General features: G+C 34.2%; 1 protein-coding gene and 6 pseudogenes across 1 annotated transcript; 4 read left to right on the forward strand and 3 right to left on the reverse strand.

The window, feature by feature from the left end:
- Positions 1-51,826: 51,826 nt before the first annotated feature.
- On the reverse strand, positions 51,827-53,410 carry LOC101691837 (coiled-coil domain-containing protein 70-like). Its single transcript, XM_013064739.2, is given in 3 exon segments — positions 51,827-52,058; positions 52,060-52,971; positions 53,378-53,410. Coding segments are annotated over 2 exon segments (795 nt in total). The 5' UTR covers positions 52,780-52,971; positions 53,378-53,410; the 3' UTR covers positions 51,827-51,983.
- A 293,827-nt stretch (positions 53,411-347,237) lies between these two features.
- On the forward strand, positions 347,238-348,086 carry LOC101692117 (annotated as a pseudogene).
- A 109,268-nt stretch (positions 348,087-457,354) lies between these two features.
- On the forward strand, positions 457,355-460,433 carry LOC101671003 (annotated as a pseudogene).
- Positions 460,434-561,587: 101,154 nt separating this feature from the next.
- On the forward strand, positions 561,588-561,986 carry LOC101692408 (annotated as a pseudogene).
- Positions 561,987-681,514: 119,528 nt separating this feature from the next.
- Positions 681,515-681,649, forward strand: LOC123392254 (annotated as a pseudogene).
- A 130,845-nt stretch (positions 681,650-812,494) lies between these two features.
- Positions 812,495-821,818, reverse strand: LOC101671298 (annotated as a pseudogene).
- Positions 821,819-1,120,320: 298,502 nt separating this feature from the next.
- On the reverse strand, positions 1,120,321-1,120,428 carry LOC123392255 (annotated as a pseudogene).
- Between the last annotated feature and the right edge of the window lie 33,005 nt (positions 1,120,429-1,153,433).

A 1,153,433-nucleotide genomic window follows, 5' to 3' on the forward strand; every position in this document is an offset into this window, starting at 1 on the left:
CTTTTTCCTCTCTCTCTGCCTGCTTCTCTGCCTACTTGTGATCTCTGTCAAATAAATAAATAAAATCTTTAAAAAAACAATATTACCTTATACTTGGCAATGATTTATTATATATATTTAAAATATCAATGTGATCATTCCACTTTCCTGCTTAAAACCCTTCACCAGCTCCTTACTATACATAATTTCTGTGCCTTAAGAATCTCCATTTTTCAAGAACCTTAGTGTTTCTATGCATATAATATTGTTCTCCCAGATCTGAGAGATAGCTCCTCCACTTCTTTTGATTTTATTCCAGTTTTAGCTTATCAAAAGAGACTTTACCAACCTTTGTCACATTCTGCTTTTTTCCTTTTGCTTTATTTTGTTCATTGTTTAATGCAGCCTGACACATATTTGTTAATTTTATTTACTTATGCACACTCCTGAGTTTTTCAGGCTCTATGTTCCATAAAAACTGGGATTTTATGTATTTGGTTTACTGCTATATTCATAACCCCCAGAATATTATGGATTTTTTGTGACTAATGTATGAAATACAACATTCGTCTTTGTTTAGTTGTTTCTCAAGGTTAAAAAAATATATGTATAATTTCTGAAAACTTTATAGAGTTTTATCTTAACACAAAGAATTCACCTTGATGTTAGGATTTAAAATATATACTTAGGGAAGAGTTGCTTGAAACATTTGGGATGTCGGTAATCCCTAAAAATATTTGTATTAATTTGTCTGTGTTCTAGACTTCTACATGGGATTTCTCCTACTTAATAATAAGATTCTGTGGAGCTTTGAGTATAAGACTGAAGCTATTAATAAAACTAAGAGTTATCAAAGTTTCTGTGCATGGAATAAGAAATAGTTTATGTAGTTATATGAATAGAGTGACAGGAAGTATATATGTATAGATGTCAGAAGGGATTTCATATTTACTAGCTACTCCATATATAATTGAAATTTACATATTAGGTATCATTATATTCATTCTAATTTTGAGTATCAAGTCAAGATTCAAAGATACTTGAAAACTTAATTAAGACCCAATGGCTCATACATAGAAAAGCTAGGTCAAAAATGGGACATAACATTACAAAACCGCTGAATGCATTGCTTGGCATATAGGATATTTGAATTTACTTATCTTTTGGAAATTTAGATTAACAACATTAACTTGAAAATACATCATATATTATTATTATTTATATACTAGAGCTACCAAATTATCCCATAAAATCTGGGATTTTATATAATACCTGCAATTCCTTCCTCTCAAAATTACTTTTAATATTCCTCTAGATGGCATTTATAAAATAGTTAAAGAAAATGCATATCAACAGAGATTTAAAGAAAGGCTGAATCCCTATAAAAATAATATTTAGAGAAAAACAACTATAATAGATTAAAATTAGGCTACTAGTATTTATTTGTCATTTGACTTGATTTGTGTGGATAATCAGAAGTAGATTATATCTAGACTAATATCAACATCCATAGAATTAACTAATATGAAATTCCAACATTTATTTAAATTATTTTCCTAGATACTTTTTAAGTATAAAGACTGATTTTATGTCCTAGAACATGTGAAAATAATCTTAATTGGAGCTATTTTTGGATATGATATATATTTGGAAAAAAATATAGAATTATACCTAAAACTTTTTTTGGTCATTAAACACAGTTTGCCATCGGCAAAAATAGGTATAATGCATTCAAGGAAAGATACATTGCTTTTTTACTTGAGGAAAGGGTACTCTCAGACAATTTGTATAGTTTGGAACTTGAAGGCTTTATAGCTGTTTTAATGACCTACATATTTGGATAGCTATTTAGAACATTTGACTATTATTTAAAGATTAATGTCAACATCAGTACAGTCATTCCCAGGTATAGTTTACCAAAGACAATATTTTCCCTGTAATAAGGGTGTTTGGGGCCTACTCCAGTTAAGTTTTCTATCAACACCTTACATTATAGTGGTCATGTGAAGAAAATTTGCTTTAGAATCTCAAGAGTAGTTCCTTTTCCACAGCCTCACATTGAAAATTAAACATTTTTCATGCCCTGAAGCACAGATTCCTGGAATCTCCTTTGTTGAAAGTTTTATTACCTGATTCAGAGTTGATAGTGTTAAAAAACAAAAGCATAGGTGACTCCATTTTGGGCCTGTTGTCTTGTTTTTAATAATAGAGGTGACCTGTTTTGCTATTGATGATGCCTAATTAGAGTGGGACCATTTGAATTATCTCACTCCCTTAGAGTTAGTATTAAAATCAAACTATAGTTGTTATTACTGATGCTGCAAGTACAAGTATGTGAAATTGCAAATGGAAACATTAGGTGATGTGTAGACAAACAGCAGTCATAGAAGATCAATGTAATAGAAAGGCCAAAATGAATGCCTAAAACTTCTTTTGCTATACCCAAGAGGGAGGTTGTTTTGAACAAGTTGGTTTTGCATGCTATGGAATAGGGATATAAATCTAGGGAAACCAGCAGGGTGGGTAGGATATTTACTCTTAGAAAATAGGTTAGGGATATGTGCTATTCTTGATGATTATGGCCACCTAGTTTAGTGAATCACCAAGGAATAGCACTTCAGCATATTTTATTATATCACACTTCACATATGTCTGCATGCTGAGTTAAACTGGAATTCTGCCCCTCTCAGTAACATTATTTTCTTCGTCTTCTCCCCTAATTGATCACTGCTTGAGAAATCTAAATAGATATTATTAGGATTCATGCAGTTCTGGTCTGGTCACTCACCCTTCTCATGTCCACCTGCTTCAGTAGAATTATCAATTTTGTGTGGAAGTTGTATAATCAAAAGAACCAAACTTCAGAGGTTTTTTTAAATTATTATTCTTTGAAATTCTAGTGTAGTTAATTTAATCAATAGCAGGAAAATAAATTGTTAACATGACTCCAAAATCCTAGTTATCCAAGTTGCTATTGATTTGGCTATGTCAATGTGAGATATAAATTTTAGTTTTTTACAGAAAGCTAATGAAAATTAGCTTTCTGTAATATTAATATTGCATTTACACTGAAACAAAAATAGGCTCAATTATCATCTATTATTTATATTATTTTTCAGGGGAGGAAAGTGTAACATAACTTCTAAAACAATTTTTTAGTAAATTAATAATTCATGTGGTTGACAGAGTTATAATAATAGAGGTGTTTCATAACCATATAACAAACTTTGATAACCAATTAAATAAATGTGCTTGTATATAGAGATAAATGAATACACAATTCAGGTATGGAGACTTATCTATATGAGGAATGTATATCTATATCTAAATCTATATCTATATCTATATCTATATCTATATCTATATCTATATCTAAAATTCTATGCCAAACAGTGTAGTCTTTATCTCCTTAAATCATCTCATAACTATTAGGAGGGAAAAGCTTAGATGAGGAATCTGTGGCTTGGAACAAAAATGATGCATTCCTTTTATGAGGAAAAAAAAAATCTGAAGTCGATACCATACTACTCATTAAGATAGTTTCCAATATGATTTATATTTTTATAGAGGATTTGAGAAAAGTAGTATTTCTCTAATGGTGACATTTCTGACATTTTTTTAACTTGCTGGAGATACTCTAAGAAACCTTTCTAAAACATTAGAAAACAGAAAATAGAGTGAACTTTATGCGATCTCCCCTGTTATCTTTCTCATGTACATAATATGAAGTTAACACTCAAAATTCATCTTATTATAGCATCTGATACTAGAGAATCTTGACTCTATTCATTGATCAATGCTTTATGTCATTTTTATGCCAAATTGCTAAGGGCAAAATTCTTAGGGAATTCCTCAAGAAATTTCATTTTATGTCCATATCCAATCATTTAAACCTATTTCTATTTCTTCAACAAACATCTATAGACCTTCATTCTTTTTTTTTTAAAGATTTTATTTATTTATTTGACAGATAGAGGTCACAAGTAGGCAGAGAGGCAGGCAGAGAGACAGAGAGGAGGAAGCAGGCTCCCTGCCGAGCAGAGAGCCCGATGTGGGACTCGATCCCAGGACCCTGAGATCATGACCTGAGCCGAAGGCAGCGGCTTAACCCATTGAGCCACCCAGGCGCCCCAATGGACCTTCATTCTATGTACCAAATACTTTTCTAAATGTAGGAAACAGCAATGGATGCAATAGATATCCTTTGTCTATTTGACATCATTTGTCTATGTACATCTTTTAGTCCCAGTTCTCTCCAAAGACTATGCTAAGGTTCCAGTAGTCAGTGTTGCTTCTACATATATTCTAGAGGTGCTCTCAAGTCCTCTTCTTTTTTTATTCCTGACAAACTTCTCCTTGAGTTTCAAAACTCAGGGCATATTGTTACCATTCCTCAAGAAACCTTCTTTGATTCTCCTAGGTAGAATTCGTTGTTCAAACTTTTGTTTACACTGGCATTCTAAAATGTCAGTTGTTATGGTATTTGTAACTATTTGTTTAACTCATTCAGTTCTTAAACTTTTGGAATCATTGACATTGATGAAAGCTATAAGTAACCACTTTCCCCTAAAAAGTGGAACATATGTACTATATCAAGTTGAGTATAATTTCAAGGGATTTCAAATTTGTTGAGATTTGTTAATGTAATTCAAGGCTGGCCACCATATCATGCATTTATTTTTTATAATAACTTCTTAAAGTTTTATTTAAGTTCCAGTTAGTTCACATACAGTACAATATTAGTTTCAGGTGTACAATATACTGATTCAGCACTTCTGTCCAACACCTGGTGATTTTCACAAGTACACTCCTTAATTCCCTGACCTATTTCACTCATTCCCCCGACCTACCTCCCCTCTGGTAACCATCAGTTTCTTCTCTATAGTGAAGAGTCTGTTTCTTGGTTTGTCTATCTCTCTTGTCTTGTTTTGTTTTGTTTCTTAAATTCATATGAGTGAAATCATAGGGTATATGTCTTTCTCTGACTTACTTTGCTTGGTATAATACTGTCTTCTTCCAACCATGTCATTGCAAATGGCAAGATTTCTTTTTTTTTTTTTTTTGGCTGAGTAGTATTCCATTATATGTCTGTATCTATCCATCTATGTATCTATGTATCTATGTATCTACCTATCATCTCTTCTTTATCCATTCATCAGTCAAGGGCTGCTTCCATAATTTGGCTATTGTAGATAATGCTTCTGTAAATATTGGGTTCCATGTATTCCTTTGAGCTAACATTTTTGTATTCTTTGTGTAAATGCCTAGTAGGGCAACTGCTGTATTGTAGGGTAGTTCTATTTTTAACTTTTTGAGGAAATTCCATGCTGTTTTCCAGAGTGGATGCACCAGTTTGCAATCTCACCAGCAGTTTAAGAGTGTTCCTTTTTCTCCACATTCTCTCCAACACTTGTTGTTTTTTGCATTTTTTTTTTTTTTTTTTAGTTTAGCCCTTATGACAGATGTGAGGTGGTATATTGCAGTATTGATCTGTATTTTTCTGATCATCAGTGATTTGGAACCTTTCTTCATGTGTCTTGTCTATTTGTATATCTTTATTGGAAAGATGTCTATTCATGTTGTTTGCCCATTTTTTATTGGATTATTCATTTTAGGGGTAGTTTCCTAGGGTCTTTATATATTTTGGATACTAACCCTTTATCAGATATATCATTTACAAATATGCATTTCTTAATAGTACTGAGTATGTTCTATTTATTTTGAACTTATATTTTATGGTGAATGTTTCTTGAAGAAATAGAGTTTATCAGGTAATGGCCACTAGGAATATTGGTCCATTATTACAATATACATTTTTTTTTTTGACAGAGAGAGAGAGATCACAAGTAGGCAGAGAGGCAGGCAGACGGGGGTGGGGGAGGTAGGCTCCCTGCTGAGCAGGGGCTCCTGGGGCTCAATCCCAGGACCCTGAGATCATGACCTGAGCTGAAGGCAGAGTCTTAACCTGCTGAGCCACCCAGGTGCCCCTACAATATACTTTTTAGGAGCAATAATTCCCCCCAAAACTTTTCATGCATGGTTTTCTGAAAGTTTACACAATGAAATCTAATAATTGAAGTAGACTAATAAATATGTGATAGTGACACAAACACACACTTTTTTTTAAATTTTTTATTTTTTATAAACATATATTTTTATCCCCAGGGGTACAGGTCTGTGAATCACCAGGTTTACACACTTCACAGCACTCACCAAAACACATACCCTCCCCAATGTCCATAATCCCACCCCCTTCTCCCAAACCTGCTCCCCCCAGCAACCCTCAGTTTGTTTTGTGAGACTAAGAGTCACTATGGTTTGTCTCCCTCCCAATCCCATCTACAAACACACACTTTTAAAATGATTTTGGTATATTGTTTTGTAAGTTGCATGGTAACCATTTATTGTCTTTGATTTATGAGTATATCTCAGATTTATATTTTTCTTTCAATCAGGTTTGTAAATTTAAAAGGAAAAGTTAACATCTAAAAGGACATTTAATGGAGCTTACACCTTCATCTCTATTTTAAGGTGCATAGGTGAGTCTGCATTTAGAAACTTGCATTCCTGCTCTATAAGCTCAGTCCCTTTTGTGAATGACAGCATTTGCAATTTAAGTCCATCTGGAACACCTCAAGCATTCAATTCATTTATTAACTTATTACCAAGCTTGGCATATGAATCCTCATACTATCAGTGAGGCAGAAAACTTAAATGAAATTAGATAAACAGACTTTAATAGAACAGTATGTGTATTAGAGATATTGAAAAGAGCTTCTTGTTTTTCATTTTTAGGAGTATCCATCTATTTATCTCTGATGTCAGATTAGTATAAATTAGTTTTGCCCAAACTTTGCAGCTGACTTTGAACACTGTGGATAAAAAGAAATGAAATAACCATTTTATCCAGAAGAGGGAGATCTTGTAAAAATATTTGTAGTATAGTTTTAAAAAAATTGTGAAATTTGCACTTAGTGAAAAAAAAAAAGCTTCAGAAGTTAATGCTTTCTGTAATTATATTATTTAATTTTGCAGAATACTTCTTGGGAAAATAGGGCATAGCAAAGTACTTCATCCTAACTTTTAGAGACAGCATTATGTATATTAGTATTTTTTATTAATGATAAAAACCTTAAAATATTAAAAATAAAACAATACTAATAAATACTATTGGTCTTATTTATAAGGGTTTGTTTTTATTTCCTTTAAAGTAATTTATTTTGATTTAAGTATTTTACATAATTAATTCTCTAAAATCATATTTAAAGCTGATACAACTAAAGAAGAGCAATTTTAACATTATTAATCAATAAAAATTAATGAAATACATGAGAGCTTAAACATACACACACAACTATTTGAGCATCTGTTTGGGCTACAATATGCATTCTCTTTCTGTCTCTCTCTGTCTCTATCTCTGTTATACATATGTGTATACATATGTATATGTTATACATATGTGTATACATATATATGTATATACATTTATATTACAGTGTGAAGCTATTCGTTTTTGCCCTTTTTGATGGTGTTAAAGTATATGAAAACTATCACAGATGGGGCGTTGGTTGTACCACCTGGAGGGCTTCACTTGATGAATTTATGACATGATACAAAGAGAAGTTTGTCACTGATTATTATTAATTTTTTCTACAGTCAATTCATATAATTTAAGAATTGTCACTTCTTTTGTTTTCATGCCACCAAAAACACTTGTAAATTTCTGTAGGTACTACCAAAATGTATGCCTCTCTCTTTTGTAGAGGTTACAGTGTGGAAAGTATTGATATTATGACCAAATATAAGTTCAGTTGCCCTATATGAATATGAATACTTTTAGCAAGTTTAATGACACATTTGCCTGAATTATTAGATCCAGCTCTTATTAGCCCTTTATTTCAGAAGCAGCATGCTACATTCCTTTTAATCTCAAATGAATACTTGGAACTTCAGATCAAGACTAACAATACTTGCCATGACCAAACTTCTATATACTCACCCACTAGAGAAAGCTACACGTAATTGTTTGTTTGTTTATAGTATTGGGATCCTTTCAATTCCCACTAGAGGAACATGTTTTCAGCATCTGTAAATGAAATACCGATAGGAGTTTGTGTAGTTCTGGAATTTGTGTGGCCTTGCCTCCTACCTATCAAATCTCAGCTTTCTCTACAGAGAAGGAGTGCATTGAACTCTTCCTCATGGGGCTCTTAGGATTTGACTTTGACTTTTCTTCATACAGTATAATGTAGTCTTCACTGAATCATCCTAAATTACATATCTGTATATCATTTAAACATTTTGTAAACTTCCTCTGAAAATGATTTCTCTATCTCTTAATATTGAATGTAAAGGGATCTCCTTATTTTTAATGCCGTTTGTTTAGTTTTCAAGGTAAGACAATAAGTATTGCTAAAACAAGTATTTATATTTGTAAAAAAATTCACCAGAATACAGAACATAAATATAAATTATAAGAATGATTCTTTTGATATCAAATATGGGTAACCTAACCAAAATCCACTACTCTCTTTGGTGGCTGGAGAGAGAAGTAGCAGGAGCATGCAGTAGGTTGCTATTGTTACAAAGTTACCATATGTAAAATAATTCTCTACATTGGGTTGAGCTAGATATGTATGTAAAGAAAGTATAAAAGCATGAGTGAGATTGATGAGCCACTTAATCAGCATACTAGTCACCTTCCTGGAAAGTAGAGAATTCTAACTCCACTTGGCATTTAATTTTTTAAGCTAGCAGGTGGATACAGAGGTATGTAGAGTGGTTTATATCTTTTGTTCCTTAAATGTTACATAAAAAGTATAATTAAAATGTTAATCTATAATTTCAAGATATTGTCTCTCCTATTTCTTGACATTGTCCTAAATTTGCATGCAAAATTTGCTCTTACATTTTAAAGATCAATTAAAGTGAGTCCCCACTGGAAGAGAATTGTTGCCAGTCTGTAATTTGGGAATAAAATCTTCTTGTCCAGCTTGTTGAGGAAAAGAAGAAAAGATCAATACAAATTATGGCAGAGTAGCAGACTCCATCGTCCACCGTGGAAGAAAAGATGCGATGTTACTTTTTAAAAATGGACTTTCTTTGTCTATGGGCATTTTAAAGCTGTTTATTCAAAAAACTGACTCAATCTCACGGAGCCATCTGTGTTACTACCTCTGTTTAGCAGTGCTAGGATAAAATTAACCACCCTATTGTCCTTAAAAGCGTTGTCTTATCTTTCTCTTTAAAAAAAAAAATAAATTATTGTGGAGATTCCACAAACTTTATTAGAAACCCTGATGATGATTGACTTTTTTTACTTAGGAAATATTCTTTTGAAGCTATATCTGTCAGTCATATTAATTATGATTCCAAAGGAGTGATCTAATTAGCCACACAAGGATAAAGCAACAACATGATATAACACACTTCTTTCCTTATCTCATACATTAGCCAAAAATCAAAACCAGCATTTTTCTAATATAGGACATAATTCCTAGATGGAGAATTAAGGTATGTGATAGTTGTTCTTTAAAAAGAAATGTTATCAGACTCTGTGTGTGTACATGTGAGTGCATGCATGTGTGTGTGTGTGTGTGTCTGTGTGTGTGCCCACGCACTACCCTGGGATTGGCCTATTTGATAACAAGCTAGCTTTTTCTAAAATGAAAGAACAAGAGACTAAATGTATATTGAATGAGAAAGAAGTATAGTTCATTTATAAATTCCCTTCAATAATACTTTGGATCAGAAATGTCTTTTTTTTTTTTTTTTAAGATTTTATTTATTTGACAGAGCAGAGAGAGAGAGAGGGAACACAAGCAGGGGAAATGGGAGAGGGAGAGGGAGAGGCAGACTTCCCACCAAACAGGGAGCCCAATGTGGAGCTTGATCCTAGCACTCTGGGATTATGACCTGAGCCAAAGGTAGATGCTTAACTATTGAGCCAGACACTAGGATCAGTCTTAATAGTTAAGTGTTCACTCTTAGTTTATAGTGAGTTGATTTCAGAGGCAATTTTAAATTCAGCTTTATACATGATTGTTTTATTTCTCACTCATTTTTACAATATGGATTCACTAAAGTTTCAAAATGATTTTTTTCTCAACACTGTATGGTCCTACCAGCTCTAGTTTTACCATTAATCAAATATGCTTATTTCAGTGGAAAAAAAAATTGTCTGAGTGAAAACACGTATGTTTTAGTCCTGATTTACTACCTACTAGTCATCAGAGTTTGAAGGAGTCCATTTAGATCTTTGCCTTTCTGCTGCATGATCAGAACAAGATGGCTCACTTGACCATAGTTACCTATTTCTATTTATTAAATGTCAATGTATTCATGCAAGCCCATCAAAACAGTTAAAAAACTATATACTAGGCATCAGATAGTACAAAACAACATACAGTTTTTTTGAAAAACAACTTTTGAAGCTCTGTTGTAACAGATTCTAACTATAAAGAGATAAGGATGTGAACAATTTATATAACTAGTGTTCCTTTGAATAACTTAAAGCACTGAGGAAAAAGAACAAAAGAAAAAATGGAAACCAATAAAATCCTTAATGAGCATAATAATATTTCTTATCTTTGTGAAGTTAAAGAAAATAGCAAAGTGAATTTGACTCAGGATGATGCTTGTACTAACTCTTCGTTCTCATTAACACTTTATACACTTCTTACTTTCTGTTTTCTCTATTTTTGTGTGATCATTATTTGAGTGGTTTATTTTTTGTACTTAATTTTTGTCAAAACTGCCTCAATGCTCAACATATTATACTGTAGACAATATATAGACAGTGTCATTTTTAACTTGCTCAATTATGTTTTGAAATATTATGTTATTGACATTATAGTTTATTTTAGATTTATAAGTAATATTGGTCACTATAATGTAGTCAGCCATTTGGTATAATGTTACTTATATCCTACCCTCTGCCTTTTTGTGTGCATTTATAAAAGTTTATTGTTAATGACACATTTTAATTTTCTACATTCATTATTTTTAATATGTGTACTAAATTTGGCAGATGGTATTTGTGTGTCTTTGAAAATTATCTATACATTCTTAATTTGAAACTGATATACAATGAAAAGCATTTTAGAGGAAAAACAATATATAACAGAAATGTCAATGACATAATCACTTTTTTTTCACATTTCTTCTCTGTCAGACAGTTTTCTGGTTTGGGATAATGCTGTAATAACTGGAATCATTTAATTACAACATTGTCTATTTAATGTTTTCATGATTAATATCATTTAGTTTCTAGCTATAGGGAAGGGGTAAAATCTAAATTAATGTAAAAAAATTATGACCAGTGTGAAAGATTAATGTAAAATTAAGTTCTTTGCTATTTTGTGTAATGATATTACAGATCTCAATATCCACATTCAAATATATAGCTATAGCTATCCATATCAATCCAGATTTCTTGAGTCTAATATTGGTTGTCATAATAAATCAACTTTAAAGCAAAAACAAAGAAAGATTGATAAAACAATAGTAATTGTTTATTATTATGTAGCATCCAGCATAATCTGTGAGAAAGAACTAACCATGGTACTATTAAAAAAATTCCAGATTTCTTGTGCCCAACAAAGATGTAATGAACCTTCATTCTTTAATTAGTTCTACAGTACTCTTATGTGGGTATTCTAAGACCATACTTCAGGAAGAATACCCACATAAGAGTTCTACAGTACTCTTATGTGGGTATTCTAAGACCATACTTCAGGAAGCAAGACTGTACACATTCACACAAATGGCTTCATTTAAGTCTATAGCAATTCACCTTCAAGATTATTTCCTAATTTTTAGAGATAAGAAAATTGAGAGTACATTTTTTTGAAAATTTGCCTGTAATCACAGACCCAAAAATGGCTGATCTATATTCCCAAATAAAGTAATTTTGACTTCAAATTGGATAGTTTTAAACTATCCAATATATTTTAATATTTCTTTTTCTGCACAGAGACAAATGGAAACAATTCTGTTGAAATAAAAAAAATAATTTAGACTTGTTATTTCAGTGGTAATGTGGTATAACAAGGAGGATAATATCTACTGGAAGAAGTGGACAGATTATTGGAGCTAAATGTACATGTGCATCGTCTTTTATTTTACAGAGAAAAGTTTGGCATAGAAAGAGTATTTAAGCACTTTTAAAAAGAGAGGTAAGGTGATGTGAGTATGACAAGGTCAACAGAATCATAAGAGGAAGAATTTAGACCACACTGCTCCATTGCTATTCATTTATTCATCCTCTGTTAACTATATTGCATCCCCCTCATTGACTGTTCTGAATGATTTTCATTCTTTCAGTTAATTTCCCAAATGAATCTTTAATATAGTGATGATTCTAAGCCAGTGGCCTTTATTTCTGTTTCTTCTTGCTTCATTTTTAAAAATCTTTCTTTGAATAACTATTGTTTCTCTTTACCATTCAATGTGAATTCCTGATGCTATTAATGTTTATTATCCCTTTTTGGGGTATATTATTTGCATTTTTAATTCTCTCTCATGTGCTTTATTTTGATCTAAAACTATATAGTCACTCTCAGGATTAGGATTGCTGCAAATGCACTGACCTCAAAGTAGAAGACTTAGGCCACAATTCTAAATATCAAAGAACACAGACAAACGCACACAAAAATTGTAGTTAGGCAGTCATGACTATTAAAACCACTCTCTCATGTCTGGAACTCAGGCTCCTTCTTTCTTCTTGGTGATCTGTGCATGGCTTCTTTTCCCAAGGTCACATTATCTTCATTATGCTGTTTGAGGTATTGCATCCACATTCCAGCAAGGAAGATGAGATAAGGCATTCCCATCTCTTTAAGATGTCCCAGAGATACAGTCACTCAATAATAGCATCTCATCTGGGATATGTGGGCACAAGGCCACCCCTAGCTAGAGGGTGTTATGTGATACAAGGATTTAGCGAGGATTTGGGTGCTAAGTCTAACATCTATGTTCCTTTACTAAAGAGTAATGGCAGAATAGATATTGAGAAATAAGTTATAAGTGTCTAACCATACATTCTAATTTGTGGTAAGAAAATGCTAACTCGCTTAATTAGCTATAGTCTCAATTCCCGAGTTTTCCAAGTTTGTAAATACTTTCTTCTTTTACTTACTGTGCATACTCTCCTTAACCCCTTGTGATATTTTGTGAAGGAAAGAACTCTCAAAACTATTTAGAAAATAATTTTACAAAGTAATTTAAAACTGATTCATAGTTGTTTATTGAATTTTTCATAACTGAAGGAAGAGTACAGAATGTTAAAAGGGTTATTATTTGAACTAAATAATTTTGGTGAGTTGGTTAGAATTGGAATATTTGTCCAAACATATTGAAATCATTTACTAGTGTTAAAGAATGGTTTCATGTTTCATGACATTTCATGTCATCAAAATCAGCAGTGTGACTTAAGTTACATTAAGTCAGTTAGCTTTTTGCAATGATTACGTTCCTATGAATCTTTTTTTTGTGTGCTTTTAGAATTTGCTTATAGGGTTATAGTGAATTCATGACTTTTAGATTTGTGAATATTCTAGTTTCAAACTTACTACTTCTCACCTCTGAAAGATTGAGAAAATGATAGCAACTCATCCATAATTTGAACCATTAATTAACATTTATATTAGGATAATGTTTAATATTTGGTATAGTTTATAAGTAGAAAATTATAAAAAATCATTTTAACTCTGAAAGATTTATGATGCCAATAGGTTTGTTTTATAACTTTTTAGAAACATCAATAATTAATATATCTTAGGATTTTTTTGTATTTCCTGACTTGATCCAAAATTTCATCATTCATTCCATCAGTTTTAAATGTTATAATTTATGCCAGCTAAATAAATACTTGAAGTTTAATGTACTAAGGTAGTTACCATAGCATTAAGTATTTCACATTGATAGATAGGTGCATATTGTCCACATAACTGAATGCTGTTAAACATAACTATCAGTTTAATTAAATTAATAATTTTGAGCTCAAAAACCCCTGTGCATATGTTTTCAATATTTCTTGAGACTAAAGCGATCTAATTACAGTGGGAAAAGAATAATACAACCAGGAGATCCTGGGTATTCTTCATTTATTTAAGAGGAAACTATTTTACCCTAACTAGTAAATAATGTATGGTAAACTCTTGAATGAATTTTCCTTTGGAATCTAAGATAAGTTTATGCCAATTCTAAAAATCGTAGCAACTAAGTTTATGGCTAAGTATTACATTATTTATGTGTCTTAAAATAATAGAAGTTTTCTTATAAAAGATGGTGAATTAAAATCATTTTTAAAGAATTCCACACCCCATTTTGAAACTTATGAAACAAATAAACAAGAAAACCTTGAAGAATACAGAATACTATTTTTCTCTTATTTCAACATCTCTAACCTGACCACATGTTTCTATGAAAACATTTCTCAATATCACCCTTCTATTTACTTCATTTTTCAAATATGTCCTTCAATATTTATAATGTGCATTTGACTCTAGAACAATTCAGGGGTGAGGGATACCATGTAACTATTAACTTTCCCCAAACTTAACTAATATTAGCCTGCTATTGACCAGGAGCCTTACAGATAACATATACCGTTAACACATATTTTGCACGTTATGTAATTTATATTCTGTATTCTTACAAGAAGGTAAGCTAGAGAAAGGAAAATGTTAATAAGAAAATCATAAGGGTGAGAAAATACATTTATAATACTGTTTGGTAAAAAATCCGCATATAAGTTGGACCTTCAGAGTTCAAACCCATACTGTTCAGGGATCAACTGTATTGTTTCTTATTTCTTCTGTTATTTCTTAATTTTACACTTCTTAATTTTAGAACTTTTGTGCAGTAATCAGATGATGTATCTTGGAAAATCTAATGCTACTTTTGGTTTTGTCATTTGACTTGCATTCATGGTAGATTATTTCCCAGGTTTTTATTTATTTTTCATTTGTATTTGACAAACCATAAGTGACTATTTATTTACTTATTTTGACAGAGATCATAAGTAGGCAGAGAGATAGGCAGAGAGAGAGAGAGGGAAGCAGGCCCCCCGCTGAGCAGAGAGCCCAATGCGGGGCTTGATTCCAGGACCCAGGGTTCATGACCTGAGCCCAAGGCAGAAGCTTAACTCACTGAGCCACCCAGGCGCCCCATTTCTCAGGTTTTAAATCACTTACTGTGAAATCTTCCTTAGTGAAACTTTGTCCATGAGTCTGGATGAAAGAGTTTCCTTCTGGAAAAAGTTTGCTTTTACCCATATAAAATTCCCCCTCAGATGTAGTATTTAGACTAGATTTTTTATGTTATTTATTTTACTGAGGTTTTCTTCATTCCAATGTCACTTCAGATTCATTTATGTTCAAGGCATGTTGTTAGGGTTTGGGTATCTAGTGGTAACTGATTAAGCCTAAATTCAGTGAATCACATTTAACACTTTAATGTTTCTTACTGTTCTTATCAAGGACAGAACTGGAGGGGATTATGCTAAGTAAAAGACGTCAAGCAAAGAAAAACAATTATCATATGGTTTCACTCATCTGTGGAACATAAAGAATAGAGCAGAGGACCACAGGGGGAAGTAGGGAACTGGATGGGAAGGAATCAGAGAGGGGGGCCAACCATGAGATACTCTGGACTCCAGGAAATAAATCGAGGATTACAGAAGGGATGGGGTAAGGGGAGAGGATGGGGTAACCAGGTGGTGGGTGTTAAGGAGGGCACGAGTTATGATGAGCACTGGGTGCTATATACAACTAATAAATCGCTGATCACTACATCAAAATCTAATGATGACTAACATAACATAACAATAAAAAATCCGTGATGTACTCTATGCTGGCTAACTGAACATAACAAAAAACAAGTTAGAATTCAACTGTTTAAAATAAAGATGAAAAGAAAAAATTTATTTGTATTACAGTTACAGAAAATGCTACATATCTTTTTTAATTGGCTGTATTGTGATATTTTATTTACATCTTGCTCGATAAGTAAGAATAAGTTATGGAGGGCTAAGGGATATGGAGGGCTCACATATACCTCAAAAGGTTCAGCACCTTCTTAATTTAATGCTATTCTTTATCCCTGTAAGTAAATTTTTATACTATTTAATAGCAATGTTTGTAGTTGATTACTGTTAATCATGTTAATATTAATAAATGTTGACAACTGAGTTTTCAGAGATATAAAGTGAAGAAGACTACATGCTTTCTGGAAAATGTTTATAAAATCAGATAAGCCCTTTTCCTCATGTTAGATGGGGTAAAGTCATCTTACAACTCCATATCTTCCTCCTAAAGTTGGCTTTGTGGCACAGGGTCTGAAACTGGGAAGACTGTATTCCTCTTTTGTCACTTTATTTCTTGTTAGGCTCTTGCAATAAGGTGTTCTGGAAAGAAGATAGCAAGACTGGAGGAGAGAGGGATAGGTTTCTTTCTGTTCGAATTTTCTTCCTGTTTGTGCTTCCTATTCCTGCCAGTGTCACTAGTCCTGCTCTTTCATCCCCAGACCAGCATTTTGTTACACTTAGCAGTTTACCACTTCTCACAGAAATAGTCTTGTTGTGCCCTCTGAGAAACATCAACACCAGGTGGCTAGGGTCCCTTTCTCTGATGTTTGATCTAACTCCATGGGGCAGTCTTCTCAGCTCAGAGGCAAGTCAAGTCGAGTCTAGCGACACTACTTTCTTAAAAATGTGAGTTTCAACTCCACAGGATCCTTTGTCCAGATCTCTAAATTTTAATAATCAGAAACTCTTCCCTCTGTTTCCCAACCCTAGGAGTAGTAGCTGATTCTTGAATTTGCTACTTTTGTTATATCTCAGTGATCCCCTTTGGGGATCTGTTCTTTTCTGTTCTTCAATATCTGGAATCCTATATAGTAAATTCTCTCTGTTAAACCAACTAATGAACATATCTGGATCTAGATTATCTCCTGAGTTATTTTAGTATTGTATATCTTATAGTAAAAATTTGCTGAACAGTATTTTAATTAGTAAGGCTTGTGTTTTGCACATATATAATTCCTACTTATTATTTTTATCATTAAAGGCATAACACCTGGACCCAATTAAACTTCCTACATTATATTTTAAAGCAAAATATGATCAGTAAAGTGAAATGGAAGAAAGGAAGAAATGAAGAAAGAAGAAAGAAAAGAAAGAATAGAAGGAATAAAGAAGGAAAGAAAGACAGACATGTGTAGTGGGGGTTCAAAAGAGAAGTTTGATGTGGTTGATGTTGATGGGTGAATAGAATTCCTATGAGTAGAGATTCTGGAATGATGGTAAATATATTCAAATGAAAAGCAGAATGAACAAAAAAATACAAAATGAGGTATTTTGGGGAACGTCAATCAGAACATTTTGATTACAGAAAATAGAAACTCAAAAACATGGGATGTGGGTCCCATAAAATAGTAGTGCCTATAAAAGCAGATTAAAACAGTGGGAAATAATTACTGGATAATAAAGTATTAAAGATTTTAAAGCAAATTTATTATTATATATGTATTTCAAAATAACAAATAACATGTAGAAATAGAACTAGAATTAAGGTTAGAAAATGGGTCTGAGATTTTACGTTTTTTTTTTTAAGATATTTATTTATTTATTTATTTACTTATTTACTAGAGAGAGGGAGTGAGAGAGAGAAAGGAGCAGAGAGAGAGGGACAAGCAGATGCAGCGCTGAGCATGAAATCTGATGTGGGGCTTGATCCCTCAGCCCCAGGATCACAACCCATGGCGAAACAAGAGTTGGGCATGCACCAGACTGAATCACCCATGGGCCCGTTAGTTTTGAGGATCATAGGCAAGATGATGTTAGTTACAAATTTTTTTGAGTTTTGTAATGTTGCAATAGAAGAAATTAGGTAAATCGGTATATGTTTTTGCCCCATTGACTTTATGATTGGTCTTATAAATTGTTCAGCTTCTCATGACAACTGAGGATGAAACATACTTATTTGGTTTATATTGTACTCTGGTGCTCATGAAATTTGCCATGGGAAAAATTTACCTAGATAACAGCCAGAGCAGGACGAATATGGGGACATGTAGAGTTGACATGAACCTGACCCCAAAATTGAAGCCAATGACACCTGGTCTCTAGTCTGAAACAGAACTATTCCAGCTCACTTACAAACACTTCATTAAAAAAAAAAAAAAATGCTTATTGTAGACCAGAAACTTCTGGGGTGGTTTGTTATGCAGCAGTAGTTGACTAAAACATGCAATATTTTATGATTTGGAGGTGAACACAAGACAAATAGCTTAACTAAAACTCAGAATGGAAACTTCAACTTTCTTTAACTTAGTTATAGGCAGTAAGGTGTTTCTCCAGACCTCTATACATTTCTCTAATAAAGTGTCATAATAGTTTATTCTTTTATAATTTATCAAAATATATAAAATCAGGTAGCTACAAAAATAAATAAAAGATACCAAAATATCTTTAAAGTAGGATTGTAAACTGTTGTATGTGTACATACTGAAAAGACAGTGTCTGTATAAAAAGAAAAAAAAAAACTTTTTCAAGAAAATGTCAAATTAACTTCCCATTTTAATTGATTCCCAAAATTTAATTCAAATTTTCAGGTTAGTTCAATTAAGAATTCAAAAATTTGGATGCCTGGATGGCTCAGTTGGTTAAGCAACTGCCTTCCGCTTAGGTAGTGATCCTGGAGTCCTGGGATCGAGTCCCACATCAGGCTCCCTGCTCAGCAGGGAGTCTGCTTCTCCTGCTGACCTCTCTTCTCTCATGCTCTCTCTCTTTCATTCTTTCTATCTCTCTCTCAAATAAATAAAATCTTAAAGAAAAACAGAAAGCAAAAACAAAAACAACAAAAAAAATTCAAAAATTTTCTTTATTTTTGTTTTGTTTTCCTTCATGAGGTATTTAGGTGCTTGTGAGATTTCTGGGTACTTTCTTCTGCTTCTGTCTTTCTAAGAATGATGCCTCAAAATTTGAATTAAACCATTGTCAAGTTCCTCATATCTCTCACACTCCAAAAATTCTTCTAAAATTAACCTCAGGGGTGCCTGGGTGCCTCAGTGGGTTAAAGCCTCTGCCTTCAGCTCAGGTCATGATCCCAGGACCCTGGGATCGAGCCCCGCATCAGGCTCTCTGCTCAGCAGGGAGCCTGCTTCCCCCTCTCTCTCTGCCTGCCTCTCTGCCTACTTGTGATCTCTGTCAAATAAGTAAAGTCTTAAAAAAAAAAAAAGATAAAATTAACCGCAATGCAGCGACTATAATACATTTCCAAGAAAAGTGATGATTCAGTATTATCCAGAAGTGGGTATAGATGAAAAGCATAAGAAAGAAGAGAAAAATGATTTAGGCTTTAGCTTTTACAAGAATCCAGTGCATTGTTTATAATTTATGGTCAATTTGGAAAAAATCACTCATCAAAATGTCAGTTATTAACATCTTGCTTAGAGTTGTGCCTCCATACATACCTCCTTTCTCTCTAAGCATTTGAAGTGGTTCTTTTTGTCCAGTTGTGAACTTTTGCAAGGGACATTACGCTTGTCTCCAGCGCTTCCCTGAGGTTCCTGCATTCCTTTTGTTTTCACCTCATGTATTTGCAAACCTGTACTTGGAAATAGCCCTTGAATTCAAGGCACTGCAAAGGCGAAATACATATGAGGATTCTGTAGGGAAATAGACTATATTTAATTCTACCAAGATGCCTACTATGAAACATAAGACCACAGAACTCAAAGCCTCAATGCCCTCATTTACCCACTTTTTTTCTGTGTTTCCTTCTCTGGGAAGATTCTGTGTCATTTTTGTTTTTTTTCTTAATGTTAATGGGTCTGCTGCAGATTCCTAAAGGATAATTCCAGGTCCATAATTCCTGCTTCCGAAGATTATTTTCTTCCTGATCTTATTATTTCTGTATTGCAGAATCACCCTCAATGCTATTCCTAATTAAAACTGCTTGGCTTCAGAAGCTTGAGGAAGCAAATGTCTAATGAGAACCTGTATAGACTGTGCTATAATAGGTACAACAAAATCTTTTCTTTTCCTCAGTATTTTCTTTTATAATTGACAATACTTGATTAATTTGTGCTATTTCAAAGACATCAGAAACTTTCCTATCTATAACATTCTTTCCTGTTGTTATGGGTTAGTTTATGTCTTCTCAAAAGATGTCTAGCCCTAACCCCTAAAACCTGTTCATATAGCATTATTTGGAAATAAGTCCTTTTCAAATGATCAAGGTAAGATGAGGCCATTAGGACGGGCTCTAATACAATATGACTGATGTCCTTATAGAAAGGGGAAATTTGGACACATAGATGGACATGAGTAGAGGGAAGACCATATGTAGACACGGGGAATGTCATCCATAAGCCAAGGAATTGCTCAGGATACTGGAAGATAGAGAGGCACAGAGCAGCTTCTCCCTCACAGTCCTCAGAAGAAACCAATCCTGCTGACACCCTAATTTCAGACTTACAGTAGTCACCAGAAATGTAAGACAATAAATTTGTGTTGTGTAAGCCACTGAGTTTGTAGAACTTTTTTATGGCAGCCACAGGGAACTTTTACACCTGCAAATGAATCTTTTGTGTATTTCACTTACTTTCTATTTCTAATAGTTTCCCATACCTTTCCAGGAGAACCTGGCAAAATTTTTAATGATTACTTGCCTTCCACCTTAGCTCCATTCCTTCTCTGCCTGATGTAGGAAAACACTGCTAATGAAGGATTATCTTTCCCTTCTCTTTTAATTTGTTTTGAATACAGATATTTATTTTGCTAATATAGTCTTCCTGATTCTGTGTCACAAGTCTTCTGGAATAATAAGATATTCAATTTTTGAATTTTGACTGTGAAAAAACATACCCTTCTTTCAAAAAAAAAAAAAAATTCTTGCTTCCCTAAAGAGGATAATTCCACTGAAAAGATCATCAACTACTTGTCCAGAATTCCAAAAGGCTGGATTTAATTTAATGCTTGTTTTGCTTAACTTTATCATCTCATCATACATGAATTCCCACTTAGCATCTGGTGTTCTCTTACAGTAGAAGATTTACTTGGGACACCTGGGTGTCTCAGTGGCTTAAGCATTCAACTCTTGGTTTTCGCTCAGGTCGTGAACTCAAGGTCATGAGATTGAGCCCCACGTCAATGCTCCAGGCTCAGCACAGAGTCTGGTTGAGATTCTCTCTCTCCCTACTCCTCTTCTACTCACTCAAGTAGGTTCTCTCTCTCTCTCTCTCAAATAAATAAATAAATAATATAATTACCTGTTTTCCTACTTAAAAGATTCTGTTTTTCTTTCTTTAGGATTCTAGTTTTTTTAAATCAAGATACTCAACAAATGCTTGAGTTTCATGCTGATATTCTCAAACTTTCTTTCCGAAATGTGTCCAAATGGTACCTAATAAACTAGTGCAATTTTTCCAATAAACAGATAACACTATTAGAGTGTATAATTCTATACTTCTCTGCCTCCCATATTCTTTATGGAAGTCTTCTGATTTTGTTGTTGCTGTTGTTAACATCTTGACTCTTACATATGAAATAATTTTGAATCCTGATCCAGAAAAAAGTATAGCTTCAACTTTCCTAGTTTTGATTTCAAAAGTAGTTAAGTATGGGCACATTATCTTTCTTTTCCCCTATTTTGTAGATTGCTATTTAAGACCTTTATGTTTTTCTAAGCAAATCTCTTTTCCTCTCTTGCTAAACTGACATGCCTTGTTTTTTTTTTTTTTCATTTTCAACATAGTTCCAATTCTGACTAAAAAAATAAACTACTTTTCAAAGTCATTTAATTCTTCACTATGTCTCTGTACAATCTTAAATCCAATTGACAAAGCATTATGAGAACAGTATTGTTAAATTATCACTTAGCCCATGGGTTTATAATAATTACAATGACTTTTTTTTTCTATCTTAGCTTAGTGGCATGATATCTCATGGTATCAAGTCTCCATTCCACGTTTTTTGTTCACTGAACAAATCCATCCTACTATGGTGTTGATTTATCCACAGACAGTGGGTTCCTGAAATCTACAATTGTGATCTGGGTGGATCTTGAAAACAGGGTAGGAGGTGACTATGGGAGCTTCTGGGAATCCCACAGGGATTTTTTTTTTTTTAAAGATTTTATTTGTTTTATTTTGACAGACAGAGATCACAAGTAGGCAGAGAGGCAGGCAGAGAGAGAGAGAGAGGGAAGCAGGCTCCCTGCTGAGCAGAGAGCCTGATGTGGGGCTCGATCCCAGGACCCTGAGATCATGACCTGAGCCGAAGGCAGCGGCTTAACCCACTGAGCCACCCAGGCACCCCTCCCACAGGGATTTAAGAGAGTTCTTTCCTTGGCCTTGAATACTGTTCAAAGATAGAGAGGAAAACTGTGTAACAGGCCCCATGCTCCTGTCAATCAATATTTTAAGCTTTACGTATCTCTAAAGTCATATATTAGTACTCTTTGCTTTTTAAAATTTATTTATTTTTATTTTCAAGTCTCATTTTGCATACCTGAGTGAGAAAAATAAAAACAAAGTTTGCAAAACAACAACAACAACAAACTATTCTACTAAACATCACAGATTCCACCTGTATTTGCTTTTTCTGAGATGAATCTTATCGGGATGAAAATATTTTCATCAATAATGCAGTGGCAGACTTGTCTATGATATCACCTCTGCCACATCAAGATCTTCAGGCTCTTCACACAAAAGTTTGCTTCAAAGTTAATTTCTTTTAAAAGTAATTTACACTCATGGTTCCCGAATGAACCTGGGATAGATAAATGGTTCAGATGGAATATGATGTCCTGATCTTCATTTATTTTCTTTCTTCCCTGTCAGGAGAAAAACAAAGTATAATTTTTTAAAATGGCTTTGCAAACATTTATACCATTTTCCTTCTCTTTTCCCCCCCTGTTGCTACCCCCTGGTTGCAGGATTCTTTGGATTGAGTTGGCCATTGGCCAATCGGAAGACTTATTTTCATTCATTGAATGCCTGCATTTTTAACTCCTCAAATTAAAAGTAGATTTATTCCACTGCATAACTGAAAAAGCAACCTTATGTGAAGCCCCAATTATAAAGTATATAGCAATAAAAGCTTATTTTTCCCACTTTTGGTGTAAGTTGTCTTAGGAAACCTAGCCCCTGACCCCTGAGCCTAGTGTACTTAGCTTAGAATTTGATAGTAGCTTAGCCTACTATTAATGTTGTGGGGACATTATAGTGGTGAGAAAATTGTGGGGACAGAAGAAAATTGTGAAAATATATGCTCACTTATTTAGATCAACAAATATGGAAAAAGGGAACTTGAGGAGCAGTGAGGAATGTTAGCATGTCTTTATGGCACCCTGATTCTACATGCTGTCTTTGCTTCTGAATATAGATAGAATCTTTTGGGTGACAAGGAAGTAAGAGCAGCAGAGTATGGGTAACAATGTTTGTTCCTCCTTACGAGGAGAGGGAACAAAATATATCTAACGACCTTGCTCTCCTAAAAGGTTTTTCTTGCAGACCAAAAAATTATTCATACATTTCAGTGAAACTGATATTGAACGTATTGGTGGAATTCATTGCATACAAGAAAAAAATGAAGGGAAATACCTATATGATTATTTATCAAAAGACACAAAAATATTTTTAATAAAACCCTACATTTATTCTTGATTAAAATATGTTATATAAGTGATATCTGAAGTGTAATAAGAAAATTGCTGACATTCAGAATCTGAAATCATTGTGGTTGTATTCAAGTTAAATAACTTCCAACTCTGTTGCCTCGTGTAAATTGCTGTCTCTGATTCTTAATTTCTTCGTTGGTAAAATGACAATAGTAAAATTACCTGTCTCATAGGTCATCACTAGGATAACCAAAAAAAATAGCTTACTGAAGAATACCTAATACAGGGATGCCTGGTGGCTCAGTTGGTTAAACATCTGCCTCTGGCTCAGGTCATGATTCTGGAGTTCTGGTATCTAGTACCACATTGGGCTCCCGGCTCAGCCAGGAGCCTGCTTCTCCCTCTGCCCACTGCTCTCTCTACCTGTGCTCTCTCTCTCTGGGGGAAAACAAAACAAAACAAAACACACACACACACACAAACCTAGTATAGTGCTTTGTATATATTTAGTGTTCTCTGAATATTATTTACTTCTAAGTAGTGACATATTAAATTCAGAGTAACAATGGAAAAAGTATCCATGATGTATAAAAGCATACTTCAGATCTGTCCACTACTTTGTTGCTGTTGATATATACTTCCATTGTCTTCCCTCCTTCATATTTCTTGACTTTTGTCTCAACGATACCAAAGAAGGTCAGAGGTAGTTTCTTATTTCTAGGCATAGGTAAATACATGATTCCCTCAACATAGCATCTGGTTAGCAAAAGCTAGGAAGAATAATGGTTAGGAGATATGCTGATAAATGGTTATTGTGCCCTAAAAAGCTGGTTTTTAGTGTCTGCCTACTTGCATTGTGCAAATACCCCCATCATGGCTAATATCAAGCTCTAAAAAAATGTTACTGAATGCAGAGTTGGAAACTGATAAACACAGTGAACTCTTACAAGTTGGTACACACAGCTCTAATACACCACTACACGTATTTGAGAATTAAGGTGTAGAGATTCGTATTATATGCTCCTTCTGCATGGCATGATGGACTATCAATTTTTCTTTAGCCGGTGTTCCATAATGTTTCAAATGCCTATAACTTGACAACACTTAATTTCAGCTATACCCTATATTACTTGTTTCTAGGTAGGAGCTTCTTTAAGGCCTCAAGCTGGCATGCCTGTAAGAACTGCTAGTTGTTCCCATATTCATTAACTGGATTGTGAGGGGGTGACATTCCATGGGTCAACTTTGAACAGTGGGCAATGGTTATGATCAGGTAAATGATATTTTTTTTTCCCTACAACAGATGATTTTGAGTTACTCTTTAAATAGATCATTACATGGAAGGTGAAGGGTTGTATGTGCTTCCATCAGGACTAGGCGGTAGTTTTCTATCGTGTTTACTTGTCCCATAATGCAACCTGCACAAAAACATTTTCTCAGGCTCTGCTATCTGGAGAAAATAGCCTAAGACATTCCAAAATCTTCCTGCAACTTGGTTCTTAAAGTCCGTGAGGGTAAACTAAAATGACACAGAGCAGTATTGAGCCAGCTGGCCCTGGTAACTACTAATCCAGTTTCTCTCTCTATGGATATGCCTATTCTGTACATTTCATATAAATGATATCATATAATATGTGGCAATTTATGACTAACTTCTTTCATTTAGCATGTTTTCAAGGATCATCTGTGTTGTAGCATGTTTCAGTATGTGATTTCTCTTTATGGCTGAATAATATTCCATTATATGAATATACTGCATTTCATTTATCCATTTATGGTTAATAGACATTTGGATTGTTTTAATTTTGTGATAATTATGAATACTGCTGCTATGAACATTTGTTTGTGTGTTTTTATGTAGACATGCATTTTCAGTGCTCCTAGATATAAACTAATAGTGAAATTTTTGGTAACTCTCTATTTAACATTTTGAAGAACTTCCAAATTTTTTCCAAAGTGGCTGTACCATTTGCAAGCCAATTATCAATGTATGACATTTTTCAACAACCTTACCAATTCTTGCTATTTTCTATCTTTAAAAAAATAGCCATCCTAGTGGCTGTGAAATGAAATCTCATTGTGATTTTGTTTTCCATTTCCCTAATGATATTGAAGTTTATTTCATGTTTGTATTGCTTATTTGTATATCTTCTTTGAGAAAATTGGATGTTATCTTTTTTTCTTCTTTTTGCTTGTGTGAGTATAAAAAATGCATCTTTTTAAATAATTTTTACTGTAGTAATGGTGAAGAAAGTTCTTTTTTTTTTTTTTTTTTAGTGGGTTTTGCAAAACATTTGGTTATAGCCTTCAGAACAGCAGGAAAGACCTAGCAAGATTATGCAATAATAATAAGATCAATTCTAGCTCTTTATTATTTGAATATGTTTTCCACATTAAGAAGGATGATGGGACAAATTCATTACTGGCTTCTGAGAGCTAATATTCAGGCCCCATGGCTCTGTTCTTTTATAGAGAAGGCAATTAGCTGAAGATATGTGGCTTGCCTAAGATCACCCAGCAAGTTATTGGCATAGTAGGAATGTGAACACATGGACTCTCAGTTTCCCATCTGTTGCCTAGTTCATTTGGCTGCTTTGTTAGGAGTGGGTGTATGTATGTATATTTATGTAGTATTTCAGGAATGAGCAAAGGAAAGTGGGATAGTTTGTGCATTGTTTCAAATAGACACAGGAAAGTAGGATGATAGCAATTTCTTTATGCACTAGCAAATATATTTAAGGTGGTTCCAACACTCTGAGAAATAGGAAGACATTGTAAATTATCATGCCCTACTTTAAGCATTTGGATATGTACTTCTACATTACTTTGAATATATTTAAATAAATTAGCGAATACTGATTTTATGTTCCTAATTTTAATTCTTATGTAGATATTTGGAGGTGAAGACAGATAAACGTGTAGATATTTGAAGGTGAAGACAAATAAACATATGATATTTGAAGGTGAAGATAAACAGTGAACCCAGATCATTCCTACCATGCTAATTTTAATTGTTAGAATTAAAATAATTTAATTATTTGTCTAAGATCAATGCCTCATGAAATGTCAAAATATACATTATATGTTACACATTATTATGAAAATACTAGCTAGATCTACTATAATAGGTAGTATAACAGTGTTCTGTATGGTAGAAAGAGGAAAAATTGTGCCTGTCCTGGATGGGGAGATTGAAAATAAAATCTCTTTAATAAATAACTACAGAAATCCCTGTACTAAACAAAACTGAATATCAAATGAAGAGACAAGTGAAAGTAATGAAATAATAAGGAGGAGTTTCAGTTAAAGAGAAGAAATATATAAAGGATGGTGGAGAATAAACCAAAAGGAGGAGGAGAAAACAGGTGGATAAAAATGAGGGAAAGAGCAATATGTTTGTATATATCTTCATTTCTGCAACATAGAAATGATATTCAGTGTTTCATTGTGTTCTTTTCTTTAACTTCTTTTGGAAAGAAAGCCTTATACGGTGATATAGAATAAGAAGATGAAGTTTTGTGGATATTGATGAATATTGTACCAATGAGAGGATGATCAGCATATGCATATGAATTATTTATATGTTACCTATACCTCCTTAATTTCCACCACCCCCCTTTCAGTACTGAGAACAAGCAGTATTGAGAACAAGCAAATATGGAAGAGAAAGGTTATGGTCATATCCATGCATAATAGTCTCTTACCTCTCCAAGTGAAGAGAAAGGTTATGGTCATATTCATACAGAATAGTCTCTTACCTCTCCAAGTGACATTTCACTCCTCTCAGCATTATGAAGATCACTGGTTGAGGAATGATAATCATTTTGACCATATAGTACAAGTACAGGAGAACACGATCTAAAACATGAGCACTGAAAGGAATATTATAATTGATATATTTTGTTGTTTTTAAGAGAAACCATTATATTCATTCTCTGTTTTGTTTTAGTTTTTATTTAAACTCCAGTTAGTTAACAGACAGTGTAATATTAGTTACAGGTGTACAAATTAGTGATTCAACACATATAATATCTTTCATTATAGTAAAAATATAGTCAATAATGAAGTCAGAATAAACTCAGAATAAAAGACTGATTTGTATAAAATGATGGCACCTATATGCAGTGTTAATTAGTAAGTTCCTCCTAATTTCAAATATCCCAAAGTAAGAAGTTTTAAAGGGTAAAATTCTGACTATCATCGATGTTGATTATTCAGAATATAATGCAATTTTCTATTAGTGTACCAATTTATCTTAAATGTTTTTATTATTTTTTTTACTAGAAGTGCTTTATTTTAGAAGTGAATTGAGAGGAACCTGGGGGGCTCAGTGGGTTAAGCCTCTGCCTTCAGCTCAGGTCATGATCTGAGGGTCCTTCAACAGAGCCCTGCATCAGGCTCTCTGCTCACCAGGGAGCCTACTTATCCTTCTACCTCTCTGCCTACCTGTGATCTCTGTCAAATAAAATCTTAAAAATAAAAAAAGTGAATTGAAAAGGTGAACATTATGTTATAAATCAAGTTGAAGTCCATTGAGAATTTTTAGTTAACTTTCATTTACTAATAGTTACTAATGACTAGATATGAAATCAAAACATCTACATAAATAATTACCAGTTTTTAATATGCAAAAATTAGAGTTGAAGTATTCTCTTGAGAGAAGTACACATCATGCACCATGTCTTGATAGAGGCTCTAGTACTATATCCTTTTCTATAAAAAAAAAAAAAACAGCTTCATAATCACCAGGAAACTGGGTTAGAAAAAAATACTCTATATGATTTTGTAGCCATCATGTGAACCTCCTTGCTTTTTTAATAAAAATCAAAATACATATCATTACATTTTAATCTCTCTAATTACTTGATGAATAAAATGTTGTGCCAATAATCAAAATAAAGTCTTAACTAAACTAATAATGCAATGTGGGGAAATATGGTATAAACAGACCCTACATAGAGAAGTAAGAAAAATTTTACACAGCTGCACAACTCAAAAATTAATATTTGCTATTAGACTTTAAAGGTGTCTTTAAATGTGCTATTATTCTATGTAAAGAACTCTATGCATTTGATTTAGGGACACAGATTAATTTGTTGGAGGTCTTCAGCATGACTCCTTTGTATCTCTGGGCCAACCGTGTCATTGATATGTATCGTCCAGAGAATGCCAGCTACCTAAGGTATTTCTTAACAACCTACTTGTTATATTATGTAGTTTCTATTTTTACAATGTATGTGTCAACTTCAAGGATTTTAAGGTGATTCACAAACTTTAAATTAACAGGCTGAGTATGAATTCCAAAAACATCCCAAAGGGTAGAAACAAATACTTCTGTTGAGTTGCAGCATTGTGCACTAAAGAGTGGCTTGGCAGCAATGACAAGTGACTTAGCATATGACACTTTGACGGCAAACAGCTTCCAGGGACAGTAGGATTTCAGGTTTTTTCCTGCTAGATTGGGGACTATGGTCTCTCAGATAAGTGGCTTTCAAGCCTCAGGCAGCTAAAACTCAAGGAAACAGAAGATAAGTGTGTTTGGTAATAATACCAGATAAAAGAGTACAGTTGGGGTTTCTGGTAGCCTATTTTTATCTATCCACTATCTGCTGCTCTTCCCTAGAGATCTGCTTTCTTTTTCTCTACCATTTTCTATCCAAGAAAGTTAACGGCACACACAACATCAATAACACAACTAATCTGTGAAGTAGACATGAAAAGTCTATCCTAAAGGAGGTCTAGAATTAAAACCTTGTAAAATAGGAATCAAGAGTATAGGTTCCAGTCTCAAGTATTTTTTCCTTGGGAAGGTCACTGAATATCATTTTTTAAAATATAATTTTAATGGGGGATTTGTATTTGATATATGAATACTTTTATCTCTACAACTCCCTTTTTCTTTCTCCTTTCATTTGTCCTAAATTTACGTAGTTCTTCTCATTATATGTGTGCCATTTGTTTCACCCACCTTTGCTGTCAGCTGTTATCTTTACATTAGTTCTTTTAGGTATAACATATCCTCAAATTATACTCTGCATCTGCATATACTGGACTAGACACTTCTTTCCATGTAACATGCCAGATGTTTTTATTAAAGTATATACTCTGACTCTCCAGCTATTTATACATAAAATTCATTCATGTGATATACTTGCAAAGATTACAAATACAAATTTTCCCACAACCACATATAGACTATAGTTCATATCAAATATGAAAACTAATAGTTTTGAAATTTATGGAGAGTTTTTACTGAGTTAACACAAGAAATCTTTATGTGAAAAATCACTACATAACAGCTCATGAAACAAAATGTTTTCCTCAATAAATCCACCTCCCCCTCCTCTAATCCTGACACTCTTATGTCCCCTATACTAAAAGTATTGTAGAATTTTGTGATGAACCTTCCTACTATTCTACCAAATATTAAAAAAAAAAGACCACTACCCATATATTGTGTCAAAATTCCATCCTTTGCTTATCTTTATAGTATAGTTGCTTTTATTTTAAGGAATTTATAAGTGTATTAATTGCTTATATGCTTCTAAATTTGACAGCCAATTATCAGTGATAATTGGTCAATGAAATTTCACATTGTTTTGATGTAATTGTCTTTCTCAATTTGTCTAAAATTATCCTTATACTTCAAAACATTTATTACCATGTGTTACTTAGATTGAAAAATTTAATTTATTTTATTTTATATCTTCATTCTCAATCATATGACACTTTCCTGGGGTCCCTCAGAAAGTTTTCTTTTTCAAAGAAAGACAAGTAATAGTAAAGTAGGATCCAACTATATTATGATACTAATAAATGCAGAGATTTTTAAAAGAATAATTCAGCAATATTATTTAAGGTATATCTCTAAATTTGGAAACATTTTGATATAGACACATTTCTTCACTTGTAAAATACTAAAATTGACAGTCGGAGTAATAGAAAACTTGAAAGTAGGAATAACTGTCATATAAAGGAAGAGGTTAGAAAAAATACTCCTGCAACTCCTAGAATCTCAGTCCTATAGACTTTTACAGGTGAGTTCTACTATACTTTGAGCAAATAAATACTATTTTATAGAAATTTTCAAAAGGGAGTGCCTGGGTGGCTCAGTTGATTAAATGTCTACCTTCCACTCAGTTCATGATCCTGGAGTCTTGGGATTGAGCCCTGCAACAGGCTTCCTGTTCAGTGGAGAGCATGCTTCTCCCTCTGCCCTTCACCCCGCTCATGCTCCCTCACTCTCAATCTCTCTCATAAATAAATAAATCTATCTTTAAAAAAAAAATTTCAAAAGTATAGGAAAAGAGGAGAAAGTACCACAATATATTTTAGCAAAATAAGGTAAAGGCAAACTAAGGAAAGATAGTTATAAGCTAATTTCATGTATTGAAAAAGATGCAAAATATCTAAATTCATCAAGTCCCATGATCTAATGGGAAATTAAACCTAATTAGCTATGATAAAATGAGGCTTCTCTCTAAAAGCACAATTACTTATTATTAAAAATTTTATTAATGTAGAACAAGAGTGGTGAGAGTGGGCATCCTTGTCGTGTTCCTGATCTCAACGGGAAGGCTGCAAGCTTTTTCCCATTGAGGATGACATTTGCTGTGGATCTTTCATAGATAGATTTTTTTTTTAATTTTTTATTTTTTATAAACATATTTTTATCCCAAGGGGTACAGGTCTGTGAATCACCAGGTTTACACACTTCACAGCACTCCCCAAAGCACATACCCTCCCCAATGTCCATAATCACAGCCCCTTCCCCCCAACCCCTCTCCCCCCAGCAACCCTCAGTTTGTTTTGTGAGATTAAGAGTCACTTATGGTTTGTCTCCCTCCCAATTCCATCCTGTTTCATTGATTCTTCTCGTACCCACTTAAGCCCCCATGTTGCATCACCACTTCCTCATATCAGGGAGATCATATGATAGTTGTCTTTCTCTGCTTGACTTATTTCACTAAGCATGATACGCTCTAGTTCCATCCATGTTGTCGCAAAAGGCAAGATTTCATTTCTTTTGATGGCTGCATAGTATTCCATTGTGTACATATACCACATCTTCTTGATCCATTCATCTGTTGATGGACATCTAGGTTCTTTCCATAGTTTGGCTATTGTGGACATTGATGCTATAAACATTCGGGTGCACGTGCCCCTTTGGATCACTACGTTTGTATCTTTAGGGTAAATACCCAATAGTGCAATTGCTGGGTCATAGGGCAGTTCTATTTTCAACATGTTGAGGAACCTCCATGCTGTTTTCCAGAGAGTTTGCACCAGCGTGCATTCCCACCAACAGTGTAGGAGGGTTCCCCTTTCTCCGCATCCTCGCCAGCATCTGTCATTTCCTGACTTGTTGATTTTAGCCATTCTGACTGGTGTGAGGTGATATCGCATTGTGGTTTTGATTTGTATTTCCCTGATGCCGAGTGATATGGAGCACTTTTTCATGTGTCTGTTGGCCATCTGGATGTCTTCTTTGCAGAAATGTCTGTTCATGTCCTCTGCCCATTTCTTGATTGGATTATTTGTTCTTTGGGTGTTGAGTTTGCTAAGTTCTTTATAGATTCTGGACACTAGTCCTTTATCTGATATGTCGTTTGCAAATATCTTCTCCCATTCTGTCAGTTGTCTTTTGATTTTGTTAGCTGTTTCCTTTGCTGTGCAAAAGCTTTTGATCTTGATGAAATCCCAATAGTTCATTTTTGCCCTTGCTTCCCTTGCCTTTGGTGATGTTCCTAGGAAGATGTTGCTGAGGCTGAGGTCGAAGAGGTTGCTGCCTATATTCTCCTCAAGGATTTTGATGGATTCCTTTCGCACATTGAGGTCCTTCACCCATTTTGAGTCTATTTTCATGTGTGGTGTAAGGAAATGGTACAATTTCATTTTTCTGCATTGGCTGTCCAATTTTCCCAGCACTATTTATTGAAGAGGCTGTCTTTTTCCATTGGACATTCTTTCCTGCTTTGTCGAAGATTAGTTGACCATAGAGTTGAGGGTCTATTTCTGGGCTCTCTATTCTGTTCCATTGATCTATGTGTCTGTTTTTGTGCCAGTACCATGCTGTCTTGATGATGACAGCATTGTAATAGAGCTTGACGTCCAGAATTGTGATGCCACCAACGTTGGCTTTCTTTCTCAATATCCCTTTGGCTATTCAAGGTCTTTTCTGGTTCCATATAAATTTTAGAATTATTTGTTCCATTTCTTTGAAAAAGATGGATGGTACTTTGATAGGAATTGCATTAAATGTGTAGATTGCTTTAGGTAGCATAGACATTTTCACAATATTTATTCTTCCAATCCAGGAGCATGGAACATTTTTCCATTTCTTTGTGTCTTCCTCAATTTCTTTCATGAGTACTTTATAGTTTTCTGAGTATAGATTCTGTGCCTCTTTGGTTAGGTTTATTCCTAGGTATCAGAAGATCAACAAGAAATCCAGCCAAGACCAAGTTCACCTACCAAGGAGAGAACGCCATAGATAGATTTTATGAAGTTCAGAAATGTTCCCTCTATCCCTATACTTTGAAGCATTTTAATCAGGAATGGATGCTGGATTTTGTCAAATGCTTTTTCTGCATCAATTGAGAGGACCATGTGGTTCTTCCCTCTTCTCATATTAATTTGTTCTATCACATTGATTGATTTGTGAATGTTGAACCATCATTGCAGCCCAGGAATGAATCCCACCTGGTCATGGTGGATAATCTTTTCAATGTGCTGTTGGATCCTCTTTGCTAGGATCTTTTTGAGAATCTTAGCATCCATATTCATCAGTGATATTGGTCTGAAATTCTCCTTTTTGGTAGGGTCTTTGCCTGGTTTGGGGATCAGGATAATGCTGGCTTCATAGAAAGAGTCTGGATGTTTTCCTTCTGCTTCAATTTTTTGAAACAGCTTCAGGAGAATAGGTGTTATTTCTTCTTTGAAAGTTTGGTAGAATTCCCCAGAGAATCTGTCAGGTCCTGGGCTCTTGTTTTTTGGGAGGTTTTTGATCACTGCTTCAATCTTGTTACTAGATATCACTCTATTCAGGTTGTCAATTTCTTCCTGGTTCAATTTTGGGAGTTTATAGTTTTCCAGGAATGCATCCATTTCATCTAGGTTGCTTAGCTTATTGGCATATAACTATTGATAATAACTTCTGATGATTGTTTCTACTTCCTTGGTGTTCGTTCTGATCTCTCCCTTTTCATTCATAATTTTATGTACTTGAGCTTTCTCTCTTTTCTTTTGGATTAGTGTCGCCAATGGTTTATCTATCTTATTTATTCTTTCAAAAAACCAGCTTCTAGTTTCATTGATACGTTCTACTGTATCTCTGATTTCTTCATCAAAATCAAAAGCTTCTGCACAGCCAAGGAAACAGTCAAGAAAACTAAGAGGCAACCCATGGAATGGGAGAAGATATTTGCAAATGACAGTACAGACAAAAGATTGATATCCAGGATCTATAAAGAACTCCTCAAACTCAACACACACAAAACAGATAATCATATCAAAAAATGGGCAGAAGATATGAACAGAAACTTCTCCAATGAAGACATACAAATGGCTATCAGACACATGAAAAAATGTTCATCATCACTAGCCATCAGGGAGATTCAAATTAAAACCACACTGAGATATCACCTTACACCAGTTAGAATGGCCAAAATTAGCAAGACAGGAAACAGCATGTGTTGGAGGGGATGTGGAGAAAGGGGAACCCTCTTACACTGTTGGTGGGAATGCAAGTTGGAGCAGCCTCTTTGGAGAACAGTGTGGAGATTCCTCAAGAAATTAAAAATAGAGCTTCCCTATGACCCTGCCATTGCACTACTGGGTATTTACCTCAAAGATACAGATGTAGTGAAAAGAAGGGCCATCTCTACCCCAATGTTTATAGCAGCAATGGCCATGGTCGCCAAACTTTGGAAAGAACCAAGATGCCCTTCAACGGACGAATGGATAAGGAAGATGTGGTCCATATACACTATGGAGTATTATGCCTCCATCAGAAAGGACGAATACCCAACTTTTGTAGCAACATGGACGGTACTGGAAGAGATTATGCTGAGTGAAATAAGTCAAGCAGAGAGAGTCAATTATCATATTGTTTCACTTATTTGTAGAGCATAACAAATAACATGGAGGACAAGGGGAGTTAGAGAGGAGAAGGGAGTTGAGGGAAATTGGAAGGGGAGGTGAACCATGAGAGACTATGGACTCTGAAAAACTGAGGGGTTTGAAGCAGTGGGGGGTGGGAGGTTGGGGGAACCAGGTGGTGGGTATTAGAGAGGGCACGGATTGCATGGAGCACTGGGTGTGGTGCAAAAATAATGAATATTGTTATGCTAATAATTAAAAAAATTATTAATGTAGTACAACAAAAATGGACTATATCATGCAAATGAGAGTAAATTGTCAAATAGCACACAAACTGGGCTTGTTTGAGCATCATTTAATGATTTTATTACTTTATATTTCACTTCATAAGCTACTAAATATTTACAAAAACAGAAATAGTAGCAATTGTGTAGTTATTCTTTATTCATTCTACTGTAGAAAACAAGAGTCTATAATGGGGCTGGATCTCATGTTATAGGAGAGAAACTTCAGTCTTTAAGTTATAAGGCATTTACAATACATGTATGAGCAGGAGGAATCAAAGCCTTGGGGTTAACAAAATTTATTGCTTTAAGCATTGGACTGTATTTGTTTTTCTTGATTCTATCAGGAGGGAAAAACAATCTTTATCTGGAGTTTAGCATGCAATGAATGATTGTGAATAAGTTAATACACTATCTTCAATGTAAAGAATTTTTTCTATAAATTTCAATAATTTCTTACTATTATTTTAAAAGTAGAAACAAACAAAAGTAGAATTTATTTTTTAGAGAAATATTAGGTTCACAGCAAAATTTGAGCAGAAGGTATAGAGATTTCCAATATACTTCCTGCCCCTTCATATGAATAACCCTTTCCATTATCAACACCCCCCACCAGAGTGGTGCATTTGTGATAATTAATGAACCTTTACTGACAAATCATAATCACCCAAAGCACATATGGATTCACTCTTGACGCACATTCTATGGATTTTAACAAATGTAAAATGACATGTATCCCCCATTATCATATCGTACAGAGAAGTTCCACTGCCCTAAATATCCTGTGCTCTGCTTGTTCATTCATACCTCCCTACCCCCTAACCCCGGCAATCATATCTACTGTCTCGATAGTTTTTTTTTTTTTAATAGAATTGTCATATAATTAGAATAATAAATGCATAGTATGTAGTCTTTTCAGAATGGCTTCTTTCACTTGAGAATGCAATTAAGGTTCTTCTGTGACTTTCTGTGGTTTGATAGTTCATTTATTTTTAGTGCTAAATAATATTCTATTATTTTAATGTGCCACAGTTTATTTATCCATTTACCTATCAAAAGATATTTTGGTTGCTTTTTTTGGGGCAATGATGAATAAAGCTACTATAAACAACAATGTGCAGGATTTTGCATAGACGTAAGTTTTTAATTCCTTTGAGAAAATCCCAAGAAGCACAAATGCTGAACTGTGTGGTAAGAGTATGTTTAGTTTTGTAAGAAACTGCCAACTGTCTTTCAAAGTGACTATGCCATTTACATCCATACCAGCAATGAATGAGAGTCCCTGTTGCTTCACATTCTTGCCAACATTTGGATGTTATCCATGTTCTAGTTTTGGCAGTCTAATAGGTGTGCAGTAGTATCTTATTGTTTTAATTTGCATATCCCTGATGACAAACGATCACATATGTGGAGTATTTTTTCACATGTTTATTTTAAGTGTTTATATTTTTTGGTGAGGTGTCTATTAAAGTCTGTGGCCATTTTTGATTGTTTTCTCATTGTTATGTTTTAAGAGTTCTTTCTATATTTTGGGTAACAGTCCTGTAGCAGAAATGTCCTTTACAAATACTTCCTCCCAATCTCTGGCTTGTCTTTTTATCTCTTGAAAGTGACTTGCAGGGCAGATATTTTTAATTGTAATCAAGTCTAGCTTATCAATTTTTTTTCATGGACCATACATTTGGTATTGTATCAAAAAAATTATTGTCAAACAAACCCAAGGTCATCTAGGTTTTCTTTCATGTTATCTTCCAGGAGTTTTATAGTTTTGCATTTTACACTTAAATTTTTGCTTCATTTTGAGTTAATGTTTGTAAAAGTTGTAAGTTGTTTTTTGTTTTTTTTTCCTTTTTTACATGTGAGTATTCAGTTCTCTTCTCTCCCTACCGTTTGTTAGAAAGACTGTCTTTGTTCCATTGTATTGTCTTTGCTCTTCAGTTGACTGTTTCCTGAGTGGTCTATTTGTTAGCTCTCCATTTTGTTCCATTGATCTATTTTACAAGTCTTTGTGTCAGTATCTACAATAAGTGTTGAAGTCCAGTAGTGTCAGTCCTTTGACTTTGTTCTCCTGTGATGTTATTTTTGGGTCTTTTGCTTCTCTCTATAAATTTTAGAATAAACTTGTTGATACCTATATAACTTGGTGAGATTTTTTTTTTATTATTGAGATTTTTTTTTGTTTATTGACAGCATTGATTCTTTCTATCCATAAAAATGGAGTATCTCCCCATTTACTTAGTTCTTTGATTTCTTTCATCAGCTTTGTAGTTTTCTTCATATAGATCCTGTTTTTATTTGTTAGATGTATACAGAAGTATTTTATTTTACAAGGTGCTAGTATAAATGGTAACGTGTTTTTAACTTCATATGTCATTTTTTCATTACTGTTATATACCAAAGCAATTTAACTTTTTTATATTAACCTTGTGTCTCACAACCTTATACAACCTAAATACAATAGTTTAATATTTCCTGGAGATTTTTTGTCAATTCTTTAGGAATTTTTACGGGGATGATCATATTATCTGGGAGCAAAGTTTTTTTTTTTTTTTTTTTTTTTTTAAGATTTTATTTATTTATTTGACAGAGATCACAAGTAGGCAGAGAAGCAGGCAGAGAGAGAGGAGGAAGCCGGCTCCCTGCTAGAGCAGAGAGCCTGATGCGGGGCTCAATCCCAGGACACTGAGATCATGACCTGAGCGGAAGGCAGAGGCTTTAACCCACTGAGCCACCCAGGTGCCCCTGGGAGCAAAGTTTTATTACTTCCTTCCCAATCTACAAACCTTGTATTTCCTTCTCTTGTCTTACTAGTACAGTGCTGAAAATGAGTGGTGAGACGGGACATCTTTGCCTTCCTTGCCTGATCTTAGCAGGACAGCTTCTAGTTTCTCACCATTAAGTATAATGTTAGCTCTAGTCTTTTATGTATAATGTTTGTCATGTTGAAGACATTCCCTTCTATTCTTAGTTTGCTGAGATTTTAATCATAAATAGGTATTAGATTTTGTAAATGCTTTTCCCACATCTATTGGTATGGTCATGTGGTTTTTCTTCTTTAACCTATAACTGTGATGGGTTACCTTAATTTATTTTTGAAACTTGAATTGGCCTTGCATTTTGGGACAAATCCTACTTGGTTATGTTGTATAATACTTTTTATACATTTTTGGATTGAATTTGCTAATATTTTGTTGAAGATTTTTGCACCTGTGTTCATAGGAGTTATTAATCTACACTTTTTTTCTTGTAATATTTTTGCCTCATTTTGGTATTAGGGTAATGCTGGCCTCATAGAATGAGTTAGGATATTTTCCCTCTGCCCTTACCATCTGAAAAAGATTGTAGAGAATTTGGAATAACTTTTTCCTTGTTTGGTAGAATATTCTAATGAGCCCATCTAGGCCTAGTGCTTTCTTTTTTAAAAGGTTATTAATTATTAATTGAATTCCTTATTAGATACAGTCCTATTCAAGTTTTCTATTCATCTTGTATGAATCTTGTAGGTTGTATATTAAAAAGTATAGGTCCATTTCATATAGGTTATCAAATTGGTGGACATGGAGTTTTTTAATAATAGTGTTTTAATTTCCTTTTAATATACATGAAATTTGTTGTGATGGTCTCTCTTTCATTGCTGATATTAGTAATTTGTGTTTTCCTGTTCTTTCTTAATCGGTCTAGTTAGCCCAATAAAATATTGAACACTTTAAAATTATTAAAACTCAGGAAATGAGGATTAGAAAATAACTTTCTTATAATTTAATAAGTGATATTTACAAAATCTGTATTTAATGGATAAATTTTTGATGCTATGTTAGGAAAGTCAGGTATGAGAAAAAATATTCTGTTATACTGTTCTTATTTGACTGGATGTCCTCATTGGTGGCATGTGATTAAAAAAAAATAGAAGTGTAAAAATTGGAAGAGAAGGCGAAATTGGCCTTATGTAGACATGGTATAATAATTTAACATAGAAGCAATTTACAACTATTAGAATTAACACAAAGTTCAGTTAAGCTGCCAAATACAAAATGGATTTTAATGGTATATAGAAATCAGTAATATTTATTTATACTAACAATGACCAACTATAAATGTTAAAAAATATCATTAGGCTAATAATAACAAAAATAATGTCTACAAATTACCCTCACAAAGAATGTATAAGAACTTATTGCTCAAAATGTAAATAATTTATTAATTAAGAAAGAGCAATAGGGAAGAAAATAAACTACTCTTTTTTTTAAGATTTATTTATTTTAGAGAAAGAGAGAGAGAGAAGGCATGAGAGGGAGGGATAGAGAGAGAGGGAAAGAGAATCTGAAGCAGAGATTCTGTGCAGGGCTGGATTTCAAAACCCTGAGATCACAACCTGAGCTGAAACTAAGAGTTGGTCACTTAATCAACTGTACCACCTACCTCTTTCTTATTGAACATGCTAACCATAACTGGTGTTGCTATTTCTTAGTGGAAAGATAATGGAGAAAGATAATGGAAAGTCCTAAACTACATGATATTTTAGCAGTATGTATCTTGTCTCTCAATATGTTTGTTGTAAATAAAGCCAGAATCTAGGGATTATGGGATTTAACACCCTGGAATATATCACATAAATTATGGGAATATAAAAGGAAGATATTTCACAATTGAAATATCTCTCTTTTTGAACGTTGTGTCCTACTTTAATCATTTGAAACCTCATGTGTGAATTCTAAATCATGGTACATCCTGGTATATCAGGAAGGGACCCAGGGAGCTGGAGAATTCGCAGGCATAGCCATCTTTTATCTGTGCTTTGTGTTTGTCTGGACTTCTTAAATTACTGGTAAGAAATCTGTAATTTCTTATAAGAGAAACTATAATTACTGAGTCTGATTTGAGTATTTGACTTTTGGTGTTATATAAAAATCTTACAAAGAGAACTCCAATAAAAGGTAAAACATGTTCATGGATGGGCAAACTTAAACGTGTCAGTTCTGCTTAAATTTATCTATATACTCAATAAAATTCTAACAGATTTCTAGGAGAAACTTTTGAGAAACTACACCTATTCTATAATTTATATACCAAGATAAAGTTAAGGATATCTGTTATAATTGTAAAGTGGAAAGTTAAATATACATACATTATATGCATGTATATGTGTGTGCGTGTTATTAGTAGACATGAAGACACTTAACAAAAATGTAATAGCAAAAAGTGTAGTTTTTGTAAAAGAACTGAAAAATAGGGGAGAGAGAGCCCAGAAACAGATCTGTGAACATGTGGTTATTTCATACTTGATAAGAGATAGTATATTGGCAGCAGGAAAATTACACATTTTTTTAGTAGATGATATATGTTAATTTGACTCAGTGTATGGACTTTAAAAGTTGGATTACAGAGTTGGATAAAAAAATTGATTTACATAGATTCAATACCAAATGTCAAAAGTAAAATTAATGACATAAAATATAGGATACTTTTGTGACCACAGTGTTAGGAACATTTTTTAAAAACAAATCCACATAGTATAAACAATGTGCAAATAATTTTTACTTTGGCTAGGTTAAAGTAAAAGATTTTTAATAAAAAAACTACATTGCAGGCAAAGTTAACTTCTGTATGACACACTGGATTTGATATAGGCAATGGGACACATAAGCAAATGCTTAATGTTTATATTATAAAGGAAAGCATTCAGTTCAACAATCAAAGCAAATATTTGAAAATATGTGCTCAGGACATGAATAATTATATAATAATTACTGTGTGATAGACACTGTGCTAAGCATTTTATACATATTAATTTATTTAACACTTACAGAATTATGGTTATCCTCATTACAGATGAATAGACAGGCCGGGAGAGGTAAATAATGTTTATTTAAAGTTTATTTTTGTCTAAGTAAGTGATAGAGGCAGGATTTGCCCTTAGGCTGTCTTGGTTTAAGATCTGTGCTCTTTGTTAATTTTGTCAATTGCCTTTGAGGAACTATCTGCATAGCTGATATATTCACAGCTTATTCAGTAAATGTAGAAATACATATTAAAATAAAAATCGCATACCCTCTTGCAAGTAACAGATTGGCAAAAATGAAAAGGCAGTACAATGAAATGTAAGAATATGGGGAAATTGGAAACTTTGAGCATTGCTGATGAGAATATAAACTTGTATAAGCATTCTGGAGATGTTAATAACATCTGGTTAAAACACATATGGAAATATCCTATATCTACCAATTAGTCATCCGGTAGAGTGAATACCCCCAAAAATCTTTCCTACAAGTCTACAGAGAGATATTAATAAAGATAGTAATCACAGTGTTGTAGTTTTGGGTAGCACAGAGGCAAATAATAAGTCCATTCAGAGAGGTACATTTTACAACTGTGAGATCTATCTATGTGCTTGTATGATAAATGAATACATCAAATATAATTAATTACATTTATTATAAAAGAGCCTCAAAATAATTTAAATGATTAACATTGAATGGAAAAAGTAAGAGTATAATATAGTTTAGAGGACAGTGCTGTTTATAAAAATGAAAACACATTTCAAAACAAAACTATATAATTTTTAAAGACATTTTTATACTTAATTCAGCATAATTTAGGTGGATCGAAAATATGTACACTAAATATATTAGAAAAGGTGCTGTGGGTGTGTGTGGCAGGGGTAGAGTACGGAAATTTGCATTATGTGAAAAATGCAATTAAAATGCATTTAAAATGAAAGAAATTTTAACTTCTAAACCTGAATGGTTTTGTATTGTTTAGAGCATTCATATTTATATTTGGTTAATTGAAAATAAAATCATGAACACATTTAATATGTAAATATCCTCAAGTCCATTATGTGTTATGATCAAAAGAATCAGTGTCTTTATTTTTTAATTTTTATTTTTTTAAGATTTTATTTATTTATTTGAGAGAGAGAGAGCACAAGTAGACAGAGTGGCAGGCAGAGGGAGAGGGAGAAATAGGCTCTTACTGAGTAGAAAGCCTGGTGTGGAGCTTGATCCCTGAGCCAGGACCCCAGAATCATGACCTGACCTGAGGGCCGATGCTTAACTGACAGAGCCAGATGCCCCAAGACTCAGTATCTCTAAATATGCTTTTATAATCATAATAAAGTCAAAAGCAAATGTTCTTGTAACAATTTAAAATTTATATGGATTTTATAGCTTCATTCTTTAACATACCTCAACTTAATATTTTCCAACCAAAGGCTGTTAAAGCACTGGTCTTCCTTCAGTAAGGACCCTCATGAAGCATACATTTATTTTAATAGGAGCCTAGTGTATTTAATTCGATTAACAATCAAGAAAAAATGTTTTAAAGAAAATGAATTTAAAATAAGGAGCTTTTTCAAATATAAAGATAAAAATATTGTTATATCTAAAGATTTGGCATTTTAATATAAATCACTATGAAAATGAGATATTAAAATATCTATAGTCTTAATACAATTAATTTTTTAACTTATTTTTTATTTTAATGCCAACTGAATGTAAACAGAATGAGAGTATTTAATCCCTAATATTTCCTCTTGAGAATTTTCCTTGATTTTAGATATGATGTGAATACTGGATGACTCATTCAATATGATTCAGTGCCCTTGAGGAAGGTTGAATAGAATAGCTCAAATAGGGAAGATGAATTCCCTATAGTATCTCAGAATGTAGCATTTTTAAAAGCTAGAAATATTTTTCCACACAATTAGCACAAAATCACATTGTCAGGGATTTGCCTTCAGGTCATTAACTAATATGTTCACTAACAATGTGCACAAAGTAGATTGAAAAAAAAAAATTTCTTTCTGAGTCAGAACTGTGACTGATTTGGAATTAAACCGTGCTTACTGGAATTCTATCAATAGACTCCTACATTCAGTATCTCTGTTGTAACCCTGTAATGACATTCAAAAATGTACTTTCTACCTCATCTGTTTCTTCAATACCTAAATATGCTTTAAACAGAATTTATTTAATTCTTTTGTATTTGATCCTTCTCTTACTAGGAAAGAAATGTGTCATTTATTGTAGAGTGGAAAATAATGTTTGCTGTCTTTGTAAAGCTTTAACATGTGTTATGTTATGGCATATGTATTATGTACAGAAGGATCATATTAAATAATAATATTATGACAAAGAGAAAAAAATGAGTCTTTAGGAAGAAATTACCTATAATTCATGATAAATTATGAAAAAAAATGTCCCAATTTTCTTGAAGTTTCAAAAACCAAAACTTTAAGGGTGATTTTGTGTGCTAATATGTCAATTCACTCACTCTGGGTAGCATGAAAAATTCTCTGAAATCAAGTCCTAAAAGGCTTATCAACAGTCCTTGGATTAAGGTAATATATCATTATAGGTAGGACATGGAACAGTTTGGAAAACATCCTTATAAGGGCCCAATCCCTTGGTGCAGAATAGCAACTCAGTTCTTATACATGTCAAGGGATGGAACTTGAGATTTTTACATTTCCGTAAACTAGTATATAATATCTTCCCAGCTCATAGTCTTTTTATTTTTATTTTTATTTTTTATTAACAAATAATGTATTATTGGCCCCAGGGGTACAGGTCTGTGAATCATCAGGCTTACATACTTCACAGCACTCACCATAGCACATACCCTCCCCAATGTCCATAACCCAACCACTCCCCTCCCCCCTCCCCCTGGCAACCCTCAGATTGTTTTGTGGGATTAAGAGTCTCTTATGGTTTGTCTCCCTCCTGATCCAATCGTGTTTCATTTTTTCCTTCCCTACCCCCCCAAACCCCCCACTTTGCCTCTCAAATTCCTCATATCAGGGAGATTGTATGATAATTGTCTTTCTCTGATTGACTCATTTCACTCTGCATAATACTCTCTAGTTCCATACACATTATTGCAAATGGTAAGATTTCATTTCTTTTGATGGCTGCATGGTACTCCATTGTATATATATATGTACCACATCTTCTTTATCCATTCATCTGTTGATGGACATCTGGGTTCTTTCCATAGTTTCTTTCCCAGCTCATAGGGTTTTATGAAAACTAAAAAGAACTAATTTATTAGGAAGGAAAAAGTGATGTAGAGTTGTGATTGTAAAGGATCTGTAAGATCCACTCACTAGCAAAGTAACTTACTTCTGTAATTCAACCTTTCAGTTTAAGAATCAACTGCCATCAACAAGATGGCAGTTTAATTGCTCTGGATAGATAAAAAGCATTATCGCTCAAAGCTGGTTCAGAAACATTCTTCACAGTACTACTGTATCCTAGAGATGTTGCATAGATATTCTGGAATAGGTTGGGATCTTGAATCCCCACTTTGTGCTCTCGTGCTCTCCTTGACATATTCACACAGACCACTGAAAATACTACTGTAGTCATCTGAGGTAGCAGGAAAGAATGGCAAGTGGCTGTAAGTTCCCAGAACTGAGCTAGAGTAACCAATCCCCTGCCAACTTGGACTTCTCCTCTTCTGATGTGTTATCAGCCATCTCGATGATGATGTCAAGAGAACAGTTTAAACCATTGGAACCAGCTGGAAAAGGGAAGTCAGCATCTCAGCTTTCTCTACAGAATGGAATGTGGTGGTTGAGAGAAATCTGTCTTGACCAGAGAAGCTGTTCTTAACTCAGAGATGCTTGGTAGGATTAGATCCAATACACAAGGAGTATACCAAACTCAGACATAATTTTTCAGGAATGGAAATCTAATGTGTTGATTTTTGTTTTGTTTTGTTTTACTTCTCCATTCCATCCTGATTATATTCTTTCTCCAAAGATTGTTGTCTTCTTCATATTAATATTTAGAGTTTTTCTATGGGATGTGTACTGCAACTGTTTTTTCTGACTTTTTGTATAGTCATCCATTTTGCTAATAGTAAATTTTGCTAAGGAGGGTTTTTCTTTGTTTTTTTTTTTTATTTTAACAAATACATAACTCTTCTTTTTTGTATAGACCCTAGATTTTTTCTTTTTTATGATGGTATGCTTTATGTGCTACATTACAATATCCTTTATATTGAAATATATCTGTATTTTATGTATGGTGTTCAGGGCTGAAGTGTATTCTCCTAAATTTTATATGTTGAGTTCCTAACCCCTCAACACTTGGTGATAGGGACTTGAATGAGATAATTAAAATGAAGTCACATGGGTGGGTCATAATAAGAAATATTAAACCACAGACACACAAAGGGAACACCATGTGAAGACACAGAAGATGACCATAAAGAAGCCGAGGAGAGAGACCTCAGAAAGCAATCCTGCCAATATTTTTATCTTAGACTTGTAGACTCCAGAACTATAAAGAGATAAATTAGTTATTTAAGCATCCCAATCTGTGATAATTCATTAGAGCAGTCCTAGCAAACCATTGTATATGGGTACAGATATCAATGTATAGCTATTTCACATACCCGTACAAAAATATATGTTATGCTTTGGTAGTAATGATGGAAAGAAGTGGAGAATGTGCCTAACTTTACTTTATCAGATAATAATCTATGGTGGAAATCACTATTGGCTAAGTCATCTTTTATTCAATGTATTAAATAACACTTACCACTTATTAAATTCCTTTATATACCTGCATCAGATTTTGAACTCACTCACTTTCTGCATTATATAGGAGGCTATATGGAAGTTTGCCTTTGGAAAACCAAATTTTCAGACATGTCATCAGTGAAGGGGACTTGGAAACACAGTGAATTTTGTTGGCTTTAATACCTGACATCTGTGGGATTTAACTTAATTTCAAAGTTTACCTGGTGCTCTACTGCCTACTTTAAGATCGGTTCAGGAATTGTGGGACACATGACTTAATGCTGTTGTAGGAGAAAACTGGCTAGTTATGAAGCTATTCAAAGGATAGATTATCTCTGATTTATTAATAATTGGCTATGTCTACCAGAAAAATAAATGAAGCCAGTCTAGAATAACCCAGTTTTCTAAAATTAAAGATAGTCCTTTATATCATATGATTTCTGTTAACTGAGTATGAAGATAATCTTACAGATTATATGTATCTGAAGTTTTCCTAGGTTGAATACAGATTAGAAGTATGACTTAATAAAAAAAAATAAAAAAAGAAGTATGACTTAGATGTACTTTAAAGCTTTTGCACTTTTTTCTTGTCATATGTAAATAACTAGTTAACACTTGTCATCTTATTTTCAGTTTAAAGTATAATTTGTATGCATTATTCTGAAATTTCATTTACTAATAGCATGATTGTTTATTCTTTCATCTAAATTGAAGAGCTTATTAACATTTTTAGAACATATTATCACTGCTGTTTTCTGTTAACTATGACATTTTCCTAATTTGGTAAAATGTATTTACAAGCCATTAATTTTTGTAAGTGGATTTATTGTTACAAATGTATACAGCAAAACATGTCATTGTTTAACTGAAAATGCCTTAAACTTTTTTAAATATTAAAATTAAAAAAAATAGGGACGCCTGGGTGGCTCAGTGGGTTAAAGCCTCTGCCTTTGGCTCAGGTCATGATCCCAGAGTCCTGGGATCGAGCCCTGCATCAGGCTCTCTGCTCAGCAGGGAGCCTGATTCCTCCTCTCTCTCTGCCTGCCTCTCTGCCTACTTGTGATCTCTGTCAAATAAATAAATAAATAAATCTTAAAATAAAAAGGAATTTAAAAAAATATAAAACAATAGCAGAAGACAAATTTCAGTTTATCAGATGCTTATTGCCTTAATCAAATTTTATAACAAGCCCATCAACATTTTCTAAAATTAATAAGCATTAATCTGGCTCATAGGACTGTGGGTTGATAATTAAGACTTGACTCTTCTGGGCTGTTCCAGCTTGTGATAGACTTATGCACATGTCTGTGCTCAGAAATTTTTTGGCATCCAATGGAATGATGACTGATAGAAATTGAATCTGCTCAAGAAGTCTCCTACCTCAAAGCAAACTAGCGCAGGCGTGCTCTGAGGGTAGTGGTAGAGATCATAGCATTTAAGTAGAAATAGGTAAATGTTTCTTTGATATTCTTTTTGCTTATGTCGTTTGGTCACATCTCCTTAGCTAAAGCAGATCAGGTGGTTTAGCTTAGATTCACTATGGGAAAACAATTGGAGTGAACATAAGGAGTGATGACGTAATAGAACTGCTTTTACGTATTATCACATTTGGGAAATAAAATCCCTAGTGTTCATAGAAAAGATTTCTATAGGTCCTTTTGGTCTCATTTGTTATGGCATTATGTGTTGTAGTGATTCAAAATTTACCTCTAGTTTTCTAATGAGCTTAAATCAGAAAGGTTTTTAAAAAAATTTATCAAAGATACTAAAATTTTCCACTATGCAGTGGTAATAGTGAAAGTCTATAAACTGAATGTTATTAGATATTTTTAGGAGGTGTAAAGTATATAATACATGTAATTTTACTGTTTCAAAGATACATCCAAGGATTTTAGAACTTAAAAATAAAGGTTGGAGCAGAATCACAGATAATACCAAATATCTTTTTTTAATATTGTTGATAAAACTTCTCTCTTTAGTTTTTTTTTTAGAAATAATATAAATATCAAAATTGAGTGAATTGTGATTATTTGTTTCATTTTGTTTTTATTTAGTAAAATAACCCTAAATTTGTTCTCCTTTGGTGAAACAACTGTAGGTCCTTTTCTTTTCTTTTTTTTTTTTTTTAAGATTTTATTTATTTATTTGATGGTTAGAGATGGCCAGAGAGGGTACCCAAGCAGGGGGAGTGAGAGAGGGAGAAGCAGGTGCGGGGCTTGATCACAGAACCCTGGGATCAGGACGTGAGCCAAAGGCAGCCACTTAACAACTGAGCCCCCAGGTACCCCCGGCTTTTCACTATGAATTTAACTTAGTTTATCACACCTTGCTCAGTGCAAAATCTGTAATTTCGGACATCTCTAATATTTTCTTAGCCACCTTCACTACACAATGATTTCCTTTTGGAGACACTCAGTGATACATTTCCTTGGAATTGCTGTCTGGCGTATTATAGTCTCTGAACATAAGGTATAGATAGCATCCTGAACATAAAATAGCTGTTTATCTATTTTCAATTTCTTTTTGAATTTGTGCAATTTTGCAGTTACTTTATGCTTTTCATTCCCTATTACAAAATTAGGTACTAATATTTTTTAAGAATAGTAACTATGATTCTTAACTAGTTATGTAAATATTAAAATATATGCCTTGATAAAAATAATGATAATAATGTTTTAGAGGAAGAAGGTCTTGATCCATTGTTTCAATTATATCCATTTATTTTTCCTGTTTAAAATATGAATCATGGTCAACACAGTGTAGAACATTAATGTCTCATGAAATTTATTTGGAAGATAAATATCTGATGCTATCAATATCTGAAATTAATTGGAGAGTATTGTCTATTTAAAATGCACAAATTCAGGGATTATAAAACATCTAGATTTCATTGTTTTCTTTAAGCAATTTTCAAGTACTTTGACTTTGTATTGGTAAATGTTTATTAGTTTTACGAAAGGAAGGAAGGAAGGAGCAAGGAAGGAAGAGAAAAGAAAAAAGAAAGCCTTACTTTGGAGTATACAAAGTTGAAGATACCAGCGTGACATCATGAATGCCAAGTTGAAAAAAATGTGTACAGTTCTTCCTTTGAGCCAATTATGAACAGTCTCTTTTAGCAAGCTTCAGTATCCCTCAGTCCTTGAATATCTTGTCTATTTTCAGATGATATAACAATAGCTTTGGCTTATTCTTGTAGATCTTTGGTGGGGGCTGGGACTAACTAGGGTACATTACAGGAAACTATAGTGAAATTGAGACTAGTATTCCCTATAAGTAAATACCACTCTACACTGGCCAGAGAATTAGGTCAGAGTCAGTGTACTTGCCAATCATAAAGGTGTTGAGGTATGACAATGAGGTTGGAACTGAGATGATCTGGAGGAAATGTTTTTGAAAATAAGATCCAGGGTGCTCCTGGCTGGCTCAATCAGTTAAGTGCCTTCAGTTCAGGTCATGATCCCAGGGTTCTGGGATTGAGCCCCACAATGGGCTCCCTGCTCAGTGGAGAGTCTGCTTCTCCCTCTCCCCCCTGCCTGTTTTTTTTTTTCTATCTCTCAAATAAATAAATGAAATATTTAAAAAGAGAAAATAAGATCTAAGGTGCTGATTGGCACATTTCTGGACTAATCGTCTACATGCACTATGAAGTCTTACAAAGTAAAAGCAGAAAGCAGGCAGGAAGAGAAATATTGTGAACCAGATTCCAAAAGTTTTAATGTCTGAATGAGACACATGAATATGTAGTATCACATAAGATAGAAGTGGTATCTCATATGTTCTTCACTGAAACAAATTGTTTTGTAGGAAGAAGTAGGGTAATGTTTTTCTAAATAGAGAAATGTGGAAACCTACACTAGCTCCATCTTTACTGGTGCCTGAAAGCTTTCACTTGAAAGGTATACTAAGTGAGGAGTGTCACTGAGGTCTATCTAAGTTAAACAGACAAAAGAACTATCAGGAAAGAGGTAAAAATATTGGAGGTTAGATAAAATGTTCAAGAGAGTAAGAAATGATGTAGAATTGGGATATATTAGAGCTTATATAGAGCATCATGGGATATAAATCAAAGCGAAGAAGGGTCAACTTGGGACCCTGAAACATGTGGTCTTAAATAAATGGACATTAGTATATGGGTTTAGACCTGAGGGTGTCTTAAATTTAAGCAATCTGTCATCTCTAAGATGATATTTGGAGCATTCATGCAAGTGTTCTTTCCTGCAGTTAATAACTACTGGACTGGAGGAAGGGCAGTCCCACTGGGAACACTAGGTATTCAGGTACCATCCCTTCTGGAAATTATGAGGAAAGATCTAGAAATGAACAACAAAGAAAGAAAGTTAATATATGCTTAAGTTCCTGCATTGTGAGTATTAAAATGCCCCCATTTTTCTCTAAAAGTATTTCTACTTTTTAACACACAATTTCCATGAAATTGATATCTAACAAGAAATATGAAAACTTTTTAATGTACATGTAAATGTAATTAGCATCCAACTAATTATGGGAAATATAGTATTTCATAAATATAGTATTTCATAAATATAGTAACTGGAAATTTTAGAAGATGATTTTGGTTAGTTTGTAAGGGTAAAACATCAGACATTATGATAAGTGATATCAACATAAATTGTTTTAACCCATTCCCTACTTATATAATGTTTCACATGTAGAGTGGACTATAAAGATTAATCAAAATTTCTTTGTAGCAGTGCCAATTTTCAGGTTAGCATTTAAATTCAAAGAAGACATATTGAAATTCTGATCAGTATGCACTAAGCTTACAGTTTAACTTGAGTCACTGCTGATTTAACTATGATGCAATAATGACAACTTTCTCACCGAGAGGAGCCCTTGATAACTATTCCCACACCATGGACACTGCTCTTCTGACGTGGTCACCAAACAGTAAAATAATTTATTTCTCCTAAATACTATAGCAGGGAATTTGTAGAGCAAGAGCTCTTTTCTTTGAACAATAAAATATCAAGATTAATGTGTAGGCAATATAGCCACATATTCATAAATCCCTAGAACACCAAGCTGCAGTCTTCTTCCCTATCTTTTGAGGTAGAAACAATGATACAGGCTTTGCATTTCTTCTCTGTCCCAGTTGGACTGCACATCAATCAAGCATACATCTACAAACTTTGCTTTTTAATATTCTCCAAAGCTGATTATTTTATTTAAATGGTAGCTATAATACAAGTTCTAAGAAACAGTGGTCAGCAAATTGTTTTCAGGCATGGTAGTCTTTCTTAAGGAATGAAGTAATAATGTTTTATCTTCTTTTATATTCTGTGGAATCATTAAAATCCTTTTATACCTAAGTGTTAATTCTTGCTTAATAGAGTGCTAATTACAGGTATTCAATAAGTGTATGCTGGTCTTTTGCAGATGCCACAGCACCTAGGAGAGACAATTGTTCTCTTCCTATAGTTTTCTTATTCTCCCATTCCCCAACACCAGACAAGAACCAGAACGAGATATAAACTTCAGTTATGTTCAGTAAAACCCATTAAACACGTATCCTGAATTAAATGTTCAAATTTGCAATGATGAAAAATAAGATATGGCACCAGCCCTCTATGCAGGTTGTACTCTAGCGATCTGTAGCTACGTATGAAACTCTAATAAATCCATCAGTCCATGTGATTCAGTTTTGGCATAATTATTTTTTAAAGAGAATTCAATTAGATCAATTACCAGCATTAACACTTCTGAAAAATCCATTTCTTCCTTCCCTAATTTACATTCATTAAGAACTGCTCCATACATTCTCATTCCAAACTCCAAAACCTCCATTGTAAGTTTGGAGACTTGTTTTCTCAGTCCTTCCTTTCTTTCTTTAACACATTTGTTAGAAGATCCTCCCTCCCTGCAGGCAGAAGTACAAGAGCTGGAAGTAAAAATAAAGAGAAATTGGGGAAGCTGGTAAACACTCAATTGCTATATTATTGACTATTTTAAAAATTCCTCTTATTTGATTGACCTCCTGAACTAGATGACTGAACTAAGCATAAAAGACACAGGATATTCTTCTATAGTACATTTGTTTTACAGTACATATGAAGTATGGAAAACTTTATATTTCACTATATTCATAATTCTAAGACCAAGTTTTGAGACAGATATTTCCACTGTGCTGTTATCTTATAATATTCATCCAATGTCTTTGAAAGTAAAGGGCAGACCCCTTGTGCATCCAGTGTTATGTTTTGAGCAATATATCTTTGCAGATTATTCTGGAATAATACATATCTCCAACAGTAGTGTGATACCTAAGTAAAGCCAAAAGAATAATTTTCCTTTTTTATTTTTTAACTTTTCAGAAATTTATTTAGTTTCCAGGACCAGATACTGAGTGCTGTAAATTTACAGGTTTTTTATTTCAATCCCAACAACAGTATTTCACCTTAAAAAGTTTTAATGATTTTTACTGGAATGTCAATGGTCTTCATGGTTTGCTAGTTATGTCTTCAAGTCACAGTTCTCCTGCTCTGTTTTATTCTTGTGCATTTTTCCAACAAGTGTATTTGTTGTCTTCTCCCTGAAGAATCTTATTCCACTCTTGAAGTACCTTTGCCTCTTCCAGAAGGGCTTTCTCCTCCTCTTGAAGAGCCCCGTTTTCTTCTCTAAGAGCCTTGTTCTCCTCACGAAGTGCCTGTTCCTCCTTCCACAGAGCCTGTTCTTCCATCTCTAGTGCTATTCCTTCTTTCATCAGGGCTTGTTCCTCCATCTTGATTGCTCTCTCCTGGTGTTGCAAGGCCTTTATCTCCTCATGGAGAGACCTTATTTCTTCCTGAAGAGCTTTTGCTTCATTCTGGAAGGCCTTCTCCTGTTCTCTGATAGCCTTGATCTGTGCTTCCAGGGCTCGATTCTGTTGCCAATAAGATTTTCTTTCTATGTTCAAAGCATTGATTTTTTCCCCTGCTGGTTTTTGGCTCTCTAAAACCACATTTTTAAACTTCCATAGAACCTCGTTTTGCTGTCTCAAGGATTGATTTATCTCCCTGATCAACTGGTTGTCCATTCGGAAGGCTTTGTTTTCTCGTTGAAGAGCTTTATTTTCTCCCCAAAGGGACTTGTTTTCTTTTCTGAGAGCCTTGTTTTCATCCCTGGACACCTTATTGTCTCTCTGAAGATTTTTTTCCACCTTATGAGACTCATGTTTGAACGTATTTTGGTCTTGGGTGCAAGAGAAAAAAGAGGAAAATAAGTGCAATATTTTGACTCTGTTTATCCATTTTGATTGACAGACAACCATTATTTCTTAGTGTTTTATCTGAGCAAAATATATACACTCCAAATATTCTGGGTTCAGCCAAAGGTGAACTATTGATATTTACAACAAAAAATAGTCCTAAATTTGTTGCAACTTTGTTCATATAGAATTGGTTGTTGTGTTGACTTGTACAGGTAATATGACAGGGATCTAAACAAGGCTCAGTCAGGCCCACTGCAGGAGAAAAACAATCAAAACATGAAGACAATTCAGTAACTTAACTGTTAGGTTAGTGTAAAAAAGTTTAAACTTGAATACATGTAAGTTGCAAATTAAATAATTCTAGGATATATATTGGATATTGATCAAAGTTAATGTATTGAATTCTTTGTGATAAACTGAGTAAAGCTCTGAGTTAAAGTACTTCTACCAAGCTATTAATCTTCCTCTACACTATTATTTATAATTATATTACTGGTTCTTGATGTGGAAAAATACCACATATTTATATAAACATTTCTGGCTTTGTAAGAATTAGAAAACATTTTTTCAAAGAAGTTATTATACACCATAATTTTACATATATTTACTTAGGTATTAACTAGTGTTGTTAGATATTTAAACAGACATTCATGCTTACATTTCTGTGGTCTCTGAATTCCCAGCGAGGCTGATTCTTTTAGTACTAGAAAATAACTAGGCAACATTTTATGTCATCTATAGTGATGTCATATAGTGTTGACAACTAACAAGATAATGGGAGCTATATATATAATGTTTGGGTGTTTTTTTTGGTGTGTATTTTAGGAAAAAAGGAAATTAAAATGTAAAATTATATTTAATGCTTTTCTGTATTATTAAATGAATATGTATATAGCCCTTACTTTTATTTAAATTATTATAATTAACTTTAAACATTGAGTTTTGTATTAGCAAAGTAATTTTATTTTATACTGTAATTGACAAATACTAGGAACTACTATACAATCAAAGGTGAAAGTATTTTAAATAATTTTAAGATCACTGGTGAATAATAAGTAGTAAATAAATTTGTATGTTATACCGAGTAGTGTTATTTAACACTAGCAACATTTTAATTCTAGCATATATTCACTGCTAGAATATAAAGCAAAAGAGTATAATTTTTTAAATGTAATTTTTTGATTAAATCTTAAAATATTTATATTTATGTACATGTCATGTTTTAACTATTTATACTTACAAACGTATACTTGGTTTAAGGTATAAACTTGAACATTGAATGTATAATAACATGTATAAGAATGTATAAGACAAAACCAAAACCACTCACATCTGATTAAGATTTGTGAATTTATTCCCTGTACCAGATTCCTTAGTAGCTGCTTACATTATATCTGCTTAACAAGGTTGAAGAAAAGTACTTTTTCTTACACATTTTTAACTCTGTATTTAACTTTAAAATAGGAAAATATAATAGCATGGAATGAGAGTTAATGTAAAATTAAGAAAATCCACGTGAAGGTTTTCAGTTTATTTGTTTTTCACTTGATGAGAGTGAAATTTCCCTTTGATCATCTCTATCTATAATTGAATTGAGAGAGTATTTTTTGTGATTGTGTGCCAGCTTATTCTTTATATTAGTGTTTCTGCTTTTTTGCTATTGCTGCCATGGTAGCTAAAGATTCAGAAAGGGTTCCAAAAGACAAAGAGCTCTGGACAGTCTGTTTGGAATGAATAGCTTTTGAGGTTTAAGAGCAAACTAGGAAAGAAGAAAAATAAAAATCTCTGTAGCCCTGATCTATTGAATAAACTGAATTCATAATTTAAAACCTGTCCTCAAATTAACTACAAATGCAGATGGTTTCATTAGTGAATTCTTCCAAATGTTTAAGAAAGAAATACTATTAATATATCCACAAATCTTTTCAGATGATAGGAAAAAATGAACAACTTTTTGTTTGAGAACACATCCCCTTACTTAAAAATCTTACAGGGATCTTAAAAGAAAGAAAAAAAACCAACTATAGCATAAAGTATCTTATAAACACGGTTGCAAAAATCCTAAACAAAAGATAAGCTCACCAAGTCCAATGATACATAAAATAAATTGTATATTATCACCAAACTGGGTTTAATTCATGAATGTAAGATTCAGTTAACACTGAGTAATCAATTCATGTAATTCACTACATTTACAGAACAAAGGAGAAGAGAAAAGTAATGTCAGAAAATTCAGAGAAAAGCATTTGATAAAGCAAAACTCGACACAGTTTTATGATTAAAAACCAAAACCAAGCCAACAATTATCACCAGCAACAATGTTCTCTTAGTGTAATAGGAGTAGAAAAGAACTTAATTCAATTATGAATTTTAAATGAAACAAAACAAAACAAATAAAACCCTGCAGAGGCATACCAGATGATGAAATACCAATAGGTCACAAATATGTAAGGGTGTCCACTGTTGGCACCTTCATTTTTCTTGTTCTGAAGTTTCTTATTGCTGCAAGAAAAAGTGTGTAGGATTGGAGGAAAAAAAGGCTTACAGACAAATTTAAATTAAATTAAAATATGACTTAGTAAGCTTATTAGATATAATATCAATCTAAAAATCAGCTTCATTTAAACATATTTAGCCAAGAAACAATTGGGAAATAAATTTTGTAATTTTATATCATTTACAGCAGCAGGTAAAGCAGAACTCCTAGGAATAAATCTGTGCAAGACCTCTAAATAGAAAAGTACAAAAATTATTGAGAGAAATTATAGAGGTACAAATAAAAGGAAGAACAAACCACATTTTTATTGGAATATTCAATATTGGAAAGATGTAAAATTTCTCAAATTGATTTATATGTTCAGTGGCTTCCCTGGATAAAGAATCCTGGGAGTTTGTGCAGGTACACATATGTAAACTGAAAAATTGATTCTAATTTTTTAATTGAAATATAAAGAACCAGGAAGAGCCATGGCAATCTTAGAAAACAGGATCAATGTTTTAAAAAAAATTATGTAGTAAATTAGGCATAAAAATAGACACACAGATCAGTGGAATAGACCAGAAAACCCAGAAGTAAGCCACAGTAATATGGTCAGTTAATCTTTGACAAAGAAGGAATGAATATGCAATAGGAAAAATTTCTTCAATAAATGGTGTTGGGAAAACTAGACATGTAAAAGAATGGAATGCCCACTTTCTTTCAGCATACATGAAAAGAAACTCAAAATGGATTAAAGAGCTAAAATGTGAGATCTGAAACCATAAAAATCCTTGAAGAGATCACAGGCAGTAATCTCTGACATCAGCAATAGCAACATTTTTCTAGATATGTCTCCTGAGGGACGGGAAATAAAAGCAGAAATAAACTGTTGTGACTACATTAATATAAAGACTTTCTACACTGTGAAGGAAACAATTAACAAAACTAAAAGGCGATCTATTGAATGGGAAAAGATATTTGCAAATAACATATCCAGTAAAGAACTGGTACAACTCAATACCCAAAAAACAAATTTTCCAATTAAAAAATAGACAGAAGACATGAACAGACATTTCTCCAAAGAAGGCATACAGATGTCCAAGATACATGAAAAGATGCTCAGGATCCCTCATCATTGGGGAAATGCAAATCAAAACCCTAATGAGATATCATGTCATGCCTGTTAGAATCACTAAAATCAAAAACATAAGAAACAACCAGTGATGGTGAACATGTGGAAAAAAAGAAATTCTAGCACTGTTGGTGGGAATGGAAACTGATGTAGCCATTGTGGAAACGAGTATGGAGATACCTCAAAAAATTAAAAATAGAACTACCCTTTGATCCAGGTACTGCAATACTTGTATTTGTCCCCAGTAAAACAGCAGCTCATAAGGATACATGCACCCCTATGTTCATTGCAACATTATTTACAATAGCCAGACTATGGAAGGGGCCTGAGTTCATTGATAGATGAATGGATAAAGAACATGTGATACTGACACACACACACACACACATATATATGTATATATATACATAGAGTAGTATATATACATAGAGTATATGTAGTATATGTATATGTAGTATATTTATATGAGTATATGTAGTATATATACCTAGAGTAGTATGTATGTATATATATATATATAATGGAATATTATTCGGCCATAAAAAAGAATTAAATCTTGCCATTTGTGATGACATGGATAGAGCTAGGGATTATAAGGCAAAGTAAAATTAGAGAAAGACAAATTCTATATGATTTACTCATATGTGGAATTTGAGAAAACAAGTGAGCAAAGGAAAAGAAAAGAGAGAGAAATAGGCAAACAAAGGAACAGACTCTTAACTATAGAGAGCAAAGTGATGGTTACCAGAGGGATGTGGGACAGGAGGATGAGGGAAATAGGGCATAGAGATGAAGGAGAATATTTATGATGGAAAAAAGTGACATTAAAAAAAGTCCTATAGTAAAATAAATTGTATATGTTAATTCAACAAAAGATAAGTAAATCAATAGAATAGGAGCTTGGAAACATACCCTCATATTCATGAACATTTTCTCCATGAAACAAAATTGATGAATCTCACAAACAATAAAGCCAAGTAAAATAAATAGTATATAAACTGTGACTTCATTTAAATAAAAACCCAGGAGGCTCCTGGGTGGCTCAGTGGGTTAATGCTTCTGCCTTTGGCTCAGGTCGATTGAGCCCTGCATAGGGCTTTCTGCTCAGTGGGGAGCCTGCTTCCTCCTCTTCTCTGCCGGCCTCTCTGCGTACTTGTGATCGCTGTCTGTCAAATAAATAAATTTTAAAAATAAATAAATAAATAAAAGCCCAAGTCATATAATAATATATTATATGAAAAGGCAAAGTAGAAGTTACTTCTGAGAGTAGGAATGTGATACTGTTGAGGTGATGGTAGTGTTTAATTTTTAGTTATAAGTGGGGATTCCATGAGTTTATTCACTTTTTGATAATTCATAGAGCAGCCCACATGATTTATAAACTTTTCTGTAGGTGTGATTTACTAAAATAAAAATAATGATGTATAGGCAACAGGAGAAAGAATTTAGGTGCAGATTGATCTATCTTGGAATTTGATTATTTTTATAGAAGTCTACCACTTAATAGCAATGTTATCTAGGACTACTTATTGATTCTTTTCTCTCTCCATTTCATCAACTGTCTAGTGGGGAATATCTAATCATTTTCTTATGCAGATTCAATGAATTAAAATACATGTAAAGAACTAGAATTTTGCCTGGCCCGTAATAAGTGTGAATCACCATCGTCATCATCATCATCATCATCATCATTATTCTTTTGTTTTTAATTTGCTTATAGCGAAAATAACTTTCTAGAATGTCTTTACATCTGTATCAAATGACATTCATTGTTTTTCTAGTAGCTTCATTCACAAAATTTACTGCTTCAAAATTTCCCAAAATTTTTGGCCGAATTTATGTGTCCATTCTTGGAAAATTAGTTATTTCAGGTCTCTTCACATAAATCATAATTTTCAAGGTGGTCTTGCCTTTGAGGTGATTTAAATAAATGGGAGAAAGAGGCAAAGAAAATGACTCTTTAGCTGTTTATTAGTAATAGAAGATACAGACTCAGTTAAAGGAAAATAAATGCCATGTTTAATAGCAATGTCATTTTGGAAAGTTTCCAAACTTTCAAACTTTTTCTAAACATGTTTATTGATTTGTAGTTGAATTATCTGGTTTCAGACTTTTAATTTATTTTAACCTGTTGACTAGTGCCATGTTTTAAATAGTAGTATAACAATGTTCATGTAATTGTAGACTGTGGGGTATATCAGAATATAGTAAAGATTCAAAATCATGTCCTCAGGAAGCTTCCCTAAACTGGTCAGAAATCATCCAGCATCATTCTATAATTCATATGATTTATTCTCTGTGTTTTTTCAGTTGAAGGCTTAGCACATTTGATTGCATAAAGATATTTAAAACTACAGCAATCTAGCCCTGGTTCTGTCACTTTCCAGTTCTATGAGCTTATAAATCGTCTCTGACAGTGAGTTGTCTTCTGCTCTAAAAATCAACCGGGATGATTCTTACCTAAAGTAGACTTAGGTCATCTGAAGATGGAAAGCCTCAGAAATGTTCAAGACCATAAGCCCTGAAATACTTGAGATAAAGATGAAGTCCTATAATCTCTTTAATTGTTCTTAAATCTTAAATTTTGTGCTCCACAAGTGATTTGAGCTCCCAAGATTGGGAAACTAGCGGAAAGAAAACAAAGAACAAGCAGGAATGAAGCATGATAAACATGGCTTCATTGAGGTTTTGTGGAACCATTCCCAATTTAGCATTGTTATGGTCTGAATTGTGTTCCCTCCAAATTCATGTTGAAGTCCTAACCTCCAGTACTTCAGGATGTGAATATATTTGGAGATAAGGCTGTAAAGAGGCAATTAAGTTAAAATGAGGCCATTATGTGCGTCCTAATCCAACATGACTGTGTCTTTAAAAGAAAAGGATATTTGTATATAAGAAAGGCAGAGAAGCAAGAGAAAAGACTGCCATGTCCAAGGCTCAGAAGAAATAATCACCTTAATCTGAAGTTCTAGCTTCTAGGTTTGTGAGAAAATAGGTTTTTTGTTTAAGCCACTCAGTCAGTGGTACTTTGTTATGGCAGTTCTAGCAAACTAATAAAGGTTTCCTCTTTTCTGATTAAGTTTTGAAACAGGAAAAAAAAAAATTGAAGACATCAACTGCCAACTGACTGATTTTGGCTCTCCTACATTACCATTTTACACAGCTTTCTTAATTTCTGTTCCCTCTTTGAGTCCCTGGTTTCTGACACCCCATTCTCTATTCATTTTGGTCTCTAGCTAGGACCCCAGTATTTACTCTGCCTTGTGAGTGAGCATTTTGAATCATGCACCACAATGGTTCTTTATTCTGTTGCTTCTTATGGAACTATTTACAGTTAAGAAATCTGTCTCCTAGGGAAGTTTCTTTCTTATGTGAAGTTAACCAATTTAGAACCATCTTGAGTTTCTGTGATTCTTTGCACTGGCTAGACGACTCAGGGTATGCTCTGTTCATAGTTTCCTTCTTGACCAGGAATATTAAAAAAATATTTGGGGCTGCTAATCTAGCTTGACCCATATAGACTTTGCATTTACATTTTAAAGCCAGAACCTCCCTAGTGCTGTAAGTACACACAAACTTTAGCTGGCACATGATGTAAAAGAAGCAAATATTCTGTAAATCAGATTTTAAAATATCTCTAAAAATGTAAGGTTCTCTTGCTTCATCTTTGCCTACTTAGGAAATGCTGAACTTGTGACGTATGCAATGAACATTTGCATACTGAAGCTACAGGAACCAACTACAAATATTGGTTGTTAGCTTACAAGATCACAAGCAATCTAGCCTTTTTTAGAGGGCAGTTATGAAGTTTCCATGTCTTTTGCTTGCTAAACTGCAGCAACAAGCCTTTACTTATCAGAACCTAACCATGGGGTTCTGCTTGCTGTTAAGCCCCCGGAGGTCTGTCTTGAGCAGGGCCGTGCCCCATGTGGTCCTTTGTAAACTTCCTCTGAGGCCCAAGCTACTTTGCCAAGCTTGTAGATGTCCAGCACTTATTCTGAAGTCTAGGCATCTTTTATTGAAGTGATGCCTTTACCCAGGTCCCTGTAATCACCACAGAACTTGCTTGAAGATCCCTCACAGACCTCAGAAATTGAAAAAAACAAACAAAAAAAAACCACCAAAACCAACCAAACAAAAAAAAACTCAAGTGTAAAAAGACCAGCTGGATAAACTTTAGTAATTCTTTTCCAGGTTTAAAATACCTTGCCCACAAAGTAAAACCCAAGGCCTAATGCCATATATATCCTGTACACATGGGTAACCTTAATCACTTTCTTAAATTTCTTTTTTTGTTTTATGGTTCAGAATGTCTAAAGAGTATGTCAAAGTTTAAGGTCTCTGAAATTAACTGCTCAAAACTATAGATATCCCAGGGAGGGATGAAACCTTGTAAAGCTTAAACTTTTTGAGAAATTCTAGGTACCTCCTGTGGGTAAGAAAAGTTATACAAATTTGAGTTAATCAGATGACCTACCCAAGGCAGAATGAGTAAAATGGTGTCGAGGGGTCAGAAAGTACACTGAGAACTTTCCAGTAGATATGAAAAGAAATGTCCCTTCCTACCCCCAAGAAGTAACAAATGAACGGAGAACCACTACTGGGGAAAGCCGCTAATGAAAGGGCATGCAGGAACAGGTATGAGAACCTCCAGTTCTGTAAGAATAGGGGATTAAGGATAAATAATGCCACCCTAAGAAGTTTAGGGCAGTAGTCAGAAAGTCAGGAAACTTGGAAATAGGATTTAAAATTGCCAGACCAGGCAACGACCTTTCATTTTGTTGTATCTGTTTTTAAAGGTCAACATTGACTTTGATTGTGGAGATGAGTTCGGATATGTTCCAATTTAAATATCACTTTCAATCCTTAAATTCCATTATTGCCTTAAAAAAATGATAATCAAAGCCAGTAACAACCAAAAACAACTGTTCAATTTTAACTTGCATTCAAAGAACATTTCCTAAAGTTACGAAAACAAAATAAAATCACCACAATGGTTTGTTTAAGTGACTATCTAATTACTTTATAGAAAATTACCTTTCTTCCTTAAAACACGGTGAGTCTGCCAAATCTACTCCTGTTGTAGTGAGGAGCCGAATGCTATTTGGCTTCTGGGCTCCATCTGCATTTGTCTGCATCTGCTTTCATCCTCCTCAGACTCTTCTCAAAAGGAGCACAGAGAGTCTGCAATTCATGTGAGGGCACCCAGCCAGATTAGAAGCTGCCAAATATCAACATCAGGTTTTGTGAGAAAAATTAAGTTACTTAAGCCTTCTCTCTAGCACAGCAATAATGTTGGATGAAAGGTTATGCAGTTTGAATCTCTATTTCTACCCTGCTGGGAAAAGATAATTTGGAAGTGAAAATGTGAGGTTATGATGTGATTTGGACATTTTATGGTGACCTACCCTTTTCAACTGCTATTCTTACAGTGTCTGGTTATCATGTTAGTGATTTTTTTCTTTTCTTTTTTTTTTAACTGTTTTCCTGCAATTGCCACACTACAACACGGAAGGTAGAATGAGAATAGCTTCACATTTTAGATTTTTAAAAGGTTTGTGGTTCTCTGCAAATCTTTAATAATTCTTTATTCTGAGAAGCAAATGTGCTGATATGTATGCATTTTCATTCTGGTTACTTTCTTCCCAATAAATGATTTGGGGCTGATTTATGATAACAAAATTTAAAATTTGAGAATGAAAGCAGTAAGAAACCTCAAGGGCCAGATATTGAATGGGACATTTGATTAATATTTTAATATTAATTTTGCTCATCAGTAAATGGTAATAATGATAGCATATCCTCAGGTTTACTTTGAGGCTTAAACAAATCAATATATGTAAGAAGTTAATAATAGCTAGTGATAAAAAATAGTTGCAATTATAATATTAATTACATTAATGCATATTTTGACTTCCTAATGAAAATTAAATACTGTTAGTAACACGAGTAGAAGTATTTTAAATATTTGCAATAAAGCTAGGATCAAAATGAAAATTCTAAATTTAAATTTCTATTTATCTATATGTAAAATCTAAAAACAAAATATTTCTATTACTTTCTCAAAGTCACTTGGTTATGTAAAGGCAAAAATGGATTGGGCTACAAATATGTGACTGCTCTGTTATGCATTTTCACAGATCAATAGCAGAATCTTAGAAGTCTTGGGTGAACTTTTTCAGACTGCACTGGGTGAAGCATGATTTTTGCCTTCTTGAATGCTAGATGTAATTAGTTGATACCTCCAAAAATACTTCAACATTGTATATTTGAGTTTACATGTAATTTTTATAAGATGTCTCAGAAAAGAGGACTGATATAGTTTAAGATATAATAAAAGTAGAATAGATATACAAACATGCTGTAAACCAAGTGGCCTACTTGCTGAATAAAAAAATGAAGAAAGGCCTTATTTTATGTATGAGTGTAAGCAATAAATTATTACCACAGGCAGTAAGGGAGTTGATTTGGTAACTTTATCACTCAGGATCTTCCTTAGGCCCTTAACTATGTTTATGTATGTGAATGTATGTGCATTTTCCTTTTTCTTTACATACACTGAAGAACAGTTTTCATGTCTTATTTACTTTCTAAAGAAACTGAATTTTTTGAGAGCTTGACTACAAGATACTTTAATTTATTCAGCTTTCTCTAAAAAATATGTAGTTAAGAGATTTCTAGCAAGTCACATTGTCAATATTAATGTATCATCATTAAATGAGCCTTAGATCATAGATCTTATGGCCCACGAGATTAGAAGATTCTGAAATTATAGAATGGGTGTCTCAAACTCTCAATAAAAAGAGAAAAGAGACAAAAAGATTTTGAGATAAACTATTGCAAATATTTATCCATAGTCTTTCTTTTTTTTCTCTCTCCATATTCTTTCTAAAACATTTCTATCCCACAAATTCTTATGTTGCAAAAGGGAGAACAACAGGTTCATTTTGCAGTCTTGTCCCATGTCTCCACTGATAGATCATAATGGGCAACTGCTCCAGTTTGTCCTACGCTGTGCTTTTAAAAATTTAAGTTTTCATATTTAATTTTAAAGAAATTGTAGCCTAAAAGTGAGATCTACAATATGACTGTTATTCTAAAGTAATTGGTTAGGGTAATTTAAATAATAAAGGTAATTAATTATGTAAATGTCCAGCTATTCTCCCTATTCAGCCTTGATGATCTTTAGCAGAGAATAGGAAAACTTGTGCATCTTTTTCTTTTTCCTTCATACCTATGAGAATATCAACTAGCTCAATGAAACTGATACATTTCTAAAAAGAAATATGCTATAACATATTGTATAGAACAGATAATATGAATCTAACATGTTTATATATAAACACCATAGATATTAAAGGTTGAAAGAATAGAGGTATAATTATAACAATAGAGGAATGGTTTATAACTCAGAGTAATAATAAGTAAGTGCCTTTTTATAGCATCTAGCATAGCTTGAAGGGAATTTAGAGATAATTGAATCCACACTTCAGATAGAGATGCTGATGTGGAGAAAAGGCTAAGCTTCATGCCTAAGGCCATATAACTGGTTAGCAACAGACCCTTTACCAGATTTAAGGTATTTGACATGGAGAATAGATTACCTTTTGGTATGTCGTAGCTAACTTGAATTTGAGTGATAGAATTGTTTTATTTCTTCTTAAATAGTGAAAATTCTTCTAAGAACTTCTATGATTTAAGGACATGTTTTTTTCTGACTCCTGGTTTAAAATGAGCTTGAAAGAGAAAATCCTTCTATAATTTGCTTAAGCAACTCATGAATTCATTTCTCTAAGTGAGGTAGGGTCACAAAGTACTTGCTTGCACTTGTAAGACTCCTGTAAAAATCCTTAGCCATGATTTGCACATTATCATATTTATCTTTGGAAAGTAGAGAAGAAACAAAAGTGGTAGTTTTGAGCAGACCTACGTTTGAGAATTACAGCTACAGGAGATGACAGTAAAGGAGAATGGAGGCAATTTGTTTTGATTTTATTATGTGAGAAAGCCTAATTTTTTTCAGGAACTCAAATTCATATAAGAAATATATATTGTAAGGGTGCCTGGGTGGTTCGGTGGGTTAAGCCTCTGCCTTCAGCTCAGGTCATGATCTCAGGGTCCTGGAATCAAGTCCTGCATCGGGCTCTCTGCTTGGTGGGGAGCCTGCTTCTCCCTCTCTCTCTGCCTGCCTCTATGCCTACTTTTGATCTCTCTCTCTCTCTGTCAAATGAATAAATAAAATCTTAAAAAAATATATATATGTTATGCTTGAATCAGAGGCACCTGGGTGGTTCAGTTGTTAAGCATCTGCCTTCGGCTCAGGTCATGATCCCAGGGTTCTACAGTTGAGCACTGCATCAGTCTCCCTGCTTGGTGGGAGACCTGCCTCTGCTTGTGTTCTCTCTCTCACTGTCTGTCTCTCTGTCAAATAAATAAATTAAATCTTTAAAAAAAAGAAATATATATTTACTTAAATCAAAAGCACATAGAATATTCTTGGGGTGGCTCAGTTGCTTAAGTGTCTGACTTGTGATTTCAGCTCAGGTCATGTTCTTAGAGTCCTGAGTTCAAGCCCTGCATGGGCTTCATGCTTAGTGTGAAGTCTGCATGAGATTCTTTCTCACTCTCCCCCTACCCCTCCTACTGCTCACTCTCTCTCTGAAAAAAAAAAAAAAAATTCATATAGAACTTTTTGAAATGAATCAGATATGATCCCTTTCTTTAAGTTATGAACAATTAATTGAGAGTATCAGAAAAAAACATGATGCAGAACATTAACTGAGAGCACTCTGTAAAAGCACTGATAGAGTACTTGGCACGTAATTAGTGCTGAGCATATCCTCTCAGATACTAAATTGGAATGAGATAAATACTGTAATAATGCTTGTAGGCTAACACAAGGAAAGAGGCATTTATGGTAGGCCTGGAATAAATAGGTAGGATTTTAACTTGACATATATAGGTACTATAGGTACTATAACTTGAAAAAATGAACATGTAATGGAGGAAATGTGAGAAAAATTAGGTGACAAAAAAAGTAGGCATTTCAGTAAGCGAGATTAAATATAATTCTAAAAGATCTCTTCCTTTACACTGATCATAGACATTCATGTAAAGAATATAGGTATGTCATCTCTTCCCTGAAGTGAACAATAAATTGGCCTAAATTCTTTAGTTTGTTTTCATTTCCTCTATAAAATTATTTTCATTTCAGAATTGTGCTTTTTTGATAGTGTAGACCTAACTATATAATAATGGTCTTTTATACATACATGGTCATTGCTTTCCTTTCTCATATTTCTTGTTCTTAAGTATGTTACCAACATTTGCATTGTTTATATTATTAGTGGTAGAGCATGACCTGTAAATTCCTGTTTGCTTTGTGACAGCCTCCTGAATGATAGTAGACTAATTGTAAGCAAAGAAAATGAGGTCTTTCTTACCAAAAGACAGATTGCCTTAAGTAGAAACAGTGATGAAAATTGAAAAAAATAACAGCCTCAACCCAACAGCTGCTGCTGTTTCTGCCAAATATTGCTCTGTCTCTAAGTCCCATTTCTGAAAAAGTGTATAAATTAATCAGCAGAATACAATTTTATTTACAAAATTCATATTGATAATCCCTCTCAGTGTAATTTAAATTCTTAGAAACATCTAATGCAGTTTATCAATGTCTTGAATTCAAAATTATATGTGACGCTGCCTTTTTTAAATTCACTCTGACAGAGAAACATTTTTTTCATTCTTTAATTAGATTGGTTGCAGTATTTTGTAGTGACCATATTGTTGGCAGTGTTGTTGAGTAGACACGAGCTTTTTGACATTGAAGTGTCTCTTTCTGGATGCCTGGGTGGTTCAGTCAGTTAAGTGTCTGCCTTTGGCTCAGGTCATAATCCCAGGGTCCTGGGTCCTGGGATTATGTCCTGCATTGGACTCCATGCTTAGTGAGAGCCTGCTTCTCCTTCTACCTGCCACTCCCCCCTGCTTTGCTCACTCACTCACTTTCTCTGACAAATAAATGAAGTGTCTCTTTCATGAAAAAAGATGTCACAGGCCCTGTGTATACATGCCTTTCCCTTAAAAACTTGTACAAGTTACCTATTCTGTATAGATATAAGTATGGTATAGTTATAGATATAGATTGATATCAATTTATATATATATATATTTGAAAATGTCCCTATATATACATATATATTTATATATATTTGGATATATTTGGTGTAAATTTATGTGCATAATAAGGAGGGCAGTGTGGTGTTCAAAGCACAGTAGGATCACAACCTTAGCAGGAGTCAGGGTGTGGGTCCATTAAGATTTTTGGAAGAGGTCATGTTTTAAATGAGTCCAGAAAAATATGGAACTGGATACTAGGAAGGTCAAAGGAGTCATAAGTAAATTCATGTTGAGAGTCAGCACAAATAAAGTCATATATTAAGGACAGGCTTGAGATAAGGGGGGAAATTAGTTGGGAGGGGAAAGAGATCAAATCATGCCTTATTAGAAAATAGGAGTTTTTCCTTTTAATATTTATGTATTTATTTGAGGCGGGGGAGAAACAGAGGGAAAGAGAGAGAGAGAGAGAATCTCAAGCAGACTCCACCCTATGCATGGAGCCAAGTGTGGGGCTTGATCTCATAACCCCTGAGATCATAATCTGAGCTGAAATCAGAAGTTGGACATTTAAGCAACTGAGTCACTGAGGCATCCCTATAGATTTTTTTAAAATGGAAAATCATTAATGTTTTAACTTTAAGCATGATAAACCCAGCTTTTTAATTAGGTAAGATTTCAGTAACCTGTGTTTTTGAAGACAGTATTTGGAGTATTCCAGTATTTGGAGATATATTGAGAAATAAATCCATAAATAAAGAATTTTTGCTTTTATGAAGCTTAAAGCCTAATAAAGAATACAGATATTAAATAAGCAATTAAAATAAAGCTTCTTCAGTGTAGTTATTAGAAAATCATAGATTTCAATGAAAAATCAAATCCATGAATTTAGTTATAATTTTGAGTTTTGAGGTGCTTATAGGCCATCTAGGAACACATGTGCTTAGTATTTTGGATCTATAAGGCTGCAACTGAAGAAAAAAGTAGGTTCTAAGATAAAAATGCAGTTGTTAAAATGGAATATGAATGAATTGGAGTAAATGAAATAGTCCAGGGCATGTTCAGAACAAGGTCCAAGGCAGGAACTTGGTGCAAAGGAACATATCAAGGATAAGCAGATATAGGTCATTTTCTAAGCAGGACTGAAAAAGCAAGGCCAGAGAAGCATACATATATCTACAGAACAAGGAAAAGAAGTTTAAGAAATATATTATGGTCAAGTTAAGTGAGAATTTGGAAACTTTTTTTTTAATGCTTTTGTTAGTATAATTTCAATGAAATAGTATTGAAAATCATTTTTATACTGGATTTAAAAGTGAATAAAAGTTTAAGAAATTGAAGCAGGAATTGTACAAAATTATTTTGAAAAGTTTAGTATTAGAGAAAAAAGTTACTGGAAGGTGATATTGAGTGAATGAGTTTTTTGTTTTAAATTAAAAATACTTAAAAGTAATTAGTTAATTAATTAAAAATGCTTGTCCATGTGCATGAAGCTATCCTGTTGCAGAGAGGGAGAACCTATAGAATGTGAGTGTGTGTGTGTGTGTGTGTGTGTTTATGCATGTACATATGTGTAATTATATAGAAATATTTAGAAAGGATTCTATGTGACTCATTTTCATTATTTGAATATCTATCTGGAACAACTGTGAACTCTCTATTAATTTTCTGGAACCTGATTTTCCTAAGTGCCCTTTAGTCCGACTAGTTGGACTTCTAAGAGTTTTCTCCATCCTTGTATTGGCCATTGCAGGGATAGAATAAGGCGCAAGCTACAACATCAGTGAAGAAAAGTGCTTAAGAATAAGTGCCCTGCTCCCACCACTTTAATTCAACATAGTACCAGAAGTCGAGTCACAATAATCAAGCAAGAAAAAGAAATAAGACGCATCCATATTGGTAAAGAAGAAGTTAAATTATGATTGTCTGCAGACAATATGATATTATACATAGGAAATCTTAAAGATTGCACACATACACACAACTACTAAAAGAAATGAATTCAATAAAGTGGCAGGATATAATAGTTAATGTCCAGAAATCAGTAGTGTTTCTATACACTAACAATAATGTTGAGGAAAGAGAAATTAAAAACAAAACAAAACAACAGCAACAACAAAAACACCACCATTTACAATTGCACCGAAAATAATAAAATACCCAGGAATAAACTTAACCAAAGAGGCAAAAGACCTATACTCTGAAAACTATAAAACACTGATGAAATATGTGTGTGTGTGCGCACGTGTGTGTGTGTGTAAAATTTTATTTCTTTCAGTGTTCCAAAATTCATTGTTTATACACCACACCCAGTGCTCCATGCAATTCAGGCCTTCCTTAATACCCATCACCAGGCTCACCCAATACCCCATTGCCCTCCCCTTCATAAACCTGTTTGTTTCTCAGACTCTGCAGTCTTTCATGGTTTGTCTTCCCTTCCGATTTTCCCCAACTCACTTCTCTCCATCTCCCAATGTCTTCCATGTTATTCCTTATGCTCCACAAATAATGGAAAACTAATGATAATTGACTCTCTATGCTTGACTTATTTCACTCAGCATAATCTCTATCAGTCCCATCCATGTTGCTACAAAAGCTGGGTTTGAGTTTATCTTTATGTATGGTATAAGGGAATGCTTAAGTTTCAATCTTCTATGCATAGCTGTCCGATTTTCCCAGCACCATTTATTGAAGAGACTGTCTTATTTCCACTGTATATTTTTTTCTGCTTTGTCAAAGATTATTTGACCATAGAGTAGCAGGTCCATATCTGGGCTCTCTGTTCTGTTCCTCTGGTCTATGTGTCTGCTTTTGTGCTAGTACCATGCTGTCTTGGTTATTGCAGCTTTGAAGCTGGAAATCAGGCAACATGATGCCCCCAGTGTTGTTTTTCTTTTTCAACCTTTCCATAGGAATTCGGGGTTCTTCTCGTTCCATACAAATTTTAGGATTGTTTGTTCCAGCTCTTTGAAAAATACTGGTGGAATTTGATCAGGATGGGACTGAAAGTATAGATTGCTCTAGGCAGTATACACATTTTAGGTCGAGTCCTTTAATAAAGACATCAAAATACACCCAGGAAGAATTAAAATAACCTTCTTCACCCATATCGAGGATTTATAACCAACCTCCCATCTTTTTCTTCTGTCAGTGTTTCAGTGTATTTGTTTTTGTTCTGGTGTTATATAAATCTTATCCTTTTATTTCTTATATTTTTATATAAGAAATATATAATATATATATATAAATAATATATATAAATATATAAATATAATATAATATAATATATAATATTATATAATATATAATTATATATATAATTATACTATACTCAATTATATAATTTATATAATATTATATAATATATATATAAATATATATAAAATATTTTTTATATTTCTTATATTTCTTATATATTTATTATATCCTTGGGGTTCATTTTGACTTTTTTTTTCTTGTCATTTCCTTTTGTCAGCCTTTTTATTTGTCCATTTTTGTTTGTGTACCTTATAAATCTTAGTTTTGGGACTCATTCTGGTTAGGTCTTCTTTTTTTTTTCTCTCTCTCTCTTCCTTTCTCTCTTTTTTTCTTTTTCTTTTCTTTTTGGTGGTGACTTCCAATTACTCAGAAGCATTCCACAGTACACCTTGCCTGGATCTCAGTTGATGTATTCAGCTACACATCCCCTCAACCTCCTCTCACCAAAATGACTAGGAGGAGGAACACCCAATAGAGGAAAAATTCAGAGACTGTGCTGTTTCCATCAGAACTATTGGATGTGGACATAAACACTATGTTGGAAAGGGAATTCAAGGTAACAATTATACAGGCAATGGCTAGGTTGGAGAAAACCATTAGTGACAACATAGAATCTCTAAGGCAGAGGTGAAAGCTGACCGGAAAGAAGTTAAAAATGCTATCAGTGAGATCCAATCTAATCTAAATACTCTAACAGCTAGGGTAACTGGAGGCAGAAGATAGAATTAGTGATCTAGAGGACAAACTGATAGAGAAAAAGGATCAGGAGGAGGCATGGAAGAAACAGCTTAGAAGCTATGAAAACAGAATTAGGGAAATAAATGATGCCATGAAATTTTCCAGCATCAGAATTATTGGGATCCTGAGGGGCTGGAGAAAGAGAGAAAACTAGAAGATATAGTTGAACAAATTCTGGATGAAAATTTTCCTAATCTGGGGAATGAAACCAGTGTTCGTGTCCTAGAGGCAGAAAGAACACTGCCCCAAATCAATGAATCTAGAAAGACCTTGAGACACTTGATTGTGAGACTAACACTGATGAAATATATTGAAGTTGACACAAACAAATCAAAAGATACTCCATGCTCATGGATTGAAAAATTGTCAAAATGTCCATATTATCCAAGGCAATCCACAGATTCACTGCACTCCCTATCAAAATAACAACAGCATTTTTTACAAAACCAGAACAAATAATTACTAAAATTGGTATGGAACCACAGAAGACCCTGAATAGCCAGAGCAAACCTAAGAAAGAAGATGATTGGAGTTATCATAATTCTAGATTTCAAGTTATATTATAAAGTTATAGTAATCAAACAGTATGGTACTGACACAACTGCATATACATAGATCAATAAAACAGGATAGAGACCTCAGAAATAAACCCACATTTATATGGTCAATTTATCTATGACAAAGAAGTCAAGAATATATAAGAATTATTTTCAATAAATGGCGCTGGAAAACTGGACAGCTACATGGAAGAGAATGAAAGTGGACTACTTTCTAAAACAATACATAAAAATAAACTCAAAATGAATTAAAGACCTGAATGTGAGACCTGAAGCCATAAAAAACCTGAAAGAGAAGATAAGCAGTAATTTCCCTGACATTGGCCATAGCAACATTTCTCTAGATAGGTCTCCTAAAGCAAAAGAAACAAAACCAAAAATAAACTGTTGGGACTACATCAAAATAAAAAGCTCTGCACAGCAAAGGAAATAATCCACAAAACAAAAGACAACCTACTTACTGCATGAGAGAAGATATTTACAAATGATATATTTGATAAGGGGTTAATATCCAAAATATGTAAAAACTCATACAATACCAAAAAACAGTCTGATTAAAAAAATGGGAAGAGGATCTGAACAGACATTCTTCCAAAGAAGGCATACAGGTGGCTATATGAATAGGAAAAGAAACTCAGCATCACTCATCATTAGGGAAATGCAAATCAAAATCACAATGAGATACCACCTCATGCCTATTAGAATGGCTAAAATCAAGAAGACAAAAAATGAATGTTGGTAAAGATATAGAGAAAAAAGGAAAACTGTTGTGCTATTGGTGGAAATGTAAATTGGCATAGCTACTGTGGAAAATAGTATGGAGGTTCCTCAAAAAGTTAAAAATAGAAATACCAGTAAATCCAATATTGGGTATTTACCCTGTGGGAATGAAAATACTAACTCAAAAAGGTACATGCACCCCTATGTTTATTGGAACATTATTTACAATAGTCAAGACAGGGATGTAACCTAAGTGTCCTACAGTAGTTGAATGGATATGATATATACGCAATAGATTATCACACAACCATAAAAAAGGATGAGATCCTGCCATTTGAGGCAACATGGATGGACCTAGAGGGTATTATGCAAAGTGAAATAAGTGAAATAAGTCAGACTGAGAAAGACAAATACCATATGATTCCACTCATAAATAGAATCTTAAAAAAATGAATGAACGAAAAGTAGAATAAGAGCTATAAATACAGAGAACAAACTAATGGTTGCCAGAGCAGTGTCAGGTGGAGTTTAAGGAAGAGAGAGATAGGGACCTCCAGTTATGAGAAGAGTAAGTCATGGGAATAAAAGGCAAATCATAAGAAATATAGTCAATGATACTGTAATAGCAATGTAATGGAATAGATGATAGCTATACTTGTGGTGAACATACCATAATGTATAAATTTGTCAAACCACTACATTGTATAGGTGAAACTAATGCAATACTGTGTGTCAACTATACTCAAAAAAATGAAAAATTTAAAAAGTAAGTAAAAAAAACCCAAGAAACTAAAAAAATAAAATAGTGCCCTTCTCTGATCCAGAGGAATCAAATTACTTTTGTGTCCTCCCTTATGTGAATGCAAAACAAAATGTAAGGAATTACATAGGAGTGTAAAACAATATATGTATTTTTTTTAATTTCTCAGCAATATTCAGAGATCTTCCAGCATGACCTTGTAAATTTCCTAGGACTCAGTAGCTACAGCAGAAAACTAAGTGGGGACAAAGATGTGAAGAAATGTGGCCACCAAAAGCCATTACCCTTTAAAACTGATTTAGCAAAAAAGCATAGCTATATGTTGGCTAACTAAGTAAAAAAAATAGAAAAATAAAAAAATAAAGAAAAAAGATTTGCTTGTGGAATATGCTTCTACCAAGAATGTCTGAGAACTACAAGAAGCAGTCACTGTAAACTGCTACCATGAGGGGAATGAAAGATTAGTAGTGTTTCTGCATGCAGCCATCATCAGGAGCCATTACTAACAGCAACCATGGGGGAAAAAGTGCTGCCCATGAGGTCTCTCTCCAGGATCAGAAAACTAATGGTTTAAGGAGATATTATTGCTCAGAAATCTCCACACTACTGGCAATAAGGAAAGAATATCTTCTGAAAGAGATGGCTCACATTTTTTTAAACTCCTGTGGCACTTAAATTATTTATTAGTATTATTTTTATTGTTATTATTTTACTATTGTTTTGCTTTATTCTCTTCACAGATAATAAATAAAAACTATTCAGAAAAAAGTGAAAAATTATTTTTCCTTAGGAACCAGATGTTTTGGAGTCTTAAATACATACTGAGTGTTAAAACAATCTGAGACAGGAGGAAAAAAAAAAAGACATAGACTTTGAGGATTGAGTTAATAGACCACACGATCCAAGAAAAGATTTTATGAACTGTGATACAGTGATAGATAATAGCAATTTCATGTTTTTATGTTTGATATGCATGAAAAAGTGCAAATATCAGATTATTTTAATTCAAATGTGTTTTAAGTTTTATATGAAAATGTGTTTTTTAAGCATTAAAATCTTTTCTAGAGGAAATTTTTACTTCTGGTTATGAAGAATAACTTGCAATAGACCAATCCTTCCACTAAGAACAACTGTAGAAGTTAGGTACAATTATTAAAAAAACAAACAAAACAAAAAACCATAGCTTTTTGGAAGCTGTATTAAAACAAACAAAACTGCCAGGATTAAACTAATTTGAGTTTTAATTTCCCCATTTAGAGAACAGGACTAGTAGTTTATACTTTATAGAAAGTGATGATAATGATGCTGATGAATGCTAATATTTATGTAATACATACACTATGTCAAGTATTGGCAGAAGTGTATTGTGTGTGTCCAACAGTACCATGTTACTACCTATTATAATCTCTATTTTTAAAATGGAAAACATTGACTAAGTGTCCAAATCTGGATTTAAATACAATTTTATCTGGCTCTAGGGATTTAATGTTTAATCGGTTTGTCATGTAATCTATCTACATATCAAAATAAAATAGGTAAAGCATCTAATGAATTGTGTGGCTCACAGAAAGTGCTCTATATCTACAACAAGCCTATTCGACCTTATGTACTTAGCTTTTGGTGTTTCCTCTGCTCTTCTGTTGTCCTGTAATGCTCTTTACTCATTGGTTTGCAAGATTTGTTTTCTCAGTGTTAAGTTTCTACATAAATATCACCTCCTCAAAAAGTTCATTCCTGGCTCCAGCAACTAAAATTGCCTCATTGTTATTTCCACCTCCTTACTTACTTTGTTCGCTTACTACACCAGCCATCCCTTAATTTTATTATTATTATATGAAAATATACAAATAAACACTAAATATATGCTGTATTTCCTTCACTCACTGTTAGGTTTATATGGTAGGAGTATTCCTTTTCTGTTTTGTTTAATGTTATATGCTCCATACCTAGCAGAGTTTTTATTTATAAAACATATTCAAAATATGTTTATTAAAATAATAATAACTACTGTCAAAAATCCAGAAATAGAAAAATTAAAACCATGGAGTCAGTAAAAATAGCACTTATTTATTAAGGATTTATTGTGCTTATAAGGACAGTTGATAAACTGGGAGATTTTAGATTCAAAATTTATTTGAAACTCGGGGGTATGATGTTTCAGAATGACTTATGAAGTGAAAAATAAAGAAATTGTTTAACCTTTACAGTGATTGGTTACTATACTGGTGGCTTCCAGATGGCAGGCAATTGGCTAAAAGTGATTATCTTATATTATTTTTAGGAAGATAAATTAAGGTTTTTTGTGGTTTTTTTTTTTTTTGATTATCAGAGGCACTTACAGTGAATAACCTAAATTAGGTCTCATATTCATAAAATAAGCTAGATTCAGTTTTGCTTATGTGGCTTAAATAGTTTTTCTGCTCAGAGAATTTTTAAGCCCAGGCTCTATTTTATATTAACAATATTTTTGTTATTTAAGTTATTGTAAGTTAAATTAAGAACTGATGTGTAAGAATAAATAATGGAAATACTTTAGCACAGAATAAAATGATGGAAATACTATAAAGTATAATGGTTGTATTAGACAAAGTTCTCCAGAGAGCAGAACAGATAGGATATATTAATTATAGGAATTTGCTTATATGATTATGGAAGTAAGAAGTTCCATGATTTACTTACTGTCTATAAACTGGAGAACTGGGAAAGCTGTGGTGTAATTCATTATGAGTCCAAAGGCCGAGAACCAAGAACCAATATCTGAGGGCAGGAGACAATGAATACCTCAATTTTCACAAAGAGAGGAAATTCTCCTTTCCTGTCTTTTTGTTATATTTAAGCCCTCAATGAGCAGATTGAATGATGTCTACCTAAATTTGTGAGGGAGATCTTTACTCAGTCTACTGACTTGGATACCTAATCTCTTCTGGAAACATTCTCACAGACACACCCAGGAATAATGTGTTACCAGCTATCTGGGCATCCCTTAACTCTGTCAAATCAACATAAAATTAACCATCACAATGGTAATGTCATTAAGTGTGAAATTACCGTAATTCAATTTCTGAACACAAATAGAGAAACTGCAGATGTTAAAATAGTCTCCATCCTTTAGAGTTTTGAGTTGTTTTGTTTATTTGTTCGACCCCAAATAAAATAAATGAGTATCATTCTTGTCATTCAATATATCATTTAATTATTGACTATATAATTTATAAATGAGTAACTGGTATTTTAAGTAACTAAATTATTATGTGTACTTTAAAAGGTTTAATCAAAATTAAATTTGTACCCATGTTATGAATTTGAAAATTTCTTTAATTTTGAAAAGTGCTATTAGAAAATACCTTCATACAATAAAAAACACATCCAAGTATTTTGTGACTAAAGCATATATTAAATATATATATATATATATATATATATATTTGTGTGTGTGTGTGCACACACTTTTTTTTATTTTTAGTTTTCTGCCTATTGTGTGTTATTCTATTATATAGTCAAGACATATTGTGTCAATATAGCATTTTCTCTCTCCTGTGGTTACAAAATGTAGTTTGTTTTGAAGGGGACAGGAAACTGGGATCAAGTCACAAAGGCATTTTACCTGTCACAGACTAGGAACATACCACAGAGAGCAAAACTGATGGTACTGTGCATCTGTGCATTCAACATTTCATGGCTCAAAGCCACTAGACTCTTTTCTGCATGACCAACTGACTAATTGCTGTACTTGGCCTTTTCTATTCTCTTCAATTAATGCAATGCACAATTGCACATAGCAACAGAGTCACCCATACAGAACAGAATCTGGGCCAGAATTAGGCTCTAAATCCCAGAAGCACCTGTTACAAATATAAAGCATCCAGATGGTCCAGTCTTTGTGGGGAAGTGTCAAGCATTGACTTATCTGTCTTTCTTACTTTTGGTTTAAGGTCAAAAACATGATCTTTTGGAAGAAGGGAGCCAAATAAAAATCAGAAAAAATACCTAGGATTAGTATAGAAACTTCTCAATTTGTTTATATAAATCTTTATTGCCCAGTGGAGCTCATTGTTATCATTTTCTAGCATACAAATGGGATTAGTCTATGATTACATGGCAGGCTTCAGTATAATTAGATAGATTTATTTAAACACAGCTGTAAATCATAAAAAATGTGAAATATTTGATGATTGTAAATTCAGCAGTTTGTGTATTCAAACTTTAGTCTCAATCAACTTTATTGTTCTGATTTTATTTGAGATTCTAGAAAATGAAAACCATTACCTTAGCTTAACTCAGCTTTTTGTTTTTATTTATTTCAACATACAAAAAAATAATGTTACATTATGATATGTTTCAAGTGAAGAGTAACTCTCTCACTGCTATAGTATTTAAATTGTACCTTTTTGTACTTTTTTTATTTTTAAGATTCTTTATTTATTTGACAGAGAGAGATCACAAGTAGTCAGAGAGGTAGGCAGAGAGAGAGAGGGAAGGAGGCTCTCTGCTGAGCAGAGAGCCCGATGCTGGGTTTGATCCCAGGGCCCTGGGATCATATGCGGGTCTCTATCCCAGGGCCCTGGGATCATGACCTGAGCCGAAGGCAGCGGCTGAGCCACCCAGGCACCCCAACATTTTTGTACTTTTGTCACCTGCATGGTTTTTAGCAATAACAAGACTTTAGTGAACCCATCTAACTATTTTTTAAAATATTTTATTTATTTATTTGACAGAGAGAGATCACAAGTAGGCAGAGGCAGGTGGGGGGGAGCAGGCTCCCCGCTGAGCAGAGAGCCTGATGCGGGACTCAGTCCCAGGACCCTGAGATCATGACCCAAGCCGAAGGCAGAGGCTTAACCCACTGAGCCACCCAGGTTGCCCCCATCTAGCTATTTTGTATTATAAAAAAAGTTAATGTGATACATAAAAATTTTGCTCCTTCTCACTCTTGCATTCTACATGGTTTATCATAAACTTCTCTTATAATTAATATTTTGTGAAATTCATCTGCAAGTAAAGAAAACAAAATTATTTTCTGAAAATAACCACTCTGTTCATATGTTAAAAACTGAGTGATTTGCAAATTCTGAAACCAATAGGAAAAGAGATTTTTGTTTTCCTGTTTATGCCAAAGCTCTAAGGAATTTTGTTGCTAAATGATCACAATAACTGCCTTTCATTTCACAGTTCGAATGGACATGACACATACAGTATATCCTATGCTTTTATTCCAGATAACAATTACCAATGAATATCAATTTAGTTCTTTAACCCCCTTTGATTTTTTTTTTTTCTTATAAAGGAATACATTTTAAACATAGTAAGGTCTGAATCATTCTTTATTTTCTTACAAAGATTAAGAGATGATATTAGTTGTCACTGGATATTCAAATCCCAAATAGTTCCACTTTGTTACCATTTGGAAATGTTACATATTCTGCTGAAGTGTACTATAGTTTTAAGCAGCTGAATTAGAATATCTATGGATATTGAATTTCTTAGATTAATAGATGTTTTTAAAAGATTTATTTATTTTAGAGAGAGTGAGAGAGAGAATGCATTGGGGATGGGGCAGAAGGAGAGAGAAAATCCCACGCAGACCCCCACTGAGTGCAGATCTGGATGCAGAGCTCAATTTCATAACACTGAGATCATTACCTGAGCCAAAATCAAGAGTCAGACACTCAACTGAGGAGCTAACCAGGCTCTAGATTAATAGATTTTTCACTTTATAAAACCATCATGTAATACCTCAAAAGATTAAAAAGTAGTTTACTTAAAAAATATGAAATGTGTACCTATGTGTATATATATGTAGGATAATCTTATAGAAAAAGAAAATAATTATACTGAGAACTTAATAGCGACGTTCCAATTTCTAACCAGCATTTATTTTGGCCACAATACCCTGTTTAATAGTTGATTATAAGATAAATACTATCCTTAAATATGAACATTTAAAGTCACATTAATAGTGAAAGTATTTTAATATTATAGTAAAACTTATGGGACATCTGGATGGCTCAGTCGGTTAAGCCTCTGCCTTCGGCTCAGATCATGATCCCAGGGTCCTGGAATCAAGTTCTCCATCAGGCTCCCTGCTCAGAGTGGGAGAGGGAGAGAAGTGGGAAGCCTGCTTCTCCCTCTGCCATCTGTCCCCCCTGCTTGTGTTCTTGCTCTCTCTTTCTAACAAAAAATAAATAAAATATATAAAAATATTTTATAGCAAAAATTATAGAGCTTCTGCATTGAAAAGTCAGATTGAAATTCCTGCTCAAGTAAAATCAGGAATTTATTTTAATTTTGTTTTGAAGGACAAACTTGCTAACATCATTCTAAAATAGCAGAAATAATGTCTTATGTACATTGCTTGGTGCTTGTCAAAAATGAAAATGGAAAAATAGAAATTTGGCTTCACAAACTACCTACTATCAAAGAAGGAGGGAAACAACCCACTGCCACTTCCAGCAATGACAGTATGTTTTATTCCCAAATATCTGCTGGAAATAAGTAGAAAAGCTACATAAAATGCATTAGGGTATATTTGAAGAAATCAAGGAGGTAGAATTTACTAAGAAGTTAAAGACCAGAATCTTTGAAAGGGACCAGGGACTATGTAGGAGAGTGAGGCATTTAAGACATGTGTCTATTTGTGAAAGCATGGCTGAAAAGATGAAAAGCTGAGCACAACCCTGAATACTTTTGGTTTGGGGAAAAGGCTATACAATGAACTTAAATAAACCAGCCTTTTTAGGGACTGAAGACTAATTTTGATACATCTTAAACCCTCAGTGGATTAAAGTAATCCTGTATTGTTAGTGTCCATAGCCTATTTGTCTGGAATCCAGTGAAATCCTTTCTGGAGAAAGATAACATTACACAGAGCCTCCTCAAATTATCTCTAACATTTGCACAATATCTAGTGTTGACATAAAAAATTATTAGACAAGATTGTATGGTGCAAGACAAGAGGACCAACAGAGAGTAGAAAAAAATACAGAGGCAAATCAGGTTATATCAATATAATTTACAAAATTTAAAAAAAATTTGCTTAATATGATTAAGGAATTAAAAGATAATATCAAGAATTTTGGCAGAAAACTAGTAACCATAAAAAATGAAAATCTAGAATAAAGTATGTAATTATGGGTTTATTGATGAATTAGATAACACTGAATATATACTATCAAACTGGGATATACAGTCAGTTCTCACTATTTGCAGATCTCATATTTGTGAATTCACCTACTTGGTAAAACTTCTTTGTAACCCCCAAAGCAATACTCTTAGTGTTTTCACCATCTTGCATGGATATATGCTTGTGCAAAATGGTAAAAAGACTTTAAATCACCCATGCACACATTCCCAGGTGAGGGCAAACAATACAGCACTATGCTTTCTTGTATTGACTTTCATACTGTAAGCAAGTGTCTTTTTGTGGTCTATTTAGTGCCACATGTCTTGCATTGTTGTGCTTTCCATTGACAATTTCACTGTTTAAAATGGCCCCAAACATAATTTTTAAGTGTTGTCTAGTGTTCTTAAGTGCAAGAAAGCTGTGATATACCATGTGGAGAAAATGCATGTTAGGCTTTATACAGGCACACATTGTAAGACTGTTGGTCATGAAATTATTGTTAAATTTTCAACAGTGTATATTGAATAAGAAGAAATATTAAACATATTTAAATTTTCAAGTGTATATTAAATAAGAAGAAATATTCTGTTAAATATATTAAACAGAAACATGCATAAAACAGGGTTATTTATCAATTAGTTGAGTAAAGTGTTTTCAGGAATCCAGCCCTGCATATCAGTAAGACCAGTGATTCAGTATTCACTAATTCAGTGTCCACAACATCATTATATTGAGGATAACTATCTTGAGTAACAATAATTGACTGTATTAGAGAAGAAAATTTCTAAAATAAGCCCAGAGAGACAAAAAGCTATAGTATTCAGTAAATTGGGATGGCATTAAAGAGGAAGAAGAAGAAGAAGGCTGATGGTAGAGGAGGAATAAAAAAAAGCAAAAAAGGGGAAAAGGGAGGGAGGAAAGAAAAGAGAGAAGAATAAAGGGAGGAAGGGAGGGTGAATGGGTGTGGGAGAGAGAGAGAGAGAAAGTGAAGGGAGAGGGAAGGAAAGGAAAGAAAGGAGAGAGAAAGGGAGGAAGGAAGGAAGAAAGGGAGAGAAGGAGAAAGGAAGGAAAAGAAAAACAGTATGGAGATTCCTCAAAATCTTAAAAATAGTACTACCGTATGATCCAACAATCTTACTTCTGTATATATATCCAAAAGAATTGAAAGATAAGATCTGAAGGAATATTGGCACACTCAACTTCATTGAAACATTATTCACAATAGCCAAGATATTAGAAGCAAACTAAGTGTTCAACAAATGAATAAAGAAAATACTGTATATATACACAATAGAATATTATTTAGCCTCAAAAATGGAGGAAATCCTATCATAAGCTATAACCTGTACAAACCTTGAGGATATTCTATACTAAACTCTTAAAAAGAGAAAGTAGAATGGTGGTTGCCAGGGACTAAGGGGAGGGGGAAAAAGGATTTATTCAGTGGATTTTTTTTTTTTTTTGGCAAGATAAGAAATTTCCAGAGATCTGTTGCACAACAATATACTTGTAGGTCACACCATTGAACTGTATATTTAAAAATAGTTGATGTTATGTATTTTTAAGCACAATGCAAAATTAAGTAAGTAAGTATGCTGGTGATTATTCTATCAAGGAAATTTTATACTTGCTTTACCCTACTCCCATGAAACAATATATTCTTTTTTAATTTAAATTCAATTTAATTATCATATAGTGTATTATTAGCTTCAGAGATAGAATTTAATATTTCATCAGTTGTGTAGAACACCCAGTGGTCATCACATCATGTGCCCTTCTTAATGCCATCACCCAAATACCCCATCCCCCAACCCACCTCCCCTCCAACAACCATTTGTTTTCTATAGTTAAGAGTCTCTTATGGTTTGTCTCCCTCTCTGTTTTATTTTTCCTTTTCTTCCTCTATGTTTACCTGTTTTGTTTCTTAAATTCCACATATGAGTGAAATCACATGATACTTGTCTGTTTCTGACTGATTTATTTCACTTAGAATAGTACCCTTTAGTTCCATCCACATAGTTGTAAATGGCAAGATTTCATGCTTTTCAATGGTTGAGTAATATTCCATCATATGTATGTCACATCTTTATCCATCTACCTGTCTATGTACATCTGTGTTCTTTCCATATTTTGGCTGTTGTGGACATTGCTGCTATAAACATTGGGGTGCAGGTGCCCCTTCAAATCATGACGTTAGTATCCTTTGGATAAATGCCTAGTGATGCAGTTGCTGTGTTGTAGCTGGGTTGCAATTGCAAAGACCTCATTGTTAGTGTAAATAAATGCAACTGACTTCTGTGCATTGGTTTTATATTCTGCAGCTTTGCTATCTTACTGTATCAGTTCTAGCAATTTTAGAGTGGAGTTTTTTGGATTTTCTACAATAGAGTATCATTTCATCTGTGAGGAATGAGAGTTTGACTTCTTTGCTGATTTGGATGCCTTTTAAGTTTTATGTTGTCTGATTGCTGAGTCTAGGACGTCCAGTACTATGTTGAACAACAGTGATCAGACTGGTCATCCCTGTCATGTTTCTGACCTTAGGGGCAAAGCTCTCTGTTTTTCCCCTTTGAGGATAGTGTTTGCTGTAGGTTTCTCATCTATGGTTTTATGATATTGAAGTATGTTCCTTCTATCCCTACACTGCAGAGAGTTTTTATCAAGAAAGGATGTTGTATCTTGTCAAATGATAAATTTATAGAAATTCATCGCCATTTATTTGTTACATAAGGTTGGTATATTTAAAACTCTGTCCATTAAAGGGGCACCTGGGTGGCTTAGCTGTTTAAGCATCTGGCTCAGTTGCTTAAGCATCATAATCTTGGGGTCCTGGGATTGAGCCCATGTTTGGGCTCCATGCTTAATGGGGAGTCTGCTTCTCCCTCTCCCTCTGTCTCTTCCCCTGCTTATGCTCTCTCTCTCTCTCAAATAAATAAATAAAATCTCCTAATAAATCCTATAAATTAAGAAAAATTTAAAAAATCTTTTATAAAGGATCGTTAGATCTGTTTAAAATGTTAAAATACTGAAGTCTAACTTTGAAGAATGAAGTATAAATAAAGTGAAAATAGAAACAAAATGAAGAAATGACTTAAATGGCAAAACAAATATGATATAAAGAAATTAATTTAAGATGCTAAAATTTAAAAAAAGAAACTCCAGTGGATTAAACACTAATTTAAACACTAAAAAGTAATTTAAACACTATTTTAACACTAAAATAAAAGTACATATATATTTCAAATCTTATATTCTCTATTAAACACAAATCCTTAATTTTTTCCTCTTAGGAACTTATCCAATTATGTTTTTTTAAAAAACAATATGACATGCATTTCTGAATAACAATTTCAGGTTTAAAAAAAATGAAAGAACATTCTAAGACCAAATACCTGGATTCTAGTAGCTTATTATTTTCTCTCTCTGCCCAAAGTCATTCAGCCATTTAATACATCTAGTTTCACACTATAGATGATTATAATGGTATATGCTATTTCAGACTATAGTGTGAAACTAGATGTATGACTGAATGTCTATGCAGGTAGACAGGTAGCTCCTGTGGTTAAAAGTAAGAATATCATGTATGGTGCTATATTGATTATGTGCCCAGAAAACCATGTCTCTGTAATATGAAAGGTAAAAGTTAAATGCTAATGATAAAATTTTGTTTATAAAAACACTCAGATTGGTTTATGCTTATATTTATAATTGTGAATTGCAGTTCAAATGATCACCTTAAAGGAAGAGTTAAGTTTTAAATTTAAGTATGAAAACGCATACTCAATGTTGTATGTGCCTAGTCCATTTAAAGCATCTATTTTCTTTTTTTTAGCGCTATATTGTTTTTCCTTTACTATAAAGGAATTTAGTGGCAAGCAAAATGCCCCTTTTATAGGGGACTGTTATAGCTACATAATTCTGATATACCTATTGGAAACTCCTATGGTTAGCACATGACTAACTTTGTGTATATGAATGGTTAATTTAATAGCAATAGCATTTATAGTCACTATGTTTTTTAGCTATCTTTAAACAGTCAACATTATTATCTTTCAAAGTAATGTGTATGGAGGGGAGGGTGTGGGGGTTGGGTGAGCCTGGTGGTGGGTATTAGGGAGGGCACGTATTGCATGGAGCACTGGGTGTGGTACATAAGCAATGAATCTTGGAACACTGAAAAAATTAAATTAAAAAGGAAACAGAAACAAGAAAAATAAAATTTAGAATACTATAGACCAACAATAAAAATGAAAATAATTTATAATGTTTCCACAGAGATTATTTTTGATGCAAAGAATGGTTTTTAAAATAATTCATGTGTGCACCTTGTCTGATTTCATGGAACTTACAATATTGTGGAGGAGGTGGATGTTTAAAAAGATAAAATAATTGGATTTTTTGGAGAAAATCCATGCAGAAAATAAATTAAGTGTGAAGTTAGAATGGAGAGAAGGATCTGTATTTAAATAGAATAATCAAGGAAGAGTTTTCTGTAAAGGTGATGTTCAAGCTCATAAACACATGATGAAAAATTGCCAAACAAACAGAAGGAAGAGTGGAAGAACATTATAGGTTGCAAATGTCCTGTCATATGAAAGATCCTGGCATATTTGAGAGAGTAAATCTAAATGTCAGTGCTGTTGGGCATCGTTAGCAATTAGGAAGGAGGGTTGGAGAAGTAGGAGAGAGATAATGTAATGCATTCAAGGATGTGGTAAAGTTGGATTTTATTTTAGGTGAAACAGAACACCAGTAAAGGATTGTGAGGAAAATACTTAGTAGATTCACAAAGTCAGGCTCAGGTTGACCATGACTGGAACTACAGTGGAAACAGATCTGATATATTTTGAAGGAAATATTGATAGGTTGTGGTAATGCATTGGAATCTGGTAAATAAGTGAGAAGGGAGGTCATAACTTCTAAATTCATCATTTGAGCTAGAAGATGGATGCTAATCCTCTTTAGAGAGAAGAGGAAGACTAGAGTTTGGAAAGAGGCAGATTTTGTGAGAAACAAAGATAAAGAGTCTCATTTTAATTATATCAAGTGTGAAATATCCAAATGCAGGTAAAAAGGGAAAGATTATATATACACATAAAATCAGAGGAAAGATGTGACTTGAACATATAAATGTGAATCACAGTATAAATATAGTCTTCAAATAGAGTGGAATTTAGAGTTCACCTAAGGAGTGTTGAGAAGAAAAGTGGTGAATTTGGTAACATGAAGAAATTCAGTATTTCAGGGGAGGCAGCAATGTAGATAATAACCAGTCTCTTAGTAAGTAAGAAAGAAAGAAAGAAGGAAAGAAATCTGTACAGTAAGCTATGATTTGTTCTAATATTTTTCTAAATTTATTTTTTGTATTTGAAAATATTTGAAAACTGTATAGAGAGGCTTAAGCAATTCACTCATACCAAATGACATATTTATTCTCATATTGTGAATTTATATGATTTACCTCACATTTTTCTTTGCCTATACTTTGGTATATTTTTCAAGTATTTCTCACCAATAAAGGATTACTCAAGATCCTTCTGATTAATTAAGACCAAGTGCATACCTATGACTCATTTCTCTAACACGAAGTACAGCTCCAAAGACTTGGTTAGGAAGATGCAAGCACATATATGTGAATCACTAAATTGTCTAAATGTTAGTCTGTTCAGAGATTCCTTTTTTTTTTTTAAAGATTTTATTTATTTATTTGTCAGAGAGAGTGAGCACAGGTAGACAGAGAGGCAGGCAGAGGCAGAGGGAGAAGCAGGCTCCCTGCTGAGCAAGGAGCCTGACGTGGGACTCGATCCCAGGACGCTGGGATCATGACCTGAGCCGAAGGCAGCCGCTTAACCAACTGAGCCACCCAGGTGTCCCTGTTCAGAGATTCCTAATCTTAAATACATTTTTCTGTATTAAGGAATACTGTTTTCAAAACATGGACAAAACTTCACAAATGGTAGTATTATCCCTTTCCTTCTATCTCTTATTTTACCATTTTAGTATTAAAGTAAAATTCCTTTTAAAATAAAAAAAAATCCTTTAGTTTGCTTTAATAATTACTTTAAAAAAATTCTAAACTTTTTTTTTTCAGACCTGGAGAACTGATATTTATATTCTTCCTGGTCTTTAATGCAGGGAGAGTTGAGGGTGCTATTCATGAAGAAAATGACAATATATATACAGAGGCACATGCTGGCTCTATCTGTGGCCCACTGTAGTTGTGGTTAATTCACTAGATTTGTGATTAAGCTTTCAGGAGTACAATGCCTGAGAAAAAGCAGCTATGATCATTTTTTATGGAAGAGTTTTTCAAGGTAACTCTTTTCATTTTGGAGGCTGATTTGGAGGTGAATGAAGGACATTTGTGTATTGAAGAGATTAACATGAATCTTGAGAGGAATTAAAGCAGACCCCTCAAATGAAGATCAGCCACAGTGTTTTTAAAATTGGATAAACTGCAAAGAAGCAGGCTTATGTAAGTATCTTAAGTTAAAATAACAAAAGAAGACTTGCTGTGCCTTAAATGATCATTTAAATGATCATATAAAATATGGTTTTACGGAAGGTCGATTTTATATGTAACACTGAATGTTTGTTCACTGTTATCAGTTTCTGTTAATGACTGTTTATACTTTCTTGTTGAGCATGCACGCACAAATGGAACAAAAGCTGTTTAGTATGTTTGAGGTAACCATATAATTTGTCAAAATTGGGATACTTTGGAAAACACATTTGGCACTGTTAATAACTATGTTGGGCAACTGGCATAAAATGGAATCATCCTAGGTAAACAAGAATGTATAACCATTTCAACTGTACAATTTCTCAAGTGTTCTGCATAAAGACTAGGCTTTTAAATATTCCTTAATGCAGTAACTTGAATCTTCCTTGTAAGGGGTGTCTGTGTGTGTGTGTGTGTGCATTTAAAAGGCTTTTTTTTTTTAATAGGAAAGATTCGGTTTAATTGAGAATTGATCAAGAAGTTATTCTGCAAATTAGGAAGAACTAATCAATAGCTTCCTTGACTAGCTCAATTGTGAGGGCTATAAAACTGTAAATTGTCTGTAATTGGGCTCTTTTCCCTAAATGCATATTAAAATTTTGCTTATTATTGAATTGAAAATACTGCCATAATGAATTTAATCCTGAGAAAATAACAGATCCATATGGATAAGCATGTATCTATTTTATATCTATTTTTAAATTAAAACATTAGATCCCATATCAGAAATATTTAGAACTCAAGTCATTAATTCAAAAATATGCATTTTTTTAAACCAGAAAACAGCACAGAGATTTGTTGAGGAAGTAAATTAAAATTACAGAAAAGTACAAATGGTTATTAATATCTTCACATTTTATAGGTACCAATTAGTATGATATCAGTCTATGTCATGTTAAAGATAATTCTCTAGGCCATACCAGCCTAGAGGGGAAGTTAGGGCACTAGAGAAGTAGAAGTCTATTTCTTTATAGTTCAGCTCCAGGGACTACTTTGCTAAAAACATAGTTCTGATACAAATCACTTTTTTACTCAAGAATAAGAGGATAGGGCGCCTGGGTGGCTCAGTGGGTTAAGCCGCAGCCTTCAGCTCGGGTCGTGATCTCAAGGTCCTGGGATTGAGGCCCGCATCGGGCTCTCTGCTCAGCAGGGAGCCTGCTTCCCTCTCTCTCTCTCTGCCTGCCTCTCTGTCTACTTGTGATCTCTCTCTGTCAAATAAATAAATAAAAATAAATAAAATCTTAAAAAAAAAAAAAAGAATAAGAGCATAGTGTGATTCCTGAGGTCTTGAAAGAACTGCCATTTCTTGGCCCATATGATTAAAATTTCTCCTACTCTCTAGTCCTCCCTCTGTTTTCATTCAAATCTTGTTCCTTGAGACACCATTGTTAAAGGCCTTCCGTGGCACCATTATTAGAAGCTTTCTCCAGCTGTGCTCTAGGCATTTATATTTACCTGTAAAACGGACAACATTTCTCTCTACTGTGACCATTTTCATAAAAGTTTGGTAATCTTTTCCAAACTTTCTTCTGTCAAAGAAAAATTTGCCCTGGACAATCTTAAACAGTCAAGGAAGATTTTATTCAAATCTATTGCACAGGAGAGAGAGAGACCAGAGGTAGTCTGAGCTTGATTCTTTTGAAACAAAGGATGGGGGAGTTTTTAAGTGCTGGCGTGACTCATGGCTAGTAGAAACTATACAAGAAGGTTACTGGAGAAGTTGCTTAGTGAAATATATTGAACATATTCAGTTTTTCTTGAATTTGCAAATGTTTTTCTTTATGATTAGGCAACCTGTGTTTGCTAATTGGCCTTGTCAATATTAGGCTCCTACCCTCCCTCAGAGACTGAGGGACAGTGGTGCTATCTTCTTTGATGTATTTCATTTCCAATATATGGTTGCAGGTCCTTGAGAAAGATATTACTGGCTTGTAAAATTGATAAGAGGATTTTTAAGTGATTTATATACATCTCAAAGAAGTAGAGAAATAATTTATAATTACAAGTTTGTTTGTTTTAAGTAAATGCTCCTGACATTTTAAGAAATGTCAGGAGCCTGGAGTCAAGAAAAAAACCTGTCTAAAGTCAAGCTGAGGGGAACATTAAGGTTGCTATTTTGGTCACCTTTTTTTTTTTTTTTTAATTTTATGTATTTATTTGACAGTGAGAGAGATCACAAGTAGGTAGAGAGGCAGGCAGAGAGGGAGAGGAGGAAGCAGGCTCCCCACTGAGCAGAGAGCCTGAGGCAGGGCTTGATCCCAGAACCCTGGGATCATGACCTGAGCCGAAGGAAGAGGCTTAACCCACTGAGCCACCCAGGCCCCCCTATTTTGGTCACCTTTATGTTATCACATAGTGAATGCTTTTATCCTGGGAAGTTCAGATCGGCCTATCTTTAGTTTTTCTCTCAATTAGAACAATTTAGTCCTAGTTTTTCTTCTCGGAACCACCAGCTATTTTACCTTATAACTGTCCTCATGCTTTATTGACCTCTTATGAACTTTCTAGTCATAGAAAAGACTATGTTTTGTGACTCCTGTCACAAAACAAAACAAAACAAAATGAAACAAAACAAAACACTATTATCATTTTCATCTACCAGCAAAAACATCTTTCCCCACCTACTAGGTTAATCCAACTAAGTCTTGTACTACTTTTCAAAAATATTGTCATATTTTATCCCAGTCATTAGCAAACACTCTACGGGGTAAAAATATTGTAGAATTTAAATACTTAATTTATAAAAATACATCTTAAAGTACAGTTCAGTATGGTATAATCAATCAACTAAATACATAGAAAATATTTTAAGAATTTAAAAATGTTTTTACTTGATTTTTGGTTTTCTTTAAACTAGTGGTAACCAAAATGTCCATCAACTGATAAATAAAGACAATGTGGGTTTAGAGATTGTATTTATGGTGTGTGTGTGTGTGTGTGTGTGTATAGAATGTAAGAAGAAAGAATGCAATGATGCTGGAAAATCCAAAGGATGCATAATATTGAACAATTGTCATTTATGTTCTAATTCTTCAAAATTTTAACACTACGAATTCCTCTATGGGGTATCTAGTACCTTATGGATACTAATGGAAAGGAGAAATTGTATCTCAAACTTAATTAGTGAAAAGCACTTTCCTAACCCCTCTCTGATAAAGCATTGGCTGATTCATTATTAAACCTAATCAGCCAAAGACTACCCAAACCTGAGATCTCATAAATTCAGATTTGTTGATTCACACCAAAGGTAGATAATCCAGAGCACTGAGGAATGCCCTCAAAAAATGAGAACTTAGATTCTTTTATAAGGTTCACGTTCTTCTTAAAGGACTTTGCAAAGGCCTCAGAGAAGCAGGGATTAGTTCTGAATTGGTTACTTTTCTCAGGATTATGATTGACTAGGGATTAATAATTTAGCAAGTTGAGGTCCCCAGGAATGGATAGGAATAGCAAAATAGATGTAGAACATTATAAGGAAGAGAGTAACAATCAATCAGAGATTATTATGACATTTTATAGCTGCTGTGTGACTTTAGGAAAAATGTTTTCTGTTTATTTTGCTGCTGTTTTGACCTATGTCTATGTGTACTCCTATGCTGATCAATGGCAAGGCTGCATTTTTTTTTTTAATCTAACTAGATTTTCATTTATTTATGACTGGTTTTCATTCCTTCACTGGTCTCTGAAAATTCAGTTAGTCCTCCCTTCTCTCCCTCCCCAATTTTGACTCAGGAACCAGGAGAAGGTCTATGGAAAACCCATTCTTGTGGTAAACCCTAATAGCTATGGTAGTAACATTCATGTGGGAGATGGAGGCTGGCAGAGGCACAATTTGTATCATTTCTCTTTATTATCACTGATAGCAGTTCTCAGAAAAATACTATGATTTTGACTATCAGAGCTGCTTTGGCCTATTCCTAAACTCTTATCTCTGCCCATTTCCCGCTCTGAACATTTGTCCACAATTCTGTGAATTTGCTTTAGTTCTAATACAGTGTTATACTTGCTTCAGCAGCATATATACCAAATTTGGAACAATTCAATGTTGTCCACAAAGATAAGAGAAACAAAAGATGTCACCAGATTTATTTCCTGGTAAATCTGGCTTTAATATGGTCTGAAGCTTAGAGTCCTGTTTCTTAAGTATACACAATACATTTAAATGATCATTTAAGGCACAGCAAGTCTTCTTTTGTTATTTTAACTTAAGATACTGACATAAGCCTCCTCCTTTGCAGTTTATCCAATTTTAAAAACTCTGTGGCTGATCTTCATTTGAGGGGTCTGCTTTAATTCCTCTCAAGATTCATGTTAATCTCTTCAATACACAAATGTCCTTCATTCACCTCCAAATCAGCCTCCAAAATGAAAAGAGTTACCTTGAAAAACTCTTCCATAAAAATGATCATAGCTGCTTTTTCTCAGGCATTGTACTCCTGAAAGCTTAATCACAAATCTAGTGAATTACCCACAACTATAGTGGGCCACAGATAGAGCCAGCATGTGCCTCTGTATATATATTGTCACTTTCTTCATGAATAGCACCCTCATCCCTCCCTGCATTAAAGACCAGGAAGAATATAAATATCAGTTCTCCAGGTCTGAAAAAAAAAATTTTGGAATTTTTTTAAAGTAATTATTAAAGCAAACTAAAGGATTTTTTTTTTATTTTAAAAGTAAAAAATGGGTACATAGTACATAGAACTTACATTTCTAGTTTCAAACATCATAATGCTAAAAAAAATTATTAAGGGGTGCCTGGCTGACTCACTCAGAAAAGCATGCAACACTTGGTCTTAGGGTCCTGAGTTTGAGCCCCAGATAGAGTAAGTATAAAGATTACTTAAATAAGAACTTTAAGCTTTTTTTTGTTGTTGGTTTTTTTTTTAAGATTTTATTTATTTATCAGAGAGAGAGAGGGGGAGAGAGCGAGCACAGGCAGACAGAATGGCAGGTAGAGGCAGAGGGAGAAGCAGGCTCCCTGCTGAGCAAGGAGCCTGATGTGGGACTCAATCCCAGGACCCTGGGATCATGACCTGAGCCGAAGGCAGCTGCTTAACCAACTGAGCCAGTTTTTTTAAAGAGAAAAACTAAAACCTTATTTTTTTTAAAGATTTTATTTATTTTTTTGACAGACAGAGATCACAAGTAGGCAGAGAGGTAGGCAGAGAGAGAGAGAGGAGGAAGCAGGCTTCCAGCTAAGCAGAGAGCCCTATAAAGGGCTCGATCCCAGGACCCTGGGATCACGACCTGAGCCGAAGGCAGAAGCTTTAACCCACTGAGCCACCCAGGCGCCCCTAAAACCTCATTCTTTATCAGTAAGTGAAATTGTGATTTTTTTTCCCCTATGTGGTTAACTAAGTATTTAAGTTACTGAGAAATCACATGGAATATAAATGCTACAAGATAAATTGAGACATGTTATTATTAAATCAAATGATTTTAAAAGTAAAGAAGAAGGGGCACCTGAGTGGCTTAGTCAGTTAAGTGTCTGCCTTCTGCTCAGGTCATGATATCAGGGTGCTGGGGTCCAGCCCACATCCCTCTGGCTGTCTGCTTAGCAGGGAGTCTCCTTCTCCCTGTCCCTCTATGCTCTTGTGCTCTCTCTTGCTCTCACTCTCTCAAATAAATAAATAAAATCTTAAAAAAATAAAAGTAACAAAAGTAAACTACTTTAAAAAAGAATATTTAGAAAAAGTGACTGTTTTACTTATAAGCATGTGTCACTTTCAGCTTAACAGTTCAGATAAAGTGTACTTCCTGGGGTTACATTTCAAAGACTTTATAAATAACTCCTAATTATATCTGATATTATTTTATTTTTTTCAATGACAAAGTATGGTTTACTCCTTGATTACAAACATATTCTTTATAATATTTATCCTTCTGTGAAAATAATTATAATCTTATGCTTTTAAGGAATATTGAAGGACTATTTGTCCAACCACTATATTTTAATAATAATAACAATTAGTAATAAAAACTGACTGTTAATTACTCAGACTCTGCTTGAGTATCTCCACTGGAAAGCAAATCATTATCTGGAAGAGGAAAGTGACTCATTGGCCTGAAAGGAGGAATGCAGACTATTAGAAATCTGTACTTCACATAAAGCTCAAAATCGTTTTTTGGTATGACCCATTCATAACAGATAATATTTATAAAGCTAATTAATCTGTACCACAATAGATCTTGAAACGTTCAAAACTGATATAAATTTTCCTGTTGTAAGGTTTAAATGTTCCTCGTATCTTTAAGAATTCCTTGCACAACACTTCAAAAGTCTCAATATACTCATTGTTCCTCCCTGAATAGGATTTATTTTGCTTTTGTATCTTTTAAGAGATGATATTTATGACTGAAAACAATGCCAAGTTATAAGCAGTGAGTATCCTCTGCTTTAATACAATAAAGGAAATGTTTGATTATAATAAAGAAGGCAAAATATTGCTCTTGTTATTATCTTGGCAATCTCAGACCATCAAGACATGTGAATAGAAAGAATAATTTGGCTGGTATAAAATGACTTTTATATCATTTAAAAGATACACTGTTTAGTTATTGATTCAACATTTACTCATATGAGAGGTTATGTTTTTCATGTGGGAGGATGGAAAGACAAGGCATCTAGAGGTACTGCTCAGCTTCTCCAAAGCTGTCACTAACAATTTATTCATTGCTGGTGGTAATGCAAAATGGTATAATCAATGTCAAAGACAAAATGCATTGGACAATTAAGGGTATGCTTTTACTCAGGTTATTGCAATAGGGATAATGTTCATTAATGAACAATGTCTCAAGGAAAAGAAGGGAGCCTGAGGTTTTAGAGAGGCAAATAAACAAGGGAGTCATCCTTGAGTCTTATGAGAGTTATCAGAGAGGAAAGGAAATAGTTTTCATCTCAGGATACATGAGTTCAAGGTGATCTTTAAACTTAGTCATTCCCCAGGATATAAGAGGTAGGTGGGAATTCTTAACCATTGTTGCCTTCCAGGAGCACAAGTCTCAGGTAAAATTCAATGTTCATACCACCACATGATAAAATGAAAAAGAGAAATATAAATATAAAAAAGCATATAAAAGTAAAGAGCCAGAAGTGCCCTGAGACAGCCATTCCATTGGATTTCAAGAGGTCAGCAGAGGAAAATTATTAAGTTATTCATTATCAAAATTATTAAGTTACTCAGTACTCATTGAATTTATTGAAGCTAGGATATTAATGTTCTGGGGGATGATATCTACATTTTTGGTATAAAGGAATACATATTTTGAACATTTTACCAGAGATGAGACAGTAGTAGTTTGTGTAGGGAGAAATCCAGTCCATGCATAGTCCATTGTGGTGATGAGTCTTTCGAGGTTTACATCAAGTTACCAGGCTTTAGATTGCAGGGCTTCCTCAGAACTTGGAAGAAGTGGTGAGGGGAAAGCAATCTAGAATACTGATGGAGATCTGGGCAGTCAGGATTTAGCTCTCTGTAAGGATGAGTCAGATGAAAATGAGAAAAAATTAGAAACATTTTTCTCTTTTTGGAGAAAATTTGGACCACTGTAGATGGATATTGATGAAAATTGGATAAATTAAAAATTTGGTAAGGATGGAAAACTTAGGCAAGATGACAAGATCTAACTCAACTTATGGGTAGATATAAACGCTACGTTTTTGGTTAGTTCATTTCTTTCCACACAATGGGGGAGGAACTCAATTAAATCTCTATTAGACAAGCCAGAATTTGTGCATTCCTAAGTTACCTGCACTTTATGAAGACCTGCAAAATAGTTGAAAGACAATGAACAAGCAGGATCCAGCCGGATATTATAGCTTTTCATTGATAAATTAAAGTTTCTCTCTACAGTCATTCCCCGACCCTCCCAACTGATTAAAGATAATCTCAAGGAAATATTATTCTTTATCTCACACACAGAAGTCTTCAGACAATATATATAATAATCCTGAGGTCCAATTTACTATGAATATACCAAGCATATGTTTAGAAATGTATTAGGAATGTATTAAAATGTATTAGGAATATCAGTTAAATATGGCTAGTGAACATCTGTATATTAATAAAATCTATAAGTAAATGATGTGAATACCCAAATGAAAACCACTTACTGAGGAGGTATAATTTTTTGCTTTGTTTTGTTTTATTTTATTTTTTCCGTGTTCCAAGATTCATTGTCTATGCACCACATCCAGTGCTCTATGCATTAAGTTCCCTCCTTAATACCCACTGCCAGGCTCACCAAAGGTGAGAAGGTGTAAATTAAAAATAAAGAAGTTGGAACGACTTAACATTTATAAAAGGTAAATGAAATTGTGACTGATAGCAGTATATTGTATATGATTTCAGTCAAAGTGGATCTAAACCCTCATATATAGAAATATACCATAAACCCTCATATATAGAGATATACCATAAACTATGATGGCATTGCTGACTTTCTAGGTATTTCCCAAACATAATACATTTTCTTAATTATTTATACTAATAATGTTTCTCATGCAAATTTAACTTAGAAAATGGTGAGTTTCTCTTTTTGAGAACTCTCTTCATGTGACACATTAATAACACTATATCAAAAAAACCTAATTATTTCTAGTACCTGTCTTTTAACAAGTTAAAGGAACAAACTGTTTGTAATTTTCCAAGTCTCCCTGGGAAATATCAAAGACAATTTTAGGTTTAAAATACCAAAATTAGGATTAAATTTTCAGAAGATAAAATATAAAAAGTCATCAAGAGATTTGAACACTTGATTAATATAGAATCACAAGTCACTAAAAAACAATAATTTATAGCCTGTTTGTCCAAAGTAACAATAAAAGGTTTTAAAAGTAAATAGAAGAACATGATTAATAGAACCTTCATTGTTCCCTAAGTGAGAAACTTTTTTTCTTATGTAAACAAGGACACAATAAAACCAACAATGTAAACATTGGAAGTTTATTCTAGTAAGGGACAATACTTGTTATCTAGTCAGATTAGACAGAAAGTAAAGAGTAATCTTTTAAAACTTTAATAGTAATAAGAAACATTATTTTTAACAGAGAAAATAAAATTCTGGTTTTGCATCAATATAATATTGGATTCTAAGGGTTTTTTGGAAATTTATTTATTTATTTATTTGTTTGTTTATTTAAAGTAGGTTCCATATCCAACATGGGGCTTGAACTCACAACCCTGAGATCAAGAGTTGCATGCTCCACCAACCATCTAGGCAGCCCTATAGAGAGGTTTTAATGGAGATTTGTAGTCTAATTTGGTAGCAGCCTGTCTGGAGATAGGAGAATATTGCACACTTCCAGAAACTTAAATACATAGATTCATATAAAGAGGTCACAACTTCAGTTCTAAATTTTCCACTGAAGACCAATTATACTCACAGAAATACAAAACTCAGTGTTTATATCAAAGAACTGTTCTTTTCCCATTAAGTTCAAATTCTTAATTAATTTCAGCTCAAAATTGGCAAATAGAAACAAAAACCAGATTCTCTGTTGCCTTTCACCTGACAGAGATAAGATCTTTATAAACTATATTTAAAGAGTTCACCAAATCATCACACTATGAAACAAAATAAACTGGCACCAGATACAAAAACAAATTCTTGCCATGTCCTTTTTGTTTCTTGGAGTGCTCAAAAGTATCAAGTCAGCTCCTGATCAGGAGCTCACCATTGTGTTCTCTTGGAGTCAGGAGTGGAGTACAAGACCCAGAGGACTTGTTGACTCAGTGCAATAAGTAGAAGTCTAAAAGTGAGATCCCATCTATCTAAGTCATGGTGCCAAATTCTCAAAGAAAAAATGCACCAGACAATTAGGGTGATGGTTTTATTCAAGCTGTTGCAATAAGGACAGCATTCGTTAATGAGGAATGTCCCAAAGAAAAGGAAGGTGGCCTGGGATTTGTAGAGGCAAGTAAACAACAAAATCATCTGAGAATTTTATGGGAGTCATGAGGAAAAATGAAGAGAATATTTACCTTGGAATATGCAAGGATAAAATGATTCTTTGTGGATGGCTGTTTCTCTGAAACATGAAAGGATGGTGGGGGAGAGTTTAGAAAACAAAAGTGTTGGGTGACCTCTTAACCTATCACTGTTTTCTAGGACCATAGAGCTCAGGCAGTGATTATGACCCCACAGTTACTTTCCCAGATATTAACAGAAGTAGTTAAAATGCTTGTCTACAAAAATACTTGTGTACAAATACTTGTAATTGCTTTGTTTTTAATATCCATCAACATGTGAAACAATTTACAAATTGTGGTATATTCATGTAAGAGAATAAAGGGGACCTCGGAATCAGTTTGTAACAAGATGGATTAACACCCAAACATTTAACAGGGAGAATGGAAATAGAAAAAAAATAGTGTATATTGTATGATTCATTTATATGAATTCATATGAATCTCTAGAACAAACATATCTAATAAATAGTGATAAATAATGATAACAGATGTGTGGTTGCTGAAAAGATTAAATGCAAAAGTCTACAAGGGAATTTTCTGGGGTGATGAAATTTACTAGGTTACTGTATGTATGTGTGTCTATGTATATATAGAGAGAATATTTAATATGTAAATATTTTATTGAATATATATTACTCTCTATATATATGCTGTTGAACTATAGACAAAATATGTGTATTTTTAATGAAAATTTTATCTAACTTATATTGATTTTAAAAACATATTTGAGAAAATTAACATATTTTATTGTATTTTAAAATGCCTGGGGAAAAAAGTTTGCCTTGAACTTAAATACTGACAAAAAATAAATAATTCCTTGTTCATTCTCTTACAAATACCTTCTTTCTTTTCATACAATTTATTTTTCAATAAACATTGATACATATTATAGTGGAATGTAAGGGAGGCCATATGCACAGTGGTAAAGAATAGAGCTTTAGAGTGATTGCCTCCATTCAAATCCTATTTCCACTTCTAACTAGCTTTAAGACCTTGAGCAAATCTCTCAAATTCTCTGTAAATGGCATCTGATAGTAGTAGAATCTATCTTATATTGCTAGGGTTAAATATTTTAATATGTGAAAAGCACTTACTTATATATACTGTTATATTTGTGCTATTTTTCTTGTCTCTTCTCCTTTTATAATTATTGAAATTGGTAAAAAGAAAAAATAAAGCTCTAGCACTGCATTAAATATGTGGGCTATAATATGAAAAGAAAAAAATACAAAGACTTTCTCCATAAGCATGTTGTAAATCCTAGAACAACTATTAGAAAACAAACATAAAAAATGTGGTATAGCCTAAGCTAATAGAGGTAAAAATACTCAATTAATTCAACAGAAGTCATTTGATCCAACAAAATTACACTCATAGGTATTCACCCAAGAGAAATGAAAACATATGTCCACAAAAACATTGGAAGTAAGCCAAATGTCCATCAACAGATTTTTGTATAAACAAATCTTGGCATATGTATATAATCCATTACTAGCCAGCAATAAAACAGGAACAAATTAATGATACTGTCATAACAAAATAATTAATCTCAAAAATCTTCTGCTGGATGAATAAAACCAGAAACAGAATATAAAAATTGTATTATTTCATTTATATGAGGAAGTATTTTCCTTTGGTGGCTACATTTTATATTTTGTTTCATGTATTGGTTATATAGGTACATAAATTTGTTAAAACTCACTGAGCTAAACATGTAATATGTTCATTTCCTTTTATGTTATAATTCAATAGAATTCATTAAATCAGACATACACATTGGAAGACAGAGCTTATAAAAATTAGAATTTTGTTTCACTAGTGTATATAAGAGATGAAAAAGTCAGGATCATGGATGACGTGGCCTATGTTTTACTGTCTAATGAATAGACAATAACTGCATTGATTTTGGCCCCTATGAGACAATGAAGGTATAACATTAAAGAGCAGTCTTTGAACTTCTCCAATGAAGACATACAAATGGCTATCAGACACATGAAAAAATGTTCATCATCACTAGCCATCAGGGAGATTCAAATTAAAACCACATTGAGATACCATCTTAAACCAGTTAGAATGGCCAAAATTAGCAAGACAGGAAACAACATGTGTTGGAGAGGATGTGGAGAAAGGGGAACCCTCTTACACTGTTGGTGGGAATGCAAATTGTTGCAGCCACTTTGGAGAACTGTGTGGAGATACCTCAAGAAATTAAAAATAGAGCTTCCCTATGACCCTGCAATTGTACTACTGGGTATTTACCCCAAAGATACAGATGCAGTGAAAAGAAGGGCCATCTGTACCCCAGTATTTATAGCAGCAATTGCCACGGTCACCAAACTGGAAAGAACCAAGATGCCCTTCAACGGACCAATGGATAAGGAAGATGTGGTCCATATACACTATGAAGTATTACGCCTCTATCAGAAAGGATGAATACCCAACTTTTGTAGCAACATGGACGGGACTGGAAGAGATTATGCTGAGTGAAATAAGTCAAGCAGAGAGAGTCAATTATCATATGGTTTCACTTATTTGTGAAGCATAATAAATAACCTGGAGGACAAGGGGAGATGGAGAGGAGAAGGGAGTTGAGGGAAATTGGAAGGGGAAGTGAACCATGAGAGACTATGGACTCTGAAAAACAATCTGAGGGGTTTGAAGAGGTGGGGGGTGGGAGGTTGGGGGAACCAGGTGTTGGATATTAGAGAGGGCATGGATTGCATGGAGCTCTGGGTGTGGTGCAAAAAAAAATGAATACTGATATGCTAAAAAGAAATAAAAAATTAAAAAAATAAATAAAGAGCAGTCTTTGAACAAGATTCAATAGAAGCAATAGATATTATGGAAAAACCAGGAAAATTGGTGTCAAAATGAAAAAGAAGATAAAATTTTATGAAAAGAGGGTGTTTCATTTTTTACGTATTGCAGAGATGTCTGCATTTATAGTATTGAGCACCTAAATTATTGATTGCTGTGGAGAAGTTAATGTAATGATGGGCCAAGAATTCATATTGTTTGGCTTGATGTATGAATGAAAGGCTTGAACAAGAAGATAGTGAAGACTTCTTTTGAAGAACAAAGAATAGTTCTGTAACAAGAGAGCTTGTTGTGCAACTAGAGAGTTGTAGACAACCGAGTATATTTATATCTCAGTAGAAGGACTCAATAAAATATATGAGGCTAAGGTACAGAGAAAGGCATGAATGAGCATTTGATCTAATGTGTCTAGATCTAAGTAGGAAGAGTTAAAACTGAATCATAGGAGTGACAATTTATTTGATGTGATAAAAAGGAATAAACAAAATTGTGAAGCCAAAATCTTTTCATGTATCTTTATGTATGTAAGATACAGATGGACAAATTTTTTATCTGTGCCTATAAATTTATTTTTACTTCAATAATTTTCATTTTTTTTCATGATGTTAGTCACCATATAGAACATCATTAGCTGTTGATGTAGTGTTCCATGATTCTCTGTTTGCTTTTAACATCCAGTGCTCCATTCAATACATGCCCTCCTTAATAACCAGCATCAGGCTCACCCTTCCCCCAAACCCCCACCCCTCTGAAACTGTAAGTTTGTTTCCAGAGTCCATAGTCTCTCATGGTTCATCCCCTACTCCGATTTCTCCCCCTTCATTTTTCCCTTCCTTCTTCTAATGTCCTCCATGCTTTTCTTTATGTTCCAAATATAAGTGAAATCATATGGTAATTGTCTTTCTCTGCTTGACTTATTTCACTTAGCATAATCCTCTCCAGTTCCATCCAGATGACGGTTATTCATCCTTCCTAATGGCTGAGTAATATTCCATTGTATACATGGACCACATCTTTATCCATTCATCTGTTGAAGGTTGGGGTAAATACCCAGTGCATCAATAATTTCTTCACTGAAAAGCTCAAAGATAAGGGAAAATTTATTTCTTTTGTGTTCACTGAAGGTAATGATTTAACACCATAAACTTTTCATGTAGTTTATTAATCAGAGAATGCATAATTTAATAAATTTCAGTAATTTTGAACATTCTTCATTTTTAAAGATTTTATTTATTTATCTGTCAGAGAGCAAGCGCACAAGCACAGGCAGGGTGAGCAGCAGGCAAAGGAAGAGGAGGGCTCCCTGTTGAGCAAGGCAACCATAGAAGACCTGAGCCACCCAGGATTCCCAGTTTTTAATACTCTTAAAATAGTAACACAGTTGTGGCCTCAAGAAACATTAACCAAGTAATGATCATAAATACAAATATATACTGTGCCAAATTGGGACTAATAACAATAAATAAGAGGAGGTCTGTACCAGTGTAGGAATTGGAAGTTTATCCCCCCCTTTTATTTATTTATTTATTTATTTATTTATTTATTTATTATGATCATAACCTGAGCCAGAAGAATCTGCTTCACTGACTGAGCCACCCAGGATCTCCTGGAAGTTTGTTCCTAATTTGAATTAAAAGAGACTTTATGGAAATAAATTATGTTATTAAAGATATGTAAGATGTTGAAAGGCAGAAGAAATGGGAGAAAGGGAGGGAGGGAGGGATCAATAGTAGTGCAGAGAGAGAATGAATGTCCTTCAAGGTCAACAATATGGAAGCAGAAAACACAGGCATATAAGAATAATAATAGAAAATCAGTGTGTGTGTGTGTGTGTGTGTGTGTGTGTGTGTGTTTAAGACAAAACCTGGTATGAATTCTATCAGTGATATGACTTTGAGCAAATTACCTATCTACCCCTTTTGAAGTTCAAATTTTCTTCTAGAGGAACAGAATAGAAAACCCAGAAATGGACCCACAACTGTGTGATGAATTCATCTTCAACAAAGCAAGAAAGAATTTCCAATGGAAAAAAGACGGTCTCTTCAACAAATGGAGTTGGGAAAACTTGACAGCAACATGCAGAAGAATGAAACTGGACCACCTTCTTACACAATACATAAAAATAAATTCAAAGTAGATGGAAGACCTAAATGTGAGTCAGGCTACCATCAGAATCCTAGAGAAGAACAGAGGGAGCAACTTCTTTGATTTTGGCCACGGCAACTTCATACTGGATACATGTCCAGAGGCAGGAGAAACAAAAGCAAAAATGAACTCTTGAGATTTCTTTAAGATAACAAGCTTCTTAACAGTGAAGAACATAATCAACAAAACTCAAAGGCAACCTCTGTAATGGGAGAAGATATTTGCGAGTGATGTATCTCATGAAGGGTTAGTATCCAAAATCTATAAAGATCTTATCAAACTCAACACCCAAAAAACAAACAATCCAGCTAAGAAATGGACTGAAGACATCCAAATGACTAATAAACATAGGAAAAGATGCTCAGCATCATTCATCATCAGGGAGATACAAATCAATACTACAGTGAGATGCCACCTCAAACCTATCAGAATGGCTAAAATTAATTACCCAAGAAACAACAGATGTTGGCGAAGATGTGGAGAAAGGGGTACCCTCTGACACTGCTGGTGGGAATGCAAACCAATGCAGCCACTATGAAAAACAGAATGGAGTTCCCTTAAAAGTTAAAAATAGAACACTCTATGACCCACCAATTGCACTACTAGCTATTTACCCAAAGGATATAAAAATACTGATTCAAAGGGGCACACGCACTCTGATAGCAACAATCAACAGTAGCCAAATAAAGAGCCCAAATGTCCATTCACAGATGAATGGATAAAGAAGAGGTGGTATAGATACACACAATGGAATATTACTCAGCCATCAAAAAGAATGAAATTGTGCCATTTGTAACAATGTAGATGGAGATACAGAGTATTAAGCTAAGCAAACTAAGTTAATCAGAGAAAGACAAATACCATATGATTTCATATGTATGTGAAATTTAAGAAACAAAACAGGTGAACATAGGGAAAAGGGAAGAAAAGGAAAGAGAAGCAAACCATAAAAGAGACTCTTTTTAACTATAGAGAACAGATTGAGGGTTTTTGGAGGGGAGATGGACTACACAATGGTATAAATGGGGGATGGGTATTAAGAAGGGCGCTTGTTATGATGGGCACTGAGTGTTATATGTAAGTAATGAATCACTAAATTCTACCACTCAAACTAATACTATGTTATATGTTAACTAACTAGAGTCTTTCTTTCTTTCTTCCTTTTTTCCTTCCTTCCTTCCTTCGTCTTTCTTTCTCTTTCTTTCTTTCTTTCTTTCTTTCTTTCTTTCTTTCTTTCTTTCTTTCTTTCTTTCTCTTCCTTCCTTCCTTTCTCTCTCTCTCTTCTTTCTTTCTTTCTTTCTTTCTTTCTTTCTTTCTTTCTTTCTTTCTTTTATTTCACACCCAGATCAGCTCTATTTATTCTTCATACAAATTTTATTCAAACTAACTAGAATTTAAATAAAAACATGTAACATTTAAAAATACACAAAAATAGTAAAACACACAGAAAATAGTAATAAAACACATCCTCATTCAAAAAAATTAATTTGATAAAATATTAAGAAAACTAACAACCTCACTAAAAGAGAGACCAAATGGGGCTCCTGGGTGGCTCAGTTGGTGAAGCAACTGCCTTCAGCTCAGGTCATGATCTTGGAGTCCCAGGATCGAGTCCCACATCGGGCTCCCAGCTCCATAGGGAGTCTCTTTCTCCCTCTGACCTTCTCCCCTCTCATCCTCTCTCTCTCTCTAAAATAAATAAATAAAATCTAAAAAAAGAGAGAGAGAGAGAGAGAAACCAAATACCTTACATCAAAGAAATCTAAATTAAAAACAATGACATACCACTACACACTTATGTTGGAGGCCATGGCACGGTTGGAGTCATGGATCAAACTAGGTCCTGACTTGTGTCTCCTTTAAAGTAGGGATGCCTTGATAAGGGGTTAAGGACAGGAAAGTTAAGTAACACTGAGAAAGGGTCTGTGCTGCGTGTTGTGCACTTACCTACGTGACTTCCCACATGCTTTCCCTACAGAAGGGAACAATGTGGTCAGGATCATGAATTCTTAGTTGGTCCTTGTTGTTCCTGTACTTCCCATAACCCACTCCCTGATTCATTGTCTTGTGTCAATAGTAGCTAATGGCATTAACCATGACTACCTGGCATCATGAGATTTGTTTGTAGTTAATGTAAACTTGTTATAGGAACTTGTGGTTATCTGACTAGATACTGATGTATTACTCCTCCTATTGTGGTCTGCCTTATAAATGATTATAAGATGTGGAATAGAATCGGCACTGTTGGACATCCTCCTCAGTGCTCCTCCTGCCCCATCTCTTTGTCTCTTAATTTCTTTTCACCATCCTCTTACCCTCATGTTCCTGGTCGATTTGTCGAGCCAGCTGAGACACAGTTATTAGAATGGCCAGAATTTAGAATATTAATACCAAAACTGCTAAGGATATGGAGTAACAGGAACCCTCATTCATTGCTGGTTGTCTGAAACTGTTTCATTCATTGCTGGTTGTCTGAAACTGTTTGGCAGTTTCTTATCAAACTAAATATATTTTTACCAAATGATCCAGCAACTGTACTTCATGGTATTTACCCAAAGGAGCTGAAAACATGTCTACACAAAAAACTGCACACAGATATTTATAGCTATTTATAGCAACTTTATTCATCATTACCAAAACTTAGAAGCAACCAAGATGTCCTTCAGTAATGCATAGACAAACTAATACGTCTAGACAAGAAATGCTAAAAAGAAATGAGCTATAAAGCCATGGAAAAGCATGGGGAAAACTTAAATGCATATTCTTAAGTGAAAGAAGACAATCAGACAGGCTATATGCTATATGATTCCAACTCTATTACATTCTAGGAAAGGCAAAACTATGAAAACAGTAAAACTATCTGTGGTTGCCAGGGTTTGACAGAGCAGTGGGTTGGGGGAGGGATGATTGGATATAGCACAAAGGATTTTTAGAGCAGTGAGATTATTCTGATACTGTAATGGCAGATATATGTCATTATACATTTGTCAAAGCCTATGGGATGTACAAAACTAAGAGTGAACCCTAATGTAAACTATGAAATTTGGGTGCTCATTAGCATCTAGATCCATTAGTGTAAGTTCATCAGTCAAAAAATATACCATTCCTGTGGGGAGGCAATGCATGTGTGGGGGCAAGGGATATATAAGAAATCTCTGTACCTTATGCTCAATGTTGCTGTGAACCTAAAACTCTTCGAAAGAACCAATTCTGTTTTTAAAAAGTTTATACATCAGCAGTTAAGAAATACATTATAGAGAACACTTCAAAACACTCAAATTTGCCTTTCTTTTACTTAAGAAGTTTCTAAAAGTATTTTCCATTTCTATGTTTCAGTGGTCAACATTTGCAAAAGGAAAAGTTTTACTGATACTAGACCCCTCACAAAGTTATTTTTGTGGAGGTAAATAAATTTATTTAAAATAAAACTTTTATTTACATTTATACTTTTGCCCAACAGAGAGTAAAATGATAGTTATTCCATGCAGCTCTCTTCCCTAACATAAAGAGTTATATGCCATATTCCATTGTAATTATAAATAGACAGTCAGGATATTGGTCTCTTTCTTTCTTCAAATACATCTGTTAGCCTGTTCCTAACAGCCAGGCATAATTGCTGCAAAAATTGATTTAAACACTTTCTATTTAAATCTTCAGTAAGTTTTTATGAAAATAATATAGAATTAGAATAGTTGTATTAAAATAACTTAAGAATAAATTAACTATTGCAATCAAATAGTCCAAAATCTTCTAAGAACTAGTTAATCTTCACTGTATTGAACATAATAATGATTGAATGACTTATATTCTACATTCTGATACTGTTTCAGTTTGAAATCACTGGTGAAAAATATTTACTCTACAAATGACTGAGGCTGTTTGCCTGTAAGAAAAAACATTGGATTATCTTATGATTTTTATGGGCTTGTAGTTTATCTCTTCAGAATTTATCTTGCTTTATGTATAACTATACTACCTAAAGTGTAATGAAAATGATGTACTTTTGTTGTTGTCATCATGTCAGGGAATCATTATGTGTCTTACTTTAGTATGCCTTAGGGTATTTTATATATTTCTTCTAATACCTCTACAAATGCAGAGGATACATCTGATAACAAACTTCATTTTTGTCAGAGATAGAAAAAATATAAAAGGATTCTCCTTTTCTAGAAAAAGGTGGTTACATTTAAAGCACTTGAATATTACATTTAATATCCTGGAAATGTAAAAAAAAAAACTTTAATATCAATGTTAATAGTCAATGGAAGAATTTACATTACATAAGAAAAAGCAATAGAGCTAGACGTGTGTTCCATCAGATTCTCTGCTGTTTCACCACATATCTCTCTTAAGTTCCCTAACAGTCATCATTGTTGAAATTATGTTTTCTATTGACTCTGTCCTCACATTGCAGACATTTGAAATTTAGCTTTTCAAAACTTACATTCCTCTTGAACAAGAGTCAAAGACTAACACCTTCCTTATAACACTGGATCAAGCAGCCCAACTTTCTCCCACATTCTAGACCCTGTCTGAGTCATGACCAGAATCTAAGAGCATTCTCATAATAAATCCTTATTGATGGACTGATTTGCCTAGCAGCTTAATAGTAAAACAGCAGTACTTTATCATACTTTGTCATTCACCTTTTTAGGTGAATTTAGAATGATGAAAAAATATGGAAACTTACATGTGTACACACACACACTTGTGTGTGAATAAGTAAATATAAATACATTTAGAGATTTTGTATTTATTATATATAATTATATATAAACACATAAGTATATATTCATAATTCATACATCTATAGACTCTGTTTATCTTATATTATGGAAATACACAGGGTCTGTGTGACTTCTTTCATTTGGGTTTTGGTATTACTGATAAAGGGACATGCTAATTTACTTTAATGTTATATTAATTTAATTATTAATATTGGATATTTATGAATTGGTTATTTAAACACCTAATAATTTTTATTGTTCAGATGAGGAAAAACAATATGTAAGCTATTTAGGAAGAAATGACATTCATTAAAATGATATTTTTTAGAGAAAATGCATTTATGATTTCATTTTTATTAGGTCCCCAAGTTTTTACCTTAAATACTTCATAGTTCTCAAAACCTGCCCTGTTGCCTTCCTATAACAAAATCTATAGGAGTTTTTAATAGTGCTTTTATTAAAAGAAAACACTGTTTTTGCTGAGATTGAACAAATCTGTTCATTTAAAATGAATACTAATATAAGCATATTTTTCTAAACCAGTTCAAAATAGATTCAGAGATAGGAGGGTTAAAAATTTCCAGTTTCTCCTCAGGCTGAGAAACAAATGGTACTTCATAGCTGTTGAGAATTTGAGACTAGACTCTGTTCTGTTCTAGTCAGCATTCCACTATAAAATTCCACATTTGGTTTGTCCAAATGTAGTTGACTTCTTTTGCCTGCCCTGTAGTGTTTTCCAACCCTGCCATCTGTGCTGGGATTATTTACATTAAATTAGAACACCTAGCTTTATTCCCTGGCTGTAATCTGGCTCAAACTTCACTTTACATGTTGTCACCATCAATAGATTTCTACTGAGATTTGCTTCCTCCAGTATCACCTGTAAACACGTTAGTTGTACGCTTTCCTCTATCACTGGGATGTCTTTTCCCCTTTTCATATCCCTTCAGCTCTCTTATAATTTGAGTGTTTTGTATTTTGTGTTTGTTTTTTCCCATAATGCCTCTTTTGTGTACAGATACTTCTTGTTTGTTAATACTAAAAACACTCTTGTGGTTGCAGTTATTTCTGCACAGCAATTTCTATCACTAGATATCTGTTCACATAAGTCAAAAATATAGGGTTTTAGACATAGAAAAACAATTCAGCCCACACTTTTAGCCCAGAAAGAATTTTCTAAGGTTTCTAAATCTAGCTGTTCACTTCACAGAAAATTAAAATAAGGAAAAGAAGGAGGAAGCTGGTACAAAGAGAAAACTGACAGCAGCAAGAAAAATTAGCTGACAAAAAGTGATATAAAAGAGTGGCATATTATATAATATTTCCAAATCATATCAAAATGTGGCCACTTGGTATTGTAGAAATAGTCATAGGATATTCAGGAATTTCAAAGAACATCATTGAATTAATGCATAGGAGTTGATGTTCTTAGTAAACAAATTAAAATGTCATAATTTTTTTAAAGTAGGTCCTATGCCCAGCGTGGATCCCAATGTAGGGCCTGAACCCACAACACTAAGATCAAGACCTGAGAACCAAGATCAAGAGTCAGATGCTCAACCAACTGAGTCATCCAGGCATCCCTAAAATGTCACAGTTTTTTAAACTTTCCATTCACTCTTTCAGAATGCAGAATGGAATAAAACATATCAGACAGTTAAAATTCTTTTTAAAATTTCATGCTTAGTGAAGTTTATCTTTGAGTTTGAAGAAAATCTTTTTATCAAAACTGACACATTCTCAAAGTGCAAGTGATCTGTTTACTGGATATAGTTGGTAGTGTATCATCATTAACATGTTTACATTCTTTGTTTTTTTTGGCCATCATTTCTCTAAATATTATCCTCCATTCTTCAAAATCAGGGCTGTATTTTATTAATTTCTACTCTTTCTAGCGTGACCTTCCCTCATAAATACTTTGAAATGATACATGTTACCATACAGAATTTCTAGTTGTTTTCTAAAACTAAAGCAATAAAACAGAAAAGGTTGTAAACATTTTGGCAGTAGTTGAAAAGAGGTAGAATTTGAATTGGGAAAGAGCATTAAGTAAGTTTCTTTTTATAGTTATTATCTTCAAAGGATAGGAAACCAAGAGAATAAAATATGTAAAATAATTTGCATCATGCACTCATTTGTGAATTAAAGTAGTGTAGTGATGGGGTCATCTGGTTATCTTTGTGTTAATATTTTTGTCTGTAATGATTCTTTTTTTTTTCTCACTATCCAGGAAAAATATGTGTGCCTTATATTAGTGATTTTCAATGTTGCATGCATCATTCCACATAAAAGTATATATTGATCAAGCACTTATATCAGCAACTTTTAATGTTCTACATCTATATTAACACTATGAAGAATTAGTCATTGAAAACTAAAAATACATAATCTTATTTCTGGCTTTATGACATTCATTATATTTCTTATATTTAATTTATCAGAGTATATGCTTAAACTGTGCAGACCTAATGGCAAATTAAAGATAATACCGCTAGAAAAATATAATCCCTAGGGAGTAACTTCACATAAATGATGTTTACTGAAATTTTCTCGCACTTGGAAAACAAACAAATGAAACTATCTCTACTGTAAAGTTTGTATTTTTAGAACATTGAAAACACTAAAGTAGTTCTTTTACAGAGTAGGACATAGGCTACTCCAGGCCACTCTCACTTCTTATTTTTAACTCTCTACTGATAGTACTATTTCAATGTCAGAATATTTCAGTAATATCAAAGTAAGTGGTAGGAACAAAAAGCACTATCATTTTATATTGCTTATTTAGGGATAAATAAAAATGAACAAGCAATAGTGGGAAGAAAATGAAAACATTTTTTTGCTGCACTCTTGAGGAATTATTGATAGAACAAATAAGTTTATTCTTTACTTTATTAAATACACAGGGTAAAAGATAGGCTTTTTTTCCTAAAAGAATATAGGCATATGGAAATTTGCTTATGATATGAAATTACTCCTCCTTTTCCTCTTGCCCCATTACTTACTTCTTCCCTCCTACTCATCTACTCCCTCCTCCTCCTCTCTGTCATTGTTTTTCTTGTTCTTCTTCTTCTTCTTTGCTTCCAAATATGGGTATATGCTTTAGTCATTAATTCAGTGTGCCAAATAATAGTGCATATAGTCAATATAGTCAGTAATTCTATATGACAGACACTATGCTAGCCATCAGAAAACAATGGTCTAAGAAATATTGTCACCAGATATCATTCTTAATCAAGAGAATTCTAAAGTACTTAAAAATTGATAAATGATTTGTCTTCTGTTATGAAACTATAGAATAGTAACTATAAGTAAATGAAAGTATAGAATAGTAACTGTAAATGAAAACAGATTTATGAGCCTAATATTTTATTCAAGTGTGTAAAACAACTAGCAGGACACTTGGAGAATATCTTGAGTTTGAATATTAATTTAAAACAAATAATTAGCTTGTGTATTAAAATTTCACCTAAACCATAATGAATTTATTAGATCTTCTTTCATACTGCTTTTGAGATATATAGTAAAGGCCATTAGAATTGCTTATCTACTCTTCTAAATGAATACCCTAATGTAGTAAGGTGGTAGCCAACTATGATAGTGGTTTTGGTCACTGAAGTGTCTTGGAAATACAGTCTGCCAGCAGCTAAGCTTTTATTCACAACAAAACCTGCCAAGAGAAATGACCTTGCTGCATATTTATAATTTTCAAAGGAAATTTCAGAGAACTACTTCCATTTTTATCCAAAGAAATTGGACTAGCCAAACAAGATGAATGAAGTCTTGACTGAATGATTTTGGCAGTGAATAAATCAAAGTTTAGAAGTTGCTGTTAAGTGATTTTTAGCTGCTAAAATGCCTCTAAGGTTTCATACAAGAAGGGCAAGCTGCTATTCAGTCATCCTGCAGTACAACAAGCTATTAAATGTGAACATGCCTCTAGGGTTTGGTAGAGACAAAATCAATGAAACAATGAAATGATCAGAGTCCCATTGTATGCAGGGATCTTATATATACTCAACTAGCTGCATATACATATAAAATATAATTAAATTTATACATGCTATATGTAAAAATATCTGTGTATAAAATTAAAGGAGTTGCAACAGCAGATTCAGATAGTAGCTTAATTGAATTCTGCAAAATATTCAGAAGGGGATATCTTTTGATTATAAATCTTCCTTTTGGAGTGCCTGGCTTGTTCAGTCAGTAGAGTGTGGATTCGATCTTGGTGTTTTAAGTTTGAACCACATGTTGGGTATTGAGATTCCTTAAAAATAAAATACTTAAAAAATAAAAATAAAGAATAATGAAATTCTTTATTTTTGCAATTACCTAACATTTTTGGGATAAAAACTGTACACCAGCAAAACTGTAGCAGCACCAGAAAAAACTGTAAAGAGTTATTCAGAATCCTAGATATTTTCTGGATCTACATTTTTTTTCCTTTGTACTGAAATAGTCTAATATTAATATAATCAAATTGCTCTTCGGTCATTTAAACTGTTGAATTTTCTTCTTGAAATACAGTCCAGAAACTGACAAACATTTGTTGCTCTTCTCTATAGAACTCAGATTTCCTCAGGAGACAGTCCACAGTCACTTGTACCGGGAAATTCTAAGTAGGCCAACCTCTGGCTACCATTCTTCCAAATACTTAACTTTGAGTAACTTTTTAATATTTATCCTGCTTGAATTCTCCCTTAGCTAATTATTTTTTCAGAGAATTCCCTTTGATCTTATCTTTCAGTGCTTTCAAAAATAAAACAATCAACTTTTCATGAGAAATTGCACCATGAGAAAAGCAGTAGCTATAGATAGATCTGGACTAGTACAAATTGTCTTCTTTTTTTTTTTAATTTTTTATTTTTTATAAACATATATTTTTATCCCCAGGGGTACAGGTCTGTGAATCACCAGGTTTACACACTTCACAGCACTCACCAAAGCACATACCCTCCCCAATGTCCATAATCCCACCCCCTTCTCCCAAAGCCCCTCCCCCCCAGCAACCCTCAGTTTGTTTTGTGAGATTAAGAGTCACTTATGGTTTGTCTCCCTCCCAATCCCATCTTCTTTCATTTATTCTTCTCGTACCCACTTAAGCCCCCATGTTGCATCGCCACTTCCTCATATCAGGGAGATCATATGATAGTTGTCTTTCTCTGCTTGACTTATTTCGCTAAGCATGATACGCTCTAGTTCCATCCATTTTGTCGCAAATGGCAAGATTTCATTTCTTTTGATGGCTGCATAGTATTCCATTGTGTATATATACCACATCTTCTTGATCCATTCATCTGTGGATGGACATCTAGGTTCTTTCCATAGTTTGGCTATTGTGGACATTGCTGCTATAAATATTCGGGTGCACATGCCCCTTTGGATCACTACATTTGTATCTTTAGGGTAAATACCCAATAGTGCAATTGCTGGGTCATAGGGCAGTTCTATTTTCAACGTTTTGAGGAACCTCCATGCTGTTTTCCAGAGTGGCTGCACCAGCTTGCATTCCCACCAACAGTGTAGGAGTGTTCCCCTTTCTCCACATCCTCGCCAGCATCTATCATTTCCTGACTTGTTTATTTTAGCCATTCTGATTGGTGTGAGGTGATATCGCATTGTGGTTTTGATTTGTATTTCCCTGATGCCGAGTGATATGGAGCACTTTTTCATGTGTCTGTTGGCCATCTGGATGTCTTCTTTGCAGAAATGTCTGTTCATGTCCTCTGCCCATTTCTTGATTGGATTATTTGTTCTTTGGGTGTTGAGTTTGTTAAGTTCTTTATAGATTCTGGACACTAGTCCTTTATCTGATATGTCGTTTGCAAATATCTTCTCCCATTCTGTCAGTTGTCTTTTGATTTTGTTAGCTGTTTCCTTTCCTGTGCAAAAGCTTTTGATCTTGATGAAATCCCAATAGTTCATTTTTGCCCTTGTTTCCCTTGCCTTTGGCCTTGTTCCTAGGAAGATGTTGCTGCGGCAGAGGTCGAAGAGGTTGCTGCCTGTGTTCTCCTCAAGGATTTTGATGGATTCCTTTCGCACATTGAGGTCCTTCATCCATTTTGAGTCTATTTTTGTGTGTGGTGTAAGGAAATGGTCCAATTTCATTTTTCTGCATGTGGCTGTCCAATTTTCCCAGCACCAAGAGGAGAGATCACAACTAACACCAAAGAAATACAAACTATTATAAGAACATACTATGAGCAACTCTACGGCAATAAATTTGACAATCTGGAAGAAATGGATGCATTCCTAGAAACATATAAACTACCACAACTGAACCAGGAAGAAATAGAAAGCCTGAACAGACCCATAACCAGTAAGGAGATTGAAACAGTCATTAAAAATCTCCAAACAAACAAAAGCCCAGGGCCAGACGGCTTCCCAGGGGAATTCTACCAAACATTTAAAGAAGAACTAATTCCTATTCTCCTGAAACGGTTCCAAAAAATAGAAATGGAAGGAAAACTTCCAAACTCATTTTATGAGGCCAGCATCACCTTGATCCCAAAACCAGAAAAGGATCCCATCAAAAAAGAGAGCTATAGACCAATATCCTTGATGAACACAGATGTGAAAATACTCAACAAAATACTAGCCAATAGGATTCAACAGTACATCAAAAAGATTATTCACCACGACCAAGTGGGATTTATTCCAGGGCTGCAAGGTTGGTTCAACATCCGCAAATCAGTCAATGTGATACAACACATCAATAAAAGAAAGAACAAGAACCATATGATACTCTCAATAGATGCTGAAAAAGCATTTGACAAAGTACAGCATCCCTTCCTGATCAAAACTCTTCAAAGTGTAGGGATAGAGGGCACATACCTCAATATCATCAAAGCCATCTATGAAAAACCCACCGCAAATATCATTCTCAATGGAGAAAAACTGAAAGCTTTTCCGCTAAGGTCAGGAACACGGCAGGGATGTCCATTATCACCACTGCTATTCAACATAGTACTAGAGGTCCTAGCCTCAGCAATCAGACAACAAAAGGAAATTAAAGGCATCCAAATCGGCAAAGAAGAAGTCAAATTATCACTCTTTGCAGATGATATGATACTATATGTGGAAAACCCAAAAGACTCCACTCCAAAACTGCTAGAACTTATACAGGAATTCAGTAAAGTGTCAGGATATAAAATCAATGCACAGAAATCAGTTGCATTTCTCTACACCAATAAGACAGAAGAAAGAGAAATTAAGGAGTCAATCCCATTTACAATTGCACCCAAAACCATAGAATACCTAGGAATAAACCTAACCAAAGAGACACAGAATCTATACTCAGAAAACTATAAAGTACTCATGAAAGAAATTGAGGAAGACACAAAGAAATGGAAGAATGTTCCATGCTCCTGGATTGGAAGAATAAATATTGTGAAAATGTCTATGCTACCTAAAGCAATCTACACATTTAATGCAATTCCTATCAAAGTACCACCCATCTTTTTCAAAGAAATGGAACAAATAATTCTAAAATTTATATGGAACCAGAAAAGACCTTGAATAGCCAAAGGCATATTGAAAAAGAAAGCCAACGTTGGTGGCATCACAATTCCGGGCTTCAAGCTCTATTACAAAGCTGTCATCATCAAGATAGCATGGTACTGGCACAAAAACAGACACATAGATCAATGGAACAGAATAGAGAGCCCAGAAATACAAATTGTCTTCTAATCTTTACACTATACACTCAAATACTTTGCTCTTTAGTATTGTAGGGAGTTTATACTTAACCATGTGAAAGACATTAGCAGAATCTGTATTGTGATTGGTATTGGATTATGGTTTGTAAATGAGAGTCCTACCTACCATATTCATCATAATAACAACCATGTTTTAACTTGGTGTTGCTGTAACGATCCTATCTATAACGATCCTATCTGTAACAGATAGGAAACTGTAATATGTAAATTCAAACACAATTCATCTTGGTTAAAAAAGAGCTCTCTAAAGACTGCTGCTGGTCACCTTTCTTTGCTTATTGTGTGTATCAAATATCTGATTTTAATAAGCACTACAATCATCCATCTCTAGCTTGGTCTAGATGTGTAAATGGAGTTGTCTGAAGAATTTGACTCAAGAAATTACAGATAACAAAAGATAAACTTTTTGAAAATAAATGGATGTATGAACTATGTTAGGAATTATAAGAAAATAAATGGATGTATAAACTATGCTAAGAATTATAGTACCTATTTATTTTGATCAAAAATAATATATACTAGGTTTAGAGATAGTTCTCTACTTTTCCATACTAAATAAGCAGTGAGAAATCTGAACCAGTTAGATTAAGGGAGTATTTGTCAAAAATTCTTCACATTTTATGTGAGAAACAAAGGCTAAACATGTGGCTTTCTTCATAAAGCATATGTTGTAAATCATGGTGCTTTCAATAGCCTCCAAATTGCAGATGTGAATGTTGATCCCCAGGGAGTTATGGCATGTGGTGTTTCCCTGAGACCTAACCATTCTTAGGGGAAAGGCATCAATAATTTACTCTGAAATATGAAATTAGAGGTATATATAATAATAGGTTTACTTATACTCACATATGTATTTGGTAAAAGGCCAATTTTATATTGAGGAAAATCTAATTTTAGTTCAGAGAATGTTTTGTTTCTTTTATTCGTAAATGAGTATTGAATTCTGTTCAGTGATTTGTTTTACATCTACTAGAATTATACTATTTTTTCTTCATTTCAGTGAAAAACAGATTACTCACAGAAAAAAAAATCTCTTGACAAAATTCAACATCTATTCGCGGTTCCTTTTGTATGTCTTTATCTTAGGGTTTTCTGGCCTCTTGAATTTATAAGCTAATGTTCTTTCCCCCCAAATTTATGATATGTTTGCCATTTCTGCCTTGGCCTCCCTCTACTTCCTTCAAAGAGTTCAGTTGTTATGCGGTTTGATAGTGTCCCTCAGGTCACTGCAGCTCCATTCATTTTTCTTCATTTTTTTCCAGTGTTCTTCATTTTGAATAATCTCTATTATCAGTTTTCACGTTCATTAAGAATTTCTTCTATCATCTTCGATTTCCTCTTAAGCTCATACAGGAATTTTTCATTTAAATTATTGAGCTTTTCTGTTCAACTTTGGCCTATTTTATTGTTTTTACTTCTCTGCTGGTTTCTCTTTCTCTTTACTCATTATTTTCTGCTTTAAACAAAATAAACATATTTTCTGCTTTAAACATATTTAAAATAGTTTCTTTAATGTCTTTGCTAAGTTCAAATGGGTACTTGATCATCACTGCTATACTTCAGGGATTTGTCACCCATCCCTTCAACACCCAAGCATTTTTATAGAATAATTCTGCTTAGTCATCATGTGCCTGAACACTCTCAGAAATAAGGGTTAACTACTGCAAGAGAGTACCCATGATAGCCATCCCAGGCAAAGTCTGAGGCACTATGATCTGTACTCATTCTGTACTAATGCTGCTTTTTTCTGGGGTCTGCCCCTATTTGTATCTGATAAGAGTTGACTGTTAGGGCTTTGATGATTCCCTTTCTATGCTATCAGACTGTAATCGTCTTTACCTGGAAGCCTGGGAACATATTACCTTAAAGTTCCTCTTTACCCAGGGTTCTTAGTGGTTTCATGGGGCTAGGAGGGGACATTACAACTTTGCTTATTTAATTAAACATTAACTGTGAGTCTTAAATACCTAAGAAAGGGATTACTCGTTTGGGAAATAAAAAATCTGCTGCAAGTTTCATCTTAAGTAGAAAATTAGTCATGTACTTTTTACCACTCCTTGGTAGCTGATATCTCTCTGTGCATCATTAATCTGACTACTTAGAAATTTAGAAAGGTATTTATACACTCAAGTTGTTAGAAATAGAGTCGTCTTGAAACTACAAATATTCTAATTTACAAAATACAATCAACAAATAATTCCAAGTAGCAGTATTTATGATCCTTACTGCTGGATTATATTATACCTTTAATGAGTAGGCCCATAAAATCTTTATAAGCCATTAAAAAATAATGAATGCAAGTACATATTGCTATCACCTACTTTCTTACTATACTATTTATGGCTTAGAAAAGAGTATTGTTTATAGTAGCCTTATGATCCTTCATATTTCTGCAGTATCAGTTATAATATCTCCCCTTTCATTTCTGATTTCACTTTTTTGAATCTTCTGTTTTTCTTAGTCTTGTTAAAGGTTTGACGATTTTGTTAAAAGAGAGCTCTTACTTTTATTGATACTTTCTATCATCTTTTTAGTCTCCATTTTTATTATGATCTTTGTTATTTCTTTCTGCTAACCTTGCAGTTAGTTTCTTCTTCTATTTCTAATTTTTGAGGTGTAAAGTGAGGTTGTATTTTTTGAGATTTTTTTTTCTGTTACTGTAGGCATTTATCACTATAAAATTATCTGAGAACTGCTTTTTTCAACATCTAATAAGTTTCAGTATGATGTGTTTCCATTTCTTTTGTTTCAAGATTTTTTTTTAATTTCCCCTTTGACCCACTGGTTGTTCAGGAGTGTGTTGTATAGTTTCCACATGTTCATGAATTTTCTAGTTTTCTTCTTGTTACCAATGTCTAGTTTCATTTCCTTATGTGAGAAAGGATACTGGATATGACTTCAACCTTCTCGAATTTGTTAAGACTTGTTTTGTGACCTATCAGATAATGTAACCTAGAGAATGTTCCATATAGTGAATGGAGAATAGTTTTTATTCTTTTTAGGCAGCTAGCAATGTATTTTTCTTCTAAGAATGAAAGCATTTTATATATTGTAAAAATACATTGAACAAAGGGAACTGATCATATTTACACAGATATGCAATAGTGCCCTCTTACCTATGCGGGGTATGTTTCAAGACTCTCAGCGGATGTCTGAAGCTATGGATAGTATTAAATTCTATACAATATTTTTTTCTATATATACATACCTATGATAAAGTTTAATTTATAAATTAGGCACAGTAGGATATTAATAATAACTAAGTAAATTAGAACGATTAAAATAATATTATGTAATAAAAGTTATATGAACGTGATCTCTCTCTCTCTGTCTCTCCAAATACCTTTTTGTATGGTACGCACCCTTGTGATGATGTGAAATGATGAAAAAATGCATATGTAGGGCACCTGGGTGGCTCAGTGGGTTAAGCCTCTGCCTTCAGCTCAGGTCATAATCTCAGAGTCCTGGGATGGAGCCTCACTTCGTGCTCCCTGCTCAGCAGGGAGCCTGCTTCCCTCCCGACCCCACGCTTGTCTCTCTGCCTACTTGTGATCTTGATCTCTCTCTCTGTCAAATAAATAAATAAAATTTAAAAAAAAAAAGAAAAAAATGTGTATGTGATGGGGTGAAGTGCAGTGAAGGACACAGACATTTTGATGTAACACTAGGATACCATTGATCTTCTGACTACATGTCAGAAGGAAAATCATCTGCTCCCACATCATGGTTAACTGTGGGTAACTGGAATTCTAGCAAGTGAAACCACATATAAGGGGGGACACTGTGTGTGTACAAACACATGAATATTTTATGATTGCATTTTAAGATACTATGATGACTTGGTGGGCAACCAGTAATTTAGGATAGGTAGTTAGTGAAACCCTGTCAAAAGAAGTCATACTTGAAGTTAAGTTTTATAAATGCAAAAAAGCAATTCTTAAGAAGAGTACAGAAGAGATTTTTTTTATAAGAGTATACAGTGCAGTCAGTGAAACTAGAAATGGTTTGTTGTGTTATAAGTTACTATGACTAGAGCACAAAAATGTGTGATGTTTTCAATGAGGATATAAGCAAGCAGCAGCTGAAAGCCATATATGTACTATATCATTATTTTGAGAATTGTGTATTTGGGTGGAAATAATTAGAATTTCTTGGTTGCAGAAAGCTTAGTCCTAATGTTTTGGTAAATGTAATGTTTCTGCATATAAAAAGTAAATTTTTACGTATTTCAAAAAAGTTTACATACTTATATATAATGTATTTATGGAACGATATATAAATAAATGAAAATAATCATTCCCCAAACTCAAAATTTCTTTTAATTTAGGATGTTTTAATCACTTAAAAGTGGAACTTAATATTATTATTTCAAGGTATCCAAATATTTTTCTCACTTTCTTTTATCATTTTTGCTTTTGTCAAAAAATTGAAAGTATCCAGTTACCTTGAGATATTTGTATTTTTACTTTATATAACATTCAGTGGTTATTCTCAAATTACAGTATTGTCTCATGGTTTTAAGAAAAAAATCATTTTACCAAAATATCATTCCTGAGAACATTATTGACCAAAATATATGCTAGTATAAGAAATTTCAAGCTTATGTTTATCTACCAACTTCTCTTTACCTGCTCTATACTGAGTAAAAATTATGTAATTCTATTGCCTATAAGGCTAGACCCCATAGAGAGCTCTCATTCTATAAAAATATGTAACTTTCAAAGTTAGTACACATTGCCAAAAACAAGCTCTTTATTATTTAATTATTTAATTATAAATGGAGATGCAGCAATAAAGACAAATTCTAGATAACAATAAGATCAAAGATGTAGTCATGGATGAATTACGGTGGAAATAGGAGAAGTCATGGCCCTAAGAGGACAACTATATGACAATTACCATCTCTCAGGATGATGGCAGGTCTTGGAGTGAATGTACTGACTTATCCTCCAGATGCTAAAATCTTCAATGCATCATGAAGAGTTATTAGGATCGAAAAGGATGTATAGAAAATTATATAAGTATGGTGAGCTATAACATTCTGATAAAACATTCCACTCAAACCATCCAAAAATATTAAGTAAATAATGAAAACAAATATGAGGTAAATAATGAAAAGAAAGCTATGTCTTATTAAACAGGTTTCCCTCTAAAACTTACATTACTTTTGTTGTTAAAGCAATTTTAGCATAATGGGTTACAAATATAGCTTAAAGAAGTTTGAGATTGGTAGTATACCAAAGTGCCAAGCAGAATAATACTAGAATAATCTGAAGGAAAGCACCTTAATTTGGGACCATAAATTATTTCCACAAATAATTTTCAAATGAAAGTGATCAACTCAGTTTAAAAATGAAACAAAATAATCAAATACAGACAGAAAGAATGTATCATGTGCAAGAAGTAACATAAGATGGTTATCAGAAACAGACTAACAAAGGCTTTACTATCAGAGATATCACACACTGACTATAAAACATATGTTCTTATTCTATTGTGTTTATAAAAAGAATAAATTAGAAAATGTCTGGAAAAAACAGTATGAACCTCTAATGTATTTAACAAATAATCAAGTAGAGCTTATTAAGTGAAAAATATAATAATAAAATAATAATAATAAAATAAAATATAAAATAATAAAATAAAAATAATAAAACTTAGAGCATGAATTCAAAGGTGGGTTAGGAAAGGCAGAAGAAACCAATTATAAGTTGGAGGACTGGTAAAACTAAGAAATTTGTAAAATATCTGAGAAGAGTGAGGCAAAATTAAGGTTGGAACATGGAAAATAAGCAGTCCCAATATTATATGTGTCTAATCAGAATTTCAAAATGAAAGGAAAAAATAAAATGGGGTAAAAACTATAGTATATTTTAAGAAATAATAGCTGATTACATTTTCTAGTTGTTTATTATAATCAGCAGTCCACATATTGAAGATGCCCAAGGAATGTCAAGTGAGATAAATAAAAAGATATGGCTAAGAGAAATAAGTCAGACAAGGAAAAAACCATATGCTTTCACTTATATGTAGATCTTAGAACCAGAAATAGAATTAGACTCAAATACAGAGAACTAGTAGTTGCCAGAAAGAGGGAGGGGGGGAGAAAAGTGAAAAAAAGTGAAGAAGATTAAGAACAAACTTCCAGTTATAAAATAAATAAGCCATGAAGATGGAAAGTAAACCATAAGGAAGATAGTCATTAATATTGTAAGAATGTTGTATCATGACAGATGACAGACAAACTACATTTACCATGGGGAGGATTAAGGTGATGACCATTAAGGTTTTTGTTTTGTTTTGTTTTGTTTTTAGAGAGAGTGAGAGAGAGCCTTAGGGAGAGGGACAGGGGGAGAGGAGAAAAAGAATCCCAAACAGGCTCCATGCCCAGTATGGAGCCCAGTGCAGGGCTCAGACCCAAGATGCCAAGATCATGACCTGAGCTGAAATCACGAGTTGGACACTCAACTGAGCCATGCAGGTGCCCTGAGCATTAAGTAATTTATAGAATTGTAGAATCACTATGTTGTACACCTGAAACTAATATAACATTGAATGCCAACTATGCTATAATAATAAAAATACATACATACCTAAAAGACATAGTATAGTATGTAGTTAAGATACACCAAAGGATAAGTGCAGAAATCAACAAAAAGATCTTAAGCACAACATGAGATAAAAAGGCAAATTATTTCAAAAAGTTTTAAATAAATTGAATGCCACAAAATCAATGAGGCAGGGTAAGCAGTAAGAATAAGAGGAGCACCTATGGTGTAATTGATCTGATATAAGGATTGCCACTCCTGCTTTCTTCTGATGTCCATTAGCATGGTAAATTCTTATTCACAGACCTGTACCCCTGGGGATAAAAATATATGTTTATAAAAAATAAAAAATTATATTAAAAAAAAAAGAATAAGAGGAGCACTGATAAAGTAAGTGATATGTTGAAAGAAATTAACTGGCAACCTAAAGTTCCAAGCCAAATAAGAGGTTTTTCTAAAATAAAAATGTAGGGGCGCCTGGGTGGCTCAGTGGGTTAAAGCCTCTGCCTTTGGCTCAGGTCATTATCTCAGGGTCCTGGAATCCAGCCCTGCATTGGGTTCTCTGCTTAGCAGGGAGCCTGCTTCCTCCCTCTCTCTCTGCCTGCCTCTCTGTTTACTTGTCATCTGTCTCTGTCAAATAAATAAGTAAAAATTTTTTAAAATAAAAATGTAATAATAACATTTTAAAACAAACCACAATAGACTTTATATCAACAAATTCGCAACAAAAGTAATTTTAAGGACTACATTTCAGGAAGAAGAAAAGTGTTCCTATATAGAGGTTTGAGATCCAGGAATGATTTTTGCCATGAAATATAGCATATGAAAGGAGGGAGAAGGGCACCTGGGGGGCTCAGTCAGTTAAGCGTCTGCCTTAGGCTCAGGTCATGAAGCCCCATGTTAGGTTCGCTGCTCAGTGGAGTCTTCTCCCTCTTCCTCTCCACTGCCACTTGTGTGTCTGCTCTCTCTCTCTCTCTCATTCTCAAACAAATATATATATTTTTTTTTAAAGGAGGGAGCAAATGACGTTTTAAATTCGAAGAATTATATGGGATGTGCATGAGATTTAATGTAAAACTGATACACTACATATATTATAATATTTATATTCAATATTTGAAGAAAATATTGAGAATGTATAACTTCCAAAAAAAGAGGAAATAACTGAAATGATTTTTAAATAAAGAATTAAGAAGGAAAAGAAAATTTAATATAGAAAATTCAAAATTTCAAAATAAAAAGGCAGATAAAATACCTCTATATACCTAAATACACATACTACACCATGTATTAAATTCAGTTACATTTGTATATAAACATTATATGCAGACACACATACAGAATACATTTGAAAGTGCCCTAGATGAAAAATCTCCAAGACTATTAAACCGAAAGAAATATAAATTAAAATAAATTCATACTTAGGCAAAATTTAGAATATCCTCTGAGAAAGAAGAAAAGAAAATAGCGAAAAGTTTAATATTATACAGAAAAAAATGTACTTCCATCAACGAATAGAAGTTAATCTGATAACCTGACTTTTCAATATAAACAAATGAATTAGAAAAACCTGTAATATCATCTTTGTGGGCAATAATTTCCCATTGGGATTCCAAATCCAACAAAAATATCTTAACAAAAATGAAAGTACTTGTGCCTGGGTGGCCCAGTTGGTTAAGCCTCTGCCTTCTGCTTAGGTCATGGTCTCATTCCTGGGATTGAGCCCCGCATTGGGCTCTCTTCTCAGTAGGAAGCCTGCTTCCCCCCTGTCTCTCTATCTACTTGTGATCTCTGTCTGTCAAATAAATAGGTGAAATCTTTAAAAAAACAAAAGTATAATAATAATTTTAACAAGAGAATTCATCAATAGAAGGCAGTTTCATTTTGTTCTCAAAAATATTTGATACTCTCTCAGATTATTAAGTATCCCTGTAATCTTCCATTTATGTGGGTTATAATAACATTTGTTTCATAAATTAAAACTTAAAATATTTCTTTAATTTGTGAAAAAATAAATCTATTTCAAGTTAATATGAATACTATATTTTAGGAAAAATAATGACATATGTCAATACAAAAACAATTATTGAGAAGACTTGAATTGTTATGTATTTCGGGAAGTATGGTTAATGCCTAACCTTATGAATAACAGTTGGAATCTCATATTTCATTCTTTATTCAATCCGTTATATGTTGTTTTAGTTGATGTGGATGAAGAAAATTCATATTCACATAGATAGTTGATGCTAATTATTATTTTACAATCAAAGGCCAAATATAATGACTTCTTAGAGAAGGTTGATTTCTAATGGATCATTTTAGATGAATATGGCTTTATTACATATTAAAAGTCAAATGATGCTTTCAAAGTAAAAGAGTTTTCTGTGTGTTTTTTTTTTTAACTTTATCAGTAATGTGTACAACAAATATTTTTTTTCTGGTATTTCATTTGCATGGCTGTACTTCCCCATACTATTCATCAACAGCATGACAGCTGTTAAAATTTGATTAATCTTTGATCATCTCTCCATAAAATATGAACAGGTGTAAACCTATGAATTGGAACTATTGGTGAATCACTCATGCTTTGTAAAAGGAGTAACCTATTCAAGAAATATTGTCTATGATTTTAGTTTGATGGCATTTAAATTCAGCAGATCAAAATGTCCAAAGAAAACTTGTCCCATTATAATCAATATATAAATAAAGCAAGAATGGAATATTTAGACCAGCAAGTTTTTAGAAATACTTTTTCATAAAGGTGTTTTGAAATATAAAATACCTCCTAATTAAAGTTATTGTGATATTATGAAAAGCAAAAATATATTTTTGAGAAATTTTGCCATGGTTCTATTTTATTCTACTAATAATTATGTTTTCTCACTTAATCTCACAGTCTTCTTTCAATTATAAGAGGTAATTAAAAGAAACATTCATAACATAATCTCTCCCTATTTAGATGTGGCATTAATGAGCTTGAGACTAAATGTAAATGAGCAATTAAGATTAAAGAGTTTTAAATTTATTGAATTACAACAAATTTAGAAAAAAAATCACCATCCATAAATTATTGTTTCTTTTCACATTTGGAGTGGTTCACTTAATGGAAATAATGATTTCACATTTCCATAATTCTAATTTAGTATTTTCAAAAAGTGAGTGAGACATTTGAGTATATTTGAAAAAGAATTGCAAATATTACACACTATTTGTGTGTCAGTATTAGATCTTTAAGATGCCATTGTGGTTTTGTGTTATGTGGAGGAAAAATCTTTTTCTGAGGAAAAGAACCCTTATATGTTCAAGGATGAGGTATCCCAATAACTTAATGCCTGAAATTTGGTATTTGGCAAAAAAAGAAAAAGGAAAAGTGTATCTCTGTATTCTGTGTGTTTTTGCATGCCTTCACATGTATACATGTATGTGTGAAGGAAGATAATGTGAAAGAGAAAAAAAAAGAAGGAAAGAGCAAGCAAATGCTAACAACTGTGAATAAAAGTAAAAATGTTAAAAAAAATTAGCAAATTGTGTACATGAGGAACATATAATGTAAACTACATTACTCTTACTACTTTTTTGTTGGAATTACAAAATTGAAAATAAAAAGAAAAACATTAATAGGTAATGAAAGAGGAATTGGACAAGATGGCAGGAAAGTAGGAGGAGGCGCCTTTTCAACCTGTACCCTAAAGTGAGCTGATTACCTACCAAAGAACTCCAATCACCTATGAAATCAGCCTGAGATCAGAATTATACACGTCTGGATCTTTACAGAGGCAGAAGATGCCAGTGGGCAGGTAAAGCGGAGTGGGAACAGCAGGTGGGCGGAAGACATGAACAGACACTTCTCCAATGAAGACATATAAATGGCTATCAGTCACATGAAAAAATGTTCATCATCACTAGCCCTCAGGGAGATTCAAATTAAAACCACATTGAGATATCACCTTACACCAGTTAGAATGGCCAAAATTAGCAAGACAGGAAACAACATGTGTTGGAGGGGATGTGGAGAAAGGGAACCCTCTTACACTGTTGGTGGGAATGCAAGTTGGTGCAGCCTCTTTGGAGAACAGTGTAGAGATTCCTCAAGAAATTAAAAATAGAGCTTCCCTATGACCCTGCCATTGCACTACTGGGTATTTACCCCAAAGATACAGATGCAGTGAAAAGAAGGGCCATCTGTACCCCAATGTTTATAGCAGCAATTGCCACAGTCACCAAACTGTGGAAAGAACCAAGATGCCCTTCAATGGACAAATGGATAAGGAAGATGTGGTCTATATACACTATGGAGTATTATGCCTCCATCAGAAAGGATGAATACCCAACTTTTGTAGCAACATGGATGGGACTGGAAGAGATTATGCTGAGTGAAATAAGTCAAGCAGAGAGAGTCAATTATCATATGGTTTCACTTATTTGTGGAGCATAACAAATAGCATGGAGGACATGGGGAGTTAGAGAGGAGAAGGGAGTTGGGGGAAATTGGAAGGGGAGGTGAACCATGAGAGACTATGGACTCTGAAAAACAATCTGAGGGGTTTGAAGTGGTGGGGGGGCGGGAGGTTGGGGTACCAGGTGGGGGGTATTATAGAGGGCATGGATTGCATGGAGCACTGGGTGTAGCACAAAAATAATGAATACTGTTATGCTGAAAATAAATAAAAAATAAATTAAAAATAGGTAATGATAAGGTTTAAAACAAGCAACTTTAAGTTTTAAGAAGTATATAGGCTGCATTTCTTTTAAGGGATGTCATATTTTAGATTGTTGAGGATATTATCAACTCCACAATTAATTTCTAACACAGGCATATATTTGGAGTTTTTCTTAAAATATCACTGTAATCTAATATTTTCACTCACTTATAGAGTAACTGTCTTAAATCAAACATTCTGTAAAATGTGCTCCATGAACCAGCATTATAACCACCCATGTGCAATTGTTAGAAATGTAAATTCTTAAGAACCAGCCTCAGACGTGCTGAATCAGAAATCCTGATAACAAGGCCCTGTGATCTGTGTTTTAACAGGCCATTCATATGACTCTAATTTACATTAAAATTTACATACTACTATCTTAAATTATTGACTTAGTTTTAGATATTTGTATATTTATTCAATCATCCATTCATTCATTTAATAATTTTTTTTTCACTTAGCAAATATTGAAGGAGACTTCGCTATTTTCAAAGTAAATATTGAGCTGAGATGGATAAGGCCAAATCCCTTAATTTAATGATTTCTCAGAGGAGAATTCACCTAAGTTATCCCAACAATTTCATATGCTAAATGCCAAAAAGTTCTGTCAACACAGGAGATCCATTGTAGGATATTAAGGGTCAGGTTCTCAGAGTTCATGATTATGAGTGGATTGATGAAAAGTGTGTGAGAGAGATGGACGATAGATTTTTCCAGTCATTGTTAGCTTTGTGAATAGAGGCACATGGTAGGAAGGAATTTAGATTTAATAATGGAAGAATTATGACTGGTCAAGAGACCAGCAAAAGTTTTGGAAGGAGGCATAATGATAAATTTAAGCTAGATTAAGAAGGAGGAAAGTAAGATGATATGAGAAAAGGGGTGGGTGGGAGGCAATACAAAGTACTAGTTGAAGTACTTGTTGAGTAGAGAGTAGTAATATGAGTGAGGAATTCAGAGAGTTACATAACTGCTGAAAATGGAGTATTGGTGGTATGCAGCCAAACTAGGTAATTATGGCTAAAATGTGGAACATCTTAATCATCTATTATAGTTGCTTCAGGTCTAAGTAAAGAAATACCTAGGATATAGCCATGGAAGTGAGTAATGGAATTAGGCTGGAGATTAATATCAAGAGAGAAGAACACTTTTAGTAACTTAGAAGCTAGGATGCCAGTTACACAGAACATCGAGAGGATTAAATTTTGGGTAGTGACTATGACCCAGAATTTGTATGATCTCTGTGACAAAATGTATAAAAGGCTGATGAAAAAAATAAAAGACTGTTAAACAGAAAGATGTACATTCTGTTAGATATATATACCTAAATAGTAGTTAGATACCCATACCTGAGTATTTTATTTTATTGCCATTACAAACGATATTCTTTCTTATATTTGATATCACATTGTTCATTGCTAGTATACACAAAAAATATTTTTGTACATTGACTTTGTATTCTAAAGTCTTGCCGAACTATTTTTGTAGCTTTATGTAGATTATATGGAATATTCTTTGTAGGTAATAATGGTGTGTGAATACAAGCAGTTTTTTTGATTTTTGTTTTTATTTTAATTTTTTAATTCTTATTTATTTTTTTTAAATTTTTTTATTTTTTATAAACATATTTTTATCCCAAGGGGTACAGGTCTGTGAATCACCAGGTTTACACACTTCACAGCACTCACCAAAGCACATACCCTCCCCCATGTCCATAACCCCACCCCCCTTCTCCCAACCCCCCTCCCCCCAGCAACCTTCAGTTTGTTTTGTGAGATTAAGAGTCACTTATGGTTTGTCTCCCTCCCAATCCCATCTTGTTTCATTGATTCTTCTCCTACCGACTTAAGCCCCCATGTTGCATCACCACTTCCTCATATCAGGGAGATCATACGATAGTTGTCTTTCTCTGCTTGACTTATTTCACTAAGCATGATACGCTCTAGTTCCATCCATGTTGTCGCAAATGGCAAGATTGCATTTCTTTTGATGGCTGCATAGTATTCCGTTGTGTATATATACTACACAATGTGCGAAAGGAATCCATCAAAATCCTTGAGGAGAACACAGGCAGCAACCTCTTCGACCTCAGCCGCAGCAACATCTTCCTAGGAACATCGCCAAAGGCAAGGGAAGCAAGGGCAAAAATGAACTATTGGGATTTCATCAAGATCAAAAGCTTTTGCACAGCAATGCAGGAAGTTTTATTTATTTTTCTCTAATATATATTTTAGTTGTGCATTCATTCATTCATACATACATTCATACATTTCCCTTTTTTCATTGCATAAGATCTCTAGTATATTGTATAGGAATGGTAATTGAGTGTATTCTTGTTTAGTTCCGCTGTTTACTAAGTTTAATTTGTTTGTTTGCTTGTTTGTTTTAATCAAGAATAGATGTTGAAGTTTGTTTGACAAATGGCTTTCCTGAATCCATTGAGATAATCTTATAGTTCCTCTTTTTTAATCTGTTTTTATGGAATTACGTTACTGATTTTCAAATGTTGACTCCACTTTGCACTTATACGATAAACCCCACTTATTTGTTGGGGTTAAGGTATAACATGAAATCATCCCTAATACCTGACTTGCTAAAATGTAACACGGAGGCTTCTGGAACCAAGGGAAGTGTTCAGAGAAGGGCGTGGGCCTTTGGAATGCCAAGGCCTGCATGACAATTCTTCCATAGGCATGCCACAAGGAGTTGCCTTCCCCCCAGCTTTCTTAGCCCAAACTGCCACCCTGTGACCTAAGAGATGTATGCATTGTCCCTTAAGCTTTGTTTAGTAGAACTCATAGAACACACAGTTTAGCATATCATATATTTCCCTTAAACAGATCCTCCTAGTTCCAGTAAGGGCCCTTGTCACATATCACATGCTCAAAAAACAGTGGTAAGGATTTGTGATTATCCCGAAGGACCAAAAAAAGTGGGAGTAAAGAAGAGCAAAGGTCTTCCTATCCGAGCATTGACCTCCTTGCTTTCTCCTCTGTTTCACAGCAAAGTTTGGAGTAATCTTTCATCTGTTGGATAGGGATTACTGGCCATTCCCAGACCTTACTTATTCATGATTTCTATCATTTTTATTAAACTTCTTAAAATTTTATTGATAAGTTTTACATATCTTTTTATGAGTGATGTTAATTTAGAGTTTTCTTATATTTTTCTGGTTTTAGCATGATGGAAACCTGGACTCAAAAAATATAAATTGGAAAGTGTTTCCTCTTCTATTTCTGGGAAGTTTGCTTAGGAATGTTACTTGTTCATCAGATGTTTGTTATAACTTGCCAATGAAGTCGTCTAGGCCTGAAGTTTTCTTTATTGAAGTTTTAAACTGTAAATTCATTATCTTAATAAGAACAGTGTAAGTCATCTACTTCTTTTTGAATAAACTTTGCTAGTTCTTGTCTTTAAAAAATTAATAAGTTTATCAAGGCTGTCAGATTTATCCTTTTTAATGCCTAGATTCTGAGACCATGTTAATTCTTCATTTTGCAACTGATAACTTACCTTAATCTACCTTTTAATTATTTTTAATTTATCTTTTAATCTTTAAAATTTATCTTTTAATCTTAGTTGGTCTGGCTAGAGATTAACACTTTTACTGATTTATTCAGGAACCAGCTTTTGGTTCCATTGAATTTGTCTATTGTTTTTGTTTTCTAATTTATTGCTTTCTGCTTTCAGATATACTTTTTCCCTCCTTGTTTGGGTTAAATTTTCTCTTTGTTTTCGAGTTTCTCAAAGTGGAAGCGTATATAATAATTTGAGATATCTCTTCTAATGTAAGCATTTAATGCCATAAATTTTCTTGTATGAAACATTTAGCAGAATTCCACAAATTTTGCTATTTTGTCCTTCAAATTTTTTTTCCAAATTTAATTATGGTTTTCTCTTTGACCCATGGGTTAAAGGTGTGATCGTTAATTTCCAAATATTTGTAGATTTTCTAGGTACACTTCTATACTAATATCTTCAATTTCATTAAGGTAAGAGAATATGTTCTGTATGACTTAACTTTTTAAAATATGTTTTTATTTTTTATGATATAGGATATGATCTTTTTTGGTGAAAATTCCATGTACACTGCAGAGTTGTTTGGGGAGTATTTTGCAATTATCAGTGAGGTCCACTGATTGGTGGTATGGTACAAGTCTCCTTCATCCTGGCTGAATTTGTCTAATTTTTTAATGACTTAACTCACACAGAAGTGTTGAAGTCTGTAAGTACCACTGTGGATTTATCTATTTTGTCCTTTCCTGTTAGTTTTTGCTTCATGTATTTTGAAGTTCTATATAAAGTGCATGTATATGTACTATTATTTCTTCCTTTGGAATTGATCTGTTTTTCTTATTGCCCACCTTTATTTCTAATGCTGTTCCTTTGTCTGTATATTAATAAGCCTATTTTACTGTTTACTGTATTTATTGTATTTACTGTTACATTACTATAGCCACTGCAGTTTTATTTTGAGGACATTTTTGTGGAATATATATTTCATCCTTTTATTTTTACCTACCATTTTCTTCATCTTAAAAGTGTATTCTAATTGCACATTATTGGGTCTTTATTTTTTGTATAATTGGACAATGTCTGTTTTTATGCTATTTGTTTTTAATCTAATGTTGACATTTAGATTTATGTGTTCCATTTTTTACCTTAGGTGTATCTCCTGTAAGTTTTTCCATTATTTCACTTACGTGATTTCTTTTGTAATATTCTATTTCTATAACTTTTGATTTTCTGTATCTTTTTTATAGATGTATGTTGTATCTATCAATGATTCATCTATTACCTATCCTTCTATCTACTTTTAGTGGTTCCTCTAGGGATATCAGTATGCATGCTTAACTTTGTATAGCATAGTTGGTGTTACTGTATACAACTTCAAGTGAAATGTAGAAACCTTTCAGATTTATAGATCCTTTTGCTTAATATAACATCTTAACAATGCTTACAATTAACATTATAATATTTACTTAAAATGGTCACAATATATTTTAAATAACTTGAGAGTAGGAAAATAATTTTTTGTATTTACCCAGATATTTACTATTTATTTGCTTTTCCTATTCTTTCATCCCTTTGAGTGGTAATCCAAATGTCAGTATTACTTCCCAAGACCTTGCTATACTCCTTTGAATTTGTTACATTAGTTTGTAATACAAGTATTCGTTTGAGAGTTGAGTAGTAGTTTATATCATAATATAATGCTCAAGAGTTTTGCTATGCTGTTTTGGGTCAGCCCTGTGGATGTGCAACAGGTTGAGATAGGGACTTGGACAATTTCACAGAATAACTCACCCCTCTACTGAATCTTTACGTTTTGACTCTTCTTCACAATCGACTTTTTTTTTTTTTTTTTTTTTTTTTAGTATTTTCAAAATTCTTAGGTAGTTGTGTGTTGCTTTTGTCTAGTGTTTTTTAGTTCTTTTCAGCAAGAGAGACAGGTTAAAGTGAGATACTTTTATTTTGGGGGTAATAAAAAAACAGTGACTTAGTAGGGGTATTTTGTTTGTTTGTTTGTTTTTGCTAATCCTTCTAAATTATGCTTGACCATCTTGCTTTATACTGGTGTTCAATTCTAAAAATTAGACTATCCTCAATATTCATTCAATTTTCCTTAAAACTATATGTATTAAATATCACAGATACTCTCATAGTCTGCCTTGCATTTATTTTGCTTTGAAAGTTACCAGTGATGTTCTTTTGGAAAATTTTAATTTTTTAAAAGCTTCCTAAATTGTCAGGAACATTTGCCATCATGGATGATCATGTTCTTCTTAAAACATTTTCCCACTTGTTCCAAAAGCTCTTCTCTCATGACTCTACTCCTGCTTATGTAAATTGCCATCCATCAGCCAAGACTAGATCTAACTCTCTAATATCAGAAAAAAATAGATTAGATTTTATGACTCCTCTTAGAATGTATAGTTTATTGCCTGTCACATGTTGAACAACAACAATGGCAACCATGCATCATTATTTTATCTTTTTCTGTGTTAAATAGCTATATTAGCCCTAGCAATTCTCTGAATTCTTACTTCTAGATATTTTTTTAAGGACTATTTATTTATTTGCGAGAAAGAACAACCAGGGGAGGGGAAGAGGAAGAGAGAAACAAGCAGACTGTGTACTGAACACGGAGCCAGCCGTGGGGCTAAATGTCAGGATCCTGAGCTGAAGTCAAGAGTCAGATGCTCAACCTACTGAGTCCCACAGGAACCCCAGAGATATTTTAATCCTTTCTTAAATATCTAATAGTTGGTCAATGTGTCCCTTGAGGTGTAGCAGGAGCAATAAGTACAGTATATTATCACCACTGAGCAATGATTTTACATCCTCTTTTGTTATTGAATATATTTTGATGGTACATGAATTTAAAATGTCAAATGGATGCCACATATTGATCTTATAGTCAATTTAGACTTCTTTGTTATAATTTGTCATAAAAGCCCCCCCATTCTGTACTAATTAGATTGATTTTTTAAACTGAATATGGCATCTAATATATTTGTGTTACAATTGTAACATATATTTGTGTAACAATTGTGTTACAATAAGGATAGGCTTATTTTCCCACACCATTTTATTTTCTGCATTTATGGTCTTTATAAATTTAATCTTCTAGTTTTCTGTCTTTTTTGAGGATTATGTCATATACATAATTGATATGCATGCCTTTTAGAATGTTTCCATGAACACAAATCAGAACTACTTATAGTGTTAAGCTTAAGATACAAACTCACTTCTTAGGTTACACTGGCCCATTAATCAACAATTTCTGGGTACAGTTATGTTCAGTTAATGACAAATCTCCTGAATATATTTTAGTATGTTGTAGGGGAAAAAAGTTATAAATACAATTTTACTTTCAATTTCTTTGCCATCTATTTAAAGATTTGTTGTAAGGGTCTATCTTTATTCACACATACAGTCTGGTAAAATTTCATTTTTTTGAAAATAAGAAACCTTTCTGTAGGCCAGATGCATAAATGACTTGACAGATGTTGTATTCCTGCTTTAGCTTCCCAGTCACTCTCATAGATGGATTTACTGCTTTTTTGTGCAAGAAGTGCTGGGTTTCAGTAAAGATGCCAATAATTTCATATGCAGTGACCTTGGCATGAAGTAACTATTCCAAAATTGTGAAATAGCAGCTGTGTGAAACTTATTATCTTTTTACACACAATGTTTATAGTTTTTGTTTTTACCTTTTTCCTCATAAATATAATTCAGGAATTTGGTTACCTTGAAGTTGTACATAAAGGAAAATATGTAAGTGCTCATCATAATGAAGAATATTTAACTCATCAGGATTCTAACTGCAAGCATTTACTTTGGAGAAATGTTTAAGCATTCACCGTATAATGGGCAGAATAATCATAAAAGTCCCATTATAGTGTGTTCCCTACATCCTTTTATATTGCCTCAGGGAATAGACAGCAGGTCATTAAAAACGTTGTTTTATTTAAGGCTCTAACAACTTTTGTGTCAGGAAAATCACAGGCATTAGTGCATGCTTTTACAAAATATTCACATAATCATTGCTGAAAATCACCTTCTTAAAAAAAAAAAAAAAGTTCTGTGATATCTTTATAAGTACCCAGAAATTAAAGAGTAAGAAAAAATTCTCCTGTTTTCTTCTTGGTTAATGATATATTTCCTTATTGTAGAATAGGATTCTACTAGTTTTTATTTTATTTGAGTTTTTATATTATTATTTACTTATGGATATTTCTGTAGTTTTCTACTGTCTTTAACAGGTTTAAGTGCAAAGTTTATGTGTCATGAAAAGGTTTTGAAAGTTCTTCTTTTTCCATTTTTTGAGACAATTTGTGTCACTTGGGATTATGTGGATATTAATGATTTAATACGATCTCCCTATAAAGCCATCAGGATTAGTAGTGTAATATTTTAGTTATTTTCTTTTTTTCTGAGAAAATGTGGCTAAGTTTCTTTTTACTAAAACTTTTATTTTCCAAGGAGATTTTACATTTTGTTTTAAAATTTACTTCCATGGGGTTTTGCAAAGTTGGCTTATTTTATAGATTTTTTTTAAGATATTTTAGTCAGAGATTTCACATATTATCATCCTTTATTTTATTGCTTGGTATTAGGGTATTAGGAATCATAGTATATAGCCTGCTCTCTGTTTACACCTTTTCTCAATAGCTTCTCTTATTCCACACACACTCCTCTTTCAAGGAAAAGGAAGTCAGGAGACATAATTTAATCTCCTTATGAAATAAACTTCCAGTTAAATGCACTATTGATATATTCTATAACAAAGATAACTATCTACAGAATAATTCTTAGCTGGATGAATCTGACTAATTTTATATTCTGTGTATGAAAAATTCCATTATATGAAGTTTTGGGGGAGGGTCTTTCCTACTGTTTGGTTCTACTGATCTTCCACTTGATTTGCAATCTCTACTGAGCTATCCATCTCTGTCTTTGTCTCTGCTCCATTTTTTCTCTTTCTCTTTTTTGTTTCTGCGTCCATAGTTTGCAAATTTTATCAGAAATTTAATTTTGATTTAAAGTGCAACTGTCCCATAAGTACATGGGTTTTGTTTGTTTCTTTGTTTGTTTGTTTTTGTTTTGTTTTTTTCCTACCAGGAATCCTCTGATTCTTACCTACTCAGGCGTAATTTAAGGTAATTTTCAAAATTTGGGTTTCCTAGACAACATAAGTAGCATATGGAGACATCTCGATTTAATGCCATCATTCAATTCTTCAAATCAAAATTTCTGCATGACAAGGATTAAGAGTTTATTTTTTATTAGTTACTAATATATTCAAATATATGGAAAAATAAAAAGGAATTTTTCATCACCCCCCACACATTCTACCATTCTGCCACCAAGATTTGACATCTCTTTTACTCTATTTGTTTTATCATCTCTCTATATATATCCATCCATCCACCTTTTATTTTGATTAATTTTAAAATCAGTTTCAGGGGCACCTGGGTGGCTCAGTAGGTTGAGTTGCTGCCTTTGGCTCAGGTCATGATCTCGGGGTTCTGGGATCGAGTCCCTCATTGGGCTCTCTGCTCAGCGGGGAGCCTGCTTCCCTCTCTCTCTCTGCCTGCCTTTCTGCCTACTTGTGATCTCTCTCTCAAATAAATAAATAAAATCTTAAAAAAATAGGTTTCAAACATCATTACACTTCATACACAGACATTTTAGCATGCTAGAGTTAGTTATTATTCCATATTTTTAATGATCATTTTAGGTAAAACTTCCATAAAATGAAATACAGAAATCTTAGTATTTAATTTATCTTGAGAAATGCATACAATTGTAACCCAAAGTACTGTCAAAATGTAGGTAACTTTCATCACCTCAGAAAATTTCTTTATATCTCTTCTTGTCAATTTCTGCCCTCAATCTAAGAAGCAATAGCTGATTTGACTTTTTTCCAGCACCAGTGATTAATTTTGCTTGCTCTGGACTTCACAGCCTTGAATTGTGTATTATGCATTCTTGCATAAGACATTTCATTCAATGTTTTTGATGTTTATATGTATGGTTGCATCATTTTTCATTGTTTTAAAAAGGAAAGAACAATATAAAATATTTGACTTGTTAATGCAAGAGCCCAAGAGATTTCTGAGTAGCACAACTAAAACAGAGCAAAGTGCTTATATAGAAGAATAAATAACCATATTTGGGTGAAACTCATCACCCAACAATTTCAACCTGTTTAACAAACAATTCATGTATTTGTTAGTTTCTTTGTCTATAGTTACTTAGTGCCACCCACATACATTTTATAAATATTACTTTTGTTGATCCTTGACATGCTTTCCAAACACCATTTGGGGTGTCTGAGTGGCTCAGTCGGTTGAGGGTCTGCCTTCAACTCAGGTCATAATTGAGCGCAGCACCAGGCTTCCTGCTCAGTGGTGAGGAGCCAGCTTCTCCCTCTCCCTCTGCCTCCTGCTCTCCCTGCTTATGCTCTCTCTCTCTGTGTCAAATAAATAAACTCAAAAAAATTACCATTCGATTTTAAGATTCTGCTAATTGCATTTGAAATGTAAATTTATTTCACTTTTTATTTAGGTTCGATTAGCCAACATATAGTGCATCATTAGTTTCACATGTAGTATTCAATATTTCATCAGTTGCATATAACACCCAGTGCTCATCACATCATGTGCCCTCCTTAATGCCCATCACCCAATTACCCCATCCCTCCACTTCCCCACCCATCAACCCTCAGTTTGTTTCCTACAGTTTAAGTCTCTCATAGATTTTCTCCTTTTCTGATGACTTCCCATTCAGTTTTCCCTCCCTTCCCCTATGGTCCTCTGCACTGTTTCTTATATTCTACATATGAGTGAAACCATATGATAATTGTCTTTCTCTGGTTGACTTATTTCACTCAGCAAAATATCCTCCAGTTGCATCCTTGTCAGTGTAAATGGCAAGTATTCGAATTTCCTGATGGCTGAGTAATATTCCATTGCATATATAGTACCGCATCTTCTTTATCCATTCTTCAGGATTTTTTCCCTACATGCTTATTTATAATATTGCAGGGGATTTTAAGAATGCATATGTATTTTTTTCCTATAAATACTGCCTAAAACACATTGTAGTGAGATATAAACTTAATAGGAAAATTAGATATTAAAAACCAAGAGATATTCTTTCAAAGAAAATGCTAATTGGGTAGATGTTCTGCAGAATAGATCTGGGTTAGGAAATTAGGGTTGTTTTATTTTCATTCAAATCTTAGCATAAGTAGTTTTCCTTTCCTTAGTTTTCTGCCATTGGGTATATTTCTTCCATACACTTTCTCTGGGAGTTTAGCTGGAGTCTGAATACCCTGCATGAATCTAAGATTCCATGCTCCCCAAAATGTCCATTTAAACCCAAACTTCTTGTTTAATTATATAAGACAAGCATAGTTTTAGCAGTAACTTCCTACTCTGGTTTTTACTATCTCTTACATTTTTATTCTTGTCTATTGCATAATTCCTGTAGTTTTTTCTTATGAACTAAGCTATGTATGTTATGGGATTTTTTCAAACGTACTTTATCAATTGCTTTTAAGTGTGTTAAATCAAAGTTTTTTACCAGGATATTTTCAGTAAGCCAAACTTCAAGAAGATCTTGAAAACTGTATTTTATTTTTTAGTTCTTTTTGAAAACCATATTTTAAAGATTATAGCAGGAGGTTTTAACTTCTTTTGCTTAGTTGGTAATTTTCTGTTTTACTTGGTTTAGTTTATTAGGCATTAGGTGAAAGAGAGTGTGTATTAATTAGAGTTGCATTCTGCTATGTTTACTTCCAATTCTACTCATAGTCTTCTTTTGTTTTTTGTTGTTGTTTTACAATGATTATTATGTTACTTATTTTTTTATTTGCTTTTTAATTTTTTAGCATTTTAATAATGTATTATGTAATTACTAGTACAAATTATTTTCTGAATTTTTGCAGGGCATTGTTAATTTCTGATTGAGTCATTTCATAATTTGATTATCCCAAATATCAGTATAGTAAAATACAGACTATTTTTTCAAACTTCCTTTAACCTATATGAATCACATATTTTTATGAATAAAGCAAGTACTTGTTCTCATGCAGCAATTGAATTTTTAGTTAGATCAGGACTTACCTGTTTTCATCTACAAAAAGACAAGCATCTAGAAAACTCACAAATGGGCCAAATGTACTCAACCTTAGAAGAGAGTTCCATCTGCTCATCTGCTCATATTCTAGCATCCCTGATGTGTAGCACAGTACCTGGTATATAATAAATGCTTGGCATGTTTAATATCTGTACAATGAACTATTGTACTAGCATGATTTTGTGACTTTCTCATGTAACATTCAGTAATTCAGAGAAAGTAGTCAGTATGGTTGCCCACAACTGAAGATTGTCAATACAAGGAAATTAGATAAGGATTACATCTTATTATTAAAATGGCTGGAAACATTGTTTATGATAATTCCTCCTGAACTAACAGATGGAAATTAACAAAAAAAAAAAAAAAGCAAAAGAGTAGACAATATGTAATGACAGGTCATGTTCAAAAAGGATTACTTTGTGAAGAATAAAAGTGTGATTGCTTCATGGGCTTTTCTTCTTCCATGACACACATTTGTATGTGGCAATATCAAAGTTTCTTCTTTAGACTTCATTTAGGAAATTAAGCCCACTAAGGTTCATTGTGTATAACATCTTAGAAAAATTAGGTTCAGTTTTTCAGTATTTACTCTCTTCCATAAAGTTGTGGAATACCATAATTTTTATTTTTCTGCTTTCTTTTAATCTTCTTTTGGTATCTTTTAACATCATCCCTTCCTTTTTCCTGTCATGTGTTCACTACCAGTTTTGACCTTTTTCTTAGCCAGTTACCTTCTCCTTGAGGACTTCATCCATACTTTATTTTCAGTTTCCATTTAGAAATACACTCCAAAACTGTGACTGACACAACATTTCCATTTCCCTGTCTGATATTTCTAGTAGTATGTCTAATACATGAATAAAACTCAGTGTGTCAAGAAACTAAGTCCATCCTTAGTTCCTTTCTTGTTTCCTACTCCTAACTCTTGGCATTAAAAGTTGTACTCTTCCCCTTCCTCTTATAATTAAACAAGAAGCAAGAACCTCTACCAGTTTTGAAAGCTGGAATCCTAGATATCATCCCAGACTTTGCCTTTTCTCTCAGTCCCATATTCCTGTCAAATCCACATTGAACATCTTAATCCATTTCAAATTATTCTTCTTGATGTCATCTTCAGTCACTAATCCCTGACAAGTACAGAGTCTACTTATTATGACCATTATGTCATTTTTCAATTGGGGACACTTTGATCAGGAAAAAGTTGATGTAAATAATTACATAAAGATAACTGACATTAGTAAGAACTGACAAACCAAGAATTATTGTTCTCTCTACTAAAGATCATACCTATCAACACTTGCTCCTACTCCCAACCATTCTCCTCACTGTAGTAAGTTAACTTTTAAAATCCAAACTTGTGAATAACACTTTTATATTGCTCTTAAGAAGAGGACTGCAATTCTTAGCATGGCATATAAGACTTTGCATGATCTGGCCTTTGCCTACATCTTCAAATGTATCCATGCTTCTCTCCATCCTGCTCACTGTGCTTCAGTCATTGGACTTTTTACTGCATTTTCTCAAATGACTGTGTATCCTTGCAATTCAGGATTTTGCATGAGTTGTGGACTCTGAATGATACAATCCTCTTCTCACCCTTTGCCTAGATAATCTCTGCTCATTGAATGCTTAGCTGCAATACAGCCTTCTTAGGTGACTTCCACTGAAACCCTATTCAAGCCATTTCTAAGAAATTCTCAAAGTAGGCTTGACATCTTTTTGAACCTTCTCACATATACTACTTACTTATATAATTTTTAAACTCAGAAACACCCTACTGTAATGTCAGCCATGAATAAAAAAGAGCTCTAAATGCATCATTCATCAGTTTATCCTTAGTGATTTAAAAAGTCCATCATAGACAAAGCTTTTTGCAAAAAAACAGGCTTATAAAAGGCTGAAAGAAGCTACTGTCCTTTTAATGTTTTTCTTTACCTAAGTTCAGTAATTTAAAATAATGAGTAAGAATTCATCCTGGTAAAGATGGGGAAAGATAGGTCAATAGCATAACAAAGAAAATGGGTCATTTTTGTGTTTATGTGGCCGTTTTAGTATCAAATTTCCATCACCTGGCATTTTAACAAAATTGCTGTCTCAAAATGGACTCTTAATTTGAAAATCTGATAGATTACCTTGAATTCTTATCTTTTTTGTCTTCTACAGTACTTGCAACTATCTTTTCTTTTTTTTTCCCAAAATGTTTCTACACCTTGCTTTATCTCCGTCTCTCTGATAACTCCTCCTCTATAATTTTTCGCCTTCCTTTTCTATGTTTAGACATTCAAGGAGGTTCATACACTCATTTAATATATACTTATATATATTATCATTATTCTAGTTAGTCATTCATTCAAATTATATTTATCAAGTGTTTCCAATGCCAAACACTTATCCATGAACAGAAGAATTCAACACTGAATAAAGCAAATAAAATCCCTGATCTTCTGACAGTTTTTAGAGGTACAATAATAAATCACGTAAGCTTTGTGCTATTATAGGGCTTATATTTTAGTTAGTGAGAAGGTGTGAGTAGGGAAAGAAGATAAATCAGTAATAAATAACTATATTTTTATAAGAAATGTCAAGTTTTATTAAGAATATTAGACACATCAAAAGCAATCTTAAAAAAAAATGTGGTCAGAGACAGTCTCAATAGATTTAATTTAGGCTGAGACTTAACTGATGAAAATGGTGATCATGGAGATCATCATAGGACCAATGACCTATCAGGTAAATGGAAATAGCAGACACAGAGGCACTTAGGGGGGGAAAGAGGTGGACTTGCTCAAGTACCAACAATACAGTGGTGATAGAAATTATGGGGAAATAATAATGGTAGAATCACCACTTTACTTTGTTTCTGCTCTTACTCCTTCGTAGATCACAGCCAATACCTGGATTTGGCAGTTGCAAATAGCATGTCTTTCCTGGATTACAATAATTTTGGATTTCTCCTGTTATCATGTTGTTACTATACAGGAAGTAGAATGTCATCTTAGACAATTTTGTTGCCTTCAAGTTTCTTCCTAGTATTTTCCTTAAGTATGTATAATCGATACGACATCACAAAGTTCACAATTATGTAGAAAAATAGATTCATTTTCTATTTGAGCTTCTGGATTCTACTGTTTAGCTCAATAATTTTTGCACTCCATCTTCATATTTTTCCCTGCTTTTGGTATAGGCCTGTAATTGCTTAGATTTCATTTTGTTACATTTTATTTTTTTCTGAGATACAGTTAAGACAAGCTTATTACTGCATTTCATTCATTTTGTTTCTCTCCATTACTTGGAGATAAAGTCATCAAAAAGCTGTACATTTTTAAAACACTAATTATTCCACCAGCCAATTCTAAATGTCTGCACCTCCTCAGCTCTTCATCAACCTACTAATAATTTGCATCACTGTTGATATAACAACAATGCCTATGATTTAGTAGAAAATGCATGTTTGGAATTGAGGAATAAGTTGGATTAGAAGTAGAAATTTGACAGTCATCTCATGGAGCTAGTGAGAAACACAAAGGAAGTAGATAATATTGCAGAAGGGGAGAATGGTACATGTGTCATAAGTACCAAAAGGAAATTTTTTTCCCCAGTTTTACCTTTGAAGGCTCCATCCTTGTTAAATTCTTGCATAGAGTTATTACCTAGCATTTCTCCACTGTCATCATTGTCAGTGTAAATAATCATTTAACTCACCCACTCTTACTATCCTGGCTTCATGGGTGGGTTCTTAGACTTGGAAAATAAAGTAAAGCGTATCTTGAATTACAGTTGTAGTGCATTGTGTCAGGCTGCTATCTCAACTGCTCTTCTTGACCCTTATCACAGAACACATTGAGATTAGTTAGAGGACTAGATGTCAACCACCTGTCTCTTGTTTTTCTTCCACATTGCTTCCTCTAACTTCCTTTAACCATGATCTTGACCGTTGCCTCCATAATCTTCTACCAGAGAGTAAAGCTAAGTATATTTTGAATCAAATTTAATCCCTTTAAAAAAATTAATGCAAGTAACTCCTGAATTTTCAGATTCCATGACTGTACTATAATTGCTTTAAGCAACTATAGTAAAAAATTAATTCTCATTTCTCACTTACCTCCAGTTTTACCCAGGTATGCACTCTTAAAATATCTAACCCGCACTGCATTTTATTTTTATTTTTATTTTTTTTTAATTTTTTATTTTTTATAAACATATGATGCAACATGGAGGCTTAAGTGGGTAGAAGAAGAATAAATGAAACAAGATGGGATTGGGAGGGAGACAAACCATAAGTGACTCTTAATCTCACAAAACAAACTGAGGGTTGCTGAGGGGAGGGGGTTTGGGAGAAGGGGGTGGGATCATGGACATTGGGGAGGGTATGTGATTTGGTGAGTGCTGTGAAGTGTGTAAACCTGGTGATTCACAGACCTGTACCCCTGGTGATAAAAATATATGTTTATAAAACCACTTCCTCATATCAGGGAGATCATATGATAGTTGTCTTTCTCTGCTTGACTTATTTCGCTAAGCATGATACGCTCTAGTTCCATCAACAGATGAATGGATCAAGAAGATGTGGTATATATTTTTATTTTTTTAAGATTTTATTTAAATTCCAGTTAGTCAACATACAATGTAATTTAAGTTTCAGTTAGAGTTTTGTGTTTCACCACTTACATACAACACCTAGTGCCCATCACAACATAACCTGTGCTGCATTTTAAATCTATCCATTCCTTCCCATTCTCACTGCATTATCTTGTTAGTGGGCTGGATTTGCTAACTGCTCTTGCCTCTTCCCCCATCTCCATCTTCATTTATCGCATTGTGAGATTCATTACTTTGAGACAGTTCCAAGTGTGTTTCTTTGATCTCTACACATATAATGAATAACCACCACCAGTTATTTTAGTCAAAATTTCTAATCTTAGAACAGTGATTTTCTACAACATAGTCTCATCCCACATTTTGCTCTCATCTATCATGACCTATATACACATATACCTCTGAACAGTTATTTATTTTTCAACATACTTTATACATATGATCATATTTTGGGTTCATTTTCTAAAAGGCATTTCCTTGTAAAGATTTCCCTATATAAATTATCTTCTTACTTAAGTGCCTGTCTAAACTACCACCTCCCCAAAGAACTTTTTTCATTTCTCAAAATGTTTTTTATTTTTCACTTTGATGTATGAACAGCTATGGTATATTTTACTTTTCCTAAATTTTCATAATCAAGCATATATTCTAGTATAATTTATGCTTATCTATGGATTTGTCTTATCACTGTACTAGATTTTTAAATTCTCCAACATTAAAATAGTGTTGTTTTTTTTTAAGATTTTATTTATTTGTCTGAGAGAGAGAGAGCATAAGCAGGGGGAGTGCTCCAGCAGGCAGAGGGAGAAGCAAGCTCCCCTCTTAGCAAGGAGCCCTATACCTGACTCAGTCCAGGACCATGGGTTCAGGACCTGAGCTGAAGACATTCAATCAACTGAGTCATCCAGGTGTCCCAAGATGTTTTGTTTTATCTGCAGCAGTTAGCATGCTTGTATGCACTGTGTTTTTGGTATTGAGGTCTTTTACAACATATTCTTTCATGAAAAATTATGGGTTGTGTTGTCCATTAAGAATATTTTTATTGCCATGTGAAGTCCTTAATTAATCTTGAGCCTCAATCTGTCTTCTGTATTTATTTTTACAATGCATGTGGATAAGCAAACTCTATTCAAATATGAGTACATGCCTGTAACTAAATGCTTTATGAATCCACTTCTTTGTTACATTGTATGTCTTATCTTTATTAGCTTCTTGTCATATTTATAGCCAATAAAAACTCTATAGCTACTGTGAAATGAGATGTATGCCTTCGTCAATGGTTTGGAAGTATTTCTAGTTTTTAAAATGCATTTTACAGAAACGTAACCATTTAACGTTTGAATTTTAATGTTTCAGATAACTTATTGTTTTTATCTATTTTTTTCTTTTTGTTATTTTTTAAAAATTTATTTTATTTTTTCAGTGTTCCAAAATTCATTGCTTATGCACCACACCCAGTGCTCCATGAAATATGTGCCCTCCTTAATACCCACCACTAATTTTACCCAACCCCCCACACTCCTCCCTTCCAAAACACTCCGTTTGTTTCTCAGAGTCCACAGTCTGTCATGGTTCATCTCCCCTTCTGATTTCCCCCAATTCGCTCTTCCTTTCCTTTTCCTAATGTCCTCCATGTTATCTTTTTAATGACTAAAAGTAAAGGAGCAATGACTCTTTAAACAATGAATTTATGATGAATATGTTCTTACTTGGCAATATGTACTTGATGTGTAAAATTGTATGTGAGTTAGACTATGATAATTACTTACCAATTTCTCATTACATAATTACTTGTTATAATCACTGTCCAAACAATTTGATCTATTTATTAGGCTATTGAAAATAAGTCATTTATAAGACTTAATTGCTTTATATTTGAAGGAATTATTATGGAATGCTTATAAAACTAAAACATCTGCAGAAATTTTTAAATAATTGAGTTACAAAGGACAATATTGTATAATTGACTTCTAGTTAAAAAAAGTGAACAAACAAAAACAGTGGGGGTACCTCGATGGCTGTCAGTTAAGTGTCTGTCTTTGGCTCAGGTCATGATCCCGGGGTCCTGGGATCAGCCCCGCATCAGGCTCCCTCCTCTAGGGGAAGCCCGCTTCTCCCTCTACTTCCCCCCCTGCTTGTGTTCCCTCTCTCACAGTCTCACTCTGTAAAATAAATAAATAAAAATCTTAAAAAAAAAAAAAAAGCAGTTACAACCTGGAAATCCCTAAGGAAGTAGTGGAGAGAGGACATCAATATATCATAATCCTTCATGAAAATTTCCCCTTCCATGAAAGTATATACAACTTGCATAACTTCAAATTAATTGAAGATGTGACTTAAGTTATAGATGTAAAATTCTCATGTGTCGTATAATCTGTTGTTCACAGATATCACAACCCACTTTAGAAGGAGTTTTGGAAGGGACAATTAATTACATCCTAAGCCATTTAGTAACCTGCATATTAAATGCCAAAGAGGTCAAAGAGTCTTTGAAATATTTTCAGCCTGTTATGTTGTTTTGTTTATTAGTAACTGGACAAGTAAAACATGCAAAATAAAATAACCGTAAAATATTGGATTTCCATTAAATATATTTAAAGCTAAAGAAAATGTGGTGTCTAATTATTTCATGTCTCTATTTCTCCTCTTATTTAAAAACAATGAGATTATAAATAGTATAATTTTAGTTTAATAATAACCTAATGGATTAGGAAACTAGAAATATTTATATTCCATTTTATAGAGGAAAACTGTTCTTCAATACAACTGAACATAGACTTCAAATCTCTAGAATCCTCTACTTCTATTATTTTCCTTTAGATATAGAGAAAAATGGGAGAAGACATTTTGCACAGTAAAGAATATGCATCATTTTTTAAGAATATACATCTTGAATACAAAATGCATCTTGATAAAATTTTATGAGTGATTCCTTTGTGCCAAGCCATCTTCTAAGTGCTTTACTGAACCTAATCTTTAAAATATTCTGATCAGTTGTATTTAGGTATTAACTACAGTTTTTAGAAAATGAAAAACTGTGCTAAGATGTTGATGTTACTAAACTGCATAATTAGCTTTCAGATCTGGCAGTCTGCCACTAAACAGATTTAATCACATCATCACACTGTCTCTTGTAAGTGAAACAGACTTACTTGTTCTTAGACAAACAGGAAGAATTCTCTAATGAAGAGGAGCCGTCTATGAAAAACAAAAACAAACCTGGTACAAACTTTCTTAACAGATACATGCAAAGTATCTAGGGCAAAAATGATCAAGGTATTTGCTAGAAATAGCAAAAATAAAAATGTCTGTGGCTAGAACAGAATGCTAGTGGTATAAACTCAAACAGACTTTGGCCAGTGTTTTGTATTATATCTTATGTGCAATTCATCCTTAAAAGGAAAGATATAAATTTCTCTTTAAAATGCTCACTTGTTCTGTGTTTCAGTTACAACATCTACAACATAAGAATATAGCAGGAACCCTTTTTGTAAGATTTCTTTCAAGGTCAGTTGAATTAATACTATAACAGACTATGATACATATTGAATACTCAATAAATTCTAGCAACTGTACTTAATCGCTAGTCTGGAAAAGTCCCTGAATAGATGCTGTTCCGTTTTTAATTAGAAAAATTGGTGTTTAGGGGTGCCTCGTTGGCTCTGTCAGTATAGCATGTGACTCTTGATCTCAAGGTTGTGAGTTCAACCCCCATGTCAGGCATGGAGCTTATTAATAATTAATTAATTAATTAATTAATTTTTTGTTATGTTATGTTAGTCACCATCCAGTACATCATTAGTTTTTGATGTAGTGTTCCAAGATACATTGTTTACATATAACACTCAGTGCTCCATGCAATATGTGCCTTTCTAATACCCACCCAAGGTTCATCCATCCCCCCATCCTCTCTGCTCTAAAAATCTCAGTTTGTTTTGGAGTCCACAGTCTCTCATTTTTCATCTTTCCCTCCAATTCCCCTCCCTTTACTTTTCCCTTCCTTCTCCTAATATCCTCCATGTTATTCCTTATGTTCCACAAGTAAGTGAAACTATATACTAATTGACTTTCTCTGCTTAACTTATTTCACTCAACATAATTTCCTCTAGTCCCATCCATGTTGATGCAAAGGTTGAATATTCATCCTTTCTGATGGCTGAGTAATATTCCATTGTATATATGGACAACATCTTCTTATCCATTCATCTGTTGAAGGGCATCCCAGCTCTTTCCACAGTTTAGCTATTGTGGATGTTGCTGCTCTGAACATTGAGGTAAACATCGTTCTTCTTTTCACTACGTCTGTATCTTTTGGGTAAATACTCAGTTGTGCAATTGCTGGGTCACAGAGTAGCTCTGTTTTTAATTTTTTGAGAAATCTTCACATTGTTTTCCAAAGTGTTTCTAACTTGCATTCTCACCAACAGTGTTAAGAGGGTTCCCCTTTCTCCACATCCTCTACAACATTTGTTGTTTTTTGCCATGTTGGGCATGGAGCTTATTAAAAAAAAAAAAAAAAGAATAAAGAATAAAGAAAAATGGTGTTTATTTCCATAAAATGAAAGGAAAATAAATGCTGGCAAAATGAAAACAAGAAGTATATATTCCAAATCAGTGGCATATGAAAAGATATAGAAATGCATAAGTTAGTAAATTTTAGAAAAAATAGAGAAAAATGAAATCAAAGCAAATGCTGAAAAAATATCTAAATATAACCAAAAAAGGAATAAGGATAAAGTTAACAAAAATAAATATAAATAAGGAAGAAAAAAATCAAACATGAACAGAGTATATGTGAAGTGACTGAGTCCAAGTGTGTTAAATGAAATTTTAACTGCAATTTGAAATACAAACTCAGTTGTCAAAAATATGTCATTCTGCTAGAAGTGAATCTTTTCTTAGAAATTAAGTAAATATACTGGGTATTTACCCCAAAGATACAGATGTAGTGAAAAGAAAGGCCATCTGTACCCCAATGTTTATAGCAGCAATGGCCACAGTCACCAAACTGTGGAAAGAACCAAGATGCCCTTCAATGGATGAATGGATAAGGAAGATGTGGTCCATATACACTAGGGAGTATTACGCCTCCATCAGAAAGGATAAATACCCAACTTTTGTAGCAACATGGACAGGACTGGAAGAGATTATGCTGAGTGAAATAAGTCAAGCAAAGAGAGTCAATTATCATATGGTTTCACTTATTTGTGGAGCATAACAAATAGCATGGAGGACAAGGGGAGATGAAGAGGAGAAGGGAGTTCAGGGAAATTGGAAGGGGAGGTGAACCATGAGAGACTATGGACTCTGAAAAACAATCTGAGGGTATTGAAGGGGCAGAGGGTGGGAGGTTGGGGGAACCAGATGGTGGGTATTATAGAGGGCATGGATTGCATGGAGCACTGGGTGTGGTACAAAAATAATGAATACTATTACGCTGAAAAAATTTAAAAAAAAAATTAAGTAAACCCAGGGATGCCTGTGTGGCTTTGTGGGTTAAGCCTCTGCCTTCCACAGAGAGACAGAGAGGCAGGCAGAGAGAGGGGGGAAGCAGGCAGAGAGAGGGGGAAGCAGGCTCCCCACCAAGCAGAGAGCCCAATGTGGGGTCCATCCCAGGACCCTGGAATCATGACCCAAGCTGAAGGCAGAGGCTTAACCCCTGAGCGACCCACGCACCCCACATGTTTTTGCTTTGTATGTGAATACTGCTTGAAACCACTTGGAAATAATTAGAAACACAAAGTAACTAAATAATGAATTAGTTACAGATTAACATTTATATTTTGACTTGTACCATTTCTTTAGTACAAGCATAATTTTTGTTTTTATTTAAAATTAAGTAAGAATCCCAGGAAAAGTGTAAGTAGAGAAGTACAGGTTTTTTGGTAGAGCAAATTTCTATGTCTTGAATATGCATGTTTATTAAAATATCATTTTCACAATGTACTACTTAGCTGGAAATAACATTGTTTTAAAAAAAAATAAAATTAAGGGGTACCTGGGTGGTTCAGTCAGTTAAGCTTCTGCCTTTGGCTCTGGTCATGATTCCAGAATCCTCGGATCAAGCCCCATGTCCCCTTGTCAGGCTCCCTTGCTCATAGCGGAGTCTGCTTCTCCCTGTCCTTCCAGCTCCTGTTTTCTCTGGCTATCTCTGTTTCTCTCTCAAATAAGTAAAATCTTTCAAAAAAAAAAAAAGAGAGAGAGAGAGAGAAATTAATCATCGTTTTCATTTCCACCTTGCATGATACTGAGTGGGTAAGCGATGTAAGTTTGTTGGGTAAAATCCAACTTTTTGCAAAGAAAATGTCCAATGGAAAGAACCATTTGAAGAGTGTGTGTATGTTTGCATGCATCGGTGTAGCATAATGCAACAGGCGGGAGAATTAGAAGTATGTTCTTGGAGGTAATTAGAAGATCAAAATGAAAGGAATTTTAGAAAATTAGATATAAAGGTCAATTTAAAGTCATAAGGAATAAAAAAATGTCAAGGTCAGATCTAAGATAGTTTGGTAAGAACCTGGTTGAATAGTATAGTACAAGATAAGAACCCAATTCTTGGATGTTGCTTGGCTATTGGAATTCCCAAATCTTTGTATACATCAGTGCTTTGGTTGGTACATACAATACTTTTTCAGGATTGCTAACTCTTTGGTTTTCACCTTCTGAATTTGTATCCCTGATTTTTTCTAATCTTGAAGTTCCATGTTATCAACTAAGATCAACTCTTTGGCTTAATAACTTGGATTCCTGCTATGCTCTTAACTATATATTTTCCAATAATGTAACGTTCTTTACAGTTATAATTTTCTGGCCTTAATATTAAGGATTTTAGTGACATTTATTCCTTCATCCTTGCTAGTAATAGAATTCTCCCATCCTTATACCATTCCTTCCTTCCTTCCTTCCTTTCTTTCTTCTTTACCTCCATAAAAAATAATTTAATATATACTATGTCAGGAAATGTTATAAGATATAGCAATAAGCACAATGAACTAAGTTCATGCATTCAGAGTGCTGGATGTAGGTGGAGAATAACAGACAATACAAGTAAAAATAACATGTCAATTTGTAACTAAGTTTAAAAATAAAACAAACAAGTGACATGAATAGCCTTAAAACAAGCTATTTGGATCATTTGTAGTTAGACCATGCCATTACTAAATAGCCCAAATAAGCCTCTTTATATTTTAAAGTTGATATAACTTTAAAAAATCAGCATTCCACTTTTAAGTACAAAATTACCAGTTCAGAAACAATTACATTAATCAAACATATTCCTGACTAGTTAATTAAAGAAAGGAAATTAATTTTAAATTACCCTTCATTTAGTTAAAGAAATAATGCTGATTAAGATGTTAGTTTTTAATCTTCAATTATATTTTTCTTACTCTAAAATTCATAGTTTTAATTCATTAGTATTACTTTTATATATTGGAGAAAATTGTCTATTTTTATATTTGAAGATAAATGGATTTGTGATTAGGCCAATTATAACTTGAAAGGTTTGTTTTCTACATAGTTTGTGCTAATTTCAACTTTGATGAAAACAAATAGCAATGTGTAATAGTTTTAAAAATTATACATTTAACTCTACTTTTTCAACTGCAACACAAAACTGATTCAATAACAAATATTCTTAAATGGAAAATTAAAATCAGTGTTTAATTCTTTCATTCTGTATTGGAATCCTTAATGAGAGTGAAAATTTTCTCTTTTTTCTATCACAGACTTAACACATAGTAGACATTTTTATTAAAACAGCATTTTATTAATCAAATGATTACATTATAAAAGTAAATTCCTCTAAAATAAGAAAGATAACTGAGAAGAGGATAAGAATGGATTACAAATGGCAATAGTTAATTTATATTTTAAGAACTTTTTAGAAAAGAAATATTACTGCTATAGCATATGATTCACTTCAGTATAGTTTGTTTCCCCAAAAGTTAAAATATATGTAGTTAACAGTTTTCTAGTCAGCACAGAAGGTAAAAGACTCCAACTTTGAAAAAACTGTGTATAAAAATTAAGTATGCATAGATTCTAAAATATTTTCCATTCCATAACATAAAAGCAATTTGAGGAAAAAGAATTTGAGGAAACTAAAATGACAAAATTAATAACTGTGTTATAGATATATGCTATCTGTAATTGAGAGCCATAATTATATATCTGTAATTATGGCGAAGGATATTTTACTACAACTACATCAAGCTTCATTTAGTTTTATTTTGTAGTATTTATCAGCTGGTATTTCAAATACATATGTGTATGTTTCACAGTGAACATAGTTACTACCTATAAATGTACTATTTGGCACTAATATATTTGTACTTATATATTATATATAATATACATATAAATTCATATATATACAACATATTGTGCATATATGTTGTGTATATATATTGAACATATACAAATATACTGTGTATATATATGAATTTATATGTATCACACAGATATCAATATATAATAACACAATATATAATACATAACACAGATAATGATATATATAGTGTGTGCATATATATATACATATATATATACACACACATGAATTTATATGCATAACACAGAATACCATTCAGCCATAAAAAACAAGATACTCCCATTTGTAACAACAACATGTACTTGGGGGATATTATGCTAAGTGAAATAAGCCAGACAGAGAAAGACAAGTACTGTATGATTTCACCTATATATGGAATCTAAAAAATAGAATGAATGAGCAAACAAACAAAAAACAATCAAAACCAAACTAAAAGATTCAGAGAAAAACATAGTTGCCAGAGGAGAAGGGGTTTGTAGGTGGATGAAATGGGTGACGAGGATCAAGGAGTACAAAATTACAGTTATAAAATAAGTCAAAGGAATGTAATGTACAGCAAAGGGGATTATAGATGATAATGTTGTATTAACTTTGTATAGTGACAGATGGTAACTAGACTTATGGTGATCATTTTCAGTGTATATAAATGTCAAGGCACAATGTACACATGAAACTAATATAATATTGTATGTCTATTATTTCAATAAAAATAAATACTAATCAGGCAGATAACATATGTGATAGTAATTATGGTTTTAGGGCATGCTCTACATAAGTATTAGATGTGTAGTTATTTCTTACAGCTGTTAGAGAATAATTGGTATCAATTTAGAATAATATAAGAAAATTGTCCTAAAATAGAAATTTTCTAATTCAATCTAGTGTTCAAAATGTCTATGTTAGTAATTTTTTTTTAAAGTTTTAACCTTTCTAAGGAATCAGTATTGGGAAAGTTATATATTAAATTAATACAACCATTTACTATGTTTAATGAGTAGCCACCTTTGTCCTACTTATCATTTCTCTAGCATCTTGAGACTATGCTATTTACCTTTTATAGCTAGAATATGGCTAAATATGCCTATTGAATGAAATGAATGCCCATGAATATCAATTCAATGATATTCATTGAAATGAAATGAATGAAATTAATAATGCAATGAAAACAAAACTTACAAAATAAACTAGAATGTCTGCTTTCAAACATAACGTAGTTGCTATTGTCCATTGCACAAAAAGTAGAATAATAAAAAGAAAAAAAAATGCCAAATCCATGTTTGTAAAGAATTTGGAAAGTGTGACATAAATATAACTAAATGAATTAAAATTCCATAGTAGTAAAACTCCTATGATAGGTTGTTTTAGCAATGACCTCTAATTTGGTCACTCTTAACTTTATCCAAAAATTATATTACTTTTAAGGGAAGTTACAAAACAATGAAATATAATTTTAAATTGCTGTTATTAGTAACTTCCAACTTAGAAATTTATACTTAGGAATTCTTTAAAACACAAATTGAAATAAACATATTTTCATATGAATAGACTTTAATTGTTACATTTGTGCCAAAACGACTATTCAAAAAAAAAAAAAAACACTTGAAGTACAAGGCAAATATTTGTATATGGAGATACAGAAAGTATCTGAAAGGAAATAAGCCATGGTCAGGTCAAAGAAGAAATGTACATGACTTAAATGAATGTTGACCTACTGCTACAATGGTATTATTATTATATTATATAATATTATTAATAATGATAATGATGATATCTTCTGAAGCTTAAAATTTACACAGAATTTAAATATATAGCAGTAATATCTTTAAAAATAGGGAAGAAGTGGGGCACTCCACAGGTCTGTGGAGTAAAGCCTCTGCCTTCCACCCAGGTCCTGATCCCAGGGTCCTGGGATCAAGCCCCGCATCAGGCTCTCTGCAGAGAGCTTCCTCCTCTCTCTCCCTGCCTGCCTCTCTGACTACTTGTGATCTCTGTCTGTCAAATAAATAAATAAAATATTTTTTAAAAAATAGGGAAGAAGAAAAAGGAGCTAAAATATATATGGTGTTTCAGTGTTTGAGGATCAGAAAATAAGTAATGTGTTAAAGAACCATAGGATACCTGGGAATAAACCTAACCAAAGAGGTGAAGGATATGTACTCGAGGAACTACTGAACACTCATGAAAGAAATTGAAGACACAAAAAGATGGAAAAGCATTCCATGCTCATGAATTGGAAGAATAAACATTATTAAAATGTCTATACTGCCCAGAATGATCTATATTTTCAATGCCATCCCAATCAAAATTCCAGCGGCACTTTTCGAAGCGCTGGAACAAATAATCCTAAAATTTGTACGGAAGAAGAAAAGATCCCGAACTTCTAAGGAAATGTTGGAAAGGAAAAATAAAACTGAGGGCATTACCTGATTTCAAGCTTTACTACAAAGCTATGATCACCAAGACAGCATGGTCTGGCACAAAAACAGACACATAGACCAGCAGAGAGTACCTCTGTTGTCAAATAATCTTCGACAAGGCAGAAAAATATATACAGCGGAAAAAAGTCTCTTCAATAAATGATGCTGGGAAAATTGGACAGATATGTATAGAAGAATGAAACACGGCCATTCTCTTAGACTATACACAAAGATAAACTTGAAGCAAATAAAAGACCTCAACGTGAGGCAGGAATCTATTAAGATCCTAGAGGAGAACAAAGGCAGTAACCTCTTTGATATTGGCCACAGCAACTTCTTTCAAGACAGGTCTCCAAAGGCAAAGGAAATAAAAAGAAAAATGAACTTTTGGGATTTCATCAACATTAAAAGCTTCTGCACAGCAAAGGAAGCAGTCAACAAAACAAAGTGGCAATCCACAGAATGGGAGAAGATATTCGCAAATGACACTACAGACAAAAGGCTGATATCCAAGATCTATAAAGAACTCCTTAAACTCAACACTCAAAAAACAGATAATCACACCCAAAAAAGGGCAGAAGACATGAACAGATGTTTCTCCAAAGAAGATATACATATGGCTAACAGACACATGAAAAAATGTTCATTGTCATCAGCCATCAGGGAGATTCAAATCAAAACCACATTGAGATATCAGCTTACACCAATCAGAATGGCCAAAATTGACAAACAGTAAACATCAAGTGTTGGAGAGGATGTGGGGAAAGGGGAAGGCTTTTACACTGTTGGTGGAAATGTAAGTTGGTGCAGTCACTTTGGAAAACAGTGTGGAGATTCCTCAAAAAATTAAAAATAGAGCTACTCTATGACCCTCCAATTGCACTACTGAGTATTTGCCACAAAGATACATATGTAGTGAAAAGAAGGATCATCTGTACCCCAATGTTCATAGCAGCAATGGCCACAGTCACCGAACTGTGGAAAGAGCCAAGATGCCCATCTACAGACGAACAGATAAAGAAGATATGGTCCATATATACAATGGAATAGTATGCCTTCATCAGGAAGGATGAATATCCAACTTTTGTATCAACATGGACGGGACTGGAGGAGATTATGCTGAGTGAAATAAGTCAAGCAGAGAGAGTCAATTATCATATAGTTTCACTTACATGTGGAGCATAAGGAATAACATGGAGAACATTAGAAGAAGGAAAAGAAAAGTGAATTAGGGGAAATTGGAGGGGGAGATGAAGCAGGAGAGACTGTGGACTCTGAGAAACAAATTGAGGGTTTTGGAGGGGGTGTGGGGATAGGTGATCCTGGTGGTGGGTATTAAGGAGGGCACGTATTGCATGGAGCACTGGGTGTGATGCATAAACAATTAATCTTAGAACACTGAAAAAACAAAATTAAATTTTAAAAATAAGTAATGCATTAAGAAATAAGACTCATTGGATTTCAGTGATGTCAAGATTCTTCTCAAAGTCCTAGTAAAAAGCTGGAAATTGTACTTAAAAGCATTGATCAAGTAAAAAGTCAAAGAATTTCACAAGCCCAAGTATTGGACCTTTAAGAAAATTTTTAAATGACAAACATGGACTGATCAATGAAAAAACATATGTTATCTATACCAGAAATGAAGTAAGTCATCACTGTAGATCTTACATATATTAAAGAGATAATAGAAGGATAGTATGCATTTTTCATAAGTTTGAAAATTTAGATGAAATGGAAAAATTTCTTGGAAATCATGATTTATTACAACCAATACAAAAGAGATGTAAAATATTTGCATTGCCCTATAGTTTTTTTAAAAGATTTTTTTTTTATTTATTTGAAAGAGAGAAAGAGATCACAAGTAGGCGAGAGGCAGGCAGGGAGAGGGGGGAAGCAGGCTCCCTGCTGAGCAGAGAGCCCAATGTGGGGCTTGATCCCAGGACCCTGAGATCATGACCTGAGCCAAAGGCAGAGGCTTAACCCACTGAGCCACCCAGGCACCCAACCCTATAGTTTTTTAAATAGTTGAATCCATGATTAAGGACTGTTTCACTAAGATAGTTCTAAACTCCTATAGGGTTTTTTGTAAAACATTTTAATTTACATTTTATTTAATTTATAAAGTGTGTAATATTGATTTCAAGAGTTGAATTTAGTGATTCATCACTTACATATGACACCAAGTGGTCATCACAAATGCCCTACTTAATACCCATCTCCCATTCTGCAACCCTCAGTTGGTTCTCTATAATTAAGAGTCTCATAAGAATCTCTAGAGTCTCTTTTTTCACCCTTTGATGTTCATCTGTTTTGTTTCTTAAGTTATACATATGAGTGAAATCATATAGCATTTGTCTCTCTCCAATGGACTTATTTTGCTTGTCATAATACATTCTATCTCCATTCATGTTCTTGTAAATGGCAAGATTTCATTCTTTTTGATGGCTGTAAACTCAGATGACTTTATTTGTTAATTTTTAAACATTTAAGGAAGGAATATTACTAATATTACACCAAGTTTTCAGAAAGATATTAATGAAAGATCACTTCTCAACTCATTTTATGAGCCCAGAATAACTTCAAAATCAAAATTATCTAAGAAAATGACAAGAAAGTTTAAATAATAATTGAATTGATATTTGAAAAACAGTGCACACCATATTAGCAGGCAAAAGGAGAAAATAAAAATTGATAATCTCAGTTGATAGAAAAAATATAGAATTTTATATTAACTGACAATGAAAATTCTAACTAAATGAAATGTAATAGAATTTCCTTAATTTTATAATTAGTATTTCAACAAAAGTAAAAGTAGTTTTTGTACAACATCATATTTGTACCATATTTTGTACAACACCATATTTGTTCAACACCAAAATATTGAATGTTTTTCCTCTAGTTTTGGCAACAAAATAAAAAAAGGTTACTATGTGCTGTTCGGTCGTGGTTGCTAGGATCTTGTTGAGAATCTTAGCATCCATATTCATCAGTGATATTGGTCTGAAAATCTCCTTTTTGATAGGGTCTTTGCCTGGTGTGGGGATCAGGGTAATGCTGGCTTCATAGAAAGAGTCAGGAAGTTTTCCTTCTGCTTCATTTTTGAAACAGCTTCAGGAGAATAGGTGTTATTTCTTCTTTGAAAGTTTGGTAGAATTCCCCAGGGAATCCATCAGGTCCTGGGCTCTTGTTTTTTGGGAGGTTTTTGATCACCACTTCAATCTCGTTACTAGATATTGGTCTATTCAGGTTGTCAATTTCTTCCTGGTTCAATTTTGGGAGTTTATAGTTTTCCAGGAATGCATCCATTTCATCTAGGTTACTTAGCTTATTGGCATATAACTGTTGATAATAACTTCTGATGATTGTTTCTACTTCCTTGGTGTTCGTTCTGATCTCTCCCTTTTCATTCATAATTTTATGTATTTGAGCTTTTTCTCTTTTCTTTTGGATTAGTGTTGCCAATGGTTTATCGATCTTATTGATTCTTTCAAAAAAACAGCTTCTAGTTTCATTGATACATTCTACTGTATCTCTGGTTTCTACCTCATCGATATCAGCTCTAATCTTGATTATTTCCCTTCTTATGTGTGGAGTTGGTTTGATTTGTTGTTGATTCTCCAGTTCTTTAAGGTGTAGAGACAGCTGCTGTGTTCTGGATTTTTCAATTTTTTTGAGGGAGGCTTGGATGGCTATGTATTTCCCCCTTAGGACCAACTTTGCTGTATCCCATAGGTTTTGGATCGAAGTGTCCTCATTGTAATTGGTTTCCATGAATTGTTTCAGTTCTTCCTTGATCTCCTGGTTGATCCAAGCGTTCTTAAGCAAGGTGGTCTTTAGCTTCCAGCTGTTTGAGTTCCTTCTGAACTTTTCCTTGTGATTGAGCTCCAGTTTCAAAGCATTGTGATCTGAGAATGTGCAGGGAATAATCTCAGTCTTTTGTTATCAGTTGAGTCCTGATTCGTGACCCAGTATGTGGTCTATTCTTGAGAAGGTTCCATGTGCACTTGAGAAGAATGAGTATTTTGTTGTTTTAGGGTGGAATGTTCTGTATATATCTATGAGGTCCATCTGGTTCAATGTGTCATTCAATGCTCTTGTTTCTTTATTGATTTTCTGCTTCGATGATCTATCTGTTTCTGAGAGAGGCATGTTAAGGTCTCCAACGATTAGTGTATTCATATAAATATGAGTCTTTATCTTGATTAACAATTTTCTTATGTAATTGGCTGCTCCCATATTGGGGGCATAGATATTTACAATTGTTAGATCATCTTGGTGGATAGTCCCTTTAAAAATGATATAGTGTCCTTCTGTAACTCTGACTACAGTCTTTAGTTTAAAATCTAATTTGTCTAATATGAGAATCACTCCCCCAGCCTTTTTTGAGGCCCACTGGCATGAAAGATGCTTCTCCATCCCTTCACTTTCAGTGTGGGTGTATCTTTAGGTTCTAAAGATTATCCACCATGACCAGGTGGGATTCATCCCTGGGCTACAAAGATAGTTCAACATTCGCAAATCAATCAATGTGATCGAACAAATTAATAAGAGAAGAGAGAAGAACCACATGGTCCTCTCAATTGATGCAGAAAAAACATTTGACAAAATCCAGCGTCTGTTCTTGATTAAAATGCTTCAAAGTATAGGGATAGAGAGAACATTCCTGAACTTCATCAAATCTATCTATGAAAGACCCACAGCAAATATCATGCTCAATGGGAAAAAGCTTGCGTCCTTCCCATTGAGATCAGGAACACGAAAAGGATGCCCACTCTCACCACTCTTGTTCAACATAATATTAGAAGTCCTAGCAACAGCAATCAGACAACAAAGAGAAATACAAGGTATCCAAATTGGTAATGAAGAAGCCAAACTCTCTCTTTTTGCAGATGACATGATTCTTTATATGGAAAACCCAAAAGACTCTACCCCCAAACTACTAGAACTCATACAACAGTTCAGCAACGTGGCAGGATACAAAGTCAATGTACAGAAATAAGTGGCTTTCTTATACACTAATAATGAAAATACAGAAAGGGAAATTAGAGAATCGATTCCATTTACTATAGCACCAAGAACCATAAGATACCTGGGAATAAACCTAACCAAAGAGGTAAAGGATCCTGTACTCGAGGAACTACAGAGCACTCATGAAAGGAATTGAAGAAGACACAAAAAGATGGAAGACCATTCCATGCTCTTGGATCAGAAGAATAAACATTGTTAAAATGTCTATACTGCCTAGAGCAATCTATAATTTTAATGCTAATCCAATCAAAATTCCACCAGTATTCTTCAAAGAGCTGGAGCAAATAATCCTCAAATTTGTATGGAATCAGAAGAGACCCCGAATCGCTAAGGAAATGTTGAAAAACAAAAATAAAACGGGGCATCATGTTACCTGATTTCAAGCTTTACTACAAAGCTGTGATCACCAAGACAGCATGGTACTAGCATTAAAAACAGACACATAGACCAGTGAAACAGAGTAGAGAGCCCAGATATGGACCCCCAACTCTATGGTCAAATAATCTTAGACAAAACAGGAAAAAATATACAGTGGAAAAAAGACAGTCTCTTCAATAAATGGTGCTGGGAAAACTGGGCAGTTATATGTAGAAGAATGAAACTCAACCATTCTCTTACACCGTACACAAAGATAAACTCAAAATGGATAAAAGACCTCAGTGTGAGACAAGAATCCATCAGAATCCTAGAGGAGTACCTAGGCAGTAATCTCTTGGATATCAGCCACAGCAACTTCTTTCAAGATATGTCTCCAAATGCAAAGGAAACAAAAGCAAAGATGAACTTTTGGGACTTCATCAAAATCAAAAGCTTCTGCACAGCCAAGGAAACAGTCAAGAAAACTAAGAGGCAACCCATGGAATGGGAGAAGATATTTGCAAATGACAGTACAGACAAAAGGTTGATCTCCAGGATCTATAAAGAACTCCTCAAACTCAACACACACAAAACAGACAATCATATCAAAAAATGGGCAGAACATATGGACAGACACTTCTCCAATAAAGACTTACAAATGGCTATCAGACACATGAAAAAAATGTTCGTCATCACTAGCCATCAGGGAGATTCAAATTAAAACCACACTGAGATATCACCTTACACCAGTTAGAATGGCCAAAATTAGCAAGACAGGAAACAACATGTGTTGGAGAGGTTGTGGAGAAAGGGGAACCCTCTTACACTGTTGGTGGGAATGCAAGTTGGTGCAGCCACTTTGGAAAACAGTGTGGAGATTCCTCAAGAAATTAAAAATAGAGCTTCCCTATGACCCTGCCATTGCACTACTGGGTATTTACCCCAAAGATACAGATGTAGTGAAAAGAAGGGCCATCTGTACCCCAATGTTTATAGCAGCAATGTCCACAGTCACCAAACTGTGGAAAGAACCAAGATGCCCTTCAACGGATAAGGAAGATGTGGTCCATATACACTATGGAGTATTATGCCTCCATCAGAAAGGACGAATACCCAACTTTTATAGCAACATGGACGGTACTTGAAGAGATTATGCTGAGTGAAATAAGTCAAGCAGAGAGAGTCAATTATCATATAGTTTCACTTACATGTGGAGCATAAGGAATAACATGGAGAACATTAGAAGAAGGAAAAGAAAAGTGAATTAGGGGAAATTGGAGGGGGAGATGAAGCAGGAGAGACTGTGGACTCTGAGAAACAAATTGAGGGTTTTGGAGGGGGTGTGGGGATAGGTGATCCTGGTGGTGGGTATTAAGGAGGGCACGTATTGCATGGAGCACTGGGTGTGATGCATAAACAATTAATCTTAGAACACTGAAAAAACAAAATTAAATTTTAAAAATAAGTAATGCATTAAGAAATAAGACTCATTGGATTTCAGTGATGTCAAGATTCTTCTCAAAGTCCTAGTAAAAAGCTGGAAATTGTACTTAAAAGCATTGATCAAGTAAAAAGTCAAAGAATTTCACAAGCCCAAGTATTGGACCTTTAAGAAAATTTTTAAATGACAAACATGGACTGATCAATGAAAAAACATATGTTATCTATACCAGAAATGAAGTAAGTCATCACTGTAGATCTTACATATATTAAAGAGATAATAGAAGGATAGTATGCATTTTTCATAAGTTTGAAAATTTAGATGAAATGGAAAAATTTCTTGGAAATCATGATTTATTACAACCAATACAAAAGAGATGTAAAATATTTGCATTGCCCTATAGTTTTTTTAAAAGATTTTTTTTTTATTTATTTGAAAGAGAGAAAGAGATCACAAGTAGGCGAGAGGCAGGCAGGGAGAGGGGGGAAGCAGGCTCCCTGCTGAGCAGAGAGCCCAATGTGGGGCTTGATCCCAGGACCCTGAGATCATGACCTGAGCCAAAGGCAGAGGCTTAACCCACTGAGCCACCCAGGCACCCAACCCTATAGTTTTTTAAATAGTTGAATCCATGATTAAGGACTGTTTCACTAAGATAGTTCTAAACTCCTATAGGGTTTTTTGTAAAACATTTTAATTTACATTTTATTTAATTTATAAAGTGTGTAATATTGATTTCAAGAGTTGAATTTAGTGATTCATCACTTACATATGACACCAAGTGGTCATCACAAATGCCCTACTTAATACCCATCTCCCATTCTGCAACCCTCAGTTGGTTCTCTATAATTAAGAGTCTCATAAGAATCTCTAGAGTCTCTTTTTTCACCCTTTGATGTTCATCTGTTTTGTTTCTTAAGTTATACATATGAGTGAAATCATATAGCATTTGTCTCTCTCCAATGGACTTATTTTGCTTGTCATAATACATTCTATCTCCATTCATGTTCTTGTAAATGGCAAGATTTCATTCTTTTTGATGGCTGTAAACTCAGATGACTTTATTTGTTAATTTTAAACATTTAAGGAAGGAATATTACTAATATTACACCAAGTTTTCAGAAAGATATTAATGAAAGATCACTTCTCAACTCATTTTATGAGCCCAGAATAACTTCAAAATCAAAATTATCTAAGAAAATGACAAGAAAGTTTAAATAATAATTGAATTGATATTTGAAAAACAGTGCACACCATATTAGCAGGCAAAAGGAGAAAATAAAAATTGATAATCTCAGTTGATAGAAAAAATATAGAATTTTATATTAACTGACAATGAAAATTCTAACTAAATGAAATGTAATAGAATTTCCTTAATTTTATAATTAGTATTTCAACAAAAGTAAAAGTAGTTTTTGTACAACATCATATTTGTACCATATTTTGTACAACACCATATTTGTTCAACACCAAAATATTGAATGTTTTTCCTCTAGTTTTGGCAACAAAATAAAAAAAGGTTACTATGTGCTGTTCGGTCGTGGTTGCTAGGATCTTGTTGAGAATCTTAGCATCCATATTCATCAGTGATATTGGTCTGAAAATCTCCTTTTTGATAGGGTCTTTGCCTGGTGTGGGGATCAGGGTAATGCTGGCTTCATAGAAAGAGTCAGGAAGTTTTCCTTCTGCTTCATTTTTGAAACAGCTTCAGGAGAATAGGTGTTATTTCTTCTTTGAAAGTTTGGTAGAATTCCCCAGGGAATCCATCAGGTCCTGGGCTCTTGTTTTTTGGGAGGTTTTTGATCACCACTTCAATCTCGTTACTAGATATTGGTCTATTCAGGTTGTCAATTTCTTCCTGGTTCAATTTTGGGAGTTTATAGTTTTCCAGGAATGCATCCATTTCATCTAGGTTACTTAGCTTATTGGCATATAACTGTTGATAATAACTTCTGATGATTGTTTCTACTTCCTTGGTGTTCGTTCTGATCTCTCCCTTTTCATTCATAATTTTATGTATTTGAGCTTTTTCTCTTTTCTTTTGGATTAGTGTTGCCAATGGTTTATCGATCTTATTGATTCTTTCAAAAAAACAGCTTCTAGTTTCATTGATACATTCTACTGTATCTCTGGTTTCTACCTCATCGATCTCAGCTCTAATCTTGATTATTTCCCTTCTTATGTGTGGAGTTGGTTTGATTTGTTGTTGATTCTCCAGTTCTTTAAGGTGTAGAGACAGCTGCTGTGTTCTGGATTTTTCAATTTTTTTGAGGGAGGCTTGGATGGCTATGTATTTCCCCCTTAGGACCAACTTTGCTGTATCCCATAGGTTTTGGATCGAAGTGTCCTCATTGTCATTGGTTTCCATGAATTGTTTCAGTTCTTCCTTGATCTCCTGGTTGATCCAAGCGTTCTTAAGCAAGGTGGTCTTTAGCTTCCAGCTGTTTGAGTTCCTTCTGAACTTTTCCTTGTGATTGAGCTCCAGTTTCAAAGCATTGTGATCTGAGAATGTGCAGGGAATAATCTCAGTCTTTTTTGTTATCAGTTGAGTCCTGATTCGTGACCCAGTATGTGGTCTATTCTTGAGAAGGTTCCATGTGCACTTGAGAAGAATGAGTATTTTGTTGTTTTAGGGTGGAATGTTCTGTATATATCTATGAGGTCCATCTGGTTCAATGTGTCATTCAATGCTCTTGTTTCTTTATTGATTTTCTGCTTCGATGATCTATCTGTTTCTGAGAGAGGCATGTTAAGGTCTCCAACGATTAGTGTATTCATATAAATATGAGTCTTTATCTTGATTAACAATTTTCTTATGTAATTGGCTGCTCCCATATTGGGGGCATAGATATTTACAATTGTTAGATCATCTTGGTGGATAGTCCCTTTAAAAATGATATAGTGTCCTTCTGTAACTCTGACTACAGTCTTTAGTTTAAAATCTAATTTGTCTAATATGAGAATCACTCCCCCAGCCTTTTTTGAGGCCCACTGGCATGAAAGATGCTTCTCCATCCCTTCACTTTCAGTGTGGGTGTATCTTTAGGTTCTAAAGATTATCCACCATGACCAGGTGGGATTCATCCCTGGGCTACAAAGATAGTTCAACATTCGCAAATCAATCAATGTGATCGAACAAATTAATAAGAGAAGAGAGAAGAACCACATGGTCCTCTCAATTGATGCAGAAAAAACATTTGACAAAATCCAGCGTCCAGCGTCTGTTCTTGATTAAAATGCTTCAAAGTATAGGGATAGAGAGAACATTCCTGAACTTCATCAAATCTATCTATGAAAGACCCACAGCAAATATCATGCTCAATGGGAAAAAGCTTGCGTCCTTCCCATTGAGATCAGGAACACGAAAAGGATGCCCACTCTCACCACTCTTGTTCAACATAATATTAGAAGTCCTAGCAACAGCAATCAGACAACAAAGAGAAATACAAGGTATCCAAATTGGTAATGAAGAAGCCAAACTCTCTCTTTTTGCAGATGACATGATTCTTTATATGGAAAACCCAAAAAGACTCTACCCCCAAACTACTAGAACTCATACAACAGTTCAGCAACGTGGCAGGATACAAAGTCAATGTACAGAAATAAGTGGCTTTCTTATACACTAATAATGAAAATACAGAAAGGGAAATTAGAGAATCGATTCCATTTACTATAGCACCAAGAACCATAAGATACCTGGGAATAAACCTAACCAAAGAGGTAAAGGATCCTGTACTCGAGGAACTACAGAGCACTCATGAAAGGAATTGAAGAAGACACAAAAAGATGGAAGACCATTCCATGCTCTTGGATCAGAAGAATAAACATTGTTAAAATGTCTATACTGCCTAGAGCAATCTATAATTTTAATGCTAATCCAATCAAAATTCCACCAGTATTCTTCAAAGAGCTGGAGCAAATAATCCTCAAATTTGTATGGAATCAGAAGAGACCCCGAATCGCTAAGGAAATGTTGAAAAACAAAAATAAAACGGGGCATCATGTTACCTGATTTCAAGCTTTACTACAAAGCTGTGATCACCAAGACAGCATGGTACTAGCATTAAAAACAGACACATAGACCAGTGAAACAGAGTAGAGAGCCCAGATATGGACCCCCAACTCTATGGTCAAATAATCTTAGACAAAACAGGAAAAAATATACAGTGGAAAAAAGACAGTCTCTTCAATAAATGGTGCTGGGAAAACTGGGCAGTTATATGTAGAAGAATGAAACTCAACCATTCTCTTACACCGTACACAAAGATAAACTCAAAATGGATAAAAGACCTCAGTGTGAGACAAGAATCCATCAGAATCCTAGAGGAGTACCTAGGCAGTAATCTCTTGGATATCAGCCACAGCAACTTCTTTCAAGATATGTCTCCAAATGCAAAGGAAACAAAAGCAAAGATGAACTTTTGGGACTTCATCAAAATCAAAAGCTTCTGCACAGCCAAGGAAACAGTCAAGAAAACTAAGAGGCAACCCATGGAATGGGAGAAGATATTTGCAAATGACAGTACAGACAAAAGGTTGATCTCCAGGATCTATAAAGAACTCCTCAAACTCAACACACACAAAACAGACAATCATATCAAAAAATGGGCAGAACATATGGACAGACACTTCTCCAATAAAGACTTACAAATGGCTATCAGACACATGAAAAAAATGTTCGTCATCACTAGCCATCAGGGAGATTCAAATTAAAACCACACTGAGATATCACTTTACACCAGTTAGAATGGCCAAAATTAGCAAGACAGGAAACAACATGTGTTGGAGAGGTTGTGGAGAAAGGGGAACCCTCTTACACTGTTGGTGGGAATGCAAGTTGGTGCAGCCACTTTGGAAAACAGTGTGGAGATTCCTCAAGAAATTAAAAATAGAGCTTCCCTATGACCCTGCCATTGCACTACTGGGTATTTACCCCAAAGATACAGATGTAGTGAAAAGAAGGGCCATCTGTACCCCAATGTTTATAGTAGCAATGTCCACAGTCACCAAACTGTGGAAAGAACCAAGATGCCCTTCAACGGATAAGGAAGATGTGGTCCATATACACTATGGAGTATTATGCCTCCATCAGAAAGGACGAATACCCAACTTTTATAGCAACATGGACGGTACTTGAAGAGATTATGCTGAGTGAAATAAGTCAGGCAGAGAGAGTCAATTATTATATGGTTTCACTTATTTGTGGAGCATATCAAATAGCATGGAGGACATGGGGACTTAGAGAGGAGAAGGGAGTTGGGGAGAAATTGGAAGGGGAGGTGAACCATGAGAGACTATGGACTCTGAAAAACAATCTGATGGTTTTGAGGGGGCGGGGGGTGGGAGGTCGGGGTACCAGGTGGTGGGTATTATAGAGGGCATGGATTGCATGGATCACTGGGTGTGGTGCAAAAATAATGAATACTGTTATGCTGAAAATAAAAAATAAATTAAAAAAAAAGGTTACTATGGCCACTTCTTTTTTAAAAATTAAAAAAAAATTTAAATAAACATATAATGTATTAGCCCCATGGGTACAGGTCTGTGAATCGCCAGGTTTACACACTTCACAGCATTCACCATAGCACATACCCTCCCCAGTGTCCATAACCCAGCCACCCTCTCCCTACCCCCCTCCGCCGGACCCCGTCAGTTTGTTTTGTGACATTAAGAGTCTCTTATGGTTTGTCTCCGTCCCAACCTCATCTTGTTTCATTTATTCTTTTCCTACCCCCCAAACCCCCCACGTTGCATCCACACTTTCTCATATCAGGGAGATCATATGATAGTTGTCTTTCTCCAATTGACTTATTTTGCTAAGCATAATACCCTCTAGTTCCATCCATGTCATCACAAACGGCAAGATTTCATTTCTTTTGATGGCTGCATAGTATTCCATTGTGTGTGTGTTTGTGTGTGTGTGTGTATGTGTGTGTGTGTGTGTGTACACCACATCTTCTTTATCCATTCATCTGTTGATGGACATCTAGGTTCTTTCCATAGTTTGGCTATTGTGGACTTTGCCTCTATAAACATTTGGGTAAACATAGTGATCTGAAGGGGCACATGAACCTGAATGCTTATAGCAGCAATGTCCAATATAGCCGCTTCTGTTGAACATTGTACTACATGCCTTTGCCAATGGAAAAATGTACATATTATAGAGAAATAAATTGTACAAAGATTGGTACAGGACATACAAAAGTATCATCACAGATAACATGACTTTGGAAGATGAAAATCCAAAAGGATATACAATTAGAATTAATAAATAAGTAAAGCAAGATCACTGGTACAAATAAATATACACATATTAATTGTCTCTCTATATATCACCAACAATAAATTAAAAAACAAATGTCACTTACAACAATATTGTAAAACATCAATATTATGCCAAGAAGTCTCACTATATATGTGAAAACTCACACTTTGAATTTTAAACCACTGTAGAGATTAATTGATCTAAACAGATAGAAGGTTATATCATATTTATGAATGAAAGACAGTATTGTTTAAATATCAATCTCCAATCTTGATTAGAAATTTAGTGCAGTTTCAGTTAAAATGTAAGGATCACAGAATCTCCCTTTCTCTCTTTTTTTCCTCTTTTTCTCCTTTCTTTCTTCCTTTCCTTTCCTTTCCTTTCCTTTCCTTTCCTTTCCTTCCCTTCCCTTCCCTTCCCTTTCCCCTTCCCCTTCCCCTCTTCCTTCCTTCCTTCCTTCCATTTGGGGAGACTGAGAAGATTATTCTAAAATGTATGTAGAATTGCAAAGAACACCAAAGAGCCAAAATAATCCTGAAGAAAACAAAGCTGGAGCTTCACTGTGAATTCACAATAATAAAAGGAATATGGTGTTGGTGTAAGGATGGAAATACAGGTTAATGGAAATAGTAGTAAATATGGTCATCTAAACTACAATAACAAATGTGCTGCAGCAAAATAGCGTAATGGAAATAGTAGTAAATATGGTCATCTAAACTACAATAACAAATGTGCTGCAGCAAAATAGCGACAGAAAAAAAGATGTTCTTTTGAATATCTGGTGCTTTATTGATAGGGTAATTATCTTGAAAAAAAATGTATGTTGGCCCTTACATCATAGCTCACACAAAATTTAACGTGAGAGGAAACATTGAGCTAATCCAAAGAGTTGCATTTTCTTTTTTTTTTTTTCATTTTTTAAATTAGTATTTTCTTTTTTTTTTATTTTAATTTTTTATTTTTTATAAACATATATTTTTATCCCCAGGGGTACTAGAGAGTTGCATTTTCAATTTAGACTAATGCAAATAAGAGATCTTACTCAGGATATACTTACTAATAATCGAAAGAAAGAAAGAAAGAAAGAAAGAAAGAAAGAAAGAAAAAGAAACAAGAGACACAGAGGAAGTATGGACATTGATATCCAGGTCTGGATGTTGAGGACAACCTCCAAGGTACTTTTTTCTTAGATAAGACATGCATTCTCTCGGATTCAGAGTAAATGGTGCATCAGACTGTGGTCCTTAGATTATTATCTCTTAATAGAGAGCATATAGTTTATAAAATATCTCCATTTAATACCCCCAAATACATGATATTTTAAAAATCCTGGCTCATGAGTCCATACCTCCCTTCTGTATTAATTTACTAAAACCAGCCTATAACCAGGAATGCCTAATGGCATTCCAAAGAAAGGGACCTTCCTCTATTAAATATCATAATATCATAATTTCATTTATGTAAGGGTTACAGTTGTATACTAAGTGTTTGTGTTTCCCTGAAATTCATATGTTGAAACCTAATGCCAAATGTGTTAATATTTGTCAGTGAGGCCTTTGGGAAGGTATTAGGTCATGAGGGTGGAGCCCCCCATGAAGGGGATCGGTGTGCTTATAAAAGAGACTCCAGAAAGCTTCCTAGCCTCTTCCACCCTGTAAGGACATCATGAGAGGATATTTGTTAATGAACAAAGAAATGGGTTCTCACCAGACACTGATACTGTTAGCACCTTAATCTTGGATTTGGCAGCCTTCAGAACTGTGAGAAATAAATGTTTGTTGTTTAGGCCACTACGCCTATAGTACATTTATTATAGTTACCCAAACAAAGATAATTAGTTATCCTGTTCAGTGTGATTGGACCAGATCACTTTGTTTCTTATGTTTCTTCTGGGATATTCACTTGGTAATTCTAAGAAAAAATAAATCACAGTCCAATTACTTTAACTTCTTTTTACTCCAGCGTAAACTCAGTAAAAGATAAAATAAGGCATAGGTAAAAGAATATTTTTTTTAAATTTGGCATAAACAGACTTCTTTTAAAGAGGGCATAAAAAACTGCTAAAGATATAAACATATAAATTAAAATTTTATATATTGGACTTCATGAGCATTAGGAAATTTACTTCTTCAAAAGATACCTCAAGAAAGTGAATAGGCAAGACACTGTCTGAAAAAGATATCTGCAATATATTTACTCTTCAGTTTATCTATCTACCTACCTACCTATCTAGATTTTTTAAATTAGTAAGAAGAAAGTATAACAAAAATGCTATATTGTCATATATATAGTGTTATATAATAATGTTGTCAACAGGAACTTTCTGCATCAGTTATTATACTTAGTGATAAATATTGAAAGCTTTCTCCTAAGACAAAAAGAAAACAACTCTGCCCAGTACCATCACTGAGATGAATTGTTAACCTGTGCAAAAGATATGAGAAAGGAAGGAAGAGAGAGATGGAAAATAAAGAAAGGGAGGGTGACTCAGTCCATTAAGTGTCTGCCTTCAGCTCAGGTCATGCCCCACATCAGGTTCCCTGCTCAATGGGGAGTCCACTTCTCCCTATCCCTATGCCTCTCCCCTTGCTCCTGCTCTCTCTCTCTCTCAAATAAATAAATAAAATATTTTTAAAAATAGAGATGACAAGGAGTGAAGGAAGAATGGAGGGAAGAAAATAGGGAGGAATGGAGAGAGGAAGGAATAAGGGAGAAAGGAAGGAAAGAAGATTTGGAAGGAAGGAATTGGGGAAAAAAAGAAGGATTGGAAATAAAGAAAGGATTGGAAAGAAACAAATCTCACTATCATGGGGTCATGATTGTGTATTTTGAAAACCCAAAAGAAAAAAGTAAATTTATGAATGAATACAGGAAGATGACAAAATACAGTTACTATTTATGTTTCTAAATATTAGCAAAAAAATAGGTAAATTTGAAAAATTGTATTATTTAAAATGGCACAAAATATTACAGTATTAAGAATAAGACTACAAAATGATGTACACAACTGCTCAACAGAGAACTAGAAGATTTTACTGAGAGAAATTTAAGTCCATATATTTTGGGGAAAGTACAAAATTGGTCAAAATTCAGTAATGTAGAACAGAATCCATTCCATCAAGTTTTAAATCAGGATACATTTTATTACAATGAATTAAATAATTTATAAGGTCCCTGGTTGGACAGACGTGGATTCCAATGAATTTCAAGCCGTATTTTATGGTCAGGACTAATAGACGCACTACGTCTTCAACAATCAGGAAGACGCAGGCTCCAAAACCACAGCACTGATCAAAAAAGTTGCTATTAAGAGACTTTGAGGTCAGAAATCTGTCATGAATAGAAAACTCTCATTTTTGCTTAATTTTAAACTTCTGCTATATATATGGACAATGTAATATTATTCAGTCTTAAATAAGGAAAGCCGAGCTGCCATTAAAAACATTGCCTAGGTGGCCCAGTTGGTCTTGATCTCAGGTGGCCCTTAGGTCATGATCTCAGGATCCTGGGATTGAACCTGGTGTCTGTCTCCCCGCTCTTGGGGAGCCTGCTTGTCCTTCTTCCTCTGGCCCTCCCCCTGCTCACTCTTTCTCTCAAATAACTAAATTTTAAAAATCTTTAAGAAGAGAAAAAGAACTACATTGATGAATCTGGAGGACCTTATGGTAAGTGAAATAAGCCAGACACAGAAAGACAAATATTGTCTGATCGCACATATGTGTCAAATCTTTTTAAAAATTTGTTGAAATTTGAACTGATAGTAACATTGATAAGGATGGTAGTTACAATAGGCTGGAATAGAGGGACAAAAAGGTTTTGATCAAAGAGTATAAACTATCAGTTATAAATGAAGAGATTATAGTGATCTAATGTACATCATAGTGACTATAGTTAATAATAATGGGTTATATTCTTGAAATTTGCTAAGAAAGTAGATCTCAAGTGCTTTCACCACACACACAAAGGTAACTATGTGAGGTTATGAATGTAATAATTATGTTGCATGATGTAATCATTTCACAATGTATATGTACATCAAAGTATCATGTTAGTAGCTGGAATCCTGCTTTAATGCTTTAAAGCATCAGCTTCCATTCACAATCAGGACAAGAACTTATCATCACTATTATTTAACCTTGTTTTAACATTGTTATGACATAACACACTTAGAAAGAAATTTGATAAATATTACAATATTATCAACTCTGATTTTTACCTCAAAACACATTTATAAACAATAAGATAAGTCAGTATGGTTTCTAGATAGAGATTAACAGAAAGATTTGAATCTCAAAGAGGCAGAAAAAGAAATTACAATTATAAGTTTTCTAAGGTAAATTTACTAAGGAAAGGGAAGCCGGAAGCCTAGGATGAGGAGGAAGTGTTAAGTTTAGTCAAGCTGAGGGGAAAGTGAATACCTTCTTGGTTACCTGTTTAGGCAGGGAATAATTTTTTTTCAGAGAATTAAGTGGTCCAAAGAAACATGGGAGGGTTGAAGCAACTAGACTTTTAGTTTGGACATGTAGAATGACTTCAAACTATACTGTATGATGGTTCTAGAATCATTTTGCAACTGCCATCAGGAGAAAGCCTCCATAATCCCAAAGCCCCTGCTAACTTCAAAACCACTCTGTACTTACCATGATCCACATGTACTGTATGAACGCTTTCACCCAGCCTGTTGAAATCCTAAAAATTGTATCTGGACGTTGGATCTTTTGATAATGTTACTGAGGGAACATAACCTGTATGACTGGGTTTGTCAGAAAAAAAAAAAGTGGAACTAGCAAAATCAACACTAACAAAACCTCCGCTTCACTAAACATTCCCAAATTTAAATAAAGTTACCTGAGTCCCTAAACCAAAAGCACAATTTAACTACAGTAAATGCTACATAGGAAATACAGATTTTAGCTTTCCTGACTCTATAGCACTTAGGTACACTAGGAGTGTTGAATGGAATTTAGATGCAAATCAAATATACTCATTCCCTAAGAGTAAAATGACCATTCCTTAAATTTGATAGAGGAGCAGAAATATCACTTACAATGCACTAGTTTCATAAAACCTATTTATAGGACATTTGTTGACTGAGAAAGGAGAATATGGGGGTGCCTGGGTGGCTCAGTTGGTTAAGCATCTGCCTTCAGCTCAGGTTATGATCCCAGGGTCCTGGGATCTAGCCCAGGATCAGGCTTCCTGCTCAGCAGGGAGTATGCTTTTCTCTCTCTCCCCCTTTGCCTCTCCCTACTCCTCATTCTGTCTCTCTCTCAAATAAATAAAAAATCTTAAAAAACAAAACAAAACGGAGAATACAAGCTATGTTATGCTCAAGTACCTATCATGTTTTGGACCTGTTATACATCATCAGAATTAGTAGGGCAGAATTAGTATGGCAAATCAGAAGCACTAAAGTGATTTGCATTAAGTTACATTGGGTTTACTTAGAGTAAATACCTATGTGGCATACAGGTTAGAAATGTATTTGACATGTAAACTTTAATTTGCAAACTCTTGTTAAGAGACAGAAGTTTCTATTCTGAAATAGAACACTCTAAGTCCTTCTCCTTAAGCATCTACTATCAGGTTGAACCATTTAGCCCCACTACAACTATAATTTCATCTGTAAAATTAATAGATTTGAGCAGGAAATCCCATACATTACATGTGAGAAGGTGAATGAAAGATATTTTATTTCATATATGTACCCATAAAAAGCAGTCATGAAGAGATGTTAGCCCTAAAAGGAAATATTTGTATATAAGAGAAGAAAAGAATACAATGCTCAGTTATTTTTAGCCATTTTGCACTTCTTAAGGCTAATTTAGTTTGGCATTGAAGGAAATTAGTGTCAAACTCTAAGTCAGGCTTTAAAAGTTTAAATCCATCCTGACATCTGGACAGAATGTTAGTTTTAGCTGAAGGGTATATCTTGTCTTATTTTCATTTTGAATATTCATTTGTAATATGCTGCATTCAAAAGATATTTTGGGGGGAAAATGATATTTGGTATATTAATGTTATAAAGAGGTACCAAACTGGAGATTTGGGAAAATAATTTTTATAAACGGAATTACAAAAGTTCTCTTATTTTTTAGTTTATTTTTAATTTTTTAAAAGATTTTGTTTATTTATTTGACAGAGATCACAAGTAGGCAGAGAGGCAGGTAGAGAGATAAAGGGGGAAGCAAGCTCCCCACTGAGCAGAGAGCCCAATGTGGGGCTCAAACCCAGCACCGTGAGATCATGACCTGAGCCAAAGGCAAAGGCTTAACCCACTGAGCTACCCAGGCGCCCCTCTCTTCCTTTATTTTTTTTAACACGTTGTTATGTATATCTTATTGACCATAGATTCAAATACAGCATAAAGTAATTTGACTAAGCCACATCTTTATTCAATACACCATAAATCATTAAGGCTTGCTGAATTAAAAAAAAAAATCCAAAGAATTCACTATTTAAATATTTTAATTTACATATCTAGGTGTTTATGTAATAACAGAATTATTGATTTCTGAATCAATTTAGTTTGTCCCCCCACATGATACTGTGTTTCCACTATAAACTTAACACCCCATAATAGGGAGACTTACTAAAAAACTACCTAAAATCTCATTGCCAATATCTAGTATATTTTTAGTAAGTAACAAAGTTTATGAACTTGAACTCTCATTCACTTAGTCCCGCACCCGCATTCTGTGTTTTTCCTTCAGTGCTTACTATAATTTTAGAAAATGATTTCTGTAGTCCTCTGCTAAATATTCTCTTCATTACATTGGAAAGTAGAGTATATTTTATTGCTGTTTTTTACTATAGCACCTAGTTATGATTAAAAGAATACTTCTGGCATTGTCTCTTTTCAGTAAATATTTGTAGAAGGAATGCATAAATGAAAGTAAGATCGGCAGGGAAGGGAGGAAGGAGAGGAGGGAGGGTTAGAGGGAGGGAGGAAGGAAGGTCGGATTAATGATGAGATCCTCTTTGTGTTTAGAACTCAATTTGCAAATGCTCTTCCAAGCCTTGTAGATAGATTTCCAAGCAGGCAGATTCTGATAAGGTATAGGTATAGGACTTTTACCTGGGGGACTTCAAGAGTTTTGTTTTGGATTTCAAATTACAAAAGAGATGGCATTTAAGAGTGAGCTCACTCACTGAAGCACAGCTTGCCTGCATGATTTATTTAGGTCACTGGATCCTTAATTCCAGGTACTTTAGTTAGTATTATATTGACTATCACAAATCTTCTCCCTGTTTATTCTGTTTAAAATAGCATTCAGGGTCACAAAAAAGACCCATTATGGGATGAACTTCTCAGCAATCCTATGGCCTGCTGATGGTTTCTCTCAGACTCTCGATTTGGACTCAGTTTGTTGATTAGATAACCATTGATTATGGTTTTGTATTTCAGAGTGCTGAGCGTAGGTTCAGACCCAGTCCTATAGCTGTCTACATTGGTGAATGAAGAGAAATGGGATCTTTACAGTACAGAGTTATCTCCTTGAATTGAGGAGAGGGAAAAAAAAAATCAATGAAGGATGGTAAACAGTGGCTAAGCAGAAAGTGTAAACAGTCTGTGTGAGAAATACCCTGACTCTAGGAATCATGTTTGCTGGGAACTAGAGGAAAACAAAAATGAGAAGTAAAAATTCCCCACATTCTGTTAGGTTAACAACAGATAGAGTTTGGGGATTCCAATAGGAAACATCAGAAATTCAAGGAAGAATGCCATCGGGCCTAAAGTAAGACTTGTTCTTAGAAAAGTCCTTTTTTTTTTTCTTCTTAAAGAAAGAAATGTTTAAATTCAGTGAATTATTACTGATTCATTATGTAAGAGATGGAATAGGCTAGTATTTTGAGGATGCATGATACATTTGACTGATGGAAGAAAGGGAAGAAAATGCAACATGATAGTAATTTCCAATCAAGTTATCCTACTGCATGGAAAGAGAAATGAGCTTTCATCACTATAGAAGAAGTAAAAGTTATTCACAACTTGAAAAAGTCCAAGAACTAGAGGCATTTGAGAAAAAAAAAAAAAAAGAAAAACAAACAAATATTGGTGGGTAGAGGGTAATGAAACATGTTTAAGAACACCAATATTAGTTCAACACTCTCTCTTTTTTTTTTTTAAAGATTTTATTTATTTATTTGACAGAGAGAGATCACAAGTAGGCAGAGAGGCAGGCAGAGAGAGAGAGAGGAGGAAGCAGGCTCCCTGCTGAGCAGAGAGCCCGATGCGGGACTCGATCCCAGGACCCTGAGATCATGACCTGAGCCGAAAGCAACGGCTTAACCCACTGAGCCACCCAGGTGCCCCAACACTCTCTTTGAGGACATTTTATAATTCTAAGAAATGGAGAAATATATAGGACCCGTTCCTGAGATACAAGAGGGAAAGTGATGGAATTTCTCCCATAACACTGAGAATTGCCATTCAATTTGACATTGAAATACCAGAAGCACAGGAGTCAAAAGAAAGTAAAAAGGAAGGAGGCACATGCAGTTTTTCATGAATAAGAAGTTTCAAATATCACTGTCTGAAGGGGGATTCCATCTTCCTCAGGCAATGGGAAGACAGTACCAGGATTAACCACTGGAGAGAAGAGTTCTATCAATTGAAATGCTCTGTCACATTATTTCGGGTTCTAAATCATGCCACAAAGAAACACCTTCTTAATGACTATGAACCCAAGAATACTTTTTTTTTTTTTTTTTTTTTTGGTCTACATTTGGTTCCCTACTGCCTTCCCCCAAACAATTACATCTCTTCTATAGTATTGGTGTTAAGTGTAGGCAGTCATTCTCAGGTGGAGCTAAGAATCATTGCAGAACTTTTAAAAAATATGAAATACGAAATCAAAGTATTGACCCTCAATGAAACATTTGTGTCTGTCTGCTCGGGCTGCTATAAGAAAATGCATTAATTGGTTGGCTTATAAACAACAGAAATTTATTTTTCTATAGCTCTGGGGACTGGAAGTTAAGATCAGGGTACCAAAATGATGGGGAATGGTGAGGGCCCCTCTCACTCTCCAGGTTACAGACCATCTCTTTTTCTTTGTTTCCTCACACATTTGAAAAAGGGTGGGACAGTTCTCTAGGGTTCCTTTTATTTTATTTTATTTTAAGATTTTATTTATTTAACAGACAGAGATCACAAGTAGGAAGAGAGGCAGACAGAGAGGAGGAAGCAGGTTCCCTGCTGAGCAGAGAGCCCTATGTGGGGGGACCCTGGGATCATGACCCGAGTGGAAGGCAGAGGCTTTAACCCACTGAGCCACCCAGGCGCCCCTCTAGGGCTCCTTTTAAAAAGGCACTAATCCCAGTTATGAAGACGACTCTCATGACCTAATTTCCTCCCAAAGGTCCCACTTCCTAATACCATGACATTGAGGGCTAGGATTTCAACATATGAATTGACAAGTGTGGGAGGGACCCAAAAGTTCAGTTTATAAAATTTTGTCCACATGGAATAAACAGTGATGGGCAAAGGTGTGTGCATGTGTGTGTAATTGAATAACTGCAGAAGTGATTTGTATGTGAACTTCTGTCCATATGCCTTAAAACTGTATTTTCTTGTCTATTGATTTTGCACACTTCAATTTTGCATCTGAAATGCTATTTTCTTTTTTTTTAATTTTTAATTTTTTATAAACATATATTTTTATCTCCAGGGGTACAGGTCTGTGAATCGCCAGATTTACACACTTCACAGCACTCACCAAAGCACATACCCTCCCCAATGTCCATAACCTCAGCCCCCTTCTCCCAAACCCCCTCCCCCCAGCAACCCTCAGTTTGTTTTGTGAGATTAAGAGTCACTTATGGTTTGTCTCCCTCCCAATCCCATCTTGTTTCATTGATTCTTCTCCTACCGACTTAAGCCCCCATGTTGCATCACCACTTCCTCATATCAGGGAGATCATATGATAGTTGTCTTTCTCTGCTTGACTTATTTTGCTAAGCATGATACGCTCTAGTTCCATCCAGGTTGTCGCAAATGGCAAGATTTCATTTCTTTTTCTAAGGGAATTTGTGTCTCAATCATAAAAGGATATAGCTGTTTATATTTGTCTATGGAGAACTTATTGTATTTTCTAAATATCCTAAAAGTTGTACTAGTGCTAAAATGCCCTTCTGTATCTTTTTTTTTTTTTAAGATTTTATTTATATATTTGACAGAGAGAGATTACAAGTAGGCAGAGGGGCAGGCAGAGAGAGAGAGAGAGGAGAGGAAGCACGTCCCTGCCAAGCAGAGAGCCTGATGCGGGACTCCATCCCAAAACCCTGAGATCATGACCTGTGGCGAAGGCAGAGGTTTAACTCACTGAGCCACCCAGGCTCCCGCCCTTGTGTATCTTATTGACCAGCTGGAACTTCAGAACAGTAGGGACACAGGATTGACTAGAGTTAGATAACCAACTTTGCAGCTGCTAAGTGAAGAAATGAACCTGATTGCTATAGAGAATGACTTGGGTAGCTACAGCTGGGGAAAACAATCTAGGTTCTTTTTAGACGCAGAAGTGTGGTATCATAGCTAGGACTAAGTTGATGATAGTGGAGATGATAGTGGAGACAATATTTTTGGAAACAAATTTTTTTAAGAGAGAAGAAATTTCATTTAGGGAAACTTTAATTCTTCTGTAGGAATAAAAGATTTACTTAGAAATGGGTGTTGACCTTTACTTTTGAACATTTTTAAACATTTTAAAAACTTTATAGTAGAAGCTTTCATAATTTACTTCCACATAATAAACATTACAGATTAACTAATGCTTTATGTTCTTTTTTCATAGTTGTGGCACTTGGGCTGTTTATGTGCATGTGCGTTATGTGTGTGTTTACCAAGAATGAGTTGTGTTAGCCCTATGACTGTTTATGCTAATTTTGGCATGTGTTATTTTATTTATGAGATTTAATTAAATAATATGCAAAATGATGATGCATGACTACAGGGAAAATAGATTTATTTTATTCTATATGCACCAGGTAAATACTTTAGAGAAATTCCCTAAAGGCAAATCATCAAAATGAAATTGCTGTCAAATTGGTTTTGACAAAGAACTCTAAAGGATTCAAGGATGGAGGGAGAGTAAAGTATATAGAAGGATTTTTACATTCAGACTGATATTTCTATTCTTTAAATAAATAGGAAACTGAAAATATATGTATAATGGAAGTAGTATACATGAAAGATCTTTAATTAGGCACATTATCACTGATGACTTTTCTTTTGCCTAAATCAAAAAATATTTAAGTGACATGTTCATTATCTTGATTTCTAAGTTAATGAATTTGTTCATGTAGTTCACCAGTGTACCCATCAAACCAAAGAAGGTGTTTTTTTTCTTTTTTTTTCCCTCTTTGGGTTTGCTCTGACTTGCAATTCTCCATTCTTAAGGTTATCTGATCATCTATACTGAACAGTATAACTGAGTATGATTTGATATGAAAAATGATACATGAAATACATTTTTGACAGAATAAATGTTATCCTCAAGATAATTAATTTCTTATCAAACCACTGATTTTCTGGAGGCATTGTTAAAGAGGCATTTAGAGAGGTCTTTGATCAATACGATGTAATCCTATCCCATTTGTCCCAGAATGATCAATAGAAGCCATGGCAAAGAGCAGTGAAGTAGCCTCGCCCCTGTGCTTGCAAAAATTTTCTGATCCTCTTCTAATCTCTCCCTCAAAGTGGAAAGTAATGCCCCTAATTGACAACAGGTTTGGCCAACACTATAAGAAGTTGGAGAAAGCATTGAAATGATGGTTGGCCTCCAGGATAAGATATCTATGTGTGGCATCCTACTCCCTTCAAAGAGAAGTGTGGATGTGACAGCTCATATTCTAAGACATTGATAGCGTGCATCTTATAAAAGTTTAAAGTGCAGTACGTATTAGGGTGGCTCTTTCCATTCTCTCCTTCCAATTCAGTGAGTGGATGGGTACTAAAGAACACTTGCATATTGGAGGGTTTAGGACAATTAAAGTTTCTGTGTTCTAACCACAATAGTCAGAGCACTGAGATCACTTGGGGACTCTTCCATGATGTAATCTAGGCTTACCTCTTGCTCTCCTCAGAGACCACCAACGAGTTAAATATTTTATTATTTTATGTGCATGATTATCTAGTATATGGTACTATGAAGAATTTGAAAATATCATCATTAAATTTTTGGATCAAGAAATATATATAGCCCTTTATTCACAGAATTTTGTACAAAGTTATGTTTATGGAAGTAAACTTCCATAAACTTACTTATGTAAGTAAGTAAGCTGTCAGCATTTTTGGAATGCTGTTTCCTGTCAGCATTTTTGGAAAAAAATGTTGGGGATCGACATTTAATATCTTCCCTAATACTGCTCTTTAGTTAAAAATTTTTAATATAACGTATAATAAATGTAATTATTTTTAATAAATCTATTTTCACATTGATACTTCTGAATCCTCTTCATAGTGTTTCCCTTTTCTATATCATATTATCATTTCCTATGTCATGCTGCTAAAAAGGCTAAGAAGTTCTGGCTTAAAGGGAACTTCTATTCAGGTATCTAATCCTGAGGAGAAGTTCTGATTATGAAATAAGAAACCATAAAGATTACAGAATGGAGGATTAGAGCTTTCCTTTGGAGTAGTAAAAGATATGTGTTTCCTCTGCTCAGTCTATATTACTGTTTTCTAGACTTCATTTACTTCCTCCATTTGTTGTTGGTAGGGGTGATAGGGCATGCAAATATCTTTCAGCTGGGAAATGTACCATATAATCGTAAGGCCAAATGAGGCCTAGAAAATCTTAAATATGTGTTTACCACTCGGACCAGCCTTTTTTGTTCATCTGAACAAAGGAATAGTTTTGTTTCAGCAGTTAGTTTGTTTAGAATATAAATCATTCAAAAATGCACAGAAACAAGTGACTCATGTTGTTTTTTTTGTATCTAGTCAAGGCATTAAAGCTTTAGACTTGAATTTAATTTACCTCATCTCTACATGGCAAAAGCATATAGAATTTTTTGAGGAATATCCCTACTTTGATTATAGTTTTGTTTTTTTGGTGGTGGTTTCTTGGTTTAGAATACTCCCAAAGGTGGTGCTGAGTACATAGTCATTGAATTGCCTGGGAATGGGAGTCAGGACTCTGACCTCACTTTCTTAGACTCAGGTATAAGTTTACAAACTCCCATTGTTTCAGTTGTGTTTATAGCCCTAACCTTAGGCCTTTTCAGGGGCAATTTTCTTCTTTTCTCCAATGACAATAAACTCAGCACAGAGAGATCTTTAACTAGCAGTCTTGCCCTGGGATTATTCAAAACTTCAAAACTTCAAAAAATTATGTTCTGGAGATCTGATCACTTTTAAAGAAGAGCATACCCTTTCAAATTACCTTGTGGTTTTATTTTTCCTGATGTTTTTCTAAGTCATTCAAGATTTTCAATAAAGACAACTAAACCACATTTCATTGGTACAAACCCACACACAGCATTTTGGACATTGCAGGCTATTTAAATTCCTCAGGATTTCACTCATGCACTCATGATCAGTCACCTGGACACTATGTCAGCATCTATCTTTCCCTGCTCTTCTGGTCACAGCAGGATTTTTTTTTTTTTTTTTTTTTTTTAATGGAGCCATTGAGTCCTGGTCGCTATAGAGATTTTCTCTATCATTCCAAAGGAAATAGGGTGCTGAGCATTTCAACCAATAAGGAATCATCACAGTTAACTCTTTACCAAGTTGCTTAATTTTGGGCTTTTGGTTGTTTGTAGAGACTCCAATGATGATTTTCTTTTATTTATATATGTATGCTTCTAGGATAGCGCCATGTTCTTGAAATCCTGACAGGAATCTGGAAGTTCCAGTGTAAGGATAATGCATAACATGTGTCTGGCTGCAATCACAAGTGCCCTTTCTCTTCCATAGTTGACTGATCCTGCACCAAGTACAGACTCAACTTTCTCTTTGATTAGGAAGAGATTCTTATCAAGAGATTGCTAAGTCCATCACACATACAGGCCCTTAGGAGATTCACCAAGTGAATCCTCTAGGTGAGTCAGGATATATTTGGTTTACAAGATATGCAATCCCGAGTGCCTTTAGAACCCCAGTGCACGGTCTCCTCCCATGAGACTGTTAGTGTTGTATGCTAATTTATACTCTGCTTTATCTCACTCTATTCAAAATATAGAGACCTGGTTAAACAAATTACTTAAACCATATATTTATTTTGGAATATAGAGTTGTAAAAGAAGTTTCAGTTGAAATAAGTCATTTTTGGAAACTGTAGAAAGTAACCTTGTAAGAGATTCAAAGGAATTTGTTGTCCTTTTGACAGTACGTTTAATTCTCATTAATTTTCATGGTGGTTATGTGTACATCTAAAAAGAGCTTGCCACACACTTTTGAACATTATTGCTATTAGGCTCAAAGATCTCTAAGCTCATATATAGAAAGTAAAGGACTGTTCTTAAAAAGCTGCACATCTCTTATGTACAAATATTGCTCATTTTATATTTGGGACAGCTGATGTCTTTGGGAGTTGTATGACAGAAACTAGGCAGGAGCCTCAAAATATGTCCTTGTTGATATATTAACAGGCTGGTAGAATTGTCTTCCTTAATACTCTGATTATTTGAATTATATATAGATTTCTAAGTCATTAGCATTTAAATCCTCTTCTATTATAATGAATTGTTTCATTATTCACTTTCATTTTGTTTCAATACATTCTATATTCCCATTAGTTGAATATGCTTGAGAAGTTATCATTTGGGGATTTGAGTGAATGACTAATGTTTGAAGGGTAAGAAATCCAGGCAAGAGTATATCCTATGTTTAAAGTAATGTCTTACTGCAATTCTACACATATAAAGGAGAGGGTGTCATGATTCTTGAACTCCCAATCCTCCTCCAAAGAGAGAATTAGAAGTTTGTTAAGAGACCTTTAGAAAATAGGTTACATGAAATTAGCATTAGTATTAGAGTGGCTAAGAACATTTATATTATATTATAAAATACTGCCTACCACAAAAAATTATATATCTCTTCTGACACATTTAAGATTCTTACACATTTCTGATGTATTTATATGCAGGATTAGTCTTATCCATGTGCAAAGTAGAAAGCTTATAAGGGCAGGGAAATCTTTATGTATCCCACAAACCCAAACATGTAGGGAAATGACTGAAGAAAGGAAGTATGGGCAAGAGGAAAATAAGGCATATTGCCCCTAACACCACCACCAGTCATTCCCCTTCCCAAAGTCATGATATTTATTTAATAGAAAAAAGATCACCAAATTTTATTGTATAATTAAAATTAACAATTATAATTTATAACTATTCTAAATGATTTGGTAGACTATTGAAATTGGTCAGATTTTAAACAGAGAGCCAAGTTCTGATTATAGTATGTTAGGTCCTGTGTGAGAAAGGACATCATGATTCAGCTTCCTGTTGGGTCAGAGGAGCCTGATATCAATGGAGAAAACAAGAAATAGTTATAAATTCAAGAGATGTTTCCTCAATTCACATAATATCTGGTCATTCCTGATAATGAAGATGCATTTGTATAATAGTCATGTGTTTAATTTTGAGTTTTCTTATTAATTTTATTACTTTTGATAGGAAATCTAGGTGCATATGAATACAGAATATCAAAGCAGTGTAATCTATTAGGAAAATGTGTTTTACACTTATATTTTACACAAGATGCTGGAAAAGTGTATTTATTGCTTACTTATCAATTACTATGTTAGAAAATGAATGAATGAATTCACTTTTTCTCAAATATATATTTTAATGGCATTGTTTGCTTTTGGTTTAGCTTTGTTAGTTTTGCTGATACACAGATTGCTAAATCTTGAGTGAATTTTTATATATATATTACATTATCTAGAAAATCTTTGTATACACAAAATTAATTCCTAAATGAACGGTAACATTGAAAACAGTATTTAAATATGAATAGTAAAATATAGGGAGAACTAGCCAGGAACATCATTAATCACAGGTATTTTTTTGGAATTATAAAAACTGTCACTACATGTTCTAAATCCAGAAGGTGGCACTCTTATACTGCATTATGCAAACTTCCTGGTATTTCTTTTTCTCAGCATACATACACACACACACGCATAATGTATGTATTCATATTTACACATATAAACATATAAAATTGTGTGCATTTATGTATGAATACTTCTTCACATGGCAACATTATAATACAGCTTTTCATATTCATCAGTTTAACATTTTGTCAGCTATATAGACTTAATGTATTTCAGTAGTTAATTTGGAACATTTTCTTAGATATAACAAATAATAGCTTTGCTGTAAAGTTACCACACGAATGCACTATTATATAATTACCTTACTACACTATACAATTTTTGTAATTTTGCTGGTTATACAATACAATATTAAAACAAAATAATTTTGTCATGGGGGATTCATAATCAAAATTAAAAGAAAATCTCATCCACATACACCAATTGTTTTTATCGTTTCAATTGAATTGTTGTTTGCAATAGAGCACAAATATATAAAGTAAGATAGAAAGTTAATTGCAATGTTTAAATTCATTCTTTAATTTATTTAAATGTGAATTAGACATATGTAATAAAATTCAGTACTAGAGCAAGGAAAATGCAATGTGAATATGTCCCCTACGTAAGACTTTAATAACTGGGTAAGTGATCCCTAGTTAAATAAACCTCACCAAGAAATGATAATATGCAACAATACATGAGAAATGGAGCCTGGAGAAAAACAAAAAAGGTACAGACAAATGTGTAATTTGGAAAATAAGGACTAATGAAAAAAATACAAAATTTCAAAATAAACTGTAAAAATGTAAATGAAATATGAATTCCTCCTACAGATGTGAAACCATTGTATTTTGACAAAGTAAAATCCATTTTTTTCTAAGTTATAGATCCCAGTTCATTCATTCATTTATTGATTTTCTGTGTCATTTTCTCCTCATGTTTTCATGGAGACAACAAGATACAGTGGACAGAATGTGGGGCTTGAGCATTAAACCAAGCTTGAGGCACGCTCTTGCTTGCCTCGGACTAGTGAGGTGACCTTGAGCAAGCGACTTAACCTGAGAAACCTGAAGCCCTGTGGAGAAATAAGGGCAATGTTACTTAGCTTATAGAGCTGTTGTGACAGATTCATAATAAAAGTTACTTTCTTTTATCTTTTAAAGTGTTGTTCTCAAGGTAGGATTTACAGTGCTAGGTAGGAAATTCAGGAAAAAAAGTTCACATTCCTGCTTTATTAAACCTGATTTCAATTAAAAAAAAAATCTTTTCTACATGCTGCATGTCTCATTTTTCCAAAGAAGTGTATAAATTCCTGTGCTTATTATAAAATTCTATTTTCTGAAACATTTGATTTTCACACACACAGACACACAAAAGGAGAATTTTATTTTCTTCCTGTGCAAAAATTATTAGAATTGTGTCATTTTTCTTTTTGTCAAGTTGCTAAAGAAATCTTGCAAAATTTCAAATTGGGTTGACAATACGTTTTATGACCTGATTACTAGAAGCTTTATGGTTGTATTTGTGATTTGCTTTTGTAAGATATAAATGTATGCCCAAACTTCTATAACTGAGTATAAGTGAAACATGTCAAGACTCACTTAGCTGTAATTCCCCCAAACTACAAAGTGATATTGTTCTAAATGTTTTCTGCGTTCCCAGTCAATAGGAACATTAAATTGCTGAGAACAAAAACCTAATGAAAGGAAAAAATAACAAAAAGAACTGTGAGCTGGAGCTGTAGCAATTGACAATTGTAAAAATAATCCTAAACTTCAGAAACTGCTCTGATGTGGGAGAAAGGAGTTAAACATCACAACTTAGAAAGTAGCATAGACAATTTAAATTATTTTTAAATAAATTAAATGTATTACTTTTAAGTTAAATTATAACTCTTAACTTTTACCAATTATTTCAAGCAGAATTGCATGAGAATTTCATTATATATAAATATAATTTCGTATATATATGAATGATTAGGTGATTTTTGACATATGCATATATTAACATAGGTGATCCTATTATGAAGGAATACAAAATAAGGATTTTGAAAAATACTTGATGACATAGAATACTTGTGATAATTTTTCACCCAACATTTTTTTCTTTTTTTTTTTAAAGATTTTATTTATTTATTTGACAGATAGAGATCACAAGTAGATAGAGAGGCAGGCAGAGAGGAGGAAGCAGGCTCCCTGCTGAGCAGAGAGCCTGATGAGGGGCTCCATCCCAGAACCCCGGGATCATGACCTGAGCTGAAGGCAGAGGCTTTAACCCACTGAGCCACCCAGGTGCCCCCAACATTTCAAAATAATTATTAAGTATCCTTATGGGCAAGACCCCTACTAAATTCCGGGTTTGGTACCTGGAATGTAGTCGACACCCAGAAATAGGAAATACAAAATAGAGAGTCCTCTCCTTAGGAAATCTTCCCTCACCACAGGCAGAATATAAAAACACAATTCCATTCATATAATCAACATATTGGTGGAGTGAATTTGTGTGATTTTAATACACACAAAAAATAATGTATTTACAAAAAAAAACCCTTAATTGATAAATATTCCAATGTATGAACAGCTGGCATATATTATTTGATAAATAGAAGAAAATAAATAAGCATAGGTACACACACACACACACTATACATACACATCCATATACACACATACACACACACATGCAGAAGCAGTTAAAGCCATAGATTTCATCAGACTTCAGATACCGAGTGAGAAAAAGAAATAATCCTCCTCTATCAATTGTAGCATAGGCTATGCCATCAAAAACTGCAAAAAATATCAAAGAGGTAGATAGAGGCCTGACTACGAAATTGCTCTAATGAGTTAGTCTGATGTTAGCAAAAAAAAAAAGAAAAAGAAAAAGAAAAGAAAAAATTAAAACCAGTGATCTTGTTCTTCACACAGTCTTATTGCGTTTTATTTGAATTCTCCCTCCCCTTGATAAGTTTCTCTCCTCTCTGAATCAGAGCTGATATATTTTTTCATCTACTTTCATTTTCTTCTCCATTAAAATTTCTGTTCTATCGGGATCTGGAAAATATTTTGATTCCAGTTTGAATGACTACAAAGATAATTTCATTGCACTGCCGTCAATAAATAGTGTCACACATGGAACATTTATTTGGCAGAAGACTTTGGTAAAAAAAACAATGGCACACAAATGAGCACAAAGCCGTGTTTATTTTATTATATGTTGTTACAGTATATTCCTTTGTTATGTTCTACTCTGTGACATGCTAGTGTCATGATATCCATTTATCGTGAGGGCTGCTTACTAGGTTTAGTCATTTCTTTCTTCTTTAGACTTAATCTTTGAACTTTACTTTTCTATTTTGAATTGTGCCTGCCATATTACTTACAGAATGAGGTTACATTTTTAACCTAATTTTTAATACATTTTTCATACTCAACTTTTAAAGCAAATGCTTAATAATTTCTGATGTGCTTTCAGTGTTAGAATGTCACACCTAGGTGCATCTGTATCAGACGTTAAAAAAAAAAAAACAGAAAAATAAGTCAGAGGATCAGATGTTCATAGTCTTAGATCTGTATTTGAAAATTGTTTAGCATTTTCTTTTTTAAAACCACTTTATTGAAGTTATGATTGATATGGAGAAGCTGTGCATATTTAATGTACACCACTCCGTAAGTTTGGGGTAAGTATGCACCCATTAAACATTACTGCCAGGGCGCCTGGGTGGCTCAGTGGGTTGAGCCGCTGCCTTCAGCTCGGGTCATGGTCTCAGGGTCCTGGGATCGGGTCCCGCATCGGGCTCTCTGCTCGGCAGGGAGCCTGCTTCCTCCTCTCTCTCTCCGCCTGCCTCTCTGCCTACTTGTGTTCTCTGTCTGTCAAATAAAATAGAGTCTTTAAAATAAATAAATAAATAAATAAATAAATAAACATTACTGCCATACAGGCCATAAACATATCTATTACCTCCAAGTTTCTTCTTGCTCCCTCTATTGCTTTTTTTTTTTTTTTGAGGTTAAAAGCAATTAAAATCTATCCTCTTAGGAATATTTAAATATGCAATACAGTATTCTTAAATAGACACTATGCTGTATAGTAGATCTCTAGAATTTATTTCTCTTGAATAAGTGAAATTTTATACCCTTTAACCATTAACTCCCCATTCCCCGCCTTTCTGCAGCCCCTGGCAATCACCATTCTATTCTGTGCTCTGTGACTTTGACTATTTCAGGTTCCAAATATAAGTGAGATCATACAGTTTTTGTATTTCTGTGTTTGGCTTATTTTACTTACCATAATGTCCTCTGGGTCCATCTAGGTTATAAATGGCAAGATTCCTTTTATTTTTAAGACTAAATAGTAATTGCATGTATGCATATACTATATCCATTCATACATCATTAGACATTTAGGTTGTTTTTGTATCCTGCTATTGTGAATAATTCAGCAAAGAAATTGCTTAATATTTTCATTCAGACATGATTTCTACTGCCTTTCAGATATAGACGATGGTAACTAATAATATACTGTTGAAATACTACTGTGTAATGTTCTAAAATCTGTATCCTCTCCTTAAGAGAAGAAATAAATAGCTCAAAAATGTTCAGTTAGATATTGCTACCAATTGTACTGGCACTTTATATGATCAGTAAATACTTCTTACCATTACTGTTATCTGTTACTATTATTCATATATTGAGTACCTGCTCTGGAAGAGGCTTTGCTGGTACTGGTAGGTGGCTATTCATGATCCTAATGGAAATTACCAGCTCATATTGACTGAGCACTTTGTATGCATAAAACGTGTTTTATTAATTATTAATTAAAATAATTAATCCTTAGGGTGTCTCTGTGAAGTAAGTATTATTTGTACCTCTGTTTTAAAGAACAGAAAGTTTAGAACACATCATCTGTTAAAGGTCAAGAGAGTACCTGGCTTCAGGATTAAAATAATTGACGCTTACCAGGAGGACAAATTTTTAAGCCTTTCATTCTACAGGCAGTGAGGAATGATAGGAAACTGAGTCACTAAGCTAAAGGACATTATAGATTATCTTGTCCTATTCATTTTGAAAATGAAGAAAATAGAGAATAATGAATTTGTGCCTTCTCTACCGTCACAAATTTAGAGGCAGAATTGGAATACTACTCTACTCTCATTACTTAGTGTTTTATATTTGGCATGATTTTCTAAAATAGCTCTGTGCCCAAAAAAAAAAAAAAAAAAAAACCTTGTCTAATTTGCATACAGTATCTCATCTCTTTTCTTCCTATCATTGCATATCCACAACTTATTCATTATGTATCCTGAATGACTATTTTTTAAAAAAGCAAACAAACAACAACAACAAAAAGATTCAAGGGAGTTTTTCAGAATCTCTAAGTCTTAGATTTGTGAGACCTTGAATACCTTTATTTCTGTGACAATGAGTTCATGTGTGTAAATAAAACAATTGAACCAAATATGATGAATTAAATTATTTTGTACCTTTTAAAATGCATTGCCTCTACTGATATTTTTCATTCTCCTAATTGTACTCTTAGGTATTATTGAACCATCAGTTATCATTGAAAATAATATTTTATATCTCTACCAATGAAGGACTGATTCAGATTAACACATTTATTCCTTATAAGTGATTTGCAGATGTACTATTTTAAAATTCCATCTATAGTGGAGGAAGCAGAGATTCGAGAGGTTAATTTCAACACTACTCATCTAGTAAATGGTAAAATGGAAACTCAACCACAGTTCTTCTGATTCAACATCCATTAAATAGTCTGCTAAGTTCAGTAGTCTTTTGAATAAGGCACAGTTTTACAACCTATGATGTGACTAAATGAGAAATCAGAGGCATGAAACATGAACAAAAATGGAAAGGAGCAGAATCTGCAATAAATATGGGGAAAAATTAAAAGTAATATAACCACTGGTAGAAGGACTTGAAATTGCTTACAAAAATGGAAGTTAGCATTTCCAAATCAGTCCTGCAATATTTGGACATATGACTTAAAAATATGAGTGACTGACTTCAGAATTTGAAAAGTTATCAGTGAAATTCAGTCATTACATTGTTTTAGCATTATTCCATTCAAGGATATTAACTCATTTTTTAACATAACTCCAACATTTTCTCTCATTTGTCCCTTATTAGCTTTCGTCCTAGGTTGGATTTTAATTGCATTCTTTCTTTGTCATTAGATGTGATGTAGTATGTCATTCTGTCACTTCAGAAATCAGTGATGATACAGCTGATGTACTTAATAAAATTTTAATGATGATTTTGTGTAAAGTTATCCTTGTGTTTCTTACTTCAGTTCAAAATATTTTATAGTTTCTTGTCATTCTTTATGCATTTAGGATATATAGATCAATACATCTGTCTGAAAGCAAAAATGTATAGACTATAACAGTATTTTGCCTGTTATAATGTGATTCTGCTAAGACAGTTTATAATGGTGAGAATCCATGCAAAAAAAAAATATATATATATACATATTTTGCATTGCTACTCAAGGCTGCTGAGAAATTATTATATTCTAAATAGTTGGTGATAAACAATGCAATCCAAAGACAATATTCACTCTCATAATTTTTTTCTTATGAAAGTTTTGAATATCCAGGTATGAGTTAAGTCATTTTGCATGTGCATGCACATGCAATATATGTTAGCATATATAATAGCACTTAGGGATTTATTCTTTAGGATTCTGATGCATTTCATGTATATATGTATGTATGTATGGATGGATGGATATTTTCAGTATACTAAAGTGCATGCAAGTTTTGTAAGATATAATACAATGTAGTTTAAGAGTTTAAGTGTGTTCTCCTATGTCATTAACCATATGGATGATAGAAAATATTTGGGAGTACCATGCTGTCTTGATGATCACAGCTTCATAATATAGCTTGAAGTCAGGCATTGTGATGCCCCAGATTTGGTTTTCTTTTTCAACATTCTCCGGTTATTGGGTGTCTTCTCTGGTTCCATACAAATTTTAAGATTTCACATATATAAGTGGAACAGAATAGAGAGCCCAGAAAGGGACCCTGAACCCTATGGTCAACTGATTTTTGACAAATAAGGAAAGAATATCCTGTGGAAAAAAAGACAGTCTCTTGAATAAATTGTGCAGTGAAAACTGGACAGCCACATGCAGAAGAATGAAACTGGACCATTCTCTTACATCAAACAAAAAAAATAGACTCAAAATGGGTGAAAGACCTAAATGTAACTGAGACAGAAATCTATCAAAATCCAAGAGGAGAACACAGGAAGCAATCTCTTTGACCTCAGCTGCATCAGCTTCTTCCTAGACACTAAAGGCAAGGGAAACAAAAGCAAAAATGAACTATTGGGACTTTATCAAAACAAAAAGCTTCTACACAGCAAAGGAAATAGTCAACAGAACTAAAAGGCAACGTATGGAATGGGAGAAGCTGTTTGCGAATAACCTATCAGATAAAGCTTGTATCCAAGACCTAGAAAGAACTTATCAAACTCAACACCCAAAGAATAAATAATCCAGTCAAGAAATGGGCAGAAGACATGAACAGACATTTTTTCAAAGAAGACATGTAAACAGCTAATAGACACATGAAAAAATGTTCTACATCAATTGTCATCTGGTAAATACAAATCAAAACCATAATGATACCACCTTATATCAGTTAGAATGGCTAAAATTAATAAGATAAGAAGCAACAAATGATTGTGAGGATGTGGAGAAAGGGGAACCCTCTTACACTGTCGGTGGAAATACAGACTGGTACAGCCACTCTGGAAAATGGTATTGAGGTTCCTCGAGAAGTTAAAAATAGAACTACCATCTGACCCAGCAATTGCACTACTGAGTATTTACCACAAAGATCCAGATGTAGTGAAATGAAGAAACACCTGCATCCCCATGTTCATAGCAACAATGTCCACACTAGCCAAACTAGAAGGATCCCAAATGTCCTTCAACAGATGAATGGGTAAAGAAGATGTGGTTCATACACAAATGGAATATTACTCAGCAATCAGACAGGATGAAAACCTACCATTTGCATCAACATGGATGAAACTGAAGGGTATTATGCTAAGTGAATTAAGTCACTCAGAGAAAGAAAATTATCACATGGTTTCACTCATATGTGAAATATAAGAAATACTGCAGAGGCTCATAGGGGAAGGGAGGGAAAACTGAATAGAAAGAAATAAGAGAGGGAGACAAACTATGAGACTCTTGACTCTGGAATACAAACTGAGGGTTGCTGGAGGGGAGGTGGGTGGGGGTATGGGGTTACTGGGTGATGGACATTAAGGAGGCATGTAATGTGATGAGCACGGGGTGCTATATGCAACTGATGAGTTATTGAACACTACATCCAAAACGAATGAGGTACTATATGTTGGCTAATCAATTTTAAATAAAAGGAAAATAAAAGAAGAAAGAGAGAGAAAATATATGAGAAAATGATGGCACAGTGATCTACACTGTGGCACTACAATGCATTAGTGATGCATAAATGATGATCCAAACTTGGCTATGATTCTTTCTTTTTTTTACGATTTATTCATTTATTTTAGAGAGAGTGCATGTAAGCAGGGGGTGGGGGGGAAGAAGGAGAGGGAGAGAAGCAGACTCCCTGCTGAGCATGGAGCCCAACTCAGAGCTCAGCCTCAGGACCCTGACATCATGACCTGAGCCAAAATCAAGAGTCAGACGCTTAACCAACTAAACCACCCAGGTGCCCTATCTGTGATTTTTTTTTTTTTTAAGATTTTATTTATTTGAGAGAGAGTATGAGTGGTGAGATGGGGAGAGGAGGAAAGGGACAAGAAGAGGAACAGAGAGAGGGAGACTCACCACTGGGCAGAGAGCCCGATGTAGGGTTTGATCCCAGTACCCTAGGATCATGACCCAAGCCAAAGGCAGACTCTTAACCGACTGAGCCACCTGGCTGCTCCCCCAAGCTGTGATTCTCAAGGCATTTTTCCTGATTTTGCCTCTGTTTCCTACCTCTAGTTTACCTTGGGTTGTTCTTGGAATACATCTGAAGCAACCCTTTTGAGGTCAGTAACACAGTTTACATCTCTCATAATCCGTGATAGGCACCAAAGTGAAGGAGGACCCTTAAGGTCTAATAACGTGCCTTTTGTATATCCTTAAATGGCAAAGCCTTGGGAGAAGCATGGTATGTTAATTACAGTATGGTTTAGGCAGGTATGTATGCACAGACACCAAAGTATATATCAAGAAATTATCTTTAATTTATAACCTCTATTTTCCTTTTTGTTGGTTCTTTTTCAGGATTAGTAAGGTCTGTTGCTTCTCTTAGAGTGGGAGGTGGCTTTTCAGCAAGAGCCAATCTTGTCTTATACTGATATATTGATTCTTATAATGTCATTGATGGGCATTGTAAGAATATTTGGTTTCATTTTCTTTATTCTTTTTCTTTTTGTTCTTTCTTTATTTTTTTCTTTTGGCCCTGGGTCAGCTCTTCAAATGACCATGAATTTATACTGAGCCAGAAGTGCTGAAGAAAGCTTCATTACTGGTAGATAAAGTGCAATGCCATCATTCATTTTTTAATTTAGACTCTGCTTAAAGTGTTGGAGGTTGTAATCAATTACATTAACACATGATGCAATTTGACTCATTTGAGCAATTTCAATCAGGATTTCATCCTCATCATAGTGCTGAGACTGCTGTATTGAAAGTAAATAATGACCTTTTGATTGAAACAACGGATGTTGTCTTTCATGATTCTTTTGGACCTTTTGGCAGCATTTGATGCAGTTAATCATGACATTTTATTGGCTGGCTTATAGATCTCGGTAGGATTTTCTCAAATAAAAGTAAAACCAATTCTGAGTGTTATCTCTTAGTGATCTATTTAAATGTCTGTTTGGTAAGGTCATTTGATCTCTACTGTAGGGTATGACTGAGAGTGACTTTTTTTCTTGCTCTCCTGTTTATATTTTGTACAAATTCAGTTTCTCGTAAACAATTGTTTGATAGCTTTGTAACTTTATGTCTTTATACAGTTTTTAACATCTCAGACTGAAAAATTAGGGAAGTGGCTTGTTCCCAAAAGACATTGTAATGTCATCCCATTGTTATACTTCAATACTGGGGTATCGATGCACAGAACTCTAGATTCTAACTCTGTTATTTATAGGGGAAGTAAGCTTACACAGCATATATTCACTATTAGATAGATACAAACAGAATATGTTTCTAAGCTAGGAAATATAAAACAGAGCAGCTTTCTCTAAATCAAACCATTTTCATAGGAGTTCCAGTGATAAAAAATGACCCAACTAACAGTAAGGCTATTCTTGACATTATCTAAGACTTCACTCACCTGAGGAACCTAACTCTATTGATGTTAGAGTCGCAAATATGCAAAAAGTAGCTGGAAGCTACCTGATTATAGTTCAGCTAAGAGGCACAGCTAAAATACTGACATTTTTATATTTTATAATTCCCATTATGGGAAGATGGAACTTTAAATGAATGTTGTAAAATCAGAAGTTTTCAAATATAGAAAGTATGGTTTTGGAATCAAATGGTTAGCAGTGGGCCTATAGATGATTCCCTCACTTCGCTGGAGAAATCTGGTAAGCAGTCTGTGAGAAATGTTTTGCAAACATATTAAGGTATTTGCTGGTGGGAGAGCCCTTGCCTGTGGAATGCCCTTAGCAGGCTGTACCCACTCAAATTGCTTAACATAAGCATACTTAGGGGATGCCTGGGTAGCTCAATGGGTTAAACATCTGTCCACTGCCCAGGTCATATCCCAGGGTCCTGGGATCGGGTCCTGCACTGGGCTCCTTGCTCAACCAGGAGCCTGGTTCTCCCCTGCCTCCTGCTCCCCCTGCTTGTGCTCATGCTCACTCTCTCTTTCTCTCTCTGACAAATAAATAAATAAAATCTTTTTAAAAACAAACATAAGCATACTTAAAATGTATGGATTTATGGACATGGCTCCCTGGTAAAAATCCTATATGCTATGTAAATATCAGAGTATAAAATGGAGATTTTCATGACTGAAATTGCTCTCCCTTTTTATTGGTGTAATCAGTATAGCTGCAAATATTATTTGGAGACTTCATATGCTACTCTGAACCAGAACACACTCTTACAAAGCAAAAGAAGACACAGCTGTTGTGGTATTCACAGACTTCTCTCTGCTAATCATATATCATGATTATTTCTATACTTGATGTTTTTTCATAAAGCTCAATGTCTGATTGTGTGTCTTATTTCACAATGTAGTTCTTTGCATTATTGCACAAACGATCATCTGAAAAATGTGCTTGTTTGTTTAAGCATAACCATGGCTTTTTGCCAGTGTCCAAAGGGTGATAATCCTTAAGTCCCTGTTTTCTACTAACACTTTCTCCTGAAATACACACCAGAATTTCTAAATACATGCTGACTATCTGTACTTTGATTTAAGTTGTCTGAAACTTCACTTATTAGTTGTTGCTGCTCTCAAAACCTGCACTTGAAGGTACTATTTATCATTCACTCAGTTAAATAGAAACTGCCCAGAAGTAATCTAGAGTAGTTTCCCATTATAGTGTGCCCTGATCTGGTTACACATGGGCCTGGATATTGATCACTTTTGCCCTATTGTCAGGTGATTGTCTCTTGTCAAGGCTAAGCTATTTATCCCAATGTGTTATAAAATACAATTGTTTTGTGTTGCATGATATAAAAAAGGCTTAACCACAAGAGACTATGGACTTTGAAAAACAATCTGAGGGTTTTGAAGGGGCAGGGGGTGGGAGGTTGGGGTACCCGGTGGTGGGTATTATAGAGGGCACGGATTGCATGGAGCACTGGGTGTGGTGCAAAAATAATGAATACCGTTATGCTGAAAATAAATTAAAAATTTTTTTAAATTAAAAAAAAAGTCGTGGACTTCTTTTATACCCTAATTTCTGATCCCCTAAGGAATCATTCAATTTGATCAAATGAGTATCTGAAATACTTCTCAAAATGAATTCCTATTTCCTACATTCCCCTCTTCCCAACTGTTCTGTTAAGAATTTTTCATTTCTTTATTTTTTTCAAGACATTACTTATTTATTTGAGAGAGAGAGAGACTACAGGGGGAGAATGAGAGGGAGAAGCAGGTTCGCCTCTGAGCAGAGAGCCCAATGCTGGGGCTCAATCCCAGAACCCTGGGATCATGACCTGAGCCCAAGGCAGATGTTTAACTGACTGAGACAGGCAGGTGTCCCTATAATTTTTTTCTAAAATATTCATTACAATCACACTTTATCAAACCCTGAAAGAAGGAACTAGAGAGTTTTTTTTTTTTTTAAGATTTTTATTTATCTATTTGATAGACAGAGAGAGATCACAAGGAGGCAGAGAGGCAGGGGGAAGCAGGCTCCCCGCTGAGCAGAGAGCCCGATGTGGGGCTCGATCCCAGGACCCTGAGATCATGACCTGAGCCAAAGGCAGAGGCTTAAACCACTGAGCCACCAGGCGCCCCGGAACTAGAGAGTTTTAAGGCTGTTTTGGACTTGGAGTATCTAAAAACAGATATTGGAGGAGCTAGAGATAATTAAATTCAAGCAGCAGGCTCAAGTTCACAATGTTAGAATAGTAACGTTTGGATTGCCTATTGTGAAGTTAGAAAGTCCACCAAATCTGAAAGACACTTTGACATGGATCATATTTTGGGAAGGTTTTGAATCTAAGGAAATAATAGTAGATTTTGCATAATTGGCTATCTCACCACAGAAATAGCCAGTAGTGTCTGTGGCTTATTTTTTATAGATAAACTACAACACCACATGAAGGAGTTAGATAATTCAAGTTAAAGGATTCTGGGGGGCAAGAAGAGAGACTCTACCTGAAGATATACTCTTGAAGGTATTACTGTCTTTCAATGTTGCAGTTTTTTGACTTTCCTTCTTCTTTTGTGTGACCATAGTTTCTATCTTTTTCACTGAATTCCCATCCTCTAGGTCACACCAAAATGGACAGCTTTTAGTTTTCTTCTGTTTTGACTGCATTTCCTATTTTTGTGTTGTCCCAAAGTGATATAAATCTACACTGTCGTCAAATGAACATTAAAATTTCTAAACCTAAATATCCTATTTTGTTTAATAATATATTTGAAAAATCAGTAATTCTAATTACTACAGCATAACTACTCAGAATTAAAGTATGTTAATCACTAACATATGCATTTACAAGTAGGCATATTTATTTATCTGTCTGTCAAGAGACATTTTTGAGATTGAGATTTCCACTTTTTTTTTTTTTTCTTTTCATATTGATCACTTTTTTCCTGAGGAATGAACTTGTGTACAAAATTCCAAATTGGTTGTGAAGTGACCAGATGGGGGGATAAAAAATAATTAAATAAATAAAGTAACATAGAGCATTAAAAAACTAATCAACAATTAGGAATAAGCTATATTTTGGGTGTTACCTTTTTCTAGAATAAAATATTCATTCTCTGAACTACCATGGCATGAGGAACATGCAATTCTTACTACAAACTAATCTTTTTCTTGTTGTTCTTCTCCTTACAGAAGCCCATCTTTTAACGTTCCTTTTTTCCTCAGTATCAATCTATCTTTTTCAATCGCAATGTAACAGCTTTCTTGAACCACTCATTTGGCCCACCATATGCTGATTTTCATTGTCAGTTTGTTTTAATTCATTTTGTTTAATCCTACTTGTTTATAGATGGAAAGTATATCTTAAGTGTTTGGTAACTAAGAGATGCAGATGGTTTTGTTTTATAAACTAAATACCAAGGGAAAGGGCACAGTAATATATGGAAAAGGTATATTTAGTTAGTGCCAATTTTATAAGCCAGAAGGAATTTTATTTATCTTGTAGTAATGCTAATTATTTCTCTTCACTTACATTTTGAAAAACATTATTATTACACAGAATCAAATTATTATTTTACCAAAGTTGTAGCCACACGTAATATTTATAATGTAGTTAACATGGCTATGATATCCTATGTCAATTTTACAATGACTGATTTACTCAATTATTGAAACATGTATATACAGTGATTCTATAAGCAAGTTCAAGTTTAACTTCAAAGCAAACAAGTGGCTGGCTCATGGAGTGAAACATCCTCCAATTAACGCCTTGGACAGGTGAAACAATACTAGTGACTATGACCAATAAACTATCACAGAAACTCCTATTGGCAGAAGATATTGAAAAAAACAACTAATTCACACTTTGACCATGAGAAGTGGTAATAGTGTTTTTTTTAAAGGTTTTGTCACGAAAAGCAACCTCATGTCTTCCTAAGAGTATAATGTGTTTCTGTTTTTGACAATATCTTAGCATCATATTTTTATGATTGATTAAGAGAGTTTAAGTTAAGGTATAAATAGTCTGTATAATTTAAATTCAATTTTAACAAAAGTCTTTATACAATGTTATATTACTTCCATTGTTTAGAATTAAATATTTAAATAATTTGGGGGGCATCTGTGTGGCTCAGTGGGTTAAAGCCTCTGCCTTTGGCTAAGGTCATGATCCCAGGGTTCTGGGATCAAGCCCAGCATTCAGGCTCTCTGCTGAGCAGAGAGCCTTTTTCCTCCTCTCTCTCTGCCTGCCTCTCTGCCTACTTGTGATCTCTGTCTGTCAGATAAATAAATAAAATCTTAAAAAATAATAATAATAATTTGGATTTTATTTCAACATATTCAATACTTTATTTTTAATTTAATTTTATTTTTTTAACATACTCAATACTTTAGAAGAAATTATAAAGCACACTTTACAGAGATACATGTAATTCTTTCAAGGAGATATCATCTTTAGTTCTTTCACAAAAATAGCTAGTGTAGATAGAAACACTTTTAGTAAGACCAAAATCAAAGTTTTTATTTAAATATGTCCAGCTAGTTAAAATGTATTTTATAAGCCACAAAATACACCTTTTTATTCCTTGTTTTATAGGTAGAAAACTTAAAATATGTGCCTTCTAATAGAGAGTCAGTACCATAGCACTAAATGTATTAGCGGGTCTTCAAATTATGTTAAAAAAATATACATACACACACACACATATACATATATGTATATGTATATAGAGTACATATACATGTAATATTTAATAGACAATTGCTTAATAGATAATCCTTAACTGTCTTAACTGTCCTAACTATTTTAACTATCAAACTTGTAGTGACAGTATTTTGTCTATTTTATTGAGTTTCATGCATGAAATACTCAAAAGTATTAAAGAAATCCATTTTAATACATAAATACTTTTTTTTAAAAAACAAAAGCAGTAAACACACATAGAGTAGTGCTGGTGAAATTATTCAGAAGACAGTTTTAAGGTTAATTTATGATAGAGATTTAAATTTTCTTTTGAAAAATTATAATAATGATGGGATTCCAAAGTACGATTTATCCACAGATTGTTTCTCAGTCAACTGCGTAGGTCAATAAAAGTTTATGTTAATCTTACCTAAGGAAAATTATATATTATTTTTACCTCAGAAATATGTTAAATAATGTTTTGAATAAGCTAAGAGATAGTATACATATTAGGAAACAAGTATGCATCTTAATATTCACACATATGGGGCTTTTTGCCATCACAGAACTCCCCAGAAGATGTCAATACAATGTAAGAAATTATATTCCAAATGGAAAACTAAACTAAATCAAAGAAATTACGTGGGGACATCAAGGGTACGGTTGCAATATCAGTATCAGATGACATGATCCCAGTGAATATATGCAGGGGAACTTTGCCAGGTAAAAACAGAATAATTTTTTAAAAATAGTTGTATATTAAAAGATATATTGGATGTCTTGGAACAATTAACATCACCATTTAACTGAAAAATACCCTGTACCCAGGGCGCCTGGGTGGCTCAGTGGGTTAAAGCCTCTGCCTTCAGCTCAGGTCATGATCCCAGGGTCCTGAGATTGAGCCATGCATCGGGCTCTCTGCTCAGCTGGGAGCCTGCTTCCATTCCTCTCTCTCTGCCTGCCTCTCTGTCTACTTGTAATCTCTGTCTGTCAAATAAATAAATAAATAAATAATTTTAAAAAAATACACTGTACCCACAGTGTTATTAAAATAATCCATAATTTTCCTTCTAAATATACCAATGACTTGAAGAGAAATGCTGGGAAAATTACTTGAAAAATAGATGATTGAAGATAATTTCTGTTTCTGAAAGTTAATATTATAACAATTTTAATTTTCTTTGAACATATATACATATATATATTTGCATTTTTTTAAAGAAACCGAAGCTTTGTTTTACAAACAAAGAGAGACATGGTGGTGCAATCTGCCAATTTATGTAGCCACATAATAACCTCATAAGGCTATTTCTAAAGGTCTTGGTCTGAGGGAAAGCTTGGTGTCCCCTGCTTTTCAAAATCCTTTCTATACTATGCTGACCTATTTACCAAATCATAAGTTAATTATGGCAGAAAGAACACAACTCAGAGTATTTTTCTGTAAAGAAAGCCATGCTGTAAACTTACTAGCCAATGACAAGGTTAGAACTAGAAGACAGCCTAAAATATAAGCAGGAGAAAGAAATACTGGAAAGATATATATTTCTCTTAGCTATGCACTTTAGGAAAAGTTCCAAATAGGCTTATAACTCTCTGAATAAAACCAAGAATAGATAGGTATGTGTGTATATATATATATATCTGGAAGGCAGCCAGTTGTAATAAAGTTTTTCAAATAGATCTCCAGTGCATGGTACATTTGAGAAATGGGGGCTTGCAATGTGTTATTTAGTGCCCTTTGTAAATGGCTTACCTTATGTGTTGTGTTTGTATGTTTGTATATATAATAAAAAATATTTTTTTCAATAAAACAGAAACTTGTTACTCAATAATTCATATATTAGTTAGGCTTCTGGTTAAGTGCGAGATAGAGATTACATTTCTGAGTTACAGATATTATAGAACTGCCAAAATGTGCTCATATAGTATAAAGCATGTGATGAATATTCACACTTTTTTCTTGTATCATTTTATAGTACATTTGAATAAGTATTGCTGAAACAAAAATCATCAACATAGACATTTGGTCAGTGCAAAATATATAAATATTTTGATTACTGATTAATGCCATTGGCGAAATTATAAAATCACAAAGTATGAAGAATCGTACTTGAAAAAACAGTTGATGAAATTTTTCTCAACGGATGCCTCAAGGGATGGCTCAGTTGGTTAAGCGTCTGCCTTCAGCTCAGGTCATAATCCAGGGGTCCTAGGATTCAGTCCCGCATAGGCTCAGAGGGGAGCCTGCTTCTCTCTCCATCTGCCAGTCCCCCTGTCTGCCGCCCCCTCCATTCTCTCTGATAAATAAAAATATTTTTAAAAAATTTTTCCTCAAAATGAACATTTTCCAATCTTCCATTTCTGTCAGTGTTAATCAGGATCTTGGTTAATAGTTTAATTGTATGGACCCACTATGCTTGCTCTATGCTCAAAACTTCAACAAGTGCTGGCAAATGCTGAAAAACACCAATACTTACTGAATGTAGTATCAAATCACTTCGTCATCATCAACCATTAGATACATTGGAGGAATTTATTATTAGATGTTTCTTACCTTTTTATAATAAAATACCAATATAATTTATTGATTCATATGATCATAACATATTTTATTCACTAATTGTGAACATTTTAAATTGTGAATTTGAGAACAATTATTTGAAAGAAATTTGGTGTTTCCTCTATTGTATGCTGATCTGAGGTAAGGATTAACATTTAGAGGCTGAGTTTTATAGTCTAATATCCTTTCATCTAATGTCCCTTTAGATTCTTTTTTTTTTAAGATTTTATTTATTTATTTGACAGACAGAGATCACAAGTAGGCAGAGAAGCAGGAAGAGAGAGAGGAAGGGAAGCAGGCCCCCTGCTGAGCAGAGAGCCTGATGTGGGACTCGATCCCAGGACCCTGAGATCATGACCTGAGCCGAAAGTAGCAGCTTAACCCACTGAGCCACCCAGGCGCCCATGTCCCTTTAGATTCTGAGATGATCTGATCTTCCAGGCTCATTTTGAGAAATATATGTGATGATAAACACACTGAAGGAAGGTTTTTCAACACACTGCAAGATCAGATAATGTATGGTCAGTTGATGCATCCCAATAAAAATTTGCTTAACGAGGCATCCATCCTCAGTGAACAAGATGATCATAAAAACAATGAAATATGTTTATAAATAATAAATTAACTACATAGCCTCAAAGCAGTTCAGTGTTTTCGATATTTATTATTTTAAATCTATCACAATTTGTTACCATCATATCCTTGTGTATAGAAATTCACCAAAATAAATAATTAAAAAAGAATTATAACTGACAAATATCGAATTAATGAAAAATTCAAACTATTTAAATAGTAATACCCCTCTAGTAGTTTACTTTTGGGATAGTATCTTTGTTATGATATCCAGTGTCTACCATATCTTTTTCCTTCATCTAGTTCTTGACCAGATTTTGATATCAAGTATGTGTTTATTTGCTAGTGTACTTGCTCCCATAAAATAATTTAAGAAAATTTAGATTAAAAGGGATAAAACACAACCAAAGATATTAAAGAGAAAACAATCAGTGTTTTCTGATTTTATATGTATATAAAATAATATGTATAATATGTATATATTACCATATGAAAATTTTTATTTTAAAATCTTCTTATTTAAAAATTTTATTTAAAAATTTTATTTTTCATATGGTAATATATACATATTATTTTATTTAATTATCAAAAGGAAAAAAGCAATGATGTACATATTCCATTTTATGGAAAATGAAGCATGCTCAAAATAAAACTTCATAGGCTATTCACTTTCAAATGCATAATTCTATAATGTGAAATCTCATCATCTTATCACTATATCATAAACCATACAAAAGAATAAAGGTAAATATCAAATAACGAAAAGGTCAGGAGAGAAGGAAATGTTGCTGAGGTACCCATTAATTATAAAATGCAAATTTTAGGTCTGAGATTCTAAAACTAACATCCACCAGAATTGGGTACAATAGTTAACACTTTAGATAATCTCTAGTTTCAATTAATATACATCTTCCTTTTGAACATTCATTTTCTCAATTAAGTTTTGTTTTGTGTTTTGTTTTTAGTTTCACATTTTTATTTAAATTCCAGCTAGTTAACACACAGTGTAATATTATTTTCAGGTATGCAAGATGGTCATTCAACACTTCCACATATCACCTGGTGCTCATCACAAGTGCACTCCTTAATCCGTGTGACCTGTTTCACCCCATGACCTGTTTAACCCATCCCCCCACCCCTGCCATTCTAAGTTTAGCTTGTGTATTTGAGACTTTTCTAATTTTTTGAGAAAGGCTTATATTGGAATGTACTTCCTTCCTAGGACCTCCTTTGTTGGATCCAAAAGGTTTTGAACAGGTTTTCAAATAGCTCCCCTGAAACCATAAGTCTGTTTCCTATAGGCAAGAATATGTTTCTTGGTTTACCTCTTTCTCTTTTCCTCCCTTTGCTCCTTTGTTTTGTTTCTTAAATTTCACATATGAGTGAAATCATATGGTATTTGTCTTTCTCTGACTGACTTATTTTGCTCAGCATAATGTTTTCTGCTCCATCCATTGGTTGCAAATGGTAAGATAAAATGGTTGAATAATTTATACACACACACACACATATACAGATACACAGATATATCTATATATACATAGATATATATCACTTCCTCTTTATCCATTCATTAATCAGTGGACACTTGGGCTGCTTCCATATCTTGGCTATTCTAAATAATGTTGATATAACCATTAGGGTGCGTGTAGCCCTTTGAATTAGTTTTTTGTTTTGTTTTGTTTTTTGTTTTTGTTTTTGTTTATATTTTAGAACTCTTTGAAGAAATACCTAGTAGTGTGATTATTAGATCCAAGGGTAGTTCTACTTTTAAATTTTTGAGGAACCACCATACTGCTTCCCACAGTGGCCACACCAGTTTACATTCTGACCAAAAGTGTAAAGGGCTTCCCTTTCTCCAAATCCTTGCTAAAACCTGTTGATTCTCATGTTGTTGAGTTTAGCCATTCTGACAGATGTGAAATGATATCTTGTTGTAGTTCTGATTTGCATTGCCCTGGTGATAAGTCATGTTGAGCATCTTTTCATGTATCAACAGGACATCTGTATGTCTTCTTTAGATAAAAATATTTGTTCATGTCTTGGGCCTGTTTTTAAATGGATTATTTGTCTTCTGGGTGTTGAGATTTCTAGTTTCTTTATATATATTGGATACTAACGCTTTACCAGATATATCATTTGCAAATATCTTCTCCCATTCTGTTGGTTGCCTTTCAGTTATGTTGATTGTTTCCTTCACTATGCAGAAGCTTTTTATTTTGATGTAGTCCCAGTAGTTTATTTTTGCTTTTATTTTCCTTACCTCAGAGTCATATCTAGAGAAAAGTTGTTAGAGCTGATGTTGAAGAAGTTACTGCCTGTGTTCTCTTCTAGGATTTTTTATGGTTTCAGGTTTCACAGTTAGGTCTTTAATCCATTTTAAATATATATATTTTTTGTTTGGGGTAAGAAAGTGGTGCAGTTCCATTTTGTTGCATGTTGCTGTCCAAGTTTCTTAGCACCATTTGTTTAAGAGACTTTTTCCCATTGGGTATTTTTTCCTACTGTGTTAAAGATTAATTGAGTAAATAGTTGTGGCTCCATTTCTGGATTTCTATACTGTCCTATTGATCTATGTGTCTCTTTTGTTCAGTACCATACTGTTTTGATTACTACAGCTTTGTAATATAACTTGAAGTCCAGAATTGTGATGATTCCAGCCTCGCTATTCTTTTTCAAGGTTTCTTGGGCTATTTGGGGTCTTTTTTTTTTTCCATACAAATTTTAGGATTGTCTGTGCTAGCTCTGTGAAAAATGCTGGTGACATTTTGATAGGGAGCACTGAATGTGTAGATCACTCTGGGTAGCATAGACGTGTTAACAGTATTTACTTTTCTAAACCAGGAGCGTGGAATATTCTTACATTTCTTTGTGTCTTCCTCTATTTCTTTCATAAGTGTTCTATAGTTTTAAGAGTACAGATCCTTTACCTCATTGGTTAGGTTTATTCCTAGATGTTTTATGGTTTTTAGTGCAATTGTAAATGGGATTGATTGCTTAATTTCTCTTTTTTCTACGTCATTATTAGTGTAAAGAAATGCAAGTGATTTCTGTGCATTGATTTTACATCCTGTCATGTTGCTGAATTGCTATATGAGTTCTAGAAATTTTGGTGTGGAGTGTTTTGCATTTTACCCATACAGTATCATGTCATCTGCAAAGAGTGAGATTTTGACTTCTCCTTTAAAAATCTGAATGCCTTTTATTTATTTATTTTTTGTAGTTGTTGTCTGATTGCTGAGGCTAGGACTTCTGGTACTGTTGAAAAACAGTGATGTGAATGGACATCCTTGTCGTGTTCCTGACCTTAGTGGAAAAGCTCTCAGTTTTTCCCCATTCACTGTGGGCTTTTTGCAGATGGCTGTTATGATATTGAGGTATGTTCCCTCTATCCCTACACTGCAGAGAGTTTTTATCAAGAAAGGATGCTGTGTTTATCAAGAAAGGATCCTCTCAATGGATGCAGAAAAATGCTTTTTCTGGATTTCTATACTGTCCTATTGATCTATGTGTCTTTTTTGTTCAGTACCATACTGTTTTGATTACTACAGCTTTCTAATATAACTTGAAGTCCAGAATTGTGATGATTCCAGCCTCGCTATTCTTTTTCAAGGTTTCTTGTGCAAAAATGCTTTTTCTGCATCCATTGAGAGGATCATATGGTTTTGTCCATTCTTCAATTTGTTTTTGTCCATGCATCATGTTCATTAATTTGCAAATGTTAAACCACTCTTGCAGCCCAGGAAAGAATCCCACTTGTTTGTAGTGAATAATCCTTTAATATTGAATCCTATTGGCTAGTATCTTGGTGAAAATGTTGACAGCCATGTTCATCAGGGATATTTTCTGTAATTCTCCTTTTTGATTGGATCTTTGTCTGGTTTTGGAATCGAGGTAATGCTGACCTTACAGAAAGAGTTTGGAAGTTTTTCTTCCATTTCTATTTTTTGAAACAGCTTCAGAAGAATAGATATTAGTTATTCTTTAAATGTTTGGTAGACTTCCTCTGGAAAGTGATCTGGCCCTGAACTCTTGTTTCTTGGGAGATTTTTTTTTAAGATTTTATTTATTTATTTGACAGAAAGAGATCACAAGTAAGCAGAGAGGCAGGCAGAGAGAGGAGGAAGCAGGCTCCCTACTGAGCAGAGAGCCCGATGCGGGACTTGATTCCAGGACCCTGGGATCATGACCTGACCTGAAGGCAGAGGCTTTAACCCACTGAGCCACCCAGGTGCCCTCTTGGGAGATTTTTGATTACTGTTTCAATTTCCTTGCTGATTATGGGTCTGTTCAGGTTTTCTATTTCTTCTTGTTTCAGTTTTGGTAGTTTATAAATTTCCAGGAATGCATCCATTTCTTCTAGATTGCCCAATTATTGGCATGTAGTTACTCATGATATGGTATGAAAATTGTTTCTATTTTCTTGACATTGGTCCTGATATCTCCTCTTTTGTTCATGATTTTATTAATTTGGGTTATTTCTATTTTCTTTTGGTAAATCTGGTGAGGGATTTATTGATCTTATTAATTATTTTAAGAACCAGCTTCTTGGTTCTTCTTGGTTCTTCATTGACCTGTTCTACTGTTCTTCTGGTTTCTATTTTATTGATTTCTGCTTTAGTCTTTATTATCTCTCTTTCCTGCTGGATTTAGGGTTTATCTGCTATTGTTTCTCTATCTCCCTTAGGTGTAAGTTTAGCTTGTGTATTTGAGACTTTTCTAATTTTCTGAGAAAGGCTTGTATTGGAATGTACTTCCTTCCTAGGACTTCCTTTGCTGTATCCAAAAGGTTTTGAACAGTTGTGTTTTCATTTTCATTTGTATCCATTCCTGGTTGACCCGTTCATTGTTTAGTAGCATGCTCTTTAATCTCCAGGTGTCTGAGTTCTTTCCAAATTTCCTCTTGTTATTGAATTCAAGTTTCAAAGCACTATAATCTGAATATATGCAGGGAATAATCCCAGTGATTTTAGCATCATTTTACACCTGATTTGTGACCCAGTATATGATTTATCCTGGATAATGTTCCATGTGCACTCAAGAAGAAAGTATATACTGTTGCTTTAGGATAGAATGCTGCTCTGTATATAACTGTGAAGTCCATCTAGTCCATTATGTCATTCAAAGCACTTGTTTCCTTCTTGATTTTCTGCTTAGATGATCTGTCCATTGCTGTGATTAGGGTATTGAAGTTCCCTACTATTATCATATTATTAGCAATGTGTTTCTTTAATTTGGTTATTAATTGCTTGTTATATTTGGCTGCTCCCAAGTTAGGAGCATAATTTACAATGTTAGATCTTCTTGTTGGATAGACCCTTTAACTATGATATAGTATTCCTCTTCGTCCCTTACTAGAGTCTTTTTTTTTTTTTAATTTTTTAAATGAACATATAATGTATTATTAGCCCCAGGGATACAGGTCTGTGAATCGCCAGGTTTACTCACTTCATAGCACATATCTTCCTTAATGTCTATGACCCCATCACCCTCTCCCTACCCCTCTTACCCCCAGAAACCCTCAGTTTGTTTTGTGAGATTAAGAGTCTCTTATGGTTTGTCTCCCTCCCGATCCCATCTTGTTTCATTTTTTTCCTTCCCTACCCCCCAAACTCCCTACTTTGCCTCTCAAATTCCTCATATCAGTGAGATCATATGATAATTGTCTTTCTTTGATTGACTTATTTCGCTAAGCATAATACCCTCTAGTTCCATCCACGTTGTCACACATGGCAAGATTTCATTTCTTTTGATGGCTGCATAGTATTCCGTTGTATATATATATACCACTTCTTGATCCATTCATCTGTAGATGGACACCTAGGTTCTTTCCTGCTAGGTCGTAGGGTAGCTCTATTTTCAACTTTTTGAGGAAACTTCATGCTGTTTTCCAGAGTGGCTATACCAGCTTGCATTCCCACCAACAGTGTAGCAGGGTTCCCTTTTCTTAATATCCTCACCAGCTTCTGTCATTTCCTGACTTGTTAATTTTAGCCATTCTGACTGGCATGAGGTGGTATCTCATTGTGGTTTTGATTTGAATTTCACTGATGCCGAGTGATGTGGAGCACTTTTTCACGTGTCTGTTGGCCATCTGGATGTCTTCTTTGCAAAAATGTCTGTTCATGTCCTCTGCCCATTTCTTGATTGGATTATTTGTTCTTTGAGTGTTGAGTTTGATAAGTTCTTTATAGATTTTGGATACTAGCCCTTTATCTGATATGCCATTTGTAAATATCTTTTTCCATTCTGTCAGTAGTCTTTTGGTTTTGTTAAATGTTTCCTTTACTGTGCAAAAGCTTTTGATCTTGATGAAGTCCCAATACTTCATTTATCCCCTTGCTTCTCTTGCCTTGGGCAATGTTCCTAGAAAGAAGCTGCTGCAGCTGAGGTCAAAAAGGTTGCTGCCTGTGTTCTCCTCAAGGATTTTGATGAATTCCTTTTTCACATTGAGGTCCTTCATCCATTTTGAGTCTATCTTCATGTATGGTACAAGGGAATGGTCCAGTTTCATTTTTTGCATGTGGCTGTCCAATTTTCCCAACACCATTTGTTGAAGAGGCTGTCTTTTTTCCATTGGACATTTTTTCCTGCTTTGTTGAAGATTAGTTGGCCTTAGACTTGAGAGTCTATTTCGGGGCATTGATATATGTGTCTGTTTTTGTGCCAGTACCATGCTGTCTTGATGATGACAGCTTTGTAATAGACCTTGAAGTCTGGAATTGTGATACCATCAACTTTGGCTTTCTTTTTCAATAATCCTTTGGCTATTCAAGGTCTTTTCTGGTTCCATATAAATTTTAGGATTATTTCTTCCATTTCTTTGAAAAAAATGGATGGAATTTTGATAAGGATTGCATTAAATGTGTAGATTGCTTTAGGTAGAATAGACATTTTCACAATATTTTTTCTTCCAATCCATAAGCATGGAACATTTTTCCATTTCTTTGTGTCTTCCTCAATTTCTTTCATGTGTACTTTATAGTTTTCTGAGTATAGATTCTTTGCCTCTTTGGCTAGGTTTATTCCTAGGTATCTTGTGGTTTTGGGTGCAATTGTAAATGGGATTGGCTCCTTAATTTCTCTTTCTTGTTGTCAGTGTAAAGAAAAGTAACTGATTTCTGTGCATTGATTTTATATCCTGACACTTTACTGAATTCTTATACAAGTTCTAGCAGATTTGGAGTGGAGTCTTTTGGGTTTTCCACATATAGTATCATATCATCTGTAAAGAGTGATTGTTTGATTTCTTCTTTGCCAATTTGGATGCCTTTAATTTCTTTTTGTTTTCTGATTGCTGAAGCTAGGACTTCTAGTACTATGTTGAATAGCAGTGGTGATAATGGACATCCCTGCCATGTTCCTGACCTTATCGGAAAAGCTCTCAGTTTTTCTCCATTGAGTATGATATTTGTGGTGAGTTTTTCATATGTGGCTTTGATGATATTGAGGTATGTACTCTTTTTCCCTATACTCTCTGCAGAGTTTTGATCAGGAAAAGAGCATTTGTCAAATGCTTTTTCAACATCTATCGAGAGTATCATATGGTTCCTGTTCTTTCTTTCATTAATGTATTAATGTATTGTATCACATTGATTGATTTGCAGTTGTTGATCAACCTTGCAGCCCTGGAATAAATCCCACTTGGCCATGGTGAATAATCCTTTTAAAGTACTGTTGGATCCTATTGGCTAGTATTTTGGTGAGAATTTTGCATCTGTGTTCATCAAGGATGTTGGTCTGTAATTCTCTTTCTTGATGGGATCCTTGTCTGGTTTTGGGACACCTTGAGGTGATGCTGGCCTCATAAAATTAGTTTGGAAGTTTTCCTTCCATTTCTATTTTTTGGAAAAGTTTCAGGAGAATAGGAATTAATTCTTCAAGTGTTTGCTAGAATTCCCCTGGGAAGCTGTCTGGCCCTGGGCTCTTTTTTGTTGGGAGATTTTTGATGACTTCTTCAATCTCCTTACTGGTTATGGGTCTGTTCAGGTTTTCTGTTTCTTCCTGGTTCAGTTGTGGTAGGTTATATGTCTCTAGGAATGTATCCATTTCTTCCAGTTTGTCAAATTTGCTGGCATATAGTTGCTTGTAATACGTTCTTATAATTGTTTGTATTTCTTTGGTATTGTTTGTGATCTCTCCTCTTTCATTCATGGTTTTATTTATTTGGATCCTTTCTCTTTTCTTTTTGATAAGTCTGGCCAGGGGTTTATTAATCTTATTAATTCTTTCAAAGAACCAGCTCCTAGTTTCATTGATTTGTTTTATTGTTTTTTTGGTTTCAATTTCATTGATTTCTGCTCTGATCTTTATCATTTCTCTTCCCCTACTGAGAGGCTTTCTTTGTTGTTCTTCTCCAGCTCCTTTAGGTGTAGGGTTAAGTTGTGTATTTGAGACCATTCTTGTTTCTTGAGAAAGGCTTATATTGCTATATATTTTCCTCTCAGGACTGCCTTTGCTGTGTCCCACAGATTTTGAACCATTGTGTTTTCATTATCATTTGTTTCCATGAATTTTTTCAATTTTTCTTTAATTTCCTGGTTGACCCATTCATTCTTTAGAAGAATGCTGTTTACTCTCCATGTATTTGGGTTCTTTCCAAATTTCCTTTTGTGATTGAGTTCTAGCTTTAGAGCATTGTGGTCTGAAAATATGCAGGGAATGATCCCAATCTTTTGATACTGGTTGAGACCTAATTTATGACCCAGGATGTGATCTATTCTGGAGAATGTTCCATGTGCACTAGAGAAGAATGTGTATTCTGTTGCTTTGGGATGGAATGACATGAATATATCTGTGATGTCCATCTGGTCCAGTGTGTCACTTAAGGCCTTTAATCCTTGTTGATCTTTTACTTGGATGATCTGTCCATTTCAGTGAGGGGGTGTTAAAGTCCCCTACTATTATTGTATTATTGTCGGTGTGTTTCTTTGATTTTTTTAAAAATATTTTATTTATTTATTTGACAGAGGTCACAAGTAGGTAGAAAGGCAGGCAGAGTGAAAGAAGAGGAAGCAGGCTCCCAGCTGAGCAGAGAGCTCGATGCGGGGCTTGATCCCAGGATCCTGGGATCATGACCTGAGCTGAAGGCAGAGGCAGAGGCTTTAACCCACTGAGCCACCAAGGCACCAGTGTTTCTTTGATTTTGCTATTAATTGGTTTATATAGCTGGCTGATCCCATGTTAGGGGCATAGATGTTTAAAATTGTTAGATCTTCTTGTTGGGCAGACCCTTTAAGTATGATATAGTGCCCTTACTCATCTCTTATTGTAGTCTTTGGCTTAAAATCTAACTGATCTGATATAAGGATTGCCACCTCAGCTTTCTTTTGATGTCCATTAACATGGTAAATTGTTTTCCACCCCCTCACTTTAAATCTGGAGGTGTCTTTGGTCTAAAATGAGTTTCTTGTAGGATGCCTATTGATAGTTTTTTTTGTTTTGTTTTGTTTTTTATCCATTCTTATACCCTGTGTCTTTTGATTGGGGGCATTTAGCCCATTTACTTTCAGGGTAACTATTGAGAGATATGAATTTAGTGCCATTGTATTACCTGTAAAGTGACTGTTACTGTGTATTGTCTCTATTCCTTTTTGATCTACTACTTTTAGGATCTCTCTTTGCATAGAGGACCCATTTCAATATTTTCTGTAGAGCTGGTTTGGTGTTTACAAATTCTTTTAGTTTTTCTTTGTCCTGGAAGCTTTTTATCTCTCCTATTTTCAATGATAGCCTAGCAGGATATAGTATTCTTGGCTGCATGTTTTTCTCCTTTAGTGCTCTAAATATATCATACCAGTTCATTCTGGCCTGCCAGGTCTCTGTGGATAAGTCTGCTGCCAGTCTGATATTTTTACCATTGTATGTTACAGACTTGTCCCAGGCTGCTTTCAGGATTTTCTGTCGCTAAGACTTTGAAAATTTTACTATTAGATGATGGGGTGTGGATCTATTCTTATTGATTTTGAAGGGGGTTTTCTCACCTCCTGGATTTTGATGCCTGTTCCCTTTGCCATATTAGGGAAATTCTCTACAATAATTCTCTCCAATATACCTTCTACCCCCTTCTCTTTTTCTTCTTCTTCTGGAATCCCAAGTATTCTAATGTTGTTTCATCTTATGGTATCACTTATCTCTCAAATACTCTCCTCATGTTCCCGTAGTTGTTTGTCTTTCTTTTGCTCAGCTTCTTTTTTCTCTATCATTTGGTCTTCTATATCACTGATTCTCTCTTTTTCCACATTTATCCTAGCAGTAAGACCCTCCATTTTTTATTGCACCTCATTAATAACTTTTTTAAATTTTAACTTGGTTAGGTTATAGTTCTTTTATTTCTCCAAAAAGGGTTTTTATTTCTCCAGACAGTGTTTCTCTAATATCTTCCATGACTTTTTTGAGACCAGCTAACACCTTGAGAACCTTCATTCTGAACTCTAGATCTGACATATTCCCAATTTATGTATTGATTAGATCCCTAGCCTTTGGTACTGCCTCTTGTTCTTTTTTCTTTTTTTTTTTTGTGGGGAGTTTTTCTGCCTTGTCATTTTATCCAGATAAGAATATATGAAGGAGCAAATAGAATATTAAAAGTGTGGCAAAGACCCCAGGAACATGTGCTTTAACCAAATCAGAAGAGACCCCAGATTGTGGGAAGAAGAAAGGCAGCAAAAAGAAGTTCAGAAAAAAAAGAAAAAGATAAAAAGAAAAAAATATAAAGAAAAAAATATTTAAAAAGAAATATATATATATATATATATATATATATATATGTATGTATATATATTAGACTGGTGAATAGATCAGGGTCACCCACTTAATTTTGGGAGTACTTTGGTCTCTTAGAAGAAACTACCTCCAAATTTTAAAGAACAAAAAGCATATATAAGGGTAAACATGATGAAGGGATGGAATATGACTTTAAAGATAAAAAAAAAGTTTTTTTTTTTTAAATTTCTAAAAAAGGAGCTGATAAGTTAAGTTGTTGGGAGAACAAAGAAAAAGAAAGTGGGGAGAATTTTCTCAGGCTGGAGACTAGAACAGTGCCCTGTGCTAGATTTAGGGTATATTTTCATCTATTAGAAGAAGTTGTATCCCATATTTTTGTAGAGGAAGAAACCCTACTTGTATACAAAAAATAAAGTTAGATAACAATGAAGGATAAACTATGACTATAATAATGAAGTTTCAAAAAAAATTCTTTTAATGAAAGGTATTGTTAAGATAAACTGGTTTAAAAAGCTTTAAAAGAGGAAAGAGTAAAAGTTTAAAAAAATTTTAGCATAAGAAAAAATAAAATTGAAAAATATTAATTAACTTTGCAAGACTAAAGAATCATGGGGAGAAAGCCATGAATTCTATGCTTTACTTTCTCCTCCTCTGGAATTCTGTTGTTCTCCTTTGTAAGTGAACTTGGTCTTGGCTGGATTTATTGCTGATCTTCTCGGGGAGGGGCCTGTTGTAGTGGTTCTCAAGTGTCTTTCCCTGAGGTGGATTTGCACCACACTTACCAGAGGTCGGGCTAAGTAATCTGTTCAGGTTCATTTTCGGGAGCTTTTGTTCCCTGAACGCTTTCTGTAGGGGTCTGGAGTACAGGAATAAAAATGGCAGCCTCTCAGTCTCTGGTCTGAAGGAGTCGAGAGCTTGAGGCCCCACTCCTCAGTGCGCCCTCAGAGAAAAACGCTCAATTACTCTTGTCTCTCTGGCCTCTGGCTGCACTCTGAGCTCACCCAGCCTCTGACCAAGCGTCTCTGTCTCTGGCATACAGCTCTGCCTGGAGTCTGCAAACCCAGCAGATCCCTATGCTCTTCCAGGGGGGTCTCCCCGGATCTTGTGGGGTCTCTGCTCACAGAGCAGTAGTCTGACTGTGCCATGGATCACAGTTTAAGGTAACCCAGAGTTGAGAGCTCACTCCTCGGCTCTGTATCTGTAGCTGGCTTCCCACTCTAATTACCTGCAAGCTCAGCGACACTCAGATACCCCCAATCCTTCTGTGACCTTGTAGGACCTGAGACCCCTCTGTCCCCATGTGGGCTTCACCCTGGCTTAGCTTCTGGAATGATGTCCCTCAGTGGAGCAGACTTTTAAATGTTCTGATTTTGTGCTCTGTTGCTCTACTGCTTGCCAGGAGCCAGCCCCTCCCTCTGTGGTCTATCTTCCCTTCACTTTGGGTTCACTTCTATGCAGGTCCTTCCTTTCAGAAAGTGGTTGATTTTTTCTGTTTCTGGAATTGCTGCTCTTCTTCTTTTCAATTTCCTCTTGGAATTGTAGGTGTTTGGAATGATTTGATAAACTATCTAGCTGATCTCCTGCTCCCTGATGTCATCTCAGCCTGCTACTTCTCCACCATATTCTACTAAATTTTTTATTTTTCGGTTTAAAATCTAAATTGTCTGATGTAAGGATTGCTACACCATATTTCCTTTAGTGTTACTTAAAGTGATAAATAGTTCTCCACCCCCTCACTTTCAATCCGGAGGTGTCTTTAAGTCTAAAATGAGTCTCTTGTAGATAGCATATGGATGGGTCTTGCTTTTTTTTTTTTTTCCAAGAGTATTTTATTTATTTTATTTTTTTAAAATTTTTTATTTTTTATAAACATATATTTTTATCCCCAGGGGTACAGGTCTGTGAATCACCAGGTTTTCACACTTCACAGCACTCACCAAAGCACATACCCTCCCTTTTATCCAATCTGATACCCTGTGTCTTTTAATTTGCATTGAAAGGTATTATTTGATATATAATATTGAAAGATATTATTTGATGTATAATATTGAATAATATTGAATATTGAAAGATATTAATTTAGTGCCATTGTATTACTTGTAAAGTCACTATTCTGTTTTCTGTATCACTATTTCTCTCGCAAAGAGAGAGCCTGAGTAACATAGACCAGAAAAGGCAATCCTCTGTTCTTTTCTGGTCTATGTTACTCAGGCTCTCTCTTTGCTTATAGGATCCCCTTTAATATTTTCTGCAGGGATGGTTTAGTCACAAATTATTTTAATTTCTGTTTGTCTTGGAAGCTCTTTATCGCTCCTTCTATTCTGAATGAGATCCTAGCTGGATAAAGTATTCTTTGCTGCATGATTTTCTTATTTAGTACCCTGAATATATCATGCCAGCCCTTTCTTGCTTTCCAGGTTTCTGTGGATAGGTCTGGTGCCAGCCTGATGTTTATAACCCTGAGGGTTAAGAACCTCCTGTCTTGAGCTGCTTTCAGGGTTTTATTTTTATTTCTGAAATTTGCAAGCCTCACTATTATATATTGGGGTATTGATCTATTTTTATTGATTTCGAGAGAGGTTTTCTCTAGCTGTTGGATGTGAATACCTGTTTCCTTCCCTAGATTAAGGAAATTCCCAGTTATGATTTGCTCAAATATACCTTATGTCCATCTCTTTCTTCTTCCTCAGGAACCCCAATAATTCTAATATTGATTTGCTTTATGGTATCATCAGTTTCTCAATGTCTCCCCTCGTGGTCCATTAGTTGTTTGTCTCTCTTTTTTCAGCTTCCTTCCTTTCCATCAACTTGTCTTCTATGTCCCTGACTCTCTCTTCTGCCTCATTTGCCCTAGCTATTAGAGCAGATAGTTTAGACTGCTTCTCTGTTGAAGCATTTTTACTTTGGGCCTGATTAGATTTTATTTCTGCACGAAGAGATTCTCTAGTGTCTTTCTGTTTTTTTCAAGCCCAGCTAGTAACTCTATAATTGTTATCCTGAATTCCAGCTCTAACATTTTACTTATGTCCATATCAATTAGATCTGTGGCAGAGAGTACTACTACCTCTGGTTCTTCCTTTTTTTTTTTTTGAATTTCTCTTTCTAGTCATTTTTCCCAAAGAGGAATGGCTGAATGAGAGAATAAAATCAAATATATCAACCATGACCCAAGCAAAATACGCATTAGACAAATCTGAATAGATCAGAAACCAAACAAGAAAAGAAAAAAGGGGTGGGAAAAGAGAATATAATTTCTCAGGTGGACAAAACAAGGTGATCCATTTGGTCCTGAGTATATTTTGGTCTGTTTGTTAGAAGACACCAAATCCCGAATTTGTAAAGAAAGCAAAACTTAAATACACACAAAAATGAAATTGAATATAGTGAAAGGAAGCCAAAAATGAAGAGTATATCTGTAAGATGTAAACATAAAAAATGAAAGGTTAAAAAAAGATGTAAGAACAAAGAGTTGATAAAGTAAGAAATTAGATTAAAAGAAAAAAATAAAATTTTAAGCTGTAAAAAAATGAGAAAACACCTTCAAATTCCATTTACTATTCCCCCCTATTGTGAAGTTTTGTAGTCCTCTGTATTTCATAAACTTGATGTTCCCCTGTTGTTTCAGCTAGTCTTCTGGGGGAGTGGCCTGATGCACTGATTCTCAGGTTGGCTTTGCCTGGGCAGAGTTGTACTACTCCTTGGCAGGGGCTGGGCTCTGTGTTAGCTGTTTCTCGTTGCTCTATGTGTTCCCTGAGGTCTTTCCATGCCTCTTCAGAGGATGAAAGTAAAAATGGCCACATCCCCATCTCTATCCCTGGAGTTGAAAGATCCCAGTCTCTTTTCTTCAGTAAACCCCCAGGGATAAGACATCTTCCTTTTTGAGTGTGTCAAACTCTGCAGACTCCTGTGTTGTGTGCCAGTACCAGCCATCCTGGGGGAACACAGAGTGTTGCCATGTTTCTGCCCTTTGCAGAACCCCCACATGGAGAGTGTCACTGATTGTGGTTAATGGCAAACCAAGCTAAAAATACCATTCCAGGCTCACTGACCATAACTAGTTTTCCCGCTTCAATGCTTGGAAACTCTGCTGGGTCAGGCACCCCCTTTCTTTTCTGACCAAAAGGATCTTGAAACCACTGTCAGACCTAGAATTCTGCCCTGCTTCACCACCTGAGCATTTTTCAGGGATGGATAACTCTCACTGGAGCAGATCTTTAAAGGTTCTGATTTTGCACTCCAGGGCTATATCATTTTCCAATAACAGGCTTATATAGGATCCCTCCCCTCACCATTTATGTTCTGATATATCCCCTCAGATTCACTTCTCTATACCTCCTACCCTGTAAGAAATTATTGCTTTTCTATCTGTGGAGTTCCAGAAGCTCTTTCCTTTACATCTCAGGTTGAATTCATAGGTGTTCAGAATGATCAAATAGTTACCTGGCTAAATTCAAGGGTCCAGATGTAATGAGGTCCCCTACTTTTCTACCATCTTGCCTCCCATCTACTTCATTTTTTTTGATCTCCATTTCCATGATAAATATTCATTCATCCCTTCACTTTCTTTTTTTTTTTTTAAAGATTTTTATTTATTTATTTGACAGACAGAGATCACATGTAGGCAGAGAGGCAGGCAGAGAGAGAGGAGGGGAAGCAGGCTCCCTGCCAAGCAGAGAGCCCAATGTGGGGCTTGATCCCAGGACCCTGAGATCACGACCTGAGCCGAAGGCAGAGGCTTAACCCACTGAGCCACCCAGGTGCCCCTCATCCCTTCACTTTCAATCTGTAGATGTCTTGAGGTCTAAACTGAGTCTCTTGTAGGCAGTGTATATATAGGTGGGACTTTTTTTTTTTTTTAATCCATTCTGACCCATGTGTCTTTTGATTGCAGCATTTAGTCCATTTACATTCCCAGTAATTATAGGTAAATATGTACTTACTGCCACTGTATTACTTGTTTTGTGATCATTTCTGGAGATTTTCTCTGATGCTTTCTTATCTTTCTCTCACATTTTGTTGATTTATTTTCTTTGTTTCTATCTTTCTTTCTTTCTTTTTTTTTTTTAAATTCAAGATGTTACTTGAAACACACTTTATTCACAGGGTTTCACCTCAAGCACTAAAGCATATGGCTTTTCCCATGACCTTCCCTACCCAAGTTCCAAAACATTTACAATGTAAATAAAGAGAGATTATTTAAAGGATGGTTTAAGCACAGTATAGTTTCAAGGAGATAACCTCATGGTTCCCATATACTTCTACACATATACTTAAGAACATCTATGGCTTAATGCAGGAAAATATTTTTGGATTTCTCTTTCTTTGTTTATTTAATGTTTCTTAGTGGTTTTAAATATGTGGTTACCAGTAGGTTTGTATATAACCTTCTCTGCAAATAGCAATCTATAATAAACTGTTTAAGGATTAAGTTTGAACCCATGTTTTTCTCCTCTCCTCCCCACAGTTTAAGTAATGTTACTATATTTTATATCTTTTTTTGTTTGTTTGTTTGTCAGTGAGTTCCTTGACTTGGTCACTTGAGTGATTTTTTACAGAAATACGAAATACTCACTTTTTACGTTTAACATTTTTTTTTTTTTTTAAGTTTTAAGGGGCGCCTGGGCGGCTCAGTGGGTTAAGCCTCTGCATTTGGCTCAGGTCATGATCTCAGGGTCCTGGGATTGAGACCCACATCAGGATCTCCGCTTGGCAGAGAGCTTGCTTCCCCCTCTCTCTCTGCCTGCCACTCTGCCTACTTGTGATCTCTGTCTGTCAAATAAATAAATAAAATCTTAACAAGTTTTATAAGATTATTTATATATTTATTTGACAGAGAGATTGAGAGAGAGCACAAGTAGGCAGAGTGACAAGCAGAGGGTGTGGGAGTAGTCAGCTCTCCAGTGACTAAGGAGCCTAATGTGGGGCTCATACCAGGAACCTTGGATCATGACCTGAGCTAAAGGCAGACAGTTAACCGAATGAGCCACCCAGGCACCCCAGAAATACTCATTTCTACTACTTTTGTATTTCTTGTCTTTATATTGTCACTTTTGGTCTCTTCTTTCTACTTGCAGAGTCTCTTTTAATATTTCTTGCAGGGTTGGTTTAGTGGTCATGAACTCCTTTAGTTGTTGTGTTTTGTTACATTTTGTTTCGTTTGTTTTCGTCTGGGAAACTCTTTATCTCTCCTTGTATTCTGAATGATAGCCTTGCTGGATAGAGTATTCCTGGCTGCATATTTTTCCCATTCAGCACTTTGAATATATCATGCCACTCTCTTCTGGCTTGCCAAACTTCTGTTGAAAAATTTCTGCTAACCTTGTGGGTTTTCCCTTGTAAGTTAAGAGCTTCTTTGGCCTTGTTACTTTTAAAATTTGTTTTCTTTATCACTATATTTTGCAAATTTAATTACAATATATGTTGATGTGGGCTTGCTTTTGTTGATTTTGATGGGAGTTCTCTATGCCTTCTGCATCTGGATGTCTGTTTCCTTCCCCAGATTAGGAAGGATTTCAGCTTTTATTTCTTCAATTATTTTCTGCCCTCTTCTCTCTCTTTTTCTGAGACTTTTATAATATAGATGTTATTATGTTTGATGGAGTCAGTGACTTCCCTAAGTCTATTCTCATTTTGTATAATATTTCTTACTGGTTTTGTTCAGCTTTATTCCTTTCTATCAGTTTGCTTTCTAGATCATGCTGTTGTGTTCTGGCTCCTCTATCCTTTCAGGCCAGTGGTCTGCAGAGGTTCTGCCTGACTGCTATTAGGCAGTGTTTGGTCCCTGAACTGAATGTGTGAGTTTAACTAGGTGTGCTCTGGTCTTTCTGTGAAATGAGACCTGCACCATCTCCACTGGAACTGAATCCCTGAAAAACTCCCTGTTCTGGAGACATGGGGTGAGCAGGGCTTTGTGTGGGTTTTGTGGGTGAGGGGTCACTGGGACTGAGGCAAGAGTGACTGAGGGCAGTACCACCAGAGCACAGGGGCTGCGGCTTGGTGTAAGCAAGTTAGGCAGCCAGAGTCAGTGCTATGCAGCTTCCCACATGTGGCTCTGTGTTTATGCTGAAGGGTCGGGGGGGGGGGGGGATTGTGCTGGCCAAGCTCCCTTGTTTCTGCAGAGGAGTCTCTGTGAGCACTGCTTCTTGGGGAATGCTTTGAGAAGAGAAAATAATCTCTCCACTGTGTGTCCCGGTGCTCTTTGGATTACTGTCTCTATTATATCTGCCCCTGAATTGTTTGCCTGCTTTCTCCCCAAGAAAAATACACTGTTCTCCAGGCTCTAGTCTAGCAAAGACCGGGACCTTTAAGACTATAGGATTTAAGCCTCACTAGCCAGTAGCTACAAGAAATGTTCTCCCTGTGAATTCCCTTGTGTGTTTCTCTCTCTCTCTCTCTCCCTCTTCTCCATGACCACTGTTCCCTCCCCTCCACAGCCACAATCCACTTCTCCCTAAACCACCTAAACCATGTTTTCATATTTTCTACCTTCTTCAATGTGGCCTCCTCTCTCTCCTTAGTTGTGGAATTTGTTCTGTCTTCAGGTCAATTTCTGGGGTATTTAGAATGATTCAATAGTTATATTAATGGGATGAAGTTAGCCTAGAGTCCTATTCTGATGCCATCTTTTACACTCCTCAACCAAGCTTTTGATAATAACAGCTGAGTACATTATTAAGTTGAAATTTGGGGAAAAAATGTACACAATAATTTTATTGTCATTAGCCAAAAAAGATTTATATCTTCTGAATGCCAAGTATATAGTCAATATAAATGATGTTTTATTGAAAAAGTGAGTTCATTTGAACTATATTCTGCTGTTAAAGGAGAGTGCCAGAGATCCATATGCTTGAATATCAGCAATGTGAATCTGACCTTTTCTTTTTAAGCAGAAGCTAAAAAGTCTTAAGCACCCAAATAAGTGATGGGTTAACATACTATGCCATGAAACCTCATGCTGGAATCCCCTAAAGTTGGTACTGTGTTTATGTTTTCGTATCTCTCCTCCTCTTTTTGATATTAAAAGAATCAGAAGTAATTTCAAAGGGCAACATTAAAGTGATAAAAGATATTCAATCCAAAAGTTATGAAAAATGATTTCATGAGGAAAATCAAAGGTTCTCTATTTGTAACAGAAACCATTTCAGAACTATTAAAATATTTTTTTAGAGTCAGAATATATGCATTGAATATATATAATGAATATATATAAATACAGCAAATATATATCAACATTATGAATATGCAAATATATTAATAAATGCCAGTTATAGGTAAAATCTAGTTACATAAAAATATCACTGCAATGAAGACATGTAAAGCATAGAAAACTTTATAGAAATATATTGTTTCACAGTTCACAAAGAAAATTTCTTGCATAACAGAGAACTCGAAAATCACTTGTGTTTTTTTGTTTTGTTTTTATATTTTAAAAATAGTAAAATTGATCAAAAATGGGGAAAAAGTTATATACTGTCAGGTTGGCTGACTTTATGTTTTTATATTTTCTTACAGATATTATGTTTGTGATTCAGAAAGTATGACTTCCTTAAAATCCATAAGATATAAGTTGTCATTCACTGGATTCTGAGTCTCAAATTCAACTTCTCTAAAATTTACTGCTGCTAATCATAACAAGAACCAACATTTGTAAGTGTGGGTGCTGTTTTTAATATATGTATTAAATATATATTTCATATATTTAAAATTTATATAAATAAATATATATTATATTTATATAAATAAATTTATATAAAATATAAATATTGAGTGTGCTAAGACTGCTTCAAACTCTATTATGTACATTAAATATGTGAATATATATATTTAATTTATTAAATCTGCAAATACATATATTTAGTATTTTAAATCTGGTGCTTATATATCAGACATTCAACATTTTGCTGAGTATCATTTAACAGACTCACCTTTGAAATCTCACTTTTTAACTTGAGATCACATGTTCTCTCTACTCTGCCAGATCACTAGACTCCATTCTAGTTAATTCCAGCACAAGAGAGTAAGTTAATGGTTCTTTAAAGTTTCTTGAATTATATTTGAATTTAAATAGCAGCAGGTAATTAAAATTTTTTTAATTACACAAAACTCTGTGTAACCAAATGTCATTTTGAAATGATTAAAAAAAAAAAAAAGACAACTTTCTCTATGCATTTACAAACAAAACTGCTCAGCCCTTAATCATCCTTCTGCCCTTCCTTGTTGGGTTAATGTAGAGCATGAAATCATCCAGAATATCTGCCTCTGTAACACAGAGGTTGCTGGGGACAATGGAAGGTTTCCAAGAAGGACCTTTGGAATGCCAAGGCCTGCATAAGGGTTCTGCTGTAGGAATGCCATAGGGAGTTGCCTTCCCCAAAGCTTTCTTAGCCCAAACAGCCACCCTGTGATCTAAGAGATGTATGCATTGTCCCTTGGGCAATGTTTAGCAGAACTCACACAACACATAGATTAGCCTCTCCTATCTTCACTGTAAACAGTTCCTCCCTTGTGACACATTACATGCTTGAGACACAGCAGTAAGGATTTGTGATCATCCTGAAGGACCAATAAAAGCAGGAGCAAAGAAGAGAAAAGGGTCTTCGTCTCTGAGCATTGACCCCTTTGCCTTCTCCTCTCTTTCCTAGTGAACTGTGGACTAATCTTTCACTCGTCATACAGGGACTGCTGGCCATTCCCAGCACTCCCTTCCACACATTCCACAGACCAGTCTAATATGTTTCTCGCTCTACTGTTCCATTAAAAGTGTTCTTGTTTAGGTCACTCATAATCTCTTAATCACCGGATAAAGTGATCTCCACTCAGTTTTTACCTACATGAAGTCTCAAGAAGCATTTTCACTACTTTTCACAATCTACTTTTTAAAACTCTCCTTTTTTCCTTTTTCCTTCATTTTTTTCTGATTTTGGACTGATTTTTTCAGATTCTTTATATGGTTCCTATTTCTCTGATCTGCCTTCTGAACAACCTAGTCAAACCTTCATTAATTCAGTGGATGGTTCTCCTAGGTTTTCTTTAGGAAATTCAAACCTGTACAAAGTTCAACTTAAAAGCTACCTGTAGAGTAAGAACTGCTTTTGGTTCTGCAACTCAGTTAAAGGTAATGTGACCTCACAGAAACATCTTTTATACATTTCTACCTTCTGCCTTCATTGTTTACTTCTCTCCTGCTCATTCTCTCTGCTCTATTCAAGTAACAACCTTTGTACTTGCCTTTCCCTCTGTCTGGAACGTTCTTCCACAGGGATCTGCAAGAATCCTTCCCTCAAATTCAGGTCATACAAATGCTTTCCATTTAAAATTCCTACTACTCTTTTCCCATCTTCTTTCCTTCCTAAATTTCTTCAGAATTCTTATCATCATTTTTCATACTTTATTTATTTTGCAATTTGTTAAATGCTTGTCTGTCCTTACACCCTAAGTTCTTCATAGTCTTAGTCGAATACGGTCTCACCTCATACTCTCTTGAGCTATTTACACAGTATAACCATATAAAACATTTTTGTTACCTCATCATACTTATATTTTTAATGCACTTCTGCATTCTTGAGTTTCTCCTTACAATAAAGCTAACTACAGCTCTCTTAACCAACAGGAAAATTTCCTTTCTGGACCTCAAAAGATGATCTCTTTTATGAAAATTTCTACGACCCCTTCTGGCATAACTAGTACACATTCTTCTCTCCTAAGTTAGCAACTATACTGTCATTATTAGCATTATCATGATGTGCATATGGAATTTCCTGACATCCTATAATATTAATGGGGGATATTCAGTTGCTTATAGTCAGAATAGGAAAGTTGGAAGGTGCAAAGAACTAAAATTACATACATTATTGAAGTAGGACACACCACCAAAATTGAAAGGTAAAGTATGGGAAACAAGCGTCTGACAGACTGTCTGAAATATTATTACTATACAACTGAGGTCCAGACTAACATCACAGGCAATGGAATTTCATAGTTTCCAAATAGGTTCAGGAGAAATCAGGAAAGCAATACCTGCAAAGTTTAATTTATGTTTTAACTTAGCAATTTAAGAAATATTGAGCATTTAAGTTTTGCTAAGACCTATATTGAATTCTGAGGCTACAAAAAATAGTAATAAACACAAATTTTCTTCAGTGGGTAGGCCTGGACTGCAAGGTTCTATTCTGACGAGTAACAAGGATGATACCACAAAAAACAACAGAAATGAGAATTAGCTAGCTAAATACATTCTAATTCACCTCTGGATTACTTCTATGAACTAACACAGTATGGAGAGTTATCAAGGAATCCTATAATGAAGAAAATAATGAATGAAAATGTCAGGAAGAAGTACAAGCCTATTTCATTCCCCTCTAGGCTGTAACTCTCTCTTTATTTAGAACAAAGTCTTGTTTATCTTTATAGTCTCAGGTTTTAGAACAACTGATAGTGCATATTAAATGCACAATAAATACTTACCTGGTGAAATTACTTGGTGAGAATTAGACCCTCAATTACTGTGCTTTGTTGAATTTTACTAGAGGGGCACAATGATGGGCCATCAATCATGACAATAAATGCTATAAGCATTTGCAGAGAGTATCCCAAAGTGAAAAACAGAAAAGGTAGAAAATAAAATATCTAAATCATACATTCATTTTTCTTGGCCTTCTGGGGTGTATTCTAAGACTTAATTTTTTGATTACATAATTTTAATATAAGAAAGATCCAGGCTGGAGAAAAAATAGGTATACAAGAAAAATATAAATCAGAAAATAACATATGTAAGGAAATTAATTTATTATAATATAATCACAAGAGCTATTTTGAAATCTTTGTTTTAATTTTAAGAAGAAATAAGTGATAGTATTTATGCAATTAAAAGTAGATATACAACTCATGATAGAATAGAGCGATATTAATCAATGTATTTTAATGTGCTATGATTATGGTGCCAAACTAAAATTGATTTTCAGCAAAATTTTGGACTTTGAATAGAGATTCCATTATTTATGAAGAATACTTGATCTTTAATATAAACAATGATATTACACCACAATTTTATAATGTGATAAATATCACTATAACAGCAATCATCTTAAAGTATATAAATGTATCAAAGTAACACAAGTATACATATTAAATTTAGATAATGTATTATATTCAAATTTGATCAATAAAACATTAAAAAATAGAATTCTCTGTCTCTAATTAGATGAGTTTTCAAAGTTCTGATGTTAAATATTAGTGTTTATCAACTATATTTTAAAGTAACTACTCTCTTACAGAGCTAAATTTGTACTTTTATTTTCTATTACATAGGAGTAGATTTTCCCTGTACTTGTGTGTCCCTACCTTCTCTTTCTCCATTTGATTTTTTTTTTTCCTATGACTTTTGGATTGTGTATTGTATACTATGTGGAAGGTTATACATTCCATTCCTTTTGTGAATAACCTAAAGCTTTAATCATATGATGAGGCATATCCTGCTTTGGCTATTTATGTTAATGCTTAACAGTTCCATGCCAACATTGTATAAACCACATTATATTCTAATTCTAGGAAATGATATTACTATATCTGGACTGCTTAGGTGATAAACTGCATTGTAAAACATGATTATGGGATATGTGCTTTGATCATGGTATATTAGCTAGGCCAGAATAACAAAGGCTGGATAGGGATGCAAGACTGGTTAGTGTGAGAGCATGCCTGTTTCACTTAGGTTCCTGCAGAAACATTTAGGTTATAGCTATATTAAAGAGGCCTTATTCTAGATTATTCTGTCAGGACAAGGTAACTAAGTGATAGCATATCTCTGTGCTGGTATACCATGAAATGCAGAAACAAGGAGGAAATAAGAAGGAATCAGTTTTCAAGACCATCACCCTCTTCAAGAAGAACATAAAAAATGGCGCACCTTCTTGGGAAAGAGTATCCTTAATGAATGAAGTCATGTGAGCCAATGAAAGGAAAAAGATTTATAATGTTTGTATCTACAACACAGAAACCACCAATATTATATTTCAACAGCAGTACTTCCAAAAGCTATTTTAACCCCTTGTTTCTTCTTCCACCTCACCCCTAGAACAACCACCAGAGTAGCAGCATAGCCATTAGAGGAGGAGGAGAAGGAAAACGTAGTCAGGGGAAAAAGAGAGGAGGAAGAGGGAAGAGGGGAGTGAAATGAAAAGAGGAGGGAAGGAAGAAAGGAAGAGGCAGAAGAAGAGAATGGGGGAAAGATAAGTGGAGAAATAGTGGAAAAAGACCTTCTCCATTCTCGTCCATGGAATTTTCAGATCAGGCTAGAGAGAATGGAAAATCTATACTAGGATGAAACTTTAAAATGGACTGCAAAATCTCTGGAATGTGTCATGTGAATATACATAGGTAACGTCTTGAATTTTACTAGAGGGGCATAGTCATGGGCTATCAATCATGATAATAAATGCTATAAATACTTACAGAGAGTATCCCGAAGTAAAAAATAGAAAAGGTAGAAAATAAAATATCTAAACCATACATTCATTTTTCTTGGCCCTTCTGGGGTGTATCCTAAGACTTAATTTTTTGATTACATAATTTTAATATAAGAAAGATCCAGCCTGGAGGAAAAAAAAAATTTCTTCAAGGCAGTAGAGACAAAGAGCAAAGCCTTTTATTCCTGTACTTTTCCCAACCTAGTTTAATACATTCCACAAACATATGCAACCAAAGAAAATTTTACAGTAAGACTAGGAAAAAGAAACTTGATCATAAGAAAGGCATGTAGTATGTATTGAGTTTTGATGACTAGCTATGTGGTCATGTGCTGTGTGGTAATGCTCATATATTTTCTGGGAGTCTTTGGAAAATGTTTATTCAGTACATTCTAGGCATTTCTCTCATTAAAAATAGCATGCTTATATTAATTAGTTTTTTTCTTTCAAAAAAGCAATATTCCAAACATAGATAATATCATGGCCTCTAAGCAGGAAGTACATTTTTATAAAATTTATATTCACCAAAGATGAGATTAGCATTGACAGGAGTAAGATGGATAAATCAATAAAAGTACACAAGTAAAAGTGTTTTGTTTTGTTTTTTGTTTTTTAATCAAGTATTATTTATTATGCATCCCTGTTTCTAATATTTAAAATTTATTTTTTTTAATTTTTAATCAAAATGTTTCAAGTTTATTTGGGAAATGATTAACATATAGCCTTATATAAGTTTAAGGAATACAGCAAGATTGTTCATATATATTGTGAAATGTTTACCATGATAGGTTTAGCAAACATCCATCATCTCATATAGATATAAGAAAACAAAAAAAAAAAAAGAGAAGAAAGAAGGAAAAATTGTTCTTGCATAAGAACTCTTAGGATTTACATTCTTAAAAGCTTTCCTATGTATCAAATGGCAGTGTTAACTATAGTTATAATTTTACACATTATATCTCTAGTTTTTATTTATCTTATAACTGGAAGTTTTTGCTTTTTGACCACCTCCCTCCAATTACCCTCTTCTCACCCTTTGCCTCTGGTAGCCACAAGTCTGATCTCTTGTCCATGTGTTTGGTTTGTTTGTTTATTTAGATTCTACATGTAAGTAAGATTATAAAGGATTTGATTCTCTATCTGACTTATTTCCTTAGCATGTCTTTAAAACCCATCCATGCTGTCCCACATTGAAGGATATTCTTCTCTCTCTCTCTTTTTTTTTTTTTTTGGCTGAATAATATTCCACCCTACGTATGTACCACAACTTCTTTATCCATTTAACTATCAACGGGCATAGGTTGTTTCCATGTCTTGATTATTGTAAATAATGCTTAAAGTAAGCATTCTTTAACACCAGAAATTTTAAAAAGGGAAAAGGGTTCAATCTATTTTAGTATATTAAAACCAGCCTACGTACCCTTCTTTTGTCCTACCTTTCTCCTATCCCTCAGGGTTAGATCTTTTCTCAGTCCAGAATTTCCCACCATATTTATGACTAGGCATAGATACAGTAACACAGGCTCCTTTAGGATTATTATTTGAATTTTCACACATGAGGACTGAGTTGAGTCTCGGGATATCATCACCTATCTATGACATTCATTTTATTCTGAGATCGGGACTTAGGTCTTTGCGATGCTCCATTTGTCCATCAGGAGGAGAACTTTGACTCATTTATTCATTCCCCTCAGGAGTTTGACATTTGCCTTATTTTCTTATTTTCTTCTAAAATCCTCTTCAGAAAAAGTAGGTGAAATATTTACCTATGTGCTTTATCCAACTTAGGATGAAAATGTTTAGTGATAACCTAGGTTAAATATATATATATATATATATATATATATATATATATATATATACACATATATATGTATATGTGTATATACATACACAGACGTATACACACAATATGCACACGCATACACATATATACAAAACATATAGATAGATAGATGTAAAATGTATAGCCAAGTTATTCTGATCAGTAAAATCATTTTAACTTTACATTGTACATTAACTATCTAAACCTAATGTATTTACCATGAACTTAACTTCTTTTATTACCTAAGAAAATTATGATATACAGTCTTTATAGGAAATGGCCATTTAAACACTGAAACCCGTTCTCATTTCTTCTTCCCTCCAGTTCAATATAATTGAAAGAACATTAAGAAAAAAAAAAAAACATACACTACTCTAAAATAAGATTTTTTTATCTTATATAAGATTTTTTATCTGATGAGTCAAGGATCTTAGAGATGAGTATAGATAACAATACTGCTTCAAAAGCATAATCCTATAAGGGGATATTACTAGAAAAAAAAACACCAAATTAATTGTCAAGTGTCCATTACATGTTAAAATATTTTAACTGAATAAAACAGATATAGGTGTCCAAACTTCAATTCTGAAGGTGACTTAGAATTTTGTGGTTTTGTTTCTGGACGGATATTCAAAAAAAATTTTTTTTAGCATTTCTGTATGTTTCTAAAAAAAAAAAGAAAAGAAAAGAATAATGGTCTCCAAAATGTGATGGTCATTTTCTATTTCATCACTTGTCAGAGAACAGAATTAAATCACTTCAAACTATTCATTTCCATCAGAGAAAATCCTCCAATGAATAGCATCTTCAGAATGTTGACAGGTCTCAGAGCAAACAATAGGCAAAGTGAAATCAAAAAGCAGTGTAAAGTGAACTCAGTAATTTATTCAGGTAATTAGAAAGAAAATTGCATTCAGCTGAGTACCATAATTGTTTTGAGGTCAGTAACTAAAATTTGTAATTAAACACACTTTATTTAGTACATGAATAATCATGCCTTCACTCTTTTATCTATTGGGCATCAAATTAATGTTGAGTAAAGTCACGTTAGAGCAAATTATCAAGGAAGATTTTTTTTAATATCGTAGTCAAATTTACTTAAAATTCCTTGAAATTAGTGAAAGATAGAAATTCATATTTTAAAACCTAACATTCATTCACCAACTGCATTGCATTTACATACTTAAACTGTTTGCTGAGGTAAAGAAAAGCATTTTGTCTTATGTACACTTACTCTTTTCACAAATTTTGGTATCCTTCCTATGTCTTTTATTTCTTATGCTTTCTATAATAAAATGGTATAACTCTTGACTCTGCCTGTACTCCATCATTTTGAAATCTGTAGAATTCTAAAAAATCCCAAACATTTTAGGAAATCGAGTTAGCAAGATTATATTCCATCTACTATATTTAAAGTATGTGGCATTATCCTGTTCATGTTATAACAAGTTGTCTTCTATATAAATGGGTCAGTTAATGTAGGTGACTCATTACAGAATTCTAAAAAACGTGTAGCCTAATGTTTTCAAACTGTTGGTTGCATGTTTAGGGATCACTTCTAACCTATACTCTTTATACTCTTTTACTCTTAAATATATATTACATAATTAAATTACAAAGCCCTTTTATTGGGCAAAGACGATATCCCATCTTAGAAGACCAAATAAAATTAAGGTTATTTCTAATACATGGTATAAGACTATTCTATATGTCTGAAATATTCTATAATTCTATAAGATTAGTAACAGATCTCTCCTCTTATAGTCAAAGAAAAATATGAGCCTGTATTCCAAAAGTGGAGCATGCAAAAGGCAGCACTCTTTACAAGTTAGATGTGCAACTGCAAAAATTATCTCAATTTGTCCATTCTTTCAAAAATACCTGTTTTTAAAGATTTTATTTATTTAATTGAGAGGGAGAGAACACACAAGTGGGGGGGTGTGCAGAGGGAGAGGAAGAAGCAGACCTCCTTGCTAATCAGGGACCCGGTCGTGGTCCTTTATCCCAGGACCCGAGATCATGACCTGAGCTGAAGACAGATGATAAACAGGCTGAGCCACCCGGACACTCCTCAATATATACCTATTAATTGACGATAGTGTGTAGCATTGATCAACTAAATCCAGCTTTCAGAGTATAAAGACACATGCAGAAAATTGATATGAAGGCTAGCAAAGAGTCTGAATTAATCACTGCTAGGGATCCAGCTCTTGCATAGGCTTGGTACTTTATAGGCATTGAATACATATTAATGAATTGGTTCATTACTTGATTAATTGATTAGCAATTAATTAATTAAATTAATTCAATTTGTATTCTTTCACTTATTTGTTCACCTATTATATGATCTTCCTCTTGGGTCATGAAGTTGATTCAAATACCCACAATATGCAGTTTTCTTTTTTCAATCAACTAAAGCCCATCAATATCCAGACATTTGTAATAAAATCTAATAAATATTATTGTCACTTATGGACAAAAATGCTATGGGAAAGAAAACTAACATAGACTGAGGTGCAGGAAGATGATGGGAATGCAAACTGGTGCAGCCACTCTGGAAAACAGTATGGAGGTTCCTCAAAAAGTCAAAAACAGAACACATGATGTGGTGAGCACTGGGTGTTATAGGCAACTGATGAATCATTGAACAGTACATCAGATGTAATATATGTTAGCTAATTGAATTAAAAAAAAAAAGAACTACACTACAATCCAGCCATTGGACTACTAGGTATTCACTCAAAGGATACAAAATACTGATTTGAAGAGATCACAAATACTTTCAGAAGGAAAGTAATTCCAGATGACACATTGATACAGAATGTAAGGGTAAGTGGAATGAGCAGAAGAAGTTGAGAAAATCAACAGAAAGCATGTGTGAATCATGTGAGTGCATAGAATTCTACAGTGTAGGACATGCAAGAGAAAATAACAAGAAAATTAGAAGCCAAAATCCTTTTTTTACTCTTATCATGGAATGTGAAGGAATTTTAACTTTATATCAAATGCTTCCTAGTCAATGAAGAAAGTTAATTATGGTATGATCAGTTATATTCATGTCTCACAAATATAATTTGGGTTACAATAGCAAAAAATTGTGTTCGAGGAAGGCAATTCTGAATGCAGAGAGACCTAATGGTTCAAAGTAATCCATATGATAATGAAAGCTATCAGCAATGGGAAAGGCAAAGAAAATATGGCTCTGCTAATTAATAAGGATGTTGAATCAAAAGGATTCAGTCATCAGTTTGGGGTTATATAAGTAACGGAACTATCAGTGATGTTTCTGATATTCACAACTAAGAGAATGGTGGTACTGTTCATTTAGACATGATATGTATTAGGGTAGAAACACTTGCAGAGGTTTAATAAAAAGCTCCATTTTTGTCGTATTCTGCAGTATCTCTGTGATATACAGGTATTTTATATGCTGAAAATTATTTGGTACATGAATTTAAAACTTACCAGCCAGAGATATAGCTTTAGGTATCTCTTCAGTTGAATAGTTGAAGTTTTAAGTTGGGATGAGATTTCTCTGAACAGCTTTCAGAGTGGGAAGTACTTAGAGCATGTGTAGAACACAGAAGAAAACATGAGAAGGATCTATAAACATGGAAGGAGTGTCATCAGAGTGTTTTTTGAGATCACAGAATACATTTGCAAAAGCAATGGGTTGAACCATGATATCAAAAGCTGTAGTAATGCATCCAGTGCAGTCAGCAAAACATGAGCAAAATGAGGTCATGGGTAAACTTCTTCCCAAAGTAGTTTCCTATACGGAAATATGAGTGTGCATATTAAATCAGATGAGTGGGATAAGAAACAAACACAAACAAAAAGTGGAGAATGTGGACCTGCTAGCACATTTGAATGGAAATAAGAGTGTAGTTAAATGGTATTCGGTGTCAAAAAATAATTTTTATAATGCAAGGAAATGCTAATTGTTTATATGTAGATAAAACCAAAAAAGGAGGGATAGATTAATGTGATTACATGGACACTGGATAATTGATGAAGTGAAGTCCTAGGGGAGAGTGAGCTTATAAGATACAGAGGAGGAGTGATTCTTGGTGAAAACAGGCCAGAGTGATCAAATATTACCCAGGGATTGGGGAAGATGAGGAACTTGATCAGATAACCAAGTGATCAAGTTTTGAGGGTGGAGAGGCTCTTGCTAAACTGACTTAGTATGGTTCTTGCTAAAACTGGATTTTACAAAGAAGTATATGAATTGGCCTAGAAGTATTATCAGGAGCCTCACTAAAAAGTTTTAAAGAATCTTTGTCATAACCTAATTTTAAAGTCACATACCATCACTTCTGCCATGTTATTGGTTACACAGACCTATCTGGGACAGTTGAGAATTGTATCACAAAGACTGCAAACACCAGGAGGTCAGAATCGTTATGAGCCATCTTGAAGGATGGCTACCACAATGGGCTCTTCATTGAGCATCAAACCAGTGAGGGTACAATAATTTGGAGGAATGGGAATCAATTAAATATATACTTTTGGAAACAGATTTTAAAATTCCAATATAAATTTCCCACCACCATGTCATCTTTTTTTAAAATTTATTTTTTATTCTCAGCGTAACAGTATTCATTATTTTTGCACCACACCCAGTGCTCCATGCAATCCATGCCCTCTATGATACCCACCACCTGGTACCCCAACCTCTCACCCCTCGCCCCTTCAAAATCCTCAGATTGTTTTACAGAGTCCCTAGTCTCTCATGGTTCACCTCCCCTTCCAATTTCCCCCAACTCCCTTCTCCTCTCTATCTCCCCATGTCCTCCATGCTATTTGTTATGCTCCACAAATAAGTGAAACTATATGATACTTGACTCTCTCTGCTTGACTTATTTCACTCAGCATAATCTCTTCCAGTACCGTCCATGTTGCTACAAAAGTTGGGTATTCGTCCTTTCTGATGGAGGCATAATACTCCATAGTGTATATGGACCACATCTTCCTCTCACCATGTCATCTTTAGCGCCATCTTTACCTATGAAAAACAGAGTACAGTAACTGCCTCTCCCCCATTTGTCTGCAGTTTGATCTCTGTGTTTCCATTTACTCACAGTTAACTGCAGTCAGGAAACACATAATCCTCCTTCTGATTCATGTAGCTTACCTAGGTCAGAGCACCTACATCATTTACCTTACCTCATCCAATCACATAGGAATTTTATTATCTCACATCACTAGAAGAAGGGTGACTACAGCACAATATGATATTTTAAGAGACCCCATCTTCACACAACTTTCCTTTCAGAATATTGTTATAATTGTTCTATTTTATTATTAGTTATTGTTCTTAACTTCTTACTGTGCTTAAACTTTAACATAAGTATGTATAGTGGAAAGCAGAGTGTATATGTATGGTTTAGTACTACCCATGACTCCAGGCATCCAGTGAGGGACTCCTGTGTGTATACATCAAAAATTCTCAAAAGTGATCGACATTTTTTAAATTAAGAGAGAAATATTTCAAATTTTATAATAAAAAAGGTCATAAAATGACTCTCATGATTTAGTTTTTAAGTAAAAATCACTAGTAGTATGTCATTTCAGTAATTGCTGTTGATATTGTTATGTTGCACATTTAGAAGCTCATTTAATTCAATACAATAAAATATATTACCAAATAAATGAAATCTAATATAAGAAATTAAATATACTTTTAAGTATATAAAACCAATGAGCACCAAGAATACATCATGGTTTTTAGTATACTCCTACACTAAAAATTTTTAGTATTTTCCTGTTTGGGGTTCTTTGAAATGGGATTCAAATAAAGCTTGAACTGAAGATCTTTCAGTGAGGGTCTGAGAATATGTCTAATATTTCTTCACTTTTGAATTATGTTTAAGTTTATAGATGTTTGAATATATAGATGTTCATTAATTGACAGGAAGTATTTTTGCTTGTTTGTTTCTACTTTACACTAGGCACTCTTCTAAGCACTGAGAGTAAGGCAGCTGACTAAACATGTAAACACTTTGTGCCTATGTTCTACTTGGGAAATTGATGGTTAAATTATATATATATAATATTATATATATATATATATATATATATATATATATAATAAGCCACCTGGGTGGCTCAGTGGGTTAAACCCTTGCCTTCAGCTCAGGTCATGATCCCAGGGTCCTGCTCAGTTTCTGCTCGGCGGGGAGCCTGCTTCCCCCTCTCTCTCTGCCTGCCTCTCTGCCTAGTTGTGATCTCTGTCTGTCAAATAAATAAATAAAGTCTTTTTAAAAAATTATATATATATATATATATAGAATAGAAAAGAATATCACGTAGTTATAAAATCTATAAAGGAAAATTAAAGAGAAAATAGAGACAAAAAATGGTATATTATTTTAGATATTACGTCAGGGAAGTTTTTCTGAGAAGATTACATTAGAAAAGAACGAATTAAAAAGTGGGAGAAAAAAATCTACATGAAGAATGTATCAGGCAGAGGGGATTTATTCCCTAATACCTGTTCTTTTCTTCTTTCAAATAGAAAGAAGGACTAATGAGATTGTAGTTCTGTTCAAATTAGAACAGTAATGTTAAGGTATTTTGTAAAATTTAAAGCATTATACAAATGAAAAATAAAAATTAATATTATGGATGACACATAGAACATTTCTTTCCCATTTTTGAGAAAGAATTCAGTGTTCATTCTTACACAAGCAGTAAAAAACAAGGTAGTGTGCTACTGTTGATGAAGACTGTACAAATTTGGTGAGTTAACAAATGTTGGAAGTGCTTTTTATATATAAAGGAGTGAGAATATATGATATATGTGTATAAATGTATATACTTTTTATTAGGAAACACAAAAAAGCATTAGAGAATTTAGATATGAATGAATTTATGGGTTATCTAACTCAATAATCTGAGTCAACAGTTCTCAAATGTTAAGGTCATCAGAAAAATCTGACATTTCCTCTTTAATTTAATTTTATTTCTCCTTTCAGTTTCATTTTTACTAGGAAGTTATATTCATATAGTACAAAAATCAAAATAGTATTTTTAATTGCCTAATGAAATGTCTAGCTATCCCCAACCTAAGGACTCTGACCCCTAGGTCAGTAAGCAAGTAACAACTATTTCTAGTTCCTAGTGTATCTTTACTGATTATCTATATTCAAATTTAATAAAACATTTTTAAATTTTTTGCTCCCCCTTTCTCACACAAATATGGTATTCTATATACACTATTGCACACACTGCTATTTTTTACTTAATAAATCCTGTAATCTTCCTATAATCGTAGACAGAATAATTTTTGTCTTTTTTATTTGTTTTTTAAAGATATTAACTCCAGTTACTTAACATTTAGTATTGTATTAGTTTCAGGTGTACAATATAGTGATCCAACACTTCCATACATACCAGGTGCTCCTAATAGCAAGTGCACTCCTTAAACCAGACCCCCCCCCCACTAACCTCCTTTCTGGTAACCATCAGTTTGTTTCCTATATTTAAGAGTCCATTTCTTGGTTTGCCTCTCGCTCTCATATTTTCTACTTTTTTCATTTGTTTTGTTTCTTAAACTTCATATATTAGTGAAATAATATGGTATTTGTCTTTTTCTGACTGACTGATTTTGCTTAACATAATACTCTCAGGGTGCCCGGGTGGCTCAGTGGGTTAAAGCCTCTGCCTTTGGCTGGGGTTACAATCCCAGGGTTCTGAGATCGAGCCCCGCATCGGGCTCTCTGCTCAGCAGGGAGCCTGCTTCCTCCTCTCTCTCTCCTGCTTCTCTGCCTGCTTGTGATCTCTGTCCATCAAATGAATAAATAAAATCTTAAAAAATAATAATACTCTGTTCCATCCCTGTGGATGCAAATGGCAAGATTTAATTATTTTTAATGTCTGTAAAATATTCCATTGCATATATAATATCACTTCTTCATCCATTCAACAGTCATGGATACTTGGGCTGCTTTCATATCTTGGCTATTATAAATAAAGATGCTATGAACTGTGCCTGTGTCCCTTTAAATTAGTATTTTCGTATACTTTCGGTAGATATCCAACGGGGCAATTACTAGATCTTACGGTAGTCCTATTTTTAACTTTTTGAGAGACCTCCATACTGTTTTCTACAATGGCTGCATTATTTGTGTTTGCTGTATGAAAAATGTTGGTGGTATTTCGATAGGGATTACATTAAATGTGCAGATTTCTTTGGGTAGTATAGACTTTTTTTTTTAAATTATTTATTTACTTGAGAGAGAGAGAGAATGAGAAAGAGGGAGCATAAGAGGGGAGAAGTCAGAGGGAGAAGCAGACTCCCCGTGGAGCAACGAGCCCAATGTGGGACTCGATCCCGGATCTGTAGGATCATGACCTGCCCCGAAGGCAATTGCTTAACCAACTGAGCTATCCAGGCACCCCTCATTATAGACATTTTAATAGTGTTTGTTCTTCTAATCCATGAGCATTGAACATCTTTCCATTTCTTGGTGTTATCTTCAATTTCTTTTATCAATGTTTTATAGTTTTCAGAATATGGGTCTTCTGTATTAGGTTACAGAAGGTTAGATTTATTCCCAGATATCTTACTGTTTGTGTTGCAGTTATAAATGGGATTGATTCCTTAATTTCTCTTTCTGCTGTTTCATTATTGTCATGTAAAAATGCAACATATTTCTATACATTGGTATTTTATCCTGCTACTTTACTGAATTCATTTATTAGTACTAGCAATTTTTGGGTGGAGTCTTTGGGTTTATCATGTCATCTACAAATAGTGAAAGCTTTAATTCTTTCTTGCCAGTATGGATGCCTTTTATTTCTCTTTGTTGTCAATTGCTGTTTAATAGGACTTCCATTTCTGTGTTGAATAAAAGTCGTGAGAGTGGACATCCTTGTCTTTTTCCTGACCTTAAGTGGGGGAAAGCTCTGAGTTTTCCTCCATTTAGGTTGATGCTAGCTGTGGGCTTTCATAAATGGCCTTTATTACATTGAGGTGTATTCCTGCTAAAGCTACTTTGTTGAGGGTTTTTATCATGAATGTATGTTATATTTTGTCAAATCCTTTTTCTGCATCTATTGAAATGACCATATGGTTCTTCTCTCTTCTCTTTGATGTGATATATGGCACTGATTAATTTGTGAAAATTGAATCACCCCCACAACTGAGGAATAAATCCTACTTGATCATGGTAAATTTTTTTAATGTATTATTGGATTTGGTTTGCTAATATTTTATTGAGGATTTTTGTAGCTATGTTCATCAGGTATATTGGGCTATAGTTCTCTTTTTAATGGTGCTTATTTTCTGTAGGATCATAGCTTTTTTATTGTTTATTATTGTACCATATTTTATTTATATAGGATCCTATTAAGAACACCTTGTGTCCAGTTTTTTGCCCTGACCACATTCTGATGTCCAAAAATATTATTATTATTATTAACCAAACCAAATTTATTCAAGTGTCATTCTATAATTTCAAAATACATAGGAAAAACTCTCTTGGGTCAGATTGCATGATCAATAGTTAAATGCATCTGGAATCTGATACACATTGCCAAATCACTCTTGAGTAGTACGAATGTGCACAATCAACACATAATAATATCTGTTTCCTCATAGATTTACAGAAGGTGTGAGCTTTGCCAAAATTGTTAGATTAAAAATTTGACTTCCTCTATTTTAAATTACATTTCTTTTATGAGTGGAGTTGGACAGAACTTTATATATTCGAGGGACATTTTTATTTTCTTTCATGTGTACTAAATATTGATATACTTTGTAATTTTTTCTATTGTTGTTGGTCTTTCCTTATGATTCCTAAGGGATCTCATATACTTTTTTATATTGACTACATATATTTTGTTCCCATTCAATAGTTTATGATTTTATTTTACTCACTATATTTTTATGATATAGCTTTTTTATTTTTACATAACCAAATTTACTCATCTGCCTCTTTTTTAATACTTCTTAGATTTTTATGTTGAAACATTTTCCTTTCCAAGTATAAATATAAAGTCACTTATTATTTCTTCCAGCACATTTATGGGTTTTAAAAATAAATAAATATTTAAGCCACTTGGAGTTTACCCTTATATAAGAGAATGCTTTTCAAAAATACAAACTCCAAAACTCCAAAAAAATACAAGTTCTAAAAATTTAGTTATTAGAATCTTTGGGGAATGGTTTTAGATTCTGCAGGTTATCAAACATCAGCAATTAGAGATGATTTAAGTGCAAGTGATCAATAGGCCCCACTTTGAGGGCATATGAATTATCAGGTTTTTTTATAATTTTCATTATGTCAGCATACGAATCATTCCAATAACATGAGACACACTAACTTTTGAGTAGGTCAGCAAAACAACCACAGAGTAAGACAGGACAACAACATACACAAACACACACACTACTTAATTGTGTAACAAACACAATTACTTTATCACTTTAATCTCTAGAATTCTATTAGGCTTCATCAAGGAAGCACAGTTACCAAGAGTAATATAGGAAATTTGTTGTAAGTATTTAGCTTTATGCAACTGTTAAGAGCTGGTTAAACAAAGTCACATTAATGGAGGGAATGAAAAATTCTCCCTCTACCCTTCAAAGTCTTCCAGCTGGACTAAGAATTAAATTTACACAAGACAAATTAACGGGAGGGAAAAAAAAAAAGAAACACAAAGTTTTATTACATGCTCAATTGGGCTCAAGAGGCCCAATAATGAAATTGATACCTATAGAAATGACTAAGGCAGCTTGTATACTTTTAGACAAGGAGACTACAGAAAACCATGAGGAAATGAGAGGACAAAGAAACCTTTAGGAGCTTCAATTAGTCAGGAATTGTAAACGGAATTTGGGCTAAGGTGGCAAATTAGTAAAAACTAACAGGGTTTGTTTATACAGGCTTCTTGGCTCTTAATTTCCTATCTCTGATGATATAGATATCTCTTACCACCTAATACCTTCCACATGGGAAATTTATTTCTTGCTTTCAAGGAGACAGAGGACGGTCTCGGTTTTCTTGCACATGCTGTCTCTTAAGTAACTTTTATTTAAAATTATAAATAGATAAATAAATAAACAAATAAATAATCAGTATGCCAGAGTGGCACGTTTTGGGGCAGCCTGCTGTTGGGCCCTGCATTAGCCTCTGCCTGGTGCTGGCTTGGCAATATATTAGAACACGAACTTGAAGGAGGAAGAGGGAAGAGAAATTTCATGTGAAGTGGAAAGTGTGGAGGGGCATAAACACGTTGGAACTTGTGAGGGAAAACTGAAACCGCAATGCTCTCTGACCCTCTGTGAGCCTTCAAAATAACAACCTGCAGGAGAAACTACTGCTCACCCCACCGCCCACCTTTTGTTTGACCTAGCTCAGGTGCTGGAGAAGCTGAAGGGACTATGGACCCAAGAGCTGCCTTGAAGATGGAAGAGGCTGGCCTGGGACTCAGAAACCTGGAGCCAGAGTTGCTGAGAAATGGCGAGGCAACCGGGGAGCACAGCATACTAGCAGCTAATGCTCAGGTGCCCAGCTTCTAAGCATGAACAGGATGGGTACTGCTTCTTAGAGGCCCGACTTTTATAAGGTAAATTGTGTGCAAAAACTATTTCCTGTGGCTGAAACTAACCTGCAACCATTTCCCTTTTAGGAAATGGAGTCCTATCTTAGCTAAATTGACATATCACAGTCCACTAAAGTCTAAGCATCATCAATTTGGCATAACCATGCTTAAATTCAAATTAAGATAATAAAAAAATCACATACCTGCCTAATATAATGCAGTCTTTCTTGTGCAATTAAAAACACACCAATCAGAGGTGTACACTTACAAAAGGATGCATCACTTCTTTACCCATATTTCTAGAAGTTCATTCTTCTTACTGACTCATGTTGCTTCTTTAATATTCTCAGAATGTATTTCCTGATATATGCAGGTAGTTGCTATGAAGACATTATGTCAGGTGGCATGGGATTGAGAGGAGGGAGAAAGAATGTTAAATATATTTACAAATACATTCATATCAAAATAAGAAATAAATTACTTATAACTGTTACAGTTGTGGATTCTGGAACTAGTATGGCCATAGCTGGTATTTATGAGTACTTTCTTCTACTACCCATTTCATATTCTCGTTGGCATAAAAAAGCTTCTCAGATGCTCATGGTTCTTTGCCTGGTGGAGTGACTGAAACTTTGAATCTGCAAATCTTTCAAGTGCAAGTAACTTAAAGACTACTCTGGGAGTTCCTGATTCATGAATTTCCTCCACTGAATTCCTAGCAAATCAGGTTTATAAGCCCAGGGAATGCACTACTTTCTGAGAGAGCCCAGCAAATTAATCAAAACAACAAAAGAACAGGAATATGTCATATTTAAATATCTATGTATTTTCATCTCAAATGTCATTTTCACATAATAACTAAACTATCACCTAGTTTAGGTAAAGTATATTGTTCATTTGTATGTCCTGTGGCATTTCTTTTATATTCCTACTGGTTTGGGAGATAATCCCCATGCAAGTACCCCCCATTACAGTGTAAATAGGAGCAAAGAAAGATCTGTGAGGGCAAATTGACAGGTAGATATTACTTTATATCTTAAAGTTTCATTTCTAAATACCAATCTCTTTTCAACAGTCAAATTTATGCCTCGCAAAATTATAAATTCAATATCATGGTTGTTTTCAAATAGTTGAAATTTAATTTTGCATATAGCACTCACAAAGTGAAGAAATAAATATTATGTACTAAGTGCTGAAGAAGTTACAGGAATCGGGGGGTGGGTTGGAGGGCTGAGGAAGTTCACATAGGCATTTTTCTCCAACAAGCTGATGATACAACTCTATTTCCAACTTGTGCTGCTAATAGTAAGAAGACTGCTTGCTCTCTATCAAAAATTCTTCTGTGCAGGTAATCTGTTTTTTCTCTTCTAGTAGTCTTTAAGATTTTGTCTTTAACCTTCATGTTTATAGTTATTATTATATGTTTGGCATAAATGTATTTTCATTTATTATACTTGTTGTTTGCCCTGTGATTTTTTTTGGCCTGCAAAGTCCTTGGGAAATCTGTATAATGACTTCTTCAGTTGTTTTGTATTATTATCTTTTCTTTCAAAGTTATTAATGTACTTTAAATACCTGTGGGCTGAAGGATTCTTTTCATCCTTTTACATCTAGTCTTGAAATTGGAACGTTTTCAGTGCCCTTTAACTTGTAACAACCAAAACCGACTATTACTGCCAGCCTCAAAATCCAAAGCACAGCAAGTCTGCTGGCCTTGCTCTAAGTGTTATTTCCAGGTTTTTTTATTTGTTTCTTTGTTTCTACTGTTAGGTTTTCTTTATCACTCTTCTGTGTTGGGAGCAGACAGAAGGCATCAGAGCCAGAAGTCCATTCATGCAGCATTGGTTAGTTTCTTCCCTTTAAAACACAGTTTTCCTACTTTTTCGGTTTTTCTCACTTTTTCTTTCTCATTTTTCCTCCTTTTAAAAGCCTCTTAGTAAAGTATAAACTTTGAGGGGCATTTTGAAACTTACATTTATACATATATATCTCATTCTGATGCATTTCCTGTATATTCATGCAATACATCTCTCTATATATGATTGTTGGGATTAATATATATTATGTTTGATAGTTCAGTAGTTATATTTGCTTAGAGTAGAAATGAGAATAGAGAGTATTTGGGAAGGAAATAGACAAGTTTTAAGTGTTTAGGGTTATACACATGCTATATGAAATGGAGAAGAAAGAATAGTGTAAATCATGAATATTAAAGAGAGACAGCATCCCATGATCAAATCCTAACCACATCCTCTCTGAGGAGTCAAACCCACAGTAAAAACTGAAAAAAAAAAAATCAAAGAAAGAGCTGTTTTGAACAATTTACTGGCTAATGACAGAATAATATAAACATACATTTTGAAAGAATCAGAAACAGAGTGAAGAAGTAGAGCAAACAGAAAAATCTGTGAAAAATTAATTCCCAGGACAAGAATGTTCAAACATGATAATGGTATTAGGCAGGCAAAGAGAAATGTGTGTCATCCTGGACAAGAAAAGAAATATGCAAATGTATTCTTCACTCAAGAGTCTGCATGTTAACAAGCACAGCCTAGCAACTAATCAGTCTCCAATATCCCAATGCGTTGTCTCCTGCTGTAGTAGTAATGACCTACATAGCAATGTTTTACTGAGATATAAATATGTAAATGGAAAATTGGGAGCAATTGTTTTAGGACAGTGGACTTTAAAAAGGTCTAAAAGGACTACATAATGACTAAGAAAGGGTTTGGCTTCTAATCTTTTCTGTTTGCCCTTAAGATATAAAGGATCCCCTTTTTTAGCCTTCTGCATTTCTTTTCCCCACATAAACAATAGAAAAAATAAGGCTGTAATGTCTTTTCTAGGAAATTCATCGCTCTGCAGGGAGAAGTAAAAGCAAACAAACAAGAATATATTAAGCCACAGATCGCAGATCGTGCCAATCCAGATGGAAGATAAAAATTACCACCTTTATCATATAAACTAGTAAAAAGCGTACTCTAAATTTCTTCAGAAATAAAATAAATGAAGTGCAAACTAAGTTACCAAAATTGACAAATATGCATTGGCTACCTAGTTTGTGCCAGATATTTGGGATAAATGAGCAGGCAAAACAAACTTAGATGAGTCTCTTCAGGAAGCTTGTGTTTTGGTAAAAGACAACAATTTATCAATAAACAATATGACTATGTGTCAAGTACATAGTACGTTATGTATAGTATGTTATGGACTATGAAAAAATAAACAAGTAGACCAAGGAAAGTAGATTGGCAATGCTTTACTGAGAAGATGGCATTTGGCCAGATGTTTGAAAAAGATGAAGGAGTTGGGTTTGTTGATGTCTGGGTGATAAGCATCCTAGGCAAAGATAACAAGTGGTATAAAGGCCTGAATTCAATCTGAAAGGTTCTTACCACAAAAATAAAATGGTAATTATGTGACACGATGAAGGTGTTAGTTAATGCTATGATAAATCATTCTGTGATTTATAAATATATCAAATCATCATGCTGTACACCTTGAACTACACAATGTTATATGTTTGTTATATGTCTATAATATCTCAAGAAAGCCGGAAAAATTTAATAACAAGGTGAAAAAAAAAATGTTCCTAGTGGATTTGTGGAAAAGAAGAGGCCAGAGTGATGGATTGGAGTGAGTGAGCAGTGGGTTGGGGAGTTAGTGGGAGATAAACTCTGAAACACAATGAGATTCATATCATTTAGATAGGGTTTCTCCATCTCCACTCTATTGGACTGAATAACTCTCTGTTGTAAGGAGGCTCTCCTATGCATTGTAAGATAGTTAGCACTTCCCTATACTCCATCCTCCAGTAGAACCTCCTACAGATGGAGTAATAATCAAATTTGTCTCCAGACATTGCCAAATGTCCCCTAGGGGGTAAAATGACCCTCACTTCAGAATCCACTGAGGTAGGGCCTTGTGGTCCATTATAAAAATATCATGAAGACTGTTTCTTTTATTCACAGCAAAACAGGAGAATTATCAGAGGATTTTTGAGCCCAAGGCTTAAGTTTTAAAAGATAGTTTTGGCTACTCTCTTGAAAATAGATTGCAGGACAGCAAGGAAAATTTGGGGATACCCTTTAAGAGGCTAGGGCAGTGGTCCAGACAAAGGATGCTAGGGGAGCCCACCAAGTTCTAAGCAGTGGAATGGTGAGGATGAGTGGAACCAACACGATTTCCTAATAGTTTTGATCCAGGGTAGGGGAGAAATTGAGAAGTCAAGGCTTACACTAATGTTTTAGATCTGAACAATTGGAAGGGTAGAAATGCCATCAAATACCATGGGCAAATAATAAAATAAAAAATATAATATTAAGGCATTTTAATATTTCAGTTATTTTTCTTCAATAAATTTAAGTCAGTGCTACTTAGGTCTTGGACTAGGCTCTGCTCTAATTTTAACAGGACAAATATGTAAGTCATGGATCCACAATAAATATCACTCTTAGTTATGCTCTTTTATTCACTTGAAACTTGGATCTCCATTATTCTGTATAATGAAAGTAATATATGCCAATGGCCAAAAAATAAAATAAAATAAAATTAATCTCCCCTCACATAGCTTTCTTCATATTAATTTCTATATTTCAAGTCTTCATATTAAATAAGTTGCATTAATAAAAGTAATAGTTATTTTATTTTATTTTATTTTTTTTTAACATTTTATTTATTTATTCGACAGACAGAGATCACAAGCAGGCAGAGAGGCAGGCAGAGAGAGAGGAGGAAGCAGGCTCCCCGCTGAGCAGAGAGCCCGACGCGGGGCTCGATCCCAGAACCCCGGGACCACGACCCGAGCCGAAGGCAGAGGCCTTAACCCACTGAGCCACCCAGGCGCCCCAGTAATAGTTCTTTTAAAACTAAAAGTAAACATTGAATAAATTGGACATAAGTAAAAAAATCAGCCAAGCAGACTTAGTGAAACCTGAAAATCCTCTATAGAATCCCTGATAAATGCCCTCTAGGCAAACTTTCCCATTTCCTAGGCTTAGAGAAAAATACTTTTTATGAAGTCTACATTATAATTTTTCTCTTTTATAGGGAAACATTCTCTCTCAAGTACCAGCTTTCCATTCTTGTCTGCCTTTCACTGACACAATTGATAAAAAGGGCATTTTGCTTAGGATCTTGTTTTTTCTCACTTTTTCTCACTAATTCAGCAGTTTATTAACTATTTATTAAAATATTAATAAGCTATAGGTAAAAAAAATAGGAGTCTGTTGTCACATTAATTTTGAGATACTGTATTTAAAGGCAAATATATGGTTTTTCAATCTCTGAGCTTTGCTAAACTGAAACATATTGGCAACTCTAAGTAAAGTATACAGATTATAACTTTTCTCGAATCAATCTGAATGTGGATATATTTTTACTTGTTAATGTTTATATAACATCTTATGTGTCTAAAAATTCAAACAAATACACCTGGCGAAAGACTATGTTAATAGCCCTAAAAATATGCTGTAACTTACAACTTAGACAATTTAAATCATCATGTCTTCATAGTAGTTGTCCTTCTGAGAAAACAGTTGTTCTGCTTAAAATCCTTACTCTTGTGCTTCTGAGCACTCTATTTATGGTCTTCCTTATTCAATCGTATTTTCCTAAATCAGTCTTCTGTGTACCTGATCCTCAAATATAGGAATTTTGTAAAATTCTGTTTCCAGCACCTTAAAAAAATGCTGTACATTTTTTTTTTCATCTTCACCACCACAGTCACCTTCTCTGTATGCCTGGCTCTAAGTCTACACTTTTGTTCTGACCTCCTGATCTTATGACTTTATTGAAGTCTGGCTTCTCTGCTGTATCTCCACATGCATCAGCAAAATGCAATGTCTCAAGTTGTATTCTTTCTACCTCTTTGCCAAATCTTTCATTCTGCTGTCTCTATAAGCATTGAAATACTTTCAGTCTACCATACAAAAAAAAAAAAAAAAATAGCTGAAATAGTTTTAGTATCCCTTTTCATTTACACGTAATACTCAGTTTGACTCCAAGTTTTTCTGGTTTAACTTTAGTGTCTTTTCAGACTTTAGTTTCTATTCAATCTTACTGCTGCCCTAGTTCCTTTAATTAACCTTCACATGAACTGTTAACAGGCTTTTAGCAGGAGTTCCTGTTTCAAGCTTTTTCTGAATAAATCCTTCTAGTGATGTCATGTTGTATGCATCACCCACTGTTACGGGTGGAATTATGCCTATACTTTTCTCTAAATCTCTACTTGTTGAGAGTGATCTAATAATTTCATAATCACCAATTCCTATCATCAACTCTTCTTTATCTTTCCATTCAAATAGAGTATTCTCTAGCCATCCAGAATACTTTGTATTTCTACTGATATGCTCACCATTCTAGTCAATGAAAAAAAAAAAAAGTTAGTTGTTCATTTTTCTGCCTGTCCTTTTAGATTGCAAGCAATAAGGTGCTACATGAAATACTTGGATTTTGGGGATAACACACATTCTCGGTGTTACTTTATAAATACGATAAATTCTTTGAGCCTTTGTTTCTTCATTATTAAAATGGTAAAAATTGCCCCTTAATCTGAACAAGATGACATACTAAGAATTAATAACACAGTGCTTATAAAGTCCACTCTATTAAATTCTGGGAACAATCTCCAGTCTCCTTTATATATTCCTCAGAATCTTTACAAATACCAACCACATACTAGGTACTTAATGAATGTTGAAAAAAGAGTGTAATTACATAACCTTTCCATTCTTTTTCCATGAGAATGAAGACGAATATTTATTCCATATGATTGGTGGTATTCTTTTTAGCACAATATCCTATGAAAAAGAGACTATAACTGTTATTGGGTCATAAATAAAGTTTTTCACAATAAAAGTAACAAATTCAGTTGACATTTCTAATCATTTATTCCAAAATGACTTAGGTTTTTTTCTATAAAATTATTTTTTTTTCAAGAATTCTGTTCATAGCTCTAAGGCCAGATAACAATCATTAGCATTTATTGACCTTTTGCAGTACTAATTTAATCTTTTGGGGAACAAAGTTGATTAATCACAGCTTGACATATTGAAATTTGGCATAATTTTTTTTTCCCAAAAGTGCTTATAGGGCAGCAAGGTCTAGGGCATTCAGTATAAGAGCTAAGGCACATATTACAAATAAAATGTATTCAGAGAAGTCTTCCAGAAATTTAAGGTCACCAATTTTGGCACAAGCCTTTCAATCTGGAACTGGTCTTGCAAAAGTCCAGTAAATTGGGCACATGCTTTAATTTCACTTCCATCAAGAAAATCCAGGAAGATAATGGTTAATATTTTAAGATATGAAAAAAAGGGTGAATGTATAATAATGATGAAAATGCAGAAGACTCTATTAGTGAGTGAAAGGTGTTTAAAATATGCCCAATTTGAAGATTATCTCATTTAACAAATCCCAACATTATCTTCCAGCATGAAGAGACTGGAACACTATAAACTGTATTTTTCAGATTCCATAAGAGAATCTTGTAAGATCTCATCAATTAGGTATACTTATAGTAAACTTAAATTTAGAACTGAGACAAATGGGGAGAAAGAGACCCCACTAGAGATTACAGATTGTTCCAGAGGTGGTAGTTTCTGGAAGCTTTTCAAATCAGCAGAAAACTTTCTGATTGTAGCAAAAAAGTCACAGATTTAGAACTGGTATTTATAGCATGAGTATTCTAATTTGGTAGGCTGATTCTTTTATTCTTTTTTTTTTTTTTAAGATTTATTTACTTGAGAGAGAGCACACGTGTGCAAGCTGGGGGTGGGAGAGGAGAAGGACAGAGGGAGAGAGAAAGAGAGTCCTCAAGTGGACTCCGGCTGAGCACAGATTCCCCCTGTGGGGTTTGATCCCAGGACCCTGAGATCGTGGTCTGAGCCCAAATCAATAGTCAGACTCTTAACCAATGGAACCACCCAGTTGCCCCTGGTAGGCTGATTATGAATTCTTCAGTTTCTGAATGTGACAGGGACTAGTTTCTAAGGAAGCCCATTTCAGTACTATGACTTTGGAGGTCAGGTCAGGCTAGAATAGATTTCTTCACACACTCAAATAGTTCAGTAAGCTCTTTAACACTGTAGGCTCAATCCTCCGTTCTTATGTGAACTAAAGTAGATTTTATTCTCACTTGCATTCTGACCAATGGAAAATTACATCAGAGATTTCTTTAACTGACAATACTCAACAGTATAGAAATGTGGGTTTTAATAATCTAGATAGAGAAGTTGGAAGAGATTCAAGCATACGTTTGCTTTGTGTATAGAATATTGGCTATTCACATTACAGAGGACAAAGCAATCAAGTCATTATCTTTAATAGTGAAAATGAAGCTTCTATGGAAGGCCAGGCTTTGAAAGATATGGAAGCTGCTATAATAAAATCTTACAGAGTGAATGAAGCTTATCCTACAGGTTGTTAAATTATTTTCAATGTGAAAGTTAGTGGGAAAGAGCTGGACCCTGTCCTGTGCAGTGAGGACCCTCGGATAGAATTAAATAGCACTGAATACGGCCATCCTCTCAGAGTTTCTGGGCCTGCCTCCTTGGTATAAGGTGCTTCTTTGCTTTTGTTTTTGAAGGCTTGTCCCTCCTTATTTTGAAATGGTCTCACTTAAGGTCAAGGCTTCCCCAGATAATCTAAGGCATGCCAATTCTCCTTATCTCCCAATTCTGTCATTTCTTGCTGTCTCCAAACTTCAAACTGCCACTTGGTGGGCAAGCAAATATATGACCAGGGGAAAAAAAAAAAAAAAGTCTTACAGAGGAATAGCACCAGATTTTGCTTACCATCAGAATCAAGAAAAAATGTATGGAAATTTCTGTGAAACTACTTGAAAAGAGGCACACTATTAGATTGAGCTGCCTTACAGAGATGAGATTTTGAAAGAAATTAACAGGGATTATGCATTATCCTACTTTATGCCTTTCCTTCATTACTGGATTAAACTAAGAATCATATATAGTCTATGATTCCTGAAGTCGTGATGCCTGCAGTTCCTTGTTGTATAATGTAATGAAAGGGACTCCAAAACCTGAGGAAATATACATTTTAAAATTCAGTATATGTAACTTATTTTACTATATGTCCAGTAAGGAACTGTTTAAATCTCAATGACATTGAAGAATATATATTATAAGTATCATTGAAAATATGACAGTGGTTGTTCTCTATAGGACAAGAATGAGTATAAAAGATGCTTGAAATTAGCTAATTGATTTTCATGGAGATGATGGAATCCTAGAATGTCAGGGGCAAAGAAACATCACCTAACATCTATAGGAAATGTGGACACACTTACCGTAATAGGCAACAAGTTTATAATTGGAATCACTGGCACACTGGATTATTGGTGATGACTAATTGCTGTTCTCAGCACAGAAATAAATGGCCAGCTATCTAAGACCATACTTTTTTACATAATCAAAATATAAATCTAAGTCTAATTAAAAGTAGAGCAGATATTGATCATCACAATGGAGAGTCATGAACTTTGATCCGATTTCCAGTCTTGGTTAAGTTCAGAAAGGCACTGTTACTCACTTAAAGGACTGAGGAGCAGACAGAGATTTACGATTTAAAGAAAGAACCTGTATTAATATTTTAATTATGTATTTAAACCTTTCTTTAAGCCTTCCATCCTAAAAGAGACTTGGCCATTTACCAGTGTAAACAATAATTCAAAGAATAAACATTTCCAGTTTTTTGATTGATTTACTGAGATATTAGTAATTTTTTGTGATCCTGAAATGATCTAGCGAAAATAAATTTTGGAACTAATTCCATCTCATCATGAGTTTTCTGTATTCTTCAACCCAACCAATGAGTATTTTCTTGGATCCTGAATATATTAAAATAGACATATTCAGCAGTTAATAGATGTAGTGAAAAGAAGGGCCATCTGTACCCCAATGTTTATAGCAGCAATGGCCACAGTCACCAAACTGTGGAAAGAACCAAGGTGCCCTTCAACGGACGAATGGATAAGGAAGATGTGGTCCATATACACCATGGAGTATTATGCTTCCATCAGAAAGGATGAATACCCAACTTTTGTAGCAACATGGACGGGACTGGAAGAGATTATGCTGAGTGAAATAAGTCAAGCAGCGAGAGTCAATTCTCATATGGTTTCACTTATTTGTGGAGCATAACAAATAGCATGGAGGACATGGGGAGTTAGAGAAGAGAAGGGAGTTGGGGGAAATTGGAAGGGGAGGTGAACCATGAGAGACTATGGACTCTGAAAAACAATCTGAGGGGATTGAAGTGGCAGGGGGTGGGAGGTTGGGGTACCAGGCGGTGGGTATTATAGAGGGCACGGATTGCATGGAGCACTGGGTGTGGTGAAAAAAATAATGAATACTGTTATGCTGAAAATAAATAAAAAATAAATTAAAAAAAAATACCACCTTTGTTCCATGACCTTAAAAGTAAGAGTAATTTTTATAAGATGGGATGATTCTAGTCTCTGGAACCAAATTTTTTTAGCAAAATAGCAAAGTGATAACCACACTATATACTGAGGTACATTAATAAGCCCTATGGTTAAACATTTGAAAAGTATAGACAGCACATCCACATGTAACTCATCTGATTGGACTGTACAGGAGACAGATGTGTCTTGAAAAATGATGTGGAGAAAATGAATTCATCCCCGGGTTTGAAATTTTCCATCCGCTAAAAGCCTTTGCTCCATTCTCTAAGAGAAACACCAGATACAATTTGATTCAGTCTGTCAGGATACAACAATATACCTTCATCTTCCTACTTCTGAGTTACATTAACACTCCTGTTTCAGGTTCTAATTAATCCACAGGGACATTGACCATTTCATCACCCCATAGCATGGCACATCGGTCTATGACATGACATTATCATGCTAAGATCTGGTAGGAAGAAAGAAGCAGGCACCCTGAATGAGTTGGTGAGATACATGTATTCTAGAGCCTGAGAGATAGCCTCATGAAAAATTCAGGACTCTGTGTCCTGAGTAAAGTTTTCAGGAGTCGCAGCATGTGTGAGGGAATGTGTTAGGGTATTTCTTCCAAAGGGAAAACAAATTGTAGTTGCATTCATCCACTGCCTCTAAGATAGAAGCACAATACTGTCTGGATTTTTTTAACTTTGGAAACAAAGTGTATCATAGATAAGTGTTTTTCGTTCTGACCCATCATACTGAGTAAGTTGAAGGACTATTGACTTTTATAAGAACTCTGAAGCAGAAGATGCTCTCCATCTTGTCCAGGGTTCATTCAACAGCATGGTCCCTAGTCTTCAGGACCTGATAGACGAAGTTAGAAGACAAGTGGTAAATAAACATCATAAGAAGCAGTTAGGCTGCAAGACAAACACACAAAAGTTTATTTAACTCAAAATACAGCTTACATACTCTGTATTGTTTTAGAAAATAAACTGAAAATTTATTGTTGCAAGATTAGAAATATTAGAAATACAAAGAATATAAAAAAGAGAAGAGATAATGTGTGTCAGTGCAAACTTCATAGATTTAAAATTGACAAATATTGGTAATAATTGAGACATGAAAGTATTAGATAAAGGGGGAAATATACAGTAGATCTAGATCATAAATGCTGTAGAGATTATCCACAAAATGTTCAAATCCTTGTTTAGAGATTGATGTATGATACTTATTTCTACTTATGGATTTTTTTGGAATGTTTATTGACATTTGTATTTGTCAACAACTTTTTGAAGGTTTACTTGCTAGAGAACATCTCTCCTGCTCACTTTACCTTTGCTTAGCTCAGCCCAGCTGCCTATGCAGGATGTTCCCACCACTGTACTGGTGAGAGAGGGGAAGGTTCTCCTTTGATTTCTCTGTTGTCCTTGAGAGACAATTCAGAGATTGATCTTTTTTTTTTTTTGTTAAGATTTTATTTATTTATTTGAGGGAGAATGAGTGAGAGAGAGCATTAGAGAGGAGAAGGTCATAGGGAGAGGCAGACTCCCCAAGGAGCTGGGAGCCTGATGCGGGACTCAATCCTAGAAGTTTGGGATCATGACCTGAGCCGAAGGCAGTTGCCCAACCAACTGAGCCACCAAAGCGCCTGGTCTTTATATCATATGTAGATAGTGATAAACTGCAAATTGTGTCACATGCTAGGCAATGATTATTACTTTCATATGAAGACAAGGAAATTTAGAGATTCACATGTGGGCAGAGGTGATAAAACTTTTTTCACTCAGGAAAGGTTAGTAATAGCTCTGTGGACATTGAGATACCACAGCTCTTGTGCTCTGAATCAAGATCTTCAAAATGGATTCTCAATTGGCCAGATTGTTCAACATATCTTTCAAAGAAGGCTCACTCAGATCATTCATTTTTGAGTTTCATTATATTTTCGTGACACTCATTCTTGTCCTATATATCTATATATCTTTTCACTTTATTTATTCATAATAATCTGTGATGTCAAATGTAGTTCAAAAAGCATTTCTCACTCTATTTAACTGGAAGTCATATCATTAAGGAAAGGTAATGCTGCCTTACTCAAAGATAGGAAAGTTTCATTCTTCCTAAAGAAAATTATCCAGGCATCAAACCCTGGAGAGGCAGTTAGGGAACTATTTCCTTCTCTCTAGGGAATTCCATTTTTCTTTGAGAAATACCTGAAATACTCCTTCTAATATCCCAAAACACAGATAAACGTGTTTTACTTCACAAAAAAATTTAAATGTTCATATTCTGCTACAAATGTAGATGTTTTAGTTTTCTTTCAGAAAATCTGGATAGAATTTTCCTGATCTTAAGGAAAACATTCCTTTAGGTATCAAAATTATATAGATTTTTCTGATATAACCTGGTAGGAATTTGAGAAAGGGGTTTTTGATAATTAAAAACTATTGTTTAAATAAATAATGCATTATTTACATGAACTAGAGTCATTTTTTGACCCAGGACATAAATGAGCAGTACAGAATTGTGTTGGATTTTCTTTTCTTTTCTTTCTTTCTTTTTTTTTTTTATCAAGTAAGTGATAAGTGAGGAAGGATAAATAAGATTTTTAAAAATCAGCCTTGTGACAGTCACAGAGTTCTGTCAATAGATAAAGGCCAGGTGGTTATAGTTATCCATGAGTCCAGTATAAAACAATTTGAAATAACACCATATTTTAACCTGCAACACATTGTTGAAATTGATTTTTTTAAGAAAACTGATTATAAATCACAAATAACAATTATTAAAACAAAATTGTGGGAAATAAAAGAGCATGGTAGCATGGTAAAATTTATTTTATAAAATGGAAACATGTGGATTATATTTTATAAAATAGCACAAAAGTTGAAATGATTTTTCTCTTTTTGATATAAAACAAAAGTAAGCCAAAAACAAAAACATAAAGGAATCATTATGCTTTAAATTAGCTAAACATCTCAGATTATCAAAAAAATCTATATCCGTGCATATGTGTGTGTCTGCACCTATATAGGTAAGCACATATACATGTATGTGTTCACACACCAACATACACTCATATATAGATATGTACACACATATGCAACCAATCAACCATTGTTTTATTTATTTATTTATTTTTTAAAAGATTTTATTTATTTATTTGACAGACAGAGATCACAAGTAGGCAGAGAGGCAAACAAAGAGAGAGAGGAGGAAGCAGGCTCCCTGATGAGCAGAGAGCCCGATGCAGGGGCTCAATCCCAGGACCCTGGGATCATGACCTGAAGGGAGAGGCAGAGGCTTTAACTCACTGAGCCACCCAGGTGCCCCAACTATTGTTTTTAATATACTGACTATTGCAGTTGCTTAGACATTAGAATTTTCCTAAGTCAATTGATTGTGCAGTTTCTTGGCATGGTTTCTAGGTATTGATATTCTTGAAGCATATTTTTTTACATCATGAGAGCGTTTATTGTATCTTGATTTAAATAGTTAGAATTAGCTTGCATAATTTTATTTCAGACAGCACAATAATCAAATTCTTTTGGGGTGAGATGCTAACTAATCATTAACTTTGAGCAAAGCATGTATGAAATGTCCATGAAAGAATAACTAACAGGTTTTGAGACATATAATTTGTGGAAATAATATGCAGATTGTTTGCTGATATATTTTTTTCTCTTTGTTGACTGTCACATCTCTTTATAATTATTTAAATGTAATCTTTTAAATCTGCTCCTTATATTTTTCTGAAGTTATCCCTCTTTCATGACATTTTTTTAACCTTAAGTATCCCTTTTGCTCTTTATTTTTGTTCATTTAATAAAGTATACATATAATTTCTAATTTAGGAATCTTTGTCACTTCTTAATCACTTTTATTTGGTTGTAATCAGTATGCCTCAATTTTTTGAGGAATCCATAAGGAGTGATAAAATTGCCTAAAACATATTTTGCTTTACATATGAAAACTGTGGAAGAGAACCGAAGAAAGAAGTGGACAATATAAAGTGTTCAGTTGATAGTAGTTAACTTCTGTTATTGGCTGTCCTAGAAGTAGCACAAAAAGTAAAACAATGATATAATTATAGTGGCAGGTATGGTGTCTATGCATTGGCTTAACACTATCAACTCCCATTTACCAAGCTTGGTGAAGCTTTGTCACTTTCGATGTTCACTCTGAACAACAAGATCAAACATTGAGCCCCCAACCCTTGAAGAGAACATCTGGAAACTCAGTGAAAAATTGACTACTTTGGAACTCTTTTGCCTTCGAGGGGCAGCAATTCATTTTGACAGGAGCAAATACATATTCCAAAATATAGGTTACTTTTCTGCATTCAGAGCTTCAGGCAGCACTACTCTCCAAATACTTTCAGAATGATTTGTTTGCGTAAGATTTCATACATCTCAGATTAATGGGTACACATTACACGAAGAAGATGTATATGGGGCGCCCAAGTGGCTAAGTTGGTTAAGCAGCAGACTCTGGATTTCTGCTCACTTCAGGATCTAGCCCCGTGTAGGCCTCCCCACTCAGAGGGGAGTCTGTTTGGGGATTCTCTCTCTCCCTCTTTTTCTGTCCCTCCCCTGCTCTTTCCCTCTCAAATAAATAAATAAGTCTAGAAAGAAAGAAAGAAAGAAAGAAAAGAAAAGAAAAAAGAAAAGATGCAAGAATGAATTCAAGACCATGGTATTTACTATTTCAAAACAACAATATCCAGGATGTAGAGGAATGAAGAGCAATTGAATAACCAGTCAAATGCACAGCTAAAGCGCCACAATGGTAAATGTCTTATGGGAGTGAGGTGTCAGGATATAACATACCAAAGCTCCGTTACAGTGATGTGTCCCGGTAGGAAGAATACTTGGTTCAAAATCACTGGAAGCAGGAGTGATCCCACTTACCATCAATCTAGAGAGGACTCTTGGGATCAATATCAACAAAAGGAGTAGTAAGAACAGGATTGGGCAGAAGGCAAAATTTAAGCCATGTCACACATTTAGGAATAGCTTTGGTAGCCCAATGAAGAGATCCTTTCAGAGTTTTCTCATTTGAGGTGCAGAGAATCATAGGCTGCCAAGAGAAAGGCTTGATCCTAGGTAAGGGAATTCACTGACTCATTTGGAAACCTGTGCTTCACGTTCCTGCAGCTCTTAGTTTTACAGGTGGATGGAAGTGTACCATGAAACATATAGCATGACAAGTTTCCATCATGAAACATATAGCCGAAGTCTGACTTAACCCTAAGTACTGCTCTGACTTAAGCACTTTGAGAACTTTGCACCAGTGTTCCAGGAGGCAAGAAGGGAGCTAATTATCTTGTCTGGGGAAATTGAACCTGACTATCAAGAGGACATAGAGAGGCAGTGGAAATGCATATGACATCTAGGCAGCCCATTTTGGTGCCTTTTGGCACTCCCTTGACTAATTTTGATGTTTAGTGGATGGATAATCCAGCAACCCTGCACTAAGATCATGTGACCCAGGATTCAGCTTTCTCAGGGAGAGGGTCTGATTAGGTTATTAATGTGACTAAAATAATATTTTTTAAGCTACCAGGGAAAAAACCTATCCTACAAAATATAAATATAGGCAGTCTGTTTCCAAAGTTACTGTGAAGGTTCATTATCATATGCTCTTTGGCTATGATCATGTAATATAAAAAAGAGCTTTTTGATTATTTTTGCTAGGAACTTGGTTTTGTAGGTATCAAAAATGTGTACAAAATGTAAAATAATCTTGATTTCAGTACCTAAAATATTTATTTGTATGTGTAGAAGTTATTGATTGTAATATCAACTCTCTTGCCATCATCTGTGATAAATAAAACAGAGTATCAAGTAATATATTCTAAAGACTCACCAGCTTTTTTCATTATTTGCTCTTAATCATAGTTGCTAATGCTTACTCCCCCATTTCCATCAAGGGAAACATTGTTTTAAATAAATGAATACTTTTTAATGAAGTGTTAATTTATACAAACATGAAAGTGAAAATAAGCTATGACAGAAACTCATTAAGGATTCTTCTAGGGGGATAAAGAAACTAGAAACTAACACAGTTTTATTTTAAAATTAAAATGCATTCAACTTAGAAAGATTTAGGGAAAAGAAAAAAAAAAAAGCACTTTGTTTCAGTAACAAGTTTCCCAGAATAAAGTGTTCCAATTTACAATTTCCTTTTGTTATGACAGCAAGTAGAGAAAACTGCCATGGGTAATAAATGCATGAGCCTTAGATAAAGATCACTGCTTTCCTATTTAACCTTTTCTTTTCTCTCCAAGGTGATGTGCATTGGTTAGTTTTACTTGTAGGCAAAAATAGCTTTTTGCTATTTTTGTATGGAAAATATATCTGATGACTATTTTTATTCTTTGGACTGAAAACAATTTAGGCTTCATTTTATATATTTTACATTTTTTTAACTTCCAAAATAAACTACCCACACTTTTTAAAATTACTTTCAAATTAAGAAGTAATAGTGCAGATCCAGGTAGATAATTTATCTGTGATTTTCACAACATAATTTGTTAATCCACAACATCAAGATGTTCTCCTTTTGAGTTGCTTAAAGTTTTATTATAGAAAAGTATTCTGAAAACGTTCTTCATAGTATGGAGAGCCAAAAAGAAAAATAAAAAGTATATAAAGTCCTTTGACTTAATTGAAGCACATGCAATTATATATAATCATATATGAAAATTTCCTATTGTTCACTGCCCTGCAAATGGATAGAAATTTACTTAAAGGCAAATAAATGTTACTGCTGGGAAAGAAATTTCTCTGGACAAGAGATAGTAATAATCTTGTCATTCAACAATCCCTTTGAAAGTGGAAACCTGCAAGAAGGTATAGGGAATAGTAGAAGATGTTGTCCAGGGTGTATTCAACAAACTCTGAGCCTCGTATCTTACACAGTAAGCAATTTGAAAATAGCATACATTTGCATCTTTCAATATAATTCCTTCTTATTTTGTATCATTTATTTCTATCTTATTTACTCATCAATGAATGGAATTAAAAATGTAATACTGGGGCACCTGGAGGTCTCAGTCGATTAAGCTTCTGACTCTTGATTTTTTTGCTCAGGTCACAATCTCAGGGTCATGAGATTGAGTCCTGCATCAGTCTCTGTTCTCAACAGGTGGTTTGCTTCCCTTCTCTCTCTCCCTCTCCCTCTTCCCCTCCTCCCCACTTGTAATACACACTCTCTCTTTAAAACAAACGAATGAATGAATGATACACTCACCTTTTATTCTATTGCAATTTCGTAAGCATTTCAGCTACTCAATAAAATACTTTAAAGAAAATCTTATCACTTATTAATATAGCAACAAATTCATGTAAATACGGTCACATTTATAAAATAGTACTCTATTACAAACATTTAATATATGCAAATTCTGTAAGCATATGCAACTGACAAATGTCTACCATTTACAAGAAAAATTATCTCAGCCAGTAGTTTCATAAATTGATAATTATTCAGAGATTGTAGGTATTGTTCCTATTAAGTAGAGATGATATTTGCATAGAATTACTAATTAGGGAAACAATTAACTTGTTACTAGATATCCTTTAGCTTAGATATATATAATATGCCATTATGAAGTTGAATGCGATATTATAAATAAGATGATTTTTTTTTTTTTTTAGTTTTTACTTACATTCCAGTTAGTTAACATGCAATGCAATATTAGTTTCAGGTGAACAGTTTAGTGATTCAGTACTTCTATACAACACCCAGTGCTCATCACAAGTGCACAACTTAATCCTCATCACCTATTTCACCCATCTCCCCTTCCATTTTCACCCTGGTAACCATCAGTTTATTCTCTAGTTAAGAGTCTGTTTCTTGGCTTTCCTCTCTTTTTTTCTCCGCTATGGTCTGTTTCTTAAATTGCACATGTGAGTGAAATCATATGGTATTTGTGGCCAATTGTAAGGCACTTTATCATATTTCTAATTCCAAAGAGTATATAAATATATATTTAAAACTTTCAAAAAAAATCCTTGGTCAAAAGAGATATTAAATCAAAGATACCTTATGAAAGCATCAAATTTTCTATAATCCTTATACTGAAAAAGTAAACACAAAACAACAACAAATTTTAAGTATTGCTCTTCAAATGATTATATGATTACTTACGGAAATGGTTATATAAAAGTGATCAAAACAAAAATTATAAGAAATACCATGTGGGAAATTATTTAATATATATTTATTTTATCTTATGATTTAGGAAGCATTGCATCAGTCTTCTAACTACTAAGAACCTGAAGGAAAAAATAATGAAATGTGATTTCTTGTTTTTAGTAAACATACATGAGAAAATGCAAGTCACACAGTATTGAAATAATGTGAAAATGTGAGCTCTTATGCATGTATCTTACTAATAGTGAATTATCAGTACATATTTGGTTAATTTGATACAATATGACAAAAATGCTCTGGGATTTTGGGAAACTATATATTCAAATAATCTATTTTAGCTATATGGAACATGAGTCTTGAGTGTTTATTATTAAGAATTATACAAGTTACTATATTATTTAATAAAACAGCATATTGTGTAGATGAATAATGTTGGCCAAGATTGGACAATTAAGAGATGGACTCTGTAAGACGGAGATAGTATCAGTTGATATGTGTGGTAATGTGCAATAGAATTAAATGGAATTCCAGAACTGAGGACTACAATTGGAAAGACTTGCTAGGGCTTATTGTGCAAGGCTCTGGATATTAGAAGAGATAGATATAGGTAGATATAGAGGTAACAGTTTTTATATGATGTAGTTACTTTTTCTTTTAACATTTATTTCTATAAAAACTGTATAGAGTAATCACTAGGATTTTCCATATATTATAAATAATGAAATTAAGAAAATTAAATGAGTTAACTTTCTCTGGCCACACAGCTACCAAATACTGTAAATAAAATTTATGCCCAAGAATTCTAACAACAGAACTTCTATTCTGAATTATATAGTAGATGACCATTGCAGTAGATTAACTTATCTTGACTCTGTTTTGTTATTAATTTTAGACAGAATGTCTCTAGCTGTTCCACAGGTAAATTATCTTGATTATTGATTTTAAATACATGTCATCGTGATTTATAAAAACTATTCTTGGTTCATATTATAGTTCACAAATAAAACTGAGATTTTAAAAATAGAATTTATTCATATAGTGATGTTTGTATTTTTCTATTAGTAAATAATTAAATACTTATAATTTTCTCTATTAGAAAGTTTACATATCATAAAAATAAATATATCTATATATTTATAGTTTCATTAAAGCAATATTTACTATATAAAATACATTTATTATTTAAAGAATCAAAAATTTTACCAACTATATTTTATAGTATTCAGTTTTGTGTATATGATTTAGTCAAATTAAACCATATTTTATTCACTTTCACTCTCATTTTGCACTTATTTCTGAATTACAGATGTACTCTAGTTATTATAGCTATACTAGACTGAAAGCAAACAAGTTCACTTTGAACATAACCAGTCTCCAAAGTCAAGAACTAGTTCCTTTTCCCAGATAGAATTCTGCTACCCAATTTGGTATGTGTCATTCTAGAAATATTTGTTTGATTCTGTATATATTAATGCATTTATTTATATGCATATGAAGAGGTTTCCTTTTTATGTAGATGAGGCATAGTATATGGTTTTCAATTTGAAGTTCTTTGAACTTAATTTTGTTATAATTAGGTTGATATCAATATGTATAGATACACAGAAATTTTGTAAAGAATGTATTGTAATTCATATTACACATTAAAATCTGGCGCCTGGGTGGCTCAGGGGGCTAATCCTCTGCCTTCAGCTCAGGTCATGATCTCAGGGTTCTGGGATTGAGCTCTGGCATCTAGCTCTCTGCTCAGCAGGGAGCCTGCTTCCCACTCTCTCTCTGCCTGCCTCTCTGCCTACTTATGATCTCTCTCTTTCTGTGTCAAGTTAATAGATAAAATCTTTAAAAAAAATAAAGTAAAATCTTATAAACAATTTATCAGTAATCATTAACATTGTAACCATATGGATAACATATTTGCCTATGTAACACTGAAAAAATAAAAAAAAAATTGCCAAATGTGTATGCAATTGAGCTAACAGTCACTGTAATCAAAATTTCTTTAAAGGATTATTTTAAGAAAAGCACAGTAAACAAATAAGAAAGGCAAGTAATGGTTATAGAAAATATCACAATACATATAGCTGACAACAGAATAGTATTAACAATATATAAAGATCTCCTTGAATCAGCTAAGAATCTTTCACCCTGTTGTGAAAGATGCAAATTATATGAAAATGCAATTCTGAAAAGAATAAATACAAACATTAGTAAATACATGAATAAAACACTTGAGTTAATTGCAAGAAATTGGAGAAATTTAAAAATATGTTTTTACGTGTATGTGCATGTTTGTGCGTGTATCTTAATTTGCTTACTGTGGTTTTCCCATTCACAATACAAGGTTTTGTTCTCTTTATTACTCCCTCTGTTTAATGACTGGTTAGTCAGGTATAAAGTGTGACTATAATCTTATAAATCAGAAGACATAAAGAGATTCAAAAAGTGACACTAATTGAAATATACCTGCAGAAAAATTATCAATTTTTTTGTTAATTCATCTTCTAGGTATTTTTATAATTTTGTTCTTGGACATAAAAACATTTCTTCCATTGCATGATCTACTCAGGAAGTAATAAAGGTAGAAAATAAACTGATTTTTACATATTAACTTTGTAAATATTAACATGATATCTACTAGCTTTTCAACTGATTCTCTTGAAATTTTCAAGAATATAGTACCGGATAATGAATTTGAATATTCCTTGCCAAATTTATTATTTTAATTTCTCTTTTCACATTAGTTCCTAATATCATTGTTAAGCCCCTACAAAAACGAGCTTCGGGTGGTTTATTCATCCACTGTTGCGCTTTAAGCTTGTTTCTGATTGTTAATTTGACATATATTTATACCTAATTTAAATACATATCTATTTTATCAAATGGCATTCTGCCATCTAAAGATTTTATTCTTCTATTAACATGAATTTTTTGAAATGTAGAAATAGATTTACTATGATTGAACCATGAAATAAAGCTCAATTTTTATGCTGCATAATCCTTTGAAAGTTCTTCTGTCTTATAGTTTATAATATTTTATTTAAGATATTTGCTTCAGTATTTACAAGTGAGATTGTTCTGTACTATTAGATTTTGGCATCAATATCATACTGACTCTGTTAAAGGAATTTCAAAGCTCCTCTTTTCTTGCTGGGGTCTGAGACAGTTTAAATTACATTTGGCATTATCTATTCTTGAAGTTTTCAAAAAATTGGCTTTGGACTCCAATGCTCTTTGGGAAAAGTCATTTTTTGAAAACATTCCCAAATTGCCTCCAGAGTAATTGGTCTATCTGGATTTTCCATCTCTTTTACTGCCTGTCAATCCTAGTAATTAGAATAAATGAAATAATTTGCTAAATTGGGCTTATTCTCTACTACCCCACTAATATAAAAGGCTTTTCTGAGAACAAGCATTAACTGTTTAGAAAAGAGTAATAATAATAAAAAAAAATCCCACTCACATAAAAAACAAGTAACATCTAAAAATAAATTTAAGAACTGTGTAGTACCTATAGATATAAAAAAAATCTGTAAAATATTACTAAGAAACAAAGGAAACAAATGGAAAGAAATACTATTTATTTTCTGGATGGAATTACTCAAAGATGTTAATTATTCCGAAAAATGCAATAGATTCAGTTCAATTCTAAAGGAAGTCAGATAATCACAAGATTATTTTATTTTACATTTTAAGATTTTATTTATTTATTTGAGATAGAGAGAGAAAGTGTGTGCCCATGAGCAGGGGAGGGACAAAGGAAGAGAGTCTCAAGCAGACTCCTTGCTGCGTGCAGAGCCCAAGGAAGGGCTCAATCCCATGACCCTGAGATTATGACCTGACCTGAAAACAGAGGCCAGCACAAGTGACTGAGCCACCCAGGTACCCCTCACAAGATTATTTTCAAGTATATCAGAAAAAAGAATGTGCAAGGATAACCAATGGCAGTGTGAAAAAAAGAGCAGTGAGAAGGAACTTGCCCTATGTAACTAACATCAAAACATATTCTATGACACTTCTTTTCATTACATCTGTATATTAGCAGCAACGGCCACAGTTTGCCAAACTGTGGAAAGAACCAAGATGCCCTTCAGTTGATGAATGGATATAGACGATGTGGTCCACGTATACTTTAGAGTATTATGCCTCCATCAGAAAGGATGAATACCCAACTTTTGTAGCAACATGGACAGGACTGGAAGAGATTATGCCAAGTGAAATAAGTCAAGCAGAGAGAGTCAATTATCATATGGTTTCACTTATTTGTGGAGCATAAGGAATAACACAGAGGACATGGGGAGATAGAGAGGAGAAGGGAGTTGGGGGAAATTGGAAAGGGAGATTAACTGTGAGACTGTGGACTCTGAGGAACTAACTGAAGGTTTTGGAGGGGAGGGATGGGAGGTTGTGTGAACCTGGTGGTGGGTATTGTGGAGGGCACATATTGCATGGAGCACTGGGTGTGGTGCATAAACAATAGACTCTGGAACACCAAAAAGAAATTTAAAAAATAAATAAAAATTTAAGAAATCATATTCTATGGCAATGTTAATTTAAATAATGTTAGACTGAAAGAGGAATCATCTCATGGGGCAGTAACAGAGTGGTATTTAGAAACATAGATTTTGTGATTAAACTAGTACTTTTAATCAGTGGATACTGGATATTCTCATTAAAGAATATTTAAAGTATAAATATATTTGAAAGATGTATAATACATCATTCAGAAATGAATAAGAATGTTATAAAGGAAGGAAATAAGCACAGAAATTTAACATTTGTTTTTATAAATCAATTGATACCCTCTATAGAATAGCAATAGCCAATAAAGCTTTAATACTTGTCAGTCAGACAGAGAGAATTAAACACAGCCACACCTGGGACAGAAGATACAGCCAATTAGTAACCATTCTGGTTCTTCTGTGGTTCACTGGCTAAATACTAGTCATGTATTAAATACATGTGGTTTACATTTACTGAACTATGTTTAATTTTGTATCTGATGTATTTCTGCATAATAATGAGTTAAGGTTTTAAAATTATGTTATGGATTTTGGAAAGATTTAAATAATAGTATTATCCTTTCTCATGTTTTAATAAAACTCACCTATAAACTCTACAACTCATTTTATAATTTTCTCAGTATTCGTTAAGTCCTTGTAGGTGAATTTTGAAGTTCATTCCCCAGTAAATTTTTATTTTACTTAGTTATTCAATGAAAAGTTATGGACCTCTTCAGGTTAGACTATAGAAATTTGCAGTTTTTCTTTTTTTTTTTTTTTTTTTTTTTTTTTTTTTTTTTTTTTTTTTTTTTAAAGATTTTTATTTATTTATTTATTTGACAGAGAGAAATCACAAGTAGATGGAGAGGCAGGCAGAGAGAGAGAGAGGGAAGCAGGCTCTCCACTGAGCAGAGAGCCCGATGTGGGACTCGATCCCAGGACTCTGAGATCATGACCTGAGCCGAAGGCAGCGGCTTAACCCACTGAGCCACCCAGGCGCCCCGAAATTTGCAGTTTTTCACTCCATCCTAACATTGTAAAAATTTAGGTAATTTCCAAAATAATAACTCCTTAGAAATATAAATCAAGTAACTTGCAGAGGAATAAACACTTATTAGGAGATAATGGATCAGGTGACACACACTGCTGACTCATAGTGGGAAGAGATACAAACCTACAGTCACAGAGGATGTTTGCTGGAGTAAGGGCAAAATTTCTCAAGTGTGGCTAGAGTGATAGAGAGATTAGAGTTCCAACGAGTCTTCACCTGGAGTGAACCCAGTTTTTGTCAATTCATTTCCATGGGACCTTCACCAGGTATATAAAGCTGAAGGTTGGGGAAGTAATAGAGTGTTGACTGGACAATTACAGTTATTTAAATAATGGAAAATTGTTAATAAGGAATATATTCTGCATCCTCAAGAAGGTGAGCAGGATGAACTTTAAAATTCTTTTCTTCTCCATCAGAATAAGGTGTATTTTCATACCATAGTAATATTTTCCTTAATTTTAGTATTACCTGAATCCATATTTGATTATTTATTACAACATAATTGGTTACTGGCATTTTGTTAAGAACAAAAGTAACATCTTTATATATAATTGTTTTAAAAAGAGTATAAATTATCCTTAGTTTAAAGTATAAATGAGTATATACTCTGGAAAAATATATAATCGAGAATATATGCTAGTGAAATACATAAACTATAGATGATAAGAATATTAACATTGCATGAACAAAAGTTGTGAGAGTGTAAAGAAAAATAATTATGAAAACATCTTTTTTTTTAAGATTTTTAATTTATTTATTTGACAGATAGAGATCACAAGAAGGCAAAGAGGTAGGCAGGGGCAGGGGAAGCAGGCTCCCTGCTGAGCAGAAAGCCCAACATGGGGTTGGATACCATGACCCCGGGATCATGACCTGAGCTAAAGGCAGAGGCTTTAACCAACTGAGCCACCCAGGCACACCTAAGTATGAAAACCTTCTTAATGAATTAACCACTTCATATATACTTAAATTCTATAACAAAATATTATTTTCTAGTTATATATATTTTTAATTTTTAATTTTTTATAAACATATATTTTTATCCCCAGGGGTACAGGTCTGTGAATCACCAGGTTTACACACTTCACAGCACTCACCAAAGCACATACCCTCCCCAATGTCCATAATCCCACTCCCTTCTCCCAAACCCCCTCCCCCCAGCAACCCTCAGTTTGTTTTGTGAGATTAAGAGTCACTTATGGTTTGTCTCCCTCCCAATCCCATCTTGTTTCATTGATTCTTCTTCTACCAATTAAGCCATCATGTTGCATCACCACTTCCTCATATCAGGGAGATCATATGATAGTTGTCTTTCTCTGCTTGACTTCTTTCACTAAGCATGATACGCTCTAGTTCCATCCATATTGTCGCAAATGGCAAGATTTCATTTCTTTTGATGGCTGCGTAGTATTGCATTGTGTATATATACCACATCTTCTTGATCCATTCATCTGTGGATGGACATCTAGGTTCTTTCCATAGTTTGGCTATTGTGGACATTGATGCTATTTGGGTGCACGTGTTCCTTTGGATCACTACGTTTGTGTCTTTAGGGTAAAGACAGTAGTGCAATTGCTGGGTCATAGGACAGTTCTATTTTCAACACTTTGAGGAACATCCATGCTGTTTTCCAGAGTGGTTGCACCAGCTTGCATTCCCCCCAACAGTGTAGGAGGGTTCCCCTTTCTCCGCATCCTCACCAGCATCTGTCATTTCCTGACTTGTTGATTTTAGCCATTCTGACTGGTGTGAGGTGATATCGCATTGTGGTTTTGATTTGTATTTCCCTGATGCCGAGTGATATGGAGCACTTTTTCATGTGTCTGTTGGCCATCTGGATGTCTTCTTTGCAGAAATGTGTGTTCATGTCCTCTGCCCATTTCTTGATTGGATTATTTGTTCTTTGGGTGTTGAGTTTGCTAAGTTCGTTAGAGATAATGGACACTAGTCCTTTATCTGATATGTCGTTTGCAAATATCTTCTCCCATTCTGTCAGTTGTCTTTTGATTTTGTTAACTGTTTGCTGTGCAAAAGCTTTTGATCTTGATGAAATCCCAATAGTTCAATTTTTCCCTTGCTTCCCTTGCCTTTGGCGATGTTCCTAGGAAGATGTTGCTGCGGCTGAGGTCGAAGAGGTTGCTGCCTGTGTTCTCCTCAAGGATTTTGATGGATTCCTTTCGCACATTGATGTCCTTCATCCATTTTGAGTCTATTTTCATGTGTGGTGTAAGGAAATGGTCCAATTTCATTTTTCTGCATGTGGCTGTCCAATTTTCCCAGCACCATTTATTGAAGAGGCTGTCTTTTTTCCATTGGACATTCTTTCCTGCTTTGTCGAAGATTAGTTGACCATAGAATTAAGGGTCTATTTCTGGGCTCTCTATTCTGTTTCATTGATCTATGTGTCTGTTTTTGTGCCAGTACCATGCTGTCTTGATGATGACAGCTTTGTAATAGAGCTTGAAGTCCGGTATTGTGATGCCACCAACGTTGGCTTTCTTTTTCAATATCCCTTTGGCTATTCGAGGTCTTTTCTGGTTCCATATAAATTTTAGAATTATTTGTTCCGTTTCTTTGAAAAATATGGATGGTACTTTGATAGGAATTGCATTAAATGTGTAGATTGCTTTAGGTAGCATAGAGATTTTAACAATATTTATTCTTCCAATCCAGGAGCATGGAACATTTTTCCATTTCTTTGTGTCTTCCTCAATTTCTTTCATGAGTACTTTATAGTTTTCTGAGTATAGATTCTTAGCCTCTTTAGTTAGGTTTATTCCTAGGTATCTTATGGTTTTGGGTGCAATTGTAAATGGGATTGACTCCTTAATTTCTCTTTCTTCTGTCTTGTTGTTGGTGTAGAGAAATGCAACTGATTTCTGTGCATTGATTTTATATCCTGACACTTTACTGAATTCCTGTACAAGTTCTAGCAGTTTTGGAGTGGAGTCTTTTGGGTTTTCCACATATAGTATCATATCATCTGCGAAGAGTGATAATTTGACTTCTTCTTTGCCAATTTGGATGCCTTTAATTTCCTTTTGTTGTCTGATTGCTGAGGCTAGGACCTCTAGTACTATGTTGAATAGCAGTGGTGATAATGGACATCCCTGCCGTGTTCCTGACCATAGCGGAAAAGCTTTCAGTTTTTCTCTATTGACAATGATATTTGCGTTGGGTTTTTCATAGATGGCTTTGATGATATTGAGGTATGTGCCCTCTATCCCTACACTTTGAAGAGTTTTGAAGGGATGCTGTACTTTGTCAAATGCTTTTTCAGCATCTATTGAGAGTATCATATGGTTCTTGTTCTTTCTTTTATTGATCTGTTGTATCACATTGACTGATTTGCGGATGTTGAACCAACCTTGCAGCCCTGGAATAAATCCCACTTGGTCGTGGTGAATAATCCTTTTAATGTACTGTTGAATTCTATTGGCTAGGATTTTGGTGAGAATTTTCACATCTGTGTTCATCAAGGATACTGGTCTAGAGCTCTCTTTTTTGATGGGATCCTTGTCTGGTTTGGGGATCAAGGTGATGTTGGACTCATAAAATGCGTTTGGAAGTTTTCCTTCCATTTCTATTTTTTGGAACAGTTTCAGGAGAATAGGAATTAGTTGTTCTTTAAATGTTTGGTAGAATTCCCCCGGGAAGCCGTCTGGCTCTGGGCATTTGTTTGTTTGGAGATTTTTAAGGACTGTTTCAATCTCCTTACTGGTTATGGGTCTGTTCAGGCTTTCTATTTCTTCCTGGTTCAGTTGTGGTAGTTTATATGTTTCTAGGAATGCATCCATTTCTTCCAGATTGTCAAATTTGTTGAAGTAGAGTTGCTCATAGTATGTTCTTATAATAGTTTGTATTTCTTTGGTTTTAGTTGTGATCTCTCCTCTTTCATTCATGATTTTATTTATTTGGGTCCTTTCTCTTTTCTTTTTGATAAGTCGGGCCAGGGGTTTATCAATTTTATTAATTCTTTCAAAGAACCAGCTCCTAGTTTTGTTGATTTGTTCTATTGTTTTTTTGGTTTCTATTTCATTTTTTTTCTGCTCTGATCTTTATGATTTCTCTTCTCCTGCTGGGCTTGGGGTTTCTTTCTTGTTCTTTCTCCAGCTCCTTTAGGTGTAGGGTTAGCTTGTGTACCTGGGACCTTTCTTGTTTCTTGAGAAAGGCTTGTACCGCTATATATTTTCCTCTCAGGATTGCCTTTGTTGTGTCCCACAGATTTTGAACCGTTGTATTTTCATTATCATTTGTTTCCATGATTTTTTTCAATTCTTCTTTAATTTCCCGGTTGACCCATTCATTCTTTAGAAGGATGCTGTTTAATCTCCATGTATTTGGGTTCTTTCCAAACTTCTTTTTGTGGTTGAGTTCTAGGTTTAGAGCATTGTGGTCTGAAAATATGCAGGGAATGATCCCAATCTTTTGATACCGGTTGAGTCCTGATTTAGGACCGAGGATGTGATTTATTCTGGAGAATGTTCCATGTGCACTAGAGAAAAATGTGTATTCTGTTGCTTTGGGATGAAATGTTTGGAATATATCTGTGATGTCCATCTGGTCCAGTGTGTCATTTAAGGCCTTTATTTCCTTGCTGATCTTTTGCTTGGATGATCTGTCCATTTCAGTGAGGGGAGTGTTAATGTCCCCTACTATTATTGTATTATTGTTTATGTGTTTCTTTGATTTTGTTATTAATTGGTTTATATAGTTGGCTGCTCCCACGTTGGGGGCATAGATATTTAAAATTGTTAGATCTTCTTGTTGAACAGACCCTTTGAGTATGATATAGTGTCCTTCCTCATCTCTTATTATAGTCTTTGGCTTAAAATCTAATTGATCTGATATAAGGATTGCCACTCCTGCTTTCTTCTGATGTCCATTAGCATGGTAAATTCTTTTCCACCCCCTCACTTTAAATCTGGAGGTGTCTTCAGGCTTAAAATGAGTTTCTTGGAGGCAACATATAGATAGGTTTTGTTTTTTTATCCATTCTGATACCCTGTGTCTTTGACAGGGGCATTTAGCCCATTAACATTCAGGGTAACTATTGAGAGATATGAATTTAGTGCCATTGTATTGCTTGTAAGGTGACTGTTACTTTATATGGTCTCTGTTCCTTTCTGATCTACCACTTGTAGGCTCTCTCTTTGCTTAGAGGACCCCTTTCAATATTTCCTGTTGAGCTGGTTTGGTGTTTGCAAATTCTTTCATTTTTTGTTTGTCCTGGAAGCTTTTAATCTCTCCTTCTATTCTCAATGATAGCCTAGCTGGATATAGTATTCTTGGCTGCATGTTTTTCTCGTTTAGTTCTCTGAAAATATCATGCCAGCTCTTTCTGGCCTGCCAGGTCTCTGTGGATAAGTCAGCTGCCAATCTAATATTTTTACCATTGTATGTTACACACTTCTTTTCCCGGGCTGCTTTCAGGATTTTCTCTTTGTCACTGAGACTTGTAAATTTTACTATTAGGTGATGGGGTGTGGGCCTATTCTTATTGATTTTGAGGGGTGTTCTCTGAACTTCCTGAATTTTGATGCTCGTTCCCTTTGCCATATTGGGGAAATTCTCCCCAATAATTCTCTCCAGTATACCTTCTGCTCCCCTCTCTCTTTCTTCGTCTTCTTGAATCCTAATTATTCTAATGTTTTTTCGTCTTATGGTGTCACTTATCTCTCCAATTCTCCCCTCGTGGTCCAGTAGCTGTTTGTTCCTCTTTTGCTCAGCTTCTTTATTCTCTGTCATTTGGTCTTCTATATCACTAATTCTTTCTTCTGCCTCATTTATCCTAGCAGTGAGAGCCTCCATTTTTGATTGCACCTCATTAATAGCTTTTTTGATTTCAACTTGGTTAGATTTTAGTTCTTTTGTTTCTCCAGAAATGGCTTTTATATCTCCCAAGAGGGTTTCTCTAATATCTTCCATGCTTTTTTCGAGCCTGGCTAGAACCTTGAGAATTGTCATTCTGAACTCTAGATCTGACATATTACCAATGTCTGTATTGATTAGGTCCCTAGCCTTCGGTACTGCCTCTTGTTCTTTTTTTTTGTGTTGAATTTTTCCGTCTTGTCATTTTGTCCAGTTAAGAGTATATGAAGGAGCAAGTAAAATACTAAAAGAGTGGCAACAACCCCAGGAAAATATGCTTTAACCAAATCAGAAGAGATCCCAAATCGTGAGGGGGGAGAAAGGGGATAAAAAGAGGTTCAAAAAGGAGGAAAGAAAAAAGAAAGAAAAAACAAAACAAAAGAAAAGAATTTTTAAAAAAGAAAATAAATAAAAAATATAAAAAAGAAAATATATATATTAGATAAACTAGTTAAAAAACGTTAAAAAAGAAAAGGGTTAAAGTTAAAAAAAAATGTACCAGAAGGCGAGAAAAAAAAATGAAAAAGAAAAAAAGTAAATTAACTGCAAGACTAAAAAAAAAAATCACAGGGAGAATGCCATGAGTTCCATCTTTGCTTTCTCCTCCTCTGGAATTCTGCTGCTCTCCTTGGTATTGAAACCGCACTCCTTGGTAGGTGAACTTGGTCTTGGCTGGATTTCTTGTTGATCTTCTGGGGAGGGGCCTGGTGTAGTCATTCTCAAGTGTCTTTGCCCCAGGCCGAATTGCACTGCCCTTTCAGGGGCTGTGCTGATTAATCCCCTCGGGTTTGCTTTCAGGAGCTTTTGTTCCTTGAGAGCTTTCCATAGAGTTCCGGAGGACGGGAATACAAATGGCGGCCTCCTGGTCTCCGGCCCGGAGGAGCCGAGAGCCCGGGGCCCCACTCCTCAGTGCACCCTCAGAGAGCAGCGCCCAGTTACTCCCGTCTGCCTGACCTCAGGCCGCGCTCCGAGCTCACCGAGCCTGTGGCTAGTTCAAGGTAACACAAAGCTGTGAGCTCACTGCAGGCTCTGTCTCTGTAGCTGGCTTTCCTGTTCCAATACCCACAAGCTCTCAGACACTCAGACACCCCCGATCCTTCTGTGACCCTGCGGGACCTGAGGCCACGCTGACCCCGCGTGGGCTTCGCCCCGGTTTAGCCTCTGGAGCAATGTCCCTCAGCGGAACAGACTTATAAAAGTCCTGATTTTGTGCTCTGTTGCTCAGCTGCTTGCCGGGAGCTGGTCCCTCCGCCCCGGGGTCTATCTTCCCGTCGCTTTGGATTCACGTCTCCCCCAGTCCTACCTTTCAGAAAGTGGTTGTTTTTCTCTTTCCAGAATTGCTGTTCTTCTTCTCTTCAATCTGCCGATGGATTTGCAGGTGTTTGCAATCTTTGGATAAGCTATCTAGCTGGTCTCCTGCTAGCTGAAGTAGTCTCAGCCTACTACTTCGCCATCTTGACTCCCTATTTTCTAGTTATATTTTAACATTTGTTGAACAATAAGAATACTTGTGTCATGGAAGATGGTAACACTTTATATTATTATTTTATGCACTGAATTTAATTTAGGTATTTATAATTGATTATGGTTTGATTATTAATATAGAAGAGTGTATACTTTTGCCCTGGTGAATAAAAGTTTTAGATTGTATCCATTTGTATATTATTTCATATTCATACATCTATTTTTTTCCAGTGGTTTTCATTGAGACATTTCTTCATTCTTGCCAAAAATTTTTGTTCATTATCTTCAGATGATAATGAAAGTGACAGTGAAAGTGAGGGTAAGAACTGCAGATTTTTCTTAATAATATGATTATTTTAAATGTTATCACTTTACACATTAGTATTTATTTATGAGTGTGTGTGTGTGTGTGTGTGTGTATGGATGTCTAATTTTTGACATTTGGGCTCTCTGCTCAGTGGGAAGTCAGCTTCTCCCTCTCATTCTGTGATTTCTTTCACTCTTGATTTCTCTCAAATAAATAAACAAAATATTTAAAAAATTAAAAAAAAGAAATATTACAAAAGAAAACTAGAAGGTAGGGGTGCCACTATGGCAGAGTTGGTTAAGTGTCTGCCTCTTGCTTTCAGCTTAGTTGGTGATCTCAGGGCCCTGATCTCAGTATGATGAGATAGAACCCCATGTTGGGCTCAGTATGGAGTCTGCTTGAGATTCTCTGTCTCTCTCCCTTGCCCATCACCAAGTAAATAAATCTTTAAAAAACAACAAAACAACAACAACAACAAAAATCCCTAAAAGGCAAATCAAAGAGAGGAAGGAAATAAATACAGTGTATTTATCTACTAAAAGCCTTATACTTAAAATATTTAAGGAAATCCTACAAATTAGTAAGAAAAATTCAGGTAATACAGTTTTCAAAACATGGTAAGAGCTTTCAATATTCATTTCCTTAAAGTAGTCCAACATCATTAGTTGACAGGATTATTAGAATAGACATTTAAGCCACACTGTATTACGACTGTGCCCCAGCAGAATAACTAGAATTCAAAAGACTGATGAAACCAACTGAATGAGTGGATATAGAGTGACTGATCTGCTCATATGTGTTTAGTAAGAGTATAAACAACAAAGTATGTAATAAAATTTTTCTCAGTTTCCAATAAATTTGAGCCTATGCCTAATCAGACCCAGTAGTTCCACTCCAAAAATATAATTGCAAGAAATGAGAACATAAATTCACACACACAATATTAAGGATTATTTATAGAAGTTTTATTTACAATAACTGAAAATTGGAAACAGCTAAGTGTCCATCACCAGAACAGTTAAACAAATTGTAAATTAATTCTATTGAGTGATATATAGAATTAAAAGTGATGCATGCAACTGCATGGATTTGAGCAAAAGAAACCACACACAAGGAGGTTAATGTTATATTATATTATTACATTTTTTTTTTAAGATTTTATTTATTTATTTGACAGAGAGAGATCACAAGTAGGCATAGAGGCAGGCAGAGAGAGAGAGAGAGGAGGAAGCAGGCTCCCTGCTGAGCAGAGAGCCCGATGCGGGACTCGATCCCAGGACCCTGAGATCATGACCTGAGCCGAAGGCAGTGGCTTAACCCACTGAGCCACCCAGGCGCCCTATATTATTACATTTATATGAAGTTCTAGAATGAGCAAAACTAATTTGTGTTAATAGAATTCTAAGGAGTAAAGGTTATGAGGTCAGGTGGGAGAATTGAATGTCAGGAACAAGAGGTTCCATTCATTGGGTGAATGGAACTCCCTCTTTGTTTCAATCTAGGTGGTGATTACCCAGGAAAGACGTAGGTTAATATTCTCCAAGTTGCACACTTAAGAACTACTCATTTTATGTGCAGGATAAAGAAAGGAAGGAAGGGAGGGAGGGAGGAATTAGGGAGAGAGGAAAGGAGGAATGCCTGTCAGACCAAAACAACATCCTTCCTGGGAAGTCTTCTATAGATAAGAGGTGGAGAAGAAAGGAAGGAAAACAATGAAGATCACATTTAAGAAGACTTGGACACCTGGGATTAAATATTAGCTACCTATATCTACAAGAGCAGAGAGGATGCATGCTTCTAGGAAAGAGGACATGGCTGATTTTATCAAAGGGATTTAAGTATGGTTAAGCTCACTCTATCACTCCCATTCCTTCCCAGCATACCTCAACAAATAGCTGTTTACTCCCAAAGGAATACAATAACTGTAAAGGAATCAACATAAACATTCTTATATTGGGCTATGTTATGCTGTAATAGATGTTATAAATGAGGAATGTGCCAGGAGAAAAAGAATATTTAAGAATATCAGAAAAATAACCCCAGAAAACTGGAACATTACCAACAAATAATTCTGCGGCTTTCACAGAAACTAATGGCAAGACAATTCCCTTAACAAAACTTTTTTTTTTTTTTTTTTTTTTTTTTTCATGAAAATGGAGACACCAAACAAATAGGAGCCAGGGAAGAAATAGATAAATGCAATTTTATAGAGTCAGTACTATTTTGAAGTCTCTGTAAGAAACAAAAATATAACTGAAAGCTAGGGAAAATGAAGTCAAACAAAAAAAATTAAAAATAAAATAAAATAAACTATTAAAAGAATACAGATATGAGAGAAATATAAAGAAGTATTACCATATGCATGCATGAGACTTGTTCAACCTTCTGTTAATCGTGTTTTATATACTTCCGTAATTTGCCTTCTCTGTGTGATCATCCGAGGCTTCTGAAAAGCACGAAGGCTGCACTGACTCTCGGGACTTTATTAGAGGGCATGCCTGCCTCAGAGAAACATGAAAGGAATCAAGGAGGCCGGGGGAGCAGTCAGACTGCAATGCACGTCTGATCCCAAACGAAAGGAAGGACAGAAGTTTGGAAGAACACGTCCTTGACTGCCATGTGGTCAAAGAAAGTTTTGGCAGGAAAACCAGAGTCTTGGGAAAAAAGACAACAGGCAGAGGAGTTCTACATCTCAGAGAGGTGGACCTACCTTAATCATGCTTCCAAACTCTGTAATCAGTTGGAAGCAGCATGTGGAAAGCCTAGTTGTTGCATGAACAGTGGAGGAATCGCACAGAAAGCTACCACTGGGGAATTTGTCAGTGGTCCTTCCTGTAGGTGGGAAGACTGAGAGGTCCTTTCTCCTGGCTATCACACTAGGCCAGCGTATGTAGGATGCATGTTTATTATTGAGCCCTACTTCACCAGTCCCTGTTTTTCCATGAATGATACCGTGTTTATCCTCTTGTGAGTTTCAGCTGTTCCTATAAAAGCTGATTCATCACCAGATGTGACTAGTCCAGGAAAGAGCACATAATGCAATCCAATTAATGTGACTTTTATTTATATATATATATATTTTTTAAAGATTTTATTTATTTATTGGACAGAGATCACAAGTAGGCAGAGAGGCAGGCTAAGAGGGGAGGAAGCAGGCTCCCTGCTGAGCAGAGAGCCCTATGCAGGGCTCGAACCCAGGACCCTGGGATCATGACCTGAGCCAAAGACAGAGGCTTTAACCCACTGAGCCACCCAGTCTCCCCTTTATAGATATATCTTGATATATCTTGATGATGTATCTTTTAATGATATATATTTTAATGATATATCTTAAAACTATTTTCATGTCAGTACTTATATACTTATCACATAATGTTTAATAGCCAGGTGGTTTTCTTCCAAAATATATTTACTCTTGAATTAATAGGCATTAACTTTCCTTCTAGTTGTTTGCTGTTAACACATTGGTTTGAACACAAACACACACACACACACATACTTCGAATCTATCTAAAGGTAAATCTAAAAATTGCTGAATACAAGAGGATATGCCATTTTTTTTAATATGTTGAAATTTAAAACAAGGGTGATGAAGACAGATTATTTTACATATAAAAAATACAACTTATTTAATGTAACTGATAAAGTATTAATATTTGGCAAATAACTCTAAAATGTTAATCATCATTTTACATTTTCATACCCTGAAGGAATTTTTTGGGTTTTAGTGCATAGATATAGATATAGATAGACATATAAATATAATATGTATTTATTTATTCACCTTGCATATATATATGTGATATATGTACACATATATATCAGCATTTTCTGTAATAAAATTGACATGCAATTTATATCAGACACAACACATATGTATAAAACATTTTGAAGTGATTATGCTTAATGTGTCTATATAGTATTTTTTGCAAAGTTGCACAAAATCAATAAAACCATTAAAATTGTTCAAATGTATAAATGTCATTTATTATATGTAATATAATTGATAACATAATTGATTTGGCAACATGTGTAAATAAAGAGGTATACAAAAACATCTCAGTTTACCCCATGGATAGAAATAAACTCGTATTTGCACTTTCAAGCTTGGTGTGACAAGATAAATTTGGACACATTTTCCATTGAGTATTAAGCAGTATTTAGCTTCAGTCCTCATAAAGCTTTAAAAAATTATTTGATAAATTATTTAAAAAGGCTCACAAATAATACATCTGTTTTCTCCAACTGTAAGGTGTACTAAATTCAGCTATAACTGTATCATTTAGACTTATAAGCTGTAGGCTAGATTCTCCATGTCTACTTAAAGTGGAACTTCTAATGTTTTTAACAAAATGTGGATGAAAATACTTTGATCTACACTTTACACATTTCTCTATATTTCTAAAATATCTAAACCAAGCCTTAGGATCAATCAAAAATGAGGTATACCTCATATCAAAATGTTATTTAAATGTCATATGTTGCAGATTATACTTCAAAATCTTCTTGTCTGTGTTGTGTATGAATTAATATAAAATCAGAATTTATAACTACAAGGTGTACACCTATTATTGTTTTCAAGATGAGTATAAAGTTTATAGTCACAAAAAGTTGGTACAATTTCAGCTGTTTGCTGAAATTCTTTAGGAATCTAATACTGGACACATAATATTTTAGAATTTAAGTTTAAATGTTATTTTTGATGTATTAAGTGCTATTTTTTATGATAAAGATGACAATTAAATTTAAGGAGAAAGTTTTCTGAGGGTAGAGATTTCTCTAAATGTGATGAGTTGCATAATAGACTATTCAGAATTATTTGAAATCTGTTTTGAATTACTTGATTTTTACATTTTTGGGTGTTAGGGTTTACTGTATTCAAGATCTGGTAATGTTCTGTGAATGTAAAAGTAAAGCTGAGAAATTTTTTATCCTATTACAGAAGAAACAGAGGGGAAGACAATAAAGAAATCCCTTTTTTGAATTTTGAAAGAATCCTTTATCACTTATTATATGTATTTTTAATGGATTTTTCTTTTTAGGTACTCAGAATCTGAAAACTCTTCTATTCATAGAAGTTCATTGTAGATTTTTTCATTGTCTTTGCTCTATTTTATTTTTGTATCAGTTTTTTTTTAATTAATTTTTAATTTTTTATAAACATATATTTTTATCCCCAGGGGTATAGGTCTGTGAATCACCAGGTTTACACACTTCACAGCACTCACCAAAGCACATACCCTCCCCAATGTCCATAATCCCACCCCCTTCTCCCAAACCCCCTCCCCCCAGCAACCCTCAGTTTGTTTTGTGAGATTAAGAGTCACTTATTTTAGAAACTATTATACTTTCAGCTCCCATTTATTTTCCTCAAATAAATAATTATTGTAATGTGTTCATGTGGATACTTTTGTTAATATGTGTTCTTCTAAAATACATTCTTGGGTGCTGGGTGGTTCAGAGGATTAAGCGTCTGCCTTCGGCTTAGGTCATGATCCCCAGGATCCTGGGATCAAGTCCCACATTGGGCTCCCTGCTCCCTGGGGAGCCTGCTTCTCCCACTACCTCTCTCTCTGTCTCTTATGAATAAATAAATAAAATAACACATTCTTAAAATTTTGTGTAATTTTTTTGTGTTTATGTTTGTATTTTTGTGTTTATATTTCTGTCTCATCCATTGCTTCTAAGTAATACACATTACTATATGATGTATTTGCACTTTGCACTGAAAGTTACCCCATTTTGTTGGTATTATAGTTACTTTGTGTTTAACAGATATTTTTAGATGGATCATAGTTATTTCTGAAGTCTTATGTAGGAGTTGTTACATGAGGAGGTCCTAGTTATTTCTAAGTATCATTCAGTTATTGCTGGTCATCCTCTTACAGAAATGTCTTCCTACTGTGCAGTCTCATATGGCATGATGATATAAAGGAGTGGGATGTATTGAGATGACTGTGACCTATGTCACTCAGCCCTGCATGATCTGAAAAGTACAGAGCCAGAAAATCTAGACCGGTTTATTTTTTTCTCCTAAGAAGAATATATGGCTTCTGTTCAAATTGGAAATTCTCTTTTGTCAGAAATGTATTTGGGAATGCAGTACATATAATACAAGTAAACTTTTTTTTTTGTAATAGAAATTATGGGAAGTTGACTGTATTTTTATTTGGAGAGGACAGGGAATATAAACAAACAGTATGTCTGTAGGTGAAATCTCATGAATATGAATTTGTGTGACACACAATTTAGCATAACTGACACAACTTATTGTAAGTCATTGTCTCCATATTAAGTGCCATGTGAGGTTGCTATTGATACAGAAGACTGCCTGAAGATAAGAGTGTCTAGTGATTAAATGTCAACAAATATTGATTAATAAGTAAATGCATGCTATGAAAGAATAATTTGATTATACAAATATGTAGAAATATATAAACAGATGTAGTATAAGGAAATTTAAAACATTTGATATGTATATTTAGGACATTTATGAATTTTTAAATAAATTATTTGTGTTGTGATAAGATACAAATGTGATGGCAAATATCTTAGTGGAAGTCAATAATAAAACCTGAAAGAAAGTGTAGTAGTTTTAGGTTTTCCAAATTTGTGATTATTTTGATTTCTACTATCATTAAAATAATTTATTTTCTCATACGTATTTATTTATTTTTTTCTTAAAAGAACACCCATAAGTTGCATGTGCCCCAGGCCTCATAAAATTTGGATCTCCACCTGAAAATATATTTCTTTAAAATTGCACTGTTGAATTACTTTAGTGTATAATTTAGAAATTGCTCATATATTAAATAGGCAACTAATGAAATATTTCTTTCATTTGTGATAGTCATATGTAATTGAATAAATCAAGATTAATCCTGCTTTTTAAAAAAATCCCCTTGTTTTGTTGTGTATATTCATAAACAACTTATGTAAGATAGAAATAATATTTTAATCAAAAGTTTGATACTATTTCCTCTTAAGCTATTTGAGTTGTCAACCTAAGAATGATGTAAAATGAGGCAAATTCAAATTACCAGAGACTGAGTTTACTGGGGAAAAGCAAGAAAACTGCAGTTTGGGGAAATACATGCTATAGCTAGCTACAGGTTGAGGGGTTAGTACAGGCTACATTTATAGTCAAAGAATGAAAACAGGGGAGGTCCTACCAGAATCCAGGCAGTCAATTCATTGGCTTGAAGATAGGGAGAGATTCTTGCTGGATGTTCACTGGTGGGGAGGAGATAAATCTTGGTCTTCTGTAAATCAGGCACTTAATGGAAATCAGTCTCTCAGTTCTTAAGTTCCAATCTTTTACAGGAACATGGGTGAAATTCTCTATTTCATAGTTTCTTGTTTCATTTTAAATTGAAATTCTTTCTCAGAATGTATTATTTAAAAAGCATGTGCTACCAATTCATTTTTTTTAATTTTTTATTTTTTATAAACATATATTTTTATCCCCAGGGGTACAGGTCTGTGAATCACCAGGTTTACACACTTCACAGCACTCACCAAAGCACATACCCTCCCCAATGTCCATAATCCCACCCCCTCTCCCAAACCCTCTCCCCCCAGCAACCCTCAGTTTGTTTTGTGAGATTAAGAGTCACTTATGGTTTGTCTCCCTCCCAATTCATTTTTAATAGTTACTTCCAATGTCTTTAATTTTTACATTGATTTTAGATATTCTAGGAATTTTGCCATATTACCTAAATTTTCAAAAATATTAGTGAAGATGGTTCAAAACATATTAAGCAGTTTAGTTTTATTTCTGTACTTTTAACATAGATAAATACATAGATATAAAAAAACCTTAATGTGATAATATCACTAGTGTTAGAGTTCTTTCTTTTTTATTTTTAAATATCCTTTATTATGTCTAAATTTTGTTTGTTTTTATTGTTTGCAAGTTCATTGATTTTTATCCTTTATATTTAATATGAATTTTGCCCTTTTTTCTGTGGGTTATTCTATTGCTTTAATCCATTTTAAATTAACTGAACACTTCTGGTTTTTAGATATTTTTCTTAATAAATAAATCTAAATTAATTCTTGTTTTGCCTTAGCTAGGTCATACTATGAGGTGTGCTATGCAGGTTATTATTAATCAACTCTGAACTTTTCTTAATTTACTTTATAACTTTACCATGCCCTCTTCTTTTAGCTTAAATACCACAATACTGTATAACTTAACTTTCACAAATATGGGGCATTTTTAGGTATTTTATGTTATTACTCTGTTATCACAACTTATTATTCTAAGGCTTCTATCAGCTCTGTGACCAAAATATCTTTCTCAAGACTCTAGAGGCATCTCATTGAAATGTAAACCTCAACTAAGATGGCACCCAGCTCTCACTCTTTCTATAGGAAGGTAGGAGCTCTTGGTGGGCACCTAACTCCAAACTGGAAAACTACTTCCTGTCATCAACAACTGTGAAATTTGTTCCTCCTTTGGATAAAGCCAATTAACTACCATAGGTGGTTGCCCCAATTATGAAATAAATTTTAGGTGTGAGAAATGGTGGTGTCAAATCCTATTGCTTGAGAACTAGTTATTTTTTATCTAGAAATGTGTCAGTAATGGATTATATCTGCTTGACTTATATAAAAGGGTAAGATTTCTTTCTGTCTTTGCAGTCTTTGGGAGGATTACCTATGATACATATCACATTCTGGTTTAGTGCTTATTTGTAATAAAAACTGTTTTCTTTCTCTGTTACCTTTGTGAAGAGGATTTCTGTTTGAGAGAAGATTATGGTTTTAGTTATATTTCCCCACAGTGCTTAAGAAGAAAATATTCTTTGTTGGATATTTATTTCAGTTTATAACGTTACCTTTCTAGTTTTAAAAGTATATTGTTTAGTATTTTAATATCACTACTCATTAGTTTTTGTCAGTGAATCTATTAGTTTCTGAGTTTGGCAAACTAAAATATTCTGCTACAGATGTTGATACAATATTTCTTTAATTTTGGTAATTTATTCACTTATGTTTTTCATGTATTTTTAGTTACCTACAGAAATATGATGGTTAGATATTCTTTTCTTATTCTTTATTTTACCACAATATGACTTTTTTATATACCTTTATTTTTGCTTCCAATTATGTTTTCATATATCAGATGTTAGTATTGATTCCCAAGATTTGTTAGTTCATGAATTTTTCACACATCTTTTTAAATAAACTTATTTTGAATATTAAGGTCTATTTTTAGTTTGTTTGCTATTTTATTCTGCATGTTATGTGATGCCATTTGTGATTGGGACTTGGGAGTTCAACCCATTTATACAATGCACCACCTATTTTTATTAGCAGTTATATTTTCAGTTTAATTATTTTTTAAATCTACTGTATTATATCATCTTTTCTTGTCTTTGATATTTCTTTTTCCGCCTTTCCTGCTTTCAGCTATGTTATCTTCTGCACTTTTAGAATACATACATACTTGTTTTAAAGTTAAATTCTTAAATTAAGAACCTATGTCATTATTTTTGTCTGATCTTCATAACTTATTTGTAATCGTATATATTATCATATGTTGTATGTGTATCAGACCAGTCTTTTAGCAAACACATATCTCTGACCTCCTCTTCATTGTGCAGCCACTTTACCTTAACATTGGATAGATATTTATGTGATGCATTTTTAGAGATATGCCTTCTTATTTTTTATTTCAGTGTAGGACTTTGCTTAGCACAACAATGTTCATACATCTCTGAAAATACTTATATTACTTAAATAAAATATAGTAGGAGATAAAAATTCTAATAATTTCTAATTATTTTCCTTTAAGAATGAAATTGTTATGCCCTTTTTCTTTATTGTTATCTAAATTTTAAAGTCTGCATCTAATCACACTTTTTTTTTGTTATGTCCACTTCTTTTTCTCTGGAAGAATCAAAAAATTCTTATTATAATTTGTTTTTTAAAACGTTATGTTATCAAGGTGCCTGGGTGGCTCAGTGGGTTAACGCCGCTGCCTTCAGCTCAGGTCATTATCCCTGGGTCCTGGGATTGAGCCCCACAATGGGCTCTCTGCTCAGTGGTGAGCCTCCTTCCACCCTCTCACTCTGCCTGTCTCTCTGCCTACTTGTGATCTCTCTCTGTCAAATAAATAAATAAAAATCTAAAAAAAAAAAGCTTTAAAACTTTATTTTATCATATTTAGAGCAGATATTTTACATATAAATAAGAACATTCTTTTTTGCTTCTTATCAAATTCCATGTCCCTCCATTTTAAAAAAACGTATAACTCTGGATATTCTTTTTATTTTATTATTTTTTTTAAAGATTTTATTTATTTATTTGACAGAGAGAAATCACAAGTAGATGGATAGGCAGGCAGAGAAAGAGAGGGAAGCAGGCTCTCCGCCGAGCAGAGAGGCCGATGCGAGACTCGATCCCAGGACTCTGAGATCATGACCTGAGCCGAAGGCAGCGGCTTAACCCACTGAGCCACCCAGGCGCCCCAACTTTGGATATTCTGATAGTAGAGTCGTTCCTTTTGTCTTACTCTTTTATTAATCTTACAAAATATAATTCTCATGATCTTTTTTTATTCTGCCTTGTGTAACTGGAGCTTCCACCTCAGTGATTCATTCTACATCTTTATCTATGGTGTTATTTATCACATCTCTTTCTTTCTCAATTTATATGTTATTTTTTTCACACGTGATACTTTATATTATTTTTATCATTTACTATTTCATAACACATTGCTCATAATTACTCTAATTTTCTTAAATATATTTAACATCTTTATTTTTAGTCTATCTGCTCTGACAATTTCTGTTTAGACAGCATATACTGGTGATTATTTGTATATTTTTATTTGAAGCTATTTTATTATTTTAGTCTTGGAGTGCATATCATAGTAAAGACATTAGTTGTTTGTTTTGTTTTGTTTTGTTTTTTGTTAAGGATCTCAGAGAAGAACAGAAAGGCAGGCTCTAGTCTGATTCACTTCAAGTGATTTTCAGGTGAGTGAATACATGAGTTAGTTCCTGGGCAAAGATCCCAGGCGCCACAGAATCTTGTCTACTGCTACATCAAAGCTGATTATTCAAGCTCACAATTTAACTTTCATTTCTTTAAGAGAAGCTACATTTGAAAAAGACATTGCTCTTGGTAGTCATTGATCTGTCCTGAATATTTTGAGAACTAATATTAAAGGAGTGAAGTGTAAAGATAAATTCATCGGCTGGCACATATTTTCACCATTTTTCAATACTAGCCCAAACTTCTGTGATCCTTATATCACCTATGAAGTCTGGATGTTGTATGCCAACATGTGGGAAAGAGGCAAGGAAAGAGATGAAAATTTTTCTGGAAAAAATTTTATACCCTGTCCCTGGGAACTTATGCTCTGTTGATCTCGAGGTCTTAGTTCCAAAGAGAAGGATGCTACTACCAGAAAATACAACAATGATTCTATTAAACTGAATTAAGACTGCCGTCCATCTGCTTCCTCATAGCCCTTTTGAATTTACAGGCAAACAAAGGAGTTATTGTATTGGCTGGGGTGAATGATCTTGTTTATGAAGGGGAAGTTGAGCTGCCACTACACTATAGAGGGAAGGATTATGCCTGGAATATAAGAGACACCTTATAGTATACCATGACCTTTGATTAAAGTCAGTGGAAAACTACAATCCAATTGAAACAGGACAACTAATGAAGGTTAGGGTGTCCTCACAAAGTAAAGAACCACAGCTGAGGTTTGCTAGGTAGAGTGGGTATATGGAGTGAGTAGTAGAGGAAGACTGTTATAAACACCAACTACAACCATGTGATCAGTTGCAGAAATGAAGACTTTAATCACTATAAGCATTTTCCTCTTTTTCTTTACAAATTTGTTTGCACGTTTGTGTGTATATGAATATATACATATATTAAGCAAATATTTTTGTTTTCTTCTATCCCCTTATCATCTAACATGAGATAGATTAATCAGAGTTAACTTCAAAGCATGATACTGTCACAGAGTATCAAGAAGAGTAAATAGTAGCCAAGGATTTTGCCTCCTTTCTATATAAAGGATTAGCATATCCTTAGTTGTACAAAGGATCTTTGCATCACATTAGGTCAGAAGTATGACTCAGTTTTTATTTGAAGATTAAGTGTGGCTTAAAGAAATGTGTATGAGTGCCAAGTTGATAAAGCAAGCATGAACTGTAAAGATTAGTTTCACTTGTTAATATAACTAATCTAGAGTTCCAGTAATTCAGTTAAATACTAAGTATTTCTGTGAAGGTATGTTGTAAATGCAGTTATTATCTACAGTCAACTGACTGTAAACAAAGAAGATTATCACTAATAATCTGGACCGATGGGCCTCAAATGGAGTCAGGGGAAAACCCTTAAGAACAAACCTAAGGAAATGTCTTCCTTTCTCTCCCTGTCCTCATTGTTACTCTGTCTCAGTCTCTGTTTCTGTCCCTCTATTCTCAGTCTCTCTTTCACTGGTTCTGTTTTGCTTCCAGAACCCCGATGGATACAGAAGTTATAGGAAGTAGAGCAATAAATTAAGAATAACTTTATGACAATTCAGTCAAAATCCAGAATATAAAATATTCTACAAAAGAAATGATCTAACTTCTCCAAAATATTGTTTTTCATTTTTATTATTTCTTTTTTCAATTTCACTAATTTCTACTTAAAAAAAAAAAAACCCACATATTTGTTTCCTTCTAGAATCCTTGGTCTCTGGATTTTTCAATTTTTTTGAGGGAGGCTTGGATGGCTATGTATTTCCCTCTTAGGACCGCCTTTGCTGTATCCCATAGGTTTTGAACTGAGGTGTCTTCATTCTCATTGGTTTCCATGAATTTTTTAAGTTCTTCTTTGATTTCCTGGCTGATCCAAGCATTCTTAAGCAAGGTGGTCTTTAGCTTCCAGGTGTTTTCATTCCTTCCTAACTTTTTCTTGTTTGAACTCCAGTTTCAAAGCATTGTGGTCTGAGAATATGCAGGGAATAATCTCAGTGTTTTGGTATCAGCTGAGCCCTGATTTGTGAACCAGCATGTGGTCTCTTCTGGAGAAGGTTCCATGTGCATTCAAGAAGAATGAGTATTCTGTTGTTTTAGGGTGGAATGTTCTATATATATCTCTATGAGGTCCATCTGGTCCAATGTGTCATTCAATGCTCTTATTTCTTTATTGATTTTCTGCTTGGATGATCTGTCTATTACTGAGAGTAGCATGTCCCATTATTATTATTGTTATTAGCATATTCATATCAACATGACTCTTTATCTTAATTAACAGTTGTCTTATGTAATTGGCTCCTCCCATATTGGGGGCATAAATATTTACAATTGTTAGATCTTCTTGGTGGATAGACCCTTTAAGAATGCTGTAGTGTCCTTCTGTATCTCTGACTGCAGTCTTTTGTGTAAAATCTAATTTATCTGATATGAGAATTGCTACCCCAGCCTTCTTTTGAGGCCCATTGGCATGAAAGATGCTTCTCCATCCCTTCACTTTCAGTCTGCATGTATTCTTATATTCAAAATGGGTCTCTTATAGACAACATATGGATGGGTCCTGTCATTTTATCCAATCTGCAACCCCGTGCCATTTTATGGGTGCATAGAGTACTTGGTCTCATTTAAATTTTGTTTTTAGTTTTGAGATTTCAATGTTTAACTCATATATCTCTTTCTTAACTTTTTTTAAATACATGTATCAAAGGATGTAAATATTTTTCTCTAAAAATAACTCGATTTTGTTTTTTTCATGGTGTTTTCCTTTTCTTTCAATTTGAATATTATATAATTTTAAATATTATTTAACTTCTATTATTTTCTGTTAGATACTGTCCAAATATATGTGTGTGTTTTGTTTCTTGGCTTGTTTTCTTTTGCTTCTGGTTGTGGATTTTTTAAATTGTTTTCAAACGATACTTCATTTCCATAAGAGAAAGTAAAACTTTTCTGCTTTGTTGTTTATTCAAATTTTTCTTCATCTGATCATTTATAAAAACATGATTTTTTTAAAAATGTATGTTGGAGTTATGAAATACTTTTCATAATTTTTCCTTCGGTTTTTCAAAAGAGGTAACCTTATTTTAGTAAGTTCTAGAAGTATTTATTAAGTTCTGAAGTAGTAACTTTAGAATTACACTATTATAGATACCAAAGAGGGAGAGCTAGCTTCTTGTCTCACAGAGCAAAAGAATGAATGGACAAAGGAGAGTGAACAAAGTGATAGAAGTTTATTAAGTGAAGATACAGAAAAGCTCTCAAGAGTGAGAGGATTTCTTTGCCACTGAAGGCTTTTAGGGTTGGTCTTTTATAGAAAGCTAACCAGGGAACTTAAATCCTTTTAACATCTCTGTTGACATCACCATTGAGCAAGGACTAGTGATAATAGATAGCTTCAATGGCTTCTTTCCTTTTTAGGGCCTGGTTATTCTTTATTGGTCACAGGAGATTATCATAAAAAAGACACCCACCCCATGTGCCTAGGAAGGGTGGTCACGTTTGTTCCCTTATCTCTGGTTTCCCCACACTTCCACATTTTTGGGATTTCTGTAGGCCTAATCACATAGCCCCCTATCTATCTCTTCCTACCTAGCCCCACCTGTCCCTTACTCAATACTAGGTTTATCAGCTGTTTTATTTTAGTTAAATTGCTAAATATCTCTGTTTAATACTTATGTCATCCTTAAAATGAGGATAAAAATATTTCCTTATCCAAAGAGAATTCAATTAAATAAAGAATGTAAAAGAATATTATAGTCATTACATAATAAGAACTCAAAACATCTTAGCTGTCATTATTATTAATTCTTAATCAGTTTATTAAAGAGTTTTGATAAATACTTCCAAACATGATTGTAGCATTGTTAATCTAATTTAAATCAATTTTATCCAGTGTATATTTTACTGCTTTTATATATTTGCTAGAATACTCCCTAAACTTTATATTGTCCAATAAATTGCTACATCACCTTTTATTTTTGTTTTCTTTACAAGTTAAGTCTTTTTCTATTCCTTGAGTTTCAAACCCTATTATCACCATATCTCGGGGATATGTTTTGAAAGGTACATAAACTTAAACTTTTTCTACCCATTTTTGTGAGATTGAACCTACTTTTTATTTGGATCACATTTACTGAATATTTACATACATTGCTTCTATTTCATTTAATATCTTCTTTTTAGAATGCATTTCAAATATTCAAATATATTTCCCCTTACCTGCTTAATGTGTCTTTTCTTCACTCTTTTGATTCCTCTGCTAATTTAGTAATTATTCATAATGTTTTAGTATTTCTAGGCTGGTTCCATTTTATTAAACATATTTCACATATTATCAAATTCTAACTTTATTTGTTATCTTCGGAATTTAACTACAAATTCAGAATATTTTAACTTTAGTTTGGACCTTCTTCTATTTTGTTCACATATTAAAATCCAGACTTTTAGTTAAATCTTATTTTCTACCCATTCAGTTTTTTATGTTAATTACCATTTTATTTTTCTATATAAGTTTGCCAATTACTGTGTTCATCCTTGTATCTTTCTTCTTTCTGGGTTTAATTTTCTCCTTCCTGGATTTCCTGTGGTAATTCATCAAAAACATCTTTAATAAGATCAGCTGGGTGAAGTATTCTAGATTGATCAGTATTTCTCCCTGTGCTTTGATTACTGTCATCTATTGCTACTAACTGGAAATTTCTTATCAGTCCATTTCTTGTTATTCCATGGAAAAATCTGCTTTATGACTTTTCTCTATGTATAGATATAATTTTATTTTTTGTTCTTAATATTCAGCATTTTAACTATTCCTTTTTTTTGTCTTGTTTGCAATTACTTATCAGTCTAAATGTCTTTTCAATTCTAGAATATTCTCCATCATTTTCTTCTAAAATAATAAATCTGTCATATTTCTCATTTCTTTATTTCACAGGCCTCCAGGTGCCTTACTTAATGGTTTTGTTTTTGTTTTTGTTTTGTTTTTCCCTCCCTCTATATGTAATTGACAGTGCTCTTCCAAAATTATTCCCCTTGATTATTGGCTTATGGTTGTTTCTTCGAGTATGTTGTTTTTTCCATTAGTAATTTTTGAGTTTATATGTCCTGGAATAGCTGTCTTTGCTGGCTAAGGAGTGCATTTTTTTGTCCTCTCATCAATGCTCTCATTAATGAAGCTATAAAGACATGCCAAGATAATAGTTATTTCAACTCTTGTTCACTGTTATGGCTTTAAATTTCTTTTGCAATTCAGCTCCTAGGGAACTCACTTATTTCTTTTGGTCTTGAATGTGGGCTACATATAAAACACATATATATTTTCCTTGTTCAATACTGAATTTATATTGAAGGATATATATATACGTGTGTGTGTGTGTGTGTGTGTGTGTGTGTGTGTGTATATTGAAGGATATATTTTTACCGAAGGAAATGTATATATATATATATATATATATACATATATATGTAAAGTACGATAATATTTAAGATTTCTGTACTTTGTAGGCTCAATATCAGTATTTCAGATCAAAACAAGTATTCTCTTAATTGTTTTAATATGAATCTTAAGGCAAGTTTCAGAGACTAAAAACAAGATATGTATTACTTATAACTATAAAACCTACAGGGTTTTATATATTTGCCTCAAGAGTTGAGGAGAAGTGAGTTGGGGGAAATCAGAGGGGGAGACAAATCATGAGAGATTGTGGAGTCTGAGGAAAAAACTGAGGGTTTTGGAGGAGAGGGCGGTAGGAGGTTGGGTGAGCCTTGTGGTGGGTATTATGGAGGGCATGTATTTCATGGAGCACTGGGTGTGGTGCATAAACAATGAATTTTGGAACACTGAAAAAAAACTAAATAAAAAAAAGAAGACCTACAGAGAAGTTTCATAATCATAAAAGCTAGCCATTGGTATATGGGGGGAAATGTTGAAAAGTCAAATATACATATTTTTGGTATTAAATCTAAATTGGGATTCTACTGAGTCATATCAAGATTTTAGAATGGAATTTTTTTCAATGACAGTAGAACAGAAATTTCCAATGCCTTAGTCTTCTAATCAAAAAGTACTTGATTTATTTAATAACATGCAAGATATAAAATTTAATGAAGTGGTTGGAATATAGCTAGAATGGATGATTAATGTATCATAAAAATAAATATCTACAGGAACATTGATACACAACTATTCATGATCCTTCTGTATTCTCTTGTACCTACTAACTCCCTAAGTTGTTTTTCATTGAAAAAAAAGATTAATAAATAAAACAACAATAGAGAGCTCTGCCTGTGTTAGAAACATTCTGGGAAGGAGAGAAGTGAGAGGAATGAGGTTAAAGAGACTAAAGAAATTCTGATTTATTTTCCAAATTTAAGTTGTCTATGGAAATTTCAGAAACTTTACTAATGGGAATTGCTTCTATTTCTCACTTCCTCTTACAGGTTCCAAAATGTAACTTTTTAAATGTCTGACTGAAGTTATGGACACATCATGTAGGCAATAAAGGAAATTTTTTTTTTTCTAGTAACCACAGCTGCTAGAGGGAAAGGTGGCAGGCATAAGCAGCAGGGCAGGCAGCAGGAAAGCCATCTGCTTCACAGATAGCAATATGTAATTCTTTGGGATTGTTGATTAAACAAGTTGATCTAAGTTTTTTTTTTCTTCTTGAGAAAGATCTTCTGAGATCATAAATTCACTAAATAGATCATTCATTACCCAGGAAAGAATTCCTTCATTTTAGTTTTACATTTCCTCCCATGTTAAGTTACTGTTGTCCATGGAAGCCTCCAACATTGTTAGATTCAGACTGTGCAGTCTTATTGTCATATGAACTATATAACTAATTATAGACAGTTCATGTCATAGTTGTACTCATCTCACATAGGAAATTTTGAGTTAGATGAAACTTGTTAGATGCTATTAAAACATATGTAATGATCATAACCTGGTGTTAATTATCAATAATACACATTACTAATACTGGTTTCCTTTCTGATTATATCATCACTTCATCAAGAAAATAGAGGGAAAAATAGTTAAATTTACAGTAGTCAGTTTGGGTGGAAAATAGATTAAGGCCCTAACTAAAATTTGTGAAGATTTTCCTGAAAGTCCCTTCTTTATAACCTTAAGAAAAATGACAGAACTTGGCCTCATAGCATCCACCCTCTAAAAATGATTTAAACTTGATCATTTATAAAAATGGAGTAAAGAATGGCATGAGTAATTGAAACATAATTTCAAAATTGAACCTAGCCAAAGGATTCATTTTCCTCTCCCAAATATATTTTATGAGAGCAACAAGCAAGTAACTTGACTGGAATTTGATTAAGTTTTTCCACTCATTTTACTTTTCTTTATTTTGCCCAAAGCAGAGGTAATTAATTAAGATAAAATAATATGAGATCAGAAGCAATTAAATTGGTATAAATTTTCCTTAATTAAGTCGCTCAACTTGGCAGTTTATCACTTTGGCACTTTTTTCCAGATATAGATGAACAAATTGTCAGATATCTTAAGGAAAATAGTTATCTAATATATTTGTGTGTATTTACTGTAGCAGTGCACATTTCATTAGTATAGAATAACTTCATTTTGTATTAAAAATGTTACTAGGTTAACTAATTATAAAAGAATACAAACAAACATACAAACTGTTATTTTTCAAAAAGAAAACAAATGTGAATTCAGTTTTGCCTGGAGTGTTGAAGCCCCCAATGTTTGTGATTATTTGCATCCTCATCCAAACAGATGGCACGCTTAAATTCTCCAAGCGCTATCACCTCTTTGCCTTTCCCAGTTCTCTGTCAAAGCAAACAGTAACTCCCGACAGGGGAAAAAAAAATAAAGAAAAGCGTAACAAAGAGTACAAAGTAAATGATAATCTTAACATGTTTGTGTCAGAAACATTCATTATCAAATTAAACTATTAATATGTTAACTATTTTATCAAATTAACAAATTTAACAAATTAGGCTATCAAACTATATAAACTAATAAAAAAATAATAGGATAGCTGAACTTAGCTCTGGCTTTGATAGTTTTTTGTCACTCATCTCATTTTGGAAAATAGTGGTTGGAAATAATTTATTATAATACCTTAAACCAAATTGGGTCTTGGATCACTGAGAATTGGATCAAGGCAGGTACAGATCTACTACAATGTAAGTTTATATACACGAGTCTCCGTGTTCTCTCCTGCTTCTTCCTTCCCTCCCTCAATCATTTCTTTCCTTTCTCTGTCTCTGTATCTATCTCTCTGCTTCCCTCTCTCTCATACACATTAATGCTTAAAGTTTTGGAAAATGTCACAGACCTCCTAGATTTTATGCTTAAACACAGAGTTTAGAATTGGAATGTAGGTTAAAGTTTGTTTTAAATACTTTTCTTTAAAACTACCCTCTCCTCATCACATCACATCAAATCGTATCACATCACATCACATCACATCATATCTCTGTATCATTATGTGGTTTTGTCCTTTTCATCATTAAAGTCTCAAATGAAACACAATCTCCCTAGAGTCGATTTGTCTAAGTTACCTCAGTAGAGTAGCCTAGTTCTGTCACCCCATACTCTCTACTCCATTATCCTTTTCACTTGGTTCATGGCATTTATTGTCATTTGAGATTGTCTTTCTTGCTTATTGGATTACTTATTTGTTTTCTTTCTACCCTTACCAAATTATAATTACATAAGAGAATGAACCATGTCTGTTTTATTAATTGCTACATCAATAACATCTCCAACAATGCCAAACTCAAGGAAGTGTTCAGTAAATTCTGGACGAAAAAAAAATGAAAAGTTGAATGACTACTGTTTCTCTGAAAACATCAATTAAAGTTATTAGTCATGTAGATTAAATCGCTTTTCCATGAATAACCCTTTACTTCAAAAAAAATAAAGATTTCTTTAGTAAATTAATATATCCTATCCTATTCATATGTGTATATGAGCACAGCCTTTTCTCAACTAAAAGTGAGATGGATTTTTTTTAATTAACATAAACAATATAATTTCAGTATTTCAGATGACTGGTTACTATAATGGGATGCTGACCTTCTTAAAAATTATTGTTCATTGGTGGGCAGGAAACAGACATTACAATGAAATGGAAAAATTTGAACTTATAAGTGAAAAACCAAATTAAATATATAACCTGTATATCTGAATCGAAATTGCTTTGTGTTCTTCGGAACTTGGTAACTATTTTTTTTCAGTAATTATAAGGAACTATTATAATCTTTTTTTTTTTACTTGCTTTAATATAATTAGGACAGAAATATCTTTGCCTTCCAACTTTCTTGCTTAAGATACAAGGACAGAAATTAGTAATACCTCAAGAACCATATATCAGGAGAAAAATATCCCCATGCATTATTACTCCACACTAAAAGTTCTTAGGCTCAGAATACAACAAATGTCAAATAAAGCCCATAAAATAAATTAATGAGACTGGAAATGAATATCAGCAAAAATGTTTTCAGTTTTACAGTTATACATGGGAAACTGTATTTCATTATTTATATCTCAAAACATTACATAGAAAAGTTTTTATTAGTCTTTAGTCTTCAGAGTGTTTTCTCATATGATATTTATATGTGGCAGATAACTTGTTTGCTTAATATGCACATATCATGAATTTTTTGTAATAGATTTCTACATACATTAAATTATTCAAAAAGTACTATTGTATAATTTACAGGGTCTAAATGATTTAGTCTTTTGGAAAAAAAATCACAAAAATATTTCTGTGTGACATGTATTTTTCCTTCAGTAGTAAGCATCTTGAATGATAAATCAAGAGATTTTAAATAAAATGTTATATACTGCTTATGTACAGCATTGGTTTTTGTCATTAAAAAGAAGTATATAGCAAAATTAATTTGAATTAGACACAAGGTATTTGATTTTGCCTGACCGAGTTTGTTTAAAATATTTGGATTTATCTTAGTCTTTGAAGTTACAATCTAGCACATTTTGGAGATCGAAAATTAAAACTGCTTGCCGGATGCCATTAAGGCAAGTATAGCTCATCACCATCTACTAATCTGCTTTTTTGAACTAACAAATAGGAATCAGTTCACTAAAATCTATTTTCATAAATGTTAAGACTATTTTTGCTTAGAATTTTTAAAACCATTTGGGCATCTGATTCTAAGTGAAATGTGAATTATGTAATTTATCTAAGAAGCATATTTGTAAGATACCCATATGACAAAGCAAAAATTGAAAAAGAAAACAAACAGTTATTCTTACTCTACTACCACCACTATCACTATTATTAGTCATAATCCCACGGTCAGTAACTATCATACCTACTGAACATCTGAGAATTGTTCTGCCTTCCTTCAAACCTAAAAGCTAACTTCTATTTCTCTCTTTTTTGATGAGAAAATGTGGTTCAAAGGAAGGAAGTATCAAGTCAAGGTCATAAATTTTAAAAAGCTGGAAAGGCAGCCCAGGAGTTTTAGTATAGCAAACTCCTATCAGCCAGAATTAAACATGTTTATTAACGTGAATATATTGATATGTTTCTCAGAATATATTTATTTTATTGCACTTTTGCCTTTATCTACATATGTTTGCTAGAAAATTTGGGGGAACTTATAGGTTCCAACTCTTAGGATAGAAGCCTTCCAGGATCCCTTCACACCCAAGCATCAGGAGTCTGTAGACCCAGCTGCTCTGGGATTAAGCAAATGTTTGCCTGTGCAGACCGCCTATCAATTAAAAGAAACCATACTGCAAGTAAGCTTCCCTCTCTTATTTTTTTAGAATATGCTCAGGTTCCTTATTTTATATCTATAGAACTTTGGTATTTTTCCGGATGAGAGGAAGGGATCTAAGCTTAAAATGGTAACAAATACACCTTTTTGAATTTATTCATTATATGGTCATAAATCACCACAGGAAGGCACAGCATCTCCGTTAAAAATTGGCTGCGAATTTGTACTGACAAGCTTATTTATTCTGTTTCTCTTCATTATGTTTCTTCTATTCTTCCAGTCTTCCCATCATTTATTGTAGATGATTATATGATGCTGAAAGGGAGAGGAAAATTGGGAAAAATATAAAATGTTATTTTGGAGGACAGGGCTTTTTATTAATGACTTAAACCATAAAAATGGAGAAAACAAAACAATATTCTCTAAGGTTTATTCATTGTATGGGGACAAAATATCAGATTGGCTATTATCATCAATTTAAAAGAAGGTAACAGAATATTGTCAAATTATGTAGGTGTATAATTGTCTTAAAGCATAAATTTTATCCAGGTGAATTCATAAGAAAGAGAAACATGAATTTCCATTTTTAAGTTCACTATTATCTAACATTACATGGATACATTGTGTTAATTAAGATTGTGGTATCTGCTATAATAAATTAGCATATGCCTTTCTGTTGTTTAATACAAATAGTTTTATTTGTAATAGCCCAGTGTTGGTATTCCTACTCAAGGGCTAAGAGGGTTTGGTCTAGGAATTCGTAAATGTGCCAGAGTTGCACTGGGAAGAGTCATGTAACCATCAGAAGGTAAAAGAGCATAGAAGAGAGAGATTGCAAGTGGTAACCCTGACCCAAGGTGGAAGTGACATATTGCACCTCTTAGATGCCCTGAGCTGGGCTGCAGTCACAAGGCCAAAACTAAACACTGGTTTGAAAAAGGACAAATCCTGAATCTAGGTAGAGGAAAATCTACATTTTGTTAGGCAGCAAAATTCTATTCTTAAATCTCCAATTATATATATTTTATTTATTTTGATTTGTATATAGTGAATTTGAAAGAAGACTGTATGATTCAACCTGCTTTTCTGTTAAAAATGAGATTAATCAATATAATATTGCCTTCTTTTGTGCTTAAGTGTACTAGAAAATATATGTTTCATTTATATAAACATATCAGCACAAACTTATATTATTCCAGAAATTAATTATATTTCTCTGTGATTGTTGTTGGATTTACTCTTAATGATTGTTTTATCTTGTTTTCATTTATTTTATGAGATGTGATTTGGGAAGAATTGCTTCTGAGTCAATAATTTAAATTACACAACTTTTAACTAAATTTGGGTGTTATTTTGAATGCAATTATTCCTAAAAGCCTACTTTAAACATTATAAGTAATAAAGAGAAGAATAGAACCAAGAGCATTTTGAATAAAAGGTGACAAAGTGTAATATGAATAAAAAATAAAGGGAGATTTGCTATTCAGGGATCCCAGAGAAGAATTTGGTTAACAGAATAATGAGTAACGAAGCTTCCCGTCCCTCTATTAAAACAGGTGAACTCTTTCTTGAAGCTGTAGCAGAAATAAGGGTTTGAATAATCCTTGTGCATGAGCCAGAGCAGGAAAATAAAGAATCAAAGAGAAAAAATACATTTCCCAAAAGATTTCAACTTTTCTTAAGAGCAGAATTAGAATAGAAAATAAAAGATTTTGCAGATTGTTGTCTGGAAGGTGGACCATGTTAAAATTTTATGAGATCAAGAGAAATTTCACCCCCAAGGGGGATATAAATGAGGTGGTTATCAGAACAGTGCCATTGCCCACTTTTAAAAAAGTATTATTAACTGTGTCAAGCTGCTATATATCTAATGTTACTCCTGGGAAGTATTCATTTCCTCAGCTATTTGCATTAATGTACTCCTTAATTGGTTTGAACATATATGTAGGCCATCAATTTTAAGTAAAACAAACGTTAAACAAAGGATAAATTAATTCTCATGTTTAATAATAAAAATATATTATAACAAAATAAGTAATAATAGTGAATTATTGAGCAAGTGACACCCATTACTACCTCCAAGGGAGGAGTCCTGCTGTGAAGACTGACGGTAGCAAAGAGCATCATAGTGCTTGCCATAAAGGACAGCAGTCCCCGAATGTTAATACACTGAATACACTACAGGTATTGGGGTGGCCAAGACACAAATTACACAGAAGCTGGATGGAACCAGGCTTTACTCACAGAGACTAAAGACAACATAAGATCAGGTTCAATAGTGAGCGTGGGTTCCCCATGACAAGGGTCTTGCCTTGCAGCTGCTGCAGGGGAAAGGGTTTGCTGGAACACTTGCTGCAGGCCAAGGACCCTATTCCTGCCCTTCTGGAAAGAGATATAGCAGTGGAGTTGGTCAGGTACTAGATGAGGTTCACACTTAAGCAGACAAAGAAGTACACATCAAGGGGCACCTGGGTGGCTCAGTGGGTTAAGCCTCTGCCTTCGGCTCGTGTCATGATCCCAGGGTCCTGGGATGGAGCCCCGCATTGGGCTCTCTGCTCAGCGGGGACCCTGTTTCCTCCTCTCTGCCTCTCTGCCTACTTGTGATCTCTGCCTGTCAAATAAATAAATAAAATCTTAAAAAAAAAAAAAGTACACATCAAATACAGAGTGGGGAAAAATATTGCCAAATAAGGTAATATGTTTAGCACAGGCTCCATGGGCTCTTTCTCTCTATGGAAGGAAGTATTCCAGGCCCCAAACATTTTTACCACCACACACTCTTGCAAGGGTCAACAGGCTGCACATTCAGTGCCTTTCCCAACAATCCACTCCTCTGCCCTTGCTGTGCCACTGAAAACAGCAGACCAAACACATCACATCTGGCAAGGATGACACTGTCTGCAATAGCATTGATCCAAAAGATGGGCAGTTTAAATTTAAAGTTTTCTTTTACATTCATCCGGTTGATTTATTTTCCTGCACTTTATTACATTAGGAAATATTATTTTAGGTTGTTAAGTCTGGCGATGCTTATTTGGTAGCTTGATCAAATAATGCTCTGTATTATCGCCTCTCAAAACACCCCTCTAAAGGCTTGTAGCCTCCTTTTTCTCATATTTGGGGATTACATTTCTGGACAAATTCAAGACAGGGATTACAAGTGGTAGAGATGTTGCACCTGGCAAATTGGATTTCAGTTCTTCATCGTAATCAACACTCAGCAACGTAGGGTTTTTTCCAGGTTACTTGCAACACAGTACAAAAGCAAGGCATGTAGGCAGACTTTCCCCAAAAGACAAGAAGTTCCAGGGAGGTTTATAGAAACAACTTGAAAATTCAAAACAAATCTTTAAAGGACTGGACAGGTTTGTCACCCGTATCAAGTGGTAGTAGATCCCTGTGTTAGGGACTTGCATGACAGGGAAACATGGTACTCTAGAAGGAATCTATTATATCTCCTGCTTTGAATGGTCTTTTCACCATTACTTTCTTATATCATTTACTTAAATATGCACCTTTTGTGTGTGTAAATTTCAGTGTCTGTGAGAAGAAATCGGGTATGGTTAGATTATTTGGAGGTGATCTGTGGAAGCAGAAAGAATAGGAATAAGGAGTATGAGACAATGAATATAGGACAGCCTGGAAAGATTTTTGGCTTCTCAAGTTACTACTTCAGGCTACTGGGACTCCACTCACCTCTGAGCCTAGAGCAGATTGTCTGAAGGACAAGAGGTTCTGTCATTTGTTTTCCCAGCACCTGTGTATCAGCTCCCATTCCCCATTGCTTGAAGGTTGTTGCAGGAGGTGTTAATTGCCCCACACTTCAGAGAAAAGCCCTAAGGAAGAAAAGTAGGAAGATTAGAGTCATGAAAGTTATCTGAGATTCGATCTATTTCTGTACGCAAAATAGTCCATCAGAGTTGTTGGTGTCAGAGACGAGCAGGGAGGAAGGAGATGGTGTGGGGAACAAAAAGTGACTGCTCCACTCGATACCTTTCCATTAATTGCTGTCGTCCTTTTGCAACTGTGTATATATCACGCATACTGAGAAGCATGGAAGTCTGCTTTTAGTCATTTGTACTGTTTTTACTTTTAAGACCAGTTAGGTTTTAGCTCTTACCAATAGCTTACACAACAAACTCTCCCATGTCGTTTCTAATGTCTACTGAAATCCAGAATACTATTTCCCTTTCACTGATGAATTTAACATCTACTTCATTGTCCTCTTCTCTGTTTCTCTTTCTATCACTATTAGTGCTCTTATAATAGTTCTATCTCTTCCCACAGATATCCCTTTCTATGAGATACACTTTGCTTCTCATTAAAAAACTACCAATTCCAATCTATCAATTTCAGAAGTCGCTCATTCTAGTGGTATCATTTACATGACCATTTACACTGCTCTGATTCTGTCCATTTCTGTAATTCTTTGAGATATTGATTCATCCAGTCCATTAACGTTGTTGCCATTTCTTGGTCCATCGCTGCTTCATATGCTCAGTTTAAATTTTATTTTAGTTTAGTTTTTTACTTTTTGACTTTCTTAACCCTCAGACTTTGTATATTTCTATAATAACTCACGTGATCTCACTTTTAAATATTCCTATATGCCATATCCACTTCTTTTTTTTTTAAGATTTTATTTATTTTATTTGACAGACAGAGATCACAAGTAGGCAGAGAGGCAGGCAGAGAGAGAGAGAGAGAGAGGAGGAAGCACGCTCCCTGCTTAGCAGAGAGCCCGATGCGGGACTCGATCCCAGGACCCTGAGATCATGACCTGAGCCGAAGGCAGCGGCTTAACCCACTGAGCCACCCAGGTGCCCCTCCACTTCTTTATTTATTATCTTACTTAGTGATAACAAATCCAAGTTAAGCCCCAAGTGTCCTCAGGCTGTCATCCTGAACTGAAAGAACTAAATTTTGAAGCCGGAGAAAACAGAGTAGTCTTGATATTTCTCATTTTATAATCAGGATGCTGAACCTTAACATAAATTTTTCATTTTAATTTAGTTTTCCCATTGTCTTTGTTGACCATTTTATCTTTCTCTTTTTTCCTGAAAACTTCTAATGGACTCTCCTCCTCTCAATAAAGCAGCTGATGATGGTTGGCATATACATTTTAGGGAAAATATAGAATAAATTAAATGGATACTCACTCAGTTTCTGAGGACCAATGTATAAAATGCCCTATGACTGTACTCCTGTTTTCTAATTTCTTTCACACAAATGGATGATATATCCCTGCCCGTTTTAAATGAAAATCAGTTAACGCCTGGTTTTCAACCATTCTTGCTTTATTTTTCGTACATTATCAATTCCTCTCTCCCACATGGATCATTTTCAGCAACATCCAACATGCTCTAATATGTCCCATCTTGAAGGAAAGAAAAAGAATTAAGTCTAGTAATTATCCCTGATCCTACACTAACTTATAGCCATGTTCTTTCTCTGCCATTGTGGACAGAAATATCAGTTGGAAAATTTTTCTTTAATTATTGATTTCTTTATTTAACTTTTACTGATTTTAACATTTAACAAGTAGACTTTTCTCCTTCAACAAAGCAGGCTTCTTTCAAGTTCAACAAAAATTAGAATGCTGTAGTTCCTTTGGCTGAAAGATTTATAATTAATTATGGTCAAATAACTGAAATAAGATTTAAAGATAAATCTGCATGTTTGATTCTTACTGGCAATACTGCTAGAATAGATGGCTATTTTAAGGAACAAAATTTATGTTAAAAATAAAATTCAAATTTATATAAATGTATATTCATAAGATATGAAATCAAAGTACATTTTAATAAAAAGCCATATTGCATTAATCTACTGACTCATATAGTTATGAGAAATTCATATTATTAAAAATTCTGATTTGATTATTAATAAGACACCAGAATGTAATTATCAAAAATACAACTTTAACCATTATTTCAAACTTGAAATGATAGTCATTTTCTCATTTGTTTTTTGTTTTGTTTTTTAGTAGTTATATATTTTTCAAATACTAAATAAATAAATTTCCACCTACTTTGGAAATCGATCATAAAATTATCAAAAAAGAATGTATTTCCTTCCCTATTTTCTAAAATGAAAGATTAGTAGTATATTTATATTGCATAAGGTTTTAATTTGAGTTCTTTTAATAGTTGGAAGAGCATTCAAGTTTTTCTTGTCCAGATAAATTTATGTGAGATTAAATATTGCAAAGTGATTGGTTATATTATAGGCATATATAGTAAACTTTCTTAAAATAAGAATATATTTTTCAAAACGTGTTATGCAAGAAACTTAGAAACACGATATTAACACTTTGATGCCATACATAATTTTCTTAAACAAGAGTCTTTAATGTTAACCTTTTAAAAAGACATATGATAAAAGATTTCACACAGATAAAATATTACTGCATAGAATTCTTCATGTTCTTAAAAATTACTGGACTTGCACAATATACTAAGTTGACAATTCATACGTGTCTTTGAAGTATCAAGTGTAAATTTACTTAATTGCTTCAAATATACATCATTATCAAATGGAATAGAAATCATAAAGATACAAAGAAGGTTATATACCTTTATAACCTGAATAAAAACTGTAGAAAATTGAGCTTGGGATGGTGAAGGGACATTCTTTAGAGCAGTTTGTAAATTCCTATATATTAAAATTATTTTCACAGAATGCACTGATATTTTGAGTTTCATATATTGATAATACTGACATACACAACATTTTTATCCCTTTTGGTTTAGAGTGTTAGAATAACATGAATTTCAAATAATCTTTGACATACGGATACGATGTTAAATGATCTAGCTGCCATCAGAATGAGAAAAGAAGCAAACATGTGAACATGCTGATAGCGACTTCTCTGCGTCTGATCCTTTATGGATGAGCCGGTTCTTTTCCAGACTGATTGCTCTGTCATTCACTGGAGCCTATCTTGTCTGGGGCTGTCATGCTTGGTCTTTGACATTAACAATAAGATTAGGGCCAGCACTGACTGTCACAACAGCAGCCAGAGTCTGGAAAGATAGTAGGGAGCTTGCTCTGATACAATTACATTTAAAAGGAGACCAGTAAATCCGTACTTCCAATCGTTCTCCAGCTGTACCCAGGGAGAAAAGATTGCTGAATTTTTATGCACTTTAACTTCAGAAGGTGAAAGACATAAAAAATGTAGCCTGACAATTATTTGAATATTTATTGATACAGTTAGTGCGTCTTTTTGTTCTGGAGATGAAAATCTCCAAAGAAAATGTTATATTGTCTATAATAAGTAAAGAATAATCTGAATGAGCTTCAATCTTCCTTTTGTGCTTGGCAATACATAATTTCTGAGCATGAAAGGGTGTTTTTACTTTCTCATCCTCTTATTTATTTGACTAGTGTTTATATCAGATAAGCAATCATTTTTAGAAAGTCAACAATGTGAAAGGCCATCTGTTTTCAAGAAAATATATTTTTCTTTCTATTTTATCTCAAAATCTATATAAAATTGGGGGTAGTTTTTATACTTTATATTCATATTGTTTACATTAATAAAATAAACTTTCTTCCTAGAATGTATATTAACTTGAAAGAATTATATTACTGAGGGTTGAGATTTTCTGTTAAATGGTAATGAATTATAGGAGACATGGCAGGCAAGTTCTGAGAGAACTTTTAAGAAAAGCTGGGATCTTTGAAGAAATGGTATTACAACAAAATGATATTAGCTTCCTATTCTCTAATAAATTACTACACACTTATAGGCTTAAACCAGAACATTTATTATCTCTTAATATATTCGGTCTGGAGTTCAGATGCAGTGTCCTCTGGTCCTCTCTTCAAGGTCTCACAAGCCCTCAGTCAAGATGTCCGCTGGGCTCTGTTCCTGTCTAGAAGCTTGACTGGAAAGAATCTGCTTCCAATTTCATTTAAATAGCTGGGAGAATTTGTCCTCTTGCAGCTGTTGGGGGATTCCCTGCTAGCTATAGAACCCAGTCACCTCCTAGAGGCCATCCATGGTTCCTTGTCACAGGACCTTTCACAATATGGCAGTATGCTTTTTCCAAGCCCACTCCAGTTTCCACATGTTGAGTCTTACATACTGGAACTCGATCAAGGGAATAACATTCATCCTGTATTCATTAGAAGCAATTCATAGGTTCCACCCTAACTCAAGGGTATGACCCATTGAGAATCATCTTAAGTATACACTGAACGGTAATTATGAAGAAGTTTTGTTTCCTTGAAAGTGATTATAATTTGAACATGGTAAGAAAGATTAACAGAGAGATATGACAGTTCAATTGTACTCAGGATGTGAATGAGATTTTAGAACAGGAGAATCAAAGGGAATTAGAGAAGAATCACAGAGAATTACAGAGCATGAAATTCAGGCATACTTTATAGTTGGAAGTTTGTGTGTTCAAGAAAAGAGTATTTTAAACATAAAGCATGAAATCTTTAAGGAGAAACTGCTTTATTCTATTTGCTCTTTCAGATTGACTCTCCCCCCTTTCTCCACCATGTCCTATGCCTGAGAAAGCTAAACTTGATTAACCATGTCAATGGATTCATGTGCTGTCTGGCTTCCACTTGCATCTGTCAACGGATGCACATGAAATAGATCAAAACGAAGGAAGTGAAATAGAAATAACAAGTTATTGTTTTAAATCCCCAAACTCCTGTCAGCTGCTCCTCTTTCTGTTTCACAATGACCACTCCTTCTCTCTGCCTCTACAGGTCAAGGGTTAGTGTTCTGTGGTTGTTAGCTGTGCCCTAAGCCCTGATTAATTTCCCACCTCCATAAATAGTCCTGACAGGAAACAAGATCTTTGGATCAGGCTGTCTATTACTCACAGAGCAACTTGGATTCAGTTCCCTATTCTCCAGTTTCCCATGAGGTGTCACATTAAAGCCAAACATCATGTTCATTCAGTATGGTTGCTCCTCAGGAGAGGAGCCCTGAAATTACAAAAACTGTTTATGTACGGTGGTTGGCATATCAACCCAATCCCCCCTCAGGAGAGAAACTTTTTGTCTGGAATAAAAACAGTCTTCTGGGAGGAGAGGTGAAGATGAAGGGGTGAATTTCCCTAAAACATAAGCAAGTGGTTCTGAGGGAGATACCTATACAAATATCTATAGAACACTACATAATTGTAGAGGCTGCTTTTAGTCAACCAACTTGAACAATGGAAATCTGAATATAGTAGAAGGGTCTGCAGTGAATCCCAACCCCATGGCTGAATACAAACGGGCCCATTAGGTGACGCACCATAAAATATCCAAAAACCCTAGCTGACCAATGGGTTACCACTTATACCCAGACACAGGTACCAAAAAAGGAAAATTCTGTATGTTGTTTCCAAACTTTTTCAGCTACCCCCTTTAACTAGAGCCCCTACTACCCCTTTATGGCAGATAGTCTCTCTCTCACTGTCCTGTCACCACTCCTTTTGCAGTTCATTCAATAAATTTCTATCTCCTTTGTTCTGCCTTGGGTGAATTCTTTCACTACCTATGCTGCCAGCTTCCAGACCAGGTCACCCCACATTTGCTGGCCCACACAGGGAGCCTTTCGGCCCACCCCCCAATAATAATATCTAATTTACAAGGCACATTTGCTCTGTAGTCATCCTTTAACAATGTTTTAAGCTCTTATAAAAGAGTATTTCTGGAGATTTGTCTTCTGACCCTCTCTATTCAATTTCTAGGATTTACCCAGTTTCTATTTTCTACTGGGACCTTGTCTGATCCAGCTCATATGTGGTAGAACTGAGACTTTAACCCATACAACCTGGATCCAAAGACTGAGTTATTAATTACTATAGTATATGTCCTGAATCCATGGTTATTACTTTGTTGCCTGCAACAAAGGAAGTATTCACTTAAATTTTTTCTATCTGCTACACTAACAAGACTCTGTAGTTGAATTTATATTTTCAATATCTTCCCAACAAAATAGTCTGAAAAATATCAGCATAATAAAAAATATAAATAAATAAAAAAAAAAAAAAAAAAAATAGAAACAGTAGTATGGTTCTTCACTTAAGGTGATTATTCAGTGAACTCAGCATTTCTTTGTGATTCCAAAAAATTGCATGCAAACCAGGCACAAAGACATCTTATTCCCTAATATAGTGTGTTTGTCACAGGTGATTTTTTTTTTTCTGTCCACTCTCCCTTATCTTCACCTAAACTATGTTAGCAACAGAAAAATTCGTCTTCAAATAAAAATACCATGGAATTTATCTGTTTACAAGAATTAGATATGAAGGTATGAATTAATAGTAATAAAAATAACATCACCCATTTCCCTGCCCCTTGGAAAAACTTAGCTAGATTAGTTATCCCATTTCTTCTTTTCAAACAAATGGAATGATAAAGGCAGCTTCACTTGCCTTTACATTGGGATCTTATAATTAGGTTCTGTCTAATGTAGTATTGTTGTAAATGATGTGTGCCATCTCTGGACTTGGCCCATAAAAACACCTTGTTCTGTCTTCAAGTGTTCTCCAACAAGCTCTTTACTATGTCAGTGCCAAGAGTAGGATGAAAAGTGAGTCCCTAGGTCAACACTTGGAGGATATTTGCCAAACTGAGTTTCTCATGACATTGAATAATGATGCGAGTGAAGGGGGAAAAAATTATATACTGTTAAGCCACTGAGATTTTAAGTTGCTTTTATAGCAAGAAATAAGCACCAAATTTCCCTTCTCAACCTCCATTTAATAAAACAAAAATACAGTGTTAAAAATTGTAAATCAGTTGTAGATACTGACAAATTAGATCAGTTATTTTTTCAGTTTCAAAAGACCTCTAAATTTACATCCTCATCTTCATCATTAACTAGTTGGTCTCTTAAATAGTAAGAATATCAGATGTGTGGGGCACTTGGGTGGCTCAATGGGTTAAAACCTCTACCTCCGCTCAGGTCATGATCTCCGGGTCCTGGGATGGAGCCCTGCATTCGGTACTCTGTTCAGAAGGGAGCCTGCTTTTCCCTCTCTCTTACTGCCTGCCTCTGTGCCTACTTGTGATCTCTCTCTCTCTATCAAATAAATAAATGAAATCTTTAAATAAAAGAGTATCAGATGTGCTTTGAATCATTGAAATGACTGAAAAATTCAGAGGTATTTCTTGTATAATTCTACACAAGTTTATTTGGATATCTTTGAGATGAATAGTCCAGACTGAATCTAAATCATTCCACCTGAGCCACAGAGTTAACTAGCCCTTTTCAAAATGGGCTACATTTAACACTTCCTCTTCAATAGATTTCTTACTCTTAACATTCCTGCACAAGTGCTTTAATTTGATTTTTATTTTTTTCATAATGTTATAACAACCATCAGAAATATAATAAAAATGAAAATCCTTTTTTTCTTTTATAAAAAAATAGAATTTCTAGTTATATATGAACCACTAAACACTCTAAAATGTTCCCTGAAGTAGTTAAATATCTGTAATTCTCAAATATGTTAAATGATAAAATTCCATTCACAGCTGTTATCCATGAGTAGGTATCATGTGCATTAAAAAAACCTATGGTGGATTTTGGTTTTGTGTTTAGATATTTGTTTTGTTTTTTGTATAAAAGAAAATGTTGTCTGGAAAAAGTGAAGTCCTAAGTGCAGACAATTATAACAATTAATGAACTATATGTTCCAATTATAGGAGAAAGAAATGGATGTGGGAATTTTAACATATATGCAAAACATCATCAAAATTGAAATATTGAATGTTTATTGATGAAGATAAAATATGTTGACTGGATTAATGAACAAGGATTATACATAAGCTATTGAAAAAAAAGTCAAAAAATTTAAGTGGTGTTATAGGAAAACTATTCTACACCAAGATGCTTTATTAGACTATGGAAGGGTTTTCTGAAAAACATGCAACATCATTATTTAAATCCTGTGAAGGCAGACAAAAAAAAAAAAAAAAAGCTTCCAAATAATTCTTTAAATACAACCCTACCCAATTGCTATTGACAACAGTATTATTCTGAGTAATGCTCTGACAGAAGACTCTGAATACGTTTTTTTCCCCTTCTTTAGAGCTATCGTTGGCATTTTACCCACTTTGTAGACATAATTAATTATCCCTCCAAAATAAATGAGGTTAAATGTGTTTTTGTTTTAAAGATTACTTTTAATCTCTTTCCCAATGATTGTGGAAAGTTTGGAGAAAAGTTCTTAGGCAAATAAAATGCTGGCCATTGAATTAACTAATATGCTTGATAAAATCTTTTTTGAGATTTAAATAGAAATTTAAATTCTGTATCTCTTTGTCTAGAGATTGTAAAGCTCCATTTGTAACTATACACTTAGAATATTTTTAGATATCATCTCCTATAATTTCTGGTGAGGTAAAGAACCTCTGAGCAGATCTCTGAGTGAGAGTATCTGCCAAGTAGACATCTGTGGTGAGAGAATTACACAAGAAGTAATAGAGATTTGAGGTCTCAAAGTAATATAGAGGTAGGTGCCTTTCCAGCATTGTTCCTAGGAACTGGACAACAAACAAATAAGCAAGTAAAACAGAACAGTTAGGACCAAGTAGTGAGTGGGTGAGTCAGAAGGTAAGGTGGGATCAGCTCAGGTATCAACTTCCAAATTGCGGTAAGGATACTGAATTTTATTCTAAGGTGGAAATGTTGGGAAGATTTGAATACAGATACACTTAAAAGATTTCTCTGGTTTCTGTATGAAAAAGAGATACTGTAGGAAGAATAGTTGGAAGGTGAATGAATGAAATGACATCATCCAGAAGAGAAATGATGGTTTTGGGGACTAAGTTCCTTATGGTGAATGAGGAGAAATGCTCAGAATCTTAAGATATATCAAAAGAAGAGGCAATACAGTTCCTCAGTGGACTAAACATGATGTGAGAGAAATAAAGAAGATAATAATTTTGTAGTTTGGGGCCCGAGACCTGGATGAATGGAATTAAAACTAACTGAGGTAGAGAAGCTGAAGCAAAGGTAGGTGAGGCAGAGTAGGTATGGAATAAATAAAAAGTTGCCTGTGGATCCGTTCATTTTATCAGGCAAACAGATGGAAATGTTTAGTTGGCAGTTTGATCTGGGATTTAGGAAAATGGTCAAAGCTAGAGATACGAATTTTGTAGTCATCACCATATAAATGGTATTTAAGTGCTTCAATAAAGATCATGTCAACCGGAAAGTGGATATAGATAGAGTGGGGAAGAAGTCTGAGGACCAAGCCCTTATTTTGAGAAATATGAGAAGGAATATCCAGTGGTTTAGGAGTAAACTCTAAGAGAAGGTGTTCGCTTCTGATTGCTTCTATTTCCTTAGTAAATTGAGAAACAAGCAAGCAGCTGAAAGTGTGTACCAGGGAAGGGGAATAAAAATTTAGTGAAGTGAAAAAGGTATGAAATATTGGAGTATAGCAGAATATGGTGACTAAGGAAATATAAAATGATTGGAAATCAGTATTGTGACCCCACCTGAGGGTTGTCAAATAAAGCTTAAAATCAGCACACTTTGTTTTTCACCAGTCTTGTCCAAATTCTTGGTAACAGATAAAGAAAAGGTCGGTATTTGAATTTTAAGCTTTATTGGTGTTTTGCCTAAATGACACAGGGCAAGGAAAAAGATACTTGCTTAAATATTTAAATAAGTATATAGAATAGTGGTTAGTGAGGGAAGAACATGAGAGACGGGGAGAAGTGTGGAGATGGCGGGTGACAGGGGAGGGGAAGGACAAAGGTGGTAAAGACAGTCCTGGGAGAATTAAAAATATTTTTTTAAAGATTTTATTTACTTATTTGACAGACAGAGATCACAAGTAGGCAGAAAGGCAGACAGAGGAGGAAGCAGGCTCCCTGCTGAGCAGAAAGCCCCATGCGGGGTTCTATCCCAGGACCCTGGGATCATGACCTGAGCGAAGGCAGAAGCTTTAACCCACTTAGCCACCCAGGCACCCCAGAATTCAAAATATTTAAATTGGGATTCTATAGTGAGTTGGAAAGTTAAGATATGGTATTCTGAATGTCAAATGCTTGACACTGAAATTTTGAAGAGATTGCAGGTATCAAAATCTAGTGTTTAACCATGTGAATGGATCACTGAATGAATTGAAAGACAAAGCATTTAAAGGAGAAGACATCTCAGACATGAAAAATTAAGATCTCAAATGGAAAACGCCTATAGAGAGTGGATATTTCAATAACAATGGCGGGATAAACGGTTGGGCAGGAAACGTGATCCACATCTTAAAATCTCCAATAAAGACAGTGATAGAAACAATGGGGGCTGGGGGTAGAATAGTACTTCAAATGTATTTCAAAGTGAGTAGATGAAAAAGTTAGAGACCAGGAAAAACAAACACTGAAATGTCAGTAAGAAGTAAGGAGGAATGTTGTTCCATCTGCAGACTTTACCATGGGAGCAGTATGGGAGAAAAGGAAAGACAACAGAGACCGCGTACGGGAGTTGCACAGAACACGCCAATGTTAAAAGACAACCGGGTTTTGAGATTGAAAAACCCAGTGAGAAATAAAGTAATAGAAACATAAGAACCACATTGAGGATATATGCCATTTTGCTGTTACACAGTTCAGAGGGATAATGGAAGGCTCAGTGTTAACTTTGTAGGATGTGACTTCGGACAAATTAAGAAGTGTATAAGACAATATACAGATAAGAGTGGTTCAAGTCTTGAATTTCTTACAGGGACTGAGATAAATAGAGATACAAGACATGATGGGGTTAATCTTGATGGTCTCTAGAGGAGACAGGAATAATCAGTTAATATTAAGTCTTCTGTTTTGGAATTAATCTTTTAGTGTTTAGTAATGAGGCAGGATGTTATGGGGAAGGGGAAAGGGTATTCCTAGGAGAATGTTAAGAACTAGGGGCCCATTCTTCCATCTTGAGGAACACGATAGTGAGGTTAAGGTTGCTATTCAAAATCAAAAAGGAAGAAAAATAAATGAATGAGATTTTGAAAAATAAGAAAATAATTAATTTCAGATAACTGTTGAAGTAACTAGGAGGTAAGAGTAGTTATATGTCAAGATTTAATGTAAAACTGATTTATCTCATTATGCTTTATTATGTTAGTCTTTTAATATATTCCTGCAAAGTAGAAGACTACATATTTCTCTTTTTCTCTCTTTTTATCATTTTTTTCTCTTCCTTTCATTAGTGCTTGAGTTCCTATTATGTGCCATGTCCTGGCAAAGCCAGTTATTAATTTAAGACAGAACACATTTTCTTTCTTTCTTTTTCTTTTTAAGCTGGAAGTCTGTACTTTTTTTTTTTTTTTTAAGATTTTATTTATTTATTTGACAGAGAGAGAATCACAAGTAGGCAGAGAGGCAGGCAGAGGAGGAGGCAGAAGCAGGCTCCCTACTGAGCAGAGATTCCCAAAGCAGGGCTAGATCCCAGGACCCTGAGATCATGACCTGAGCTGAAGGCAGAGGTTTAACCCACTGAGCCACCCAGGTGCCCCTGGAAGTCTGTACTTTTTTTTTTTTTTTTTTTTAGTCTTTATTAATTTTTTATTTTTTATAAACATATATTTTTATCCCCAGGGATACAGGTCTGTGAATTGCCAGGTTTACACACTTCACAGCACTCACCAAAGCACATACCCTCCCCAATGTCCATAATCCCACCCCCTTCTCCCAAACCCCCTCCCCCCAGCAACCCTCAGTTTGTTTTGTGAGATTAAGAGTCACTTATGGTTACTCTCCTTTTCTGTTTTGTCCATCCTTCAAAATTTTTCACATTTTTAAATATATTATTCTACTGGACATCAAACAGTTATATGAACCAAGAGTATAGTTCTTCATAGCTTATAATGCACAGTAAATTGAAGTGTTGTGTTACTTATGGAGGGGGAGGAGGTGGCTTCTGCATTAATTCGGACTGGGAAAATGAAGTAAAATTTTAGCTGCCTGGGCAGTGGAAGATAAGTTATAAGTAAATTGTTTTTATTTGCTGTTTAGAAGTGGTGAAGGTAAGTTGAAGCAAATGAAAAGTAGAAATATAATTTGTTTAAATTTGCTTCAGGCAACTTCTTATCTTTGTAAAGGAACTTTTTTCAGAGCTTTATCTTTGGGAAATAGATTTGTAGAAAAATAGTCATATAGCATTTTTTCCCTTGACGATTTTGCTTTCTCATGGACTAGTATGTTTACATAATAAGTCTTTCTCAAACGTTTCCACAGCTAATTCTTTAATATTAGCACAATTTTAATGAAAACGGGGAATGGCGCATATAAAAGTAACTTTCCCTCTGACCCCACATTCCAGAAATTGTGGATTCGTACACTATTTGATACAAAGTAAAAAATTAGCCTGCCCATAAATTAATTTTTTAACTTAAAGTTCATCAAAAATCATTGTATTGGTCCTTTTCATTTTATTGATGAAGAAATATATAACATTAATAAATAGAATTTTCAATAACATTGTTTTCATGTTAACACCATTTTTTAGGACAATATTAGTATCAAATTTATAAAAGCTAACACATATTGGGGGGTGCTATTTACTAAGCTCAATATACTAGTTACCATTTAGATATTCAGTGTGTATTCCATTATGTACTACACTGAAACAATGCAGTCATGTATGTATGTATGTTTTAATACAATAGAAACTTATTAAATTGTGCATTTACTTTATTTTTTAAAGATTTATTTATTTCTTTGAGAGAGAATGAGAGCAAGTGCATGAGCGGGGGGTAAGGGGCAGAGGGAGATATGGAGAAAGAGCCCAAAGCAGAATCAGTGTTGAGTGTGCAGCCTGATGTGGGGCTCAATCCAGATTCCTGTAATCCTGACCTGAGCAGAAATCAAGAGTCGGATGTTTTACCGACTGAGTCACTCTGAAGCCTCTAAACACCACGAATTTAAAAGGAATTTTAGAATACCAGAATACTAAGAAGGAACAAATCAATAATCTTTTCTCTTTTAATTCAATATAATTATAGAAGCAATTCATATATTAAAAGTTTGATAAAGAATTTTGCAGATTTGAAAAATCCGTATGGAAGTCATCAAAATTATAACTTAAACACATTTTATTCCAAAATTGTATTCATCATTTTAATTAATATCAAGATAAGAGATACTGTGTACTTCCTGTAAAATCCCATTTTCTATAATTCCAAATTACTTTGGAGGAAAAAATCTAAACCAAGCCTCCAATATTATATTGCTTCTTGAAAAGTTATTTTACCTTCCAAACACTGAAACCAAATTGAGTTCTTTAACCTATCTTTTAAATTCCTTTAATTCCAGTTACATCTAATTTGCATATATTATTTTTATCTTTTCTAAACAGTGGCCAAGTTACACTGCCCAAATCAGTACAAGTGCCCTTTATTATATTACAGCTTGGTTTCTGATTTATTCTCTTTGCTAAATCACATTTCTGCAGAAAATATTAACTGTCAACTATTTTCTCAACTAACAACAAAATTTTAAATTCTATTAAGCTAAGACAAGGGGAACTGGGAGTCATTGCCCTTAACAGAGTTATAGTATTTCTATATGACGTGCTAATAAACACTAAAAATCAAGTGGAAAACAGCAGAGCATGGGACAAATCAAGTGTTGCTGAAAATTCAGTATGAATTTTAAAAAGCTATGATCATGGAAATGGATTCCTTTCAATACTGCATAAGTAGTGACAGGAATTCACAGTTAAAATGGAATTTGGAAACAGGTCAGGAAATGGCACAGAAAAAGGGTAATCAAAGATGCAGATATAAAGGGAAAAAAGCCCGAGGAAATTTTGACTTGGTGAAAAGCTCTGGATACCATTTTAATTTAATTTCTCTAATTGTTTCCAGATAATTTACAGTTCTTATTTTCTCTTGCTCCAACTTCACAACTTTATCATTTTTTTCAGAAATATACCATTTCATATTGTTCTCCAAAGTTGTTTGATATATGATTGTTGAAAATTTTCTTTTATTTTCAAATATCCACTGCATTTCCAGTGATTTTCTATTTCTTTATATATTTTGTTACTTTTAAAGCATTTTTCTTGTTTCATGTGGCAAAGGTTGTTAATCATTTTCTAAGAATCAGATTTTTCATTTTATTAAACCATTCCATGTTTTTCTGTGCCATTCTTCAAAGATTTTATTCTTATTTTTTATCATTTTTCTTTCACCTTATTTGACTTTATTATTCAGTCTCTTTGAGTTTAATACTTAGCCATTTAAAAATGTGTAATTTCTAATAAACATAACTAAAATTTTAAAGAAGGGGCACTGTTACATGGGATATTTCTATAGGGTCTTAATTGTCTTTTTTTTTAAAGTTTTATTTATTTGATTTAGAGAGACAGAGAGCATGAGTGGGAGAGGCAGAAGGAGAGAAAGTGAGAATCCCCATCAGATTCTGCTGAATATGGAGCCTGATGCAGGACTCAATCTAACCACCCTGAGATCATGACCTGAGCTGAAACCATGAATCGGGCACTTAAGCCACTGCACCACCCATTTTGTAACTTCCTTATGTTTTCTTATTTGGCATAAGGGATTCTCATATTATGCTTTTAATATTATTTATTTAAAATATTTATTGATTTTTAATTTAATCACATTTACCGCCAGAGACCATAAACTGCTATGGATTTTCTGAGGCTGATTCCCTCAAGAAAGACCTAATATGTTTGACTTTTTAAAACATTCTATTTAGGATGTAAATCTTATTTTTTTTTGTTTTTGTTTTATAAATATATTTCATTGCATGTTTGGTTGGGTTATGTACATACAACATGGATACATCTTATGAAACATTGGGGAGTGAATCAGTTATGAAATACAATAATTTATACAAATAATTTGTAAAAATATAAACACATTTACAAACCTCTATTATATAGGTATAGGTATAGATTTATACTACAGATGTGTCCATAAGCAGGACATGATCCTATATGGCTGAGTTTCCATTGACACAGTACCACATAAAAAGAGGACTGTGCTCCACCTTCCTCTTCACACACACAGACACACACACACACACACAATCTACATTATGGATATAAAAAGAAATTAGCAGACAGATTAAAAATACAATAAAAACAATTATAGGAACAGGGTATTGAATGGACGGTCTCAATCTGTTAAGATTATTTTGCAGAGATTGAAAACTCAGAAACGTAAAACCAAACCCAAGCCAGCCTAAACAATAGATATTCAAAGCAGGAGTCCAATGTCTGAACATTTTATTTTATGTCATATTTCAAAGGATGTACTAATATTTTAACAATGCTTTGGTCTATGTTCCGGTTATACATAGATGTGCTTGGTCCTGTATGTATTTGTGTGTGTATCTGTGTAAATCTCTGCTCGGAATATTTTACATAGCTCTTCTATAGCAGAGTCAGAAAAATAAGACAATAAATTATGTAATTCCATTTATCCTTCCCTTTTAACTATTATCTTCCAACAGTGAAATTTAAAAGTTTTTTTAAAGGAGATAATGGTCTCTACACAAATCTGAGACCCTAAAAACTTTTGAAAAAAGTTCACAGTTTAACCAACTTCTTTCACTATAGGTATTTATTTGCAGAAAGCTCACCACTTATGTAATTACTTTATATTTAATATTAGATCTTTATGCTACAATCTATTTTAGTAATTTAAAGTACTTAATTTTAATCCAAACAATTTCTGTGCAAAAATCTATACCATATTAATTGGACAAAGAATTACTAGTTGAAAAACAATTTTGTAAGAGTTTGACAATATAATTACTCCAAAATATATTAGTTTCTATATAAGATTATATAGATTAATATAGATACCTAATATGACACATGTTCTTAAAACAACACATCTTTATATTCCAATATTGCTTATAGTAGAAAATACTCATTTATTGAAATATGTCTTTTAGCATTATACATTTTATTATGTTACCAAAAAGAATTGTTCAGAAAAATCATAACTGTCTTCTTGAATTAAATATTTGTAGATTATGCAAATTCATTCCAATGAATTTTAAGTGCACTGTTAATAGAAATTGAAGTAGAAAAGATAAAAAGATATTTCATAAGCGTCATTTGGGATTCCTTTCCATTTATAAGATGTAATTTCTACAGCTATTTAGAACTCAAACTCTTTAATTTATAATTTAATATTTTTAAATGCTAAGGGGTTAACTTATGCTGATTTGGTATTTTATGCAGAGAGTTGCTCTTTGGATCTTCTTTCAGTATATTACATGGCTTAATATGTTATATTGCTTAATGTTAAAAATAATCTCATCTGACTTCCTGACATTATTGCCAATCTTTTTAAATGCAAACACCCTTAAGTAATGTGTTCTGTTAAAGAGTATAGACAGTTTTCTGCCTAGAGAAATATCACTACCCATATTAGATGAATACATTATCACTGAATTGATAGAAAGTGTTGTCACAAAGTGCCATTTCCAGGTCAGTAGTGAATAGACATAAATAACAAGTTTTATTTGGATGCATATATGGCAATAATATCAATGAATGACCAATATTTCTTTCTTTCATCAGATATGCTGTGTTGAATATGATGAGATATATATGTGTATTTGTCAAAATATCTAAAAGAAAATTTAAGAAGTACTAATATTGCAAGGCAATTTCACCATGTGTTACCTACCAGGTGCCCGCTTTAATCATTATGGTCAAGGACTCTTTTTCATTTTTTTAAATTCTGCTTGGTTCCTTTTTCCATCTGAGCAGACAAGTATTTTTCTTGTTCATTTTCAAATAGCCAGATAATTTTTTAAAATTATCAACCTGTCATGAGACTTAATTAAATAGGATTTTTTGGAGGGAGTTTTGTTTTTTTTTTTTCTTCCTTCCTTAGTAGCTACAAGCTTCTAAACATTGAAAGGAAAAAAGGTTGAGAAGTGGATGAAGGCCACATTGATTGTAGGGTCAGAGATGTGTGAAGAGTTCATGACTGTAAATAGTGAGATCTGGAGATCTGAGTAAAGAAAAAACACATAAATAAAATTCCCTGCCCTATTTCTTCCAGATCAGTGATATTGCAAGGTGTATACATGCTGGAGAGTGGGGGCAGGTTATTGTACAGGGCCCTTGTAGTATCTTCTTTGCTAGTCTTCTATTCTGGGATATGAACAATTGAATTTTTTATACCTTAAGTAAAATTTAATGCAAAAGCAACTTCTAGACAATTTCCCTAATTATCTCTTTTCCCATTTACACTTTGGAAAATACTTGCAAATTCTCTTCTGTATAAATCTGCATCTGAAAGGCAGGCTTTAGTTTTCCAGGTGGTCAGTATGAAGCCCCACAATCTGCTACCTGACCTTTCAGTCAAGCGCATCAGTGTCCATATATTCTAATTACGTAGGCTTTATTGTTGCCATGTTATAGCACGCCTTCTGCTCAAATACTTTCACTAGCTCTGCCTACATGCTCCTGAACTAATCTGCTATTTCCTAGGAGAGCATAAACTGGGACAAATAAATCAACCGAGTACAGACTGACAAATCAATCAACAAAGTATTGAATCCACATAAAATCCCAAAAGTTCTACACATGGAAGAATATGTTCTTCAGCATGCTTAGTTTCTGACTTGACAGATTGATGTGTGTGTGTGTGTGTGTGTGTGTGTGTGTGTGTGTGTAGAGACAGCGTGTGTGTATGCAGAAGAACTGATGTTTTTCTTTGCTTCATACTTAAGATGGTGCTGTAAATTGCCTATGCAGCCAAAATTTATTTCTTTACTGACAAAAGAAATCTATACTAGAAAGAAAGGGGCTGCTTCTACATAGAACTAGTCTGGCACCACCCAGTCCTAGGTATTAAGTCTGAGTGACCAGTGCATATACCATGCTCCATAATAAGAACCTCCTTAGGACTTCTGGTTTCCATTCGTGCCAGCTGATGCTCTATTACTTTTGAATATTGAAAAGGTTAGGGTGCCATGTTCCTTTCACAGGGAGGCTCCTTGGCATCTGTGTAAAGTTTCAACATCTGTTTATCAAGGGGTAAAGGAGATAGTTGAATTTTGACAAGAGAAAAAAAAAAAGAAAAAATATATAATGAAAGGGATTCTCAAATGATTTCAAATTACATCATAGTATTCCTACAATTTAGTAAATACTTTTGCCAGATATTGTGCTAGTGAATCTATATCAATTATAGCATTTAATCTGTTTAGCAAAACATCAGGTAGAACCTATTTGTATTCATATTTTGCTGTGGTTTAGAATAAAATGACTGAGCTGTATTTAACTTAAGTAAGAAGTGACAAGATGATTTTTTTTAACCAGGTCAGCTGCCTCTCGAGACCATGTTCTAGGACAACTACACATCTGCACTATAAAAAGGAATGATGAGCAACATTTAGGTCGAAGTTTTTCTCATTAGGAAACATGCATAAAAATCTGCTTCACTGAAAATTCTACCACATCCATACTTTTTAAAAGAAAACATGTTTGTATGTGATTCAGAAGCAATTATAAAAATTATGGTTCTTATTGTTACAGGATTTCTGTCCCCTTAGTGCCTATAGTTTTTGGTCACGCTGCTTCAAAGAATGAAGAGGTCGAGCAGAACAAGAGCAGTGGGCAACAAGGCAAAGTTTATTGAGTAAAAGTACAAGGATCCCAGAGAGGGAGGGGACCTGAAAAGGTTGCTTTTGGGAGTACAAATCTAGGGGTTTTTATAAGCCCTTTCGCAGAACTATTTTGAGCATCTCAAGTGTGGGTCTCCTGAGGACTGGCTGCTAAGGTGTGCCAGTCAGGGCTTTGATCATGCCCTGGTCTTCCTATCAGGTTATTGTTCACACATGGATGGTCTAATGGGCTGACATCTGGAGACTAACGGACTCAACGTGTGGTAGTGATCAGTGTTTCATGATGAATTGCATTGTTTCAGGGCATTTTGCAAAAGTCACTTCTGCAGGAGCTGCTAGACAGGATACTCTTTTGGTCTTGTCTAAGCTGTGAAACAGGAGGCTAGTGCAGTTTTGTCTAAGTTGTCCCAGCTTCCTATATACTTGCTGGGGACTCTGGCCCTGAGTGCCTAATTGTCTAAATAACTCCTAACACTACTATTTAATATAATCACAAGTTCTAACTGATATATTTTTGCTATTTCTCTACCCTTGTATGGCCACTCAAACCAAGCAGGTTTTTATAGACCAGTGGACAAAAGTGGTCACATTCCAGTAAGACTACCTTCTTTTATGCACATATGATGTGAATTACTGAACAAATTCAGTTGAGCTGTCAAATAAATGCTTGACCATCAAGTGACAAAACACCCATTGTTTCCCCAACTATCTCTTTGTACAACATCTTGTCTTCACTGGGGTTAGGGGAAATTATGAAGAATATTTTGTTTAACCCTAACAGCCATCTCAGGTATTGCTTATAAAGAGAAGCTGTGCTTGAAAACTACTTCAGAATTATCAGTGCTTCTGTTTTAAAGCACATGCACACAGGTGGTTGTTTCATTTATCTATTTCTGGTAATATACTGCCCCAAAATGTGAAACGTAAAATGGCAATCATTTTGTGATACTTCTGAACTGTCAATCGGAGATTTAGGCTGAGTCGAAGTAGGCAATTTTTCTGCGCCATGTTCTCCATGCCTTTTTAAAATTCTTTTTTTTTTTTAAAAAAAAAAAAAAAAGATTTTATTTATTTATTTGACAGACAGAGATCACAAGTAGGCAGAGAGTCAGGCAGAAAGAGAGGAGGAAGCAGGCTCCTGGCTGAGCAGGGAGCCCGATGCGGGACTCGATCCCAGCACCTGGGATTATGACCTGAGCCGAAGGCAGAGGCTTAACTCATTGAGCCACCCAGGCGCTCCTACATGCCTTTTAATAAGGAAATGCAATGGTATTCAGTTGACGACTGTGCTGGGCTAAAGAATCTAAAGAGGCTTTGTTCATATGTCTAGGACTCAGGTGCACAGCTTCGAATGACTAGAGGCTGGACTCTGCCTTTCCATTATCCGAGGAACCCCTCTACGGAGGGCTGGTGTCTCAGCCTCCTTAAACTTTTTGAGTAGCGACTCAGGAAATGTTCTATAAAAGAGGAATTTGGAAATCCCCCAGTTCCTTGGAGACCAGACTGGAAGCCATAAAAACAATACTTCTGCTACACTGTGTCAATAAAAGCAACCCCAGTGCCTGTCCAGATTCAAGGGGAGGTAAAAGACCCATCTAGATGCACATTGCAGGAAAGAATTTATACTTATCTTTAATCCAACAAAGTAAATAATAAACTGAGTAACTTGTTTGAAGCAATACATTGTTTCTATTCTGTATTTTGATTGAATGTATTTCTGTATCTTTGTATTTTGATTGAATATATTTCTATCTTGTTTTCAATCAAAAGAATCTGAGCATTTAGACATGTATGTAATTATATATTAAATTATACGCTTTTCTAAATTAGACTAAAAAAATCCCATTACACAGAAGATAAATAGATTTCATGTCATTGTAGTTTAAATTCATTTTTATACCATTTAAAGTTACAGATTTTTTAAAAAGTTTAAATTTTATACATTGTTTATATATATATATATATATACACACATCAGATTATTCAAATTTTAAAATGTCATCTTATTTTTTAAAGTTCCTATACAATATGCATAATAATGTAGTATTTCACTGCATTGATAACATTTACCCTTGCATTATTTTTAAAACCCTCCTAAGATCTTTAGCAAAATTATTGTAATAGCTTCAAAAATACAGCTCTATCCTTCTGCCTCTAATTTTGTAAAGGAAGGAAATTATTTGGTTATCAACCAAAAGCAATATAAGCTTCTATAAATCACTTCAATTTATAGGCATTTTTTCGACATTATAAAGCAAAAATATCTGCTGACAGCAGACCAGAACTACTTTATTGTGAGATGTAAAATTAACATGCAGACCAGTAAATGGAATTTTTAGTTACAATTCATTAATGTGTTGTTAAGCGATTTTTTTTCTAAGAACTATCCATGTACAAGACCGTCCGCACCCGCTCCTGACGGCGGTCCCCTATATGCTTTCTGTAAACAGAAAATGAAGCAACATCCTAGTCATTCTCTCTGGAAAGACAGCTTTCAGAGCTTTATGCAAATAACATGACCCTCTAGCTGTGGCGCATTCTTCAAAAAGACACCTACCTTCAAAAGTGACAGCGAGTAATAATGTGACAAACGAGCATGCAGCCTGCACATGTGCCACATATTTCACCTAGAATCCTTGGATGCGATAAAATTAACGTGACCTCTATCGCCAAGGACATTATAATCAATGGAACAGAGCCATAGAAGAAGCAGAAATGGTGGGGGCCATGTCCTTATTCAGTAGGCTTTAGTTAAAGCTTTCTAAAATCAATTTCCCTTTTTACCTTTTTATTTTATTTTTTTTAGCCAGAGATCCACTCACTTATAGAAATTCTATTGTCTTCATTACAAGAAGGAAGCATATTCAATGATCATCAAGAAGAAAAAGAGAGGTCATCTATGAAATACTCAAATAATTAGATTGTAGGTGGGCAATGTAAGACTTTAATGAATATTGATATTGAGATTAAACACCTTGGTTTATTATTAGTATAGCCTGCTCTACATTTTGCTTTGTTTTACGATCAATTTTTTTTTCCTTTTAAAAAGAGAAGACAAATGATGCACATTTTTCTTTTTTATTGATGAGAAAATTAGGCAAAGAAGTATAATAAAATATTTCCAACTGACTTTGCAAAATAGGTAATATACAGATGAACTGTTTTCAGTGCCCCCCCCCACAGGCATGCAGTAAGCACACCATGAAAGCTTTATTGTATCTTAATTGTAGCAATCAAATTTAAGAAAGAAACAATAGGACGCTTTTTCAATTTGTCTTGACAGACTTTTGGCAAAAATTAAAAAGTCCTCAACAAAAATAATTTTTGTGGCATCAAGCTGGGTTCTAGGCCACCAACTGGTATATACATCAAAATGCAGCAAAGGTAGATTTAGATATTTGCTTATAATTATTTTGAAGCTACTGAAGAGAATCGTATCTTTAATTTATATCCAGAGTCATAATTGCTAAAGATCTGTGGAAAAAGGTCTAACAAACATTATGATTACATATCTGCTAATGGGATCATGAAATAAATTAAATTGAGCTCATCATAAAATAAAAGTTCCTTCAAAATGCAAAAAATATATTGTTTGATCCCAGATTCAAGGTAGTATTAGCTTCTCATTTCTTCTATTTGTTGAATATATATGTAGTAATTAACAGAAACAAGCTAGAGTTTTAACTGTTACTCACACAGGACATCACATGTTGGAAACGGTTACCTATACACTCCAAGGAAACACTTAGTAGATTAGGAATGAAATTTTACTATTACTTCGAAAAGGCCTTTGAAATTAACACATTTGAAAAAAGGAAAGGTAATGCTTTCCTTTATATTACAAGGAACCCCATCTGTTAATGTATTTCTAATTACACATAAAAAGGAGTGGACACAATAAAGAGATTTTCTCACTTGATAAAATATTACAAAAGCATCTTTTTAAAAGAATGATATATTTCAAACATTCAGAAGAATACAAAATTATAGCTGTTTTCTCACTATTAAATTTGGAAGGTACCAAATCTAGTAGTTTTATTTACTATTCTCTCATTTTTATCAAAATTAGTCAGGCATGCAAAACTGTTCAAGACAAACACTTCCATGCACCCATGTTTTCTGCAAACCATAGCCAAGCGTGTATGATTATTTTAGCTATTAAATTTGGATTTGACCTTCATGTCTCTAAATACTATGTTATATTGCCATTTCTTTACCTTTCGGTTTTAGGCAATTTCTAACTATTTGCAATTAGGGGATAAAGTTTTAGATATCCTTCTCACATCAACCCTGAACATATGCATACAGTTCTGCCCTTCTTGCCAATAAAACTTCATTATAAATTTTGTGGGATCAATATTTAGACATTACATTATGATGGCTATAGAGACACTACTCCCAAGTGATTCATTATCTGTGATTAACTATGATTCATTATGTAAATATTATTCTACAGCTTATTCTTATTTTAGCATATATTTTTATATTCATTAAATTAATATAATTTTTATTTTAATGCTTATTAAGCTTTCTGTGTACTAATTTTTAATGATGTAGTCATTTTAATAATAGTATTCCTTCTTGTTACAAATATTCTCATTTAACTTTATTCCTTTTGAGATTTGTTATATTTCTTCTATCAAATACCAGTTTCCCATCCAGAAAAGCAAATTCTTTGACTTCCGAGTTAGTTTTATTTACCTTTATGTCTATTTCCTTTAATTCTATAAATAATATTGTTCTGTGTTTAATGTTCAAGTTTATGGATTGTGAAAATGCATGAAATTAGCTTTTTTAAAGATAAATTTCTATAATAGCTAAATTTTTTACTCATGTATTTTATTTTATTTTATTTATTTATTTGACAGAGAGAGACACAGCAAGAAAGGGAACACAAGCAGAGGGAGTGGGAGAGGGAGAAGCAGGCTTCCTGTGGAACAAGTAGCCCCATATGGGGCTTGATCCCAGGACCCTCGGATCACTATCTGAGCTGAAGGCAGACGCTTAACAACTGAGCCAACCAGGTGCCCCACTCATGTGGTTTTGATGTCACTGCATACATTAAAGGGCAGTTTACACCTTATATCTTCTACATCTAATATTTCTTTGATCCTTATTTTTGAGGTAAGGTTGATGAGCTAATTCTGTTTTATTCAAAAATTCATTGACAAATTTTATTTTTTTTAATTAATTTATTTTTTAAAGTAGGCTCCATGCCCAATGTGGGGCTCAAACTCAAGCTCCCGAGATCAAGAGTTGTATCCTCTACCGACTGAGCCATCCGGGCACCCCACATTGACAAATTTTAAATCAAATTTATTGAGCTAGAAATCACAAACTATAAAATTCATCCATGTGTAGTGATCCGAAAGGGCACGTGCACCCAAATGTTTATAGCAGTAATGTCCACAATAGCCAAACTATGGAAAGAACCTAGATGTCCATCAACAGATGAATGGATCAAGAAAATGTGGTATATATACACAATGGAATACTATGCAGCCACCAAAAGAAATGAAATCTTGCCATTTGCGACAACATGGATGGAACTAGAGCGTATCATGGTTAGCGAAATAAGTCAAGTGGAGAAAGACAAATACCATATGATCTCCCTGATATGAGGAAGTGGTGATGCAACATGGGGGCTTAAGTGGGTAGAAGAATAAATGAAACAAAATGGGATTGGTAGGGAGACAAACCATAAGTGACTCTTAATCTCACAAAACAAACTGAGGGTTGCTGGGGGGAGGGGGGTTGGGAGAAGGGGGTGGGATTATGGACATTGGGGGGGTATGTGCTTTGGTGAGTGCTGTGAAGTGTGTAAACCTGGTGATTCACAGACCTGTACCCCTGGGGATAAAAATATATGTTTATAAAAAATAAAAAATTAAAAAAAAATTCATCCATATGAAATGTACAATGCAATATTTTCAGTAAAAGCATGGATTTGTGCAACCGCTGCCATGATCTCCCTTTAGAACATTTTCATCTCTCCAAAGAAAACTTTTATTCCGTTAGCCATCCCTCTCATTCACCTTTTTCTCTAGCCCTCAGAAACCACAAATCTACTGTCTGTCTCTACAGATTGGCTTATTCTGGACATTTCGTACAAATGATGCCACATAAATTTCTTTGGTGACTGACCTTTTATGCAGCTTAATGCTTTTAAGGTTCATCCACATTGAAAAATATATTAATATCAATTCCTTTTATATGGCCAAATAATATTCTGTTTAATAGATACATTCTATATAATGATCTATCCACCCCTTGATGGACATTTGAAGATTATTTCCGCTTTTTGGCTATTATGGATAACCCTGCTGTGAACTTTTCTGTATGAGTTTTTGTATGAATGTCTATGGTTCTCTTGGGTGTATACATAGCAGAATAATTGCTGGGTCATACGGTAATTGTGTTTAATATTGTGAGGAACTGCCAAGTTGTTTTCAAAAGTGGCTGCATTGTGGGTGCCTTGGTGGCTCAGTCACTTGAGTGACTAGCTCTTGACTTCTGCTCAGGTCATGATCTCATAGGTCACAGGATGGAGCCAGCTTGGGGCTCCGTGCTCAGCAGGGAGTCTGATGAAGATTCTCCCCCACTTGCATATACCCCCCCTTAAAATTAATAATTTTTTTTAAGATTTTATTTATTAACTTGACACAGATCACAAGTAGGCAGAGAGGCAAAGAGAGAGAGAGGGAAGCAGGCTTGCCTCTGAGCAGAGAGCCCGATGCGGGTCTAGATCCCAGGACCCTGAGATCATGACCTGAGCCGAAGGCAGAGGCTTAACCCAATGAGCCATTCAGGCACCCGAAAATTAATAAATCTTAAAAAAAATTAGCTGTACCTTTTCAACATTCCCATCTGCCATGCAGGAGGATTTCAATTTCTTTCCATTCTGAACAACACTTGTTATTATCAGTCTCTTATTTTAGCCATTTTAATGTGTGTGAAGTGATATCTCAGTATAGTTTTAATTTCCATTTACTAATTACTAATGAATATGAATGTATTTTCTTGGGCTTATTAGGATTTGTATTTCTTCTTTAAAGAAATAACTTTTCAAATCCTTTTCTTATTTTAAAATTGGGTCACTCTTTTTATTTTTTATAATTTGCTGGATTTTCTCTGCTAGTACTTTTTTGAGGACTTTTTGTCTATATTTTTGAGATATGCAGGTCACTAGTTTTCTATCTTTTGGGGGGCACCTGTGTCTAGTTTTAGTGTCAGGCTCATTCTGGCCTTTTAGAATTCATTGGGAAGTATTTGCTCTCTCTTCTATTTTTTAGGAAGAGTTTTGAAGGATTGTTACTAATTCTGACCTAAATTTTTTGGTAGAATTTGCCTGTGAAGACATTTGAGATATGTTTTCTCTCTTTTTTTTTCTTTTTCTTTTGTTTCTTTGTCTGTTAGATTTGGTGGGAAGTTTTAAAATTACTAATTCGGGGAGCCTGGGTGGCTCAGTGGGTTAAGCCACTGCCTTCGGTTCGGCTCAGGTCATGATCTCAGGGTCCTGGGATCGAGTCCCACATCGGGCTCTCTGCTCAGCAGGAAGCCTGCTTCCTCCTCTCTCTCTCTCTCTCTGCCTGCCTCTCTGGCTACTTGTGATCTCTGTCTGTCAAATAAATAAAAATCTAAAATTACTAATTCAACATTTTCAGTTACTAAAGATTCATTCAGATTTTCTATTTCTTTATGAGTCAGTTCTGGTATAATGTGTCTCTCTAGGAGTTTATCCACTTCACCTTAGTATCTTAGATATCTAATTTGTTGTTTATAGGTTTATCTAGTATGCCTTTGTATTTATTTATGGTAGATATTGATGTCTCTTCCTTCATCTTGATATTAGTGAATACAAACATCTGAGTTTTTCTTCGCTCTGTTTTTGTTGTTGTTGTTGTTGTTTGTTTGTTTGGTTGGTTTGGTTTTGGGTTTGGGTTTGGGTTTTTTTTTTCCCCCTTTAGTGAGACTAGCTAAGGATTAATTATTTACAGAACTCTCTACAAAGAACCAACTTTTGATTTATTTTCTGTTTTTCTGTTTTATATTTCATTAATTTTTGCTCTAATGTTTCTTTCATTTTTTCTCCTGGCTTTGGTTTTAATTTGTTCCTTTCTCCTAAGTCATTAGGGAAAATAGGTCAATTGATTTGAGATCTTTTTTCTTTTGAACTATAGGCTTTGACCTCTATAAATTTCACTATAAGCATTGCTTTTATTATATCCCATAAGTTTTAGTATGTTGTGCTTTTCATGTATCTCGAAGTATTTTTTTCATTCCTCATATGGTATCTCCTTGATACATTGGTTATAAAGATGTGTATTGTTTGTTATTTACTTCTTTGTGAATTTCCCATGTATCATTTGGTTACTGAGTTCTAATCCAATTCTATTCTGGTTTCAGAACATATATTTTGTAAGATATCAATCCTTTGAAATTTATCCAAGCTTGCTTTATGGTCTAGTACATGATCTTTCATGGATTATTTTCTTTGTGTGTTTGAGAAGAACCCATATTATGGCTGACATTAGCATTCTATAGATGTCTGTTAGGTCTTGCTGTTTTATAATGCTCAAGGACTCTATTTCCTTGATGATCTCCTGCCTATCTATTAAAAATAGAGTATGGAAGTCCCCAACTATTATTGTTGAATTGTTTATTTCTACCTTAAATTGTTTTCAGTTATTTCTTCAGGTAATTTGAAATAATATTGTTATGAGCATGTGTGATTATAATTACCATATCTTTAGAGTGAATTATACTAGTTTATCATTATAAAATATCCTTCTTCATCTGTAGTAAAAAAAAATTTTGTCTGAAAGTCAGTTTTGTCTGAGAGTAATGTAATCATTTAGCTTGCTATTGGTTACAGTTTGCATAATCCATACCTTCCCATCTTTTTACTTTCAACCTATTTATAGCTCTGAATTTAAAGTATGTGTATTGTAGACAGCAATGGTTGGATCATGTTTTTGTATCTGTCCACCTATGTCTAATTTTTAGAACATGTAACCTATTTGCATTTATTATAATTAGTGATTTGATAAGATTTTTGTCTATCACTTTGCTATTTGATTTCTATTTGCTATTTGTTTTATTTATTTGCTCCTCTTTTCTTCTCTTATTGCCTTCTTTCATGTTAAAAGAAATATGTTGCGGTATGCATTTATAATTCTATTGCCATTTTTACTTTTTAAAAAAAAAAACCCTTATAAAGATGTGTGTGTGTGCATATGTGTGGGAGGGAGCTGCTAAGGGTATTACATCATATTTTAAAAGAATGGAGATCAGATTAATATTAATTTAATTCAAAAGCACACCGGGAAAATGCTCTTTTGTAAACTATTTTTTCACCCCTAACTTGAGTATTTTATTAAAATAATAACATCTTTATACATCATTATCCCATCAACACGGTTTTATAATTATTAGTTTATAAAGTTGTGTTATAATATTAAGGAAGAACAAAATAGTCTTAAAAATTCTTTTAAGGTATCCTTTATACTTAACCTTTATAGTTAACTTTGTAAGTGTTCTTTATTTCATGATGCCGATTTCAGTTGGATTATTCTTTCATTTCAGCCTAAACAACTTTCTTTAGTAGTTCTCGGAGAGTAGGTCGGCCAACGTGTTCCCTCTCTGTCTCTCTGTTTGTTTTCCTTGGAGTTTCTTAATTTCTTCTTCATTTTCAAAGTATGCTTTCTGGATAAAGATTTCCTTCTTGCTAGTCTTTATTCCTCCATCATTTTGCATATGGTGTCCTTATTGCCTTCTGAACTTCCATGGTTTCTTTTATATGATGATATATTCTTCTCTTACTGGCTTTCATGTTTTGCTTGTGAAGGGCCTTAAGATTGACCAAAATGAAGACTGAATCCTTCTCAGGTCTTTCCTGGGCATGCATACAGCCCTTCACCTGAGTGTGACTTTCCAGATTCCCCAGGAAGATATTAGAACTTTTCAAAGCTCTCTCTGAGAACACCTCATTTCCAGCTCTTCCTTTTACACTTTGTCCATGCTCTTGATTATCCCACCAGGTATAACCTCAGTCAGCATAAGTGTTGGAAACCACTGATTGTTTCGAATGGCTGCTGTAAAGGTAAGGCATTTCTCAAATGAAGCTCTAGTCCAGACAAATAACAACCATGCCTTGGGAATGGAGTTGTAAGGTAGGTCAAGAAGAGGCAGTGCTCTGAAAATAGGAACTTTTAGTAGCTCCATACATTATCTGTGTCCAATGGCAGTTTCAAGACTACTGGTTTCACATCCACTGTATTTGCAAAGTGATGGATGGGTGCTGGGAGGAGACTGGTTTGTAACGCTACAAACATTGTTCCTACTAAGAATTAGCAGGTGCTTTGAATAAACAGTTCTTAGATTTTTTAAAGCTTTTGTTTAATTTCAGAGTCTGCAAATGTTGATTTTGATCATTTTTGTCAGGATTTTCCTTGCTTTCATCGAGGAATGGGTTATGGAGGTCTTCGTTCCACCATTTTAGCAGTACCACCAATAGCATTTTATTTTAAATCACAAATCTTACCCTATTAACAATCTCTTTCCCATCCTGTACACCATGAAATAAGAATATTTTATTCTTTGATAGCTAAGCCACTATGTAGATTTTTTTCTAGTCTTCTTCTTACATTCTATCCCTTTAAGACTTGCTTTTATGACAGGGGTGACAGGTTTGATAATAACTAAAGTTGGATGTTGTTTATTTTGACCTTCTTTTGCACAAAGGCTCAGCTTTAAGGAGGAAGGAATCTCATATTAAACCTCTTAATGTACACAGGTCAAATACCACTACTGCTATGTTCAGATAGCTATTACATTCCAGATCATAGCCTATAACACTTAAATTTTTCTTGAAACCCATTGAGCCACCTCTTCTTTAAATTTTGGCACCTAGCTTTCTTTGATATCAGAAACACAATGACATTATTATTGATATATTTATTTCTCCCTAGTATTTGAGCATACGGCACTAGGGCAGATGTATAACCATACCCCTAACTCTCCACTTTCCAGACTTCTCTTCTGAGTGGAAATATAATTTTTATTTTCTTGCCCAAATTCACTTTAGTAACTGTGTATATTTAATGTATATTTAGCTATTTTTATTTATAGGAGAATTTGTCAATGACATGACTCCTGACAGCCTCTTGAACTTTATTTCCTAAAAATCACCCTTATTCATATGTACTTTTTAGTACCGTTGTCTGGGTTTGGCTATAGACCTGTCATTCCCTTTGAAATGTAAAAAACAAAACACTTCTTGCTTTTCCAATTTTTCTTTATCCTTCAAAACTACTCCTTTATGAAGGTTTTGGCAAGCTAAATATAAGGGCTTTTTTTTTTCCCCCAAATAACATATCCTTATCTCTTATTGAGTGTAAAAATTGTGCTCAGTTTGTCTTTTTGTTTCCAGTTACACATCACCATTTCTAACTTATTTTACACCCTGAAAATATATATTTGCTGAATGAACATATCAATGTATCCTATAGCATATGTTCAGAAACTGAATAATGGTAACATAAAGGAAGATAAAATAGCACAAATTATTGTTCAGCTGTAGTTGGTTTTTATTAGTCACAGAATAAATTAATTAGTTTTATTGAAATTTATTGCTTCTTTTTGTTTGAACAGATTCAATTGTCCAAGTAGCTACTCACTTGAAATATATTCAGATTTGAAGTGATCAAAACATTCTGTACAGAATGTGACTTAATTTAAGAAATCAGACTTTCTTGGATAAAATAAGTAACTATGTGCATTACAAAATCAACTTTAACATTATTAGTAAATTGTTAGTAATGAGAGAGAAGAGGTGTCTTGTCATTGGATTTTTTTTATTAAAAGCACTAAGTATTTTGACCACATTTTATGAGAAAGAACCTGAGAGAAACCGAGTTAGGACTCTGTTTTCAAGTCTTTAGACTTGACATAGACAAAACCCAGGAATGTGACTTTTCTCTTAAAACATTCTTGCTCCGGGGCGCGTGGGTGGCTCAGTGGGTTAAACCCTCTGCCTTCGGCTCACCTCACGATCCCAGGGTCCTGTGATGGAGCCCGCATTGGGAATCTCAGCTCAGCAGGGAGCTTGCTTCTTCCTCTCTCTCTCTGCCTGCTTCTCTGCCTACTTGTGATCTCTGTCAAAAAAAAAAAAAAAAATTTGCTTCAAGATGTATTTACATTGTCTTTAGGACGAATAACCAAAATGTGAGGGTTATGAATTCTGTTTATGATCACTTGATTCAGAGAGGAAAAACATTTTCATATGAAGTGTGTCATTTGAGAGCATAAGTAACTTTCAGTTCAGTTAAAAGCCAGGTAGATGTTTTATGATAGGATGAGATTTGGAATTATAGTTTACCCAGGCAGAAAAACATATATCTACTTTGTTTTATTAGTTTTTCCACCATGTAAGTGTAACAAATATACTATCAAATATTTTTATAATGAAATAAATATTCTGTAAAATATTTCCAACATCATGCCCTATAATTGCTCTATTATTATGGTATATATTTATCCAGGTTGTAAGATGCAATAATGTGTATCTATGTTTGTCTACCTCTCAATCAAATGACACTACTACTAATAGTGTAATTTTTCCATTATATGTTACTAACTTTTGTTCAAAATAGTTCAATTATTCTATAGCATTACTTCTGTTATTTTTTAATTATTCTCATTTATGTAGGACCAAACTGAACTGAACTTATCCTTGTTATTGGATATATTGTAATTGGGGTATAGCAGTTATTTTTCAATATAAATGATGCTCTAATAAATGTTCATTTATGCATATGATTCATATGTCATATTCATATTTGTGTATTGCAATTCTGTATATTTCCCCCAGAAATTTCAAATTTGTTAGACATTTAATACATGGACTGTATCCCATAACATTATGAAATGTTTAACCCATTTGTATTTATAACACAGTTTCTTATTAATGTATTCATTTCCTTAGTAAATAATCTTTCTATAGATTTGTCAATTTCATTGAATATTTCAAAAAGATCAATTCTATATTTACCAAATATACCATTTTATTTTCTTGCATATATATCCTTGATTCTTACATTGTGAAATTTTCCTTTCAAGCAACTAATTCATATATATATATTTGGGGGGGGCAGAGAAGAGTGACTAGGGATATTTCTATGTGTTTCAGTTATTCTACCATGAACATTTAGGATATGTTGCTTTAATGACTTGCCATTGTATTTTATCTTTTATTAAATAATATGGATTTACTGATACTTACACCAATACAATTCAATTATATTTGTAATCAAGGCCATGTTTTCATAGTAATTAATAATAAGATTACCTTTTTACTCTGTTACTTAGACAATAAGTCCTTTGAAGATTAGAATATATATCAAATGTTAAGTGGTTATTGTATTTAAAATATTGCATTTTATATACTACCAAGTTAAAAAATTAATTTAGAACCCTGTAAACTTTTGATGTAATTATTTTTATTTAGTTTCTGTAATTGTTTTCCATGTGTTTAAAAATGAAGACTTAATTACACAAATATGTCATTTCTATGGACATATTTAAATTAATTATATGCTTTTTTTAGGATTTAACACTGTATACAAATGTATCAAAGCAGTCTATTACATTTAAAGCAAGAAATTTATACTTAGTACTCATTTCAGAAAAAGACACATATAAAAAATTTATAGTTGCAATTTTTCTAATTACTTTTTATTAAGTTGTAAAAGAACTTACATCTAATTACTTTTGGAATAACTCATGTTCATCCCTGGTTAAATGCAATTACATATACGATGAGGGGGAAAAAAGGAAAACTAAAGAAAGTAAATACTACTATCCATTAGGAACATAATTTTCCACTCCAGAGATAACCATTCTATTAGGGGTCTAATATTTCCTTCTGAATTTCCCAGAGATCATCTGTGTAGCTCTGCAGAGTTGAGGTTTGTATGAATGTGTAACTGGCAGTGTGCTAAATACTTAATCTCTGTTTCTCTCTTGCTTGGTGGTTATTGTTTAAAAATTGGTTATGGTTCATTAACAGATGTGATAAAGCTCCATTTATTAATTCATAGATTATTATAACACTAACTAGAAGCAATTTAATATACCTAACTTGTCTTATGTGTAATTTTTATGGGGACAAGTTAATGCATATAAATAGTCTTATTGTACATTTTAAAACTGTTTTATCAAATAATGCTATGATAAATGGCATTTTTAATGTTTTTTAATATTTTCAAGCTTACAGATAAAATAAAATTTTACACAGTCCAAAACAATATTTTTTAGTAGATATGGCCACATTTTTATCCAAAAATGTTAATACTTTTTATTGCCACCTGGAATTCATGAAAAGGCCTGTTTTTTCGTATGTTCACCAATCCAGTGTTCCTAACTCCTTTATAATTTATACTATTTATAGTATACTATAAATAGTATAAATATAGTATAAAATAATATAAAATATAAATATATATATATTTATATATAAATATAAAATAGTATAAAAACAGTATACTATAGTATAGCATATAGATATATATATATTTCCTTTATACTTTATACTATTTCTTCTCAAATAAGCAAAATCCAGATTTTCATAATTTTAATTATATTTTTTTAAATTATGAATGAATCTCAGAATCTTTTCAAATGACTACAAAAGTAAGAGCTATTTTACTTAGTTTTCTACAAGTGTATGTATGAAAAATTATTTGTTTATACATATTAACATATAACTATAAATGTATAATTACACAGAATCTAACAAAATATTATATTGGAAATTAATTTCATCATTTGAAGATTTCTTAATAGATCGATTAGTTACAATGAATCCCCAGGTAATTTTATCTAAAATTGTAGATGCTTTATCCACAAATTTGACACCTCTCTTTAAGACCTATCCTTTGAAGTATGTTTGAATCACTTTTGTAACTTTCAAGAGTTTATAGTAATTTATTGGTGACATTTAATATTAAATCCAGAACATATAAGTGACTGACAGTGAGTTTTGTTTAATGATAATTTACAATATAAAGTCATTTTCCTCAGCCATTGATTGCTTGTACTAAGTTTTTGGCACTCTATCTCGTTTTATTTTAATATGTATCATGTCAGTTCATCTGGGTTTTGGAGGTGAATAACGTATTTGATCCTCAGTGGGGGACTTTCACAGTGTTAATTTACCTACGTGATGCCACCCTATCGTGAATGCAGCTAACCACCTATGTGTGACTCCATAATTTGAAAAGTTAACGGCTCCCTTGGGAAGTTTCATTGCATATTTGCTTTTTTATTGCATGGTAAGTCCACTTAAAAAATAAGCTATTCTTATTCTGCCGAGTATAGATTTTACTCAGTTAAAAATAATCTTTGTGACAGTTTAATCCTACTACAATTCATGACAAAATGAATATGACACATTTACTATAACTCGAATTCTCAGGAATTTTTCTAATGGTCCATTTAATGTTCCATGGAGGTGAACATTTATACTGCGGGAAAGCTGGCAGCCACAATTAACAATGCAAGCTGTCAAAGTTGACAGTAGCAACTTTATTTCAAGAAGGCATTTTAGCAGATTTCTCCCATTTATAAATTGGACACACAAATTTCGCAAAATAATATAGCTACACACAACTAAGGATAAAATTGCCTATTATAATGTACATGGTAAGACTAATGTCATTCCTGAAGTTTTAATGACACAATTTGATAGAAGGGCTTGAAGTCGAGGTGTAAAGGGTAAACGTGTAGTGCCGTCATTTCTGTCAGTAAGAATTTTGATTAAAAATGACGTTTTGTTTTCTGTCTTTTTTTACCCACCAAATTAACTATTTCTTCCTCATCATTTAGGGGTAAAGACATTTGTTTGTCTGTAAAGCTCAAGAAGTAATAGAATATTAATGGTAATAAAACCAAGAACAGACACTGGGGCTATAAAATAATTGCTTCCCCACCAACCTCAGTGAGCTATTTCTTCCTTCCACCTATGAGATCAGAATTTAACATTTTTTAAAAAGATTATATTTATTTATTTGACAGACCGAGATCACATGTAGGCAGAAAGAGAGAGGAAGAGAAGCAGGCTTCCTGCTGAGCAGGGAGCCAGATGCGGGGCTCGATTCCAGGACCCCGGGTCCATGACCTGAGCCAAAGGCAGAGGCTTTAACCCACTGAGCCACCCAGGTGCCCCAAGAATTTAACATTTTTGAGGGTTTTTTTGGTTGTTGTTAAAACATATGTTGAAGAAACAACTAGAACTCTAATAAATTATGATGCAAATGTAGAATGACACAAAAATTGGGGGAATTGTGTTATTTCATTATACAGTTAACATATACTAACCTTATGACCTGCCAATTTCACCATTATATTGTTACCCAAAATAAGCAAATTATTATTATTATTATTATTATGTGTGTGTCTGTGTATACACACACACCAAGACTTGTATAATAACCATAGTTACTTTTTTTTAATCTTAATTTGTTATTCATGTTGATCTGACATCTTCAATTTATTGAGAGATTCATGAAAATTTTCCACTATACTATAACAGCTTCCACCACCAATTTTCTAGCATTTCATCACACTTGTCTAAAAAAAAAAGTACCTTCCAGTTTCCTATATAAAAATTAATCTTTTAATGATTTTATATTAGTATTTAATTCTATTATTCTTAACATTATGTTAGTATAAACGGATATTAATGTGTTTACATTTGTTTAATTTATTTAAAAATTTTATTTATCTTTATGTGGAATTTATTACTGTAATACATTTCTTTACTTATAAAATAACACATAACTGAACAATAAAATAACTAAAGGTATGCTACAGCTATAATGCCACACATAGAATTCAGAAGATATAATACCTCAGGATGTTTAGTTACAATTTCTATAAATTTTATTATCTTAGCACCAAGTAAACAAAGTATGGTTCCTGGAAATATCAGTCACCTACATTGATCAACAAGGAAACACAAAAACAAAAATATTGCCATGCTTCCATTAACTTTATGGCTTATAAATTATGCATAGATTAGTCTCAATTTATGAATCTTATATTCAATTTCATTTTACCAGGACTACTTAATATTTAGTTTTAGTGGTTGACATAAGTTTATTTATTCATTTATTTATCAAATATTTACTGAGAAATAACTTTTTCTAAGTTGTGTGTATGTATGTGTTTGTGTTACCTTTTTGTTTTGATTTTTGTACTTCATATAAAATATATCCCTTAGTGCATAAGAAGCAGCATGTGCAATACTTCTCAGCAACTCATAAGAACTTAAGAATATAGAAATCCATATATATTTAATTTTTATTAATTTTAGGATTAATTCACAAAGTAAAATATAGGTGTTGTGTAGTGCAGTGGTTCATGATGCAATGCGTTCTTTGTCGAAAGCACAGATTTTTCCCTAACTGAAAAACAAAAACTTTGTAGGATGTTACTGCATCATATAATATATATTATATATAGAAAATCCTAGATTCTACCAAAAAGCTATTAGAATTAATGAACAAATTTAGCAGTTGAGAATACAAAATGAATATACAAAAAAAACCCCACAGTTGTGTTTCTATATACTAATAACAAACTATTATCTGAAAAGAAAATAAAGAAACAGTGTCATTTATAATTGCATCAAAAAGTATAAAATACCAGGAATAAATTTAACCAAGGAGATGAAAGATTGGTTTCATAAGTTGTTTCAAACAACATATGAAAGATGGCTTCAGTGTTGTGAAACTGAAACCATCTGCTTCAGTTTAAAGATATGCTTTAAATTAAAGGTATGCTATTTCCCTTTATAAATAGCATATTTTTATATGCTATATATAAATGTTATATATAAATATATATATTTATATATATATAAATGTTATGTGCATGTGTGTGTGTGTATATATATATATATATATATATATAAACTGAAAACTATTAAGACACTGATGAAAGAATTTGAAAAAGACACAAATAAATGGAAAGATGTTAGGTGTTCATGGAGTGGAAAAATTAATATTATTAAAATTTCTATACGACTCATGGCTGTCTACAGATTCAATGAAATCTTTATCAAAATTTATATGGCATTTTCAAAGTAGTTTTTTTTTAAGCACTTTTGTTTCCCAAAGTCTAAATTTCTTCATTAAAATGGGAACATAGATTCAAAAACAATGTGAAATTAAAATAATGGTGTCAAGCAAGCACACTTTAGTGTGATCTAACCTAGTGCGACATCCCTTCTAACAATCACTCTAACCCTACTTTAATAGAAAACACCATTTCCTAACTATAGGACCTATTCTCTTGTATTCTGTGCTGATTAGACCATTTAATGAACATTACATTCAATATTAGATTCATTTATTCATATATTCATTCATTTTATACCTCTGTATTGGGTTCAATTTGTGTCAAGTACGATTCTCTCTTCTAGGGATACACAGTGTGTGTGTGCTTATGTGTGTGTGTGCTTGTGTGTGTATGTGTGTGTGTGTGTGTGAATGCATGTATTTTCATCTAGCCCACTGACAGTATAATGAGTAGATTAGGCCAAGGACTGTAGTAGTAGCAAATATATAAACGTGCAAACAGCAGAAAACAACATATGGTGAGAATTTGGATACCATAGCTTTTTAAGAATCATTCATTTAGTCAGGGAAGAAAAAGTCTGGTTTTAAAAGTGGTTAAAACCATATCATAAAAGGTGAATGAATGTCAGTTTTAATTTGCTCCCATCTTTAGATGTGAAAGCCAGAAGTACTAGCTACAGCAATAGAGATTATACCTCAAATGTCTTTTTAGTACATTCCTCTAAAATCCCAAGGCCAGCTAATCTTCCTCCGTTAGAAAAACAAGAGCTGCCCTTATCAGCATGTCTACCTCTTGGCAAATAAAGAAAACATCAATGTTTTATCCAGAAATCTAGAATTCAATTTACTAACAAATTCACCAGTATTTTTTTTTAAGTTTTTATTTATTTGTTTAAGAGAACACAAGAGAGGGGTGGAGGTTGGGGAGAGGCAGAGGGAGGGGAGAAGCAAACTCGCCACTGAGCAGGGACCCTGACATGGGGTTCAATCCCAGGATCCTGGGATCATGACTTGAACTGAAGGCAGACACTTAATTGACTAAGCCACCCAGATGCACCACAAATACTGTTTCTAACAGTGGTTCATATTCCAACTATAAGAGAAACACTTAAGCCATTCTTTAAAACTCAGTCCTTGAGCTCTGATTCATACGTCTGAAACAGAGATAGATCTGAAGAATCTTCATTTTAATAAACACCCTCTTGCAATTTTTTATGCATTTAAAATATTGAACCTAGCTTAAGTTTTAAAGACTAAAATGAAACTCTGTCTTTCTACACACACACACACGCATACACACGCACAGAAACCTCTGATTTTATTAGAATATATTGAAAATAAAGTCACTGTTGAACAATTCTGGAGAATCATCCAGACCATAGAGAAGATGTACTAAACCCAGGATCCAGTTATGGTATTGAGTGCTACTATATTTTCCACAGTGAATCCTTACTCAATGTGTACGTCTGCCTTATAAATCTTCTATATAGCAAGCTGGTAAGATGGTTTGAGAAGTTGGTAAATTACTAGGTATGCAGGAGGATCTCCTAGACCATGACTGCTATTCTTTCTCTCTGGCCATTTAAATTTCTTAATAAAGTCACCCTGTATTGGCAACCACTGAAACAATGAGCTTGCAGGTAAATTTCTTGTCCTAGGTGTGTCCTTTACTATCTGCCACACAAAATGTTTGATTATCACTAATGGAAACTTTTATCCATCCATCCTTTCATTCATCTATATATCTATCTACTCCTATTTTATATTAAACGCCTAATTAATAGCCAATCCCAATTCAATTTCAATAATACATATTTTTTCTTTCAGGCTTCTATCATACATGAATTCAATATATTGCAATAAATACTATGCACACACTTATATAACCAGTTACAAAAAAGATCAAGACAGATGAAATTTTATGCATTAAATTTCCTTTTAGAAAGAGGATTATATTCATTGAATGAAAATTGAACTTAGTGCTATCTTCAATCTTGTAGCTTTCTGTTTCAAGTGCATTTCCTAATCCATGTATACGCACACATTTTCTTAAGCAAAAATGTATTAAATATTCTTAATAATACACCATATGTCTCTGAACACTACTATATGAAAGAAAGTAAAAGGGAAATAAATTACGCATAGTCAGAATACTGTATTTTTTTTCTCCTAGGAGTCCAAACTATAAATTAATAGTGTCAAAAATATTTTATCAACATTCAAACTTTCTGATTTACAGACTGATTACTATTTGGGGAAAAATTAATTAGCTTCCCTCACCCGTTTATCTTAACATTGCAATTTCACTTGTGTGGCTATGGTATTTATGTTGAGGGTGTTACGCTATTATAAAATCGTTGGGGGGAAACTTTGGAACTAGAAAATGCAGACATAATGTATTTTACACATTTTCCAACTTCATGAAGAAACACTTTATTTTTGTACTTTGGTATAATTTAGTAATACTTGAAAACTTTACAAGTATAGGCATATTCTTAGAAGATACAATGAGTTAAAATTTGTATATAAATAAACACATTTTTTAAATTTTGTAAGTTTAGAACCACTTAGCAAAATTGGGTATGAAAAGACCTCTCTTTCAGTATTCTAATTGATCTGAGCACAGGGACACAAAGAAGAAATAGTGAATGAGATAAAAAAGGCACAGAACGTTTGCAGGAGAAAGGACTGGAAACAAAACTAAGCACAACATTGTATGACCATCCTTGTGTTAACAATATAAACTGAACTACATTTTTCGGCTCTTTACTTTTATTAGCACACAGTCACAAAAATTTTGCTATAAAAGTATTGAGAAAAAAAGGGCATATAAAAATTTTTTTTAAAGATGTATATATCTAAAGTTAATATGTAGTGCATAACATATTTACTACACATATAGGTAAAAGTTAGAAGTATAATTTACTAATAAAATAAACAATTTGACTCTCTAGAGAATAGCACCAAGAGTAACAGTATAGAACTTTAAAACATTTAAAAGTTATTACAGAAAGAAAGAAATAAAATGTAAGTATATAAGAACTTAGAATAAAAATTAGTCTCAGGGAAAATATTTTATCTATATTAATATTTAACATTTCTATAAAACCATTTTATAGAATAGTGAAGATGAATTAAAATTAATGCAAATATTATTTACTAGATAATTATCTTAATATTATTGTTGTATTTTTTACTTAACATTTACAAATATTGAATTATGAATAATACTTTTATTTATAGAGGAATAATCTAGCATTTAAACAAAACTTCCTTGTAATTCTGTGATTTTCAAGGGCTTAATGCATGTTTTGTTTGCCTTTCTTATGTTTTTTGTTATGTTTTCCCTTAGAAAACTGTATAAAAGTGATACAATAAACAAAAATGGAAAGGAATTTACTCAGCTAGAAGCAGTTATTGTGTGAGTCACCTTGTTAGACAGCTTTACCAAGAGTGAAATGAGTTAAAATCTAACTTTTGTTTGAAGAGCTAACCAATTCAATCACATAATAAGTAAGAAAATGGAGCTTATCTTAAGAAATAAGACTTCAGTAAATAAAAAACACATTGGAAAAGAGAATTGTTATTCTGTGTTTACATGAGAGAGTGTTGGAAAGAGATTATCCCTAATCAGCATGATTAGCTAATCAGGAGGTTTAATTGAAAGCCAAATTCTCAAGTAAATATTTCAACAACAACAACAAAGAAAGAATAAAAATGATATTAAGACCAACAAGGGGTGCCTGGGTGGCTCAGAGGGTTAAGCCTCTGCCTTTCACTCGGGTCATGATCTCAGGGTCCTGGGATGGAGCCCTGCATTGGGCTCTCTGCTCAGCAGGGAGCCTGCTTCCCCCTCTCTCTCTTCCTGCCTGCTTGTGATCTCTCTCTGTCAAATAAATAAAAAAAAAACTTAAAAAAAAGAAAGAAAGAAAGAAAGAAAGAAAGAAAGTAAAGATGCCCTAATAAAAATATGGTTGTTGCAAAAGCTAGAGCTATTATATTTTAAAATAACTAAATGTGAGGCAGCATACATCTGTGAGAAGATTCCAGAAGAGAGTTAGCAATTGAAGTTGAAGGCCAGAGAAAGAAAAGGAAGAGAGAAGTGGAAAGTGAAGGGAAAAAAGAAAAGAAAAGAACACATCCAGATGTTCTTAGCTTGCAAACATTTTCATCAGGATGCTCTACCTAGTTGAAACCTCTTCTTTTCATGGGTTCTTCTCATACTAAACATGCACCCATCAGTCATCCAAGAAGAAGATGGGTATCTATGGATGCAGATATGTAGTTTAATGTATGAGATGTATAAAACCCTCTGCTTAGTTGCACATCATTCACTCGGATTATTGATGGATTACTGAAAGAAAGCAAATGCTGCAAAAAGGAAAGCCACTTTATAAAAAAGTACATTCTGAGAAGTATCTTTCTTACTCCCCTGCCCCCTACTTCCTTTGTCTTTTCTATCCATTTCCTGACATGCCCAATGCCATCCATCTAAGCTTATAGTTTATTGTGTATGTGCTTCCTTCTCAAATGAGTAAATACATGTATAGTTTCTTATTTTTCCTTCTTTATTACTATTTCTTCTTTCTTACACAGTCGGTAGTATAGTGTAGATCATCCTTTGCATTTTTCTTTTTAAAATTTTTATTTAAGTAACTCTACACCCAATGTGAGGCTTGAAATCACAAACCTGAGATAGTCACATGCTCTATTGACTGAGCCAGCCAGGCACGCCTGCTTTTTTTTCTTTTTTTAACTTAACAAATTCTGGAAAATCATTTAAAAAAAAAAAAAAAAGAAAAGAAAGAAACCTGTACAACTTGTTCCATGTTTCTTTGTTTGAGGATTTGCAGTTTTTCTTGATAGGTCCCTTACCTTACAAATTTAAACAAACTGTTCATTCATTATAAACAGGCTTTAGAAGTAATATGTTAAAAAGCCTTTATTTTATAAAACCAAACATATGTCCAATCTTTTTTAGATCAACCAGCATGTCAAATTTACACAGCTAGTTAGGAAGTTGAACTAAGGAGTGTTGATTCCTCTCTTAAGTTCAGGCCACTGTCCTGGAATGGAAGGAGCAAGAGGAAAGTAGTTAGAGATGAGGTCCATTATGCAGATAGTTTTTAAATCATTTAGGGCCAGGATGGAAAAGACAAGGAGTTTAATTTTTTTCTATGCATATGGTGAAGGAATGAAAGGATTTTGAATAAGGGTGTATATTTATATTCTTGTATCAAAAGTGTCTCCAGCTTTTTAGCATGGAGGACTATAGTGTGGAAGTAAGGAGACTAAGTGAAGGCTATTTCAATAGTGCAGGTGAAAGATTATTGCTGTTAGAACTAGCAGTCATGTTCTTGAGGATTAACTAGACCAGTTATATTTCTTTGGAGAATCAAGCCAAGAGTATTGATATAAGGAACAGATACCAAATATAAAGAAAGAGAAGAATCAAGTATGAATACTTGAGTTTTAACTAAAACCTGACTAGTGGTTCCATTAACTCAGTGAGGGTGAAAGTATGGATTAGAAAGCAAATGAGAATGTATCAAGGGCTCATTTTGAGGTACTTATTGTTATTTTTTGTTGTTGTTATTTAACATTTTATTTCAAGTTTTCTATGTTTGAAGATGTTCAGAAGGAAGACATAGGGGAAAATTCTGTTTTAAAAAACACATTGAATATCATCAAAATGTCATAAATGGGTCCCGAATTTCAATCACAGAAAGTATAGGATTAATGCAGTATATCTGGTTTAGGTCTGCTGCAGAAGGTGGGGTTCAATAGCTTTATGTCTGGGCTCACTTTTAATGAGAACCTGTAATTGAAAATTGACACTCTGCCATGGTTCAAGTCACATATGAGGCATCTGAGTCAAGCTGTGGAGTAAAGAGGAGAATACATAAATCTGGAATGCTGGAGTGAAGGTGTGAAATGAAAGTCTAGCAAAAGAAATGCAAGAGATACAGAGAATGAAATAGAGATACAGATAGTGATAGAGATAGAAAAAGTGAGACGATGGAAAACAGGGAAGGAGAACCATGGCATTCCTTTCTTCATGGCCTTGATCCATATGTTAGTGATGAGAGACTAGCATCAGTGGAAAGTGCTGTGGTGATTGTCTTCTCTAAATCAGAGGTGTCTATTATTAAAATAGACAGCTTGATTTCAACAAGAATGGTGTGGTCTTGGGATGATGGGCCAGGTTGTTGCTTTTGGAGTCCAGAGGATGGGTTGCTGTATGGGCAGAAAACTAGAATAGTAATCAGAACAGCCCGATCTGCAGAAATTTTTGATGAATCAAATAGGTGGCAGTCCTGAAGTTCATACTTGGATCTGTGTGATCATAGAAAAGTGACACATCTGGTAAACCAACACTTGGTTGGATTTACCACAATCTCGTCAGGAGCTTTTACTCAGTTCGGAGACAGGACTTCACTGAGACACTGGTATACTTGATGGAGGACTTTACAGTAACAGCCCAACTCTATATGGTATTTTCCTTCTAATCTTTGGAATAGGGAAAGTAGTAACTGTACTTGGAAACAGAAACTATTAGGCCTATTAGGTATTATTGAACACTAGCTCTGGACTAATTCTTGGCAATATAAAATGTAGCTGTCATTTAATAGTTAGAGTGAGGGCTTATGGAATTTACGTTGGATATGGCATTTTTACTTGTATAGCAAGATAACAAATTCATACTCATGTCATTTCCCAAAGTCTTCAGCTGTAATTAAGATACACATGGTTATCTATTATGTCCTCATAGTGGTTCCCTGAATCAGAGTATAAGGTTCATTAGGGGAGAAATAGAACATGGAAGTTTCTGTATTTCCCACATTTCATCAGTTGTGTAAACCCAAACTAAACACACATCCATGGTGGAGACAAAGATACTAGAAAAGAGATGAGCTTACTAAAGATATAGAAGTAGTAGAATACAGTTGGATTTTATCAATGGTTCTCTTGGGAATGGGGTATTCTACTCCATATATGACTTGTTCTGCCAAACAGGATGCTAACAAATGGGGTGCAATCTAAGCCTGGAAAAGAAATTGTGGAGTAAGGGTTGTTCATTAGTCCATTTTACTCTTCTAATTAACCATCGGAACATGTCCTCATAGCCTGCAGGAGGACAAAGTGTGAGGGCCTGGTGGAGAGCTGAGTTATCCCATTTGAGGCCATCTTATACCATCTTGCCCTCTGATTCCAAATGTGTAAATGAGATTAGCAGACAACAGTCAAGCCTGTACCAAATCAGCAAAACCACCCAATGGAACTTAGACTCATGGGAAATAATAAGACTGTTGTTTTAAGCCAGTAAAATATTGCATTTCTTGATATGTAGTATTATTGAATAAATGGCTAAATGTCACAGGTGATTACTATCCCATCTCCTTTATTTCGCCTATTAACTGAAAGCTCGAGAGAGACTGATCTTGTAATATGAAAGTGGATTATTTTAAGTTTAAGCAGGGAGTAACTTCAATTTCAGCCATTCATCCAGATGCTGTCTCCTTACTTGAGGAAATTAAACACAAATCAAATTCCAAGCACTTGTTTTACAACTAGTTATAAAACAAGTTTTTTTTTTTTAATTTTTTATTGCTATTGATCTGGAAATTCAATCTCCCTCTCTCTCCTCATCACATCTCTCTCAAATACTCAGAAGCAGTTTGCTTTCATTTGGCAAGGGAATAGATCTTCTCTGTCTTGCTTCTAAACTTAGAACACATTTTAATTTGTGGGAATATTGATCACTATACTGTCCCAGAGAACATCACAACTGTCCACAAAATAATGAATTTATTTTGATAAGAAATCCAGAAAGCAGCATTCTATTCCATGAAATTCTATGATTCCATAAAAATAAATGGCTTCTTTTATTGTCAGTGAATATTTTTGGAGGTCCAGCAATCTGGACACACTCAAATATTCCCTCAAAAGTAAAGATAAGTTGATATATGTTGGATCTCCTATTCAGAAAAAAGAAATAGAACAATGCAAACAAAGTCACTTTTCATTTTAGAAACAATAATTCACATGTGAATGTATTGTGCTGACCATTTTATGAGTTGCTAAGATGCTTCTATTTTTACCCCAGAAGAGTTTTGTCAGGTAGCTCCAAATGGAAAGTAGGCAATTTTGCCACCCAACTTTCAAAAGCAGTGGGTTTTATGGTAATGGAAATTTTTGTGGCTAATCAGGTTACAAGAAGGACTCTGTGCTGAGCCCTGTACAGAGAGTAAAAGGGATTTTCTTGGGTTTTTACAACAAAGACATAACAGAAGTAAATATTTTTGAATAATCTTCAAAGAATCATAATCTGTCTACTTGCTCAAGTATCTCTGCCATGCAAAATATAAGTTCTCCAAAGGTTTTGTTAAAATCATGGCATCAAATTTGAAGTTCAGACTCTTGAAATCTCTGTGAAATCATATTTCTTAAAAGATTATTTATTTATTTATTTATTTATTTATTTATTTATTTATTTTAAAAGACAGAGAGAGGGAGAGAGAGTGGGGGAGGAGCAGAAGAAGAGGGATAGAGAATCTCAAGCAGCTCTGTGCTAAGTGTGGAGCCTGAAACAGGGTCCCACAACCATGAGATGATGACCTGACCTGAAATTAAGAGTTGGATGCTTAACCAGCTGAGCCACACAGATGCCCCCAAATCTCTGTGAAATCTTGATGCAACTCCTTTTCATCTGAAGTCCTCTGAACCAAAAAGTCAACTTACTACCTTCCCTCTCACTAATCATTAATGCATGGAACAGATTGCCATTAGCCTCCCAAGGCAAACAGAAGTCCTTGGTCCCTAACAATTCTCTACAGGTATTACCAGGTATCCCTGCTCTGAGGAAAAGAAATATTTCTTCATTAGGCCCAGGTTCTTACTACAGCTCTTGGCTCTGCCCTCTGGAAATTCTTTCTCTTTGCATCATAACCAAAAATTGGTTAAGGTTAAAATGATTAAGTGAATTGAAGAATATGCCCTTTGGGAAGTCCAAGAAGCTCTCTCAACCTGATCCTGTCTTTAAAAATTTGGGGATCAAAAGATTTATTCTAACTTAAGCAATTGGTTTCTTGGGATCTGGCTGGCAACACTTTTGAAAATATGTTTTTCATAAGTGTTTAGTTTTATAAGTTTTAAATTATCTCAGTCAATTCTATATGCCAAGAACTACACCCTCAATTATTTTAAAGACATTATCTCTCTAGACTGAATTATAGCTCTGTTGAGCAAATCAGGTTTCTGTGAGACCACATTCTTCTTTTGGAACCTTTCATCCGGTTTAAAGGGTCTATTTGATACCAATTAAATCCTTTCAAAATTGGGAATTAAAGGTATTTGAGGAACACATCTTTTGGGCTTTTGCTTATCATATACGACAACATATTTTATTTGGTAAAAAGTTGTTTCATTTTCAAAACCTGTAAGGTTATCAGTTTCCTATCTTAGCTCAAAATTATGTTTGTAAATGGCATATACTTTTGTGAGCTTACCTCTATCTTCTAGTAAATTATGAAATAAAGCTAGTAGCAGCCAACTCATCATTTTAACATTTTTGCCTCAAGATCTCCAGGCATTTCAATGAAAATACATTAGGGGGCACCTGGGTGGCTCCGTGGGTTGGGGCCTCTGCCTTCCACTAGGGTCATGGTCCCAAGACCCTGGGATGTTGGGCTCTTAGCTCGAGTGGGGAGCCTGCTTACGCCTCTCTCTCTGCCTGCCTTTCTGCCTGCTTGTGATCTCTGTCAAATAAATGGATAAAATCTTAAAAATAAAAAAAAGAAAAAGAAAAAACACATTAGGAACAGTATCTGTGTTTTAGAATATCATAAGCAAAATTTCACCAAATATTTTGGCACTAAAGAAAATAAATTGCCGGGGCACCTGGGTGTCTCAGTGGGTTAAGCCGCTGCCTTCGGCTCAGGTCATGATCCCAGGGTCCTGGGATCGAGCCCCATGTCGGGCTCTCTGCTCAGTGGGGAGCCTGCTTCCTCCTCCCTCTCTGCCTGCCTCTCTGCCTACTTATAATCTCTATCTGTCAAATAAATAAATAAAATCTTAAAAAAAAAAAAGAAAAGAAAAGAAAAGAAATTGCCATTTTTCCTACCTCTGGTATCAGTTTTCTCAGTTTAAACACTTGTTCCAAAACCCACAGCTATGTATTCTAGGTTCTTTTAACAAACACCAGTTCTGTTTCTGTTGACAATTTTTATATCCACTTTTACTATATAAGAAAAGAGAAGGGGAAAAAAAAAGCTTCTAGCTTCTAGCAATAGACACTTATTTTTCTTGCAGCTCTGCAGTTTAGCTTAGCAGTATCTGCTCCAAAGTATCCCTCCTGGGGCCAAGGCTGAAGGGAAAGAACTATTCAGTCACAGCCCTTCTGGTGTTGACAGATGAGCAAGGTGATATGCCCAAGCACACAAATACATTATAAGCACTGTTGATGTCAGATCTGCTAACATCCCATTGGAAAAAAGAGTAACATGGATGAACCCAAGTGCTACCGGTAGTGAAAGCACACCAATTCAGAGTTCAGGGAAAGGGAGCTACCATTTTTCAGTATTAATGTCTTAGGCCCTTCAGGCTGCTACAGCAGAAAACCATAGACCAGAGGGTTCATAAATAACATAAATTTATTTCTCTTGTGTCTGGAGCCTGGGAAGTTCAGATCAAGGCACCAGCAGATTTGGTATCTAGTGAGAGCTCACTTTTTAGTTCACAGAGAGCCATCTCTTTGGTGTATTCTCACATGGTAGATGGGATGAGGGTGGTCTTCCAGGTGTCTTTAATAAAGACATGGAACTCTCTCGTGAGGGCAGAACCCTCATGACCTAATCACCTACCAAAGGCTCCACTTCCTAATACCATTAAATTGGAAGTTAGGATTTTAAAGTAAGAATGGGGAGGGGCACACGGACATTCTGTCTATGGCATAATGTAATTTAGCAAGTCCTAATAAAAGGAAGTTGGATGAAATTAGTTTTCAGTGGCACTTTTCAAGAGTGAAAACAAAATAAACACAAGATAAGCATAGGTATAGACTAATAAGTTGTATTCAACTGAAGTATCATACATTTGAAGTGTAATCCATTCGCAAGTGATTCTTCTTAGCTGGAATTGTAAGAAATACAAGAGTGTGTGGGAATTATCCATCTCTATGAGCATGATAGTCTCATAACAAATACTATTCATAAGCAAATCATTAAGGAGTTTCTGTTGGTTTATTGTTAATATTTTCTCTTTAGCTCCACTGGTAGCAACATGAAAGAATTTCATAATATTTGACTATAACATAATTAAGCTTTTAAAAGCATCATTTTTATGCACTCTTCTTGTCCAACAACAAAAGATAAAAGAAGAGAACTGGTGCTTCAAAACAGAAGTAAGACAAAATGCATGCTTAGAATCATGTTGAAGTAATGCTTCAGATTACACATGTGCAATCCACCCAGTCAAATAATCCTGATGGGAGAAGGCAGACAGCATGCTCTAAAGGTTTACCTCTCACCTCTCAAGAAAAAAAAATAGTATGAGAGAATGTTTAATGTGTTCATTTTGAGACAAGTTACTAGTTCATTCATCTAGTTCAGATTCTTTAAAAAATGTTTTCTCTACATGTAGAAATCTTGAATAGTTGTCTATTTGTTCTTTAATTACAGGAATTTTACCAAGGGATATGTGAATATGATACTTTTTTATGTTAACCATGTTATAATACACCCCTCGTATCTGGATACTCAATTTTACCTATGGATCTCTAGGTAAGTAATCTTTAAAGAGGATTTTTAAAATTTCATTCTGTACTGTTTTCTTCTGTTAGAATGTCTATTAACCTCACTTCAGGATATCCAGATCTACCTAGCATCCAACTTGCTTTTCTTTCAATTAATATCAAACAGGATTTTAGATTAGAAATTTATAGTAAGACACCAAAATAAAATAGACATAATACTTGAAAGTTCTTTGCCAAATAACTGTGTACGTATTTTCAAATAATTTAGCTATAAACAGTTTCTTTGATTTCAAACACGTTCATATTCTCTAAGAACATAGAAATTTGGAGAGAATAAGTGAGATCATTTTCTGAGGTTGGTATTTTAAGAGAAATCTTTGCTGTCTTACCTTTACAAAGAAAACTGGCTCCAGTCCCCTCATCTCAAACCTAAAGAACAAAGCTCCAACACAGATCTAAAAATGACAAATAAGTGACAAACTCTGGTTGGGTTCAGGTCGGTCTACAGACTGACGTCAGCCTGAGAAGGCATGAAGACAAGAATTTCTCTGGAATCCTTGGAGTTTTATTACTGTTTGCCTTGCTGACATTTTCATACTTCATTGGGCAGGGGCTATATAGGCATTTTCACAAGTTGAGATGTGGTCCCCATGAGAAAGAGAAACAAAAGGGCCTACAGGACTACACAGATGGGTATAAAAAACTCAGTCATAAGAAACTTGAAGTGAGTGAACTGAGGCTGAGGATGGAAGACCAACTGGCCCTGGAGAACCTAAGAATCTGCAACAGTGAAGGAAAATGCATTGGATCAGCCTGGCAAGAAATGTCTGAACATCCTTAAATTGTGTCCCAGGAGATAAAGAGTCATCTTTAAACAACCGTGAGGCCCATAGAGAATGAAGTGAGTTTATGATAATATTAATGAAAGCACAAACTGCCATACTCCTGAGCCTTATCTTTCCAAAAGGATCAATGGAACAGTTGGCAAGATATGAATAAGAAAAATGGCCAATAGGGATTATAGGAGCCAATAGTGTTTTTCTCACCCTCGCAAGTGCCCAGCCTGAAACTGCGTGAGCTGTGAGAATGGTATAAACTTTCTACTCGTTCACTTCAGAATTTTGATTAGTATCTACGATTTGAATTGAGTCTCTGTTTGAAATTTACAGCTTTCTGCCACATAAGAGTAAGCAGACAACCTATAAGAATTCCCAGAATTCTTATCTAGATAAGACTTGCTTTATTTCTTTTTTAAATGTGAGGACAGGGGAACATTATTTCATTCAATAAATTTAGGGGGTGGTGAGGAAGTGATATAGTGAGATTTAAATGCATTGTGAGTCCAGCTTCTTCAAAGTATTTTTACATCTTTGTCTTAATTTATTCTGTGTTGTCTAATATTTCTTCCGTTTTCTCAACCAGTTTATTCATCTGTTTGTCTATTCATCTACCTAACTAAAATTGACATAGAATTCACACAATATTATAGAAGCATAGGAAATTAAGATTTGAAAAGACCTAAGGTCTTTCAACCATTCATCTTCATTTTTTACATGCTTTCTCCATTCTTATATACTGATATCTGCCCTAGCTTTAAACATTTATAATGAAAGAAGACTATTCTTAGAAGTAATTGAGCCAGAGGTAAGATTCTTAGTAAGTTTCTTAGAGTTTCTTCCCAATATTCAGCCGAATTGATCTCTTTACATATTTTACCATTTTACTTCTTTTACCAAATACTATAGACTTTTCCTCTGGAACAGTATCTAAAGAAGTAGTTAACATGAAAAAAAATAAAATTAACTGAACTCAGTTATCATATCCTCATACCACCTTCTTTGCAAATCTCTGAATCTTAAATTTTTCATAAATCATAGTTTAACACACCATTGGACATGCTTCTGACTGTAATCTATGACCATCTTAAATTATGGCAAATACAAATGATCTAATACTCCAGAGAGAATTTTGGATAATTTATTCAAACATATATGTCTATTAATATGAACTAATCTCACTTTTATTCTATCAATCAGCAGGACATAGAGCTCACATTGAGTTCATCAACTCCTAGAACATTAGGTATTATTCAAATAAGCGATTAATTTGAGTTCATGCCATGTTACACCGTATAAATTAATGTAATGTTTTTAAAGTTTCATTTTTTAAGAAATGATATTAATTCAGCTTGCTACACTTAGACCATCAATCTAATATTGTGAAGCAGTTTTAAATCCCAGTTATTTTATTTAACTCATTAGACATTCGGTAAATTTTTCTGTATCCAGAGTTTTGAAAACAATATCCCATATTTTAATTTGATTAATTTATAAATGACATGAAGCTATCCATATAATGAAATACCAGAGACCTCACTTAACATCCATCTTGATAGTTTTTTTATAAATGGTTGTATTCTACTATAGTTCATACTTTGTACTTTTTCACAAGGATATCAAAGGATAGTTTTAGAGGTTTGCTAAAATAAATACATCCACAACTGACATTGACTTTGTTCTATTTAATGCCATATTCAGTGTACATTTTTATTTATTCTATTCCTTGACTTCATAGAAGAATTGGATACTCTTTGATTTGCTCTTAATGCTCTTTTGGATACAATAGACAAAAACCTAATTCATAGTGGTTTAGGACAACAGAGGAATTTGCAGAATCTTTAATTTCTCTCTTTTTTAAAAATCTTTCATCATACTTCTCATCTGAACCACTGTCATTTGTTGGCTGGAATATTTTTTTTTTATTATTTTATCTATTTATTTGACAGAGAGAGAGAAATCACAAGTAGGCAGAGAGACAGGCAGAGAGAGAGAGGTGGAAGCAGGCTCCCCACTGAGCCTGATGCAGGGTTCAATGCAGGGCTCGATCCCCAGACCCTGAAATCACGACCTGAGCTGAAGGCAGAGGCTTAACCCACTAAGCCACCCAGGTGCTCTAATATTGGCTGGAGTATTAAAATAGTTTTCTAACTGGTTTCCCTTCTCCTATACTATTTAGCAACATCTGAGACCTTATAAAACAAAATCAGATCATTCTACTCTCATAATAAAAATCTCCCTGAATAGCCTTTGATTCACCCTAAGGTCAAACAGATTTCAAACATGTTAACCTTCTTGGACATATATCCTACTCTCATTTCCCCACCTTCCTGAATTTCAGCACATAGACTATCTTTATACTTTTTGAATATTTTGAGATCCTCCCAAATTTTGGTCTTGAATTAGTTGTTTCCTTTGTCTGGAATGGTTTGCTTCCTGATGTTCCCTTAGTTGATTTTTATATGATTTTCAGGTCTTGACTCAAATATCTCTTTTCTAAATGTCCAACCTAAAATTACCCTCACCATCAAGTCACTCTCAATCACTTCACTCTGCTTTATTTCTTTTTGACATGCATTATACTCTATCATTATGTTATCTCATTTATATATTTATACACTTATTTATTTTGTGTACCTCCATATAAGAATGTAAACCATGTTAGAGAAGAGATCCTATTATTTATAAAGATATTTTATATATTTATTTGAGAGAGAAGGAGAGAGGGAGCACAAGCTGGGGGGAGGGGTAGAGGGAGAGGAAAAAGGAGGCTCTCCACTGAACAAGGAGCCTCAGGTAGGGCCTGATCCCAAGGGCCTGGGATCATGACTGGAGTCAAAGATAGACACTTAACCCACTGAACCACCCAGGTGCCACAAAAAGAGATCTTGTTTTATTCACAGCTGCATCTCCCACACTAAGAAAACAGTTGGGACTTATTAAATAAAGCAGAAAGGAATGTAAAAATTCTGGAGAAAGGGGAGAGAGAATATCCATTTTTGCTCAATCAGATTATTCCATAATGCTAGAAACAAGGGTCTTAGCAACTCTAAGTAACTTATTTCTCTTCTTACCTCTTGGTATGAATAGATTTCTCCATGCCAGCTGAATTTCAGAAAATTTCTGGAGAAAATCTATATGATTGGTTTCACTTGGATCACATACCCCAATGACTGGATGAATTATTAAAAATGACAAATTTAATATGCTGTGCTGCAGATTGCTGGTGCCAGCTAATACCAGTTTTTTCTCCCTCAGAGCACCCCACCAAACTAGATTTCACAAGGCCCTGGCTTTGAGGTTGCTCTTGCATATGGAATATGTGTGAAATGATGTGTATCAGCTGAGGTGGATGAGAGGGGAATGCCCATCTTGTTCCCTTTCCCCTGCTGAGAGCCAGATAGAAGACAAAACTCTTAGAGGACTCTGAGGTCATAGGATGTAATGGTGTCAGCTAATTGAAGGAAACTGGACACTATAATGATTACATGAAAATGACCCATTGACCTAATCAACTGTATCTTCAGTTAAAAAATATACCTCTGTTGTGATTATCTACTGAAACTCTAGTACTGTTTGTTATGTCTGTTACTGTTTTTGCCCATGTGAACACTATGTTCTAATTGTGAACACCATTGTCTAATTTTCTGATGAAAGTCTAAGGCTCTTTGCCCTTCCCCAATATGAGGATGCTGTCAGAAGATGCTAGCTTTGAATCAGAGAGAGGAACCTCATGAAAATATGATCAGTGCTGGCACCTTGATTTCAGACTTCCAGGCTCCAGAACTAATAGCCACATTTCAGTTTCTGTGCCTTTCGACAGTTTTAATTCATCATGAATCATCTGTCATCAGAAGAAATTCAGCTTAGGGCTTACCAGTTTACTGATGGTTCTCCGGGAAATACAAGGAAAATCCTGGTTTTAACCATTGAGTCTCAGGATGTTAAGAGTCAAGACTAAGACTATGCTGGATGAATAAGGGATGCAAATAAACCATATACAGTAAGACATGGACCAAATAAGTAGAGCCATGGGAGAGGCAGCGAAAATTTTAGCAGAACTCAACAAGTGCTGAGGCCTTGCTATCTGCCCGTGTAATAGGATAAAAAAGTTCCAGGCTGGTAAGGCTCATAGGCAACAAAGAAAGATGGCAGAGACAACTCTTCCAACCAGGTAATATCTATGCAGCCAGGCCATGTGACAAATGGTCAGGCTTAGCAGGCAACCACAAGTGCCATCAATGGCAGATACATTAGACATATAGCCAGGGGCATCTGGGTGACTCAGTCAGCTAAGCATCTGCCTTGGGCTCAGGTCCTGATGGCAGCATCCTGGGATCTAGCCCCATATCAGGCTCCCTGCTCAGGAAGGTGTCTTCTTCTCTCTCTCCCTTTGCCCCTCTCCCCTGCTCATGCTCTCTCTCTCTCTCTCATATAAATAAATAAAATATTTTTTCAAAAACATAGCCAGTGATGCTAGAGAAGATGAAATGGAAGAGAACTGACTCAAATGAGGACTATCCTAGGAAATCTAAAAAAAAAAAAAAAAAAAAGGGCCATGGACGTGAGCAAAGAAATTGAGGCCAAAAACGAATAAATAGACCAGATCTCATAAAAGACTGATACCAACAAGGATCATATTAACATTACCAATATCAGAGCAAAGAACCTTATTGACAGCTAAAATGACTGCTACATTTCCTTATCATTTATTCACTTCTTACCTAACCCTTCAAGTCATTACCTTTTCAGAGTTTGAAATTTTGGTTCCATAGTCTTCTAATCAGAGGATAATATGGAAGAAGGGCATAGAGTAATAGCCTCTGTATATTTCTATGTATTTTTGTTTGTTTTTTATTTTATTTTATTAAAATTTGATTAATATTTAGTGTATCACTAGTTTCAGAGGTACAATTCAGTGATTCATCTGTTGCCTGTAACACCCAGTGCTCATTCCATCAAGTGTCCTTCTTAATATCCATCACCCAATTACCCACCTCCCCTACAGCAATCTCCAATTTGTTTCCTAGAGTTAAGAGTCTCTTATGGTTTTTCACCTTCTCTGATTTCCTCTTATTTTATTTTTTCCTTCCTTCACCTATTATCTTCTTTTTTGTTTCTTAAAGTCCACATATCAGTGAAATCATATGATAATTGTCTTCCTCTGATTGACTTATTTCACTTAGCACAATACCCTTTAGTACCCTCCATATCATTGCAAGTGGTAAAATTTCATTTTTTTAAAGATTTTATTTATTCATTTGTCAAAGAGAGAGAAAGAGAGCACAAGCAGGGCAAGCAGAGGCAGAGAGAGAAACAGGCTTCCTGCCAAGTAAGGAGCCCAATGCAGGACTCTATTCTAGGACCCTGGGCTTATGACCCAAGCTGAAGGCAGTCACTTAAGCGAATGAGCCACTCAGGCATTCCAAGATTTCATTTTTTTTTTGATGGTTGAGTAATATTCCATTGTGTATAAATACCACATCATTTTTATCCATTCATCTGTTGATGGACATCTGGGCTCTTTCCATAGTTTGGCTATTGTAGACATTGCTGCTATGAGAATTGGGGTGCAGGTGCCCTGCCTCTGTATGTTCTTATGTGATCTCTCTCCCTGGAGAGTATAAACTGCTGCTCTGTCTTCTAATATTCTCTTTCTCAGTTCATACTCTTAGGCAGGTTTTCATAAATCATATATAGTGTTGTTTTTCATTCTCTTTATTAATTTTATCAGGTTCTTTTGCTTTCAAGATTTGGAAGCATTACCAGCGTCAGTCATGAAAAAGGAAACTGGGGTGGGGAAGGAGTGGCACAAGAAGAGACAAGAAATAAGAGGGTGGACCTCAGTAAAACCCATAGATTACAAAACAAAAGTTGCAGAGCCACAGTAAATACTTAATTGGGTTTAGTTTTTAATTTAAGTTACTATTATTGCCTATTTGTGCTAATGCTTTGTTTTGGTGATTTTATGCAGAATATTTGTATCATATATGATGACGTTGCAACCTCTGCTATGCAAAACAGAATAAGCTTTCTTAAAGTGAGCTAATTGCTCAACTCTTGATGACTCATATATGTACATCGATTTTCTGATCTCTAGATTTTCTGATCTCATTTTATATTGTGCCATACAAGAATGCTTTGTATAAATGAGTGGCTTTTTATTTTCATATTAGGGTATCATGGTCCCATTATAGGCCTGTTAACTTCATAAATTTATCATTGGTCTTTGAAGAAAAAAATATGTAAATATATATATAACAAAATTTTTCTTTAAAGCAGGGCTTAAATTTTTTGGAAAAGTTTGACAAAATATATCATGTCAATTCAGTTTTACCTTAATGCCCAGAATTATGTTTAGATAGGAAAGAACAAATTCATTTTTATCTCAGATGGAAAAATAGATTGCTTTGAGTTTTATGTAGGTTTAAACTTTAAAAAAAAAAGAATTTACTAAAAGTAATTTGGAAAGTTAACCAAAAAATCCAAGGCTTTTTATATGTGTATGGTGCACTGATTTGAGTTCCTAATTAATTTAAAAATAAACAAATAATCAAAATTTATTATTTTTATTGAAAAATAAATAAAACACATCCATACAGCACCATCTTATTTTATAATTTCATATTATTTATAGATTAACAACTTATGATACTTACAAATCAATATGCATTCCACTTCTAGGCTTAGGAGGTTTTGTTCTGTTTTGATTTTTTGGTTTTCTTTTTATAATTTTCCATCTTTTTTTAAAGATTTTATTTATTTATTTGACAGACAGATATCACAAGCAATCAGAGAGTCAGACAGAGGGGGAGGCGGGGGAAGCAGGCTCCCCGCTGAGCAGAGAGCCTGATGCAGATGAGGAGCTAGATCCCAGGACCCTGGGAACATGACCTGAGCCAAAAGCAGAGGCTTAAACCACTGAGCCAACCTGGCATCCCAGTTTTCCATCTTTTTGATATTAAAACACTCAGTATTTTTTGTTTGTTTGTTTGTTTGTTTTTTGCTGTCAAACTGATATAGTCTTCCCAACTGACCTTACTTACTTTTGATAAAAGCCCCCTTCTTTTCAATAGTTATATTCCATCTTTTTACTAATTACTATTCAAAGTAGTCAATAGAAAATTATTAAAACTAGCACAAACTCTTAAGAATGATTGTATTTTACTTTTGGTAAAAGCACAGATCAACTGGGAGAAGGAACTTTGAGGACATGTTAACAAGGCAGCCTACTAGTAGAAAATTTTTATTATGTGTAAATATCTGTCAATGCATTTTCAAATGAGTGGAGAGGGTACAAGCCAGATCACTGATTAAGAAAAGATCAAGTTAGAGAGTTTATAATTTCTGACCCATCACCCCCACTACTCAATACTATCATTCTGGTCACAAATCCATTTCTGCTCTTTATTGTTCATTTAAATGTACACTGTTATTTAGTATTGTTACCCTTAGCTAGTTTCTGGAAACAAAACCAAGGGAATCTTCAATTAGCTTTCTTCTACAAAATTCACACTCATGATTTCAGGATTGATTCAAAGATCTTAAATATTAAACTATTCTGTTACAGTCTCCTACTCTGGAGAGGGTGTTGTTTCTTCTTTATCTTACTTAATTAAAGAGTGTAAAAGTGTGTGGGAAAAGTATGTAATGCGATTATTGTTTATCTGTAGGTCTCTTGTACTGCACAACAGCCTGGGCCGTGAGGTACTTTAGAGAAGAGACACGATTTTATTCACATTTAAAAGTATTCAGCTTTGAGTAAGTAATGGTAGGTATTCAATAAAATGCTAGCATGTATTCACGACTTACTAAGCTCCAAGAACTCTGCTGAATGTTTTACATGGCTTATTTCATTACCCATCTGAAGAACAATACAAAGTTCATCCTATTAGTATTTCAGTTTTACAGATGGTATGTTGAAAGCAAAAGAATTTACATTTTTGCTCAAAGAATGTCTTACAGGTAGTAAATGTGTGAGCAGTCTGTCTTGGCAAATGATGGTGAACATTTGATATGATGTCCCTGTTTTTCTGGTGTTTACAGACTACTAGAGTGATCATACTCATACATCAGTCAAAAGGATTTAACATTGAATGCATAATTACACACTGGGATAAATGCACTGAATCAAAGAATATTACTTTTAATTATATTCTATGTTTTTATATTTGAATTCATCACAGAGATCACACTTATTTGTTGCCATGAGCCATACATTTATGATCTTGTCTTATATTACTTTGCAGATAAAAAATATTATCCGTAATAGATTCATTTTATTTAAGCAGTGAATGCAAATCAGTTCCAAATTCTGGAAGTTATCACAATACATTAGTTTCGTTGAAAAATACTGTGTTCTTAGGTATCTGAAATATTTAAATCATTACAAAGATTCATTGTTCTCTCTCTTTCTACCTTAGTCTTTGTACTTAAAAAAGCATGCCAGGGACGCCTGGGTGGCTCAGTTGGTTAAGCAGCTGCCTTCGGCTCAGGTCATGATCCCAGTGTCCTGGGATCGAGTCCCACATTAGGCTCCTTGCTCGGCGGGGAGCCTGCTTCTCCCTCTGCCTCTGCCTGCCGTTCTGTCTGCCTGTGCTCGCTCTCTCCCCTCTCTCTGATAAATAAATAAAATCTAAAAAAAAAAAAAAAAAAAAAAAAAGCATGCCAAACATATTTGCAAATATTTCATTAAAAGAATGACTTAAAATGAGATTTTTTTCTGATATTCTTTTATGAAGAATGCACTCAGTTTCTTAGAAGAAATGTTCTTGTAGACTTGTCATTGTAATGTTATTAATGAGAATTTTTTCCTCAGTCCTTAAACTTCACACTTTACCTACATATGCTCTTTAAATAAACCACTGCATAGGAAAACTGGTGAATATATATTTTGCTATTATCAGTGTTTCTGATCATTGTGGTTGTCCCTTAATCCTATTGATCTTAGTCCTGAGGCATATTTACTGGGTAGAAATCAATTTTAATCTATTGAAACTGTCACCAGTGAAAATAGCAGACTGGTTTTCTGCTTGGAGTTAATTTTTTGAATGGATCTATATTTCTGGTGGATCTATTATTTTTATTATTTTTACTGATGCTTGTAATAGTAATTATATAACCATGTAGGACAGTATAAATGTCATATATGGTATGTGTCAAGAAAGAAATTCACAACCAGTGAGGTAAAATATTTTTTAGAAAGAAATTGTTATCCCACAAAAGAAAAATATCATTTTATGAATGAAAGGATTATTTGACAAAGGAGAGCTTTGTCTTAGGTTTTTTCAAATCTCATATTCTGTAATTGAAGCCAAAAAATAAAATGTTGCCAAATAAATACAAGCATACATAAATAGAACAGATTTACTATCCAGAAATAAAGGCAGATATACTCAGGAACCTAATATATATTTACAAGTCTCTGAGTAAAAGATGCTTTAGTTTGCAAATGAAATTGGCATGTATAACTTTCTGTTGGGAGAAAAGCAAACATAAATCCATGCTTCACATAATATGCCAAATTGATCCTTAATGAATTAAAGACAGTTATTGAAAATAAATCATTAATATGTTAATAAAAAATTGAAGATAATTCTTAAGTATTTGTAAAATCTTGCAAGGGGGAAGATATTTCTAAGTAAAACCTTCTCTTATGCCTCCTTCCAAAATATTGAAAAGCAAACTGGAATCATAGCAGCTTTTAAGTTATCCTTGTCCTGAAACTCACTTTTAAATAAATTTACTGGTTATTAGGAAAAAATACATTTTATGACTATAAATGCTTAGTCATATATATTATAGTTAATCACCAATAAACAAATTATCAAGAAACTTGCAAAAATTAGAAAATAATTAAGAAGAATAAAAATGCTTAGTCAAATTTTAAAGTGAGTTTAAGTAGTTGGATATAAAGCACTGGAGGAAAATATTATATATGTCATGGCTTTAATCAGTGTTTTTGCTCTTTGAATAATCAACACTATATTAATAACTTTTACTGGTGATTCTCAAAAAAGGAGGGAAAACAAATTCAGCTCATCAATTATATCCCAAATAATTCTTAGAATCCATAATGGAAAGGATAGAGATAATGAACTACGTGAAATTTTAAAATTAACATAACAAAATATATCATTAAAAGATAAACTGAAAATACCAGACTAATGAAGAAAAATATATAAATTACATGAAAAGAGTTTTCTCCTAAGTAGATTATTTATAAAACATTTTTTTAAAGAGATAGAGAAGGTTGTATGTTGGCAATATTCAGAAAATAAAGTTATAATAGGCAAATAAAAAGGCAATTGTGCTAGTAGATACTAAGTCTAGGAATCTATTAGTAGACAGAAACATGAACATTAAAACAATTAGATAATGTCCTTAAAATCAAACTACAAAATTGATTGCAATACAGGATCATCTTTAAGATTGAGATAACACCATGCACAATAAAGTATCCCAATTAGAGGTAGTTATAAAATAATATTTGATACAGTTTTAATCAAAGCTACAAATCACATCCTCATGCAGAGAACTTTTCTTGTCTGCTTTTCTTTTAGATTTTTTTCCCTAAAATGTTATTGTTTTGTTTGTTTGTTTGTTCTTATGAAAAACAGGTAGAAGTTGCTATTCTCACTAGGGAGCCAAGAGATTCAAATTGCTTCTAGGTGACTTGCTCACTCACTGGTTAAATATTGAATATGATGAGTCTGATCAGCCACTCATATATCCTCTGATCCTAGGACATTGTTAAATATTCAAAAGAAACTTTCAAATAGATAAACAAATATCTTGAATTCATTCGTATGCTTATGTGTGGCTCCTGTTGAAACTGAAAATACAAGTTTATTATACTATCTGCTAATAAAAGTTTTGATTGAATATTTTATTCATAACCTAACTCTAAATTCTAATAAATCTGGTACTTGGAGTTTATTTTTCTTATAAGTGATGACAATAATCTTTATACAGAAAGTTAAAAAAAACCATTAAGGATGATATAGCATTAAGAGCCAATCTAATCCAAAGTAATTAAATGTTTTAAAAATTAGGCAAATAAATTCCTTGCTAAAAAATCATTGTATATTCTGCTCCAACTCCAGCTGGAAATTTAACTTATATCAATAAGTTAAATTGTCAGATCAGATGTGATTCCTAAATAACAACTGATACAGGTGTTTTCATTCTTCTAAAATTAAAGGAAAAACACTGAAAGAGGCTGTTTCCTTCATTCGTGGAAGGTATGTGAACATCATCAAAAAGTATTACTCAGTCTCTGTGCAGGGGTGGCTCACTTGGTTAAACAACTGCCTTTGGCTTAGGTCATGATCCCAGAGTCCTGGGATAAACTCCCACATCAGGCTCCCAGCTCCATGGGGAGTCTGCTTCTCCCTCTGACCTTCTCCTCTCTCATGCTCTCTCGGTCTCTCTCTCAAATAAATAAATAAAATCTTTAAAAGAAAAAAGTGTTAATCAGTTTTTAATTCATGATTTCCATTAATTGTGTATCTTTTTTTCGTGGATGTTTTGGACATAGCACTGATTCTTCCTGTTGCAGAATTCCTTTTTTATACCTCAGGAAGATGAACCAATTGTCCTTATTACATGGCTGCTTTGTCATTACTAAGAAAAAAAAAAAAATCTTACCGAAGATTCATACTGTTTTTGGCCTGTGCCCTTAAAAGCATCATATATTTATATTTCTTCCAGAGAACAGTGTCCTTTCTCTCTCTCTCTTTTTTATCATTTTATTTAATCATTTGAGAGAGAGAAAGCACTCCTAAGTGCTGGAGCAGAGGAAAAGACAGAGGGAGCCAGAGAGAGGACTCCATCTCAGGACCAGATTATGACCTGAGCAGAAGGCAGACACTTAACCGTCTGAGCCACCCAGATATACCTATATCTATAAATGTCCTTTATACATTATAAATATATATATATGTCCTCCCCTATAAATGTCCTTTCCACAACTCCCTCCCACCACCAAAGTACTGAAGAACAAAATTACACACACACACACCCATACACACTCACTCATGTAAAGAAATAGTTGTTATGTAGTCTAATCCTAACATGTCTATGACAATATATTCTATATAGTCACTGAAAAAATTTTGAAGCAATATGATTTAAACCTTAGGTTTTCCTTAGTAAAGTAAAAAAGCAAGAGTGTTTCTTTATAAAAATTAAGTGTTTCTTAGTGATATTCATTTCATATCACCTTCTTATGGCTTTGTCCTGAAGAGGCAGAATCAAATTTATATACTAGTTTAGTATACTTTTGTTATGGGTTATTTTTTAAAGAAGCACAGAGAGCATGAACAATGAATAGAATGCATAATGTATGGGAAGATGAACAGTGAATAATAAATTTTTAACTTAAACAAGAAACCATTTTTCTCGAGGCTCAATAGTTTGATCAACACACTGTGTTTTAAAATGCAGCTTATAACCTACCACACTGAAATAGGTAGGAGAATGTATTTCAGATAAAATGAGAATTAAGAAATCTCATCCTTTGATTACATGTCTCAGGGAGTTGGACTTTTCCCTTTAATAAATATTTCAATCTAAAGAGAGACGCTTCAGTAAAATGAAAACAAATGACAGTGCTATCTCCAAAGAGACAGTGTATTATTTTAAAATGGATGAAATAGCCCATGCTCTGCCCTATGACAGTTAAATGCTCAAAATGAGACAGTCAAAAATACAGTTAACTCATTCCCACAGACATGAAATTGAGTCTCCATTTTTGTTCTAACTTGAGGTGAAGAAAAGAGAAGGGAAAAGAGCACCAAACTTAAAGGATATTCTTACAAAGGCTTTATGCTAACCATAACAGGGACATAGCATGATCTTAAATAATATCATTGCAACTTAGAGCTAACCTTATTGACGAACACCCGAATGTTCTTCATTATAAGCATTCAGAAAGTGGAAAATAATCATTAGGTAGTTATTAGTGGACCCTTAATTTTTAACAGAACTGTAAGTTGCTAGGTCTTGAGATTTGAGTTTGAAAATTTTATTTTTTCATATAAACTGGCAATGGAATTTGAAATGAATTTAATCACGTGGATTCAAATTCACTCTTGATATAATGCGGTTTTGCTGTCTGATCCGTATCAGGGATGCTAACGGCATCAGGTATTATTTAGATTTAGATAAATTCAGATTTATTTTGTTCTAAGCAAAATTTAAAACTCCATAAAATCTTGGGACAAAATGCCTCTCAATTTCCACATCTGCTGCAATATAGGAGAAGAAACTTTGTGAAGGAATATATAAATATCTGTACATATTAGTAAGAGGATTCCCCCCCCCCACCTTTTTTTCTTACCTCATCTCTTTGGGAAAGTATTTTTTACATATGAAAAGGTAGCCAAGTTAGGCTATAGCAGTGATTCCTATTAGCAAGGTAAAGTTTGTTTACCTTTCAAACGTCTTTCAGCTATTTGTCTTTGAAAAATATAAAACTTGTGTAGAACGAATTTTATCCTTGCCCCAAGGGGTTTATGATCTGGTGGAGTTAACATAGAAGTGATGTTCTGGTGACAAGCTTACAGCACAGTAAGGTTGGTTCTATCTTGGTAGAAGTACAAAAGGCTATGAAAGTTACTTAATATAGAAAATCAAACCAGACTCCAGAATTACAGAGTGTTTCTGAATGAATATTAATGATTCAAACAAAGGGAAATGGAGAACTTAAATTGTCCAAGCAAAAGGAACAACATAAAAGGCCTGGAAGGGAAAAGAAGTATTGTACTTCAAAGGACTGTGTAATTTCGTTAGCCTGGGAGAGGTGCACATCATCCAGGAAATGAAGAACACTTATAGCCTGTAAAGGATTTTGGATTTACATCCTGAAGCCAAGGAAGATTTCTCAGCCAATCTATGGAGCTGCAGTAGGAACCAGAGATTTGAGGAAGTCAGTGGAGATGACAAGAGGGTACCCAAACCAGAGGCAGGAAGATATTTTACAAGATGGCACAGTGCAATCATCCTGTTTAAAAAAAAAAAAAAAATCACTTATTTTCTTTATACCAGTGGTCTTCAAGTATCACCCTCAGGTCCCTGGGGTTTCTGAGATAAGTCCATAGGTGAACACTATTTTTATAATAATGCTAAAACATTATGTTTCCTCTTCACTGTGTTGACATTTGCAGGATGCATTTAGGAGGAAGTCCAGTTTCATTTAGGAATGTCATTGCTAAAGCAATAAAAATTTTAAAAATATGTTAAATGTCTACCCTTCAGTCACTTCTTATTTATATTCTGTGTTACAGAATGGGAAGTTTGCACATAGCACTTCAGTTGCATACAGAAGTACCAGGTTATTTTGAGGGATATCACTTATACAATTGTGTGAGTTGTGAGCTGAACCAGCAGCTTTTGTTTTCATGGGACATCATATTTACTTACCACAATGACTGAGACAGAGTTTGGTTTTGCAGGCTTATTTATTTCTAGACATTTTCTCAAAATAAACAAGAAACATAATAAGCCTTCAACTTCAAAGAAAACAATTAATAGTACTTGGTAATTTAGAATATAATGTGTTCAAAACAGTCTTTATTTACTATTCCCGGTTCTGTTCAGGATCAGAGAACTCACGTAATTTACCCCAAATTACACTGCTAGAAAATATTTGTTTTAATTTAATCTCTATTATTTTCCATTAAAATTCTCAATATTAGAAGAGATAATGGACATACTACTGCTCTTTCACTTTCTAGAATTGTATGGGTGTCAGCATTCAGGTATCAGATGTCAGAATGATGAAGTTAACTAGCATAATTTTCCTCGAAAATACAAATATCTGGGCCCACATTAGATGACCCTGAATTAGTCATTGTCGGTATTTTTGTTTTGTTTTGTTTTTGTAAATACTTTAGATGATTGTGATGTTCAGTCAAGATTGAAAACAAGGACCAAGACTGTGCTTTCTCTGAAAATTAATGATGCTATGTAAGGTAGCAAAAATAAAAACCTCATCAAAAGATTTAATCAACAGGCATCACAGACCCTGCACACTACACATTTTTCCTTAGCTTTTACATTGAAAGAATTTAATGATCTTGTAAATGTATCTTTATTGTAGTGATGAACTAACTATTACTTCTATGAACCAAACTCCTCTGAAGGTAGCTAATTTCCCAATTTCCCAAGTATGAATCCTAGAGTTTCCAAAGGAGGTCCAAATATGATTAAAAATATACAGTTGGAAGACACCAGTCCCAATTATATAACTTACCAACTTTTGAATCTCTACTGCAAACTGTAAATTGCAACCAAACACTCCACTTAGATAGACTGGAATATCTCAGAGTTATAATCGCCTTAGCAAAAGCAAATGTGTGGCTTAGCTTAAAACCTTCATTCTCTTAGGTAAAGATGCTAACCAAACTATCTCTCTGTGGACAAAAAAGAAATGAAGTGAAATATTTCACGTTTTGGTTAGCCACTTAACGTTTTGAAATGCATTGATAATATTTATATTCTGCACAAACCTAACACGAAATGCTTATAGCTCTAACGGCATAGGATATACATAATGTATATTCATGAATTAGTTGTACAATACTTAAATGTATCAATAAGTAACATTTTTGCATTATGCAACATACAAACATTCATTTACCAATAGTTTGTTGATCCATTTGCAATTCTTCTACTGTTTATTTAGACCTAATTTCCATATTCTTCCTGATATGTAAACATGCTACCCTATTAATTTAACTTCAGGATTCCAGTTCACTAGACAGCTTAATGCTCCTATTACACAATTGTTCTTGTTCTTTGTACTAAAACTGTAATTTTATGAAATCTTGTCGTAAGTATGAATATAGATTTACTAATGAAGTAAAGCTATTAATATTTGAATGCGTTCAACTCCTCAGAGTGCATACTTAATGGAACATACAGTCAACTAATATACTAGAAAAACTTTGAGAATGAGATTAACTATCTGTGTGTGACTTAAGCTTTTACTGAAAAATATACATTTCTATCAAATTAGCTGGATCTATTCTTTTAAAAAGGGTACACAAATTTAAGTTTCCAAAACTAGGAATTTTTAGGAGACATAGATTTTAATCATACTAAAGTAAAATGAGGCGTCTCTGACATTACATTTAATTTCACTTTTTAAAAGTGAACATTTGAGACTGTTGTTTACTAAGTATAGAAAATATGTGACAGAATTCGTGGGTGTGTATCATCCTGGTGGTTAAATAGCAGGCCTGAAAAACAACTATACAAATTTATGACTGTGCCAGTTTAATGTAAGAAAATTCACTGAGAATCTCCCAGAAGAAAAATTCAAGAATCACAGATGAAAATTAACCACGTTCACAGTTCTTGCTTAGGAATTATTTCTAGTGATTTTTAGTCACATTGTCCGTTTACCTTCTTGGGGCAAAACTCTCACTGAGAATTTATTTGTCTACTTGTAAATCCACGACGCCATGATATTCATCTTAATTTGCACACCTATTTGTAAACTAGGATTCTCTTAAATTTTCTGTAGTCTTAAAATGTAAAATACAACTAAATAATGCCTAAAACATTTAGCTGAGCTTGTAACATTAGTTGCATTTAAAGATGATTGAAGTGAGGTCTTCAGAAGAAAAGAACTTTCCCGGTGCTGTGATGACTAAGTCAGCACAGGAATACATCTACTTCCAAAGTCCCTGGCTATTACAGGACACTATAGCAAATCAACCAAGGGAAAATCTTTCGGAGTAATGATGACCTTCCATTAATTTTGAAATGAAGTCTTAGTTCTACCATAGATTATAAGAACCTATTATGGTTTTGTTTTGCTTTTCCTGTATTTTTTATGAAGTGGTTAGATAAGGTTATCAAAGAACCAATTTCAGGGTCTCCTGGGTAGGTCAGTTGGTGGCTCAGATTTTGGTCATGATCCCAGGGTCCTAGGATCAAGGTGCCCATCATACTCCCTGCTCGGTGGGGAGTCTCTTTCTCCCTCTCCCTCTGCCCCTCTCCTCCCCTCTGCTCCTGCACTCTCTCATGTGTGTTGTTTCTCTCTCTCTCTGACTTTCTCTCTCTGTCTCTCAAATAAATAAATATAGCCTTAAAAAAATGACCAATTTCAGAATCCAAAAATGCATGTTTGATAAATGTGTTATCTTTTCTTTCAAATGCTGCAATGATTCCTCAACAACTGGTTTACTTTGTAACTACAATCTCCATTTCAATATAACTTAGTAAGTGTATAAATTATATTATTCATGCTTCTATCTAAGGCATTGTATATTAGGTGTCTGGTGACCCATTGAGCAATTTAACAAAAAACCCATAAATCCACCTTCAGCTTAGGTCTTGATCCTGGAGTCCTGGGATTGAGCCTTGCTTTAGGCTCCCTACCCAGCAGGGAGCCTGCTTTTCCCTTTCCCTCTGTCACTCCTCCTGCTTGTGCTCCTTCTCTAACAAATAAATAAATAAATAAAATATTTTAAAATTAAAAAAAAATTAAAAACCCATAATTTTGGTCAGTTACTGTTTTCTAATCTAATAGTTGCTTTTAAGTAATGGACAGCCTATCTTACCACTCCTATTAAACAGTGTGCTGGAAATCATGGTTAGTGCAATAGGACAAGTTAAAGTAATAAGAGGTATGCAGCTTAGAAAAGGGAGGGAATAAAACTGGGTTTACTCACAGGTATGATTTATTATGTAGAAGATGCTGAAGAATCTATAGAAAATGTCTGGTACTAATAAGTGAATACAGCAAGATCACAGTATATAACCTCAATATACAAAATTCAGTTGCTTTCTACATACTAACGATGAATAATTGGAATTAGAATTTAAAATAACTACCACTTCTATTCATACCAAATATTGAAACAACTTGATATATACATATATATATATATATATATATATATATAATAAGTTATGTGAAGAATCTGTGCTTAACAGCAAAGGAAACAGTAAACAAAACCAAAAAACAACTGACAGAATGGGAGAAGATATTTGCAAATATCAGATAAAGGGCTAGTATCCAAAATCTATACAGAACTTATCAAACTCAACACCCAAAGAACAAATAACCCAATTAAGACATGGGTAGAGGACATGAACAGACATTTATGCAAAGAAAATCCAAATGACCAACAGACACAAGAAAAAGTGCTCTCCATCACTCAGCATCAGGAAAATACAAATCAAAACCACAGTGAGATACCACCTCACACCAGTCAGAATGGCTAAAATTAACAAGTCAGGAAATAACAGATGTTGGCGAGGATGCAAAGAAAGGAGAACCCTCCTACACTGTTGGTGGGGATGCAAGCTTGCATTTTCCAGCCACTCTGGAAAACAGTGTGGAGGTTCCTCAGAAAGTTGAAAATAGAGCTACCCTACAACCCAGCAATTGTACTACTGGGTATTTACCCTAAAGATACAAATGTAGTGATCCCAAGGGGCATGCGCACCCAGTAATGCCCAGAAGCAATGCCCAAAATTGCCAAACTATGGAAAGAACCTAGATGTCCATCAACAGATGAATGGATAAAGAGGTAGAATATGAACACTATGGAATATGTGGAATATGAATACTATGCAGCCATCAAAACCCAAAAATCTTGCCATTTGCAATGATGTGGATGGAACTAGAGGGTATTATGCTAAGTGAAATAAGGCAATCAGAGAAAAATAATTATCATACGATTTCTCTGATATGAGAAATTTGAGAGGCAAGGTGGGGGTTCGTGGGGGGACGGGAGAGAAAAAAAAAAAAAGATGGGACCAGGGAGGGAGACAAACCATAAGAGACTCTTAATCTCAGGAAGCAAACTGAGGGTTGCTCGGGGTGGGGGGAGGGATAGGATGGCTGGGTTATGGAGACTGGGGAGGGTATGCGCTATGGTGAGTGCTGTGAATTTTGTAAGACTGATGAATCATAGACCTGTACGCCTAAAGAAAATAATACCTTATATGTCAAATAAATAAATAAATAAGAGGAGTGTATATTAGGGGCACCTGGGTGGCTCAGTCAGTTAGGCATCTGCTTTTGGCTTGGGTAATGATCCCAGGGTCCCAGGATTGAGGCCCACATTGACTCCCTGCTCTGCAGGAGTCCTACTTCTCCCTCTTCTTCTGCCCTTCTTCCCCAATTGTGCTCTGTCTCTCTCTCTCTCAAACAAATAAAATCATGGTAAAAAATAAAATAAAGTAAAATAAAATTTAAAAATCTGTGCTGAAAATCTGTAATGGAAGAAATTTAAAAAAAATATATAAATGAATGCAAAGTTATTCCATCTTGAATTAGAAAACTCCATATTTTTAAGTTGTCAGTATTCCCTGATCAGACTGATAGATATAATACTGACTGAAATTGCAGCAAACTATTTTGTAAATATTGGCAAAGTAAGTATAAAGATTACATGGTAAGGCAAAAAGCTTCGGATAACCAAAACAATACCAAAGAAGATGAACAAAGTAGAGAATCCACACTACTCTTTCAGTAATTTCTATAAAGTTTAGTAATAAAGACAGTGTGGTACTGACAAAGTAGTGGACACACAGATCAATACAAGATAATGAGAGATCCAAGAAAATAGACCCACACAAATATGGTGAACATACATGATTTTTTAATAAAGACAAAGGGCAAATCAATGGAGAAAAAAGTAATTTTTAACAAATGGTACTAGAACAATTATAAGTCATATGCAAAACAAAACAAAACAACTTAGATACAAACCTTATACCTTTGAAAAAGGTTATCTTACAATTTACCAGAGACATAAATGTGAAAAACCAAACTATAAAATTTCTAGAAGGAAACAGGTGGAAATTACATGATCTTTGTAATGAGGTTTTAGAGAGAACACCAAGAGAATGATACATGCAAAAAAATGATAAATTGGACTATAGTAGAATTAAAATTTCGGTTCTAAGAAAGAGTTAGAAAATGAAAAAAAAAAGCATGCTGCAAACTGGAAGAAAATGTAAGTAAAACACATACCTGATGAAAGACATTGTGATGGTTAATTTTATGTGTCAATGTAACTGTCCTTGGCATACCTAGATTAAACATTATATCAGAGCATATCTCTGAGGGTATTTCCAGATGAGATTAGCATTTCAATGGAAGTAGATTGCCTTCACCCATGTAGCATTATCCAACTTGATGAGGGCCTGAATAGAACAAATGGTGGTGGAAGGAAGAATTCATCCTTTTTGTGTCTCGCTGTTTCATCAGGGAAGTCTCATTTTATCTTCACTGGTCTGCCCTTGGGAGTGGGATTTAAACCATCGGATCCCCTGGTTCACAGACATTTAGACACAAGCAGATCATATTACTGGCTTTCCTGGCTCTCCAGCTTGCAGATAGCATATCATGGTATGTCAAATTCTCCATAATTGTGTAAAGCCAATTCCTTATAATAAATCTCTTTTATATCTATTTATCTATCTATCTATCTACCTGCCTGCCTGCCTGCCTACCTATCTACCTATCTCCTATAGCCTACTGATCTGTTTCTTTGGAGAATGCTAACACAGATATCTTTTCAAAATATAAGAATAATTCTTTTAAGAATAAAAAAATTTAAAAAAAAAATAAAAAAGGGCAAAATATCTGGAAAGATATCTCACCAAAGAGGATATACAGATGGCAAAAAAAGCATATGAAAAGATGCTTGATATCATTTGTCAAGGAATTGCACATTAAAATAACATTAGATACCATATAGACCAATGCAATTGATAAATTCCTAAAATCTGATGATACTAGTGTCTGACAAGGATGTTAAATAGCATGAACTTTCATTCATTCATAGTTGGAATGCAAAATGGTATATCCACTTTGGAAAGCAATTTGGCAGTTTGTTAGAAGACTAAATTTTGTCTTAACATCTAATCCAGATATGATGCTTATAGACACTTATCCAGCTGATCTGAAAATATATATTCACATAAAGTCCTGCATGTAAAAGTTAATAGCAACTTAAATCATATTTGTCACTAATTGGAAACCACCAATTTACCCTTCAACAGGTGAATGATAAAAAAAAAAAAAAACCAAAAACATAACAGTACATATATATAGTGAAGTATTACTCACTAATTAAAAAAAGGATTAACCTGTCAAGCCACACTAGGCTATGGGTTAACCTTAAATGTAGATGGCTAGTGGAAGAAGCCAATTTAAATGGACAGCATACTGTATGATTCCATTTCTATGACAGTGGGGAAGACAAAGTACTAAGACAGTAAACATACCACTGGTTGCTAAGAGTTGGAAGATATATGTTAAATAGATGAAACAAAGAGGAATTTTATTGTTAGGAGAGTGAAATTACATGATACTGTAATAAGGTATAGCTGGTCCTATCCAGATGTCAAAATTGATAGGACTTTAAAGCACAAAGAATGAATCTTTACATATTTAATTTTATTTTTTTAAATTAACAAGGAAGTCACAGGATGCCAGGATGGAATGCAAAATGTGATTTAAAAAAATATAACCGCTTTATATATTTATGAAACAATCTCATTGAATGGCACGGAAAAAAAAGGAGCCAAACTAATCACCTTTGGAATTGAGTGGTGTGTGGAAAGACTAAAACCAAAAGGAACCCCATATCAGGACTGCAGTCTGATTGAGAAAAGTGTCTTCCATCTCTGCACAGGCACAGGTAACTTGAAATACTCTAAGACACTCCATGCTCTCTAGTCATGGCACACATACAAGAATGGCTTTGCCCTGTGGGTTCTTTTGTGGGTTCTTCAGAGACTGACCCCACCAGAGCTTTCTAATTGTGTGGGTCATGCCTCTACTTCGATTGCAGCTTATTCCTCAGCAACTCTCTTACGACTGGGCTTCTTTGCCGGGATGCTAGGCTTCCCTCTCGGGCAGGCTCCCTTCTAAAATGAGGCCAGTGTGATACTCCTGCAGAATTCACACATAGTTACTGGGATTCACTCACTTAACTAACTCTTCCCAGAAGGGAGAACAGCTATTTTGCAGATGTAGCCCTTTACCCTGCTACCCCACAGGTCACTTCATCTCTCCCAAGCAGGGGTCAGGAAATAATCCTTCATGTCCCCCAATTACCGGAGTACATAGCACATGCTCGGAGGTGTTCTATTGAAACCCTTCTCACTGTAGCTGGGGTTAGAAATAGCGTCTTTTCATCCTTATCTCCTGTTTGTATTCTGGAGAGAGCCACACAGACCTCTCTCCTAATAAAATCTTCTTTGGAAATACCCTTCTTCTTCTTCTTCTCTCTCTTTTCTTTTTTCCCCACATTGTCTGTCTCAAGAGTTCTTAGCCTTTATTGTGTTTATGCTTCAGCTGAGGCCGAAGTAGAGAGAGTCACATTTTAGCATCATGTTACAGTGATCTGGGCTTCTGGAATAGAACCGTTTTGTTTGTTTTTGTCTTATTTCCTTTTACTTAAATTCCTCATATAGAAAATAAAGATACTTAAGGAAATGTAAAAAGAAAAAGAAGACTTATACTAGATCATTTGTCATTTTAAATTTATTTTTATCATTTAAAGCATTACAGGTAAATCTTAACTCAATGTCCATTAAATTAGAGACTACAAACTTCCATTTATAACTGATATGCAAAATTGTGAAAGGCACCACATAATAAATGCTTAAGCATAACTTACTGAATGTTTATATGACTGATATGATCCATTATAGGTAGGGCAACTCCAAAAGGAGTAAAAGACATAATCCCATAAAATTTCTTAAAGGTACTATACTAGATTGAATAGAGATCCCTAGAGGATATGTCCACATCCTAACCCCTGGAACCTCTGATTGCCCTTATTTGGAAAGAGCATCTTTTGCAAACATAATTATATTAAGGATCTTGAGATGAGATAAGTCAGGATTATCTGAATGGGTCCTAAATAAGAATCTTTTTAGGAAACAAACAGAAGTGAAAGAGAGGGAGAAGCAAGAAGATTATGTTCCAGGAGACAAAATTGGGATGTTGCAGCCACAAGGCCTGGTGACCAGCAGAAGCAAAAGGAGGGCAGGAAGCAATTGTTCCTAGATGTTCCAGATGAAATGTTGCCCTGCCAAAGCTGATTTTGGACTTCTCATCTACACAGGTGTGAGGGAATACATTTCGGTTGTTTGAAGCCACCCAGTTTGTGGTAACTTGTTCCAATGGCCTCAGGAAATTAAAATGGTATGTTCTTAAGGAACTCATTAGATTAGTTTAAATTACCTTGAAAAATAACCCTGGCACAAAGACTATTAATTTTTATTTATGATTAATTTAACAACCAGGGAAGGTGATCAAGGTGGCCAAGAGCTCTTCCTACCACAATCAGGTCCTTTTTCCTTTGTCCACTCTATTCTTCAGCCTTGCCATACTACGTTCATTCAGGAGAAGAGGGAAAGACAGGGTGAAGTCGAATATGCTCTGTGAAAAATACCACACATCACTTCTGCTGCCTTTCTGTTAGAAGAGAACTTGGTAATAATGTCACATGTAAATGCATGAGAAGATAGAGAATGTTCTCTATCGTGTGCATTGGCTATAATCCTAAAAGTATGGTTGAGGGAAAGAGATGTTCTGGTGAAATGCTAGCAGGATCTGCCCAACTACGTGTTTGCCCAAATTAGAATTTTCCAAACTTAAAGTCAAATTAATATTTTCAGATAATTAGTAATATCTAAAAAATTTTAAGTGTATATTCAGATATGCAGCTTTATATGTGCTTCAAATGATGATCTGTAATTTTCAGAATGTGCACAGACACATTGTCTACATCATTCTTTTAAGGCAAAATAATTACAGTAAAGTAATTTTGCTGAAAATGATTCACACATTCTACTTGGAGATTAAAAAAGCAGAAGTCCAGTTAACAAATTTCCCAATTTTAAGATTCTAAAAGTGTTGAATAGTCATTTCTTGAACCAAATTACTTCTTAGACCTCACCATTACTCACCTCATTTTAAGGGCATTAAACAATCAGAATATGTAACTATGCTTTGATTAAAATAGTCACAAGACAAAAGTTATTGATATAACTTAAGTAATTGAAAAATATGTCAGATGAAGTTCAAGGAAACACATAAAATATTGAGAAATCTCTTGAACTGACAATAACAAAATCTACTCCCTCCTAAAACAAAACAAAACAAAACCAAAACAAAACAAAACTTGTCTTCTGTCAGACAAATGGTAAATATGAAACTTGCTTTTCATCTTTGTAGCTAATTAAATATCATGATCTATGCATTTTGAAGATTGTGCTCAGTTTCTTCTATATAAAGTGATATATATTATGTTTTAAGAACCTCTTAAATGTCTTTTTAGTTAAATAGCTAATTCACATATTCCAGTATCATCATGCATTATTTCAATTATTAACTTTTAATTTTAAATAAACTATTACAGTTAGAGTAGATAGAGTAGCAGAGAAAGCAATTCACAAAAGATAATGTGATGGTTGATTTTGTGTATCAACATGGCTAGGCCCTACTATAGAATTATTTAATCAAATGTTAATCTAACTGTTTCTGTGAAGGTATTTTGTAGATGGGACTAACATTTGAAGTCAGTTGAATAAGTAAGGATTACCCTCAAAATGTAAATGGGCTTTATTTAATTCTTTGAAGGCCATAATGGCAAAAATAAGTTTCCTAGAAATTAAATTTTGCTCAAGACTGTAGCATCAACTCCTGCTGGAAAGTCTAGCCCACCTGCCCTACAGACTTCATATTTGTTAGCCCAATCACAATAGCCAATTCCTTACAATAAATCTCTTTTAATTTTTATATGAAGATTTATATACAACAAATCTTTTTCTCTCCTTTTCTCTCTCTCTGCTTCTCTCTCCCTACCTCTTCCCTTTACCTTCTCCTCCCCTGATATATATCTATATATATGTATATAGATATGTATGTGTGTATATATCTATATAGATATCTATATATCTATATATATTTCCCCTATTTGTTCTGTTCTCTGGAAAATCTTGACTGAGACAGGTATATTTTATGAAAATGCACAACCATTACTCTTATGCTTTTATTTCATTTATTAGATATGTATAGCATAAGTGGATTATAATTACTTATTTTAAGCTCACTTACCTGTTGAATTTTATAGAATTGGTTCTAATATGTCTAGTATCAGGACTCGAGGAAGATATTTTACCTCCAATAAAGACAAGGTTTAACTTCTAGTATTAATAAAAAGTACATTTTAATATCAAATTCCTAGTGGAGGATATAATACAGTCCTATTAAAGCCCATGATAACAGAAATCTCTACAACTAAAATTTGGCCAAGATGGGGCCAACGATCAGGAAAGAGGCATCTGGAATGACAAATAAATGATTTTCTGAAATTGGATATGATAAGGGTGAAGAAGAATGTGGGATAAGATGTGGAGTCAGAAGAGATGAGACAGTTGCCTACTTTATATTCATAAACTTTGATGCCAAGAAACTCAAGCTATACAGATTCTGTTGACTCATCTTTAAATTGAGAAATAATGTTTTTATTATTTGCCATATGAATTATTTTAAGAATGAAGAAAGTACTAATTTATGTAAGAGGGTATGGAATTCAAAAATGATATTGATTTACAGAATTTTTTTGCAATTCTTGTTAATTTCTGAAGTTAAATTTAATAGAAATTATTGTACATCTCTTGCTTTTCGCCAATAGCAAGTTCTTTTTTCCATGAGTTATCCGTGGAGACTGTACAGACTAAAATAGTCTAGCAAGCTGAGAACCTGGCAAACTCTAGTTCTGCTTTCTGTATGACTTAGCTAATATCTACAAAGATCCCATAATACATTCCCTCTCATCTACTTTAAACGGTTTTATAGCTACATAACCATAAAGGATTAATGCAAGGATATTGAGTTAAGATAGATAAGTGATAGTGATACTATAACTAGGTATTGTCTGGGTAGGATAGGTCATTAGGACTATTGCTTATGAATACCTGTGCTTGTACTGGGGAAGGATATACGGCTTATCATCTATGAAAAATAGCAATTGTAAGGGGCATCTGGGCGATTGAGTGGGTTAAACCTCTGCCTTAGGCTCAGGTTGTGGTCCCAGGGTCCTGGGATCGAGCCCCGCATCTGCCTGCCTCTCTGCCTACTTGTGATTTCTGTCTAATAAATAAATAAAATATTTTAAAAAATAACAATTGTAGATGATATTTACTTTGATTGGAGGTAGGATGATTTAAAATATAATAGTATCCGAATCCTAACATTTACTGAAAACTGAAACAATGTTGCTATTATCAAGAGAGGTAAAGAAGCAATACAGGAGGACATTAGAGTCTTCCTTTCTAAATGTGTAGACAATTAGTATTTCAAAATGTAATATGTATAAGGATAGTCTGAGTTATGATGTTATAACAAACATTTCTAAAATCTCTATGCCTTAAAACAACAAGAAATTATTTCTTTTCTAAGTATTACATTTATTCTTGGACGCAAGCTAATGGGTATCACACCATGTACAATAAAGCTGGCTATGGTGACAGGAAAGAGACAAACTTTTACAGTACCCAACCTCTGTAACACAAATAGCCTAAGAAATGAAGCTGTTTTATCCCACTAGGATTTTGAGGTTGATTATTATTACAGAATAAATAATTCTCTCCTGACTGATATAGATATTAACCCCTGAAACAGATTATTGATAGGAATGGCTCATCAGTTTGCATGGAAGATACGCATATCAGAATCTAGAACTGAGAAGGGTTATGCAGTGGCAAAACAAAACAAAACAAAAGCAAAAACAAAAAAAAAAAACAGCTGTCCCTGTCGATACACTAAACATGCTTTTTATTTTTAAAATTTTTAAAAGATTTTATTTATTTATTTGACAGAGAAAGAGATCACAAGTAGACAGAGAGGCAGGTGGGGGGTGGGGGTGGCGAGAGGCTCCCTGCTAAGCAGAGAGCCCAATGCAGGGCTGGATCTCAGATCCTGAGATCATGACCTGAGCTGAAGGCAGAGGCTTACCCCACTTAGTCACCCAGGGACCGCCTAAACATGCTTTTTAGATTACTCCTCTCATCACTCCAAAAAAGAAAAAAGACAAAAGGTATTGAGCAACAAAATTCTATTAAAATTAATAATGTGAAAAAGATGCATTAGTCTATATTAAAATCACCAGAAATTATGCTAAGCCTCATTATTTATTTGAGAAATTCAGCCAGTTTACGGCAGTATTTTCAGTTCAAAAGATTAGTAAAACTAAATCTCACAATATTGCACACTGAAAAAATTGTGGAAAGAAAATCTTATGATTGTTTGTTGGTAATGCAAATTGACAAAACCTGTCTGGAAAATATGTTGTAGTTATAGATTTGAATAGGTCCCCATTTCCATCCCAAGACATACACCTCCGGGGAACTCTGCTATATGTAAAATTGAGATACTATGGAATTATTCAGAGGAGCAATGTTTGTAGCAATGCTACAAAAATAGAAATAATCCAAATGTTACATATGGGTTACGGTAAATCCTACAAAAAAGGATACTATCTACAGGGGGAAAAAAGTGCAAAGAATAGAGAGATGAGAGACAAACCAAGAAATAGACTCAGAAAATAAACTGATAGTTACAAGAGGGGAGGAGGAGGTATGGGTAAAAAGGTGATGGGGATTAAGGAGTGCACTTGTGATGAGCACTGGGTGATGTGATGAGCACATGGAAATGTTGAATCACTATCTTCTACATCTAAAACTAATATAACACTGTATGTTAACTCTACTAGAATTTAATTTTTTTTTAAAAAGTGCAGCTATAAACACAAAGCAGGGACAAGACCCAAATATTATATTTCTCAATATAATATTGAAAGAAGTTATAAAATGCTGTGCATAGTAAGATATGCTTATTAATAATGTAAAACATGCATAATTCCTATTATTCAAAATTTTAATTTAACAAAATATTATTTGGGAATCCATACAAATTAAAGAAAGGTATAATACAAAAGAGATAAAAGTGGCTACTAGTCCATACAAACCAATTCATATAATTAGGGAAAAGCATATGAAAAAAATAAAATTTTTTGTATAAAATTAATTTGTATATTTAAGAACTGACTATGAAATGAGGTAAAAAAAAATCCAAATAACTGCAATAAAAAGTAGATATTGAAGATTCCAAACAGGTGATGTGAGAATTAGAAAATTTTTTTTTTCTTCATTAGAAGAAGGTTTCAAGTTGAAATGTGTGCAGATCTCTAAAGGTACATGGCATTTAGAGAGAATGACAAAGTAACCAGACATTTGCTTTGACCTCACATTTCTGATTTCTGAAATGATTGGGTTATACCAAAGCACCTTCAGGCCCTATCCTGTTTAACATTCCTTTTAGTAGTTTTATAGGAGTATTCAGCATCCTGTGTTGGGGTGGGGTTGCCTGGAGCTTGAGGTACACCAGGATTGGTAGTTTGAGAGGTTTTGCACTGTACTTACAAGGAAACAATGACTAGAGCTATTAAACTGAAGGACAAGATTTTAAGGAATCTTTTAGTCACACTTCATTTCACAACACATAATTCGCTTGTTTTTCATTTTCAAGAAAACACAATGGTTTTGCTTTGTATTGCCTACCAAAACAAGAAAAAGAATTTATTCAGTCTATGTAAATAATTATTCAAATGCTAAACCTGTCAAGTTCAATTTTTCCATTCCTTACCTCACATCTTAATTTTTTTCTAAATGAAATTATTCCCATTTCTGGCATAGCTTTCTCTCTCTCACTCTCTTGCTCTCTGTCTCTTTCTGAGCTGAATAGATACATATCTACCTATATGAAAAGGTATCTTTGTGCCTTATTAAGCTTCATCTTCTATAATCTACAACAAGCATCTATTTCAAATATTCTCTCTTGCAAAAAATTTTTAGTATTCTTCAGTATATATTTATAAATACACAGATTAATAAATTCCTGCTTATGTATAGTTTTCATTTTCAGTATAATAATACTTATTTCCAAATGGTAATTTATGGGCACTTTATATTTAGAACTTACTCGGAGTCATCAAAATGTTTTTAAAATTAAATGCATTCTATATAGCTAAATTTTGCAGATCAGTAACATTTTCCTTGAATATTTTAGTTTTATGCCCTCAAATTGAAAATCTGTAGTATTTCTCTAATTTAGTTCTAAGCCTGGCAAGGTTTACTGTAATTGATACTTATTTACTTTACTCAGTTTCTTATTATTAAAGTTTGCACAAAATTCAGTTGTTTTTTTTCCCCTACTGAATTTTCATGTTCCACATCCAATGACATAGTACATTCATTAAAATGAGAGAGTTTTAATTTTTTTGTTAATTTTCCCATCATGTGTATGTAAATTCTTAACATACTGGGTAAAATGTTTATTGTTTGCTAAAGTATTTCAAAACCAAAAAATATTAAATGTAATATACTCTTTGACCTTGAAAATTTTAAATGATATTTCATGGTATTTTTTTCCTAAAAAAAAAAAAAAGGGCATTCTTTTTTTAATTACCTATTATTAAATATTACATCAATCCTCCCTTCTTCCCACATGACACCTTTAATCATCAGGTAGCTTCATAAATTAAGCTGCAATGCTCTCATTTCCTTCCTCTCTTGATATGCCTTCTTAGCTAGAATCTTCCTCATCTTGCCTCCCCTCAGGCAATGTTACAACAGATTCTGGCAGAAATTCAGTAATTGCTGAGGTGCTTGATTCCCTCCTGCTGATTGTCACTGAAAACAATTGAACATCATCTCCTTGAATATGTTAGTGCTACAAACTAGCTCTTTACTTTTGACAACACTCAGTTCCAAATCAGTGACTTTTTCAATTATTCTTATTCCTTCAATTTTTAATTCTTTTCTGCTTGAGAGGATTGCTGTTGGTGTCTCAATTGGTGCTTAGCATTTCTTTAACGTAGGTGAGTTTATTTTGAAGAGTGTTTTAGAGAAAACGCTCTCCCTGACTATGTATGTCTGCATTGCTGTGCTAAATTTTTATACTTGATTAAAACAAAACAAAACAATACAAAACCCAAACCCTTGCATATTCTCTCTAAAAGAAGATGAATGGCAATAGTAACTTAAAAATGTAGAGTAAAGAGTCACATATTCAAATGTCTTAGAAATAGAAGTCTGTTTAATTTTGTTTAACAAAACATCTCACATATTTATTCATTACCAGCTACTTATCCAAAAATATTGATTGACAGTTCAAAACATGAAGGAAAGAGAGCTTTAAAACAGTTTTGGGGGTCACCAGTGTGGCTCAGTCAGTTGAACACCCAGCTCTTTGGTTTCAGCTCAGGTCATGATCTCAAGGTGGTGGGATCCAGTCCCAGAGCAAGCTCTGGGCTCAGTGGGTCTGCTTGAGATTCTTTTCTCTTCCTCTTCCCCCACCCCATGTGCCTGCACTTTTTCTTTCAAATAAATAAATAAAATTTTTTTCTTTTTTATGATGCTGGGTTTTTAAAAAGATTTTTATTAATTTATTTGATAGAGAGATAGAGGGCACAAGTTGACAGAGAGGCAGGCAGAGGGAGAGAGAGAAACAGGCTCTCTGTTGAGCAGGGAGACCAACATGGGGCTCGATCCCAGGACCCTGGGATCATGACCTGAGCTGAAGGCAGATGTTTAACAGACTGAGCCACCCAGATGCCCCAATAAGTAAAATCCTTAAAAAAAATAAAAAATAAAACTCTGTTTTGGGCAGGATATCTCATTTCAGCTGAGGCAGAATTTATAATGTTCTATTATAGTAAGAACTATGGTTTCCTCTGTTTTGGGGTAGTCTATCATTTTACAAAAGAAAACATAGCTGTGAAGTTCTAATAACAGAAAAGTGAAGAAGAGTATGAAGAAGTAGGAACGAAACCAATAGTTTCCTTTTAAAAAGAAGGCCTTACAACAGAAAAAAATTCAGTGCTATTAGTTTAGATGGGGAAGCAGAAGGATTTTGTATAGAAGATTGAAGTTTTAATGTGAAAAACAATGTAACTACTATAAGGACCTATTTAGAAACTGTCCTTGCTCCCCTTCCCCCAGGGGATTTACTTGGAGACAAGTCCCAGAAACCAGCTTCAGGTTACAAAGCCCAGATACAAAGGTGGGTCAGGCCAGGGGGAGACATCTGATCAGCGGGGGTGGGGGGGTGGGGGGGGATGCATACTGTCTCCCTGGATACCAAGGAGTATGGGCCCCACCCTTTGGGAGCCTTTTGGGCCCCAATCCCAATCAAGGTTCAATAGGCTGGTTCAAATGTCTACTACAGTAAATTGTAACTCAATTGTTCACCTAGCATCACTGTGGAGTTTCCTGTGTGTGTTACAATCTCATTGGCCACCTGTGTGTGGCCTGGCCCAACCGCAAGGCCTTTGCCCTTAAAAGCTAGTCTGTGAAACAGAGAAGGGTCGCCCTCTCTTGTAAGAGGTGTGGCGCCGAACGTTCGGTTAGATTCTTGATGCTTGGCAAGAAGTAAAGCTTTGCTTGACCTTTGCTTTGTATCACTCTCGCTCCTTTAGTCACAGACCCATTATTGGGGCATAACAACTACAAGTGAAAATCTGTGCCTAATTCTCTCTATGAACGAAAATATGAATAGTATGTAATGCAAAAAAAAAAAAAAAAGAGAGAGAGAGAGAAAGAGAGAAAGAACAAAAGTATCACTATGTGTAAGCCGTGTGTTTTGATAAAAATCTGAAATTAACAAGGGGCTCCTGGTTAGCTCAGCTGGTGAAGTGTGTGACTCTTCATCTTGGGATTGTGAGTTATAACCCCACATTGGGTATAGAGATGACTTAAAATAAAATTAAAAAAAAAAGAAACAAAAAAATAGTTCATGATGAGGGCATTTTCTATTAGAAAATACCAAATGTCATAACTATAACTAACTAAATAAGCAAAGGCTAAGCACTCCCTAGATTTAAGTTACATATCTCAAAATAGATAAAATCTTTCTGAGGAATTCTAGAGAAGGTTGCCAACATAGGTTAGGTTACCATTTATTAAGAAAGCTGGACACCTAAAACTGTTTATTAAGAACAAAACATCTGTTGTGTTTTATTTTCTTAGAGTTTAAAAAACACCACCACTGCAATATTTGAATGATTTTATGTAACTTTTTATCCTATAAAATCAATTCAAAGAGATTAAAAAAAAATATTCTCTTCATCCAGGTTTTTGGACTTATGGGTGTTGGGGAATGAATAATAGTAAAGCAACTAATAACCTTATAAATTATTCTCTTCACAATTTAGATATTTAATTCAGTTAATTTCATATCCTACTGCACATGTAGGTTGGCATAAAGAAGTAGTCATCACTGTCTCAAAAGGAAATCCCAGAAAATATCAACCCTTAATACTCTTGAATGTAGAATATATTTTATAGAAAAGCACAGAAACTCACTTTGAAAAGTTATGCATGAGAGTCAAAATCAGAAAGTAAAGTAGTTGATTTTGCTATTCTTTTCACATACTCGTCAGAGAAACCCTGAGGTAAATACTTGCATCATAACTCTATGTCCAAAATCTGTTTCCTTAAGTGTAAAAGAGGTCATCAATTAAGTAAAATATAAATATTTTACATGTTAAAGATCATTTTGTAAGTTTCCAGTGTTTTTTCTTTCTTTTTTAAGTGAAACACAATATAAGGATGCATTTAAAAATTCAGTAAAAAAGAGTAAATGCTCAATAGATATTTAATGAATTGAATTCAAATCAGGCACATCTTTGATGTTTTTCCCAGTCGTACATCAAGTTCTTTGGGTTATGCACATTGAAGAAAAGAGTTAGGAGTAAGAGACGTGAGATAAAATTGTTTATTTCACTTTATTTAACACGAATCTGGTTCAAAAATGTGAATTTTTATTTTGAGTCATTTAAATTTAATGTGGATCTAAGGTCTAGATTTTTATAGAAAAATATCAATAATTTTATAATAACCCAGAAAGTATAAGAAATAGAAATATAGGAAATAAACCTCAAAAGTTACTGCTGATTGAATAAAGAATTCTTTATGAAAGAAAATTTATAAATATTTTACTCCTCAAATTAAAAATGAAAGAAAGAAAAGCCACAGATATTTAGCTTAATAAACTTTAGCATAATTGGTAAATGCAGCAAATGTCATGCTTCTAAATTATTAGGAATAGAACTTCTGTTTTTGTATACATACTGCTTATTTTGTTTTATAAATCTCTTGGATTTTGAATAAACTACCATGTTTAAAATTCTTGCTTAACTAAAATAATCTATACCCATTTTAGGAATGATTATTTAAAATGGAGAATAAATACGGAAAGAGACTGATCAGCAAGCATCCACTATCAATTACATCAGTAAATATCATTGGCAATAAGGGGCACAACTAACCTTCTGGGGATGATTTTAGGGGCAAACAATATACTTAATTGCTTTCCAGTCCTGCACTGATGAGGTTGTTTAAGACTTTCTTAATTTTTAATGTGATTTTAATTTTTAAAGGAACAATGCCAAGTCTTAATTATACTTTTTCGCCCTTATGAGCAGTTTTCATCCACGGGTTTAACAGTATCTACAAGTGTTGTTCCTTTTTTATACACAGGGAGGAAATTAAGCCTAGAGAAGTGCTAAGTGACAAGCTAAAGGTCATAGAACTCATCAATAGGATGGCTGTACACAAGTAATAGAACCACAGATGTCTCCTCTAATCCTATCTACCAATTCAAGAAAATTTCCCATTCTTTCATTGCCTTGTTTTCCTACAAAAATGGGAATGAGCACTGATGACTTCCTGCCCAATGATGGGTTAGACAGAGAAAATAAACTTGGAGATTTTGTCTTACTAATTTGACTTTTTAATCAAGCTCGTTCTTATGAGAAATATATTATAAAATTAAGCTCTGATGTATTTAGAATTCTATCAATTCAGAGTAGTATAATACCTGGACATTCAGTATTGATTCTTTTTTAGACTGAATTGTACAGACATTGCCCTATCATATGTCCTTGAATCAGTATTGCAGAAATCCAATTGCCCTACCCTTAACCTTTTCACGAAGGCTGATTTTAGTTATTGTGTGTATGAGGCCTGCAAAATAGCAATGTCCCCTTGGGAATCATGATAATGGAAATTAAACAAACAGGTACTGAAGCAAGCTTAACAGTTCAATGTCACAAGCAGGAAAATAGATACAGCTCTAAATTTTATCACAATTAGCCCTCCTGTCAGTTTGTTATACACTGCAACTTTCAATGTGAAAATTGAAATTATCTATTTACCTTCAAAAATTGTTAATGATGTATTATTATCTACTTGTCATGAAAACTGTATAATATTGATTGCAGTCTCTTGACAGAGAAAGCATGTAAGCTAATATGTCAGCAAAGCATCCCAAAAGCAACTGCTGCTTTTTCTATTGATTTCTCAGCCTTGGAAAAAGACAATGTGTTCCCAAACATGCTCTGAGAAATACTCCATAGAGAGAGGACTAGATCTGTGTGCATATTATTTCAAAATAATATTATCGTGCTTTTGAGCCCTATATTGACATGAAGTTCATTTCAAACTTTGTATAGAGGAAGATGTTAGTCTTTGTCAGAAATAAACTTACACAGATTTGAGTTTACATATTGAAACTTTAGAATATGATTAAGGCCTTATGTAAAACAGGGACTCTCTTCCTATTTTTTTTTTCCATCCCAGTATGTAATCTATCTGTTATTTATTTTTTTCCAAAGTTTAAAATTCTTCTTTAATTTATCATCTGCTATTTTTGACTTCTGTCCCATATATAATGGAGTCGGTCGCTTGTAAGGGTTTAAGGTCTGAAAAAAAAAAAAATGGGAGAAAAAAAATCTGTATGATACTGAGCCAACATTGAGTAGGTCCCAGAGAAAGGGGGATATTAACAAAGGTGAGGCCATCTTGACTCCTATCATCTGTTCTGCTTTTCTTCTCAAAGCATTTGCTGAGAACTCAGGCAGTGGGATGCTGCTAAGAGTCAGAAAAGCTGACAGATTTAGGCTTCCTCACAGGACTGAGAAGACCAAAAAAGTTTAAAAAAAAAAAAAAAAAAAAAAAAAAAGGTGGGTTGGAAATGCGGAGAAGTGAGACTGAAACTCAGCATCAGTTTGCCCCTCAAGACATTTGCACATTATTTTGGATAAGCCAGGAGGGTAAAGTGCCAAGTTGAAAGTGGCTGAAAGAAAGCATAGCTGAGCTCTCAGTAGTGTCATGATACTAAGAAGCCTGAAGTTGGAGTGCAGGAATAAGGAAGATCTTGGGAAACAGTGACCCCTGGAGCTCAATGATACCTCCGACCATGGCTTTTCAAGATAGACTGAGGCTCCGAGGACTAAAACCAGCCTAGTCCCTGGACAGAAGGAACTTACTCTCCCCCAGATCGTCACACAAGATAATGTACATCTTCTCAAGAAAGAGATGAATCACTGTAGAGCTGTTGTCGTTTCCTCACGATCTCCCTGGACCTTTGCTGTACTACTCACCTGTCCCATTTCCAAATCCCAGAACCTCCATCTCCTCGCTGAGGACTTTCTGTGGCTTCTGGAGCCCCGTGGTGTAGCTTAACATGGCTGGCCAGCAACGGTGGGGAGTTACTCACTTTCCACGCATCGTAAGCAGATCTTACTAATGGTGGACGCTTTAACTCCCTTGGCCCTTGTGTGAGGTGTCTCTGAAGGGCATGCTCTCAACTCTGAGACCTCCTCAGAGGGAGTGGGCTTCATTTTCCCATAGTGGTGATGAGTTCGATAACAGATTTTATTGACTGCTTTTTTTCCCCTGCTGCTCCCTGACTTCCTCACTCCTCTCCTGGCATTTTCTGGGCTTCTTAAATAAATGGCTTGCCCTCAATTCTTGCCTTGCCTGTGCTTTTGAAGGGACCCGGACTGCTGCAAGTAGTCAATACTTCTATACTTTATATATCTGGTTTTCAGTAGAAAATAATCAGGCGCACTAAAAAAATAGAACAAAAAAGGGGAAAAGTTGAAAGAGACCCTCGAATAATAATATATGCTAGTTTCAAAATACAATCTTTAAAATAACTGGTCTTTGAACAATCTTCATAATTCCATAACATACATTCATGATTGAAGTAAACAGGAATATGCCATCCCAAAATATTCCTTTCAACATAAACATGCTTTTGACTTTAAAAAAAAAAAAAAAAAAAAGCAGGTGTATGAAAGGTGTTGCCACCCTTCCCTTTTTCTTCTTGAAAGCAGGAAATAAAACCCCCATATGGAAAATGTTCTCCCAATACCAGGAGGAAAGAAATATTCCTGTCATCAAGAACAGGAAACCAAAACCAAAAGAATTCTGTACAAACAGACCTTGTTGAAATAATTCTTACCTTCCTTTAGCCTCCCACATAATTATTTTTTCTACTTTTTCTTTGTTCAACTAATTTAAAAATACTTAGGTTTTGCCACTTATTTGCGTCTTTATTCTTTATGAAGTCTTCAGTGTTATGTAAAACCTGTATTAAAGTAATTTTTGTGCTTTGCTCTTGTTAATTTGTCTTATGTCAATTTTAATTCTGGAGCCCAGCCAAACACCCTGCGAGGTTAAAAATAAAGTTTCCCTTTCCTATACAACAATGAGTTCTAATAGTGCTCAATCTATCACATATACATGTAAAGGTTCCTCTTTCATACTGGAAAGTTCTCACGCCCAAACCCAGCAGTTCTCTGTCTTGAGTTTGGCTACTGCTTAGTTTTCTTGTTGTCAAGTCTATATTTACATTTTTATTTAACACTTCTAAAATTAGAATGGACAGTGCATGGTCTACCCACTTCTTCCTAGGATGAAAATTTGCTTTGGGCTTTTATCCTCCTGCTTCTTTTCTCACTATAGGATCCTCTATTTTCCAGAGTTGTAAAGCAATCATGCCTGCAACTGAAGCCTGTCCAATTTATATTTAATGGATATTGTTTAATTTGTGAATTTCCTATTTTGAGAATTCTCAAAGTCCCTACTCTCATCTTACTGTGCTGAGTACTTGGTAAGCATTTGATAAATCTTTTATTGCATCACTTTACAATGATGGTTAGGAATCTATTTGCTGTATTTTGATGCTCACTATATTTTTCTCTCGTAAAATAAATAAGCCTTTGATAAAACACACAGCTTCCAAAAGGGTAGATACAAAGGGGTAAAATGACTCTCCCATTCACAGGACAGGCTAGTTTAAACAATTTGAATCCTGAGTGATATTCTTGTTCAAATACATGCAGTTTTTTCTTCTCACACCGTAATGCAAAGAGAAAATACTTCCAAGTGTATCTTTTTTCTGAATCTAACCCTTACTAAAGTTAAGTTTGAGCCCAGTGATTTTGAGTACATGCTTCAGACAGTTATTGAACATTTAAGTTTGCTAAATTGTTTCTTCCAAATATTTGGGCTATTTTTTTTAATTTAAATTTCATTAACCAATAATTTTTAAAAAATGTGACCTGTCAAAATCAAACTAATTTGACTTGTGGATAATAATTTATTTTGCAAAACAGGCTGTGTGAAGAAAACCTGAAAATCCATTCTCCCACCGTATCTTGTTTCTTTCTATCTTAATTTAGAATATACTAAATTGATTAAATACACTTGAAAGTTTATGAATTTGTTTTCAAGAAAAAAGAAAGGTAATCACATTAAATGAACATTGTTTTGTCCATTACCAAGTCCTTATTTTCTTTGGAAACAATGAACTGGACAAAGTCACTTAGTCACTTGGACTGAGAACAGGTTGAAATAGCAATTAGATCATTTAGATCATTCCAATTTTGCTTTTGTTGCAGAACCTAGAAATTACTCACCCCTATAGACAAGGAGGAAATTATGACTATATTAAAACTTTGAGGGGAAGAATAAGGAGTTATAACTTGCTTTGGCTTGTCTAAGATGTCCAATTGTGTATGTAGCTGGTTTTTAGTGTTTTTGTTGTTTTTTCCTTCACCATGTGCCCTGTGACTGCTTCAGACTGGTAACCTGATGGGATTTGAGAACACACCTCTCTGACTAACTCCTTATCTTCTTCTTTACTTCATAGTACCTTGCTCTGTACACAGTGTGGACTCTAATAAATATTTGATGGAGAAAGATCTAGTAGCAAGAAAACTAGCTGGCAAGAAGTAGAGAGTCAAATCTATGGAATAGTAATTAGGGAGAAACTCCTTGTCAGTGTACACCCTGGTAAAACCCTGAGGAGAAAGCTTCGAAGTGATTTGCAGTGAACTCTCTCAGATAATCAACAGTGACCTAGTTAAAACTGTGAAGACTGATATAAAATTGGCTCTGTAGAGTGTATTGTTCCACCAAAAATATCACGTGAACCAATAAGAGCATGTGAAAAATTATGAAGAAAAGTGAGTTTATATTTGGCCCAACTCTTCCCTCTGTGATTTTTCTTCTTATCCATAAATGAGTTATCCTTTTCTCCTGATTAATATTAGTATCCACTCACATCTATTCCCATGTCTCTTATCCATGTTTAGAAAACATGCTTTGCCCAGACATATCCTTCTTTCTTTCCTGCATCATGATTGATCTCACTTGTCTCATTCTATCTAGTCACAGCCGAGCTGGTCCATTTTTCTATTCTAATAAACTACTTCTTTCCATATTTCATAGATGAGGGACTCTAGTTATATACTCTTCATATTCCCTTCCATGTGCAGAGAGCTCATGATTATTTTCTTTTTGTCTCCTCACTTAACCCCATCCTTGGGAAAATAGAGTAAATAACGTGAAAAGTTGAGTTTTGAGAAGAAACCGGGCATATGTACACTAGATTCTTCCTCTTCTCCTTGTTGGGAATAAACATTGCCACCTGAAGTCCCTATTTTCCTCCATTTCTCCACGCCCACATTTTCTATCTGTAGTTAAATCTGTTTAATTCAGGGTGTAAGGATTAAGAGAATACTTTCCCATATATGTGAACTGCTCCTCCATCTTAGTCTGTATCAAAGAGGAAATAATATTTTCGTCTTCATATGTTGATATCTTTGTTCCTCTGTAGGTTAAGAAATGATGAGGCAAACAAGGCTGCTAATTATTTTGTGTCCCCTTAAATCAAATTGAGTTAGCAGTCCTTCCTAGTAGACAATAACCTTAACTCCAAACATTGGAGCTCTTGTCTAAAGAAAATGGTTTTCCCTACTAACATGAAGATGTCTGAGTCAAAGTTCATATTTTATTCACAGACATATGCTGATCATTTTTTAATTTCTTTTCTGATGCTATTATAAAAAATGGAATGATTTTTACTTTAGGAACTGACAAATAGAAAGTAAGAAAAGACAATTATACAAAAACAAAAATCTAATGAAACTAGTGGAAGAGGTACGGCTTGTTCCAGTATCCTTTCCTAAGCAAATGGTCATGAGTCAATTCCGAAAGGGGTTTAAAAAAAGACCCCAACGTTGACTCTGTAGCAAAGGATCTAGAACAACAAAGGGTCATAACTTACATTTACCTCTAATAACGACAGGCTCACTCTGGCCCCATGCTTTGGAGGGCCTGCTTTGGGCACATACGACTGACCTCAGAAATCCCTGGGTGTGCTATATGCTTGCCTGGAGTCCTACAAATTAGAGTAGGTCTGGAAAGGTCTTCCACAAAATAAACCAGCAAAACAAGTGTAAGAGATCACCTGAGGGATTTGCAGTTCATAGAAAGAGAACATTTAATAGGATACCTGTCTTGTCTTGGGCCAAGTGAAAGCTTCTTTGGTATTTATCTGGTCCATTATTATTTATGATAAATCAATAAAACTGTATTTAGAGATAAAGCCATGTTAGATTACATGCATCTTCTCAGTAACCTTGAAGTGATAATTAATATTAATTAAAAAAGACAGCTTTGATAATAAAATAAATTGATGTTTTCCTTCTCCTTTTCTGTCTCTAAATAATGATATTCCTCATTTTAATTTTACTTATTTTTTTCTTTTTTTTTCCTATTCTGCCAGCTTTAGCTACAGCCAAAATATTTACTTCTATGTATATAACTCATATCAGTATTCATATTATATATTTCTCTTTTTAATGGATTTATTGAGATATAATTAGCCTATAATCAAATTGACCACATTTAAGTGTGCAATGCATTGATTTATAGTAGGTTTACAGAGTTATGTAACCATTCTAACAATTCACTTTTAGAATATTTCCAGCATTTCAAAAAGATCCTTCATGGGCATTATCAGTTATTCCCTCTTCTCATATACAGTCCCAATAAAGCACTAATTTGCTTTGTCTCTATAGATTTTTTTTTAAGATTTTATTTATTCATTTGACAGACAGAGATCACAAGTAGGCAGAAGCAGGCAGAGAGAGAGGAGGAAGCAGGCTCCCTGCTGAGCAGAGAGCCGGATGAGGATGGGATGTGGGGCTCAATCCCAGGACCCTGGGATCATGACCCTAGCCGAAAGCAGAGGCTTTAACCCACTGAGCCACCCAGGTGCCCCGGATTTGTTTTTTTTTTAAAGACTTTAGTATTTTAAAACACTTTTAATTAACTTTATAGAAAAACTGAGGCGATAGTATAAAAAGTTCTCATATATCCCAAACACATTTTCCCAAGTTATTCACACCTTAGAGTACTATGGTATATTTGTCACAATTAGTGAACCAACACTGATAAATTTTTATCAATTATAAAGTTGAAATCAGTGTCGGTCCTCCAATTTTGTTTTTCTTCAGTATTGTGTTGACTATTCTGTGCTTCTTGCTTTCTGTATAAACTTCAGAATCATTTTCTTTTTTAAAAATTTATTTTTTGAAGATTTTATTTATTTATTTGTCAGAGATAGAGAGAGAGAGAGAGAGAGCACAAGCAGGCAGAGTGGCAGGCAGAGGCAGAAAGAGAAGCAGGCTCCCTGCTGAAAAAAGAGTCCGACTGGGGACTTGATCCCAGGACTCTGGGATCATGAACTGAGCTGAAGGCAGTGGCTTAACCAACTGAGCCACCAGGTATCCCTCATTTTCTTTTTAAATCTACAAAATTGTTTGTTGGTATTCATAAGGATTTCATTGAACCTATAGATCAACTTGGGAAAAATAGAGACTTGAAGAATATTGGGACTTCCCATCCATGACCTCATGTCTTTTAATTTATTTACATCTCATTTGATTTCTTTCATCAGGTAGTTATGTTTCTCTACATAGATTTTGGATATATTTTTTAAGACCTGGGTATTTCATATTTTGGTGCTATTATAAATGGTATTATGTTATTATTTTCAAATTCCAATTGCTTATTAATAGTATACAGGAAAATAACTGACATTTGTATATTAACATTGTGTCTTGGGACCTTACTCTACTCATGTATTAGTTACAGAAGTCTCATAAATTATTTTTTTGTGATTCTTTAGATTTTCTAGATAGACTATCATGTTATCTTTGAATAAAGAGATTTGTTTCTTCCTATCTTATTTACAAAGCTTTTGTTTTCCGTTTTTTAAAATCTTGTTGCACTAGCTCAATTTTATAGTATGTTTGCTGAATATGGGTGAAAGGAAAGGACTAGAAGAGAGGAAAGCCTTATCTTGTTCCTAATCTTAGGGGAAGAATAATAGTTTCTCAAGATTAAATATGATGTTAGTTATACATTTATTGTAGATGTTTGTCATTTTGAAGAAAGTTTATTTCTAGTGTGTTAAGAGTTTTTATCAATTAGTGGTTTGGCTTAGTCAGTTGATTGTCTACCTTTGGCTCTGGTCATGATCCCAGGGTTCTGGGATTCAGTCCCAAGCTCCCAACAGGCTTCCTGCTTAGTCGGGAGCCTGTTTCTCCCTCTCCCTCTGCCTGCTGCTTACCCTGCTTGTGCTTGCTCTCCCCCTCTCTGTCAAATAAATAAATAAAATCTTTAAGAAATAAAATAAAATAATGGGTTTGGAACTTTATCAGATTTTTTGCATCATTAATATGATCATATGATTTTTCTTCTTTAGCCTGTTGATGTAGTGGATTATATTGATTGATTTTCAAATAGGGTACCACCCTTGAACACCTGGCCATGGCACATAATTCTTTTTTTTAATACCTTGTCGGATTTGAGTCATTACTGTTTGTTAAAGACTTTTGCATCTATATTCATCAATGATTAGATTATTTACTTTTTAAAAAAAATTTAAAAAGATTTTTATTTATTTATTTGACAGAGAGAGAGAGAGAATACAAGTAGGCAGAGCAGCAGGCAGAGAGAGAGGGGGAAGCAGGCTCCCCACTGAGCAGGGAACCCTGAGATCATGAGGGACCCTGAGATCATGACCTGAGCCAAAGGCAGAGGCTTAACCAACTGGGCCATGCAGGTGCCCCAAGTTTATATTTTTCTTATATAGCTTTATCTGGTTTAGGAATTTAGGTAACAGTGGTCTTATAGAATGAGTTATGGAATAGATCATAGATAGTTGGTATCATTTCTTCCCCCTTAAATATTTATTAGAATTCACTAGTGAAAAGTTTTGTAACTGGATTATTTGAAAGGTTATTAATTATCAATTCAACTTATTTAATAGGTACTGGTTTATTCTGATTATGTCTTTTTTCTTCATGCATATTTTGATAGTTTGTGTGTTTCAGGAAAATGGTTCATTTCATCTCAGTTATCAAATTTGTGGCCCAGAATTGTTCATAATATCCCTTTATTATATTTTTAATTGTTATGACAAGATAGGGATTACCCCTATTTCATTTCTGATATTGATAACTTGTATATTCTCTTTTTTCTTAGTCAACCTGGCTGGAGCTTATTGATTTGAATGATCCTTTCAAAGAGCCCTTTCTGTTTCCTTGATTTTCTCGATGCTTTTGTGTTTTCAATTCCATTGATTTCTAGAATTTTTCTTCTTGTGCAAATTAAGCTTAAATTGCTCTTCTCTCTCTGGTTTCCTAAAGTTGCAACTTAAATTATTGATTTCAGACATTTCTTTATTTCCAATACCTGCATTTAATGTTGTAAGTTTCCCTCTCAGTATTGCTTTTACCACATCCCACAAACTTAATAATTCCATTTTCATTTTCACTTAGTTCCACTTGAGAAACGTATTTGATTCATGTGTTATTTAGAAATGTGTTGTTATTTTCCAAATATTTTGGGATTTTTCCAGCTATCTTTCTGTTATTGATTTCTGTTTTAATTGCATTGTGGTCTGAGAACACACTTTGTATGATTTCTATTCTAGGGAGTTTATTACAGTGTGTTTATGGCTTAGAAAGCAGTCTGTCTTGGTGATTATTCCATGTGAGTATGAGAAGAATAGGCATTTTGCTATTGTTGGATGGAGTATTTTTTAAAAATCAATTAGATCAAGTTGACAGGTAGTTCTGGTCAATTGTATGCATCTGTATTAAGTTATTGCCAATAAGTGAGAGATGCTAAGATACATCAAAAGATGATATTGTGAAGGATGGAAAAATTGGAAAGGAAGGTAAAAGATCTTCCCTAATACGCAGTGTGCTTGAATTTCTTTCCCCCTTATGGATTAAGATAAAGATTACTCTTTTTCATTTTAGGATTAATTTTAACTTAATTATATATTATAATTTGTATATTACATATATTACATAAAATAAGACTTGTGGACAACTTAATGAACTATTCATAGATTCCAAGGAAAATTCATTTTTAAGTTGTCATTTGGAATATAATATATCTGTTACATTCTGGAAAAAGAATAAAATCTCAAAAAAAAAAAAAAAACCCAAAAAACCTTAAACTTAGAAAACATTCGAGCCAAGGAAGTTTTTTCTTTTCGACTTCAAATGTATATATATATTTGCCACAAGCATTTTTAGATTTCTTATGACTTCAACTCATTCCCATTTAACAGTACAATTTGAAGTGTTATACATTCATATAGGAGAGTGAAAGAGAGAAAAAGGGAAGGAGGGTGTGTGTCTGTATTTATATGAGTATGTGTATGTAATTGCTGTTAGAAACTAATTCAGCTATTTATAGATGACAAGACAATCACTAGCAGACGCTTTTTAAGGGTGAAGAGTGAGAAGACTAGCATAGTCATATCTGTGTTAGCAAGAGAATTTGCATTAGGTCCCTGTGACTCTTTAACAAATTACCACAGAATTGTTGGCTTTAAACAGCATAGATGTATTCTTTCATAGTTCTAGAGGCCAGAAGTCTGAAATGAAGGTGTTGTCAGGGATGTACTTCCTTCAAAGACATGAAGAAATAATTTATTTCTGGCCTCGTCCAGCTTCTGGAGGCTGTTGGCATTCCTTGCCACTCCTTGTTATTCTTGAGCTTTTAGTGATCACTGAAGTCTCTTCCTGTCTTTACATGGCCTCCCATTCTGTGGGTGTATATCTTCTCCTCTGAGTTTCCATCAAATCTTACTCTGCCTTCCTCTTACACAGATTTGTCATTGGATTCATGGTTTATTTATTTGGGTAATCCAGAATAAGCTTCTCCTCTCAAAATCTTCCACTTAATCACATTTTAAAATGCATATACCTAGGGATGCCTGGGTGGCTCAGTCAGTTGAGCATCTGCCTTCAGAACAGGTCATGATCTTGGGGTCCTGGTATGGAGTCCCACATTTAGCTCAGCAGGGGGTCTGTTTTTCCCTTTGCCCCACCCCATCACTCATACTCATTCTCTCTCAAATCTTTTTAAGTGTTCTAAATAGTACAAATATTTATATATATCTATATCTATAAAATCTTTTAAAAATCATTTTGAAAATAAAATAAGACTTTCCAAATAAATGAATTAAATCTTTTAAAAATCTTTTTAAATAAAATCTTTTTAATAAATACATATCTTTTTAAAAATATGTATATTTTTAAAAATACATATCTATATCTATATCTATATCTACCTTTCTTTTACCATATAAAATAAGATTCACAGTTTCCAGGGATTAGCATATGGACATATCTTTTGACACCACCATTAAGACCACCAAAGTCTGTTCTTTGGCACCCAAGTATTTGTGTTTGTCCCACATACGAAAATTATTTACCTCATTTTGATATCCCTATTAGTCTTGTCCTATTATAGCATCAACTCTAAGGCAAATATTTCATGTAAATGTTATTAGCTCAACAGCCAAAAATCTCATTTTTAAAATCCTCTGAATCAAATATGGATCAACACTAAATCTTGGTCAATACCCAAAAAGTCTCTCCACAACCAGACTCTAGGCAGGCTCCTCTGAGATCTCTTCTCAATGAGGCCTCAACCTTAGGTCTATGAAACTTGAAAAAACATTAGCAGTTTCTAAGAGCTCAAGGCTGCATACTGAAAATAACTCTAGCCTCTCTTAACATGTCTGAAAAAAGAAATAAGGCTTCTAAAAAAAATTAGTGTTTATTCTATGTCTGAGGAGAAGGCCTCTGTCTCCTAGTCTCTGTGGGAAGTTTGATCATTTCCAGTCAGCAAACAAAAATGGCCTAACCACATTTACACTGACTAACCTTTTGTATTATTATTATTATTATTTCTTTTCTACTTCACTGACTTTGTTGAGCCCTCACTTGCCCCAGTCCTTACTCCCTTAATCTGCATTAACCTCTACACAAATTAAAGTTCAGTTCAGTTCAGTTCAGTTTGTGCCGAACTATTTTTTTTTTCTATTGTAATAATTGCAACTGATCAAATCTGCCCTTAACACTTTAACAAGTGTATGGTTTTATCTTTGATAATATGATCTGTTCTAGGAAAAATTCCTCTTTGTTGGTGGACCTGTGAAGCTAGAAAACAGGTTATCTGCTTTCAAAATACAATGGTGGCATAGATAGGCAAAGGCTAACAGTTACAGACATTCCCTTTCCAAAAGAGGAAAAAAAAAAAAAGGGGGAGGAATAGAGGAGTCATGGGCCCCAAGCAAGTTTAAAATCAAGCAGAATTATCCAAATAGTGTTTAAGGCTTGTGAATAATTTGCTGTGGTTCAGTGTTCTACTCCATAGGCCTGTGGTGTTGCCCTCTGGACACCTGGATGTACCAGGCCCTACCTTTTCACCTAGGACTCTGCTCTTTGGGTTCAAGGTTCTGCGCTCAGGGTTTTATTTTGTATTGTTTTGTTTTCCTTTTTCTTGAAAGGAAGCACATGTTTGTTGTTGATAGTAGCTCTCTCAGCTGTTTCTACCTATAGAATTTTGGAATTCTGACATCATTTTCTTAATTCATGCTTCTGTCCCTTTCCATCCTACTAGTAAAAATACTAGTAGTGTTTTTGATGACATAAAATTCTCAGAAACCTTGTGGGTCGCTGTGTATGCCATAGAAGTCAATATCATTAGATAAGAGGCTACTCTTCAGATCTTTTCTGGATAATCCCATCTCTGTATTTTGCTTCGAGGAGGTGGTTGAGTGAGTGGGTCCACTTGTGTCACATGGCTAATCACTTCAGCACGGTTTCCAGCCATATCCTTAGGCTTTTCTCCAGAGCAGACATTTATAACAGGGAATCTCCTAATATTAGTATGTTTTGTTATCTGTATACTTTGAGACTTCCTAAATAATGAAGTTTATATGCATTACTATATGTGAAACTACCTCAAATTCCTTGGTATGCCTGGCTAAAAGAACCTACCTGTCAAAAGTATTAAGTGAGAAATTATTTTTATTGGAAGAGTTTAAATGATTTATGAATCTTGAGATCTGCATTTTGCATTTGATTATTTCAATTGTATATACAGAATACAGATTTTAAATGTAGGATCTATTATTCCTGTAAGTTTGAATTTTTTTTGCCTGACACTTCCCAGGTGACAAGAGCATTATATTATTCATGACATCACATGAATATTTTTAAAGGAGTATTTATTATTTTTCAAAGAAAATGGGAAGTAGAGAGACACATACATGTACATTTTGAAATTTAATGATAATACAAAGAAAAGTCTGGAAGTAATCAAAAGTGCTAGGAAGAAAAAATAATTCATTTAACACTCAAATTTTAGGGGCACCTGGGTGGCCCAGTGGGTTGGGCCTCTGCCTTTGGCTCAAGTCATGATCTCAGGGTTCTGGGATAGAGCCCCGCACTGGGCTCTCTGCTCAGCAGGGAGCCTGCTAACCCCCTCTCTCTGCCTGCCTCTCTGCCTACTTGTGATCTTTCTCTCTGTCAAATAAATAAATAAAAAATCTTAAAACAAAACAAAACAAAACAAAACTATAACACTCAAATTTTAGAGCTGCTAGTAGGAGGGCGTCTTTAAAAAATAAAACAAACAAGTAAAAATCAGAGTATATTTTAAGATCCCAAAGGAAGTCACTACAGTATTTTTGCAGGTGTAAGTCAATCCTTGAGGCATGAAGATTCCATTGTTGAAACTGGATGTTTGCTCTTCAAGAGTATAAAATCTTTACTGGAAAGAAACTCCTCTATATTGTGCAGAAGATTCTCCATATTGAATACCTATCCAGAAGAGATTGAAAACAACCCAGCTAATCCTCCAAAACAACTCTAAGGTATTTTCTTCTAAGAATTACACTAAAGGTTCATGATTGGACTAGGAAAAAATACATTCTTGACAGCAAAACGAAAGTCCTAGCTCCTTAAAAGCAGATATTTTATTTTGCTCATAAAGGGTAAGTAACTTTTACTGTCTTTAACTCTGGCTTTACACATGTCAACTTATTGAATCCCCAGGAACTTTATCTTAATCCACTCTTATAAATATGATACTCTGCCAAAGAAGCACACTATTGGAAACTCCAGCTGAGTTCTGCTGCAATGAAGCCAATTAGTGTTGGTGAACATGCCCTCCTGTATGCTTCTCATACAACATCTTCACCAAAGTGTTGTTTTCTAGCTTGTAAGAAGCTTGCACTCTAAAGCTAAGCCCTACTGAGACCAAACTGGATAGAGCAAATCTACCCTGTACCTAGTCCAAACCTCTAAAATAAATCATCTCATAATTTCTCATTAATAGCACATTCGCCTGTGTCATATTAGGTGCATGGGGACAGTCAAATACAAGGTACATTTGGCATTAAGACATTAGTTTATGTGGTAGCATTGTTATGGCTAAAGAAAAAACAGTATCTGCTGATTTTTGGTGAACAAAAGCATTATACTTATGTTCAGTCAATATAAAATTAATTTATTATTTTGTCCTGAGGCTTGAATTCATTGCCAATTTCTGAATGTATATGCATACTTTATTTTTTCTGGTTGAATATGAATTATGAATGTATACATTATTGTGAAATATACATTTTACCTGTGAATCTAATGAAGTCAAGGATATCTCAAGGAAACCAATAAATAGTAAAGAATTGTAGTCAACCCCAGGTCACACTCCCCATGATTTCTAATTTCTTCAGCCTCAGAAAGCAAACATTTCTGCATTTGTGTATTCAGAGTCCTGTTCAATGAAGTAAATTAACCCAAGCCATGAGCATGGTAAATATAATATGCTGTGAGGTATATTTGACATGATTTTTTTCTTTTAGCATACCACCCAGTGATTCCAATCTTTTTTTCTTTTTTTTAAAGATTTTATTTATTTACTTGACAGACAGAGAGAGTGATCACAAGTAGGCAGAGAGGCTGGCAGAGAGAGAGGGGGAAACAGGCTCCTTGTTGTGCAGAGCCTGATGCAGGGCTCGATCTCAGAACTCTGGGATCATGACTTGAGCTGAAGGCAGAGGCTTAATCCACTGAGCCAGCCAGTAGCCCCCAGTTATTCCAATCTTAATGCTACTTAAAATATTAAGTCCCCACCTTATCTTAACTTGGCCATTGATAGAGACTAATTCCAAAGGCGTAGTTAATGAAAAGCCTTAAAAAATACATTTTAATTATATATATTCACTGCCCTCAATAGTTATTTAGGTTTTGATGCTATTTTGGTTCATGGACTCTCCTGAGAATCAGAGTCTATCTCACTCCTGAAAGATAGATGCCTTATTTATACTTTTTTGTTATTTTTTTAAACAAAAAGTCAGATGATAGTCAAGTATCTGGGAAACTTTCATGCACTTGAGTTTAAGAAATCACAATATATAGCATGGTTAGGAGAGACTAAAAATATATTGTTACTGGTTAAAGTAATTTCAAGCAGATGCATCCTGGCAAAATATGAAATGCTATCTCTTAAAAATAAATAGTGTACTTACTTGTGGAGCATAAGGAATAACACAGTGGACATTGGGCGATGAAGAGGAGAAGTAAGTTGGGGGAAATCAGAGGGGGAGACAAACCATGAGACACTTTGGACTCTGAGAAACAAACTGAAGGTTTTGGAGGGGACGGCGGTGGGGTGTTAAGTGAGTCTGGTGGTGGGTATTATGGAGGGCATGTATTACATGGAGCACTGGATGTGGTGCATAAACAATGAATTTTGGAACACTGAAAAAAAAATAAAATTGAAAAAAAAATAGTGTATTTTTAAGTACTGTAACCTTTTTTTTTTTTTTAAGAATTGTACCTATGCAAAGAAAGAAATTTCACTCGGAGCTGTGACAATTTTATATTCTTATATGAAAGCTCAGATGTTTAGATATTAATTCCTCTCAGTTGAAAAAAATTGCCATTAATAAAAGCCACTATTACAGTACTGCAGATTATGGGAGATCAAAGAAGAAAAATAGATTAAGGAAATCAAATGGAATTTGACTGTGAACAATTAGAAATCCCAAGTGTTTCTACTGAAATACACATATTTGATCTGTAATAATAACAGCTGGTGAATTACTCATTCAAATTTTAATTCCACAGAGGTTGTTCTACTTTTTAGTCTTTCATTTAATGGCATGTGTCTGTTCTAATCTATATAATATTTCTTATCGAGTAAGTTCCCTGAATGTAATTTTTGGTAAAATAACCAAAAAGAAATTTGTTTAAATAAAATATAATTAGTTACTAAAAATAATGGGAATGTGATCATCATAAATAGAGTGACCTAATTTTAATACCAGATATTTTTCATATAATTTAGAAGTCATTTTTCAAACTCATGGAGGAAGAGTTTAAGTATTATAAAAATAGAATTCCCCTCCAGTGTCTCATCTAATATTATGCCATTGAAAAATGACATGGAACATATAACCTTTTCATCTGAAACATGTTTACTGTCTTTTCCCCTTATCATTATCACTTTATTTCTTTAAAATGTACATATTTTAAAATAATTTCATTTACTGGTTTAATAAAGTCCGTGTAGCTTTTATATGCTGTTTTAAGCACAACTTTTGAAAAATATATGTTTAGAATAAATTATCCTTTAAGCATAGTTTCTCTTAAAATTTTGAACATTTTTTTAATAGATGTCTGTGAACTTTTTTGTAATAAGGGCAACAGCTAGGCCCACTCAGAGTTCATTTCAGTTCACTGACTGTGGGTCACATATTCTCTTTTACTCTGAGCTCCAGGACTGTTTCCCAGTTTGCACATGCCCACTGATGTTTCTGCTTGATGTTTATATTCTCCCTTTAATGTTTAAACTAATTTCCAAGAACTTGTTCCTATATCTATGTAATTAAGTGTTCAGTCAACAATTTGGACAGTTAGTACTTCCACACCTCAAGCCTATAAGACTTACGGTCTCTGCTGGTTGGTCCCCTAGGCTGGGAAGCGCATGCAAAGGTCAGCCACTTAGCAAGTCTTCAAGGCCTTTACTTTCCAACAAGTCCTCTTGGATGTCTCCTGGGCATGTGTGCAATTTCTCAGTAACTAGGTTTGCGCGGAGAACATATGGCTCTTTCATTTCAGGGTCTCCTTGTTAAATTTTTGGCTTGTCTGCTCTTACTGCAACAAAAACCACAACTTCAGTCTATAAAAGGTTTGGGTTTCGCCTACTTGTTTTTCACAAAGTTCACCACTATTAGAGGACAAAGCTATGGGGTTTTGCCTGGACGCTGATCCATTTTGCTCACTCTGGGGGCAAAGCTGATTATTTAGGGTACCAGTCACATCCTTGCAAAACCATAACTTACATCAGCTATGGAGGAATAGGAGGGGACTTCGGCGAGAAAGCCACAAACTAGTGAGATTCTTTCATGAGGATCTATTATTATTCCAAAAATAAATATTTCTGAATTTGCTGTCTGCCTTTGGTCTATTTCTAGAACCTGAAAATAGTAGGTTTGGTCAATATTTTTTTTTTACAGTTCCTTTCACAGAAAGGATTTCACCAACCTCTTCATATCACCATGGTTGAAGTTCCTTTAATATGACTATTGAATATGACTATTGCATTTGCAGGAGACATGTTTCCCTATTCCTCAGTGCCCTTGACCTCACATCATAGAGCCAAAAGACCATGAAGACAATGGAACATGACCCAGAACTTGACAGAAAATTAAGTGGTTGGTCTGTGTGAATCTTTGATCTGAGGTGTCTAGGCTGAGACTCATCTGTAAGTGCACAGGTGTAAAGTGCAATCTTCTTTAAAGACATTGTAACTACTGGAAGGAAGGAAGGGAGGGAGGAAAGAAAAAGTAAATACTTTTCCAATGGTTTTATACTTCTTCCAAAGTTGTATTTACTTATTGTTTCTGTTTTTGTAGAAGAACTTTAAATTATAATCTGCTGAACTCAAGCTTTGTAAATGAATAATTTGCATGTATGCAAGGGCAAAATCTAGACTCTGGAATCGGAATACGTTTTTGCTAGTGAGGGATTTTACACACAGAATTTACATTGGTGTTTATAAGGAAGATCAGAAAAATCACTTTCTAACTGAAAGTGGCACAATCAATTTTCTGTAGCAAACCAATTTTAAGAATATACACTTACAAATCTAACAACTCATTATCGTTACCTATACAATTTTTGTTTCTCAATTAATATTAGCACTTACATATAGATAATTTCATCTTGATAATTACCTAGTCTTAAAATGTTAGTGTTTCTGGGGCGCCTGGGTGGCTCAGTGGGTTAAAGCCTCTGCTTTCGGCTCAGGTCATGATCCCAGGATCCTGGGATCAAGCCCTGCATCAGGCTCTCTGCTTAGCAGGGAGCTTGCTTCCTCCTCTCTCTTTGCCTGCTTCTCTGCCTACTTGTGATCTCTGTCTGTCAAATAAATAAATAAAATCTTAAAAAAAAATTAGTGTTTCTGAGTTTATCAAAATACAATTTTACTCTAATTTTGTTCTATTTTATTTTATTGAGACAGATAATTTTAACATAATGGTTACATTCCATAAAGCTTGGGATTCTGTAAAATAATGCAACTAATATTTTTTTATAACTAAGGTCTGTCTAAGTAATCAATACTGAATTTTCTGATATCTGTATCTTCATCTGATGCTATGTATGCTACCCCTTTTCTAGTATTTGTTATATTTCCTCAGCTATATGGTAAAACTAATTCACTATATAACTGTGCATTATTATCATATACAAATAGGCAATTATTTTAAATAATATATTACCTTAATAATATTTAGCTTGGCTGGTAATAAAACACTGCAAGGAACCTAAGTTCTAATTTTCAGTCTGGTGTGATCTTGGTATCTATTTTAAGAGTAATTGTAATTGACTAAGTAATGAATCATTTTATTTATCTGAAAGAGTATTCCTTGCTAATGAGGATATAATACCCTTTGTTTAAATAATCAATTTGAGAGTCAAGTGATTTTGTAAAACTGTAGTTCTTTTCTTTTTTTTTTTTAAGATTTTATTTATTTATTTGACGGACAGAGATATCAAGTTAGGCAGAAAGGCAAGTAGAGAGGGAGGAAGCAGGCTCCCTGCTGAGCAGAGGCCGACGTGGACTCTGGTACCCCGGGACCATGACCTGAGCCGAAGGCAGAGGCTCTAACCCACTGCCACCCAAGCACCCCATAAAACCATAGTTCTAATAGTGATTATCTCTGTAGCTATTTTATCCAAACAGGGGTGCAGATCATTTATTTGTTTATATAACAATTAGGACATATTCAAGTGAATTTGTCCCATAGTTTTCCTCTTAGCTATCATGTTACCCCATGTACCCTATATACCAACTACATGGGGACACCTTTTTGAAAATATGGAAATTAGGAGTGCAGATCTGCCATCTGACTATGCACAATAGGCCTTCTACTATGCATGTTATTATATCAATAACTCACAGTATGCAGAAGGCCATCATTCATATTCACTTAGACTTGTTCTATACTAGCCAATCCTCTGTATTCTGGAATAGCAATACCTTTCTATCGTAAAATCAAAACCCTTTATCAGATCATACTGGAGTATACTAGAGAGCCACAGTAGCAACCCATACTCAATAACCGTAGTAGTGAGCCATGTCAGATTTTTTTTTTCTTAATGTGAAATGATTACTTTTGAGGCTGTGTCTGTTTTCTAGGTCTCTTTACTGATGGAGATAAGGTTATGTTCCTTTACATTTTATATTATATCTTAAAAGAAGAAGACATTTATTGTTAAATGTAAGTGGTTAAATTCTTTTCTGATGAAGAAGAGGTAATGAGAAGAGAAGTGACAATACATAGTGGGATATGATGGGACATGGGGGATGCTGACAGATTGCCAAAGACTAACTCAATTACTGAATATTTTAGCCTTTTATGCTTTCAATTGGCTTACCTGAAGACTTTTTTTCTTTTTCTTTTTTGTGGTATTTTCTTTAATTAGTATTAAAAAATCCAAGATTTTTTTTCATTTTGAATATTTCCAAAATACTTTGACTAAAGCACGCTTTTGTACATTAAATGTGATCAAAGAAAACCCACATTTAGCTAACTCAGTTGGATGAAAATGGTTAGCAGAGAGAACAAGGCCTTTAACTAGTATCACCATCCCATGTATTAAGGAGAGGAAAGGAGGAAATAAAGAGCTCCACTCAGCAAAACTCTCAATCAATTGAAAAAATAAATAAAACTTGGTCGTTTGACTTAGCAGACTGAAAAAGAGAAATGAAAATTTTGCTTGTCACGGCCAGCGCGACGAATCGACCAGGAACGTGAGGGTAAGAGGATGGTGAAAAGAAATTAAGAGACAAAGAGATGGGGGCAGGAGGAGCACTCAAGAGGATGTCCAACTGTGCCAGTTTTATTCCACGTCTTACAAGCATTTATAAGGCAGACCACAATAGGAGGAGTAATACATCAGTACCTAGTCAGATGACCCCAAGTTCCTATAACAAGTTTACATTAACTACAAGCAGACCTCATGATGCCAGGTAGTTTCGGCTAAAGCCATTAGCAAGACAATCAACCAGGGAGTGGGTTATGGGAGGTACAGAACAGCAAGGACCAACTAAGAATTCATGACCCTGAACACACTGTTCCCTTCTGTAGGGTGAGTGTGTGGGAAGTCACGTAGGCGAGCGCAGGGCACATAGCACAGACCCTTTTTTCAGTGTTACTCAACTTTCCTGTCTTTAACCTTGTCAAGGTGTCCGGACTTTGAAGGAGACACAAGTCAGGGCCTGGTTTGCTCCTCGACTCCAACCATGCCATAGCCTCAAACATTTGCTGAAATTGAGATTGAGCAAGAGGCATCAGTATTGATCTGACAACTTTAAATAATAATAGGGATATATTATTTAAAATCTTTATGACAATAAATTTGGAACTTTAGATAGAAAATGAACAACTTCCTTGAAAGTCACATATTGCCAAAATGGGCTTAAAAATAAAAAAGAAAAGACCGATAAACATGTCTTATTTATTTATTTATTTAAAGATTTTATTTATTTATTTGACAGAGAGAGACAGCAAGAGAAGGAACATGAGCAGGGGGAATGGGAGAGTGAGAAGCAGGCTTCTTGCTAAGCAAGGAGCCCTATGTGGGGTTGATCCCACAACCCCGGGATCATGACTTGAGCCAATGGTAGATGCTTAATGACTGAGCCACCCAGGCATCCAAAACATATCTAATTTAAAATGAACTTGTAATAATAAACCTTGAAATGAAGAAGACACTGAATCCAGAAAATTTTAATTGTGAACTACATGAAGTCTTATTAAAAAAAAAAAAATGAAACTAACAACCTTTCAATCCTATGCAAACTGTATCAGCATACAGAAAATCAGAAAATGTCTTCTTAATTATATAGTGATACCAAAATCTAAACTCAAAAAGAAGACTCAAAAACTAAAATTAAAGCACTGATAGTATATCTAGAACAATAGGAAAAAAAATCTATAGAGTTATATCCTTTTGGAATATAGACTCAAAAATGCTGAGCAACTTATTAGCAACAAATTACATCAAACATAAAGAAGAAAATATGATCAAGTGGGGTTCAGTAATAATGTGAATTTGTTAACACTTAAAAATCAGTTGATATAGTTTTCAATGTTAATAAAATTTAAAATGAAGTAAGAAAACATATCTCCTCAACAGTGCAGAAAAAACATTTAACAAAATTCAGCTTCATAAGTATTTGAAATTATCAGAAATCCAGGAAGAGAAGGAAACTTTCTCAATCACATAAAAACCATATATTAAAAATAAAAGAATAACATCATACTTCGTGATTGTAGAGTGAGTTCCTCCAAAGGAAGGAAAAACAAAAAAAAGAGGTCTATCTGCTTTTATAGTTTCTAGTCAGCATTGCGCTGTCAGTCTTAGCTAGTATAACAAGGCTAGTATAATAAGGCTAGTATAATAAGAGAAAAGATATAAAGAAAACAGGAAATGGGTAGGATAAAATTCTCTTAATTTTTAGATGACATATTTGCATATATAAAACTTGCTAAGACTTCTATTGAAAAAACAATAAAAAAGCTTCTAAAATCTTTAGAGTAGTTAAGATTACATAATATAGGCCAGTATTTCTTAAAAAGCAGTTATATTTAAAATTAATCAAGAACAGTTTGTAATTTGAAGTTAGAAAATGCCATCCTCAGTTGGTTCATAAAGCAAATCATGTCTGGACATCAATTTAATAAAACACTTACAAGAGTAATATGCCAACAACTATAAAATATTACTGAAAAATGAAGAACACAGAAATAAATGGAGAGATATATCATGTTCTTGTGTTGGATTTTTACGCTATCAACTATCCCCAAATTGATTATTGTATTTAATGCAAACCAAAAGATAATCCAGCAAACTTCTTTTTTGAAGGAACTGACAATTTGTTTGAATCTTGGAGAGTTAATTAGTACATTTTCATTCAATTTATAATAACAACTATAAATCAGTTTGAAGACATTTTTTTTGAAAGTACTGAAAAAGGTTAATGTGGATCCTGGGAACTTAAAGGTTTAAATGTGACGCACATATGAAGCGCAGCTCCTAACAACATAGAATGAGAATTGCATGAAGCCAGAAAGTGAGGTTTGAAGAGAGCCAAAATTGTAAAATGCCAAAAATGTGCATTAGTACAATTTTATAGAGGGCTATACTATATAGGTCAAATTACTTCAAGTGTACATACTCTGTAATATTAATTATTCTAGAGCTTAATATAAAGGTGTATCCAAATAAGTTTTTATTTTCTATTTGCATAATAGAAGTATTTAAAATAGTGAAAATTGAAACAACAATGTAATATTAAGAGGATTCAGTAATAGTAGAATGCTGAATTATTTGAAAATTTAAAATGGAATATATACAAATATTTGTGTCTCAGGAATATTTCTTATATATTATCATAGAAGCTGCCTGTGGGAAGGCATGTATATGATACATGAAAATATATTCATGAATAAGAAATAGTTTATAATCTATAGAGCAAAGCACTGGTTACAAAATTTTTTAGGGATTTCAAAAAAGGTTGTTAGTGATAATTTTTTGTTTTCCTTTTGAGTAATCTGTACTTTATGAAGTTTCCACAAATACTATGCTACCTTTAATAGTAAAAATAAATACAAGATAGTAGATCAATGAAACTTAGTTTGGGCTTTTCCAAGAAACTTAATTATTTTGTTTCTTCAACTTTGAAAGATTAACATAGTGAAAATTAACAAAGAAAGAATTCACAAGATATAATGTTCTATGTTGTTGAAAATGTAAAAAATTGTGTTCTTTCAAAGTTATCAAAATATTGGTTGTAATTCACGTTTACCATAAGCATTTTCAAAATTAAAAAAATATGTAATTATTTTATTTTGAAAAAATGAAGTTTTCTTGTCCCAGGACCCATTGCTTTGATACTTCTAAAATCTGTTTTTTTTTTTTTTGGTAAAAATATTTATTTTATTTATTTATTTGAGAGAGAGTTAGAGAGAGGGAGATAGAGCATCAGCTGGGTGAAGGGCAGAGGGAGAAGCAGACTCCCCACTGAGCAGGAAGCCCAACATGGGGCTCAATCCAGGACTCCTGGATCATGACCTAAGCTGAAGGCAGATGCTTAATGACTGAGCCACCCAGGGGTCCCTGTGAAATCTTATAGATAATTGAATCTCGTATTTTTCTGAAGGAAAACGTGTTTCAAATCTTATTCATGAGTCTTCTTTAACAAGTAATTCGTATTTCACAATGTGCATTTTGATTATTAACCTTAGTGTTCCTCTATCATTTCTCTTATTTTTATTATTTGCTCACTTTTTCTTATTTAAGTATATTTTAACTGGCTATATTTAATGAATTTTAATATTAACCTTTTAAAATATAGAATAATGCAACAATAGAACTTTGTATCAAGTACACAGATTAGATTATATTAAACCATTAGTTAGTATTACACAATATATCTCTCAGATAATTTTTTAAAAAGCAATAACATAAAGGTGCCTGGGTGGCTCAGTTGGGTAAACATCTGATTCTTGATCTCAGCTCAGGTCTTGATCTCAGGGCCATGGGTTCAAGCCCTGTGTCTGGTTCTCTGCTGGGCATGGAGCCTACCAAAAAAAAAAAAAGTGATAATATAGTATGTAGAGTTGAAGCACCTTTGCTCTCTCTTTCCTTTGTTCTCAATACCACTTTCTGAATGTTTTTATGCATCTTTGCCATATATTGTTTTATGATCCATGCATCATAAATACTTTTATAAATATGCCTTTGTAAACATTGTGTGTATATGTATATGTTTCAAACTACACACACATCATGTATTTTTTCTGCGAACTTATTACATCTGAGCAAAGTATTTTTGAGATGTAACCATATCTATAAAAGGTTAATACAGTTAATTCATTTTATCTGTCATATAATAGTCGATGATACCATTGAGGCCTCACACAAATAAATAAAACAAAACTTAACATTTATTGTTGTCAATTTCATATTGCTTGGGGTTCCTGAGTAAGAAACTAACATATTTTTTGTCCTTTATATTCTCACATCAACTTGCTCATTAAAATGTAAAATTAGGGTGCCTGGGTGCCTCAGTCGTCAAACATCTGCCTTCAGCTCAGGTCATGAACCCAAGATCCTGGGATCAAGCCCCACATAAGGCTCCCTTCTTGGCAGGGAGACTGATTCTCCCTCTGCCTCTACCTGCTATTCTGACTGCTTGTGTGTTCTGTCTCTGTCAAATAAATAAATAAGTAAATCTTAAAAAAAAAAAAAAAGCATGAGGCACCAAATGCTATGCCAATGCTCTTCACATTTAAATGTGCATATTCTATAAATGATGAAACCACAAAGCCCTCTAACAGCCCTACCTTGTAATTTTTGACAGTCACTCAAGCAGCATGATGAAGATTCTAATGCTTATCAATATGGTCTTCTTCTAAAATGCTTTTGTGTGCTTACTTGGTGTAGCTGCTTTTTGTTTATTGGTGTTTTCTCCAGAAAATTTTACAGAAATATAATGTACCAAGCTGTGTTAGATGTCCTACTTCTATTACTTTTCTCAAGCAGGTATATTTAAAAAATACATTTTTAATAGGAAATCTATGTTAAAGAAAAAATGTTTAATGCGGCATTATTTTCCCTTGTGTCAGGCAGAGTGTTAGAAAAGCTTTTCTTGCAAAAACTATAGTACAATTTTATGAACAATTGTTTGAAATTATAATAATTACCATGGGCTTGTAAATACTGTTATGTTTTAATCATCTGATCTGAGAGTTTGTGTTTTTTAAAAAATTCAATGTCATAATTAATCTTTTGGTATTCTTTCATGTCTCAATTTATGAACCTGAGCTGTCTCAGCATCTCCTCTGAGTAGAGGGGATATCTAGTCCCTGAACACTTGGCACCTGATTTACAGTGTCATAAAAATTGTGCATTTGTGGGGCGCCTGAGTGGCTCAGTGGGTTAAAGCCTCTGCTTTCGGCTCAGGTCATGATCCCAGGGTCCTGGGATCGAGCCCCACGTCGGGCTCTCTGCTCAGCAGGGAGCCTGCTTCCCCCTCTCTCCCTGCCTGCCTCTCTGCCTACTTGTGATCTCTGTCTGTCAAATAAATAATTAATAATAAAATCTTTAAAAAAAAAATTGTGCATTTGTTTGAACCAACACTTTTTGGAATTTGTTTGAATCTCTTTGAAGAATTCTTTTTCTATTCCCAAAAGAACGAGAGTTTTGGAGTAGCATATGTTAAGTCAAGAATATTTTTCTGAAACTCCGGTGGGAACTCATATTAAAATTGCCATTAAGGAAAAAAAAAAGCAAAAACGTAAAAAACCACACACACATAAAAAAACTAGGATTACAAATTCCCTACTAGCTCTTCTCTAAATCTCCATGAAACATTTGTCTCTTGATAAATCATACTTGTCTCTTAGTTAATTTTCATTATTTTTTAAAATTTTCATTATTTTTATATTATTATATTTTAGAGATAAGTCAATTGAAAAAGTATATTAAATACGTCAGAAAAACTCAGTGTAGATGATGAAGTACTGCCAGTGATAAGCTGCCATCCCTACTCCTGATACTTTTATTATAATTTCCATATATTTAAATTGTCATCGATTTCATTTTATTTTATTTTATTATTTTTTATTTATTTTCAGCATAACAGTATTCGTTATTTTTTCACCACACCCAGTGCTCCATGCCATCTGTGCCCTCTATAATAGCCACCACCTGGTACCCCGACCTCCCACCCCCAACCCCTTCAAAACCCTCAGATTGTTTTTCTGAGTCCATAGTTGTCATTGATTTTTAAAAATATGATGTAAATTGAAAATTAGAAACAATTCATAAAAGGAAAATTCTTAAAATGCCCACAATTTAACTTTAGCTGGAATATTGGGGCCTGTTTCAACAAAAAGGGGCAAAATGGAAGATGTGCAAATGAACTATGATTGCACTTTCCAGGCAAGAACAGAAGACATCCTATGAGAAGAATTCAAGGAATTCACTTGAAGAAATAGGTGTTCTCATACAAATCATCATGGTTCCTAAAATTGGTTAGTTGGTACGAGACTGAAAAAATTTCCCCAGCTATCTTGGATTAAGTAGTATTGGAGGAAGCAGGTATGAATTTCAAATAATGGAGGTAAATAACTAATTTGAGAGACGTAAAAACATCACATTGGCATGAACAGGAGCACAGATTCCTGTGGGATGCACACAGAAAGTGACATTGAAAAAATAATCTGAAGTCTCCATCTATAGCTCAGAGAACAAACAAGAGTTGAAGGTAAAGTTATGTAATCCTAAAATTTAGTAAACATTAAAGACACAGATTGGGATTAGGCAGAATGAGAAATTGGCCCAAAATGAAATTTCTAATAACAGAAGTACTTGTAGGGTAGGCAGAGGACAAGGACTGATAAGAACATAGAAAAAGAATAATTATAGAAAAAATTTGTAGAGAAGAATAAGGAAAATCCAGGAACAAATGATGTCATTCAAGTTAAAAGACATGGGGAAAAGTAGTGGAAACAAGACATGTAAAGTCAGAAAGTGTTCTTTGCATATAGAATTGACTAGATCACAGATGACCTAAGCAAGAATAGTCATTGTGTTAAAAAAGTGACAATTTCAATGGACCTAGGAAAGAAAAGAAGTTCAGTGCTTGGTTTTTTTGTTTGCTTTCTAAATGCTTTTATTTTGAGAGAAATGAGAGGCATAAAGCCAGTTATCAAATTATTACTTTTTTATTTACTAAGAATGAGATTTATCAATGTTTGAAGGATACAGACTCAGAATAAAGGGAAAAGTAAATGTTAGGGGAATGGAAGAGATTATAGATTACTTATAGATTCGAGGCGTATTCTCTGAGACACTGGGGAGACATGATGGTTGAGAGGGCTGACTGAAGAGTTAGATGCCCAAGGTCAAATCCTGATTCATCCCTCCCTAGCTGTGTGATTGAGGTAATTTACCAAAAACAGGTTTTGATTTATCAACTTTTTTTTTTTTTCAGTTTGCTAACTTTTATATAGGAGCCAAAGATAGCACCCATTTTCTACAGTTGCTGTGAATGTGAAAGTGATTATTAACATAAGCTGCTGGAACCAAGGCTTGATAAAGAGGAAACATTCAATTAATGTAGATTTCAGTGGATGTGAGAAGTTGGAATGTCTGGCCTGAAAAACTGTAGAGCAAGTTGACCTCAAATAAGTTGAAGGATGGTAGTTTGACTATACGAGCTCCATTAGCAGCTCACAAAATTGAGTATGTTTTCACACTATTAAAGATAAAAATATTATTAATAGCAAATATTTACAGGGGGCTTCCTGTGTACTAATCACTGATCAAGGGGTTTTACATACTACTAACTCATTTTAAATCAACATTAACAACTACAAAATAATGTAAAATACAATCTACCACAATACTTTAAAGCTGGTGATAGTAATCTTTTATGTAGAGGAAGAAATACATGTGCAGATTAGATACATAACCTTCCTATGCTCACCCAGAAAGCAGGTATGTTAGCCAGGATTAGGCTTGGGTTGCAGAAATCCAATCTGTGCCCTTAAACATATTATTATGCTGCTTTATCCAGAGATTTCAAGACATATCCTTCATTATTCACATGCCTTAAATTCACTTTGGGAAGTGCTGACAAATATTAATAAGACCCAAGGAGCAAAACCCAAGTCCAAAAGACCCTGTGCCATAAGGCATAAATGGGTGAGGAGGAACATACAGGGAATTCAGGCTGGAAACCATCACAACAGTTAAGAAAAGTATGAGAAGGGTAGGGCTGGTAGAAACAAAGTTATCATACTAACAAACAATGAAAGGATATAGTATAACAGAAATCTTTTTTAGTGGAATTCTAGATTCAATTTTACTTAGTTCAGAGTCAGTCATGGAGAGTTTCATATTTTCACATTTTTCCCCTCTTTATATAAAATATTATCTCAGTTATCTTGGTTTGAAAAATTAGTGCCCTTTTAAAGTACCCAGTTATCATGAGCTAATTTAGTCCCTCAAAATAATATGACTTCTGTAAGAAATGAGATGCTTGTTCATGAGGTATAAATCCATATTTTATAGTACATTCCTTTGATTAAAACAATTGTGTACTAGCCATTTGCTCTAAGACATGCAACATATAGGATGTTTTAATTTGAATTAAATGACTATCTCTTTCTCCCCATGAAGTGTTGTAAAATTCACTTCTTTTTTTTTTTTTTTTTTTTTTTTAAAGATTTTATTTATTTATTTGACAGAGAGAGATTACAAGCAGGCAGAGAGAGAGAGGAGGAAGCAGGCTCCCTGCTGAGCAGAGAGCCCGATGCGGGACTCGATCCCAGGACCCTGAGATCATGACCCGAGCCGAAGGCAGCGGCTTAACCCACTGAGCCACCCAGGCGCCCTAAATTCACTTCTTTAGATAAAGTGATCATTTAATAAGCATTTAATGAATGCTGACTCTTTGTAAAGTACTAGACCTTATATTTATCAGAAGAGATCTCCTCAGACCAAAGGGTATTTTGCAAATAACAGTATTATTTTCCATAATCTGACTACTGTGAAACTTTATAGCAGTGATTTTTTTATCCAAGAGATAAGAATATGTAGAAAACTTTTCTTTTCCTGAAATACATATTTCAACTTCTCCATACTCAGATCCATTGAATATAATGATTTAGGAATGTTTGTAATGTCAAAATATTTTCAGGTAAGCCATAGACTCTCGTGTCTCCATTAAGAGCCACTGCCAGGTAACATGTAACATACAAAATTCAGTGGGCTTATTTGTAACCCAGATATCTTGGCTAACTTCCGGCCTGATTCAGTAATACCACTGCAAGAAGTGGTATTACTTCTTTAGAAGAGTAAAGGAATGAAATTGTCTTAGTCTGCTCAGACGGCTCTCATGAAATACCATACACTGAGTGTCAACACTAAATGTTGATTTTTCATAGTTGTGGAGATTGGGAAGTCCAAAGTAATGCACAGTCAGTATCTGGCAAGAGCCTGCTTCCTGGTTTGCAGGTGGCCATCTTTTCCTTCTATTCTCCCATGGCAAAGAGCAAAGAGATAGAATAAGCTCCCCTGCTCATAAGGGCACAAATCCTATTCAGGACCCCAATCTCATGACTTAATTACCTCCCAAAGACCCAAACTACAAATAATATCACATTAAGAGTTGGGATTTTAAGATATACATTTTGAAGGAACAAGAGCATTTAGTCCATAAAAAAAAAATCACTCTTAATTCTGAGAACATTTTTCAACAGCTATACTCAATATATGGAGCTATACTCAATTCAATAGTACTCCCCATCCCAAGCTCTATTAAAGAAAATGTTTTTATTTTATTTTCTTTAGCCACATTTTTAAAACAAACCCGCAAAACTCACTTGACTGTGTTAGATTTTATGGAGTTTCTTTGTAACTTGTGGTGCTTCAAGCTGATCTTGCTATATCCAGTGTTATCTGAGTAGGGTTGACAGCTAGGAATGGTTCCCTACTTTAATATGGACACTGCAGTTGTATTAGTTCCCTCTAAGTCAAATTGCCTTTCTGACAGCCCTGTCATGCCATTGACTTATATTCCACTTGTAGTCAACTTAAATTCCAGGTCGTTTTCACTTAAACTGTTGGAAATTCACAACTCACCTGTCCTGTACTTCCACATTTGGTTTCTGAATTTAAGTACAGCAATAAATTAGGAAATGAATTATTCAGTATTGCCAGTGGCTAATATTGCTGTTCTTGTTTTCTACTCTAAAGGCATCCAGTGATACCTGTTGGTGAATTTTCAGTATGTTTCCTTCATATTTTTTTCTATTGCCACAATCATAAAAAAGTATGTAGGGAGCATGCTGAGCCACCAAATACTTTACTTCTGCTTTTGCTTTAGCAGGGACTAGAAATATGGACCCTGACCTTGTAAAGTGTTCCGTTATCTGGTGATTCTTCCATTTTCTTTAAGAAATTCATGTGATACAGATTGAAGCTTACAGTAGGTTCTGTATCTCTCACTGCCTTTCATCTGAGGGAAACTCAACATTGTGAATTCTGAAACTGCTCTTTTCCAACTTATACATGATTTTTTACTTTCCATTTTTATTACAGAGCTTTCTTTATTCCTAAAGAATCCTTATTAGGATTGGGTTATCAAAATAATTATTTTCATCTTGTTATAAAAATGTTTCAGTGCTAGATGTCATACCTATATAACACAATAGCCTATATTAATTGAAAAGAAATAATATGTATATATAGATTTATATGTACATATATGTGTATATATTGTATATGTCAATTATTATATATCTCACAGGTACTGTAAAATGTAAAAACAGATATTTCAAGAATGTCTGAATATGTGACAGTCATATCATTAGATTTCTGGTTTAATTTATTATTTAAAGCTGTTTGAATGAAATTTTAAAAACAAACAAACAAAAATAGGCCAGTGGATAGATGTTATGATTCTTGTTCTAGCTCATTAATGAGACAGGGAAAAATATTAAAAGCTTAGTTTCTTCCAAAGAATTATTTGTTATAATGTAAAATGGGTAAGGTATTTAGTGACATAGCTAGGAATGTTTTTCCTTGAGATTTTCATTTCAATGTAATGTCTTCAGTACTTTGTCTCTCTCTCTCTGTATGTATATACTCTATGTCTATAATTATATCTATGTTTACATCTCTGAAGAGTAGAATAGATTTTCAGCTGATTATGAAAGAATATATGTATCACAGTTGCTAAATGAGCATTTGACTTAAATGTAATTGACAAAAAGAAGGGGAAATCTGTAGTTTCAATGATTCAGTGAGATGTACAAATGGGCTAAATAATCTTGAGGCTCATTAATCAGCCAGAATGAAATTGTGACTTATAAATCTTCTGGAAATAAAACTTCTTTATAACGAAATCATGTCTTTTATTTTGTTTGTGTTATTTTGAATTATTTATCTACTAATTGTGTAGGCTTCCTGATAATTTAGAGAAAGGAGCAAAGAATCAGAAGAAGGAATACATAACACTCCTGAAATTGATATTTTTTGTCATTGTTATTGCTATTTTCTTAGTCAAAAGCAAGTTTTCAAGTATCTACATGTATTTGTAACCCTATGTTAACTGCAATTAATATACAAAAACAAAATCAAAGTAAAAATTTCACTGGACAGGGGCACCTGGGTGGCTCGGCGGGTTAAAGCCTCTGCCTTCCGGCTCAGGTCATGATCCCGGAGTTCTGGGATCGGGCCCCGCATCCGGCTCTCTGCTCAGCGGGGAGCCTGCTTCCTGGTCTCTCTCTCTGCCTGCCTCTCCGCCTACTTGTGATTTCTGTCAAATAAATAAATAAATAAATAAATAAACAAACAAATAAATAAAATCTTTAAAAAAATTTCACTGGACAAATTATAATAGTCTAGGTAGACTTTTTCTGAGGCTACTAAAATAAGGGGGAGAGGTCATAACTGTTTGAGCTCAGCTCTCAAGCCTAAAAAGCTCAGCTCAGCCTAAAAATGCTGGTGAGTTTTTAAGAGCAGGAGTTATGGGACTTTAGGCCATCTGTGTTTCCTAATTGGCTTTACCAAAATGAAAAGTGAGCTTTCTCACACCTTCATGTCAGAAGGCAGTTTTATAATTTGGAGTTAGCCTGCCAAAGTTAGGCTTCTTGAGAAAGACATTCCTATTTCGTAAACTAGCAAGAAGCTTTGAAAAAGATTTACATTCAAAGGAGCAGAGAAAGGATTTACAACTATAGGTTTTCTGAAGCAAAGACTCTCAGAAAAGGGGCCTAGAGTCAGGAAGAATCCTGTCTAAAGTTTAGTCAAGTTGCAGGAAACATTAAGCCAGTCTTGGTCAAGGAAAGTTCAAAAATCTCTTTAGCCCCATGAAGTTTTATCTAATCATTCCAACCCACAATTCTTTCCTGTTAATTCTTGGAACTAAATCACACACTGACATTCCACATGCTAAATCAGCCTACAAGATTTTTGATTGGGATATATTGTTTAAAATATTTTCATTTGAATTTCTTTCAGCAGGAATGGAGTCTCAATTTCCCCATCATACCCACCACTACTTAATGTTTTATAGTCCTCTGATTTTCTAATTTCAATCATCTTCTAGGTCCCTAAAGGCATTTGAGTTTAAAACTACTTCAATTCAACTTCGGCTTTCATACATTTAGCATTGTTAGTTACTATATTGGACAGGGTTCTCCAGAGAAACAGAACCAATAGTATGTATATACATAGAGATTTATTTTAAGGAATTTGCTCACACAGTTGTGGGGGCTCACAAGACCAAAATTTGTAGAGCTGGCTGGCAGGCTGGAAATTCAGAGAGAAGTTGATGTTATGCCTTAAGTCCAAAGGCAGTATAGAGGAGAATTTTACTGTTTGTGAAGACCTGTCTTTTCTCTTAAAACTATCAACAGATTGGATAAAACCATGCCCATTATGGAGCATACTCTATTTTACTTGGGGATCATTAATAAAGGCAATACCCTAATACTATCCTCAACAATTACATATAATATACATATAAAATTATACCTAGATTCTTAGACATCTAAGAATGGGGTTATTAAAATAATAATTTTCAATACAATTATTTTAAAAAGGGGACTCAGTAATTCAAATTAAGAATAGACTTTAGTTGACTTTCAAAAGCAAAGTGTGTAAAATATTACTAGCCTCTTCTTTAATGTCATATTTTACTTTTTCTTGTCTGTATATTTTTTCTTTAAAATATTTTAAACATCATAATACTATATCTAATAGTGAAAATCCTGATAAATCCGAAAGCATGTCTCCCCAAACCAATGTTTTCCAGTTAGTACATAGTGTTAGCAGAAGATTTGCACCAAGAAATGAACAGCTAAGCCAATACATATATTGTAAACCATGCCAGAGTACACATGCTGTTCTATACTTTATTTTAGTAGCTGATTAGTATCATTCTTGTTAAAAGATGAATATCTATCTAAGTCTTTTGATAGGCACATAAGGCTTTTTATAGGATTAAATTGCATTTAAACATTTTATTATTGAACCCTTTAGTCATTTACATATTTCTATGCAAACAGTAAGGCAAATAGCATCCTTATGCATATATCTGCAGGCAACATCCTTTTACATACACATTGTACATTTACATATGCTAGTTATTTCATTATACATGCTAAGTATGGGAAAGAAAAAAATTCACAAAGTAGAAGTAGAGGCCATGTTTTTCTATTTGAAGGTTTAAATTAACTTTGACATATTTACTGTCAAATGGTTTATCTTTATTTGTTTCTGATATTATAATTTTAAAACAGTTACATAAAATTCCACTAATTCTTGTTTTCCAAATTAAGCAGTCTGTTAACATTTTCTTTTTATTTTATTCAGAAATTCTTTTTTCAGAGGACCACCATAAAACCTTTTCATCTTCTGATTAAATAAATCTCCTTAGCTAATTCCTATACTATTACAATCCAAACAGTTTAATATAAACCTTTTTGTAATCCTGTACATTTGAACATATCTCCCCCACCCCTGATCTTTCAGAAAGGAAAATTGAGGTGGGGGGAAGAAAAAAAGGTAGTTTGATCTTGATCATCTTGAGTTCAAATGTATAACTTATTTTAAATGATTTTACATGTATGTAACATTGTCAATATATTTATGATTTTAAGAAATAGAAAATCCAACAGTTACTAATTACATATACTAAAAAAAGAACTTCATTATCTGTTATAATTTTACACTTTATTAAAGCTTTTTTGTGTGTGTATATCATACTCTTTCTCATCATCAAAGAGTATCTGAAGCTCATTAACTATCTTGAAAAGACAAATTACTTTCTCTCTTTGACTACAAGTTTCTTTCCTTTTTATCTGTAACCATTTCCCTTTCAAGATTACATTTAATCTTTTTTACCCTTTAAATGATTTACTTCTTAACTAACACGAACAACTTTATAATTAAATGTTTTGACAGAAAAAAAGCTTATCTGTTTTGCTGAAGAGCATGGATACAGACTGGCCCACTGTATAAAAAGTCTTTATCACTAACAGTATGGAAATGGGAATGCAAGGGAGATTATGAATACCAAAATAATCTCTAAGCCTGATTAATAAAAATCCTTTTAAATTTAAAATTTTAGGGGCGCCTGGGTGGCTCAGTGGGTTAAGCCGCTGCCTTCGGCTCAGGTCATGATCTCAGGGTCCTGGGATCGAGTCCCGCATTGGGCTCTCTGCTCAGCAGGGAGCCTGCTTCCCTCCCTCTCTCTCTCTGCCTGCCTCTCCATCTACTTGTGATTTCTCTCTGTCAAATAAATAAATAAAATCTTAAAAAAAAAATTTAAAATTTTAATGGACCTGAGAATTTTATATTTATTTTATTATGGGAAAGTCACGTAGTTGAACTCTTTCCCATTATTAACGATGAAGAATATTGTCATGCCTTAATCCTTTTAAAATATGGAAAAGAGTTCTGCCATATTGTTAGTAAATGATAACACCTTTCTGTTATTTTTTGTCCTATTGACTTTCAAGGCTGAATTTTGTCTGGATCTCAGTAGCAATATAAACAACTAAATATACCAGATTCCACAGAGCAGTTCCAACACATGGGATGGTTGCCAAGTTAGAACAATCCAAGTTCCAACCAGATAACAAGCTCTCGAATACAGAATAGCCACTGATAAGCAAACCAATCTCTTCCGTACTTGAAAATGGATAGAAGGGCACAGATATAAGTCATGGCAGTGGGAAACCATTCATTGCATTTAACATCATGGGTTTTTACTTTTACAAACTCACTTCTTAAAAAATATTTTATTTCTGTATTTATTTATTTGAGAGAGAGAGAAATAGAGATAGTGACAGAAATAGCGAGCGGGAGCAAGAGCAGGAAGAAGAAGGAAGCAGGATCTCCGCGGAGCAGGGAGCCAGTGCGGGGATGGATCCCAGAACTCCAGGATCACGGCCTGAGTGGAAGGGAGATATGTAACTACTGAGCCACCCAAACTTGCTTTTATCCTTTTTCCTGTCAGTCTTTATCTTACTGCTTGTTAAGGATGCTAATTAGTTAGATTTTACCAGGTGCCATACAAATAATTAGTTCAGACACCATCTCAGGAATAGTCAAATTAAGTTTTTTTTTTTTAAAGATTTTTATTTCTTTATTTAACAGAGAGAGAGAGACATCACAAGTATACAAAGAGGCAGGCAGAGAGAGGGGGAAGCAGGCTCCCTGCTGAGCAGAGAGCCCAATGTGGGGCTCGATCCCAGGACCCTGGGATCATGACCTGAGCCGAAGGCAGAGGCTTTAACCCACTGAGCCACCCAGGCGCCCCTCAAATTAAGTTTTAAGAAGTGTCTTCTAGTGTTCAAAATTATGTGCCTGCTTGGTAAAGCATTATATAATGTAAGACATTAGCTCATTATTTTACACACACACACACACACACACACACGCACGCACACACACACACACAATACTACCACGGCATAATAAAGAAAATTTGATTATTTTTCTTTCAGAAAATGTATCCTTTATCAGTGCATATATTAAAACTGTACTTATTTTTATCTAATTTTTTAAAGATTTATTTATTTATTTGACAGGCAGAGATCACAAGTAGGCAGATAGGCAGGCAGAGAGAGAAGGGAAGAAGCAGTTTCCCTGCTGAGCAGAGAGCCCGAAGTGGGGTTCGATCCCAGGACCCTGAGATCCCAGGACCCATGACCTGAGCCGAAGGCAGAGTCTTTAACCCATTGAGCTACCCAGGTGCCCTATTTTTATCTAATGTTAATCAAAGATATTTGGACTTTATATTTTAGTTCATTTTATAGAAATACTATAAAATTAATTCAAGGCAAGGTGTGATATATTGACAAATTCAGAAATCAAAATTTTAATAGCATTTGGTTTTACAATCTTCTGAAGACTTCTTAATAATTGAGATCTTACATTCTATCTATCTACCATCAGTCTATTACCTACCAATCTATCTATCATGAAGTCAATGCTTCAAAAATGAATTTTCTAAGAATCAAGGAAAAAAACTCAGAGATGGTTGAAACGGGCTTCTCTCTGATTTTGGATGTTAACTTTAAGCAGGTGTTTGGGTATTAAAATAATAAAACAAGGGGAAATAAAACGCACTTAAATGGGTCTTTAGTGGGGGATAACAAAAAAATCATGAGCAATAAATGTCTGAAATTTCCTAGCAACAGGACCCTGACAACCTCAGAATAAGTTAAGCATGGGAAACTAAAGCCAGCATTCTATAGTTACAAGTGATCTCCACTTTCTCTTTCTATGCTGGGTATTTCAGGTTTTGTAATTTGTAGCTTCTTTTCTCTAGGAGTGAACATCATCTACATGACAAAATTTTCTGTTCAAACTTTACATCTTTATTTAAAGGAAGTGAGCCTCTTAAATGAAAATAGTAATATCCTTTTGCATTATTCTTATTTATGTGAGTGATAATTTAAGGATTTGTGAATAATCAGTGAGGTTAGTGACATCTGTAAGAATAAGTAGTCAGATATACCATTCAGAAAAGGATTTTATGTTCCATTCTATCACACAGACAATGCTGTTTAAGTAGTACTTGCATATGTGACAATACATTAATGCTCCAGGGGTGCTATAGTAAGAAATATTAACTCCGTAAATGGAATAGGCTTTGTTATTCATGGAGGTTTCCAAACTTAAGAAAACAAGAAAAAATCTGGCCCCAGGCAAACAGAATTTGATTAATCATCATCTTTATTTGAGGACATGATGACAACTTAGTCTGTCAGTAGCTCTATGTTTGTGTTTACGAATGTATGAGTACAGGTGGGTTTTTGTTATATTATGAGCAACCATGAAATCAACATAAACCTAAAAATTAGAAATGTAATAATATCTACTTTTGACTACTCTTTTTATGTACTTTTGATCCTTTCTTATTCAGTCTCCCTGCATATAAACAGAGGTAACCCATATCTTGAATTTTGTTTTCCATTCCTCCTAGCATTTAAAAAAAAATAGTGTTATTATATATATGCTTAGGTCTCTAGACCTCTTGTTCCAATTTTGTGTATGTTTGTGAATAGTCATGTGTGCATGTAAGAAGAGTCATATTGCAGAACTTGATTATTCTATTCCCTAACATAATTAGATTGGTACTAATTTACATACACATTAATGTATGAGGCTGTGGTCCATTCATAGCTATGTTAATATTACATTATATAAATGAATCACCATGTATTTTTGGTTTTCTAATTTTTGGCTGTTAAAAACAATGATGGAATTAACTTTTTTTTTTTCCTTTTAGTCTCAATTATTCAGTGGCTCTAGGTTTAGCTCTTGGTTAATCAGCCTATAGTTAAATTTTTAAAAATCCAACGCGATCATCTCTTTCTCTGAGCAAGCAAGTTTATTGTATTGTATATATGCATTGTTATGTATGTATGTGTGTATGCATGTATTCTCCCTTGTTGCAGAAAATAAAGGATTTCAACTTTCTTCAACTATAGATTTATTCCTGGTGGTCTTTGGCTAAAAAGACATGGAAATTGCCATTAATTAAGCTAAAATAAAGTAGTTTATTCTCTCTAAACACCTTATTTTCTTCCTAAGCACTTATTAAATCACAATTTTTTCTTACAATCAAAGAGACCTGCTTTCTAAGAATTTCAAAGAATACAGCTTTCTAGTTTTTTGTTATGACCTGCAGCAAAGTAATCTTGGTTTGACTTCAATTATTTTAAAATATCTTTTTAACGTATTCATCCTTTTTTTTAATTTTTTTTCTTTTTTATAAACATGTATTTTTATCCCCAGGGGTACAGGACGTATTCATCCTTTTTAGTGTAATTGTTCTTTCCTGGACTGCAACACTCTTGTGGATCCAAAATTTTCTTGGTTTTGTAGGCTTCAAACCAGTTTATATCAAATTCAGATGTCCATATCTGACTTATTTCTGAAACCATTTTTCTTTCAGTTAAAATGAATGCATTCTAGATTTCATTTCATGAAGACGAAATTTATATTTCAGAACGTGGAATTTTATGAAGGTTCAACCTTGAGGTCCAGGACAGGAGCAGAATGTATCTTGTGTTTTACAGCCTAAGTCTTCAGTTGGGGTTTGTGAGATTTCAGTTATCCATTTTATAATATATATCAGCTTGTGTTTAGTCAAGGTCAACTGATTTCCTCCTTCTCTCCATATGTAGTGCAAACTTCTGCCCAGGGTCTATATAATTCACTTCATTATATAAGTGATTATATGTTATAAACATCAAAATAACAGACTAACAACAAATCTTTGTATGTTTCCCATGTTAATTTTAAATACAACATTTATTCTGTTTCCAGTATCAAAAGCAATACTAAATTATCTAGCAAAAAACATTTTAAAATGTGCTTAAGTAAATAAAACCATATACTATCATCTGACTGACAATAATAATAATAATAATAAGATCAATTACTGAACACTTACCCTGTGATTTTTTTCACACCGATGCTTTTAAATGTGCTTTTATACAATCCTCTCAGCTTCCCTGTTGTCTTCATGCTAATAGTCACTCTGTTAGTGGGAAAACTTAGACTTCAATAAATAATATATTTAAAATCATATTTGAATAACCAATTTTTTTAAGACTCTAATTAGACCATTAGGCTTGTAGAGTTTTTTAGTTTTTTTTTTTTTTTTTTAACGATTTATTTATTTATTTATTTGATGTGAGAGGGAGAGAAAGAGCGAGTGCACAAGCAGGGGGAGCAGAAGGTGTAGGGAGAGGGAGAAGCAGCCTCCCCGCTGAGCAGGGAGCCTGATGCGGGACTCAATCCCAGGACCCTGGCATCATGACCTGAGCCAAAGGCAGCTGCTACCCAAATGAGCCACCCAGGCCCCCATGGGTAACCAATTTTTTAAAGATTGAGTCTGAAATAATACTAAAATTTAATTCCGGACCTTGTTTGAATCTTCTTTCAAGTTCTCCTCACCTTAAGCATGATATCTGACTACTTCATTCTACAGACCAGCAGAGAGTATGTGTGTGTGTGTGTGTGAGAGAGAGAGAGAGAGAGAAAGGGGAGTATTGGTAGGTTGCTTTGCCATCTATTGCTCTGCTCCCTCTGTCTCCTCTGATCTCAGGGCAGGAAATGAGTAACTAGAAACATTAAAAATATTGAGCTAATGAAACCAACCTGTATTAGAAATTACTCTTAATTTTAGGTCTGTTTTATCTCTTTTAACACAGTGCAGAAAAGTCATTGCCCCATTAACATAAAGATCCTGTAGCTTTCTCAGATCTGTTGGAGAGCAATTCTCCGCAGTGTCTCTGTACCTCTTGCATCACCTTCTGTTCTAGACCATCTTTTCAAGAGTGTTTAGTGTCCAGCTTCTAAGATACAGTGTCTCCTGCTAGGACAAAAGGCAGATTTGTTTAATATTGAGGATAATAACAGTAATGTCTCCCTTCAAGCAAAGTTTAGGCAAGTTTGCCAGCAACCTGTTTTAAAATATTGGAGTTTCTTAAACTTGGGGTTCCTCAGCCGTAACACAAAACCACCGCTGTGTTCTCCATATACTTGATAACTGCTTCTACATTGCTCTCACAGGGAGGTAAAGGCACGGGGCACTGATGGGAACATTAAGTTCTTTCTGTCATATGGCTCGCAGTGATAAATAAATCTCTTTATTGCTGACCCAGGAATCTCTTGTTTGTCCGCATCTATGGAGACCGTGCAGGCCAACTTGTTGACTTGTAAGAAGAGTACAATTTCAGCCCTTTTACAATTTTTGACAAAGTCCTTCTTTGGTACATTTTTGGAGGGGAACACTCTTGGATAGGTTCTATAAGGAAAATGTAAGGCCTGTTACTTTCCCCTAGTCATTGGGCCCAAGAAAAAGCCAGCCAAACAAAACTTTGATATTTTAGGCCCGTCCATTGCTACTTCTCTTTTTACCCGGCCATAAAGGCATATCCAGATTCCTATGGATAAATTTGGCACTGGGTTCTGTGGCCCTGGATACCCATGGGACCATGTCAAGTTTTCTCTGTGCTCTGGTCCTACTGCAGCACTGGGACAACATCCAGCTGTTGAGGGAGGTGGGGGCATTTGCTTATGCACTGAAACCCAATATATTTTATAGATCTACTTAAAGTAACCAGTTAATTTGTTTGCTACAATTTCATGAAATTAGGAACTCGTAACAAACTATAAATACACTGCTTCTGTCATTGGAAATATTTTGTTGTGGAAAATATAATGTCAGGTAAATTAAACAGCCCACATGATGATGTATCTCCTTTATATTTTGGTACAAACTTCTCATCCTATTGTGGACTAGTAGATTAGTCCACATCCCATTGTGGATTAGTACTAATGTTGCATTTTCTTTACCCCTTCCCCATATGAACTTGTTATATGGGATCTTCCTCTTTACTTCCTGGGTAATGGAAACATACCCCAGAAATCTCTTCTTACTAAGAATTCCTTCAGCCAATCCTTTTTATTTTCTTCTTTTTTTTTTTCCCCTTCCATTTTATCTCTAGACTTTTCCCCCAACTTTTTGGAAGAATTGGTCACTAATAATTTTTGTCTTCTCTCTGTAAATCCTGTTGGCATGAGTCTTATCTCGCACATGCCCTCTACTACCCCCATTTTGAGACCATGCTCAATACATCAATATACAAGAGTATCTAATATGTGGCTCAGTTCAGTTTCACAGCCAGATCTGTGTAAAGACAGGCTGTGAGGTCTTCACAACTACACTGAGCTCTCCCACAAAATCTAAAAGGCAGAACCAAACAATTATAGTATGTGTTAGACCACTGTATATCTGACCTCTCACAATTGGACCAATCTAATATGTAATGTCAAGAATTGTAAAATAGTACTTCTCATTCTCTGGTTTTATTTCTAATTTCCACTCTGCTGGGAACTGATGTTTTGTTTTTTGTTTGTTTGTTTGTTTTTAATACAACATAAATTAATTATCTGAATTTAAAAAAATAAAGGAAATTTCAATATTTTATCATTAGAATCAACAGAAATAAAATGACTGGCAAATTACTTACACAATTTTCTCAATGTTTGGCATCAACTTTTATGGTGACTCATGGATAGTCATAACCGGAGTAGTAAGTGAAATGTGTCTGTGGACTATAATTTGAGTACTGCTGTGCCAAAGTATTAAGAAATATCAATACTATATGCAGTGCCCCACATTATTTTGTATTGCATAGAATATCCACATGGCAAAGTTTGTGTCTAAGGTTAGCTCTTTTTTCCCTTTTATTTAGATCACACCACTACATTTTGGACCTTATTTAGTATTTTATCTTCCCAATATCTTTACAAAGGTTTTTTTAAATAATTATTGGTATAATATTGTTACTTTATGTGATTTGTTACTGAACTATTATTAATTCCCTTATACATGAACTGGAGTTTAATTTCTGTACCAATTGCTGCTAACTATTGCTCTTTTCAAATATCTATGTTAAATCCTTACTTTTCAGAAAAATAACTTCCTTTAAAAAAAAATTCCATTAAGCTATAATCTGGATTCCAGAGCACATTTTATGTTTTTAATAGTTAATTTACCAAGATATATTCCAATTTAAAAAGTAGAGATTTGTGGCTGCTCTTAATATTCTGTAATAAAATTTCCTTTTCCATTAGTCAAAATCTTTTGGGAATTTGCATGATCTCCAATGTTAACATAACTGGTTGGCACTAATGATTACCAGTCATTTGATTCTGTGTGAAAGACCCTGGATTTAAGCACAGTACTATCAGAATTTTTAAAATATAACTCATCTTTATTTAATAGTATTAATGAGTATTTAAAATCATGTTGCTCTTTTTTACTATTCTTTCCACATGACCATCAAGGGTTTTTTGGTTATTATTATTATTATTTTTTTTTTGCTTCACTCTCTAGTTCTGCAGCTAAGTAGCATTACATTTCATTTCTGTCGCATTTCAAATAATGAGGATATATCAGTAGCAGTAAGGAAGTTATTCTAGATCTGATTAAATCCTTGCAGATCCCAGCTTTCTTTTATATTTGTAGCTCCTATCTCTGTCCACTTAATTCTCCTATACCATCTAATTTCAAAATGTGATTGTCATTCTGAGGTATCTTTTAGTTTCTCATTCCCAAAGTACTATAACATTTTCAATCATAAAACTGATATGCAAAAATGATGATCTCTTTGTAAGCCATGAGACATATGACTTAAGTAATAACTAATAACGATAATTAAAATTTCTTTCTCTTAGCGAGATATATTCTAAAAGACAGAAAATCTTCTGATTAATGAAATTTTTTTTTGTTCATGTTTTTGTGGCATGTCCCAATAACATGTCTTAAAATCTTACTGTTTAGTCATTCTAAAAATATCTTCAGCATTCAGCAAATACAGGATGTTGGCTACTTCTTAATACAGGGAAAGTGAAAATCCTTTTAAATTAGGTTGAAAACTAAAAATTTATATTTAAAATTGAGAATTTGCTTATAAATTAGAATTATTTATAATTATTTGTCCAGTGCTTGCTTCGGCAGCACATATATAATTATTTGTCCAGTTATTCCTTTATCACGTTAATTCAATATGCACGTTAAATTTTTGGATACCGGGGTGCCTGGGTGGCTCTGTGGGTTGAGCCTCTGCCTTCAGCTCAGGTCATGATCTCAGGGTCCTGGTATCGAGCCCCGCATCAGGCTCTCTGCTCAGCAGGGAACCTGCTTCCCCTCTCTCTCTGCCTGCCTCTCTGCCTACTTGTGATCTCTGTCTGTCCAATAAATAAATAAAATGTTAAAAAAAAAAAAAAGCCAGCCCCCTCACATGCCATTCTGTAAGCGGCATCTGCTTTTAAAACAAAACAAAACAAAACAAAAAAAAAATTTTTTTTGGATACCTCTTGTCAGTGTGAAGGAATAACTAACTTTGAAGATTACGTGATAAAACAATAGTCATGTCTGTTTGTTATTTTAAATCTAAGCTTTCCAAAAGTCTTTTATTTACCCATTCAGTAACCTGTTGTATGAATCTGGGTTCAGTGTTCTGCCCCATGATACGATAATGCAAGAAGTAGTCAGAAGTTTGTGTTCTTCCTGCTCAGAATTAGAACCTGGCCATGGAAACAAGGTTTTCTCAAGCAGATGCCTTAATAGGACTTTGGATCTCAAGTGAATAAAATGAAAATAATGGCACTGTAAACAATGAAAAAACATCTCCCTCAGAGGTCTTGGACTGATCAGCGACAATGTCCTAGTAAGTCCTCAGAAGCCTGTGTACCTTTCAGGACTCCTGGGTGGCTCAGTTGGTTAAGCAGCTCCCTTTGGCTCAGGTCATGATCCCAGTGTCCTGGGATCGAGTCCCACATGGGGCTCCTTGCTCTGCAGGGAGCCTGCTTCTCCCTCTGACTCTGCCTTCCACTCTGTCTGTGCTCGCTCTTGCTCGCTCTCTTTCTGACAAATAAATAAATAAAATCTTAAAAAAAAAAAAAAAAGCCTGTGTACCTTTCAATCTTTTGTTTATCATCTCAAGCATTTATCCCTGGTCTCCCTGATCCACGTGGGAGTAATTAATTTACTCATTATGTCTTCTACTAGGATGTAAACTCAGTAAGCGAAAAGAACTAATGTTTCCTTAGTGCTTAGTCCTTAGTGTTTAGGTCATTGACTGGCACACTGTGGGCAGTCAATTAAACATTTATGGAATAAACAAATGACTTCCATTTCTGTGTAGGTTTTCTTGGGTTGAAAATAAATCAGAGAAGGCTTTCTTCCACAGAATTTCCCATATTTAATTTAAACTTAATCTACTTATATAATCGCTTTGGACTAGATAGCTATCCGATTAGCTGATGTTTATTACAGCACCTAATTGCATCCTAAACTCTCAGTAACTGTTAATTATCAATAATAGCAAAACATTCAACCAGAATTGGCCTCTAGCTCTTTGGAAATGTTATTCACGGACACTGCAATTCAAGGTTGACATTCTGAAGGGGATACAAGTACAAGAGGATACTGCAATAATTATTTTTACCTTTTTATGTAACACTTGTGGTTTACTTCCAGTATTATTGCTGTCAGTATGTTCGATAACATTTTGCCTCTTTAAGAATACATCTCGTTTTCCTTTTGAGTCATGGACATGGATTTTAGGGAGTAATGTCATTATTTTGAGTATTATTTTTTAGAATTGAAGTTTTTCTATCTTCTCATTATGGTGAATTTCAGTCTATTTCTATTTGTCCTGGAATTCATGGCCAACCTATAGTGAATAAGATAAACAGAAAATGTAAGTACAAAGATAATTAAAACAACAACAACAACACAAAAACCTAGATAGGATAAACAGCCCTAATAATGTTGTTGGTTTTAAGTAAGAATAATGTCTATGTATAGTGATCCACTCTTTGTATGAAGCTTAATACTAAAACAACTTTGACAATGTCGTTAAACTGGTATTGCCACAGAATCTGGAAAACATGCTTAAAATAGATAGTTCCCATAAAGAAGAATCACATTTAACATATATTAAAATCTCAAAAGATAAAGCAAAATCTTCTCTGTGACTGGCTCAATATTTTTCCTAAATAAACATTACTTTGCCAAGAACTACACAGTGTAGGAGATATATAGTAATGTGAATATAAGAGCATCCCTTTTTACTACCTTTGTTCATTAGGCCACTACAATTTAATGAGAACATTACTGTGAACAAGATTATTTCTTTGTTTGTGTTTTATATAATTCATAATGGAGGCAACGCTTTGTAATTTATCATAGATTCTTTGAGCTTGTGGAAAGTTATATAAACCATATGCAAAATTTAAAATCATTATTTTTGCTGCTTTAACTTCTAAAGTGATTTTTTAAAAAATAAATTTTTAGTCAAGTTCATTACCAAGCTCTTCTGTAAGCCCAGGAAATTTTATTTAAGTGCTTGTAACATAGAAACAGGGATATTCTAACTGCTTGAGTGATTTTGAAATTTAAAGCAAAGATGTTTTGCAAATAAGTCCTCTGTTGAGAAAAGTTGAACATATTAGTTTTTTGAATATCATTTTGATTAATACATTGAACTGGTCATTGAGATCTTTACATCACGAGAGAACATTTTAGTACACTATTTTTACAGTAAGCCAAACGTGCTGTTTAATAAAGTTGGATTTTGTTCAAGAGCATAGTAAGATAGTAAGTATTTCTTCATATCTGCTTTAATCAGAGCAGTATCACTAATATATTACAAAGACACATTTTGGTGGTGTTTTTTGTTTTTTAGTAATCTTCACTATCGTTATTTCCAGGGAAGTGTTTCAAAACTTTGCATTCTTTTCAAGTTTATTAGGCCAATCATGTCTGTTCTCACAATCCTCACAGATCCCCTAGAACCACCATACACACACATACCACCACCATCACCAATACTACTACCATCACCACCAACAACATATACTCAGGGAATTTCCAATGGAGTGATCCAGGAAGCTACACACCCAACTTCCTATATGCTAATATCCTGCAAACCATACCCGTACACACTGATTCAGACTGAGCATTTGTGCTCCAACCCATTCATATGTTCAAACCTAATGCTCAGTGGGATGCTATTAGAAGGTGGGGCCTTCAGGAGCTTGTTGGGTCTTGAGGGAGGAGCCCTTGTTAATAGCATTAGTGCCCTTACAAAAAAGATGCTCAGAGAGCTCCCCCATCTCTTCTGCCTTGTGCGGACACAGTTGGAAGACTGCTGTCTTGAATCAGGAAGCAACCTCCCCACAGACAGAATCTGCCAGCACCTTGAGCTTGCACTGCCCAGACCCCAGAACTGTGAGAAATAAACTTCTGTTGGTTAAGCCACCCTTTTATGGTAATCTGTTATAGCGCCTGAATTGAGGAAGGCACACACTAACTTTTTTTTTTTTTCATTTTTTCCCTAAGGAATATATGATGGAAGTTAATACTTTGACTTGAAGTCCATATCTCATTTTCTCACATTTTTTAAGGAAATTTTGGCATTTATTTGATCTCTCCCTTGAATCTTTACCTTCAATTTCTCTAATGACTTTTTCTCCTTGGGCATAAAATGACAGTCTCACATTTTAAAATAGTTCTCCCTTAATTCTAAACTTCTAAATTCATCTTAATCCATTTTTCTACCTTTTTCCTTCATTTCACTGCCTTCAGAAAAACTCTGTTCTTTATGTTGGATAATATATTTGGTATTTTCCTTTATTTTGGTCCATATATGACCTATCTGTTCAGTTCACTATGGACTAAAGTCATCCCCCTGATGTATTTTATTTTATTATTTAAAGATTTTGTTTATTTATTTGAGAGAGAAAGAACAAGAGAGAGAGAGAGAGAGCAGGAGAGGGGGAAGGGTCAGAGGGAGAAGACTCCCTGATGAGGGTGCTCAGCACAGGACTCAACCCTGGGACAGGATCATGACCTGACCGAAGGCAGTTGCTTAACCAACTGAGCCACCCAGGAGCCCCTCCTAATGTATTTTTAATGTGTAACCTGAGTCTTTAAGTTCCAGTCTTTATCACAGCTCATAGATTGAACAATCCAGAAACAATGTGGAATTAGATGACAATGACTGTGTGTGGTGCACACAATGTTTCTACAGGATGCCAGTCATAGCTTATTAACAAGCAAACCACACAAAGTCTGTTTTCCATCCTCCATGGCTTTCCATAAAGAAAAGCCTAACCCGAGACTACTGCAATAGTGCAGACTCATGATAACTGAGTCCAAAACTTTTCTTCATAAATTAAACTAATACTTCATATGATTGCAGATATTGAAAGTGAATATCTGTCTATATTTAATTCATTCTATTTATTCAAAGAGTGCCTATTAAATGACCAGATATCATTTCATGTACTTTGCACACTCCAATGATTAATAAGAACAAAATAAAACAAAAAAATCCTGTTTTTAAAGAACAAATACTTTAAAAACTTATTATAGTTTATAATAAAAAGTAGATTATAAAGTATCTTAGAAGGTTACAAACGTTAAGATGAAGAAAGTAGACAAAATAGAGCAGGATAAAAGTGATCAGTAGTGTTGGTTGTTCAGAAGCTTTGCGTGGGTGACATCTGAGAAAACATCTGTAGGAAGTTCAGAGAATTTCATGTCAGTATCTAAGAAAGAGCATCCCAGGCAAAGGAAATACCAGGACAAATGTCCTGAGGCCTGATCATAGCTGTTTTGTCTGAAGAACAGAAAGATTATTAGTCTGGATCAAGTAGAATGAGGAACAGTCACAGAGGTTGAGGCCAAAGAGACATGAGAGCTTGCAAGGTCCAACTGGGAAATTGTCATCTCCCGAGCTTGAAAAATAAAGATGTATTATCACTCTAGGTTCCCTAGGAAAACTTCTGACTTCAGAAAACAAAGAAGTCTCAGTTCATCATCAGATTTGTGGGTTTGTTTTTTTTTTTTAATTTCTAGACGACATTTTTAGACCCTAAATTTAAGTCCTCTTATAGTTAAACTGAGAATAATAACACTGCCTACAGTGTTTCAAACACCACAGGCCACATGGTTCACACACATTGAGGACACATGTGGTTGCTCTGAGAGGCAACCACAACCTCTGGATACTGCACCCTGGTTCCCATGTGCTGATCCTTTGGTGATATCCTGTCTCTCTTGGACCTGGGGCTACACAAGGTGGGCAGAGACTCCAGGCTCCCTCTGCTCTTCTCCCAGTGGAGAGTACACAGAAAGAGCTGATATCCAAACAGAAATCCACAAAATATCACATGTATTTATTTATTTATTTATTTTTACTTTTTAAAGATTTTATTTATTTATTTGACAGACAGAGCTCACAAGTAGGCAGAGAGAGAGGAGGAAGCAGGCTCCCCACAAAGCAGACAGCCTGATATGGGGCTCGATCCCAGCACCCTGGGATCATGACCCCAGCCAAAGGCAGAGGCTTAACCCACTGAGCCACCCAGGTGCCCCAATATCACATGTCTTTATAAACAGAAAAGCATCAATATTCTAAAACACATCTGGTCTGTAGTGCAATATAAATTAAAGAGCACAACCATGTGGCATGGTCAGCTGACTTGACTATAACCCAAGCATTGGTGAAAAATAGTTAAAATGGCACACATCACCACATCTCATATATTTTTCTGGTTTAAATAGTGGCTTTGCAATGGTGGGCTTATTACATGGAGAACAAAAACAAACAAAAATCAGTCCTGGATAAAAAGATGTCACGCAACTTACGAGAAATTATCTATGACAGAATTTAAGCTGGCTAATACATACATTTGGCTCTTTAAATATTGGGCTATCCTCTGCAGCTTTTGTGGGTAGAGTTCAGAAATATTAAACATTCTTTTCACACCTACGTGGCCCAGTCAGTTAAGTGTCTGCCTTTGGCTTAGGTCATGAAACCAGGGTCCTGAGAATGAGTCCCACATTGGGCTCCTTGCTTAGTGGGGAACCTGCTTTTCCCTCTGCCTGCCACCCTCCTTGCTTGTGCTCTTTCTGGCAAATAAATAAATAAAATCTTTAAAAAAGAGAAATACTAAGCATTCTTTACCAGCAAAACAAGAGTATAAATGGTGACAGAAATTTCTTTTCCCATGAGCTTCAATGGCAAATTAGGATAGAGAACATATATATTTTTGTAGAAACTTATTATTCTACTTAATGAAAGTATTGTGTTTAGATACTAGAGATATGACTGGATGAAAGTAAGTAAATTAGAAAATATTGGGAAAATTCTGATAAAGAATGTGCTTTATGGGGTTATTTATAATAGAAGATTTCCAGATAAAAGAAATATAAAAGAAGTAGCCTTATTGGATTTTCCCACTACTGAAGTGAGAAGAATGGCCTACTCTTGATAAAAGTCTCTTGGGTTGGATGGATTGACCCCATCCTAATAAAGTTAACCTGGAGGAGCCATCAGTAAATCAGGCCCAAGTGTGGTCCAGGAGGTCCTCATAGCTGTGTCCTTGTTGGGCCAGTGGAGACAGTGGCTCCTACCTTGGTATCTATTTGAGACATTTGCACAAATTTTCCAAATCTCAGCAGGCCTTGAATTGGCTTGCTCTAGTTTGTAACATTTTCACTTCACTTGAGGGGATTCTTGAGCAAATTTAGATTTCCATCCAGCAAATTTAGATTTCTTGTTGGATGGAATGATTGTGCTTTCTGATCATAAGAGTACTTTACTGCCCTGGGTCATGTGATGAGTATCTTCCAAGGCCCATTATTTGCTTAATAATCACCTCTCAAATGGGTGTGTTCTTTCAACTGACTGGGAGCATACACAACTCAAACGGGTGCCTCTGTCCATGGCGGTGTGATTTTGTGTCATAGATTCTAATCAACAAACTAGGAGGTAACTGACCTGTAATGCAAATGGCAAAAGTAGATTAGCGGGGGCCCTGGGTCCCATTCAAAAGAGTAGAGATACCTTAGAGACTGGTTATGTGGGTCCATGAGAAGGCATGATCTTATTACATTTAGTTAGAAAGGATGGCCCCTTGTGGGGCACATTATTACAGAAACCCTATTTCAGAGTGCATGGACAGTGGCCGCACTGCCTAAAGAAGAAGAGGAAGGAAGACATAAAAACTGAACATCTGAGAACTTCTCTTTCTTCAGTTGGGTACTATTTGGGCTCTAGAAGGTTTGAATCACTAGTGAGGACTTCACTGTTACTAAAAAACATGTTTTGAATTTAAGTCAATTTATAAAAAAGTATCTTAATCTGAGAAATGATGCCCACTGCCTGCACCATCCAGTTAATCCTAGAAATCCTTTTAATTTGTTTTGTAAAGGATCTAGGAGAAGTTTAGACAGTCTTCAGTCTATCAGAAGAGAGGGTTTTTCTCTCCCGAGATAGCATGGGCTACATAAGTGCATTTTGGCAAAGTTGTTTACCTTTACGTCCCTTCACTGCAAAGGCCAGAAGCAAGTTAAATGAAACCCTTTTTACAAACTTCTTTATTTTACAGACAAAGCGAGAAATCTCCTACATACTGTATCAAAACCGAAATACAAGAGGAATTTAGATCATTTAGTCTTGATTGATGACATGGGGTAAACCGTGTGTTGGGGGAGGTTTCAGTAAATACTAAGGACATGAACACCCATGCCTGATGTTGTCTTTCTTGGGTGAAAGCAAAGAGGTATTGACTGTTCTGTCTCGAGGCACACTGAAAAGTGCAGTGCAGAGATAAACTACAGTGAGGCAAGTGGCTTCAGGTGTACTTGATGACAGAGTAGTATTTTGGTTAGGTATCCTCAGGCAGTGAAGGAAAACAATTCTGTTGATTGCCCTGAGGTCTTGAACAAATCCATATTATTGTCTATCTGGTTTTCTGACTGGCAGGAAGGAAGTATTGCAAAGACTAAGGCAGGAAATATGAGAATACTTCTGAATATAAGCCTCCAAATATAGATTCATCCTTCCTTTGCTTTTGGCTTTAAAGGATGCTCGGGAAGTTTGGAGAGTGGCTTACAGACTCTATCTATTAATAGGCTTTGATCCAATTATTTTTCCAAAGTCAGTGGAATTTTTAGCCTATAGAATGCTAGGTATGTCATGAAGGTTTTTATCTGGTGTATCATCCAAATATAAGAAATCAGGCACAATGTGAACATGAATGGACAAATTCTCTGGAATTTCAAGAATTAAGTAACTTTCGTATGCATTTAATATTACAAGTCCCTTTGCAAAGTAAATCTGTTGTAGTATCACAGAGGAGCAATGAGTGGTTTTCAGTCCAGGGTCTAAGGCTTACAGTTAAGCCCTAGAAGACAAGGAACATCTGTGGGTTATTTTAAATACCTACCAAATGTGTGATATGCTTACTCTGGGGAAGAACTTGAGCAACGATGGAAGGTTTTAATGTAGAAAGTGTAGCATCTGTATCTACCAGATGTTGATTAGTCTGGCCATCTATATTTGTAATCAATTCACCTTAAGTATTTTGGCACAAGGCAGGATCTGGGGTGTTTTTTCTTCTTCAGAGTGCCCTTATTGATAGTAACTGAGGCATTTTTTTTTCTTTCAAAATAAAAGCTATTATAGAAGACAATGGCTGTTTGTTTTCAAAAGCTACATTGAGAGAGAAAGAAAGAAAGGGAAAGAGGCAAGAAAGAAGGGAAGCAGGAGGAAGGAGGAGAGGGAGGGAAGAAGGAAGGAGTTGAGGGGTAGCTGAGATTGCGACACTAAAGAACTACAAAATAGATACAATTGTTTAAGCTTGACAGTCTTCTGAATCAAAACAAACGAACAAACTGACACCTATAGAAGATGTTTTAGGGGTATTTGTAGCCTAGACATAAAATGATATTAGGGAACTTATGTTAATTTTGTTATGATAATGATGTTTTTACAACTTTGATAATGTAAGAGATGTATTTAAAAAAACATGCTGAATTATTCACAGAATAATGTCAGGAAATCTACACTTTACTTTAAAATGGTTACATAAATAATATTCCAAAATATGGATAAAACTTAGATCTACGTGGGGGCATCATTCTACTTCTTTTCTTTGCTTTTCAGGTCTTAAGTTATATGTTTCATTATTTTATTCCATATTTTCTTACTTTATTTGATCAAAAGAGCTTTTTTTAATTTTTTTTAAAGATTTTTTTTTATGTATTTATTTGACAGAGAGAAATCACAAGTAGGCAGAGAGGCAGGCAGAGAGAGAGAGAGAAGCAGGCTCCCTGCTGAGCAGAGAGCCCGATGCGGGGCTCGATCCCAAGACCCTGAGATCATGACCTGAGCCGAAGGCAGCAGCTTAACCCACTGAGCCACCCAGGCGCCCCAAAAAGAGCTTTTATTTAAGAATTTTATTTATTTATTTGTTTGAGAGATAGTGTGTATAAGTAGGGGGGAACAGCAAAGGGAAAGGGAGAAGTAGGCTCCCCACTTTATTACTTTATTTGATCAAAAGAGCTTTTATTTAAGAATTTTAATTATTCATTTGACAGAGAGATAGTGTGTATAAGTAGGGGAACAGCAAAGGGAAAGGGAGAAGTAGGCTCCCCACTGATGCAGGTCTCCATCCCAGGACCCTGGGATCATGACCTGAGCTGAAGGCAGCCACTTAACTGACTGAGCCACCCAGGTGTCCTCAAAATAACTTTTGTTTATTGTTTTATAGCTTAGCAGCTTTGCCTCACACCTCACATATATTTCTGTAACACCTTTTTAATTTACTATTATTTTTAAAGCATTCTGCATCATACACCTGAAAGTTATGTTTTATTTGTGAAATACAAACTGAAATTTTTTTTAAAGTAAAAGTTAAATCACTTAAAAGGAGAGATAATTTTGGGGGCACTGAGCCTTAATTTTGGCTCAAGTCATGATCTCAGGACATGAGATCAAGGCCAGTCTACTCTGCACTGGGTGCCAAGTGTGCTTGTGATACTCTCTCCCTCTCCCTCTGCCCCTCCCCCACCATCCCTCTTGCCCAGGCTCTCTCTCTCTCTAAAAAAGAAAAAAAAAAAGAGAGAGAGAGAGAGATGACTTTCATCTATCCCTTGTCTATTTTTGTCTATTTTACATTAATGCTGCTATTTAGCAAACCATTCTGAAACTCAGTGACTTAAAATTGTCCTTTGGTGGTGTTTGGATTATTTGGGCTGTGTTTTTCATGTGTCTTCCATCAGCTGTGGGAGAGTCAGTTCTGCTGATCCTGATCATGTTCTCTTACATGTTTGTAGGTCAGATTGCTATTGGTCGGTCAACACAGCCTTTCATCCTCTACCAGGGTAGTCTGGACTTGTTCACACTATAGCAGCAGGGCTCACACGGCAAGTCCTTCTGTACTCTAAGTCCACATTTCCTATTACTCTGTCTTCACCACATTCTATCCACCAAATTAAATCACAAGAATTATCTAGATTCAAGAGAATGGGGAAATAGCCTCCTATCTCTGATACAGGTGTGGCATCACTTTACAAAGGGCATCTATGCAGAAAGGTTGCAAAGGACACAGATATGCAAGGGTGAGGTGAAGTACTGGGGCCATTTAAAAAAAATACTGCTTTGGTAAAATTATCATAAAGGTTTATGTTTTCCAACTTATAAAATCTATCAGATTTAAAATAACTATACTACTGACAAGGAAATCAGCTCCCACATGCTGCAAAAATTTATAATTTTTTAAAAGATATATTTATTTTTTTAAGATTTTACTTATTTATTTGACAGACAGAGATCACAAGCAGGCAGAGAGGCAGGCAGAGAGAGAGGAGGAAGCAGGGTCCCTGCTGAGCAGAGAGCCCGATGCAGGGCTCGATCCTAGGACCCTGGGTTCATGGCCAAAGGGGAAGGCAGAGGCTTAACCCACTAAGCCACCCACGTGCCCCCCAAATTTACAATTTTTATACATTGTCAGGACATATATATCTATAGTCTGTTTTTCAACACTGTCAGGACATATATATCTATAGTCTGTTCTAATTTCTTAATTTTCACATTTGTTCTTAATTCTCCTTTTAAATATAGGCAATTTTATCACCAAACTTTTACTATTTGTGGAATCTTCTTCAAATTCCAAATACTACTATAGTCAATATTCATAAAGAAATAAAAACATGAACGGCATACTTGATATAAATGTCATTCTGCAGGGTGCCTGGGTGGCTCAGTCCTTAAGTGTCTGCCTTTGGCTCAGGTCATGATCCCAGTGTCCTGGGATGGAGCTTCACATTGTGCTCCCTGCTAGACTGAAAGTCTGCTTCTCCCTCTCCCACTCCCCCTGCTGGTGTTCCCTCTCTCTCTTGGTGTCAAATAAATAAATAATATTTTTTTAAAAAAAGTGTCATTCTGCAATTAGTTTGCCTTGTTTCTCTCTTGTGTTTATCCTAATTTTAATTACATGAGCTTGGGTTCCACAAACCCTCTTCCCCTGCTAGCCTTTGTTAAGAGAGAAGTGTTTTTTGTTTATTTTATTTATTTATTTATTTATTTATTTATTTGACAGAGAGAGATCACAAGGAGGCAGAGAGGCAGGCAGAGGGAGAGGGAAGCAGGCTCCCTGCTGAGCAGAGAGCCTGATTCGGGGCTTGATCCCAGGGGGCTTGATCCTAGGACCCTGAGATCATGACCTGAGCTGAAGGCAGAGGCTTTAACTCACTGAGCCACCCAGGCACCCCTCTACCACCATATTTTAAATTAAAAGAGGAAATGTACATATAAATTTGCATTTCTGGTTTAGAAATCCAGCAACCTGTTGATAACATGTGGAGTGAGTCAGCATCTTGGGAAACTCACACAAGGAAACATGGTTTCTCTGTGTTTCTTCTCTCCCATTGAGAAGGAACAATACCACTAACAAAATCTGCAGCTTTAAAAATCAGCCGTTGTCCTAGATTCATTTCCAACTGTCTATGGATTTTGTCCTGTTTTTGATTCATCTTGAGAAAAGCCTGACAGCCTAGGAGCTCTTTAAACACATATTGAATGAATAAGTGAATGAAATTTAAAAAGAAAGAAAGAAAGAAAGAAAGAAAGAAAGAAAGAAAGAAAGAAAGAAAGGTGTGGTTCTGCATATTCCCTTGCTGACTTTTTGTTTGATTAATTCTTTCTCCTTCTTGAGCCTAGGGCTCAGCACCTTTCAACCACCTCTGAACCACACAAGGTTGAAAGCGATTTCTTCTAGCACTCCCTTTCCCCTCCACACTCCCTCATCCACCCTCTCTACCTACACTTTCTCCATGGTCTCCTTTAATTACTTCCCATGGCAACAGACTGCTTCTCTGGGTAGATTGATTGTTAGTGATTTTGCATTGCCTTTTCCTCATTTTATGTTTTTCCTATACCTTAAAGAAATGTATACGATATGCTTACCTGTAGAAAATAGTCTTCAACTTTGTGGCAGGTTTATAGGATTTCGTTTATTTTGTCAAATACACACACACCAGTTTGCTTAATTAGGCAGTCTATTATTTAGAATAGCATTTAAAAACCACAGATGAGTAGAATGTGCACCTGTTCACAGTATAACAACTTTGGTATCTTACCTGATAAGCAGTGTTCTGTGTCTTCAGGTTGCATGACAGTATTTTGTTGTGCTTCTCCCGTTGAAGAAAAATAATTCTGAATTCATTCTTTTACTCTTCTTATCATTTTTGGGATTTTTATTCCAAAATTGCCATTTTTTCTCTTTCTGTATTAAAGTCCCTTAGTTATAGGCTACAAACATGTAACATGCACCAAGCAAATACCTAAGCCACTCTGGAGTAATTTAATTACACTTTGGAGTAATTAAAAACTTATAAAAATAATAATTTTGGATAATATTTTGCCAACTCTATCTTTCCCTTTATGGTCTTTTTTTCAAAGATTAATTACAAATGTTAAAATTTATTAATAATTTATGAAAGGGTCTATAATGTGCTTATTTTAGAACTTTAGTTTTAAAATATTCTCACAAAGCATTTATTTTGTAATTCATATAATCTGTCTGTTAATGTCAAAATATTATCAGATTTTTTTTTTTTTTTTAGTTTTGTAGTCCATGTTATACTTAGAATTTTATTAGAAGATAGCCACAAGAATAACTAAAGGTGAGCTTGGTGAATAATTTTGTAAATATCATATTATATTGGAAGTACATTGTATTCATGTATTAAAATATGTATCTATTACAAATAGATATATATTGGGGTGCTCAGTGAGTTAAAGCCTCTGCCTTCAGCTCAGGTCATAATCCCAGGGTGTTAGATTTCAGCCCCACATTGGGTTCTCTGCTCGGCAGGGAGCCTGCTTGCCTCTCTCTCTGCCTGCCTTTCTGCCTGCTTGTGATCTTTCTCTGTCAAATAAATAAACAAAATCTTTAAACACACACTCACACACATACACAAATAGGGATATATTGACCATAAGTAGATTTTTACAGAAAACCCTATTATTTTGTTTTTTATTTTTTTAAGATTTTATTTATCTCTTTTTTTTTATTGTTATGTTGGTCACCATACAGTACATTAGTTTTTTATGTAGTGTTCCATGATTCATTGTTTGCATCACACCCAGTGCTCCAAGCAATCCGTGCCCTCCTTAACACCCACCACCAGGCTCACCCATCTTCCCACTCCCCTCCCTTCTAAAATTCTCCAGTTGTTTCCTGGAATCCATAGTCTCTCATGGTTTGTCTCCCACTCCGATTTCTCCCCCTTCATGTTTCCCTTCTCCTAATGTCCTCTATGCTATCCCTTAGGTTTCACAAATGAGTGAAACCGTGTGATAATTAACTTTCTCTGTTTGATTTATTTCACTTGGCATAATCACCTTCAGTCCCATCCAAGTTGGTGCAAAAGTGGTGTTTTCATCCTTTCTGATGGCTGAGTAATATCAGGAAACCCTATTATATAAAAGAATATAGAAGAAGCTGATTTCTGACTAAGAAGGGTTGTCCGGAGGAACAGAGGTCTTATTGACTTAGCTTCCCTTTCTCAATGGCTCCATGTTCTACAGCTTAAAAACCACTGCTCTAAATGTGCTTTTACTGTTGTAATTTTAGATTGATAAAGCTGTAAGAGAAATGAGTGTTAAAGGCTCTCAGTCTTTGTGAGGTATCGAGGGAATTGTCACTTAGCTGATTCATGGCAGATTCAGGGCTGGTCACCAGACGCAGTGACTCATTGACTCCTTCCCACTTAACTTTGCTTAACAAGTACTATCATACTGAAATGAATGGAGCAGAGTCAAAATATATTTCACAGGAACATAGATAAATAAGTTTTCAATTTGAGTAGCATAAAATATATTTTTAAATTTTTTTTTCATTTTTCAAGCTTCTCAAGTAGAATATTTTAAACACCTTCCTTCTCAGTAAATTAACTAATGTTTATAAGATTGAAAATATAAACTACCTATTTATAGACTTCCCTCACTGGCAATTTTTGATGGGGCTTTTCTTAATCCAATAAAAAGAATCCCACACCAGTATTCCTTTTACTACCGTATGTTATCCAGAAAACAAAATATATTGTTTATAATAAAATACAAACAAAGTATTATTTTGTAATATCCCTCTTCTGTTGTAGCATTCTCTAGGTAATTATATCAAAAGTGGTTTTTTTTAAAATTTTTTTGTCTCTGGTTAGTATGTTGACTGAGATTTTGTTTTCTTTTTATAACAAATTTTGGTGCACAGCAGTTTTCTTCAGTAATGGAAAAACCATCAGATAAATGAATAATGAGATTGTATTGAGTTATGTATTTTTCATTCTCCTCTAATTTGATGTGATTGCGTTTTACTATGGCAACTAGGTTTTAACTAATTTCTTTCCTATTTTTTCAATTTAACTTGGACAATAGAGGCTATAAAGTGCCATTCACCTTTAATGTAAATAAAACTGATTCAAATGAAACAAGATATGCTTACAAAAATACTGAAAGGTTTAACAATATTGTGCACAATTTAATAAGAAAGTTTGTTTTAAATAAATCTTTGAATAATAACATCTTTTGTTAAATCTTCATTGGTCTTTTATAAATCATTCCATTAGATTATTGTAATGGCCAATATAATTATTTTAGGTACTATTAGTCAAGTTTTGCAAGAGTGAATTCGTATTTCTCTACAAAACAGTAAAATTTCCTTAAAGATACTGCCATCCTAAAAGGGGAAAAGAATCTAATATTAGCTAAAAAAAAAAAAGTTGATAAAATATTCTTTTGCAGAAAATGTTCAGGTTATATTTATAAAACTCAAAAAATGAAATTTGAGTTAATACTAGTATAAAATTATAGTTAATATGTTTCTCCCAAAATAATATTGTAAAGGGGATTATGACACATATAGGATAATGTTTTTGAAATATTTTATGATGTAAATTTTATTACAGGAAAAATAGAAGTAACCACTTCTCATATATTTGAAATTCTGTTAAATCAATTTCTGAGTTTTCTGAAATAAGGGTTTGATTTTAATACAAACAGATTTTCCATCAATTATCTACATTATGAAAAACAGTTTTAGAAGTAATATTATCAGTGTCTTCAGCACATTCTGGAATCAACTAATACGAACAACACAATTTTGCTTACTCACTAAACTAGCAACCATTTTGTCAGCAAAACAGTTACCTTCTATTTAAAATTTTTGTTCTTTGACATTTTATTCATTTAAATATGGTAGCGGCAATGATGAAGCTGGTACTATGCTCTAGTGATTCTTATCCCATAAAGTAGATAAGTTTATTTTACAAATTTTCAGATGAGGAAAGAAAGTAAATATTTTTCTTTGATTTCATTCCTGATTAATGAATAACTAATATTTATTTGTTTGTTATGTATTTTTATTCAAATAGAATTGACAATTTTCACTAGTTTCAGGGGTACTACATACTGATTTGACAAGGTTATATATTATGCTTTGCTCACAAGTGTAGCTACCATCTGTCCCCACATATTATTATTACTATATCTTAGATTATATTCCTTATGCTGTGCTTTTTATTTTTCATGATTTACTCATTCCGTAAGTGGAGGCCTGTATTTCTCACTCTGTAAATAAACAATATTTAAACAATGTTATACAAGATATAAATATTTCCCTTAATAGGAAAGTATTCACTATGGTTACTCCAAATACCAAGGTAAACTTAAGGGTAAGTAATTTAAGCCTTTCATGTCCTCTATCTTTCACTATTACTTTTAATCTGCTAAAATGTTGACATTTACAAATGTTTTATAATAAATTATCTCAAGCAAAATCAACCTAAAAAGTATTAAAACAAGACATATTATAATCAAATTGTTAAAAGTCAAAGACAAAGAGAATTTTGAGAATGGAAAGAGAAAAAAAAGAAGCCACCCTACACACAAGGGAACACTCATAAGATTCTCAGTGGATTTCTCAGCAGAAAGCCTCCATTCCAGGAGGAAGTACAAAGATATATTCAGAGTGCTGAGAGGGAAAAAACTGCCAACCAAAAATATTAACTTACAAAGCAGTTCTTCAGAAATAAAAGTGGTATAAAATCATTCCCAGAAAAACAAAATGTAAGAGTGTATCACCACTAGCTGTGTCTTACAAGAAATGCTTTAAGGGTGTTCTTAAAGTTAAAAGAGAAGGATACTATGTGACATGAAAATATCTGAAAAGACATAAATAAATGGAAAATATTCTGAGTTCATTGACTAGAAGAATTAATACTGTGAGAATGCCCATACTATCCAAAGCCGTCTACAAATTTAATGCTATGCCTATAATAAAATTACAAGGGCATTTTTCACAGAAATAGAAAAACGAATCTTAAAATTAGTATGGAACCACAAAGGGTTCTGAATAACCAAAGCAATCTTGAAGAAGAACAAAACCAAAGACATTCTACTTCCTGATTCTAAACTACATTACAAAACTATAGTAATCAAAACAATATGTGATACTGGCAAAAAACAGACACATAGACCAAAGCAACAGAATGAAGAGCCCAGAAATAAATGGAAACATATGTGACCAACTAATTTATGCAAGGGTGCCAAGAATAACCAATGAAGGAAGGATAGTTTCTTTAATAAACAGTAATGGGAAAATTGGATATTCAAATATAAAAGAATGGAATTGGTCCTTATCATGCACTAAATATACAAAAATCAATTCAAATAGATTAAGTATTTAAAAGTAAGACCTTAAATTACAAAACTCCTAGAGGAGACACTGGGAAAATTAGACTACAGACTTTGCAGTGATTTTTGGATAGGACACCAAAGGCACAGGAAAAAAAGGAAAAGTGGGACTACGTTAAACTAAAAAGCTTCTGTACAATAAAGGATACCATAAACAAAATGAAAAGGGAACTTATGGAATAAAAGAAATATTTGCAAGTTGCATATTTAATATGGGGTTAATAATCAAAATATATAAGGAACTCACAAATCAATGGAAAACAATAACTAATAACAATAATAATAATCCCATTAAAATCCATTCAGAAGACTGAATGACATTTTTCCAAGACGGCATACAGATGGCAAAGAGACATATGAAAAGATGCTTAACATCACTAACCATCAGGGAAATGAAAATCAAATCCACAAGATACTATCTCAGACCTGTTGTGATGTCTTTTATCAAAAAAGACAAGAAATAATGAGTATTGAGACTTTGGAGAAATTAGAACCCTGTACACTTTTGTATTTTGTATTTATGTATATCAATAAGTACAGATATTATTGAAAATAGTAACTTCTCAAAAAATTAAAAATTAGAACTATCATATGATTCAGTAATATCAATACTCAGTATATTTGAAAACATGCTATTGAATATTTCTTTCAACTCAGTTATTGTCCATGATCAATAGTGTTAAATATAAATCTCACCCATTTTTCTTTATATTCTTCATGATGATCTTAAGGTAACAACCCTTTATAGGTAATCTCATGAAATAATACAGTTTATCATGATTATATATTTTTAATAATTTTCCTGGTTACTAAGCATGTATTTCATGAATAATGAAACTGTACTGTCTTTCTCATTTATTAATTGTGCATTCAAATCTTAAATATAGTAGAGATTTATTTTTGTCTATTAGTATTAGAAAATATTCAGTGGTCACTCTCATTTCATATCCATAATTAGTTGCTCCAAGACCATTCATTGGATCATTTTCTTCACTTATTTGTTGTGCTATTTGTATCATATATCAAGGTCCCTTATGTATGCATATATATGTTGTCAAAGAAAAATTGCCCTGGACAAGTCAACAGGGAAGGACGTCATTAATCAAGAGTATTGTAATAGGGGAGAAAAACTGAATTCAACTCTGAGACAAAAGACAAGAGAACTTTTCAGTGCTGGGACAAGCTAGTGGAAAAGTACAGGATGAAGTTGGGAGAGGGCAAATGTGTCAATGGGTTAGATCATCTGTCTGTTAACTGAAGCTGCACAAGTTAGATTCATACACTTTCATGCAGATTAGGAGGCAAGGGCACTATGTTTCTTGGTGATTACACTTTGGAGAAATGACTTTCAGATCCTTAACACATTCCTGAATTATAAAACTGTCCAGGGGCTGGAAGAAGATTAATACCCCAAAGGAGCAGAGAAAACATTTAAAATTACAAGTTTTCTAAGTAAATTCTCTTAAGAAAAGGGATTCAGGGGCCTAGGTTAAGAACTTTGTCTAAAGATTAGTCAGACTAGGGGTGCCTGGGTGGCTCAATGGGTCAAGCCTCTGCCCTTGGCTCAGGTCATGATCTCAGGGTCCTAAGATGGAACAGGGCATCAGGGTCTCTGCTCAGCGAGGAACCTGCTTCCCCTTCTCTCTCTGCCACTTGTGATCTCTCTCTCTGTCAAATAAATAAATAAAGTCTTAAAAAAAAAAAAAAGGATTAGTCAGACTAAGGAGAATGTTAAAACTGTCTTGGTCAGTTTTTCTGCTCCACATTCTGTGCTCTGATTGATTTACTTTATTTCGATCACAGTAGTTTCCTAAAAGCCTTTAAATCTGAAAAGATGACTTTCTATATTGTTAAATCATAATTCTGTTGAATATATAGGCTAACAAAATGCATATTTTTTTGGTCTTCTCATCACTGAAAATTATATTTCTATTTATTTATAAATAGAAATTTTATAAGATGTTTTTATAAACCATATTATGTTTTTATTATAAAACATATTATGTTTTTATAAAACATAAGATGTTTCACCTTTCTTCACAAAGTTCTTCAATATATTTTTACATATATGACAATAAATTTTATGTTAATTTTTGTTTAAAATTGATTTGTGTTGTATTTTTAGAGCCATGTTATTACTTTAAAACCAGTAAACTTATTGAACTCTTACAAGTTTTAACATAACCAAAAACTTGATATTGTCTATAAACAAAATGTTGCTTCTCAAAAAAAATTTTATTTTCTGTTATTTCTATTAATTAGAAATTATTTTGTATTTATTTTCAACTGTCTTAAGAGTCTTTTAGCTTTCTTGTTTTAAAAAAAATAATGCTTTTTCGTAAAAGGGGAGTGCGTGTGTGTGTGTGTCTGTGTCTGTGTGTGTAAAGTTGTTACTGCCCAAAGTGAAATTATACTATAAATCATTATTATTTAAAATAGAACCATACTAGCTCAGCCATTCTTTATGTATGTCTACATATGTGCCAACACATACACTCATACACACACCATCACCAAATAAGAATGAAAAAATCACATAAAGACGATATAGTTTACTAATAGTTATTGCCATGTAATTCTTGGATCATTTTTTTAAATGTCAAAATGAAACATGGCATAATGGTTGAGGCAAACACTTTTTTTAATTAAAGATTTTATTTATTTATTTGTCAGAGAGAGAGAGAGAGCACAAGCAGGCAGAGTGGCAGGCAGAGGCAGAGAGAGAAGCAGGGTCACTGCTGAGCAAGGAGCCCTAGGCAGGACTCGATTCCAGGACTCTGGGATCATGACCTGAGGCAAAGGCAATGGTTTAACTGACTGAGCCACCTAGGCATCCCAAGGGGGGCAAACACTTTTAATTCTGGCTCCACCAAATAGCAATTTTAGTGTAGGAATATTCAAATGAATTTGGACCATAAAATAAAAACAAACAAACACCTTACCCAGAATTTTCAGGCACTTAAGTACTTAGAATCTGATAGTAGGGTGCCTGGGTGGCTCAGTCTTTAAGCCTCTGCCTTCAGCTCAGGGCCCACATCGGGTTCCTTGCTCTGCAGGAAGCCTCCTTCTTCCTCTCCCACTCCCCCTGCTTGTGTTCCCTCTATCTCTCTGTGTCTCTCTCTGTCAAATAAATAAATAAAATCTTAAAAAAAAAGAACCTGACAGTATTATCATTGTTATTATAATTAATGTTATTACTGTTGTTTATTAGGCATTGACTTTCCACTTTTAAAATTAGTTTGTATTTTTTTTAATTTTTTAAAAATTTTTAATTTATTTGACAGAGATCAGAAGTAGGCAGAGAGGCAGGCAGAAAGAGAGAGGAGGAAGCAGTCTCCCTGCCGAGCAGAGCGCAATGTGGGACTCGATCTCAGGACCCTGAGATCATGACCTGAGCTGAAGGCAGAGGCTTAACCCACTGAGCCACACAGGCGCCCAAAATTAGTTTGTACTCTGTTAGTCCTACAAAAAAAAAAAAAAAAAAAATAGAGAAGCAAAAAATCTTCTTTGCCTCAAGAGGACAAGTTGCATCTAAGAATATCAAGACTTTTCTGAGTGAAATTTATCAAATTTCAGCTGTGCTCCTCAAACGAACTCTCCTCACAAACTTGAACATTTAGGCCAAGAAGAAAAAGTTAAATGAATTATGTGGATCTCCCATTTATGAAACACCAAGTAATTATGGGGACTCATAAACTCTAGATATCATATCTAACATTAAGAGAATAGCCTTCCTCACCACCGATTATTTTCATGTGGGAATGTGCACCCCACACTGTAAGATAAAGAATTTAAAAATTTTTATATAAAATCCCCAAAGTAGGTAGTTACTAAATGATCAAAAAACAATCACTTAAATCCTCCCATTGTTGTCAAAATTGCAGGGCTGCTCTGGACAACTAGATCGGTAATATTATTCACCTCAACAGCAGTAATTTGATTTTAAACATCGTTAACAGTCATGACAGAAAATTTTTCATAATGCTAATTAAATTTAGACCAGTCTTATTTAGATCACATACATGCAATTGGAAATTTGGACATGGATTAAGACATTTGAGTAATGTTGAAAAGGGTTTTAAGATTGTTTTTTCTTTTTTTTTTCTTAAGGATTTTATTTACTTATTTGACAGAGAAAGAGAGAGAGAGAGAGAGCGTGCATAATGGCAGGGACAGAGGGAGAGGGAGAAGCAGCCTCCCCATTGAGCAAGGAGCCTGATGTGTGACTCTATCCCAGGACCCTGGGATCATGACCCGAGTCCAAGGCAGCCACTTAACCGACTGAGCCACCTGGGGCCCCAGGATTGTTTTTTCTTTACGGGTATTTTGCTTTACTATCCATAATTATTTTAGAAATGTTTTTTTAAAAATTATCTAATCTATTATTTTAGCATGTCATATTCAAATATATTTATTATCTTTTCCAAAATATATTCCATATATGTGTATGTACATGCATTTATTTTGTTATTTTAGATTTTACTCTCCAACTTATATTTATTGCTAATGGAGTGCTTGTTTCCTCTCAAACTTAAGAAAGCACTTACATAGGCTTCATTCAATAGGTATCTCTTGATTTTAAACAGACGCATTTGAGAGCAAAGAAAAAAAACTCAATTTCTAGATTTTAAAAGTTCTTAGATTTAGATGTTTATCTTATTCTTAAGTGTTGAGAATATAGCTGAAGCACTTGGAAATCACTACTTTAAGCACAAACAAAATCAATCATGTCTAGAACTAAGTAAACAAAATACGGGCTATTTGGGGGTAGTTATTTTATGTATATAATATTCAGATTTCACAAATACCTTTTAAAAATCATAGCAGCATGACATACCCTATGACTTATGAGGTGGGACAAAATACTTTTTTTTTTTTTTGTAGCAATTTCCCTTATTTATCTATAGAAAATATCTCAATGAGACATTTAACAGAGAAGACAGTTTAATGGGTGAATTCTACGATTCCTAAGCAGTTATTTTTTTTATTATTATTCTGCACATTATAGAGGCATGACTTATGTGAAGGCCATTGTAATTTCTATTGTTAGAGTAGTAATTTGTTTCGGTGCAGAATGACTAGCAACTCTTATGCAGTCTGTGAGCTATGGCAGCAATAATAGGGAAACATTCCCATGGTCCATTTACAAGATGAGGTTGCATAAAGTCCATCTGATTACATATAAGTGGTTATTAGAATAGGTCCTCAAACAAGAGTCATAGGAGAGCTATAAATTCTCAGCCATCTATTTTCAAGTCATTTTATGAGAACTGTAGTTTCATGCATATTGGACACTTCATTGTCATTGGCTTTGGAGCAAGAATAAATGGCACATTCACAGGCCAGATACAGACATCTTGGTTCAAGTGTCATTGCAAACTGCACTATTAGCAGAGAAATATTAAAGAGGGAAAATATATATTGATAACAATCACTTTGACTCTGCAAAATAGGAATGTTAATTCATTACATGTATCAGAAGCTATTATGAAGTTCTAAAGACAGACATCTTTTGTTGCAAGAGAAGCATTCTGTAATTTATCAGCTTGAAGCCTCACAGTACTGGACGCCCTTGGGTTGCTGCATAAGAAAATTGCAAACATGCACATACAAAACCAATCAGAGTATTCATGTAGAGGGATAAATTTAAAGAAAGTTGCTTTTGCCATGCCAACACACAAAGGCCCAGGTTTCTTAGAGTGTGTTTGTTCATTCATTCATTCTGTTTCAAGACCTCTAACCCCCATGGTGATCCAAAGCCAAAGTGAACTCACACAGAATTAAGCCGTGGAACACTGAGAATTCCTGTGGTTTGAGAGAGGGTTTCCAGGCGGCTTGTGGAAGGCACTATTGACAATTATCTGGGAATAGAAGCTGAAGAATCAACTGGGAGCTTTCAAAATTCAGTTGTAAAAAATACTCTTCTGGTTCTATATGTGTTAATTTCATTTGGATTTTAACTTTAATCCAAAGTTTCCATTAAGGGCTTCTGGGTGGCTCAGTGGTTTAAAGCCTCTGCCTTTGGTCCTGGGATGGAGATCCACATTGGGCTCTCTGCTTAACTGGGAGCCTGCTTCCTCCTCTCTCTCTCTCTGCCTGCCTCTCTGCCTACTTGCCATCTCTGTCAAATAAATAAATAAAATCTTAAAAAAAAAGTTTCCATTAAATGTATAAAATTAGGTCATTGAAGTTAAAAATATGTGAAGGTGAAGTTACTTCAACAACAGCAAAAAGGCAATGTAAGAGAATTGTTGGCCACTTGTTTTAAAGAGCCATCTTTTCACTACTCATAAATATATTTTTTAAAGATTTTACGTATTTCTTTGTCATAGAGAGAGAGAGAAAGAGAGAGCACAATCTGGGGAGTGGAAGGGAAAGAGAGAAGCAGACTCTCTGTGGAGCAAGAAACCGGACATTACACTCAATCCCAGGACTCTGGGATCATGACCTGAGCCAAAGGCAGACATTCCACTGACTGAGCCACCCAGGTGCCCTGAAAATCTTAATATTAGATGTCTATTGAAGGAGACAGCTTTATATTTGATATATTTATGGCCCAAATAATTAATAACAAAAATGAATTTTAGCTGCTCTAGCAAACAACTAAAACTTCACATCTTTAAGATAGAAAGGAAGAAGAAAGTTAATTTTTAAAATAGCTTGCTTATAAGTAGACTTTCAGAGCAGTCAGAATAAATAGAGTGAAATCATTCAATACAGAGAGTAAAATTATTTTTAGGAGGTTCAGTGATATTTCAAAGACCAAATGAAGTTTGATGAGAAGATACCAAGAAGTTAAACTAAACTAAAATCCTAGAAGCCAATATCTTAGAGAAAAATAAAAAGCAAATATTCTGCTGTTTTTGCTGCTGGTGGGGAAAAAATAAGAAACTTTGGTAAAAAATGAGGCAAAGTTAAAAACGTTTTTTATCTACGATAGTTTCTATAAATCTTCATTTGTATGAAATCTATTTAATAAAGAGTGTATTTATACAATGTTCATATGTCTAGCATGATATGCCAATTGTTACTGTGACTAATAAATTAATCAAAACAAAGTATAATACATTAATAAAACAACTCTGAAAATGTATTTTGTATGAAGAACATAATGTAAGATCAACTATCTAGTTGCTTCCCTTGAAATTAATTCTATAATGGAGAAACTAAACAAGGCATAAATCAAATAGGGGTTGTTTTCAAAACTTCTGACTGGGAGGTACTTGTTAAACTTACCTCTCTTTTAATATATTTAAAATTAAGCAATATTTTGGTTTAGCAATATATTAATCAACATAGCAGATTCTTTACAATATCAACATGATCTTGAAAATAGGTCATTTCTGTACCTATAGAAAACTTAGCATAGACTAAGGTGCAAGATAATATGCTATCTCTTTATCCTAATTGATTTCGAATTTCTTCCTTTTTTTATAAATTAATTTATTTATTTTCAGAAAAACAGTATTCATTATTTTTTCACCACACCCAGTGCTCCACGCAATCCGTGCCCTCCATAATACCCACCATCCGGTACCCCAACCTCCCACCCCCCCGCCACTTCAAACCCTTCAGATTCTTTTTCGGAGTCCATAGTCTCTCATGGTTTACCTCCCCTTCCAATTTCTCCCAACTCCATTCTCCTCTCTAACACTCCCTGTCCTCCATGCTATTTGTTATGCTCCACAAATAAGTGAAACCATATGATAATTGACTCTCTCTGCTTGACTTATTTCACTCACCATAATCTCTTCCAGTCCCGTCCATGTTGCTACAAAAGTTGGGTATTCGTCCTTTCTGATGGAGGCATAATACTCCATAGTGTATATGGACCACATCTTCCTTATCGAATTTCTAATAGTGGTGCAAAATGTTTGTTTCTTCTAGCTTTCACTGTTGCTTCAAGAAGGACTTGGTAGACAATATTTTTCCCATTGTTATTATGTTTTCTTTATTAAATTTACAAATAGAGTAATTTAGTGAAAAGTGTTGAACTTTATAAATCTGGTTTGAGTTCAGCTTTAATACACGAATGCCTAAAAGTTGTCACTCGCAACTTTATGGAAAAAAAATGCTGGAAAACTCAAAGTCAATTAATTTTCTTGCACCTAAAAAAAGCCCCCACTTCCAAATCTGGGTTGTGGAGACCACAGCTGGTAAATCATTTTACCTGGAGAATAACACATATTGTAAAGCTATAGAAACAGAGAGAGTTTTGGTTTTGGTTAAAGACTGGACATACACGGTATCTATAGGTCAAGGGAAGAGAGTGTAGACACAGACATATATGTCTTTGTCTAGAAATAGACATAGACATATACGTCCATGTCTAGAAATAGACATACCAATATCGTGAACTGATCTTTGACAAAGGTATTCAATGAAAAAGGATAGATTTTCAACAATAACACTAGAAAAACTAGAAATTTTTCTATACGCAAACAAATCTAGATGCAGACCTTTCACAAAAGTGAAAAAAAAAGAAAGTGGATCATAGACCTAAATGTAAAACACAAAACTATAACATTTCTGGAAGTAAATACAGGAGAAGACCATGTGGATCATAGGTTTGGTGATAATTTTAGATGTAACCACAGAAGCAAAATATGTAGAAGAAATGGCTGTTAATCTTTATTAAAATTAAAAACTTTGGCTTTGTGAAAGAAAGCATTCAGAGAATTAGAAGACAAGCTACCAACAAGGAGAAAATATTTGCGAAATATGCATTGAATATAATACTAATTTACAGAAAGAACTCTAAAACTCAACACTGATAAAAGAAAAAAAAATCAACACAATGAAAAACTGGGCAAGTGATACAGACATTTCACCAAAGAAAATATACAGATGGAAAATAATCATGGGAAAAACAACATCACTTGTCGTTAGAACATTGTGAATTAAAGCAACAATGAGATAGTACTACACACCGATTAGAAGAGTCAAAAATCCCAAAACTGGCCACACAATATGCCAGTGAAGATGTGGGATACCAGAAACTCTGATTCATTGCCCTTGCGAATGCAAGAAGGCACAGCCCCTTTGGGAGACATTTTATAGGTCTCTTACAAAGGTTAATCTAATGATACCAGAAGATCCAGCAGTCATGTTCCACACACAAAACCTGCACATGCAGAGCTTCATTCGTGATCATCCCAAACCAGAAGCACCCAAACAGCATTTCAGTAAGTGAATGGATAAGTAAACTGTATGACATCTATATAAAATACCATTATTCAGCAATAAAAAAGGGGGCAAGTAACAAAAAGACATGGATGAGCCTAAAATAAGTATTAAAACATGAATCAACCTAAGCAAAGGCAACCTGTGATTCCAATTATATGGGATTCTGCAAGAAGGCTAAATTTAAAAGAATAAAAATGTCAGTGATTTAAAATAAATATGAGACCATGCTGTTCTGCTATAAAGAAATGATCAAATAAAAACAGTTGAGAAGAAGATAGATAAGTCTTGTATAGAATAATTCCAATAATGTAGATACTCTTACCCTGATTGAAGGGATGCATGAACTTGTAGCCCTTCAGCATATGTTGTGCATGCTGATCCTGAAGAGAGTTGAATAGAAAAAGGAAAAACTTACTTTATAGTGGAGAAAACTGACAAACATCAACTCAGCCTTGCGGTCAAGGTCAACATCAATAGGTTGGATGAAAATGGCACTTTACCTCTGTGGTCTTTCTCCACCAAACCATAACCCCACTCTAATCTGAGAAAAACAATAGATAAATTCCGATAAAAAGATGTACTTACAAAATACCACTGCTTATAACTCTCAAGGTCATCAAAAACACAGTGGGTCTAGGAAACATTCACAGTCAAGAAGAACCTGAAGAAACATAATGAAGTGTACTTTTTATCCTAAATATGATCTTGTAAGAGGAAAAAGGACATTAGTTATAAATTAAGACAACTGAGTGCTTGCTTCGGCAGCACATATACTAATAAATTAAGACAACTGAAATATACTTTGACCTTAGTAAGGTATCAATATTTGTTCAGCATTTTTGACAAAATCTGCTATTCTAACGAAAGATCATAATAACAGCAAAAAAACAGTAAAAAAACTAGGGACAAGATATATAATAAGAACTCTCTACTATACTTTCAGGTTTTTTTTTTAATTGAAAACTTAAAAAAATTTTAAAAAGGTTATTAAAAAATGCATCCAGGGGTGGCTTGGTGTCTCAGCTGATTAAGCGTCTGCCTTCAGCTCAAGTCACGATCCCAGAGTCCTGGGACCAAGCCTTGTGTCAGGCTACCTTCTCAGCAGGGACAGCAGGGAGTCTGCTTCTCCTCCCTCTGCCCCTCTCCCCCATTCATATTCTATCTCTCTAGCAAATAAATAAATAAATAAATAAATAAATAACATAGCATAGCAGATCTTCAGGAAATGCTTTTCAAATACTTGGTTAAGTGTCCACATATCTAATAATACATGTAGGGTTATAAAGGTGTGAATAAATTATTGTTAAAACCAAAGATTTATTTAAAGGAATATAGCAATTTTTTAGTTTTCAACATAGTATCTATAACAAAATGTTGGCTTATTTTTTATTGTCCTCATCCTCTGGTTCATGTGTGTGCTTACATACATTCTTCTTTTAGGATCACAAAGCTACAGACATTTCTAAACTTATAAAGGTCTAGAAATGTACATGGCACTTGGAGATGTCAGCAGAAACCTCATACACTATGTTAGTAAATGTCAGGTGCTGTTGAAATTCTTTTGCCAAGATATATAAATGAATAAACTTCAATAAGGACTGGGAAAGAGTTGCCTTCGGGTTGAACTTCGTGTGTTTATATATTGGGTTGTTTTCTTTGCTTACACATTTTCTGCCCCAGAGCCCAAAATGACAGTCCTTTCGTAGAAACTTGCTGTTCCTTCTTCAGTAGAAAATCCCTGCCTGGGACGCCTGGGTGGCTCAGTGGGTTAAGCGGCTGCCTTCGGCTCAGGTCATGATCCCAGTGCCCTGGAATCGAGTCCCGCATCCAGCTCCTTGCTTAGCAGGGAGCCTGCTTCTCCCTCTACCTCTGCCTGCCAATCTGTCTGCTTGTGCTCACTCTCGCTCCTCTCTCTCTGACAAATAAATAAAATAAAATCTTAAAAAAAAAAAGAAAAGAAAGAAAAGAAAAGAAAATCCCTGCCTGATACTTCTAAAACTGCCTTATTTCTCTTCATTCACTGTCAGAGGATGGGGTGGAAAATGGAAAGGAAACATTATGTCCAATCTTGTTACTATTCAGAAATGGACAGTATTTTTCATTCTGAGAGTAACTAGTACTACTATAGCTTTCATCATCAGGTGATGGATATAAATTTATTGATGGGATTGAATGATCAAAGTGAATTTTTTTCTTAAAATCTGCACTATGCAATATTTATTCTTAAAAATGAAACAACCCATAAATCTTTGTGGATAAATTCCAACACCCAGTTTTCTGATTTCCATTAGTTCTTTGATAAAACCTGAGTTGATTGGCGTAGTAGTGGAAGATTTTGGTTATTATTATAGGAAAAATAACAACAATAACAACAATGTATCAGTCTTTTTTCAAGAAAAATTTAATGAAAGTTATTTTATTTTACATCTTTATTATGTACCTGTAAATATCAAACTAGTGAGAATATCAGCTACAGCTGACAAAGATGGCAAGTGTAGCTCTGGCATATCTTGACTTTCTGGCCTACTTCTAAAGTACTTACACTGAATTTGCTCTTTCCAGTTCAACTTTATCCTATAATCCAAAATTTTACTCAGTCTTTTTTTCAATTTATACCAAATATTTTGTCTTTATTTCATAGTATTCTTTACATAATCACTTCTGTGATGTACAGAAATGTTAATCATCTCTGAAGTCAAGACAAAAAACTATTTTCTAACTCATAATTTACATGAGAAAAGGGGCAACTAAGTTTGAATACAACTTAATATGTGTATATATATATATGAAATATGTAGTATATCACATAAATAGCTATATGTGATGCATTAATGTTCCTGTAAACTGTACTTATGCAAGAATGAAATGGGATATATGTAATAATTCAGGAGGTTACCCTGAGTTACACTGTCTGCTAGTTCAAGTCAAAAGAAACAAGTTAATTAAGAATTAAGTTCTGGCCCCCAAAGTGCAAAGGGAAATTTCCCCTTTATCTCACCCTTATTTGTTTTGGTTTGTTTGTGTTTTTTCAGGATGAACTTCTCAGTCTGTCTGAGAAGTTCTAGTTTGATGCCTGATGTTCTGACAAAATAATTGATAGTATCCCCTTTCACTCAGAAATGTCTCCTTTTAGAAGGTGTATTATATGGTATCACAATAGAAGGCCTCCCATCCATCATCAGTACCATCTCTTTTTCTATCCTCTCGAAGGTGAAGACTCTCCCCTTTAATAAGACGGATATGAAAAATAAGAAATAGGTTTTTCCTTTGCAGTAATCTGTATTATTATTCACATTTGAAACTTTGGTGCAGGGCACCTGGCTGGCTCATGAGGGGACAAAAGCAACACTTGATCACAGGGTTATGACTTCTAGCCTCACATTAGGGGTAAAGTTTACTTAAAAAATAAAAGTTAAAAAAGTAAGATTTTGGTGCAAATTTTGATACCCCAGGATAGTAGTATTAGAAATCATCCTCTAATTATAAAACGTGAAGATTTTCACTAAGGATATATCTTAGTATGAAGATTAAAACACCCCTTGTCTATTTACACTGAAGAAAAAAAAATAGCAGATAGAATTTATTTCAAAGAGGAAAATCAAAGTAGATGTAAAATTTTATCATGAAAAGTAATTTTTGTGAATTTCAATGAATATTCAGGGTCATTAAGTATGGGAAAGGGTAAACTAGGTATAGGTCCCCTCAAAGACAAGCAAAAGCACATACATATTTTTATACTATTTTTTATTATTTTTTTATTTTGAAATTTTTTTCTTAAAGTCTACTTTTTGAAATAGTTTTTTTAATCCATTTTGAAATAATTTCTGATTTATAGATAAAATACAGTACAAAGTTTTCTGTACTCTTCACTTAGCTTCTTATGATGTTAACATCTTATATAACTAAAGTACATTTATCAAACAAAAAACATTATAAAGATGTACCCACATTTTTCATTTTCTACTGTTGTTTCCATTAGGAATCAATCTAGGACACTGTACTGCATTTATTTCTTAGGCTGCCATAGTCTGCTTCGATCTGTGACAGTTTTTCATTCTTTTCAAGACCTTGACTTTTTTGAAAATTAGTTTTCAATATTTTGTAGATCTCCCCTTAATTTCAGTTTGAGTAGTGTTTCATAATGAGTTACGGGGCTTGAGAAAGAACAGGACAGGTGACCTCATAGCATCATATCAGGGAGTACCTGCTATCCACGTCTTAACACTGATGACATTAACCTTGATTACTTGATTAAGAGTCTGACATAGCAAAGCTACTTCTTTCCATGCCATCCTCAGTTTGTAGGAAGGAAGTCATTAGGTCCAGTTCACACTCACAGGATGGAATTAACCACCAACTTCTGAAGGGAGGGCTAGCCTGTAATTTGTAGGCCTGTGATCAAACCACCACAGTAATTAGAATTATTTTTGATGGAATACTTTGAGTCTATGCATGTATTCTGTTTCTTAAATCTTCATCTACTATTTCACTAAGTCATTGGATCTTAGCTATAGCAACTATTATTATGCTGTTCTGATGAGTTTTTTCTTTCATTGCTTATACATTTATTATTTGGAATTCTTCAGAAGGAAAATATTTCCCTTATCTAACATTTATTTAATAATTTGTTTACATCAGGATAAACTTGAAGATATTCCTTTTGTTCTTTTTTAATCATAATTCATACAGTCCTTGTTTAATTTTGTTATTCTAATTTTTCTGGCTTTAGCTTCTGGAAGTTCTTTCAGGTTGGTGCTTGGTGTTAAAAAATCTTCCTTATCTTATGGCTTATGATATATGTGGCCCTCCTCCGAGAATCAAACATTAATTCAAATAGTCCTTGATCTTTTTACTGAGAAACTGGGTGCAAAGATTGCTCATTTCTCTTGTGGTGTCACTGCTTATAGCCTGTCCCAGAATACAGAATTAGAAAATATATGTATGTTTTCATATCTGTGTATGTACTTATATTTATAATTACTTCTATACCTGTCAATCTCTTTCTCTCTTTCTCTCTCTCTCTCTCACACACACACACACACACACACACATATGTTCATACCACTATCTTCTACTCTGATCCAACAAGAAAGGTTTCATTTATACCTTCAATTTTGACATCACCTGGAATTTTTTTTTTCCTCAGACTTTGCAAACTTACCACTTTTTAAGAAAACTCTTCGATAGTTCTGGGGTTTTTGCTTACATACTCTTCCTAAAATGATCTCCCCCCCCACCAGATTTCTAGACATTCACCCTTCTGTTTTTCAGGAGCATAATTCTATCATCTCCCCTTTCAGTGTGTGTGTGTGTGTGTGTGTGTGTGTGTGTGTGTGTGCGTGTGCACCCTTTCTTTTCAGAAAGCAATTCATAATTCAGCATGCTTAAGTGCCTTTTATTTAATATAAATTCTATTGACTTACACTCAGTTTCTCAATTGGTCTACCCAACTTCACCCCAAAAACCTCTACTTTATTATGACTAAATAAATATCTAAAATAGATCCTGCTCCTCTTCAATGTTTTTCTGACTTTTTTTCAGATAAAATCCAAATGTCTTAAAATAATGCAAAGCTCACCATGATAGAACCCACATGCTACTTTAGACTCACATCTGCCTGCCCAATTCAGGATTAATTCAAATACATCCCCCCCCCCGAATATCAAGTTATTTCTTTTCTCCTTTCTCGTCCCCCCATCTAAATGGTTGAATTGCACATCATTCTTAAAAATGCATAAAATTGTAATCTATCAAAATATTTTTCATGTGGTCACCTCACAATTGAGAGAAAGAACATTGCCAACATTCTAGAACCACTGCCCAACTTTTAATGATATTTTCCTTATTCACTGATTCCTCCTTTTCTTTCTTCCAACTTTTTGATTACTAGCACCATGATTCATTTTAAATTTGCCTAAATGAAATCCTAACTGAATTTTGCTTGAGCCCACAGTATACTTTTCAACCATTTTGTTGCATGAAGTTAAAATATGTTTATTTATTGTTTTTCTTTAAAAGAATATAGAAGACATTATTTATCTATCATATTGTTGAGGGACATTTGGATTTTCACAAGCCTTGGCAACTAAAAAAATGATGATTTCTGCAGAAATGCATAATTAAAGATATATATACACCTGAGTTTGGAATCATTGTGTCATATACATAAATTTCATAATTTGGTAGATAATGACACAGTGTTTTTCAAATTTGTTGTAATGATTTAGTCTTCTACTGGAATCACATTTTATTTGAATCACATCTTCATCACACTTAGAACAGTTATAGCTCTCTTCAAATTTTAGAAACATAGTATCTATGTGTGGTTATTAATATTTCATGGTGGTTTTATTTTGCATTTATCTGGTTACTCATTAAGTAATACATTTTAAGGTGTTTATTAACCATTTGAATATCTTCTGTTTGGAAATGTCCAATTATGTCTTTTGATTCATTAAAGATCTGTATCCATTGTTATGTCAGCCCTTCACTGGTTATACGTGCTGTGAATATCTGCTCCACTTGTTATTTAACATTTATTAGTATTTTGTTCAATGAAATAGTTAAAAAATAATTCAGAAAAGAGACTAGTCTGATTAGTATTTATAGCTGATGAGCTGATGGCATCCTGATTAAGAAACCACAATCTTAATCATTCCTTCAAGTGTTCATTTAAAATTTGAATTTGGGAACTTGGTAAAAATGAAATAATTCACTAATGAAGTAAGTATTTAACTTAAACCATTGAAATAGCTTTTTCTTTAGTAAATTTAGATATATACTTTCATTTTCTATGAGAATGGCAGCTTTGCATTTTGGATTGTGAAGATTTAGATCTCCTAATTGAAATCTCTAGGTTATAAAAGTTTATTTGTGGCTTGTTCCCTATTATTTAAACTGGAAAAATATATTGGAAAGTGATGGAATGTGAATTAAAAATTCAGTATTGAGGGTACCTGGGTGGTTCAGTGGGTTAAGCCTCTGCCTTCAGCTCAGGTCATGATTTCAGGGTCCTAGGATTGAGTCCCGCATCGGGCTTTCTGCTTGGTGAGGAACCTTCTTCCTCCTCTCTCTCTCTGCCTGCCTCTCTGCCTAATTGTGACCTCTGTCTGTCAAATAAAAAAATAAAATCTTTTAAAAAAATCTGTACTGAAAATTGATATTATAGGGGTGCCTGGGTGGCTCAGTAATTAAGCGTCTGCCTTCCGCTTGGGTCATGATCCCAGGTTCCTAGAATTAAGCCCCGCATCAGGCGCCCTCTCTCACTTCTCCTGCTTGTGTCCCCTCTCTCACTCTTTCTTCCTCTGTCAAATAAACAAAATCTTAAAAAAAAAAAAGAAAAAATTATGTTATAAACTGCACTTCTAATTGTGTGTGTGTGTGTGTGTGTGTGTGTGTGTGTGTGAAGAAAATAATATAATGGGAAGACTGTATATGACTGTATATGTCAGTTGCCAAATTAATATCCTACTAGATTTTTTAGAATTTGGGTTCATTATTTAACATGTTATGTTGTACATATATAAGCTGAACGGGTAAAGTTAACTGAACATAGACTTGATTTTCTTTAGATTAGATGTTTTGTTTAAAAAATTAAAGTCTATTTCACAGGATGAGTTTGCCCGTTTAGTTTGTATTACTACAAAATTGCCATAACTTTGATTAGTTTTTCTACTTTTATATGTTCTCACTAAATACAGGAACCTTTATTAATTGAAATGTGCTTTTTAAGAGGACATGCACTTACTTGGCACCCTTTCCATGGAACTAAATTAAATCCGATGACATGTTCTTCGACTTCCCGGGAGTGGTAATTTCCCTTAATAAGGACACTCGCTACTAGTTAGGAGAGGCTCAAATGGGACTTAAGGGTCCACAAGGAGCTCAAAGGTTGTGGATTCCTTTTTTTTTTTTTTTTTACTTCCAGGACTTCTGTCACCAATTATCTACTAACCGCAGAAGTTTCAGCACTCTGTAGGAGACATTTAAAACTACTTCTTAAACTGAACTTAGTTCAGAATTTTTGGTTATACCTGTTAGGATCTGTAAGAAAGTGCCACTTCTGTCTTCCTTCCCATTTATCACTTCAACAGCTCTCCTACCCGTGTGACACAGACTAGTGAGGTGGGAACAAGTTCCTGCCTCCAGAAACAACGTAAAATATCCTGTTCTATGGCAACAGTTGCATTTTCCATTCTCTCATATGCTATTTTTCATCATTTTTAAATCTTTTTGATCATCTAATTGTCTATTGAGACTACCAGTCATTACTATGTTGCTTTAGAAAAGCTGGAGAATTTTTTTTTTTTTACTACTATTTTAATGAATCATTATTGACTTATTCAACATAGGAAAGAAAAATTCCTTTTTGGGGGGAAAACTATTTTTACTCAAATATCATCTATATTCAAATATGTGATAAAGAGATCTCTGAAGAAAATGATTCTCTTGCTTATCCTTATAGGCACTTTTGTTTACAGGGGTGAAAAAATGTTAATTTATATTCATTTGTCAATAATAAAATTAATACCTACTAAAATGTATATCAGGAAATAATCTAACAGGAATTTCTGGAAGGTTTTATAAAATAAATGACATCATTTATTTCATAGGCACCAACTAAAAAGTGCATTTGCAGTATAATCCTGCAAAATTATTGATTGGAAAATTAAAATAAGCTTGATATATCTTGATATAAATTATTAAAAAAACATAAATATAAAAGGTATAGAAAAAACAGAGAATGATGGTATAGAGAATCTGAAAGACTAAATAATTTCCACTGTGACTCCTTAAGTGACTAGAGCCCCATATATTCCTCCTCAGCTATCCTGCTGAACTCAAACCACCTAACCACGTATCAGTTAGACCATAACCACAATTTGCTTCCTCTACAACCTGTTCCATGATTTATGTTGCCTAAATTACCCAGTATTTTCTTAAGAGTTTGATTTTTCAGAAAAACAAACAAACAAACAAAAAACCTTACCTCTGATAAACCTTCCTAAATGTGTTTTATAATATCCTTGGTCCCCCAGTCCCCTCAGGAACACTCAACTCATCATCAATCTATTCTCATGATGCATTGTTTTCATGAATGCTTTAAGTGCCTGAGCTACCAGTTTGGGGGTGTTTCCTTCCTCAGACAGAGGAAGCTTCAGCACTGTGGCTAAGAGCTCAAGGTTCATAAGCAAAGGCCAGACTCCCATATTAAGTAGTCGTTTCATTTTGGTTGTGTTATTTTTATCTCACTGAGTTTTCCTTTCCTTCCCTGGAAAAATCAGATCACATTTTATTAAACGATTAATAAAAATATGTATTGTGTTCCAATTCTTCGCCAGTTAAGTCTATTAGATGTTGGGTATGTAGTATTCACTCAAGCAGATGGAAACCTTGACCACATTGGTGGTAGACATCAATGAGAAGAACATGAGAGTTTTCCATGTGAATCTTACACAAAAAACTCAGATGTGTGAATAAAAAGCCATGTTTCTTTATTGACCTGAAATCATATTGAAACCGACTTTAAGGTCCTATCTTATAACAAGGACAGGGAATTAAATCTAATGTATTACTGGGACCATGCTCCCTTCTCTAGGGCTTCATAACAATACAGTTCAACTATGGCGATAAAAAAGGAGGTTAATTGTCATATCCTTATCCCATTATGGGTAACTTTGATGTACTTCTTATCTAGGCTCAGTAATACCTCGAGGTTACAATAGGCTGTTGCTAATGTGCAACCTCACATTCACCAATCTTTTCTAGAACATTTCAAACCAAACCATGAGATCATCTATCTGAAGTTGAAACCACTGCCTCAGGTCTCTGCAAGGTAGTGGTGTCTGGGTATTACTATCATGGGAACACCATTCTCTATCAGACCTAGAATAAATCACCACCGATTCTCCTATTCAATCTTTTCTCTCCTCAGAGGCACTCATCTGTCTCTGTTCTCTATTAGCAAAGTTCTTAAGGAACTTAGCTTTCCAGAGAATAAAGTAAGAGATCCTATTTTCTGAAAGGGTCTTTTTATTTTCTTCTCTACAATCCACACCTTAACATCATTCACAGAACAAAGCGCATCTGAGTGAAAGAGAGGCACAGATGTCTGACTGATCTGCTTCAAAATAAAGAAAAAAATCATAGAAACTTAACAATTAGTATCTAACATAATATTGTTATCAAGTATTAATAATACCTTAAAATAAAAATACTTTAAGCAATAAAGAATGTCTTTATAATAGAGAGTAACATGATGTTATGGGAAAAGCTGTGTATTGCATGGGGTTTCACAGAAATAATCTCTGAAGAGGTGACATTTATAAAAAAAAGATGAATGGGGCACCTGGGTGAATCAGTCTTTAAATGTCTGCCTTTAGCTCAGGTCATGATCCTGGGGTCCTGGGTTTGAGTCCCGCACTGGGGTCCCTGCTTGGCGGGAAGCCTGCTTCTCCCTCTCCCATTCCCCCTGCTTGTGTTCCCTCTCTTGCTGTGTCTCTCTTTGTTAAATTTAAAAAAAAAAAAAAAACCTTAAAAAAAGATGAAGTTTTTTTTGTTTTGTTTTGTTTTGTTTTTTAATTTTGATGCTTGTGAAAGGCTGAGGACAGAACAGCTCAAAGTCTTAGAACCTCTATGTTGAAGTTTTCTAAACTGAGAAAGAACTGAAAATGACCAGTGTGATAAGTGTATATTGAACAAAAGGAAAGAATGGTTGGAAAGGGCACTGTGAAGATAAATAGGGCTCAGGTCATAAAAGATCCTATAGAATATGGAGAAATAATTTTGATTCTATGTCCTGGGAGAAGATAATTATATGTTTAAGTGGACAAGTCCTATTATTTTATTTTAATTTTTAAAAAGATCACTTTGGCAGCTAGGGAGATGTTTGAAATAGAATAAGAAAGAAAGTTGGAAGATGTGATAGGAAGTTCCTGCAGGTGCCCAGGCCAGAGATGAGTGTGCTGGGGAGAAAAGATGAGGGATCCTTTGGCAGTGCCCTTTGGATCGCACAGTCACCACTTAAGAAACCACCTTACACCAGTTAGAATGGCCAAAATGAGCAAGACAGGAAACAACATGTGTTGGAGAGGATGTGGAGAAAGGGGAACCCTCTTACACTGTTGGTGAGAATGCAAGTTGGTGCAGCTACTTTGGAAAACAATGTGGAGATTCCTCAAGAAATTAAAAATAGAGCTTCCCTATGACCCTGCAATTGCATTACTGGGTATTTAGCCCAAAGATACAGTTGTAGTGAAAAGAAGGGCCATCTGTACCCCAATGTTTATAGCAGCAATGGCCACGGTCGCCAAACTGTGCAAAGAACCAAGATGCCCTTCAATGGACGAATGGATACGGAAAATGTGGTCCATATACACTATCGAGTATTATGCCTCCATCAGAAAGGATGAATACCCAACTTTTGTAGCAACATGGACAGGACTGGAAGAAATTATGTTGAGTGAAATAAGCAGAGAGAGTCAATTATCATATGGTTTCACTTATTTGTGGAGCATAACAAATAGCATGGAGGACAAGGGGAGATGGAGAGGAGAAGGGAGTTGAGGGAAATTGGAAGGGGAGGTGAACCATGAGAGACTATGGACTCTGAAAAACAATCTGACAGTTTTGAAGGGGCAGGGGGTGGGAGGTTGGGGTACCAGGTGGTGGGTATTATAGAGGGCACGGATTGCATGGAGCACTGGGTGTGGTGCAAAAACAATGAATACTGTTATGCTGAAAATAAATAAAAAATTTGAGAAAGAAAGAAAGAAAGAAAGAAAGAAAGAAAGAAAGAAAGAAAGAAAGAAAGAAGCAATACAGGGCGTCCCCTCCTGGTTGGGTCGGGCTTTTATGTGAGGAAGCGATGGAGCTCACGCCCAAGAAGCCAGAGGAACTGAGCTGGAAAGGGGGTCACTTCACAGAGCTGCCAAGGTGGGCATGAGAATCAAACTGCAAAGCAACAACTGTCCCAACAACCTGTTGAAGGAACTTAGTAAGCGCCAGCTCTGGAAAACCATGTGTAATGTTACCATTGTGGTGGAGAGCCTCTCCTTCCTGGCTCACAAAACAGTGCTGGCTTGTATGACTAGATACTTCCGGAAACTTTTCCTGAATATTGGGCTTGATGCTACCAGGATCTGTGTGGTGGACATTATCACCCCTGGCAATGCTGAGAAGATTCTGAGCTTTATCTACACATCAGAGCCTGGACAGACCCAATCAATGTTGGGGTCATCTATGTAGTAACTGAGTATCTGGGTGTGGAAGATCACTTCACCTTTCCTGACCTGGAAAGCCCTGCTGTGGCCACACCCTGAATGAGCACCAGTGGTACCCAGAGCTGTAGGTCAGCAGAACTCACTCATTCCCTTTGAAGAGTGGTGGGATGATGGAGAGCAGTTTGGTCCTAATAGGAACTCTGTGTTAACCTAGAGATGCTGGAGGAAGCCATAAAGAGGAAAAGACAGATATTGCCAATGATGCTAACCATAGCCTAAGTCTGTTTCAGTGGCCATGGCCACCCTCTTCTGACCATGATGCTCTTGCTCCTTCTGTGCTTCTTACTAGGATAATGAATCAGCCAGTCACAGTCAGCATGGCCATCCAATCAGCACAAGCTCCTGGAGGCCATACAACGTTGAGAGCAGTGGAGACTTTAGTAAAAATAGTTTCTTTCCTCCTTGCAATGCAAGTAGACATCACTGAAATAACTAATTTGTGTGTGAGCAACAGCAACCACTGCAAAGATCCAGGCTTTGGGAAGATGGATGAGATCCAGCTGGATGAGCATCCAGCTGGATGACCTAGGGGTGATGGCTGGCAGTCTAAAGACCCCACTGGGGAGACAGGCATAGGTGAGGAGGTGATTGAGTTGAGTGATGCCAGTGAAGACGAGCTGACTTTCAGAGAGAACGATGACCATGAGAATAAGGCCATGCCCTGCCAGAGGTGCAAAAAAGTTCTAGAGCACAACATTCATTGGATCCGACAGCATGCTCGGGACCATGTGGACCTGCTGACAGGCAACCACAAGTTTTGGAGACCCCACTTCTAGCACCGAAACTCCCGGGTTACCCACGTTCTAGTCCATATTGGTGTTTTCCTCCTTTCTTGTGACCCATGTGAAACTAAGTTCATTATCAAGTGGCAGCTGACCATCCACCGAAGGTATTAGAGAATATCATCGTCCACCCCAATGATCCCATGACTGGGCATCCAGGTTTGTTTTCAGGTGCAGCCTCCACGGAACTGGAATGCACTCTCTGTAGGAAGGCACAGGCCAAAGATCTCCACATGGTCCAGAGCCACATTTTTGACCATCTCCACTTGGAAGGTTCCAGACCTATGGCATCTGTGACCAGTACCACTTCTCCTCTGCAGCCCCAGAGGACACATGTTCTTCCACCTGGGCATTCAGTCCTCTCCTGCTCCCTCTGTGTGATGGGCTTTGTGGTCTGCCATCTCCTAGAGAAGCACACGGCTGAGCACTGAAGCCTGGAAGATGTCCTCATCCCTGCCACCCGTGCAGCTGGAGCTTCAAGACTGAGGGTGCCTATCATGATTGTGTCAGCAGCACAAATAGAGCAGTGGCCTTAAGGCATGGTTATCGCACTCAATAGTTCAGAAGTGGAAGCTTCCATCGAAGGAGTTCCTGAGTGAGGAGCTGGCCCAACTGCAGGGCCACCTGGGAACAGCAAGTATATACCTGCAAGGTTTGTGGCAAAACCTTTGCACATGCAAGTGAGTGAGTGAGTTCAGCTACCTCTGGTGGCTCCATAGGTAAGAAGCTGCCCAGCGTGAGGGGTGCCACAAGTGCTTCTGGGGCCATTGGGACCTCCAGTGTTGCCTGGGGATGCACTCGGCGGTTCTCCTGTACTGCAGTGAAGTCTGTAGCCGGAACGGCTCCACCTCAGCTGTGTGAGCAAGCACATGGGTGTGTGTGAAGGCAGCCTCTTGCTCGACTGCCTCGTTAAGCAGAACTTCTTGTACCGTATCCATTGCTGAGAGGCAGAAAAGAGCCTGGACCACTGATTGGATCTAAGCAGAACCAGGGGAGCACCCACCTTCCCCAAACTTTCCAGTTTTACTGATAGGTTCTAGACTTCTAAGAATCCAAACAACAACCTCACTGAATAGAGAAGGTTTCGAAAATTTTTCACTGTGGTGATTGCCACCAGATTTCCAACTGGGGACACCAGCTATGAGGAAGATTCTGGGGACATGGACATTCAGAAAAGAGGAGTCAGCAGGACAGCTCATCTCAGGTTCCAGGCCCAGCCCTTAGCTGGGAGAAGAAGATGGGCTGGAGGTGCCTGCTTGTTCTCAGACTCTACTCTGCTGATTGGACAGTAAAACCTTTCTGCAGTTAGATCCAAACTGGGGTCAGAAGGCTGTGGGATGAATCCTTGACAGCCAGAAGAGCATCTAGCAGTGCAAGCTGAAATGGCAGCCTGGATGGGCAGGAAGGGAGTTTTCTCTTTTCTTCTCAATTCCAAAGAAACATGATTTTATGCAGTGATATCCCAGCATGTCAGGCCTTCTCTGTGGGGTAAAGAGGACAGGGAGCCACTGTGATGTAGTCACTTGTCTGCAGTGGTTACCTCCACTGAGCTTGGTTGTCCTGGTGGAGAGGTGGGGATGCCTCTGACAGCAGCAGCCTTGCCTTAATTTACATCCAGATTCCCACCTGGGAGCGTGTTTGGTCTGTAGTGCAGATGAGAAGACCCCATGAGCTGGTAGAATAGTGGACTGTGAGCCCTTCACGATTAAGGGCCAAGGAACTGGTGGTGTGTAGAGGGATGTGCATTCCGTTTTTTCCCCTTCAGGTAGCCTGTTGTTTATTTTGTGCTAAATGGGCAGGAGCTTGTGCAGTTCATCTTTGACCTGTTGAAATTTATCCTGATCTGTCATTGCGTCCCTGCTAGAGGGTACTAGTGGACAGCAGCGGGCTCAGGCCCTCCCTATGTGATGGGGGAAAGCGTCTACCCAGTCTTTGATGCTGTATGTCTCTGTTCTTCATTGACTTTTGAGGAGGTCTTGGCCAAAGAAGACTTGAGGGAGAGGGCCCTTGCGTCCCACATATTCACAGGGTGGCACCGCAGTAATACTCTACCTTACCCTGCTTGGCTAAGCTCTGGGAGTCCCTGGCCTTGGGCTGGACACTGCCCTTGGTAGGACTCGTTTGGTAGGTTCCCAGGGCTGTTTCACAAACAAGTGGTTTTAATGAATTCACAAAGCCCTTTTGTACATGAATATTTATGTTTGCTTTTGTATACATATCCCCCAGCATCTCTTGGATAAGTGGCTTCGGGAAAATGAATTTCTCCCCAGCAAGTAGCCATATTCGGGGGGATAATATTGACCTGAGATTTGGGAAGCAGGGGCTAGAACTAGGGAAGGAAGTGTCAAGTCATTAAACAAGCAAATTCTTGACTTTCTCTCCAGGTGGTCTCTTGCAGGATAAATCCAGAGAACCCGTTAGGTAATACATACAAGTTCTAGAAAGTTGGGGCTTGTTGAATTCCTGACCTTCATTACTGTTCCTTCCTGTGATTGAGTAGACTGGGTTGAGGGAATCAAGTCATTGGAAGGACATTTTTGTACATTTTCTCATCTTTCCTAAACTTCGAAAGCCATACTAAAACATACAGGTGAACCAGATCCCTGTCCTTGTTGGATTTGCTCCTCTCCCCCAGCCTGAAATTGATAAAACCATTAAGGTGAGGTGCATGGCTCTCTGGTGGGGTGAACGGTGCCTGAAAGGATTTGTGTCAGTGGCCACTTTCCATCATGTATCACCTTGATCATGTTCCCTCAGGACAGTCTTGTCAGGAAAACAGTGCTGAGACTTAACATCCGTGACTAGCTTCTCACCTCCTTCACCACACTGAGCATTAGAGATTCAAGAAAGAAAATGTGTAAAAGATGACAGTCACATATCTGCTACGTTTTCAAGCCTGAGTGGTCCCTCCCAGACATTTAGTGAAGACTGCTTTTTGAATAGTCAGATCTGAGAGAGGTGACACCTACCGGAACACAGGCAGGTGACCGAGAATGCATCCATGAGCTGGAGAAACCCTTTTCCTTGAGAGGGCATCATGGACGCTGAATGGTCTCTATACTTAACCTGAAACTGTGAGTTTTCCCTTTTTGCCAGTAAATCAAAAATCTAATCCTTGAAATTGAACTCCTGAAACACTAAACAAAAACTGTACCCCTTGATTCTCCTGAAGCCAGCTGGTTGATCAGTGTGGTCCCATGTGTTGCTATCAGAGAAGTAATAGGGTCAGCAGCTCAAGAGGTTCATTGAGCAAACCCTGCTCCTCTACATATCTCCATATTCTCACTTGAACCCTCCCTCTGTTTGGAGTCCTGTTTGCTGCCTCTGACTCCAGATCACCTTTCTCTGAATTGCTTTACTTGAAAAACTATACTGTGGCAAAGGGATTTTGGGGTAGCTGGTGGAACATATTCAATTTGTTTTGTTTTTAAAAAAATTTTGTTTTGTTTTGTTTTCATTTTGTTTCAACCTTTCTTTTATTTAATTTTGCTGCCCACACCCCTGCCCTGGAGCCCAGATGAACATTGTCTTCTGCTATATTATTCCAAAGTTCTGTTTGACCCTTGAATGTCTTTTTTTCCTCCCTTTCCTCATTTTATTGTACTGTACTCGAGACCAACTGCAGAGCCCTTTGTTTAAAAATTAAGAATTTCGGGAAGGCAATGGTAGAGCATGCAACCATTCCCAATTCTATTCCTTAAGGGAAAAAGTAATCTGGGAAAAGCAGCAGAGGTTGCTTCTGCCAGAAGAGGAGATCTGTGTCCTGCCTCTCCTATGACTGACTGACAGCTCACTGATATCACCGCACCACTGGAAATGTCTGCTGTATCCTAATATTTGGTCCTACATTTTAAGACTTCATGGAGTCTCCATAGGTCATAACTAGTTGGAAAGAAAGAAGGTAGGGGTTGGGCTCAGGGGACACCTAAGAACCAGGAAATTGGTTAAAATTTCTTTTGACTTTCTTCTCTTCTGATCTATCTGTGGTCTTTTATCTCCAACAAGTCCTTGGACCTACGTACCTTCTCCCCAGTCAAGTTTTGCTACTGATCAATTTTTTTCCTCTTGGGGCCTCCCACTCTGCCCTATTCTTCAGACTCCTCAATTTTGGAAGTACATTTAAATCACTGGATAGATGAACACCGATTTTGTTGACGTGAGAGTGAGTGGTGTGGAGAAGACTGTGTCCATCTAGGGACTCCTTATTCCTATATCCTGCATTGATTAAGTCAGAAAGCCCAGGGCACCGATCATCTGTTTCATTGTGATCACTCACCATAAACAACATCAGAATGAAAATGAAACTGTTTTGATTTCCATGTTTCTATAACACCCTTCCCTTGCCCTGCCTCCCCTCCCCTCTCATCTCTACTGGTGAAAGCCTCTCATGAAAACCAAGTAGAGTTGTTAAGGTCTAGATGTTTAAAATCTTTGTAAAAAAAGAATCAATACAACTCTACCAACGTCTGATGATTATTACTGGAGAGTATTTAATTTTCAGAATTAGAGAAGCTAATGAATCTTACACAGGAAAGAAGGAGTTATTATTATGGCTAGGAGGTTATATAAACATTCCTTGATTGTTTATATGGATTTTTTTTAAAGATTTTATTTATTTATTTGAGAGAGAGAATGAGAGAGAGAGAGAGCACGAGTTTGGGGGGTAGGGAGAGGGACAAGGAGACCCCTTCTGAGCAGGGAGTCCAATGTGAGGCTTGATCCCAGGACCCACGATCCCAGGATCATGATCTGAGCCAAAGGCAGATGCTTAACCAACTGAGCCACACAGACAGCCCTGTTTCTCTGGATTTTATGCTACTTGCCAACTTTTTACAATTTGCAATTTTTTTTTACATATATATTTGACATAGTATTTAATTTAACACAGTAAAAACATTTATTAAAGAAATTTCCAAAACTGTAAAATCTTCATGTACTTTAAAACACAAATTAACAATCCTTCATGCCATTTATGATTTGGAGTCTACACTATATGAAAGCAACAAAAGTAAGATTTTTTGTTTCAATTAAAATTCTATTATTCTTAATAAATGCCTTGAAATAACCACATTATCAACTAATATCTTGAACTATTAGCAATGTTTTGAAAACATGAGAGTATATATTCAAATATTACAATCTTTATTTCAAAAGGATTACCATGTAACAAATATAAGCACATTTCTATGTTTATATTTTGTGTTAATGTATAAGAATTGGCATGTAATTAGTATATAAGAGATTCTTTATACTAAAAATCAAAGGCTAAAAACCTGTGGAATAAGTAATTAATGATTTATAGGGAATATATGAACATTTGCATTATGACATGAGATATTTCCTAGATGAGAGCATTAGCTTCAAGGCAAAAATGGAGGTCTTAATGGCCTGTGGTCTATAACCTAAAAAACTGAAACAACACTTGTCTCATTTAGAGGTACTAAAAACAACTTAGCTTTTCAAATTTGGGTAAAATGTTGGTTCCAGTGTACTGATATAAGTCATGTATGAATATTGTAAAATTCAGAGTAACCACTACAAAAGTATAAAAACTAGTATTTTCAAAACACTAAATAAAACAAGACTGAATCCCAAATAATTAAATAAATAAATAAATTCAAGAAACATTCAGGAAGGCAAAAAGAAAAGAGAAACAGAAAAACAAGAAAGCCAAGAAAAAAATTTAAACCCATAATAAAATCTCAGACCTAAGTATCACCAATCAATAATTACCTTATACATAATTGATCTGTATATGTTAATCAAATGACAGAGATTTGCAGAATGGTAAGAAAAAAATACCACCACATTATATTCTGCCTTCACCACCTTTGTTAAATTAATTCTTAAAAATTTTATTCTTTTTGATAGTATTATAAATGGAAATGTTTTCTTAATTTTCTTCTTACATTGTTCACAGTTACTGTATAAATATTAAATTGATTTTTCTATGTTCACTGACTTTCTATGTTTACCCATTTGGATGGAACAGGTAAATTAAGTCTGCACCACCTAAGTTGGGTGGGACTTCCCTCAAATAACTTGAGATTTTATATTGGTGACATTGGAGAAATCACAAAGTTATCTAAAAAAGCTGATTACGGAGTTGCCTTTGTTTTTAGATAATTCTTTAGGCAATTTCAGATTAAATGCAAGAGCAGAGGTAGGGAGACTATTTTCTTAACTAGACTAATGTATTAGGCCAGACAAGAAATTATAAGCAACCAAGTCAAGATAACAGCATGAGAATAAAGAAAAGTTATTTCTTGGGAATATTAAATGCACATTTATATTAAATTTTTAAATTATTTTATCTACAAAAGATAATGTTAGTGATGCACCCATTGAGAAATGAGTAAGTCAATCCATACATTCATAATACTGTGGAGACCTGCACGGAAAATAATATTGAGGTGAAGTCTTCAAAAATAAAATGGACCATGATTTCTATTATAGTGGTATATTCAAAAAAATTGTTGATAACGATGTTATGAAGTCAGAGTGACACTAAAAATGTCTCTTAGAGGGGTTACAAAAGCAACAGACACCACTGTTTTCTGCTTTATTGCTCAGCATATTAAGCTGCAGGATGGGAGTACTACGTGCTGTCAACCTCTAGGTTACCTGTCACAAGACACGCCAGCCTTTGTGCTCTGATATTTCCTTTACTCACACAGCAATGTCTAGACACGGTATATTGTATGTATGTTTTTAAATCCTGAATTCACTTACCCTATCTCATATTCTTGTGTTAAAAAAAAAAAAAAAAAAGAAGAAGGAGTCAGACCATGGAAAATGCTAGTACTTTTTCCTTGCTCATGGTTTGAAAGATTTTTAAAAGTTATAAAATGTGCACAGGAGAGCCTACAGAACACCACAGACAGAAAAAGTTCTAGATGACCATCAGTGAAAAGCAATATCAACTTATTGAAAATGAATGGGACTTAATTCCATGGAGACAAGCCTGACAAATGTAGTGAAAGAGACTCAAGGAGAAATAAATATCAGGGAAGATGGACCTGTCTCACTGAGTCATGTTCCCACTGTTCAACAGCCTTGAATAAAAGTGAGTGGATCCTTCTTCATTTTTAATATTCAGACCTTGACCAGCTTCAAAAACCCATCCCATGTGTATATATTGGTTCAATTATGAGCATAGTGAAAATTGGAAAGTGTCCTTTTAACCATCTGATTTTAAATCACCACATTGAAGTGTGCCTAAGAAGTAAAAGGAAATTTAATGAAGAGAGGCATAAATAGTAATCCTTGCCCTGAATTCATGAAAAACTGGCAAATATTTGGAGTTACTGATACAAATAAGAAGGAAGCATATTGTAAACACTTGAGACCACATCTGAAACATGAAATGCAGAAGACACTATTAAGCAGAATGTTTCTTTCTTGATATCAATCCAATTTATTTATCACTTTTGAATGCTTGAAGTTTAAAGCCTTAGTTTTCATGTTACTGCAGTGGAAGGAAAATATCAACAGGTTTGTTCCATAACCAACCTAATTAACTGTAATTTAAAAACTTCTAAATTATGTGTGAAACTTAGAGACAAAATGATTTATTTTGTACTTATTAATAACTTTTTCTTGTTTTGTCAGTAGAGTGGCTAAGTACCCTGATTATAACCCCACAGATCTATCTTGTGATCGTTTCAAACCCTTTTACTTTTTTAAAAACTACCATACTATTTAATTTCAAATTATCAACTAAATAAAATGCTGGTTTGTCTCTCCATGGTAAGTTACTTAGGGCTGGAATACCAAATTATCAAAAATTTGGCACTTAAAATAATAGTTTGGGGCACCTGGGTGGCTCAGAGGGTTAAGCCTGTGCCTTCGGCTCAGGTCATGGTCTCAGGGTCCTGGGATTGAGCCCCGCATCGGGCTCTCTGCTCAGTGGGAAGCCTGCTTTCCCCTTTCTCTCTGCCTGCTTCTCTGACTACTTGTGATCTCTCTCTCTGTGTCAAATAAATAAATAAAAGATTTTAAAAAATAGTTTATTTTTTCACAATCCAGAGGCTGGGAGTCAAAGTTTAGCTAACGCCACACTTCCCAGAGACTTCAGGAGTTGGTCCTTGGCTCTCTCAGCTTCTTGAGTCAGCATTCCTTGTTTTGTGGCTGCATTTATTCAATCTCTGCCATTGTCCTCATGTTGACTTCTCTTCTTTATGTACCTGTCTCATCTCCCTGTCTCACTCCTCTGAAGACACTTGTCACTGGGTCTAGGGTCCACCTAGATAATCCAGGACAAGCTTCCTTCTCTCAAAATCCTTAATTTAATCCCATATTTTACCACAGAAAGCAATGTTTACAGATCCCAAGGAACAGGAAATCTGTCTTTTGGGAGACACACTTTAGCGTGTTACATCCTGTCATTTCAGTTACAAGTAAGATTACATCAATTTATGTTCTCTCAAAACTTCATTTTTAACCGTAATTTGTGATTAAAAATACGTTTGTCAAAAATGAAGATAGTACAATTTAGCTGACAACAGAACAAAGATATTATACAGTCTGAGCACAGTGTTTTTAAACTTTTTCCTTTAATAATTGTCGAAGAAATTATTTTCTATGACCTACCTCATGGCCTAACTGCATTTGTTTAAAAAAATTGTATTATTAATTTTTTAAAAGATTTTATTTATTTATTTGACAGAGAGAGACAACAAGAGAGGGAACACAAAGGGTGAGTGGGAGAGGGAGAAGCAGGCTTCCTGCTGATGTGGGGCTCTATCCCAGGAACCTGGGATCACAACCCCAGCCAAAGAAGAGGCTTAAGGACCAAGTCTCCAGGTGGACCTCAATTTATGTTTTAAACAATGTAGCTCCCAAAAATGAGGCAGAAAGCAAAGTGTAGGCATTTTTTAAAACAACCAGGTACATTTGGTGATAGGTTATACCTAACTTTTAACTTTTAAGGAATTTTCATTAAAAACTTATGAAACTATTGAGGGTATTATTCAGAGAACTTTCATAGCTATTTTATTGAATGTAAATGAAGTTCCAACCTTGAATGCTTTACAATAACGTGCTTGATAGGACTATAATTTCTGTTTTCATTCATTTACACATTATCTTACTGTAAACAAAATTTTGTGAAAACACTATGATTAAAATAGTTCTTTTTTGTCAAATGTAATACTTCAGTTTTCTTGCATTACAAGTAGAAAATTTCTTTCTGATTATATTATAAATACTTTTCCTAAACATTATTAAATATATATGCCTATTTTTTCTCAAAACATTTAATAATTTAAGTAACTGGTCACCATTCATTTACTCTCATTAGATTTTATCTTTTAAAATTAAATAACAAATGAGTACACAAAACTAAGTTTTTCATCTCATTTGCTTACTTCATGTGTGGTGAATTAATTTATATTGAAAGCATAGTTGTGATTTATAGGTTATTAATAAATAGCTTTCACAAATTCTGTAAAAGTCTATGGTAAGTGCATATAACCATTAAAATTTTCATACCTACATTTGAGTTTGGAACAATGGTTACTTGAAAAATATAAAACCATTTCTTTGAAGAAAACAAGAAAATCTTCAAAAAGTAGATGAACTATTATAGACATTTGTGTTGGAGTTGTGTTTAAAGACAACTTTATTTTTAAAGATTTTATTTATTTGAGAGAGAGTGAGAGAGAGCATCGGGGGGGGGAAGGTCAGAGGGAGAAGCCGACTCCCCACAGAGCTGGGAGCCAGATGTGGGACTCAATCCCTAGACTCTGAGATCATGACCTGAGCCAAAGGCAGTGGCTTAACCAACTGAGCCACACAGGCACCCTGGAGTTGTATTTAAATTTTATATTTATATAGTCATATGTAAACATATATATGTGTGTATGTATGTTTAGACAACATTAGTTTCTTTTTCTATTTCTATGAAGTCTATAGGTATTAATGTTTAGAAGGAAAGAAGACTATGTCAAGAAATGAGAATGCAACATATTTTAGATTGACGTATTGGAAACATTGTATTGTAAATAATTCATGATTTTGCACAGATACAGACACCATCACTATCCCCCATGGTTACTAATTGCAACCTAAGAAGGACAGAATGAACATTTTTGAAAACCCCCAAAACCAGTAAAAATTAATAACAGATTCAGGGTGTCTGGGTAGCTCAGTGGGTTCAGTGTCCAACTCTTGATTTTGGCTCAGGTCATGAGGTGGTGGGATCAAGCCCTATGGGATCAGGCTCTGCCCTCTGTGGAGAGTCTGCTTGAGATTCTCTCATCTCCCTCTGCCCTTCCCTGCCTTGCATGTGCTCTCTCTCTCTAGATAAATAAATCTAAAAAAACAAAAAACAAAAAAAACCCACAAGTGATATTTTTCATTATATGTATAATACAAGATACATTTTTGCATCTTTTGCTGTTATTTTTGAAATACCCCTAAAGTAATCCCTCCATGTGTTCAATTAATTCTCTAGAGTAGCTCACAGAACTCAGGAAAACATTAACTTACATTCACCAGTTTATTAAAGGATAGGAGAAAGGATACAGATAAATAGCCAGATGAAGAGAGAAATAAGGCAAGGTCTGAAAGGATCCTAAATGGACCTTTTGGATTTCTTATGCTCGTGTAATACTTCTATATGGGTGAAGTCACATGAAAATGTACAAGGACTGTTTGAAATATAAAAATGCCACATTTTTTTTTGTTTGTTTCAAGTTTTTGTTTAAATTCTATTTGGTTAACACAAGGTACAATATTAGTTGCAAGAGTAGAATTTAGTGATTCATCACTTACATATAACACCCAGTGCTCCTCACAAATGCCCTCCTTAATACCTATCACCCATTTCACCCATCCCACAGTCCACGTCCCCTCCAGCAACCCTGTTTGTTCTCTATAGTTAAAAGTCTCTTTTCTAATTTGCCTCTCTCTTCCCTCCATATTCATCTGCTTTGTTTCTTAAATTCCACATATAAATGAAATCATACGGTATTTTTCTTTCTCTGACTGACTTATTTCACTTAGCATAATACTCTCTAGCTCCATCCACCTCATTACAAATGACAAGATTTCATTCTTATTTATGGCTGAGTAATAGTCCATTGTATAAATATGTCACCTCTTCTTTACTCATTTGTCAGTCGATGGACATTTGTCTCTTTCCATAATTTGGCTATTGTTGACAGTGGTGCTATAAACCTCAGGGTGCCTGTGTCCCTTCAAATCAGTATTTTTGTGTTCTTTGGGTAAATACCTAGTAGGGCAGTTGCTGGGTCATAGGGAGTTCTGTTTTTAACTTTTAGAGAAATATCCACACTGTTTTCCAGAGTTGTTGCACCAGTTTGCATTCCCACCAACAGTGTAAGAGGGTTCCCCTTTGTCTACATCCTCACCAACACCTATTATTTTTGGAGTGGTTAATGTTAGCCATTCTGACAGGTGTGAGGTAGTTATCTCATCGTGGGTTTTTTTTTTTTTTTTTTTTTTTTTAAAGATTTTTATTTATTTATTTGACAGACAGAGATCACAAGTAGGCAGAGTGAGAGGTAGCTTATGCGGGGCTCGATCCCATGACCCTGGGATCATGACCTGAGCCGAATCGTGCTTTTAACCCACTGATTTGGTTTTGATTTGTATTTCCCTGATGATGAGTGATGTCGAGCATCTTTTCATGTGCCTGTTATCTACCTGGATGTCTTCTTTGGGAAAATGTTTGTTCATGTCTTCTGCCCATTTCTCAACTGGGTTATTTGGGTTTGGGGTATAGAGTTGTTAAGTTCGTTATAGATTTTGAATAGTAAACCTTTATCAGATATGTCATTTGTAAGTATCTTCTCCCATTCAGTAGGTTGCCTTTTAGTATTATTGATTGTTTCCTTTGCTTACAGAAACTTTTTGTTTTGATTAAGTCCCAATGATTCATTCTCACTTTTGTTTCCCTTGCCTCAGGATACGTATCTACTAAGTTGCTATTGCTGAGGTCAAAGAGGTTGCTGCCTGTGTTCTCTAGGATTTTGACAGATTCTGGTCTCACATTTGGGTCTTTTATCCACTTTGAATTTATTTTTGTGTATGGTATAAGAAAGTGGTTCGGTTTCATTCTTTTGCATGTCACTATCCAATTTTCCCAACACCATTTATTGAAGAAACTGTCTTTTTTCCAATGGATATTCTTTTCTGCTTTGTCCAAGATTAGTTGACTGTATGGTTGTGGGTCCATTTCTGAGTTTTCTATTCTGTTTCATTGATCTATGTGTCTGTTTTTTTTGTGCCAGTACCATCCTGTCTTGATCACTACAGTTTTGTGATATAACTGGAAGTCTAGAATTGTGATGCTTCCAAGCTTTGCTCTTCTTCAAGACTGCTTTGGCTATTCAGGGTCTTTTCTGGTTCTATACAAATGTTAGGATTGTTTGTTCTAGCTCTGTGAAAAATGCTGGTCATATTTTGATAAGAATTGCTTTAAATGTGTAGACTGCAGGGTGCCTGGGTGACTTAGTTGGTTAAGTGTCTGCTTTGGCTCAGGTCATGGTCTTTTAGTCCTAGGATGGAGCCCTGAGTCAAGCTCCCTGCCCAGCAGGGAGTCTCTTTCTCCGTCTGCCCCTTCCCCTGCTCATGGTTTCTCTCTTAGTCTCTCAAATAAATAAATAATCTTTTTAAAAAAAATGTGTAGATTGTTTTGGGTGGTACAAACATTTTAACAATATTTGTTCTTCAAAATGCCTCATTTTAAAGCACATAAAGATTGATAAACTGTCTTGATATGATAAACTTAAACATCATATATTTACACAGAATTATGTTTTATCAGCAAAAGCTGAAGTAGATTTAGATGTCAATCTTCAGTGAATTTGGATGGTTGGATGGATGGATGAACTCATGGACAGATGGATGATTGGTTGTTGGAGAATATTTCATAAAGTACTTTCTTAATATTTGAGCAGAACCTTGTGAAATTATAGAATAAAGTGATATTTTTTTCCTGTGTGCTTCTTCTCTTAGTTTTGACAGAAGTCTTATTCCCCTAGTTCCTCCAGACAGAACTTTGTATATAATCCTTATTTTTTCTCTATCTCTGTCTAATTCATTTCAATCACTTATTTAAATCAGTATAACATACCAATAAAACAAGGAATAAGACCAACATGAGGGAAATAAGTATTTTCTAACATCAATTTATTTAACATGAAGGCATTTTATGTCATAATAATTCTGTAAAAATCTTAAGGTATTATTATTCTATTCTATTCTTCCTATTATTCTATTCTATTATTATTCTATTATTCTATTATTATTATTAATTCTAGTATTGGATAATTTGGTATAAGCAAAGGCTTCTGGAAATTTAGTCCTAATGAAAATTAACTACAGTTTACACTATATATATTAACAATAATAAGAACTGCTGTGGTGAATATCTTGAACCTAAAACATCTGGGTTTACAAATACATAGATTTTTAGTTGTTTAGTAGTTGTAAACTCTTATGCAACTTATTATTGTTGCAATTGAAATTGATAGTCAGTAGCTTATCATTATTATTATTGTTGTTGTTAAATAGAAATTAACCCTGAAATTATTTTTGCTTTACACGATGTCACTAGTCCATTTTGTCTTAATATGGATCCCTTTAAATATGTTAGAAAATATACACTGTACTTTCATTTCTGTCAATAACTATGTTAAGAAAGTTATTTAACCTTTTGGGAAATCTCTTTCTGCAAAATTAGGTGATTAGACTAGGTATAGGGAATCACTGTAGATCTTTTGGACTTTAACATTGCTTACTAAAAACAGATATCAAATAAATACTTTCATACATCATGATAATGAATTCCTAAAATGAGATTTTCAATGTATTACTTTTTAGAGTCCCTGTTATAGATTCTGAAATTGCTTTTATTCCTGCTCATTTTATAATCTTCTAGTTCTTTCACTTGTATATTCACAGTTTAGCTGAAATGATCTTTAGCACCTATACCATTCCAACAATGGAACTGTAAAATCATTAGCTATTTTAAAATTCCACTTCAATTTTTATACTTCTTTTTTTGCCCATTTTTCAAAGATAGATTTTATATTCAAAACAATAAGAACAGCAGGTTTATGAAAGACAAATACAAGGCTCCTTATTTTTTTTTCTTCTATTTTACACATCAATGAAAATCTGAAAAGAACTGCAGAGCAAAGGAATGCTAAGAAGCACATTACCTTGCCTTGAATTGTGCTGACTGCTTCCAGGGAGGAGATGGCATAACTCTTACCATCAGCACTCATTCCACTGAGATTCATTTAATAACAGAAATGTTTACAAAGTTGAAGACAGGGCAAAGGAATGGTGGTGAAAGTATGTTAAGCATTATGTGTAAGTGTGTGTGCTTGTGTGTGTTTGCTAGAGATCTATGCATTTCAAAGTTTTGTTCCCCTGTTCTTACCATTTTCTCCTAGAGCTCAGAGATAAGTGATCTCATTGCTTTAAATTGTGCCAAAAACATTAGCTGTTGGCCATTTCGCCCACAACTCTCTTGGTCAGCAGAAACATGTGATTTTCAATTCCATCAGCATCTTTGCTGTTAAATATCTTCCATAATGGAAAATAGAATATGTTAAATGAGGGAGTTGGAATACATAGGTAGATAGCAGGGGGGAAAAAAGGGTGGGAAGTTTCTGGTATATATATACTTATATGTTTTTTGCTAGATAATAATACCTCCAGTTTGCCCTATTACTAGTTTTATAATGTTTGAGGTTATGCCTTTTTTTTTAGGTCCAAGACACCTGTTCACTTACAGTTATAGAGCTATAATACAATTAGATAACCCCATGTATGTCCTTCACCTGTCCATTTGTTTTGAGTTGTTCATTATTTCAACTTAGTTATGTAATATGTAATCATGTTTTTTTCTTAGAGAGAGAATCAGATTAGAGTATCAAAAGAGAAAAGGAAATAAAAGAAGCATAATAATGATATTAACTTTTTCTTAATCTGCATCAAAAACTCCATGCCAATGATTACTTTGGAAAATAATTCCTGCATGCAGGAATGAGAAACCAGAAGCTCGTGAAAAAAAGAAAAGCAATCCAAAAGGCATTGCCAAGGCAACTGCTGTGAAGGATGAGTGGTCAATATGCTCACTGACTCCTCCTTTTTTTTTTTTTTTTTTTTTTGGTTAAGGTTTATTTATTTATTTGAGAGAGTATGTGAGAGAGAGCATGCACATGTGGGGGGCGAGGGAGGCAGTAGAGGGAAAGGCAGACTCCCCGGAGAGCAGGGATCCCCATGTGGAACTTGATCCCAGGACAAGGGGGATCATGACCTGAGCAGAAAGTAGAGGCTTAACCTACTGAGGCACCCAAGCTCCTCTCACTGACTCCTGATGAGCTGGAGAGTTCTTTGTGGTTCTGTGCATAAAAGATTGAAGAAAATTGTTGATATTTTTCAGGAGGAGTCTCAGCATCAAGGGCAGTTCTTAAACCTTCCTTTAAATCTGTAAAGGTTTTTAAGCTCCCAAATAAAATACATTCATTAGTCTTTCATCAAGTAGTAGAATGTTAAGAGTTTTACCATTGGCAAAATAGTACAACAGTGGTGGGAATTGCTACAAAGTTTCTTCTAACCATGGATGAAGAGAGAGAAGATATTTGACTTTGTGTCATCATAGTCTGCATTCCTGAAAGTCCTATTCTGAATTCTTGGGAATTAAACTCCACTCAGAGGCGTTAAAAAAAAAATGGTGGAATTACAAAATATCTTTAGAGGCACATATCATCAATAAATCAGTAGTGGTGGAGACCTACCACTGATACAAAGCTGGACAAACACCACAAACTGGAATTAAGATCTGCCAAGATCACAGGGCATGCTGAAGGGGATGCTTGCTCAGAGAGGATCAAGGGAAACTCCATGGGTTCTCCCTGATTGGAAAGCTGAAAGGACACCATCTGGACATACAGCTATTTTTGTACTCTGGAAGAAAAAAAGACACCCCCTGCCTCAAATCCTCTATTCTCTAAGAAAGATGGGAAGCATTTAACCACAGGGTGCCACCTTCAAACAGTCAAATTTGCCCTGTAGTACTAACTCTAGCTCTTTCTAGGTATGAATGTGCAATTCCCACCTGGTTTATCATAGATGGCATCTTCCATGGTCTCCTAAAAATTCCTAAAAAAAAAAAAAAGTGAAAGGTGTATGGCAAGATTTTGGTCCGGAGACTGCCCAGTTGTACTTGAACAAAACTAATCAGAGAATGCTTGATACTGGTTGCTGATTGAACAGCTCAAGGTAGAGCTGGAGCCAAATTATGGCTCACAGAACTTCTCATCCTGGAGTCCTCTGTCAATGTTAACTAAAGTAGAATTAACTGCTGTAGGTAATTTTGGCAAAATAATAATAATAATAATAATAATAATAATATAATGTTTATATCCATGTTACTCAGGTGAAATCCACTAGAACCAAAAATAAAATATACAATCATTTTTATTTGTTTACACCATGGCTCAACCATTTTAGAATTTATAATTATTTCTAAGGGAAAGAGGAACCATGCTAACTGAGGTATGCAAAAAGAGAAAAATAAGTGGCAAGGGAAATTGGGGAGAAGCATTTTTGTCTGCAGATTGACATTTTGTCTACAGCCATTGGGAAAATATCACAACCTAAGGGTATATTGGAAATAAAATTGGGCTCTCTGATTTTATTTGTGGTAATGAAGCAGATATTCTTTGGGAAAAATTATGAAGACAGAGAAGATTTTTTTCTGACCAAAAATTTTGTTTACTGATAGCCTAATGTTCTAATGTCACAATCAAATTTCCTATGAAAAGACTGTTCTTTAATATAATATTCGTTAGTTGAGGGAATAGTTTGCTTTTCTGAAAAATCCACACAATTTACAGACGTTTCAGTGCTTTTTTTTTTTTTTGTACAAAAATGCACACCCTTTAGCTGTTTATGGTTGAATTAACTATTAAGACCTGTATTAAGGAAAAAAAAAAGAGCAAAAGTTAATTAACCTAACAAATGAACACAGAAGAAACAGGATGCATCTACAGGTGGTAAATCATTTCAACTGTGAGGGAAATGGGAAAGCAAAAGTGATAGCCAGCTGTTCAAAGCAGTGCAAATTGTACACAGCAAACCTGAACTTGAAATCCAGGCTAAAGCTTAATGTAATCCTTTCAAAGCAGCAGATGCTTATGGGGAAAAAAATGAGGGGACAATTTGTTGTAGAAAATTACATTGATATTATGATCTGTGATCCAGACATCAAATTGAAGATCTCTCATAGTTAATAGTCCAATATTAGAAACATAATTTGGTTGCACTGGCACAGAAAATGAAGATTCTGTATTAAAATGCCTAGTATAACCATCTGGAATGAGACCCTGTTAGTACGCCATTCACCCTAAGGCAGATGCTTGAAAAACTCTGTCGAGAATAACTAAACTAGGTGTATTAAAAAATGAAATACTTAATCACAGAACTTTTTCAGAATAAACCACTTTCCAGTGTATTTTGGAGAATATAAAGATAAAATAAAGATTTTAAATCTATTTAATAACAGATTAAAGGCTATCAATGAATCCACAGAAAAATATAGAAATAATTCTATCATTAATAAAAATATAGATGAACAAGGTAAACAACAAATACTCGCCATATCAAATCCATCAGGAGAATAAACATGCCCTATAGCAGGTGCTAGAATTATTTAACCTCATATGAGGTATTCTGGGTTATGGCTATAACATTGAGTATGATATAATTCAGCAAATTAAACACCATGTTTGGTCTTTTATTTACAACATTTTATTCCTTTTTTTTCGAATCATTTTTATTCTGTTTTAATAAGACGTTCCACTTTAATTAGTGCTTCACACATATTTAAGTATCGATGGAAATGTCAAAAGAAGAAAAAAAAAGTCACTATAGTATCATCTCTAAAATAGAAGCACATATTCGTATATTCCCTTCTTAGGTTTTCCCATAATTTTAAGAGTTATAATGTGATTTTACTTCATTTTTGAACTTCCTAAGTTCTACATGAATGGGGGAACTTCCAGAAAAATACTTTATTTTTTAACTTTATTTGTCTATTTTTTTAAGGGTCCTGGTAGAAATACTGAATATCAGAGAGCTTAGGGTTACTATTTTACCCCCTTCCTAAAATGAAGAAAACGTTCAACTGTGTAATTTTTGATGTTTTAGTTCTAATAAACATTACATCTCTGTATATAATAAACTGCAGAATACAATGTTATAATTTTGTTTATTTCACTCATATTAGTATTTCCAATGGGCTTCAGTTTCCCCCTTTTTTGTATTTTGTGTCAGGTCAGAATTTTACTTTAGCATTTCTTGTATTATACATGTCCTTTGGTGAAAAAAAAAACAACAATTTTTAGCTTTCTTTCATCTCAAATCTATATTTAGCTTTCATTCTTCCAGTACATTTTTGACAGCTTTAGAATGCTAGGTAAACTCTTTTTTTTTTCCCCCAGCAATTTAAAACTATTTTCTCACTTCTTCTGGTATCCCTATAATCTGAATATTCAATATTCTATTCTATTTTATTCTATTCTATTCTACTGAATAGAATATTCAATATTCTGTTATATGCAATGTGCCATTTTTCTCTGGCTTTATTTTTGTTCTTTAGCTATTTGGCTGTGATGTATGTAAGTGGTTTATTTGTTTATTTTTATTATTTCAGTTTGATATTCTCTAAGCTTTTACATTTCTAAATTCATATAAATGTATGCTTTTCCCCAAACAGCCATTATTTCCTCATTTTTATTTTCTGAACAACACTCTTCTTTCTATTGGGACTGTAATTACACATATGTTTGACCTTTGATATCATCCCCTAGTTTTCTGAGGCACTTTGTTTTCACAACGATCTTTTTTTTTTTTTCAAGTTAGATAATTGCTACTGGTCAATCTTCAAGCTTACTGTTTCCTTTGTCATTTCCACTTTGCTCCTAAGCCTATTTAGTGAATATCTTATGTTATACACTGCATTGTCACATTGAGAATTTGTTTGTTTTTTGTTTTGTTTTGTTTTGTTTTAAGATTTTATTTATTTATTTATTTGTTTATTTATTTATTTGAGAGAGAGTGAGAATGAGAGAGAAAGCGCATGAGAAGGGGGAGGGTCGGAGGGAGAAGCAGACTCCCTGCTGAGCAGGGAGCCCAATGCGGGATTCGATTCCGAGACTCCAGGATCATGACTTGAGAAGAAGGCAGTCGCTTAACCAGCTGAGCCCCCAGACACCCCTCAGTTTGGTTTATTTTGTGCTGAGAATTCTTCCCTTTATTTTCATCGTTATATTTTCTCTACATCCTTGAGCATAGATCTACTAACTACTTTAAAACTCTTTTCTGGGGCGCCTGGGTGGCTCAGTGGGTTAAAGCCTCTGCCTTCGGCTCAGGTCGTGATCCCAGCGTCCTGGGATCTAGCCCCGCATCAGGCTCTCTGCTCAGTGGGGAGCCTGCTTTCTCCTCTCTCTCTGCCTGCCTCTCTGTCTACTTGTGATCTCTGTCAAATAAATAAATAAAATCTTAAAAAAAAAAAACCTCTTTTCTGATAATTATAAATTCAGGGTTATTTCATGTTTATTTCTCTGGCGATCTTTTCTCTTGCAAATGGGTCATGTTTTTGTCTTTCTTTGAAATTGTGAATAGTATGACATATTGTAAAGATTATGGATTCTGCCACATTCCTCTGAAGAATATTATTTTAAGGGGGCAATTAATCTGGCTGAGTCCATACTATCAATTCTCTCCAGCAACAGGTGCAGCCCAAATTTCAGTTCAATTGCTTTAAGTCCAGCTTGCCTGCATGAAATATGGTTCATACACATGTAGTTCAGATAGCAGCTATGGAATGAGTGGAGATTATAACCAGAAATTAAGGCTAATATTTAAACCATACATCATTATAGTCATTCAGGTTCCTTACTGTTAACTGCTCTCTTGAGTTTTATAACCCCATACCTGATTATTCTAATATCATTTAATATAGAAGCAAACTTAGGAACAGTATTAGGTGGCCCTTTACAAAACACAACTAATTAATATGTTATAAATTTTCTTTATTCTAGGAATCCAAGATGAGTCCACTTTAAGAAAATCCACTAATACAACTCATCACAATAAATTATTGATGGAATTTCTATGTGATCATATGAATAGTTACAGTCTATATCCTGCATCAGATGATACCCTCTCAACAGGGAAAGACAGCTATGGATCTTCAGTACCCTTCTGAGAAATTCCCCTTTCCCTAGAATGTTCTACTTCTATTTTTGTTGTTGGAAGTTGTATATTATTATTCATCTTCCAACTATGCAAATATGTATAAATGAGTTCATTGGAACCAATTTTCTTCTAATGGGGATTTAAAAAAAAATTAAGGTATTTGATTTCATTCTAATGACTCTTGCATTACAGTATTAGCACCTTATTTGACATTTCACAGGAGATCCTTTATCAATATCAGTTTGAGCACCATATAAGAGAAAATTCAGAATAATTTTGGCATAAACACACAGCAGTTATTTTGTATTCTGAATGTAGGCAGCCAAGAGCTGGTATGCACTTACTAATCATTCCAAATCCTATCTTTCTGATCAATATCTTGACATTTGGCATCAGTCAATTAAGTTGCTTCAGGGCACAAAAAAAAAACGACTGGAGTTTCCAGAATCACAGGCACATGACAGATAGCAGGAAAGGGAAACTAGGAAGGGCAAAAGAGAGAGTGTCATGCATCTCTTCCTTTCATAGGAGTTCTATGTGAAATCCTGCCGGACAATATCTGTGTACAGTTCAGTTACCACACCTTGTCACTTTGCCCTACCTGCAAGGGAGGCTGGACAATGGATTCTTTTTTTTTTTTTCGATTGCTGCCTCTTAGGAAATCAAAGTTCTGTTACCAGGGAGGACTAGGATGCAACTGGAAATTCCTGCCGACACTCTTTCTCTGGAGTTTCAGTCTCATTGTATAGAAGGTGAATTCATTATCTCCTTGCTAAGTAAAAGTGTTTATGCTTTTTTAAAAATTGGCAAAACATTCTAAAAGCTATTCCCTTTATCAGCTACTCACTCTCTCTTTCTATATATATATTTCTAAAATACATTCGTATGTGTGTGAGTATATCTATCTACCTATATATCTATCCATCTATGGGCATGTATTCCTTAAACACCATAAGCATGTTTCTGAATTAAAAATAATAAGCCCCTATTGCCTTTAGTCCTAAAAATATTAAATATAAATTATATAATATAAATTCAAGGCTATTTACATTAGATCCTTATTTATTCTTCTATCCTAATTTACCTTTTGTTCCTACATGCAGGATCTACTTAAACTGAGTCAGCTCGATCATTTTACTATGTGTATCATAGAATTAGTAACATTTGCCTATTCTAACAGCTCAAGTTCTCTCCAATAGACTTGTACTTTTAAGACCCTGCTTTCAAACCATCTGCTCTAGAACAACTTCTAGTCTCCACTAGTCCTGACTGATTTCTTCTACTTTTTAGTGTCTACAGAAATTAACAACTGGGGAGTACTGAAGTGATTCAGTTGATTAAGCAACTGACTCTTGCTTTCAGCTCTGGTTGTGATCTCAGGGTCATGGGATTGAGCCCCAAGTCCAGTCAGGCTCTGTGTTCAGTAGGGAGTCTGCTGGAGATTCTTTCTCTCTTTCCCCTCTCCCCTTGTCCCTCCCCTCCATGCTCTCTCTTTTTCTCTCCTCAAATAAATAAATCCTAAAAAAAAAAAGAAATTAACAACTGGACTATCCATTTATACTTAATATATAATCCTCTATGTATATCGTAAATGCAGATGTAACATAAACATATTGATTGCAAGGTCTATGGTTCATACTGTTTTGCAACACAGAGTTCTACCACAACTCCCTGAACATAGATAGTAGGTGCTCAAAGTTGTAGAAATAATTAAAATGAATTGTGAACATATTCATGGAAAATCAAAGAAGACTCAAACATGAAAGGAAAAACCAAATCTCCAGCTCCACATTGCCATTCTAGAATTGTTTCCGTCATATTTTTATGCCATGAATTAATAAATTAAATTTTATACTTTAAGGACCATAGCTCCTTTAATTTAAGATATAAATAACATTTTCCTTGACAATATGTTAAACATGTTAATGATTCAACTGAATGCTAGAATGTTAATTTGTCTAACAAAATATTGCATGCATTTAGGAATTTTTTGACCAGGGGATCAGAAAACTCCTTTATATTTCAAGCAGTCCTATGTTACAGAAAATGACCTAAAAGAGAGCTAGGATGTAATGAATTATAGTATTTTGCCTTCTAATCTCCTTGACATTTTTAATATTTAATATTCAACTACTTAAGAAAACAGTGGAGGTAGAAAATAATTTTATTTAATGCTTTAATGCATTTTATTTTTAATTCTCATAGCTTAAGGATAAGACCATCTGTGCTATATTAGCTGGGCAAAAGATTTTTTAAAAAGCAAGAATTTCCTTAAGCCTGAATATACAGGTGCTATGACTCATGCAGTGGGAGTATAGTTAACAAAGCATTAGTTTAACTGCATAATCTAACTCTCACAGAGAAGTAAAGATTGTCTACTGCAAGAATTGGGTTTTATGTTTATGACTGATGAGATTGTTGTATCAAGTGGAAGAAAAGGCTTCACTGGTGGCACACATATGTTAGTTGCTGATAAGATGTCTTTCTGGTTGCATCATTTTTCTGCCATCTGTCTTTAGTAGACTTACTTTCTTTTTCTTTCTTCCTTTTTTCCCTCTAGCCACCTAGTATTTAATAACCGTTTGTTGGTATCTTGATGTAAGAACATTTGTAAGAATGCAAAAACCAAATAATTTACTGGGGGAAAATATTGTGTTTATAGAGTTATATATTCATTTTACATTTAATCATTATCATGGATTTCTACCAGTAGATGAAAGTCACAAGAATCTTGAAAATCCTTCAATTTTTAAAGAATAAAACATTTTGTAGTAAGATCAGACACATGTTAAATTTTACCTTTAGTTTTTCCGTTCTAAATTATTGTTAACATTTTCATTAGTGATTTTAATAAATATTTTAGGATTAAAAAACTTTTGAAAATCATCAAGTCTTTCAAAATATCTTCCACAAAATCCATCCATGAAGATGTCGCCATGTAATGCAGATTAAGTTTTTTTGTTTTTAACATAGATTAAGTTTTGGGGTGCATGGGTGGTTCAGTCAGTTAAGCAACTGCCTTTGGCTCAGGTCATAATGCTGGGGTTCTGGGATCAAGCCCCCAGGAGGGCTCCCTGCTCAACCAGGAGGGTTGCTTCTTCCTCTCCCTTTGACCCTCCCTCCTGCTCATGCTCTCTTTCTCTCTCTCAGATGAATAAATTAAAAAGTCTTTTTAAAATATGTAGATTTAGTTTTTACAAGTACAAGCTTATTCTGAAGGATGAGACTGAGGTGGGTAGCAGAAACTTGTTCATGATTGTTCAATTGAGATGATTACAAACTGTCAGAAATAATATTAAGACTAAGATTTAAATACATAACCCAAATATCCTATAAACAAAGCCACATTATCTCAGGGTATCTGGAACATATGCAGATTAAAGTAATGTGTCCACTTTTATAAGAAAGCAAATAAACTACATCTTTGTAGGGCATGGTCTCCGTAGAATGCTGAGCATGGAGTCTTACTTAACACAACAGAAATATCTGGGATTTCCACCACTAAGAATTGTCAAGGACCCTTTGTCCTCAGATTTAAATTCAGCCTCTCATAGGACAACTGCTTATATATGTTGAATTAAGTATACAAAAAAATTATCAGGCAAAGTCAGTAACTATTCGGTTTAGCGGTTGCCATGATGGCTGTGCATTAAATTCAAAGATGGATAAGACCATCATACCCTCCAGGTGCTCAAGGTCTTGGGGAGATGTAAAATTATAGCAGCTAGCTTCTATAAAATACAGTAAGACGTAAAAAACACAGTCGTATAGGAACTCAGTGGAAGAAATGCTACACTTTGTAGCGATTGAAAATATAAAAGAAACCACAAGTCACAAATGGGATGTATATTGCCTGAAGTCATTGCAGGCACCCTGATGAGGCAGATGTTATGCTGGGTGAAAAGATTAGCAATCTTTTATCAAAGTTCTTGCATACTTAATTGCTTATCTCCAGCAGGTTTTTGAATATGCAGCCATTGCTTTAAACCTTCAGTATTCTGTTTGGGTTTCCAACAGATTGATTGCACACTCAAATTTGGACCATTCAAGTTGGGGTTAAGGTGTAAGTAGGAAGTAGGGAAATAAAAAACTAAAAACATTTTGAGTTCTGCTCTTCAAGGCATGCAGTGTAGGTGAGGGAAACTGGAACTAGAAGGCAAGCTTTGCTTGTAGAGGTCTGCCCTGAGAAAAATACAACAGAAAGCTGGGTAGTAAGAGTCTACTATTTTAGTCTTTCTGATTCTGCTTTCTGGAAAAAAAGGCAGCAGTGTAAAAAAGGGCACCTAAGAGTATAGAAAAAAAAAGGATATCTAGCAAAATTAGTAAAAACTATATTTCATCAAATAAAAAGTTTTCCTGCCACCATTTATTGAAGAGACTGTCCTTTCTCCATTGTATATTCTTGGCTCCTTTGTCATAAATTAATTGACCATACATGCGTGGATTTATTTCTGGCCTCTCTGTTCTCTTTTGCTTGGCATGTTTTTTAAATTTGTTTGGAGGTAGTATGGGCAATATTTTAGAGAGTTAAAACTATTGTAGGATATTTTAAAAAACTGAGCAATAAAGGCTAGTAAATCTATGTAACTAATGATGCTGCCTGTGTCTATGTCATGACTTGGAAATGTTTTGGCTGCGAGAAATGCTGTCTAAAAATAAAAAATTAAACAAAGTAGTGGTTTATTTCTCTTTTTGAAAAAGATTCAAGGTAGGCTCAACATAGCAATCTTCCGTTCGTTCGATGTCAACCACCCTTAAAAGTGGTTTCAATCTTCAATGTCACCTCATGATTTAAAAGAGTCACTCCTGTTTAAAGAAAATTTTTCTGAAAACTCAACAATCAAACTCTGCTTATATGTTCTTGGATAGAACTTAATGTCATGGTGACACCTCTCTTCAAGGGAGAATAAGGCAGGCATGTTTTATTTTGGCCCACTGGTGCTTTGCATGACATCAAGGTATTTACTGTAGGAAGGGGAGGAGAATTGATATTTGGTAGACAACTAATCACCTCTGATGGGATGCTCACCTAGAAAATGAAGATATTCACATAATTTAAATATTCCTTGATTTTGATACTGAAAGGCAATTTACTTTCTATTCACATATCTAATATAGTTATGAAACAATTTTCCAAGTTTTTTTAACCATACTAATTCTTTCTTTTTCCCTCTGAATTTTTCTTCTTTCCTACCATAAATGAAACTGTATTGTTTTGTTTTTTTATTATTCTTTATTCCTTAAGTTTTTATTTATTTATTTGAGAGAAAGTCAGAGTGAGCACAAGCAAAGGGAGGGACAAGGTACAAGGACGAAGCAGGGAGTGGGGGTCCTGATGTAGGGTTCAATTCCAGGACCCCAAGAACATGACCCAAGCCGAAGTCAGATGCTCTACCAACGGAGTCACCCAGGGGCTCCTGAAGTTGTATTATCTTAAATGAATTCAGTTAATTGAGTTTTTGATTCAATTTCATTGATGCATTCTTTGAATAATATGCTAAATTCAGAAGTACGACTGAATTGAACTTTCAAAATCATAAAATAAAAAGGTTTTTTATTTCATTTTACCGGAAGTTTAGATACACTGACTTAAAAAAAGAAATAAAATACATTGACTTATAATTTCACTGATGTTGAAAAAGAATAATAAATAATTTTACTAATGCCATGAAATTGTGAAAAAAAATGCCCTGAACATTATATATCATAAAAGCTACATTATCATTAGTGAAGTTCTTGACTGCAGCTTGTAGAAAATCAATTCTCCATTCTTATGGAAACATAAAATTTTATTTTGCTTTATTATTTTTTTTAAATAAAAAGACTTTAAAATATATTGGTTACAATGCCTAAATGTAGGAGACCTATACTTGGTATTTGATTAGTATTGCTTAATAAGAAAAATTAGAAAAAGGAAATGACTAATGTATTTTTGTAAGGAAAAATGGTAAAGTCAGGTTTACCATTCTAGCTCTGAAAACACTGACAATTGGGAGTTATAATACAGTTGATGTCACACTAAATTTCAAATTCTACTGTTACATTATTTTACCATTAACACAAGTTCTGTTTTAAATAGTATCCTACTTGATGTTTACATATAGGTGCTTTGACTTTCACTGCATAGAGTCAGCACTTTAAAAAACAGCAAGTTAGAGTATCACTGTAGGGGCGCCTGGATGGCTTAGTCAGTTAAGTGTCTGCCTTTGGCTCGGGTCATTGACCCCAGCGTCCTGGAATCCAGCCTCATGTCGAGATCCTTGTACAACAGGAGAGTCTGCTTCTCCCTCTCCCTCTGACCCTGCTCGTGTTCTCTCACTCACTCACTCTCTCTCTCTCAAACATATAAATAAAATCTTAAAAAAAAAAAAATCACATGTAGCCACATGAATGATAAATGGTTTGTAGTACTACAAAAGGTTTTTCTGCACATATTTAGCAAACTCCCATAAGGTTGTTAATATGCAACAGATTTAATTGCATCCAGTGCACTGATATTCCATACGTGTTTTTCATATTGATATATTCATATTGATATATTTAAGTAGCTTGCATGCCAAAAGACTGCATTAATAGGTAATAGCCATATACTCTGCAAATAAGATATTTGGGCAAAACAAACCAAATTAACTTGCTTTTAGTCTTTTAATTCATTGAGGTGATACATTCCTTTATAAATTACAGATCAAGGGGCACCTGGGTGGCTTGGTCGGTTAAGCGTCTGCCTTCGGCTCAGGTCATGATCTGGGTGTCCAGGAATAGAGCGCCACATCTGGTGTCCAGCTCAGTGGGGAGTCTGCTTTTCCCTCTCCCTCAGCTTGCGCTCTGTCACTGTCTCTCAAATAAATAAAATCTTTTAAAAAATTGCAGATCTGGGGCGCCTAGGTGACTCAGTGGGTTAAGCCTCTGCCTTCAGCTCAGGTCATGATCTCAGGGTCCTGGGATCGAGTCCCCGGAGCCTGCTTTCTCCTCTTTCTCTATGCCTGCCTCTCTGCTTACTTGTGATCTCTCTCTGTCAAATATATAAATAAAATCTTTTTTAAAAATTGCAGATCAATGTTGACAGACTTTACCCACTTTACTAGAACATAATTTTTTGTTTCCATTTATTTGACCATCATTACTATGGAACATCCATCCTTATGAATCCTGCTTGGCCTCCACTACTCAGAGAAGCTAGACGTGGTGGTGTCCTCTGCCACTGCCTCTTCAAGACCAGCACATATGCACCAGTTTCTTTACTGATTTTAGGGTTAGTAAGAAGTAAAGAGAAAATCATGAGGCTGTTCAGTGGTGGTGGTGGTCACCCACAGTTGGCTTTTGACTACAGAATTACAAGTAGCAGAAATCATCATCTAATGCCCATTGGTGGCAGCAGCTTTCTTTCTCAGACCAGATCTATGTTATGTTGCTTAGAGCAGTCGTGGAAGATCAGGCTTGGACGTAGTCCTCTGGCACTCCAACACGTCCAAAACGACCTTTTTTGATGCCTTTTCTGCTTTATTTGCCAGAATAAGCTTCTGATACACTCAGCACAGAACTAACCTTATTTAAAACATTTTTTGGTAGTAACAGAATATCATCTAAAACACAAAAAAGAGGGGTACCTGGGTGGCTCAGCTGGTTAAGCATCTGCCTCTTCATTTTGGGTCAGGTCATGATCCCGGGGTCATGGGATCGAGCCCCGTGTCATACCCCACTCTCAACAGGGAATCTGCTTGAGATCCCCTCTGTCTCCTTCTGCCCCTCCCTCTGCATGCTCTCTCTCCTTCTCTATTTCTCTCTCTCAAATAAATAAATAAGTTTTTTAGAAGATGGGGTTTAGGTTGGATACTGAGAACTCAATACATACACAAAACTGCAGTTTTTAGTCTTTGGCAGTTTTGCAGAATTCATTGTTCTCCTGCCTGCAGCTTCTTGTCTACCATATTTCCTCAGCCTTTCTCCCAGAGGAAAGACTTTCTCCTGGTACATGTAAATCACACACATTTATAAAGCATTATAATCCTTTGGTGCTGATCTTGGGACCTGGTATTTGACAAGACATAAAGATTTATAGACAATCTTGACATTTAATGTTGTAGGAAATCCTCATTTTATTCCACATCTCTTTACATGAGCTAGCTATAATGTTATTTCCTCTTTCTCTTGCAGGTCTTTATCCCAGATTACTTATGTAGGGACCTTTTGGAGGAACAAAAATCTAGGCTACTTCTATGAGTTCTCCTGGACTAAAATTAACTAGATGCTTTCTTAAAAATAGCTCATTCAGGCAGGTAGGTTAGGTTGCAGGAATAAAAGAAAGGAATTCACACACAACACACACACAATTTTCTTTTTCTTTTTTCTTTCTTTCTTCCCTTTTTTTTTTTTTACTATAATAGAGTTTTGGTCTTCAAAAGTTGAGCTTATAAAGTGATAGAGGGAGATGTAGTGAGTAGGATAGATGGACCAAGGCCTACCTGGGATGTATTCCTAAAAGGCTTTTGGATTAAATAGCTCACCATTCCAATCTGGCTCAGTAAACAGCTCAACCAGGTACATGTTCTCTCTTAAAGCTGGTGTGCTTTACTTTCATAAACTGCAAAGGAGAAACAAAAGATCTGCCTATCATGGTTGCGTGAGAACCAAGTGACTCTACAGGTATGAATTGTCTAGTAAATTGGACCTACCCTTGAAGGATTAGGACAGGGTGTACTATTTTTTTGGTAAGTATTCACTATTTCTTCTTAAAAAAAAAAAAAAGAGAGTTATTTATTTATTTTAGAGAGATAGAAATAGCATGAGTAGGAGGGGGCAGAATGAGATGGAGAGAGATTCCCAGATTCCATGCTGATCATGGAGCCATATGCGGGGCTTGATCTCAAGACCTTGAGATCATGACCTGACCCAAAACCAAGAGTCTGACACTTAAATGACTGAGCCACCAAAGTGCCCTTCTTCACTGTATCTTCTATTACTAATGAAAAGTCTACATTTTGTGGGACCACTGATGTCCACTTTTAACCATATTTTTGTCAATGGATGTGAGTATCAGTGATGATGAATTGTTGAATAGAGGCTTTAGATATGTTTGAGAAGCTTGGATTACACTCTAACTGGCCTGCTTTCCATCATGAGAAGAGCATGCTCAAGTACTCAGTGACTGTTTTATCAGTCTCGGTCCTGGAATGAGAGACAGGTAGAACAGACCTGAAGCATACCTTTGACTGGTGCTTAACCCAGCAGAGCCCAGTAGAACTGTAGATAACCTGCAGATCTAAGAAAGAAGATTACATGTTTGCTGTAAGCTGCTAAGATTTGATTTGATTTTTATTTTATTTATTTTATTATTATGCACAGTTGAGTAATATAAGGGCCAATAAATGTTCCATTTTTCTTATCTAAGCCTCAGAGATTTCCTGAAGACCAACTACAGCAAGAAGAGTCTTTACCTACTTACACTAACCCTTTAGAGGGCAGTTTTACTGTTTGATTGCGGAGCAGTGAATTGAACTTTGTCTCCTTCAAAGCTGAGGAACAAGGGACTTGTAATGAGTTTAATAATGAAAAGGTAGCATTTGCTGCAGCTTGACTACATAAAATAAGGCCTGATGAAAATGAAATATTAATATGCAGGTTATGTTAGATGCTGCTTCAGAGTTTCAGGAAAAATGAACAGTAATCAAATGAGGGTGTCACACAATACACAGCAAGCAGAGAGCCAATTATGTAAATGAACACCCAAGGTTAGCATGATACAATGCTTTTTAATTTGACTAATATTAAAATCAACTTGTTCTTAATGTAATAGATGGTTGTGACAACAGTTAAAGAGCACCAAATGTTTCTGTAATCCCCTGTCAAATTAGAAATGCTGTTGTGAGTGACCTGCTTTCCTTAGTACAATACTTGAAAGGCTCAAAATACGCAATATTTCCTGGGTTCAGAAACATTAAGACTAAAATGATTCTGAGATGAAAGTCGTATAACAGTGTACATCTTTCTCCTTCACCTGAAAATATGTAACAGTGAACTCCTGTTGCCACAGTGTATTTCCAAAATAAGAGCTTCTCTCATTTAGCTGAATTCACTTGAACTTAACAGATAAACTGAAGATATGTTTTTAAATTATATACATTTTATTTCTGACTCGATATGAAAAAATCTTCAGCAGGAAGTGTGTTCATCTTTCATTTTCCTCCTTGCCAACCTATTCACCTAGCTAGTGCATTTAAAAAACAAAACAAAACAAAACAAAACTGGAAACATTACTCACCATATAAAGAGACCATGGATTTAATTCTCTGTATAAAGTAAATGCACATGTACACATATACTTGTAAATCTAAAAGTGAAAGCACATAAACAGACATGCAAAAAATACAGCTATACTATTTTCAACACTAAAAGAATGCATTATCTGCACACCACTGGAACATTTAATATATTTTAATTTTTAAAGCCAGATTTAGTAATGATAATGTATCATTTGGGGAACGTGATATCTTTATTTATAGTGCTTAATCATGTATATATGAAATTGATTTTTCCTATAGAATGACAAATGTAGAATTCTCATAAGCTATTTCTTCTAAGAAGAAATGACAAAATCATTTTCACCTTGACAGTGCTCTGAAACTGTCAGAGTGTTTTTGTGCTAGTCTGAAATTTTCACCAAAAGGAAAAATAAAATAAAATAAAATAAAATAAAAAAACAGGATGAAGTAAAGGGAGGTTTAGGAAAAGAGGCAACAAACTCACCTCTATATTTAGACATTTATCTGTAGTGATCAAGATATGCAATTAGACAAAAGTAATGTGATTGTTGCTTTAAATTAAACACATTGATTGCATATCTTTGAACCTGATGATGAGAACTGATAGTGAATATTCCAGACATCTGTTCTCAATTCTCAAAAAAAAAAAGTGAGACATTAATTAATTATTCCCGTTTCTATACTTGACTTTCTGAACCTAATGATTATAACATCTGTGTATTATTTTATTTAAGAAAAGAAATACACAAGTTAAAATACAAAATTCCATACAGAACCTATAAGTATCTCATGTAATAAAGGGCCATCGAGTTTACACTTCTTTGGTTTCTAGAAATCCATTCGTATATATAAACAGTAATTGACAAAGTTTCTGTCATGTTATTAAATACTCTCCCTTCAAAGAAAAAATAGTGTTTTGAAGCGTTAATGTGTTGAGACTTATAAAAAAAGGTTTAACCAAAAAAAAAAAAAAACTTCAGAAGAAATATACTGATCTGCTGATCCACTATTTTATTTTTTAAATTCATATTTATTTATTAATTTATTTTTATTTTTTATAAACATATATTTTTATCCCCAGGGGTACAGGTCTGTGAATCACCAGGTTTACACACTTCACAGCACTCACCAAAGCACATACCCTCCCCAATGTCCATAATCCCACCCCCTTCTCCCAAACCCCCTCCCCCAAGCAACCCTCAGTTTGTTTTGTGAGATTAAGAGTCACTTATGGGGGCGCCTGGGTGGCTCAGTGGGTTAAGCCGCTGCCTTCGGCTCAGGTCATGATCTCAGGGTCCTAGGATCGAGTCCCACATCGGGCTCTCTGCTCAGCAGGGTGCCTGCTTCCTCCTCTCTCTCTGCCTGCCTCTCTGCCTACTTGTGATCTCTCTCTGTCAAATAAATAAAATCTTTAAAAAAAAAAAAAAAAAGCGTCACTTATGGTTTGTCTCCTTCCCAATCCCATCTTGTTTCATTTATTCTTCTCCTACCCACTTAAGCCCCCATGTTGCATCACCACTTCCTCATATCAGGGAGATCATATGATAGTTGTCTTTCTCTGCTTGACTTATTTCGCTAAGCATGATACGCTCTAGTTCCATCCATGTTTTCACAAATGGCAAGATGTCATTTCTTTTGATGGCTGCATAGTATTCCATTGTGTATATATACCACATCTTCTTGATCCATTCATCTGTTGATGGACATCTAGGTTCTTTCCGTTAATATGTTGAGACTTATAAAAAAAAGTTTAACTTAAAAAAAAAAGAAACTTCAGAAGAAATATACTGATCTACTGATCCACTATTTTAAAATACTATTATACTCAACTGAATTTTAGTCTTAAAAATGTTTTAAGTATCACCACTTCCTCATATCAGGGAGATCATATGATAGTTGTCTTTCTCATGGGGGCTTAAGTGGGTACGAGAAGAATAAATGAAACAAGATGGGATTGGGAGAGAGACAAGCCATAAGTGACTCTTAATCTCACAAAACAAACTGAGGGTTGCTGGGGGGAGGGGGTTTGGGAGAAGGGGGTGGGATTATGGACATTGGGGAGGGTATGTGCTTTGGTGAGTGCTGTGAAGTGTGTAAACCTGGTGATTCACAGACCTGTACCCCTGGGGATAAAAATATATGTTTATAAAAAAAATTAAAAATTAAAAATTAAAAAAATAAAAAAAAATGTTTTAAGTATAATTGTTTATGTCATTCAGAAGGTTAGGGGAAATACGTTAATATTTACATGATTTCGACATTTTTTAAAAGAACTTTCTCTTTTTTTTATGATTTTGTTTATTACGTGTGTATTTCAGAGTGAGAGCATGTGTGCATGTGAGTTGGGGGAGGAGCAGAGGGAAAGAGAGAGAAAGAATCCCCAGCTGACTCTGCACTGAGCACAGAGCCCAATGTGAGCCATGATCCTATGACCCTTAGATTATGACCTGAACCAAAATCAAGAGTCAGATGATCAACTGACTGAGCCACCCAGGAACTCCTCACCTTTTTAAAAATTTTAATCTCTGTTTGCATTTTAATATATAGGAGATAAAAACATTTATGTCTTAGGAGAAAAATCTATTGAATGCCTCAATTAACTATGCTCAAGGTACGGTAATGAGAACTCAAAGATACAACCATAAACACACTCCTTTTTGAAATTCACAAAAATATAAATCAAATACATAAGTTTTATTTTTTAAATTATTACTGAATAATATGTAAGCCTATGTGAGGACTTCAGATATTTAGAAGAAACTATCTTTCTCATTGTTAAATAGTTATATAAATGATAATGCAATTTTAAATAAAAATAATACATAAATTTTTACTTTGGCTATTGCTATGTGAAATAACTAAACCTTAGAAATAGCAATGATCTGGATTGTACTTCTATGATCACCTGTTCATTACTTAGATACAAAGTAATAGTCAGCCTATAATATTTCCAAATTGCCTGTATTATTTTGTGCTCTGGCTTTAAACAGAATGTTAAAGTTAGAGAGTTCTACTGTCAAAGAAGGTAGCCATTAGCCACATGTGACTAAGTTTGTCAATTAATAAAATTGAATTAAATAAAAAATTCAGTTCTTGAGTTTTCCTAGCCATATTACAGAGCCACACGTAGCTGATGGCTACCATATTTGGTAGCAGATAGAAAATTTCTATCATGACAGAATTTACACTATGCAATGCTATAACAGAGGCTCTGAAAAACTGCCTCAGAAATTGTCCCTAAATCAGCTAACAGAGTCTTCCACTAAAGATTTCAAGATCTCCCAGACACTACCACCACATTGCTTTGTTTTTCTCAGCTCTGTCTTTATCTGCTATGTATATGCTCCTGGTCTTCACTTATTTTAAAAACTGTTTTGCTATTAGAAAAAGGTGTGGTGCTCAGTAACCTTGTACGGTAACACAATTAAGCATGCTTAAGATGTAGAATCTTCCTTTTTACCAAAATATTTTATTGCAACATATTTTGAACATATGGAAATAGAGAAAGAATAGCACAATAGAAGCCCATATAAACCTAGCCAATGTTTGAACGTTCCTTCCTCAGGAGCTGAGGAAACCATAAAGAGGAAATCATTAAAGATGTTAAATATTTGGATAATAATCAAATCCAGTAACTGATAGCTATTGAACATATCCAACAATTTAAGAATATACATTATTAATTTCAATTATTTCAAGTGCACAAAGAAAATTTACCAAAATAAAACACATATTCTGGGCCATAAAACACCCACAGCGAATTTCAGAGGTTAAAAATATACTGAATACATTTTCTTGTTACAATTGCATTAAACTGTCAATGAAGAAAAAACAAACACCTAGAAAATTACCAAATATTTGAAAATGAAAGACAGTGTTTCTAAATAGCCCACAAGTCAAAAAAGGACTTAAAAGAAAAAGTTACAAGATATTTCAAACTGAAGATTAATAAAACCACAACATAACAACATGTGTGGGATGAAGATAATGCAGTGCTCAGATGGCAATTTGTAACTTTAAGTGCCTATCTTAGAAATGGGAACAGTATCACATCATTTGTCTAAGCCTTAAAATTATACAGTAGGAGAAAAAAAAAAAAGCACATTAAAGTCCCAGAAAGTTAAAAGAAAGGGATGATAAAAGAAAAAAGTAATCATATAGAAAAAGGACAACTATTGCATAAGTTAACAAAACCAAAAGTTTGTTCTTCAAAAATATTAGTAAAATTGATAAACAAATCCCAAGTAATACTAATTCAGAAAACACAGGAAAAAAGAAATTAATACTGGAGTTCCTAATAACATGAACTTTATGTGAAAAAAAATGACATATTAAATGGAAAAAATTGCAAAGTAATTTGCCTTACCAAAACAGAAAGTGGAACAAATGAAAATCTAAACAGCACTCTTTAAAATTAAAAAAATATATGTATATCTTGTATTACAAACCTTTTTTTCACTATAGAAAAAAAAATCTATCCATCTCTCAAATAAATAACACCACTGTAACAACCCCACATACTTTCAGAAAATAGCTGAGGCAGGTGTTCTTAATGACTTATTATAGGAAAGCAGAGTCAGCCAAATATAAAAATCTGACACTGACATCACACACACACACACAAAAGTCTTTCATGAACATAAACCCCAAAAGCCACAATAAATGTTGATTAAATAAAATCCAGCCATATATAAGAAGGGTGATATACCCATGTTCAACTGCAACTTATCTGAATAACGAATTAAGTACATTTAATAACCACATCAACATCTTGTCACCAAGAAACCCAGGCTCAGATCTTTCCGGAACACACATCCATTGTTCATTCTGCAGCACCCAAGCTGTTGAGTGCAACCCAGTTAGCAAAAGTGCAAACTTTCTGGTCATTCCAGCTTTGCTTACATCACAATTCCCAATCAGGAAGAGGAGAGTGAGGAGATGACTGTTCCTGAACACATAATTTCATTAGTGCCTTCGGAACAGAACCCTGCTGGTACTGAAGCTTAGCAGGAGCCCTTTCCTCATCCCTTCCAAAGGTTTGGAGCCATTGAATTATTTGCACAACATCCTTGGTTTAAACTATGCACAGTGATTTCTGTTTCCTCAACCAAACTCTGTCTGATAGACCCATATTAGTCTTCATATGTGAAAGCCAGATACTTCATACTTACTTAAAAGCAAGACAAACAATTTAATATAAACTTTGGCAATTTTTGTTGGGATTAGTATTTTAATGATGTAATCATTCATTCAGCATATCTGCTATAATATAATGCACATATTCCATAAGAACATGAAACTTGTGGGAATTTCTAGAAATGTTAGAATGTTTTTATAAATATTTAATATTTTTCATTTCAATATATCTAGATTTAGAAATTGCAAGATATTCAGCACTACTGCTATTCTCTTCTTTTGGTGATCTTTGGATTCATACACCAAAGATTTTCAAGTTTGTTCTAGTTTCCTCATCCTTAATCCAACTCAAGGATTTAGTTGTTTAAAATCTAAAGGGAAAAATAAAAATTAAATATCCATGGGTTGGGGGCATAACATAATGACAAAAAAAGTTCAGTGAATACAGAAATTTAAATAAGCATAATTTCTACACTTCTCATTTGAGTTTGATGATTTCTGTTTCTGTGCCACTGGTGTGCCCTACCCACATGACATGAGTGTCATTGTCTTTTTGTTTTTGTTTTTTACATTCTTCCTGCTACCACTTAACTCTTCTGCTCCCTATCCTTTTGCTTATCTGCTGCTTCATTTGTATTCATGCTATTTTGTATCTTTACAGTCAACCCAACACCTTAAAAAGTCTAAAAGGAAATTTTCTGCTTTAAAACCAAATAATGATCTATATGTGGATTCCTGATTTGACTTGGTTAGTCTTGGCATATATTTATGATCATAGCATACTTATTCAGGTGATTCATTATATTCTTAAAAGATTGCTCTGTGTTTAAGTGGCAAATTTTTGGGTTTCCCTACTTATAATAGTTTGCGTGATCTAGAAATTACTCATCTCCTCAAACTCTACTTCTACATACATTTGCTTATATATATTGTTCAATTTATCCATACTGGTCTATTTTTATTTTCTTTGGAGCACCAAGATCATTGCTACCAATGTATTTATTTTTTAAGAGAGAGAGAATACGCATGAACGTGAGTCAGGGGGAGGAGCAGTGGAAGAGGGAGGGAATCTCAAGGAGGTCCCACATGTGGACCTGACACAGGGCTTGATCTCATGACCCTGAGATCATGACCTGAGCCAAAATCAAGAGTCTGATGCTTAACTGACTGAGCTACCCAGGCACCCCTCTGTCAATGTATTTTGAAACATTCTGTATTCTGTGCCTTCATTATACATACTTCAAATGTTGTCTTACTTACTTAATTGAGCTCATCCTTTAGGTTTTAGCTTATATTTGAGTTCCATAGAAAGGCTTTCTTGAATAGTCAATCATAATTTGATTATTCTGTTCCTTTTTTATGACTGTCTATCTTTCTCAACTAATAATTGCATATTCTTCATTAATTTATTTCTTCTATTACTTTGTGAACTTGAGATTGTCAATAGAAATCCTAACTATTTAGTATATCACTATTTACATTGTGCCTAGAAGAGTTTCTGGAACATACAGGTATTTGCTATTTAAATAAATAAAAGGTAATCCTACTGCAAAAATGATCATCCAAATAATCTCCTCCAGATGGTTTCACCCACAATAATTATGCATTTAAAATAAATTCATAAAAATGTGATTATATAAGTCAATTATTAAAAATGACTTCATTAGAATAGTGCAAATGGTAATTCCTTAAGAAACTGTACTCTTGGGCTTCATATATTCTTAAGTCTCTGTGTGAGGAGATAACTGGAGGGAAGACAGTTATACAATCATATTTATGCTAACTTTCAGACTTTTATTTTTATGATTATTATTGCCTTGATTTTGATATAGTGGAGTATCATTACTCTTTATTTGACATTATGTTGCAGGATATGTGTCTATGAAATTATGAGACTTTAAAAAATAAACTGAATCATCCAATAGTTTTACATGTTTTCATTAGTGAGGGTAATCATTTTCTACTGACATGGCAATTTCAATGGTTTTCGTGTGAAATCTGAATGAGAGCGGGTTTATAGACAAAATAAGTAAGAGAAATTGGTCACAACAAGTATAGATGATGCTATCAATTCCTAGTTGTTTTTGGTTCTCCAGGTCATTCCACTCCTGTGCCCATCCACTTCAATCCCCGTACACTATTGCCTTTGCTTTGGACTTTGGCCACCCTGTGACCATATCTTTAAAGACCTGTTTTTTTGCTGGATTATATGTTCAGCAATTGAATTCTAACAATGTCATAGCTATTAAGGGTTAATTCTTCAAATTCTGTCAGGAATTCCATATGAAATTTCAAGGAAACACTTGAATATAATACTGTGACAGGAAGTTGTGATTCAGATTTTCATTATTTTTCAGTTACCTGACAGGTGGTGAGGTGAGAACTCAGGGAGCTTCCGTATGCTGGTGCATTGGTTGTAGTTATTTCCTTATTGCATCAACATGCATATGAAGCTTAACATTCTAGTGTACACTGCTTGAAATCACACGCAGGTTAATGTTTAGTATACACACATACAAACATGTAACACACTGTAATGCAAGCATCACTACATTTAAGGCAGGACATCTGGATTTTAGTTCTGGTTTCACCACTCTCTAAATATGTATCCTTGGATATGTCTCAGAATAAACTTTTGTATCAAAAATGAAAGTGTCACAACTACTTAAAATGATTATTGTGAACATAAAATAAGAAGATACTAGTAAAAACAATTGGGAGATTATAGCATATTAATACATCATTATATAGCATCACTATATATAATATATATGTATATTTCCAGTTAATAATTGTATATTGTATATTTCCAGTTAATAATTGTATATGTATATGTACATAATATATGGATATGTACATACATGTACACATGCATATGTATATTTCTAGTTAATAATTTAAGAACAAATATATTAATGTAGATGTTACATTGGATCATTTATCACCTAATGGTGCACTGTTATAAAATCAAAGCAAAACTTTTAGTGTTTTCTCACCGAGATAAGCATCATAATGTGTACTACTATGTGATAGCTTTTACATAGTTTGCAAAACTCATAGTTTTCTTTTTAGCATATAATTATTTTAAATGCATAATATACTTTCAAATATTTCCTATGTAAAGAAATGATTCTTATAAGAATGAACAGTTCAAAGGTGGTTACTGAAGGCTGGAGGACAGGGGTATGGGAAACAAGCGCTCACTGGGTGTAAGGTTTCTTTTTGGGGTGATAAAAATGCTTTGGAACTAGGTAGAGATGGTAGCTATAGAACATTTTGAATGTATTAAATGCCACTGAATTGTTCGTGTTAAAATGGTTAGTTTATGAATGTGAAGCTTTACCTCAATTTTAAAAACTGGGAAAAGAAATTAATTTATAAATATTTCTTAGATCTAAGGGAATCCTTCCTTCCATAATTGCTGGGTAAAAAAAATCACATAGTCTTCTTCCCTATAGTTTATAAAACAGTGGTCTACCTATATTTTGGTTGGACAATAAATTGTTAAAATACTACATTTTCATACTAAGAAAATTTCAGTATTTTTAGAAAACTTGAAGGACTCCTAACTGATATAAATATCTATCTATCTATCTATCTATCTATTTATTTATTTATTTATATTTTATTTATTTATTCAACAGAGATCACAAGTAGGCAGAGAGGCAGGCAGGCAGAGAGAGAGGGGGGGGAAGCAGGCTCCCTGCTGAGCAGAGAGCCCAATGTGGGGCTCGATCCCAGGACCCTGATATCATGACCTGAGCTGAAGGCAGAGGCTTAACCCACTGAGCCACCTAGGTGCCCCTGATATACATATTTAGCTTGAAGTTGATATTTTATATCATCATAATTAAAATTCTGTGGATCTAAAAACTGTTCCGGTGTTATGTGCAATCTTCCAATCTCCCTCCTTTTGTTAATCTGATTTTTAATATTGAGTGCTAAAAGGAATGTGTATAATAAAAGTAACTAATGATCCTTTCTTTGCATATGGCAGCAGTATGATTCCTTGTTAATTCATATAGATTTTAACTTTGACAGTGCTGACAATTATTTCTTATTTCGTTGGGAAATGACCATAATTGCTAATACTTAGCTGAGTATCAGTAGCTTAGTTTTACATGAGAGTTTCTTCCCGTCCCTTGATATGCCCCATAGGCCATTAATGCATAAGTGCTGTTTTATGAAACATTGTTTTAAAATTCGATAGATCTTTTGTTATAATTTTAGTATTTTATTTTATTTTAATTTTTTTTTAATTTTAGTATTTTAAAGGTTTGTGACACACCACTAAAGATATGTTGCATAATTATCTTTCAGTAAAATGTTTTATTTTTTTAATTAGCCTACTATTTATAGTTTGGGGGACTTTTACAATTTCAATGCCCCGATTCTCTAACAAATTCATAACTTCAGAAAATAGATTATTGGAAAATGAAGGCAATTTAAGATATATATAATCTAATATTAATATGTAGACATTTTCCTGTATCCTAATTCAAACAGGCATGCATTTTTTAATCTAACAGGAGCTGTGACTATGGACTGGGTATAGATGATTTTAACAAATTATTTTAGTAACTGTGTGAATGATAGCAGCACAATGTGTATGTTAAAAGTTCTTGCTTTTCAGAGACTTAGTCTTTGCCAATTGAATATTATCATGCTGATATTTTCTTTAAAATAGCCCAGTAAAAAAATAGTTAAACTAATCAACTAATGTAGCTAAATGAAATAGGTAAATGAATGAATAATATGCTATCTAACTAACTAAATGTTTAAGAGTGAATGTGTGTATAAATAAAAATTAAAAAAAAGTCAAATTGATGACGATTGCTAACGTGGTTGATGTGTAGCTGGGATTTATTATGTTTTTCTCTCTGCCAATACTCCCAATAGAATTGAAAAAAAAAAAAAAAGTCACACATTCCTTTTGTTCTTCCCTATCTTCTTTGTTTAATCCATGTTATTATCCAAACAATCAAAACTTACAAAACTACAAGAATAATTCCTTTGTTTTCTAAAACTCTTATTTGATAGCCTACTCTCAAAACTAGTTGAAATTTGGCCGACCCCTCTTGCTATGACTAAACTGTTATTCCCCAAAGTAGAACTCTCCTTTGTAATCATTTTCATATTACATCATTCTGGATAAAAGCCAATACTTAAAAGCGTTCTTACTGATTTTTCTCACTTACGCTATTGTTTTTGACAATAAAATCTGTGGTAAATAAAGATGAAAATTCTCTTTAAATTTAATCAAATGGGTTTGACATCTATTCAAATGATGATGATTTTTTCAACTTAAGGGATTAATATCTTCCATTACATGAAGAGGTATGAATCTATTAAGCATATTAGCAACTCTGAAAAAAAAAAACTTTACTTGTTTAGAGTCCAATATGTCTAAACTTCATGTTGCATTTTATCAATATTCTTTTTTTTTCATTTTATTAATATTCTATCCGTACTAGACACTTACATATTTTTAAAAATCACGTAGTAGGAAAATTTGCTTCAGCATGTTTTGGTATAAAGCCATGTCCAGGAAATTGTGGGTTTGATTAACTCTAAAAATGTTTTTACATCTATTTTATTTTTATAAATACTTAAAAAGAATAAAAATGATAAGATCATACACACATAACATACAGGTCACCCATTATAATGTACATTTCAAAGAATTCAGTTAATTTACACAGTATGCAATCATCACTACAATCTCGCTTAAGAATATTTTCATCACGACAAAATATTCACCCATATCACTTTAACTAAATGACAAAAGTATTAGCTCTTACTTTTCTTTTGAAATTATATGACAAGAGTAATATCCTGGATGATTTCAATACATTGAAACTTGTTGAGACGTGTTTATGGTCAGTTTGGTCAGATATCATAGTGTGGATAATTTGAACATTGTACAATTTGTTGAAACTTGCTTTATGGCCCAGCAAATATAATCACTTCTGGTAAATGTCTATGTTCACTTGAAATAAATATTCTTGAAAACTCTACTGTCAGTCATGTCATAGCTCCTTTGACAGTAATGTATACGTGTTTTTTCTAGATAGTGTGAAGATAGTGTTTTTGATGTCTGGTTGTTTTTTTTTTAAGATTTTATTTATTTATTTGACAGAGAGAAAGGGGGGAGCAGGGGGAGCAGCAGACAGAGGGAGGAAGAAGCAGGCTTCCTGCTGAGCAGGGAGCCTGATGTGGGGCTTGATCCCAGGACTCTGGGATCATGATCTGATTTTAAGGCAGAGATTTAACCCACGGAGCCACCCAGGCGCTCTCTGTCTTGTTGTCTTACTATGATATATCTTGATATGTTTGTAATTATTTTGTTAATGACTTACAGACAATCTTCATCCCATGGATTGATGCCCATGTCCTATTAGCAGTAATAGTAGTAGATTTAGCTTCACTATATAATTCATAAAAATAGTATCTCCATTTGACACAACATTTACTGAACTTTAAGAAAAGAAACAGGAAGGAAAAATGCAAAGAATGTTCAGTAACTGCATCTCAATGATCTCCTAATCCTATGCATCTGATGCTCTAGTCATTCCATATTGGCTGTAGAAGTTCACAAGACTAGAGGCTGAGTATTCATAGACAATCTCTGCTCCAGGAAGCCATGCACCAAGGGATTTCTTTGGCTTATTCACATAATCCAATCAGGGACATGCAACTCACTTCCATTCCCCAGGCAAGCTGCAATTCATCATTCTTAGTTCCTCAGCACTGAATGAACAATCTCAACAAGGAATTACAGGTGCTTGGTCTGACATATAGTCTTTGTTCAGATTCTCCTTCATCTTGGATAAAGTAGATACAGAGCAGCCCTCAATGGTTCCATAAGTAAAGATTATACAAAGTATTCAAACATGGGCAAAAGCTTCATGCATCCTGAGACTATAATAAAAATCTTAGAACTTCTTTTTATCTGGTTCTTTTTTCCACTCCCTCCCTAAACCACCTGTCAAGGATTACCTTGATATGCTTGCTACAGCTTATCCAGAAAAACAAACAAACAAACAAAAAACAAAACAAAACAAAAACTAACAACAGTGAAAACAAAAAACCCTTAAGGGGAAAAACACATTAAACATGACCATAGTCCTAATAAGCTTTCTGATAATCCTTCACCAATAGATTATTTTTCACATAACTTTACCTATTATTACTTGCAAATTTCAATAGATTTTGATAGAAGTATTTAACTGTATGTGTGTAACTTCACCAAAGCTAAATTTATTTCTTCTTTTTTCTTTTATTAGTCTTCATGTTTATTATATCACTGAATTTTAGGTCAGCTATTCAAAATGTATATTTTTCTTGGAGATCATTTTCTATAGAATTTCATTCTCATTTAAGTATACATTTCAACCAAAAATACATTTTTTAACCCTATAGAGTTGTTGTAGTATAATGATTAATACATCACGTGTTGATTAATAACAATGTCAGTATTTTATTTCTTGGAAAACAAACAAAAATGTTCTTTCCCATGTACTGTACATACTCTCCCTTGAGAATCCTTAGAACCTACTACTCTGTAAATTCTAAGTTCCATGTTATCTGGGGGTTTAACTATAACTAACCTGCAAAAAAGATGTTTTTCTTTGATATAAGTTTCCCAATATCACTGAGAAGGGTCACTCGTCCCCCTACATGGAGTCAATACAATGTTGATCATTAATATGACTGGTTTAACCAATTGTACTTGGAAATAGAAGTTCCTATTAAATTGGGGCACAGTGGTAAAGAGGGTGCAGAAATAAATAGCACAACTGATAGTGGTGATTTTGTATTATAACCACAGACAATGGGATTCCACCAAATTGACCTCATTATCCTGAGATTCCAGCATTCCCAGCCATGTCCTTTAAATACATCAGAGTGTATTTTAATTAACACATTAACAATACTTTCTTTAGTGAAGGTACACACCCTCTCCAGGATTTTCCTGAGATTATTGCAATGCTAGTTTTTCTTTTTTTTTTTTTCTTTTTTTTTTTTTAAAGATTTTATTTACTTATCAGAGAGAGAGGGAGAGCGAGCGAGCACAGGCAGACAGAATGGCAGGCAGAGGCAGAGGGAGAAGCAGGCTCCCCGCCGAGCAAGTAACCCGATGCGGGACTCGATCCCAGGACGCTGGGATCATGACCTGAGCTGAAGGCAGCTGCCTAACCAACTGAGCCACCCAGGCGTCCCAATGCTAGTTTTTCTTAATATATATATATATATTTTATTAAAGATTTTATTTATTTATTTGACAGAGATCACAAGCAGGCAGAGAGACAGGCAGAGAGAGAGGAGGAAGCAGGCTCCCTGCTGAGCAGAAAGCCCGATGCGGGGCTCGATCCCAGGACCCTGAGATCATGACCTGAGCTGAAGACAGTGGCTTAACCCACTGAGCCACCCCGGCGCCCCTGCAATGCTAGTTTTGAAATAGTTGTATTTAGCTTTGTCAGATCTTTCAGATGACTAACAAACATGTCCAATTTCCTGGAAGAGAATGACAGTAGGGTTTCCATCTAGGACTCACCTTGTTATCATCATCGCGCCCAAACCTCCAGATAGTGAATTTCTCTTCAGATCCACACAGTCAGTCTAGTTCCCAAGATCGCCAATGCCCTGTGAATTGGACTCATTGTCAATTAAGTTACTACAAATGCTACGTCTGTTGAATATTGTGGCATTGAAGCAATTTACGTATAATGTATTTGCCTATTAGAATTGTGTCCCCCAGGAAATGTGTTGTCCTTCATACCCAGGAAATTGCCTGAACAGGATGTCATTCTGATTCACAGCAACACATGCATCAGATGTCGTATGCCAGTCAGAGTAAATCTAGTCAAGCTCAGAGGGAAGATTTATCTCTGGGCTGAATAGGAACCAATATTATAAAAATAATAAAAAAAAATATAACCCAAATGAAAATTTCCACACTGCCGTTGCAAGTGAAATATCACAGGACACAGATGGATGTCTTTCCTTCAAATCATCCAAGTATACTTGTCAGGTGAATTTCATAGCTTGAATTTATTCAATTCTTCTCAGAGGATAACAAATCAGGGATGTCTTTGGGAATTGGCCATGGATTGGTACCACAACAGAGAGAAACAAGTGTGAATATTCTTTTATTCTGATAGGAGTTCTTTGAAGAGAGTGATGGTATCCTTTGTCAGCATCATTTTCCATTTATGGGCTCCATTACTTTCTGTGACAATTTCCCCGCCTTTTCCATTTTTTACCTATTATTAGGTAGACTTGACGTTCTGAATGGGAGTCTTCGAGCCATCTATACTGGCTACCCACAGGGAAAGTTTCAGGAATAGACTACCAGAGTTTCCTTTTTTGGTTTGGTCGCTAGAAGGATTTGTGCTGGGAAAATAAAATGCTAATGGGATTGTCTTTACCAATGGGATCTTGTGTGCACAGATCATTAAGTCTAGTTTGGGCTCTAAAGGGAAGTCACTCTTCAACTTACTGTTGTGTTATTCTGAGGAATTAAAATACTGTCCTGAGCAGAAGCCTCCCTCTGCCAGGATAGTAAGTGCAGTCTGATGCCTGGTGTAATTGTATCTAGCAAGAGAATGGCAAATTTTTGTCATGTAGGGGAGAGAGAATCTTAAGATCCCCTGGATTCCCCAACACATGCCCCCATTCTCATCAACACATATGAAACTTTTCCAAAGAATGCCCTATTTACTATTCTTTATATTTAGATAAAGCACAAATTTGGCCAGTCTAGGCAGCCAGTCCTTCATGCCCTTATCATCTCCTTTTATAGTTATAATGGCAGTTTAGCAAATTATTTCAAAGCTTCCTACAACACTGTGAGCAAATCACCTTTGTAAAACAAAATGAAACAAAACAATTTATTGTGGCATCTCTGAGGCTCAGTCCCTTAAGCCTCTACCTTTGGCTCAGGTGATGATCCCGGGGTCCTGGGATCCAGCCCAGCATCGGGCTTTGCTCAGTGGGGAGTCTCCTTTTTTCTCTCCCTCTCTCCCAAACCCTGCCTTGTGCTCTCTCTCTCTCTCATTTGACAGATTGTGTTTGTTTGTTTATTTATTTATTTATTTTTACTTATTTGAGAAATACATAAGTAAATAAAATCTTAAAATAAAACAATCTATTATGCTCTTGGATATCCCCGGAAGACTCCGAGCATAAAGGTATTTGAAGGATCATTAATTCACATGTCTGAAGGAAGGTGCTGACTGACAGTGAGAAAGACTTTATTTACTAACCTGGGAATCCATGTAGACTCTCCATGTTGGCTTCTTCATAGGATGGATGTTAGGTTCCAACGGCAACTACCCTTAGAGTGTGTAAGGTAGAAACTAATCTTTTTAGGACTTATTTTCAAAAGCCATATAGTACTCCTTTACCCTAGACTCTACGGGTCTAGGGTAAAGGCCAATCTCGGACTCCCTGAGAGAGAATATATATACCTTGAATATATATATATATACAATGAAAGCAAGGTCAGTAACAGGAAAAGTAGAACATATGAGATAGAGGAAAGGAGAAGAGGACAGTAAAGAATTGTGGAAATCGATGAAAACCTAAAAATGGGTAATTGGAATCCAAGAATACAAAGAGAGAGGCTACAAAAGGCCAATATTTGAAATGGTAATGGACACGCATTTCCAAAATCCAATGGAAGATACAAAAAAGAAAGGGTAGATGCCTAGTTTGGTAAACTTTCCTCTAACATTACGGATACCTGAAAATTTGATTCTTGATTAAATTCACCTTGGAACATTAACTCCAGGAGCTATTAGAAATTTGATAATATTGGATCAATGATAACTGAGAATCCAGCCCAGGGCTATGCACTGAACAAAGCATCTGTATCTCATTGTCAACATTGTTTATCAAGTAATGAGTAACTGGAGATGATGAGATGCAGCTGCACTAGAAAATGGACATTATTATGTATCCCTGGAGAATTTCATAGCTAGCTAGTCACATAGCCTTAAGGGAATAATGTGACCAGCTAGGGTAATCACTGAAGGGAAACCACAGCTCTTTTGAGCTGACCTCTTCCTCAATCAATGATGTTCATCTTTTACAATTATACGCATATTGAATGCAGAATATCTGGGTCTTTGGAAATAGAGACTACTAGTAATAGACTTTAGCTAAGCTGTTTTTGGTTCTCTTATTCTCAGAAAAAGAGAATATCCTCTCTTGGCTTTTAGGTAAATAAACTTGGTATGGAAAAAAGCCTGTTTTTTCTCATGAATCTGATTGTCAGTCCAAACCCATGACCACTGCTGCATAAAAGGCAGAAGGGACATTGCAAGGTAGATTACAAAGGGTGGGGGAGAAGCATAAAAAATAGAAAGTGGTTATGAAATATCATTTTCTGGTTGCTGTCTATCTCTAAGTGTAGTACTTCCACTAATATAGGAAGCAAAGTAAACAAATCAAAGTTTTTGAAACTGTGGCAAGAAAAATCATGCCCCCCTCCAACGTGCTATGTCTTAATCCCCAAAATCTGTGTATATGTTATTTTGAATGGCAAAAGAATCACAGATATGATTAAGTTAAGGACCTTGAGATTTTCCTGAATTACCTGAGTGGGCACAATGTAATCATAGGAGTGCTTACAAAAGGATAGAAGGAGGTTCAGGGTCAGAGAAGGAAAGATGGTAGAAGCAGTGTTGGTTGGAGTGAAGTGTCCAGGAGCCAAGGAATACAGGCAGACTCCAGAAACTGAAAAGGCAGTAAGTAGATTCTTCTCTAGAGCCCCTTGAAGGAATATACCTCTGTTGACATCTTAATTTTACCCCCCAAAGATGCATTTTTGTCATTCTGACTTCAAAGAATACACAATTTTAAAAAATTAAGTTGTTTTAAGATGCTAAATTTGTGGCAACTGTCACAACTGTAAAAACAGCTATAGGTACTAGGGACATAAGGAAGAAACAGTGATGAGTAAAGAGGCAAGTCAAATGATATGCCTGTGATCTAACCGATGGCAGGAGCTATGATAGAGGTTGCCATCATCCCAGGCATGAACCTTGATTCAACTCTCCTTTTAAGAGCTTTTAAGAGTATAAGAGACCATACTGGAACCTGGGCTAAACTGCCACTACGCAAGTAAGGTCTTTAATGGTATTAAAAAGTTTGAATCATTCAAAAGCAGGAGGATGGTTGACATAAAAATAATGATAATGATAATAGTGGAAGAAAGAAAGAAGTAAACTGAGTGGTATGTAAGATTAAATCAATAATGGGGAGTTAAAAAAGAGAAGACAAGAGATGCCTGAGTGGCTCAGTCGGTTAAGTGGCTGCCTTTGGCTTCTTCCTGTTTCTTCCTTTCCCTCTACCCCTGCTCATGTGCACATGCTCTCTCTCTCCCTCTCTCTCTGTCAAATTATACATATATGTATATGATATATATATATATATATATATATATATATATATATATATCCCTGCTCTACCCACTCAGCCAGCCAGATGCCCCCAATGAAAAAGAGACGACTAGGGGCACCTGGGTGGCTCAGTGGGTTAAAGCCTCTGCCTTCGACTCAGCTCATGATCCCAGAGTCCTGGGATCGGGCCCCACATCAGGCTCTCTGCTCGGTGAGCCTGCTTCTCCCTTTCTCTCTCTGCCTGCCTCTTTGTCTACTTGTGATCTCTGTCAAATAAATAAATAAAATCTTAAAAAAAAAAAAGAAAAGAAAAGAGAGAAGACTAATGTGGTTGTTACAAAAAGGTAGTGGCACATTGTTGTCATCTAAGTGGAGGAAAACCAACCTCTGGCCAGGCTCCACAGCAGCTAAAAGAACCTGTTAACTATATTCTCTCCCTTCATCTTTTTGGATACACTTAATTTCAATAATGTTAAAGGAAATTAAAACAAACAACAAACAGACACACCAAGATGTCAGGCCAGGGTACTGAATAAACTCAGTCCTTCAATGTGCTGGTGATAGACGGTGAATAACGTGGGGAAGAGTATCATTTCACCAAATCTCCAGCTAGGGTTCCGAACCTGAATGCTATGGTTAAAATTAAATAGCCCAGGGTAGAAAACACAAATTTTGGGAGAAACAGATTTTGATGCACAAAATCTGGAAATATACTAAAATGAAACCTGGTAGGTAAATTCACATCATGGAAGCAGAGTTATGGTGAAACTATAGATTAATCTATACAATTGAATGGTACAGGTTGAATAATTGGAATGGGACTAGAAATGGGAGCAACTATCATTGGTGGCTTATACTGGGATGTTGGACAAGTCCGAACTTTGTTTTATTTTTATGCTAAATAGAAACTTTGGAATTTTTGAAAGCAGAAATTTTGTATTCAGTGACTGGATGGCAGAAGTAAGCATACTAGACCCAAAATATCTCCACTTGTGAGAGTCCCCACTGACCTCTAAGAAAACTAAATGGTTCCTGAAAAGTAAATGCTCACTCTGATGGCATGAATTACGTACTTTCTCTAATAGCATCTGCTGCCAGGTATGATGACAGGCTAAAGTATAAAATTGACTGTTAGACTGTCATAGAGTTGGCTAAGGTTTCCTTTTATGTTCTATCTCAATTTTGAAGAAATCTCAGCTTCTCTTTTTCTTTCTTATCCTTTCCTATTCTCCCCCACTCCCTATCTTTTTGTTCAGTTCATCCACTATTCATTCCTTGGAGTGTCTGAATTCTCCAGTGTAGTGTTACATCCTGATGATCTGAGAAGTATAGACTTGATTCATTACATTGATTATATCATAGCATTATCTTTAACAAAAAATATGGCCAAGAAATTTTGGAAATGGAATAGCATATATGACTGAATGTGATGACATATATATTATACATATTGGGATACATAATAATGGTAAATGAAACCATCTAAAGTACAGGGCCCTAATGATTCTGTAAAATTATTAGAACAGCTTGAGCATGGCTCATAAAAGACACTCCACAAACAATATGATAAACAGACATACTACTGCATTCCTTGAACAATAAAGCACTACAACACTATATGAAATTTGTGTCAGATTTTGGTGGACACATATACAGCACATATCCTATGAACATCTATACAAAAATTTATCAGAAATGAATCTGAATTTGTCTAGGGTTCAGAACAAAAAGAGTTGTTCAAAAGAGTTGCCATACAAGAGGAGCCATTAGGGAGATACAATGCTAATCAGGAATGTGTCATTGATGATTGATTATCTTATCTGTGAACTATTGGCAGCCCTCCCTTGTGGAACCAATAGAACCCCAAAAGAATTTCACTATATTTTTTTCTGACTGGACCAAAACTTACAAGTTTGTGGAAAACAAAAAAGCAAGCCAGTTTAGCAGTGGAATCTTCCAAATCTCATTTTCACATTTCAGTTGGAAATCTATTACCATTTTGCCTGCAGAAGTCAAAAAGTGAGACTTGAAAATAGGCAGAAGTGGGAGAAGCATACAGGGCTGTACAGGAACACCTAGAATCTTGTCCCCACGTCATGATATTTAGTTTTTTTAAAATTCTAGGACATGACCAAAGATCTGTTCTTATTGCCAAGCAAATAGACCCTCTTTAATTGGATAAATTAAAACAGTTCTCCAAGGGGAATATAATAATAGACATTTCTGTGGAGAACATGAGGAGAGAATTACATTTGGCTCTGCAGCTTCCTCCAACTCCAGAAAAGGAAAAAAATGCAGTTGCTGATGTAGATGGGGTTTAGAATTCAAGAGCAGATTTCCTTCTGATCCTTGGAGATTGCTGTTTGAATATATGAAATGATAAGGCATAGAGGTGCCTAGGCCATATCATATCAATAGAAGAATACATTCCTTCGTCATAAACTAAAGCTTCTAATGCAGTAAAGTGCTGTTCAAAAATAATAAAGAAATGGGGTGCTTCCATGTCTCAAGCAGTTAAATGTCAAACTCTTGATATTAGCTCAGGTCTTGATCTCAGAGTTGTGAGTTCAGGCCTCCATGCTGGGTATGGAGCCTACTTAATAATAATGATGGTGAAGATGGAGATGAAGATGAAGAAGAAAAAAAAGGAGGAGGAGGAGGAAGAGAAAGGGGAGGGGAAGGAGGAGGGAGAGGAGGAGGAAGAGGAAGAAGAAGAAGGAGAAAGAAAGGAATTATCTAAAGACAACTTCAGAAAAGAGTCTTGGAGGAAAAGTTTCAGGAAATAGTTGGCAGTAGTCCCAAGTGGCTCCAAATGGGTCCTGAGAAGACATAGCTCTACTTCAGGGGCTGCTTATCCTCGGATCAAAAGTACCTGAGAAAGAAGTAAGAATTTGGAGCAAAGTATTGTGCCTCAATATGTTTCATTGGGTTATATGTCTTTATATCAATAGAAATCCATTGGAGGCAATGTGCAAAAAAGCACAAAGAGCAAAATTTTGTGCAGACCTATCAGATCTCTTATTACCACTGAGTATCAGTTAAGTTGAGAGTTGGAATGAGGAAAAAAAAACACCTATTAACAAAAATGCAGCTGACAAGCAACATTATATTTTGCAAAATGATCTCTCTCTTTTCTATCCCCATGCTTCCACTTGGATGTGGAAATCCATTCAAGTGGCCTATCACCTAGTTCTCTTTCTTTCTTTCTTTTGACTGTATACAATCTGTTGAATTACTTTTAGAGTTCTTAATTCCCTATGCCCTAGAAAATCTAGATTTTTAAAATTCATTTTGTCAGATTCCAATTCACTGTTAAATCTTCCATGATTTTTTTTCTATTTTCTAATAATTTTCTGTATATTCTGGAAACTATTAATTGTGATTAATTTTCTCTTTCTTAGGTAGCTTTAATATATGAATTATCTGTGGATTAATTCTATTTTTTTCTTTGATTTCTAGTCAAATAATACATTTTGTGTTTGTGTTTATATGTGCATATATTTGTGAGTAAAAAAAATGTAAGATTATATTTATTTATTTGGCAGAGAGAGAGAGAGAGAGAAAGCACAAGCAAGGGGAGCAGCAGGCAAAGAGGGAATCAGGCTCCCCACTGAGCAAAGAGCCCAATGTGGAACTCAGTCCCAGGACCCTGGGATCCTAACCTGAGCCGAAGACAGACACTTAACTAACTGAGCCACCCAGGCATTCTTGTGAGTCTATTAAAGTTTGACAACCCTAGACATTTCAAAAAAAGAAAAATTTTACAATCTTTAGACAGTGTTATCCTCCTTTGGAAATAATTAACCTTTCCTTCTTTTAGGCAAATGGAGTGATGGCTATTCTCATTAATTATGGACTATCTTGAGTTGAGGCTATATTGCAATCCCTATAAATCTAGGTTTACTTTGGATTTGTCCTTGGATTTCCAGAGTTTTCAACTATAATCCTCTTTTATTTGGGGGCCCATTACTCTAATTGTTTTTGAACTCCAATATTTGCCTAATAAAGCTTCTGAAAATGTCTTGTTTGCTTGTCAGAGACCTTTTGCTGATGATTTTAGTCATAAACCTCAGGAAACCAGTATTCAGCAAATGTATTAAGATGGAAATCAGTCATGTCTTTGAAGTTCCATGTCTCCACCAGAAATTCGTCTGGCTTCTTTGTCTGGTCACGGTGCTACTCCCTGAGCCATCGTTTGGATCTTCAACCTCCTGCTCTAATCAGAATTAGAGCATTGTCTTAGAATAGAAGTAGCTATAAGAGGTAGGTGACCACTCCAAGATTTCTCCTGCTTTGCACTTACCCCTCTAATTCTTTTTTTTTTTTTTTTTTTTTTTAAAGATTTTATTTATTTATTTGACAGACAGAGATCACAAGTAGACAGAGAGGCAGGCAGAGAGAGAGAGGAGGAAGCAGGTTCCCTGCTGAGCAGAGAGCCTGATGCGGGGCTCGATCCCAGGACCTTGAGATCATGACCTGAGCCGAAGGCAGCGGCTTAACCCACTGAGCCACCCAGGCGCCCCTACCCCTCTAATTCTGATTGGCACAGTTAGCTCTTCATTGCCTTCAAACAGATCATCTCTGTGTTTTGATGGTTTTTCTAGTCATTTTAGGGAGAAGTACTGATAGGCTGTCAGAATTTTCTATTCTACAAGAAGAGGAAATAAATCAAAGTATAGTTTATTAGACTTTTCATATGAGGGAAATTAGAAGTCATTATTAGATGGCCTTGTTAGAGCTCAATGGCATATTTATGTATAAAATGAATATATAAAACATATCAAACTGTAGAGGTTATAGATATATATCTTAAATTTAAAAGAATTATAGAAAAGAAAGTTGATACAGAGATCTTATTTTCCCATCAGTTCATTCTTGTAAAAAAAAAAAAATTATGTGTTTTATTGACATTACCAATGCCTATGTATTGATAGTACGTGCTTGAATTTTTGACCAGCCAGGCTATGTGCCCCAGCCTTACAGAGTTATTAATGATGCCATTCATGATGCATGCTGAAAGTATACAACTGCAGTGAGTTTTTGAGTGTGTGTGTTTTTCTCCTTCTTTACTATTGTATAATTAACATACTATGCTATATTAATTTCAGGTGTACAACATAATGAGTCAACAATTCTATAAATTACTGAGAGCTCACTAAGATGTAGTCACCATGAGGGTTTGCTCTTTTTGTTTTGTTTTTTTTTGTTGTTTTTTAGTTTTGTTTTGTTTTTCCTGATGAAATATGTCAAAGCAAAGTGTTTATATTAGAACACTGAATTGTTACAATTTAGAGAATAGCTAAAAAAATTTTATCTCATTTGGTTGTAAACTAACTGCCTTCTAATAATAATATGTATTACATATATATGTGTATATATATATAATTTCAATCAAGAAACATTATTCACAATCATATTTTACCTAAAAGTGTTATTAATTAAAAGTGGGCTTCTTTTCTTCTTAGTTATAGCATTTGGTTCCTAATAAAAAATAATTTCACATCTTAACTTTTTTCCTGTACCATAGTATTCATTATCTCTAATACAGTTTATATTTAGCCTCTTATTGTGTAAATCATAAGCAGGATATTGAAAAAATATTTTATTTTTTCTAATGTAGCCAATACTACATTTTTATTACTCTTACTATTGTTAATGTTACTGTTACTAATTTCTGAAAGGAAGCTGAATCAAACAGTGAGTTGAGTAATTAAAATGCTTTCCCAGCTTGACCCATTCTAATCAACCCCAGGACCAAATGTCCACATTTTTTTGTTTTTGGTTTTTGTTTTTTGAAGTAAACTGTATTGACTTAGAATCGAGCCACAGTACTGTGTTGTGGTATTGTGGCCCTGATTAAATTCATAGCATCTTCCTTGCAACAGGAAAAGTTCAGTCATATGTTCTTACTGAAAGTGGGGCATACAGAAGTCCCAGTGTGGGCTATTATCTGATCCATTATGATGGCAGGTCTTTTGTTAAAAGTTGATTTGTAGGCTAATTTGGAAATTGTTAGAATGGATTATTTCTGCATGTTATCCAAAAGTGGCCTCGGGCTATTGGAAATTATGGTAGCATAATTATTATCACAGGGAGATATATTTTGTTTGCCTGAATTCTGTTTCTGGCTATCTTTGTGGATATTCAAATTAGTGTCATCTCTGCTATTAAATAGCACATATGGATATTTTTGTGTCAATAAAAAGGCAAAACAATGATTATTAAATGATCAAGTTATTTGATCAATAGGCATTCAGACTGTAGGAACCAGAGAAATCATAGTATGATAATATAATACACTTTGATTTTTCTGGTTTAAATAAATGCCCTTAATGACTTTCATAATTTTAATCACTATAGATGTCTGTCTGTTCCATTAGTAAATGTAGGTGCAGGAAATTCCCAGGAAACATTACTCCTTAGTATTCCATTCTAGAATTTTAGTACCTACTCATGGGTTTTTTGTTTGTTTTGATAATAGTAGATATTGCAATAAATATATAAAAATGACGTATTTATTATATAGTTAATGGACAGAATTTTTTAATAAAAGAATTATCCATTTAATGTCTCCCCACTTAATTTATGATCCCAAAGAAAAATTTCTAGATCCCGAAGATCATAACGAGTTATGAACAAGAGGACAATGTTTTATATTACCTCTCAAGTACTATTTCTAAGATATATAGCATAGCCTCTGCATATGAAATCAATAAACTTAAAGAATAATCTTCCTTTCTCATTGACTACCTCCATCGTTTTTTTTTTTACTTCTATTTTTTTAGATTGGAGTAATGACTCACAGATATTTTGAAGTTGTGCTAACTATATACAAAAGTTTAGCATAATTATCACCAATTAATGATCTGTTCTGCCCCCTTCAAATCCATTACTGTTACACATTGTCAGAAATGACAGTTTTCTCTCTACAAGATGAGTGTGGAAAGAAGAGGGGTATAGGGTTTTTCACCTTGAAATGTGTGGTTGTTTTATATAAAGGTACAGAGAAAGAATGAAAAACAGATCATTATTATTATGGAAGGTTTATTGTGTAATTTTGGAAGGTTTTCTCATACACTAAACTCAAACAAAGAAAACCAAAATGTGGTGATTTATCTAACACATGGAATGTCCAAAATATAACACAATTCAGCACTCCCACTGTAGTATAAAGAATATTCATTTCAGGGGTGCCTGGGTGGCTCAGGGGGTTAAGCCTCTGCCTTCGGCTCAGGTCATGGTCCCAGGGTCCTGGGATCGAGCCCCGCATCGGGCTCTCTGCTGAGCAGGGAGCCTGCTTCTGCCTCTCTTTCTGCCTGCCTCTCCGCCTACTTGTGATCTCTGTCTGTTAAATAAATTAAAAAATATATATTCATTTCACCAGATTAAACACTAATATGTTGAACTGTCACAAGAACACCTCCTTAACTGAATCAAAAGGAAAGACATAAAGACAAACATTTGAGATTAGTTTAGTTAAATTAAGTCACTTCTAGTTGCCAGTAACAGGAAAACTGAAAAAGTAATGTGAAAAGGGGGATTTATGGCCTGGAACAAAACAATGAGAAGAAAGGACTTTTTTTTTTTTTTAAATTACAATAACAACAAACACTTCTTGTGAATTCTTTAAGACCTATGGGCATGGTTAGTTATACCCTGAAGGACATTCACAATAATCAACACTATTTGCACTCTTGGGAAAGGCTCCAAAAGCTCAAGTTCAAAAAATACTGGGACTAGGGAATTGGAGGCCAAGGGAGATTCTGGGATCCAGGAGGCCACAGCCAAACAGGAAAAAGCTCAGTACCTGAGTCGTATGAAGATGGCCAGGTTGCAGAGGGACTGCTAATGAAGAAGGCCATATTTGACATGGAGGTCAATTCATGCCTAGCACAGACTGAGCAGTCTATCAGCTTGAGGTAGCCATGGCTAAGGAGATCAAGGAGCAGGTACAGGAGTGGGTAGTGGAGCAGGTCCACCAGGTGGCAGTACAGGAGCAGGAACTAACCCCAGAAAAGAGCTGGAGGAAGCCACCAGAAGCCTAGTGCTACACATGGGAGCCCTTGCCAAAGCCGAGAAGTCCCAGCTGATTATGCAGCCAGAGGCAGAAGATGAATGTGCAAATATTCGAGAAGTCCTCGAAGCAGAAGACCTCAGAAGCAGGAGACCTGGGGGGTGCATGGCTGACTTGGTTAAGTGTCCTACTCTTGATTCCAGCTCAGGTCCCGATCTCAGTTTGTAAGATTGAGCCTGCTATTGAGCTTATGTTGGACTCTATGCTGGGCGTGGAGCCTACTTGAGATTCCCCCCACACACACCCTATTACATAAATAAGAAGCAGGAGAGCTGGGTGGAGGCTGTACAGATAGCCAAGAAGGCAAAAGCATTCCAGCTGTAAGGAGTTGCTCCATGGGACATACTGCTAGAGGAACTTCCCCAGGTGGCACAGGGATCAATAGTCCCTGACTGCAGCTAGTACGACTACTCTGCAGTCCAGTGCAAGCTTGGGCTATCAGGATTGGCCAGAATGCCCCAGAAAGCTGCAGACATCCTAAGCTGCCTCCTTGAGAACATGCAGAGACGCACAAATGTCAGCATCTCAAGTGAACCACAAGCTTCTGTCAATAGCCTAAGACCTAAACTTTCCCCAACGCTTATCTCCATGGTTTAAGTAGCCTGAATCATGCCCATTTGCATCGAATTCAGTGGCCTTCCAGAGCATGTTGACAGTGGGGATTCACCTGTCCTGTCTCCTTGCCAAATAGCCTGTATCTTGCCTTAAAGAGGAAGGGTGGTTCTTCTTCCCACCCTTACATGACAAAGATGGCCAGTCACCCCCAGGGCCCCATGCCAGTCTGCTGATTATCCTCTTCCGCCCCTTACTTAATTTCCTAATTAAATTCAACTGTCTGAACCTGTTGTCTAGAATTCTTTCCTGACCATGACAGGGATGGCCTGGAGGCTCTCAACTTCACTTGTTAAATAAATTTCTGTTGATAAGTTTCTTTTTTTAATCTGGTTAATTATCTGTAGCTAAGGCAATCTCCATTGAATAACATACAATAAGAAAAACAAACATTTTGAGCTATTCAACATCGTACAAATATACTGTTTTGGAGGAGAACCCTCCCCACACCCGGCTCCTGCCTAATTTTGCAAGTCTTGGTATGAGATAGGGCCTATTTTTCCACTAAAGAATTGAATGAACATAAAAATCTGTTACTTTCATATTGGTGTTAAAGTCACAGACTAATGAAGCTCCTAACTAAGGGTTTAAGTCTCGAGGAAATAACTCAAAAACAAAAGGACAGTTTAAAATTCATCTACAAAGCCATTTCTGAAAATGGCTGCAGAAACAGTGACCAGTTGTGGCAACAATCTGAAGTAGTAGTAGCAATTGCAAACATGAGAAAATGAGTTTTTTTAATTGTTTGTTTGTTTTTGGTAGTGTTGATGGTGGGGTGTCCGTGTGCTTGTGTTGCTTATCTAAGTTTGGTTACCAGGTAAAATACAAGACTCTCGGTTAAATTTGAATTTCAGGCAAACAATAAACACTGTTTTTAATAAGTATTTCACAAACATTACATGGAACAGACACTACATTTGTTATTGTTGTTGTTGCTGTTATTGAACAGATTTTCCAATTTAACTAGGCACCTTGCATTTTTTTTCTTTGCTAGATTTGTGACTTAACAAGTAGCCTTATAGTAAATGGATTTTTATCTTATGTTAGCAGATTCTTTGCTACCAAAAGATTGATTTTATAAGACTCCATACCATGAAGGGGGAGCTTCAGCTAATAGGTACCAGTTCATTCATTTTAATGAGAGATAGTGAGAAGATTCAAAAGGTATCAAATATATTCTGGGTTCAGAGTATGGCAACACTTGCTAAATAAGCATTGGGAAACACTTACTAAATTGGAACATTGTTTACTGATGGAATCAAAGGACTGGGTATTTAGAAACTGAGCAAGAAATCAGTGTTGAAGTACATTGGTTACTTTGAATCTTGAGTATAAGGAAGTCTTCACATGCACCAAGTGTGGTACAAAGAGAACTTATTTGAGTAAAAGAGAAAAGAGAACAATATGGCGGAAAATACCAGAAAAAGCACGTTTTTCTTGCAGTTAGATATTAAATTTGACTGCTAATCAAATAACCTAGAACCTGGCAGATTTAGAAAGTTGATTTCTCTATAAGAGGTAATGTTCATGGAGCAGACAGATGAAGAACAGAGACTGAAAATAATTATATGGAGCACAAGAGAACCCTGAATATGAGTCTTCTCTCTCCCTTCCTTTAAGTGATTTTACCTGACAGTAGACAGGTTAAGTGGAGTTGTCACGATACGGCCACACTGGAACCTAAAAGCAAAGTACAGATTAAGCACATGATATCTCTGTGATCTCTTCTGAGGGAGGTCTAGAAAGAAGGTAAATTTAGGGACATTTTAGGAACACTCAGGATGCAAAAGTAGAGTATGGAACCAAATGGTTCAGAATTAAATTCTAGCTTCCCAATCTTCTGGTGTCGTGATACAAATGATCTTCACTAATGTTATTATGGAGTTACTTTTGTATATGCTAAAATGTCAACAATAAAAAATGTTAATAACAGGGGTGCCTGGATGGTGTCAGTTAACCATCTGCCTTCAGCTCAGGTCATCATCCTGGGGTCCTGGGATAGAGTCTCCTGTTGGGCTCTCTCCTCAGTGGGGAGCCTGCTTCTCCCTCTCTCCCTCTGCCCCTTCCCTTGCTCATGCTCTCTCTCTGTCAAATAAATAAAAATAAAATCTTTTAAAAAAAATGTCAAGAATTTTGTGTGACCTATACAAGTCTAGGACAATTAACTGCATTTTTATATCAATTTTTTTATAAATGAAGAAAGTATCAGCTATTATTATTTGCTTCAAATACATATGTCAAAATATAATATTGTGCATAATGTCAATGTATTTTTATTTATTTTTTTTTTTTGAAATCTGCTTTAAGGACAAAACCATCATCAAGTAACGTGATGCTGGTGAGTATGTGGAGCAACAGAAACTCATTCATTGGAAGGGAATGCTGAATGGTACAGCCACTTTGGAAGATAATTTGTGGTTTCTTACAAAATTAAGCATAGTTGCTATTCGATCTAGCCATTGTGTTCTTTTGTATATACCTAAAATCTAGAAAATTATGTCCACATAAAACCCTGCACACAGATATTTATAGCAGCTTTACTCATAATTGTCCAACCTTGGAAGCAACCAAAATGCCCCTCAGTATATAAATTGATAAATAAACTGGCACATCCAGACAACAAAATATCATTTGGATCTAAGAAGAAATGAGCTGTCAAGCTATGAAAACACACGAGAAAACTTAAAATGCATATTATTAAGTGGAAGAAGCCAACCCGAAAATCTGTATGACTCAGAATATATAACATTTTGGGAATGGCAAAACTATAGTGACGCTAAAAAGATCAAGGGTTTCAGGGGGAGAGGAGGTGAGATGAATCCTGGGAGCACAAAAGATTTTCAGGGCAGTAAACTACTCTGTATGATAGTTTTATAATGGGTACATGCCATTATAGTTTGTCCAAATTCATAGAATGCACAATATCAAGAGTCACTTGGAAGATAAGCTATGATTTTGATGTGTCAGTGAAGATTCATCTGTTTTAGCAAGCATACCACTATGGATAAAGGCATGTGTGGAAGCAAAGTGTAGGCACAAATATACCTTCTTCTCAATTTTGCTGTGAACATAAAACTGCTCTGAGAAAATAAAGTCTTTAAAAAAACATACAAACACCAAAAACTCAACAAGGACATTACAAGAAATTAAATTTACAGGCCAATAATCCCATATAATCACAAACACATTGAAATGCAAAGTTGGTTTAAATTTGAAAATTGATCAGTATAATTCATTCATTAATAAGAAGTTTCTTACAATTTTCTCAGTAGATACAGATGAACCATCCTTGAAAACAAGAGCAGCATAATAAAGATAGAAGGGAATTGCCTCCATGTGATAAAGAATATATGCCAAAAAAAGTGTTATAGGTAATAGTGAGTAACTGATAGCTTCATCCTGACAGTGAAAACAGACAAGGATACTCACTATCACCATGAGTATTCAATATTGTAATGGAAGTTCACATGAGTACAAACTCTGATGTTTGAAGACTGGAAAGAAAAAGTAGAACTGTCATCTTTTCCATATGAATGTATAAAATTTAAAATAACTTGCACCAAAATCATGTAACTGACAAACGAAGGTAGTAAAGTTGCTAAACACAAGATGTATATTAAAACAATCTACTGTATTTCTATGGGGCACCTGGGTGGCTCAGTCAGTTAAGCGTCCAGCTCCTGGTTTTGGCTCAGGTTATGATCTTGCTGTGTTAGATCAGTCCTGAGATTGGGCTCTGGGCTCAGAAGTCTACTTCAGAGTCTCCTCCCCTTCCCATCTTCTCCCCTACCTCAGCTCATGCTCTCTCTAAAATAAATAAATAAATAAAATCTTTAAAAAAATTTATTGTATGTCTATGTATGACAGAAACATTTATAGAAAATAAAATAAAAATCATTTCAGTAACATGAATAAATTTAATAGAATGCATTCAAGGAATATGTTTACTTAAAATACATGATTTATCATCATAGAAATCTATGAAACATTATTAAGAGAAACTTAAGAATATCTAAATAAAAAGGGATACTCCATATTATTTTATTGGAAAATTCAATATTATAAGTACGTCAACCCATTGCAAATGTGATCTAGGAGTCTATGTATCTACTAAGATGTCTGTGAGTTTCTTTCTTTCTTTCTTTCTTACCTTTTTTTTAATGGATTTATAAATTTGGAAACTATTTAAAAGGAAAGAGCCAGAAGTACTCAAGGTAATCTTAAGAAGAAGAGAATTGAAGGACTATCATACATCAAGAGTTATTATATATTTAAAACGATTAAAAGAGTGTCATTGGAACAGAATACAATAGAAAAACCAGAATCAGATATATGCATACTTGATCACTTGTTTTGACCAAAGTTGGTAGGTACTGTGGTACAGTTAGATAAGGATAGTTTTTCAATCAATTAGGCAGTATCTGTATGTCCTTATAGAGAGAGAAAATGAAATATAACCCCTATTTTACATCACTTGCAAAGATAAATTATACAGGAAATATAAAACAATGAATATACTACAATTTAAAATAAGAATAATATATAAATATCTGTACTAGGGAAATTTCTTCATAGGATATAAGAATACTTTAAGAAAAGTGGTCTTTATAATAAAATATTTTTAAAATAAGTACCGTAGAGTAGAAGAATATGTTTGCAACATATGTGGTCAGATACGGAGTCTATTCCAGAATATATGCTAAGGGAGACAAACCATGAGAGACTGTGGACTCTGAGAAACAAACTGAGGATTTTGGAGGGGAGGGTGGTCGAGGGTTGGGTGATCCTGGTAGTGGGTATTAAGGAGGGAATGTATTGCATGCAGCACTGGGTGTGGTGCATAAACAATGAGTCTTGGAACACTGAAAAAAATTAAATTAAAAAAAAAAAACCTTCAAACCATTAAAAAAAACAGACATCACACTATAACATCAGGTAAGAGATTACGACAGACATAATATAAGAAGATATCAAAATGGCCAAGGAACATAGGAAAATATTTTCACACTGCTTAATAAACCAGAAAATAAAATTCAAATTATAACAAAAGTTTCTTCCCCTTAATCCAGATGAGATATTAGAGAGAAAGAGAGACACCAAGAGACCATCTTGATAAAGTGGATTTTTATTTTTAAGATTTTTATTTTTCTAAGTAATCTCTACACCCAAAATGGAGCTCAAACTTACAACCCTGAGATCAAGAGTCACATGCACCACTGACTAAGCCAGCCAGGCGCCCCTGAGGATGTGGACTCAAACATTGCTTGTAAGAGTGTATATTGCAAACACACCAGAAGACCATTTGAATTAACTAAATTAAATGTAGGCTCCAAAAATTCAAATCTCATGCATATATTCTTCAAAAACGTTTGCACTTGCACAGTGTGAGAAATGTACAGCATTGTTCATAACAACATTTTTAATAACAGTTCCCCTTCAAATGATGAAAATGTCATCAAAAATTGAATGCAGGGGTGCCTGGGTGGCTCAGTGGGTTAAAGCCTCTGCCTTCTGCTCAGGTCATGATCTCAGAGTCCTGGGATCAAGCCACACATTAGACTCTCTGCTCAGTGGGGGGCCTGCTTCTCCCTGCCTCTCTGCCTACTTGTGATCTCTCTCTCTCTCTCTGTCAAATAAATAAATAAAATCTTAAAAAAAAATAGAATGCATAAAATTTTGCTGCATATGCATATAATAGTGTAGTACACATCATTATCATGTGAAAACAATCTATAAACAAACTCCAGTTATACACAAAGGCATAGATGAAGCTAGGGCACCGGGGTGGCTCAATTGGTTAAGCGTCTACCTTTGGCTCAGATCATGATCCCACGACCCTGGGATCCAGCCCTGCATCGGGCTCCTTGCTCAGCAGGGAGTGTGCTTCTCCATCTCCCTTTACCCTTCCCCATCTGCTCCTGCTCTCTTGCTCTCTCTCTCAAATAAAGTCTTTAAAAAAAAAAAAAATAGATGAAACTGACAAAGAATGCTGTGCGAAAGAAAGAGGTGCAGGAGGATATATGCAATACGATTCCACTTAATATTAAGAGTGGGGGAAAGTCAGAGAAGAGTATACAATAAGTTTCAATCTTTGACTATACCAAGAGCAAGACAAAAGAAAGAGATATTAAGGAGTCAATCCCATTTACAATTGCATCCAAAACCATAAGATACCTAGGAATAAACCTAACCAAAGAGACACAGAATCTATACTCAGAAAACTATAAAGTACTCATGAAAGAAATTGAGGAAGACACAAAGAAATGGAAAAATGTTCCATGCTCCTGGATTGGAAGAATAAATATTGTGAAAATGTCTATGCTACCTAAAGCAATCTACACATTTAATGCAATTCCTATCAAAGTACCATCCATCTTTTTCAAAGAAATGGAACAAATAATGCTAAAATTTATATGGAACCAGAAAAGACCTCGAATAGCCAAAGAGATATTGAAAAAGAAAGCCAACGTTGGTGGCATCACAATTCCGGACTTCAGGCTCTATTACAAAGCTGTCATCATCAAGACAGCATGGTACTGGCACAAAAAAACAGACACATAGATCAATGGAACAGAATAGAGAGCCCAGAAATAGACCCTCAAATCTATGGTCAACTAATCTTCGACAAAGCAGGAAAGAATGTCCAATGAAAAAAAAGACAGCCTTTTCAATAAATGGTGCTGGGAAAATTGGACAGCCACATGCAGAAAAATGAAATTGGACCCATTCCCTTACACCACACACAAAAATAGACTCAAAATGGATGAAGGACCTCAATGTACGAAAGGAATCCATCAAAATCCTTGAGGAGAACACGGGCAGCAACCTCTTCGACCTCTGCCGCAGCAACATCTTCCTAGGAACAACGCAAAAGGCAAGGGAAGCAAGAAAAAAAAAAATGAACTACTGGGATTTCATCAAGATCAAAAGCTTTTGCACAGCAAAGGAAACAGTTAACAAAATCAAAAGACAACTGACAGAATGGGAGAAGATATTTGCAAATGACATATCAGATAAAGGACTAGTGTCCAGAATCTATAAAGAGCTTAGCAAACTCAACACCCAAAGAACAAATAATCCAATCAAGAAATGGGCAGAGGACATGAACAGACATTTCTGCAAAGAAGACATCCAGATGGCAAACAGACACATGAAAAAGTGCTCCATATCACTCGGCATCAGGGAAATACAAATCAAAACCACAATGAGATATCACCTCACACCAGTCAGAATGGCTAAAATCAACAAGTCAGGAAATGACAGATGCTGGCGAGGATGCGGAGAAAGGGGAACCCTCCTACACTGTTGGTGGGAATGCAAGCTGGTGCGGCCACTCTGGAAAACAGCATGGAGGTTCCTCAAAATGTTGAAAATAGAACTGCCCTATGACCCAGCAATTGCACTATTGGGTATTTACCCTAAAGATACAAACGTAGTGATCCAAAGGGGCACGTGTACCCGAATGTTTATAGCAGCAATAAATGCCCACTTTTCAATATATGCTGTTTTATATATATGTTAATGCAGCTACATGCAACACATAGTACGCATACATACAATTCTGTGTGTGTGTGCATCTATGCGTCAAATCCATCCTTCTGATCCTCAAATATCTAATATGGCACTAATTTCTTTTTTTGTTACCCATGCTGGAATATAAGTAATCATATTCTGTTCTTAGGGATCACATTGAAAAAAAAATCACCAAATCCTATCTTCTTGCATATAGCAAAATTTTATTTCCCACCGTTCTCATCTTTTATGCTTCAGGTCCTCAAAGAATTATTTTTTAAACCTAATTTTGGGAAAAAGAGCTTCCTAGCTGATCTTAATACTTCTTTTTTGGGAAAGTAATTGAATAGCAGTGTCTCTCATTGCAAAATCACAGGATCAGCATAAGAATTTGGTCTTGTCTGGTGGATGAGTCCAGATAAACTAGTTATGCTCAAGTGATAACCTGCCCCACTACCAACCTTAGTATGGCATCACAGCATGGTTTATTTCCCCATGCTACATAGCCACCTCAGACCCGGAGGGGCTGCTTGCTCTCCTAAGCCAGGGGTTCAGACAGAGAATGTTTATCTTGACAAGTCCTTGCACAAAATGTATCATGGAAGAGACAGGGGGAATTACTCCATGGCTCCAGAGGTTTCTAAACAGTGCTGTGGGTTACTTCCACTCCTACTCCAATGGCCGGGCAAGTAGATGGCCACATCTAACTTGAAGGTGTGTGGGGAAGTTTAATTTTGTATATTTACAAGCAGGAGCCCCATTTATCTGCAGGAGACCTAATCATTACAATATGGAGGCTTCTTAAATTCATATTTGTGAATAATAGCTGTTAGGTCTTGGAATTCCCTAAAATATATATACCAGATTCTTTTTGAGTATGTTTTAAAGAGCAAGCACAAAAACATATTGTTAAAGGATGTTTTACCTCATATATTTTTTGAAGATGTCTTCTAAGGGTTATTAGCCATGAGAAAAAAAAAAAACTGTCTTTGTTATTTATTTATTTATCCATATTTATTTATTTATTTATTTATATTTTATCTAGTAGTTTTCCACAGCCATGGAGTCTTGAAATTTTATTTTGAATTTGTCTGTTTAGATTATTCTCATATTAAAGGAAGAGAGATGCTGAGGATGCTGTGTTATAAAATTACTTGATGGAACCACTTGAATTGCTATAGTAATGTATTCAGTAATTAAGACGGTAACCTCCAGAACCATTTGCAATAGTAAAATACTGCCTTATATGAAGGCTTCTTATCCTCTTTTCTCTCCTAGAGAATTAAAAAGCCATTATGTTGGGGCGCCTGGGTGGCTCAGTGGGTTAAGCCTCAGCTCAGGTCATGGTCTCAGAGTCCTGGGATTGAGCCCTGCATCAGGCTCTCTGCCCAGCAGGGAGCCTGTTTCCTCCTCTCTTTCTGCCTGCCTCTCTGCCTACTTATCTCTGTCTGTCAAATAAATAAATCTTAAAAAAAAAAAAAAGCCATTATGTTAAACTGCCCAACTTGAAAAAAGTCATTGTCATAATTTTTCTACATTACCCTATTTCATGAACAGAAAGTATATACACATATGTTTGTACGTTTTGTGTGTATGTGTTGTATTTTGTTAATGTAGGATAGCTGATTAAAATCTTTTAAAAATACTCTATGATATTTAGATTCCAGATTCCCCACTTGAATTACAAGTCCCCTTTAGTATCCTGTATGGGAATCAGAGAAGATAGGCAGAAAAGAAACACATGTATAATTTCCTGGGGACCATTGATTTTTCCAGGGTTGGCTGTGTTGATAAAAAGCTTTTAGCTCTCTTTCCTTAGTCTCCTTATCCCTAGTCCCAGGTGTCAGATAGACTTTTATTTTCTTTCTCATTTTATATTTGCCTCAAGTTCTTATCTGTCTGTAGCCTCTTGTCTGTTTGCTTTGGATTCTGCTAGCCTAACATTATAAACCTTTCAGGCTGGATGGGGATTTGGTCCTAAAAAAAGGTCTTGAGACTGAGATGTTTTTTGTTTTTGTTTTTTATTTTTTATTTTTTTACCTGTATGCCACCAGCTCAGTGAGAAAGTGTTATCTGGATTCTTTTTTTCTTTTAGATTTTATTTATTTATTTGACAGAGAGACAGCAAAAGTAGGCAGAGCAGCAGGCAGAGGGAGAGGGACAAGCAGGCTCTCCATTGAGCAGGGAGCACAATGCGGGGCTCCATCCCAGGCCTGGGATCATGATCTGAGCCAAAGGCAGCCAATTAACCGACTGAGCCACCCAGGCACCTGAGAAAGTGTTACCTGAACCAATTCTCCTTATATCCTGGTACCTAATTGTGGTGTAGCCTCCATCTCATTTTATTTGGGAATTATATTTTAGCTTGTTTTCCTTTCACACTCATGAACTGCTAATCTGTATTATTATTGTCTTGGAAGGTGGGTTATAGCTTAATCATGATTCAGAACTATCAACATTATATTACAAGAATTTTTCCTCATTGCACTTTAAAACTTATAAACAGAAAACACTTAAAAGGTAAGCGCTAACAAAATACTCAAAAGAAAGTAAAACTACATGTAATTTCATCACTCATAGAGTTATAAACAAAATGATGTTGTAAGAAAATGTTAAATAACAGTTCATAAAAGTCATTTAAGTTCTGATTATATATAAAGCCTTTGAAAAATTTGATTATGGTCAAAGATTTTATGATGAAAAATTGCATTGACTATGAGTAAAAAATAAATCTTCTAATATGTGTAAATAATAAGAATAAAATAAAGCACTAAACCCCATATGTATAATAACTTTATAAAAGAAAAAAATCTGACTTGCCATGATGGCAAAAATATAATTTGTCATCTAGCTTCAAGTGAATTATAGACAAGTGTCCTTTTGTCAGAAAGCTCACAATCTGTTGTGATAAAGGTATATATAATTAATCTGCAATTAATTATATATATAATTTATTTTGAGGAACTTTATGGAAAAGAAACAACAGAATAATGTGTTTCAGAGTAATTCAAGTTACATGGGACAGTCAGGAAACAACAGTCATCTAATGCCCTCTGAGGAAATTACATTGAAAATCATTGTCATTTTTGAAAAATAGGAACAAGGGCCAATGTTATCTGCATAATAATAAAGAAGGAGAGGAAGAGAGGAAGCAGATAGGTAAGCAGGGTCTTGTTCTTTTATGACTTTATAGAAAGTAGTAATGAGTAATGAGTTCACTTACTCTTCTAAATGAGATGGAAAATTGCTCTAAAATTTAAGGAAAGGGATTACGTGAACTGAGTTGTAATTTTTAAGATGATCTGGCTGCCAGATTAGGTTTGACTGTGATTTGGCAGTAGTGAAAAAAGAAAGGCCACATAGGAGGCAATTTTAATAATCCTTGTGAGAGGTAATTAATACCATAGCAATGACCACAGGCACCTTATTTCTAATTCTAATAAATTTCAAACAATGTACCCTTTCAAATGCTGGTGGTAGGCAGTCTGCAATAAGACTCCACTTGAAGAGAGACCACCAGCCAGCATCAAAGCTTTTACCATTGTAGACCCTCTGGACTCACCTGAGAAATCGGGGACTGCACCCATGGGCAGATTTTTCAGGACTGAAAGTTGTCAACTGCAAAGGCTTTACCTGGCAGGCCTTACAGAAGAAAGCTGTCCTCTTCACACTGGACCTAGTTCATAGACAAAGCTTTGCAGCATTGGAAAGAGTTTCTATCAAGAACTCACCATTACATTTGTTTGTTAGGAATGAAAACATTTAAGATCCACTAAGCTAGTAGGTTCTAAGTCACGTTTTCATTCACCTAGGATTATCAACTTAATTATTTTCTTGATCAGAAGTTATTAGTATAACTATTTTTATAACCAGGACACAGGTACTTTGAGGCTAAAAAATTGAACAAACCCCAAAATTAAAATAAATAAATAAATAAATAACATTAACACTATTTCCAAAGCATCCTTGTTTGTTAGAGGAGAAATCATACAGAATTCATATTTAATGAAGTATTTTACCCACAGAATGAAATTCACCAATTATAAATGTAATATTTGATGAGTTTTGACATATACATATAACCGTGCAATGACCACCAAAATATAGAATGGTTCCATCACCTCTAAAATACCTCCTAAGTTTTTAAATCAACTCTTTCCCCTCCCAGTTCCTTGAACACCATGGCTTGTTCTCTCTTCTTACATCTATTTGTTTATTTTCTGTTTAGCAAATGCAAAATAAATGTGATCATTCAACATGTAGTCTTTTGTGTCTGGATTGAATGCACTTAACTTACTGTATTTGAAATTCAGTCATGTTGCATGTTTAGTTCTTCCCTATTTATTTTCCAATAGTATGCAGAAGTACTGACAGACTATACCCATTCACCAGCCAATGAGTATTTGGGTTGCTTCTACATTTAGGCTATTATGAAACATACCCACACATGTTTTTGTGGATGGTATGTATGTATGTATTAGTTTTTGTGTTTCTTTTAGGTAAACATCAAGGAGTAGAATTATAAGTGTGTGTTTAGATTTGTAAGATAAGGCCAAACTATTTTCCAAATGCTTTTATAGTTTTACCTTTTCACCAATAAAGTATTATAGTTCTGGCCAAATAATTCCCTCACCAACAACTGGTATTATCAATTGCTTCAGTTTTGGCATTCTAATATGTCTATAGTAGTATCTCATTTTAGTTTTAATTGAATTCGCTTCATGACTAATGCTTGGCATTAATGGAAAGGGAAAAATTGGACTAATTTCCTCAATAGAAGGGCCACTTGAAGGATTTATATTATTGATTAGATTCAAATTTGTTCATATTTTAGAAGCCAAAGAATGGAGGAAAATACTATTATTTTAGCTCTGGAGAAGATAATATTAAATGTTGATTACCTTTTTTTTTTTCCATTATAAGTAATTTTGATTAAACTCTTGCCAACTACCAGCTAAGGATTAAGTACTCATGTTAAGTGAACTCCTACCTCAATATTTTTTATTACATTTTGGTGTGTCTTAGGTAAATGTTCAATAAGTTAATGCTTTTAATTCCCATTGAATACAACATTTACGCGGTCTAGATACACATCTAGATAAACTAGAAATGGTGAGAAGCAATAATACTTGAAAAGTGTATTTTATTTTCAAAGTGATTTTCAAGTGTGGTTACATCCCCCACCCCCAAACCCTATTGTCATAAATAATGAAGAGCATGAAATATAGTTCAGTACAAAAATTACAGGTAGAAATGGTGTCATAAAAATCTGACTTCAAATTTCTACTCCTCCTCTTCCTTGTTAGCTGTGTGATCTTGAAAAGGCAAAGTGACTTCTCTGATTCTCAGTTTCTGGTGTGTGACATAGTGAATGATCTTTGACTGGATGGTCCTGAGACTTAAAAGTGAAAATGGGTAGACAGTTTCTCTAGATTGCTGCACAGTGAAGCATTATTAGTACATACACATATGTGTACCTATGTGCACACATTTACACACACACACACACACACACACACACACACAGTTTAGCTTCCCTTCTCTTCAGTTGCTTTCTCAAGTGAATTATTTCTATCTGCTCCCCAGAAAGGAAAAGAAATAGATTGATCAATAACAGCAACAACAAAATAAATATATTCCTTTAAGCTTTTTACTGACCAATATCTTAAACATCTTGCATATATTTGCTTATATTTAAGTAAGTTTCCTATGTTCATTAACAAACTTAATTAGGGAGATAATACATATCTGAGTTAAATTATTCTTTAATGGAAATGTTTTATTTAAAAATTCTGTATATTTTTAGTCCCTTTTCAGTATTTTTATTGTTTGTCAAAATTTTATATTTTCTTATGGCATCATATAAGACAGCATTTCCTAATGTCAAATTATACTATAGATGAGAGCGCTATGATCTTTTACAAAACCCAGCATAAAGATCATAAAAATGTATATGATTTCTGTTGGTGTCCGATTGTCTAATTATCTCAGAAAATTATGATAAAAAGTTCTGCCTCAGCCTTATTTTAGTGTACATGACAGGGTAATTGCAAGTGTTTCTACATACTTTTATAGAGAAAGAGAAGCATATAAAATTTGATAACAGTTGCCACGATGTCTATCTTTAAAAAAGAGAAAGAGACACTGACTTTAAAAATAAATAAACTACAGGGAAAGGAAACTACCCCCCTATAAAAATGTTTATATATATAAAAAAAAATACTTCCACAAAGCTGTTCTCAAACCATGTATCCACCCTAAATTGTTTTACTATTTGACATCTTCCTTAGCTCACTCAGTCCAACCTCTTCTCACTTACAGAATTTCCCTCTCTCTGTCTTTTCCAGTGCTCATGATTTCTATTACACTGTTTTTAAAACTTTGAAAATTTTGCTTGTGTGTTTTGGCCTCTACATATACCACTTTTAACCATGTTAACTTATAAATAGAGACATAAGGAAAATCATGATTATATCCAATATAATGTGACTTTTTTAAATACAATCAAAAACATGCATGATTTGAAATATGCTTCAAAAGTTTCCTCCCAAATGTCTATAACTATGTTTGGGTCTTATATTTTCTTCTAGCTAGGTCATATATTCCTTTGATATTCTTAAACTTAAATCTTGAGAGTCAGCATTACCTAATAAAGATAATATTCATGTTACATGATAGGGTAATGGAAGAGGGTAAGAAAAAATGATCACTACATATACTAATATAACCATTTGTATTCAGAAAAAAATGAATGTTCGTAATTATTGGAGCAAGGTGCATCTTAGGCATTTACAACAAAACCTCACAAAAATGTATAGGATTTTATGTTTATTATTTAGGATATTTGGGTTTGTCATATTTAACCCTAAGGTGAATAAAAATCTGAGAATGCGGGGCGCCTGGGTGGCTCAGTGGGTTAAACCTCTGCCTTCTGCTCAGGTCATAATCCCAGAGTGGAGTCCTAGGATCGAGTCCCGCATCAGGCTCTCTGCTCAGCAGGGAGCCTGCTTCCTCCCCTCTCTCTGCCTACCTCTCTGCCTACTTGTGATCTCTGTCTGTCAAATAAATAAATAAAATCTTAAAAAAAAATCTGAGAATGTATTTATTCATTTGAACTGTTAATTCCACGATTATTCTATTTTTATTTATGTCTACTTTTATATTTAAATTTATTTTGTTCACTAACTTAAGGATATAAAATTTATATTATGTATGTTTTATATATTATATATTACTATATATGTTTTACTCTAATATTCTGGTATTAAGCCAGTTTCACTGTATTATTTTTAAGAAAATAATTCAGCTGGGTCGCCTGGGTGGCTCAGTGGGTTAAAGCCTCTGCCTTCAGCTCAGGTCATGATCTCAGGGTCCTAGGATCCAGCCCTCTGGCTCTCTGCTCAGCAGGGAGCCCACTTCCCTTCCTCTCTCTCTGCCTGCCTCTCTGCCTACTTGAGATCACTGTCGAATAAATAAATAAAATTTAAAAAAAAAGAAAAGAATTCAGCTTTTCATAATCCCACAGTAGTAATCAAGTAAAGGAGGATGATAACATTGATTTGGAAGAAATGATGACTTACAAGGTCCTTTCTAGTTTCACCCAGAATAATTTTATATATATTGAGTTTGATTTGATAGTTGTGATTGATGGTGAAGTCCTAAAAGCACAGTTCAACATTTACAAATATGTAAAGACTAATGAAACAACAAGGCCATTAAAATTTAAGCACCATTTATTTAACAAAAACCAGAAAAAATCAAATCCAAGAGTTCTATTAAAGAGTACTGGACTAAGACACTGACAGAAGCAGATGTTCAGGATTTCACAAGTAAACATGAGTGTTTTGTGGGCTTATAAAATAACATTCTCAGAAACTAGGATACACTAAATGATGATTAGATTAAACAGATGATTAGATAGATAGATAGATTCATAGATGCTTAGAGAAATATAGAAAAACATATCCAATTGCTGAAATATCACAGGAAGACTACATCAAAGATATTTGTTTAAAAAATGCTGGGTGATTCTGCAACAAAAAAGGTAGTTCAAGTATTAGTTTCCAAAACCCAATTCCCTTCACATCTTCAAAAACTGGTTATAATATTGAGTAATTCAGAAAAAGAGGAAGGTGGCAAAGTACTTTTATCTTCAATTTAATTAATTTGCTCATTATTAACATGGTAAATTGTTTATATGTATAATCTGAAGAAATGCTGCCTTCAGTTTCAAGACTCACACATTCAACTAGTTTTGATGTGAATGCAGCATGAAGCATTTCATTGTCAACTTTGTGGACTGAAGTTTAAGTTTTGTATACATTCTGGTTATTCCCAGCCATAAGAATTTTCACTTGACCTATTCAAGATACTCTGATATAAAAAGTCAATAACTAAATGATTTGCTTAATAATATAAAAACACAGAATTCACAAAATCTATTGCATTGCATTTAAATGTTATTCTCATTACAGAAGCTTGTATAAAAACTACTGTATATTAAGATATTATTATTAAATGGAAAATGTCTCTTGAGAATGTTAATGAACTCTGTATTTCTGCAAGATAATAATTTGGTCTCAACTTAAAAAAATGGACAGTCATCCTTGCTTATTTATCTAATAGTTGCAATATTTTAACAGCTGTAATACCACCTATGGGGGAGAAGTGCAACACGTTTACCTATGTCAGATAAATTTAAAGGGCAAAAAAAATATGAGCTTGCAGACAGGGAGATTCTGCAAATCTTATGACATATTCAATAAGTCACCAGTAATTATCCATGAGTTTGTGACGATCTTTATATTGCATTTCTGTAATGTTATAACCAAACCTGTTACAACTTTAATAAAATATTTTGTTTTATTTTTCAATAAAAGATGATAAATGAATAGAAGACTCTACATTTAGCTTTTTTGTAACATTATTATTTAAACTTAGCAATAATTATATAGGATGCATTATTGGAACTAGCTACAGATAGACTGATAATACATATTTTCACATTTGTTTATTTATTTAACAGACAGAGATCACAAGTAGGCAGAGAGGCAGGTAGAGAGAGAGGGGGAAGCAGGCTCCCCGCTGATGTGGGGCTTGATCCCAGGACCCTGGGATCGTGATCAGAGCCAAAGGCAGAGGCTTTACTCACTGAACCATCCAGGAGCCCCATATTTCACATTTTGAAGATATAGTACTACCTCTTTTGTTTTGAGTAAAAAGATTTGAAATGACTTTCTTAAGATTGTTAAAACTAATTTAAATATTTCCACATGTTATCTCCTAGACATCTCTGAAACTTTGTTTTATTGTGATTATTATTATGTTTTTAACATTTTATTTATTTGACAGACAGAGATCACAAGTAGGCAGAGAGGCAGGTATAGAGAGAGGGGGAAGCAGGCTCCCCGCTGAGCAGAGATCCCGATGTGGGGCTTGATCCCAGGACCCTGGGATCATGACCTGAGCGGAAAACAGAGGCTTTAACCCACTGAGCCACCCAGGCGCCCCTATTGTGATTATTATTAAAACAAAAGACAGAAATAATTTAGTTGTATTGCATCCTTGCAGATAGTGCTGACATGAATCCAGCATACATTAGGTAGGTTAATAAAAATTAAGCAAGCTCATTTGTCACAGTAGAAATACTTAAATATTTGTACACAAAGCAGTTAGGTAAGGGGACATGTATAGGATTAATATAAAGGAATCATCCTTTTGTAATATTTTGTTTGCTTCAACAACAGAAAGCAAACAATATGAGTATAACAAAAATGTAACATTCTAACTATCTATGCACACAATTTCAGTGATCAGGGACTAATTTACCATTTTTGTAATTTTGCCCATATTGTATTTGTTCTAATTATATTCACTGAAATACTATTTTATGTATGTGGAATTAAATAATTTAATTTACTTATATTTTATATCATTTTTATGTCACCTTCTAAATCATTATGTTATTAGTGAATTTTATAAAATGTATTGGTATAGATTTGAATAGAGTGGTAGTGGTTGAAGGGAAGAGCTGGTTTCCACAAAGATAATTTGACACTAAGTTAAGTTTACAGATGCAGATGGTCTTAAGTTATGTCTGTGAACTTTGAAAAAAATGAATAAATTAAAGAAATCTTCCTAAAGTGTAACTGACTGGAGTTTGTGATTAATAGATTATGGGAACAAAAGAAGTTAGTAAATATCCACAATGGCTCATGTTCCTGCTTTGAACAATAGCAATCAGTGATGCACTGATAAATATTTAACAACTGTCTCTCCAAAGAGGAGGGAAACAAGCTGATTCAGGACCTTTGCTTATTTCCATGGTATAAATACACAAATATGGCTTATTTCAAGCCATTGAACACAGTATCACTAAATATGGAGTTGGGAATGAATGAACACCATGAGACAGAGCCTGCCAACTGCATCAGATCACTGACTGTTACTGTGTCATTTATGGAAATACGCAAACCCAAAAAAATTGATTAACTTGTAGAAAACAACTGTAAATTTTATTTATAATGTTTTATAACTTAGAATTTATATTACATAATATATCTCAATTATAAAATATATAATTCAATCTCAATTATATAATATATAATTCATAATTTATATAATGTTATATAATTTATAATTTATTATGTGCATTGTCATTATATCATTTGAGTCTAGCACCCAAAAGAGACTTCTGGTATACAGAGATAAATCTATATAGAAATCCTCTTTGAAGTCACTGCCATATTTAAGATCATCAAGGAAGAGCTTGTAAAATAATGAGATGCAAAAGCAGAAAAAAAGCTTTTAAACAAAGATTTTTTTAAATAAAAGAAGATAAACAGAGGGCCACAGCTGACAATGAGAAGAATCATCTAGAAAGTTAGTAAACAAATCAGTAGAGTGAATATTCACAAACTTCAAGTGAAAACAATATTTCGATCAGGAGGAAATGGATGTTCTACTGTGGCAAATGATGAGAAAGACTAATAATGGATATGCCAGTTGACAATAAGCATTTCATATTATGTGCTCTTGGTTATAGAAATCAGATTATAGTGTTTATAGGAATAAACAAAATATTGCATAATGAAGATGGAAAATGGGAGTGATTACGTACTATTAAGTGTGTATGTTTGCCTGAAGTGGAAAGAGAGTGAGTCAGTATAAGAAGCTTAGATAATTATGTTTTGATGGTTATTAATATTTGATAAGGAAAGAATGTTGAGAGGGAAATATTAAGACGGGATAGTCAATAATCAGAGAAAAGCTCACGAGGAGTTTTAACCCTGAACTCAAGTGGAAGAATTTGTTTTGGACAGAAGAATGCCTGAAATGAGGGAGAAGGAAGGTGAGGACAGAAGCAAGTAAATGTGATCATGATGACTGTCTTGACACCAGTCTTGAGCTTTTCAGGTAAAGAAAGTAAAGTTTCCATATGCTTCATCCCCTGTGCTTTTTCAAAGGTCAACTGGAAATCAGTCTTATATTGTCCGTACTTTTGATTAACAAATTGAATGTAAACTTAAAGCACAGAATTCCTTTAATCTGTACGTAGTACCCAGTAGAGGGCCTGGGTGTGTGGGGGGGTACTAAAATAATAATTAAAGGTGATGAACATGGATGGAACATCATGGAAATTGATCTTCTTAAAGTCACCAGGACAACAATGACAAAACGTTCTAGCATGTAGACTCAGCATCTGTTCACTGTCTTCAAGCAGGTGAAGTAGTTGTAGTAAGAAGGAGGGGAGGAGGGGTCTACACATATTACATGCCTATGAGCAACACATACTTGTCACTTATTGAATCTGTTTTAACATATGGGGTATTGGAGACTCATTCAGTGGTAGGCGATCTCTGTAGCACACCAAGAGAAAATAGGAACTGACTCTAAGTAATAAAAGTCAATGGAGAAAATAGAGTCAACATAGCCGCTGTCAAGAAAATGAGAAGATATGATCACATTGAGAAATGAAGAAATGTGGGGCTCAGATAGAGTAGATGGTTAGCAGACATTTGTGAGGTCAGGGACCAATGGATTTTAAGAAGATATGAAATTAAAGAATTTAAAGTCTGATAATTCTGGGAATTAGAGCCACATTAACAGAAGAGGGGCACCCATGTGGCTCAGTCAGTAAGAATCTCATGGTAGAGTTCGGCTCAGGTCATGACCTCAGGGTCTTGATCTCAGTGTGGAACCTCCTTAACATTCTCTCCCTCTCCTTCTGTACCCCTGGCCTGCTCATACATTCTCTCTCACTTTCTTTCTCTCTCTCTCAAAAATAAATAAATAAATAAAACGAAGAAGAAAAAAGAGATTGCAGTTGTACAAACAGTCTAACTCTGGTCATTTAAAAAATTCTGCAAAACCATGAAACTAGGAAAACAGAGAAAAATGAAGAGAGGAGAGAGCGTACATTGCGTTTGCACACACCCACTTAGAAAAGAAAAATATGCTTGAGACTTGTTCATGGTTTTTTTCACAAAAAGAATCCCTGGGACTTTGGAATTTACATGTCTATCTATTTATTTATTTTTTATTTTTTAAATATTTGCCTTTAAAAATTATTTCCCAATATTAAAGGGTATTATAACTGCTGCTAGTTTCATTTTTAGAGTTTTAGGAGTACCAGGAAAGGGAAATAAGATACCTGGCCACACTTCCTTGCAATCATTACCTGAGGGAATGAATGAAAAACTGCACAGATGGAGATGTTCCCAATGGGACACTGATCCAACCCAAAAATGGAAAAGGATGTTATCAATATAGGGATAATTTAAAAAACTTGATTGATTTTCTCCTGCAGGAGAATCTAACTACTGACTCCAAACAAACCCCAATTAACTATGAAATTGCATTTTAGTGTTCCAAAAATGTTTTGCTTACATTTGTAGATTTAAGTCTAACATGCTTTTATTGATGAATGGACACTGGATTTAGATGGGTGAAGGCAAGCCTTGGATGTGTACGTGTGTGTGTGTGTGTGTGTGTATGAAGATACAACTAACAAGGAAGAAAATTAAACAGATGAACCCAACCAATAAAACATTATGTAGATACTTAAGACTTTGGGGTGTGGGATTGTATTATCAGGTTCTTAGAAGTAGGTGGAGATTAGTAAATAAATCTTATGACACATTTTTAAAACTATTTTATTTTGGGCTAAAATCTGGCTTGAAATCATTTTGGCTATTGATTGCAATGAAACCAAACCTTAAAACACATTGTTTATCTCTAAAGAAAATGTTATTTTGTTGTTATTTTTATATATGTAGACAGTGTTGAGCACAATTCCAACATGAAGCTTAGTAAAGTTTTATCATACAGAAGGACAAATTGGAACAAAATATAGGATATCCTAATGAAACTAATAGTATTGCAGAGTCCATAAAATTTAAGGACAAATGTAACATATAAACTAAAATGTAAAAAAAAAATGCAAAAGGAAAAAAATGATACAAATAATCTTTAAAGATTCTAAATTAAATAGCAGAAATGAAATTTAAACTATAGAAATTAAATGGTATTGCTGCAATGAAAAATTGCAAATTGAAATTACACTCCGAGAATACAAAAAAAAAAGAATAAAAGAAAGTATGGTTTCCTTTGGAGAGTAGAGAAATATGATATAGTCTACCAGTAATTGGAGTTCCTGAAGAGAACACATTATAATTGGAGCATTCATAATAACAAAAATACAAGGAAAAATGATTTAGGACACTGTCATCATTCAATTTTTTCCTAAGATAACTTTACATACAGATATCACATTTTTAAATCAAAATTACAATGTAATGTTTTTTAAACAAGGTAGAAATATTCTAAATACTATCTAGAAAAAGAAATTCACTTAGAATTGTAATGATATGGAATCTGTGCTGATAACTTATAACTGTTCCTCACATAAAATAATTTAAGTAACCAAATGGATATTAATTGAATACAAAATAAATATATAAAAATAAATAAAAATAAAATAAATAAATAGATAAAAATAATTTTAAAAATAATGCCAAGGATACAAAACATTTAAAGATAGAATATAACCAAGTTTCTGGGTGCTTGGGTGGCTCAGTCTGTTAAGTGGCAGATTCTTGATTTTGGCTCAGGTCATGGTCTCAGGATCCTGGCATTGAGTGCCTCCTTGGATTCCACACTTAACATGGAGTCTGCTTTAGGATTCTCTCTCTTCCTCTGTCCCTCTACCCACGCTCTCTCACTCTCTAAAATAAATGCAGAAATCTTTTAAAGAAAGAAAATAATGTTTCTTGATAAAACATGATACCTTAAACAGTAGCATAGCATAGACACTAAGCAATAAATTATTTTGTGAAAATAAGCAAACATTTTTAAGAAATATAAATCTATTAATCTTTCATTACACATCAAAACAAACTAAATTCCTTACAAATCTGTGTTTGCTTGAAGGTATATTTAAGTTTATTTTTCCTCTGTTTCTTGCCAGTTGAGTTAAATTGTAAGTGAACTCTGTGTGTGTGTGTATGCATTAGAAGCAGTCTGTGTTCAAGTGTAATGGTGAGGTGGGATTATGGGATCTCATCCAGAAGCTTGCATATACCTCTAAGATTCTTGGAATGCAAGACCACTCTGCAGCTATTTGGGCTGCTGAGTGACTTCCATAAATTCTTATTTATGGTTCTAGAAGGACACGCCATAAGTCTGAGAGAAGACTGACATCTCTCAGTCAGACCTTGGGGTGAGTAACTGGAAAGATCTACTCACCTGTGTTGAAAGGCTTCTTGCTTTTCTACCTCGACAGCTTCATTGGTGTGAGGGAGTACACTACTGACATTAAACCCCTTAATGAGCTCTTTTATTTTGGGACTTAACTGTCAGCCAAGCAACACAGCTATGATTACTAAGGTCACTACCATGATTACTACTAGGTCACAACCTCCCATCAGTTGTGTTAAAATGACCAAAATTGGAAGCCTGAGTGGCTCAGTGGGTTAAGCCTCTGCCTTCGGCTCAGGTCATGATCTCAGGGTCCTGGGATCAAGTCCCACATCGGGTTCTCTGCTCAGCAGGGAGCCTGCTTCCCTCTCTCTCTCTCTACCTGCTTCTCTGCCTGCTTGTGATCTCTGTCAAATAAATAAATAAAATCTTAAAAAAAAGAAGACCAAAATTAATTATTTCAAATGTGTGAATTGAAGAACGGAAACTAAATTCAGCAAGCTTAATAGTTACTACCAAGGCAAAATCAATGGAACAACTAGAAAATATTTTTAATGTTAATGAGATCCTGAGACATATATTTTAAAAGTCTTCAAATGAATGAGATATTTTTAGTGAAAATAAAAGATAATGACCAGTTAGTAAAGTTCAATATATAGTCACATGGATGTTTACATTAATTTTATTTATAATTGTAAAAAAAATGGATATAAACATTCTTGAATAAATGAATGGATAAGCAAAACAGGAAATTAATATCAAAATTGTAGGAAAATACATTTTTCCTTAAAAAGAAGAAAACATTAAATAATATTAAAGAAAAGACCAATGCAACAGAGCCAAGTTGAATATAAAGTAAAAATAAATCATAATCTGAATTTTCAATATCACTAAAAATGAAAATATTAAGCACATGAGAGTAATAGATATCAAAGCAATAAAGTGAAAAAATAAGATAAATTAAAAAATAAAATTGACATTAATGTAACACAAAATATAAAACATTTTAACTAACCCCAATAAGTCAATATATAAGATAGTTCCTTATAATGTTCAATAAAGTTTATAAAGTTTTATCTAACCTAATAAGGAAACAAGGAGAAACCACAAATAGATATGGTCTATATGATGACTAGTCACAAAGAAATAACTAATACATACAGTTTGAAAAATAAACTCTGAACAGTTTTATACATTTTTACAGTACTTTTCCTAACTCTATTGATGTAAATAAAATACACATGAATTAAAAATTTAGTAGAAATATTTCATTTATCAAAACTGATCCAGAAACAGATAATCCAGACAAATGGACAAACTGACAAACTTGGAGGGGGTTTGGGGGAGGAATAAAAACAACTAAGAGAATTATTCTTCTCCAAAGACACGAGTCAGTGAAGGATAGAATTTACATTGCAAAGGGCAGATAACTTCATACTGCTAAAATATCCCATATAGTTAAACCAAAAGAAAAATTTGTAAAATTTTTCATGAATTAAGTTTATATTAATATCCACTCCTGAGATATATAGAATTAAAAAAAGAAAATAATAATCTCAATATTTATTTAAAAATCATTAAAAATTCATAATCCAGCATTACATTAACAGCATATAATAGCTTAAGTTACTCAACCTTAGAACTCCAAGAATGTAATTCTGGCTCATTATTATGACATCTATTAATTTAAGTGAGCCTTCTGATAGATTTAAGAGAAAGAATTAAATGAACAAATCATTTGATGCGGGAAAGAATTTCAAAATTTCAGCACACAATTTTGATAAAATGACTCAATAAAATAATAATTAATAATTACTTCTTAACATAATAAAGTATTCAAATCTATATTGATCCAATACCATTATCTAACCTAACAGGGACATAATGGAAGTAGTCCCACCATAGTAAGAAAGTTAATAATCAACATTTTACTGGATGGAATTATAGCAAAATAATTAATTAATATCAATATTTACAGATGGCAGGTGATATAATTGTATGTCTAGAAAACAAAAATAATCAAATCAAAATTACTTAAATCCATGGAAAAATTTTTTAAAATAGTAAGAAATAAATTAATATGTAAAACAAAAAATCCATTTAAATAAAAAAATAATAGTTAAAAATGTAAGAGAAGACTTCATTGAAAGTGGCACAAACATTTACAAGGCGTATTATAATGACCTAAAGATAAATGTAGACAAAGATATAAGTATTTTTTAAAAAGACTCTTGAAAAAAAAAAACACTTGAAGATGTAGAACTTAGAAAATGAGTTGAAATGTAATAATACCTAAAAAATAATAATAATTAGCAAAAGAGATAAACTGAGAGTTCACAGAAAAACAAAACAAATGGTTCTTAAATATATGAAAATATATTCAATCCCACCAAGGAAAAGATATATGCTAATTAAAAGCATATTGTCATTATTCTTAACTTTTCCAACTAGCAAATATTCAAAATACTGACAATACTCTGTAGTGAAATAGGTTTGAGCATATGTTGGTAATGGGATTGCAAAATGAAGAAAAATATTTGGGAGAATAATTTGTAAGTTTGTTTTTTGTTTGTTTGTTTGTTTGTTTGTTTATTATGATGTTATGTTAGTTCACCATACAGTACATCATTAGTTTTTGATGTAGTGTTCCATGATTCATTGTTGGAGGTTTAACATTTGACCCAGTGATACCACTTTCAGAACTAAATTCTGTATGAATAGTACCTTTTAAACTAAAGGATGTAGATAGTTTGTAATTTAGAGCATTGTTTATGATAACAAAATGTTGGAAACAATATAAAAGTCCATCTATGTGTGTCTCATTAAAAAAAATTTGTATACCCACAAATTGATATGCAGCTATAGAAGATACTGAGAAATTTTCATGTAGTAGAGTCTTTCTATCAGTATGAGCTGATTTTGTTATTATGTCAAGTGAAACGTTAAGATGCAGGAACTAGATTAGAAAGGTTGAGAAGTGATAACATATTCATATATTTTACTATGAAAAAACAAACACAAAAATAAAAGTGATGCCAGATGTGTGGATGCTTTGATGAGGATAATTTGGTAACATACCTTTTTATACAATTTTAATTTTTGATCATAGTGAATACATCTTATAATCAAGAAAATAACTTTCATCCAAAGGCATTTAAAATCTAAATAAGTATTTTTAAAAAATCAATAGAAGGACACCTGGGTGGCTCAGTGGGTTAAACCTCTGCCTTCAGTTCAGGTCATGGTCTCAGGGTCCTAGGATCAAGCCCCACATCGGTCTCTCTGCTAAGTGGGGAGCCTTCTCCCCTTTCTCTCCCCCACTTATCTTAAAAAATAAAACAAATAAAAATCAATAGATAAACTGAAAAATTGAGTGTACAGTGACATGAATAACTATGTCTTCCAGAAACTGCGTTAAGTGAAAGTACTATCATTCAATATAAAATAATATAAGAAATAAATTTTGAAAATGATTTTAGGGTTGCTTGGGTGGTTCAGTTAGTTGAGCTTCTGACTTTTGGTTTCAGCTCAGGTCATAATCTCATGAGTCCTGGGATCAAAACCCACCTTGGGCTCCACACTCAGGTTTGGGGGTTTCTGCTTGAAGATTCTCTCCCCTCCACTTGCCCCCACTTACATGCACTTTCTTACTTTTTTTTTTTAAATCTTATTTATTTATTTGATAGAGAGAGGGATCACAAGTAGGCAGAGAGACAGGCAGAGAGAGAGAGAGGGGAAAGCAGGCTCCCTGACAAGCTGTGAGCCTGATGTGAGGCTTGATCTCAGGACCCTAAGATCATGACCCAAGCCGAAGGGTCCAAGCTACTGAGCCACCAGATGCCCCTTACATGCACTTTCTCTCTCTCTCTTTCTCAAATAAATAAATAAATAAATCTTTAAATAAAAAGATTTTAATGGCGACTTTTTGGGGGGTATCTAATATATCAATAATAACATAAAAATAATAATACAAATTATTCAAGAATATTATCCCTGTGTTTGAGTTGAGAGTAGCAAAAATGATCTTAGTTATTAAAATTAGTTATTGGGGTGCCTGGGTGGCTCAGTGGGTTAAAGCCTCTGCCTTCAGCTCAGGTCATGATCCCAGGATCCTGGGATCGAGCTCCGCATCGGGCTCTCTGCTCTGCCGGGAGCCAGCTTCCTCCTCTCTCTCTGCCTGCTTCTTTGCCTACTTGTGATCTCTGTCTGTCAAATAAATAAATAAAATCTTTTAAAATTAGGTATTAAAATCTTATGTAGTGAAAATGATGGCTGAACTAAATATTCGTGACAATAATCACAAGTGGATATAAAGATCCACCAGGAGTTAAAAGATGTAGAATCATAATTTTTGGCATTAATAAAGAATGTAAATTAGTTATTGTTATTCATGTATCAATATATATGAACAAACAAATAAATTAATTTCCACTAAAGGAAACATAATTAAATGTTGCTTAGTCTGATATTGACAGTTCAATGACTCCTATATTAAAAACCAAAAGCAAACATTAATAATTTTAATGATACTCATTTACTATTTGTTTGGTATACAATACCATAAAATAAAAACTAAAAAATCTACTAGCAATATAAATGACAAACAAGTATAAGTATATAATGTATATGTATCAATTCATAAAGAGTTATTGAAATTGATTTCCTACACAAAATAGTGGGTAAAGGAAAGAAGAGATTCATCAAGGTATTTGTGGTAGAGAATTCCCCTCCACTCTACTAAAATCTTCAGGATAATCACTTGCTATATATGAAAAGAAGAGAATAGTGTCTCATTCACCTATCAGATTGTGATTAAGCAGCTTAATGAACCACATCACATGGTTCAGCTCGACATGAATAAGGGGGCAGAAAATTGGAGAGTTGTGGCAGTGGATGGCGGTAGTGGGGTTTTTCTTGACAGTCAAGTGTCCTACAATCTTACCAACTGGCATGCCACAGTATGTTTTCACCTGTGCAAAGTGCCTAATCTCCAGCGGTATTGATAATTCAAGAGTGGAATCCACAGGGAGAGGGAATACTAACCAAAAGAGATTCTAGAAAAAAACTTTTTTTTTTAAAGATTTTATTTATTTATTTGACACAGAGAGAGAGATCACATGTAGGCAGAGAGGCAGGCAAAGAGAGAGAGAATGGGAAGCAGGCTCTCTGCTGAGCAGAGAGCCCGATGTGGGGCTCCATCCCAGGACCCTGAGATCATGACCCGAGCCGAAGGCCGAGGCTTATTAACCCGCTGAGCCACCCAGGCACCGCTAGACAAAAACTTCTTGTGGCAGGATCTGAGGTAGAGGAAAACGTTATTGATGACAGATATACAACATTAGATAATTATGTTACTTGAAAGCCCTACAGGTTCCTTAATAAAAATATGTGGGGGTGCCTGGGTGGCTCAGTGGGTTAAAGCCTCTGCCTTTGGCTCAGGTCATGATCTCAGAGTCCTGGGATGGAGCCCCTGCACTGGGCTCTCTGCTCAGCAGGAAGCTTGCTTCCCTTCCTCTCTCTCTGCTTGCCTCTCTGCCTACTTGTGATCTCTGTCTGTCAAATAAATAAATGAAATCTTTAAAACAAACAAACAAACAAATATATGAACCCTACCTGAGAACCAGCACACCTGTAGTTGTCTGATATGCAGAGTGAACAAATGGCCAATCTAAGTCAGAATTATCAGGAATAACCAACCGGGGCGCCTGGGTGGCTACAGCCGGGGCGCCTGGGTGGCTCAGTGGATTAAGCCGCTGCCTTCGGCTCAGGTCATGATCTCAGGGTCCTGGGATTGAGTCCCGCATCGGGCTCTCTGCTCAGCAGGGAGCCTGCTTCCCTCTCTCTCTCTCTGGCTGCCTCTCTGTCTACTTGTGATTTCTCTCTGTCAAATAAATAAATAAATAAATCTTAAAAAAAAAAAAAAGAATGTCTACAGCCATAGAAAGTTTATGAAATCAATGTTCACCCTGTTTTTTGCTCCTTTTTTTCCTTTTCCATGATTCTCAGGAGAATAGTAAAAGCTTAAAAAAGAAAAGAGGAGGCCTTTCTGAATCAAAATATACCACTTATCTCCACATCAAAGGGCTGGAGTAACCAAGAGGAAAAGTAGAAATGGAAGTCAGACACCTTTCTCACTTCAAGTCCCTGGAGATAATATCTTTCCATTGTACGAAGAATGAGAAGAAAATATGTAATGCACTGATAAAAGATGGGCTTTTAATTTAAAATATGTAAGCTGAAAGTTATAAAATTTGGTGCCATTTTAAGGAAGAAAGAAGATTTTATACAGCATAAATTTAACATTGATTAGAGAAAAAAGAAAAATCATCTTATTTGCACTCTTTAATGAGCCTATACTTAGACTTTGGCCCCGTCTATTGATGAATATAACCGAAGACTCCCCTAAACTCTAAAACCTCAGATTCACATCTTCCCACCTTATGATAAGGCACCAAATACGTAGGAGAGCTAGCTGTCCTGAATTTGAATAGGGACTAAAACTTGCTTGCTTCCAAGATGCTTATTATATCTGTATGGTTTAAACACAACTGTATCAGTAAGTATAGAAAACAAATGACAGTTTTAAGAATCATGATTTACAAAGTCTTTGTCTCTAAAATTGTAAGCAAGCAGAAATAATATTTTCAGTCTGAATTTTACAAAAGGCTCTGTGTGTGTGTGTGTGTGTGTGTGTGTGTGTATGGTGAAGCATATCAAGATTTTTCATTTGACGGCCTGGAGTTCAGTTGTAATATGTTTATAATCTATGTAACTGCATACAATCTGTTCATATTCTCTAAATCCTCAACTTGTCCAGTTCTGAAACAAGGATAATAATAGGTCAGAAGTTTCTAAAGTACTTTTATCTCTCTCACTCATTGCAATTTTTAGTAATATGAAGAAGAGATCACTTATGGCATTCTGACAAATTTAAATCACTTTTTATAATTTTATTGTACTCTACTTATATTTCAGCATTATGATTTACCAAATAGGAGACATATCATGTATCTGTTTGGGTTTCTGCAAAGTACCAAATTATAGAATACTCAACAAAAGAACTTAGTCACAATTTCATCCTATCTGTGACCCAGAACATTACAACAGCTTGTGCAGCATAAAAGGGCAAGAAAGGATAAACATCCTTTGCAATTATATAACAATAAATGAACCATAGCTGATCAAGCATTATGATGGGATGTGTCTTGAGAGAATTTATTTAGTCAGTCAGTCATTTAGGAGAATCTGCACAGGGTAAATTCATTGGGCATATGGGCAGCATGTGTTCAAGGACTCCCTGCAGCATTGGGATGACACATTATTATAAAATATAGTATACCATCTCTGTTATTATGGTGATTCTTATGAGAAAAATAAATCTATGTTTTTTATATACACAAATTTCCTGGGAATAAAATAGCATAACAAAAAAGGTGATGTGGAAACTATCTAAAGATTTATTTTTTTTAACTGTGAAAAGGAGTGAATTAGAATGAAGTTTGATTGAGAATGGCATATACTATATAAAGATTTTTTTTTAATTTAATTAACCAGATGCCTCATGGTTTTTTTTGTTTTGTTTGTTTTGTTTTGGTTTTGGTTTTTTGTGCCATTCATTTTCTTTATTTTAAACCTGAAGTTCTTATTGACAGTTGAAATCAGGTGGTTTTTTTAAATTTTGTTTTTGTTTTTTAATACTGGAAATTCAGAACAAATATCCAGGACCAACTGTTAAAACACTTAACTCATTCTTTCAAGAATATTCACCAAGTGGGGCCCAGGGTGGCTCAGTCAGTTAGGTGGCTGCCTTCAGGTCAGGTCATGATCTCAGTGTCCTGGGATTGAGCCCCATGTTGGGGCACCCTGTTCAGTTGGAGTCTACTTCTCCCTCTGGCTCTGCCTCTCTCAATCATGTTCTCTCCTTCAAATAAATAAATAAAATATTTTTTAAAAGAAAAAAATAATATTCATTGAATAATATTGTCAAGCCTTGTGAGAGGTCCTGCTATGTTTACATATTTCTTTTCTAAGAGATTATACTTTCCTTTCTTAACACACAGAGAGTTAACTACTATAATAAATCCACAAAAATCCATTAAATAAATTGATATTTTGTCTTCAAAAGAAATGGTTACAGAAGAATTACTGAAATTCTCAATGTACTTTTTTACTGACCAAGAGCAGTAGAAGAAAGAATGTCCACACATGCTCATATCATCTTAGGGAAATCTTATGTTTGAAAAAAAGTTAACAGAGAAGCATGCAAATTAAAGAGGATTTGTGAAACCAGATGTATTTTCATTCTACGTCACATAATCTCTTGTTGTTGGGTAGTAAAGAAAGACAGGGTAGCGATACTAGGCATTGGTATACAAATAATTCTCTGATGAAGCCAAATCATACCACTTGTCTAGATCAAGTTATTAAACACAGTCAGGATTAAATCTATTTATTAAATTATGTTAAAAACAAAGTAATAAAAACTTGAAACTCATTACTTTCTAATTCTCCTAATACATCCCATTATTGTCCCTTGTCTTGAGGTTATGTCAATTCTAGCTCTGTAGTGAAAATGCTAAGTATCTGCTACTTTGCTTTTTTTTCTGAACTCCAAGTGGTGTGAAGATAGTAGCTTGAAAAAGGCTCATGTGGGAGTGTTTGCACCTTGAACTACAAGAGCTACAAATCAGGGTTCAATTTATGGTTTTATTGATTTGTTAGATGCAAGAAAGTGATTGAAAATGTTGCATATGTCATGTCTGTAGCTATTTTATTATGATTAGGACAAAAATTTAGAGTAATGTTTTACTACATAAAACTATCGGCTGTTTCAGAAAATAAGGCATACACAACATTGACAAACTTTTGAATTTCCAATATAAGTAATCATTACTTTGTCCTAATCATTAATTTAAATAAAAATGCCTATCAAATTTCATGTCAAAACTACTCTCATCAGTCAGTTACATCCATAGATACAAAGGTTTGGCAAAACATTTTAAAAGCCTTCTTGAGAACTGATTGTCTCTAAGAATTTAGAATAAAGAGTATTATCAATGTTTGTATGTGTGCACTATACTTCATATAGATCAGTAATATTTGTAATAAACTTATGTATGCACACAAATTTCAGGGAGCTATTAAAATACACCATTACTTATTGTGCAAACAAAAATGAGATAACTAAGACAAGTTACACTATAAAGAAAGGGAAAATTTGAAAATGAAGAAAAATAAATGGGATATTGAGATTTCTCAGGCAATTCTTACTCTCTGGTCAATCAAAGTGAAACATTCAGTTTCAATAAAGGCAAATGATTCAAATAGACATTTCTCTAAAGAAAGCTTGTGAATAACTAATAAACACATGAAAAGGTGTTCAATATCATTGGCCATTAGGGAAATACAAATCAAAACCAGGAAAAAAAATCACTTTACACATACTAGGATCACTATAATTAAAAAGATAAAAAAACGGAAAATAACAAATGTTATCAAGGATATGAAAAATTTACAACCCTTATATATTACTTAGGAACTGTTAAGTGACACAGGTTTCTCAAAAAGTTAAATGCATGAATACTATATATACAGCAACTCTACCCTATGTATATACACAAGTAAAAACAATGATTCAAACATATATTTGTATACCAATATTCATCTGCTATAAAATTTACATGAATTCTTGGAATTTATTGTCTACTTGCATGATTTCCACATCTCTTCCCTCCTCTTCTCTGCCTGCATAGATCAATGCTCACATCCCATCTTTCCCTGAAATTCACCCATATTTTGGGCTAAATCAGACCTCTTGTGTATATTCCACTGTAGAACAGGTCACTGAGAGATGAGATACTTCTCCATATCCCTGTCTCCAAACATTCCAGTGAATACATGGTGGGTAGCCATGCTCGAAAGAGCCTGTGAAGAAGTACAAGCTCCACCGTTTCTGTAGCAACCACGGTCTCTATACACACAGCTAGGATATTCTCAGCTTTTAGCCATTTGTTAAAAATATAGACAAGGGGGGTCTGGGTGCCTCAGTCAGTTGAGCATTTGCCTTCAGCTCAGGTCTTGATCCCAGAATCCTGAGATCAAGCCCCAGGTCAGGCTCCCTGTTTAGAAGGGAGCCTACTTCTCCTGCTCCCTGCTAGTGATGTCTCTCTCAAATAAATAAAATCTTTTTTTTTTTTAAATGCAGATGAGTTCTTATACTACATACTTGTATGGTATTGACGTCTCATCCTCCTCTGCCACTGTGGGTCACTGCTCAGATCCCATGGGAAATAAACCCATATTTTCTTAGACATCAAACTACTCATTTGTGAAGTAACCTCCATTCTCTGGTGCATGAAAGAAAACCTGTGATTTTATGGTTGATCTAGTTTTTTCTTATTGTTAGAATGGTATTCTTGCTCTTTCCAGCTTTACATATCACAGGGAGAATCTGAAATAATATATATTTTTAAAAACAGCTATAAACCTTTTGTTTTTAGATAAATACACTGAGTTCTGGATGTGAAAGGATTTGGAGAATGAGGACAACTAATTTAGTATGACTCAAAAGAGAAGAGCTCTAGGGGCGCCTGGAAGACTCAGTTGTTTGAGCACCTGCCTTTACCTCAGGTCATGATCCAGAGTCCTGGGATCAAGCCTCACCTTGGGCTCCCTGCCCAGCAAGGAGTCTGCTTCTCCTCCTACCTCTCCCCCTGTTCATGCTCTCACTCACACTCTTCAAATAAATAAATAAAATCTTTAAAAAAAAAGAAAACACTCTAGAGTTAAACAAAACATCATTCTTAGACACCAATTTGTAACTCTTGGAGACAACAATTTTTCACATACCCATATAAAAATTATTATCAAACTCCAAGAAATGTTCCTGTAAATGATTTTCTATGTCTCGTTTATCATTTCCAGTGATATTTTAGTTCCTTTTTTAAGTCAATATCAGGACTGCTGTTTTAAATCAGTGTCTGGCCATTAAACAGAATTCCATACACTGGTGACTCCTAAGCAATAGAAATATATTTCCTATAGTTCTAGGCCCTAAAACTATAGAACTATACTATAGTTCTATATATAGTCTCTATATATTCCCTAACTATATATATTCTCTCTATATATATACAGAGAGAGAGTTTTAAGTTCTATATAAATATATACATATATTTATATATAATAAAGTTATTTATATATATAAATATATATAATGTTATTATATATAATATAATATATTAAATATAATAAAGTTATTTATATATAATAAAGTTCTATATAAATATATAGACATATATGTAATACATATGCATATATAATATATTTATATATAAATATATATATCTATACATTTATATAGAACTTTAAAACTAAACTAAGTTTAAAACCAGGGTGCTAGGATGGTTGAGTTCCAGTGAGGTTCCTTTTCTAGGTTGCAAACTGTAGACTTGTATCCTCACATACTAGAGAGATGAAAAAGGAAGTAAGGTCTTTCATGACTCTTGTAATAGTACTAATACTATATATGGGGTTTTAGATGGGGCTAAGCCACTGAGATTTTAAAATGTATATATGAAAGTACTGGTATAGCCTTATTAGAGAAACTGATAAAAAACATTGTGTTGCTTCCTTGGTAGATTTCATGCCACTGGTTTAGTGTTTTGGAGGGAGAGGACAAAGAAATAGATCTTTCTGGATGGAAGGGGGGAGATGTTTCCTATGTAAGCAAACACTGGTAAAACTCTCTCCTGTGATGATTTTCAAGGCAAATGAAATATACTGAGGCTGTATCTCTAAGAGAAATTGTTAGAAGGATTACTGTGCTACTGGGTTTGGCTAATACTGCATACTTTAGGCAAAATATTATAATAAATAGCTCAAGAAAGAATATTGTTTTTTAAGTGCAGAGAGAAATAGAATTTAAAAATCAAAAGCACTTCAGGTTGAAAGTCTGTCTGGTTCTAGACCCCAAAAAGGAAATTATAATAATCACTGCTACAGCAACAACACTGAAGAAAAGAAAAGGCTTAGAAAGTGAAAACTTTGCAAAATATCTCAGTTGGATAAAGTAAATCAGCCTTATGTCAAACTTCAGTTTAAGAATGTGGCCTTCCCGAAGGTTTCGAAAAATGTCATTATATTGAGGAAAATAGCATGGGAGAAAAAAAAAAAAAAACACCAACAAAGGAGAAAAGAAAGACTGAAATGCTTTATGCTCAGCTAAATCATTTGTGTTTGGTGGCTGGTGCACAAAATTGACAAGTGTGGGGAATATTAGGAGGCTACCACATTTTTTAAGCAATTAGATAGCCAAAGAAATCAAAATCCTAGTCATCTGGGATGCCTGGGTAGCTCAGTGGGTTGAGCCTCTACCTTTGGCTCAGGTCATGATCTCAGGGTCCTGGGATCAAGCCCCACATCGGGCTCTCTGCTCAGTGGGGAGCCTGCTTCCCCCTTCGCCTCTGCTCTGTCAAAAAAATAAGTAAAAATTAAAAAAAAATAAAAAATCCTAGTCATCTGTCCAAAACATAGAGAGCTAATAAAAACCTGAAATGTCATGAGAGTCTTTAAGAGAGAGCAAACTCCCATATTTTACAGGACAAGCTATATAGAATAATGTAGAGAGAAGAAGAAAAGAATAGCTTTGAGCGTGAAGCTAAGGCACACGAAGGAGAGAACCTCTCTCCTCAGAGAGAAACTTCAAGAAACTTTCACCAGCTACCTCAACAACTATACTTTTCTAGTTTAAAAATAATTTTGTGCTATGGTCTGTGGTGGGACTCCACTTCTTTCCCTGCATGAGGAAGTGTCCATCCGTTCTTCCTTCCTTATTTTGTCTTTTGTTAGCCAAAATTACCATTGTTTTACTAATCTTTGAAAATTAAGACAAGTATTTTGATCGTATTTTCAACAATTATCAAGTCATCAAAGAGCCATCCTTGACCACCCTTCTAACATCATGTCCCCCACAACTCCACCTGTGTAGGTATGGAACCCCGCCTGCCTATGTATGCCATTTTGTATCTCCTCATTCTGATTTATTATTTTATGGCACCTTTTGCAATATGGAATATACTAAGTATATTCATTTGTTTATTGTCTGAATCTCTCTCTAGATATTAAGCTTCTTCAGAGAAGGAATTATAGATCTCCTTTCTACCACCGTATACTCAATGACTATGTTAGTGTATGAAACATAGTGAGCGTTGACTAAATAAATAAACAGTAGATACTAAGGTAAAGTCTGCATGTCTTTTCCATGTGCAGCTGTGAAATGACTGCCTTGGTATTAAATAAAGGAGTTGTATATATTTTGTTTCCTGGGGCTGATTCACAATGGGGTTTCTGATTATAATGGTAATAAATATCTATGAGTTAATATGGAATTACAGATCCAACAATTTGCACTAACATTTTTTCCTAAGTATATTCCTAGTCCAAAAATAAATATGCAGAATGTAAAGTATCCTAAGGAAAAATACCTTTGTATAGGTTTTATAGTATTTCACTTTTTACTCCTAGGCTACAATTCCTAATTACATATGTATCAGTTGAGGTTAAATTACCTGTGTAATAATTCCACCTAGCTGATGTATTGCTTAGAAAGTTTCTTTAGTTTTCTTTGATAATAAGTAATGCATGTTTATTGTGTAAAAATCAGAAAAGGGCACTTAAATGTTATACATGCATTATTACAATTATTTTGTAGCAATTTCCAACCAGTTTTATTACTTTTTTAAAGATATTATTTATTTATTTATTTGAAGAGAAAGTGTGAGTGAGAGAGAGAGAGAGAGAGTGCATGCGCACACAAGAGGCAGAGGAAGAGGAAGAAGCAAGTTCTCCACTGAGCAGGGACCCGGGGTGGGGGTAGGTACTCAATCCTAGCATACTGGGATCATGACCTGAGCCAAAGGCAGATGCTTAACCAGCTGAGCCAACCAATTGTCCCCAGTTCTATGACTTAATCATATATTGTGAACATAGTTCTGTGATGTTATCTTTTCCCTGCTGAGCAAGGAGCCCGATACAATACTCTATCCCAGGACCCTGGGATCATGACTTGAGCTAGAGGCAGATGCTTAACTGACTGAGTCACCCAGGCATCCTGATGTTACATATTCTTCAAAACAATCATTTTTGAAAGCTTAGTATAATCTATCATATAATTTAGTATATCTATCATATAATTTTACCATAATTAATAAAATTATACTTTCTTTAGAATACAACTTTCCCTTTTATAAAATACTATTTTGGCTATATGGTTATATTATTATAGAATACATTCTCAAAAAAAATTTAAGATTTATTTATTTGTTTATTTGACAGAGAGAGACACAGCAAGAGAGAGAACACAGACAGGGGGAGTGGGAGAGGGAGAAGCAGGTTTCCTGCTGAGCAGGGAACCCAATGCCTGACTAGATCCCAGGACCCTGGGATCATGACCTGAGCCAAAAACAGATGCTTATAGAATACATATATATATAGGTATCATATATATGTATTTATGCATCACATATCATGTATCACATCCAAAATGAAAAGGTATCATAAACTTTGATATCATGTATACTATAACATAGCATTGCTTAATTTTTTTACCACATTTATGGTTTATGTATTTTTACTATATACGATTACCTGAATAACCTGGAAATGTCTTATTTTCTATTATCTAATACAGGAATCTTAAATTATTTCTAGTTTTTAAGGTGAAATATTGAGTATCATTTTTTCCCTTTCATTTTTTACTTCACTGCTAAGCAGTGAGTATGGATTTGTGTTCATATATGCCGGCTTCCTTGAAATCTTCTTTGGCAAACTTACACTTCACACTCTTTTATAATCATCCAAATATTTTGAAAAGAAAATGTGAGCTGAACTAAACACATACTGATAAGATCCTTGAAAATAAAGACTGACTCCCTTTACAGAATTAATCAGGTATAGCCTAGAGATATCAAATCATCAACAACAAAATGAAATATTTTAAATGCGAAAAGTTTAATAAAAAAACCTTATTTATATATTTTGGTTATTTTTTTCATTATAGCTTCAATGCCCAGTCACTGGTCTGGGTTTTTTGTTTTGTTTTGATTTGCTTTGTTTTTGGTATTTTAGGATGTTGACTGGTCCAACAGTTAAACAGAGGCATTTTTTAGTAGAAAGGAGTATTATGGTGTGATGCATATGAAAGAATGTATATACAATTATTAGAGGCAGTACATGTAGAAGATAATTTGAATTGATAAATCTGAAGGTTTTAGCATGTAGACATCATGATTCAGAAATGATAGATGTTTTAACTATTAAAACTGAAATATTAGTGGAAGAATATACAGAGATACACTAGAGAAATTATATTTCAAATCCAGGTTACAGTGCTCTCTTCTTTAGACTTCCGTCCGTTTTCCAAATTTTAGACATTCTGTCACGTCAGAAGATGATGTATAATCTATGCACGAATTTTACCTTTTTAAATAATGAAATAGTTTACTAATTCATAGATATTTTCTTTTCTTAGTCCTGGAATTGAGAATTCAGTGCAAAGCTTTGTTTAAAGAACACTTTTTTAAAAATATATTATCTCTCAAAATGTTATTTCCTTTATGGATTTAATTAAGGAAAATTATATTTAGGAGATCATTTGCTAATTCACATTTACCAAAATATTATAATTACTTGATATAGAGAGGGAAGTATTAATTCAAATTTCATATATTCAAGGCTGATCTCATTTACTAACTCTGTATGAGCCAGCTTAACTTCAACATACAGCCAACAGATAAAATACACAATATCAGTTATTTATGGGATTCAAAGTTTTCCAAGAAGTGCAAATATCACATAGCTTTCTGTAACTCCACTTGAGTCACAGGAAAGTTTATCTAAGATGAAATTATAGAGATTATAGAGGTAGGTGTGCAAAGGGCAGATTATTTTTTTAAAGATTTTCTTTTTTTTTAATTTGACAGACAGAGATCACAAGTAGGCAGAGAGGCAGGTGGGGTGGGGGGTGGGGGATGAGGAAGGCTCCCTGCCAAGCAGAGAGCCCGATGTGGGGCTTGATCCCAGGACCCAGAGATCATGACCTGAGCTGAAGGCAGAGGCTCTAACCCAATGAGCCACCCAGGTGCTCTGAGATTATTTTTTAAAATTTTTTATTTAAATTCAATTTAGTCAACATATACTATATTATTAGTTTCAGAGGTAGAATTACCTCAGCAATTATAAACTGTCAAATAAGTATAGTAAACAAATTCCAAGTTACTAGAGTAAATAACAGTAGGCAGTTTTGAATAGTATCAAGCTGGAAGAATGTAATAAGCAAACGTGAGTTTCTACTTTTTACAGGTGTTCCACCAGAAGGCCAAGTCCTAACAGTATGGCCTATGGTCATTAGAAATCTAGAGAGAATTTGGTCTTGCTCTGCATTCAAGAACCGAACAAGAGATTCCGGGCTACCCTGTAGTTGTTGGAGAATGAGGAGGGAACCCTAGAAAGCAGAGAGCGGGCGGGGGGGGGTATCAAATTATCATGTATTATTCTGCAAAAATTGTTGATTTATACCTGAATAATTCCAGTATGGGACAAACTCACCAGACTTGAACTGAAGCTCAAGAGACAGATTTCGTTGTTTGTGTCCGAAGTAGTCAATTGTTCCTTAAAAAACAAAATCAGCTTGGTGAGCCTCAATGGCTCTGTCGGTTAAGTGCCCAACTGTTGATTTTGACTCAGGTCATGATGGCAAGTGGGATTGAGCCCAATGTCAAGCTCCGTGCTCAGCAGGGAGTCTGCTTGAGGATTCAATCTCTCCCTCTCCCTCTGCCCCTCCCCTTGTGCGTGCTCTCTCTCTCTTAAATAAATACATCAATCTTTAAAAAAAAGAGTTACTAAAAAATAAATCAACTTTCTTCAAAAGAACATAAAAGATTCCAACATATCTTATAACCTTGATAATGCCCAAGATACAATGAAAATTACTTGACCAAAAGAAATAAGAATTTCTGTATTCTGAGGGAAAAAAGAGAATCAATGAGGCTGACTCTGAGATGATCCTTATTGTGAATTGGCACTTAAGAATTCTAAATTATTACAACCATGCTGAATGACATAGAAACAAAAATGTTCCTAGTTATTGAAAAATGGAAGTATCATCAGAAAAAAAAAAAAAAGAAAAAGAAAAGAAAATGTGAAAAAGGACCAACGGGAAATAATCAAACTGAAAAATGAAAGAATTTGACAACTAAGATACACTATACACTGAATTGGCTTAGTCACAGACAGAAGATGACTGAACAAAATGTCAGTAAACTGAAGGATAGAACAATAGCTCAGTATTCAAACTGAAGGAAAAAATTTACCAAAAAAATTTTCAATGTATGCTAACTATTAATCCAAATTTTCTTTCAAATAGCACTATGCCACTATACAAGCAGTGTGAGTAGTTCATAACAAAGCAATCCTAATTCCTCTCTTCCATATTTTGTGTTAGTGGCAGATCCCTTCCTGTCTCTGCACTGACCTCTGTTCTTGAATTTGACCTAGAAAGAATTCAGAGCCAAACTCTCAAGCAAGCAAGATTTTATCAGAAAGTTTATAAAGTATGAAGTACACTCTCATGATGGGCCCAGATAGCAGTTACAATTGAGGTTAGTCATCTTTTCTTTTTATGTTTGAATGGGTCATAGGTCATAGCTAGGGCAGCTCCTTAACTTGGATCACAGTCAAGTCACCTAAGGCGCTCTTCCTACCTGTCAGGAGGGTCCTTGTTGGAACTGTCATGGCAGCCACCCATCTCAAGGTGGAGTCCAGACCACAGACTCTTCATTAAATGTATATAATGAAGCTCTAGATTACTATGGGGCAGCAGTCATAGAATGCATGCATGTTCCCTGGCATTTCTCTCCACTGTTTGAAATGTGGTTCCCATGCTTCCTTACAGTCAGAAACATCTGTTCCCAGCTGTATCTAACTCCCACTTCTGTCGTTTGTATCATTGCTGTCATTCATTTTACTTATCCATAAGCATGCTTAAGTGAATACATTATTGCTATCATTATTCTGAACAAGCTGTTATCTGATAGATCAAGTAAGAGCAAGAAAAACAAAAGTTTTTGTTTTATCATCACTTATTCCTTCTTTGCTCATGCTTTCTTTAAATAGATCTTAGTTTCTCATGAATCATTTTCCTTCTCCCTTAAGAACTTCTTCTAATATTTCTTGCAAGGCAGGTCTACTGGACAACAAATTACCTCAATTTTTATTTTTTGAGAAAGTATTTCTCTTTCACGCTTAAAGGATAATTTCCCATGAAGAAAAATTCTAGGTTGGTGTTTTTTGTTTTGTTTTTTTTTTTTTCTGTAAGCACTTTGTTTCACTCCACTTTCTTCTTGTTTATATGCTTGCATGTTTTTGAAGGGGAGCTCAGATGTAATGCGTATCTTTTTTTCTCTGTAGGTGAAGTTTGTTGCTCTTGTTGTTTTGTTTTATTTTTCCCCTTCTGGCTTCTTCTAGGATTTTTTCTTTATTTTTGATTTTCTGTAGTTTGAAAATGATATGCCTAAGTGCAGGGTTATTTTGTTGTTGTTGTTTGTGTTTTTTGCATTTATCCTGATTGGTGTTCTCTGACCTTCTTGGATCTGTGGTTTGGTGTGACATTCATTTGGGGAAATTCTCAATTCAAATATTTCTTTCATTGCTCTCTTTATTCTCTTTCTGGTATTTCTATTACATGTATGTTTTCCCTTTCAGCATGGTCCTACACTTCTTGGATATCTGATTCTATTTTTTTTCAGTGTTTGCTCTCTCTGCTTTTCAGTTTTGGAGGCTTCTATCAATATACTCTCAAGCTCAGAAGTTTTTTCCTCAGCTGTAACAGTCTACTAACAGAGCCACCAAAGATATTATTCATTTTGTTTACAGTATTGTTGTTTTGATTTATCTCTAGCATGTAAGAAAAATTCTTTCAGGACTCCCATCTCTTTGCTTACATTGCCCATCTGCATTTGCATGCTGCTTTTCTTTCCATTATAGCCCTCAGTATATTAATCATAGTTGTTTCAAATTCCTGATTTGATAATTCCAATATCCTGGCCATCTCTGGTTCTGATGCTTGTTCTATTTCTTCATGTTGTGTTTTTTGTCTTTTGGTCTGCATTTTAATTTTTTTCTTGATAGGTAGACTTTAGGTACTGAGCATAAGGAAATAGGTCTGTAGTAATGTGACAGTGAGATGTGGGGAGGGGAGATGTTTTATAAATTTATGATTAGGTCTCAGTCTTTTCAGTGAATCTCTGAAAACTTCACAAATGTTTCTCAGTTTTTGTTTAATCCCCACTCCCCACTTAGGTGTTACAGGATGGCTAGAGTGGAATAGAGTTGATACTTTCTTTCCCTGGCTTACTTAGGCTATGTTACCCCCAGAAAATAAGGCTCTCTCCTTAGCTAGTTTATCCTGAAGGCAGGAATGTATTCCGGTGCATTTAAAGGTAGGTCCTTACCCCTTGCATCCTCTGAAGCCTGAGGGGTCTTTCTCCTATATTTACTGTGAGAATCTGGGACCTCTGGATGCAAAACTCATCAAAGTGTGGGGGATTCCCCTATTACTATGGCTCTCTGGATTTTTAACTCTCAGAGTTGTTTACACTGAGTCTCCAGAGATTTGTCAATTGCCTCCATTCAGGTTTTCCTACTTCCCAGCACTACTTCCCATGGAGGTTCTACTCCTGAGTCTCTGCTGATGTAAGCAGACTCTTGACATTTGTCTGTCTTTCTTCCTAAACCTGGGGGCAAGGTTTGTTGTGAGTCCTCACCTCTCTTGTCCAAGAAGATTTTTTTTTTGATTTTTCAACCTGTTTAGCTTTTTACATTTCGTTAAGATGGGACTTCCACTCTCCTTACATGCAGAACCAGATATTGCCAACCTAATTTTTCAAAAAATTGATATGCTTTCTGCTATACTGGATTCTCTAGCCCAATGAGTAACAGCTTAAATGTGTATGTTTGACCAAGCTTATGAAATTTGAGAATATGCTTCCATGGAATATTTAGAAAGCAGGAAATTGTCCTTTGTCAGTGGTTCAAATTGTATCTAGCTGCGAGGTAATTGTCACAAACTGAAAATTCTATTTCATGAAACTGTATAAAGGAAAATAAAAAAGGAACAGGCTACTGTTATCTTGAATAGGGATACTGAATTCATACAAAACTCTGTAGAGTCCAAGCAAACTCTTATTCCTGAGATTGTGCTATCTTTCATATAGAATAGACTAATATGTATGTATTCAACTATAGAATTCTGCCCAAAGACAGTCATGAAAATGTCTTACTTACCACTTCTAGGGAAAGATTTCATAGCAGAGGATCCTTAAAACCAAAAGTTTCTCAGTCAGTAACTGATAGACTGGTAAGATTCAAATTATCTGAGATTGATCCTAAAATGGATGCCAAATTTAAAGCGAACATCAAAGAATCCACTGTGACAAAAGATCATGGCAAGAAATGAAAGGTAAGAGCAACTTTTCTTCAAAATACAAGTTAAAAACAATTAACTCAAGGCCACCTGTTGAGTAAGTTACATAACTAAAAATGAATTCTAGAACTATTGGTTCTCCACTTAAAGCACTAAGCTAGAATCTGTTTTGTTTTTGTTTTTTTTTTTAATCTAATTTGTAGTTTTGGAGTCCAGATTATCTCTGCTACTTGCTAATCCTCAACAGTAAAAATAGATGGCTTACTTTTTTTTTTCCTATTAATACATTTTGAGCTTATTTGATGTTCTTTTTTCCATTTCTTGTCCTAAATTTGTCGTTCTAAAATTTCCTGAATGATGAAAAATCACTTTTACTAATCCATTTGATTATTTTACCATTATTACTTCCTGGAGTTTATTGAACATCACTTAAACAAGTATTTATATTCATTTTAAAAACAATATCTACATAACAGTCCAAGATTCTTGATGGTATTCCTTCAACATAATCAGTCAAGTTGAAATGATCCAGATTAATTCACTAAAATGACAGGGACTGTGATTTACTAGATTTTGTAGATTAGTAAGCAAGCAAATCCATGCACAATAAAAAATTAAGGGTAGTGCAGCATAAATTGATTTTTTTCATTTATCTTGACAACTATAGTTTAAATTATTTATGACATGCTTCACAGTATGCTAATGAATAGCCTCTAGTATCCTACAAAATAGAACTTTGAAGTTTAGACAACTAACTTAAATCCTGTGCTAATAAATCTTGTCCGAGTGTTATGTTGAGATGCTAGGGTTTTGTGAGAAATTAGTTAAAAAATAGTAAAGGAAAGAAAGAAAAAGAACAGAAAACTGCTATATAGGTTGCCTTCCTTAAATAGAATTTATTTTAAAGCGTGATGTGTCCCTCTGGCATATCTGATTTCTTCAACATTTCTGTGTCCCAGAAAAGTCTAGTAAGTTCTCTGAACTGCTATTTGATTTTCTTTGCTATATTCCTCTGACAACCTTGCATGATAGATATGTTATCTTAATGTTGTCTTAAAAGTTATCATAGGACTTGCAAATCAAATTAAAAATTGATATTATCTCTTTTAAATTTATTTTGTAAAAAGAGAATTTAGAAATGAATTGTTACTTAAAAATTATAATCTTATGATTTCCACATTATTTTAAGCCATTAGTTAGAATAACACTGGTGGTATGACCCTTCATTTACTAGTTTTGCAAGAACATCTAAGATGTCAAGATGTATTCTCATTTTTTAGTTGTAAACACATATATACTTCAAAACAGACACAGTGCAAGGCTTTGATGTCTTACTAAAGTGAAAATTTAATGAAATAATAAGCAATCTGACCGATTTTTGAATTAGAGATGGAAGACATACAAACTATTAATTATTTATTTCATTTTTTCTTTGTTTATGCCTATTAGAAGATTGATTTTTGGCATTTATTCCATATTGCATGCTGAAAATGATAGATTTATTAATATTTAAGGCATAATATTTTAGGTGCAAATACACAATTATACTTTATTTGGCATTAAATGCTCCTTAGCCAAAGTCATTTTTCTCCTTCCTCAACACCCAGACTGATGTAAAAACATACTCACTCTAAGACACCCACATGCAAATTTAAAAAAAAAAACACAAATATTTTAAGAATATAAAATATTTTTTCAATAACTATATCTGAAATTCCATTAAAATATTTATTTAAGTATAATTTTTTGTTTCTGTAGCCCATATAAAAATTATAATTAGAACATCTATCATATTGAGTACTGAGTAGATTGGGTAAGTGTATTTGTTTTCTAGGCCTGTCATAACAAAGTATCACAGATTATGTGGCTTAAACAATAGGAATGCATATCTCAAAATTCTGGAGTTTAGAAGTCCAAGGTCAATACGTTGGCAGAATTAACTTGGCCAGTTGCAACACAAAGAAAGAAGCCTCAGAAGAAACTAATCCTTCTTCTGAGGCTTATCTCCTTGTGTTGCAATTGGCCAAGTACTCACTGTGTCCTTACATGGTCTGTCCTCTGTGCACACAAGTTTCTGGCACTCACCATATTTCTTCTTATAAGGACATCAGATGGATGCTGCACTGTTCACTCAGTTGGGCCTCCGCCTTTGACTCAGGTCATGATCCTGGAGTCCTTGCATCGAGTCCCACATGGGCTCCTTGTTCAGCCAGGATCCTAGTTCTCCATCTGCTTGCTGCTCCCCCTGCTTTGTGCACTTTCTCTCTGTCAAATATGTAAATAAAATCTTAAAACAACAACAACAAAACGCTCTTTCTCTTTTGTCTTAAAAAAAAAAAAAAAGAACACATCAGTCTTAAAAACCTCACCTTAAAAAACTCATTTTGGGCGCCTGGGTGGCTCAGTGGGTTAAGCCGCTGCCTTCGGCTCAGGTCATGATCTCAGGGTCCTGGGATCGAGTCCCACATCAGGCTCTCTGCTCAGCAAGGAGCCTGCTTCCGCCCCCCCCCTCTCTCTCTGCTCCAGCCTCTCTACCTACCTGTGATCTCTCTCTGTCAAATAAATAAATAAAAAATCTTTAAAACAACAGCAACAACAAAAAAAAACACCCCTCATTTTAACTTAATAGTCCCCTTAAAGACCTTATCTTGAATGGAAGTGGTGTTTCTTCTTTTCTGCTCTAGGTTTGAGTGGCTGGTTGCAAGATGGGCAAGTTCATGAAACCCAGGAATTTGGTGCCGGTCCTGGGCTGATGCTATTCTGGACACAAAGCAGTCATTGTGAAGAACATTGATGATGGCACCTCAGACATGTCCACACATGCTGTGCTCTGGTGGCTGGAACTGACTGCTATCCCTGCAAAGTGACAGCTGCCGTGGATGAGAAGATATTTGCCAAGAGGTCAAAGATCAAATCTTTTGTGAAAGTTTATAACTACAATCACTTCATGCCCACAAATGTACTCTGTGGATATCCCTTTGGACAAAAGTGTTGTCAACAAGGATGTCTTCAGAGACATAGCTCTTCAATGTAAGGTCTGATGAGAGGCCAGAGTCAAGTTGGAGGAGAAGTATAAGACTGACAAGAACAAATGGTTCTTCTAGAATCTGTGGTTTTTGATCTGTTTTGTTTCAGTTATTAAAAATACCCCCCCCACACACACACACAAAAAAAGAAAGACCTTATCTCCAAATATGATTACATTTTAAGGCATCAGAGGTTAAGACTTCAATATGTAAACTTTGGGAGGGCACAATCAACCCATAACACTAAATCTTAGTTAACCCCATGCAAGAATTTGTGAAATGAAAAATATTGGAGAAATCCATTTTTTTTCTCTTCCAATGTAGAAGTTAAGCTTTAGTGAATGCCCAAGCTCACAGCGGGCAGTTATTCTCTCCTGTCCTTTGATACTTAACAGCATGGACACATTTAAGTTTGCAACATTCCTTCCTTCTTGCCTGCCTGCCTGCCTGCCTTCCTACTTCCTCCTCCTTCCTTCCCTCCCTTCCTCTCCTTCAGTCCCTCACTCTCTCTTTCTCTCTTTCTTTCATCTTTGTCTCTGTTTCTATCTCTGCCTCTCTACGTATGGGCTTCCTGAACAACTTCAGTGAACCAGGTCTGTGTTAGATGCTAAGAATAAAAATGTGAAGTAATGAAATGCGTCCACAGCCTTCATGAAGCTTACACACTAGGAGCTGTGTTAGATATTGTGAATTATACAAATAAAAGACATTATTAAAACACTACCAAATGCTAATAAGGAAGTACAGGTCCCAGGAAAAATGCCAAAGTGGATGTTCTTACCTGGTTGAAGTCCCAAGGAAATTATACTTGGAGAAGTTATGATCTGAAGGATAAATACAAAGAAATGCCATTTACAAAATTTCTGAAATAGAATGTTTGGAGAACTGAATAAAGAATAGCTGGAGTTCAGAATGGTAGATATGGGTCAATAAATCCATGGTTGAATAAACAGCTTAAAATATAATTAGGAAGCACAATTTCAGCATTCTTTATTTTGTGAAATAAGATATTTTATCAATATCATTGTTGCAATCAAAAGGATTTTGTAGCATTCCACTTCCATGTCTATGATTTTAGCTGGACGAGCAATTGAAAATTTTATCAAAATAATCTGAAGCAAAGGTTTCTATCCATAAAACACTATATATATATATATTTATATATATATAAAGCATAATAGAAATGTGAAGCTAATTTAAATACAACATAAGAAGAAAATAGCACAGCTGATTAAATTTGGTCACTTTTCAGATGATACTTATAGAATTACATATACATATTCTCTAACTTCCCATCATATTAAAATCTGTAATATTAAAATATATTCTTTTGGGGGCACCTGCGTGGCTCAGTGGGTTAAAGCCTCTGCCTTCAGCTCAGGTCATGATCCCAGGGTCCTGGGATTGAGCCCTGCATCGGGCTCTCTGCCCAGTGGGGAGGCTGCTTCCCCCTCTCTCTGCCTGCCTCTCTGCCTACTTGTGATCTCTGTCTGTCAAATAAATAAATAAAATCTTAAATATATATATATATATATATATATATATATATATATATATTCTTTTAAAGACTTACTTAGAAATAAGAGTAGATGTTATTAAGTATCATTTTAAGGCCCAAGGAAAGGCTGCACATGAAATCTCAACAATTTTAGATCTTCATTGTAAACTTACCTGAAGTCTATACCTGCTGCTTGTCAATGTTTGTTCAGGAATCTCTTTCTTGCTACTGTGGAGGATTCTCCATTATTAAAACTGAATAAAGATAAATAAACATTGCTTAGTAAGGTGCTTCCAACCCAAATTCCATTAAAAATGGAATACACTGTGGTGTGCATTATTGAATGGCTTCTTTTAGTACAAAAACCTAGAAGGAAGAAGATGAAGTAGCTGGTTTATGATTCATTTATCTGCAGTTGAGTGATCAGGCACACACAGTGGAAAGAAAATACAAGTGGTCCAATCTAATGTCATTGGAAGCAGGATAGCTAGACCTCAAGGTAAATAGTATTTGCAAGGAAGAGTCTTTATCTTTGAGATGCTCTTAGTAGTATGTTATTAGTTTATGATTGTTTTGTGTAAATACACCTGCAATCTATGGATTGTGGTGCCTAACTCCACAGTAAATGTCAAGTAAGTACTCAACTCTCTGTGTTAAAGAGATGGAGATGTTTCATGACATGAATGCTCCCTGCTGGGTGAGGTGGTGTGAGGTGTGTGAGGTGGAATTCATTCACTTATTGTTCTTTACCAGGGAACGTGTGTCCAGAGTAGAAAGAAAGAGGCCATCTAAGATGTGCCACACATCTCTGCTTTACCTGTGTCTACTTACTGGTTGAAACTGAAATCATTACTAAAATTTAATTTGGGTAATATTGCTGATTCCTATAGGTATGATATGACAAACCTGTCTTTTACCTACTTTTAGCTCAACACACACACACACACATACACACATACGTAAAGTTGCAAATTTCATATCCTTTTGGTCTAAATGGATATGAAACTTTCAATTTGCCTTTGAATTTTTTTTTTTAATTTTTTATTTTTTATAAACATATACTTTTATCCCCAGGGGTACAAGTCTGTGAATCACCAGGTTTACACACTTCACAGCACTCACCAAATCACATACCCTCCCCAATGTCCATAATCCCACCCCCTTCTCCCAAACCCCCTCCCCCCAGCAACCCTCAGTTTGTTTTGTGAGATTAAGAGTCACTTATGGTTTGTCTCCCTCCCAATCCCATCTTGTTTCATTTATTCTTCTTCTACAACAACATGGATGGAACTAGAGCGTATCATGCTTAGCGAAATAAGTCAAGCAGAGAAAGACAACTATCATATGATCTCCCTGATATGAGGAAGTGGTGATGCCTTTGAATTTTTTTATATTTAATGAAAACTTGACTGAAGTTCATTTTACATATATAAAGTGATGAGATTTTTAAATGCACAGTTTGAAAAACTCTGACAAATGTGCACAAATTTAGAGCAAAATATACAAAAGTTCTGTTACCAGAGAAAGTTCCCTTCTTCCTTTTTTGAGGGAAAGACTATCCTTTCCTCAGCCAATGGCAATTGCTGTTCTAACATTAACCACCATGCATTAGTTTTGACTCTTCTTATACAAAGAAATGCTGGATTTTGTTATGACAGATAAATTACCAGAGGATTATCTTGATCTTGTGGTAGGCCTGGCTTTTGGTTTTGTAAAGGAGCTTTGTAGGTAGCTATCCTTTGTCCCACAGAAAAACCTTTAGTCCAGAGCTTACCTGAAGATAAGCCATTTAGAATTCTTCATATTAGAGAGATCATATGATAATTACCTTTCTCTGATTGACTTATTTCACTCAGCATAATACCCTCTAGTTCCATGAACATCATTGCAAGATTTCATTTCTTTTGATGGCTGCATGGCATTTGTGTGTGTGTGTGTGTGTGTGTGTGTGTGTGTGTGTGTGTGTAATTTGAGAGGCAGGGCAGGGGGTTGAGGAGGGTAGGGAAGGAAAAATGAAATAAAATGGTACCAGGAGGGAGACAAGCCATAAAAGACTCTAAATCTCATGAAACAAACTGAGGGTTGCTGGGGCTAAAAGGGTGGGGATAGGATGGCTGGGTTATAGACATTGGGAAGGGTATGTGCTACAGTGTTTCCAGAAAACAATGTCGGACCAATACAACAAAAAGATTCCTAGAGTTGGAGGAATCTTTGTGATAAGAAATAATCGGTCCTAACAGAGATATATTACCTTAGTTTTAATTTTAAATGGGATATTTTGCGTATTCATAGAGAATTATATGTAGTTCTCACTAAGATTAAAAAGTGAAGACATTTTGCTATTGACCACTTTCCTATAGACATATAGGTCTGTCAGCAAGTACTAGTTGAACTACTGTTTTGGTTTTTCCACACTGATGATTAATATATTTTTTCTGCTTTTAACATTCTACAATAAATAAATTCTATAAAAAATAAATAATAAAATAAGTTCCCAATTATAAATTTAAAAAACATAAACAACACAGATCCTCACAATATATTCTGAATCCATTAGAGTTTCTGACAATTTCATGAGATCGTTTATATCTATAGAACAGTTTGGTGAACACTGAGCTTAAAATAATAGGTCCTATTATAACCAGATATACAATAATCAAAGAAAAATAAAATTTCATTTGTTTTAATTTCATATTAGGGTAATATTTAGAGTATTGCATTTCAGAAATGTAAGTGTATCATAAAATAGGAATTTTGATTAAGTAATTGGCAATAGTTCATAATCAACATCAGTAAATGTGTATCACACATTTGTATTATGTGAATACCTTATTCCTGCTTTGATATATACAATTATAAAATGCTGGATTTCTTAAGGAGTTCAAGAAGATTTAGTGAAATGTTAGCTAATGATTGTGTGTTCATTGTGAAATGACCATGCTGAATGTTTTCATGAGAACAGTAGCAATCAAAAGGATGCTAGTGGCTTACAGACACATGAAAAGATGTTTATCATCTTTAGCCATGAGGGAATTTCAAATCAAAATCACATTGATATACCACCTTACACCAATTTGAAGGGCAAAAATTGACAAGGCCAGAAACAACAAAGGTTGGAGAGGTTGTAGAGAAAGGGGAACCCTCTTACACTGTTGGTGATAATGCAAATCAGTACAGCCACTTTGGAAAACAGGGTGGAGGTTCCTCAAAAAACCTTATGACTCACAAATTGCACTACTAGGTATTTACCCCAAATATACAGATGTAGTGAAAAGAAGGGCGACGTGCACCCTGATGTTCATAGCAGCAATATCCACAATAACCAAACCGTGGAAAGAACCACAATGCCCTTCAACAGACAAATGGATAAAGAAGATGTGGTCCATATACCCAATGGAATATTACTCAGTGATCAGAAAGGATGAATACTCAATTTTTGCATCAACATGGATGGTACTGGAGGAGATTATGCTAAGTGAAATAAGCAGAGAAAGTCGATTATCATATGGCTTCACTTATTTGTGGAACATAAGGAATATCATGGAGGACATTAGGAGAAGGAAGGGGAAAACGAAGGGGGGAAATTGAAGGGGGAGATGAACCATAAGAGACTATGGACTGGGAAGTATTCTTAAGGGGAGGGGGGATGTAATATGTGCCCTCCATCAAAAACTAATGATGTACTGTATGATGAATAACATAATATAATTAAAAAAAAGATGCCAGTGGAATTCAACATGTACATTTCATATGTACACACACACACACACAGGTATACATGTGTACACAGATATCCATACACATACACTTCTTTATTGTCAGTCTTGCTAGATGTTTTTCGATTTTTTGTTGATTTTGTTTTTGAGGAAACAGGTACGTTTCATTAATTTTTGTCTGTCTTTTCTTATTTTCAATTTAAATGTGATTTTTTTTCTTTCTTGTCATTATTTGCTACTTTTTGCTGGACTTGGATTTATTTTGCAGTTGTTTTTCTAATTTCTTGAGAAGAGAGCTTAAATTATTGATCTAAAAATTTTCCTCTTTTCTATGTAAACAATGTTAGTATATATTTTTATCTCAGCACTGCTTTAGCATGGCTATACAAATTTAATATGTTGTATTTTCATTTCATTTAATAATATATATTTTTGCCTTTAAAGCATAACCTATGTACACATTATTAAACTATTGAATACATAGATAAAATCGCATATCCTTCCCTAAGTTTTTTTTTTTTTCATTTTAAACCTTACTTTTATGAAGATATGATTTCTCTCATGTCCTAAAAAAGTACCTTGTACATGGGACACCTGGGTGGCAGTGGGTTAGGACTCTACCTCAACTCAGGTCATGGTCTCAGGGTCCTGGGATTGAGCCCTGTATTGGGCTCTCTGCTCAGCAGGGAGGCTGCTTCCCCCTCTCTCTCTGCCTGCCTCCCTGCCTACTTGTGATGTCTCTCACTCTCTCTGTCAAATAAATAAATAAAATCTTTTAAAAAAAATATTTTTAAATTTTAAAAATTACCTTGTACAACTCTCAATGATAGTACTTACCCAATTTAAATGTATTAAAATTACAAGTCTCCTTTACCTAAATCTTAGATCCAGAAAGCAAACAGCATGCTCTTAATCTTTGTAATACCATAACTATGCAAAATTCCTCATGTATAGTAGAATATTGACAAGTCTAATTCATCAAGGTTATTAGAATATGAGTCATTTCTCTTTGTGTGACTTTGGAAAAGTAACTTAATTCTTCTGAATTGAGTTTCTTCATTTATATATCAATTATGTTAAAATTATAAATGTTTTTTAAATTGTTTTAAGGTCTTACTCAAATTCCAGTTAGTTAACATACAGTGTAATATCAACTTCAGGTGTACAATATAGTGATTCAGCACTTCTGTACAACATCCAGTGCTCATCAGAAGTGCACTCCTTAACCCCCCATCACCTATTTAATACCCCACCCACTCACCTCCCCTCTGGTAACTACCAGCTTGTTCTCTATAGTTGAGTCATTTTCTTTTTTAACTTTTGAGTGTTCAGCTTTTGCCAAGCTAGTGTATGAAACACAGTTGTATCATGAAAAACACAACGGCAGAGCTTATTTAAGAAGCTTACCTGAGAATAGTTTATATATAAATTTGACACCATGTGTGAATGTGAATATTCATTTTTGTATGTGCTTCATGATGCCATATTGTGTGTAACTATTTTTTTAGGTTATTTCCATTAAAATATGCAGATCTTCCTCCACTTACAATGAGGTCACATCCCAAAAAACCTCTTTGCAAGCTGAAAATATCATAAGTTAAATGCATTTAATACATTATGACCTACTGAACACCATAATTTAGCCTGGCCCCCCTTAAATGTGCTCAGAATACTTACTCTAGCCTATGGTTAGTTGGGCAAAATCATCTAACAGAAACCCTATTTTATAATAAAATGTTTAATATCTCATGTAATTTATTGAAGACTATATTGAGAGGGAAAAATAGAAAAGTTGTACGGGTGCAGAGCGGTTTTAAGTGTATGGTGGTTCACCCTTGTGACTGTCGGGAAGCAGGAGCTGACGGCCGCTGCCCAGCATCACCTGAGTGTATCCTATTGCATATGGCTTGCCTAGGAAAAGATCATAATTCAAAACTCGGAGTTCTGTTTCTATTGAATGTGCATGGCTTTTGCACCATCATAAAGTCAAAAAATATTAAGCCAAACCACTATAAGTCAGGGACTGTCTGTATAAGCAGAATTCTGTGACAAAAACCATTTTGTGAATAATCAAGAGACAGAGTAATTACTGTTAAGATACGGAAAGAAGAATTTCACCCCCATTGCAGGAATCAAATACATTGAAGGACTGAAGAAAACAAAGAAAATGCAGTAAATAATTTAATTAACATTTTATTTATCTTCTGTCTTCTGCTATCTAAATGTAAGGTGGTAAATATTAATGAACATGAAGCATGATATATGATTGTCTAAGGACATAGTTTTCAGTTTTATTTATTAATATAGGGTCCAGAAATCATGGCCATTTTGGAGCATAATAATTAGAAAATGAATGAGAAATTTCAAAATAAAAGATATAAGATATTTATGCTAAATTTTATGATGGACAAACTGTAGAGTGGGTCAGCTATAAGAAAAAATATATGTTAAAAACCTGATTTGGCTAAAGTTCTAACAATTAATATGGAAATTTTGAAAAATAAGAAAATACTGATTTTATATCATATAAAACTAATTTCAGTGTTTTTGGAAATGGTTTCCATGAGTCCACTAAGAGAAACATTTTTTAAATTAAGTTTTGTTGTTGTTTTTGTTTTTGTTTTAATTTTAGTGTAGTTGAATTATCAGATTCTTTTTCTTCAAAGTTGTTTTATTTTTAAAATGGAGAAACAGGGAACATCCAGACAGCTCAGTCGGTTGAGTGTCCAACTCTTGATTTCAGCTCAGGTTATGTTCTCAGAGTCCTGAGATTGAGCCCTACATCAGGCTCCATATTCAGTGGGGAGTCTCCTTGTCATCCGCTTGCACTGTCCCTCCTCCTGATTATGCTGTCTCTCTCTCTACCTAAAATAAGTAAATAAATCTTGAAAACAAATAAATAAAATGGGGAAACAGAATAAAATACAGGAGAAAGTGGAAATGAAAACAAAATAGATGAGAAAACATGGAAAATTGGCAATTTTAGAAGAGGAACACATAGATTACAAGTAACAAAGCAACATAACATCAAAACAAGACTTTTATATTGTGATAACTATTGACATTTTGTGCTGTATGAAAATGTTTGTTTTGCTTGGTACTATTATTTGTATGTGCGAATATTAATTATGAATATTTTTTTAAAAGTTGATGAGCGGGGCGCCTGGGTGGCTCAGTGGTTTAAGCCTCTGCCTTCAGCTCGGGTCATGGTCTCAGGGTCCTGGGATCGAGCCCCACATCGGGCTTTCTGCTCGGCAGGGAGCCTGCTTCCCCCTCTGTCTCTGCCTGCCTTCTGCCTACTTGTGATCTCTCTCTATCAAATAAATAAATTAATTTTTTAAAAAAATTGATGATCAATAGCTAAAGTCCTTTATCCATTCTTACTGTACACTACATAGGGTGGTGTCTTGGAACTGGCCCTTACTGCTTTGCAAAAACTGACTATTTCAAGTTCACAAATCCTGGGGAACCTGGGTGGCTCAGTCATTGGGCATCTGCCATGGGCTCAGGTGATGGTCCTGGGGTCCTGGGACAGAGCACTGCATCGGGCAGGAAGCCTGTTTCTCCCACTCCCACTCCCCCTGTTTTATTCCTTCTCTTCCTGTGTCTTTCTGTCAACTAAATAAATACAATCTTTTTAAAAAAAGAGAAAAATTTCATAAATCTTGTGAGTCTGTTGACATCTCACTGGTAGTTTGAGATCAGCAGTGGTGATTGGCTTGATAACTGGCAAATGCTACAAATTGTTTTGTTTCCTTTCCTAAGATCATTTTGCTATTCACTATTATTTACTAGCTTGCGCTGATTATATCTAATTTAAAGTAATTTCCCTCACACAAACAGGATCTACATTTGAATGTAGATATGCAAGTGCATATACATATACACACATCTACTAAATATATAAATATATAAATTATATATATATTTCAAGGCAAATTTCCACAAAAATAATGATGTTAATATCAATTTCATATATATATATGAACATATATATGTAAATAAATTGAAATATATGCTTACCTATGGGTCAATTTCTAACATACTGTACAATTATTTGTTTTCAAACCTGCATACATATTTTACTCTGTAAAATACATAGATTGCATGAAAATTCATGGGTTGCTTTTTACTAATGGTATTCTGTTTTCATATTCTTATTTTTAAACATTAAAGGCATGATTTATTCATTTTCTCTCTTTTAAGTAATGAGGAGTTATACTCTTTGTTATTTTTGTATAAATAGTTTTGAGATTTATGCAAAGATAAACTCCTATAAAAGAGTAAAAGCCCGCTTAGTTACTTAAGATTTTAACTTAATTATTAAAAACTTTAATATTTTTCTAAACTATATTTGGTGTTCTTGGTTCCTAGAAATAGTAGCTGACATGATATTGTTTTTGAAAAGTGTATACACAAAATAGTTTTATCTTCTACAACCAAGTGGTTGAATATCTAAAAGTTTCATTTGATATTAGTCATGTGGTTAATATTTGAAACATTGTAATCACAAAACTTCTTTATCAGCAAGCATAAACTAATTTATTAAAAATGAATCCTTATTTTTCACTATTAAATCATAAATGAAACTTCTGTATTTTTTTCTCAGCAATTATGTACCATGTTTTCATTCTGTTCTTCCAAGTTAAAAGTTGCTTCCAAAGATAAACTCAGAGATATTTTGATTATTCTTGACCCATTGCACTTAATAAAATAAACCCCAAATGAATATATGTTATGATTTCTTAAAATTTATTTTATTTTATGTTCTCAGCATAACACATACCCTCCCCAGTGTCCCTCACCCAGCACCCCACCCCTCCCACTCTCCTCCCCTCCAGCAATCCTCAAAACTGAGATTTCCTGAGATTTCCTGAGATTAAGAGTCTCATGGTTTGTTTCTCTCTCTCTGATTTCATCTTGGGGACTTTTTAAGTGTTGTGTTTTTGCATAAACAAATTGTTTTAGCTGGAAAATAAAATATTTATATTTTTCCAATGTATAAATGAAAGTCCATTTGGATGGGCTATAATATAGCATGGTGAAAAGAGAAGGAAAAAAAAATCCTGCCTAGTAGACCATCTGCCCATAAATTTTACTTCTGTGTGTTGTGTTTATATTTTAATTTCCCCTGTAAAGAAAAGTGGGATAAATATGTCTACTTTCTTGTCCATAAGTCAATCTTTGATATGTAAAAACGTATGTAAGCATATACAGTTGGCAGAATTTCTGACCTTGGCAAAAGCACATTTCATCTCTCAAACCGTTATCTATTTTATAGATGTGAGCTCAATATTCTTTAATATGTTTACCAATTGGTCGCAGATTCACAGGTGTTCAGTGCCATCTTTAAAATATTTCTCCCTTGCAATTCATTCCAATTTTCTTTGGCCCTAATGATCTCAATTTCACAGATTTCAGAAATCCACTTTAAACTTCCAGCTTTTAAATGATGTGTTGTCAGCATTTGATAGCCACGTCCATCAATTCCCTAACTTTTTAATTGACCCTTTCAGCAGATAAAGACTCATTTTGCCCAGCTGATTTCCTGTTTAACACAACTATTAATTGCCACTGGATTTCAAAAGAGCAATAAATGTTACTCACAAGTATCATAAGGAATTTTATTTTTCTGGAAAAAGAGTGAAAATGGACTTTACAGGGTAGATTATCCATTCAGAATGTCTCAGTACCCATTGTGCTGTATTCAAGTTTTCTCTTAGAGGATGAAGTGCAATTAGGAAAATGAAAAGAAAAAAAAAAGAACACTCAATATTTATAATCTCTATGTAACAAATAGGCTATTGTCCTGTAAGGGATATGTTTTTACTTAAAAATAAAATAAATTATTACTACAAATTTTATATAAAGCCCGTCTTTATAGGAATTTCTTTGGTTTCTAAAGTTGATGAAACTCACCTCTAGTCGAAAGCTTTCTCTCTCTGACCATCACGGTGGTAGTTCCTAGTGCAGTCCAGGAGGGGCAAAGAACAAGATCCAGAAGCAGCCGCTGTGTCTGGAGGCTATTCAAATCTAAAAACCAAACCTCATATATTCTATTGTACAATTAGAGGTTGTTAAATAGAATTTAGTAAGTTCATTATATGCAGAAATACATATGATTAAAGAAACATGGCATATATACCAAAATCTTTCCAAGTCACACAAAACTTTTATTATTAGCAATCATGGATTCGCATGATTAAACAAGTATATTGGATAGATAGAGAAGAATAATCATAGAACTGTACTCGTTTATTTTAAAAATTACTAAAACAAATGTCTTGAGGAAAAACTGATCCTTTAGGGAATTTTTACTAATCTTGAATTTCTGATTACAGTTACAATAGTAAAACACCGCAATTATATTAGTGGCAACACAAACTTTATGCATGGGAAGACTTAATATTTTTAACTGTTACAAGTAATTAGTAGAAATCATCGTTTTCTGAGTATAGTGAACTTGTTTTCTCAAAAGTTAGAGCATATGCACATGACAGCGGTGTTAAGAATGACTGTATAGAGAAAGAATGGTCATTTGGCAAAATATCCCTGCAGAGCAGATATGCCAGTACTTACAGCTGAATCCAAATGTTCAACAGATGGCAAGCTGAATAAGGTGCAGCTGGGGCTAAAATATATTTTTTAGAGGAAAAAAGTATATGTTGAATAGAAGGTGATAATGCAAAAGAGGAATATTAAAAAGATATCTAGAAACAATAGTACAATAAGGTCAGCTGAAGTCATATTATTAAAATTTCATGCTGAGAAAAAATAATGTGACCCTGCTGGACTAATTTCAGCTTTAATTTATGACATGACCTTTGTGCCAAAGTATGACATTATAATAAAGAGATGTCTTTACTCTAAGCTAGATTTAGTTCTGTAGTAATGGTAATTTCTTTCATCATAAATCTGTATGAATATTTTACTTTAATACATGCATTCTTATAAACCCAAGCTATCAAGATATACATTTCCATTCAGTTATTCTGTGATCCTGCTTCATGCAAAATTAGATTCTTTTTTTTTAAACTGATTCACTACACACTTTAAATACTGAAGCAACTTACAAATATTATCAGAGCTTATGTAAATTATTTGCTGAAGATTATCACTCTGTTCCAATATTTGTGTTATGACTATCATTCCTTAGATGGGATTTCTTCAGAATGATTTTACATTCCCATTCTTCCAATGTTCATATATCAACCATTTTTTTGTTGTTGACATTTTTCAGTTAATAAATTTGTCTCTACTTTTCCAAAGGAATAAGGGAACATCTTTAATATAACCATTACTGTAGCAAGTCAAACTTGAAGTCCAATTATGATGGCAACGTGATTATGAGGGAAATGGTAAATTGTGTGAACTGGTCTCTGAATATTACCAATGTGTTAGGACTTCATTTCCCTACATTTATTCTGAGTTGCCCAAACACAGATGCACACTAACACTAATTTTTAGAATCATGCCTCAAGTTTAGCAAAAAAGTAATTCAACAATTTATAGTTAATAGACTCTATTAAAAGAAGACAAGAAAATTGATTTATTCATTTTTAGAATTCATTTTGCTGTAGTTTCACAGATATGTAAGTTGTGAAATTAAACATCTATGGAGTTGCAATGATCAAGGCAAAAGATTTTAACAATTGTGATATTAAGTTTTAATTAAATAAATGATTGAAGTCATTCTTTCTATTTTATTCAGCATTGTAAAATCTAATGGGTTTAAGTTGATATCATAGTGCTTTAGAGCTCAGTTTCTGGTGGAGGAAAGATTCTCAGACAGACACTCCCTTTACTGCACAGACTTCTGGGAATTCAAACTGAGAGAGGTACCTCAGTTTCTTTCTGTGTGCCATACCATCCCTTCGATTGTATTCTGTTGACCCTCAGACACACCCTGGCACAGTGTGAAGGGAGAGGACAGACAATACAAGCATGTGAAAATCAAGAAGCAGTTCTCACTGTGGGTATCTTAGAGGATGACTATAACAGTCTGCTTCTGAAAAGAATTCCTTTTAGGTCTTTGTAATCAAGGGGTATAACCTCAGAATTTCTCCTTACCTTACTGATGATCACTACACAACCTATCTTAAATTGTTATTACTATTTTGTAGTATATTTTCCAGTAATCACCTGGCAATAGAAGACCTTCTCATTTTGCTACCTCGTTGAACATATGATAGTGTCAGGTTTCAATAACGTGAAATATTTTTTAAAAATTTTTATTTATTTATTTTAGAGTTAGAAAGCATGAGTGGGGAGAGGGGAGAGAAACAAGCAGACTCCATGTGAGCGCAGAGCCTGACCCCCAAACCCTGAGATCATGACCCGAGTGGAAGTTAGTCTGACTGAGCCACCCAGATGCCCCTCGATAACGTGAAGTATTTTATATTTAACATTCCTTACTATAAAAAGTAAAATGCTAACTTCAATTTCCACGATATGACATTTCCATGTGTGTTTGTTGTTTCCCATTTTAAACCCTATTATACAGCTGACATCATAATTCATTCCACTCTGATATGCAGTTTCATTGTATTTTGAATTTCTCCCAATCTCTCTCTCTCTCTTTTCTTTCTTGGAAGAGTCAAGGAAGTTACATTAAGTGACATTACAGAGATATGGTTCTGGCTGACTTACCAGCTTTTCTGCATCAAGGTAGTCACTTTTCTCCATTTATTTGACAAGACCTAGGATACCAAGAAAGAAATAAAATTGTTTCAACTGAACTCTGAAATTGTACCTCAGAGTTTCATCTGGGGTTTTAAATCTGGGGTTGGCAAACTTCCTCTGTAAAGGCCAGATAGTAAATATTTAGGACTTTGCAGGACAATATCATCTGTCATAACCACTCAACCCTGCCTTGAAGCAAAAAACAGCCACAGATAATATATAAAAACACGAGTATGGTTCTGTTCCAATGCAACTTAATTGGAAAAAAAAAAAAAAAAGGTAGCAGGCAGGATTTGGTACGGTGGTCCAGTTTGCTGACTGCTGCTTTAGATGCTAATACTTCCATTGACAACTTATTAGATAATTGGTCAAAATCCTCTTGCAAAATATGTCTTAATTTTTTCCATTTCATTTTGTTTTGCTTCCATGAATGTAGCAAAGTACTAGTCAAAAGTTTGACAACTAGTCAAAAGTTTGAGATAAATATAAATGTTAACTTTATTTATATTGTAATTTAGCAGGAAGCAACATAGTTTGGTTGGCTGGTTGCTGAAAATATATACTCTCAAGCTGGAACTTCTGTATTAAAATCTCAGCTCTGGCATTTGTTAGCTTGTAACTTTGGGTGAGTCACATAATGTCCTGTGCTTTTTTTTTTAAATTTGTAAAGTCAAAGATTAATAGTACCAACCAACCATACAGTGTTTCTCTATGGATTAAATATGTTAATACATATAAATTATTTATCTCAGTTTCATACACTTAGTAAGCGCTAAATAACATAGCCATGATACTCTTAGATATCTATGACCATTCAACCCTTTATTTTTTTCTGAGAATGGAATATATATTATTATAAAATATTTTACTATGTAAATTAAATGTTTTGTTTTAATAACTACACCTTGAAATATCAGTATTGAAGTCTGAATAGAAATAAGTACCCTTATTTTAGATCAGACTTCAAAAAAAGCACAGTAAGCTATGGTTCATTTATAGTTTAAAAAATTCAACAGAAATAAATCTTTATACACAATTTAGATAACTTACTAACTCTCACCAAACTTTAAGTAGAGATTATGTTTTTTATATATTAAATATCTAAAGATATCCCCATGTGATAGTACTGCACAGAATTTTTTAGAAGATTTTATTTTTTTGACAAACGGAGATCACAAGTAGGCAGAGAGGCAGGTGAGGGTGAAGAGCAGGCTCCCCTGCTGAGCAGAGAGACTTATGTGGGGCTCCATCCCAGGACCCTGGGATCAAGACCTGAGTTGAAGACAGAACCTTTAACCCACTGAGCCACCCAGATGCCTCAGGATTTTTAAATGGATTAGAATTCATGATATTCTACTTAGATTAAAAACAAAAGGGTGATTGATAAGCCACCTATAAAACAGGTGTCAGAATCCCACACATATTACACATACATGTGCCCAAATAATAAGAAAAGTTGCCTGGCAGATGGACAACATAGACTTCCTCTCTTGCTTCAGAAATAGAAAACAGTGATGCTGTTTTAAGAGACAGACTCTTTGAGTAAGCCATTTTGCATTCTGTAAAATACTTTCTTTCCTAATCTTAATCTTAAAACACTGAAAGTGTTTTGTGACCTGAATAGTTGTGCCATATTTTCTTTTTATATATTTTTTAATGATATCTTAGGTTGCATTTACATGAAGTTTTAGAATTCTTTTTTTTTTTTTTTTTCTTTTTTAACTAGGTGAATCCGCCAGGTGGAAGTCTGGATCAACTGGAAGAATTTTTGATGCATCTCTTGGTAAAATGCAAATTGCATGAGTCACAAATTTTAATTATTTGGTATTGAACATGCTTTAAATTTAAAGTCTGCAATATATAGCTGAACAGTAAGAGTTTGATTTTCCACTGTCCCGCTATTTTTTTTTTTTTTATGTAGAATTTAGACCTGATAGGGATTAATCTAGAACAAGAAATAAAAAGCAGACATAAAGCTTTGAATTGTGTTAGGAGAGTTGATTGGAGGAAGCTTAGGTGAGACCTTGAGACAGGAGGATTAAGCCATAGAAATACCTACATTTGGATAGTTGCTCCAAATGCTGTCTCTTAGAAGCAAACAACAAAAACATGTGGATTTTCACTACAATATGAGATCCTGTATGGTTTGAATCGTGTCCCCAAAAACATATATTGAGTCCTAACCTCTAGTACCTGTGAATATGATCTTATTTGGAAATAGCTTCTTTGCAGGGATAGTTAAGTCACAATGAGATCATACTGAATTAGTATGGTCCCTAATCCAGTATGACTGGTATCCTTAAGAGGAGAGACACAGACAAGAAGAGACAATTTCATGTGATGGCAGAGACAGAGATTGGAGTTATGCTGCCATAAGCCAAATTATGCTAAGGACTCCATCAACCATCTGAAAGACATTAGACTGATTCTCCCTCTGAGGCCCCAAGGGAATAAAAATCAACTCTACTTGATACCTTGATTCCAGATTTCTGGATCAAGAATTATGAATGAATAAACATCTGTAGTTTTGAGCCACCCAGTTCATGGTCATTGGTTACAGCAGGAAACAAATACAGATTTTGGTATCAATAGAAATGGGCTGTTGCTGCAAAAAATACTGAAAACTGTGGAGGTAGCTTTGGTATCATGTAATGGGTAAAAGCTGGAATAACTTTGAGGAACATCATAGAATAACTCTAGATTGCTCTGAAGTGATGTTTGGTAGATAGATGATGTTAAATGCAGTTCTGGTGAGAGCTCAGAAGCAAGTGAAGAAATGGCAAAATTTCCATCTTTTTAGAAAGTACATATATTATCATGAATTGAATCTTGATAGAAATAAGAATGTCAAAGGTGCTTTTGGTGAGGTCTCACATGAAAATAAGAATGTGTTACTGAAAACTGGAAGAGGGTGATCTTGTTATAAAATTTTTATTTACCTGTTTGAGAGAGAGAAAGAGTAAGAGCAAGCACAACCAGGTGCAGGGTAGATGGAGAGGGAGAAATAGATAGGGCCGAGCAGGGAGCCTGATGCTAGTCTTGCCCAGGACCCTAGGATCATGACCTGAGCTGAAGGCAAAGGCTTAACTGACGGAGCCACCCAGGTACACCTGAACCTTGTTATAAAGTGGCGCAAGACTTTGCTGAGTTGTGTCCTACTGTTGGGTGAAAAGCAAAGCCAGTAAGCAACCTGTATGGATTGTTAGCTGAGGTTGTTTGTAAACAGGGAGCTGAAGTTGTTGCCTGGTTTTCCCTTACGGCTTATAGCAATATGTGAGAGAAAATAGGTAAGTTGAGGAATAAACAGTAAGGAACCAGGACTTGATGATTTGGAAAATTCTCAGCCTATCCAAATAGGGGCAGAATAAAAAGAAAAAAAAAAAAGGAAAGGAAAAAAGAACTAATGCTTGCTCTGGAGAGAACATCAGTGTGTAGAAGGAGAGATTAAGTATGTGATTCAAGGACCGAATCAACTGTCATGGCAGAAATATTGCTAGATTGGACTGAAAGGGAAAGAAGTAGGACAAAACGAAGGAAAATTAACAGACTTCTGTTCAAAGTTCAAAACTGTCCAATAGAACGACTCAGCTTGTGAACATGGGCTGTGTCCTTCAAGAAAAGGGGAGAATGACTTGGAGGGTGGCTCAGAGGCCAGCGGGGTCGCTACTGTTGCCATAAGCCTGGGAGACAAGCTCACTGCGAAAGGCTAAAAAGATGGGTCTTCTGCCCACTCAGCCCAGAGAACAGAACACTGAGCCATAGAGCTTATTCTCAGAAGAATGCCGGCTTCAGATCTAGTGGAATTTACCCTGCTGGATTTCAACTTGCTTTTGACCTGTACCCTCCTTTTCCCTTTAAATTCCTCTCTTATGATGGGGGAATGCCCAATGTATGTCTGCGGTATTTTTTAAATAAAAGCCAAGGTATTTTTTGAAAAGCAGGATAACTTGTTTTCTAAGTCTTGCAGGTCCACAGATGCAAAGGAATTTGTCCTGGATGGAACATATTCAGAGTCTCACCCACACGTGATATAGATGATTCTGAAGATGAGATTTGGGTCTTTTTGAGTTGATTATATTTATGTGAGGCTTTGGACTTACAGTAGACTCTGGAATGGGTTAAGACTTCGGGGAAACTGGGATGGGGTAAATATATTTTGCATGTGGCAAAGTCATGGATTCCAGAGAGCCAGAGAGCAGATGAATGTGTATTGAATTGTTTTCCCCCAAATACTTTGAAGTTACATGCTCCAGTACATATGAATGTGATCTTATTTGAAATCAGGGTCTTCTGTAGATGTAATCATGATACGATGAGGTCATCCTGGATTAGGGTGGAACTTAATCCAATATCCTGGTGTCCTTATGAGAAAAGAGACCTCTGTAAAGAGGGATGATACCATGTGACAACAGAGGAAGGACTAGAATTATCTGGCTACAAGCTAAAGTGCACCAAGGATTGTCAGCAATTACCAGAGGCTAAGAAAGAGGTGATAGAACAGATTCTACCTCTGAGATCCTAAGAAGGCATCAACCCTGCCAACATCTTGATTTCACACTTCTGGACTCCAGAATAGTGAGACAATATATTTCTGCTGTTGTAAGCCACCCAGTCTGTGGTACTTTTTAAGGCGGCCTTAGGAAATCAATGCAAATGCACAGAACCTGTTGTTGGTTAATATAAACTCATGGGGTGATTGCCCATCAAGAGCTCAATTACAATAAACATAAAATCACAATTAACCCCTGAAATGGAGGGTCTCCCACAGAGCTTTAAGTTCTGATATGTTAGACTCCAGATAACTAGCAGACACTGACTGGTGTAATGTAAGGAAGAAAAAACTAAACACTTTCCATTTACTTTCAGCTTGTCTGTCTACTTTTTTTCTTTTTTTTTTCTTTTTTTTAACCAGATGACTAAATGATGGATATGATCCTTTTGTGGAGGACTGCTCCCTTTTATGTTATAGAAATTGACTAATTCTTCTACAGAAATTAACAAAATATATTACATTTACATATGTACTGTAGCAATTAATGAAAAAGATACATAGACTTTCAGATTTAATTTCTTGTGTATAAAACTTCTGCAGGGGAAGATTAGGAAACATAGGATTTTTCAACCCAAAACACATTCCTAAAAATGAGCAACACTATCTTTCTCCTCTTTTCAAATGTAATTTTGTCATTTAATATAGTAAGTATGCACTTACATCTTGATTTTTAAAACAAAGGGAATTCAACATCACATCACAGGCAATATGGGTTAAAATATAGTTAAATGTGACTCCACTCCAAAACTGCTAGAACTTGTACAGGAATTCAGTAAAGTGTCAGGATATAAAATCAATGCACAGAAGTCAGTTGCATTTCTCTACACCAAAAACAAGACAAAAGAAAGAGAAATCAAGGAGTCAATACCATTTACAATTGTACCCCAAACCATAAGATACCTAGGAATAAACCTAACCAAAGAGGCACAGAATCTATACTCAGAAAACTATAAAGTACTCATGAAAGAAATTGAGGAAGACACAAAGAAATGGAAAAATGTTCCATGCTCCTGGATTGGAAGAATAAATATTGTGAAAATGTCTATGCTACCTAAAGAAATCTACACATTTAAGGCAATTCCTATCAAAGCACTATCCATCTTTTTCAAAGAAATGGAACAAATAATGCTAAAATTTATATGGAACCAGAAAAGACCTCGAATAGCCAAAGGAATATTGAAAAAGAAAGCCAAAGTTGGTGGCATCACAATTCCAGACTTCAAGCTCTGTTACAAAGCTGTCATCATCAAGACAGTATGGTACTGGCACAAAAATAGACACATAGATCAATGGAACAGAATAGAGAGCCCAGAAATAGACCCTCAACTCTATGGTCAACTAATCTTCGACAAAGCAGGAAAGAATGTCCAATGGAAAAAAGACAGCCTCTTCAATAAATGGTGTTGGGAAAATTGGACAGCCACATGCAGAAAAATGATATTGGAATATTTCCTTACACTACACACAAAAATAGACTCAAAATGGATGAAGGACCTCAATGTGAGAAAGGAATCCATCAAAATCCTTGAGGAGAACACAGGCAGCAACCTCTTCGACCTCAGCCGCAGCAACATCTTCCTAGGAACATCGCCAAAATGAACTATTGGGATTTTATCAAGATCAAAAGCTTTTGCACAGCAAAGGAAACAGTTAACAAAACCAAAAGACAACTGACAGAATGGGAGAAGATATTTGCAAATGACATATCAGATAAAGGACTAGTGTCCAAAATCTATAAAGAACTTAACAAACTCAACATCCAAAGAACAAATAATCCAATCAAGAAATGGGCAGAGGACATGAACAGACATTTCTGCAAAGAAGACATCCAGATGGCCAACAGACACATGAAAAAGTGCTCCATATCACTCGGCATCAGGGAAATACAAATCAAAACCACAATGAGATTTCACCTCACACCAGTCAGAATGGCTAAAATCAACAAGTCAGGAAATGACAGATGCTGGTGAGGATACGGAGAAAGGTGAACTCTCCTATACTGTTGGTGGGAATGCAAGCTGGTGCAACCACTCTGGAAAACAGCATGGAGGTTCCTCAAAATGTTGAAAATAGAATTGCCCTATGACCCAGCAATTGCACTACTGAGTATTTACCCTAAAGATACAAACATAGTGATCCGAAGGAGCACGTGCACCCGAATGTTTATAGCAGCAATGTCCACAATAGCCAAACTATGGAAAGAACCTAGATGTCCATCAACAGATGAATGGATCAAGAAGATGTGTTATATATACACAATGGGATACTATGCAGCCATCAAAAGAAATGAAATCTTGCCATTTGCGACATTGTGGATGGAACTAGAGCGTATCATGCTTAGCAAAATAAGTCAAGTTGAGAAAGACAACTATCATATGGTCTCCCTGATACGAGGAAGTGGTGATGCAACATGGGGGCTTAGGTGGGTAGGAGAAGAATAAATGAAACAAGATGGGATTGGGAGGGAGACAAACCATAAGTGACTCTTAATCTCACAAAACAAACTGAGGGTTGCTGGGGGTAGGGGGGTTGGAGAAGGGGGGTGGGGTTATGGACATGGGGAGGGTATGTGCTTTGGTGAGTGCTGTGAAGTGTGTAAACCTGGTGATTCACAAACCTGTACCCCTAGGGATAAAAATATATGTTTATAAAAAATAAAAAATTATTAACAATGTAAAAAAATAAATAAATAAATAAATAAATAAATAAAATATAGTTAAATGTAGAAAAAAAGATGAAGTTTGAATAATAAATTAATAACATTCCATGAATAGGATCTACTGAAGGGAAACAGCCCAAATAAGTTTCATTTTACATTCCAGCATAAAGAGAAATTTGCAAAGTCCTTTTGTGAAATAGAAATTAAGTAACTATGTATAAGAGCCTGTATGTATGTAATGGCTAGCTCAAACCTCGGCTTGATCATTTGCAAACATTACGCCATGGTTCATAATCACTCCGTGCCAAAGTTTTTCCTTCTTAAAACAAGAAAATGATAGGGGCACCTGGGTGGCTCAATGGGTTAAAGCCTCTGCCTTCGGCTCAGGTCATGATCTCAGGGTCCTGGGATCAAGCCCCGCATTGGGCTCTCTGCTCTGCCGGCAAGGAGCCCGCTTCTCCATCTCTCTCTGCCTGCCTCTCTGCCTACTGATCTCTCTCTATCAAAATAAAATAAATAAAATCTTTAAAAGAAAAATAAAACAAGAAATTGATAGACCCTATGTCATGGGTTTGATCTGAACAGTAAATTGGTTATGTATGTAAAGCACTTAAGATAAGTACTGATAATTTAATATAAAAATAATTCCAAAATAATTAAGAATATTTTCTAAAAATTGTAAATTTAGAATTCTAAATTTAGAATTTAGAATATTAATTCTAAATATTTTTAACCTCCAGTATTATTAAAAGCACAATTTTAGCAAAGATATTAAATATTATGAAAGTTATCAATAAAAATAATATATAAATTAGCTATTAAATATTAATAATATTATCAGCTATGGTTTTCTTTCCCAAATATTTCAATTTATATTTGATGCTGTTAATGATAGCAGAGTAAAGCTAAGTGGGTTTTTTTTACATTCAAAAAGTGCAAAAGATATTGTATTCAGTTGTAAAATGAAATATTTAAACTTAATAAGTTCTAATCAAATTATTAGCAATACAGCTAAATTCCATTATAAATTAAGAATAACAGATACTCGTTTTTCTTTTTTTCATTTTTATACTGGTCTACTTTTGAGGACAATCTAGTAAGCTCTTAATTGTTCTCCCTCTTATCCCGTTTTCTATTCATGCTGTAGGAGTTGGAGTTCTCCAAAGAAATAAAACCCATAAGGAATAGAATATGTATCTGCCCGTGTTCCCTATAAAATGGAAGTTAGAAACAAAGGGTCAGTATTTTCAAATTCCACATGATAATCCTTATTAAAATTGATTTATCTTTTTTCCCCAGGAAGTCACTGCCTTTATGGAATAAGAGAAGATTATGAATGAAAGTTTAACAATATAAATCAGCATACGGAGATGCCTTTTTTAAGAGGTACCAAGGAGTTCAGTGTGATGGAATGTATATTGTCCTTTATTCTGATGGGAGAGGAGAGGGGAAAAAGGCCAAGGGATATAACCTCATATTAGTTAGGATAAGTTAAAAAATACAATGTCTAAAATTGATGGTTTAGCACAATATCTATTCTTTGTGCACCTCCTCATTTTAATTCTGTCTCTGTTTCAGTCATAGATTTCTATTGTTGATGAAGTTGTAAAAATATTAGATAGGAGAATATAAGCTGCTAAATTTGACAGTGTAAGCGGGGGTGGAAGAATAAACAATATTCACAAGTGTTGTGACTCTATTGAATTAAATTTGTTAAGTAGAGTCCTGAGATGTCCAATGGTATGCCATTGTTCAATAAAAGACTTCAAGGCACAGTAAAATAGAGAAGTTTATCACTCTTAGGACCTGAAGGTGGTATGAGACGCCTCCAGGAGCCCTGGAGAGAGATCAAAGCAGGATGCTGGCAGAGTGCTTTGGGGTCCCTGGGCTAAGGCAGAATTGTTCAGTTCAAACCAAAAATATTAGGGTTTAGCTAAGCTCTGCAGGGATCTTACCTAAGAGGCCAACAAAGGGAAGGCCCTCAGAGGCCAAGGAAAGTGCTTATCACCAGGGCTGTTGCAGTTTGCAGCCTGCAGGAGACTTGATCTGACACCAGTGCGTTCTGCCAGCAGCACGTGCCCTAGGTAAATTTCATAAGTAAGCGTAAGTTCCTAATAAGACTGCAACAACATAGGAAGGATCAGGATAGAATTAGTCCATCAGTATAAGATTTGATAACGATTAATTTGGATATCCTTGTGCCTATGCTGAAATACCATATGCATACAATTAAATGGATGTTAATGTGTCCTCTTTAGTTTATTAGGAGCTCCTATAACTCAGGGACTATGATTTTTGCTTCATAATTACCTGAGGAAACAAACTCAGGTTCTAATTTTCAGTGAGGAAAGAATTAATAAAGAAATTGGACTTGTTTAACATCAGAGAGTACTCAAAAGTGATGCAAAAAAGAAAGGAGTGTCTGTACCTTCATATACTTAGTTGATAGGGATACAGTCTGCAATATAAAAGATCGGGCTTGAATACTATCTTTACCATTTACTTTCTGTGAGAATTTATTAAAATTCATAAGTCATAGTTCATCACCCAAAAAATGAGTATTATGATAAAAGCTGCCTTCACCATTATCTCAAGGACTGAATTATGTAAGACATTGTATGAAGAGGCTCAGTGGCAAAACATAAATGTTTAACAAGTGGATACTAAGGTTTTATACTGGTTTTCCTTTTCACCTGAACTTTATGAGATTTTAAAGAATTAATCTACATTTTATAACTTCTTATTTTATATAATATTATGAGTGATTTTTTAAAATATTTTATTTATTTGACAGAGAGAGATCACAAGTAGGCAGAGAGGCAGGCAGAGAGAAGGAGGAAGCAGGCTCCCTGCTGAGCAGAGAGCCCGATGCGGGACTCGATCCCAGGGCCCCGAAATCATGACCCGAGCCGAAGGCAGCAGCCTAACCCACTGAGCCACCCAGGCACCCCTAATGAGTGATTTTTATTTATCTTTTTATACCTGTTTCAAAACTATAATCCACCGACATTGCAAGGAATAACAAACTATGACATATTCATTCAATATCATACCATATGACAATTGGATGAGGGATTAAAAACTACAGGCAAACAAGGATATATATTTAATTTCACAAACATTGTGTTCAGTGAAAAAAGCTAGACATAAGGCGCATATGGGTGGCTCAGTTGGTTAAGTGTCTGCCTTCAGCTCAGGTCATTAACTGGGCATCCTGAGATTGAGACCTGCTTAGGGCTTTCTGCTCAGTAGGGACCCTGCTTCTCTTTCTTCCTCTGCTGCTTCCCCTGCTTGTGTGCCCTCTCTCTATCAAATAAATAAATAAATTCTTAAAAAAAAAAAACAACCAACCAGGCATAAATGAGTATATACTGAATAATCACATTAACATAAACTATTTTAATATAATATAAAGGTCAAAACTGATTCAAAATTAATCTATTCTATTAGAAATTGGGATAACAGCTGCTATTATGAGCATTGAAGAACCTTCAGGAGTCTGCCATTTTTTGTTTCTAGATCTGGATGCTGTTCAGGCTGGTCTGATGACTTTGGGAAACTAATTGAGCTGCATATTTAAGATGTGTACATATGGCTATAAGTATGTTATGCATTAATAAAAAGTTGACATGAAACATAAACTTTACAAAATCATAGTATGTTTAAAAAAGAAAAAGCTGAGTAAAGAAATAGGGATCCTTTAAGAGGATGAGTTAAGTATGTTTCAACGGGGTATTAACTGCAACCTTTCAAGAACAGATAGGTCGGCTTATATTCTTCAATATGCCTAAGTATAAATGAACTCACCCATTTTATTTTTATTTTTTTATTATTTATTTATTTGACAAAGAAAGACACAGCGAGAGAGGGAACTCAAGCATAGGGAGTGGAAGAGAAAGAAGCAGGCTTCCACTGAGCAGGGAGCCCAGTGTGGGGTTCCATCCCAAGACCCTGGGATCATAAACTGAGCTGAAGGCAGCCGCTTAATGACTGAGCCACCTAGGCTCCCTAGCTCACACATTTTAGGATGACCTTGTTTTTATTAGCACATTAATTTACATGATGGCGTATTTGTCCATTTATCCTTCTGATTTGTTGTCATAAGGTTACTGAAAGTCAGGTTTCCCACTATCGAATGATGAGACAACGTGAATGTCAAAATAAGAATGAGTTCAGCTGACTGAAACACATTCAAACATACAGGATATGTATTAATTCATATGATATTTATATATATCTACTGCACATCGTTAAGTCTGCTATTATTGCATAAACTGTAGTTATGATTAATTGAATACTTTGAGGGAAAGTTCTTGATAATGCAATCACATGGAATGACAGAGTTTTAACCACTTTAAAACTCTGAATGAAGTAATTTATCTAAGTAATAATCAGCGATTGATAATAAAATCACCACTTGAAACATTTATTAGGCCATTTGTGATAGATGAGGCTGTTAATAACTGAACACAATGATGAATTTTAACACCCTTAATAGTGGGATAACCATGTATCTGTGGCTTTTGTTGTGGTTTCCAAAAACAGGCTTACTAGAGTGATTCTAAATCTTTTAGAACTTCTATACTTCTCACTTTTTAAGATACAATGAAAAAAGTGGGAACAACTAGCTACTATCAGAATGTGGAATTGTCTATAGGAAACATGTATTTTCAATAACAATAAACATTGCTTAGAAAAAAAAAAGTTTTGTGTATGTATGATGGTGGGTGTGATTATAAATTAGACTAAAAATGCATGACAAATGTTGGACAGTTTCAAGACATTTAGGGGAAATTTTATTATGAATATAGATGATGTTGAGGAGTTATGTTGTATTTATTAGCAGTTTTCATGACATTGCAGCCATGTAAAAAAGTAGTTTTTTGCTTGTTTTTACTGGTTTTATTTATTTATTTATTTAAAATTTGACAGAGAGATACAGAGACAGCACAAGTAGAGCAGCAGGCAGAGGGAGAGGAAGAAGCAGGCTCTCCACTGAGCTGGGAGCCTGATCCAGGGTTTGATCCCAGGACCTGGAGACCATGACCTGAGCTGAAGGCAGTTGCCTAACCGACTAAACAACCCAGGTGCCCCTAAAAATGTAGTTTTTAAAATTTTGTAATACTACATACTAAAGTTTTTATGGGTGAATGAAATGATAAGTTGGATTTGCTTTAAATTATTTGAGCAAAGCAATGAAGAACTAAATAAACTCATAGAAACATACCTACCAATATGCGCTCTAAATACTTAGCTGTATGGGTGAAATAAGATTGGATTACAGGTCCATTATGCACTTTCTACATTTGTATGTTTGTGTTATTTGGTAAATTCCACAAATAATTGCATTTACTTTTTTTTTCCATCTTGAATAACCCTGCACCTAAAAAAGTGACTGACACATAACAGTCACTCAGCAAATATCTATGAATGGATATGTCATGTGATAGAAAGAGTATAAGCTTATAGTTAGAAAACACTGAGTTTGAAATTCAGCATCACCAGGTACTATCTGATCTTAAAAAAGTGGTTCCTCACTTAGGAGATTTATTTTCTCAAAGCAATAGCAACACTTGACTTTAAGGTTTGCTAGGGAATTTAAATGAAATAATGCTTAGCAATGTACTTGTATATAGGTCATCCCTCTTTTCATATTCATTATCACTAGCAACATCATTATCTCCCCAACTTTACAGTGTTATCATAGGAATAAACAATTTTTATGTGTGACAATTAATAACCAAAGAATTAGTATTATTTTCAAATAGTTGTAATTTACCCTACGGCTTGCTAAGACATTTCTTCTTGCTGAGACATTTCTTGTATGAATGATTCAGCAACTTGGAATCAAGTAATTCTTACCACACTTACTTCATGAAAAATATAACACAAACATAGTACAAATATTTACCAGAATTATATTTATGTTTGGAATCTTTCCTAGTGAAAACAGTTGCTATAAGATTTAATTTTGTTAATCAGATAAATTACTTTTAGATACTCTGGTGGCATTTTAAGCCAATGTGCAAGAAAGGCTGTTGTTCCAAGTCTTCCAAACAGAAAATTATAATTTTGGTTTATCTGAAGTATTTTTTTTAAGGTTTTATTTATTTATTTAACAGAGAGAGAGAGAGAGAACAAGGCAAACAGGGGGAGCTACAGGCAGAGGGAGAGGGAGAAGCAGGGTCCATGCTGAGCAGGGAGCGAGATGTGCTGGGTTCATGACCTGAGCCAAAGGCAGACACTTAACCAACTGAGCCACCCAGGCGCCCCAATCTGAAGTATTTTTGAAAAATATAGAAGGCTTTAGGAAATCAAGAGTGAAAGTAATAATAGGCTGAAAGATTGAAAGAACGCACCCTGGGTCCAGGTTTAAGACAATAATTTCTTCTAGAAATTTCGAAGAGGCAAGAGGAGTGGAATTTGATATTCCAAGGATGAATATGATCCATTTACTCTTAAGAAGAAATTTAAGTCTAAATTGTTGGGGAACTTTCACAAAAATGCATTTTTAACAAGTGTGAGGCACGTGACCCACGATTTCTGTTACGCATAAGACACAAAGGGTGTGAAATTCTATCACCATTGTGACAATTTGTTTTTGTATGCCACCACTGAAAGGATGTAGTATCACTCTATTAGTTTCTTAGGGCTACTAGAACAAGATACCACAGACTTGATGGATTAAACATCAGACATTTATTTCTTTACAGTTCTGGAGGCTAAAAGTCCAAGATGATAATGTCATCAAGGTGTGTTTCTTGTGAGACCTTTCTCCATGACTTGTAAAGGGCTGTCTTCTCTTTTCCCCTCTCACACAGTCCTAATCTCTATTAAAGGACATCTGTTTTCAGAATTGAGGAGCACCTTAATTACCTCATTTAACTTTAACCGTCACTTAAAAGCCCTATCTCTAAATACACTTTACATTTTGAGGCATTAAGAGGACTTCAAAATATAAATTATAAAGGGACACAGTGTAGCTTATGACAATCACTATTCCTTTGCTACTACATTTTTCTTTCACCTTTAGATTTTTATGATTTACGTTTAATGTGAGAATGCTGAAACATGGTGATATTGTTATACATTATTTTGGGGAATTGTGCCATAAAGAATAGTATCTGCATTAATAAACTCACATTAAGAAAAGTAATCAGTTGATATATTTGGATATCAGTTTCAAAATATCATCACAACCCCATATTTGCATGATCTTTGTTGATAATTCAGAAGGATTATTTATTAATGAATATATTTTGTGTTAAAAATATTTTATTTCTGACTCCATACTTTATTTTTGCTTTTTCCCTGCACTTAATTAAAATCAAAGTTAGTTAAATATATTTTCAAATACTATACATAATATAACCTTGTTTGCTATTCCTATCTACATGTTTCAACTATTCATTAAAAATTTAAATCAGTGGTCAAATTTCTCACTCTTTTAATGATGGTTTTTGTTTATTTTGACTTACCTTGTTTATTTTTGTATGACTTTTTTGAAATATTTCATTTATAAAATGAAATCTATAGACTATCATTTATAAAATGAAAAAGGAACAGATAGAAATTCTAATTCAATAAATTACCTTTCATGAAAAAAATTATAATTATTGTGCCTTGGACTCCCACTTAAAAAAAATCTTCAGGTGACTTCCTTGAGAATAATGGTGTATTTTTTTTTTTTTTTAGCATCTTATACTTCCCAAGACTCCAGGAATTATCCTTTATAAAGTACAGTGTGATCTCTTATAAAACATTTCTAGCACCATTTCAAATATACCCAAATTTTTCCAGGGTACAGAAGCCCACGAATATAGGACAAATCACAATACTGGTAGAAAAATAAATATCTTGATGACTTCACTGCTTCTCATACTGCATAGGCTCCACCTTTCTTAAAATTTCCTAAACAATTTTTGGTGTTTTCAGGAATTGCTCTTGTGTGCTTATGAACTTCTCTTCTTAGCTCATTTAAGGAGATCTTCAATTTTACTCTTTTCCTAATGCAGTCTATTGAGATGACTCAGTTTAACCAACAATTCTGTGCTGAAATATATAATCTTGCCAAAATATGCCAGTCACTCATCAGCTACTGGGATGTTGCCATAAAACTACCAAAGCATGATGCCCTTCCATGCTTTTTTTCTGCTTCAGTTGTAGGCTGATTTACTCTATGGTCATAAAATGCATAATGTTCCTAATGCAGAGCCCTGACTCCCAGGACAGTTCTAAAAGGAAAGATACCTTTCTTCTTCACTTGCTTCTACTGCACAGTTTAAAAATAAGTGTATATGATGTCCACAGTGTTCTATGGAGATTAAATAAGCAACCCTTCTCATATCACTTGCTTTTCATTGTAGTTCCTGTTCTCTGAAGCCATATGAAATTATGACCTGGGTGGGTTCTTCTAACTGGAGTCCCCATACTGTAGTACTCCAGGCTAGAAGCACTGGTCATATTATTATTGGATAAAATATGTGTACTTAACTTTTTTCTTCCTTTAAAAAAAAATTTATTTATTTATTTGAAAGAGAGCACTTAAGTGGGGTGGGGGAAGGGTAGAGGGAGAGAGAGAATCTTAAGCAGACCACATGCCCAATGAGGAGCTGATGGGGATCTTGATCTGAAGACTCTGAGATTGTGATTGGAGCCAAAATCAAGAGTTGTAGCCCAAATGACTGAACCAACGAGGCATCCCTCTTTCTTCCTTTTTGATGAGTTCTTTCTCTGGTACCTCTTGGGTCATACCATTTATAGAATCAATTTTTCTTCTAAATGTTGATAAACTGAATTAATTATTATCTCAGTTTTCTGTTCAAGCTACTCATTTGTTTGCTTTATTATCTTCTTCCATCTTTAATTTTGGGGGAACTCTTGTTGTCTGTTTGCATATGTGGTAGGCTAGAAATTTATCCTTTTATAGAGTCTTCTAGATCAACATCTTAATCACATCATTACATAAGTATATTATCAACTTGTTTAAAGTGTCTACCTCTCAGCAATGGAAAAATAAACTAATGCTGGAATCATTAGAGTAAGTGTGATTACAATTTTGATAGGACTAGCAAATTCCTTAAGGCAATGATTAGTATAATAAACTCAATAAATATTATATAATATTCATTACTTATTTGATTAGCCAATTTGGAGTTCCTTCTATGGATAATTTATCTCCTCCCTTAACTCCACAATAACTATTACCATTACCCTTGGCTTTATTGTGCTTTTCAAAACAGAAGCTTATACATGTATGCTTCAATAACTGAAAATCAAGCCATCCATAGGAGCTGAGTTTGTCTCTACTGCCACCAAAGTGGTATTTGATATAATTTTTTGGATATTCATTAAATTGTTTGAAGAAATTGATAAGAAATCTCCATTTCCATATCATTCATCCACCTTCTTTGCATGTCTTTGGATCATGGCAATATCATAGCTTTGCAATTTTCCTGAGTCTCTGCTTTTATACTTCCTTCTTATCATTCTCATATGGTTTTGCTTCCTTAGGAAGCTCTAAATTATTAGCTGAATGTTCTTTGCCAGTAAATGATTCTTAAAATTACTGTTAAGTCACATAAGAAGGGAAAGGTTTTAAAATTTTTTTTTCTTTCAGTACAAAGAAAAATATATGCAACAATGCCAGGGGAAAATAGTTTCTTAAATTACATATGAAGGTGTTTTCTATAGTAAAATGATGAGAATATAAGCCATAAGAGTTTTTAATTTCTGGTTCTTGGTATATATATATCATATGTCTACATTTTCTTTTCTCTATGATTTGATTTCCCTTTCTCTATCCAGATAGCTTATTTATGTCAATACTAATATATGACAAATTTGTATATCATCACAATTGAGTTTTCACCCTTAGAGACTTTAGACAAAATCAAGGGAGCTTCCAGCTCACAATAAATATCTTTGTCAAATAATATATTTATGGAGAACCTGGGTGGCTCAGGGGTTAAGCCTCTGCCTTAGGTTCAGGTCATGATCCCAGGGTCCTGGGATCGAGCTTCACATTGGGCTCTCTGCTCAGCAGGGAGCCTGCTTCCCCCACTCTCTCTGCCTGCCTCTCTGCCTACCTGTGATCTCTCTCTATCAAATAAATAAATAAAATCTTTAAAAGAAAAAAGAATATATTTACTTTTTTGAGGCCTGTGCTTTACCCCTATTACCCAGAATCTCTCTCATCTATGTACCAAAGAGAAGAAGATTGGGTTGACCTCCCTTAATTCATGATCTCATTTAACTATCTACAATGTATTTTCCAATAAATTATTTTTTGAAAATATGTTAAATATGGCAAAAATCAAGAACAAGAAACAGCATGGGTTGATGAAGATACAGAAAAAAAGTAACCCTCCTGCCCTGTTGGTGGGAATGCAAAGTGATGCAGCCAATGTGGAAAACAGTAGGGAGTTTCCCCAAAAAGTTAAAAATAGAATTACCCTAAGATCTGGTAATTTCACTACTGGTTATTTGCCTCAGAAATTAAAAAAAAAAAAATACAAATCTAAGGAACACATTCACCCCTGTGTCCACTGCAGCATTATTTACAGTAGCAAACTATGCAAATAGCCCAAGTGCCCATTGATAGATGAATAAATAAAAAAGATGTGATATATATGTGAGAGTATATGAATGAAAAGAAAGAAATGAAGTATTGTTGTTGCAATAACATAGAGCTAGAGTATAATGCTAAGGAGAATAAGTGAGTCAGAGAAAGACAAATATCACATGCTTTCACTCATCTGTGGAATTTAAGAAGCAAACAAATGAGCAAAGAAAAAAAGAGAGAGAGAGAGAGAGACAAACCAAGAAACAGACTCAAGTATAGAGAACAAACTGATGGTTACTAGAGGGGAAGTGGGTGGGGGTTGGGGGAAACAGAGAATGGAGATTAAAGAGTACACTTACCGTGGTGAAAAACAACAACAACAACAAATGGCAATACTAAATATATATATATATATATATAATCCATATGTTGAGTGTTATTTAACCCTTAATTTTAAAATAAAAATCCTTCCAATTTCCCTCAACTCCCTTCTCCATGAGAGACTATGGACTTTGAAAAACAATCTGAGGGTTTTGAAGGGGCGGGGGGTGGGAGGTCGGGGGATCCAGGTGGTGGGTATTGGCGAGGGCACGGATTGCATGAAGCACTGGGTGTGGTGCAAAAACAATGAATATTGTTATGCTGAAAATAAATTTTAAAAAAAGGAAAAAAAAGAAAATTTCTTTCCTCAACTTTTCAATATAATTTTTTAAAAAATTAAATAATTTTAGACTTACAGAGAGATTGCAAAGATGGTACAGAGAGTTCCTATACACCTAACACCTAGTTTCTCCTAATTCTTAACATCTTGCATACCGTGGTACATTTAAAGCATTAAGAAATACATACTGGTGTATTACTATTAATTAAGTTCCAGACTTAATTCAGATTTTACCAGTTTTTCTACTAATCTTCTCCCCCTTATTTTCTCTTTCAAGATGCAATCCAAGTAACTTAGCCAACCTTTTTAAAGAAACTATTTTTCTTCATTTACCTTCCTTAGCATCTTATGGAGTTAACTTTATTAAAATGTAATAAACTGATTATGTTAACTAACTTAATGCCCAATATAAAGCAGACATAAAGAGCATTCTTTTAATTCAGGGAAATGCATCCCTGTCCGCAAAGTAAATAATATGGGGGACAATCCTGAATTGTTAAAACACAATGTTCAGTGATTCCGTTTCATAGAATCCTTTTTTTTAATATTGTTTAGATAGTTGTAATAACTATGAATGTTTTATAACACCAATCCCCAAAACATCTGAAAATAATACTCCTCAGTGGGAATAATATCCAGATCATGGTGTCTATGCTGGATTAAGGCAAAATGTCAGGAGACATGTTGTTATAAAATAGAAAAAAGCCTGCTGTCTAACTATGTCACTAGGACATAAATGGCCAAGCAATTTTTACAAGCCTACTGAAATGGTATCTATTTTTTTACAATAATAGTATTTAATTGTATTATATCTTAATATTTAATTTCACGGACTTCTTTGGAAAGAGGTACATCTGAATTCACATACCTTACTTTCATTCACGATATTGTTTATCTTAATTTATCATTTCTGTTTACTGATATGCTTCACTTATAAGAGAAGGTCAAACAGTCCTCCTCAGGGCATTTCAATCTCTGGCAACAATTTTTATTTGCTGATCATAAATGTACTTTAGATTTCTGCATTGTTATTCTATGTAATAATGTCAAGGACAAACATTCTGAAGCATGTCTAATAACACTGAGATCCATTTTCTTTCCACTACAATTCAGCACCCCATTAAATTTAAAGTCAACTGAACAATTCTTTAACTTGGTAGGGGTATTAGATTTTCTTCAAAGGATTTTGTTTTTGTTTTCTAATTGTCCTCATTCTTTTTAGTTTGGAGGATGACTGTGCCTAGAATAACATGAAGTATAAGGGAAGAGTCTGGTTGAAGAAAAGAACTCTATATTTTCTATGTTATCATTATTCTTGATCAATAAGAAGGGATAATGATTCTGAATATAAATGATGCATGAATTAAATGAGAAAAATTGTAATAATTTAGAATAGGTAACCTGTTGAAAACAAGACAACAGACTCAAAATGGAGTTTGGCTTGTGCCAAACCCAGGAAAATTAAGACTTAATTATAGTTTGGGCCCTCCCCAAAATGGAATCTTATACTAGTCAATCAGGAGTCACCTGATCATCATCATCAGTTAGGTAATCTACCTGAAAGTCCCTGTCATCCCCCTAAAGGAAAATAACCTTGCAATAACCAACCCACTTTTTTGCCTGCTAAAACTTCCTTCTGCCTATAAAAGTGTTTTATTTTGTATAACTCCTCAGAGCTCTCTTCTACCTGCTAGACTGATCCATGAATTATTAAATAAAGCCAATAAGATCTTTAAAATTTACCCAGGGGCACCTGGGTGGCTCAGTCAGTTAAGTGACTGCCTTCACTCAGGTCATGATCCCAGCATCCTGGGATCGAGTCCTGTGTTGCACTCGCTGCTCAGCAAAGAGCCTGCTTCTTCATCTCCTTCTGCCTGCTACTCTGCCTACTTCTGCTATCTCTCTGTTAAATAAAGAAATAAAATCTTAAAAAAAAATAAAATTTACCCAGTTGATTTTGTTTTTTATACAAAACTATATATTCCTGTTAAAAACATTTCCTTATGGTGTATACCATTTTTAAGAGGTCATTTAGAAAATGTTCAATAAAGGGGGTGCCTGGGATGCTTAGTTAGCTAAGCATCAGACTCTTGGCTTCAGCTCAGGTCATGATCTCAGAACCATGAGATTGAGCCCCACATCTCGCTCTGCACTCAGCACGAAGTCTGCGCTTCCCTTTCTACTCCCCTCAACTTGCACTCTCTTGTCCCAATAAAAAAGTCTCTAAAAAAATGTACAATAAATCCCTAAGATCTGCTCATTTCTACTTAAGCCAAATGCATTCACTATTGTGTTTTTTGGTAACAGATCAATAGACTATATATCCCTCATGATAAAACCTGTGTATTTACTTGCCTGTCATTGCATCCACTTAGCAGTACCTTGAAAGGTATTTTCTGGACAAATAAGTTAATTAAAGTTCCAATATGAATATTTTGGAGTAAATATTTCAATTTTTTGTGTGTTTTATTCTATTTTGAAATATTTTTTAAAGCATATAGTGGATATTAACCATTTTCTCTCATTCATATTGCAAATGTTTTCTTTCCTTCCTAACATTATCTTATCATTTTTATGGTATTTATTCTGCTGTATAAATTTGCTGAATTTTAACACAATCAAACATTTTGGTCTTAACTTACGGATTTACATTTCCCTGACAGAAACTTAGAAAATTTAAAAAAAATGAATGTATTTTCAAGTATTATTGTTTTATGTACAGTCTGAGGTCAGACTTTGCTGTCAGCTTTCTCCCATTTACTACTTACGAGCCACACAATCTATTCCTGAGTCCTTATCTTCTCATAATTGTATTATTTTTATTAGTTGGATATTTGTGTACAGTTTAAGCGCTCTAAACTTATGTTTATATTTTAAAATATTTTCAATTCCCTTAACACATTTATTTGAACTATCCATCATTCTACCAACGATTTAAAGATCTCTTTTATCATAACTAAAATTCCATGTATAAATTGGTCTATTTCTGCATCATTTATTTTATTCCATTGATCTGTTTATTGGTGTTATTTATGTACAATTTTAATTACTTTAAGCTAGGAATCTTGATGCCTAGATAGTCAAGTCATTCAAAATTCCCAAATATCTCCTTCTTCTGCTTTCTTTCTTCCTCTCTCCTTCCATTACTGAAATTAGATTAGTTTATTAACAGTTATCTTCTAGATAAAATTTAAAAATAACTTATAAAAATATTGGAAATTCAACAGAAGATGATGGAGTTTATAGGCTAATTTGGAAAGAAATGTCAACTCTAATATATTGACTCATTCAAAACACAAGTATGTCACATATTTATTGATTAGTGTTTTCTTTTGTATATTCTGGCAAAAATGTCATTGCTTTCTTGATATATAGTTTGGTTCATTTAAAATAATTTTATAGTTTTGGTTGCTATTTTAATGGGCTATATTAAAATGTTAAATGAATTTCAATAAACTGATTTTTAAAATAAAAGTAAACTTGATGTCTTTTAGACCATCACCCAAAATTCATGCCACGTTCATAGATGTAATCACTATGCTCATTGCACTATAATCATGCTCTATTGACACTTGGTTTTTTTTTTTTTTTTTAAAGATTTTATTTATTTATTTGACAGACAGAGATCACAAGTAGGCAGAGAGGCAGGCAGAGAGAGAGAGAGAGGAGGAAGCAGGCTCTCTGCTCAGCAGAGAGCCCGATGTGGGGCTCGATCCCAGGACCCTGGGATCATGACCTGAGCCGAAGGCAGAGGCTTTAACCCACTGAGCCACCCAGGCGCCCCAACACTTGGTATTTTTCAAGTGTGTGTGATTGTATAATGCCGCTGTCATCTACAACTTACTTTTTTACTCAACTATTGGACTCATTTTTTAACATTGTATAATGTGGATGAGCCTCTCTTTACTTAACTAATTATTCAGAAAATTGATCTGTTTTGAGTAAATATGCCTACATTTTCTCTTGGCAACTATCCTTCAAATCAAAGTTGGTTATCATACCTAGATCTAGATGTAGGGATATCCCTTAAATCTACCCATTCAGTGTCGTAGAGTGTTGATCACAAGTGTTCAGAACCTATGACGTGCAACAAGATCAAAATGGAGATCACAGAGAGAAGCATTTGTCCTTTCCCTTCTGTAGTTCAATCTGAGAGGAAGTAGGTAGCAGCTGTTAGTAGTCCTCTTCCTACCAAATACTTGAAATTTGACAACACATACCATAGAAAGGAGAGACGTTAGACTCGGATAAAGACAAAAGCTGTAATACTTTTAAAATTTTACACTTATGGGAAGAAAAGAACATCCTATTTGTTTATAACAGTTTAACCAAGTTGTATAAAAATACGAGGACACTGATGCAAGCCTGACCAAAATAACGGACAATGTTTTTTAGTTTCTCATATGTATTTTGAGGTATCTAACTTCAGAAATCTTATGGGAGAGAAGCAACACAATGCTATTGTTATAAAAGCAAATTTCTGGCCTCAATTTTATTAGGAAGGAAGATCTAATGGAAGAAAGTAGAAACGACTGAATGTGAGATCCTCATGTTTTAGTAGATTGTTTTTTTAAATCTGTACTTTTTTGCACCTAATTCTTTCTTTAAGCCATATAATCATACACATTTGATAAAGGAAATCACTTCTAGACTCCACCTCTAAAACAAGTGTAAAATTTCTACAGATATCCCGACTTACTAAGGTAATGAGATGTACTGACATTTAACAAGTATTGTCAAGGGGAGCCCTGGAGGCTCAGTTGGTTCAGCGTCTGCTCAGGTCATGATCTCAGGCTTGGGTCATGATCTCAGGGTCCTGGGATCAAGTCCCTCATCTTTGTTCATCTTTGTTCAGCAGGGCATCTGCTTCTCCCTCTCATTCCCCCTCTCGTTCTTCCTCCCTCTCTCTCTCAAAACAAACAAACAAAAAGTATTGTCAAGGCCAAAACATAATCTTAGCCTCCTAATTCCTAGTCTAGTGTGATGAAAATAAATTTGATTTCATGAATCAAAACTCAATTGTTAAAACACATTTTTATTTTGGTAATCATTATTAGTCATAATTCAGGCAATGTCTTATGTGATTTTGCTGGAATACAGACAAAGTAATGAAAGGCCACCAGAAGAAACAGGCACTACAGAAAAATTTTTGTTGTTTCTATTATTCTTATTCAAGGCAAACAGTATATGTGTTTGTGTGTGTGTATGTATGTACATATATGTACACATATATACATATATATATTTAAGTTAGCTGAAATGAAAACTATGTTAAGGGAAAAATTGGGCTGGACAAATTTAAATAGACAAAATAAACTTTATTCAAGGTTTTTATTTTGAAAAAATGGGTAGAGGGCGCCTGGGTGGCTCAGTGGGTTAAGCCGCTGCCTTCAGCTCAGGTCATGATCTCAGGGTCCTGGGATCGAGTCCCGCATCGGGCTCTCTGCTCAGCAGGGAGCCTGCTTCCCTCTCTGCCTGCCTCTCCATCTACTTGTGATTTCTCTCTGTCAAATAAATAAATAAAATCTAAAAAAAAAAAAAAAAAAGGGTAGAAAATTTTTTAAGAGCTGTGTAGGGAGGTTGTAGGACATTTCTGTTTGCCAGTTGGCTTTGCACCAAGAAAAAGTAAGCTTTGTCATTTCTCTGTGACAGGAGTTACTTTTAAAACTAGAGCAAGTCACCTGCCAAAGTTAGGCTTTTGCCCTCCTACAAATCCTGGGAGATAAGAGCATCATCTTCCTTAATGATTACTTTTCAAGAGGGTGTTTCCCAGGACTCAGAAAAAGACAGGCCTTTAGGGGTTGTAAACTGACAACACACGTTCCTCTGCACCAAATTTCTTCTATGTTTCCAAATATACCACAGTTTACAGAGACTTGCAGGAGAACAGGACTAACTTTTTTATTAGAGGAGGTTTTATAAATTTATTAGCAAGTACACTAGGCAATTACTACTGTTAAGCGTTCCCACTAATCCTGTTTTGAATTTTAGTTCTATCACTTGTCATTATGTAAGCTTAGGAAAATAACAGCATGTATCTAGACTTTAGTTTTTGTTTTTTTTGTTTGTTTGTTTGTTTTTTTAGTAAAATTGCCTAATTTTTATGGTTCAGGCAAGAATTTAAATAGATAATTTGAACAGTGATTAGTTGATTATGTAGCATACTATACATTTTAACTATTAATATTTTTATTTCAAAGACCACTTATGATTCTTTCCAAAATTTGGGGGCTGATAAGAGTGAATAATCTATAATGTCTATGAAAAAAATCAAAATATTTCACACACTTCAAGTTCTAGCTGTTTCTAATATCATCAGAAACCAAAGTGACTTCTCTGTATGTAGTTTTTCACAACTGAAAGTCCAAATAGTGCCAAAGATGAAACTCATCACAGATTGGTTAGCTTCTTCAAAAAGCTCATTGCCAACAATTTTTTTTTTCTCAGAACATAAAAAGTCTTTATATACAATAAAATAAATTTGTTGTTATAGCCTGTGGTCTATGTTTTGGTGCCCACCTGGATAAACAAAAACGCCCCTGCTCACAATAAGCTCTTAGTCTACTGGCTTAATTCATAACGCTGGCACCTATTACAATGACCTGAAAAGTAATTCCCATCAGAAATTATCAAATCAGAACCTTATTAAGAAGGGATGCCTGTGTATCTTAGTTTGTTAAGTGTCTGCCTTTGGCTTAGGTCATGAGTTGAAGTCCCTCATGGGGCTCCTTAGTGTGGAGCCTGCTTCTCCCTCTGCCTGCCACTGCCCTTGCTTGTACTCTCTCTGTCTGGCAAATAAGTAAATAAAATCTTTTTTTAAAAAAGACTCTTATAAGAAAATGTACGGGATCAGTATTTTGTTTAAAAAGATCCTGAGGAAATTCTATTCATTGAGGCTGGGCCTAAATGGATGATTTCAGAGACTACAGTTTAAAAAAAAAAAAAAATGGGGAGGAGGGTCTGTTGCATTTACACACACACAGACACACACACACACACACACACAAAATCCAATATATCGGGACTAGCCAAAGTACATATTTACAAAACTAGGATTTTTCTTAATAAAATGTACCTAGTAAAAGAAAAAACCAAGTAGGTAATATTTAGCATTCAAAAAATGTTGCCATGGGACACCTGCGTGGCTCAGTTGTTGTTAAGCTTCTGCCTCTGGCTCAGGTCATGATCCCAGAGTTCTGGGATAGAGCCCCACACTGGGCTCCTACTCAGCAGGAGGCCTGCTTGCCCAGTCCCACTCTCCTTGCTCATCTTCCTGCTCTCGCTCTCTGTCTCCCGCTGTCAAATAAATATATAAAAAATTTTTTTAAAGTGTTACCAAATTCATTTGCGATTTATAAGGAACGATAATTTGGAAATTTCTATTTCAGATTTAGACACGTTGTATATTTTGAGAACTGGGATAGAAAGTAAATCTGCCTTGTCCCACTATTTGATAAAACACCAAAAAAGACATACAATGTTTTTTTTACTAATTGAAGCTTTAATGATTTTTGAGTTGCTTATCCATGGACTGTTTGAGGATTGTTCTTTACATTCTCTCATTTAAATTTTTACCTAAACTGCTTAGTTTGATAGATTTATCCTTAGTTCTACAGCTTCTAAGATGTATGTGTACTCTTAGGATGTAGTAGTACATCATATCTACCGATAACAAGATGTGGAATCATAACTGAAAGAATGGTCTATCATAAACAGAGAAAAGGATATAAGCACTTATTGATCAGTCTAAATTGGTATCTCAGTGATGAGACAGTATTGTCAATCATAAATTGTGAGCATTTTTGAAATTAAATCATTCATTCTGCTTTTACTCCAGATATTTCCCTGAAATTAATATCTTAAGTTGATCTAGTAAAAATGTAATGAATACTTGATTCCTTATTCCTGAAATACCTATATTATAGAACATTTCAGAACGGAGACTTATAGAAGTATTCAATATATTACACAGTTTTAGTCTAAATTAATTCTGTCCATTCTAAATATATTTAAAGGATAATATTTTTGAAATTATATTTTGATTTCAGTACAGTTACTAGGAAAATCAGAGGCCATCGTGCTTTAAGTTCTTTGTGTCTCTCTTTGAATAATAATATTGTATAACCAAATAAAATCAGTGAAGTGTATACAATCACATTATCTAATGCTGTTGTGATGCTTTAACACATGCTTCCTGGGAGCTAAAGAAAAATGTGTCCTCATCGTAGGAGTAATAAACACAGGCAATTATGCATAATTATGGAGATTAAGTTCCAATTAAGGCTCAATTTCAATAATATCCCTATCCACAAATCTTTTCAAGTTTTTAGTGACATGAAAGAAGATCAAGGTAACTCAAGATACTAATCTCTATTATGGTTAAAGATAAAATAAGTTTGATTATAGAGTTCTGCATGTATTCCCATATTCTACCAGCATAGCAGGTTTAAGAGCGTATCTCCGATTGTATTAGTGTTTGCACAGTTACCGCTAGTAGAATTTCAGAGACTGGAAGGGGTTTTTATACCCCTAAACTACATTTATCACTTGAAAACATGCAAAAGAATCAGTTGCCCATCTGTTTTTACCTGCAAAAATATGCTTTAAATGTCAGTTGCAATGTTGCCCAACAGGCTTTAGAATATTTTCAGCTTAAACCTAATATTGTCCTTTCAGTCCACCAATGAAAGTCTTTCTGTTTTATATTGGTAATGAAAATAACATGATGACACAAAACAACATAAGAAAATTTATGGTACATCAATCCATTAAGAAGAAAGGAAAATAAAGTTATTTACTTGTTTGCTTACAAAAACAACAAGAAACCTAAATATGATTGCTACTTTTATGTAAATCCATTTCTGGAAATATCAAAATTATACAATTATTTATACATTCTCATTTAAATTATTATCTGTTGTACTACACCTTCTTTATATAAACACTATTATGGTCATTATAGACATTTTAAAATAAATCAGCTTTGTATACTTACTGATTTAGGCACTGTGCTAAATTGCTCCCTATTAAGGGATATCTCCCTATTAAGTAACTGCTAATATCACTTTATACAGATGAGGAAACCACGGCATATGGAGTTTAAATAACTTGACCAATACAACACAGCTAATGAGTGGGCTGGCTAGGTTTTAAACCCATGTAATTATCTTGAATACTTAACAAAATGCCTTATTCAGAGTAAGCAACCATATTGATTTAAATGTAAACATCTATTTACCTTGCTGTTGTAATATCCCTTAAGCAGAAAGCAGAATAGAAAGGACTATACTATTTGTTCCATAGACATGACCAAGCTTCACGCCATATTTAGGACTTGTCTATGGAGAGAATAAACTAATTATAATGAATTGTCTTCCTGAGATTCAATGATCAGAGCCCCCCAAAATTTTCTTTAGCCTTAAACTTTATAGCAAAAGACATTTCTTGGTATGCTTCTAACACCCCTTCCACTCCACTTTCTTACCATTTTGTTTTTTGGCTTTTTGTTTTTAAGATTTTATTTATTTATTTAACAGAGAGAAAAAACACACGCAGAGAGGGAAGCTGCAGGCAGAGGAGTGTCAGACAGAGGCAGCTCCACCTAGGGCTCTGTCTCAACACCCTGGGATCATGACCTGAGCCAAAGGCAGAAGTTTAACTGACTGAGCTACTCAGGTACCCCTCTACTTTCTTATTGTTTCTGTACACAGATTACTCCCCTTTGTTTATCACATGCACATACACATATCCACATAACACGTTATCAATAAAAACATTGTTGGAAGCACAGGATAAATACAAAAGAAAGTGAAAATATTTAAATAAGAGAGTTGGAAGGATTCACATTCTATTTTCATATACTCACATTAAGACGAGTATCTTCTTTCATAGTCTGACATTCATTTAACTAAAAAGTAAGGTATATTGTTCCATTTATTAAAACTATGCTTTCTCCTTAATGGGAGCATATTGGACAATAGCAAAGGAAATAAAAGTCATGTCTCCTATATTTTTTCTGATGAGTTTTTAAACTGTGAAGACACATATGTATATGCTACTCTCAACATATAGCCGCCAAGAAAACTGAGTGCTTACATAGTAAAAAATTAATTAATGAACAAATGTTATGACATAGAAAATGACACCTCCTAAACAACATAAAGCCAATTATTCTGCAATAGCAGGCATTTTGAAGTGACTTTCAGGAATAAATTATTAATTATCAGATTAACTCTAGATCACAGTAGGATACCAAACAGAATCAATAATCTGATGGAATTCAAAGTTAACAGATGTGTGAAACAGATAAGATTCACACTTGATGGTCCTCATTTTGGTTCAGAGCATTTTCTAATAACCCCATAAAAATAAAGGAGGGGTGTGTTATGGATTCAATGTTTGTGTTCCCCTCTAATTCATATGTTCATGCCCAAACGTCCAATATGAAGATATTCAGAGATGGGACCTTTAGGAGATAATTCAGGTTGGGTTGGGTCATGAAGGTGAGGCCTTCATGATGGAATTAGTGGCCTTATAGAAAGAAATCAGATGAAAGGCCATGTGAGAATGCAACAATGAAGTGGCCACCTACAATCCAGAGAGTTCTCACTAGACACTGACCCTGCTCACACATTGATCTTGAACTTCTAAGACCTGTGAGATCTTCCATAACTGTAAGAAATACATTTCGATTGCTCAATCCAACCAGTCTTATAGTATTTTGTTATGACAAATTGAGCAAACTAAGACAGGGTTGTACGTTCAAGACAATAAAAATACATTTATTTGACTCTCATGTTCAACTGATAGTGAGGCTGGGTGTAAAAATTTATGTGGGAAAAACATTTCCTTGTGGAGAATGTTCCAATTTCTCATAGCTTCCATTGTCACTGGCACAAAGATCCAAGATTTTCTGATTTTTTGTTCTTTTTTTCAAAATATTTCTTATGATTCTATATTTTTAACAGAAGCTTGCAGAATTTTTTTTTTATTTCATTCTTCTATGACCAGTGGATGTTCCTTCTTGTAAATCTATTTTTTAAATTGTGCTATTACTCAGTGATGATTTCTTTGAATTTGGAAAATGGTGTACATATTCAGTTGAACTTGTCTATTGGATGACTTATTTTCCTTCGGTTTGCTCTGTTCTCTCACCACGGGATAACTCTTTATGATATTGTTACTCCTGTAACTGTTTCTATGACTTTATAGCTAATCTTAACAGGTATTAACCATATTTTGATTTGATCATAATAAAGTAATATAGCATTTTTCAGAGTGTGTTTTACAAAATGTGAGGACTCAAGGTTTTTAATGGGAATTACACAAAACAGAAGATTCCTAGTCCATGTTAGCTTAGGAAATGCATGGCTGAATGAAGTAATCACATCTCTTAACTGTAGATATAAAAAGACCATTTAGGATACCATGTAGTTTGTTTTTGTTTTTGTATGCTATAAAACCTATACCTACGAAAAATGGTTCCTTGAGAAGATATCTCAAAAAACTAGTTCTTAATAGTAAAACATGGATCTAATGAGATCACCTTTACTTTTTTATATGCCTTCAGAAAGCCTTCAACATAAAACATGATCAATTTAAAATTAGCTTTAGATATACAAAAAGGGTATCTTTTAAAATACGAATCAACAACTTAATTATTAACTCAAAGAAATAATATATTCTGCTTTGGAAAAAAAAAAGAGAAGGAAAACAACAAACTTGGGTGAAAAAACACATGAAGAGACTAACAACTCATTTGTTAGTAAATATTTAGTGAAAAACTAGTGGGCTGAGTTATCAGAGTTTAGAAAGGAAGCATAGTCCACCACCTGAAGGAATTCATAGTTTGCTATCGGGCAAATCCCCAGTGCCCATCCTAGTTTATACATGGTATTTGTGGGACACACAGTTTTCTGAGCTCACAGAGGCAGACACCAATATAGACTGGCTAAGTGACTCTGATAAATAATAGACTTATTAAGGAGATGATACCTACATTTTGACCCGTGATTTGGCCTTTGTGTGTGAATGAAGAAATTGGGAATGGGGTATGTATATCTTTTACTCAGAATAAGAACTCTTTACCATATTAACTTTGGTCTGGAGATTTAGCTAAGATTTACTGTTCTTTTTTTCTAATCTACTTCTGTAACAAATACCCTCATCACTAGGGAGAAGAGTTTTGTTTTTGTTACTTTGTTTTGCTATGTTTTGTTTTGTTTTGTTTTTCCCCCTCATGTAAGCAGTACTCAACAGCCTGAAGTAGAACAGGGTTAAATGCAGATGTTCAAGTACCTTACTGGTTCAAAAGCAAATTTATAGCAACTTCTGTATGGTGCTATTGAAACCATTTAGAGCAAGTTTGGCTAACTGCTCTCATTTTTGACTTGTGGTAACATGTTCATTAACTAAGGCTAAAGATGAACAGCTTAGGGGTACCGAGGTGGCTCAGTGGGTTAAAGCCTCTGCCTTCGGCTCTGGTCATGATCCCAAGGTCCTGGGATCAAGCCCCACATAGGGCTGTCTGCTCAGCAGGGAGCCTGCTTCCTCCTCTCTCTCTGCCTGCCTCTCAGCCTACTTGTGATCTCTATCTGTCAAATAAATAAATAAAATCTTTAAAAAAAAAAAAAGATGAACAGCTTATTGCCCATATATAAGAAAAAATAATTAGTAGTTTTGTTTTAAAAATAGAAAATTCTTCAAAAAGTTCAAATTGAAAGACTATTATCTGTTGAAAGATATTGTGAAAATGGTAACAATTTACAACATTCTCCATATTCAGTTAAGAAAGCCTTTTCATATATTGTTTTCGAAACAGATTTTTCAACAAAGGGTATGATTCTGTCCTAACTGCTGAAAATGTTTCACTTCAAAGATATATCAGGTACAGTCTCTTGGCCTGACCATTTTATACTCAGTAGCCAGTTCTGTCAAAGTGTAGTGAATTAGGAAATTTCCATTTTTTAGTTCCCTTTTCCTGTTCTTTCACTAAAGATCAGGCAACATTGGTTTGGAGGTACCAATCAATCACATTAGACACCTTTATTCAATAATTTTGCTTTTCCCATCCATGATTTGATAATGTCATTTAAATATTTTCCCTGATAATCGTGGTTTTAGATTCTACAAATAAACTTTATTTGTAAGAATATGTGTAACATAATAGTTTTATACAGATTAAGAGAAATGATTTTTATGATGTAAAGTGTAGTATTTCTGGGAGGGAGTGGAATATTTGGAGGCATGCTATTGATTTATTGAGATCATTAGAGAAATGAAATAACCATTGAAGAACCCATTATCTTTATATTTTATGCAGTTATGGGGGTATGCAGATTAGCTTTATGACTTGGAAACTGTTTCATAATGCAACATCAAGAAAATAGACTTATTTAAGACATTTTAATATGTCTTTGATATATCCCTTGCTGTTTCAACCAACCAAAATTTTATTGAGTAAGTGAATTACATTTGTAAAGTAAAAAGACCAAATTAAATCTTCATTGGATTAAGATTACTTATTCAGGAAATTACATTTCTCAAGGCATGAAGCATAGCAGGGAAAAAGGTTTTATTTGTTGTAGACTTTCATTACTAGTATCAGAATATCTAATGCTGAAAAATATATTCAGTAAATTCAAATTCATTTACATACTCTTTATTCTTAAATATTCCAAAGACAGTCATGTGTCTAGACTAAAGAAGATCTAGTAAATGTCTCATATAATAATCCTTGAGTCTTTTGCTTTTTCATATTACTATTTACTCCTCATCTTGGGGCTTATTTGAAGCCAGAAGGGCAGAGCAGCATGGTTTCCCAGGCCTGTAGTTACTGCTTCTCATTCTGACAAATCAATATAAAATGTGAGCCTTAAACCTGATATTATCAACTGCATTTTCTCAGTTTCACAGCAGGAAATAAAGTTATTTCAGAATCGAGGACATCAAATGCATAAGTGTTTATCGTAACATAATTTTGCCAGGCAAAATACTGAACTATTATTTTCTCATAATACTGTGGCTTAAAATAGTTGATTCAATATTTTTGTAAGAATATGCTGTAAAGTATATATCAGTATGAATATATACTTTTTATATACACACTTGTCGACAATATCTATTATTTGAATGTAGGTCAGTCTAGTGCAAACTGTAAAAGAATAAAAATATGTTTTCAATAGTTTACCTTTAATGGTATTATTGTTTATTCTGTTTTATTCATATCTTTTCTGACGCTTAGCATCCAGTGTTACTGTAGTCTCTAGCCTATTTGGCATTATTAAGACGGAACGTAGTAATCATTTGTATGAATTTTTAATAAAACAACCTCACTTTTGGTACAATTTCATTAAATCAAGGAGATATTTGACATTGAGTGGTTTTCCTTTATCCCTAACATCGCACTACAGAGATCATTATTTATAATGTATACCCTAATTTGTTCGTGCTCAATGTATGATTGTTAAAGTTTAAGAACTCTTGTATTTTGAGTGGTAGGTATAATGGTTATGGCAATATTTCAAGCCAAAGAATTGTCTCTCTAAATCTCTGCATCTTTGACATTCTGAAAGGAAGCAGGGTGAATAGAATCTTACTGCTCAAATATTACACTAGATTTCAATATCTTTCCCAGAAACAGCATACTGACATTTCTCATACCGTGTCAAGGCTTTGGGGTAACCTGAAATCAACTATGTTTGTGAATCTCAAGATCTCTAGGACCACATTGAGCCATAATTGAGAGCCATTAAAATGAGACACAGTCAAAACAGGGGGGGAAAATACATTTTAAAAATGCTAAATATTTCCTTCCTTCATATTCTCTAGTTGGACTGGGGCAGAATAAATCTAGATTTCAGGGTGTGAGAGAAGGTTTGTTTTGTGAGGATTATTATCACATCATCTATAGATGAATCCACAATTTTAAATACTGTAACCTGTAGCAAGCACCATTTCCTTTTTATAAAACAATCTCTAGGAAGTTTAAGATAGAAAAGTTTTAACATGTGCTGAATGTTTTGAATATTTTAATGTTCAAGAATTTCCATATTATTGATCACTTATTATTTTTTTTGTATTTACATTGTGATAGCATGTAAGATCTATATCCTGAGGAGTTCCTTCAGTTTATTAATTGGCTAATGTTTGTGATATTTTTATCTATTAAATGCAAAAAAAAATCTCCCTTTTAATTATATGGGAAAAAGCAGTACAAATATATACAAAGAGATAAATCAATTTGTGACAGTTCTAGGCACTTTATCAGGTAGTACAGCTCCAGATGTTTCAAACATTGTTTGTCATTTCTATGGAGTGAATGAAAATGTATTTAATAAAGAAGAAGGAGTTTCAGTGTAGAGGAAGGAGAACTTGAAATAGTATAATAGGCCCCAAATAAAGCAGATGATTACTTCGAAATTGAACCAAAGTTCATCATTCAAATAGCTCTCAACAGTTTAACTATTCAGAAGGATGTTTATGCTGTGTGTCAGATTTGAATACATTGGAATCATTCCTTAGGCAAGCCAGATTTTAACTCAGTAGGCAACTGGAGTTGATCCAGGTAGCTGGCACAAGGCCGTGAATAAATACACATTGAAGAGTAGTACACTGAAACAGCAATGTTAAATTAAACTTGACATTCTTAACCAAAAGATTCATTATTTGTATACTTTTGGGAAATCTGATTTGTTCCCATAGTTCTCTTCCCTTGGTATTCTCAGCAGCTGGTGTAAAATAAAATCTGTTTCTGCCACCTTAATCTATTATTCATAATTAATACTTATGAAAATACAAATATTTACAAATCACCATAATTTACTAGTGAAATTAGTTAGATCATAATTAGAAGCATAATTTAAAATCACATTATTATGCAGCTATTAGCCATTTGAAAATCTCCATTAACTCGTATTATGTTACATTGTTTCCCTAGACCTTACCCATCTTTATGTAATAATGATGTCAAAATAGCACTAAAATATTTATTAAATTCACCTCTAGGGGCAATGCTTGCACTTCAGCCTCTTCAAATTACTTCAGGATAATGTTTGAGAACCCCTAGGGAGTTATTATTCATGGATTCAAATAGTATTCCGTCTTGATGTTCACCGGTAAATGTCAATTTCCTCATCTAGCATACTAGGGTGACAATAACAACAACAAACAACTAGGTATGTGGGTGACGATTTAGTTTCAAGGTGTCTGCCTGGACCATTGAGACAAAGACTTCCCTCAAGATGAGATGCTTTCTCCCTAGTAAGGTGAACTTCCCATTGCTCTTTTTTCTTAATTTAAATTGTTCTATGGTAATAAGAAAAAGGAAGTGTCTTTTTCCCTACCAAGGGAATTCTCCATTATTTCATAACTACTCCCTACAAGTACACACTGTAGATGCCTGTATCAACAATGTATATGTGAATGTGTACTTAATCAATCTATATCATTATCTAAATAAATAAATATATAATACAATCCAACTTGTTGCTAGACTCATTTTCGATCATATATTTTAATAGACTTGTGATGAAGAATCATATATCTTTAATCATCTAGGAATATTTAATTTTTCATATATATATAAAAGAAAGGAGAAAAATCACAAAAGGGATGGAAAAATATGTACATATTATGATAAATAATTTGCTTTTATCCAAGAAAATTTTCCTTCATATTACTTTTTAATGAGCCAGTGTATTTGAAAGAAGAGTTAGACTAAACTATGATGTATGTTGTATGATTATTCAGTCTTCATAATTTGGAAACTGAAGAATAAAGATAAGTAAAGCATATAAATGAGAAATCTTTCAGAAGTCTCATAACAGTATTTTATAGTAGAAAATGACTGAATTAAGTTGTTTTATTTTAAGAGATCAATAGCAATATTTGAAAGAGACAGTTCTACTTAACTCACAAAATCATCAACTTGCATATTGGTACAAAGGAAGACATTATTGAAATCAATAAAATTTTAATGTTTATTTTTAAAAAGAAAGGAGTACAGTGAAAAGAAATTTTCATAACTTCACATTTGTCATAGAATCATATTAATTTGCTGTTGTGTGGAAAATAAGGTTCAACCCCCTTATTCTGAAGATGATGTAATTTGGTCCCAATGTTTTTTGTTTTTTTGTTTTTTGTTTTTTAAAGATTTTATTTATTCATTCGACAGAGAGAGATCACAAGTAGGCAGAGAGGCAGGCAGAGAGAGAGAGAGGAGGAAGCAGGCTCTCCATTGAGTAGAGAGCCTGATGTGGGACTCGATCCCAGAACCCTGAGATCATGACCTGAGCCGAAGGCAGAGGCTTAACCCACTGAGCCACCCAGGTGCCCCTGGTCCCAATGTTTTAAATGATTTATCTAGGTTCAAATACCTAACTAATAACAGATAATTGCTGGTGCTCTGAGTAATGCTTCAAATGTTTGACTTTTAATATTAGGACATTTTTTTCTGTTTTTTTTTTTTTTACATTAAAATAAACTATGTTTTCCAATAACTTTTTCTGGCAGTATTAAATTACAGATAGACAAATTGGAACTAAGCTCACAGCTAAGTGCACACTTTATAGTGCAGTCCAACAAAAGGAAAATAATTTTACAAGGAGAATGTTTGATTCTAGACCAAGTAGTCATAAGGAAAAATTTATCCATGATACAGGCACAGCAACAAAGTATAAAGGAGTGAGTAACTATTAATAAATGAATAATTAAATATAAGTGTCTGAATTAAGCCATATATTTATGCATACACAACAGCCCACATAGCTTCTCAAAAAAATGAAAAATTTAAAAAAAGTGATAAAGCCATCACTAGGATTTGATAGAACTTATGTGGCTTTACATTTTTACTTAATGTTACTTAAAATATGTTTTATAAGTAGAACAAATAAGTTTTAGAATTAAATAGATGTCAAATTTTTGACAGTTGTTTTTTAAATGGGAACATCTGCTGGCATTCACTTGAGATCACCTTTTTTAAAGCTGCTGAAAGAAAGGAAATTGATTTAGAATTGAATTTTAGAGAAAATGTCCAAATAAAACAGTTGTGAAAGATTTAGGAAAGTCTTTTCAGTCAACAAAATACTCCCTAAATATATCAAGCACTTGGACAAACCAAATCAACTCTTTCATGACTTCAGAAAGCCAAGAATTAATTAATACTTTATGTAGTAGCTGACTTTGAGATTTTTTAAAACTCACTTTCATAATATATTTGATTTTAGCAAACCCTTTTGTCTTCTAAGAAAAATATGTCAACCAACTTAAGATAAAACTGTAGCCAAAAAAAAAAGAAATTAAGATATGATATGTAATATAAATCATTAATCTACATTTTCTTAAGATTTTATAGTAAGAAATGGAAAAGCAAACAGAACAGGATGAGTCTGTCAATGGCAAGCTAGCCTGGTTGGATAAGCTTAATTATATTTATATTTCTTTATATATCTCAGCAAATAAATTAAAGAATTATATTCTAATAAATGGGCTATATTTTAACACATTTTATTTTGTGTCTTATTTCATGTAATTGATCAATTCTGGCTTTGGTTTAAGATCAGAATGATGCACACAGGTGAAGCAGAAAGGCTTAATAACATAACCATCTTAGTTCTAAAAGTCATGAAACTTTTGTATATAATGTACATGAGACAAAAAAAAAAAACAACAAAATAATAATCCTTCCTTTGTGCAGTTTCTTTCACTGTAGGTTTACCTCCTGGGTTCAAGAACAACAGCAAACAAATTGCTTACTGCCTGTCATGAACAATTACTTAATTTATGCCTTAATAAATTTTATTTCTGTATGTAATAAAACATTTAATATTATTATTTTCCAAATACTGTGTACAATTCAAGAGAAATTACAAAAGAAATTTATCTTGATTTTTATTACCCAGTAGGAGTGGTCTCAAAATTAATCAGAATGAACTTTTTAATTATATTATCCAAACAATTTAAGGGCTATTCTTTATATCTGCTTGATACCTGGATTTCTAAAATTGTGCATTCATTTTCTTGTTATGGATATAACTTATATTTGTCAAATTATTGTTAAAATTCTGAATTTTTTAGGCTGGGGATATTTGTATCTTTTGATAAAATATTCCTTTTATCATTTTGTAATAATTCACTAATGATCTAAAATATTTTTATCCATGAGTTCATTTTTATTTATTTATATATATTATATATAAATATAATATATTTATTTATATATATTTTAGTTTATATTTGTAAAAGCATATGTACATGCTTATTTATGTATTTCCTTCTTTTAAACCCCTTATTGAGATTGACATATAATAAGCTGTAATTACCTGATGCAGAGTTGGAATACTTAAAGAGTTGGAAAATAAGTATACATCTATGAAATCATTGCTACAATCTAGGCCTTAAACGTAGCCATCACCTCCATACAATCCTCTGTTCTCTTTATCACTGTCATTATTATAATTTTGTGATTGGAGCACTTAACATAAGATATGCCCTCCTAGGACCTTTTAAAGTATGCAATATAATATTGCTAACTACAGGCTCCATGTTGTAGAGTAGATCTCTAGGAGTTACTCAACTTGCAAAGGTGAAACTTACAACTTTGATACATTGTCATTCTCCAGTCCCCTGAATCCCTTACAACCATTAATCTACTCTCTGTTGCTATGAGTTTGACTATCTTTGATTTCTCATGTAACTGGTATCATGTAATGTTTGTTCTTCTGCGTCTGGCTTATTTCACTTAGCATATTATCCTTTAAGGTCATCCTTGAGATGACGCATGGATGACCATGGATGACCCATCCAGGGATTCCCTTCTTATTTAAGTGCAAGATTACACTGTACGTGTGTGTGTGTGTGTGTACCACTACATACACTACATCAAGTTAAAAAACTTTTGCACAGCAAAGGAAAAATCAGCAAAATAAAAAACAAACTGCTAATAAATTATTTCTTTCATGTATCATGCCTTTGGTGTTGTATCCAAAATGTCATTGCCAAGCTTAAAGCCATCTAGGTTTTCTCCTGTATAATCTTTTAGGATTTTATAATTTCACTTTTTACATTTAGGTCTGTGATCTATTTGGGGTTAATTTTTGTAAAGGTGTAAGATTTGTGTCTAGATTATTTTTCTTGTTTGCAACTGGGTGTACAATTGTTCCAACACTGTTGAAAGGACAATCTTTGTTCTATTAACTAACACCATAGTTATTTGGGGCTATTTCTAGTATCTCTATTCTATTTCATTGATCATATTTGTCTTGTCTTTCATCAATATTACCCTGTCTTGATTATTTTTGCTATATAGTAAGTCTTGAAGTCAGTCAGGTTTTCAATTCTCCAACTTTGTTCTTTTCCATCAATATCATGTTGGCTATTTCAGGTCTTTTGCCAGCTATCTTTCTGGGTTTTTTTGTTTTTTGTTTTTTGTTTTTTTAAGATTTTATTTATTTATTTGACAGACAGAAACCACAAGCAGGCAGAGAGGCAGGCAGAGAGAGAACGGGGAAGCAGGCTTCTTGCTGAGCAGAGAGCCCGATGTGGGGCTCGATCCCAGGATCCTGAGATCATGACCTGAGCTGAAGGCAGAGGCTTAACCCACTGAGCCACACAGGTGCCCCTATCTTTCTGTTTTTGATTACTGGTTTGATTCCATTTTTTGTCTGAGGACAGAGATTCTATGATTTCGATTATTTTAAATTTTTAAGGTGTGTTTTTTGGCCCCAAATATGGTCTTTCTTGGTGAATGTGAGAAGTAAGTGTATTCTAATGTTGGTGAATGCAGTAATCTAAAGTTGTCTTTTATATATACTTGATTGCTGATGTTGAGTGCTTCAACTATATTCTTACTGATTTTCTGATTCTTGGATCTGTCCATTTCTGAGTTGAAGTCTCCAGATATGATGATATATCCATCTATTCCTCTTCATAGTTTTATTGGTTTTTGCCTCACATAGTGTGACACTGTTAGGAGCATGCACCTTAAGAATTGTTATACTTTCTTGGAGAATTTACTCCTATGTCATTGTATAATGCCCATCTTTATCCCTGGTAATGTTCCTAGCTTAGAAGTTTGTTCTGTCTGAAAATAATACAGCTTCTCCTCTTTTTTTTGATTAGTGTTAGCATAGTATATTTTTCTTCATCCTTTAACTTTAAATCTACATGTGTCCTCATATCTAAAGTAGCTTTTTTGTAGACAAAATATATTTGGGTCTTGTTTTTTGATCCACTCTGACAATCTCTTTCAATTGGTGCATTTAGACCATTGATGTTCAAAGTGGTTTTCAGATATAGTTAGATTGTGTCTACCATATTTGTTACTCTTTTCTGTTGCCCTTTTCTTGTTCATACTCTGTCTTCTACTCTTATTATGCTTTTTGTGATTGAATCAAGCATTCTATATGACTCCCTTTTCTCTTTTTAGCATATTAGTTATACCTTTTCCCCCCCAAACTTCTTTAGTGGTTGCCTGAGTTTCCAACTACAATTTTATAGGTCATTCAAACCCAATTTCTTTTTTTTTTTTTTTTGAAATATTTATTTATTTATTTATTTGAGAGGGAGAGAGAAAAAGAGAGAGAGAGGACAAGCAGAGGGAGCTACAGGCAGAAGGAGATGCAGGCTCCCTGCTGAGCCAGGATTCTGATGTAGCAGTTGATCCCAAGACCGTAGGTACATAACCTGAGCTGAAGGCAGACATCCAACTGAGACACCCATATGTCCCTCAAACTCACTTTCAACTTACATTCTACCACTTTATGGGTAGTATGAGTACATTATAATAACAAAATAATCTTAATTCCTTCCTCTTGATGCTTGTATCACTGATGTCCATTGTATATTTGCTTATGTACGAATAATATGTAATTATTATTTATACATATGCCATACATAATATATACATGCATAATTGAATATAATCCTTAAGCATGTATAATTAAACATATTGTTGCTATTATTATTATTTTGAATTGTTATTTGTAGATCAAATAAGAATAAGAAAAATTAAAGTTTTTGTTTTACCTTAATTGATTCTTTCTTCTATTCTCTTTATTTTTTTGTAGGTTTTTCTGACCTATATTGCTTTTCTTCTCTCTAAAGATCTTTTAACACTTCAGTAAGGCAGACTTATTGGAAACAAATTCCCTCAATTTTGATTTGTCTGAGAAAGTTTTCATTTCCCCTTCATTTTTTTAAATTTATTTTTTATTTATATTCAGCATAACAATATTATTATTTTTTTCACCACACCCAGTGCTCCATGCAATCCGTGCCCTCTATAATACCCACCACTTTGTACCCCAACATGATTTCACAGGATACAGAATTCTAGGTTGGTATTTTTTTGCTTCTCTTGTATTCTTTTGCCTCAATACTTTAAATATTTTATTTCATTCTCTTCTTGTTTGCATGTTTTCTAAGAAGTCCGAGGTAGTTCTTGTCTTTGTTCCATTATAGGTGAAATATTTTGGTTTGGTTTTTGTTTCCTCTAACCTTCAGGATTTTTTTCTTTATCTTCGGTTGTCTGTAGTTTGAAAGTAATGAGTCTCTCTGTAGTTTTTGCAGTTATCCTTCTTGGAAAATATTTCTTCTATTTCTCTCTTCTTCTCCTTCTGATATTCCCATTACACAAATGTTACACCTTCTGTAATTGTCCCACTATGTGTGGATATTTTAGTCTGTTTGTTTTCCCTTCTTTGTTCTCTTTGTTCTTCAGTTTTGGAAAATTCTATTCAGATATTCTCTAGTTCAGAGACTCTCCTCAACCATTCAGTCTACTAATAATTCTTACCAAAGGCATTCTCCATATCAATTTCTGTGGTTTTGATCTTTAATATCTCCTTTGTTGGTTCTTCCATAAGAATTACATCTTTCTGTTTATATTGCTCATCTGTTCTTGCATGCTGTGTATTTCACCCATGAGAGCTAATGAATTATAGTTGTTTTAAATTCCTGATATTTCCAACATCCCTGATTTGTCTGGTTCTGATGCATGCTTTGTCTCTTTGAATTTATATTTATTGCTTTTTGTATGCATGCTTTATATCTTGACTGCGAGATATCATGTGCTGGGTAAAAGGAATTTCTGTAAACAGACTTTCAGTAATGTGGTGCTAAGGTATGGGGGGAAGGGAAGCCATCTGTAGTCCTGTAATTAGCTCTAAGTCTTTAGATAAGCCTATGCTTCTGGACTATTAACTTCACAAGTTTTTCTCAGGATTTTTTTTTCTCCCTCTTCAGATGGGAGAGAATGGCTAGAGTAAGTCAGAGTTAGGTGTTTCCCTTCCCCAAGTAATAAAGTAGCAGATTAGGATCTAGTTACCTAGTTTCTTCCAAGCGCAAGCCTTGTTAAGAATTGAGTACCCCAGAATATTTTAAAATGTTTCTTTTAACCCTCTCCATGTTGAAAGCAAGAGGAAGCTTTTCTCTGGTATTTACTGTGAGAATCTATTGGAGTTCCTTGAGGTAAATTTCACAAAATTGTTGAAGAATTGCTATAATTGGGTCCTCTCAGAGTTTTTAACTCTCAGAGCTGTCTACACTGAGCTTCCACCAATTCCTCAATTACAACTCAGGTTTTCCTTCCTTTGCAGGTCATTCTAGGATGGATCACTCATGAGTCTTTGCTTAACTAATCCATGACTCCACTCTTTGGTTGACCCTGTGACCTCACCTTTCTTACAGATCTTAGAAGAGTTGGTTTTTAGCTTGTTCAGCTTTTTTTTTTTTTTTAAGAATTTATTTATTTATTTGACAGAGAGAGAGAGAGAGATCACAAGTAGGCAGGGAGGCAGGCAGAGAAAGAGGGGGAAGCAGGCTCCCCACCGAGCAGGGAGCCCAATGCAGGGCTTGTTCCCAGGACCCCGAAACCATGACCCGAGCCGAAGGCAGAGGCTTTAACCCACTGAGCCACCCAGGTGTCCCGCTTGTTCAGCTTTTTACTTGTTAGGATAAACTGGCAATATCCATGCTCTTTATTTGCTGAATGGGAAACGAGAAGTTTGTCCTTGAATTTTGCTCTATTCTTTTTAGACTCTTTACTACAATATTGACAAGATTAGTGTGGACATCTTAGACTAGTTCCCAGTTTAGGTTAAAAGCATTTAATCTTCACCATTAAATATGATGTTATCTCTAGATTTTTTTTCAGTGAAGCTCTTCATGTGCCAGGTTTGATATCAATTATTTTCATGAATGGGTGTTAAATTGTATCATAAACCATTATGACATATATTTTAAAATATCATGTGTTTTTCTTTATTTTGTGTTTCTTTTTCAGTCTGATAACATGGAAAATTACATTTACTTATTTTCAAATGTTAAATAAACTTTAAAGCCCCATGATAAACCCCTATAGAACATGTTATACTGTTAAAACAGAAAGAATAAAATGTCAACAAAGTAAAACTATAAATCTGAAAGCAAAGCATAGCAAAAATATTTACAACTAAGCTCAAGCATAGAGATAAAAATAAATGAAAATAAATATTCCTATTTGAGAAATATATCAATAATAGAGCAAAAATGTATTTTAATGGTTTCTAGAAGAGAACCACATAAAATGGAGTTATTCATAAAGATTAAATTATACATAAGACAAAATAAAGACAAGTAGAAATTAGAAGTTTGGATCATGGTTTTAACTTCACATAAGGTAGATTTTGGACTAAAAATCATTACAGGAGACAAAAAGAATACTTCATGATGCAAAAGACTGATTACTGAAGTTGCAACAATTGTTAATGTATCTCTGTATCTGTAACATAACAGCAATTTCTATAAATCAGCTAAATAAGGAAAAGAAAGGAGAAATATATAAGCATACACCTTTAATAGAAGACATTCACACATCTATCTGAAACCCAGAGAAACATGTCTATTTTCAGGTGTTAAGGACAATATCTGGAATCAAGTTGAAATGTTAGCATCATCTACAAGTGAACTGCTACACGTTTAGAATGCCCTCAATGCAGAGTGTATGTAAAAGACAGTGAAGAAGAATGTCCTCCCAAAATATAATACCTGGGATGTATATCTGATAAGCATTTTGCCTATAGAAGCAATGGTCAAATATGTGGATCCATGCTGTTTGATATGAATTGGCTATTAATTTGGTTAAATGATAGGAGAACAAGATCAGAGCATTGTATAAGTATTGGACTTAGAAAATACATGTCACTGGGTCTGTCAGAAATGACACAGGATATAAGAGATTTGTGTTCCATTGAATGTTCACTCAATACTGATGAGGTCCTTAATACTCAGGTAGGCAAGATGACTTATTTTATGAAAATGACCTGGCTCTGTCTTAGCTATCCTAGTTTATGCTCAATAAGCTCATGAACGAAGTAGGGTGGTAAATATTTGGAGGTATTTGCTTAGGTTCAACTAGATGAATTTTTTCTCTCCAAGGCTGAAGTGATGCCAATATCCAAAAGCAGAGATCAGCTGAGAGTCCAAAATGATACCATTTCTCAGAGGAGCAGTAGATTGCTTTCATTCCCCCTGAAAAGATACTTCAGTTAGACCTAAATGTATATTCTTTGCCAAACTGTTCCGATATCCATGCCATCTGTTGATTTAGTGAGAGCTTTGTTTATACAGTGACCATAGGAGGGAGGAATGGAACAGATTTTCCCTCACTCCTCTCAGAAGGAATGAACCAACCTGGTGATCCTTGATCTTGGACTTCTGGCCTCCAGAACAGGGAGATAATAGTGTCCGTTGTGTAAGCCATACAGTTTGTGGTGCTTTGTCATGGGAATCCTAGGAAACTGGTATAAGAAACAAAAGCTTGATGCTGTATCTTTTTTCTTTTAAGTTTAATTATGAGTAGGAAGGTATTTTGGAATACTGAGTAGTGGGTTATTGCCTGTTGATGGTAATCACAAGTCCTGCCTTTATAAGCTTTCATCCGTACTATAGTTGATGGAAAGCTCTCTAGCTTGAAAGTCTCCACTTTAAATTTTGTCCTTAAAAGACACTTGCACAAAGATTTAGAAATTGAAAGAAGCCAGGTTTGTGCCTGCAGCAGTGGTAACTAAGTCCATTGGCTTTGGCAGATGATAGATGTAAGGTTTGGTAGGTAGGCTGTGGGCATCCCCTTCATATCCCCCAGCTGGTTGCTGCAGGCAGCTCACCTTATCCGCAGAGACTCCTAGTGATATCTGCATTTCCTGATTTCTTACACAGGATTTATGGATTCTTTGACCTTCTCACCTCAACATTTCTGATATTATTTTAAGACTCTAATTCCCTATATTACATCCCTGGCAGTTTGAAATACCTGAAGCAGTCTGTTTTCCTAAACCAAATGCACATTCCCTCAAACTTAATAAAAAAAAAATTAGAAATAGAAATCCTCATATAATCCAAAAATAATGAAAAACTTTATAGTATATGACTTTAAAAGCAAAATTGTATGACCTTTAGAATGAAAGACCTATTTTATTTTCCAAAGACAAATGCTAATTGATGTTCTGCTTATTCTAGCTTCACATTGTATTATAATATTTTGTGAAATGATATATATCATAAAGCATTAATGTTACTGTCTTGTCAACTATGAGTTGATAGTTCAGAGAACCCCCTGGATTAAGTATATTGACAGGTCTCTATGTCTTCAAAGTGATGCTGACTTATAAATGAGAAAAGTTAAAAGAGGTACCTTAGTTGGTTAGGAAATATTTTTACATGTTAGATTATTTCATGTGAAACAAACTGAGACTGCTATCAAACTGATTTTATCTTCTAGAAAATTATGCTACATTTTCTATCACAATAAAGACATTTATTATAGAAGCAAAGTGAGTCTAGTGCATAGTTGTCATAAGATAATAACTACTCTTGGGAATTACAGAAACTTGGTTAAGTTTAGTATCTTTTACTGCCTTAAGGATGTGGTTATATTATGACAAACAGCCCTCATCATTTCTTTTTAAAATATATCATTAGTATAGTATTTTAATACTATTAAATTTTAAGTTTAAAAATTCCCACATCGAAGAATTCTAGCTGTTAAAGCAGTTTAGAATGGTTCCTAAACCTTTCAGTCTTTGCTATAACTGCTATGCATTTCCTAGACTGAGCAGTATAGGGACATTCTGTTAGCCTAAATTTTCCGTCCTGGCTGCTATGTTTTCCATGAACTGCATGCCGATAAGGTTCAAATTTGTTTAAGGAGTTATGTTCAAGTGGAATCCCTAAATGGTACATGTATTCAGGATTAGAAATAGCTGCTATTAAAAACTCATTTTCCAAATAATTCCAAATTGATGATGCTAGGACATACCTGAGTGAATAAGGATGCTGCATTGTTCAGACCTCCACTAAGTCCATATTCTCTCCAAGCAAGTACTCAATTGTCTTCAGGGCTTTGTATTAGGTAAGATAAATCTATGGGTTTGCATATTTATAATTAAGGCTGATTTGTTTTAATCCCTGCCACAGAAAGTCCCATATCAGATGAGTATGCTTAGTGATGTTGTAAAACTAAAATAATTAGGTGGGTTCCTAGTTCCAGAACTTGAATGTCAAGCAGGTGCAGTAGGCTCTTTCTCTCTCAGTGAATTCAGCTATAAAACCTAAACAGAGCACATGGGGGAACTAGGTGAGGGCTCCAAAAGGTAAGCAGTAGCAGACATGCTCAGAAGATCAGAATTTCAAATGTCACAGAATTATTATTTTCCTCTCTCTTTTTTTTTTTTCTCAATCTGGTCTCAACTAATACAAACACAAAACTTAGACACCAATACAGTCACAGAGAATGCCAGAAAAACGTATGGTTCAGGCTTAATGTGCAAGAAAGGATTCTTCCTGTAAGGACAGTAGTGATGAGCAGGGCTCATAAGGCCTACAACTCTATACAAGGGGAAAATATTCTTTAATTCAAAAAACTGTATTACCAGATATTTGAAGAAGGCCTACTGATGTTTCTCTACCTTTGTCTTTCTGCACGTGTATCAGAATGGAGGTGCAGTCAAGAAATAGCACACTGGTGGGGAGAGGGAATAAACAGTCTCAGTTTTCTTGCTAATGGAGCTAAAAGAGCATCTAGCTAGATGACAGGAAGATGACAGAGAGGGAGGACCCAGGGAAATCAAACTCGTGGTTCATCCCTAAGGAAGCACATATGAATCTAATCCTAAAATTGCAAGAAAATATTTTAAATACTAAACAAAGAGTTAAATTACTGCTCAATTCTTAAAAGTGGCTACTGGTTGGTGGACAGACGGAGCAGGTCAGAATAGCACTGCAAACTCTTTGATAAATATTGTGAAAATGTCTATGCTACCTAAAACAATCTACACATTTAATGCAATTCCTATCAAAGTACCATCCATCTTTTTCAAAGAAATGGAACAAATAATGCTAAAATTTATATGAAAAATGGAACTGACATTAAAACCAAAACCCACAAAAGTCTAAAAAGAATATGTCAACCAAATGCAGCCATGTTAATTCCAGAAAAACAAAACAAAACAAACAAAAAAAAAAAAAAAAAAAAATCAAAGATAGAAACAAAAACACTTTCTACAGAAATTAAACAAGACAGTGCATCATAACTCAAAATTTAAAAATGTCCCTGGTATAACAAAAACTTATCACCAAAAACAAAAACAAAAACAAACAAACAGAATAAAAAACAACCCCAGGAAAATCTCTACAAATATCAGAGACAATCAAAAGATGTCAATGATGAGATAATATTAATGGTGAAATGCTTTGAAAAATAAAAATAATAATTAAATAAAAATGGCTATTTATAAAGTGTTCCAACAGTCATTGAGGAAGACTTGAAATGTAACAAGGTTAAAACATGCCAGCAAAGAAATATATGTATTGAGATGACATGGCAAGAGTCACTGACAGTGAAGATACTAAAAAATAGCTTAAATAGATGAGGTGCCTGCATGGCTCAGTTGGTTAAGTGCAGACTCTTGATTTTGGCTCAGGTCATGACCTCAGGGTCATGGGATCTAGTCCTGTATCAGGCTTGCACTCAGCATGAAGCCTGCTTGAGAGTTTCACTCTCCCCCTCCCCTTGCCTCTCACTCCTTCCCAGCTTGCATGCACACATGTGCAAGCTCTTTCTCTCTCAATATAAATAAGTAAAATCTTTAAAAAAAAAAAAGAACTATGACAATATCACATCCTAGTGAGGATGCAGAGTATATAGAACTCTACACATAGTCTACTGAAATGAAAAATTATACAGTCAATCTGGAAATAGTTTGGTAACATCTTTTATAAAGTTATCCATACACATACCATATGAATCAGCAATCCTACTTATCAAGATTTAACCTAGAGTAGTGAAAAGTTATGCTCACATAAAAACAAGTAAGCAAATGTTGATAGAAGTTCTATTTATAAAATAAAAACCTAGAAACAACCCACATGTACTTCAAATTGTGAATGGAATGGAAAAACAAAATTCAGTACATCTATACAATGGAATAGTACTGAGTAATCAAAGGGAATATTTATGTTTAGATACACAAAGTCGCTTGGCTCCCTACAGCGGGTTTTACTGATGTGCACAACCTGTATGAATTTTTTTTAAGATTTTATTTATTTATTTGACAGACACAGATCACAAGTAGGCAGACAGGCAGACATAGAGAGAGGAGGAAGCAGGCTCCCTGCTGAGCAGAGAGCCCAATGCGGGGCTCTATCCTAGGACCCTGGGATCATGACCTGAGTGGAAGGCAGAGGCTTTAACCCACTGAGCCACCCAGGTGCCCAGCCTGTATGAATTTTAATGACTAAGTGAAAGAAGCCAGTCTCAAAAGTCACTTACTGAGTGATTCCAGCTCATGACTTCCTTCACAAAGACCAAAAAAAAAAAAAAAAAAAAAAAGGCAGAAAACAGATCAGTGCCCACAAGAGACTAAGAGTAGGACAAGTGATTGATTACAGAGGGATAGCAAAGGGATCTTTGGAGGTGATGGGACTGTTCTGTATATTGATTGTGGTGGTGTTTATATGAATATACACACGTCTAAAATTCATAAACCTGGGCACCTGGGTGGCTCAGCCGTTAACTGTCTGCCTTTGGCTCAGGTCATGATCCCAGAATCTTGGGATCAAGCCCCGCATCAGGCTCCCTGCTGTATGGGAAGTCTGCTTCTCCATCTCCCATTCACCCTGCTTGTGTCCCCTCTCTTGCTGTGTTTGTGTGTGTGTCTCTCTCTCAAATAAATAAATAGATAATCTTTAAAAAATTCATAAAGCTGTACCAAATAATAAAGTTAATTTGATTTGGTGAGTGCTGTGAAGTGTGTAAACCTGGTGATTCACAGACCTGTACCCCTGGGGATAAAAATATATGTTTATAAAAAATAAAAAATTAAAAAAAAAAAATTAAAAAATTAAAAGTAAGAAATTAAGATAAAACACCTCTTGTGTTTAATTCTATTTTTCCCATGTTCTTTTTATTTTGTATATACCTTGTCATAATGACATATGGCATAAAAATGGTCAAAAAAATTTTTTTAAGTTCAATCTGGAGAATTAACTTACTATGTCTCCGTCAAGAAGGGCAGTATATTAGTGAGGATTTTATGTTTTAAGTAACATAAACCTAACTCAAAGTTCATTAAACAAGTAGAGCATTTAATAGCCCATGTTACTAAAACATTTAGAATTAAGATCTTCCCCTGGAAAGGTAACAACTTTCCAGGCTTCTGCAGTGTGCTGAGTGGTTCAATGCTATCACCTCCCAGGCTATTTCATTCTGCACTTTGCCATTGTTAGCTTTAGCAAATAAATGGCCTTTATTTTTCTCAAGGTACTAACCAATGCAGTGGCATCATATCCTTGCTCATCCAAGAGAGAGGGGAAGATAGGGAAAGAGAACAGGGAGGGAAAGAAAGGTAATGGGGAGAGAAAATGATTATTTCCAATCAGTACTAGTAATAATAATAATAATAATAATAATATAGTTGGGATTCACTTTGATGGGTCCAAATTAAGACATGTATCCTTACCTAATCCAATCACATGTTTAAGGGAGAACTTTGGGTTAACTGGGTGACAAGGGTTGTGGATTAATATTTAATACCATAGGCTAATGAGGACCTTTCTTAGACCAGAGGTGGGGTGGAATTTCATTTAAACTGTGTGACTGCTATACAATGTGGGTGTTACTTCAAAGAAAGAAAATCTGAGGGCTGTAGGAGGGAAGAAATCAATATATAAATGTTAAAACCAGCCTGGGTAGATCAAGCTGCTTATAACAAATCACAAGTGATTATTTAAATATTTGATAAATTAGCTAATGAAATACTACATGAAATGCCCTTAATTATATTTAATAAAAATGGTTTCAACTTGCAGCCATCTATTTTGTTTTTTTTTTTTTAAGGAAGGCCTTCATTAGGATAGCAACTATTCATTCAAATACGTTTGGTTTCAAAAGCCCATGAGTTTTGACCCACAAGATGATTGCTTATTACTTACAGAAGTTGGATTTTCTCTTAAAAATTGCATCTATATAAAAATCATATATTTGCTATATGTTAAAAACCATTATGGATAAGAGTACAAGAAAATAAACCTATTAGGTAAAAATGGCAATAATAGTAATTTCTTCCTGTCCACAAACATATTTCTATTATACCATTATTATGGTCTATCATATACAGCTCTACTTCACATAAAATGAATTACATCACAGACATTCTCGCCTCAATGTATCCATAGAAGATAAAAAGCAAAAGACACCATATAATAAAAAGTGTAATTTCACTTGCTCTAATTTTGCTAGAGTAGGCTCTTTAAAAAAGGATCATTGCTTACACAAATAATCCTATCTACTAAATCTAATTAACTCTGTAAGAAAGTTTTATTGTACTCTTATGTAGAAAAAAGACTATCCCTAGCAACTATTTGCATGAAGCATATAAACAAAGATGATGCTTCTAAGATTCTGTTCAAAACAATGAAAAATCTGTTCAAAACACATTAAATAGGACCTTTTGTAGAATTAATCATTCAACACTTTGTTTGGGTGGCTGTTCTTTCTTTCATGCTAAAGACTGGGAGTATGGTGTAGCAGCTGTTTGCCTTAAAAGTTTGTAGATGTCAGCCTCCCATGCAATTCAGTTTTGTTGCTATAGCAATCACTACAGGGAAAGAAAAATAAAAGAAAATTAATCTGCCTTACAGTTTAGGTTCCTAGAGTGCACCCACTATGTGGTAACTGCAATAATTAAATCTTATTTACTGTTTCTTTAAAACCTTTGATGTACCTGATGATATCATCACTGCCTGATTGAATTTTTAGGTAAGGGAAACAACCAAAATTAATTGCCCTAATCTTCGCTCAAGGACAACACATACATTTTTGAGATGAAACAAATTGTACGTGCATGTGTGAGTGTTTTATTTCAGTTTTAAACAGCTGGAGATTTTGAATTTCCTTTTCATTTCCTTTTCTCCATTATAAGAAACACATTCTCAGGGAGGGAAAAATTGTTGTAATCCAGAGGTTGAGATTTTGGATGTGAAGCTTGAAATGGACAGAACAAAGGATTTGCTCTTAAATTAACACAATTTCTCTCCTGATACCAAATGACAGCAGGAAAAGAAATTTCTTTTCATCTCAAGAAGCTGTATTTAAAGGAAGATATAGTTTAAGGTGGACCTGATGCATTAAATTCTAAGAGGAAATTGTTTTAAAAATTGCTTTAAGCTTTTTAATTTTTTAAATATATGCAAGAGTTAATACATAAATTAATGATCTATAAAGTATTATGTAGGAGTGTTCAGAACAACAAAAGAAAAATAACTTAAAAATGTATTATTAGTATTTTTATGACTTTGTTGCTATTGTCAGTTCAACAAGGAGATGAAAATTTTCATGTATCTCTTTGTAGGCATGAGTTTCTATCAATTAACCAAAGAAAAGTCCATCTTTAAGAAAATAATCAACTTTTAGTAGTCAGCTTCAATGCATGCTAACGTGTACTTATAATTATCTAAAATCAACATAAGATGTTTTTTCAATCCTCCCATTAATTGTTTTACTAATTCTTAATTGCTAATTTCCTTTTATACCCTTGAACAATTATTCTTATTTTTTGCTACTATCCTGTTAAATTTATATCCCTTTCATAAAGAGAACCTAGCTTCTCATTTTATAAACAAAATGGAAAACATTACTTATGTAATCTCCTAATGTTTGCTATATATTGCAATTATACAATTTATATAGCCATGCTCATTTTATGTATCCTTTCCTCTATGTCACTGGAAGTATCTTCTTCTGCTTCGCAGCAATCTTTGCACTTATTATTCTTAACCCCTTTTTTCTTCTTAGAAGGCTATAGATAAATGCAAATCTTTTCTATTACCCCCCTCAACTTTAATCTTGTTTAACCACAACCTATATACTTTGCTTTATCAAGCATATTCTACTAAGATAATGTTTGCTTCTAAGTCCCTGAAGAAACCTGCATGCCCCAGATTTTTGTGCTTTCCTTAACAATATTAAGGATTCTCCTTGTTAATACAGAGTAATTTCTGGTCATGCTTTAAGCATTATTTGAAAATCTCTGCAACCATTTATGTACCTCTTCTCAGTTTGGCTAGTAATCCAGGTTAATTTAAAGTTTACATAAAATGATTCTTTTTTTTTCTTTCTCTTAAACTCATCCTTAACTGGAAGTAATATTGATTATTTTTATTTAATTCTTGCCTCTCCTTCTATAATCTCCATTCTATACTCCTTCAATATAAACCCTTCAAGTAAGGAGAAAGTTTTTATAATCTTGTATTGAGAAAACTCTTCATCAATATACAAAATGGAATCTGATCTCTGATATATCTGAAAAAAACTACAATAGTATTTAGCTTAGCTTCTGAAGCTAACTTCTATTTTTTTATTATTAAGAAACTGATGATAACAATTAAAACTTATCTTTCAAGCCAACACACAAATACTCTTAATAATAATGTGAAAGCAACCGATTAAAATCAGGAAGTAAGATTATCCTATAATTCTGAGCCTATTTTAATTTCTTTCTAGGTCTAGATGTTCTCTCATACATTTTTCTTGGTCAGTGAAATCTGTGCTGGGATTCTCATTGTGAACTCACTGTACTTACTACAATTGTTTTATTTTTTCTTGAGTGTTTTTCATAGTTTAACTTTTAAAATATTTTTAAGTCAGATGTAAAAACAAATTCCAAAAAGCAAAGTCACATATATCATGGTATTTATTACACAACTTTAATAACCTTGTTTGGAGTATATCACAGAGAAACACTGCCCCATAGGTTAATGAGGTTGAGCCCCCCAAAATTAAAGCTTGTTTCTCAGAGAACTATTCCCCCTAATCAGCTAGTGTGTCTTTTCAGAACCCACTAGCAAATATATTAGCTGTCTCTGCAGAAGCCTGGACTCAAGGTCGAATGATACAGTTCTAGCCTATGAACAAACAAAGCCCTTCATTTCTTATCCAAAATAACATGCCCAAGACCCCATTTAGTTTATACCAGCCCTGGGGGGCACGTTCATTGACCCTTATCCTTGTCCTAAAAGAACCTCCTGAGGTTAGGGGCTGAATTTTGTCTTGTTCTGATGTGACATCTCCACCGCCAAAGTAAACGTGAGATATACGTTACATACATGTTTGCTCAATGAGTATGCTTCATCTTTCCTTTTTAATTAGACGTAATTCTCCCTACCCTTTTTATCACTATGGATATATCTCAATCCCAATAATTATAAAAACTTCTCTCCCCATTTGGGGAGGTGGATTTGAGACTTGTTCTCTCCTCTCCTCCTGCTTTGGCTGCCTCTCAAATAAACCCTTTCCTCTCGCATAGCTGATGTCTCAGTGATTGGTTTTGCTTGTATATAGGCAGATGGGAGTCACTGTGTATAGCAATTATTAAAATAACCAAATGGGGAGACCATTAGACTGAAGTGTCTCTTGTGCCCTCAAAGCCCAAGTAAGCCAACTAAAATCTTAACCAGAATAAATACTAAAAAATACCTTAAGGTTATGAAATCCAACCCAAGGAATAATCAATCACAAACAGCCAATTAGGCTTTCCCAAATAAGGTAATGTCTTAAACTACAACCAAATGATTGCCTCGATTTGCTTCTGCTTCTTTATAAAAAATTTCCCCTAGCTCCTTCAGTGGAGTGGTTCTAACCACTTTTGGTTTGGTGTCCCCTATTTGAAATCCATGTTTGCTCAAATAATGTCTTGAGAATCTCAGTGTGCCTCAGTTTATCTTTTAACACAACATACCTCATATACAAGATCATATAAAATGGGATGGATGGCTACTTACAGTACTCTGCAATACCCTAATGTGGGAAAGAATACCATTCCAGTGATTTTGCTTTGATTATTGTTCTGTTTTGGACGTAATTCCCAATTTTTATCCCTTTCTTCAGGGTTTTCAAAAATAGTTTTTGAATATTTATGTATTGTTTTTGTATGTCTTCTCATTTTCTTCATAGATATAGTTAGTTAGCTACACATTTGCAAACCACACACATGCTCATATATAAGCACATATAGATATTCTTATGTATCTATTTACATGTAGAAACTAATATAACACAGATACACATATTAATATCTCTGAATTTATATGACAGTGATTCATTTTTTACGTGATCCAATGTTGCTAAAATAATATTACAAACAAAATAATTAAATTAAGTATGCTTGTCTTGTTCTGTAACAATTAGGAGTTAGTTTTTGCTTGTCAAGCATACTAATGCTATCTTGACAAATCCAAATCTTATATAGAGACAAGATGTCATGTTTTATTTTTTAATTGGAAAAGAAATAGGGCAATGATATAAAATGTAATAAATTTATCCTTTAATCTATATAGATGGTCTTTCATGATTTAAAATTTTATAAGATCAATATCATAATATTATATTTTAATCTGTGAGAATTTATAAACGTATGCAGTACAAAAACTAAACTTGACTTTTTTCCAAATGTTTATTAGATTAATATTTATTTATCCAATAAAAGTAATCATAAATGTTCAGAGATTTTATTAAATGTGAATAATTTTTATATCTCAATTATACAACAAAGTAGTATTATCTAAGAAGTATTATCTAAGAAGAATCATTTTATATAAAGGTAGAAGAAAATTACATTAATGTTAAAGTATAGTTAATTATAAATCACACACTTAAGGGGCGCCTGGGTGGCTCAGTGGTTAAAGCCTCTGCCTTTGGCTCAGGGCATGATCCCAGGGTCCTGGGATCAAGCCCCACATCGGGCTCTCTGCTCTGCAGGGAACCTGCTTCCTCCTTACTCTGCCTGCCTCTCTGCCTACTTGTGATTTCTCTCTGTCAAATAAATAAAAAAAAAAAAAAAAAAAAAAAAAAAAAAAAAAAAAAAATCACACACTTAAATACATGGTAGGTTAATGTCTATGCTTACTACATTAGTCATAAAATGTTATTTTGAAAAATATACTGGAATCTAATAAATTTTGAATCAAATGATAAAAATATTGCCATCAGAAGAAATACTCAAACTTCAATGATCAATCACATATTTATGTAATGTCTGAAGTATGCTACCTATTGTGTTTAACTTGAAATCAAAGTAATTTGATAACAAATTCACTGTGTTTTAAAGAAACAATGGAAACAAATATCAGAATTGTGCCTACATGAGCACAATCTGTAGATTGTGCAGATTGGATGTATCCATGCTGTGATTAGAATAATATTACCTCATTCCCTCAGCAATATGTGTTCATCGGCATCATGAAAGCACTTATTAATTCCCCACACACCTTACATTAATTCTTAATTAGTAACTAAAAAATGTCAAAGCCAAATGGGAAATGCTGTACAAATTAAAAATAAATGAATTATTAGCATTAGTCACCAAAGGAAAACCAGAATTTTTCCTTACTCCATGGTATAGGGTACTGCTAACATTCATAATGAGTTTAATTATGTTTGGATTAGTAAATTTATGATAATTTTTCTAATGGGGGATTATAATTATGTATGAGTTGGTGATAAAAATGAGAAAGATGATTTGTTATAGGAAAATAGATCACTCTGAATATTTACATACCCATGTTAATTTTCTAATAAAAACCTCTGTATACAAGTAACCTCTTGTATACAGAACAACATTTTGAAAAAGAAATAAAAGGAAGAAGCATTTAAGGAGGGAATAAGTGTATGTATTTGAATTCAATTTGTCCAAACATTATAAATGTTCACTATAGGTTGTATTAATTTGTCCACTTGAATAAATGTAATAATTTAACTATTTTAAAGTATTTTATTAGAAGACATGGAGAGGTGAATTGGCTAAAAACCAATCAGTAAATTATACTAGAAATGAAAAATGGGAAAAGAACAAACAAGGCAAGAAAACCAACAGCAAAACAATAAATCTTGAGCATCTTAATGTATCTGTAGTTTCTAAAAACAGGAAACATCGAAAGTGCTGAATACAAGTATATTAATGCCAGAGGAAAAGAGATATGGTATATACAATTTCGGTCTTGGGCTAGGAAGGCCTTTAGGTACCTGACATACAAAACAGAATTTTTGAAGACAAATACTGGTAAAGTGGAATGCAAATGAATATTGAAAATATATGCAAGTAAAAAAATGTACTTAGAAAGGCAATAATCATTCTGGGGGGAAATGTTGCAATGAATTCCCAACAAGAGTTTACATCATTAACATATAGTAAATCCTATAAAAACATTTATATATTTGTTCACATATAATTTACTTCAATAATAATATTATATATTGGGGCACCTGAGTGGTTCAATGGGTTAAGCCTCTGCCTTCGGCTCAGGTCACAGTCTCAGGGTCCTGGGATTGAGCCCCACTTCAGGCTCTCTGCTCAGCGGGGAGCCTGCTTTCCCCTCTCTCTCTCTGCTTGCCTCTCTGCCTACTTGTGATCTCTCTCCCTGTCAAGTAAATAAATAAAACCTTTAAAAAATTATATATCTACATATATCATATATCTACATATATGCACCTATATCTGTCTGTATAGAAAAAACAAAATCAGACGTGTTCACAATTAATAAACTAAATATAAAAGTCCAATAAACAAAGACATTTTCATGTATGCATTATTTATTCTATTTTACAGATTTTAATTTTCAACATTTTAATGAGTATATCATGTTAATAGAAAAATCAAGCTGTAGAACGTCATGGTAAATATTGATAACATTTATCAAAGTCATTATTGCATACACATGTGCAGCATCAGGTTTTGCAAGCTGTTGACATGGAATGGCTCTCTAGTTATGAAAATCTCTTCTAATAAATTTACAGTTTACAATGTACAAATCTTACACTAGTTTGATTGAATTTATTGCTAAGTGTTTTATTATATTTGATACCATTGTAATGGAATTACTTTTAAATTTTTCATTTCATTTGTTACTGGTATACAGAAATGTGATTAATTCTTGTATGTCAATCTTATATCCTGAGACTTTGCTGGTACAAGGGATTTATTAGTTCTAGTTGTGAGGCAACTTCACAATTTTAGATATCGAGGATTATGTTATTTGTGAATAAAAGCAGCTTTACATCTTTCTTTCTGAAGGATTTTTAATTTGTTTCTTGACTTTTCTTTTTTTTTTTTTTTCTTCTCTATTGCACTGGGTAGAACCTCCAATGCAAAGTTGATCAGAAGTGACAGGAGTGAAATCTTTGCCTCATTCCCAATTTCAGAGGAGAAAATCATTCTTTCACCATCTATAGTACTCCTAATTATAGGTTTTTCTATTCCACTTTTTATCAAAAAAAAAAAAACACAGTTCCCTTGTATGCCTGTTGTAAATTTTTATTATGACTAGATTTTGGATTTTGTGAAATGGCTTTTGTGTACCTGTTGAGATAGTCCTGCATTTGGTCATTTGTATTATTAATATAGTGCATTACATTAATTGATTTTTTTGAACATTAAAGATAACCTCATTCCTGGGATAATATCATTTGATCATTTATATACATGGTCATATATCAAAAAAAGTGTATGATCCTTTTTATATATTGTTAGGTAGAGTTTGATAATATTTTCTTGTATATTTTTATCTATATTAATGAATGAAATTGATTTTAGATTTATCTTTTATATTTCTTTATCTGGTATCAGGGTAATACTGGCTTCTAGAACAAGTTGAGATGCATTCTCTCCTCATCTATTTACTGAAATGGTATTTGAAGGATTTGTATTATTACTTTTTAAAATATTTGTTAGAATTCTCCAATGAAACCTGGCTTTTTTCTTTATACAAAGGTTTTATTTCTGTTTTAATGATGCAAGCATTGTTATAGGTCTTTTCAGATTTTCTATTTTTTGCCAGTTTTGGTAATTTTTCCTTTTACAGAAGTCTGGTGATTTCATGTAAATTATATAATTTGTTGACACCAAGTTAATAACAGTGTCCCTTTATCATCCTTTGTATTTTTGTAAAATTATTAATTACATCTCTACCTATATTCTTCATTTTGGTAATTTCTATCTTCTCTCTTTTTCTACATCATCAGTCAAGCTAATTTGCCAGTTTAAAAAACTGTCCAAAGATCAGATTTATATTCACTGCTTTCTCTTTTTATTTTCTACTGTTTCATAGATTTCTGCTCTTTTATTATTTTCTTGGTTGGGCTTATTTTGTGACTAGATTGCTCTTTTCTGTGATTTCTAAAATTGGATCTTTGGGCTAATGTTTTTTTTTTTTCTCATTTCTAGCACAGACTTTTACAGTTATAAATCTCCCTCTAAACATCGCTTTAGCTACCTCTCATAAATTTCGATGTGTTGTACTTTTTATTTCATTCATTTCAGAACGCTTTCTAAATGCTTTTGTGACTTCCTCTTTGATTCCTTGGTTATTTATGTTTTTCCCTAATTTATAATTATTTGAAAATACACTTACAAATATAGCCCTTTAGTTGCTGATTTCTAATGGCATAAAGGTCAAACAACATACAGAGTTATTTCAATCTTTTAAAATTTACTGAGACTTGTTTTATGACCCAGTATTATGGATTTATCATGGAGAATATTCCCTGTGCCCCTCAGAAAAATGTTCACTGAGCTGCTGATGTGTGCAGTGTTCTCTTCATGTCAGTTAGATCACGTTGGCGAATCGTGCTGTTCAAGTCTCCTATACTCTTGTTGACTTCCTGTCCTGTTGTTCCATCCGTTATTGAGAATGTAATATTGAACTCTCCAACTATCACTGCTAGACAGTCTATTTCTTCCTTCACTTTTACAAGTGTTTCCTTCATGTATTTCGTAGTTCCGTTGTTAGTTGACAGTGTGTTTGGAATTGCTATAACTTTCTGATGAATTTGTCACTTTATCATTATAAGATGTCATTCTTGGTCTCTGATAGTGTTTCTCTTGAAATCTATATTGTCTCATAATATTATAGTCATTCCCACTCTCCTATTGTTTGTTGCATACTATCTCTTTTTTCATCCTAAACCTTCAATCTGCTTATGTCTGAGTCTACACTATCTCTCGCAGAACTCAGAGTTGGATCTTGTGTCTGTTTTTTTGTTTGTTTGTTTGTTTTTTAATTTGGTACAATTCCCTCTCCCTTGTGGGTAAAGTATTTATTCCACTAAAGGTTTGAATAGGGACATGCTGTGCCTTTGGAGTTCCTTTTATTTTTTAATTAAAAAAATAGCTATGAATCATACACGTCTCTTTCTTTCCATGTCCAATAATTTTTGTTGAAATGTAGGCATTTTAGGTAATATGTATTAAATCTCTGAAATCTGTTCCCCGTATGGGTGGCTGTGGTTGCTGTTGTTACTTTATTTAATTGTTTCACAGCTTCCATGGACTAAGTCCATGGAGGCGGTTTACCCTGTGACAGATAGCTGTTCATTTCTCTTCAGTTTTATTTTCTGTTCCGGGGTGTGTGTGTGTGTGTGTGTGTGTGTGTATGTGTGTTAAGCCCCTTCCTTCCTAAGGGTAATTTTTGTATCAGCTTTTTACTTTTCCCTAGTTTCTTTCATGTCCTTTGCATGTGCACATGACCTAACACTGAAAGCATGTGCGGATTCCCAGGGCGCTTTCCCTTCTAAGTGTTCATGTACACGGCCAGGATGCGTGTGAGTTCATCAAGATGACTGTGGCTTTTTCATGGTCCTCATTTCCTTCCTACCTTGCTGGTTATTCTGCCAGTCTACCCCTTGCCCCAACCAGGATTGCATTGCAACCTCAGGTTTACTGAAATATCGGTCTCCGTATATCATTCAACACAGAGATTTCAACTGTTTCTGACAAAGCCCAGAAGCATCTGGTTTCTTTCTTTCTTTATTTTTTTTTCCCTACTCTTTGCTCCAAAACAGACAGTTCCTTACTGGTGCCAGAGATGCCCATCTCCACTACTTACCCAAATCTGCAAAAACTACTGAGCTGACAGAACTGGAATGGGAGCCACCTCTGTTCTTATTTTCATCGTATCATGCATGTATCTCACTGTTATTGGTTGCAAATTTAACTGAACTATTACCAGATTTTAATTTCCTTGAGTGTGACACCAGTGTACTACCATCAGTGTGGGTATATAGTAGATATTTTGTAACTGTTAAACAGAAATAATTCCAGTCATACATCATGTGTATTACATATACATCATACATCATATGTATTAGGGTAACATTCTTGGAAATTTAATGCTGGAAAGATTCAACATTTAAAAATAGACAATAAAAATGATATTATTCATTTCTATATAATTTGAAAAATATTTTCAGTAACTTCAAAAATTGTCCATACTCTAACATTTCACTCATTGTAGCCATCTTTTCTTAAACAATAACAATTCAAATAAATTTAAATATAACTTGTTGCTAGACTTTATTCACATGAGAACCTTTATGAATATGCATTTTCATCAGTGCCATAACTGATATTGTTAAGCTTCATTTTGTTTACCTTGAAGATTTTAGAAACTCTCTGAATCATTAAACAAATCTTACAGTATAACCAGTAAATATTATTTTTTAGTGATTCTTTTTACACATTTACTGAAAATGACAAGAGATTGTATGTTAATCTCAAATTAGTCACAATATCTGATCAATTAGAATATTCAAATTCTTAAACATGATGGATACTATGGGTAACTTGATTTGACTATTAGATTGATTTCCTACAAAATTTAGAATTTCAAACTTAAGTTGGAATTTGTGAACCTAGGTTTTGGTCATCACAGTAAAAATTTCATACCATAACAAGTGAGTATTTAAATTATTTGGTAAAACACAAGAGGGGAAATCATCCTAGGTATCATATATGAGATTCTCTTCTTGACTAAGAATGAGCTAGTAAGTTAGAGTTCAGTTTCATAGAATATGCACCTTAGAGAATCATGTGTAGGAAAAACCTTCCTTGTTACGGTAGGACCTCTTTTGATTATAAGGATAAGGGCTAGGACAGGAGTCAGTAAATGTCAATATACATCACTAGAATTATTGCTACTCTTCTTAACCTAACAGAAACAAAATTGACTTTAAGTGGCAAGAATCCTATTTTCCGAGTGCGTTAGAGGTTTAGCATATACAAATTTTGCATTGGCCATGAGAATAACCAAACTGCTTAGCATAATAGACACAGAAGAATTTGTTTTACTCAGGAAGAAGGGTAAAAAATGGATGCTAAACCAGAATGGAGATACTGGAGAGAATTCAGGGAAAAGTGTGGATCCGGAACTGAATTAAAAAAAGGTAGAAGGTAGTCAAAAAAAGCTCTCAATTCAGATATTATGATCATCAAAATTATGGGGGACTTTTTTTAATTTTTTTTATTTTATTTTTTTTTTAAGATTTTATTTATTCACTCGACAGAGAGAAATCACAAGTAGTCGGAGAGGCAGGCAGAGAGAGAGAGGGAAGCAGGCTCCCTGCTGAACAGAGAGCCCAATGCGGGACTCGATTCCAGGACCCCGAGATCATGACCTGAGCCGAAGGCAGTGGCTTAACACATTGAGCCACCCAGGCGCCCCGGGGGACATTTATTTTGCTGCATTTTACTTTGTTTTGTTTGGGGTTGCTCTGGTATAATTTGGTATGTGCTATGTGATGTGATCTTCTCAAATGCCAACCAAAGAATTATTGAGTTAGAATCTTCCTTTTTTTTAAAGATCTTATTTATTTATTTGAGAAAGAGAGAATGAGAGAGAGCATGAGAAGGGGGAGGGTCAGAGGGAGAAGCAGACTCCCCACTGAGCAGGGAGCCAGATAGGAGACTCCATCTGGGGACTCTGGGATCATGATTTGAGGCAGTTGCTTAACCAACTGAGCCACCTATGCACCCTGGAATCTTCCTTTAACTGGCATTTTAACATGGTTTCCAGGTTATTTTAAAGCAAATGATATTTCCAAATAATTAGCATATATGACCAGAGTTCACTTTTTCTTGAAGTGCATTTTTCTGTCTTCCTACTTTTGGAATCATTTGGTCCAAACCTATAATCTAACTTTGTCTTGAGGTGTCAGTTCCTCGTCAAGACCTTAAATGAACATATGTATTTTTATTGGCAAACTGAGATGGGGGGTCAGTAATTGTTACTCCCATTGTGTATACAATACATTTCCAAATCATATCTGTGTATGAAATTAATTAATTTATAAGAATTTGAGAATAGACATAAATTGTCTAGTAGTCAGGTGGCTGTGCTTCTTATCCCATTTCTTCATTTTCTCAACAATGTTCTTGATCCTTGTAACAGATCTAATTTAATTGAACTCCTAATCTATTATACTTTTCTACTAAGATCTCCTTTGAACACAGTTGGAACATACCTGCACTTGCTGAAGAGGATAGATATCTTTTTTGTTTAACAATGGATGAAGGCTCTTCTTACTTAGAAATATTTATTATTAGTTCTCAAATGTTAACATCTGTTTCACAAAGATTTGGTAGGCTTGGCTGTATTTCATTTCAAGTAAGGTAGTTCTGTCCAATTTGAGCAGCATTATCCAAGAACCAGTGAAGAAAGAATCTTAAATTTCACGTGACAAACATATAAACCTGACTCTGAGAGATTCTGAAACAAGCAAAAATATGTCAAAAATTTTCTGTTTGAAGGTTGAAGCATGGGGCAAGGAGAGGCCATGCCATGATAATTTATCTTGTGGCTTCAAAACTCATTTGTTACAAAAGGGTTGAATTTTAGAGAAAAAAAATGACCTCACCTTTAAGATTATTCAATGAATTTATATTTAAATTATATTATGATTTACTATTTGAGCAAAATTGGCTGTAAGATTACCTCTGATGTATTTACACTTGCACAAAAAATCTGAGCTGCGGCATTAAATATTATATATTTAATATTATGTTTAATGTTTAATATCTAGCTTTTAATAAAGCTAGATTATAACATTAGGTATATAACTGTGATCAGGTTATACAGAGAGCTCCTCAGATCCCACCTTTTCTTTGTGAGGATGTTGGGTAGTACCTGTTTTACCATTCAGAAATTTTTATTTTTCCAAATTTCCACTAGGGAAAAACATCTACACTGGATGATCTATACCATATCAAAATAATTTAACACAATATATAATGCAGAATTTTTTTTTTTTTTTTTGCAAGACAGAAGCTTGCATGCTGGATTCTTTTTTTTTTTTTTTTTAAGATTTTATTTATTTGTCAGAGAGAGAGAGGGAGCGAGAGTGAGCACAGGCAGACAGAGTGGCAGGCAGAGACAGAGGGAGAAGCAGGCTCCCTGCTGAGCAAGGAGCCGGATGTGGGACTTGATCCCAGGACGCTGGGATCATGACCCGAGCTAAAGGCAGCGGCTTAACCCACTGAGCCACCCAGGCGCCCCTGCATGCTGGATTCTAAAGGGATATGAACTAACTGAAAATGGTAATAAATTATCAAAAGATCAGCTTTATAAAAGTTTTCTGGGATTCTATTTGAAATAGAATCCAACCAATCTTACTTAATAAGTTTTTGATGGTAATATTTTAGAATCTCTATCTTTGCCAAATGCCACCTTTGAATCACATGAACACTAAGGTTCAAGAAAGATTCGATCAGTTTCATACCACCTCACTATAAAGAACAATAATACATATCCCTGACTTCAACTTTAACATCATATCTTCCTCAAGATACTAAATTTGGTATTCTGAGCTAATATAATGTACTTTAGCAGTACTTCATTAAATACTAACTGTAATGAATTAAAACCTCTTTCTATTATTGGTTCTTTAGATCACAGGAGGAAAAAAGGAACTTTGCAATAAGACTTCCCCCTTCTTCTGGATATGATGAACTTATTTTTAAATTAAAGTAATTACATTTCCAAGGTTATGTAGTGTCAATAAACATAATTTTATTTCCACAGAAAATGGACACAATATATCTGTTCTCTAAAAAAGGTATTTTTCAAATATGTAACTTAAATTGTATTCTAGCTCACACAGAGATTCATCGTCCAGCATAGTTACAGAGAATGATATATCTGAAGAAAAAAAGAGAAGCTATTCTAATTTTAATAAAGAAAGATGATATTGAGTAGAAAGGACATTTGTAATTGATCTTTGAATCAATTTCACTTTGTGGATATTTAAACTGAGTGAACAGGTGCTTTTGTATGGCTTCTATTACTACAGTGTTCCAATTAAACTGATTTAAGTGATCAAATCCTTTGCACTGTATGGAGTTTCCTCACATAATTTGCTTTGGCCATTCTAAACGTGGCCTGCTTCCTAACTGAAACTGAATGAACCTGTATTAGAAGCAATTCTTAAAAATTAACATTATAGAATAAAATAATATAAATTAACAAGTATGGCACTAGTATTATAGGAAAGTACTTTTATATGAAAACATAATTTTCTTATAATTCCTAGCAGTTAATCAAAATTGAATTATCAGAAAGAATGATTGAGTGGAGGTTATATCAAAGATTGTATTCTTTCCTATCATTGTGAAAGATAAAAAAATTCCAAGGGTCACCTTGACTAGAAGAATAGAGCTAGAGTTTGGATATAACACAATTCTTGGATATAACACAATTCTTAAAGCTTTTTCGACTTATAAAATCTAACAAAATCCTCTAAACTGTCCCTCTTAAAATCAAGATAAAGAAAAAAGAAATTTGGGAAAGATTTTATAAAATTAAGCTGTGGTCAATAGGAGGGACAATAATTTCCAGATTATAGAATTTTGCAATAAAACTTTTAAGTAGTGGGGGCCATGTATGTAGTAAAATTTTAGCCTAAATTTGTGCTTTTAGAAAATATGCAAAGGACTACTTTTAAGGAAAAACAGATAGTATTGAAGGGAGGCGAGACAAATCCATGAATAATTTCCTGGGTTTCCCCACCACTCTCTCACTTTAACTGTTAGAGCAAGTGGGCAGACAATTAGTAAGGATATGAAAAACTTGAATAACACAATCATACAAATTGACTTCACTGATATTTAACATTACCTTCATGCAATAATAGAATACTTCTTTTTTTAAGATTTTGTTTATTTGTTTGAGAGAGAGAAAGCACATGCAGGGGGAGGGTTACAGGGAGAGGGAGAAGCAGACTCCCTGGTGAACAAGGAGCCCAAGGCAGGGCTCAATCCTGGGACCCCTGAGTTGAAGGCAGATACTTAACTGACTGAGCCACCCACGTGCCCCAATAATAGCAGAATACTTTCAATTTCACATGTAATATTTACTATCACAGGCCATATGTGGGCCATAAATCATGTTATAATAAATTTCAAAATACTCAAGTTCATAACAGAGTTAAAAGAGATGAGAATAACAAAAACAAAACCTGGAAAATTCCTGAATATATGGAAAATTAATAACATGCACAAATAATCCATTAATTGAAAAAGTTTTCAAAGGAAAATTTTAAAGCTTTTGAACCAAATAAAAAATGAAAACAACATTAAAAACTATGTGAGAGGGGCACCTGGGTGGCTCTTTGGGTTAAAGCTTCTGCCTTCAGCTCAGGTCATTATCTCAGGGTCCTGGGATTGAGCCCCACATTGGGCTCTCTGCTTGGTGGGAAGCCTGCTTCTCCTTCACTCTCTCTCTCTGCCTGCCTCTCTGTCTACTTGTAATCTCCGTCTATCAAACAAATAAATAAAAATCTTAAAAATAAATAAATAAAAAACAAAAACTATGTGAGATAAATCTAAAGCAATATTTAGAGACAAATTTGCATCTTTAGATTCCTGTATAAGAATTGAAGGTCACAAGTCAATGACATCCACTTCCATGTTAATAAACTTTAAAAAAGAGAGAGAGAGAGAAAGATACCCTAATGAACAGAAGGGAAATAATAAAGTATCCTCACATGAAGTGAACAGTAGAAAGAAATTACAGATCTTAACAGAAATCAGTGAAATAGAAAAATGGAAAGCAACAGAGAAAAACTGATATAACTAAAAAGTGTTTCCTTGAGAATATTTACAAAAATGAGGATTTTCTGGTTGGATTTATTAGGAATGAATGGAAAACAAAAATTATCAGGAATGTAAATTATATCACTATAGTTTCCACAGATGTTGAAAAAATAATGAAGGAATATTAGGGAGACACCCCATATACAGCAATACTTTTTATAACTTGAAGAAAAAAGATACAAACTACAAAAGCATAGTCATAGATGAATGAAGCAGCTTTTTTAGTTCTTAAAAATTATTTTTTCTAATTTCAAACAAACAGTTTTATGTAACCTCCATCAGAATACTGGGGGAAAGTGACTATTTTGCAACTTTTTCTATGAATTCAGAATTACAACAAAAGCAAAGAAAGTATTTGCAAGAATAGAAAAACAGAGCATCTTTTGAATGGTTGGAGATGTGAACATTAGCAACAACAAAAGCAACAACAACAACAAAAAGCATGTAGAATCCAACAATAAATAAACAGGGTAATTTTTCATGAATTATAGTTTATCCCAGTAATGCAAGGTTGCTTTAATATTGGAAAATCAATGTAATTCACCATATTAACAACCTAAAAACAAATACATGAAAAAAAATACATTTATATGTCTTTCAAATAGCGGTAATAGTTATTAAAAGTCAAGATCCACCAAAGAAATAAATTTTCAGCAAAGTAGGAATAAAAGGGTATTTACCTGATAAGGGGAATCTATGAAACCCTACAGCTGATATGTAACTTAATAGGTAAAAAGGGAATGCTTTCCCTCAAAGACCGAGAGCAAAACAAAGATATGCCTGCTCTTCACTTGTAATTAATATTGTACTGAAAGTTCTAGCCCACTCAATACTGCAAGAGAAAGAAATAATTGGCTTTGGATGAAAAATGAAGAAGTTACAAACTCTTTCCTGAAGATGGCATGATCTACAAAGAATGCCACAAAATCTACAGAAAAACATCTTGAACTAATAAGTGAGTTTAATTAAACTTCATATAAGACAAAATCAACATACATAATTACTTTCATATCAGATACCTGAGGATAATTTTTTGTTCTCGGAATTTCTGGTCTTGTTTTATAGAGGCTACTAGGATAATGGACACCTTGCTTCATATTCCCATTTTAGTAAAGCGTTCCATGGTATAATGATTTTATAAGAAATATTTGGTTTCCACCCACAGTTCTTGAAAATGATTCAGGGACACCTGGGTTATTCAGTCGGTTAAGTGTCTGCCTTCGGCTCAGGTCACAATCCCAGGGCACTGGGATTAAGTCCCACACTGGGCTCCTTGCTCAGCAGGGAGCCTGCTTCTCCCTCTGCCTTCTCTGCCTGCCACTGTTCCTGCTTGTGCTCTCTCGCTCCAACAAAAAAATAAAATAAAATAAAATCTTGAAAGAAAGAATGAAAAGAAAGAAAGAAAGAAAGAAAGAAAGAAAGAAAGAAAGAAAGAAAAAGAAAGAAAGAAAGAAAATGTTTCAGAGCCATAAATGTGAAATGGGTGTCTTATTATTAATCCAGGTGACTTTAGGATCTAATCCAAGGGTTGTGTCTGGTTGCCATGAGGAAAACCATGTGACTAAAGGGTTAGGATTTTCATCCCACCTTTGACTTGAGGGAGTGGATAGAGGCTGGAAATTGAATCAGTCAATTGCCAATGACTTAAGTCAATTATGGCTATGCAATGAAAACTCCATTACAAAAAAAAAAAAAAAAATGATGGGATTCAGAGGATTTGCATGTTGGTGAACATATGGAGATGGACTGGAGAGAGTGGTAAGAATGGGGAAAGCATACCAGCTCTGTTATCTTTCCCCATATCTCACCCTATGTATCTCTTCTTCTGATTATTGATTAATATCATCATATCCTTTGGTAAACTGGTAAATATAAGTGTTTCCCTGAGATTTGTGAGCTGCTCTAGAAAAACAAAAGAACCTGAGGAGGATACTCTTATTACCTCCAATTCATAGTTGGTCAGAAGCACAGGTTAGGGTGCCTGGGTGGGTTAGTCAGTTAGCCATCTCGCTCTTGATTTTGGCTCAGGTCAGGATCTCATGGATCCTGAGATGAAGCTCATCTAGGGCTCTGCATTCAGCAAGGAGTCTGCTTGAAGATTCTCTCTCTCTGACACCCGCCCTACTCACATGCACATACTCTCTCTCCCTCAAATAAATAAATAAATCTAAAAAAGAAGAAGCACAGGCAACATCCTAAGGCTTCTGACTGTCCTCTGAAGTGGGGATTTGGGGGCAGTCTTGTAGGACTGAACCCTTAATCTGTAGAATCTGCTGCTGTGGAGAATATCAGAATTAGGTTTAACTCTCAAATACCTTGCTTGTGTCTAAGAATTGCTTGGTTTTTGGCGGGGGAGGAATCTATCTCCCATATTGGAATTGGGTCCAGTAACACCAAAAGAGATATAATGTTTGATCTCACAGATTTTCTTCCAAATCTGAGCATAATTGTATGTGTCTATCAGATTTGGACTTTTAGGTAAAGTTCTAACATATAAAACTCTAAATAGCATCCTGTTATATAAGGTTCAAATTGTCTATCAACTTTTCATATTAAATTCTAAAGTGTTCTATATAAATTATATCTAACCTCATAATATTTACCCAAAAAAGTAAATAAAAGTATGTTTGATATGTTAAACATAAAAAATTATCCATGAGATATTTTCTTAGTGATGCATACATTACAACATGGTGTCTTTTGCAGAAAATAAAAACTTTCAGGGCATATTTAGCATAATATGGTCTAAATTATTATGAGGTAGTAGATATATCTAAAATATAGAGTAGATAAAATAGTAGAATTTTACAATAAAAACCATATCAAATATAAACTATCACACTAGTTTTTAAACTTCACACCTTGAAGACATTTGCAGTTTCCTGGAGGTATCATATGTGCCATTTTGGAGGACCGAGTACCTGATAAACACAAGGCCCTAAAACCATTTAACAAGAGCAACCTCACTTGCATTTTTTTATAAATCAAATTTCTCTAAAATTATCTTAAAATTATCTTAAAAATGGTTTCCACTGATAAAATATTGAAAAACCACTGATCTAATTCTATGACTCATAGCCGTGCTAAGATTCTGAGGAGCTTGAACTGCTGTCCAGAGTGGTTGTACCGGCCACTTGGTGGTCAACAAGGGAACAGACTGGGGGCTCCTGCTCACCTGCTTCATGGTTCTAGGTTCTGCTCCTCCTCCTCCTCCTCCTTCTTCTTCTTCTTCCTTTTCTTCTTCTTTTTTAAATTAACTTATAATGTATTATTTGTTTCAGGGGTACAGGTCTGTGAACATGGTTCTAGGTTCTTTTAACTTCAGTTAAGTGACAAAATATCATTTTGTTGTTAATATTTGAAATAATTATTATGATTAGCAACTTTTGATAATTCTATTTTAAATAATCCTCATCCATCAGGTTTTTGTTTCTTCTGGTCTTTGAAAAATAAACCAGACCATTGATGTGGAAATATAAATGACAATTACAACTCTGGGAAATAATTACAGTTGTATTTCTTTGTAGTATATTAAATCAGTAAGATCTTTCAAGTATTTAATTTTCTTTGAGTCATAGTCAGTGAACCAGATTCTGTAATGATATTTTCTCTCCTTGATCATGAAATTTTCTATTCAGCAGAGTAATAAAATAGCTTATTAAGAATATCTCCAGCTTGAGGGAAAGACAATAATGAAACTTTCTCCTTAGACACATTATGCACATACACCATTAGACTCTGGAAAATAAATTGCTTCCTTTAAGCTACCAGGTTATTACTTAATAATGCACCTTAAACACTCAAGAGTTTATTCCACACATATTTATTGAATGCCGGCCATGTGACAGAGTGTAAGTCACTGAATATACAAAGCCAGTCCATACAGGCTCAATGCCTACCACCATCCTCAATGTTTCAGTTTGTGAGACTAGGAAAAATGAACATGTTAACGCATAATTGCAATTCAATCTGTTAAGTGCCCTGTAAAATAAATACAATGGTTATCAGCACAGCTGGGGAGGGAAGTGGGAATCTCTGGTCAGAACATTACTAGAGGAAATTACTAAACTTAGATACAAAGGAGTCTGCCTTGTTAGGCAGTGTGTGTTGAGACATTCTTCCTAAAACACCAAGAAATGGATAATATCCATCTTTATACCTTCGATTTACACATAAGGCACAGAGAGGTTGATAACATGCCCATGTTCTTAAGTGGTAGTCTAGAGTCTGGAGGCTCAACTTGGACAATCTAATTGTGGAGTCCTGCTTTTTCCTACTGCCTAGCAAAACACTAAAAGGTAATACTGATAGTGTTTTACAGTATAACATAGCTAGACTCTCTCTGAATTATCATATATATGTGTGTGTGTGTGTGTAGATCCTATTATGATTTCACTGACCGTAGTAGTAATTATCATTCTTATTACAAATATTCATATTCTATCAAATTAATTTATCCTTTAGTTATTTTCAACTGATTACAAACAGATGGATCAGAAGGTATTCATTGTTTCATTAATCTTGTGTGTATTCCTGTTCAAAAAATTGGTTTATTTATATTTAAATTTCCTTATAGGTGTTCATATTTCTCTTAATTCTCCAATAAGAAACTTAACAATAAGTATACCAGGGTAGCTTATTCTTGATTTAACAGAGGGGAGTATATAAATTAGCAATCATGTAAGCTAACTAAACTTGTGTTCTTTATTTGACATGACTGCCAGAGCCACTGTTCCCGGTGGCATTTGTGACCTCTGTAAAGAACCTCTAAATTCTGAATTCCATATCTACCCTGAGAGATTTCATGTTCAGTCATTTGAAAAGCTTGAACTATAACTTATAGGATATGATTTTTAACTTTATCAGTTATTACTATATTTACCCTAATCATTGAGCATCAGCTATGATTTACTAGGAATTCTAAACTAACTGAAATTTGTTCAAGAATATTTCAGCAGTAGTGCAAATATATATATTTGCAAATAGAAGGAGTGCCAATGGACTTACTTCCCTGGAAATTCAACAATAAGTCTCCCTTTCTGACTTCCTGAACTCATTCTTACTTTCCCTATTCTCACAAATTGTTTGCTATGAAACACTCTTTTAATTTTTTTTTGTTGTTGTTGTTGTTCCAACTTAAGACATCTTAGCTCAGTGGATAATGTAATATTAGTCATATACACAGGTTGATAAGCCCATAATTATGGGCTAAATTGTGCCTCCCCATCACCAAAATTCCTGTGTTGAAGTTCTAAGCCCCATTACCTCAGAATACAACAGTTTTAAGAGATAGTATCTTTAAGGGCTTCTGGGTGGCTCAGTGGGTTACAGCCTCTGCCTTCAGCTCAGGTTATGGTCCCAGGGTCCTGGGATCAAGCCCCACATCCGGCTCTCTGCTCAACGGAAAGCCTGCTTCTTCCTCTCTCTCTGCCTCTCTGCCTACTTGCGATCTCTGTCTGTCAAATATATAAATAAAATCTAAAAAAAAAAAAAAAAGAGCAAGAGAGAGAGATAGGATCTTTAAACAGCTAATTTGTTTAAAATGAGGTCATTTGGGTACGCCCTAATTCAGTATGACTGTTTCCTATGAATGGAGGAGATTAAGTGACAGTTATACACAGAGGGAAGATCATGCAAAAACAGGAGAAAAGTGACCAGAAGAAACCAAACCTTCAAGAAGATACCAAACATGCTAACACCTTGAACTTGGACTTCTACCCTCTGGAATTATGAGAAAATACATTTCTGTGTTTTTTTGTTTGTTTGTTTTTTGTTTTTTTCTCCAATGTCCTTTTTTTTAAAAATTTATTTATTTTCAGAAAAACAGTATTCATTATTTTTGCACCACACCCAGTGCTCCATGCAATCCGTGCCCTCTATAATACCCACCACCTGGTACCCCAACCTCCCACCCCCCTGCCCCTTCAAACCCCTCAGATTGTTTTTCAGAGTCCATAGTCTCTTGTGATTCACCTCCCCTTCCAATTTCCCCCAACTCCCTTCTCCTCTCTAACACCCCTTGCCCTCCATGATATTTGTTATGCTCCACAAATAAGTGAAACCATATGATAATTGACTCTCTCTGCTTGACTTATTTCACTCAGCATAATCTCTTCCAGTCCCGTCCATGTTGCTACAAAAGTTGGGTATTCATCCTTTCTGATGGAGGCATAATACTCCATAGCGTATATGGACCACAAACTGGGGGCATCACATTACCTGATTTCAAGCTTTATTACAAAGCTGTGATCACCAAGACAGCATGGTACTGGCATAAAAACAGACATATAGACCAATGGAACAGAGTAGAGAGCCCAGATATGGACCCTCAACTCTATGGTCAATTAATCTTCAACAGAACAGGAAAAAATATACAGTGGAAAAAAGACGTCTCTTCAATAAATGGTGCTGGGAAAACTGGACAGCTATATGTAGAAGAATGAAACTCGACCATTTCTGTGTTTAAACCATCCAGTATAGGTACTTTGTTATGGCAGATTGAGCACACTAACACATTAGAAGAAGGAAAATAGTATGTTCTTTTCAGAGTAATAGCCACTGCTTTGTTCTCTATTAAAATTCCACATTATGAGCACTAGATGCATGTTAGTCCTGTAGCCAACATCCATGAATGTAACTAATATTCATGTTAATTATGAGCCCTGTGATAGCATCCATATTAATGGTTCTTACCAGTTTCCTCAAAAAATGAACATGTAAAAACAGATCAAAGTGGAAATAAAGAAGAATGTGAAATTTTCTTATGCTTTTCAAGTGTCAAATTATTGACTTTATCTCTGACAATTAGTGCTCATCTAAATTAAAGAATACAATGCTTCTCTTAATCTCACAAAACAAACTAAGGGTTGCTGGGGGGAGGGGGTTTGGGAGAAGGGGGTGGGATTATGGACATTGGGGAAGGTATGTGCTTTGGTGAGTGCTGTGAAGTGTGTAAACCTGGTGATTCACAGACCTGTACCCCTGGGGATAAAAATATATGTTTATAAAAAATTAAAAAATTAAAAAAAAATGAATACAATGATTTTAAAATCCTAGTCCTTTTGCAGTTCAGGAAGATAAACTAATGGCTTAGGTATATTTTCTCTGATATGACCTCACTTGTTGAGCTTTATCATACCCAGAAAACAAATACAAACTCTTTATATGTAGCTTCTTATGTGTGCTGTATTTGTGGTATTCTGTGGCTATTTTTCACAAGTGTCTTATAAATATCATAGTCTAGGGGAGGTATGCAAGCAGGAAAAGGGAAATGTAGAAAAGAAAATTAGGCCCACAGGGACACTGGTTCTGATATTTCAAATTGAGTCTACAACTTGAAAAGTTCTATAATTCTACTGCCACATTGCACTATGTGAGAAAAGTTGCTGTATACACTGACATAATGGAGGAACAGCATAAAGATCTCAACACTTCAATTAAATGTATGGTGTTATACACAAGCAATGAATCATGAAACACTACATCAAAAACTAATGGTACTGTACGGTGACTAAGCTAACATAATAAAAAATGTTAAATAAATAAATAAATGTATGGTAAGTCTAATTCTTAGTTTCTTTTTTTCTTTTTTCCTTTCCCCTGGAGATGTCATCTATTATCATGATAAATAACAAATAAATAGTATTATATCTTAAATCTCATCAGTAATCAAATATTTTACAAAGAGTTCAGGTATTTATGCTAGTCACGTTGGTTTTAAAACAAAGAAGTAGAAAGAAAATGAAGACAGAAATAAAACAAAGCAGAAATAATACAAAGGCAGATGCAGTTCCACAAATTTAAGCAAACTATTCATACATATAATAAAGTATTAAATAATAATAGCTGCATTAATAGAACACTAATAAACACTGGTTATTAGGACACTTTGTAAATATGCTAATTCAGAAAGAAGGACATTTTGTAGATATGCCATTAGATGTTATTATATATGCTTGTATATTTTAGAATATTTATGTGTTTCAAAGATATTGCTAAGGGATATCTAGCTTTAGTAATTATTTGATGCTAGCACATTTAAATTATCTACATATTAAATTATCTATGTTTTCTAATGAAAACTGACTAGAAATACATAGTTTTCTTATTTCATATAATTAGCAGACAAATTAATATTCTATAAGTTTTTATTTAACTACAGTTAGTTAACCTACAATGTAATACTAGTTTTGGGTGTATAATTTTGTGATTCAACACATTCATACAACCCACAGTGCTCATCCTAAGTGCCTTCCTTAATCCCCATCATCTATTTAACCCATTCCCCCCACCAACCTCCCCTCTGGTGACCATCAGTTTATTTTCTATAATTAAAGAGTCTGGTTCCTGGTTTGCCTCTGTCTTTTTTCCCCTATGTTCATCTGTTTTGTTTCTTAAATTCCACATATGAGTGAAATCTTTCTCTGGGGTTTATCTTTCTCTGACTGACTTATTTCATTTAGTGTAATACTCTCTAGTTCCATCCACATTGTTGCAAATGGCAACATTTCATTCTTTTTGATGACTGCAGTATTTATCTATATCTATATCTTCTTTATCCACTCATTAGTCGATGGAATTTGGGCTTTTTCCATAATTTGGTGACTGTAGAAATACTGTTATAAATAATAGGGTACATGTATGCTTTCCACATAGTATTTTTGTATTCTTTGGGTAAACACCTAGTAGTACAATTGTTGCATCATAGGGAATTTCTTTTAAGTTTTTGAAGAACCCCCACGGTTTTCCAGAGTGGCTACACCATTTTGCATCCCCATCAACAGTGTAGGAGGGTTCCATTTTCTCCATATCCTTGCTAACATTTGTAGTTTCCTGGGTTAATTTTAGCCATCCTGATGAGTGTGAGGTGGTATCTGATTAAGTATTGATTTATACTTCCCTGATGATGAGTGATGTTGAACATCTTTTCATGTGTCTGTTGGCCATCTGGATGTCCTAATAGATACAACTTAGTTAAAAGACTCCAAAATGTATGGAAGTAAACCAAATGTTAATACTGCTGATCATAATGAATATATCAGATAAGACAAAATTAATAATAGTAAAAATAATAAATATGTACTGTAAGTTTTTAATTTACAAACAATTCACTAGGTACTTATGGAAATTAACTCAATTACTTCTCAGGACAAACACTGAGGTAAGCCATTATTACCATTATCATATTTTTAGATAACAAAACTGAAGCACAGATAGATGTCTTACCTTGCCCTGTAATAAACAGAAAATAACTGAAATAGGAATAAAACATCACACTTCATTTTTTAACATTTGTGCTTTATTTCCCCTATAGTAATAATAATAGTAATATATATATACACAAACACACATATATAGTGAACTGTATGTATATATCTCATATATGTTTCTACACATGTGTATACATATATACATATGCAACTTTATATATAGAAAAGTGTGTTATGTGTGTTATATACAAAGCATATATAATTTTTGCTTATTTGTAAATTAATGGACATTTATACTCATGCCTATGAAATTATGGGCATACAGGTATACTGAAAGAATATATGTAAGTATATGAATAGGGACAGGTGTGTGAACATACATTTTTTATGCATTTTAACTAATAAAAATCTTTCCAATTGATTTTCTACTTAAAAATGGAAATGTGCTTACATGACTATTACTTCGCTATCACATTAAATAATTATAAATAATCAGAAATATTTTAATTACCAAAAAATCCCAAAAAAGTCTTTCATATAGTTTATAGTCAAAGTTTATAGAAGTTTATGATAACAATTGGCCTAGATATGAGACTGTCTCTTATTTCTGTACTCAGTAATGGAATATAATTTATATGAATGGGGCTTTTTATTGCTAATACATTCAATATTAGGAGTACAAGCCAATCCTGATATTTGATATTTGTAAACCATTTATTTTTCTTGTTTTCATACAATTCCTTAGAGCATCTGTTACAGGCAGCAAAGGTTTCATTAGGGATTTTTTTTTTTTAGTTCCACTATTTTTTTCATAGTTTTTGTACTGCAAGATAACCAAACTGAAAACAATACCCAACAAAATTCTATTATACCCACTGATTTCTCCTAAAAATGGACTCACATCTTCTATAATCTCTTCTGATATCAATCTAAATCAGTGGAAGAGTGTCTCCTATATTTAATTGGGGAGACTTGTTTTATTTTATAAAATTTTATTATTTTATTAGACATCAGAGTCATAAACCTTTGATTAAATATTAGATAATTCCATAATAAATGGACAATTATGTATCTGTTAGTAATTTAAGAAGTGTTCATAATAAATCTATTTACTATTTTCTAGTTTTTAATAATGTAATTGTTTTCCATTTGCCATAATAATAATTATTAAAAAATACCTGTGAAGTCACATTTTATGGCAAAATGACAGTCTCTAACTCCTGTTGCTGTATCGTCCTGTGGAGATAGTTAATAATGTCAGATACAAAAATAAACATAGAAAAAATAGTAACTGAATATTACAGAAGCATTTTCTATGCAGATCTCTGAATAGAGATCTCTTTTTTAAAAAAAGCATTCACTGCATTAAACTAAAGACAGAAATAGGCTATAAATATTCTGCATAAGACTCACATCTTCCTGTTTTTTATCATGCTTTAGTATTGTAAAATATCATAAAGTTTGCAATATTTAAATTAATAGCATTACTTCTAGATTTTTCCTATATATCTTATTTGTACTTGAAGTGTTGATGTCAAGATGATCTGAGAAATTATATATTGAGTAGTTTTCTTTGTCAGGTCAGCCTTCATTATTCATTAGTATCTGAACAGTGCTGCTCTAATACATTTAGCTCATCAGTCTGTGTATCCTTCTATTGTTTCAATCTACCTCTTTAGTTCTCTGATTACATGTCCTTGTCTGAGATGCATTCACTTTCCATCTCCCCTCTTGGTGGGTCCCCTCCTTTTTTTTTTTTTTTAAGATTTTATTTATTTTCCCCTCCCTTTCTTTATCACACTACTCTTGCTAAATTCTTGGTAGCTCTATTTCAATTGTAAATAGCTTCATTAATTTGTTCACATATTTGATATAAATTCCATAAATACAGAGACATTATTCCATCTTATTATAAGTTGCTATGTCAGCCATTTATCTACATGTTTGAAAACAGTTCAATTTGATATGTAATTGAATTAATGTGTGTGGTGTTTAAGGTACAATTAATTATACAATATATTAAAAAAGCCAAATCTTAATTCTAAACATTGTCCATTTTTTAGTTCAGATGTGAATGGGAATGAAAGGTACATGGTAGATCATCAGTATATCTGATAAAGTTTGAGAGGCACTAATGCTTTCATTAATTCAGTAAATATTGAGTATAAATACACAACAGGCAAATGAATAAAACAACTAAGTTTCTGTCTTCATGAAGTTTACAACCCTGTTGGTACAGGCAGAAAATAAGTTATATTTATAGCAAATAAGAAAAATTATAATTTACAACAAAGTGATACTAGTAAAAACAAATCAAAAGAAAACAAAAAACAGAGCATGGTTAGGAGTATAAGGCAAAAGGTTGAGGAGGAGAATGTGACATAGATTTTGTGATATAAAATCCGCTCTTTTCACCATGAATTCAATCACATTAACTAACGATTGTGAAATAAATAATGTTACTTAATTGTAATATTTTCTTGTTGGGAAAAGAAAGGACGAAAGTGACAGGTTGAGTAAAGAATTAGGTTTAAGGGACGCCTGGGTGGCTCAGTTGGTTAAGCAGCTGCCTTCGGCTCAGGTCATGATCCCAGCGTCCTGGGATCGAGTCCCACATCGGACTCCTTGCTCAGCAGGGAGCCTGCTTCTCCCTCTGCCTCTGCCTGCCATTCTGTCTGCCTGTGCTCGCTCTCTCCCCCTCTCTCTCTCTGATAAATAAATAAAATCTTTAAAAAAAAAAAAAAGAATTAGGTTTAAATATATTATTTAAAGTTGTATATACCAGAAAGATATCCTTTGTGTGTTTTAAGAAATAGTGGTGTCTCATATCAAAATATGAAAAATCATTTTAAAAGTAAAAGTGAAAATAAAAAAGAGTAAAATTAATATTAAAAACTTAAGTGAAATAATCTAATAAGTGAGGTATTGGTGAATTTAAGGAAAAATGTTATAAAGTACATTTATCACATGACATCATTTTGTAATACTAAATCATCAGATTAAAATAGCATTAAATCTTGTATTTTCAATGAGAGAGAAGGGATTAACATAAAATTGCCATAGATTATCACCTGTATATGTGGAAAATAAATATTAATATAAATAAGAGTTTTCTTCCATCAGTCTCTACAGTACACACTTCCTTTTTTAAAGATTTTATTTATTTTACAGAGAGAGAGAGATCACAAGTAGGCAAAGAGGCAAGCAGAGGAAAAGCAGGAAGCAGGCTCCCTGCTGAGCTGAGCCTGATGTGGGACTTGATTCTAGGACCCTAAGACCATGACCTGAGCCACCCAGGCGCCCCATAAAATAGAAGTGCACACTTCTATTGTTTTATGCCCAGCAAAACAACAGAATTACAAATCAGAGCAAATTTACAATATTTAATTTACAATAGAGCAAAAGAAAGCTTATAAATATATTCTGATACTTACTCTAGATAAACTATGCTTTACAAATATTTATTTTTATTAATAATATTATAATAAAATATGTTATAAGCTTACAGCTATGCTGATGGTGATTTTGAAAAGAAATATATATATATACATTTTCATTTTCAAGAAGCATGAATGCTTTACTGATAGACAATGATATGAAATTGTTCAAATCCCACAGTTTTAATAAGTGCTCTTTTAAGCACTAATAATCCTCCATTTTATCAAATTAATTCTAATATTTTCTCCAAAGGTGAATACAATTAAGCAATCATCCTAAAAATGGGATTAATAGGAATAAAAGTAAAAAATTCTGCTGCTGATTCTGTGGGGAGGATTTTTCAGAATGGGTTGGAAAGTTTGAACTTATTAGGAATATATGTTCTTTTTTGTGTTTCTTTTAAAAGATTTTATTTATTTATTTGACAGACAGAGATTACAGGTAGACAGACAGGCAGAAGGAGAGGAAAAGAAGCAGGCTCCCTGTTGAGCAGAGAGCTGGATGCAGGGCTCGATCCAAGGACCCTGGAATCACGACCTAAGCTGAAGGCAGAGGTTTTAACCCTCTGAGCCCCCCAGGCGTCCCTCTTTTGTGTTTAATGATAAAGAAAAATAAACCAAAATTTTGGCATGGAGAAGAAAGAAATTTATATGTTTAAGAAAGGTGCTAAACCTTAGAGATCTGAAAAATCAATCTGAACATAGTCACTTGGTCTTTGATCTACTTCTATCTTCTCTATACTCTCAGCATGACAAGGTGAAAGAGAAGGAACATTTTTTTTTTAATATTTTATTTTTTTATTTGTCAGAGAGAGTGAGCACAGGCAGACAGAGTGGCAGGCAGAGGCAGAGGAAGAAGCAGGCTCTCTGGTGAGCAAGGAGCCCAATGTGGGACTCGATCCCAGGACGCTGGGATCATGACCTGAGCCGAAGGCAGCTGCTTAACCAACTGAGCCACCCAGGTGTTCCAAGAAGGAACATTTTTTAATGGTAATTTTAACATTGGTTTTTGCGTGAAAATCTATTTTGAACATCTTTAAAAAGTAGCAACTGAAATGTACTAGACTACTGAACATTTGTATTAATACATATTTAAAATAAAACTAACATAAACGAAAATGTACAAAAGAATTGACATTCTTTGAAAAATAACATACACATATGAATTATTATGTGTTTTTAAGTTATCATTGGCAGATTTGACTATTCCAGTCAATAATACCTTTTTACTGTGAGAAATGATCTTTTAATTTCCTTTGTTATATTTGTTTCAGGGTACCATTATAAATTCTGAAGATAAAGATCAATTTTTTTTCTGACCAGTGTATTAATTAACTTAATTGTGATGATTATTTCACAATGTATGCATATATTAAAGCATCAGGTTGTACACTTTAAATGTGTACAATTTTATTTATCAATTATACTTTAATAATGCTGGGGAAAAAGTATGAAATTTTTTTCTTGTGAGGAGAAGTTTACTATTTGACCTGACTCTTTAATCTATGTGACTGTACTATAGCCTCCAGGGCTTTCTACGCTGAGATTTATTTTTCTATATTCCATAAGAGGAAATGAACAATAAAATACTATAATACCATGAAACTTAAAAAAAAATGTTTTTGATCCTCTTTAAAAACTCAAAGTGATCATGGAAAAGCAATCCTCCATGTTATGATCTATAATGCATTTATAAACAATACATTCTAATATTCTCTTGTTGCCAAATAAAAAGGTATTGGTCAGTAATATTTGGGCATTTAAAAGATAAATTAAAAGAGAATTTTACTTTGATTTGTACTTTACTGACACTGAGAATCCCTGCTAGTATCACCCTTCTTCATTCTATCTTCATCCTCCATTTGGAGCATTACAAAATCTTCCTAACAGATGTACTCGTGTCTTTTAATGAGCCAGTCCATTTAATTTTACATGGAGCATAGTGTTTTTACAGAACTATGATCATGTCACTTCCTAGTTTTAACTGAGTTAATTAATTCTCTTTTCTCTTTCATTAAAACTGAAAACCCAACACATTCTGTAACGGCATGAAAGACTCAGCCCATTGCCTATCAAGCCTCACCTCCCCTACTTTTGCCTAATTCTTACTGCCCCAGCTGGCAGGAGTTATACTAGTTACTTGTGTAAGTGGCACCATCCCCCTCAAATTTTTGTATTCTGAGAAGATATCCCAATTATTTTTCAGAACCAAAGAAAAATCAGCATGCCTATCTATTAGTAGCTACATTTTCTCTCATCTTTGGAAAGAATAGGCGAGCATCTGTGAGATGTATATTTTATAGACCACATAATGATAGCTAATATAATATAATTTTTCATGGAACCTTCTAACCTAGCAAGGATATCATTGATTTAAAAGGAAACTATGTGAATAATTCGTTTTCTCAGGGAAAATCTTTAGAAGATAAAATGTATTAACATAAAAAATATAAAATATGCTAATCTCAGATTTTTTAAAAATATAAATTTTATATTTGCAGGTTGTATTGATTGATGTTTCATATTTGTTGTATTCATATTGTTAGAATTTCCCCATAAGATGAATATGAAGGGAAGCCAAAATATCTTTGAGCTGATCTTGACTTTGTTACATTTACCAAACATAGAAAGCAAGTTTATAAATTAGAAATAATAGTAAGTGTATAAGCATCTAAAAGGTAAGACATCTAGAACATCTGAATGACTTAATAATATTTTCAGACTGAAAATACTATTTTTTGACATAAGCAATGCTGTGGCTTAAATGTTTGTGTCCCTCCAAAATTGATATGTTGAAACTTAATCCTCAGTGTGATGGTATTTGGAAGTGGAGGCTTAGGAAAGTGATCTCTTCCCAGCCTTGCTGATAGTATCATTTTTGGATATTGACATTTCATCAGTACTTCCAATTTGGCTAATATCATACCATATTTAAATTTATTTATCACAAATGTTATTTTAAAATTCATTTGAGGGGGTGGGGGATGGGCAAAATGAATGAAGGAGAGTGGGAGACACAGCTTCCAGTTATGGCATGACTAAGTCACAGGAACAAAAGGCACAGCATAGGAAATAAAGTCAATGATACTGTAAGAGCATTGTATGGTAACAGATGGTAGGTACACTTGTGGTGAGCATAGCATAATATATACAATTGTCAAATCACTACATTGTACATCTAAATCTATTGTAACATTGTGTGTCAACTATACTCAAATAAATAAAATAAAATTTGTGTAAATACCACAAGGAACTTTAAGGAGCTGTTTTTAATTTTTTTGGCAGGAGTGGTCTGTCTTGTCATAGAGGAACATTTTATCATGTTGTTTATTACAGAGTGATAACCAAAAGACTCACTCCTAGTCTTTATCATTATTATTATTTTTTATCATTATTATTTTAAAGTTTCTCTGTACAGCACATATAATTATTACTTGCAGCGCATATAATTATTCATTACACTTGAGAGCAGATTGCTCTTGCCAGCCCAACAATATTACATCATCCTTACAATTTATTCTTTTTTAGTAATGGTTGGAATTTATTCAATATCAATTTAAATCTTGACAATTTTCAGAATTGACGAAGTATGAAAATACACATTTTTGTACCTGTGATATAGGGTGTGTATACTTAGAGACAAAATTAATGTTAAGGTGTATATACATATGTGTGTGTGTGTGTGTCTGTGTATCTCATATATGACAAGTTAACTGGTGGTCACATTTTGAAAATTTGCATAATATAATTTTTATAGTTAAATATGTCCACTATCCCTAATAGTGGATAGGGATGAATTTATAAATGGTATATTGTCTGTAATGTTCTAGTAATTATGAAGCACATATAACGATGTGTACTAATAGGAATTAGTAAGATTTGGGTGTTGTGTGAGATGTACGATGTGCATGAGTCTAAACTGACATATCAGTCCTTTTGCTCATCATATAATGAATCCTTCCAATTGCATATGACTTTCAAAACCATCAAATTATTTTAGGGTAAGATATGTTTGGGTTACAATATAAGACTTCTCTTTAACAAACGTTCTGCTAGTTTTAGAAGCCTAGAGCCTATTAAATCAAATTTATCTTAATTTTTATTATTTTATTACCTTAATTTTTGTTGCAATTTAAGCATTTCTATAAACACTAAATATGAGCTTCCATAGCTCTTTTCTTTTTATTTTTGCTATTTTGAAAAATGAAAATATGTTTAAAGACATTTAATTTCCCTACCTCTGATATAACTTAAAATGGATGCTTCATATCCAAAAGTGGTTTTTATCTGTTTTTATAATTTTCCTTCTGAAATGTTAAATCTAATGATAGCAGTTCTTCCAGAAACACAATTGTGAAATCATGGCTTGAAGTACTTTTCAAATAAAAATCTTTGCTGTAATACATTTTCAAAACTAATTCTGTGGATTTTGAAGTTGAAACTTTACTAGAAGAGAAGTTTTAAGTAGCTAAAGATGAAGCAAGACAGGTTTAAACACTATAGTGCCAGAGTAACTAAACTTACCCTAACATTCTGACTCTTTCTTTTATTGGCCTGAAGAAAGGGGGCAGAGGAAATTGCCTTTAAAAGTAGAGAGCAGCTGAAAATTATCAGGTATTTCCTGTATTAAAATGATCTACTATACTGCCAAGAAACTGGCAGCCTTGAATTGCTGTTCAGATTTGTTGTAGTTAATAATTCTGAGTGTTATAGGGTCATCTTTGAAACATATTAACTGTACTACAATATTAAATGTCTGTAGATGAAATGCACGTTATTATGAATGAAGAATATGGGTCTATGAGCATTTAGGGAGTAATTTGGTTTCTTCTGCCATGATTTATATGTATGCATAGAGATAACTTAATCCACAAGAGATGTGCAAGTAATTTATTTCCAACCATTGAAGTAAAACTGGACAATAATTTATATGACTTTTAATGAGATGCTGCAGCCAAGGCAAATATGACATTGAATGATACAGAACTCTTGTCACTGTACTGTTTATCTTTGGCCTGGGGGCACATGGATGTTTTTGTTGCAACATCAAATTATTCCCTTTCAACACACACACACATATACACACACATTGAACCACATTCTCCTGGTTTGGTTTTAAATAGAAGCTAATTAATATTCAGGGCTGGGTGTTTTTACTTAAACTGGATAGCTACCATATTTCAAGGAAAAAATATATTACAACATTATCAGGCACTGTAACAAATAAATATTGGTACACCACCTAAGCAACAGATTTCACTTCAAAAAAGTTATGATTTTTTCCTTTCATTCTGAGGCTGTTTTAGAAAAATAGAATATTTTTTCTTGTGAGTGTTATATATATTTTCTTCTATAGGAAGGGATAGTTCCATTTTATATTATTATAGTTATTAGTATTTTGAAACATTATAATGAGCAAAAGAAAATATGGATTTAGTATCTAATGAAATATTTTTGGGAAAACATAATTCAGTTTTGCACACAATTAGTTATGCAAAAACTAAAGCAAATAGAACTTTGTCTAAATGTCAGAGAATATTATATTTATATACTACTGTTTCTTTGTACTTAAGATAACTTATTGAAAATAAAATATATATTCATAATCTAATCTGAAATTATACTAGAAATACAGTTCAGTTTCTTAATCATAGGTAACATATTTTTTTATTTATCAGCAAACTTGTTTCTTAGAAACCTAGATTGGGGGTGCCTGGGTGGCTCAGTAGGTCAAGCCTCTGCCTGAGGCTCAGGTCATGATCTCGGGGTCCTGGGATCGAGTCCCACATCGGGCGCTCTGCTCAACAGGAAGCCTGCTTCCCCCTCTCTCTCTGCCTGCCTCTCTGCCTACTTGTGATCTCTCTCTCTGTGTCAAATAAATAAATAAAATCTTAAAAAAAAAAAAGAAACCTAGATTGACCTTTCAATATTGCTTGTGATTCTTTTTTCTTTGAGTGATACATGTTTATTTTTATCAATTAAATAATGCAATGTCAGAATTCTAGTGCTGATAAAGCTGAGGTAAACCTACTGGAGACTCATTTCCCCACATATTACAACTGAAAAGCATTGGTGAGACTACAAAGAATAACTATATGAAGACTATGAAAAATAAGCCCAGGCACACTGAAAATTAAGTCAAAACTTGGAAGAAAGCCCTGTACAGCAGTGGGTTTGGTTTTTGTTTTTGTTTTTCTTTTATGTTTGTTTGTTTGGTTTGGTTTGGTTTGGTTGATGTTTCCCTCAAGCTTTGACCCAGTGATGGGCCTGAGTCTTGGAATGGGTTAGCAAGCGTGGGTAGCAAAATATTCAGGAAAACATCTCTGTTTATAGCAATGTAGAAATTGGCTTTTGTCAGCAAGAATGAGGCAGGAGTTTCTTTTTGTGGTTTGGTTGGAGTATATTTATATTTATTAGTTTCTTCTAGGAAAGCTCTAGTTAAGGATATAGACTCCTGGGTTGTCAGTAATTGGCAAGTTGCCAAAAACCCCAAGAGAAATCTCAGTACTAAAGACATAGGAAAAGAGATGCTACTGGTCCACAAAGAAGGGAGAAATTACCATTTTTCTCTTCTTTTATCTCACTGCATTACCGCAAGAGAACTAGAGCCCAACAGTAAATACTACACTAAAAATATAGTCATAGCATAATACATTTAACCACAGTATTTCAAGAATGGAGTATACTAATACTAATGCCAAAAAAGCAATATAGAAAAAATACTAGTTTGTCCCTTTATAGATGTCACAATAAAATATGTGAACTTTTATCCACTCCCATAGTCTTCAATGCTATTCCTATTATTATTCTCTGAGTAGTAATAATATTATTACTACATATATATTATCATTTACTTGGCATCTCAGTTCCTTGAACTTTTTTTTCTCCTGTGTTACTATCTTTTACACCACTTCAGTTATCTGAGCCCATGTTTACATCTTAGATGTTAGCAATCTCTCATAAATTTCATTCTGGTTACTCCAACTTTGACACTGTATCCTACGACTCAAACTCACTTATCCTGATACATCAACCACTAAAATCTAAAACCCTATCCGAAACTTTCATATGACCTTAAGTCCCATGTTCCCTTTACTTCATTTTACTATTTTGAGTAAACCCAAATCCAATCTTATACTATTCTATACCTTAACCCTGTATATAAATATATTCTATACCTTAACCCTATATGTAAATATAGTTAGAGTAAAAGTCAAAGCCATAGTAATGAACAAATTTGTTTTAATGACTTATTTATTTGACAGAGAGAGAAAGAGCATGTTCAAAGCAGGGGGAAGTGCAGAGGGAGAGATGCCGACTCCTTATTGAACCCCAAGACAATACATATGTGGTTGGATGTGGGGCTCCATCCCATGACCCTGAGGTCATGACCTGAGCCAAAATCAAGAGTCAGATGCTTAACTGACTGAGCCACCTGAGCTCTCCTAATGAACAAATTTTAAATTCACAATAACTTATGTTGGGTCCTAATGTTTTACTGGAATTTCCCCATCCCCTTTACTATCTTACTTCTCTTTATTATCCCAGTATTTAGATGTTTTTAAGGGATTATCTTTTTTCCTTAGATCTCTGCTGAGTTTTTACTACTGATGACCTTGCCACTTATTTTACACAGGCTTGAAACCCTCAGGAGACATTTGCAAGCCCCATTCTTTACACTTATCTATCTGCATCTTGAGCCTAAATGACATCCTTCCTGCCACCATATTTCTCCAAATTAACTGTATTTCTGGAAAAATATTTACCATCACATGTACATAAAAATTGCATCTCCTTTATGCAACTCCAAGAGTTCACATTGACAGTTCTCTAGTTTGTTTTCCACAACATCGTATTATTCATTCTACTGGTGCTTCTCACTATTATTTAATAGAAAGTTGTTTACTCTTAAATTTTTTCCTAGTTTTCTTGAGGAATGATTGACAAGTAAAAATTGTATATATTTTGGCTGTACAAAATGATCTGTTTAGGTGTTGAACATGATTTATATACATATACATTGTGAAATTATTACCATAATCAAGTGAATTAACACATGACCTCACATAGTTATTTTGTGTGTGTGTGTGTGTGTGTGTGTGTGTAATAAGAACACTTAAGATCTACTCTACTAGCAAATTTCAAGTATACAATATAGTATTAATAACTATAATCACCATGCTGTACCTTAGATTCCAGAACTTAATTTATCTTAAAACTGAATGTTTGTACCATTTCACCAACATCTCCCCATTGTCCCTACTCCACAGCACCTGGCAACCACCACTCTACTCTCTGGTTATATGAGTTTGACTTTTTCAGATTCCATATATATGTGATATCATGCAGTATTTTTCTTCCTGTGTTTGGCTCATTTTACTTAACATAATGTCCTTCAGTTTTACCTATGTTGTCATAAATGGCAAAATTTCTTTTTTTTTCTTTTTTTTAAGGCTGAATACTATTTCATTGTGTATATATCTTAAAATTAAAATAACAACAACAGCAACAGCAACAGCAAACCACCCCATGATCAATCCCTGCCATTCTCTGCACTGCACTCAGCTCTATGTAAACAACAAACTTTATAGATACTACCAAAACTGATATCTTCTATTTTTCTTTTATTATTCTATTTCAACCACTTCAAATGAGGCTCGCCTCTTCATCAGTGCATTGATAGTGCTTAGTTAGGTCATCAGTGACATCACTACTCTTGAACCTATAATGAAATCTCAGTTCTCATCATACATGACCCATTAGCTGTCTTTTAACATAGTCAAATGTAAATTATAAAACCTTTCTGATAAATTACATGAAATAAATTTGTCATCATATTTATTCAACTACTCTTCTTATCACCTACAATACATGGTCTCTTTATTTTGATAAACATTAATAATGTGACTCAACAAGGGAAAAATTAATATTACTTAAAATATCCTTGAAATAAATGTTAACAGAATTATGTATTGTAAGTGCACATAAATATAAATCAGTGTGTTGGTTCCTTGTTAATTTTGTACTCAAGGTGCATTATTGATTACTAAATTTTTTTGGCAGGGGAAAAGTGTTAAAGAATGGCTTTTAGTAACTGGAAAAATTATTCAGTAGTTATCACTTGGATGTCCTTCACCATTAAGTCAATAAAAAGGAAAAAAAATTACTATCTTCGTTATGTTCTTGTATGTATTTAAAGTTCATGTTCTTGAGACCTTGAAAACACAAATGTAATATCACATGATACCTGAATATTAGATATTTTGACAAAAAATTAACCACTTCAATTTAAATTCAGCGTATTTTCTGAGATTATAGTGAGTATGAGTGCACTACAAGTCTTTATAAAATAAGAATATTATTGGAAAACATCACTATAGTTTACTTATGGAACTAGTAATCTTTCTCTGAATGCTGGATAATAGTTTTTTATCTCATTGCCTTATCATATCATACTTGCTGGCAAAATAAAAAGCCTCTCGAGTTCAGTTTTATAAAATTAAAGTTTTCAAATACTTATTTTATGTTGAACATTGTAAAATATAAGATATCTCTATCCCTATTTATATGTCTTCTGTCATGTGTATAGAACATGTGAAAAAATTATGTATACTTCTACAATGGAAATTTCAATTTACTGAATGGATATTTCACAATATACATTTCCCGATTTTAATGCAAAAGAACTAATAACAAATCATTGATGATTTTTGGAATAACCGAGTCACTGGGGAAAATACTATAAGTCTTATTATCATGAATAGAACAATCTGTTATGTTGCATAAAAGAATTATTGGAATACATCACCAGATGCATTCTGAAAGAATGCACAGCCATAATTTTAGTTTTTCCTTTTTTAATCTAAATGCATTATATTAAGAAATGTGAAGAACAATAAAGCCAAAATGTGGAGACAGATTAGTAAAATTACTAAGAGAGAATAAGTATTTAGGATATTAAAAATGCATACATATATAGATCTTATATGTAAGTACTATTTATAGACAATGCACTGAACAATAGACAAAGATGTTTAATATAATAAAAACACAGGATAATAGATATAAGAAGATGAATATAATGACAAACACATAAATTTAAAGATCTAGGTATGTATAACATGCCTTGCTAGGAATAAGCTTTTTAAAACATAAACAGAAATTTAAGTAAGCAATCCATTGATTAAATTCCCCAACTCTATTAACAAAAAAAGAAATAAATATACCATATTATAAGTATAATTAGGACTATCATTACACAGTCATAATAAATTAAAAATAATTAGGTTTTATACAAAACATAGCATATTGACGAATTAATAGTTTTCAAGTTATTTTTAAAACATGTAATATACAAAAAATACACAGCATATTCCTGGACTTAGAGATATGAGTGATACATTATTCTTGGGTGCTATCACTTTAAAGAAAAATCTGTTGAAGCTGTTATCCATTATTTCTCTCTTCTCCTGTTCAGCTCCACTTTTAGAACCACTCTTTCTAGATATCTATCCCTGGAACTCCTTTGAAATTGCTCTAATCATTATCACTGAAAGTTTGCACAATCATCCAGTGGATCTCTTTATTTCCTTTTACTGATCAGCACAATTATTAGGTTTTCATTAACTTAAAAAAATATTTCCCAAATACATGCTGCATGGAAATAATACTCTAGTAGAGAGAAATAAAACAAAAGGTAGGAAAATAAGATTCATTAGAAAAAGAAAAATTCTTAACATTAAGTAATGTATGTAATATAATCTTAGAAAACCCATTCCAAGTCCTTTATATGTATAAACTCAGTTGAATATCTTCTTTTTCTAAATAGCAAAAATTCTATCATGAACTGATATTGGCATTTATGAAGTTTTATTGTTATAAACTACCAAATAACTAAAACATTTGTTGATTCACTAATTTTCTTAGCAAATATATATCTAATAATCTCATATGTCTAAATCATTAAAAAAAAGAAAAAATAATAAAACCAAACAAAAAATATATTCCCCAAATTCAAAGGCTTTAGTTTTATAAACCACTAGGTCAAATCTATATTAAGGCTCACATTAATCCTTATTGTTAATTCCATTATAGGAAATTGTTCATTCCTTTATTAGGAAATCTATAATTGCAGGCATTAACTATCACATCAAGTTATGATTTAATACAGTATATTTGTGAATCTTTATCAATATACTTTGCTGTTATTATTAAAGAATGATGCTCTATGATTCATAAACTGACTTATTTAAAGCTTTTAAAAACCTAGAGTGTTTCTTTCTTTGTTTGTTTTTATATACATTGAAATAAACTAGCAAAAAATGTTGAATTTCCCTCATAAAAGATTGAAATTCTGAAAACCACTCTACCAATAAATAAATAAATAAATAAACAAACAAACGATTTAAAGGGGGGAAAAAAAGGAAAAAACGTGACCTTATGAAATTTTATCCAGTTTCCATAGCCCCAGATATAGGGATTTGAAGCTAAACCTTTAAACATTGGTTTGCTTTATTTTATAGAACTTGATTTCTTAGCACTTGAAGTTATGCCACTCCATTCATTGTAATCAGCCTGATATATAGTTTTATTTTTCTTTTCAGGATAACTTTCAACTAAAATTCATTTTTTATTTGATAGTGGATGTTGCTGAATTATTCTTTTAAAGAATGTTTCCTGAGATATAGAGTAATAGCCTCAGGTTCTTTGGTCTTTAACACTTCTTTTCCTTTTTCGTTAAAATAGCAACTTCTAAAAAGCTTCTCAGTTTTAAATTAAAGAGCAACAATTTTATATGTACCACAATGTATATATGCATGTTAAGTATCTATAGGAGTTTTTAAATCTCTTAACTGTCTTTTGCTTGTGTCTCATCATGGAGAAAATTGAAGTAATTAACATCTAAGTTTTAAGTCTTTTTAATACCAAACCTATGCTAAATATATTAAGAAAACATAGAAAACTTGTTTAAATACCAAAGAACTCTTTGATAATGAGAAAGAATAAGTAAAGTCACATTTGAGATGCTAGTTCACAGACAATATTTTTTAATAAAAAGAGACTTTAAATAGTAAACATTAATTTCTGAATATATATCTCTCACTTTGATTTCCTCATAGAGCCTGTACACATTTATTAAGTTATTATTGTACAGATGAAATTGTGCCTTAGTCTATTTCAACTTTCTTAATATTAGTGCATTTTTAAAGTAAAAAGAAAAGGTCTAATGATAATCTGATTTAAATTGTCAATGTAGAAAAATATTTCAACATAAAAAGTGGATTATTTTATTCTTTGAAATAAATTATGTGGTTTGAAGTTTAGAAACAGAAAAACCATGATTCATAGTTTAACCAGAAGAGCAATTACAGATTTCTAGACTTTAAAAATTAACATGTGGGGAAATAGAAGCTTTTGTACTAAGATCTGGAACAAGGCAAAAATATCCCCTCTCACCACTCCTTTTCAGCATTGCACTAGAAGTACTAGTTAATGCAATATGGTAAGAAAACAGAAAGTATGATAATACAGATGGAAGAAATAAAATTGTCTTTGTGTAAAGATAACACAATTTTGTCTTTAGAACACCCAAAAGAATGAAAAACAAAAATCTCCTATAACTAATAAGCAATTACAGCAAAGCTGAAGGACACAAGGTTAATACACAAAATATACAGAAGTCATCAAACTTCCATATACAAACTGATTCTAAAGTTTATGTAAAGAGGCCAAAGACAGAATGTTCAACACCAACTGAAGAACAAAGTTGGGAGACTAAGATCATCCAAATCTGAGACTAAATATAAAAGTGCAGAGATAGTCTAACATATGTGCAGAAATAGTTGTAAAAGACTAGACCAGCAGATCAATGGAACAGAATAAGAAATACAGAAATAGACCAATATAAATCTAGTCAACTGATACTTAATAAAGGAACAAGGCTATATAATGGAGAAAAGGCTGTCTTTTCAACAAATGCTGTTGGGCAAAGTAGACATTTACATGTAAAAACAAATACATCTAGACAGAGTGCTTACACCCTTCACAAAATTAAGTCAAAATGGAAAATACACCTAAATGTAAAATGTAAAACTATGAAAATCCTAGAATAAATGTGATAGTATAGAAGAAAACTTAGATGATTCTAGGTATAGTGATACACCAAATGAATGATCCATGAAAGAAATAAATGAGAAGTTGGACCTGATTAAAAAGCAAAACAAAACAAAACAAAAAACAAATGAAAAACCAAATAGAAACATACTGTTGACAGAATGAAAAGTCAAGCTACAAAATGGGAGAAAAATGCTTGTAAAAATCATATCTGATAAAAGACTATTATCCAAAATGTACAAAGAATTCTTAAAACTCAGCAAGAGGAAAACAAATTACCCACTTAAAAAAGTGGAAAGAAGGGGCGCCTGGGTAGCTCAGTGGGTTAAGCCACTGCCTTCGGCTCAGGTCATGATCTCAGGGTCCTGGGATCGAGTTCCACATAGGGCTCTCTGTTCAGCAGGGAGCCTGCTTCCTCCTCTCTCTCTCTCTGCCTGCCTCTCTGCCTACTTGTGATCTCTCTGTCAAATAAATAAATAAAATCTTAAAAAAAAAAAAAAGTGGAAAGAAGACCTTAACAGACACCTCAACAAAAAAACAAAAATGGATGGTAAATAAGAAAATGAAGATGGTCCAATCATATGTTATTAGGGAAATGTAAATTAAGATAATGAGATGCACTACCCACTATTCAGAATAGCCAAAATTCAGAATGCTGACAATACCAAATGCTGGTGAGGATGTAGAGCAATAAGAACTCTCATTCCTTGCTTGTGGGAAATAGTCACTTTGCAAGAGAGTTTAAAGTTTTCTTATAGAACATTCGTTGGTATTACCCAAGGAGTTGAAAACTTCTGTCTATACAAAAACCTGCACATGGTAGCATATGGCAGTTTAATTCATAATTGCCATGCTGCTTGCATATTCATGCCATGATTTCCATCATCCTCTGATTTGGTGGAACTGTGGTCCTCAGTATGAGAAGCATTCTGAATATGTTTGCAATTTTTAGTAAAACCAACACAGAGCAGATAGAACAAATATCATAGACAGTTAGACATCAACATAATCTTCAGCATGGTCTGGCAGTTTTTGACCGTGGAGAATACCATGTCATGGATATTGATCAGGCTTTTTTTTTTTTTTTTTGCCTAAAAATCCCCAATAATTGGTTTGAATATTCTAAATGAAAGCTCACCATTCTGCAGATCAGTAGATCTCATTTCAAAAAACCAAAACAAAACCAAAAAAAATCCTTTGGGCAATCAGATGTAATTTTGTTTTCTTGAGTAGTTGTGACTAGTGTTTTTCAATATTTCTTGTATTGAACATAGCAATTCACATCATAATTTGAAAAATAATGAATTTCTTTCTTATTGGCTTCCTTTTTTGTCTCTTTCTATAAGCCACTTGTTCTTATGAAACTGGGTATTATTTTTTATGATTCACACAATAGAAATTTCACTACAGGACTCTGAATAGAAGCTCAGAAAACAACACTTATCTTTTATGTCTAGCTACAATTCAAAAGAGCAGAACCCTAGCCACTAGACCACCAGGGAGCTGAGGACATGAACAGACATTTCTGCAAAGAAGACATCCAGATGGCCAACAGACACATGAAAAAGTGCTCCATATCACTCGGCATCAGGGAAATACAAATCAAAATCACAATGAGATATCACCTCACACCAGTCAGAATGGCTAAAATAAACAAGTCAGGAAATGACAGATGCTGGCGAGGATGCGAAGAAAAGGGAACCCTCCTACACTGTTGGTGGGAATGCAAGCTGGTGCAGCCACTCTGGAAAACAGCATGGAGGTTCCTCAAAATGTTGAAAATAGAACTGCCCTATGACCCAACAATTGCACTATTGGGTATTTACCCTAAGGATTCATACGTAGTGATCTGAAGGGGCACATGCACGTGAATGTTTATTGCAGCAATGTCCACAATAGCCAAACTATGGAAAGAACCTAGATGTCCATCAACAGATGAATGGATCAAGAAGATGTGGTATATATACACAATGGAATACTATGCAGCCATCAAAAGAAATGAAATCTTGCCATTTGCAACAACATGGATGGAACTGGAGCATATCATGCTTAGCGAAATAAGTCAAGCAGAGAAAGACAACTATCATATGATCTCCCTGATATGAGGAAGTGGTGATGCAACATGGGGGCTTAAGTGGGTAGGAGAAGAATCAATGAAACAAGATGGGATTGGGAGGGAGACAAACCATAAGTGACTCTTAATCTCACAAAACAAACTGTGGGTTGCTGGGGGGAGGGGGTTTGGGAGAAGGGGGTGGGATTATGGACATTGGGGAGGGTATGTGCTTTGGTGAGTGCTGTGAAGTGTGTAAACCTGGTGATTCACAGACCTGTACCCCTGGGGATAAAAATATATGTTTATAAAAAATAAAAAATTAATAATAAAAAAAAGAGCAGAGTTTTCATTACTTGATAATTTCAGGGCAACTGTGTTGAAAATATGTACCATATTCTTTTGTGATGGGTAGTTCTTTAACATAAGACATAATGTTTTTCATTGGTTTAATTATTTATTCTATTTATCCACTCATGAATAACTCTAAATTTTACATTATTCCTAGTATATTAAATTTTGTTTCTTCTCTTCATCTCAAATTGGGTATTTAAATAATATCTTTCTCCCTTCCATGTTATTCCAATTAGTTCTTTATTTGTATTATTTATTACACATCTCTGGCTATTGTATACATTCAATATTTTTCTTTTCTCTAATCAACTTTATCTTTGTTTTATTGTTTTCTTTGATGATAATTAGAATATTTTTGACTGAAAATAAACTATGCTTCAAAATTATTTAGACTCTAAGGAAAATATACTATATGTCTTGAAAATTCAAGGTAGTAGTATTCAAGATGATTGATTCAGTGACTCAAAGATTTTATCAAAAAACCAAATTCTTTCCACCCTACAGTGTTAGTGGTCCCTTTATTCCCTACATTGTAGCAAAATGACAAGGGCAATTCCAACCATTGCAAGAAGAATCAGTAGTATTCTGACCAAAAAATTGTGTGTTTTCCTATGGCTTTTCTTAGCATTTTATTGGCTAGAATTGACATAAATCTATTCTGTAACAAATAAGTGGGAAAAGAATTGGAAATGCTTTATTTAGTAACCCCCCCCACACACACACAAATCGGTCCCAACGCCATTTTTTTTGAAGCATGGAGTTTCTTAAGGAAGAGAAAAATAGCTGAAGCATTAGCTATTATGGTAAAGACTAGATGTTTTGTAGGTAATCAGTAAGATCTAAGATATTTTATTTTCCTAGAATTATCTTCTCTTACATTTCTTTATTTTTTTCTGTTGATGAATTGAGAGACATCATCAGCACCATCATTACTTGTTACTACTTAAGAAAAATTTTAATTGTCATTTTCTGGTAAGTAAATTTTCTAAAGTGTGGATTTCAATACATAGTGCTATAATTATTTCCAAATAAACTGTAATAACAACTGTGACTAAATATTATGTGAAGATTCATTTTGGATATTATGACTAGATAGAGTTACACATAAATAAGCATATGCATATAAATGTATGTATACTTACATATATGCATATAATAAACTGTATGTGTATATACCCACCTATGAAATCATTTTATCATCTCTTAGATATTGCATTTATTTTTTAAAGATTTTTATTTACTTATTTGATAGAGAGAGAAAGAGAACACAAGCAGGGGGAGCAGCAGGCAGAGGGAGAGGGAGAAGCAGACTCCCTGCTGAGTGGGGAACCTGATGCAGGTCTCAATCCCAGGACCAAGAGATTAGAACCTGAGCCAAAGGTAGACACTTATTCCACTGAGCCACCCAGGAATCCCGGATATTGCATTTCTTTGTGTTTTGCTGTAAGTGTTCCTTTAACTGTTTAATATATTACAAATTTATTAGGTCTATTTAATTTCTAATTTTTAAAAATCACTCTAGATTTTGTGACTTAGTACAACATATAATCTATGTTAAGAATGTCTCAAAAGTGATTGAGATAAAGGGTGCATTTCTCTTTTTCCAAAAACAATGATGTTTAATGCAGATTCCATTGCAATAGTGACTGAAATGGGAAGGCCCTGTTTCTGTCCTATTCAGTTCCAGTGCAATTCTATCCCCTAAATTCAGATGGAATCCATCCAGTCTGCTCTTCAACATATATGTTTCTAAATAAAATGGCAACTGGACTATCCACAGGCAGAAACTCAGCAGTCCCTTGGTCTTGTAGTGTGGATCCTCTGAAAACAGCATTCCCTTCCTCTATCCTTGGCACACAATCCATTCCCATTTTTAGGAACTCCAGCATGTTTAATAACACATCCTCTATAATTTTCTTTTATAATATATATAATACATTTGGGGGCAGAGATAATTCATAATATTCTATTTTACCACTCTGGAGTTTGACAGAACATAAGGGTAATTTGAGAATAAGAAGAGTTTTATCTCAACTCATATAACAAAACGCCTACCCCATCTGGTCTAGTTTGCTATAACATGGTAAGCAGGGAAAATTTGCTAAACTCTTGATGATTACTTGGGTGTCACCTAAATCAAGATGCACATTCTCTTCACCTCAAGGTAAGAGGCTGTGGGAGGCCTCCTTAATGGCTTTTGACTCTCATACTAATGCCAAATATTAACAGGAACTAGTGCCTACACATTCATATCTTACAATGTTATTTTCTCTAAAAACTAATGTACTTCTCCAAAATTTGAGGTATCTCCAACTCCAAAATTCAATGGTTAACCAATAAATATTTTTATTTAATAAATCTCTGCTTGATATTTCTTTTGTTCCTCAAAATAGCAATGTTAAGAAAACCCCAATCCTTTTTTGTAAAATGAAGTTTTTTTTCTAGAATTCCTCAATTCAGTAAAAAGCAGTTCCTTCAAGTTGACAATGCCAGAAACTAAGGAATTCATCTAAAATTTTCCATCTTTCTAAATTTAAACTCATCCACCAGTTTTTAGAAATTTTCTTCCTAAAAATCAAAAAGAAAAAAGAAAAGGAAAAAGAATTTTACTTCTTAGTGTCCTTCTGATTGCCCACGCTATGGGTAAGGAACCTATTAATTTATAATCCACACAGTAACTAAAAGCAATATTGAGATGTTACCCTCCCCAACTTAAAATCCTTCAGATGGAGTCCAAAATCATGAACACATGTTTCACATGATATGGCCATTGTTATCTTATCTAAACTTCTTTTGTGAGAATTGTCTTTTTTCTATGATTCACTCTTTTCAAGTTTCTTTTTGGTCTTTGATATTAATGTTCTCCTTCAGTTCTCAACCTTCCTATATGTTATATGTCTAGAATCCTTACTCACTCCTATCTCCAAGTCTTTGCTCATTTAATCCTTCTTATCTGTCTTGTTTCAGCTTAAGAGACATTCTTCTTTGCACAGTTGCAAATACATGATTAATTGTATGTAATATTTTTAATGTCTGTTTTTCCCACTTTAATAAGACACAGAATGTTTCTGACTTGTTCTCTAATCTTCCCTGAGTATTAATTACACTGTATAGGAAAATGCTTAATAGTTTTTTATATTGTTACTAATCAAGAGAAAATGTGTGTTGGGAGTCCTAAGTTATTCAACTATAGCAACTGCATTTATGAAAATAAAATTTATTGCTCTCTATAGCCACCTCAATTTTGGCATTACGTTTTTTTAAATTTATCAGTCATTGTTTTCTAGAATAATGTACTTACAAAGTCATTTGTATTACTTAACATAAAAGTATATTCCAAGGTATAAAAGATCTTGGAAATTAACGACGTGATTTCTTGAGATGGATGATGGGCAACTGAGAAACCATAAACTGTAACTTCTGTGTTACTTGGGGTGGGGAATGGAACTTTAGAAATATGAAGCTATGTGAGAAACAGAAATGTTCATTAGCTGATCAGAGAAAACATCATTTGTGTATGTAATATAATATGTACTCAGAGAAAACTGTTTAATATATTTTGGCAGTAATGTAAGTATAGGGAAGAGTAAGTCTATAAGCAAAATTCACACTCAGACATTTGCTCATGAGGATCTTAAAGAGAGCAGGATTGAGAGATTCTTGAAAAAAAATAAACAAAAAATGAAGTGTTAAATTTTCAGTCATTAAAATTAATATAATTTAGTGATTATGTGATAAGACAAAAATGTCAACAAATATTGATCATGGTCCTTTACCTGAATAAAGCACAGATATGACACACTGGTTTAAAATATGGGACCAAGATATAAACAAAATGACACTGAAAGGATTATAGGGAAAGACCTGTGACTTGTAAGGGATTAATTATTGCCATATTTCAGACAATATCACCACTTCAGTTTAACATAAAAAATGCTGATTCATGAATAATTTACAATATTCACAGTGATACACAGCAGTCTTTCCAGACCATTGTAAATCTAAAGTGAAAGATTTTAAGACCTAATGAGGATAATTTGAAAAGCATATTTATGGTGTGCTGTCATAATTTCATAACTCAGAAAAGATATATGAGCCTATCAACAGGCATCTTTTTACTTTATCAAATAACATTATATCTTTATCAGTTATGATTTTAAACCTTATTACATTCTGACATGTGATTAGATGCATACATGTTTTCTGTAAATAACTTGTGAGAGGCTTGAGGAATTGAACTGCATCTTACTCATTTTTTATGTCACATAGTACTTTTTATGTGAAGGATTCAAAATATTTTGAATATTTAAATATAGAAAGAAATAATGTAGAATTGAGATTCTAAGGAGCAATTAAGTTTTATAAAAATTCTCTGTATCTTTTTTCTTTCCTTTTCTTTTCTCTTCTCTTATTTTCTTTTCTTTTCTTTTCTTTTCTTTACTTTTCTTTTCTTTTCTTTTCAACAAATCCTTATGTTGAGGATTATCAGTAGATTGTAGTGAGAGAGCTGTTCTGCTATGTACAATACCCAGAAAAAAAATTCTGTGTTTACAACAATGGCATTAAGAGAGCATTATCCCCTCTTCTTTGAATCCAGAGAAACTGAGGCAAACATGAAATCCCAATTCCATCTTAATGAAAAGTAAGGTAAGCTCCTGTGCTAAATATAAGAGAAGGAAGAAAAATACCAAGTTCAATAAAAAAAAGTATTACAGAATATGAGATAATGCAGAGTGAATATCTTACATTTTAAAAATAATGACAAGACATAAAACACAAATAAAATTTTTAAAAGCCCTTTCAAAAAAAATAAAAATAAAAATAATGAAATGTTGTGTGACTAGGGAATTTTCCAAAGTAGGTACATATCTTACAAAACAAAATGAAACATCCATTACTTGAATGTTAAATGGATCAGAGTGAATGGATCTGACCCATGAAATGGCAGGATGAGCTGGAGGATTTTCCATTTGACAGGGCAGAGGGATAACTGAATGGTAAACTCTGTTGCTGATATTTGTTATAGCCAGCAAGTAAAGGCTAAATACACACACACACACACACACACACACTTGGATATAGTTATGTACACAGATGTAGATTAGATATAGATATGCATACAGATATATATAAAGTGAGAGACAGAGAGAGATGGTGAGAGGAAGACCAAGACAGAGAGATCCACAAACATAGTTTTATTCCTGGAAATGACCTGCATATTTTAAATCATGCTCCTGGCTCTCTTTGGAATATAAATAATGGCTGGCCGTGAAAAGTTACAGGAGCTAAAAAAAAAAAAAAAAAAAAAAAGAAGGAAATTAAGTACAAGCAAATTGTCTCAACTACTACCATTTTTTTAAAAAAGACCATACTTTTGATAAAAAATGTGGCCAAAAGTTTTTCATGAAATCAAAGAAACTAATTAAGTGACTATTACATTTTTGAACGTAGATGTTACTTACAATATACAATATAAGAAACAGGGGCGTCTGGGTGGCTCAGTGGGTTAAGCCTCTGCCTTCAGCTCAGGTCATGATCTCAGGGTCCTGGGATCGAGTTCTGCATCGGGCTCTCTGCTCTGCAGGGAGCCTGCTTCGTCCTCTCTTTCTCTCTCTCTGACTGCCTCTCTGTCTACTTGTGATCTCTGTCAAATAAATAAATAAAATACTTTAAAAAAAAAGAAACAACCACAGCATAAGTTGAAAAATTATCTAACACTTTAAAGAAAAGGCATAAGAACACTAAAGGAATATTGAAAAAAAAACCAACAACAACAACAACAAAAAGGGAAGATAAAACCATCAATGAATTCAGGCATAAATATGTAGACATGCAAAGGAATCTTGAAGAATGTGGACAAAAGAGTTCCTGGGTGGCTCAGTTGGTTAAATGTCAGCATTTGGTTCAGGTCATGATCCCAAGGTCCTGGGAAGGAGTCCTGCATTAGGCTCCCTTCTCAGCACAGTCTGATTTTCCCTCTACTCTTCCCCCCTGCTCATGATCTTTCTCTCAAATAAATAAATAAATGAAGTATTTTTTAAAAAGAATATGGGTAAAAGTAAATGGAAAAAAAAGAATTATAAGACCATGTATTCATCATGGACTGGCTTACACTTAGCTCTACAGAGACTTGATTTGGAGACTTAAATTAGTTAAGTATCTAAATCATTTTAACACATTATAGAATTTAAATAACTTAGAAAAATTTAAAAAAATAAAATTAAACAAAAAAGTAGGAAGGTGTTTATAAAAATTACACATACACCCACATACACATAAAATGAATTGGGGGAAAAGAAAATCTGCAGATTTCATAAACAGTCTTATAGAAGATATTTGAATAATCATTTAAAATCAAGAACTAGATAAACAACTTAATGTATAATCAGGCTAAAAGAAAATAAAAATCATACAAAAAATAAAAATATGTTAATATCAAGAAATGCAATAGAACTTAGAATATTTTTGCTCAGTTTTATTTAAAATAGCTGTACTAAGAGGAAAAATCAGGTCATGAATTTTACAATGAACACATAATCATGCATACAAAATGCTAAATACAAAACAGAGAAAAATTGATACACATACATTCTCAGATAATTTATTTCAAATCATAAATTCTGTAATTATTTTTATTTTTATTAAGTTGTTACTTATTTTTCTAGTGTAAGAGCTCATTTTTTTGTTTTCTTGTACGTTTGCCTTAAAACTTATTTTATTCATTTTTGTTAGCCATTCTTGATTTGTGTATGTGTATGTGGAATTATATTCTAGTTTCTCTCTTTGAATCCTTTTTTTTTTTAAAGATTTTATTTATTTATTTGACAGAGATCACAAGTAGGCAGAGAGGCAAGCAGAGAGAGAGAAAGGGAAGCAGGCCCCCTGCTGAGCAGAGAGCCCGACGTGGGACTCGATCCCGGGACCCTGAGATCATGACCTGAGCCGAAGGCAGCAGCCTAACCCACTGAGCCACCCAGGCACCCTCTTTGAATCCTTTTAAATGACTTTAAAAATTGTACAAATAAGTATGGTTTGAGGAGTATTTTGTACCAAAATTAACCTCAGGGCACACTCTTTTTATTAAGGCAAATCCAAGATAACAAAAAATCACGCTGAAGCAATTAGTCTTCTTATTTATGACCACTTTTGAACATGGAAAAATTAAAATTTTAAAGTAATGTGTTCAATTAGTTGTGTTTAATTCACTTTCTGAATTGCTTCAGATTTATTACCAAATCTATGAATTAAGAAGGCCATGTTACAGAATAGAAAGTTTATGGTTGTCCAGTGTAACTGACCTGACTTTAAGTCCTGGATCCTTCACTTTCTTTGAAAAGTTGGAAATAACTTTTAAACTCTCTGTAGCCTTAATATTTTTATCTTCCTCATTGTCTATTACATTATTTAAATGACACAGTGCGTGTAAATATTATGCTATAGTGAATAATGTAAGAAGGCTTTAAAATGCATGATAACTGATTTCTTTTTATTTAGTTGTGAAAAAGTAGCCTTTTCTTCTATACCATTCTATTTTAAAACTATATTGTATTATGGCTCAATACTCTCACAATAAGAAGCAATGGCACAATTCTTTAGCAACTAGTGAATTCCAGTAACCTATTTAAGAGTTTAGAGTGAGATTTTAGGTTCACTTTGGACCCAGAAGATATTCTTGATATGGCCTATGACTAAATGTGCCTCCTGACAAGTCCTCACCTCTGATGAAACAAGGAGAGAACAGTAGTCCCAGGAGATCCAGAGAGTAAAAGTTCTTTGTTCTTCTTGATAGTATTCGCAGTCCCACAGGAAAGGTGAAGGTCTATCATCCTCTAAAAATGAGTTCACACAAAGGGCATTGGTGGAAAAGGTGGTAAAGTTTATTACTGTAGAGTGACTACTCTTTAGAAAAATAGAAGATTTCTATAACCAACGCCTTTTAGCTGAAGTCTTTCAGAAATATTAAATTTATACAAAACCATCATTACATTAAGATAAGGTAAACATTTGTTTGTGAAGTTCTTGCTCCAAAGTATTATATTTAATTAAAACCAAATTATAAAGACAAGGAATGGGACAATACATAAGCTCCATTTTAACCCACAATTCTTTGAAATAAAATTTACAGTATAAATGTATATAGATGGTGTAAAGGAGAAAAAATAAATGTTTACTGAGATTATATTTTCACCCAAAATAAAGTCATTCTTAGCTGAGTAATCATCAATTAATTATAGTTTAATATACTGAAAACAACATTATTACAAGTTTGATATTGTGTTTTATAAGAAAAATATATATTTGGTCATTCAGATGATACCTATTTTGTCTTCCTATGCAATACCTGGTTCACAGCTCTAAAATCCCTTGGAATTTCTTAAGTGTGGGGAGTGATAAAAGTACTTTTTTATTCCTTTTTTTAAAGATTTATTTATGGAGAAAGAGAGAGAGAGAGGTGGGGGGAGAGGGATAGAAGGTGAGGGAATCTTAAGCAGATCTGTGCTGAATGTAGAGCCCAATGTGGGACCCAATCTCAAAACCCTGAGATCATGACCTGATCTAAAACCAAGAGTTGGAGGCTTAACCAATTGAGTCACCATTTATTGTTTTAATGAGGTAACTCTGGGAATTGCTAAGGATGGTGACTGTTTGGGTGCCAGTGGAGCTAACAGTGTGATTACAGGTTAGAATTTTCAGTTCCACTCCTCAGGCTCCAGGAAGAAGATAAGGGCTTGAGATTGAGGTCAATCACCAATGGTCAATGACTTAATCAATAATTCCTTTGTAATAAAGCTTCCTTAAAACCTCAAAAGGACAGGGTTCAAAGAGATTTCTATTTGGTGAACTCATGGAGATTTAAGGAAAGTGGCATGCTGGAGAGAATGTGGAAGTTCTGTGCCCCATCCCATGTACATTGACCTTTGCATGTCTTCTGTGTGGCTATTCCCTTTTACGTTAAATCAATAATCTAATAAGTAAAGTGTTTCTCTGAGTTTTGTGAGTCACTGTAGAGTCATGGGAACCTCAAATTTATTGCCAGGTTAGAAGTGCGGGTGATAGCCTGGACTTGCAATTGACATCCTGAATTGGAGTTGGTTGTTGTAACTTCCAATTTGTAACCATTCCATCAGAAACATAGGTAGTAATTTGTGTTTGTGACTAACATTAAAGTGAGATGGCAGGAAGCCTTATGAGACTGAACTCTTAACCTGTGGAATCTGATGAAAACTCTGGGTGGATATTATCAGAATTGAGCTGAATTGTAGGAAACTCAGCTGGTATGCAAGCATTACTTGTTGGTGTAGGTAAATTTCCCCTCAAACACATACATATTGGAATTGGGTCCTAGAACACAAAATAATAAGAAATTTCATTTTTTATGTTATGATTAAATAAGATAATTCAATATCTAAATATGTGTTTAATAAAAATCTTATAAAATAAAAATAAATCTTTCCTATATAAAATATACACCTGATAAAGTCATAGCAGAGAGGAAATCTAACTGGCAACCAGTTTGATAGTAATTTAATGTTTATTTTACCCCTCTTGGGTAGAATTATAAGCTATAGTATTACAGTTTATTCACTTTACACTATTTAAGCTTCCCTTAGGTGTTGACATTCTATTTAAATCATTTGTTCTTTGATATTATCTTTATTAACTTTTTTTTTTTTAAAGATTTTATTTATTTATTTGACAGAGAGAAATTACAAGTACACTGAGAGGCAGGCAGAGAGAGAAGGAAGCAGGCTCCCTGCTGAGCAGAGAGCCCGATGCGGGACTCGATCCCAGGACCCTGAGATCATGACCTGAGCCGAAGGCAGCGGCTTAACCCACTGAGCCACCCAGGCGCCCTTATCTTTATTAACTTTATACAAAACAGCTAAATGCCCAATGTACATAGAAAATTACTGACATTCGTGGTTTTGAAAGATTAATTCTAATACTTCATTGCAGCACACTGCACAATGAGAAAGTAAAATGAGCTTCATGATTCCCAGACACCATCATGCATACATTAGAAATACTTATATATCTTCCAGGCAATTGCATAAACTTTTTTTTAAAATTTAAACTCAATTAGCCAACATATAGTACAACATTAATTTCAAAAGTAGAGTTCACTAATTTATCAGTTGTATTGTTGGGGTCGATTCCACGTTAAAACATGTTAAACCCCTAGGGCCTGCCTGGGCCTACTTAGCCATAGTGACTCCATGTTGCCTAGGTAGACATTTTGTTGTCTAGAAAAGTTACTGCTCTTGGTTCCAGGTAACTGTTACTAAAACACAACACCTAAAACAAGGTAACTGTTACTAAAACACACACCTAAAACAAGGCCAATTCCAGGTAACTATTACTAAAACACATACCTAAAACAAGGCCATTGGTAACCGTTACTAAAACACACAGGTAGGAGACATCCAATCATCCAAAGCTACATATGCAGATGTCTGCGATTGTGCCCAATAAAAATTAGCCTGTAAGACCAAGGGGCATTGCTCTCTTCTGAGGCGGCCCTGGCCGGTCAGTCTGACTTCTAATGCTTGGCATAGAATAAAGCTTTACATAACTCTCCCTTTGTCTCAGCCTCATTTCCCTGGCCGGTCAGTCTAATTTCTAATGCTTGGCATAGAATAAGGCTTTGCATAACTTTTCTCAGTCTCGTTCCTTTGATAATGGACCCAATAGTATATAACACGCAGTGCTCATCACATCATGGGCTCACATTAATGCCCATAATCCAGTTATCCCATTACTTGACCAACCTCCACTCTAGCAACCTTTAGTTTCTCTCCTTTAGTTAAGAGTCTCTCATGGCTTGTCTTCTTTTCTGATGACTTCCCATTCCGTTTCCCCTCCCTTCCCCTACGATCCTCTGCACTGTTTCTTATATTCCACATGTGAGTGATATCAAATAATAATTGTCTTTCTCTCATTGACTTATTTCACTCAGTACTATGCCCTCCAGTTCCATCTACATTTATGTAAATGATAAGTATTCTTTCTGATGACTTTCTGATGACTGAGTAATATTTTAATATATATATATACACATATATATGTGTAAAATCACTCTTACATATATATGCAAATATATATGTAAATATATATATATATATATATGTAAAATCACTCTTCTTTATTCATTCATCTTTTGATGGACATATGAAGTCTTTCCATAGTTTGACTATTATGGACATTGCTGCTATAAACATTGGGGGCATGTGTCCCTTTGGATCATTTTTTATTTGCATCTTTGGGGTAGTACAATTGCTGGGTCATAGGGTAGCTCTATTTTTAACTTCTTGAGGAAACTTTGTACTGTTTTCCATAGTGGCTATACCAGCTTGTATTTCCACCAACAGTGTAAGAGAGTTCCCCTTTCTCTACATCCTCACCAACATTTTATTTCCTCTCTTGTAAATTTTAGCAATTCTGACTCCTATGAGGTGGTATCTCATTGTTCTTTTGATTTGTATTGCCCTGATGTCAAGTGACATGGAGCCTTTTTTCATATGTATGTTGGCTATTTGGATGACTTCTTTGGAGAAATGTCTCTTCATGTCTTCTACCCATTTCTTGACTGGGTTATTTGTTTTTTGGGTGTTGAGTTTGGTAAGATTTATAGATCTTGGATGATAAAAATATCACTTTATGAAAATGGCAGGCAAGCTGGACATGGGGGAAATGGTGAGTTTCAGCAAGGCCAAGCTGAAGAAAATGGAGATGCAGGAGTAAAACACACTGCTGACCAAAGAGACCATGAAGCAGGAGAAGTGAAATGAAGTTTCCTAAGAAGCTAGAGGATCCCCACCCTGTCATCTTCAAGACACTCCAGTTGTGATGTGGAGGAAGAATAGCCATCAGCAAGATGTATATAAGCAACAAGTGGCACTGTGAACCTGGGCACTCTGAGCTGATATTACCAGCCTGCAGGTCTCTCAGGGGACCCCCCCACACACACACACATGCACAACAATCAGACTGCCAAATTCTCTGGTTTTCCCTAGGATATTATAGCAAATTATTTGCATGATTAAAGAAAAAAAGTACATGATGGCAAAACCAAACAAATAAACAAATAAAAAACACATGTGGCTGTTCAATTTTTCCAACACCATTTGTTGAAGACTGTCTTTTTTACATTAGATATCCTTTCCTGCTTTGTCGAATATTAGTTGACCATAGGTTTGAGTGTACATTTCTGGTTCGCTATTTTTTCCATTGATCTATGTGTCTGTTTTTATCCCAGTACCATACTGTCTTGATGATTACAGCCTTGTAATAAAGCTTTAAGTCCGGCATTGTGATACCACCAACTTTGGTTTTCTTTTTCAATGTTCCTCTGGCTATTCAGGGTCTTTTCTGCTTCCATACAAATCTTAGGATTATTAGTTCCAGCTCTGTGAAAAATGTTGATGGTATCTTGATAGGGTTTGCTTTGAATGTGTAGATTGTCCTGCGTAGCATAACTTTTTTAAATTTTTATTATATTTTTCAGTGTTCCAAGATTCATTATTTATGGACCACCCTCAGTATGTATTCTTCCAATACATGAGCATTGAATTTTTTTTTTCATTTCTTTGTGTCTTCCTCAATTTATTTCACAAGTGTTATGTAATTTTTAATTTTTAATTTTTTATATTTTATTTATTTATTTGACAGAGAGAGAGACCGTAAGTAGGCAGAGAGGCAGGCACAGAGAGAGGGGGAAGCAGGCTCCCTGCTGAGCACAGAGCCCCGATGCGGGCCTCAATCCCAGGACCCTGGGATCATGACCTGAGCCGAAGGCAGAGGCTTAACCCACTGAGCCACCTAGGCGCCCTTATGTAATTTTTAGATTATAGATCCTTTACCTTTTGTTTAGGCTTATTTCTAGGTATCTTATGGTTTTGGAAGCAATTATAAATGGGACTGATTCTTTAATTTCTCTTTTTTCTGCCTCATTGATAGTGTACAGAAATGCAACTGATTTCTGTGCATTCATTTTATATCCTGCCATGTTGCTGAACTCCTGTATAACTTCTAGGAATTTGGGGGTAGAATCTTTTGGGTTTTCTACATAAAATAAGAATTAGAATTGACTATTTCTTTGCTAATTTGAATGCCTTTTATTTCTTTTTGTTGTCTGATTGCTGCTGGTAGGACTTTTTATACTATGTTGAGCAAAGTAGTGACAGTGGTCATCCCTGTCATGTTCCTGAACTTAGGGGGAAACTTGAGAATGATATTTGCTGAGGGCTTTTGGTAGATGGCTTTTATGATATTGGGTTATGGTCCCTCTATCCTTACACTGTGGAGAGTTTTAATCAAGAAAGAATGCTGCATTTTGTCAAATGCTTTTTCTGCATCTCTAGAGAGGATCATAAGTTCTCATTTTTTCTTTTATTAGTATGATGTATCACATTGATTGATTTGTGAATGTTGAGCCACCCTTGCAGCATGGGAATTAATCCCACTTAGTCATGGTGAATAATCCTTTTAATATACTCTTGTATCCTATTGACTAGTATCTTGGTAAGAATTTTGCCATTCATGTTCATCAGGAATGTTTATCTGTAAATCTTCTTTTTTGGTGAGATCTTTGTCTGGTTTTGGGATGAAGGTAATTCTGGCCTCATAAAAGAGTTTGGAAGTGGGGCACTGGGGTGGCTCAGTGGGTTAAAATCTCTGCCTTCAACTCCGGTCATGATCCCAGGGTCCTGGGATTGAGCCCCACATCGGGCTCTCTGCTAGGCAGGGAGCCTGCTTCTTCCTCTCTCTTTCTGCCTGCCTCTCAGCCTACTTGTGATCTCTGTCTGTCAAATAAATAAATAAAATCTTTTAAAAAAGAGAGAGAGTTTGGAAGTTTTCCTTCCATATCTATTTTTGAAATAGCTTCAGAAGAATAGGTATGATTTCTTCTTTAAATGTTTGGTAGAATTCCCCTGAGAAGCCATCCAGCCCTGGACTATTTTTTGTTCAGATATTTTTTATTACTGCTTCAATTTCCTTGCTGATTATGGGTCTGTTCAGGTTTTCTATTTCTTCCTTTTTCAGTTTTGGTAGTTTATAAATTTCCAGGAATGCATCCATTTCTTCCAGATTGTCAAATTTGCTGGCATATAGTTGCTCATAATATGTTCTTATAATTGTATTTTCACAGTGTTGGTCATGATCTCACCTCTGTTATTCATGATTATATTAATTTGGGTCCTTTCTCTTCCCTTTTTGATAAGTCTGTCTAGGGGTTTATCAATCTTATTAATTCTTTCAAAGAATAAATTTCTAGTTTCTTGGATCTATTCTGCTGTTCTTTCTGGTTTCTAGTTCATTGATTTTTGCTCTTATCTTTATTATTTCTCTTCTCCTGCTTGGTTTAGACTTGTTTGCTGTTCTTTCTCCAGCTCCTTTAAGTGTAAGGTTAGCTTGTGTATTTGAAACTTTTCTAGTTTCTTGAGAAAAGTTTCTATTTCTATGTACTTCCCTCTTAGGACCAATTTGCTGCATCCTAAAGATTTTGAACAGTTGTGTTTGCATTTTTATTTGTTTCTATATTTTTTAAGTTCTTTAATTTTCTGGTTGACCCATTCATTCTTTAGTAGGATGTTCTTTAGCCTCCATGTAGTTGAGTTCTTTCCAACTTTCCTCTTGTGATTGAGTTCAAGTTTCATAACATTGCATTCTGAAAATACACAGACAATGATCCGAATCTTTTGGTACCAGTTGAGACCTGATTTGTGACCCAATATGTGATCTATTCTGGAGACTGTTCCATGTGCACATGAGAAAAATGTGTATTCTGTTGCTTTAGGATGGAATGCTCTGTATACATCTGTGAAGTCCATCTGACCCAGTGTGTCATTCAAAGCCCTGTTTCTTGTTTATCCTCTCCTTAAATGTTCTATCCATTCCTGTGATGTGGGTGTTGAAGTCCCCTACTATTATTTATTATTATTGATGTGTTCCATTAATGTGTGTTTTTTTTATTAATTTGGTTAATTTTTTTATGTAATTGGGTGCTCCAAAGGTAGGGGCATAAACATTTATCATTGTTAGATCATCTTGTTGGATAGACCTTTTAAGTATGATATAGTGTCTCTCTTCTTCCCTTATTACAGTCTTTGGCTTAAAAATCTGATTTTTCTGATATGAGGATTGCTAACCCAGCTTTCATTTGAGGTCAATTAGCATGACAAATAGTTCACCTCCTCACTTTCAATCTGAAGGGGTCCTTGGTTTTAAATGAGTCTCTTCTAGACAGTATATGGGTGGGTCTTGCTTTTTTATCCAATCGAATACCCTGTGCCTTTTAATTGGAGCATTTAGCCCATGTACATTTAGAATAATTATTGAAAGATATGAATTTATTGCCATGTATTATCTATAAAGTCCCTGTTTATGTAGATTGTCTCTTTTTCTCTGGCCTATGTTACTTTTGGGCTCTCATTTTGCTTACAGGATCCTTTTTAATATTTATTTCAGGACTGGTTTAGTGATCACAAATTCTTTTAGCTTCTGTTTGTCCTGGAAGCGCTTTATCTCTCCTTACTTTCTGAATGATGACCTTGCTGGATAATGTATTCTTGGCTCCATGTTCTTCTCATTTAATACCCTGAATATATCATGCCAGCTCTCTCTGGCCTGATAGGTCTTTGTGGATAGGTCTGCTGCCACCCTAATGTTTCTGCACTTGGGGTTAAGAAACTCTTGCCCTGAACTGCTTTCAGGATTTTCTTTTCATCTCTGAAATTTTCAAGCTCCCCTATCAGGGTATTGATCTATTTTAATGATTCTGAGGGGGGTTCTCTGTGCATCCTGGACTTGAATGCCTATTTCCTTCCCCAAGTTATGGAAGCTCTCAGCTATAATTTGCTCAAACGTACCTTCTATTCCTTTCTTTCTTCTTCTTTTGCAACCCTAATAATTCTAATATTGTTTCAATTTATGGTATCACTGATTTTTCTAAGCCTCCCCTCATGGTCCATTAGTTGCTTTTCTCTCTTTTCCTCAGCTTCCTTCCTTAACATCATCCTGTCTTCTATGTCACTTACTCTTCAGCCTCATTTATCCTACCAGAGCATTCAATTTAGATTTCATCTCAGTTAAGCATTTTTAATTTAAGCCTGATTAGATTTCATTTCTGCACTAGGGATTCTCTAATGTCTTTATGCATTCTTCAAGCCAGCTAGTAATTTTATAAATATTATTCTGAATTCTACATCTGACATTTTACTTATATCCATATTGACTAGATCTATGGCAGAAAATACTACCTGTTTCTATTTTTGTTGTTGTGAATTTCTCCTAGTCATTTTGTCCAAGGAAGAATAGAAGAATGAGAGAATAAAAACAAAACTATCAACCATGACCCCAACAAAATATACACTAGACAAATCTGAAGAGGTCAGAAACAAACAAACAAACAAACAACAGGAAAAAAGTGAATATATTCTCAAAGGTGGACAAAACAGGGTGATCCATGTGGTCCTGTGTGTATTTTGGTCTGTTTATTAGAAGACACTAAATCCAAAAATTGCAAAGAAAGAAAAACTTACACAAAAATAAAATTGAATACATTGAAAGGAAGCAAAAAATGAAGACTATATCTATAAAATATAAATGTAAAAATGAAAATTTTTTAAAAAAAGACTTCATAATAAAGAGTTGAGGGATACCTGGATGGCTCAGTCACTTAAGTATCTGCCTTCCACTCAGGTCTTGATCTCAGTGGCCTGGAATCAAGCCCTGCATTGAGATCCCTGCTCAGTGGCGTTCTGCTTCTCATTCCCCCTGCACTTGCACTCTTGCTCTCTCTCTCCCTCTCAAATAAATAAGTTCTTTAAAAAACAAAACAAAAAAACAAAGTTGATAAAATAAGAAACTAGTTGAAAAGAAGTAAAAAGAAAAGATAAAAACATTTTTTAACTGAAAGGCTAAAGACTCTTGAGGAAAAAAACCCTCAAATTCTATATACTATTTTTCCCTAGCATAGGGGTTTTTCAGTTCTGAAAAACTGATCCAATTCTGATCCAAAACTTGGTATTCACCTGATGTTCCTTCTGGTCTTCTTGGAAAAGAGCCGGTTGCACTTGTTCTCTGTTGTCTTTGCCTGGACAAAGTTGCACCACTCCTTGCCACGTGGCCAGGATCACTGTAAGCTGCTTCAAGTTGTTCTATGTGGCTTTGTTACCTGAAGGTTTTTAACACGGCTTACAAAAAGTGGTCATTTTCTATTTGTAGAATTGCAGCAATTCTTTTCTTAGATCTCAGGTTGAGTTCAGAGGTGTCCAGAATGATTTGATAGATATCTAACTGAATTCAATGGACCAGATGAAATGTGGGTCTCCTCTTACATCATCTTCCCTTCTTATTCCTTAATTGTGTAATCTTTTAATCACCTTACAGAATCTCAAGTCTATGATTTGGTACTATATTTCAAATGAGCTGTATATTTCTTGCCTTATTCTTTAAACAAAATAGTATATTTTGAAACAAAATGCTACTTTATTCTAGATATTGAAATTGGATTTTCAGTATATAATTTAATGTTAAAAATGAAATGAAAAGTCTGGTTTTATTTTGTGGTTTTGCTACTCTTATAATAACTAGTACGCAAAATAGGTTCTATGTCTATCAGTTTCCTCAACCAGTACAAGTAGCAGTTTGAACAATGAAAATGGTCAAATTATATTTTCCTTAATTTAAAAAATTAAGGAAATTTGTGGTAATTGTGGTAAAACATTCACAAAATAAAATTTGTCATCTTAACCATTTTTAAGTGTGCAATGCATTTCCATTAAGTGTGTGTGTGTGTGTTTATGTGTGTATAGTTGTGCAAGCATCTCCACCATCAATCTCTAGAACTTATTTCACCTTATAGAAATGAAGCTCTGTACCTAAATAACTTCTTATCCTCCTCTCCTTCAAGCCTGCAGCAACTACCAATCTACTCTCTGTGTCTTTGAATTTGACTAATCTACATAATCCATATGAGTGGAATCATACAGTGTTTGTCCTTTCATGAATGGCTTATGTCTTTTAGCATAATGTTCTCATAGTTCATCCATGCTGTAGCATGTGTCAGAATTTGCTTTCTTCTTAAAGTAATACTTTTAAAGCAATAGTCCATTGTATGTATATACCATTTGTTTATACATTTATCCATCAACAAACACTTCACTGCTTCTACCTTTGGGCTATATTGAATAATGCTGCTATGAACAGGAATGTGCAAACACCTGTTTAAGTCCCTGCTTTCAATTATTTGGGAAGTATATCCACAGGTGAAATAGTTAAATCGTATGTTAACTCCATTTTTATTTTTTAAGGAATTGCCTTACTGTTCTCCATAGTAACTGCACCAGAAAGTATTTTTAAATTAGATTCACAGAAAAAAATGGTTCTGGAAAGTAAAAGGTGATTTCAGAATCCACTGAAAATGATATGTTAATGTCATGTGAAAGAAAGATGGCAAAACAGATGGAATCCAGTGGAGAAATAAGTAAAAGGACAAGAAACATAAAAATATAAAAGAAATGAGAGTAGTAGAAAATAAGAGATTTAAAGCTGACAGAGATAAAAGTCAAGTGGATGTTCATTTATACATGTTACTACTAACATATGCGTATTTGATAAGGTGGAGTTGCTCAGAAATACAGTGCAAGTTTTATGTAATATAAATATAGTTATTTCAAAAATTTTTAAAAGTTTATTAATAAAAATATTTTGCAAAAATTTCACTCACATTTGGAGATCTTTTTTTTCATTTTCTCTGGATTCCCTATTACCACCTTCTCCAAATGGAACGTTTTTCTTTTTTATAGTCTTGACAAATTCCATAAACACTGCAACCATTTCTGTCATTAATGTTGTGATTATAACATTATATACACATTTTATGTAATTATCACAACTACTGAGTTAAATACTATTATCATTTCCATATTTCAGTTAATACCATTGAATTCAGGAGTATGTAACTAGTACCTAAATGGAGTGAAGAATCAAACTTTCCTACTCAAACTCTCTTCTTCATCTCTAACTCTGCCTAAGAATACATTTTAGCCAGTGTGGAAATACTTAAAATTTAAAAATTAAATATATATATATATTTTTTTTTTAAAGGAGAAGATTTATCATATAAACATCGAACTATTAATTCAGGAATTCCATTACATAGTGAAGTTATCATATGAATTCATTAAATCTAATCATATATAGAGAATGCTAAATTTCAATATCCTAAAAGATCTGCACCATAAGAAAGTCACACTACTTTGTGTTAGAAAGTACAAACAATATTCTTTCCAAAGAAGCACAGTAGCATATACATAAAAGCAGTATCACTTTTGGGTGTTGAAAGAAATAAAAGAATGGCATCCTGAAAATTGAAATATGAGTAGTTATCAAAAACAGCAAGATATATTCAATTACCATACTAAAAGGGAGTTTTAAAATCCTTCTTATGAAATATTATCAACATGATTTCCAACTGAATAGTTATGTATTAAGTTATTAGTTCTTACAAGATCCACCATTATGCCAGGTGTATATGCAGGAGAGCTGGTATGATGATCTCCCTCCAATCCTCTATTGTGTATCTGCTGCTTCACTTATTTGTAACATCACTTCTACAGAATAAGTTAAGGAACATTAGAGCTTGAGATTTGTGGGGTTCTACAGCAAGGAAACACTAACTTTTCAATCAATAATTAGGGGTTAAAAAAAAGTCTATATTTTTCCCTACACTTCTGATACCTTCATAATAATGAGAATTCGAATAATGACATAAAAGTATAGGTTATTTGGAGGCTTCTTGTGTTTTATAAGCACAGTTATAATTACTTTGTGAGTTTAACTATAAACCATACTGTTTATGAGTTCACTGTTTGTACTTACTGAGCATTGTTATGGCAACCTACCAGAAAGTTGATGAGAAAATAGTTATGTTTCTTGTAACAAATACATTGAATTTCTTTATAATACAGTGGGTGCCTTACATTTTTTTTTTTTTTGCATCACCTACCCCAAGAACAATGCTTAGCACAAAGTTTGCTTAATGAAATGTTTACTAAGTAATGAAAAAATATAAAAGAGATTAGTATATTTCTTTGTAACTATTAATGCTTCCATGCTACATGTAATAGTCACTGTTGAGCCTCTTAAGCATGCTAATTTCTCTTTATCATGAAATTCTTTATTGACTAATAAAGGAAGTGCCATTTGGGTTCTGTTGGGAAACATAGGCAGATGGTTGGTTTTCTGGTTTTACATAACTAATTTATTCTAACATTTCTACCTATCTCTTAAGCCTCCTCTCCCCTTCCTTAATTTCCTGTCATTGGATTTCTGGCTTCTCCATCTCATTTGCTGTGTCCATGCTTTAAGGAGCAATCCCATCAGTGAAGTAACACCATCATCACATGTTTTTGAAAAGCCATTAATTCCTGATTAATGACAGATTGATTCTATGGCTAATAATACGTAGGAATATATAAATTATGAGACATTCTTGAAATAGAAAACTTGGTAATACAATCAACAAATTTGTGAATCAATAAATAACAATAAAACATGGGTGGTGAATGCCTAACCCACTTAAATGTATAATTATAATTTATCAACTATTAAAATAATGGCTGCTAAGCAGAATAAAAATGTTGCAAACTTTTAAACACTGATATTGTGATAATATTGTATAAATGATTTTATAACCAACAGATAGCTCAAAAGGAAAGGGGTAGGAAGATGCAAGAAAATATAATTTCATGTATACATGTGATTTTCTCTATACTTCACACCAGAAAATTAATCTAAAAATATTTAAGAGTTTCTAGTGTTTTAAAACTTGCTACAAGGTATAAAATCACATTTTAGAAAATAATAACTATAAAGAAATATTTTTATGAATTGCATAAATTCTTTAAATTCCCAAAAAGGTATAGGTGGTGGTAGTATAGTTAAATTCACTATTTCTTGGCTTGGTTCAAATTATTTGGTTTTTTTCTTGTCTTGGAAAGGCCTATATGAGGACACTCAGTCCAATATGTCCTATTTGTCAACACCACCAACCTGGATGCATTCATTTGCCCTTTAGAATAAAGGATGATACTGGTGGGAACAGTGGCATCAGGAGGCAAGAGCTGGAGTTACCTCTTGCTACTTTATGGTCAAAATGCTAGACTTGGCAGTCAGCTATAAGCAACATTTTAGGAAGATTGGGATAGTCATATTAAGTGTTTCCTTTTTGGAAGAACACTCCAAGGTTAATTCTGAAGACAAAGATTTTGTTGTTGTTGTTTTTTCCCAGCTTTATAGAAATGTTATTGAAATATAACATATGTGAGTTTAAGTTGTAAACGTGATGATTTCATATACATATATATATATATATATATATATATTGCAAACTGATTACTACAGTGAAGTAGTTAACACCTCCAACCCCTCCCAAATTAACATTTTTTTTTCCACTTGTGATGATAACATTTAAGATCTGCTCTCTTAATAACTTTCAGGTTTAGTATACAGTATTGTTAATTATAGTCAATATGTTATATATTAGATCCCCAAACTTACTCAATTACAGCCAGAAGTTTGTAAGGCTAGAGCAATAAAGATTGTTAAACCACTCCCTCCCCCATATTTCCCTGGGCCTAAGGTGGTCTACTCCCCCTGGGTGTCTGGTTGTTGTTCTCCCTCTATATCCACAAAATATGGGTATACCTTTTCAATAGCTATAATTTCACCTTTTTTTTTTTAAGTCATTCTCTGCTCATACTTAGACCCTGTCCAGCAACATCAAGTGCAAAAAAAGACAAAAGTGTTTACACAATCACAATTAAATGTGAATCCCTGCAGCCCTGTTTTGCTAGGCCCAGTGAGTGCAACAACAAGGAGTGTTAACAAACAAACAAACAAACAAACAATAAATAAATAAGCAACCTATGAACCTCCAAGCTGTAGCTGTCATTTAAACACAGGTTTGTGAGTAAATATGATAGAGAAGTAAGATGGGGGCATCACTGGAAAGGCTTTAAAGTACTTAAGGGTTGGAGAAGATAAAATTCACAGCTCAACAGGTCATAATTTTCCTGTGAACATTTATTTTCTCCTAATCCAATAGATACATGCAGAGATTTACATTCACATGTACTAAATGATAAAGATAGATCAATATACAACACTGATATTAAAATTGAGTTTGTGTTCTTGTATTTATTTATTTATTTATTTATTTATTTTTAAAATTTTTATTGTTTTATGTTAGGTACCATACAATACATCATTATTTTTTGATGTAGTTTCAAGCTTCATTGTTTACATATAATACTCCGTGCAATATGTGGCTTCCTTAATAACCTCCGCCAGGCTCACCCATCCCTCATCCTCCTCCCCTCTAAAATTATCAGGTTGTTTCTCAAAGTCCAGAGCTTCTCATGGTTCATTTCCCCCACAAATTTCCTCCCCTTCAGTTTTCATTTCCATCTAATGTCCTCCATGTTATTCCTAGTGCTCCACAAGTAAGTGAAACCATATCATAATTGACTTGACAATTCCTGCTTGACTTATTTCACTCAGCATAATCTCCTCCAGTCCCATCCATGCTGATACAAAAGTTGGGTATTCATTATTTCTGATGGCTGACTAATATTCCATTGTATATATGAACCATATCATCTTTAACCATTCATTTCTTGAAGGACATCTCGGCTCTTTCCACAGTTTTGACATTGCTACTCTGGACATATAGGCTTTCTTTTCACTACATCTGTATCTTTGGATAAATACCCAGTAGTGCAATTTGCAGGGTCATAGGGTAGCTCTATTTTTAATTTTCTGAGAAATCTGCACATTATTTTCCAAAGTGACTGCACCAACTTGCATTCCCATAAACAGTGTTAGAGTTTTCCCCTTTCTCCACATCCTCTCCAACATTTGCTGTTTCCTGCCTTGTTAATGTTCACCATTCTAACTGGTGTAAAGTGGTATCTCAATGTGGTTTTGATTTGAATTTTCCTGATGGCTAATGATGATGAATATTTTTTCATGTGTCTCTTAGTCATTTGTATGTTTTCAATGGAGAAATGTCTGTTCATGTCTTCTGCCCATTTTTTGACTTAATTTACTGTTTTTTGGGGTGTTAAGTTTGAGAAGTTCTTTATAGATCTTGCATATCAGCCCTTTGTCTGCAGTGTCATTTGCAAATATCTTCTCCCATTCCATGCATTGTCTCTGTTTTCTTGATTGTTTCCCTTGCTGTGCAGAAGCTTTTTATGTTGATGAAGTCCCAAAAGTTCATTTTTGCTTTTGTTTCCTTTGCCCTTGGAGACATGTCTTGGAAGAAGTCGCTGTGGCTGATGTCTGAGAATAATCTGTTCTCCTCTAGGATTTTGATGGATTCCTATCTCACATTGAGGTCTTTCATCCATTTTGAGTTTATCTTTATGTATGGTGTAAGAGAATGGTCGATTTCATGGTTCTATACATAGCTGTCCAATTTTCCCAGCACCATTTATTGAAGAGATGCTTTTTTCCACTGGATATTTTTCCTGCTTTGTCAACGATTATTTGACCATAGAATTGAGGGTCCATATCGGGACTCTCTACTCTGTTCCATTGGTCTATGTGTCTGTTTTTATCCCAGTGCCATGCTGTCTTGGTGAACACAACTTTATAATAAAGATTGAAATCAGGCAACATGAAGCCTCCAGCTTTGTTTTACTTTTTCAACATTTCCTTGGTGATTCAGGGCCTTTTCTGGTTCCAAACAAATTTTAGGATTCTTTGTTCCAGCACTTTGAAAAGTGCCAATGGTATTTTGTTTGGGATGGCACTGGAAATATAGATTGCTCTGGGCAGCATAGACTTTATAACAACATTTATTCTTCAGATCCATGAGTATGGAATAGTCTTTCATCTTTTTGTATCTTTTTCAATTTCTTTCATGAGTGTTCCATAGCTCCTCAAACACAGATCCTTTACCTCTTTGGTTAGGTTTATTCCAAGGTATCTTATGGTTTTTTGTGCTATTGTAAATGGAATTGATTCTCTAATTTCCCTTTCTACAGTTTCATTGTTAGTATATAAGAAAGCAACTGATTTAGGGGTGCCTGGGTGGCTCAGTCATTAAGCATCTGCCTTCGGCTCAGGTCATGATCCCAGGGTCCTGCGATAGGGGCCCACACCAGGCTCCCGGCTCAGCAGTGATCCTACTTCTCCACCTCTCATTCTCCTACTTGTGTTCCTTCTTTCACTGTGTCTTTCTCTGTCAAATAAATAAAATCTTAAAAAAAAAAAAAAAAGAAAGCAACTGATTTCTGTGCATTGATTTTGTATCCTGCCATATTACTGAATTGCTGTATTCTTAAATGTATCTTAATGTGAGTTATTTTACCTGTGAAGCCAAATTAGGGCTAACCATGTTGTGTTTCCATTACTAAGTGTCAAAGGGATCACTACAGCATTGCCTTTTCTGTGGTGTCAAGGAGAAGTATTAGCAAGACTTCTATAATGCTGGCCTGATAGAAAAACATTTTGTCTAGAGTGTTAGAAACTGAAACAGGCAATAAATGGAATGAGAGGAGACATTAGTCTTCTGAACTTTGCACATGGAGAATTGTTACTTGTATGATTAATATATCTTGTTTCCTTTTACAACAGTTCTAAAGTTGAAACCAGCATGTATCAGAGTTTATTTCTTATCCTCATTAGGTTGTTTGTAGATATTAGATTCTCAGTTTTATGTGGTAATCTCCTATCCTATCCCAGCCCCATGATCAGGCCATAGCTTTATCACATGAACAGGATGCTAGTGCAATTGTTAAAAGCAACTCCAGGTCCCAAGCACTGAACAGAAATCCTCGAGGCAAAAATTGGTATTGGTGCTCTCCTCTTGCCAATGATTCATGGTTTCAATTTATTTTTGATATCTGTGACTTCCTTACTTTTATGCAAAATCACCACCAAATTTTAAAGGATGCTTTAAAATGCTGTATCATACATTTTATTTGTCATGATCTGGATTAAATACTTAATCCACTGAACTGACAGAAACAGAAGACAAAAACTCATTTTTATCTTCTAAGTCACTTAATCATTTAATTAATTTTTTTGTATGAAATTGTATTCAGAACCATTCAGTAGCTTTATTTCATTAGATACTTCTAGTTTAATTGTGCTATTTTTCTCTGTGACTTCTGGACTGGAATGATGGATAAGACATGATAAGTCTTAAAGAAATGCCTGAAATGTTTTGGCACATGACTTCTACCTATTACCTATTTATTTTAAATTAACTTTTAACTAAGGTATTTTAGGTGGGTACTACAATTAAAAGATAAAGTAGGACCAGAATTTTAAGACTTATTTTTTTAAACAAAAACATTTTAATAGTAAAAAAAGCTTTATATAGAGCTAACACAATGAGAATCTAGAAAAGCTTCAGTATGCAAACATCATATAAATCAAGGTTCTCAACTAGAGGTGACTCCCCACCACCACCCCTGAAACACTTAGTAATATCTGAAGACATTTGTTGTTTGTCCTATTGGTTTGGAGGTCCTAATGTCTTCCGATGTGTAAAGACAGAATGCTGCTAAATACCATATAATGCACAAGACAATACTTCCTTCCCACTTTTATGCACCCCAGAAAGAAATAAACCTCAAATGTCAATATTGTCAACATTTGGGAAGCCTGGCATAGATTTATATGATTGAACAGACAATGTTAATGATACTGGGAAAAGTAGAAAACAGAGAGCCAGACAAGACTTAAGCAACATGGGACAAACATCAGCTAAGAGGAGATGAAGATGGGTGAAAAAACTAGTGAAACAGGGAAGAAGTGATCTTAGCAACTCTAAGTAAGGACATTAAGACACAAGCTGAAAAGAGATAGCAAAAATAGAAAGAAATAATTATTTAATCAGCCCCAAAGGTATAGAGATATAACAGAAATGGTAGAATATATGATCCAGAAGGATCAAAAGAGATTTTCTTTTACTCTATCCCTCCCCACTGCTCGATCTCTCTCTCTCTCCCAAAAAAATAAACCTTAAAAAAAATTCCTTCAAAAATTGGCTTGGAGTCACATAACAGATTTAGTAAGGATATTTTGGTACATTGCTTCTTTCTTATAAGCAGCAAATGGTTGGTATAATTTACAGTGATAAGAATAAACTCACCTATAGCCTATCTATAACTCTAGTCCCCTCTATCTGAGATCAAAACGTATATTTAGAATTCTGTGCTTTGTAAATTGAAGGTTAAATTCCTGTTCAAAAAACATCTACTTTCCAAGCTATATTTATCAATCAATGACTTTAATTCAGTGTAATTCCAGTTTCAGTGATTTTGTAGAAATTAAATTGCTTTCTACTTTAAACTGCTTACTTCTTATATTTGGCATAAATGTCAAATCATGAAAATAGCCTCTTTCATACACAAGAAAGTATTATAAGGGGTCATCCTCATCTAGGGCCAACAAGAAAAGTAAATTATCCCTGCCATTAATGCTGATGTTACAGTGGTAATTACCACATAACATCTAGTGAAATTATACTGTGAGAGTAATTTCCTATTGAGTTGATTACCACCTGGATTCACTGTTTTGTAATTGGTTAAGTAGTAGCAAGCAATAATTGAAGAAAATAGAAAATAGCTTGTATTTATTTAAAGACACACAGATGACTCAGTCACTGAGAAACAAAAATAGAAATGTACTCCCATTCTGAAGTTTTACATCATGAAACACATGTATATGACTATGAAAATTATTTCAGAATGTATAATTAGGAAATGTCCAAATAATAATTTTAGTAAATGAAATCTTTCTAATGATGTTAGAAAAAGAAATAATATAATTTGGAGGGATTTTTTTGGTTTGACTAGTTCATTATCTTACAGTACTACTTGAAAATGTTTGCTTTTTTGTGTGGGGGTAGGTTTAATTTTAATTCCTGTTAGTTAATATACAGTGTAAAATTAGTTTCAGGTGTAGAATTTAGTGATTCAACACTAACATACAACACCCTGTGCTCTTCACAACAAGTGCACTCCTTACCCCATCACCTTATTGAAACAATCCCCACACTGACCTCCCCTCTGGTAACCATCAATTTGTTCTCTATAGTTAAGAATCTGTTTCTTGGTTTGCCTCTCTCTCCTTTTTCCCCCCAATAGTTTATTTTACTTCTTAAATTCCAAACATGAATGAAATCATACAGTATTTTTCTCTGACTTATTTCACAAAGTAAAATAATCTCTAGCTCCACCCATGTCACTGCAAATGGGAAGTTTTCATTCTTTTTTATGACTAAGTAGTATTCCTGTGTGTGTGTGTGTGTGTGTGTGTGTGTGTGTGCATGTGTTTGTACACACCACCTCTTTATCCATTCATCTGTTGATGGACATTTGTGCTTTTTCCATAGTTTGGCTATTATTGATAATTCTGTTTAAACACTGGAGTGCTTGTATCTCTTCAAATTAGTATTTCTGTATCCTTTGGGTAGATACCAGTTTGTTCAGTTGTTGGGTTGTAAGGTAGTTCTGTTCTTAACTTTTTGAGGAAACTTCATACTGTTTCCAGAGTGGCTTTACCAGATTGCACTTCCACCAAGAGTGCAAGAGGGTTCTCCTTTCTCAGCAACCTCACCAACACCTGTTGTTTCATGGATTGTTAATTTTAGCCATTCTGACAGGTGTGAGGTGATCTTATTGTAGTTTTAATTTGTATTTCTCTGATGGTGAATGATGTTGAGCATCTTTTCATGTGTCTATTAGTCATTTATATATCTTCTTGGAAAAATGTCTATTTATGTCTTCTGCCCATTTATTAATTGGATTATTTGCTTTTTAAGTGTTGAGTTTTATAAGCTCCTTATAGATTTTGGATAGTAACCCTTTCCAGATATGTCACTTGCAAATATTTTCTCCAATTCTGAAGGTTGTCTTCTAATCTTGTTGTTTCCTTCATTGTGCAGAAGCCTTTTATTTTGATGAGCATGAATAATTTTTGCTTTTGTTTCCCTTGTCTCAGGAGACATGTCTAGAAAGAAGTTGCTATTAGCCTACATCAAATAAATTACTACCTCTTTTCTCCTTTAAAATTTTTATGGTTTCAGTTCTCATATTTAGGTCTTTAATCTATTTTGAATTTATCTTTGTGTATGGTGTAAAACAGTGGTCCAGTTTAATTTTATGTAAGTCTTAATTCATTTTCTTTATTTTCTTTAAGACTATTTCAAAATCATTTGATATAAACAATGTAATATATAAAATGGAAATATAATTCACTATTTTATTATAATATTTTATATGTTCAACTACTGGAAAAAACATTAAAACTATATGTCATATGCATGATATTTAAATCTTTATCTGCAGTTTATAAGCATTTATATATAACTTCTCCATGCCACCCAATCATGTCTATATTTATGTATCTATCTATCTAATTATCATCTCTCTATCCATCTATCCCTATTTATAATGGAATTACATATGTTAAGTAGGGATCTCACTTTATAAACACTCTATAGAGAACCATAGTAACACTTTTGTAAATGATGTTAAGATACAAGATAAATACCTTTAATATGGGTTATTATATTTTGTGACAAATATTTGGTATAAAATATAATGCCCCAGAGGGGGAAAACTACTCTAGCATGACTTGAGTACTTTTTATGAATCATAAATCAAATTAGATCATTTGTATCTACCAAATATATAGATCTGACTGAGGAAAGACAACTGTCATGTATTCAATATATTTCTTAAATATGTAAAATTTCTTAAATGATAATCCAATTCATATCTTTGTAGATAGTTCATAATGGCTTGATATGAAGTAAAAATAATTTATGTTTTAGTTTTGCATGGTGTAGTTGAGGTACAGATAAATTTAGCATGTTTTTCTACATAATATTCATATATTAAAATATATTAAACCCATTGACATTGTTTTGAGTATTTAAAAGTTCAAACATTTAGTAAATAGTATTTTGTTTCACCTTTATAATAATAAAACATATAGTGTCCAAAAATATATTAGGTAAGTTGATAAAATGGACATATATTCAAGAATCATAAAATTTTATATTTTGTATATTAATCATATACATAGAAGGTTGGCAGGGTCAAACTTGGACACATATAATATCAATAAAATTGTACTGACTTGAAAATAGGTAATAGGCATGAGTTTGAATTTAGGTATATCAATTTTTAGCAGTGTGCCTTTGGGGAAGGAACTTAACCACTTTAATCCTTAATTCACCTTCTGTAAAGTGGGCCTTTGCTTAATCATTCTTTTTGGAATGAAAACATGCACATAGAACTTGGAACTTACTAAACTCTAAATGATTAGTAGCAAGTATAATAATAGTAAGAAAGAACAAAACAGAACAAAAACAAAGAAACATCTCTGTTTTCATAAGTTAAGAAACATGTTTATATATGGGCTCATAATTATCTGTATTAATTCTTATTAATTTATTAATTCTTATTAATTCTTTTTTTTTCTTTTTTCAGCTTGATCTTCTTTAGTGCCATATTGGTACAATACCCCACAGATTGTGGCTGTTGGCTATATAATGGAGATTTTATGTGGTAAGTATACCTTGAGATAAACATATGAAAAGATGTATTATCCACATATTTTAGATGAATAATCAATATGTATTACTACTATATCCAACGTAAGAGGAGAGTGAATGAAAGTAGTAATCAAGATGATTTTTTAATTTCTTAATTAAAAAGAATTTAAAATCTGCATGTGTGAACTGACCGTTTTATGTGATAGAGATTTGTTAGTAATTTGGAAGATGAAAAATCAGGGAAGAAACAGAGTTCCTATTTGGATATGTCAATTTAGATATAATTTGCAAATAAGGACTTATATTTGAGAATTGATAAAGAAATTTAATATTTGAAATTGAAATCTGAATTTTCCTAATTTAGGGAGAAAGTATAATAACAGAACAAAATGCATTTTACATCGGGGGGGAATGCAGGTCAAGTAGAAAGGAGGTGCTTCAGAAGGATATTGAGAAGAGGTGTCTATGAGGGTGGGTTTATTGGTGACTTAGACTTATTAATGATTCAAAAGTTAAGAAATGAGAGTATTTTAACAAAGGCAAAGTGATACCTAGTACAAGTATATGTAAATGTTACACACACACACACACACACATACACAAACACACAGACAATTTTTGGCTCTTAAGGTACTAGGAGAGAGCGATCTCTAACCCTATAGATCCAAAAGGAAATGCACTAAAACTCAAGCAAAAGAAGCATGGATGGAGTAGCTGGCATAACAGCCAAAAATAAGTAATCTTAAAAGCAGCCAGAGCTTTTTGCAACACTCTACCATAAAATCCAAACTGCTGTGTCATTGTGTGACTACTTTTCTGGGACAAACTGGTTTCAGTCACAGCTCAGCAAGACCCTCCCCAATCAGTTAGGGTCCACACTATGCCAGCTCCTCAAATTTTAGAGATCTGAAACCCAGCCACTCACATGAAATAAAACACAGGAGCACTACACCGCCATTGGGTGGGCACACCATGCTGACACAGACAGGGTGAAGGCAGGGATCTGCAAAAGCCATGAACTCCCTTTCTTGAAAATAGAGAGGGTCAACACCATTTTTCATCCCTTCCTTCAGAACAGATGGACTTCAGTGAGTGGCAGGGCACCCACAGTGGAGGCTTGAATCACTTATACCAAGCCACACCCCCTTGGACTTTGTAGGTACCTATTTTAATTATTATTTATTTATTTATTTATTTGAGAGAGAGGGTGAGTAAGAGAGAGCATGAGAGAGGTGGAGAGGCAGAGGGAGAGAGAGAAGCAGACTCCTTACTGAGCATGGAGCCTAATGTGGGGCTCGATCCCAGGACCCTGAGAACATGACCTGAACCAAAGGCAGATGCTTAACCAACTTAGCCACCCAGGTGCCCCTATAGGTGTCTTGTTAAATAGGTCAAGTGTGATGGAAAGCCAGAACAGAAGCAGTCCCCAGACCCAGAAGACCAGCACAAACTCCCTGTATGAACCATGTCTACTGATCATAGAGAGCTGCAAAACTTTAGCTATAATAGAAATAAGACCAGACACAGGCTTTCCGAATACACAAAAGATAGATACCTAGACAAAATGCAAAGATGGAAGAATTAATCCCAAAAAGAAAGAACAAGAAGAGTTCACAACCAGGGAGCTAATCAAAATAGATATAAGTGATAGGCTTGGATCAGAAATTAAAACAATTGTATAGATACTAAAGTATAGAAAAAAAACCAAAAAACAGAGAAACCCTTACCACAGAGATAAAAGGCCAAAAACTACTCAGACCAAAATAAAAAATGCTATAACTAAGATGCAAAACCAACTGATGGAATGACCACAAGGGTGGAAGAAACACACGAATAAATAAGTGATACAAAAGACACAATTATGTAAAAAAGCTGAAAGGAAGAGGGAAAGAAAAATATTGGATCACCAATATAGACTTGGGGAACTCAGTGACTGTATAGCATAATAATATTCATACCACAGCTGTCTGAGAAGAAGAAGAAGGAGGAGGAGTTGGGGGGGACGAAGGAGGGGGAGGAGGAGGAGGAGGAGGAAGAGAAAGAGAAGAAGGTAGCAGCTACAACAAAGAAGAAAAAGAAGAAGAAGAAGAAAAATGAAAAGGGGGAAGAAGGTTTATTTAAAGAAATTAGAGCTGAAAACTTCCCTAATTTGGGGAAAGAAACAGACATCCAAATCCAGGAGGCACAGAGAATTCCCATCAAAATTGACAAAAGCTAACCAGCACCAATGTAGTAAATTTTTCAAAATATGGAGATAAGGAAAGAATTCTGAAAAGAGCGAGGGAAAAGAAATCTCTAGCCTACAAGGAAAGACAATCAGGATAGCAGCAGATCTCTCTACAGAAACCAGCCAGAAAAAAAGTGACATGATATGTTCAAAGGCAGGCCGGAAAAAAAGTGGCATATGTTCACGTGATATGTGCTAAAGGAGAAAAATATGCAGCAAGGCTGCCACTCAGAATAGTAGTGATAAACAGTTTCAAGACAAAAAACAAAAAACAAAACAAACAAACAAACAAAACTAAAGGAGTTGTGACCACTACACCAGCCCTGCATGAAATATTAAAGAGGACTCTTTCAGTAGGACAGAAAGACCAAAAGAAAGCAACAAAGCCTAGGCAAACAAAGAAAATCTTCAGAAACAACTTACAGGTAACACAATGGAATTAAGTTCATATCTATCAGTAATCACTCAGAATGGAAATGGACTAAATGCTCCATGAAAAGACATAGGGTATTGGAATGGATAAAAAAATGAGACACATTATACGCTCCCTACAAAGATTCACTTTAGATCCAAATGCACCTGTAGATTGGAAGTGAGGGGAGGGAGAACTATTTATCATGCTAACTAACATCAAAAGAAATCTAGATTTTAAACCAAAGGCTGTAATAAGAGATGAAGAAGGGCACTGCATTTTAATAAAATGGTCTACCCGACAAGAATATCTAACAATTGTGAATATATATGCCCCCAACTTGGAAGCACCCAAATATACAAAAGAATTAATAACAAACATAAAGGAACTCATTGACAATAATATAAAAATAGTAGGGGACATTAACAACCCACTTATAACAATGGACAGATCATCCAAACAGAAAATCAACAAGGAAACAATGGCTTTGAATGACACATTGAACCAGACAGACTTAACAGATATATTCAGAGCATTTCATCCTAAAGCAGCAGAATGCACATTCTTCTCAAGTGCATGTGGTACATTCTTCAAAACAGATCACATACTGGGTCACAAATCAGGCCTCAGTCAGTACAAAAAGATTAAAATCATACCATGCATATTTTCAGATCACAAGACTATGAACTTGAACTCAACAAGAAAACATTTGGAAAGACCACAAATACATGGAGGTTAAAGAACATCCTACTAATGAATGGATGACTCAACCAAGAAATTAAAGAAAACAATTTTTAAAAAATACATGAAGCAAATGAAAATGAAAACATATCAGTCCAGAACCTTTGGGACATAGTGAACATGGTTGGAAGAGGGAAGTACAGAGCATTGCAGTCTTACTTCAGGAAGTAAGAAAGGTCTCTTGGGGTGCCTGGGTGGCTCAGTGGGTTAAGCCTCTGTCTTCAGCTCAGGTCATGATCCCAGGATCCTGGGATCGAGCCCCATATTGGGCTTTCTGCTTAATGGGGAACCTGCTTCTCCCCTCTCTGTCTCTGCCTGCCTCTCTGACTACTTGTGACCTCTGTCAAATAAATAGAATCTTTAAAAAAAAAATTTAAAAAAGGAAGTAAGAAAGGTCTCAAATATACAACCTAACCCTACACCTAAAGGAGCTAGAAAAGGAACAGCAAATAAAGCCTAAAGCAAGCAGAGGAAGGAAAATAATAAAGATTTAAGCAGAAATAAATCATATAATAACAAACAAACAGTTGAAGGATCAAAAGAAGTAAGAGATGGTGCTTTGAAAGAATTAATAAAATTCATAAACCTCTAGTCAGACTTATCAAAAAGAAAAGAGAAAAAACCCAAATAAATAAAATAATGAATGAGAGAGGAGAGATCACAACCAATACCACAGAAATACAAACAGTTACAAGAGAATATTAAGAAAAAAATATATACCAATATATTGGGAAACCTGGAAGAAATAGATAAATACCTAGAAACATAAACTACCAAAACCAAAACAGAAAGAAATAGAAAATTTGAACAGATCCATAACCAGAAAAGACATTGAATCAATAACCAAAATTCTCCCACAAATAGAAGTCCTGGGCCAGATGGCTTCCTAGGGGAATTCTATCAGACAGTTAATATCTATTCTTCTCAAACTTTTCTAAAAAAGTAGAAAAGGAAGGAAAACTCCCAAACTCATTCTATGAGGCTGGCATTACCTTGATTCCAAAACCAGACAAAAATCCCACTAAAAAGGAAAATAACAGACCAATATCTTTGATGAACGTGGATGTAACTATTCTCAAAAACTACTAACAGATCAAATCCAACAGTACATTAAAAGAATCATTCACCACAATCAAGTGGAATTTATTCCTTGGTTGAAAGAATGGTTTAGTATTTGCAAATCAATCAATCTGATACACCACATTAATAAAAGAAAGGATAAGAACCATATAATCATTTCAATAGTTGCAGAAAAAGCATTTGACAAAAATATAACACCCATTCTTGATGAAAACCCTCAACAAAGTAGGGATACAGAAAACATACCTCAACATCGTAAGGGTGATATATGAAAGACCTGCAGCTAATATTATTCTCAGTGGGGAAAAACTACATTGTTTTGTGAATGTACATCCTCTACATTCAAGAACAGGACAGGGATATCTACCATTCACCATTGTTACTTAAGATAGTACTAGAAGTCCTTACTTCAGCAATAATACAATGAAACAAAATAAAGGGCATCCAAATCAGCAAGGAAGAAGTTTAAGAAGTTAAACTTTCACTTTTCACAGACAACATGATACTCTATGTAGAAAGCCCAAAGTATTAAAAAAAAAAATTCTAGAACTCATATATGAATTCAATAAAGTTACAGGATTCAAAATTAACATACAGAAATCTGTTTCATTTCTCTACAGCAATAATGAACTAGTAGAAAGAAAAATCAAGGAGTTTATCCCATTTGCAACTGCACAAAAAACTATAAGATACCTAGGAATAAACCTAACCAAAGAGACTAAAAGATCTGTACCCTGAAAACTATAGAACACTTATGAAAGAAATTGAAGATGAAACAAATCAATCTATACTCATGGATTGGAAGAACAAATTTTGTTAACATGTCCATACCACCCAAAGCAACCTATACATGCAATACAATCCCTATCAAAATATCACCAGCATTTTTCACAGAACTAGAACTAATAATTCTAACTTGTATGAAACCACAAAAACCCTGAATAGTCAAAACAATCTTGAAAAGTAAAAGCAAAATGGGAGGCATCACAATTCTAGATTTCAAGTTATATTACAAAACTCTAGTCTTCAAGACAGCATGGTACTGGCACAGAAACAGATACATAGATCAATGGAACTGAATAGAAAATCCATAAATGAGTTTCAAGTATATGGTCAACTAATGTTTGACAAAGCAAGAAAGAATATCCACTGGAAAAAAGATAGTCTCTTCAACAAATGGTGTGGGGAAAACTGGACAGCAACATACAGAACAGTGAAACTGGCCCACTTTCTTAACCATGCACAAATATAAATTCAAAATGGATGAAATATATAAATGCAAGATAGGAACCCATCAAAATCCTAGAGGACAACCCAGCCAGAAACCTCTTAAACTCGGCTGTAGCAACTTCTTACTACACATGCCTCTGCAAACAATGGGAACAAGAAAAATGAACTATTGGGACTTCATCAAGATAAAAAGCTTCTGCACAGTGAAGGAAACAATCAACAAAACTAAAAGGCAACATTTGAATGGGAGAAGATATTTGCAAATGACATATGAGATAAAGGTTTATTATCTAAAATCTATAAGAACTTATCAAACTCAGCACCCCTAAAAACAAATAATCCAGTTAAGAAATGGGCAGAAGGCATGAATACACATTTTTTCCAAAGACTACATCCAGATAGCCAACAGACACATGAAAAGATGCTCAATATCATTCATCACCAGAGAAATACAAATTAAAACTACAATGAGGTATCACCTCACACCTGTCAGAATGGCTAAAATTAGCAACACAGGAAACAACAGGTGTTGGCAAGAATGCGGAGAAAGGAGAATACTCTTGCATTATTGGTGAGAATGCAAACTTGTATAGCCACGCTGGAAAACAGTATGGAGGTTCCTCAAAAAGTTAAAGGCAGAACTACCCTACAACCCAGCAATTGAACTAACGGGTATTTACCCAAAGGATACAAAAATATTATTTGAAGGAATACAAGCCTTCCAATGTATAAATAGCATTATCAACAGTAGCCAAACTATGGAAAGAGCACAAATGTCCATCAACTGATGAATGGATAAAGATGTGGTGGTATATTTACCCAATGGAATATCTCTCATCTCTCAAAAAGAATGAAATCTTGCTATTTGCAATGATATGGATGGAGTTAGAGTGTAATATGTTAAGGAAAACAAGTCAGTCAGAGAAAGATAAGAACCACATGATTTCATTCATACTTGGAATCTAAGGAATAAAATTGACTAACATAAGGGTTATGGAAAAAAAAGATAAGGGAGCAAACCATAAGAGACTCTTAACTGTAGAGAGCATACTGAGGGTTGATGGAGGCGAACTGTGTGGGTGAAGGGCTAAAAGAATGATGCATATTAAGGAGGGCACTTGTTGCGTTGAGCACTGGGTGTTATATGTAACTGATGAATCACTAAATTCTACCCCTGCAACTAATATTACACTATATGTTAATTAACTAGAATTTAAATAAAATTTTGAAAAAAGTGGCAACATTTTGAAAATTAAAAACAAAAAATAAATAAAAGCAACCAGAGAATAAATAAACTTTACTTGCAGAGCAACAAAGATAAATATGGCAAATATGAATACAGATGACCTCATCACACAGCCTTTTTCTCTCTAATGTCTTCCAGTACTTTTCATTAGCTCATCCAAGTTCTTAAAATCTCTCCCTCCATTTGATCCAGCAGAGTTGATTTCAAACTCTCTCCCTTAATGAAACGTCTTCAATAAAGTCTTCCTTGACTATTTACTCCATCTATAGCAGTTTTTCTCTGACATTGTAAAAGTATTTTTAAAGCAGAGAAAAATCAAACAAAAGGCCACTTTGGACACTTGTTATAAATATGTAAATATGATATTAATAAGGTCAATCTTAGATGTTTTAATTTTTTATGTTCAATTAGCCAACATATAGTTCATCATTAGTTTTTGATGTAGTGTTCAACAATTCATTAGTTGCATATAACACCCAGTGCTCATCATGTCACATGCCATCCTTAATCCCCATCATCCAATTACCCCATAACCTAGCCCTTCCGTTCTGTAACCCTCAGTTTGTTTCCTAGGGTTGAGAGTCTCTCCTGGTTTTTCTTTCTCTCTGATTTCTTCCCATTCAATTTTCCCTCTTTTCCACTATGGTCCTCTGTGATATTCCTTACATTCCACATATGAGTGAAACCATATGATAATTGTCTTTCTCTGCTTGACTTATTTCACTTAGCATAATACCCTCCCGTTCCATCCATGTCGATGCAAATGGTAGGTATTCATCCTTTCTGATGGCTGAGTAATAGTCCATTGTATATATGTTGAACCGGCTTTAATTATACTTATTTATCTTTTTCTGGCTTTAATTTTAAATGACAGCTTTGAGATATAATTCACATTCTATAAAATTCATCTTTTTAAAGTACACAAATCAGTTTTTTAAGTATCTTCATAGAGTCATGGAAACATTTCAGTTTGAAGATATTTTCATCACCCCAAAGGGAAACACTGGATATTTCATATAAATGCATCAGACCAGGGGCACCTGGGTGGCTCAGTGGGTTAAAGCCTCTGCCTTCAGCTCAGGCCATGATTCCAGGGTTCTGGAATTGAGCCCTGCATCGGGCTCTCTGCTCAGCAGGGACCCTGCTCCCCCCTCCCTCTGCCTGCCTCTCTGCCTACTTCTGATCTCTCTGTCTGTCAAATAAATAAATAAAATCTTTTTTAAAAAATGCATCATACCATATGTGGCATTTCTGTGACTGGCTTCTTTCACTTAGCATAATATTTTCAAAACTATAAGATACCAGTATCTTTCTTACATGTATCAGTTCTTACAAACCTTGTTACTGAAAGATACTATAAAAGATTTTTAAGAGTTCCAGTAGATTTCTATTAAATTCTCCTGCATATTTCAGACACAAGTCATCCTCAGTCTAGTCCTATAATGGAATGGCACAAACTATTTAATTTTTATTTTAAATGGAACAGGAGAAATGAAAGCTTATCATCTAAGAGATAGAAGGAAATAGTTACTATAAAACTTGAGGTATATGGTGAAATCAAGTTAGAAGAAAAAAATATTTCATCTTCTTTCTATATGCTTTCTGCCAATACGTCCCTAATAGTGATATGTTTAGTCGATCAGATTGAACTAGCATTCATTCAGTTCAATTTTTTATGAACTGAATGAGTGAGATTTATTTCCTTGAATAAATCTAAGCAGGTAGAAAGAAATGACAGCTCTCGAAATATCACCAATATCCAGGAATTCTCACCCTTATGTGGTTCCTTCACACTTGAAAATACTAGGATTTAAAATGAACAATGGTCTAAAAATTACAGAAGAACACATTTTGAAAATCAAAATCAATATTTAGTAGCAAGGATATTTAGTAGCAATGGATACTCTTCCATGTCATCTTAATCAACATTTTAAGTAGAACTAGATAATGTAGGATGTTCCAATCATCTTTAAATAGTCTTCTGTGTGCAATAGTAATGATCTAATTACTGCACGGTGCTGTTAACAGAGAAATATCCTTCTTCTAATAAATAGCAATGGTTTCTTCTTCTCAGCTTAGTATTGCCAATATATTAATTTCTAAAAATTTCCCAAACCTATTTCCCAATTATCCATTGCTTTCTCTTCTGTTGTACCTTGCTGGTGTACAGATATCTAGATACCATACATTATCACAAGATATAGCTCTGAGTCTATTTTTTTTAATTCCATGTCTCCCTCTTTCTCAACCTAGTTTATTGCCAAAAATTGTCTTTCTGTTTTAATTTTTTTTCCTTTTTAACAAAGTGACTACATCTTTAAAAATACTAGCATTCCATCTGGATGTTACTTCTAGTTTCATCCATTGCCTAGGTAACAAAAGAAAGTCCAGTATTATTTGATGAGGGTTAACAGAGAAGCTAGTGTAATTGATAACACACACACATGCTTACCTACATTAAAATAGCTTGTATCTCAGAGTACCATATTCTCAAACACATCTTTATTTTAAATTTAACAATGCAGCGAATGGAGTAAATAACTCATTGAAGCAGCAGCTTGAAAGCCGTAACACTTGGCATCAAATCTTAAAGCAGCTTCTAACAACAAAGAGGACAAATAAGTTTTGGAACAGCTGCTTCTGTGATTTCTCTTAGCAGGGCTGAAATGAAGGAAAAAGCCCACCTTCATGGGAAGCTCTTCTCCTTTGGCTTTGTAACACTGTGTTTTGCGTCCTCTTCATGCGCTCTCTCTCTCTCTAGCTCTATCCCATTCTTCTTAATAGAAATCGAGGTGCTTCTTTTAGTCATATCTATTTCTGTATTTCCTAGTCTACTCAGAAACTGCACACGGTCTCATGTCCACTGTGCTGCAGCCAGACTAGTCACTCCTCCCAAACTCCTTCATTGAAGCTTACTTTTCTTTCTTTCTCTCTTTCTTTCTTTCTCTTTTTTTCTTTCTTTCTTCCTTTCTTTCTCTTTTTGTAAAATATCTATCTAACAGTCTGTAGTGTTTCTTGAATTCTGGGAACTCTTGTAGGTGCCTTACATTATTCTATATAATTCTCAGAGCAATTGCATACAATACATACTATTGTTATCTCTATTTTACAAATAGGAAAATTAAAGCACAGAATGGGTTAAATAATTTTCCCAAGGTCATCCATTCAGTATATTCTGAAGTCAAGATTCAATCCAGGATGTAGATTCTGTGGTTTATACTATTATTCTATGCTGCCTCTCACTAGAAGAAGTGTCTTTCTTCCTATTCCAAATCCTCAGATTCATTGTTGGAGACGCTGCCATCTTGACATTCTCTATACTCCCATCTTGGGGAATATCCATCTTTATGTTATCAATGCACTCTCGTGGCTCATGATAGACTTTTCTCACCATTTGGACTCCTCCAAAGCTGACTATAAATTGAATATCCTATGTTTACAGCACATACTCCATATTCCACCATTCCACTTACCTGTATTTGTATTCACCACATTTATACTTCACCTCACAGCAACTTGCATTTTCTCCTGTCTTCACTGATTTCTCACTCTAGTTTATTTTATATGCTTATGTGGCCCATTACTTCATCTCATGTCTTGCCCATTGTAGCATATTTCCCATTACATTTTTCTCTATCAACCATTTGAATAAATGACATCCACTCCCAATCTTAGTTAGCTCTATCTGTATCTGGATTGCTGAAAAATAGTGGCAAAAAATAAATAAATAAATAAATAAAATTGATTATAGTAAAAATTCATGTTTACATTTATATACAGTGCTATGTTCATGGCCTTGGCCTAACATAACCAATTTTCTTATTGGATGACTCAAAGGCATCTCAAAGAAAAAAAAAACACATTTTAATTTTGGGTCAGTTTGTTCTATGAACTTAAATGCAGAGATCTTATACAATTGGATAGTCTAACATGGTAAAAACTGATCAGAAATTGAATAAATACAAATATAATTAATAAATCTAATTCTTCCTAATTGCTTATTGTGTTTGATGTGAAAACTTGAATCCTTGAGCCCTTGTGTGGAAAGGCCTGTTAGGCCATGCACAAATTAATATCCTTCCTATTTCTACTACCTCATCTTTTCCTCTTTCTCTTAATTACTATATTCTGTATGTGTTTGTCTCTCAGTTTATTTGTACTCCCTCTTCCTGAAGTATCTTTTCAAGCATGCTCAACTATTTTGGCTACACAGGACCTTTCACTTCTTAGCTGAAACATCCCCATAGTAGAAAAGTCTCCTATCACCATCCTATGGCCATAATCTTTATTCTTATCATTATAAATGCTTGTGTCATCAATTTATTGCTTATTTTTTTGTTTGTTTGTTTTCTGGCAGAAAACTGTATTATTAAAAGGAAAAAAAATCAAATCAAAAGTAATTAATCTTCCATTTTAGCCAGTAATGTTCAGCATTGTGTCTGGCAGAATAAACATTCTACAAAATTGGAGTAAACAAGAGTCAGACAAAATGACACTTATGCAGCCCTTTAGAACTTCCTTAAAAGCCAAACCTCTGACTGGTGCAAAATAAGGAAGTCTAAAAACAGTCACTTCCAGGTTTGGAAAAGTATCTACAAATTACATTCTGGAAATCTGACCATATTTTCTCAATATTCATATTTGTTCAGTGAGTAAATATGGGCATAAAAGGACCCTACACCTTGTGCCACTGGTATTCTTGTGTGGTGGCACTTATTCTATTCTTACATGCTTGAATTCTTTCCTAAACAAGAGCTACATGACATCATCATTATAATCCCTGTACCCATAACAGTAAGTCATTTACAAGATCACTCTGAAAGTATTCTTGAATAAATGGCCTTACCTGGTGGTCTTTGAAGTTATATATAACACACAGACCAAATGTTGTCCCTCTACAAACAAACAGGCTTTTTAAAAATCCAGAAAGATTTTAGTAATATATTCATAATATATGTATAGACATGTATACAGGCCACACAAGTGCCCAAGAGATCATATACTACATGCTAAGGTATTTGGGTTATTTTCATTTTTCCTGTCTCCAGATTCCCAGGTTTCTTGCCATAACTCCTATCCATATCATTCTTGTTTCTACATATCATTTTTATAATTGCATTAGTTAGATATTTGCTTTTTTCCCCCTTAGTAGATTGTCTTAGTTGCTATTATCCTCTATGGTATGCTAACTTTAGTTGGAGTTTTATTTATCCTTCAATGTAAGGTCTTATTAAATGCCTTTTAACATCTATTGATAGAAGCATATGACTCTTTCTCTTGAATTTTAATATGATAGATTATTGATAATTTTTTAAAAAGATTTTATTTATTTATTTATTTGTCAGAGAGAGACAGAGCACAAGCAGGCAGAGTGGCAGGCAGAGGCAGAGAGAGAAGCAAGCACACCGGTAAGCAAGAAGCCCAATGTGGGACTCCATCCCAGGATGCCGGGGTCATGACCCGAGCTGAAGGCTGCGGTTTAACCGACTGAGCCATCCAGGTGTCCCTATTAATTGATAATTTTTAATGGTAAAACATCAACACTAAAATTCTTGATTATACTGTATTTTTATCACTGAATTTTTTAACAAAGAATTTATTTTATTTAATATTTGCATTAATATTCATAGCAGGATTTGAACCTTAGTTTGATTTCTATTACACATACAAGGCTTTGGTCATGTACTGTTTTGAGAAACTTCACTATTTCTTAGTCTTATAATAATTTAAATGGTTTTGGTATTATAAGTTCTTTCAAGGTTATATGGCTGTCACTTGTGAGACAACTGGTCCTGGTAAATTTTTACATGTATGCCTCTAATGAGCTTTCAGCATGTTTTAATTAGTATCTTCTAGTATCCATTTGATATCAGTCAATTTGTGTAATTCATTTTTTTCTAGGAAATAATAAATTACCCATGATAAAGATTATAGTAGTTATGGCTAAGTACTTTTAATTTCATATACTACTATGAATACAAATATATATAAATATACATACATATATTTGAACATACAGTCCTTAGGGGATTAGTGACATTGTTATTGATTTCTTCAGCTTTAAAAATGTATTTTATATCTATTAAACATTTAATATTCTTAGAAACTCAGTTAACTTGCAATCATAAATGTGGCTTCACCTCTTCTGCTTTTTAAAAAAGTTAACATCAAATTTTGTCATAAAAACAGATTATTACAAATTGAAACTGTTTTAATATACTTATCAGTTCAATGTCAAGTTTAACTCATAATTCATATTTGTTCTAATATTATTACTGTCATTATGCTTCTTTAAAATTTATCTGGTAATAATTTCCACAAATTTTTATTTAAAACACTTTTTTTAAAGATTTATTATTTTTTTATTAGATTTTTTTTTTTTTTTTCGAGAGAAAGAAAACAAGAGCACAAGCAGGAGTGAGGATCAGATGGAGAGGGAGAAGCAGACTCTTCCACTGAGCAGGAACATGATGCATGGCTCAATCCCAGGACCCTGGGATTATGGTTGAAGCCAAAGGCTTAACCAACTGAGGTACCCTAGTGCCCCTAAAACTTTTTATATGGATATTTTATGTGTATATTTTGTTAAATACATATAATTTTTGTATTTTAATTTTGGACAATTTTGTTGTCTCTGTATTTGAACAACAAACAGTTTTTAATACATGGCTGATATGTTTGATAATTTAAAAATTATACTTATTTTTTCTGATGTTATATTTTTAAACTATTTCAGTCATTGTTTCCACACTTCATCATTTTCACTTGTTGATTTGTTATTTTGGAAAGCTCTAACATAAATTTTCATTTCATTTATGATTATTTTTCTGTTCCAGTAATTCACAGTTGGACATAGATTTCTCTATCAACTTTACAAACAAGAGAGCCATGATTTGCCCCACTATGTCACACTGGGTCTTCCACCAAGACACTGTATCCCATCCCAACACATCCTCTCAAATATGACTTTATATAGAATAGGCTATTTTTGAAAAAAGAATGTTTCTACTCTTCCCATCCTCCATATTTGCTGTAGAATTTAGAACTCGAGAAGCAGTCTATTTCCCATAAAAGTCTTATGATTTTCTTTCACTGTCTTCTAGGTACTGGTTTTCCAAAAACAACTAAAAAACAGATTGCATTCTGATTGCATTATAATGGAGGTATCTTCGAATTTTCTTTAGAATCTTGTGTTTTTTTTTTATTTGCCTTTGTATTAGAGATTTTTGTCTGTTCTTCTCTATGTTTTTTATCACTCTTCTAGAATTTCAGTGACACTTTCACCTTGAGATTTAAAACTGTTTTCAGTTGAGATAATTTCTCCTAATTTTTATATAGTCATGCCCTCTCTTCTATTTCTTTTTAAAATCTCTGCTTTTGAAACTCTTATTATTCTTTGTAATGTAAACCTTGAAAATTATTTTTTCCTCTGTAATTCAAGTGCCTAACAAGTTTTGATTGCCAACAATCCATTTCAAAGAGGCATCTACATCAAAGACTACTAACTTTAATAAACACATTGCCAGCCATAAGATTGGGTAAGGAGCCAGTCTCTTCACAGATGAGTCTCCTGTGCTTTAGAGATTTTGAGAACTAGCCACATTTGTTCATTCCCCACCCTCTATCCCATGCTTTAAACTCCCACTCTTATCTTTTAAGTTCACCAAAAAGGAGTGAGCCTATGAAACCCTAGGCCTCTTCCCTCGACCCCAATAAAAGAAGAACCCCAGGTACCTGGGATCTCTCTCTTTACCCTTAACCTTGCTATAAGGCTCCAGGTGTGTCATGTAATTTCCATGTCTTATAAGTAATAAACTTCTCTTATCTTTTCCCTCTTCATTTACATTTTATTGTACTTTGGTGCTCTAACAAATCTGTTATCAATCTTTCAGGTCACTGATTTTGGACTTAATTGTGAATAACCATACTTTCCTTCACTTTATGTATTAACATAAAAAAATAATTTGATTTGGAACAAGACCAAAAAATTATTCCATTTGAGTCTTCTTAGTTTTGTCTTCTGTAGTTTGTTTACTGTTTCTTGTTTTAAGATTTTATTTGAGAGAAAGAGAATGAGAGCAAGCATGAGTCAGGGGGCAGAGGCAGAGGGAGATGAAGAAGAAGACTCCCTGCTAATCAGGGAGCCAAATGCAGGGCTCAATCCCAGGACTGTGAGTTCATGACCTGAGCGATGCAGACACCTAACCGACTAAACCATCCAGGTGCCCTGCAGATTGTTTATTCTTGATTTGTGTCCTCTTCTGATGACTGAATTAGTTCTTACTATTTATGGGCTTAGACCAATTCTTTTTTTTCTTTTTTCTGTTTTCTAGAAAACCTGGATTATTTTATTACAAGTCCCAGGAAATGACGTCCCTTCTAAAACTTGTGTCTTGGTATGGTGGCCACATTATACCCTTAAGAATTCATAAAAATTCCTTCTGCTCCTTGCTCTAACTGAACCCTTACTCTCAAAGGCAGACAGGATGTCTGTACTAATTTAAATGATACACTGTTTTTTTTCCTCCCTTCCTCCCTTTCTCTTCTTCTTCCTTCCTCCTTCCCTCTCTGCCTCCCTCCCTCCCTGTACTGTTTTACTAATTCCACGTGGATCTGACAAAATTCTTTCTCTGAGTTGTAAACTAGATTGACCAACCTCTTCTATGCGTCTGCTTCCACTGCTTCCTGACCATCCTCCCTGAGCTCTTTGACATGAAGCTGTCAGTACACAGAGAAGAAAGCACTATAGCTGTGTATGTTCATATCCCTGTAGAGCCCTATTCTTTATTCACACTTACTTCTCATCCAGATACAGTGCATCAGGGGGTCTGCTTCTCCCTCTGACCTTCCCCCCTCTCAAGCTCTCTCTCTCTGTCATTCTCTGTCAAATAAATAAATACCCCTTTTTAAAAAAAGAGTAGTATTAATGTACTCACTATCATTATATTGTGGTGCCTTGTACTCTCTTAAACATTTTTTTTATTTATAAACAAAAAAACATATTCTACCTCATATTTGCTTTCACAGGACTTTGGTGAAATGTGGGTAGTATTTATTTTAAAGTCTATATTTAATTATTTGAACATCAGATGATTCAGCAATATAAATATCACATTCATCAGTCAGAGAGAAATTATGGCTTGTCATTTGTTGAAATATGGAAATAAGTAATTGTATTATTTTATTGAGGTACATTTCTAAGTATAAACAAATAATGTGGTTTTATTATATATTTTTTGAATATTTTCTCAGTGATGAGAAAAAATTTAAATGAGTCTGTAGCATTCTTTCATATTTTTAGGTTATTAGAAACTTTAAATGTCAGTTTTTTTCTAATTTGTAAAATATTTGTTTTTTGATAGGCAAGATTCTATTTAATTAAAAAAGTATGATTTATGCATACTTAGCTGATTGTTATAAATGACAATTAAATGTACGACTCTTCTAACCTTTTAAGAGAGCTGAAATATTGTCAATGTCTAATATTAGCTAGGCATATATAATGTATCATACTAGAATCTCTATGGTAACTTCTAAAGAATTATTTTTAAACTGGATAATAAATTCCTTAAAATAATACATAATAAATGTATTTTCTGGTCTGTGGAAACACAAAAAAATATGTAATAAAAAGGGGCAGATGCTTAAAATAATCAACATTTTTAAAGTAAAAAGCATTCATGAAACAGTGATTATTTTACCTTTATTTACTCAGCTTGTTTGATTCTAATGGCAGTTACCCGAGGAACATATTACTAGTAATAGTAAGATATTAAGGAATTGAATACTTGTTGCAGGTCTGCAATGTTGGTTTTTCAATAACTGTAACAAAACTAAGCTGATCACATTTGTGCTATTATAATTTGTTGTAAATTATCTCTGATTTTTCATAAGATTTATTGAGGTATAATTGACATAACTTTGTGTAAGTTTTCTGTGAAAGTAATCATAGAAGCTCAAATTTTTATAGCATATTACAGTGTATTTTAATTGAACAATCTTGTTATTTTAAATTCACATTTTGTTACTTATTCTTCCCCCCCTCATTACTCCCCAGCGAGTGTGTATCTATGCACACACATACATATACACACACACAAAGAAACTGGAGAGAGCAAGATGAAAATTTTTTTTTTCATGATGAAAATATTTAAAGAGAATTTTTTAGACACTATTCCTCAGGATTTAACTTATCCTTCAACATGATCACCAAGGAAATAAAAAAAAACCTTCTTTGAAGCCATTATTTGGGCCAAGAATGACTTTCTTTAATAGCACTTTACAAAATTATAGGTCTTTCAGGCAGAGCTAAAATACTGTCCCAAGACAATAATGATCTTCTTGATTGTGGATTAAAGTTTTTGTCCAGTACTCAGTATGTTTTATGTTCTGTCTACTCTACTTATGCACTTGCAGTTTTACAAGAATTGTAATTGGATAAAATTATCTGATGGTTTATGCAGGAGGATAAATACCAAAAGATCTTTGAAAATATTTAAAAAGAGAGAAGTGGATTATTTTACATATGGTAGAAGACTTATAAAGTCTCATTATTTTAAAAAAAAAGTAATGTTGCTTTATATAGTATAGACAAATAAACCAGTAGACAGAATAAAAACACCCAGCTGTAGATCCTAGTGTGTATCAGATTTTAATATAGAATAGTCCAAATTATTTCAGTTGAGGTGAAAATCAAGAATGTATACAATAAATTGTACTACAATAATGAGTAAAGCACATAGAAGAAAGTAAGCTTAACATTTTCCTGTTATATCACAAATTAACTAAAATTTTCCCCATATTAAAGAAACAAGTGTTAAAAAAACTAAAACAATGTTTATGCCACAAAAATTATTGGTTATTTGCAGATAGTATAGTAAATTAGAATATATGGGTAGGAAAGAAATAAGATAGGGAACTAAGAAGTAATGTGTAAAACTTTAAGCTTATTTGACTGTGTAAGATTTACAATTTTTAGAATAATACCCACATATCAAGATTGACTGGTATGCAGAAGATTCATAAGAAAACTAGTGTGTTTAGGGTTAATTAAGTAAAATGATGACAAAAGTTTCAATAGAAGAATTGAAAAAAATAGTTTAAAAAGTGTCAGTAAATATATATAGAAAAAAAATTGGGTGTCTTCAGCTAGTTAAGTAATAGAAATCTTACAAACTCCTTCAATCAGCTGAAATGTGCTCTCCTTTATTCCATATTTCTCCAACACGTACATTCTGATTTTATTGTTGACTTTATTTTTATAGTCATTATTCAAGCATTAATGCATTCATGACTACTACCATATTGTGTTTATGCTTTTTATTCCATTTTTATTCCATTTTATGCTTTTTATTTCATTAACAAAAAAATCAAACATGTGTAAATACACAGAGTGGAATAATAAATTCACACAACACCTTTAATGGCTGCCAAACCATAGCCAAAACCATAGCCAATCTTACTTCCTTTATATTCCTACTCAGTGCCTACACTCAAGAATATTTTAAAGTAAAATCCAGATCTTCTTATTACATCTATACGTATTTTATACTTATCTTTAAAGAAATAAAGCCTCGTTAAAAAATATCATAATCATAAAAATTTTATCACAGCTAACATAATGAATAATACCTTAATACTATCAGTTTTCAAGTTAGTTTTCAATACTTCAACTTTCTTTCACTAATATCCCTTTTCCCCTACTTTCCTCAAATGTCTTTCCCCTTTATGTGAGGAAACTTTCTTGTGGAAAATATAAAATGCTTTTATATTCATGCAGCTGGATTCCCAGAAAGAGATGAGAACAGGGTTGGAATCAGGGAGAAGTCAGAAAACGTATGTGAAGTTGTAATGACTGAAATTTCTCCAAATTCAATGAAAAATATAAACATACCTTCTAGAAATTGAACACACCATAAACAATGTAATATATGAATATACATATTAAACTCTTAATTCTAAAATAAATAAACCAATGTTTAAAAAATAAAGGTGAATTAAATGTATTTCATATGTAACAGACCTGAGATAATTCATTTGCAGCAGAATTGCACTATAAAAATGTTCTTTTAGCTGAAGGACAATAATACAAATGAAAATATGGATCTAACAAAAGAATTTAGACTGTAAGCAATCTTGCTATGGTCACTTCTTAGGTTCAGGAGTGCTTTTCCTAGCTTCTTTGGAATTTTCTAGCTAGACAATCAGGTCATTCATAAGAAGAGTCTTATTTCTTTAACCTAATCTGCAAACTTTCTTCCCTTTATTATCTTATTTCACCAGCTAGGACTATTTAGTACAATTTGGAAAAAGTGTGCTAAGAAAGGATAAAAATTGCTTTATTCTCAATTTAGTGGAGAAATGTTCCATTTCTCACTATCAGGTATGATGTTAGTTGTAGCTTTTTTGATAAGGTTCTCCTTATCAATGGGGATACGGGATGTACATAATGATTTTCTTCTAAAAAGTATAGTCTGGAAAGGATGAAAAAAATAATAATTTTATAATGCAGAAATCTGACACTATCTGACTGTGGATAAGCATATTATCAATAGTGATAGTTGCTAGTTTGTACTCTTGATGTGATGTGATAAAAATGGTACTTTACTTCTGTGGTATTCCTCTCCTAAATCCATAACTCCAGTATAATCAAGAGAAAATTATCATACATGTCTCAGTTGAGAGGCATTGTGCAAAATATGTGACCAGTAGCCTTTAAAACTCTCAGGGTCGGGGCGCCTGGGTGGCTCAGTGGGTTAAAGCCTCTGCTTTAGGCTCAGGTCATGATCCCAGAGTCCTGGGATCGAGCCCCACATCGGGGTCTCTGCTCCGCGGGGAGCCTGCTTCCTCCTCTCTCTCTGCCTGTCTCTCTACCTACTTGTGATCTCTGTCAAATAAATAAATAAAGATCTTTAAAAAAAAAAAAAAAAAACAAAGGAGGGTCTGAGAAATTGTCATAATCTAGAAGAATATAAAAATTCATGACAACAAAGTATAATATGACATCATGGATGGAATTCTTTTTAATAATAATGCATTGGTATTAATTCACTAATTGTAACAAATGTATAATACTAATATAATTTGCTAATTAATGATAGGGGAGCCTAGCTGTGAGGCACACGGGAACTCTCTATATTATATTTGTTTGTTTTGTAAATATAAATTTTCTAAAAAATAATTGTTTAAAACTTTTCACAAACTATTTTTAGTCACTCAAAATAAGCACCTTACTAGTACAAAAACACAATTGTCATATTTGACAAATAATGCAAAGTTTGAAAAATTTTTATTAAACAATAAAGGATTTATAGAAAAAAATAAAATTATGATAATATTTCTTACAATCAACAAATGTATGTGTTTTTATTTTTGTTGTGTGTGGTTTGTTTTTTTGTTAATTTATGCCTTCCCAATTTAATTTCAGCAGTTTTCAAAGAGGTGAATGTTTAAGATACATACACACATAATATAACAAGTATTTCTAAGATCTTTCATTGAAATATGATGAATATTATCCTGAAAATGTTATTTATTTTCTGTTAAAACACAATATTATGGTTTTTTGGCCAATTTGTTGAGCTATGTCATTCAACTTTAATTATATCTTAATTTTATTTAATCACTTAAATAATATAAGGTTTTTCTAGATGCAATTTTTTTTCCCTAGATGCAGCTTTTTCTGAAACTAAAATATAATATTCAACTATTCCCTGTTGTACATTCAAGTGAATGAAGTTTTATAATAACTAAAGTGAAGTATGCATAAAAATACCTATTTCCACTGGTGAGATCTTCTGACACCCTAACTATAAACTGGAGGACACCTAGTAAAGATGTTACTACTCTGAAATAGTGTGACCTCCTGTTATGTTTATAGGAGACTGTGAGTATAGGTAATAATAGATCTTCACTCTAGAAATGCTGGGATAATTTGAATTTACATACAGAATGAGCACAGCTTGAGTAAGGGGTTATGCCCTTTAGGCTGGTTTAGAATCCAGATCATGAATGGAGGTGGACAGAAAGTACATTAGAAACAATCTAGTTTTCTGCCCAAGATGGAAAGAAAAATAGATAGGGTGGGATAAAAGATCAAAGATGGAATACAAATATAAGGACAAAACATCTCTAACATTGACCCTTTACATAAAATAATGTTATTATGAGTTTAAGTATTGACAGGGAAGAAATTGATGAGCTGCCATATTCTCAAGTATAGAAGGTATAGGGGTGAGGTCATGGGAACATGTGGAATCCAAAAGTAACTAAGGAATTCTGAATACAAAGAAATATTTCTAAAATAATTTAATAAAAAAGTTTAACCTACACTGAAACAACTAAATGGATTTAGACATGTCTTGGGAAGTATACTGTTTGAATATTGAAGCTCTTCTTTGTCATCTCATTTTCTTCCCTGGAAGACACAGCCTTAGAAGAGGGCAAAAGATGACATCAATGAGTTTTAGAAATATTGAAATACAATTATTGATAAGACCTCCCATGGGTCTTGATCCTAATCTGTGTGATAGGGCATACCTATATCTAGGGTGAGTACTTTCTAATTTAAGAATGTCAAGAAAGTTTCCTGGCATCCTACAATCTTCTTCCCTTTGTACTCAGAGGCATCATTGACCATATATGCGCCAATACTTGTGAATCAGAAAGGGGGAAAATCCCAGACAATTCCTGGGATTTCCAGAACCATTTATCTGAAAATAGCCTGTAAACTGTTCCTTACATCTGAAAGGAGGCTTTAATCTGTTCTTTTTGCTTAATGAAAACCAACTATCCCTGGTGGGGTGGGAGGTATGGGGGGACAGTGGAAGGAGGTGGGGGGAGGAATGTTTCTCTCACCTAATACTTCAACAATGATAGGAATATTCAAGGAAAAATCACTTAAAGTGGGATAAACCTTGGAAAACTCTATCAAAAAATTAAAACAAAACAAAACAAAACAAAGCAACCAATAAGACAAGTCCACCTCTTGATGCTTTTGCCAACTCCATAATATATGTATATTCATCCAGTAGTAAAAGGTATGACCCTGCTAAATTCTTCATTTAACTTAAAGAGGTTCTAACTTAAAGAGGATATTAACTACAAGAGTTGATATCTGGAAAAAAAATAAGGTACCCTTCTTCTCACTCAAAACAAATGTCAACAAAGTGCTTTGACACTCTATCAAAAAAATAGTACAGGGGTGCCAGAATGGCTCAGTGGGTTAAAGCCTCTACTTCCGCTCTAGGTCATGATCCCAGGGTACTGGGATCCAGCCCCACAGCATCGGGATCTCTGCTCAGCAGGGAGCCTGCTTCCCCTTCTCTCTCTGCCTGCCTCTCTGCCTACTTGTGACCTCTATCTGTCAAATAAATAAATAAATAAATAAATCTGTAACATACAATGGTAAAAATATTAGATTGGCAGCTGACTTATCAACAGAGACCTGGCAGGCCAGAAAGAGCTGGCATGATATTTTCAGAGCACTAAATGAGAAAAACATGCAGCCAAGAATACTATATCCAGCTAGGCTATCATTGAAAATAGAAGGAGAGATTAAAAGCTTCCAGGACAAACAAAAACTGAAAGAATTTGCAAACACCAAACCAGCTCTACAGGAAATCTTGAAAGGGGTCCTCTAAGCAAAGAGAGAGCCTACAAGTGGTAGATCAGAAAGGAACAGAGACCATATACAGTAACAGTCACCTTACAGGCAATACAATGGCACTAAATTCATATCTCTCAATAGTTACCCTGAATGTTAATGGGCTAAATGCCCCTGTCAAAAGACACAGGGTATCAGAATGGATAAAAAAACAAAACCCATCTATATGTTGCCTCCAAGAAACTCATTTTAAGCCCGAAGACACCTCCAGATTTAAAGTGAGGGGGTGGAAAAGAATTTACCATGCTAATGGACATCAGAAGAAAGCAGGAGTGGCAATCCTTATATCAGATCAATTAGATTTTAAGTCAAAGACTATAATAAGAGATGAGGAAGGACACTATATCATACTCAAAGGGTGTGTCCAACAAGAAGATTTAACAATTTTAAATATCGATGCCCCCAACGTGGGAGCAGCCAACTATATAAACCAATTAATAACAAAATCAAAGAAACACATCAACAATAATACAATAATAGTAGGGGACTTTAACACTCCCCTCACTGAAATGGACAGATCATCCAAGCAAAAGATCAGCAAGGAAATAAAGGCCTTAAACGACACACTGGACCAGATGGACATCACAGATATATTCCAAACATTTCATCCCAAAGCAAAAGAATACACATTCTTCTCTAGTGCACATGGAACATTCTCCAGAATAGATCACATCCTCAGTCCTAAATCAAGACTCAACCAGTATCAAAAGATTGGGATCATTCCCTGCATATTTTCAGACCACAATGCACTAAAGCTAGAACTCAACCACAAAAGGAAGTTTGAAAAGAACCAAAATACATGGAGATTAAACTGCATCCTTCTAAAGAATGAATGGGTCAACTGGGAAATTAAAGAAGAATTGAAAAAAATCATGGAAACAAATGATAATGAAAATACAACAGTTCAAAATCTGTGGGACACAACAAAGGCAGTCCTGAGAGGAAAATATATAGCGGTACAAGCCTTTCTCAAGAAACAAGAAAGGTCTCAGGTACACAACCTAACCCTACACCTAAAAGAGCTGAAGAAAACACAAGAAAGAAAACCTAAGCCCAGCAGGAGAAGAGAAATCATAAAGATCAGAGCAGAAATCAATGAAATAGAAACCAAAAAAACAATAGAACAAATCAATGAAACTAGGAGCTGGTTCTTTGAAAGAATTAATAAAATTGATAAACCCCTGCCAGACTTATCAAAAAGAAAACAGAAAGGACCCAAATAAATAAAATCATGAACAAAAGAGGAGATATCACAACTAACACCAAAGAAATACAAACTATTATAAGAACATACTATGAGCAACTCTACGCCAATAAATTTGACAATCTGGAAGAAATGGATGCATTCCTAGAAACATATAAACTACCACAACTGAACCAGGAAGAAATAGAAAGCCTGAACAGACCCATAAACAGTAAGGAGATTGAAACAGTCATTAAAAATCTCCAAACAAACAAAAGCCCAGGGCCAGATGGCTTCCCAGGGGAATTCTACCAAACATTTAAAGAAGAACTAATTCCTATTCTCCTGAAACTGTTCCAAAAAATAGAAATGGAAGGAAAACTTCCAAACTCATTTTATGAAGCCAGCATCACCTTGAACCCAAAACCAGACAAGGCTCCCATCAAAAAAGAGAGGTATAGACCAAAATCCTTGATGAACACAGATGCAAAAATACTCAACAAAATACTAGCCAATAGGATTCAACAGTACATTAAAAGGATTATTCACCACGACCAAGTGGGATTTATTCCAGGGCTGCAAGGTTGGTTCAACATCCGCAAATCAGTCAATGTGATACAACACATCAATAAAAGAAAGAACAAGAACCATATGATACTCTCAATAGATGCTGAAAAAGCATTTGACAAAGTACAGCATCCCTTCCTGATCAAAACTCTTCAAAGTGTAGGGATAGAGGGCACATACCTCAATATCATCAAAGCCATCTATGAAAAACCCACCACAAATATCATTCTCAATGGAGAAAAACTGAAGGCTTTTCTGCTAAGGTCAGGAACACGGCAGGGATGTCCATTATCACCACTGCTATTCAACATAGTACTAGAGGTCCTAGCCTCAGCAATCAGACAACAAAAGGAAATTAAAGGCATCCAAATCAGCAAAGAAGAAATCAAATTATCACTTCACAGATGATATGATACTACTATATGTGGAAAACCCAAAAGACTCCACTCCAAAACTGCTAGAACTTATACAGGAATTCAGTAAAGTGTCAGGATATAAAATCAATGCACAGAAATCAGTTGCATTTCTCTACACCAACAGCAAGACAGAAGAAAGAGAAATTAAGGAGTCAATCTCATTTACAATTGCACCCCAAAACCATAAGATACCTAGGAATAAACCTAAGGATCTATACTCAGAAACTATAAAGTACTCATGAAAGAAATTGAGGAAGACACAAAGAAATGGAAAAATGTTCCATGCTCCTGGATTGGAAGAATAAATATTGTGAAAATGTCTATGCTACCTAAAGCAATCTACACATTTAATGCAATTCCTATCAAAGTACCATCCATCTTTTTCAAAGATATGGAACAAATAATTCTAAAATTTATATGGAACCAGAAAAGACCTCAAATAGCCAAAGGGATATTAAAAAAGAAAGCCAACGTTGGTGGCATCACAATCCCGGACTTCAAACTCTATTACAAAGCTGTCATCATCAAGACAGCATGGTACTGTCATAAAAACAGACACATAGATCAATGGAACAGAATAGAGAGCCCAGAAATAGACCCTCAACTCTATGGTCAACTAATCTTCGACAAAGCAGGAAAGAATGTCAAAAAGACAGCCTCTTCAATAAATGGTGCTGGGAAAATTGGACAGCCACATGTAGAAAAATGAAATTGGACCATTTCCTTATACCACACACGAAAATAGACTCAAAATGGATGAAGGACCTCAATGTGCAAAAGGAATCCATCAAAATCCTTGAGAACACAGGCAGCAACCTCTTCGACCTCAGCCACAGCAACATCTTCCTAGGAACAACGCCAAAGGCAAGGGAAGCAAGGGCAAAAATGAACTATTGGGAATTCATCAAGATCAAAATCTTTTGCACAGCAAAGGAAAGCGTTAACAAAATCAAAAGACAACTGACAGAATGGGAGAAGATATTTGCAAACGACATATCAAATAAAGGACTAGTGTCCAGAATCTATAAAGAACTTAGCAAACTCAACATCCAAAGAACAAATAATCCAATCAAGAAATGGACAGAGGACATGAACAGACATTTCTGCAAAGAAGACATCCAGATGGCCAACAGACACATGAAAAAGTTCTCCATATCACTCGGCATCAGGGAAATAAAAATCAAAACCACAATGAGATATCACCTCACACCAGTCAGAATGGCTAAAATCAACAAGTCAGGAAATGACAGATGCTGGCGAGGATGCCGAGAAAAGGGAACCCTCCTACACTGTTGGTGGGAATGCAAGCTGGTGCAGCCACTCTGGAAAACAGCATGGAGGTTCCTCCAAATGTTGAAAATAGAACTGCCCTATGACCCAGCAATTGCACTATTGGGTATTTACCCTAAGGATTCATACGTAGTGATCCAAAGGGGCACGTGCACCCAGAATGTTTATAGCAGCAATGTCCACAATAGCCAAACTATGGAAAGAACCTAGATGTCCATCAACAGATGAATGGATCAAGAAGATGTGGTATATATACACAATGGAATACTATGCAGCCATCAAAAGAAATGAAATCTTGCCATTTGCGACAACATGGATGGAACTGGAGCATATCATGCTTAGCGAAGTAAGTCAAGCAGAGAAAGAGAAATATCATATGATCTCCCTGATATGAGGAAGTGGTGATGCAACATGGGGGCTTAAGTGGGTAGGAGAAGAATCAATGAAACAAGATGGGATTGGGAGGGAGACAAACCATAAGTGACTCTTAATCTCACAAAACAAACTGAGGGTTGCTCGGGGGAGGGGGTTTGGGAGAAGGGGGTGGGATTATGGACATTGGGGACGGTATGTGCTTTAGTGAGTGCTGTGAAGTGTGAAAACCTGGTGATTCACAGACCTGTACCCCTGGGGATAAAAATATATGTTTATAAAAAATAAAAAATTAATATAAATAAACAAACAAATAAATAAATAAATAAATCTTTTTAAAAAATAATAGTACAGTATTGTTGGTGTTTTGTTTTGGTTATTTCTATGCAATAGGCTGAATTCTGGTTATAGCATGCCATCCATGGATCAACTAAATTATATATTAATCATGGGCCATTGCCAATGGCCTAGTGTGGTCAATCTTGCGGTGATCCAAAATAAGATTGTTAAAAGCACTATCATATGGCCTATGCCTTATAAAAGAAAGTATAATAATTAAATTATAAACTAGAGCTAATATTATATATATATATATATATATATACTCTGAAAACTGGACAGTAACATAAAAAATAGCATTGGGAATATATTCAGGATTGCACACTCATCATGCCATTGATGATTCAAATGTCAATGCATAAAACCAATGTGGTTACAAAAGTAACATGAAATTCTTTGATATCCAGAAAAAAATTACTGGACACATGAACAGGATCTAATGATACTTGCAGAGCTTTGTCTTTTGCCATACATATGAGTATATAGCTCAAGGTAAGTGAGGCTTTGTTCCATATAAATGTAGACCAGCTTACAATTTAAACATATATTTTCTCAACTCTCTACTACTATTATTATGGGTTCTATAGGATCGTTTCAGAATGTGAAGGTGCTGTTTTCTTAGCTGGATAAATTTCACAGATATTAAAGCACTGAATGACAACCTCTATTACATGAGCTACATGTGATGTATACAGATTTGATGTGATCTAAAAATTGGACTCTCTTTCAAGCTACTGTCAATCCCAACATAGGATTTTCTAGGTATACCATGACAATTACACTCAAATATGAGAGTATCAATAAGTACAGAAGTAGTTACTCCAAGGAGCCAGACTTTCCAGCAAAACCTTTACAAGGTGAATATAGACATACATTGCAAGGGCCTCACTACCTGGTGAAGCTCATAGATACTCAAGAGTTTGAGAATGGAAAATAAAAAGGAAACCCATTTGATGTAATAGAGTATCTAAACACCAAAAATATTCTCCTTTTTCTATTATTGTCACCAGTGATTCTACAATCCTTCCATATACCCTATTCACAATGGTTTTTAAGCCTGTGTAACATCTCGCTTCTTTTTTTAGGGGTCACCTTTAGAGAGCAAATGGTAAATCCATTTTCAATTTTTCTAGGTTAAATCTCATTCTTCTAGGAAAATGATCATCTGGCTCCTCTGGGAAGTAGACGACAGATCTTAACTTGTGAGATGGAGGACACTTGTGACCTTGACATAGAGATTCAAGCAGGCAACCTCAATAACCTCCTGTGATTGTCCCAGCTGTGGCAGAGAGTACCATCACTCTGCCAGATTTGTCTTCATTAAATGAATACAGTGGTGAAAAACTTCATTATCATCGCACTGCCAGCACTGACTTATGAACTAATATCAACCCAGCAGCAGCTGTGATCATTCCTGGCATAATTTGATGTGTTCAGTCTAAAGTGTCAGCTCTTCAGTGTTACTGAAGTTAGGAATCTGGGTGGGTGTATAAACAGAAGATGGCAATATTGGCATTGCTTCTGATGAACATTGAATTAAATGGTCTTAAAAGAATAATTAACCTACACATAAAGTAAATGGTGAAGAACTGCCAATAAGGGCTTGTAACATTTCCTCTATGCATGCAGATCTGACCTGGATAGCAGACAGTTCCCTATCACCTGCTGGACTTTTTATTTTTTTTTTTTTCTGTTTGAATGGAAGGCATGTCTTTGCCTTCTTTCATGTCTGTAGTGTAGAAGCAACTTTAAGGGAACCAGTTGTAAGTAATGAAGTCTAATATTCCTCAAAATTGATCACTTGCACAAAATCTTTCTATGACATTGGGATAATTCCTAAGAATTTCTCAGTTATAATTTTATATTATTTGATTATGAAAGCCTACTAAATTGTATAGGTGTCAGGTTCCATAAAACCAAGAAATGCTGCTAGTTATTAGAGTAACTGAAGATCCAACTAGCTTGATCCCTATCCCCAGTTTTAGTCTTTGTTATGCAACCAAAACAATGTACTTAAGTGTATGGAGACAACTTCCATCAATTTCAAAAATTTCCCTAGATTGGCTCATCTAACACAAAACATAAAATCTATCATCTGTCTACCTCTTTAAGAGAAACTGCCAATGAGAACTTCAAGGCTCTTATTTGAAACTACTGTTCAAAAATGCATCTTCCATTGTTACCAAACAATGCTAGAGTCCCTCAAGCTCTACATAATACATGTCCCTCATGGGAGGCTCTACTGTTCAGGTGTTAGAAGAGACTGAAGTGAGAAAAGTAATCCTGAATAGCTCTCTTACCCTGAACCCTCATTACTTCTCTCAGGGAGTCTGAATAAGTAACTTTATTCGTGCTTCAGAGTACGCAGCTGAAATTATAATGGGTAGCACTTCACCAGGAGATAGCCTGAGAAAACAAATGTTGTCAGTCTAAGAATAATCTTATTGCAAAGCTTAAAGTCTTATGAATTTATCAATGTCAATCAGCAAATATCCTCATTATGTTGGTCAAGCAAAACTTAAAACTTTTTACTAGACCTAAACAATGTGTTTAGACTTAGCAACAATATGTTTAGGTCTAGTAAAAAAAAGGGAAAGGACTCCTTTCACAGTCTTATTAGTGTATCAAAATAAGGAAATTTTAAAAAGGCTTTAAGGCCCTTGGTGATCTTAAAGTAGATCTTGAAAGGAGAGGTGCTGTTTTTGTTTGTTTCATTACTACTTTAGTATTTATCTTCAAATGATACTTCAACACCTAATCATAAAATTTAATTATAAAAGTAAAGTAGAGATATAATTCAAAATAATGTTCACTTTATCTTGTTCACACAGAGAACCATATGCTCTATTATTGTGTAATTAACATTGACAACATATTTAAGTTAAGCAATCTATATTTATACACTAACCTAAATTCTTATAAATACATCAAAGGAAAATAATTTATTCAAATACAGCTTACTTTGCATGTTAATTCATACATATCATGTGTGCAAAATAGTATAGTATGCAGTAGGAAAATATATGGAGTTGCCATTTAAGAGAACAGAATAAATATTCTTCTGTCCAAATCATCAACTTCTCTAAAACCACATTTATTCTTCATATTGATTCTTCATGAATATCACATTTCTAAATCATATTTTAAATTCTTTGAAATTCAAAATGAATAATTTAAAATTCATCCTAATTCCAAATTGCAAAATTGAACAATGTCAAGGAATGATTTAAAAATTTAAAATGATTTAGAAAGACAATGATGGAAATCCATTGCAAATACAGAACCACCTACTTTTCTTTTAAATTTTTTATTTAAATTCTAGTTAGTTAACATAATAGTGTAATATTGGTTTTGTTAGGGTACGGAGTCAACCACCCCTCAATTAGAGAACACTCGGTAATGCAAGTCACACCGTGAGGTTTATTTCCAGCTAGCTGGGGTCGAAGTATCCGCCCAGCGCAGCGGATTTCAACAAGGACCCCAAGCACTCAAAGCCAAGGGTTTATATAGCATTTTCAAGGCACTTTTCCATAGCTACATACATATCTTGCACCCCACTTTGACAGTTTAACTTTAACCTTTTGCCACCCCGGCGGCACCCTGGAACCATCCTTGTGGTTAAGTGAGATTCAGGTTTAGAAGAAATTTAACTTTATTTACATTTCCTTCTGCCTCAGCCTCCTTCAGTTTTATGGTGTGACCTTAGGCCTTGAGGAACTGAGCCATTTGTCTCTGGAAATTGGGCCATTGAAGAGATAGCCCTTTTTGTTGTAAATCATTTGCAAAATAAGGGAGATTCCTGTCTTGCAGGATTGTGATCTCTGCAAGTTAACTATTTGTTTTTCTCTAACATTTGGTCCCTGTGGCACCACCACCTAACCACCCTGGTGGTTTATGATTAAGTTGTTTTTCCAGGTTTTAGCTACTTTCTCTTACCTCAAGTTACATGCGCAGTGTGGGCTGGTTAGGGACGCTCAGTAAAATGGCTTCCTGGCCTTTAGGATGGCCATTCTTATGCTAACCCACTCTTACAGTGCAAGGTGCCAGCTTTTGCTTTGCCAAGATGGCTGTACTTATGTCAGGGCTAGACTGGAGGTGGATACAGCCTTGTTTTTCTTGGCCTTCACACCTGGAGCTGGTTTCTGGGACTTGTTTTTAAGTCCCCTGGGGGAGAGGAGCAGGGACAGTAAAATAGGCCCTTACAGTTTCAGGAGTAGAATTTAGTGATTCATCACTTATATATAACATCTAGTGCTTAACACAATGAGTGCCTTCCTTAATAGCCATCACCCATTTAGCCCATCCCTCACCCCCTCTTCCCCTCCAGCAACCCTCAGTCTATTGTCTAGTGTTAAGAGTCTCTTATGTTTGCCTTTCTCTCTTCCCAGACCCCCATGGTCATCTGTTTTGTTTCTTAAATTCCACATATGAGTGAAATCATATGGTATTTGTCTTTCTTTTACTGACTTAACATAATTCACTCTAGCTATATCCATGTCTTTATAAAGGGCAAGATTTCATTCTTTTTGATGGCTGAGAAATGTTCCATTTCATTCACACACATACACACACACCTCATCTTCTTTTATCCATTCATCAGTCAATGGATGTTTTGGCTCTTTGCATAATTTGGCTATTGTTGATAGGACTCCTATAAACATTGGGGTGCATGTATGCTTTTGAATCAAAAGTTTTTTGTATTCCTTGGGTTAATACCTAGTAGTGCAATATCTGGGCTGTAGGGTAGTTCTATTTTTAAGTGTTTGAGGAATCTCCATACTGTTTTGTAGAGTGGCTGCAGCAATTTGCATTCCCACCAACAGTGTATGAGAGGATCCCCTTTGGGTACTCCAGTTTCACCATGTAAAAGGAGGATAATATGTTCCCCTGAGTGTTAAATGGAATTTACTATCCCACAGACTTCAAAAGATGACAAGAAGTGATTCTCAGTGGTAAATCCTGCACTTAGGAGAAAGACAGGTTCAATGGTGGCCATCAGAAATATTTGCATATCCAATATAAATCCAGCAGCTTTAAGGCATGGGAAATAATGTGCATTTTTAAAATCATTTATCATCACAACTGACTTGACAACATAATATTCTTATTTCTTTCTTTAGAAAGAAGAAAACTGGTTCTTAGTTTCAGTAAAAGAATCAAAATTTTTAAAAAACAGACTTGTCTTATGAAAGTCTCTCTCTTTTACCTAGTCAAACATTTGTAGAGCTCTTCTTAGGCAGTAGTATAGATAATCTTGGAGATATAAATTAAAAATATATATATCCTTCTTAGGGTGCTTGGGTAGCTCAGTGGGTTAAGCCTCTGCCTTTGACTTGGGTCATGATCTCAGTGTCCTGGGATTGAGCCCCACATCAGGCTCTTTTCTCAGCAGGGAGCCTGCTTCCTCCTCTCTTCCTGCCTGCCTCTCTGCCCACTTGCAATCTCTCTCTCTGTCAAATAAAAAAAATAAGATCTTTAAAAAATATATATATATGCTTCTTCAAAATCCTGATGTTGATTCTTTTAGATCAGTGTAGCACTATTCACAATAGTCAAAATATGGAAACAACTCAAGTGCCCATCAATAGATGAATGGATAAAGAAAATGTGATCTATAAATACAATAAAATATTATCCAACCTTAAGAATAAAGAAAAGAAATCCTGACATTTCTGACAACACGGATGACGCTGGAGGACATTCTGCTAAGTTAAATAAGCTAGTCACAGGACAAACACTATATTTTATGAGGTCTCTAAAATAATCAAATTCATAGAAGCAGAGAATACAACAGGGGTTCCAAGGAACTGAAGGGTAGGGTAAATAGAGTTATTCAGTAGGTATAAAGTTCCAGTTATGCTAGATGAATAAGTTCTAGAGATCTGCTATACAGTATAGTGCCAAAAGTTAACAATATGGTATTGTGAGTGCCTGGGTAGCTCAGTAGGTTAAAGCCTCTGCCTTCAGCTCAGGTCATGGTCCCAGGGTCCTGGGATCGAGCCCCGCATTGGGCTCTCTGCCCAGTGGGGAAGCTGCTTCCTCCTTTCTCTCTGCCTGCCTCTCTGCCTACTTGTGATCTCTGTCAAATAAATAAATAAAATCTTAAAAAAAAAACAATATGGTATTGCACTCCTCAAAATTTTCTAAGAGGAAGATCTAGTTAAGCCTTTTTATTAACACATACAAAAAAAAGACAACAAAAAAACAGAGATGCATAGTTTAACTCTGAGAGGTGTTGGATATGTCCATTGTCATGATTGTAATGATGTATCATGGATATTTGCATCTTCCCACACTTATCAAAACTGTATACATTAATTATGTGCAGTTATTGATCAATTAGATCTCAATATATCTGTTAAAATTAATAATATATATTGTCTCTGTCATTCTAGAATAGTCTATAATAGTGTACAAACAGCTATAATATAAATCATACAGTGTTACTAGTAAGTTTATATAAGTACAACATAAGTGATCCATTATATTGAAATTTCATAAAATAAAGATAACAGCACCAGGTGAATTAATTAGAGAAATAATAGGAAAATAAGTAAACTATAGGTAGGTAAATGTTTGTAATAAGATATCTTAGGGGCACCTGAGTGGCTCAGTTGGCTAAATGTCTGCCTTTGACTTGGATCATGATCCTGGAGTCCTGAAACTGAGCCCTGGGTCAGACTTGGGCTCCCTGCTCTGAAGGGAGTTTGCTTCTCTCTCTCTTTCTCTTTCCTCTCCACCCCCATGCTCTTTCTCCTTCTTTCTCTCTCATAAATAAAATCTTAAAAAAAAAAAAAAGAATTTCCTAAGAAAATATTATATATGAGCAATAACATAGTGGCAATTTGGGCCACATAAGAGTTAGAGGGTGGAAACAAGCCAGTGTTCCTGAATTAAGTGACAGCGCTTGAAATTTTTGAAAAATTCCAATTCTAAAATAAATAACTAAACACAGTAGATGGTAAGTTCTTGATCAAGTATATCATTTCTCTAGTTGAAAGAAATAGAAGCATCTATCACTGAAATGAGGAAAATAAGAATCTTGAAGGCTGTGGTGAGGATGAGAGAGTCCATGTAAAGTATCTGGCACAGCTTCCATAATGGGCGTGTTCACGGAAGTTCAGCAGCAGGCATAATCTGATTAAGGTAATATTCCTAAAAGTGAATCTGGAGGTGATGTCATAGGACTGATATTTAAGGAACTGGTTTCAAATACCCTCTTTTTGTAACAAAATTGTAGCATTTTTAGCAAAATTATCAAATGAGAGAAAAATAGAAACAGAAGATTGGTTCCTTAGCAAAATACTATCCTCTTTTCATGCAAAAGCACGAAAAATATAGAACAGCAGTAGAGGAAATAGAGAACCAGTATGTTATCTCAGCAGATTGTCCATTAGTTACATTTTTCTACTAGCGTTTAATGTGGAACATCAGCAGATTTTTTTAAGTATCCTGGAATAACTGCCAAAGAATCAGCAAAACCAAAGCTAAAACAAAACAAAAACACCCCAAAAGTACCAGTTTAAAACTAAGATGAAATGTTTACTATATTACAATGGGCAGTAAAAAAAAGAAAACACTACATTTTGTTTATTACAAAATCTTGCCTTCTAAGAATGATTTGTGAAGATCAAACACCCACTACGGTGTCTGTACTAGAACCTTCATTGTCTGATCAATTGGTTGATCATAAACGGAGATGCTGCTGCTTTATAGCAGAGAAAAAACTGCTAATTTGGCTATTACTCTACTGCAAAGCAGCTGTGATCACAACCTCCTGAGCACTGAAAATACTTCCTCCCAGACTCACGTAAAACTTTCATATGGAAAACTTCCAAAAAAGCTAAATATGCATATTTCATAATTTACTGAGATATATTTGCATCATGCTGTTATATTCTGCAACTCAGCAAGAATAAATATCATATCCTGGGACTTTTCCACTCATAAAGTGTGTAACAACAGTCAAATACAAGATATAGCTTTTTTTTTTTTTTATAATCAATACAGTTTATTTGAGCTTAAGTGGTAACCCTGGGGAGAAAATAAAAAAGAAAAGCATAGCTAATCAAAGTCTTCCATAAATGTCATCTCCCCATCCCCCATGCAGTTCATATTTTCTGTTTTAATTTGCACAGAATTTTCATACTCTTTAATGAATTTATAAAAATTCCCATAGTTTTATTTTATACTAAAATGTTAAGATATTTATATTTGAAATATATCTCAAGGATATTAAAAATATTAAAGCAATATTATGATTTTAGGAACCTAATTCTGGAAATAACTACTACATATAGAAATTGACATATGGTAAAAAACAAACTTTATTGTAGTGAATGATAACCCGATATCTTTCTGGATTTTAAAATTGAGATGTTAATGAAAATGGCATTGTCATTAAAACAATACTCTCTGCTGATAAATAATTGAGCCATGTGCTCTTTTCAAGTACCTCTTTGGTTTTTAAAAAATGTTCCTAAGTAAATAAAATTCAAACTTATTCACAGTTAACTTCATACCATCTTTACGTTTCCTTACTGGTACATTTATGGAAATGAGTAAGCCATATTTATATGTGATAAAATTTGTGCCAGGTAGATGTGGAGACAGTAAGGCCTCAGCATCAAGGTAATTGAGAATGTTGGTTCTTTCCTTTTCAGAACACTGTGCTTACAAGAATCTCTGTAAACTTGGCATGTATCTGAAGACACTGATGGGCTTAATGGACCTGAAGATTTTAAGGTGTTTCAAAGGTTTAAGTCATGTTGTAGGCCTCAATACTGAGTACCATTGTATGATAACTCAGGTCAGGACAAAAAGAGAATCTTTTCATATTGCCCTGCATTTTTTTTAAATTTTATTTATTTATTTGACAGAGAGAGAGAGACCATAAGTAGGCAGAGAGGCAGACAGAGAGAGAAGAGGAAGCAAGCCCCCTGCTGAGCAGAGGACCAAATGCAAGGCTCGATTCCAGGACCCTGAGATCATGATCTGGGCCGAAGGCAGAGGCCCAACCCACTGAGCCACCCAGGTGCCCCTGCCCTGCATTCTTAATATTTATCATATCTACAGATGATAAATAAAAATAAATCACAAGCATTTATTGAATCATATAAATTTCGTGTCATCTCAAAAGCAGGGCATAAAAATATCCAATATATAATGTATAATCACCTGATGTTCTGTACCTGAACATAGCCTCAGGTGTCCTGCCACCATTATAATAATCACAATCTCTGGGCCTTTACACTGAGTATACAAGTAGAGTAATCTCCTTAAGGGCTTTGAAAGGCATGGAAACTGCCATTCTGACTCAGAAAAACTTCAGTTCTCAATTTAGATCCTAGATAAACCAGCCAAATCTCCTTCTTTTTTTGTATCTTCATAAAAAGTTGCAATCCTCTTATATATACCTTTGATTCCAATCAAGCTTTACACAGTCTAGGATTCTGTCCTTTCATTTGGTGCTGTGTTTAACTCATATTCTGAATCCTCTTTGCAGTCTTCTCTGTTCATATAAAATTTTAAACCTGGGTAGGTGGGGAAATGAGTGAAACTAGTCAAAGGGTAACAAACTTCCAGTTGTAAGATAAGTTCTGGAGATGTAATGTACAGTATAATGACTATAATTGTTTTAAAAGATTTTATTTATTGATTTGACAGAGTGAGTGAGCAAGCACAAGCATGGGGAGTAGCAGGCAGGGGAGAAAGCAGGCTCCCCAGTGAGCAAGGAGCCCAGTATCCCAAGACCCTGGGATCATGACCTGAGCTGAAGGCAGATGCTTAACTGACTGCCTGTAAGACTATAATTAATACTGTGCTGAACATTGAAATTTGCTAAGAGATCTTAAGAGTTCTCACCACCTCCATACCCTTATATGTCTCTGTACTTGTTGTCTATAGTTGTGTTTTCTCCTTTTTTTCTGACTGATAGACTTATTCTTCATGGATATGCATAAAGAACACTTAATCAAAGCTTTTATCCTTACTTATCTGGAGATGCTGCCTTGATGTTAAAACAATTTTTCCTTTGTCCTTCTTTTCGTGCTCATTACAATGGATTGCACTTCCTCATCATGCACTTTTCTTGCCAGAGAGATTGAATACATGCCAAGGGCAAAGAGCATGACTTATTCTTCTTTGACTTTTTCTTAATGCCTATCACATTGCTGACACATAATAGTGTTCCATAAATATCTATTGAATAATTAAACACAATGACTTATTTGACTGCCTTGTTATTGTCTAACTATATAGCCATTTTGTAAAGCCTGTAAGGGGAAATGAATGAGAAAAGACACATTCAAAATTTTTACTACCCTTTTAAAGGTACGGGATACTATATATTAAATCATTTGACTGAACATAAAGTGTTAATATAGTTGCCAGAAGTTAAATTTAACATTAAGCATTAGAAAAATCAGATTATAGTTAGAATATTCTATATAAAATTCTACTTATTTTTTGTTAAACAAATTAAAAACATAGTTTGATAGACTAGTAAAATTTTAACATATTAAAATGATGTGAAATGTGAAATATAATAAAGCAGAATTATGCTGTAATGGCTTTATCAAAATATTGAAAGTTGAAGACATATAAATAAATTAGATCCCAACAAAGCTTTATTATAATGAAATAATTATAAAACACCTAGAATAGGGGAAAGGTATACATTAAAAAAATTTTGAAAATGAAAATAAATTTTATTTAATTCTTTCATTCATCACTAAACATATTTAAGAATATTTACTATTTGTCATTTGGACTAAGCACTGGTAATAGTTCATTAAAGTCAGAAATAGACTTTGCCCTTGTAAGGTAAAATCTTTATCAAGAAAACAACACATTATCAAAAATCACTCAAATATACTTCCAATGGTAAGTGTTGATTTTGAATTGTGAAACACTTCCTTTTTTAAAATTTATCAACTGAGGTATAAATGACATATAATATATTATTAGTTTCAGGTATACAACCACGTATACATTACAAAGTGGTGACCATAATAAGTTTAGTTACCCTCCACCTTACAAAGTTATGATACTACAGATTATATTTCCCATGTTGTACCCTCATCTCCATGACTTAATTATTTTATAATTGGAAGTTTGTACTTCATCCGTTTCACACCACCCCCCAGTGCTCCTCCCCTCTGGCAACCACTAATATGTTCTCTGTATCTATGAGTATGGGTTTTATTTGGTTTTGCTTTATTCATTTGTTTTGTTTTCCAATTCTGCATATGAATGAAATCATGTAGTGTTTGTCTTTATGTTTCACTTAGCATAGTACCTTCAAAATCCATCCTAGTTGTTGCAATTGGTAAAATTTCATTTTTTTATGTCCTACTAGTAGTTTATTGTGGATATATACCACATGTTCTTTATCCATTCACTTGTTCAAGAACACTTAGGTTGTTTCTATATCTTGGCTGTAATAAGTAATGTTGTAGTGAATACAGGAGTGCATATATGTTTTTGAGTAATTTAGTTTTCTTTGGAGAGATACAATAGTAGAATTGCTGTATCACACGGTAGCTTTTCTAAAGCTGGTTGAGTAGTGGTGAACTTCTTTAGCTTTTGCTTGTCTGAAAAACTCTCTTTCCTCCAAATCTGAATAATAACCTTGCCAGGTACAATATTCTTTGTTGAGTTTTTGTTGTTGTTATTGTTGTTGTTCGTTTTGTTTTGTTTTCCTTTCATTACTTTGAATATGTTATGCTACTCTCTCCAGCTTGCAAAATTTCTGCTGAGAAATCTGCTCAATAGCTTATGGGATTTTCCTTGCAGCTCAACAATTTATTTTCCTCTTGCTGCTTTTAAGATCCTCTATCTTTAACTTTTGACATTTCAATTATAATGTATGTTCACGTGGCTTTCTTTAGGTAAATTTTATTTAGAACTCTTTGGATTTCCTAGACCTGGATGCCTGTTTCCTTTCCTAGATTAGGAAAGTTTTCAGGCATTATTTCATCAAATAATTTTTCTGCCCCTTTGTCTTTCTCTTTCTCCTTCAGGGGAACCAATAATGTAAATGTTATTCTGCTTGATGTCCTCTCAGAAGTCCCTTAAGTTATCTTCATTCCTTTAAAATATTTTTTTTCTTTTCATTGTTATTTTCCAGGTTAGTCCATTGCTTTATCTTCCAATTTGCTGCTTCATATTTCTACTGTCATCCAATCTGCTGTTGAACACTTCTAGTGTATTTTTCAGTTCAGTGATTGTATTCTTCAGCTTTGTGACTTCATTCTCTTTTTCAGAGTAACTATTTTTTTAAATTTTTTGTAAATTCAATTTAGTTAACATATAGTTTGGTATTAATTTCAAGGGTAGAATTTAGTGATTCATCAGTTGCATGTAATATCCAATGGTCATTATATCAAGTGCCCTCCTTATTGCCCATCCCAATTAACCCACTCTCCCACCCACCTCTCCTGCAGCAACCCACAGTTTGTTTCCTATAGTTAAGAGTTTCTTATGGTTTGCCTCCCTCTTTGTTTTTGTTTTATTTTATTTTCCCTTCTCTTTCCCTATGTTCATCTGTTTTGTTTCTTAGATTCTGCATACGAGTGAAATCATATGGGATTTGTCTTTCTCTGACTGACTTATTTCGCTTAGCATAATACCCTCTAATTCCATCCATATCATTGAAATGGCAAGATTTCATTCTTTTTGATGGCTGAGTAATATTCCTCTGTGTGTGTGTGTGTGTGTGTGTGTGTGTGTAGATCTATATCACATCTTCTTTATTAAACTCTTCTACTTTTGTATCTTCCCTGTTTGAGTGTCACCCAGTGACTTGACAAGTGATCTATTAACACAGTTTTCAAAGTTTTTGATATGATAGTTAAGATCAGATATATGCACCTATGGGTCAGGTAAAATTCTGGAGTTTTAAGGTGTTACTTTTATGAGTTTCATCATCTCCAGCATTTTCCCTAAACTTTTTCATTTCCTGCAGCTCCCCTTTTTGGACATCCTGCTAGAAACCTGAGCTTATATGTACTTTACTCTTCCATGTTTTTTCATGTTGGTAACACATCCATGGTCTAGCACTGGAAGGGTAAAAAAGGAGAAAAAAGTAGATAGCAATAAGGGTAGTTCCACTGTCATGGGATCTCAGCTCTAAGAGTTTCCTTCTCTCAAAGATTAGGCTCCTGTTGGACTCTTCTACTGGTTGCTGCCTCTGTTGGATAATTATTATGGAAAGGAAGAAGAAAGAATGGAGAAAAGGGAGGAAAGAAAAATAACTATATTTCCTCATTATGAAGAAGTATTTTCCTGTTTGTCTCAAGTTAGAAATATAGGACTAGAACTTTCTGTGCCAATGAGCTCATTTTGGATTATAGATTATATTACAGTTATACTGAGCCTTTCCTCCTTTCCTGGAGGGAAAGAAATGGTCAATTAATTCATAGCCAGTTGGGTCATACTTCAGACCTTGATGCTTATTGCTGCTTCACATACTGCTATTTACTCTGCTCAATCTTCATATAGTTGCTGCATGCATTCTGTCCCGTTTGTACCATTGTTATTAAGTGAGAGAGGCAAAGTATGCTAAATCCATATTATCCCAAAACAAAACTGTAGTATATTTAATAAAAAAGAACTGTTTATTAGACTAGTGTATCATTTGTAATTCAATCCTCTTAAAATCTATAAAGGCTGCCAATCCTCTGACTCCTAGACAGATATAAACATTATGCAAATCATGGTCCAGGATTCTAATCTCTGTTTTTGTTTGTTTTTTGTTTGTTTTTGGTAAGTGGCAGTTTTTTTGGTTTTTTTGTGTTTTTTTTAATTTATTTTTTATTTATTTTCAGCATAACAGTATTCATTATTTTTGAACCACACCCAGTGCTTCATGCAATCTGTGCCCTCTATAATACCCACCACCTGGTACCCCAACCTCCCACCCCTAATCTCTGTTTTTTAAATTCAGATTTTATTTAGCAAAATGCTTTAGTACCTGCCAGAAGCCACATGTTTCACCCCTCATCTTAGATTTTTGTCCTGAATCAATATACCTGATATAGATGAAACTGTAAATTTTATTCCCAATGAAACCCCATATTTACAATTAACCTAGGTATTTAATGGGAAGAAATTATTTCTTCTATCATGTAGGAAGTAAAAACCAGAATGCCTTTTGAAAGGCTTAAATGATCAAAATCTCCTCAAGCCTCTGTCTTTTCCTATATCACAATATTATCTTTCATGGTTTTATCCACAGCCATGATGACTATCTTAGGATTAAAAAAAAATAAAAATGATTATGCAAGTCAGTAAGTTATATGATAAACTAACAATGATCCATTTTGAGTTACTCAAGACTAAAAAAAGGGCAATAGATTTCATGTTCATATTTTCTGTACTTTAAATACCGTAGCATTTAATTAAATATACCTATTACCTGAAAGAACAAGAAGTATCCAACCTACTCCAACACCCTGGTGATATTTCTATAAATTCCTATAAACTTCAGCATCAGTGAAAAATAATCTGAGGCCCAATATACTAAAGGTAGAATTTTAGCTTATTCACTGTGGGTTAAGCAAGAATTGCTATATTCAGCCAGGTATTACAGGATCAGCATTTGCACCCAAACTAACTTATAATCAACTAATACCACATTATTAAACACATGAATTCAACAATTTCATTTTCAACTTCGATTTAATAGAAGCCTTACACATACCTAAAACTAACTTGGGCAATCATAAGTCAGAATTATTTTATTTCAGTAGCCTTGGAACTTTACTTGGGTTCATTTCTTACCCATTCCATCACTCAGTGCTTTTAGATTTGATGGGATTCTATGACTATGCAAGTCATCGATCCATCTCTGTGCCAGTGGTGATGGGTCCTATGATTTAGAGGCTCACTAGCAACAAATGTATTGGGGGAGAATCCCTGCACTGAAGGAATTATAGAGAGAAAAACATTTTCTACTCAAAATTTCTCTATTTAATCTGCTATTTTGTGCAGAAAAATTCTGAAGATTTCTCACATACTTTCTTGTTTTATTGATTCTTTTTATTTTCCCCGTATGTAAGACTATATCCATGTGCTTATTTAGTTTTACCGATACTAACCAATTTTTGTGAGTATTTTTAGGTTCTATATTGAATCATTTCTATATCTCAGAGCTAGGCCTAATATTCATTCTATGACTACATTTTATTTATTTTTTTAAAGATTTTATTTATTTTGACAGACAGAAATCACAGGGAGGCAGAGAGGCAGAGAGAGAGGAAAGGAAGCAGGCTCCCTGCTGAGCAGAGAGCCCGATGTGGGGCTCGAGCCCCGGACCCTGGGATCACGACTTGAGCCGAAGGCAGAGGTTTTAAACCACTGAGCCACCCAGGTGCCCCTATGACTATACTTTTAATAACTTTTTTCATATTTCTTAAAGTAGATTATCTGTGTCACCAGCCTTTTGCCCATTTACTTTGATAAAATAATAAAATAAAGTGGTTATTCATGAATCATCTGAAAAATAAAATTAATTATAGTCTCTTACAAACCAGAATGTAGATAGTCAAAATTGATCTTTATACATATTGCCATATGATATATAAAATCTTGGTAATTTAGATATTCTATTATATGGGAAAAGGTCTTATCACTTTCTATCAGAATATCATAGGAGGTAACATTCACAGACAAGGAGGCATATGGAAGCTCCCTTTCTCTTCCTTTGTGGTAAAGAGTAGGTGAAATTTTTAGAAAAATAAAAATCAATTTCAACTTTTTGATAGTATTCTCTTAATTATCTTCCCCAAACATCTCATATCTATATTCTGTTAGGAGTGATATTAATCTGATATTTCCTTGTTTTATCACCCAACTGTGCCACTTATATTGCTTCTGACTCTGCATGGCTGCTCATTCCAGGTATAAGCACAGCATAAATTCTGCTGTGACCTCCTTCCTCCATTGACATCCTGAATTTTTGTGTTTCTTGATGATGTTGAAACAATCAAGATATTCTTGCTGATATTCCCATAGACCATTCGCACTCAGCTTTTTAAAAACTATTTATTTATTTATTTATTTATTTGAAACAGAGAGAGAGATCACAAGTAGACAGAGAGGCAGGCAGAGAAAGAGGGGGAAGCAGGCTCCCTGCTGAGCAGAGAGCCCGATTCGGAGCTCAATCTTAGGACCCTGAGATCATGACCTGAGCCAAAGGCAGAGGCTTAACTCACTGAGCCATCCAGGTGCCCCTCACTCAGTTCTTAATGACAGAGGTATTAGTCCAGTTTAGATGATGATTTTTCTATTCCCCAGGCCAGCCTTGTCATCATAACAAGGAACCAAGACATGGGTCTTCCATCCTCATCATCTGGTCCTAGTAGTAATTTGATTAGATTTAAGAAATATCTATGTGAGGAGATTTAGGCATGTTCTAATTGGGATGTATGAACATACTTTTAAACTTCTGTTCTTCATAGACCATTTTTATTTCATCACGTTTCCCTCAAAAGAACTTTTCATATCATCCTAGGCTGCCTAGACTGTTAATGAAAAGGTGACTGTAAAAAATAGTTTCTATTAGTTAAAATACGACAAAAATATCTTCTCAAATTTTTCATCAAATTTGGAGGGTATGGGGGTGCCTACATGGCTCAGTTGGTTAAGCATCCAGTTCTTGGTTTTTGGCTCAGGTCATGATCTCAGGGTCCTGAGATTGAGCCCCCTGCTTCAGGCTCCACACTCAGTGTAGAATCTTCTTAGGATCCTTTCCCTCATCCTCTCCCTTGCCCTTACCCCCTCCAAATACATACATACATACATACATACATATATAAATAAATAAAATCTTTTAAAAAAATTTTTTAAAATGAAGGGTATGTTTGGTTTGATCTAACTTTAAACATAGAATATAGAATGCAAAAAGAAATTCATTTTGCAAACTATAAAAATCACCTTACAAATCTAGGCAGTCTTCACCAAGAAAGGAAACCCAGGTACAATATAAGTGTATTTGAATGCAAACTAGGAAAGATGAGAGTTATATAAAGATTCCATTGAAAACAAAATAAAAAATGATTTTAAATATCAATGAAAGTGAATTGGCTGACACCTAGAATTGCAGACATTGATTTGTGATCAAGTTGATTCCCACCAAGCAATTCTATGTCATATGTTCCAGAGTGAATGCATTCAAACATTTATATAATTTATAACATTCATGGTTCACTTGAGCAAAGTTACCACATAGTATCTTTAAAACAATTAATTAGCTACATTCAAATAGTCAATGAAATACATAGCATTTGGGGATGCTAGAGAAAGAAAATACAGAGTTAAAAAAAGGTGCAAACATGAAATATTCAGAGTGAAGTGCCAAAAATGCTGTTAATGCTTCATTATACCTTTCTGATATTAATACAAGTTATATAAATTTTTAAAACTAAAACATATTCTTAATTGGTTTGCATTAAAGCTAATATTTATATTAGCCCAATATAAATAAAATGTTTTTTAATTTTAGTACAAATTTTCCACCCATTTTGTACCTCTATAACTAAAGTTGCACAGGATGTGTCACAAAATATATATAGCTCCAACTTCCCAGAGATGCTATGCTTACTTCCTTGGTTTAATGACTATTTCACTTTCAAATGGATTTATTAACAGAAATAAGCACACTCTAAACAGATGGTTGTCAGAAATCTGCTTACTTCAATAAAATAATTGAGAGTTAACAAACATTTGCTGCTTGGTGTGGTATAAAGCATCACTGCATTAAGTTGCCATAAGGAATGAAACACATAGAGCATTTTATAAAGATAACTCATGTTTATGTAGTTTTGATTTCAGTAATATTAAATACATAAAGTGCATGTGCAAATGACTAACTTCAAAACTATAAATAATACTCATTAAACAACACCTATAATCTTTAAAACTTACATAAATTCTGCTGAAACCCCTTAAAAATAGGATCAGCTCATCCAAAATGAGGAGAGGTTAATTGTAATTTTTACTTCAAAAAATAATAAGCCAAATGTCTGAATATTTATGATTGATTTCCCTTAAAACTTCTTCTCCATACCTTCTGTATCATAAAATAAATAACTTTGAGAATATCTAAAATATCTCAGCTGCAATAAAAAAGTGTCATATAAAATGCAATATTAATCTTTCTATACCATATTAAAATTCTGTGTAGCTAGTAGCATGTCATCATAGCATATGAAGGTGAGACATTATGATTAAAATAAAGCAAAGCTAGACAAACTTAACATTTAATGGGGACAATGTTTAAAGTTAAGGGTTTTGTTTTAAGAGCTAAAGAAAATGAGAGGATAAAGTGAGAAAAATCACATGAAGAAACGATTATGCTTTTCTTCTGAATGCATAATCCTTTTCTAACTAGGAGATATACTGTCTATACTCTGTGTTTCTCTGACTTATTTTAGGTTTTATTTTCCTGCCCAATTCAGTCTATCTCACAGTGGTTAGATAGATAAACACACAGATGTATGTTAAGTACGTATGTATCAATCTGGGTATAGATATGTGTATGTATATACACATCTATATTAACTGTGCTTAGTTAGAATTATCGATTTCTTAGCATTATCAATTTAAAAAATTAAAATTCTCCCATGAAACTTCAAGCTACATTAGATTTCAGTATTCAAACTTACTAATGCCTCAAAACAAACAAACAAAAAACCTGGGATAAATGAATATCTCAGTGGAAAACATGGAGAAAAACTTTAAAAATACATAATTGAAACATAATTCATGAAATTTATTTTGCTATAAGGGAAGACTATAAAAATAGTGGTGGGTGATAAGGGGTGATAGCATGAAGCACTGGGTGTGGTTCATGGACAATAAATCTTGGAACACTGAAAAAAATTTTAAAAATGAAATAAAATAAAAATATATCATTTAACTCAAATTATACTCCAGAATTACTTTGTGTTTTATAATTTATAATAAAAAAGTACAGTCTAAATTCTTACAAACAGGATCTGGTAATTAAATTTCCCTGTGAAAATGGAATTAGTAGTTTCTTATCTCTGTGTTTTAAATAGACAGGTCAAAGGAATACAGTCAATTTGACGGTCTGAAATTTTTGGTGGTGATTGAGTTCAATATTTATTCTAAAATACCAGTAAATTATCTAGTTTCAAGAAGGTATGTTGAGTACCTTGTCAAAAATCAATCTGGGGGGCACCTGGGTGGCTCAGGAGGTTAAGCCTCTGCCTTCAGCTCAGGTCATGGTCTCAGGGTCCTGGGATTGAGCCCACCTCTGGCTCTCTGCTCAGCAGGGAGCCTGCTTCCCTTCCTCTCCCTCTCTGCCTGCCTCTCTGCCTACTTGTGATCTCTGTCTGTCAAATAAATAAAATCTTAAAAAAAAAAATCAATCTGGTGTTTTAGCTGATTTTGTTTACGAATGTTAGAGTTTTTTTCAAGTTAATAACTAGTAATTGTAAATTCTGATTTTTTTTTTCTATTTGCTCACCTATCCTCTTGTTTCTTGCATGGAGGACACCAGATATCAGAAGAACTGGACAGCCTGCTATAATAATCTTATCTTAGTAGAATGGGTAGAATGGTACTCTTACCTCTGCTGCCAGACACAGTTACAGTCCACTTTACCAGTTGAAACTGCGTAGTCAATGAAATGACCATCATTCAGCATTAGCCCTAGAAGGATGATCACAAGGTTAATGTGATTAAAATAATGACAAAGTACATTCCTTGAAAGATGGTTTACAAAACCAAATAATAAAAATTCCATCTGGGCTACAAGAAATAACATTTCTTCCTGTCTTGGGTTAATTGGTGGAGTATTATCATACAGCAGGGAGCCGCTCAACTTCTACAGAAATAGTTATTGTTCACATCCTCCTGTTTTTTCAGCTTCATTTTTGTGGTATTTAGTGTAATGAATTTATGTTATAGTTGCTTCAGGAAATATATTCGTAATCCAATTACTTCTCAAAGAACACTACATAAGAATGTCACAGGCATTATATTAAATAATTTTTTTTGTTAATTATTTTAGTTAAATATTCCTTTTTTTTTGAAGATTTTTAAAATTTATTTATTTATTTATTTATTAGAGATGGAGAGAAAGAGAGAGCACAGCAGGGGGAGTGGCAGGCAGAGGAGGCAGAGGGAAAAACAGCCTCCCTGTGGAGCAAGGAACCCAATATGGAACTCTACCCCTGGACCCTGGGATAATGACCTGGGCCTAAAGCAGACAGTTAGCCAACTGAGCCACCCAGGCATCCCTAAATATTCCATTTCTTAACAAGCTAGGCAATGCAAAATACTGAGAAGGTAATATTTATGAAGGAAAAAGAAAGCAGGAAGTCCTGCACCCCGCCAAGTGCCAAAGTCAGATGTCAAGTAGAACACAAATTTGGCCAAGAGAAGACAGAGTTTATAGAGAGACCATAAAGGTTAACGACAAGAGGTCAAAGTCAGCAAAGATATACTGATTATCCACTTATAAATATGCTTGATATTAAATGCTCTAGAAATGATTAATCAGTAATTGACAGCAATTACTAATTGGAAGAAAACAATATAGTAAACTAAATGTACTAATTCTTTTTTTTTTGAAGATTTTATTTATTTATTTGACAGACAGAAATTACAAGTAGGCAGAGAGGCAAGCAAAGATAGAGGGGGAAGCAGGGTCCCTGCTGAGCAGAGAGCCCGATGTGGGGCTCAATCCAAGGACCCTGAGATCATGACCTGAGCTGAAGGCAGAGGCTTAACCCACTGAGCCACCCAGGTGCCCTATAAATGTATTAATTCTTATTAATTTTTTTTCTTTTTTCAGCTTGATCTTCTTTAGTGCCATATTGCTACAATACCCTGCAAATTGTGACCATTGGCTATATAATTGAGATTTCTGCGTCAGTTTAGCAATAGAAATCAAAATGCTTATTTTTCACTGAAAGCATATTCACCTTTTATTAATAATATTATACATGGTTGTGTCTTTTTGCTTCAAGTTTTTTAACTTGAAAATGAAGTCACATTTGTTTTGGTTATGAACAATCTAGTCCGCTTTTGAAGGAAAGGGACAAACTCAGTGTTAGAATTCAATATTTATATGGGACAGATGTTTAAAATATTTGCCACAAATAATGGTAATAGTTTTCCATCTAAAATATCTTTTCTGGCAAAATTTTAATAGTAGTAGTACGATCTAGCAATGCTATTTTCACAATATAACTTAAATCTAAAATTAGTATACTTACATTAAAAAAATACAAATTTTGCTGTTACTATCGTCATTCTTCTCTATTCATGGGTAGTAAAAGTAAATGAAACAAACTTATATTACTGAAAAATTACTATTTCCATCATTAGAAGCTTTTCACTTCTGTAGAGATACCTGGAAATTGAGCACAATGAAGTAAAACCATTACCAAAATATAATAGATACTTTTGAATAATTTGGGAAGCCAGTATATTCTAAAGCAAAATCATATACATTAAAAGTCTGCCTGAGTATAAAAAATAAATTAAATTAAAATAATTATATAATCATTTAAATGTTTTAAATACCTAAAAGGATCATTTTGGTGATGATAATTTTTATTCAATTAAATTTTAATACATATGAAATGATTCCAACTGTCAGTCATTTTGTATTAGTGTTAAGTAGTTTACCTAGATTTCTTTCTTCCTTGTGTGTATTATTTGTGTGTATGTATATATGTGTGTTGTTTTTATTTATTTATTTGTTTGTTTGTTTATTTATTTATTGTTTTTATAGTTGTTTTGCATTATGCCTTCTTTTTTTACATTTATTAATTTGTATACATCTGTTTTTAAATAATTTTATTGTTTATTCTAGGGATTTTGACCATATATCTTCAATTTATCAAAATTTATGTAATAGTTTAATTAAAGTTTCTATTACTTCTGGGTCATCTTAGAATCTGTTTCAATGACATAGTAGTGGTTTAATAGTCACATTTTTCTATTTCTTTACATATCCAGGATTTTGTCGATTATATGTTAGACATTGTGGACATTAATTATATTATCTTCTTTTTAGGAGTGTTGAATATTGTTATGGCAGGCAATCCTACTATTGGTGTATCCTCTCGATCTTCCCAGGTCTGGTTTTATGTTTTGTTCTACTGTATTTCAGTCTTGTTTTCATCAGTTTTTTTCAGTTAGGTTCTAGTAACAAGTTGTGGCCTATAGTTTAGGGTGTGGCCTTTAATTATTTGACCTTCAGCTTGTCTCACCTGAATACCCGAGATATTAAACAAGGTCTTTTCACTCTTCATTTGGGGAATTCCAATGTCTCCAACACTACATGACCCCTAGTAACCCTGTTAGCTATCAGCCTCACAGTGTCTTCTTTCTGCTAGTCTGAGCCTTGACTTGAGCTTACAAAGCCCAGCTCTCAGTTTAAAAAAAAAAAAAAGGAACTTAGAAACAAACTTCCTTCACCACCCTTCCAGAATCTCTTTTCTCTGATAATCTGTCCTGAAAATTCTTCAGGTTGAGAATGAGGTGTGTGAGCACAAACATGGTTAATGTGGTGGCCATCTCACCCTTAAAGGAGCCACAAACAAAAGACTTGCAGTTTTATGAAACTGCAAGGGTCAGGAGTTTTATGAAACTCCCAGGGTCAGGGAGCAGCCTAAAGGGAGGACTAGGAATGTGAAAATATTGAATAATGAGTCAGGGAGCGGAAAACTGTCTTTAAGCTTTTCACCTCTTTCCCACTCTGTCCCCAAAAAGAGGCCTTAGGAGATATACCTGAAGAAGACTTCTGCCTAAGGCATCTGATGAAGAGACATAGAAATGAACATGCTGGGGTTTGGGGACCTAGAAGTGTAAATATGCTAGGAATCTAATAGGATCTGGAAAGGCCTGAGTCCTTGATGTCAACTCCTTCCAGAGACTGCGACTATCTGTGCTCTAAGTCTAACCGAGAGAAGGCAGATTTTTCCCATGAGGCTCTCCAGGTAAGACCTTAGTCACTGTCTACAATCAGGCCTGAAGAATTGCACACAGGTTTTAACCAGGATTTGAATCCCTCAGTGTCACACAGGTAAAGAACCCATCAGAAAAAGTTAATTATATCCAATCGTGCACACACACACACACACACACACACACACATACACACACACATAGTATTGGACAAACCAAAGAAACACAAAAATCATCATTAGAACACCTCAGCAATAAATTCTGTAGGTAAGATTCACTAATAAATATTGTAACAACATGAATGGAGCTAGAGGGTGTAATGCTAAGTGAAATAGATCAGTCAGAGAAAGACAAATTCAACATGGTTTCACTCATATGTGGAATTCAGGAAGCAAATGAAAAAAAGAAGAGACAAACCAAAAAACAGACTGTTAACTATAGAGAATAAACTGATGGTTACCAGAGGGAGGTAAGTGAAGCAATGGGTGAAATAGGTGAAAAGTATTATGAGGACACTTGTCATGATGAGCACTGAGTAATATACAAAATTGCTGAATCACTATATTGTACACCTAAAACTAACTTATGTTAACTATACTGGAATTAAAATTTCAAAAATAATAATGGGTGGGACACCTGGGTGGCTCAGTTGGTTAAGCAGCTGCCTTCGGCTCAGGTCATGATCCCAGCGTCCTGTGATCAAGTCCCACATCGGGCTCCTTGCTCAGCAGGGAGCCTGCTTCTCCCTCTGCCTGCCATTCTGTCTGCCTGTGCTTGCTCTCTCTCCCTCTCTCTGACAAAAAAAAAAAAAAAAAAATCTTAAAAAAAAAAATAATAATAATGAGTGTTTGGATACAGCAACAGGGTGGCAGACCTTAAGATCCAGATGGCTTCGAGGGGATAAGAGCCTCCTGGCCAACCAGCTACAGTAATAGCATAAGAGAGAGAGGTTTTGCCTCAACTCGATCTTCCACCACTCTTGAGATTCTACCATCTTTATCTTCTACCCTATAACCCTAAAGAAGGGGTCAGCTTAAAGATCCCTACCTTGTCTGGTACTATCAATGAAGTATATTATACCCAGACAAAAATATAAATAATGGGTGAAACTTTAAGAAGAAATAAGATATTTACATAGTCCCTATGGTGTATCCCAAATAATAATTAATCCAGTGTTTGTTTTCACATGCTTTTAACACATATTTTAACATTTGTTTTCACTTATGTTCTTTGATAGTCCTCTTTCCCAGTGTGGGAGCTTAATTTGCCTCCCCTGAAGAGTTACCTAGACAGGTCTAATGAATATAGCGGGAAAAAATGATAGATATGAATATTGTACAGAAATAGTAATCTGATAGACACAATCTTAATTATGAACAGTGTTAACATCGCTAGTAAAATTCATGTTGACATCATGTCCTCATTTGTATAGTGAAGGACACTCTATCTGGGTGAAGTTAAAAATATCCATAACCCCTATCTAATCAATAGAAAACATCAGGTAAACCCAAAAAGAGGAATTCTACAGACTACTCAACCTACACTATTTAAAAGTGTTAAGGTCATGAAAAACAATGAAAGGCAAAGAAGTTGTCATAGACTGGAGGATACTAAGGTGACATGACAATGAAGTATGACATTATATTCGGGATAGGATACTGGCTTAGAAAAAAGTTACACTGGAGGGAATTCTGGTGAAATCCAAATAAAGTCTATAGTTTAATTAATGGTATTGTACCCTTGTATTAACCCAATGTTAACTTATTAGTTTGGTAATCGTAGCACAGTTATGCAGCATGCAGGAAAGCTGGTAAAGAATATGCAGTGATTTATTGCAGCTCTTGGCAACCATTCATTGAATCTAAAGTTATTCCAAAAAAAAAGAACTTTAAAATAAAAGCATATTGATTTGAAAGAGAGGATGCTCTCTGATTTCATAAAATCCTTTATATTCTTAGATTAGTGAGGAGTCAAATTGGCACTGGTATAATTTTATTTCCAAGTCTTTTGAACATTATTCTTAATTTTTCTTAATTATTCTTAATTTCTTAATTTAAGATAAAATGTGTCATCCTTACTATTTGATTTTCAACTGTTTCAACTTGCTCAGATATTCATACAAAGTTCTCCCTAACTATCCAAAATTTACATTCAAATAAAATTCTATGTTATCATCTTAGTTAACAATGTTGTATTGAGGCTATTCTAGTGTCATTCTTTGGGTTTACAAAATGATAGAAACATGGCCCATGGCATTACAATTACACACATAAAGAATTTTTGAATTTATAAGAGAAGTATGGTTGGTCATGAAGGAGAAAGCACTGGTTCTATTTTGTGGACAGAAAGAAGTTTCAAAAAAATCTTCATGGAGCTTCAGTGCATATCTATAAAAAAATACTGATTTATTGTTTAATAGATTTGTCATTTTTAAAGATGTTAAATTTCTTTAAAGGTAGATTAATTTAATTTGTTTTGTTTTTGGCTAATATTTTGAAACTAAAATGAAACATACTCATATTTATAAACATGTGCAATTACACTTGAATTGATAAATATATATGTGTTATAAACTATTTCAGGCATGGATATTGAGAATATGAGTCATAGTAATAAACCTTATATTTCCACTTTTTAATATATTATCTTCTTGACTTGGGGACCTAAATTATAATAACTAAACCTTATAACATCAACTTATTTCCATCATATGCATTTATTCCAGAATGTGGAATATCAAAATCTTGTACTTGAAGACCCAAATTACTATTTGGAGATAGAAACCAGATTTCAAAATGCTAATACATAGAGACTATAATATAATATTCTACAATATTTGTTTTTACCATTTTAATTAAAATACAAAATGTATATTGTGATTACTCAAATCAAACAATTCTGGAATATCTAATCATTTTCTTATTTTATTTATCTTACTTGATGATATGTGTTCATTTTTTCCCCACATCACTCTGTAGCAGAGATTCAGAATGTCAATGAAAATGTCTAAAGCTACAAAAGATAGATATCTAAGAAAATTCCTCTAGTTGTCAATATCACAACTTACAATATTTATGAACAAGGTAGTGAATAAGCTATTTTTAAAGTATATAATATTTGGTATAGTGATCTGATGCCACAGCAGTAAAATTTTAGTAGCTCATGATTCCAGACTGACTTTGAATAAACTGTTTATCATTATTTCCTACTTGTTATCAGCTATCTTACTTGATTCAAAGGTTGTTTTTATATTGCACTCATGAGTTTGCTCCAATTTATAGCTATATTATATTCACCTACATTTTTTTATATAATTTTTTATTTTTTATAAACATATATTTTTATCCCCAGGGGTAAGTCACCTATATTTTTTATAGTTCTATGAATAATTTTGATGTATACCTTAAGTGAATTCTTATCAATTTGATAACATGATCTTAGATATTCTTTGATTTTTATGTTGTTTTAATCATGTTCTTGGTTGGGCTTTTGTTGTATTTATGATAATCTTTTACAAGTCAAGTATATTTTGAACTTAAATATATATATGACATTCTCCATATTAAAAAACTATCCAGTAAAACTCACTAAATATAAACAATAAAAATATTTTGTACAAATGTCTTAAATACCAGACAGATGTTTCAGCAAGAACAATACAGGCTTTATCTTATTATCTGGTTTAGGTGCTTTTGTGTTTGCTCTTTTAGTAGTTTGTCCTTCAGGATTTTACTATAATTCAATTACTATAATTTAATATCTTTCTAGAAATATATTATTAAAATTTTTCAAGAAATATCATTTTTCTTTAAAGTAGGAAATGTGTACCATTTATATTGATAATGTATACTTTTTGAGTAATTCCTGGAAGAAAACTGAAATATACTGATAACTAAAAATAATCTACATAATTGCTCTAAATTAATCCATAAAAAGATACATTTTTATGATTCAATCTTATGGAAAATTTTCTACTTTTTACAACATTTGAAAAATCTTATACCATAAGAATTTGCAAAAAATATGAAGATTTTTAAAAGAGAATATCATCTATCAAGGGGTTAACTGTGTAAATTATTTACATAATTGGCAACTGTTGTGTTGTATGTTATATTGCAATACATAATCCTCTAACTTATTTGAAAATATAACAGTATATTTCAGTATTAAGAATAGACATACCTGGGGTGCCTCTGGGTTAAAGCCTCTGCCTTCAGCTCAGGTCATGATCTCAGGGTCCTGGGATTGAGCCCCGCATCAGGCTCTCTGCTCAGCAGCTCTCTCTCTCTGCCTGCCTTTCTGCCTACTTGTAATCTCTGTCTGTCAAATAAATAAATAAAATCTTAAAAAAAAAAAAGAATAGACATACCTTATTGAAATTTTTATTTATTTTAGTTCTGATTTTTTATGTAAATTACTGGTTTGCTATAAAAATCATGTATTTGTCTCAGATAAAACCTCACTTTGTATTAAAAGTGGGTATATGATTTCTCTAGCTAAGAATATAAACATGAAATTTTCTCTGGTAAAAATATAAACATGAAATGTTCTCAGATAAGTGTCTCCATCTATTGAGGCATAATAATTCTTACTACCTATCTCAAAAATGTGAATTAAAGATCAATGGGAAAATGTAATTCTCTCAATAATAAAAAATTATTCCAAACATGAATACTATTCTATATAGCTGTTACATAGTATATATTCTATATACTAAATTATTCCAAAACACGAATACTATTCTATATAGCTAAAACTGATATTTTGGCAAATGTGTACTTTATAATGGTTGCTTTGAGCCCAATTATTATATTTATTCATAATATAACTTTAATATGATTTATATTTCCACGAATGAATAACATGGAAAAAACGTTTTGCTAGCTATTAAAACATCAAGGTTCTTAGCCTATTTCCACTCTTAGCAACATATAAAAATGACTTTTAAATTATCTAAACATAATTCTTTATTTGTAAATATAAATCATAGCCTCAATACTTGTTGCAATTGAAACAGTAAAAATACATATTACAATGAAGCACAACATGTAAAAGAAGGTCTATCCAGAAAAAACATCACTTTTTTTTTCTTTACCATTCTTATTGATGCCTTTTGAAGAGCAAAAGTTTTTAAGTGGAATTTGATATTGTATTAAATTGTCATATTCTTTTTAAATGGAAAAACTTAGAAGATTTTAAGTGGAATTTAATATTGTATTAAAGTGTCATATTCTTTTCTTGCTTTTGGTATTATATCCAATAAATTGTTTCCCTAAGGAAAAGGCACAATAACTTTTTCCTAACTTTTTCTCCACAAATTTTGGCTTTAACTGACAATAGGGTCTCCTCATCAACTAACCGATGTGGCTAAGGCGGAAAGGATGAAGGAGGAGCCAAGATGGAAAAGTAGGCGGAGGACCATAGGCTTGCCTCAGCCCTCCAGCACAGATAGATAAATATCAAATCATTCTGAATACCCAAGAAATCAACCTGAGGACTGACAGAGCAAACTGTACAACTAGAGGAAGTGAAGAACACACCTAGTAGAAGGTAAGAAGTCAAAGATGTGGTCTGGTGAAGAAACTGATCATGGATGCTGTGGAGGGGAGGAAGTCCTAGTCACAGAGATAGGAAAGAAAGGGAGGTAGAGAAAGAGAGAGAGGGAGATCGACAGAGAGAAGAGTGTACAAGGTATTGCACATGGAAAACAGCCAAAACCATTAACTGGGAAAATAAGAGGCGCTGATTTTCATGAATTTTACAACCAGTGGAAGTCATAGACTAGCTTTAGAGGTCTGCTGCATGGTCAGTGTGGAGCCCTGACAGTGCTGCAGTGCTCATGTCAGAAGAGGGGCAGAGCACCAAGGGCAGACAGCATGATCTGAGGATCCCCTCAGATGCACTGGGAGAAATGGTTCCCCCTTCTCAGAGCACATCTGTGAGAAGTGGGACTGCCTCTCTGGGGACAAAGTGCTAGCCGGTAGCATTACCCTCCCCCATCTCTCAGCATAGTTATGGAGACCCCAGGTGAGGGTGGCTAACCTGGTCAAAAGTTTTTGGCTGCACTTTATTCCAAACTCCATATTCTAACCCATTGGTATGATTACATTTCTGGGACAAACCTTCATCAGTCCCAGCATGGTGAGACCCTTCCCTAGAGGATGAACACGAGTCTGTGCCACTCCAGGTCCTTAAAATTTGGAGTTTTAAATTTCAGCAGGCCTGCCTGGGATAGAACCCAAGTGCACTGCACAGCAGGGCCTCTAGGTGGGCAGACATAGACAGGATGAAGGCAGGGATCTGAAGGACACCTGGGGCACATGAGGGAGATTATTCATTCTTCTGGTAGGACTTTCAAATAGCAGCAGGTGCAAACACTATTCTCTGGGGGTAAGGGAGGGGCTGGTGCCATTTCTCACCCCTAGCCACTCAGCATAAACTAACTTCAGTAAGCAGCACAGCACCAATAGTGAGGACCTAAGAATCTTGTAACAAATCCTCATTCCCTGTGATCTGCTGGTGCTGCTTTTCTTGGACAACTATGCCTGAGAACAAAAGCAGAGGGCCCCTCACTCAGAAGACTAGCAAAAATTCCCCCAGGCACCACTTTTATTGACCATAGAGTTCTGTAGAATTTCAGCTCCAGTGGAAATAGCATCAGGACTCTTATTTTTTTTGCTCTTATTTATTTTTATTTTTTTGAGTTTTATTACATTTAATTTTTTTAATTAAAATTATTTATTTTCAGCATAACAGTATTCATTATTTTTTCACCACATCAGGACTCTTTAAACAAATAGACAGGAGCACACTAAGTCAAAAATCACCATAATCTGGCCAAATTCCAAACAACCCCCATGACAAGCAAGGAGAAATTCTCCCAGAGACCTGACCTGAGGGCAAGACCAGGCAAAACATAGGAACAGAGTGCACACAGCATACATGAGATAAAGTTCCTGAAGTTCTGGACAGGATATGACCTCTTCTTCATAAAGCCGTTACTCTCAGGAGCAGGAAACATAACAGGTTTTCATAATACACAGAAGACAGAGATTAATACAAAATGTCAAGAAAAAGAAATTCATTCTAAAAGAAAGAACAAGAAAAGATGATGGCAAGGGATTGAATCAAAACAGATATAAGTAATATACCTGATCCAGAATTTAAAGCAACAAACATAAGGATACTAGCTGAGCTTGAGAAAAACATAGAAGATGCCAGGGAGTCCCTTACCACAGAGATAAAAGACCTAAAAACTAGTCTGGCTGGAAAAAAAAAAAGTGCTATAATTGAGATGTGACACCAACTGGATATAGTGGCCACAAGGATGGAAGAAGCAGAGGAGTAAGTGATATAGAAGATAAAATGATGGAAAATAATGAAGCTGAAATGAAAAGGAAAAGAAAGGGCGCCTGAGTGGCTCAGTGGGTTAAGCTGCTGCCTTCAGCTCAGGTCATGATCTCAGAGTCCTGGGATCGAGTCCCGCATCGGGCTCTCTGCTCAGCAGAGAGCCTGCTTCCCTCTCTCTCTCTCTGCCTGCCTCTCCATCTACTTGTGATTTCTCTCTGTCAAATAAATAAATAAAATCTTAAAAAAAAAAAAAAAGAAAGAAAAGGAAAAGAAAAATATTGTATCATGAAAGTAGACCCAGGAAACTCAGCGACTCCACAAAGGGAAACAATATTCATATCATAGGAGTACCAGAAGAAGAGAAGCAAAAGGGGCAAGAGAGTTATATGAGGAAGTTAGAGCTGAAAACTACCCTAATCTGGGGAAGAAAACAGACACCCAAATTCAGAAGACATAGAAAACTTCTATCAAAATCAATAAAAGCGGCCAACACTAAGACACATTATAGTTAAATTTGCAAAATACAGAGACACATAAAAAATCCTAACAGCAGTAAGATTGAAAAAAGTCCCTAACTTACAAGGAAAGACAAATAAGATTAGCAGCAGATCTTTCCACAGAAACGGAGCCAGCCAGAAGAGAGTGGTTAGATGTTTTCAACATGCTGAATTGGGGGGAAAAACAAACAAACAAACAAAACAGCCAAAAATGCACTGTCCAGCAAGGTTGTCATTCAGAATAGAAGCAGAGTGAAGGAGTTTCCCAGACAAACAGAAACTGAAGGTCATGACCCACTAAACTAGCCCTGCAAGAAATACTTTCTTTTAATTTTTTAATTTTTTTTTTAAAGATTTTTATTTATTTGACAGACAGAGATCACAAGTAGGCAGAGAGGCAGGCAGGGAGAGAGGAAGAGGCAGGCTCCCTGCTGAGCAGAGAGCCCAATGCAGGGCTTGAAGAAACTGATCATGGATGCTGTGGAGGGGAGGGGATCACGACCCGGGCCAAAGATAGAGGCTTTAATCCACTGAGCCACCTAGGTGCCCTCCCTGCAAGAAATATTAACGGGGATTCTTTAAGTGGGAGGAAAAAAAAAAAAAAAAAGTGATGAAGACTTTTTTAGAAAATCTCCAGAAGCAACAACTTAACAAATAATGCAAAGGCATTAAATTCTTATCTATCAATAATCACTCTGGACATAAGTGGACCAAATGCTCAAATCAAAAGACATAAGGTAACAGAATGGATTTAAAAAAAAAAAGAAAGAAACAATATTTTCTGCCGTACAGATCTTACAGTCACTATTCACTGACAGCATGATACGCTATGTTGAAAACCCAAAAGACTCCACCAAAAATTTGCTAGAACTGATACACAAATCCAGTACAGTAGCATGATACAAAATCAACATATGGAAATATGTTGCATTTCTATACACAAATCATGAATAAGCAGAAAGAGAAATCAAGGAATTGATCCCATTTACAGTTTCACCAAAAACAATAAGAATAACCTAGGAATAAATCCAACCAAAAAGTTATAACATCTGTACTCTGAGAACTACAGAATGTTTTGAAAGAAATTAAAGATGACACAAAGAAATGGAAAAACATCCCATGTTCATGGACTGGAAAAAAAAATATTGTTAACATGTCTATACTACCTGAATTAATGAATGAATAAAGAATATATATAAGGAATAAAATATAATAATAAAGAATATATATTCTTCTATATTATATATAATCATATATAAATATATAATACATACATATAATATATGTATGTATATATATACTATATATATTACATTTAATATATATAACATATAATACATACATATAATATATATGTATATATATATGTATTATATGTATGTATTATGTTATATATATTAAATGTAATATATATATGTAGTATTGCCCAACCACAAAAAGAATGAAATCTTGTCATTTGCAATGACGTGTTAGAACTACAGAGTATTACGCTAAGTGAAGTAAGTCAGCCAGGGAAAGACACATACCATATGATTTCACTCATATGTGGAATTTAAGAAACAAAATTGATGAACAAAGGGGGGAAAAAAGACAGAGGCAAACCCTAAGAGAGACTCTTAACTATGGAGAACAAACTTAGGGTTGCTGGTTGGGAGACTGAAGGGAGGGTGGATTAAATAGTTGATGGGTATAAAGGAGGGGAATTGTGATGAGTACTTGGTGTTGTATGTGAGTGATGGATGGACCACTAAACTCTACTCCTGAAACTAATATTGCACTGTATGTTAACCAGAATTTAAATAAAATCTTGAAATAAAAATAATTATAGTAAACAAAATTGTATTGTCAACCAAATCCATATATTCTACCATTTCCATTAAATGTATTTTTTGTTATCAGAGCCAAATATATTTACCTTGCATTACTTTGAAAACAAAAAGGTGAAAAGGAGTGATAGCAGGATTTTTATGTTGTATATTGTATTTGTATATTATATATCGTAATTGTATATTGATGGGGCTTTTAGCTATTGTTACTCTAAGTTTACTGGTGAGGAAGTCAGTAAGTTAAGAGGTCAATTTTTTGGGAAAATGGAGATGGGTAATTTTCTTAAGTCCATTCTTAGACTCATTGGAACAGAATACATACATCATTCTCCTTTTGTATTCTCCCACAGTGCCAGTGCCATGTTCAAGGTAAAACTGTAAAATGAATGGAGAAGTGGTGGAGAATGCCACACTATTAACATGGTCACTATAGGAAAAGCTTAGGACAGATTCTTGACTTGGCTCTGTGAGGGCAGTTATAATAATACTGTATCTTATTTCAAATAAAACAACAAAAACTTGCTTAATGTTATATTTTGAAAACTGATCCTTTAGTTGCTCCCTCATTTCCTCTTTGTAAACAACTTAGATATACATTCATTATGTACAAAAGAAGACATTTCGTATCCCAAAGAGTGCTATCCTATATAATTTAGAGTAATGCTGATTGATATGTCCTTCTTGATGTTTCTTTTAAAAATAAATCAGGTTTAACAAATACCCAAATCCTCTTGCACTTGTCCCTGGTTTTAGAGTCCCATTTTAAAAACTTAACCCCTGAAATACCCTGAGCATCCCATATTTCCAATGTACTTTTACAAATTAAAACATAAAACTGACCCTGAGTTTCACGTATAAAAAACATATTTCACTATCAGACTACAGCTCCTGGCTGGCAGAGAATAAGTATACTGAACTTCAGCAAAAGGTATTGCAAAGAACATCCTGCTTGTTAATTTAAGCAATCCGATAAACTGGTCTGTCTCCTGCAAGGTGAAGGACGCTTCAGAAACCTTAATGAACATCTTTCTGAATAGCAGTTACAAGCTTAGCCGCTCACCATGGAAGACTGATTAAGTTAGGGAGGATATTACCTTTTTATCCAGTCTATCCTCTCACACACTTTGCCACTGAGATTGAACTAGCTAGTGTCTGCAGTGCAAAGATAGCATTGCTCAAAGCATACGTGTCCTGTAAATCCACAGATAGAATCATTTATCCTAGAAGCTCTTTATCAAAGTTCTAGCCAATGATTATATAGCTGTCCCATACATAAAAGTAAGTATTACAACATACTTAACTCAATGGAAAAAGTGATGAAAATTATTCTTGGATAAAATTCTGTATCAAATGAAAATAATCTCGTATTTCAATGCATCGAGTGTAAATTATGTTTTCTCATTAGGTAAATCAAGATCTCATTACATTTAGAGAGAGAAATTCAGTTGTTCCTACTAGATTTATTCACATTTAAAAGTTTTAGCACTTAATAGTGTTTGATGGATATAATTATAAACAATCTAAATCTCCAAATAAAAGAAAATCACAAAGATAAAGCCACATTATAAATTTAAAAATAGGCTGTATCTATAGAACAGTAGAGATTTAAGTATTATCTGAGGCAATCTCTTACAGAGTATATTCATTATTATCAAACAACCTTTAATAACCTATTTCTATTTGCCCACCTGGGTATAACTGAACCAGGTTCATCTTTCTGGTAATTGTATAAACCCAAGGTAATCCTAGTAAAACAAGCAGTAATTTTCCATAAATAAGCTTTTAAGATAGAACAGTGGAGGCACTCATATTCTCCTTTCAAAGAAAGTACCATATCTAGGAAAACAATATCAAGCATCTCATGTCAATAATTATCTTATTTTTACAGTGTTTATATATATTAATATGTCAAAAGTATATAGCTTGGTTTTCTAGTTTTTCCTGTGTTCTCTTTCCCACTGTAATAGAATTATACTGATAACATTCAATGGACTTTTGGTACTTTCAGGTTTTAATATTTACTCATACAACAAATATTAAGTACCAGACATGTTCTAGGCCCCATTCATGGCTTAGAGACTATGCCAATTCAAAAATTATATAGAAATCCATGTCTTCATGAGACTAGCATTATACTGAGGGAACAGTGATGATTTACAAGATAAATTATTTAAAATATAGTGAACTGGATGATAAAAAAACTAAAAAAAAAGCAATAAAGAGAAATAGGACTGGGAGGCATTGCATTTTAGGTATAGTGAACAGTGAAGGTCTTCCTTACAGCATGTGCAAAGGCCTAGATGAGAAATAGCAGCATGCTAGACCTATTTGAGAATCCGTTAAGCACCTGAGTGTATTACCAATTGTTGCCTGTAAGGTTCTTTGGAAACAGAGGTTGAAAGAATAATTGAAGTCAAAGTATACATTAGTAATAAACACCCATGAAGTAAGAAGAAGTAGCACTGAGCAAAGGAAGAAGATGCAGTGCAGTTCAGGTCTGACTGAGCCTCCATTAACATGATGGGAACTCCACAATTTTCCTGTCACAATATCCCACATCTGTTTGAAATTTCCAAGCTTTTCTTTGCCACTAGTTGTGAACTGACTCTGGGAGAGGCAAGGAGGCACTCTGCAGTGAGGTAGACCCTGAACAAACTAAGATCTGGAAGCTGCCTGACTGAGGGCTCTATCCTGGTAGCCAGGAAGAGTCCTTCCTTGAAGGGGAAGTGGCTAGTCCTCAGATGTCCCCCACCAATTTGGTACCACTGTAAACTAAGAGTTAGCTTGGGGATTTTTTTTTCTCACATAGGCAATAAGCAACCTGATCCTCAGCATGGTTACATGACTTCTCTATCTGGATTTCATCTAGAATTTTGTTAAAACCAAAGCTTTATAACTGGATCTTTACACTGCCCTGCATTTTACAACCTCTCAGTACTTCTTTGCTGAATTTAATAACATGGCAATTTTTCTGCTTTTATATGAAGTCATTTTTTAGGACTTGGAATTTTAGCATTTGGTTTTACATTTCTCCTTATATGTATATGAGCAAATAACTATTAGAAGTTCTAGCATTCTTTAACATCTTAAAAGGTTTGTTTGGCATTCCTATTAGTGAGTTTGCCTATTCCTTTGTTTTCTTTTTGTTTCTAATATGCAGTTACCACATTTTTTTCTTACCTTGATAATGTGCTTTAATATTATCCATGTTTGTGATCTGACTTACAATATTATACCAGAATGAATATGGTGCTCATTTATACAATTGTTTGAGTGACACTTTGCTTATTATTCTTTTTTTAAGTATACATGCCCTTATCTTTAATATAAACAGTATTTGTTTTGATATTTATTGAAGAACCTTTGAATATTACCTATAAAATAACACTACTCTGACATAAATGTAGTAAATCAAGAGATTTTTCTTGATTAATAATATATTAAAGGCCTCCTTAAGATTATGAGAGATTGTAAGAATCCATAGACACTTAAGAATTTCTAAATTTTCCCCATATTTTCCCAATAAAAAAGGTTTCTCTCTTTCTCAAAATCCAATTAGAAGAAGACAAATTATTTCATGGTCTATCTTCAATGGTAACAGAGGAATAGTTACATGAAGAAATGTGCTATACTTCAGTGGGACCAACTTTTTCTTAGATCATATCAACTCTAGAGTGCATATTTTATTGTAGTTGAAAAAGAAGTGAATACACTCCGTCAAATACATCTACTTCAACATATTATTTACAAATAATTTTCTGACACATCTGTTTGATCTTCCTTAGCATTTCCTATTTGGGTTATTATTAACATCTATTCAACTAATCTGAAAGTTAATTCTTTAACTTTAAATATCCAATTAGACACAAATACTGGAAAAGTTTTTAACTGTTTTCATAAGATGACATTAGCATTCGTGGTTTTGTGTTTCCACAAGTGTTGATATCTTCTTGTGCCAGGTAACCTTTCCTAATATTTTCTGCTCAGGAAATACTACTCATTTATATGTATTTAAATTCACATTTGCAACAGTGTTTTCATTTCCTACTCTGTTATATTCTTTGTATTATACACATGTTGGCATTTATTGAAATGTTTCGTGATGTTTGTCTACTCCACTAGATAATTTACTTTCTTGAGAACAAAAGATCTGGTCTCATCCAGGTTTGGATGCCCATGGTTTAATTCAATACTTGTACTACAGTAACACTATAGCAAGTATTTCTCATATAACTGAATGTTGTCAACTGCTTTTTTTTTAGGGTGTAGTTTAATTTTTTTTTATTTTTTTAAACATATAATGTATTTTTATCTCCAGCGGTACAGGTCTGTGGATCGCCAGGTTTACACACTTCACAGCACTCACCATAGCACATACCCTCTCCAATGTCCATAACTCCACTCCCCTTTTCCCAACCCCCCTCCCCCCAGCAACCCTCAGTTTGTTTTGTGAGATTAAGAGTCACTTATGGTTTGTCTCCCTCCCAATCCCATCTTGTTTCATTTATTCTTCTTTTACCCCCTTAACCCCCCATGTTGCATCTCCACTACCTCATATCAGGGAGATCATATGATAGTTGTCTTTCTCCACTTGACTTATTACGCTAAGCATGATACGCTCTAGTTCCATCCTTGTTGTCGCAAATGGCAAGATTTCATTTCTTTTGATGGCTGCATAGTATTCCATTGTATATATATACCACATCTTCTTGATCCATTCATCTGTTGATGGACATCTAGGTTCTTTCCATAGTTTGGCTATTGTGGACATTGCTGCTATAAACATTTGGGTGCACGTGCCCCTTTGGATCACTATGTTTGTATCTTTAGGGTAAATACCCAGTAGTGCAATTGTTGGGTCATAGGGCAGTTCTATTTTCAACATTTTGAGGAAGCTCCATGCTGTTTTCCAGAGTGGTTGCACCCACTTGCATTCTCACCAACAGTGTAGGGGGATTCCCCTTTATCCGCATCCTCGCCAGCATCTGTCATTTCCTGACTTGTTAATTTTAGCCATTCTGACTGGTGTGAGGTGATATCTCATTGTGGTTTTGATTTGTATTTCCCTGATGCTGAGTGATATGGAGCACTTTTTCATGTGTCTCTTGGCCGTCTGGATGTCTTCTTGGCAGAAATGTCTGTTGATGTCTTCTCACCATTTCTAGATTGGATTATTTGTTCTTTGAGTGTTGAGTTTGCTAAGTACTTTATAGATTTTGGACACTAGTCCTTTATCTGGTATGTCGTTTGCAAATATCTTCTCCCATTCTGTCAGTTGTCTTTTGGTTTTGTTAACTGTTTCCTTTGCTGTGCAAAAGCTTTTCATCTTGATGAAGTCCCAATAGTTCATATTTGCCCTTGCTTCCCTTGCCTTTGGCAATATTCCTAGGAAGATGTTGCTGTGACTGAGGTTGAAGAGGTTGCTGCCTATGTTCTCCTCAAGGATTTTGATGGATTCCTTCCTCACATTGAGGTCCTTCATCCATTTTGAGTCTATTTTTGTGTGCAGTGTAAGGAAATGGTCCAATTTCATTTTTCTGCATGTGGCTGTCCAATTTTCCCAAAACCATTTATTGAAGAGGCTGTGTTTTTTCCATTGGACATTCTTTCCTGCTTTGTCGAAGATTAGTTGACCATAGAGTTGAGGGTCCATTTCTGGGCTCTCTATTCTATTCCATTGGTCTATGTGTCTGTTTTTGTGCCAGTACCATGCTGTCTTGATGATGACAGCTTGAAGTCCGGAATTGTGATGCCACCAACTTTGGCTTTCTTTTTCAATATTCCTTTGGCTATTCGAGGTCTTTTCTGGTTCCATATAAATTTTAGAATTATTTGTTCCATTTCTTTGAAAAAGATGGATGGCACTTTGATAGGAATTGCATTGAATGTGTAGATTGCTTTAGGTAGCATAGACATTTTCACAATATTTATTCTTCCAATCCAGGAGCATGGAACATTTTTCCATTTCTTTGTGTCTTCCTCAATTTCTTTCATGAGTACTTTATAGTTTTATGAGTATAGATTCTTAGCCTCTTTGGTTAGGTTTATTCCTAGGTATCTTACAGTTTTGGGTGCAATTGTAAATGGGATTGACTCCTTAATTTCTCTTTCTTCTGTCTTGTTGTTGGTGTAGAGAAATGCAACTGATTTCTGTGCATTGATTTTATATCCTGACACTTTACTGAATTCCTGTACAAGTTCTAGCAGTTTTGGAATGGAGTCTTTTGGGTTGTCCACATATAGTATCACATCATCTGCGAAGAGTGATAGTTTGACTTCTTCTTTGCCGATTTGGATGCCTTTAATTTCCTTTTGTTGTCTGATTGCTGAGGCTAGGACTTCTAGTACTATGTTGAAAATCAGTGGTGATAATGGACATCCCTGCCGTGTTCCTTACCTTAGCAGAAAAGCTTTCAGTTTTTCTCCATTGAGGATGATATTTGCAGTGGGATTTTTATAGATGGCTTTGATAATATTGAGGTATGTGCCCTCTATCCCTACACTTTGAAGAATTTTGATCAGGAAGGGATGCTGTACTTTGTCAAATGCTTTCTTAGCATCTATTGAGAGTATCATATGGTTCTTGTTCGTTCTTTTATTAATGTGTTGTATCACATTGATTGACTTGCGGATGTTGAACCAACCCTGCAGTCCTGTAATAAATCTCACTTGGTCGTGGTAAATAAACCTTTTAATGTACTGTTGAATCCTATTGTCTAGTATTTTGGTGAGAATTTTCACATCTGTGTTCATCAAGGATATTGGTCTGTAGTTCTCTTTTTTGATGGGATTCTTGTCTGGTTTTGGGATCAAGGTGATGCTGGCCTCATAAAATGAGTTTGGAAGTTTTCCTTCCATTTCTATTTTTTTGGAACAGTTTCAGGAGAATCGGAATTAGATCTTCTTTAAATGTTTGGTAGAATTCCCCTGGGAAGCCATCTGGCCCTGGGCTTTTGTTTGTTTGGAGATTTTTGATGACTATTTCAATCTCCTTACTGGTTATGGGTCTGTTCAGGCTTTCTATTTCTTCCTGGTTCAGTTGTGGTCGTTTATATGTCTTTAGGAATGCATCCATTTCTTCCAGATTATCAAATTTGTTGGTGTAGAGTGGTTCATAGTATGTTCTTATAATTGTCTGTATTTCTTTGGTGTTCATTGTGATCTCTCCTCTTTCATTCATGATTTTATTTATTTGGGTCCTTTCTTTTTTCTTTTGATAAGACTGGCGAGGGGATTATCAATCTTATTAATTCTTTCAAAGAACCAGCTCCTAGTTTCCTTTATTTGTTCTTTTTGTGTGTGTGTGTGTGTATATTTCATTGATTTCTGCTCTGATCTTTATGATTTCTCTTCTCCTGCTGGGTTTAGGATTTCTTTCTTGTTCTTTCTCCAGCTCCTTTAGGTGTAGGGTTAGGTCGTGTACCTGAGACCTTTCTTGTTTCTTGAGAAAGACTTGTACCACTATATATTTTCCTCTCAGGACTGCCTTGTTGTGTCCCACAGATTTTGAACCATTGTGTTTTCATTATCATTTGTTTCCATGAATGTTGTCAACTGCTTTATGCACACCCTACCCTCCCCATGTTATTAAGAATTTGATATGTGTACAAGAAATTATCTACCAATTTTAGCAGTATTTTTTATGCTTAAGACCCAGATGCGGTCTTTAAGAGATATAAATGTGTAGCTATAATCATAAATGAAACATGGAACTGGTTGCAGGAAAAGAAAGATCTAACATGGGATAAAGTGATGAACATAATGGGGGAAAAGAGAGAGGCAAACCATTAAACAGCCTCTTAATGATGAGAAAAAACTGAGATTGCTGCAGGGTAGGTGGGTGGGGATGGGCTATATGGGTCATGGGTGTAAAGGAGGGCATTTCTGATAAGCACTGGCTGTTATATATTAAGTGATGAATCACTAAATTCAACTCCTGAACTAATATTACACTATACACTAACCGGAATTTAAATAAAAACTTGAAATTCCCCCCCAAAAAAGAGATAAAGTGGACCTCATGACTTAAAAATAAGAGTGCGTGTTTGTGAAAAATATTTCCTGAAAGAAAAGAATAATGGCTTGTTTCAAATTTATCAATAAAAGTCATATTCTGTTAGATTAAATGATTGATGAATTATTCATCTTAGTTATTTAATGTCATAACTCATCACTTTTTGAACATCATTCACTATCATGGCATGTGGTATATGAACAACATGCCAAACATTAGCAAATGCCCTTACCTCTTATAAACCATGAAAATAGGAAACCAAGCTCCTACAAGAGAACCCCCAAATCTACTAGTCCTAATAAACATTGAATCATTCTGCATCTCTGTGAAGGAAGTAGCCCTTATATCTAAAGCTAACACCACTAAAGAGCAACTCTGTTCCACCTTGTTAGGAAACTGCTTCCTCATATCTGTTGCCATACATGGATTCTCTCTGTTTTGTTTTTGTTTTTTCCTGATCAACATTAACATAATGGCTGCCACTTATTATGCACTCTTTTAGTGTCAATATAATTGAATAGAGTGAGACAGAAGCAAAGTCCATATTCTCATGAAACATATTTAAGCTAAGATAAAATATGAACAACTTTACACACATATGCACTACACTAAAGATGAAAATAGGGTGGGGGGAGAGTGTATGTGTGAAGTCCTGAGTAAAAGGATGATATTTAGAAATGAGTATTGCTGCTGTTAAAAGCAACAAGCAAATGAGTCGGTAGATACAATGACTATAGCTCTTCAGGAGAGGTTTTAATTGATTAAAGATAAAGAACACTAAATATATTAGGTAGAAAGGAAAGAAAAGAATAGAGATACAAATTCTAATTGGAAGAATGTTACTTGTACCCAAATATTCTTTGAAAGCGGTTCTTTATTCTCCACTAATCTAAAGCGCATTACTCATACATCAGCTTAAATATTTGTTCAAATATTAAATGATTCCATAGTTTAGGCTAGATTATTTATTTGTAACCATTAATATGTCACCCTATATTTTACAAATACCTTATGAATAGATAAAAGGAAAAATGAATGAATATCAAGCCAACACATATACATTGATCACTGACTCTCTCTATACGCTAATTGTCCTTTCTCCCTTATTGGGACATTTCCATCCTTTACTAAACTTTATTCCATAGAATCTTAAAATTCATCTCAATATCCTGTAGTGTTTTCATTAGTATTTTGTAAACTGTAAATACCCTTAAAGTGAAAATTAACCCTTTCAATTTTATTTAAAATATTAGTTTTTGTCTCAAAATTATTTTAGCCTCATGGATTAAACAAAACAAAACATTCTCCAGTGTAAAAACTTGGAATTAATTGAAATGTTTTAAATGGAAGTACACACAATCTCACAAAATCTTGAACTAAAAGTTACAAAAACTTAAAATGTATGAGTGCCTAATTAGTAAAATAAATAAATGTTCAAACCATATTATCAGATAAACCATGAAAAGCAAACTCATACAAACCCTAAATATTTTAGGTATAATATCATTAATTACGTTCCAGTTTTTAAATGTTTATTTATAATGTTTCATCAATATAGAAAGAATAAAACATAAGACTCCTATTAAAATTACTATCCAAACACTTTACAGAAATTTTTATTAACCATTTATATTAACCAACCAAAAAATACAAAAGACACTAAAAACCAAAAATGAAATTAAGATTTATGGTAAACAAGCACTGTATTTAGAAAAAAATTGATCTCAGTTTTCCAAGGTATTGGGTGACAGTAACTTAAAAAAAACTACTTTAATGCTAGTCAAAGATATAAACAGAATTTCAAGTTGTTTGACGAAAATCATGTAAGAAAACTAATTTTTAAACTATTATACTTAGAAATGTATATATTAATAACAGATTTAAAATGCTTCCTATATCCTATAAAATGCCATAGATAAGTTAATTATTGAATATCAATAATGTAATGTAACTTAGATAGAGCAACAGCTAAAATAATCACCATGCAATGCAGTTTCTCCAATAATGCAGTCATGTTCACACATTGCCATCTCTCTCTCTCTTTCACACATACACACACCTCAATACATTAAAGCTCATAAACATTAATTTGCAGTCTTTCCAAAACCCTTGTAAAATGTTGATACATAAGAGTCACTAAGCAGAAGAATGCTGATGTCACATTGCTCTTTATGGAATAGGAAAACTAAAACATTGCTTGAATAATTTGGGGAAGACAATACAGTAACAATCTTATGCCCAGCCTAGAGGTGTCAAGGTTTCCCTAGGTCTCCAGAGAGTACTTTGGTGTTTCCCAAAATTAAAAATATTGATGCTTCCAGGGTGAGAGTGTATCATTTAGGCTGGTGGTTTGGGGCAGGAGCTTCTCTTCTTAAGAGAAATAGACCTTTCCCATTTTGAATTTGTTCTTTTTCAAGAGGGTGAATAAAGATTCTTAACTCCATCCACATGAGATAATGTGACTCAAATCCAGGTAATAAGTTGGTGTTAGCAGTTTGTTGTCATGTGGGCATGAAAGACTGGGATCTCTCCAAGGGGTATAACTTGGCATTTCAATTTGTTGTCATGTGGATATGAGAGACTGGGGTCTCTCCAAGATAATAAAAATATGTTTTGATCTAATTTTTAATGAGAAAAAAACAAGCTAAGAACAAAGCAAAAGAGAAAAAAAAAAAAAACTAAAAATCTTAGGGGTGGATAACAACATATAATTTATAGCCAAACAATTTAAGTCTATTATTAATGCTGGACTTCATCCCTTAATAACCATAAGATTTTGCACAAATTTTATAATCTCTGTGACTCATTTTCATTATGAGTAAATTGGGTTAAGTGTATTTACATGTTATCTTTAGTGTGAGGATAATGTAAGGTAATGCAAATAAAGAACAGTGACTGGGATGATAATTCTCAGAACCTGACCCCAGATATTATTACTTACTTAATGAAGATAATTTCCATTTATGTTTATTATTATAAAAATTTTAAGGTAGGTATGCTCTTTATGGGTAACTTCAGCTATGATGTTCAATAAATACTTGATTAATAAGTGGTTTTACTCAATGAACTTATAGTCTTCTTAATACATAGTTAAGCATAAAATCTTGTTGTTTTAAAATAACTATTAAAAATCCTAATACCTCGGGATGCTTACATGGCTCAGTTGGTTAAGCATCTGCCTTCAGCTCAGGTCATGATCCCAGGGTTCTGGGACTGGGTCCCAAATAGGGGCTCCTTGCTCAGTGGGGAGACTGCTTCTCCCTCTGCCTGCTGCTCCCCCTACTTGTACTTTCCCCCTCTCTCTCTCTTTCTGACAAATACTACTCTGTAGTAAAGAAATACTAATAAATAGCTGATACATGAGAAATTATAAAAACAAACTTGAAATTGTTTCTGACTTTGAGGTACATATGAAATTATAAATTAAAATATGGCATTTTTAATATTAAGCCAAAAATTTTAAAAAATTATAATATTTCTAATCAGTTTTACCAATATTATGTCATTTGATTTAATAATCACAATAAGCTCAAGTTTGGCATGGTTATCCTTTTATAGATTCTTATATACTCAGAAATTAATGAGCATCCCACCTGATTCCAATCTAGTAAGTGGTGGAGCTAACATCTGAAAGAAGATATCTGACTTTAAAACTTGGGCTCAATGAATGATGGAACACTGAAAAGAAATAAAATAAAATAAGGCTCAAGGTAAATAAAATAAAATAAAGTAAGGCTCAATAAACTTTTAAAAGTTTATTGTGAAGTCAAGAAAAGCATCACTTACTTAAAAGAAGCATGAATTTTCCAAATAGTGATGTAGATGTGACCTGATTAATTGCCTTTGTGGAAGACCATTATATCCTTTAAAAAGTAAATTGAAGGAGATATGCCAGGTGAATTTTACTGAGAATTGAAAGGTACTTTGCTCTTAAGAAAGAATGGAGTATTTTATCATACTATCATACAAATCAATGCAAAACTAATTTAAAACCTGTCTGAACATCAATGTCAACTGACTTGAATAAACACAAAGCTGAAAGCTAACCAATCAGTGATAGCTCCCCTTGATACACATTTTTGAAAATTAGCCAGTTTGATGGCTCTCTGCTCAGCAGGGAGCCTACTTCCTCCTCTCTCTCTGCCTGCCTCTCTGCCTACTTGTGATCTCTGTCTGTCAAATAAATAAATAAAATCTTTAAGAAATTCTTTCCAAAAATTCAATGGAAGACATGTTTGCTTGCTCTGCTTAATGACACCATACATGCCAGGCTAGATCTCCCTTACATAAGTGAGGATTATAATTCAATTTTATTTTAGATATTAAGTAATGGTTTCATTCTCAATACTACTAATACCCACATCCCATGGAAGAATGATAGTTGAGTCTGAACTGACCTTTGTCGGGGTGGGGACGTGGGGAAGGCAGGAAACAAAATAAAGTTATCTCCAATACAGATCCTTTAGGAAAGGTAACAGAATTGGGAACTCAGTTTGGTACTTACACCTAAATCACAACACAGATAGCACACCAGATGATGGACCTGGACACCAATAGAGTTTAATAAATAATCTTGGTTGCAAAACACACAAAGTGATATACCTGGTGGTTAGGAGTCTTACTGCAGGGTCAAAGAGGAATGAGAAGTCTGCTCTCCTGTTTATATATGCTGTAATCTTGCACAAACCGTTTATGCTCTTGAGGATCCTTCTTAGGCCTTAGTATCTTGAAGTATAAAATGAGAATAATAGTAACTTTTCAAGGAGAAATTAATCATGGTTAAGTATATTAGAATCATTATGCATTATTTTTCAAATATGACACTCCCCAGAAATTCTCATTTCATTGTCTAAGAGATTGCACAGGCATTGGTATTCTCCCTGGGAAATTCTATTGTGGAGGCAGTGTTGTGACCACTGGATTAGAATTAAAGTGTTTATGCTTGGAGGGTACTAAAAAGAATGTCTTTGTATAATAAATGCTTACTACATGATATTTTTGTTGCTACTATAGTAACATTAATAGTACTATTAGTTATCAGCATAGTGGAGATTGTTATGAGGATGTTGGTAGAAATAACCATGAAAATTCCTGCTGCCTGATTGTGTCAAGCCCTGCATCTATCTTTAGCATGTGGGTGGATTTCTCTATCTGAAAATTTAAACTATAATAAATCTAAAAGTATATTATCCACTAATCTGGAACTAAAATACAAAATGTCGGAGAGAATCCATTTTCCATCCCACACTAGACAAGTATAGATATCCTTCTAAAAATATAAACAAATAGATCAAATCACAAATGAAAAAGATTATAACTGAAATTATGTCTGTTGTAATAATGTAATTTATAAAAAGGTCCATAATGTCCATAATAATTTATAATGCCCATAATTATAAAAATGTCCAACAATAATAAATGAATGTCTACTAATAAATTTTCAACAAAAGTACACTCATGAAATTAGACCAAGAAATGTTCCAAGTATAGCAGTCATCCAAGTAAAATGATGACTATTATTAAGTTAAAAATGGTGATGCAAGTGGACAATAGCATCATTAAGTGTAATTTTACCATGTTAAGTTTTTTTGCTTTCATGATATTGTGTGCATTTTTTGTGTTAAAAAGGAAAAATAGAGCTAATTCCCACTTAAAAAAATTCTCAATATTCTCTTCTAAAATTTTACTTTTACATTCAAAATTTTAATTAATCTGGAATTATTTCCTGTATGTGGTTTGAGACTGAAACTTGACTTCACTTTACTATTCCCAAACACTGTTTATCTCAGCATCATTTACTACCACTTTTTATTGCCATTTAAATTTTTTTTAAATCATTACATTTATTTATTGCATTTATTACCCTTTTTTCCCCCAAAGATTTTATTTATTTATTTGAGAGAGAGCATAAGCAGGAGGGAAGAGGCAGAGGATGAGGGAGAAGCAGACTCCCTCTGAGCAAGAAGTCTGATGTGGGACTTGATCCAAGGACCCTGGGACCATGACCTGAGCTGAAGGCAGCTGCTTAACAGAATGAGCCACCCAGGACCCCTTATTATCATTTTAGATTCATGTTACTAACTCTGTGCCATCATTTTAATGTATGAAAGACTTCATACATGTTAAATCAAAATATATTCATTTGGGTTCTGTGCCACTGAACTGCTCCTGTATCCAAAATACCACTTTAATATATTTGGAGTTCTGGGATTGCACCAGGATTCCAAGTTCTACTCCGAACTTAGTTTTTCAAGATATTCTGTTTTGTTATATAATTTTTCTATAATTACATAAATGTAATTTACACACACACAGCCATACAAACACACAGACACATGTGTACATTTTTGTCTGCTATATGATTAAAGTTCCACTATTGATCTTTTTTAAAAAATATATTTTAAAGATAAAGAGTAACCTCCATATAAATCTATATACAATATTAACCTTAATTCAAAAAAGAAACAAAATGGATTATAACAAAAAAATATCAAAATTATGGCTATGGCCAAGGTCAGTTCTTATTTTTCTAAATTGGAAAGCAAGTTCTGGACTTTAGCACACCTGTACTATCAGGAGATATGATCACATTCTTTTCTAAATTTCCACTATACTTCGTGGTGATCCTTGGTGATGCTTTATAATTACTTATAATTATAAAAAAGTTTAAAGATCCAGCTAGCATATCAAAATACCAAACAAAAAACAATAAAAATAAACAAATATAAAGATACACAGCAACAAAACCAGCCCTTTGTTAATAAGTGCTTTACCACTTATGTTTAATTTAATTACCTAAAAATAAAAATACAAAACTCTGAAAATGTCAGTTGGTGTTTACAAACTTTATGCTTTACCACAAAGTTTGTAACCAGTATACCAGAATTAGGTTTGCCAGATGTTTTCAATAAGACCTTTCTTAGCTATAAGGCGGAATGGTCAATGCTATGGTATATAGTTGGGCACCAGACTGGTCCACAGAGACACAAGATTATCTAAGAGTGAATGAGGAAATCAGTCTCTGTCATAAACACCATGTATTTATTTTTATGATTAGTAGAATACCCAGATTACCTGTACTTAGAATTGTTAGTGAGTAATCTCAAATGCAGATAAAAATATATTTTAATATTTTTAATATGGAACTAAGTGACTAATGACTAAGTGACTAAATATTTACGTTCATACTGCAAAAAGAAAAAGAATAAATTGAAAAAGTTTTCAGAATAGTTTACTTACTAAAAGAATATAAATGGCAGGATTTTTTTTTAAAGCTAAGAACCAATTCAAATATATACCCATAAAGAAGGAAAAACAAAAATTACAGCAATGAAAGACAATAGCAATGAAATACAATGAATACAATAGCAATGAAAGACAGCAATGAAATTTTGAAGTTTGTAAATACCAACTGACATTTTCAGAGTTTTGTATTTTTATTTTTAGGTAATTAAATTAAACATAAGTGGTAAAAATAATAGATTTTAAGTTTGCTATAAATAATGATTTTTCTATGTTTCTAGATGTTTCTTATGTTTCTTTCTGTTAGAACTATCACTCTCATTAGACTGGACAGCCATGTAATTTATTAAAAGAATTTAAATTGACCAATAACATTTATCAAGTGATCATGGGTTTGTGAATACAAGTCGGGGTCGTGCCCCTAAGATGGCGCCGGCTACATAGCCCAAGCCGCACGGACAGCCTGAAAAACATCCTTCCTGGCCACACGTGACCTCGTGCTCGTCACGTGATCACCTCTGTGATTGGCTGTTATGCCACCACTGTCGACGAGCCCCAGATACCTCCTGTTCACCTGAATACCTCTGTGATTTGCCTGTTATGCCCTATATAAGGCAAGGGAACTTCCCGCAAAGGGAGAGGAGAAAAAGATCGACCAAGGAATAAACAGGAGCTTGTGCATCCACCTGTGTGTGTGTGTTGGTGTTGCGTCATCTCTGCAGGCAGGGAGAGCGCGACAAATACATTTGAAAAATATGAGTACTATCTTTTGATACTGTTGACAGCAGCCCATTTTGTACATTTCAATTGAATGTTCTCAAAAATCATGCCGTATTTTATTTAAAATGAAAAGACGAAACCATCTGGCAAGTATTGTGATTGTAATTATGAAATGACAGATTTTTAATCACTAAAACAGAAATTTTTTTGGCAATAATATAAATAAATATGGCTTAATAAACTAAATCTGTAAAGTTTGTAAAAGCAGGTAATCCAAAATGAAAATATCTGAAAATCATCTAAACAAATATATTTGAAGTAATAAGCAAAAGAATGATCAGTTTATTTAAAAATATGTACTTAAATTTGATTTATAGACCCTAGAGAATTGAAAAAAAAGTTTCATTCTTCCTTATGTACTTATTCATCTATTTTATCTCTCTGTCATCCTTTTATATAATAAAGTTTCTCATGATTTATATGTATAGAAAAGAAAAAGATTTATGATGAAATCTGTCTCATTCCAGCAATAACTCAAAAAAAATTTGTAAATTTTTCAAAAAGATTTTATGTGTTTATTTGAGAGAGAGAGAGATTGTGTGTGTGTATGTGTGTGTGAGCAACAGAGAGAGAGCAGAAGCAGGGTGGAGGGCCAAAAGCAAACTCTCGGGTGAACAGGAAGCCCAACATGGGGCTCTATCCCAGGAACCTGAGAGCACAGCCTGAGTTGTGGTAGAACCTAAGTGGAAGGTAGATGCTTACTCACTGGAACACACAGGCGCATTGTGAATTCTTAACTAATTAAGAAATTAACTTAATGTCTTAACTAATTAAGTTAACTAACTGATTTCCTAACTAAGAAATTCTTAAAAATTAACATTAATATTTATATATCATCAAAAATTTTTAATCTATTTTCTTTCATTTCCTTTAAGGTTGCTCTGTTTGAATTATGTTTCCTTCATAAACATACATGAATTTTATGAATTTTTTATTTCTCCTTTTTTCAATGTTGTATTTGACATTTTTATACCTTATACTATATAAAAATAAAATAAGCAATTTCAAAAATACCATTATTTTGTTTAAGATCATGTAATATGTATTATGAAGGGAGAGAGAAAAATCCTTTTGTAAATCCATATCTAGTTAGGCTTCCCATGCATGGACCAAGTTATTCTCTTTATTAAAAAAACAAACAAAACAAACAAAAATTTTTTTTTTAATTACACCATATGACTTATACCTTTTGCTATTATGAAATTGAGCCTTTTAGTGTTCCATGGTCTATAACATTTTATTGTTTTTTATAAGAAAAAATATATCTTGTATGTACACTACATTCTTTGGTATACATTTTTTCCAAAGTATAACTGGTTTCAATTTTATTTCCTTGTTAAAAGTGAAATGATTATAAACATTGTCTTCTTTAGAAATTTTGTCTTTTCTTACTGCCCTGGTTAAAAACCCAAATTTTTCATTGTATCTTATAAGAAATTATAATGGAAAAAGCTACTGTTTCACTGTGAATTTTACTAATGCTTGATTTCAGATAGTTTCTATTTATCCTCTTAAATAAACAATATTTTATTTTATATTCTGTAATATTTTTTCATAAGTTAATTTTAGGGGTGCCTTGGTGGCTCAGTCCATTAGCATCTGCCTTTGTCTCAGGTCATGATCCCGGGGTACTGGGATTGAACCCTACACTGGGTTACCTGCTCAGGAGGGAGTCTGCTTCTCCCTCTCCCTCTGCCATTCCCCCTCCTTGTGCTCTCTTTCTTTCTGTCAATAAATTAAAATATTTTTTAAAAGTTAATTTTAGAGATATATAATGTATTCTTATTAGATTTAATCTGTATTTTTCTCAACTGACCTCACAATCTGATAAATTTCGATAATAGGCATCTGAAGGCAGAGCAATTCTTGCATACTATGAAACTCAAAACATATAACTCATTGCTATATTTAATTTTCTAGAGTAAAATATTAAATGAGTCATTTGGTTATTTTTTTTGGTTTGGCATCAAGTTAGTCTAGCTGCACAAGATGATTTGGCAAAACCCTTTATTTTTTTTTTCTATTCTCTAATAGCATTTTTACATAGGAGTAATTTTATACTGATAAAGCTTTGGGGCACTGTGCCAGATCTAAGAGGCTAATTCTGTGATTATTTTTTTCCTCCTTCACGTAAGTATTTTTTATTTAGCTTTTCTGTATCTTCTTGGGTCCACTTTTGACTATTTATAAAATTATTTATAGTCATAATTTTAAGTATATTGACATTAATAACTAACTTTTCATCTCTTTTATCTCTTCTTCAAGTTCCCCTTTATAATTCTTTGTGCTGTCTTCTTCTACTTTATTAACTTTGCCATAGTTCATTTGAAAAAATGAGACTCTTGAAATTATATATCTATATCACTTTTTGTTTTAATAACTTCTAAATAATTAATATCTGCAGTTTTACCTCCTCCATTTTTATTTTGCATACCCATATAATAGAAAATTTATTCATTTATTTTTATTGAATTCTTATAAATGACAGCATTTGCAAATTTGTATCCTTGCATCCAATTAAATTCAACTTTTCCTAGTGTCCATGAGGTTTTGTAAATCTTTAATTAAAGCACACTAAACATTGGGAAAAGTACATAAATCATAAGCATACAACCTGATGAATATTCACAAAATGAAAACAACTGATAGGCACTATTCTGATCAGAAAAATGGAACCCTAAGAACACCTTAAAAGCCTCCTTGGGCTTCCCCTAGCTAATGTTCCTTCTCCAAAGTTCATCATTACAATGATTTTGTTATCCCAGAGTATTTTTTATTTCTGGATTCTACACACATTGAATATATGGCATACCTTCTTTTCTGCCTGCCTTCATTTGCTCAGTATAATATTTGTGATATTTATATTGTTTTTTTTTAAGATTTTATGTATTTATTTGACAGAGAGAGAGAGATCATAAGTAGGCAGAGAGGCAGGCAGAGAGGGGGAAGCAGGCTCCCTGATGAGCAGAGAGCTTAATGTGGGACTCAATCCCTGAACCCTGAGGTCACAACCTGAGCTGAGGGCAGAGGCTTAACCCCCTTAGCCACTCAGGGGTCTTTATATTGTTGCAGGCAGTAGTTATTTATTCATTTCATTGATATGATATGGTATTCTGTTGCATGAATATATCACAATTTAGTTAAAAATTTTATGATTGATTGGTATCATTTCCAGTTTTTGTTGTTTTCAGTTTGAGACAAATACTAAGAACATAATATGAACATTTTAACCATGTATTTGGGTGAAATTATGATTACAGTTCTGTGAATTATATACTTTGTAATACAATTGAGGATTCATAAAAATATCCCTATTTTCAATATGTAAGTTCTCTCAATTATTTTCCAATGTAGTTATATGCATTTACAATATCACCAGCAGTGAATAAAAATTCTAACAGTTCAAAATGGCTAATAATTTCTTTCTTTTAGTTTTTACTAAATGCTAGTATATCTTTGAAGGTATGCTATTGTGGTCTTAATTTGTGCTTGAGAAATAAGGTTAAGAACTTTATTACTATACTGATCATTTAGGCATCACTTTTTTAAAATGCCTGTTCAAGATTTTGTCCATTTTTATTTATTTTATTTCTTCATTTTAATTTTTTTATTTTTTAAGATTTTATTTATTTGGCAGACAGAGATCTCAAGTAGGGGGAGAGGCAGGTAGAGAGAGAGAGAGAGAGAGAGGAGGAAACAGGCTCCCTGCAGAAAGCCCAATGCAGGGCTCAATCCCAGGACCCTGGGATCACTATTTGAGCAGGAGGCAGAGGTTTTAACCCACTGAGCCACCTAGGCACCCTTATTTTTTCATTTTTAAATTTAAATTCAATTAGCCAACATATGGTAGATTCATCATTAGTTTCAGATATAGTGTTCAACAATTTATCAGTTGCATATAGCACCTAATGCTCATCGCATCACATGCTCTTCTTAATGCTCATCACCCAGTTATCCCATTCTCCCATTCACTTCCCTCGAGTAACCCTCAGCTTGTTTCCTTGTTTAGTTAAGAGTCTTATGGTTTTTCTCCCTCTTGGATTTGACATTTATCTATAAAGAACTTATCAACACCCCAAACCCAAATAATCCAGTTAAGACATGGGCAAAAGACATGAACAAACATTTCTCCAAAGAAAAGATCCAGACAGTGAACAAATGGATGAAAAGATACTCAACATCACTCATCATCAGGGAAATGCAAATACAATGAGATATCACCACACACTTGTCAGAATAGCTAAAACAAAAAAGATAAGAAATGACAAGTATTGATTTATCAGAAAACAGCTCTAGGGATGTGGAGTAGTATGAGGTCCCCAGGCTTGCTCATCCCTCAAACATCTAGATAAATGTCAAATCATTCTGAATACCCAAGAAATCAATCTGAAGATTGTCAGAACAAATTGCACAACTAGAGGGAGAGAGAGGCCACACTGTAGAAGGTTGGAGTTATGGATATGTGATTTGGGGGAGAAATGGAATATGGGTGCTGTGGTGAGGAGGGAATGCAAGTTGCAATATAGGTAAAAGAGAGAAGAAAGAGAAAGAGGGGAAAAGATGGGAGAGAGAGAAGGAGGGACACAAAGGGGATTCCACAAGGAAAACACTTGCCCAAACAATTGACTATGAAAACAAGAGGGGCTAATTTTTGTGAGTTTTTACAAACAGGAGGGCTCAGAGCCTGGAGCCCTCAGGGCACTACAGTGTTCTTGTAGAGAAGGTGGACAGACAGCCTGGAAGAGATGATGTGATTTGACGAGTACCCGAGATGCATGGGGAGAGATGTTTCCCCTTTCCTGGAGCACATCTGGGGGAGGTGGCATTGCTCTCCAGGGACAAAAGAACCACTGGGTGTTACATCCCTCTGCCATTTATCAGGCTAAACTCCCTTCACTAAGCAGCACAGAGCCAACTCTGGTGGCCTAAACCACTTACACCAATGTCCCCAACCCCACCCTGTGCTCTTTTGGTATTGTTTTTCTCCTGTTAGTGTGCCTGAGAACCAGTGAAGAAGGTCCCTCCCTCAGAAGACCAACACAAACACAGCACATTCACCACATCTACAGATCACAGAGTTCTGCAAAGCTTCAGCTCTAGTGGAAATAGCATCAGGTCTCTTTTAACAAAGAGATCAGAGCACACCTAGTTAAAACTCAACACAATCTGAGCAAGGCCCAAACACTCCCCACTGCAAGCAAGGGAAAACTCTGAAGAGCCTTGACCTGAGGGAAAGATCAGCCAAAACACAGCAACAGAGTGCCCACAACATACACAAGAGTTCATTCTTGAAGCACCAGGCTTGGACAGGATATGGCCACTTCTTCATAAAGTCATTACTTTCAGGAGCAGGAAACATAATAGGTTTTCCTAATATAGAGAAAAACACTTAGAAAAAAATTCCAAGATGGAGGAATTTATCCCAAAAGAAAGAACAAGACAAGTCATAACAAAGGATTAAATCAAAACAGTTATAAGTCATATGCCTTATTCAGAATTTAAAGCAACAATCATATGGATATTAGCTGGGCTTGAGAAAAACATAGAAGATACCAGGGAGCCCCTTACCACAGAGATAAAAGACCTAAAAACTAGTCAGGCTAAAATAAAGAATGCTATAACTGAGATGCAAAACCAACTGGATACAATGATAACAAGGATGAAGGAGTAGAGGAATGGTTAAGTGATACAAAGATAAAATTACAGAAAATAATGAAGCTGGAAAAGAAGAAGGCCTGAAAAATACTGGATCATGAATATAGACTCAGGGAACTCAGTGACTTCATCAAGTGTAAGATCATTCGAATCCTAGGAGTCCCAAAAGAAGACAAGGAAAAAGGGGGCAGAAGGTTTACATGAGGAAGTTATACCTGAAATCTTCCCTAATCTGGGGAAGGAAATAAGATATCAAATCCCAGGAGGCACAGAGAACTTCCATCAAAATCAACAAAAGCAAGCCAACACCAAGAAATAACAGTTAAATTTGCAAAATGCAGAGAAAAAGAAAAAAGTCCTAAGAGCAGCAAGATAAAAGAAGTCACTAACTTACAAGGCAAGAAAAATAAGAATAGCAGCAGATCTCTTCACAGAAACATGGCAGGTAAGAACAGACTGACATGATATATTCAATGTGCTGATGGGAAAAATATGCAGCCAAGTATACTCTTTCCAGCAAGACTATCATTCAGAAGAGAAGGAGAGAGAAAGAGTTTTTCAGACAAACAGAAAAGAAAGGAGGTCATGACTACTACATCAGCCCTGCAAAAAATATTAAAGGGGATTCTTTAAGTGGGAGAGAAAAAAAAAAACAAAAGTGACAAATACTAGAAGGTAAAAGAGAAAATCTCTAGAAGCAATAATTAAATGAGTAATGCAATGGCACTAAATTCCTATCTATTAATAATCACTCTGGATATTAGTGGACCAAATATTCAAATAAAAAGACATAGGGTATCAGAATTGAAACCAAAGCAAACTAAACAAACAAAAAACCAAGACACATATATATGTTGCCTACAAAAGACTCATTTTAGACCTAAGGACAACTGTAGACTGAAAGTGAGGGATGGGGACCCATTTATCAGCTAATGGAAGTCAAAAAAAGCCAAAATAGCCATACTTATATCAGACAAACTAGATTTTAAACCAAAGACTATAATATGAGATGAAGAAAGGCACTACATCATAGTAAAGGAGTCTATCCATGAAGACAATATTACAATTGTCAACTTATGCCTCTAACTTGGGAGCACAAAAATTAATAATTAATTAAATTAATAACAAACATATTGGTAGTCATTGATAATAACATAATAATAGTAAGGGACTTCAAGACCCCACCCACAGGAGGTGCCTGAGTGGCTCAGTGGGTTAAGCCTCTGCTTTCAGCTAAGGTCATGATCTCAGGGTCCTGGGATTGAGACCCACATTGGGTCTTCTGCTCAGCAGGGAGCCTGCTTCCCCCTCTCTTTCTGCCTGCCTCTCTACTTGTGATCTCTCCCTCTGTCAAATACACAAATAAAATTCTTAAAAAAAAAAAAAAGAAGAAGACCCCACTCACGGCAGTGGACAGATCATCTAAGCAGAAGATCAACAAAGAAACAATGGCTTTGAATTACACCCTGGACCAGATGAACCTAATAGGTATCTTCAGAACATTTCATCCTGAGGCAGCAGAATACATTCTTTTTGAATTCACACAGGAAATTCTCCAGAAAACATCACATACTAGGTCACAAATCAGGCCACAACAAGTATAAAAAGTTTAAGATCATACGATGCATATTTTCAGACCACAAGGCTATGAAACTTGAAGTCAACCACAAGAAAAAAACTGGAAAGATTATAAATACATGGAGGCTAAAGAACATCCCAGTAAAGAATGAACAGGTCAACCTGGAGGCTGGATGCATCACAGTTCTGGACTTCAATTTATATTACAAAGCTATAGTGATCAAGACAGTATGATGCTGGCATAAAAACAGACATATAGATCAATGGAACAGAATAGAATACCCAGAATGGATCCACTATTATATGGTCAACCAATCTTTAAAAAGCAGGAAAGAATATCCAACGGAAAAGTCTCTTCAACAAATGGTATTGGGGAAACTGGACAGCAACATGAAGAACAATGAAACTGGACCACTTTCTTACACCATACACAAAAATAAATCCAAAATGGATGACTGACCTAAACGTGAGATAGAAAACTACCGAATTCCTAAAGGAGAATACAGGCGGCAATCTCTTTGAACTGGGCCCAAAACAACTTCTTACTAGACATGTTGCCAGAGGATAGGGAAACAAAAGAGAATATTAACTACTGGGTTCATCCCAATAAAAAGTTTCAACACAACAAGGAAAACAATCAGCAAAACTAAAAGGCAACCTTCAGAATGGGAGAAGATATTTGTAAATGGCATATGTGATAAAGGGATACTGTTCACAATCTATAAAGAACTTACTAAACTCAACACCCAAAAAACAAATCACCCAGTTAAGATAAGGGCAGAAGACATGAATAGATATTTTTTTTTCAAAGAAGACATCCAGATGGTTAATAGACACATGGAAAATGCTCAACATCCCTTATCATCAGGGAAATAGAAATCAAAACTACAATGAGCTATCACCTCATACCTATCATAATAGCTAACGTTAAAACAGAAAATAGCAGATGTTGGTGAGGATGAGGAGAAAGGGGAATCCTCTTGAATTATTGGCAGAAATGTTAACTGTTGTATTTACTCTGGAATACAGGATGGAGGTTCTTCAAAAAGTTAATAATGGAACTGTCCTATGATCTAGCAATTTTACTACTAGGTTATTTACCCAAAAGATATAGAAATACCAATTCAAAGGGATACATGCATCAGAATGTTTAGAGCAGCATTATCATGAATAGAAAAAGTATAGAAAGAACCCAAATGTCCTTCAACTGATGAATGGATAAAAAAGAGGTAGTGTATAAATACAATGAGATATTACTCAGCCATAAAAAGAATGAAATCTGTCCGCAAACTAGGTGTGTATCAGTAAATGAATACATAAAGAAGGTGTAACACACACACACACACACACGTATGTGCATGACTGTGAAGTGCTGGAATATTACACAGCCATAAAAAAGGGTAAGATCTCCCCATTTGTGACAATGAGGAGAGGCCTAGAAGTTATTATGCTAAGTGAAATAATTCAGACTGAAAGACAATTAACCCATATTACCTCCTTTATATGAGTCATCCAAAAAACAACAAATGAATAAACAAACAAAAAGAATCACACTTATAAATACAGAGAACAAACTGATGGTTGCCAGAAGGTAGGGTGCAGTGGCAGGAAGGGCAAACTGGGTAAAGGGAAGTGGGATATACAGGCTTCTAGTCTGGAATGAATAATTTGTGGGAATAAAAATTACAGCATAGAGAATATAGTTAATGATATTGTAATAGCGTTGTATGGTGACAAAGGGAAGCTATACTTGTGATCATAAAATCACATATACAGGTGTTGAATCACCATGGTGTACACACAAAACTAATGTAACATTGTGTGTCAACTACACTCAAATTAAAATAAATCACAAAAACTTTAATAAATCACAAAAAGTTTCAGAAGTTCTAAATTTCATTAAAGTGGGTTTTGTGTAGTCTTTATTCAGAGTTTAGTTCATTACTATTACTAAATTACTACTAGTAATGCTGATACTACTATTATGACTACTGGGGTTTCTCCTGAATAGCCCAGGGGTCATGAGCAACTTTACCTGGATGATCAAAATCCAAAAGGAACTAAGTAGTTTGCAACTATCCATTTTCAGGGACTTTCATCCCATATAATCATGACTTTGTATTTACCAAATACTTATATGGACTACTTATGCAGGTTACTTCTTATCATCCTTGCATAGGTTTTTCCATAATCATACTGTTTCCAAATTCCAGTCAGCTTCACCTCTCCAAACTAATGTATTTTCAGAAAGACACTGCTCTGCTTCAGTTGTTGACCATGTTAGGGTGCCTCATCCTCGTTACAAAACATTCTCCAAGCAAAAAGCCAAGGTCATTATGGAGCTTGCTTCACTTTTTTCCCTTCACTTAGTTACAACAATGTAGTTCTGCTTGTATCCACTCTCTGAAAATAGCTGCCCCATATATTTTTTTCAATTTTCAATTACTGTTTATAATAGGATAGAAAATCCAAATCTTACTCTATCAGTACCAAAAATGGTAACCCCTTAAAGTTGTATACAGTATTATCATGTTAAATTATTAAAAATTTAACTAGTTTAATGATAGCATTCTATTATAATAAAGGTACTATACTTATAGGTTTTTTCATATTATTTTACTTAAACTGTACTAAAATGACTGCCACAATAAATGTATGTGTCCCACTCATCCATTATGCACTATGAATTTGTGTTCCTGAAGACTACTCTTGAGCACATTGTGCATCAGCAAGTCGAGGTTGTTATCTTGACATTCCTGAACATAATGCTATAGTTAAGGAGAGATTCTTTAAAAACAAAGTGTAACAAAGCAAAACTCTTATTTGTACAATCTTTATTCATATGGGTCAATCTCACAATTATAAAAGTTTGTGCCAAGTCCTGCTGTGTTCTTTAGTTATTGGCACTACTTTTTACCTTCTTGAATAATTTTTGGTCAACCTTCTAACATCTGATTTCTTCTCTGAATTATTTTTTTTCAAAACATCTAAATGTATGTATAGTAAGTAAATGGTTTACTGAGAGTAATTATTTAATACTTATTATATTTCATGGTCTTCCTTTTAATGACTATATCCTACAAAATAATACTATAAGTAAAGAAATCAATAAATTAATAATATTTTCACTTTAGAATTTGGTTCCATATGCAAGTAGCTATTTACAAATAAATAACTAAGTTTTTTTTTTATTAATTTTTTATTTTTTATAAACATATATTTTTATCCCCAGGGGTACAGGTCTGTGAATCACCAGGTTTACACACTTCACAGCACTCACCAAAGCACATACCCTCCCCAATGTCCATAATCCCACCCCTTTCTCCCAAACCCCCTCCCCCCAGCAACCCTCAGTTTGTTTTGTGAGATTAAGAGTCACTTATGGTTTGTCTCCCTCCCAATCCCATCTTGTTTCATTGATTCTTCTCCTACCCACTTAAGCCCCCATGTTGCATCACCACTTCCTCATATCAGGGAGATCATATGATAGTTGTCTTTCTCCACTTGACTTATTTCGCTAAGCATGATACGCTCTAGTTCCATCCATGTTGTTGCAAATGGCAAGATTTCATTTCTTTTGATGGCTGCATAGTATTCCATTGTGTATATATACCACCTCTTCTTGATCTATTCATCTGTTGATGGACATCTAGGTTCTTTCCATAGTTTGGCTATTGTGGACATTGCCGCTATAAACATTTGGGTGCACATGCCCCTTCAGATCACTACGTTTGTATCTTTAGGGTAAATACCCAATAGTGCAATTGCTGGGTCATAGGGCAGTTCTATTTTCAACATTTTGAGGAACCTCCATGCTGTTTCCCAGAGTGGCTGCACCAGCTTGCATTCCCACCAACAGTGTAGGAGGGTTCCCCTTTCTCCACTTCCTCGCCAGCATCTGTCATTTCCTGACTTGTTGATTTTAGCCATTCTGACTGGTGTGAGGTGATCTCTCATTGTGGTTTTGATTTGTATTTCCATGATGCCGAGTGATATGGAGCACTTTTTCATGTGTCTGTTGGCTATCTGGATGTCTTCTTTGCAGAAATTTCTGTTCATGTCCTCTGCCCATTTCTTGATTGGATTATTTGTTCTTTGGGTGTTGAGTTTGCTAAGTTCTTTATAGATTCTGGAAGAAGAAATATTGTGAAAATGTCTTTGCTACCTAAAGCAATCTACACATTTGATGCAATTCTTATCAAAGTACCATCCATATTTTTCAAAGAAATGGAACAAATAATGCTAAAATTTATATGGAACCAGAAAAGACCTCGAATAGCCAAAGGGATATTCAAAAAGAAAGCCAACGTTGGTGGCATCACAATCCCGGACTTCAAGCTCTATTACAAAGCTGTCATCATCAAGACAGCATGGTACTGGCACAAAAACAGACACATAGATCAATGGAACAGAATAGAGAGCCCAGAAATAGACCCTCAACTCTATGGTCAACTAATCTTCGACAAAGCAGGAAAGAATGTCCAATGGAAAAAACACAGCCTCTTCAATAAATGGTGCTGGAAAAATTGGACAGCCACATGCAGAAAAATGAAATTGGACCATTTCCTTACACCACACACAAAAATAGACGCAAAATGGATGAAGGACCTCAATGTGCGAAAGGAATCCATCAAAATCCTTGAGGAGAACACAGGCAGCAACCTCTTCGACCTCAGCCGCAGCAACATCTTCCTAGGAACAACGCCAAAGGCAAGGGAAGCAAGGGCAAAAATGAACTATTGGGATTTCATCAAGATCAAAAGCTTTTGCACAGCAAAGCAAACAGTTAACAAAATCAAAAGACAACTAACAGAATGGGAGAAGATATTTGCAAACGACATATCAGATAAAGGACTAGTGTCCAGAATCTATAACTAAGTTTTAAACAAAAATAGTGTTTAGTTTTTGTAACACCCTGGAAGATTATGGTAAAGTAAATATATATAATACAACATTAACCATTCAAATATATTTATAACCATCAATGATGAGTAAATTAGTGACCCATTAATTATTCATAGAATCCTTTTAGAAATTTTCTTATTATTTCTAAATAATCCCCCATATATATATATATATATATTTAAATAATGGAAATTAAGGATGAACACACACATGCATAGATTAGACACACTTATCCATATCTTTTAACAGATTTAACTCCTTACTCCTTTAGTCTGATAGTCTCACTATTTTTATGTTTATTTGCAAAATTATTTGCAAAATTATGATTATATGTCTTCACAGTATCAAAATTAGATTTCATATCGATAATAATTCTGGTATTGTCAAAAAAAAATGAGAATTTTATAATCCAATGAATCAATCATTTAATGTCCTATTCTTCATAAAACTATATTTCAGTGACCATTTTTAATTATTCATGACTATGAATAACTATTTATTGAAATAAGCCCTTAGGACTTTGCTACTGCAAAATGATTCTCATTAGAGGTTTGATTACAAGAGAAATCAAGAATAAAATTTCAAATTCCAGTAATGTTTAACTTTTTCTTATATATAGGGTCTGCTGGGCTGCTCAGTAGGTTAAGCCTCTGTCTTTGGCTCAGGTCATGATCTCAGAGTCCTGGGATTGAGCCCCACATCTGCTCTCTGCTCAGCAGAGAGCCCGCTTCCCCCTCTCTCTCTGCCTGCTTCTCTGCCTACTTGTGATCACTCTCTCTCTCTCTGTCAAATAAATAAATAAAAATATTTTTGAAAATGCTTATATATAAAAGCTTACATAGTGAAGATAAATTATTTCAGTTATACTTTATTAATTACCAGTATTGTCCTGTACTACATTATAGAAAGTTCACTCCCTTGTAAATGTTATATTCCACTGAAAATTCTTTTAAAATTACAATTTTAAAAAATAATATCTGGAGACTGAAAAATTTCTTAAGCTATTACCTTTTTATTTACCTCTGTTACTTTAATTAACTTGTGTTTGTTGATAAACTTTCTGTTTGTGTTTGTTGAAAAAATTAAGCTATTACCTTTTTATTTACCTCTGTTATTTTAATTAACTTGTGTTTGTTGATCAACTTCACAATTTAATGTGATTGTTTTTTAAAGATTTTGTTTATTTATTTGACAAAGAGAGAGAGATCACAAGTAGGCAGAGAGGCAGGCAGAGAGAGGGGGGAAACAGGCTCCAGGGACCAAAGCTGAAGGCAGAGGCTTAACCCACTGAGCCACCCAGGCACCTCTAATGCAATTATTTTGAAACCATCTATGCTGCACCAGAAAGGAAATCATTTATTTGTTATCAAATAACAATTCAAGGAATACCATGACTCTTTGGTAACTGGCAAATTTGGCATCATGTACTGAGTAAGTCTTATAATACTATCTTTCAACCTAGAGGTTAAACATCTAATTAGGTGCTGATTGTTGTTAAAGCACATATCATCATTAATGTCTTTACAATCAGTTTTCTTCACAGGGGTTTCTATTAACATCTTATCAACACCAAAGAAATAAAACTTTAAAAAATTAAGCACATTGTAAACAATGTTAAAAAATGAGCTTTTAATCACCTAGATTGTACTCTATGTGAATACAGCAGAATAATTCAGGACACAGTTATTGAAAGTCATGAGACATTGAGTGTTTTAATATAGAAATAAGTGTAGTATTACAGTTTCTTTTTAGGAAGTTTTATCATTTTAATTAGAGACAAAGAAAATACTATACAATGATTTTCAATATGTGCACTGTTTTGCTAATATATAAATATATAGTATAAATTAAAACCCCACTTAGTGACTTCCATGTTTCTATAATATCTATATTAGTTACTGATAACACATTTTTGATTAAAAGAAAAACCAGAATGTCAATACATGTGAATAAGCTACAACATATTCTTAAAATGAAGCAGTACACTGACTGGCATTAGCTTTATATGTGACTCACTGTGACTAATGTGTATTTAAAGAGCCTCATTAAACATTGTTTATAAATATTCATGTAAAACATTCTGATTTGCACATGCTGAGCAATGAATATTAATAGGCTACTGATATGAAAACAAAAAGACTATGATAAAATATCTACAACATTTAAGAGAGTACATTACATATAGTAGTGGTTCAATAATATTTATTTTTTAAAATTTATTTATTTGAGAGAGAGAAAGGGAAAGCACAGATGGAAAATGAGAAGGAGAGGCAAACTCCCAGCTGAGCAGAGTGCCTGATGTGTGGCTCGATCCCAGGACCCTGAGATCACAATCTGAGCCATGGGCAGCATCAACCAAATGAGCCACCCAGGTGTCCCTCAATAGATATTTCTTAATGTTACTATGGTCTTAAGCTATACAAACTCTCTTTTATGTGAATAAACTATTTTTAAAAACCCAATCGTCCTAAGAAACATTTTATACTGAAGTTGTATTTCTATGTGGTTAGTATATAATACTAAAATTTAAGGGTTTGAAATTTTGAGGCACACATTTTAAAGAATTTGACTCAAATTTAATAGGAATATTTTATTTATTTAGGTGATTAGTGTGATGCTATGACTGTTTTATCTTTGTAATTGTCGTTCCTGTCAGAACATATAATCAATTTGGAATAAGTTCTTTAAATGCAATAATTTTTATTTATTTTATTTATGCATACCCTGGTTTGTTCCATAAATGATTTAATACAGTTGGTTCTTTATTTTATCAGCATGTATATCAGATTTAATGTACTGGAGTTGCCCTATCATAATAGAAGACTTTAACATTAAAAGAGTCTATATATAATGTGGCAACAGATAATACAGCAAACATCTCCTGGATGTGCCTAAGAACGACTTTTTTTCCAATAAACATACATCAAATTCATGAATGTATTTTATAGCTAATACCTTCATACTAAGAAAAGAACAAAGAGACCACATTAATATGAAGAAATATTAATAAAAGCACTGGAGTTGTTGACCCATGTCAGAGTTAATTAGAATCAATTCATGCCAGGAGGAATGATTTGTTGTAAATAAGCTTCAAAGGCACTAGTTGAGACTTGTTTTCCCCCTTAAATCTTTAATCTGGAGTAGTACTACAGTGATAAATGTATTTGAGTGATATTTTGTTATATTCATTTAATCTTTTCTTGGGAAAGTAGTTTCATTTTTTCAACTTTCTGACATCTCAAAAAACAAAAGAATTAATACTTTAGTAAAAATATTTTCTATTCTAAATATTTTCTCCAAATATTGCATTCTTGAAATAATAAGTACTACAAGTACTTAGTTGAGGTACCTTTTTTTTAAAGAATAAATCAATATGCTGAATGAAAATAAATATATATGTATCTTTGTATCTGTATTTCTTAAATTATCACTTGCATTATCTCTCTATCTCTCTATATATACATAAAAAAATTTCATTTCTGAGGCCAGTGCTAATATTAATGCATTATGTATGACTTCTGTTGAAAAATGCAATAGAATTAATTTTGGTCAGTGTATTTTTATGTATTTATATTTTCATCCTCTTTGGAGGACACTAACACTTCACTAATAGGAAATGTAGACATTCATCCAATGATACAACAGATATTTTTTAGTACCTTTTATGCCAGACTTTGTGTTGACTGAATATACAAGATGAAAATATATAATCTGTCCTTTAGAAGCTTATGCTGTTTAAACAGGAACCCACGAGACAGTGGTTTAACCATCAATCGACCATTTTTTTACAAGGATGTACAGAGGGTACTAAAGAAACTGAGCAAATAGATTCATTTCTGAAAGTGAGAAAAAGCTCGTTCTAGAGTATTAAAACATTGCATTAAGATTTGAGGAATGGGTAATAAATTTTGCATATGAGAAGTTAGTGTCAGAAAGGTATAAAGGTAGAGCATCTATCTGGGCATTTCTGAAATGTTGCAAAGCAGGCCAACTTTTACAAAGTTCTCCCATAGTCTCTAGTCTCAGGTATCACCATGGAAATATTAAGAGAGTATTGAGCATGTTACCATAATACCAGAGGTGGGACTATATTGGGATGGATGGATAAATAGATAGATAGATAGATGATAGATAGATAGATAGATAGATAGATAGACAGTCAGATAGAAACAGAAGTATAGGGATGCCTGGGTGGCTCAGTTGGTTAAGCAGCTGCCTTTGGCTCAGGTCATGATCCCAGCGTCCTGGGATCGAGTCCCACATCGGGCTCCTTGCTCTGCAGGGAGCCTGCTTCTCCCTCTGCCTCTGCCTGCCATTCTGTCTGCCTGTGCTCGCTCTCTCCCTCTCTCTCGGATAAATAAATAAAATCTTTAAAAAAAAAAAAAAAGAAAGAAACAGAAGTATAGAATTGCACATGCATAGCTCCTGGGGAAAACTATTGTGAATATGTTAAGCATACTAATTTGTTTTGAGTACCAGACCTCTTCTTTCCCCTTCCCACACATACATTGGTTGCCAATCACAGCTACACATATAAGCATATGTCTCATATATGAGCTTGTTTTCATATCTGTAATTCAAAACTTTCCCTATCTTAATATTATAAATCAATGAAATACATATATGCAAATGTACCAACAGATTTCCCAGTAGGGGACAGCTAATTTCATATTCAGCTATATAATTCAAAGCAATGTCAGGAGCCATTACTCACTGGTTCTAAGATCTCCAGCTGATACCATTTTTCTCAATTTTTGATGTATTTTTTCATGACATGTATCTTTCAGGCTAAAAAAAATTGCAATGGTGATGGAAAATTACATAATACTGAAAAAGTTCATAGTTGAAATTTTTTTTAAAAAATTTACAAGCATCAAGTAACAGACACTAATTCATTGGTAGAGGAGTAAAATCCTTGGATTGCAAATCTGACTGACCCTCATTATGCTTTTAAGAGATTTCCTTGTTTATAGCTCTCCATGGTGATACCTGAGACTAGAGACTATGGGAGAACTTTGTAAAAGTTGGCCTGCTTTGCAACATTTCCGAAATTACTTTAGCAATATAAAAATTACTAGCTCATTGAGATATTTCCAACAATGCAGTTGTCTTAAAACATTAATACATTTAGCTGCTCTTTCATTTCCCAAATTAGGACTCTCTTCACTAGTACCAATTTTGGAATCTTATTTATTAGGACCTGTTTTTTTTTTTTCTTTGAATAATGACCTGGTCCTTGGAAATCATTTTCTTTATCCTCAGCTGAGAACTTTACTATACTTGTACTAGCCCTCATTTTATGTCCTTCTTACACCTTTATAGATATCAAATTTGGGCCTCAGGTTATGTTCTATATGATTTTTCTTTATGATGGATAACATCAGGAACAGAATGCCAAACAGGGACTAGGATGTGCAGGTGTGCGTGTGTGTACGCGCGCGCGCACACACACACACACACACACACACACCCCTCCATTTTGCTATTTATTTTAGACATTACTAGTTTGTGTAATCCCTTCAACAAGAGACAGAGATTTTCCTTTTGCAAAGTCATAGCACTTGGTTTCTTGAATATTTAGTCTTGGATCAAGGTTATATTCAGAAAAGTCCTCTTCTAATAATGTTATATCCTTTTTTTTCTTTTATTAATAGCAAGGGGCCAAGTTCAACAAATATTTTTTTTTACTATTACATCTTAACTGCTGTAAGAAGTAGTCAATATCTTCCTGTTTCTATAACCTTTTCTATTGTAAGAACATGGTCAGAATCCTAAGGTAACAGGCAATAACTCCAAGTGTGCTTTACTGTGACCTAATAGGAAAGGCTTATTTGGCCTGGCATGAAGAGATCTTCCACTATGCCCATCCTACCTTGAGACAGGCAATATCATATTTTAGCTCTATTTTTCACAGTGCTGCACTCCAGACATAAGCATCTGTATCAAGACTTTTCCAGGGCACCTGGGTGGCTCAGTTGGTTAAGAGACTGCCTTCGGCTCAGGTCATGGTCCCAGAGTCCTGGGATCAAGTCCCACATCAAGGTCCCAGCTCCATGGGGAGTCTGCTTCACCCTCTGACCTCCCCTCTCATGCTTTCTCTCACTTTGTCTCTCTCTCTCTTTCTCTCAAAATAAATAAATAAAAATCTTTAAAAAAAAAAAAAAGACTTTTCCTAAAAGTCGGAAATGCAATTTAACCAAACAAAATGAAAACAATAGTAGTTCTAATTTATAGCACATGTAATAATCCTTCCCAAATATTAGAGACAGGCACAATATCACTATCTTCTGAATGATTTGAATCAAAGTCTGAAGTACCATCTTTATTTTTCTTCTCTGCTCCTATCTGCCTTTTGGCTTAATTTTTTCAAATCAGGTGTAAATAAATGTAACTGCCGGAATATTCAAGTTTACATACAACGTACCTTCTTTGAGACAAGAAGGAAATAAGGAAGAAGTTAAAAAGAAAATAAATTTGCATTTCTGATTCAGAAATCTCAGGAAATTTTTATGTTGTTAAAACTTTAGTCACTAACACACTCCTTATGTTAGGCACTCAGAGTAGTAAGAAGTTATCATTGGCCTAGTGTACGTCAAGGGTCATGACCCAAGCTTGGGGTATTGAAAAGTGTTATGAGAAGGAAAGAATAGCAGTCACATCACCATGAAACTTGCAGTTGCCCTTTTTTTTTCACTTTTACTGAAGTATAATTGATAAATAAAATTGTAATGTATTTAAAATGTAAGACATGGTGTTTTAATATATGCATACATTGTCAGTAAATTGTATAAATACATGACCTCAAAACTTAAATTGACTCTCAGATGTATTCAGTCAATTAAATCTAGTCTCTGTTTTTTCATATCTTAGGAAGATATTTATACCTCTGTTCCTTATACCTCTAAAATTTTAGATAATTTTTTAACATTTAAAAATTATTAAAAATTTAATATTAACAGGCCATTCTCATTTTGTTTCTAACAAGCTTACGAGCCCACTGACTATATTCTATCTTGTCTGCCCTATTTCAAGGGAGGAAATTATCTCTTTCACTGACAAGGGAAAGACCATACCCAATAGTTAATGCTCAGAAATTTACCCTCCTCAGTCTCTGAAGGACTTTGCTCTGTTAGTTTTTCTATGCTCTGTATCATACATTTTCCTCTTCTCCTGTGTCATCCTCAGATATAATAATAAAGGTAAACAAAACAAATTCTCTTAAACGCTAGCTCTACATCTCTGCATAGCTACAAAAAATTTTTTTTTTGTAGTTCATTCTGTAACAAATTGTGGTACTGTTTTTTTTTTTTTTCTAAACTCCAACTCATCTTACAAAACAAAAACTTCATAAACTCCAACTCATCTTACAAAACAATATAACAAAAAACAATGCACCCACGAATCCATTAATGCTCTTTTTATCAGTGTGACCAGCAATCTCCAGGTTTTAAAATCAACGGGCTCTCTCTGTCATCTCCTACTCATACTGTCAGTGTTACTTAATATGGCTCATCACACCATCTTTTATGAACCACCTTCATTTCTTGGCAACTCCGACAATACTCTCTAATGTGCAGATTGTTGTTTGCTTTCCATACATAAACAGTCCAGCCTTCTCAGGATTTCCTTCACTACCTAATCTGTAAAGGATGGTATTCCTCAGGGCTCCGTACTCTAAGTTCATACATCTTCTCTTAGAACACTGAAAAAATTAAATTAAATTAAAGAAAAAAGCTCATATTTTTTTCTCTCTACATTTTCTATTTATATAAATACCACCTGTGATATGATATCTCTTAAATATATACAAGTAAATCACATAATATTTACATAAAATTAGAGAATGCATTCACATGCACTAAAATAAAATAATAAAAGAGAAGCAAAAAGTTGATCTTTCCTTAGAAAATTATAAAGTAAAATTTCTCCTAATGGCAATTTCTATTTTAGTACTTGATGTTTGGCTTGAGAACCTAATATAACTGCCTGTGCTATTATATTTTCAATCTATCAATGGTGAAAATTAGGAGTAATTTAATACTGATTATATTAAATCACTTATCTTGATATTAAAATATGTCATTTAGAATCTAAATTATCTTAGCCAGTTATAAAAATGTAGTTAATTGTCATTCTGAATAAAACAATATAAGTACAATTTTCATTTTGAAAAATTCTAGAAATATATCCATTTCCCAAACTGAATATCTATTCCTTTTCCATTATTGGAAATATTGGATTTACAACTAACCAAAGCTTCTAAACTAAAAGTACTGCCATAGTTAATTAGTGAGAAAATATTAAATGCATAGACATTTTTATTTTATTTTGTTATTTCTCTATACATGCAATAATACTAAATATTTCAACTAATAACATCTGAAGGGAAAAATGAAAATTCAATAAATTCTCATTTTCTTTGAATTGAAAATGTTTAGACTTTCTCACAAATGAAATCTTACATCATTTTTATTGCTAATTATCTTTAAATTAGCAGCATCTAGGGGAAAATTATTTCATTTGGAATCCATACTGTTATCAAAGTTGGTTGTGAAATGCTATAACATAGTTAATCATGTGTGCTCTGAATGTTTCTGTACATTTAAATAGAGGCAGTGTAAAGAATGACAGAGCAATTATAAAAGTCTGTAATTTTAGTTTAGGCAGTTGCAAACAGTGGCTAGCACTTATATCACTTACTATATACTGAGCATGACTCTCAGTGTTTTTCTGCCAGTTATCACGCAAACACTTCAGAAATTCTCCAATCTCTTCTTTCCCCTAGGAACCTGAACTTCTTGGACTGAACCCATGGGCTTAATTATTTGGTTTCCAGTGGGTTTTAGGCAATGGGAAAGTGTGGCACAATATAAAAAGGAGTGACCAGAGTAAGAGAAGGGACCAGGGGAAGGTGTAATTACTACAGTAACTTCTATACAGAAAATTGTATAGACAAGCATCCTTGAGATGATCTGTGAATTAGGGGACCCGATGAGTCCAAAATAATCATACCAGAACAAAGCTACTGAAATGAGTCATCATTTATCAAATAACTTTTCCTTTCCTTGCTCCCTATTCTTCCTTATGATCATAAACCATGCCTAGAGAAATAAATTTTTAGTCTAAACATTCAAAATCCCTTCAGTGAGTTTCATATTTATATATACAAGTCTATACCTGATTGCTTCCGCTTGAGGTCCTAAATTTACCTTACATTGAACTGTTTAAATACAACATCACAGTCTCATTACCTTAAAAATGTTGCCCTCAGAGTACCTGCGTGGTTCAGTCGATTAAGCATCTGACTTTTGGTTTTGGCTCAGGTCACGATTTCAGGATTGTGAAACGAAGCCCCACATAGGGCTCCATGCTCATTGTGGAGTCTGCCTAAGATTCCTTCTCTCTGCTCCCCACCACCCCGCCATGCACTTCTCTTCCCCTCCCTAAAAATATATAAACAAATATATTTTTTTAAAAATGCTGTTCTCTTCTAAGATAACAGGTAACAAAAACTCTATCCAAGAAGCAATGATTTTAGCTTTATTATCAGCCACAAGTAGGCAAAGAAGTGATGAAATAAAGTAGCTTTTTTCTTAAATGGTACCAGTATCCTTTCTATTATCAAAAGCAATAACATAAGAATCATCCTTGATATCATAAATTCCCATAATGAAACTGCCACCAAATTCAGACCTCCTTTATGTAACTTTTTTGAAGCTATCAACTTATTCTGATTGCTTGACATTACTTATCTAAGTTACCACCATCCCTCCAACTACTGTAATTGCCTATTACCTGGTTTTATTCCATCTTCTCCCCATTTCCTCTAAATACAGTCCCCTACATATGCAATTAGTCTTTCAAAACCATTGGTTGTTCCATTCCGGATCAAACTGAATCAAGAAAAGTCAATTGTTCTTAAGATGGAGACCAGATCCTGCACAACATAACCTCCTTCTCCTCTGCTATGCAGCATATGTCCATACTCTCCAGGTACTCTGATTTCCTAGTCTGTGTAAAAATTACCATACTTCTTCCCATCCCCCTCCTAGACCTTTATTTTATGGTGCTGGAAATCTCTCATGTGAAGTTTGTTTATTCAACAAACATGTGGTTAAAACTCTAATAAGTGTCTGGTACTATAATGTAAGTTGAGGAACTTACTGTGAACAAACAAGCCATGAACCCTTTCACACACAGCTTGAGAATATTGACCGGGAATCATAAAATATTAACTCAAATAAATATAAGATTAAAAATGACAGAAATGATATATAAAATATCCTAGGAAGAAAAATCAGGAAAGGTGTCAGTGATCATGATTGACTTGGTATGTGGTGGTGGAAAACTTCAAATGAGAGATTTTTCAACAGATATTAGTGCAAAGAATTTGAGTGCTGCAGGGAGAAAAGGGTTGGGTGTCTACCAGAAATGCACAGAGCTATGGGATCTCCTACTAAGCATCTCCAAGACAGCAGAAAATCCTTCTAACTGATCACTTGGGACTCTGCACTTCTGCTTATGATAATCTTTGGGAAGATAATATTTTCCTAGAGGCAGGGGTCCCTTTGGACTTCTAAATAATGGACAAGATATGACTAATGAAAAAAAAAAACTTAGGAAAACACTCTGAGTAATTTGGGAGTAATTGAATGAAAGTCACTAAATACTAAATAAATGTCATTATCCAATTTTCAGCTTCTATGGATCTTGTCATATTTCACATTAGTTTATGCAGAAAGTATGTTCAAAATGAATAAGCTAACAAGATATGTTGGCCCTTGCATAAATGACTGCTTCTGTGGTGAAGTAAGGAAAACAAAAGATAATCTTGAAGTTTTTTTCAAGTCTGAAATAAGGAAGTGTTATCAATTTAAATGTTATCAACCTTAAATATATACAATCTTTATTTGTCATTCATACCTCAATGAAACCTGGGGAAAAATAAACATAGAGGCCAAAACGCAAAAATGTGGGTTATGTCAAAGGGGCCCAGGTGCCATACTCTAAGAGCATGCAACGGTTAAACATGACAGAATTTGAGCTAACAATAACGAGCGTAGTTTTGGATTATAATGCAAACATAAATAAATAAGCCAAAGTCCATACTAATACAAATACAGGATTGCATAGAAAGTGAGAGAGATAGGAACAAACCTCACAGAAGAATTTCAAATAATGTATGCAGTTACACCTTTTTCTTTGAATGCAGGCTTGACCTAGTGACTGAATTTCAAAGAATAAAGAAATGTAAAAAATAGTAACTTTTTGGTGGAGAAACCTAGGAAATACTACTTTCACCAAATGACCAAGGTCAACATTATCAATTATCTTATGTCATGTAAACACTGACACAATGTGATGACACTGGACTTCTGTGGTATTATTTTTTTAAAAATCTATAACCACTGTCTCAGTATGAAAACACAACAGACAAGCCCATATTGAGGGACATTCTACAAAACACATGACCAATTCTCTAAATTATCAACGTCATGAGAAACACGAAAAAGACCAGTAATCTCTCATAGGCCAGTGGTGACAAAGATAACTTGATACTTCAAGGCAACATGGAGCCCTGGATGGGATCCTAGAGAGAAAAAGGACGAGAATGAAAAAAGACTTGAGATCAAAACAAATGGCTAGGAAAAAAATAGAGATAGATAGATAGATATACAGATAAAACAATAGATAATAGTAGATAAGAGGAAAATGAAAAAATAAATAATAAAATGAAAACTGGGGAATCTGGGTGAAGGGTATATAGGAGTTTATTGTACTAATCTTGCAACTTTTCCACAAGTTTTATTTTTCAAGTGAAAAACATATGCTCTTAGAGTGAGAATTATCTTTATTCAATATAAAAAATGTTTTTGTATTATTAATTAGTTCTTTGTGTTTATCTTCCTAGATACTATCTCTCTTCTAGTGTTAAGTTTTTAGCTTAATTAAAAATCTGGGATATGGGGGTACCTGGGTGGCTCAGTGGGTTAAGCCGCTGCCTTCGGCTCAGGTCATGATCTCAGGGTCCTGGGATCAAGCCCCGCATCGGGCTTTCTGCTTGGCAGGGAGCCTGCTTCCCTCTATCTCTCTCTGCCTGCCTCTCTGGCTACTTGTGATCTCTGTCTGTCATATACATAAATAAAATCTTTAAAAAAAAATCTGGGATATGAAGTCAATAAAAAGCATTCTAAAAATCCATCTATAAATATGTCAAGTATTGGACTTTTCACCAGACAGATAACAACATATTTAACTGCAAATGTTTTCTGGCAACTGATAGTTGACCAAACAAATTATGAGTTTTTATCTTTGCAATGCAGACTAACAAAATATTTCTCTAATGATGTTTACATGAGAATTTTATGTCATCCCTTTATTTAGTTTAGTTTAATTTTCACTACAATGTAAATATAAGAATCAAAATTGCTATTAAAAAAAGAAATATTTGTACCACTTCACAAACAACCCCAAACTGGCTAATTGTCCATTATATGCAACAAATTATAGTAGGCATAACATCCAAAAAACCCTTCTAGTTTTAATTTTAATTATCTTAATTTTATTTTTAGTAAGAAAACAATTGCTATTCCTTTATAGAGTGGTGTGTCAATGTAAATATTGATATACCTATACATGAAAATATGAGATTATGGAATATTCTAAATAAATATTATTAGATTTTGCCAGGTATAATAAAAGATTTTATATCAGTTATGTCTTTAATGTTTGATTTCACACCATTCCTTGTCTGTTCCTAATCCATTTTTGTGGCAATTTCAACTTCAGTAGGGTTAGGATAATATTTTATAAAGATTTATATGCCTTAAATATTTTAACAATGTGTGAGTACTCATTTTTAGGATTTTTTAATTATTTTTTCATAGATATTCTATAAACGTGGTGCTACAAAATATAATTCTCCCCCAATTTGTTAGCTTAATGTTAACTTCAGTTAATTTATTGTTTTCCCAAATCCAAGAAGAATTTTAAGGAAACTAGAAAATATTAATACAAGAAAAACTAATATATAACCAACAAAATATTAGTTTTTTAGTGTAGAGGAGGCAAAATTTTACCTTTACTCGCCTAGGGTTTTTCCAGCTGGGCTTGAGAATTAAATTTATGTAAGACAGGTTAACAGGAGGAAAAAAGCATACAAATTTATATAACTTTCAAATGACAAAGAGTTCTCATAAGGGAATGAAGACCCAAAGAAATGGTGGAAACGATATGTTTTTATAGTAGGTTCAACAGAAAGAAATTATAGAAAAGTAACCATCTCTGTGGGGAGGCTAAAGGAAGATAATTATTTTAACAAGTTCTGTTTTTATAAAATTATTTATACATAATTCTCTCTGTTTCAATTTCTTGTACTAGATGTTAATAATGTCAGTTTCTTCTGGTGCAAGGAGGGCATTTTTCATGTGGGCATTTCATCTCCTGCTTCTAAGAAAAAGAAAAAAGGTCAGAGTATTTTTCTCACATGCACTGTTTTTTGAGTGCCTTTAATGCAAAATAATCCTTATACCAAAATGGCACATTTGGGGGTGGCATACCCTATCACTCTTTGTCTGCAAGTAGTGAAAGATTGCTATGTATATGTTCCCTGACTTATAGAAGAACAATCACTTCTTTTTTTGATAAATGTCATTGATGTGAGATATTTAAAAAAAGAGCTTTCTTCTTATCTCCTAAATATACGTTATTTTAAAATCAATAACATTCATAATTATATATTTTGGTTTTTTCTGGCATTATTAGTACAAATTAACTAATTTTATGAGACTGACGTGCTACCTACTGCGCTGAGGCACCTAAAATTAATTAATTTTAGAATATGTAACTTTATATTACTTAATTACTCTTGTTAGTGTATGAACTTTATTTTGAAATTATAATTAAAATATCTAATTTTCAACACTGAAAATGTAGTTTACATCTTACATTTACTAAAAAAGGATATAATGAGAAGAAATATTCAGTATAAGTGAAATCAAATGATATTATCATAGGGGAAAATGAACAGAAAAAAGCTTTGTTTTCTGAAAATGAGAAATGGGTCAAAGTCTACAATCATCTTTATAAATATTTGTTATAACTTCATAAGTTTAAAGTTTGTAAGATAACAGAAATATTATAAAATGCTCATCATAAGATTTAACACAATTATATATTAATTATGGATCTGTAATTTATTAAATCATTCTATACCATGAATTTTATATTTAAATCTCATCACGTCTATATATGTTGCTATTTTTTTGAATGGTAATGTCAGCATTGTCTGATTGTATAGCTATCATATGTCTTTGGGGAATAAAAGGAAGAAATGAATTTAGCCATGTACACTTTGTTAAAAAAACATAAAAAGAAAAACAACTATGATAAACTTTTGCTTAGATGGAGGCAATTTTTTTTTTTAAGATTTTATTTGTCAGAGAGAGAGCACAAGTAGGGGAAACAGCAAACAGAGGGAGAAACAGGCTCTCCACTGAGCAAGGAACCCAATGGAGGACTTGATCCCAGGACCCTGGGATCATAACCTCAGCTGAGGGCAGATGTTTCACCGACTGAGCCACTGAGGCATTCCTACCTGGAGGCAATCTTGACATTATCTTGGGCATCTGACTAATATGACTTTCTTTCCTTTATACTTTTTTAAAAATAGTTTTTATTTAAATTCTACTTAGTTAACATACAGTATAATATTAGTTTAAGGTATACAATATAGTGACTCAGCACTTCAGTACAACATCAGGTGCTTCTCACAGCAAATGTACTTCTTAATCCTGGTCACCTATTTCACCCATACCCCCATCCACTGCCCATCTAGTAACTCATCAATTTTTTTTCTATAGTTAAGAATCTATTTCTTGGTTTGCCTCTTTCCTTTCCCCTTTACTCATCTATTTTGTTTCTTAAATTCCATATATGCATGAAATCATGTGATAATTGTCTTTCTCTGACTGATTTATTTCACTTAGCATAATATTCTCCAGCTCCACCCATGTCATTGCAAATGGCAAGATTACGTTCTTTTTATGGCTGAGTAATATTCCATTGTACTTATATACCATATCTTCTTAAACCATTTATCAGTCAATAGACACTTGGTCTGTTTCCATATTTAGGCTATTGTAGGTAAGGCTGCTATAACCATAGGGGTGCATGTAGCCATTTAAATTAGTAATTTTGTATACTTTGGGTTAATACCTAGTAGTGCAATTGCTGGTAGTTCTATTTTTAACTTTTTTTTTTTTTTTACCTAAAATGCAAAACATCTTTATTATTAAGAAGGGAAACAGTATGAGAAAAAAGTAAAAATATTTTTAACTTTTTAAGGAAACTTCAAACTGTTTTCCAGCGTGGCTGCAGCAGTTTGCATCCCCACCAACAGTGCAAGAAGGTTCCCCTTTCTCCACTTTCTCGTCAGCACTTGTGGTTCCTTGTGTTGTTGCTTTTACCCATTCTGACAGGTGTGGGGGTGATATCATTGTAGTTTTGATTTGTGTTTCCCTGATGACCAGTGATGTTGAGCCTCTTTTCATCTTTTACACTATTCACTATCTCTCGATATTCAAAGGTTCATTTAATATATAAAATGAACAATGTGAATTTATGAAAGTGATACCAACAGAGAATGAGCAAGAGGCAGAGAGGAACGTGAAAGGAGGAGAGAGAGAAACATAAGGAGAGAAAGAAATGGAGAGAAAAGAAGAAAACGCAACTTCTACAGTCAAATAACTGGAGAACCATCTATATTTCAGCAGACAGTCTTCACAGAGAACATTCTTTCATTGCGTATCTAACAACACAAGACTTTCAATAAAAATTCTGTCCTGCATTGTGGAATCTCCAGGGTGAAGACGTTACATAAAACTCTCACTTGGTGAAAGCCTTACAAGTATCCCCAGTTGCCAGTGTTCTTCAATGGACCTTCAGCTCTTCCCACTGATTGGAATCACTCTCTTTCATAAATAACTATTCTTGCATGAAGTAAATAGAAAGAAAAGAGGCATTCCTAATAAGATAGTTGCACATAGATGGTTAATTGAAAATAATGCAACTTTTCTGGGGCACCTGGGTGGCTCAGTGGGTTAAAAGTCATGATTCCAGGGTCCTAGGATCGAGCCCTGTTTCGGGCTCTCTGCTTGGCAGGGAGCCTGCTTCCCTTCCTCTCTCTCTCTGCCTGCCTCTCTGCCTACTTGTGATCTCTGTCTGTCAAATAAATAAAAATAAAATCTTTTTTAAAAAAAAAGAATGCAACTTTTCTATCTACTAAGCTATTGTTAGAAAAAAATATTCAGCTTATTCATTAGGGAACTCTAAGTCTATAGAGTCTATTACTGTTTACAATATTTTGCAATGATATGAATGGTATTTTTTTTGCATATAGCAAACCACAACAAAGTTAGTAATTATTATTTCTGAAATGCCAATGATTTTTGACTTTGTATTCTACTCCATGAAATTCATTTTCCTTATATTAACATATTTACAGTAGGAGACAAATATCATATGTCTTTTATCCTGTTTTTAAACCAAGCTGTTATATAATATTTGAAAATAAAATGTAAACAATCTGATAATTTAATTTAAAAAGGCTTACTGAAGATAAAATGTAAACAATCTGATAATTTAATTTAAAAAGGCTTACTGAAGGGATTTGATATTTACATAACATTACCCTCTTTAAGAAAGTTATAGTTACATAGCTTCCAGCATTGCATTTGTGATTAAAAAGTGATGTGATATTTTATTGTAAAGACATCTATTAAAAACCCAATATTAATTAGAGCATTGTCTTTCTTAGAATTTCAACTTTCCAAATAAATGATTTTATACCTGTGTTCACAGATATTTAGAGTTCAGTCACTGTTAAATAACAATTGTTAAGAACATGAACTTCATGTTCAGTGAAGCTTGCTTCAAGTTTCAAATAAACCATTTCCTAACTGTGAGACTTCTGTTAAATTATTTAACTCTTCAACACTTCAGCTTCCTCACATGTATAGTTGGAGGATTAAATGACATAAGGCATGCATGTGAAGTATTTAGCCCACATTGCATAGCATATTACATATTCAATGATATTTGAAGGCGCCATTATTATTACCGTAAATGTAAATTGCTGGTACATGACGAATATCACTGCAAATGCATTTTTTTTTCTACTAAAAGCAACAGAGGGTCCTTGGACAACTGAGTCCCAAGAGTTTTAAAGAAATAAATACAGAACCAATGTCAGTAATATTTTCCAGATACATATAGATATAGCCTGAAATATAGTAATATTTTCCAGATGTACATATATATGTGTGCATGTACGTATACGTGTGTGTGTGTGTGTGTGTGTGTGTGTGTAGCCTGAAACTTTATTTCATGTTGTTGAACTATGATATGAAATCCCTTTCAGTATATGAAACTAGTTTCACATTTCCTCTCTCTACTGAGTCAGTTTGAAATGATTCTTTGGTGAATAAACACAAACTTTGAAGAAATATGTGGAGAATATATATATTCTATAAATACATCTTATATTGTTGTCCTTTCTCTTTTTAAAAATTGATGCATATTTGGAGATCCTGGAAAAGTAGCATTTGAAGAAAATTAAATCCAGAGGATGTTGAAAGTATGAAAGCCTAAACTCTTTACCCTAGTGTGAAAACCTTAAAGACTTTCTCTATCACCAATTTTTTTTCTTCAGAATGTTTCCTGTAGCTAAGTAGTTAGTTTAAGCATTTTTCTTCATTTGCTATGTCCTACAGTGAGTTACTGGGAAAACTGTTGTGTTTGACCAGGTTAGCTGACATTTTCAATTCAAAAAATTGAATTCTATCATTTTTTTCTAAGGTATGAAAAGGTATCCCTTATCATTTATTGCTCTTAGAACACTAATAATATACCACATCAGTGATTTATGAGTTATAACTTCAAATATATAGTCTAATTTCTACCAGGCATAACTATATGAATAAAGCAGTCAAACTAGGAAAGTATTATGACACTTTTCAAGCAAGCACTCACCAAAAAATCATTTAAATCTCACTCGAAAGTCAAATTCTTTCTTTTTCCCCACAAAGTTTCTCTCTTGCTCCCTCTCTCCAGCTATGTCTATTTCTGTTTCTCTCTCATTCTCTCTCTCTCTCTCTTTCTCACACACACACACACACACACACACGCAAATAGTATAATAGTGTGTAATGTAAAAAGTAAAAAGCAGGACTGTCTCAAATATGTTGACTCAAATGATCAATTCTATAAAGTATTCAAAGCCTTCAGTTTTGTCCATTGTGGTTCTAATTATGTCCCTCAGACTGATAATAAAGTACCAGTATGACACTAAATTTTTAGTATACAAGTGTCAAGAAAATTTTCAAAGTCAAATGAACTATAAAGCAAATTCATGTTTAGATAAATAAAGGGAATGTAACAGTCCATCATGCAGAAATGCAATTAATTGTGTTGCATGAGTAAAGAAGGTCAAAGACAAGCTGTTTGCTTTTGTCAGCATTTTGAAGACACTAAAAATTCTGCACAACCTAAATTAACCCAATCCTATTTCCTTATGGTATTACTAAATTCACACTACTTATTGTACCATAATTTTTATAATACACCTGCCAATATTGATAACACTTTATCTGTTTATAAGGAAAATATATTTTCTAAAATCACTGGAATTACATAAGCTGGAAAATATGTAGAGCTTTCTTAAAAATATAGAATTATTATTTTATCATTTTTAAAAATTTTGATTTCTTTCCCTTAAATATTATTTTAAGTCTGATCACTTTGCCTCTAAATTCACTTATGTGTATCATTTTGAAACTAATATATGTAGTATTCAATAAATAAGTGATATACATCGTTTATCGGATTTTCCAGAAGTGATTATCTGTTGTTAAACAACTCTACTTAATGTGTGAATAAATCTATTTATGTTCACATCTCAAACAGTAAATTAGAAAATCAATCCCTAAAAAAAACAAACATAGATACATGTTTGACTTGGAACTGTACACATTTGACATATCTATATATTTGTTGATGATATATATTTCATATAGGTAATACTTATGTAATGTAATATTAATGTTTATTACTATGTTATACATGCTGTACTTATTTACCTAACTGGTTAGCAATAAGTTGAAGATAAGGGCTAAAACAGAAGGGATTAAGTTCATTTAAAGATATACACTATATACACTATAACATCCCAAGTTCATTTAAAGATATACACTATAATCTAGGCTAAAATTCTCACTGACCCTCATCTTCTCATATACATCAACGAGCAAGCAAGAATATTTGGTATTTGAAAGCTTATTTTTTTTTGTATGCCCTCATCTTTATGATCAACAAACTTTAATATTTCTTGGAGACATGACTAAAACTTTACTTTTGGATATCCCAAATTGCCTAACTTATACATGGCAAGTAGTTTAGCTCCTATTAGAGATGTAAAGGAGATTAGCAAATGAGAAAGTGAAGAACAAAGATTACTTTCGAAAAGATAAGCTATATAATGTCAAGATATATAAATAAAATCTGCATACAAACCAGGGAATATTGAATACTTACAGGTCAATGTTAAGACTATGAATTCATTTTAAGTGCAATGTCTTTAGCTGAATGTCATATTTCTAACAATAGATGGGGATCAGAAGAGACTTCTACAATGCTTCTGTGTTCTTGTATTATTTATTCTTTTTCTTTTTAAATATTTAATGCTGTGAAATAGATCACTTAGAAGAATGCTTAAATCAGATATTGAAATCAATAGTTTTAAGCATATTTTTCTATACCAAACCTCTATCTTTTCTTAAGAAATAGAGATTATCATAAATAAAATTTTGCATAATTTATCATTATATAAGCCTATTAATAAATAGACTGATGTATACTCATGTAAGCAGTGTGACTTTCTTATTTTATTATGTGAATACCCTTTTAAATAAGAAAGAATTTTTACAACCTAAAATAAAACCCAAACAATCAAATATTATTTTAACTTCCATGAATTTTAAAAAGAAAGAGATGTATAAATTGTTATTGGGTAAGAACATATAATTTGAGAGCTTTTAATCAAGGACCTTTATAAATCTTATAGAATAATACAGTATTTATAAATTTTAAAGGACAAAGTTTATGTGACTAAATCTTACAAGAATATTTTTCAATCACTTTAAAGATCATTTTAATCCATTAGATAATTAGGTAGAATTGTTTTCTTTTCCCTTTTTTATTGATAGTACATTTCTAAATCTAATCTTTTGCCTGAAAGGGTAAATCTCTGAGGCTTCTTGCAATGCTTATTCGATTTTTCATAGCCTTGATAGCATATCATACATTCAAGCTTGCATATTCTATAAATTGCAAACTAAACCAAAATAACAGCCTTAAAGTAGCTGAAACCTTAATAATGGCTGTGAGTTAAACTGAATTAAATTAATGTGAATTAAATTATATTTACAAAATACATGCCATGAGTATGCATGCTTTAGAAAAACAATGTTGAACAGTAATAAATGGGAATTGTATCAAAATATATTTGAGTATCACTATAATATGTTTGCCATTTTGAATACTGAAAAATCCACATTTTTGCACATAAACTGTAAATGTATGTTCAAAACTTGTTTGTTTGGGAAATACCATGTTTTTAAAACATTGTATACAAAACATTGTTTCATTTCAAGATGTTCTTTCTACCCAAAATCTCACTGAAATAGCCTAAGGAATATAACTACGGGGGGAAAAAAAAAACCCAACAGAAGTTGGACATATTGGTTTTCATTGTGCAATTCATAGTTTAATCCAAGAATATGGACATTCAGCCTTAAAGCAAGTTCCCTTGCTATCCTGAATTGAGTCATGTAAATTTTGGATGCTCATGGCAGCAGGAGCAATAAGTGACTTCGTGAAGGGCATCATACACTTAGAACTATGTTTTCCCATAAATGATCACGAAAAGGGAATCCTTGTAATTATAGAAGGGACACATAACATATGTATGTTGTCAAAGCAATGGAAAACATACTTTTCACGTTAGATTGTAAAAGGGTATAGGGACACCTGGGTGGCTCAGTGGGTTAAAGTCTCTGCCTTCGGCTCAGGTCTTGAGCTCAGGGTCCTAAAATCGAGCCCCACATCAGGTTCTCTGCTCAGTGGGGAGCCTGCTTGCCCCTCTCTCTTCCTGCCTCTCTGCCTACTTGTGATCTCTGTCAAATAAAAAATTAAAAAATCTTAAAAAAAAGGGGGGGTATGGAATGAATTGTCAAATATTTCCTTTTCCCATTTGCCATCAACAATTCAAGATATGATTTAAAAGAGATAAAGTTGACAAGAAAGTAATATGAAGGACACAGGGGAATTTGTAGAGGGGCAAATTGAAACCTAGAAAGAGATTTAAGAAATTTAATAACCAGAATTGACAGGTAGAGCTTCTAAATAAAATTGTCTAAAATCATTGAACTTCCTTACAAGTCGCTAGAATTCCCTTAAAATACGCCTTACTTCAATCACCTACTTGGAACCATGACTTAACAAAATGAAGTTAATATCATGGGGACCTGGGTGGGTGTCTCTGCCCAGTGGGTTAAGCCTCTGCCTTTGTCTCAGGTCATGATCCCAGGGTCTTGGGATTGAGCCCCGCATCAGGCTCTCTGCTCAGCAGGGAGCATGCTTCCCTCTCTCTCTCTCTCTGCCTGCCTCTCTACCTACCTGTGATCTCTGTCTGTCAAATTAATAAATTAAAAAAAAATGAAGTTAATATTATTTTACTAAGAAATACATAAAATGCTGCTATATATATATACATGCACATTCACAACATGAATAATTGATTAGGAAAAGAGTGGAATGAAAGCCTACAAAATCTCTGACAAAACTTACAAATCTACCTACAATTCTAATTCAGGGAAGAGACCAACCACACTAAAGAGGAAAACAAGACTTAGTTGATATTCTGGTGTGCCACCAAGATAGATCACCTTAATGACCAAAGAATTTATTTAACAAATATCTAGGAAGTTTGACAACTTATGGTTTGCAACTACATACTTTTTCTGGGATTTTACTGTCTACCACAGGAGCTACTTCCCCTAAGACCATGGCCAATATCCAGGGCCACACTTTTCCAGTGACTTATTGATGGGCAGATATAATAGTAGCTCTATCTAGTTTTTCCAATTCAGGATATTTTTTAAACACTATTTTAGCTTAAAAGCACCATTTAGGGAAGTGACTACCTAAATTATTGGGAAGGTGACTGCTGGATCCTATGATGTTTCTATGTTTAACTTGATAAGAAATTACCGAACTGTCTTCCAAAGTGGCTGTCCAATATGCATGCTTACATATGATGAATGAGAGTTCCTGCTGTTACACACCCTTGCCAACATTTGATATTTTCAGTGTTTAGGGTTTTAGCCATTCTAGTAGGTAACTAGTGGGAATTTCTTAATTTGTTTTAACATTTCCTTAAGGAAAATCATGTTGACCAATGTTTGTGTCCCTTTTCTATACTGATTCTTAAGTTTTTTTTTGTTGTTGTTGTTGTTGTTTTTTTAACAAAAGGTCTGTTCAGACTTTCTGTTTTTCTCTTTGGGCTGATTTTTTAAAAGACCCTTTTCTATACTTTGGTACTATTTATTTTTATTTCCTTGTGTTTTAGAGGAAAAAAAGAGAGAATGGATTAGAGAGCAAAGAGAGAACAAAAGATAAATAGTATATTCTACTTTTAAAAATATGTGTCTTAAATTCCTCAAATAAATGAACACTTCCAAAATTCCCTAATATCTTATAGTAGTATTTCTTAAAATGCATATATAAAAAGAAATACTTATTATTTGCCAAATGTTACCTATCTTTAAAGTGACAAATAATATGACTGTCAAATTGCAGTAAGCAATAGATGGCAAAAACAGGCAAAATACTTCATTTTTTTCTCTCATATTTTCATATTTGCCTAATTCCTCCTTTATTCTGAAAACATTGTTATTAGTATTCTAATTTTATTTTTTTTCTGCATCTATCATGCATTTAAGGTAGAACAGCAGTTGTTCTTTCAGTACTAAGAAAAATAAATTTCTAAAAAACTTTGTTAGCATCCTACATTAAGCCTTCTTCCATTTCCTACTATCATCTAAGTACCCCATGTTAGTATGTCCTACTATCCCAACTCCCTTCTTCAATCTGCTACCACTACATTTCAAACTATTGTAATAAGCAGCACATAACATGAAACCTACCTTTTTAATAAAAATTTAAGTGTACAGTATTGCTAAAGATAAGCACAATATTATACAGTAAATTCTGGAACTTTTATTCTTTCATGGCTGAAATTTTATACTCACTGAATAGCAACTCTCATTTATCCTTCCCCCCAGTTACTAGCAACCAACATTCTATTTTCTGCTTCCATGATTTTGACCATCTTAGATAATTCCTATGAGAGGAATTATGCATATTTACCCTTCTGTGACTGGCTTATTCACTTAGCAGAATGCCCTCAAAATTTATCCATGTTGTAGCATATAACAGGATTTTATAATGGCTAAATCATATCCTATTATAAGTATATTCCACAGTTTTCTTTTTCTAATCATCTGTCAATAAGAAATCTGAGTAGTTTCTACTTGTGGGATACTGTGAATAATGGTGCAATGAAAATGGGAAAGCAAACATCTCCTCAAGATCATGACTTCAGTTCTTTTGGTTAAATACCCAGAAGTAGGGTTGCTAGATCACATGGTAGATCTATTTCTAATTTTTTGAGGATCCTCCAGACTATTTAACGCAGTGGCTATATCAGTTTGCATTTCCACCAACAATGTACAGAGTTCTAATTTTTCCACATTTGCCAACACTTATTTTTTTTATTTTTATGTTTGTTTTGTTTAGTAATCGCAAACTCAACCGATAAAGGGTTAATCTAGTTGTGTTTCTGATTTGCATTTTTCTGATAACTAGTGAAGCTGACCATCTTTTCATATACTTGTTAGCCAATTGTATGTATTCTTTGGAGAAGTGTCTTTATTCAAGTCATTTGACCATTTTTTTTAAGAGATTTTATTTATTGATTTGACACAGAGAGAGAGATCATAAGTAGGCAGTGGCAGACAGAGAGAGGGGGGATGCAGCCTCCCTGCTGAGCAGAGAGCCCCATGCAGGATTTGATCCCAGGACCCTGAGATCATGACCTGTGTTGAAGGCAGAAGCTTAACCCACTGAGCCACCCAGGCACCCACATTTGACCATTTTTGATGGTGTCATTTGTTTACTTTGCTATTGAGTTATATGAATTCTATATATAAGCTGAGTATTAACCTCTTATCATAGGTATGGTTTGAAAATATTTTCTCCCATTTAATTTTATTGATTTTTTTCCAACCTGTTTTTTTATTCTGTTGATTTCTCCTTTGCCACACAGAAGCTTTCTGTTTGATATAGTCTGACTTATCTATTTATACTTTTGCTGCCTGTGCTTCTGATGTCCCACCCAAGAAATCAGTGCCAAAACAAATGCCATGAAGCTTTGCTTCTTGAAATCTTTAATTTGACTTGATAACTATGTATGATGTAAAATGAAGATCCAATTTCATTCTATAGCATGTATATACCCAGTTTTCCCAGAATCATTGCTGAAGAGACAATTTTCTCCCCACTGTGTGCTCCCTGTTGTGGCAATCTTGTCAAAAATGTGTAGAAGACCACGTTTGTGTGGATTTATTTCTGAGTGCTCTATTTTGTTCCACTGGTCTACACATCTGTTTTTGTCCAGTATCATATTGTTTTAATTACTGTAGCTCTTTTGTACGTTTTTAAAACAGGAGGTGCGTGTCCTCTAACTTTCTTGTTCTTTGTCAAGATCATTTTGGCTATTCAGAGTCCTTTTTAGTTCCATATGAATTTTAGGATTTTTTTTTCTTTTTTTGTGAAAAATGCCATTGAAATCATGATAAAGATTGCATTGAATCTGTATATTGTTTTGGGTAGTATAGACATTTTAATAATAGTAAATCTTCCAATTCATGAATACAAGATACCTTTCCATTTATCTGTGTCTTTTAAAAATTATTTTCAGCGTGTTTGGTAGTTTTCAGTTTGCATGCCCTTTGGCTCCTTGGTTGTTTATCCCTAAGTATTTTATTCTTTTTGATTCGATCATAAATGGGATTTCTTTTTTCCTTCCTCCCTTGCTTCTTTCCCTCCATCCTTTCTTCCTTCCTTCCTTCTTTTGAAACTTCTTCAACAGTATGAGCTGGTCCCTTGGTTTTTAAACTCAAGTGTCTCACTGTCAAATGACAGCAGCAGTGTTGCAGGAATTGTCAAAATCTCAGAATTGTCAGTTACTAAAAGCTTGCAAAACACTTTCAAAAAGGTAAAAGTTCTTCCAATATTTTGTTGTCATTATTCTTAAAAAGGAGTCATTCATCTCCCTCACACAGTCCATTTTTGGCTTGTCCTTTGTCCTGGCTACATCATGGTAGGGTCTCTGATGATACTATGTCCAGGAGTTGCCAGTGACAGCCATCAGTGCATCCTACAGGTCTTTCCTCCATGAACTCCTTGTTGGCCTCAATCACATCCAGATGTAGCATGGGGTCTTCCAATGTGTAATCCCTAACTTCTTGATATCCCTACACAGTGCTCTGGGTATAACCATACTAGGTATAGCCATAGCTGTAGCTGCTTGTATTCTGGTAACTATAACAGTTCTTGCATTACTGGTAATAGTGATTGCAGCTGTAACTGTAAATCTGACTATACTCCACTGACATCATTTGGCTTGCTTTGAGGATTGCCATGCTCAGCTGCACTGGTTTAGGCTCCAGGACGACTGTTCCTTGGCAGTCAGTCAAGGCTCACTTCTGTTCCAGTTCATCTGTGGTTTTCACAAAACCATAGTCTTTAGACACAGCTGTTTGGAGGCAAAATCACCTTGCCTCCCTAATAGGAGGGGTAAACTTTGATGAAGAATTCATATAGCACATCATCATCCACATCTGGGGTCAGGTCCCCCGCAAAGAAGGAATACTCAAGGCTGTTATCTGGTTGTTTCCTATAAGTGGCATAGCTCAGTTTAAAATGTTTTGCCTTAGACAAAGCATCTTCTTTTCTCTAAGCCACCTTTTTCTCCCGTATAAAATGAGGGGTTGCACAGATGACCATTAAGGGCTTGCCAGCTCTATGGTTCTACGAGCCCAGGTGTGCCAGCTTAGTGCAGCTATAAGCTAAGTAAAAGTGTGGGTACTAGAAAAGGTTTCCCATTAACTTTGTGAAAACACTACTTGGTTACACCCAACTCTCTGAATTCTACAGAGCAGTAGCCAGCCGAGATTTCAGTGAAACGGTTTTGGATAATTCTGATGCTCATCACAGTGTCCTCCGTGGTGGCAGAGGTTCTGGAGATGAAATTCTCATTTATGCAGGGCTCCACTCATTCATGCACAGACTGGCCATGCCTGGAGCCTGTGTGGGATTTTATAGGCTGAGAAGGCTGGCTTAGGCTCCAGACTGCAGGGTAAGAAATGAGATTGTTTTCTTAGTTCATTTTGTTAGATGATTCATTATTAATGTAGAAGTATGCAAATTATTTCTGTATCTTTATTTTGTATCCTTTGACTTTACTGAATAGGTTTATTAGTTCAAACTGTTCCTTTTGTGGACTCTTCATGGTTTTCTATGTATTAGTTCATGTCATCTGTGAACAGAGACCATTTTAGTCTTCCTTTCTGATTTGGATGTCTTTTGTTTTCCTAGACTAATTAATTGCTCTGGCTAGGATTTCCAGTGCTAGGTGTTTTGCTTTATTTTATTTTAGTTTAGTTTTTAAATTTTTCATTTATTTTTCATCATGACAAGTATATTCTTTAAGCCCTATGCCTCAGACACCTGGGTGGCTCAGTTGGTTAAGCAACTGCCTTCAGCCCAGGTCATGATCCTGGAGTCCTGGGATTGAGTCCCACTTTGGGTTCCCTACTCTGTGAGGAGTCTGCTTCTCCCTCTGACCCAACCCCCATGCCCTATCTACTCCATCCTCCCACCCACCTCCCCTCTGGTAACCATCAGTTTGTTCTCTATAGTTGAGAGCCTATTTCTTGGTTTGTCTTTCTTTTCTTGTCCTTTACTCCTTTGTTTTGTTACTTAAATTCTACATATGAATGAGAGAACATGGTGTTTGTCTTTCTCTGACGGACCTTATTTACCTAAACATTATACTTTCTATTTCTATCCATGATGTTGTAAATGGCAAGATTTCATTCTTTTTTTTTTATGCTTGAATTATATTTTTATGTGTAAATATAGGAATATATATTTATACATATTCTGTGGTATATACATATGAATACATATTCACAAATATATACGAAATATATATATATTATATATGTGATGCATATATATAACCTCTTCTTTAGCCATTCATCAACAGATGGACGCCTGAGCTGTTCTCAAAGTTTGGCTATTGTAAATAATGATGCAATAAACATAGGTGTACCTGTATCCCTTTGAATTAGTATTTCTATATTTTGGAGATAAATGCCCAGTAGTGCCATTTCTGGTCCAAAGGGTAGTTCTATTTTTAATTTTTTGAGGAAGATCCATACTCTTTTCCACAATGGTTGTACCAATTTACATTCCCACCAACAGTGTATGAGGGTTCCTTTTGTCTACATTGTTGCCAACATTGATTGTTTCTTGTGCTTTTAATTTTAGTCATTCTGATAGGTGTGAGGTGACATCTCATTGTGGGTTTGATTTGCATTTCCCTGGCGATGAATGATGTTGATCATCTTTTCGTGTATCTCTTGGCCCCTTGGATGTCTTCTTTGAAGAAATGTCTGTGTCTTCTGCCTGTCTTTTAATTGGATTATTGGTTTTTTTGGATATTGAGTTCTATCGGTTCTTTGTATACTATGGATACTAACCCTTTATTGGATTTGTCATTTGCAAATAACTTTTCCCATTCCAGAGGTCTCCTTTTAGTTTTGTTGATTGTTTCCTTCTCTATGCAAAAACTTTTTGTTTTTGTGCAGTCCTAATAGCTTATTTTTGCTTTTGTTTCCCTTGCTTTGGGAGACATATCTAGAAAAATATTCCTATGGCCAGTGTCAGAGAGCCTACTGCCTGTGCTCTCTTCTAGGACTTTTATAGTTTCAGGTCTCACATTTATGTCTTTCATCCATGTTGAGTTTATTTTATGTATGATAAAAGAAAGGGGCCCAGTTTCATTCTTTTGTATACAGGTGTCCATTTTTCCCAGCACCATTTGTTGAAGAGATTTCCCCACTGCATATTAATTCTTCTTTTGTCAAATTGTCTATATAATTGACTATATAATTGTCAGTTTATTTCCAGAATGTCTTTTCTATTCCACTAATGTGTATGCCTATTTTTATGCCAGTACCATATTGTTTTAATCAATACTTCTTTAAAATATAACTTGAAATCTGGAATTACAATACCTTCAGTTTTGTTTTTCTTTTTCAACGTAAGTTTGACTACTCAAGGTCTATTGTGGTTCCCTACAAATTTTAGGATTATTTGTTCTGATTCTGTGATAAGTGTTGTTGGTATTTTGATAGGAATTGCACTAAATCTGTAGATTGCTTTGGGTAGTATAGATATTGTAATGATATCTGTTCTTCCAACCTATAAGAATGAAATGTCTTTCTATTTTTTTGTGTTGTCTTGAATTTCTGTCATCGGTGCTTTATGGTTTTCAGAGTATAGGTCTTTTACTTTTCGTTAAGTTTACTCCTAGATATTTTATTGTTTTGGTGCAACTGTGAATGGGATTGTTTTCTTAATTTCATTTTCTACTGCTTTATTAATAGCATATAGAAATGGGACAGATTCCTGTATATTGATTTTGTATCCTTTGACTTTGTTGAATCCGTTTGTTAGTTTAGTACTTTTTTGGTGGAGTCTTCAGTGTTTTCTTTAAATAGTATCATGTCATTTGTAAATAGTGATAGCGTTATTTCTTCCTTACCAATTTGGATGCTTTTATTTCTTTGGGTTGTCTGATTGCTGTGGCTAGGACTTCCAGTACTATTTTGAATAAAAATGGTGAAAGTGGACATCCTTATCTTGTTCCTGACCTTAGGGGAAAAGTTCTCCATTTTTTGACCATTGAGTATGATGTTGGCTGTGGCTTTTTGATATATGGCCTTTATTATATTGAGATATGTTCCCTTTAAAACCTACTTTGCAGAGGATTTTTCATGAATGGATGTTGTATTTAGTCAAATGCTTCTCTGCACCTGTTGATATGATCATATGGTTTTTATCCTTTCTCTTCTTGAAGTGATGAATCACATTGATTGTTGTGTGAATATTAAAGTACCCTTGCACCCTGGGAATAAATCCCATGTGTTGTGGTGTATGATTTTTTTTTAATATACTGTTGCATTCAGTTTGCTAATATTTTCTTGAGGACTTTTGAATTTATATTCATGAGACATTGGCCTGTAGTTTTTTGTTTGTTTTTTGTAGTATCTCTACCTGGTATTGGTAGCAGGGCAATACCAGACCCATAAAATGAATTTGCAAGCCTTTCCTTCCTCTTGTATGTTTTGGGATCATTTAAGAAGAATTAATTCTTTAATTGCTTGTTAGAATTTGTCTGTGAAGCCATCTGATACTGGACTTCTGTTCATTGGGAGTTTTTTGATTACCTATTCAATTTCATTGCTGATGATTGATCTGTTCAAATTTTCTATTTTTTCCTGCTTTAGTTTAGGTAGATTATATTTTTAAGGGAAATATCCATTTCTTCTAAACTGTCCAATTTATTGACATATAGGTTTTCATAATATTCTGTTAAAATTGTTTGTATTTTTGTGTGGTATTGGTTGTCATTTCTTCTCTTTCATTAGTAATTTTGTTTGAGTTCTCTCTCTCTCTCCCTTTTAATGAGTCTTGCTAGAGGTTTATCAATTTTGTTGAATTTTTCAAAGAGCCAGATCCTGATTGATTTATTGTTTTTATTTTGCTTTGTCTTTTGTTTGTTTGTTTTACTTTTGTGTATCATTTATTTCTGCATTAGATTTTATTGGTTCCTTCCTTTTATATATATATATATATTTTTTTTTTAATAATTTTTTATAAACATAAATTTTTATCCCCAGGGGTTCAGGTCTGTGAATCACCAGGTTTACACACTTCACAGCACTCACCAAAGCACATACCCTCCCCAATGTCCATAATCCCACCCCCTTCTCCCAAACCCCCTCCCCCCAGCAACCCTCACTTTGTTTTGTGAGATTAAGAGTCACTTATGTTTTGTCTCCCTCCCAATCCCATCTTCTTTCATTTATTCTTCTCATACCCACTTAAGCCCCCATGTTGCATCACCACTTCCTCATATCAGGGAGATCATATGATAGTTGTCTTTCTTCGCTTGACTTATTTCGCTAAGCATGATACGCTCTAGTTCCATCCATGTTGTCGCAAATGGCAAGATTTCATTTCTTTTGATGGCTGCATATATTCCATTGTGTATATATACCACATCTTCTTGATCCATTCATCTGTTGGTGGACATCTAGGTTCTTTCCACAGTAACAGTCACCTTACAGACAATACAATGGCACTAAATTCATATCTCTCAATAGTCACCCTGAATGTTAATGGGCTAAATGCCCCTGTCAAAAGACACAGGGTATCAAAATGGATAAAAAAACAAAACCCATCTATATGTTGCCTCCAAGAAACTCATTTTAAGCCCGAAGACACCTCCAGATTTAAAGTGAGGGGGTGGAAAAGAATTTACCATGCTAATGGACATCAGAAGAAAGCAGGAGTGGCAATCCTTATATCAGATCAATTAGATTTTAAGCCAAAGACTATAATAAGAGATGAGGAAGGACACTATATCATACTCAAAGGGTGTGTCCAACAAGAAGATTTAACAATTTTAAATATCTATGCCCCCAACGTGGGAGCAGCCAACTATATAAACCAATTAATAACAAAATCAAAGAAACACATCAACAATAATACAATAATAGTAGGGGACTTTAACACCCCCCTCACTGAAATGGACAGATCATCCAAGCAAAAGATCAGCAAGGAAATAAAGGCCTTAAACGACACACTGGACCAGATGGACATCACAGATATATTCAGAACATTTCGTCCCAAAGCAACAGAATACACATTCTTCTCTAGTGCACATGGAACATTCTCCAGAATAGATCACATCCTCGGTCCTAAATCAGGACTCAACCGGTATCAAAAGATTGGGATCATTCCCTGCATAGGTTCCTTCCTTTTTCTAGGTTTGATTTTTGTTTGTTGTTCTTTTTATAGCTCCTTTAGGTGCACGGATAAGTTATTTATTTGAGTTTTTTTGTTTGTTTATTTATTTTTTTGTTTTGTTTTGTTTTGCCTCTTGAGATAGGCCTGTGTTGCTATAAACAAAACAAAACAAACAAACAAAAAAACTTTGCTGCATCTCAAAGATTTTGGACCACCATGTTTTCATTTGCGTTGTTTCCATGTAATTTTTTATTTCTTTGATTTCTTGGCTGACCCATTCAAATAACATCCAAGTGTCTGTGCTCTTTCCAGATGTTTTCTTGTGGTTGATTCATAATTTCATAGCATTGTAGTCAGAAAAGATGCATGCTATGATATCAGTCTTTTTTAATTTGTTGAGCCATGTTTTGTGGCCTAATATGTGATTTGTTCTGGAAACTGTTCTGTGTGCACTTGAAAAGAATGTGTATTCTGTGGTCTTAGGATGAAATGTTCTGAATACATCTGTTAAATCCATGTGGTCCAGTGTGTTCAAAACCACTATTTCCTTGTTTTTCTGTTTGGGGTATCTGTTCATTGATGTAAGTGAGCTATTAAAAGTCACCTACTATTATCATATTACTGTCAATAATTTATTTTGTTTGTTATTAACTTTTTATATATTTGGGTATTCCCATTTTGGGTGCATACATATTTACAATTGTTATAACTTCTTATTGTATTGTTCCCTTTATTATTATGTAGAGTCCTTCTTTGTCTCTTATTAGAGTCTTTTTTTACAGTCTGTTTTGTCCAATATAACTACTGCTACCCCAACTTTCTTTCGGCATCCATTTGCATGATACATGTTTCCCCACCCTCTCACTTTCAATCTGCATGAGTCTTTTGGTCTGAAATGAGTCTCTTACAGCATGTAAATGGGTCTTGTTTTTGTTTTTTATACACTCTGTCACCCTATCTCTTTTGATTGGAGAATGTAGTTCATTTACATTCAAAGTAATTATGATAGATATGTATTTATTCCCATCTTGCTAATTGTTTTGTGTTTCTTCTATAGATTTTCTCTGATCCTCTCTTCATTTGCTCTCTTTAATGGTTTGTTGGCTTTCTTCAGTGATGTACTTTGATTCTTTTGTATATATATTGTTGGTTTTTGACTTGTGGTTACCATTAGGTTTGTACATAATGTCTTTTGCACATAGCAGTCTACATTAAGTTGATGGTCACTTAGGTTTAGACCCATTCTTTACTCCTCTCCCTTCCACATTTTAGATATATGGTGTCACATTTTACATCCTTTTATTACATGAATCCCTTGATTAATATTTTTACCAAAATATTTATTTTACTTTTTTTTTAATTTTTTTATTTTCATACTCTCACTTATGGTCTTTCTTTCCACTTAAAGTCCCCTTTAGTATTTCTTGTAGGACGGGTTTGGTGATCATGAACTCCTTTAGTTATTGTTTGTCTGATAAACTCTTTATCTCTCCTTCTATTCTGAAGATAGCCTTTCTGGGTGGAGTATTATTGCCTGCAGATTTTTCCCTTTCAGCACTTTGACTATATGATGCCACTTTCTTTTTTTTTTTTTTTTAAGATTTTATTCATTTATTTGACAGAGAGAGAGGGAGAGATCACAAGTAGGCAGAGAGGCAGGCAGAGAGAGAGAAGGGAGAAAGCAGGCTCCCTGCTGAGCAGAGAGCCCGACTTGGGGCTCGATCCCAGGATCCTGAGATCATGACCCAAGCCAAAGGCAGAGGCATCACTGAGCCACCCAGGCACCCCATGATGCCACTTTCTTATGGCCTACAAAGTTTCTGCTGAAAAATCTGCTGATAGCCATATGGGGTTTTCCTTGTATGTAACTGTCTTCTTTTGCTGCTTTATTTTAATCACTATGTGTCTCAGTGTGGACTTCCTTGGGCTGAATTTTGACAGGGGGGATTTGTCTGTATCCTGGATCTGGATCTCTGTTTCTTTTCTCAAATTAAGGAAGTTTTCAGATATAACTTCTTCAAATAAATTTTCTGGCCCTTTTCCCTTCTTCTGAGATTCCTATAATGTAAATATTATTACCCATGACAGAGTCATTTGGTTCCCTAAGGCTATTATCAATTTCCTTAATCTTATTTCCTCCCCTTTGGTCATTACTCTTTCAGTCTGTTAATTTGTCCTTCTGAGCTTGCTATTTATTCTGTCAAGTGGATTTTTTATTTCATTTATTGTGTTATTGATCTCTGATTGGTTCTTTTCATCTCTGTTAAGGGTCTCACTGATGTCTTCCACTCTTTTCTCTAGTCCAATATCTTTTTTTTTTAAGATTTTATGTATTTATTTTACAGAGATAGAGATCACAACTAGGCAAAGAGTGAGGTAGAGAGAGAGGAAGTAGGATCCCTGCTGAGTAGAGGTCCCAATGTGGGGCTTGATCCCAGGACACTGAGACCATGACCTGAGCTGAAGGCAGAGACTTAACCCTCTGAGCCACCTAGTTCAGTGTCTTTTTGATCATTACTTAAAGTTCTCTATCAGGCATACTACCTGTATCCATTTTACTTTCTTCTCTTACTGTGGTTTGGGCCTGCTCTTTCACTTGGGAGATGTTTTTGTCTCCTCATTTTGTCTGACTTCCTCTGTTTCTCTGTGTTATGAAATTCAGCTACTTTTTTTGCTCTTCACAATAATGATCTTATGAAGAAGAGGTCCTGTAGTGCCTTTCAGTGCAGTGTCCCCTGTTCCCCAAGACTTGGCACTTCTGGGAGTGTCTCCCATGTGTGGTGTGGTATGTGCTCTTCTCTTGAGTCTTGGCCTTCTTTTCCTTTGGTCCAGCTATCTGCTGAGTTTCTTTGCCTATTGTGGATAGCAATGTGTGCATTGGTTTGCTTACAAAGGGAGACCTACACCTACCACTTTCAGAACTGAGGTCCTGCAAAATACATGAGTCAGGTGATGAGTTGTTGGCAGGATTTGTGCTTGTCTTTGGGGCCTGCAGTGCTGGGTCTCAGATACCCGTGACTGGGGAGGGTGGTTTCAGCTTGGTGCAAGCAAGTTAGGTGAGGAGTATGGGTCCCATTTTAGTTCCAAGTTGCTGGAGGGTGGAGGGAGAATGGCACTTGCTAGCTCCTTTGTTCCTGGATGGGTATCCCCAAGACCCCTGTCTCTCCAGGCTATGCTCTGAAGTGAGCAAGTCATTCTTCCTCCTATCTGCTCCCAGTGTTTTTCAAATTGCTATTTCTATGTTGTATATGCAGAAGCTGTTTGTTGTTTGTCTCTCTAAGTGCAGGAACTCCACTTCTTAATGCCCTCTGGGCTCTCCCAGAGACCAACTCACTGATTTCTAAAATTCCAGGCTTTAAATCCTGCTGGTTTTAAGAACTCATGAAATCCAGACCCTCACGTTCCAAGGCAAACATTACAGAGATTTGTCTTTCCCGTTCAAGGGCTCTCTGGTATGAAAGTCTATTTTCTGCCCTTCTCCATACTGCTGACTCCTTCCCCAATTGTGGATAACCATGGTCTACCTTCTTCGACATGGCCTCTTCCTTGCCTTTTGCTGTGGAGTTTGTTCTGCCAACCTTCAAGTTATTTCCTAGCTTATTTATGCTGATATAGTTATTATCTAGTTATACCCATGGGATGAGGTAAAGTTAGAGGGCTCCTACTCCACCTTTTTCCTAGTTGACCTCTTCCAGTGCTGTGTTTAATAAAAGTGGTGAAGTAGGTATTCTTACCTTATTCCTGTTGTCTGAGGAAAAACTCTCAATTTTTGTGGGCTTGTCATATAGTCTTTATTAGATTAAGATCATTTCTTTTCATTCCAGTTTGGTGAGTGTTTTTATTATGAAAGAGTCTTTAAGTTTGTCAAATGATTTGTTTGCATCTATGAGAAGATCATGTGATTTTCATCTTTTGTTCTACTGATGTAGTATATCATATTATATGATTTTGGTATGTTGAATCATTCTTGTATCCAAGGTATAAATCCCACTTAGTCAAGCTGTATGATCCTTTTAAGGTGCTACTGAATTCAGTTTGCTAGTATTTTGCTAATGATTTTGCATGTATGTTTAGCAGGGACACTGGCCTGTAGTTTTTTCTATAATGATTTTGAGATGGTTCTCAATCAGGGTTATTTTGGGCTTTATAAAATGAGGACAAAAATAACAGAAACAGGAACGTTTCTGTTAATTTTCTGGGAGAATTTGAGAAGAACTGGTGCTAATTCTTCTTTAAAAGTTTGGCAGAATTCACTAGTGAAGGCACCTGCACTTGGGCTCTTTGTTGGGGGATTTTGGATTACTGATTTAATCTCTTTATTAGTCCCAGAAACTTACTGATTCTTTTTTTTAATATTTTCTATTTTTTTGTTGAAATTCTCATTTTGTTTATCCATTGGTTTCACAAACTTGTTGAGTATCTTGTGATGGTTATTTCAAATTCTTTTTCAGATAATATACATACATATACATATATATATTTAAGATTGATTTCTGGAAACTTATATTTTACTTTTGATATGGCCATTTCCTTCTTTTTCCTTCACATGCCTTATAATTTTGTGTTGGTATCTATGTATTTGAAAAAATAGCCACTGCCTTGGTACAGGAAATGACTTTCACCAATCAGCTTAACTAGAGATTCTGGAGGCCTCTCAAACTATGGATGTGTCTCCTCTGGACTTGTGCAGGTAGATTCTTATTAGAGGGATTGGCTGACTCCTTCCTTCTCTCCTTCCTTCCTTCTTTTTCTTTCTTTCTCTCTCCCCCTTTTTTTCCGGAGCTTGTAATCTCTTGCTCCCTCTAATGTTTGTCTAAGGTACTATGGATACTCTGAAGCAGCAGCACACTACCCAGATCCTTTTTTGTTCTCAGTAGCATCTAGGCATCCAGTCATCCAGATTGCATTGAGTCCCATCAATGCCAAAGTCAGACTAGCCAAAAACTAGTCTTTTAGGCAGTCCCCTGAAAAGCTAGAACATTGGACATACGTTCCATTCTTCTCCTTCCCTTTCATTCTCCTTCCCTTCTCTCTAAGGAGGAGAGGTCCTTAAGCTTTATTAGTTTGCCTGCTTTACTGCAGGTCTGCTGGAGGAGTGATATGCTGTCCAGCTCTTTTTTTCTTCTCAATGATTCCCAGGCATTTAGAGTATGCTAGGTCCCACCCACACTCTGAAACAGGTGAAACAGAAACAGTCCCTCAGGCAGCTCCCCGAAATGTCAGAATATTGTATATTTCCCACTCCAGAGTTAGACTGAGAGGTAGAGTTTCTTCCTGATCACATGGCACTATGCTGTGTGGGAAGGACTATGGTGAGAAGGTGCCATGAATTTTCTTACCAGCCCAATCAGTTTGGTTTTGCACTTAATTGAAGGATTGGAGCCCCTTAATTAGATTCTGAATTTTTTTTCACAGAGAGAACTAGTTTATGTATTATTTCCATGGGAGGAAGGAGGATCTGAGACTTCCTATTTGTCATCTTCATAATGTCCCAGGTAGACCTTTAAATATATATATATATATATATATATATATATATATATATACAATGTATGCACGTCTTTCTTGATAGACATCATTATTTAATTCTTAAGAATAAGGTTTAGTAAATTTTACAAGTTATATAAAAGTTATTTGATATGACATTTAAAATTTAATTTTAATTTATGTTAACTTATTAGTAATCTGGGATTCCACTTTCCCTAAAGCTTCCATAGCATATGGAATATGCTCACACTGCCCCTCAAAAACAGTAAGTCAACCACAATATGAGCAAACAGATTCTACTAAATGTTTCCTTAAACATGTTTATTTTAATCTCCACAATTTTGCACTTTGTTTCTTCTTGTATAAATCTCCTTCCATACATTAGTCCAACACATATTTTTTCCCACTTGATCTCATGCTTTCTTTAGGATATTTTCATCAATGTACAAAACCACAGTAGTCCCTCCTCTGCTAATCATTTTTAGTATACAATGTACCTAACAGTGGTTTTCAAGTTGTTTTACTCATTAATTCTAAATAACTTTTTGGAAGAATCTATATTCCTCCTTCACACAATTTCATGATAATAACAAAAAAAATTTTTTTTAATTATTTTGCCATTTTTACTGGTTTTATTAACTTCTAAATTCAAAGTCTTTTAGTTGCAGTTATAATTGATTACCTGAAATGTATTTTAAGCCACAGGATACAGTATTCATATGGGTCTCTAACTACACAGACATCTGTTAGGTAATAAATCCAGGCATAAACAGATCATCAAATTGATTCATAAATTACAATAGAGGACAATCTTATGACCCAGAATGTTAAATATTGAGAAAGTGCAGAAGACACCCCAAAATTATATTTTATCAATAAAATTATTGAGTAAAGATATAAAAACAGGAGAGTTTGATATGAGGTAATTTAAATGCAATATATTATGGCATAATTAGAGATAAGTTTGCAAGGTTAGATATATATAACAAGTGAAGATGAGGCTCTATGTTTTTAAATGAGTAACACATAAGCCAATGGTTATTTTGCCTATTAAAGCATGTGAAGCCTGCACTGTTACCTAAATGATTAGGAATACATTTTAGTAAATGTAGCAAGAGACATGAAATGTAAAGGAATTACCCCTAGGTTTAGAATAGCAAATGTCAAAATATGTCATATGTCTTCAAAATTACAAAAAATATTGCTGTGATATAAAATATATAAGCCAGGAGCACCTGGGTTAAGCGTCTGCCTTTGGCTCAGGTCATGATCCCAGAGTCCTGGTATCAAGTCCCACATGGGACTCCTTGTTCAGTTGGGAGCCTGTGTCTCCCTCTGTCTGCCACACATTACCCTCCACCACTTGGGCACTCTCTCTCTCCTCCTCTCTCTGGCAAATAAGTAAAATCTTTGGGGCACCTGGGTGGATCAGTGGATTAAGCCTCTGCCTTTGGCTCAGGTCATGATCTCAGGGTCCTGGGATCTAGTCCCACATTGGGCTCTCTGCTCGACAGGGGGCCTGCTTCTCTCTCTCTCTCTGCCTGCCTCTCTGCCTACTTGTGATCTCTTCCTGTCAAATAAATAAGTAATCTTTAAACAAATAAAATAAAATATATAAACCAAGCTAAAGTACAAATACATGTGGAGTAGTGGTCACAGAACCAAATACAGAGTAGGTTCTCAATCGTTTAAAGTCTAACACTTTAGATTATAATAATTCTAATCAAATAGCCAATCTGGACAAGCTGGCATAGACTTATGTATCCATGTCATCATTCACCCTTCCCCAACCAACAACCTCTGTAAACCATGGAAACAATGCAAGAGGCAGCCAAAGGAGTATTCTGAAAAGCAGAATGAAAAAGAAAGATTGATTAGGAATCCCAGGACTGGAGGAACAATATTCAGGCAAGGCCTCTTGTCATTCAAAAGCTGAAGGCCCAGCATCTCTTGAGTCCTGACCTTCCAACAGAAGTTGGTCTAGTTAGGCTAATTACTCCATAAGGTTGAATTAGGTGTTCTAGCAAACCCAGGGACACTACCAAGAAATATCAACTAAGAAGCCAAGCTACAAAAAGCAGTCACAAGTATGTCATCTTGTTGCACAATTCAAATTCAGCCAGAGATACAGATTTAACATTAAAGAATAAAAATGATATACCATGAAAACATTAATTGCAAAGGGAAAACATGAGTGATCATATTAATATCAGATAAAGTAGGCTTTAGAGTAAAGAAAATTACTATAAGCAAAAAGGGACATTACACAATATTTAAAGGATCAGTGTACCAGGAACATATAATAATCTGAAATGGGAAAGCAGCAAACAACAGAGCCTCAAAATATATGAAGCAAAACTGACAAAGTTGAAAGAAGCAACACACAAATCCACAATTATAATGCAGGCTTACATGTCCTACCCTCAGCAACTGATATAATTATGAGACAGAAAATCAGCAAAAATATAGAAAATCTGAACAATATTATCAACATCATATTTTTTTGATATCTAGAACAGTCAACCCAAGAGTAGGATACATTTTTTAAAAGAATGTTAAAATATTCCATATCCTTAGAAATCATATAAACCTTAACAAATCTAAAGAAATAGAATAGTACATTTTTAACCTTTATAGAACCTATTAGAAATCAATAAAATAAAGATACCAGTAAAACCTCTAATATTTGGCAATTAAAAACAATACTTCTAAATAATCTACTAAAGATGAAGTTTGAAAGGAAATAAAACATTCATAGAATTAAAAAGCGAAAATGTAACATGTCAAAAATATATGTGATGTTATTTAAAGCAATGCTAAGAGGACTATTTACATTAAATTTTTATATTAAAAAAGAGGAAAGTTCTCAAATCAATAGTTAAACTTTCAACCTCAAAAAATAAAAGGAAGAACAGAAAAACAAAAAGCGAAACAAAATGAAAGAAAAAGGATAAGATTTTAAAAATCAATGGAATCATAAACATAAAAATAAGGGAAAATCAATAAAACAAAATTTGATTATGAAAAAAGTCAATCTCAGAAGTTAAGAGTTTCTATAACATTTTGAAATGAAATTATAGAGATGGAGACTAGAGTAGTTATTCACAGAGATTATGGAAGAGTAGAGATTAAGGAAGAGTAGACAGAGGGAAATGGATATGACTAGAAAAGGGGATTATATGGGATCCTTGTGATGGAGCTGTTGTGTATGTTTACTATTTTTTTTACAAGTCAGTACACATGCAATGTACACATCTGGTAATAAACTCATATGATAAAACTATATAGAATTAAATGCATATGTACAAACATACACACAAACAAGTGAGCTGATTTAAAACCTGTGATATGGTTGTCTGGGTGGTTCAGTGGGTTAAGCTTCTGCCTTTGGCTCGGGTCATGATCTCAGGGTCCTGTGATCGAGTTCCACATTGGACTCTCTGCTAGACAGGAAACCTGCTTCATCCTTTCTCTCTCTCTCTGACTGCCTCTCTGCCTACTTGTGATCTCTCTCTGTCAAATAAATAAATAAAATCTTTTTAAAATAAATGAATAAATAAATAAATAAAGCCTATGATATATGAATAAGTTTGGTAGACGATATCGGTATTAATTTCCAGAACTACAATTATGTAAGATGTTACTATTGGAAATAACTGGGTGAAATACCTACTATTTTTTTACAGTTTCATGCGAATTTACCAGAATCTCAAAGCAAAAATTTTTTAAAAAGCACCATAAGCAAAACTAAAATACAAGTGAAAATGAATAAAACAACAAAATCAGAACATTTTCATCAAAATGAGCAAAAAACATTGGCACACTGTTCCCAGATTTTAAAAATCCTACAGATCAATAAAAACCAAAATAAATCAATAGTGGAAAGGGTAAACTATATGATTAGATAATTCATGGAAGAGGAAATGGATAATAAATATATAAAAATGTCACCCACACAGTCATAAAATAATCACCAGTTTCAACTCCTTGCCACCATCAAAAGAAATAAAAAGAGAGAGGAAGCTCTATGACTGCTGCATGACCAATGCCTGGAACAATGACTGGCATATTGTACAGACTTTATAAATGTTCATTAAATAGATAAATTCTCTATAAGTAGTAATCAGAATTAAGTTGGCATAGGCTAGCAAAAGGTTAAGTGACTATATCAACTGCTGGTGAGTATGTTACAAAAGGGGTAGACACTGTAAGAAAATACATTACTAGAGCAAATTTAAATCTGGAAATATTCATACAATGCAGTTGCTTTAGCATTCCAATTTCTGGTTTTGATCCTAAATAAAAACTAGCATATGTATACAAAGGGACAAAAAGAAGGAATTTGTATGTACTTTTGTTTGTAGAGAAAAATAGTTAAAAGTAACCAGAATACCCACTAAAAGGGAAAGGTCAAATATAAACCTATTCATTAACCAAGAACTATTATAGCAATATCCATACATTTATATATTTATTTAATAATGACTTAAATGGTACTTAATATTTGTTAGAGAGTGTTCTCGGTGCTTTACGAATATTAACTTGCATGATATTGATAATCTTATAAGATAGGCACAGCTTTATCTTCACTTAAAGATGAGAAAACTGCAGTGAAAACATTTATAAAATGTGTCCAAGTTCACAGAACTAGTACAAGTTGGAACTAAAATCCAAACCCAGGCAGTCTGGGTCTTAATTGCTCTTAACAATTATGCACGCACACTCACAAACACACACACACATTGTTAAATAACCTTAGTAAGAGGAGGAATGTTCTTCACAATATGTCAATTATAAAAGTTTTAGAGTATTATATAAGAATATCATATAGAGAGGCACATATTCCTGCTTGCTTGTTTTATTTTTTATATATATATAATTTATTTTTTTATTATGCATTTTTAGTGGTGCATGATAGAAATCAAACTTACATTTGTAGTAATCTCTAAAAAACCGAAGAGGGAGAGATTGGGCATAAAGCTGATCACAGCTGAAGTTAACGAAGTTAGTCATTTTAAGTTAAGGAAAAGAGGTCCATATAATGTCAGCCATGACCTTGCTTACTACTTAACTGAAACTGAAAGGGAAAAGCCAATTAAATTCTGCACACTCCTTCCATAATGTTGATCCACCTATCCAGAATCTGCACTCACCTACATTTTCCAGCCTATCACCATGGCTGAATTATCCACATTGTTATTTAGAGCTACTCTTAACAGGTATTCACTAAGCCACAGCCCTTTCATTTGTAAAAGACTGTAAGCTAGTGATTCTTCTACATTTGTCCCTTTATTATCATGTTTAAATATCTAGTGGTGGGGGTGGCATTGCTTTATATACTTGATCTTATTTCTCCAATTCTAAGCAAATTTTTAAAAATAATAAAAACTTTTTATGATTTTGTTTCTTCTCCGAGCTGCTACCATGCATCTATTCCACTTTTTTTTCTCCCCACAGAAATAAAAGAATTGTCTTAAAAGAATTTTAAAAATGTCTTTATATTTCTATTTCTAAAAGCCCTGCCAGTGAAAATATAAATGAGTACAACCTTGGGAAAAACTGATTTATCTAATAAAGTTGAAAATCTTAACCTAGGAGTTTACTCCCAGGTATGTATTTTATAACATATCTTCTATATGTTCACCTCTAAACATGTAAAAGCAAACATATAGAATATGTGTTGTTCAGGAGAGAGAGAAAAAAGGCACAACCAGAACTTCTACCAGTGTTCATTGGTAATCAATGGATTGATAAATTATAGTATAGTCATAACATAATATTGTCATAAAGTAGTACTTTCTACAAGTAAAAAAAAAAAATTATTGCTTCATGCAGTTACATAATTGAATCTTGGTAATACCATGTGTAAATAACAAAAGGTATTAAAAATAGGTATAGTGCATTCCATTTTCAAAATGCAAAACCATGTCAAAGTACATACATTTAGGGATACAAAGTTAGGTTATAAAGCTGTCAAGAGTAGCATGGAAATTTTACACAAAATTCTGGGTACAAAACATTTTTAAGGGTAGAAAGATTGTAATAGTATCTAAAGGAGTACATAGGGACTTCAAAGATGTTGGATGTGTTGTTTATTTAAGCTGGGGTTTGAGTATGCCAGAATACCACCATTGAATTTTACAGAATTGTTTCAAGAACATGTAAAAGATTTGCTGGGATTAGAAAGTTTTGTAAGCAAAAATTACAGCAAGAAGTCATAATTAGCAGTGCAGACATTTCTATGATAATGTTTTAAGTTATTATATTTTTCAAAAAAATAAGTACAAGGCAATACGGTCTGGTAGGATATAATAGGGAAAATGTTATTCATAACTTTCTTTAAATCAAATAGAGAAAAAGAAAAAATAATATAAAATTAAACAAATAACATGAGTAAGGAAAAGTAAATTCCTTCACAGTGAAGTGTTCATCTTGATGGTATCAGATACAGACAAGTAAAGACCTCAAGGTCGTGCAACCACTAAGTACAAGGAGGAATCAAACGCAGGTCTGCCTGAGTCTAAAGTCCATGCTATAAATAACAACACTACAGAACTTTATCTGGCTCAAGGGGAAATCCATGTATTTATCTCAAGGATTTTTAAAATATTTTTAAATATCTAATCTTTTAATGAAAAAGCAATCTTGTATTTTAAGAAGACTAAAATGTTTTAGATATCTGGTAAATAATACCTACATTTTTTTGTAGTATTGATAAGGCTTATTGAAAAATACTGAGAAGCTGGGGCGCCTGGGTGGCCCAGAGGGTTAAAGCCTCTGCCTTCAGCTCGGGTCATGATCTCAGGGTCCTGGGATCAAGCACCACATAGGGCTCTCTGCTCAGCAGGGAGCCTGCCTCCCCCACTTCTCTGCCTGCCTCTCTGCCTACTTGTGATCTATCAAATAAATAAATAAAATCTTTAAAAAAAAATTCATATATCCAAAGCAAAATTAGAGTTAACATAAAGAGATGCTTCTAGAGAACTTAATACTTCCAGATCCTTCTTGACTTTGCAATTATTGAAATTGATGTGGAAAGTTTTGCATTGTCTACTTAAGCCTGTCAACAAGAATTGAAATTAAATGTTTGTCGATTTATAGATACACATACAAGTTTACTGGGATTACATTGAATATATAAACTAATTTTAAGAAAACTGATACCTCAAAAATACTGAGTTTTGCAAAGTATAAATATGGTATAGCTCTTCATTCTTTACGCTCTCCTGTCATTTTCCTCATTTTGTAGGTATCAGTAGTGGTTTTCCACATTCTTCATTAGGTTTATTCCTAGGTATTTAATTTTTGACCCTATGTAAATGACATTCTATCTCAATGTAAAATCCCAAATGCTGGATGCATGTATATAAAAATAGAATTGATAATTGTTTACTATCTGGCAGCCTTCATAAATTCACTTATTAATTTGATTATGTTTGGAAATTGTTTTGGTCTTCCGTGTATACATTATGACATTAGCTTGTAATGGCAGTTTGGATCATACTTTCATATCTTTATATCTGTAGTTCTTTCTTCTTGCCAAATAGGAGTATAATAGTGAATATATTAGTTTTGTCCTTAATTTCATGGGAAAGTATTCAGTGTTTCTCTTTTAAGAAGATGTATCCTGAAGGTATTTTGAAAATAATGTTTCAGCATGTGAAATTTCTTTCTATTCTTAATTTGCTGAGAGGTTGCTGAATTTTATCAAATAATTTTTCTACATCTATTTAAATAATTATATGTATACTTTATTTTTTCCCTTTAGAATCTGACTAATATAGACAACTAAACTTTGGGAATTTCTAATATTAAATCACCTTTGGATTTGTTGAATCTAGATAATAGGCATATGAGCATTCTTAATACACTTCTTTCAGCTTTGGTGCATGTTTGAAATATTTCAAAATAAAAATTTAGGGGACAATCAAGTGTGGAGTAGATGGCCAAGTAGAGTTACTCATTTTTGGTTAGTATACAACATACACTGAAACATTAGACACATGTAAGTGACTATATAAGGAAAACCATGTACTACATCACAGAGGAACTGGCCTTTGACAGCATCCTCAGAAGCAGACTAGAGTGGAAAAGATACCATTTTCACCCTATTGTTGGGAAGCTAACGTAGACTTGATCAGTACACTTTCAGCTCTGATCTAATAATTTGAATTTCAGGACCACTATATAATACATTTGCATTGTGAAATATTTAAAATGTTTAAAAGATTTAAAAAATGAACATACCATCAGAAAACTTATAGAATAATATCAAAAGAGTATCAAATTATATCAAATTGTCTCCCACACTCCTTCAGGTCAGTCATACCATCTCTAATTGCCATTGACCTTCACTTAAACTGTACAACCAGGGTGGGGGGAAGTATGATTTAAGTAAGAACATAAAAAATAAAAGATAACTTACATGATGATGATAAACAAACTACCACAATTATATTTTACATAAGCCTTTCTACCTGAGTAATTCCCTTTGAAAAATGAGCATAACGGAATCAGGAAATTACAAATTACATGACATACTTACTTTATAAAGATAATCAAATGGAATTAAAATAAAAATTATGTTTCTATAGACTGGGAAGACAACCTTATACACCTTCCTTCCTTTCCTATAGCAAGTTGTGCATTCATTGAAAAAGAGATTTTCCTGACCCCATTTTCACTGGGCTACTTTCTCTACAAATAGTAAAGGTCTAGTTATTATTAGCAGTACCCAGTAGACCTACAGGTGAAAAGATTATTGAATATGGCATACATTTTGTTAGGAAAAGGCACTAGAAAGAAAAATACAGCTGCAAGTTTGTTATAAAAGTATGCTTTTGCTTAAAGGTAAATTGCAAAAAATTTTTCTTCTCTATTTTAATTAGGCAATCCCAGGCATATTTTATGTGCACAATACTTCAAATGGTGAGGAAAACGAGTGTAATTTAGCAACTAATAGTTTTTAAAATAGCCTTTTAAGATATTTTTTTGTTGGTCTCTTGAAGTTCTACCAGCTGGCTTGCAATTACAGAAATGCTATAGAACGTATCACTCTGGGACAGAGGAATTACTGGAAACTTTAGTGGAGTAGGATCAAAGGCTGACAAGGGGCTCTACTTAGAAGATAAAGAAAGTACAATAGGGTAGTGAAAAGTTTTATTTGAGATCATTTCCTTATTTCTCAAAGACTGAATAAAACTTGTGAAACATCAGCAATCCACTTTCCTCTGACCTGAACTTCTTTAAGCCAACTGCTGTAGTTTAATAGTTTGATTTGTTGGGAGGAAAAAAAAAAAAAAAAAAAAAAGAAAGGGAAGAAGAAAAGAGAAATAAGCTGGTTTTGTTATATCAATTATGTAGTCATGTCAGGATATGGAGTCCCTTATCCAAATGTGCTTTTAGTTACAGAATACTTATATCACATATGTCATATATTTATAATTATTATAATAATATAAATAGAATTTGTATTAATAAAAGTATTAATGCAAATAAAATTTACATTAAGATAATACAAATTTTAAAAGATAATACAAATATTTCTATAGATAGAAATTGGCTAAGGTAAGATATGTATTATATAACCTTTAATCTACTCAGTCATAACATAAGATTTAATGACATTTTTTACTGATAAATTAGAAAACTTTGGTGGACCTCCCTTTCCTTTCCTCTCTGATTTATTTTCCAAGCACCTACTGAAAGGTATCAACTCCATTCTAAAATGGATCTATTTATTATATAGACTAAATATCCTATTCCTGTTTTCATCACTCTCTTCAGCATATTCAAGAACATTCTCTCTTAAGCACTTTAATAGATATTTACGTAAATATCTTTAGTAGCAGAAAACAAAAATAAGAAAAAAAAAAAACAAAGCATCTTTTCACTTCTAATGTGTCCTAATTCTAGGTTTCACTTCTGTTCTTTCATGTTAGCAAACTAGAGCTTAGAGAGCAAATTCTACACCTCCTGTCACTGTGTATTCAACACCCACTATTTATTTACTCATTGATTCATACTTCAGTTCTATTAATCTACTGAACTTCAGTTGTCGAGGCCATTAATGACACTCATATTAGTAAATATGCTAAACATATATGTTTTTTTCTTAATGAAACTCAGAAGTATTTTTCATTGTTGACTATTGCCTCCCCACATCAGAGTTTTCTTTTCTATTGGCTTTCTTGACACTAGTCTATTTCTCTGGCGCTTTCTTCTCAGTATTTCTTGAGTGCCATAAGCTGCACTAAAATGCTAAATGTTGATTTTCCCAGAGTCTTTTGCCTTATCTCATTTCTCTTCATTCTTTAACTACCCTTCTTGTCAGGGTGATCCATTCCATGAACCTACCTTCTATATGCTAATAACCACAAATCTACATTTCAAACTCATCTCTATTTCTCAAGTTCAACAAACATATATCCTGGTTTTTGGCCTTTGAGAGCCATATAGCACCTCTGATCACAGCATAAAACAAATTCATTGTCCTTGTTTCTCAGAAATAATTTTCCAGTATACCTTGTTTTAGAGGTGAGTACTAGAATTTACCACTGTTCCTGGCACAGACATTCATACTGTTTTTATCTCCCCTTACACCTATGTTATTGTCTCTGCCATCAAAGTCTTATATTTATTCTCTGGCTATACACCTAATTCCTTGAATATCTGGCTTTCTAGCTTAGTCCATTCCAACTGCTATAACAAAAATGCCTGTTAACAATAAATGCAGTTCTGAAAGCTAAGAGTCCAACACTTAAGCACTGTCAGATTCTGTGTCTGGGGAGTGCGAGGAGGCTGAGCTTGCTTCCAGGTTCATAAGCAACTGTCCTTTTACTGTGTACTCACACAGAAGGGACAGCTCTTGAGGATCTCTTATCCTATTCACTAATCCTATTCACGAGGGCTCCACATTCATGACCTAATCATCTTCCAAAGGCCTCCCCTCCAAATATTATCACACTAGGGATTATGATTTCAACATATTAATTTTGGAGGGATATAACTATTCAGTCTATAGTACTAGCTCAGAGTGTCTCCTAATGCTTTGATCTAGAAATCATCATAGGACATATCGGATGGCCATATAACACTATAGCTTCACTGTTCTTATTTTGACTCTGAGGCAATTATCAGAAAACAAATTTTGAAAATTTGTGTTAAGAAATGTGAGCCTTTCAATCTGATTCTTTTCTTCACCCTCAAGGAAATGTACAGAAACCTGTGAAAACCTATTTTATCTTACGGCTTGATGGGGAGAGAGGACTAGTGGAACAGATGACAGCCTGGTAAACTGCTTCTTTCTCAAAGAGTCTAAAGTAAAATTTTCTGTAGTACATGTAATCTACATAGAGCTTTTCTCAAATTTACCATTCAGAGAAAATAATTGTAGAAAATAATGAGCTAATAACCTACTCACTGAAGGAGTTTGGCGCCCACATCAATAATTTTCTTTATTTAAAAAAATCTATTAATCAGGTACTTAAGAGCTGAAGAGGTTAAATAGCCAAAAAGAAGGATGATAATTCCCTACTTTTTTTAGAGGAGAAAAAGATAATTTAAGAAATGAGATATTTAACACTTTTTTGAATTAGTATTCTCAGGTAGAATTAAAAATTGAAGGACACTTTTGTGTCTCAGTTGGTTAAGTGTCTGCTTTTGGCTCAGGTCATGATCCTGGGGTCCTGGGAACAAGTTCAACATCAGGCTCCTTGCTCAGCAGGGAGCCTGTTTCTCCCTCTCCTCGCCCCTCCCCTGCTTGCTCAGGTGACAAATAAATAAATAAAATCTTAAAAAAATAGAACTGAAAATCTATTGCAGTTTGCAATGAAAATATATTGAAGAATAGCTCTTTTAGTTCTTATATATTCAACATATTTTACCTCCCCAAAATAATTGATATAATGATTAAAAAATAAAGTTAACTAAATACCCTAAAGCATAATGTAATCAATAAATTTTTAGTAAATATTCAAAAACAGTTAAAAGTTTCCTAATTTTCTAAAACTGTAATTCCTTAATAAGGCATAACTTTTTCTTTTCTTTTTCTTTTTCTTTTTTTTTTTAAATCTGTGTAGTTTAGTGCCTAGCTCATCTCCCACCAGGGTGCACTCCTTGAATCTGTGCTCTAGCCAAACCAACGTTCTTTTATCCAGATAACGCTCTTTCCAAGAAGATTTACAGATGCTCCACTTGGAAAGTAGTTTAAGAATTTTTCTTTCAGGTTATCTCCTACTTATATTTCTGATTGCAGCTTATGTTTCCCTTCCTTCAAAAATAAAACCTCGCTTTTATGAGTTTGGCTGCTAAAACACTTAGCTTATCTCATAAAAGTAGAAAAATGCTCTATGACTATCTAATTTCACTTACTATGTCCTCTAGGTTCATCATCTATGTTGTAGAATATTACAAGCTTTTCCTCTTTTATGGCTGAATAATATCCCATTGTGCATATATAACTCATAGAAATTTAAAATATAGTGGTGTTTATCAGGAGTCCTGGGGGAGGGAGAATTGGGAAGTAACTATCAATAGAATAGGTAAGGAGTTTTACTCATGCAAGATGAAAAAATTCTAGAGATCTGCTGTATAATTTTATACATACAATTAACAACATTCTATGCACTTAAAATTTTGTTGAGAGATTTCATGTGATGTGTTCTTACAATAATAATAAAAAATGTTTGGGGGCACCTGGGTGGCTCAGTGGGTTAAGCCTCTGCCTTCAACTCAGGTCATGATCCCAAGGTCCTGGGATCGAGCCCCGCATCAGGCTCTCTGCTCAGCGGTGAGCCTGCTTCCTCCTCTCTCTCTGCCTGCTTCTCTGTGATCTCTGTCTGTCAAGTAAATAAATAAAATCTAAAATAATAATAATAATAATAATAATAAATGTTCAAGAAAATGAACCATGAATTTGGTCAGCAAAATAGATATATGAAGAAACTGAAATATTTTTATCATTAAAAAAATAATATCTAAGCTTAGGAGGAGAAAAAAAAGGCAGAAAGAAAACTATCGCCCTCGCCCCGCAAGGACGACAAGAACCCTGGTTCGGATGCATCTTCTCTCTCTTCTCTCTCTTTATTTCTGCAAGTCTACACACTTATATACGCTTACATGACCAATCAGCAAGCAGGGTACAGGAGGGAGCGAATCAGGCTGTGCACCTAAACGAACAACTTCGCTAGCAACCAATGCTGTTTACTTCCTCTTTGGGCGTTCCGCTTAGTCTCACGAGGCAATCCTAACCTGGCAACTAGCCAGGCGCCATCTTTTAATGGTGGAGGCTGCCCTGGCCAGGGGCCTGCCTCCGACATCTCCCCCTTTTTTCTTTTATGGCAGGGATCGTGCCTGTCTTAGGTTGTCAGTGGCGGGGAATATCCTTACCCGTCATCAGATGGCAGATATCAATGATCTGCGTCCTGTCTTAGGTTGGTATATTTCCCCCACCAATCTTACCCGTCGTTGACTACCGATCCAGCCACACTTGGGGGGGATGTTCCAGCCTTGATGGCTAACAAGGCCTGCACCATGGCTTGCTGTTGCCTAGGTTGTTGTCGCCTTCAAATTTGCAGTTTCCTTACTAGCAGAATCAAGCCCACTATGAGGATTGTCATCAGACCAATTACGCTAGCCCATTGTTTCATAAAAGTTAACACATCTTGCAATGTTTTGATTATCTCTGGGAGGGTTGCAAGCTCAACTCTGGTGTTATTTATCCTTGTTATGCCTAGTAGCAGGTGCTGAGTATAGTTTTGGAATTCTGCGGACTAATTCCCCCGCAAGTATTGGGAGAGCTGTCAGGAGACATTCTGTTAGTCACTCATATTAGTATAGGCTATGGGAGTTACACAAATTGCCAGGAAGGGTACTATACATCCCAGTCCCAATAGGGCCCCCCATATGTCCACTTGTTCTTGAATCAAATCCACTCTCTGGTTGACTATCAGGATTCCTGCTTGCAGATGTGCATTGATCTGAGTCTGTGTTTGAAGGGCAGCCGTTGTTCCTTCTGCAAGGGTGTTCACAGCTTCCACAGTGGGTATAGTTGCAGCAAGCGAGACTGCTGCTGCCGTGGCAGCTGCTGTAGATATAGCCAATGCTGTCACAACCGCGGCTGTGATACCAAAATCTCTCTTCTTTCTGGATAGCACCACCGGTAACTTGTCCTCTGGAATGGAAACTGGGATAGGAACATGGGGAGGGATACGCATAATCACAGCCAGCTTGAAGGCCGTGACATTCCAGCACTGGGAAAGATAGCAATTCTTAGTGCAATTCAATGTATCATTCAGCTCGCTAGCATTTGTTACGAGGAAAAGGAATGGTGGCCAGACGCATATGGGAGTGGGCTGATAAGTAATATTATTGGGACAAGACACAATAACTGTTGTCTCAAAGGTACTAGAGTCATTTTGTTTATAAGAACAGTTGAGGAATTTGCCACCAATTAACATGGACACTGCTGAGATATCAGTACATGCTCCTAGCAAGTTACAGACCTGCCATGCATCAAAGGGAGAGGAAGGAATATGAGAGAAGAGTTAGTCACTGGTAAAGGATATAGCCATGCTTTAACCACTGCTCACAGCTCTCTGGCTTGAGTCGGCCACAGGAGGTGTAGCATCCCCAGAGTTATCATCAGCATCTTCAGCATCATTACTGGTGTTTGGAGGCAAGGCTGCACACACCAGCCGCTCTGGGATCCAAATTGGAGCCTCCTTTTCCTGTGGAAAAACACATACAGACCCCCTACTCCATACTAACACTGGATCTAGTCCATTCCACTTTCCTGTGAGGATGTCCATCCAAAGTACTAAAGGCTTAGGGGAAGCAGCAGCATCACTTGCATGTCTGTCTGCAGCTGATTTACCCGTTTTGTCCAATGTTAAAAAATTCAAAATAAAGAGAATGGTGTTGAGATTATCTTTAGGGGACCTGAAGGTGTCCCCTATTCCCCCTTTTTGTTTATAAAGCGCATTTTTTATTGTAAGATGCGCGGGCTCCACAACACCCTGTCCTTGTGGGTTATAGGGTATTCCATGTTATCAAGTGAATGTCAAGTTGTTGTAGGAAGGCTTTAAAGGGTTGTGAGGTGTAGGCTGGACCATTATCTGTCTTTAATTGGTGTGGCTTTCCCCATGCTGGGAAAGCCTGTAGGCAATGGGCGATAACATCTCTGGATGGATTCCCCCCCCCCATATGCACTGAGGTGAAAATTATTCCAGAGCAGGTATCTACAGACATGAACATATCTTAACTTTCCAAATTCTGAAACATGTGTGACATCCATTTGCCATATATGATTAGGTAACAAACCCTTAGGATTAACCCCCAAGGACGGTGCAGGTAGTAAGATCACGCAATTTCTGCAGGAGATTATTATGTCCCCTGCCTGTGCTTTTGTTATGTTAAATTTGAGGTAAAGAGTTAAAGCATCCTGTTTCTTCAAATCCTCCCCTAAGTGGTCCCATTGAGGTATGTTTAGCAAGCCTTCATCTAGGAACCATGGAGCCGCCTTTTCCACTGTATTCAAAAAGGCCCGAGCAGTTTTTGCTTTTACGTGGACGTTAAAGACTCGCGGCTAAATTCTGGCTCTAAGGCCTCCCGCTTCTTATTGCGGACTTGTACAAGTTAATCCCGGCTCTAAAGCCGCCCTGCTTCTTACTGCGGACTCGCTAAATCCCGGCTCTAAGGCCGCCCCGCTTCTTATTGCAGACTTGTACAAGATTCCCACCACTTTGATCATGGTCCCTTCCCCGCTTACCTGCGGTTTCGATGAGAAAATCCCGGCTCTATGGCCGCCCCGCTTCTTGTTGCGGTCTTGTACAAGTTTCCCACCACCTTTGTCATGGTTTTACCCCGCTTACCTGTGGACTTCTCCCTTGCACGGTTTTTCTATTTTTACTCCCCACTTTACCGCGGAATTCCCACTTTTGAACGTGGCTAATGTCCCCACTTACCTGCGGACCTTTACTCCCCGCTTTCCTGCGGATTACCTTGCAAGATTCCTTTATTTAGTTCCCGGGTGCCGGCGCCATTTATCGCCCTCACCCTGCAAGGATGACAAGAACCCTGGTTCAGATGCATCTTCTCTCTCTTCTCTCTCTTTATTTCCACAAGTCTACACACTTATATATGCTTACATGACCAATCAGTGAGCAGGGTACAGGAGGGAGCGAATCAGGCTGTGCACCTAAACGAACAACTTCGCTAGCAACCAATGCTGTTTACTTCCTCTTTGGGCGTTCAGCTTAGTCCCACGAGGCAATCCTAACCTGGCAACTAGCCAGGCGCCATCTTTTAATGGCGGAGGCCGCCCTGGCCAGGGGCCTGCCTCCGACAGAAAACAGTGATCTTCTTATGACATATGGCCCTAATATAAACTTTCATGAGACCATGAGAACTATTCCCTCTTGCGACAGGTACCATTCCATGTTTGTTTGAAGATAATCATAGTTTAGAGTTTAAGGGCAAAGTCTCTGAAGTTAAACTGGCTTAGTTCAAATCCTGGTTCTGCCACCAACTCTATAAACTTGAGCAATTCACTTGATTTCTTCTTCTCTGTTTCCACATTTGTAACATGAATACATTAATAAGATCTATGTCATACAGTTGTTAGTTATGAAAGTAATATATATATAAAGTGATTATAGTCAGGTCTAGCATACAGTAAGTGCTCAATAAGTGCTAATTACTACTTTTAAAAAATAATTACCTTTTATATCTATACAAAGCATATATAATACATATTAATATAATATACTTTTATATTACATATAAAACATATTTTATATATATTTTGAAATATGTATATTCCATTCATTTGATTCTAAGAAATATGAGAACAAAGATAAAGTTTTCCTTGGCACATATGTTATGCTATGTTATATTTGGATATTTTGATTACTATTAAAAAATTAATCACTGTTGTCTTGAAAATTTTTAAAAGTTCATTTTGAGTTTAGAAAGTCAAGAGGATAGTGCAAAATGGTGACACTGAAGGATAATGAACATCTCCCACAGATGGACAAAATGTACAACTACATATGCAGCAATTCCCTCTGAAAGAAATCTAGAAACTGTCTGAATGATTCCTATACTTCGGGCAATGGGAAATATATCAAAATCCAAACAGGTAAGGATGGTTGAGACACACTTTTGCCATAAATACTACTCTCATCATAGTTTCATATAATCAGAAGAAAACCCCCAATCTTGGTTTTTTTTCTGAGGAGCAAAGGTTTAGAACATATATTCATCACCCCAAATTTTGAGATTTCCATCTGAGGGACAAGCCCCTAACACACTTAGTTCTGAAAGCCTGTGGGGCTTGCCTACATGAGACCCATAGACTACAGCAAACAAGAAGCAGTTCCTAATGAGCAAATGAGACCTTACTGTGACTGCCCTTCCCTAGGGTTCAATGTAGAGGGAGTAAGCCAAAAGACACCCATCTCTCAATATTTCCCTGAAAGAGGTCTCACTACATACTTTATAAGCTACTGTGTAAAGGTTCAGCTTCTAGTTTAACATGCAACTAGGGGCTGGCTGTGATCCTCCCTAGAACCCAGGGAAGCCAATCGATACTTTCATTAATGGATAGATCATTCAGAACAGATACTATCCCTAGTGAAGTCTACCAAACATTTAAAGAAGAATTAATACCAATCCTTTTCAAAACCCCTTCAAAAAACAAAAAGGACGATGGGACGCCTGGGTGGCTCAGTTGGTTAAGCAGCTGCCTTCGGCTCAGGTCATGATCCCAGCGTCCTGGGATCGAGTCCCACATCGGGCTCCTTGCTCCGCAGGGAGCCTGCTTCTCCCTCTGACTCTGCCTTCCACTCTGTCTGCCTGTGCTCGCTCTCGCTCGCTCTCTCTCTGACAAATAAATAAATAAAATCTTTAAAACAAACAAACAAAAAAACAAAAAGGACGAATACTTCCATTCACTGAAACCAAAATGAGACAAAGACACTATAAAAAAAGAAGAAATGAAAAAGAAATTTATAGGCCAATATCCCTAAAGAAAATAGATGCAAAAAATGCCCAACAAAATATTAGCAAACCAAAGTCAACAATACATTAAAAGGATCATACATCATGATCATTTTGGATTTATTCCACAGATACAAGTATGTTTCAACATATGAAAGCCAATACATGTGATATACTGCATTAAAAATGAGTAATAAAAATCATATGACCACCTCAAAAGATGTAGAATAAGCATTTGACAAAATTTAGCATCCTTTCATGATTAAAAACTCTGAACAAACTGGTTATAGAAGGTATGTACCTCAATATACTTAAAGTTATATGTGATAAACCACTATTCACATCACACTCAATGGTGAAAACTTTAGAACAAAACAATGCAAATCAAAACTAAAATGAGATATCACCTCATACCTATTAGGATGTCTATTATTTAAAATTTTTTTTAAAAAAAGATAACAAATGCTGGCAAGGATGTGAAGAAAAGCAGCCCAGATGGAAATATGAACTGATACACCCACTATGGAACACAGTATGAGGACTCCTAAAAAAATTAACAATATACTACTATATGACCCAGCATTCCCTCTTCTGGATATATACCAAAAGGAAATGAATCACTATCTTGAAGAGACAGATGTACTCCCATGTTCACTGCAATATTATTCACAATAGCCAAGGTATGAAAGCAAACTAAACGTCCATGGAAGGATGAATGGAAAAAGATGTGGTATGTATATATGCAAAGGAATATTATTCCACTTAAACAATAACACCATCACCACACACACACATACACACACACACACACACACACAACCAAAGAAATTTGCCGTTTGCACCAACATGGATACACCTGGAAGGAATTGTGGTTAAGTGAAATAAGCCAAAGAAAAATACTGCATGGTATCACTTACTTGTGGAATTAAAAAAAAAAAAATTAAACTAACAGAAACGGAATAGAATGGTGGTTTTCAATGACTGAGGGATGGGGGAATAGGGAGAGGCCGGCGAAAGCGTACAGACTTTCAGTTAGAGAATAAATAAGGTCTGAGGAACTAATGCATACCATGGAGATTATAATAGATAATACTGTATTATATGATTGTAATTTGCTAAGAGAATAAAACTTAAGCGTTAAAAATGAGAAAAAATTGGAAGTCAAGTGAGAGAGTTTTTAGAGAAAATTGAGAAAAAGGAAGCAACTGGAACAAATAGTATGATGAAATTAGCTTTTATATTTATTTACCAGTACTTTGCTGTCCAGTTCCAATACTGGATTTCTTTGGATGTTATTCTTTCTAAGACTCTAGAAACTGTCCACCACACAATATCTTGAAATTTTCAATGTAGCTTAATTATTAACTTTAATTGAATAATTTTTTTAAAAAGTTTGTCTTAATTCTTGTCACTTAAAAGTTCAAAGATTGTTATCAGTATTAGCAAATAAAGTTGTTGGGCTTTTTTCTTTTATCTCCCCCTGACCTTCACAATGAAAGCATCATTATCATCATCATTATCATTTGATCACATGAAGGCTACTGATTGCATATTGGTCCACCAGCTTGACTATTTACATCTACCTGAAGAAAAAAGACTGAGCTTCATTCTCTGAAGCCACCAGAGAATACATATCACATCCCATGGACCAGAGGAAGACTACAAATAAGCTGACAAAATGCTGTGATCATGGAACTGAGATTTTAAAAGCCGATCAAGGTCCACTGCTATTCTTGGGGCGAGGTAATCCTACTAAAATCATATGACTCAGTAGAAAGGTAGGCTGAAAGCTTAGTAGACAACCAATAAATCTCATTATGCCCCAAGACCACAGCACAATTCTTAGCTTACAGAAGACAATCCTTCTGGGTGTATTAAATAATGGCAAATATAGAATATAGAATAATAACAGTATCATTATAAAGTACATATCATCTATGAACCTTACATATATTGATGTTATTTATTTCTCGTAAACATCCTGTTATTTAGATATTCGTCTTCTTAATTTATAGACAAGAGAATAAAGCCACCAAGAAGGTAGGTAATTTGCCTAAAAATTCACAACTCTTAAGTGGCAGTTTTCAAACGCAAGCAGTAAGGCCTATAATCCTTTTTCATAAACAAACCCTTACTGCTTACATAGAATAAAATTTGAAGGGTAGTCTCCCAGTTTCAATTTCCTCTACAGATATAATCTACTGAACAAAAAATTAAGTGTTTCCAAAGAGGGAAGTTCTTAAATAAATATAATAAAAACTTGCTATATTACACTTCGAAACCACTAAAATCTGTACATACACACATGAGAATACCATGGGCTTTTCCATTCTTGAACTTTTAGGTGCACCTATTCTGTCACACGGAACATTCTTCTTCTCCTTGGACCAGCATTAACTTCTATTTTTGTGTCTCTGTGAGCATAGGTTGGGTTACACCATCAGTCATGGTTCTCATGTTTAGTTAATCATGGTTTCGTTAGCACTTACATCAGTGCAGACTTAAGCTGCACTATAAAACTGCAAAATGCAACTGAATCTTCTGTTTTGTGAATGGATTTTTACCATGAGTTATATGGCTGATATTAAATTTTGATCATTTTTGAAAACTTGGTAAAGAATAAAGGGCATAGGCCAGATCTCCTTTGCCACTAATACAGGTAGTTCATTTAATACTAAAATATTCATGGGGCATCTGGGTGGCTCAGTGAGTTAAAGCCTCTGCCTTCGGCTCAGGTCATGATCCCAGAGTCCTGGGATCAAGCCCCCCCTTTGGGCTCTCTGCTCAGTGGGAAGCCTGCTTCCTCCTCTCTCCCTGCCTGCCTCTCTGCCTACTTGTGATCTCTCTCTCTCTGTCAAATAAATAAATAAAATCTTAAAAAAATAAAATAAGATAAAAATAAATAAAAATAGAATATTCATAACACTTAGTAATTCATAAGACCTGAATTGTTATATGAATATAGAACTACTTCACTTAAACAGATGGACCAATCTTATCTGTGAAACTTACTTAATTTTGCAATACGTTTTGTGTGATGCGATTGCTTTTTAGATATTGATAAGTATAAGAAGCAATAAACTTTAATTTGAATTTAGTTTTAAAAATTTTTATTGTGAATAAATGTAGTTTTGGGAATGATAAAACACATGTTTCTCTTTATGCCATTAATGATTCTTTGCATTGTGTCTAAGTGAGAATCATAGACATTTGTAAATGTTTACTAGAAAGCTATCATAAGATGATTTTATTCTAAACAAAATTTGCCTACCATTCAGTTGGTAGTCAATCTTTTAAATATTTTAAAAATCTAAATCAATATTTTTCAATCATAAATATTGACTTAGATTTAAAAAGTCTTAAAATAATTTTTGAGTTTGCTTGATTCTGCATATTCATTCAATGTACTCAATAGTTAAAACAGGTATATTTTTGTTATTCCAGGGATGGCTACATAGATTCTCTGTGCTATATTTCTTTTTAGTTTTATCTAAAAATATAAGGTTCAATGTCTATCATATAGCAGTGAGCTATTTTAATCTGATTTTGATTACAGTTTATTCTAGGTATATCTATAATCCAAGACACACTCACATTGCAAAAGGAAGAATGATTAATGTATTGTGATTCACATATTTGACAGACTACATACATTCAATAAATGCATATATCAATATACATATCATAAATTTATTTAGTGAACATTTCTATGTTTATGATGTCTAGGAAGTATTCTAAATGCTCTGAAAATACTAATTCATTTAATCTTTATAACAAGACCATGATGTAGACAATGATTTTAGGGATAAAAAAATAGACACCAAAGGATATTAAGTAACTACCACAGCAGTTCAGCAGGCATAGTGAAAGGCCCAGAAATCAAACCTATATTCTAGTTCCAGAATCTATGCTTTTAAAAAGCCTCATCACTATGTTGCCTCTGAGCTGGGTTAAAATATTTGAGACAAATCATTTTAGATTCTTAGTTCCTAGTCTATTTTTTAATCTCCAGTGTCTTCGTGTGCTAAATAAAGAAAATGAGTTGAGATTTTATTTAAGATCTTACCTATGTGTATTGATCTACAATTTAACTTCTTTTGGTTTTATTCTTATTGGTGCATGGTGGTTTCAGTGTCAAGAAAGGATCTCCTCTTTTTAAACTCTTTTTATCTCTTTTTAACTCCTTTATCTCCTTTTAAAATCCACTTTATCTAACTGCAACTGATACTAGGTCCCACCTTGGGAAGGATCAAGGCACAGAAACCTAATTCCATCCTTTTCAGAGTAAAATTATACTTGTGTGTTTATTTCCTTTTTGTTTCTCGTTTTGGGGTGTAAACACTAATTGGACAAAATTATGATGAGACCCTGTGAAAATAGGCTTATGAGTGCCAAAGGGATCCCCACTTTATCTTCCCAGCTCTGCTTAAGATGCCAAGGTGTTGCATTTGGGACTTAGCACCAAATCCTCCTTAATGACAAATTATAAATTTGCTTCCTCTAGAGCCTTCTGTTAATAATGTATGTCAATGGCAAACATTGGTTCAAACTCCAGGTGTTTATGATCCCAGGTAACTTTCTTTTCATAACTTGCATCTGATTACATATATCCTACTTGTTAATCACGACACTTGGGATTTACACATAATCAACAACAGCAAACAAAAAAAAAAATCTTAGTCATTTATGTGAGTAAATCACAGAGTAAAATTAATGAAACAAAGGTTAGATCACTTTACAATAAATGATTTTAAAAGCCAAATTTCTGTATGATAAAAAAAAAACATTTTTTTTAGTTCTGTATATACACCCCATTTACTTAAAGAGTAATGTAACAGATCATAGTACAGTAAAGAAAAGCTTGGATTTTCACTATAATATAATATATTTAAGAAATAATCCAAAACATATTATTACAATAATTATTTGTTAAGTAAACACAAGAAATTTAATGCAATACAATATTGGTTGTTAGGTCTATTCAAACGCCTCAAATATTTCAAAGCTGTATTTACTTTTTAGGTAAAATGTAATGACAAAAGAAATAACCTCACTTGTAGAGGTTATTTTAGGCAGCCTGCAGGGGGCAGCAACAATGGCAATGAATCAGGTCATTGTGGCTTTGTAAAAGCTGTTAATAGTATCAGAACAAAAAGATAAAAAGATACAAGTGGACCAATAAAAGAGATTGGCTACCCTGTCAGTCTCTTCCTCAGAACCCTGGAACAACTGAGACACGCTCAGTGTTACTTGCATTAAGTTCAGTAGGCAAGGAATTGCTGGGGTCTTAACATCATAGACCCATGTATCTGCACTATAGTGACAGGCATCAATAGAAACAGTTTTCTGTATGTTTGTTCCCATATATCTCCTTACACCTCTTACCCCACCAGCTCACTCTTATCTCATAGGCTCTGCTTGCTCAGATTGTCAGCTTTCTCCTAAACTTGGCTTGCCGTGATCACCTTATTGACCATATTACTCACATGGTTTTTCTCTGTGCATCCTTTCTTCTCTAATTTGGGTGTATAAATGCCTTATTCTCTAGTTATTTCACAGTCCATAATCCTGTTAAAGAGAAGCTACTGGCTCAGTGCACATTTCTGAGCCAGGCCTAAAGCAGTGATCCGAATGAAGGCAAGTATGCTATAAAATATGGTCATCAAGGACTTTCCATGGGGAAATCTATATTAGGCAGCTTCGTTAGGAGAGTTTGGGGACATAGTAGTTCACACAATTAATATGTCAAGTTAAACATATACACAGATGTCTTGTGTATATACACACTAAATATATATGCATATGTATATAAATTGCAGTTCTTAAGCAATTCTTACATAAATTCTTTCCTAATTCCTATGCAAGTCCTTTCATATTGGTACTATTATCTACAAAGTATGAAAAAACTCAAGATAATAAAATGACTCATCTAAGTGTAGACAGCTTGTAAACAGCAGAGCAAGTAACTGAATGAAAGTTTTCTTTGGTTTATACATATCTTTTCCAAAAACAGATGTTTTTCAAACCCAGAGTTCCAAATGTGTTCCACTAAATTTCATGGATCTTATTAGCGGTATAGTTAATCATCACATAGTTATACAGGCTATTTTATGAAATATTATATTTCCTATTTATATGTGTTGTTTGCATAACTGTAGAAATAACGAAAAATGTAGTTGTATAAAGAATTAAAATAAATCACCCATAATAATTAACTCAATGTTAATTATAATAAATAATTTGTTGGTTTTCCTTGTTACATAGGCAGATATAGATATATAATTAAGAAACAAAAGAATGTGTCTAGGCTACTCTTACTTAGAGAGCAAACATGTACTAACAAATACAGCCTCGTGTTGCTACACCATTTCAAAAAAAAATATGTTAATGGATGCACAGCAATTTTTATGTTTAAAGAAGTACTTTCTATAATAAACAAAAACTTCCTATCTTATTCCCAATTTTCTTGGCAGTATTCTCACTGTGTCCCCATAAATTAAAACTATGCACATATCTAAAAATAGTTTTGTTTTATTAAAAAGGTCATAAGAAAGTGGAATTACTTTATCAAATTTCATAAACATTTTAGAGATTATAATGTTTATTATGAAATTGATTTCCCTTAATTTGAACATTATTTATAATCTCATCATTATGATTAAAATATCTAAATAAGATATCTGTCAACTTTAAAGAGCACCATTAGCCTTAAAAAGAAATAAAAAGCCATATCCAGAATTTTGGTAAGAATTACTTAAATGGTGTTGGAACTTAGAAATATTTGACACACTTATTATATCTTAGCTTTATAGCCCCCCCCCAAAAATCTATGTATTCAAGTTTTATTCTATTTTTTAGTTACCACTTTCTCCATATAGGTTGATTATTTGTAAAGTTTATTATAAATTTTCTGTAATTCCATGTACTATAAGACGATAAAGGCATACTGACTTAGGATTGAAAAAAAAAAAGAAATATAAAGAAAGAAACTAAACAATAAAAAATAAATAAAAGTAAAATTAAAAATAAAGTCATGATTGACATTCAAGGTGAAAATTTTTCTCATTTTATGCCCAGACCAATAATATGGATGACTAATTTCATGAATCTTAAAAAATCTCTCAACTTCCTCTGAATTGGAAATTTCTGGGCAATTGTCTCATTATTTAAACTAGTTAAAAAGAAGTAAAAGTAAAGAAGTAAAAACTCAGATGTCTCCTGTAAAAGTCTAGTCTTAGAACCAACAGTGTACTGAGAGTCAATGGGAGCTTATTGTGACATTTTCAATAATTTACTAAAAAACAAACTATGACAAAACAGAGCTAATAAATATTCAAATTTCACCTAAGCATTTTACTACATGTGATTATTATTTCTGTTGTTGAGATATTTATATTCATATTATATACTCATACATTCATTTATATTGTATAAATTACATATATAAACTATACATATGTTTGTATTTATTATATTTTTATGGTGAAAATACTCTACAAAGCTTGTTATTGCAGGGGCGCCTGGGTGGCTCAGTGGTTTAAGGCCTCTGCCTTTGGCTCAGGGTCCTGGGATCTGAGCCCCGCATTGGGCTCTCTGCTCAGCAGGGAACCTGCTTCCCCCTCTCTCTGCTTGCCTCTCTGCTTTCTTGTGATTTCTGACAAATAAATAAATAAAATCTTTACAAAGAAAAAAAAATTCAAAGCTTGTTATTGCACATTACTAATCAATTCTGTATTCTGAGACATCATGTTGGTACCTTGAACCAGCTCAAGGTACCTCAAGTAAGTGTGCCTATTCCATAGAAACCAATAAACACTGAAAATTAAGTCTTTGTTTTCTTTCCCCGGAGAGTAGTTAAACATTTACCAGCACATAGTATACACACACACGCACACACACACGTATTTCCTAATATAATATATGTCATTTAAATATTTAAACATGACATTTAAAACATTTAAACATTTAAACACAAACAAAGATACACATGTTGGAAAAACACATTTAATCAAAATTTGTTATTGGGGTGAAGAATATGAATGAGATATGGATGAAATGGCATGTATAAAAAGTAATAAAATGAAAGAAGGAACTTGCAAGAACCAATGATAATATTGTGCTATGTGCTATCAATTAAAAAATATGAGCAAGTTAATTTTTTCCATCTGCAGTTGAAAGAGAGAATTTTTTTAACTTTTGACAAACATAATACACTTAGTTATAAAACTAGTAGTTTAAATGTTACCTTAAGGATTTAAGGATTTAAACTTATTCCCTGTCTTGTTAATTTTTGCCATTCTAACTGGTATAAGGTGGTATCTCATTGTGGTTTTGATTTGTATTTCCCTGATGGCTAGTGATGTTAAACACTTGTTCATGTGTCTGTTAGCCATTTCTATGTCTTCTTTGGAGAAGTGTCTGTTCATGTCCTCTGTCCATATTGACTGGATTATTTGGGTCTTTTTGGGTGTTGAGTTTGAGAAGTTCTTTATAGATCTTGGATACATACCCTTTATCCATAATGTCATTTGCAAACATCTTCTCCCATTCCGTGCAATGCCTCTTAGTTTTGTTAACGTTTCCTTTGCTGTGCAAAAGGTTTTTATCTTAATGAAGTCCCCAAAAGTTCATTTTTGCTTTTGTTTCCCTTGCCTTTATAGACATGTCTTGAAAGAGGTTGCTGTGTTGGCAAGGATGTGGAGAAACAGTATCGGGGTTCCTCAAGATGTTAAAATTACAGTTATGCTATGACCCAGCATTAAGGAGGGCACATGTGATGAGTGCTGGGCATCATAGGCAACCAATGAATCACTGAACACTACATCAAAAACTAATGATGTTCCATATATGCTGGCTAACTGAACATAATAATAAACAAATTAAAAACGTACTTAAAGTTAACTGGAAGAATGCTTAATGTCCATGATGATTCTGGTTTTAAATACCCATTGTTTCCAAATAACAATGTCTTGAAAGTATAAAACCAGGGCTTTAGTGTGTTTTTGTGCTATTTTCCTCTTTCTTTTAATTCTCCACGGTTCATGGGGTGAAGAAGTAGCAGTGTATGGAAGAAAGGAGATGTCTGATGTGAGAGACTAGAGTAAAACCTCAAGAGATAGGCTACACTATCTTTAAGAAAGGCCTTTGTATTCATTTAGTTATTGTGAAGAAGTGTCTGTACTTTACTAAAAAAAAAAAAAAAAAGAAAAAGAAAAAAATCTATAATCACTGATGTCCCAAGGGAGATATATAGTGAGGATGCACCTATTTAATGTTACGGTTGCCTAGGAAAATGGGAAGAAAACGATGACTACGAGATAAACTTAGATACTGCTGGAAGACTGAAATTACTTTGAAAAAGTAGAAACTTTTACTCCATTGTATGCAAAATTACTAAAGGAAATATAAAATAATTAGTGTTAAATTTTTGGAGAAAGCAAGAAATAAGTTGGCATTAGGTTTCTTGCTATGAGATTCCTAGTTGTTACAGAGTTAACAGTGACATGGTGACCAAATTATAAATCATTTTAAACACTAAAATATTGCAGAGACAGTTCATCCAAACTGAAGAACATGAATTGTATTCTTGAGTGTCTCTTGTATTTCCATACATATATTTAGTGGCCTAAAAACATTACTCTCTTTTAAAAGTCTCAGTAACCTAATTAAAATGCAATTGTTCTTTCATCTTCCAACATAATTGTTTTAAAATCATAAGTAGTTTTAAAAATATAAATTTTAACACATAACATATGGCCATAATATATTTCACAACTTTAAGATAACTTTCACTGTAAGAAATTGAAGAAAAGCATACCAAAATAGCTGCTGTTCCATTGAGAATTTAACCCAAAGCACATGCCTTGGGGACCTGGCTTACAAAGAAATAAAACTATTTGTGTCATATAAGTTTATATGAAGTGATACCTCATAGTTGTTATTCAGTGGAAAGAACACTGAATGTAGAATAAGACCCAGTTTCCAAGTCCTAAGTATGGCACTCACTATGATATGGCTGAGGACTATTAACTTAAACTCTATTTATATCCTGTAGAATGCAAATAAACTTTCTCTTAAGCTTTGTTCAAAGAATCTTATATCTGGCAGCACTTTGTAACATTCTATGATTATTTTACTGATAATAATATATCACTTCTAACACCTCATTAAAGAAACCAAATATATCAAAAAAAAAAAAAAAAAAGGAAAGGAAGCAAGCAAGCAAGCAAGCACATCCTACAACTGGGAATGAGAATTTTGTAATTTCCCACAAATGTATTTTCCAGGAAGATTAAAAATTTATTCTTTTCAATTAATTATTAATATTAATAAGTCAATTCATAAGCTTTGAAAACTCTTGCTAAATAAAAAAAATACTGGAATTCATACTGTAAGATAAAACTCTAATAAAACAAAGACTTTGAATATTGAACATATATTATAAAAATTCTAAATAAAGAACTGCAATCATGCTGCTTAAAATTTTCCTAAAATTCAGTGCAGAATATCCTTTATAGTTAAGGATTAAAAATTTTGACTGTGATTCATAATGGTGAAGATCTTTTTTATTTATTGAGGTAGGCATAATTCTAAAGCTATACCTGTCAAGATGTCAATTCCCTCCTTATTTATTCAAATATTAATCTATGTACTACGCTAAAAGGTTTCTACAGATATGATTAAGATCTCAAATTAACTAAAATTAAGATAAAAAGATTGTCTCATTGGACCTGAGCCAATAAGGTGAACCCAGTAGAAGAAGAGAGTTTTCTGTGGTTACTGGAAAAGGGAAGTGACAGAGAATCAAAACATGAGAAGAATTTGACATATTGTGGCTGGCTTGAAGATGGTGGCATGGGACATATGACATATGACAAAAAATTTGGATATCTTCTAGAAGCTGAGAGTAGCCCATGGATAACAGCAAATAAGAAAACAGAAACCTCTGTCTTAAAACATCATGGAAGTGAATTCTGGTAGCCATCTGAATGGTCTTGGAAATGTTCTTTCCCCAGAGATTCCATATATAATTCCCACCTAGCCAACACTCTGACTTAAGCCATGTAAAACCTAAACAGAGACTCTGTGGAGCTTGCAATGATTTCTGACCTATTGAATTATTAAGTAGTAAGTAATATAATTTTAAGCTGCCAAGTTTGTTGTAATTCAATAAATTCATTCAACAATTGTTTTTGTGTGCCAGCAAAATTTAAGGTGCTATGTTGACTGTTGTGAACAAACAAGCGTTATTCAAATATGAAGGTTGCTCTCTGAAGAATATATATATTAGCTAAAAACATAAAGTACATAAATAAATAACTATATAATAAAAGATAAAGGAATTCCAGAAAATATATGAAGAAAAATGCTATAGATGCATATATTGGTTTGAAAGAAAAAATAAGAGTTGGTGTTTTAAGGTTCTGGAAAAGCAATCATGGTTGGATATGAAGACATTTTTACAAAGATAGTCCAATAAAATTCTAAATTATCTGAGTTTCATACATCAATTGAAAATATTTATTAGTTTTACATTTTTAAACAATAACTATCCTGAAGAGAAAAACAATGCAAAATTGAAATTATGTATGCACTGAATGATCATCTAAGAAATGTGTACATTACTATTTACAAAGAAACCCAGAAATTTTGACAAGTGGCCTCATTAGAGGAGTAGTCCTCAAAGAATAAAAAGTATTATAAAATGGGCTAGAAAGGGAAAAAGTACGTCCCCAGGAAACCAGGTTAAGGATCTTATTTAAATATCATGGCAAGTGAAATTGGCCTTAAATATATGTAGTCAGAGAATAAACAGGAACAGATGACTTTGAGAGATATTACAAGGTTATAAAAAAAAGCAAGGAAAAATAAAAAATATATCTGTGTGTGTGGAAAGGGAAATAAAATATACTGTTTTTGAAATACCAAGTCTAGTATGCAGGAGGCAAAGAATAGCATCATATTAATTCAAATGTAAGCAGATGGGGAAAAGTTTGTTTGCACTATAAAGAATGGGTTGTTTAAAACAACTATTTCAACTTTCAGTGGGTTGTTCAAACAAAGAAGGTGTAGCATACCTATAAAAGTATAGTTTTAAAGTTTTCAGAAATGAAGCTCTTTGAACTTCTCTGGAGTAGTGTCTAAAATTTTTAATTCTATAAGGAATAGAATTCAGTAAAGGTTATCACACTTCTAAAGGAATAGGGAGACAAAAAGTAGGGTTCAGGATTCACAAACATGAAAGAGTTCTGTGAAATATCCAATAGTTTCAACTTGAGTCCTTGAAAGACTACTCTCCAGGAATGAATTCTATCTCAAAATAGAATGGGTCTTAGAAAGAGGAACCTCCCCATATAGATCATCTGATTGGATTAAAATTCCTAATTAAATTATTAGTCAAGAAGTTGAGCAGCCATGATAAGCTTTTTGCAATCTCACAGGGGTGGGGCTATAAAAATTAGAGGCATGCGTTGACCAAGACACAGGAGAATTACATATATATATATAAATCTTGGAAAATTATATATATATATATATATATATATATATATATATATATAATCTTGGAACATTATATATATATATATAAGTACATATATATATATATACACCTTTATATATATATAAAGGTATTTATTATGATGAGCAATGGGTGTTGTATGTAAGTGATGAATCACAAATTCTACTCCTAAAACCAATACTATATTGTATATTAACTAACTAAAATTTAAATAAAAATTTTAAAAAAACACTTAAACCATTAAAAAAAGAAGAAAAAGAAGAAAACGCTGAATACATATGAGTTAAATGAATGAAAAAAATTTAAAGAATATAAAAAATGAACCTAAGGATCTAAGAGATGACTTTAGCATAAAATTAGACACTTCCAGGGGTGTCTGGGTGGCTCATTTGGTTGGGTCGTAATCCCAGAGGCCTGGGATCAATTCCCACATCAGGCTCCTTGCTTGGTGGTGAGCTTGCTTCTCCTTCTCCATCCGCCTGCTTGCCACTCCCCCTGCTTGTGGTCTGTCTCCCATGACTCACTATCTCTCTCTTTGTCAAGTGAATAAATAAAATCATATATATATATATATATATATATATATATATATAATATTTTTTTAAAAATTAAATACTCCCAAAGAGAGGATGAATAAACTGAGATACAGAATGATATACAATGTCTTCAAGGTAGGAGAAGGGAATGAGGAAAAATATAAAACAACATGATATAAACATGGGATGGGATGGGAAATAAATAAAACTGTGTTTTAAAGTTCTTGCATTATCCATGAAGTAGTACAGGTACTAATTTATATTAGACTTTAGATAGTAATGTTTATTATAATATTTAGAGTAAATTTTTTAAAAATAAGGAAATTATATCAACTCAAGATTAGAGGAAAGGGAAGACAATTTACATGCACCACCACACACACACACACACACACACACACACACACACATATATATATATATATATATAATTTTTTTATAAACACATAATGTATTATTAGCCCTAGGGGTACAGGTCTGTGAATCGCCAGGTTTACACACTTCATAGCACTCACCATAGCACATACCCTCCCTGATGTCCATAACCCCTCCACCCTCTCCTTACCCCCTCCCCCTGGCCACCCTCAGATTGTTTTGTGACATTAAGAGTCTTCTATGGTTTGTCTCCCTCCCTATCCCATCTTGTTTCATTTATTCTTTTCCTACCCCCGAAATCCCCCATGTTGCATCACCACTTCCTCATATCAGGGAGATCATATGATAGTTGTCTTTCTCCAATTGACTTACTTCGCTAAGCATAATACCCTCTAGTTCCATCCATGTTGCCACAAATGGCAAGATTTCACTTCTTTTGATGGCCATGCACAACTTCTTGATTTCTTTTTCTTTTCTTTTCTTTTTTTTTTTTAAGATTTTACTTATTTATTTGACAGACAGAGATCACAAGCAGGCAGAGAGGCAGGCAGAGAGAGGCGGGGAAGCAGGCTCCCTGCTGAGAAGAAAGCCCAATGATGCCAAGCTTGATCCCAGGACCCTGAGATCATGACCTGAGCCAAGGACAGAGGCTTAACCCACTGAGCCACCCAGGCACCCCACACTTCTCAACTTCTGATTGATCTTAATTAAATTATTAATTAAATTTCTAATGCCAATTATCTTCTCTCTTTTTCAATTTGATTATTTTAAAATCTCCACATATCATTTCTGAAAAACCCTTGACCTCTCAAAATATTTTGTCACCATTTCATATGTCTTTAATTACATTAAACATCTATACTCTGAACCAGGTTATTTTAGCATCTCCAGTTTCTGCTGAATTCCTCAATGTTATATTTCTGGATTGTATTTTTGTGTTTGGCTGGATTGTCCTCCATTTTTTTCTTGTATTGTGAACTCAAAATTGTTTATCTCGATTAATTGAAATAATGTGTTGCTTATATATAAAGTTCAATCTTTCAACAATTAGTTTGAATAGAAATCAAATTATAGTGTAGTATATTTGAGGAAGTTATTATTAAATAAGTTATTATTAAATAAATTTAAATAAAATATAAAGACATAATGAATAAAAACAAATAAGCAAATATGCACTATTAGTAAAATAAATAAGCTCTAAATTATTATTCTAAAAAATAAGAAATAACGTACATAACGAAATATTCCCTATTTCAAATAAAATATTACTAAAGGCCTATATCATTACTGAATTTTTTCTCCTGATTAATACCAGAGGACTCTGGCTACTAACTAGCCTTCACAGACTCCATGCTTCTGTTTGGTTTCTTTTTACTGTCATAAAATGCTTCTATATTGTTTAGGGCAACTCATGCCCTACTCTCTGGGAATTTACTCTACTATTCAGGCCAATCAAATACCCCAAATAATCAAGCTCAAAAGTGACTTATTATGTCAACATCAATGAGTCAATTGTAATATATTTCAAAAGTACTACTAGGACCCAGTTTTGAAATTATGGTTAAAAACTTCTAATTCACCATCACAGACAGTTGGCTAAATCTCCATTCCAAACATTTCCCTTATCAGACTTCTACTCTTTGGGTCACTATGCACATTTACTAACTGACTCACTTATTATAAACTCCTATTTTGAGACTGGGTAGTAAAGAATTAAGGATGGGGGGAGGAGTCAAGATGGCAGAGAAGTAGCAGGCTGAGATGACATCAGGTAATAGGAGATCAGCTAGATAGCTTAACCAAATCATTCCGAACACCTACAAATCCAACAGGAGAACGAAGAGAAGAAGAGCAACAATTCTAGAAACAGAAAATAGACCACCTTCTGAAAGGACCAGCTGAGAAGTGAATCCAAAGCAACAGGAAGATAGACCATGGGGAGAGGGGCCAGCTCTCAGCAAGAGAGCAAGGGAGCACAAAATAAGGACATTTAAAAGTCGCTCCAGAGGCTAAACAGGGGTGAATCCCACTCAGGGACAGTGTGGCCTCAGGTCCTGTAGGGTCACAGAAGGATCGGGGGTGTCTGAATGCTGCAGAGCTTGCAGGTATTAGAGCAGGGAAGCCAGCTACAGAGAGAGAGTCAAGGAGTGAGCTCTCAACTCGGTGTTATCTTGAACTGTAATCTGTGGCACAGGCCACCGATCTGTGAGTGGAGTCCCCATAAGATCAGGGAAGAACCCCCCTGGAAGAGCTCAGGGATCTGCAGGGTTTGGTGACTCCAGGTGGAGCTGTGTCCCAGAGACAGACACGCTTATCACAGATTGGGTAAGCTCAGAGCATAGCCAGAGGCCAGGGAGACAAGAGTGATTGAGTGCTTTTCTCTAAGGATGCACTGAGAAGTGGGTCCCAGAGCTCTCGACTCCTCTGGGCGGGAGATTGGGAGGCTGCCATTTTCATTTCCAGAACTCTATGGAAAGTGTTCAGGGAAAAAAAAGCTCCTGAAAGTGAAGCCGAGTGGATTACTTAGCCTGGATTACTGGATTACTTAGGGCGGTGCAATTCGTCCCTGGGCAAAGACACTTGAGAATCGCTACAACAGGTCCCTCCCTGAGATGATCAACAGGAAATCCAGGCAAGACCAAGTTTACCTACCAAGGAGAACAGTAGAATTCCAGAGGAGGAGAAAGCAAAGCATGGAATTCATGGCTTTCTCCCCATGATTCTTTAGCCTTGCAAAGTTAATTAAGTTTTTTAACTTATTTTTTCTTCTGTGAATTTTTTTAAACTTTTACCCTTTCTTCTTTTAACATTTTTAACTAGTTTATTTAAAAATACATTTCATTAAAAAAATAATCTTTTTTGAAACTTCATTATTATAGTCATATTTTATCCTTCATTGTATCTAACTTTATTTTTTGTATACACATAAGGTTTTTTCTTCTAAAAATTTGGGGTACAACTTCTTCCAATAGATCAAAATACACCCTAAATCTAGCTCTGGGCTTGTTCTAGTCTCCAACCCGAGCAAATTCTCTCCACTTTCTTTATCTTTATTCTCCCAACCAACTCATCAACTTCTTTTTTAGAAATTAAAAAAAAAATTTTTTTCATCATTATAGTCATATTCCATCCATTCATTGTGTTTACCCTTATATATGTTTTTCATTCTTTAAAATTTTGGGAGATAGTTTCTTCTCAGAGACCAAAATACTCCCCAAATTAAGTGGGTGACCCTGTTCTAGTCACCAGTCTAATATATATATTTTTTTTCCTTTTTTATATTTTTTCTTTATTTGTTTTCTTTTGTTAATTTTTTTTCTGAACTTTTTACTCCCTTTCTCCACCCCCCACGATTTGGGGTCTCTTCTTATTTGGTTAAAGCACATTTTCCTGGGGTCTTTGCCACACTTTTAGTATTTTCTTTGTTCCTTCATATATTCTTATATGGACAAAATGATACGGGAGAAAAACTCACTGAAAAAAAAAAAAAGAAAAGAAAAAAAAAGAAAAAGAAGCAGTACTGAAAGCTAGGGACCTAATCAATACAGACATTGGTAATATGTCAGATCTAGTGTTCAGAATGATGATTCTCAAGGTTCTAGCCGGGCTCAAAAGAGGAATGGAAGATATTAGAGAAACCCTCTCTGGAGATATAAAAGCCCTTTCTGGAGAAATAAAAGAACTAAAATCTAACCAAGTTGAAATTAAAAAAAAAAAAAAAACTATTAAAGAGTTGCAATAAAAAATGGAGGCTCTTACTGCTAGGATAAATGAGGCAGAAGAAAGAATTCATGCTATAGAAGACCAAATGACAGAGAGTAAAGAAGCTGAGCAAAAGAGAGATAAACAACTACTGGACCACGAGGGGAGAATTCGAGAGGTAAGTGATACCATGAGATGAAAGAACATTAGAATAATTGGGATTCCAGAGGAAGAAGAAAGAGAGAGGGGAGCAGAAGGTATAATGGAGAGAATTATTATAAAGCATTTCCCTAATATGGCAAAAGGAACAAGCATCAAAATCCAGGGGGTACAGAGAACTCCCCTCAAAATCAGTAAGAATAGGTCCACACCCCGTCATCTAATAGCAAAAATTTCAAGTCTTAGTGACAAAGAGAAAATCCTGAAAGCAGCCCAGGTCAAGAAGTCTGTAAAAATCAATGGTAAAAAGATTAGATTGGCAGCAGACTTATCCACAGGGACCTGACAGGCCAGAAAGAACTGGCATGATATATTTAGAGCACTAAATGAGAAAAATATGCAGCCAAGAATACTATATCCAGCTAGGCTATCATTGAAAATAGAATGAGAGATTAAAAGCTTCCATGACAAACAAAACCTGAAAAAATTTGCAAACACCAAACCAGCCCTATAGGAAATATTGAAAGGGGTCCTCCAAGCAAAGGAAGAGCCTACAAGTGGTAGATCAGAAAGGAACAGAGACAATATACAGTAATAGTCACCTTTCAGGCAATACAATGGCATTAAATTCATATATCTCAATAGTTAGCCTAAATGTAAATGGGCTAAAGGCCCCAATCAAAAGACACAGGGTATCAGAATGGATAAAAAAACAAAATCCATCAATATGCTGCCTATAAGAAACTCATTTTAGACCCAAAGACACCTCCAAATTTAAAGTGAGGGGGTGGAAAACAATTTACCATGTTAACAGACATTAAAAGAAAGCTCCGGGGCAATCCTTATATCAAATCAATTAGATTTTAAGCCAAAGACTATAATAAGAGATGAGGAAGGACAATATATCATACTCAAAGGGTCTGTCCAACAAGAAGATCTAACAATTTTAAATATCTATGCCCCTAACATAGGAGCAGCCAACTATATAAACCAATTAATAACAGAATCAAAGAAACACATTGACAATAATATAATAATAGTAGGGGACTTTAACACTCCCCTCACTGAAATGGACAGATCATCTAAGCAAAAGGTCAACAAGGAAATAAAGGCCTTAAATGACACACTGGACCACGTGGACATCACAGATATATTCAGAACATTCCATCCCAAAGCAATGGAATACATATTCTTCTCTAGTGCACATGCAACATTCTCCAGAATAGATCACATTCTATACTCAGAAAACCATAAAGTACTCATGAAAGAAATTGAGGAAGACACAAAGAAATGGAAAAAGTTTTATGCTCATGGATTGGAAGAACAAATATTGTGAAAATATCTATGCTACCTAGAGCAATCTACACATTTAATGCAATCCTTATCAAAATCCCATACATTTTTTTCAAAGAAATGGAACAAATAATCTTAACATTTATATGGAACCAGAAAAGACCTCAAGTTGCCAAAGGAATATTGAAAAAGAAAGCCAAAGTTGGTGGCATCACAATTCCGGACTTGAAGCTCTATTACAGAGCTGTCATCATCAAGACAGCATGGTACTGGCACAAAAACAGACACATAGATCAATGGAACAGAATAGAGAGCCCAGAAATAGACCCTCAACTCTATGGTCAACTAATCTTCGACAAAGCAGGAAAGAATGTCCAATGGAAAAAACACAGCCTCTTCAATAAATGGTTTTGGGAAAATTGGACAGCCACATGCAGAAAAATGAAATTGGACCATTTCCTTACACCACACACAGAAACAGACTCAAAATGGATGAAGGACCTCAATGTGAGAAAGGAATCCATTAAAATTCTTGAGGAGAACACAGGCAGCAACCTCTTCAATCTCAGCCACAGCAACTTCTTTCTAAGAACATCACTAAAGGCAAGGGAAGCAAGGGAAAAAATGAACTTTTGGGACTTCATCAAGATCAAAAGTTTTTGCACAGCAAAGGAAACAGTTAACAAAACCAAAAGACAACTGACAGAATGGGAGAAGATATTTGCAAACAACATTGCAGATAAAGGGTTAGTATCCAAAATCTATAAAGAACTTAGCCAACTCAACACTCAAAGAACAAATAATCCAATCAAGAAATGGGCAGAAGACGTGGACAGACAATTCTGCAAAGAAGACATCCAGATGGCCAACAGACACATGAAAAAATGCTCCATATCACTTGGCATCAGGGAAGTAGAAATCAAACCACAATGACATATCCCCTCACACCAGTCAGAAGGGCTAAAATTAACAAGTCAGGAAATGACAGATGCTGGCGAGGATGTGGAAAAAGGGGAACCCTCCTACATTGTTGGTGAGAATGCAAGCTGGTGCAACCACACTGGTAAACAGCATGGAGGCTCCTCAAAAAGTTGAAAATACAGCTACCCTATGACCCAGCAAGTGCACTATTAGGTATTTACCCTAAAGATACAAACGTAGTGATCTGAAGGGGCACATGCACGCGAATGTTTATTGCAGCAATGTCCACAATAGCCAAACTATGGAAAGAACCTAGATATCCATCAACAGATGAATGGATAAAGAAGAGGTGGTATATACAATGGAATACTATGCAGCCATCAAAAGAAATGAAATCTTGCCATTTACGATGATGTGGATGGAACTAGAGGGTATTATGGTTAGTGAAATAAGTCAATCGGAAAAAGACAACTATCATACGATCTCCCTGATATGAGGAAGTGGAGATGCAACATGGGGGGTTAGGGGGTAGGAGAAGAATAAATGAAACAAGATGGGATTGGGAGGGAGACAAACCATAAGTGACTCTTAATCTCACAAAACAAACTGAGGGTTGCTGGGGGGAGGGGGAGAGGGAGAGCGGGTGGGGTTATGGACAATGGGGAGGGTATGTGCTATGGTGAGTGCTACAAAGTGTGCAAACCTGGTGATTCACAGACCTGTACCCCTGGGGATAAAAAAAATTAAAAATATATTTAAAAAAAAGAATTAAGGGCAGACATTCTACCTTGGAAATCATGAAATAGTAAATTAGTCATCAGAAGGTCTGACAAAATGTAGCTATTCCTACCCAACTTTCGATCTACTCATTTGTCTGTCTGTCTTCCTATCTATCTTTCTATCATCTATCTATCCATTTATTCATCCATCCATGCACTGCCCCCTACAGCTCACACTTGATAGTTACACTGTCCTTATTTACAAAACCCTGTGTAATCCTGAGAGGCAGCCTTGCATGGTTGGGAGCTGTATGCAACAAATAATTCAGTCTTTCATCTGTTCAAGTGTCACTGTATTATATTTCACTATGAAATTAATCTTTAAATCTTATAAAACACACAACAGACACGACAGTGGTAACTCTTATAAAGTACCTGAACTACATATGAAACAGTATGGTGTTATCTGAAGGTGGATTTATTTCCAAATTTATAGAGTAAATCCTAAAAGAAATACTAATTTCTAAAAAATAAGTATAAGTATCAAGGAGGAAACAAAGTGGAATCAAATAAATTGCTTAATTAAACCCAGAGTAAACATAAAAGTGGGTAGAAAAAAGAATGCATGCAATGAATATAGAACAGTTACAAAAATGACATATTTTATTCTAACTATATTTATAATTACTTAAATATGAATGGTATAAATATGAGTTAAAAGACAGATATTATCATAATGGATTTAAGAAGGAAAGACCCACTTATGTTATTTGAAAGAAACATCATTAAATATAAAGACTCAAATAGGTAAGAAATAAAGAGAGGGTGAACTATATACTATGCTATCCCCATTCAAAAGAAAACTGGAAAAGCTATATTAATTTTAGACAAAGTGACTTCAGAACAAGAAGGAATCAGAGATAAATAAGTAAATTGCACAACGATAAATAACTCAATTCTCCAAGAAGACATAACAATCTTAAATATACATGGATCTAACAATAAAGCATCAACATGTAAGGCAAAAGCTGATAGAATTGAGAGAAGAAATAGGCAAACTTATTATTGTTAAAAACAACATAACTCTCCCAATAATTGATAACTCAAGCAGACAAAAAAGTTGTACAAGGATATAGATTACATGAACAGTATTATCAATAAACTCAGTGTAGTTGGTATTGGTAAAATACTCTATTGAAGAACAATGGAATACAGATTCTTCTCAAGCACATTTGGAACTTTTACCAGCTAGACCACATTATGTACCTTACAACACAACTTAAGAATATTTAAAATAATAGAAATTTACAGAGTGATAAATATTATATAATTCCACTTATTGAGACTTTTTAAAGATTTTTTTAAATTTATTTGTTAGAGAAAGAGAGAGAGCACGAGTGAGCACAGGTATAGGGAGAAGCGGGCTCCCTGCTGAACAAGGAGCCCGATGTGGGACTCAGTCCCACGACGCTGGGATCATGACCTGAGCTGAAGGCAGCCGCTTAACCAACTGAGCCACCCAGGCGTCCCCTTATTGAGATATTTAATGGAAAATTCATAGGAACAGAAAGTAGAATAGTGGTTATAAGGGATGGGGGAGAAGAAATTGGGGAGTTGTTAAATAGGTATAGAATTTCACTTTTGCAAAATGAAAAGTGATGAATGGTGGTGATGCTTCCACAACAAAACGAATGTACTTAATGTCACTGAACTGCGTGTTTAAAATGGTTAAGATCGAAATTTTTATACATGTAATTTAATACATTTTTTTAAAAAATTGAGTAAGTGCTAATGATCTCACAGACATTAATAAATAAGAGGTCAATACCACAAATAACTCTATGCCCAGAAATGTGATATTGTAGGTGAAATGAACAAATTTCATAAACATATGCCACATAAATTTACTTAAGAAGAAACAGCTAATATGAGTAGTTGTATCTCTAAAAAGGAAATCAAATTATTAACTACACTCATTCCAATAAAGACAAATTATGCCAGATGTTTTAATTGGTGAATATGACCAAAGACATAAGGATGGCATAGTTCCAATAATAGCACTTCTACAAAATCTCTTTCTAGAAAACAGAAAATGAGGTAATCATTTCCAACACTTTTTATGAATCCAGTATTACTCTACTACCAAAATAAAGACCACTATAGAAAAAGAAAACTACAGAAATATATTTCTCATGAACACCAACATAGAATTCTTAAAGAAAATATTAGCAAATTAAATCCAGCAATGTGTAAAATAAATGTGTCAAACAAGTAGGGCTCATTCCAGGAATATAAGGCTGACTTAACATTCATAAACCAATTTATGCAGTTCATAATATTGTCAGTTAAAATTACAAGATTATTTGATCATCTTGATTGAAACAAAACAGTTAATAGTTTAACATGTATTTATGCAAAAACTGGGAGTAGGGAATTTTATTAAATGCTATGCACAGTGAACATAGCTAATATATGTGATGGTTAGATACTCAGTGCCTTAGGTTTCAATAGCCAGGCATGTGTATCCACTCTACTCCTGTTCCACATAATATTGAATGTCTATTTTGTTCAATTAAAAAAAAGAGAAATAGGGGGAAAAAAGTTCAATGAATCCATAGCAGAGGAAAGATGAAAAGAAGTATACCAAAAGACATTATAATAAGAATTTTTTAAATAAATGTTAGAAATAACATCTTAAAAGCAGGTATTGCATAGAGATAAACAACCACAGGCTGATAACAAATTTGACAACTTAAAATCTTTTACCTAGAGAGAAAAAACTGTAATACAAGAATGAAGACAAAATAAAAGCTTTTTTTTTTCAGTTGTGAAAAACCATTGTTAGCAAACTAGGACTGTAATATACATTAAAGGAAGTATTTCAGGCAATGAAAAAGGATACCAGATAGAAGGAATTGCAGAAACGTGGAAATATTAAATATGTGGGTAAAGGTAAAATATGTTTTCATGAGTTTAATATTTTCAAGTGGTTATTAGATTGGCTAAAACTGTAACATTCTATTGCAATGTTTATTACATATATAGAAGTAAAATTACCAATAAGAGCACAATTGGTAGGAGGGGAGAAATGAACATAAGCAGGCACATAGTTTTATATCTATATGTGGAAGTTTATATTATTTTTATTAAGGCTTTATTTTTTAAGATTTTATTTATTCATTTGAGAGAGATAGAGTGAGAGAGAGCATGAGGGCTGAGAAGGTCAGAGGGAGAAGCAGACTCCCCATGGAACTGGGAGCCCAATGTGGGACTCAATCCCAGGACTCCTAGTTCATGACTTGAGCTGAAGGCAGTCGCTTAACCAACTGAGCCACCCAGGTGCCCTTTTATTAAGTTTTTAATTTTAATTCCAGTACAGTACATTGCTTTATTAGAAGCTAAGGCATGATTATTTAATAATGCATACTGTAAATACTAGAGAAACAACAAAAAAAGTGTAATCAGGAAATAAAGGAGAAAAAATGAAATCAGATATAATATTTATTGTAAAAAAAATAAGGTAATTTGGATATATTCATGGATATATAAATAAAACATACAAATTTGTAGATCTATCTTATTTATGTAAAACAAAATAAAAATATACATGTACATTTAAAAGATCAGAATATCACACTGTTGAAAGTGTGAAAATAAAATAATATTTAGTTTTACTTTGTATAACTGTGTATTGCTTGAAATATTTAAAACAACAATACTTATTGTATGGATAAAATAGAGGAAAATAATTGGGAATATGCTTTTTATCAGGATATCTGCAGTTAATAAAATATCCCTTATACTAATTGCATTCCTATAAATCTATGATGATACATACTATTGTTACAATAATATATTCTCATTGTTCATACCATATAGAAAAATGTGCACCTGAATTTCTTTATAGCTGAAAATGCTTTGCAAATGTGTATTAAGAAGTATAAGGTAATCCATTCAAAAGTCAGATGAAAGGACAGGGGATGTGGTAAAAATTATGAAGTAGTGGGGCACCTGAGTGGCTCAGCAGGTTAAAGCCTCTGCCTTCGGCTCAGGTGATGATTCCAGGGTCCTGGGATCGAACCCCACATCGGTCTCTCTGCTCAGCAGGAGCCAGCATCCCACCACCCCTGCCTGCCTCTCTGCCTCCTTGTGATCTTTGTCTGTCAAATAAGTAAATAAAATATTTTTTTTAAAAAAGTTATGAAGTAGTGTAAGAGGAGGGGGATTCGCAAAATTATTTTAATAAAGCACATTAGGAAGGTTACAAATCTGTGATGCTGGCAGGAAAAGAATGGCAGGAGAAAGCAGAGTTATTTAGAAAAGGAGATCTCCAACTAAAGATTCGTGTTTTATAAATTAAAGAGAATTCCTGGAACAGTTGATTTCTTCAGGCTAAGATAGTTTAAAACTACATTTTTCAACATGCAACATTAGGCTTAGTCACCCAGGGTCACAGGACTGAGTTACATATCCTGCAAATCTTCACCATTTTTTGACCAAATGAAGGCAAAAAGAAATATGAAAAGGGACAGGCTCTGTTATTTCTTTCAGGTTTTTTCTTTATTTCTACTAGATACAAAATATTTTTTTTTTAATTTTTTATTTTTTATAAACATATATTTTTATCCCCAGGGGTACAGGTCTGTGAATCACCAGGTTTACACACTTCACAGCACTCACCAAATCACATACCCTCCCCAATGTCCATAATCCCACCCCCTTCTCCCAAACCCCCTCCCCCCGGCAACCCTCAGTTTGTTTTGTGAGATTAAGAGTCACTTATGGTTTGTCTCCCTCCCAATCCCATCTTGTTTCATTTATTCTTCTTCTACCCACTTAAGCCTCCATGTTGCATCACCACTTCCTCATATCAGGGAGATCATATGATAGTTGTCTTTCTCTGCTTGACTTATTTCGCTAAGCATGATACGCTCTAGTTCCATCCATGTTGTTGCAAATGGCAAGATTTCATTTCTTTTGATGGCTGCATAGTATTCCATTGTGTATATATACCACATCTTCTTGATCCATTCATCTGTTGATGGACATCTAGGTTCTTTCCATAGTTTGGCTATTGTGGACATTGCTGCTATAAACATTCGGGTGCATGTGTCCCTTTGGATCACTACATTTGTATCTTTAGGGTAAATACCCAATAGTGCAATTGCTGGGTCATAGGGCAGTTCTATTTTCAACATTTTGAGGAACCTCCATGCTGTTTTCCAGAGTGGCTGCACCAGCTTGCATTCCCACCAACAGTGTAGGAGGGTTCCCCTTTCTCTCCGCATCCTCGCCAGCATCTGTCATTTCCTGACTTGTTGATTTTAGCCATTCTGACTGGTGTGAGGTGATATCTCATTGTGGTTTTGATTTGTATTTCCCTGATGCCGAGTGATATGGAGCACTTTTTCATGTGTCTGTTCGCCATCTGGATGTCTTCTTTGCAGAAATGTCTGTTCATGTCTTCTGCCCATTTCTTGATTGGATTATTTGTTCTTTGGGTCTTGAGTTTGCTAAGTTCTTTATAGATTCTGGACACTAGTCCTTTATCTGATATGTCGTTTGCAAATATCTTCTCCCATTCTGTCAGTTGTCTTTTGATTTTGTTAACTGTTTCCTTTGTTGTGCAAAAGCTTTTGATCTTGATGAAATCCCAGTAGTTCATTTTTTCCCTTGCTTCCCTTGCCTTTTGCGTTGTTCCTAGGAAGATGTTGCTGCGGCAGAGGTCGAAGAGGTTGCTGCCCGTGTTCTCCTCAAGGATTTTGATGGATTCCTTTCGTACATTGAGGTCCTTCATCCATTTTGAGTCTATTTTTGTGTGTGGTGTAAGGAAATGGTCCAATTTCATTTTTCTGCATGTGGCTGTCCAATTTTCCCAGCACCATTTATTGAAAAGGCTGTCTTTTTTCCATTGGACATTCTTTCCTGCTTTGTCGAAGATTAGTTGACCATAGAGTTGAGGGTCTATTTCTGGGCTCTCTATTCTGTTCCATTGATCTATGTGTCTGTTTTTGTGCCAGTACCATGCTGTCTTGATGATGACAGCTTTGTAATAGAGCTTGAAGTCCGGAATTGTGATGCCACCAACGTTGGCTTTCTTTTTCAATATCCCTTTGGCTATTCGAGGTCTTTTCTGGTTCCATATAAATTTTAGCATTATTTGTTCCATTTCTTTGAAAAAGATGGATGGTACTTTGATAGGAATTGCATTAAATGTGTAGATTGCTTTAGGTAGCATAGACATTTTCACAATATTTATTCTTCCAATCTAGGAGCATGGAACATTTTTCCATTTCTTTGTGTCTTCCTCAATTTCTTTGATGAGTACTTTATAGTTTTCTGAGTATAGATTCTGTGTCTCTTTGGTTAGGTTTATTCCTAGGTATCTTATGGTTTTGGATGCAATTGTAAATGGGATTGACTCCTTAATATCTCTTTCTTCTGTCTTGCTGTTGGTGTAGAGAAATGCAACTGATTTCTGTGCATTGATTTTATATCCTGACACTTTACTGAATTCCTGTATAAGTTCTAGCAGTTTTGGAGTGGAGTCTTTTGGGTTTTCCACATATAGTATCATATCATCTGCGAAGAGTGATAATTTGACTTCTTCTTTGCCGATTTGGATGCCTTTAATTTCCTTTTGTTGTCTGATTGCTACAAAATATTTTTCATTTAATTTTCTTGACCTTTAAAAAGCATCTCTCAGATATGTTGAAGTATACTTTCCTATTTTTGTATGTAATTCATGTGTATAAACATGAATGTGTGAAAGTTGAACCAAAACATGACATTAGTAAAGTAGGGGTTTGATTTGCAGAGAGCTTTATTACTTCACTTTTCAAACATAAACTTCAACAAAATGTTTCAAAACATATTGTTCTTTGTTATTTTTCTTCAAAATTGAACACACTGTTATTTAGAACACCTAAGCTTCTGATTGACCTCCAAATTCAGAATCCAGTATATCTGAAGATTTTGTTTCTATATGGATTTGTGAAATCTAATACTTCCTATCACTAGAAGCAACAATTTTTTTATTCAATTTTAGATTTAGAAGTCATGAAATATAAAATTAAAAAATATATACTATTATGTTAAAAACAATTTAATAACACTGCTGTACAGAAAAACATGTAAAAGCTAAGGAAAGTAAGCAAATAGCCAGCAGGTAGTATTTCCCCAAAAAATGGCAAGACATGCATTGATCAACAACGGTTAAAGGGAATTTAAAGGTGAACCCTAGATTTAAGATTTTATGAAATTCCAGAATTCAAAGATTCAAAGTTATATACATCTATCTATCTATCATTTATCTATCTATCTATATATATATATATATATATATATATTTTTTTTTTTTTTTTTTTTTTTTTGGCTGCCTGAGTTGAGATGGATCTGTAGAAGAGTGTAGGAAGGCAGGATATGCAGGATTGGAACTGTTTATGTGGATCTGCTATGGGAGGAAACTTGGAGTCCCGTCTTGGATGGAACTGGCATGTCCACAGAAGAATGTGGGAATTAACTTGTTATTAGCAAGTTAGATGGAAAGTGTTGGTGCTGTGCTGGGTTTAGCAGGTATCCTTTTGTTTAGGCTAGGAGTGGGAGAGGGAAATGGTTCCTGGCAGCACCTTTGTTTGCAGAAGTCTCCTAAAGATCCCTGCCCCTTCAGCACATGCTCTGAGATTAGTAAATAAACGTCCTTCCTGTATAACCCAGGGGTTTTTCAAACCACTGCTTCTATGCTATATCTTTGTGGAACTCTTTGTTGTGCTGTCTCTTTAAGGGCAAGCACTCATTTTCTTATTGCCATCTTGGCTCTCCCAGTGCCAACCCTGTTGATTTTCACAGTTCCAGGTGTTAAGCCCCACTCATTGTTAAGAACTCACAAAATTAGGTCCTTTTGGTCTTCAAAGCCAAATGCTATGAGGATTTGTCTTCCCCGTGCAGGTTCCCCATGTCTGTGGTGCTGGTATGAGAATTTGTTTCTCTTCCCTGTCTGCACTTGTGGCATCCCTCCATCCTGCAGACAGTTCCACGGGTCTCTATAGCTCCAGAACACATCTCTACCCTTCCTACCCTCTACTTTATGGCTTCTTCTTTACATTTACGTGTAGAGAGTCTGTCCTGCCAGTCTTAGGGTCATTTTCTGGGTTATTTACACTGACATAACTGTTATCTAGGTGTTATCTAGTTGTACCTGTGGGAGAAGGTGAGCTCAGGCTCTTCTCCAGTGATGGTTGTTTGAACATGCTAAGTTTAAGAGAGAGCTTTTTCAGCATCACATTATATAATTAACGCACTTCATTTCTATTCCTTTTTCACTTACTAATGCAAAGCTTATTATCCTTATGAATCAGTTTCATCAACTGTAAATGTGAAGAGTTTCATATGAATGTTGTAGGAACAGAGGCACCTGGGTGGCTCAGTTTGTTAAGTGTCTGATTTCAGCTCAGGCCATGATCCCTTATTAGGTTCTCTGTCTGCTCAGGGGGGTGCCTGCTTCTCCCTCTCACTCTGCCCTTTCCTCTCTGCTCCAGCTTGCATCTTCTCATGCTCTTTATTTAAATAAAATATTTTTTAAAAAGAATGTTGTAGGAATAAAATAAACTAATATGTATGAAGTGTCTTAAAATATTAAGGTGAACATAATAATAAATGTTAACTAAAGTTTATTCTTTCAACAAAAATCATCACTTTCTTATTCTGTGTCAAGTACTGTGCAACATGATATTCTATATGGGTCAATATATATGCACTAGTTTATTATCAGGGAAGATATCAAGATATTTAACACAGGTATGCCATGTTCATGGACTTCATAATCTATATTTGCTCAATATGCTTGTATAATATTATTAATGAATATCTCTTAAACTTTTGTTGAGTTCCTTCAACAGACCATGTGCTGTTGGAGGCAGGAAGTTGTCTTTCTCAAGCTTTGCATATTTTGAAGATTTCACTAAGTTTTGCATTTAATAAATGTATAATTAATATTTTTGAATGAATGTGTGAAAGACTGAAGCCATGACTATCTTGAGGCTAAAGATAATGTCCAAAATCTGTCAAGATCTATTGGTAGATTTTTCTTAACAGTTGCTACCATTCTGTAGCTAAAAGATCAAAAATCTTATTTTGGAAATAGGGACTTTATGGAACAGAACTATTAAAACATAGTATCCATAGTCTCAAGATATGTAAGATAAGAAATGAATAGTTAGAATAAAGGTTTTCTTAATCCTAGAGTATTCATTACTGACTCTATATCAAACTCTTTCCTTTTTATTTTATTGTTTATCATTACCCCAAATATATTACACTTTCAAAATATATTAAATAGTCTTTAAGTCTTCCATCTCTCAAATAAATTTTATCTAGCCTTTTGGTAATTGGAGGTGCTTATAAGTATAAAGATTTCAAAAGTTTCCAAATGTCTAAAACATATGTGCAATATAACAGTGCCTGATTCATTTTATTTATAGTTTCTCTTTTCACATTAAGATAAAAAGTACGGAACTAAATCAATTTTGAAAAATTACCATAGGCCAATTGAATGACATCAATGTCTCAAGTTAAATACTGATTTTATTCAAGGGATAAGTTTTCTTTTAAAGACTAAATAATCTGGGTGCAGTTTCTGCTATTAAATTTTAATTTTGTAGTATGTTTTTAACATAGTATCTTGCATCAATGAGAATATTCTATCCATATACATCTCTAGTCAAATGACTTAAATCATAGCCACAAGTTAATTTCTTTAATTTGCTATGACTATTTACATAAAATCAGTATTTTCAAAAGACTTATGAGGTGAAAGAGGAATTTTTCATATTTCATTCTGATCTTAGAACTTGAAAAATGTTGGTTAATGGCATTGAACTATTATGGTATTTAATTTGGTTTTCCAGATTGAGCTTTTTCTTTTTAGATACACATCCCAGTTGCCATTTCAATACAATATGAAATATGTTCTAAAAGCTGTACAAATTCATTTAAAAGGACAAAGAAATTAAAGTGATTTAAACCTCGTGTTATCCTGCAAGATTTATATTTACCTCTTAGGGTTCAGTGTCACCTGTAAAAGGACATGAAAATGAATCAAGGGATTCAAAGTCTAGCTCTTTAAATTTAAAGATTCCCAGATACATTTTTCATTTTTGTGTGTGTCTTATGGACAGAAGAAGCAGCTTACGCTTACTGAAATGAAAATTATAAAATTAAAGATGGCTCAAATAGCTAAGTGCCAATCCACTACTACAATATATATCATCATGCTTCAGAACTTCTTTTTTGCCCTTACCACCTGCAGTGTGCCCATGCACACATCCCCACAATCTGATATACTAAGACTTCAAAAAAGTAATCTTAATGAGCTCTTCATTGTGATTCTGTGCTTCTCAGGGTTTCTTGCCAGAGATTCTTTTCCCAGAAAAACAAACAAACAAAACAAAGTTCTAGTAAGTCTCATTGAAAACAGGTTGAAAATATGTGTATGTTCTCATCCAGTTACTTCTTCTGGGGTATATTTCCAATAGAACATGGTATATTTATACCAGAAGATATGAACAAAACCACATCTCTTAAAACCTAAAATGGCACACAACTCAAATGCCCATCATACACAAAAGAAGAAATTCTGGCGTAATTATACAATAAAAATGAGTTAACTAAAAATGCATGTAATCACATGTATAGGTATCACAAACAATTGGTCAGCTAAAAATATTCAGACACCAGAGTATATACCAGCATAACTCTACATATAATATCCAAAAATGCAAACTTACACCATAGTGTGTCAAAAGTTAAGAAAAATTGATAAACTACACTATTAAATCTTTTGCACATTTGTGTGTGTGTTATAGATCACAAAAATATTTAAAATTTTTTTAAAAGAGGGAGATTCTAAAAGCAGCTGACAAACTGTTTTATTTGTGTGAGTTTTGTTCACTTATGGCTATATTTTCTTAAGGATTACAATATTGTCAAGATATCTGCAATCAGTTAATAATATAAACCTTAAGGTACAATAAGGAAACAAATACATAATCAAGAGTCAATAGATCATGAAGTTTTCATGGTTTATTACTTATGGCAGAATATTTTACTGGCCATTCAAATTCTTTTGATTTCTATACTTTCTCATTTACAGTCAGATGGAAAGGCCCCTTGCAAAAAGGGCCCACTTTGGCATCTCTGTGCATGCATTCTCAGAATTGATCACTTTTACCCAAACTGTAATTCTAGTTATTGCTTCTAGCTCCAAATCCAGGTTCTAGAATATATAGTATGGTGACCTACATGCAAAAGAAAATTTATTTACTTGCAACAGATAATCTGGCAATTACAATAACATATCTTACTTGGAGAACAGAAGGAAAAAACTAAAAAGGTGGAATTATCTATTCAAGAGTTTTTAGTGTAGGTGTGTGTAGTAAACATACGCTACACAAGCTCATATAATTTCCTGAGGGAAAGAAATAGCAAGGAAAACCTGACCTGATAGTAGATCATTTTTCCTTGATCAGCTACTTCATTTCACAGCCTCTGGTTTGAAACTCTGGGAAGGGATATTATATTCATTTTTCCCCCCATTAACACATCTGCTTTGGGATTGAGAGAATTGTATTTTTGGAGACTGTATGTCTTTGGATACTCCCTTCTCAAGTACGGAGAGAAGTCAGGGATATTTGGCTGACATAAGCTGTTCAATAGTCAAAAGGGTATTGTTAGTCAACCTCGGGATTTCTTTGCTAACACTTAAAGAATTACCTTGCATAGGTGTCAAATCTTAAAGGATATAAAAGTTAATTATATATTGGGCCCTACGCCTGAAGTGGGATAAAGAAGGGTTTCAAAACAAGATACAGCCTAGGACAGACTGTTAGAGCTCAGACAAATTAGCAAGTCTACATGTAAAAGGCTGATCTCTACAGGGTGTCCGAGCATACTCATAGTGAAGGTGTCCATGAGGTGGGATGGCAGTCCAGCACAGGCTCTCAGTTGGAGAGAGGTGAGGAGGGTGGGCAGACAGAAAAGGGGGTAGTGATGACAATGAGAAACTGGTTACACTTAGCGGGTGTTATGAGCTGAACTGTATGCCCCCCAATTAATATGTTAAAGTCAAAACCCCCCAGTACTTCAAAATGTAGCAATAGGGTCTTTAGAGAGGTGATTCAGGAGCGTCTGGGTGGCTCAGTGGGTTAGGCCGCTGCCTTCGGCTCAGGTCATGATCTCAGGGTCCTGGGATCAAGTCCCGCATCGGGCTCTCTGCTCAGCAGGGAGCCTGCTTCCCTCTCTCTCTCTCTGCCTGCCTCTCCATCTACTTGTGATTTCTCTCTGTCAAATAAATACATAAAATCTTTAAAAAAAAAAAAAAGAGAGGTGATTCAGTTAAAATGAAGTCATTAAGGTGGGACCTAATCTAATCTGAGTAATGTCCCAAAGAGGAAATTTGGACACAAACATATAAAGAGATGATACATTGTGAAGACTCAGGGAGGAAAACAGCCATCTGTAAGCCAAGGAGAGAGGCCTGAAGAAGATTCTTCCCTCATGGCCCTTAGAAGAAACCAGCCCTGCCAAACATTTTGATCTCAGACTTTTAGCCTTCAAAACTGTGGGAAATATATTTCAGTGGTTCAAGCCACCCAGCCTGTGGTATTTTGTCATGACAGTCCTACCTACTAGTTGAAGAAGTAAATACATTAAGGATAACTAACTGTCAGACATGGGAGGTAAAACTAAATGGAATGGAAAGGAAAAACTAAATGAAACCTGATTAATTTTGGATTACATTTAGAAGTAATAGTATGAATTCATATAACATAGCTTCTGTCCAGTATCAGAGGGCCTGCCAACTGCAATATCACTCCTAGAGCCTAGAACTTCGTTATCAAATGCCATCCTCTTTAAAAAATAAAACAGAACCCAGAGCTCTTAGAGAAATGATTAATTCAAGTCAGTGTCAGGAAAAGAACAAATTGAGTTTGAACTATCTTATTGTGCACAACACAGTAGCTAAGAGATAATACTTCAGTGATCCGAAAACAAAGTTGTTGAAAAATATATTTAGTATATATAAGTTGTATTGACTTACAAAAGGCCTTAAATATGTTGATTTATTACAAGTAATTTGGTCTTCTATTATAACTTCAAGCCTAGGAACCCCTTTAAAAAACTTGGAATATTAAGCAAAGTAAAATTAAAATGAAGTCATCATTCCATATATAATATCTAACTAAACAGAATTATATATATGGATGTTATCAGAAATCCTGGGACTTAACTGAAAATAAAATAGCAAACTTTATATATGATTTCACTATATATACAATCAGTTTGATGCATCTGCAATAAAATTTCATTCATAATATAACATATATTTGAAAATCTATTTTAATTTCATGCACGTATCATCCAATTGCTTTCTTATACATAAAACAGTTTAAAAGTAGACTTTCAGCTAACGATAACTGCATCTGGTTCATCATTTTCCTCAAAATCTGTCTCAATGGTCATATAAAACCAAAGTTATATATTTTAATGTACTAAAATAATTGGAGTCCAAAACATATCAAATTCTGAGTGTTACCCCCTTCAAAACATGTTAATAATTTTAAAATAAAATAATCCAGTATATGCAAACTAATTATGAAAAACACACAAAAGCTGATTATTTTACTAATATTGAGAACTTACATAAATTATTATATTTTACTATTATGGGGTCTTCATCACTCTGCATAGCATACCAGTAAAATTTCCCATCATTTTAGAAGGCTTCTAAAGCAGCAATTTATGTGAATTTTACAGTATTTTTAAAATTATTACCAAAGGAAACCCTTTTTCAAATGGAAAGGAAAGTCTAGAATTAAACTAAAATATGAATGAATGAATGTAAGGTAGAATTACTAAGATTTTATTAATAACAACTTTCTATTTTTTAAACTCTATTCATTGCTCCTGTCTGCTATTACATCTCTGGCATATTTTAAGATTAATTTCAGGTATTTTATATAAATAGCTGGTCCATACACCTGGTTTCTATGGCAAGCTTGTCTGCCTTATGTAGCGAACCGTCTTCTCCACTGAATGATTATTCTGTTCCAAATTAAAAGAACAACCTAGAATACCAGGACTGTCACTAATATTCACTTCCCTAAAAAAAATGTTAAGAAAGAAATGTAAAAAAAAAAATCTAGAACTAGAAAATTAATATTTAGATAGTAGTTTAGATACTAATATTAATTTAGATTAGCATTTAGTTACTAATTTACATTATTCTGTAAAAGATAAATGTGTTTTGGAACACTTAATGACTTCTGATTTCAAGCAAGTTGCCAATGCTTTCTACAACTTCACTCCCACGAATGGCTGACGTTGTTACTGTTATTAAGAGCTTAAAGTAGAGGTTTCTAGGCTCCTAGAAAAAAAATTCCCATCAAAAGATTTATTTTGGAATTTGTTGGTTCATAGAGGGAAAATAATGATAAGTTGATACTGGGAAAATCCTCAAAAATAAAAGCAAAAGATATATGATAATGAGAAAAGTTTTTGAAAGTTTGCAGTAATGAGGAAGAAAAGAGTTATCTGTAGATCTGTTCAATAGAACCTTAAATGAATTTACTGCATAGTTCATCCACAGACCTGAAACACTTGAAAGAAGAAAAGTGCAGCCCTGTGCCTTCAAAATACCAAGTATGCTTATGCAGATGCCATTTCATCAAAACTAGTATAGACTAAAGATAGAGAATAGTGTTTGCATTTTCCAGACTATGTAAGATTCCTTGGAACATTCCACTTTTTTATGGAGAATGAGCTAAATCTTTCCAATTATAATGAAGCCTAAGTTTCTGTCAGACGTATTAATGCAGGGCCAGAACAGATTGTAAAACTTGGAAAAATAAAGTGTTTTTTAAAAAAATTATAGGTATGTCAACTCTGGATATGCTTTCTGGCTTCCCCATCTATTTATTTCCGTAATGTCCTTTTTCTCTCCTCCCTTGAAGATGGCAGCAAAAGAAATGGTAGGGCCACAGAAGAGGCCACATCGGAGAGGCATCAAGAAATCAAAGGTGGGGCCAGAAATCAAGGAAGTAACTAGCTTGGTTATGACATAAGGTTATTTAGCAAATAAAGAAATATATTGGAGATAATAGAAATCAATTTTCTCATTGTTGGAGAAAGATTTTATAAGTATATAAAAAAGATGAAAACTAGGAAAAACAGAATATAATACAAAGAATAAACTCCTTTGATGTTAGATTGAAATTAGAGGTGCTGGTGTGAACTCACGGGTAGTCAAGGTAGACTGATAGATGGTGGATGAATAGATGATAGATAGATAGATGGACCGATAGATATGGGTAGTTAGATAAACAGTTATATTTATGTGGCTATGTATATATTGCTATGCCTACATGTGTATGTTCAACTATAATTTACCACAAGGTTTATTTAAGCCTTCTCTCTCCCATTGCTATTTGTAATTTCTTTCTCTGAGAGTGAAAAACATGACTATCATCTGCAATTGATTTACTTATTTGTTCAATCTTAGATACATCTCAAGTAGTTGTAAAATGGCTAACCCATGTCTATATGTAAAACATATTAACAATTTTTTTTGGCTTTCACATTACCATTGCCAGTCAAAACACAATTCTCCAAAACTGCTTAGTCAGGTTCTTTTCCATCCATGTGTCTGATAAATTCCTTTTTTTCCTCTTTATTTTACATTTATATCCTTCATCCTGACTACTTCCTTTCAGGATAATCTTCCACTTCACCACTTTTCTCTTGATATTCCACTTTACCACTTTTCTCTTAATTAAACCATTAATTAAATTTCTAATGCAAATTATCTTTTTCTTCCAATTTGGCCATTTTAAAAACTCCACATACCATTTCTGAAAAATTCTTGACCTTTTAAAAAAATTTGACACCATTCTACATGTGTTTAATTACATTAAACATGAATAGCTATACTCTGAATCTGATTATTTTAGCATTTCCAGTTTTTTTTTGGATTCTTCAATTTTATAATTCTGGATTGTATTTTTGTGTTTGGCTGTAAATACTTTGAATTAGATGGCTTCTCAAAGCATGTGGTGAGTTTCATTTCCCATTTTCCTTATTCAAGTATTGTGGAGTAAAAATCCCAACTGCTATCAATTTGATTTTTTAAAACTTAATATTTAAATTATTTATATGGCCATGATAAATGAGTAGTCTTTAGTCTTCTCAGGTCTTAAGATAATTACGAGTTAAAGTTTTATAAGGCAGTGAGTGAAAGACACAAATGTCCAAGAAAAAAACTTAGTCTGAAATATTTCAATTTATAATATTAAAAATAATCAGATAAAATGGAAAATTTTTGATGTGGACATGAGTTCATTCTTGAGATATTTACAATTCTGAGTGTAAGTAGAAATTATTTTTCTTCCTCTTTTCATCATTTTCTCATAAGAAGAAGACAATAAAATGTCTCCCTCATTAAACACTAAGAATCTGTTTTGGAGTAGTTTCTTATTTTGTGAAGTAATTATCTTCAAATATTTAGAAACTATAGCATTCAATATTAATATTGATGATATTCTTATTTTCTTATTTGTGGTATCTATATGTGAACTTTCTCTATTTTCAACAGATGCATTACAAATAGCAAGTGCATAAAAATTAACATAATGCAATGCAAGACAGAAAGAAAGGATACACTGGACAATGAGAAATGATAAACTGGATGGCATTGACATCAGATTATCAATTAAGAATAAAATGTTAGTGAATTTGAAAATACCACAGTAAGAAATTTCCCAGAATAAATACACCAAAAAATAAAATAAGCCTAAAAAATAAAGACCAAAGCATCCATCAGCTGTGGGAAAATTTCAAGCAGTCTAATCTAAGGTAAACTGAGTCCCCAAAGGAGAGGAGAAAAAAAAAATGTAAGGAAATAAAGCCTAAAAACATTTCAAATTTAATGAAAACTATAAACTGATTGATACAAGAATGTCAATGAAATCTATATATAAGAAATATGATGAAAATTCTATAATCAAATTTCATATGCCTATACATACATTCAACATACATAAAACCGTGTTTTACCTAAAACAATAATAAAACAAAACTAAACTGTAATCTAATAAGCTAACAAAGAATATAATAGTAATAGAACAGGCAATCATCCCAAAGGCTGAAATACAAATAACATTAATAGTGAAATTAAATATAAATAATGTAAATATCCCAATAAAAGGCAGGGATGATAACACTGGGGTGGAAAAAATCACTATATATTATCTAATAAATCCTCTTTAAATATAAAGAAAAATATATTTTCAAAGAAAGGGTGGGAAAAAATATAACATACTAATGTCAATAAAAATAAATCTAAAGGAATTAGATGTACATCAGCCATAATAGGTTCCATACAAAAGATTATTATGAGAAATTAAAAAGTAATTTCATAAAGATAGTTATTTATTCCTTAGGAGGACATAGTTTATGAAGTAAAACTGATAGAACTACAAAGAAAAACAGATAATCCCACAATTATAGCCAGATTTAATATCTCCTCTCCATAGTCAATATAATAATTAGAAAGAAATTATAAAAGAATGTAGAAGATGACTATCCATCAACTTGACCTGATTAATTTAACATTTATAGGAGATTCCACTCAAAACAGAAGAATGCGTATTCTTTTCAGGTACACACAGAACATTCACCAAATACCATGATATGGGCCACAAAACAAGCTTTGATAACTTTTTAACAAATATTCAAGTCACACAATATGTTCTTGAATCACTATAGAACTGATGAGAAATAAGTAACAGAAGTCTGGAAAATCCTTATTGTATGGAAAATGAATAGAATAAGTAATTAATTCATGGACCAAATTTAAAAAGGAGGAAAATAAAATATTTTGAGCAATTATTAAATTGAATTAAAATACAGTATATTATAATTTGGGAAGCAGATAAAGCAGTATTTATTGATATGCTTATAGCAATAAACAATTTTATTAAATATGAGAAAGTTCTTAAAACAATGCCCTCCAATTGTACATTAAGAATCTCAAAAAGGGGGGGCGCCTGGGTGGCTCAGTGGGTTAACCCTCTGCCTTCCGCTCGGGTCGTGATCCCAGGGTCCCGGAATCGAGCCCCACATCTGGCTCTCTGTTCAGGAGGGAGCCTGCTTTCTCCTCTCTCTCTGCCTGCCTCTCTGCCTACTTGTGATCTCTGTCTGTCAAATAAATAAAAATAATTAAAAAAAAAAAACTAAATGCAAGGATTTTAGCATTGAAAATGAAAACATAAATTTTTGTATTTTCAAATAGATTTAAAGAAAATTTATGTAGAGACAATATAAGGTTGCAGAAAGCATTAAAATGTCTAATTCAGGGGTGCCTGGGTGGCTCAGTGGGTTAAAGCCTCTGCCTTCAGCTCAGGTCATGATCTCAGGGTCCTGGGATCGAGCCCTGCATCGGGCTCTCTGCTCAGCAGGGAGCCTGCTTCCTCCTCTCTCTCTCTGCCTGCTTATGGTCTCTGTCTGTCAAATAAATAAATAAAATCTTTAAGGAAAAAAAAAAAGAAACTCAAAAAGGAAAAGAAATACAGAAGTAAGTAGTTAATATGAAATAATAAAAAATAAAAATAGAAAGAAATGAAATAGCAAATAGAGAAGTAGAATACTATAGAAAATTTATAAAATTAAAATTTGGGTATTTCAGGAGATTATTGTAATGAATAGAACCACAGTCAGAATTAGGGGGGAAAAGAGTCAGAAATTACTATTATCAAGAATCAAAGAGAATGTAAATCCTGATGTAGACCCACCATACATATATATTCAGTTTATTTGGAAAAACATGTCAAGATAATGTACTGGTGCTAGAACAAATGAATAGCAATATGAAAGATAATAATAGTAACTTTTTCTCTTTATAATCCACAGTATACAAGGAGTGGCTTGCTATTTATTATATACCTAAATATAATAGCTGAAACTACAAATTTCTGGAAGATAAAAAAATCTTAATGACCTTAAATTTGACAAAGATTTCTGAGTTATAAAAATAAGCAAGCACACATGAAGCACAACCCATTAAAGAAAAAAACTGATAAATTAAACATCATTAAAATGAAGAACTCTTTTTATAACACTGTTAAAGAAAGAAAGAACCAACCTACAGACTTAGAGAAAATAAAGGAATGCATCCATAAAGAGCACCCAAAACTCAATAATAAGAAAACAATCTTTTATTTTCTTAAATGGTATAGGAGTTGGATAGACAAATCACCAAAGAACATATAGAGAGAGGAAATAATCAATGGAAAAGATACTCAACATCACTAAATATTTGGGAAGTATAAACTGAAGCCAAATTGAGAGATCTCTAAACACCTATTAGAATGACTAAAATTCAAATACCCATAGCAAGTGTTGTCAAGGATGTGGAGTAACATGTAATGCAAAATTGTATTTCTTTGGAAAGTAGTTGACAGCTTCTTAAGAAGTTAAATATATATTTACTGTATCATCTAATCACTATAGTACTTGGTGTTTAGCAAAAATAAATGAAAACATTTGTCTGAAGATTTACACGTGATATTTATAGCAACTTCCTTTGTGATAGTCAATTACTGGAATCTATTCCCAAGTAGGGAATAGATATTTATATAAACCATACAAAGAAAAATAACTCAGCAATGAAAATAAATGAATATAGAGATACTAAGTAGATGAATGAATTTCTAAGTAAACTTGCTATGTGAGAGAAGTCAAAGAACAGATTATTCCATTTACATAAATTTCTAGAAAATGAAAACTAATCTATGGTCAGGCCGATGGTTGTTTATGGACAGGGCAAGGTCTTGGGGAGGGATGAAAGAGAAACAGTACAAAGATGCACAAGAAAACCTGTGGGGGATGATGGTTATATGTTTTTTTAATCTTCGTTGTGGTGATGGTTTCACCAATATATACATATGTCAATATCAAACTGCACACTTAAAATATGTGGCATTTATTGGTTTTCAATTTTACCACAATAAAGCCATAATTCAAAAAAAAAAAAAAACCAAAGATACAATGAGACAGAAGCACTTTATTCTCTCCCTCTGTCTGTCTTTCTCATTTTTGGATATTTAAATAAAAGATCTCATGGTAATGAAAAGACTCAAACCTTGTATTTGTGTCATGCTTATCTAATATTGGTTTAATAATTATTTCTTTTAGGAGATAATCATTATCTAGCAAATGTCCAAGCAATATCCTGTTGCTCACTGTCATGGAATATGTAAGGCTCCACAAGCATATATCTATGTATTAAGATAAATAGTTACTATTTATCTAGTGAAACTGAATGCAGTTCATCTTTGAATAACTATCTGCTTTTCATCAATTATTTCACTACCCCTAAGGTTATTTAGCTGGTAGTCTTAATCCATTAGGGCTGCTATAAGAAGCCAGCATTGTGTGAGGGCCCTCTTCCTGGTTCATAGCCAGTGCCTTCTTGCTGTGTTCTCCCATGGTGAAAGGGCTTAGGGAGCTCTGTGGAATCTTTTTTGTAAGAACACAAAACCCATTCATGAAGGTTACATTCTCATGACCTAATAAGAATGTCCCAAAGACCCTGACTTCCTAATACCATCACATTGAGTGTTAGGATTCAATGTATGGATTTTGGGGGGAAGCAAACATTCAGACTAATAAGTTTCTAACTATATGAATATGCAACAAGATGCAAATTAAGATCATAATATAGTATCTTATTGTTAATGAAAACCAAGAATGGTATACATATATACATATATGTGGATTCATATTTATACTACATGAATGGATAATTAGATATACTAGATATTTCTACAAAGTGAAAAAAGCAAATAAGGTAAAGATCCATAAAAGGCCAATATAAAATGCTATGTGCATGGAATAGCTTTATGTCTTCTCTCAAAAAGCAATGCCTGGGCAAAAATAGTGAATTCATAATGTTTTTTGCAACAACATATTGGCATTTACCTTGAATATCTAGTATAATGAAACTCAGCGGGCTATGACATACTTAGGTTACATAGTTAATGTGACTTAATGAGGTCACATTAACCTGAATGTGCATGTTACAATAGGTTAAGCCCCTGTTCTACCTGACTGCACAATGTTCTATATTTTAACAATTCATCCTACCCAAGTGTCATGGACCTCTCCAATGGATGCTTATTTTCAGTTCACTAATCATTCCTGGATCTTACTTTAGCCACCTAACACTCTGGTTCTGCAGTGCTATACCTAGATAAAATTGGTCACTTTTTAAAGTAAAAATCAAGATGATTATTAAATAGTTAAACAGGAAACTAAAATCAAAGTAAATATTTAACATTATGTTAAAGGTAATATAATAAAGAGTGCTGTAGAGAAATTTTTTCTTGTCATATTCTCATACTTTCTTATCTGTCCCACCCCCCCCAAGGATAGATTACACAACTTTTGTTGGAGTTGTGGACACCTCAGAGAGAACAGAAAGTATCAGCATAGAAACACTGATAGAGAATTAGAAAAAAAATCATTCTCTGGTGCAAGGATAGGAATATTTTCACAGAGAATTTTTTAAAAGATCAAATTACTTTATGTTCCAGAATCATATGTATTTTATGTATGTGTGCACCTGTGTAAGGACACATGCACATATGAATGTCTGAACACATTAGAGACAGGATTAGAGAGAGTTTCATATGTAAAATCAAAGAAAATAGAACTAGTTGAGGAACTAAGAACTCTGCTATTTGGATTACAAAAACACAATAGTGCATACTAATAGACAACAACCCATTTTTTTTACATAAAATAGAATAACTTGTAAGAGAAAAACACTGTATCATTTAATACCAATATTATATCCAAATAAGATCTGCCTTATACAAAACTATGATTGCACTAATTCTTGTTCATGCTTTGTTTATATTTATAAGTTCCCTACCCACCACCACAATGCCTTTCTGAAAGAAAATGTATTTCCTCAACCCATTAATTCTGACCTAGCCACACAATTGGCTTTGGCCAATGACATGCACATGGATGTGATATATGACATGTTTAGGCTATAATTTCAGATGTCATTACATGGTTTGATAAAGCACTGCCACCTGAATCCATCCTTGAGGCTTGGCTTTCGGTATAATAATACGATAGAACGACACGGAGATGAGTCAGGTCCAAACGTTGTGGCCAAAAATTCCCTAGTCAAGTCCAGTGGAGCTGTGGCCAAACTCATATAATAAATTCAAGGAATAAAATGTATTCTTTTAAGCCACTGAGGTTTTTTTGTTTGTTTTCCTACTGGAGCAAAAGCTGACTAATGTGCCTTAAAAGAGATGCTGAAAGTAAAGAAGATGGTAGAGTACCATGGTTTTTTAAAATAAGTTTTTATGTATGTCAGTATTCTGTTCACTATATCTAAATATTAGTATTTAAATTTACTATTCAACACATTACATGTAATTTATTCCAAAATTCTAATTAACAATATAACACATGTTGGTATATTGCTTTGCTTGTTTTATTTGGTTTTGCAATGTGGCCTCAAGTTCATATTGCAACAAGTTAACAAATTAATAAGTAACAAGTTAACAAATCCCTTCAATCATTATTAAGGAAAGAAAGATATATGAACTCAAAGATGTATGTATTCAACTAATGACGTACAGTCAAGATTTTTATGTCACTGGTGTGTAGGCCAAGTTAGCCATCTCCATTACTACAAAATGAAGTCTTAGTAAAAAAGTATTTTTAGCTGGACTTGAAATGTCCTATCCTATGCAACATTTAACATTAAATCACAATTTATAAGGTGTGTTTACTACTCATTTCCCTAAATCATTACTATTTTGTTTTTATATAAGAATGGCAGTTAATAATTCTCTTCTCAATAGAAGTGACATTTAGATCAAGAGAAAACAGTCTGACTTAAGAAGAAAAATGGTTAATCCTTTAAGATGCTGAATTTTTCTAATCCCTTGAGTAATATTTGCCAAAGACAATAAAAATTTCTAATATACCATGTTTATTATTTACTAACTGCCTGAAGTATGCAGATTACACAGAAAAGCCTATTAGCGGATTATATAATCTGAAAAAAAATGTTTTTCTAATATTTGTATTGGAAGTGTGAATTTGAATTTTATATTTTAGGATTTGTATATGAAATTGAAATGCAACATACAGTTTGTAATATTTGATGTGCAAGAAGAGTCTCAAAGCTGTTCATATTTCTACACAGATAGTATTTAAGATTCTATTATCATTAAGCTTATCAGCAATTTCCAAAATGTTCTAAATAACAGTGCCCCCTTCCCAAACAACTCAAACCTAAAATAAATAAACAAAGAAAAAGAAAGAAAAAGAAACTGACTGAGACAAAATGTATTTTGAGAGTAGACCTATTCCTATAAGAGGGAGTCAGTACATAGGATTCTTTGCCATTAATCCCCTCAGGGAAGTAGACTCTACAAAAACTATGGTTTAAATGTTTATGAATCATGTTACTGGTGATATAAAAAGCTATCAAAATTATGAATATATTTATTCCTATTATTCCCTAGAGGAAACATCCAGGGTTTAAAAACATTGTAGTTATGTGATCCATGGTGCTCTTTTTTTTCCTTCCCAATTCATATAACCTAAGGGCTTCATGTAGTTTCCTTAGCTATGAATTTAAATGTCTCGTCTATTTTTCTTCCAAATGTTTTGCTTTTCTGTGTTAACCTTTTTATCCATCTATTTTTAGTTTGGTCTGTAAATAGTAAAACTGCTGACTGAACTACCTCAGAAGAAAATGGACCTGAAAATCAAGGAAATAATTTTAACTCTTTGGAGTCATTCTTAAAACAGTATTTAGTAGTGAAATAGAGCAAATTCATAGAAAGCCTGTCCTCTGAAATGATAGCATATGGGAATATTACTTGCAGAATTATGGATCCCTGCCATTTGCATATCTTTAGAGAATATGTAGTCTAAATTCCTCCCTTAATTTTATAGGGAAAAAACAACCACCACCATGCCCAGAGACCTAAAGCTCACATAACTAGTTCCTTGGCAGATTGATAAATATTGAGATGTCTTGATTTCTGTGAAAGCATATTTTCAGTTTAGAAATATTTCTTGTATTTGATTCATGTATTCTTAAGAAAAACTTGACAAATCATTCAGAGTAACATTTTATATTATCAATTTATCTCATTTACATGTTAATATATAAGGGATACAGGTAACTTTAAGTAATTTTTAATAGTATTTTTATTTAAAAAAACATCTTTAAATGGCTCAGTCAGTTAAGTATCTGCCTTTGGCTCAGGTCATGATTCCAGCCCCATATCAGGCTCCCTGCTCAGTGAGGAATCTCCTTCTCCCTCTCCCTCTGCCTCTCCCCTGGCTTGTGCTCTCTCTCTTTCTTTCAAATAAATATATGAACAAATAAATAAAATATTTTTAAAAATATATCATAGGATCTCCAGTTTCTAGTCAGACATGTAACAAACTTGAAAGTAATCACTTCCTTCCTCCCAACAAGTAAAAGTTTGGGCACATTGAAAATCAACTCTCTGTATGGCGCCTGGGTGGCTCAGTTGGTTGAGCAACTGCCTTCGGCTCAAGTCATGATCCCGGACTTCCAGGATAAGAGTCCCGCATCAGGCTCCCAGCTCCTTGGGGAGTCTGCTTCTCGCTCTGATCTTCTCCTCTCTCATGCTCTCTCTCACTCATTATCCCTCAAATAAGTAAATAAAAATCTTTAAAAAAGAAAGAAAGAAAGAAAGAAAGAGAGAAAGAAAGAAAATCAACTCTCTCTAGATTCATCAGAGAATTAAAGCCACAGTGCAAGCTGCTACCCTGAAAAATTTGAAATATAAATTACAACTATAATATAAAGAATAACAGCTCACCAGGGCCAGAAACTGGAAACTGGTAGGAACAGTTAAACAGGGTAATTGAGTAAATACTAGATAGACACTAAGTACTGCCTAGCTTAAAAGATTAAACCTCCTGGGGAATGCTACCTTGGGAGGAGTGTCTCCACCCTTTTGGGAGTTTTACTACCAGAAGCCCAATCAAATTCTCAGGGTAAAAAGCAGAAAAAATTCTCCTCATACTTCAGGATGCAGGGTGGAGAACTAACCATTTTGAATAAAGCCTAGAGTGTTTGTTCTCCTAACAAAGATCTTCCTTCAAGAAAACTGTTTTGTCAGAGTTTAATTTAATTGATGTGGGTTTTACCACAGGAGAATCAACCTTGGGAAGGTAAATCGTTAACTCCAGCCTACTTATAAATGTTTACAGCAGCTTTATTCTTACATGCCAAAAATTGGAGACAACCAAGATGTCCTTCAATAGGTGAGGGAACAAATCATGACATATGCATATAAAGGGATAGTATAATAAAAGGAAATCATCAACACACGAAAAGACATGGAGAAAATTTAAACGCATATTGCTAGGTGAAGGAAAAAAGTCTGAAAAGCTGTATAACTATGTTTTTGTCAATATAATATTTGCACTGCTCAAAGTAAAAGAGGCAGGAAAGATTGTATTCAAGACCACTGGAGTAGAAGAGAGAGGCTGAACTCAACTCCAACTGAAGCAAGTCAGAAGGGTTTTTAAGCACAGGGGCTGTCTAGTGGAAATGTACTGGAGGAAGTCAGAGAGGAGGCAGATTAGTGATATGTGTGTAAAACATTAGTTACTCCTGAGTAAATGTTATTCTTGGTCAAAAGTTTTTCTCCATAATTGGGCCATCAGTGTTTGCCAATCAGTGCCCTTGGAAGTTAGGCTCCTACTTTGGCACAGGAAGATAGGGTTGCTATCTCCTTCCACGCATACATTTCAAAGACATGATTACTAGATTGTTAATAAAAGGTTACAAAACTGGCTAGAGGCTGGAGAAGATGTACACACATTTCAAAGCAGCAGAGAAAGAATTAACAAGTTTTCTAAAGTAAGTGCTCTAAGAAAAGGAAGGATAGGGGTTATAGAAAGAAACCTGTCTAAAATTTAGTTATGCTGAGGGGAACATTAAGGAAGTGCTGTTCAATTCCAACTATATGGCATTGTGGAAACCGCAACACTATAGATAGATCAGTAGTTCTAGAGAAAAACCAGTAGTTGCCAGGGCTGTGGAAAGCTTTGTGAAGAGGTCAGGGATAAATAGGTAGAGCACATGGGATTTTTAGGGCAAAGAATCTATTCTATATGATACCATAATGATGTATGCAAGATGTCCCACAGAACTATACAACACAGGATATAGACATGTAAACTAGGACATTTAGTTAGAAATTACGCACCCTATACTGGTTCACTGATTTTAACAAATACACAACACAAATGCAGTATGTTAATAACAGAAGAAACTGTGGGTAGTGAGGGGACTGGAAATAGAGAAAACTCTACATTTTATTCAGTTTTTCTGTAAGCTTAAAACTTCTTTAAAAAGTAAAATCCATTTTTTTGAATCATAACAATATTTTACATTACCCCAAAGTTTCATGCCACTACTTTAATCATTCATTTCCTCAAAGCAGTATCAGATGTATCCTCAATGTTTGTTTTATATCAATTGGGATTAAATTATACTTAGATAAAATATAAAATACATTGCATAAAAATATTAATAGCATAACTGAAAAAACTTTAAAAGTTGTATTCCATATTCCCTTTTATTATGCTAGTAAAATACACTTTTCTTGTGTTCCATTTAAAAAGTTCCCTTTAAAGTTTACTTTATATGAATTAACTTTTTTTTTAAATCAGAATTACCTATTGTCTCAGCAGCTTTGAAAGAAACTATGTTATCTTCAGTGAGTTTCTCTCTACAAATTATAGATTGATAAAATCTGAATTATTTTTTCAAGGACAACTTGTAAGTCTTCTCTTCTACTAAGCTATGTATGAAATGTCAATTTAGAAAAATGCGGGACGCCTGGGTGGCTCAGTTGGTTAAGCAGCTGCCTTCGGCTCAGGTCATGATCCCAGCGTCCTGGGATCGAGTCCCACATCAGGCTCCTTGCTCAGCAGGGAGCCTGCTTCTCCCTCTGCCTCTGCCTGCCATTCTGTCTGCCTGTGCTCGCTCTCTCCCCCCCCCCTCTCTGATAAATAAATAAAATCTTTAAAAAAAAAAAAAAAGAAAGAAAAATGCTTGTCTCCTATAAGGTTATCTTATTGCACTCCTATGTAGCTACTCTTATTTTTTAATTATCAACATATTAGGGCATACTTTCCCCAAGATTAAAATAAACTAAACATTTTAATACAGTGATAGGCATGAAATAGACTGTTTGATAAATGATGTTTGATAATAGAGAACAAAAGTTGTGTTTTCATGTCACTGCAGGTCCCACTGTTGGTGACGAAGGCTATCCAGAAGACCACTAAAGATGACATTCCACAGCCATGGATTAAAAAAAAAATGATATAAATGTATTGCAAGTTATTGTCTACACTTGTTGAAATCAAACACACTTTTCTCCATAAAGCAAAGGTGACAGGCTAAAAAATTCAAAATGGTAGCTTCTCTGATTTGGACTTTTCACTTGGAATATTCCTTTGGATTTGCCTCTCCCACCACATTGTCGATTAGAAGTATAAGTTTCTTAGCTCTTATAACTTTGCCTCAAGTGTAGGTGTATTTAGGAACTGGCCTAAAACAACACTAAAGATAACCTTTTTCTTTATTCTTTTAGCTCAGTGTTGTCTTTTCCCAACTTATCATTATTTAGGTCTAAGCGAGATCAGATGGAAATCCTTGTAGAAAAATGACAATTCTTTATACTTAGCAAAGTATCTCTTTATGTTAAGGCTCAAGCAATTTTACATATGTTTTTTCAGATTCTCACCACTCAGCTTTTCCCATTGGGGATAATGCCCACTACATGGGATGGATTTAATGAAGTGCTACTCAAAGGTAGGTCTTTCACTGGTGTTGATTTGCAAATTGTGACAAGTCCTTGACAAGATGTCTCAAAATTTCATATCATTGCAAAAATGCAGGGAAATTATGATTTATTTCTATAGCTTTCTCATAGAGTAAAAGTCTTTCTGATAAATATAAAACATATTGGACTTTATTTTGTGTATTTTTAGTTTTGTGTTCCTATTAGCTTACTTTTACTTTAATTTTATAGAAATATCTACTCATCATCAGTAAATTATAAATTGAAAACAGCAACAGTAGCTTGCTATTTATAAGGCAGTTGTTCACTGGTTAATTTGCCTTTCAGTCTTGTAGAGTTCTGAGGAACAAAGGCCCTGGAGTCAGTTTCGAAAGTTCAGATCCCCGGTGTCTCCTTCCTTTCTTGAGACACTGGGTGGTTACTAACCTGTATCTCTCTCATGATATATGTGTGGTATTCAGTTCTGTGCCTGACATTCGCTAAGTAATTAACAAATGTCAGTGACATCTATTAATGTTATTTTCTGAATCAAAGAAAATTCCTCATCCCACTTTCTCCCAAGTGAATCCTCACATTCAGTTCTGCATCCTGGTGTGAGAAAAACAAACAAACAAACAAATAAAAACAAACAAAAGAAAAAAACAAACAAAACAAAAACACAAACACAAAAACCAAATAACCCAAGATTTGTTCAGAATTGTGAGAAGAAATTTATGTTTATAAATTGAGACATTAGCCCATGAAAAATAAGTTTGAAACCTACAACTCCAAGTAGTAATAATAATATTTTAACCATGCAATAAACCATGCTTTACATGATTAAAAGGTATAGTTAATAGACTTAAAAATGTAGTTATCTGTCTCAGTATATTCCAATATAAACAGGGATGCTTAAGATTTTATTTATTTACATCTACCTCAGAGTGCCTGGTAGAAGTGTCCCAATAAAGGTTTAATAACTAGACACATAAATAACAAAGTAAGTGAATATGATAGGCTTGTAGCTATCTCTTTTTTTCTTCTTCTTTGGTTGCTCATTTAACAGCTGGAGAACAGCAAAAACTAAAATCAGAATTCCCTTACTCTAACAATTGTTTTTATTTCCCCCTTTTTCGACTTTCATAGAATTTGTGTGAAACTATTGTGAAAGGAATCTATTTAAACACCTCCCACCCAGCCACACTTACAGATAAAACGCATAGGTGTCTTCATTTGGTCTTAACGCTTTGTTTTTCTAGGTTGCATGCCTTCCATTGTCAGAAAGTAGACCTCAACTACCAAATGAACATATTCTTCTCTAGCCTGACCACAACCCACATTCCAGACAAGCCCTGGACAGAGCCACTGGAAAAACCTACCACCGCCTGCTCTACCTGGCCAAAATTTGACATTCTTCCCACACCCCCCACCTTGGGCATAGCTGCAACCCTCTCACAACCCTTAATATCTTTTAATAAGGCCTAGCCAGACAGAAACTGGAGACCGACATCTCTTTTGATGTCAGGACCCTCTCCTCCCTTGGAGAGTGAATAGACTCTGTCTTGCTTATTGCTCTACTTTTTGTGGAATTCTTTGTCACGCTTATTACCGGCCACCTAACATATTGTATGCATCTTTTGGCAATTTAATTATACCAAATAATAACCAATTATGCCTCCATGACTGTAAAACAGTGTGCTTAAAGTTTGGTCTGCAAAAACTTGAATAATTATAACTGAGAAACAAAATAACCATGAATATTCCAAGTCCTTAACATTTGAGAAGCATTGGTATGCAATACTCTAGTTTGGAAATGACCTGCCTCATCTACTTTTAGTTAAATATTATGTCTCAGATTAACCACTATTTTTGTTGTTGTTTTTGTTGTCTTTCCTCAAATAATGCATTTATAGAAATCATTGCCTTTCTTGTTGAAGTCCACAATTCTCAAAACAACCTGACAAAATCTGTGGATGCACACTCAAAAATAAACAAATAAAGGTATTCCTAACATATTCTTAAAAATTACATTCGAATTTTTGAAATTGTTTAATTTCAGGGGATTCATGGTGTCCCTGAAAGAGAACTGACCCCAAGATTAACATTTCTTCTTTACAAGGCTTTTAAACATCCCCTCTTCCCTTCCGTCCCCTTCTCTTCTCATTCCCTGTTCTCTTCCAACACAAAAAACTATTTTTTCTCTCAAAAGTGTACTTTTCCATTGGTTTTAACTTATGTTTATTTTCTCATATATTTATAGATGTACTTAAAAATATCAAACATTTTCTTTAAAATATGTTTTTATAGGAATTTAAGATGGACTATTTCTTCTTTGCTATCTTTTAATATTAACTTTCATATTTTGATGACTGATACACTTGTATGTTTTGAATATTTTATTGGTTGTACTTTTTTTTCACGTTTTCTTCTCTCTTTCTCTATATTAAAGGCTTTAGTTATTTTTTCCTTTTTTATTTTTTTCTCTACTTGATTTGAAATTGACATTCTTTTCTTTTTTTAGTTAATATCATAAATGTTTCACAAAAAATCATTTTATTCTTATAACTCAAATATTTAAAAATCTGTAAAATTGTTTAACTTTAGTCTCTACCTTCTATATTCTATGTTATTGCTGGAATTTTAAACATTAATCATTAATATATGGTTTTTATACAACATTTATACATGAATAGTCATAGAATTTATTTATCATGGGTTAAATTCAACCCATGATATTAAATTCAGCCAATGAATTTAAAATCAAGGGTTGGCCAATTGTTAGCTTGAGTTTACAAATCTGGGAATGTCATTTGACCCTGTTTCATTAATGCTATTTGGATAATAGTAATTTAGAAAAATTCTCCTTTGAACTTACAGTAATAATTTTGCTAATGAGAAGTCATTCTTTCATGAGTAATCCATTTTGTTTTGCTTTGCTTTTCTTATAGCTGTTAAGACTATTTTTTGTGGGAAGTGATATGCATTTTTACTATTATGCATCTTTTTTTGAGATTTTATTTATTTTATTTAGAAAGAGAACAAGAGTGAGAGTGGGGAAAGGGGATGAGGGAAAGAGAGAATCTCAAAGCAGAGTGCTCAGTGACTCCAGGCCTGATGTGGGGCTTGATCTCACAACCATAAGATCATGAACTGAGCCAAAACCAAGTTGGACAGTTAACAAATGAAGCAATCCAGGAGCCCCCTTACTATTATGCATTTTAACTATCATGCATCTTTTTATTCATGCTCATTCTTATTATTAGGCATTTGAATCCTTTAAAGAGAGTCATAATTTTCTTTGAATCATAGGACCAAATTTACTATTATATTTTAAATATTGTTTTTCGGGCGCCTGGGTGGCTCAGTGGGTTAAGCCACTGCCTTCGGCTCAGGTCATGATCTCAGGGTCCTGGGATCGAGTCCCGCATGGGGCTCTCTGCTCAGCAGGGAGCCTGCTTCCTCCTCTCTCTCTCTGCCTGCCTCTCTGCCTACTTGTGATCTCTCTCTGTCAAATAAATAAATAAAATCTTTAAAAAAAAAAAAAAAAAAAAAAAAAAAAAAAAAAATATTGTTTTTCTCCATTTTCAACTTATCTTTAAAAAAAAAACTACTGGACATCCAACACATTTTTTAATTTTATGTTTCACTATATCTCTTTCATAATTTATACCTGTAGTACTCCTGCCTCTTATATGTGTATTTTCCTTTGATCTATCTTCTAAAACAAATTCAGATATATTTTGTCAAAGTGCTAACATGTCTATGGCAATTTTCCATTTATATAATTTTTTTTAATTTTTAATTTTTTATAAACATATAATATATTTTTATCCCCAGGGGTACAGGTCTGTGAATCACCAGGTTTACACACTTCACAGCACTCACCAAAGCACATACCCTCCCCAATGTCCATAACCCCACACCTCTTCTCCCAAACCCCCTCCCCCCAGCAACACTCAGTTTGTTTTGTGAGATTAAGAGTCACTTATGGTTTGTCACCCTCCCAATCCCATCTTGTTTCATTTATTCTTCTCCTACCTCCTTAAGCCTCCATGTTGCATCTCCACTACCTCATATCAGGGAAATCATATGATAGTTGTTCTTCTCCGCTTGACTTGTTTCGCTAAGCATGATATCGTCTAGTTCCATCCACGTCATCGCAAATGGCAAGATTTCATTTCTTCTGATGGCTGCATAGTATTCCATTGTGTATATATACCACCTCTTCTTTATACATTCATCTATTGATGGACATCTAGGTTCTTTCCAGAGTTTGGCTATTGTGGATATTGCTGCCATAAACATTTGGGTGCACGTGCCCCTTCAGATCACTACCTTTGTATCTTTAGGGTAAATAGCCAGTAATGCAATTGCTGGGTCATAGGACAGTTCTATTTTCAACATTTTGAGGAACCTCCATGCTGTTTTCCAGAGTGGTTGCACCAGCTTGCATTCTCACCAACAGTGTAGGAGGGTTCCCCTTTCTCCGCATCCTCGCCAGCATCTGTCATTTCCTGACTTGTTCATTTTAGCAATTCTGACTCGTGTGAGGTGATATCTCATTGTGGTTTTGATTTGTATTTCCCTGATGCCGAGTGATATGGAGCACTTTTTCATGTGTCTGTTGGCCATCTGGATGTCCTCTTTGCAGAGATGTCTGTTCATGTCTTCTGCCCATTTCTTGATTGGATTATTTGTTCTTTGGATGTTGAGTTTGCTAATTTCTTTATAGATTTTGGACACTAGTCCTTTATTTGATATGTTATTTGCAAATATCTTCTCCCATTCTGTCAGTTGTCTTTTGGTTTTGTTAACTGTTTCCTTTGCTGTGCAAAAGCTTTTGATCTTGATAAAATGCCAATAGTTCATTTTTGCCCTTGCTTCCCTTGCCTTTGGCGATGTTCCTAGTAAGATGTTGTTGTGGTTGAGGTCAAAGAGGTTGCTGCCTGTGTTCTCCTCAAGGATTTTGAAGAATTCCTTTTTCACATTGAGGTCCTTCATCGACATTGAGTCTGTTTCCGTGCGGGTTTAAGAAAATAGTCCAATTTCCTTTTACTGCATGTGGCTGTCCAATTTTCCCAAAACCATTTATTGAAAAGGCTCTCTTTTTTCCACCGAACATTCATTCCTGCTATTTCGAAGATTAGTTGACCATAGAGTTGAGACTCTATTTTGGGCTTTCTATTCTGTTCCATTGATATATGTGTCTGTTTTTGTGCCAGTACCATGCTGTCTTGATGATGACAGCTCTGTAATGGAGCTTGAAGTCCGGAATTGTGATGCCACCAACATTGGCTTTCTTTTTCAATATCCCTTTGGCTATTCGAGGTCTTTTCTGGTTCCTTATAAATTTTAGGATTATTTGTTCCATTTCTTTGAAAAAGATGGATGGTACTTTGATAGGAATTGCATTGAATGTGTAGATTGCTTTAGGTAGCATAGACATTTTCACAATATTTATTCTTCCAATCCAGGAGCATGGAACATTTTTCCATTTCTTTGTGTCTTCCTCAATTTCCTTCATGAGTACTTTATAGTTTTATGAGTATAGATTCTTAGCCTCTTTGGTTAGGTTTATTCCTAGCTATCTTATGGTTTTGGGTGCAATTGTAAGTGGGATTGACTCCTTAATTTCTCTTTCTTCTGTCTTGTTGTTGGTGTAGAGAAATGCAACTGATTTCTGTGCATTGATTTTATATCCTGACACTTTACTGAATTCCTGTACAGGTTTTGGAGTGGAGTCTTTTGGGTTTTCCACATATAGTATCATATCATCTGTGAAAAGTGATGGTTTGAATTCTTCTTTGCCAGTTTGGATGCCTTTAATTTCCTTTTGTTGTCTGATTGCTGAGGCGAGGACTTCTAGTACTATGTTGAATAGCAGTGATGATAATGGACATCCCTGCCATGTTCCTGGCCTTAGCGGAAAAACTTTCAGTTTTTCTCCATTGAGAATGATATTTGCAGTGGGTTTTTCATAAATGGCTTTGATAATATTGAGGTATATGCCCTCTATCCCTACACTTTGAAGAGTTTTGATTAGGAAGGGATGCTGTATTTTGTCAAATGCTTTTTCAGCATCTATTGAGAGTATCATATGTTTCTTGTTCTTTCTTTTATTGATGTGTTGTATCACATTGATTGCTTTGTGGATGTTGAACCATCCTTGCAGCCCTGGAATAAATCCCACTTGGTCGTGGTGAATAATCCTTTTAATGTACTGTTGAATCCAATTGGCTAGTATTTGGTGAGAATTTTCGCATCTGTGTTCATCAAGGATTTTGGTCTATAGCTCTCTTTTTTGATGAGATCCTTGTCTGGTTTTGGGATCAAGGTGATGCTGGCCTCATAAAATGAGCTTGGAAGTTTTCCTTCTATTTCTATTTTTTGGAACAGTTTCAGGAGAATAGGAATTAGTTCTTCTTTAAATGTTTGGTAGAATTCCCCCGGGAAGCCGTCTGGCCCTGGGCTTTTGTCTGTTTGGAGGTTTTTAATGACTGTTTCAATCTCCTTACTGGTTATGGGTCTGTTCAGGCTTTCTATTTCTTCCTGGTTCAGTTTTGGTAGTTTATATGTCTCTAAGAATGCATCCATTTCTTCCAGATTTTCAAATTTGTTGGCATAGAGTTGCTCATAGTATGTTCTTAAAATTGTTTGTATTTCGGGGCACCTGGGTGGCTCAGTGGGTTAAAGCCTCTGCCTTCAGCTCAGGTCATGATCCCAGGGTCCTGGGATCGAGCCCCGCATCGGGCTCTCGGCTCAAGCATGGAGCCAGCTTCCTCCTCTCTCTCTGCCTGTCTCTCTGCCTCCTTGTGATCTCTGTCTGTCAAATAAATAAATAAAATCTTTAAAAAAAATTGTTTCTATTTCTTTGATGCTAGTTGTGATCTCTCCTCTTTCATTCGTGATTTTATGTATTTGGGTCCTTTCTCTTTTCTTTTTGATAAGTCTGGCCAGGGGTTTATCAATCTTATTAATTCTTTCAAAGAACCAGCTCCTAGTTTCGTTGATTTGTTCTATTGGTTTTTTGGTTTCTATTTCATTGATTTCTGCTCTGATCTTTATGATTTCTCTTCTCCTGCTGGGTTTAGGGTTTCTTCCTTGTTCTTTCTCCAGCTCCTTAAGGTGTAGAAATAGGTTGTGTACCTGAGACCTTTCTTGTTTCTTGAGAAAGGCTTGTACTGCTGTATATTTTCCTCTCAGGACTGCCTTTGTTGTGTCCCACAGATTTTGAATCGTTGTGTTTTCATTATCATTTGTTTCCATGATTTTTTTTCCAATTCTTCTTTAATTTCCTGGTTGACCCATTCATTCTTTAGAAGTATGATGTTTAGCCTCCATGTATTTGGATTCTTTCCAGACTTCCTCTTGTGGTTGAGTTCTAGCTTCAGAGCATTGTGGTCTGAAAATATGCAGGGAATGATCCCAATCTTTTGATACCGGTTGAGTCCTGATTTAGGACAGAAGATTTCATCTATTCTGGAGAATGTTTTATGTGTACTAGAGAAGAATGTGTATTCTGTTGCTTTGGGATGTAATGTTCTGAATATATCTGTGATGTCCATCTGGTCCAGTGTGTCATTTAAGGCCTTTATTTCCTTGTTGATCTTTTGCTTGGATGATCTGTCCTTTTCAGTGAGGGGAGTGTTAAAGTCCCCTACTATTATTGTATTATTGTTGATGTGTTTCTTTGATTTTGTTATTAATTGGTTTATATAGTTGGCAGCTCCCACGTTGGGGGCAAAGACATTTAAAATTGTTAGATCTTCTTGTTGGACAGACCCTTTGAGGATGAGATAGTGTCCTTCCTCATCTCTTATTATAGTCTTTGGCTTAAAATCTAATTGATCTGATATAAGGATTGCCACTCCTGCTTTCTTCTTATGTCCATTAATATGGTAAATTCTTTTCCACCCCCTCACTTTAAATCTGGAGGTGTCTTCAGGCTTAAAATGAGTTTCTTGTAGGCAACATATAGATGGGTTTTGTTTTTTTTATCCATTCTGATACCCTGTGTCTTTTGATTGGGGCATTTATCCCATAACATTCAGGGTAACTATTGAGAGATATGAATTTAGTGCCATTGTATTGCCTGTAAGGACACTGTTACTGTATATTGTCTCTGTTCCTTTTTGATCTACCACTTATAGGCTCTCTCTTTGCTTAGAAGATCCCTTTCAATATTTCCTGTAGAGCTGTTTTGGTGTCTACAAATTCTTTCAGTTTTTGTTTGTCCTGGAAGCTTTTAATCTCTCCTTCTATTTTCAATGATAGCCTAGCTGGATATAGTATTCTTGGCTGCATGTTTTTCTCGTTTAGTGCTCTGAATACATCATGCCAGCTCTTTCTGGCCTGTCAGTTCTATGTGGATAAGTCAGCTGCCAATCTAATATTTTTACCATTGTATGTTACAGACTTCTTTTCCTGGGCTGCTTTCAGGATTTTCTCTTTGTCACTAACACTTGTAAATTTTACTATTAGGTGACGGGGTGTGGGCCTATTCTTATTGATTTTGAGGAGCATTCTCTGCACCTCCTGAATTTTGATGATTGTTCCCTTTGCCATATTGGGGAAATTCTCCGCAATAATTCTCTCCAGTATACCTTCTGCTCCCCTCTCTCTTTCTTCTTCTTCTGGAATCCCAATTATTCTAATGTTGTTTCATCTTATGGTGTTACTTATCTCTTGAATTCTCCCCTCGTGGTCCAGTAGCTGTTTGTCCCTCTTTTGTTCAGCTTTTTTATTCTCTGTCATTTGGTCTTCTATATCGCCTATTCTTTCTTCTGCCTCATTTATCCTAGCAGTAAAAGCCTCCATTTTTTATTGCACCTCATTAATAGCTTTTTTTAAATTTCAATTTGGTTAGATTTTAGTTCTTTTATTTCTCCAGAAAGGGCTTTTATATCTCCAGAGAGGTTTTCTCTAATATCTTCCATGCATTTTTCAAGCCCAGCTAGAACCTTGAGAAATGTCATTCTGAACTCTAGATCTGACATATTACCCATGTCTGTATTGATTAGGTCCCTAGCCTTCGGTATTGCCTCTTGTTCTTTTTTTCTGTGGTGAATTTTTCCGCCTTGTCATTTTCTCCAGATAAGAGTATATGAAGGAGCAAGTAAAATACTAAAAGGGTGGCAACAACCCCAGGAAAATATGCTTTAACCAAATCAGAAGGGATCCCAAATTGTGAGGGGGGAGAAATGGGATAAAAAGAGCTTGAGGAAGAACGATAGAAGAAAAAAAAAAAGGAAAGAAAGAAAAGAATTTAAAAAAAAATGAATAAAGAAAAGTATAAAAAAGAAAAAATATATATATTAGATAAACTAGTTAAAAATGTTAGAAAAGGGTAAAAGTTAAAACATTTTAGCAGAAGAAGAGAAAAAAATGAAAAATAAAAAAAAAATTAAATTAACTGCAAGACTAAAGAATCATAGGGAGAAAGCCATGCATTCCATGCTTTGCTTTCTCCTCCTCTGGAATTCTGCTGTTCTCCTTGGTATTGAAACTGCACTCCTTGGTAGGAGAACTTGGGCTTGGCTGGATTTCTTGTTGATCTTCTGGGGGAGGGACCTGTTATAGTGATTCTCAAGTGTCTTTGCCTAGGCGGAATTGCACTGCCCTTACTGGGGGCCGGTCTGAGTAATCCGCTTGGATTTGCTTTCAGGAGCTTTTGTTCCCTGAGCGCTTTCCATAGAGTTCTGGAGGACGGGAATACAAATGGTGGCCTCCTGGTCTCCGGCCCAGAGGAGCTGAGAGCCTGGGGCCCCACTCCTCAGTGCGCCCTCAGAGAAAAACGCCCAGTAACTCCCATCTGCCTGACCTCCTGCCGCACTCAAGCTCACTGAGCCTGCGACTGGTTCAAGGTAACCCCAAGCTGGGAGCTCACTGTGGGCTCTGTCTCTGTATCCAGCTTCCCCATTCTAATATCTATAAGCTCTGTGACACTCAGACAGCCCCGATCCTTCTGTGACCCTGTGGGACCTGAGGCCACGGTGACCCCGCATGGGCTTCAGCCCGGTTTAGCCTCTGGAATGATGTCCCTCAGCGGAACAGACTTTTAAAGCCCTGATTTTGTGCTCCATTGCTCCGCTGCTTGACGGGAGCCGGCCCCTCCCCCGGGGTCTGTCTTCCTGTCGCTTTGGATTCCCTTCTCTGTCAGTCCTACCTTTCCGAAAGTGGTTGTTATTCTGTTTCTAGAATTGCTGTTCTTCTTCTCTTCTATCTGCCCATGGATTTGTAGGTGTTTACAATCTTTAGATAAGCTATCTAGCTGATCTCCTGCTAGCTGAAGTAGTCTCAGCATGCTACTTCTCCGCCATCTTGACTCCTCCCCCCGTCCATTTATATAATTTTTTAAAAATTCCAATATGCCTGTTAATATTTTAAAGATACTTTTCTCATACTGCCATGCGATTACTTTATGGTTTCTACTACTTACTTTGTTTTATTTACATTTTAGATGTTCTTATTTTGGAGATGATCGTGTTTATTTCAGTTTTTTTTAATATTGTTTCTTGTGTTTGGTAAGGAAGTTATCCAAACTCTAGATCAGCTGACCTCATCTTCTGAAGTTTTTGTTACTTAATCTATAAGTGTTTTTTTCCCCTCAAATCAACTTCAGTTGGGTTGATGAAAGATTCATCTATCTTCTTTGGTGTAGACATATATGAGATACCTAGTCTTGATGCAGTTATAAGAATAATGTCTTAAGTTAGAATTACTGAGCCAAGCATTTAGTGAGATTTGGAGCCCAATGTATATGTCTACTGAAATCTGTTCTGTATTCACTTTTTGAAGCCTATTCCCAGCCTCCTCTGAGCTACAGATCAAGAACAAGATTATTTGAGGCTTCCTAAGAGTGGTAGGTGGAGAATTTATAATCCATTTCACAGACTTGACAGATTTGCAAATCTACTTTATACAATTAGCTCAGTTGCAAGTTCAGTTTCAGCTTTCCCATATGGCAAGAATCTAGGAATTATTTCCTGCAAGTAAAAAGATCAACTCCACAATCAATGTCTTATTGCCTATTAGTATCTTGTGAGCTACTCAAGTTTCAGTTTGTGTTCATCTGACGGGGTCTTCTTGGTTGTTTTTTCTTCTTCTACATTACTTAAAATGTAGTATTAGCAAGTATCCAGCATTTTATATATTTTAATAGGAGAACCATTCCTTTTAATTCAGCTCACTGTGCCATAGTAACCAGAATCTTCATTAGCCCTAGCCTACAAAATACTATACTCCATTGTAAAATTATTTTCCCTAACATATTTATAAATATGAGAAATTTGGCATTTTTAAAGATTTAATCTAAATATCAAATGATATAGGGGCTATGTACCCCCAAAACATTGGGTATTATAATGAAATACAACCTAAAATGTATGAAAATACTTTTTAAAGATTAATTCACTTGAGGGACACCTTGGTGGCTCAGTTGATTAAGCATCCAACTCTTGATGTCAGCTCAGGTCTTGATCTCAGGATTGCTGAGTTCAAGCCCTGCATTGGGCTCTCCACATATATTTGAAATGTAGAGTATTTATGATGTTTGTATGAAAGTGATTCTTTTGTTCAAATATTTCATAATAGTATTCTATGTAAAATGTGTAATCAGGAAAACTAAAATATTAAAGTGTCTCAAGTAGTTCTTTAAAATGTAAACTTGCTGCTTATCAGATTTTCACTCTTAATATTATATGGCTTTGTTTTATGTTTTAAATGGAAAAAAATGTTGAAGTGCTATAAAAATTGATGTTCTTTTACTTGTAATGTTTATAGTTATAGACTGCATTCTCAAAGTGGAATATACAAATTCTTCCTAATTTTGAACAATAAATCTACACATCATGAAAATAAGTTTCATGGATTTTAGGTAATATTGAAAGGATATTTGATTTTTGTCAGCCAAATTTTATTGTGGTTTACATAATAAATGTATGTTTTCAAACATATACTAAATATGCTAGGTTTCAATCTGTACTAAAATTCATTGAGAAATTTCAGTACATTAAAGAATCTATAAATTATGTGATGCTCCATGAAAGGTTTGGAAGCTGAACTCTTTCAAGTCAACATGAACTACCACATTATACAGTACCTTCCTCTGTGAACTAAATCATGCTGATTTTATTGCAAATATAAAAGTTATTGATTCATGTTAATTAAAAATTTTAAAATATTTTATAAAAGACTTGACAGTGTGAGGCTTGTGGGTGGCTTAATAGGTTAAATTAAGCAGCTGCCTTTGGCTCAGGTCATGATCATAGGTCCTGGGATCAAGCCCCACATTGGGCTCCCTGCTCAGCCAGGAGCCTGCTTCTCCCTCTCCCACTCCCCTTGTTTATATGCCCTCTCTCCCTCTGTCAAATAAATAAACAAATAATCTTTTAAAAAAAAGATTGGCAATGATTTCAAGTTATAATCTATGATGATGAACAGTTTTATACAAGGGAATAGTGAAATTTTTTGTATATTTATAATTCACCATTTGTACTGTAGGTGTAATAACATTTACGGAAAGAAAAAAGGAGGTTTAATTATTTGATAAATTTTTATGTTAGTTGCTTCAGCTTGAAGTGAAGCAAGAGGAAACATGCCTGTTAATACTTTAAAGATATATGTACATCATAAATAACTTTAACAGTATAAATCACTAATTTATGATTTCTTGCTGACATGTAATTGAGTCAACTCTCAATTAGTTTTCAGATGACATTCATTATTACATATAGAACAGGATAATTATTTACCTCTATTACGTAGCATGTTGGTGTTTAATTTTGTTTCACCAAAAGTTAGAAATGATAAGCAAAATGAAGGAGGTCCATTAACAACTGACTTTTGAGGTTGTGTCTAAGAACTAATGTGTAGAGACATCAAAGGATACATTTTATTCAAAATAGCCTGTGTTCTCAGTACCATGGCCGTGGATCCTTCATAGCCTTTCCACTTCCTCCAATGAGATCACATGCAACACTATGTAGTCTATGAATACATGTACTTTTCTGCCAGCTGTATTCCTATCCTCATCAGATTTTCCTAAATGACCTAGAAATAGAAAGAACATTTCTAAACCCACTTGCAAGGGTGATTAGATCCATGTAATTGTAACATTCTATGTGATTATGTAAGTAAATTAACTTTAAGAGTATTTTATCTTACAGGATTAGAGGAATATGGGATTATAGGTTTGATCTCGGTTTAGGATTGAGGAAAGGCAGAAATGAGATGTTTCTGGTTGAGAAGAACACTTGAAAAAATATGAATTTACATATTTTAAAAAGTACATTCTCTTAAATGTACACACTTCAATATAATGTTTCCTCTAAGGGTCTCTGAAGTTTGTCAAGAAATTTGTCATTTTATGACATCACCTTTTTTTTTTAATGTAAGTGAATATAGAATGTCAGACAACACTGGGGAAAAAAGATGTGAACTGAAAGAACATCTAAACCAACGTTCTTAATTTACAATTCAGAATTGAAGATTAACTTAAATTCCCAGTGACAAAAAACTAGAGATAAAATAGAAGTTTAAAAAAAAATAGACGTTGTTCTGCTTTCGGGTTTGTCTTTTCACCTCACTGTTTTACCCTGTTTAGAAAAATAACAGAAATCACCCCAGGAAAACATTCATAGGTTAACTGAATTGTTACTTAATATTTGCCTTAGCATTACCAATGGTTCCCAGAGCAAGGGATAAAACAGGGGCTTATTTCCTAATATACCTTGAGTAGTGTTAAAACAAAACTGGCCTCGGGCAAAACCACAAGCTAGGATCAATCTGTGGAGGTTTTAATTTATTTTGCCAGGAGTGTTTTTCCATTGCTCATTATCTTCTCCTGACAATCACATTAGAATCCTTGAATTGTTGATAAGGGTTTTATCCCTTGGGTAAAGTCTCCCAGTAATTTAAGCCTCATAGTCATTCCACAACATGGAAATGACCAGTCATGGCCCAGAATTTTTCATATTTTATTGCCTTGCTGTGTCAATCTACAATATACTTCTGGAGAAGCTCAATGGATTAGAAAGTCTTTGCATATACTGCTGAAAGTTCTCTTACATGGTGATTGGCAGTGGGAAGGAGATAGAATTAAAAAATAATTAGGGAAAGCAGGAAAAATATATAGGGGATTTCAGGTATGGGCCATTGAGTTTTTGTAGGAAAATGTTCGTACAGAACAAAAAAGCTTTTTAAATGTGAGCCATTGGTTTTTATATGCATATATGTTTAATAATGATGATGATGATATAATTTACTGAGTGCCTACTATGCCAAACACTCTTGGCTACTTTGAATCTATCACATAAATGCTGAGAATATTTATACTTATCCATTTTATGGGAACACAAAGACAAAAACAGCAAATACTTTAAAAGTGAATACTGCATTTTGCCTGGGGCATCAGAAAGAGCTTTCAAGAAAAGATGATGTTCTTAGGGTTCACTTTAAGTAAGAATAATAGATACTTAAGTGAAAAGGTGAGGTAGTAAAAAGGGAGACAAAGAAAGAAAACAATATAGATGGAAAAAACAAAATGTACAAAGGAACTGGTTTGCAAACAATGAATATGCAAATTATTCAAAGTGCTTATACTGTCTCATCCTATACCAAAAGATTGAGACTATTACCTGCATATTCTCAGATTACAGTGCTTTGAAACTGGAACTCAATCACAAAAAAAAAGTTTGGAAGGAATTCAAACACTTGGGAGCTAAAGACCATTCTGCCCAAGAATATTTGGATCAACCAGAAAATCAAAGAAGACCTTAAGCAATTCATGGAAACCAAAGAGAATGAAGACACATTGGTCCAAAACCTATGAGGTATGGCAAAGGCGGTCCTAAGTGGCAAACACATAGTCATCCAAGGCTCACTAAAAAAGAAAAATGAACAACCCCGAATACACAAACTCTTTTTACACCTAAAAGAACTGCAGAGTCAATAACAAGTTAAGCCCACCCCATGCACAAGAAGGGAAATAATTAAGATTAGAACAGAGATCAATGAGTTAGAAACTAGAGATACAGTAGAACACATCAATAAAATTAGAAGATGGTTCTTTGAAAGAATTAGTAAGATCAATAAACCACTGGCCAAAGTAATCCAAAAGAAAACAGAGAGGAACCAAATCAATAAAATTATGAATGAAAGGGGAGAGATTGTGACTAACACCAAGGAAATAGAAACAATCATCAGAAATTAATATCAACAGTTATATGCCAAAAAGTTAAGCAACCTAGAAGAAATGGATGTATTCCTAGAAACCTATAAACTTCTAAGACTGAAACAGGAAGAAATTGACAACCTGAATAGACCAATATCTAGTAACAAGAATGAAGCAATGGTCAAAAACCTCCCAAAAAACAAGAGTCCAGCACCTGATGGATTCCCAGAGGAATTCTACCAAACATTTAAAGAATAAATAATACCTATTCTCCTGAAGCTATTTCAAAAAATGGAAAAAGAAGGAAAATTTTCAGACTATTTCTATGAAGCCAGCATTATTTTGATCACCAAATCAGACAAAGACTTCATCAAAGAGGAGAATTTCAGACCAATATCCTGGTGATTATGGATGCCAAGATTCTCAACAAGATCCTAGCTAATAGGATCCAAAAGTACACTAAAAAGATTATCCAACATGACCAGGGGGGATTTATCCCTGGGATGCAATGGTGGCTCAACATTTGCCAGACAATGTGATAGAACAAATCAGTAAGAGAAGAAAGGAACCACATAGTCCTCTCAATCGATGCAGGAAAAGCATTTCACAAAATTCAGGATCCTTTCCTGATTAAAACTCTTCAAAGTATAGGGATAAAGAGCAGACTTCTCAACTTCATAAATCCATATATGAAAAACCCACAACAAATATCATTCTCATTGGGGAGAAGCTGAGAATCTTCCCATTGAGATCAGGAACATGACAAGGGTGCCCACTCTTGCCACTGTTGTTCAACATAGTACTAGAAGTCCTAGCAACAGCAGACAACACAAAGAAATAAAAGGTATTCAAACTGGCAAAGAAGTCAAACTGTCTCTTTTTGTAGATGACATGATACAAAAGATTCCACCCCCAAATTGCTAGAACTCATACAGCAATTCAGTAATGTGGCATGATAAAAAAATCAATGCACAGAAATCAGTTGCTTTCTTATACAGTAACAATGAAACTGTAGAAAAGGCAATTAGAGAACTAATTCCATTTACAATAGCACAAAAAACCATAAGATGCCTTGGAATAAACCTAACCAAAGAGGTGAAGGATCTAAACTTGAGGAGGTGCAGAACACTTGTGAAGGAAATTGAAGAACACAGAAAAAAAGGGAAAAACATTCCATGCTCATGGATTGGAGAATAAACATTGTTAAAATGTCTATGCTGCCCAGAGCAATCTATACATTCAATGCCACCCCAGTCAAAATACCATTGGCATTTTACAAAGTGCTGAAACAAAGAATCCTAAAATTTGTATGGAACCAGAAAAGACCCCAAATTGCATGTGTTGAAAGAGAAAAGCAAAGCTGGAGGCATCATGTTGGCTGATTTCAAGCTTTATTACAAAGCTATGATCACCAAGACAGCATGGTACCAGAACAAAAACAGACACACAGACCGATGGAACAGAGTAGAGAGCCCAGATATGGACCCTCAACTCTATGGTCAAATAATCTCCAACAAAGCACGAAAAAATATACAGTGGAAAAAAGGCAGTCTCTTTAACAAATGGTTCTGGGAAAATTGGATGGCTATGTGTAAGAAGAATGAAACCGACCATTCTCTTACACCATACACAAAGACAAACTCAGAATGCTTTAAATACCTCAATGGGAGATAGGAATCCATCAAAATCCTAGAGGAGAACATAGGCAATAACCTCTTCAACATCGGCAACAGCAACTTCTTCCAAGACATGTCTCCAAAGGCAAGGAAAACAAAAGCGAAAATGAACTTTTGGGACTTCATCAAGATAAAAAACTTCTGCACAGCAAAGGAAACAATCAACAAAATAGAGAGACAACCCACTGAGTGGGAGAAGAAATTCACACATGACACTATAGACAAAGGGCGATATCCAAGATCTATAAAGAACTTCTCAAACTCGACACCCAAAAAAACAGATGATCATGTCAAAAATGGGCAGAAGACATGAGCAGACACTTCTCTAACGAAGACATACAAATGGCTAATAGACACACGAAGAAATGTTCATTATCATATCAAAAAACAGGCAGAAGACATGAACAGACACTTCTCCAATGAAGACATACAAATGGCTAACAGACACATGAAAAAATGTTCATCATCATTAGCCATCAGAGAAGTTCAAATCAAAACCACAATAAGATAACACCTATCCCACTTAGAACTGCAAAGATTAACAAGGCAGGATACAACAAACCAGTTAGAATTGCAAAGATTAACAAGGCAGGAAACAACAAACAACATCCTTGAAGAGGATGTGGAGGAAGGGGAATCCTCTTATACTGTTGGTGGGAATGCAAGTTGGTGCAGCCACTTTGGAAAACAGTGTGGAGATTCCTCAAAAAATTAAAAATAAAGCTACCTACCATATGATCTGGCAATTGCACTACTAGGTATTTATCCCAAAGATACAGATGTAGTGAAAAGAAGGGCCATATGTACCCCAATGTTCAGAGCAACAATGTCCACAATAGCCAAACTGTCAAAAGAGCTGAGATGCCCTTCAACAAACAAATGGATAAAGATGTGGTCCATATGTACAATGGAATATTACTCAGCCACAAGTAAGGATGAATACCCAACTTTTGCATCAACATGGTTGGTACTGGAGGAGATTATGCTGAGTGAAATAAGTCAAGCAGAGAAAGTCAATTATTATATGGTTTCACTTACTTATGGAACATATGGAATAACATGGAAGACATTAGGAGAAGGAAAGGAAAAATAAATTGGGGGAAATCAGAGGGGGAGATGAACCATGATAGACTGTGCATTCTGAGAAACAAACTGAGAGTTGTATGTATGTATGTATGTATGTATGTATTAAAGTATTTTATTCATTTATTTGGCAGAGAGAGAGACAAAGCACAAGGAGGTGGAGCAGTAGGCAGAGGGAGAAGCAAGCTCCCTGCTGAGCTGGGAGCCCAATGTGGGACTCAGTCTCAGGACCTTGGGATCATGACCTGAGCCAAAGGCAGATGCTTAATGACTGAGTCATTCATGTGCCCCAAACTGATGGTTTTAGAGGGGAGGGGGTAGGGGGATGGGTGAGCCTGGTGGTGGATATTAAAGAGGGCATGTATGGCATGGATCACTTCGTGTTGTACATAAAGAGTGAATCTTATAACACTGTATCAAAAACTAATGATGTATTTTACGTTGACCAAAAAAACACAATAAAAAATTTAAAAATAAATTTAAATAAAATGTCTGTACTACAAAATGAGGAGGTAAGAAAGAGCAGGGGGTTTTATTTACATATGCAGTTTCTGGCAATTACTGATAATGATTCTGGATTTATTATGAAAAAGTAGAACTGGAGGAGCCAGAGAAACTCTCAAAATAAATAGAAAACCTGAAGAATCAGCCCCAGAAAATGGGCAAGTTCCAAGGAAGTGAGCATACAGTCACTCACACAGTGGGTCTGGATATATTCAACAAGAAGCCAGATACTTGCTAGGAATAGAGTTTAGAGAAAATCCATCATTACTCAGTCATTTCTGAAATCTTAGTTCTGGGGCACCTGGGTCGCTTAGTGGGTTAAAGCCTCTGCCTTTGGCTCAGGTCATGATCTCGGGGTCCTTGGATTGAGCCCTGCATCAGGCTCTCTGCTCAAGCATGGAGCCAGCTTCCTCCTCTCTCTCTCTGACTGTCTCTCTGCCTACTTGTGATCTCTGTGTGTCAAATAAATAAATAAAAATCTTTAAAATCTTAGTTCTATTTCTCCAGTATTTGACATTCAGACACAATATTTAAGTAAAACCATTACAGGTGCTTTTCTTTTCATTTCTCATTTATTATTTTCTCTCCCAACATGGGTATTTTATTTACAAACTAATTTTCTAAAAATTAATGTTCCACATTTTGGATGCAGCAAAAGCTGTTCTAAGAGGAAAGGTTATAGCAATATAGGCTTACCAGAAGAACCAAGAAGAATCTCAAATAAACAGCCTAACTTTATTTCTAAAGGAGCTAGAAGAGAACAAACGAAACCCGGAACCAGGAGAAGGAAGGAAATAATAAAGATTAGTGTAGAAATCAACAAAATAGAAACTTAAAAAAAAAAAAACTAGAAAAGATCAATAAAACCAGGATCTGGTTCTTTGTAAAGATCAACAAAAATAAGCCAGACTCAGAATAACAATAACAATAAGAACAAGAGAGAGAAAAAGTATTCAAATAAACAAAATCAGAAATGAAAGAGGAGAAGTAACAAAGGAGATCACAGAGATTAAAAAAAATAATTGTAAGATGACATTATGAAAAATTATATGCCAACAACCTAGACAACCTAGAAGAAATAGATATATTCCTAGAAACATAACCTTCCAAACTGAGTCAGAAAGAAATAGAAGATTTGAACACACCAACTACTGGCAATGAAATTGAGTCAGAAAAAGGAAAAAAATCCCAACAAACAAAAGGCCAGGATTAGAAAGCTTCATAGGTGAAATCTACCAAACATTTAAAAAAAATAGTTAATACCTATTTGTCTTAAACTATTCTAAAAAGTAGAAAAGGAAGGAAAGCTTCCAAACTATTCTATGAGACCAGGATTACCCTGATACCAAATCCAGATAAAGACACTACAAAAAAAAACAAAAACAAAAACAAAACACCCCACAGTTTTATACATCTGATGAATTTAGATGAAAATATTCTCAACATAATATAAGCAAACCAAATCCACCAATACATTTTAAAAGGTTATTCATCAGGATCAAATACGATTTATTTCTGAGATGGAAAGCTGGTTCAGTATTCACAAATCAACAAACATGACACATCACATCAATAAGAGAAAATATTAAAGCCATATGGTCATTTTGATAGATTAAGAAAAAGCACCTGAGAAAGCACATTTATGATAAAAACCTCAACAAAGTGATTTGAGGGAAAATATCTCAACATAATAAAATTCATATGTGAAAAACTCACAAGAAACATTATACTCAATGTTGAAAAAGTGGTATCTTTGGGGCACTTGGGTTGCTCAGTGGGTTAAAGCCTCTACCTGTGGCTCAGGTCATGATCTCAGAGTCCTGGAATCAAGCCCCACACTGGGCTCTTTGCACAGTGGGGAGCCTGCTCCCCCTATCTCCTTTCTCTGCCTACTTGTGATCTCTCTCTTTCTGTCAAATGAATAAATAAAATCTAAAAATAAAAAGTGATATCTTTTCCCCTAAGTTCAGGAACAACAGAAGGATGTGCACTTTAATTCAACATAGTACTGGAAGTCCAACCACAGCCATCAGACAAGAAAAAGAAATAAAAACATGTAAATTGATAAGGAAGAGTAAAACTTTGAGTATTTGCAGATGACATGGTACTATATATAGAAATCTTAAGGATACCACCAAAAAAATGCTAGAACTGAAAAATGGATCCAGTAATGTCACAGGATATAAAATCAACATACAAAAATCTGTTGTAAATCTAAACACCAATAATGAAGTAGCAGAAAGAGAAATTAAGAAAACAATTCCATTTATAGTTCCACCAAAAATAAGATACTTATGAAGAACTTAACCAAAGAAGTGAAAGACCTGTACTCTGAAAACTATAAAATACTCATGAAAGAAATTGAAGATGATGCAAACAAATGAAAAGATATTCCATGTACATAGATTGGGAGAACAATTACTATTAATGTGTCTATACTACCTAAAGCAATCTACAGACGTAAAGCAATCCCTATTAATATAACACTTTTCACAGAACTAGAACAACCAATTCTAAATTTGTATGGAACCATAAAAGACCTCATATATCCAAAGCAATCTTGAAAAAGAAGAGTGAAACTGGAGGTATTACAATCCCAGATTTCAAGTTATACTATAAAGCTGTGGTAATCAAAACAGTATTGGTACAAAAACAAAAACACGATCAACAGAACAGAACAGAGAGCCCAAAAATAGAGCCATGATTATGTGCTCAATTAATCTTCAACAAAAGAGGCAAGAATATGCAATGGTAAAAATACAGTCTCTTCAACAAATGGTGTTGGGAAAACTCAATAACTATATGCAAATGAATGAAACTTCTCACGTCATGCAGAAAAAATAAACTCAAAATGAATTAAAGACCTAAATGTGAGGGGCGCCTGGGTGGCTCAGCGGGTTAAAGCCTCTGCCTTCAGCCCAGGTCATGATCCCAAGGTCCTGAGATCGAGCCCCGCATCTGGCTCTCTGCTCAGTGCAGAGCCTGCTTCTCTCTCTCTCTCTCTCTGCCTGCCTCTCTGCCTACTTGTGTTCTCTTTCAAATAAATAAATAAAATCTTAAAAAAAAAAAAAAGACCTAAATGTGAGACCTGGAACCATAAAAATTCTAGAAGAGAGCACAGACAGTAATTTCTCTGACATCATTTATAGCAACACTTTTCTAGATATGTCTCTGGAGGCAACAGAATCAAAAACAATCATAAACTATTCAGACTAAGTCAAAATAAAAAGCTTCTACATAACAAAGAAAATAATAAACTAAAAGGTAATCTAATGAATGTGAGAAGTTATTTGCAAATGACATATCCAATAAAGGGTTATTATCCAAAAGATATAAAGAACTTATACAACTCAACACCAAAAAACAACTAATTGACAGATAATTGACAAATAATTGACAAATAATTGGCAGAAGACACAAACATTTCTCCAAAGAAGGCATCCAGACAGTGAGGAGACAAATGAAAAGATGCTCAACATTACTCATCATCAGGGAAATGTAAATCAAAACCACAATATTACCTCACACCTGTCAGAATGGCTAAAATCAAAAGCACAAGGAACAATAAATGTTGGCAAGAACATGGAGAAAAAATAACCCTTGTGCACTTTTTGAGGGAATGCAAATTGGTAACGCTATGTAGAAAAGAGTATGGAGCTTCCTCAAAAAATTATAAATAGAATTACCATATGATCCAGTATTTCTACTACAAGGTATCTACCCAAAGGATATGAAAACACTAATTTGAAAAGATATATGCACCCCTATGTTTATTGTAGCATTATTAACAATAGCCAAAATATGGAAGCAATCCAAGTGTCCACTGACTGATGAATGGATAAAGAACACCTGGTATAGATATATAATGGAATATTATTCAGCCATAAAAAGGAACAAAATCTTGCCATTAGCAATAATATGGAAATATCAAGAGGTTATAATGCTTTGTGAAATAAGTCATAGAAAAAAACAATACCACATGATTTCACTCATATATGAAAGTTAACAAACAAAACAAATGAGCAACAAAAAAAGAATTTAAAAAAATACTCTTAAATATATAGAACAAACTGGTGGTTTCCAGAAGGAAGGTAGGTAGGGGGATGGATAAAAAAAGTGAAAGGGATTAAGAGTACATTTACAGTGATTAGCACTGAATCATTATATGATACATGAGAAAATAATGTAACACTGTATGTTCATTATACTGGAATTTAAAAATATCTTTTTAAAAAATGCGCTCTCAGTGTTAGGTGGCTCAGTTGGTTAAGCTGCTATTGACTCTGGTCATGATCTGAGCATCCTGGGATCAAGCCCTGCATCAGGTTTCCTGCCTACCCAGAGCCTGCTTGGCCCTCTCCCTCTGCTACTTTGTCTGCTTCCACTCTTTCTTTGTCAAATAAATAAATAAGATCTTTAGAAAAAAAAAATGTGCTCCACAGAAAAAAATCAATATGCTGATGTTCCTACTAATTTAATTACATCTTTTTTCTTCTGTGTTTAGTATAGTTTAAAATCATGTACTTTATATTATCTTTAATAAACTGAAGCTAGATAGCAAGATTACTTTGATATAATTTTAATGCTTTTGTACTCATTTTATTATTTATTGATCTGTAAATGGGAAACTCTTCTTAGTTAAAATTCTTTGAAACATTTTTATCTTCAAAGTTCTCATTATGTCTGAACTCCTTTTCCAGAAGCTTAAACTAAAACTTGCTTGCCCTGTGCTTTTCTTTATCAGAAGTACTAAGGCCCAGACACAATTCACTTACCATTGAACAGAATTAAGTAATAGCAGTAATAGTTCTCTCAATGTGAGAGGAGACTCCAGCAATCTAAGATGTCCCTCAATGTTTTAGCATTTGGATTTTAATATTTGAGAATTACTGACAGTATGTGATTTAGGAAAATACAACTGTTAAATCTAAATGAATCTAATACTCCCCTAAGTAATACTAGAAACATCCAAGTTATCATCCAATTACATAATGTTTAATGTACGAGTGGTTAAAACATTGCTAAGGTCAGCAGAGTAAATAGATGATAAGATATTGATTTTCTGATATGAAATTTAATAAATGGAAGTGGCCATTTTCTAAAGTTAATAACCAAAACAAGGCAATATTTTAAGGTAAGAAATTTGTCTTAGGAACACTTCGTAATTAATGTACTCAGTTATTCAAAATTATCTGTGCACCTGTCCTCAACTAGGCCTTCATCTTGACAAAAGATATTCAGAAATGAATTCCTGCATTTAAAGAATTAAGAGACTCTGGCATACATGATTTACCTGATCAAACCATTTAACTGTTGAGTCATTTATAACACACTTCAAAATATTTCTAAATAATATTCTCTTTTGTTCCCTCTTCTTACATTACCCAATGCATTGTTTCTTACAGCCTCTTTTTAGACAAAATCCAAAAAATATGCTTATGCGTATCATGCCTATCTTCTCATCACACATTCTATTATCCTTTTCATTCTTATCTCTCCGTTAATTGGTTCTTCTTAAGTTAACTGTTTACATTTATATTAATAATATAATGGGCCTTTCAGTCCTCATTTTACTCAATTCTTGTACATATCCCCATGTTGATAATGAACTCCCACTCATGCTATATTGACTCCTTTTCCTCAACTCTATTGCACAGAGAGAAAGAAAAAAAAAAAACCCTCAAAATTTAGTTACAAGACTTTGCAATTGGAATAAGATAGTATTAATAAGCCAGATTCTGGGGACAACACACTGTGATTTCTTAATACATCAAATTTAGGGACAATCTAAGACCTACTCCAAAAATTTTTCTGTGATTAGAAGAAGAGGATGACTTTTATACCATTGAGGTAATGAAGATGAAGCGTCCTGAAATTCTGCAGGAGAAGGAAGTAGACTGTAAGGTTGTAAGGTAAACTTCAATAGGGTCATTCCAAAAACTGACATTTTTAAAGGAGTCCCAATAAGGTTACAGTGACATCCAGTAAGTTCAGATTGTTTTTATGGTTTTAACTTTTAGAATAGATAAATATAATTATGCTGAGTATGTAGAATGTTTTCCTCTTCAACTACAACTATACAGGTTTACTCCTTTACATTCTCTTGTTTTCCTTCATTATCTTCTTCACATTTTCTACTACAAATTGGGAACTTCATTCATATCTATATTATAAATACATATTAAATTTATTAACTTATATGCAACTGCAATGCAAACAACAAACTTCAAGTCACATTGTATCTTGTTTGGACTATTATGATAACCTCCTTCCTGTTTTCCTTAAATCTGTATTTATTCTTCAAGTAACCATTCTCTGGAAAGTTCAAAAGTATCTCCTAAAAAGGTGATCTGGAATTTGTTATTCTTCTGACACAGCTCTCTTTACCCACAATTGTAAAACATTCTGAGCCCTTATTATAATCTGGAAGACTTTGCATGATTTGGCATGTGGCTTTCTTTCCCAATTAATATTATTTTATTCTATTTTTCTTTTAACCAGCATACTTCAGGTAATCTAGCAATACTTAGTTCCTGAAAGCCAACTTTGGGCCTTGGGATTTATGTCTTTCCTTTACTGGATTGGGATACAGTACCCTAATTCCCCACATTTATTTGCTCAAGACATAGAGTGTTCCAGTTTTACACTAATATGCTTTTTTTGCACATAACATTACAATAAATATAACTTTCTTCCTTAAAGAGTCGACACACTAGCATTTATTATTATGGTAATAACGGGTAATAAAGACCACCATGAATATGATGATCTCAATTACTTACTAAAAATTCTCTATTTTGTAGTCATTAAGTTTATATTTCAACTGTTTATATTTTAGCTGTTTTAATTTAGCTGTTTTTTTTTTAAAGATTTTATTAATTTAGCTGTTTTTTAGCTGTTTTAATTTCCTTGATATTCTTTGGTGATTTTATTTTAAAAACATGTTAAATTATCATCATTGTTAATTAATAATTTTAATCTACAAATACACTTATGCCTTGGACTATGTGGGTATATATGCTTTATGTTTGTGTTGCCACTCATACTTTCTGGATGACAGAACTATGATTCAAAAAAGAAAGACAATGAAATTTTAAGATAAGATTGAACAAAATATGATGAAAGATTATGGGTGTATTTGTATAAATTTAATACACAGAACCTTTGTAATCAAATCTTTTTATCAGCTGTTTTTGTTATAATCACTTTGTTCCTATCTAATTTCTTATCTTGATTCACTCTACATGAGTATAAATTAAAGCCAACCTAATGTTATTAGGAGAACATACATTTTCATTTGTAAATGTTTTAATATTTATTTTAGGATATTTCAATCAAACTTAAAGAACTATCACAAGAATTCATATCTATAATCTCTATCATAACACTCTTACATATATTCTCTATCACAGAATTTTCTGTGTTTTTTAGAAAAGTTTTTGGCAGCTTAATCTAAAGTCAATAGTGACTTAAGCTTAAGTTTTAGCAATTGCTAAGCTGAAATATAATTTATATATTTAGACAGTTGAGGAAAAATATTTAGTTTATACAGAAAAAAAATTATAATGACTGGCTAACCTTGCGACAATAAGAACAAGATACTTTGTATGCTGTCAAGAAAGATAAAAAAGAAAGCAACATATTTTGAGAAGATCAACTTATTTTTTACCCAAGTCTCCATTTCATATTATTTAAAAATATATGCAACACCTACATTACTCAGCCTCTAGGCATTTAATGACAAAAAATGGATATGGCATATGAGATGGAAAGAGGAAAAAGGCAAGAGTCTATTTGCGTCTTCAACACAAGAAAGTGGATATTAATAAAGCTGAAATGGTTGCTTTAAAGAAGCTTTTTATACTTTTTCTGACTCTGCATAGGTAGATTTGAAAAAGCTCAGCTTAGAGGTTAAGGAAGGACACTTCTTATTTTATCTAACTCAAAGAGGAGGTCATTTTAGGTTTCTGAGGTTGTGAAAAAACATAAGCAGAAATTGCTAGCTGCCAAAAGAAGCTTACTCTCTTAACTACAGGCTTGCAAACTTGATTTTTTTAACATTAATATCTTAATAATATTATTAATACCTTATTATCAAGATATTAAAATTTAAATACTGAGGACATTGAGCGACAGAGGTCTTAAATGACTTGCCCTGTTTAAGTACTGTGTAAGAATCATTTTACAACTGGTACTAGGATAGCCTATGCTAATCTCTGGGTCTGCCTCGACGGCTGGTACTGACCCCTGGCCAAAATAAGGATAAGGTGAGCTGATTCGGATTTGTAATGCACTATCAAAAGTTTGAAACTCCCCTAGAGTTTCAATGGATGGTTTGCACATTTCAAACCTCTTAAAGAGCTGAGTTTTATAGAGGCTTGACCAATGAGGTATAAAATATGCCTTAGTAAACTCATGCCTGAAACAGATATGTTGTGAGTATCTTGATGGTTCATAAACCAAAGATGGAGTGTATCCTATGTGACTAAGACAAAATACTGGTTGGAGTGCCAGGGTGGCTAAGTGAGTTAAGTGGCCGGCTCTTCATTTCAGGTTCAAGTCATGACCTCAGGATCCCAGGACAGAGCCCTGTCTCAGGCTCCACACTCAGAGGGAAGTCTGCTCCAACATTTTCTCCCTTCCTCTCCCTCTGCTTGCTCTCTCACTCTCTTCCTCTCTGAAAGAAATAAACAAATCTTAAAAAAAAAAAAAAAAAAAAGATCCTGGCTTCTGTGCCTACAAATATTCAGGCATCTTCATGACTGCTTGTATTTTCTCCTTTTGTGCTTTATCATTTACATTTATTAAAGGTTTATATAAACATAAACCTGTGATTTTCTGTGACTCCTTTCAATTGTCCAACCCTGTACAATCAATGGAAGCAGTGAATCATGAGAAAACATAAAAATATAACATAGAACTTCTTACCTAATATACAGATTTTTTTTCCAAATGTGCTTGGGAAAATTAACATAGATGTGAACTTTTAAGAATGATTAATTCATGATGATGAAATGTGTTACTCTTCTCCCCAAATATAAAAATGATAACATACCTAAATTAAGTAGAGTGCTGAATTATATTTTGAAAAAAGATGTATGAGCAGTAGATGTTAAAATGCATTACCCATATATTTTTGAAGTATAAGCTTAGTTGAATACATTCAAAAGGATTTTTTTTTAGAAAACAGACTATTAATTTGGATTCTACATATAACATGGAAGAAAATGTGTTATATCAAAACTTCATAGCAAAAGATGTTTCTGAGTATTTATCTGTGTAACAAATCTGCTCATTTAGAAAATAATTCTATTGTTTTTAATGGATTGATAACTGAACAAAAGGAATTATTAGGTTTTTTGAAAGCAGTATTTTTGGACATAAATAGTAAGACATTTCCTTGAATAACTAGAAAGGATAATGGATATAGAGAGTGGTTATTTGCCAACTAAATCTTAGTTATTATAAAATTAAATTGTCTGAATATTTGATTTAGTTAGACTTGTACATCTGGAGAAGACTCACTATCTTTTCCCTAGTTAGACATTTTATTACTGATTAAAATGTTTTCGAAAGTTTCTTTCTTATGACATAAGACATTGTAGTGATTCTTCAGTGAATTTACAGAGAGAAATTAATATTATGTGGTATATATTAGTAGCAAAAACTAATTATAATATTTCACATACTTCTGATGTTCTGAAAATATCTATGGAATAATAAATATTTGAAAAATAGATGAATTCAAGAATGAAAAAAACTTCAGGAAAGAAATAGCTTTATTATTTGGCAGAGTATATAAGCCTTTAGTTTAGGTATCAGTTTTGAAAACAGTTTTAAAATAATTCATGCTTTAAAAGTTTTGAAAATGGTTCTATAACAAAAATTGAAAAGAATGCCAATCAAAACTGAGAATCAAAACATATATAAATACCTAACACACTCTTTTTCCCCATGAAACCCTCAGAATCTTCTTTTTTTTTTTTAAGCTCAATACTGATTATTGCAAAGGGGACCAAAGTGAGCCAAACAACAGTGGCCTATGGAATACCCTCTTATTCTGAACATTCAATAACAGTTCAGTTCTTTATTCAACTTATTTTGTTTGCTCTTTCTACAACTTGTGTGTCTTTTTCTTGTAATAACAACCATCAGCTATCTACTTAATATAAAATTCTACCTTGAGGTCATGTCTTACTCAATGTAATTGAAAATAATTCTCAGTCTATTGGAAATTTCAGCTTAGACAACAATTGCATCCTATGAAGAAGAATGCAATTCCCTTAGGCTGAAGCCCAGAGAAGCCTGAGGCTTAAATACAATGAGGATTGTTTTTTCTGCTCTTTGTATTGTTTCTTGCTAAAATAGCATGCTTGTCAAAGCTGTCTAAATGTGTAGATCGATAGAGTGGCAGAAAGCCTTTCACTTGATATGTCACAGAGGTAGACAGCATCAGCTCTAGTCACTGTTCCCTACCTTCGCATACTCGGTTTCAGAGGTATTAAAGCTCATTCGCCTTTTATTGACATAAGCAGGAACAAAGCAATCTGAGGCTTATTGGGAAAATAAAAGAGTAAAAGAAAGTATGTATGTATACGAAAAGATATTGTCTGCTTTGTCCCAAATTATAGAATTAATTATCCCCTTTCACGGATCTGAAGTCTAAATACAAGGGAAGGAAAACTTCGCATACCATTTTTCACAAAATCAATGAGACATTAACAATGACATCTAGTGGTGCAAGAGCATTTCCCCAAAAACTTCATTAAAAATGTAGTCTAAATTAATCTGACACTATCTTGGTTTAACATGTATGGTCCACTTTATTTTATGCTTCAATGGAGTCCCACATGTATTAAAATGTTTATGGCAAAGACCAGAAACACCCATATTTTAAAAGGTCTGCAGACAATTCAAATATGCACACTTATCTGAGAACTACAGGAATAGGAAAATGACAGAGCAAAGGCACTATGGGCAGAGCAATATGCTACGTATAAAGAATATAATGTACAGTTTTTACCATCATTCTGAAGTATCATATAGCTCATTTGTGTATGTGTATGTATGTATATATTTCTGTTGTCATTTATAAAAAGGAAAATAAAGAAGTTATTGTCATTTCAGTTATTGAGGGGCTCATATTCATAAGATATAAAAAGACAAAAAGCTATAATTTTTATGTAAAACAACAGTATGTAGGCAAAGAAAGGAGAGATAATATCTAGATGTAACACGGGAAAGATTCCTTCTGAATCCTACATTAGAACTCATTTCTGATAACTGATCAGGAGTTTGTCAGATGATGACACATAAAAGAAAAAAAAACAATAACAGGTAGAAAAAAGAGCTTAAATCTGTCAACAGGGATGGCACATCAAGTAAATAATAAATCCTGAAAATGAACAGACTGTGGTTTGCAAATGACACAGAGTGAGAAAGAGGGATGAAGCCGCACATCGCAATATGGGGTTCTGAACAATGTTCAGTTCCCTAAACCTGTGATCATCTTTTTTCAAAATGCAGAGATCCTTTTATTTATATAAATAGATAAAAATAAATAGAGAAGAAAATAGATAGATAAATAGATAGATAGATAGGTATATGATAGATAGGGAGTTAGATTTTCCAATACATGGTTTTGTATTCAATAAATTCATTTGGAAAATCACTGGTCTTGGGGCGCCCGGGTGGCTCAGTGGGTTAAGCCGCTGCCTTCGGCTCGGGTCGTGATCTCAGGGTCCTGGGATTGAGCCCCGCATCAGGCTCTCTGCTCAGCGGGGAGCCTGCTTCCTCCTCTGCCTCTCTGCCTACTTGTGATCTCTCTCTGTCAAGTAAATAAATAAAATCTTAAAAAAAAAAAATCACTGGTCTTTATATCGAGAGGTTATAGACCTAAAGTTTACCACAAAAGTAATAATACTGGATGTCCATAAATTATTTATTTTTACCCATTTGGCCAATCTTTGTTTTACACAGATTTACTGATGCATAATATAAGAAAACTGGACATATTTAATATATGAGTATGGAGATATGCATACACTAATGAAACCATCACCACAACCAAGGTAATAAACATATCAGCTGCCTTCAAAAATGTCCTCTGGCCCCTCTAATTTTTTCTTTTTTGTATGGGAAGAATGCTTTACAGGAGATCTTTCCTCTTAACAAATTTCTAAGTGTATAATACTAAATTATAATTATGTTAATTATATATATACACTATTATATAGGAGATTGCTACAACTTATTCTTCATACATAACTAAAACTTCATACACATCAAACAACTCTTGTTTCCTAATCTCCCCCAGCTCCTGACAACCAACATTCTACTGACTATTTCTATGATTTTGATTTTTTTAGTTGCCTTGTTTAAGTGAAATCATGCAGTCTTTGTCCTTCTATGACAACTTAATTCACTTAGCATAAGGATTTCTAGGTTCGTCCGTGCTTGCTGCTTATGGCAGGATTTCCTTCTTTTTTAAGGCTGAATAATATTCTATCATACACATTAAATTTTCTTTATCCATTCATCTACTGATGGACATTTAGTTGTTTGTATTTCTTGGACTACCATGAATAATGTTGCTATACACATGAGATTACAAATATCTCTTCAAGATCCTGATTTTAATTTGTATATATGCAAAAGTAGAATTGCTGGATAACATTGTCATTGCATTTTCATTTTTTGAGGAACCTCCATATTTTTTTCCATGGCAAATGTATCTTCTATATTCCCTCCAACAATGTACAAGATTCCAATTTCTCCATGCCCTGTGAGCACTTATTTTCTTCTTCTTCTCTTCTTCTTCCTTCTCCTCTTCTCTTATAGTGAGACATTCTAACAGATGTGAGGTAATATGTCACTGTGGGTTTGATTTACATTTCCCTGATGATGACTGAAGTCAAAAAATCTTTTCATATACCTCTGGCCATTATGTATCTAGAGTGATGCCTATTCAAGTCCTTTCCTTTATCACTTTTCTAACTGGATCCTTTAGTTTTTTGCTATTGAGTTACAGAAGTTTACTGCATCTTTTGGATATTAACCCCTAATCAAATATATGGTTTGCAAATATTCTCTCCCATTCTGTGGGTTACCCTTTTTATTCCATAGTTTTCCCTTTCCTGTGCAGAAGCTTTTGAGTTTGATATAGTTCTACTTGCCTATTTTTGCTTTTGTGGCCTGTGCTTTTGGTGTCATACTAAATAAATCATTGCCACGGCCTACGCCAAGAAGCTCTTCCCCTATGTTTTCTTCTAGGAGTTTTACAGCTTTAGGATATATGTTTAAGTCTTTAATCCATTTTAATCCATCCTGTGTTGATTTATGTGTGGGGTGTAAGATAAGGGTCTACTTGCATTCTTTCACATGTTGATATCCAGTTTTCCCAACACCATTTGCTAAAGAGAGTATCTTTTTCCTTTTGTTTATCTTGACACCCTCGTCAAAGATTACTTGATTTAAAACCCTCTAAAAAAACTAAACATTTGGGGGGGAAAAAAAACCTAAAGATACAGTCTTTGCTTATCAACAAATTTGAACAAAGGAAACACAAAATGTGTCAATGTACAGAAATGAAGCACCAGCAAATAACACATGGTTAGGGTTAAAATACAGAGACGAAGCTGGAAAGCAAGATAACAATTTCCTTGTGGGGATTTCAGAATGTAGTGACTGCTTTGTTTAGTTTTTACCTGAAAACAACAGAATGTCACATAATACATTTAAGTGTCCAAAGTGGTATATTCCTGAAGCTAATAATATACAACATTTTAATTAATTGAGTTTAAATTAAAAAAGAACAAAGAAAAATAATATTTATCAATGTTTAACTATTAGAAGTTTCTAAATCGTTTTTATTGATATTATTGAATTCCTTCAAATTATCTCAAATCAAATATAATTCCATGAAAATATAAGCATGAATGTAATTTACATATTAAAGTGATGTAAAAATGGAAGTAAAAAGAAGTGATTAATATTATTTGTAAACATTGATATTAAATCTGAACAGAATGCTAACAAGTGTAATTCAATGGGACATAAGGAAATTCACCATGAGCCAGTTCTTATAACCTGATCCAGAGCCCCACCAAACTTAAATATGTTCAATATTTGAAAAGTCTGAAGTAAAATCAATAATGTTAATATATAAAAAGAAATAAACAATATAAGCTTCTTTCTAAGTGCTGATAAAGCACTTGATAAAAATATACCATTTATTCTTACACAAATAAATAAGCAAGCTTATGAAGAACAAAGTTTAAAATTTACAAGCATCCATAAGAAAAGAAAGAATGAGTCAAAGAAATGTTAGATATGTGAAGAGGGAAAATGTAAATCACATCTGAGTTCCAGCAAAGCATTAGAAGTAGGTGGGAAACAGGCAGAAAAATTTGAAGAGATTAGTGTTAAGAAAAGGCTTCGAAATTTTTTTTATTAATTCAAACAGTATCTCAAGAAATATATTGTCTAAGTTGATTAATTTTAAACTAAATGGTGTGTTTTATTTTAAATTAAGTGAGTTATTTTAAACTAAATGAGTTTTTAATAATAATAATTAACAATAAATCATTTGAACTAAAGTTGACATTGAAGAGATGACAATGAAAATATGTCATGAAAATAAGACAAAACTAATGTTTTAAGATAGTCATCCACTCAACTATACTTAAAGAGTACCTATTATGTATCTTACAGTATTGTGAGCAGTGGTTATTTGCAGTGCACAAGATAGTCTGAATTCTTAGGATAGAAAATCAAGAGAATTAAAAGAGAAAGTAAGCTCAGTACAATTCTAGAAGAATTTCTGTTACAGGCAATTTATTAAAGGAATGCAAGAACGTGTCAATAGATAGAAACTATCAATAAAATTCATTACACACAACAGAAATCTAAAGAAAAATTTCTGGTTATCTTCTTAGATGCCAAAAAGCAAATTTATGATGAGAACAAATATTTGTGATAAAACATCTAGAAATTAAGTATGTGCTTCCTTATCATGATGATTAGATAAAAAGATAATAAATAGATGACAGAAGTGAAAAGTGATGAATTCAAAAAGATACTGGCATCCAAATTCAGCATTATATTTAACTTGGTAAAATCAGAAACAAATCTAGAATGCCAATACTATCATTATTCAGCAAGTATTGGTGGCAATTGTCAAAATAATTAGATAGGAGTAATAAACTATAGGTGTAAAATTTAGAAAAAATAGTGGTAAATCTATCTCTATTTCCATTATCAGATGTCTGTATATCTGAAAATCCTGAAGGAGGCAACTGAAAACTAATTTCACAAAATCAAGTAATTCATTAAGTGGTAACATATAAAATAACACAAATGGTTGTATATTTATTTACATATATAATATATAATAAAAGTTAGATAATTATATAGATGTATAACTATAAATAAACATATAAGTATATAAACATATAAATGTTATCTAAATAAATATATTAAAATAAAAAAAATCTAGAGAGATCTGATATATATAATAAAGTAAAATAAAATATCTGGTCATAAATCTATTATAACTTGTGCAAAACCTATATGAAAAAAATTATAAACCCTCCTGAAATTTATAAAGAGACATAAACAAATGGAAAGATAAGCTGTATTTTTGATAGTCTGATTTATGATTATTGATTTATGATACTTAGTTTTTCTCTAATACATGTAACATGATGTTAACAAAAATGTCTTTTTTATCTCTAGATTTAGTCAATCCTAATATAAAGTCTGTAAGAACATAAAATAATAAGACTAGGATAATTCTGAAAAATAAAAACATGATATAATTAGTTAACATTACCAGTCAGTTTTTAAAACATTTTATAAAACCTTTATAATCAGAACAATATTGTGGTATAGAAATAGGTGGAAAGATCAATGTAAAATAAAAAATTCCATAATGTGGAGTAATCATGGAAAGGTAACATACTTAAAGATGGCATAATAAACAAGTGTGAAAAATTTTACCCTTTAAAAATTGATATTGAGGGGATTTGGTATCCATACATACCTTTTAAATGATAAAACTGGATCTGTTCTTCACACTAAACAATTAAAAATTCCAACTGAAATATGAAAATTGCAAAAATAAGTAATACCGAAAACATTTAAGTTCATTTGTAGTTGGAGACTTTTCAAATTCTTACACAAAATCCAGATGTAATTAGTAAAGCAGCTTAATAAATTTCACTACAGGGAGAAAAATAAAGAAAAATACAATAAGCTGAGTGAAAAACAAATTACAAACTGGTATCAACTTACATCACAATCTAATAGGTCAACTAAAAATGAAGAATAATATTAGCAATTTATCAGAAAAACTGGCAAAGGACAGAAACAGATAAATCCCAGATAAAAAAATGTAGTAGTCATTAAAGTATATTTTAGAAAAACATTAAAATGGTACTGAGATACAATTTCTTATACACCAGAATGACCAAAAAAAAAAAAAAAATTAAAAGCTGGATAATAGAGTGTTAATGAATCTATAGACAGCATACTTTGCTTGTAGGAGCGTAAAATTGTAAAACAAAGTAGTAAGGAATTTGGCAATATTTATCATAATTTCATAGTCATTTACCCTTTAAGTGAACAATACTAGTCTCATTTCCTATCTTAAATACACAAACAAAATGTGATTTAGAGACAAAGCAAGTCAATGTTTAATATACCAAAACCAGAAGACATGAAATGTCCATCCATACATAATTAGTTGAATAAACTCCTTTAATTACAGAGTGATGTAGTTAAATTTTACTTGCAAAAGTCAATTAATTATATTATCAAACAGTGATAGGGAATAATATCTAGAACATTTTGTTGATAAAAAAAGAGAGGGTATAAGTTTCTTTGTTTACAAAAGGAAGAAGGAAATATATGCATACATATACACATAGTCTATACCCATACCTTTTTGAAAATGTACTCATAATATGTAAAATTTTAAAATATACATTAACTATATATAAAATTTATATACAGTATCAAGCATATACCTGTATGCAAAATTTATTGACAGGATGGGAATATTGTGTATATTATGCTTCTATGGAAAAAATAAAGAAACAGAAGGGGGAAAAGCAAATGCAAATAAAGGCACTACAGGGAAAATGAGAGTACATATTAGAGAATCTAGTGATGGAAATGAGATTTCTCTTATGTACTATTTAATGTTGGTATTATGTAGATGCTATCCGTAATTGAAAGACAAAATTGGATCTATGAAGACAATATTCAATTCCCCCTAAGTGAAATAAATCTGAAATAATCTATCTTATTTTCATATCGATTTGTGAAATGACCATGCAGAAAAAAATATTTTTCAAGTGATATTAAAACCAAGTATTCAACTAAATGTTTCTAATGAGATTTATTCTAAAGACAAAAATAATCAGAAAGTAATCTTAAACTTTAGGAGTACCTGGGTGATTCAGTCAGTTTAGTGTTTGCCTTTGGCTCAGGCCATGATCTCAAGGTCCTGGGATGGAGCCAGAGTCCTCCCAGCTCAGCAGGGAGTCTGCTTCTCTCTCTCAATTTACTCACTGGCCCCCTGTTTATGGATTCTCACTCTTTTTTTCTTCTAAATAAAATCTAAAAAAAAAAAAAACTTGCTATTCGTATTGTTTCAAAATTATTGTAAGTATTTTTTAAGATGAAGCAAATAAGCAATTGCATCTATATATTTAAGGAACCAAATGTATAAAGTAAGTTAAAATAGACACAGATATTTTAAAAAATTACATTTAAGTGAAAACTGTGTAATAGTAAGGAAGAATTCACTTAGACATGAAGAAATACATAGTATTTCTTAGTTCGGTCTACCAGAAAGGCCCAGAGAGTTTTTTAAGTGACTTAATTAACAAAATTAAAAAGTGGAATGCAAGAACATCCTTTAAATTCTGTTTAGAACAAAACAAGAATGTAGGAAGAATTTTTTAACGATCAGAGAAAACAGAACGGGACTAGTTATTAAGTGTTTTAAAGAACTATAGCATGGTGTTAACATTTAAAAATATGACATTTTGAGGTGCTTGGGAGGCTTAGTTGGTTAAATGTCTGCCTTTGGCTCAGGTCATGATCCCAGAATCCTGGGATAGAGCCCATGTAGGGTTCCCTACTTGGTGGGGGGCCTGCTTCTCCCTCTGCCTGCTGCTCCCCCTGCTTATGCTCTCTGTGTGTCAAATAAATAAATAAAAATCTTAAAAAAATACAACTTTGGGGGAGGTCCTGCAAGGGGGTTGTGTATGGAGATACTGAAACTCCTCTGCCCCAGATGCACTGAATCTAAAGGTACATATAAAAAATTCTCTAATTAAAAAACACTGGGAAGCTAGTTGAACAGAGCTCCTTCATAACAAATGGTGAAAGGGCTAAACTGAGATAGATAAGAGAGGTAAAGACATGGTCTCACCAAAAACTCCACTTTGGCACAGCAACCTACAATTGGATAAGAGCTCACAAATCCCAGGTTTCTCCATGAGGAGTGAGGGGTTTGTATCTCACATCAGCACCCCAACCTCTGGGACCTGCAATAGATAGTTGAGCCCTTAAAAAATCTGTATTTGAAAATATACAGAGTTCATGCCCAGGAAACCCACAGTGCAGCAGGACACTGAGATACTTCTCTTAAGAGATACTTCTCTTAAGATACTTCCAGACTTACTCTAAGAACTAGTGGAAAGCAGCAGCCTAAAAAGTGCTTAGACCATATGCAAAGATTTATTTTATAATCTTAAAACTTTTGCTGGAGAGAGGAGCCTGTTAGGACTCTTTATAGAGAGAGAGGCACTGGGAGGTATCATTTATGTGCTCTCCCTCTATCTTCGTAGTGCTGGCCTTGTGTTCTCTTAAAACCCTAAGAAAACCGATGGGTGTGCTCTGGTCCTATGCTCTCTTGCTACCTCACTAAAATGAGCAAGCATACACAGTCCAAACAGGGGATGCTTGTGGATCACCTAGCTCTGGTACCAGGGAGATCTGCATTCCTAGGTGCCACAAGACCGTAGTAATTGCAGAGACAGTTTTTGGCAGGCTACCATCCCAAGGGTAAACAGTAGAACGAAACACACACCTAATCTTTCTGTGAAATAGTCCTATTTTCTTGTCCTGGAGTTTCAGACTTAAGGTTTGCCACACGTGTATAAAGACTATGGAGGTGTTCCCAGTGAACACTCCAGGGCCAGGGGATACCATCTTTGTGCTTTTTTGCAGCCTCACTACAGATCTCTGGTACCTCCCAGAAAGTAGATTATAGTCATCTGAAGCCCCAATTTTTTATGATTGTTGCTCAAGGAATGGCTTCAGATCACCTGGTCTGTAGGCCCTTGAGGTTTACAATTGTGATCCCACAGGCTCTATATTTTCCACACTTTAAAAGCTGTTGCCTGAGCATATGGTCTTCAATCAGCCTGAAACTAGGTGCTGACTGAGATCCTTCCCTTTGGGACACTGACAGGTCTTGGCATACCCTCAACAACTGGAACTATCAAGAGTAAATTAGGCTGCTTAGACAATCACAAAAGTTCTAGTGACAACCAAGAGTAGGGCAGTAAAGAAATATAATTTTTATCTCCTACACAAGGGTACTCCTTCAAGACAGGGAAAGGTAGCTGTTTTGCCTATACATGGAGACAAACAGAGAATCAAGGAAAATGAGGAAACAGGAAAATGTTCCAAATAAAAGAACAAGATAAAACGCCAGGGGGAAAAAATAATGAAATGGAGAGGAGTAATTCACCTGATGAAGAGTTCAAAATAATGGTCATAAGATGCTTACTGAACATGAAAAAAAAGAATAGATGAACATAGTGAAAACTTCAATAAAGAGAGGGAAAATGTAAGAAAGTACCAAAAAAGATGTCATACACATAAAGAATATAATGACTGAACTCAAAAAGACACTACAGGGATTCACCAGCAGACCACATGAAGCAGAAGAAAAGTGATTTAGAAAACAGAGCACTGGACCTCACCCAACAGAACAGCAAAAAGAAAAAGAATTAAAAGAAGTGAAGGTAGCTAAAGGGACCTATATGAGACAACATTAAGCAGAATAATATTTGCATTATATGTGTCTCTGAAGAAGAGAGAGAGAAAGGGGCAGAAAATGTAATTGAAGAAGCAGTGGCTGAAAATATTTCTGACTTGGGCAAGGAAACACACATCCAGATCCAGAAGGCCTAAAGATTCCTAAAAAGATGAATCCAAAAGGATCCACATCAAGATACATTATAATTAAAACATCAAACGTTGAAGATAAAAAGAGAACTTAAATGATCTGAACATCTTTGACAAATATAAATAATACATAGTTTATTGTAACTCATTTTCCCTTGTTTAATATATATACAGAAAACTATAAAAATGCAGAGACTTTATGAAATATTGAAGCAGGTAGGAACATCCATCTAACTCACATCAGCTGAATCAGTCCTGAGTTAACAGTTATTGTCAAAAATTGCTGTCATATTTAAATTAGTCTTAGTAAAACTGATTATGATATTCACCAGCATATTTTTATCATTTGTTAATTTTTATCAAGAAAAGACCAGTATTCAGTTCATGAATCTTCTTGTTTCTGGCTTTATACTTTTCTACATATCTAATCATTCCCTTTTAATATCTCTTACAGTTGGTTCTAAATATTCAAAATGAAAATTTGTAGAAGTAGTAATACATGAATTCTGGTAAATACACTCAAGAATTATATCCTTTTATAACTCAATTCATTTCAATAAATGTTCATTGAATTTCAGGCATTGATTTTGTGTCAGTGGGGATAAAACAATGAACCCAGCAAAGCTCCTTCTGACACAAAGCTTATGGTCTAAAGGAAAAAAACTGAGTGATATATAAACCAACCATTAATAAGTGCTATGAAGAAAAGTAAAGTAGAATAAGAAGGATACATAATGTGGGGGACACTATACTATCTACGTAGTTGGGAAGGCTTCTCTTAAAAGGGAACAGTTTCAGAAGAAACTGAAGGGGCAAGCCAGACCTTTATCAGGGTAAAAGATTTTCAGGAAGAGGAAATAATGCAAACTCTTAGAGACAGAAGTGACTCTGACAGGGCTTATAAAGTAAAAAGAGGCCAGTGTGACTTGAGTAGATAAAGTAAGTTGGGTGGTAGGCAGTGGGCAGTGGACATATTAGATGGCTCTCCAGAGGTTACATAATGCAGGACATTACAGATAACTGCTTTGTCTTTACCCTAAAGGTGATGACTTTTTATTCCAGATGTGATAATGATATAATTTATACTTAAAAATAACCATTCCTTTGTGTAAAGCATAATTATTAAATCTCAGCTAGTTTCTTGATATTCTTTGAATTCATAACAAATTTCTCTACTCCATATATTCTCCCATTCTCCTTGAAAACTCTTTCATAAACCTTCTTTTTCTTCAACCTCCAACTCTTCCTTCATTATCCAGTATTATTCACACTAATAAGGTCACTCACCATTATATTTAAACAAAGAAGTCTTCTGAGAAGACTTCATTTACCTGCTCTCCACTCATTTACCTGCATCTGTGATTATAAATTATGCCTTCTTTTCTTTTATTCTGCACTAATGGTCCAAAGTAACAAAAGCCAAACTTTCCACCAGAATTATAATGATGCCTTTACTAAGTTCTCCTCTCCTTTTTGGCATCATATTTTCTTATTCTATTAGATAATTCTCATTGTCATATCAATATGAGGTAATTTTCCTTGTCCATAAAAAATATGTCAGACTTTATTCTACTTCTTGAAGTCACCACTCTCAATCTCTGCTTTTCTTCACTCTGAAACTAAAAGAAAGGATGGTATCACTGATTACCCTATTTTTTATTTCCCTCCAATTTACTTTTGAACCCATTCCAAACAAGATATTTAATAAATTATGAAGACTTGGTTCATCAATATAAGTAGTGAGTGTGCTGGATTCTTTATGTATTTAAAAAGTAAAGATGATTGGTGGGAATTTTAAGAATGTGAAGATGAAGAATACCAGATACAGCTAAAACCCTAGCCATACTCAAGCCTTACATTTTCAGTGTTCACTAAGCATTTCCCACTCCCAGGATCTACATCTTTTTGCCTAAAGGTTTTCTCTAAAGGGCAATTACAAAGCACTGAGAGTAGCCTTAATCCAATATTTTGCTGGAGATGGTATACAAATTCCCCAGTTGGCTCCTTTATAAGTTAAATAACTCTTAAATGTTTTTTTCTATTCCGTTTTCTATGGTTTCCAGATAGTTCCAATGGCCCAAAGTTGGCTTTCAAACTCACATTTAATTTGGTGCCTTCCTTTAGGTGGTCTTACTTCTCTACTCTTATGACAGTGATTAGTGTATGTTCCAAATCGATTCTTGCACTCAAATCCTTGTCTTAAGGTCCATTTTTAGGAAAATTCACACAAAGATGTATGTTTTCTTAGGTTCAAATAACTAGAGAGAGTAAGCTGAAAAGATTGTATCCCTAAAATTAAGTTTATCATCCATGAGCAGAATTAAAACAAATAAAACATTACACAAAAATTCATCCATGTGGTGGCAGCTGAAGAGCATACATTGCACAAAAGTGTCTATACATTTTAGACAGTATAGTTAACATCAAGGGGGATAAATATTACACCCTAAGGGAGTCTCCATGTGAGGTCACTTGGGGTATAGGATAACTTGAATATCTATGATAGTAGAACAGCAATATCTCCAGTATTTTTATGGTAGAAACATCCATTGTACTTGTTGCACATTGCTGCAGACAGACTGAGCTATATGGAGCACTATGAGATTAAACAAAGTTGGAGAGGCTGGAAAAAGTCTTGCCAAAGGTTTAAAATGGTGTGCTTATCATGAGTATAGACTGACAGTGTTGACAGCTCCAGATCTTGCATGGGAAATCTATTTATTTTAACCTCAGCTGTCATTGCCTACTCAGCCACTTCTCTGCTGTTATAAACTCTCACTTTCTGTTAGACATCTAGAGTGGCAAGTGAAAAAAAAATGAAATTTAGGTTTTTCAATAAAATAATGAAAGTTCAAAGCTTTGCACTGCAGAATTTTCTGCTGCCAGACAGGTACAGAGAACTGAGCTTATAATAAAACTGGTGGGGAAAACACTTGGCAAAGTATTTTCACATGTGTCAGGACATGGACACACATGCACACATACACACACAAATTTATTTTCTCATATCTAGAGGGATTAGGTACTAATGCTTGGTCTTTTGCTACTTGATGACTTCCATGTACCTCTATACCAAATTCACTTTAGTTTTAATATAAAGATATTGTATCATAATCTAAACAAAGGAGGATGAAGAATACCAAACAATAATATTTACAGATCTTTATCTCATCAACTTCACTAAAATAAGAATATTAATAACCATAAACTTGATACTTGAGTTTACATCTAATTAGAAAACAAGAAATTTTGGGCGCCTGGGTGGCTCAGTGGGTTAAGCCGCTGCCTTCACCTCAGGTCATGATCTCAGAGTCCTGGGATCGAGTCCCGCATCGGGCTCTCTGCTCAGCAGAGAGCCTGCTTCCCTCTCTCTCTCTCTGCCTGCCTCTCCATCTACTTGTAATTTCTCTCTGTCAAATAAATAAATAAAATCTTTAAAAAAAAAATAAAAAAAAATAAACAAGAAATTTCAATAAAAAGATGAAAGGAACCATTACAAGCTTAGAAGCTCTAAATAAGGAAAGGATCTTATTTTCCCAAAACCATAGTGCATTTATACATCAATAAGAAATTATGTGGTACAAATAAGGAAACAAGCATAAAAGAAGTTGTGAATACATAAATCTTTAAATATTTTTAAATTATGCTTTTTGAGTTAAATTGTCCCCTTGAAAATTGTCAATTCACAAATTAAGGAATAAAGGAGATTCAGAGGGAGATTGGGGACATGCTGTATTAGAAACTGTGTCAAAATAATTAAAATATTAGCAATTAACCAACAAAAGTTTTACCTGGAAATTCAAAACTTGTTGGGAAAAGAGGGTATTTATAATAAATACAAGGTCTACTCACCAAGGTTTTCAAAGATGCTATTTTAAAAATATAGGATGATACTTGCTGTGGGTCTTTCATAGATAGATTTTATGAAGTTCAGGAATATTCCCTTTATCCCTATACTTTGAAGCGTTTTAATCAGAAACAGATGCTGGATTTTGTCAAATGTTTTTCTGCATCAATTGAGAGGACCATGTGATTCTTCTCTCTTCTCTTATTATCATCCTCAATGGGAAAAAGCTTGCAGTCTTCCCGTTGAGATCAGGAACACGACAAGGATGCCCACTCTCACCACTCTTGTTCAACATAGTATTAGAAGTCCTAGCAACAGCAATCAGACAACAAAGAGAAATAAAAGGTATCCAAATATGCAATGAAGAAGTCAAACTCTCTGTCTTCGCAGATGACATGATTCTTTATATGGAAAACCCAAAAGACTCCACCCCCAAACTATCAGAACTCATACAGCAATTCAGCCACATGGCAGGATACAAAGTCAATGTGCAGAAATCAGTGGTTTTCTTATACACTAACAATGAAAATACAGAAAGGGAAATTAGAGAATCAATTCCACTTACTATAGCACCAAGAATTGTAAGATACCTGTAAGAAACTGTAAGATACTGTAAGATACCTGTAAGAAACCTAACCAAAGAGGCAAAGGAACTGTACTCGAGGAACTACAGAACACTCATGAAAGAAATTGAGGAAGACACAAAAAGATGGAAGACCATTCCATGCTCTTGGATCAGAAGAATAAACATTGTTAAAATGTATATACTGCCTAGAGCAATCTATACTTTTAATGCCATTCCTATCAAAATTCCACCAGTATTTTTCAAAGAGCTGGAGCAAATAATCCTAAAATTTGTATGGAATCAGAAGAGACCCCGAATCGCTAAGGAAATGTGGAAAAACAAACATAAAACTGGGGGCATGATGTTACCTGATTTCAAGCTTTACTACAAAGCCGTGATCACCAAGACAGCATGATACTGGCATAAAAACAGACACATAGACCAGTGGAACAGAGTAGAGAGCCCAGATATGGACCCTCAACTCTATGGTCAATTAATCTTCGACAGAACAGGAAAAAATATACAGTGGAGAAAAGACAGTCTCTTCAATAAATGGTGCTGGGAAAACTGGACAGCTATATGCAGAAAAATGAAACTCAACCATTCTCTTACACCGTACACAAAGATAAACTCAAAATGGATAAAAGATCTCAATGTGAGACAGGAATCCATCAGAATCTTAGAGAACATAGGCAGTAACCTCTTTGATATCAGCCACAGCAACTTCTTTCAAGATAAGTCTCCAAAGGCAAAGGAAACAAAAGCAAAAATGAACTTTTGGGACTTCATAAGCTTCTGCACAGCAAAGGAAACAGTCAAAAAAACAAAGAGGCAACCCACGGAACGGGAGAAGATATTTGCAAATGACAGTACAGACAAAAGGTTGATATCCAGGATCTATGAAGAACTCCTGAAACTCAACACACACAAAACAGACAATCATGTCAAAAAATGGGCAGAAGATATGAACAGACACTTCTCCCATGAAGACATACAAATGGCTATCAGACACATGAAAAAATGTTCATCATCACTAGCCATCAGGGAGATTCAAATTAAAACCACATTAAGATACCACCTTACACCAGTTAGAATGGCCAAAATTAGCAAGACAGGAAACAACATGTGTTGGAGAGGATGTGAAGAAAAAGGAACCCTCTTACACTGTTGGTGGGAATGCAAGTTGGTGCAGCCACTTTGGAGAACAGTGTGGAGATTCCTCAAGGAATTAAAAATAGAGCTTCCCTATGACCCTGCAATTGCACTACTGGGTATTTACCCCAAAGATACAGATGTAGTGAAAAGAAGGGCCATCTGTACCCCAATGTTAGCAGCAATGGCCACGGTTGCCAAACTGTGGAAAGAACCAAGATGCCCTTCAACAGACAAATGGACAAGGAAGATGTGGTCCATATACACTATGGAGTTATTATGCCTCCATCAGAAAGGATGAATACACAACTTTTGTAGCAACATGGATAGGACTGGAAGAGATTATGCTGAGTGAAATAAGTCAAGCAGAGAGAGTCAATTACCATATGGTTTCACTTATTTGTGGAGCATAACAAATATCATGGAGGACAAGGGGAGATGGAGGGAGAAGGGAGTTGAGGGAAATTGGAAGGGGAGGTGAACTATGAGAGACTATGGACTCTGAAAAACAATCTGAGGGTTTTGAAGGGGCGGGGGGTGGGAGGTTGGGGGATCCAGGTGGTGGGTATTGGAGAGGGCACGGAATGCATGAAGCACTGGGTGTGGTGCAAAAATAATGAATACTGTTACGCTGAAAAAATTAAAAAAATTTAAAAAATGTAGGAAAAGTAACAAGAATCAAAATAATGTATTGTTCTACCAGACTTATCAAAATGACTACTGCGTCTTCTCCTTTCCCTTCCTCCCTCCCTCCCACCTTCCCTTCCCTCCCTACACTTTCTTTTCCTCCTCTCCTTTCTCCCCTTCCTCTTTCCCTCCTTCCCCCTTCCTTTTCTTTTTCTCTTTGCTTTCTTATCTACAGTATGAATAGCTCTAAAAAGTACGTGATTTCAAGACTGGGAACCAATGATCTGTATTTGTTTTGGATGTCTGTTCACTGACACTAATCAATACTGTATGTGATTTTCTTATAGTAAATTGTCAATACTAGCTCATTTATTAACAGATAGAGAAGCTGGGCTGCTTCATATGGATTGAAACTCTTTTTAGGGAAACCTCTCTAGTTATGTCATGCTGTTAAATATGTAGGCATAACTTAATATAGGACAGAAATGATAAAGCAACCAATGGATAAATAGATATATGGGCAGAAATAGTTTCAAGTCTATCTTGTCTATAGACTTGAAGTCTACAGACAGTCTACCAGTCTACAGACTGTTTATCACATTCTACCTTGTCCTGTACCCAGAACAAACTCTTGCACACCTATGGATACCCAACACATCCACTGGACAATGAAAAAAAAAAAAGATGTGGAAATAAATCTATTCATCACCAGTCCATGTACATTAAACAATTTACTGAATCAATACTCCATCTGGATTTACAAACACCATCAACTTGCTCTTTGAAAAAGTTGAGGGCATGTGAAGATTTTGTTTCATTTTGTCTCATAATTAATGTGTTTGTCTTTTTCTATGTTAAATCATGGGTAAATCTACTTGATCCCAAAATGAACTGCACTAATAAAATTATTGAAGGCCTAATTAATTACCATAGTTATGAAGACGATTTTCAATCTAGTATTATACTGAATAATAGGCATCTGCTGGAGATGCTGCCATCCCTATCACTAAATTATCACCTAGCAAATGGTTTTGCCAAAATCTGACAATGATAATGTCATTTATCATGGAATGAGTTGTCTTCATTTATTTTACAAATTTTGTAGGTTACAGTTGACATACCTCTCCAGGATTCTATATCAAAATTGGTGTTGATTCTATGTCAGTATTTATTCAACATCTATTCTAGCAGTAGTAAATATATTATATAAATATATGTATGTGTGTATCTCAACAATATTTTTCAAACAGCACAAAGTCTCCACTATCAGGAAATAATTAAGCTGTAAATACAGCTAGTTAGGAGTATTAATAATTTGTAATAGGATATAAATACCTCTTAATTCATCTTGTTAAATATTTTATGTACAGTTAACCATGAAATGTTAATGGAAATATATTTACCACCTAAGGAAAACAAGTATCAAAAAAATGCATCTATCAAAGAAAATAATTAAGACACCACTGAGCAAATAAACTTTGCTTTTTTAAGTTAAATATGCAAAAGTAAAATAAGACAATATGCAAAAATTGCTTCCATAAACTCCAAATGTGATAGATCTGTCTTGCTAAATATTTCTTAAGCAATTTTTAATTGACAACATATGTTAAACATCACAAAGAATGTGTGTGAAGCTCTTTGCATCTGTCAGAGCTTCTTAAAGCTAATTCCTCTTTAATATGTTTGCTTCTCTTGTATTGTAGTGTGCTTTGTTTCTGTGTGTCAGATTCCAATATTGGTATTATATGAGAAACAGGAAAATACAATCTTGGTAACTCTAAAGGAAGTGATTCTAAAAGTATCTCTGGTATATTAATTCTGGGGCACCTAGGCGGCTCCAGTCAGTTAAACATCTGCCTTCAGCTCAGGTCATAATCCCGGGCTCTTGGGATCAAGCCGGCATTGGGCTCCCTGCTGAGCAAGAAGCCTGCTTCTCCCTCTCCCTCTGCCTGCCATTCCCCTTGTGCTCTCTCACTCTCCCTCTCATTCTCTCTCTCTCTGTCAAATAAATAAATAAAATCTTCTTAAAAAAACAAAATATCAATTCATAAATTGACAGCTATTAAAATTGAGAATAAATCATTAATTTTACTGAATCTAAATAGGGATTTGGGTAAGATGCATGTAGACCCCTACTTAAACTTGATCAGCCCACACATAAAAAAGAAGATAAGTTAATGTGGGGATAATCAATAGTTAGTGTTATTTCTATTAACTTAAAACAGTTCTAAATTTGACTTTATGTTTCATGTGTTCCATGTGTAATAGTATTCAATTAGAAGATATCCTAAGGCAAATAATAAAATTTTTCAGTAATTAAAATGTACTACCCCGAGTATATTAGAAATCACTATACCTTTCTTTTGTCTTCCCTAGTTTGGCTCCATGCAACAAGATCCTTTTGCCTTCCACGCAGTAGAATTGAATTGAATTGAAGAACTGAAGTAGAATTGATGTCTTGGTAAAGAGGAATGTCACTACATGACATTATATATATACTACCTTACCCAAAGGGTGTTTTGTTTTTCCCCAGCACAGAAAGGTTTTATTGACAACAGCGGAAGAGATATTCTATCTCTTGTTCCTCAATTTCTTTTGTCTTTCTTTCTTTCTTTCTTTCTTTTTTTTTTAAAGAGAGAGATTGAGGGGCGCCTGGGTGGCTCAGTGGGTTAAGCTGCTGCCTTCGGTTCAGGTCATGATCTCGGGGTCCTGGGATCGAGTCCCGCATCGGGCTCTCTGCTCAGCAGGGAGCCTGCTTCCCTCTCTCTCTCTCTCTGCCTGCCTCTCCATCTACTTGTGATTTCTCTCTGTCAAATAAATAAATAAATAATCTTTAAAAAAAAAAAAAAGAGAGAGAGATTGAGCATCAGTGAGTGGTGGTAGGGAGGGGCAGAGGGAATGGAAGAGAGAGAATCTTAAGCAAGCTCCACATCAGTATGAAGCCCAGTTCAGGATTTGATCTCACAATCCTGAGATCATGACCTGAGCCAAAATCAAGAGTTGGACCCTAACCTACTAAGCCATCCAGGTGCCCCATTGTTCCTCACTTTCTAATTCATCAGTCAATCTCTGTCTCATTACCACTACACTATGGTTTCTTTCTAGGTCACTGTAATTATTTCAAAATTATGTAAAAGTATTACAAACACCCTCCCTCTCTTTTTCTCTCTCTCAAAGTTATACCAATTCAAGTGTCTCTCTGTCCAACTGTCCAATTTGCATCTCATCTCTTCTTCTCTCACGCTTGTTTTCCTCTCAACACAGATAAGGTATTGGTTTGGCTATACTCCAGTGGCTACGTAGAATACAACCATCCCTGCCACCTGGATAGCATATGGAGCAAAGTGAGTGAGTGTTTTTCATTCTAGAGGGTTGCAATAGGAACAATCGGTCTCTCTTAGGAATATCTGCATTTTCCTTAGAGCCAAACACAATAGATACTATGAAGAGATTGGGGATAGAGAAAGGTTAATTTTTTTTTACCATGGTATGGTGAGTTCTGTGAAGTGTGTAAGCCTGACGATTCACAGACCTGTACCCCTGGGGCAAAAATACATCATATGTTAATAAAAATAATTAATAAAACAAGCTACTATGGAAGCATACTTGTTGGGTTGGAAAAAAAGAAACCCACTGAGTTATAAAATAAACATAGTGGTGGAAAATATAACAAAAGTATAAGGGGTGAAGGTATGGAAAAAAATAAGTGAGTTCTACCTATGAACATATGGGGGAAAAAAAAGTGCATATCATGAATTTTCTGAAATATATTTTTTTTTAATTTGACTGATTTGGCAGTTTGTTAGGTTTGTTAGGCAACCAGTTCATTTTAGATCAGCTCAGAGAAGTCTAGCCATTTATCAGTAGGGCATTGCTTGTTAGCTGAAAGGAAATACATGTGCCATTTCAATGTTTTCTTTCATTTATATTAGTATTTTTTAATACTGGATATCAAAAATAGATTCTTAAAATATTATAGCTTTATTACATATATTTCAATTACGTTTCAGTTGCTTGCAAATAAAACACCAATACTATGAATAACTGACTTAAAATTTAAATATTAGCTTTCTCATCTTTTTTTAAGATTTATTTATTTATTTTAGAGAGAGAGAGAGAAAGAGATTGTGAAAGTGGGGGGAGAGGCAGAGGGAGAGTATCTCAAGTAGACTCCCTACTAAGCAGGGAGCCTAACATGGGGCTCAATCTCCTGACCCATGAGATCATGACCTAAGATGAAACCAAGAGTCAGACGCTTAACCAACTGAGTCACCCAGGTGCCCCTAGCTTTCTCAAATTTTAAAGTAAAACAGTTATTTTAATTGATTTCTGAAACTAAAATGCAGATCACTCAGGAATCTAACATATCTTCTCTTTATATTACAAGAAAAAGAAAATCAAAGGAATTGATCTAGTCATTCAGAATTTTCTTTCTTTGAAACTGAGTATAGACACCCCCAGTATCTTGTTAGCTCTACGGTCCTATCTGGTGAGACTAAAATAGTGTATTTTGCATAGAAACATTAATATCCAGTACAATGATCAGAGTCTTAAGAAAAATTAATACCCAAAAGTTAATTTTGATAAAACCTGCTATAAAGTAGTCTATACTTTTGGAAAATCCTGTGTATTTACAGCATTATATTACAAAAGTACTATAACCTTGAATGACTGAAAAATCCAAAATTTTACTTCAATATGACTTAGCATAACTATTCTTTCTATTAGGCTTTTTGTTTGTTTTTGTTGTTGTTGTTGTTGTTTTGTTTGTTTGTTTTCCCAAAATAGAGAACAAGGCTATGAGATATATTATTAGGACACATATTAAGATATAAAAAAGTGAAATAGTAATACATTGCGGTTTTAAAAGCCCAAGAAGTATAGAAGTTTGGGCATGGAGAAGAGAGAAGAGCTTCATAGCTTCAGCACCCAAGGCTACTTCAAATACAGCCAGAATAACTATCAACTAGGGTAACTTCCCATCTAGTAAAATGACTTAGCTCTCTCACTCTCTGGCTGCCCCTCTTAATTACTCTCTAATCTCATTCTTTCTTCTGCTTGTAAACTATACATACACATTTCATTTTACATGTGTGTAATGCAAATGTAGAAGAAGCCATCCTAAGACCAGTTCCAGCATTGTGTGACATTTAAAAGAAGCATAAATTCAACATTAAACCTTTGAAGAATAATTCAGTAGTTTAATGTAGATTTCTGTCAGGAGAGGAATAAGGCATTGTATTAAAATTAATTAAAATTTATTGTCGTACTTTTCCTAATAAATTTATTCATTCACTGTCCTTTCCCTCTTTCCTCCTGTATATCCACTTCCAGGGAAGTTTCTTCCTTTTCAGCCCTTTTTACCTCTCACACTTTCTCATGTACTGATGTATGGTTTGTTCTATCATTAGCCTGATTAGTGAAGACTAAGTGGTTTCTCAGAAAACCTTCCTCTTTAGAAGTTGGGGAAAGGGATGAATCACAAATATTTATAATGTGTTGTGTTTCCTGGTAATATTTCACTGTAATAGTGCTGGCATACTTCCAAAAAGTGGGCTGTAATGTTTACTTCTGGTACCTAGTGTCCCTTCCAAACCACAAAGCAATAATTTTTTCCTTTATTTACAAACTGTTTATTGGTCTAAAGAAATTACTTTCATTTGAAGTTGTAACTAAAATTAAATGGTAAAATAATATATAAAGCCTATGTTAAAAATAATATATGTAAATGTTTTTGTTTGTTTGGTTGGGTTTTCCAGCTTTATTGAGATATAATTGATATGTAACATTGTGTAAGTTTAAGGTGAACAGCGTGATGATTTGATACACTTATGTACTACAAAATATTTACCACAATAAGGCTAGTTAACACATCCTTTACCTTACATGATTACCATTTTGACATTGTTGTTATAGTTGGAACATTAAAGCATCCTGGTCAAAGGTCACAAATTTCCAGTTAAATAAGATAAATCAGTTCCAAGGATCTAATATACAGCAAGGTGACCATAGTTAACAACACTTCCTTTTCCAACTGACCTAGGCCTACTTTTAATTTATTTTCTTCTTTCAGTGTCTCTGAACATAGTGCCGTCTGACGTGTTCTCATTGTCCTCCTTTTTTATCCCCCCTGGAAAACTTCGTTGTTAGAAAATTTGGAGAAGTCCTAAAGAAAACAAACTACTAAATGTTTAGTCTCTCTTGTCTGAATTTCTAGTGGGTCCATATAGAGCATATGAAGCATACAGTCATGAGAAGCAGTGCTACAAATTTATTCACACAAAATTACATACATAAAGTAGTTCTTTAATCTTGCATACAACAAACTTCTTTTTTTTTTTTTTTAAGATTTTATTTACTTGACAGAGAGAGATCACAAGTAGATAGAGAGAGGCAGAGAGAGAGGGGGAAGCAGGCTCTCCGCTGAGCAGAGAGCTTAATGTGGGGCTCGATCCCAGGACCCTGGGATCATGACCTGAGCCAAAGGCAGAGGCTTTAACCCACTGAGCCACCCAGATGCCCCAACATACAACAAACTTCTTAATGGAAATTCAAACTGCGTACAGACTAAGAAATCTTTTGCATGACCTCTCATTCCCTAACCTCCCATACCTAATTAAGTTTCAATTCTATCACCTTATTTGCTTATTTTTCTCAGATTTCCTGTTGCCTTCTAGGTCCTTCTAGCTGGACTAAGAATCAAACTGACATGAGACAGATTAAGAGGAGAAAATAAAATTTAATCTCACATATACAAGTAATCCACACAGACATGGAAATTCTAAAGTGAGGCAAAACAAGGCATATATGTCATCCTGAACTAAGAAGAAAGGGTCAGTAGGGGTCTGGGACTTCAGAGGAAAAAAAAAAATTACAGGGCAGTAAGAACAGTGGATCTTTGGAAATCAGATGTTTGCCCTACCATACAAATGGGTGACTCAGATAAAATTTATTTCTGGTAATCATCCTTATTCAGGAAAAGACCCCCAATTTAGGTTCTTCTATGGAGTTCTCAGAAGGACAAAATTTCTTTTGAGCTTGGGAGGCTTCAACTGTGCCTTCATCTCAAAATAATCTTTATGCCAATATGGTCCATCCTGGGGGGACCTGTTATTGGCTCCCACATATTATTAAAGCAAATATTAAAGAAACCATAAACAAATAACAAAATTGAGTGGGGAATATCTTTTTTATAGTTTATCCCATTTCTTCTTAGAGCATTTGAGAAGTGGATATAATTTAATTCTATTCTCAGTGTTCATTACTTCTTCCAACACTGAATTAAAATGAAGAGACATACAATTGAATACCAACAATAACAGTGTGGTTTGAATAAATGTTTGGACTCACCTTCAGATATATATATATATATTATATATGTGTACTTGAAAAGGTACATTTGACATCATATATATATTATGATATATATATGATAATATATATATTATATATTATGATATATATATATATATATATATATATATATATTATATATATACGATAATATATATATTATCGTATATATATAATATATATATATATATGATGTCAAATGTACCTTTTCAAGTACACATTGTGGCTCATAGTTTTTTGTGTTTGTGTGTGGCTCATAGTATTTTTAATTAAAAAATTATATATGTATATATGTCTGCAACATGAATTTTCAACTATAAAAAATAAAGAAATTCCTTAGAATATCTCCCTGTTATACAGACCATATGTAAGCCAAAAACTTGCTCATTATACTATAAAAAAGAGCTCTGAGCAACTGTAAATAAATATATTTACTAGTATAAATATGCAATAGGAAATTATCTTAAATATGTCACACCATTAATATTATGCAATATCTAAAGTTATCTTATGTTCCTCTGCTTTCTTCAGGCCGTAAGATTTGTCATCAATTATGTGAATACAGTGCTTTTATAAATTTCACAGTAACATATTTAATTCCTTGTTTTCACTGTAACTCAGTGAATTAAATGAATTTCCTTCAGTTTCCTGAAAAATTACACACAAGCAGATTAAAAAGTAAAAACATTAATTTGTACAATTTACCAAAATAACTGGCCTACTAGTTGGGTCACTATATTTTCTTAGCAAACCATGTAAAAATATTGATGATTTTATCCACTATTTGATAACCAGTTTTTATAACAGATAACACATTTGAAATTGATATAAAATGGCTCATCATCAAATCCAATGATTAGTTATGCCTTGGATTCTACATTTTCTCTTTCAACTGCTCATGTAAAATCACTTCTTTCACCACTCATTTATTGCAGTACATTGACATCTATAATCCCAGGGAAATCTATTTGTTATTTATATTTTCAGTACTATACAGTTACAGCAATTATATTATGATTTACTTTAGCATATCAAATGTTAGTCAATAACACAATTATAACACTACAAAAGTACAAATTTACTAGAGGAAAATCCATTAGCCTAGATGATAGATGCTCAGCCTTGCCTTCATATTGGAATCCCCTAGAGAGTTCTGAAAAATATCACAGACCTAGTCCTGTCAGAGATGTCTGGAGCTGTTCCTGAAATTAACTAACCAATACAACACTTGTGAAAATTCTAAGGGTACAATTATTACTCAAAACATGAGGAGGTTTCTCAGAATATAATAAGTACATATTTCAATTTTGGGATCTTTTTTCATCATACTTTCCTCTAACTCTACCCAGCTACTTATCAACCACTTGATACCCTGGCAGGAAAAAAACAAATCATCATTCAATGAAAACTAATTTGTGTAGCTGGCCTTAAAAATCTGGTTTAAAAATATAGCCTATTTTTTCTGCATATGGCTTTCCAATTTTCCCAGCACCATTTATTTTTTTTTATTTTTATTTTTTAAAGATTTTTATTTATTTGCCAGAGATCGAGAGAGAGAGTACACACAAGCAGGCAGAGGCAGCGACGAGAGAAGCAGGCTCCCTGCCGAGCAAGGAGCCAGGTGTGGGACTCGATCCCAGGACCTTGGAATCATGACCTGAGCCGAAGGCAGCGGCTTAACCAACTGAGCCACCCAGGCGTCCCCCCAGCACCATTTATTGAAGAGGCTGTCTTTTTTCCATTGGACATTCTTTCCTGCTTTGTCGAAGATGAGTTGACCATAGAGTTGAGCAGCCACATGCAGAAAAATGAAATTGGACCATTTCCTTACACCACACACAAAAATAGACTCAAAATGGATGAAGGACCTCAATGTGCGAAAGGAATCCATCAAAATCCTTGAGGAGAACACAGGCAGCAACCTCTTCAACCTCAGCCGCAGCAACATCTTCCTAGGAACAACGCCAAAGGCAAGGGAAGCAAGGGCAAAAATGAACTATTGGGATTTCATCAAGATCAAAAGCTTTTGCACAGCAAAGGAAACAGTTAACCAAATCAAAAGACAACTGACAGAATGGGAGAAGATATTTGCAAACGACATATCAGATAAAGGACTAGTGTCCAGAATCTATAAAGAACTTAGCAAACTCAACACCCAAAGAACAAATAATCCAATCAAGAAATGGGCAGAGGACATGAACAGACATTTCTGCAAAGAAGACATCCAGATGGCCAACAGACACATGAAAAAGTGCTCCATATCCCTCAGCATCAGGGAAATACAAATCAAAACCACAATGCGATATCACCTCACACCAGTCAGAATGGCTAAAATCAGCAAGTCAGGAAATGACAGATGCTGGCGAGGATGCGGAGAAAGGGGAACCCTCCTACACTGTTGGTGGGAATGCAAGCTGGTGCAACCTCTCTGGAAAACAGCATGGAGGTTCCTCAAAATGTTGAAAATAGAACTGCCCTATGACCCAGCAATTGCACTATTGGGTATTTACCCTAAAGATACAAAGGTAGTGATCCAAAGGGGCACGTGCACCCGAATGTTTATAGCAGCAATGTCCACAATAGCCAAACTATGGAAAGAACCTAGATGTCCATCAACAGATGAATGGATCAAGAAGATGTGGTATATATACACAATGGAATACTATGCAGCCATCCAAAGAAATGAAATCTTGCCATTTGCGACAACATGGATGGAACTAGAGCGTATCATGCTTAGCGAAATAAGTCAAGCGGAGAAAGACAACTATCATATGATCTCCCTGATATGAGGAAGTGGTGATGCAACATGGGGGCTTAAGTGGGTACGAGAAGAATTAATGAAAGAAAATGGGATTGGGAGAGAGACAAACCATAAGTGACTCTTAATCTCACAAAACAAACTGAGGGTTGCTGGGGGGAGGGGGTTTGGGAGAAGGGGGTGGGATTATGGACATTGGGGAGGGTATGTGCTTGGGTGAGTGCTGTGAAGTGTGTAAACCTGGTGATTCACAGACCTGTACCCCTGGAGATAAAAATATATGTTTATAAAAAATTAAAAAATTATATATAAAAATAAATAAATAAATAAATAAATAAATAAAAATATAGCCTATTGCTTATATGAACTTAATTTTATATTATATGCTTTGGTTATCTTCCTTTAAAATATACAGGATTACCAAAGGATTTTAAGTAACAAAAGCAGAGATAGGAGATGACAATGTGGAAAATATATTTATTCTAATCAATAATTAAGAAGGGCAAATTGAATCAAATTAGGAAGTATTTGTAAAAGATAACACTCTTTATATTTGTGAAAATATAGAGTATAAGCTCATAAGAGGATGGTGGGAGTGTAAGCTGGACAACTTTTTTATAAATAAGTTTAACAACTTTATCAATAAACTTGTCAACAAAATAGCTAACATTGTATGTATCTTTTTGCGTATCATGCTTAGCGAAATAAGTCAAGCAGAGAAAGACAACTATCATATGATCTCCCTGATATGAGGAAGTGGTGATGCAACATGGGGGCTTAAGGGAGTAGGAGAAGAATAAATGAAACAGGATGGGATTGGGAGGGAGACAAACCATAAGTGACTCTTAATCTCACAAAACAAACTGAGGGCTGCTGGGGGGAGGGGGTTTGGGAGAAGGGGGTGGGATTATGGACATTGGGGAGGGTATGTGCTTTGGTGAGTGCTGTGAAGTGTGTAAACCTGGTGATTCACAGACCTGTACCCCTGGGGATAAAAAATATGTTTATAAAAAATAAAAAATTAAAAAATAAACTGTAATTTAGGATTTTGGATTAAAAAATCCTAAAATCATGAAATGAAAGAGAGAGTAAAACAAAACAAATCTTAAAGGCAAACATGTTGGTAAGAATATTGTTTATTATACTTAAAAGTTTGAAAACTAAATATCCAATGACAAAATAATAAACATTGGGATATTTACTCAAAGTGTTTTGTGAAAATTACCAGTAATTTTAATAAGAAAGTGGTTATATTTTAATTTTAGAGATAAAACTGAAGACAGAAAATCATATATATAACTGGATAACAAATATATAAATGTATATAAACACTATATAGAGAGAGAAAATGAAGAAAATATTTAAAATTGCTTTACAAAATTTTGTTCCTAGATTTAGCACCGATAATATTTTATTGTCCTTTCAGATGCTTTCGACATAAGAACAGTAAAATGTTTACCTTTACCTTCATAATAAGAATGAAAATAAGAAAGCAATTATATTATCTTAAAGAAATAACAGTGAGAAGCTATTTAATGAAAATAGTGTATATAATGTAAAGATGCATTTCCTTAGAGATCTTAATTTTCCAAATCTGCTGTTTCTGTCGAAACTTTTGCAATGGTAGTGTTATACCTCAAAAATGACACAGTGTTTACAGGAACAAGTGACAAAGTCACAGGAAGAAGAAAGAATTGAACACTTCTTGAAATACATCCCATTAAAAATATGTCTATATAGTTTATTAGAATTTTTGTGATTTAGAGTGGCATGGATACCAGGAACCTGGGATCATGACCTGAGCTGAAGGCAGAGGCTTTACCCACTGAGCCACCCAGGCACCCCTGCCCGTTCACTTTAAATGTGAGCCCAAATAATGGCAGAAAGATAAAAAAACAAGTTATTAAACATGTTATTGGTTGTGTCTTTGATTTTTTTCCCCTTTCTTCATTTCAACCATGAATTTCTGTTCAATCTGAAACTAACACTGTAGCAAAAATATATTATTTTAATGTTATTAAAAGAATAACATTATTTTAAATATTCTATTTTAATGGATGAGGTAAAAAGTATTTCTCTGATAATTTACATCAAAGCATTTTTTGTGTTTGGCTCTCTTATATCATTTTGTCACATTTCATTTTTTACCAAGTCCTTGGTCATACTTCTTACTAGTAAGTCACAACGTTATTTTTACATAATGTTACACCTTTTGAAATTTATAGTAGAAATTTCTAAAAATTTCTATAAGAACTAGAAAGGACACTTTTATACTTCATCAATGATGTGAAATGCTGAAATATTTGGAAACTTTCTTGAAGATTTATTATATCATAGTGAGATGGACAAAAAAGCAATATAATTCTGACCTTGTCTTTGGTTGTTAAAACTGTTAAAACTGTCTGACTTGCAGGACAATAGCATCAAGCAGGATGCCAACTTAACAAGTGTTATTCCCACTGATTTTCTCAGGAATGAAAACACAATGAATGAAAAGCCCTATTAACATTGTTTTTCAATAAATTTTAGCTTTCTTGTAAAATGCGTTCTCTGGGGGCATTTGAGTCTGTTTAAATTATAATAGTTTGACCGCTGACTATTACTGCAACAACTTTTAAAACTGTATGTGTTGCTATAAATTGTCTATGAGTCAGATTCATTGCAAGGTGAGGAAGGGCATTCTGAATGCCCTCACTGCTTTTCTCATCTAATCCAAAACTAAAATAAAATAAGCACTCATGCATTTTACTTGCTGTATCCAGCTTAAAAAAACAAAACTACTAATTTCTTCAAGAAGTAAAAACAAAAGAAAAAAAGATGTTTGTATTAAGAAAAAGCAAATTTTTCCAGATTAACTAGCCTTTTATACAACCTTGTGGAAAGTGTTCTGATTAGCATTGACCTTCCTTTTCAAATGGAGAATTGTGCTAGCCAGGTAGGAAATGAAGTCTCAAAGGTAAAGTAACAGGTCAGTAAAGTCAAGCATTTAATCAGATAATGGAGGCCTATGTCATTAATATGTGTGTCATTTGCTTCAATGAAGGCATCACTTTAAGAAATCAAATCAGTCCTTTAATACTGGGCATAACTCCCACTATCCCACCCACAGACTCTTTTTTGATTACCTGCTCCCTTTAATTGTTCTTTCCTCTAAACATTATTGTCTGCATTCCTCATTTTGATGTTAAATAGAACATTTTATCATATGGCTACATATGCATTTTACATATGCTTACTTTGCCTAGCCAGATTAAAAGTCTGTTTAGGACTGCAGATGCACCTTATAGTGAAGTTTCAAGAAAACAGTGATGAGGGAGCAGGAGGCTGACTGAGGACAAAGCAAAAGCTGGCAGGCACCTTGCACCCCTCTCCACCTGCTCTGCTCGGTAATATGTGTGACATTCCTCAGCCACCCCTGGCTGCCCTAAAGAAAAGCAAATAGTTAATTTGCAGAGATCACAATCCTGCAAGACAGGAGTCTCCTTTGGTTTACCAATGTCCGAGAGATTTAGAACAAAGAAGCTATCTTAACAATATTAAGTTAAATGTCTTCTAAACCCAAATCTCATTAACAAAGACGCTTGATAGCAGAAATGTGAATGGCTTGCCGGAAGACAACATTGATGAAGCAGCAAGACCTCCGGTACCCCTGCACCTTTTGGCCCTCTTTAGCATATGAAAGCTCTGTTGAAACCTCCCTTTTCCCTCATCTTTCCCCAACCCAGCGGTTGCCATCCCTCACAACCCCGGGCAGCAGCTCTTTCTGCCCAAGGGTGCTGTCCCTGAACTTTAATAAACCACCATTTTGCACCAAAGATGTCTCAAGAATTCTTTCTTGGTCATCGGCTCTGGACCTCAGCCCACTGAACCTCACCTATGTTCCAGAACTTCATCAACAGAAATTTCTAAGATGCCTAATAGTCTTACTAGCACCAAATGGAGCTAAATAGTTATGATGAACAAAGAAACTTTGAATGGAGTATATAATAATATATTTCTTAAATAACTGAAAATTATACAACTATAATCATACACATAGTCATGTTTTGTCCAGATGATTATTAAAACTGCTAGTTGTTCAAATATTGATGAGTGAATGAATGAGTGAAATGAAAAACAATATAATTATCACTTCAGTCATTATTGGATATCACCAACAAAAATAGACAAAACACAATTTTGAATGTTCCCAGATTCAAAATTCCTTTTTTCAATCTTTCTAAATTTATAGGATTTAGGACAGTGTCTCATATAAATATATGAGAACACAGTGCAATAAAAAAAAAAAACTGAATTAAGGCAAAAAAAAATACATGTTTTTTTGCTTCTGTTTAGTGGTCTGTTATTGGATGAGTCATGTTATCTCTCACATTGTTAAAATAAATTAAACAAAATATATTCCTACTATCCTTATAGCTGTGCATCCTATGTATTCCCTAATAGATTTCTTTCCATTTCAGCTTCATTCAAGGGCACATTTGGATCCATCGTGATGGAACATGACATTAAAGTTATGCTTGCATCTGCCTCAACATTGACAGGCTAACAATAACATGTTGGAAACTATGAATAGATTTATGTTCCCCCTAGTATTCTGTGACATATCTCTAATGCTGACCCAACTTATCTCCCTGCATTTCTGTTTTGAAAACTATTTTCGTTGTCTGACTCCATATTTATCTATTATTGACCAGTTCTGTTATTGAAATTTATATTCAAGTCATGTTTAACATTGAGTTAGTTCCCACATATCAATTCTTCTATGGGTATCAGACTTTGATTTTCCATTTAATGATTGAACTCTTATAAACTTTATTCTGGGAGTGTGGTGTTTTATTTTTTTAATTTTTAAGAGAAACATTCACTGGCTAAATCTGGTACCAGTAGCATTGTACGATCCAATGTCCAGACCATTTTAGAACTCTCCTCAAGTGATTATCTGTGTCTACCCCAAGAACTCCAAGAACTAGTTAGATTTTTACTAAATTTATTATTTTCAGAAAATAATGACAGATATGCATACATTATGTTAATATATGGATGTACTTTTTAATATTTATGTATAAATATATATTCATTCTTATATTGATATGTATGCAAACTTACACCAATGAGAATGATTTTTATGCATGGATTGCCAAGTGAGGCTCATACTTTTATTTTCCTAAAATCCATACTGGATTTTCCTTGTAGATGGAGAACCTAAGGTTACATATGGGATGGTTAGCTAATGGAACTTTATGTATAAAATAAAATTTTTCCTACAATTTGTCTAATTCTGAGGAAGAAAGGATTAGAGATTCTGATTTTTAGTCTTACTGAGACAATTCAAATGTAAGCACGTTCTGGTTTTGTTTTGTTTTGTTTAACCAAAAGTAACTATGCATTACCTTATCATTTTTCTGCTATTTTCTGTAACTTACAAATGTAGTATGATAAAAATGTGAAGGGAATTATCTTGCTAAAAACAAAACAGATGGCCCAAAATGTACTCAATTATGCTAAGTCTCATGTCAGCAAACTGATACAGTTTCATGTCTCCCAAAAATGGAATCTTAAACAGGTAAATCAAGAATTATCTGAAGCACTAGGTAGTTAATCTGCCTGGTAAGCCCCTGTCCTCCCCTATAGGAAAGTAGCCTGCCTGACCATAACCAACTTACATTTTTGCCTACTATATCTTCTTTGTTCTCACTCCCTTCTCCCACTCCTTCTATAAAAGTGTTTCATTTTTGTAGCTCCTTGGAACTTCTTTCTAATTGTCAGATTGGAAGCTGTCCAATTTAAATCAATTTTTGTTCAAATAAACTCTTAAAATTTTTAATATGCCTCAGTTTATTTTTTAACAATATCTAATTAAAATATTTATTATACAGAGTTTATAAACCACTTCCATATGCTTTAACTCATTTGATTTTGACCATAATTCTGTGAAGTAGAGGGATAAGATATAATTATATTAAAATTGTAAATGAGACAACTAAGAGGTTAAATAGGCAGCCGTGGAATTACGATGAGTGTTCCATTCCAGATTTATTGCCGTTTTAATTAAAAATACTATAAAATTACTAGAATAACATATATAAGTATACATATACATTAATGCAACATTCATTTAGAAAATAGTTATTGAGTGAATCTTATATACAGGAGGACATTATTGAAGAACTTAGAGATACAGCAGGAAATAAAAGGAGTCAGGTTCCCTGTTGTAAAGGAGTTAATAATTTACTGAAGGGATAAAAAATAAATAACAGGTGACATCATAATGAACAAGTAAATTATAGAGTATAATAGCTGATGATGCATGCTACAGAAAAGACCTAAAAATATATAAAGGATAGGGAAGATTAGGAGCATTTCTTATTGTTGATACTGATTTCTGACAGGCTTATAGTAGTAATAGATCTAATTTATTAATTGTTGGTTTACTAGGTCTTAGAAACAACTGAAACAACTAATGTTAGGCCAGTTTGTAAAGTATTTTTGATTTCTGTTTTGAGATAATCTCTGAAATTGGGTGTTTAGAAGTGTACTTAGTAAATAATACTAAAGAGCTTCTCTGACATAAATGTAGCAGCCCTTTTCAAAGCAAAAGGTTAACTGTTTTTCCATCAGTGTACTTTCAATTCAATTATTTTACATTTTAGAAGGATGCAGGTGGTAAGATCTCTTCAGAGCCTCCAGAAATAAATCAAGAAGGTCAGGCTTGAAAAGTTCACAATTATATTGAATATATTGACATCCAAGAAGGGATGAAATAATGAAAACTGTAACAATTATAATGAAAAAGGTAGAGAAAATTAATGGTAATCATAGCATGTTAACATTGATAATAGCAGCTTTCTTTTTAAAGAATGAGAAGACTAAAATAAAATAACTAAAATTATGTGTGTGAGTTGGTGTGCATGTGTGTGTGTGTGTGTGTGTTTGTGTGTAACTCAAAAGATGGTGCATCTTGACCAAACTCGGGGGAAATTTTCTTTTTTCAAAAATCAATTTCAACTGTATAATTTGATGGATAAACATATCAATCTGTATAAAAAACCTCTGGACTCTATGAAGCCAAACTTTTGTTCTTTAATGTAACAAATGTACATATTATAGGCAATTAAATGTGCTAAGGCCTACTGAACGTATAAGGAAGAATAAAACTACAAGTTGCTTCAGTAAGGTAGCAGTATTTCAGATAACAGTAAGTCTTATAGTTCTACAGTTTTACGAGTCCAAACAAGTATTTGCGTGTGCATGTTTGTGCACACAAATCTAGGCATACACATATATGCATATATATACACATACATGCATGTGAAGACATATATGCTTGTGTTTGTATAAACATTCATACAAACACACACACCTACATATGTACTTCTTGCAATCCAGTGGGGCTGAAATTCTGAGTATGCCAGATCAGAAGTTGCTGGAATGATTAAGGTGCATTAAGATTTTCCATGTTCAAAAAAAAAAAAAGTAGAGTATGGGGGGTCATATTGCAAAGAACTGCTAATTCTACATTAAAACTTAATTTTAATTCTCCTGACAAAATATATAACTTACTTTCATACCTTTGGAAATATGCTCATTTCTCTACTTCCATGGGGGTGTTCTTCCCTCTGTGTATTTCACATACCTTTCTTACAAAAACACAACTATTTCAAGGTTTACTTTGCCTCAGTACATTCCCCATGATATTTTTATCATAGATTTTATATTTCTCCATCCATGGTGGGGAACTTGTCACTCAGTACAAGTTACATGCTACTAATTACCTTGAATTAAAACATTCAAATTCACTCTGTTGAGAATAGCTAAATTATCTCGTGTGCATTGGCAGGAGAATCTAGTTACCTGGGTTTATTTCCTGTTTCTGTAATTTGCTTCTCATTTCTTTTTCTTTACTTATTACCTATCCTTAATTACTTTAAGAACTGCAGTATTTGATCATGCTATTGTTTTCCTAGATTCTAATATCAACCTTGAATCCCTATTAAGCCGATACTAATCGGAGGCTGATTCCTCTGATACAATGTTTTATACTCAGAATTTCTTTTTTTTTTTAAAGATTTTATTTATTTATTTGACAGAGAGATCACAAATAGGCAGGGGGGAGGGGAAGCAGGCCCCCTGCTAGCAGAGAGCCCTATGCAGGGGCTAGATCCCAGGACCCTGAGATCCTGACCTGAGCAGAAGACAGAGGCTTAACCCACTGAGCCAATCAGCCGCCCCTATACATAGAATTTCTAAATTTGATTAGTTTTAAGGAAAAATTAAAATTCCAGTTCAAATAAGTGAATAATTTGAAGATTTTCTAGTTGCTCAAATAAATAAAACATCCCCAATGAAACTGAGCATCTCATATCACATACAAAACTTAAACTAAATTTGGAAGTAATATCTTGGCCACTAGCTAAATCAAATATACAATCAAGGTAAGGGGACAACTTTGCTCCATTAAAAAAAGTGAGTTAAAAAAATAATAATAATTACTTGCTCCGAAATCATGAATGTGTCAAATTGGCCAACTGGAAAGTTTGTTTCCTTGTGTGAAAAATAGTTAGCATTTAGAGTTATCAGTATCTGGCAAACTTGATTTGAATATTGTGTTATAAATGTCCATGTAAACATAAGACTCTTTGCTATAGACTAAATGTTTGTTGCTCCCTAAAATTCATATGCTAAGTCCTAACCATCCCCCGACCTCCCGCCACCTCCCATGATATCAGGTGGTGGGGATTTGGGGAAATGACTAAGTCATAATGGTAGAGCTCTCATGAATGGGATTAGTCCCCTTATAAAAGAGACTACAGAGAGTCTCTTGACCCTTTGCCATGGGAGGACAATGAAAAGGCAGCCAGCCACCTGTGAAGTAGACATCTACTCTGCTAGTGACTTGATCTTGGGACTTCCTAGCCTCCAGAACAGTGAGAAATAAATTTCTGTTTATAAGCCACAAGCTTATGGTATTCTGTTACAGTAGCCTGTATGAACTAAGACACTCTTGAAAACCTTAAATTATAATTGTGAAGAGGTTAAAAATAATTCCTTGAATTTGTGATGTGTCAGGGTATTGTAAATAGCTAAACATTGCGGAACCCACGAGAGGCTATATTTAGAAACATAGCCTAGTCCCCTGTCTCAAAGGCATGGGTGAATACAAGTGCAGAATTATAGCTTATTTTTCTGATTTCAAGCACACTAGCAATGATGATAGCTTTGATATCCTCCTACCTATTGCAGTATTTGTATGGTGATCAACTATAAGTGGTTTATGTTAAGACCTACGATAAATGCAAGCTTCAAACTTAATAAATTTGTCTATTTGCTTTATGGAAGTTAACATACTGAATGTTCTTAGTATTTAGATGTTGTCTTATATTGTAGAATAGCTTTATTTGTTTAAGTCACTGGCTTACATGCTTTGTAAATATAAATAATTATTGATTTTAAATACTCTTCCAGGTTTAAAGTCTTACTGGAGACTTAGAGGAGCTTTATTGATCAACAGTAGTGACAGCTGGCTACAAAGTGACACAGCCCTATCAGTCAGATAATTAATGTGCACTGAAGCAAACTGACAAAACTACAGATTGGAGAGTGTTAAGAAGAAGAAAATTCAGATCTCTTGCCTGAAGAAACCTTAGTATAATTAAGCTAGGTTTGCAAATACCAAAAGATTTACTGCAAGTTTATTATAATCTCTCAAACTGACAAAATCCAATGCAAAGCTATTTTATTCTTCCAAGGCATCCTAGACTGATGGAATTAAGTATAACCACAATACCTTAATGTCGTGTTCTAGAACTTCACTGATCTTCATACTTGAAGTTGTAGAAGACAGATGGAAAACTTTTCCATTCTGATTTCTCTCGTCTTCTCTCTTCTTTGAGAATCTAATGCCCATTTACCTGTTTAAGAAAAAGTAAATTGAGGAAATAAGAAGAAATACAAAGTAACATAATATTAATTAAAAATAAAATACTTTACTGATACTATTTTTAAAATTAAAAAAGAAACATTTTCCAATAAACATGCAAATACAGGAAAATATGCATATATATACATATACAATTATTTGTTCATATAATCTTTTACATTATAATTTGCTACTTATCAGTGTTTTCTCACATTTCTTCCTACTCAGTTTGACTTCTCTTATCCTTCATTAGTAACACTGTAGTGCATATCCCCTCAATTGCTTTACCCTTCTTTGATATTTGTAAACTGAAATCCAAGTTAAAGCCAGCTCTCCGCCTACTCCATGCCTGCATACATACATTTGAATGAAGCTGTAAAATGTGACCTTGTTGACTTGCCTTGCTTTAATTTCATGATCCACTATCCTCCAGTGAGACTTAATTCTTCCAGGCAATCATATAAATTTACTCAGTCTGAGTCACTTTCTTTCATTCCTATCCTGTTGCACTGTACCTCTGCTTGCTCCCTTTTCAGATTTTTAACAACTCCTGCACTCTCTTCACAGTTGATGACTTTCCTCTCAATTTTGCTTATAGAAGTAGCTTCTTTGAATCATGCTGCTATTTATATCATCGTAAAAGGGAAACCAAAATAAAACCCTCTTAAAACCATATCCTTTACATGGAAACAGATTGTGTTAAAATCATCAATGACATCCACATTGATAAATGCAATGGCCAATATTTATCTTCATCTCACTTAAACTATTAGTAGCACTTAATACACACAATCTCTCATTCTGTGCCTTGGAAAGACTTTTTATTTAGCTGTCAGACAACATACCCTTGTAACTGCCCTGTTGATTCACTGGAATATTTTTTTCCTAGTTTTTTCATTTGTTTGAACTGCTGATGGTGGCAACTAAAGGATTAAATCAATGAACATAAAAAAAGAAAAACATTATCTTCACTCCCCCTCATGATTAATTTTATGTGAGAATTTCACTGGGGCTAGAGGAACACAGATAATCTGGTTAAACACTATTTTGCGTCTATAAGTATATATTTGGATGAAGTCAACTTTTGAGTCAAAAGACTAAGTAAAGCAGATTTCCTTTCTCCATGTTGTTGGACCTAGCCAATCTGTTAAAGTCTTTAATAGAAAGTCTAAGCATGGGAGAATTTATTCTGTCTCTGAGCTGAGACATTATTAGTCTTATCCTGCCCTTGGACTCCCATCTGGACTTGAATGAACTAAAACCACTGGCTCTTCTATACCATTATTTACTGAGTGATAATTTTTTAATAATTGATTAAAAACATGAAGTGACAAATCAAATCATATCTTGGCCCCCTTTAACAAGGGTACTATAATGCAAGCAGCCATATAAAATAAATTGTTTTAGGAAGATATTCCAGAGAATCAAAGTGGAGGGATTGGGCTGATTTCAACAGAAAAGGAGAGTCAGTCTAAATTTCCTTATTTGCCCTGGTTACCACTGTGAACATCTGATGCTCAATTTTGCTGGGGACCATTTGAAAGTGGTTTGTTTCCTTAATGTTGAATTTTAAGATTTCTTTGCACATTTTGGATTAAAGTCCTTTATCACATGTATCTTTGCAAATGTTTTCTCTCAGACTGTGGTTTGTCTGCGAATTCTCTTGATATTGTCATTCACAGAGCAGAAGTTTTTAATGTGAACGAAATCCAAATTTTTCCTTTCTGGTTGTGTCTTTGGTGTTGTTATCCAGGTTTTCTTTCATGTTATTGTTTAGGAATTTTATTTATTATTAATTAATTAATTTTTAATTAATTAAAATTAATAATTATAATTAATAATAAATAAAATTTATTAATGGATTTATTTATTATTAATTATCTTTATGTAAATATATGTATATATTATATATATATAGTTTAACATTTTACATTTAAGTCTATGATCCATTTCAGTTAGTTTTTTGAAAGGTATAAGACCTGTATTTAGGTTCATTTTTTGGCATGCGGGTGTCCAGTTATTCCATCACCATTTGTCGAAGAGCCTATCTTTGCTCCATTGTATTGTGCTTGCTCCTTTGCCAAAGATCAGGTTGATTCTATTTATAGTTGTTGGTTCTATTACTTGTATCTTTATTCCTTCTACTAACCTATTTGCCTATTCTTTTGCCAATTCCATGCTGTCTTGATTACAGTAACTTGAAATTGGGTAGCATTAGTAGATTAGTGTTAGGTTCATTAGCATTAGGTAGATTATAGGAGATCTTGGAGGTGGGTAGCCTTAGTCCCCCAACTTTTTGTTCTTCTTCAAAATGTGCTGGCTATTCTGTGTCTTCCACCCATCCATACAAATTTTATAATCAGTTTATCCATAACCATGAAATAACTTGCCTGTACATAAATTCCCTGAGGAAACACATAAACCTGAGAGGGTAGTTGTTGCAATATTCAGTTCATCTTAAGGAATGGGTGATTAGTTGCTAAGTAAGTGTTCTGGTTTTTTAAAAAATATATTTTTTAAAATGTGCATTTGTGGGAGTGTTTGTGTGTGTATACTTAACTTTCAAAGTATTTTAAAATGTTTTCTACTATTTCTATATGTTAACTTATATACTAAAAATTCCATTGAACCAAATATATTGAAATTTGATCAAAGTTTTGTTAAAATTTTTCTGCAGTTTTTATTTAAATTTAAACACTTAAGTGAAGATAAATGGTATTGCAATGTTCATAGTAGGGTGAGCCTGGTGATGGGTATTATGGAGGGCACGTATTGCATGGAGTACTGGATGTGGTGCGTAAACAATGAATTTTGGAACACTGAAAAAGATTTTAAAAAAAACACACACCACAAGGAGCTAATTTTACTGTATTCTACTATATAGGACTTAAAAATACACTTTAAAGGTGGGCAATAAAACATGCATTCTCTGACAAAAAAAGATGAGTGTATCATTAAAAATATTTTTATGTTTACCATAGTTAAAATAATATAATAAACATTTATTTTCAGGTGGAAGTTGCAGTTTTTAAATTACCTTTTAAAAATTATAAATCATATATTCTTTTCTTTTAACCTTTTTATCATATTTAGGATGCTGTTGATCAATATATTCAGAAAACATAATTCCATTTTAATATCAGCTTAACATAAGCCAATGTAACTAGATCACACCAAATATCAATTAATAAATTCCAGTCATATATTAGTGACTAGAAATAGTCATGCTGCTATAAGTATGCTAATTTTTTAAATTTGTTTTTTTTTTCTACCAATATATCATTTGAAATGTTATTTCCCAATATAATTGATTATGTGGCACCTTATGGAGCTTTATAATCTCCTTTTGATAAGGCATAAAATGAAAAGGATAGGTGTGGGGCAGCTAATTGTTATATGGGACTTGGAACAAGTGAATCATAAAATGACAACACAGCTACCATCCATTACTCCAAAATTCTTCCTCGGTGTCATGCTGTTGCATTTGATTTTTTCAGTTCCATTTATTCACTTTATCATTTCACATTCTATAGAATACAATAAAAGAAATTCTTGTACAAAGAATTTTGAAACTAAAAAAAAAAAAAAGTGAACCAATCCACTAAGTTTACTAACTGATTTCTTGGATACTAGTTAAGAAAGAAATACTTTTACTGTTATCTTCTTCTTTCATACGTAAATCTACAAAGCATTTAACATAAGTAATACATATTAATATGTCAATACCCTGTCTGTGGTATTTGAGACCTAGTTAGCATTTTTATTGAACTCCTGTGTTAACATTTTCAGAAATGGGCTGTTATTAATTACCAATTTAAATCCATACTTTGGTACCATGGGTCACTATTAAATGGGTCATTTCAGCAGTAATAGCTCTTACTAAGAGCAATACTTCAATTTCAGCAGATTTCAGTGTTAATAATTAAAGTGTGCATGTACCACCACCTATTTGTCATGGTAACTAGACAGCACAAGACATTAACATGATTCTGCTCTTGATGAAAGACACCATTCCATTCCACTGCTATTTTCAAAGGCATTTCATTTCTCTTAATCTAATCTAATTAAAGGAAAGGGGTTACTTACCTGTCATATAAAAATAATAATTTCATATCTTAACAGTAATCTGGGGAGGTATGATTGCTAAATTTGTTAGTGGACTCTAGGAGATGTTTCACGTGATTTATCATCATCGTCTTGTTAGTTCGGCAAAACCTACTGTCACAGGCATCGTTAAGAACTAAGAGCATTCTTTTGCACATATCCATCATAAGAAATCTCAAATGTAAAATGTTGTGCAAATTTCTTTCTCTACAGCTTTTATTTTCCTACATCCTTCCTTGTATCCCAAAGAGATAACTAGAAAATTAAGCAGCAAGATATGGGATATCATCTCTGCGATTATCATTTTTGTCTCAATTAGTCTAGTGGTGAGATCTAGAAAAAAAATTAACTAATCTCTCTGAGCGACAGTTTTCTCTTGAGTGTTATTTAAAATGTTCTGCTGACTCTGGAGTTCCTACACAGGTTTACATTGTTTTATGGCACTACACAGATACTGTGTTTCTTTACAAATTGAAGGTTTGTGGCAACCCTATGTCAAGCAAGTTTACTGGCGCCATTTTTTCAACAGCATTTGCTCACTTCATGTCTCTGTCTCACATTCTCATAATTCTCAAAATGTTTCAAATATTTTCAACAATATTATATTTATTATGGTAATCTGTGATCAGTAATCTTTGATGTTCTTATCATAATTATTTTTGGCTGCCATAAAACATGCCCATATAGGATGGCAAATTGAATTGATAAACGTACATGTTCTGGTTGCTCCACTGACTGGCCATTTACTTGTCTCTTGCCTTCTCCTCCCCTATTCTCTAAGACACAACAATTTTGCAATTAGGCTGATTAATACTCCACAGTGGCTTCTAGGTGTTCAAGTAAAAGAAAGAGTTACACATTTCTCACTTTAAATCAAAAGCTAGAAATGATTAAGCTTAGTGAGAAAGGGATGACAAAAGTGGAGATAGGCTGAAACCCAGATCTCCTGCAACAAATAGCAAAGTTATTGAATGCAAAGGAAAAGTTCTAGAAGGAAATTAAAAGTGCTATTCCAGTGAACACAAAAATGATAAGAAATCAAAACAACCTAATTATTGATATGGAGAAAGTTTCAATGGTCTGAGTAGAAGATCAAACCAGCCACAGCATTCTCTTAAGCAAAAGCCTAATCAAGAGCAAGGCCCTAACTCTCTTCAATACTATGAAGACTGAGAGGGGTGAGGAAGCTGCAGAAGAAAAGCCTGAAGTTAGTGGAGGTTGATTCAGGAGATTTAAGGAAAGAAGCCACCCTCATAACATAGAAGTACAAGGTGAACCAGCAAGTGCTGATTTAGAAACTACAGCAAGTTATCCAGAAGATCTAGCCAAGATAATTAATGAAGGTAGACACACTAAACAACAGATTTCCAATGTAGAAGAAACAGCTTTCTATTAGAAGAAGATGCCATCTAGGACTTTTCACTGAGGGGAGAGGTCAAAGCCTTGTTTCAAAGCTTCAAAGGACAGGCAGATGACTCTCATGCTAAGGTCTAAAGCATCTGGCGACTTTAAGTTGGAGCCAATGGTCATTTACCATTCTAAAATTCTGAAAGCCCTTAAGATTTATGCTAATCCTGCTCTGCTTCTGCTCCATATATTGAACAACAAAGCTTGTATGGTAGCACTTCTGTTTACATGGCTTAATAAATAATTTAAACCACTGTTAAGAGACTAGTTCTCGGGGAGGGTCGGGGGGGGGAGAAGATTCCTCTCAAAATATTACTGCTCATTGACAATGCACCTGGTCACCCAAGGTGCATTGAAGTACCTCATTGTACATCTGCTAGAGATCTACAATGATATTAATGTTTTCAAACCTGCTAACTTTCAAACCATTCTGTAGCCCATAGATCAAGGGATAATTTTTACTTTCAAGTCCTATTCGTTAAGAAATACATTTCATATGGCTATAGCTGCCATAGATAGGGATTCTACTACTGAATCTATGCAAAGTAAGCTGAAAACCTTCTGGAAAGGCTTCATCATTCTGGATGCTTTTAGAACATCTGAAATGCATGGGGAAAGGTTAAAATATCAGTATTAATAGGAAGTTGAAGATATTGATTTCAATTCATATGGATAACTGTGAGGTGTTGAAGACTTCAGTGGAGGAAATAATAGCAGGTGTAATAGAAATAGCCTGAAAACTAGAATTAGAAGTGAAGCCTAAACATGTGATTGAATCACTATATCTCAGACAAAACTTTAACAGCTGAAGATTTGCTTCTTATTAATGAGGAGAAAATGGTTACTTGTGATGGAACCTACTCCTGGTGAAGATACTATTAAGATTGCTGTAATGACAACGAAGGATTTAGAATGTTACATAAACTTGGTTGATAAAGCAGTGGCAGGTTTTGAAAAGGCTGACTCCAGTTTTGAAAGAAGTTCTAATGTGGGTAAAATACTATCAAACAGCTTTGTATGTTACAGAGAAATTGTCCATAAAAGTAAAAGTCATTTGTTGTCTTAATTTAAGACACTGTCACAGCTACCTCAACTCTCAGAAAACACCACCTTAATCAGTCAGCAGACATCACATCAAGATAAAACCCTCTACCAGCAAAAAAGATTATGACTCACCAAAAGCTCTGATAATGTTTAGCATTTTTTAGCAACAAATATGAATTAAGGTATGTACATTGTTTTTTAAAGGTAACGGTATAGCATATTTAATAAACTACAGTATATGGGGAACTGGGTGGCTCAGTCAATTAGGTATCTGCCTTCAGACTGGGTCGTGATATCTGGGTTACGTGATCGAACCCAGTGTTGGGTTCCCTGTCCAGTCGGGTGTCTGTTTTTCCCTCTGCCCCTCCCCAATTCGTGCTCCCTCTCTCTCAAATAAATAAATCTTTAGAAAAAAATAAACTACAATATAATGTGAACATAACTTTTATATGAACGGGAAAACCAAAAAATTCATCTGAGTTGGTTTTATTGAGATTGTTGCTCCATTGTGATGGTCAAAAATTAAACACAATATCTCCAAGGTATGTATGTAATGTTACTTAATCTCTAATAAAAGCTAGAATAAAGCCAGAACAAAAATTGTCTCAATTCTAGAAGATATACTTTGACTTCAGATAAAAATCATTGCATATTATATTAATGAAATGTTTTTCAATTTTAGATACATTGCCTACCATTCTATTTAAAATGAAATTAATATAAAATATTCCAAATCTTTATCAAAATTATTTAATATCTTCTAAAAAGCATAGAAATTTGTGAGGAACAGTAGGTGGTTTAAAAATAAGAATGGGGGGCACCTGAGTGGCTCAGTGGGTTAAGGCTCTGCCTTTGGCTCAGGTCATGATCTCAGGGTCCTGGGATCAAGCCCCACATTGGGCTCTCTGCTCAGTGGGGAGGCTGCTTCCCCCTCTCTCTCTGCCTGCCTCTCAGCCTACTTGTGATCTCTGTCAAATAAATAAATACAATCTTAAAAAAAAGAAAAGAAAAATAAGAATGGGCCACCTTCTCAAGGAGTTCACACATCCAGTTTTTTCTTTGAAAAAAATTTTTAAGTTCATACACACATATATATGCATATACATATATATAACATATGTAAGTTCATACACACATATAAAATAGAAAACACACAGTTTTCCATTTTAAAATATTGCTGTGCTATAAAATGAAAAAAAAAATTATCAATATGTTCCCAGTTGCCTATACTTTATTAAAGTTATGAAGAAAATACATTCTTCTTGGACTTTGAAACGTATTTGAATGTAATTTTTATGGTACATCTATCAAGCAATTAGCTAACCATAATGAAAATATCATGAAGTCAGCTATCATGACCTCTTTAATCCTATTTCTGAAGGTAGAAAGCCCTATCGCTACTGGAAGGTAAATATATGACTATATAATTGTGCCTGTTCCTACTAGGTGAGAGTAGTCACATTGATGTCTATCTAGCCTCATTATGCAGATTTATTTCTAACATAACTATAATTTTCTTTGTGTATGATTCTTCCTTTCCCGGAAGGTTAACCCTAGCTCCACAGGTAGGTCTGATTATTCAAAGACAGGGTTTTTCAAGCTTAGTACTACTGACAGTGTGATCTGAACAATTCTTTGCTGTGGTGGGCTGCCGGGTACATAGTACAGGTCATTTAGCAGTATTTCTGGCTTCTACTCACTGGATGTCAGTGGTGCTGCCCTAATTGTGATTAAAAAAAAAAAAAAAGTCTCCAGATATTGTCCAATATCTCCTCAAGGACAAGATCATGGGGTAAGAACACATATTGCCAACAACTGACTCAGAAATGTGCAATCAGATACGTGGGCCTTCTAGGAAGAATCTTGAAAAAGTTTCAGCATTTAAGAGAGGGCACAATGGGGAGAAGTCTCTGAATACTGTAATGCCTAGATATAACACCCAGAATGGCTTTAGACATCTTTCCATAAATCTGAGGTAAAGCCAAGGTTAAGGATAATAAGTGAATATACAGAAAGATTTGGAATACTAAAGCCATCAGGTAGTTAATGAATTGGCCATCATTCAAGCCCACCATCCGTAGTTTTAGTAATGCGATGGAAGTTACTTCCTTAGTCTTTAGGCCAACATGAATCAGTGTTTTGTTATTCAGGGAAAAAACAACAACAACAACATTTTAAATGTTACAGCAAGGAAGTATTATAAAATATACATTGAGTCTTACAGATTTTTCTTGGCTTTTCCTCTCAAATGGTTTAGAAGTTTCAAAAACTTACACCAAAACCATCTTTTTTTTTTCTTTATTTGGTTTTTCAGATGAGCAAAATAGAAGTAATGTTTTTGTTATCAAAATTAAGCTGATTAGTATTAACTTGAGAATCTATTACTTAGATATAAGCCTAATTTTTTAAAAATAGGTTTTCTGCACTTGACTTATTTTGCTAAGCACGATACCCTCTAGTTCCATCCACGTTGTTGCAAATGGCAAGATTTCATTTCTTTTGATGGCTGCATAGTATTCCATTCTGTATATATACCACATCTTCTTGATCCATTCATCTGTTGATGGACATCTAGGTTCTTTCCATAGTTTGGCTATTGTGGACATTACTGCTATAAACATTCGGGTGCACATGTGGAGATGCACCATGGGAGTTTAAGGGGGTAGGAGAAGAATAAATGAAACAAGATGGGATTGGGAGGGAGACAAACCATAAGTGACTCTTAACCTCACAAAACAAACTGAGGGTTGCTGGAGGGAGGGGGGTTGGGAGAAAGGGGGGTGGGGTTATCGACATTGGGGAGGGTATGTGCTATGGTGAGTGCTGTGAAGTGTGTAAACCTGGCGACTCACAGACCTGTACGCCTGATAAAAATATATTATATGTTTATAAAAAATAAAAAATTAAAAAAACATAGGTTTTCTGTTTATAAAGTCTTTGGGAGCAGCATACACTGCATTTAGTAAAAGCTAATTAAATTAGTCTGCAATGTAGCATTTACTTTCGATGCAGGAGAGATTTTATTTTTTTCCCCTCACAGCTTTGATCCACTCTCCACCCCTCCCCACTCCCCCCACCCACCCCCAGCCAAATGACAGCTGTTTTCAATCTGACTTCAAGGTTTGTAACTTACTTTTCTGGATTAGTTCTAAAACATATTGTTGAAATTCAGATACATCACAAGCCACTCTACTGTAGCAACATGAATCATAGCTCTTCATGGTCTCTAAGCTTAAAAAACAAATTTTGAGAAAGATGAAATTCCCTTGTCTGTTGAGTAAATTGTGACCTTTAACTTAAAAGGATTGCTGTCCTCCATATAATATGGTTTATCTTCTTTATTCTAAATGAGTAAAGAATAGGAAAATTTTACTTTTCTTATGCCTATAAGTCTATTAATTTTTTGTTTGTTTTTAAATAAAATGTTTGATTCCACTGCCTCAACAAATTACACCTTTAAAAGGGAGAGAACTGATTCATCACGTATATGTTGCATGAATCTAACATGAAATCTCAGAAATGTGGAGATCAATATGCACAATTCCTTCCTCTTCATGCCTCACTTTCATCATATATGTGCATAAACCTAGGTTCATTCACAAATACAATTATAAAAGAGAGCAAAAATCTGTAGTATTCATTTTAGTATTAATGTGTTGCTGAAAAGCTCTATGAAGGATAATCATTTTTAATAATTAGTATAGATTTTCAGATTTAAAACTGCTGCATATTAAATTGTGATATCTTCTCTGACCCCCAGATTATAAACTCTAGTGCCTACACCAACAAAATTTTTGAAACACAGGATTTCCATGCATTGATAATTACATTTTTCACTGGCTCTCCCCTCTTTGATAACTTCTTTCTTTCTGGTCATTGTTTATAATAATCCCTTTGTAAACACCATCACATCTCTTGTCATATCTGTTGAGTAAGATCACAGTTTTAGTTACATTCACTCTTAGACTACTCTGGATTTCTATTATTGATTTACATGTGAATACAGAAAAAGAGCCAACCAATCTGTTCTCTCTTTAGCAGCATGACTGCGGACACTAAGTCCATCCATAATTCACATCTGTATTCCATTTTTCTCTCCTCAAAAACTATTTCACCCTCTTCTCCCTCTCTCCAAACCTCCATCACTTCCTCCTCTTCTCAACTCATAAGGGACAATTCTGTTTCCTACTTCCCCAAGAAAAGTAAATAGAAGATTCCAAGAGATGCCCACTATCATTTCTACCCATCATCTTGATGAGGGAGCAGGAGGCTGGCTGAAGACAAAGCAAAAGCTGGTGCCTCACACCCCTCTCCACCCGCTCCCCTCCGTAATATGTGTGGCATTCCTCAGGCACCCCTGACTGCCATAAAATGATAAATAGTTAACTTGCAGAGATCACAATCCTGCAGGACAGGAATCTCCCTTGCTCTACAGATGTCCTAGAGATCTACAAACAGGGAGGTTACCTTATCAATAGCACAAATTTTCAGAGGCAAATAACTCTCAGTTCCAGAAGCCCTAATGTCTCCCTCCCCACCATAAATGGAACTGGAGGAAGCTGAGGTAGAAGGGAATGTAAATGATAGCAGGATCAAAACACCCCATCAAGAATCTCCCAACTATCTTGATGTTAATGGCTGGCCTAAAGACGACATTGATCAAGCCACAAGGCAAGGCCTCCTCCCGGCACCTTGTAGGCCCTCTTTAACATATGAAAACTCCATTGAAACCTCCTTCCCTTTACCTCCCCCCCAACCGCAAGATATATAACCTGCCATCCCTCACAACCCAGGGCAGCAGCTCTTCCTGCCCACGGGTCCTGTCCCCGTGCTTTAATAAACCACCATTTTGCACCAAAGATGTCTCAAGAATTCTTTCTTGGTCATTGGCTCCAGACCTCAGCCCACCAAACCTCACCTAGGTTCTAGAACTTCATCAATCTGACATCATCAGCCTTCCACTGTCTTCAAAATCGTTCATTTCACAATCTTCAACATCTAACTTCATGCCAAATCCACGCTTACATTTATCAGGTTCAAACACCTGAAGTTGTGAAAGTTTTTTTTTTTTTCCTCTCTCTCACCTTACACTGCATTTGTCAGGATGTGCTGTTGGCTCTACCCCCAAAAGACATTAAGAATTTAACCCCTAATTAGCATTCCCTTTTCCATCAGTAATTAGCTCACAGGTTTGTTTTTGTTTTTTTTTTTTTTTAAATAACCTCTAGTGTTCTCCATGCGTGTTCTAGGAATTTTATTTCAACACAGTTAGTAGAGACACTCTTATATAAGTCTTCTTTGGATGCAAATAATTATTCTTTCTAATAAATTCTTCCTGTATTCTTTATATTTTTTAATGATTTGAAATATGTTTATTTTATTTTCAAATAATTGCCTTACTCAGATCTTTCAGTGTTTGGTCAAGTGATTTTTTTTTTTTTTTTTTGTATCTTTGTTTCTCTAGCTCTAATTATACTACACACATGACTGGTCAGTATTTTGTTGTATGTTTACAACACTGCACATCTCTAGCTATTTTTTAATTTTTAATTTTTTTTCTCTTCTTTTTTATTTTTGTTGTGTTATGTTAGTCACCATATAGTACATCTTAGTTTTTGACCTAGTGTTTCATGATTCATTGTTTGTGTATAATACTCAGTGCTCCAGCTAATCCGTGCCCTCCTTAATACTCATTACCCACCTCACCATCCCCCCACCAACTATTATTTTTTTTTTAAAGATTTTATTTATTTGCAGAAAGAGAGAGAGACAAAGAGAGAAAGAGAGAGAAAAAACAAGTAGGGGAAGTGGCAGGCAGAGGCAGAGGGAGAAGCAGACTCCCCGCTGAGCAGGGAGCCCCATATTAGGCTCTAGCCCATGATCCCAGGATCATGACATGAGCAGAAGGCAGACCCTTGACTGAGCCACATAGCTGCCCTATCTTTAACTACTTTTTTATCATTAATAGCAATAGTTTAATTTTTAAACCTTTCTTTAATATCAAATTATATTTCTATATAAATCAGAACATCATCTTAATCCCATAAAATATGGCAAATAGTTATTGTTTAACTACTAAATCTTAACTAAATAGCTAGTATTATGCTAGATCCTCGGGATATATTGTTTTACAATACAGTGTTTCCAATCTCAAGGAAGGTTTTGTGACAAAGATAGTGTAAAAGCTACAGTAGAGTATATATAATAAGTATTAAGATACATGTATTTCAGTAGAAATAATGAATTAGAGTGTTAAAAATGCTAATTAAAAATAAGCCTTTTGAATTCTACACTAAAGAATTAATAAAACTTATTTGGGCAGATAGGGGAAGAAGAGGGAGGGCATCATGAGCAGGCAGCAAACAAATGACCCTGTACTGGGAGATGACACAGTATGTAAGGAAATATCAAGGGATGAGATGTGAGAGGCAGGCTATTCTAGCTCCTTTCTATTCTCTAGCAGCCATCCAAGAGTGAATAGAATAATGAAAATCCTTTTTTCAGTGTTTCCAATCTAATTTCTTTATTGTTTTCATAGATAATAGCCTGTGTTTCTTTTCTATGAATATTTTTGGTTATCTATTACATGTTACATTCATTCATTATTTTAGATTATAGCTTTAGCACAGCGGTTTTCTGCATTCACAATGAAACACATTGTCCTTCTCATAATCTTTACTGTTAATGCTCATAATTAGTCACTTTCTCCTTAATGGATTCACTAAAAACTAGCACTTTAATCACTGCAAAAGAAGTGCCTACAAATAGCCCAAAGCAAAGGGGAAAATTTGTAAGCTATAACAATTTTAACTGATAAAAGAGGCACAAGGGATATACAGTCTTTATAAGTTATGAATAACTTGTATTTCTTATATCTCACTGTTTTTATTATCATTCAATAAAACATTAATGGCTAAACTATTAACATTTATATCATACCCTAATTGCACTGTGTGTCATTATGTCATATTATGCTAAACTATATATAAAACCCCTACTTAGCAACTGAGAAAGTGAAACTACCATTTACCCCCATAAAGTAAAACCCTAGAAGGGAAAACTGTATTATATAATTTGCATTTTCTGTTCTTCATCTCCTGAGATGTGAGGTCCAGATACATCTAGCATGCCTTACAAAAAGCTCACTAAGCAAAGAAACAAGAGGCAAAATCATACAATGGTCACTGGAAAGTCACCAGTCTTTAACTGTCTTATATGTATAACCTTTGGCAAGACCCTTAACATCTCTCAATCTTTTTTTTCTGTAGAAATAGTAGTGATGATAATGATGATAATTCTTCAAAGTATTTTATACAATATACATTTTACTTAGTGGCACCATATTTTTCTTCTCTGAACATCTAGTTTCTTTCTACTCGCTTTTACTTCTATATCCTAAAAAATAATTTAGTGAAGTTTGTCAGGTGATACAAATACAGCAATTATTATTTTCCAGAAAAATTAATATAAAATGCTATTTGTTCAAATCCAAAATATAACATCAATAATTATTTCTCTCATAAAGGACACTAAAATATTTGCATATTTTCCTTTGACATGCACATTTTGACATGCCATAATTTATCTCTTATTATTCAGCATTTCTATTAATTATGGAATAAGTATCACTGTAATAACCCCTAAATTCTGATTAAGAAAAGTGTAAATTGTTAAGAATGATTTGCTTGGGCATGTAAATCTAGTTATATGAGAGAAAAGACTTAACAAACATTAGTCAAAGCTGTATCTTTCATCCCATGTCTTATTTACTTTGTAACTGGAAGTTTGTACCTCTTAATCCTCTTCTCTTCTGCTCATTTCATTATCCCTCCCTTCTGGCAACCATTAGTTTATTATCTGTATTTATGATTCTGTCTCTGTTTTGTTTTTTTAGATTCTACGAGTAAGTGAAATCATATAGTATTCCTCTTTCTCTGATTTATTTCACTTAATATTATACCCTCTAGTCAATAATATCATAATGTTTAATTATAATAGGTGGTAAATACACTTGTCATGGTGAGAGCTGAGTAAGGTATAGGACTGTTGAATCATTATCTTGTACACCTGAAACTAATATAACATTGTATGTCAACTGTACTTCAAAAAGAAACTGATTTGTTTTGAAAACAAGTTTTTTTTGAAATGTTTAATGCCATTGGATTCCTTGATCTCTAACAAAGGTATTTGATAATGACAGGCAAGTAGCATTTATTCTTGACACAATATATATTTATTTTTGTTCATCGTGCTGCATATTCTCACAACTTTTTTACCAATCTGAATACCAAAATTATTGGGTCTTTCTGAGTGTAATCTCCATGTTATCATTTTCAGATAAATGTTGGTTTTTCTTTCTCAATTTTATCTCTTGGATATATTCTGATGATGAATTATATAAAAAAAAACTTTGTGTCCCACTCAAGTGACAAAAATGACACTGAGAAATGACATGCATTGGAAATTGAATCTTTTTAAGCATCATCCTTAAAATAGCTCTTTCATTTGCAACTTTAATTGATTAACATATGTTAAAAGCAATATACAGGAAAAAGAGTCAGAAAAGTATTAGAAAATATATCTAATTAACCATAGTTTGGGATGAATACAGAGCACAATTTTAGTTGCAAGAATAATAACCAGGCAGAAAATTTTTATTAAGATGTGATAAATTTGAGGAACCATACAAATGCATAATAAACGTTATTTTTTTCTTTTATTTTGCAGTTTGCTGAAGTTAAATATGTCTGCTAATGTTTGAAGGTATGTTTGAGTAGAGTCCTGTTGTCATATAGACTAAAAAAACTTCAAAATTTAAAAAAATGTTTTTCCTTTATAATGTATATTTTGACAGGTGCTCGATACATTATTCCTTTCTACCTAATATTTTATAGAGATTTAGTGAAATGACATGTCAGTGTTTTCTTTTTCTTTTTTTTCTGCTCTTCCACCTTTATCCTTTTAGGAATCTTGCATGAATCAAATGGAGATCAAGCTGAAAATCCAATTTGACTGATAGGCACCATTATAATCCCCAAATTGCCTTTCTCCTTAGATGACACTAACTGTTCTCTGACTGAGTCAAGACAATCCGGCTTCAAAATCTTCTCAAGAGACATCCCAGCATTCATGTAGTGAACGTTAAGTATACCTCATCATGTTTTTTATCAGACAGGCATAGAAACGTTACATTGTAAATTAGTTTTTGGATGATAATACTAAAATAATTTGATTAATTGTGTGGGAATAGTTCTATACATCTTTTTTGTTATGTTCCATATAGTTTTTAATAAACTATGTATTCTACAAAAAAATAAAAATTGCACTTAAACACAATATAATCACACAAAAAGGGGAAAAAATAAGTGGCAGTAGACAGCAGAGTTAGACCTACTTACCCACACCCCTTCCAAAAGTGACATACATCTTAATTGAATTTTCAAATTTCCTTTACAGCTAAGACTCAGAAAAATTAGAAGACCAAGTAAAGCAAAAAATCACTGACCAGATTCCCATAGGTTAATGCGGATGCAAGAACGTAAAGAAAATAGTTTCAAGTGATTTCATGTGTTATGAAAATAGGCCATTTAAGTGAAATACTTTTGATCAAGTTTCTCAACCTCAACACTATTGAGATTTTTTTAATCTGATAAAAACACTTAACATGAGATCTGTCCTCTTATAACATTTTAAGTGTACAGTACAGTATTATTAACTATAGGCTCAATGTCGTACAGCAGATCTATAGAATTTACTCATTTTGCATAACCAAAATTTTATACCTGTTGAACAGCACCTCCTATTTTCCTTTCCTTCCAGTCCCTGGAAATCACATTTTACTGTTTCTACGATTTTGACTAATTTAGTTACCTCACATAAGTGAAATCATGCAATATCTGTCCTTTTGTGAATGGCTTCTATCACATAGCCTAATGTCCTCCAGGTTCATCCATGCTGTTGCAAATTGCAGGGTTTCCTTCTTCTTCTTCTTTTTCTTCTTCTTTTTTTTTTTTTAGGCTAAATAATATTCCATTATATCTATATAACAAATTTTCTTTATTTATTCCTCTCTTGATGATAAACAATAATTTTTCCACACCTTGGCTATTGTGAATAATTTTCCAATGAACATGGGAGTGCAGATACTTCTTAATAATCCTGATTTCAATTCTTCTGCATATATGCCCAAAAGAAGGATTGCTGGATCATTCTATGTTTGATTTCTTGAGAAACTCCATACTGTATTCTGTAGTGACTACACCATTTTACATTCCCATCAAAAGTGTATAAGCATTCTAATTTCTTCACATCTGCATCAATACTTGTTATCTTTTGTTTACTTTTATAACAACCATTTTGACTGGTGTGAAGTGATATGGTTTTGATTCTCATTTCCCTGAGGATTAGTGATACTTAGAATCTATTCATATAGCATTTGGTTATTTGTAGCATTTGGTTATTTGTATATCTTATTTGGAGAAATTTTTGATTAAGGCTTTTGCCCATTTTTAATCAGGTGGTCTTCTTTGCTCTTGGTTGTATGAGTTCCTTATTTATTTTGCATGTTAACACCTTACCAGAGATATGATTTGCAAATATTTTATCCCATTCTGTACACTGCCCTTTTATTTTGTTGTTTCTTTTGTTGTGCAGAAGCTTTTTAGTTTGATGTAGTCCCACTTGTCTATTTTTGTCAGATTTTCTAATTTCTTCATGATTCAGTTTTGGTAGGTTGTGTATTTCTAGAAATTCATCCATTTCTTCTAGATTATCCAATTCCATATAGCTTTGCATAGGTATCTAAGAATTTGAAGAAAGAGCCATCTGTCTTAGTTTTTCTGAGCTGGTTTCAACAGGGAAGACCTTCACAAATCGGTGAAGAAATTCTGACTAGAGATTCTGGGAGCCTTCAAACAGCAAGCTACCCATTTTTTTTTTCCATTGTTCTTAGCTATCCCCACCAAATAGTGCCAGTTCCATCAGCACTCTGAGGGAGGAGAAACAAAAACTGACCCCTTAAGCAGTTCACTGAAAGGCCAGGGCTTTGAAGGTATATTATACTCTTCTCCATCCCTTCCATAAGAGAAACTGTGATTATGCACCTTTTCCTGGTCCCAGTCAGAGTCTTGCTGGACCACAGCAAGCTGTCCTCCCTTTTCCTTTGTTTTTAGGTGTCTAAGTCATGGAACTATGCCAGTTCCTCCAGCACTTTGTGAGGAGAGACAAAAAACATCCCATTTGGCAGCTCATCAGAAGGCCAGGTTGTTGGATGAATGTTCTACTTTCTCCGTCTCTCTGTGTAAAGTTGCAAATCAAAGTGGTTTTTCTTGGTGTTGAACTCTGCTAGTTTGGTATATGGGCTGGCAGGATAAATTGAAATTGCTCTCTTCACTCATTTCAATGCAGCTACTCTCAGACTTGTGCTTGTCTGCAGACTGAAACTTCTTGACTAGACTCTAGACTTTTCATTTAAGGTAATTTGTTCAGTATGTAATATGAAATCTATGTTTCTATGGGAAACTAAAGTTGAGGTTTCCTCTTATGCCATTTTGCTGACATAACTCATTATATATCTTGTTTTTTCCTTTGATCATGCATATTCACTCATGTGAATTTTTGTCTATTTGTACATATTGTTAAGAGACAAACTGAAGTGTATTAAAAAATTTTTAAAGTTTACTTAAGCATTTACTTATTCCAATAGAACAAAACCCAACCAGAAGTGGTAAGGAGTATTCAACCACAAGAGCTACAGGAAAGACATATAGAGAAAATGCCACAGCAAACAAAGAAAATTATTTGATTGGTTATAGCTTAAAGCTAAATTGGCTATTTGTGATTGGTTGTCCTTAGGTATGTGTGTATACATACCTTGAGGCATTTATAGGCTTAAATTTTGGTTTGATTACATAGGTAGATAGAGCACTATGAGCTACCACAGTCTAATGGCCTCCTTGTTTAACTTAGCAATATAGAAAAATATATAAACTTCATACTCTTTAAAATCAAATGTACTTTAAAAAGATTCATGTTTGAAATGATGGATATGTTTTCTGGTTCACTACATACAACTCGTTGATTAGCTGCCTTTCATCTGAATGAAACCAATGTGAATTACCAAACATCAGAGTCATCTGAATATTTATTTATATATTTTATTAGAGTTTTATAATAATAACTTTTCACATGATTGGGAATAATCAGATAAAATTCATTGTCTCCTTAACTAAATGATATTGCTTATACCTAAAAGAGGACTTATGTTGCTTATGTTGTTTTGCACTATAATTTAATTGCATTGTTTTAAAAATTTTTAAAATTGTAGTTTAAAGGAGTATTGCATCATAAAATGATTCCTGCTATTTATAATGAATGCTATTATAAATAATTAAATAATCATTAATAATAATAATAATGAATGAATTATAATGAATAATAATCATTAAATAATCATTATAAATAGTGCTATTTATAATGATTATGCATTTATTCTAAATGCATAATCCAAAATGTATAACAGTTGATAACTAATACATTCTGGGACCTTTACCTCTTGTGTGGACTTTCAAAATACATTCACTTTTCTCCAGGGCTGATTAGAAATAATTTTCAATTCAACTGCTCTATAAGAATTAACTGATAATCAAATTTTTCTTACAGAAAACATTTCCTCTGGAATTATCTAACTTTAAAGGACTCACTTCTCTTTACATTTACATGAAAATACTTTTACTTTGGATCAGATTTAAGAAAACAATTTAGTAGTTTGGGGATATATAGATAATATAAAAAGACATGAAATACAAATATGGTACTTGCATTTTGTTGGATAATTTAAAAATATGCATTTTCTCTAAGTATAATTAAGTGTGCCAACTTGGAACTTATATTTCCTTAAGGTACACAGGTAATTTTATATACAGTATTATATTTTAGGTTTTTTTATTTGCTACCAACGAATTTTACAGCAATGTTGTCAGTGAAATGTTAGCATAAACTGATTCTATCTATCTAAATTTGAAACATAAAGTGAATCACAAATGAGAGTAAGAATATAATTTATCAAAACAATGTTTCAAATATTATAAATTTAAACATATCTACTGAGAATGAATTATACATTCAATAATTTTGTTAAAAATAATATATGAAATACGCAATTCTGATCGATTTAACTTGCCAAAAAAGGAAGTAAAGTGTTTTGTATGCCTGTACTTATTCATGTATCCATTCATTCAGAGAATTTCTATCAGCAGCCACACTGTGCCAGAAACTGCAAACTAATAATATCTAATGGGGAGGGTATTAATAAAGTTCTAAGTGGATTTTTATTTTCTGGTTTTGTAAAAATCTATTTTATATTATATTTCTCATCAGAATTTCACCCTACATGATCATATTCCTCTGCCTTTTCTTTGCTAGTATTGGAGATCTGGACACTCTCTAAGTATTTAAAAAGGAAAGAATACCAAGGGATTATGTAGTTCATTGGGCAAGTAATTGATATGTCTGCTCTCAACCTCATGCCTCTTTTAAAGTTATTTTCTATGTTTGACAACCTTATCAACTGTATTTGTTTTTAAGGCTAATGACTCTTTTTAAACATATTAAGAATACTTAATGAAGCTCCCTCCTGGAAAATAAATCTTTAGGTTGTAATGACAAAATACAGTATGGATTCCACATTTTCTGACCAATGATGAGCTTTAGTAATCGTGTTACCCACCTCATTTTATTCTAGGCTCATTAAGCTCAGTGTGTTTTATTTAAAACATCACTTTCCATAGTGCTTAGCAACTCATTTGTTCAATAAGGAAGTGGATGTCTAAGCTCTAGTTGAATGACTGACTAACCAGCAGAGGCTAATTATTTCCTTTAGTTGAGGGCTAGAATTACAATGTATGCTGAATAATAGAATTCATTAACATTGTAAAAGAACTAGTACAATATAAAAGGAAAAAAATCATGTTGAAAAATAATTAAAAGTGCTTAACAGTATGCTTAAAAATGTTTTTGAATAAAATTATACTCACAGAGCACTTTTAATTACTGTATCTAATTTAAGAAATATAAACTTTTTTCAATTTAATACATTTAAATTTTTTTAAAGCCAGTTTTTAGAAACCATTAATTTATCTATTCAATATGAGAGCCTTCTATGTGGAGGCACTTTTCTCAGAACTTCAATATGTTAGTAAACAAAATAACAGAATTCTAATTTCTTAGAACTTATGTTTCAGCCAGAGTAGATAGATATTTTAGGCATAGTAGATAGATAATAAATATGATAAATAAATTAGATCTCATATTAGAAGGTGATGCATACCATGAGGAAAAATAAAATAGTTCTAGGTACGGGAAGTTAGGAGACTTTGGAAAGAAGATTTCAATACAACGAAGTGGACAAATTCAACGAAGATAGATATACTTATAGGCACACTAAACATCAGTATGAAGTGCTTTTCCATAATAAATTGATTCTCCCCTCATTCTCTATGGATTTCTCCAGAAGTTTGCATCCCTTCATTTGGGTCTACATACTCTAAGAAGTACAAGGTACAACCTGTCTCACCCTATACCCCTCAAAACTTACCTCAGCTTTATCTGATTTTTCACTAAATTTAAAGAATCATAAAAAATAATTTGTATCTTAATTCTAAGTGAATGTCTCTCATTTACCTCCTTTCTACTATTTCTCCCCCCCCCAGTGTATTCTTTCCCCATCTCTTAGTATTATTTACATCTATTACCATATATTACATCTATTGGCCATCAAAACTCCACTTGTGGCATTGGGCACTTTTCTTAGACTCTCTCCCCTAGAAAAAACAAACTTCCAAATACCAAAGACTAATATAAATCATGGTCTTTATTTTTTTTAATCCAAACACTTATTCACTGCTTAACACATGAAACAATAATTTTAGGATCTGTGAGGTAGAAATGCTGGTGTATGTGGTGCGTGGAAATAAGAAAGCTTACTCCATATACCTTACATAGTATTATACATTGTATGTAATGTATTGCTCATGATAATTTTCAGTAATATTTAAGGTATGGTATTCATTTTATTACCTCAGATCCATGTTTTGAGCTATTGAAATTGAAAAAAAAAAAAAAAAAGGAAAAGGTCACTCTCTGAGACCTTAGTAGGAGGACCATCTTTATTTAATGACTGAAATGATTTAAAATTGGGCACCTGGGTGGCTCAGTGGGTCAAGCCTTTGCCTTTGGCTCAGGTCATGATCTCAGGGTTCTCAGATTGAGTCCTGCATCGGGCTCTCTGCTCAGCAGGGAGTGTGCTTCCCTCTCTCTCTCTGCCTTCCTCTCTGCCTACTTGTAATCTCTCTCTCTCTGTCAAATAAATAAAATCTTTAAAAAAAAGAAAAAAAAAAAACAAAGAAATGACTTAGAATTGACCTCAATGTATAAAGGGTTAGTGAGAATCTAAAAAAAAAGAAATCTCTTCTTTTTTTTTTTTTTTTTTAGTGGTGGTGATTTTAAGCTGAGGATGGAGAGGTGTTTTATTTGTGTGTTTTTTGATTTTTTTAAGATTTTAATTATTCATTTGAGAGAGACAGAGAGAGCACAAGCAGGGGGAGAGGCAGAGGGACAGAGAGAAGCAGACTCCTTGCTGATTGTGGGGCTCAATCCCAGGACCTGGATATCATGACCTGAGACCAAGGCAGACACTTAATCATTTGAGCCAACCAGGTGCCCCTGTTTATTTGTTTTTAGCAAAACACAGTTATATGCTATTTTTATGTGCCCTTACTTATTTAAAAACAGCTTTTCATGTTTTGATGACAATTCATTAATAAATGAAAATTTTGAAGTCTCAAAATGTATCCTTGAATTTTCTTAAAATTAGAACTAAAAATATTCCAGGATAATTATTTAAATGTGTTTACCAAACACATTTAAAATTTATCTACCCTAGTGTGTCCCTTGGTAACAATGGTGTGTAGTTGTCACCATCCCAACAACATTTTCTTTTTTATGCAAGAATTTTACTTAGAAAAATTAAGCCAAAGGAATCACTTTAAACCATAATTGCACGATATTTCTATGAAAATCTATACAGGTAAGCAGTTCTTTTAGTAGACACTAAACAACTCTGCAATTTATGATAGACATTAATGCTTGGATTTTTTTTTTTTTTTTTTGCTACTAAAACCTAAGGAATTAGATACTTATATAAGAAATGTACAATCATATAAGCAGCAAAATAACCATGTTCTACTCATATAGATAAAGTTTTCTTTTTAAAAGCATATTTTGCTATCTGTCATCATATTTATGATTAGAAGCAGCATGTAGACATTTGGGTAGCATCATTTCATATATGATTATTTTAATATATAATATTATCCACTAAAGAAATCAGAGAATATTAGTCAGATATAACAAATTGCCAATATTCACAGCTATCAGTGCAAATGTGGCATTAGTAAGTGTATCACAAGCCAATGAAATAACCTATGAATATACAGAAATTATTATGGTGACAATTTAAAAGTCTTTGACTATGATTGTATATAAAATAATCTTTAATTTTAGTGCATAGAACCATTAGACTGTTACTGTTTTTTTAAAAACTTGAAGCTTTAACATACCTATTCTTTAAAAAAAAATCAAATAAAAATTGAAAAGACTATTTTCCAAACACTGTATGATTTGGGGGATGTAGACAGCCACAGATGAACTCCCCTTGAAGGTATATACTTATATTATCCTGACGTTGCCTGTGATCAGGGTTCCATATGCAATCACACCATTCTAATCCAGAAAAATAGCATATCTATCTTATAAAATATGTTCATCTAAATATATTTTTTAATTTGATAGCTTGAAAAGATCCCTAGAAAGATGTGCAGGTTTTATTATATTTTCTCCCAGCATACAACCCCCACCCTTTTTTGTTGTTGTTGTTTACTTGTGATGAAATTAAGGCCCATAAATTTAAGTGAATGCCAACAGAATTGAATTTCTCTAATAGTCAACAAATGTTAATTCCTCCATGTTATCTTTAAAGCAATAATTACCAAAGTTTGTTAAATAATCCTTAGGTGATCCACAATGGTTCAAAGAATTCTAAAAAATACAAGTCATTTTGCTTTCCTAAGAAAAGGAGATTAATTTCATTGGATTCTAATATTGTATTTTCTGAAATGCCCATTAATAGTATGCTAAAGTTTAGAAAGGACTATTAAATGTCAATATTCATAAACTTAAATGTATGTCACTGAAATTTACTGTGTATCAAATTTGTTTTTTTGCTATAAGGTCTGGTTACTATAAATGGTTAGCAATATTGCAAAGCTGCACTTGTCTGTACACAAAATATATACATGATCACAATAGAATTTCTTCAAATTTGCCCCAAAAGTCACCCAGTGGTCCTGAGTTAGACATCGTGAATAATCTTGTTCTAAGTAGGAAAGAAATTATTAGCAAGACATTGAGTAACTCATAGAATTATCAGACAACATGGAGAATCAGACTTAGAAAAGGACAAAGACAAATTATCTCTCGTTAAAGATAGCAGGAAATATTTGACAGTTGAAGCAGTGTTGCCACTGAAATTAGTACCTTCAAATAGTTTTTTTTTTTTTTTTTTTTGGTCACTACACTACTAGTTTCATATCTAATAGCTTTTCTCTCTTTCTTAGTAATGGAGTCTAATTTTTTGTTGAAAACTTTATACCTGGGATAAATTCAACATTCCCTAGCCTCTTACAAATTCATTGTAACCATGTAATGGTATTTTAGCTAATTATAAATCAGTGGAGGGGTACCTGGGTGGTGCAGTGAGTTGAGCATCTGACTCTTAGTTTCCATTCAGGTCATGATCTCAGGGTTATGAGATGGAGCCCTGCGTCTGACTCTGTGCTCAACGTGGAGTCAGCTTTAGATTCTCTCTCCTTCTTCCTCTGTTCTTTCTACTTCTGCTCCTTCTCTCTCAAATAAATGAATACATCTTTAAAAAAAAATAAAAAAGAAAGGAAAGAGATCAGTGGAAGAGCTATAAGGAAATCTTGAAAAACTCCTTAAAGAATTTTGTTTCAGCTGCCTATTATGCATTTTTTTCCTTTTTTTATGTTTGACTACATGGAATGCAAATGAGATGCACAGAGCAATCAATATCTAGTCCCCATCCTGAATCACCCTTGAGAATGGATGACTCATCCTAAGGGGGGCCAGAACAGAAGAGAAGGAATCTGGTTCCCAGGTTTATGGATTCATCATAGCGGTCTCACAGTCTTCTACCTCCAAACTTCTTTTATTTGAAATACAAATCTTTGTGTGTTTAACCTTTCCTTAATTTGGGTTTTCTGACATAAATTTCAAACTATACCCTGCTCAGGATTTGAAATTCCAGGAAAGAATGCTCAATCCTTATGGCTTTTAAGTGTCTGTTCTTTACCTTGCATATAAGGTTACTTCATTTGCAGTCCCATTTAGACTGAATATAATCAAGAACAGATAATATCCCAAGTGGAGCTGATGAAGTTGGGATTCTCTTAATATGATATAGGAATGGATGTTTCATTGGCCAAGTCGGTAGATAGAGAGACAATAGACAGATGTAGACAGATAATCTCCCTCAAGGGTCCAAATAAAAAGAATAGTGTTTAAGTAACATATGAGATCTGCAGAATCATTCTTGAATTTACATTGTACAAGCTGCTCCTTAAACCAGCTCTTATTGAAACTAAATGTCATTACCACAAAGTGTGTTAAGTAATAGTAACTCCAAGGAAGATTGTGGTATAATATTGCTCAGAGAAGGAGGTCTGAAAAATTGCTTCAATTCAGTGAAGACTTTAGAGGACCCATTTCTTCAGAAAATTTATAAAAATACATTTATATAAACTATGAGTTCTAATTTATTGTCACTACGCAACACCAGGAATGGGATCGTTTTTTGTTGGCATAAAATCTTTAAAGGAAGCTACACTGAAAGTCATTTCATGGTATTTAGTGAAAATACCTTTCAATTATGAGTGACTTATCAGGCATTACACTAGTGATTTTGCATATATTTTGACATTAATCCTATTTTAGGCAACTTCACGTACATTTTACAGATAAGGAAACAGACCAGTAGAGTTATATGTATTTTTCCCATGTCACAGAATTGGTAGATGGAAGAACTAAAATTCACTGGCTGAGACATTCAGGCATCTCTGGAAGAACTAAAATTCAAAACTAAAGTGTATCTGATTACAAAAATCCAACTTTCTTCATTAAAATATCACCCTAAGTTTCTTACAAGGTGATTAGGAAAAAAAAAATATTTGAAAATATGGAGGAATACAGTAATTCTCAGGAAATGACATCTGTGAATGGAACAGAAGTCATATATGCATGTAAAACAAGTCAGATCTCTTTCCTTCCGCAGTGTATTCTGCATCTGTGAGAGCTGACTCACTCACCTGTGTACACTGACTGGTATGCTTGGACTCTGCAATAACTGGAGTCCTGAGCTATCTTTAAACTATCTCTACACACAAGCACCCCCTCCCATAGGCCAACATATGCTGGACATATTTCATATTTCATAGAAAACATTTGGGAGAAAATGTCTTACACTAAGTGGACTTTATTTCTTAATCATTCTTGTTAGGATTGCCAGATTTAACAAATGAAAGTACATGGTTTCCACTTAAATTTCAATTTCATATAAAGACCAAATAATTTTTCACTTAAGTATTGTATAACCCCATGAAATATTTTGGAAGATGTACCAATAGCAACAACAACAAAAAATTGTTCTTACTTGCTGGGCATCCTGTATTTTATCTGGCAATCCTGATTCTTACAGAATTTTCCTGGGGCATTATGAAACTCATAGTTGTTTTTATTTCAGTCACTAATAATGACTTCAATTCTTAAATATTTCTGGAACATAAGTGGAAAAACAAAGTGAGTCTCTATAATGAATGGGATAATGCCAGATGAAGCACAGTGTGTAAAAACCACCATAAATGTTTTGGTCTCTAGCCTTACGAGTAAACCAAGGGCACATTGCAATATTATTTTTAAATTTTAAATTCTCAGGGACACATCACTTAATTACTGAAAAATTGTCACTCTTTATATGTTTCTAAGGATTTTTAGAAAATGACCTGAGTTTTAACTTATGTTCACTCAGAACAGTGATGTAGAGTTCCTGTGCTCTGCGACTCTTATCCTGATACCCTGCTTCTGCCTGTGCTATTGATCACCCTCAGATATCCTTTGTTGACTTTTTAGGAGATGAAAATATCTTTCATTTTCTATCCTGTGCCCAGCATGGGAGAGATCTTTCCCTCTTTGCTGAAGAGTGTGGCTTCACACTCTTCTCAAGAACATTATAAAGCACTTTCAGTGTGCACCAAGGTCTGGATTACTTCATTTAAAATAGCAACCACCATGGGAGATGTAAATCATGTCTCCTTTCAGCGGCATCCAGCTCACTTTAATTCACTTTCCATCTCTTCTTCAGTAAAAAGTAAAAGAAAGAGCTTTCAGATCTCACTTTAATCACTCAGGGGTCTGTGCTTTTGGTTTGTGAAAATCTGTCTGAATTATGGAAAAAAATATATACAGAACACCACTGTTTTAATTCATGTTTTAAAATAAATGTTTAGAAATACAACTTAAGATGAAACTCCATCTATAATTATTACAGTCTTTTATAATTTTATGCAGAAAATGTAACTTCTTCAGGCAAATTGTTCATTAATAGTGATTTTTTTTAGTTTTATTTTTACATTAATAAAAGCCAATGAGCTCTCCCGCCTCCCTAGAACAAAGATAAAGACCACGTCAAAGGTAAATTTTGTTCCAACTTTTAGGGAGTTGAAAACCACAAATTATATATGACACTTTTTTTCCAGTTTCTTCTCTCATAAAGTCAGAAAAAATCTGAAGTTCACTTTCACCCAAGGCTATTTTGCTATGCATATAATGCAGCTATATCTTGTATGCAAGACATCTTGTTCTAATCTATTTATATTAGCTTTCCATTTTTAAAAAATGTATATTTTGAATTATTTTCATCAAGTACTATGTCATTTAATAATCCTTTATTGTTCTTAGCTATAAAAACAGCCCTATGTTAATATGCAAAATTGTGCAAAAATAACCTACTGTGACAACTTATTTCATTAATATTTCTTTTTTTTCCTTTTCATAGTCAGGAAAAAGACTTTTGCTGCTCTCAAAAATTGGTTAAAATGTCTTAAATGTAGGAAAAAGATTATTTCCTAAGAAAATATATCAAATTCCAAAGCTCCCTTTATTAAAAGAATGGTTCAATGATTCTCATAAAATTTCAAAGCAGGGAGCAAGAATAAATTTTGTCAAAGCAATGTAGATCTTTAAAAAGTGATGGATATATAAAAATATATAAAATTATACACTATTACATATACTATATATATTAATGTAGTTATATACTATTGACATTTTCAATATCATAAACTGGAAAGTATGACCTTCATTCATACCCTCCATTAGGGCAACATTCCTGTGATTTACCACATATTTAAGCTTGAGTATAACAGGCATATTCCTCATGAAAATAGTGTCTTCTGCAGAATCTAAAAATTAAATAGAGTTCTAGGGGTTTCAGCGGAACAGAACAGACTATGATCAAGAGCCTACAAAATGGAGACACATACAACCTCGAGAAACTTGAAAGTTTCTAAGAAACTAAGAAATATACATTAATGATAAAATGATTTGGAATAGAAAGGCAAGGATTGGTCCAGAAAGATGGAAAAAAATTATACTTGTATAGCTTCTGTTGGTAGAATAGAGGTTTTTAGATCCTTGTCATTCTAGCACTAACAGCTAATTCAAATTATCAGTTACTTTTTTAACATTCCCAGGTATTGTCAATCTTTTTATGAGTCAATCTGAAGGTGAAAGTATGAAAAAATTTATGCCTATATATAGAAATAGATATTAATGCATTCCTAGAAATAGAAATTGATGCATTCCTACTTGACATAAACTTACTATATACTAGTTATTAGTGAAGAATTCATGTTTTGTGGATGTGACATATGACAGTTTCAATGGAACTATTTTCTTGGAATCCTTTTTGACTAATCTCTAAAGTTTATCTCAGTACAGTTTATTTTGTTCATTTTATATAGATGACTTCTATGATGTTCTCTCTTAACTATTCAGCTATAACAATAGTAACAGTAGTATCAGTTGATATTTTGGTTTTTAAAAAAATTTTTAACATAAAAAGATACTTCTGGGAATACATTTATAAAATAATTCCTCAAAAATTTTTTTGTTTAATTTTGTTTGTTGCTTCTTTTTAATAGTAACTAAATAAACATAATTATTCACATCTGATACAAGAAGAGTTCTACTGCTATGAATCTGCTTGACATTTGGTGAAATTTATCTATTTGCCTTTAAATACGAGCCATCCTGTTTTCTTTATCATAACTGTGACTAGTCTGCTTATTCTCTAGTGTTCTATAAGACTTCTTCATGAACAATCTGATACTCTTTTGAACTGGATAAATGTGTTTCCCTTGTGCATCCAGTTTAATAAATCTAACTGTAGTTCTTGTCTTGGCATGCAAGGTCCTATGTTCATCAAAGTCAGCACTGAAGTCATAGTTGTAATTCCAGTGTTGATCATGGGAGAAAAAAAGCAATACATTTTATCCAATAATCTGGGAGTTCAACTATTGATGAAGGCTCTATGGAAGTTCAACTTTTTTTAATTCCTTCATTGAAATTCAGACTCTAGTTATTTTAGCTTGGCAATCCCCTCTCCTTTTATAAAACCTTCCCCTTTTCCTCAATAATCTCAAAATCGTATTAGTTTATTTGGTCGTTTCCCTTAGTTTTTAAAAAAGATTTTCCTTACTTATTAGAGAGAGGGAAAATGAGTGGGGGGTGCAGAAGGAGAAGCAGACTCCTCTTTGAGCAAGGAGCCAGATGTGGGGCTCAATCACAAGACCCTGGGATCATGACCTGAGCTGACGGCAGATGCTTAACCAACTGAGCCACCTAGGTGTCCCCCCTTTCCTTATTTTTTAAAAATTTCCTTTTGGAATTTATGTGAGATATTAAATGATATTCTTATAAAGACTTTGGACACTTTAGCTGAAGTTAACCTAGGGTAAAGTTTTAGAGGAGTCCCAGAGTTATGTCTTGCTGGTCCTTACAGATGATACCATTTTGACTGAAATTGTCAACAGGTAGGTCTTGGGTCCCTTCATCCTGTAGAAAGCCAGGTGAATTGGAGTGACAACTTACAACTGGAAGAAGATTTACAATGGGCAGGAAGGCTGAGGTAGAGATGAATTGGGTAAGAGTGGTAGCAGCTGTAGGGCCACTGACAGACTGCAGCAGATTTTTTATTGGTGAGATTCAAATGAGTACATAATATGAGCTGTGCTATATTTGTCAGATAATATATCAAGCATTTTTATTCATTGAAGTATCCATTAAATCTAAATTCAAAAGCCATTTCTAGGAGTGAGAAGATATAACATCTCTACTAGAACATACAGAAGCTTTTGACTGGCTACTGTGTGCATCACTCTTGAGGATTTAATTTTCCAGAGAGCAGGAACTCTAAATAACTGCCTATTTGATTGTATCTAGGCCAGTCTCTGAGTCTTTTTAAACATATAATTTTTTAAAGTACATGTAACAAATGTACTGAGGATTCTAATTAGCTACTTGTTGCAGAATTGTTCTGAGGGAGTTCTTATTCTCTGGAATGATGTCATCTGTTTGGAATGAAGTAAGCAGTTCAGGCTTCATGTAAGCCTTCAGTGCCAGTAAGTGCATCCTACTGTTGCTATTATGGCTGGTGATAGCACTGTTGTTCCTATGTGTCTTTTGACCTGTTTTTGTTGAGTTCATTGGCAAAACAAGACATCTGGTAGATGTCTTCAGATTTGCATCCTGCTATGATCTGAACTTTGTGTTTCCCCAAAATTCGTAGTTGAAATCCTGATGTCCTCTGATGGTATTAGGAGGTAGACAGGGCCTTTGAGAAGTAATTAGGTCATGAGGGTGGAGGCTTCAGGAATGAGATCAGTGTTATTGAGACCCGTCTGACCTCTCTTGACCCTTCAGCCATGTAAGGACACCTTGAAAACTTTGTGACCCACAGGATGGCCATACATGACACCCTACCTGGCATGTGGATATTGGACTTTCAGACTCCAAAACTGTGAGAAATAAATCTCTGTTGTTTTAAGCCCTCAGTTTGTGGCTTTTGTAACAGCATGATGAACATACTCAAAGACACATTCTTTTCCTACTTTCCTCCTCAAAACTGAATCAAATGTCAGTTCCTTCAAATTACCATCTTTCTCCTTGAAATTAAACTCTGTGAGTCTGCTCAGTCTCCAGTGCTGATGAGCTTCACAAGCAGGACAATGATGTTGTTATGCCTCAGTCCCCCATGGTGCTGCTCCTACCATAGGCCCATGCCCTATCCTCTGTCACCTAACTCTCCCCATTACCTACTTCAGTTTCCAGTGTGTACTCTGAAGCCATTGCAACAGCTACAACCAGTGTGTTGCTGGTTTGTTTAAGCTGGATAAAGAAAACAAACAAACCTGGGGTGCCTGGGTGGCTCAGTGGGTTAAAGCCTCTGCTTTTGGCTCAGGTCATGATCCCAGGGTCCTGGGATCAAGCCCTGCAGCGGGCTCTCGGTTTTGTGGAGAGCCTGCTTCCTCCTCTCTCTCCCTGCCTGCCTCTCTTGCCTACTTGTGATCTCTGTTTTTCAAATAGATAAATAAAACCTTTGAAAAAAAGAAAGAAAGAAAAGAAAACAAACAAACCTAAAGAACTCCAAGATAATTTCCTTCTGAAGCATACAGGGATTGGAAGAGGTATAAACATTTATAGGTCACAATTTTTTTTTTAAAGATTTTATTTATTTATTTGACAGAAATCACAAGTAGACGGAGAGGCAGGCAGAGAGAGAGAGAGGGAACAGGCTCCCTGCTGAGCAGAGAGCCCAATGCGGGACTTGATCCCAGGACCCTGAGATCGTGACCTGAGCCAAAGGCAGTGGCTTAACCCACTGAGCCACCCAGGCACCCCTAGATCACAATTTTTTAAACAAACAATTGTTTCTAGAAAGAATAAATCTTTCCTTAAATCAATGGATGCTAGCAGTTATGATTTAATTAATGTGAGTATATTTATTTTACAGAAATATTTGTAGTTGGATTGGAAACTGGAGAATTTAGCACTCAGTAAGGTTTTTAAATCACTTAAATCACATAACAGAAACTATACTTTTGAGCATAGCAAAAACTATTAGTAAGAGATATCCCTTCTGTCATACAATACAAAAAACATTAAATAGAAATTTGCTGAAGTACTCTATAGCAAGTTCCTTTTACTTTAAAAGGTTTGTGTTATGTCGTTTTTTTAGACTAAAGATAGCATAATACACTATTTACTAATAAATACATTGTTACTACTGGTATGTATTTGTTTACTAATTAATTGAATTAATTAATTATGTATCAACTTCCACATTTGGTGATATTCCATTATTCCATTCTTGGAACATTTCAAAACTTGAATTCAGTAGGCTTTCATTTTCATTGAAGTGAGTAAAGCTAATTCCATGAGAATATTTTCTCATTGTGCTAGTATCCAGCATTAGAACAGCTATTAAGTGTCATTTTATTGGCAAAAAACTGACACCTATTGTACAGTAGCCCTCATGTAATCCACCTTATTGCCTTCATGGATTAGTTTAAAACTTGAATTCAGTTATCTTTCATTCCTATATTTTTTGGGGGGGAAAACTGTTCCCGTAGATACTCTCAGTTAAGAATTTTTTTTCAGTTGCAGTGATTGTATTAGTTTGGATAAATGCTAATCTGTTAGACAAAGATACCCAAGATATAATGGTTTGTATTCAATGTATATCTTTTTATTGAATAATGCAGTGCAGAAACCAGAAAAGTTTTTCTGCAAAGGCCATATGGTCTCTGTTATTGCTACTCAATTCTGCTCTTGTAGCTTAAAAGTAGCAGAAGACAAATAAATGAATGAGCATGGCTGTGTTCCAATAACATCTCATTTACAAAAACAGTCTATAGACTATAGTTTCTTCACCCTTAACTTAGAGAAAAAGCACTCCATAGCTGTGAGGGCAGTTCTGCCATCCTCATCAAAAGAATTCTGTAGTTTCTCTAGACATCACCATATCTCAGCAAATCACTCAAATATTTATCTATAATAAGGAAAAGAGGAAGAAAGTCCAGGACAATAGTCTGTAAGAAAACTCTTGCATTCATTTGCTTATTCCTGGCTAATATTTAGCCAGTGGTCCAAGAGAATGAGACTCTGGCTGAACACTCATGACAAAAGATGAGGATTGTAGTCTAACAGACAGAATTCAACCATGGATACTGGAAAGCTGTTAAGGGTTTCCACCAAATTCTATAGCTCTCCATTTGGAACACATTCATTCCCTTCGTAAGGGAAATAACACAAAACATTTAGACATGCAACCGTCAGGGATTCACAGCAGTTGTAAGGTCAGGAATTTTGAAAACTACTTGAAATAAGTACACTTTTAAAATTTGTGGGATTTGGGGGCCTGGGTGTCTCAGTTGATTAAGCGACTGCCTTTGGCTCAGGTCATGATCCTAGAGTCCTGGAATGGAGTCCCACAGCTGGCTCTCTGCTCACCATGGAATATGCTTCTCCCTCTGACCTCTCTCCTCTCATATTTTCTCTCTCTCTCTATCAAATAAATAAATAAAATCTTAAAAAAAATAAATAAATTTGTGGGACTTGGGACAAGTGTGCAAAAGGACTACCATCTAAAATATATCTATTTATTTTAATATATTTATAGTGTTATTAGGTAAGATATGTTTTGTGGTTCTAAATTGAAAAGCTATACCTTCTTAACAACAAAATTTTTAAAAATGTAAATCTATAGCCTCATGGAGTCCAACACAGGGCTTGAACTCACCACTCCAAGGTCAAGACCTGAGCTGAGAGCAAGAATCAGATGCTTCACCCACTGAACCATCCAGGTGCTCCACCTTTGTAAAATTTTAAAAGTTAGCTAAATGTTTTAAAACCTACAAAATGTAGGTACTACTGCATATGTTTGTTTTGCCAATTAGCCATCAATGTTAGATGAATAATCAAAATATCACAAATGATGTTTTCTTAGCAGTATGCTTTGTTAGACAATTATTCTTAAATCATTATAATTTGTATTTTTTAATTAAATGTAATATGGATATAAAGTCCCTCTGCTGAGTCAGGAGCCAATGAAATTATTAATAAAACAAGTACAGCAATATTTGAATCTGAAATCAACCATGAATTTTGCATATATTTATATTTTTTCTCATCATTATATAAAACCTTTCAGAAATATTCTATTATATAAATTACTATTAGTTATATCCTGATCATTTTTATAATTCTTAAATAAGCATCCAGAGCCAAACAATATTTCTTATGTTCCTTTTATTTCAAAATGTTCACTACTGGCATATTATTTTAAAAATGAGAATACTGGGGTGCCTGGGTGGCTCAGTGGGTTAAAGCTTCTGCCTTCGGCTCAGGTCATGATCCCAGGGTCCTGGGATCGAGCCCCACATTGGGCTCTCTGCTCACCGGGGAGCCTGCTTCCCCCCCCCTTTCTGCCTACCTCTCTGCCTACTTGTGATCTCTGTCAAATAAATAAATAAATAAAAATCTTAAAAATAAGAATACTAATGCATTGCTTAATCTGTTTGATACTTTCTTCAATTAAGACTATGTTGTAAACTATAGTGGCCCTACAAATAATCTTCATAGAATTTAGTTTGTAGCTTACTTGTGTATGAACTCCACTTACATACATCATTTCCTTGTTCTAAGTTCCCTATATTTTATTGAGATGTCACTTTTCATTGTATAGTTAGCAACCACTGTCTTTCAATTTATGTAAGCCATTTTTTTCTAAATTGTTAGAGTATTTTAAAGTGGGCAATCCTGGATGTATTTTTATAAGGTTTTGCTAATTATAGTAATCAACAGTTCATATTGAATAAATGAAGAGCATATTCAAAATTGGTTTTTGTATCTGCCAGTGGCCACAATTTCCTCTTTATATAAGAGTGTTTTGTTATTTTTATTTCCTCTTGTATCTTATATAAGTTTTCAAATAGTCTGAATTAAATCTAATTCTTTCAATAGGATTTAATTGGCATTCCCAAAATTTGTTCTTGAATGACTTTAGTGTCAAATGAGATGCAACATCAACAAGATGTTCAATTTGGGAGAGATCCAGAAAATACAATATTTATTCTTTGATTTAGCCCAAACCAATGTCAACTGCTATCAGCACATTTGAGACCATGTCTCCAGCATAAACTTACATGCGTTATGTTTTTATTGTCCATGAAGTTTCAAAATAAAGCCAAAATAGTATCACACTTCACAGGTATGATGTTTATATGTGTGTGTGTGTGTGTGTGCATTTGTGTATGTGTGCACATTCATTTCCATTTAATTTATATAAATATAAATTGAAATAATATGAATTCTTTAATATTATAAAATGTACCATAGTTAACATGTAAACCTGTTGGAAATACTTCCTAATTTACAAGCAATTTCCCGGAATCCAGGAACATGCAGTAGAATACACAAAGAAGTAAGAAACTGAAACTAGGCACTTCCCAGAAATTACATGTTATAAAGTCTTTTGAATTCATGCTATCTGAAAGAATATAAAAATAACCCTAATTTTGTTTCCTTTAACTTATGTGCTTTCACTCTTCACTTCTCTGATCTCAGAATCATTGTCCTCTAGTGACAGTACCACCCACAAAAATCCAAAGTATTTTGGTGCAGGTATGGTGTACTTAATTGCAGCACCTTGAGTTATATGGGTACCTGTGCGTTCTTTGGTACTTTTCTGATGTGTGTATTTTGAGATACATGGGGCTTCTGAACCCCATGGCCCTAAGGCAATGCCCTTCTGTGATTAGGTCTAATGGTGGAATTGACTGGCAGTGGAGTTATTCCTTTTTTGGCCCATTTGGGGCTGCTTTATAATAACTCTTATGTGTATCTTATCATTTATGGTCCTCCCATTTGCTCTGCTTTTGAGTTTTCCTAATCTATTATCCTTCATTATCATATCTAAAGAGGATGTTAGGAAGTATGCTTTTCTGGGGATTCAAGCCTTTTCATCCCACTCCTGCTGCTGTAGATTAACGGCACTGCAACATACTTTAAGAATTAAACAATCCCAGGCTTCTGTTGTCCATGCCTGTGGTTTCTTTGGCAATGCAATTTCCTCAAAATCCATTAAGCTCTGCACTTCAATTTCTTTCAGCCACTAATGTGAAAGTATTAATACTCAAAGACACTTTCTCGTCTTAATTCTAAATTGCAAAGTTTCTAACTTTTATTTACTATATTTTCAGTGTATAATATCCGCTTCTTTGTCATGAGTTGTTTAAATACTGATAAAATGCTGCACATTTTATGATTTTGGTTATAGTAACACCAAACTACCATTAGGGTACAGGCTATGCTGTGGCAATAAAAAGAACACAGTCTACAATGGCTTTCCAAAAAAGTCAAAGCTGATTTCTCTTGCCCATAACTGCTTGGGTAAGTAGGCCAGGGCTAATAGGGTAGCCACTGCACTCCAGCACATGACCCTGAAGGTTGTTTTACTTGTTGCCATCTCCTGTAAGTAAGAACAGAAAAAGGAGTGCAAAGGGGATATTAAATTTTCACTTTAATTTGTAGATAGATATTAATTACATTTTTAGCCTAGTTCATTTTTTGCTACTGTTGTTGTAGTTATTTTATTGCTATTATTGCTTGGAAATTTATTTATTTGGAAATTAAAGTGCAAAAAAAGTGAGAGATGTCTTATTTTAGAGCCAGATAGTGAACATTAGCAGTCACTATTCATGTTTTTTTGAAAATCACCACCTTTAATTTGTCACATTTTGTTTTGCTTCCTCAAGTTAGGAAGTAAAAACACTCGTCCAGCTTTCCTTGAGGCTTCACATTCAGAAATGTAACCATTTGCCAGTCAGATGCACCTGTTCATGGTGTGTGTCAATAGTCACAAGAAAGGTGTTTAAGAATTTCCCCGTGGGAAATGTGGTGAAGTACGGGAAAAAGTATTGTTCTGTCAGAGGCAGTAGTGTTTGAGATTGTAGGAGAATCAGCCTATGCCTGTATCAGTGGTGCAAACTGAAAATCCTTGCTCCCTCACCCTGCTAGCCAGTATCTTGGAGCTGTTCATGTGTATTCGGTGAAATTATATCTTGAAAGTGTGGGGGAAATATAGTTCAAAACAAAATCTTCTTTCAAGCCAGGAAACCTCTCTGTAAGGTAGGAGAGAAAGAAAACTATTTTATTATCGAATAAGCATTATGCCAGAAATTGATGCATGTCACAGGCAGTCTAAGAGAGTGCAAAGATAAAAAGAAATCTCACCTTTTATAGAGCCAAACAGATACTACTCATCACAAAGTTGTTCTCGAGATAAACAATGACTAGTCCGCAGGAAAGAGGACTTGACAGCACCATTTGTCACACACAGTTCATCTTAAATACACCTGGTACTGAGGTTACTATCTGTGTTAGCTAATTGGCTTTTATTCAGAGGATAAACAAACTTCTCATATCTAAAGCACAGGAGATAGTTTTGCAACTCAGGGCAAGGATGCCCACTGAAATTAGGCTCCTACCCTCTCACAGAGAATGGGAGATAAGGGTGTTATCTTCCTTAATGTTTACATTTTAATTAGATGGTCCCTGATTCCATAAGAAGGCATTCCTGCGTAATAAAAGCTCACAAACAGCCTATCTGGTTTCAAAAGAATTTATAGACATTTCAAAGAGAGGAGAAAGTACTTAATAATTACAGTTTCTAAGGTAAATGCTCTAAGAAAAGGGAGGGGAGAAGTCTCTTCCATGATATCCAATGAAGAGAATTAAGGATTCTTTTACATTTTATTTGTGCTCACAATCTTTAGAGTGGTCCTAATTCTCTGTCCTCCTTGAGTTTCTGTTTGATCCAATATCTGGGCAACACTTGGTCTGGTCAATGTGCCACATAAATTAACTGTCAGAGGTTTTCATTTGTATTTCTTCTTTGACTCACAGATTCTCCATATGTGGGTAGATTATATGCTTTTAAATTTCTTGAGATTAGTTTTTCAGTATAGCACATGGTCAATATTGGTGTACCGGACAAAACTGTCTCCCACATTTGTTGGATTTAGTCTTCCAAATTACCATTTGCATGGCATTATCTTTTTTTCCATTCATTTACTTTACACCTCTCTGTCCCATTTTTAAAAGATTGTCTTTGGTAGATAGCATGTAATTGAGTCTTTTTCTATAACCATTCTGTCTTTTAACTGAAGAAGAGAATTCATTTTCATTTAAAAAATAAGTGATGATCAAATTTGTCTATCACATTTTTTTTTGTTTTCTATTTCTTCTTCCATTTCATTTTGTTCCTTTGTTTGCCTGTTCCTTCATTCTTTTCTATTGCTTGAGTTTTGCTTTTAGAATTCCATTTTATCTACTTGCTATACTTCTTTGCATTATTTTAATGGTTTCTCTAGCAGTTCCAATATATAAGGTAAGGTATATCGTTTTCACAATGAATTTGGTTTGATTTTATGCCTTTTCTCATAAACTTCAGATACCTTAAATTAGTTTAGTTCATGTATGCCCCACCCTACCATTCTTTTTGTTTATTTTTTTGTTTTATTTATATATAAGACATACAAGAACAAAAATCTTACATGACAATGTTATGTGTGTGTGTGTGTGTGGTCTTTAGAGAGTCATATGCATTTCAAACAGATCAAGATACTGTACAGTGTTTTATACTTAGACATCTTATTATCTTAAAATCAGGAATAAGATGAATAAAATTAATATATATATGTTTATAACTATATATGTTTATAACTATATATGTTTATAACTATATATATCTATATAATGGTTGAAAAGAAAAGAACAAGGGCTGACCTCATTCAAATAACATTCTCTACCATCAAACAGATTACTAACAAGTCATTAGTATTAATAAGCAAGTTTTATGAGGCTGAATCATGAAATCAATCTATAAAAATCATGTTCATTTCTATATATTCCCAAAAGAAACAACAAAAACAATTTTAAGAAATATGCCATTTACAGAACCAACAAAAATATAAATACATAGACGAGAATTATTTAGAGTATTGTGAATTAACCTGTAAAGGTTTACTGAGAGGCCCTTAAAAATCTAATGAGGGCCACCAAGGTGGCACAATTGATTAAGCAGTCGGAGTCCTGGATTCAGCTCAGGTTATGATCTCAGGTTATGAGGCAGCTCTGTACTGGGATCCCTGCTCAGCGCAAATCTGTTTATCTCTCCCCATTTGCCCCTCTCACCTTTCTCATGCTCTCTTTCTCCCTGTAAAATAAGTAAAATCTTAAGAAAAAAATAAAAATCTAATGAAATGAAAGGATATATAAAATATTATTGCTTTAGAACACTTAATAGCATAGAAATATCAATTTTCTCAAGTTATTCGATCTAGAAAATGCAATTCCAACAAAATTTCCAAGTTTTTTTTTAAATTTCAGTGAAATTTGGCAACTAATACTAAAATTGACCCAGAAATATTGATGGGCAAGAGGCAACAAGACATTTTTTATGAAGAACAGCACATTATGAGAATTTGCTACATGATAGATCAAAAGTTATTTTCCAATGTAAATAAAACAGTTTGCTATTTGCCCAACACTAGGCTACAGAGCAGAATCTAAAACTCCAACTTCATATATGACAATGGTGATATTACTAATAAAAAAGTTAATATAAGATAAAAACCAAGAAAATTCCACTGGTGTTACTAATTAAACAGTATTCTGTAAAAATTAGTTTAAAAGGAAGAAATATATTGCAGGAAGCTGAGAGGAGAACTGAAAATAGTAAGGAGCAAATACAGATTTTATTTTTTAAACTAAATATTAGAGAGATAATACATATCTATAGTATGCTACGTATTATTCCAAACACATGATTCTGTGTTTCCTCCTTTGATGATTCTAAATGTATTATATTTTATAATTCATTTACAGATGCTAGAAAATAAAACTCTGAAACATGATCTGCCTGTGTCCTACAGCTAGTATGTGGTAGGGTGGCACTAGAATCTGACTCTATAACTCTACCTATTCTTGAGATCATTGCCATATAGATTATTATTTCTTACCTGGCAATTCTTCCCTACTCCCTGAGTAATAGGAACCCCCTGTATTATAGGGTTTTGTTTTGTTGTGTGTGTGTGTTTTGTTTGTTTGTTTGTTTTTTGTTTTGGGGAGGTTTTTTTTGGTCATTGAAGGAAGATCTTTCCACCTAAAACCGAACAAATCCTAGCAAATTTACAAGATGATATAGTCAAAGGATTTGAGACTACATCTCTTAGAGTTTCAGGTAGGTTCTGAACTCTACTCTTTATCCACATTCCTTTCTTTCTGTCAAATACATCACATTAAAACCAACAGCAACAATGCTTGTACCTTTCAATGTCCAAGGAATTCATATAGAAAAAAAACTGCCTGTGGCAATGTGCTTTTGTGAATTTTTTCCCCCTAAATCTTTCAAAAATGTTAGCCACAAGAGAAAAATAGTGTCCTTCAAATATCTGTGCAGCATTAGGATTCTTACAGCCTAATGTGGTAATATTGCTAAAGCTGTTATTACTAAAATTTTAGGTGGAAACATCAATAAAGAGAGCAGTTCAACTAAAGGATGAAACAGGAAAAAAAAAGCAGATGCTTATGTGAATGATAGCAAGAAAGAAAATACTGCTTACTGGTGCTTATCTGGTATGCTCACTGAAACAAACCATTACTCTGCATTTAATAACATAACAATTTGCAAATAACCAGTGCTCATTAACACAACAAATCCTTTAATGTGTAGAATATTTTGCTAATACAATATTTTACCTACCTACAAGGGAATTATAGCCTAGTGAGAGAGGGAGACTTGACTGAGTACACAAGTAGTATATAACTAACAATGCCTTGAGAATGCAAGTAAGGTTTCCTAAAGCTGCAAACAGATTTGAACCTTGCAGTGAGAATAGAAGAATGCCAAGCAACTGTTAAACAAATAAAACATCTGTGACACACACACACACACACACACACGCAAATGAGCTGGTCTTATTTAGAGAACAATAAGAAATTTAACTCAACATAGTGTTGAATATGCTTAGAGAAAGAATGATGGAGAATTTAGCTAATAATTAAGGGTAGCATTGCATTTTGAATAAGCACAAAAATAAGTAAATCTTACATGGCACCACATGTCAGGTAGTGTTTTAAATAGCTTACATTATTAACATACATAATAATTTCATAATAATTCTCTAAAATATATCAAATAAATATTGCACAGGGCAGGTTAAACAAAGAAGACTTCATTTAAGACTCTTGCAATAGGGGAGAAAGACTGAGCTCAACTCAGCTGAAACTAAAGGCAGGAGAGTTTTTAAGCACTGGGATAAGTGGAAAAGTACTGAAGAACGGCAATAAGGAGGTTGATCCCTATTGTTAAGTTATCCGTGTTTGTTAACTGACACTTAATTGAAGTTTAGCTCTCTTTGTTCCATAGAGACTTGGGGGCACTATTTTCACTGATGATTATATTTCAAAGAGAAGGGACCCAAGATCTTGAAAAAGATATTTCTAGGTTGTAAAACTAGCAGGAAGTTGGGAAATCTACATCTGAAAGAGACAAAGAAAAAGTTCATAATTCCAAGTTTTCTAAAGTAAAGGAAAAGGGAGAACAGGGGCCTATTGTCAGCAACAAACCTGTCTAACTGTTTGGTCAAGCTGAGAGTAATGTTAAGGCTGTTTTGGTCAGGTAAATTATATTATTTTCCCACTCTGTAGATGAAAAAACAAAACAAAACAAAACAAAATTGAGACATGAAGAGGGTAAACAAACTGGTAATATTATATAGTTCTGCATAATGATTTAGGATTAAAACCCAGACTGGGTTTAATTCCAGTCTGGCTCTAGAATTCAAGAGTGTTTCTGAAATATCTGACTAATTGTTGCATGCTATTTAGTGCATTATTAATTTTTATTCAATGAGTCATATTTGGAGCTATTAGAAGAACAGTGTGATTCATGTTTTTGGAAAATATCTCTGGAATTTCTATACTGGATGGAAAGGTACTAAAGTTCATTATACTGGTATAAAGACTTGTGGATCATTTGTATCAATGTATGTCAATTATAGGGAATAAAAGCTAAACATTTGTATTAAAATACTGTAAACAGTGATCCAGGATTTTGTGCTTAGCTTGGAGTGCAGATAGAAAGATGCGGCATATCTTGAAAAGAAAATTTCTTTTTTTCATTTTTCAAGCACTATATTTGATATTAATGTGGAAGAAGAAAAAAGGAAGGTAGAAAGAAGAAAAAGAGGAGAAAGAAGCAACCTTCTTAAAGGTTCGCTCCTATGTCAACAGACACCCTTTTGAAGCTTTTTTTAGTTCACAGCCATCTTTTTCTCTATCATTTGTAACTGGCTCAGGAAACTTCATGGGGCTGAATTTGTAGTAGATTTCCACTAAAACCATTCTAATTGTTTTCCTTTCTATTAGAACAGGAGGTGTGCTCCTCTAATATAAACCTAATCCCTGTGCCCATGATCTGACTTTCATTTTTTCTACCTTCTTCAAATTGTTATACTCCAAATTTTCCCCTTTTTTTCTTTCCTTTTTAATGAACCCTAATAACTGGATTTTTTTCTTACTGGATTAGTAATATGTTCAAGTATGTTTATAAAAAAAAAAAAACTGTGCACAATTAAAAACAAAGAAACACAAACCTTACCTAGACCCCACATCTTCCACTGGATATATCATTCCTTCCACCCCTTTCATAACTATATATCTAAAATAGTCAGTGTTGTATCACATTTTTCTCATATCCAACCCTCTCTTTAACCTGCTATCATCTGTCTTTTGCGCCCACGATATTAGCAACTTTCATTCCCACTAAGATGATAAGTGATATCTAAGTTTCTAAGCTAATGAAATTTGAAAGCTTCTGCTAACTTTGGTTTCTATCAAGATTCAACTGTTAAAAAAAAAAATTCAACCATTTTGATCACTTCCAAATACTTCTCCTGTTGTGTTTTTATGACACAGTACTCCATTTTTTATAGTTTCATTAATATGTTTAAATTCATTTTTTTCCATCCATGAAATGATGGAAATTTCTCATTTCTACCCAAAGATTTTGCCCTTTTTTTCCCACACTGTATTTCTTCCCTAGAAGAACCATACAAGTTTAAGAGTTTCAAACAGCAGTCATGCACAAAAAAATCAGAAATTTACATCTCCAAAAAAATTCTCCTTTGGCCTTCAGACTCATACATACCACTCATAATTTGATATAATCCCTAGGACTTTAAAATAAATATGTTGGAAAGTGAACTAAATTTTCCCACACAGATCCCGTTTCTTTTATATTGTTTATAACTCATACCACAACCTCTTCATAGGTAACAGCTGTCAACTTTGACGCTTTTTTTCTCCTGCACTCTACACCCAAAAGATCCTCATCTTCCACTATTTCACTTTTTATCAATTGTCTAATGGTAAAGGAGTTGCGGGCTGTGGTTACTGTTAGCTTCCACATTCTAGCTATAAAATGCATTATTTTATTTCTTTGAGATATCTTTTATTTTATTTATATTTTATTTCTTTGTTTTTCTCATCATAAATCCCGTAAATCAACTTTGTGTTCTATAAGAGGAAGCCTTCCTTAACTATTTAGATCAGATATTTATACAGTCTGTAGTCTGACCCATTCCAATATAAATACATCTGTTCTGGCCTTTTATATGCCTAGGATATAAGTTTAAGTAGGTTCTTTTCAACATTTTCCTTCAATGTTGGAAAATCTATGGTAAGCGTATAAGACCAGGTCCCAAGCTGAAACTACAAACTCATGCACAAATCCAAAACAAATGAAGTGTAGACTTAAAAATCCTGGATAATTAGTTACCAACATCTCACTGAACTCATCTGGAATGTACGTCTACAACATAGAGAGAAGTTAGTAAAACTTTTTCTGGGAGAATTTCATGCAATTATTTTCCTTAAAAGTTACTTATTTTCCCTGTCATATATTTTATTCTAAACATATACACTTAAAGTTTAAGTAATAAAACAGTATCTATCCACATTTGTCTTTCCATTCTTACCTAGAATTTCAGAATAAATAAATATATTATGGTTTTCTTCCAATTACATTAAAGAATGTCAGATTAGCAAATAGTCTAGCAAAAAAGATTTGAGGGCTTATCGTCTTTATTGCTTTATGGATAAAATATTCATAAAAAATCACTTCATTCAATTGCAGTTTTTAGGATTACATAAAACAAAACAAGGTGATCATGGATAAGATTAAATATGTCATATTTAAAAACAACAACAACAACAACAATAAACCAGGGCACCTGATTGCCTCAGTCAAACCTCCCACTTTTGATTTCAACTCAGGTCATGATTTCGGGGTCATGGGATTAAGCCCCTTATTGGGCTCCACAGCCCAATATATCTGCTTGAGCTCCTTTCCCTCTCCCTCTCTACCTCTCCCTCTCTCCACTCACTTTCTCTCTCACTCTCAAATAAATAAATCTTTTTTTAAAAAAGGGAGAGGGGTGCCTGGGTGGCTCAGTGGGTTAAAGCCACTGCCTTCGGCTCAGGTCATGATCCCAGGGTCCTGGGATCAAGCCCCACATCAGGCTCTCTACTCAGCGGGGAACCTGCTTCCCTTCCTCTCTTTCTGCCTGCCTCTCTGCCTACTTCTTGTGATCTCTGTCAAATAAATAAATAAAATCTTAAAAAAAAAAAAAAGGAGAGAGAGAAATGTTTGTTTCTAATTGCTTGCCATAGTAGTATGTCTAAATTTCAATTCAATGAGGATGAAGTTTCCAAAAATCAATTGATTTCTTTTTCTATAAATCATCCCCAGAATAATTTAATATGTAGGTAAATGTTAAGACTGCATATATTGTATCTGGGAGCAGAGAGAAGAAGAAAAATAGCCTGTTCTCTTTGGGGCAAAGGTCTCTGCTCTGCGCCTTGGTAAGGGCACAAGGCAATGTTTTGGTTGAGAGGCAGAGTTGCCTAAGACTATATAGAATAAAGCTGAAAATAAAGTAGGGCTCTAGTCTGGTAATCTTAGATTTAACTTTGTCTTGAATTTCCTTTCTATATCTTTGAATCTGTAATAAATGTAGCCTCTACTGAAGACAAAAACAATGAATTATTCTTCACAAGTAATTTGGGAACAATATGTATTTTACTAAAGGTTTATAGTATGACTAAGAAGGTTTAACTCATATATCAAAACAAAATTAAATTAAAACAAATAAACAAAAAAGAACCTCACAAAACACCCAAAAGATACTTCCTCCTCAAGTATCATCCTTACATACCAGTCACTGGGTTCACCCTTCTGGACTGGTATTTCCCTGAAGAAATAGCAATATTTCTTGGCCCATGCTGTAAGAAAATAATCTTCCATTTGGGTCTCTCAGTATCTCTTGTTCTTTTTCTATATCTGACACTCCCCTCAGCAAAAAACAAACAAACAAACAAACAAACAAGAACAAAACACACACACAAAACAAAAAAACAATATATTTTGAGGTGAGGGCTGAACCCTACAAATATTATTGTTCTTTACTGTTTTTTTGAAAATGCACATTTTCATACATTTTGTTTTCCCCTGGAAGAATGTTACTGACTAGAAAAAAGGATCTACATCCCTTTCTTCTTTTTATCTGGTTGATTCTTCATAGAGTCACTAGTACGCATGCACTAAATGCATATTACCTAAGTAAATGAGCTCACTAATAACTGCAAAACAAAAAGGATTTCAAAACTTAAGGACAAAAATCAGTGCAAAAAATTATTTGAGAAAGGAAAACTGCTTATACTGACTGGCAGAAAGTTTCACTTTTCTTTGGGTTGTTCTGATACCGCCACTACTTTGTTAATTTCACAAAGACCATCATAGTGCATTTGCTCAGATGAATTAAGCTGAACAACTTCAAAGTTTCAGTTTTTCTATTTGATAATTTTTTATTCTTTAGAAAAAACCTGCTGTCATATGAAATAAAAGGAATATTCAAAACAAACCAGATTTAAATTCACAACAGCAAAGGACTTCAGAATGAGCACAATATTATCATGTTATTATTGTAGAACTGAGATTGTCTGATTTTTTCCTAGCTCTAGGAATTTCTGTCATAATGAACTTTCAAATTCCTTTGGTAATTCACTATTAAAAATTACTTGAATCTATACAAGTTATTACAAAATAATAATTTTCAGACTATTTGCCAGAGTTATTTTGCTGTGTTTTGTTTTGTTTTGAATTACTGGGCAACTCTTTTCTATCTATTTGAGATTCACTTATAACAAAATATTGCCCAAATCTGTAAGAGCCCATAAGTAATAATTTTTTCCTTATTTTAGGGATTTATTATATTATAAATCCCTTTTGTGTCACTGGCACGGGTTTTGTCAATGTTTATCAAGAAATTTACACAACTAAAAGGCAGATAATAAAGTTATGATTGCTTTTATTTACATACCAATATAGTCTAAGCATTTCCTCCTGTAGGAAAACAAATCTTATGAAGGGATAGGTATTAGTTCTTTCTGTGGAGATTAGACAACACAATATGCCTTGACCTCCACATAAGACCTACTGAATCAGAGGTCCCCAGGTTGGATATCAAGAATGTTTTATCAAAAAAAATTTAGTAGTTGAATTTCATAAAAATCCTTCATTAGAAATCAGTGTTATAAAGCCACTCTTTACTGGAGAGAGGAGTAATAATATCAAATATTTACTGTTTGCTTCCTACGTGATATCCTTTGTGTGAAGTCTTTAATGTGCAATATCTTAATAGCTGTAAAGACTTTAAAGCACTCTGTGTAGTAAGTATAATGATTTATCCTTAGATTTCAGGAATGTAAAATATTGCCCAAGAAACCATGACAATTGGGTACTGGACCTGGGACCCCTCTATACACTTACCCAGAATTTTATCATATAGATACAAATAACTAACAAAAATAATCCAAGGTATTTGGGTATTTAGATGGTTTCCACTGTATAGGATATTAAAAATAGTACTATAAAATAGTGTTATATGCAAATAATTCCCATAATCAGATTTACACTTCTTAAGATACATTTCTTTTTCTTAAGATGTTATTTATTTACTTGACAAATGGAGATCACAAGTAGGCAGAGAGGGAGGCAGAGAGAGAAGGGAAGCAGGCTCCCCGCTGAGGAGAGAGCCCAATGTGGGGGTCAATCCCAGGACCCTGAGATCATGACCCGAGCCAAAGGCAGAGGCTTAACCCACTGAGCCATTTTTTCATTTTCTAATCTGTAGGTTTATGGAGTTGTCTGAATTTGAGAAGTTTTCAGCCATTATTTTTTCTAAATACTCTTTTATCCCCACCTTCTTTCACTTCTTTTTCTGGAACTCTGGATATTTTGTTATTGTTCCACATATCCTAGAGTCCCTTTTCAGTTTTTTTTTTTTTCCATTCTCTTTTCTCTGTCAAACTAAATTAATTCTGTTGATGTTTTGATGTTTCCTTAAATTACTTCATCTATTCTCTACCATCTTCACTCTGCTAGTGAGACTATTCAACAATATATATATATATATATATATTTTAATTTTTTATTTTTTATAAACATATATTTTTATCCCCAGGGGTACAGGTCTGTGAATCACCAGGTTTGCACATTTCACAGCACTCACCAAAGCACATTCCCTCCCCAATGTCCATAAACCCAACCCCCTTCTCCCAACTCCCCTCCCCCAGCAACCCTCAGTTTGTTTTGTGAGATAAAGAGTCAATTATGGTTTGTCTCCCCCCCAATCCCATCTTATTTCATTTATTCTTCTCCTACTCCCTTAAGCCCCCATGTTGCATCTCCACTACCTCTTATCAGGGAGATCATATGATAGTTGTCTTTCTCCACTTGACTTATTTCGCCTCTAGTTCCATCCATGTCATCACAAATGGCAAGATTTCATTTCTTTTCATGGCTGCATAGTATATTGTGTATATATACCACCTCTTCTTTATACATTCATCTGTTGATGGACATCTAGGTTCTTTCCATAGTTTGGCTATTGTGGACATTGCTGCTATAAACATTTGGGTGCACGTGCCCCTTCGGATCACTACGTTTATATCTTTAGGGTAAATACCCAGTAGTGCAATTGCTGGGTCATAGAGCAGTTCTATTTTCAACATTTTGAGGAAGCTCCATCCTGTTTTCCAGAGTGGTTGCACCAGCTTGCATTCCCACCAACAGTGTAGGAGGGTTCCCCTTTCTCCGCATCCTCGCCAGCATCTGTCATTTCCTGACTTGTTCATTTAAGCCATTCTGACTGGTGTGAGGTAATATCTCATTGTGGTTTTATTTTGTATTTCCCTGATACCAAGTGATATGGAGCACTTTTTATGTGTCTGTTGGCCACATGAATGTCCTCTTCACAGAAATGTCTGTTCATGTCCTCTGCCGATTTCTTGATTGGATTATTTGTTCTTTGGGTGTTGAGTTTCCTAAGTTCTTTATAGATTTTGGACACTAGTCCTTTATCTGATATGTCGTTTGCAAACATCTTCTCCCATTCTGTCAGTTGTCTTTTGGTTTTGTTAATTGTTTCCTTTGCTGTACAAAAGCTTTTGATCTTGATGAAATCCCAATAGTTTATTTTTGCCCTTGCTTCCCTTGCCTTTGGCGATGTTCCTAGGAAGATGTTGCTGCAGCTGAGGTCGAAGAGGTTGCTGTCTGTGTTCTCCTCAAGGATTTTGATGGATTCCTTTCTCACTTTGAGGTCCTTCATCCATTTTAAGTCTATTTTTGTGTCTGGTGTAAGGAAATGGTCCAATTTCATTTTTCTGCATGTGGCTGTCCAATTTTCCCAAAACCATTTATTGAAGAGGCTCTCTTTTTTCCATTGGACATTCTTTCCTCCTTTGTCGAAGAATAGTCGACCATAGAGTTCAGGGTCTATTTCTGGGCTCTCTATTCTGTACCATTTGATCTATGTGTCTGTTTTTGTGCCAGTACCATGCTGTCTTGATGATGACAGCTTTGTAATAGAGCTTGAAGTCCGGAATTGTGATGCCACCAACGTTGGCTTTCTTTTTCAATATCCCTTTGGCTATTCGAGGTCTTTTCTGGTTCCATATAAATTTTAGCATTATTTGTTCCATTTCTTTGAAAAAGATGGATGGTACTTTGATAGGAATTGCATTAAATGTGTAGATTGCTTTAGGTAGCATAGACATTTTCACAATATTTATTTTTCTAATCCAGGAGCATGGAACATTTTTCTATTTCTTTGTGTCTTCCTCAATTTCTTTATGAGTACTTTATAGTTTTCTGAGTATAGATTCTTAGCCTCTTCGGTTAGGTTTATTCCTAGGTATCTTATGGTTTGGGGTGCAATTGTAAATGGGATTGACTCCTTAATTTCTCTTTCTTCTGTCTTGTTGTTGGTGTAGAGAAATGCAACTGATTTCTGTGCATTGATTTTATATCCTGCCACTTTACTGAATTCCTGTATAAGTTCTAGCAGTTTTGGAGTGGAGTCTTTTGGGTTTTCCACATATAGTATCATATCATCTGCGAAGAGTGATAATTTGACTTCTTCTTTGCCGATTTGGATGCCTTTAATTTCCTTTTGTGGTCTGATTGCTGAGGCTAGGACCTCTAGTACTATGTTGAATAGCAGTGGTGATAATGGACATCCCTGCCGTGTTCCTGGCCTTAGCGGAAAAGCTTTCAGTTTTTCTCCATTGAGAATGATATTTGCGGTGGGTTTTTCATAAATGGCTTTGATGATATTGAGGTATGTGCCCTCTATTTCTACCCTTTGTAGAGTTTTATCAGGAAGGGATGCTGTGCTTTGTCAAATGCTTTTTCAGCATCTATTGAGTATCATATGGTTCTCGTTCTTTCTTTTATTAATGTGTTGTTTCACATTGACTGATTTGCGGATGTTGAACCAACCTTGCAGCCCTGGAATAAATTCCACTTGTTCATGGTGAATAATCCTTTTAATGTACTATTGAATCCTATTGGCTAGTATTTTGTTGAGTATTTTCGCATCTGTGTTCATCAAGGATATTGGTCTATAGCTCTCCTTTTTGATGGGATCTTTGTCTGGTTTTGGGATCAAGGTGTTGCTGGCCTCATAAAAAGAGTTTGGAAGTTTTCCTTCCATTTCTATTTTTTGGAATAGTTTCTGCAGAGTAGGAATTAGTTCTTTAAATGTTTGGTAGGATTCCCCCAGGAAGCTGTCTGGCCCTGGGCTTTTGTTTGTTTGGAGGTTTTTAATGACTGTTTCAATCTCCTTACTGGTTATGGGTCTATTCAGGCTTTCTATTTCTTCCTGGTTCAGTTGTCGTAGTTTATATGTTTCTAGGAATGCATCCATTTCTTCCAGATTGTCAAATTTGTTGGCGTAGAGTTGCTCATAGTATGTTCTTAAAATAGTTTGTATTTCTTTGGTGTTAGTTGTGATCTCTCCTCTTTCATTCATGATTATATTTATTTGGGGTCCTTTATCTTTTGTTTTTGATAAATCTGGCCATGGGTTTATCAATCTTATTAATTCTTTCAAAGAACCAGCTCCTAGTTTCATTGATTTGCTCTATTGTTTTTTTGGTTTCTATTTCATTGATTTCTGCTCTGATCTTTATGATTTCTCTTCTCCTGCTGGGCTTAGGGTTTCTTTCTTGTTCTTTCTCCAGCTCCTTCAGGTGTAGGGTTAGGTTGTGTGCCTGAGACCTTTCTTGTTTCTTGAGAAAGGCTTGTACCACTATATATTTTCTTCTCAGGACTGCCTTTCTTGTGTCCCACTGATTTTGAACCGCTATATTTTCATTATCATTCGTTTCCATGATTTTTTTCAATTCTTCTTTAATTTCCTGGTTGACCCATTCATTCTTTAGAAGGATGCTGTTTAGTCTCCATGTATTTGGGTTCTTTCCAGACTTCCTCTTGTGGTTGAGTTCTAGCTTCAGAGCATTGTGGTCTGAAAATATGCAGGGAATGATCCCAGTCTTTGATACTGGTTGAGTCCTGATTTAGGACCGAGGATGTGATCTATTCTGGAGAATGTTCCATGTGCACTAGAGAAGAACGTGTATTCTGTTGCTTTGGGATGAAATGTTCTGAATATGTCTGTGATGTCCATCTGGTCCAATGTGTCGTTTAAGGCCTTTATTTCCTTGTTGATCTTTTGCTTGGATGATCTGTCCATTTCAGTGAGGGGAGTGTTAAAGTCCCCTACTATTATTGTATTATTGTTGATGTGTTTCTTTGATTTTGTTATTAATTGGTTTATATAGTTGGCTGCTCCCACATTGGGGGCATAGACATTTAAAATTGTTAGATTTTTTTGTTAGACAGACCCTTTGAGTATGATATAGTGTCCTTCCTCATCTCTTATTATAGTCTTTGGCTTAAAATCTAATTGATCTGATATAAGGATTGCCACTCCTGCTTTCTTCTGATGTCCATTAGCATGGTAAATTCTTTTCCACCCCCTTACTTTAAATCTGGAGGTGTCTTTGGGTTTAAAATGAGTTGCTGGAGTCAACATACAGATGGGTTTTGTTTTTTTATCCATTCTGATACCCTGTGTCTTTTGATTGGGGCATATAGCCCATTAACATTCAGGGTAACTACTGAGAGATATGAACTTAGTGCCATTGTATTGCCTGTAAGGTGACTATTACTGTATATGGTCTCTATTCCTTACTGACCTACCACTCGTAGGCTCTCTGCTTAGAGAACCCATTTCAATATTTCCTGTAGAGCTAGTTTGGTGTTTGCAAATTCTTTCAGTTTTTGTTTGTCCTGGAAGCTTTTAATCTCTCCTTCTATTTTCAGTGATAGCCTAGCTGGATATAGTATTCTTGGCTGCATGTTTTTCTCGTTTAGTGCTCTTAAAATATCATGCCAGCTCTTTCTGGCCTGCCAGGTCTCTGTGGATATGTCAGCTGCCAATCTAATATTTTTACCATTGTATGTTACAGACTTCTTTTCCCGGGCTGCTTTCAGGATTTTCTCGTTGTCACTAAGACTTGTAAATTTTACTATTACGTGATGGGGTGTGGGCCTATTCTTATTGATTTTGAGAGGTGTTCTCTGAACCTCCTGAATTTTGATGCTCGTTCCCTTTGCCATGTTGGGGAAATTCTCCCCAGTAATTCTCTCCAGTATACCTTCTGCTCCCCTCTCTCTTTCTCCTTCTTCTGGAATCCCAATTATTCTAATGTTGTTTCGTCTTATGGTGTCACTTATCTCTCGAATTCTCCCCTCATGGTCAGTAGCTGTTTGTCCCTCTTTTGCTCATCTTCTTTATTCTCTGTCATTTGGTCTTCTATATCACTAATTCTTTCTTCTGCCTCATTTATCCTAGCAGTGAGTGCCTCCATTTTTGATTGCACCTCATTAATAGCTTTTTTGATTTCAACTTGGTTAGATTTTAGTTCTTTTGTTTCTCCAGAAAGGGCTTTTATATCTCCCAAGAGGGTTTCTCTAATATCTTCCATGCCTTCTTTGAGCCTGGCTAGAACCTTGCTAATTGTCATTCTGAACTCTAGATCTGACATATTACCAATGTCTGTATTGATTAGGTCCCTAGCCTTCGGTACTGCCTCTTGCTCTTTTTTTTGTGGTGAATTTTTCCGTCTTGTCATTTTGTCCAGATAAGAGTATATGAAGGAGCAAGTAAAATACTAAAAGGGTGGCAACAACCCCAGGAAAATATGATTTAACCAAATCAGAAGAGATCCCAAATCGTGAGGGGGGAGAAAGGGGATAAAAAGAGGTTCAAAAAGAAAGAAGGAAAAAAAAAATAAAAGAAAAGAATTAAAAAAAAGAAAACGAATAAAGAAAAATATGAAAAGGAAAAAATATATATATTAGATAAACTAGTTAAAAAAGTTAAAAAAAAGGGTAAAAGTTCAAAAAAATTGTAGCAGAAGAAGAGAAAAAAAATGAAAAAGAAAAAAATTAAATTAACTGCAAAACTAAAAAAAATCACAGGGAGAAAGCCATGAGTTCCGTGCTTTGTTCTCTCCTCCTCTGGAATTCTGTTGCTCTCCTTGGTGTTGAAACCGCACTCCTTGGTAGGTGAACTTGGTCTCGGCTGGATTTCTTGTTGATCTTTTGGGGGATTGTCCTGGTGTAATGATTCTCAAGTGTCTTTGCCCCAGGCGGAATTGCACCGCCCTTACCAGGGGATGGCCTGAGTAATCTGCTTGGATTTGGTTTCAGGAGCTTTTGTTCCCTGATCGCTTTCCGTAGAGTTCTGGAGGACGGGAATACAAATGGTGGCCTCCTTGTCTCTGGCCCAGAGGAGCCGAGAGCCTGGGGCCCCACTACTCAGTGCGCCCTCAGAGAACAGCGCCCAGTTACTCCCGCCTGCCTGACCTCTGGCCGCGCTCCGAGCTCACCGAGCTCACCGAGCCTTTGGCTGGTTCAAGGTAATCCCGAGCTGTGATCTTAGTGTCGGCTCTGTCTCTGTAGCCGGTTTTCCCATTCCAATACCCACAAGCTCTGCAACACTCAGACACCCTGTTCCTTCTGGACCCTGCGGGACCTGAGGCCACGCTGACCCTGCGTGGGCTTTGCCCCGCTTTAGCCTCTGGAGCAATGTCCATCAGCGGAACAGACTTTTAAAAGTCCTGATTTGTGCTTTGTTTCCCCGCCGCTTGCCAGGAGCCGGCCCCTCCCCCCGGGGTCTATCTTCCTGTCACTTTGGATTCACTTCTCCGCTGGTCCTACCTTTCAGAAAGTGGTTGTTTTTCTGTTTCCAGAATTGCTGTTCTTCTTCTCTTCGATATGCCGATGGATTTGCAGGTGTTTGCAATCTTTAGATAAGCTATCTAGCTGATCTCCTGCTAGCTGATGTAGTCCTAGCCTGCTACTTCTCCGCTATCTTTACTCGTCCCTCAACAACATATATATTTTTTTAAAAGTTTGTTTTATTTACTTTTCTATAATTTCATTTGGCTTTTTCGAAACTTTTCTTTGTTGAAATTAACTATTTTTTATGTTTCAAGAGTATTTGTTATTTCTTGTTGAGACATTTTTAATGTCCATTACTTGAAAAATCCCTGTCAGATCCCTATATGCACTGCAGTGGTCTTTTCATTCCTGTCAACTTGTGGTTATATTTAAGATTATTTATTTATTTATTTATTTATTTATTTGATAGATTTTTTTTTTTTTTAAACCCAGGAGTTTCAGTTGCTTTCAGAGGCAATGTGAGTCCACTGTATTTCAAGAAACAGATCTCCACCTACATATTTTTCTAAACATTTATATCATACTATTTGTCTTCTCAAAAAAACCCTAAAGTTTACTTTTTTTCACTTTTATCATCACCCATGCAACACACAGCCGTACAATCTGGTTTTCTTCTTACATGAACAACATCTTAATGTTACAAGTATTCCTCAGTGTGAGCCTGATAGAATTCATCTTGAAAACTCTTCTGATGATTTCATTTACTACTATCTAAGTGACCTTGTACAAGGTCAAACTCTTGCTGCCTCAGTTACTTCTCCCATTAAATAAGGATAATAATACTGTCTACCTTAAGGGAGTTTACTTTCTTCTTTTTAGATTATATTGATTTGAGAGAGAGAGAGAAAGAGAAGGCTCAAGGGGGCAAGGGGCAGAAGGAGAGAGAGAGAATCTCAGGCAGACCCTGCACTGAGGGTGAAGCCTGATGCAGGGCTTGATACTCAGGAAGCTCAGATCATGACCTAAGCCAAAACCAGGAGTCTGACAACATAACCTACTGAGCTTCCCTGGGACCCCCTAATGGGGGTTTTCAAAAGGCTAAACAAGATGAATGACTCTAAAATATATATATATATATATATATATATATATATATATATATATATAAACAGCCAGATGCTGTTTCAGGCACTAGGCCTTCAGCAGTGAAATAGGCAGACAAAACAAATGACTGACATTTGGGGGCTTTCAGTCTATTTAGGAAAACAATGAATCCCCAAACACTGTTGGAGAACAAACAAATGTCAAGGCTCAATGACACAAGAAAAGTAGCAAGTAGATGAGTGAGGCCTATGAGAATGGTGATTCACCTCAATTTGGAGTGACTGAAGTATACACTGAACAAGGGGGTTATCCTCACAAGCCCTTTGATATCTTTACCTTGCAAATGTCTTTCCCCACTACTGCATTTTTATGTTTAATTAAAAGTAAAGGATAGCTAATACTTACTGAGTGCTTACTGTATGGTAAGCACAGTACTCCAACCTATGCATGTGTAATCTTATTCCATTTTTATGGCACTGAGATAGTGTTGACAGCAAATATCACTTCAGTGAAAAAGTCCCCAGTAATCCCAGACTGATTTAAAAATTTCTTCTTTCTTTTATTCTATATATTAATCCAAGCTCATATAGGTTTTTGTAACATTTATATATACATGAGCAATGATAAAAAAGTGATCTAGCCAACTGTAATGATGATAACATTGAGAGGATTCATGTCTTTATCCCTACCTGAACAGTTCCCTATAACTAATTCTACATATATTGTAATACAGACCTGAAATACATAAGTGTTTTTATTCCATGAAGTAAAGATTGCATATAAGTATTTGTGTTTATGTCTTAATTAAAATGCAAATTCACACTCAAAGGAATTTTTAATATTAATACATATATAGTGAATTTTTTTTATTGTGCAGAATATATGTAACTCCAAAGTTTCAACTACATTTAGACCATATTTTATCTTTTAAATTGAAAACCTTTCTAAAACCTTATAAATTATAATTGGTATTTTTCTAAGTTAGCAACACTGTCAACCATAAACAAGGGGCAAAAACATTCAGCTAAGCATTGCACAAGTTCAGGAATGTTTTAACTATGAAAAGAGAGTCCATTTAAATTTTACCTAACCCTAATTAAAAAGGCTTTAAAATGCTATAACTTAGAGTGGGAAAGAATTTGTACAATTCAGTATCAAAAATAGAAAATAACAAAAGTGTCCCTAACATAAAGTCAAAGAAAATATAACCTAAATTATCATAAATATAATACTAAATTTGAGCTAAACTTATTTTTTCTAGTTTTAAGGCTAATTAGGAAACATTTTTAAAGGTGAGAACAAAGTAGTATTAACTTTTAATGACTAAGTATAGTTAAAAGAGAAAAATTCAATGTATAGAAAGTATGCAATAAATATATAGTAGAAATATACAAAAGTGAAATCCTGCTATAACTTGGTTATTTTTTTAAAATATTAGATATATAAAGAGTAAAATATTTGAAAACTCATTACCTGTAAATATGAAGAATATGAATTTACTGCAGCTGGAAAACAAAGGTAAAAAATTATTCATATTAAATATTTCTTAAGAGGTTATGTGCCAGAAACCATGTCCTGCAATTATAATGTAGTAAAGACGACTCTTGCGATTACTTTAATAATTAAACATAAATTACCCAATCAACAGTGTTAAATGGCAAAAGTATTTCCTTTCTATTTGGAGAACCATTTTTGACCAACTATCCATGAAATTAGATGAACTTAGACTGACACCTCCATCTAAAGTCCTATAAATACTGTGTGTGTGTGTGTGTGTGTGTGTGTGTTTTCCCAAATTAGAACATTCTTTTGGAGTCATCTTATGTTGCACTATTCTGAATAAAAGGCTTATGCTTGGGTGCCTGGGTGGCTAAGGGGGTTGGGCCTCTGCCTTCCACTTGGGTCGTGGTCTCCAGGTCCTGGGATGGAGCCCTGCTTGGGGCGCTCTGCTTGTCAAGGAGCCTGCTTTCCCCTCTCTCTCTCTCTGCCTGCTGCTCTGCCTACTTGTGATCTCTCTCTCTGTGTCAACTAAATAAATAAAATCTGTATTTTAAAAAAGTCTTATGCTTAATAATGTTCTGGTTGATTTTCTTTCACAAAATCTAGTTTTACTCAAGCTGTATCATGAGTCATGCAATTATTGCTCATACAACCTTATTTTGCAACTGGGAAATCAGTGCAAGTAAAAAGGAAGTGAACTCTGTTCTCTTTTTAATCATCTTTGTTGTTGTTGTTGTGTTTTGGCTGCTAGACATTAAGAAATCAGTAACACAGTGTGAAGAACATCCTCCCTACCTTTTTCTTGTGGGGATCACAAAGTTGTAAATAAAGTACCAATATTAATTTTAATAGTCTTAAAGGGGTATGCTCTTTGGGCAATTACATGATTTCTTCTAATATAAGGAAATGGGAATAATATATACATGCATGGTCAATGACCAAATTCTGTGAAATCTTATTCAAAATATTAAAGTTAAAATTAATATTTAACATTGCAATTTGAAGATAGGACAGTTTATTAAGATAAAAATATTTTCATGACCTGGAACTAGAATCCAAAAAAGTTACTTCTTTGTTATACCATAGATACTTTATAACAATATTGTAAATTCAAGTATTAGATTAGGGAATGTGGATGATATATACACTGAATGTCTCTTAATCATCTCTTAACCTCTTTCAACAATTAAACACAAAATGGATCAATGGATATCACATTTCACAAACAAACAAAAAAAATGAAACCATTTGGTGATATCCTTCACTTTTTGTTTACTTCAATGATTTTTAAAAAGATCAGAATGTAAATCTCAGTTTGCTTTTAAAGGTTATATTTTCTCAGTTAGAATCAGAGATAAATGCAATAAAATCCTCAAATGATAATGAATTAATAGATTTAAATGATGATATTTTCTTTATAGCTATTATAGAAAAGTAGATAGCTTTTATAATTTAGTCAGTATATTATTTAATGATCACATCTGCACAATTGTAAGATCTTTTAAAACTACCCAATTATTAATGTACTTATACTAAAATTATAGGGAAACATTTTATCACCAAATAAATTTAATACACGACAATCTCGATCAAAATGTTTCTCAGAGTCTATTTGCAGAACAAAGCCGTTCTTCATGTTTATAGTTGGATATATAGACCTAACTTAGAACAATAACTCAGATTCCTATTATTACATTATTTCAATAGAAAACTCTTCTAAATAAATCTATAAATTTAATAAATGCTATTTTCATTAAGGAGTTATAGCAAAAAGACTATTCAAAACCAAGACTATTGTCTCCAAGTAATGAATGAGTTGATGTTAACTGCATGACTCCATTCTGTTTTCATTTTCAGTTCACTCCTACATCTATCTGAATTGAAAATAATGTGACAGGAGTTACACTGCCAACTAAAATACTTCACTGTTGGTTTTTTTTCCCCTCAATGGAATTTTTTCCCCCAAATTACACTCTAGTTTGCTAAAAGGTCAATAAAAGATTTTATAAAAAGCTCTAAAATTAAATGTACAAAAATCTCCCTTTTTTAAGCAAAATAGAGTCTTGAAGAAGCATCATTACATGGTGAGATATGTGATTTGATGTGTGCTCAATAGTGTACAAGGCTTATAAACTTTTTATTGTTAGAGAACTGAGGTGGCCATTAGAAAGTGATTATCTTAGCACTATTTCTACCACTAGCCGACTGCATGGTGGTAAGTCTTTTAGTCACTTTCCCCCTTATTTTCCTAATATAAAAACAAACAAAGATAAAACCTTGAAGTAGTGCCAGCAAGAAGGTATGCAGCCCTAGACCCTCCTTCTCCACACAAACACACCAATACAGCAGTAATCTACAGAGAAATGTTCTTTGTAAAAAATCAGAAATTAATGGAAACATTCCCACACCTGGAATAATGTGAAAACAGACTCACCAAAGCCAGGAGGGATATATGGGACACCCTCTCACCAGACATCCTCTCTTAATGCCGTGCTACACCCAAACAGAAAGAGACTCACAGAGCCTAGCTTTACCAGGGAGGGGAAAGGCCAATTCAAATTCAGTACCTCAACTTTTTTTTTTTTTTTAGTACCTCAACTTTCTAATGGAGTTCCCAGAAGACCACCTTCTGTCTTAATAATTTTCAAGTTCTGAAGAATCCAGCAAAATTTAGTAACCCAGGGAAGAATAAAGGTGATAGCTTTGGCTGGCAAATACCATTGATCCTATCCTCTGTGTAGCACAGAGCAAACAGATGAAAAATTCCAGCTCTCAGCATTGTGATGTCTTCATATTAAAACTGACAAAGACCATTATTATTATATTTAATTTACTTACTGTGTTCTATATTGAAATTATATGGAATTCTGGAGAATTCTATAGAAAATATGTAGGAATCTTACTAAAATTAGTTTGGCAAACTACACACCAAGGAAACTAGCATATACACATACAAGAATTGCCAAGAAATGTGATCAAAAGGTACAAACTTTCAGTCACAAGATAAATAAATACTGGGGATATAACGTACAAACATTATGATTATACTTAACATTGCTGTATTATATATATATATATATATATATATTATATACATATATGTTTTAAAGAGAATAAATCTTGAGCTTTCTTCACAGGATATTTTTCTTTTTTGCTTCCTCTTTTTGTTTTATTTATATGAGATGTGGATGGTAACTAACTTATTGTGGTAATCATTTCATAATATATATGAGGCATATCATTATGCTATATACCCTAACTTTATACAGTGATGTATCTCAACTGCATCTCAATAAAATGGGGAGGGGCTCCAAGAGTGAAGAATTGTAGCTTTAATTTATATTTTGTGAAGATATTTTCTTTTGAGAAATCAAGTTAATATTTCTGTATTTAAATAATGAGAGTCCTTATTAAGAACTATTTTTGTGCTGAGGATTCAAATGTGGATATAGTTACATTTGGGACATGGAGATGCCCATTGACTAGAGAGGAAGAACACAGTTCTAAAACCACTGTGTTTTAGAACACACAGGTAATGTTGTGCATACCATAAGAGAGATGCATATAGGCCGAAAGCTCAGATAAGATGGCATGGATTCTGCCCTTAGCAGAGCAAGCAGCTAGGGAAGTCCTCCCTAGAAAAGTGACATTTGAACTAATATGCCATATGTGTTATTTTTTAGGCTATGATTAAAATAAAATTATCAGACTAATTATATTATTCTTACATTCCTACAGATATTTAGGAAAGCAGGGAAATCCTTTTCATAAAGGAACAATCCTTTTTACTGCTCTAGGATATTTTTTCAAAATTATTCTCATTAGCATGAAAACACCAAACATATCTTATATTTCATGTAAAATATATTTAGAAATGGATACTGGCTTCCAATTTTTTGTACCGTCTGGCCCAGATGACACTTGGAATTCTGAGGTTTTTAGATCTTAGAAAAGATAATATGAATATACAGTAATATACTATATGTGTACCACTAGTGCACCCTCATGTTTATGAGGTCTGCATCAACACCCTGTGCTTAAATACAGTGCTAAAACTTCTGGGTATTCACAATGAATAGGTATATAAAGAATTTAAATATATTCATATCAGTTTAGTTTATGTTTTGCTACCAATGCACACTGCACAAATTTAAGGAAAAAATGTTTTCTGAGATGTTTAGACTTTGAAATTAATATAAGGGATTACAAATCTCTAAATGATTGAAAGTTTAAAGTGAGTACATTTTACTTCAGTGTCAAAGGAATAAAATAAAAGGCTTGGCTGCCACGAACAGAGTGAGAATGGCTGTGTGGATTATTTATGGCAGAGTTTTCTCTTTAGTAGGAGGCCACCACTGTTATTGCTGCATAGGTCTCATTTATACTTGTACTTAGAGACATGTACACTTGAGCCAAAAATGGTAACAGATACAAAATCCAGCTACTGCAAGGCAAGGCTCACTTAAACATATCTTTAGCTTAAATAAATACTAAATAAATAAATAAATATTCATGACTTCACAGTAACTTTTTTTTTCCCCCCATGGTGACTTTTAGAGATGTGTTCACTATGAGGCTGAGGACCAGGAATCATGATTGGGAACTCACAATCTAAAGAAATTAAAAATGCAACTGGTTGCATTAATGAACCTATCATTGTAGGTAAATACAACGAACTTCGGTTTCTGGATAAAGTTGAAAACAGTTATTAGGTAAAATCACGGTATGTCTGATTTTAAAAAAGCAGAGACCCTTTTTTAAGTTTACTATCGAAATCTAAACTCATCTCAAATCCAAAGCAATGTATGAAATGTACAGAAGCTTAGTATTCAAAAGCTTTGAAATGTAGGAACTCCAATTTATATTTAAAAAAAAATAAGTGTTTAATTTTTAACCAGGTCTTACATTTTCTAAGTCATAAGTGTAAGTATGGTTAACTCTAGTATGGAGATGAGAGTTGTCATTCATGTACCTGAAGAGCTGAAACCAACACAATAGAAACAGGAAAAAAAAAATAAAAAGCTAGAGTTAACAGAAAATCTTCTATTTAATGTTATTTGCAATGATTCCAGAGATAAGCCATAGGGGAAGGAAGTTTAGCTACCTGATTACTTATGACATCATTAGGGAGCATTATCCAACTAAAAGTATTTTCTAGATGTAAACCCTTGGTGCTTTCTGAAATAGAGAAGTCAGGTAATTATGAGTTTTAATCAAAACTTTTCTGTTTTCTAGTTGTGTAATTTTTTTTTCAAAAAAATTTTTAAGACTCTATTTATTTATTTGACAGAAAGAGATCACAAGTAGGCAGAGGAGCAGGCAGAGAGAGAGGGGGAGAAGCAGCCTCCCCGCTGAGCAGAAAGTCCAATGCCGGGCTCCATACCCGGACCCTGAGATCATGACCTGAGCTAAAGGCGAGGCTTTAACCCACTGAACCATCCAGGTGCTCCTCAAGTTGTGTAATTTTGATCAATGTATCTAATGTCTCTGACCTCAGTTTCCTCAGCTAATCTAACTAGAGTAGTCTTTCCACAATTTCTTTCCCATAAATTTATTAAATTTATAATTCTAGCATAGGATCTTTGCTAGAACTAAGTATAAATGTAAATAATTTAACACAGGTCACAAAACATGGCAAACTTTTCATGACTGATATTTACTATGTATTAATTTTATCTATAATTAGTAAGTCCAATTATATTCATATATCAAATTTCGGTATGTATTAAGGATGACAGCTCTCATAATTTCACTAATAGTCTCTCAGATCACTAACTGACTTCTGTTCTAATTTTTACCTGGGATGGAAGACATTATATTGTGCAATCAGAACTAACACAAAGCACTGTGTTTCCTTGGAGGCGATATCCGCTATCCACCATCCACCTCCTGCTCCTCCTACAGGCAAATTTTTCTAGCAATAGTAGTTTTCTAACTTTATGATTATCACAGTAAAAATTTTCTTTTTATAGTAAGCATATCACAATACTCTCCCCTAACACACAATACTCTTCCCTGACACAAAACTTCATGTAAATAAAACAAAATGTTCTTAAAAACATATGTACTTTCAAAACTATTATTCTATTTTACCTCAAGAAATACTTTGATTAATGTGTTGCTACTGAAAGTTTAAAAACCTACAGACCTTAAGAAAAATAAGTTGATATAAAAACATTCAAATTGTTTTTATAAATTGTTACATTGGATTTTAGTGGTAATAAGGAGAAATTCATGTTTCTTTTGTATTATTTTCAAATTTGTTAGATATTATACTGTTTACCACAGTGTCTATCAATTTCGTTATCATTAAAATAAAAGCTGTGATATTTTCCATTTAATAAAACTTGTAAAAGAGTCATCACACTGGTGCTTACAGAGTATAGATCATATGTACAATTATGTAAATGAACTGATTAAGAATGACATGGACCTAATTTCATCATTGTTCTTTCTTAACACTAGATTAAAGAAATAAAGAATAGGAAACCAGGTTTTCTTATAATATTAAACTTTTCTTATATAAACAATATTAATTACCTTTGCTAGTTATCTGAGGGGTTATCTTTATTGAAGTTATGAAATTTTTAGTGGGGGAGTACAACATGTCAGCTGTGATTCTCTTCTCCTAATATAGGATTACTTTTCCTTACTCTCATGCCCAGTCAAAAAGTATACCATCAGGCAGTGTATAGCTTCTGACATTTGTTGAAGATTTGCTGTATATAAAATATGACTGAAGCTTCAGATAGCAGAATGCCTAATGCCTCTTCTTCCTCAAACTACCTAGTAATTCTTCTGCAGTGTGTCACATTGCAAATTCAAAATAACCAGTTGGTTGTAAAAAATGAATATTATGGAAACAGATATAGATTATATATTTTAAGACTATTTGAACGAAGATATCAAAATACCAGTCAGGGCATTTTGGGTATTTTTTGAAACACAGGCCTAATTTGCTCAAGGTCATGGCATTAACTATAGAAAGATTTGGGCTTGATATTGAGTGTATCTGCCACTTTGTCCCAGGACCCCAAATCCCCCTCTATTATGAAAACCATCTCCTCTGACATCAAAAATATGATTTCTATATGTAGGCTAAAGCTGAAAGAAGTACTTTTTCTCAGTCATATTTCAAGCTTATCAATTCCTTGTTCTATTTATAATTGTGTGTAGTTAGTACACATGATTTTTTAATTTCAAAACTTATGATACATTTACAGTAAACAGAGGATGCCAAAAACAATGGCCATTTCTTTGACGATTCTTTGTCTCTGGTAAAATATGACCAGATATACTTTCATATAATTTAGCTTAATGATAGCTGTTGCTATTTCCTATAGGATTTATATAGAGTAGAGGCTTGTGCAGTTAACCTCAATAATCAAACTGGGTGAAAGTATTTTCATTTTATTTCTTTCCATTAAAAAAAAAAGAACCACAATATGGCTCAATTATTTTTATGTTACTTCAGATCAAAAACATTAAATAATGTAAATGTATGGGTTGAAACAGTCTGACATTGGAAAAGCAAAACCACTGCATAAGACACAGCAAAACTATGTACCCTTGACTGTAACAAACTGACAAGAATATATTTTCAACACATGCATGCTTCATATACAAAACATAAATATCAAATCACTTACGATCATTCTTAATTTAGAATTGTCTATTAATCCATGAGATTCAACTGTCTCTGAAGACTTAAAAATTTTAATATTTGAATAAGTCTTTGCCTTAAATTGTCTGCTTCAGTAATTTCATTATGTTAGGTGTTTCCATATATGCATAATTCACAGATAAATACTTTAACTAGGAAGCTATTTTGTCTTCAGTATTCAGAAGATTAAGTAAAGACGGCTAGGGCAATGGAGATCATCTAATGAAAATATAAATAAATAAAATCTTTCAAAGTGTACTTAAAAAAAGAAAAATCTAATTTTCTAAAATTGCTAAACTCAGCATCTGAAAAGATGGACTCATTTTAGCCACAGAAAGGAGATGCAAGAACCAGTCAACTGTGTGAACTGAATAAAACCCTTGTCTACAACTCCATGAACAGATTTTTTCACCTGTTCTTATAGGGAAGCTTACTAGGGTACAGTGGGCATCTAGCCAGTAGCAGAGAGGCAGCAAGAAAAGAGAAATGCAAGAGAAGAAAAAGTAATTCACTAAAACAAATTTACTGTAAACCTTTGGGCAGCTGCCAACCAGGATGAAAGCAAAGCAGAAAAACAAATTATATCAACATAACTTTACCGATGGAAAACAGAGGTATGAAAACAGTAATAAGTTTCTCCAAAAGGTTATTATAAGTCCATTGGAATAAAGACTGGCATTCTCCAGAGGCAAACCTGGTTGTGATCTTTTAACATATCTGAGGATATTATATCTTAAATATATTTTCCCATAAACATTATACAATAGATGACAATTGGATCATCATGCCAAAAGCAAGTTCCATCAACAATAGTGAATCCAATGGGTTTAATCGTTTGATGGTACAGTCGTCTCCGTGTAAAATGATATATCTAGGGAAAAGTACATTCCCATTTCCGTCTTGAGAGATTAGATCCTCTTTCCTATTGCCACCATGTAGGAGGATTTCTGCTAGCAGGGGAAATTTGCTATGAAGAGTGTCTTCAGGACATGAATCCTTTCCTACAAGGTGAGCTCTAAGAATAGAGAATCAGATATTAGGCACTGTTAGTGGTTACCATGGGGTGACCTGGAAGGTTAATGTTCAAGACTATGAACAAGATATTCAGAAACAGCCTCAGATTAGTTGGCATTTTTATCTTTTTAACTTTTGGAAGGGTGGGGGGGAATGCTATGATTTTTTTTTTCAAGCTGTAAGAAAAATCAGCTGCCTCCTTTATTTTTCACATTCTCATTACCTGTTTCCAAAAACTGTGGTGTACTTTTCTTCTAATTGTAGAAAATGAGACAGCATTCATTCCTTCCTTATATCCCTGTCAGGATAATAGGTATTTCTACATTCAGGTATTGTTTATAAAAAAGAAGTAAATAGGTAAATGGTAAATTTATCCTCTTAGAAACCCCTCTTTTTAAAATTAGGAACTTTAAATAATAAGGGTAACTTTGGAACATAAGTATTGCATGAATGATTGTACAGTAATAACAAGAGAAAAGCATACAAATTTTGTGATTTTTACATGAACATAGGAATAGTCAAAATGAAAATAAATACCTGAAGAAGTCAGCGAGTTCAAAAGCTTATATAGCTTTTTAAACAAAGAATAATAAATTGTTAGTCTTTGATAAGAAAATTGCACTTAGGCTAGGAGCAATAAATTGTGAAACTGTGACTAGGAAATATAAAGGGGAAACTAACAGCAAATAAGAGCTATTCTATTCGATTTGTGTGTACTGGTCTGTTTTAGTACTGACTCTCAGTCTCTGGGGATAATTTTCTTTGGGAAGAGTATCCTTTCCATTGGAAATTTTATGATCTTCTTTTAGGTAGAAAGAGCATAGAGCTCCTATGTTGTGTGCTATTTTTCAAGTGCCTTCACCTCAAAATAATCAATATGCCTGCAACAAATTAAATGTTAATGTTCCCCCAAAATTCATATGTTGAAATCCTGACCCTCAACATGATGGTGTTATATGGTGGGGTCTTTGAGAGGTAATTAGCTCATGATGACGGAACCTTCAAAAATGGTATTGATGTCCTTATAAAAAGAGGCCAAAGAGAGCTTTCTAGACCTCCCTCTGTCATGTGAGGATACAATAGGAATTTAGCAGTCTGCAACCTGGAACATGGCTCTCACCAGAACTGACCATGCTGGCACTCCAATTTCAGACTTCTAACCTACAAAACTTAAAATTTCTGTTTGCAAGCCACCTAATATATACTTTATTATAGTAGCTCTAACTGGCTAAGACAGAAATGTGTATCCCAGAGCAAGAAACTTCTTTAAGAGATACCTAAAAATAATATGACCTTGAAACTGAGTAATTGGTAGAAATCAAAACTACAGGGCCTTCTAGCAAGACAGTCTTATATAACACACTGTAATCATAGGAATGACTTCCCATTTCCTTCATGTTTATTTTAATTTGCATTTATTACGTTTCTTAGGTCTGAAGATTTTTTTGTAGCACATTTGAAGAAAAACTGATCTCTCTCTTTCAGTAATGACAATTATACATACAGTGCACCATTTGAAACTGGACCACAGTTCATTGATTTTTCTCCTAATCATCAGTCTTCTTTTTCTCTCTATTGGTAGAGTTCCTATTGCTATATCTTTATGTTTGTTAATCTTTTCTTTTGTAGTAGCTAACCCACCATTAATTTTAGCAAGTAGATATTTCTTGTCAGAAACTGCATTTTCCCTCTTGGGAAGTTTGAGTATATCTTTTATTTACTCATTTTTTCTCTCTTTAACATGCTCATGAATTTTTCTATCTTTTCGAATACACAAAATATAGCTATAATAACTTCTTTATTGTTTTTGGCTACTTGTTCTGTGTCATTCCTGAGTCTGTTTCTACAGACTTATTTTTCTTAACCATTTCTTATTTTCATCATTTTTGAGTGTGATTTTTTTCTTTTCTTTTTCTTTTTCTTTTTTTTTTTTTTTTTTTTTTTTTTTTGGAGTTCCTGGGTATGGTAAATTTTACCTTACTGGTTGCTGAAAATTTCCGTGTTATCTTAAATATACCTGAGCTTTCTTTCAGGATATAGTTAAATTACATGGTGTCAGTTTTATCCTTTCAAGACTTGAATTTAAGTTTTGTTAAATGAGACCATTATAATCTTTATTGTAGGATAATTTTTACTTATTTCTAAAGCAATATCCTTCTGAATACTCTATTCGATGCCCATCTATTAGGAGGATTTTCTACTGTACCTGGTGGGAACATGAAATATTTCCAGCCTTTGATGTTCACAAATAATTGTTCTGCTAGCTAATTTCCAGTGATTCCTTCCTTGGTCTCTAGTACTTTCCTCCTGCATGTACTGATTAGGACTTAGCTTAAGTATCAAGAGAATTTTCTGTAGATCTTTGGACCTCTCTTTGTATGCAACTATCTCCTTATAGTGATGCTCTCTTTTCTCTTATAAATTCTGCAAATTCTAACCGAATTTGTCTCCTTGACTTCTTAACTATCTGTCCTCAGCTGGAAAACATTTTTGGGTTCTGCTTGGGTTCCCATGTACTGTCATCTAGATACTCTCTCCAGGCAATAAACAGGCTTACTCTTAGGAATACTTTGCTAAAGATCACTGCCTTGTGCTGCATATTTTCAAAAATTCTCTTGTCTCTTTGTTTTTGCTTGTTTAAGTAGGGATGTCACATCCAGTAGTTTCTGTTATTCCATCATGGTTAGAATTAGAATTCAATAGATTATGAATAATTACTGCTGTCTGAATCATTCTATATTCCAAATGTAAAATCAAGACCTGGAATTGAGAGAGGTCACAGAAAACTGAGTCTGCAAATAAACTTAATCACAGTGACAGTGTAGGTCCAGAAAAGTACTGGAAACTGACAATCAAGAACAAGATAAAACTGATTAAAGAGCAGAAATTTTTCCTAGTACTAAAAAGTCTTAACAAGGCTGTTCGTCCTAATATTGTGGGAAAACCATAGGCCAGAACCAGAGATGAGGTTTACATATTCAGTAGTTCAGGAGACAAAATCAGATCAAAGATACTACTTACAAAGAAGAACACAGCCACTCTCAATTCTTTCTAAAGTCCAGCCAAAATGACCAAGATATCTGTACATTTTATTTTATTATTTTTCAAGTTTTTACTTAAATCTCAGTTAGTTTACATAGAGCATAATATTAGTTTCAGGTGTACAATGTAGTGATTCAGTACTTCTACAGAATGCCTAGTGCTCATCACAACAAGTTCCCTCCTTAATCCCCATCACCCATTTAACCCATGCCCCCACCCACCTCCATTCTCATAACCATCAATTTATTCTCATTGATAGTCTGTTTCTCGGGGTACCTGGGTGCTCAGTTGGTTGAGCATCTGCCTTCATCTCAGGTCATGATCCTGGGGTCCTAGGATCGAGCCCCTCTCAGGCTCTCTGCTCAGTGGGGAGTCTACTTCTCTCTCTCACTCTCCCTCTGTGCTTTCTCTCTCAAATAAATAAAATCTTTCCAATTTTAGTATATGTGTTGTTGAAGTGAGCACTCAAATAAATAAAATCTTTTAAAAAAAAGTCTGTTTCTTGATTTGTCTTTCTTTTTTCCCTATGATTTCCCCCTATGTTTATTTGTTTTGTTTCTTAAATTCCAAATGAGTGAAATAATATGGTATTTGTCTTTGACTGACTTACTTTGGGTAGCATAATACCCTCTAGGTCCATCCGTGTCATTGAAAATGGGAAGATTTCATTGTTTTTGGTGCCTGAGTAATATTCCAGTGTGTGTGTGTGTGTGTGTGTGTGCGTGCGTGCGTGTAAGACATCTTTCTCCATTCATCAGTCAATAGACATTTGGGCTCTCCTCAATTTAGCTATTATTGATAATGCTGCTATAAGCATCAGGGTGCATGAATACTAAAACATTTGATTAATATACTTTGGGTAAATACCTAGCAGTGCAACTGCTGGATCATAGGGTAGTTCTCTTTTTAACTTTTTGAGAAACTTCCATACTGTTTTCCAGAGTGGTTGCACCAGCTTACATTCCCACCAACAGTCCAACAGTGCATTCCCCTTACTCCACATCCTTGGTACCTGTTGTTTCTTGTATTGTTAATTTTAACCATTCTGACAGTTGTAAGGTGATATTTTAACCATTCTGACAGTTGTGATTTTGATTTGTATTTTCCTAATAACAAGTGATGTTGAGAATATTTTCATGTGTCTATTGGCCATTTGGATGCCTTCTTTGGAAAAATGTCTATTCATGTCTTCTGCCCATTTCTCATCTGGATTATTTAGTTTTACCCTACCTTTATAGAAATTCTATATATATTCTGGATATACCTTTATCAGGTATACCTTACCAGATATTTCATTTGCATATACCTTCTCCCATTCTGAAGGTTGCCTTCTAGTTTTGTTGTTTCCTTCGCTGTACAAAGCTTTTTATTTTGATAAAGTCCCAATAGTTTAATTTTCCTTTTGTATCCCTTCCCTCAGTAGACATACCTAGTAAGAACTTGCTACGGCTAATGTCAAAGAGGTTATGGCTTGTGTTCTGCTCTAAGGTTGCAATGGTTTCTTGTCTCACATTTAGGTCTTTAATCCATTTTGAATTTATTTTTGTTTATGGTTTAAGAAAGTTGTCCAATTTTATTCTTTTGTATGTTGCTGCTCAGTTTTTCTAATACAATTTGTTGGAAACAATATCCTTTTTCCATTGCATATTCCTTCCTCCTTTGTCAAATATTAATTGATCACATAGTTGTGGGTTTATTTCTGGGCTTTCTATTTTGTTCTATTGACGTATGTGTTTATTTTTGTGGCTAGTACCATACTGTTTTGATCACTACAGCTTTTTTTTTAAATTTTTTATTTTTTTATAAACATATATTTTTATCCCCAGGGGTACAGGTCTGTGAATCGCCAGGTTTACACACTTCACAGCACTCTGGATCACTACAGCTTTTAATATAACTTAAAGTCTGGAATTGTGATGCCTCCAGGTTTGCTTTTCATTTTCAAGGTTACTTTGGCTAGTCAGAATCTTTTGTAGTTCCATACATATTTTAGGAGAAAGAGCAACACAAAGTCAAGACTAAGGAAAATAATTAGGAAAGTTCATGAAGTGATTGTATAGAACTGGAATGTTCGAAGATTTTTTTCTTTTTTTTTTAAGATTTATTTACTTATATGGGGGGGAAGGGCAGCAGGAGGCAGAGAGTGTCTTGAGCAGACTCCTCACTGAGCACAGAGCCAGATATGGGGCTTGATCTTCTGACCCTGAGGTCATGACCTGAGCTTAAACCAAGAGTCAGTCACTTAACAGACTGCGCCACCCAGGTGCCTCAAAGATTTAAAGCTTTTTTATATGGCAGCTATAGAAGCAAGAATAATTCCAGAGTAACAGCTGAGATAAGGTAAATAATAAGAAGACCTGGCTGAAGGAAGAAGCAGGTGAACAGTGTCAAAAATCTGTAACTGAAAGGTAGAACCTGACCTATCATAAGGAAATTAGATTTGGTAATTATTATTTCCACATTCAGGTCTTGTTTTGTTTAGGTGATTTAAAGAATAAATGATACAAAAATTAAGTGATACATGTGGAAAATAATCAAAAAAGTATTCACTTTACTTTTGCTCTCCACTTAGGTAGGACATAAAATGAGCTAACTGAAAATTTTCAACTGAAAAAGAGTAAAGCAAATTTTACAATCTTAATAGAGTGTTTCCACAAAGTTAACTAAGTAAGTTTTATTAATTTGATTATTTATTAGGAAGGATAAATACAGTTATATTGTTTACTTTTACTGATGTGAAGGTGCAGAATTAAAACTAATCCTGAAAATTATAGAACATAAAAGTTGAATATAAACAAGTTTAATCAATTCTAATAAAAAAGCAAATAATAGGTGGCTCAGTGGGTTAAGCCTCTGCCTTTGGCTCAGGTCATGATCTCGGAGTCCTGGGATTGAGCCCCGTGACAGGTTTTCTGCTCAGCGGGAGCCTCTTCTCCCTCTCTCTAACTCTCTCTTTCTCTCTCTGTCTGCCTCTCTGCCTACCTGTGATCTCTCTCTGTCAAATAAATTAATAAAATATTAAAAATATACTTTTTTTTTCATAATAAGGGCACAGAAAGTAAGAAACATCTCAAGGGAAGAGAATGCTTTGAATGGAAGAAGGAAGAGAAATTGGGGACAGAAGATACATTATATTTTGTTTTTGTTTTAAGTAGAGGCCAATCTCATAGCAAAACAAAACAAAACAACAACAAAAAAACCCTGCAAAGTATTGGGATGCCTGGGTGGCTCAGTTGGTTAAGTGACTGCCTTTGGCTCAGGTCATGATCCTGGAGTCCTGGGATAAAGTCCTGGGATCGAGTCCGGTATAGGGCTCCATGCTAAGCAGGAAGTCTGCTTCTCTCTCTGACCCTCTCCCTTCTCATGCTCTCTCTTTCTCACTCTCTCTCTTCTCAAATAAATAAAGAAAATCTTTAAAAAAAAAAAACCTGCAAAGTATAAATTATACTATTTTAAGTCATTTTGAGATATTTTTAAAAAGCAACAATATGTGCTGAAATTTTCTGTATTCCATGGTGTTTTTTTTTTTTTTAAGATTTTATTTATTTATTTGACAACCAGAGATCACAAGTAGGCAGAGAGGCAGGCAGAGAGTGAGAGGGAAGCAGCCTCCCCACTGAGCAGAGAGCCCCATGTGGGGCTTGATCCCAGGACCCTGAGATCATGACCTGAGCTGAAGGTAGAGGCTTTAACCCAATGAGCCACCCAGGCGCCCCTGTATTCCATGGTTTTGACAAGAAATAATTTCAAGTTTTATTGTGTTATTGATTTGGTAAGTCAGATATGGTTAAAAAAAATCACTGCAATGATATATTTTATTTCTTTGGGGGTAAGGAAAACATATTTAGATTAGAAAGGAATTTAGTATTTTAAATATTCTCCATAATACCACCACTTTAAAATTATGTAGATCATATATTAAATCTGTATTTCCAATTTTTATTATGATCACAATAGCATATGCCCCTGGACTAAGAAGATAATATATTTCTTCTATGATTCTACTAGAATATACAATAGAGAAATAGAACTATTTTTTCTATAGAAAATGGCATGTCAAATCTTAATCATATTTATTTCATTACCCTTATATTTATTTAGTAAATAAAACTGCACTTCTGATAAAATTTTATTATTAATTTATCTTGAAAAGCACTTCCTGTCTAATCACTCCCTTTTAATAACTTTAGCACCTTAATTTTTTTCTGCAAAATATTTTACATTCAACAGGTTGAAATAGCTGACAGATGCTTTATTCCCCCTACAAGAAAAAAAAATTATATTAAATACAATAGCATCCAAAGATTATTTTGTTAAGCCAGACAATATAAGACTTAAAAGTTACTGAATTCCGCTTAAGTCTTAACTTTATAAATTTTATTATTGCATGAAATTAAATAATGATAGAAAGCACAGCATGCCCAATGATATACATTATAACAGCAGTTGCAGAGGGACACGGAATATGTTAAAGTTGTTTCCTAGCCTCTAGAATTTGAAAAGGATAATGCATTTGACCCTCTCAACACAGTGGACTCAATATCCCCAGAGAGCACTTTCACTGGCTTGTTAATCTCCATCTAAGTAGTAACCTGTGCACCAGTATAATAAAGATCAAGTTGGTTAAAGTATCTCTTGTCCTAGTTTAATGCATAAATACTTCTGGCAACAAAGATAAAGCCAGAAAATACCCAGAGGTATCTAAGCAACTGCAGAGTGAAGATAAAATTATTCAACTTAGTGGAATTGCTGAATTTAAGGCCAATATAGAAATTTTATCAGTTTATCCTGAAATAAATTGAAAAATGTAGTACTTCAAATAATATATCATAGAAGATGAATTGTTTAACTTGCTGTTACGGGTGTAGCTGTCTGTAGACTTCTGTAATAATCACTGAAAAGAGAAAGTAAGTGATGAATCTTTCAGAGATATGACTGCAGTTCTTCAAAAATATCTTGAAAGAAAGTCACTGCTTACTGTAAATTTAGTGTTCACAACATTTCCAACTATCAAATATTAACCATTGTGCACAGGTACAAATTTAGACTTACTGAAATATCGATGCCAATTTTCAGTTAATTCCATATGGAACACTGAGCTTAATAATACAAAAATAATTATTATCAGAAAGTGAATTGTTAAATCTTAACTTTAAAAGATTGCCTAATCATTTTAGGGTACATAGAAATTAAGAAATCAGATATTTGATGCATGCATCTTACTAAATTTCTTTCCTGGAAAAGTGATTTTTCCATCACTTGAATTTAGTTAGGCATATAAACGATGTGTTTCTGCTGAACCTACTTATAATAATGATTCAACTTCAGAGGTTAATAATTCCTTTTTTAAAAATGTATTATTTTTCACTAACGTGTATTCAATACAGCTATACAAAATAAATATGGCAGTTCTTATCATCCCCATTTCACAGATAAGAATACAAAGAGCAAGAAGAGATAACTGAAATAGTCTCAGGTTCCCAGAGTTACTTACTGATAGCATAAAACCTAATAATCTCCTCATTGTGTCACACTTCCAGTTAAGAATAACTAACTGGGAATGATTAGTTATTCGTATAACTGTGATTTTCTGGGAGAAGCACATTTTTATTAAAGGAATGGTTTAAAATCCCAAAATCATTCTAGTTTATACTCTAATGATTACTTAAGGAACTTGAGATAGAATTATGGCCATCTTTTCATTTTGATTTAAAAAAACATCATTTGACAATTGAACAGGCTATAAATAACAAGGTTTATCTTCTCATTTGGGTTGTATTAAACAGTAACTGTCTGAAATTGGTGAGTTCTGTAGAAATGGGCTTACACACTGTGATCAATCTGGAATTGCCACACAACTCAGAGAGCCCAACTTCTCTCCAGAAGTTAATTAAAGAGGTAGGGACTCTGTCTATTCCACAAAGACATTGAAGATCCTCCCCCTCCTCCCCCCACCCCCATATGCCACACCTGTAACTCTGGTGTCAATTTGCTTCCAACAGTGCATACCTATGGCTCAGGCTGGAAAACTAACATTGAGCCATTGGAGCATCTATCCCTTTACCTATAAATGTAGAGAGCTAGGTTGCCTAGGTTCCACCTCAGCATAAAAATGATGTTATTACCTTGATTCTGCGCAGGGCAACTCTTAAGCATAAAATTCCCTTGCTGAAATGACACTGAAATCAGACTTATCCTGACCTTTCACTCTACCATGGCCTCTTTCCCATCCTTGACAAATTTCCCCTACTCTTTTGCCAGATTTTCATAATATGTCACTCGCACATGAGTCCCTATTTCAAAGGTTGAGGTACCCCGCCAAAGACAGTAAAAAATTCACAACCACTCCAGCACAGCAGTGAACCTAAGCATTTATCTCTAAACAAAACATATTCTCCTGGGTAGTACCCAGGATACTGTCAATATTTATCTTTTTTGCTTCTCCATTGTCCTATGTGACAAGGGTGACCTCATTTGTATTTTTTAAAAAAAAAATTTCTTCTGAAGAAGTTAATAGATTTCATTGTTCATAGTCAAGTTCGATTGGCCTGACAGTCATTCTTACACAAATAAAATTTAGTAGATTGCTTTCAACAAAATAATTCCTTTCAAATTATTTGGATAAGACACAGTGGAAACCAGGGGGCCTGGGTAACTTAGTTGGCTAAGCATCTGACTCTTGGTTTTGGCTTGGGTCATGATCCTAGGGTTGTGAGATACAGCCCTGTGTTGGGCTCTGTGCTCAGCATGGAGTCTGCTTAAGACTCTCTCCCTGTCTCCCTCTGCTCATTCCCCCTCCAAAATAAACAAATCTTTATAAAAAAAAGACAGTGGAAACCTTTAAATAAGAACAAAAATTAATAGCATGGATGTAATTTCATATAAATAAAGAATTCTGATCAATACTTCATTTGGAGGTTTTTTGGTTTGTTTGTTTGTTTTTTAATTACACTCAGGTTGCATCTGATGATCTGAGATACTTTGCTAAGTCATTTAAACTCTTAAGGAATTAAAAAACCTTTCCCAGAATTTCCTAAAAGAGATCATGAACTCTTTTGCAGATTAACTAGATTGAGGACTCTTCCTCAGCTTAAATTATGATACTTTTTAATTAAAATAATTTATATTATCAGCCTAGTCATTTCTAATAATTACACACTGTTATTAATATTTTTACAGAAGAAGTAAATGAAATTAAAAAAAATCAAATTGTTGGAAGCTACAGGGCAGTAACTCAACAAGGTCTTAAAGATACGGATTTATAAATTCAAGGTACTAACTTTCAAGAGGTGTTATTTAAGCAAAAACCCAAGTAATACAGATAAAACAATTTTGCTCATAATATCCAGATAACTGAGAAAAATGTAAGAGTCATATTCTGTTCCAGTAAGAAGGATTTTACATATGGAACAGATAAACATCTTGATGACAACCTCATGTATATTCTATAGCATATTTTAAATGCTTATAATTTAAATAAAACACAAATTCAAGCTTTCCATCTTCAAGATTATGAAGAAATTAATCTACATCTTTACTAATAGCTTTTCAAACTCTTCTTCTCTTTAGAGGTTTTCAAGGCCCTGGGGTCATAATCAAATACAAATCTTAGGAGGTCTATAATGATTCATCTGTCCAATAGCATTACACACAAGAAGTTTATTGTCTTAGCCTTTAGGGTACAAGCAGGTAAAGCAGCTCTGCCATTCACATGCCACAGTAGATAGGGAGTTGCTCGTGAGACTTGGTTAATAGTGTCCAAGATACAACTTCTTGACTAGGCATCCATCCTCTGATCTCTTGATATATCACCCAGTCAATGGTATGTAATGAATTTTTCCACAGTTTTCCGGGCATTCTAATTATATTAGTTTCTTAGAGATACCATAACAAAATACCACAGACCAGGTAGCTTAAAAAAACATAAACTTATTCTCTCACAGCTATAGAGGCTAGAAATCTGAAAACAAGTTGTTGGCAGGGTTGGTTCTTTCTAAAGGCTTAGGATCTGTTCTCTGCCTCTCTTAACTTCTGGTGATGGCTGGAAATAGCTGGTGTTCCTTGGCATGTACATACATCACTCTAATGTCTATCTCCATCTTCACATCTTCTCTTCTTATAAAGACATCAGTTATGGGTGTTACATTGGATTGGTACTGGGTTAGGGCCAACTCTAATGACCTTGTCTTAACTGAATACATCTATAAAGACCCTATTTTAATATAAGGTCACAGTCGCAGATACTAGAAGCTAGTACTTCAACATGTTTTTCTGGGAAACGCAACTGAACCCATAACAACAACCTTCAGCTTTACTTTCTGTCTGATTAAACTTCTCCCCCTCTTCCTATGCCCAATGGCACTCCTTTCTACATTTCTTCTTCCCCTCAAAGAACACTTGCATAATAGTTTAGACAAATTCAGATTTCTCTCTCTCTCTCTCTCTCTCTCTCACACACACACACACACACACACTACCAACAATAACATATGAAAGGACTAACTAACTAGACTTGGATAATAAGGATGAAAAATAAATTCTGAAAACTCCAAAAGAGAGCATCAGAATCATTAATATACAGAAAAACATGTTTGCAAAAAATAAAAATGGCAACTTGCTACTTACAAGCACTGACCCCAACCTTGAGATTAGGAATATAGCTTATTAGTCATTTAATACATAAAACATAGACTGATGAACAACTGAAAGTTGATGATATATGATAAACTACTTATGGATAGTAACTAAATTAAATATTTCATTGAACACTGTCTAGAAAACAGTATTGACCAAAGATTTTCATTTGAAGGGAAAGAAAAAATGTTTTATTCATTTTTCAGAATATTCCCTAAAACAATTTGTGTAATACATGGGAGGCTTTCTGAGATATATATTAAGTAAACAATTCATTTGACAAATATTTAGTGAATACCACTATGTGCCAGGGACTATTGTAAATGTCATGATTATAGAATGGTTAAAAAAAAAAAAAAGACTAATTTTTCCATAGAGCCTACATTCCAGCTGTGAATATTTAAGTAAAAATGGAAATTATGTGAAATGGTGTCAGAGATAAGGAAGCAAAACAAACAAATAAAAAATTATATAATGTCCATGGGGTCAGAGAATTAGAATTTTAAGGGAAAAGAGGGCATTTGAGCCACGATGTGACGAGAGATGAGGCAGTAAGCTTTATGGATATGTGGAGGAAGTTTAAATATCTTGAAAATAAATGTACCAGAATATCTGAGGATCATTGAAGAAGGCTACATGGATTGGGCAGAATGAGTAAGAGAGTAAAGGAGATAAAATATAGGATTATGCTTTATACTTTGTGTAAATTAGGAAACCAAGAGAGGTATGAGCACAGAAGTGAAGATTTCGTTTTATAGGACAGCAGGGTTACTCTGGATACTCTGGTGAAAATAAACCTTAGCAGGAGGAACAGAAATATTGTGATCTCTTAGGAGGCTATTGAAGTACTTCAGATAAGAGATATTATGGTAGGTTAGACCAGGTATAGCATTAGAAGTGATAAAGAGGGTGTATGTCTTTTAATATAAGTAAGAAGAGACAAAGGAATTTGTGGAAAGATTAGATTTATGACATGAGAAAAAGAGAAGTTAAAGAAAACTTTAAGGTTTTTAGCTTAAGCAACTTAAAGGATGTGGATGACATTATATGGAATTAAAGGTTGTGAAAGGAATAGGCTTATAAGGGAAACATGTAGTACAGTTTTAAACATGCTAAGTTTGATATGCCAATTTTACTTCCAAGTGAATGTGTCAAGCAGTTGGAAGTAAATGTGTAGCTCAAGAGGTCTGGGATGTAGATATAAATATGCTAGTTGTCAGTATGGACAGATAATTAAAGTCATGATGCTAAAAGAGATAGATATTCCAGAAATTGCATGTAGAAAGCAAAGAGAAGTGTTTCAAGACTGAGCCCTTTATCATAAAGGATGGAATCTTAGGAGACTAAAAAAATGAAGAAAAACCTGCAAAGGATGCTGAAAATTAGCACGTGGTATGAAAGGACCAAAAACATAATGGTATTGATCTAGAAGCAAAGTAAGGAAAGTCCTTGAAAGTGCAGGAAAACGGTGATCAGAAGTGTCGAATGTTGGTTATAAATAACGAAAGATGAGATCTAAAAACTGACTATTGCATTAAGTGATTTTTAGGTCAAATTTTGATAGCAGTTTCTGTGTAGTAATACAATCAGAATGGGAGGATGGATAAATCCAGACAACATTTTCAAGGAGTTTTGTCACAAAGGATACTGTATCAGGTAAACGAGATTGACAGCAGTAAAAGTAAAGGGTCTACATTTTACTTTACTTCAATCTTACAAGTTAGCCTGCTACTTTCATGAATGCCAGTAGAAGACCCCAACAGTACTGGGTCAGAAATGAAAGACAGTTTATTATTCAACACAACAGCAGTAGCTATAGCTTCATCATTTTTATGTCTGTCCTCTGAGCCCTAATTCCCACATGCAGGGGCTTGAGTTACAGAAGAAGCCTGAATTTAAGGAACCTGAGTCTTCCATAAAAGGATATAGGAAAGTTTTCCCTTCACTCTGATAGGAGACACAATCTGTATTGCCCAAATCTGCTTCCCATATAAACATTCTTATAAAAATAATAGTCTGTGCTTGAGTTTGCACGATGGGTACAAATTGATAGACTCATAGGAAACGGTCTCCCAACAATTAGTAGAGGATTTGCCTTAATAAAAATATTTACTTTATCTTTGTTATGTTGAAAGAAATAATTCAATATGAAGGGAAAAATTTATGATACAGGGAAAAAAGTACATTTTTAGAGTGATATAATTGAGGAGAGATGCAAGTACATGAAACATAATGTACAACTGTATGATCTGGCCCTCAGATACCTCTATCAAGAGATCATCCATGGTAATAGTAAGGAAGGCAGAGCACATATATGCATACATTGGTAGTGGAATGTAGGGATACCTCTGAGATAATATAGATTCACTTCCAGACCATGGCAATGAAGCGAGTTATATGAAGTTTTTGGTCTCCCAGTATATATAAAAGTTATGTTTACACTGTATTGTAGTCTATTAAGTGTGCTGTAGCTTTATGGTCTGGAAAAAAATGTACCATGCCTTAATTAAAATATACTTGATTGCTAAAGAATGCTAACCATCATTTGAGCTTTCAGCAAATCACACTCAGTTTGCTAGTAGAGCATTTTGCCTCAGTGTTAATCATTGCTGACTGATCTGGGTGATGGTTACTGAAGGTGGTTGTGGCAATTTTTTAAAATACAGCAACAATGAAGTTTGCTGCATCAGTTCACTATTTCATGAATGATTTCTTCGTAGCATTCTATGCTGATTGATAGCATTTTGCCCATAGTAGAATTTCTTTCCAAAATGAGGTCAGTCCTTTCAAACCCTGCCACTGCTTTATCAACCAAGTTTATGTAACATTCTAAATCCTATGTTATCATAACAACATTCTTCACAGCGTCTTCAACAGGAGTGGATTCCATTTCAAGGGGGATATGCACCCCAAAGTTTATGGCACCAATGTCAACAATAGCCAAAATATGGAAAGAGCTCAGATGTTCATTGACAGATGAATGGATAATAAATATGTAGTATATATATGCTTTGGAATATTACTCAGCCATCAAAAAAATTAAATCTTGCCATTTCAATGACGTGGATAGTACTAGAGGGTATTATGCAAAATAAGCCAGTCAGAGAAAGATAAATACCATATGATTTCATTCATATGTGGAACTTAAGAAACAAAACAGTGAACATAGAGAAAGGGAAGGAAAAATTAAGTAAGATGAAAACAGAGAGAAAGGCAAAGGAGACTCCTAAGTAAAGGAAAAAAACAGGGTTGCTGGAGGGGGGTGGGTGGGGGATGGGGTAACTGGGTGATGGACATTAAGGACACCTGATGTAATGAGCACTGGGTATTATATGCAACTTATGAATCATTAAATTCAACCCCTGAAACTAATAATACAGTATATCTTAACTAAATTGAATTTAAATGGAAAAAATTTTTTAAAAAGAAACCAATTTCTTTGCTCATCCATTAGAAGAAAATCTTCAGCTATTAAAGTTTTATTAAGGGATGGCAGCAATTCAGACACATTTCAGGCTCTACCTCTAATTTTAATTCTCTTGCTAATTCTACTACATCTGCAGTTACTTCCTCCACTAAAGTCTTCAACTCTTCAAAGTCATCCATGAGGGTTGGAATTAACTACTTTCAAACTTCTGTTAATGTTGATATTCTGACATCTTCTCATGAATCACAGAAGTTCTAAGTGGCATCTAGAATGGTGACTCCTTTCCAGAAGGTATTTAATTTACTTTTCCCAGATCCTTCAAAGAAATAACTACTTACGGCAGCTATAGCTTTATGAAATGTATTTCTTAAGTAATATGACTTGAAAGTAAAAAGTAGTATCTGTGATCCATGGGCTTCAGAATGGATATTATGTTAGTAGAAATGGAAACAACATTAATTTCTTTGTGCATCTCCATCAGAGTTCTTAGTTGACCACATGCATTGTCAATGAATAGTAATGTTTTGATAGCCGTATTGTTTCTGAGTGCTAGGTCTCAAAGAAGGCTTAAAATAATCAGTAAACCATGTTATAAACAGATGTGATGTCTTATAGGTTTTGTTGTTCCATTTATAGGCAGTATAGATTTAGCATCATTCTTAAGGGCCCTCAGATTTTTTTTTTTTTTTGAGTGATAAACAAGCATAGGCTCCAACTTAAAGTCACCAGCTACATTAGTCACTAGCAAGAGACTCAGCCTGTCCTTTAACGCTTTGAAGAAGGCATTGACTTCTCTTTCCTAGCTATGAAAGTCCTAGATGGCATCTCCTTCTCTTTCTTCCTCTCAAACTTTTGTTCATTTATTTGAGAGAGAGAAAGAGAGAACACAAAGGGAGAGTGAGAGGGAAAAGCTAACTCCCGCTGAACAGAGAGCCCGATGTGGGAATTGATCCCAGGATCACTTCCTTTTTTTTTTTTTTTTCTTCAAAAAATGTACTTTAATTCCAAGAGCTTAATCTAGAATGAACACTATCATTTTCTATTTCTATTTGTGAAGTAAAGCAGTGAAAGAAACAACTTACTAAAATAAACAACATAGATTTTTACATTTCTTTTACAAATATCCAAGTTTCCTTATTTGCATTTATCCTATACATAATACCACCTTAGATTTAAGAGTCCTAACAGGATTAAAACATGTTATTTTAAAACACATTTTTGCATATTTTAAAAGACATTTCAGGTCAGATCATGACCTGAATTGAAGGTGGACACTTAACTGACTGAGTCACCCAGGTGTCCAGCATCTTCTTCTAATAGAAGGTTGTTTCTTCTATATTGGAAATCTGTTGTTTAGTGTAGCCACCTTCATTAATGACCATAGCTGGATCTTTTGGGTAATTTGCTACAAGTTCTGTATCAGTGGTTGCCATTTCACTTTGCACTTTTAGGTTACAGAGACAGCTTCTTTCCTTAAAACCCATAAACCAAACTCCAGTAGTTTCAAACTTCTATTCTGCAATTTCCTCACCTCCCTGAGTCTTCACAGAATTGAAGACGTTAGGGTCTTATTCTGGATGAGGCTTTGGCTTAAGAGAATGTTATGTTATGCTTTGATCTTCTATTCAGACCACTAAAATTTTCTCCACATCACCAATGAGGCTGTTTTACTTCTTATTGTTTGTGTGTTCACTGGAGTATCACTTTTAATTTCCTTCAATAACTTTTCCTTCACATTCACAACTTGGTTAACTATTTGGCATAAGAGGCTTAGCTTTTGGCATCTCTCGGCTTTTGACTAAGTTTAAACATTTACAGATTTTGATTTAAAGTGAGAGACATGTGATTCTTCCTTTCACTTAAACATTTAGAGGTCACTTAGGGTTATTAATTTGCATAATTATAATATGGTGTTATAGGGATCCTTAAGGAGAAGGAGAAAACTGGGAATGGCAGGCTGGTGGGGCAGTCAGAATACACAAAATATTTATCAGTTAATTGCCATCTTACATATTTCATGATGCCCCTTAACAAATACAATAGATCACTGATTACAAGTCACCATAATAAATATAACAATAATAAAAAAGTTTGAAATATTCTAAGAATTATCAAAATATGACAGACCCATGAAGTGAGCAAATGGTTTTGGAAAAATGGTGCTGATAGACTTACTCAACACAGGGTTGTAAAAAGCCTTTAATTTGTAAAAAAATGTAATCTTCTGTAAAGCACATTAAAGTGAAGCACAATAAAATGAGGTGTGCCTGTATAAGTCATACTGGGAGTTTGTGGAAGTTGTCTTCTGATTGTTCCCATTTTCTTAGTGAAATAGAAATTAAGGTAAACAGCTAAGAATGAGGTTTGAATATAATGCATAAGACGTTTTAGAAAGAGAAAAATATATGAAAAGGTTATTCAGAAAATGTAGAGATAAAATCTCAAAGAACCTAGAAGCAATTACAGCAGATACGGTTATTGCTGACATTGTTACTGTGCTGACAGATACCTTCTATTTGCCTCCCTGCACCTTATGCATCTCCAGCGGGCTCTCTCCTTATATAGAATTTATCCTTTTCTTTAGGTTTTGCATTGTATTCAGACAATGAGAAATCACTGAAAGAGATCAGGGACCCCTTTGGTTTGCTGGGTCTCTTAAGTGGAAATCACTACTCCTCTTAAGACAGAGTTTTCTTCATTTGGTTTCTATTAACCTTTCCCTGAGCTTGACCTTTCAAGCTTAGGCTTGGTAAAATGTTTGCTACCACTAGTGTTAGACTACAGCACTGTCCCTTATGGTTACCATCTTCACTATAGACATCTTTGAATCAGTTCCTCTGCTTGAAAAAATAATGATTTAAAGTATCCTTATATGAGTGTATGATCTCTTTCCTGTTGGAACCTGAATAATAAGACTAAAGATATTATTCTTTTGACATTTTTTCACTAAGTGAACTTATAGAGACTCTTTGAAGTTGGGATGAGTCCAGTTATACTAGAGTTAGTGAACTAAGTGTCTAAATCAGGTTAATCTGTCATGCTGTCTGATAATGAGTTCATTCTCTCTGGTTGCCCTGTATAGTCTAACATGTTTAATATCCTCCAGAAACAACTACTCCTTCAAATTTTTTATAGGACTTGTGTTAGTGCCAGCATGAAAGCTAAATTCCACTAAGAAATTTGGTAGTTTTACCAACTGCATTCCCGTCCTATCTAATCCATAAAGACATTCTTTGACTTGAACAAAAACATATTTATTTCCCTCATATTTCCCAATAACGTATCTTTTTTTCTTAAAACTTTCTTTCACCATGTAGCAAGATTTTATCACATTTAATTTTTGCCATCTATTCTTTTAAGCCTCATCTTTTCATCCTTCCTAACTGATTTAACTTCCAGCTTATTCTCTATTTTTCTTGACCATCCTTTAAAATTCTTACTTGAAGTCATGTGAGACAAGTTAGAATATCTTGGATTTGTATTCTAGACCTAGCTTTTGTTATGTTTGTTTATTAGTTTATTATTTAAGTTCTCTGTTACCTTCATTAATAATAATACTTTTCTCAAAGTAGTTTTATAAAGATTAAATATGCCAATCTATGTAAAGGGAACATTACCAAATAAGAATTCAATACATGTTACCTGCTCTTTCTTTTCTACCTGCCCTTCATTTCATGATTATCTATGCAGCTAAATATCTAATATTAACACAATTTAATAATAGTATTTGTTACATTTAGCATATTTTTACAAGTGCCATAAATGTATCACTAAGACTTTAGTAAATCTGAAAAGGAGTCATGTTTATAATTAAAATTCCATATCTATATTTTGGTACTACAACATAAATCCCATGTGTACTAGTGAGAGAAGAATATGGGGATAGTCTTATAACTAAGTAACCATCTGAGAATGGTGGATATGCTACCTTAAAAGTGAAACACAGTGCTAAATAAAAAGAAGAAAAATTCTTTTTGCTGAGGAGGGAAAAAAACCCCACTGTCAAATGTATGATAAAAATCTGAGTTTAAATTTTAGAAAGAAAACTTTGTTTTGACAAGCATATGTATAAAAAATAAACCAACAAGAAAAAGTTGTCTTTTTTGTCTACCAATAGTTTTATTTATTTATTTTTTTCTTCCCTTCCATGGTTCCTTTTTACTACTGTGCTGCGTGAGCTCATCCCACTGGACAAACACCAGCTGAGCATTTTCTGAAATAACATAGAAATGTAAAGTTTGACTTAAAAAAAGCACTGGATTTGATTTTGTACACGGAAAAAACTTCCTAAAGTAGTCTTCATACTTCAAAATGAATAATTCCATGTATTACTACAACACAGTAAGATGTTCCCAAGCATAAGAATGACTTACTGGAATATACATATAAATTTTAGTTGAATGCTGAAATGGTAAGAATTAAGATGTAGGCATTGCTTTTCCTCAGCAATGGCTCCAAAGTATAAGCTTTTGTTATTTTAAGACTCACTAAAAGAATGAAATATTTATATTCTACAAATAAAATGATGATAATATTTTTTTGTTCATGCTCATTCATATTTACCTGGGCTTAAGAAAGCATTTGTAAAACTCCATTGAAAGTATTTAATTCATATAATGTTAATGGTTTATTATTATTATTGTAGTTCTATTCTAAGAGATAAGAGACAAGTTATCAATAATTGGAAAAGATGTAGGAAAAATGCACATTAGGTCACAGTAAGGGTTTTTTGGGTTTTTTTGTTTGTTTTTGGTAACTATCATCTAGGGATAATAATCCAAGAATACTCATAAAATAGATACAAACACATAGCAAATATAAAAATAATTTTATAATAATTTAGTTTTATTCTCTATTTTCCTAAAAGAATAAATTTATATATTTACTTAAAATTAAGCATTTAATACTTTCTACGATGCTCATTTTATCACATCACAATGTAATGCCAAACCCATGATCCTGATTTACTATTATCAGTCAAAATTATTTGTGAATTTGTACAGTGTGAAAGGCATTAGTTTTCCCTGTGTATGCTTTTTTTCTCCAAGTAGACATTCTTTGATGTCTAAATTTTTCAAGGAAAGTTTAAATAATATTATTTATGTTTAAATAATAGCCAATTAAGCATTAAATACTAAACTCTCTAAAAAACCTTAAAAATGTGTGACATTCTTTTGCTCCCATTTAGCTGTGTGATGATATACTTGTCACTCAGTTACCTGAGTTTTAGTTAATTCATTTATAAAGTGAGGAAAAATATTTAGATTACTTCTAAAGTTGATTTCAATTTAAAAAGTTCAAAGAACAGAAAAAGAGAAAGTTAAATTGTTTTGTACTTTATAGTTTGCAAAATGTAACACATTTTCATTTTTATTTTTTAAAATTATTTATTTTAGAGAGAGAGTGTATGTGTGAACAGGATGAGAGGCAGAGGGAGAGATTCAAGCAGACTCCTTGCTGAATGTGGTGCCCACGCAGGGCCTGATCCTAGGACCCTGAGATTATGACCTGAACCTAAATCAAGAGCTCCCTGCCTGACTGAGTCACATGGGTGCTCCTGAAATAGATTTTCAAAGAGGAATTTTCTATTTTGTTAAATTTAGCTTAAAAAAAAAAAGTCTGATTTCTGATTAAGCGCAGTAAATTAAAAACATCTACTATGGCACCTCGGTGGCTCAGCTGGCTAGGAATATGACTCTTGGTTTTGGCTCAGGTTATGATCCCATGGGTACTGAGATTAAACCCCAGCTAGGGCTCTTTACTCCATGGGGAGTCAGCTTGAAGATTCTATCCCTCTTCTCCTTTCCTAAACTCACACACAGGATGTGCTCTCTAAAATAAATAAATAAATCTTAAAAACAACAACAACAACAACCCAAAAACCATCTACCTGGGATTGAAAGCAGAACAATTTATTGAAAGTCTTTATAAGAAACAATAGGTTTCAGAATTATTTTCCACTACCTTTTCTCTATAGCCAGAATACTACCTTTGGCAGTTGCCAATAGGAAACAAGAGTTATTTCTCAAGAGACAAACAGAAAACCTCTGATATGCTGAACCTCAAGTCACCACAAGGATTATAAGAAAGTATACAAAGTCAACAATGAGGAGTCTGCTTTCACAACTTGCTCCCCTTAGAGCTGGTGTTATTGGTGAGGGGCTTGAGTAGCCACACTGGGCCCACACTCAGAAAGATCCCATGGTGTTTTAATGTTTCACTTCTGCTTTATTTAAACTCTTAATAATTTTTTAACAAGGGGTCACTGAAATTATGTAGCTGAGTCTTGTTCACCTGTTTGCCACCACATCATGGTAGCCCAATTCACAAGCTCTGCAAGAGACTGCAGAAAACATCTCTGGGGAAAATTATCTTGCTGGAGAGAAAAAATTCTCATGTTACTAAATCTGAGGGTTAGCCTTGAAATGGTCAGGACATTGCCCAGCCAGCCTATACATTAAGCAAGGCACACACATTAAACAAGTCCTTCTACTACCATACATACATAGCTTCAAATAGTATGGTAGTGTCTCACTCTCACATATGAACAAGGAGCCAACAATTACCCAATATTGAAGAAAAATCTAAAACATGGAAGAGAGTTCCGAAGACACACAAAACAAAAGCAAAAACAAAAAACAAAAGAAGAAGAAAAGAAGAAGGAACACTTAGATAATAGCAAAATTCAGGGAGCATAATTTTTTTTAAAGATTTTATTTATTTGGGTGCCTGGGTGGCTCAATGGGTTAAGCCGCTGCCTTCAGCTCAGGTCATGATCTCAGGGTCCTGGGATCCAGTCCCGCATCGGGCTCTCTGCTCAGCGGGGAGCCTGCTTCCTCCTCTCTCTCTCTCTGCCTGCTTCTCTGCCTACTTGTGATCTCTTTCTGTCAAAGAAATAAAATCTTTAAAAAAAAAAATAACAAAAAAAAAGATTTTATTTATTTATTTGACACAGAGAGAGATCACAAGTAGGCAGAGAGGCAGGCAGAGAGAGGAGGGAAGCAGGCTCCCCGCTGAGCAGAGAGCCTGATGCAGGGCTCGATCCCAGGACCCTGAGATCATGACCTGAGCCGAAGGCAGAGGCTTTAACACACTGAGTGACCCAGGCACCCCTGCATATTTTTAAATATATATAAAAAATGAATATTTCATCTATGAACTAAATCATACATTGTTATTTTAAAATCATAATAAAAAACATTCTGAGAGAAAATATAAGATCTTGGAAACATGATAGCAGACATTTAAAAATCACAGTAGATATTAGAATGCATAACTGATCATATCTGCCCAATAGCAGAACTTTAAAAAACACACATATAAATAACAAAATAGATTAGATTAAGAAATATTAGTCATATAAAGGGAACAATATCTGAATAACAATGTAAAAACAAAAAACAAAAACAAAAGAACAACAATAAAAAAAAAAACAGAAAAATTGAAAAGAAAAAAATTCCCAAGAAAAATGTCTCAGAAGTGAAATAGAAAATTTTCCTGATAAATAAACTTCAGTGAGCATATATAAAGTTAAGTATATGGATATGGAGTTAAAAATATATAAAATTAAAAAAAATACTTCATTAGAAGATATCAGGTAAAATTTTAAAATTTAATGATTAGTAAAATATCCTAAAGGAGCTAGTAGAGGAAAGAAAGAATATCAAGAATCAAACAATCTTAAAATTTCTTAAGAACAAAAATAGAAAATGAAGGAAAATAAGAAAAATATTTGAATATTCTGAGGGAAGTGATTTTTTGTACAAAGGGAAAATATCAAGCAAGGAAATAGCAAGCAATGGATTGAATTAATCATAGTATACAGAACAAAAATATTAGTAAATGAAAAGTATAAACCATGAAAAATAAACTAAGTACAAAAACTGAAATAAAATCCTGATATATGAATTTTCTACGTTCTTGCAATTAGCAGGTGAGCTATGAATTAAAATTGTAAATCATAATAATATGAAAACTAAATATATTGATTGTGCTACATTATGTAACCTAATTATAATGAGAGTATAACGGAGGGAAAACGTGATTTGGAGTTGGAGATAAGACACTTTATTTGATTTTAACCTTTGAATGTAGAAATGTCTACATCAGACATAAGCAATAGACAACAAAAAACATCTAAAACAAACAAACAAAAAGCGAGAAAGATGGAAGGCAGGTAGGGGGAAGGATGAAATGAATGACGAAAGGAGAACCCGTTCTTTAGAAGTATAGATAACTACCTAAAAACAGCAGTATCTGTGATTGATTCTGATGGGTGATGAGACAGGATTAGAGAAAACTGTCCTGATTTGTTTTTGTTTTGTTTTTGAATTAGTCTTCGAGAAATATTTTTACACTGTATATAAATATAAATTTGGGAAAAATGAAAAATTATATTACTATTTGATTTATTTCTCATCTGCTGTCTGTTTAAATTCCACATAAAATTAAACATTTTTTCTGATGTAATTTTATATGACATTTATATTTATCACTTTAACACAGTATCAACACTGCTATTCAATGGTCTTGAATTTTCAAATACTTGTGAAACCACTACACATACACATATAGGTACATAAAAACTCAAATCATCTAAATATACTCTTATGCAAAGAATTTACAAGATAGAAATATAAAACACTTGCTTAACTACTCTGCGTACTCAATTATAAGGTAAGAGCTTGACTTTCTTCATTTCATAGACTGAAATCTGAGTTCATAATTGAGGCAAGGCCACTATTACCACATTAAACTCAAATAACAAGCAGGTTATATTTAATGAATTGATACATTAAGTATTTCAAAGAATACCTGAAATTTCCCTTAAAACATGCCAGTGTCCCACAATGGACTCAAAATTAACAATAACAATACAGAAGAGAGAAGATGGCTGCAGAATAAGGAGGACCTTAGACTTTCTCCTAGTTGAACACAACTAGGTAACTAGCAAATAATCCTAAACACCACAGAAAGCAACCTGAAGACTGACAGAACAAAATCTACAGCTAAAGGGAAAGAAAAGGCCACAGGAAGAAGGTAGGAAATATGGAGATGTAGTCTAGGGGAGAAATGTATCCTGGGTGCTAAAGAGGGGAGGGAGCTGTGGTCCTGGAGAAGGGAGCAAGAGAGTCACACACAGGGAAAGGGACAAGGAGAATGTTTCCTTAAAGCTTTTGGTTTGAAAACAAGATGGTTTGCATTTTCTACGTTCTTGCAATTAGCAGAGCTTAAAGGTCAATGGGCTTTGGTGGAATGGAACCCCAAAGGCACTGTGCTGCTCCTGGAGAGAAGGCAGGCAAATAACCCAGGGGCAGACAGCATGGAAATAGCAATCTAAACAGCATCTGGGACACAGAAGGGAGATAATTCACTTTTCTCAGAGTGTTTCCTGGGAGGCAGTGTTCACAAAAACACCTTTCTGAGAAAAAAGAAGTTGACCTGCGTCATTTCCCTCCTCTGACCCGCAGCATAATACATGCACAACCATCTGTGAGAAGCAGTACAGTGCCAACACTGGTGGCCTACCTTGCATACATTAAGCCCCAGCATCTTGTACTCTGGTGAGGCTGCCCTTCTCAGTCACACTTGCCTCAGTCCTAGTGCAGTGAGCCCCTACCCAGAAGACCAGCATAAATCCTTCACCATCACGTCTCACAACCAAAGAGTTCTGCAGGGCCTCAGTTCTTGTGAAAGTTGTGTCAGGTCTCATTTCACAGGTGAACCAGAGCACAGCTAGTTAAAAAGCCATATTCAGGCTGGGACCTAAACACTGCCCACAAAAGGTAAGGGGAACCTCTACAGATGACTGGCCTAAAAGACAGAGCAGTGAAAACACAAAAACAGAGTGCACACAGCACACATCAGAGATATTCCCTGAAGCACCAGGCCCTGGGAACCACATGACCTCTTCTTCATAAGGCCATTACTTTCAAGATCAGGAAAAATAGCTGACTTTTCTAACACACAAAAGAAGGTAGAGACTTATAAAAAATATGAAGACAGAGAAATTTATCCCAAATCTCTATCCCATGGATAGAGATCTAGTGAAACAGATCTGCCTGATGGAGAATTTAAAGCAACAATCATAAGGATACTCACTGGCCTTGAGAAAAGAATAGGAAACATAGGGTTACCCATACCACAGAGATAAAAGAGTTAAAAAATAATCAGTCAAAGATGAAAAGTACAATAAATAAGATTAGAAAAGGCTTGATGCAATTAACAGCACACCAGAAGAAGTAAAGGAACAAATTAATGACATAGTAGTTACAGTAGTGGAAAACAATGAAGTTGAACAGAAGAGAAAAAGAATTATGCAACATGAGAACAGATATAGAGAACTCAGTGACTCCATCAAAACTAAAAACATTTGTATTATAGGAGACCCAGAAAAAGAAGAGAAAGGGGACAAATTTACTTGAAGAAATAACAGTACAAAACTTCTGGGAAAGGAAATAGACATCCAGATCCAGGAGGCATGGAGAACTCCCATCAAAATCAACAAAATCAGGTCAACAGCAAGACATGCTGTAATTAAATTTCCAAATATAGTGATAAAGAGCAAATCTTAGAAGCAGCAAGACAAAAGAAGTCCTTAACATACAAGGCAAAACCTATAAGATTAGCTGAAGATTTCTCAACAGAAACTTGGCAAGCCAGAAGAGAGTGCTGAATGGGAGAAATCTGCAGTCAAAGATACTTAATTAATTAAAGCTATCATTCAGAATAGAAGGAGAGATAAAGAGTTTACCCAGCAAACAAAACTGAAGGACTTCATGACCATGAAATCACCCCTGCAAGAATATTAAAGGGGACTCTTTGGGTGCAAAGGAGAACAAGAGTGGCAAAGATAAGAAAGGATCAGAGAAAATCTCCGGAAACAGTGAAACAGCAACTCCTTAAAAGGCAATAAATACACATCTATCAATAATTATGTTGAATGTAAGTGGACTAAACACTCCAATCAACAAGATATCAGAATGGATAAAAAAAAGCAAGACCAATCTATATGTTGCCTGCAAGAGATTTGTATTAGACCTAAAGACACCTGTAGATTAAAAGTGAGGGGATGGAGAAACATTTATCATGAAAATGGATGTAAAAAGAAAGTCATAGTAACAATATTTGTGTCAGACAAACTACACTTTAAAAAAAGACTGTAATAAAAGTCAAAGGAGGACACTATATGATCATAGAGTGGACAATCTAACAAGAAGATCAAACAATTGTAAATACTTATGCACCCAACAAGGGAGAACCCAAATATAGTAAACAATAAGAAACTTAAGGGTGTAACTGATAATAATACAGTAATAGTAGGGGAGTTTAACACCCCACTTACAACAATGGACAGATCACCTAAACAGAAAATTGACAAGGAAACAAGTGGCTTTGAATGATACACTGGACCAGATGGACTTAATTGATATATTCAGACCATTTCATCCTAAAGCAGTGAATACACATTTGTTTTGAATACATTCTCCAGAAAAAAATCACATACTAGGGCACAAATCAGGCCTTGACAAAAAGACCGAGATCATGCCAAGCATATTTTCCAATCATAACACTATGAAACTTAAAGTCAATTGTAAGAAAAAATTTGGAAAGACCACAAATACATGGGGGCTACAAAACACCCTACTAAAGAATGAATGGATCAACTAGGAAATTAAAGAAGAAATTAAAAAAAAAAAAACACATGGAAAGAAATGAAAAACGTTTGGGATGGAGCAGAAGTGTTCAAAAGAGGGAATTATATGGTAATATAGACATACCTCAAGAAGCAAGAAAAATCTTAAATACAAAAACTAAACTTATACCTAACAAAGCTAGAAAACAACAAGAACAACAACAACAACAACAAATGAAGCTTAAAGCCAGCAAAAGGAAGGAAATAATAAATATCAGAACAGAAATAAATGATACAGAAACAAATAAATAAAGAAAGAACAATAGAACAGACCAATGAAACCAGGAGCTGGTTCTTTCAAAGAAATGGTAAAACTGATAAACTCCTAGCCGGACTTATCAAAAAGAAAAGGAAAAGGGCCAAATAAAGAAAATCACAAATGTGAGAGGAGAGATCACAACCAACACCACAAAAATACAAACATTTATATGAAATATTATGAAAAATTATATGCCAACAAATTGGGTGATCTGGAAGAAAGAGATAAATTTCTAGAAACTACAAACTACCAAAATAGGAAAGAAATCATAAACTTGAGCAGGCTGATAATCAGTAAAGAAATTGATCAGCTAATAAAACATCTCACAGTAAACAAAAGCCCAGGGCCAGATGGCTTCCTAAAGGAATCTTACCAAACCTGTAAAGAAGAGTTGATACTTATTCTCAAACTATTTCCAAAAAATAGAAAAGGAATGAAAACTTCCAAGTTCATTCTGAGGACAACATTACCCTGATACCAAAAGCAGATAAACACCACTAAAAAAGAGAACTACAAACCAATATCCCCGATGAACACAGATTCAAGATTTCTCAATAAAATACTAGCAAACCAAATCCAATAATACATTAAAAAAATAATTCCCCATAATCAAGTGGGATTTATTCCATGGTTGCAAGGTTGGCTCAATATTTGTGAATCAATCAACATGATAAACCAAATTAATAAAAGAAAGTTTAAGAGCCATATGATCCTTTCAATAGATGCAGAAAAAAACATTCAACAAAGTAGAACATGAATTCATGATAAAAACCTTCAATAAAGTAGGATTAAAGGGAACATACCAGTTTGGGAGAAGGGGGTGGGATTATGGACATTGGGGAGGGTATGTGCTTTGGTGAGTGCTGTGAAGTGTGTAAACCTGGTGATTCACAGACCTGTACCCCTGGGGATAAAAATATATGTTTATAAAAAATAAAAATTAAAAAAAAAAGAGGAACATACCACAACATTATGAAGGCCATACATGAAAATCCCACAGCTAATATCATCCTAAATGGGGAAAAAAAATCCAAGAGTTTTTTCTCTATTGTCAGGAAAAAGACAAGGATGTCCACTCACCACTATTATTTAATATAGTACTGGAAGTCCTAGTCACTGAAATCAAAGAAGAGGGAGGAATAAAGGACATTCAAATTGGTAATTAGAAGTTAAACTCTAGGGGCGCCTGGGTGGCTCAGTGGGTTGGGCCACTGCCTTCGGCTCGGGTCGTGATCCCGGGGTCCTGGGATCGAGTCCCGCATCGGGCTCTCTGCTCAGCGGGGAGCCTGCTTCCCTCTCTCTCTCTCTGCCTGCCTCTCTGTCTACTTGTGGTCTCTGTCTGTCAAATAAACAAGTAAAATCTTTAAAAAAAAAAAAAAAAAGAAGTTAAACTCTAACTATTTGCAAATGATATGATACTATATACATAAAACCCTAGAGACTTCACCAAAAAACAACTAGAACTGATAAATGAATTTAGTAAACTTGCAGGATATAAAATGAACATACAGAAATAACCTTTCTATACATAAGAAAATATACAGAAAACCCTTTCTATACACCAATAATGAAGCAACAGAAGAGAAATGAAGGAAAAAATCCAATTTGCACTTGCAACAAAAAGAAAAAGATACCTAGGAATAAACCTAACTAAAGAGGAAAAAGACCTGTATTCTAAAAACTGTAACGCTGGTGAAAGCCACTGAAGATGACACAAAGAAATGGAAAGATGTTCCATGCTTATAAATTGGAAAATAAAAATTGTTCAAATGTTAGTACTACTTAAAGCAAGATTTAATGCATTACAGATTAACGCAATCCTTACCAAAATATCAATGGTATTTTTCACAGAACTAGAACAAACAATCTTAATATTTATATGGAACCACTAAAGACCCAAGATAGCCAAAGTAACATTGAAAAAGCAAAGCAAAGCTGGAGGAATCATAATTCCAGACTTCCAGTTATATTAGAAAGCTGTAGTAATCAAACCAGTATGGTACTGGCAAAAAAATTGATGCATATACCAAAAGAAATTATAGAAATCCAGAAATGAACCCACAACTAAATGCTCAATTTATCATTTACAAAGTAGGAAAAAATATCCAGTGGGGAAAAAGTCTCTTGAACAAATTTTAATGGTATTGGAGAAACTGAGCAGCAACATGGAAAAGAATGAAACTGGACCATTTTTTTACATCATACACAAAAATAAATTCAAAATGGATTAAAGACCTAAATGTGAGACAGGAAACCATTAGAGTCCTAGGAGAGAACACAGTCAGTAACCTCTTGGACATCGGCAATAGCCAGTTCTTGTTAGATATATTTACCGAGGCAAGGGAAGCAAAAGCAAAAATAAACTAATGGGACTTCATCAAAATAAAAACTTCTGTACAGTGAAGGAAAAAGTCAACAAAAGGCAGTTTTTGGAATAGGAGAAGGTATTTGTAAATAACATATATAATAAAGGGTTTGTATTCAAAATATATAAAGAAATCATAAAACTCAACACCCCCAAAACAAATAATCCAGTTAAAAAAATGAAGAGAAGGTATGAGTAGACATTTTTCTAAAGAAGATATCCAGATAGCCTATAGACACATGGAAACACTCTTGACAGCATTCATCATCAGGGAAATACAAATCAAAACTATAAGGAGATATTACCTCATACCTGCCTGAAAGGCAAAAATCTGCAACACAAGAAACAACAGGTACTGGAGAGGATGTGGAGAAAAGGGAACATTCTTACACTGTTGGTAGGAATGCAAACTGGTGCAGCCACTCTGGAAAACAATATGGAGGTTCCTCAAAAAAGTTAAAAAGAGAACTAGCCTATGATTCAGCAATCGCACTACCAGATATTTATCCAAAGGATACAAAAATGCAATTTCAAAGGGGCACATGCACCCCGATTTTTATAGCAGCATTATATACAATAGCAAAACCATGGAAACAGGCTAACTGTGCATCAACTGATGAACAAATAAAGGGAAATATATATATATATATATATATACACCTATCAAACTGCACTATATATATATATATATATATATATATATATACACACACACACACACACATACATACACACAACACACACACACACAGGAATATTACTCAGCCATAAAAAAGAAATCTTGCCATTTGGGGTGACACGGATAGAGGTAGAGAGTACTATGCTAAGCAAAATAAACCAGTCAGAGAAAGACAAATACCTTATGATTTCACTCATATGTTAAGAAACTCAAAGTTAAGAAACAAAACAAAAAAGCCCAGGGGGAAAAAGAGAGAGAGAGAGCTCAGGGCAAAAAAAGAAACAGACTCTTAGCTATAGAGAACAAATTGATGACTACCAGAATGGAGGTGGGTGGGGACATTGGTTAAACAGGTGATGGGGATTAAGGAGTGCATTTTTTTGTAATGAGCACTGGTTATTGTATGGAAGTGCTGAATCACTCTATTGTACACCTAAAACTCATGTTAAAATGTTAACTAACTGAAATTTAAATAAAGACCTAAAAAATGAAACAAAACAAAAAACAAAATTAACAATACAGAAATAAACCAATAGAATTATTTTGACTAAGCTAATTTGATTCAAGGAATGATTGGCTGGTTTACTATGTTATTTATAGGTAGACTGTCAGTTACAAAATCAATTTAAGAAGTCTTATGTTAAATATAGAAAAAAATAAGCAAGAAAACAAGAAAGAAAGAGAAGACAAGGGCAAAGGGTCAGGAACTGAGCAAACAGGGCATAGAAGCAGCCTACAGTGTAAGTAAACTTTCACTGTCTAGTAGCCCTAAGTAAAGCAAGCTATCAGGAGAAATACAACCTTCCATTTATAGGCTTCTTAGGTGATCTGCAGTAGACACATTAGCATAGTGGTGCAGTGAGCCTTCAAATCAATCATATTCTTGATAACAGAGACATTTCCCTGTTTTTCCTGCTTTAATACTATCTCTGGGTGATCAATAAATATAAATAATAGAGGTTGTTCCACAGAGGCATTTTGTAATAGGGGTGGGACAGAGTAGTGTGGTACAGGTATATAATTTCCAGTGAGCTAACTTAATACAAGAAAGAATCTTAGAGAATTCTGAGGCAACATGAGCAAACCTATTTTTCATGCTCTCAGATATCAGCTCTATCAGGAGACTTTTGAGAGTACCTGAGTGGTGGAGAAATCAAAGTTGATATCATTAGCAAGTAACTGAATCACTTATAGTCCATGTTTCATACTAAAAGATCTGTGTAGCCTAAAATCCATAAAGTTGAGGGCAAAGCTAATGCTTTATTAAAAACAACAACAAAGAACAACAACAAAAAAAGTCCTCCTGGTTTTTATTATTACACTAATGAAGAATATGGTACCTCTGCATGGGATTTAGCTACAGACAGGGTAAATTGCAGGACTAATACTAACACAGCACTTTATTCTGGCTTAAGTACTTTTCAATCAAACAAGTACTCTGTTAAGGTTGCCCATCTTCCATCATGAACTGAAAATACACAATACTGTTAGGAAACTATATTGAGTTACAGAGCTTGTTAGGTAGGTGTCTTAACAACCTGCCCGCTCCCAGTCCATACTCCAACCTAATCAAGACAGGCAACCTATCAAACTGCACTAGAAAAACCTTATCTCAATTCTTCAGCTACAAACATTCCTCATCCTTCGCTTTATCTATTTTAGATTTTAGGTTAATTATTGTAAATATTCAAATCTGTGCTTTCCTTCCACCCTCGAACTTTCCTATCATAAATGCAACTTCCTGCTCTATGCTGACACACATAACATGGAGAGCAAATTTGTGGTTTTCAACAGTATCTATTGATCTTATTTCTTTTCTCTTCTCCTAATTTTCCACTGTCCTCAGTGTTGACTTAGCACCTGTACTTGGTACCCTTTCCCCTCATGTAATTACTTCTCCACTTCTAGCTTACTATTTTGCTTTTATCTTCCCCTGTGTATTCGATCTCATCTTTTGATAAAATGAAGAAAATGTTCTCCACATTTGTTCTGGATCCCTTCTCTTCTCATCACCAAAGACTACTCCTTCACATCCTTCCCTACTCTTTCATTATCTGCTAGGGCTTCCCTGAAACTATCTGTCTAAATAAATAAATAAACAAACAAACAAACAAACGAATAAATAAATAAATAAATAAATAAATAAATAAATAAATAGAAATCTCTGTTAAAGCCATTAACTTTTTTATCCAGGCAAATGCCAAGGAGTTTCTGAAACTCCAAGCTCACATGGTACTTTTTTTCTCACTATTTTTCAAAATGACATTTCTCTGATTGGATCTCTGGCCTTTGACTGACTTTAGTTCTGCTTCTCTAGTTGTAGGAATCTGTCTCAGACTGAATGGCCCCCTGTGGTCAGTTGAGTTTTGTTAGGTCTCTGGGTAGTTTATTTTCCCATTGAAAAATAATATTTTTGCAATGTCTTCTTTTTACATTTGTCCTTCAGCAAAAAGCCTTTATCCTATAACTTTCTTAGGTCAAGAACATAATGTATCTTGCCCTCCTGGAGATGGTCTGCTTTTTCCTTAAAAAAATTATTTCTTTTTTTCCTCAATGTTTGCCTCTGGGGTATGAATCTCATTTTCATTGGTACAACCTGGCTAAGCTGATATTCCTATAATGACACTGAATCCTTGGAATGACTTTTAAATTCAGTAAAGCTTCAGGATAAAACGTCATCTTCTCTGATTATGAGATCGAATTTCCACATTGCTTAAATCTAAAGCAAATTTTCATGGAAGATCTCACCATAAAGGCTTTGTAGTCTCTTTTACTTCTAAATTTCTTCAGAATTATATATTTATGCCCTTTAATATATAAAGTACTATTTAAAATAATACAACTTTCACACAGTTCCTCATGTATCTTTTCTCTAATTATAAAAGTTGTGCATGTTCATTGCATTAAAATACCATAGAAACATAAATTAAAAAATGAAAACTCTACCTTCTTATTTTTAATTCACTTGCTAAAAATCTCATTAAGTTTAATAATGCATAACATATTATTATATTTCAAAAATATTTCTAATTTATCTATTTTAAAATTAGAAACTTTTGATTATGATTTTAAATAGTTTAACAAGGTGCTGGTTATCTTTTAGATATTGATAGATTTGAATGACTGCTCCAATGGCCCTTTGGTGGCTGAGTTGGTTGAGTGTCTGACTCTTGATTCAGCTCAGGTCATGATCTTGGAGTCCTGGGATGGACCATGAAGTCTGCTAAAGATTCTATCTCTCCCTCTCCCTCTGCTTCTACCCCTGCTCACATGCTCGCTAAAAAAATAAACAAATAAATAAAATCTTAAAAAAAAAAAGAATAAATATTCCATTAGGTTTTGCAAGGTACAAAAGATTTAGGGTGATAATTTGTATTGGTCTTTCCAGTCCAAACATACTATTTCTTCTTCAGAGGGACTACTCTCCAGGAATACATATTTCAATATGGCATGTGCTATAGTTTTTAAATATGAGATCAAATGGCCAAATAGATATTTTTGAAGTGTCAGTGTCATATTCCTTACACGTGATCATTTGAGAATGGCTCTTATTGTTTATTTAAAATTTTCAAATTAAATATTTGAGAAAAGCAAAGGACCAATAAGATAGATTCTTCAATATATTGATTTGGGCCCTACCAAACAGACTCCAAAATTTCTAGTTTCCTGATCCAGAATTTTTGTTTTGAAAAGTACTTGATTTCTTTGGAGACTATTACTACTCTACTTTCTTTACCTAACTCAATATATCAAAACTACTGGAAGTATATTTTAAATGTTTTTAGTCAAATCCAAATGGCCCTACTGACATTGACTCTTAGGGAAATCACAAGACTGTGTTTTAGAATATATATATGCCAATTCAATCAATACTATGTTTTCGAAGTACATCCCCTTGAAATCTGCCTTTATTACCAAGAACTTAATGAAAACTGAAAAAAAATTCTTTTGCAGTTTTCAACTATTTTAAATCACCAAAAAAGTGAAAGAAATAAACATTAAAATTTTGAGGAATAACATCAAAAGAGTTAAATTTATTAAAGATAATATTTAGGCATACTAAGTTTGCATGCAGCCTAAGCCTTTTGGATCCTAAAGTTAATTCTATAATAGAACAACAAACTTATTGCTGATATCAGTTTCTCAGCTGATACATTTATAATGGAATTGATAATGTAGGCACATTATGATAGAGGTAAGTACTCCTCAGTTCATAAACTGTGTTCATTAAACCAAATGATAAACCCATGAAAACACTGTTTGGGCCATATATGTGAGTTTTAACAGAGACAAATGAGTTCTTTTCATGGTAAATAAAGAAAATATATCTATCCTTTGAAAACTTAAAGGCTGCAGAAAAGTATCAGCAAGATTAATTCAAATGATAGTTTACCCAAAGCTGTCTTTTGTCTTAACTTTTACAGGAACATTTGATTCTTGGTATGAGGGAAATCAAACCAAGACTCAGGGAGCACAAAGAAGTTAATTCTAGGTCTGAAGATTTTGTAAACTGACATTTTCTTTTGTTATATTTTAGTCATTCCATTTCAGTCATATGTCATTCCTCAAAAAGTAACATAATATCACTGGTCAAAGAATAAAATTTATTAAAAAAAAAAAAAAAGAAATCCAAGATAAACAAGGATTAAATAGTCCACAAGAACTTGTAGGTTAAAGAGAAAGCCATGAAAAAACAACTGATAGTCTGAGAAAATGACAACTGAATTGAAATGACAAGGGACTGGCAATGATGTTTCAAATCATTGCAAAAGATGCAATAATTTGAATTTAAAAGGTTTACAAAAATAATAGATGTGTCCTATCTGTCCCATCCCTCTTTTTAACAGGATTCTGAGAAAGAGATAAAAGTATGGTAAACATACAATTTGTAACTGGAACTTTCTAGTCTTTTAAAAAGTTGTATACATTAGATGTTTAAACAGGTTTTATAACACAATACTATTTTTTGAACTGTCCTCTCCAAATTTTTTCGTTTTGTTTTGTTTTTAACAAGAAAACATGGCCTATAGTCAGTCACACACTATTACATAAAACTAGAATTTTTCCAAAGTGTATTTTCTAATACAATATTTTCCAAAGTATTCCAAAGTGTATTTAATTCAGGATGGTAACATACGGTAACCTTAGAAACAGCCTTTCTTATGTCCCATCTTAGCTTTTGCAATTAGCAACTTTTATTGAGATTTTAAAATTCCACCCACAGCCATCCTATATTTCTTTACTTTTCTATAAAAAAAATAACCACTATAATAATGGTTATTATAATTTCCTGAATCTCTATATTAGCACAGTTCCCATCTATGTATCAACATTAGATTGGACATACATGTCTTTTTAAATAGTGTTAAAAATTATTAAAGAAGACCAATTTAAGTGATACAAACTATTTAACACTTCCTCCTGCAGTGGACAGTCTCCATTTGGAGAACTGCAAAATGGGGCAAAAAACAATAAGCTATCATAGGATAATGAAGAAAGAAGTAACAAATAGAAAATATCTGATTGCTGGGGACATATAGTCAACCTGTGGTGAGAAGAAACAAGAGTTAAATTCAGAGCCCAGAGTCAACCTGCTGTCTGGGCACTGGTTGACTGGATATACCATGTTTCTGGTCAAGTACAGCATTTACAGGGACACAAAAGTTATCTAAGTTTCAGTTTACTGATGTCTCAACCTGGGCAGGAGTAGTTCCATCTTGAGCCAGAAATTTATTTCAATGACAGCTGGTAAGTAATGGTACTATTTAAAATGCAGATTATATTAATTGTGACTTTGGGCAACATTTGGAAAATGTGGCAATACATGTTTAAAAAAAGGAGGAGGATTTTAATTTTATACATCTCCTTAAATAAAAGTATGACATCGAACTATTAACTAATTATCCATGGGAAATGGGTTCTATACGTATGCATCAGTTAACAGAACAGATTAGATATTTTTAATGAATACAGTAAAGATGTAATGCAGAACTATTCTCATTTTTTCTTTCTTTGGTATTTTCCAAAATGAGCATATGTACACACACACACACACACACAAACATTGCTGTTTGCTGGGAAATATAATTAAAAAGAAAATCTTTTCCCAATTCAGAAAACATCTCCACAAAGATAGTAAAGAAAGAGAACAGTTTTATTATTGAATAAGCATTAAACTAGAGTGTGGTATACATCACAGGCAACACCCTAAAAGATTGCAAATACAAAAAATAGAAAAAATATATCCCCTTTCATAGCCAAGCAGATACAGCCCATGACATATATATTCTTAGGACAAACAATAATTACCTTTCATGGAACAGGACCTGTCAGCATCATTTGCTGCACATAGTTTGTCTTAGATTCACCTGGCAACGAGTGACTTTTTGGGCTTTTATTTAACATTTCCATCTTGCCATCCCAGCTTCTCCCATGAAATATGGTGTAAGGAAGTTATAAATAAAATAAAATAAAATAAAAGAGGTTCTACAGACCAGTTTGTTTGTTTGTTCCAGCTTTACATTTTATCTCTGTTTACAATTCAACAAAAATAGGACGTTAGGGTTCTAGAAAACTTGATATCACCGGATTTAAGTCTCTATCCACAAGGCTAAATACATCTATTCTGCTAGATTTTAATTACGTAATCTTCAGTATGCACACCCTTTCAGGCTTTCAAACTCCATAAGCTCCTCTTCAACTATCTCTGATAATTCTACAACACAGATGTCATGTAACTATTCCCTACAATATCCCACCGTATCTAGCAGGGCAGGTCTGTTACTCAAGAAAGTAAAATGGAATCCCAAGAATACTGATTGAGTCCAAGGTTAACTAGTTACACAGTTGATAATAAAAGATGGTTGCAAGTAGAGTATTCTTCCCCACTACATAATCTATTAACTTTAATGCATTATAATCAAACAAAGAATCAATCAAAACATCTCAAGAATAAAAAAGAACTGGTGGCATTTACTTCTAGTTCAGTGAAATTTTATATGAAGGTAACATAATGCCATAATGTAGACATGCCACTGAAGTAGATATGGTACTATCTAGTGTAACATACAATAAATTATATCCTACCATATATCTGGTAAACTTTAAGGAATATTATACTTGCCTTATACATTCTTATTTTTTCTTCCTTTTAATAATTAAGATCAGCACCTGCAATTGCCTAGTGAAAATATTATAGACATTATTAATCATCATGCCATCCCTCACTGAAGACTAAAGTCAAAATGCATGGTCCCCATTTTACAGAATTAATTGAAATGAAATGGGAACAATTTACTATAGACAAATTGCTGCTGAAGATTAAAATGTAGAACAATATTGATCAATAATCTATAAATTCACATTGTACAACAGAAATAGGAACATTATGTGGTAAATTTAGTCTTTAATTTCAGATATAAAAATATGCATATATTTTTAATAAGTCAAGTCTCTGAAGAATCTGCCAGTGATATAAAGTATGCTATTTGCAGCTTCTTTTCTAAATTCCCTTCTCTACTAATCCCCAAGCTAAGGTACTAAATAAAACCAATAAATAAACAAAACAAGGGGGAGGGAGAGACTAACTTAGGGACTGGTGTGACTCCACGCCTTGACAAAATTTTATAAATTGTATTCCCCAAATCATAATAGTAATCCAAATACTTTGTCCTCTCCTAAAGCGGACAAACAGGCAATGACTTGCTAACACATAAATATGATAAAGAAAACTAAATGAAACACAACAAAAGGGGAGTAAAATTGCCTTGGGGTAAAAGTAGACCATGGACAATGTGGTTAGGATAATGTATTCCAGTAAATCACAAAACTGCTTTTAGTTATTTAGTTTACAAACAATTCATTTAGAAAAAAAATATGGGTTTATTTGTAAAATGTTAAGTGTTTGGTTGTTTCTTTTATCGTGTTTTGCAGCATAGAGCAAGCACCAGAAAAGATCATTGGTTTACAAAATGGAGATGCACATTACCTAGAAAAACAAAGGGTGAGAAGGCAGTGGTGTTGGACAACATTTTATATCAGGTATCATGCCCAGAGAAGAATGTCTATTAGCTGATGCTTTGAGCCCCTTCCAAATCTGTGATTACTTGATTCTGAGTTGAGAGGAACATAGAATGCTTAAAGGAACATGTGATTTGGTACCAGAAGATCCAGACTTGACTCTTACCTACAGCACTTTCTATTATCCTGTACTCAAACAAGTCACTAGGATATTTAAAATAAAACCATGACTGAGAATGTGTTGATGTTATTTTTAATGCACAGTATAATGTAACTGGAGAATTTAATGGTTACATTTCTGCATGGACTTTGGATTCAGAAAGATGTAGATATGAATTCCAATTCTATTACTAGCTAGCTATTAAGCTTTGCTGAAGGAAATGAAATTCTCAGGGTCTAAAATTCTTTATCCACAGTATAAAGATTAAAAAAAAAAAAAAAAAAAAAAAAAAAAACCTTGGGGCACCTGGGTGGCTCAGTGGGTTAAGACGCTGCCTTTGGCTCAGGTCATGATCTCAGGGTCCTGGGATGGAGTCCCGCATTGGGCTCTCTGCTCAGCAGGGAGCCTGCTTCCTCCTCTCTCTCTCTCTCTGCCTGCCTCTATGCCTACTTGTGATCTCTCTCTGTCAAATAAATAAATAAAATCTTTAAAAAAAAAAAAACCCTCAAAATCAAGGATGAATTAGCTAGTGTTTATAAAGAACTAATCTCAATATGTGGTACTTATATATGTTCCATATGACTTGGTTATTTTTTTAATCTTCTTTAAGTGCTTAAGTGCTTAAGACATAACAATGGTCAGCAATCATTTATTGTAAGCATCATCACTTCTAATTTTTAAGATATTTTTGAGATATCTTATTATCTATCGTATCAGTACCCCTTCTTACAATGAAATTATTTCTGCTCCTTTTATTTTTTTTAATTTTTTTAGATTTTATTTGTTTATTTGACAGAGAGATACACAGCGAGAAAGGGAACACAGCAGGGGGAGTGAGAGAGGGAGAAGTGGGCTTCCCACTGAGCAGGGAGTCGGATGCGGGGCTCGATCCCAGGACCCTGGGACCATGACCTGAGCGAAAGGCAGATGCTTAAGGACTGAGCCACCCAGGTGTTCCATTCCTCTTATTTTAATGATTTATTTATTTAACTTATTTAATGACCTTATTTCAGGGATTGAGAAGTCCCAAAGGGATGTAATATGTAAACAGGAAGGTCTTTTTATGAGTTTGATTTAAAATACACTAAAACACTGTTTTAAAGTAGCTGATGCCAAACTTCTGACGATTAGCACTACTTTCTAGAGTAAAAAAACACAGACAAACCGGTAATTACTTCATTGTGTATGTATATACGTACACTATACACAATGGAATATTATACACACACACACACACACACACACACACCCCACCTCTTCTGTATCCATTCATCATTCAGTGCACATTTGGGCTGCTCCTATAATTTAGCTATTGAAAATAATGGCGCAATAAAGTTAGGGGTGCACGAATCTCTGTGAATTAGTTTCTTTGTGTATTTTTTGGGTAAATATGCAATAGTGCAATTACTGGATGGTAGGGTACTTCCATTTTAAACGTTCTGAGGAAACTCCATACTGTTTTCCAGAGTGGCTGCAAGAGTGCATTCTCAAAAACAGTGCACAATGTTCCTATTTCTCTATATTCTGTCCAACGCTTGTTACTTGTGTTTTTGATTTTAGCGATTCTGAGACGTGCGAGGTGATTATCTCATTGTAATTTTGATATGCATTTTCCCGATGATGAGTGATGTTGAGCATGTTTCCATGTGTCAATTGGCCATTTGCATGTCTTTGGAGAAATGTCTGTTCATATCTTCTGCCCCCTTTTTAATTCAATTATTTGTTTTTTGGGTGTTGAGGTATAGAAGTTCTTATATATTTTGGATACTAATGCTTTATCAGAGATGTCATTTTCATATATTTCTCCCATCTAGTAGGTTACCTTTTTGTTTTGTTGACTATTTCCTTTGCTGTGCAGAAGCTTTTTTTATTTTGACGGAGTCCCAAGTTTATTTTTGCTTTTGTTTTCCTTGCCCCAGGAGACATATGTAGAAAAAAGTTTCTATGTCAGATGTTGGAAAAATTACTGCTTGTACTCTTTTCTAAGATTTTTACATTTTCAGATCTCACATTTAGGTCTTTAATCCACTTAGAATGTATCGTTGTGTATAGTGTAAGCCACTGATCCAGTTTCATTCTTTTGCATGTTGCATTCTTTGCAGTTTCATTCTTCTCCAGTTCTCCCTATACCATTTGTTGAAGAGGCTTTTTTCCCATTGCATATTCTTTCCTCTTCTGTTAAAGATTGACAATATAGATAAATACGGTTTTATCTCTGGGCTTTCTATTCTCTTCTACTAATCTATGTACCTTTTTTTTCCCCCCTAACCAGTATCATACTGTTCTGATTACTTCAGCTTTGTAGTATAACTTAAAATCTGGAATGTAATTCATCTAGCTTTGCTTTTCTTCTTCAAGATTGTTTTGGCTATTTGGGATCTTCTGTGGTTCCACACAAATTTTAGGATTGTCTGTGCTACTTCTATGAAAAATGTTGTTGGTATTTTGATAGGGATTGCATTAAATCTGCACATTGCTTGAGGTAGTATGGACATTTTAACAATGTTTGTTCTTCCAATCCATGAGCATGGGATATATTTCCACTTATTTGTGCCATGTTCAATATCTTTCATTAGTGTTTCTTTCATTAGTGTTTTGTAGTTTTCAATATAGGTATTTCACCTCCTTGATTAAAGAGGGCTAACTCCTAAGGATTTCATCATCTTTGGTGCAATTGTAAGAGGGATTGCTTTCTAAATTTCTCCTTCTGTTGCTTCATTATTAATGTATACAAATGCCACAGGTTTCTGTACACTGATTTTTGTATACTACAATCTTACTGAATTCATTGATAAGTTCCAGTATTTTCTTGGTGGCATCTTTGGGGTTTTCTCTGTATGGTATTATGTCATCTACAAATCGTGAAAGTATGACTTCTAACTTACCAATTTGGATGCCCTTTATTCCTTCCTCTTATTTGATTTCTGTGGCTAGGCTACTAAGTTAACCTCCAGTACTATGTTAAATAATAGTGGTGAGAGTGGACATCCTTGTCTTGTTCTGACCACAGAGGAATAGCTCTGTTTTTTCCCATTTAGGATGATGTTAGCTGTGGGATTTTCATGTATGGCCTTTATTATGTTGAGGTTTGTTCCCTCTAATCCTACTTTGCTGGGGATTTTTATTCATGACTGGATGTTATACTTTGTCAAATCTTTTTCTACATTTATTGAAATGATCAAATTTTTTTCCATTCTTTTATTGACATGATGTATCATGTTGATTAACTTGTGAATATTAAAACACCCTTTCAATCTAGGAATAAATCCCACTTCATCATGTTGAATAACTTTTTAATGTATTATTGGATTTGGTTTGCTAATATTTTCTTGAGGATTTTTGCATCTACATTCATCAGAGTTTGGCCTGTAGTTCTATTTTTTCCTAGTGTCTTTATCTGTTTTTGATATCAAGATAATATTGGCTTAATAGAATGGATTAGGAAGTTTTCCTTTCTCTTCTATTTTTTTGGAATAGTTTGAGAATAAGTATCAACTGTTCTTTAAATGTTTGTTAGAATTTGCCTGGGGAGCCATCTGACCCTGGACTTTTGTTTGCTGGGAGGTTGTTGTTTTTTTTTGTTTTGTTTTGTTTTGTTTTTTAATTAATTTATTTATTTTAGAGAGACACAGCAGGAGCAGGAGGGACAGAGGAAGAAGGAGGAAGAATCTCAAGCAGACGTCATGCTGAGCATGGAGCCTGACGTGGAGCTCGATCTCATGATCCCAAGATCACGACCTGAGCTGAAATCAAGAGTCAGCCATGTAAGTGACTATATCACCCAGGCACCCCATGCTGGAAGTTTTTCAATTACTGATTTTACATATTTTTTAAAAATTTATCCATTTCTTCTACATTATCCAATTTGTTGGCATATAGTTTTTCATAATATTCCCTTACAGTCTATTATATTTCTGTGGTGTCAATTGTTATCACTCCCTTCTCATTTCTCATTTTATTTATGTGAGTCCTCTCTCTTTCTTTTCCCCCAATGAGTCTGGCTAAAGGTTTATCAATTTTCTTGATCTTTTCAAAGTACAAGCTGCTGGTTTCATTGATATGTTCCATCAACTTTTTGTTGTTATTGTTTTTTATTTATTTTGCTCTAATCTATCTTTATTTATTTATTTAATTATTCTGCTAGTTTTGGGTTTTTTGTTTGTCATTCTTTCCCTAGTTCCTCAGATGTATGTTTAGATTGTTATTTGGGATTTTTCTTGCTTCTTTAGATAGGTCTGCATTGCTAAAAATTTCCCTCTTAGATTAGCTTTTACTGTATCCCAAAGATGTTGTACCATTGTGTTTTCATTTTCATTTGTCTCCACGTATTTTTAAATTTCATCTTTAATTTCTTAGTTGACCCATTCATTGTTTAATAGCATGTTATTTAGCCTTTATGTATTTGTGTACTTTTCAAGTTTTTATCTTGTGGTTGATTTTTGGTGTCATAGAACTGTTGTCAGAAAAGATGCATGGTGTGATTTCAATATTTTTGTAACTGTAGAGACTTGTTTTCTGGCCTAATATGGCTTCTATTCTAGAGAATGTTCCATGTGCACTTGAAAAGAATATGCATTCTGGTGTTTTAGGATGGAATGTTCTCAATATATGTGTTGGATCCATCTAGTCTAGAGTGTCATTCAAAGCCACTGTTTCCTTGTTACTGTCTTTTTGGATAATCTATTAATTGGTGTAAGTGGGATGTTAAAAGCCCCCTACTATTACTGTATTACCATCAATGATTTCCTTTACATTTGTTATGAAATGCTTTATGTATTTGGGTGTTCCCATGTTGGGTGCATAAGTATTTACAATTGTTATATCTTCTTGTCAGATTGCATATGATTATATGATGTTCCTCTTGTCCTTTGTTATGTCTTTACTTGGAAGCACATTTTGTCCAATGCAAGTACTATTACTCTGGCTTTTTTTCACTTCCACATGCATGATAAATGTTTCTCCATAAGGTCACTTTCAGTATGCATGTGTCTTTAGGTCTGAAATGAGTCTCTTGTAGGTGGCATAAAGATTGGACTTATTTTTTTTTAATTCATTTCATCAGCACAGGTCTTTTGATTGGAGCATTTATTCTATTTACATTCAAAGTAATTATTGGTATGTTTGTATTTATTGCCATTTTGCTACTTGTTTTATAGTTGTTTTTGTAGTTCCTCTCTGTACCTCTATTCTCTTGCTCTCTTCTCTCATGATTAGTTAGCTTTCTTTAGCAAAGTACTTGGTTTACTTACTCTTTATTTTCTTCCATTTCTACTTTTAAAAAATATTTGGTTACCATTTGGTTTATATATAACACCTTTTGCATATAGCAGTCTCTATTAAGTGATGGTCACTCAATTTTGAATTCATTCTTTACTTCGCTCCCCTCCACACTTCAGATATTTGGGACATATTTTACATCCTTTCATTTTGTACTTCTCTAGACTGATTTTTACAGATATACTTGCTTTGTTGTTGTTGTTGGTGGTGGTGGTTTTTTGGTTTTGTTTTGTTTAATTTGCTTCTTATTTTTGTGACTCTTACTTATGATTTTTGTTTTCTACTCACAGAGTCTCCTTTAATTTTTTCCTCCTTAACCATTCTTTTAGGATTGGTTTAGTAGTCATTAACTGTTTTAACATTCATCTGAGAAAGTATCTCTTCTTCTGTTCTGAATGACAGCCTTGCTGGATAGTGTACTCTTGACTGCAGATTTTTCTTTTTCAGCATTTTGAATATATCATGTTACTCCTGAATAAAAAAAAAATTCTGCTGGAAAATCAGATGATAGTTTTATAAGGTTTCCTTTGTATATAACTATGTTCCCTTCTCTTGAAATCTTTAAAATTCTTTATCACTTTTTTTTTTCCATTTTAATTACTATGTTTCTTGGTGTGGGCCTCCTTGGGTTGAATTTATTGAGGGATCTTTGCGCCTCCTGAACCTGAATCTGTTTCCCTCCACAGGTTTGGAAAGTTTCCAGCTATTATCTCTTCCAATATATTCTCTGCCCCTCTTTCTCTCTCTTCTCATTCTGGGATTTCTAAAATGTAATTGTTATTATGCTTGATGGTGTCATTGAGTTCTTTATGACTATTCTCATTATGCGGTGTTGTCTCTGCAGCTTGATTGCTTTCTATTACCCTATTCTTATACATATTTTTATACATTTCTCTGCTTCTTGTAGCCTACTATTTATGCCATCTATAGTATTTTTAATTTCATTTATTGAGTTCTTCATTTTTGATACATTATTTTTTCTCTCTTTAATTTCATTTATTGAGTTCTTCATTATTTTTAAAATTTGTTTTTTATTTATTTTCAGCATAACAGTATTCATTATTTTTTCACCACACCCAGTGCTCCATGCAATCTGTGCCCTCTATAATACCTACCACCTGGTACCCCAACCTCCCACCCCCCCACCACTTCAATCCCCTCAGATTGTTTTTTAGAGTCCATAGTCTGTCACGGTTCTTTATTTTTGATATGTTACTTTTTATCTCTCTGTCAAGGGTCTCACCAATGTCATCCACCCTTTTCTGAACTGCAGTAAATATGTTTATGATCATTACTTTAAATTCTCTGGCTGGCATAGCCCTTATTTCTATTTTGCTTAGATCTCCTATAGTTGATTTTGTCCTGTTCCATCATTTGGGACATATTCCTCTGCCTCTATCATTTTGTCTACCTCTTGTGTGTGTTTCTCCAGCAGGCTTAAAGTGGGCAAGTCCTCAGGAGAACTCAAGGATGGGGCCAGCAGGCTTAAAGTGGGCTAGTCCTCAGGAGAACTCAAGGGTGGGGCACACTGCTAGCAAGTTGGGTAGCAAGTGTCTGTGTATCCCTAACTCTTGCAGAAGGCTCTGTGTTTTTGTTGGAGGGTGGGGGAGAAGCACAGTGTTTGCCAGCTCCTTTGTTCCCAGAGAAGTCTCCCAACATGCTCTGAAATCCTTACAAACAGACCTCTCTCCTATTTTCCCCAGGCATTGTGAAAACTATTGCTTCAATGTTGTCTCTATGATGGTTGTTTTCTCTTTAAGGATGGGGATCCAGATATCATTCAGCCTCTAGGATGGCCTCTGCTGAGTCAGTTATCTTTTAAAGCTACAGGCTCCCAGTACCACTGGTTATACAAACTCAGGAATTTGGCACCTCTGGTTTTCAAACCCAGATGTTATGGGGATTCATCATCTCATGTTGGCTCCTAGTGCTTTCCCCTCTGTACCCATTGCTCCCTCCCTCCCAGGGGCAGCTCTTAACCATGGTTTCTGCTCTTCCTAACCCATCAGATGCAGTTTCTTCTCTATATTTAGCTGTGGATTTTGTTCTGCCAGTCTTCTGATCACTCTCTGGTTTATTTACTCAGATGTGGGTGATATCTAATTGTAAATATGGGATGGGGTGAGGTTAGGGTTCTCTTACTCCACTATTTCCCAAGCTCCTACACTTCAATAGCTATATAAAAAATGTGAAAAGTTCAGTTAAATTAGTATTATAGTTTTAACTTTGAAAAAATTGCAGAGTTTAAGGCACGAGAGTTAAAGATAGGAAAGGAAGAGCATCTTTGAAAGTAAAAGAGAAAAATAATTAGGAAGCTTAAAGAAACCATAACAATTTGATTAACTGAGCAAATACAGGATCAACAACTTAAATCAGAATTAGATGAATCAGAAGCCTTATTATCTGTCTTTATGAAACATTTTCAACAATAAAATGATAAAGAAAGCAGAGATGGGATAAGAACACTAAGGATAGGTCTTCAGGGTATTTTTGTTGTTGTTGTTGTTGTTATTTTTTTTGTTGTTTGTTTTTTGTTTTAAATTCCTGCATTAGAACTGCTCCTCTGGCTTATTAGAATAGATAAAAATCTCTAAATGATGTTTGTGAGGGCCCTCACATAGTCAGGTGCATTTCTGGAATTATTTATGTCCTAGAATATTAAATAGCTTATGTGACATTCTCCAGAAAACCAGTTCCATAGACTCTGGATTCTGTTTACCCTAACTGACCTGTAGAAACATCTTGCCAAAAATATTTCATAGATAATTTTTTTTTCCAAGCAAGTATCCTTGTTTGTCTGCATCTCTGTCAAATAAATAAATAAAATCTTTCAAAAAAAAGAAAAAAGAGTCTTATTTATAAGGAGATAAAATTTAGCCACTTGTCATCTTTTCTTTTCCCTGGGGGCATCCTACTGGTGAAGGATGTCAGTGGACCATACCTCAGAGAATTGAAATCCGTTCTCCTACTAATACATCAGAATTTTGCCTTCTTTTGCTACTTGTGGTTAAGGTTTCAAGAACAAAGAACAAGAGACACTAACTTGAAAAACAAGACCTATAGTAAATTTGGAGATAGAAAAAAAGCCATAAAAATGGAACTGAAGAAATTAGATCTGCTATATCTATAAACTCAAAGTATTCTTCCTTGGTTTTTCATTACTCTGTTTCCCTCTCCACGTCTTTAGTTCCTCCCAACATCTAGAGAGAGGTTAATTAACTTGCCCAAGATAACCCAGTTGGTTATGTTATTTAATGGTTAACCAACACAAAGCTCAAGGTCCTTATATTAGAAAAAAATATACATATATACTGTCAGTTTTTCCTCTTCACTGAAATACATCATATGCTATTATCTCAATCTCGCAAACCAAATTATTACATGCTTTGTTAAAAAAAAAAAAAAATCACCCGGAATCTAATATAGCCATCACCAGGTTGTATTCTAAGGATATAATGTAGAGCAAACTATATGCCCTTCCATCAAAGGTAGACATTTATTGTATTTGTAAAAAATATAGTTGTAAGCCAAAAAATATTATGGAGGCACATACCAGGGGATTGTACCACAAGTCTTTGTGGTCAGTGTAGGCTTCTTGAAACCTGAAGATAGTCAGAAAAAGGATAGGGAAAACAGTCCATGCAGATAGAAGAACAAGTACACAGGCTTAAAAGTAAGAAGGGAAGATCAGTGTTATTAGTATTTGTTCAATATAGACTGAACAAAATATGTGAGGAAAGAGAAAGTGTGAACTGCGAATGGACAAGTAATAAGAAATATTAAAAAGGCTTGAATAAAATGCCAAGGAGATGGGAATTTATTCTGTAATCAACTTGTAGCCTTTGGGTTAAGCATCACAATGTCATGACCAAATTTATTTCTTAGAGCATAAAGCAAACCCTCTGTCATCAAATACATAAATGAGCCACTGGGTTAAATACAATTAAATAGAATTCTTTAATTCATAACTCCATGGTGTTTTAATGTGTTGACATTCATTACCAATGTCACCGAGGGAGATTTATTGTGCAGTGTTTTCTAAATTCATTTGACCATGGACTTCTCTATCCTTCATGGAATCAAGAAAATCACAAAAGAGTTTGTTGCATTAATCCAATTGAGAGATTTTAAAAGATTGCACTAAGATACTGCAGGAGTGGGGCGCCTGGGTGGCTCAGTGATTTAAAGCCTCTGCCTTCGGCTCAGGTCATGATCCCAGGGTCCTGGGATCGAGCCCCACATCGGGCTCTCTGCTCAGCAGGGAGCCTGCTTCTTCTCTCTCTGCCTGCCTCTCTGCCTACTTGTGCTCTCTGTCTGTCAAATAAATAAATAAAATCTTAAAAAAAAAAAAAAAAAGATACTGCAGGAGTGGTGGAACACATACATGGAACTGAAAGATAGGATGTGGAATATAGAGGAGCAGAATAAACTCCAAAGGGAACTGGCATAGGCTATTTGAAATACCTTTCCAGATAATTTGATAACCCCTCCTTCAACACTGCGAAGAATCACTCTTCAAGGCCTGATTCAACTTTATAGGTACCAGATTGTGATCATGACTTGTTATCTTGGCCAACCTTGAGATAAAAAGTAACATCCAATAAACCAGTCATGTCTAGACACACTGACATCTACATCTAGACAAAGGTCTTATTCTCATTCTGTCACCCATCTCTGTTTTCCAGTTGCAGTTTCTTATCTGCGATGTGTAATTCTTTCTTTCTTCCTTCAGGAGAAACGAATTTGGCTTTAACCTTGCAATCCCATCCAGCTTGCCATAGTATAGTACAGTAATCATAGAAATCCCAAAGCCAAATAACAAATAGCAACAAAGAGGGCGTTAATTATGCACAGTGTGCTGTGGCTTTAAACAATTTAGTCACGCTTGATCTACTGTCAAAAGAGATATTGGGGGGAGATGGTTATACATAATATTAAATAATTTCTTTTACTTTCTATCATGGATTGCTGCAAAGCACCCTGAGCTGGTAGGTAGCTGACCTAAAAGCAATATGACAAAAAGTTAGTGAGTCAAAGAATCAACAGGGTAGGTAAATAAAAATGAACTGTAAAATTGTGACCCCCACTGAATTCACACTTTTGATTTTTCTTCTTGTCACATGATATTGGTAAGATACAGAAAAATGAGGGAAGAAAAAAGATGCATTTCATTTTGACATATTGAGAAATCTATTTTGTGGTTAATGCATTGTTATTATTTAAAGTTTAAAACAGGTTGTGCTTTTAAAAAGTAATTAAAATTCTAAAAGAGTAAAAACAAGTGCCTGAATTTATAAAGTGAGCACAAAAATAAATGCAATAGGGCATTTTGTGGCAAAACTGTAATAATAATTTCAATATTTAAAAAATATCTTTTCCCACTGTTGAACAAATAGGTCATATCTGAGAGACAGTGGGGAGAAAGCAGCTTCTAGCCACATATTTACTTCATTTTATAACTACCTTCATTTTAAAACTGTATTTCATTTTAAAGTGCTCTTCAGAGTACTATTCCCTGCGAGAAATTATTCATAAATGGCACTAATGAGTGTCAAGCTGCATTTCAAGGCATTTTGAAAATTGTCCTATTAATTAATGGTGTAATTAAGCTTTTGTCAGTGACATATCATATTTCTGACAGGAATAGATGGCCTGTGTAAGTCAGTGCCAGGCAGCCATCCAGGCAGCCACGGTGTATAATGGATGGTAGCAATTTAGCGCAGGTTTACAGTGATGGGACCACCTACGTGAGGGAGGCTGGCAACTTGCATACACAAACAGTGCTTTGCACTGTACTTCAGGAAATAACTGTAGCTGAGATTGATGTGGGCCCCTCAGTAGGATGACACATTAGCCTTTTACCATTAAACCATAAATAGTGTTTCTCTGAGCTTTTGTGACAAAAATGTCAATTAGCTTCCAAATTTCATTTTCATTTAATTTTGTATTCTAATTCCATTTGCATATTAATGTGAACATGGGGCAGAACTGTTAGATTATAATACCTCACTAAGGCTAATAGGATGTAATATACATTTATTGAGGGTAATAGTTATATATATTTAAATGTCCCCCCCACCTCAACCAATCTATTGTGTGAGAGGTATGCCACTATTTAATGTCTCTTGGCATTATGTGTCACACAAGATTTAAACTTGTGTTCAGGAAAAAACAAACAAACTATAATTGAAAAAGAAGAAAGATCTAAGTATACTAGCATCAGCATAATTCAATATAAATCATTTTATTCTGGTACTCCCTCTGCAATAGATCTCTATTAATTTTAGTATTAATAATTTACATTCTGGCTCCAGCTATCAAGGTCCAAAAATTGAATAAAAATCAAATAAAATGATGGAATTTCCTTGGTAGAAACATTTTACTTCAGTGAAGACCACAGGCTTAGAATGTCCTATTCACAGAAACAACTAATTTTTCTCAACTACTTTTTATATTTTCTGGTTTCTAATAATTTTTTTATTTTAAAAATAAGCATTCATTAAAAATTACAAATGTGTTTTAATTTACATCATCTATATTTAAGGCCCTTAGTTTTCCAAATATTTCCCAAGGTTTAAAGAGAATTGTAAAGTGGCTAATTAGCACTACTTCAGAAATCCATGTTACCATATTTAGACTCAGACTTTTTAAAGCAGGAAAAAGGACATAAAAGATCACCCAGTTCAACCCACTTCATTTTGCAGATGAAGAAATGGAAGCCTGAGAGATTATATAAGTTGTCCAAGGTCATGCATCTAGTAAGTGGCATAGAGAGAACACCTGACAAGTTCCTAAAAAGAATATTGTTTTTTCCCAGAGGTTGTTTTCACAGTAAGTTGTTTTTAAAGATAGATTTAAATGGAAATAGAAGGATTAGATAAGCAAGATGACAGAGAGAAAGGGAGAGAGGAAAAGAAGAAAAAGGCAGCAGAAGAGGGAAGGAAGGAGGGAGGGAGGAAGGAAAAAGGTAAGAAGGAAAGGAATGAGGGAGGGGACAAAAAATGCATCATGTTGTAAGGATCTTATCTCAACCTTTAAGATACATTATCAATTTGATAAAGTAATTGCTCATCTTTTGAGCAATTATAAAGTTTATAACATTATAAAGTAAATCCCTAACTTACAAATGAGGTATGTTCTAGAATTCTACTTTGCAACTTAGTTTTATAAACCATTTAGTCACAGGAACAAGGTTATACCAGGTCTACACTCAATATTTTACCTAACCTATAGTGGAACTTACACAGTTGTAGTAAGAAATACAAAATACCAGGAATAAGAATCACTTTGTCACTTAGGAGTGCAGAGTTAAGAGGAAATTCTAGAGGCTCAGAAATGTGGGCTGTAGGCAAGCTAACAGGTTGGCATTTCCTCAAAGAAATATTCTTTGATGATTTGTCTGAAATTTAGTTAGAGAAAAGATTGAGGACTTGTGAGAAAAGGGCAGCTTTGGCCCGTTTTAAATTGGTCAGTATGATTCAGCTTTGCTCTGAAATTTGGGTATCTGCAAATAAATGCCCTTCTTTTAACCCAATCCACCTTCTCTAAAAGGTAGTTTAGATTTTGTTACTTAAGTATTCCATCTTTGAAGAGTCTTATTACCCAATACAAGTTAGTAAAATATGTCCTCCAATCATATAGCTCTTTCACTAACAGAAGTTTCTAACAATGGCTTTAGCATTCTTTTGAATAATATTCAGGTTGTAGTCTTCTGTGTTATATTATGATCTTTAGATTTTTTTCACATATGGATTCATTTACTTCTCAAAGCTACCCCTACTTATCAGCTATTTATCACATGTCTACCATGTGGCAGACGTTGGTATTCTCATCATTTTACAGATGAGGAAACCGAAGGAAAAATGTTGAACAAGTTTACTAAAATTACACAGCTAGTAGAAAGCAGAGATGAAATCAAAACCATCTAGACAACCTCGTTCTAAGAGTCATGGAGAGATAGTTCCACCAACTACCTGTTCAAAGGAGAAGAGACTAGTAAATGTAGTGTTAAATTAGAGTAGTGATGATGATTTTTCTTTTTATTATTTTTCCCCATATTCTATCTTTACAACCTATGGAACAGAAAAGATCATCATGGTAGAAACAGCAATTTATCACAAGAGGAAGGTGGCAAAGGTTTTTCTCTTCTTTCCCCTTTTTGGGGTTGGGGGATCAAAGAAAATATGTTGGGAGAGAGAGAGGAATTCAACATCAGAGGGGTTTTTCTTTCATCCTTTGATGATACCTTTGTGTTATAAATTATGTGACCCTCCCCCCCAAAAAGAAGTGTTAAAAGTCCTAAACCCCAGTAACTCAGAATGTAACTTTATTGTAAAAACAAAAACAAAAACAAACAAACAAACAAACAAAGACCTTATCTTAAAATAGAGTCTGCATAGAGATAATCAAGCTAAAATAAAGTCATTAGGGTGGGAATTTGGACAGAGATAAACATGCACATAAACAAGATGTGTTGTGAACATGAAAACAGAGATTGGGGTGATGCACTTATGGCCAAGAAACACAAAAGGTTATAGTGAACCACCAGAAACTAGAAGAGAGGTATAGAACAGATTTTCCCCCACAGCCTTTAGATGAAACTAACCCCCTGACGTCTCGGAATTCTAGTCTCCAGAACACAAAAAAATTCATTTCTGTTGTCTAAGCTATTCAATCTACAGTGCTTTGTTACAGCAGCCCTGAGAAACTAATACACCTTGAGACCCCCTGAGTTGCACAGATGGGGGAAACTCACACAGCACTTGGAAAGAGGGTGAGAGGAGTGAAAATCATCTGTCCATAATGGAAGATATTAGTATTTCATGTTTGAATTAAGGCAGTTTTATTATGCAAAAATTAAACAAAGTATTTAAAAAACAAGCAAAAAAATGTGCTGTTCCTCTAGTACCATAAAATTCAGTCAATCTTATCCTAATTCTATCACTTTGTACTCTAACTATATCTGTTATTTTTCAGTAAAAGTCTTTTCTGATATTCACATCCATATGTATTGAGTATAAATCTTACTCTATGTTTGGGAATGTGATAGAGATCATAGTACTTCAATTTTTAAAACAATTTAAATCAGATTCACGGTCTGTCCCACCTGAATCGCAGCATATTTATTATCATTTTTATGATTAAATAAAGTTTGGAGGATGGGGAGCATCTTTCTGGGAACTCACAAGAATATGGGATATTTATTCAGAAACAGAGATTGCTAGACTTTAGTCACTGATACCTGTATTTTCCAAGCCACTATTTGTATTTTCCAAGCCTAAATAGTTCTTTGAAAGAGGAGGCTAAATGGATTACCTGCCTCTCTTGAGAAAAACAAATTTTTCTATATTTGAACAATACATATATTACTTCCATCTGATGTCCTTTCAGCTCCCAGAGTAATACCAGAAGACAGATTTGCACCAAGATCAGGGATCAGCAGACTAGTGACTCTTATTTTTAAATTTTTTTTTATCTTGAAGGTCCCTCTCTCCATCCAGTGGCTTCCAGCAGACCCAGCCTTACTCTTTGCATAAATCCCCTCACATAGCTAGCTTTGCTTTAGCAATTGCTCCTGAAGGAAACTCTCCTGGGAAGGGACTGGGGTCTTAAAAAGAAAGTAGGAAGTGAAAACATAAAAACAGTGAAATATCCTGCCACACCTATCTCACGGTTGGTGAGATGTCTCCACTTCTGAGTCAAGTGTTTCTTTTTTTTTTTTTTTAATTTTTTCAATTTATTTATTTTCAGAAAAACAGTATTCATTATTTTTTCACCACACCCAGTGCTCCATGCAATCCGTGCCCTCTATAATACCCACCACCTGGTACCCCAACCTCCCACACCCCTGCCACTTCAAACCTCTCAGATTGTTTTTCAAAGTGTTTCATAATATCAACAGAACCTAAAAGAATCCTCACACAACACCAACTCGACTTACCAGGTAATACCAATTTGTCACTCTCACATTAGGCACTGTGATGCACCTAGTTCCCTAAAGCTGAGACCTGCTTTTATCCTTGACTCTTGCTTTATCTAATCCCCATATCCACGAAAAAGCCAAATCCTCCCTCTGCTAACTCCTTCAGAAACCTGTGTTAAATCCACCCATTGCCACTACCTTAGGGAACAATTATTCCTGATTGGGTCCTGCATCACATGAACCACACAATAGCTACACCTACCAACAGTGACATTCAACAGCTTATAACAACTCCCTAAATGGTCTCTGGTTTTAAATGTTGTCTCTCCAATACATTTTCCATATATATATATTTTTTTTTTTTTTATGTTTTAAAGCATCAAATTTGACCAGAGCATTACTTTGCCTAGGACTGCACAATGTCTTTCCTTATTTTCAGGATTAAGTCCAAAAGTCCTTATGCCACACAAGGTCCTTCATTATCTGGTTCTTGGTTACTTCCATGCCTTTCTGTCTTACCACTATTTTTCTCCCTACCCTACTCACATGCTCCATAACTCATGTCTCAGATTTACTGAAATTTTTTTTTAAAGAAAGAGAGAGAGCAAACATGCACTTGTCCATGAGCAGAGGGAGAAGGAGCAGAGCGAGAGGGAGAGAAAGAATCTTAAGCAGGTTCCACACCCAGTGCAAAGCCCCACACAGGGCTCAACCTCATGCCCTGAGATCATGACCTGAGCCAAAACCTAGAGTCAGATACTTAACCAATTGAGTCATCCAGGAACCCCTGAACTATCTTTACTGTAAGCATTAGCTGGAATTTCTCTTGCCTCTAAGCTTTTGAAATGCTATTCTCTTGAGTGTTCCTCACTAATTCACTTACATCTCTATTTGATTTTGTCTCACTTCATTAACATTTCATCCTTCAAAAATCATAAAAACATCACTTCTTTTGGAAGTTTTCCTTGAACTCTTAACATTCTGGGCAGAAAACCTCTTATGTGTTCTTCTCATTATTGCAATCATTCTTTATTATGATTTTCTGTTCACTTGTCCATTTTTCTCAGCTAGATTATAAACCCTTCCAGCAAATGATGATGTCTTATTAATCATTGCATCCCTGGTGCCTTATAGAGTTTTGTCACTTAGCAAGTGCTAAGCATTGAACAAATGATTGAATACCTCAAGGGCATATGTGAGTGTTACACAGGTAATTCAGGAACTGCCTATTGAATTCCTTGACTATCACCTATTTACAAGAATTAAAATAGCTGAAATAGATAAACAAATCATCTCTAAGAATTAAAAAAATAAAGGAGATACCATGTTTAGTATAAAGAATTTATTGTTAACAACTTTGTTTTTTTGTGTGTGGTTTAGAACCCAAAATAAATTTATTATGCTAAAAGTCTTGCAGGATGACTTTTTAGATATTCAGTAATGATCAGTTCTGCACTAAATGCATAAAAAGAGCTCAGTATCCATTTGGTGAATATCTAATATGTTTAAATTAAATTGGCAACTCATTATAGTAACTAAGACATAGAATTACTTTGTCATAAATTATAGGTAATCTGTATTTTCACATTAACTCTATTACCAGTAATAGAGTTTTAATGTGGTACTTACACTTTGATAAAAGACAAATCGTATTGCCACTAGAAATATGTAAGACATAGAGAAAAAAATGGAGGAGTCCAAGGAGAAAAGGAATGAAAGATGTGGAGGAGAATGAAGAATTTTAGAAAAAAACAGAATGACTAAAAATATAGCAATAAGGAAAGGGAGAAAGAAAAAAGATAAATGGCAAAAAAGTAAGAGGACAGGCTTAAGAAATTGTAGGGAAGGAAAGAATAGTAAGAAAAGACAAAATAGAAAGATAGAAAAGGAAAAAAGAACAGAACAATGTGAAATGCATATGGATCACTGTTATACTGAGAAAATGAAATGGTGCAAATACAAATGCATATACTATTCTTTCTTTCTTTTTTTTTTTTAAGATTTTATTTATTTGACACAGAGAGAGAGAGAGAGATTACAAGTAGGCAGAGAGGCAGGCAGAGAGAGAGGGGAAGCAGGCTCCCTGCCGAGCAGAGAGCCTGATGCCGGGCTCAATGCCAGGATCCTGAGATCATGACCTGAGCTGAAGGCAGAGGCTTAATCCACGGAGCCACCCAGGCGCCCTAATATACTATCCTTATACATAAGTTCAAACAGGAAGTTTAACATAACTATCAAACAGAAATAGGAAGATATTATAGTACATTTTTAACAATTTGATAGTGATTATCAAGAAACTTATTTTATATGCTGAAAGCATTCTGAAAATTATAGTTACACTGGTTGTGCAAAGGAGTAAACGTCGTCCTTCTCTCCAGGCTGTGCAAAGGAAGGACAGCAGCAGGTAATGCGGTTTGTGTTTATCAAAGTGAATTCCTCCCTTCTTAGTGCTCGGTTCTCTAGTAACAATATATATCCAGGTTGAGCAGGAAGGGAGGATGCGCAACATCGTCATTAGCTCAGGCATTACCAAAAAACATTTGCAGTGGTCCCATTTTATAGAAGCATTTTTCTCCTTAAGAACATAGTATTTTATTTCCCCAGTAGATTTTCTTTAAACCTACTTTATGTGTCTGCAGTAATGCCTTAGGAATTCACTATATGAAATCATGTTACAGAATAAAGGAAAGGTTCTGTGGTGGATTTTAGGAATTGGACATTTTGGAGGCTCACATTGAAAAGAAGACGGAAGAGCAACTTTCTTACTCACTTCCTATCTCTCATATGATTAGTTTTAACTCTGTAGTATACAAAAATGGAAAATGCAAAATACAAGCTTACGGAATACAGAATAAATCACTATATCTGGAGAGAAAAGCTCTGGACAAACAAGAGAGGAACTTATCACAAATTCAGAGACACTGGTGTTAAATTGGATTTCTATAAATATGGGTATTGGTTCAAGACCTTAACAGCATCCATTTGACAGATATACATTTTCAAATTTCCTCTGTTATCTGTTTTCAAATTTTAAAAAATTCATAAACATAAAAGTGTCAAGTTTGAGTTAGGAATGGATAAAGTAATATCTGGAAAATTGTTCCTATTATTCTAAGAATAAATATCAACATGTCTACACATTATTAGTTGGGGATTCATTTAATGCTATCAAATTTTTATATGAGAAAATTAATACCAACAGATATATTGGGTCCAAATCTTTCCTTTGACATGAAGAGACACAGTTAAGATGAATCTCTTTTGCCAGTTGTATGGGAGTGGAGTGAACTAGGGTTTCTGGAGGAAGAGATGTGAGATTATACGCAGGTATTTGGTCATTGTACACTAGTCTTTCTTCCATACTCTTCTCATTTACAAAAAGATTTATGAGAAGGAAAATTGCTGGCAATACACATAAATACTATATACAACGATCTCCTCACTCCCAACTCCTTAAAAATAGCCTACCTTTTTTGTTCCAAGGGAAGAATTAGGATAAAAGAGTACAACAATATTTTTAAAATTATCCTGTCCTCTTGAGGAAGGATGAACATTAGCACATCAGCAGACAATTCACTCGGGAGACTTTTTGGTCATAAATATTCACTTCAGGATTAATTCTCTGACCATTCACCTATTTGTCATAGCTTCCTTAATTAAGCCTTTAATTGAGGAAATAAATATATCATGATATTGAACAGGTATGCTTTCCAAAGCCTTTTCTCCAACCTAACTAGCTCTAACTTTTAAAATTATCATGCCATTAAAAAAAGTTTCCAAAGAAAATTAGAAATGTAATCTTCCAGCATACTTAGAGCTTCTTAGGAACAATATTTTCATATGCATAATTACTTTAAACTTTTTAAAAGATATATTTATTTATTTTGAGAGAGAGAAACAGCAAGTGAGAGAGTGAGCATTGGAGGTAGAGGGCACAGAGGGAGAGAGAATCTTAAGCAAACTCCACATTGAGCGGAGCCCAATGGGGTCTCGACCCCTCAATCCTGAGATGGGAGACCTGAACCAAAACCAAGAGTCAAATGCTTAACGAACTACACCACCCCCATCCCATCCCCATCCCCACCATCCCATACTTTAACTTATTCCTGACCAACTTTATTGTCATTAATTATATACAGACTTGTGCAACTCACTACTTTGGGAGTTCTGTGCCTACTGGTAACATTTCCAGTTCATTTTTCATCCATTCTTTTTATTATGATGACTTATACAGTGCCTTTCGAATATTATATGTAAAATAAATTCTTGCTGATTTAATGTGCTTAAATATAAGGTAAACATAGCATAATATCACTAGGTAAAAGTCAATGCTTAGTTTAAGGTAAATTAGTAAATGATAGCCTAAAGATGATTTAAAAAAAAAAATCTGATGTATTTTTTCATCCACAGACTTTACTTAAGTCTTTGGGCAAATTGTTTCCAAGAGCAGTGATTTAAAAAAAAAAAAAAATGAGAAATGTAAACAATTTTAGAGTACCACTTATTTTTCTAGAAATCAGATCTCAAGTCTTCATCTGTCTCTGACATGGCTCTTTAGTATTAATGGAGAAGGAAAATTGATTTTAATGATTAATAAAATACACATGCAACCTTTGACCTGGGAACAGGATATTGCCTCGTGAATCTAAAGAATCAAAAACTTCACTTGGTAACAAGTGTTGGGGAGGATGTGGAGAGAAAATAACACTCCTACACTATTGGTGGGATTGTAAATTGGTACTGCCACTGTGAAAAACAGTACAGAAGTTCCTGAAAAAAATCAGAAATAGAAACAATATATCACAGATCTAATACCATATCATATGTGCTCCTATGTCTATTGCAACATTATTTACAATAGCCAAGACATGGAGTAACCTAAGTGTCCATCAAGAGATTATCAGATTTTTAAAATGTGGTAAACGTATGATGGAATATTTTACAGCCATAGAAAGAATGAGATTGTACCACTTGAGATGACATGGGTGAACCTAGAGGGCATTATGCTAAGTGAAATAAGTTAGACTAAGAAAGACAAAGGCCATATGATTCAACTCCTAAATGGATAGGAAGCAAGCAAGCAAGAAAGCAGGAAAGAAAGGAAGAAAGAAAAAAGAATAAACAACAAAAAAAGCAGAATCACAGTTCTGTTCAGAGAACAAACTAATGGTTGCTGAAAGGGAGGGCCTTGGAGGATGGGCAAATGGGTGAACAGAAGTGGGAGATACAGATCTCCAACTACAGAATGAGTAAATTACTGGCATAAAAAGTTTAGCATAAGGAATATATTCAATGATACTGTAAAGCAATGTAATGGGACAGACGGTAGCTATACATGTGGTGAACACAGGCTAATGTATAAACTTGTGACATCACTAAGTTTTACACTTAAAACTAATGTAACATTGTATGTCAATTATACTCAAATAAAAAATAAAATAAATAAAAATACTAAAACACAGGGGCGCCTGGGTGGCTCAGTGGGTTAAGCCGCTTGCCTTCGGCTCGGGTCATGATCCCAGAGTCCTGGGATCAAGTCCCGCATTGGGCTCTCTGCTCAGCAGGGAGCCTGCTTCCCCCCCACCCCACTCTCTGCCTGCCTCTTTGCCTGCTTGTGATCTCTCTCTCTCTGTCAAATAAATAAATAAAATCTTTAAAAAAAATTTAAAAAAAATACTAAAACACAATAAAAAAAAAAAAAAACACCTGCACTTTGTGTTATTGGTTAACCAGCAATAATGCATGTTATTTAAGTTTCTTCAAGAAGTAGAAGCTAATATGGGATTACATACCGAACCAATTTATTAAGGAAAATACCTATAGGAGAAGTGGAGAGAGAACCCAAGGAGACTGGGAGAGCTGTTGGACCATGACGCAGCTTTGATCGTCGGAAAAAAATAGTGAACAAGAGAATGTAGGATGAAACAACCTTAGACTGGAGTGCTGTTTTTAACAATTTTGACAAGGTCAAATGGGAATCCTTAAGGCAAAGTTACCCACTGGCAGAGTCCCAGGTAATGAGCCTGTGTTGGTATCACTGATAAGTTCAGTCAAGTAAGTTCAATCAGTCATAAGTTCAATGAGAGACACTGTGAGAAATTGGTTATGTATTTCAGAAAGCAATAACAGGAATGTCTAATTAATTATGGTCCTCACAGTTGAAGATCTGTGAGCAACATTCACTTGGCTGCCACAGAAGGCTGTGACTGACAGTGTTTTTCAAATTTAAGGGATGCCCTTAAGATTAAGCTGTATTAACTTAGTAAATCTACTTCATTTCAAAAGAAAAACATTTTTCCCCCGAACAGGAACAACTGCCTATCTGTATACCTATTCTAACAATGTATGCCACTTTTATATTAAAAATTCATTGTGATAATGGGGGGTAAATTCTCTTGACAACTATTATATCTTGGTTATACTTTTTCTTCTTTCTTGTCTAAGTGAAACTTCTAGATACTGTGCTAGTCTTTAGTTAAACTGTGGAAGTTCAATTATTAGGCCACACAACTGCTCAGCAAAGTTACTGGTGTTTAGAATCTTTACAAAATATAAATTTAAAAAATTTTATTTATTTTTTTGACAGAGACACAGTGAGAGAGGGCACACAAGTAGGGGGAAGTGGGAAAGGGAGAACAGGCTTTCTGTGGAGCAGCGAGCCCAAGTGGGGCTCAGTTCCAATACCATGGGATCATAACCTGAGCCAGAGGCAGATGCTTAACGACCGAGCTACCCATGCACCCCTAATTTACTGAATTCTATGACATCATATAATCTCCCTACCTTCCTCCTGGAAAATAACTGATCTTAGAGAAAATTTATAATTTATAATAAAATTTATAATTTAATTTCTGCTTCCCCTAATTTTCAAATTCATATTGATGAAGGAGCCTGAATTTTCTCTATCATTGCTATCTATTTATATTTTACTATAAAGTATTTCCCAACTAACAAATATAATACATATGTGTGTGTGTATATATACATATACACACACTCACACACCTCCCATCAAAGTTAGACAAATGTCTGTTTCTTGTCCTGTTAAAGTTATATTCTAATCTCATAATTATTAGGATAAAGATTAATTAGTTCATAGTCAGATAATCTGTTCATCATGCAGTAATTCCTAACAAGGCAATCTAAGAAATTTGGTACAGTTGTTTGGCACTGTTTTTCTTTAACTTAAAATGAAGCCAGAATATAGAAATGAATATTGAATATAGTATAAAATATATTATGTCTTGAGACATACGGCTCTAATAAAACATCTGCTCATAATGCTGTTTCCTTCTGTGTAGAAATAAATTGAAACAACTAATCATATAAAAAATACTGCCACTTTGAGGAGTAGACTAGCCCATTTTTTCCCTTCTGCAAATTGGGAAAAGATTGGAATTGTTTTACATATTTCACAGATTCTGAGTTGCAAACATTTGCACTTCAGAAAATACATGTTAAAAATTAGAATATCAAAAAAATTTATTCTATCAACACCTTGTTACATGTGTGAAAGACAATTTAATCTATAAAGTGCTTCCTTATTATCTTTGGCATCCTGTGCATTAATCAATGTTAAAAAGGATATTCCACATCACATATAGTTTTTTTCTAACTGCTAAAGAACTTCTTTTGTCATAAAGGAATTCAACCTTTCAGCATATTTACGATTTTAAATTGAGCATTTTAACACATGTTTAAACTGGTAATTTGACTTATAAAAATATTTAGGGAATGTTACAATAGTGGTAAGTATACTTATAGAGTATAAGCTATAGTATTTTTGTCACAATTACAATGGAAGGAATACAGTACCAGAGTTAATTTTTGAGATCAAAACATAACGAATACCAAGATTAAAGTACAGCTTTGCAAAGTCACTGGAAAAAAATGTTTCACAAACTCCCTGTGCTTAACCTTGCAAATTAAGTACATATTTATTAATTAAGAGTTAATTACAGACATATTAATACACATTTAAAGGTGTATAAATTGGGAGGGTTATTGATTAGACTTAGAGATGAGGAAAAATCAGACACCGTGGTTGTGGTCTTACTATGTGACAAATGAGCATGCCAGTAGAATTCAGTACAGGAAGAAAATATTAGAATTCTGCTAACATGTATTTACTATTGTATCATTTAAATCTATGTTTTAGGGTATATTTGTGTATTTTATAATATTTAAAATATAATAGTATATTACCTTAATTAATGTGCAAATACTGAAGTAAATACTTAAAAATGATTATTAGTAGAAGAGTGTAAAATTAAAAACATTTAGATAAAACTCACAGAGACAAAGCTATATCCAGCCCAACTGTATCCAAAGGTTTAAAAAACCTTAGTTAATAAAATGTGTGGTCAGATCACCATAAGGAATGCCATGCATACTATGAAATGGGTGATCTTAACCTGATATGCTAGTTCAAACTAGTCACGGATAGTGAAACCTTTATAAGATTGCAAACAGATGTTCTGATTTTATTCATCAATTCTGCGACTTTAGTAACTACGTATCAATCCAGGAAAAAATGCAACCTAACTCAGTGCCTCAGTGTTTTCAGGACACATTTTGTCACAGAAACACCAGAGATAATTTTAGACCTTGTTAAATTTTCTAAATCAATTAGTACCACATGCCAAATTGATAAAAAATAGCCTGCTGATTTGTCCCCTGAAGTTTTCACCTTAAATAACAATGCAGATGTATGAAAACATATAGGAACTGATACATGAATGTCTTCTAATAATGTCTTTTTGTATCCACATCTTTATATAGTCCCCTCCCAGACTGATACTTGGCTTTGATATTTTCTTTGACCAGTAAGATGTTAGCGTATTTGTTGGTCAAAACAAGTATCAAGGAGTCTTAAAACCTACTTACACATTGGGGCTATTCCCCCTATATTGCTGGCTGGAACTCTTCCACCAATATATGAAGAACCTGGTGCTAGTCTGCTGGGTTGCAGGGCCCAGTCAATAGCCAGAACCAATCCACGTGTGTTAGTGAGGTCATTTTAAGTCACTCATCCCTAGTCAAGTCACAAGAACATCAAAGCCACAAAAGTTAACTCAAGAGTGACGAGTATGAGGGGGAGGAGTCAAGATGGCGGAGAAGTAGCAGGCTGAGACTACTTCAGCAAGCCGGAGATCAGCTAGATAGCTTATCTAAAGATTGCACACACCTGAATATCCATCGGCAGATGGAAGAGAAGAAGAACAGCAATTCTGGAAACAGGAAAACAACCACTTTCTGAAAGGTAGGACCGGCGGAGAAGTGAATCCAAAGCGACGGGAAGATAGACCCCGGGGGGAGGGGCCGGCTACTGGCAAGCGGCGGAGCAACGGCGCACAAAATCAGGACTTTTAAAAGTCTGTTCCGCTGAGGGACATCGCTCCAGAGGCTAAACCGGGGCGAAGCCCACGTGTGGTCAGCGTGGCCTCAGGTCCCGCAGGGTCACAGAAGGATCGGGGGTGTCTGAGTGTCGCAGAGCTTGCGGGTATTGGAACGGGAAAGCCGGCTACAGAGACAGAGCCGACAGTAAGCTCACAGCTCGGTGTTACCTTGAACAGGTCGCAGGCTCAGTGAGCTCGGAGCGCGGCCGGAGGTCAGGCAGACGGGAGTTACTGGGCGCTGCTCTCTGAGGGTGCACTGAGGAGTGGGGCCCTGGGCTCTCGGCTCCTCCGGGCCGGAGACCAGGAGGCCGCCATTTGTATTCCCGTCCTCCGGAACTCTACGGAAAGCGCTCAGGGAACAAAAGCTCCTGAAAGCAAAGCCGAGCGGATTGCTCACCCCGGCCCCTGCTAAGGGCGGTGCAATTCCGCCTGGGGCAAAGACACTTGAGAATCACTACAAGAGGCCCCTCCTCCTGAAGATCAACAAGAAATCCAGCCAATACCAAGTTCACCTACCAAGGAGTACGGTTTCAATACCAAGGAGAGCAGGAGAATTCCAGAGGAGGAGAAAGCCAAGCACGGAAATCATGGCTTTTTCCCTGTGATTTTTTTTTAGTCTTGCAGTTAATATAATTTTTTCCTTTTTCATTTTTTGTTTTTTTCTTGCCTACTGGTAAAATTTTTTTTTAACTTTTACCTTTTTCTTTTTTAACATTTTTTAACCAGTTTATCTAATATATATATTTTTTCTTTTTTATATTTTTCTTACTTGTTTCTTTTTTTTTCTTTTTTCTTTTTTTTTCTTTCTTCCTGTTTGAACCTCTTTTTATCCCCTTTCTCCCCCCTCACGATTTGGGATCTCTTCTAATTTGGTTAAAGCATATTTTCCTGGGGTTGTTGCCACCCTTTTAGTATTTTACTTGCTCCTTCATATACTCTTATCTGGAGAAAATGACAAGAAAAAATTCAACACAAAAAAAAGAACAAGAGGCAGTATCGAAGGCTAGGGACCTAATCAATACAGACATTGGTAATATGTCAGATCTAGAGTTCAGAATGACAATTCTCAAGGTTCTAGCTGGCTCGAAAAAGGCATGGAAGATATTAGAGAAACCCTCTCGAGAGATATAAAAGCCCTTTCTGGAGAAATAAAAGAACTAAAATCTAACCAAGTTGAAATCAAAAAAGCTATTAATGAGGTGCAATCAAAAATGGAGGCTCTAACTGCTAGGATAAAAGAGGCAGAAGAAAGAATTAGTGATATAGAAGACCAAATGACAGAGAATAAAGAAGCTGAGCAAAAGAGGGACAAACAGCTACTGGACCACGAGGGGAGAATTCGAGAGATAAGTGACACCATAAGACGAAACAACATTAGAATAATTGGGATTCCAGAAGAAGAAGAAAGAGAGAGGGGAGCAGAGGTATACTAGAGAGAATTATTGGGGAGAATTTCCCCAACATGGCAAAGGAAACGAGCATCAAAATTCAGGAGGTTCAGAGAACGCCTCTCAAAATCAATAAGAATAGACCCACACGCCGTCACCTAATAGTAAAATTTACAAGTCTCAGTGACAAAGAGAAAATCCTGAAAGCAGCCCGGGAAAAGAAGTCTGTAACATACAATGGTAAAAATATTAGATTGGCAGCTGACTTATCCAAAGAGACCTGGCAGGCCAGAAAGAGCTGGCATGATATTTTAAGAGCACTAAACGAGAAAAACATGCAGCCAAGAATACTATATCCAGCTAGGCTATCATTGAAAATAGAAGGAGAGATTAAAAGCTTCCAGGACAAACAAAAACTGAAAAAATTTGCAAACACTAAACCAGCTCTACAGGAAATCTTGAAAGGGGTCTCTAAGCAAAAAGAGAGCCTACAAGTGGTAGATCAGAAAGGAACAGAGACCATATACAGTAACAGTCACCTTACAGGCAATACAATGGCACTAAATTCATATCTCTCAATAGTTACCCTGAATGTTAATGGGCTAAATGCCCCTATCAAAAGACACAGGGTATCAGAATGGATAAAAAAACAAAACCCATCTATATGTTGCCTCCAAGAAACTCATTTTAAGCCCGAAGACACCTCCAGATTTAAAGTGAGGCGGTGGAAAAGAATTTACCATGCTAATGGACATCAAAAGAAAGCAGGAGTGGCAATCCTGATATCAGATCAATTAGATTTTAAGCCAAAGACTATAATAAGAGATGAGGAAGGACACTATATCATACTCAAAGGGTCTGTCCAACAAGAAGATCTACCAATTTTAAATATCTATGCCCCCAACGTGGGAGCAGCCAACTATATAAACCAATTAATAACAAAATCAAAGAAACACATCAACAATAATACAATAATTGTAGGGGACTTTAACACTCCCCTCACTGAAATGGACAGATCATCCAAGCAAAAGATCAACAAGGAAATAAAGGCCTTAAACGACACACTGGACCAGATGGACATCACAGATATATTCAGAACATTACATCCCAAAGCAACAGAATACACATTCTTCTCTAGTGCACACAGAACATTCTCCAGAATAGATCACATCCTAGGTCCAAAATCAGGACTCAACCGGTATCAAAAGATTGGGATCATTCCCTGCATATTTTCAGACCATAATGCTCTAAAGCTAGAACTCAACCACAAAAGGAAGTTTGAAAAGAACCCAAATACATGGAGACTAAACAGCATCCTTCTAAAGAATGAATGGGTCAACCAAGAAATTAAAGAAGAATTGAAAAAAATCATTGAAACAAATGATAATGAAAATACAACGGTTCAAAATCTGTGGGACACAACAAAGGCAGTCCTGAGAGGAAAATATATAGCGGTCCATTCCTTTCTCAAGAAACAAGAAAGGTCTCAGGTACACAACCTAACCCTACACCTAAAGGAGCTGGAGAAAGAATAAGAAAGAAACCCTAAGCCCAGCAGGAGAAGAGAAATCATAAGGATCAGAGCAGAAATCAATGAAATAGAAATCAAAAAAACAATAGAACAAATCAAAGAAACTAGGAGCTGGTTCTTTGAAAGAATTAATAAAATTGATAAACCCCGGCCCAACTTATGAAAAAGAAAAGAGAAAGGACCCAAATAAATAAAATCATGAACGAAAGAGGAGAGATGACAACTAACACCCAAGAAATACAAACTATTATAAGAACATACTATGACCAACTCTACGCTAATAAATTTGACAATCTGGAAGAAATGGATGCATTCCTAGAAACATATAAACTACCACAACTGACCCAGGAAGAAATAGAAAGCCTGAACAGACCCATAACCAGTAAGGAGATTGAAACAGTCATTAAAAATCTCCAAACAAACAAAAGCCCAGGGCCAGATGGCTTCCCGGAGGAATTCTACCAAACATTTAAAGAAGAACTATTTCTTATTCTCCTGAAACTGTTCCAAAAAATAGAAATGGAAGGAAAACTTCCAAACTCATTTTATGAGGCCAGCATCACGTTGATCCCCAAACCAGACAAGGATCCCATCAAAAAAGAGAGCTATAGACCAATAGCCTTGATGAACACAGATGCGAAAATACTCAACAAAATACTAGCCAATTGGATTCAACAGTACATTAAAAGGATTATTCACCACGACAAAGCGGGATTTATTCCAGGGTTGCAAGGTTGGTTCAACATCTGCAAATCAGTCAATGTGATACAACACATCATTAAAAGAAAGAAGAACCATATGATACTCTCAATAGATGCTGAAAAAGCATTTGACAAAGTACAGCATCCCTACCTGATCAAAACTCTTCAAAATGTAGGGATAGAGGGCACATACCTCAATATCATCAAAGCCATCTATGAAAAACCCACTGCAAATATCATTCTTAATTGAGAAAAGCTGAAAGCTTTTCCGCTAAGGTCAGGAACACAGCAGGGATGTCCATTATCACTACTGCTTTTCAACATAGTGCTAGAGGTCCTAGCCTCAGCAATCAGACAACAAAAGGAAATTAAAGGCATCCAAATCGGCAAAGAAGAAGTCAAATTATCACTCTTTGCAGATGATATGATACTATATGTGGAAAACCCAAAAGACTCCACTCCAAAACTGCTAGAACTTATACAGGAATTCAGTAAAGTGGCAGGATATAAAATCAATGCACAGAAATCAGTTGCATTTCTCTACACCAACAGCAAGACAGAAGAAAGAGAAATTAAGGAGTCAATCCCATTTACAATTGCACCCAAAACCACAAGATACCTAGGAATAACCCTAACCAAAGAGACACAGAATCTATACTCAGAAAACTATAAAGTACTCATGAAAGAAATTGAGGAAGACACCAAGAAATGGAAAAATGTTCCATGCTCCTGGATTGGAAGAATAAATATTGTGAAAATGTCTATGCTACCTAAAGCAATGTACACATTTAATGCAATTCCTATCAAAGTACCATCCATTTTTTTCAAAGAAATGGAACAAATAATTCTAAAATTTATATGGAACCAGAAAAGACCTCGAATAGCCAAAGGGATATTGAAAAAGAAAGCCAATGTTGGTGGCATCACAATTCCGGACTTCAAGCTCTATTACAAAGCTGTCATCATCAAGACAGCATGGTACTGGCACAAAAACAGACACATAGATCAATGGAACAGAATAGAGAGCCCAGAAATAGACCCTCAACTCTACAGTCAACTAATCTTTGACAAAGCAGGAAAGAATGTCCAATGGAAAAAAGACAGCCTCTTCAATATATGGTGCTGCGAAAACTGGACAGCCACATGCAGAAAAATGAAATTGGACCATTTCCTTACACCACACACAAAAATAGACTCAAAATGGATGAAGGACCTCAATGTACGAAAGGAATCCATCAAAATCCTTGAGGAGAACACAGGCAGCAACCTCTTTGACCTCAGCTGCAGCAACATCTTCCTAGGAACAATGCCAAAGGCAAAGGAAGCAAGGGCAAAAATGAACTATTGGGATTTCATCAAGATCAAAAGCTTTTGCACAGCAAAGGAAACAGTTAACAAAATCAAAAGACAACTGAGAGAATGGGAGAAGATATTTGCAAACGACATATCAGATAAAGGACTAGTGTCCAGAATCTATAAAGAACTTAGCAAACTCAACACCCAAAGAACAAATAATCCAATCAAGAAATGGGCAGAGGACATGAACAGACATTTCTGCAAAGAAGACATCCAGATGGCCAACAGACACATGAAAAAGTGCTCCATATCACTTGGCATCAGGGAAATACAAATCAAACCCACAATGAGATATCACCTCACGAACCAGTCAGAATGGCTAAAATCAACAAGTCAGGAAATGACAGATGCTGGCGAGGATGCGGAGAAAGGGGAACCCTCCTACACTGTTGGTGGGAATGCAAGCTGGTGCAGCCACTCTGGAAAGCAGAATGGAGGTTCCTCAAAATGTTGAAAATAGAACTGCCCTATGACCCAGCAATTACACTATTGGGTTTTTACCCTAAAGATACAAACATAGTGATCCAAAGGGGCACGTGCACCCGAATGTTTATAGCAGCAATGTCCACAATAGCCAAACTATGGAAAGAACCTAGATGTCCATCAACAGATGAATGGATCAAGAAGAGGTGGTATATATACACAATGGAATACTATGCAGCCATCAAAAGAAATGAAATCTTGCCATTTGCGACAACATGGATGGAACTAGAGCGTATCATGCTTAGCGAAATAAGTCAAGCAGAGAAAGACAACTATCAAATGATCTCCCTGATATGAGGAAGTGGTGATGCAACATGGGGGCTTAAGTGGGTAGGAGAAGAATAAATGAAACAACATGGGATTGGGAGGGAGACAAACCATAAGTGACTCTTAATCTCACAAAACAAACTGAGGGTTGCTGGGGGGAGGGGATTTGGGAGAAGGGGGTGGGATTATGGACATTGGGGAGGGTATGTGCTTTGGTGAGTGCTGTGAAGTGTGTAAACCTGGTGATTCACAGACCTGTACCCCTGGGATAAAAATATATGTTTATAAAAAATAAAAAATTAAAAAAAGAAGTGACGAGTATAATAATATCCAGCTAAATCCAGCTCAAAGGGCTGATTCACAAAATTATAAGCAACTAAAAGGATTGTGTTTTTAAGCTTTGGGATGGTTATATATCCATATATGGTTATATATCCATATATAACTACAACAAGCTTCTAGAAGTTTACTGAAAAGAGATACAGTATATTAATTTCTAATCCTAAGGTCAATAGCAGAGTTGCAGCAAGCCTCTGAGAGAGAACAATACTTCTCTTCTGAGCCAGAGAATAATATGTGTGTGTGTGTATAAAAGTATAATGATATGATTATGTACTAAGATGGTATATAATAGTTGCTGAGGTATGTCCCTGGGGAAATAGGATGATGTGGTAATTATCATTTAGTGGTCATACATTTGCCCACAAATGAAGACAGGACATTCCTCTAGACAGTAATAGGAAGCATACCAGTAAGTTTAAAAGGTCAGATGTATTAAAATAATGGAGAATCAGAGGAAACTCCTATGATCCAGTCAGTATCCCAAGGGGAAATAGTACACAGCAATGGTTTCTTGGTCAACAATGTGACTACGAATGAACACATAGACAACAGTTGAACATACAGTAGAAACAGCGAGTCAGAAAAAGAGATAATACAGTATTTCCAAATGCATATAACTTCTTATAATCAAAAAAGATTACTCATATAAAGATGTTACTTAAAATGAAAGCATTATCTAAATATTTTTGTTTTGTTATATCATTATTACAGAATTCTTCTGTTCATATATGCTCTTCGATCTTTAGGAGCTGCTAAAAATGAAGGGCTAACTATATAATCGTTTGCAGCTGTGAGTAACTATGATCAAATTCTTGTAATTGTGATCTTTTAAATATTTGCACCTGCAAACATTTGGATACCATCATGATGTGTCTTCCAAAAATGAATTAACAAATGAATTTGCGTGCATATGTTGCTATTTTTGAACACATACAATTATATAATTTCTAAAACAAATATTTCAAGATAACTAAAGTACATTTTCATTTAAAGACACAAGTGAAATCTCATTTTAATCTTAAGAGATATACAGATAAAGTCTTTGTAGGAACAAATTAAAATGTATATCTATGTGACTATAATAACATAAATGTGAAAACTTGAGAGAATTTGGTTAAACTTCACTTTTTAAACATTTTTAAAAATTAAAAGCTAGAATATTGGCCACATACCAAAGAGAATCTAGATTAAAAACAAGAAATTGCAGACAATTCTTTCATAGATAATTTTCTAATTTCAAGCAAGATATTTTTCTGATAATATACATAATTTATAGAATGGCATCTTTATGCTCAGTGACTTGAAAAATGGATAGTGATGGAGTTCTAGTGATTTTTTTCTGTCTTCCCTCTCTGTATATATTTTTTCCTTTCATAACTTACTATAAATTATAGATAAGATATATACATGTGATATATACATATACTTTCCCTCTCCTTTTAGTCCTGTCTTCTTTAGGACCAGGAAACCTAATGTGGAAAGTACAAAAATGATGCATGGTCTTCCAGGACTGCTATTAAAGGCCCCAGTGTAACAGCTTTCCTTGATACCACCAGGACCATAAAACTGAGCCCAATACTTTCTTTTTCTAGACCACTCCAGCAGTAAATCAAAAGCCAAGTAGCCGTGTGGAAAAATAATGTGACAGAACTTATTTCCTTATTCACTTCCTATTTTCAAATTCACATGTAAGTAAAACAGACTACTTGGAGGGTTTGTAGTAAAATGGATTTAAGCCATGGGGCCACTGAATTGGTGTTTTATACACTCTGTATGTTATTTAAAGCTCTTATAACACAGGAAGCAGAGACAACTTTTATTCCGTATCTGTTCCTCATTCACTGCTACTGAGAAAGAGAACAAACTGCATGCTTCTCATTGACAAAGATGGTATATATCTATATCTATATCTATCTATATGTATGTATCTTCTCATTTAATTCTAATAATAATCCTTGAAAGATATGCAATTATTACTAAATTTACAAATGAGAAAAATGAGGTTTAGGAAAATTATTATTATTATTTTTTTCCATTTTGACATAGGAGTTAAGCTGTATAACAGATACTGTATGTTAGTCTGAAACTTTAACTGGGCTCTTATCCTACCCTAATCTTATTCTCTCCAGGACTTGGTTTCTCCTTTAGTAGACAAGGTTGTTTGGTTATTATTGTTATACTAGATTACTTTATAGGGAAAAATACCATAAATAATATTCAGCATGGGGCACATATTGCATGGAGCACTGGGTGTGGTGCAAAAACAATGAATACTGTGACGCTGAAAAGAAATAAAAAAATAATATTCAACATGTGCGATTTTGTTTATATATGAACTAAAATTCAAAAGATGTACCTTGTGCATATTTACATTTTAATATAACTTTATGTTTTAATGCAAGTAGTTGAAATTTGTTTTCTAATTTCAGATAAAAATTATTGGGTTGTAGTTACAAGGATGGTAATGGTGTTCCGTGACTTATTTAATTTTCCAGTGAGATCCACTGTCATTTTCCAGTGAGATTCCACTGAAATTAAAGCAGCTGCTTCTTCTACTTACTATGAAATAAGCTTTATGCTTAGATCATTGTTGCATTTAAACACACATACCTGGTGAATATAATAAGTACTTACAAAATTTTGTGCTTAGAGATTTGAATTTTAAAAATGTTCATTGCTTTTTTTTCTTGGGTGTCAAAGATGGTGGAGAAGTCGGAGAGACTTTAATTTTGTCTGGTTCCAGGAATTCAGCTAGTTAGCTATCAAATATTTCTGAACACCTGTGAGCTCAACCAGAGATCTAAGAAAAGGATAGTTGCAATTCCAGGAATAGGAAACTGACCACATTCTGCAAGGTAGGAGGTGCAGAAAAGTGAACCCAAGGTGGTATATGGGAGGATAGACCATGGGGGTCCTCCATCAGCCAGATACTGGCAAGAGATATATCAACAGATGACAAAATTGAAAGTTTTAGAAGTTTGCTCTGGTAAGGGACAACACTCAGATGGCTATGCATGGGGTGGAACCTTCACTGGAACTGCGTGGTCACAGGATCCTCAGGGTCACAGGAAGACCAAGGGTGCCTAAGTGGGCAGAGGTCCCAGGCATCAGACCAGGGAAGCCTACTGCAAAGAGTGAGCCCAGGAACGGGCTCTCAGCTCAGGGTTGCCATAAACTGTGAACCGTGGCAAAGCTGGGTGACTGCTCTCTGAGCACAGGCCTAACAAGTGTGAGAACTGGTGAGAGCCCCATACCTCCCCTGGGAGGGGTGATGTGGGCGTGCACTGCAGGAGTCTGCAGTGTTTGGAGCTTTGAAATGGGGTTGTGTACCTGAAATAGAAATATTTGGTCACAGGCCAGTAAGAAGAGTGCAGCCAGAGACCAGAGATACATTTGATTGACTGCTTTTCTCTGAGCACTCACTGAGGAATGGGGTCTCCAGCTTTCGGCTCTGGGGCCGGAGATTGGGGAGACACCATTTTCATTCTCATCCTCTAAAGCAGCAAGGAACGCCCCCAGGGAACAAAAGCCACATAAAGCAACCCAGAGGAGATTACTAAACCTGGCCCCGGTAAGGGCAGTACAATTCTGCCTGGTGCAAATATACTTGAGAAACAATGCAACAGGCTCCTCCCCCAAGAAAATCAGCAGGAACATCCAGCCAAAACCAAGTATACCTATCAACGAAATCTGAAAAACTCAGGCACTAGGGGTATACAGCACATAAAAGTCATGGCTTTTTTCCCATGACTTTTCCGTCTTTCAACTTTATTTTTTTTTCTTCTTTCAACCAATTTTTTATATTACCAAGCCCTTTTTAAAATCTTTCTAAATTTTCACTTTTACAGTTACACTCTATTCTTTCATTGTATTTAATCTTATTTTTGTGTATATTTATATACATAAAAGTTTCTCTTCCCTCACAATTTTAGAGATGAAGTTTCTTCCAACAGATCAAAATACACCCAAGATCTAGTGTATGGCTCTGTTCTATTCACCTGTCTATTCATATTCTCAATCTCTCTCTCTCTCTCTTTTTTTTTTGTCTGATTTTCTTCTTGTTGCATTTTCATTGTTGTTGTTGTTCTATTTTGTTAAAGTCTTTTTAAATTTTCCTTTACAGTTACAATCTATCCTTGTGATGTATTTATTTTTATTTTTGTATATATAACTGTTTCTTTCTTTACAGTTTTGAGATGTAGTTTCTTCTAATAAACTGACCAAAATGCACTCAGGAGATATTGCTCTGCCTGTTTATATTCCTTCATTTTTTTTTTCCTTATTGGTTTTTTGTTTCTGCTTTTTTTTCCTTACCTTTTAATTTCCATTTTTATAGTTAGAGTCTGTCCTCTCAGTGTATTTAATTTTATTTTTATATATATGTAAGTTTTTATTCTTTATAATTTTGGGATCTAGTTTTATTTAAAAAAAAAAAAGACCAAGATATACACAGAATTCAGTGTATTGTTTTATTTTGCTCACCTGTCTTATTACATTCTCTCTTTTCTTTTCTTTTCCTTTCTTTTTTTCCCGGTTCTGGAACTCTTCTGATTTGTTCAGTATATATTTCTCTGGGGTTGTTGTTGCCATTTTAGTATTTTGTTCTCTCATTCATCTACTCTTTGGACACAATGACAATTCAGAGAAACTCAACTCAAAAAAGACAATAAGAGGCAGTACAGACTGCCAGGGACCTAAACAATAAGGACATAAATAAGATGTTGTAACTGGAGTTCAGAATAATGATTATAAAGATACTAACTGGGTTTGAAAAAAGCTCAGAAGACACTATAGAATCCTGTTCCAGAAAAATAAAAGAACTAAAATCTAACCAAGTCAAAATGAAAAAGGCTATTAATGAGATGCAATGGAAAATGGAGGCTCCAACTGCTAGGATTAATGAAACAGAAGAGAAAATTAGTGATACAGAAGACCAAATGATGGAGAATAAAGAAGCTGATAAAAAAAGAATAAAACAACAACTGGATTAGAAGAGAATTCAAGAGGTAAGTGATACCATAAGGTGGAACAATATTAGAATAACTGGATCCCTTAAGAAGAGGAAAGAGAGAGGGGGCAGAAGATATATTGGAAGAAATTATAGTGGAGAACTTCCCTAATTGGGGGAAGAAAACATGGATCAAAATCCTGCAGTCACAGAGAACTCTCCTCAAAATCAATAAAACTATGTCAACACACCAATATATAATAGTGAAACTTACAAATCTCAGAGACAAAGAGAAAATCCTGAATGTAGCTTGAGACAAGAGGTCTGCAACCTACAAGGATAGAAATACTGGATTGGCAGCAGACCCATCTACAGAGACCTAGCAAGCAAGAAAGGACTGGCATGATATATTCAGGGTACTAAATGAGAAATATATGCAGCCAAGAATACTTTATCCAGCTAGGATGTCACTCAAAATAGGAGTGATAAAAAGCTTCCAGGAGAAACAGAAACTGAAAGGATTTTTGATCACCAAACCAGCCCTACAACAACTGTTAAAAGGGATTCCCTAAGCAAAAAGAGAGCCCAAAAGTAACATAGAAGCAAAAAGGAACAGAGGCAATATACAATAACAGTCACCTTACAGACAGTACAATGGCACTCAATTCATATCTTTTAATAGTTACTCTGAATGTAAATGGGCTAAATGCCCCAAGCAAAAGACACAGGGAATCAGACTGGATAAAAAAGCAATACCCATCAATACGCTGTCTGCAAGAGACTCATTTTAGATACAAAAACACCTCCAGATTAAATGTGAGGGGGTGGAAAACCATTATCATGCTAATGGACATCAAAAGAAAGCTGGGGTGGCAATCCTTATAACAGACAAATTATATTATATTATATTTTATTTTATTTTAATTAATTAATTCTTTAAAAAGATTTTATTTATTTATTTATTTATTTATTTATTTGACAGGCAGAGATCACAAGTAGGCAGAGAGGCAGGCAGAGAGAGAGGAGGAAGCAGGCTCCCTGCTGAGCAGAGAGCCCGATTCGGGGCTCGATCCCAGGACCTTGGGATCATGACCTGAGCTGAAGGCAGAGGCTTAACCCACTGAGCCACCCAGGCGCCACAGACAAATTAGATTTTAAACCAAAGATGCTAATAAGAGATGAAGAAGGACACAATATCATACTTAAAGGGTCTATCTAACAAGAGTATCTAACAATTGTAGATATTCATGCCCCTAACATGGGAGGAGCCAATTATATAAGCCAATTAATAAAAAAATTAAAGAAACACATTGATAATATAGTAACAGTAGGGGACTTTAACACCCCTCATTGCAATGGATAGATCACCTAAGCAGAGGATCACAAGGAAATATGGGCTTTGAATGACACACTGGACCAGATGGACATCACAGATTTATTCAGGACATTCCATCCTAAAGGAAGATAAAAAACATTCTTCTCAGGTACACCTGGAACATTTTCCAGAATAGATCACATACTGGGTTACAAATCAGGTCTCAAATGGTACCAAAATATTGCAATCATTACCTCATATTTTCAGAACACAATGCTTTGAAACTGGAACTCAATCACAAGAGGAAATTGGGAAAGACCTCAGATAAATGGGGGCTAAAGAGCACCCTACTAAAGAATGAATGGGTCAACCAAGAAATTAAAGAAGAATTTAAAAATTCATGGAAACAGATGAAAATGAAAACACAACTGTTCAAAACCTTTGGTATACAGCAAAGGTGGTCCTAAGAGGAAAATACATACCAATACAAACTTTTCTCAAAAAATTAGAAGAGGCCACCAGCTAAAATGACACCCAAAGGAGCCAGAGAAAGAAGAGCAAAGAAAACCTAAACCCAGCAGGAGAAGAGAATTTACAAAAATAAGAGCAGAAATAAATGAAATAGAAACCAAAAGAACAGTAGAACAAATCAACAAAACTAGGAGACGGTTCTTTGAAAGTATTAATAAGATTGATAAAACCCTGGCCAGAGTTATCAAAAAGAAAAGAGAAAGGGTGAAAATAAATAAAATCATGAAAGAGAAGAGATCACAACCAACACTGAAGAAATAAAACAATTATAAGAACATATTATAAACAACTATATGCCACCAAATAAGGCAATCTGGAAGAAATGGATGAACTCCTAGAGATGTATAAACTACCAAAACTGAAACAGAAAGAAATGGAAAACCTGAACAGACCCAGAGCCATTAGGAAACTGGGGCAGTAACAAAAAAAATATACCAACAAACAAGAGTCCAGGGTCAGATGGCTTCCCAGGGGAATTCTAACAAACATATAAAGAATTAATACCTATTCTTTTGAAGCCGTTTCAAAAAATAGAAATGAAAGGGAAACTTCCAAAGTTTTTCTTTGAGGTCAGCATTACATTGATCCAGAAACCTCACCAAAAAAGGAATTATAGACCAATATCCCTGATGAACATGAATGTCAAAATTCTTACCAAAACACTAGCCAATAGGATTCAAAGTACATCAAAAGTATTCAGCATGACCAAGTGGGATTTATTCCTGGGCTACAAGGTTGCTTCAACATCTACAAATCAGTCAATGTGATATACTACATAAATAAAAGGACAAGAACCATATGATCCTTTCAATAAATGCTGAAAAAGCATTTGACAAAGTACAGAATTCTTCCTTGATTGAAACTCTTCACAGTGTAGGGATGGAGGGAACATACCTCGGTATTAGAGAAGTCATTTATGAATAGCTCACAGTGAATATCATTCTCATTCTGTATTTTCATATCATTTTCATATTATTCTCTAAGATCAGGGTATAGCAGGGATGTCCACTATCATCACTGCTGTTCAACAAAGAACTAGGAGTCCTAGCCTCAGCAATCAGGCAACAAAAATAGAGGCAAAAGGCAAAATTAACGGCAAAAAATAAATAAAAGGCATCTGAATCAGCAAAGAACTCAAACTCTCACTCTTTACAGATGATGTGATACTCTATATGGAAAACTCCAAAGACTCTAACCCAAAATTGCTAGAACTCATACAGGAATTCAGCAAAATGGCAGGATATAAAATCAATGCACAGAAATTAGCTGCATTTCTATACATTAACATTGAGAAAGGAAAAGAGAAATTAAGCAGTCTATCCCATTAACAATTGCCCCCAAAACTGTAAGATACCTAGGAATAAACCTAACCAAAGAGGCAAAGGAGCTATACTTAGAAAACTACAGAACACTCATGAAAGAAATTGAGGAAGACACAAAGAAATGGAAAAACATTCCATGTTCATGGACTGGAAGAACAAATATTGGTAAAATGTTTAGGCTATCCAGAGCAATCTACACATTCCAGGCAAGCCCTATCAAAATACCATCAACTTTTTTCACAGAACTGGAACAAATAATCTTAACATTTGTATGGAACCAGAAAAGACCCCAAATAGCCAAAGAAATGTTGATAAAGAAAACCAGAACTGGTGGTATCACAATTCTGGACTTCAAACGCTATTACAAAGCTGTTATCATCAAGACAGTATGGTACTGACACAAAAATAGACACACAGATAAGTAGAACAGAATAGAGAACCCAGATACAGACCCTCAATGCTATGGTCAACTAGTCTTTGATAAAGCAGGAATGAATATCCCATTGAAAAATACAATTTCTTCAATAAACAGTGTTGGGAAAATTGGACAGCCACATGCAGAAAAATGAAACTGTACCATTTCCATACACCATACACAAAAATAGACACAAAATGGATGAACAACCTAAACGTGAGACAGAAATCCATCAAAATCCTAGAGGAGAACACAGGCAGCAATCTCTTTGACCTAGGCTACAGCACCTTCTTGCTAGACATGTTTCCAAAAGCAAGGGAAACAAAGACAAAATGAACTATTGGGACTTCATCAAAATCAAAAGCTTTTGTACAGCAAAGGAAACAGCCAACAAAACCAAAAGACAACTGACAGAATGGGAGGAGATATTTGCAAATGTCTTAACAGATTAAGGGCTAGTATCCAAAAATCTATAAAGAACTTATCAAACTCAACACTGAAGGAACAAATAATCCAGTCAAAAAATGTGGGGACGACATGAGCAGACATTTCTCCAAAGAAGACACACAAAGGGTCAACAGACACATAAAAAAAGTGCTCAACATCACTTGGCATCAGAGAAATACAAATCAAAACTACAATGAGATACCACCTCACACCAGTCACGATGGCTAAAATTAACAAGTCAGGAAAGGGCAGAATTTGGCAAGGATGCAGAGAAACAGGAACCCTACTACACTGTTGGTGGGAATGCAAGCTAGTGCAGCCACTCAGGAAAACAGTATGGAGGTTCCTCAAAAACTTGAAAATAGAGCTATCCTAAGACCCAGCAACTGTACTATTACACTGGATATTTACCCCAAAGATATAAATGTAGTGATCTGAAGGGGTACCTGCACCCCAATGTTTATAGAACCAATGTCCACAATAGTTAAACTGTGGCAAGAGCCCAGATGTCCATGGACAGATGAATGGATAAAGAAGATATGGTATATTGGAATGGAATATTACACAGCCATCAAAAATGAAATATTGCCATTTGCAATGATGTGTATGAAACTAGAGGGTATTATGCTAAGTAGAATAAGTCATTCAGAGAAAGACAATGTCATATGATCTCACTGATATGTGGATGTTAAGAAACAAAACAGGATCATAGGGGAAGAGAGAAAAATAAAACAAGACAACACCAGAGAGGGAGACAAACCATAAAAGACTCTTAATTAAACAAACTGAGTGTTGCTGGAAGGGAAGGGTTGAGGAGGATGGGGTAACTGGGTTATGGACATTAAAGAGACCATGTGATATAATGAGCACTGAGTATTACATAAGACTGATGAATCACACAGCTGTACCTATGAAACCAGTAATACATTATATGTTAACTGAATTTAAATCAAAAAATACTTTAAAAATTTTAAAAAAGCTTCACTGCTAGGAAAGGTAAATTCTACAAGAGAAAGTAGTGTTAGCTCTAACATTCTCTGATATGTGGTCTATCAACTTATAAAATACTACTAATCTTAATAAGTTTAGTATCACTGATGTTAAAACACACAGATTATGACTGGGCATATTAATTTTAATGACTCCATCTTAAAATTGAGAATACTGAAATTCAGTTAAACTAAATTATTGTGATCATTTTAAAAAATCTCTAAAGAAATAGCTACGCAAGAGAAAACCATGTATCAGAGAAAACTGAAATGAACACAACAAAAAGTAAACAAACAATATACAAAATGATCCTTTCCCTGTGAGTGGATTTTGGACTTCCTCAGAAAAAACTGCTGGGTCGACTTCTGTTAAGCAAAGGGAGGTCTTTAATTCAGGGCCTATATTTAAATTCTCTACTAAAAAATGAATGCCCTGGAAAAGGCTAGAATGATTCATGGGGTATGGAATTCCATAAACCATGTTTAGCTTAATTACAGATGAATTGGTATAATAATAATTACAGATATGTATGTCTGCATGGATTAGCAAACACACATATATCTTCTGGTTCTGTCTGCTGAAAAGGTCCAGAAGCAATGATATTCCAGTATCAATGAACACAAAGAGTAGCCAGATCTGTTTCCAACAGAATTCACCAATATAAGGAACCACAGCTTCTTGTAGAATGGCTGATTTTAGGGCAGGCTACAGGATACACAAATAATAATATTTGAAACAACAGAAATAAGAGAAGGGAAGTGGGGAGGGAGGGAGGACGGAAGAAAGGAAAGGATGGGACATGTCAAAAGGATAAAGGAACCAAACAAAAAGAACTTCCAATGGCCAAACCCTGGAACCATCTGAACCACAACATAAACAATGTGGTAGTATCTAAAAGTCCTTATTGATAATAGACATACATATACAGATAGATAAAAAATTTAAATGCTTATATATAGAGAGAGAAGAACTGCAAATAATTCATGTAATTCTTCCCTCTCAAGGAAGTGGATCTTAGCTCCCCACTCCTTGAATGTGGGTTGTACTTAATGACTTGTTTCTAAAGAGCAGAGTATGGAAAAGGAAAAAATATTAACTATATGATGAAGAAAACTGGCAATCATAAACTTGGCCAAGTGATCAAAGTTAGTATCATCAGTGGTAAATCATGATGAAAGCATGTATCTTTGACATGTTGTAATAAATGGCATTTTACCTCCTTAATCTTTCTCTTCAGAAGTTGTAACTCCAGATTAACTACATGTATATAAGAAAACATCAGATGTATCAAAATCTAGACATTCATTCTTCAAAATATATGCTTATGATTTTCAAAACTCTCAAAGTCATCAAAAACAATGGCAGTCTGAGAATCTGTGATGGTACAGAACAGGCTAAGGAGATACAAGGATAGAATGTTAGGAGGTTTCTTGAATGTGATCCTGGAACAAAACAGAAAAAGGATAGGATGGAAATACTAATGAAATCTGCATAAAGTATGCTATTTACTTCACAACAACAACAACAACAAAAAGGGAAAGAAATGGCATAGGCATATGGACACTTTAATGTTTCTCCTAACAAGTTTTTGTAAGAAAAATGAAATCCACTTTTCAAAAGGACCCAAAATTTTTCAATCTGAAATACTACTTACCATAAGAAGCAAAGATAGATGAACATTTGTTATATATCTTGAGATAAAAACTGAAAGGCAGGCAACTGTCTGAAATCTTCCTTTTTTGTTTACTAGGTACAGTCCTTTTTGCTGGATAAAACTAATAAATGTGATTCAGACATTTAGTACTTGTGAAAGAAACCAGCATATGACTGAAAACAATACACAAAGGAAGGCAGATTAGTAAGGTTGCAGAGAAATGCAGTCTTACCATACTGATCTTTTCACATTTGAATACAAAAATCATGTCTTACTATGTTTATGTATGTATATGTATATATATTTTTTATTGTATATATAAATCAGATTATAAAAAGTTGTACCTATTGTGGCCCCCATTTCTACTAATGTTTAGTGATAAGGAAATAAGAATACAAACAACTGGCAACATAAAACCTTTGTGGTAGACATCCTCCTAGGTGGCTCCCAAGGATCCTTACCATCCATGGTCATACCCTTATAAAGTCCCTTCCCACAGTGAATCAGAGCCAACATATGTGACACATAGAAAATTGTGTAAGTGGCAGTATGTAAATTCTGAGGCATTTCATGAAAGGCACTTTGGCTTTCACTTTATCTCCTGAATCACTTGCTCTAGGAATCTAACCACAACGCTGAGTATACTTCAGATTCCCTGGAGAAGGCCCTTCTTGAAGCACTTCTTCTATCAATACCCAGTGTCACCTATGTCTGTTAACCTTGGGAAACAGATTCTCCAGCTCCAGTGAAGCCTTCAGATGACTGAAGCCTGGAAGACATTTGATCATAAGCTCACTGAGAGACCATGAGCCAGAACCATCTAGAGAAGTTGTTCCTGAATTACGGACTTAACCAAAACTCTGGGGAATAATAGATGATTATTATTGTTTCAAGTCACTAAGTTTTGGAGTACCTTGTTAAACAGCAAATTTGTTGAAAGTTGGCATTCTGAAAGGGTTGACCGAGAGAAGTTTTGATTTCATGGACATCAAATGCAAGTATTAGGGTGATACTACATAAACATCTTTGTTAGGAAGCCTTATTTTCCCATTTTTCACATTGTCTTCAAAACAGAAGGAAAGAGGCTTTTAGCCAGACAAGTGATTATGGAATAACAAAAAGGAAAACAGACTAACTGGAAGCACAAAGTCCCACAGATATGGGCCTTTTGGGATTTCCAGTGAAACAGAGAGAGGCTTCTATCTGATCAACATAAAGTAAAGCTCAACCATCAATAATAGTTTTGTCCAGATACACTGAATTTTTCTATTAGTTTCTTTGACTTTAACATTTAACTATGACAGGATACCCGAAAATCACCAGAAATTTAAGGAAAACTCCTGGAGATTTAAAACCAGAGAAAAAGTAACAATAGAATAAAGAAATTTGGAACAAATGAGAAAAAATATAGGAATCAGTAGGATCATTAAAAAATTATCCTAAAAAGATAGTGAATCCAGGAAATAAAGGAACACTTTTCTAGAAAATAAAATTTTAGATAATAAGAAAAAAGTTATTAGAATTTAAGAATAAGGAGGTAAATAATAGTAAATAGTAAATGTGACATATAAACTTGAAATTATCAGCCACAAAATAGAACAAAAAATAGAAATTAAAAATAGAAATGTTAATAAAATTCTCTCATTATGCTTGATTAAAATAATTCAGATTTCAGGAAAAGATAAAGGATAATGGAAGTAAAGTTACTCTCCAAATAATAATATGAAAATGATTCCAAGTCCTAAATAACAGAAGTTTCTAGACTAAAAGAACCTGCAGAGTCCAGCACAATAAATTAAGAAAAGATCCCATAACAAGATAAATCACTGTGAAACTGCACAACAGTGGGAATAAGAGAGAAAATTCTAAAAACTACTGGAGACAAAGATTTAAAAAAATAGGTCATCACCAAAGAGAATATAAAGAATTGCATTTTTTTTTTCATAGCAGCTGTGGAAACAGATTTATGAGGACACTGTAGGCTTAAGGTTTCCAGCAGCCATTGTATCTCCTCACAGAAAGAACCTGTCAGAATGAACATAATTGAAGCAAACAAGCAAAACATGCAAGAGGAAGATTGCCTTCTCATGATACCACTGAATCCCAAATTCTGCAATGCCTTGAGGTCAGTGTCACTCTTTGGAGATGGAAGTTGATTATGATAATTAGTTACTTTTTTTTGTTGTTTTAATCTAATTTTAGTTGGATTTCTATCAGTTGGAATTAAAAATCACCTGAAAAATACAAGTAGATTAATTCCTCCAAGTTTGTATATATACATATATATAGAATATTTACCTCTATTATGAATTCAAAACTTAGAATGCTTATTCAATACAATATAACCCAAAGATCAGAGACAAGACTACCTTGGAAACCATAAGTACATTGTTTCAGATTTATATGTTGAGATGGAATCACACATTACATAGGTCTTTGTGAACCAGAATGGAGAAGGACATGGAGATTATTAAGGTAAACATGAAAATAATATGTATTAGGATAGATTTCTAGAAGTCAAGCCTAAGATAAAGATTTGTAAGAAAGTGATTTATTACATGAATACTTTAAGGAAACAGCAAAAAGTTGAAAGAGCCGAACAGAGGGGAGCAAGCCAACCAAGGTTGTGATACTAGGCAGAATCCTCAAGATGATGTAAATTGTGCCTCAGAATTGTCCTAACCTGTTTAAAGAAATCTGGAGCTTTCTTGGTCCCTCATCTCCCAGTCCTTGGTTGGAGGCCACCAAAGAAGGATACAAAATTCTAGGATGTCTGGTTTTCTGGGCCTTTGAGGAAAGCAAGCTTCAGGAGCTGCAGGTGCAGGCTGTTGAAAGCAAAGGCATTCTGCAGTCACATCCACAAACACATGCGAATAAAAAGAAGAGGAAACTGAGACCGTGTAAGAGAGACATTTACACTGGCTGATACATATGATAAAAATAAAACAGCAAACTCCCTAGGTCATTTAGGTCACACACAAATAAATCAGTATTCTAAGTATGAAATAAATACAAAGCCAATAAATAACCTGAGTCATCTTGATCAGATTATACAGAAAAAACAGGAAAAAAAAAAAGTTTGAAAGAATCCCTACTTGCTCCCTATTGTCTCTGCCAGTAATTTGGAGGGGAACTGTTAATTGTTCATGTCTTGCTTTCCCATCTCTTAACATCAACTACAACAGGGTATAGCTGACAAGTGGTCACTCCTCTTAATCTCTGTGTTGACCATAAATCTTTTTCCACACTGATGCCTTCCAACTCTTTCCCATGAGACTATCCTATATGAATTCTCAAACTCATAATGTGTGAAACCTAACTCCATCTTGTCACACAGAGAAACCTGCTCTCCCTATCTTCTGATCTTGGTGATTTGAACCATTAAGCCCCTAGTTGTCCAAGAGGGAACTGCAAGTGCCATCCTTGAATTTGTTGCAATTATCTCTCTGCTGAATCTGGTCTCCTTTTATCCAGTCTTCCTTCATTTCAGTGTTCCCCAAAACTGCAAGAGACTTACTCTTTTTTCCTTCTTCTTTATCTTCTTCTTTTTTTTTTTAAATACACATCTGGTCATATCACTCCTCTAATTAAAAATGTTCACTTGATCCCAAAGACCCTAAACTTCTTATTCCATCTTCTAAGATCCTGTTACACTCTCACATCCTAAGTTTTGAGATGTTCATCTTACACTCTCATGTTGTAGCATACAGAATGATTTTCAGTTTATTGATTTTGTAAGACTCTGATTCTGCTGATCCTTTGTGTATGCTATAGTTTCAGCTGCAAATAGCTTTTTCTTCTGCTCTCCTCTGTCCTGCACAGACTAATTCTATACCATCCAGATATTTAAATAACCCTTCCTCCAGGAACTCTTTCAATTAAGATTCATTTAGTTGTTCCTCCGCCATGCCCCTCTTACCCTAATAACACTTTTATTCTATATTGTATTTGACTCTGTACTTCTCAGTCTTCACAAACAAATTTTAAAACCCCCAAAAGTATAGAAAGTAGCTGATTCTTCACTGAGTCTCCAATACTCAACATTGTACCTGATTAATCACTGATTAATCACTCAGTGATTCTTTGAAAGAATTGAAATGAATTAATATATACCTAAAAAAACCTTTTTTCTAGTTTTATTTATTTAAAATTGTAAATATAGTATTTTTTTTAAACTATTCTCTTTTTTTCCCCTTTTTCTTTGAATCTGTCAGTGTTAGCTCCTGGGATAATCTAGTATCACTGAATAATATTAAATTTAATTCTGCCACATCAGCCTCTGCCTAGAGTTAAATAAATTATAGAAAAGATCATTAGAGTTTTTAATAGATTTGAACACTTCTCTAGATAGTTCACAGCTTGACAGACATTTGTCATAATCAACAGTAGACACTTTTGTGCTATAATTACTTTAAAAACACATCAAATGATCTAACGTCCGATGATTGAGGAAATGCAAATGGCAACAACAGAGTATTCACATTAAGTTTTCAGTGTTTATAAAGCTGCAAAAACTGTTGATGGATGAGCTTTTTGTGTGTGATTCCTCTATCTTTATACACAAATTCTCTCAGTCATGCAAAGATAAACATACATACAGGGTTATGAAAGAGAATGTATAAATATATAAACAGGGTTATTCTGCTCTTACAGGAAAGCAGTGGGCTATTAAGAAGCTATCCTGAAATTGTTCTTAAGACCTTTCCACTTGCCCAAGCACACCACACACACACCATTGTAAACATCAGAACATTAGAAAAACCCTGCAGCTAATGATAACTAGTACTGAGTGGGTTCACTTCCTTAGCAATTTCAACATGAAATACTAAAGGATTTTTTGTTGTTGTTGTTGTGGTTGTTTTGTTTTTGTTTGTTTGTTTTTTGGTACAAACTCCATTTTCATGGAGATATCAGAGACTCCAACACATAAAACTTCTGCATCACTGGAGTTGGAAACTTTGCACCTCTAACCCTATTTTGCTAAGTCTCCTGCAACAAAGTTGGGGTTTTAATCTCAATTAGAATAGCTTAGCAAAGATTCAACTTACTGACCCTTCTGAAAAACAGAACAGCATAACATGTACATTCACACTTTCACATCAGAACCTCAAAAAGAGAGTGTCAGCAGAGGCCCTAATTTCAGTTTAAGGAACTGATTTACCTTATAGTTTCAAATATTACTGTAATCATTCAACATTTTTCCCCCCACAAAGAGATCCTCCATGAGAACAGTTTCAGAGATCATAGGAAATTTAGAATGGTTCATACATTAACTAGTCCCTTTTCTGAGGCACAAATGCCCAGAGTGCACTCCTGGTTCACGCATGGTTGCACCAAGAATATGACTTTTCTCCTTATTGTTTCCTTCTATCCTTTAGAAATGTCTCTTTTGCATGTTTATGCTTTTACCTCCTTTTTCCTTGCTGCCATGATTAGCTACAGATAAAGAAGACAATCACACTGTCAGTACACTTATTGCTTCCCAGAGATCCAAGGAAAGTGCAGAGGTACTCCTCAGTATTCCTTGTCTTCCCCTACCTCCAAAAGGAGCACACACATGCAAAAACATGGTATCTTCTTTTACTGGGGAGGGAGGAGAGGGCATATTGAAGAAGTATAGAGAAGTTTGACATATAGACTTCTATTAGCAAAAAGAGAGACTGAATTTTGGAGAAATAAAAATATCACTCTGTTCCAGAATGGATTAATTATTTGATAAGTAGCACAAACCATTATTTATTTACTCATCCTTGAGAATACAATATAGTTCAGATGCATTTAATTTGCCTAAAACTTGAATATACTCAATTTTATTCTCATTTTTTTGTGCCAAACTTAATTATATTATTTAATTTCCTTATTCTTTTCTATTATTCATTACCAAAGACCTTATAACTGCCCTTGTATTGTTTTCCTGATGAAGACGAAAGCTTATCTAGTGAACCCAAACTCAAGAACTGACCTTGCTGATATTCTAAGTTATTCAGAAATTTGGTTTGTGCCAGAATTCAAAGTGCCAGAATGCATAAAATACACTAGATAGAAATCGGTTTGGGGTATGCTCTAGGAGACTGAAATCCATATAGAGAAATGAAAGCAAAAACTGTCTCTAGAGCTCATGTTTTATTTAATTGGTAATATTTCAGCAGGAAGAGAAATGATGCTGTAAGTTACATTCTATCAATGAAAAATAAATATTTTATTTTGACAATGCTACATGACATATAAGTGTAGAAAATCATCTTTATCCTCATTATATTTAGGTCAAAACTTATGACTTTTTAAGAACTTGAAATAATTTATTCAGAAAGTATACAATTTCTTTTTTTTTAAAGATTTTATTTTTATTTATCTGTTTGACAGAGAGAGAGAGAGATCACAAGCAGGCACAGAAGCAGGCAGAGGGGGAAAGGGAAGCAGGCTCCCTAATGAGCAGAGAGCCTGATGAGGGGCTTGATCCCAGGACCCTGAGACTATGACCTGAGCTGAAGGCAGAGGTTTAACCCACTGAGCCACCCAGGCGCCCCCAGAAAGCATACAATTTCTGATACTAGTTAGCATTTTACATTTTTTGTGTCCCACTTGTGCAAAATTCTTATGATTATTAAATCACACACTTGAACTTCAAAACAAAATAGAACAGAAGAAAGATATAGCTACCAACCAATTCTATTGAGGGTTGAGAAAAGTAAATGGCTATACTCCAAAGAGTAGACATCAGCAGCAGCCTTAAGCACAGGAAAACTGATATTTTATATTTGTATAATTTTTTTTTATATTTCCAAATGTACTTCCTTTTGATTCCAAAATTAGCTGAATGAAAGGTAAGAAACTTGGATGACATTTTGTGTTTTGATTATTTTATAGGATAAGAATAGGAGGTCTGGTATGATTAGTCAATTTACTGAGAGTTACACAAATCACAGCTAAGTTTAGATCCTAATTTACATCCAGTGACGTCTAGTTTACTATATCAGTTCTTCAGTATAAATATTTCCTGGTCTTAAGAATTCTTTAGGGCACTCGTTAAAAAGCACAGATTCTGCACAGATCCTGAAGCCCCTTCCCTGAGATACTGATTCAGTAGGCTGGAAAAACAACTGAGGTGTCATCCCATACTATCTTAAAAAATTAAGGTGAAATACAGAATGCTTATCATTGTTTCTATTTATGTTTGTATTAAGGTAAATAGTCTTATTAAGATAAAACAGTAAACCATTTGATGGGCACTAGGACTGTCCAAATAGAAACTGAAACAATCAGAGCAGAAAGATGAGGAAGTGCTGAGGGACACACCACGCCAAATCCAGATGCCTTCATACCTTGATCTAATTGAAATTCAATTTTATTTCCTCTTTTTTAAGATTTCTTTTTGGGGGGATAGGGTAGAGGGAGAGAGAGAGAGAGTCTTAAGCAGACTCCACACTGAATGTAGAGCCTGAAGTGGGCTCAATGTCATGACCCTGAGATCATAACCTGGGAAAACCAAGAGTCAGGTGCTTAGCCAACTGAGTCACCCAGGTGCCCCCAAATTCACTTTTCAAAAAAGGATAAGGCTAATCCAAAAAGGAAACAAATGGAAGCATGTGTTTTTACTTTTTCAACACAAAATGAAACATAGGGACTTTTTCTTACAAAAATTGAAAGCAAAACCATATGTAAAGTACAAAGACATTTTAGAATGCAATAAATAAAATATGCCAACATGAATTACAAATACATTAAACACTTTATACAAGGTACACTTAAATAATGCAAATCTTCATCATTAGAACTAACAATTATGAAATAATTGTAATTGTGCATAATAACATTATGGAACATATAAAATTACATTTCATACCATGAAGTGGTTTTATTTAGCAACAGCATTGTTTTCCTTGGCTATTACATAATTGGCACAAGGCCTAGCATGAGTTGCTTCATTTTTATCTGGTGCAAATGGAAGATTTATCAAGGTTAAAAGAAGAATCTCAGAGAGTATTGACAGTGGTTCCTCCAAATGACAATTAGAGATTTGCCAATACTGTTAATCATTTGAGATGTTATTTCTGAAGCCTTTAAAATTACACAGCAAAAAAAAGTGAAATCGAAGAATACCAAATACCATAAACCTAAGTAACAATAAGGTATCACTGATATTCTATCATGGTTTAAGTTGACACTTTTTAAAATGTTTGATGTGCTTTTTGCTTTCTAGTCAGAAGTGTGTAAGAACTGAAAGAATATTCCCTGGACTCTTTTTCAGGTTAAAGATCAGCTTGCTAATAACAATAGATTCGGTGGTATTAAAAACTAGTAATAAAATAAAAATTTGCCCCTTAAATGACACAGGATTAGAATGCAACAAAATTATCACCAATACATACTGCTACACTGTAAGGCATAACTATGGAATAATCAAGTTCCATCTGCTTAGTTTATTGCAGTATATCATTTATAGCATTCTACAAGAATGAGCTGCTTTGCAGGTACATAGGAAGCAGGAGGTCTAGGTTCTGAAGCCAAATTTGATTTTTACTATTAGGTCACCTTCAATAAAGCCATTAAACTCTCTCTGTCTTCTCTTCTGTAAAATAAAGGATGGTATGGAGAGACTGCAGCATTGCAAAGAACTATATATATATTATTCATTCTCTTACTTAAAATTTACAAAACCATATAATAGTAGATGTATTGAAAAAAAATGGTCCCAATTCTCCTCTTCTCTCTCCCAATGGGACTTTCTGCTCACTCTTTACAGGATAACATCTGTGCCCCACTCCTTGAATCGAGGTGAACCTGGTGATTTGCTTTTGACAACAGAAATCACAGATATAACAGTGTGCTTAGATTCAAGCTCAGGCCTTTGAGTACTTTTATTCTTTCAGAAGGATTCTAAAGGAAAGAGGAAAGGAAGTCAAATCAAGGTTGAAAGATCATGTAAAGTAGAAATAGAGAATCCTAGCTGAGGGTATCCTAGACAAGCCAGTGTCCAAATGACCTATTAACTGGTTATAGATATACTAGTGAATGCAGAATCTATAAATTAATCTCAGTCTAGATTAGTAGCACCATCCAGATGACCAAAAAGACTCCTAAGTAATAACAAAAGATTACTGCATTAAGCCACTGAGTTTGGGGGCTGTTTATTACACCATAATATTGTATCAATAAATACTGGATATATCCATAATGAGTGTATTTCATTTCTTTCTCACATTTCACATTTATCAATTAGGAAACTAGAACTAAGAAACAACTAACCTGTTCACGATCACTAAGTAGAAAGTTTTAATACCAACCCCTATACTGTCCACTACAGAATCACATATCTGTATTTTTGTGGGATCATGTTCATACCTACTGACCAAATTATAAGCCACAAATCTCTCTCAAGAACTATGAAAGAAAACATTTAAATTATCACTATTTTAATTATCTGATTCCATTTTCCATCAAAGATATACATAAAGAGCTTTTAAAAGCTGAGCAGCATTGTTCAGATGTGCTTTCAGTTCCTAAAGATGTATACACATGTTCTTTTAGTTTCTTTCTCCTGTATATTGGCCTTGGGAAAGATACTAGTAGCAGGAATGAGAAAAATATAGATTCGGAGTACATGGTTGGGTGGTAAATGAGTAGGAATTCATTTCTCTATGTTCTAACAAGTGAAAAGGATTTGTAATATCTTCAGTATCTATCTTTCCTCAAGAACCCATCATACAAGATTGGTTGTATTGTATTGTGTGTGGGCATGCACACATGCATTGGTATTAAATTTAGAATAATTACTTTTCCTTCATTATTTTTCTTTTGTAAATAAATTTAAAATACTGAATATCTTGGGGTGAAAAATGCATTTCTTCAAGAAGACTTCTGTTAGATATTCTTCAGTAGTGAGTGTACATATTAGAATTTTATTTCATTTAAGACACTCCCATACAAATTAGAAACATAGCCTTAAAATTTCATATGTCATACTACAATATATTTAAATATAGGATTTCAGACTTTGTTCAAACCATCCCTGGGAGTTTGCTTTGATTACTTTATGACGTATTAAAGCTGTTCTCTGGAATTTAGCCAGATGAAAAGGAAGTTTGTTAACCTGGATTAAAGAGATGCATTTAGGGCACGTGGGTGGCTCTGCCTTTGGCTCAGGTCATGATTTCAGAGGCCTGGGATCGAGGCCCATATCGGGCTCTCTGCTCGGTGGGGAGCCTGCTCCCCCTCCTGCCTGACTCTCTGCCTACTTGTGACCTCTTTCTCTCTCTCTGTCAAATAAATAAATTTTTTTTTAAAAAGATGCATTTATATATTCTGAGACTAGAAGGCTAGAGGGAGTTCTATTTTCTGATGGAGGGAAAAAAACAAGGCAATAAGATAGTAGTAAAACAAATAAAACAAAGTCCATTAATACTTGTGCATTTATTTAACAGATATTTATTTAAGTATACATTTTGTGCTATGTAAGGATATCTCTATAATATAAAGATTGCCACATAAGGATTTTAAAATATAGGGAAGGGATGATACTAACAGCTAGATAATTTAAGAGATTCCTGAACCATTTTAAAATAATGTATACTTTTTATTTCCATTATTTAATGTTTCAGAGGAGAGTTTTAACTATCATGAAAATAAAACCAGATTAAAAGTTAGAAACGTTGGGACTTACTTCTCATTATCCTATAAATTGTTTTATTATTATAACCAGGTTAATAATATGACATAAGCATACACTGCATAGCAAGACTGTTCTCAGAATAGAATGGGATGATATAAATAAGGAGTTATTTAAAAATATGCATTATTCAATATATTCTTATGTCTTGCAAATATATATTGTAAAATACTTGACTTTGCCCAGAATTGTCAAATAAACCCAAATTCAAAAATGTGTCTTCCTGGGGTGCCTGGATGACTCAGTAGGTGAAGATTTTGGCTGAACTCATGGTCATAAGGTCATGAGATCAAGCCCTGCCTTGGACCTGGAGTCAGCTTAAGGTTCTCTTCTTCTTTCCTTCTGCTATACCCCTCTGCTCTCCCTCTCTCTTAAAAAAAATATTAAATAGAAAAGTCTTCCTTATTAAAATAGTTATAAAATATAACTATATTGTAGTTATACATAGTTATATAGTTTTATATATAATTATATATAGTTATTATATAACTATAAAATAGTTACTTATTTTCAAAATGGCACTTTCTATTTAGAAATTCCTCAGTGGGGGGCGCCTGGGTGGCTCTGTGGGTTAAAGCCTCTGCCTTCAGCTCAGGTCATGATCCCAGGGTCCTGGGATCAAGCCCCACAACAGGCTCTCTCCTCCACAGGAAGCCTGCTTCCTCCTCTCTCTCTCTCTGCCTGCCTCTCTATGTACTTGTGATCTCTGTCAAATAAATAAATAAAATCTTTACAAAAAAAAAAAAAAAAAAGAAAGAAAGAAAGAAAAAAAAAAAGAAATTCCTTAGTGGGTTACATGTTACAGAGTTTTACTTGCTCCCAGTGTCTTACCACAGATAAATTCCTCCTTTTATTCTTACATGAAAATGTAGTGGCAAAACTGAAATTTCCTCCTTCCTAGAGAGTATGTCAACAGATGGGAGGCATCCATGGCTTTCTAGGAAGTTGATCCCTATAAATTGTAGAAGTGGGCAAAGTGTTTGTCCAACGCTAATGCATAGTGATTTTTTTTCTTAACATTTGGTGGGGTAAAAATAACTCCTCTAGTTATCATTTCTCTTCTTGCATTTGTGACAGCCCCATCATCAGTGACATGACATGAGTGTTCAGGGTGTCCATCAAGGGAAAATGCATTATTCATTTACATTATGAATGAACTTTTAAAACAAAAATGTCATAGATGGTCTGCAGAAACTGAAGAAAATATATCTAATTTTACAAAGAAGCACTGATTGATATATAATGCCATCTTTCACATTTTTCATACATGATTTATTAGTTACAATAGTATTGCACGTGCATTTTTGTTTTAAAACAAGACACCTTTTACTACAAGGGCCAAGGCAGGCACACATGTGTACACATCAATGAACATTTATATACACCATCTATTTATTATTAATACAATGTCTTCTGTAAGAATATTCTGGTAATGAAAATAGAGAGCATCTAAATTACCTAAATCCTAAATTTTGACAACCTCCTTTTGACAAAGAATATTGTCTTTCTAGTTTAATAGTGAAAATTAAGTTTTAGTGGCTAACTTTCCAATTATGATAGAGTATTACTGAGATGTAATAGACTCCTGCTGATATGCACACTCTATAAGGATACAGAACTCAAGTCTTCTTGAATGTTATTTAATTATCAATCTTTTTCTTTTTCATTTCAATAAGAAATGTGTTGTGAATTTCATCAGACAAGTAAATCTAACAGATTGTATACATATATTTTTCAGATACATATGGATATAGTATACATAATATACACATATATTAAATAAAAATAATAATAAAATTAACTCCTATGGGGCACCTGGTTGGCTCAGTCGGTTGAACATCTGCCACCTGCTCAAGTCATGATCCCAGTGTCCCGGGAGAGAGTTCCACAACAGGCTCTCTGCTCAGCAGGGAGTTTGCTTCTCCCTCTGACCATCCTCCCCGCCCCCACCTTGGGCTTTCTCTTTCTCTCACTCTCTCTCTCTCCCTCAAATAAATTAAATCTTTTTTAAAAAATTTAATTCTTATGTACCCACTATCATTTGAAGAATTAGAACCAAAATGGGAAGAGTTAGGGAAAAAATGCTTAAAGTTTGAATAAAGGTCCCTCAGATAGGTTTTTTTAAGTTAAGGGAAAGAACACAGAAGCTGGGGTTTCCCAAGTATCAGTGAGTTTGACTAAACTTTATTAAGTTTTAATAAGCATCATTTTTTCCAACTTCATTAGCTTCTAAACTTTGGGTTATTTCTAATATTTTTTTAAATTTTTAAGGATTTCTTTGAGGTTTTTTTTTAAAAAAAAAAAAACCTTACTCAACTAAATAATGATAGAAGTAATGGTTTTTTGCTCTTTTTATCTTCCACCCCAGGCACCAGGTAGGGAACAGTCACCACAAAGCACCCGAAATTATGGAAATTGTAAACCAGATTAGTTCTGGAATCCAAGGGGCATAAAATAAGGGTCAGATATGGAGATTACTCTTTCAGCCTGGTAGCCAGTGTCCTTTACCATATTTCTTTATCATCTTTCTCCCAAAGTTTCAATTTAAATATCATCTTCTCCATAAAGCTAGCTTTATCCTCTTAGTAAGAAACTATTAGTTCCTGACATGAGGAATGGAGTCTAATTCATCACTGTGTTACTTCTTGCCTTTTCCATTATAATTGTTCATTTGATTTAGGGTCTTTATACATGAGTTCCTAGCAGCCTAAGTTTCTAGCTTTCAGAGTATAGATAGAGTATTAGTGCTTGTTTTGGTGTGGAATCCATGTATATCTTTCTGTTCTTTTATCTTATAAATAAAAATTATATGCATAGTTGTTTTGTGTCTATCCTTCCCACTACTCTGTGATTTTCATGAAAATAGCAACCATATTATTTTGATCAACACTTCACTTAACACAGTATCTTGTGTTCGGTAAATACAGTATTTGCTGAATGGATGAACTAAGGGTCAGGATGGTATCTTGCAAGGACAGCAGGAGACACACAATTCCTCGATCAAATGCTTAACCTTAAGAAACTGCTGAGATATGTGTATGAAACCACTTTCTATCATACCCATCTGCTTTTCAATAGCTAAGTCATTTGCAAATCTTTTAGTAAAGTTTTTGTTTATTTGTTTTAAAGACTGGAAAATCAAAGTAGCATGGTAACAAGGAACCATGGGCTCTTCCAAACCTTTATTAAAAGCTAAGTCCAGAGAATCAAGTAATGGAGAGGGAGGAAAAAGAGAAAGAAAATGGCTTTGGACTAATAAGGATAGGAGTGGCATTCTGCCTGTTCAGAAATAGGACTTGGGAGTGTGTGGTAAACTCTCTGGTAGCTGCTGATACATGAGAGGTCTTATATAACTATGTGAACTCTCAAAAAACTAGACTTCAGAAACTGGCCTTGTCAGTTTCTGCAGAGTTGCCCATGCCTTTGGGTAAATGTTGGCAGAGCACCCTGCAGATTCAAGGGTACTACAACTGAACCAAGAGGATATCAGCAATCAGCCCTGATTTTTCACTTCTGGGAAAATATTTTTAGTACATCTGGCACAAACTGACAAACAAGAAATCATGACAGCTTTCCAGGTCAGGCAGGGAAAGGCATATTGTCCAACATAAAAGGTACCATCCAAAATAGGGCCATTAGTAGTGGAGAAACACAAGTGTTACATACTTATAGTTATTGCTTAATCACAGTGAGTCACCATTTCAGTCCATTTAAAGCTCTTTTATCTTACAATCCACATTGTTCTTCCCATGAATTTCTTTTAAAATATTTATTTTGAAAATTATCTTTATTAACATTTACTATGACAAATATATCCTCATGTTAGCTTGAATTTAAAATTGTGATCTTTCTTTGGGCCTCAGTTTATGTTATAGCTATTTTATTGAACCTCTAATGGAAATTACAAAGATCCTGTTTGTTTTGGATATATCAACCTCTCCTCATACATGTTTATAGGAGAGACCTTATATGAACTATACAACCTGAAAAACCACCGTTAGAATAGAAAATTCTACTACAAAAATTACTCCTACACAGTTCAATTTTCTTGTCTTTAGATGATTTATTTAACTCTATAAAATCCTCATGTTTATTCTATTCAGTACAGTGGTATTTTCTTCTAGTTAAAACTTCTTTGTTAAATCATGAACAACTTTTTTATTGGATAGCCTTATTTTGCCCTTCAGAATCCCCTCTTCTAAGTCTGTGACCCTGAGGTTCTTACTCTACATGCTTTTTCATGAATAATTTGGGAAAATTTCCAAGAGTGTTGAAGCACAGCCAGAAAGCTGAGGAAATGTTGAAGAGCACTGGAGAAAAACTGCTGGGAAGGTCAGAAGAATGTCAGAGAAGGTCGGGAAACATCAAACCCAGAAAAGCTCTAAATACATGCCTTGAGGTCAATATCATGTCACAGCCAAAACTTCAAAAATGCCAAGGTTAGAAAATACTTTGCATTATTTTTTCTATCCCTCTTCATTAGTTTGGCCTTCCTAACTTATACTATTAAGGAGACAAATAGTACAGTAATAGAACTATATTAGCAAGAATGTTATGGTCAGGTAACAATTTCTTAACAATAAGCATATCAGCTACCAAGCAGTGAGAATCCTCTGTGTTAAGCATTCTATTGATCACTTCACATATATAATCTCATTTGATTTCCCCAACAATTCCATGGCAGTACAATTCCACTTTTCTGATACAGAATCTAAGAGTCAAAGAAATTATATTAATTTAGTAGGGTCACTCAACTAATGAATGAAATTCAGAAACAGATGTATCATCATTGTGTTATGGCAGTGACCTTTGTTATTGTCTAACACCGTGAATATAAATGATTACTAATTAACTGTAAGCATAATTTTTTTTCTCTTATAAGCCAGATTTTATCACAAAAAGATAATATTCACCTTATGGTCTATTGAAAGGCTAATATACTTAATATATTTTATCCAATATACATCATCTTTTTTTTTTTAAGATTTTATTTATTTATTTGACACACATACACAGAGAGATCACAAGTATACAGAGAGGCAGGCAGAGAGAGGGGGGGAAGCAGGCTTTCCACTGAGCATAGAGCCCAATGTGAGGCTCGATCCCAGGACCCTGAGATCATGACCTGAGTCAAAGGCAGAGGCTTAACCCACTGAGCCACCCAGGTGCCCCCAATATACATCATCTTATAGAAGGCTTTCTCTTCTGTTCATTGTAATCAATTTTATTTTTCAGTTTACCAGCATAACACAGCCTTATCTCTGGAAAGAATGTTAAATTCATTTGAAAATTTGAAATTTTGTTATAATTATTATAAAAAATATTTCAACCAGTATCATCAGTAATTACAAACAGATCTACTGAGAGTCACATGGTGAAACAAGATAGTCCATTCAACTATAGATTCATGAATGTCATGGTTCATAGGAATTAACACAACAGAGCAATGTCTTTGAGCTATGAGATTTATGAAGTTTTTAAAAAGCTCTATTCTGATCTGATCTGAACAGATCTATTTTTATTGCTGAAATAGTATGGACTCATATTTATTCTACTTGCACTTGCATTACTGATGCATAATTTTAAATATCTTAAACCATTAAATACTATGTTAAAATGATAAATTTATCATTTCTTAAAGTTTTATATATTGAAGTAGCAAGGAAATGGCATAGATTCTCATAAATCAACTGCCCACCAATATGATTTAATTCCTCTAAATGATATTTGATTTCAGTTTAAAGATTCTCAATATATACTATATTCCATACACTACTGCATTTCTTAGGGAAAAGCACAAATAAATATATGGTACTTGCCTCTAAAAAGCTTTTATACTAAAATGGAAGACAGGTGATAGGGGATTTTTTTTTAATGTAATAAATCACATGGTAATGCAGATTCTATAAGAAATGTTACCACATGCTAGGGGCTAGGAACTTAATTTAGGGATTTGGATCCCTTTCCAGCTGCCTTCCAGAATAAATTGATAACATGTTATTTATTGTTTGTTTGTTTTTTAATATTCTATACACAACTAGCTACTGATACTGTTATGTTCCATAATGTGCTTTCCATCTGACCAGACAGATAAAATTATTTAATTTGTGCACTGCAATAACAAATAGAACAGATTTTTGGACACAGTGAGGGGAAGTGTATCTACTATATCCACCACTAGAACCCTATACTTATCATAGTGCTTAGATAAGGTCAGTGATCAGGAGATACTTTCTGAATGGAGAAAAGAAGGAATGAATTGAAACTATCAAAATAGTAATCTCTCGGGGCACCTGGGTGGCTCAGTGGGTTAAGCCTCTGACTTTGGCTCAGGTCATGATCTCAGGGTCCTGGGATCGAGCCCCACATCGGGCTCTCTGCTCAGCAGGAAACCTGCTTTCCCCCTCTATCTCTGCCTGCCTCTCTACGTGCTTGTGATTGCTCTGTGTCAAATAAATAAATAAATAAACTCTTTAAACAAAAAGAAATCTTTTAAAAAAATAGTAATCTCACCTCAAAATCTCACCCTCTTGATGGAAAGAGCTTAGATAATGAAATACTCTTAATAGGTGGAGTTTCCTCTTATTTCTTTCAATTGTTAAAAAAAAAAAAGAACAAATCTTTAATACTTACACAGATAGAATTATTATGCTACTATATGTGACAGTCAAATGATAATAGAGAAAAGTCACTAAACATATATAAGTGTAATAAGTGACAAATGATTGGAAACACTCTTAAAAATTATACGGAACTATTGAAGATTTTACTTGCAAAATATGCTTTAAAATATTCTAAATATCCCAGAGAACTGAAAACAAAACAAAACAACAGTGCAATCTATACATGTTTGAGCAAATTCTTTTACAAAACCCAGAGTCAAAGATATATTTTAAGAAGGGCATAAGTCATTCCTGGGTGTAGAAGAAAATGAAGAACCCAAATTTTCTTCCTTGTTTTATTCTTAACATTTCAACTAGTAGAATATTACAGATCATTGGTAATGGCTTAAAGTTGAATTATTAGACTCATTTTGCTCCAGGCTCACTATCTTTTGTTCTACTCCTCCAAGTCTCGTGCTTTCTCTTACTTCTAAATCCTTGTATGTTGCTCTATGAGAAAACTTCCCTTGATTCCTTCACTAATTGAACTACACTTTTCCTCTAAATGTCAAGACAAACATAACCAAGAAAAATTTTGATCTGGATTAGCTCTCCATGATTTAAACACTCATAACACCACAAAATATTCATAGCATGTATCATAGTTTCTGAAATACATATTATTTGCTTACTCAGGTAATCAGAATCTCTCTTCTACAAGCTTTAAGTACTGTGGGAACAGAGATGATACAGTAGGTAGAGTAATCATCCACGAAGATGTCCAAACCTTTTAGTATGTTACATGGCAAAGGGGAATTAAAATTGCAAATAGAATTATGCCTGTAATCAGCTGATGTTAAAATAGGGAAATTGTTCCAGATTATCAAGGGGTGAAAGTCATGTAATCACGAATGTCCTGATCAGTGAAAGAAGTAGGTGGGAGAATCAGTGTCAAAGTGATTCAATGGGAGAAAGACTAAACCGAACACTGCTGGTTTGAAGATGCAAGCTATCATGAGCCAAAGAATATGAGTAGCTTTTAGAAGGTGGAAAACATAACAAAATGGGTTTTCCTCTAGTGCCTTAGGAAGGAATGCAGCTCAGCCAACAACTTTGCTTTAAACTACAAAAGTAAAAGATACATTTTGCTGTTTTTAGCAATTAAGTATGTTATAATTTGTTACAGCAGTCATAGAAAGCAAACAAGTATTCTCAGAATCTAGGGCATGCCTGGCTCATGGTGTTTGATACAATTTGTTTAATAAACACATAGATAATGAGCTTGAGGAATGTGCTATATCTTTTGCATGGTATTAAGGTCCCAATATTTTCTTCTCATTTTATTTATAAATTAATTGAGTCACGAGAAATTAAAAACACACACACAAAATTCTACAATCAGTATTTTGGGGTTGGGAAATTATAGGTCACTTTCTAAAGTCTGCATGTATGGCAGATGTAGAATGAGAGTCTGCACCACCCACCTTCACCAGACTTTGTATGAACTTTTGTTTCGGCTCCCTGAGTGTGGGCAGTAAGTTCATGTGAGGGAGATATAACTGGCCAAGTACTGGAAACTTTGTCAGAAGCCAAATGTGATAAAATTTTTTTTTAATTTAATTTTTTTCAGTGTTCCAAAATTCATTGTTTATGCACCAAACCCAGTGCTCCATGCAATACACTTTTGCCTCAAATTAAATGACTCCTAGTATTTTGGAGTGACTATATTGCAACTTCTTATTTCACTTGTGTTTTCTTATTTACCACAGTTCTGTGGGCCACCTATTTCTAACCCTATTTTCATGTCATTAATTCAGGCTCAAAACATCTAATAAAGGTTGGTCCTGATAACAATGTGTGAAAGAAATGTAGAGGTGGTAGGAGCATCCCAGCTCAGTGGGGAAGAGTATTTTGTCCCCACCATTAAAAAATTAGTCTGTGCATGATGATAAAAAGCAGGCCAGCTTTTTATTGGCTTGACTATTTTTAGCTTATCTACAGACAGTGCTCTCCCCCCCCCCCCCCAGTGGCACTATGATGTAGAATTTAAATCCAGGCTCACTAAATTCAACATCCAGTTTTCTTCACTCATAATCACGTCTTCTTTCTGGAATTAGGCTGATTGTGTTTTATATTCTTTTCAAATTTGAACTTGCCCTTTTTCTGCCTCAGTCTCATCACCTATAAAAAGAGGTCAGCAACTGTATATACCTCAAAGGTTACTGTTGGATTCAATGTATGGGGAAAAAAAATGCTTAGAATAATATCTGTCTTAGAAAAGTCTTCTGTATATGTTAGCTCTTTTAAAAGCTCCAAAATTGTCTCTGGAAAATCTTCTCAGGGAGATATAGGGTGAGGTCAGAAGAAATATTTGGCTAAACTACATGAGGTGATTGATGAAATAATCCTATGAAGTATGAGTAATAATAGTTTATCTAACACAACTTCTAAAAAATGAGTTGGATTAGCTAGAAGTTTTAATTTGCTATCCAGTATATTCACATTTTAGAACAAAGCTAATTCATTTGAGCCAAATAACTGCATTGAGCTCTGTTTGTTGAACTATGCAAACTGGGTTCAAATCCCAAGTCTACTACTACTATATGTGTAACTTTGGGCAAGTTAATTCGCCTTTTGATGCCTCTATTATGTCACCTGTAAGAAAGGAATAATGATAATATTGACCTCACAGGATTATTTAGTGTTAAGAAGTTCATACTTGAAATGTACTTAAAATAGCAACTGTCATATAAGTGTCATAATAGTTACTACATATTATTTTTTTATAATATCCCAAGGTGATCTTTCAAGAAATCTTAATTATTTGGGTTCTTTTTAAATTTTTAAATTAAATTCCAGTTAGTAAACATACAGTGTAATATTAGTGTAATATAGTGATTCAACACTTCCATAAATCTCTCTGCTCATCACAAGTTCACTCCTTAATCCCCATCACCTATAAAAACAATGGTTAGCAATTCTTAACTGTATGCATGTTGTCAGGCCCAGGGGTCTCTTCCATCCTTTTAAAGGGGAGTGCTAACCTTTCTCTGTTTCCACATAACATAAAATCTTACTTGAACACTAGATGCATCATTTTATTTCATAGCGAGTTCTAATGGTTCGAATACCTAAAACAACAAAGTAAACAAGCATATACTCTTCAGAGCCAAGGTCACTTACCATAAAGCAGACTCAAGAAATAATACTTACTTTACATATTCACTAGCTAGCTGACCTAAAAAAGATAATTTTAAAGGTTTTGACAAAGGAAATGACAAAGTTAAAACCATGGCAGTGGAATGTCTGTGAAGACTTTTGTTTCATTTTCTGCTAAATGAAAATAACTTTCAAAAAGTTAAGTGGAATGCTTTTCTTTGTTTCCTGTCACACATTCTAAATGGCCTTTAAAAGTCAGTAGCTGTTACTCAAGAATAATGAGGTATATTATTCTCTCAATGCACATGTAAATCTCCAATTAACACTAATGGGATTTGTGGCAATGAAACAAAAGGGAAACCTACATCAGTGTCTCAAAATAATCTTTATTTTTGATATCTACCTTTTTACCATGGAAGTGCAGTCAAGCATATATAAACAAATTAGTATTAAGCATCAGTTTGACACTTCCATTCAGTTGACATTCTGAAATACTGTCTGTAAATAGTGATGTGTTTTAAAGCAGAGATGTGGCTTTAGATTTTAGTTAACGATTTATATGTCCCTCCCTCTTCTGCCATTAATACTAAAATTATTTTTTTAAAAAAGCATGTACATTCCTAATAGTACTTGAGAAATAGAAAAAAAATGAATTTTTAAAATATGTGTTGCAAAACATCTGTAAGAAGAGTATTTCAGAAGATTATCCTTTTCATGCATGTACACATCTAGAATCTTAATATCTCTTTAAGACACAATCATCTATCCTTCTTTAGTAAATATTTCTTAGATTTCTATAATTTTAGTCTTAAACATATAGTGAAATCTTCCTAGAAGACAACTTTTAAGTGGAAAAGTGAAATACCATCAAGATACTACTGAATTGAAATAGCATCTTAAAGAATATATATTTTAGGGTATTGTGAAACCACCAGAAAAAAGTTATGAGAGCACAACTGAAATAATTATTTTTAACTAGTCTGATTATAGAATGATCTACAGGGACTCTAGCCACAGATCTTTGGTAAAATTTGAATCTTTAAGCAATTCTACAGACATTAGACTACACAGTGAAAGTGTAAATCCCCATGTAGAAAGAACAAATAAGCCCAATAGAATTGAATAAAAAAATAATAAACTGTAATATAATATTCAGAAAGTACATGTTGATATAGCCAAAACTGATTAATTTGCTATGCCATCATTTATGTCTGAATGCCCAAATAAACTCATCTAGAAAAACTATTTAAAGCAAATATAGCAAGTAAAAAGTTTACCAAAACATAGGAAAAATATGTTTCCTGACTAATAAAACAGAACATTCTCCTCTAAAAATCTTGGCTAATAAAGTAAAATGGCCTTCAAACTGAGCTATTTATCTAACACCTACTCATCCAGAATGTAATCATGTCTAAACAAGGGCTATAAATTCTTTTCTAGGAAAAGAGAAGTTGACATTTTAAGAAGCTAACCTATTAAAACAACAGGTATGTTTTGTTTTACATGCCCATTCATCTAAGAAAAATTTATTTACTTCTTAGAGATTAGGCTTGGAGGAGTACCCAAACCACAGCAGGCACGTGATAAATATTTTCTGAACAAATACATTAATTAACTAAATTTTCAGAAATCCTATTTGCAACATCAGAAATGTATTTAAGTCTCTCCTGTACTATGACTCTCAATGTCAAGCATTAAAGTTAAGACATACTGGTTGATTTTATAAAGTTAAAAGTGTGATTGGATATATTGGGGTGCCCGGGTAGCTCAGCTGGTTAAGTATCCAACTCTTGATTTCAACTCAGGTCATGATCTCAGGGTCCTGAGATGGAGCCCTGCACCAGGCTCCAGGCTGACCGAGGATCCTGCTTTAAGATTCTCTCTCTCCCTCAGCCCCTCCCTCTCTCTCTCACAATAATGATGATAATAATAATAATAATAATAAAGGTGTGATTGGATATAAAGGAAAAAACAAATTACTATGATTTAATATAATAAGCATGATGCATAATATGGTAAATGACATTTGAACAGATTAATGTCATTCCATAATAGAACATGCATACAGAAAGTCTATCACTGAATAAAATATTAAGATTTACTTTAAAACACGTTTTACTTGATTACCTTGTTAATTCATCTTTATATAATAATAATCAGATTGTATCAATGAATATTTTTAGGAAATCTGATAACACAAAGAATACTAAAAATGGTTAATCACATCTTTGTATTCTTTTTGATTAATGAAAAGTAAAAAATATAACCTACAGTTTCAAAAGTTATACAAACTTTTGAAAGTTGTATAATCATTAGGTTGTTCAACCTAATGATAATCTTATCATGAAATTAGCAATTGGCACTCATTTCGTTGATGATACTGCCAGTTTTATCAGGTGGAATGTTGGTTAGTCACAGTACAGTGGAGTATAAGATTATTTCTGCTTTTTGTGTGATCATATCCATGATAACTGGGATTTTATTTACATGTGACTGGTAGACAGAATTGTTTCACATTGACTTATCACCATATGGATTGTTACCTTCTTGTCTTCTAACATACTAATCCTGACTGATAACATGTTATCTTTTTTTTTTTTTTTTTTTTTTTCCAGAGCAACAATTTTAATAGATGTGTCATATCCACTGGGGAGATATAGTCTAATTTATTGATCCAGTACCTTAGTTGAATCTTTAGATTGTTTCCAACTTTTCGCCATATGAATAACACTGCAATCAATACCTTTTTATACCTTACATCAACTTTAGGTTACATTTTTTGTTAAATTTTTGGAAATTAAATTGCTGGGCTAAAGGATATTCACTTAAACATTTCTTTATTGTTAAGAATGACATATAGAAAAGTATACAAAATTTACATGGACAACTTAGCTAGGTGGACATCATAAACATTGATGTAATCATCAGCCAGCTTATAAAACAACAGTACCAGCCCCCAGAAGCCTTCCTCTCGTGTCCCCCCTCAATCATCAACTTGCCTACTCCCCAAAGATAACTGCCATCTAGACATTCAATGTTGTATTTTAGATTTGCATGTTTTAGAATTTTATATAAATGGATCCGTAGGGGGCGCCTGGATGGCTCAGTTAAAGCCTCTGCCTTCCGCTCAGGTCATGATTCCAGGGTCCTGGGATCGAGTCCCACATTGGGCTCTCTGCTCAGTGGGGAGCCTGCTTCTTCCTCTCTCTCTCTCTGCCTACTTGTGATCTCTGTCAAATAAATAAATAAAATCTTTAAAAAAAAATGGATCTGTAGGTATGTATTCTTTTGTCTCTGTGTCTTAAAAATCAATGTGAGATTCAACCATATTGTTTAACATAGAAATAGTTCACTCATTTTCATTGTTGTCTGTTATTTCATTGTATAAGATTATACAATTATAAACAATTTTACTGTTATTAGACAATTTGGGTCATTCTTTGGGTCATTTTCATTTGGACTCTAAAGAGTAATGTTGCTATTATCGTGAAGTGTGCATGCTTTCTTGGTGTGTGTGTGCACATTTCTGTCAGGTACATACCTAGGAGTGCACTTGCTGACTTAGAAGGAATGTGTATGTTTGTCTTTAGTACATCATGCCCAATCTTCACAGATAGTTATTCTAATGGACATTCCCACCTGCGGTAGAGAAGAGTTCCTCTTTGTTTCGCATTCTCTTTAATGCTTGGCATTAAAAAAAATGTCTATCTTGGTGGGTGCATTGGTATTTTATCATGGCTTTATTTTGTATTTCTTCAATAACAATGATGTTGACATTGAATACCTCTTTATGTGTTTATTCTGGCATCTGGATATTCTGTCTTCAGATGTGCTTGTTCAAATCTCTTGTGTGCTTTTCTTCTGGCTATCTGCCTTTAAAAAATCTGATTTGTAGAAGTTACTTTTGTATTCTGGGTAGGGCCCTTTGTTGAAATGTGTTGCAAATATACTTTCCCAGACTTTGGTTGTTTTTATACTCTAGTGTAGTGTCTTTGCATGGCTCTAAGTTCCGAATTCAAAGATAGTCAACTGTATCAAGCCCATCTTTGCTCCTTTTGTAATTTATGTTTTTTGTGTTCTTTTTTTTTTATGTTGCTTTTATTTTTTTTTATTTTTTATTTTTTTAATTTTTTATTTTTTATAAACATATATTTTTATCCCCAGGGGTACACGTCTGTGAATCACCAGGTTTACACACTTCACAGCACTCACCAAAGCACATACCCTCCCCAATGTCCATAATCCCACCCCCTTCTCCCAAACCCCCTCCCCCCAGCAACCCTCAGTTTGTTTTGTGAGATTAAGAGTCACTTATGGTTTGTCTCCCTCCCAATTCCATCTTCTTTCATTTATTCTTCTCATACCCACTTAAGCCCCCATGTTGCATCACCACTTCCTCATATCAGGGAGATCATATGATAGTTGTCTTTCTCTGCTTGACTTATTTCGCTAAGCATGATACGCTCTAGTTCCATCCATGTTGTCGCAAATGGCAAGATTTCATTTCTTTTGATGGCTGCATAGTATTCCATTGTGTATATATACCACATCTTCTTGATCCATTCATCTGTTGATGGACATCTAGGTTCTTTCCATAGTTTGGCTATTGTAGACATTGCTGCTATAAACATTCGGGTGCATGTGCCCCTTTGGATCACTACATTTGTATCTTTAGGGTAAATACCCAATAGTGCAATTGCTGGGTCATAGGGCAGTTCTATTTTCAACATTTTGAGGAACGTCCATGCTGTTTTCCAGAGTGGTTGCACCAGCTTGCATTCCCACCAACAGTGTAGGAGGGTTCCCCTTTCTCCGCATCCTCGCCAGCATCTGTCATTTCCTGACTTGTTGATTTTAGCCATTCTGACTGGTGTGAGGTGATATCTCATTGTGGTTTTGATTTGTATTTCCCTGATGCTGAGTGATATGGAGCACTTTTTCATGTGTCTGTTGGCCATCTGGATGTCTTCTTTGCAGAAATGTCTGTTCATGTCCTCTGCCCATTTCTTGATTGGATTATTTGTTCTTTGGGTGTTGAGTTTGCTAAGTTCTTTGTAGATTCTGGACACTAGTCCTTTATCTGATATGTCGTTTGCAAATATCTTCTCCCATTCTGTCAGTTGTCTTTTGATTTTGTTAACTGTTTCCTTTGCTGTGCAAAAGCTTTTGATCTTGATGAAATCCCAATAGTTCATTTTTTCCTTTGCTTCCCTTGCCTTTTGCGTTGTTCCTAGGAAGATGTTGCTGCGGCAGAGGTCGAAGAGGTTGCTGCCCGTGTTGTCCTCAAGGATTTTGATGGATTCCTTTCGCACAATGTTGTATCACTCCACGTGGTGGTAGGTCATCAGGGTCCACTGGACCCAATTTTAGAGTTTTTTTTTTTTTTCTGGAAAAGTTCTAACTCTACGTAAGATGTCATCTTTTATGACATTTTTTTCTTTCTTAGCTCTCCTCCAAAGAATAGGAAATTTATTATTTTTAATTGAATAAAACTCATTCTATTCCATAATTAAAATATATATTCACTGCATTTTTTTATAAATCTAACATACACATTGGATCTTAGTTACCTTATATAGTTTACCTATGCGTTTGAACTATGCAGGTCCACATATACACAGATTTTTTTTAATAAATATAGTACAGTACTATAATGGAGTTTCTCTTCCTCATGATTTTCTTAATAATGTTTTCTTTTCTTTAGCTTGCTTTATTTATTTATTTATTTTTAAGATTTTGCTTATTTGACAGATAGAGATCACAAGTAGGCAGAGAGACAGACAGAGAGAGAGAGAGAGGAGGAAGCAGAGAGCCCAATGTGGGGCTTGATCCCAGGACACAGGGATCAGGACCCAAGCTGAAGGCAGAGGCTTTAACCCACTGAGACACTCAGGTGCCCCTGGCTTGCTTTATTTTGTGAATACAGTATATAATAAATCTAACATCCAAAACATCTGTTAATTAACTGTGTTATCAGTAAGGCTTCTGGTCAATAGCAGACTATTAGTAACCAAGTTTTTGAGGAGTCCAAATTTACACACATATTTTTGACTGCACAGAGGGTCAGCACTAGCAACACCCCTGTTGTCCAATGGCCAACTGTATTTGCATACATTGAAATGTTTTTTGTTAAATTTTCCTAACAATTACTTCATCATTGCTCATTTATTATTCCAAAATATGTTAAAATAAATCTACAAAATAAGGGAACAGAAGAATGATGAAATCACCTACAAAGATAAAATAAGAAACTGACCATCTTTCAGCTTTCTTAGCATATTGCCAAAATTATTTGCATCACCTTCCAAGAATGTATTATAGTCTGCCTTTAGATTTCACTAGCTAAGTTCAAAATTCATAATGTCTCAATTTATCCTTTAGGGGTGCCTGGGTGGCTCAGTCAGTTAAGCATCTGACCTTTGATATCAACTCAGGTAATGATCTCAGAGTTCTGGGATTGAGCATTGTTGGTCTCTCTGCTCAGCAGGGAGTTTAGTCTGCTTGTCTCCCTCTCCCTTTCCTCCTCCCTGCCCCCACTCTCATGTTCTCTCTCTTTCTCTCTCTATAAAATAAATAAATCTTGGGGCACCTGGGTGGCTCAGTGGGTTAAAGCCTCCGCCTTCAGCATGGGTCATGATCCCAGGGTCCTGGGATCGAGCCCTGTATCCGGCTCTCTGCTCAGTGGGGAGCCTGCTTCCTCCTCTCTCTCTCTGCCTGCCTCTCCACCTACTTGTGACCTCTCTCTCTCCCTCTCTGTCAAATAAATAAATAAAACTTAAAAAAAAATAAATAAATCTTTAAAAAAACCTCGCAAAGTTTTAATTTTCCTTTCAATAACAAGGAAAAGAAAACTGAAAGAAGACATTTTACAATTATTATATGATTCAAAATGAATGCAAAATTATTCAGAACAGCATGGTTGACATTAATCATACTAAGGAAACTGATCATATAATTCTGTAAATCATATAGTGAATAACGAAGGACAAAAACAAAATGTGGTATTTACTTCCAGTTAGTGACACTCAATAGGAAGAAATTCATCATGCCAAGGACCATTCTATTTTCCCAAAAGAATATGTGACAATATTCATTCATTTATATTTCTCTTGGTATTCTGAGGGTTAAATAACCACTATCTAATCCCAGAAAGTCATAGATGAACTGCCCAATACTGGATATTTCATAGATGCTATCTAAAAAAATTGGGGATGTTTTATGTATCTTATAGGCATTCAGACTCATAAACATCCATACAATAATGAAGTCACAAAAACTCTCAGAAGTTTCTCAGAAGCTTCTCAAAAGGCTTAGTATAGAAATGATTATGTGCCTAAAAAAATATACCCTTCTTTTTTTCTATCTATCAATATGTTATTTATTTATTTACTTACTTACTTATTTACTTATTTTTAGAGAGGGAGCAGGGGGAGTAGCAGAGAGATGGGGAGAGAGAAAACCTTAAGCAGGCTGACTTCCAGTGTGGAGCCCAACTCAGGGGTAAATCTCACAACTCTGAAATTAGGACCTGAGCCGTAATTGAGAGTCAGATGTTTAACTGACTGAGCCACGGAGGCACTCCACCCTATTACCCAATGGTAAATAAAATAAATGCTAATTTTATTATTTTTTTTCTTAAACAAATAATTTAATAAAATTATTAAGTTTTCTAGCAAAATCCCCCATTAATTTTCAACAGTCTCAAAAAAAGGCACTCTTCATGGATAATGGATTTCAGCTGTGAAAAAAATCAAGAAAAAAGAGGGAAAAGATAAAGAAAAAGATATATTAAGATGTCAAACTGACAGGAAATTTGTCCTAGCAGGGTTTTAGGAGTTATTGTCCACTGTATATTTTTCCAAAAATATGGAAATATTGACTTTTATGAATATTCGGGGAAAAAATCCAACTTCATTGACTTTTCAGAAAAAAAATCTGTTAAGGTTATTGGTTAATAATTATAGAGATTATGAAATTATATAATAACCAAAGTATTTTTCCAATCAAGATGCATGTAATTTCTGTGCAGTGCAAATGATAACTCCAAGAAGTTGCCTTCCCCAACTCCAAGACTAAATACCCAGCTGGATATCAACCAGTTTTATTTTTAACCCAGAAATTTATCCAAAAATTCCTTTGTTAAATTACATGTAAATACCTAGTATCTTTAATGGTCTTTGAACGACTGAAAATCTTAACAGATATCCTATTAATGAATGACTTGAATAAAATTTAAATACATACTCATTACATATATTTAGAAGTTATGTTCTTAACTTTTGGAAAATTACACTTCAATAGTTTTAGAATTTGTCGTGTTAATACACCCAAGGGGAATAACCTGACAATCTATTTAAACAGTGTTGCTTAAAAAGTATATCTCATGGGCTGCTTACGCACTGACACATATTTTCTTATCCCATTATGAATCCCAAGCAGCAGAACTTTAACTTTCTGTTTCTCTTTATTTTTTTCTTCTCTAATAATTTTGTATTTTGGTTTTTTAAAATAAATTGCCAATTTTAGACAATTATTTAATCACTTTAAATCTCATGCATTAAAAAGGTAATATTTCATTTCCACCTCTCAACTACTAAATCAAAAGATGTATTTTTTCAAAATCTTCAAGTGATTTATATGCATATTAAATTTTAAATAACTTAAACTAAATTACTCTAAGCCAACTTTTTGCTCCCTTTTCTGAAAATATAAAAATATTTTCAAGATATTACCAATGTTATAATATTAGCAATATTTAATATTAGCAATATTAGCAATATTTAATATTAAAGTTTAATACTTTAAACTTTACAGTTATATACCATTCTAGTTATTGATTGCTAAATTACAATCTGCTATGAAGCATAGTGGAATGAAACAACTATTTTAGTCTTTTGGTAAGGAATTTAGACAAGATAGGGCAGAAATGCCTTGTTTCTGGGTGCCTGGGTGGCTCAGTGGGTTGAGCCTCTGCCTTTGGCTCAGGTCATGATCCCAGGGTCTTAGGATCGAGCCCCACATCGGGCTCTCTGTTCAGCAGGGAGCCTGCCTCTCCCTCTCTTTCTGCCTACTTCTGCCTACTTATGATTTCTCTCTCTGTCAAATAAATAAATTAAAAAATAATGCCTTGTATCTGCTTTACAATGTTTGGGAACTTTGCCATAAAGACAAACTTCTTGGGGATTCTTGAATGAGTCATCTGTGAGATCCTTCACTCATAAGACTGGTACCTATACTAGAGTAACTAGAAGGTTAGGTGTATTTGAATTGTTTATGGAAATTATGTGAGGCCTCCCAAGAAACTAGAGCTTCTCACAATATTCTGACTGCTGGATGGTGAGTCTTCTGACATGACACCTCAGAGCTTGAAGAGAAAGTGTTCTTTTGAATTCAAGGGAAAAGCTAAATGATGGGTTTGGCCTTAGCTTTATTTCCAGTGTATTTAATTACTTCAAACATTGATACACTTTCCTAGTTTCAAGGAAAAAGGATATGAAGCCCCCATTTCCATAGAGAAGTGTCAAAAAATTTACAGCCAAGTTTTCAAATCTGTGCATTAATTATTTTGCATTTATGGAAATGCTTCTCAAAAATTTTCACCAAAATGACTCTTCAAGAAAAATGAACAGATAATTGTAGTAGTTCTGGAGGAAGTGACATCAGCAAGATGGTAGAATAGGAAGTTTCAGCATTTGTTCTCACACAGAAACATTAATTAACAATGACATAAGGACTAAAATACTTTTATGAGAAGTTCAGAATCCAAGTTTAGAAGTTCAGGTAACTCCAACAGGCATAAAACCAAGAAAAACTGCACTGAAACAGACAAGAAGAATAATTTCACTTTACCCACATGAGCCCCTCCCTCAAAATGGCAAAGCTCAGTTTGGAGAAAAGCACCTTGAGGGTTTGTTTTTGTTTTGGTTTGTTTTAAGATTTTATTTACTTATTTGACAAAGAGAGAGAGAGATCACAAGCAGGCAGAGAGGCAGGCAGAGAGAGATGAGGAAGCGGGCTCCTCGCTGAGCAGAGAGCCTGATGGGGGACTGGATCCCAGGACCCTGAGATCAGGACCTGAGCCAAAGGCTCAGGTCAACCCACTGAGCCACCCAGGCGCCCCAGCACCCTGAGCTTTGACTTCCTCCTTAAGATGGAGATAGGGAATGATGGGATAAATGGCCATAGTCCCCTGCCTTCCAGTGGGCTTCCTAAGAGGATGACTTCTATCTAATCTAAGATACAGGGTACTAAAGAATCAGCATTGTCTGAATCCTGGACAGCTAGAAATAAAGGAAAAGAAGTGGCAGGATTTTACAGAAATCTTGAGAAAGAACAAAGCTTGAGGTACCACACTTCTTAATTTACAGAGCTATGGGAATCAAAACAGAATGTAACTGGCATTAAAAATAAATAAATAGGGCCGCCTGGGTGGCTCAGTGGGTTAAAGCCTCTGCCTTCAGCTCAGGTCACGATCACAGAGTCCTGGGATCGAGCCCCGCATCGGGCTCTCTGCTCGGCAGGGAGCCTGCTTCCTCCTTTCTCTCTGCCTGCCTCTCTGCCTATTTGTGATCTCGGTTTGGCAAATAAGTAAATAAAATATTTAAAAATAAATAAATAAATAAATAGAAACAAACAAACAAAAAACAGGCATATAAACCAATGGAGCAGAATGAAGCCCAGAAATAAACCTGCTCATGTAAGGATTTCCTGATCTTTAACAAGGGTGCCAAGAATACACAATGGGAAAAGATAATCTCTTCAATAAATGGTGTTGGGAAAACTGGATAGCAACATGAAAAAGAATGAAACTGAACCCCTATTTTACACTATAGACAAAAATAATTTCAATATAGATTAAATTAAAGTGAGATCAAGAGCTGTAAAACACCTGGAAGAAAATATAATGGAAAAACTTCATGACTTTGTCGTGGCAACAGTTTCTTGGATATGACACCAAAATATAAGCAACAAAAGCAAAATTAGATAAATGGGATTGCAACTAAAAAGCTTCTGCACCGCAAAACAAACAAACAACAGAATGAAAAGGCAACCTAAGAAATAGGAGAAATTACTAGTAAACCACATTTTTGAGAACAGATTAATACCCAGAATATAAAAGCGATTCATACAATTCAATAGCAAAATCATCATCATCATCGAATTAAAAATAAGCTGAGGACTTGAACAGACATTTCTCCAAAGAAAACCAAATGGTCAATATGTATTTAAAAATATGAAAAGATGCTGAATATCACTACTTATCAAAGAATGTGAATCAAAGCCACAATGAAACATCCTTTCAAACTTGTTAGGGTGGCTATTATAAAAGTGATATATATCCATAAAAGTTCTGGTAAGAATGTAAAGAAATTAGATCCCTTGTATACTGTAAACTGGTATAGCCATTATGGAAAATAGTACAGAGCATTTCTTTAAAAATAAAAAACAGAATTACCATATGATACATCAATCCCATTTCTAGATACATATACCGAAGAATTGAAATCACAACTGCAAGGAGGTATCTGCACTTCCGTGTTCACTGGAGTATTATTCACAACAGGTAAGACATGGAAACAAATGTCCATCAATGGATAAATAGATAAATAAAATCTGGTACACACATAAAGTGGACTATTACTCAGCCTGAATAAAAGAATAGTATGTCATTTTTACCAACATGGGTGAAACTGCAGAACATTATTCTGATGGAATAAATAAGCCAGTCACAAAAAGACAAATACTTCATGATACTACTTATATAAGGGATCTAACATAGCTAATTTCGTAAAACAGAAAGAAAAATGACTGTCTAAGAAGGGTAAGGGGAGGGAAACAGGGGCTGTTTTTTTTTTTTTTTTTTTTTTTTTAGCTTCTGGTTTTTATTTATTTATTTTTTTTTTAATTTTTTAATTTTTATAAACATATATTTTTATCCCCAGGGGTACAGGTCTGTGAATCACCAGGTTTACACACTTCACAGCACTCACCAAATCACATACCCTCCCCAATGTCCATAATCCCACCCCCTTCTCCCAAACCCCCTCCCCCCAGCAACCCTCAGTTTGTTTTGTGAGATTAAGAGTCACTTATGGTTTGTCTCCCTCCCAATCCCATCTTGTTTCATTTATTCTTCTCATACCCACTTAAGCCTCCATGTTGCATCACCACTTCCTCATATCAGGGAGATCATATGATAGTTGTCTTTCTCTGCTTGACTTATTTCGCTAAGCATGATACGCTCTAGTTCCATCCATGTTGTTGCAAATGGCTGTTTTTTAATGAACATGAAGTTTCAGTTAAACGAGTGAGTAAGTTCTAGAGATCTACTACATAACATCATATAATTATACTATACTGTGCACTTTAATTTCCTTAATAGGGTAGATCTCACGTTAAGTGTTCTTACCACTATAAAAAAGTAAAATGAAGGGTGCCTGGGTGAGTTAGTTGGTTAAGCGGCCACCTTCAGCTCAAGTCATGATCCCAGGGTCCTAGGATCAAGCCCCACATTGGACTCCCTGCTCAGCAGAGAGACTGCTTCTCCCTCTCCCTCTGCCTACTTCTGCTCTCTATCTCTCTGTCAAATAAATAAAATAAAATCTTAAAAAAAAAAAAGTAAAATGGAATAAACTAGCCTAGGTGAAGGAAACAGTGGCAGTTCTGAGAATATAATGTTACTCTAAAAGAAAATACTATCAAATGGTCTTGTTCTATTAAACTGTATAAAATGTCTACATCTCAATACATTTTGTTTCCATGAATACTTTAGGAGCTATTCAGTTAAATTTCAGATAAATGACAAATGATTTTTTAGTGTAAGTATGTGCCAAATATTGCAAAGAACATACTTATATTTTTTTAAAAGTTCATTATTAACCTGAAATTTAAATATAACTGAGTCCTATATTTTATTTACTAAATCTGGCAACCCTCAGTGCAATTTAGATGTATACCTTCTCCAGTCTTTTATTAATATTGATGTTTTAGGAAGATGTATCATATTTACCCATATTCTTCTCTTACCCTATGATCCAATATGGAGTATATACTAAGGTATATGCACATCAACTATTAGGTGTACCGCTGGTCACAAGACAAAGTAATAAACAATGAGTTCAAACAAGTAGCAAGCTAGTAGGGACTACACTTTGAGACAAGCGGTCTTTTCACATTTCTCCAAATTCTGTTTATCTGTAACCCTCCATGAAGATATTCTAATACTTACCTTTATAAAATTTAAAAATCCAGTCCTCAAAGATATTACTAATAATCACCCAGATATATAATCTGAACTTAGTGAATTTTGCTCTATATAAACCCTGTGGAGAACCACAGGATTCTTATGTCCAGAATAGCATGATTATATTCTTCCACCTCTGAGTCTTATACCCTCAATTAGATCCTATGAAGATAACTAGGAATTTAATAAACTTAACAAATTCTGGTTAAAAAATTAGAATTTATTTACAGACAAAAAAGAACAGGCAATTCCCAATATAACCTTATGTAACAGCCAGAGAACTAATTTTAATATGAATTTTTCCAGTCTGTGTTTGACTTCATTAAATCAGGTTTCCAACAAATTTTATTTTATGTTTTATTATCTTACTTTCAAACCTGTAACTAAATATTGTAAATATATGATGTTTAGCTGTGGAGGAAATCTAGCTGAAAATTTAGTGTACACATCCATCCACAGCATGACAAATATGCCTCTGTTTCCTTTCAAGAGAATCTGAGACATGTTAAACCCTTCCCTTCACTAAATATAAGTGCCTAATACCTTCCATGTCTGATCTTGTGCATTAAAACCAGGTTACTCAACTGAAGCAAATCCACAGCTATGTTAATTTCTCTGAGGAAAAAAAAAATCTGTTGTAGAAGATAAACCTTTTCCTACTTTTCCTTTTGCAGATCAAAGGAAAATACACCTTTTTATTTTTGAAAGCTGGTATGAGAGAAAGAATTATAACCATATATTGTAAATTGCATATTAAATCACAGAGTTTTGAGAAGAAAACAAACCTTCTTCACTGCTTGCATTAACATTTCTACTGTTTGTACTTGAATATTTTTGCTGATGGGTTAGAAAATACTGTGAGTTATATATAGCTGAGTATCAAAGGAATGAAAATGATAGAACAAAACAAGAATTTCCGGAAAAACTGTCAGAAAATAGTGGCACTCATTATCACAGAAGCAAACATTTTAGTACAGATATAACATGTTATTAGCCTTATTTTCTTTTTAACATAGCTCTATATATTTCCAAGGTGACTTAGAATTGTGATGTGATTAATTCTCATAAAATTATCATGGTGCCAATACATGTACATGTAATTTGTTAGCAATATTTTGGTAGAAATTACCCTTGAATTTCCTACTTACCTCTGAAGTAGAATTTTTTTTTTTGATTTTCACATTTAAAAACATGTTCTCTCAATCATAAACTAATAACAAATGCTTATAGGAAAGTAAGCATATAAAGCAAGATGCCTATTATTAGGTTTTAACAACACACCTTTTTTTTTGAATTACAAATTTGATAGAAATGTACTGAACATTGTGCTAGGTAAGAAACAAAATATTAAAGAAGTTATTTTAAGACATTTGCTAATAATGTTTACATAGGATTCAGAAAAAAATCATTATAAGGAAAGAAAAAAGAATACATGTAGACAGTCAAGTAAATAAAATGAGGTTTTTTCCATTTAACAAATCATTTATTGGCAATGTACTGTAATTTGTGCTTTTTGTTCTTTTTTTGTACAGATAAATATAGTACTTTCAAATGGAAATTGGAAAGAGTTGATGACATGGAAAAGATAAAAAAACATGGTGTGTACTGTAGCATAGTTACAACTATAAATAAAAGGTAATAAATGAGTTTAGTGCCCAATGGATTTGGGATGCAGAGTTGATGCTCAATATATATTTGTAGAAAAAAAGAAAGCACAGAGGGAGGAAGAAAAGGTTACGGCCTATGCCTGTAAGAGTTGTAGTAATTGTGTCCAGTATGCTACCATTCATTCCTGCTCTTTCAGTAGATACATACTTTTCCTTCAATAAACATCATCTATTTGTCCACCCTCTGGATCTGCCCTGGCATGTGATTGCTCTGGAAAAAAATCAAATATGGTGGAAATGACCCCAGCTGATTCCAGGTCTAACCACTGAGAAGACTGGTATCTTCTTCCTTGCTGCCTTGTAATACTTTCCCTTAGAAGCTAGCCACCATATAATGAGACTATATTGAGACTATCAAGCTGTCAACAACTCAAAAAGAGATTAAAACACTATGTTAAGAGGCGAAGGAGTACCAAGGTTGAAGATGGGTAAGACAACCCACCTTGAGAAAAATACATACAACATTACACACAGGTTGCTCTTGTCACTCTTAAGCATTATGTGTTTATTTTAGAATTCTCTAAATTATATTCATAAATAATCCTCAGGATGGACTCTAAATCTTAGTCTTTCTAAATATATTTTAGTCAGGTAGCATTCTCAGGTACTCATAAGATAATCTCTAAATAGCAGCCCTATCTATTCTTTTAAAGTTTCTCAAATCTGCACTATTTCTTGGAAAAAAATTACTGGAGATTGCCTTCACATTCTCCACCATTCACATGCTTTTTGCTATCAGCCCTTGTAATTATCCCCTGCATAGGAGAAGGGGCTAATTTCCTTGTGGCCCATGGGTAACACAAAGAGAATACAAAATAATGCACATCGCAGTAATAGCTAGCCTTTACCCAATAAATACTAACATTTAAACTATTGTTGAAAGATTCACACAGATTATTTCAAGTAATTCTCGTAACTCTATGAGGTAAGTATAACTAGTATTATTTGTACTTACCTCAGTAAGTGTTATAATAGGAGTACTAAATTTATGGATGAACAATTAGAAATAAAAAAAAACAAATTAGCAACTTGTCCAGAGATACAGATATTGACTGCTAGGATTTGAACCAAGCAATCTAACTCTGGAGTGTATCTCTTATTTTGTAAACTACACTAGGTGTAGCAATTAATAGAAGGTCAGAGCATTGTTAAAGGCACAAAGTCCTCAAGGAACCTAGTGGCTACTCCTGCGGGATTTTGAAACCTCCCATCAATAAACTCTTTGCAACTTAACTATACCTAAGGGTATGCAATTCTACAAACATGTGTGTGAACTTAACATGTGTTGGAGAGGATGTGGAGAAAGAGGAACCCTCTTACACTGTTGGTGGGAATGCAAGTTGGTGCAGCCACTTTGGAAAACAGTGTGGAGATTCCTTAAGATATAAGAAATAGCGCTACTCTATGATCCTGCAATTACACTACTGGGTATTTATCCCAAAGACACAGATGTAGTGAAAACAAGGGCCATCTGTACCCCAATGTTCATAGCAGCAATGGCCACAGTCACCAAACTGTGGAAAGAACCAAGATGCCCTTCAACTGACGATATGGACCATAAAGATATGGTCCATATATACTATGGAGTATTATGCCTCCATCAGAAAGGATGAATACCCAACTTTTGTATCAACATGCAGGGAACCAGAAGAGATTATGCTGGGTGAAATAAGTCAAGCAGAGAGAGTCAATTATCATCTGGTTTCGCTTATTTGTGGACCATAAAGAATAACACAGAGGACATTGGGAGATGGAGAGGAGAAGTGAGTTGGGGGAAATTGGAGGGGGAGACAAACCATGAGAGACTGTAACTCTGAGAAACAAATTGAAGGTTTTGGAGGGGAGAGGGGTGAGAGGTTGGGTGAGCCTGGTGGTGGATATTATGGAAGGCATGTATTGCATGAAGCACTGGATGTGGTGCATAACAATGAATTCTGAAACACTGAAAAGAAATTTAAAAATAATTTTATAATTTTTTTAAGAGTTTACAAAACAAAAAATGTAAGAAGTGGAAGCAAGCAAAAAGTGGGAAAGGGAAATTATTACTTTATATAGACAAGTTTAATGTGTGCATTTCAGAGGTCAAATTATGTTAAACACCGCATCCAACTAAATTTAAGATATACTTCACACAGTTCAACTTAACATTTGTATGAATATGGTTCTTTTATTTAAATTTTTAAATTAACATTAAGGTGTTCTTTTTTTAAGATTTTATTTATTTAAGAGAGAGAAAGAAAGGGAGCACAAAGGAGGGAGGGACAGAAGGAAAGGGGGAAGCTGGCTCCCCACTGAGCAGTGAGCCAGGATGCAGGCCTGGATTCAGGGCTCAATGTGGCACCAGCTCTCCCTCCCAGAACCCTGGGCTTATCACCCAAGCCAAAGGCAGACATTTAACTAACTGAGCCATGCAGGTACCCCAACACTGAGAAGTGTTTTGTTTTGTTTTGCTTTGTTTTAACGTATGATAAGTTGTTTTTAATTTGGTGCACATCTTAGTTTTGATGTCATAGCTAAAATTCAATGGAATATTTGAAGTATAGAACTAAGTCAGGGCTGGGTTTATGGATAGGCAATATGTGCAGTTTACATAAGATCCCATGGGTGAAAGGGACCTAACTCTTGCTTGAACACTGGTGTCACCATTTTAGAATTCTTAACTAAGTTTCAACAAAGAATCACATATTTTCATTTTTAACTAAGCATCACAACTTCAGGAGAAAATTTTAGCCAAGCAATATTTGGCATAATTATTAATGTGTAATTTAGTAACTCAGGATTTGGCCTCAAATTTTGTGATTTCTGGTATATTCTACTCCTGTTCTTATCATCACTTTGCATTAACTACTTTCTGAATTCAGTGGCCTGGAAGTTATCATATACTATAAGGAAGGTGTTTATCACATTCCAGAACCCTCACAAATCACCAGGCGTCTTTGGATGAAATTGACACTCGTTAAACAGATGGAACTACTAATTTGAAAGCAAGGAACATACGGTATTTCTCACTGGCCCTCATTATAAGAGACATACCTCATTTTAGACCTAAGTGTAACTCCATCCCACACAGACCCGATGTTATCTGACATTTATTATGATAAACTATTTACATCAGAAATGCTACATTATGAAAATAAGTCTACAGAATATCTTATTTATGCTTAGACATTAATCATACATCTTTAAACCTCCTACATCACATTTTCCATGTGTTCTTCATTCTGTTTCTTTACTCCCATATTTTTCCTGACCTTTAGTCTTGGACATCTGAGAAATTTAAAGTAATATGTTAAGCCCATGTTTGTGATAACATTTTGCCAAATATACATAATAACCTATAACCAAGGAATATCACACATTGTGAGAAGAAGCTATATTTTTAAGGATAGTGACTATAAAACCAGCAGTCATAACCTCTGGTGAAACTCATTTAATGAGCTCTTAAAATATTGTATTTCCTATGTTTTTTTAATGGTTTATTCTGGAACAAGTATTTGCATTCTTGAAAAACAGAATGTTTTTTATGCTGAGGTACTGACAATAATAAGCTCTGAACCCTTCATAAATTGAATAGATTGACTAATCAACTACCAACCTACATTATTTTTGTCTGTTTCTTGAAGAAAAAACTGAGAACAGCTTTGAAATGGGTTATCAGAAAAGGACTTGTATCTTCTGCATCTTTTCAGAAACAAGGCACTATTATAAAGATATTTAATGACTGAAGTAAACATCATACTAACAGTTGTAAAGAAAACAAAGAGGAAGATGGCGGTTAATTCCACATGCATCCCGAAAACAAAATCTTCAATCATTGTATTTACCCATATGTGTATTCTTATACCATTACCACACACTGTCTTGATGATGCAATATAACAGAAATCTTAAAATAAGACGATTCAAGTCATTCAACCTGAACGTCATTCAAACTCTTTTTTCTGGCTCTCCCAAGTCCTCACACATGTCGATATATTTTAGAATTCACTTGTCAATTTTGGAAATGAAACCTAATTGAATTGTGAATGTGACTGTCCAAGAACTAGATAGCTCTAATCGGGGGAATTAACTTCTTAAGAATTTTGAGTCTTCCAATACATGATTATATCTTTTCATTTACTTAGGTCTTCTAAGTTTTGTATTTTTCAATATACACATCTTATACACAGTTAATTACATTTATGCCTAACTATTTTGTTTCTTCTCCTTTTTTTTTGGCATTGCAAACTTCTGTTTGGATATTTTCCTTTCCCAAATGTTCACTGCCTCTATTTAATGATAAAATTAATTTTGCTATATCAATCTTATATCTTGAAACCTTGTTATTCTCTGTTGTTTGTTATTTTCAGTTGTTATTCTCTGTTCTTTGTTATTCTCCGTTGTTATTCAGTTTTTCTGTAGATTCTACAGAATCAATTTATACATAGTCATCTTATCTATGAATAAATACTTCTCTTGATTTCTTACATCAATAATTTCTATATCTCTTAATTGGCTTATTACATTGTTTCAAATGAATGTCTAAAGAAATGGTAAGAGTAGATATTTTTACCTTTTTCTTGAAACTGTATTTAGACTTTTGCCATCAAGTTTAATGTTTACTGTATGTTCTTTTTGTAGATGCTCTTTTTCATTGTTAAGATACTACTACTTGTAGTTAAATGAGGATGAGGATGTATTTTCAATTTTATCAAATGATTTTATTCAATTTGAGATGATGTTTTTATCTTCTTTATTCTATCAATGAGGTGAAGTATATTGATTTTCCAATATTAAACAGACGTGGCACTTGAGAGGTAAACCAAACTTGATGGAAAGTAGTATTTATTTTATGTATTGGTTGGATATTTATCAAGGATATTATTCTATAGTTTTTCTGGCTAGAAAAACTATATGGTATTTTTGTCTAGATTTATTAGCAGGGCAGGGTAATTGTGCCCTCAAAAAGTGAGCCAGGCAATGTTCACTTCTCAACTATTTTCTGAAAAATAATTATGCAAGATTTGTATTATTTTTTCCTTAAATGTCCAGTAGAAATCACAAGTGATACCAACAGAGCCAGAAATTTTGGGCAGGAGTGCACTTAATTATGAATTTTTTTTCCCCTGTAGATATAAGGCTATTCAGATTTGTTTATTTTTGTGTCTGTTTTTGTGATTCAGGTTTTTCAAAGACCGTTTTTTTTTCCCCAAAATTACTGAATTAGCATAAAAGTTTAATTTTAATTTTAAAATTTATAATAATCCCAAATTATCCTTTAATGTAAAATCTTTAGTAATATTTCTTCTACTAGTTCTAACATTAATAAACTGCATCTTTTCTCTGTATTTCATAATCATTATTCCTAGAAGTTTATAAGTAATTAGCTGTTAATCATACTGAGTACCATTTGTATATGACTAGTCATCTCTTTCTGCAGATTCTGCCCTTTGTCTTTCAAAGTTTGATCATATGGTACCTGGCTTCATATGTCCTTGTATTTATTCTATTTGGAGTTCTCTGACCTTCTTGGATATTTATGACATTTATGTCTTTCATTAAATTTGGGAGACTTTCAGCCACTGTTTCCTCAAATATTCTTTCTGTCCCTTTTCTCTTTTCCCATGGAACTCCAATAACACACATGCTAATCCACTTTTGAGGTCCTAGGTCCTTTAGACCCTGTTCACTTTTCTTGGTATTTTTTCTTTTGGAGTTTATTCTTAGTACTGCACAAAGGGTGGAGTAGTCATTCCAGGAGAGGGAAAGCATGCTTAAAGAAGTAGTGGAAGATGTGAAAGTGTCTCATAAATAAAAAATACCAATAAAGAAATAAAAATTTTAGAGAACCAAAGCTGAACACACTCCAAGGAACAGGGATGTCAGTGACCATGCATTATAAGGAACACAGTTTCCGTGTCCCCCACTCCCTAAAAAAAGTTGTAAAAGTCACTGGACAACCCCCAGTGTGTTAGTATTATGAGGTAGGGATACTATGAGGTAGAGGTATTAGGAGGTAATTAGATCATGAGGGTATAATCCTTGTTAATAGGATTAGTGTCCTTATAAAAGAGACCCCAGAGAGCTTGCTCATTCTTTTCACTCTGTGAGGATATAGTGATAAGACAGCTGTCTACAAGCCAGGCACAGGGTATTCACCAAACACCAAGTTTGTCAGTGCCTAGATTTTGGACTTTGCAACCTCCACAATTTTAAGAAATACATTTTTGCTGTTTATAAGCCACACAGGCTATGGTCTTTTGTCATCATGGCCTGAACAGATTAACATAGGAAACTGATACCAAGAAGAGGGGTGCTGCTCCTAAATCCAAATTTCAAAAGATGTGAAAGCAGCTTCAAAACTGGTGACATATCACCTCACACCAGTCAGAATGGCTAAAATCAACAAGTCAGGAAATGACAGATGCTGGCGAGGATGCGGAGAAAGGGGAACCCTCCTACACTGTTGGTGGGAATGCAAGCTGGTGCAACCTCTCTGGAAAACAGCATGGAGGTTCCTCAAAATGTTGAAAATAGAACTGCCCTATGACCCAGCAATTGCACTATTGGGTATTTACCCTAAAGATACAAACGTAGTGATCCAAAGGGGCACGTGCACCCGAATGTTTATAGCAGCAATGTCCACAATAGCCAAACTATGGAAAGAACCTAGATGTCCATCAACAGATGAATGGATCAAGAAGAGGTGGTATATATACACAATGGATTACTATGCAGCCATCAAAAGAAATGAAATCTTGCCATTTGCGACAACATGGATGGAACTAGAGCGTATCATGCTTAGTGAAATAAGTCAAGCAGAGAAAGACAACTATCATATGATCTCCCTGATATGAGGAAGTGATGATGCAACATGGGGGCTTAAGTGGGTAGGAGAAGAATAAATAAAACAAGATGGGATTGGGAGGGAGACAAACCATAAGTGACTCTTAATCTCACAAAACAAACTGAGGGTTGCTGGGGGGAGGGGGTTTGGGAGAAGGGGGTGGGATTATGGACATTGGGGAGGGTATGCGCTTTGGTGAGTGCTGTGAAGTGTGTAAGCCTGGTGATTCACAGACCTGTACCCCTGGGGATAAAAATATATGTTTATAAAAAATAAAAAATTAAAAAAAAAACAAAACTGGTGACATATGAAAGCCAAAAGAGTGCTGAAGTATATACTAGAAAAACTATTAAAGGTGATTCTGGTGAGATCCCAGAACGAGGAAGACTAGAAAAGCCTCAATATTCTCAACAAATGCCTAGTAATCCTGAACATCATCTTGGTGGGAATATGGATGATAAAGGCCAGTCTGATGAAGTCTCAGGTGGAAATGTGGAAAAGGTTACTGGACAGTGGAGGAAAAGTGGCCCTTTATATAAAGTGTCAAAGAACTTGGGGCATCTGAGTGACTCAATCAGTTAAGCATTTGACTCTCGATTTTGGCTCAGATCACAATCTCAGAGTCATGAGACTGAGCCCTACACGGGGCTCCTTGCTGAGTATGGAGTCTGCTTGAGATTCTCTCCTTCTGCCTCTGCCCCTTCCTACTCACCATCTCTCTCAGGGAAAAAAAAAAAAAAGTGCAAAATACTTCTTTGAATTGTGTTTGTGCTCTAATATTTTGTGTATAACTTGTGAACTATGGAATCAGCTGCAGCAATTGTTGAAGGTGTGGTGTGGTTTCTCTTGACGGCTAACTATAAAGTAGTCATCCCTTGAACAACGGAGGGGGAAGATGGTGGTGGTGGTGGTGGTTAATGGTGTTGACCTCCTGTGCAGTCAAAAATCCATGTAAAACTTTTGACTCCCCTCAAATTTAATAGCCTACTGTTGACTGGGAGACTTACCAGGAACAAAGAGTCGAGGGACATATAATTTGTATGTTATATGTGATGAAGTATAGTTGGAAGAAAGGCAGGCAGGGACAAGGGACCCGAGCCTAAGTGGAAACTACCCTTAAAAGGGCTTTCCACACATCCTGGAAAAGACACTCCATCCTTTCCCACATGATAGACAGATGGCAAAAATCTTACTGGGTAAGAGACACATGCATGGAGGATTAAACAGATTAAAACATCCCATCCATACACCCACGAAAACCCCTAGACTTAGAAACTACAGTGGCAACAGTCTTGTGTTTCCTCCTTCTTCAGGAACTTTATACTCTATCGTTCAATAAACTTTATTATTGCTCAATAAACCTTGCTTTTCTGCCCACCATTCTGGTCTATCTCTTCATTCTTCAAAGCAGTGTGACCAAGAGCCATGGGCACCAAAGAAATCTTGTAACATATGTATAATATACAGTATTCTTATAATAAAGTAAGCTTAAAAAAGGAATTATTATTGGGCGCCTGGGTGGCTCAGTGGGTTAAGCCACTGCCTTCGGCTTGGGTCATGATCTCAGGGTCCTGGGATCGAGTCCCACATCAGGCTCTCTGCACAGCAGGGAGCCTGCTTCCCTCTCTCTCTCTGCCTGCTTCTCCGTCTACTTGTGATTTCTCTCTGTCAAATAAATAAATAAAATCTTTAAAAAAAAAGGAATTATTATTAAGAAAATCAAAAGGAATATACATTTATAATAATATACTATATTTATCTAAAAATTCATGTATAAGTGAACTCATGCAGCTCAAATCCATGTTTTCTAAGGGTCAACTGTGTAAGAATAAATAAATGATTTTAAAAAATTGTTAACTGAAATGGAAGCATAATTGAAAGGTTTGGGAAGTTTCCAGTTTATCCATATTGAAAAGAATGAGAAAACCTGTTTAGAAGGGACCATTAGGTAAAGAGATTAATCAGTGGAGTAGCCAGGCTTCCATAGAAGCCAGGATCAATTCTCCAAGACAAGAGAGTAGTGACAAGGAAGACAACTGAGAGATTACTAGTGCTTCCCCTTCTATTACAGGCCCAAAGTGCAGGAACCTAGGGGCATGGCTGCCTCCACTTACATTTTAAAAGACTACATCAACTTCTCTCAGAACTGTGGGGGCAGGGCCCAAGTGGAGGGCTTCCATGGGGGCGGGGCCTTCCAGAGCCTTTGGGGACGGGACCACTCCAGCCAGGCAAACCTTCAAAGGAGGGACCTCTGCTCCAGAAGATACTGAAAGTGGAACCCTAGCTACAATGGGTTTGAAAGACAGGACCTCTGCCACAATGGACCTACAGGATAGACAGCTGAGACAAAGAGGATTATTCTCTAGTCCTAAAATCTTACGGAGTTTGCCTTATAGTTTAGACTCACATGGGACCTGTTACTCCTTTCTTCTTTCCTATTTCTTCCTTTTGGGACCAGAATGTTTATCTTATACCGGTGATACCATAATATTTTAGAATCACATAACTTGTTTCATTTTACAGGTTCACAACTAGAGAACAGTTTGTCTCAGGATGAATCATATTTTGAGTCTCACTCATATCTGATTTAGATGATATTTAGAAGAGACCTTAAACTTAGGCTTTAAAGTTAATGTTGGACCCAGTCATGTCTTTCAGGACTATTGGGATGAAATGACTGTATTTTACATACAAGAAAGACAAGAATTTGGAGAGGTCAGGGGTGAAATGCTATGGTTTGAATATTGTGTTCTCTCATTCAAATGTTGAAATCCTAATCCCTGATATAATAATATTAAAAGATGGAGACTTTCTGAGGTGCTTACTTCATGAGGTGGAACCTTCATAAATGGGGTTATGCCTTATAAAATTCCCTTCCACCATATGAGGTTGTAGTGAAAAGATAGCTCTCTATGAACCAGGAGGCAGGTTCCCACCACACACGGATTCTACCAGCACCTTGATCTTGGACTTTATAGGCTCCAGAACTGTTAAAAGTAAATCTGTTATTTATAAGCCAGTCAGGCCACAGCATTTTGTTAGAGCAGCATTAATGGAATCAGACACCCACTATTTATTTTTGAAAATTCGTATCTTTCTAAGTGTATTTTTGTAGACCCTGACTTGCAGACTATCTTTTTCATTAATTTTAACAATAACTATATTAAATGTTTTATTTTTCTGGGTTTTGCAACATGCTTGGTTAGTTTATCACATTCTTCCTTCAAATAATACCCTAACACTTTATATACAGTGTAAGAATATTAAAGCACCACGTTGTACCCTCAAATTTAGTGGTTATGAAGCAGGAGATTGAGGTTCTTATCTCACGAAGTCAAAAAATGAATCTCGTGGATAAAGGAGAGTGTGTAAAACAACGGAGTTTTATTAAGCCAGGACACTGAAAAAGCTCTCTGGAGCAAGAGAGGTCCCGACAAGGTTGCCAACATGGGCCTCCACTGACAGTTTTTTATTTAGAACTGGCCAGAAAGCTTCTGGCCTTAGCATCCTTGTGATGTCTTGGTTTGAGTAAGGAGTGGTGTTAACATCTTTAATGGCTTTCTTTTTCTTTGGGGTCTGGTCACAATATGGCTGCCATTAAAAGACCCCACCTTTGATGCCCAGGGCAGCGTGGGTTTGTTCCCTTACCTCTGGCTTTGTTACACCTCAGCATTTCTGGGATTTCTATAAGTCTGACCACTTAGCCCTCTACCTATCTCCCCTTACCTAGCCTTGTCTGTCCCTTTAGAAGTATATCGGTGGGTTACACACTTGGGGGATGATTGCCAACACGTACCTTGGGAAGGGGGGTAGAGATAAAGAAAGTTCCAAAGGATTTTTGTATGTTAAAATAGACTTACTAACATGATCCTGAGGAACAGGCTAAGATTTCCTTTTGCCCTTAATAAAGTGTCAATATCCAGGCATCTGAGTCCCTAGGGGAATGTCACTGCCTGTTTCTAGGGCTTGTCAATGGGCTCTAAGTAGTAAAAAAATTTAATAATTCTTCTTCAGCCTTTGTTTCCCATATTGGTTAGAGTATTATTGTCATACTTTTCATACATATTGTCATGAATTATAAACCACAGACTACATTTTAATTATTCTACTTTAACAGCCATTTCAATTAAGTAATTATAAAGAAAAGTATATTTTCATATCTGTCACACATTAATGAAGGATAGCTGGAAGAAAGGCAGGTAGGGAAAAGTGGCACCCTCCCTAAAAGGATACCACCCTTAAAAGGATTTTACACCACCTTGGAAGACCACCTCTTCTGTGCAAAAACGTGATGGGCGACAGGTGCATGGAAAGTTAACCAGATTAAAACAATCTGCCAAGAAGCCCATAAAATATGCTAGAATTGGAAACTCAGGTGGCAATCCTCTCAGGTAGCCTCCCTTTTGGGGAACTTTGTACTATCACTCAATAAACTACTTTGCTGCTCACCACTCTGTCTGGTCTACATCTTCATTCTTCCAAGCGGCATGACCAAGAACCACAGGCACTAAAGGAAACATACAAACAAACAACAACAACAACAAAAAAAAACCCAAAGCCCTGTAACAATATTTACGATTCCAATGCTCTTTAATTAATTGTATATTCTATTTCCATCTGGTACTTCTTTTCTTCTATATTGAAGACTCTTCTTCAACATTTCTTTCAATGTGGGTCTCCTAACAATAATATCCATATCTATTTTATCTTCTATTTGGTCCTCAGTTACCTTCATCTTCTTCCAATTTGAAGAATTTTTTTTTTGATGATACGATTATAGCCTAAAAGTTAATACTTTACTTTTAAAAATGTAGAGATATCATTTCATTGTCATTTCCTTCCATAACTTTTTCTTCCTATACATAATACTTTCCCCCAAACTCAAGAACTTCTTAATATTTTCTCTTTATCTCAGACTTCCAGAAATTTAATTATGATGTTTCTTAGTATAGTTGTTGTTGTTGTTGTTTTTATTCTTTTTATATTTTTTAATTCTTTTTTTTTTTTTAACTCCCCTTTGTTTCTTTCTCTCTCCCTTTATGTCTGTTATTCTGTCTTTCTTAAATCTTGTCTGGGGTTCTTCTAAATCTGTAGGTATTTAGTTTACTTCAAATTTAAAGTTCTTTGGCCATTAATCTTTTTCAAATATTTTTTTCCTTCCCTGCTCTTTCTGTCCATTTGGTTCTCTGATTACATATTAAAATATTACACAGATTGAAATAGTTCAAGAAGTCAATAAGTCTCTGCACTTTTCATTTGTGCTTCAGTTTCAATAATTTGTAATTATGTTGTGTTCATATCTACTTCATCTGCTATTAATCCTACTCAAATTTTCATATCATCTATAAGTATTTCAACTTAAGAAGTTGGCTTTTTATATTTTCAATTCCTCATCTCATTATGTTCATTTTTTTTCTTTGTATCCATCAACAAATCTATTCTAATGTCATTGTTGATTCAAGAGAGTCATGAACTTGGAAATGGGGTCCTTAGCTTCAGTAAAGTTTGCTTAATGTCACTAACATATCCTAGAAGGTCACACCCCTTCATAAAGCAATGGCAACTTGGTTAGTGAGGCAGCAGACACCTAGTGAAAACAACAGTGAACCAGAATTTATTTGGGGTATGTGTGTATTTTCCTATTCTGCCTAATGCCATAAGTAATGATTACAAACTCTGACAAAGTGAAAAGGCACATTAATTACCAAGTTTACATCTCTTTGCACTTAAATAATTTTCCCTAAGTAGTTCTTAAAATCCTTCCTATGTTACCTGCTTCTAGTCTGGTTTCTTAAATATTTTTTTTTCTTCTTTTGGTGTTGGCTCCCACCTCCAATCTTTGTATCTACCATTAATGCCACATCGATACATTTTGCCCATTGTCTTACAACATGTGATCAGCATGTGCAGCACTGATATCCTGAGGGGTATTAAACAAGAGCCCTTCTACCAAGGGTAACTTATTCTATCTCCTTATTGAAAATATCACCATTCCATAGGTAATTTCTTATTATGTCCTTCATAAATGTTATATCAGACTGTGCCATTTCCATCATTGCCTCCTTTAAGATAGAAACCAACAGGGCACCTGGGTGGCTCAGTGGGTTAAGCCTCTGCCTTCCACTCAGGTCATGATCTCAAGGTTCTGGGATCAAGTCCTTAATTGGGCTCTCTGCTCATCAGGGAGCCTGATTCCTCCTCTCTCTCTCTCTGCTTGCCTTTCTGCCTACCTGTGATCTCTCTCTATCGGAAAAATAAAATATTAAAAAAAAAAAAAGGTGGAAACCAACAATTTTGGATAATCAAGGCTGTGTTAAATTACTTTATGACAATATATTTAAATATCTGGATAAAATAGGTATTTCCTAGCAAATATAAATTATCACAATTTTTCTCAAAAATATTTGGAACATTCAAATAGACAAATAACCAGAAAAGAAGTAAACAATTGGTCAAAGAGCCAACACTAAAAACACTGGGAATACTATATGAAAGTAAACTGAAATTTTCCAGTAACTAAACACCAATAGGAAAAACTTAAAAATAATTAAAAATAATTTTAAAAAAAAGAAAATGAAAGTTATCAAGAGTTCACTTAACAGTTAATCATTCTTAGTATTGGGGCACCTGGGTGGCTCAGTGGGTTAAGCCTCTGCCTTCGGTTCAGGTCATGATATCGGGGTCCTGGGATCAAGCCCCGCATAGGGCTCTCTGCTCGGTGGGGAGCCTGCTTCCCCCTCTCTCTCTGCCTGCCTCTCTGCCTACTTATAATCTCTGTCTGTCAAATAAATAAATAAAATCTTAAAAAAAATCATTCCTAGTTTCTACTGTATTCGTACTATAATTAAAGCCTTTGCTAAACATATACATGAATTAATCTACATAATACTCAGAGGACTCTTTAAGATTGATGTTATTACTATCAGATGAGAAAACCATGGCACAGGGAAATGACTATCAGCTCAAAATCACAAGTCAGTAAGTGGAGTAGGCAGTAAGTAACTGCCTCAAAACGAGGCAGTCTGACTCAGAAATCTTGCTCTCAATCATGTTGTTACACTGAGTTTTCTGCAAGTATGGACAAATATACAAAAATTCTGAATGAAATGGAAAACTACTAAAAATATTTAAGGATTGGTCAATATTCATAATAAGTATTTGACAAAATTCAATACTCTTTTCTGTAATAAACAAAAAACACACAAAACGCACTAAACTTTTAGAGAACTCATTAGATGTAGAAATAAGCAAAGCCAAAATTGTTCAAAACAAATTCATTGGCAGATATTGTAATTAATTTTAATTCTCCTGAAATTATTCATTAATTCAGCATATTTTCAATAAAAATTTCAAAAAAACCTTACTTTTTTCTAATGCTTTACTCAATTTGTTATAAGCTAAAAAGAAGGTAAAAGTCAAGTATAGACTGGGGAATAACTTCATCCCCAAGCTATACTATATATAGTAAGATTAATTTATAGTATATAACATTGCTTGTGAATTTCGCAGGTAACCAATGTAAAAGTCTACAGTCAGAAAATATTGCAGTAAAAAACAATACTTTTACTTCATGATAAAAGGGGAAATTAGGTAATAAAGTTATATTAACTTACTAAAATTGCTTAATATTTCTAAATACATTTACTAAATGTATTAGATAATATTTTAGTCTGTTTGGGCTGTAATAACAAAATACCATAGACTGGGTGTCCTATAAACAACAGAAACTTTCTCAACTTCTGGAGGCAAGATCAAGATACCAACAGAATCAGCGTCTGGTAAGACCTGATGCCTTGTTCATAAACAATAATGTTCTCACCGTGTACTCACATGGCAGAAGGGGCAAGAAAGCTTCTGGAATCTCTGTTATAAGAGTACTATTAATCCACCTGTCAGGCTCTGCCCTTATGACCTAATCACCTTCAAATTATTCTACCTCCTAATACAATCACATAGGGATAAAAATTTCAAAATATAAATTTTGGGAAGACACAAACATTCAGCCCATAAGAGATGAAATACATAATTAAAAGATAAATCAGTATGAGAAAGGCTTTTCTTGGTGATATTCAAAACCCAGCCTTCATCTAGGGAAAGATCAAGAAACTGACAATTCAACAGCATGGATGGACTATGAGGGAATTGTGCCAAATGAGGTAAGTCAGACAAAGAAGACAAATATTGTACAATATCACTTATACTTGGAATCTAAAAAAGCTGAACTCATAAAAATAGAGCAGAATGCTGATTAGCATGGACTAAGACTGGGGTAACTGAGATATTGTCTAAGGTTACAAACTTGAAACTAGTAGATAAGTCCTGGAGATCTAATGCACAGAGTAGTGATTATAGATAACAATACTATATAACAAAAGTTTCTGAGAATAGATTTTAATTGTTCCTACCACAAAAAAAGGAATGATAATTATTTTTTAATTCCAGAATAATTAGCATACAGTGTTATATTTGTTTCAGGTTTAATACAGTGATTTGACAATTCTATTCTTTACTCAGTGCTCATCATATAACTATACTCTTAATCCCCTTCACTAATTTTACCCATCCTCCAACCCACCTCCCATCTGGTAACCATCAGTTTCTTCTCTATAGTTAAGGTCTGGTTTTCTGTTTTCTTTTCTTTTTCTTAGTCCCTTTGTTTTCTTTCTTAAATGCCATATATGAGTGAAATCATATGGTATTTTTTTCTCTGACAGATTTATTTTACTTAACAAAATACCCTCCAGATCCATCCTCGTTGTTACAAATGGCAAAGATTTCATTAATTTTTGTGGCTGAATAATATTCCATTGTATGTTTATATACACACATATATGGGGTAAAATGTGTGTGTGTGTGCATGTGTGTGTATGTATATGTGTATATATATTATATATTCCTTCTTTATCCATGCATTTATCTATGGATACTTGGATTGCTTCCATATTTGGCTATTGTAAATAAAACTGCAATAAACATACAGGGGTATATATATTCTTGAATTAGTGTTCTTGTATTATTTGGGTAAATACCTAGTAGTGGAATTACTGAGTCACATGGTAATTCTATTTTTAATTTTTTCACAAATCTCCATATCTTTTTCCACAGTGGCTAGATTAGTTTGCACTTCCACCAACAGTGCATAAGGGTTCCTTTTCTCCACATGCTTGCCAACACTTGTTTCTTGTGTTTTTGATTGTAGCCATTCTGACAAGTGTGAGGTGATAGCTCACTATGGTTTGGATTTGCATTTCCCTGATGATTAATGAGGTTGAACATCTTTTCATGTCTCTGTTGACCATCTGTACTTCTTCATGGAGAAATACCTATTTGTATCTTCTGCTCATTTTTAATTGGATTATTTGGGGTTTTATGGTGTTGAGTTGTGTAGCTTCTTTATTTATTTTGGATACTAATCCATTATTGGATATGTCATTATGTATTTTGGATACTAACCCATTATTGGATGTGATATGTCAACTATCTTTTCCCATTAAGGAGGTTATCTGTTTTGTTGATTGTTTCCTTTGCTGTGCAGAAGTGTTTTATTTTGAAATACTCCAAATAGCTTACTTTTGCTTTTGTTTCCCTTGCCTCAGGAGACATATCTAGAAAAATGCTGCTATAGCTGATATTACAAAAATAACTCCTTGTCCTCCCTTCTGGGATTTTTATGGTTTCACATTTATGGATTTAAATTCAAAATGGATAAGTGTATGGATTTGTGTATGGTATAAGAAAGTGGCCCAATTTCATTTTTAGATGGAGTTGTCCAGTTTTCCCAATAATATTTGTTGAAGAGACTTTTTCCCATTGCATATTTTTCCTCCTCTATTATAGACTGATCATATATCATGGGTTTATTTCTGGTGTGTCGATTTTGTTCCATTGATCTATGTGTATATATTTATGCCAGTATAATACTGTTTTGATTACTAAGCTTTGTAGTATATCTTGAAATCTCAGACTGTGATACCTCCATTTTGTTCTTTTTCAAGATCAGTTTGTTATTCAGGTTCTTTTTTTGTTCCACACAAATTTTCAGATTATTTGTTCTACTTCTGTGAAAAACGCTGCTGGTATTTTGATAGAGATTGCATTAAATCTGTAGATTGCTTTGGGTACTATATGGAAATTTTAAAAGTATTTGTTCTTCCAATGCATGAGTATGGGCTATCTTTCCATTTGGTTGTGTCATCTTCAATTTCTTTCATCAGTGTTTAATAGTTTTCAGAGTATACGTCTTTCATATCCTTGGATAACATTATTCGTAGGTGTTTTTCCTTTTGGTGCAATTGTAAATGGAACTGTTTTCTTAATTTCTCTTTCTGCTGCTTCATTATTAGTGTATAAGAATGCAATAGACAGGGTGCCTGGGTGGCTCAGTCAATTAAGTGTCTGTCTGCCTTCTGCTCAGGTGGTGATATGGGTTCCTGGGATTGAGACCTGCATTAGGCTCCCTGCTCAGTAGGGAGTCTACTTCCCCCCCTCCTCTCTCTGTCCTTCCCCCTCCCCCCAGTGTGCTAATAAAATCTTTGAAAAAAATTAAAAAGGCAACAGACTTGTGGTGACTTCTGAATAAATTGGTTTTATATCCTATGACATTACTGAATTCATTTACCAGTTCTAGTTTTTTGGTAGCATCTTTAGAGTTTTCTGTGTAGACATCATGTCTTTGGCAGATAGTGAAAATTTTACTTCTTCTGTACCAATTTGAATGCCTCTTATTTCTTTCTCTTGTCTGATTGCTGTGGCTAAGAATTCCAGTATCACACTTTTAAAAAATGGTTAGAGAGGACATCCCTATCTTGCTTCTGATTTTAGGGAAAAAGTTTTCAGTTTTTCATTGAGTACAATTTTACACATGGAATTTTTCATATATGGCCTTTATTATGTTGAGGCACGTTCACTCTAAACCTACTTTTGTTCAGGGTTTTTACAGTGAATGGATTTTGTACTTTGTTACATGCTTTTTCTGCATCTTTTTAAATGACCACATGGTTTTTATCCCTTTTTTATTGATGTGATGTGTCACGTTGATTAATTTGTGAGTATTAAACTACCCTTGGGTCTATGCATAAATCCTACTTGATTGTGGTTAAAATTTTTTTAATGTATTGTTGGATTCAATTTGCTAATTTTTTTTGCTAATATTTTTTAAGTAAATTTGAATCTATGTTC

The sequence above is a fragment of the Mustela putorius genome, unplaced genomic scaffold, assembly GCF_011764305.1.
Source record: "Mustela putorius furo isolate JIRA1106 unplaced genomic scaffold, ASM1176430v1.1 tig00000480_pilon_pilon_pilon, whole genome shotgun sequence".
NCBI classification, from domain to species: domain Eukaryota; kingdom Metazoa; phylum Chordata; class Mammalia; order Carnivora; family Mustelidae; genus Mustela; species Mustela putorius.